A 1,143,738-nucleotide genomic window follows, 5' to 3' on the forward strand; every position below is an offset into this window, starting at 1 on the left:
TGATGCTAAACACAGAGCTAAGTAAAAATCCTGCACCAGCTAAAGGCAAATGATGCAATTCTGATAGACTTGCTGGAGATATTGTATTCACTGTTCAATATTTCCCCATCTAATATCCTTTTTTACCAAATACCTTCGCAACAAAATGTTAGACTGTTTCACTCTGTCAATTTTTAATTGGGAGAATGTGATCTGTACTAGTACCATTTCCAAGAAGTACAGATAGGAGTTTAAAAACTTGTCTGTTGCTTCTGCCAAGTACTTCTTTCAGAGAGGAGAGAGAAGATGTTTCATCTCTCACTGAAAGCAGTGGGAATCAGTGCAGCTCTCCTGAAATCACCTTCCTGTCTGTTGCAATGATCAGCAGAAGAGCAGGAGTGGCTTTTGAAAAGACTGCTGGCATATGGGCAACACAAAAGAAGCTGCACATTGTGACTCCTAAAGAAAGAGGCAAGAGGCTCAATGGTTGCTTTATAAATCTCAAAGCTGTATCACTAAGGTAGGAAACATAAGCAAGCTATCATGTCACGCTTGCAGGAGTGGAGAAAAGATGCTCCTCTCACTGCCTAGAGAAGCTGAGATGCTGCAGTACTTTTTCTAATCAATGCAGGTCATATACAGTATTTCTCAGCTTCAGCTTTATAAAATGAAACCACAAAAATGCAGTGTGCTGCATCATGTGTGAGTTTGTGTTTGGATTACAAAAGAATTTTGGATGTTTTTTTCTGCTAGCACACAACCTTGCTGCTGTGCAGCTAGACTGATTTGGGAGTATTTAAAGGGGAAAAATAAAAAAACTTCTTAAGGGTTTAAAGATTAATAAGCATGGCAAAACTTTCCATAACTAGGCAACAGTTTCAGGCCTTGGTTCTCACATGTCTTTTCTGATTCTTTTTTCTAATCCTATTTCACTGCAGATGGAAGTGGGGTAGAACAACAGTGTATGATGTCTGACCAGAAATTATCAGTAGAAATTAGTTAAATTTTCAGTGTTCTCACAGAGCAACCCTTTGCATTCTCCAACAGAAGACTCCTTTGCTGTTTTTTCCCAAGGCAGGATAATGAGCATTACCAGCTGCACTGGTCTAAGTGATGGAGATATACAAACTCTAGAGGAGAAATATCACTATATTTTTTCAGGAGATTTCAGACTAAGCAGTGTTTTCCAAGTGATATCTCTCACTAAAGCCTTTGGATTTTATGTTACTTGAGAAGAGAAAAGGCTCCTCTTTCCCTTTATGACTACATTGTCTGTATGGCTTGCACACAAACACACTTCTCTCTCTTACACTTGCCAACCAGTAATATACTCAACAATTAAAATGTTTCACTCTCAAATAACTAGATGACACTTCAATAGTCTTCCAGTATCTCTCTTTTCATTCAGAATAACACTGATGCCTTAGAACTTGCAAAGAAAGAAAGAAAAACATTGGCATATTTGATTTTTTGTTATGAAGGAGAGAGTGGTTTACTAAAATTCAGATGTGCTTTTTTTCCCCCCATGAAAATACAAAACTTGTAAAGTAGAAAAATTATTTTAAACATTGTCTTAAACCATTCTTCATGGCATGATTTTCAGAGTTTTATATCTAAGAGCTTTGCTTTTATTAAAAAAACACAAAAAGCCCCATTGAAGAGTCATAATACTAGTACTCAGCTTCTGTCTCTGAATGCTGAAATTAATTCTGTTCAGGATTTAGCAAATATCCACCTTCAAAAAAATCAGTCTGTTTGAACTCTATTTAGACTACAGTAAATGCACAGGGCTAATGCATATGGAATAAAAGGCTATGCTTCTCCACTTCTAAAATTGTATAATATGTAAAGGCCCAGAGGCTTTTATGATGGCCAATATTTTTGGAATATTCAATTGCCAATCAAAAATGTCAAAGAAATCATGTCCTAAAGAGATGTAAATCTTCGTAGTCAGTTAAATTTAAGATACTGAGTAAGAGGCAGAGTTTCTGGATCTGGTCAGAGTTAAGCATATATTCATGTTGGGAATATGTACAGTGAAGTGCTCATACAGAGAAATAAGGGTAAAAATACAGCTCAAAGGTTAAATGAAAAACAATGGTGTTAACTTCTCTGACTGACCTTAAAATTCTGTGAGAAAGATACAGAAAGTCTCCTAATGCATGGAATGGTTGCACAGGGAGATGAGAAGGAGCTTAATGATGATGTGGAAGGGTGAATGAGTTCAACAAATGCCAGTTAATTTTAAGTGTAACTATAATTCTACAGAACATGTTTTTTAGAATTACTGAGGATTAATGAATTTGCAACATTGATGCAAACTGAGTCTGTTCAACTAAAATAATACTACTGAGGTAGTTTCTGTTGGGCTTTTTCTTGTTCAGATTTTTTTTATTCAGGGTGGTTAAGCAAGATCCTAGGACTGACTCATTCAAAGGTGTTCTGTGTGGATTGGTAGAAAAATGCATTGGAGACTATATTATGATGACATTTTTTGTGTTGTGCAACCAATGTGGCATAGCCACTGAGAAGCTCATGCAGGAAAGAGAAAATAGATATGATTTCCTGAGGAAGATGGGATGAAAGTAATGTTTTCTGCAGAAGTTATGGAAACAAATCTTATGTGAGAATGGTGCCCAGGAGAAGGTGGGGTAGGGAGCAGGGTTGCAGGCGGGGCAAGATATTCTGCAGTCAGTACAGAAACTTCCCCAAGGCCCCATGGTGGTGCAAGGGGATTCCAGAGCAGCCTGGGCAATTTTTGCAACCTCTTCCACAAGCTGCCCATTTAACAAAAGGTTGTTTTACATAGGGATTTTTACCAGCTCTTTCCATGCAACTTATATACCTATTAGATCAGGTTCAAGTTTCACTTGCATTCATTCTGTATCCAGACAACATGGATAAAGTGTCCAGGCCTACGTGCTGCTCTGCACATTAATTAAGATCCATAGCAGCCTAACAGAGCATGCTGGTTGCCTGGCTCCCACTTCCTACCACTTTCCCAGATCGCCAGGTAGCCATAAAAGGGAATGAGTCTGTGAAAGGTACCTTTTTCTAATTGATGGTGAAGTGTCCTGGCCTCAAAGGAAGGATGCTACTGTGCAGAGGTTCTGTCTCCAGAGCTGGATTATTCAGTAGAGCATTAGTCCCTGGATTGTTATTTTTCCTTAACTTTGAAATCCCGCACTCATTCAAGAAACTCAAGGTGTTAGGAACATGCTTCATGTTTCAGCAAATGTACAAGAGGTTCAGGGAACTGGCTACCACATTAAATAGTTACCCTCTGGCCTGCACTGTAAATGAAGAGGAATAACAGAGGTTATTGAAAGTTGCTCTACTTTGTCACAGAGCTACTGGAACTGCCTGAGAAGCATTGCTTGCTTTTTGGAAACCCTCGAGGAGAATATGACCTAGGAACAATCACTCCTTTATAGTCCAATTGTTCCCATGCTTGGGAAAAAAAAAAAAAAAAAAGAAAGGAAAAAGTGATCAGAGTAGCAATATTGTACAATGTGGCTGTGTTTTAAAGTTACTCAGAAAGACTATATATTGTTACATTTCTTTCAGACACAATAAAAAGCCATTTATTAGCCCTGCAATTATCCAGCCTTATCACTGCTATCCACACAGGCTGGCTGAGGCTGGACTTCTAGATGATACTGTTTTCATTATAGTAACCAAAGTAAAATTTAATTAGAGACCCATCTCTCAAATGGACAATTGAAAAATTTAAGGATTAGGAAATTACTCTTAATGCTTAATTACAATAAGCTATTTTGCCATTCTGGATGGGGTTTTTTGATAGTCTGGGTATCTCTTCTATTAGTTCCCTCTTTAGTGGCTGTAAAGCATGATTATAGGAATGGGGGGAAATGGTGTTCATGACATTAAAAAGCATATCCTTCCTGTAAGCTCTGAGCATGGAACAGGAATATCTAATCAAAAGGGTTTGCACTGGATCATATCAGTTCCTGACTGCAAACTCTGAATCCACATTGTAGGAGCAAGACAAAATGATCTACAGGTACCAGAAATGGAAAAAATGAATTGATAGGGAGATCAGACTGTGACTAAATGGAAGCAGGGAAGCTGAAAGGCAGCATTTTAATAAGGAAGGCTTTTGTACAGTTTTCAGGTACAACTGGGTAGATTTGTATGAAACAAAATTTCATCCTGGAGACCATTTAAATTTCATTGATAAGAATGCACTTCATTGCTTCATTTAGAAACTTCCACTGTGGCTTTTCCCCCCTTATTTCTTTGCATAAAAATAAGAACCATCTGTAGGGAAAAAAAAATAAAAACCCACACAACTTGTTTGTATGAGTGCTTTGCTGTTGTTGTTTAGATTTCTAGGAAACAGATGCATGTTTCTCATTTGGGGAAAGCATACATCTGTTCTGCCAAATTCTCTCCAGAAATTCTTAATTTTCCAGTAAGAGCTCATTCAACTACAATTGAAAATAAGAAACTTTCCCTCCATCATCTGTGTACATGCAGATATGTTACAAGGAAAGATGGTCATTTTGACACAGTAAGGAATTGTTTTCTCAGCAAATCCGTAAGTGTTTGCAAAATGCTATATCATAATTTAGGTGAGAAGGAAAAAGGAGAAGGTAGCAACAAATTTGCTTCTGTAATATGTAAAATAATATTTGCACAGTTGGAACTCTTACAGTCTCATATTGAAGAGTGGCAGACAATTTAACAAGGCTGAAACCAGTAAGGTTGTATAGAAATTCATGTGTAAGGTTTAATAAAAATGTAATTCTGTCTACAAATTACTTAAAGCATTGAGTGAATTGTGTAGTAGGAGTATTATTCTCTTTCATGGCTTAAATATTTTGTAGGGAGGTTATCATTCTGTTACATTTACAGGTCTTCTCCAGAAGGGGAGCAGGGGAAATAACTTTGGAAGTTCTCAATGTTAGTCTACCTTTGGATCTACTTCAAAACATTACATTGTATATTTTTCCATTGCTTCTTGTTTTGAAAAGAAACAAGAACTACAACGTAAGTGGTAAAGCACATGACTCATGTTCATATGCTCCCATTTCAGGGTTTGGATGAAAGTATCATGCATTAAGGTGTCTTCCTTTGCCTAGGGGATTTTTATCCTCAGCTTAAAAATAGAAGATGAAAAAATGCATAATCAGTAGTCAAATCCCAGTGCAGAGGGAATCTATGAGTACACCAAGTAGAGCAAACCTGTTCACCATCAGGGAGAAGATCCTACAGTAGCAATGCATTTTGGAAATAAATTCGAAGCAGGTGGACAGAGCAGCAGGAGGGCAGTATCAGGCTAATACTGCAGGAGGGCAACACCAGCCAGTTAGAAAAATGTGAATCCTATGGACTGTGGGGAGCTGCATATTTAGAAGTGCCAAACTGGCTATTTCCTACTGCAGGTCTTAAATAAATTAGACTTGCACAGAAATGTGGGCAATGATATCCCCCCACACGGCACAAATAACAATGGAAATAAAAGCTGCCTGTGTGTGCTCCAGTAAAGCTCTGAATGCTCGGGTGGGGTGTTGCTTCAGTCCTGTTTAAGCTTGTCACTGTAAGCAAAGCCTGTGGCCAGATGTAAAAGGGCCCACAGGTATTTCTTAATGTTGCTGGTATGGTCTACATAGCAGTGAATTTCTTACAGTGCAACAAATACAGTTCCTTCTGTTTTATATTCCCCTCTATATCCAGTACTGAGGCCATCAGGTGGTGGTGTGGGACTGGTAGGAGATGAGAGCTCAGCAGGGAGGTCACGGCTTCCTGAAGGAATGACAGGAAGGGAGAGACATCCCTGAATATACTAGAGAGTGAGAAATCTGTGCTAAGCTCCTGCTGCAGCCTGTCCAGTCAAGGCACCCTGCAGCCTCCAGACATCCTTTTCCAGGTCACAACAGGGACTCTGTTTTCCTGTGAGCAGCAGATATAAACAGCTGCCTTGAGTTAAAAGTGAGCCCCAAGTGGCAATTCAGGGATGGAGACTTCTGTGCAGTGCCAGCCTAACCACTAACACTTCAGAAAGGGGTGGAAGGGTTGGCTTTGTTCAGACACTCTGCTAATGGACTTTAAATAGGCCTTGAGTGTACTACCTGGGATGCTGCTTGAAACAGGAGCAACCCACTCATCCTCAACCTTTATCTGTCCCTGACTCCCTTGATTTGTCACTCTAGCTAATGTGTGGCTGCTTGCACTGAGCTGCATCAGTTTGGTCATGTACCCACACCTCTGCTGCTCTGCTCCTGGAGGTCTGGGCTGTTGGCTGGTGCTCCTTGGGCAGCGGTTGGCAGTGGCTCTGCCTGGATGTTGCCACCTGCTCATCTGTCCAGAGATGGCTGATATTCCGCCTGCTGTCACTCTGGCTGTATCTTTTATTTTTTTGTCTGTGGCAGCTGGCCTGGTTGTGGGTTGATTTGTTGCATGCAGTGTCTTTTCTCCCCTGACTGCATACCTTAGGCTACAAATTATACTCTGAATTTTCCATCCCACAAGGGTGCAATGGAAAGCCAGTTGAATGCAGAAGAAATCTCCTGCTGACTTCAATGGGACACTAATCATATTCCAAATCACTGATGCCACAGGGTTCATCATGAAGTTTAGCTCTTTGCTCAAAATACTATATATCTGAGAATAGTTTCCAGCAAATTATATTCTTTTGGAAATGTCCCTGATCCCTTATTGAGGCTTCTTAGCATTTGTGCTTCTAGGCCTCACCTCTTCTCAAGAGCCACTCTTGAGAATATATCTTTAGTAATTTCAGTCTGAAGAAAATTCCTCCTCCTAAAGTGTCCTGGTCTGCATTTCATTCCATTTAACCAGTGAAAAAGGTTTCTCGCTGCTGAAGAAATTTTTCTCTCAAGGCAGACATCCTCCCTTTAGTATCCTGAGAATGGAGCTGAATTTTTGAAAGAGCAAATTCCTCTGCTGCACCTTTTGAGAGTTGCTAGAGTTTCCCTGGGGTTCCTCTTTGCCCTCCCAGTAGATTACACATATTAGTGAGACACTCAGCATTTGTAACTCCATTCTCTTTATTTCACTACTTCAGAGAGAAGCTGGAGATACTGGGAGAGTCTGCCCATGGCTGAGGCCCCAGCAAGCTGAGGTCCCTTAACAGTATTTCATAGTTACAGGATTTGATTATGCAACGTTGTACCATGGGCACATTTGCACTGACCTTCTTGTGAAATTCTTCTCTAATTAGGGGAGCATCAATATTTGTCTTCTAACCATGGATTTAGTAAGGTTTAACACTCATAAATCATCATCTGAAACTGACAAGTATTTTAGTACAGAAACATGTTTCTAAAACTTTGGTGTGATGAGTTTGTTGTGATTAGGTTAGAGGAGGATGACAGTAGAGAAATCAAACACATTTAGGTGGGGATTTTTTCTACTTTTATAAAGAATAGAATTTATGATCACAGTTAATTCATAATGCTAACCTTGGATGTTTAAAAAGAAAAAAAATATCTTCTTTGCAAATAATTGCAATGAGGTTTGAGACTTTCAGTTGCTACAAGTAAAAAGCATATAGCAGTTGAACATAACAAAGGTGATCTATGCTAAATCAATTTTATTTTCACAAAAGCCATTCATAGATGCTCATTGTTAATCTTCCAGCAAAAAATGGCATGGGCTTTTGGCTTCTGCTCTGTGATCTGCTTTATTTCTTGGGGTACACACCATGTCTCAAGGTCATGAGTTTTAAAAGTTTTCAAGGGGCCTGTACTGATTATCCTTTACGAGGTCTGCTTGCAAAAATTTACTGACTGTGTCAACATTAGTTTATTTCCTATCATGCTAAGGTTTAGTTTGGGGCTTTTTTGCTTGAGAGTTGGGGTTGTAGGTTTTTTGCACTGCAGGGTTTTGTTGATGCATTTACTAATTTTAAAAAAAGTGTGATAATGACAATGGTTTCAGGTAAAAGTCCCAACTTACATCCATTTTTTTAAGACAGGAACACATTAAGAAATTAAGCTTCTACAATTGGTCTGTTCTGAAGCTGATGTGGAGAGTAAGGTTACTCATGGAATTGACCTACAGCTGTCAATAATTACTGGAGGTTCTGCAGAGTGTGTGACTTTTTTGGCAGTTACACAGTGTGAATGTGTTACCTCAGGAGAAAAGTGTCAGCTCGTCCAGTTCTGTGAGAGACATTGGCTGCGAATCCTGTGGACACAAACTCTAGTTCATCCATGCCAGTCAAGAGAAAAATGTGGTGGCACACTCCTCAGACTAGACTAAGGAAATAGGAGGAAGCCCAAAACAGTTTAAGTTGAACCTATTCCTTTTCATAGAGCTCCTAAAATGTAATGGGTGACTGAAGGATAGAAAATCAAAGTCCCTTTCTTCAGCAATTTTTTGACTTTATCACATGAAAAATATACAAAGTTCAGTGTAATCTGTAAGGTTTAAAATAGTTAGTGTGGATGTGCTAGTAGAAAATCAAACTTTCTGAAACTGTTCTTTTTTAAAAGCAAACTGCCTCCAAAAATATTGATTCAATACTTAGGGGAAAATATGGAATTCTGGAAAGTTGAACATGTTCAAAGGCTGTTTTAACCAATGGAGTTAGGTATTCCCCTTATTTTCTAGATATTCCCACACTGAAAAGAGTAGAAAACAGAAGTGCATTACAATCATTGATGAATGAGAAAGAAAATCAAAAGCAGGGCAAGAAGTCTCATACACAACTGATAAAGAATTTACCTGCTTCACCCAACACTTCACTGTTGACTTTATGTAATGTGGAAAACAATCATAACAGAAATAGTAATATACACTAACAGTAACAGAAAACAGCACAAACTGGGTGCAAACAACATGAAAAAAGAAAGTCACCAGTCCAGTTAGTCAATAAAGATCACAATTTTCAAGAACCATGCTCGAATCCCTGTTATTAATCAGGCTCCCAATTTACAACAGATGATATTGTGCAGCTGGTGATTGATAATCCTTCCAGGCATAATGTCAGTTCTTCCTTGAACCATGAAGACACAGCTTGTGTGTGTTTGAGAACTCATAGATTGGTGAGCTCCACAGTTCACCAGCTGCCCAAATTACTTTCTATTGAAAAAAATGCTTTTTTTAGGGGGAGGAGGGGAACGAATTTGTAATATTCCTCTGTTCTTTTCTTTTTACTTTTTTTTGTAGATATGGAGGTAAATTTGCAACACTTTGGACATAAAAGTGAAAGCTATTAGAAGCAATAATGTTGCTAGTACACAAACATCTGTCACTCATGCAGACATCATCCTGTAAACCCATATAACTATATCTAGTTTCCCTTCTGATTGTATGGGGGTAGCTTGTGGCAAGACAGTGATTTGAGTGACAGACGTCCAACCTGGAACAGAGCTATGCATATTTATATTTGTTTACAGGGCCTCATCACTTCTGAAAGATGTAAATTTTAAAATTTGCGTTTATTGAGAAAAGGAATTATGAGGAAAAGTTTGTTACCTTGGAACACCAAGTCAAAGTTATTGTAGGGCTCTGGCTTTCATAAAAATTTTACCAAGTTTTTAAATTGTCTAATGAAAAAGGAGTATGAATAATTTAAATGGAGACTGCATTTTCTATATTAGAACCATACTATACCAATACAACAGAAGAGACAACACTTGAGACAGCTTAACTTAATCCTCTTCCTCCCAGACTTTGATTACAATCTTCAAAACTGCTACAGAACCTCTATATTAAAGGCATATTTTCCCCTATCTTCCTATTCAATTATTGTTAGATTATTGGAATACAACCTTAATAATTTTAATCAATGAGATTTTAATTTTTATATGTGGCCTCAGCAATATAATGAAAATTGTATAATTATTTAAACTTTTAGATATAGACCCCTGGAGATTTTGCATTCCAAGACATTAAACCCTTTCTATGTAATTTTTTAAAATTTTTTTTTCATCAATTATAACAAATTAATTCCCAATTCTGACAGGTCTGTGAAGAATCAGGCAGCTTTGTTTGTGGTAGAGGCATGACAATCCAAATACTTACATTTTTAGTCCTATTTGACCATATCTGTATTTTCTTTACAGTGTAACAGATGTAACAGGTCACAGATCCCCTATAAACAAAGCTTTCTGCCTAGAGATCTGCAACGTAGGCAAAATATGGTCCTCTGCCAATAAAACCATGTTCTCTCTTTAATGATACCAATCTGTAAGTTGGCATTTTGCATTACATGCTGATTTGTCAAGTAGTAAATTGATTTGTTCAAGAGAGAAAGAGAATAATGTGCAACCTAATAATTCTGAACTACTGCAGTATATGACAGAAAGGTTTAGGTGCTTATTTTCCAAAGGCCACGCTCTCATTTTAAATCGGTGCTCTTTGATCTGAAATAAAAAAGGGGAAAGAAAGGTAATTTCTACCTGATCAGTGTTTCACTATCCTGGGCCCTCTAATCTGGTGTCCATCAGGTAATCAGCATGATCAGATGACTCCTTTCAAAACTTCATCCATTTTCTCTTTCTTGCTTGTGGGTTTTTGCAGAGGTAGCCTGTGAAGAGCAGAAAGAAGAAGGTGAAGTGCAGGGGAATATCTTGGGAATGATCTCTGGATGGAATATTTTACAAGGCAGGAGAAAAAGAGGAAAAGAAATCAACTAAATGAAAGTAATGCTTAATCAATTTTAATTAGCCTAAAGTTAGAGATGTAATCTTTATACAGTGAACCAGAATATATCATCTTGAGTATTTGCCCAGAATAGTGGACCAACAAATATTCATAACTATAGCTGGCTATACTTTCTGTGATAACCACTGATTCTGTGATAACAGTGCTTGTTTTCATAGAAATGAAAACCTTCTGTCTTGAACAGGTTTTCATTTTGAAGTCTGTGTTACCTTAAATCTGGTACTAAATGACTAGTGTCTGATTTTCCCATAGTAATAATAAAGCAGCATCCCCCAGTGGCTTCCTTCTCCCCAGACCTCACTGATTTATAGCCAGTTCTGGAGCACCAGTTTCTGTCATGTCTATTGCTTATTTTATTTCTTTTAAGTTATTGTTCCTGTTGTGATAGAGCACAGAGTATCTTGTTGCAAACCCTATGGGCACTGGTTGAAAAAATAGAGGACTTTCCTTTCCTCATCAAGTTTAAAATTACTCCATCTGAAGATAGAAACTGTGTGAGAAAAACTAAAGGTATTGCAAGAAATAACAGCATAATAGTGAAATGATTATGCTTCCCATCAGAGAGGTGGTCTAAAATGTGAAAATGTCATCAAGTATCTTGGGAAAGACATTTTTTGAAATTACAGCTAGATCTACACTTCAGCCAACAGAACAGGCAAAATGAGATGTACTCCGACTCTTTATACAGAGAAAAATGCAGGTGTCTTAAATATCTGCTAGTCTGAGGTAGAAATTTTGGAACTGCAATTTTGTGATTGAATTAAACTGTTCCCATTCCTAATTTTATTACAGGCTTTGTCGGAGGAATGGCTAAATGTCTGCTCATTAGTCCTGATCTTAATCTTTATCTCAGGAGACTTTTATTATAATTAGTGTTAATTCTATTAAAGTAATTGAGAGGTTGTTTTTTTCATGTATGAATGATGTGTATTTTTGATTGACTGGTAAATGACAAGTCTCTTTTAATTTTCCACTATAATAAGGCTATGAAAAAGAAAAGAAGTGGAATAGCTGGCCAATTAAGTTATACAATAATGACAAGGTCAGGGCAAAGTACATTGTGGTAGTTTACAAGTTACTAAGGCATTTGGGTTTTTCATGTTCTTTACAGAAATTATAATGAAAATAAAAAGTGACACATTAATCCATTAACATGACAGCACAATAACAGGGAGGAGAAATAATTTTAAGCATACAAGTATACATCAAAATAGTTTGAAGGGATCAGAGACAAACCCACAAGAGAATTCTGACTCTTTCCAAAATAAGACAATACACCACAGAATATATACATTCCCCATTCCCTCCTAAACCTTTGTCTTTCCCAGTTGGTTTCCTGTATTTCAGGAATGTTTTTCCTTACTTTATCTCTTCAGTCTGCCCTACCTCTGAGTAAGACCTCTGAGTCATGCAAAGATGGTTCTATTCATTGAAGTCTTGATGTTGGTGTAATGAATGTGTTGCTTTGCCAAGAAAAGAGCAGCTCTCATAAAAAATGTGTGAAGCTGTGCCAGTAAAAAGTGACACATTTATAAATATGGAACAATGTAGTCATATTAAACCTATGCCTGCAAACATCCTGCATATTCCATCACTTTGGTTGAACTGCTTTACCCAATAGACTTATGGAATTTATTTGCTGAAGAAGAAAGAGCTGGGCTCCTGTCTTAAAGTTTAGCAGAGACAAAAAAGTTTGGAGGAGGATAGTTGTACCACTAGCTGTTTGCAGCATTTTTTGTGGCTAAGGTGGCAAGCACATTGTGTTATAAAGCAATCATGAAGGATTTGTTCTGTTTTACCTTTATAAAATAAGACAAAAATATTACTTCATCTGAACATGTCATCAAATTATGTAAATTATCTCTTCAAACACCTGGGATACTCTAGGCTTCCTAACAAAAAAATTAGTATTGTCATCATTTATCTTGCACAGTACCTGTACAGGAAGCTCATGTGAATGGATGACAAAGATCTCTCCTTAATGTATTAAGAGCATGGTCAAAAAAGATAAAAGGTGGGCTTCATGCTGACTTTCCCTGAGAACTTTGCTTCGAATGAAGGTGATCCCTAAAATGCATAGGGAAGTTAAGAACTCTTTTAAAGTCTGCTGAATAGGAAAGATCCTTCTGAGTCTGCTGTGTTCTACCAGCACAGCTCACTCTGCACCTGGCCAGAACCTTTCTTTTGGGCCCACCCTGCAATGCTCCCAGTGACTGTGGGTGGCATAGCACTGCCTACATCAAAGAAATCTCCAGCTGTCCTGTTAAAACAGCTCTTCATTCTCTTGGCACTTATGGCAGAGTACAAAGGAGACAGTCAGGGTCAAACTTCAACGCTTCATTGCAGAATATTCCCACAAGGATGCTCAGTTTACGCAGGTACAGCAGATTCATCTGGGGACCTTAGATTATTCTGCAAAGCCAGAGTGAAACAAACTGTTCTATTTGCAGATCCTGACTCCATCTGATGCAAATAGGTGCTGCTCCAGGTCAAGTTCCCAAAGGGATCTTATGTCTGCTTTCACCAAGGAACATGTATGTTCTTGCACAGAGCATGGGGACTGCTCCAAACAACCATTGTTTTACCAATGCTCTAGACTAACATAATCATTTTACCAATACCATTACTCTCTTTGGATACCTTTTGTAAATGTAACAAATTTAGCCTTTCTGCTACTGTTGCAATGTTTTAATTTAACAGAACACACAGCTTTCTGCAAGCTGAGTCTGTAAGACAACCCATCCAAGATGACACATTAGGGTGTCAGGTTTCAGACTGTTCAGTTACCTCCTGATCTTGTGATAGCAAATTTTGTGGGATTTTGACACCTTGTCTTTCAGTCTCTCTCTCACTCATCCTTTCTTGCCTTTTGGGAATGAAGAAGAAACTTTCCATCCTGTGTCTCTGCAGATCAGAGCGGATCTCTGAGTGATTCCCTCAAGACGGCTCATGAGTTGTCTGACAAAGAAAGAATGAATTAATGTGTATTTTTTTTCTGGTCTAATATTAAAAGGAAAAAATACATCTATTTATGTATCATCAGCAAAATTCATTGACTTCATCCAGATTTTGTGTGTCTTTTCACTGAACACAGCTGCTATCTCCAAATAGTATTTGATAAGTCTGTTCCTTTAGTAGATGGTATTATCTCTTAGAAAAGGATATTAATGTGCTGTCTTTGTCACTCATTATGAAGTTTAGAACCTGATAAGGGTAAAGATCATCAAATATCAGAGCTGAAATAATTTTTTTTTCCACCTAAGACATTTCTGTGAGGTTTTTAAAAATGCATGATAAGCTCTGGCCCCTTGATCAAAGAATAGCTGAGGTGGGCAGAGATGCTCCTCTGGAGACTATCTATTGCAAATACCTGCCCAAAGCAGGGTCAGTGAGAGCATGTTGCTCTGGGCATGGTCAGGTAGATTTTAAATATCTGCACAGAAACTCTTAACCTTCTCTGTTTAACCTGTTCCTACTTTTGATCATCTGCATGGGAAAAAATAATATTTTTTATTATATTTGAAAGGAATTTCCAGTATTTTAGTTCATTTGTCCTGTGGGCACAGTGAAGAAGACTCTGACTACATCTCCTTTAGTCCCTCCCATCAGGTATTTTTACACACTGGTGAGGTCCCCTTGAGCCATTTGCGCTCCAGGCTGAAGATTTCAAGTGTCTCTTTACATAGTGGATGCCCCAGTTCATCTGTCATCTTCATGGCTCCTTGCTAATATTTATTAATGTTAGGAATCTATGTGTCACCAAATTAGATACTGGTGAAGATCACATCCCAGACAAGCTCATGTCTTCTCTGGAGAGAAAGGGGCATCCCTGGAGCTTTTTAGTTTTTGGAGGATGGAATTTCTAAATTGGAATAGGTAAGTTTTTTGTCCTAACAATTTCCGTGTAAATGCTTCCATGTAAATGTTAGAAAACTACAATTTATAATCTGATAAATGAATTTACCTGTGTTTTCCTCAGAGTAAGCCTGGGCCTCTTTAGGTAGTATTTTTATGAGTACCTTATTTGATTGTGCTTTAGAAGAGCATAAACAGTTTTTCCTCCAAACACTGTAAGAATAAGAGATGGATGGTAAAGTCAGCTTGCTGGGTTAAAATATGATTCAGCTGAAAAAAGAGTTGGTTTGCAGTGTTCCTATCTAAATCATAACTGATGGCAATAATGATCTGTCAAAACATATATCTTCATAGTCATTTTCCCCTAGTCATTCAGATGTCAGGAACCTAACACAGAAAGAGAAGGTATGAGTAGAACAGTAGGTGACAGAACCACTTACACAGCCCAAGTTTTCTGACCCTTAGTCTTCCAGATGGACACTGTCCTCTTGTAAACATTCTTTGAGTTATTTTTTCATAAATAATGTTAGGTAGATGCTTACTGAATACTCAATTGTGTTTTCGCAGCTCCTGGACTGCAGAAAAGAATATTCTTTCTCCCAGGCAAGGATGATAAAGAATGCAAAAAGGCAGCACATCTCAATTCTCTGTCACTGCTGGCTTCTTGAGCATGAGCTGACACACACCATGGACTTTGAAGATACAATGATTGAATCTGTGCAGAGTGGAGGAAAAAGACATTTGAATTCTATAACCTAACACTCTCTTTAGCAGGGACTAATATAGGACATTAAAATTCACCATAGATGAGAATGCATGGTTGAATGTGTTGAAGCTTTTTTTCCTCTAAAATAGCTTTTATGGGATTTTTTTCATAAATAATAGCAGAATAGAGCATAAAACAATGTTGCAAGGCAATGTCACTCTATGGTGTGAAGTATAATTGATGCATTGTGACAGAGAAGGCAAAAAGTATGCCCAAGGATAAATTTCTCACTAAATTGACTAAAGGACAGCAAAAGCCATGGAAAAAAGAAGCTGGAAACATTGTTTATGAGAAATATTTTATTTATATTCAAATATGCAGACACTTTTGTACTCTCACTAAGCCTACCATGCACAATATTTGCAAAAACATCTGTTTCTCCCATACTTTAGCTCAATATTCTTTATTGCTATTTTCTTGTCCCCATCCAATCAGTAATTTTAATTATTTCCATTATCATGCACTCAGCTAAGAGTTTAGTTTCAGTAGATTAGACTGAATCAGTTTGCTTTCATTATTTTCTATTTGTTCCACTTACTGCAAATTGTTCTCTTTGGCTGTTATTATTTTTCATTAAGTTCTTTGAATTCTTCAAATCCTTTCTTGAAACACCCAGCAACGCAAATATTTAAACTAAATCTGTTTTCAAAAGTTATTTTATGCTTTTAGTTTTCAATGCAAAAGATCCAGAAACCAAATCACAACATGGTCTAATTCCTCTATTCTAAAATCTAACACCCAGTAGCCCCGGGGGCAGAGAGTCACTTGCCTTCCCCATGGAACTGTTCCACCATAATTATTTTTTTTTCTTCTCCTCTGCTGCAACATGATTTCTTAGTATTGGAGATGATGTCTTCCCTTTTAGCCTCCTGATGCAAAGTTTATGTATGTATTACCTATCTCCTTCTTACAATGTGGAGTGACCCTCAAGATATTTATTTGGTTTTCTCAGCAGGGAAGAGTACATGTGAGGCTCAGGCAAAGGCAACAAAAAGGCAAAAGAGGACCCTCAAGCAAATTAATACCCCTTCTGAGCACACCACATGTCCAACAAGAAAAGAAAAAAAGCCATGTGTATTCCACCTTTCCCCAGGTGTGTGAGATACACAAACCTCCGTGGCTGTCGTGACTGTGCTCCTCCTGTACGTGACTGCCTTCTGAGCTCTGGCAGCTCAGTGGCTCTGCCTCTGCAGCCTCCAGCTGCTCCAGGAGCACAGTGGGCCTCTGCAAAGCTCTCAGTCCCAGCAAACTTGGATTTCCAGAGCATGATGTCCCACCTTGTTGAACTATTTCAGAAAAAGGGTGCTGGCAATCCCCTGCATTGTGGGATGCAGCCGTAACTCACGGTCCAAGGAGGAGTGTCTCCAGACCAGGCTGCATCCACATGAGAATCAGTTCCTTAAGACAAGTATCTGTACACAAATTACTCTGCTAACTATTGCAACTCCCTTGACATCTTATAAAAGATCAAGATTCTTAGCTTAGCTGGCAGGGTGTTTTCTCAGCACAATCAATTTGCTTCAGTCTGTTTTATCAAAAGTTTTACATCTACTATTTGCCAGAGAATTTAAACTACATATGTTATTTGCTTATAAAATACATTTGCAAAGATAGATCCAGTAAGGTTTTGGAGATAAATACTGAATCATTGCTTATTCTCATTCTTCAAGCACTGAAATTTTCTGTAAGGTACAAAACTCATTGCCACAGTTGTCATGGATTTCTGGTGTACCATACAATAGTAATTTAATATCTATAACAAGAAACAAGAGGCAAAGATGCACTGAATGAACATGCAGTCAAAAACTGCATGTCAGAAGTCCTGGATGTACTTGTAATGATTCGACCCAGTCCTTTTCCCATCACACTGAAAAAATGTGACAAGGAATGAGCAAATGACAGAAGTTCCCTGAAAATACCAGTGAATCTTGATTGTACTTACATCTCACGGCACAGCTGAACCTGTGAATGGAGCAAGTCCTTGTAGCAGACACATGCAGAACCAACTTCCCAGGAGCTTCTGTGAGGTGGATGGGGACAAGGACTAAATTCCACACATCTTGGCATTCTATTAATGAACATGTAGAGCAAATGTAAAAATTTTTATACTTGTTTGAGATATCTTAACATTAAATTGATATTTAGTACTTAATATTAGGAAGAATCTAAAATTTGGAAAAAAATGCTTTTTCAAGCATAATACTTCTTTTTCTCAAGCATATGGTTATCACTTTTTTCTGATCCTAGTCTTCCTACTTGAAGGTCTGCTGCTACTTTTTCATTACCTTTTTGTCTTCATCTATTGAGTCAAAAGCTGAGCCTGTAAAACACTGGTCTTTAAGTGTACAATACCTAACATGAAAATTCATAGTAATTGCAACAGAAAAATCATACAATCATAGCATAGCAAGAACTAGCAAATTTGCAACAATCTAATCAGGTCAGTTCTGCATAGCTTCACACAACACTGTCTCACAAACTTGCATCTCTTCTCCCAAGAATTACTACTTTGTTTGCAGCAACTTGCATACGAGAAAACCTGATGGGCATGTGCTTTTTTAAGGCAGGTGTGCCATCATGCTTCAACAGTGTGCTGCTGAGAATTGGATGGGTCTTGAAGGACCAGGCATAAAAATTAACCCACACATTTCATAAGTGAGAAAAAATAGCTTGTGATGTGCTAATTTACAAATGTGAGGTTTTGACAAGGTATTCAACTTCTGTCCAATAAGCTGTGCCATTAGGCAAGAAGAGAAACAGATGAGAAAGGGGAGGAGGGAGTATTTAAGTTTCCATGACTCCACAAAGGGGAGGAAAGGGCAATTTAACTTTGAGAGTGTGCTAAGAGGGTTAATTCAGGAGAAGTTCTGCAATTTATTCTGCTTCTCCATAACGTTGGACCTTAGGGCTTAATGTAATGGAATGTGATTTAGAGTTCTGAATGTGCTAATTTTGTAATTCAGGTGTCCTGTGGAGAGGCTGTGTTCATGCCAGCTGTCTGGGGAATTAAATGCAGCTGATTTGTATTGGGGAAAATGTGAGGTTTGCTTCAGGCCAAAATTGTTGTAAAATTTAAACCAGTGTATTTTTCTCTCTCCTTAATTTAAAGTATGGGATACAATGGGCCTGAGGGGAATTACCAAGGGCTCCCACATACTTCCTAATGTTCAGTACAGAAAATTTTATTTCATATTGTTAAATTACATCACTTGATAACCAACATAAACCAATTTTATTTATAACACTGCTCTTCTGTTTTCCTTGTGCCCTGCTTTGGGTGTTCCATCTTCATCAAACACTAAAGTAGGATTTTGAGTCTCATGCTGTCTGCAAGGATGAGATGTCTATCTATGGCAAATTTCTTCAGAAGAAATTCTTGTGCTAAGTAGCAATTTAATATTCCTCCATGACAGAGATCTGGGGTGGGAAAGTGGTTTCCATAATATTCTTGAGTCAAACTGGGTATTTGTGGATATTGCTGTGAAATTGTGAGTTAACGGCGCCTGTCAGCTGTAAGGGCTGTGCTAGAGTCTTGGCTCAGCACAGCAAGTCAAGCTTGCCAGGTGAATAACACAGCCCTGAATTATTTATTTATTTCAAAACATATCCTCAGGATATTACAAAATGTGGTTCTGGAAACACGGGACCATGTTTTTGGTTTATGTAAATCAGAGTCGCTCCATTTGGTGCAGTGCAACAGTGCGGTTTTATGCCAGCTAAAGAGCTGGGCCACTGTTCCTTGGGCTATGAAAATGCTTGTTGCTCTGGAAATGACTCTGCATCTAAATGGCATTATCCCATCATAGCACCTGACCTGAGAGGTGAAACTGGTCACTTTTATTGAAATCAAAACAATTATATTTCTATCTTCACTGCTTTCCTCAAGCTGCCTCAGGTAAACATTTTAGGGAAACAGAATGATGAAGTTGGATCTCTATGTTTTTGCCAGAGTACTGCTTTTTGGAAATACAGCAAAGACTTCTCACATAGAAATGTTGGTGAAGAGAAAATAAAAAGTGTCTGCTTTGGTTTTTTTTCTCTACCTCCATCTTAGTCCCTTTGAATACCTTTGTGCAGATAAGCATGAGTACAATCTCTTATAATTAACAGCAAAATGCTTGGAAAACAGAAAACTCAAAGTTGCTAATAGCAAAGCACAGTGAATGAAAAGACCTACCCAAACCAGCATCTGGAAGTATGGCAATTCAGATATTCAGCACGTGATACTTATGTCCATCACACACATTTTACGATGTGCTTTTAAGCAGCAATATTTTATATTTGTTGATTTTGCTAGAGGGCAGATGGAGTTTGCAGAAAATACAAAGGAAGCGGTGTGCAGAAGTGATGTATGTGCTCCAAAGTAATGTTAAAATCAATTTATGTTATACAGAGAATATATATGAATTGATTTTATTTTTTTCTCTTTAAGCATGACTCAAAATATCTTCTTCACAAAATCATTTTAAGATGCCAGTGTGTGAGAATGTGGGCACATACTAATATTCCACTAATACGTGACAGATAAAATTTGATTTCTAAAAGGGCACAGCCTGACACCATAGTACAAACACCTTATTTCAGAGTGGATAAAGTAGAAGATGAAAGTTGCCCTTAACAGAAATCAAAATTGCTTAAAATAGCAAAATTATTGCACTCTGACTTGGCCATGTTTCAAAGTTTTGCATGTTGATACATTTAGTCCCTGCCTTTATATTTATTCAAAGTTCAAGAATTTTGTGATAATTCATCCACTTTCTCTTATATTGCCAATGACTGTTGAATTTAGTATTGGTTTTTTGTAACCTGGGTGTAATTCTCCTGTTGTCACTTCCTGGTTAAATTATTCAGTCAATAGCTAATATGTTTCTTCCTGTTTCATTTTTGTAATGAACACCTTTCCTGGTTTTTACATTGTCAATAAAATGGTTCCCCAGAAGTGAAAAGTCAGTCACTATAGAATAAAACCTTATCTGCATGATTACCAGAAAATTAATCTGAATTGGCTATTTAAATCACTTTAAGACCTTATTGTGGACACTTGTATTCAAAATTAAATTAGTGTTAATTTGATTTTATTTCCTTCATTTCACAATATGATAACACTTTGTTGCACTACTTTCTACTGTAAGTCTATCAGACTTTTTAATGGGCAGAAAAATAGGCTGTAGGAAGGGGCACCAGTTATTCAATGCACATCATTTCAGCATCCAGTTGTAATTAAATTAAAGAGGAAGAAAAGTATATGGGGTAATAAGCTATTGAATGTGAAAATGCAAAATATGAAATTGAGGTCTTGACCACTTTGCATAAAAGTATGTCCATACTACATCTCCGACGTGCTATTGCTGTTTCCAGTGGAGAATAGTCTTCCCACCTGATTAAACTTTTGTGGATTGTTTTTGAGTTTCACACCAGGGCAGTTTTATTTCAGCTTGTAATTATCCATTCTCCATTGTTTGCATAAGTGAAGTGATGATTGTAAGTCATTCTGGTTTCTTCAGAAAAAGCAGCTACAGAAGTACAAACTCTTACTTGCCTCATCCAAGACAGACACTGGGCATCATGACAAAATATTCTGGCCTGTTTCTGACATGTGAGTTTATCAGAATATAATTGTGTTAGATGCTTCTTCTGCAAATCATAAATTTAATCCAAGCCATTTTTATTAGAGCTAACTTATTCCGCCTTCAGTCAGAAATTTGCTGTTTCTACCACTAGTTATGCCCAAGGATAATTAATATTTGGTGTCAAGTTCAATTTTATTTGGTGACTGTAGCAGAGATCAACCTCGTTTGATCCCTTGCTTTTTCTTTAGGGAAATTAATTACAAATGATGCAGCTGAATTGAAGAACTGAAAATTTAAATTTCTCTTCTCTGCTGGGTGAAGGAGAATGCATATTTATAACAGGAATAGCAAACTCTATGTCTTGGCTTCCCATATTTTATTACTTGCCACCGGTAGAAAAACTTCAATGCTCTCAGCAACAGCATTTCTAGTACGTTCTTTGGGGGTTTTGTAAACTCTCATATCTAAGAATTAATAGTTCCATCCCAAAATTTGATAAAGGAATATTCTTCTGTTTTTATTAATTGATTTAATTTTTGTCTTGAATTTTGTCATAGATGGGTGAAAAATAAATGTGTCTTCTGTTCCCCATTATTTCTATCTGTTCTCCCTGCCTGGTTCAAAGTGTCCAGGTTCTTCAAGTGTAGTTCATGTACTGTTTCTTTGCTTTGTCTGTATGTCAGATATTAACACAGAATTCATTTGTAAATACCTTTGAAGGCTACAAATGGAAAATTAGTTGACAGCAGTAATATTGTCTTATTTGGCCTGAGATATAAAAAGGATTTTGTTCAAGGCTTTTTACAACCTCCCGCACCAAAGAACATTGTCTTCTTGTGAGCTGCACCAGTTGGCTTTAGGTTAGAGACTGATAGGCTCTTCCACTCATCGCCTTCTTCAACCCCAGAGAGCCACCACCTTTTCTCTTGCCTGTCAGACTGAGTGGTATAGAACAGAAATATGCTCTCAGCTTCCGCCATCCAGTTAACTGTTTTACTTGGGTTTTTTGCATCTCTTTCTTAACATTTTCCCTTTGTCCCCTCATCCGGGGTAAGGCATATAGTAAACATCAAAAACATCTTTTACCTTCCTGTCACTTCTACAAACACAGCTTCTACAAAAGTCCTGGAAATGTGTCTAGTGAGAAAAATGGGCCTAGTCAGAAAACCCCTTCCTTCTAGCCTATCTAGACTTGTGTTTTCTTTCCCACAATGACTGTCATGTTGAAAGCAGGATTAGCCATAGAGGTTAGAGGCAGAATTCTTGAGCACAGCAGGACAGGGGTGCCTTGACCTTCTCCCAGGTATGATAGTTCTGCACAAATCCCCTGCCCACAGGTGATCATAGGTGTAGCTGGTAGAGACGGTGCATAACCCCTACAAAAAAGTTCATCCATGAAAGAGGAAGAGGAGAGCCAGCACCCTGGTGTGTGCTACAGGTTGGTGAAGGAATTTTGTTTAATGCCAGCTCCCTTAGCACACTCCTTTTCTTCATTTTAAATTCAGTAAATGCAACAATCTGTCGCATCCTGACTTGCCATAATTAGCTGGGCCAGCAATGGATACCAGCAATGAATTTAGAGATTTAGTAAAGTTGTTACTAATGATTATAATACTTTCTGTCACCTCCCCTCTCCTGGCAGCATCACGGGGAGGAATATATGGTTATTTCAAGGCCTTTTGACATGGGGCCTCTTTAAGACATTCAAGCTTTCTGAGCAACTGACCCTGATCGTGCTTTTTTTTCCACTTATAGAGCCAGTTCTGATCATATCTACAAAACATTTAAAATGCCTATAAAATTGATAGGACATTAAAATGACATATTTCCAAGGTGTCTTTTTATTATTGCTCTGTGTTGGCCATGGCCATGCCTACTATGTTATAGAACTATTCAGCAGATCTGCCCAGATGATGATGATGCTTTTTCAAAAAGCACTTTGGATTTAGAATAATAACAACAATCTGCTACAAGACAAATGTTGATGAAAAGAGGATGCCAGAAACAGAAAATGTGACAGAGCTGGAATTTCTGTTAACAGAGCTCTGTGTGCAGCAGTGTTATTCACACTTAGAAATGCAATCTCCTTCAGATAACACTGCATTCTGATATGCAGTGTGGGCCTGATCTAAAGCCTATTTAATTCAGTGGACTGATTCCCAATGACTTTAATGGGCTTTGGATTACACTCTAATTGCACTGATGTTCCTTTTAGTCAAGCTCTTAGTTATAATGAAACTCAACAATGTTGTTTGTTTTTCCCTCATTTCCAGGTGTTAATATTTTCACTCCTGCCATCTAAGCAAAGCTTTAATTATCAGGGAGGAGAAGGAAAAACCCACTTTTTACACCAACTGCAGTGATCTCCTGTACATAGATCACTAATGCTCAGTGCTGAGTCACAGCAAGCAAGGTGATGATTATCATGTAAAGGTGGTTAATAAAAGCAAAAGTGCAGTGGTATTTCAAGCCTGATTTGACAAGAAATGTCTCCATGCATGAATGGGCCACTCTAGTGAAAGAACCCAGAGTACCTGTGAAATAGGAAATGACCGAATATGAAATGGGAACAGAGTTCAGAGGAAGGAAAGATTTTCAGAGAATCAATGAGGGAAATTCTTCTTTGCCTGTAAAAACATAAAAAAAACCAGCTCATAGTTCAGAGAGGCACTGACAGTCTCTAGAACTTTTCTCTAAAAAGTATAAACAACAAAACTCCTGCCTTGGTATGCCTGTTTTGAACTGATCCTGTAAATTCTGGGGTAAAATGCCCTTCCCTCCCCAGTGGGCAGCTCCCATGAGGACAGGGCTGTATCCTTCCACTATAAACAAAAGGTAGAAAAGATGTCCTGTGCCTATTCCCGTGATGCAAAGTAGGATTTCTGACAAAATACCAGCATTTACATCATTAAATTCTCATCTGACAACTGAAATCGTCTTCCCACTAGTGAGATGGGATACTCCTGTGACAGCTACTTGCTAACTAAACATATTGACACAAGTTGCCTATAAATTAATTAACTGCTTAAGCAAATTAAACAGATGGAAAATGGGGAATCAGCTGTGAGCGGGGGAGGGAGGAATGGACAGTCAGGGACACACATAGGCACACTGCTGATGACAGCAGTCCCTTTCTCTTCCTGTGGTCTTCTCCTTTCTAAACAGGGAATATAGAGTTTTGTTCATTTAATAAACATTGTGGCCCAGCTGAAGTCAAGTGGTGGAGATCAATGAAAGTGGATGAACCATAGCATTTGTTTTAGGTTCTGACTATAAGCAACAGATTTAAGCAAACTAAAATTTAGAGGAAAAGTAAAGGTCCACAAATACTGAAAACTGGAAAATGTTCCTTTTATGTGTTCTCATCAAAATATGGAATTTTCTTTTACCTTGAGCAGAGTACTTTCCTCATTTAAAGCTTATTTAATTTTTTTGAGCCTGTTTCAAATGAAAAATTAATTTCAAAATAAAAATTCAGAAATATTATCTTAGAAAATGTCAAAGTGAAAGATTTTGGTATTTCCATAAAGGAATGTGTCAATTTCAAATGGTGTCAAAACAAAATGTTTCATTTTTTGAGTAAAAATATTTTCATATGTCAGCCTGAATTTGCTAATAAGTCTTCTCCTCCCATTTAAAAAGGAAGGGGGGGTTATTTGATTTGCTGAGTTTTTCAGCGAATTTGTTATTCACAATTTTCTTTTCAGCTCCACACTCGATTCTATGTGTATAGTTTTTTGATGTGGAAAATATTATTTTACTTAAGGAAAAGTACACCATCACACTTTCTATACTAAGGCAGAAAGTTTGATGTGAAAAAGAAAATGGATTAGATGGACTAATAGAATTAAGTGATTATCAAAGTATGAGCAGAAAGCATCTTACATACTCTGTCAGGAAACAAACTCTTTGAAGAGTTTGAATTTCCACTCAGTATTTCAAAGTTTTCTGAGAAAAGGGATATGTATTCTGTATACTATTTCTAATCACAGATTGTAAAGCATGCAATTATTTCTGTGGACAGAAAAAAAAATAGAAATTCCAGAATCGGAAAAAACTTAAAAAATGAAAAATAAATTCTCTCTAAAATACAGATTACTCAAACATCTCCAAGAGTTAAACATTTTAATGAAGACTTACATCTTCAACATCTTTACGGGACCAAAAATACCAGTAAAGGATGTTTCAGCAGCTAAGCATCTCTCTGCACAACTATGAATCACTGTTGTTTTTGTTTTTATTGCAGGAAGACACAGTATCCGATGATAAGACCTTTCTATTATTTTTTGTGTCCCAGTTACCTGTTTTTAGCTGTGTGAAATACCTGTATTAAGCTGTAATTCTGATTCAACTAAGGAATTGTATACTGTAGTAACAGGTTGCTTAACACTAAGTCTTTCAGCTTACAGCATAGCACAGTTGTTCTTATAAAAACAAATAATTTATTTATCAGTAATATTGTATAAAACTACAATAAATGATGTCTAAAAATTTGTTTAGTTTTTAAGTAGTTTAGAAAAGACAGTGACTGTCCTGGTTTTCATAGGAAATTTCCTATCTCCTTCTGCTTTTTTGCTGTATATACTATGCAGTAGCTGGGTAAGCTATGCCCATCTCAGTGAAATGTACTTTAAACTTGAAATCCCACATATAACCTTGATATCTTAGATTTATATTACTTACCTTGTGTATGCCACACCCTTTATGCACCTAAACCTTCAAATATTAAGACAACCACGCAATATTTACTCATTTTAGCTGCCTTTTTGGTATATGATGCTGGACAGGAACTAAATTGTGAACCCTAGCCTAAATAAAGGCTTCAAGAGAAACCTATAGTTCAATTTCTGTTTCAGCCATAATGATTTTCAAATTTTTCCAGAAAAAAAAATTAAATTAAGTTACCATGGAAATCTTTGTTTTCAGACCTGTATCTAAATATTCATCACTTCAGTTGTCTCCTACTTTGCCTATACTGCACCACTGGGCTTTTTTCTGACAGTCACTTGCTTTCCCTTCCATGACCTACAGCACTTTATTGTCATTTGCACTCACTTAAAGTGCACCAATGTTGTCTCTTTTGCAGCCAGCTAGGGCTTCTGAATAGATAATTTACACGTTCCTTTGGTCTATGCTTGGCCTGGCAGCTTTTCTCTTTAAATGCTGCTGTGTCAGTGGAAGCTGCAAGAAGTAATCACAGGCTTTCTAAGGGATAACTGAAATCTTAAAATTTCCACTTGATTTTAAAAGCATGAAAATATTTAGGTTAGTTAACATTGATAAGCTATATTTCCAGTAACACTGAAATGAGTAAAGGTCCCATGGTGAATCAGACACTGCTAGTATGGGTTTTGTTTGATCTTGGTCATAGATGTATTATTTTCTTCTAAAGTCTGAGTGTAATTTACTCGTCAGGTTGAATGGTCAGAGAGAAAGTTGTTCATTGACCCAAAGAAATGTATGGTGTCTTCATGAGGATGAAGAACATAAAAGAGTCTCCTTCTTGGGAAATATTAGAGTTGATAGGGAGTGTTTGAAGAATAATGTGTCAAAGAGACTGACAGCAACATGGACAAAAGGAGGAAGGGAAATAGAAGATGAGAGGCTGAATTTGTTCTCTTTGGGATTTCACATTTAGGAATTTTAACAAAGAAAGGGTCATTATCTGGGCAGCATAACTTCCTGGACCCATCTTTTATCTCTTCTTGTCCTTTTATGTAATTGAAAAAAAAGGGATCTTTCACAGAGACAAACAGTAGAGGAACTGGAGGAAACACGATGGACAGAGGAGAAAATCCCTGTGGCAGCTTTTCAGTGCTTCTCATGGGGCGGGATGTGGCAACCTCTCACTTGCACCCAAGGTTCACTGCTCTTTAGAGTCTCGCTGCCTTTCTGAAGCTGGGAACTTTTTGTTGCACTCTTCTCTCTCTCTTTTTTTCTTTTTTGCTAGTTGCTAGGCTTCTCAAGAATTGTGCTAATTCTTTCCACAAGCTGTTTGATCTGAGGCTACTCGTTTCCTAATCCAGCACTACTTAATCAAAGAGAAATTTGACTCATTATTCATAAGCCAATTGAAATATTATACATTAAACCGTACATTTGCTACACTGTATGAAGTCCATACAGGTTTGTTGTTTGCTTTCTTTTCCATGGATGGGGTCATTGGATTGTACATCCCAGTAATACCAGCTATGAAAGGCAAATAAGCTCTGAAGTTACCTGATATTCTGCTGGCATTTGATTTATTATTTCTCTCCTTGGCCTCTTCCTTAACCCTACCCACGTTAAACTTAGTCTAATTCAAATCCTCACCTCTTGTCTGTCTTCAGTCTGGTGAATTTCTTCTGGCTTAGTACAAAAGAAACATCTCATATCTGAGTGGTGAAGCACCTTGGATTGAGGCAGAGGGGATTTTGGCCATTGGAATAAAAATGGTGAGAAAGTGAAGGAGTTATGGGGCTAACAGGAGGCTTGCAATGAAAATATTCAAAGCAGGAATGAAGAACTACATTATTCACTCAGATCTTATGCAATTTCACAACCCGCTTTTCCAGTCCTCATGATTAGCTTTTGGTAAGTTCTCTAATTCTATCAACTTGTTATGTGCATATCTCTGTAACAAAACAGTGTAATTTTCCCATTACAGTTATGATTGTATCCTTTTTATGGACCAAAGTATACAATAAAAAAAATCCATGGTTGTAACAAGCAGTAATACAGTAATGATGATATGATGTGATATATGTGGTGAGCTGCCTTTTTTCCACACAGGAAAAAAGGACTAGTGAACCCAAGGAACAAGAAACTTATTTTTAACAAAAAAAGAGCCTGGATGAAGGGTCTCCTCTACATACAGCTCCAGTAGGCTGGTTGGCTGGTTTGGCAAAACAGCAGTTTGTGCTTCATTCAGAATTTCCAGAGTGTCTATGTTGGCAGTAATTTACCAGGTAAAAAATACCTGAAAGACTGTAAAGTGTGCACATACACATGTATGCACTTAGGTATTTGTGAAGTTTGCTGGACTTGAGGACTGTAAAATCCAAGAAAATAAGACACAAAAGAAAGCCATTTCCTTTGCAACTTTCATTTGCAAATATTTAATAACTGTGTAGTAAATATTTACTAAAGAAAGTGACTAGCAAAATTCTACTCTGAAGTTTACTGTGCCAAATTTAGAGATTACTCAACCATTAAAGTGTGAAATAAGGCTGTTTCAGCCTTGATTTAAATGCAAATCTCAACCCAAATTTAACTAGGGAGTCATTAGTAATACACCATTATAAAAGAAATCATTCAGTGTATTTACAGTGTTGAGTTTTCCTCCCTCAGGGTACCCTTCACCAGGAAGGAGAGCTTTCTACCTGATAAGGCATTGAATAAGAGATGCTACTGGCCAAAATGCAACCCTCCAGTTTATACAGTTTTTACACTCGATTCTCCTGTTTCTTCCAGATATATTTGTAACTGCTCTATATGACTGATAATATAATATATGTTGAAAAGTATGTAACATTTATACCTCCTGTGTACCTTTGGAATGGCCAATATTAATGCAAAAAGTAATTCAGTTTTTTGAGTGTGTGTGTGTAATGCACAACAGTTTTGCTACAACATGTTATTTAGAAATGCTCATGACAGATGTTGAGCCCTTTCTTTTTTCTGAGGTTTTGGCTATAGATTGTTTAGGGCAGTATTTTGGTCTACTGAACCATTAAATTCAGCTCCATAGTATTGAGGAATCCAGGCATTCTAGTTTTTGGTCTAGGTAAATGAGATGTGTTAGAACTCCCCTTATTTTCACACTTGCACTTACAGATCTTTTTTCTCATCTTAGCTGATCAATGAAGTGCAAACTCTTCTGACTGACTGCAAGTTTCTATTTAAACAATGGTCCATCATACAATTTCTGATGGTCTTGACTATTTGCTATAGGTCAGTCCAGTTGTAAAGCCAGCTTGCATGAAGGCAAGGCTTTAAACATAGATTTTTCAGTTTAATGCCCAATCAATTTCATATGACAGCTTAATTGGCTCTAGTATGGTTTTTAGTGGATAGAGGAGCAGTTTCAAGGACTGTTCATGAAATAAAAAAGAAATACTTTGATGTTATAAGAGAAAGAGTCTTGATCAGCAATCTACAGATTCCAGCCCTGATCTGATGTAAATGAGTGCTCAAAGGTCTTCCATGAAAGTGGTTTTGGGGCTTAATTATCTCTTACAAGGAGATAAAAATGGTATCAAAGCAGGAGGGTCCCAGGCAAGACAGGTGTAAGCACTTAACCTCTCTCAGTTTAATACCTGGGATTCAGCTCTTGTGAGCACGGAAATACCATCCGCTGAAAGCTCTGGGATGATGTAATTCAATCTCCCAGGCTGCAGGGCTGAGGCCTTAATCCAAGTTAAGTTTATAGAAGAAATGCTAGTACTAGTATCTATGTGTCATAACACACACATACATATATTTATATATGTACATATATAAGGGAAAGAGAATGAAAGGTGTGTTACCATTATTTCAGTGTTACTGGGAATAGCTGTCAGTAGAGTTAAATAGAAACTTAAGGTAAACATGTTGTGATCCTCATGTATTGCCTGCTTTGGAATGTAGATTTTGGGTTATTTTATAGTCTTTCATTATTTGAACTTATTTATTCATTTTTAATCAGTGTGCTTCCTTTTAGAATAGCTTTGTACTTTTCCTCCATGCCAACACTTTATACTTTATTTAAAAGCGCCTGATAGAAGTGAATATCTGATTATGGAAACCCACTGCAAAACACTGCCTGCTTACTTATTGTAAAAACAAATCAAGCATCCAAACATGATTTTTAATACAAGCTTGAGATCAAAGGACAAAGTGGCTATGTTCTTCAGAATACAACAAAGAATCCTTATTTTAATGTATTTGAATAGGGCAGGTGGCACCAGCAAATTACATTACAGTCCCTGGGTAATGCAACAAGGAAGATAAACAATAAAATACACCTTGTTCAAGCTCACAGCTACAGCAAATAGTTGGTTTTGTTCTGAAAAGCTCTGTCCCTGTCAGTGTACTGTCATTAAAGACAAAAGTTTATTGGGACTTCCTCACATCTTACAACCTTTTCTTTCCAAGTAAGGGTCCTACAAAGCTGTATCTTAGCTAAATCTTATTTAAAGATTTATTAGCAAGGCTTTCAGGTAGCAAGTAGATCACAGACAGTGGTTTCTTATGGGCCCCCCAATTTGTTTTGGGTGTGAATTTTGACATGTAGGGGTCCATGAGAGTTTGGAATAATTCCAATGGGATGTATGATCCACAACAGCAACGGTCAGAGACAGTGCACCACCTGCACTCCCAGAAATTTTGAGTCCACAAGAGTGACCAGATCTCAGAGAAGGAGACGGGGAAGGTAAAGCATCCACCAGGTCAAAAATAGCCTGAGTTGTTGGTCTTGACAGCATGCAAGTAGGAAATCTGGGGAAAGGACAGAAGCTAGGGTGGTGGCTGCAGAGACATAAACTTACCATGGTTTAGGTTCATTATAGGAAAGGAAATTATGCTCAATTTGTTGTGGGAAGAGTTCTACTGGGAGACTGAAATAAAAGACTCAATTTTATCTTATCATTGCTTTTGCCAGAATTCAAAATTCTTCATGCATTGGAGAGACAATGGGTCCAAACAACTACCAGAAATTACTGTTGTTTGGGGAAGGGAGAAGTGGGGATGATAGGAAGGCATGTCAGAGTTTCATAACATTTCTATAGCTTTTACTGGAAATGTCAATCTATATTGCTTTATTCCTGATCTAAAACTCACCCACGTATGCAAGATGTGCTATAAAAGACTGAGCCATTAAAATAGATATATAAATAAATAAATAAATAAAAGGCATTGAAACTGCACTTGATAAAAGTGAACTAAATCCAGTAAAATTTAACTTGACTCAGAGCCAAAACCCTTTTTTTCTTTGGATTTGGCTCCTAATTGAAGATTAAAATAGAACAGATGACAGAAATGTCAATTAAACACATTTTTCAATATTTTTTATAGTTTTAGCTCTTTATGCATGGACAGACTTCTGCTTTCAAATCATTACTAGTCCTTTTTATTTTATTTTTATTTTTTAAGTGAAGGAATTTTGTTTCTCCCATGGAGCATGACTCAGTGTGTACACAATTAGTATGCCCTCACAAGACTCTTTTACATGTTATTTTCCAGCATTGAATAGTTTCTTTTTTTTAGTCATATGAGTCCATTAGAGCTATCATTTGTAAGTATTTCCACGATGGCTAGTGCAAATTACTGCTACCTCTACTGCTCACCTGCTTGATGCTTTATTTTAAATATGAATTGTAGAGTTAGACCCTGTAATAGCTGCTCTGAAGACTCATTGTAAGGTGAGAACCTGAAGAAATTATACATAAGAGACTTCAACATTTTCATTCACTTTTCACTTCTTGTTCTATTTGTTTCCAGTTTTCTTGAACAAAACAGTATGACCTGAGAAGTCTGGCTTATGTCTACTTGTTACATGTGTCTTGTGAGGAAAATTTGCCAGTTTTCTAAAGAATGAGTACAACAAAACCTTAGAAAATATAAACAAATTGCTCTTTTGGTTTTTGGGGCTTGTTTTGAAGAAGAACTCTTGCAAAGCGTCAATCAGGGTCTGTATTTGATCTTTCTATTTTTCTGAAGGCACGGTTTTCTTCTTTGGTAGAGTGGTTTGAAAGATTTGACATTCAAAATGTTTACAGTCTGGCAGCTGGTTATGTAAAGACACAGCTGAATTTGGTGCTGAATTTTATGCATGGTCTGTAGTGCTACAGGGAGGGGAGGAGAGGCTGCACCTCCTTCCTGCCACCACTCCTGTGGGAAAAAGCACTGCAGTCACACAGCGTTCCACCACTCTGCCTTGTAGCTCTGGGGAGAATTGGCCTGGAACCTCAAACTCTTATTTGCAACTTGCCTATTCACAGCTGGAATAGCTGTAGGTTTGTTATTTGTTAAAAATCCATGAATTTCACCACAAGCCTGTCTAGCAACCTTGGAGCATCTGTGAGTCCAGCTGTTCCCAGGTGCTGGTCGCGCACCCGCGGCCACTCCGGCTCTGTCGCGATTACGCTGGCGGTGACACCACGCTCCCAGAGCTCTCCCGCGCACAGGTCCGCGCGCACCGCTCGTTCCCAACAGGAAGGACAGTCTTATTGCTTCCGCTCCGTGCCAGTGGTTTGGCTCCTGGCTAGTGTTTGCTGGCAGCTATTGATGTTTCAGTGTCAGCCATTGTTTCAGTCTAGTCTTTGCAGGCCACTCTGAAGCATACAAGGTGATTTTCTACCTTAAAAGAAAAAGAAGAAAAAGAAAAAAAAACCAAAAAACAGTGTTTCCATTAGGAAGAGGGGAATGAACAAAGGCTGTGGAGAATTGAATGAATATCCGACAAATGTTGTTCGAAGCTTATCTCCAAATGAGCAAATCAGCTCCAAAGTCATTAATAAATGGTCTTATCAATAAAACTCAGAAGTTACAATTTCTTTTTACAATGTGGATATATTTTAGGTTTTATTTAAAAGCTTTTACTGATAACTCATCATCATAATCTGTTACTAATTTTTAAGAAACACATCACATTTAAAGATTGGTAAAAACTGTTTGAAGCTGTATTTAGTTGGTTCATTGTTAGACAAGGGCAATGGAAAAAAAAGATCAGAGTGCCTTCACAGTCAGAGAGAATTCCTTGACTTTTCAAAAGTACCTATTGTTTAAAATTATTAGCACAGGATATCTGAAGACTGTCATGTTCAGATAGGAATTCAGAGACTTAGGAGCTTTCCTAGGTTTCATTGGAGTTTGCCTAAGACCAAATCTGACCATGAATTTTTTCAGGTTTCATCCTGCAAGACACAGGGAAGTATTTCTGTTTTAGAAAACTTAAACAAAATTAATTAGTCTGTGCTGTTGATCAGAGAAATATGTGGTCTTCCTCTGTATGATGGAAAAGTTCTTGTTCCTCCATGCATTGAAACAGAAACTTGCAATTTTATTGAGAACTGCCAGGCCTGAAGTGTAATGTGCTCTTACTGACTTAAAGGGATTTTGCATTTGATGATGATGGAATCATCATTCTCTTTATTCCCAAGAGATCTGCAGATTTTTTCCAAGTGAGGAGGTCACACCCTAAATGTAAGTTCATGATTTAAGATGCCTTAAACTTCTCAGGTGGCAGGGAGAGCGTAAAAGCAATTATTGAATTAAAAGGGGGATTGGGTTTTCATTTTTTTTAAATCTTGTTTTTCTATGGGTTATTTTATCATGGGAGGTAGCAGAATTCTCTTGTTATTCTTTTGTGTCCCTGGGCAGTGGGGAAAAGAATAAGACACATACATCTTGTCTGATACAGCCTTTGAAAAGAGCCATCAAACACTGGTGACATGCACCCTCTGTGAGACGTATATTCCTGGAAACTGAAGCAAAATGGGAATGATACTTGCCCAAACACTTAGCTAGGAAAAAGTTTTTTGTTCTGTGCCACTGAAGAGTTAGAGTTTCCTATATTAATGTGTGACTTCCCTTTCCATATGTGACCAAATGTATTAATTTTTATTACTAGTAGTAGCAGCACTATTATATTCTTATTTGTGTAGGACAAGTTTGCGAAAATATTGTGCTGTTCATTTCATTCTGGGCAGTGATCATCAAGCTCTTGTTGAGGGAACCATCAGTCTTCACTGATTACACTGAATGAATTGGTTCTTTACTTCTGAATACACATACCAAGTATCTTCTCCGTGACTATTTGGAATTAGCAGGAAGCACCACTGCTTGGAAAAAAAAAATCCACTGTGTCATGTTTTTGGAACTCTGTTCCTGGTGCATATTACCCAAGAAGAAGCTTCAGTCCTTAAAGTTCAGAGAGAAGAAAATGACCAGCTGAGCAAAACCTGCCATGGTTTCATTTGTTTTAAATTAACAAAAAAAACAAACCAAATGAAACAAAAAAAAAAAAAAAAAAAAAAAAACACAGAAACCAGAAACCCTCAGTCAATGTTTACTGTTTTATTCTAGTTTTGCTGTAATTTATGTTTGATATTAGGATACCTAGATTGATTGGATCATCTCAGATCATGTAATAGGGGAGGGGATCTATTTATTTCTTTTGAAGTGGTCATTTATTTCCTTTTCTATTCTTCAGGTCTATGTTCTGACCTTCCTCAGCTAAAGTTGTTGGATGATTTAGCTTTAGTCCTCTGATGAATTTTTTAATATCAGTTTTTGTATCAAAGACAATGCAGGAGAATTGAAATCACTTTTATTTCAAAGACTTTTAACCTAGGTAAAACATTACATTAGGCATATGAGAACACATGGCATTTGTGTGCTTCTGCTTCCCCTCCACCCTCCCCAGGTAATATTTCTGTTATACTGATATAAATTAAGATACACTGTAAACATATAAAGGTATATTTTTTGCACCATTATCTTGCAATGCACTTTAACGCATGGGTTTAGCAGAAAAAAATGGGAGCAGAATAGCTGGGTGATGCCCATGCTTTCTGCCATTAGCAGAGTCCTTCTGAGCAGGTCATACACTGCCTGACACCCAGCTCGGTGCTGCAGCCCCATCCCCACCACAGCTCCAAGTGCAGCAGCAGCAGCAGCCCTGGCCCGGGGCACAGCCCAGGCACAGGGCACAGCCCCAATTCAGGGCACAGCCCTGGCACAGGGCACAGCCCCAATTCAGGGCACAGCCCCAATTCAGGGCACAGCCCTGGCACAGGGCACAGCCCCTGTTCAGGGCACAGCCCAGGCACAGGGCACAGCCCCAATTCAGGGCACAGCCCCGGCACAGGGCACAGCCCCGGCACAGGGCACAGCCCCAACTCAGGGCACAGCCCCAATTCAGGGCACAGCCCCAGACCAGGGCACAGCCCCAACTCAGGGCACAGCCCCAATTCAGGGCACAGCCCCAATTCAGGGCACAGCCCTGGCACAGGGCACAGCCCCGGCACAGGGCACAGCCCCAATTCAGGGCACAGCCCCGGCACAGGGCACAGCCCCGGCACAGGGCACAGCCCCAATTCAGGGCACAGCCCCGGCACAGGGCACAGCCCCAATTCAGGGCACAGCCCCAATTCAGGGCACAGCCCCAATTCAGGGCACAGCCCCGGCACAGGGCACAGCCCCAATTCAGGGCACAGCCCCAATTCAGGGCACAGCCCCGACTCAGGGCACAGCCCAGGCACAGGGCACAGCCCCGGCACAGGGCACAGCCCCAGACCAGGGCACAGCCCCAGTTCAGGGCACAGCCCCAATTCAGGGCACAGCCCCGGCACAGGGCACAGCCCAGGCACAGGGCACAGCCCCAGACCAGGGCACAGCCCCAATTCAGGGCACAGCCCAGGCACAGGGCACAGCCCCAATTCAGGGCACAGCCCCGGCACAGGGCACAGCCCCAGACCAGGGCACAGCCCCGGCACAGGGCACAGCCCCAATTCAGGGCACAGCCCCGGCACAGGGCACAGCCCCGGCACAGGGCACAGCCCCAACTCAGGGCACAGCCCCAATTCAGGGCACAGCCCCGGCACAGGGCACAGCCCCAATTCAGGGCACAGCCCAGGCACAGGGCACAGCCCCAGACCAGGGCACAGCCCTCTCCAGGCTCAGCCAACATTCTTTAATGACTGTGCACAGCTGCATCACTGCAGTTCTTGTCTTAAGACGATATCTGGGAGAAGTTTTTCATTTTTCTCAATGAATTAGCGAGCATTTCTGTTCCAGCCATTTAGAAGATGAGGATTAAGCGGAACATCATACCACAGGTATTACTAGACAAAAACAATGGATATTAAGCCATTATTTGTGCATTAGCGAGTTTTCCCCAGGTAGGCTTTATCATTTCCAGACATTCTGTTTTGTGTTGTTCTCCTTTTTTTGCCTAATCACCTCTAAAATTATGAGCACTCCAAGAATAAAACATCCTGAATAGTAAAGCAGCTTGAAATATTCATAACTAAGAATGCAACTGGTAATGCTCATAAACAAAGTTGTTTGGAGACCCCTTTATTAATTTTTAATTTATTTTCAGTCAATTCCTTATTACTTCCAAATTCCTGTAGGGGATTCTGTTAATTAGTCATGTGTAAAATATTCATTAAAAACAGCTTCCTATTTTCTTCTTTTATTGCAAATTTACATTTCTAATCTTATAACCAAAATAAATGCCATTGGGTAGAGAGACCACATTAATTTTGATCAAACCCTTGAAACAGAAACCCAGAGAACAAAAGATATGGCAATAAAATCGTAGTTACATTGTGCTTTCAACTCACTAGAAACAAGTATGCATATTTTAAACTGTTGTCTTCTTCAGATATAAACAACAGATATTTTAGATTATTTTAGGAATTCTTGCTAGAGGAGAAAAAAAAAAACAACAAGCAAATGGGAAATCACAATCTCCCACTGGCACTTTCTGTGGGCACTCACCCTTCTGAATTTGATAAAGGTACTGTTTTTGAAATCTGGTCCCAAAATGGAGGCAAAAATGTTTCTAAACAAATTGAAGTTTTTCTTCAACCTCACTTTTTATCTAATGATTAAATAGAGGAAATGTGCTCTTGTGATTTAGTTGTATCTCAGAGGTCTGAATTCAATTTTTCTTCTGATATATAGTCACTTCCTGGCAACAGCATCCCTCCGGACCTCAATTCTCTCCATGTAAACGCTGACTCATATTTCTGTCCCTGTGAGTTCTTAGGTCTTATACTCAACTTTAAATATGTGATGAGGCCAGTGGAAAGATTTGATTACTATTAGTAATAAAAATTGAACCTGTGCACAAATGTTTATGGGTCAGAATCTTTGTGCTCATTATTCCAATGGGTAGGAAAAGGATAAGTTTCTCTTTAAACTGTCTCAAGATATGTGAACACCACTGTGTTTGGACCACAATCTTGTAATATTGTGTTTATATTATTGCATTTATATTATGGTATGCTATGATATAAGTCCCTTCTGTGGAAGTAAGGCTAAACCAATATTTCTTCTTTTTCCCATCTATTTTGGTCTGTCAGCATAAGCATAGAGGAATAATTCCAACAAACCTGTAAGCATCAATAAATGTTGTGTGTACAGACCAGAAGCCAAGCCCACAGCCTGGCATAGATCTCCACAAAATCAGGGGTGATTATTTCCTCTCAATGGGGCACATCTCCAACTGATATAAGGCATATGGTTAATTCGCAAAAATAAAGCCAACTTGGTTTCTTTGCCTTTTTTGTCAGGATGGCTGACACCCCAAAAAAAGTTTTTATTTTTCTTCATTTTCCCAGAGAATAAGCACTAAAAATGCTGGGGAAATACTCTGGAAATAGTACCTACTGTTAAAAAGAAAATACTGTGAAATAAATAATGGCAAAATATTGTCCAAAGTCACCACCTTGACTCTTTTATCTCTTTTTACATTAAATGCAGAGAGGCTGATCCAGTTTCCTGCCAGGAAGTGGAGCCAGGAAAAAGTAAAAACACATCCTGTTAGAGGTATGGGAATTCAAAATTTTGTATGTCTAAAGGAAAAATCAAGAAAACATTGAACAACAAAGACTGTTATTCCAGTCCTAGCAGATCTGGACTGGAACTGGGATGACTGATTTCTGAATGAACATACTTAGGCAAATCATACTTAGGCAAATAGCTTTGCTACTGCCAGCATTTCTGGGTTTGAAGTCTTTCTTCCCCCATCAAACCAATCCAGTTGTTAAGAAAGTAGGGCTGGTACAGAGCATTCATAAGGTGATCAGCTCTCTTAGGAGCTGTTATCTGTCCTTCCACCAGTATCCTGAGCATCAGAATGGTGACCAGCATGGGAAATAGTAAGACAAAGAGCCCAGAGGCTGTTCCCTACCTGGGGAGAAGCAGCTGAAGCTCAGTGCAGAACTAAAAATGGCAGGGTTATTGTATGTTCCCCCTACCCAAGTGCAAATTAATTATTTCAATCTCCAAAGTAATGTACTTTGCTCTTCTCTAAATCCTATCCTGGGCATTAAAGTGGAGGATAAAGAATAGGGCTATGTGGAATGGTGCTGCTGGCAGTGAAAGTAGAGCCTCTGTAAGACTCTTGTGGAGACAGAGGCTCAATGGCATTTTGGCTAGGGAAATCTGCACTTCATGTTAAATTTCCATTTCAGGAACCACTTTTCCTTTTGTGATGTCATTTCCAAAAAATCCACTGGACACAAAATGCATATTTTGTGGTATTCTAAATGCAATTTAGGCCATTTAGAATTGCTTTGAAGCTTCTTTCTGAATTGGGAACACTGCTGACCTGAATTCTCCACTCAGTACCACACACAGCCTGTCACACTCCTGGAAGCAGTGAGAAACTGCAAGTGCTTCTGCTTAGGTGGTCCTTTGTACTCAGCTCAAGCTGAATACACATTACTATGCAATAAGCATAGCTTATGTCCCCCTATATTCATTCCAGAAGAAAACTGGCTTTTCAGTGGCCATTTTATGTGTATTCTTCTCCTTTACTCACTACCTTTCCCCTATCACTATATTTGTAATCATTTTCTAAGTAACACTTAAAAATTGTTTTATAAATTGTGACTCACTATCTCTTCCATTCCTTGACATAAGAGCTCATAACTGCTGCTCCATCAATACCCAGAGTACCCCTCAGATGCTTTTAATGTATATAACAGTAACTCTAAGAAAATATTTATTGCTGTTCCCAATTCCAACAATAGATTTGGCCAAGACCAAATTAATCACTGCCTTAAAATCACTAGAGATTATGTAGTACAGTGCTGGCTGAGCTGAACCATGACTCGGCCTGATAATTCTCTATCTGAAAACTAATCACCACCCACCATATCATCATCTTGAGCCAGCAATTCATCTCCATTATCTCAGTGGCTCTTCTGATTGCAACTAGATCAAAACATCTTGCTGCAGTCCAGATTAATTTTACCTCATCCTTTTTTGCCCAGTTCAGTATGTGGAAAAAGTCGATTGGTGATGTTAGCCTGAGTTCAGCAAACGCAAGCTGATTCCACTGAGATGCTTTCCACTCCATCAGTTCTCATAAATTAATTCCTCTGTGATCTTTTCAGGTTCTTCACCTGGAACAAAAGCCAGGTTAAAAGTTTACATATCCTGGTCACTTGTTCTTTCCTCTCTGTTTAAGCTCGAGCACTACATTTTGTTTAATATTTGGGTGGTGGAGCCTGATCTGCAAAATCAGTCAGATGCCCCCTGCTATCAACTCTGCTAGTTCCTTGTCCCCAAGTAGCAGAACCCTTCAGATGCTGAAGTATTCTTTGGTTAATTTAAGTACTTGTTTACATTCCCTTCATTGAAGATCAGTTTTACATTTTCCCTTTGTTTTTTGGGTTTTGTATGCAATACATTTTTGCTTCTGATTAATTCCTATTATAAGTATGAAGAGAAGTGTTTACACAGTAGTTTTGCCATGCCTAAGTACTTAGTGATTGTTTCTACTTCTCTGTTATTCAAAAATCTTTCTCAGTCTTTTGTTTTTCTTTCCCCTGGACATTTTTGAAAATTTTGTTATTTTTTCTTTAATATTACAGCACAGGAGTTGATTATATTTTGAAGAATTTCATTTTCCTCCTTCAGTTCTTGACTGCTAGCAGGTATTTTAGATGTTGTAGGGGCATTTTTAATCACACTCTCTCTCTTAAGAAGCCTTATGCAAATGTGTTCTGTACTTAATACGCTTCTGTTTTGAAGAAGGTTTTTAATGTTCCAGTTAAAATTCTTCAAATACAAAACTCACAATACAAAACTGTTCAATAATAAAAAGTGTGACTTTGCATCACAGCAAAAGTTTTAACCAGGGACTTCCATAGGTCTCAATGAAATAATTAAGGAGCCATGGAATATATTATTCCTATGGCAAAGTAGCAAAGTACATCTCTTTGGATACATTGTGTAAGTATTTGCACAGAAACTGAGAAAAGTTCCAATTAGGCTCACGTTTTGATTCCTTTGCCCTTTAAATCTGGTCAGCCAGTACAGGGACAAGTAGGGTTGAGGGTAAGAATGTCTGCTTCAGCTCTCTATTTGGGGTTTGGTAGAGATTTTCTAATTTTTCAATTTCTCAATGTTTTCTGTGTATTGCTATTTTCTTTTACCTACCTCTTTACTCTTGATTTCTTACTAGTATGCTAGGATTATAATTGTGCTGGGAATTTTACACAAAACACATGCTAATTTTTTTCAATGATATTGTGCATATGCTGTAGGCTATAATTGTTTTGGAAGATTGCACTGAATTAGAAAGAGTACTTCAATTCAAAATGAGACAATATTGTGCCCTCTAGGACTCTCAAGATGTATATTTAGATCCTGCCTTGACAAAGACTTTGTACATAACCTTGGCATGTCCCCTCATCTCTCTGTTCTTCATGTTTCCAGCTACCCAGCCAAGACAGAAATACTCCCCATCTCTCATCTCTTTGGGGTAGACTGTAGCATGCTTTGGTGTTTTGCACTATTTTTTCCCCAGAACAATCACGTCGATTTTAGTGGGATATCTTTGATACATGGAAACTCTGCCAAAGGCAATTTTTTCTTCTAGCACTGGACCTCATTAGATGCTTAAGAGGTTTATAAAGGTTTAACCAAAATAATTTCAGTGCATATGACATATGTTGTCTCCAAGAAAACACCACATAAATTTGCAACTAATATGTCCTAATTAAAAGCTCTAATTGAATGATGTTACACTCTGAAATGAAAACTATCCAATAATTTTCTTATGAAAAGGCATAAATTTTGAGCTTTTCCCCTGTAAGCTTGGATCCTTTCCTTTAGCTCATGAGATCACTGTCCAGTTTTCTTTCACAAGTGTATATCCCTGTTATGAGAAGGCATGTTATTTCTATCCAAAGTGCTTAATACACCATATTGTAAATACTTTCCCAAAAGAATCAATCTTCAGCCTTAAAGATTATTTCACTTTAGTGTGCAATATACCACAATTTCTGCTGTTTGATCCATTTAAGCCAGGGAGTTGCTAAGATTATACATGGTTTATACTGCATGGATTTTTAATGTTTCACACATTAGCTTTTAAAAATTGCCTTCATATTCCCTATATTGATTTTTGTGGCTCTCAACATACAGCACCCGCTGAGTGGCTTTGCCAAACTCTCCTGATGAAAAGATGATATAGGAATCCTCAGCAGAAGCAAAGACAATCATAGATTAAAAAATCTAGCACCCAGTTGACCATTTTTCTTAAGTTTCATTGTAATATTTTTTCTTTTTTTTTCCTTCTTTTTATGATGGCATGCACAGTATAACTGCCTAAGGGCACGCTTATTATAGACTGTATTTTAAAGCTGATTAAAAATAAATTCTCCATGCCTGTCTGAAACGTATTCCACAGAGAATCTTTTTTCATATCGGACGAGTAAAAGGATCTCTTGCTTATGTTCACCTTTTACCTCAGCCCACATCTACAAACTTGTATCAAATTTCCATTACACTTCGTTTATTATCCAGTCTTTCTACTTTCATCAGAGAAATAATTATAATGACTGTGACTTTGAAAACTTTTATAATTAATGTATGCATGTGTACATATATATTTATATATTATTATATTTTATTTATACTCCATATAAAAATTAGGCTATGAAGTCTGACAGAATGATCTCGGTACCATAATAAACAGACCTCTCTTCACAATCATTCTGCAGCACACAGGACTTGGCAAACTGTCAGATGGCAGGATGAAGAGGTAAAGAGCAGAATCTGCAAATTCTGGCTGTGCACATGGGAATAGGTTCTGGGCTTTCCAAGAACTTGTGGAGAAAATGAAACTTGGCAGGATCCATTCGGAAATTCATTTCATCTGTTTTCATTTTGCACTGTCTGTCATCTAGTTTTTGATCACTAAATGAAAAAGAAAAATGAAGTTCTGCCATATGCATTCTATAAATTTCAATTTAGCTATCAGGTGTCACACCTGCCACAATTTTGCTTTTTGCTGCATTTCAGACAACAGACATAATCATTTGTTTGTGTTACCAATGTTGGCTCAGGAAAGTTTATTTATGGTGGTATTTGCAGTAAATCTGCTCATTTCCAACCATTGCTGTGTAAACCTACCATTTGAAATATAGACAGTTATGTCAGCCTGTATAGGAAACATGCTGTACAGTGTTAATTAAAGGGCATGATTTGTGATCTCTGCTCCTCCACTGAGACGCCCTGAACCCTGAAACTGGCTGCTAGGACATTTTGAACAAAGGACACTCTGCAGGTCTCAGGCCCAGTTCCTCTGCATGGGAGGAGAGGTTTGCACGTCCTGTGTCTGCTCTGCTTCACCGAGCAGGCGTCGCCCTGCAAGGACAGGTGACAGCTGTGTTCGCTGCCCTCCCCTCCTGGGGGACTCCTTCTCCCTGAGCCCTCAGGGTTTGTTTAGGTGAGGTCAATGATGGGCTCTTGGGAGTGTGGCCATTCCAAATGCCACTCGCTGCAGTTGCTGTGGCCATGAAACCTTGGCAGGAGCCTTCCTCTCATCACCCAGCCGCAGGTGCCACAGCCCCACCACAGCTTTGGGCTTTTCTCCTGTGCTGCTGCCCACACCCAGCCCACACCCAGCCAGCCTCAAAGCACCTGCACTGTAACAAGTCACTCACTTCCTATTTAATATGTCCAAACTGGAGTGTTCGTACCTTAGAAGGAGGACTCTGTGCAGGGTAAATTTATGCTGTTATTAGCCAGCAGGATTAAAAGCAGAAAGCTATCTCTCCATGAGCTGTCAAATATATTTATGCTGGAACCTCTTCCCCAGTTGTGTTTATTTTTTTTCTATAGAAAAACATAAAAAGTTAAGTTGAAAAATTCATAAATAATCTCCTTGCCAAGTACCAGGAGAAAGTAGGGGTAGGTCAAATTTGTTGGAAAACACTGATTGGGTGGCAATGAATTTTTCCTTGGCTCCATTTCAATTTTTCTGAATTGTTTGGGTCAAGAAGAGATTGATGGAAATTTAATAAAAACTGAAATAGAAGTCAAAGTGCTTTGCTCTGATTCAATATCTTGATATTCCAGTATTCCAAATTGAAAGGATTTTTCTACTTGAAGGTCTTTTTTCTTTACCATTTTAATTTTTAAACTGCTATCTTATGTTTTCAGGTAGTTCATGCTTTCTCATTCTGACTCAGGTGGTTTGGAACTGTTTCAGACTTTTGGAATTGCTGGAAAATCAGAAAAGGTTCATGTGGTTCTACACAGAGTAGAAATATAAGCCTATTAAATTAATTTTTTTATTTCCTCTTTTCATATTCTCTTCTTTAAAGAATCAATATTTGAGCCACAATGTGAGACCAGGTATGCAATGCAAAGTACAAGAGCTATCTATTAAATACTATTGCAGTAATAAAGCACAAGCCATATATAGCAGTCTTACTAATGAAACAGCATGATACTGTGTGCCATGCTGTATACATGGGTATTGTTATTTTGATCATAGGATCATGAAGTATTTTTTATTTTTATAGTTTGGGGGCAGGATGGAAGATTAACAAAAGCATTCTAGTTTGGCTTTAATTTATACCATAATTTTTAATGGCATTTCATTTTAGGGTTTTATCATTGCCCTTGGATAGGTAAGGAATTTACAGACTCTCAATTAATTACAGTAATTTTGAAAAGTTCCAGTATATGTTCTGATAAATGTTGGTCCAGGATTTGAGAAAAATATAATTCACATTGAGGGAATAAGGCAGAGGATTCATAGGGTGACAGTGAACATCTGTAGAGTGACTTACTGGATATGTAATTTTGAAACTAACCTACCTGAGTTATAATGAGAAAGCAGCTGTGGGGGAAGTTGTCATGTTAAGCATTAAGCTCGAGCATACTGATACGCAGAGGGGCTGATACCTCCTCACACACATACACCCATACACTCTGTCATACTTATCTAAAGGGAAGCACATCTCTCAGTGCAGGATTCATAAATTTGTTAGCTTCTTAGAGCAGAAATTTGGGAAAATGGCGATGAAATTTAAACTGCAATTAGCCAGACTTCATTTTTTTTCTCTTATTCTTTCTCTTTGATTTCCTGGTATTTTACAGCCTGTGTTTGTTACAATTTATCGTAATTTCTTTCATGGAGCAATGGCAAACCTCTACATGTCCCTGGTCCTCAGTGGCCGTCAGCCTCACTCCTGCTGCTGCACAGCTCTGCAGCCTCGGCCGTTCAGCTGTGCCAGCAGAGCCAGCCCCACTGACAGGCACGTTCCTGCTCACCTTGTGAGTCACATTCTGTTGTGTGCCTTTCACAGGAAATCTACTTAAGTGTAAAAATGTACAGTGTTTTATACCTGCATCTCTATGGAAGCTGAAGCACCATATGGCTATTAATAAAACTGTTGGGAGTCAAATATATCAGAGTGTGTATCTCTGGCTTTTTTAGAAACTGACAGATTTAATCAATTAAACTCCAATGCTCTATTCATAGCTCAGGTTTTTTATGGTACAAAGATTTGCATTCCAATTAGAGCTTGCAAAAAAGTTTTCATGTTAACCTGATCAGTAGTATTTCCCCCTCCTTGGTGTCTATCTTATTCCATTGAGACTGCAGCAATGTGTCAGGAAGAGCATCTCTGTTACCTTCTGATTGAACAAAACCCTCTTAGGGTTCCTTTGAAATCTTGAGGGCTTGTCACTTGAGGCATTATTTTTTTAAGCATGAACAAATCTTGTCAGCCTAAGCTGAGACATCAGCTGTATTTTATCAGCACTTTGGGATCAAACTTCATGTTCAGTATTCAGCACTGGGTGCTGTGTGTGAAACAAAACTAGAGGTTACACTGTGCTTTAGGAAGACCACCTCTGGTGATCTGGGGGATCAGTTTATTACTGTTTCCAGAATACGTTTACAAAAAAAAAAAAAAACCAAAAAAAAAAAAACCAAAAAAACAAAAAAAAAAAACCAAAAAAAAACCTCAGATACTTTTGCTAGTGTGCTATATAAAGTACTTAATATCTTTCAACACTTGCTTATTTATGTAGGCATATTATGTTGAATTAACTACAACTTCTTTGACTTAAAGTGCCTTGAATCCACACACAACTTTTTAAAGAGAATTAATTGGCATCATAAGTCTTTTGTAATTAATCCTCCTTAAGGGTGAGGTAATGCTGCTTTGCAGCAGGTCTATCACTTACCCAATTACTCACTGATTGCTGTGCACTCTAGTCTTCCATCTGGACATCTGTAGAGCTCTGGGACTCAAATAGCTGCATGCTCAGTCCCATCTGGAAGGGTGTCACAAAAGCAAATATCTACGAGATGTTGTTGGAATAAATAAAACTGAGATGGTAATTCCTGCTCCTACTCCCTGTGCCATGTCAAAGGAAAAATATTCTGTGATAGTGACTGAAGACAAGAGAGGACTAAGCCTCAGTCAGTGCTCCCAATACCTTCCTGTTTTCTTGGAAAATAGAGATCACTTGGGCAAGATGTTCTACCACTGCACACTTCCAGTGTGCTTACCAACACGCTGGAAAGTTTCTCAAAAATTGTTGAAGCCAAACAGGAACCCAAGAAAAGGTGAAAAATTCCCATGATACCATAATGAGAGAAAAACAACTTTCTACATAAATGCTGAAACCTTACCAGGAAGAGACTTTTAACAGTGCTCATAAACTATATGACCTTGCAGACAATGAGCTCTTCATGCACATAATTTCTGTGTATGTGTTGTGGAATTTGTAAAAGTCAGGGCTGGAATTTGGCTCCCAAGACTGAGCTGTGTACAGTGCTATAGTGCACACAGAGAGCACTGGATCAGAAACACTGCATTAATAGGCTAATGTTTGAAGCAGGAGCACTTCTTAAGAAATTGTAATAATTTTAAAACATTCTTTATACTGTGGGTGCAGAGCGAGATGTGTGGGAGTGGTTTGTAAAGGACAGCTCATGGTAAAACAGATATTCCGTTTTAGCATGCTCATTTCAAGACAGGTTTTATCTTGTGAATTGTCCAGGTCTTCTTCCATTTCCCACCCAGGGAAGCACAGTGTGTTACAGACCTAGGCAAATGTCCTTAATACCCATAACACCCAGTACATCAATACATCCATAATATACATACATATACCTATACCTATACCTATACATCCCCAACATCCATAATACCCAGTACGTTCCCCACTTGTTGCTGCTGCTTTTCAAACCTTTACTTCTTCAGTATTTTAGGCATGAAGGGTATAAAATTACAGGAAGAAAAAGGTTTTCATGTGGATACTCTATACCTTCAAATGAGCACCAAAAACCTTAGTAGGATCATCACCTTCTCCTGCATAAAATTCTTCAGCAGTGCTTTTCCTCCCAGGAATTCATCATACCAAACATTGACATCTTGCCAAGGAAAGCGGCAATGTTGCACTTTCTGAATGAACTTGCAGAGGGAGGCCTCCAAAAAAAAAAAAAAAAAAAAAATTTCAAAACCAAAACTACCAAAAACATAACAAACCACACACTGCTTTTTACTTCATTCTCCAGATTTCTTTCTTCTGAAATCATAATGTTGCTCCTCCAAAGCTACATGGGTAAACCCATCTGACTGCATGAGTGCCAATACAAGGCATTATCCTGTTTATATTAAAGACTGCTGGAAGTGAGCAGTGTGTCTTCCAGGCTGCTCTCATGGCAGTTTAGAAATGGAGCTGGCAAAACACAGCTGAGTTATGGAAAAAGCATCATGGCAATTTAACACAGCCAGTCTCAGGCCTACTGCCAGTTTTAGGAGGCTACTCATAAAGCACGGTGAGAAAAATCACAAAGCTGACACGCAAAAGTTTGCACTGGGTTCCTTGCCAAAATTGCCAACTATGAAGTAAAAAACCAGAATCTGTAAATGAAATGGTTAACATAGGGATTTCTGTAAACCAGCTCTAGGTAGTGGAGTGGAAGCTCCTTCTTCCATTTAAGATAATCTAAGACTGACTTCTTTGCCTCATTCTAAAATTCCCATGTAGACAAACCTAATAAGCTAAAAAAAATAAGAAGATAGCTTAAAGTTTAGAAGGCATTATTTTTATGTAGAGTAGCTTAAGTCAGTTTCTTTTGGCCTTTCATACCTTACATTAGAGGGAAAAATAATAAAAAACTGTTATTTCATCTAGTATCTTGAGCATATAGATAAATACATATTTTAAAGAAAAGCTTAAAACATTTTTTCTTGTAATGTGTGTGAACCCCGAGAAAAGAATAAATTACAAGCATGCATAACAACCACAGGTCAGTTTAAAAACAATGCAATAGCCAAGCATGAAGGGGGGAGTTAAAGGATTATATGTGAAAGAAGTAACTCTAAAAGTTGTATTATTTTAGGTTTAAGTCCCACCATTATAATTGTTTTTAGTGGTGTTTTTATATGCTGTTGAGTAATAGTTTGTCCACACCCTGGCTTTTATCGAAGGAACTGTTTTCACAGAGATTGTGCTGACAATAACTGCTAATAGAGCTATGGTCACTTAATTAAACAATTTGGAAGCTTAATTTAGGTGACATTTAAAATTGAAATTTCAAGTATGTTATTCTGTCATGTTCTCTCTTGCTATTGTTCAGTAAAATACTGTATTCAAGGAAATCCATGAAATTACAATTCAAAGACTGCGATAAGAATGGATTATTTTTGTACCATTTTTAGCTCTCATTACAATTTTTGTTGCAAGACTAAGTCTACAGATTGAATATAAAGTATATCAAGCTTTAAATTTGGTGATAAGTCATTGTTAGGACAGAGAATTTTGTGATAACACAGGCAGTAGATTAATCCACTCTGATGACAGCCCTGCAAGTCTATGAGGAACAGAACACAGAGCAAGATTTATCCGTTGCATTGACAAGGACGGTGAGGGGAATGGGAAATGGAACAAAATTAGTCCATTTGCATGACAGCCTAAGACTATAATCATATGGTTCCACTCAAATCCTACAGTAATGGAACATAAAGAAAAAAGCATGAATAAGGCACATCATTTAAAACTAAATTGTACTCATCAACCTTTCCAGTGTCTGTAGAAAACATAATCAGAGAGGAAAAATTAATTTCAGCCTGCTAAATTGCACTGTAAATACAGAGGGGATACAACAGAATTGTTAAAAAAAAACTTATTCAGGTGGCTTTCTTAAGTTTGGATAAATTCAATCTGCTCTGTATTCACTAAAATGAGACTATCAGACTAAATCCCCAGCTTGCATAAAGTAGCATAGCTCCCTTGACTTCAGTGAACTCGACATCTCAAAATCTCCAAGGAAACCCTCTTCTTGATAGGGTTCTTCTAGATAATTCAAGATACCTAGGGGAGAATTTTTTAAATGGAGATTGACAAACAATGTGAAATACAGACTAGCAAATATATATGTTCATCTTCTGCATCCCTGCAGTTCCCTGAAACACACTGGAATTTCTCACAAGCATCCATTTGTGCACCCAGATGTTTCTAGAATCATGGTTGTGAGGCTTTAGGGAAGGGCTTTGTGAGCTTTTTCAGCATATCATCACTTGAATTAATTAAAGCAACTGTGATGAGTGTAAGGGTTACAACATATCTACTATATATTGCATATACTATACATCTGTAGTTGGTTTATTCTTTAGGTAATTAAACTGCAAACTAAGGTATGGGCACCAAGTAAATATGATGTCATTATTGGAAAGCTCTTAAATGCTTTGTCTAAAGGTCAAAGTCAGAATTACATTAATTTAGTCATGAACCTTTGCACATTTTCATCTAAACAATGGAATCTCATTTTAATTTCCTTTTTTTTTCCACTTTAAATACAGGCATTTCTGAGAAGGAAGTTGCATATGACTATCTGCACGTCTCCTTTCCTGCAATCTTATGAAAAAAGCTGTATCATATGGTATAATCAGCACTGACTGGGCCACATGCATACAGCAGCAGTATGTTTTGAAAATGTTTTAAATATTTAATCTGAAAACATCTGATTTAGTAAGTGAAGGCTTCAATGTACTAGTGAAAGCAGTTCATGAACAGACTTATTGTATTCCAGTTCTTTTAAAGAACAAGTCCTATAGCTATGCATGAGCAAAATTTCCACTAAATTTAGCTTGCAGGCAGGAGTTTATTCAGGAAATGCCTGCCACACCTGGGTGTTCACAGACAGAACTACCTATGACTGAGGCAAGCACATATTTCTTGCTGCTTTTTAAGTTCTGCAAACCATTCTGTCCTGTTTTTGCCATTATACTAATGCATGGAGCAGACCTTAAAACAATTTCGGCTAATCACCCAAAAGGCCATATTGTCCACTATGAGTATGTGTGTGTGACATAGTGTTCACGTGGAGCTAAATGTGGAGCACAGATTTGAATTTACTGCAGCAACCGAAAGGGTTCTTTTCCTTATATGTACACTTAACAGAGTATTGATACCATTTTTAAAAAATAAGAGCAAAGTATGGGGGCAATCAAATTAAACTGCTCACCAGCCACCTCCATTCAACCTCTTCTTGCCATTTGGAAGACAAATCAATTTAGTCAAATGATGTTCCTCATGTACCGTGTCACAGTATTGCAGATTGCCTGCCTCATTCATAAGCCTTGCTTCTCTTTCTCTCTTTTCAGCATCTACATAGATTCCAAAGATAACCTTCATCTAGCACTGCTGTGCAACTCAAAACAGAATTTCTAACAGATTGGATGGGTTCTTAACTGCTATTTTAAAAATAGCTCATTCTTTTATGGTATTCATTTATGACACATCTCATTATGTTGTTTCAGAAATGCACAGGGTAGTGTTTAAAGAGGAGCTGTGCTTGATGTAAGCAGTGCAACCTCTGCTGTACAGGTGAGAGAGGTGTCTGGAAATGGCAAAGGTGCCAGGGGCTCACGAGGTGCCCATAGCTTGGTCAGGGTGTGCAGCTGCAGAGCAGAGCAGGGCCGTGGCCAGCAGCCTGTGAGTGGCTCAGCTGACCATGGCCAGGCAGTGCCAATGCTGGCAGGGAGTCCATGATGCCCTACCAGACAGGCCTGGACCAGAATGCCAGGATGTGTGGAATAGCCAATCCATATGCCAGACTAGCTGGAAATACGGTCAGGAGCCCACGCAGGTGGCAACAGAAGGCTGCAGGTCTCTGCTTGGCTTTGGGTAAGCACCGGTGCAGATGTTGAATGGGATATGTCAGAAATGCAGCGCTCTCCTCTCTTGGCTTGTGTCAGATTGTCTCTGCATGAGAAAGGAATAGGACTTACAAATATACTCTTAGCTTCTGGGATTCTGTCCCCTTTCTAGAGATATCTCCTCTACTCCCGAAATGTGAATTTTGTCTAGAAACATGCAGGTGGAAATTTTTGGAGGGATTATTTGTATATGGGAATAAAATGTGAATCTTCTGCATGCATTTGCTCTAGTAAATCTTTAGCACTCAGTTGTATGTAGAAAGTGAACAAGGGCTGGTCACGAATGCTGTGAAAATGGAATTTGCTTTTAACTTTAAATGAATATTCATGAATAATTTCCTCCACTGTTTGCTCACCACTCATATTTAATGATATGGGAAATGGAACGAATAACAAGGTGCTGAAATTTGCTGACAATACAAAATTATTTAAGTTAATATAAACCAAAGAGCAAAGTAAGGAATTTCAGGAGGAGCTAATAAAACCTGAATGACTGACTAACAAGATACCAGATGAAGCTCACTGCAGACAAGTACAAGATAATGAACACTGCAAGAAATCATTTAAACTGCTTGTGCCTATTGATGGGGTGTGAATTATCCCTAACCTCTGAGTTAGGATGGATATACTATCCAGCAGCAGAAAGGAAGGAAAAGTGCTATAAACCAGGGGGGAGGGTAAATCCAGAGCAGAAATATCTCTTCAGTCCTACTCCAGCCACGAGCAGGGCAAAAGTAAGATAGAAATAGTGACCCCTAGATCTGTAAGAAGGAGTCCAAGCTAGGAAACAATAATCACTAGATTTATTTATTTGTAATTAATTTCTCTTTTTGGGGATAAAATTATATTAATTTAAGCTAAAAGGCAACTCTGAAAGGACAGAGTCAAGCAATTCCAGGTGAAATGGCCAGTACACATGAGAAGGAGTCAGAAGGATGCAAGTTAAACTTGCAAGTTTACTTTCAAAGTCAAGAGAGTTTTAAGAGCACCAGCACCATACAAAATATGCAACTCTGTCAGAGGACTATTTTGGGTTTCTTCAAGACATGCCACAATCCAAGGTCTATCATGAGAGAACAGACAGAAAGTTTTAGCAATGAGTTTTTAGGCTTGTATAAGGATGCTAACTACTTCAGCATACTTCAGAGTTTCATTTTAAACTGTTCCAACAGAACTTGGCAGCACTCAGCCACTAGTGCCCCAACACCAGAGAAACATGACCCTGTAGCATGAGTGGGGGAGAATATGGCTCTAAGTCACTGGCCCAAACAAAAAAGTCTGAACTTTTCCTTAGCTGCTATGAACTCTCTGCTTTGTACTACTGGAGTTCAGAGAAAGCCCTTTCTGGAGTCAGTGCATGTAAATAACACAGTTTACCAAGTGACTGGTGTGGTAGAAAAGAAATTGGATAATAGCAGGGTTGCCTGAGGACCTGTCCCTCCTGTCCATGCTCTCTCTCAAAACATTATCCGTGCTGCCATTGAATGGAGGGGCTTCATTTACACTCCGTGTGCTACAGCCAACTTTTCTCCAAACATTACAACTTCCCAGCAAATTCTCATGTTCCTGAATCCTTCAAGGAAGGAGATGATATCACAGAGAAGGAAAATTACAGAATAATTGTTTTATTGGCCCATACACCACAGAGTACTTTCTGCCTGGGAAGAGATAATGCAAGAAGTCAGATTGTATGATTGTTGTTTGTAATGCAGATGTTTGGGTTTGACTTAAAGCACTCTTGGCAGTTCATACCATGAACTTTCTACTCTCGCTCCTAAATGATCATTCATTATTTTCCTCCTCTGAGTATTATTTTGTTTCCTGTCATGGTCCTCAAGTATTTTTCCGTCTGCGAGACTTCTCAGATAGGAAATGCACAAATTCTTGAGGAGTCACTGGGAGAAAGGATGGAGGGGTAAGGTGGTAAGGAAGGAAAGAAGGCAGGGGGAAGAGTGCTCTGGCCTTGGCAGGACTGTGAGAAGAGAGGCAGAACACAGCAGCAGCAGAGAGCCAGAACTTCTGTGAACTGTTATCCAGGTCATCTGTAATTGTGAGGGACTGAGAGAATTGAAAAGAGCATCTTCTTTTCTAGTATGGTGAATAGCTTGTTCTGGCCACAGTTCTGTCCATCCCTGTGGACATATCTAGCTGGTCACACAACCTCCTCTGATCCCTTTGACCTGCATTTCTGCAAGGTACACCCCATGGCACATCAAGCTTCCTGGGAATGCAGGGCCAAATCCCAATATCCTTGCTTAGGATCAAGTCATTCTTCAATAGGCATTGAAGTTACTGATAAGACTCCAAACCTATGTCTTAAATTAACCAGTTTTAAGAGTGTTACCCAAGGACAAAATATTCAAGATGGCTTTTGTGGGGTATTGCTCTGCTGAGAGATTGACTGGAGCATTGAGAGGGTAAACACCTGGACAGGTCAGGACAGGAACTGCAAGTCTAGGACTCTGTGGCAGGCAGAGAAGTGTCAGAACTCTTCTCCCATGTGAAAACTACAAAGATGTAATTGTGGTCCTGTAGGACCCAGTCTGGTGGCCTGGTGGTTCCGATGTTAGCCCTGCACTGTAAGAGCCCTTTGCTTCTGCTGCTGTGGTATAAAATGAGTGCATTAAAAGAAACCGGTAGTCTGGAATTTCATTGGTGTAATTATTCATGGAGTTCACTCTGTTTCTCCTGCAGAAATGAGACTATTGTTACAATTTCACTGTAGCATGACCAGGAGAACACAAACTGACATGGAAACTGAATTACTTTATCCCTTTTAGCTGTGGGGAACTTTATACTCAAGCTGTACATCTCTGCTGTATTACAGCAGATGCAGAAACAGAGCCCAGTTTCAGGGCAGTTAATCTGGCTTTCAGAAACATTGCATTCACTTTAAATTCCCTTATTTCATGACTTCATCCAAGGCAAAACAAAGAGAAGAAAGGAACTGGCTCTGAGCACTGAAATGTGCCATTTCCTTCAGATGGACATAGCTACGCAGATTTAGGAGGATGTGTGCATGCATATGTTTATGTGAGTTTGTGTGTTTATTGCTTCAGAATTGCCTAGAGTTACATCATCCCAAGAGATCTATTCAGCCCTGTATGCTCAGATGGAATATGATGTTTGCACATAAAATTATAAGGATTTGTAAAGCACTCAGACAGGAAGGTGAGGTGAGACAGTTATAAAACAGATGCTGACATTAGTTTTGAGCTAGAGCCCTCTGAGATAGGCTGCCCTGTGATTGAGTAGCCTGTGTTTGAAAAATAATTTAAATGGATTTTTTTTATTTGAAAGTAATTTTAAACCAATAATGGAAATTCATTATTTTGATCTGACATTTAAGTACATTATCAATTGTACCCAGATTTCAGTGACTAGAAGAAAAAAAACCTATAATTTTCCTAGTGACAAGGATAAATGAAACATTTCTGAAGTATCATAAAGACCATCTAAATTTTTGAAGTGATATGACTTGATTTGAAGCCAATAAATAAATTCGATATTAAAAACAAAACACAACAAGCATCAGAGAAATGCTTTATCCAATGCATCAGTCTGGTTTACATAATATTTTCTTTTTGGCAGGAAACTTGGTGATTCAACAGTCATTTGTCAAAAAAAAAGCAAAGACTGAAAGGAAAGATCATGGTCATAATTATCATAATTTTTATTATTGGCATTAAAGATTTATTATCCCAGTTCAGTAACTGATACATGTATGTACTTATGTGATAGAGATAAATGTTTGTGTTGCATGCACATGCCTTTGGCTGTTCTGCACATACAGGGTGGATTATACCATGATGGGTTAGATACTGGCATTTGAGGGTCCTGAAAATACACAGAACTCAACACCAAGGAGGCTGAAAATTTGTAAACCCTACCCAGGGTATTCAGGATCTCTCAATCGGATACACCCTCTCACCATCTCCTTTGAGGATGACGTGTTGTGTTCTGAAAGTGGGGTGTGCAACCTATGGCAAACTACGAGTTTGGTGAGATTCTTTCTTATATATTCAGCTAGTAGTCCAAATTTGATCACACCAAACAATAGCTTTAATACCGCAGATCATGCTGCTGCTCATTTAAAAAAACACACCTAATACTAGCTCTGTTCAGTTTTTCCTCCTTTGTTGGCAGTATAGGCAGTTTCTGGAATGAAAGCAGTGCTCTGTATTTATCTATATTTATCTTTTGAAAGCTACATAAGATTGAGCTCTAGAAAGCTATCAGCTGTGCATGTTATTTTCACAGCATTGTCTGCACAATCAGCATCCCAATTACCTTTAAAACAACTCTGAATAAATAGGTTTTTTCATGATACAAAGCTTGGAAACTACCCAATAATTTATAAAAGCAGGCTGATGTCTTCCCATCAGTTCACAGGCAAAAAACAACAGCTTGAGAATTCTACAGTCACATGTAAGTTGTTATAATCACAATGATCAGTAATCAGAAATGTGTGGTTTGAAGTCAAGCATGTTAACCTGTGTACATTCATTTACTTATGCCTTCCTAACTCAGTCTTGCAAAGATAAATGAGCCCATTTATAAAATGAGCAACACAGTTAAGTATAGAACTGGGGCTTTGCTCTCCGTGGATAAGAATGGAAAGACTGACTTTTGGGATATTTCCACAAACCATTTATTTTTAATGTTTCTTAATGATGGATTCTGCAGTACTGGTATTCCATATCCTTGTACCCATTTTATTTAGCTTAGACATATTCTCCACTCTTTCAGGAATATGCACATTTGTGCATGTCCCTCCTCCCTGCCTATAAAGACAGGTACCCATCAATACTTCAGTTTTGTCACTCCTCAGTATTTTTTCTCAGTATTTCTTGAAATTTTTGACAGCACAAATTTGAAAGTGTCTCCTTTTCATGTGTGCACTTGCTCATCTCCACTTGTTTAACTCCTGTCCCTGTATGCCAATAGATACTATCAGTAAATCCTTGTGGTTTAATCTCCAAAATGTCTCAGAAATCTCTTCTTTCCTCTTCATTCTCCCCATAAAATCTTTGTCAAGTCCATCCTTCTCCACATCCATTCCTATTGTGACCTTGCTGTCTTCAGCCTCTAAATGACACTCACATTAGCCAGTTTTTAAAGCAGTGTAATGCAAAAGTAATCCACTGCTCCCAGTATTGAGATCTCATTAAGATATTCCTAAATCCCTCTTCTTCACTGTCTTCCTATTGCCTTCTAAATCTGATCGAAGCTCCTTTTATCACCGAGTTGCTCTTGACCTAGCCTACCTTCTCCTGTCCTTGCTCTGTTCTTCCTCATCTTTCTTCTTTATGTGCTTCCTCCTCACCCACAGAGCAAGCCCTTGCCAACTGGACCCATGCACTGCCTCCGATGTCACCCACCATACCTGTGAGTGCAGCGAGTTGGTCAGCAGCCCTGTTCCAGATGGAAACATCCTGATGTGCTTGGCATGGTCCCCCTTGTAAGTTTGAATCACTGACTAGTGAAAAGGTGTTATCACGTGCCTTTTTAGCAAAAAGAAAAGGAGGCATTTGTCTCCAAATAGTAAGATTATAGGGTATTTTTCTGAGTCATCCACAATTTCTCCTGTATCCTTAGACCTTGAATCAGGAAAGGAATTAAAGTTTTTTACTATAAATTTACTTTCACTGGTGTTATGAAATTGTTCTGCAACCAGTCTATCTGGACACCTCTTGCAGAATGCTGGTTGAAAGACAAAATTGAAATATACATATCTGGGTGGTAAAATGTGTTTCCAGCTCTTAAAACCTGAATCTTAGGTTGTAACTTCTTGCTCTCTTGCTTACTGTTAAAATCATTTAGCTTGATTTTGGGGAGTAATAAGACATAGAACAATAACATTTATTTTCTGCATTATAGGTTTTCATCCCCTGAAAACCTATATTCCACTGAAGTTTAGCAGCAGGATTTGTAAGTTAGTACAGACCAGCTGGGCTTATAGTACATGCCAGCACAAGAGACAGGACAGGACGTGCACATCAAAGCTGTGTCATCTGATTTTGTGTTCCTCCGTGGCTCCATGCATTAGATTATGGGAAAACTTAAGAAAACAAACAAATTCCTAGTCCCTTCCTCTTATACCCTTTAAGTCTTCCTCCCATCACAAAGTCAAACAGGAGGAAAAAAGTCTTCCTACACCTGGACCCTTTGTCCATTATTCTGCAGTTCATCAGAAATTAACATCCGGTTCCTGGAGCTTCCTCCCTGTTTGCCAAGGTGCTCCAGAAGTACTTTGTGCCAACCAGACACCTACGTGCTATTTCTACATGCTTCACACCTCCCTGGCCTGAGTAGAGTTTTACCCACTGAACTCCAGCCAGCAGTGATCATGAGGCTGGAAAATGGTGGTGAGCAAATAGTTCCTAAAAAGTTTAGAAAAAAATGTTGCCAGATCTAGAGATAATTCCCAAGAGCAGACTGACGCTTTCCCATCAGGTACCTACCCAGCCTCAAAACTTTCTAGTCAGACACGATATATTTTGTCACAGTGACATTCCAAAGCCTTATGTGTTTTATTTACCTTAGAGATTCTCCATTCTCCCAGTAGCATGGCTGTTTGTGCACATCCCTCAGCTTGCATCTATAGGGACAGGCACACATCATTGCTTCAGTTTTACAGTGCTTTACAGATGAGAGTCGTCATCCCCAGAAAGCTGGGCAATGACTGTAGGCACATTGTCCCTGGCAAGAGTAGAGAAAATATTGGCATATCAGTGAACTATACAAGTGCATGCTGAAGTCTCTTCAGGATGCTATAATGAGGATAGAACTGCTCTCGAGTTAAAAACAAAGACATGCCAAATGCTATATTGAACATGTCCTATTACACAACCCATGAACTCATAGAAATTTGGTCTCCTTCAGTTCCTGAGTTTCCTGCCTCTTTCCTCCCTGCCTATGTCTTTGTTTTCCTCACAAAGCGGAGTTCAGTGATTTCCTGTACCTCCCTTACATCCCATTACCCTTAAAGCAACATTGCTTTACTGCAGTAAAGATCCATCTCAAAACTGAAGAAAGCAGTAAGAACAACAGCAGTTAGCCAAGACTGATTCCAAACAAAAAGAGACTCGGGGCTCACATGTACTCATGTCAGCAGGAAAAGGTGGAAGGAAACATGTAGACCATTACCTCTGAGCTCGTAAACACCGAACAAGTTACTATTCTCCCCCACCTCTTCCTCACCCTCCCTCATCTGCTCCACCTGCTGCTCCTGTACTGCCAGCAGGCTGCAGTCACCTCTGCCCCAGCCACGCTCCCAAACAGCTCCATGCTCCTCTAACCTCCTCACCCTGGAATCCTCTCTGATATCCTCTGCAAGACGCAGCCTCTTGTTTCCCTTTTGCTTTCTCACTGCTTTCCTACTTGCAAGAAGACCAGGTCCTTAGCCCCTCCTGACCCTTCCTGTCCTGCCTGAGAGCCTCAGGAACATTTGGAAGTGTGAGGCTTGGGACAAAGGGCAGTGTCGGGGCTGTGCCTGTACCGGGACGTTGCTTTCCCAATAGTCATATGTGCGTATTTTGCACATGGTCATATATTTCAAAGCAGGGAGTTTTCTTCTCTGACACAGGGGCTCTGCACCAGGCACTGCACAGCAACGGCATCACCAATGAAACTGCTTCCATTCCTAGGTAGGTGAAACCTCTGTCTCTGGGGAGTGTGTGGCAGGTGAGAAGGGAGTGGGATCTGACAAGGAGAAATTATTATATTGGGGTGGTTGAAAGCTGCTGGGTACACAGGACTGGAAATCCCTGTAGCTTTGATCAGTGCTGCTGCTGGGTTTGGTAATTGCATCGTTAGTATCATCCCAAAACAAACCCCAAATGCCTGTCTATCTCACTGTGGCTTTTGTACTGAAAAAAACCCAGAAACATTGAGAGTTTCTGTGCATTTGTTTTGGGTTTTTTCCTTCTCTCTCTCAAACTGCTTAGGAAATTTTTAGATTTCACATGCTGAAAACAGTAAAATGACAACAGAATCAACAGGTTTCTATTTTAATCCCTGTGGAAGACAGTCTCTCCTCTCAGAAACACAGAGGAAAATGTGAAATTTGTTGATATCTAAATCGACTTGGATTATATATAATTATTTTTATATTGTATGTAAATTTAAGTATTTTTAACTTTTTGTGAAGTCTTAATTTTTCCAAGAAAACATCATCTTGATGAGATTTCATGCGGCAATGAAACTGTAACACCAGGCTAGCAAAAATCCAGAATGACATTTAAGTAGGGAAAAGCAGAACTGCAGGGAAAGACAGCACCCAGAAGGATCTTTGTGTTCTGCAACTTTCACTACATCCTGTAGTTAGCAATTTGTAAACTACAAAGTTAACAATTTGTAAACTACGTAAAAAACGTACTTTCCTTTCTGAGCTAAATGCCTTATATCTAACCAGTTATAGGGTGTGTGATAGTAGAGTGACCTGTAAGCTTTCTCAAAAGAAGAGATTCCTTTTTTCTTTGTGTTGAAAACCATATGCATTCATACAATGGGAAAGTAGTTATGGTGTTTTGAGAGATTAAATTTAAATAATTTGCCACGCCATAAATAGCTTTTAAACTGTGCTATCATAATGATGTAAATATGTGGCATTTCATCTTAATCTACCAGACCATACCTATGTGTTAGCTTCAGAAGAAAGGGAGTGCTTATAAGAATAAAAAGTGTGATCTGGGGAACCTTCTTTGGTGTTTCTCCCTTGAACACGTAGGGCAGTTTGGATTACACTCCATACATAATTCAGAGTGTAAATAAATGCCTGGGCTTTACTGGAAACTACTAGAGAGCTTTGAAAGCCATCTAAATGTTTCCCCTGATCACTGAGTAACTTCTATGCAGTTTACCAATTTTATACTGATTGAGTTGTTTATCTGTGGTGTCTGCTGTTCCACCTAAGATTCCCCCGTAGCTGGTAGCCCTTGCCCTATCCTGTAGTACAACTGAGTCTGTGATGATGCTTACTGGAATACACCCATTTTGTGGAAACCTTTGGCCCAGATCTTATTTTAGAGCTCAGAATAAAGGTTTTCGTTAATGAAACAAGTCTGATTTTCCTTTGTTCCAGTTCTGATTTCCAGTCTGCTGGACTATGGCTGCACTTCTCCAAGCTGCAACATGACATGCCACAAAGATGCCAGGTGTGAAGTTCAGGGTGGGACAACAGGCTGCTATTGCTCCCAAGGATACACAGGAAATGGCATAACAGTCTGTAAAGGTAAACAGATTTTACCTATACGTTTTTTTGTTATGTGCTCACTTGAAAAACTTACCCAAGAGACCACAGCTCAAGGATTAAACTTTATGTCACAGCAGTGTCCTACACTAACATGTCTTCAAAGTCAAAAAATTTAATATTTTCTGAGAAATTGTACAAATTATGGTCAGCTTGGTGTTTTGATACAGCTTGCTGTGTACATGTTGAGTATGACCTGTTTTCCAGCTTTTCTTTTCCATGAGAGCTGCTAACTAATCTTTGCTGATTTACCTTCAGCAATTTCCCTTGTGACTCAGGATTTCTGAACTTAGGGCTGGTGTCTACTGCACAGCCCTCAGCTCCCTGCCTCACACACACAGCACTTGGCCACTCTTCCCAGCAGCTGATCACCATCAAGTAACAGCTCCTGGGCTGTTCTTGGAAACCAAGGAGGTGCGTATGCCACAGAGACATGCCAGTGTTGATTTTTCTACTACAGCTTCTTGCCAGAGAAATATGCCAGAAATCCTATTAAGTGATCTACTTTAGGATGACTCTGTCTTTCATCTAAAGAAAAGGATATTTTCCCCACCTTCATATTTGAGTTTTCTTCCACTATGAATAGCTCTAATATTTATTTTCACTGTTAGATATGGCTATGTCCAGCTGCAGACAGGCTCAAATGAATCTTGTCAGTTTTCAGTATCCTGAGAAGTAGTTATGAGAAGTAACCATCTACCAGGTCAGTTTTTGTGTTTCAAGCATCTTGGGAAATTTAGCAGTTACTACTTAGCAGTAACCCTTTGGTTTGGTATGAGCATAGGAGAGCAACCCACAGGTATTTTGAAGTTTTGTAGCTTATTTGCCATGCTGTGCTTGGAAGTATGTTTATTTACGAAGATTTAGAATGCAAAAGCTTTTTTTTCTAAGGCCTTCTTTTTTTGTTTATAAGGTGGGAATATTTAAAGGGAAATACAGATGGCTAAAAACCGAAAATGAGGAATCACAAAATCATAGAATAATTTAGTTTGGAAGAGACTTTTGTCGGTCATCTGGTCCAGCTCCCCACTCAGAGCAGGTTCAACTTAGAGCAGGTAGCTTAGGGCTTTTACCAGCTGAGTTTTGAGTATCTCCAAGGATATGAAACCTGCACCCTTCTGGGCCCTTGTTTCAGTGTTTGACCAATTGTGAAAATGTTTTTTCTGATATCTGGTTGAGGTTTCCCTTGTTGCAGCTTGTTACTTTTCCTTCCCATGTGTGCTTACCACTGTACATTTCTAATAATAGTTTAGCTTCATCTCCTCCATAAGCCCTCATGACGTTCAATTAAGTAGTGTAGGCAGCATTATTATTTGCCCTTTTCCTTTCCTTCTAAAGTCTGAACAAACACTGTTCTGTCAGTCTCTTCTTTGCATCAAGTTTCTTGTCGTTTCTAAATATATTTCTTGAATTTAATGCTAACCTTGCTGTGATAGGTTAATCCTTATTTGTCTATCAAGCTGACCAAAAGAAAGTAAGAAATGGCCTTCACAACACTGGTTTTGCTCTTGCACTAGTTCATTTGGAGTACCATGAAAGTCATCTGGTTTGAACAATAAATGCACATCATATTTGCAGAGTCAAGGGCTAACACTTGTGAATAATGCAGAGAAAGAAGAAAAACATGTCAATTTTAGTAATACTGCCTGGTATAAATCAAACCAGCATTTACTTACCTAGCATCATCTGGTACCCACTACATTGTCTGTACTGGTCTAGAAAGTCTGTAATTATGAATAATCAACTAAATTTGTAGTAAGGATACCTGTTGTTCTCACTGCCATGACTGATGTTCTTAAACCCATCCATTATATATGCACCTATTATAATGTTATTAAATCCAAATTTGTGAGGACAGATTTATCATGTCTTCCATGCTCTTTTATTTCTCATATAATACCTTTTTCTTACTTTCCCTTTTACCTGTATTTTCTTAGAGAAATCTACATTCAAATTTCATAAAAACATTTATTGAACAGTTAAAGAAAATTCAGTGCAGTGAAATATGCATTCACAAATTTTATTAATCCATTAATTGTTTATTAAGAATTATACTCAGTGTTTGAAAACTCAGTCTTCAAAATTAAATTTCCAAAGTCAGTCCAGGCAAACAAGATACTAGATGTATTTTTGGTGTATTGCAGTCAAGTGGCAATGGTTTGAAGCAAGTCTCATGTCTGGAGACCAACATTTTCTCTGGTAAAATACCTCAACAGCCACCAAAGTCACTTACCCTCCAGCAAAGCAGCAAAGCTTGTATGAAAACTGTGTGGCTGCTGGCTCTGACAGAGAGACAAGGTTTCTCTAGGGCAGCATGTAACATGGTGCATTACTAATATTGTGCAGTAGTCCTCTAATAGCATAAAAAATTAACCAGAATTTTAATTGGGTAGGTTATAAAGGATTAGAAATGTAGGCTACACCCTATCATGAATAGTTTAAAGCTGTGAAAACGTAAAGCAAAGCCTCAGTTGTTTAATGATGTATGAGATCTTGCTGTTCTGTGTGGCAAAAGCAGCAGGTGTATCTGCTCTTCTAGAGATAGCTACCCATTTTTATTCAGTTAATAATCTTAGGCTTTTACAATGATAGTGCAGTCACCTTCAAAGGAGATCATCAATTATGTGCTAATACAAGCATTTTCAAAAGAGCCTATGTAGTACATTATGTTTACATATTTGCCCTTTTTTGTTATTTAGATAGGCTGTGAGAGTCATAATTACTGTCAACAACATTAGTTATTTTGCATAATGTGGAACTAACTTCTTCATTGTGGTTATCCTGGTAGACAATTAAACCAGAACAGTCATTGTCTTGAGACTTTATTCTGAAACAAGCAATTCAAATTCTTCCTCCTTATAAACATGTTGAACAGAAAATGGTAGTTTTCAGGTTAGTCCTCTTAAGCTTTCATAGCTGAGAAAGTCTTCATTTTCATTTATAGTTGCATTCTTACAGTCAAAGGTTTACCTTTGTTTCTCTACTTTCACTTGCTTGTAACACCTCTTAAATACTTGCAAAAGTTATTTCTTTGTTAGTCCTGTCTTTTCACTGTGACACACTTAGGCATTTTCCCTTGAGTTTTCTGTGCTGCAAAAGGCAATAATGTCCTCTTACATTTATTTCCTAGCACCATTATTGATGAATCATGAATCACTGATGTCAACATACCTTAGGAATGGGGTTTGTTAGTTTTGACTTTGCTCACTTTGCCAGCTGGCTAAGTGACTGCAGAGAGATCAAGATTATTGGATTTGCTGTGTATAGATAAAGACACATAGATATGAATTTAATTTCCTGGTGTCAAAGTCATGGCTTTTAAAATAATTATCCTTTTACAATCTTTCCCACAAGATTTCAACCACTTTAAATTAGGTCATGTTTTGGACTTTCTGAAGGCATACTTTGGCCACTCTAACAAAAAGCTAATCCTCTTCATAATCTCATTGTCTTCAACAAGAATATATGCAGGAATGCACATAGTCAGGAGAATAACTGATTGTGGTATCTGGCCTCTTTTATATATTGGAATTATAACTTACAGAGCAATAAATTCCCTCTGTACAGTATCTTCCAGAAAGCCATAAATGAGTCACCTTGTCAAGCTTTACACCTCTGAGGTACAAAATACTATCCCAGTCTCCTTACCTTTTCTTTTGTATTTATATCCCTTACTTATGTAGTATTAAATAAAAGAGAATGCCCTCTGATAGTACATCTATTTGCTTTTTAGGGCTGTTCTTGGGCAGATGTGTATTCTGCTTGTAATGCACAAGGCTTTAGTTTCACAATATCATACACCTAATTAAAGTAATATGGGCTAAAGCTCTTGGCATAAAAATAAAGATGTACCCAGAAACAACTGATTTTTAGACAATTTAACTTCCTTTCATGTAAAAATTCTATGGATTTTTACAGATAAATAGAATATATTTGCCATTCATAAATGTATTTCTTTATATAAGAAGAGTTGGACATATAAATGAGGTGTTGTTCATATTTCCAGCTTTCTTCTAAAAGAAAATTAAAGGAAATGAACAAAATTTCAGATCCTTTAAAAAAGATAAGGGTAGAAGTAAAACTTCATAGAAGCCAATATTTTATTTTTAAAACAAAGGGGAAAATGAGTTGGCATCAGTGATGCTTTCCTAAGCAGCTCTGCTGTTTCAAATGCTGGCTGCTTCTTGATTGCTGACTGCCAATTTGCTGCTTTGCTGGCACACTGCAGGAAATTAAAGTAAACAGTGTGATCACAGTGTTTACTTTAACTTTGTAAAATACGGAAGGAAAATGAAGCAGTGCTGTTTGTTCCAGGAGGGTAGGCAGGCAAGCAGGAAAAGCCTGAACACAATATCCCTCCCAGATATCCCTACACAATATTCTCTTGTAAATGTCACTTGCAAATTATACTGCAAGATTAATCAGTGTTACTTGTAAAATAGTTACAGCTCTTCCAGAAATATTGAGCAAGGACTTAGGCTGTCGTAGAAACCTCCTACTGGGGCAAGGCAGTAAGTCTGTTTCTGAAGTGCAGTGTAGGAGGATTTATCATTTTACAGAAATAAAAAGTAATTCAGTGCAAAGTGGTATTTTGTATCAAAATACAGAATCCCTGATAGAGCACAGGGCAATTTGTATAAATCCATCTCAATCAAATTGAAAGCATTCTCAATATCTGAACACAAACATATTTTCTTGTTTTATGGAGGGTCAAAATACAAACTCTCTGGCTTTTGCCAACTATAAAAATAAGGTTTTCTGTGAGACCTCAGTTCCTTGTTCTAACATGATGTTGCTGAGTCCCACCATTGACTTTAATTGCAGTCACTGAATTTGTTTGGATTCACTGGTGTCATTGTTGCCATTCTGCAGCACCCAATTTGTGTACAGTTTTTATGGAGGAAATTTTTGCTTTCAAATTAAAATGACCCTGTAAAAGCACTGTGCATAATCATTTTATTCTATCCAAAATTGTTCTTCAATAGAAAAATTATTTAATTTAAGTGTTGATTTACCAAAGGAGAATTTTTTTTTTAACAGCAGGCATACATCACTGGATGTCACTTCTGTGTTTACCAAATAGTCTGAAATCACTGATATGGAAGATCCAATCCACACACTTCCTAAATTCATTTTACTGCTATCAGTTACCACAAGCTATAAAAAGGCAAATTGCAGCTGCTCTAACATAGCACAGCAGGAGAAAGATATGCCTTAGCCAAACGTTAACAGGGCTCAACTCAGCATGTGACAGCTTGGAAAACTTGGGATGTGCTATACAGGGGGCCAAAGAAGATCACTAATTCCCAGCCCTTTTGATATGCTCTTTACGCTTTTTCCTTTCCCCTTCTCTTCCTGCACCTCCTAATCTCTACTTCTTTGCCTCTATATTCTGCTGGAGCTTTTACATGGTTTCAGGGAAGAAGCAGGAGTAACCTTCAAATTCAGAATTCCTACTGTAGGCTTAGGTGTTGGGCATTTTGGTGATCCCAAGATTTGTTGGGACACACCATTCTGTTTGTTGCATATTTAGGTATTATATTTAACTTAGTCCATGGCTTCAGGGTTCCTCTCCAGGGGAGAGTGTCTTTAGTAATAATACAGCTGAATGTTTTTTTACTTTTCATGAAGTGCAGAGATTGACTGCTGAGCTGTGAGATGTTGCCCAGCTGAGGTATCTTGATTTCACATTCCAGATTAAACCTGTAGGCAGATCATGGAATTGAAAAGTCTGGATAAATTAGCTGGGAGGATTTGATTTTCTGGTGCCTAACAGTCCACTTGCCTGGGAAAGCGCTGGTGTTAATGTTCACATAGCAGGTTCCTGGCCATTTGGGGACCTATGGCTTTATGTATGTCTTTTGCCTTTTCATGTGCAAGATGTCACACTTTCTGTGAATTTGGGAAGGGCTTGATGGCTGTGATGTCTGTAGGCTGCTGGGGACTAACCAGCTGTTGTATGGTTGCCTTCCAGCCACAAAGGATGGAGTTATGCTTATGTTCCTGAAAATAGCCATACCCTTGGCTAACAGTATTAGTCAAAACAGCTTCTGTAGCCTTGAATTTATTTTTTATAGCTATATTCAAATTATGTTTTAGTTTAATTTTTTAAGAGTAGGTCAGGAATTTGAAAGGGGAGCATTTGTTACAACAGTGCCTGGTGATGCATGAGAACAGGAGTCAGGAAGAAAGCAGTGCAGGATGTCTGGAGTAACAATACAACCCTGATGAATAAGGCGAGGTGGCGGCTGCCTCACTCCAATTTCTTAAATGGCTGAGTCCATAAGATTTTGACTCAAAGCGTTTTATGCAGCCAAAGTGTCAAATCCAGAAATTAAGAAATCCCTCCCAGTTTCCCACTCAAACGAGAGAGACAGAGAATCTTCAGAGGGTTAGCTCTTCTTCCTACTGCCAGAAAACACAGTTCACCTGGGCCAAAGGCACAGCCCACAATAAATATTTTTAAGATTGACCCTAACTTTTAGAAGCCTTGAATAAAGTCCATTTTAGGGACTTTTTAGATAGATTCATTACATTCACAGATTTGAGCCAAAAAAAAAAGAAAGATCCCTCTATTTTTTTTATGTTTTGTTTATATTTTATTTAAATGTTACATTGAGCATGACTAAAATACAGTAATGCATCTTTGAAAGAACAAGAAAGAAACAAAACTTCCTCTTTTTATATCTTTAATCATAACCAGACTCTCTTTTAAATTAGTTCTGTTTGCATCTAAAAAGAGTTTTTAAAATGTGTGTAGATGATGTGGTAAAAAAGAGTTATTTGTCTCTCTCAAAAATTTACCCAAACTTTTAGGCTGATCATCTGCACTTGGATGGTTTCTTACTTGCTTAATTCAAAATGTGTTTTAACCCTTGCCAAATAATGCTGATTTCCTTTCTTGAGAAAATACTCCTTTCATCCTGCTTTATGGTACTAAGAATCAATATGTTACATGTTCAGAGGATGCGGGAAAATTAATTTAAGGAGCTATAAACTTGTTATTTCAGAGTTTGCTTACTTTGTGTTTACCAGAGATATGACTCCCTTCCTGTGTCTCTGACATCTGAAGTAGTCCCAGGAGGTCCAACGGTAACAATATGTTCTTCTCATTTGCTGGTTTGAAGTAGAAGAATGAAAAGTATTTCCTGAACATGTATACTCATACATGTATATTAAATGCACACAACCATGTGCACAGGGACCTGTGTATAAGTACGCATGTGAATAAAAACAGACTTTTCTATGAAAAAAAAAAGGTAGTCTCAAAATTGTCAGTTTTACTCATTTTGCGGCTGTATAATCAATATAAGTTTTTGTTAAGGAAAGAACAGGATTTATTGTAAAGAAAATGCTACCATACATTCCATTTCACCTTGACACTTCTTAACCTAGGCTTGCCCATGGTAGAGGCTGCTGCAGCCATCAGACTGTGCAGCTGCCTTTGGGCCATGAAGCCAGTGTCACCCACAGAACAAGGGATGTATCATCAGGAATTACACACATAAGAGATGATGTCATTTCCGCACAGCTATGCTGATTTACATGTAATAGCCCACTAATCTCCTGTGCTCATTTCAATTTTTCTCTATAACTTTATATTGAACTCATAGAGTTCGAACGCAGAAAAGCGTTCTCTTTGGGATTATTTTTGCCTTTTTTTTAATTGTTGTTTTTTATTTTCTCCTGCCAGAATATACTGGCCAGGAGTGGTGAAGTTGCATGTAACCACATCTGAAATGTGTAATTTATCTAGGATGATATGCTGGTGCACAATTTTTCTGTGGATGACTGTGAAAAATTGCAGACTGAGCTGTTGGCAGAGTGAATATCAAACCCAGCTCAGCCCTGTGTGTACGAAAGAGTTTAAGAAGGTAATTGACACTTTGGACCTCTATTTGCCAAAGAAAGAGATAATGACGTTCTCCAAGAAGATTAGAATCTAACCAAACATTGTGCTCTAAATATAGAGCACAAAGCCAGGTGATGTTTGTGAAAACGCTGCTGGGCTGCAAGAGAGGGAGGGGGCTGAAGGAGTGCAATTTTGCACTATATATTTTTTAGGTACACAGATTTAATTTAGAGATTATGGCTTGAAAATGAAATTTACAGTATGTGTGGTTTTCGGTGATAAGAAATTGATTTTGTGACCTTAGTGCACACTAATTGAAATATCTGGCACTGTGTTTTGCTGAGGTTAAAGGAAGCCATATATGCCTGGAGCGGCATTCTTCTTTCACCTTGAACTGCGTGGTTAATCACAGCCCCAATCACGGGCAGGAAGGAAGCTGCTGTTTCACTGGGGTACAAGGAAGCTGAATAATCTCTGCTCATTGTCTAAGGGATAGCTTGTTGTGTGATTACTTCTGGCTGGGCTTAGGAGATACACGATTACTTTAAAATGGAGAATTCTGGTGGAATTAACATTCAAGGAGCACCAGAGGCCAGAGCCTCAGCGGCTGCAGACACGCTGAGGTGCAGGGTGTTCTCCTTCCACCTGCCCACCACAAACCTAGCTGCTCCTCCTAGCTGAGACACCTCTGTCCTGTGCTCTCTGGCACTGTGCCAGGACAGGAAACAAGGAAAAGGTTCCCTGGCTGTGTTCTGCTGTGTGCTGTTCCAGTGGCACGGAGCACTGTGCCGCTGGATGGTTCCTCCTGTGTATCCTTCTGCTCTAAAGGCTGGTTGCAGCCCCGAGGAACTCTGCTGGTGGGGTTTTGATTGAATATGTCTGCTTAATTTAACTGGGTTTCTGCCTTAGCTTGGACATGTACAACTGTGACACTCTGAGATAGTCTATAAAATAGTGTGGTAGGGCGTCCCATTATTTTGCTTATTCTTTAATGTTACACATTTGCTAAGTTGGCACAGGATCTTGTTTTTCCAAAAAGGAAAATGAAAGCTCCTGAAAAGCCTTGACAATAAATGGCTATTTGTTCAAAACAGCCAAGTCTAATCTTTGTTTATGTTACTAGGCTTCATGTAATAGTGTTGCAATAAAGAAAAACAGTTCTTCAGGATATGTGCTGGCTTTTATGTTTTATTTGTAATGAAAGCTAGGCACATAGGCAGCAATCTACACAAGTTACAGTGAGGGAGAACATAAGCTTGGATGGTGACTTGCATGTTTATATATTTACTTTTTATTTGTTGCACAGTCTCTGGATCTCAATTTTAAAAAATGTGAAATTAGCCTGAGATATTGCAGATTTTATCCCCAGAATTTTGCCAGTGGAAGACAAAGAGAAAAGGTGAATTCATCCTACACTAGGAGACCACTGCCCCATCTGTGTAGATGAGCTGTGGGTCTTTTCCCACAACCATTGTCCTATCTTCTCATGTTCAGTCCCCCAGCTGGGACAGAGTACAGCCATCTTCACTGCCCTCCTAATGTTATAGTGAGTTTTGGGTACACCCAAAGCTCAAAAGGGCCTTGGCTCACAGTTTGCATCAGGAGTGTCATGGCAGGCAGGGAGATATTGCAGCAATAACCTCTGCATCACATGGCAGTCTTCATCACTGATGCCTGTAACATCAGAGGTCCTGATGAAATGCCAGAGAAGCTTCAGGGTGTTGTCATGGACTGAAAGAGAAATTCAGATAAGCTCTGCAGGCCTGAATAGGAGCTCTGAGTCCTGCACTTTTTCCTTGTGGTGATAGGAAAGGAGTAGGTGGGAAATTGTATTACAATGAAGGCTTTGCCTTACTTTTTCTCTTGAATAAATCATTTTCATGGGTAACATTGATCCTGAGGAAGCTCTACCTTTCCAAAATCAGCCTGTAAGGAGTTCAGAAGGGAGAGGAAACTGGCGGTACTAAGACAGTTTCAGGCCCTTTGTTCCTATCGAAAATGTTCCATTATTTAAAGCTATGATGAAGCATGCATCAATTCATAAATATGACCCACTGTGCAATATAAAAACTATCAATATTTCTCTCCCATTGTGTCAGGGATATCTGGTGCATACAGAAAGACTTTCATCTCCTTAGCTACCACAGAGAAAATGGGAAAGGCAAACAGCCTTCAAAAGTGACTCAAAAGCAGAGATGAGGAGAAGTTTCTAAAACTTAACACAGCTTTTCATCTGAGCAGATCAAAATAGAAACTGTGCAGGGCACCAGTTGTAAACGATGCAGAACTACAATTTGGCTTCTTTTTCAATGTTGTCATGCAAATCTTGGTATGGTGATTCCAGAACTCTTTCATTATACTCAGCTTTATGGTCAAAATCTAGGAAACTCGTAGTGAAGCTGCCTTTAGAAAATGAGGTCACTTCAGGGACGCATCATATGGCATCACTGGTCTCACAGAAGTCAAATATTCTGTCCTAGGTATGTTGAGCTCCATTTATATCATTTTGCACACAACGTCTCGGGTTTAGGTGGATGTCAAAGGAGAGACTAGAATAGTATTTACACAGCTGTAGACTGAAGAAAAAAAGAACTGTTAACTGAACTTTTTGTATTTCCTATTGAATAAACAGGTAGTATGTTAATGCCATCAAATGCTTCTTGTTTGAGCAGAGGGATGTGCTATAAAACCTCAGAGCTTTATACTCTGTGCTTAGAGAAAACTACTGCAGCTTTCATTAGCTGTAAACTGCTCTTGAATTATTACTCAAGTTTTGGCCTTAGACTGATCACCATACAGGAAACTTTTAAGCTGACAAAGGCACCTCAAGAAATGGCATTCGGATAGCAACATTCCATTTTGAGCTTTATATTCAGCTAGTAAGGAGCCTGTGCTGCAATATGGACATCTGGCTCTGAGAGCTGCAAGGGAAATCCAAGAGCAGGGCTGTTGCTGCCTTCACTGGCAGTGTGGTAAAAATAGACCTGCTGCCTCTGTTCTTGTAGCAGCAAGCAGTGGCAAGAGCACAGATGAGTACAGTCAGGTGTTTTATGATGGTTTCCTGCAGAAGAGGTGATGCTGATGACATTCCTCCAGCAGGGAGGTAGGTGACTTACGATTAAGTCTCACTAGCCACAACGGCTGTTGGACACAAAGCCACAGTTAGGGCTGGATTTTCCAAAGGAATATATGTTGAGCACTTTTGAACTCTCTGGCTCTATCTGAGGTGCCTAAAGGAGGACTGAGTTGTTTCAAAAGAATACTCCCAGTTGTGGATGCCAAGCAATTGAAAATCTGTCCCTGAAGTGCCTTTTATTTCCCTATCATCTGATGGCGGTTTGTGGTTTTGATTGATTTATTTCTTTATTTTTAACTGTAAAGACCTTTTAATTAGGGAGAGGAACTATATAAATGAGCTGGAGCTGCTGGTGGTAGCAGCTCCTTGCCATTAGAGACTGGGTCATTAAATAAGTAGATAATGTCCTCCTTATTGAGGAGATTTAGAAAATCATAAGGACTTTGCATTATTACAGTGTTTAGCATTCACAAATGGAGTAAAAAACCCCATAATGGCAATTTTCATTAGCTGCAATGCATGTGGAGGGCTCTTTTCTTTCTTTGAAAAGCCAAACACTAAACAATTCCTAAATCCCTCCTTGTTACTTATGTTTTCTTCTTGGTGGTTAAAAACCCCATAAAGCAGAAATTGAAGACTTGCTATTAAAATACTTGCTGACAGCTCCATTCAAAACATCCTTTCAAATAGTGCTATATCACATTGTGATTCATCTGCTATTCTGATAGAGTTGCTCTAACAAGTACCTTCCTTCTTGGTTAGGGCCCATCTCTTTTTACTGGAAAATTTCTCCTTTAAACATTTTGCTGAATCTCTGCTCGAAACAAGCCTTTCTCTCTGGTGCTGTACTGTCTGTGTTGCAGAACACGTGTAGCCCCTAAAAAGCACGGTGAGAGGCTTATTTGGCATGAAAAAGGAGAAAAGAGCAAGAGAAAGAAACCCTAGTTTTTTTCCCCTCCTCACCTGTGTCGTATGGGTGCAAGCACCCTGTGAAATTAGCCCAAGTCAGGGTTTCTGGCTCAGCATTGTGTCCCCAGGAGGGGACTGCACACCTCCTGGCACTGCTGGGCACTGCCTCTGCCAGGGCCAGACCCTGCAAAGCAGCACCCCTGCAGCACCACTGTGCAGCCTCCACCAGCTGAAGACCAAACCCAGGAACATCCTGGGGATTAAGTGGTCCCCAGTGAATTTCACTGTTGAAACTTGAAGTTTGAATTATTTACAGTCACTTTAACAGGACAACAGCTGCTCTTTACCTAGAGATGAGCCAAGAGCACTGAAAGAATTTGGATCTGAATTGCAGATGGATGGATTTCAATTTGATTCAAGTAGCTGGACTGCATGATTCTGTACTGTAAGCTCTCAAAGTCAGAGCTTGAGAGAAAAATCATTAATTTGGAAGCTGATACCCTGAAAGACTTTTATGAAGCAATATATTTTCATAGCAGACACAGATCAATTTAAAAGTAGTAATCAAGAGCCATGTGCTACGTGTTCACAGACAAAAAATGTAGGGAATCCAGCCAGAGCCAGACACTTAACATTCAGAGCATTCAGACTAGCACTGAAGATATTGCCTCTATGGAAAATAGTAGGGTTCAGAATTAAAGTATTGTGAATTTGTGAGATAATCACAATGCTGTGCAGACATAAAGATGCTGCCAGATTGCTGCCAGAAACTAGCTTAACATAACTTTTCTAGGCAAATTTGTGTTTAACTTCTGTAGAAACTTTGGAGAAAGGAAGAGTCTCTACAATTATTCGACTGAAAAGATGTGTTAAATTCTTGAGAAAAGAGGGAAGATTATAAGATAAACCATTAAAAACACTTTTTATCATATTTGAAAGGCATTCTCTAAATTTAAAGTCACTATGCAAGTTTTCATCAAATGAGATTGAAGCCCAGGTCCTCGCCAGTCCTCGGAATTTTTAGGTGTAACATTTGCTTAAAAATAAAGTATCCACACATTAGTGTTTTACATCATGCAAGTAATTGCATTGCATAAACACAAAATTTATATTTACTTGGATAGTACTACAACTTAACTCCTCCTGGAAATTTTTAACTTTGCTCCCTAAGTAGTCTCTTTGGCAATACTTGCATGAAAAAAAAAAAATAGAAGCCACTAGCAGTGATAGGTATTTCAAAAGGTGGATTAAAATCATCTCTTATCAGCTCCTCAAACATTTGGGATTTGTGCTTGGAGCCAGGTATGGTTTTCATTCCTCTGCTGATGTCGTCCTCTGTCATGACTTAAAGCAGCCTGAAGAGACTTTCTGTGTGTTACATACACTTTCTTAGGTTGATTTTGCTCTAGTTTTCCACATCAGTGTTTACCAGTCAGGAAGGAAAGTAAGGAATGGTATAATCTTTGGTGGATACCTTTGTTTTAGCTGACATGTTAAGGTTTTTGGTGTGTCGTGGTTTAACTCCAGCCAGCGACTCAGCCACACACAGCAGCTGCTTTGCCTTCCCCAGTGGGGCAGGGGAGAGAATCAGAAAAGTAAAAGTGAGAAAACTTGTAGGCTGAAAAAAAGACAGTTTGACAAGTACAGCAAGAGTCATGCACACAAGAAAAGCAAAAGAGGGCTTTCATTCAGCACTGCCATGAGCAGGCAGGTGCTCAGTCATTCCAGGACAGCACGGCTCCATCATCCGTAACTTAGAAAAACAAAAGCCATCCCTCTGAATGTCCACCCCCTTCCACCTTCTTCCTCCAGCTCTATGTGCTGAGCATGACACAATCTGTTAGAGAGTAGTAGCATACAGTTAAGCACTCTGCACAAATTGCCACTAAAATAGATGAGGACAGTGGTATATTTTCATGTGTGTTTCTACAGCACATAAAGCATAGTGCTTGGAAAAAATCTTATTTTTCATGAGGAGCTTGGTCTAGTGAAAGCCTGCTCATAGGTGAGGGGTTAAAACTAGATCTTTAAATCCCCTTCAAACACAAACTATTCTCTGGTGATTCTATGATTGTGTAACATAGGACCTATCGGGCACATGCAGAATTAATTTCTGCTTTTACACCTCTAGGCAGATTCCATTTGGGTGGATTGTTTTGCTTGTAGAGAGTAAAATTCCTAAAAGGGCCTCTGTTTCAATTTTTACTACTTCTGTTCTCATAATGTTGATAGTATATGCAAAGAAGTCATACAAAGAAAATAGTAAGATTTTTACCACTACTTTTTCCTCAGAAAAGAGATGTTATATGTTATATATATGTTAGATGTTATATGAAGACACATGGCTTTGTATTACATTGCTACATGCTACTCTGTAGCATGAAACTACACAAAATCTTAGAAAACTGCAAACATTGAAATTTATTGAGACTAGAAAATGAGAATTAATATCTGGCATCTTGGGGAGAAATGTTATAATTAATAATTGCTTCCTAGGTGATTTTGTTGTTATTTCTCTGCTCCAGTCTTTGACAGACCAGATGTAAGTTGCTTTTGGCTGGACTTTCAGCGGCCTCCCATTATTATCAGCTGGGACATAAAACCCTTCCTCATATATTTGTATAGCTGAGTCTGGTCACAGACTCTTCCCCTTCCCATCCTCTCTGCTTTCCCTCTATAGAATAACTCTGTCCTGATTAATATTGAAAGCATCTAGTAATTTAGTATCATCCATGAATTTAATTCTCAGAATGTTCATCTCTTTTTTCAGAGCATTAAGAAATATGTAAAATGGAAGTGGGCTTAACACCATCTCCTGGGAAATCCACTGGATACCCCTTCACAGCTCAGTGCAGTGCTGTTTGACATGACTCATTGTCCTTTGTTTGCAATTCTGCAGCCAGTGTGCAATCCCTGTGACAGCACTCTTATCCAAGACATTATAAGATACTTTTCTAATAAGATTTTATGAGCCACTGTATCAAATGCTATGCTACATCCCAGATATGTTGTACTTTCAGCCATTGCTGAGATTCACACCTAAGGTTTTCAGGAAAAGGGAATGGTAAATCCCAACTCAGACACTTCAGCAATGGGAATCTCATATGAGAAGTGCCACCAGAAAACGAGGAATGGCAGAGAGGTGGGACTACCTGCACTTAGGAGATACAGTCAGAAGGAAAGGACAGAAAGACACAGTATAGCTGATAGCAGGAGAGGGCTGCCACGATGGTCTGAACAGAAGAAAGGAGAAGGGCAAGCCAAAGAGAGTCTCAAAACTGGGAATCAACTTGATGGGGGAATTCTGGAGCTGTCAACTCTAAGGGAGGATCTCTAACCTGTCATTCATTCAGTGATTTTGTCTGATTCTCTTCAAACCAGGAGCCATGCCTTACCCTCCTTCATAGTAATTCTTCTGCTGCTGTTTGCATCACATGCTACTTGGGGGTTTGGAAACAATTTCAAAAATATCCAGCAATTCTCTGGATGAATTCACATGGAGGCATCTTGTGTGTGCACTGTGCAGTTTGTATCTGTAGGACACCTCTTCTCAGGGCCATGTGGATTGGTGGTGACAGGAGCTTTTGCTCTCATAGTCCCATGTTTGGGACTCGTCCCTCACTGAAAACAGAAATACATGGACTGACCTTGTGCTGGCTTTACCAAGAGCTATTCCTGCCTGAGAATGGCAAGATCACACTGGGGATCAAATCCTCTTTCTGAAGGGATTACATTTCCTGCCAAATATGTGACATGGTTCAGTTTCAAGCACATATGAAATAAATCTCCATCAAGACAGACATTTAACAGTGGCTTAGTATCCCAGGACTGCTGTGGGAGACAGCTCTCAGCATCCAATCTAGCAGGATCTTCTGGCCAATGTCTTCAAGACCTTGGGATCTACCTATCTGAAATAATTTATAGGAATATTATCTAATGAAGCTTTTGTATACATTTATATGTATTGCACAAGTGTGAATAAGAAGAGTTACATTTTTGGGGCAGATGACTTCTGAGAAGCCACTTATAAAGATACTAGTTTTCCTTCCTGTCAACTCTTGTCCCTGCTTGCAAACCTTCACTGTCTTATTTCACTTACCTATGTTCTTCTTTAGACTTTAAAATGCATTCATCAAAGAGATAACAGATTTAGTTTTGGACATCACCAAAGATTATCCTGTGAAAACAATACTACTGAAAATATGTGACAGCTGATTTGTAAGTTATGTGTGGGCACTTTATGCATATTACAAAAATTTCAGTCTAGCTCCTGGGAAAAAAAAAAAAAGAAGCAATATAATCTCACTCAAGAGCAAGAAGCTCTTCCTCTTTTAAGAAGCTATATAATCTTGCTCTGTTTCTGGCAGTGGTGGGTGCCTGTTCTAAGAGCTCCCAGGAGTCATACTTCCTGTGCTGGGACAATCAGAGGCAAATGCCATCATTTCCACCCTGGAAACTAACTGCTAATATAGCTAATACCCTGTTCAGAATTCTCACATAGGAAAGTATGGGTAATACTGTAATGAGATTTTTTTTCCCTTATAAAAATATGCAAAAACAAAAGAAAAAAAAGAAAATATAAGAGTGTTTTAAACTAGATATGCCAGCCTTAAATATTTTGCACCACCTTCCTCCTCTGGAAATTAAGAATATTTAAAGCAGACTGACTTAGGGGTGTGTTGGCATGACTATGTGATCCCAAGATCCAATCCATACTTCAAGATTGCACCAATTGGAAAAATGCTCTCATGAATAAAATAATATGGGATAAAGTGTTGTTTATGATTTCTTTTCTCAGCAGATTAGCTATGTACATCTTGTAACACAGGCTGACTTTGTGGAATATCAAGCACTTCTAGAAACCTGTTTGAAAATAAATTACATTATCCAGCCAAAGCAATATCAGAAATGTCCCAGAGTCTACACTATCTTAATGTTGATTTAAAATCATATATTCATATTACAATTTTATGTCTAGTAAAGCAATGTGATGGAGCCTTTCTTTTGCCAAAGTTGTATTATCTCATTTCTCTGAGTTAGGAAAACTGTAATGTGTCTGCTTTACAGATGGCTAAACTTAGCATAAAGAGAAGAAAGCCACTGCTTTGAGTTAAGAAAGCCTAAATGTGAGCACTTTCATCTATATTGGTCAGTCATAATGGCAGTGGCTCCTAAAATGAGCCTCTTTCCATTCATTTATATGACAGATTATTTTACTTTAAACAATTCTTGGATAAAATATATTAGGTATCCCTAGGGCAGGAACCTGAAATCAAGACTGGCACATGAGACATTACCTGCCCAGCTGGAGAGATGCACTCCTGGGCTCAGGGTGATTGAGCTGCTCTTGCCACCTGAAGTAGCCTTGGTAGGAGGGATGGGGTGAAGTTCTACTCAGGCACTTCCTGCAGCTGGGTGATTAGTGTATTTTTCAGGACGAGGGGAGGGCAGGTTTGTTTAGGACTGCCTCTAAACTCTTTCATGCTAAAACACTGCTACTGAAGAGGACATTGCCATTACCTCCATGTCTTTCTCCTTTTCTTCTTCCTGTGTTTTAATAAAAGTGACTGCAGCTGTGCTGATCATAGCACAACTCCTCATAGGTGTTTATAGGACCCCAAACCTTTGGCAATGAGTTTTCAGTGGAATTGAGGCATCATTACAAAATGAAGACTGCCCCACTTATTGTTGACAGGGTCCAGACAGTCCTGACCATATCAAGAATCACAAAACAGCATTTGTCAAAGTACTTTTGTTGCCAAAATTCTTTTTTCAAGTTGTGATTAAAGAAGGAAGTTGTCACAGAGAAAGGAATTAGAGTACCCCAGTCAGTAGCCAGTCTTTTTCAGCCAGCATTTTGAGAAATGCTGTATAAATTATAGGCATGTAAATTACAGCTAGTATTATGAAACATTGGACCTGCTGGGGGTTTTAGCCAGCATATATGGAACAGCCAACATACTGTTTCCATCATTTTAATAACCTATATAGAGCAGGTGGCTGATGCAGTTAATGCTGGCATCATTTTTCTTTCCCTATGTGATTTGCTGTGATGACAGTTCTGTCATTTCATTTTGACTATTTAAGGCTATTAGGAAGCATTTTTAGATAATCATCTAATACAGGTATTTTCAAGCATGCCTAAAGCATATAGGATGTCACCACCTTTTATACTGCATATTTCTAAATAAGTATATGATATATTCTTGGTTAATCAATGAAAAAACTATGGACAAGATCACCAGCTGTGATAAACTGCCTAGATTCATTTAGTTAGATGGAGTTATACTCTTTTGTTCCAGATGGAGATCAAGTCCAACATCATACAATTGCAAACATTTGAAAGAAGTGAAACATTTCTAAGATCATTGAAATACATATTTTGCATTTCAAAGATAAAATACCAATATGTCATCAAACCATTTAATTTTCTTCCAAGTCTGAAAGTAAATTGACGAGAGATCAGCAATTGGCAAGAGAACAAATGAAACATATTGAAAGAGCCAATTTGGTCATGTCGAGGGAGGCAGATGTGTCGGTTTTACATCTGCTTCAGCAAAGTCCTTGTTGTTGTTTTTTCTCCCTCCACCTTTCAAAAAATGTTTCATTAACTAAAGGTTTCATTATTAGATAATTGAATAATCCTTGATAAATGGCCAAGTAGCACTCTGTTCATTGAAGAGCCCCTTTTATCTCCATGCTGTGATTCAGGCAGTTGCAGTTCATTTGTGGAAGTTTCTGACTTTTTTTCTCAGAACTCATCACACCTGACACACACAAGGATTCAATTGCAGCTGAGTAGTTTCCTGGGCCCCAATACTCCACATGCCAATCTTCTGCCTCTCTCCTGAGCTAGCTATTAAAAGGGAAGGAAGTGGGAGCAGCACTGAGATTTCCACTGACAGTCTGTTTCAGGGTATAGGCAGACATGGCAGAGACCAGCAGCAGCAGAAGGAGAAAAAAAAGAAGGAAGGGTAAGTGCTTTCATGTTTTTAAATGCAGAAAACAAGGTGGGACCTTTACACAGTTTTTTTCTCTGTGAAGCAGGTAGACAGATATGAGCTGAGTCTGTCAGCAGGTGTTAGTCAAAGCTGCAAGACTGAAGTGTGTCAGAAGCTGCTGTTTGAAGTAATATGTACAGGTAATGAAATTAGTGATTCCCTGCCATTGACTTTGCCTTGATTATTTGCTGGTCTCTGTCTTCTTTATTGTTAGTTTATCATCTGTCACATTCTTGTGAAGAGGTTTTCAGAAATGCATCAACAAAACAAGAAGACGCAATTATTTAACGCAATATTTTGTAAATTTTCCAGAGGTTTGACAGGTATTGTGCCCAGGGTGTGTATGAGAAGTTGAAAAACCAAAGAATTTCATAAGATAAATATCTTAAGTAGGATCACTGGATTTGTAAAACCTTTTTGCCAAGTTAGTATCTGTGAATCAGATCTCATGTATGCATTATCCTGCAAACCAGGAAAGTGGAACCATGAAAATATTTTACTTTCTTTCATTTAAAATAGATTAAAATTTCTGTTGCTAGGAGCTGCTGATACTTGGGTTTTAGGGGTTTTTGTTGAAGTTTTCAGTATTGGAGTCATTAAATTGATTTCAGGAGCTAAAGTTTTAAGTAAAATAAAAATACTGGATGTTGTAGAAGTATTCATTTCCTATACTGGGGGTATTTCTAAAGACTGAGCACTTTAGCCTTTAGGTGCCCATTGATGCATAAAAATAACAAGCAATTCTGCTCAAAATAGACTCTTACAACCCTCTTTTTGCTTGCAATTTTCACCTTAGTTTCTGTTAGGCCATTTTTTCCATAGGAGAAGGAACTTTTCTTTAGAGCAGGGTTCAGTCTGCTTGAGAAGGCTGCTGCAAGGAGGTCATCTGTTGACTGGGCTAGAGGACCTTGCCTCTGTGTCTCCAGATCATCTCCAGCGCTCAACAAGGGGAACAACAGTACAGGGCTTAAAGACAAGCATGAGCAACATGTAACTTCTCTGTAATGCCAAAAGGGTATTCAGGGTTAAACCTCCCAACCACTCGAATCCATGACAGAATTTCCTTTTTAGGTCTGCTTATTAATGGGGTAATAAGGTACCTCTCTAACTGTGCAACTTAATCTTGCACTGTCCTTTGCTCGAAGTAAAAACCTTCTGGAGAGCAGTGTTTGAAAGGAAGTTTCAGTTTGTTTCATTTCTTAAGATTCATTATGTGGTTTAAGCTTACCCAAACAAGATCAAGGTACCAAATGAGTTCATATTGCTATCAAAGCAAATGTGACCTTTAAGGGTTTGAGCTCATTTTGTTTAAATCAAAACAGACAAGGTAAATGAAAGGATTTGGTAGATGGGGAACTGAGACAAAGGCAGGCTAAGTGATTCCACAGGCTTCCACCCACAGTCTATAAGACAGTCAATAAAAGAAAATAAAAACTGTGAGTGTCTCAAGGTCATATTACCGAGGGTGCATCCAGCTCACAACCTTTGGTTGTGGAGGTGTCTTCAGGAGCATGTATGGAGGTGGAAAATCAGGAAAGGGGGCTGCTGTGTAAAGGAAGTAACACACCTTTTGCATTTGGGAATTACGTAGGAGCTGGGGGTTGGGGAGGTGGAGGCGTAGCAGAGAGAGGTGTCATTATGTCAGGGCTGTTGGATAGAGCATCAATGGAAGTGCCTCACGTCATAGAGGCACATGGCATGTGTGTAACTGCGAAGGTCAACAGAGATGCTGGTATTTGTCAGAACAGTTTACACTTGCTTACTTTGCTCTTTGTTGTCAGGGGCAACCCCTTGCTGAGTAGCCACCAAAGATGAGATTTCCTGCTGGGTTAATGACTTTTAATTTTGCCATTCCTGTTATCATTCCAACAACACCCCTCATCACAAAGCTGTGTGCTGTAGCCCTGCTGGCATAAAAGATGTGAACAGTATTTGTCATGCAGTCCACTGGATGGTCCAGAACACTTCCCTGTGCTTAGTATAGATGGGAAGTCTTCAGTAGCAGTAGGCAAATGTTGAATTATTAAATTATGTCTACAGCACTTCATATAATTATTGCCCAAGTGATGGTGCAGCAAGATAAGCCTGGTGTCGACAAGCAGACTTTTTTCCACCTTTGGAGTTTGGTTAACAGGCTTGCTATTTTGAAATTCAAGAAAAGTCCACTCTCTCAGGAAGAATTTAAATAGAAAATTAAATGGGTTTGCATATTGCTCTGCATGACAGATTTTTTGTTAGCCTTCAAAGTCTGCGTGATCTAACCAAGCATGTGGAAGCAAGATACATATTTCTGAGTGCTATAATTTTTGTTATTGTGGAAAATTGCTAAATGTAAGTAGTTACCCCAAATGTTATTTTAATTCATTAAATATTCTGTGGATTAATAATACTGTATGTGAAGACAGTGGAACGGGAATGGCTGAAATCATTTTTGTGTGGCTTCTCAGCTGGCTGCTTTCAGAGGGAATTTACTCTCTGGTGATTTTTTTTCTCCCTCAAAAAAAAGTATTTAGACAAGAAATGACTCCACAATTATGTCTTGTCTAGAAATTACTGTGGCAGAAGCTCTGTTTGGTCTTCCCATTCCTTTCTGATAAAGTGCAATTAGTACATCCCTTGACTCACTCTGTGAGATGTTTGTGGGCAGGGGTGTTGTGAGGGAACATAAGCTGCTACCACAGCCATTCTCTAAACATGCAGTTGGAAACGACAGCTCTGCTCTGCTGATAGAAAACATCAAAGCAACAAAACATGCTATTTTATCTGATGGGGGTAACAATATCTCAGCTAATAAAATGGCTGTCATCCCTGCCTATTGTATAGATAAGGAAGCTGAGGATGTTGGGATGCTCTTTGTTGGTATGCCAAGTTGCAATTATCCTATGACAGAGCCCTTCTGGGCTATGATTGATGAAACATTTTGAGGGGGAAAGTGCCTCAATAAGTGAATTTCATTGGATTTGATGATGATATTGCTTGCACAATGGTTGGCAAAAACATTTTGAGTGGAACAAGGAAAATGTGGCCTTATTTAATCTGCCTGAGATGTCCTTGCCACATTCATTTATTTGTATTTTATGTTGGATGTAAACAAGTTTAATTCTGAAGTTCTTGTGTTGACCTTTTCTGGCATTGAGATCAAAGTACTGTCTGCAATAAAGATGAGAAGACTTTAAAGACTTTGGTGGCTTGTCAGAGTAGGGTACTTTTAAACATAAAATATCACAACACAGCAGCCTTTGGCTAGAACAGGCACCAAATGAAGTTCTAAAGAATTTTTTGCTCCTCAAAAAACCCATCATTATCTTGAAGTTTAATGGACTAAAAGTGGAGCTTGCTTAGAAAACAATTTTTCCTTCTTGCCTGAGCCCTAAGTCACAGGGTGACTCTGCCAGTTGTCTCTAGCAGCTGTAACATGGATGTCACCAGCTTGGAGGAAAGGCATGCCCTTTCTTTACTCAAATCCCTATGTAGATTTTAGGACTGGTTAAACACTCCTCTGAACAATAGTCAGCCCTCTGTAAAATATCAGCCTTCCCAAAACATGGTATGCTGTCCCATCCCCAACATGCCCTGTTCCCTGGCTCCAGCTGTTCCGTATCCCAGATCTTTCAGTGAGTCTCTGGAGGAGGTCCTGGAGGTTAACTTTACAGTGCCTGATCTAGAGCCAAGGCAGCTGGTGTAAGAATTTAAGCTCTAATATATTATTTTCTTACATAACAGCTTGACTATTTGAAAATAAGTGTCTTTTTAAACACTACTTTTTGTGTCCATAGTCTGAATTTAGATTTGAGGTGTAAACCTACTCTAAGCGAAATGTTTAATCCGTAGAATAATGTAAAATCTGCAACAATTTCAAGCACAGAGAACGTTTCCCAACAAACTGGAACTGGGATTTTCAGCATGTTGATTGTGTTAGGACTTTGGGAGCAAAATTGAGGCTATCCTATAGGACTGCCTGTACTGTTGTATTCACAGGCAGGTGCAGAGGACAAAAGGCAATGACTTCTTTTGATTGAAAAAAACACTTGATACATGATATAGTAGTTTTCCTAGATTGAAAACCATCTTTACTGGAGCTTGCAGCACTTCACCACATTTCCAATTAGATGGCCCACTTTTCAGGGATACTTAACATGCTGCAGATATCTACCCAATGCTTATACGAGTTCAGTTCATTCAGTAATTGTAATATTTATCTTGATTAGGTTTATTTGAGGGGTTTATTTCAATATGCGAAGGGAAGGTTCTTTTTATATTTGAGTGATTCTCTTGGGAAGCAAGTTTTTAGCCTTTCCAACTGAGAACTTTGGAGCTGAGTAACACTCAGAGAACAATACTGGTGAAAGTTTCTGCAGTGCCTCCCTCTCAGATGGAACCTCAGCATGGCAGTCTCTGGAAATCTGTTGTGTTTTATGTGCATTTATTCAGTACCTCGTGACAATCCTCCTGTTCTGCCATCTTAGTATGTAAATTATACCTCTCCCTTTAACCAGTGGCAGCAATGTTTTCTCTGTGCTTTGTACTGGGACTTTTTCTCCAAGTGTCTGCTGAGCTGAGGGAGTGCAGCGCTGGATAAACCAGGTCAGGCCACAGCGAGCAGAGCTGTGGCTGTGCTGCCATGGCCAGGCTAATAGAGACTGGATTTAAAGGGCAAATTAACCTGGCCAGAGAGCAGCACTACTGCAGCACCACTGCCTGTGATAGGACACACCTCTGAGCTCATGCAGTACCCCAGTGTGGCACACACCCTGTCTCCCATTGCCAAAAGATACACAGCATTTTTACAACATATCCACACCCTCCTGCCTGTCAGTCCTTCCAGGCATAAAATGCACATGATAACACTTTATGTGGCAGGTTGCATATAGTAGACAAACTTAAAAGTGTTTTCATCTCTGACTAGTGCCACATTTCGCCTTCATTCCATGGTATAAGTATTACTTCTGTCCAAGCTCAGATATGTTTTTAATGGAATTTTGGTTTTTGCCTACTAAGTGTTTTGTATCATTGGGATAATAAAGTCCTTAGCCTCTGTTTCTGAGAATAAAAACCTTCACTAGAAAATCACAAATTTATGTAGACAACAGTGATTATGAATAAACAGAATATTTCAACCTAGGATGTATTAACTAATGAAGAGAAGAGTTGTTAGTGTAGTCAGCAAGGGAAAAGTCACTTTAGATTGATTTAGGATGCCATGTACTCCCCTCACACTCAATATTCATTATGAGATCTGAGTAAGTTAACTCATTCTGCTGTTTGACATGAAGCTAAAAATTTTCCAGATTTTATGCCTTAGGAAAAAAGGTCCAGAAAGAGCAACTCAGACTATTTGGCATGAGGAGACCATGAGTTCCATCGCTTCAAAGTATGTTTCAGGAGGGAGACATGAAAGAGGAAATTTGGCCTTAAGACCAGTCTGATTTTTGGAAGAGGTTGCTACAGAAAGGAGAGCTAGATGCTTTTCAAAGTAGAAATTCCACTGAGATTATATTTGGCTATTATATGGGAAAACTATTATAATCATCCAAGTACCTGCAACCTTTTAACTGAGCCAAGCAGTACCACAGATATAACCTCCTGTTTCACTTCTGTCATTACATTTAGCTTCAATTCACATCAGAAGAAAAAAAAAAAAAAAAAAAAGGGAGGCTCTAAGGAGTACACAACATCAAAACCTGTATGATTTTATAGGGTTTTTTTTTTTTCCCCAAAATCATCCACTGGGGTCAGTCTCTGAGAATATCAGTCAGTAGTTAAGATGTTTTGACCATGGAGTTAAATACTTGCAGCATTGACAGTAGCTGGAAATACTTCAGTGGTTATTGTTGTAGTCATTAGTCCAGCTGAAATAATGCTGGCATGTTTTCCCTCTGGGTAGAATTCCTCAGCCTAATTGTCTCCTCCTTGCCAGACCATATTTGATATCTTCAGGTTTGGAGACTGGATGTATTCCAGCAATTAATGGCCTTTCTCAGTTATAGATTGGAATTATTTCCTTTTGTGATTTAGTCTATTATCCAGAAGTGAAGCTATTGAATTCCAGAACATTTAAATGGGATAGCTCACAAATAGGACTAATATAAAAAGCACAGTTATCAAGTCACATGACAGCTATGTGGGCCACTGCAGAAGATGAATATTTCACATGTAATTTTTGACTTTAAAAATAAAATAAATAAAACCATTATCCACTATTGTAATATCTTCTTCTAATCTCCTAACCCAAATATCAGCTGAGAGCAATATAGGTACAAGTGTTTCATAGAGCAGGATTAGGTCACCTCATCTAACCTCCTGAAGAGTGGCAATCAAATTTTATCAAGATACTCCTATCTTTAGTACTATAAATTGGGTTTGACAAAAGTAAATAGTGATCTCTGTGTCTCTGATGCCCAGTCCAGACTCCTTAAGGTACTTCATCCACTCAGAGCATAATTAGCCTGTGATTTCAGAAATCATTGAGCACTGTTCCACAATGAAAAAAAAAAGCTTCTGTTGTCACTGTTTTATGACCTTCCATGTTATTTGAGTTACTACTTCTCTCAATGAAATTTTACCACATTTTTTATTCTATTCTGCTTTTTAAATCCAAAATGGAACATAGTGCACATCTCAAAAGCGGGAAATGTTCTTAATGCTGTTTCAGATATGTTACAGGAAATTATTTGCAATAAATTTTTTTCTTTGGAAAAAATGTAGCACAATGATGCCTGGGCTTCATAACGTACTACCTGTTTTTAAGCAGCAGATTCAAAAGTTGAACACCAGTTGTCCTGTCTACATGTCTAGCTGTCCTTCTTGCCCAAAGTCTTAATGCTATGGTTCTAAATTTAGAATGTAGCAAAAACCTTCTAAGTAAAATTCAGTTCCTCTTTTCTCTTCCAAAAATGCTAGTAAAATGGGAAATGTAAATGGACAGAGCTTATCTCCCATGGACCAGAAGGGTAGTCTGGAAATGTGAGATATAGGAATTCATGTTCACCCTGACCTCTAGCTTTGTGTTTCACCTGCTGTTTGATGGGTCATTGTTGAGGAAGCCAGACAGATCACTGCCTCTGAGTGATACCCTCTGGAACTGTCTGTGGGAGACATCCATTTAGTAGCTTTTGGGATTTAGATGTTAACAGAGTAATCCTGATGTGGTTATACTGTCTTTCTTTAGATGCATTTAACATCTGTTGCATGCAGATCAGATAGATCATAAGATTTGGTGCATGGTAATGTAAAACCTCTTTGCAGCTACTGGAGAATTATGTCTTCTACAAGAGTGTTTATGGTTCTAATGTAACATGCAAAAAATTCTGTCATACTGAGTTTATGTATTTCAGAAAGTTCTGCAAGCAGAGTTTTGAGAAATTAGTGCTGGAAATAACAAGAACCAGGCGCATTGGTAATTGAACAACTTTGAGTCCTATTTTCCTTAATACTGTTATACAGAGGCTATTGGAGAGATATGTGTGCACAGAATAAGTAAATACTCTGAAGAAAGAGTTAATGTAATCAAGACTTCTCTCTCACGTTCTGATGTATCCACTCTCATGGATGGTGCTGATTCTATACCAGAATTATGGAAAGTGCAATGGGAAATCTGCAAGAAATTAGAATGCCAATATTGTCTGGCTGTAATTTAGTTTGGGTTGGATTTCTGGTTTTCTTTGTTGTTTTTTTAAATTCAGTTGTATTTGCGGTGCTGAAACAGAACTTCTACTTGAGCTGCCATTCAGTTCTGCAGAAGGGCGCATGGTTATCTACTGGCAAATCCCTTTCAGTAGGGGACTGCTGTGCTGCTTACTTTCTTTTAAGCAAAAATATTCTGATTGTGCATGTCCTGTTTTACTTTTCAGTTAAAGGATGTTTTTCAGTGAAAGCAAGTAAGTTAGCAACAAAAATGAAAGCTAAATGGGAAATTATATTATTTAATAACAGTGAAGATTCTAAAACACTTCTGCTGGTAGCATTCAGAAAAAACTGATACCTGCACACTGCCAGCAGTTCAAATCCAGCATATACCCACTCAGCTGCACTTCACTTTGTGTTAATTCCTTGTTTTTGAAGGAGGCGAACCAAGAAATTAATGATGTGTCTCAATTACATTTTGTCTAATCCTGAAGTAGCAAGCTTGACTCGGGGTGTCTGCCAGGATGTTGAGGTTGGGTTTTGTAATTAAATCAGTGTGGGTGAGGAAAGGAAGAGCAATGTGATCTTGATTCTTGACTTCTGCTCTTGGCAGGTTTTGCCCCTTTGCTCCTCTAATAGCAATGGTGTAGGTTAATGGGAGTCACTCCTTGGGCATTTGTGAGTTTGAGGTCAGGCTCTCTTAAGGAAACAGGCTTTTCACACACTTAAACCAAACATGAGCATATTCACTTGGAAAGAAATGCAAAAACAGTCCTGGTATTTCTGAGCCTGCCACAAGGAGAAATGGAGCAAGTCAGCTAGGGGAAAGCCTGCTTCAGAATTAGATATGAACCTGAGCTTGTCCTTTAGTTCAAACACACCTGTCTGCCCACTCCAGGGAGGAATTCAGCAGCCTGGTCTTAATTTCTGGCTCCCAAATGTATAATATGAACCACCCCAAACAAATTGATCCCATCAACTCCAGTTAAAACTACCTTACCAACTAGCTCTGTGCCTGAGCAGTTATTTATGAATCATTGCAGCGTCCCATGTATTGACTCATTTGTGTCCATCACTGTGTGCCACCTGTGCAACGAGCTCACACACCTCACAGTGTCACTGAGGTTAAATATTTGCTACTGCCCTTTGTGTTTGGCAGAGGCTCCCAGAGCAGCACAGGTGCTTTTGTGTGCTTCCAGCCCCAGCTGCCTGGCCCAGTGGGAACACAGTGCTGCTGTTGCCATGTGACATTGCAGACCCCAGGATGTAGTCCTGAGTGACTGAAGGATGATAAGCACATATCCTGGCACCATTTCTTCTCACAGCCTTTCCTGTATGTTTGTAGCAAATTTGATTAAGCTCATTAGATAAGGCTCAAAGTTCCACTGCCTCAGTCAAGCTGTGTTTTCTCTCAGCTATACCTTCTTCATATCTTGCTCACCCTTACCATGATGGCCCCGCTCTGGATTTCATATACAAGTTGTAAAGTGCTGATGCATTTCCTGGCTGTGTTTTCTGAATAAATATACTTTTTTGTTTTGAAATTTAGAACAGTGTTGCCTGGAAGTTTTTATTCCCCCTTAATCAGACTGTTTCCTAAACTGCTTTCCTTCTGTCTAATCTCTTGCATGGGACCAAAATGTTTAGATTTTAGTGACGTCTCACTTATTCACATCCTGTCAGATGGGAGCATTGTGTTGTTTGAGTTCACAATATAACCTACCAGGAGCTGCATGTGTCTGGAACTGAAATGGGGATTATTTTTTATCCACTCCTATTCAGTACCTATTAGCCAGCTTTCCAAATAATTCACCTAGTCATAACTTCTCAAAAACCAGCCTTAGAACTTCAGCAGACCATCTTCAACCTGTTCTGGGGCTTTTTCCCACTGCACTGTCTCTGACATTACTCTGCTACAATCTCTCTCCTTCTTTAGCATTGCATTTTAACAGCTCATCAGACCAGCTTCTCAGCTGGTAAATTAATACCATGTTCTTGGGAGAAAGACAGAAGGGGATCCTGGAGTACTCCAGATACAAGAAGGTCGTGGTCTGCTACCCGGAAGAGTGAGTGGCAGCTCCTTGTCCCTTGTGCGTGAGCTGCCCCTTGGGCTGTGCTCAACACCCACACCCCTGACAGGCTCCTGGGACCCTGCTCTCCACAAACAGGGGATGCCTGACCAGCTCCGAGTTTTGCCTGCAGTAGAAAATCTTCATAGCACCCCCAGGTCTTACCCTCACGACCCAGTCAGGGAAGGGGTGTCAGTCAGACAATAAATTTGCAGTTTGGACACCCAAACTGATGCTCTGCACTTGCAGCTCTGAAGTTTTCTTGCTGAATCTCTGTTGGTCAGTACAGCAATGAGGTCTCTTCTGGGAGAGTGATGGGAGGGTGTTGATATACTCCATGTGGGCCTCTGCTCTTCAAAGGTGCAGGGGAGGAAGTGATAGGGAAAAACTGTGACAGGACCACTCAATATTTATTCCCTCCTTCAATTATTTAATCCTCCTTTTACTTCTGTTTCACTAATTTAAGCACCTGGTTCCTTTTTGTTCTCAAATTCTTGCAGATACCTCTCTGGGTAAATGGTTTGTTTCCAGTCAAGGGCTAGTACCTTTAATGGTATATACCCCATAACAACTCCATTCGTCACATATGAGTGATAACAAATTATATATTTCCTTTTTCTGATATTTCACAAGTGTTGAAAAAGCAGGATGTTCTCTGTGGCTAAACAAAATGACAATTTCATCACTGGCACTTACCTGATAATAAATGCTGTTCATTTTTAATTTATAATGTCTGGAAATATCAGCAAGAGATGAGGGAAACAGTTTGGATAACAGATTAACCCCTCCAAACCTTGTCCATTCTCTGAAACTCAACCTGAATGTGACTTTAATATGTAGGAAACTTTCTTTTCCTCCTTCTTTTAGACAGTTGTGTCCTGTTCCTTAAACTGAGACTAAGGGAATTTTCTGTTGTGAGGCCCCTTAGTTCATCCAGGTGTGAAAGAACTGCTGATCTGAAATCATCCCTTTATACACACGTAGCCCGTGAAGATGTGAGAGAAAATATTTGTTTGCTGTACTAAGACCTTATAGGAGACCAGCTAGTTGCAGAGCCACCAAGTTAAAACGGGTTAAAAACTCCTGCCAAGCTACAAAAACATCCCAAGAAGGCATTGAAGCTCTTGAAGGCAGTAGGGAAATGTGAAATCTTAACAAGGCAGAGCTTGCAGAGGTAAGATTTCCTATGCAGCAACTGCATGGTTCCCCACACAGGTGTAGGACAAAGATGAATCAGGCCCATTATGAAAGCAATTCATATTTAAATGAGATTTCCAGCCCAGTTCCTACAGTCTCAAGTGGTTATTCTAAGCATCTGCTCTTTCATGCTGATTTAGACCAAGCTCGAATGCTGAATCTTTGGAGAATCATAAACAAATTGTGTTAAATTGCCATTAATGGAAACAAATCACAAGAAAGGAAAGGCAAGGTTGTTAATGGTATTGCTGTTCTTAACTCCGGCTTTGATGGCAGTAGATGCAGTCCTGCAGCACAGAAGTAATGTATGTAAAATCACCCACTGTTCTGAGACCTCCAGACAAGCTAAGCACAGCGGGGGCAGTACCATTGGAATTTGTTTTACAGGAAGCCTTTCATTTCCTTGCTTTTGAGGGGTTAAGTGAGGCACTTCAAGCCCTGTTCTCCCATGAGGGTTACACTAGGGACGGGTAGTTTTCGTTTCCCCCAGGGGCTCCATAGCAGCTCTGGCAGCAGAGGCTACTGTCAGAAAACAGCGGATGCAATGAATCAATGTATTCCCCAGCCAGCCTGGCTGCATTTCCTTCCTACCCTCTGCTGCCCACCTCTCAGACTGCTGTCTCCGAGAGATACTGTATCCATCTTGGTAGATGGGCATGCCCCAGAGGCCTCCAAGCTTGGTTTCCACAGATAGGTTTGCGTGGATGAGGGGAAAATTAATTGTTGATGTTTTCATTGCATTAACTTTCTGTCATGCGGGGAACGCACTAAATAGAACATGCATATATTGTAGTGTAAGATCTGCTTGTAGTCCTTAGTAACATCAGGCTTCACTAAACTTGTGAAAATCACAGCAATGGACCAATGCTTGATCCAGTGAGGCTTTGGCAAAACTCAGGTTAACAAATTCAAGCTCTGGTCAGGAGTCTTTAATATTCTCTTCATTTTTACAAAAATCTCATTTTGCTTGGATTGGGGAGGAATGAAAATGCACAAATCATTCTGTTAAACTTTGGATTTCCACCTTGTTTGTTACTTGAAGGGAATAACGATTTATTTAAAAATTTATAAAATGTAAACCAAGAAAAACTTATGTGATTCTGAATCAATATGACAAGTTTCACCCCCAAAACTAACTCTTCATATTATATGTCATCATATCATCAGAAGGTCTGTCACAGAGATGTGCCCAGTGCAATGAAAATCCTTCATAGCCATTTGATAAATCCACTACCTAAAGATTTTTTCCTCATGGTATTTTTCATGTAAATACGCAAGCGGTATTACAAAAATCTTGTATCCAAAATTGGTAACTCAAAGAATTTTCCAATGCTTTCACAAAAAAAAAAAGCAAATTATTTACTTTTGTAGCTGTTTTCTAATTGTAGGTTATAATTTCATAACCACACATTATTAAAATACCATATATATACCAAATATGACATGGTAATTCTTGCATTTTAAAAGGGATGTGGAATACAACAAAGGGAATGTTCCAGGTTCATTTTTCTCCTCCTAAAATCTTATCAGATTCCTCTAGCTTCCAAGTGCATCATGACCCTAAAATCCACAAATCATTCTTCCTTTTTGTATTGGTATGTTTTAAAGTTTCTAAAAGAATTTAATGCCCTCTATACAAAAATGAACTCATATTAATGAGCACAAGTGTTTGAAAACAGAACTACTAGCTCAAATCAAAATGGAGCTCTAGAGGGGTATGTCAGTTTTTCATATTTTTTCCTTTTTTTTTCCTTTAAAAATCTATAATGCATTCTCAAGAGACTAGTAAAGCTATGATTATGTTACATAGATTACTATAACAGTTGTTGATTCTATCTAACCATAATGACATTTATGTACAGTAAAATACATGTTAGCTGTAATTTTAAGGTAAAAATGGAAAATGGATTTTATTATACAACTCTACCATGTAAACATCCTACCTAGTATTCAGGTACGCATTCATATATCTTCCACATATCTTTGAGTTACTCAACACAAATTCCCTTGGAAATTATTTATAACCTTCCTTACATTTTGATTGGTAATCAGATTTTAGAGCAATCCAAGTCATAGAACTGCCATGTAAAAAAAATAACTAACCAAAAATGGAAAGCAACTCCAAAAAACCAAGCAAGCCTAGAATCCCAATAACGAGCTCTACACTCCCGCTGTCATTTCTCAAGACAATGCAGCTATTCAGGAAATGCCTTGTGTATCAAACAGACTAGAATGTAACATTACCATTTAGCCATGATAATTAACCTTGTCATTTGGCTAGTCATGCCTCTAAAGTCTCCAAATTTTTCATAATTTACTGGAGACAAAAAATCTTTAAAGCAATGTGTATTCCCAATATACTGCCTGCAGTGTTCAATGAGTAGCTGTGCAGCATTAAAGGCACATGCTGTAATTAAATTAGGTAGCAACAAAGCAGGTGGACTATATGAGTGCTGTCACTTTAAGTATCCTTTCTGTATAGAAAGGATATGTTAGAAAATTATGTTAGAAAAACATTTTTTCATCTATAAAACCCATTGTTTTTTCCTGACATCCTTTAAATCACAAATCCAACAACATTATAAATCATGTAAAATTTGGAGTATTACTTTGAGCCCCTGGGCTCCTCATTGGAGTGCTGTCTGAATAAAAAATTCAGGTTGTTTACATAGAGAACTCGATAATATTTTTGCCATCATTTTTTATCTTGTAGAATATTTTGTGTAAAAAGAAATATTTAGATAGACTTTATATGAAAATCCTTTCTGTTTTTTTCAAACTTCTTCTCTTGCCTTCCTCATTAACCTAGTAGTTTTCCATAGCCTACTTACGTCAGTAACTTTTACGTCATTCATTTCAATGCAAGCAGGATGTGGTCCAGTAAATTGTCCTCCAGCACAGTCTGCTCAGTATTACTTTAGACCATGGAAATAGTGAAAAGAAAGCTCCATGTGAATTTAACTCTTTGAAATATTCATTCTTGTGTTTGCAATGTAAGTTACTGCTGTTCTTCAATGTTCAAAAGGTTTCTGTAAGGTCTCTCAATAAGCAAGCTTACCAAGGCCATACAGTCACCATTAAACCCCTTGCAGACATCATAAATATTGAGATAAAATGCCAATAACCCAGTGAAGTTATTTAGGTATAATTCTAGAGAATTTGTTGATAACCACTGTATGAATAATTTTAATATTGCTTATAAATTCTTTGGACCACGTAAAAAAGGCAATATTGCTGGATATCAAGGACTATAGTTGAACTCTTGGAAAAAAAATCCAAAAGAAATGTTCTTGCATGTAGCCTTTAGAACCCTCAGCTCTGTTATTCCTCTACTTTAAATCAAGTCCTGCCACCCATCAGTGTCCTTCTACTTCTCATCTTCCAAGACTACAATCCCATGAGCTTTCCAAAGTCAACACATACTCTTTTATAGAATCTGTAATATTTTCCCAAGACCAAATTAATTTTACAACTACAATAGGGTAATCCACTCTTTCTTTTTTTTTGTCACTAAATGCTAGGCAAATTTGGATTGCAAAGGAGTCAGACACACACAAAATACATTATAAGTGGACCCTGTAATTAAGGTTTGTAAAGTTTTCTGGGACCTGGTCTCTGCAATGCTATGTGACAAACCAGATTTTTTCATGCTCTCATGCTTTTAACTGGGATCAACATCACACTTTTTCCTCCCTATCATAATTCCACTTATGCTAATTAGGTTTTATTTTGGCATTCTTTAAGATCCAAATGATACAGATCCTCTGCTGTATTCTCATGAATACCAAGGCTGTAGAATAAATATTGTTGACGTGTGTTGGCACAGTGCTTTTATACTTGGATTCCTCATTAAATTACATTACATTTTAGTTTTAATGAGCATAATCCATTTGATACTGTTGACCCAAATTCCCTGGAGGAAAACTGCAGCTCTGAATTGATATTTGCATGTCTGAGTCAACTGAGTCACATTCAAAATCATATCAGACTTCAAATCTCAAAAAATGTCCTGTTTGAGTTATGCTGGGGGTTGTGACTAAGTTTTATTCCAGAAATGTATTCCTGCAAGGCTCTGTGGCTCTTGCTGTACTTTAATCTTGTCACTGCCCCAGCTTGTGTGCCGCTTTCCTTATCTGCATCCTATCTCTGTAAACAGCTTATGAGAACACTGACCAGCAGGAGCACCTTTCTACAGCTCTTCCTTGGGTGTCTTTTCTGAAATCATATTTCTTCTCCCTGTCATGTTACTAAATCATTTCTCTTCTGCAATAAATTGTTATTTCTCTCCCTGTTAAAATTCTTTCCTGTCATTCATCATGTTAGGAGTACCTTTTGCTTGAGAATAGGAACAAAATCCCAGTACATTTCAGGAAGTCTTTAACTCTTTTCCTTTCTCATGATGTAGAAAATAGAGACTTCCACTCAAGAGTGCCACCTTCTTTGGGATACTTCCATTGTTTTTTTTTGTTTCAAAGTTTTGGGGTACTTCAAAAAAATGGGCTGTTGGAAAGATGGTTTTATCAGTATTGTGAGTGTTTCTCTCAGTTTGATAAGTAGTGTGCCTGGATAAGAAAGCTTTTGAAATTTTTTTTAAGTTTGGTCAGAAAATTATTCAATAGACAGCAGAATCCTTGGAAGATTTTGGAGAGGAAATGGTTTTATTGAGTCATTGAAGGAGATCAACTATGCAGTTCAAAGCATGAGTTTATGATTTTGTTTGACCTTTGATTAAGATTGCTGGATTCCCATGCTCATAATGACAGCACATGCTGAGGCTCTGCAGAGATGACAGTCTCAAACTTGTGTATATCACTCCTTTTCACTGTGTCATTGGAGACATGGGATTAGCCCTGTAAAATTGTTCATGTGAATTTTCAGGTACAAAAATTATGACTTGCAGATCAATTGCTAAGAGGTAAGGCTCAAGACATGAATCTTGCTCATCTCTTTGTTAATATCTTTGGGATGACTAAGAAAAAACAATATACTTGAAGACTCAGGCCAGTCAGTAGGATGAATTTGTAAGTCTGTTTTCCAGTAATACTGAGAAATACCACAGAAGGCCTTTTAAAACAGGCCATAAAAAATGTGCATTTAGCTATAGTGGTTCTGCTTTGATGTCAGAATGAAAGGGGTGATTTCTTTATATTCTTTTGACCTCTGTTTTTTATAATTCAGAATTCCCAAACACATCCTCAGAGTGAGCTTCTACCTGTAGATTTTTGGATAGGAAAAAAATGTTATCAATTACAACCATGGCAGAACACACACCCATCTCAATCCTTTATTCCAAGTGTATATCCAATTAAACCATTCATTTCAGTATTCTGCTGATCTCTCACTTGTTGATTCACACAGGATGAGGGCAGATGAGCACTGCTGAACACCTGATTACATCCTTGGCAATGAGAAAACTATATAGACAAATACCAAGACTGCCAGCTCAGCATTCAAGACTTACTCAAGTGAAATACCAGAGCTTAATTAAGCTTATAGAATACTGCTTTCTTCAATCATCAAATGTAAATATATTTTTCCATAATTTGTCTTGTAGATGATAACGAGTGTGAGAATGCTACTCAGCCTTGTGGAGAGCATGCCAATTGCACAAACACAGAGGGAAGTTATTACTGCACGTGTGTGTCTGGTTTCAAACCCAGCAATGGTCAACAAATTTTTGTTCCTAATGATGGAACCTCCTGCGTGGGTAAGTTATTTACTGTCTGCCAGAGAGCTTTACATTGTCACTCTTATTGCTTCTCTTAATTATAGAAATCTAGCAAAATGCTTTCATATTTGTGAAGTTTGGAGTCTGGGTATAAAATTCACACATTTGGACTGGAAGAAGCTTGATTAATATTCCAGTTCGGGCCCACACTTCTCCCTGACAGCAGAGCAGCTGTCATTGCTTTCAATGACACTTATATCTTGACTCTGCTTGCAATATATTTAATCCACATGTCACAGATTTACACAATAAATATATAGTTAAGACAACATAAAAATCACCAATTCACCCATTTATGCCACTGTTTCACTGATCTGTGTGCAAGGTGGTCACATTCTCAGAAAAAAAAGTGACAAAATATTCTGCATTCAGATCTGGATCAGCAAAACTCTCTATAAGTTTGAACTAGTATACTTCAAATATCTTTTGTTTGGAAACTCGGTTAGGATACTTTTGGTAATTTTTCAAGTCTAATCAAAAGCAACAAGCAAGATCAGTGGTTATTCTACCTCCTGTGCCATTCATTAGCCTCTAGTTCTATAGCAGTTGAATGGAACACGTTCAAGATTACAGGGGAGGAAAAGTTCTCTGGAAAAATGTTATTTCTGAACAACCATGCAATCCTTTAGGATTTCCTCTCAATGGAAGAACTGTAACTATTTCTCTTTTTCAAACTCCTGGTAATTTTCTCTGTATGTTGCAAAAGTCCTCAGGGAATGGGAAAATGAGAAATAAATCTATTGCCCTTTACACCTTTATGCTGACTGTGTCTCATTCTAGGTATGTCTCCTGTGAGCTTGTGAGTGCTGACAACCTCTCTTCTCACTGCTCTTAATATCAGCAGAGTGGTTGCATATTAAGCCAGAAAGTGATCTAATCGACATTTCTTGCCCATTGCTCACATCCATCTAAAAGTGCTCTGCTTTATCCAGCTGCTATGAATCATTCTTAAATTAGCTGGGATGGAGACAGTTAGCACATTGAGCTGTAAATATTCTCACCATTTCTGCTCCAGGTTTTGATTTTTACATTATGATATTTCCTCAGCTTCGGAAGTTTTTCTTCAAAGTTATTTCCCTGACTCTTTTTGTGTCACTTAAACTTCTTACCCTTAGCTTGATAATTTCTCTTTTTTTTCCTCTTTACTGGGCAGACTAATCTTTTTTTTTTATCCTCTACTAGAGTTTAGTTTAGTACTTCTTCTTTTTGAATATCCACATGGAGGAGCCAAGAGCTTTCAAAATGCATACTGAAATTAAAAAAAATTACCTGTGGGCACCTTTTTTCATTAAACAAGTGTACCAATTACTTTACCAAGATGTGAGTCCTAAACACAACCTTTTGATCCACAATTAATTTTTTTCCTTATCCATCAGGGAAGCCATAATAGGATATTTTGTACCCAATGGTTCTGCTGCTACAGGTAGCAGATATGACTTGCACACAAGCAGCTGACATTTGTGTATTCAGGGTGACAGTGAAGCAAATATCAACATTTCATTTTAAATAGAGTGTAAGTTATTTAGTACAAATCACAGAACAGAAGTACAAGGTACCCATCCTACACAAGTTTATGGGGCCCCGCAATATATTTTTAGATTCTGCAAAGTCTTAAATCTTCTTTTTCATGTGTGTATATATGTACATGGCAGTAACTTTAAAACTAGTGTTTGAATTTTGGAGAGTATGCCATTATGAGCCCTATTTGTTTGTGCCCTCAAACCTACCTGAGTTTCCAGTAGTGCAAGTGTGGCACATTAACATGTGTGGGCAAGTCACTTTCGAAGTCCATGCACATACCTGTGTGTTCCCTCTTTGGAAACCACAATAAGCTCCCAAGTAAAAAAGTGATAATGTTCCCCAAGGTAGAAGATCAAAAGAAATCTTGGGACAACAGCTTTTAGAAATGTTGGTTCACCCTTAATCCAGTCAGAATGCTGAGTTTTGAGTTGAGGGTCAAAAGTATTTCACTCATGTTATCAGGTAAAATTGCTGAAGAGATGACAGAGATGCAGATAGAGGAGGAACTGGATAGTAGGAAGGGAAAGAGAGGAGAAGAAAAGGATAAAGGAAATGGAGAAGGAAAAAAAAAAGAATGCAGAGATGTGACATTTCTGAAGACATATTTTTGCTGTACTGAAAGTGAGATATTAAAATCTATTTTTTTATTCCTGCAAAAGCCATATTTTTTCTTAGACTTCACAATTTATTGAATGTTCAGCTGCAGATAAAAAAGTGAAATAGAAACCTACTTTTTTCACCCCAGTCAACAGAGTAAAAACATGAAAATGGCCACCTGTGAAATGAAAGTGACATCCACGCCACTCTGCTTTTTCTGGGAACATGCTATTAGCTCTCCCCAGGTGTTTCTGAGAGCACTGGGAAGGCACCCATTCTCCATCTCATCCTCTGCTGTGACAAGGGAGCTGTACAGTGGATGGAATTTGGCGTTGGGCCACGTTGCGAACTTTTCTTCTACCTTTGCCATTCATAGCCTTTTTCATTTCTACTTTGTGTGTGCTGCTGCCTTCCACAGTGTGGAGACACAGGGAGGGAACATCTAGTCCTTTGCAATTGGACTTTTCAATCACTTGCAAGCTACTAATAAGCAGAAGGTATAATGTAGACATCAAGCTGTCTTGACTGGCTGGTGAAGAATCAAAGCGATGTAGGTACAATCCTGTAATTGGCAAGACTGAACATAATAACTGTTCTCTGTGCTTTTAATTTAATTGGAATTTCCTTGCCTGCTGCAATAGATGAGGACTGACAAAGCAAAGAAATAAAATAAAAGGTTATAAATCTATTTTCACACTAGCCTAAGTGGTGTTGGTGATATTATTTTTCTGATCGCAGCTATTATAAAAGCTTCAAAGTTCAGCTCCAGGATTTGTTTTGAATATTTACTGAAAGGCCAGGGCTTTTTACAGACCTATGGCAAATGCTCTTCTGTTTAAAAAGCTGCTGTTCTTCAACCTTTGCTCAGGAATGCTGTCTGTGAAGACTGCTCACACAGCCTTGGCAGCCCACTTCTGCTCCCACAGCGCATCAAGGAGGAGAGTTTGGGATCCTCACCCCAAAGCTCCACTGAAACTGGATTGCTGAAAGCACTGACAAGCTGTTGTCCATATGTGGTCCAACAATTGCATATTTGGTTAAAAAGGCATAACTACAATTTATAAAGAAACAAAAGCCTACTGCTACTGCTCACAGCATTTCAAAGCAGGAACTTAAAAGCTGCATTCTTGCAACTGTCACAAACTGTTGGCTGCTCCTGACAGTCTCATTGATTTAAAAGGGATAGGAAGCTGATTAGTACCTTGAAAGTTCAGGCATATTGCCTTTTAATTTTGTCATCCAGGAGTTGTTTTTTTCTTCTGAAAACAGTAAATTAAATAGGCGTGGCATGGACCCATTCCATATGGACAACTCAACTACAGAAAGTTTGTTTGCATGTACTCAACAGGGTGTCTCTATCAGACTTTAAATAGCAGTCCTGTTGCCAGAAAAGTGCCAAAATACTTGAATTTCTGCTTTTGTTTTGGATAATCCTGTCTAATCATTAAAATCTCTGTTGCACCTAATATCTTATATAATTACAAAAATAATTTGCATGACTGCCCAGGAATAACAAATCAATTATTTACTGATCTAAAAGTTTATGAAAAGAAAAGTGTCATGACAATTTTGGAAAATCATATGGAGACCTGATCCTTAATAACAATATTCTCAAAAGCATTCAAATATTACTTTTTTTATTTATAGGTTATTGTAAGTTTTGGCAAAGATTGTTGTCAACTGCTGGTGTTTTAGCACTGCATTACATGATGAATGGCTTGCTCAGATGTACATGTCCTCCATGTAGCTGACAAAGCCAAAGAAATCTTTGGTTTGAGGGTGATGTGTTTTCTAGTTAGACAAACTGGCTTTGTCAGGATTTTCACCCTTCCCACTTCATTCAAAGTCTCTCTGTCTTACAGAGTCACACAACAAGGCACTGACAGACACTTACTTGTTTCAAGCAAAGCTTTATAATTTACTGATGTGAGAGGTTATTTAAATGCCAAGAGTAAGAACTTTAGCCTTATGTCTTTAAATGACAGCATTTAATTATGAGGTACCCCGTGTGTAGCACTATATCATGCTATTTTCCTTCCCTTTTGCCAGATTGGTTCATGTATAATGTGGTTAGCTCCTTATATGAATGCTGAGGTCACAGAAACAATACAAATACAGATAATGCAAAACTCAGCTCCTTAAAGAGAAACATTAGCAGTTTGGGGCATTAAATATGGAAATAAACTATTGCCCTAATGCAGAAAATCAAATTTAACCTCCTGCTTTAAGCTTCCATGCTGGCACCAAGCCATTAAAACACATTGCTTTCTTGGTGGTTCTTCCTGCGGAGCAGTGGTGGCTGTGCTGGGGAGGGCAAATGCATCTCCAGCCCCACATCTCCCTCCTGTCTGTGCAGGAGTCTGAATGGCTTTTCCATGGCAGCTTCTGAACTTCAGGCTTAAAACACAGCATATCAGGTGCAAATCAGAGCCAATGGCTCATTGAGAAAAAGAGATATATGAAAGTGAGGTGGGACTTCAGCCTTGGATCCCAGGAAGACCTCTGTCCAAGTAGACAGACGGCCCCCCAGTATCCTTCAGGTATTTTTTTGCATTCCCTCTATATATCCATATACATGCAGTATATCTTTCCATTTTTCAATAATAACCTTACTTCGCATGTATTATTGCTCCTTCTTGTGCTCCTTTTTGAAAACCACCAAGATTCTTGTATCAAAAGCAGAGTGTGAAACTAGTTCCTATATGCTGAGTGTATTTCCAGCCACCCCATATCTGCTTTCTGCTTGTCTGTTCTGAACACACCCTCTGGCTGAGAAGAGGCTGCCTATCAATTCAGATAGCTCTTCTCCTCCACTGATCAATTAACCATTTCTCCTTTTTCCACCAATTTCTTTCCAAAACTAAGCAGCATACCAGTTCTTGATTGGAGCTGCCATCCTCTCTCCTCCATTCCTTGCACTGTCTTTCATTTCCTTCAGTTCAGTTCTCAGGCTACTTTAAACCCACTCATGTACCACCTCATTTTTCAGATATACCTGTCCCAAAGCTCTTTGTGTTTTTCTCCTTTCCAGCACAGCACTTCACAGACCATTACTTTATTCTCCAGAATTATTTGGTATAGTTCCCAGTTTGCTTTCTCCATTGAGTTATTTGATCTTTATCCTTAGCCAGCCAAATAATGCAAAATAATCGGTACTCCAGCCAGGGATTTAGTACCCAGCTCTCCTAAATTGATAAATTCATGGATTCCCTTACAGGAATTCATTGGTTTTACTCTTGGACTATGCCCCACCCAGTTACTGAACTTTTCTACCTAATGGCAATTTATTTAGAAGTACAAAAGACATTTTAGGCAAATGTAATTTAAATGTGGATTAAAAAAAAAAAAAAAGGGTATGCCAAGCACTTTAAAGAGCACAGGGTTTAATTCTTAGATTAACATAGATGGACAGTGAGCTTTTGCAGTGTCCTTTTAAAGCTGCAACTTAAAAGACAAGTCTGCAGGGTTTTTTTTTTCTTTTTTTTTTTTTTTCTTTTTCTAACTAAGCTGAGAAAATCTATTTAGTCTAAATTCTGAAAAATGGATTTCAGATTATTTGCAACATGTCGACCATTTTGTTATGATAGAATTAATATGGATTTAAAACACAAGCAGTGTAGTATTATATAGCAATAAAAGTGGTGGTATAAAAATATGATCAATTATGATTTATCCTTCTAATCCTTAAGTATTATAATTGGCAGGGGTTTTGCCATTGAGATTGTGGGTTTAGTTTTGCTTTTTTTTATTATATGAAATTTTATTATGAAACTGCTTGTAGTCTGCGGGGCTATTATCAACAAAGCAGCAAGGTGTTATTCTGTAAATAGTTAATAAAAATTCAATTTCTCATGATATTTGCAGATGTAGATGAGTGCAGCAATGAAGGAAGTGTTGCCTGTGGAGATCATGCAAAATGTGAAAACGTGGATGGAGGGTTTAACTGCTCCTGTAAGGAAGGTTATCAACCATCCACAGGAAAATTGCAGTTTAAGCCAAATGATGGCACTTCCTGCCAAGGTACATGATATTATAAAGGTTTATGTGTTATTATAGAGATACATCTTCTGAGAAACCCACCAGTGCCTATTTGTCTTCAGTTAGATTAATCAGCAAGACATGAAAAAGAGGCAAGGCTGTGGCATCTACAATTCCTGAGAATAGAATAATTTTGTAAATGTATTTTTGCTAAACAGAGTGATGAGATCCATCTGAAATAATGGTTACCTCCTCATAGCTGTCAGATCTGTATTCCTCTCTGTAAATTTGAGCTCTCTCCACCTGTGGAAGTCCCATAAAAGAGACCAAGCTTTCTACCTGAATCAAACAGTTCATTCCAATCCAATGTTATAATTATGGCCAAGATCAAGTCTTTGTAATTGTAGTTTGAGAATGGAATGCTGTGTTTTATGTGCCTAAATTCAGAATGCTGGTGGTTTGGGGAATGACCTAGACAGGAGCTTTTGCAATTAGTATGTATTGAATATTGATTGAACTGCAATGTATAATTAGTTTCCCTTTTTATTTTTACAGAAAATCCAAAGGCCAAATGTGAGCTATTCAAGGACTGTATAGCTGAACATATTAATAGAACTTTAGCCAGAGTAAGTAGCATTGGTTTGTAGACTAATTTTCAAATCCTTTAATTGTTTCTGTTTGAAACTGCTATTTCAATTATAATAGTTCTTAAACAGTTTTTAACGAAGGCTTGAAGCATACAATTGAACTTAAGCATGTTGACAGAAGGCTTCCTAATAATTTCAAATTATTTGAACTGGTTTGTATGTTCTACTCATGATAATAACTTGCTGGGAATCTGCATGTTCTCTTTCCAGCAAAGTGAGTCATGATGCATGAAAAATTCAGAAGTGTGGTAATCACTCAGCTGTTTCTGTAATTTCTGGAGTTACACACTGCTGCATTTACCGATGCGCAATTATTTGCTTGTTCAGAAGGAAGGCAAGATAGCTTACAGAAGTAATGTCAACAAGTGACTAAATAGAAAAGGGAGCCATAGCATCTTGGTATGCTGGTTTATTTACTCCTCAAAGGCAAGTGTGTAAAGTGATATAGGATTTATAGAAGCAAATATCTGTGGCCAGAGTATTTTTCACCAGAAAATACTTTTTTTCAGCAGAAACAGAGATTCCTGAAGCCAATTAAAAATGTATTAATGAATGCACTATCCCTTATTCTACAGCTACAGTATTGTCTATTTTTAAAGGATAAATGAAGCATAAGCATAAATAAATTAAAAGCAATTGTAGATGTTTGCATTTGATATTAAGCAACTTGATTAAGTTACTGGATTCAAAAAGATATTATTTTAAAGAATTTTATTAACCTAGTATTTCATATAGGTTGTGTTAACATACTTTTTATGTTTACCTGCAATGTAAAACATTATGTCAAATATAATACATGCTTATCACACTTAGGTGCAAAGCCATGGTAAATGTTACAGCCAAATCTTAGAGCAAGATTTTTTAAAAGATATACTCAAACTAAACTTAAATTAATAATTCAAAATACTTTCACGTAAATAACTGTCAGATTTTTCACCTGTTTTCTAGTTCTGTTCAGTTGCAGTCAAAGACAGAGCAAGCCCCATAAAAGCTGTTCAACAGCAGACAGTAGAGATCATACAAAATCAGATGTTGAGTGTTTTATTAATTAAATTCCAGTCTTGTGAAGTAAGAAGTCTTTTCTTATTCAGCCATGAGACTGAAATGTGGAAGGTTAATCTTCATCCCTCACTCTCCTGCCTATATTTTAAAATAGCTGTTTTATATAAGTGCATTTAGCAGTTTATAAGCTGAAGCACTGAAGGAGAAATAGGCAGTACAGTTCATTCAACTACATGCTTTATCATTTGCATTTGAGAAAAAACAACTAAAAATATACAAATACTTTCCATCTGCTCCCACCTCTTCAGTTAAATTTTAGAAGAAAAGTAAATAGATTAATACAGGAGCAGAATAATCATATCATTGATATTTAATTTTTTTGCAGAACATTTACTAGTTTACTTTAGATCATCAGGATAAATAAAATTTAGCTGCTGTAAGGAAAAAATGTGTAATGGTAGCACACCATCTTTTTAATCATAGTTGTTTGTGAAGGTGATACTAGACATGTGTAATATCAATAATTTATAGGTCAACCTGTTGATTGAGAAGGGGTATTTATGCACAAGTGTCTTATAAACCCGTATGTTAATTAACAGGAATCAGTCTATTGGGTTCATTTTCACGTACAGAAATATGGCTTTAATTGTTTCATTAAGATGTGAATTCTGGCATTTTTCAGATTAGTCATTTAAAAACACCTCTGGAAAAGTTGCAAGAAATTAATAAAAATACTTTGGGACCACTTTTACCTGTAGAAGTGGTTTCATATGTTGAAGCACTGTCCTATTCATCATGGAACACCATGAGTGACTCTGTCTCTGACAATGAAGCCCTCCACAACACCACCATTAACGTGAGTGGATCAAGCCTTGGAGCTGTGGGTCTGTCCTTATTCCAAAGACAGTGTGTGACTCTTCTCAAACACATGCTTTTACTTACAGGTTTTGGTCAACACTGTGAACAATTTTTTACAAAAAGACAAAATTACAGTCTGGGAAGCTCTCCCTATAGATAACCAAAGGCGGAGCCTGACTAAGCTGCTGCACAGTGCAGAGCAGGCGACACTTCTCATGTCACAGAGCTTCAAAAAGACAGTCCAGCTGGATGCTAATGCAAGTGACATAGGTAAGATAAAGAAAATTATTCTAAGGTATGCTTTAGATGTGGATTAAACTGAGGAGTTTTTCAGCACAATTAAGAAATGGTGTTATGTGAAAGACACAGGTGTCAATTTGTATGATTTTTGTAACTAACACCTGACTTTCAGTGTAGGTATCATAATTTTCCAATACTAAACCTTTAAGTCCGGAGTAAAAAAAATTAATTGAGATTCTGTAGGAACTTGTTTTCATAGTCTCTTTAAATCTCTCATTATGGCCATACTCACACAGTCTAGATTCATTTTATAAGCACAAAATTATCCTATGCATCTCATGTGTATAGAAAACACCAGTGGAACAAAATTTGGACTTGCTCTCTACAGATTTTTTTGACTCTTTTTGGTTCAGTGTACTTATTATAAATGAACTTGGAATAAGGATTGTACTTAGTGAGTTTAATCTTGAGTGGCTTTATCTCAACAGGAATTTCTCATTTTAAGAGGAATTCCCCAGGAGGAGAATTGGTTAGTCTCAACTGCACCATTTTGCTCACCTATCTCCTCCCTGTGTACTGGTGTCTTCCCACCAATACCTGCTGATTTTGCTCTGGTAATAATAGTTTTACCATTCCTTCTACTCAGAGCGGAGTAAGGCTGACACCAGCCCCTTTTGCAAATCCTGATAAAGCATAGCTGATTCCTTTGTCAATGGCAAAGGAATCTTTCATCTTTATTTTTCTGAATGTCCCCAAACTGTATGTGATCTGATTTCTTATTTTAGTTTTAATAAAGTCCTTCAGTGTCTCTCACCAGCTTGATGTTTTATATGATGACGTGATGAGTAAGATTCCTACTGTGGTCTCGAGGCAGGTCAAACCACCTGTTCTTCCCTCACCTTTCCAAAAATAAACTGGAGTGATGAAAAAGAAGGGAGGCATTTATTCTTTGACATAGACTCTGTAGAATCAGACTTATGTTGTTGCAGAGCACCTCTGGGTCTGCAGCAGGTCCAGAGCAGTGCCAGGTTCTGGGTGTAAAGCCCCTGTTCCCCCCTCCCCACACCTCCCTTACTTGAAAGCAGAAGCTCTCATGACCACAGAGCTGAGGCCATGAAAGTCAGGAAGAGAGGATTCGAGTGCAGTCTTCAGTGGAACTGTAGGTATCAGTCACCAAGGTGACAGAAACACCTGATAAAGAGAATGGAAAGGAATTCCTGTGTTGAAAGGATAATGATTGTATTCCTTGGTTTTGTTCTAAAATGGTAAAATGAATGAGCCTATTTCCAAATTGGACCCAAACACTAAAATTTTTTGTTACTCTTTTTCAGCATGAATAAATTTTTCACAGGTCTCATATGTGCCACACACAACTATTTTAGGATAAGACCTACAACATTACTCTTCTCTCTCCACTGCTTTTTTTGGTGCAAGCTCTTGAACTCTAAGCTTTTCAAAACTCCAGCCAAAGAAAACAATTTCTTAGGCCCTTACAAACATTTTCTGACAGCTGGTCTATTGAATAGCTCATATTATTTTTGTGTGCTGTGCTATAAGCAATGCAGATGGTCTAGCTTAGTGATATTCCTCTGTCAGTCAAGTTTTGGATTTGTTTTGTTTTATTTTGGTTTGCTTTATTTTGTTTTTAAAACAAAGCCCGATTGACTTCTTTTTTTCCCATCCTGGGTGATTGAAACTAAGCACTGTAATGAAGCAAGTAAAGAACTCAATAGTCTCTAATGTAGTTTTTGTCCTAAGGGGTGATGCTTGTTTGTTTGCTTTTTGACAAGACACATCATTAGTTCATGGTGCAATGTGTATTTGGTAGCATGGATAGAAAACCATAAAATATATACTTTTCAAAAGCTGGCTTTTATCAAATGTTATTATTCAGTGGAGAATTTTATGCTTTCCTTTTTATAATTGTGATTTGTAGCTCCTTTCGGAAATACATTTTTAATAAAGCAATAGCTCTTCCTAAAGTAACCTACATTGTTTTTCCAGTACCTAATTTAAGGCAAGGTAAATAAGAGACTATATTTTTCATGGAAAGAGTAAAAAGTATAAGAGCAAAATGTATGCATGAAAATAAAAAAAAATAGATCTTTATACAAACATGTTATACTAATGACCTTTTTCTTGAAATATTTTGCACAAGGATAGAGTCTTAAAATTCACAGTAATTATGAAATCCAACTATTACTAACCCAACTCTAAATTATGGTAGGCCATAATGGAGCTGTGATTTGTACAGTATTTTTCTTCTTTTACAGCACTCAAGGTTTTTGCTTTTGATTCACACCACATGAAACACATCCACCCTCATGTATACACAGGGGGAGATTACATAAAGATCTCTCCAAAGAAGAGAAAGGAACCTCATCCAAATGGTGAGAAACAAAGGTTGGAGGGTAGGTGGGTTAATAAACACCTTGGATAGACTTTTACCTACTAGAAAACAGCCTAATGTGCAGTTTACCAAGGCTGAACTTCCCCACTGCTAACTACAAAGAAGATGAAGTATTTTTATCACTCTTTCTCCTTTATTGTCTCAAGACTGATATTTCTAACATATCCAGTGGCACGATGAGTATCCAATGAGTTTTCACACTGGGCATTTGTACTACAGACCTGAGCTTTATCCTTTTCTCAGCCATAGATCTGCTGTATGACTTTGGACAGGCCCCTTCAACTCTCTGTGCTACTTCTCCTTCAAAATTTGGTGCATTTTTCTATTCAGAGAGTAGCTCACTGGGGCAAGAACGTGTAATCTTTAGTACCAAAACCAGCAGGACCCAGATCTGGCTTGTACTTCAGAGTGCTACAGAAAGGGCTTACAACTACTGTTGTCATTAAATATAAATACGTATCACTAAATATAAATACATGTGTTTAAACAGATCTGGGCCTATACCACATAATTTAATAAACATGGACAATATTTTTTAAATCTTCATCTTCCATGTAATCTGTATCTCAACTCATATCAGTATTTAAAAATGAGGTTTATTGTGGTACCAGGGAGAAAATCTCTACATTTTTTAAGATCAGCACTGAATCCTAAAATATCTTTTTCTTTTTCCCATCCTGGGTCCACTGTAATGGAAGTCAAAGCAAGCCAAGTGCTGTAGAAAAGTCCAGTATTTACTTCAGGTCGGAGACATTTCAGTTTATAAGAACTGACACCACATGTGTAACCAGTTGCAGAACAGCAGCAAGCATACATTACTCTAGGAAAAATACATATGCATATATCTAATTAGTATTGCCAGTGCAAACACACATTTTTATTTCTAATGCCAGTTACATTGTTTTAAATAAAGCTATATTTCATTCTCTCTAAAACATTTTTATAAGTATTCCACAAAGACTCCATCTGTTTTGCATATTTTATGCAATAGCAGCAATAATGTCTATTGTTTATTGTTTCCTTAATGTCTTCAATTTTGTTCTTCCATAAAAACCCGCAACCCCCTAACCATGGTCTGTTTGATTGATAGGCACTGTAGCAGTTGTCTTTCTGCGGTACAGCAATATCGGTTCTCTGCTTTCCTCGCCTAAAAACCTCTCCTCCAAAGACCCTTCTGAGCAGAGACACACAGTAAGCTCAGCAGTTATAGCTGTTGCAATTAGCTCAAATCCACCCACACTCTATGAGCTCGAGAAAATAACATTTACCTTAAAGTATGCCAAGGTAAGGGAGTTTTTTATTATCAGCTTCAAGTGAAACAAAACATTAGCTAATCATTTTATGTGATGTAAGCATACCTGCAGCATATGATGAGCTAAGACATAATTCTGTTGTTTGCTGATGTGAAGTTACAATTTATTACTCTAATAAGATTAATCTCAAATGTGACATCCTAAGTGCAATATACTAAATCTGGTACAGAGGAAAATTACTATGAAATTGCTATGGGATGAAAACAAGGGCAATAATGCCATCTTTGCTGGGTTGTAGTATGGATAAAATGTAGATGTCTGAACCAGAGAATATTACAGGATCTTGATTGTTCTGTATTTAGATGGGTTTTCTTTCTGAAAGTTTATCAGACAATTAGGGATATATACTAAAAAAAGGGAAGAAATTCAAGGTTAATGCAAAAAAGGTAACCAGGAATTAGGGGGTAATAGCAGAACCTACAGTTTTGAAGTTTGCTATTTCTGAAATCTGAACACATTTATTTAAAACTGAGAGGTATACTTCCAGCAAATACCAGTTTTTGCTGGCTTCAATCATATGTGAAAAACCCCCTTACACAGCACAAACAATCATCAGAAACATAACAAGAAAGCAACTCTGTAGAGAGGTGAGCAATGGGACAAGGTGCTAACCTTGGTTACGCAGCTTTTAAATTTGTTACTTCCCTTCTGAGTTAGAAATCACCTTTATATAAATTTGCATATTTTTATAAAGCCTATATTACAAGGGAGACTTAGTCTTTGACTAGATTTAGTAAGCACTAACTGTATTAAATAATACTAATGGTCTTAGTCATCACTGTTGTGTAGCAGGTGATATAGCAGGTGTGATATGACCCTGGCTTTATCCCAGATTGCTTTGTAAAATGCATGGAATAAGTCTCAGTTTTTGAACTGCTCATTTGGATTGGATAAGCAATGTGGCTGTAACCTTGGAGTCTACTCCATGTTCAGCAGGTGCAAGCGTATACATAACAATGTTTTCAATAGGTAAAAATTCCAACATCTTTGCAGGTGCCAGCAGGGCTCAGTAATCTGATTAAACTACATGTTTGGTGGGGTTTTAGCTGTGTGAATAAATTGCTTCCATCCCCAGCCACGTTTTAATTGCTTGGAATAGGCCTTGCAGAATGTGCTTTTTGTTTCCCAACCTTCCAATGATAACAAGCATTTTTTAATGAATTGTGCGGTCTAGCGTAAGAAAGGTCTCTTGATGGGAAATATCCTGCCTTTTGCCATCAGCAGAACATCTTGTTTCTGTTCCAGACTGCAGATAAAGACATTAAATGTGCATTTTGGAACTACTCAGACACAATGAATGGCAACTGGGCTACAGAAGGCTGTGAGCTGACACATTCCAACTCCACTCATATCTCATGCAAATGTAATCATCTGACTCATTTTGCTGTTTTGATGTCCTCAGGTGGCTCCGTTGTAAGTGCTATTTTAATTTAGTATTTTACCTGATACTTTCTTCTATTTTCATTCCTTATGTTTTTATTTTAGTGCAACCTCCATACTTTCCCCCCTTTATGTTGTCTCTCGGTTTTGTTCAGCAAACACACAATTTATTGTGCACAAAGCAAACAAAATTCCTCCCATATGTGTTTGAATTTCCTTATGTCCTTTCTGCAGTATTACAGAGCAGTGATGCAGCAAAGTATCTTGTTCCAAAAACACAGTCTGTTGTGCTTATTTTTGGAGCATTGCATTTCATTTTACATCTCACTTTAATACTGTTGTGGGATTTATCTGCCATTCATTGGTGGTCAGTAACCATATGGCCCTGAATTCCTGTCTCTCAAAACTTTGCCACCCATTTGTCTAACCTTGGCATCTAAAAATCTGCTTTAAATTCTCTCTGGAGAGTTTGCAGCAGCATAATCAATCTGAAGGTTATGATGATTAAACATGGACACTCACGAGCAGCACAAAATTGGGAGAATGGCCATTCAATTTATGTCCTTCTTATATTAAGAAGCCCCATAGATTTCCAGGGTCTCAGTGGGGATCTGCAGGAGCTCAGGTCCTGCCTCAGGAGGCAGCTTTATAAGGTATCAGAACTGACAGCAAGCAGAATATTAGCATGAATATATTGTATTGAGACAGTTCTCTCACACTGTGAATTTCATGCTGATAGAGGCTGTTTCCTGGTTGCTAAATAGCATCCTAAGTCTTCAGTTCAAATTTAAAACCTTTGCAGGTACCTATATAGTTATTTTGAAAAGAAAGGCTGGGAGGTGAAGAATCTCTCATCCTTTATTTAGTAAAAAAATACTTAGATACATTTTATGGTCAGCTGAATACTATCCTTTTGCTGATGTACAGTCATGTATTTCAGAGTTTCTTTGTCTAAATAGCAAACAGCAAAGGAAATGGTATTCTTATACAGAAAATATGCACGTCCGGTATTGAAGTATCTTGTGTTTCTCTGGAGAAAGTTCATGTTAAATATCTGGAATAGCATTTGCTTGAAGTGATTGTTATTTCAGAGTCTTGTTTTGATCATGTTGCAAATTCAGTAAGACAGTTATTCAGTTTTGCTTATCTAAGTCACTGCTGTGATAAGTCCTTCTATATTAGAAAATATTTGTGTCATATTAATAGATGTCCTGCTGCCAGTGTATTTGTCATTCACTAAAATGATCTGATTTTGAAAATCTTATTAGGAGATACTGATGTTAATAAAAAGTTTTGTTAAGAAATATCAGAAAATGCAAGAGCAGGAATATATACAGTTTATTACTAATTTCCCTTAGAATTATATCTGTCTCACAAAAACCCAATACTTTTTAGATTATCCAAAGTGTACATTTCCAGTGAAACTCTACAAATAGTTTTGATTAATATTTTGTAGAAAAGAAGAAAAGAGCTGTATTATAGAATGAGGTCTTTCTTGAGACGTTACAAAGCTGTTCTTTTAAATACTATATTATAATTTTCCCCCAGGGTGTTACAAATTATAGCATTCTTACAAGAATCACTCAGCTAGGAATAATTATTTCGTTGATTTGCCTCTCCATGTGCATTTTCACCTTCTGGTTCTTCAGTGAAATTCAAAGCACTAGAACGACAATTCACAAAAACCTCTGCTGCAGCCTTTTCCTGGCAGAACTTATTTTTCTGATTGGAATTAATATGAACAATAATAAGGTGGGTAGTTTTCACTTGTGCCTTGATTTTGTATTGCAAAATAAATATACAGTATAAGATATCATCTTCCTTCTACTCCTCACACTTCCTACATACAATAGTGACCCTGACTTTCCAGTACAGAAACAGGAATTACAAAATGTCATTTAAAGAAGCAGAGCCTTCGTCTGAGCTGGTGTGTATTGACTTTGTTCCATGGGTTTCATTTAAAATTTGTCACCTTTACTGAGACTGTGATCTCAATGTGTTTAGCATTTTCACTTCATTTAGGATGCTATATGAAGCCACGTTGGTGGCCCCCAGGTTGACAGTTTTCTCTAAAATCTGGCCAGAGCTGCAATCCCAAGCTGACTTCTGAGATATTGAGCTGTTAGCTGGAGGACCACATGAGGTCATGACCTGTCCCTTTTGCTAGGGTGTTGATTTTTGCATCTCAGATTAGTTTTAAGGAATAAAATTATGCATAAATTATCAAAATATGTTACTATAAGTAGCTGAATAGGATTTAAAATCACTTAAAAAATTTTAGCTGCTTTCCCTGTGGTAGCACTCCAGTATTGATGGATTGAAAAATAACATTTTACAAAGACTTTGTATAACAAAAGTTATTTCAGAAATAATTCCTTGTGATGCCTAATTACTATGTTATCAAAATAATAGAAATTAACTTTCTGTAGATCAAGACAATAGACTACTCAGCTATAACATTAGGATCAACCTAGTCAAATCACTCATACAGTTTTTCTGGGAAGGCATACACTAATTTTAAAAGTTGAACTAGTCTCTTTATTTTACCATTTGCTACAGAAAACACTAACGAGCGAATGTGCAAAAGGGTGCAGGCCAAGTTCTTGTTAACCAACATTCCAGCTGGGCTGAATCACCTCTTTAAGGTCACTCAGTTGCTGTGCATGTACTGTTATATTATAATATATATTGACAAAATTCTGATAATAGAATTATGACTCCTGCTTTCTCTGAATTTCTAGCTCTTCTGTTCAATTACTGCTGGACTACTCCATTATTTCCTTCTAGCTGCTTTTGCCTGGATGTGTATTGAAGGTATTCACCTCTACCTTATAGTTGTGGGAGTCATCTACAACAAGGGTTTCTTGCACAAGAATTTCTATGTCTTTGGCTATGTCAGTCCAGCTGTGGTCGTTGGAATCTCTGCTGCACTGGGATACAAGTACTATGGCACCTCAGAAGTGTAAGTCACTGTTTCTGTGTTCAAATCATCTTACAGAAGGAGACAATTATCACAAAAGCACATTTCAAGGCATTTTCTTCTGTTTAATTTTCAGATGTTGGCTCAGCACTAAGAATAACTTTATATGGAGTTTTATAGGACCAGCATGTCTAATAATTCTTGTAAGTATAATTTTAATTTTTTATTGTAGTACATAAAGACAATAATAAAAGGTGTTTAATAATCACCCACCCACTGCCAGCATAGCTGTGAGTGCTAATTATAGGGCAGAATTGACTAATTTAGACCTTTTTATAGTGCCTCTAAATTATTTATATGCTGTACATCCAAGTACTTTACTAGTCTGAAAAATGAATGTTTGACAAAAAAGTTCAATATAATATCAGAGGAGTTTTTTCTCACTCTCTTTCTTTTATCCTCATGGTTTGTGAAATTCTGTGAAGCATTTCTGGTTTTTACAGAGAAACATCTTTGTATGTCACTGGCATCTCAGCATGGCTCAGCAGGAGGCATTACACAGACGCCATCCTAGCAGACAGATAATCTGGTTTTTCAAATGTTCTGTGACTTAATCTCTTATCAGTGATGGGTCATCTTTGTAAGATTAGACTGTCATCTTTGTGGTTTTATCATTCGCATGTACCCTGTCATCATCAAAGCCATTTTAAACTAAATTGCGACGTCAGAGAAAAGAACCTGCTATTTCACATGGGCAGACAAGTCAAGTATTGATAGCCCTATTTCAGCTGTGAGGAGGGCCTTTTTAATTCCTATTGGAAGCAGTTTCAAACCTGCAAATTTGGCAGATATTACATGTTCAATTCTGAATCGAGATGTTTTTGGTGCCTCAGGAGCATTTCTAAGTGCTATAAAGTTTAAGGAACCATTCTAGCTGTAATGGGGCTTTATTCTGTGTGACTGTGTTGACAGGGATAGCTGGAGCTAACAGAAGGAGAAGGTGCAATAGCAAGGCCTCACAACACCTATGGTCAAGTCAGTTACAGCTGTGTTGCTTTTTAAGCTATTTGGTATAATTTGAGGATTTGTTAAAAAAAGAAGTGGAAGATGCTAACACATACAACTTGGTAGTGAAACAGTTTTATTTCAAGGCATTATCCATTTCAAAGCTTAATAAAGTATCAGGTATAATTCTGGTCAAATTTCACACCAAATTCCCACTGTATATTGGATACAGCTGGAAACAACCTGCCAGATATAGCTGCAAGGTTATGCCTCCCCATCTCACCCTTTTGGTGAGCACAGCAGATTTTGAGAGGCAAAGCACCATGACCTTCCTTGGGTCAGTGCTTCTGTGTAAGATAGCCCTGGTGTCCAACAGGTTACTAAGATGGAACAAAATCACGGCAAGACACCATCCTTTACTAGGAAATTCTTACAATTCTTAGGTTTAAGTTTACAGTTTCCTATTTCCTCTTTGGACCTTATCTTTTCTTCCATGGAGGCAGCAGGGCTGGGGTTTTGTTGTTATTTCTCTCATTCCTGTTCCTCATCTGCCTTCAAGTAAAGATTTATGCACTGTGATGTGTCTCTGTAGGGTTTGCACACAAAAATCGCATTATCAAAATATACAAAATGCCCCAAGTGTAAGCATCTGTAACCTTGTTTTCAGCTCCAGCTGAGCTGTGCCCAATTGGGATCTCAGGTACACAGCACAGAGACAGAGCAGGTCTGCAGTGGCTTTGCTGTAAATCTGGCTGGCTGCAGAAGCAAATCCTGCAAGCTGGATTCTGAGGCCTGTAGACATTCTTTGAGCCCTCCAGATCTTCCAGCAATCCCTGCAAATTAAAAGGGAAAAGGGAGGAGCTGGAAATTGATCCAGGCCTGTATGCCAGTGCAGCCCTCCTATGGATGAGGAGAGCAGCCAGACAGTTTCTTTTCCTCTCACTCCTTTGCCTAAGTGAAGCCATGAAAAAGACCTGTAGCTGAACAGCAAAGAGGCCTGTGGTTGTTCAGCTACTTTTTGTGTGTTATACAAGTATTTTGTGCTAACTTCTTTTCACAGTATTCGCATGCTTTCATTTATTGTCTCTTCATAACAATGTGCTAGTAGACCATGGGGGAAGAGGCAATCTGCTTTCAGCAAGGTGCTTCAGCTGCTCCAGGGTTTTTTTGAGGGTTTTGACAGCTTGTTTTGATGGAGTAATAGCAAAATGAAGCCTGAACTGCAAGAGGGATATTTTCTAAAGGTGCAGAGACCTAGGTATTTTGCTCATGCTCTGTCCAAGTAGTAAAGGAAAATATGGAAAGCCCTATGAAAATATGCACTGACACTAGAAAATGAAGTTGGTGTCAGATGTCTTCTCCATGGAAAGCACATTGCTGGTAGTAATTCTGTTTCCATTGTCCAGCCTTCCTGCTGAGAGCACTGCATGGGCTTCAACATGACAAAGATTCAACTCTTTCCAAAGCCACTCAGGCAGTCCTTTTAATTACAGGAGCCAATCTTTTCCCAATATTTCCATTCTGCCCACAGCTAATTAAAGAGAAAGAAGAAAAAAATATTAAGAACTCTGACAAGAAAATATCCCTTTTGTTCTGGGATAACCACATAGGGCACTGCAACCATCATATTGAAAGCTGAAAAATCTGGCAGCTTCAAGTTTACCTTTAATCATGAGCTTCAACTACTAATAGCATTGAATTTGCAGGTTTTCCAAGATAGTTGGGAGACCATGGATACCAATTATCCGGAGGGCTACTCACCACAAAATTCTTGCACAAAAACATTAAAATCATTGTCAGGACAAATGCCATGTACCCAAACGGTGGTTTTCATTTCTGTGAGTGAGGCCCAGGAGATTTGTGGTTTGGATTATACTCTAATATGCTTCTGAGACAGCATGTAAATGATGAACAGAACCACTCCTGTACCAATGGGTTAGCTGTCTCAGGGCACGTTGTTTCAAACATGTCCTTGGGCTGTAATCTGTAGTAATAATGAAACATAGAGCTCAAGTGTTTATCAGGAGTACAAACAGTTCTCCTCTGATTGCCTAAGCAGAAACACTACTTCTGAAGGTGTTTGCTTATTAATACTAAGGTTCTATTAGAAGTTTTGAGTGCAAAGCAATGGGTTTATTGATCCCATCTAAAAATTATTATTATTATTATTATTATTATTAGATTGGTGACTGTACATAAAAAGAAGTGGGTCAGAAACTCTTTAGATGGACTTAGCAAAGAAAGAGCATTTTAAACCTTTAGAAAACAAGCTGCAAACTGAAGATAATTTCTACAACTTATTCCTTCCTCCTAATATTTGTAATCTTTAGAACCACAACCATTTTTACTAAAACTATGCAGTAGATTAGATCAAAGCATACAAGTATGGAGAAATTATTTATAACAAGTATTTAAACTTTTTAATAGAAACGTGAGTTTATCTCGAGCTTTAAGGGACAAACATGCACACACACGGCAGCCAAAATCTGATTGAGGCAAAGACAAATATGAACCCCAGAGATAAAAGGCATGAAAAAAAAGGGGGGGGGGGGTGTGAAGAGGGAGGAACAGAGAATAGAAAGAAGCCCTAGAAGATTTTCTTTTCTGTTGTAATGCACTCTTACAGAAATAATCTCCCTGTTATAAGTGTGCAGAATGGAAATGACTATTTGTCGCCAGGGTGACGTAGCTGCAGTTTTAATTAGCATGTAATATCTGTCAACAACAAACTCCTTCCCATTTTGGAAGATTTCAACATGGCTTTCCCCACCTCTGGCATCACAGCTTTTTGAGTGGGAGTAGACCTACGTAAGGGCTTTATTCTGCACCCCTGGTGGTATTGGAAACTTCATCTTTTAAACTCTATAGACATAGCATAAGTCCTTCCACTTGTACCTATTTTGAGGTTCAGCTATATATTAGTTATCCATTTGGGAGTAGAAATGATGTCTGCAAGGGTTGGCCAAGGGCTATTAACACTGTAGTTATGAAAGTCTACGAGACATTCAAAGGAAAATTTGGAAAAGAATCACTGCTATTCCAAGTGCAGCTCTAGCCAACCCTTCTAATATACCTGTCTCCCACAATGTTCTCCCATCAAATCTGTTCAGCTGAGCTTTGTGCAGGAAGTTCAAAGTCACCCGTGAATACATGATTTGTACCTTTACAGTATCGACAGAGTCATGCAGACTTGACTGTTGTACCTACTGTCACTGCCACAATAAATTGGCACACCTCTGTGAGGAACCAGGACTCAGAAGTGTGACGTGTTGTAACATTAATAGGTACAATTTGCCATTTGACAGCATAAATCTATCACTATCATTTGTTGAGATCATCTCTGTAATAAAAAAATACGGTCTTCCTCTTTGAGACTGGAACATTTCCAAAATTAAACATCATCCAAATAATCCTCTCTGTGGCTTTTATCCAAACATCCCAGTGCTGTGCAGTGAGGAGGTAACTCCTGCATGCTATTCCTTGTTTTACTCATCTAACGAGTGTTTTTAGGGACTTTGAATGTGTCTGGCTTGGCTTCAAGTTCCAGTTTCTTGAAACAATTGGTAATTGTAGTGTTTACAACTATAAAAATGGCTTATACATGAACCCTACAATTTTCAGGGCATTCTTGTGCACTTGACTTAGAATGTACAAGCAAAGAATAATTCTTGGGAGAGGTGTCCCCAGAAAACACAAAGGTTTTTTTAATAAATGTAATGAATAATCAACTGTAAAGCAAAAATATTCTAAGAACTTCAGTGATTGATTAACCATACTGGTTTGAACCTTTCTTGTATAAATGAATGGGTAAATGAATAAAGTATACAGATTGCAGTTGCAAAATGCAAAAAAGTGACATATGAGTGATGAAAGCAGGCTAACAGTAGAGTAATGCTTTTCATTAAGGAACTGCCTGCATATTCATTAGAGCTAGTAGATTACTTAAAAAATCCATTCATCAGATAATTTATTTGATTAATTTTACCATTATTTGTCAAATAATTTATTCAACAAAAAAAGGTAAAATTGATGGATTCATGCATTTATCAAATCTTAATGGACAGCTCTAATACTTTTTCAGTTCTGTACATTTAGGTTGATTCAGAATTAGTAATACTGCTGCAAACAATGCAGAAAAATTCCTGGCAAATCCATTACTGTGCTGTTTTCTCATATACTCACAAATTCCATGTACTTAATCTAGACTATTCAAACTTAACATCTTTCTTAACATCTTTCTTATAAAAAATAAATATTCAAAGAATCTCAGATATTAAATTTTCACAAGCTTCAATAAAGAACATGGTCTGACAGACCATTGTTACCATTTAAAAATAAAAAGGAAAAAAAAGCAGCCCCTCTGAGGTGAATCAGATCACAGTGATGTCATCAAGTCCACTGCCTCTTTGGGCTTCCTCACCTTATTATCCCTGTTCTTCGGTGAAACATTGCGCAATCAGTATTCCTGATATTTCTTGATATTCTAAGAATTATTATCAAAAATGTTGTTTGACCTCTGACTTCCACCACAACAAAACATAGCACCATCTTACATTTTTCAACGAATATTTATGCTTTGAAAAATTTTATGGGGTTTTTTTGGTGGTTTTTTTTTTTTGGTTTTTTTTTTTTTTGTTTTTTTTTTTGTAATAAATGCTTGGTTATGTTTCTTAGATGTGAAAGATATACTCTATCATTTATGTTTTTCAGAAAATAGCAGTTTTGAACATTTTTTTTTTATATATATCTACTGTTATTTCTCAGTCTGCCTTTTTAGTGGAAATAAATTCCTACTGGGACTAGCAATGCCTTTATTATTCTTTTTTAAAGAGTAGTAGTCCCCTTTTCATTAGCCTCTCAGTGGCTTCAGTTAAAGGTGTCTCCATGGCATTTCTTATACCACTGTGGATAAAGTGGAGAGAATTAATTATATAGTGGCATTAAAGACCAAGTCTGCAACTTTGCTTGAAACAGATTAGTTTAAACCACAGTGCTGTTCAGCAACAATACCTGCTGTGCTAAATAATAACTGAGTCAGAAAATACTTGCCCTGTTCAGTGGACAGGATCAACTTCAATCTCCAAGACACAGCTCCAAATTGCCAAACCCAATGGATGCAATTTTTCAGTAAGACTAGAGCTTTCACATCAATCAAGGTTTTATCTTTCTTCTCTCTGCCATTAAACCCCCAATTCTATTGTCCCTAAAAATACTTAGAAAAAAGAGGGCGTGTCCATTATTCAGAGTAATGTAATTAGAAAAATTACTTGATCCTATGTTATTGCATAGTAACAAAGTCATCACATAAGGCTGAAGGGTCCTTGAAGGATGTTCCAAACAAGTGTTTGTTTTTTAAAAATTCAACTTAATAGTTCTGTAAGAAAAAAGTATATTAAGTTCTCCCATGCAGTCACTGGAAGGACACTAGACTTGAAACTGAAGCATGTCCTCTGTCACCCAGAGTGAACCAAGCAGACACAGCAGGGGAGGGAGCACAGGTGGATGTCAAGGGAAAGGAGAAGAGCACCTGCATGTGCCAGCTGGCTGCAGATTTCCTGAGATGTTCCACAGCTCAGAGCAGATTGTCTCACACATCCTCCTTCAGTTCTAGAAAGACATACTGTGCCCACTCTTTTAAAGGATCCATGTATAATCAGCTTTTGTGAATATTACAACTGACTGAAATAGGTTGGTTTTGTTGTTTTGTATTTTAGGGTTTTTTAATTGTTTAATATCTTCTTGGTGGTTCTGTTATATACCTTGTTCTAAGCACAGTTACTATAAACATATATGCTTACCCTAAATTGTTCACTGAAAGGACACCATAGGTTTGCTTTAGGAAGTTAGCATAGACTGATGATTCTTTTGGACTTTCTTAGCAATTGCATAATGACTTCATCCACATGACATCCCACTTTAATCGGATTTTCTTCCACTATTCTACTGCCCCTTTGGTTCATCCCCAACGGGCATTTAGAGAGGCAAATTTAAATTCACAATAGTAATTGCACAGAAATACTGTGCTTGGAAATCTCACTTGAACACTAAAAGAAGTTTTTGTGGTTTTGAATAAATCACACCATGGAGTTTTGTGACCATATCCACAGCAGAATCATAGATAGTTCTGAAAAATCAAAAGGCCAGTCCTCTTGAGGATTTGGCAAATTGTGGAAGGTATGGATAGATTTCTGCCAAATAGTCACAACTCCAAAATGGAAAATGCAGCTTGATCTCAGACTTCACATCTCAGTCATGCTCCTGATACTTTCCACTTCCTGTTAGCTCATCCAGTCACTGAAGCTAGTTGTACTAAAAGATGATATACATCTATGTCACTCCTCTTTGCTGTGTGAAACTCCTGCAGGGCTCCTGCATGAGGCTCCACATGCAGCATAAGTTTTCCATGTATGCAAGGAAACCATAGGATAGGAGCAATGTGTAGTCTGAACTTTTGCACCTTGAATCAGTTCATTAAATAGTCTGATTTGTGTCACTCCCAACTCACAAGACAATACATCTCAAAAGCTTATTGGAAAAGAAGAGTAAACCTAGGAATTATTTACGCTGTGAGCAAAATAGACCCCAGTCCTACCACTGGATCTAACTGGGGTAACATTTATGGCTGAGGTTGGGTGCAGCTCTGTTGGTTCATTCCTCCTGCCCTTAGCTGCAGAGCTGATGGTAAATAATGTGTTTGGTTTTGCAATCCAATAAGAAATAAGATTGAATCCACAAGTCTGCAAAGCTGTTTACCCTGATGAAAAGCATGGAAATCCCATTTATTTATTTATTTAGGTCTTCTTTTAAGGGTTCTAAAAATATAAAGAAAACACTTAATTGAGTCTAAATCTATAGCTTGAAGTATGTAAAAGAAAACTTTGAAGTATTCCTAAATAAAAAGCATTCCTATGTGAACTTTTTTTTTCCCCCAAGTCAGGATTTGTAATAAAATCATTTGGCTATGTTTTAACTTTAAAAACAAGTGAAATCACTAAAAGCTTAGAAGCATAAAATTCTACCCCTGAATAATTGAAAATATTTCCCAAAAAATACAGCCTAAAGGGGGTTCATTAATGTTTTTGTTCCATTTCCTACTCGCAGATAAGACTGCTGTTGTATACTTAAAGCATTCACAAAGATATATTCACTGGGGACATGGTAATGAGATAAATCAGTCAGGAGACAAACGCTGACTGCTTGACTGCCAGCTTGCGTCCAATTTTATGCAATTAATATAGCATACATTTTCATTTTGAAGCTTAAACGGTTGTATTGTTAATAACTTAATTCCGTTCTCCCCTGGCTGAAATAACGATGACCCACTGAACGTTGTCGTTTTACCCAGCCATTAGCCATCCAGCCAGAAAGGCAGAAATGTATTGCTCTCTGTGGCAGAACTCAGACCATCACAAGCTCATTAATTCAAACACTCTTAATGAGGGTCATTGTACAGACTGATATAGATACAGCTGCTCTGAACTTCAGACATTTTTTGAAAGAGCCAAATTCAATATGATATATGTAAAAAATTCAAGTATATGCCTAAGAGAGCAGCGGGAGAAATTTTCTCATTCTTTTTTGTGAGATCTGACATCAGCATATAGATGGTTTCATCAATTATTGAGACAGAGACTAAGAAAGGAAAAGGGAATGATTTGGGGGTTTCATTTTTGAAGTTTGAATGTAAAGTGCTCAGACTGAATCAGAACTAGTATGTCTGAGTCTTTAGAATTAGCAGCCTCCTTCTTATACCTTCTCTTCTTTGTAACACTAGAGAGCCTTTAAAGGCTGGTATTTGAAATGTTTTAATAACTTTTGAAAGTCTGGGGTGTATCTTTTTACACAAAGATATCCTACATGAAATTACTAATTCCTTTTTCATTCTATAAATAATGTGTATTGGAAATAGTCTCAAAACCTCATCCTCATATTAAACAATTGCAGCAGTGTTTAAAAAACAAAATCGTCTTTAGATAATCCTGGATGAGGAACTGGGGGGTGAGGTAAATCCAGGTCTTTCTGCTCCAGTGAATATTTAATTATTTATATGGCATGGAATAGATCCAGCAGTAGAAGTAGCAGTGAATAACTATACAGAGCTGAAGAAACCAAGGGTCATAGCCTAGTCTGAATATTAAGTAAAACAGAAAATTGTGCCCCATGTCTCCAACATCCTGTATAAATGTGCTGTCCACAGGGATTTTCATTGTTCGGGAGTGTCCTTTCTGGTTTTATTCAGAAAAGCTATCCTAGTCAGGAAGCATTTCCTGGTGAAAACACAGTCTAAAACAGTAAATGTCTTTTAGTGCTAATGAACTGACATTTTTCAAGAAAAAAATGTATTGGACAAAAATTTTTTGAATGCTCTGTCCTGATCCATTTAATTTCACCAGAAGTCCAGGTGCTAACTGAGCTACTGCCACGAAAGACAGACCATTCCCCTCTGAGTTTTCAAGTGCTCTTTGTCTTGCTTTAAAAAAGGAAGAGGGAAAGGAAGGAAAAAAAAGCCTTAGTTGTCAAATTTGACAGCTTTCAGCTACCTTGATGGGGCAAAATGATGATAGATCACTTCACTCAGAGTCTTACAATTTAATTGTAATTAATTATGAAAGAAATTACAGCTCTTCAACATGAGTGCAAATATTTTTATTTGCAAGTTTTATTAAATTTTGTGTCATTCATCCTATTCAGTGTTCAACAATAACTACCATTCCGTGTCTACACAGAGAGAGTTTCATGTAGTTTGAAGCACTAACATCATATTTACTTGAGGACAGAAAACTACAATACTCTTCCAGTATGTAAAATAGGTACATTTCAGAGTGGAATTAAGGACCTATTTTAAATACAGCTGTTGCTAGGCAATGTGCTATTAGCAGAACTCTAGCAGCCTGGAACATTTAGGATTTTAGGACCTACATGCTCGTTTTTATATTATTACTTAGTTTCTAAAATACTAGCAATCTAGAGAGAAGTTGGTAATTTGCTTAGACAATAGATGAGATCGCTCCTCGGTGCTCTCTGCTGGGGCAGACCCAGACCTGATAGGAGTGGCAGCCAGAGCAGCAGCATCTTGCTCTGTCCATGCCCAGCTTTCCTTCCTTACAGAAGCACCTGCCCAGGCAGTAGGAGACAGAGGGAGGGATGCTAATCTGCAAGCAGATTTTCAGAGCCATCCTAGATGTAGGTGGAGGTAGGTTAACTCTAAACACTGCTTTTCCCATCCTATTCTAAAATACATATGATTGATTGAACAGGGCTCCCCAGGCTAATTCCTTTGGCAAAGCCTCCTTATCGTTGACCAGATGATTAGGAGAGCACCAGGAAATTTCTTTGAATTCTAAATTGCTTTTTCTCTCCTACAAGAGGACATTATCCAGATCAGTGCTGTGGGTCAGATCTGATCCTAGGAGCTGTACCACTCCAAACTGCTCTGAACTCTTCCTTGTGTGCCTGCTGGGCCTAACCCACCAACATCACAGTTCTGAATGTGGGAACTGTAACATGGAGATCCCCAAAACAGCCGCAGGAAAATTTCACTGTCCTGCTCTTTACCATAGTATGCATCCATGACACATCCAAATGCTAAAACCTGCAGCAGTGTCCACTGTTGCCTGTGAATGTCTTGGGACATTCAATTCTCTGTGGTGTGTAGTGATAAAGCCTTGACAATGCTGGTGGCAATAGGAGTTTTACTATTTAACTGGCATTCTGCATATTAGCTTAATGGGGCCAGAAGTCACTCCAAAACCCTAAATCCTTCTGACCCTTTTGATATGTGTTGTCCCAGAGAGAGATATAGCACTTACCATCCTTCCTTTAAACTCAGTCTCGGGTGTACAATACAACCCAGCTCATGCAGGTTTGTGTCTCCTTAGAGATTTTCCAGGGTTATACAGCTACATAAATGTAGTTGCCCATATCTACAGAATCCTGATTTCATGAGCATCCTAATAATTGCTCTTGTTCATTGTCTATTTCACACAAATATATTTTAAGTTTTTCATTTGTTCATGAATATACTACAACATTTCTAGAATTTAAGAAGGCTAAAAATACTTTTACAAATATCGTTAGGGAGACTTGATTCCCTGAAGATGCTGTGAGTGGAGGCTTTTTCTGTATCAGTCCTTGACTTTGATTAACCACTTAAAAAAAAAAAAAAAAAGGAATAGATTAATTATTAAAATTAGTCCTGTGGTGCACCTGAACAATGATGAGTGAAACATGATTCCCTCTGAATTGCAGAGGAGGCAGGGCTGAGGATGCTTAGCACTTCAGAGAATTGCCTTGGTAGGGAGAAAGTCAGAGGTTTTCTTTGTAAAATGATAAGCACCGAGTGCACTGTTTGCCCAATAGCAGTCTGGGGTGGTTTGTTAAATAAATAAAACACAAAAAAATTATTCAGTTCAGGGCTTGGAATCAATGCAGTTCCCCTCTAGTCTATTAGACTTGCCGAGAAGCCCCTCTCAGGACACGCAGCAGTTTCTCTGACTGCTCAGCCATGTAATAGCACTGAAAACAAAGGCACCAGAACTCGCCGTGTCACGCTGTAACATCGTTATTCACTTGATAAAACTGTGGCCGTGCCACAACACCTCACGCTCTGGGTTTGCCCCAAGCTGCAGACTAACTGTGCTCATTATTCAGGTAACTCGTCCCCAGGCTGGCCCTGTGCAGAGCCTGTCCTGAGCTCGGTGTCACAGCTGCCTGAACATCCTGCTCTGCTCCGGCTTGCTCCCTCTCCGGGGACAGCATGCCTTATGTTTGCCATTTCGTTCTCATTCACCTTGCCTGTCACCTTAAGGCAGTCTTAATTATAGTATCATTGAAGGTTTATTCAACAAGATCTTACGACTGTGGTTTAATTACAAAAATGAAAACACATGATTACAACCAAAGTAAGTATAAAACAAGATTTGGCTGTAAGGAGCAATTGAAACTTTTTATATGTTTCAGTGTCTCTCATCCTCTGTCCCAGATGGAAAATTTGAGGATCCAGAATTTCTTGTGTATATCTATATTTAAATTACTATTACAGCCTACTACCTCAATTTCTGCTTGTTTGAAACTCAGTTTTAGATACAAATTCAAATGTCTTAAGTGCTTGTATCTTCAGCTAGGCATTTTAAGTGATTTGACTTCTCATTCCATTTGTTGGAACACATATTGCTCTTTGGGGATATCAGTCCTATTTCCTGTTTAGTCCTAATAAATTCAACTTATTAGTGTTCCTACTCAGTCCTGCCATCCAATATGAACTTTTTATTTTACATTTCCCAGAAATAGTTGAGGCCATTGGTATGTTCATAGCAAAGAATATGCAGAGTATCAGGTTGAGGCAGGATGCATTAAGTTTAGGATACCTTTTGGGATATCTTTTGGATTACCGGTTTTCTCCGAAGGCCACACTTGACACATTGTTTACATTAGCTAGTTTTTTTCTCCTGAATTTACCCATGAGTTGATGCTATTGTTTTCCCTCGTGTTTTGCTTCATTTCTGTGTCACAGAGTAGTTACTACACCTTTGTTGTTATCCATTTCATTCCCCCTCAAAGGACAAAATGAAGTTCCAGAGGTTTCTAGCTTAGGTTGAGGCATTGTGTAAAGCCAGTCTATGCGCTTTCACTTTGCTATAGAAATTTTTTATTAATGGAGTGCTTAAAAATGGGGCAAAGACCAACTTAAGACTTTAATAAATCTTGGAAACAAGCGAGTGTTTCAGAAGTTCACCCTCATTACCCTGTAACACTACCTCCTGTGAGGCTACCTGAGACATATTGTACAATAATTGTGTTCTGGCAGCTGACTCCAAGAAGCTGGTGTTAACCTCTCCTGTTCCCCTGACACACACAGATTATTCCCATTAGAATGGGTTGGTGAATGAAAAGATCATAGTTAATGGGTATTACTTTAATGCAGGAGGCCAAATCCTATTATCCTGCGAAACGGACAGTGCAAATAGTATTTGTGCAAAGGAGCCCCACTGGGACAAGGAGAAATGGAGCCTGCTGCCTGCCCCATCCTTGCTCAGCAAAGCCTTGCCAGTTCTGCAGCTGTTTTTGTGAGAAAGGGGGGTTGGCCCATGGAGCTTCTCACAGGACCTATTTCTGGCAGTTTCTAAAGAAACTGCAGTGTGTTCTCCACACTTCTGGTATTTTGATCACATTTCCTGCTACCTTTTTCAAATTAATAAGTACATTAGGTGGGTTATGCAGATTACAGTGTATGCATGAAGTTATTTGATATATTACTCACCAACAAATATAAGAAAAAAAGTAAGTCTGCATATAATTATCCACAACTGCTGACTGACTCATAATTAACTTTGAAAAATTGCTGGTTTAGGAGATATCACAGATTACTATTCTAAATATAAGGAGCTTCAGAATAGCTCTCATGATCAGCACTAGTACAAGGTATTCAATGAAGGATTAATTCCCTAAACAGCTCATCAGCTCTATCTCCTGTCTTATCAAATTGTAAATATATTATGCTGCATTAAACTATGAGCATGCAGCTAATTAAAGCAGAGACTGCTTTAATATCAGATACTTCCCCCTTGACATAAGAAAAATGTTCTAAGGACATACCTTACATCTTAACAAATGAAAGTGATTCTTTTTCAAGTGGTGCTGTGCTCCAACAGCTTTTTGTTTTTTATTTCAGAGACTTTAGTTTGAGTTGGGTTTTTGGTTTGGTTTGGTTTGGTTTGGGTTTTTTTTAAAGAAAAAGAAGCAGGGGGAAAACCATACAGTCTTTCTGGAGAAACAACTTGTGGAAGGCATTAATTCTATCCATTCTACAGCTTGAAGCCCACAGGAACTGACCAAGAACTGACCAAAGGATTGCATCCAAGGATTTATAAATAGTACCTGAATGACACATAGCTAAAATTTGGTTCATTTACTAATATTTTAAATATATTCTGATGTTAAATGCTGCAAAGAAAGAAGGCAACCAAATACATTTTTTAAGGAATGCAGTATAAATTTAACTGAAAGATTAGTGAAGCCTAGCCAAGCCAAAAGAAGATCAGAATCACAACTGAGCACCATTTGCAAAATTGCTTATTTTGGTTACTTTTCTTTGTTTTAAACTCAAATCATGTGATGCCATTGTAAAAAATCAATGAAAAAAATACCAAAATTATTCATCTATGAAAAAACATAGAAGATATACAGCAAGAAGCCTTTCTGTAAAAGCTATATTTTTTTCATTATTTGTGTAAGCCTCTAAGATTTTCCTGTCAATCCAAAGTTTTCACACCCCAAAGACCCCAAAACATATGATGCTATTAATGTTATTTAGTAACAAAAGACACACATATATCGAGATCAGTTTGATACAGTAGAATAGAAAATCCATAGGGTAGAGGGTTTTTTGTGAGTTTCTCAATTTTCCTTCCCTTCCTTTCCCATTTCCTTTCCTTTCCCATTTCCTTTCCTTTCCTTTCCTTTTCCTTTTCCTTTTCCTTTTCCTTTTCCTTTTCCTTTTCCTTTTCCTTTTCCTTTTCCTTTTCCTTTTCCTTTCCTTTTCCTTCATTTCCTTTTCTTATCTCTACTTAGGAAAAATAATCTCAGCAGAAAATCAAAGAGATTTACCAATAAAATCAATAAACCTTTGCAGACTGTTGGTAGTGACACAGTTCAGATAAGGTAGGGTTACATCCCTGTTTTATCAATGTTTATTTCAGGGCTCATATTTTTTTAATAGAAGTGAATCAGAACAGGGTGGGGTTTTGCCCCTCCTGGCATGGGATTCTGTAGATCTCAGATGCACAAAAATTTTTTCTGACTTGTTTCATTTAAATGTTTAACATTTATTGGCATTCAAAGATATCCTGGTTTGAACTAAAAGTTTTTTCTTCACTCCCCCAGGTTAATTTGTTGGCTTTTGGAGTGATTATTTATAAAGTATTTCGACACACTGCAATGTTAAAGCCAGAAGTCAGTTGTTATGAAAATATAAGGTAAGTTTGCCATTCAGTACAAATTCTACCTTCTGTAGGTTTAAATACAGACAGAGATGAAAATGAGTATTCAAAAATAACAGTTTAATATCCTGAAATTTGTAGAAAAAGAAAGATTTTTTTTCTGTTATTACCCTTATATATATTTGGATGTAAATTTTGCAATCATTATTCCCATTGAACCATACCTTGTATGATAGGGTGTGTGTGAAAAATGCACAAAGAAAACAAGTGGCCCATATCAATCAGAGGGTAAAGGCTGATGGTAAAGTTTAAAAAGTACTTGTCCTTTTTTCTTAAGTATTTTCCACAGCCTCTATGCAAGGCAAAATAGAATTCAAATCTATGCCTGAAATGGGACCAAAATATTTGCCTTGAAGTAACAAGTGATAAGAGATTGGAGGCATTCGTGCTACTTGGAAAAGTCTGCAGTAGGACATTATGCTTCTGTGGCACTGGGGGGGTGGAGTGGATTCTTTACTTTGCATGCTGCTAGGATTTTTCCATCAACTCACTCTCTTTAAAACTGATTTATAGGGACCTTGAAAACCATTTGTGCAGGAAAAGCTGAAGTGTACTACAGGGAACATTGAAAACAACTTACTGTTTGTGTTGCTTAGGAACACTCCTGCAGTTTCAATGCAATGCACTAGATTTATAGTTAGGATTTAGCAATTGTTTGATTGATTACTTTCTCTTATTCCTCACCTTTCATAGCTTCATGTGGTGACCTGTTTCTAATGAAGTTGAAAATTACTCATTTTCAGGGGAACAGTGCTAAAAATGTCTGCTGTTCAAAGGAAGTCCTGCAATGACTGAGCTGAAAATGAATAAGAAAGTAATCAGTGGCTTCATTTCCAAGACAACATGCTGTAATTTGCACAAGTCTGTGAGCAGGGCTCTACAGCATCTTGGAAAAAAAAATTGTAGCAAATCAGTTCCTACAATTTTAAAGCACCAATATGCTGACCCAGGAACTATTTGAGAGTACTTGTGTTCTAAAAACAATTTTTTTTAAGAGACAATTTTAAAAAGAGTCTGGTTTTACAACTGGCACCGTCCTCTGCAATGAACCTGAGAGGCAGCCTGGGGATCCTTTGATGTCATGCACATGCACTGACCTAGGAGCATACTGAACATTTTTCTGGGGTTTTTTTTGAGGAAGATAGGGGGGAGGAGGAAAAGTGGGGGAAAGCTTCATAACAGACATATGTTTTTCCTTGGGGAATTACACTAACAGTAGATTTAAATCAAATCATATGGTGCTGCAGTACACCAGAGAAAACATATCTGAAGATTAAAGAAGCCAGTGTTTTGAGGCCCTCCAGTTTTACTCCTTTGCTCTTCCAAAGTGATTATGTGACTTTGTTCATGCTACAGTGCTACAGCACACCCTGAAGAGCAGCCCCTGCACTTGCACTTCTCAGGCCTTTGCAGCTGTGAAAAAATTTCCAAGGCAGCATTCACCACCCAGAGTGGAAGAAAAGGCGAGTAGCATGTGCCTGTGTGTTGCTCACAACGTTTTCTTCCTCTCTAGATCCTGTGCCCGTGGTGCCCTTGCTCTCCTGTTCCTCCTTGGGGCTACCTGGATTTTTGGGGTCCTCCATGTGGTCCAGGGATCTGTGGTTACTGCCTATCTTTTTACAATCTTCAATGCATTCCAGGGGATGTTCATCTTCATATTTCTTTGTGTGTTGTCTAGGAAGGTAAGTATCCTACTCCCTGTGGGAAGTGACTCTGTCTCATGTCCCTGCACTGTCCAGGTGTCCTGCCCTGAAGCTGAGCTTCAGCCTTCAGTGGAGGCAGAACCTCTGTCTGGTTTTTACCTTCTCACGTATTTTCTCCAGTTTTAAAACTGAAGTATGAGACATGGGAAAATTGGGCTTTTTAACTGTAAAACTGGTTAAAGTGTCATTAACCTGGTGAAAAATACAATGTGTACAATAAAACTTCCAGTCTTTTCAATTAGCAGCAAGATTCACTCACACTACCCTGGGATAATACTTTCTTCAGTGGTCTGTCCTAAAGTAAATGTCAGCCCCACTTTTAAAACATCTAGTGGCAGCAGCAGTACAAAATGAGTTCAAAGACATATAGACCTATTAATAAATCTATTTCATAATGGAATTCAATATTTTTATTTCAGATTCAGGAGGAGTATTATAGATTGTTCAAAAATGTTCCTTGCTGTTTTGGCTGCTTGAGATAAAGGGAAGGAAAACATCCAAAAGCATCTCAGCAGAAGAAGCAACCTACATGGTGTTGTTGTGGATATTACTGCAAAATATGGTATTGTGAAAGTATGCCCAGTGAGCAGGCCTATCTCTTAATGGAATTACTGGTTTTGTACATACATGTGTGCATTCATGCAGAACATCTGTATTATTCTGTATACTAACAGTATACAAAACAAACTGGATCATTGCAAAACAAATATTAATAAAGACAAGGGAAAGAAACAAATTTCTAAAGAACCTCAAGACTTCTTGACTGAGGTTTTGTTTCTAATATTAAAAATATCTGCAATTCTTGAAAGCAAGATATCAAAAACCAACTGGCACAGCAGATTTTATGAAGTGCTTTGCTAGTGGAAACATGTTCACCATCCTTTTGTAGTAAAGAACTTCATACATTAAATTGTATGTGACCATCTGCAGGGAATGGGTTCCATTAAAGAGTCAATAGATAAAGATCTGGTTCAGCCTAGACTTTTGAAAACATTTCTTTTAATTTAAAGTAGATTAAAAAAGGAATTTGTTTAATATTATTCTCTTATCACTCTGAAATATATATTTGTATATTAATCAATCCTTTATTTTTATAACTTCTAAAGAACTGTTTAGATCTAAAGAGCTGAGGTCAGATCTGATACAAGAATGGTGGGACAGTCATTTTATAACTGAAAGATTATTTTGTGAATACTTTGAAAAAGATCTGGTTCTTGTTTTATTTAATTGCCAAAAAGACTGAGATCTGCTTAACTGGCACTATGATTTTGGAGGCTGTGGGAAGAAGATGCTTTCACAGGTTTGTCACTTCATAGACAGTTGGAATCCAGACTTTGTTGGATCAAATTAAAGTGGTTGAAATCACCCATGCAGAAGAACACGGATTTAAATTCAAGGTAATGTGGCTCTGTACCGTGTAAAATTCCAATTACAGCAGATTTCTATAGCACCTTTGAGTCAAGCAGTTGTCTTCCTCTGAGGCTCCTGGGTTTGAATCAATCCTGCACTTAACCTCAGGAGTATGTATAGAACTACTAAAATCAAAGGGAGTACCGAAGTGCAAGTTTGGCAAATCAGAGCATAAACACAAAGCATCAATCATTCCACCTATGGCACCTGACTTATTTGAAAAGTATGCTTTAATTTCACCCTTTTAGCACCCAAATTATGTGAAGTGCTGAGCAATTTCCTGTCCACATTGCCTTCTCAGGAAGTGTCTAGGATCTCAGATGAAGCCCAGTATTTTTGCCAACGAGGCACTGTAAATATGTAGTTGTTAATAAATCCCACTGTTGTGTTGTCTGTTAAAATAAAGCACTAGTCTAAATTTTATTTATATTAAAGGAAATCTTTTTTTAGTAATGGTCAACTTTGGTTTTTATCTTTTTTTCCTTATACACAAGATTTTCATTGTATGCACTTCAATGATAGGCTTCATTAAGTATGTTCCATGCCTGTGTCGAGTTTTTTGAAAAAAGAGTAGTCTATTTTTCAAAAAAATACTAAAGAAATCTCCTGGTCCTTTGAATGTAAAATATGTGAATAAACTGGAGTGCTTTGCTTTCACATTTTGACATTTCCATTCATTTAAATAAATACAGTGGTAAAAGTTCACATTGTTACATATCATTTGCCCTCAATTATTTGCTGTATTTCCTTTGCTGTTGTATATGTTCTTCTAAGGTTGGGAAATGCAGATACATATTACTTAAAAGAGTATTTTTAGAAGGATATCTACCAGCCCATCATTTTTAATCTCCTGCAGAACTGTAACCTATAGTAAACTGATCTGGACAAAGCATCTCTACTAACTATATAATGACTTCAGCATGCTCAGGGAGATTGAAAAAGTTCCTTGGAAAGAAAATATATCATAAATGTTTAGCTTACAATAGTCTTTGTAATGAAAGAACATCTTTTATGGGAAAAACTGCTCTCCTGTCTCTGGGTCAGATCTTCATTGAAACTGTTTTCCTTACATACAAGGATGAGTTTTCATCTTTTAATACAGCACATAAAGAGCAGATGAATTTTTTAGATTCCCTGCCTCAGACCCTGAAGGATATTGCAACTGTCCTTCCCAGGACATGCAGATCTACTGACAAGCACTTAAAAGGTTCATTTGTCACAGCCCTTAGTTACATGAACCCCAACCCAGCAGAGAGAGGAGGACTGAGATTGCACATAAATTGAAAAAAGAGAGGTTTCAACAAGATATGAGGAAAATCCTTCTCACCATGAGGACAGTCAAGGGTTGGAAAGGATTGCCCAGAAATTTCATACAGTTGTGTTAAAATCTTTGGAGGTTTTTAAGACTGCATAAAGTTCCCAACAACCTGATCTCAACCTGACCCTACTCTGAGCAGGAAGGTGGATGAGATGACCCTCTGAGATCCCTTCCAGCCTGGATTGTTCTATTAGTCTATGGTATCAAATCAGAAAAATAATAATCAGGCATTAGTTACAATTTTGTTATGCAAACTTGCACTTAAGTGCTATGCAAACTGTTTTTACAGAAGTAAATTCATGTAATTTATTTATCAGATCAGCTAGCTGACTGGTCTGAAAATAATTTTTTCAACACTTTTTAAGATTACACACTTCTTAGAGGTGTGTGACATGTCCAGTGGGGCCAACAGGAAAAATAAAATAGTAAAAACAAATCAGTTATTGACATTAAAAAAAAAAATGTTAAGATTCACTCTGAAAGTAAATGCTTGATGAAGAAATTTTTCCCATTAAACCAAACAGAAATTTATGTTCAGTGTTGCATTTCAAGGTGCATTTCAAAATACAATAAATAAGGTAAAGACTCATCTATTCTGAAATAAATATTCCCTTAAAGAATTAGGATAGTATTTCAAAGAAACTGCAATATTATCACCATAGCTGTTGGGAGGTTCAGTCTGCTGGAGCTGTGCTAATATACAGATCTTCTGTGCTCTTTACCTATTGGAATGAAACAGGTAGTCATTTAAAACAAGATAAATACCGAGCAAAGTTATTTCAGACTTTTCTCCACTCCCCAGTTGCCACAGACCTTCAGCTCAGAGCATGGGGATGCTCTGAAGCCAGGACTTGAGCACCTTGTTGACCACACATATAAAGCAATGCTGCACACAATTATGTGAAGCAGAACGAATATTTTCAGGGCTGATTCTTCCAGCTGCTACACTTCCAGCATCACTTTTCTCATCAATAATTTCACTTTTTATGTCTTTATTATAATACTTCCTTAAAGGCCAGTTCATAATCACACTCTTGTCATGTGCCAATTAACCCCAGGAGAAGCTCTACCTCCTTCTTTGAAATCTGTATAGATTAGACAAAAAAGTCAAAACCCATGAAGTTAAAACTTTCTTTCCTCTGGGAAAAGAGGTGGTAGGAGGAGGGTCACTGGCCAGCAGCTTCCTCCAGCGTGTCTTACTCTTTTTCCAGTGCTGAGTGCTCTGCTGTGAGATTACAGGAGTGACAGTGCCACCTCACCAAAGTCATCCCCCATGCAATTTTTATATAAAATTAAGCCTTTGAGATGGGTGCAGACTTGAAAACAGCTGATCATCAATGCACTGATAGTCCATTTAGAAACAACCAGACTGTCAAGTGCAAATGTGCTAAAGCACTTTCACAAGTTGCCTGGCTCCCTGCCAGCTCAGCCCCCATGGCCGTCGCTGTGGGCAGCCTGTCCATGGAGCTACAGTCACAGAAGGACAGGACTGCTGTTTTCAGACTCTGTATCTCCATGACAACGCTCCTGGACAAACCTTATGGACAACCAACAGCCCTTGACACATCCGACTGCCAGGAGTCAGGTCCATGGCCACCCATGAAACCTGAAGGCCCTGGAACTGCTGCTTCAAAACACACTGCAAGATGTGACTAATATGAAATACAATAATTCCATCAGCTTTACTGCTACACAACAATATTGACAGCAGCAGTCCTACTGGGTCAGAAGAACAGAAAGTATGAAAAAAATTCCATACACACCAAAAAGTAACAGTAAAACTGACTTTTGAGACTTTACTTTTTTTTTTCCCAAGTGGAACAAAAAATGCTTAAAAAGAACACTGAAATTATCATGACACATAAATTATTATTTATTCTATTTATGATAACAATTATGTTTTGAAGAGGCCTTCTTTTACATCTTCCCAATGCAGGGTTGCATTTTTCCCAGAATTTCTTTTCCAGAACTATCCCTTTACATTTGGCAGAATCTTTACTTCTACAGATATTGTTTTGCAGCTCCTTGGTTTTTTCTTGCCTTGCTGGTAAGTGCTCATATTTTATTATATTTACTCATCTGGACTCCCAAGGAAAATGTATATTTTCATCAAACATAGGGGAAGCTCCTCTGTTTCCCAAGGCATTGCTGAATATTCCAATTAAAACTAGCTCCAAGACTGACCATCAGCCTTCACTGCAATGCAATAGGCACCCCCTCTAATGTAAGCCTTTGTATTTATTGTAACTATTTATACAAATGCTGCAGTCAGCTCTGTATCCATATAAACTTAACACCATTTAAATTAATGTTGTAAGACTTTTGTGAGACAGTGATAATTTATTCAAATCCAAGTTGATTATCAACTGTTCTTCTTTATAATAAATAAGTTTGTAAACTGTGTTTTTAAGAGGCAATCCAGTTTACTTTGTAAAAATCAGTGATATTTTGATCTGGGCGGGGCTGTTGTCCTCCTGTGTCTGGCCCACCATTATTTGGTCTAATGGATTGAGTTAAAGGCAACAATCTTCAAAATCCCATTCCTCTCTCTCTTTGAATGTTTCTGCACTGTGCAGACTTCTGGCATCACCTTGGCTTCTGCTGGGTTTCAGAAATAATTGTTGATGATACAGTAAATTTGTTTTCTCTCCCTTGTGTTTAAATCCCAATCTTACAAACACTCATGTATTTGCTCAGTTTTTATGCACGACTAAGTCTTTGGCGTTAATGAGGCTGCTCATGTGCATAAAGTTAAGCATATGTGCAAGTGTTGTATGATCAGGGTCTTAGGATGCCAATTTGCAGTAATAACAGATTTGCATAAACTCATGATCCCAAGCACTGGGCTTCCTGCTCATTATCAGTAGTGGAATTAATTTAGCTGTTTTTCATTTCATGATGTTTATGAGCCTTTTCTTTTTTTTTTTTTTTATTTTTAAGTGAACTTCAAGTTGTTTTGATTACCACTTCTCAGCCATTTTTGATTTTGTCCCTGTCACTTAACACGTGGGGTTTTTCCCTCCACTTACAAATGCCCACCTTAGACATGTTAGTATAAGCTCATTTATGCTCAAGATGAAAGATCAGGTCACACTTCTTAAGCTGAAAATATGCTCCATGCTGTGTAAGAGAGCTGCAGAAATACCAATTGCAAATACCCAGCTAGGACTCATCAAAATCCTGGGCACAAGTCATGGCTTCTGTCCTCAAGGGGTTAGGCCTAAATGAAGTGAGTAGCAGCTGTAACCCATTTAGTATAGATGCCAGCTAAGGGAGAGGCAGCTTGCACTCCTCTCTGGCAGGTGGGTTGCACTGAAGCAGAAAAAAGTAAAATATATCCTCACTGAAATTACAGTGCATGTCCTACTGAAGGATAATCTCCCTTCTGATGCTCAGCTCTGCCTTCATATGATTGTCAAGCTTTGTCTTCATTATGATTGACACTTAATACCTATAATGCAACTCCTAAAGACTTTGGGGTTTGATTCCTCATTCTCAGAAGCAGTATTGCATTTACTCCCTCTGTAAATGGATGGGGAAGGACCAGGTGTCCACCCTTCCCTGGCAGGTACTGCTGAGGACACACCCACCCAGAGACCCTCCCTCTGTGGTGCACCCAGCTGCACAGCTGACCTGCAGTTCTCTTCCAGCCCCCAGTACAGCTGAGAAGGCTGGAGAGAAACATTTGGCCTTGGAGTGAGTAAGGGATACCAGTGCTGCAACAGGGAAACAAAGGTAAAAACAGTGATACTTGGTGAGTAGCAAAACAAAGGCATGAGTGTGTCCTAACCCTAAAATGTAACGTTTTCAAAGAGGGGGGAAAAGGTAAATGAATAAATTCTGCTACAAAATAGATAGTTGAGAGCTATCATCTAGAGAACCTCATAGTTCCCTACCTGAATAACTCTATTTGCCAAAAGGAAAGAGAAGTAGTGCTGGGAAAGAGGAGGTGGTAGCACTCAAAGGAGGCTCGGGGTGTGGGGGCAACACAAACAAATTATGGATTATTGGGAAAATGAGAGCAGCGTCAAACGGTTATTTTGTAAGAATGTCTTCCCTGAAGCTAAACAAAAACGAAAAAAAATCAACTGATCCTTGAAGCAACTCCCAATTACATCCTATATGTTATTTTTTAATGAATTATTTGTGTGCAAAATTTCTAGACTAAAAATCTTATGCATTAATGAATCAGACAGCATAATCTTGCAGGAAGATCAGGAAAAAGTTTACAGTAAGAGAGAAGGGAAAGACCCTGTGGTTCTGCACAGCTTTCATAAAACCATGCAAGCTTGTGAGATCTGCTTATACTGTTGCATGGCTTGAATGGTCTTGTTTAGTTGTTTTTTTTTTTTTCCTTTAAAACTATTGTGTTCTTCAGAAAAATGCTGTGAGCTACAAATGAGTAGCATCCTTCTGAATCTGACAACCTTAGGCTGCATCCATTTCAGAGATATTTTCTCTGCATATGTTGTATATCTGTGCAGAGAAGGATGAACAGAAATGCGCTCTCTGGTCATGCATAGTGTACAATAGCTACATAAAACCATGTTTTAAAGTAAGCTATCCTTTCACGTGGTCAGTGTTATCTTATCTACTTGAATGACCAAAAAGTTAGATTCTCTCTACTATGTACCATCTACTTCAAGCCCATAGAGAAATCATCCCATGTTTTGTGGCCATTTTAGGCCTCCACCCCAGACCAAAATCAAAGCAATGCTAATAGAGGATGGTACAAGTGGCAGTTGTACCAAGTCTCTTCTCTGCCAAGAGCTGCTGGTGAAGGGCTGTGTGTGCTGACACTGCAGGCTGACCTCAGAGCTTTACCTGTCAGGTTCTGCATATAAGTGATACAGGCTGCTTGACAAAGCAAATGTCCTCTCCAGGAGCGCAGCCACGTTTCAGGTCTCCCGTTTCTATATCAGGAAGAGAGGAAGAGAATTTGTGACAAAGGCGTGCTCCAGAAGTGGCTCTCAAGTATGCTGAATGGAGATGATGAAAAATTCTGTCCACTTTGATGACAATAGCAGTGGCTGAGGTGCGTTCTGGGTCAGGTTATTTTAGGTGCTGGTTGTAATAAATTTACTGAAATAGCAGAGCAGATTCCAGGACAGGACCAGCACCCGGCTCTGGCTGGAGCAGGTGGCTGTGCCTGTGCTGTCAGCACAGAGAGAGCCATGTGGGATGAGCTCAGGACATGGTGCTGCCAGGCCCGTTCCCAGTGTGCCCAGCACAGCAAGGCACCATGCTGTGGGGGTTTGGGGGAGCAGCAAAAGCCAGGCAGGAGGCACCCAGGGAAAGCTGCACTGGAATTCTGTGACAAAGTGGAGGGGGAGAAGGAAAGTGATGTTCTTGGTAATAAAGCCTTGTGTTCAGCATTATATGAGGACAAGTTTTCTGTGATCTGTACCACTGGCACAGTTTAAGAGTGCTTCTGTGGGTTCCTGGGATTTCACAATTCTTTACTTTAGGGACACTACAATTCAAATTGTAACTCCCACATCTGTCCCTAATGAGGGCAGCAAAACTTTGGAGATTTCTGAAAGCCAGCTGGAGCCACAGAGAGCAGTATCTCTGGAGGCCAGCCTAGGAGGAAGTTATTAACCCTCTTAGTGCTGGTGGAGAAGCAAGAAAGCCAGTTAATAGTACTAAATAAATGAGTCTCTGTGTGCCTCAAAGCCTTAACTGCAATTATTTTCAGTACAGCATGCTTTCTTTGCCAGCCCAGGCCCTTGAACACACCGTCACAAGGGGAGTGCACAAAGAGGCTTGGCTGTCTCTTTGCAGGTGCTGCAGAGTGGAGGGTCTGGAGCACAGGTCTGCAAGGGCATAAACGGCAGCGAGGAGCATCCCATTGTGTCCCACCTTCTGCAAGGCAGGAACTGCCCTTTCTTAAACATCTCTGTTCCCCTACCAGGGGCTGCTCTCTGAGGCTGCATCTGATTGTGGTTTCCAAGCTCTGGCTTGGCTCTTGCAGATGCTATTCCTGTAACAGACAAGCCTGCTCCTCTGCCACGTATTTGTTTAAATGGGTTCAAAAGTTCTCAGCTTCCTGACAACTTGTTTTCCCCCTTTGTTTTATACCAATCAGTTAATTTGCTAACATCACCCTCCATATCTTCTGATCTTAGGCAAGCTGGCTGGGTTTGCTGGTGCCTTTATCGCCACATTACAGCCAGCAGTGAGGAATGCAGGTCAGAAGGGAAATAAGAAGGGACGGCTCTTTTGAAATGGGGAGGAACAAGGTCAGGGCTGTGGGGCAAACAGGAGAGGGTGGAAGTGCAGAAAAGGGATGTACTTTAAAAACAAACTCATGCTGCACTAATCCAACTGCTATTCAGCTTTATCCCCCTCTGCTTATACATTGCTAGAATTCTGCTTTTATCTTCCTTTGTCTCTTTTACTTATTCTGTCTATTATAAAGTCTTCACGAAACCACCTATTTTTGTAATACAATTTATAAAATGCTCTGAGTATTTCACAACACACATTTATTAACTTCTGATCAAGAAGTCTATTTCAAATGAAAACATTAGAACCAATCAGGAATGGGAATATTTTTTGCAAAAGGTGATGGTTTTTGTTTTGAGAACACTTTACTTTTTAGTCAGAATTTTTGTCCTAGCCAACAAAGAGGTTTTGTATCTCTTTCCCAGTTACTCCAGATTTACAAGAGTGAGAATGAAAACAGCAATTTTTGTCCTCATTACAAAAGGGACAGAGAATTAGAAGAAAAAGATTCATTGAGAAGTTATATTAGAATAAAATTGGGCTGTTGTATCTTTGTGCTTATTTATATCAGTGGAATGATCAGAGATACTCATATTTTGTTTTTCCACTGTTCTGCATGTCCTTGTTGAAGAGGACAGTCCTGCTTTATCTCTCACAATGTTCTTCCAGGTCATGGTTGAGTACAGAGGCATGACCATAAGGAAACTTGCCTTTACTTCTGCCAATCACATACCAGTCGATAAAGAGAAATCCATTTTCTTTCTACCTAGAACTAAAGTGAAAAAAGAAAGGTTCTCTCTTCATTTTTTCTTTTTTTTTTTTTTATGTGTGTGTGTGTGCAGCAAAGCAAAAAAAGTTTAAAGTAAACTTTTTCAAATAACTCTTTTTCCTGGCAGAACTTTCTCTGCCTTCTGCTGGCTGAAGGGCATTGTAATTCATGCAATAAAAGGGGAAAAGATCTGCTGGTAGAGATTGTTTACTTTAAACTTCTGTTTGTTTTGCCTCCACTCCGGGAAAGAATGTAATATTTCTATAAAGCTCTGTTAATTTTTTTTTTTTTTTTGACTGACTTGAGCACTGGAGAAAGCACCCGATCAACAAACAGGAAACCAAAGTACTTTTCATCCCTGTAGGACAGAGGTAGCATGAACTGCTGCACTGCAAGCTGCTTTTAACTGCTCCTCTTGAGTGAATGGATGTTGCCTGGTAATAACCCATCTACTTGGGTCAAAATTTTCAAACCAGTCTCCTAAGCCAAAGCACCCCACTGAAATCTATGATGGAGTTACTAAACCACTTCAGGTAATAATTAAAAAAAAAAAAAATACATAAGCACCAAACTGTGGCTGTAATCAGTAGGTCACCATTTGTGGAAATACTGCCAGTTTGTATTTGTATTTGTGGAAATACAGCGGGGTTTCAGATCCAGTTTCCAGGCTGACAGAGCAGAGGTGCAGATCTAGGAGCTGGTCCTTACACAGAAACAGAGGTCCATCAGAGGTGAAGGTGCCATGCTGGTTGCAGATCACTAGCAGTGATTTGAGGGGCCTCATCAGTTTGTGGGCAGCAGCTCACAAGTTGCCCACCATAAAGCAACTGGAAAGTGAGTTTCACTTTTCCCTTGTCACATGCTGTGGACTCTGTGTGTGTGTGTTTCCTCCTCACTGAATGAGTTTGAGGCTGAGAACATGGAAAGGGTCATATGGTCAAAATGCTCAGTCCAGAGTGATGTTTTTCAGCGTGGTGTGGTATCTGATATGTTGTAATTTTTTCTCATATATACGAACTAGTTTAGAAAAAGAGGTGATTAGGAAGGCAATTGCTATCATTGTGTGCTAGATTAGCATTTCTAGGAGAGGTAACCTACATCCTGTTCCATAACAACAGAGCAAGGGGTTTTTTCACACTCTTGATTCATAGCAAGTGCAATGGTGACACTGATCCACATATCCTAAGTGCCTCGTGACTGAGAACAGTGGTCCAGGTAGCATGTGCTCCAGCTCCTGTAAGGGTTCAAATCTAAATCTGACTTTTTGGGAGTGTTTGCCAGAAACCTGCCCAGCAGCTGCTGCTCAGCACAGAAGGGGTGTGCTTTGTGCTTTCCTGACAAATCTCAGCTGCTGAAGCAAGAAATTATGGGCCCAAGAGGGCCCCAAATGTCTCTCCCTTTGGAAGTGCCTGAGACAGTAGGTGGAAGTCTGTGCTCTGACAGCCCCTTCTGAAACTTCCCCCACCCCACCCACACCTCCTCATTTATCACTGCTACGGGTGAGCAGGAAAAGAGCAGGAAGAGCAACAGAGAAAAACAGCCCTGAGACTGGAGACCAGGAGTCAGGGCTCCTGCTTGCTGCTGTCTCAACTGTGCAGCTTTACTGACAGTCAGGTGCTCCAGCTTTCTTACCCACGAGGATGTGTCAGGGAAGGCACAAGCAATACTTCTCCTACCCTTTCTCTTTCTGCTAGAAGAGTAAAGTTGACACTATGATGTTTTTGAGGCACTCTGAGCTGATGGTCACAGGTGTTCCCTGGCCTTCCCCTTCAAACTGTGCCAGGCAGGGGACTTCAGTGTCACTCAGTAACACATCCTCATCTACCTGCTCCACTCTGAGCAAATGCACAGGCAGAGCTGAAGATGCATGCACAGCTTGGATTCAGGCAGGGAGACATCTGGGGTTGCAAGAAAGTGCTGAGAGCAGTTTGGGGGTCCCGATATTGGGAGTTGGTCTTTAAAAATCTTGATTTGCCTTAAGCCTCTGTAAGATCTGACCCTAAAAATTGATCTAGAAAGTGTTAGATTTATTTCAGCAATACGGACTCCATCCCCAGGATGTTCAGGAACATAGATCTTCAGAGACAGGATAAAAAATTTCCACTCCTATGTAATGAAAAACTAAGAACCTTATCCGAAAATGTCTGCCTCGAGCTCTCAGCTTGTAACAAAATATTGCAAGAGTCTTAAAATTCCAGGATCTTGAGAACTCTTGCCCATTCAGCTTCTTTCTCTAGTCTGCCGCATTTCTTGAATAAAAATCTTCTGAAAATATGTATGTAAATGTGAGGCATTTTACAACATGCTTGCAAGGCAGGCAAACGGGTCAGGCCTTTGAGGAAGCATGAATAGGTTAGGATTATAATTCATTGTAATGTCATGGCAAGCTGCAGTTTCAAAGGCCTAAGTTCTCCAATTTTATCCAATAAACAATTTAAAGAGACAAAAACCCAATTTGTTTTATAATCAATAAAATGTAGAGCTTCTTTATCTTATTAGAAGAGGCTATCAGTTGCAGTCAGCCATTGTCAACAGGCTGCTTGATCTATCAGTACAACAAATCATTACAAGGAACACAGCACTGCTGCTGTGGCTTTTGTGGTGTTTCTAATGAGGACTGGCAATACTTCTATCCCATTACAATATTTGAAAGTGAATTTGTTGGAGACCCACCCAGGCTTAAGGTAGGAGAGGAAGGTTTAAAAATAATTAACTTTGCTGTTCCAAATAACTCAATAGATTAAGGATTCATTCACAATAAAGCAATTCCTTGCCTCTATGATTGGTATTTAAATCTAGGGGTGGCATTAAGTGCTGGTCTGCTTCAGCCTAAGCTTGGGACTGCACAGGATTAGAGGGCACACATGGCTACTCTTGCATGGGGTAGCTGAGAGGAATGAAGTGTCTGAGCACTGAACAAAAATAGACAGGAAGGAGGAGAAAATATTACCACATAGGAGGGGGTGAGGGGCTGTTTGACAGTTGTTTTGCACCATGGTGGCCATCCCTGTATGCAGTGGCCCTGGAGCTCATGCTGGCACCCAGCACTGTTGCATCCCTGAGGCATGTAAGCAGCACACCCCTGGAAAGGTGACCCCTCCCTGCCACACATGCAGAGCTGCCTCACTGCTCCCTCCACAGGTGTCCTATGTGTTTCTCTGTTTTCCTCCATGTAGGTGCTGGGACATATAATAAGGTGATGAAGGTAAGAATAGGGCAGGCTGAAGCCATGGACATGGCTTCTTTAGATATGTTTCCCTATTAGGAACTCCATGGCATCCCTCCTGCAGCACCGTGGCTACTCACCAAATCCAGCTGCTGACATGTGAGGGTCAGGACAGGATTTCCTTCCTTTCAGACCAGAGAGAAAACGTGCAGCCTTGAGAGAAGGGATACCTTGGGATTAAAAGAGATCTGAGGCTGAGATGATAAATGTGGGACAAAAGCTCCTGTGAAAGGCACCTTCCTAATTCAAAGGTAATGCCAGTGGAAGTCATACCCTTAGGTCACATAATTCCTTAAACAGTCTACAAAGTAGCCCAGTAATTCAAGGAGAACTGATTTGAAGCTCATCCTCCACCTCAAGACTGCTTTTTTAGGCACTTAATTCATAAGAAAAAAATCTCATCCACCTGGCAAAATACAGGGGGCTGGAAACAGCAGCAGCTCTGCTGAGTTTCACCTACAGTCTTTGCTTTGGGTGGGAGTGCACACGAAATAGAACAGGTAACTCTGTGCCCGGGAGAGGGATGTCCTGGGAAGGGACTGTGGACAGCCAGCAATGCCCAGGCCATGTCTCACTGAAGAGCCAGGTTTGGGATCCCGCTCTGCAGCCTTCAGAAGCTGCTTGAAGCTGGATGGGACCCAGAATTGTCAACAAGCTGAGTAGCCTCTCACGGTCCTGCTGTGAGCTGATTATCACATCTAACAAAATAATGTGCTGGAACAAATAACACTTCAGGTTCTGTTGTTTCAGGTGAAACTTAGTCCTACTAAGTATAAATTTATAATAAGAGCCACAGCATTATGAGTTTCCCAACAGTCGGATTTAATTCAAATGTATAATTCAGACCCTTACAGGGACACGCTCGTCTTTGTGCGCTGGAATTTGGGGATTTACACGCATAATTCCCATTAACACTAGTAGGAGTTACAGTATGCATACATATATTCCCCTGCCGATGCAGGCATTTCCCCCTGGGGATAGTAGCTGCGCTTTAAATTCTCCTTCCATGACGGTTTGCAGTGATGCTGCGTGCGCTCAGCCACGAGCCTCCGCTCCCCGCAGGAAGGGCTGTCCCCGCCGCGACGCGGCCGCCTCGCCCGCGGGACACTCACGACAGATGCGGGGACACTCACGACAGATGCGGGGACACTCACGACAGATGCGGCTGCCGAAGACTGAGGCGCGGAAAGCGCCGCTCCGCCCGGCCCGCGCAGCAAAGCGCGGCCGCGGAGCCCGAGTGCCACCTGCCGGGGCGCCGCTGCGCACGGGCCCGCCCCAGACGCAGCCCGACAGCGAGGGGGCTCAGGATTAGGGCCGGAGCAAGGGAGGTGGGGTAACATCGGGAGGATGCTTGGCTGGAGAGGAAGAAGAAAACACGTATTCCCTCTAATTCCACGCGGAATTCATGTGTGTGAAAAAAACGTTTCGGATAGGTTTGTTGGAGTAGTTAGCTGAAAGGAAATGAGAGCTGACCTTGTTCTGTTTCTTGACTTTTTTTTTTTTTTTTTTTTTGCCGTCATCAAGAGCACTGCTGCAAAACCTCTAAAAGGCACTTCACTTTAAAAGGATTTAACCTGATGTTTAAACAAGCTGCCCAGTCAAGGCCGGGAGCATAGCAGAATATCCTCTCTGGAAGTGTACTCATTATACTTTGTTTCATTTGAAACATTTTGGAAACGCCTGCTTGTCTAACAAGATCTAGTCACATAAAATGCATGTGTAGCATAACTGTAGTGGGGAAGAAAGGCCATAAATATTGTACTGTGCCTGACCAAAATATATCCATGGTGTCCTCTTCCCTTTTTAGCAAGTTTGAAGTTGACTCTGTTGAATTTAATAGGCTGATGCTTTTACAAAGCATGTGTGACAGATAAACTGGATTATGAAGAGGTTGACAGGGCAGTTGCTTTTGAGAGAGTTTTTTAGGGTTGTTTTTTGATGCTGGAAGCTTCAGTGATATTCAGTGCACTGGTAGCTGCAGTGCTCCTCTCACAGGCCCGCTTTGCTCTCCGAGTCAGAGTAGGCTGGTCCCAGCTTGCACAGCATAGAAGAGCTGCATGCAGAGTCCCACTGATCCACACAGCCCTGTGTTGTGCCTGAAGCCGGGACGGTAACATAACCAGTCTGACTGCTGAACTAGTCTTAACCACAGTCCTTTCATGAACTGAGAAGTATAATTCTGTGGTGTGTATGGATTACCAATAAGAATTTACCATCACTGTGTATGTAAAAGGCATGACCCAAATTTATCTAGCAAGAGAATGTGGAATGCCCATGTCACCTTTTTAGTAGTTGGGTTTTAACCTAAACTGGACTGTAAAGCTACAACAATTTTGTCAGGTTTTTCTGGCTCCTCTGAAGATTTGTTCTCATAGAGCTACCAAGTGGTACATGGAAAAGGTGTGTCCCCATGTGCAGACACACCCCACCCCTTTCTCCCCCACTCCCCCAGAATTCACTCCTTCTTCACACTCTGGGCTTCATTTCTTCATGAAAGCTAAAAATTTGGCTTTCTATATGATTCTCTATCTGGAAACAGAAAATCTTTGCTAATAAATCAGTTGTATATGCTGTGAAATGCTGGAGGATCTCACAGCTCATTGCAGTTATGTGTATTTTAGATCAGAGAAGTGATGGCTTATACTTAGAGGCTCTGCAGAGAGTGTTGCATGTTATGCTAGCGACACAGCTTTGGCTACAGGCCCTGATCCAAAGCCAGCTGCAATCAAACAGTCAAAGGTCATGTCTCCACAACAGAAAGAAGTTGTAATTGTAACTTGTCCCAGGATTACCCTTGGTGGTTTAAGCCTGCCAGCATGCGAAGTAATAACACAAGCAAATGTGTAGTTGAGAGCTACCAGAATACAAAAGCCTCTAGTGTGGGCTGGTGGTGCCTCCTGGAGCCCATCTCCCTGCACAGACAGAAGCAGTCCAGGTCTGTGACCAGCACTGGGCCACCTCTGCACCCTGACACCTCCACACCCACATGGCAGCTCTGCTCACAGGGCCATCAGGACCTCCAGCCCCCACCCTGCTTCCAGGACACTGCGGCCAGGACCCGCCTCCTCCCCAGCTCCCGCTGCAGTCCCCCGTGCATCACAGCAGGCCACGAGTGCCAGAACAGGTGTCCCAACTGCCCTTTGTCCCCACATCAGGATAAGGCTGTCCACATACTACCAGAGTAGCTGCTGGAAAGTGATGATTGGTGCTAGCTTCCATTAGGTGGAGAAAAATCTAATCTCCACAGCCTGGGGGATGGCAAAAGCTTGAGAACGTGAATGAATTTTTGGAAAAAGACACAGGAGGTCCTTAAAATGAATTTTAAAATGTATTATTCACATAAAGATATATGTGGAATATATATATGGATGTCTCTATAAAGATTTTGCAGAGTTTGCATGATTTTTTGAAGGTCCCTAATTTAGGGTTCCAAATTATTATTTCAAATCCACCTTGTTTTAACTGGATGGGATGTCTTCTTCCAGCAGTGAGAAATAGAAACAATAAGTTGCTGAGCTGTACCCTTCCCATTCCTGTGTCCAAACTTTTCCTCTTGAAAGAAAGCTTCTTATTACCATGTCTCTAAGTAGTTAATTTTCAGAGTGTATTTTATTGTAATAGATTGAGAAAATGGAAATGGCTCTATATCATTATGCAAAAGCAAAGGGATCTCATACTACTACTTTAAAAATGCAGAAAAGATCACATATTTCTGCAGTGTCCCCCTTATGGTTTGCTGTGAACAAAGTCAGTATTTTAGTTCAGTATCTATGAATGCTGTTGGGTCACCCTGAAATTTAGGAGAGTGAGGGGAAGGAAAGAAAACTAAGGTAGAAGAAAAGGAAAGAAGCTTTGCATTGCTGCCCTTTTTGAAGGCAGACTTTCAGGAGATCACTTTGACCTGTCTCCTGTCTACCTGTCAAAATGATTATTTGTTCTTTCACAGTGCCTAGAACAATTGCAGGGTAAGGGTTTGTTTACTCTTTTGCATCATATTGAAATCATTTACTTTTATAATTGTGGATAGCTGGAAAAGGGGTTATGGAATAAGAACAAAAATTAAGAGGACTGGCAAGAATGTGAAGGATTTTAAGACAGGGCACCAACCAGTTTTAATGCTTGAGATGACATAGCAAACTCTTATTGAACACCAAAGACTAGCATATAACTTCTGTAGCTGTAAAGTAAATGACAGTTTTAATCGAATTTCTTTCTCTCACTAGAACAGTAATAAACATGAGCAGATATGTTTATCTTTTTCCCACACCTTTATCAGAATCAAAAACCCAGGGCAAGGAAAATTGCTATCATCTGTCCCTGATGTAAAGCATGTATCTATTAAGTAAATTTCTGAAAAGCTCATTTAAATGCTCTGGTCTCTGCTCTTAGCCATTATGTGTGCTCGGTCCCATGTAAAGCCTTGAAAAGCAAATCAAGAGCTCTTTTGCAAAGCCTTCTCTCCATTTCCCAGAGTTGTTTTTTTCCAAAGCCATTGTTTTTTTTCTCCTGAGTATAATACCATTGTTTTTATCTTGCTGCACTGTTTCTTAGCAGAAGAATGTTTTAAGAACAATAACATAACATTTAGGAATAATAACCCCCTTGTCTCCCACTGGCTCTGCTGTTCTTACTCACAGAGCCACACGTACTGTCTGCAACTAAAAGACAATACCTGAGAATGGACTTCAGAAAATAACAAGTATTTATATTTTCTCAGTGTTACCACCAGGGGCATCGAGTCTTTTTTGGTCCAAGTGGGACAGTTCTGTATAAGCCTTAGTAGCAATTTGTTTCAGAAGATTTCCATTTAGTCATGGTTATTTTTCAATAGCTGGGGCATGTTGTGCCTAATGACACACTCAGTACAGAGGAATCTCCTGTTTTTTCTGAAACTAATATTTGCACTTTTGTTTGTTTTGCCCCAGTTTTCTCATTAGAATACAAAGTGAGCTATTGTTTCCATTTCCTACCTAATCTTTCCATAATTACAAAATAATTGGGTTGGTTAATGTTTGGGTTTTTTTACCAGAAAAACAAAATTTCCCCATAATATCCTTACAATTATCATCCCAAGAGAACTTTATTTTACAAATTTCTATGCAAATATAGATGTAGCTGGTATACATGTTTGCATTTGAGCAGTTATCTATAATGCTTCTTTAGTTGCATCAGGATTACCTGCTCACAAGGTCCAGTATCAGAGAGTTAGCAATACTAACTTATGCTAAATTAATCTTTCAGGATTTTTTAGAAATGTTCATTGACATTTGGGTTGATTTTCCTTTTCCTCCACCGAGAAGAGAGGACTTTGCAGTTCCTGTGCATACAGTGCTGCTTGTCTGTAGTCCCCTCCTCGGAGCTCCTGGCATTCCAATTTCTAGTCAGGCCCTTTAAAAAGAATCACAAAAGTCTGTGCAAATATTTCATTTACTTTATTCACAGAGCAGGTATATGAGAACACTGTGTGCCCTTATTGATTGGGTTTTAGTGAAATTAGAGTAGAAATTCATGTACCAGCTGATTTTCAGACAGCCACTAGCACAGAGCAATTCACTGATGGATGTCACCAAACAGAAGGTCACACTACAGCATATGCACTTGGTTGTGCTGTGCAGTAACTTCATTTGTATGCAGCAGGGACAGTGAAACATGGGGCTGCCTCTGGAGGGAACAGTCAATTCTGCAAACATTTATGACACTGCAGACTAGTCCAGGGAAGTTTACCTTGCCCTTGTCTTTGTAAAATGTTTTGTCGATCAAGGTTATCTGGTCAGAGCTTTCCTGGAGTCTCAGCACAACCAGTTCAGGGGGCAAAGGGGTGGAGAGACATTAGAGAGTCTTTATAGCATGTCTTGTGGAACATTTCTTAGAAAAATCACTGTACCAGGACTTGGAATTTCTGATCCCATTTTCCACAGATTGCTTTGGACAAACAAGAAAGCTTTAGCCTTTGTGTGCCTTGCCACAGCTTAAGAACAGGATGCAAATCTTCTCTCTCCACCATGTGAGGTCATCTCATTAATTCTTCCTGGTGTGCGTGGGACCCCGACTGCAACTTGGGTCTATAGATATAATTTTATATCTTGTTGAATAATGAACATATAAATAAACTCTTATTGAATGATTGTCTGAAAAAATGGCATGAGCATAGGAAAGGAAAAGTGGATTCATGTCTGGACTGCAGCTTTGGCAGAGGTGAAATCTATGCCTGGGTTTTCCATAACCCAGATTTTGTTTCTGCTCCATTTTGTGAAAGTTGCCATCATTAATTGTTCTTCTCTTTCTTCTATTTTAGCAGTGATCTCTATGAGTCAGTCCCTTTATTTTCAAGTACTTATTTTATTTTCTAAATTCTCAAAGAATACATCAAATCAAAGTTAAAAAAAGTCAACTAAAATAAACATTTTTATTTAATCCCAGGCAATATTTGTTTCAAATGTGGATAATTCTAGGAAAAGAAAAAATGGGTTCAGGTGGACATCAGATTTCTTAGGGACTTTCAAGAAATTTAAGTGGTGAATCAGAAAAATTAATTATTTTCATTGGTCTTTTTTTAGATATTTAATCATACTACCTACAGCAGGTCTGTCATTCATTTCTCTGACTTTTTTTTTTTTTTCTCGTACTTGTTCATCTTCTCCCAGGATCATCTGTAAGAAGAGTTATCTCAGGTTTACATTTTCAGATGTACTGCTTGTTATCTTGCAATCTGCAGACAAATAATCTTTTGTATCTCCTCTGTCTCACTGAGGTCAAATGCTGAAGCAGCTAGGCCAGAGGAGCTTCTCTTAAATATAGTTTAAATGACAAAGGGGGATCTACTTATTTGCATTTTAATTTATTGTTTTCCAGATGAAATAAAGTAACTGTTTGCTAGGTTTTATTGGGTTTTGGTCACAAAAGATGGCTTTTTTCAATATTGGTGGTTGGTTGGTTGGTTGGTTGGTTTTTTGTAAACCAGCAGTGGGGTTTTTTTTTTGTTGTTGTTGTACAAATTGTTATAAGCAGCCACACCTAATACCATGATGAAACTGAGATAGAAATAAGTGTGTCCAGGGAGCCCAAGTGTGAAACCTGCTTTTGTCCAAGCTGGGGTGTGCAGAGCTTTGTGTGGGTACAGGTTGCTGCATAGAGACAACAAATTTGGGTGGAGAGGAACTAAAGCAGCAAAAGGCCCATGAATACCCATGCGTATGTGGAGATTCTGAGCCAAAATAAGGAGGTAAAGGAGGAAAATGTGCTTAAGAGCAGGTGTCTTTCAAGAGAGGAGTCAGCAGCAGTGAGGAGAAGGACACGCCAGAGAGGTTTCATTAGTGACTGAAGGCCAGCCGGGACAGCAGACTTTGATGAGTTTTGCTGCACAACAGCTCCGGCTTTGCAAGTTAGGCTGAAGTCCACGTTCACAGCTTCCATTTGCTCCATATGACTTCTGTGGGCACACAGCTACACTGAGTCTGGGCATTTGGATGTCTGCCTGACCAGCTCGCGGTGTTTATTTCTCATTTGGGAATAGGAGCACAGGGTTTGCTCATGGAAAGAAGTGAATGAACTAATTTGCAGGTGCAATCTCAATGTATTCTTAAACCGCTACCCTCTTTGCCTTTCCCAGATCATTTTTATAGGGCTGGTTTGGGGTTATTTTTCTGTCATTGGGTTATTTTTTAAAAAAATTAGTCCAAAATGTTCCCTAACAGCAACCTCTTTAATCTCCCAGAATCTTTTTAACTGGACTGGCCCAGTTCTTAACAACGATAGTGAAAAGAGCAGGGCAGAGAAGAAAGGTGCACAGGATCATTTGACCATTGGCATTTGGTTCTGAACTTCAGAGTAAATGTCTATATTCTTTCTAGTAACATAACTTTCCAATCATGTAAAGTACAGCACGCCAGAAAACATTGTAGCAGTTAATTCATTTTGGTGGAGTTCCCTACTGCCAGAAGTCAAGGGAGCAAACGAGAACATAGTGTAAGCCACAGTTCACATGGCTGTGCTACAGACCATGGAGACAGCTGATTGATGCAGTGTGAGTTTACCCTCCAGGATACAGCTGAGGTTATTGGTGGGACAAGGAACTGAAGATTGTGTTGCAGCAATTGGCTTCATTCATGAATTGTTAATGTAGAAGAACAAAAGAATTCACTCAAGGCAATCAATTTCCTTTTAAAAATACAACAATTCACCCCAAAAGAGCGAAAGAAGGCTTAAGTGATAAATTGCGGGAATATTGCTTTCATATTTGATACCCATTAGACCTGTTTTATATTGGGAAAGTAAAGTAGACAGTGCTTTACAACTATTAGCTTATGAAAAGATACAGCTACTACATAAAGATAACTGTTATTAAATAAGAACATTTGGCAAAGCCTTTAAAGAATAAGCAGAATTGGTTTTGGTAGCATAGGTCTTCCTTACATGTTTTCACAAAAACGAAGGCTCAAATTGAAGCTATTTGAGATCAGAGGCACTTAATGGGAAGCTAGATTCCCTTAGCAATAAATACAGTTGCAGGTATAAACTGAAGGAAGTTGCTATCCTCCAAAAAAAAGCCAGAGTGAAGTAATCACTGTGTGCTGAAATCCCCCCATGGAATGTAGCAACTGCTGTTCCTCCCTGGGAGGAGTCATGGAGCAGATGTGGGGTGGTCAGCATCCATTTCTCCAGGGTTCAGGGCCCTAAACAGTGCCTCCTTCATCCTTGCCAGCCTTTCAGACATAAGCTGAAACCATTCACCAGCAACTTACATCCCATAGTCCTTTTGTAACACAGATCATAAACACTCAATCAGTCTTATAATATACTATCTTGTAAGCTGTTAAACAAAAAATATGTGACTGATTTTCAAAAACCCTGCCAAACAAACTTTCCTCCTAATGTCCAGAAACTGCTGTCCTTTCTGTCTCCATGTCTAATTTGAGGCAGATAAAACCAACTTCTCACCATGTTTTATCCATCTGTAACATGTCTTCCCACCACATTATACCCCAAATGTCCCTTAGAGAAGCAAGAATATAACACTGATTGAAAGGGGGCAGTTCATTTTCTGACCTGTGCCATCTCCCTTGAGAACAAAAAGCATAGATATCTACTGAAACCATTAGCCCTCATCCCACATGCCTGGTTATGTCCTAGAAGCAAATCACAATGATATTGCAGATGCAGGGATTTTTGAAAGGAAAGGATGAGAGAAGTAGGATGGTGAGGACTGCATGGAGCATCAAACACAGGAACAAGGTGAAGAGAATTCAGAGCAAGGGTTAGTTTTTGCCCTGAATGTTGGCTAGGGAAAAAAAATAGGCTTAGAGCTCTCATCCTCACTTGCTTATGCTTTTCTCCCACTTTCTGAACTCTGAATACTTGGCTACATAAACTTTTTTTTTTTTTCCCCTTAATCATTAGCCCTGTATTTGGGTTATTTTTGAGGTGAAAGCAACCTTTTCTAATTCTTTGAAAACTTTCTGTTCTAGTTACTGCCAGATGGTGAAGTGGAAAGCACTTGGGATAAGTCCTGCACCATCTGCAGACCAGAATATCTCCACCAGTATATTTTCCTCCATCAGGTCCTTCTTCTTTCTGTTTTCCCTCACAGCTGGGGTTCATTTTCTTCTTTGCCAGCCTTCTTGCTCTTTATGAGCAAGCAGGAACTGTCTGCCCCCAACAAAGCTAAGTGCAGAAGAAAATCTGTGTACCCAATCTCACATCTGAGATAAGCTCCAGGAACCAGGGAAGTTGGGAAAAGACAGCAATATTTGTTTTTGTTATTGATCAGTATTTCTAATATAGGAATACCTCATCCTCTCAGTCAAGATAGATATTTCTTTGAGGTAGATGCTGAGTCTTCACCTAGTGAGAGATTTTCCCTGCCCTAAAATGTTTATAGTCCAACAGGCATGACATACTATCCCCATTTTGTATTAAGTGTGATTTGCTCCAAGACCAACACGGATCCATAAATTGAAGCCAGTTCTTCTCAGGCTTTATCTACTGCCTGAACCACAAAACCAAGTTTTCTGACTCCTGAAGGCCATTTAGCAATTGGAACTCAGAAATATTTCATAGTTTCTTTTTCTTAGTAGCTGTAAAGTGGGTCTTACTGAAGTCAAAAGTGTTCTAGTGATGTTTGCAGCTTGGATGTGTTTTGCCATATTTGAATTAAAGCTTATATACCACTACAGCTTTTCCGTGCTAAGTAAGAATGTCATTTTTCATTAGTACTAAACTATTAAAAATGTTTAAAAAATTAGGTCCAGAAATGCACTCCTCCTTAAACTGTACTGCACCAAGTAACACCAACATACTGTGCTAGCCTTCTGTCTTCAAATCTGCATCAGAAAAGTTTAGACTGAATATCAGGAAAAAGTTCTTCACCCAGAGGGTGGTTGGGCACTGGAACAGGCTCCACAGGGAAGTGGTCCCAGCACCAGCCTGACAGAGTTCAAGAAGCTTTTAGACAACGCTTTCAGGCACATGGAGTTACTCTTGGGAATGGTGCAGTGCAGGGCCAGGAGCTGGACTCAACTATCCTTGAGGTGCCTTCCAACTCAGCTTATTCTGTGATTCTGTGATGTCACTCTTTTTTTATGAAGCTTTGCATTAGGGCTTCTGGGTAATCAGGAAAGGTGCTGCTTGGACTTTCAGATGTCTGTCATATGCATATCTAAGTGATCCAAACTGTGTCTCTGTATACTACAATCACTCCATTCTACCCCATATGTTTCATGCTGGTCTCCAGCGGCTGAGCAGCACTTTTTCCCCCACCAAGCATTTGTATTGTTGTGCTGTAAATTTGAACTCATACCCACGTCATTTTCTTCTACATCTTGGCCAAGTTTTATTCAAGTTATGCCTTGTTCTCTTCTTTCCACATCAAGGGCATATATTATACTTGCATTTGCTATGTGATTGACAGCAAGGATGCTATTATGCACTAAGCAATTTGAAAAAGTAGGTCACATAAATTTGCAGAGTGTAGTTTGCTGAAATCCTGTGGAGATTTACATATAGCATATTGTATGGATTTGTTCTGAGCATCCTTTGACCGTGTTGTGCTTTAGAATGATGTTGTGAGTGGGAAAGCTCTTCTAGCCAAACACCCTTCATACTTGCTACAGGATTGTCCTGATGCCAGAGCTAGTACACCTTGAAATTTGAACAGGAGCTGGGAAGTGAGTATAAATTGAATAAAGTGATTTAAGAGCCAAAAATATAATAAAGATTTTGGAAACCAATACCAAAAAAGTACAGGAAAAGAAGAGATTTCTGACTTAATTTATGCAAATTTTTGTCAAATGTAATTAAACGGAAGTCAAGAGAAAACATTCTCATCTCATCCTCTAATACTTCTTTAGTTCTCACAGTGCATCAATATGAGCAATCAAGAGGGCCAAACTGAGCCTCAGCCTAACACCACTGATGTAACTCTGAATTATCAAGTCAGATAGAGGCAACATTGTGCAGAAATCATAAGCCTGTGTTACTGAGGCCCCCAGTTAGGTACCATAATGGTTTCTTTTGGCCTGTGAACCTTTGAAATGATCATTCTGCTTTTTAAAGACTCTTAAGCATCTAGAGGTCATTGCATTGAGTTACAATTGCAGCTATAAAATGACCAGTAACAAACCAAACACATTTTTTTCTCTTTTCTGAAGCATGCTTCTTATGCTGCAGACACTGCTCCTCCAACTCATTATAGTGAGATCCCTTATTGCCCAGCATTGTACTAACTCTGTCTGGTCTATTGTATTGTGATGACACTCCTTTGCCCATTGTATTAGGTTAGCACCTCCTTGGCTATAATAAGTATGAAAAAAAAAATTCAAGGTTTGACTTGTCAAATGGAACTTTTCAGTGACTTATTAAAAGAACCCCTGCGGTATTACAAAATGCAGGTTTTCTGTCATCTAACCAAAAGATCCCTTTAGAAACCTTCATTTTTTTATATGTGTAAAGACAATTTCTTCTAGTGAAACTCTTTGATTCTTCCCTGAATGAAATCAAGTGTTTTAAAACTTTTTGAGTTGCCCCAAAGGCTCACTTCTATACTATGGAACGTGAAAGACTGTGAACCACTCACATAATCATCACATAGACACTGTGCAATGTGCTCCTGGCAGCAATCGTTCATTACATACTGCAGGCTTTCATTAAAAAAAAAAAAAAAAGAAAAAAAAGAAAAAGAAAAAAAAAAAGAAAAAAAACCTGAAGAAAATCAGGGAAGAGAAAACTGTGTATTTCTTGATCATAAGAATTGAGAGAAAACAAAGCTGGAGAGTTGTCAGAGATTGCTAATGAGGTTATGATAAATTGTTGCTGGAGAGATCTTACCTGATGAAATAGAATGAGAAACATAAATGTGAGGAGAGATGGCATTTCTGTTAACCTCCTTCAAGCAGATATATCTCTAGTGCTGTCTCTGGGACTTTACAGTCAAACAGTAATGTATTTGTAGGAGTGGAGCTCGTAAGTCAGCATTCTACTCTCTCTCCTTACACCCCTGCTTAGAGCACCTTCCTCCCACCACAGCACATGAATTACCACCAGCATATGAATCAGGTCTTTGCACTCTCCTCTCATATATTTGTTATTACTCACTTTCCATTTATCCCTTGTGCTATAATGCTGAGGTGAGGTTGGGGTTTTTTGCCTTTTGGCATCTCTGTGGCTGCTACTTACATCCCTGGTAATCAACACAGCACGCGCACACAGAAGGCAACTCTGCTTTGGTCTTTCTGGGTTTGGTTGGGTTTTTGGGTTTTTTTGGTTATTCATTTGTTAGCAATGCCTATGGTGAACACAAGACCAGTTTTGTGAGAGGTCTGGGAAGACAGAGCCTTCCACATCTTGTGTGAGGTCCCAAAGGAGGGAGCGAAAGGGCAAGGTCAGTGTCCAAATCTCTGACACAGTGGACTAGTCAGAGCACCACAGGAGGAGGCAGCAGCACCTAAAAGATGGCTCAAATGGAGTTCCCATTCTCTGGACATCTAACAGGAGTACTCATCTCTCTCTAGTTTTACTCCGTCTTTCCTGAAGCCCCCATGAAGTAATGTATATTATTGAAAGATTTAGAGAACTGCAGGATGGGCTTTTTCAGAGAGCAAAAAGCCATCTGAGGAATATTGTTGCCCTCATTTGACTTTGAGACAGTCACTGTGTCTGCAATGCAACAAAGCAAGAGACAGGCTAAAGATGGTGGAAGATGGGGGAAAATAAATTTTCTATATAAAAAATAAAAGCTAACTGGAGAAAACAGAATATATAAAATTCAGAGTTATTCCAGAAGTTCTTCAAGACTAATAAAAAGAAAGTATCTGATGCCCTCTTCTATTCTGAAGGATCTGTGAAGGCATCAAAGAGAAAAATAAAAAGTTTTCCTTGGTTCCTTTTTTCTGCATTGTACACTTGTTCGTGGCTTCAGATAAGAGACTGAAGTAGACACCTTTTTCCAGCCTTCTAATCTGAAGTATATTAAATGGACTTCGAAATGGAAAAGTAGAATTTTCTATATATCTCTATCTTTTTTATTGTGTAGCTTCAAATTATTCTCATTTGCTTCCAGAGTAATTTTTACCATGTATTTATCTAAACTGTTTAAAACCTCTCTATTGTCTTTCATATTCAAGGGCAAATCCAAACCAGTTTTCCCCAAGACAGAGAGACAAAAATAAACTGCTTAATACTGAGGTAATAACATGGACAAAATGTCACTCGTGTCTTTCAGTTTAAATCCCTTTTTCCCTCATGTTATTTCGATCTTCCTATTGAGGAGACCTTGGAGTCTCCCTGTAAAAACAATAGGTTTCCAATTAAGTCTCATTAGTAGGACAAAACCACCTGTTTTGGGTTAAAGATCTTATAAGGCTCTAGAGCAAAATGAGTGACAGTGAGGGCAAAGTGCTCTGATGAGAAATCGAACAACTCCTTCCCTGAGAAGTCCATCATCCCTTCCCGCTCTCCAGATCAATCTGAAGCTGTTGTCAGTATCTTGTGTGTCTCGTGCTTTTTAGCAAAGTAGACTCCCCTTATCTCTTGGGGTCAGGGAATACCCTCATGAAAAACCTGGCTACTTCTCTGGACCTGCACTTCCATACAGTTGTCACAAATCTTCTCCTCACACCTTGTGCCACCTTTCATGGCAGGCAGCTCAAGCCTGATTTAGGGATATTCTTTCCACTGGTTTTGATGAATCACACTCCTTGATTCACAATCCTCCTCTTGCCTTCAGTTGTGCTCCTTGCACCTTATTTCTTATAGCTGGACGTTCATCATCTGAGTCCAGGTCCATTTGAAAGAACTGTCCACGGATGTAACTGTTCCTGTATGAGGAATTTTACTCATTGAATGGCAATGAAATCTTATTTGCTGTAACTTCAGGATGGAAAGGCTGTTTCAAACTCTTTGCTAAACTGCTCCTTGGAGTCAGAGAAAGGTATCTAGAAACTCCTATAATGGTCTTGATTCCAATGTGCTTTGAACCGGCTGCTCCAGTAATCTTCAGTGACAAGGCTGGCTCACATACCTGTGGTTCCATGTGTGCTATAGACAGTTCTATAACTTTAGAGCCCATTAACCACTAACTTACAAGTCTATGGTACTTATATTTTGTGAATGCTTTGTGAGGCTTAGGCTGATAGCCTATTTTCTTGGTTTGCCTTTTTTTCTTGTTTCCCAGATGACTGGCCTGGCTTTTGAAGCTTACCATGAGATTGGTTTCTTTTCCATGCTTCATTAAGACAGAACATTTGTTACCCTCTCTTCAGACATTGCCTAAGTCTTTGTACATGCACTTTTATCTTTTTCTATACATTTCCCAACATGTTGAATGAGTAGAAACTTACAGATGGAGCTGCTGATGTGCTTTCATGTAGAGCATATTTTCTTTTACAGTTGTATGTCTCATATTTTAATTTTCCTTTGCTGATACCAGCAGTTACTTTTATGCCTGGAAGATTAGCTGTTCCCACACTCCTCCATAGTTTTTCCTAGCAACATTTCTTTGTAGATTGGTTGGTGAGGAGAGCGGAAAGGTTGTAGGGCTTCTACCTTCCAGAAAGACGCTGAATTATTCAGTTGTGGCAGCAGCTCTCTGGCCACAGAGAGCAGGCACAGACTTTCCCAGGCATTTTCCTGGGGAAGGCTGTGAGATGATCAGAGGAAAGAATAAGAAACAATTTTTATCTCCACTTGTTGCACCTGCTGTTGTGCACATGTAGAATGTGTCATGGAGATTTGTTTACCAATGGGTGATTTCCTAATTGGGCACTGGATGGTGTTTGGATGGATTGACCAATTAGGTCAAAGCTGTATTGGACTGTCTGTAAGGGTTACTGAGCTTCTTAAGAAGGATAGTATGATATAGTATAAGATGATATAACAAAACAATTAATCAGCTTTCTGCAATCTTGGAGTCAATGCTAATTATTACCCAGCTGGGGGCCTTCAGCGACATTTAGTATCACCACTTTACCTAAAATGATAGCATTATTTAACTCCAAGTTCAACAGTGGCACTGCCATGATCTGCTCAAGCACTTAGCTGCTACAGAAAGCCCAGGAGCTGTCTGGAGAGGCTAAACATAGGCAGATTTGAAAAAAAAAAAATCTTTAATGCTTATAAATAATAATTACGCTAAGAAAGATAGTTGAGTTTTATATGCACGAAAATCTTGTGTTAAGAGCCTTGGCTGTGTTAATAGGCTCTTCTGCTGTGGTTCTGTGTGATGTGGCAGCCAATGGCACCTGCACTGAAGTGTAGATGCCTGTGATAGGTGAACCAGGAACACAAGTGGTATAAAATGTTTGTTTAATTAATTAGGAGTTTAAAAATGGATATGCTTAAATGCACATATTTATTACACCTGCTTGTGGTATATGCTGCATATATTTAGAAGTGCACAAGTACAGAATGGAGTGGTAAAGTTAACATTCACTTCAGAAAACTCACACATATATGAATCCAAACAGGTTTGGTTTGTATTTTGTTTGGGGGTGGTTTTTTTTTGTTTTGTTTTTTGGTTTTTTTTTTTTTTTTTTTTTTTGTTGTTTTTTGTGGTTTTTTTTTTTTCTGTAGGAAAGATCTTAAATCAATCTAAATCAAGAGGAAGACAAATTTCCATTCACTTGTGTCACAGTGTCCAGAAGATGAATAGGAATGCTTGAATCATTTACTAGACTGTACTTATGGTCCTCTGTGTTTTGCAGTACAACTCCTCAATTAGAGGGTTTATGCACTAATAATCAGTTCAAGGTAACTTAGTTGCCTGTTAGAAAGTCTCTAGAAAAACAAGTTAGCATCAACCAACATATCCCTATGTTAAAAACTGTAAAATACTAAATACACAGCTGGAGTAAAGTGACCCAATTCCATTTAATTGGAGCTATATCAGTTTATTCCAGAAGAAATTCAGCCAGTGAATGAATTACAAATAAATTTTCAGAGGGGAAAGGAAAACCAACAAGACAAAACTGCAGAAAATATCCATGGAATCTCTCTGGCTTCATTCCATTGCCTTCTCTGAAGAATTAAAAAATGGATAATTATGTCCAATTTAAGTTTTGAGATTGACATTATTTGTTGATCAGTGCAGGCATTCCTTGAAAATTAAATTTAGAAGTTTCCTTCCCATTTATTTGCCTTTGAAAACCGAGAAAATAACAATCTTCCTAGTTTTCTCTCCAAAGGTGAGTGAAAAGAAATTAATTTAGGTATTTTTATAAAAAATTTATTGAATAGTTAAAAAATTGGATGGCTTCTGAAATAAAGTTCATATAGGATTGTTAGTGATCTGAGTGGTACGCATGCTAGAGCAGATTTTCAAGTCCTATTCATACTGAGAACCGTTTTATTCCTCGAGTGTTTGCACTGAAGTTACAGTGAATTCTCAAAGAGCAAATTAGTGTCAGCACACCCTAGATATAGCTCCAGTTAAACTCCATGAATAGATACCATTAACTTCAGTGCAGGGTACAGAGAGTAGAGGGCAGGGGCCTGCCTTTAACTTTTTCCTATATTTATATTTAAAAGTCTTGAAAATAGAATTTGAGCAGTTACACATCAAGGCTGCACATACCACACTGGAGAACAGAATTTTAGTGATATATGTTCTTCTTGCGGGAAAAGACAGTCTTTATCATAAGTGTTAGAATTGCTCCCAGTCAAATGGTTAAGAGATTTTCTGCAAGATGGGAAAAATGAAGTTGTATAAGTGTGCAAGACAGCAGGCCTGGATCTGCATCCAGATCCCACTTCTCCTGGATACACAAATTTGTTCAGCCTTAATTCCTTATACTAGGGGGATTAAATTAAATCTTCAGGGTCTTAGCCAAAGGTGTGTTCAAGAGTTAATTTACCCTCTGATTTTTATTGGCAATGCTGAACCATAGTGCTGAAGTCCTTGATAAGCAGGAATTAATATCAGTGCTCTGTTTATCTGTAACTGTCTTATAGAGAAAATATTAGGATGATTAATACATATTGTTGTGGGAATAACCATGTAGCAACTTTCTTTTAAACTGATGGAACTTAATGATGGTGCTTAATCTATTACTGAACTAACTTTCACACTAACTTAAAAACAAAATGTGTTCTTATTTGTACAGGATTAGACCTTTTATACTTTGGAAGTCACAGTCTTTCATTAAATACTGGTAGGTGATGTTGCCTTTTTTACCTATTTTGTGAGGGTAAAGTCAATGCCTGTTGTTTGAATTGGCTGGGTATTATCTGCTCCTTCCTTAGGAATAATACACAGCTTATCTTATCTGACCCATGACCTAATGTCACAGTGACACAGTGCTGTGAAACTAAGGTATCACTCACCTCACATATTCCATACTGAGAGTAAATTCATGGTGAGCTTCCTCCTAACACCATAAACCTGTCTGTTACTCTGGCACTAAAAAGGGATGATCCAGACCCATCCTGTTCTTGCAGTAGTGCTATGATATAAAGGAATGTGTTACTAAGATGAAGGACCATGAAACAAAAAAAGAATCATCATTATAACTGAGAATGTTGACTTCTAAGAAAAATCAGTGCTTTCCCCTTCATTATTAATAAATTTTGCACATTTCGAGTGGGACCAAAATATGAGTAACAATTTTGAGAAATCATTATATATTTTTATAGCTCCACATTTTGAAAATAAAAAACAATAAGCTAAATTCCTTTCTTAGGAGAATCTGAACTTTTGCAGTGTAGTACACCTGGACTGTTGTAAAGAAAAATAAAGCCTTGAGAATTTCCTTCTTGTTAAAATTCTTCCACCACTAACTTGGGCATTGTTTCTCCAGGGATAGAAATGCATCCTCATGCAGTACAGCAGAGGGTCATGGGTTGTTTCTAAAGTGGCAGCAGCTGTTTTGTGTGTTCACAATGCCTCCTAAAAAAGGGTAGTGAGGCTGAGTTGCCTAGACCAGTGTTCTCCCTCTTCCTGCTTTCATCCTGAGGTGCAAGGGGTGGTGAGGGTTCTCCTCACCTCCCTGCAGCAGTGCCCACACTTTATAGAGCCACAGCTGTCACAATAAACCTTACACACGCATTCTTCCCTTCAGGTGAGTTACCAGCCATGACGCTTGGAGCCAGGCATGCAGTCACAAGCAGCAGCTCAGCCTACTGAGCAGGGCAGTGCAGGGCACAGAGCTCTGTGTCCTGTCTGTGCTGTCACCATTTCATCCCCAAAGTGACTGAGCTGGACTCCTGACATGGCTGCATTTCAGGCTGACTTTCTGTCAGCACCAACCCCACAAGAGCTAATCACTCTGTGACCATGAAGTCTAAGGGTTAAGATAAACTTATTAGTTATCTTCTAGTGCAATGGAATTACATAGCAAACACCAGTCCTCAAATATGACGTGATTCAAACCTCAGATGCAAGTTGTCTAACATTTAACCCTACTGAATGACTTGGGAAATAGTATATCCTGAAAGGGGAGGGGAAATCCTGAAGCCACTGAATCAGTATGCTGGCTGATGAGCCAATGATGGTAGCTACGGTGGTGGACTGTCAGGCTTCAGAATGTGTTTTCCATATTTGAATACAAATAAAAACCTTTGAGCTTCTTAGTAAAACTAAGTCGTATCAAAACAATCTGTTTTCATATTGAGAATGTCAGAGTTAGATTCCCCCCTCCTCTTTGTAATTTCATTCTTTTGTCTGGAAATGACAGACAATGCATACTTGGTCTTAGGAAAGTCTCAACAACTACTTCACAAAATGCACCAAAATGTGGCTTTATCTTAGCAGCATATATTAGAAAAAAACAAATTTATCAAAATAAAATTCTACAGGTATTCTATTCATCTAAATCAACAGTATCTTTTAAACCATGCCTACATCAAAAGCTAGACAACACATAAATAGCATTTCTACTTATTTTAGTTTTTAAACTTTGTATCCAATTCCCACAGTTATCTCTCCAGTGGTGGTGTGCCAGCATCAAACTGGGTAACAGTCAAAAAAACCCCAAACTCCTTTTAAAGCAATCTAATGGGGAAAAAATCCCTTTGTGAATGTACTAGAATAAGCATATGGCAATTTAGCCCAACCTCAAACACATTCTCATTCATTAGACAATGTCTCTGGAGAGAATATCAAACATTATCTTGGAGGCTGTGCCACTCTTACAAATGCTGAATGTTTTGAGCAAAAAATTCAAGGAGTGAATGTTAAATATGAAATAGGTGTGAAGCTTCCTTTCAAAAATCTTTTGAAATGAGGAAAACTAAAGGCTAAAAAGCCAACTGATGATATCTATTTTAACTTGCTGTGGTTGCTTGGGAGCTGTTTGGCTAATCTCTGCTTTGTCATTAGGCTATACATTAGCAGGATGGAAATGGCATCACTGCACCATAATTCAGCAATGTGAATACAGAACAAGGAGAGTGCAGAGCTATCGGTGGCAGTACAACAGCAGATAATAAGACTCTGTTACTCAAGCAGAATGTGTTATGTAAAGACAATTGCTGTGTAGAAGCAATAGCTCTAATCAGGTTAATTAGGCTGCATTCATGTTTCATTTATGGTGCAAGTGCCCTGTAAAATCAAAGCAGTCTACCTCCTTTTACTGCACTCCTTATACAGCCATCACATTCTCTGTAACACTCAACACCATATATTTTCTTCTTTAAAAGAAAAAAAAATCCCTAGATATTTCCCATAGCTTTTTAACAATCCCTTTTCTTCATTGTTTATGCCTAAAAGAAGAAAAAAGGAAAAGATAGAGGTTGTGTATAAAGCCTCTGCCCACATTAAATTTCCTTCCTCTGCAACCAAATTAGGCACTTGGAAATTGTTTGTGGAGGGCCTGTTTGATTGTGGATTATTTATTTTTCATGTGTTTTCTTGCTCACTAACATGACCTACTGAATGTTTAAGAAAAATTGTATTGCCTTTAAAAAGTGTACCTCTTACCTTTCCTCCTTTTATCCATTTTCTTAAAGTGATAGATCTCCTGTTTATTCCCTCAGAACCAGCAGGAATGATGTGTCTACTTTGAAGAAAGGATTAGAGCTCAGTGCTGTGACCCTCAAACTCTAGCTGTGTCTCCTCTCTACTTACTGAATTCATTTGGTAGTTCCTTTAAAGTAATAATGGGTACAACAATTCTGAGATCACTCTCTTTTCTCCCCCAAGGAAACAAGCCTGGGTAGAGAGGAGTTATTAAAAAGAGAGAGTACATGCTGCAAATGAAGAGAAAATGGCAGCCTCCACCATCTTAATTATTGTAGTTGTTATTTTCACAATCAGGTATCCACATGGTGATTGTAAGCTTAGATTCAGTGTGCTTCATTAGAAAAAAGAAATGCAGCATTTTCACTACCCATTTAGAACAAACGTATTCATGTTACACCTTAATTATGAAACCTTTTATTAAACTTGAAAAATGCTATAGGTCTGTTTTAATATGTATGTGTCCCTCACACAGTATTTCAATGACCCATTAATAACAATGTTCAAATAAATATTCTTTCTCATACAGTTCTGTACTTTATCTTATACATTCTGCCCTGTGGAATGGAGCTAGTTGAGCTCAATATGATAGCACAATATTACTGCAGAGGTCAAGCTGTGGCAGTGATGAGCAGGGTGCATGTTATCACTTACAGTATTACTTTACTGCTGTGCATTTACTTCCATTCTGGCAGCAAAAAATATAGCTGTTTGTAAGGATGTTTCTGACTACATCTCACAGCACCAAGGTGTGCTGCTGAATTTCACAGGGCTCACAAACATGGTGTACCTTGTCATAGCTCACAGGACTTAGCACCTTAAGAGAAAACATCAAGGGAAACCTGTGTGCACTTAATTTTTCACCACCTGAGCTCACACTGAACCAAAAATGTAATTATTAATCATTTTAATGGTTCATATGTCTACTATATATTTAAATATTTTACTGGGTAGATTTCATTTCAGGGAAGGTCTGACTACCTATACAATTCTGTATCCCTCCCTTCATAAAGGAAAGCTGTGACACTAAAATCCTCAAGATTTCAGGAGGTCTTGGTAGTGAAGGAGCCCTCATTTGACTCCTGGTGGAGCAATGATGGAGTAGAGGGACCATGCAGCTGCAGCCCTGACTCCAGCTCAGGTGCCCTGGCACCACAGTAATGAACTTCATTATTCCTCAGTCAGGTGGCATCATTCCAAGTAAATGAAGCAATAATGTAAAGGACTGTTTGATGGGGCCTGCAGTAAATGTGTCTTCAGGCCTGAAGGTGAAGACCTTAGGACCTGGGTTTAGGTTTCTCCCTTCTCTTCCCTGATGGACAGCACCAGCAGAGAAATCTTTGTTCCCCTCCGGGAGGATAAAGTCTGGCTGCCTGACTTAGTGCAGTGTTTGCTGTGTTGCACCTTCCACAGCCTCATGGAAATACCAGGTATACATTCCTGAGCTCTCCTTCCTGCCCCCTCAGTAACCTTTGTACGCAGGTGGTTTTTTGCATGATATTTAATTTATCATTTGAACAAAAGACACATTTAAATTCAGAGTAAATGTTAAACACTTGCAAAAAATACATATAATTGAAGTTAGGAAGCAAACTCCCTCCTGACATGGTTTTGCTAAGGATTGATCTAAATGTTATTGCTACAAGTGGGAAATTCTGGATATATTTCCCCAAGAGTGACAGCAGAAAAAGCCCCATGAGAACCTACTGAGAAGTTCCCAATGGTCCCAACTCACTGAGGTCCTGCTGGAAATGTAACTCACTTCTTATTAAATTCTTCTTATAAACTAAGAGATTCGTTTCCCTTCTGTTTTCTTAGTATAAATTTCACTGTTAACCACAGGCTAATGTGATGGTCAGACTGACAAGTTTTGTCTTTCCAGGTGTGGGTAACAAGATATGCTTGCAAAGACAGACACGGTAGATACCATGGAAAGGCAGTTTTTCATTGCATGCCTATGAGCTGTAAGGTGTCTGAAGCCTAAATCTGTAAAATCAACCACAAATTCTCCTCTAAATGTAGAGTTTCAATGTGAGCAAGGTTTGTCTCCAAAGCAGTGACCCTTATGAAGAGTAAAATATCAGGAGATTGAAGACATGACTGGAAGAAAACTAAATTATTTCAGTTAGGATGGAGGAACTATATTTGCATAATTTAAATTTTAGTGGGTTTTTTACTGTATAAATAAAATGGAGGAAAAAAGCAATCAGGATATTTTGAAAGTTAAATCTCTTTTCCAGCACATACCTGCCAAGGTGTCCTGCTGAATATCAAAGGGCTCACAAACATGGTGAACTATATAGAAACTAAGGTAGCTGAAATCATGAGGTGATTTGAAGTTGTCAGCATTCGTGACCTCAGAAATGTTTATTTTTTGATTGATCAACATGCATTCTAGAATACACTTATTTGTCAAACTAACGTGCCAAAAGAAACATGTGATATCACATGCCTTTATAAAAGAGAAACCCATCACGTTCACCCTTACTTAATCCCCATCATGAGGGGCTTGGTATTAGCCCTGGTTTTAACCCTGGTGGGTAAGTATCTAACTCACCTGCTCTGATGAATTTAAAATTGTCTGTTCAGGAAAAAACCTAAATATAGTTCACTGGTACATGTGAACTTTAACATGTTGTAGGAAAAAATATTTTATTGCTTCTTTTGTTGTTTATAGAAAAAAAACGATTTGGCTGGCACTGAAATAGAAGTAAAGTTAATTAGAAAGGTTTATGCTATAGGTGCAGGATGAGATATAGCCTTTAATACTATAGTACATTAACACTTTGGTGTTGTTTTTCTTTCTTTGTCATTTCATTCCTCTATTTTTTTCTTCTCTTCCAGGGAGCCAGCATCTTAATTACCGTAAGTAATTTTCCTATCAACTAATATACTTATAATGAGTGAAATTAAAAATAGAATCTGAAAAGTGTATCAATGTTTAATATAGCTTTACAACAGCTAATTTAGTTCAGATGTTCAGGTGCAATGCAAAAATGAACAAATTCATCTTTTTTTGTTCCATACATTCTAATGGGTGTATTAATATGTTCTATACATTGTGTATAATATTTTATGGGAACCATTTCTTTGCAGAACCCGATTTCAGTGAAAACAAGGTTTATACATTTGATTATGAAACCACGCTTCTCAGTGGACTTCCAGAGAAAGGACTTGCAAGAGCTGGAATAAGAATAAAAAGTAAAGTGGAAATTAGTGGTATTGGGCCAAAACTTTGTCTTATTAGGGTAAGAAATTGTGTTCAATTTGAAAGGTAAAATTCTCATCATACTTAGCTTCTCTTTTAAGCTTTTGTGAACTTATTAGTTTTCATCATGTGTCGTGCTTACTCAGGGATAATGCAACTAACACTGTTATTTTTTATACAGTGCCCTAAATTCTATTTGCACTTTGCAAGGTAATTCTCAGCTCAAGCCAAACTTGGGCTTGAAGGATTTCTTCTGCTTTGTGGTCAGGGAGACAATGGAATGCAATTGGAAATGCGCAATAGTTTATTACTGAATCAATCCAATTGTTTCAAACTGTACAACCTAGGATTATTTAATCAACTGATTTCATAACCAGCAGACAAAAGGCAATAAAACATGCAGCAGGAGTTGCATGTGATTCAATATTTAGCATAATTAATGTCATCGTTCTTTTTTCTGAAGGGTCCTGAGTGATATTCTTTGTCATCCTCGATTGTATGCTTTTACTGCTTGCTGAGTAATTACTGAGGGTTTTGATTATGTGGAATACACTTTTGTATTTAACAAGAGCCTATACATGCTTATAATGAGTGTATAGAAATGCACACCTCAATTGCTTTACACAAACTCTACTTAGACTTGTGTATGCAGGGAAGAAAAAATATTATTTTTAAAAGATTTAATTTAGCATATTGAAAACTTTAGGATAAAAAGACTGGTGGTCTTCTAATAAATGCTTGTAAATGTTGTAGCCTTCCGGCCTGAATTAGCCTGCTGTAACTAGGTATTTTTGTAAGTTCAAATTATAATAGATCTAGATGGGAAATATTGCTTTTCCATGACATTTGTAAGGGGATGGATTTCAAAACAAAAAAAAGCCAAGGAAATAAGAGTCATGCATCTGGAGTGGTGAGTAGAGAGCTTCCCTGCCAGAAAAGAGGCAGAGGCAGTCTTGTCCTTATCCCAGATCCTTCTTTATTCCTGCCTAAACATCTCTTGGTGTGCCAGAGTCTTCACCAAAAATTGACTCCTGTTCTCTAAAACTTTCTAACATAATTTTACTGGTGTTACTGCATTTGTGATAAGTTTCCATTTCAGAAATAATTTCAGGCAAGAAAAGGAGAAAAGGAAAAAAACCCCATAACTTTTTGGGCAAGTTCTAAGCTAAAGGTAATAGTACATTTATTCCCTTCTTCTCTGGGAAAAGTTTATTTTGCTGCTGTTATATTTAAATTAGACAGTTTGAGAGGCATGGTTCAGGGAATTAAACTTTCATCTGCAGTCTACTAGTTCACATTCAGCCCAAACAAAAAGCTATGTTCCCTGGGCAGTTTCCAGCTGACAATTTTTTCATCACAAACCTACAAATAAGAATTGCCAGCTGTGTTCAAAACCAAGCAGACAGCGTAAGTCCTGCCTGGGCCCCAAGGGCTGGGGAAAACTACCTCGCCCTGACCCTGCAGAGCAGTCCCAAACCTGCCTGTATGCGATATGCCAGAAGCATGTCCGAGAGGCAGCATGAGGGATTTACTCTCTAACAGCCTTCCCTGTAAGCTTCAGTTACTGGGGTTGGCAGTGATCTCCACCAACAATAACAAAAATAAATATGAAAGTGCAGTCTCCAGCGATTTGCTGTATGAGTTAGTTTGTGTGGCTTTTTGAGAAATTAATCTTTGTCTTGCACCACATCGCCAGCCTGACGTGTCAGAGAAAAGTCTCCTTAAATTGTCAAAATATATAGAAGGGAAGGGTCCTCTGAGAAACTAAGCTAAACGTGCCCATTCCCTGGGGTAGGACTTTTTCAAGTTATGCATAGTTTAGCGCAACTTTCTACTTGTTTGGATGTGCCCTATGTTGAGGCTGGAGTGTGAAGTGCAGAGTGGGGTTGGAGCCAGTGCCCCAGCCTTTGTTCCACAGCAAAACGTGTAGGGAAGGACAATTTCTGTAACCTGCTGTCCACTGCTCAAACTAATTCTGCATGTCTGGCTGGCCTAGAGGCCATGTGTTTATTAGTTTCAGATTGCTGCCTGCACTCTGTGACCCCAGTGAGGGAAATGACAGAGTTCACAACAGGAGTTAATGATGCTTTATGCAACATTAGCTTTCTCCTGCAATTTCCTGCAGATCTTCCATACCATTTTCGGGTAGCAACCTGATGCATGTGGCTCTTCTCTGGCTCATTTCTTTGCACAAGTCAACCTTTGGCAATATGGATTGTCCATGAAACAGAACAGAGTGCAGTGGCTGTGGAAATATCAGCCATTTGCAGGGCTCTCTTTCTTTTTATATACAAAAATATGTGTATCGACACTAGTTATGCTAAATGACAACTTCTACGTTTCCCCTTTGAAGAAGCTTTGTGTTATTTAAAAGCTTATTTTTAATGTGATTAAAGCTCTAGATGCTTATGTGTACGGAAAAAAAAAAGTAAACTGGGGTATAAAAACTGAAAGAGGAGTTTTATTCCCCCTTTGTTGTAGATTCACTCGATCGAAGCCGCAGAGTACAACGGCGTCTGGCCCACGAGCTCATTCTCTCGATCGCTGAAACTGACCCAGGTCCTCACTGGGCAGCTCAGTAACCCCGTCAAGTTTGAGTACAGCAATGGCCACGTTGGGAACATTATGGCTCCTGATTCTGTCTCGGATGATGGTCTGAACATCTACAGAGGGGTTATGAACATGCTGGAGCTGAGCATAAAGAAGATGCAGAATTCATACAGTCTACAGGAGGTGAGTTTTGGCAATTGTGGTGCCTTTGTAAATAAATAAACTTTCACTTCAGAGTCTTCTACCACATTTTCTGAATTCATCCTTGACATAAACTTTATTTAGAGGAAGACCTAAGCTTGAGAAATCATGATAATATTTCATATGGGACAACATTTGGTGGAGATGTACTTAAACATGAAAAGAGATGAGCATATTTTTAAACTGGTTGATGAAAGTATTTCAAAAAATACATTTGCAGAATTAAACACTTAGAAAATCTGGCTTGTGATTCCAGAGAAAGTAAACTGTGAAGGATGAAGCCTACATAAAATGTGAACACTGTATAATACATGCTTGAAAATACAGTTTAATATTAAAGTCAAAATAACATTAATTTGACTTTTTATACCAATCATATATGCTTTAATCTCTTCTATCTCCTCTTTTAGGAAGAAAATAGTATATATGTCATAACATTACCGTAATGGCTTTGACAGTTGCAGTTGATGCTCTGTTGGAATTTCCACTGTTTTTCAAGTTTTAATATATTAGTCAAGGTCAATCATCTGATATTACTATTCACCACAGAAATTGCAATGTGTTTAGTTTTTGTGAAACCATATTTACATTGATTAGACTACATTCAATTCAGAGATCAGCAAAAACATTGAAATTTTTATACTTTCATGTTATTTTTATTGAAACTATAGACCAGAGTAACTCTAATTTTTTAAATTTTATTTCTATGTAAGTAGAGTCGTTTCTGGGAAAGGAACTAGATGATTTAAATTTTTGCACACTGTTTTCTGCACATAAAAATCCGGCGGTGAGCGGTGTTGGATATTCTGCAACACTATTTTCTCATATCTAGTTTCACATCTTAATTCTTTCTAATTCAGTTAGCAATATGTTCTACTGTCACTGCTAGGCAATAGATGTGACTTCATCTTCTGGAATAATTTCCAAGTTTTCTTTGCTTTTTTCAGACAGCAACTGATTAATGAGCTTTGGTACCCATGCTTGACAATCCTGAGTCACTCCGCAAAGGAAGCTAAACATTATTAGTCCCAAAATCTGGTCTGCAGAGAGGTTTAAAGGACTAACCTGGGAAAGTGTACATCCCCTCCTGTGGGTTCAGCTTATCTGAGCTACCCATAAACTGCACACAGCCATGAACTCCAGCTAGGCAAGAGTCTGCTTCATCCCACTGAACTCTCTGGGCTGGACATTCCCATTTAAAGTCTGGATGTCTCCACCATACCCTGCAGTGTGCAGAGACCCACACCTGTATTTGCAGAGTGCAAGACTTCCAGAAAGCTTGGGCAATTCCTATTTCTAGCCTTTACCAATGACACAGTGTCTCAGGGAATTCTGTTAAGCTGAAGATGAAGTGAGTACATCTTGCTTCCTAAACACCACGTGACCATTTCTCGGCTCTCACATAGCCTAGAGCTGGTCTCTGCACTAGCTATGCTATAAATAACAATAATAAAAAAATCTGAATAACTCTTCCTCCTAGAACGCCATCAAGCATTTTTCCTCTACAAAAATCTCACTGACTGAGGAGACTTAAAAGCTCTTATAAATGTATATGCTCAAAATATTATTGAAGAGCTCAGCTAAAATTGTGAACTCAAGAATACCCACAATCAAAACTCTGTTGTCTTGAATTATTTTTAATTATTGCTGATCATATTGTGACAGATCACCTGATATTGCAAGGCCTGTTCTACAGGCATTTGTAAGCCCTTTGTTAAAGCAAGTTTTGAGGGCAGAATGACATCTCCAACTTAAAAATACTTTGCTGTTAAGATTTCATTCTGACTGATCAAATTATTTTGACACTTTTTAATTAATATTTTCTCAAAACATATTTCATATTCAAAAGCTCTAACTGAAAATTATTACTCCCCTTTCCTGAGGCTCCAAGTGAAACTTTGGGGAGATTTAGTTCTCTGTGTGACTCTGATTTGACTTACTGAAAACTACTTGTAAAAAAGAGATGAAAGTAATGATCATTGCAATTTTGCTTCTGAAGAGTATAAGGAAAAAAACAAAGCATTCATTTCTACTAGTAATTTTGAAAATGCAGAATTAAACAGGAAATTTCATGTAGTAAAGTAAAGCTTTGCATAATAGTGACCTTCTCTGATCCTGTTCTAATTTTTGCCAGGCTGGGATTGGAGGTATTTGTAACACAACATATGCAATTCAAGAAAACAAGAGAGCAAACCTAGTCTATGTGACCAAATCCAAGGACCTGGACAGCTGTGAAGAGAAAGTTCAATTTGTCACAGGTTCAGCATATACTCATCCATGCAAGACCTGCCAGCAGGTAAATCAGAGTGGTATTATGTAAAAGTATTTTAAATTCTTATGCAGAACAGCATTTGATATTCACACAATCGCTCATTTTGAAATAATAAAAATGAGGGGGAAATCAGATCTGCTGTATCCACTTGTCAATATTTTCTTTCTGTATGAAAATGATCCCACAGAGAAGCAGAGGTCTGGGCTGCACACTGTAATGTACTGCAAACACACTTGATCTAGCTCAAACTATCTGACTTGGAAACCATTAATTATCAGAATGAGTTAATTCACCTACTCTGTTGAGTAAAAAAATAGTCACGATGTCCATTTTCTGCTATTCAAGACAGGTACTTCTGAATTTTATTATAATCCTGTCTTTGAAATAAAAAATTGCGTGGTTTATGCATCTGCTTTCCTCAGAAAAATGTGCCTGCTTCTCAAGGGAATGACCAATTACTTAGATTTGGGAAAAGGAAAAAGCAGCTAACACTTCTTAGCAGTAAAAGTAATGGAGACAGGCAGTGTGCCTGACCTCTCCCATGCACAGAATTCACATTGATTGCTCTTATGGCCAATGAACAAAACAGCCTTGGAAAACAAATGAGTAGAAGTGGGTGATGTAATAGCCTCTAGTCACAGAATTTCAAAGTTCAATGACTTTTTATTTTCTTTGTTTCATTGTTTTTTTTTTATATTATAAAGAGGAACAAGAATTCCCGTGCAACTGCTACTTACAATTACAAAATTAAATATACACGTAGTGAAGCTGTAATTACACAAGCTGATGTCGAGGAAATCCACCAGTTTGCACCCTTCAACGAGATAACAGGAGGAAATGCTCTTGTAGAAGCAAGGTACTGTATATAGTCCTTTAATTCAGCAACCCAGTAATCTGAGTGAAGGTCTGTAAGTGAAATAAATCCTTTACTTAGACAGCCTATTGTTTGGCAGTATTTAATTACATAAAATCCCAAACAGCTCATAAAAACAGCCTTGATTGTTAGTTGTAAATCTGAAACATGCACATCACTATCCACATTTTGTTAGCTAAACTTGGCAGGACTTGATTATTTTATTTCTGAGGGATATTTGATTTATGCCATAAAAGCCAAAACAAATGTAATTCCATCTGAAAAATTGTGAACTAATATATTTGAAGTAAAATACTTTGAAAGACAGTTACTCAGGAAAGAGATTTCCCTGGAAAATAATAATGCAGTAAGAGATCCTTGGAGACTAGTTAACAAGAAACCTAGATAGGACTTTGGATTCCTAAATACCATGGGCAGCTTGCAAATCTCCCATCAAAACTGTTTCTTGATAGGAAATTGGGTTTTATTGCAAAACAATTGGGCACCAGACATGTTAAATACATTTGCTTTTTCACAGCAAATTTTGCATATTTCTTAAAGAAATTTGGGGCAAAACATTAATATGGTTGTCTATGAAATTGTACCTTTAGCTCAAACTTTCAGATTTAGAAATTTTTTTGTCTATCAAATTCATTTACTGAAAAAATTATCAGTTACTTATTTAATTGTGCACTCTGTAAATAGGAGTGGCCTACTGAAGGGAGAGGCTTTTTGTATAAATGTCACAGTACATAAGGTGTTCTTCGATCCCATTCTACAGCTGCTATAATCTTCATTGCTCCATTAGCTTCTGCAAGGATCTATTGGAAACAACAACATCAGAAAGTTTGTGTCACAAACTCACTGATTATCTTCGTATATATAATTAACATATTCAATTCGACTAACCAAACTAAACAAACAAAAAAAAGGAAGTGAAAGTGGCTTTACTATGTTATGCAATCAAGGTGTAGATAGACACAACTGCAGTGTTTTTATGAAATTATAGGTTTTTGTGAGTCAGCATTAGTCTGGAGACAATGGACTTATGATGCTTTACACTCTTTCTGCAGCCTGTAGAGACTGTCTTCAGTTAGGTCTTTCTCAGCTCTCAGAAGGGTAGTACCTTTACTTTTCCCATTTTCTCTGCATTTTTATCATTACCCACATGAAGAGGACAAATATAAGATAGTTGGGAAGATGTGACTATCTCACTCAAGTCTTCAGAAGTCATTTCCACAATGCATTCTCTTTTTAAAAAAAAAAATCATCTATCAAGGCACTTGGAGCTGTTTTCAGACCTGCTCAGTGTAAGACTCTTGCAGCACCTTTCAAGGCCAAGAGAGGTTTTACTACAGTTTCACCATTTTAATCCTATCTTTAGCATTCATTTGCTATTCTCTTCAGAATACAGCATTCTCCCTTCTATTCTAGGCAGATATATCTCTTCCCAAAACAATGAAAATGAGGACATAATAGATTCATCGTGATTTGAGAGAGGGAGTTAAATCTGCCCAAATATACCTGATGTTATACTTTGTGACCCAAATGCCCTTTCAACAATTTTGTATAAAATTTCAAGAGAGAAAAAAAATCTCTGCTGATTCTGTAGCAGTTTCTATTCAAATTGCAGTGGCTTGTCTGTAAAGCAGTTATATGCTATTTCTCTGCAGCAGTTCTCTGCAATCCATATGGAAGGAGTGAATAGAAATGATACAGAAGATCACAGAGATTCCAAAATAAACACACCAATTTTCTACAGAGATTTTTGAGAGACTTTAGTACAGCAATATTGCTTTTGGAATGTTTTCAGTTGTTCAGTACAAATACCTAAGTTTATTATAGTGTCCTAAATGACCCATTTTAAACATAATTGGTAGGGTAGGCTGCAACTCTTTAGCTGAAAATGTAAAAGGATAGCAAATATTTACAAAGACAGTCTCTCATTGGAATTATTCTTAATAAGAAATGATGAAGGTTTGTTGCTTCTTAAAAAGTTTTCAAAAGGTTGAGCACTTTTCCAAAGACTAATCCTGAAGTTATGTGGCCCTTTTCTTTTAAAATACAATTTAAAGCTTCATGAGAAACTTCTTTTGTAGTCCCCAGGATATTCAGCTTACCAAACAAAATGGGGAGGGAATTGTAATAGTTCAAGTAAAAAGATTGTAGCATTTCTTATTGTATCTAAAAACTTTCAATTCCATTTGAAGCTTCCAGGAGAGACACAGACACATAACAGCTTATATGAAATTCTTAAAATGTTTAAATTAAATTATAATTTCTGAGCAAGTTTCCCATCTGTGTTTTTCTAGAATCCATAGTTTACTCCTTAAGACACAACAAATACTTCGTGTGATATTCTTCAGGCCACAGCCTCTCACCTCCCTCTTCTCCCATAAATTCTCAAGCCCCGTTATTCCCAAGGGAAGGCAAAGACTGGCTCTGCTCTGAGCCCTGTTGTGCAAGTGCACACCTTCTCAGAGTATGATTCTGAGCAGCATGTCCAAATGCATCTCTATTTAAATACCCCCAATAACCAAACTTTTTGTAGTTGCATTGCAATATGGGGAAGCAGAGTTACTGGATTGTTTTGGGGGGTTTTTTTGTTTTTTTGGTTTTTTTTTTTTGTTTTTGTTTTTTGTTTTGGTGTTTTTTTTTTTGTTTTGGTTTGGTTTGGTTTTTTTTTTTTTGTACCCTGCATCTTGTGATGTTTTCTTCCTGGGGTTCTCCATTCCAGGCAAAAACTTGCTTTGACTGATGTGCAGAAGCAGAGGGCAGAGGTCCCACCAAAAGAGTACCAGAATCGTGGATCTCTTCAGTATCAGTTTGGCAGTGAATTGCTTCAGCTTCCTGTCCACTTATTCAAAATAAAGGATGTGGAAAGCCAGGTAAAGCCCAGCCACTGGACAGATCTTTTGTTGGAGATTTAAATCCCTGCATGTGGGAAATTATGCTTCCTTCCTGCATTTTCATCTTTCTGCAGATAGAGGAAAGCCTGCAAGAATTAGTAGAGGCCACCTCTGACCAGCTTCCCAGTGATGCACCAGCAAAAGCTCTCCAGCTTCTGCACCTCTTCCGTGCAGCAAACGAGGAGAATTACGAATCGGTGTGGAAGCGATTCTCCAGTCGGCCAGCCTACAGGTACAGGCCATAAAGGTGGTGCTGCTTCTGCTGGAGACCCTCTGGAATGCTTGTGTTCAGAGGCAGACTTGGAAAATGCTGCTTGCCTTTCCCATTGCAGGCGCCACATTTTGGATATAATTCCTGCAGTGGCCAGTCACCGTGCACTCAGGTTCCTGCGGCACAAAATGGAAAGGCAGGAGCTCACCAGCTGGGAAGTGACTCAAACAGTGCTTGTGGCTCTGCACTCCAGCACTCCAACTCAGGATGTGATGGAGGAAGCAACGGTAGGATTCTCTAAACACTCTCAAACCACTCTGCTGATTCTAGCACCTGTTGTATTTATTCCTTTGACAAGGTAGCAAAGACTTTGAAAAGCTAAAGGTTTTATATCCTCTAGCGAGGTTGAAAGGGCTTTGTTTCCTGTCTTAAGGGGAGGAGAATGCAAATCAAAAGGGCAAAAATAAGTCCAGAATGAAACAAGAAATAAAGACTAAAATACCCCTCAGGGACAGAGGTTATTGCTGCAAACAGTGGCTTCTAGTCTCTCTTTTTCCAAATGTACTTTATAGTTACATCAAATTAGATCTCTGACTGTCTACAAAGACAAGGGAGCAAGAAATACATATTTGTTATATCCACGTATTTGTCCTAATTGTCCTAGAAGGATGGCTATGAATTTGAGAAGATCTGTCAAAACCACGGGAATTTTGTCAATGTGAAGGGCATGTAGGAGGAAGTCTAATTATTTTTGCAATTTTTTCTGTTAACGCAGGCTTTAATCCCAGTCTCAGATGCAAGAATTTATCTCTGCCTACCCTAGGTAGGAGGTGAACCTCAGACCAGAGTTTTTCCCCCAGTGAAAGCCCTGACAGCCCAACTGTTACTGTGTGCTGGTGCTCTCTTCCCACAAAGAAACCAGTGGGCTGGTGACTCCTGTCAGCTCCTACATTTATAAAAGATGTTCCTGTCTGCCCAAGAAGTGAGGTCCATTCACAACAAATCTCAAATTCATTGTACCTATAGCTGAGGCAATCGCAAAACGTGATGAATGTTTCTTCAGTAGTGTGCATTTTTCCACTCCATGACTGGGTGATTTCTTCCCTTTGGATTATAGGCTATACCAAATTTAAATGTGAAACACTGTAAAAGAAACAGATCTGCCTTCCAGATGTTACTTGGTATTACTTTACAATTACAGTGTCAAATACAGTACTATCCACAGATTAACTGAAAATCCATCAACCAAAAAAAAAAAAAAAAAAAAATCAAAAGCCTGGTTTTGTCTTTCATTGGGCAGAAACATATTTTTCAATAATGTTTCTCTTCATTAATGGTAGTAACAAACAACTGCCTTCTCCCCAGCTCATTGTAAAGAAGCATTGCCCACGCTCAAGCTCCGTGCTTGGAAAGGTTTGCCACCTCAGCTATGCGTCCCTGTGCCACAAGCAGTGCTCCTCGTCAGACTCCTGCTCCGAATGTCTCCAGGTAACCACAGGGTTATTTATCATTTAAAAGAAAAATTAAGCCTGGACTTCTTTCTTCATTATTCAGAAAGCTGTATTTCGCTTCACTACAGTGCTTCCTTTGGGGAAAGGAACCCCAGTTGGTTAATACAGCATTTTTATCTTTAGATTAGCACACAAAAGAGAGTGAGAGGAAGAAGCAAACAATTCATAACACTTTCTGAGTGTCTCTGAGTGCTTTGTTGCCAATTATTAATGAAATCCCATGACATTGCTCGAAAATACTTTAAATATAGGTAGTATTTATATTTATAAATTAACTAAGTGATACAAAGGCCCAGGTTTTTGTCAGAATTAATGTATCCTAGCCAGAAGCAGAGCTATAAGGTTATAGGCTATAAGGTTGTTATAACAGCAGTAACAGTCTCCCTGTTCTACACTGCTTTTAATCAGCAGGCCTCAAAGCACTTTGAGTAGTCATTAAATAACATTTCCCAGTTCTAAAAATGCATGTCATGTTTTATGGGGCCAGCAACTCAGCCAGTAACAGGGAGAGAAAGAGAAATATGTGTTTAGTCTTTGGCACCCGTCAATCCACCATCCCCAGCGAGAGCAGGGTGTTCCAATTACACTGTGTGCCTGACATGATGTTTTTCCTGTAGTACATAGGCATGGCCAGCATTCCTACATTTGTCTCCTGTGTTACAATTGCCACCAATGCTCTTGAGCTAATTAAATCTGAGAAGCCCTGTGTCAGGGAATGAAAATTCTTTCCCAAAGCAAGTGATTGTTTAGGCTTATTCAATGCATTTCCAGAGTCCCTTCATTTGATCAGTAATATCAAGTAGACTGTTTCTGCACCATCAAGGGATCGCAAATGTGTTATTTTAAAGTACAGAATCTGTATTGAAGTTCTTCTCTAACATCTCAGTTGCTTTTTTAGAGCTATTTGTTATCATTTAGGATGTTATCTATTATCTATTAGGATTTAGTTCTTTGTTCTTATTCAACCTTCAGACAACTACTTCTAATCCTGCCATACTAATGGAAGTGTGATCCAGTTGCTTACAATGGAGGCCGTAAAATTACCTAGTTTTTTGCAGAGATCTCATTTTCCATCTATTAATCCACACTGAAAAGAAGCTGTCATAGCTGGGTAAGGGCACCACCACTAGCCATATCTTCAGGAATCTTTTTTTAAGGGTCTGAAGGTTGAACTGTATCTGTATTTATATCTCTCTCTCTTCAACCATGAAAGAGATGCCCAAGCAGCATTATTTTAGGGTTCCCAACTTACCTTGAAAGGCAGTGGGCACTGGGTCCAAGCTGTTATTTTTTCCTTTAAAAATCTTACTTGATAACTTTAAGGTATAGTGAGAAGAAGCTGCTCATTGCAGCTACACTTGTTCTATGAATAAAATGTTCTATTCATGAGGAAAAATCAGAATTTGAAAATATTTAAAAGAAGTGAATTGAACAAACTGAAATTATGGAAGTCAAACCCCAGAAAAGGCTGGTGGATGGAATATAGATAAGAGCTGGAATTGAACTCAACAGATTTGTTTTCATTTTTCAGCTTCTTCATGGCTTTGCAGGAGAGGCATTGAGCAAGTCTAGTGCAGAAGAAATTTCCCTGGCTTTGAAAGCCCTTGGGAATGTAGGACATCCAGCCAGCATCAAGCACATCAAGAAGTTTTTGCCAGGATATGCAGCTGGTGCCTCAGATTTGCCACTCAGGGTCCAGGTGACTGCTGTGACGGCCCTGAAAAACATAGGCCTAAAAGACCCCAAAATGGTAAGAAAACAAAGCTGCCTCCTTTGCCCTTGTGACTTGCACTTACAAGGCTGCTAATGGATAATGTGTGATGAGGGAAAAAGAGATTTTTTTTCCCCCGAAGATATCATTATTTAAAAAAAAATACTTAGCCATTCCTTGGTAGGCATGCCTTATTTCTTTTGACATTAACCTCCAGTATTTCAGACTGCAACAAAAAAATCCCATTAAAAGGATACATTCAATGTTGTTGAAGACAAATCGGTATTTCTATTGCAAACATTTCATTTCCAAGGACATTAGACAGAAAACTAAATTATTGACCCAAATGTGTTTAGTGCTACTTCACCTTTGGTATGTGAGAGAACCACAAAACAAGGTTTTCAGAAAATTGACATTTAATACCGAGTGTCACATCTAATTGTAATTCAAGACCAGATTTTATTGTAAATAGATACCAGGGGTTTGCATCCTAATTACAAATTTACAGACATTGTGTGGGCTTAAGTCATAAACAGAACATTTACCAAATGTGACTTTTGTCCCTGACTGAGATAATTATTAGATCTCACATACAATGCCTACACCAGCATACTCTCGTGTACCACAGACATCACTTTAAAATTGTTTTCACTTTGAAGCAATGTGCTTTTAAACAGAAACGTTTTCAAGCTTTTCAAGATTTTTTTCCTGATGCTGAAATTTCTTGTTTAATATAAGCAAATTCTTACTATATAAAGTAAAATCAAAGCTTTCATTAACTATTCACCTATTAATCAGTATCAGTGTTTCCATTATACTCATTTTTTGCAAGTTCCTCCCAGTTTGAGTGCACATATTGATCCACAGACAATAGTGAGCCAGGGTATGCTTTTAACCAAAAGAATAAAAAACAATTTAGTGGAGTGCAGGAGCTGGAAGGGGAAATGCAGGGGAGGGAAGGGAGAGAATTGCAAGTGTAGAAGTTAAAGTATTTTCTGGGGAAGAATAAAAAGCCAATTTAGTGTTTGAGAGCAACACTGCATCTCTGATTGCTCATTGGCCTGGCTTTCCACAGGTGCCCTAGACCACTCAGTTTCGTTTTCTGTGAATTTTCTTTGGAGAAAATGGTTCTGGAACAAGTTAATGATTGTGACTGCTTTTTTAATTGTTCAAAACACAGTTCAATGCCTGGTTTGCAGCTAGGTACACACCCATATTTGGATTAAACATACTTAATTCATGGCCTTTTTTACTGATTAATTTGAAAAGCCTCATTTAGGCCTATTGCATCTTTGTCACCTTGTCTACATTGGCATTTGATAATCAACATATTGAAATTCATAAAACTAGTCAAATGTTTTTCCAAAGTTTGCTGAAGTTTCCTGGGTCATTCTTCATTACAGCTTATGGATGTGCACTCCCCCAGGCAGGACAGGGCTGTGCAGAAGGGTTTCCAGAACAGTAGCACATCAGCCACATCCATTTTAAACTTGGGGCCACTGGCTCCTGTGCCCCCTGGAAACTGCAAAAGTTTCAGTACAAAACTGGTCTTGGTAGTGAATACTGCTGAGGGCAAACATGTAAACTACAAGTACTAATAGGGAAATTACATTTATTGCATTAAATTCTGGTTTAAGCTGCCTATATGACATAGAGATTTCTGGTAATAAATTAGGTTTGATTTGGTTCATTTTTATTCTGTTATTTAGCAGAAAGTACTCCAGAAGATCACATTATTAGAAATAAGTTGTACCTTTATGCATAGGGATAAGTGATTACTGAAATCACTTCTCAGGTATGTAATTGATTCATGAAATCTCTTTTACCTTGAGTGGGATAGCTCAAAAAAAGGATGAAAGACTTGATGTAGAAGTTATCCAGTGAAGTTCCTTGGCTTTGATTGTGTAGGAAGTCAGACTACATTACCATAATGCCTCTTCCAGCCCTTGGACTATGAAACCACAGAGCTGCCATAATAATGAAATAATCCAAATTTTTACTGTGCTAGTGATGACACAGATCATTTACTGGTGTTGGGGGGTTATTAGCAAAATGTTCAAACATACAGTAAAACTGGATATATCTATTATTTTCAGGTCCAGGCTATTACCCTTGAAATTTTCCTGAATCAAAAAATTCATCCTCGAATCCGAATGTTGGCTGCAGCGGTTTTACTTGAAACCAAGCCAGGCCTTCCAATCGTGATGACATTAGCTGACGCTGTGCTGAAGGAACCTAGCATGCAAGTGGCAAGTTTCATCTACTCTCACTTGAGGGCCCTGGGTAGAAGCACAGCTCCAGATCTTCAAGTGATGTAAGGAAAATTCCTTTCCGAGGAGAAACACTTGTTGCAAGCTAATTGAAATGTTAATGTGCTCACCGAACTTTTTCAGGGCTTCTGCCTGCAGAATGGCTGTCAGAGCACTAAGTCCCAGGTTTGACAGATCTGGATACCAGTTCAGCAAAGTTTTCCGCTTCAGTATCTTTAAAGGTAAGATCCAGAAGATTTTGTGGAGAAATATGCACCAGTGAATATGTGGGGGAAAATTGTGCAGTATGAGAGCCCAATTCTCCTAGACAGCTGTTAGGCTGCATGTTATTCCTCCATATTTTCCTATCTTCAGTGAAAAAAATATGAGAGTCTCAGGCTCTCCATTTGAAGAGTGTTTGTGTCCCTGTGTGTTTTGCATTGTAAACTGCCAGCATGAAATTACCACAGGGCTTGTGGGGCTCTAACCCTCCATTTTCCTTAGTCAGGGAGGCACATGCTCCTGTATCAAATGCTGTATTCTCAGTGGTGCTTAACAATTTCATACCATTGTTCAGCACCAAACAAACAGAAGGGACCTAAATTACTGTTGAAGTGGATTAATTTCTACCAGTGTTGAACACCTACAACTCCTGCTGCATCCAAATGTGATGCTAAATACTCTTCACCCCACCAATTGTACCCAGTGAAACAGAAAACTGAAAACATTCAGATATGACAATTCAGTGCACCCATATGCAGCTACATCAGGTTTATTGTCTAAAGATTTTTCTTGCATCTTCCTACCAAGATTCTTTGCTAGAATGAGTAGATCTATGCATGGTATCTGGAGACTGGCCAGTTACATCAGAGTTGTGCATAAAAATGTAAGGGAAGGACCAGATTAGAAGACAGGTTTTCCTGGGCCACATTGTAGCTTTTGCTGTTTTTCATGTATGTTATTTTTCTAAGTAGATTTTTTAAAGGAACTCCTCTTTGTAAATGGCCATGACAGCCTCAGTGATTTGGCATATGTAGCTGGTAGACTTGGGAGATTATAGCTCCAAACACAGTCTCCTTACACATGCTGCTTATCTATCAGGAGCTAGATGTTTTTAGAATTTTTGTTATTCACTGGTATGTGTTAAGAATCTTCTCAAAGTAATCAATATTAAGAGACTCTGAAACATCTGAAATCCACAGTGCTGAGTGTACAAGTACTGCTGCCTCCTTTGTGGAGACAGGGGTATGGTTTGGAAGACTTTTGTAAATCTTATTGTTGTCTTGCCCCAGTTTTGCAGGGTTTATATGGCCATTTAATGTGCTCTATAATAGAAATAAATATAATACATACTTTAAGAATCACAGTAATATACTATACATGTGCTTGCTCCCTCAATGATGGAGACAGCAAGTGCCCAAAGAAACACAGTCACTAATATATACCACATGAACTTTAGTACTACTTGAAATACACTCAGGGATAGATAAATTTTCTGTAAATATGAAGATATGTGTTTCTTTGTTTAGGCACTCATTTTGTCCTCTAATTTTTGCTTTTAAAATTAAGCCATCTAAATTTTTACACAGCGAGAAAGAAGGGTACAATATGTATGAGAGATGCTGGCAGGAGGCTATGTGAAATGGAATACTTTATTTTGGCTGTAGCCTGGAAATGTCGTACATCAGGGAATTGCTATTATTTCCTGGTGAAGACCATTGTCAGTAATTTGGTTACCATGGATAGGAAGGTCCTCATTCCTGAAAAATAAAAAAAACAAGATCTTTTTCTCACACATGCTAATCTTAGACTTGCATAACGCAGCAAAATTAAGTCAATCTCCTACTACACTAGTATGTGAAGAGGATCCATCCTCCAGCTTTCTAATTTGATTTGTCTCCCTATATACTAGCCACAGGTAAAATGTGTTTCTGTGAGTCCATTCTGGAGGAGTTACCATAGTGACGACTGTAATGCAGTACCTATTTCCTTGATAAAAACAAAAATCTGCCCCCAGCATCACAGATCTTTGTGGTGCTAGATGCTGAATTTTTAATGACAGGCAATAATGTCAGCTGAATCTATCTCTAATCTGGAATTTGTCACACATGGCCACCACAAATAGTGCTTCATGCTCTACACATTGCTGCTGAAATCAAAGGGGTGATTCAGGTTCTGCTCAGTGTGAGGACTCTGAGAATCTGACTCTCAATATGCACAGATTCATATAATTAAATGTGTATTGATATTTATATGTACCAAAGACTGCTTTCTTTGTTCACTTAGCCTTCTTTCCCTCATCTTTGGGGCAAGATATTAATCAGATATATGCAGGTGTCACCAAACTCTCACAGTGAAATGGCAAATATATTCTCAGAGAATTAGCCCTATGTAATGCCTGAGGTATGGAAAATACTCCTGCTCCCTTCAAGTCGATGAATTCTATATAATCATTTAATCATTTCTAAGCAATACTTTTTATTAAGTATCAGGAAGAACCATGGACTTTTTAACTAATGGGTTTTGTGGTAAGAACATTAAAATTTACTTTAACAAACTCACTTAAAGTACTGTGCCTCAGTTTTAGTGTCCTCTCCACAAAACACCTGGCATTGCCTTGGATAAGATCATGCCAAGATTACGTAGTCTTCCCATTTCCAAGTTTCCTATCAACTCACTAGTAATGTCCCAGTGTGGCACCACTTTGTTGTTTTGAGGGTTTTTTTTAATAGGATAATGATTACTATCTGCTGAATGTCCTCCACTTATTCCTCTGTCAAAAGCAGGGTGGCATAAATACCTGTGTCTTGATTGCAGGAGCTGTTTATGAATCTCATATGCTGTGGGTAGATAGTGCCCAATACTTTGGATAGCACAGTAAATTCATACAGCAAAACAATTAAGGCAATATGGCAAAATTACAGTTCACACCTATTTCCTTATTCTCCAAAAGGTGTAGGAACAGAGGAAGAGGGCTGGAAAAAATCACAACAAGGATATCTACGTATCCTCTCAGCCTTGTTTCTCTTGAAACCTAAGGAAACTTAGAAAAGCAGAGGGATTACTTTAACTCATAAAACAGGACAGGATCTAACTGTGCCAAGACCAAGAGAAATAAATAGAAACAAATTGCTCAAAGTTCACTCAATAGTTAACAATACTTTAACAATTGGTGCATTTCATGTAAGGGTTGCAGCATTTGGGACTAGATTTATTAAATAGTTTTTGAGTCATTTGAGAGACAAATCTATAGCTCGCCATCTGTCCTTATATGACATCTGTATCACTTTTCCTGAACTATTAGCAAAGGATGGCAAATCTCTTTTCATTTCTCATCTCCTTAGTCAAGGTGCCCTAAATGACATCTCGTAAAAGCATTTCATAAGCTGATTTTACAGAGTGTGACTGGATGTAAATGATATGGACAGGCATATTTTCCATACTTGGAGAAGTTCACAAGGTGGGCCCATAGGAATTTCAGGAGGTTTAACAAGACCAAGTGCCAGATGTTACACATGGGTCGGGGCAACCCTCCATATCAATCCAGGCTGGGGAATTAACAGATCAGAAGAAGCCCTGCCAAGAAGGACTCAGGGTGCTGGAGAAGGAGAGCCTGGACATGAGCCAGCCATGTGCACTTGCAGCCCAGAAAGACAATCATGTCCAGGGCTGCAGTAAAATAAGCCTGACCAGCAGGACAAGGGGGAATTGCTGCACCTCTCCTCTGTTGTTGTGAGCCCCACCTGCAGTGCTGCATCCAGCTCTGGGGCCCTCAGCACAGGAAGGACATGGATCTTTTGGGGCAAGTATTAAGGAGGACCAGAAAGATGATCAGATGGGTTGAACACCTTTCCTATGAGGAAAGGCTAAGAGAATTGGGACTGTTCGGTCTGGAAAAGAGGTGGCTCTAGGTTGACCTAATTGTGGCCTTCCAGCACCTGAAGGGAGTGTGCAAGAGACCTGGAGAGCAGCTTTACACAAAGGCATGGAGTGAAAGGATAAGGGGGAATGTATTCAAACTGAAAGGTAATCAGTTTATGTTAGATATTACAAAGAAATTCTTTACTGTGAGGGTGATGAGACACTGGCACAGGTTGCCCAGAAAAGTTGTGGATGCCCCAATTCTGGAAGTATTCAAGGCTAGGTTGGATGCGGATTTGAGCAAACTGCTCTACTGGAGTGTGCCCATGCCCATGGCAGGAAGTTGGATGATCTTTGAGGTCACTTTCAACCCAAACTATACTATGATTCTATGATATAGCAAAAGCAACTGGAAAAATAGCATAACCACCATGCAGTGACCAGTGAGCTTGTAGCTTTGCCCATTATTACTTTAAAAAATCAGAATATTCTGCTTATAACTGTTTTAGAACACCAGTTTTATAGATAAGTTTTCTGGCCTTGCTCATATGATATTGATTATTAAATCAGTAAATAGATATAATCTGCACACTCCAATCTAAAAGCTAACTGTGCTGTGGTTTACTTCCTATTTCTCTGCAGAGTCCCTTATGAATGGGCTGGCAGCTAAATATTTGGTATTGAATAATGCGGGTAGCTTAATTCCATCTATGGTAATGTCCCAGCTACGGACACATTTCCTTGGAAGAGTGGCTGATCCCTTGGAGGTAATTGGGTCTACCCACAGTTTCCCCTTTAATCCCTTCTTACCACCATCCTCCACTGGCACCTGCACTTTACTTCTCCCCACAGGTAGGAATAACAGCTGAAGGACTGCAGGAGATGTTTGCCAAAGGTTATGCTCCTGACAGGGACAGGGAGACTGAGTATGACTTCAAGAAAATCTTGAAAACGGTAAATTCTGGGGGAAAAGAAAATCTCTGATATTGCTTTCTCAGATGTTATGAAGAATCAGGCTTTTTTCATCTTCTCACACAGCTCTCTGACTGGAAGGCATTCCCCAGTGACAAACCTTTTGCATCAGGCTACTTGAAGATGTTTGGCCAAGAGCTGTTTTTTGGTGGACTTGATAAAAACGCCATCCAAAATGCACTGCAGGTATCATTTTTAAAGCACCACAGCCGAAGCATCAAAAGCTCTAAAATACTGTTACTTTCATACATTCTCTCCCTATTATAAATTCATGGTTGGGTTTTTTTTGTCTCTAGTATTAATCAAGGCAAATGAGGTCAAGCTTTGATCAGGATTATTTATAATCATTGCTGGCAGAATTTCCCCTGAGGCATGGTTAATGATATGGATCATGATATTCAAGTTCTGCTTATTTAGACATGTTGAACCCTGTAATTGCAGGCATGGTATGGATCTGATGAAAAAATCCCTTCACTAAGGAGAATAATCAGTAGCCTTCAAAGTGGTGTAGGGAGGCAGTGGACCAAAGCTCTCCTGTCCTCTGAGATCCGGCGCATTGTGCCCACCTGCACTGGCTTCCCAACAGAGACCAGCTTCTATTACTCTTCTATCACAAAACTGGCAGGAAATGGTAACGTATCTCATTGCATTAGTAATACAAACATTCTTGCTAGGACTGGAGGTCGTTTTTAACCCTTTATTTTCTTTCTTTTTAATAGTTCAAGCACAGATTACACCTTCTCCAAAGTCTGATTTCAGATTGACTGAGTTACTAAATGCCAACATTAGGTTGAGATCCAAAACGAGTCTAAGGTAAGTATTTAGTATAAAATAAAATAATAATATTTTCAAGTGACAGAGACCATAAATATTCACCAGCTGATTGCTGCATGAACATAATTATACCCTCTTTCTACCTTTTCAGCATGGCCAAGGAGATGACCTTTGTAATGGGAATTAACACACACACAGTCCAGGCAAGGCTGGAAGCACGCACCAAAATGAATGCTCATGTACCTCTTAATGTTGTTGCCACTGTCCAGATGAGGGAAAAAAATATCAAAATTGAAATTCCGCCATGTAAAGATGAGACTAACGTAATTACCATAAGGTAAGACCTAGCACTTACTATCTTTCTATGTAGCAAAGCAGAATCACCCAAATATATTTAGGAATCTTGTCTCTGATTTACAGCTTGGATAAGTGGTGGTCATTGATATAGTTAATGTTTATTTTAAATGAAGTAACATGCAGTAAAGCTTTGCTTGAAAATATGTTTTGCTTTCTGTGGTCTTCACCTGAAAATCCTCCTTGGGACTATATCTCAGTTGTTGAGATCCATAAGATATCTGAAACATGAATTACATACATTTTCTATCTTGATACAAATATTTGAACTGGAAACACTGGATAAGATATAAGCCAGGTGAATCCTATCAGTTAGAACAGTTAACCCATCCATATTTGCATTAGATGCCTTGAAGCATAGAGGGTTTGGTGTTTCTTATGTTTTTACCGTGTTCCCCTGTGGCTGCCATTTGGTTTTCTTACCTGTTAGGTCTCCTTGATTTATTATCAGTGCATGCAATTACAATACACTCTGGAAAACTGTTGTAGCCAGATGCCAAACAAATGAAAACAGATGGAAATACAAATGCAAAGAGCAGGAGAAAACAGAAAGAATATGTCCAAGGAATCAAAGCAGTAGACCAAACTTAGAAAACCTTCTCACGCACACACATTAAAAAAAAAACCTGAAAAAGAGAAGCTGAAAATTCTTCACAAAGAAAAAGCTTCACTGACAACAGAAATCGGCGATTATACAAACCACTGAAATGTTAACAAGTTTCTGCTCTAGGAATACAGCCGTAACAAAAGAGATCAGTTCCTTGCAGATCCAGCTGCAATTAGCATTCATGGCTGCTGGCCCAGAGATGCTCTGCAGGTCTCCTCGATTTAGCCACCAGTTAGGCTAATCATTATTTTCCCTTGTCCTTCAATAGTCACAGACCATTTGACGTGCATTTGACATGTCATCCTCCTCCCTGAGACAATTCCTCCATCAAGTATGACTGTAATAAGGTTCTCTCCATGCAGAGGTAGGGAGGGTCTCAGCATTTCAGAGATGAAAAATTAGCTGCATGGTTTTTTTGGTTCAGTTTCTTATGGAGGCCAGGACAGTCTGCTTCTAAGGTCATCAGGGACAGCAGGCAACAACTCTCACTAGTTCTCACTGTTAGAGAGAGTGAGGCAGATATTAATGAACTCAATAAGCACACTGAACTGAAATGAGAATATTGAATACTGATAGGGAGTTTAGAGCCTCAAGCAGAGAGAAATATTAGCAGAAGGATCCTCCCTGCAAATAGATAAAAAATGTTCTCCTCCTTTGACTTTAGGGGAGATCAAATGAGACACAAAAAGGGTTAAATGCATTGCCATAAAGGAGAAAGCAAGTGAGTATCAGAAACAAGGTATTACAGCAGAAAAGCCCATGAGTTCCAGCACAAGCCCTGCTCTAGACCCTGCAGCATTACCATTTATAAAGTGAAGTAGTCACTTGGAAATAGCTCCATAATGCCAAGTATATGAGAAAGCTAATACTCACTAGATTACTTCTAGCACCATCAATTTCTCTCCAAAAAGCATTCCCATTCACTGTTACAAAACAAATGGCCAGTAGAAACCACACAGAGCAATGAAACAGCAATGAGTGCAAGTGAAGGCAAAGCAATAACTAGAGAATGTAACATTGAACCACATCACTGAGGAGGTCAAAGACCAAGCAAAGTAAAATCTTAGAGGTATGAAGAGAAACAAGCAGGCACGGTAGAGAGAAAGGAGATAGATATATAGATATATAAATATATAGATATATCTATATGTAGCTATAGAGACTGAATTAAAAAATTCAACATAGTAGTTTTCTTCCTTTTGCATAGATCTACCAAATAATAAAGATCAATTGAAGTCAATGTTTTTGTGATATTGTGACATCTTCCCTTGTTAGCTTTAAATTCCTCATTTAAAGAAATAGTTCTAGAAAGCTATTGATATTTCATGTGTTTGTAAGCTCTGTTCAAAATATTTTCATATTGGGCACTGTCTTGATGGTCAGCAGGTTACTTTCTACAATCCCATGGCATTAAAGCTGGACAGGATGTGAATTATTTTCCCCATCATCTCTCACATTCAGACACAGGAAGCAAACAGTTTTCAATAGCATTAGGTTCATTTATATCCTACACACCATAAAGGTTATAACCTGTCATAGCAGTGGGATTTCTATAAATTTTCAAGAGCCAAAGAGAAATCAAAGGCTAGTAATCACAGGCTCAAAAAAAGAAAAAAAAAGAAAGAGAAAACTTTGGTGATGGAGAGGTTGCATTCCCAAGACAAATCAGCACATTATGGGCTCAGCTCTCTCTATAGCAAAAATCAGAGCACAGTAATTAATCGTACTATGGAGAGAATATATAGCATGTGTTTCAATTCAATACTATCAAAATTTAATTAAAATAATGGTTATTTTTAAGACTCTTTTAACATAATTATTTTGTATACTACAGATGGCTACTTCAATATACTTTTAAATAAAATTTACAAGAAGTAAAAATCAAATAAATTTCAGGGGAAATTAGAGCTCTGTGATTAAAGTATAAATATGGAGAGCTGCCAGAGAATGCACTTTGCTAATATACCACATTCTCATAATGACAGCCTACTGAATTATACACATAATCATGAATAGAGCTTGTATCATAAGGTTTTTTGCTTATTTTAGCTGTAGGATAAGCAGAAATTGCTTCACATAGGCATCTTATTTGTAAGATAAACCAGGTAATTATAAATCTCTTTGGCCAACATGACTACACCATGTAGAGTAGAAAATGCAGCATATGCTGTGATCTTGTTGGGGCAGCGAGGTGTGTTTGGGGGAAGAAAAGGGAAACAGGTGGGGCTCCAAGTCTCTGTTTTTATAACACCTTTGCACCAAAGTTGGAAGGAAGATGCATAGGAAAGGCAGATTTTGTTTCACCACATCAGAAAGAGAGCTAAAGATCTGGCTGGCTAATTGTATCTTGTTTCTCATTTATTCACATGTGATGTCACACTGTGTTTCAAAACCTGGGAAAATAATTTTTTGTTGATTGTTTTTTGTTTTAAACAGACATTTGGGCTCTCCTGTCCCCATGTTAGGGATGTATGTAAGGCCACACTCTCTAAAACATCAGTGTATCCAACACAGCTTAGTTGCTTGTCCCTTACCCATGCAGTGAGTTTGGCTTATATTATAGCACAGCTTCTACTCTCATCCAAAAAAATGCACTAATACATATTGGAAAACCTCTTTTTTTTTTTTTTTTTTTTCTCCCTTGTGTGGGATCAGAGAGAACAGATTCTTTCATACCATAGCTTTAGGCCTTCTTTGTGACTGTTTTTTCTTGTTAAAGCACCAGAGCTGGCTCTTGTAGCCTATTTTTACTGTGCCGTGTGATTCTGCAGACATTGACATGTGTCACCTGTGATGCAGCTACATTTGTCGGCTCTCTGTGCTCAACAGGGAGGAATCGATCCTTCGCTTTCATTAGGTGGCAGGAGTAGACTATTGGCATAAAAATACTTTAAAAATTGGAAAAGAAACCCCAGGGCTTTCTGCTTGGAGATCCAGCCTGCAGTTCAGTGGTCATTTGAATTATTGAATGGGATTAAAATAAAACCATTTCCCTTTTTGTCTCTTTACCTAGATGAGCTATCTGAAATGCAAGTTGATTTGTATTTTCTTTCATCCCCTCAGCTTGTTAGGGAGAATATTTTATTTCAGATTCCATTCTTCAAGGTTCTCCTATCACCCAGCGTGGAGCGTTGCTGTCATGTCCTTATCTAAAAAAAAAGAGAGATGGAAAAGAAAACAAAGCCCACAGGTGACACACGTTTTATTGAGGTGTTCCACATGAAGAGCAATTGTGTGCTTTACATTGCACACAGCACGGTAGGAGCCTTCAGGAGGAAGAGAGGGCTATCAAATGAATACAAATTCATCTTTCAAGTAGGTTAGATTGGAATTGCTCAGGCTAGTACAGTGTGGACTATATTAAAATAGAGACCATTTTGAGACCATCTTTCCATTCACTGTCACAGCGGCCACCTCCATTGGCAGACCACAAAAGCCCCAGGGCAAAGAGATCAGCTTCATCCTTGAGAAAGGGTACATGGGGAATTTTGAGACTGATGTTAGCTGATAAATGGCTAATAAGGTAGTGCTAGCACGGTGTTAATAGGTGGGGGAAATAGGGTTTTGTCTCTCAAAAGCATTTCAGCATTCGAGATGTTTCTCTGACCCAAAACAAAACTCACAGTTCACAGCACCGTAACAAGTTCCACGAAGAATGTGGGGTATGAAGCCAGGGGTTCAGGATATTTTTCCATGAGAGCCTCAGTCTGATGCTGCACCTTCTATCACTTGTCTGGGATCCTGACTAATACACTTAGAATTTACAACAGTGGAAACAATGTACTGAACAGATTTACATAAAAAGGCTCTTAACCTTCCTGCTCAACTCTCTTGACCTCTTGCCAAGTCATGGCCAAGCCATGAGTATTAGTGAATTTAAATCAAGCTGGAGACAGTTTCATGATTTCACAGTCCTTTCTTCAATTCTGCTCTAATAAAAATTGCACAGGAAACAGCATTCAGTTGCCACCAGTCCCCAGGCTGTTTTTTGAAGTTATGGCAGTATTTTTAACAAATATAATGTCAAAAGAAGTTAGAACTAAGGCTACTACAGTGAACACACAGAAGATGAGTTTAAAAATTTAAAAGTCCAGGAGCTCAAAATAGGAGACTCAAAAATTTAATAATGTAATCCACAACCAGACTTCTAAGCATGCTGTTTTATGGTATTAGGATATGAAGATCCAACCAACTGTAAGGTTTTTAAACTGTACACATTAGTCTAATATCCCAACTGGGCTATCTGCCCCTGAGATTGGTCTGTGTCTTTATTGACTCTTAGCAGTCCTTGAAAACACAACAGGAAGGATGCTGTAAATATCTGTAAAGCAATTTGCAAGGTATGATACTTGTTGCTGAGTGCAGGCTACAAGGCATTATTCAGTACTGTTCCTCAGCAGTGCTTTATCACAGGTTTCCTCTAATGTTTATTCTGCAGGTCTAAGACATTTGCTGTTACTCGAAATATTGGGGATTTGGCTGCTAGTAAGATGACTCCAGTTCTTTTACCTGAAGCAGTGCCTGACATAATGAAGATGTCCTTCAATTCAGATTCTGCATCAGGCGAGACTGATAACATTGGGGTAAATGATGTAGTGTCTGACTATTCTTTTTTGGGCTTTTAAGCAGTAGGGAACCATTTCTTTTCTCTATAGGAAAGGGTACAATTCATCTCTGACCAATGCTGCTTCACTCAAATAAGTCAGGTTCAATCTAATAACACAAATAGCCCTATAGTAACATTATTTTAAAATCTGGAGTGTAATATATCAAACTTGCATCACTTTGTCTAAAGCAAAAGCATTTTCTTTGGTAATTAATTTTGCACTGCCATCTACAGGCCCATGATCTCTAAAATACTTTGCAACCATTATGGAAGCATCACATTTGTGGGGCAGTCACAAATGTTCCACAAGATGCTCCACTGCTCGACTTATAGAGCCAGATTTAATGTTTATAAGCGTCCTGATTCAAGCATGGAGTGCAGTTTGTGTCATGACTTCCTGAGCCAGGTTTCCTTAAAAGCCAGGATAGACTTTCGAAGATGGGCAGTGCTGTGAAGGCATCACTGTGACAATTCATTCAGACCAACAGAGGCAGGAAAACATGTCCTGTTCTGGTTTCATTGTTATTCTGCAGCTCTGAAGGGTTTTCAGATAAAATAAGAGATGAACAGAGGACAAGAACAGCACTTTCCTATGGAGAAGTCAATAGACAAACGTGCTATCCGTGAGAGCAGTTTCCAATATCCTGGAACAAGCTTTCTTCCGCTTTGTGCCTCTGTGCTGCCCTCCCTGAAAACGCGGCACTCCACAGTTATTCTTAAATGAACAGCAACTGAAAAATGGCACTGAGTAGAGCATTTCCCAGTATCACTAGAAATTCCAGTTTTTTTGGTAGGGTTTATGCAAGGCTGGAATCTTGTGAGACATGTTAAACTGCATAAAAAAAACTAATTGCAAACCTGAATTATATGTGAAATGAAATCTTGTGATTATTGTGTCTTTAGGTATTTGCTTCATTGCTTCAGGAAATCATAGTTTTCATTTCATGGATTTGATTCCAATTTTAATTAATTGTAATTTGTTCTTCTGTAAGCATTGCTTATCACATGTAAATTACATAGTTTTTAGTGGAAATTTCTAATATATTATATGTTTTGACCATTTAATTGATATAGCGTCACATTAATGTCAGACTTCATCTGAGTCAGAATTTTTGTGGACACGGTTGAAAGTCCTGTTATCTGGCACATCAAAAATCAAAGGAAAGAACTCCAGTCACTCTAAAGCACACTCAGTTTTATCAAGAATCTGTTAACACTGTCTAATATTCCAGGAAAACAAAATTAAATATTTAGAATTAATTTGTGATATAATTTCCTACAACCTGAAGCTCTTTTTCCAGTAGGTAGTCTAATCAACACATTCAGATGATAATTTTGTCTTTAAAACCATGTCCTATGTCACTGCCTTGGTATCTCAAATAAACTGGTTAATTCCCCCTGCAGAGTACAGGTAACTGTTACCAAAATATGATGCATAACATGCAGGTATTACTCTCATTTTTGTCTGAGTTAACTTGAAGTGTGTGCTATCCAATAGGGTAGACAGTCTGCAGAGGATGTTTCATCTGGAAATCCCCTTTCTTCTGGACGCTCTTCTTCCCAAAAAGAGCCATTTGCTCAGTCCGTGTGCTTCAATGCGAGTACGTTTGGAGTTCAAGTGTGCATTGAGAAGAAAAGCGTACACGCAGCATTTATCAAAAACCTGCCTCTTTATTACCTAGTTGGAGAGCATGCCCTGAGAATGAGCTTCAAGCCAGGTAAATACAAGTGGGCATAAAAGAGAAAATAGTGGGTGGAGGTGTGTATATACACACACATACATATAGATAGATACGGACGTATATGTACATATATATTTTTTGCATCTTAAGTACCACTAAATCTACAATTAGAGGTACCAGGCCAGCCAGTATTGGCAACAGTCTATGCTCACAGCAGGAATCCATTTCTCCCCCACTTGCCTGAGCAGCAATTTCTCAGCTCTCCCAGCAATGTCACTCAGCGTGGCCAGCGTCAAGCAGAGCTGATCTGTGCCTGCAGAGTGTGTCTGATGCATCCTGAATCATTGGATTTGGGATGTAAGCACGAAGCAATTGGACATGGGCAACAGATCTGATGCAGTGTCCTGTAGCTACATTCTAAAACCCAGACTCTAAAAGGGAATTATGGATTAACCCTGCCAGGATCTAGTCCTTAATGTCTTAATCCATGATCATAAGAAATAAAAGCACAGCAGGCCACTGAATCTAGGTCTCCTAAGTATCAAACTAATGGCCTAAACAGTGGACCATTCTTTAGTGTTCAAGAGTTGAGCCTCATTTCCTGTTTGACATTTAATTCTCTAACCCATGGTTTATATCTTTAAACAATCCAATTCATTTGACTTAAATCTGCTGATCATTCTGTTTATTGACTTGAAAAGAATCCAGTATCATGGTAATATTTTAAAATTTGATTTCCATTAAGTTCTTTAGCTATTAGAGAAAATTTTTAACAAAAGTGCTCAATACCAATAATAATCACTGAACATTTATATTTGAGAAAAAATGGCTAAATAAATTATGGTAAAATCAGCTTATTCTCTCATTAATTTTCTAATAGTAACAGTAATACTAATTGTCATGAAATTTCAGTCTACACTGAGGTACCTATTGAAAAAATACAAGTCACAATTCAAGCAGGAGACCAAGCTCCAACAAAAATGGTACGTCTAGTAACATTTGAAGATCCAGAGGCCCAAGCATCTTCGAGAAAAGAAGCAATTAAAAAAGTGAAGAAAATCCTTGCTGACACTGATGACCAGGTACTGCTGCAAAATTCCACTTCTGGATTTGTGGGAGACATTACACAAAGCTTATTTTTATTCCTTCTACTAAGTAGCTTCCTTTGTTTAGATATTATGCCAAAGTGGAAAATAAAGACAGACTTTTGGGTACACAAGTCTTTCAGCAGGTCTTTTGTTTGCACTCATCCTTTCTGCAAGTGAAAGACATTAGAAGGAGCAGGTTGGTTTTGCATGCTTTTCTGAAAATCTGTTTTAAGAGATAAAATAGCTGTTGTGTGGCCCAAAAGTAGTCTGTTATCTACAGCTACTGCAACTTAAGCAAAATATTCTGACGCCAACTACACAACTTGCCCTGAGATAGGGACAGCTACAGTATTGTTGTTACTGATACCAGTTTCATGTCACTGTGTGGTCAACAACTGCTGCACACACTCCTTACCACAAAAGTGTTTTGGGTGTTGTTCTGCTTATGTGTAGGTTTAACACATTATTATGAAATTGCCTTTGAATTATTGTGATGTGTTGCAAGGATGTTATCAAGCATACACCTTGTCTTCTAAGGCAGCAGAGATTCATAGATGTCTGCATCTGATTTTACTTATGCCATTCTGCAGGAACACAGAAAAATATTTTTTTTTCCAATGTTGCTCTTGACTAGGGGACAAGAAAATACAGGAGCTCGTCATCCAGTGCCAGCAGCGCCAGCGGAAGTGCCGAGAGTACAACGAGCAGCCCCTCCAGCAGCGACTCTGATGACAGAGCATCACAGGGAGGCACCCAGATAAATCTGAAAACAGGGCAGTCCAAAGCCAAAGGAAAGAAGTTCTACCCATTTGGGGACAGTAGTGGTAGCAGCAGCAGTAGCAGCAGCAAAAGCAGTAGTAGTAGCAGCAGTAGCAGCAGCAAAAGCAGTAGTAGTAGCAGCAGTAGCAGCAGCAAAAGCAGTAGTAGTAGCAGCAGTAGCAGTAGTAGTGATAGCAGTAGCAGTGGTAGTAGCAGCAACAAGAGCAGCAGTAGTAGTAGCAGCAAGAGTAGTAGTAGTAAGAGCAGTAGTAGTAGTAGCAGCAAGAATAGCAGTAGCAGTAGTAGCAGCAAGAATAGCAGTAGTAGCAGCAAGAACAGCAGTAGTAGTAGTAGTAAGAGTAGTAGCAGTAAGAGCAGCAGTAGTAGTAGCAGCAAGAGCAGCAGTAGCAAGAGCAGTAGTAGTAAGAGCAGCAGCAGTAGCAGTAGGAGCAGCAGAAGCAGTAGTAGCAGCAGCCAGAGCAGCAGAAGCAGTAGTAGCAGCAGCAAAGGCAGTACCAGAGGCAGTGCAGGTAGCAGCAGCAGTAGCAAAGCATCTGGTATAAAGCATAAGGCTAAGAAGCAGTCCAAGACCACATCATTTCCACTTGCCAGTGCTGCTGAAGGAGAGAGAAGTGTCCGTGAGCAGAAGCCTAAAACACAGAGTAGCAGCAGCAGCAGTGAAAGCTCTGGTGCTTCCCGGTGGCGCAGCAAATCTGAACAAAGAGCTGAGACGAACCACGTCAAGTCCCAAGTTCACAGTGGCAGTAGTCACAGTTCCACAGAATGGGTAAACTAATACTTTGACTTCTGCTAGGAGGTGATCTTGACTGAGCTGTAGGTAATAACTTCTTTTGGAATTTTGCAGGAATATCATCTTCCAAAAGTATACAGTCTCCGCTTCAAGTCTGCTCACATCCACTGGGTAGGTGCCTAATTCAAGTGCACATTGCCATGGTAGCTGCAGCTGATGTGATCAAGCCTGTCACTGAAGGCCTTTATTTGGGCCATTTCCCTTGACCATTTCATAACACCCAATAACAATATTGATGATAAACAAAAAGAGTAGATTTATTACTAATATGCTATTACACTACATCCTTTTGGTGTTGCAGCACTTGCAATTCTCAAATTTGGGTCAGGACACACAAATGCAGCCAAAACTAGGTTAACAAGGTCATGGGGGAATGATAAAAGAGTGTGACCTTCCAATGGGAATAGTTATGTCCACATGGCAAAATCATTACAAGGATTTTTTCAGAAACCAGATTCAGTACACATTATGGCACAGAGGTATTTTTAGCATATATTAGACGGGTGATAATTGAGTGGCTTTTGTAGGTGTTACTTGTACTGCTGTTCTATATCCTGCATGTGAAAGAGGAAGATGATTTATAGTGTTATTCATAAAATTGTATTATCTTTTTTTTTTTTCTGGATATGGATGTATTTGACCACTTATGAAATGTTACTTTTCATTTTCCCTAGCATTAGACCCGAACAGTATGATGATGCAATCAGTGTCTGTGCAATCTTTCTTTCAGCAGAGATGTTGAGGTGGATCCAAGGCATGTGCCAACCAAACATAATTTATATCTATATATGGAAATAAAAATAACACTCTAGATATGCCCAAGTCTGTTACCTATAAAGTGAAGCTGATAGCTCTGATTTTGATATTTACACTGTAAAACTAGAGGCTATCTCATAGATGTTTAACCTATTTTTATTTCATAGCATCCAGATCATAAAGGATCAAGCAGCTCATCATCGTCTTCCTCTGAGCTGGGAAGCAGCCACAGAAACAGCAGCAGTAGTAGTGACAGCAGCAGCAGCAGCCACCACCACCACCACCACCACCATGGAGAAAATTCTGCCCACAACTCAAGGAGGAGCAAAAGAGTCAGCATCCACCACCACAGCCATGGCTCCAGCCTGACACGTGAGGTACAGCTCTGTGTGGTACCCAGAGTAGCCAGGCTTAGCTGGCTGCTGAGCAAGAGCTGTAGATGTGGTGGCACATACAAGATGACAGCATTAGGCTCAGGAGGGACACTGAAAGTAAAGTCTGTAAATTGAAAGTCAAAATTTATTGAGATATTTCCCCCCACAAAAAATTGAACTTTTTTTTTAAATCCCCTTGTGTTCAGGTTTGTCTGTTTCCTTCCCTTCATTTCTGAAGGTATTTGCAGTATGTGAAAGCCTGGATTTGGAAATTATACATGTTGAAGGGAATGTAGCTGTGAGTTAAAGAGGAAATAATTTTCTTTTTCCTGTGAAAGCCCAGAATACAAAATCAGTTGCTTTAGGTAAAAATGAGGGAGAAATAAATAAGTCTGCCTAATTATTTTTAAATGTAGACTGGAGGTCATGAGTGCATGCAGAGTATAACTAAAATCAGACTTTCCATGGACATTACTGATTGGTAAATGTGAAGGCCCATTAAGCACAGATTGCCTTTACCTTTATTATGCACACATAGTATTCTATAATTCTACTGCATAAAGGTATCTACATAATAATAGAACAAATAGCTCTGCAAATGCAGGCAATGTCATGGGAATTCTGCTACTAAGTAGGACTTCAAAATATTTTATTGGTTTGAAGAAACTGTAGTATTGTAAAATAAGTTGAGTGTGTGTATACCACTCTGAATGTCTCTAGTACACATTGTAGGCAACTATTTGAAACATTACCATAATGAACATAATCTTGCTATATGCATAAAGCTAGCTTGGAAGTGTCTTGGATCCCTCATCAAAATAATCACGTCTTTGAACAATTAAGTTTGCAACCAAATTCATCCTTAAATATTGTGGCTATAGAAATATGTACTGCAAACTAAACTGATGAAGGACGAGGGCTGCTGCCTGCTATCAATGCACATTGACTGGACTGCAGGCTCTCCAGTGAATACACAGAAATACTTAAACACAGATGGTTTGGGGCTCTTTTTCAGCACAACTTCCTGGGAGACGTAATTCCACCTGGCATTACGATTGTGGCACAGGCAGTACGGAGTGACAACAAAAATCAAGGTTATCAAGCTACAGCATATGTTCGTTCTGATGCTGCCAAAGTTGATGTGCAACTAGTTGTGGTTCAGCTGGCTGAAACCAATTGGAAAGCATGTGCTGATGCTGTGATACTGCCTCTGAAAGCACAGGTAAGTGCCCAGGCAGCTTCGCACAGAGAGACATCTACAAAGCCCAGAGTAGGCACAAAGAATCTGCTGATTAGGAGTATTAAACAGGAAAGGCATACTTATTTTGAAATGTTTGATAAAGTTGGGGAAGATTCAGAAAATGTTTCACCATTCTTTTGAATAGAAAATAGTGGGAAAAAAATACACACTTCAAAATCTGGCAAAAAATACTGATTTTCAAGATACATCAAAATATAACCAGTAGTAGCATTAAAAAATTAAAAACTGACTTCTTCATCACTATTTATTATTTGTTTTACTATGAGTTTTCTTGTCTGGGAATCTGCCTGTTTTTCTGTATATAATTTATTGACCCCAAGTTTAGCTCAACCAGTTAGAGCATGGTATTGATAACACTAAGGACACTGGATTTGATCCCTGTAAGGGCCATTCAGTTAGGAGCTGAACTCTTTCTGGATGGAGTTGGATGATCCTTCTCGGTCCTTTCCAAGTCAGACTGTTCTGTGATTTCAAAAGACTCATAACTCAAATATACTTACATTGTATTTCTTAGGATTTATGTGAAAAGATAGAAAAAATAAAGTTGGGTAATGGGTTGATGCCAAAGAGAGCAACATAAACGAAAGAATAGGTCCTTACTTTTTTGCATATCCCTGTGCTGTTCTTCCCATAAGCTTTTTTGGAGCAAGAGATGTTTGTGCAAGAGTTTATAAACCTCTGTTTTTTGCAGTTGCAATTAACAAATACAGCATGATATTCAGTATTGAAGAAAGTGGGATGGGTTCAAATTAGGAGGTCTTGGGGAAGGCAAAGAGAAATTATAGTGCAGTCCTCTTCTAGAAGAAAATACATATTGATTAAGAAGTTACCATGTCTAAGGAAATCTCAACATGTTTCAGTGGCTGCTTTGAGACAGGAACACGTATATGTAGTTCTGCACAGACCAGAAAACTTTTTTCCTACTGTGGCTCATATTTTGCATTTACAAGTCAAAATTTCTCTGTGAGACTCTGTTTAGAGTAAAATATTGGAAACATGAAGTATCAATGCACAAATTGGTGAAAGAAAATTTTGCATTTTGAAATGGTCAAGGTTCATTCTGGGATTCTTTTCTGAATTTTGGGTGACTGCTTCCTTGTTTACAAAGGCCAGACTGAGATGGGGCAAGGAGTGCCAGGATTACAGGATAGAAGCAGTGGCTACCACAGGAAAACTGGCAAGGAAGCCAGCTGCACAGCTGAAGGTGCAATGGGGAAAGCTTCCATCCTGGATAAAAAAGACAAGCACAGCGTATGTAATTCATTATTTCCTAAGTTTTCATTTTACTTTTTTACCCTACTTGGCTTTTGAAAAACACTGAAAGAATTGGATGAAATTTTTCAACCCAAACATTCTTGTCCAGGCAGAGCTTGGATGGTAACCACAAGTTCAGTGGTACACAAGCATTTTATGAATGTGTTCTACTTTTTCCACATGTTTCATATTAAATTATAGCCTTCAAATATTTAAAATGTATGCTTGATTTAATTTTCCATATTAAATTATTTTCTATTTCAGTTCAAAATGCCTTTTTGTTTTAAAATGTTCTTCTACTCAGTCTCAAAAAATAACCATTTTAAATAGGCAAAATAAAACCAGTGTGTTTTTTCTGGATAAAATCAACCATTTAATTTGACCCAAAGTAATATTTTCTTGACTTTCCAGTTCTTCCATTTTTTCTTGAGTTTTTGGATCTACCAGTAGTTCTCACCGTCCCATGTGTGCTTTTGTTTATGCACCTGAGTTTGTAACATCTTGTTTATCTCTAGATTCATGCAATACATTCCTGGTGCAGCACTTGTGTTGGGCTTCTCAGAAGTACATCAGAGAAATCCATCTCATGAATTTATAGTAAGAGCAGCTGCAACATCTCCACGAACAATTGATACAGTAATTAAAGCTCCTGAGGTACGTTAAATTTTTATTTTCATTTTCCTTACACTGAATGATTTTCAACTTAGAATGTTTTGACACTTAACGTAAAGAAACAAAAAGCAAAACATTCCCTTTTAGAGAAGCTGCTATATACCTGACTATATTAGGGGGCTGTTCAAATACATGCAACAGCTCCCTTGATTTTGTGCTGCTTTGGCCTGGTGCAGTAGTAAGTTGAAAATCAGACGCTGTAGTCCAATTTGCATTATTTGCATTCTGAGAACAGCAGTGAGGCCAAACTATCTCAAGTATGACTGCTCTGCACTCATACCTTTATGCATTTTTACCCAGTGTGACTAGCTCTTGAATGAGGGTCTCAGAGCAGATAGAGGGGCCTTGAGAACGCTTTGCACTCTACTGCAGCCACAAACAGCATCTGTGTGTGTTTGGCACACCAGTCCCACATCTGCAGTAACCATGCTTGATGTCCTTGTCCACCAAATTCCTATGCACCTCTTTGAATAATTTCGCCTATGGATCTCTGGCAAATTAATAAAAGCCAGCTATTCATACACAGAAACTTGTGTGTCTTTAATCCTCCACAGTGCTCCAGTACTGCAGGATCTTTAATACATGATCATGAGGAAGTTGGTGCATTAGGCATTCGTTTGATTCTCTTGGCAAATATAATTTGTAGCTACAGTGAAGGATCTTACCCCAATGCTGAACATGCTGGTTTTCAGCCCTTAATGGATGAGATTCATTTTTCCAAATACATCCATCATCTCAGTTATTCAACCTGTTAGCTTATTTTTTAAGTCACTCAAATATCACTTAAACTCATCTCTATCAGTTACTTTTCAGTGTTCTTAACAATTTCTCAAAAAGTCAAGTATGACTAGAAGAGATGATAATGATTTCTCACAAAAGCTGAAGGTTAGGGTGCATTCTGCCAAGACTAACACAACTGCAATTGTAGAAATACATCTTCAAGGGGTTTTTTTTCCAGGATAAGAGTGGGGGTTTTTTGCAGTCATATCTTGAGCATATGGTTCAATTTATCTTAATGTATTTTCATTTCTGCTTTTTCAGGTAACACTTTATTGTCAGGGATTCCGATTGCCATTCACTCTGCCCTTAGGCCCATCTCCAGCTTACGAGACTCGAGATATCACTGCCTGGAATTTATTTCCTGAAATAGCTTCACAAATAGCACAAGAAGATCAATGTAAATGTTACTTATATGTTTGTCTCATGAATAAGCAATGTGTGTAGATCCATACCCTGCCATGGCTGGGCCTTGCCTTTCCTTCTAATGATCTTATAGGGAACATAGCATACATCTTTAGCCCTGCTTCCAGCAGTTCGTTCCCTCACAGAGAAGCGGGTTTTTTAGCAGGTGAATGAAAAGGCTTCAAACTGCTGTAAACATTCAGAGCTTGGGAATTACTCCTGTCTTCAAGGACTGGAGGTTGTCTTTTGCCCCTCCTGAGAAGGTGCCAACTCTGCATTGAGAGGCATCAGGTGATGGGCACAAGAGAGTCCACATATTTTCTGTCCAGTTTATTTTATTCCAAAAGGAGCCACGTGAGTCTCTACCTGGTTGGTGCCTAGCACTCCTGTGGCAAATGGGGTTTTTATCACAGTTTGTTATGGCATCCAGTTTCTCAAGAATTTTGTACATTTTAGTCCCTGTTAGCTTGAGTTTTGTGTTTGGCATGTAACCAAAATCAATACTAGTATAGTCTACAGCAGGTAATTATTTTGTAGTGTTCTCATGTCCTTACAGACTCTGGCTTCTGCCAAGGAGGTGAAGTTTTCTTCCTGTTTGCTGGGTAGTTCAGTTTCATAGAGGTGTCTTTTCAGTACTTCACAGCAACACATACAGTGGTCACATCTGCCATTCCTTTTATGGTTTTGTTTTGCAGCCACGTGTGAAATCAGGGAGAGAGATTTCAAAACATTTGATCGTGTGAGTTATTCGTATTCTTTCAATAAAAGCTGCAACCTGGTGGTGGTTCAAGACTGTACTGAACACCCAAAATTCATCATTGCTACAAGAAAGGTTGATCCTCAATCTTTCTCAAGAGAGGTTCACATAAATACAACATCAACGTAAGTGTGGTTTATACTGAGGCTTATAGGTATAGGTATAAAGTTTCTCTGGGAGTTACTCTGGGAGTGGGAGATACCCAGTTTCTAGCTGAAACTGGTTTTCAGTGAGACATATGGGAAAGACAGAATTTCCAGAAGGGATCCTTGACTGAGGCTCTATGGTGTAGTTGCTCTTGTCTTGAATTCCACAGCCACCAATATCTGATAACTTGCTCACTGAGTTCTCACGCTGTCTTTTCTTTAAAGGTTGAATATTAAAGCCCACAGTCCCAAAGAATTTTGCACTTCGGAAAGAAAACTGCTTGTTCATTCATTCAAATTCAGATAGTCACAAATATCTATACTTTTCCCATTTTAAATTAACCACTAATTTATTCTATTTTATTTTTGCTTTTTCTGAAGGAACATCACAATCTGTCCTGCCTCAAATTCATCTCTCCTTGTGGCATGCAATGAAGAACGAGTTCTATCAAACAGTGGAGGTTCTGAGTATGAAAAAGGTAAGCTGTGATACCCAGTTTTCCAGGACTGACCTGGGAACTAAATATCAAGATTTTATAAATTTCACAGAAAAATCTCATTGTAAAAAAAACACAAGTGGAATTAATTCAAAGAGAAAACTAAAGACTACTTTTTTAAGTTTTGTAGTGACTCACATTCATGTTTCCTACAGTATATACACACTTACTTTCCACCAGCATACCTGACAGGTGAACAAAGCCCTTTCTTATTATATACCCAGGCTGGTGATTGCTCAGAAAAAAAGTTCATGCTATAGTCAAAGAGAGATGCTTTAATTCAGACATTTAGCTGGAGCACCACCACTGTCATTATCATTTCAAAATTTAGCAGACTGCATACAGAAGTCAGTTCCAACTATAGGTAACAGTAGTAGAATATTTTTGAAAATATATTATTTCTTCTATTTTTGTGTTTCCTCTCCATTTAAATATACATATTTAACTGTAGCAGTAAAATTATCATTGTGAAGGAAAATGCATTGTGGTGGGTTTTCTGTCATACAGTTTCTCCATTAATTTAAGATGATCACTGTATGATTCACCATCTTTTTACAGACAATGTTAAAATTTATAAAAATGGAAAAACAGTTACTGTGGAAGTTCCAGCACTCGGGCTGAAGAAGGTGACTTTTGATGGTGTAAATCTTGAGGTACTGCACTTACTTTCAAGGTTACTGCTTTCTTTCTGCCTAGTACCTTGCCAGTGTGACAGACCAGCACTTCAGCTTTCACTACAAAGGTGTGCTATTTTGCAGGTTACAGTTGCTTCATGGATGAGAGGAAAGACCTGTGGAGTTTGTGGTAATAATGACAGAGAAAAGGAAAATGAGCTCCTCATGCCAAACCATAGGCTGGCACGCAGCTCTTCTGCGTTTGTTCATTCATGGGTATTGCTAGAAGAAACCTGCTCTGGTGGTGAGTGGATCTGGAAAAACTTTATGCTTGGATAGATTATGATTTCACTTTACCTCTGCTGACATCTAGAAAATATTTTTTTTAAGCAGTAGATAACCTTTTACTTAGAAATAATAGATACCTTTCACTTAGAATTTTCATTAGCCATATGTATCCATTTTAACTTTATTAACCACTCACTGTTTAAAACACTGCTTGAGAATATAGAGAATTATACTCCAGCAAAAGTCTTTGTCTCATGTACAATTCAATGTTAAATAATTGAAATTTATTTCTTACACTGAGTAGCTTTTTTCTTGAGAGGCAAAATCAACCCTAATCTCCCTCCCACTGAAAAAAAGTGTGATTTTCACCATTGTACCAAAACAGTTCCAGCTGTTGTCCGCAGACTTAATTTCACCACAGAAGTTGCAGACTATGAATGCAGTGTCAGATCCTACACTTATGTAAATTTCCAAAGTGCAAAAAAAATTCATTTTTGTTCTGCACCATGTGAGGGTGCAAACTCGGGAAAATATTTAGAACTACTTCCACTGTAAAGAGCTTCATCTCACACCTAGCTGGAAAAATAGTGTTAAACTCCCATAATATCAATACAGTTTTGTTTGGTAGGTCTCCATTTACCTTGGACCTGAAATAATTTTATTGAAGTTAATGGTTGCTTTCTCCTTGACTTCAGTGGCAGCAGAATTATGCTTATCTGTGTGTCAGGAAACAGAGCCGTAGCTGGGATCCTGTTAAGTTACATTATACCTTTCTAGTGAGATAATTGCAGCATTATAAAAATCATCCGATACAAAAATTATCCTTGTTGTTATTAAATAAATGCTGCCCTACTTTTATCCATTCACTGCAGTTGACATTTTTCCTAATGCAATGAAGTAGCCATTGTGCTTGCCATATCTATTCTTAATAGCTTTCAGACATGAGAGGTTATTTTCTGTGTATTATGTAGTTCTAAAAAACTGAGTATACATGATTCCATTTGGGTTCTATTGTGCAATTAGATTTTAAAAATAGCTCCCCTTTCAGACTCTTTCCTCAACTTATTATTGTCCTATCTTGATAACCTCGCTACTGTGAAAATGGTTTGTCAGATACCTGTGTTTTAATAAAAGCTGAAGAGAAAATATGGACCTTTATTATTACAAGGATCGATTGGGATTTATTTCTACAGTTTTAACTACCTTTCCTTTTCCTCTTAGGGTGCAAGCTGCAGCGCAGTTATGTGAAGCTGAATCGAAATCCTACTATTGATGGTGAGGAATCTACGTGCTACTCTGTTGACCCAGTACTGAAATGTATGAAAGACTGTACTCCAGTCGAAAAAGCTCCAGTAAAGGTTGGCTTCCACTGCTTCCCAAAAGGTACAGTATTTTTCTCCCTCTGTGTGTCATGTACTGCAGGAGCTGTCAGAGCACTCGAAAGAACAAAACACAGCACAGCCATGTACAGACCTGTATTTTGCTCTGGCTCCTCTCTGAGCTGCTGTTTTTAATCCCATTAGTATTTGCTATAACTGCTGACAGTGCTGGCCAGCTAAAAGCCAGGTAGCATCATCTGAGAAAAACATTTGAGGATGTAAAAGGGGCAGCAGCAATCAATAAAATCACAAAATAAAATTTGTCATGTCTTCAGGATCTCCATAAAGTTGAAATAAGCAACACTGAGTCTCTTTATGTACATTACAGCCTGCAATTTTGTGTAGACCAGGGCAGGCAAGGCAATTGAAAGTCAGTCAGGTAGTGTGACAGGAGTGCTGTAATTAGACTACCATGCTATGCTGCTGTGCAATACATCAGCAAAAAACACGTTGCTGGAAGTTTCTGTAGATTGTTCCAGAAAATGGTTTGGTTTTTAAGGTATTTTATACACACATACGCATGCCCCGAATAAAAAAAAATAAAATAAAATAAAAAAAAAAAAAAAAAAGAAAAACAAGAAACAAAAGACCACAAACCTTTTTCTCATTTCGTTTATACCAGGATATGAGACATTGTCTAATACAGTTTCACACTGAAGTTAGGAAGTCATGAAAGGAGAATCCAACCTGGAACCTACAGATATTTCATGTGCATTCTTTCCTAAGTCTTTTAATGAATTACCTATATAGCTTACAGGGAGTTCTACCATTAGAAGTATCTATAAGTATCTATTGAAGTGGTTTGTTCTCTGTTAACCATTGCTGGCCAAATCCATTGTTAGCTGAGATAATCCAGTGTGGTTTCACTGGAGCCAATGCACCCCTGTGTTGAGTAGTACTGGAAAGGACAGGGTAATTTATGTCTGAATTTAAACATCTGTGTAGAACTTTGCACTTTGCTTGTGTTATTAATATCTGCAATTTGCTGAATCAGCCCAGAGAAGCAGACAGGATCTCTCTATAATAGTCAAATATCTGCAACAGCCTATTCAACAAGAAGCACAGAGAGAGTGTTAATAGTTTTCTGATGGCTCCCTGAGATGAGAATAGACACATTATTTCATAAATAGAAAAACCCACCCTCTACAAAAATCCTTCCAAAATCTTGTTATATCCATGTTGCACAGATTTCTGTTGTGTATCCAAGTCTGTATCTCTGAAGTGTCGTGACCCCAGACCACTCACTGCCTTAGAATATTAAGCTATAATAAAGCTGTCTCATTCTCTCACAAAACTTTTTGAGAAAAGAGGAAAATCAGAAAAAAAGATGTTAGTTGTTGCAGCCAGTGCTACTTTCAGAGCAACTGCAGGCTTCTCTTGTTCCTTTACTGAAGCAGGGACTGGGAAGTCTGTTTGCAATACTTCTAACCAAGGCCTTATTTGTTTGTTTATTTATTTATTTATCCTGAAGAGGAAGCATAAAAAGAGGAGGAGAGGGAGGAGGAAGAAAAAATATGCCATTTATCATTCTTTAGCTTACTAAATTGATTACTTTTTCTTAGGCTAAGGATCAATAGGAATACAAGGCCAGCACTTAAAAACTATCCTTTTTCGTTCTTTGTCTAATGACTTGGAGAAGTCGTAGAAGCAGTAGAAATCTTCACCTTTCTCAGTCTAGGACCATGCATGCACAGGACAAAGAACTTTTCTCGACTCTTTATATGAGAATTCAGAGATGATAGTTTGTTGTTTCAGAATTCAAGGACCCCATCACTGTCACCAGTGGAGCAAGGATAAAATTAAGTACAAGAATGCATAATTTCTCCTGTTGTCCTCAAATCAGCAAGACTATGCCCTTAGGAACTTGACTGAGGCAGGCATCACTCCAAGTTTAAGTCCACATATTGGTTTATATTTCAAACATACCACAAGGCCTACACCTGGGGATCAGTTACTCAGCCACAATCCAGTTTGCAAGGAAATCATTTCCTACATGGATATGAATGTGCTCAGACCCACAGTCTGCCAAGAGTAAGAGGCGTAATGTATATAAAAAACAGAATTCAGACATTTTATAGCATTTCTCATTTCACAACCTGAAAATATAATGTACATTTTTAAAAGCATCTCAGCATCTTTCTGGTAAATATTTATTATCCAGTTTATCAAATCCTCCACTTAATGTTGGACAGTAACTTAGCCACGGAGAGTGTTAACCTTTCAGAAGATAAGTGACTGATGCAACCTGAACTCATACAGCAGTGTCCATATTTCCCTGTGATGAGGGATGGCATGTTAGAAATGTACTGTCCAACTAAGGAATAAAACAAATGGAAGTAAAATTATAAAAGCTTTACACATTCTCATTATACAAACTTAATCTAAATGGATGTCCTAATAATCTTCCAGATGCAATGATAAACCTCCAACTAGCTAGGAATATTTATTGGGAGGATGAATAACATTATTCCATTTAGATTATTTCAGCATTAAGGAATATGGCTTATTCAAGCTGCTGTTGATAAAGCAGTGTGGTAAGGTTAATACTGCAACTGACAATTCTCTGCCAGATTTCACAATATATGGGAAACTTTAATTAGAAGTTTATGAACCTCTGAAAATTCTCCAAAGGGCTTACCCTTCAGAAATGAACTTCGACAAACAGTCAGCAGAAATACCCAGTGATATGCAGCACTAACAGAAGTGATTGCTGATTGGAGTGGTATGTGGTGGTCTTACACTGACAGGGGCTACCTCCAGCACGTTCATAGCCTTCTTTTGTCTTTGTGCTTCATGAAATGCAATTCATTTGGGGTTTAGGGAAGTATTACAGTAATTATATCATGGATGAAAATCCTGTTCCAAGTCAATGAGTCAGTCAGATGTCAGTCGTGAGGGCAGGATTTCATTCTTTACTTGATGAGGGAGTTGACAGCCATCAAAACAGTATTTCTTTGAAATGTGTTAATTTGCTTGATGTTAGTTAACAATGGCTTTGCTCTTCTGACAGAAACTGCTGTAAGCCTGTTGGAATGGCAGAAAAGCAGCGATAAGAAATCTGCATTTGAGGATGTTGTGGAGTCTGTGGATGCTGACATTGATTGTACCTGCACTGGCAGCTGTAGTTAAGCTAAACGTTTTGGCATTGTGCTATAGACATACTATACAAATAATTGAATAGCTGGACAGATAAGAAGGGAACATAATAGCTGTAGTAAAATATTAAGAAAGGTGCTTGAAGAAAACAAGTCTACTGCAAAGTCAAATGCATTATGTACAGTCTGCACTGCTTAATAAATATGTTCATTAAATAAGTATTCATGCAGTCTCTCTTTATTTTTCCCTATCAACAAAACAATCAGGCCAACTATAATATTATACAGAAATTCTGCTCCCTTTTATCTGCGATATAATTACAGCAGTCCGCTCTTAAAATTATGTTCACTAGGTGATGAAAGGAAAACATGATTATGGCTACTGCTAACATTCCATTGTGCAAAGAATTTCATATTTAGCATACTAAAGACACAGTAAGCATTTGTTTTCTTTTATGTTTTCTGGTAAAGAGCAACGTCTGTTCCTGGAACCATTCTGCAAAAAATATATTTTACTCCCAGCAAGACCATTAGCCTTAGTACATTCTACAAAGGAATGAATTGGACTGCTAGACTCCCACTGTAGCTTTCCAGAGAGCTATAGTGTGTGACACAGTCCCCATTTTCATTTAAATTTCAATGGATGTGCTGTTGCTTCATGAACTAACTAAAAGTGTGAATAGGAACTTTTTTTTGCTTTACCATCTCCTATTGTATATTTATGAAAATGATGGCTTCAAAAACTTCAGGGAACAATAATACATCAAGTAGCATTCCAAATATCCAAAAAGCAATATGTAGAAAGATATGTAAGATCAATAGCATCATAAAGCTAAAATAAAATACAAGCAGGACAGTCAGACTGTGTTTAACCACTGAAGAGTCAATCTGCTAGCTTTCACTGTGCAGAAAGGTAATTCTCTCCCACCCCAGGGAACCAGAAATAGGAGGCACCTTGAAACCCCCAAGCAATGGCACAATATCTCTTCACCCTGTGTCACAAATCAGCCGTGCACTGAACCATGGTATGTTTTCCATAGCAGTCAATAGCAGCCAGCGCACTCTTCCAAGAGAAGCCTTAGCGTGGGCAAGGCACAGCTGAACCCAAGCTCTGGCAGGAAACTGTCATTAGAGAAAATACTTTTCTTTCTGACTAAAAACTGATCTATCAGAAGGATGATTGAAGACTAAATAGTTGAACAATTACAGCATAACACTTCACAGTGCTTTTCTTTCAGGAGCAGTGTAAGGAGCTATTCCTTTAACTCACTCTTGAGTTGCAGCTTGCCACCAACTTTCAGAAAAGGCCCAGTTTCTCTCCATGTACAGCCATAACATCATTACTTCCAGAAGTAAGCCAGTACAAGTTTGTTCAAACCACATACATACTCTGGGACAAGGGTATTTGCCTCTTCCTCAAGCCTCTCTCCTGGGGATAACCTACAAAGGCAAAAAGCAGTTACCTGCCTCTTTCTCCTCCCCCAGCCTTAATTTCATTTGTATTTTGTATTTGAGAATATATGCAAATAGTCAGTGCTCTATTCCACAGCATTTTTTCATGCATTTATCTTCAAACTAAGACCAGTAACATGAATTCTTATTCTGTATTTTTATTTGTAATAAAGCACTCACAACTTGTACAAAAGCTGTGTTTTACTAACTCATCAGAAGTGCTAGATTGCAAAACAGCCTCAAACAAGAGGGGAAATGAAGAATCTTGCATTCCACTTTCCCTTAAAAATCACACTAGTATTACACCTGGAGAGTTCTTTTCTTGCTGGTATTGTTTTCACTGTGGCTTATGGGAGATTTGACATTGACTTTCAGAGGATCAGACTGTCATCTTTAATCCAGCACCTCTCTCTTTAATCTGCTTGTTTACAAAAGAGAAACTTTTGCCAGTCAACCACTTCAGATAAGACAAAGGTAGTAGGGAGAGAAGAAAAATGAAGTTTCATGCTCAACTACTAAAACAGGGATTTAGTAACAGCAAAGAGCCATTAGTAAGAGAAGAAATTCTGCCCCCTGGGTCAGGAAATTCACTCACCATCACCCCACCAGTGCTGCAGCCTGGACCGGGGTGCAGGCTCAACCTGGGGCAAAGCAGTGGCTGCAAAAGCCCAGGCACAGACCTTTCTCTGGTCTGCACAGGGCATGGGTGGGACACAGCTCTCATTTCCACTTCGAAGGGGCAGCTTTCCTTTCTGTCCAACTCCTGTTCTTTACTGCCCTCTTGCTGAGATAGCTGAATGCCTTTGACGCCTGAAAGGCTTCACTGCAGCTGTAAAATCACAATGCAATGAACGTTAGAAAAGCCTGAGGTTGGTAGTGTGCACAGCAAAGCAAAAGACTTAGAACCAGCTCACTTTGCCAAAGGAATTAAGAACATTAGCAGTACAAGTGTGAAAAAGCCCTTCTGGAATTTCAAATGCACCACACAGACATTTCCAACCCATCTGGGAGAATATCTGCAGTCCAGATTTAAACCTCATTTGGAAATCATGCCTGTCCTATCTTATAAAGCAAGCCAAAGCTATGTACCCAACTGAGTATTAAAATGTGTACTACACAGGCTGAGCTTTTATGCATTCCACTTTTCATTCCTAGTGCTTCTCAATAATATGTATTAATGAATTCTGGACTTTACTGCAGTAACCAAGTAATTTAATCATGAAATTAGGATACTCTAGTATTGTTTTGGGTTTTTTTAAGTGTCAGAAAAAAGATGCAGACCTAAGCATAAACCAGGCTTGCGTCCTAATCCTGCACTTGCAGCTCTGTAATGTAGTTTTGCATGAGGCTGGGGACTTCTGTGTCTCATTTTCTGCATCAGAAAGATATGACTACTTACCTACTTGATGGAGTCAGAAATGCTTATGAATTTATAGTCCCATATGTCTTTTGCAAGTTCTTCAGTGATTCTAGAAATAAAAAGTAAATTTTTCCACTAGATCTCCTAACCACATGAGTATATTTTATTGCTAAGTTGAAGGTTTTCATTTTCCGATTCATCCAACTGTAAAATAACTATACATTTGGAAAAAATCAAAACAATATACTTAATTTGTTCATGGTCAGCTTTGGTTAAAACTTAGTGGATTATTCCTAAAAGCCTAGAATTGGATGGTGCTATTATAGACAGATAGGCAAAAAGGCTGTTGGAGACACAGCCTTTTGTATCCCAGACAAAGACAACAAACCTTTTGTCCGTCAGACCTGGCTTTTTTGGTTCACTAATTTTAAATTACACAGTGACTCTCAGTAAAGCATGATCATTCTGCTCCAGAGAAAGGAGCTGCAGTGTGATAGGAAAAGACAAAACTACTCATACCAGACCCTTCCTGGAAATGGAATGCCAGCTCCACAGCGTGAGCATTTAAAAAAAAAAAGCATATTCAGTTATAACCCCACTGAAGCCAATGGTTAAACTCAACAGAGCTAGGCTTTTACTCAGCATGTTTGAATGAGTTATTAAATGAACTTTAGTTGTCCCTAAAAATAAATGTACTGTGCAGATCTAAGTGCAGCTGATGAATAAGAAACCTCAGGAATCTAGCAAATATAGTAGTTAGGGCTAAAACCAGAGACAGCTCAGAAGGTTGCTGGAGTAGCTATTAGTGGCCATCTGAGTTTTATGTCCAATCTCAAGGTCTCTCATGCCATCTACTGGCTTTTTTTTTTATTTCGTTACAACGGTTTAAATGTTTTACCTTTAAGTTTTTTTATAGGTCTGATATAGTCTAGGTAGTTTTACATAAATTCCATTTAATGATTGGGGTGGGGTGTTTTTCCCTCTTATCTCCACACTTGATTACTATGTGATTTTTTTTCCTGCAAGTACATTTCAGTTTAGTACCATTCTGAATACCATTTCACATTGTCCCCAGAGGAAAAAGACATTGCATAAGACACTTTTATTTCTGGTATTGCTGGATAGGCAATAATTATACTGTAAGCAGTACTGGAAGAACAGTTTACTAAGAAAATCCAAAGCTGTTCAAAAATAGTACTTACAGTTCATCCTGAATCAGTGTGAGAAGGTTGTTATTTTGGTACCTGAAAATGCTTAATGTACAGAGAAAATCTAGTTATCCCCCTTTTTTCACTTGCAGGTCATTTAGCTGTAATTCACAGCCAACACTTCTATGTCCTGATATTATTAAGTTGCCTTTCAGATAGGGTTTGATAAGCAGGAATTATGTATATTGACAGATCTGACCACAGAGCTTTCCCTTCATTATCTGTAGCCTGTCTCTTCCTGCAGTCCTAGTTTCCCCTCCCTATCTATGCATCCACTGGTCTGGTCAGAACACATGCAGGCACCTCAGCACACCCTCACCCTGTTCCTGGGAGAGCAGGCAGTGCTACAGCTGTGCACCGCGCCCCATCTGTTCAGGCATCTTCAGAATTCACATTGTAGCCCAGGTTAAAATATCAGTGAGCTGAAGATTTTGGAGCTTTACAAACTTGCTCCCTCTCCTCTCTGGACTCTCCTTCTGCAGAGCCTTTCACTCATCTGTGATCACAAACAGGCTGAGTCAGGGGCATATGTGACACCATAGTTGTAAAGGTGATGCTGTTTTTTAGCAAGGTTGGAGTTCAAACCCCAGAACATCCAAGTCTGAACATCCAAAACCTCTATGGATTATTTTAGATTACTGCAATTGCCAACTGCATACTTAAGTCAAAATCTTTACAGTAGCAGCTAACCCGAGTATACTTGGGTCCTCTTACTAAAAAGCCGTATTTGATGCATTTGATCTTTAGGCAAATTGAGAGTGCTTTGGAGAAAAATACTAATTGGAGACTTGCACCATCAAACCCCAAGTCCTGCATAAACTCTGCAAGGGTCTCTATAACAAGTATAGTGCTAAACTAGGGTGCTGAAATAATAATCCTCAGGCTTTTGCTACATCTCTGTTTTGTTTCATTTGGAAAAATGATCACAGTTTCTTTTCATACTGAAGCTTCAGGACATTTTAAATAATGACTTAAAATTTTCTTGGGAATGAAATTAATTTCAAAACAGAGTAAAAGGTAATAAACACATTAAGTGTTGTGACTAGCTCCCCCAAACTTATCTCCATTTTTCTTTGTTTCTTCCATGTATCTTCTTAACCTTCACAAGAAATAGTAACTCAACATTCCTTACAGACATTATAGGAAACAATATTTAAATGCCTAGTGCAACTGTGGTCATATCTGTCTCTTATGTGATTGAGAATTTACTCTAATTAGAGCTGCTTTAATGCTTTGTTTTTTGCCAGCTGATAAAAAAAGATAATTACAGCAAAATAAAACAGAGCCAATAATTTGGGCTGAATAAGCTAACATACTAGAATTCTACTCAGATTCCTGCTTCTGGGTCAAAACAAAACTAATACTATTCAAGATCTATTCATGATTTAGGGGATGACATATAGATTAGATTCACTATGGGCATAAGAGATTAACACAGGCTCAGGCTAGACTAGAACTGGCAGACAAGTGCTTGTCTCACTGTGGCATTAACCTGCCTACATTCCTGCAGACTCAACGCAGAGATACATCAGTATCTCGGAATGTTTCACCTTTGAGGAAAACACCACTTCCTTTTGATCTAGACCATGAGTCATGGTGCCCCCGTGGCCTCTGGCATTCCGTCTCTGGATTACAAGGCCTGACTTTCCTGTGTCTGGAGCCAGAGCACAGTGCTCATCCCAGAGCAATGTAATCACTTCCCTTATTAAGGAGAGTAAAGCACTTCAGGTGGGATCTAAGGCATCTTTCCCTCCAGCCCGATACCTACCAAGACTTCAGTAGGAAATGCCGACAATGTCATTATGCACAGCCCATTTCACAGCGCCTGGGCTCCCTGGAAATGTGTTTCCGTACCTGAAACCACTTTCTAGGTTTTGGCACATGCATTGACCATTCTGAAACACAGCAGAGGAGGGTGGGCCAGGAAAGGAAGCTCACATCTCTGATGATTGCTCAACCTGTTAAATCAGTGTATGAAAATAGGTATAAGCATAATCACAGGGGGAAAGCAAGTTGTGTGATGCTTTTCATATCATACATGTGAGAAGGGGTTGAGTCCTGCAGATTTTCCACCAATTCTGAGCAAAGGCAAGGCTGTTTTTTAGGATGCTGGAGAGCTCTACAGCTTGTGAAAATTAGACAGTGAAAGACTTAGCTATTTAAAGGTATAGAAGAGAGTATTAAGGATTTCAGTCTTGAGTATAAGCATGTGCACTGTATCTAAGTCTTTTTCTTCCCTCTGTGAAGCTGGGCATCAATCTCTACAACACTACAGCTCCACATTGGAAAATCCTAATGCAACCAAACTGAAATGCTCCAGAGGAATTAATTGGTGACCTTGCCTGACAGACCAAAATAAATCTGGCAGGCAGGTTGTCCCCTTTGCCAAGTGCTCAGATCCCCAGCTGCAGCCATACGGATTACACTGCCTCCCGGGCTGGGTGAGGTTGCCAACTCCGAGTCCAGCTACAGCCAACTCCCCTGCGCTGCCTCCTGCCTGCAGCTTGGCTCTGCAGGCTCCTAAGCATGCCCAGGGCCAGCTGGTTAGCACCAGGCAGACAGGGAAGCTGGCACCGCCCGCACCTTTTGGCCAGCTGGAAGATCGACAAAATGGATTGCTCCACTCATGAGAAATTCTGGGATGCTGATGTACCCCCTGTGCAGAGCAAGGCGCGGCGTGACAGCCCCAAACCACCCTGGGAAGTGGGTTCTTTCTGCAGCACCTGCAGGCTGATCTCTGCCTCATCTTCTTCACTCAGGCAGGAGACCAAGGAGCTTTTCAGAAGTGCTGTGATGAATTTATTTCATTTATATTCCTCAAAGGATCTGAAGCTCAAAGCACTAAATTTTTGCACATCATTTGGTATCCTATTTCAGCTTTCTTTTAATGAGTAGGCACAGACTGGCTGAATTAAAGGTCATGGTTTAGGTTATACGCACAGGCAAAGCTCTGTGCTCTGTGTTCTACCAAATCTGCAGCTTTACATGAACGAACATTTACAGAGTAAATCCTGTTCTGGCCAAGCAGAATCATAGCTCAGAGTACAGTATGGTTCTATATCATGTCAATTTAAATATAAAAAAAAAAATTAAGAAGAATTTCTCATTTCTTATACAGCTTATATTATCAATTCTAGGGGTAACTCCTTTATAGTACAAACATTTGAATGTCACTTTCATTCACCTGCTGCATGTTTTCAGCATGGTACCAAAGAGTAGTTGAAATGTGTAAGTTTTTGCTCTTCCTGAGCTTGTTTCTCCTTAAAAGTCTCACTTTAAAGGAGGTTTTTAAATTATCTATGTATGCATCTGATTTGTTCTGAAATCAGTGATCAGGACTCTATGCCTGAATGGCCCCACAACAGCAATAGAATTATTTCCTGTAATTGTGTCCATCCCTTCACCATTGTTCCAGTCATCAAGTCCCCTTTTGACTGCAGCTCCATATGGAGCAGAAGAGACAAGCAGTGCCACAACAGCTTACATTTGCATAACCTCTGGGCTGGAGACAGTGTAAGATTTTCACAACTGCTAGTTGGAAATGTATTTGTTTAGCCAAGCTGCCAAAACTCATATTTTAGCTTAGAAAGTCTCTCATCCAATAAGGCTCTCATTACACTTCCACTGTTCTACAAGCACTTCAACCTAAGGCAATCAAGACATAATAAATAGTGCTTTTTAAAACCCAGTGGCCCTGAGTCATAGGTTTTAGGAATACAGATGGAGTGGGATCACCCAGAGTCAGCCCCTCAGGAAAATACCTGGTAATTTCCTCATTACATCATCCTTAAATGTCAACCATTTCCTCTATAGTTGCACTAACACTGAAAACATGAGCCATGCTGTTTTCCTCCACATCAATATGCACTTAAGGAAGAAAGGAAAAAGTTTCTTCTGCTGCAAAAATGTTGCTAGATCTTTTAAAATAGTATATGAGAAATAAAATATGTGGCAGAATCTGCCTTACTATTGTAATGTCTCAAGACTGAAAACTGCAATAATTTTTCTGAATGACAAACCAAGCGCTTTTCTTGCTTAGTGATCACACAGCAATTTCACAGCTACTGGGTTTCATTACCCTCTTCCCTCTCCAGAAGATTTCCTTCATATGAAAAGATCTTTCCTACTTTAAGTTCTTCTCTTTGCCTGAATTCTGCATTGCGCTATTTATAGGGCTTCTTTTTCCCTTGTTAGTCAGTAAGCAGGGCTGTCAGGAAAGCACTACATAACCAAGTGTGTCTCAACAAGCTGAACAGATTCCTCTAGCAAACCCTCATGAAACCAAACTGCAGCCCCCTCTGCTCCTACCAGCTGCTGCTGCACTTACCTTCTAGGTAAGAGACTTGGTGATCTCCTCTATGGTTTTACCCTAGAGGGAATGGAGCAGCAGGAAATAGGTTTACTCACTCTTCACCCTGACCTCTAGGTGAGAGGAAGCCTTCCCTGCACAGTTATATGCTCACAGTAGAGGCTGATAAATAGAACCACAAAACAAGCAACAGAGTTAAATAAAATCAGTTAGTTTCTCTGCTCCTCTTGGTCACCTCCGGGGGTCCATCAGCTGCAAACTCACTGCCACTAGAGGGCAAACATGACCAGGCCATTTAACAAAAGAAATCCCTGTACATTAATATATAATTAGTTTTCATTATGGCTGATTTCGTGAGAAGAAGCCTCTTTGCCTACTTGTAGCTTCAGAAAGGTTACAGTGATGGTATCTTCTACCAGAGACACGGATGTCAGACACACTAAAAATATTCATGGTTGGGATCTGCCAAACACATAGACACTTTATTGTACATGTCCCAAAAATATTTTATAACTGCAAGCAAGCAAAACACTCTCCTCAGATATTCAAGTAAAAATATGGTATATGCACTATTGTTCTTCAAACCAATACAAATGAAAACAAACTAGATATTTTATACCCTATGGAAAAGAATTATTTTGAAAAAATATATTCACAGTAACCAGTCAAAAGAAAAACCTCTCCAGAAAACTGTAGAGATCCCACTCTAGGTGTTTCCTATTAATGCAGGAGGTGAAACAATGAGAAATCCAGACTGACTTTCTCTAAAAGACTCTCGTCTTTCATCTCATTCTGAATGAGCACATAGGCAGCTCGAGTCTTGTTCAAGAACTCTTCATAATGGCTTCAGGGTCTGTATGTGGAGTTAGTCATTATCACATAATATGGGTATTTAGCTATTCAACTATTCAAGATACAGAAGGTAGTTCCCAGTGCAGCAAAGTGAAAGGAGAAAGTAAAGAAAACTGTGTAGGGAATCATTCAAGATATAATTTAAACTGCGAAGAGAAAACAGTATTCATTTGATAATTTATTGAAAGATTTGTGCAGGTGATTTTTCTAATGAAAAGAAATGATAGGTTTAGAAAGATCCTGCAGATTTGGTATTAAAGTTCAGAAGATCCCTTTAATCTAAGCAAGGCAATATTTTTTATTAGCAGGACATCCCTAACTGCAATGAAATGCAGTCTCTGGAGATGCATTTGCCTCTGGTATCAGTAAATGACCTCACAACATCAGGATTTTACAAAGATTAGCCCAGCAAGCGCATAAAATGTCAAAAGCTACAGGAAATTTTCAGTACTTTCCTCCTTTAGCTTCTCAGAAGGAAAGTTGTCAAAGTAGCTGTCTGCTAAACATATCATCTGACTTACTATAGAAAGAAGGATGTCAACACTGCATGTCAAATCCAACACTGAGATGTATTTTTTAATGGGCAGGATCTGACTGAGACAGATCCCAAATCTCTCTGCAATTACCTGCATCTCTAAGAAAGGCACAAAAGGATTTAGCTTAAAGAGCTCTCAAACTATCTTCTAGCCTTGCTTTTTGTGACAAAAGCAAATTAAAAATCTTAGGAAAATATTTTCAAAGGCATTTTTTGAGGAGACTGTAAGTGTTAGCTGCTCCCCTGCCTTCACACCAGCAATGGGGCCACATGGGTGTAGTTTGGCCGATGACATTTGCTTTCAACCAAAGCCTTTCCTGGGGGTCTGGTGACCCTTCCTACATCAGCTCCATCCCTCTGACAGCAGCCAGTCACCAGGACACCCAGTGGCTTTAAGGAAACAGTGCACAGGTGGGCTAATGCCACCAGAACTATTCATCCACTACTGCAGCCTATTGCCTTCAGAGAAAGTGCTTGGGACAACAGAATGAAAATTGAAATTACTCTCTCTGCACCATCCCTTAGCCAGACACCCTCCAAACATAAGGAGAGAGAGAGAACAGAAATGCAAGAACATTAAAAAAAAAAAAAAAGCTGTCTACTTTCAAGATGTTTCAGCTTGATGAGCTGAACCTATTGAGTGTGTCAGTGATCCCCATGGCCACCAAGGACATGCCACAGCAGTGGGAACAGACACTGCTTCCTGAAGCCAATGTTCACACAAGTGTAAGAAACAAATTAATTCATTCCTGCCAACATGGGCTATCATCTGCTCCCTGCTAGGCTTTCTTCCTGTTCAAAGCATACTTCAAAAACAAGCAGTAATGTGACCCGAAGTCTAAATTTTGCTACAAGAACTTCAGCTTCTGGGAGCCCTTCCCACAGGTTAAGGGAAGTCATGTCAGTCAGGGGTGAGAGTCACCATGTTTCATAGCGGGTTTCTCAGCTATCCCCCTGTAGATGGCCACTTCAGAGCTATATCCAGCCACTACATCTAATTAATCACCCAGTATTAGCCCAAGAGCAAGTCTACAGATGCAAACCACAAATAATGCCACTTTGGGACTCTGACCTGTGATCCTGTACATCCTTCTTTTTGTGTGTCATTTTTACACCCACACAAGGTATGTACAGAGCCCTAATGTCTGTCTCTTTTTACAAAAACTTCATGAGTTTCCACAAAAGGGGAAAAAAAGGAGACACAAGCCCTTAAGGTTAGAGCAAAATTTTTGCCTTTGTAACTAAATCTTGTTCCCTCCTGGATTAGATTCAACAAGCATACAAAGATGTGCTTTTGTGGCCCAGGAAAGTAAAGCTCTGGAGAGGTTTTGCAAGTGCCCCCATAGAATCTTAAGTGGAACGTGAGGAGCTGCTCACGTTTAAGCCAGCAGTGTGCAGATGTTAGGGAATGAGACAGCACATCATCTAACAGCCAGCATACCTCACTCCCTGTCTCCTTCTTTCCCTAATTATGCATGAGAATTAAAAAAAAATAAAATATAGGGAGTTTTGCAGAAGGTGATTGCCCAAAAACATATGAACAAGATTTTTTTCCTTCTAGGGAACTCCTCAGCTGGGAGGGTAAACTCCTGCTGTTCTGGATTGGGCTGGATGCAACAAGTCATGCTAGCCCTTACTTTTCCAAAATTTGTCTTTTCCTCTAACAGAACACAATTTACTCTTTGAGGAATATGAATATCATTTCCGCATATCTTAACTTTTTAGAAGGTGAAAAATTATCATGCAACTTATGTATTCAGAGTATGGTGATCCCTAATGGGAAAAAAGTATGACAGAAATGGAGTACAACTGCACTCTCCTCAGCTGATGTGCTTGAGTACGAGGCCTGAGCGCCTTCCTCAAAAGAAGGAAATGTTTTCCTCATTCTAGGGGAAAGTCTGCTCTGGCAGCAAACAAATGGGCAGCCTTCTAGGAACTGCTACCCAGGAAGTCTCTCTGCAATTGCTTCTGGTTGAAGCTCACACAAGAATTCAGTTTTTCACAAAGGCATTAGCCAGAAAAGCTTTAATTATTAAAAGAGTGTGAATTAAGCAGACAGTAGTGCTACACCTACAGAGCCTTGGTGAGAAGGCACTCTGTAAACAGAATTATTATTTCATCAACACAGTAGAGTCCTCACTTAATGGCTCACTAACTGGAACAGAGATGAGATTCAATGTGAAGAAATCAATGACTTAAAGCAAGAGATTGAGCAAATATGAAACACCTAGCACTTAGCTCTTAGGATTGCATATTGTCTCCTGTGGAAGTGACTCGTATCATGCAGGGAGAAAATAACACTCCTGCTGCTGCATCCAACTGTATCCATAGGAGATGAGACTGAACTGGTGCTTGCCAGCACTAGAGTCCCATACTTTAAGGGGGCGTTATTTGCTTTTTGGTGTTCTCCTTCTGTGCTCGATCTGCTAAATTAGTAAGCATTGCTGCTTCATATTTTCAAAATGGTCTTACTGCTTTCTTTCTTCTTTTTGTAATTCATGACTTCAAAGTCAGTATTTCTTAGTAATGGTAGCCTTATTTTGGTGTCCACCAGATGTATGCATCAATCAGAATGACTCTGCTGTACTGCAGAGCAGAAGCACCAAAGGGCATCCTGCAACATTAAATGGGAAGAATAATGAAGTCCTTCACAATTCTTCTCTGTTCTAACCATTATAACAACTCGAGAGAGCAGAGAAGATATTTTCAACGTGTGGCTATAGGTGCATGACTCTTCTTCAGACAGCTGGCTAGAGGGTAAATGGCAAGAGCAATAAGCATCTATCTCTTCTCCCCGGGAGTGAGCATGACTCATGGGTGAAGAATACTTTATTTTCCTACTCACCAGCAAACTGAGGCTTTCCTGTGAAATTCCTTCTTAAGTTTTCCCCTTGTCTTCAGTGCTAATTTAGGAATATAAAATTCACCATGCTGGCTCACTTTTCACTTAAGTTATTTCAGCTTCACTTCCAGATTCTCAGGGAAAATCTCAGTTTTACATTCATCAGCTCCGAATGAAAAACAGCAAATCTGACTCTACAAAGAAAGGTTCCTGGTGTAGTGAGGATTGTCTGTGCAAAGAGGGAGAGATGACTTAAATTGCAGAAGAAATCCTTCATTAATAGTACCAAAGGACTGCACAAAACCCAACTAATTCTCTGAATGAAAGAAGGATTAATATCCCATTTTATAGGAAGGAAAGTGAGATAACAGAGCAAACACACAGGAAAATTAACAGACAGGATCACTGTGGCTTCAATTCCACACCCATTCCCATGGGTGGAGAGCTAAATTTGGGTAGAATCTCTTCTATTGGTATGGCAGTTTGTTTATTTGTTGCAATAGAAGGAACAGCCCAGCAAAATTTCTAACAAGCAATTTTCTTTAGAAAACCCTGCCGTTTCCCATTTGGACTTTCTTCCTATCAGCATGCATCTTTACCAAACAGGACCATCAACAGTTAATGCGACAGAAAACAAATAAAAATTGCACAAAACTGTGTTAAAATCAGACTGACACCTTTCATGTGCTTTTGAAGATAATGTCTTCCTGACACACCTTCTGGCTGCTTTTTGTAGAGAGGAATAATACAGCACAGAGATACAGCACTGGAAAATGGCAGCATACAGTGCCTTCCTCAAAAAAATTAATAACCTTTTTCTACACATAATTGCACTAAATTCACCAAGAGCACATAATGGACAGGAATACAAAATGAATCACAGCATTTCTATATGAAACAGCTGTTCTATGAACTGGCCACGAGGATTTTTGACTATGTGACTGCATCTGTAGTTTGGAAACAATTAGCCAGGAGCAATTATTTATCTTGAGTTGTCACACTTGTTTTATCAGCTCCTTAGGGGGTACTCCTGGAGAACTTGGAGAGCTGAAAAAGCAGGATTTTCCTACTCCAGTTGGACCAAGAAATAAAATGCAAATCAATGACAGAGTGTTTAAATAAAATTTGTGACATCCAATTTCATCCATCATTTTCTTCCTTTCCTTGTTAAGACAAAAAAAAAAATATTACATTCTCACTACGACTCAGGGGATCTCAAAATATATTTAGTAGTCACACCAGCACACAGGAATCAGGAGAATGCAAATAAATCCCATCCTTCATTGCCTCATACTCCACTCCTCTAATTTGCAGTGGTAAATTTGAAATCTGAATAGTGTCATTTTTCAGCAGGCACTGAGCACTCCCAGGTGCCTTTTGCTGCCACTGGGACATGCAGCTGTGACATCCAACACCTATGTAAATCTGGACCGAGTTATTTGCAGTGAGACAACTAATGCAGCTGAGAAAAAGAGTTGCTTTACCATCTCACAAGGGAATGAAATATCAGTAGTGAGCTGCTGGCTCTGTTAGAGGTAACTCAACAACTTTACAATAATGTAAGCAGCCTTAGGAATAGGCTAAAAGTCATTAGGAGGTTGGTTTTCAGAGCATATCAGGAGACAATATAGGGCACTGTCACGCATTCAGGAAATCATGTTCTGGTTTTATAAACCACAAATGCAAATAAGCCCTGGCAATCCTTATATTATGAACACATAAATAGATTCAGCATGTATAAGCCATTGTGTAACTCAGTTGGAGAATTAATACTGTCTGGGAAAAGATGCCAGAGTAGTAAGAAGTTTCTGAGCACTCAGGACAGACATAACAGGCTTTCCAATTTCACATGTCTGAGACAAGAACCAAGTGACAAATGTTGTTGACATTAGACATCATCTTCCAGGACATCCTGAGCAGTTAGCCAAGTGCAGCATAGCTGCACAAAAGAACTTGCTGTCACTTGTTATTAAGTTATCTGGCTGCTTAGGTATGGGCCACAGGCTCTGGACAGCTGCTCTGAGTGCTCAGTTTGTAAGCAATAAGCATCACTTTTTGGGAAACTAACAAGGGTGAGACTTCAGCTGCTCAAGTGTACAGTAAAAGGCTGTTTCCTTTCAAAACTGAATTAAAATTTGGGCTTATACAATTCTTTTTAAATTAACATCTTTGTTCTATCTATAATCTTTTTTCTCCTTAAAAAAAAAAACCAGCTTTTGAACATGTAAGCTGACTGGGATCTGTTTGTGCTTTCCCTCTTGATACATTCACCAGTCTCCCGTTCTGAATTTTGATTCACTGGGTGCTGTCCCCTCAAACAGTGCAGCACTGCTCCTGCTCTCGCTGTGCTGTTGCTCTTTGGCCACAAATCCTTTTACAGGAAAGGGGCTCTGGATGCAGCTGCTATAGGTGCACAGGACAGGCAAAGCACCTCATCGTGAATGCCAAACACGAATACTTCTCCTCACAGCTCAGGGGGTAATGAAAACTGAAGACACAAAGGGATTTTGCACTAGATTTCTGAAAAATCCAAGCTGAGCTGACAATCTAAGCACTTCTCTGTCAACAAAGGCTGCTTGGGATTTACAAACTAGCTGTCCCTCCTGAAGAGCCTGATTTATTTGGTATGCTTTGAGCAATCTTAGTGTATGCCAAGTTTTTATTCACAGACATGGCCTTTTGCATAATACCCGAATAGAGTATTTGCTCAGGAAGTGACAGACCTGAATTCCAGGCTTTTCCCCGCTGAGGAGGGCCGAAACTATGGCTTCTACTTCCTGGGGGAAAATGCTGAGCCTTGCAAAGGACGAACCTGGATTTGAGTAGAAGAGACCTGGGTCTCAGTTTCTGCTCCCTGGGATGTTCAAATATCCAATGTCAGATGGCATCTGGATTAAAAAAAAAAAAAAAAAAAAAAACCAAATATAAGCCAGAAATAATCAAGGACACTGAGACTGGGACCAGGAATACATCAGTCTTGGCCAAGCTCCATAATCACTAGGTTAGATAATAATGCCAGTCCTCTTGGCAGACTTTATTTGCAACGTGCTAGTGCAATTATATTATTTCAGTTCTGCAGCAGCTTGAATGTGTCTGCATTGCCCCTCCATGGCACAGTGCAGACATACTTTCTTCTCTTTCACTGAAGTACAAGCTATTGTATTCCCTGGGTCAGAGAGAAGTTATGTGTAATAGTAACATTAATGTAACTACTCCAGCTTCACTGCCCTTAATGCATTCGTCCTCAGGACTGCACACATCCTTGGTATCCATGGTACTGCCTGCACCTGGAACAGGAAAACTTTCCATTTAATTTCAAGAATGTTCTACGATTACAGCAGTCATCCTATTAACTGGGGCATCATACCCCCTGTTTCAAGTAATATTTAATTAAGTTGTAGTAAAAATAAAGGAAAATTGAGAATCCCCTATCCAGGAACAAATAACCTAATGGAATAAAGATATTTAGAATAAAAATCCTTGAGGATTTTAGAGTAAAGATGATTTGAAAAGGAATAGTATGTTATAATTCATCTGCCCTTGTCTTCTCTAACACATCTTACCCTCTCTTCAACGGGGATGAGATTTTCTGGACAGCTGCATTTCCAGGTCAGCACAACAAAATCAGGGATTATGCAAGAGGCACTGCTTCATTCTTCCTCCCTGGGTGGAGCTTGTGGTGTGCAAAGCTCTCTGCCTCTCACCCAAAGTGCCTGTCTGGGAAAAAGGACATTTCCCCTGGCCTTCTGAAGCAGCTCTGAGCACACCAGCTTTCAAGAATCCCAGGCTTGAGCCCTACTGATCCTCTAGGGTATCAGGACAACTGAGAGTTATATGCCTTGACTGGAAGCACAAAACATCTTGCATGGCCTTAGAGAATTAGCCCCCAGTCTCATCCTGTTCAATATCCCATCTAACTGATGGAACATCCCATCTAACTGATGGAACATCCCATCTAACTGAAGCATAGATGCACTTGGCCTTTGAGACACTTGGAACTTCTTAGGAATGGGGAAAAACCTAAAATTCAAGCATCAAAGACAACTAAATGACCTCCTAAGAGAACATGGATCTTCTTTAGTAAGTTCCCAAGAGAAGCCACTTTCCCAACCACAGTCAAGAGTAGCTGCTGCAAGGACTATCTGCCATGCAATTTGTGTCCATGTCAGACACTTGCCAGGAGATGGAGCAGAGCAACATTCAAAGTGGGTCACCAGAGGTTTTTAACATTAACCTGCCTTTGACTCACTCTCCACAAGATTTAAGGAAGTCTGTCATAGTGAATGTGCAGGTTTTAAAACCTGATGTTATGGCTGTGCTATTATTGTGCCACATGAGTTGCTTGCACAGCAAGATTAGAGACTTGTTTCCAAAATGAGGGTCAAATTTATAAACTTGCATACAGTGCATTGTCTCTAATAGGATATTTTTTTATTTCCACTCTCTCCTGTTTAATGTAAAATGAAATTCCATTTCATCTTTAGCAAACCTTTCAGCTGGAATATAATTTTGACTAATAAAACATCCATAAACACCATCAGTTTTATTATGTATGACTGCTAACAGTCAGACCTTGATAACAAACACTTGACTGGCAGCAGTGAGGTAACCATGGACACTGTTCTTATTAAGAAGAGATAAAAAATTACATTCCAGTAATTCAGAAATACTTCTTTTCTCTTGAATGGGAAAGTGAAAAAAAATATCTGCAGATCTATTCCCACGTCAGATGCCATGCCTATTACTGGTAACATTAATATTGCTATCATTTTAGCTGCAGTGCTTGGAAACACCAGCCTGAGGTCAGGGCTACTGAGGTCAGAGAGATGCCTGAATAGAAATCATGGTCCTTGAAATTCAAGGTCCAGAATTGGAACAAACAAGGCAAATGAGTAAAAGAAACTGGTTTTAGTTCCATTTTTATGATAAAGGAAAAAAACGTAAAACAAATCTTTAACTAGTCTCAAGTACTTTGTCATCTTTGGAATGACTTTTTCTGTTCCTATTAAGCATAAAAAAAGCCATCAAAATCTGCTAGACTGAAAACTAGTGAGCCCTGAATAAGTAAAATCATATCTACATCCTCACTAATATTTTGCATTATTTATAAAATTTTATAGACATATTTAAAATAATGGTTTCTATAAAGAGTGATCATACAGCAGACTATTGTACTGATATTTTTATGGTCTACAAAAACCTCTTGAATTGTGGAATTTCAGCAAACCTCATCCTTTAGGGAGCACATCGATTTTATCTGTGCATTTTTCTAGCCAACTTGCATTTTCTTCTTTATGCATGGGTTTCACAACTAGAATATTGGTTGACCCAACTCAAACCAGTTGTTGGTTTTCTTGTTTGAATTATTTTTCCATCACACCCTGCTTTTGCCCTTTTCCATACTGACAGCTTTGCCAGAATCTTTGCTGTTCAGCCATACAAGAAAACATCCCACAAACAAGGTTATTGTCCTTTTTTTGGCCAGGCATGCATAGCCCAGATTGCTAAGTCCTGACTAGTGGGTCAGGCTGTTTTCACATCTCTTATTCTGTATTGTCAAAAGGTCTCTTTGAATACATCTACCTGTATGCTAAAAAATAAACCTTCATGTGGCAGGATGCTTATACTTTATATCAAATACATACAATATTATCTCCTCTCAGTCCCAGATAGTTTAAAAGAATCTTTCCAAGATTCCCTGAGTAACCTAAATCCATGCAGAATTAAAATGATACAAAATATATAAAAGGCAATAAAGCTGTAGTTCATCATCGCCCATGGAGTGCTCCCTAACACTTGTTGTTTTGAAATTACTTCTGTCGCAGTGGCAAGTGTCTGTGCTTTCATCTGGAAACAAAGCCTGAATTATTGTCTCTGATGTCAAGGGAATGTTTTAATTTCTTGTGTTACTGTCACTTGAAAGTATGTCCCCTGGCCTACAGATGGAGAGAAAGGGCTGGGGTTACACACTCACTAGTGTTCCCCACGGAGTTATGTGCCTGCTCTCTGTCTGAAACTCATCACTGTGGTTCTCACAAATAAAGCATGATTTCATAAACACAAGCACTGGTTTCAGCTATTCAATGATAGACCTCATAATGTGTTTCTTGAAAATGTTCCTTATAAGGGCTATTTCTTTGGAAAATTATATTTCTTCATGCAATATTTCCTTCTAAAGAAGTGTCTTGATCCACTCTGCACAAACTGGGAGATGTCAGTTTCATTATGTCCCATCACTTCTTAAACCTATCATTGGAGAAAAGATGGGATTTTCACTTCAATTGTAGCTGATCAGAGAATGGGATGCAGAAAAGCTGAGATGGCTGAAAATGTCTAGCAGTAATGTTAAGGACCCAATCACCAATTCTTTGCATATATACACACTAAAACATGTAAGTAGATTGTGAACTAACAAAATTCAAGAGTTCATAGCCCATTCTTGTGTATTTATAACAGCATTTAACCAGTATGAAGTTTAAATGCAACCCTTTCCACACCTATATAATATCTATATAGACTTGGCTCACCCTTTTTTTTTTTAAAGACATCAGGTTTGCTGAGACTCCCATGCCTTTCCTCTCACACACACCTTGCAGTCCCCATTAAAGAGAGCATTGTGAAGTTCCTCTGGATGCCACTTGCTTCCTTTCATCCCTGTGTTGAAATAAAATGTACACATCTAATGGTGAACACTCTCAATCCAGTCTGCAGCTTTGGACTCTGAAGCAATTTGGGGTTAATATTTTTGTTACAGGGTACTTTTTCCACTGGGGAGACTTAGATTTCCTTAAACCTCAAATCCACAGCTCTATTGTGTTTATCTATACCTTTCTATGAGCAGGAGTGAGTCAGAGAGGGCTGGGCTCTATCCTTTAGTCTCAATACAGAAATGAAAACACCAGCAGCTTGAAGGGGCAGAAAATAACAGAATGAATAGCGGGGTGCCAAAATGAGATGGCTTTCACTGTTACCAGTTGCAAAGAAACAACAAAGGCATCCATTACCTGGGAACACCAGTTTGGTAGCTGGGAGATAATGTATTTACATACAGCCCAGTCCAGCCCAATGCTATTGCATAGCTTGGGTTCTTTTAAATAGAGATCAGTATTATCTGTACAGTCATTTTATAATAAAACATGCACTACAGCAAATGTTCGCAGGCTGTACAAGAAAACCTTACATAAGAACACCAGATATTAAGAAACAGCTTCTTACTCAATATATACAGAACACAGAGTCCCTTCACATGCTCATTGGCACCTCACTTACAAGTAGCTGGGTAAGCAGAAGCAGCAAAGTACTAACACCTCAAAAGTCCCTCAGGACCCTCAGAAGGATGGAGAGCCCCATCCATTCAGACCCCATCTCTACCAGCAAAGAGGACAGGACACAGACAACAACAGATCAACAAACGGGCAAACTCTCCTGGTGTTTTGCTACAGTTGTGTGCTCACCAATGCATTCTTGTCCTTGTCCTCTGCAGGTGCTTTGTTGCCATAAAACAACTCTTGCTGCAACAGGGCTCAGAAAACAGAGATCACACTCCTTTGTCTTCCCAAACTAATGTTCAACGTGAGAAATAACAGGAAAGTTAGAAGCCAAAAATTCATGCAAATTCAGTCTGTGGAATTCAAGGAATTCAATGCCACGGGACATCAAGAAACAGAAACGTTGCAGATACTTCCACTGCTTACACAACATACAGGCAAAAGCTCAGAATTTGTGCCACACAATGTAAAATCTAAGGGATGAGAAAATGAGCTTCCTTTCTTTTCTGTAGTGTGGTGATGGGTGCAGTGCTGGGCACACGAATGCTGCTTGCCCTGAAGCCCTGCAGTGGTTACCTTCCAAATGTTCCCAGGCCTGTAGTTAGAGTAAGCACAGAAGTTCCTGCTGCTGTGACCCACAGCTCTCCAGAGACACATCATTGATATAAATTGTGAAGTTCAAATGCTTGTTCCTAAAAATTTGCTTTCACTTCCATAACGTTCCATTCATGTATTTTGCAAGTACACTGAGGATTGCACTGCATATCTCTAATGCTTTTTTTCTGCTTTGGAGCATGTCTTTTAACCAAAGTACATGAAAGTTACATTCTTATTAATAGATTATGAACCACTAATGCAATTATCAGTTTAAGCAAAAAATGAAATAATTTTTTAAGTTACTAATCCACACATATGTACCATTAGAAATAATAATATAATTTCCTACATATTTAAAAAAATAATTAGAACTTCACTAATTAAAAAAAATCCCACAGATTAAAAATGGGAAAAATAAAGATAATAAAATATCTTTATTGCCTTCAAGGCACTGTAATTTTAGATAATGTTATTCTCCTAAACTTTGAGTTGTACTAATTTTTTTCTCTCTACTTCCATATTAATCTCCTCAGGCACAGATCATGCATTTCCCCCATTTTATGCTTCTATTTCATTTTTCCTAGGGACTGGTTTGCTCAGCAGCAAGCAGGCAGTCATTTTAGCTTCTTTATTCCCCTCATCCCCCATTCTCTTTTGTGGATCTAAAGGATACACCTAAGGTGAGTTGAGACACTGTTTGTAAGATCTTTCTGTCCACCCCCACCCCAATAACAATAATCACAGACAAGGTGTCCTTGTTCTTTCCTTGCTACCAGAACATTCAAGATTGACAACTCTATACTGAGTTGCTCATTTAATCATACATGTTCTGGTGGAAATTATTACCTTTATTGCAAAGCTGTGTATAGATAGAATTAAATGCTCATCTTTGCAATAAAGGATGTGCTCTTCTGTAAAATAATTACTCCATTATCAGGTCCGCTGTAAGTATTGTGCAGTTGCTAGTAATTTTTCTCATTCTGTGAGGATTATAAAGCAAACCTGAATTTTCAAAGTAAAGCATTTAAGATTATCAATTATTTTCTTCATGGCTCCCTCCCTTTCCAAAAGAAAATAATCTCCTCTGAAGAAGGTGTCATTCTTATGACAACAGAAGGATTGCAATATCACACTTTCAATGAGAATGTTAGACCTGATTCAAAGTCCAGAAATTCGAACTACTTGAAAAGTGTCCTATTAACATCAGTGAGCTGCTCATCAGCTCTACTGAACAAAAGCTTCCCCTCACTTAAGGTCCTGCTGATAGCTGTCAGGCCCTTGAAAGTTTTGACATCCTAGTTCCAGTTACATCAGCTCCTGCAGTAAGATTTATGCAGGTTTTCTGCCCATCTTCAATGGTTAAGTATATTCAAGTCCTCTCTCCTTGCTTCAGAAGCATGTTTTATACAGCTTAACTTTTAAAATCTTATTAAAATGACAAGCATTATAGAGACCATGCCAGCAATAATAACCAAAGTCATAGCCCTTTTAAGATACATAAATTTTTGAAAACAAAGAGTTTCCTCCGTGCCTTGCAATACATGTGAGAGTAAAACTTGAAAGAAATTACTGTTGTATAATTATCATTTCCTTAAAAAAAAAAAAAAAAAAAAAAAAACACTAAAATAACATGCAACTGTGAATGTTAGGTGTGGCTGAACACACTTACGCCTTCAGAAACATCAGGAAGTTTTTTATTCTATAAACACTCTTGAGAACTGATGGGCTAAACAAGGCTTCCCTGCCAGGTGTACTTTTTTATAAAATAAAGCATCACAGGAGCATGTCAAGAAAAAACAAAATTAAGACACTTACAAGTACTGGGTGCAGACAAAAGAGAAATAAATAATCTGGGACAAGAACATAAAACAGGAATTCCAGCCAGGAAAATGACAGTTAGATAACAGGCCTTACAAGTAAAGCAGATAAAGGAAAGAAAATAACATATGTACGTTGTCATGATATCCAATCTCCCACAATCCAACTAGTTCCATTCTTTCGCTTCCAGAATCATTAGTGCAAAATTCTGTGATTTAGAAATGGAAGCTAAAATGGTAATCATGCTGAAAACAGAAATGCACTGGAAAACATCCTGTCCAACTGAGCACTAAATATTTATACCCCAGAGGAGAAAAAAGGCCTTAATGAAGATTAGTCCCAAGCCCACAAACTTTCAATCCTCTCTGCTCAAAGGCAGCAAACAGCAATAATTCAACCCACGTGAACCAAAGCTGAAACATTTTTTTCTGCCGGTGCCCAAAAAGGAGAATCACAGCGCAAGAAAGGGCTGATTTTCACAAAGAGCCGATTTTTGGTTCACCACAATGTGTGACACTGCCACAGGCAGTGAGCTGTAGCCCCAGCACCCTCACAGCCACCGCAGCTGTGAGGCAGAAGAGGTGAAGCCAGCTGAAGGCAGAGGAGCCAAGCTGTAACAGCAGCAGCAGCTGCAGCCCCAGCCGGGCTCGCTGACCCAGCCAGGGCAGCGGCTCAGCCCCCTCCAGCTCGGTGTGCGCCCCCCAGGGCTGCACAGGAGGGCAGAGGGTACCTTGGGATGACACTGCAGCCAGCAGAAGAGTCCCCCATGGTTTGGAGCTCAGGGTCTCTCTGGACACGCTGGCTGTAGTGTTTTCTGGACGGTCACCGTTCCCTTGAAGGACATGCTGGTATTTTGAGCCCAGATGGATGCGTTCTGCTCCTCCAGCTCATTAATGCCAATCTTTTCTACAATAAATAAGCTCAGAAGCTGGTCTTCCCTAGCCTCTCCTGGATGATTTATGTCATGGAGTTGCAATAAGTCATGCTGAAGTTTCTCTGACCTAGATTCGCTCCAGCGTGTTAACTAGTTTGGTGACTTCTTTCCAGTCTTTCAAATCCATTATTCAGCAAGCTGGTGCTGATGATGCACTTTCAGCCAGGTTGCTTTCATCTTTCATTTTATTAAATGCAAATTGGATTTGAAAATGAAGGCGGACACTGCTGTAATCATACTGGCAGGTAAAAGTGTTACTCAGCTGTCAACAGAATTCAGCCTAAATAGATCATGGCACAAGAAAAAATTGTATCAACGACTTTGCTTTCTGTGTATTTAAATATTACATCAAACCTATAATGTCACAAGGGACAAAAAAGTGAACACAAGTTGCAAACATAGCACTCATTCTGTACCCTTTCTCATTTCCCTTCCTTCTGCTCCTTAGCTAATCCAAAGGGAGTTATTTCAGCATGAAACTTGTGCATTATTTGCCAAAAAGGTAGAAGGATAATAATAAACTAGACAGCACCAAAGCTGTGGGTTCCACTTTCTATTAGATAAACTAATGGTTTAGACAAACTAATTAATTAAAATATCAAGAGCATGTTTTACACATGAATACTCTTGAGTTCCAGTGAGCTAAAAGTAAATCAATATAAAACACTAGGTACAGATATACACTGCTAATACTGATTTGCTTGCCTGTATGTTATTTGTAATAAATAACATTACGGGCTGCTTTTGCAAAAGTAACTATTAATAATCAATCAGTTGCACTAACCCTTTCTGAACAATATCCTTATGTAAAATATGAGCCAGCTGTGGCACTATCAAAAATATCAATGAGTGTTAACCAGATTTCAGCAACTAATTTGAAGAGGCCTCATTCATGAGTTGTACTGTGTTAATTTTTCCTAACTTTGCTAACATTTTAATACTAAGGAACATGTCCATGCTCATTGTTCTTTACTATTGATATAAAAATATTCTGAGGCTTTCATTTGAGGGTGTAGTATATAGTAGTACAGAGATGTTCAGCTGTATTTTTTGCAAAGGGGAAATTATTCCCTACAAGGAGGAAGGAAATGCAACTACAATGCCTCCAAAGAACAGACCAAATACTCTGAAATATCTCAGCACAGTCCCAGATGGAAAAAGCCATTTTCTTTACGTGGGGACACTTTATTAACAAGTGGCAATGTCATAAGAAAATGGGAGTGTTAAACATCTGGTCTGAAGTCTGGCAAGATTCACCCAAAGCTTTGGGCATGTCATCAGAAAAATTCCTGACGTTTCTCATTTTTTGTGTTCTTCTGTGCAAGCACCAAAGTCTGCTGTCAAGAGTCTGTCTCACTTTGTCTGCAGCAAGCAGCTTTCTCACCCACTACACAGCTATAATTTTGTATGCTCAACACTACAAATGCTCTCAGAAATGGAAAAGGACAAGTGGGAGAAGTACTAACATTCTGCCACCCTTCCAGTGCAATGAAAAAGCAGAAGGGAATTAATAATCCTGTTGATGTGGTCAGAAAGGGGGCTCAGACTCTTGCCTTGATTCTCTCCTGGCCAAGACACAAAACCCAGCAGCACAGTCCATTCACAACAAGCTGCCCCCATACCCAAAGGGTGCCAGATGTGGCTGCTGCCCTAAGCAGAGTCATTGACTCCTCATTCCTCTGCACAGGTTCCCTCAGAAAATGGAAATCAGGTTCTCCATCTTCTGGGAAAAACTTCAACTAGATAGAAAAAAGTCCTGAAGTCATGCTGTGCAAATTGACCTCGGAGTCAATTACCTTTACCCCTTCAAAAGCTGCAGAAATGTGTCAAAATGCCCCCTCAAGTCCTCACATATGCCTGTGCTGACAGAGTCCCAAGCAAGTTTGGATCCAGGTGTTTTGCAGTTGAAGGAACTTGATTGTTACAGGAGTAAAGAAAGAAATCAATCCAATTTGCATATATGCATATCTATCTCAATATTTGTGCTTTCAGCTGAAGAAAAATCTAATTTATTTGAACCAATTCTAATCTGAATATCTTAAGGGTTCTTTTTTTTTTTTTAATTCCTTACCAGTCCATTCAAGAATGTAAGAAAGCGTGCTGTGTGCACAAATTATATACATATATCCAGTGCACTTCCTACATGGCTCTGTTCTTCATCTCTGAGATCCCCAGTGGTTCAGCATTTCAAGAAAAATCACAGTATCTCTAGTAAGTATTCTATACTTGTGTAATCTGACAGGTAGATGCAAGAAATTTTTCTGGTTTTTTAAAAAAGAAAAATTCCTAAATACATTTAAATGCCACACAACCCCTCTACTGTGCCAGGGATTTCTTTGCACATGGACACATTTCGGTGCTGGGGGTCTGGCTGCCTGAGCTGTATCTTCTTCCCCAGCTGATGCAGAGCAGACCGAGGGCTCAGCTGCGATTGCCGCCCGGAGCCTGCAGCAGAGGGCACTGTGAAAGCAGCAGAGCAGCAGCCCTGCACAGAAAGAGCTGGAAAGGGAGTGGGGACATCCCCCAGGGACACTGTGCCATTGGGACTGATGCTGCTCTCATTCCCTCTGCTGGAGGGTGTTGGTTGTTCCCCCGAGCAGTGTCCAGGAGCCAGGCTGGGTTACCACACCAAGCTCACAACAACAAAGCCAACTGCGCCTTTACTGAGAAGCTGCTGGTGGTGAAAGCTCCTCGCAGGTGAGGTCTCTGCTGGAGACCAGGCCAGGCAGTGGGAGCACTGCTGAGGGATGGGCAGAGTGCTGTAAAACCCTGACTCTGAGAATTGGTAATCGCTCCACCAGCGAGTGACTCGCGCCTGCACAACCCACGGACGTGCCTGGTCCAAAAAATCTGTTTGGGACTTTGCTGGCTTAACTTTCAAATGTTCCTGGGAGAGACAATGCCATTTAAATACGGGTTTTACAATCAGTCATTTTCATTCGGAAGCTGAAGGCAGCTCTCGACTGCTCTGCTTTTATAGTCTGTACTGTCAGATATTCCCAAACACCCTACAAAGTGGCTAAGCCTGCAGAGCTGAGATAGTGAATATTTACAGCAGTGTTCAGCAGCCAGCATCTCTGAATCTATCAACAGCTCCTTGCAGGAGGAATCAACTTTTTCTACCCCCATCTGTACAAGTACTTTAAAGAATAGTTTTAGAAAGCAAATGAACCATTGCAGAGCCATTAAAAGAATTAAATAATCCATAAGTAGCAGTAAAACAGTACAACAAGGAACACTTAATGTTATTAGAAAAGTCAGTTGTGTGTGGACAAAGGCTGACTGTCAAATGAGAAAAATATTTGTTCACTGTGAATGATCTACAGCAGACCTACAGCCAATGGTACCAGATGGTGGGGCTGGTTTTTTGTAAACACACCTCTTTTAGAACCAAAAAAGCCTGGTTAATCGACCATGGATCATGGTCCCATAAACCAAGCAAAGCTGTGCCTGCCCAGCACCATTGGCAGACAGTTCCCATTAGGAAAGCAGTAAAGAAAAGTTCCTGGGTTCTTTTGGAGGCATCTGGATTCACTGGGAAGCACACAAAAAAAGGAAATTGAGTAATTCTGAATAGATCAGGTAATACAGAGAAGATCTTATTCAATATCCATGTCTATGTTGGGTAATACATTCAATTTGAATGGACAGTGTTCCTTTCACTTCAGCATTTTTAGTCTGTCATCAAGAACACCGGGATACAGAACTAAAGAGGGGTGCAGCTGAGAACTCAGGCTCACACAGAGTGGGTTCATCATATGATAACCATGAAAAGAACGTTGATTCTCAGTTTGAACTGTTATTTGACAATAAATAATAGCATTCTTAACTCTAGCACTGTGATGGCATTTAATCCATGGATTTCAAAAAGCTTTTTTACGACTTAGAGGATGAAAGAAATTTCCAAAGCAAATAGGCATAAAAAATTCATCAGGGGAAAACTCTGACTCTAATTATTGATCTACCAGCGTGTTCCCAACCCAAGGAACATTTTATTTTGTTTATTGGCATGGGATCACAGCTAATCCTGCTGCATGTCACTTGAGGATTAATGACCTGATTAATGACCAGCAGCAGAGCAGCTCCATCCATTACAGCATATCAGAACCAATTTCTAACTTTGACACTCTGGAGGGAAGGGATGCCATCCCGAAGGACCTTTACAAAGCTGGAGAGGTGGGCCTGTGCAACCCTCAAGAAGTTCAGCAAGGCGGAGTGCAAGGTGCTGCATCTGGGTCAGGGCAATCCCAAGCCCAAACACAGGTGGGGCAGACAATGGGTCAGGTGCAGCCCTTGGGAAAAGAACTTGGAGTCATTGGTGGATGAGAAGCTCCACATGATCCATCAATGTGCATTTGCAGCCCAGAAAGCCAACTGTGTCCAGGGCTGCATCAAAGGCAGTGTGGGCAGCAGGCTGAGGGAGCAGATTCCACCTCTCTGCCCTGTCCTCGTGAGACACCACCTGGAGCGCTGCACCCAGCTCTGGGGCCCTGGCACAAGGACAGGGACCTGCTGGAGTGAGTCCAGAGGAGGTCACAAAAATGCTCAGAGGGCTGGAACACCTCTCCTAGGAAGACAGGCTGAGAGAGTTGGGGTTGTTCAGCCTGGAGAAAAGAAGGTGCTGAAGAGACCTTAACATCAGCTTCCAGTTCATAAAGGGGACACAAGAGAGCTGGAAAGGGATTTTTCACAAGGGCCTGTGGTGATGGAAAAAAGGGGAATGGCTTTAAAGTGAAAGAGTAGATTTAGAGATTAGAAAGAAATTCTTTACTCTGAGGGTTATGAGGCACTGGAATTGTTTGCCCAGAGAAGCTCTGGATACCCTATCCCTGGAAATGTTCAAGGCCAGGTTGGATAGGGCTTTGAGCAGCCTGGTCTACCAAAAGGTGTCACTTTCTATGGCAGGGAGGTTAGAACTAGGTGATCTTTAAGGACCCTACCAACCCAAACCCTTCCATGGTTCTAAGAATTACAATCTAGCTGACAGTATCTTCAGGTACATTTTAAAAATTTCTGGGAATATTTTTTTTTCCTATGCTCACAAAGAATAAACTTTCTCTGACCACAAGATGGCCCTCATGGTATATTGTCTGTGCTGTAAGAAAACTTATTGATGACTCTTTCTCACTTCCCCCTGAAATCCTCCCTTTTCTATATCCCATGCACCATTCTGTTTCTCCTCTCTAAATTATTTTTTGTCTAAAGTTGTCTCTCCACTTACTCTTCCTTCACCCTCTTGAGGGTGGCCCCCTTGAGAAAGTAGTTTTCCTTACTGTAAGTTCTCTGGGCTTTATGCAATTTGCAGATATGGATATGTAAAACAATACTTTTAATGCTGCTCTCCGTCTGATTTCTCAAGAACTAACTGCTAAGCAAACTCTTTGGTGATAAAATTTATGTAACCTTGAAAATGGGTATCACAGAAAAAAAAAGCTTTAGGTATGAACAGCAAGAGGAGCCCTTGCACAGTAACACATCAAGGAGCCAAGAAGCTGTGAAACAGCGGGGCAGAAATGGCCACACTGCTTCTGGTTACCCACGTGAGACAGGTGGAGAAAGGGTGTCCAGCAGGTTTAAGAGTCATTAATTCTTTCTTCCTCCTGAAAGAAATGAATGCGTAGAATCTTTTCCTGGAAAATACCCATCATGCTGAAAAATTTGGTTGACAGCTCTTTCATGAAAGAAAAAGCAATGAGATTGTAAGTCTTCTGCCCAGAATGGGACCAAAGAAATCAGAGGGAAAAGCATGAAAACCTTCAAGGGAAAAGACTTCCGCTCTTCAAATTGTTGATAGACTGGATGCAGAAATCAAAGGGATTTTGGGTTGGGTTTTATATGTCAATGAAGCAACATTGGGGTCTCCACAAAACAGAAGAGAAGCCTAGATGTCACTGAAAATAACATCTGCCTGCTGCCCACTTCCCCACTGCTCAGGTGCACAATAAGTCACTGAAATAGATCCAGACCAATTTATGTCACTGTGCTGCTTCTGCTGCTTGGCTGTGGAGGCAGGTGTGTTAAAGACGAACTTTGGCTTTAAATGCTCTTCATTAGTTCCCAGACATCAGTTAAGAGGCAAAATAAATGATCTCAGTCTCTGCATGCAAAATTAAGCAATAAGGATGGAAAATATAATTTTATATAAAATATATATATATTATATTTTATATAAAAGTATTTCATGAAATTTAATCAAAGCATGAGTCTGTCTGGCTATCTCTGTGAACTGTGGTGCCCAAACTGGACAACAAACCAAAGGCAGGTACAGAGAGGTATAAAATAAACATTAAAATGGCAACATATAATTTCTGCACTACTCCAGAAAAAAAATATCCAATCAAATCACTTCAGGCTTTTCTTAAGAATAGTATCCATAAAGGTAGCAGTAGCAGCAATTAAACACCTGTTCTTTAAAACCCATTATTTTTATTTTGAAAGGAAAAAATACTTTCAATTTCAGATAATTCTGAAGTGAGTTTCAATTTTCAATGGAAAATTAGATTACCTGAAAGAACTTGTTTAGAGAACCTACTACATTATTTTCTCTCTGTTTGATTCATGAGTTTTAACCACAAATTAAATTCCATTTCCAGGAACTTTGATTTGAAAAAAAAAAAGCCAGAAATTTCCAAGACAGACTCTGCCATTGCTAGCAGCTTTCAGCATCCCAGCTCCCACATCTCTCTTGCTGCTGAAACAAGACCATGAGTTATCCAAAATGATTGCCTAATACTGGCAGCTAGAACTAACATTTCATTGAAACTACTGAAACTAATTCCATTTTGTGATTTCTTGAATGACACAAGATGTTGTATCATATTGCACACACCAACATTTTGCAGACCATTTCTCTTAATGATGATGTTTTTTTCACAGGTCTTCTACTGAGAGAATAATATCTGTCAACAGAAATTCTCTCTCTACACGAACAGAGAAGCACAGCACAAGGTTGAACCTGAGAGGAAGGAAGCTGGAGAAGATCCTGAATGCACGCCTTGCACCAGAGTACCACAGTACAGTGTAGTACACACTCATCTTTGACCAACATTAAATGAAAAGATTTTTTGAACAATCCACTATTCTTAATGTACTATCTCTCCTTACTACAATTCAAGAGTAATGCCCCAAAAATTAATATAAGTACACTACCAAGAAATCAGCATAAATTGGTGAAAATCAGAATGAAAACTGAACAGGTTGACTGAGTCTTCAGTGAAGATCAGCCTGTTAAAATATTATATAATTACAATTACTATTAGTTTGTTCTACTGTGATTATTCTGCTTTCTTGTAAAAAGTATCACAGCTTTTCAGAAAAACTGGAACATGTTAAAACTACAGTCTGCCTTTTAAAAATTCACATCCTCAAAATTTTACTTGTTCAATCAGCCAGTTTAAAACAAAACTTCTTTTTGAACACCTTTAAGGTCAGATCTTGTAGAATGACTGGCTATTTGAGGATTCTCCTTGAAAATCATTTGTACAGTCATTCCCATATTCACTTCTCTGAAGAAATGTAATATTCATACACACACATGTATATATATCAAATCCATACTCACATACATGTGTATACATATTTATATAAACATCCTCATGCTCTGGCATTGCATGATGGTCTTTTGTGGCTTGTGTCCACAGAAATCAACTGCATTTGTTCCAGCAACAACCGTCACAGAAATCCTTCTTGATGCTGGGAACAAATAAACCAGCAGCAATTCCCAGTTCCTGTGCCCCTGCACCTGGCGCAGCTCTAGGAAGCAGCTGATTGTAGGAGTTACATGATTTACACTCTGTACAAGGGTCATGAGAGCCTCTTCAGCACCTGTAGTACAGGCAAGCAGAGCTTAGGCACTACTGGGGTACTTAGATTTGAGGGCTTTGAACAAAACTGAGACAGATTTGGGTACTTGTTGAAACAACCTGCTCCAGTAAGCCCAGGAAGGTGGTTCTCAGGGGAGGGCAGAGGGAAATATGTCATAGTAGAAAAGGAAGGGTACAGAGCAGCCTCTTTATGAAATGTCCATTTGAGACAGCCATCCCTTTGAGCTGCAGCCAGGAGTTCTTGACTATCCATATCAACAGTAAAAGTGTGCAGAAGCCTGTACCAAGTGTTACCTTATGGCACGTGAAGGGTGAAAAATAAAATCTTGGCGATATATACATTTCTCTATGAAAAATAGCTTTTTTCAGCATTTCTGCAACATCATACTTATCAGTAATCTTTGCCTTAAAAATCATAGCCCTACAACTTCGCTGTAGCCCTAAGACCATTTCCTATTCCACTGAGTACCAGCCTCTTTTCCGGCAGGGTATCTTTTATTCTGCAGTGCTGTCAGAGACACTGTCTGGCAACAGTCCAATTTTGCTTTGATGCTACCAGACCATCAGAAAAGGTTATACACTTTTGTGGGAGCATAAATTGACCTGATAACCACTTATAACTGGTTATGAAATAGAAATAAAAAACATTATTTGACTTCCAGGGCCAAAAATTAATTTGCTAGGCTGGCAGTTACAGGACAAAAAAATTCTTTCCATTTGTGTCCTGAAGATTTTGTCCATAGTTCCTGGCACATCATTTCAATAGATCTCTGAAACACATTTGAGATTGAAATAGGCCTGTAATGTGGATCAAATATGGGAGACTTGGAACTCTGGTTTCAATATTTCAAAGTTATCCTTCCTAAATTGCAATAAATGTCCTTACTCTCTTTCCAGACTCTCTTTTCCAAATGTTCTTGCATTAACCTATTGAACTGTCTCACAGTGATTAAAGAAAAGGCATCATTTTTTGTGAATATTCAATTCTACCAAAACTTGGGCAATTTCCTTTGATAAGAACTTCAAGAAAGGCAAGAGTAAAACTTTGTAGAGCTCAGAGTCCATGGACAAAACACACACTCTACTCCATCACAGCAGATCCTCCTAAGACATGCTAGGCATTTCCTCATTGCAATTGAGGGAACCATCCCTGCACATCACCATGCAATTTTGATTGCCAGTACGGAGCAGTAAAGACAAACCAGTCCAATTTCACACATGAAGAAAACACGTCAAAAGTGGGCTCACATTGTCTTCTTGAATACTCTGAATTGGTGTGGCTAAAAGAGCGAGGCTGAGCCACGATGAAAGCCATTTCTAGTGTTGTCTCTTTAATCTGGCTGTATGAGGTGCCTGAGACCTATCTATCTATATCTACATATTATTCCTTGCCAAACATGAGGCTCAGTCTCACACTGCTTCTTGGTCTGTCCAATATATTTATAGTCAAGAAGACTGAAAGAAACTTCAAGATATCATAAAGTCACAGTATATACTACTACTACCAATAATAATAATTACAATAATAATAAAGGATATAATACTGTGAGTTGTGTCTGCAAAGCTTAATGGAAACCCCAGTACTGCCATGATTTACTTTGCTGGGATCCAGTCTTCACAGTCAAATGTACAGCCCTTTACTGTATGACTTCTCTACAAAAAGGAATCTTCTTGCTTGGTCAGAAATATGACTTAATTGGGCCAGAGAAGCAAAGAAGTACTTTGAAAATCCAATAGTTTGAAACATACAGTTGCTCTTCCCAGTTCTAGATTCTTTATAGCTAGAGACCAGACCTTTAAAGTGAAATGTTTTGGGGTCAATATTTGGAGAAGCGCATGCCTCTGCTCCTGGCTCACTTTTTGAGTATATGTTGTACCATTCCTCACAGCTAAACAGCTGCTCAAGAAGAATCATCATTAGATCTGTTTAATCAGTGCTTTCAAAAACATGCTTTCCAGATATTTTATGGAATTAAGAGCTTCAGAACACTGTTAAGTTCTAAAAGTGTCTTCTCAGTCCTTCCATTTATATCACTAAATGCTAATTCCACAGATTCCTTCCTTAACTTCCCAAACTTCCCTAATAGCAATCCTTTTTATAAAGGCTAGACTAGCTAGACTGTAGCCTTGGATCCAGTTCCTCCTCACCTCCTCAAGGATATGTGGGTTTTCTAGTGAAAGCAGCACATCAACACTTCTAGTGTGTTCTCATTTGCCTTAGTTCTTTTATAAAAGATATATTATCCCATCTTAGTTTAGGAGAACTGTATGCATTAGTGGAAATCTACAGTAACTTCGAAGAATAATTATTAAACTCAAATATCCTATATGCATCTTTCATCTGTCTACTCACAGGCAATTCACAGGTTTAATCTATAGAATAAAGTCTTATTTACTCTACAATGAAGCTCTAATTCTGGGTAGATGGCATTACTTTTATTCCCTTCTTTAAATATTTCTACATAAAACAATAAGTTGAAATTTTGTCAAAGCCAATTTCTTTGCCCTAACCCATTACATAAGCCATCTTTTGGACGACTGTTCAAGTAGAGCATCAATTCCTCCCTTGCATGGGGTGTTTTAGGCAATACTTTTCCTTTGTGCACTTAGCAGTGAGTGTTACAATGCCAGTCCCAGCAAGCTCGTGTTCCTTTTTACCCTCGGTTTTCTAGCTGTACTTTTTGTGGCAAGTTCCCTGATGTTAACCAATGTGTCTCACATCACACGTGGTAGAAAAATCATCCCTCCTCCCTGCTCAGTATACATTTTATCACTATACTAAATACTATTAGGCTCTCACTCAGAGATAACACAAAGAGCCCATTCACCCTTTCTCCTCAAGGTGCAGAGGGAAAGGACTTCATGAGTACATCTCAGTTCTAAACATTTTCAAGATGACAGAGGGGTTCATGGTTTCTTTTTTCTCATTTAAACACTTTAAGAAGGGCCATAGGTCAGCTTCTCATTCAGGTCCTTTTCTTTGGAAATGCTCTTGTTCCTACTGGGAGCACAATGGCTCATATGACTTAATTCTACCTCAAAAACTAACAAGTAAATGAACAGAGAATATCTGAAAAGCTTTTCAGTGATCAAATCGAGTCTTTCAGCAGATAGGGTCTAACTTATGCAGCTTTCTTTTGTGTGTGAAAAATCCATTTTTCTTTGCTCATTTAACAGTGAAAGTCACCAGTCTCAGGCTGTTACTGAGGCAATTACTACATGCTTTGGGTTTTAAAGCATGTGCTCTTGACAACACTATGAAACTGAATTACATCAAGGAAGCTTTCCCATTTTCCTAGGAAGGGCCAAAAAATTATGGGGGAAGAAGAAGAGAAAAATAAGTACAACTGGTAAGTGACAAGAGTGTCATTCATTATGGATTTTAAGGTTTTGACATTTATTAATGTCAAATCCCTTCTCCTATAAGACAGAGATTTCTGATAAGACAGACAATAGATTCTACATGGTAGTTTGTTCATATAGAGTGGAAGAGAGCCACATTTAAAGACCTGCTCTGCTCTTCAGGACTGGAATCTCATTCTTGTATAAACTCCATAGCTGTCCCAGTAGAAGAGCTTTGGCATCTCTCGCTGTTCTCTTAAAATTATGAACTATTCCTATCAAGCCTTTACATGGAAAATATTCTCAAATATTTATGTGAGTATGCATAAAGTGAGGCTATATAAGTACAAAAATATTGCAAATAGCAAAAACATAATAAATAGTAAGAAAATGAGGGGGGAGAGGAGAAGGAAGGTAGGTTTCTTGGCTTGCTGAACACTTTTAATTGAAAATTTGGCAAAAAACAAGAACAACAAGAAAAAGTACATTTCCAGATGAATCTGCTCTTCCTAAATCTGGTTTGGGAGGAAGCCAACAGGATAGGGAAATTAGGAAAGCAATATGACTACATATTTCCCACACTACAGGTCACAGTAAAATTGAATGATTTCCTGATATTAGATGCTCAGTCCCACCCCTCACTGGTACCCTGATGATGTAAAGCTCTCCCAGGAGGAAAAATGTTAGGAAATAAGTTTGTTTCCATAGAACCTTGTCCACTACTAAAAAGAGCATCTGAAAACAACTAATTCCAAAACAGACATGAGAAAGCAAAATTTGTGGTTTAGCTTTGAAAAATTATCTCAGATATATTCTGTGATTTTGAAAGAACAAAGATATCGCCAAACATATATATTATTAACTTTTTTAAAAATTAGATTCTGTGTCTGAAGTAGTTTTGCTATCTCTTGCTTTATGGCAGTATAGAAGAAGCAAAACAACATCTCCAATATGTTATCATTTGCCTTGGTTCTTCTAAAAAAGATATATCACCATAGAGTAGTTTAGGAGAACTGTATATATTAATAGAAATTTACAGTAACTTAGTAGAAATAGATTTATTAAATCAAATATCCTATATACATCTAGTACACTAGTATTTATGGAGCTAAAATGTGTGTTAAAACAATTTCAGATGTGCAAACATAGCTAGTAGAAATAAAGCCTGAAGAAATAACTGCATTGAGATCTTTCCAGATGTATATTCAGTATACATTCTACCAAAAATAAAGAAAAAAGCACATCCTATTACTTTAATCTTACAGTATTACACGGCAGCGTCCTACTATTCAATCCATTTAACCTTCTTTTTGAGGTTCATTTCTATCAGTGAAGACAGACATATTAAAATGCTCTTCAAAATTACTACAATATCCCATTGAAACCAAAGTCCCCAAAGTTCAAACACTAAATAGTACGCGGTTTTATGGAGATGTACACCAAAACTGGCTTTTCAGAATAATCTGGTGTTAGTGGACTACACAGCAGCAATACTGATAAGAGTTATTAGTGATTAAATTATTCAGTACTGATTGTTCCTTTACAGGAAAACATCACTTGAGTCCTACTACTACTTTTTCATCATGCCATTTGAGGCCACACAGCTTTTAAAATTCAACTTGTTATTGAGGTCTTTCCCAAGCCACTGATTCATCACAGAAATCCTATCTTCGGTAACCACCTGAATGTTGAGCATTAGACTGATTTTTCTCCTAAGGCACATTCAGCCCAAGCTCTGCACCACAGAAATCAAAGAGCATTTTACAGTGATGTTACAATTTCCGTCCTTGAGGATAATCAGAAATTGACTGTGCAAGGCCCTAAGCAACCAGATCTAAAGTTAGACTGACTTAGACTGATGGTTTGGATAAAGCAACTTCCTGAGGTCTCTTCCTACCTACATTATTTCCTGATTACCTAGAAAAAGCAAAAACAGTAGGTAAAGTGAAAAGTTGCAGAAGCAGAACATGAGAGTTTTTCACAGCATACAACAGAATTGTTGAATAATATCACTAGAAATAACATTTAGAAGTGAAGAGACAGAAATAACAGCTGGAAAATATTTTGTTGAAGTGTTACTCAAGTGTTACTTAAAATGGTCAAGTGAGATTTTCAAGGCACATGATAGCACAGGCTTTATGTACATAAATTCCTCGCCTTCTGCAGCATTTCCAAACAGACATTTGGATATTCTACTTTTGCCCCTTTCCACATACATGGAAGAAAGGACTACCCAGGTTATCTGACTGAGTTAACTTCTTTTTCTTTGTTTTATTTATTTGCTTGTTTGCTTTGTTTAAATAAAGCAGCAAAATATCTAAAGGGTACATCACAAATTCTTTGGACTCGAGTGGGGTTGAAAACACCAGAACACACCAAATACCCTTCTCTCTTAGCTGAGCACTAGGATGTGTGCAGCAATTCCAGGACTGGTTTAAGAATCTAAAATTTACAGGGGAATGGTAAGGAAAGTGCCTGGACACTTCTGGTTCAACTATGTCAGTCTTGGTACCTTCACTGACAAGCATAAGAGCAATAACGTGACATTCACTTCTTCACAGAGACTTATAGGCATTAAGTGTCAAAGCAGAAAACACTGGAATATTTATCAGCAAGATATACTGAGTTTTAAAGCAGATAGCTAAAGATAATTTACATGACAGTATAAGAGCAACTTTTTTTCAAGAATTGCCAGTGAGAATTTTTACTTACAGAGAAAAAAAAAATCTATTTAAGACCTAAATGGGAACTGAAAGGAAAAAAATCATCAGAAATTGGGAAATTTGATTGTGTTGTGGACCTTCTGATTGAAGAGATGGGCTGAAAATTGGATTTTTCTACAGAAATGCAGCTCTTCTGCAACAACAACAAAAAAGCTTGCACTAAGAATATAAGATGAAAAAAAGAATTCTACTTTCACCTTTCATTTTTGGCAAACTACTTTTGTTCTTTTGTGTCATAGTTTCCTGGCTCATTCGAAGTTTTAAACTGGTTGTTTTTCCATGCTCCATTCTGTCTCAGACAAACCTCTCTCAGGTTTGGTGTTCAGAAGTAAGAAGCTTTCTTTAGAAGCTCATCACGTATTGCTGCCAAAACAAAGTCCGGAAGGGATGTCAGCAGCACAGTCCCCTCTCAGGCTCCAGCAAACCTCCACTGAAGCACCTGAGCAGCAGAACCAGTCATAAGAAAAGCCTCAGCTACACCAAAGATGAAGCAATCATAGCCATAATGGACAAAGAGCAACTCCATGACTCTTGACTTGTGTGACCAGAATGGAAAATGAAACAGAGAGAAACAAGGAGATCTGTCACTGTGAGGCAGGACAGAGCCCCCCAGCAGATCCATACTCACCTGTGGGAGGAGGGTGGGAGCTCGCCCTCTGCAGCCCCCTGGCATGCACCTCTCACTTCAGCCAGTCAAAAAAATCCCTCACTCCCACCCATGCCTTATCAGCCAGAATTCCTGATTAACTTGCATGCCAGAGTGCCGCCCAGAGCTCATGCTCTCTTAGAGAGAGGAGCAGTAGCATCTCAATCATGCCAACTATTTGCCCACTGAATATACAGAAGTCCTGCTTAATTATAGCAAATTACAGTCATATGTTATGGCTTTGATATGACTCTAGAGCCTTTCAGAATGAAAAGAAAACCACAGAGTACTGGAGGAAATGCAAAGGGCCTTCCCTCGACCAAAGATAAAACATCGCTATGAAATAAAATTATCATCTGATAATACACTGACTCCACTTTTAATCATGCATTTCAAGCAGATTTCTAAAAATATTTTCAGGTTAAAAGGAAATTCCCTACCCAAATAACACTGGCTTATGAGTTTACTAGACATCCATATGATAGAAAGCAGGAAAATTACACGTTCTTTCTAAAAATCAAGTTTAGCAACATCACCCAAAAGAGAGGATATTCCCACATAAAATTCAGATTAAACCCATTCCATCAGGATCCTAAGGTCAGAGTTCATGGCAATATGTTTGCTTACTCTTGATCCCTCACACCCTTTGCCAGATCTTTACATAGTCATAAATAGCAGATTCCCACTCAAATTTTGAGGGAAATATCACATACCTGGTTCCAATATGCAGGCTGTCCTCCAAGGAAGTTTTCTGCTTCAGATCCCAGGTGTACCAATTACACCAACTACCACCAAAGCTGAAGGTTTGGTGCTCTCCTCCACACTCGTGTTGAAATCCCAGAATGTTGTTTGCTGAGCATGGCATGCAAGCATATCACAGCACAGAGTGGGGTAAAAAAAATTTAAAATATACTTTTGCAGAAACTAAAATTATAATTTCCTGATTATTGTGTTAATTTTTGAGATTGTATTTTGGTCCTCTTGACCAAAAATATTTGAAGTTCCTCTTAAGTCTATTTAAGAAAGTTGATAAAGATGCAAGAGTTGTGGAGGTTATTTATTTTCTTCTGATTTCTTCAAGATCTTCTTAAGGCTCTGCACAGATGCCCCAACACTGTTTCCACTCATATTTTTATATAAATGACAGCCTGGCAGAGAACTGGGGAATGTTCTGCTGTCCTTCTTCCTGAGAATGCACAGCAAACAAGATAACTTTCCTGTTCAAAATCTACTTCTCAATTTTCAGAATTGAAAACATCTGTGTTTTCCATGTCAACTTATGACATCTTGAAAGTCCTCTGAAATAAATGAAAAGTCGTTTTTCTACTGCTGAATATTCTGACCAAGGCTGAAGACTAATTTCACAGTGATTGGAAACCAAACATTGACTAGAAAAAAAGAATTTTAAATGGAATTGGCTTATGAAGTCAAAATGTTTTTCAGCAGGAATCCATAATGTTAGTTTCAGTAATGTTCCTAGAAAAGGTCAGTCAGTGTAATTGGGCTGTTTCTGCCCAGGGCACAGGACTGGGCCCCAAAAGTGCCCTGTTCTATTTCCCATTTCATGTGACTGGCCTTCAGCACATCAGTGTCTCCCTGAGGAAAAAGGATGCTGACTTGCAAAGGGCTTTGTGAAAAGCAAGTGAAAAGCACTCTATCACCTCTTAGTCTAATCCTTACTAATTAATGACATAATAATTGGTTTAGTCTTGTTGCTCATTAGGTCTTGATGTGCTAATTGGTTTATCCTGATGCCTTTATTGAATAGAGCACTGCCTTGAGATTAATTTCCCATCAATGTATAATTCACAAACTGTTTTCTTACAGCCATGTAAAGAATGTGTGTAAAGCTGTATAACACAGGCTTTATGAATACAGTCTGAGGAGTTAGAAAGCCAAATTTAATCTGCATCCAGTTAGTTCTTTCAGAGATAAGATGTGTGAACCTTGTTATCTTTATTCACTGACAGAGTGGAGGTTTCTCCACCCATGACAAAACCTATCTTCCATTTCTCAAGCCAGTCCTAAGGTGTAAAATTCAGCAAATGAGCCTAGTTTCTTTACTGTGAGTCCTCTGAATCCTTCCTGAAACTCTACTGCTCTAAAATTTTCCTCCTGCATAAGTGATCCTAAATAAATGTTATGCAGAGATTTAGGAATTTCCTTCACAACACATAATAGAAAACACCTCTATGGTACAGAAACTGTTGTTTTACTAATAAATTAATAGCCCTTTTCCCAAAAAGGATTATTTTGAACTACTGCTCTCGTCCTAAAAAAGAGAATATAAAACATGAAAAATTGTATCCTTCCATTGAACTTCCTTTCTGAAATTATTCTCTGTTTTTAAGCGGCTATCAGATATGACTCACAGTATTAAGATATGCAGTTTGTCTGAGACTTTGAAGAACAAGACATATATTAATTTCTGTTCAGACTGATATTATTAATACAGGGATTTGTGTATAACAAATAGAAACTGCTTCTTCAGTCCCAAGCAAGCAGGAGATATTCAAATGGATGTATTGTAACCAGGGCTGAGAAGAGAAAATAAATTTGAAACCCAAATACATACTGGGTCCTCCTGATGTTTTTCCTTCACCCACCTCCCCATGCCAGTCAGCACAGAGCCACCACAGGGCAGAGCTCTTTCAGTCCTTGCCCTTCCACAGTACTGACGCAGATTTCTGCTCTCCCCTTGGCCTTTCCCTGCCTCAACTCATCTCTGGTAAGGCCAGAACTAGCAAAAGGCCATGTGAAAGCACACAATTATAGTTGTCCTGGGTCCTTTGATGCTCCCTGATTCTCAGCAATTTATAGGTTTCTCCTCAAATTTTACTCAATTTTTTCTTAATACAACAGCCAGACATCCATATGCACTAGACTGGGTTTTTGTGTTTGCTCCCCAGTTACATTTCTGGCAGTCCAAGCCAATTGCAGAGGGTCCTAGAAATTTTCTCTGAAGTTTTTTTGTCTATGTAGTCTTGAATTTTTCCCAGTTCTTTTTAATTCATAGCAAAGAGAAAAGATTACCTGGACATGTTTTGAAGCAATTTTCAATCATTTTGGAAGTATCTACTCTACATATTGAAACACTGCCAAGCCAGAGCATTGAAAGAAAAGGTTAAAAAACAAAATAACTCATGCTTTTTCATAATTAGAAGGAAGCAGGTGTTTGCATAGTTTCAGGACATTATTTCAACACAGCATCATACTGCTTCATGTTATCTATTACAGCATTACTGTGTAACTATCCATCATGTCCACGAGAAATAAAAAATACACCAGTAAGTAATTAATCATAATCAATATATTATTAGCTCTAAGACTTAATACATAGGAATTATGCCAAAATAGTATGACAAAATGAATGCCAAAACCCAGAGTGCACTAACACCAGGGGAAATGTGGACCTGAATCAGGGCAGAGCAAAAGTGAGAACTGGCCATCAAGCTCCTACCTTTATCATGAGGAAGACAGTATCCCAGCAGTCACTGTGAGTATTAAACACAAACATGGTACCAAACTACTGAAAATACACTCTATCTTCTGTATCTATGTAATTCATATATTACCTTTTTGTTTTCTGCTACTCAGGAAAAGTGAAAAATTAAACATTTTTGTGCATATATATATATATATATATATATATGTTATATACATATAGCATGCAAAAGTTATACCATCTTTTTCCTCCATTTTTTAGCTGTTCATTGGTTCTGAAGGACAATATGGTCATATCTTCTACTGTAACACCTAGGAAAAAGAAATAAATAATGAAACAGGAAAGAGTTGATTGTATGAAACAGGAGAAAAGACAGATTTAGAGAAGAAAGTTAAACAGAAAGAAAAAATAGTTTGTCTTGATGTTTTTCTCCCTGCAGTTTCATTTCATTCTGGTCCCTACACAAAGGAGAGAGATGCTAGCTGAGGATAGTATCTTCAGCTGATTGGAAGGACCAGACAGTTTCAGTTTACAAAGAGGGGCAAATATGCTTACTCAACCAGCCACACCAACCACATGAAATGTGCTATTGTGAAAAGGCACTCAGTGCAACTGCTGGCATAGAGAAGCTCTCAAGAGATATCTAGGAAAATTCTTGCACAAAATGTAAATCACATCACCAAAGCAAAGCAAGCAAAGGGCAATTGTTCCAAACACCTGCGTTCTGCTCATCAGTTTGCTGAGCACGCCCTCGTGATTCAGTTTTTTTGGAAACCTGATGATCTCCGTGACAGTCTTTCATTAAGCAGTAAAACCTCCACACCCAAATTTGTTAAAGTGTTATATTCAAGCATTAGAAAACATATGGCACAAATCTGCAATTTGAGTTCCGTGCCTTTGCCATGGCAGTTAGAGGCCACCTTCCTCCTCTAACGCCAGACGGAGACAAGAAGTAAATACAGTGTCTGTGATTTCCTGCTGTGCTTGCCTGGTTATGCTATTTCTAATTTATATTGTTACATAAACACTCTCACACATGTCTGACCACCTCCTCTAGTTCCATTATATTCCTCTTGTCAGCAGCAGATTCTTTGTGCTGGAGATTGCTTACTTGGGGTGAATGTTTGCTCGTTTTTGCATGGAGCACTCACAGATGGTGAGTTTGGTATAGATTTGTGTCTTAAAGGCCAAGTTGTCTCCCCATATGTCAACCCGTGTCACCCCATCTCCTGTGCATGGTGAGCAAAAACAAAATCACAGACAGAAAACAAAACAAAAGAAAGCAGCAGAGGACTGAAAGAGCAAGTCTCAAGTGACACAGCAACTTAGAAATCCTTTGAAGCAAGTCTACATCAGACCGTGTGAAACCATGGAAAAAACATAGCACAGTAGGCAAAAGCAAGCTGAGACTTTTCTTTTAAAAAAATGTCCCAACAGCATTAAAGTAACATGAAATGTGGGAATAGCAGAAGCAGAGACTTTCAGAAAGCAAAGGGAAAGCGAGGAAAAAAACAAGCAGAAGGTAGTTTGATATCTGGGTATTTCTATTTCTGAAACTGTTTTTGGTAAGCCTTGGTCTGGTTAGGCAGACAACTAACTATGATACTGTGTACTGACATATGACACCAGCCATACTCAAACTTAAAAGTTATCTTTTTACAAAGTACAAAATGGAAGTAAACTGTGACTACTTTAAAAGTAAAGACTTTGAGCTCTTTCAGACTGTATTACATTTGGGAGCTACCAAAGAACATTCAGAAGGACTAGAAATCTTGGGAATTATTTGCTGGCAAGCAAAAGTAAGTCAAGTTTGAAGGCTGAATAGAATCTTGACACCAAGGACAAGAAAGAATTCAAAATAATGTGGGAGATAAAGAGGGAAATTTGAACATCAATCTTCAAGACTGTAAAACAAAACAGAAGGGTAAAATGCCACTAAACAAATTGCTGTATTTGGGGAAAGATACAAAAACTTCAAAGGATTCTATCACTTTGCAAGAATTTGGGAATATCAACAGAGTTTTCACAGCATAAACAGAAAGGATAACCAGAGTAACAGTAACTCCAAGGAATTTTTCAGTAACTGGTGAATAATATTACAACAGAAGACAAATGGAGTACAATCTGAAAGGCAGTACAACATTTAGATTTAAAAGCATACATTCTTGGCTTCGCAGTAAGCAGACTCAGATGCCAAGCCAAAGGAATACTCCAAAGTACCAAAAAGTTTCCAGATCATAACTGATCTTTGCACATTTCTACTCCTTCTCATTATCTGGAATTTATCATATTTTTTCCTGCACAATAAATATAAACAATTAAGTTGTCCACCAATTCATTCTAGCAGATGCTTTTTCTCGGGCACCTTAAAGCCTCAGTTAAAAATAAGTTCCAATCTGGAAGACACTATAATGAAGTACTTGCCAGATCTGATAGCACAATATCATGCAGTGGCATGAATTTAAGCAGCTCTCAGCACAGTGACATTTCAAATATGTTACTCCAGTTCTCTCACAGAAGTAGATGAATCAGCTTTATTAATGTTTTACAAACTCAAAAAACTCTACAAAGCTCTATCTCAAAGCAAAAAATGTCAGTAACTAAGTTTTATTTAACTAAAAACTCAAAACAGAAATATATTGTTTGAGACATCCAGTCACATTACTGAGAAAATGCAAATACAGATGAAAAGGAATGCAAAAATAAAATCCACATGATAGGCATCTGCACTTAACGCTAATACCACTGTTGTGGATATACAGCAGGAAATAGTATTTGAAAATATATCCACTAATACTCTCCTTGGTCTTTAAATTCACCCTTGAAAATGTAAGCTATCTAATTTGTGAAAAAAATCAATCAGGCATCTCACAGATGATAAAAACTCCATGTGCCATTGCTTGTGCAACAATTAGGGGATACCTAAATATGCTACAAAAAGGAACCTTTTGTAATTTATTTCACAAATTATTATAGATATAAAATTCAGCTGCAGAGCAATTCTAAATGCCTACCAACAAACCTGTGTTTCATATACCAGAGCAAACATATACAGTCAAGAAATCAGAGAGGTAAAAATAAGAAAAACACGTGACATGCCCCAGTCAGATTTGGTTAATATTCTTGCTGACTAGAGTTATCTTGTAAAATGTAAAACTTGAAGACATACACAGTCAGTGAAGTTTTAGGTTTTATGTGACTACCCAGGCCCTACCTGTCTTGTATTGGTCAGGAACGCTATTATACAGACACTATACAAAGACATAATTATATTGGATACATTGTTTCCAGGCAATGCAAAAGAAAACCAAAATAAAATTAGGTTAAAGTAGTTCCACACTGGATTTTCCCATTCTCTTTCAAAAAGGATGAAGAAAGTATTCCTTACCATCTACACTGGTACAGTTCTGTTTACATATTATGTCAAATTTCCAAATCTCCCTTCATTTGATTTGTTGACACAGGGTCTAGTAAAATATTCTGGATCATTAACAAGACCTAAATATTTTTTTCTATTTTGTTTTACATAAACATGTGGGTGGATGGGTGGTTGGTTGGTTGGTTTTTATTCAGAATTTTTCAGTCATCCTAAAAATGATACAATATGCTTATGGCACGCTTGAGCATAATTTTATGAAGAGGGACTTTCCTGCTTTACACATTAAACCAGCAGATCAGATGGAAAGTATGACCAACAGCTTGTTTTCTTGTTCAGTTCTAGACCTTCCCAGGACTTTAGAAAAAGAAGCTGATTTTCTCTTTTCAAATATCTGAGACACAGAGCACATCTCCAGCTGTTCCTGCAATCCCCCAGACAGACTTCAGCTGCTCCTCTCCACGTGAGGAATTTTATCACATTTGATGCAAAATGAACAAGATGGTCCCACGAGAGCAGCAATTCATTATTCCATCTTTCTTCATAGGTAACAAGTTTCCACTGCCTCCACTTTTTAATAAATACTTATTTTATTCCTTTAACACTGTCTAGTCTCTGTTCTAGGCAGCTTCCCAAGGCATCACTACAGTTACCCATTGGGCCCTGGCTCCATAAGTGCTTGTGTCTTTCTTGCTGAGAGCTGGGCTTTAACCACCCTGTCATAATTTCAAAATCAAACACATACAGTGATAGTTTCTAGTGACTCCATCTGTTCAGCTATGAACTTCATCCTGCTGGGATTGTAAATGCAGACGGGAAAGAAAATTACACTCAATTGTTTTGGGTTTGGGATGGGGTTTTTTATCTGTACACTCTCCTGAGTGCAAGTGCATGCCCATCGAGCTCCATCAGGATACCACAATGGAGAGCTGGACACACCAGTACTTTGCTAATTGGTCTTGTTGTCTGAAGCCACTTCTCACAACGTTAAAAGGAAAACCAATGCCATCTGGTTAGAGGTGGCTAGAAATTTATCATATTTTAAAATATTGATTCAGAAAGAAGAAAAAAACAATATTTTCAATAAAATATTTTTCAGAAAAAAAAACAGTTGAAATCATCATCCCTCTTATCTCAAAGAGAGGCAAAACACATTCAAACTTACTGTTCCTGGTCCAAGTTATTTGTGTATGGGCTTACCTGAAAAACAACATTTAGCTGAAGGAATTACAAAATTGAACACAATTATGCAAAATGCATCAGAATTCCTATAAGAGAAAGGCTTTGGGTTTTCAGCTGTAGCATTTTAATATTAAGGGGCTTTTTTTTCCTCTGATAGTAACCAGCAAAATGGAAAACAAACAGTTTCATTTAGAAAAAAACAGTAGCAAAATTAATAGATATCAGACTGCGGGAAAGAATAAATACATCATCTTCTTTCCTTGTATTTAAAACTGACATATAACAATGTAAAGCCTTGCACCGCTACAGGCAAAGATTCACATTTCCCACATGATTTCCTAATTATAACTGAGTAAAAAGATGGTCCAAATTGCGTACAATGAAATAATTTATTAGGTAAATTGAAATCAGTGCAGAGTCAAAACAACCTTCCAAGATGAACTTACGACATAAGTAATAAAATTATTTCAGATGAGGATAACAATACATCAGGCTAAAATGATGCAAATAAGAATCCTTTATACAGGGGACAGAAATGTTTTGTTCTTCCCTCTGCAGCAATAAAAGTACCAGAGCACTTTTATATTGATGTAATTTATTTACCCAGATTGTTTTCACATAATTAATTGTTCCACACATTGTCTTTGACATATAAACCATTTAAATAACTATAAAGGGAAGGGCAAGGCTTGGAGCTTTCTTTAATTCTTTTAAATTAAAACTTTTATACATATCTCTGTGTGCGTGCGCATCTGTTTATGTACAGACACACTCCATTCAAGAGAAAAAAATGTTTAAACAATTTGTCTCTCACTACTTCAATATTCATTTTTAACATTTTATATCCATTAGCCTTTGATGTATGATCCCAAGAAATTATTTATACCTTATTTATACCTGTGATAAAAATATGAACAGTTACAAATAATTATATGTGATTCGTTTCCTGCTGGTAGTTATGGGACTAGCAGTATCTTATGTAAAAGCAGATAAAATTCAGGGGGGAGAGGTTAGTTGGAAACAAATTTTTTTCTAAAATCAAAGTTTTCCATATATTCCTAATTTTTTCTCTATGTATAATCTGATTAAACTTTATTCTGTGCTACTAGGAAACAGAGGGAGCAGGAAAGTGTATTTTTAAGAACTAAAAAATATTTCCTCTCCTACAAAATTGATAAGTTTTTTGTCCTCAAAAGTAAGATTTATTTCCAAAAAGCTGAATGTACTTTGATTTTAAAATTTTGTCTCCTAAAACATAGAAACCAATTTACCTCTTCATTGTAACTACGTCAGATGAGTAACTCAGTGATGCAGTTAAATCTTTTAAAATTTTTCAGTGTTGAAAAAAAGGTGTTTTTACACCACAGCCTCCATTTTTACATCACGCCTGAAGGTCAGGCTTCCAGCAAGGAGCACTCCAAGGAGGAGGAGCTGTGTGCTGCTCTTTAACCTGTGCTCCTAAACCTCATTTCCCACACTTTGTGCTTTCTCTTACAACCTGTCCCTATCACAGGATCTTCATAAATTGCTCCCTTCATGAAAGACACAAACGTGGCAATTCCAGAGAAATTCAGAATGAATACAGCCCAAAGAAAGACTATCTATTTTCTGCCTAATGAACACCTCAGTTAATTTCTGATGGAGTTTTATACTAATCAAGTTTTTTTTAATGAATGCAAGCTTTTTTATCACATTTACAACTAATAAAGAACTTTGTTAAAGACATGAAGGTTTTAAAATTAAGCACTGTGAAATTAGAAAATTCCTAATTATTTAGACAGCCTTTGCAGCCGAATGTTATGGTTCATGCACATATGCACCACAAAACAATCCTTAGCTTTTTTTCCCACCGGCTGTGAGCCAAATAACATATCATTCCCCAGTCCTGTCTTCACAGACAGCTGAACCATTTTAGTTGATTTTTTTTCCCAAAAAGACTCCCTTCAGGAAGCCATCCAACACGACTATTTCAAGCAAAAGGTTAATGCTTCAAACTTCAGCAAGTGCAACCGGTTGTTTTGCAGCCCCCAGGGAGTATCACACATGGGCTCATTGCCACCTCCTTGCACATGTGGACAGTGAACATCCCTAGTGAGGATTCAGGGACAGAGAATTCATCAGCAGACAAAAGGGCCCAGCTCAGCCACCCTCCCCTGGCATACATGAGCAGCAAAGGGCTGGGGTAGCTGACTAGGGACATTACACTCTGGGCACCGAGTTTCCTCAGGACTGAGACCCCATTGCCTCAGCCTGATCCACGCAGCTGCTCATGACAACACCTTAAGTGACTGGGAGCCACCTGCCCACTTTGAGATCTGCCCAGCTGCTGTGGATCCTCACTCAGTTGGGCTGACCTGTCCCAGTGCCCTGATTCCTCTTGCTCCCAAGACAGACGTGTATGAGCCCAGCAAGCCTGGCTGCCACTGTTTATAAAGCATATTTCTGCTCTTTCTGTTCAAGTCCACATTATACTGCTATTTCATATTTGTAGCAAAGAAATAACCAGACAGGAAGGTTTCTTCTGCCATTGGAGCTAGAAACAGGATCAGAATTCCTGCCCATATAACCCAACTTAACAAGAGGTCTGTATTAAATTACATGAAAAGGACTTGCAAGAAAATCTTATCTCTCTTGTAATTACTAGATCTACTACTAAGTAATATAATTGTGTACTATTTGTAGGATATGTCTTAGATTACCTCTATTGTTTTAATTCAGCTAGATCATAGAACCAAATTAGTCAATTTTGCAGTATACTGATTTCCTTCATGTTCATTTGAACCATGTACATTTATTGAGTCAATTTTCTGAATGAATTCAAGGCCATCTCTTGGATTCCATTACAAAATGCCTGCCTGCCTTGCAAGGCTTCAAACTGCATGAGCAGTGTTCCTGATAGTCCTGCTACATTATTTGAACTTAGATAAGGTATCACTCCACTGCACACTGGAGCTTGAAGTGTTGGCATAGCCTTAAATTGCATGGTGTGGTTTTCTTTTTCCATTAAATGCTTTTTATTTCTATCTCTGGGAGAACAGAATCAAATCCAAGACTGAATCTTTCTGCAGATGTAACCATGTCTCCCTCATTTTAATAGCCATTTAAAAGCATATTAATACCTATTTACATACCTATCTTTATTGTACCAGCTCAAATAAGTAATTTCTTGCCTTCAACAAATTATTCCAAGGCAGGTAAAGTACAAGTCAATGCTTTAGAAAGTGGAGCTGTGGCTGAGGATTCCACACACTGCTGGCAGCAGTCAGAATTTACTAATGGCATCCAGATAAGGGATTCACTTATAGCTCCTTATTGTTCTCACAATTTGGACTCTGAACTTTTATAATCTGCTCTTATGCAGTTGGGGCTGTCCCTCCCAACTAAGCACACCTTAAGCAATGGAGACAAGGTCTCCCTTAGTTTCCTTTCAGGGTGTTTTTTCTTTTCATTTTAAGCTGTTTTTCTTTCAAGGCATGAGAGATAAAAACTGCTCTATTCACCACACATACTTACTGTATAGCACACGGTGTCCACAGCTTGTGATGGTAACAAGGAGATCAGCTCACTTTGATTGAAGAGGGATGTGAAAGGAGTCCTCTGGCATCTGGAGACTTAAAAATACAGCCCTCCATTTCCTCAGGACTTCTGCTTTTCAAATATAAAAGCTCATATAAAAGATCTCTATGGTTTCAGTGCCCAAATGTACTCCTAAACATCCAAAAGAATCAAAAGCCACATTTTCTGTGGCTTTTCTGTGGCATTAAAAAAAAAAAAAAAGAAAATTAAGAAAAACAAACATGCCATAAACACTGAGGACAGCACTTGAATTTCCACACCAAATAATAAGTGAAAATGTAAAATGAATTGTGTTTCAGCCATTTTTGAATTCTGAAGTGTAATGGGAAGTTGCACTTCACATAAATCTGTGTCACACCTTTCAGGTTATTTCAAGACACATTTTTCTATTAAAATAGAATTTTTTTAAAAAAGAGAACTAGATATTAGTAAAAGGAACTCTCACTAGTGCTTTCAGAACACTGTGTCTCATTCTACATTTACTGAGAATCCCAAGGTCCCACAAGTAAAAAATAATGTGGATAGTTAAGGAACATCTTACACTTGGCACTTTACCCTGAGTGCTACAGTGATACAACAAACAGGTTATATGACCATTGAAAACAGTAATACATGACAATTTTCAACTTCTAGTGAACTTTTTATTATACACTACTTAGTTGGGACGGAATAGCAATTTGTGCCCATTACTAATATTTGAAAATAAACAAAGGTTTTTTTTTTAATAAAAATGTTCATTTTCATTATTTTTCAAAATCTCTTAAAGCTGCCTAAAGAAAACCTTCATTCTATCTTGCTTTTTCTACCCACTCCACAATTCCAGATTTTTTCCTTCTGCTTAGAGTCCCACAACACTATTAGCTAGAAAGATTCAAGTTAGTTACAATTCTCATGCAAAGAGTTTTGAATAAATTAGGAAACTATGCAGTCTGGAAGAATGAAGCTGGCTTAAGATTTGGATGTTGGCATAACAACATCCAGTTTGGGCACTGAAGAAGGCATCTGTGTTTTGTTGTTGGATGAAAGACAATAAAGTCTTCTAACAGGCTCATTTACAGACTTGAGATATTTTTAAAGAACCAAGGATCTATTTTTATGTTTTGTCATGTTGTGTCAAGAGGACACTCGTCAGATAAATCTTTTAATGCATATGGGATTTTGTTATAAAAGTAATAATTTTAGAGTAATTTCAAAGATTTTGCTAAATGTTTGTCAGATCTCTGTCACTGTAGGGAATTTTTAATTAAAAAATATTTTAAATATAAATAAATTGTACTCTATCCAGTCAAAAAAAGTAAGCAGAGTCAAAGGGGCAGAAATGTACATTTTTAATGGTGCACAAACAGCCAGAAACCTGTGGGGTCTGTTCTGTGACTGCATTTTTTCCTGCAACCCTCTAATTCTTTTGGTGAAGAGTAAAGTAGTGGCATGTTGCCTCATACATACAGGGCTATTAGCAAGTATTGAACAAGTTTAGCATAAATTAATACATCTGGGGGGAATGGGGTGTCTACTCACTCATTTTCCCCAGATGAGGAGAACCTTCCCTCATAACCATAACTGAAGAACTCATCCAGACCCTCCTTTCCTCTGGATGACAAAACTTGAACAGTCTTCCACACGAGAGACACTACTGAGCATCATTGTTCTAACCCCACTCACACATTTATTTGATCTTAGGCAGGCTATGCAGTTGTGGACTGTCGTGTTTACTGGAGGCAATAAAGTGAGGCGAGCAGACACAAGGCACTCCTGAGAGACTGTGATGTGAATCCGCATGGGTTGCAGCCGTGGAATCCACCACAGAAAATAGAGCTCATCCCCAGATCAGAATAAGCCACTCGAAACTGGTAGCAGAGTTTATGACAATTTGAACAGACATTGCAGAATCCATTTTTAGAGCATGACCACTATGATTTCTCATTTTGTCTGCAAGCAGTAATAAATGTTTGTTAATGCTGGGGAGGGAAGAAAAAATAGAGTTAGCAATCACAGCTCATTAAAGTCCTTTAATCAGTGGCACAATCCTCATTTCCCCCCACGTTCTCACTGTAGTTCTCTGTGGTAAATGCAGGGGAAACGCAGCAAAGCTGTTTGGATCCCCTCAGCCAAGCAGACCCTCCTAGTGAGGGGATGGGACTACAGGCACTTTTCACGCTCCCCCAGGTGACACTCAGCTCTGTCCAGCATGTGCCCTCCAAACAGAAATATTGTCAAACAGGTGACAGTCACAAGACCTGTCTTTGTGCTCCTTGATTGCACAGCAGACAGGCTGAGAGCACAGCAACTGTGCATGTGCAGTGCAAATGCACTGGGCGTCGTGCTCCGCGCATTCCTCTGCTGCGTGCATTTCACTGATTGTGGTTCTCTGTTTATTCTGCCTTAACTCAGTGTTTTCACATCACCTCTCATTCTGAAAGACAGTGTGCATTGATCTTGCTTCTGCTTATGAACAGTGAAGGTGAGCATTTCATCATCCCAAAGATAAGCAGTAGAGATGGGCAGCTGGGTGAAGGAGCTACGACACAAAAGCATACCAGAAGGGTAATAGGGTCAGTTCTCATTACTCCTGCCATAAATCCCCACCAGAGTCAATGAAAATAGAAAGCAATTAAAATGGAGAAGAGTCATAAAAATAGAGGAAAGATGAAAAAATAGAAAATATAAGACTATTCGGCAATAGGAGTGCTGAACAAAGTGCTACTGGTAGTTTTTCCTCTTTCTAATGGATTGCTTTTGTAGTAGTTTCTTCTGTAAAAGGCCATGATTAACAATACACTTTTTTTTTCATGTAAGTAAAAATAATTTATTCAGTCCAATTGCGCAACATTTGCATTTAATAAATCTTAAGTTGAAGGGGCATTGCTACTATATGTGGTTTTATAGAATCCGAGGTCTCCTCAGAAAGGAGTCCCACTTTTGTAACAAATGAAATGAAAAAGAATATTTCTCTCCTATCACGTAGAACATAACAGAAGAAATACCATCACAAAATCACCCAGACCTTCTTTAATTTCCTTTTAAATTCACAAAAGTAGCAGTAGTACTTTCCACAGACAATGTTAATGTGCCTTGAATTTTTGTAGACGTTTTACTCGTGTGTACTCACCTCTCTCTGACATTGTTACACCCTAGGTGAACTCTTTGACAAGAAATTACTGACCACATTGCAGGATGTTTTTCCTAAGTCATCTGGGCAGGAAAACCAAGTGCCCCAAGTAAATAAGGAATTCCTGACCTGCTTCCAAGAGTTGTCCCTACCTTCCACACAGGCTTGTTTGAGAAATTTCTTTATTCTGACTGCACATAGCCAGTAAGACTTGATGCAAGTAGGAACATTTATAATTAGTTATTACTCTCAAGTGGCCTCCGTCTCCCTGAGGAATGAGTACATTACTAATGCTGCTCTGGGCAGCAGGTTCTTACAGAACTGTATTTCAAATGAAATGTTTTACTATTTTTAAAAAAAAATCTATGAAGACTTATTGGCTTGGTTTTGTCATCCAGGATTTTTTCAGATGTTCTGTGATCTCATTTACAATTAATATATCTAGGATCCAAGACTTGGAATTAACATATCCAGGATCAAAGCCTTGCCTATGTATGAAAATAAAAAAGGCATGCAAATAATAACTTTGAATATCACTGGCAACTTCTAATCTATTTCATTGCTAAACCTTTACACAACAAATTTATTGTAATTCTGTATTTCTTTGGAAAACATGTGATGCACAGACACATCCATCCTGGGTTGAGTCTCCTGTTATTCACACCTCTAAAATTAAAATGGCATTTCTAATTTTTATACCTGAGAAAGAAAAAATGAACTAAGCAAAACATGGTATGCATGACCTTACAACACTAATTATTCACTGGCAGAAGCCACCCACACTCACATAGACATTACCAAGGCTTTGACTCAGGATGTTCTTTTTCTGCAGATTACCACCCTAAACTCAGACCTTTTATCATGAATCACTGACATTTCAGCACCACCACGACAATACACAGCACAAACTGCTGACCAAAAACAAGTACACCTTTTTGACACAGTAGATGACAGTTCATTATTGGGATACCCCTGCAACAATAATGCATTTCCCCTTGATAAAAATATCATCTTCTAAAATTAGTAACAGTGAGTTGGATAATCTTAATAAAGAAGAGGCACGCAAGTTGGAAGAACCACCCCTGCTCAATTATAGCAAAAAGCAGAGTTCGTGCTTGATGACCTGAAGTGTTTTAAGAACAAAAGTAACTTTTTAAGTATGAATGATGCAAACTTTCATTTGGCAGGGTTTTTTTACTTTCTTTGAAATCAGAATTTTTTGAAATGGCTTGTAAAGGCTCTGGAGAGAAACCTGGTTTTTCTCTATGTATTTGCAAATTATATGGTGCATTCCCTTCAGATCACTGAAAGCATGTAAACTATTTCTTGAGAAATAAGCTATTTTCCAAGACAACACTCATGGAAGCAGAAACCCACCAACCAAATGTGACGAAATATGAACATATATTTGGGAGTGAAATGAAGCAGTGAGTGATATTTTGTAGAATTATCTTGTGTCAAGGTGTAAATTATCTGGTAGAAGGAAGTAATTTCAAAATGTATCAGTATTTCTTCAAGCAGTGAATGTTTTGCTACAGCTCTGTCAAATCTTCTAGAACTGAAAACCATTCCATCAAAGTCAATGTGAACTCTGACAGTGGTTGCAAGAGGAATAGGCTTGCAGTAGGCAAACCACATAAAATGTAATACTAAACAATGCAAATACTTAAAAATAGTTTTATTGCTTCCATGGAACTGAACCAGTAAAGCAGCACAGCAAGCATTAGTCTCTCCCTCAAGTGGATTAATGATTCCTTGGAAGAGAAGATTAATGTACAAAGATTGATATTTCTGTCCAGCTTTGCAGGTTAAATCATCCAGACTACTTTCCTTCCTTCTGGCCATTACTTGCTCCCCACACCCACTGGATGGGTGCCCCAGGAGGTGCCAGGGGCCTGTGGCTCTGCCACACCAAGCATACCCTGGGGCTGCTTTAACTTGGCTCCTCAAACAGACAGCAGTAGAGAAGAATGAGCTGCGATCACTTTATGCAGTTTGTAGTTACCTTTTAACAAAGTAATTTTACTTTAAAAGTGTCACCAGAGGACACAAGGAAAAACAACGCACCACAGCTATGGTCACGATGAAGAGACTAATTTATTTCTTCTGACTCCAATCATTTATAGCTCTCAAAAGGTGCCAGTGGATTGGAGGGTGAACGTGCCACCTCTCCAACGACACTGAACAAACTACCAGTCCATCAAATTTCTCCGCCTCTATGGAAGAATGCAAAACAATAGGTTGTTTACAGAAAGTTGCGTGAGAAAGTTCTCTATAGGAATGTAAACTCAGAAGGCTTTAGAAAATCCTAAGAAATCAGGGCGACATAAAAGTGATAGCATTTCTTTCTTGGAGATTTTGCTACATATCTCAAGAATCCTCACTATTAGAACAACACAAGTTCTTGCATGCTGGTTGTAAATGAGGGAGGCAGAGGACCAGTAAGGTGCTATATGTAAGATTCAGACACCTTAGACTATTCTCAAAATTACTCAGAAAGAAAATGAGGGGTTTTTCATTTCAGCTTTTCCCAAGAAAACTTTTATCATTTTTCTTTCATATGCTATTAGTCTGCAAGTTTCTGATTCTATGGACTGCAGTACAGTCATAAAACGTGTCTCCAGGTTAAAAATATTCACAAAGAATCATGTAACACATTGGTGCATTTGGAGGATGCTGTATTGTGTTTTTATATTTCTGTAACAGTTCTGTCATGGTTTGCCCCTTCACCCCCCATTTTCTCCCAATGGCTTCACCCCGAGTTTTCCCGCCTTTCCCTCAACGCCAATCTCCCCGAAAATGCTCAGTCACTCCCCTGTCCCCTCCCTGGTACCCTGTCCATCACTCCGCTTCCCATCCCACTCTCCCAGAATCTTCCATCCAGGGCGTTGAGTGAGTGGACGAGGGCCAGGGGTCCCTCCCTTAAACTTCCCCCATTGGTTTGTGTGTCTGTCTGTCCTTCTGCCTTCCACTCCCCAAATCCCCCCATTGGTTAATGGGCGTCCCTTCCCCCTGGTTACCGCCCCCGTATTTGAGCTGTTGCAAGAGCCTCGAGGCTGCTCTCGGCTGTTGGATACACTGGAGTTCGGAGCTCCTGGGATCATGGATTAAACCTGAGCCTGATTCCCCAGCCTTGAGTCGGCTCCCTTATTGCCTCCTCGGACGCCGCCTCTCCTCCATACGAGGCAGACAGCACAGTGCTCTGTCTCAGCCGCTCCCCGACTCTCCTCGAGACACAGGGGAGTGTCCCCTGCAGCTGACCGTGCCTCTGCTGGGCAGGCGAAGCCGGGGGCTTCAGGGTGGGCACAGCAGCAGGAGGAGATAAATATGAAGAAGATACTTTACTTTACATTGTGCAAAGTTTGATACTGCCCTCACATCCTCATAAAAGTGACCATTCCCTTCTAGGAGACAACGTAAAACAACAAAAAAGCAACATTAGTGTGCTCTGTTAAATGTTTCAGGATGTGCAGTCAAAGAGGTTATTTGGTTTGGACTGCTCGAAGTTGAAAATAAAGGGGATTGCTGATGAATTCCCACAGTTGCAGGCAACACATGTGCAAGAAGAGTAACCACAAAAAACTTACCAGAAATATAGAGTGCGCCAAAGATTTTGTCAGAAGGCACAAGTAAGAAAAGTAAGCACAGCAACAATAAATCCTGTTATATCAACAACAAACACAGATTAGAATTAGCTGCACTGATGACAAGTCTGACTGGGGACACATGGCTGAGAATTCATGCAAGAAACAGGAAATAACATTCCACTACACCAGATTACTCAGAGCCCTATCCAATCTGATCTTGAACACTTCCAGGGATGGGGTATCCACATTTTCACTGGGCAACCCATGCCAGTGCCTCACCACCCTCACAGGAAAGAATTTCTTCCCAATATCTAATCTAAATCTACCCTCTTTCAGTTTAAAGACAGAATATCTTCAACAGAGATGAAAAATGTCAAATTACCATTTTAGAAAGCAGGGGGTGAATTGTTCCAGGTAATGATGGATTAAAATTCTCTCTTTATCATCCTCTTGAGCCTGTGTCACACAGACCAGGAGCAGCAGATGGCATTTGGTGTTTCAGGCATCTGGGGAATTTCATGCATAAAAATTTAAGGTATTATAGAAATTATTGGAAGTCTCTGCTTGTTAAGAATTATAAAAATAAATTTGTATCCTGAAATTAAATTTAGACTTTCTCACTTGTCCAAGTGTCATTGCAAAAGGTCCACTCTAGGCTACCAGGCTGCTTTGGCATGGACTGTTCTACACTGCCCTGCTGGAGCCCTCACTGCCCACAGCTCTGTCTTCAGCATGTCTGAAGTGAAAATAGGACTGAAAGATGCAATCCAATGAAGAAATTGTTTCAGATTACAAATATCTTTTTCACAAATTACAACAGAATTCAAAGTATTTTTCTGTTGCTGCCTTCAGAAGAAATTAGATGCACACACATAAATTTTGCTGGGAAGAGTAGGTGCTTCGTATAGATGTTTTACTGTAACAATTTTTTGCCTCAAGTATTTTAACTTGTCAACCTCCTACTGAAAGTAAGGTTGTTTTAAAAAAAAAACTGAAATAGATGTATTTTTGTAAGCTTCTGTAGAAAGTATTTATTTTGCAACCATGGTGCTGAAATTAAACAGCTAGATAGATACATGTTTATATTCCTGCAGCCACAGAACTTTTTTTTAAAGACTCCATGAATGTGTTGCTAAGAAACCAAGTTTTTTGTATATCTATGTCACTCTTTAACTTCTCTTAATTATAAACAATTTTTAAATTGCATTTGAAATCATATTTTTAATATTTAACCATTGTCCAAGCACTTCAGACATCAGTTTGTTTACAGCAGGCAGTAGAAAGGGCCAAGTAGGTTTGTTCTTAAAGCATCATCACTTGGAGTTCCTGAAGTGTTTACAGGAAGCTTTTGCCCACACGAGGAGGGTCAGATTATTACAGCAAGCAATTGTGATTGACTCAACCTTTGGCATTTTTGTGTTATTAATTCTTCCTGTAACTTGCTGCAAATATTATGTTTGTTTGTTTTCTGTTTCTTATGAATAAATTGTACTGAGTAAGACCTAATGGTTTAGAGCTTGCACAATTTTCAGGCTCTGCTCAAATTCCTGTTTCCACTAGCAGATCTGTTCCTCGATCACACTGCCTACCTCTTCTAAACATAAATCACTTCTACATTTCTCCAGAGCCAGATGGAACTTCTTCCTATGGCAACCCTTAAGGGAACAAAAAAACCCCAAACCAAGGAATTTTGTACTCAGAGATAGCATTCAGAAATTGTGGACCCCATATTGTGTTGCATCCATCTGTACAAAAGCAGAGCATCAGCTACAAAAGGGTCAGACTGTAAATATGCTTTGATTTCCCAGACACTGTTAAAGTGAACTGAAAAACAGAAAAACTATGGATTACTACTTACCAAGGATAAACCAATAACAGATGATAAACACCTGCAACTGTCACTGCTTTTCAGCCTTCACCAAAATAAAAGAGATCTAATGAAATAACCAGGAAAGCTTGGGAAAGCCTGAAGAAAGTATGAGTTAAAGAATCTGTGAGTTACATTCAAGGATCTCTAATGATAAGCAAGTGTAGGTCCTGCTCACTAGCCTGACCTCCTCCCACCAAGGGCATGGGGTCCCAAAAACTGAGTAAAATCAACAGCAAACATTTTGGGGTAGAGAAAGCAGTTTACCTGATAATCTGAACTGTTCTGTTTAGAACAGAAGAAGGTCTCCCTCCAAATTATCCAACTGGATGTATTAATGGTCACCAGAAAGCAAGTTGTGATAGTGGCTGTTCCATTCCGAGAAGCAAATACAATGATTTAACCATTGTTTTCCCAGCTCCAGTGTCCAAGACAATAACCTGTGAGACACACAATACCTGTCACCACCACTCACCACATTGCTGCAGCCACTTGTAAGGAATAACACACCTATAAACAGTCATTTTTATGAGAATACAGAGCATGTTGTTACTGAACCAATCAGCACAGCTTTAATGGGCAATATTTTCCACCTCAGATACACCCTCAATACAAGCTGATGGCCAAGGGCTATTGGAACTCATGATTGTTTTTTTTTTCCTTGTAGCTATTCCTCACCATAGTATTAAACTTGGAGTCATCTCAAGAACAGAAGATGCATTTTAAACAGCCCCTCTTTTATCTCACTTTTGAAACAGCATTACACTATTAGTATAAAATTTCCTATTAAGTATCAAAATTAACTGACATTCAGCAGGAAAACATTGTCTGTTCAAAGAGTAAATACTTTCCTCCATATAATGCAGCAACCCTTAATAGAAAGTAGTTTGCTGAAATGAAAGACCAATTTTGTCATTTTTAATGGTGGCAGATTGCAGAAGTTAAAACTGAAAAGAATCTGATTTTTTTAAGGAAGCAATAAAAGTCACCATAGGCATTGTAAATTCCCTTGGCGTTTGAGCATTTTCCCAAGAAAATTAAATCTCATTCCAATCTATGCTGTTATTCAGTGAAATGCTGAGTTACCTGTAACATCCTGGAGCAGTGCATTGGCAGGTAAATCACATCTGGAAGGTCCCAACATCTTGTCCTAAAGGATCACCATGGCTACAGAACTGGTACATATTGCTATTCCTGAAATTGTAGCTAACATATCAGACTAAACTAATAGAAACACTTAATAAACAGAAATCTGATAATAAACACACAAGGTGGACCCTTTGTCCCAAGAATCACATCTAAAAGACCTTGAACTTTGCTCTCCATCTTTGTATCCAGGTAACAAACTACAGGTATTTGCATAATCGCCCTGATGAGCAACTGGTTACTGATGGTTTCTTTCTTCAGCATGTTGGCTCAGCCCAGGCTGACTTCATTTCAGGATAATGTGCTTCCTTATATAGCCTGCTATTGCTTAAAATCCCAATTAGATTAAAATGTTCTCCCACCCTGAGGATTTCCTCAGTCATTAGTCAGAAATGAGATTCACTTTCTTCCCACCAGAGCACTTATTGCCCCTGCCTGCTCTGGAGGCACTAATTACTGCCAGCAGTAAACAGGCAGCTCATGACTGCCCGCATCGTTAGCCAACTTCTAAAGAGACCATCAGCACATCCCTAAGCAGACTGTCCTTTGCTCCCTGCCTGGGCAATACTCAGATCCTAATGTGAAGCCATCCCACTGTTTTTTTAATAATCTCATATTCCACAAAACATCTAACTTGCTAATCATACAACACAGCACGTTGCTGGCTCTCCTGTGAGATGAAATCAAATGAAATGATAATCCAATCCCTTTCAGTGGCAACAGGTCCTTGGGTGACTGTATCCTGAGCTGCCTCTGCAGGCTATCACATCACTGAGCAAGGCAAAATAGCAACAGCAAAACTCAGGTTTTTTTCAGGATTTATAATGTACGTGAAACACGGGCAGATACTTGGATAAAAACACTTTCATCCCAAGCACCAAACTGCCTCAGTTCCACTTTTATTTGCATTTTCTAAGCATGGGTCATCAGAACATGACCTTGTCTGCCTCAGACTACCAGCTGCTCTGGACATGCACAAACACTGGTACCTCTTACCTGAATTCTCACAGGCCTCCTCTCTGCCTTCACACACATGGGAATGGTAGTGGTTGGCTTGAATCCAGTGTGATGTTTTTTGTCATAAGGATTATTTTTAATAACTTAGCATCTTTTTGGTTATACAAAAATACCTTAACTCTCGGGATATAGTTTGGTAACTTTAATGATGCTTTGCAATTTACATTCAGTGTGTATCAGTACACAAAATATAAGAAATCACATATACATATAAACTTTGCTTTGTTGTTTTACAAGCCACCCAGAGTGAACAATACAAGCTACATTTATTCACACAACAAAATGGAGCATTTTCAAGCTTCATTCACCAATCAAATATCTCAACAATTTACGGACCAACATTATTTTGCAGCTGCTAAAACAACAATCTTCCATAGGGAACAAATAATTTATGTCAACAGATACACTGACATCACATTCTACGAAATGAAAAAGCCAAGTTGAGCACTGACTGAATGCTTCCAGGTTTCAGCAGAACTCACATGAAGCAATAGTGCAGAACTTATATCAGCATCGAATCTGTCCACCATTTATCAGCCCTATGACTGAGAAAAAAAATCACATACAGCAATTCTTTAGGGTAAATAAAGCCATTTCAGTACAGGGTTATTTAACCCACTTATTTTTCAACCTTTTTAAAACAAAAAGGAAATAGCTTTAAAAATTAAAAAAAAAAAAAAAAGAAATATTTAAACCTTATGGGTTTTTATTTTCTGACTTACAAACTATTCTCACATACAACATGAATTTGTACTTTGTGAATAGTTTTGGTCCCTCAGACTGTCTTCTTAGTGAATATTTTTAAATACTTTGTTCAACTTTGTTCAACACTTCACTAATGTAGTTATTTGAAGTTAGGTAGGTAAAAATAACATAGACCTATCTTAAAACAATATCTCTCATTTTTGGCTTCTGAACAGCATACAGTCACAAAAGCCAAAGCTTCTTTTAGCAGCATTAAAGGTAAAGGGCCTTCCGTGTGAAGCTGTCCTGAAAATTTTCTGGTACCTTCAAGTTATTGAATGCTCGCAGCTCTTCAGACACAAGACCCTGCAAAAACTGAACATTCAGTTTTCTTTTACAAACTAAACCCTGCTCCCAAAGCAGTTCCCTGCAGAGGTGCTCATTTGGTCACATACATTTTCACGACACACGTGTGACCTTTTACAGCTGTACCACATGAGTATTTCAGTACATGCACTAGGGGAACACTTCCAGAATCATCCTTCACCTTGGGAGGGAGGGGGAAACCACTGTTTTCACAGACTAACCACTGCTTTATGCCTGTTAGTTTCAACAGAATTTACTGAAAGGACTAAAAGCTCACCAATATACCTCAAAACATAACTATAAGGAAGCTGAGCTCATTTGCTTCTCTGTTCCCAAAGGGAACCTCAGGTTTTGTCAGTGATTTGAAAGGAACACTAACACTGATGCAGAGTTTGCAGCTCTCCCAAAAATTCATTGAACAGTAAATAATTAAAAGATCAAGTCAATGAACCAAGAACAGTGGATCTTTCAATAAATTGGGCATAAGCAAAAGGTCTTTTTAATATACAACTGGTAAATTCAATGCCTAGAAGCACAGAATACCCTTACAGAAAGGATGCTTGACTTTACTCTAGAAAACAGTGACTCTGCAAAGAATTAGAGGGTATCTCTGGTAGAAAACATCTACCCCTTTTAAAAATCACCCTGGAGATCACTTCTGCACTTTTAATACACCTGTTAAGGTGAAAGGTTTGGTGGGGAGTGTTATAAGAAGCCTTCTTCACTTTAGAATACATCCCTTCCAAAACTGGTAGTGGAATGTTAAGTCATCTATATTTTTCCCTTCCACATACTAAAGTGAATTAAAACATTCAAGGACATCTTTTGGTGTAGCAATATCAAACGGGTAAGCAACAATAGCAAACCACTCACAATTTAAAACAAATGCCAAACCACTGAGCCTTGGAATTTATTTTAAGGTACTGCCCATGTAGGAGAGTTGCTACCATCATCTCTTCATAGACTGAGTTAAACTTTATTGTCCCATAGAGCTGAGAGGCTGGAGGTTTATCTGCTTGGAACTTCCTGGCGACTCTGATATTGCTGCAACCTTCAGAGAATTCTTGATGGAGCTGAGCTCCCACATGTGTAAGTTGATGACATGCACGCCACAACATCCACTTGTGATCTTGTACAGGTTTCTAAGAACAGCCTTCCTGAGAAGAATGTACACCCAGGGATCCAAAATCTGATTCCACGTGGCCATTCGGAGAGCAAAAAGTATCGTTTCACAGGTGTCCTTTGAGCGACCTTCGTTGATCCCAATTCTGGCCATGGTCACCTGAAAAGGGGAATATTTTAGAATTATGCATCAAAAAATACACAAAGAGAGCATTTAAATTACCTGAAAATCGAGTATTTTAAAATTGTACATTAAAAAACATACAGAGAGAGCATGTAAAGGAGTAAAATTGTCTCAACATTGTCTCTAATCTTCACACCTTCACAGCATCAGTGCATCCCAAAGTGCAATGCAAATACTTTCAGGCATACACGATTTATCATCCTAGAAATCCTCTAATGTTTTACAAAGGACATACATGTGCCTCTCCTGAATTACTTCTGCTGAACTTTAAGCAGAGGATGGCAACCAGCCAGGGAACACCCTCCAAAAAGAGAGATTGATCTGAGCAACAAGTAAAAACTTAATCCAGAATTTGATGTAATAAAGCGTGCCAAGACTGTTCCAAAAATGGATTTTCTCAAGGACAGAATCCACTTGTAGGTCAGCACATTTTTGTAACAGCTATTTATTTTTTCACATTTTCCTAATTAAAGGCTGCATAAGGAACACAGTACCTTGACTTCAACAAGAAGATTCACATTTTTTACACTGCAGCAGAGCACAATTTATTGACATCGGGGGATTTAGAGGTCTGTAGGAAAATTTAAGCCATGGTGACAAAAGCCACTTGTCAGTGGAGACACAGAAGGTTTCATTCACCTCTGGAAATGCTACACATGGACAGACCTCCACCAGCAACAACTCTACCAGAGCCAATAATTCACATGGTGGAATTCCTGACCAGCTCAGCGGGGCAGCATCTGGCAGAGGATACCCAAGGGCCACAGCAGCCCAGCAAGGTGTGGCTCTGGCCCCCCTGCTCTGCAAGGACACAGCCCCAGGGAAACTCAGGCCACTGGGACTCCTGCCCTGCAGATACCCCCTTTACAGGCTGGCTGCCACTGGGTATTTGTAACCTGAGTTCCTGTGTGAGGAAAGCCTGATCTGCCAAGCCAGGAATCTGCCAGAAGATGGTAAATTATCTCTCCCTGTTATTAACGTTAAAACCACACGAAGACTTTTTTGGTAGAACGATGAAACACTGTAAGGCTTTTTGTTCCAAAGCCTTTAAAGCACTGCAGTTATTTAACTAAGAAATGGGATATTTTACAACTGATGCTGTGAGTACGCTGATTTATTGGGCAATGAGAAGTAGGGTCAGGCTGTCCATGTGCAGGGTTGTAGTTTCAAAAAGATGCTCTGAAAAGAAACTCAACAGCAAAACTAAAAAATAATAATGAATGAAGAGAGAAGCCTAAAGCTCAATATGCCAACAAACCTATTTTACTTCTTTTTAAATGCTTCTCTGTATTTCCAGACCCCACCTATAGCTTGCACGTCACCACATCTGAGTATAAGCTTGAATGGCACAAAGTGAACACATAAAAGGACACTGAACTTGTTTGATGAAGCCTTTGATGGAGTGTTTCTGTATGGCTTCTATGGCAGCAGCAAAGGAAGCCCCCAGGAACATTGCTAAGGAAGCTGGTAGGACTGGCAGGAACACAGCTGGGAACTGGTGAGGGGAGGAGGAGGAATGTCTGAGCACCAAGCCAACACAAACACAAGCCAGTTCCCTGAATCTGCTTTTCACCCACAACCACCGGGCACATTCCTCTCTTACATCAGCAGCCCACCCAAACTTGAACAGCTCCTTTGGCTTCACATGGGATGTTTTTTCAGGGCAGTCTACATTTTATTTATTAGAGGTCCAATACCACAAGGCAAGCTCAGACAGAATACTCCTTACTCTGCAAACAGGACTGGGCAGCAAATGACAGCTCAACAGAGCTCACAGACCAATGTCCTTATCCCATACACTATCTCTGAATTAATACAGACATACAAGTTACAAATCTACTAATCTGCTTCTCAATGTACTTAAAAATTCATTTCTTGTTCCTCTCTCACATTCTCTGGAGTTAATAAATGCCAAATCCAATGCAATTTCATGTCCAAAAAAAAAAAAAAAACAGTAGATGTTGCTAATAAGGAAAAGTAGCTCCATCTAGATTTTGTAAAACTTATTTTCTCATGTTACCTAGAACACTTGTGAGAAGTGTTTGCATTTAGAAGTAATTTGCATTTAGAAGCAATCACATCTAAGTTAATCTATATTAATTTGCTGTTCAACATAACTTCTGCTTTGATTATGGATTTGCATGAAGTAAATCAGGACAACAAGGAAAACTAATATATAATCTATGGATTCTAACTTGGAGAAGCTTCATCCAGAAAATTTCAGTTGCCCCTTCTGAACATCAGACATACAAAAAATAATACATCTAAATTCACACAGAGCAAGTAGAACATATGTACACAGACACACATTTATACAACTCAGCTGTAGGTCCCTGGATTAGAAATAATAAGATAAAATCTAATTATCTACAAATTTTGTTTTATAAAATTTTCCTAATCATATTGCTAACATTATTTGGGAGTATTATGCAGAAATTAAAAAAATATTTTCTTTCTTATATCTCTAAAACTAATATAAAAGCTTTTTGAAGTTCTGAGAGGCCAAGATTTCCATATAGAAATGGAATAACACATGGAATCTCATTGCAGCTCTGAGCATGAGCATTTTTATGCTTTAACACTTGTGGCAGAGCAGCAGGACATGTTGCCATCACTTTGAGTATGAAATGAGAGAGCTTCTCACTCCTCCAGAGAGACTGCCCCGTTCTGGGGGCTCATCACGTCTGAAAAATCATGTAAGAAAACTGCAAGCAACTGTGCAAAGAGGAGACTATATTATGCAGCCTTTCTAAAATCATCTGCTGATTTCTAGAACAAGACAAACTTCAGCAGAAGAGGGGTGGAATGGAATGAAGTTAATAAAAATTATTAGTTCTTTCACATGTTCATAGTCTATTTATTTAAATTTAAATTCTTAAAATACTGTTCCAAAGTCAGTTTGAAACCCTAAGTTATAAAAAGGATAATACACTACCAGCTGTTTAATAAAGGATTTCATTGAAGCAAAACACGCAGACAGTCTGGATTTTCTCTGTGGGTGAGAGAAATTCATGTCACTGAAATGGTTGAAGTCATCAGCTCAGAAATTGCCACCAGAACGTGGTGCAGTGCCAAGTGGACTTTTGAAAGTGGGACCACCTCCACGGGCACAAAAAGAACACTTCAATTGTTCTTATTTGACTGTCAGAGGTCAATAATTGGTTCAAAGTCAGGGAACCAGCTGAAATCCTTTATTCCTTTCCCTGCAGGTCCACCAGGTTGGTATGACAAAGGAATTCTGTCCTCTGTAAGCAGCAGTACCCAAGTGGGGAAGAGGCAACACTATTGCATCATATCTAATCACCTTTGATCTCCATAACTGAAGTTAATATTCATGCAGATTCAGCAGCATGACTCAAAAAAATTAATCCCCAGCTGGTAAATAATACACGTAACTCATGGCATTTTCTAACATATTTAGAAATGTAAGAAATGTAAGAATCCAAGTAGCACTCTGCTGATTTATACACTGTTTATATGAAGACAGCTGTAGTATGTCTCCCTAGTTTGCAAAAAAAAAAAAAAAAGAAAAAAGAAAAAAGAAATACATGATGTAACTATGACAATTCAAACTTTCTTTATAAAAGGTACTATAAAAACATAACTGTAAAAGCAATTTTTTTAACCAAGGGTATCTGCTTGAAAGATATAAAGTTACTCTGACTCATACTAGTCCTTGCTGGTTTAAGAAACGACCTGAGAATTCAGTGTCCTTAAAAATATGGACAGAGAAATCAGATTTGTGTCAAGGAAGAACGTGACACAATACATTAAACTTCTACATACTTTTTGTCCAATCTTAAGCTTCATTAAAACCAAAGCTCACTTTGCAAGATCCAGAAAGTCTGATGGAAATTTTTTTAAAATATTTTGAAATTGCTGATTTCTTCAATTCTGCACCTAGCAGACAACATCAGAGAATTGCCATTTCCCTTGGGGACAAAGCTCAGGGCAATAAACAAAAAAAATTGCTCCAAGGCTTCACACCACTCTCCAAAGGTAAACAGCACTAATTTAATTTTCCTTCCAATTGGATCTACAAAAAAACAACCAGTAGGCTCAAAGGCTGTGCTGCTTAGTCACATTCCTGTTAGTACTCAAGGACAGCCAGTCAAAACAAGCAGCTGACTTTAGAGCTAGTTAAGAAATGAGACGAAATGAGACTTTGATGCATTTCACCTCACAGGCTCCAAACCTTCTAGTCAAGGTCTATCCTTGACTTCAGGAAACTGGATAAAACTCAGTCACCAAGAGATTGACATGGAAAGCAGAACAGACAAATATCGGAAATTCTTGTCTTCTGCAGCTCAGCCCTCAGACTCCACTTCCCTGTGGGAACCTTGCAGACCCTCCCAAGCCTCTTCCTTTGGATTTCCTTACAAGCATTCTAAGGATTTCCATTAATGGAAGGAAGTCCATGGATTTTTCAGTATTTGCAGAACACTTATATTTTGTCACTATTGCCTATGTCAAACCCTAAGATGCAAATCTCCTTCTTCTAAACCACAGAGGTTTCAAGGCAAAACTTTACTGATTATGTCCCAATCCACTGAAACAAAAAATATACACTTATTTTGAATTTCTAGAGTTTTTGGAACTTTTACTTTTCATTTTACAAAATCAGCTTCAGTCTAACAGGCAAGGGATCTTACAGGATGACATTCTGTAGTACTTTATAAACAAAGACCTTAAGAAAATAAATTTGCAAAATAGTGTGGGAAAGAAATAAAAATGCATATATCTTCACATTTTATGTACCATTTTATATCTCCCAAGTAGAGCTGTTAAAAAAGAAACACTGACAGCAAATTCCCTGTACCACTGCTATGTTGATCTTGCAGTAAAGAAGCCAAGCATTTGTTGCAACAAAGCTGAGTATGCTTCGTTTTATTTTTTATGTGATTCTGCAAGTCAGTCTAAAAACAAGAGCTTCCAAGAACAATATGCTGTGTACCACTTCTGCCATCAAAATATTAGTACACACACTGTTCCACTTATGCCACGTAATGCTTTTTACGTTCTAGATCTGCAACGTTTTTCCCCTAATGCTTTCCTTTCCCTTTCTAAAAGAAAAACATTAACTATATATCTCCAACTTTCATATACCAGATGATCGCTTAACTTAGCAATTAAATTATAACTGAGCATAGTGATTTTATTAAAAAATGCCAATTTAAGAAGGTTTTGTAGACAACAAAATAGATGAGGCAGCTTTCCACCACATTAGAGCCCAGAGGGTACGTTTAAGAGCATATGTAGTAATTCCTTATGTGCAATTTGGCAGAATCAGCTCTTGAGAAGCAGCAGCAGAACAACGGAGTCTCCTTTTCTCTCATGTGTATTTCTGTGATAAAATAATAATGCCACTAAAAATGAAGAGTGGATCCACTGGCTCACTATTTTTCCCCCTTAAAAAGGAATTGCATAACATTTTGAAGGTATGGTTAAGCTTCAGAGGTGTGAAAAGTCCAAAAAGTATAGAGAAAACAGGAAATCACAAAATTTTTCACAAGCAAATAAAAACATTTCCTCATATTCCTTTCTCAGGCACAGCTTAGTCTGTGACCAGGCAATTTCTCACTGTAATTGACAGGAAAGAAATTATGAAGTAAGCCTCATAACCAGAGGGCAGGGGCAGTCTGTGTGCATGAACTTACAAACATTAAGTGAAACTGAAGTTTTTATTTTCTGTCAACTTTCCCCTTAGACACTACCTATTTTGCATCAGTTCTGAGGGACGATAAATTCATGTTGGGCTTGAATAAAGCATTCAAGGTCACCTCTTTGTTTCTCCTAAATAATCCAAATGTTTCTATCTTGGATTGACCCTCTATCTTTATTTCCTTTCCTTGCCATCAAAGTAAGAAATACTTCAGTTCAACTAGCTAGCAGTGTAATTACTCTCACAGCTTAATTGATAATTCATTTGAAAGGAAAGCATTGTGGGTATGGATAGAAAAGATTCTAGCATTGGAAACAGTAGATGACTCACTTAATAATGAAAAGACATAGCGTCCATACCAAAGTCAAATAAACAACCTGTTTCCTGAGCTACATGTTTTAAAGCTACAAGAAAGCCTGTTTCCACAGCATGAGGAATAAACTAAGCAGCTACGATCAGAAATATCAAGTCTAGTGAATTAGCAATATATCTACCAAGCTGAAATATATAATTCACAATTACCTTTTTCTTTACTGTTGGCAAATACATTTCAAGGGCCTGTTGTACAGCTCAACCACCTTCCAGGAGGAGGATGGAAGAGATAAATCACCTCCATTTAAAAGTGATTTATTTCGCATTACTGCTGCAAATGCACACCTCTGGTAAAAGGCGAATTCAACTTTATTTCCAATTCACTGATGAACTGTAAATCCTAAAACAAACAGCTACTACTTACTCCTTCCTGCTTCTCCTTCTCTCTTTCCATGCAGTGAAGTAGATGGGAATATATCTGGTCACATCCCTCCCAGCACAAGAGTCTTCCTCGCCATGTACTCATGTCCTGATGTCACCATCACGAGGTTACTCTTGAGCAGATTCCCTACATCCTTTCCATCCTACCCCACTCCTGTAACTTCGCGCAGCACACAGGTCCAGGACAGCAGGAGATGGTACAGTACCTCCAAAGCAGCTCCTGTTCATTCCACTGTTTGTCTCCTTCACCGCACCCAATACGAAAATGAATCCCAAAGAATGAGTCACAACTGCTAAAACTTCACTGTCACCCCTGGGGTAGACTCTGTCTGCAGTGTTTGCTCCCTGAGCACTGCTGTTGGCAAAGCACATGCACAGAAGCTGTGCTGTGTTCTGCATTGCTGGGCACTGGGCACACAAGGAACCTCCACCCAAACTGCAGCTCAGCAATTCCTCTCAGGCATTAACCAATTCTACAGCACTGGAGACACAAGTAACTTGTGCCAGAAAGCACCAGGCCACACTTCAGATTGTGAATTAACACCATAATAATTATAAAAATAATTATTCCCTCACAGAATATATGAATTTATATTACACCCTGATATCTGTCATTAAAACTGGTGAGGATGAAGGACCTTCTGGAGTTTTTCCATGTGAGTGTATTACTCCCTGAGATTTTTCAGCAACAACTTTACCATTTAAAGTGTTTAGATAGTCAGGAAACACAGCTTTCCTAAAATAACCATCCAAAAATGGTTATGCCATGTATGATATTTTCCAAAGATGGTTATACAGTGTATGACATTTTCAAGTAAGAAATGCCTGAAAAAGTGTAATATCTAGGAAACAGGAAGAATTCTCTTATCTCAAACAATGGAATGAATGTCAAACTGACTTTTAACATCAAACACAGAACCCAAAAACATAACCAAGTTAAATAAACAAGGAAAAGTTTTGAATGGCAAATTTATTTTGGTGAAGTTTTCAGAATTTGATTTCTTGAGATGGCAACTTCAAAATTGAAAAAAAAAACAACCCACATTTTCTGTGAAAGTCACTGACATCTATTTGAAACAAAATATTGTGCTTCATAGTCTAATTCTGTATATAACATCTAAATTTAAAAATCAAGAAGCAAACAATGATGAAAGAAAACCAGAAGCACGATATTCTGAAAATGCCATGTTCTCACGTGACTGGAAACCTGCCTTCCCTACTTTTTTCTCCAAAACAAACAACCTTATTGTATTCTGATGGCACTGCATTAATAGAAAAAGCTTTACGCAAATTTTTCCAAACAGCACAAGTAAACATAGATAACAAACAATCTATTTATGCTTCCCCAGAAGCCTCTGGTAAAGGGCAATATGTCAGTCTCAGCCCTCCTTCCTTCCCTGGTTCCTATCATTACCACTCCTGTTTCTTCTCCAGCACTTTCCTGTGGAGAGTATCTCAGCTCCCTACTTCTGCGAGGGGGAGGTAAACACTTGAATTACAAATATAGCCACAATTACTATAGACTTTCTAAGCACTCTATGATGAACTACACCCTGGCTCATGCTTATAAACATTTTTGTTAAAATGATTCACGTTTCTCAGAAAGGATAAGGCCTGTAAGATCTCTATGTGCTGTAAAAAGATGACAATAGGAAGAGACTAATTCTGAACACCAAAATAGTACTTTTAAAATTCAGTATCATTTTAGGTAGGAATAGTCTGAAATTAATGTCATTCCAGTTCACATGTAACCTGGTGGAATTAGGCAGCTGTGCCACTTAAGCATACAAAATCAAAGAAAGTTCTCTGCAACCAATACTAAGAAAGATCTGAACATCTTATCCAAAGGCTTCACAGAAACACATGTGAACAGGTGGATTGGCCTTTTAAACACATTGTATTAAGCTTTGTTACTCTCTCTGCCAACATGTGCAAATTCTTTCCAAGAGTATTTTCATGGGGACAAACAAAAGCACACTTAAATTGTCTGAACTGCTGAATAAACCTTATTCCATGGGAAACTAAGCTGGAAAGAAACTTCTGTCTTGAGACTAAGAAAAACTTCAATAAAAACGAGTGTTCTCTTTCCTCTTAACCTGTAAAATGAGTTTTGTATTTCAAAATACCTTTTGGGCCATAATATTAGCAAAGACAGTGATCTTTCAGCAATTTAACCTTGAGTTATCAGACACTAGAAGAAACTCAAGCAAGAACAGTAATTGAATTTGCACAGAGTTAATGGATCTATTGAGAAACTCAGCAAGCAATCAAAGAACCATGATAGGAGTGAGAGCCCTTTCTCTAATGTAACTCAAAAAGACAATCAAACTCGGGAATTCTTTTTCGGAGGAAGTTACTGACACTCCTGATCTCAAGACAGCAAGGTCTGGAAGAGAAATAACTACCTAAAGTCAACAGTAACTATCACTGCATCGGCGCTGCACACCAGAGGTAAAGAGGCATATCCAGCAGGCCTGCTGCTGCCAAAAAGCTTTTTTTCTTCCTTTTCCCATGACACTGGTTCATTTATTAAAACCATTGTGACAGCAGTGGGCTCCTATCGTGGCTTGCACCTGGCCTCAGAGAGGCACTGACAGTGTCCAAGGAGTTCTCACTCCCACGGGAGACCTGCCCTACCACAGGCAGGTGTGAGGTGTTCCCACAGCCCACACAAAGCTCTTCTGCTGACATGGCATCCTGTCTGTGCCGTGTCAGCAGAGAAACCTTCTAGCGAGAACTCAATGACAAAAGCCAGCACAAGCATAATGACTATCACTGATTATCTTCTTTAAAATCTGAGCCTGAAAAGGACAGGTAAGTGTTGGTTTTCCAACACCTGTTCCAAAGCCTTGAAACAGCACGGAAAGCTGCAAGGTTAGCTGAACTTATTTAAGTGTATCTCCTTCTTCACTCTTCAGGAACACACCTGTGGAAATTGAAAGCCTAATCTATTCTTTTTCGAAAGAAAAGATCACTCTCCCTGTTGACAGTGCCTGTGCAGGCACAACAAGCTCATGGTGGCTGCAGCTTTGACTAATAAAGAGTAAGGTAATAACAAACTTCTGCAGAGCAGCCCCCATGAGATCTGAGTCCTCACTGGCAGCATGGACCTGCATCTTGGGACATCTCCCTGCTTCTCCTCAGCTGCACTTTCTGATTCTGAAAAATCACCAGTCGCAAGAGCACAAGGGATAAATTTTTTAGTACCTCTTAAGCTGTAGGGACAATACAAACCAGCAAAGAAGGCACACACACAGCATTAATAAAGCAACAAGCTCATATATGTGATGCCCATTGCACATATAAGGCAGTGCAACAGAAATTAAACTGCCACCCTAATAAAGTAGACAGAAAACAAGAATGGAGGGAGAGACTTCAAGAGTAACACAGGTATGAGCACCTGACGAAGTGTGTACAAGGCTACACATGCAAAAACACTCAAAAGAGATGTAGAGGATTGCCTTGTACATCCAACTACCTTACACTGAACACAAGGGCGAGCCCAGAAGTTACTTAGGGTAAAGCCTGCAACAAACTGACCTCCTTCAGCACATACCAACCCTGAGCCTGGCTCTGCACCAAACCAGCTGGTGGAGCAGCCAGGGTGGGATGGGGTAAGGGCATTCCAGTGAAAGCTTCCCTGTCAGCACATCAGCTTCTCACCAGCTCCAGAGCATGTTCTCTGAAAGGACCACTCAGACCAGCACCTGCAGCTTCTGAGTTGAAGTGATTCAATAAATCACAAGTTGAACACAGCCCTAGGTGCACGAAAAGCAGTCATCAAGCCTCACTGCATGAGACGGTCTGAGGACAAGAAAAAGTCAGAGTGAGTTCAGGGAGACACAATTAGCATAACAAATTGGAAAGAGAAGAGATTACATGAGAAGGGACTGATAAAAGTTAATCTAAGCAGTAAAAAAAGTAACTGAATAACAGTTGATTTATTCATATGAAATAAACAGAGCTCTTTCCAAAAAAAAAAAAAAAAACAGGAATTGCTACTTTCTGCAGTAGAGGGGAGGTAAAACTGGAATGAAATTAATCAGTTAACTGCATGGAAAAAGATCTTAACAAGAATAATTTGAATGTAAAAGTATTTTTCTCAGGCTGTGTTTCACACATGAAAATGATTAGAAAATTCTCCATATCATAATTTGTTCCTGTAAATAAATTCACTCTGAAACAAGTCACCCCTGAAACAAATCTCTCCTGTCCATAGTTACAGGCAGTTCTCTTTGCTACTCCAAAACAACAAATTTTATAATATGTTTATCCCCTGAGCCCTACAGAATACGACATACCGATGTCAGAATTTGCTCATACAAGCACAGCTCCAAACCAAGCTGTTTCATGACACGCCAGATGTCAAGTGACAGCCAAAAAACAGCTTTATATAACAATGTATTTCATCAGAGGTGCTTGTCACAAAATGCTCCTGCTTTGGGAATCCAGGCCCTAGGGACCAAATTCACCCAGCAAAACTGGCATACCCTTAGCAAAGGGCTAAGGCTCTCACAAGGATGAAGAAAGCTGACACTATACAGAGAAGTTGAAGTTACATCTTCAGAACATATTTACCTGGAATTACCCACCACAAAGCAAAATTATTTGGGCTGTCAGAACAACTGTGCCTCTGCAAACCATTGACTACATATATTATAATAAAGCTCATGAATTTCACTTTTTTGGGGTTTTTTTTGTGGATTTTCTCCTCTCAACTCCTCAAAAGGCATCAGTGTTCCCCTGTAAGGGAAGAAGCGGGGAGCACCTCTCATTCTCATACTTCATTAAGGGAAGATTCTCTCACAGTGGCAGAAAACTTGAAAAAGCTGCTTGTTTTTGAAAAACAGATGAGATGGTGCTTTGGGAAAGAAATCCAAAGATAAAAAAAAAGTAATCAGAAGGAGGTCCCTGTCCAAGAGCCACAGGGAGAGCTCCACATTGTCATGCCATGGGCTCTGCTTTTGAAAAACGCTCCATCCATATCTTCAGGAATCTTAAGACAGAGGTGGTGACTGATTACAATACTATATATTATTATTTATAATATTAAGTGTTAGCTATTTATACATTTACATCCATATAAAAATAGGCATCGAAACAACTTCACTATCACTGAGCAGATGCAGAAGCCAAGTTCAGTTCCACACCAGACACCATAAAGGAGAATCCAGGGTCTTGTGACTCTAATGACATCTGAAAATGATTTTATCACAGGACAGTAACAATGTCTGAATATTAACTCCACTTGGAAAAAAATAAAATTAATTTAAAATCTAATAGTGGTGTAAATCTGCAGTTGGATTACAGTAGTGGACAGACTCAAATATGGTAGCCCTACACATAAGTCAATGGACATACCAGACTAGATTGAAAACAGAAGGGAAATAAATAAATTAAACCCCCCAACACCAAATGAATCCAAACTCTTGTATCTGCAAACCATATGTGGTATGAAACGCATTGCCTTCCTCCACTTTCTCTTCCAGAAATTTATTTGGTTTCTAGTAACTTTGAGGCAATTGATTTTCATATAACATTTTCTTCCGTATTCTCTTTGGGACAGAGAACATAAGTAGAATTCACAATTCAAAGACTAGACTTTTCAAATTCTGACTTTTAGATTTAGCTTGGAGAAAAAAAAATAGAAGAAGCAAATGGTCACAGAACAAGCATGTATTTACGGCCTTTTCCAGATAATTTCGCCTATGAACACCTGCTCACATGTATGTCAAGAAATAATTATTTTGGTATAAGCTGATTATATTATAGAATGCAAACCACTCTTTTCACAAATTAAAGGCCCTGAGACCTTCCAGATGTATCAGACAAGCAGATTTGAATTAGCAATTAATCATAAAGCATATAACTTGAGAAACCCTGGATCACTTCAATGTAGCACTTGAGCAAGTGTGTTCCTGACAAAACTTTATTCTACTGCAGGCCAAAAAATCTTGCTAAATTAACACCATGCTTGTAATTCTGTTTGTGTTCTGTTGCTAACAAAACAAGGAATGGGTAAATAAATCATCAAATTAACTGGTATAAACTCTATGATCCTAACAGCTAAGAAAGGAAATAGGACCCCGTCCCACTGCATTTCCCATTGAAACTGTCTGGCTAAAACACTGACTGTTCACTTCCTTGAAACTTTGTTCCTAGAATCTAATCCCGCACTACACCTACTTTTTTTGTTTTTTAAATTCTTCCTTTCTAACCTAAACTGTCCACATTGCAAAACTATTTTCCATAAGGGCAGGGTGATTTTGGTGTAAGTTTGACTCATCTCATTTCAGAAGACATCCAGAGGCAAAGCATCACAAGCCCAGCAGGCACAGAAAGCACCGGCAGATTTGCCACCCAATGAATCAGAATTCCTTGTGAACCAATTCTCCTCTGCAACACAGTCCCAAAAAATACCAAGTCCAAAATTAAGCAAGAAGTCTTTCACTGGCCTGCATCATAAGCTGATGCAAACACCAACTCCAAAAACGGTCTGAAAAAAAATTCCTGCTAGACCAATAATTCATCTTTAACAGCCACTTAGCTGAAGTTAAATATTTTAACAAAAGTAGTGCTGTGATTTCATTAGATTGCCACAATTTCTAAAACTATAATTTTATATACATTTAATAGATATCATAATCAAAATTGAATGGCATAACAAAATCAACCATAGTAGTTGCAATTTAGTGTTCCTTGATGTGTTGAATAAATGAAGTATCTCTTTTGAACTAAAAAAGTTTATAGCTCTTCTGACACCCAAGCTCTTCTGACACCAAATTAATCCCTGCTTTTAAGAACAATTATTTTAAATGAAAATAAATGTCACCAGAGGATAATAATGCTGCTTTTTCATGGAAAGTAAAGTCATCATATAGTTTTTTTGAAAACCATTCTGTGGATTGCCCCAAACTTCAGGTGGTGTCTGAAATAACTGTAAAGAAGTTCCCTACAAAACTTGCTCAGCTGCTCTGACAACTTTCTTTATGTTCCACACACTACAGCCACGACACTGACAGAAGCCCACATGAATTTAAACTATGCTGCAGAGCAAGACTAGAAAAATTCTCTGTGATTTGAACAAAATTGAAAGACTTTTTGTGCATTTCAGTGATTGCAGACATTCATACCTAGACTTCGCCTTGAAGCCGGCGATTCTGGATTAATTAAATGCTACCTGCCAGATACCAAACTGCTGTAGCTAGGCTAGCGTCAGTATCTAATTTTTAACTAACTCAGGTAACTTCAGACTCAACCATAGGCAGTGAGCAGATGAAATACAGCTGGATCTGATACAGATCTCACACTTAAATGTCAGTATTTGTTAGCTCAATCCAAAATTGCTCATTTATATCACTGGAAAACTACAGGACCCTGCTTCTATGGAAGAAATTAAGATTCCAAGTTACTTGTGATTTAAACCCTCTGACCCTAGCAAAAAAATTAAATTTCTTCAGACAAGTTTGCTACACTTAAAGGAGACAAAGCTAACACCAGCTTTCTAATGCCATGATACAAATGGAGCTGTCAAATTCTTTCCCATATCACAATCCCACCTCCTCTGACCCTGCTCACTGACAGAGTAGGCACTGCCAGCACTGACCCTCTGGGAGTCACAGCAGGGACAGTGCCACAGCAGCTCTGCTGCTTACCTGTCCACATTACAAACCCAGCTTGCTTAGGTCTAAATCAAATGTTGATTTCAACCCACTGCCAACCACTGTTTTTCAATACGACCCTAAAGCAAGGCCCCTAACACCCTGATAATGGAGGGGAGGATTTTCAGGTTCTTAACTGACAAACCACTCTGACAAAGAACCTAACAAAGTTTCTAATAAAGCTCACAAGTAGTACTAAACTGTTGAAATAACAGCAAACAGCCTGCCATTAAAAAAAAAAAATTACTTACACTGTACAGAGTAAAAAGACTTCCCAATTCTAGATTTCACTGGATTTTTGGAAGAGCTCAATATTTGGTCTGAATTATTCCAGCCGTGATTCTTCTACCACTCTCTGCTCCACAGCACTGGAAATGCAGTCCTCACAATCACTATATATTTACCTTAGTGTATTATTGATCAGAAGTGGAGAATAACTACCATGTTTTTATAGATGCATAGGTACGTACGTTATGGGCAATATGCAATAAAATTAATATCACTGAGTGGGTGGAGCTGTTATCACAACTTAAGTGCTTTAAAACCTGGAGACAAAAAAGTATAACTTTTATACAGTGATGTGCATTAAACATTGGCAAATACATTATGCTCTTACCAGGAATGGGCTCCAGCAAATGCAAGAAACACACATTATAGCCAAGAGCTGAATGATCATTTCAAAATGATGAGATCTGCCTTGTCTTTGTTGACTTTTAAATTTGACTCTTAAGAGGGTAATTCCTGTGACAGCATTGCACAGGAATGAAATAGCAAGGGCCAGGAACCCAAGGCAAGAAAAAAGTAAGAGATAAAATCTGTCTTCCCAGTCCTCAACATGTTCTGTTTTATAGAAGCACCAGGTCCTCGATGCTTGAATTTGGTAGGCTCTAAACCTAAGAATAGGCAGCAAAGCTATAAGAACAGCAAACAGACATACCATAGTCAACATCATTTTCACATGTCTAGAAGTCATTTTTGTAGAGTGAAATATTGGCTTAGTGACTCCAATGCACCGTTCAACAGCCATCACACTGCCCAGGAAGAGTGGGCACAAACCAAAGAAAACCATGCAGATGCCAAAAACACTGCACAGAATGTTGGACTGGTTAAATCGAATCCAGTCTTTATCTGATGCATACACAAACACTGCAATGGCTCCATTGATGAGGTGACCAAAGAGATCTGTGACAACCAAACCACTGGCAAGAAGCAAAAAGGAGGCTTTTGATTTCTGTCTGAATCTCTGGTATGCCTTCATGAGAATTACTATTGCAAGACTGTTGGACAAAATTCCCACCGTCATGAAGATTATTGAAAAGAAAACTGAAATCTTTTTCTCCGTGTGGCATGTTGTGTTTTTCAAGACTCCAAATCCAACCAGTCCTGGTGATTTTGAATTGTTCATGGTTAGGAAAGGAGAAGCAGCTCTCAAAGCATTTCAGCAGTCTTGCAATCAAAAGGCATCTGCAATATTAAAAACAAATATACACAACACTGTAAAAGGCATACCACTGTTCAAATGGCATTTGAAACAGAAATTCCATAATATGAGTCTGCGGTACAAATCTAATTTTCCAGTTTTCTGAGTGATATGATATGGCATCACATTTTAAGCTCATCGCTCACAGGGTAAAACAATTATCTGCATGCATTACACAATGCAAATATAGCCTACAGGAAATTTAGAGCTTCTTTATACATAATATATACAAAATAATGTATAAAATATACCATGGTTATGTACATATAGTAAGATAAACAATACAAACAATTCAGGTGGTTAAACTACAATAAACAAACATTCTTGCAACAAACTCCAAGAATGACAGTATTTAACCAGCCCAGCCACAGTCAAAAGTGAAATACTGAAACTGGAGCATTTTGAGATCACAATCATACTCCATTTTTAAACATTTATTTTCAAAACATTATTTTCAATGTCTCCGCACCTCTAAACAATTCTACTCCCACAAATTCATGTTTCAAAGCTTTAACCTAACCAGAACTGAAGCTTTCAAGTTCTCAGTGCCCTCGCTGAAGCGCAAACTTGGTTTCCAGACGCACCGTAATTCAGAAAACAATTCTGCAAGTTACTTTACACTTTATCTCTCATCTCTACTCCAAGGACATTCCTAATAGCAAAACCCTCCTAGGCAATGGGAAAAAAAAAAAAAAAAAAAAAAAAAGGTAGGAAAAAAAAAAGCAGGCGTTACCAGCCCGTATTACAAACTGCCGCTGAAGCCCCTCGGTTACTGAGCTACTTCGGGAACGGGGCACGCCGGACCGAGGCACCTCTGCCGCCCGGGAGCGCTCAGCGGAGCGCGGCCGGCGGACTCCTCAGACGGAGCGGCGCTCCGCGGGCGCACCGCAGCCGCTCCGCGGGCGCACTGCAGCCGCTCCGCGGGCGCACCGCAGCCGCTCCGCGGGCGCGCACCGGCGGCAGCCCCGGCGCCGGAGCAGCGGCGCTCCCGCCCCCGCCTCGCTCTCCCTTAAGCGCTGCCGCCACCGGGGGCGGGGCGAGCCCGGCTCGCCGGGCACAAGTGCCAGGGTCCCCGCCGGCCCGGGCCAGCCCCGCCGCGCCACCGCTCCTTCCCTACCCCGGTCTCGGTGTCCGTCCCGGCCCCGCCGCCGCTCACGTTCGCTTCGCCCCGCGGGGCCGGAGAGAAGCGCAGCGCGGAGCTCCGCCGGCCGCCACCGCCGCCGAGTCCCGCTCCCGCCGGCGCCGCCCTCCCTCCGCCTCCCCACCCGGCCTCCCCACCCGGCCTCCCGTCCGCCCTCCCCGCCCGCCGCCCCCGGGACGCGCTCCGGCTCCGGCTCCGTCCCGGGGCCGCGGCGCTGCCCGCCCCTGTCCCCGCCGGGGCCGCGGTTCCGATGCCCCGGGGCGCGGCACACGCGCCCCGCTCCGCTGCCCCGGGAGGCGCAGCCCTCGGTGTCTGTGCGGCGGTGTCTCCGGCAAGGAGAGCCGGAGTGGCAGTAAGTGCACATCACAGCGACGGGCGACAGGGCCACCCCAGCCAGGCAGGGCGAGTTCTTGCCCACCAGGCTGCAGCCACAGCAGTAGCAACTCATGGGGCAACCAAGAGGCCACATCTGTCCTCAGCTACAACTTCACCTCTTTCCACATGCTTCTTCCCCACTACGCACTTCAGCAGCACGTAGGGAGCTGGGGAAGGGGCAGCCCCAGGAATAATGTCAGGGATGCAGCTGGGCACATCCCTAGACACACGGCCCCTCCATCTCCCGGGTCGACCTAATAGTGCTCCTTAGACCATTTCACTACTGGAGAAATATGATGAGAACACATCCAGATAGGGCATTAATGATACAACCCATAAGGGTGGAAATTCAAAGGTTGTTTCCCATCATACGCTCAAGCAAGCTGTTACAAATTGAAGTTATAGATGACTTTCAAGTTCTTTTGTCCATCCATGTCCAGTACTACCAAACAGTCCTGGATGGGAAATTTTATTAAGAATTCTTACTATTGAAAGAAACCAAAATATAAAATCAATGTCAAATTATGAAACAAAACAGTAAAATTTATAATGGGCTACAGTTATGAAGACCTTAAATTTGTTTTCATTGAGTCTTGAGTGGTACTGTTCCTGGCACCACAAGACAATTACTTAAAAATTAAAATTCTCAAATATACTAGTTTTTGCTAACCTTCATATCTTGAATAGTACAGGTACAAGTTGCCTTTCTGTAATCCACTAGTGAGGAAATATAGGCTAGCTAAATCTATTTCTTCAAACAGTATTTAAAGTCACTTGTATAAACAGTTAAGAGCACCACACAATGACCTTCTTCTTCAAAATGGTTGTCAGATTTTAGCATTTTATCATACAATGAGGAAAAATGCTCAGTTTGGTCCGATTGGGATCTATAAATTCCCATAAGTTCTTTTTTAAGACAACAGTAAAACATAAAAATATCTCTAAATACATTATTACCTATTAAAGTTCAGAGAAGAAGAGTTTATTTTATGTTCCCCTGCCCAGGAATAAAGGGAGATGGAGATCTCAAACTACAAACAGCTTGCTCCATGTCTTTCTTCCCTAGCCAGATTTCTTCACCCAAAGATCCTGAAATGGGGGCAGTTTTGTTTGAAAAGAAGCAATGAAGTTGATACTTCAAGACTGCAGCCTGGGTGGTAGAAGCTGAATTAGCATTATCAGGTAGATCAAGACAAAGGGAAGAACAGAAAAACCTCAAGACAGCTGTTTCAGTGTGCCTGTAAAAATGTAGTAAGGGAAAGGCTAACTTGTTGAGTGCGTCCTGAGTAAAGCAGTAGCTTGCCAAAAGGAGGGGGAGCATTTCAGTTGCTGTAGAGATGGAGAAAAAAGGCAAGAAATAGTGTTAGGAAAGTAAATATAAGCTTCCATCTCGCTTTTCAGACAAGAGGCATTGAAGAGTGCTCCTGCACCTGTGCAGCTGTAAGAGCACAAAGTGCCACATGCCAGTTTTGTGCTGTGAGCAAGACAGCAGCTTGTTAAGCCTTGGCATAAGCAGGACACACATGTCTGCTGCTCAGCCCTTTACACATTTGTGTGCCCCTGATACAGGAATAACTGAAATAATGACTTCTCTGGAAGGGGATGGATTTGTAGGATTATGGCTAAGTAGGATGGAGATTTCAGAAGGTGTTGGAGGGGTGAAAACTGACAGTGACACCAGCAGATCTAAGTTTTTCATACTGACCCATGGTCAGCTCCTTTCATCTCCTATTACTAATGAAAACATGAGTGCCCAAAATTGTCCCACCTCAGCCTCTGCTGTGGGTTGTGAATGAGCAGCCTCTGCTTTCTTAGGGGCCAGCAGTCTTCACAGGCCAAAACTTGGGCAAGAGCTGTGGGAGAGGAATGATTAATGTAATTTTCATCAGGGCAGTGGCTCTTCCTCTCAACCATTTGACAGTCGCCATTATAGATCTGGGTTTGATTAAACTCCTTCTTATGTCTGAGAACAAAAGCTGTAGATGCAGAAGCCACAATAGAGTGTTTCCTGACACTTTCTCATTCTATCTATTCAAAGACTGCAGAACTGAGGTGGTGCCTTGGCTTAGCTCACTGACTTCAGCAATTCTTAATGTCTTGGGCTGCTTGTGTTAGTTCCAAAATCCTTGACTCCTGGGTAGTCCAAGAATCAGGAAGATAAATACTCTTTTTGCCATAAGTTTCAGCTTGAATGAAGGAACCAGAATTCCATGCTCATATTCAATAAGTTTAAATCCAAGAGCAATAGTTTGAGAGAAAGAGATACAGAGATAGAAAGACATCTCTTGCTCTGTGACAATTGCAGTCCACCCACTGGTTACCAAAGAGTGGAAAGAAAATGTGACGGAGAACTTCTGGATGGAGAACTTCTGGATGTTGCTGGTTTGCAAGTGAAGTGTACAGTAATCAAGTCCTCAAAGCCTCCTACTTCAAATCCGGGAACCTACTCAAGTGTTGCACTAATTTTTCACTAAATACCAGCTTCAAACAACCTTGCTGTAAATAAGCAGGTAGGCATTTCAGTAGCAACAACACAGTTGTTGCAAATAAAAACAATATCTCTTCCTCCTTTTTCATCCACTCAAAAATTTCTTGTGCAGCCTTCAATGATAGTTCAATATATACTTTTATTATATTCACAGTTCTTGCTGCAAAACATTGGAAACCTTTCTCTTTTTATACATGACAACAGTAAGTGTCAACTTTCCATTTAGGGAAATAGCAGTGATATAAAAGCCTTTATATTTCAGAGACAAAAGTAGTAAATCAAAATAACTATAGAGAGAAACTGTGAATATAGGATCAGATTCGGGGCATCTCAGTCAAATAAAGCTGTCAGTGAGAATCCTTCAGTTAAATGCCACCTTGTTCAGCCCATAATTGTTTGAGACAAAAAAAGACTTCTGAGGCTACAAACACACAACGAGTCCTACAGTGCCCATCCCCACAGAGGGTTAGAGTTACTGCCTTCCTTTTCTCCAAAATCAGCAATCCTTCAGGACTTCCTTCTCCTCTGGAATTAGTGCCCTGCCACCCCTAAAGAACAGCTTCTATCTAATGTTTTTCTCTTCAAGCTAGGTCTTATAAGCATTATACCCTTAATAGCTCAGCTACCTCAGGTGGCATAAAAGAAGCAGGATGGCTCTTGTGACAGTGTTGGAAACAAAAAGTTTTAATAAAAGGCAAAATAAAAAAGCTCTTTACAGAAAAAACCGAGCTCGGGCAAGAGTTTCTTGCTCCTGCTAAAACACTTTACAAAAGCTATTACTTCTTTTGTTCTCTTCTTTTTCTAGGGAATTGCTTAGGTGAGACTTTTTGGTTCCTGTCCAATTAGCTATCCTTAAGTTTGAGGTGAAGTCCCCAAGGTCCTATGAGGTGTCTTTTAACCAAATTGAGGAGAGAAACTTCAAGGCTTTTTATCCTTTTTAAGGAGAAAAAGGGTAACTTGTTTACTCCGTCAACAGGGGGCACATTCCTACATCTGTCAAAGGTCCAGCTGTACATGATGAATGAGCTATTCAAATGAAAAAGAAAGCTGATATCCAAAAGAAGGTACCAAAGGAGATTTAGACTAGGTGGGATTTACATCAGAAAGATTGTACATATTTTAATACATACATACTTTTCTAAGTATTATATGGCTGAGAAGAAAAGTTCATGCAAATGATGGTTTCAAAAGGTTAATAAGCAATGCTGAGATGTTGGGCAGAGGCTTGCTCTGTTCTGAAGTTAGCAATAGTTAGCAGAAACATGGAGATAAAAATTATAGTCTTGGAAAATCTGAGTCACTTGTTAAGAACACCAGCATTACTAATTCTTGGATTTTTAGTGGTGTTTTTTAGTATTCTCATTATGAAATGAGGAATTATTTCCATGTCTTTTTTAAGGTTGTCAGCCTGATTTTACAGCAGATTTTCAAAGAGACTGGTTTCAAATTGTATAGTAGTGAAGGGCAATTTGCAATCTCATTTCATTAAACAGTTAAGACTGATAAGGGCTAATTTTGCTTGAGAAATTAATTATGCCTCTTGTCTAGAAAATGCAATCAGAAAATTAGGTCAGTAATGTGGAAGGTGATCGTGTACATAGTAAAATGGCAGTAAGTGCACAATAAAGGATGTCACAAATTTGTAGGCTTTTAAAGTCTCATACAAATTTAGTAAATAAGGCTTCCTTAAAAGTATTATGTGACTGTTGTGTATCCTCAAGATCCTGGCTGGACAGTGTTAAGACAAAACAGTAAGTTTCTGCTCAAGCTAGAAAACAGATTTTGTGAGAACACATGCACAGTCATACTGGTGTGCAGTTAGACCATGTAGGTATCTGAAGCAAGAAATGGAGGTCAGAATATGTCTCCTTAAAGATGTGTCTTGGGATCCTGGGTTTGCTTGATTCTTGAGGAGCGTGGATAAAATACTTGCTGTGTCCTGTCATATTCAAAATACACATTTTAAAATATGTTAAGGCAATTCACCAAGTTAAAAGAAGTGTGGTTCAGCAGAATGCAGACAACCCACCCGTGGCTTTGTCATTCCGATAACCACCACTCTGACCTTCATAGCTCACCATGAAGCAGTAAAACAGTCACAAACTGTGGCTTAAGTACTGCCTGAATTGGGACACTGGCCAATGCAGCTAAAGGAGGAAATTCCTAGGTAGTTAAATATAAATTAATGGTGTTTTGCAACAAGCCCCAGATCAGTTCAGGAGGTTAAAACCACCAACATGCCAGTAAGCATTCACTATCAGAGCAAAATAAAACAAAGAAAGGTCATCAGGAATCATAACAACAAACATGCATCTTTCTACTGAGATTTCCACCTGCTGATATCTGAAGAGGGACTGTTTGCTCTTACTGGAAGTACAGCTGTGAATAATGGTGTTTTATTTTCTAAACATCCCTATCAGCAAGGAAGTTAAATTCTTTGCTTCTTGATAATGAGACACAGCTCCTGGCAAATGAGGTAAGAGTTGCTGTAGACAGAACAAAGAGGAAATATTCTCAATTTCCCTGGTGAGGTTTGGAGGCGGGAGAGAGGACACAGAGGTTTGCTACAATTTGTGACATACATATTTGCATTGTAGTTCTTTTCACTAGAAAGAACAAAGACAGATTTTCTGTTTTAATGTGATCTCACAAGAAGGGTCCAAGAAGTCCATTGAGAGGGAATCCTTTATCCAAGGAATTGATCATTGAATGGCTGATGGTACTACTGATACCAAGCAGATTATTTCTGAGGTACCAGCAGACCTGCAAAGCAATTCCTTGATAAGCAAGCCCAAAACCAAGGTGCTAAATTGCTGAAACAACTGCATTTGACTAAGTCATCATTGCCAAACTGTGTTAGCAGAGGAGGAGAGATCTCAAGTATCCATCATCCAGCTATCAAAGTCACAGACAAAACTTCCAAGTGGAAAAAAAATTACCAAACCCAGAAGTTTCCAGTCTAAGTCAGAATATTTGCAATCTGCCAGGATATTCAATACAACAACAAAAAAAATTTATTCTATACTGCCTTATTCACATTTGATCTGAGCAATATTTACATAAGCATAAAAATTAAGATGCCTCATATTGGTCAAATGATTCCCAATGGATCATGACAACCAATGCTAAATATCAGAAGTGGCAACTGAAACCTTTCATTACATCAGTTTATTGATTTGCATTTATTCCTGCTTGGAGATATACTTTCATCTTAATCACATACTGTTGCTCTAAAATTATCTGATTGCGACAAATTATGACTGTTTTAGCTGCATCAGAAAGAACTGCAGGGCAGTAATTCCCTTTCCTCATTTGCAAACCTTGTTTCTTGAACCCTTTTTCTGGTATGACACTACAAGGCATACATGGGAGATGATAAGGATCTTTCAGAGTGTGGGTTGATTCTTTTTTGTGTACAGTTTTATGTGTTACTTTGTACAAGTACAGTCCTTATGGAAGATGAACAGAATAATAGCAATGTGATTATAGGGATGTTCTTCCTATAAAACAATGAATTTGAAAGCATTCCCTTCAAGAATTTATAGGAAGCTTCATGTGGCAAGTCTATACCCATTTATCTGGCGAATGACTGGCAGATTAAATATTTTTAACATATTTTTTTTAAGTTACATTTGATGTTTCAGAACCAAGGGTTGCCTCCTTTATGATTATATAAAGTATCCATTTTTTGTACTACCATAGAACCTATTTTTTTTTTTTTTTTTTTTACATTTAAAAGGCCACAGGAGACATATATTGCCATTACTGACTGAACCTTGCCTGTTCAGGCTGGGGTAATTTGTAATAAGTGGGTTTAATCAGGGATGGAAGTACAGTTCTACACATAAAAATAACAATGTAATTTTCTTTTATTTTAAATACATGGGTCAAAATGTTCTCTTTTATTACTCACCTTTTTAGTGTTTGGAGACATAAGAACAAACATGCTACAAATTAATCAAAATTAACTCCTTTTAACTTCATAGTAACTCCTTTTCTCTTCTTCCATTCTCCAGGATGGAGACCATGGAAAAACAAGCCAGAAGTCTTTTATCAAGTATTCTTTTCGATCAGTCTGCTCAAGTCAAATTAAATAAAAGATCATTTCCTTCAAATTATCCTAACCTATATTATTTATTTATTCCTCTAACAATGCTTGATACACCAAGCTTGTCAATAATTGGAAACATTCTTAAAAAGAGGCTTGAACTTGGTCAGTCCTGATCAGGCAGGTGGACTAGATGATCACTTTATGCCCCTTCCAGCCTCTGTTCCATTCTGATCTATTCTACTGAAATATTCTATTCGATCCTGTTCTGATATATCCTGCTAAGTAGGAAAGTTCATTTGGTTTTCTGACGGTGTTTTTCCTCTGATTCTCCTCTTACCATTTTTCATGTATCAAAGTAAAACTACTTCATTGTTATTCTTTAAGTGTACCATAAAATACAAATCCAAAGTCCATTAAAAAGCAGTAGGAAGATTTTAAGTAACATCATGAGGTTTTGGGCTACAAACAAAGTAAATGCCACCTGGTTCGCAGAAAAAGCAGCCCCAGAGTAGCCAACGATTATATTTCAAATAAACAGTTCTCTCCCTGAGCCATGCCACCACAGCTAGAGATTGATACAGATACAAAAAGACATGATTGCTCCAGATAAATAATAAAAATTTATCTGTATGTCTTATCATCTAAAAGTGAGAAGAAATAAATTTTTATGATATACCAAAGTAAACTGGAAATTACAGTAAGACAACAGCTTGGGCAAGCAAATCTAATTTTAGAAAAAGTTTCATGTTTTCACATTATTTTTTCCCTGGAATCATACTTATCTTAAAGCATAGTAGGAGCTTTAGACTCAACAACAAACCACAGCCAGAAGCAGGAATTCAGCCTCAAGGCTTTCAACTAAGTGAAAGTGTTTGAATTTCCTGGCAGAAGATAATTTTTTGATGAAGAAATAAATTCATATTAATGAAAAGGAAGAGCACTCATTTATGATGTGGAGAGGTATCTTTGTGGAAAGATTTAATTAAGAATGATCTAATTTTTTTATAAGTAGTTCTCACAGTGTTGACTTACCTCAAGTAATATCTGTGCTAAAGAAAGCTGGCAAACAAGTTTATATCCTTAATTAGAATATATTATTGTGATAGGCAGCCATTTAACCATTCAGCTCTTACTAAATTAATACAATCTGTATAGATAGAGCCTTAAGCCAAGCAGAAAAATTACCTGTGAAATCTCAGTAAGCCAGTTACTCTTGATAAACAGTAGGATTTGAAAAGCAGAGAGCTAATGAAAGATAATGGTATTTTCAGTAATTGCATTAGTGGAGTTTCACTGGAGAGAAGAGAGAAGAACAAGGTGCTTGGAGAGGAACCAGAGTGTCCAAGCCTGAGAGTTTATTGTGAAGGAGGGGAGCAAAGGGGAATTCACATGCAGTACATGCCAACATACTGATTTTCTTTGGCTTTGTTTCCTGAAAGGCAGAGAGCTGAATTTCTAGGTCAAAGGAAGTGTTCAGGTTCAGTAGGGAACCTCTACAGAACAGGATTGACCGAGCACATTTCAGATGCATGGATTTAGTAATCAGTAGGGCCCATGTACCTCTGAAGGTCCTGGGGCAGAGACAGAACATCTGTGAGCCACAGATTTGCAACCACACTCTCCAGGAACAGGTACTTGATGAGAAAGTTTGGCTTTATGGACTCAGAACAAAAAGTGGCCTAAAGGTTCTTAGAGGCCAGCAACACATATTTGTACATAGATATAAGTGAGAGCAAGCACAGAAAGAGTGAGTATAACTTCTGACTTTTTAATTAGTAACTGGGCCTTCCTCAGCAGCTTGTGAGTCCATGAGTAACACTACAGGTTGTAAAAACATGAGAAGGGCTTATTTTTTTTTAATCTCTTATTAGTAGCAAAACAATTAATAGCATTTGAACATTCTGATTGCCTGGGGTCACAGCTAGTTAATAGTAAACCAAGAAGTTATGCATCAGACTTCTACTTTCTAGCTCAGGAAAAAGCGACTAGGCAGGGCTGTTTACTTAGTAGAAGTAAAACAGTAAAAAACATTTTCCTTCCAGAAGTAAAATGAAAAACAGTACAAAATTAATCCATAATACTAGCACTGTGTAGCACTGCAATGGAAACAGGACAGCCATTGAGTAGCCTGATTTGGGTTAGAAAAATAACCCAATAGATCCTAAATGGATGAGTCTGTAAGGCTGCAGGACAAGAACAATATCTGCTGAAATTTGCATAAGTAATCAACTATCACGACCTTTATAAGAGGACATTTCCTTCCATCCCGAGTAATAGCTCTGATTTTACTTTCCTTTTTAACTTTCATTTGCCAGTATGAGTTGTTTCCTTCTGTCTGTCACTCAGCCCATAGGACGGAGAGTAAACATTCAGCCCTTACTGCTTTGGGTCCTGGTGCACCTGAGCTGTACTCAAGGATTGAAAACTGACAGTGAATCTCCATGTTTCATTTTGAATAGTTCCCAGACTTTGATTTATTTCTCAAGAAGATCACTCTTTCCTATATTTTTTCTTAGCTTCCGCAGCTAATTATGTGCTCTCTTCTGAGGTCTTCTGAAAATCTTCCATTATCTCTGATAAAAGCTGACAAGGAATTATTTAGGAAAATACGTTACTGTTTCCTCACATCTAGAAAAATTTAGATAGCTCTGCCTTACTACAGAAGATGACCAAGAGTTTGGAAAGAATTAAATAAGGGTAAGAATTAATGGGTTGGACTGAAAAATGTGAATTTTAAAGGAATGCTGTAAATGAATCAAACCTGGCTAAGCAGAAATTAAGTGGGAGATGAAATATTCTACATGAGCATAAACACCAAAAACAAGAAAGAAAATGTTAAGGGTGAAGCCCAAGGAGACAAAACTAGTGCTAACTGAACTAGATTGAGCAACAGAAAATATCAGAAGAACATAGTAAAATGCGAGGTGGGTGGCTCTGATGTGTTCTGGTAGGGTGCTGATGCAACACTGAACAGGAGAGCCAAACCTGACAGCCCAGTTCAAACACACAAATTTCATTTCAGTGTTTTTTTCCGTTTATTTAATTAATTATTTTTTTACATTGGAAGGCGTGGTTTATTATTTGGTTGGGGTTTTTTCATTTTGCTTTTTTTTTGCATTTATATGATTATTTTCATCTTAAAGGCCAGGGGAACCAAAAGAGAGATAGTGAATCATGGCAGAAAAGGTTTGAATGAGTAGATTTGTTTTTCCTATGAGAATGGAAAGGTAACATTTATAGAAAGACATTGTGACAGGCCACTAGAGTTTTTGGGAAGATACCAGCAAGCTATGAAAGACAAGAAAATAATTTCAATGCTTGAAAAGAGAAAATATTTTTATCTAATATTTCCCACTTTCTGAAAAAAAAACACTATCCATTTTTAAAAATCTACTTTTTAAATAATAACAGCTACATCCTCAATTAGGATTATAAAATCACCCATAACAATATTATACTTTTAGATTGATTACAGAACTTCTATTTTTTCTAAGAGCTTATCAATTTAAAATAGGCTATTTGTTGTTCATTGAGTATATTAATGTGAAATATATTTTCTTGGCAGCTCTATTTTTCAGATGTATTGATTGATCACAATTAATGAAATCACGGGGTTTTAATTTTACTGAGCTGTTAAGTCTCAGTTATCTGGGACATCCCATGAAAACATCAGACTTCATACAGATCAATGAGTAATAATTCTTTTTAAAATTCCATACCTGAATGAAATAAATAAAAAATGGAGAACTTGTGGCTGCATGAAACCACTGACTCTTTCATGATACCATCAATGATCGAAGATCAGGAAAACTACTGTTTTCAAATCACATGTTTCCATATTTTACTTTGAAAAAAATTTTTCATGACTTGAATGTGAAAACAATATCCCAGCAAGGCCAGTACAGTAAAAGTCACAGGAAGAGGAGCAAATATCTTAAGCAATATACAGTATTAAAAAAGAATAGGCCAAAGTGACTCAGAGGTTTGTAAGATCACTGAACACAGTGTCCTTTGTTTGCCACAACCCACTCTTTGATGAAATTCAGTGTGATCTTTTTGTCAGCTGCTTACAGCCAGTAATATTTAATGTTTTGCTTAAGTTCTCTGTCCTTACTTTTGGTGAGGCATATTGACAACAGAATAAAATCTGGAGGTAAGTTGCTGAGGCCCAAATTAGTTGTGTAGCAGTTTAGCTATATTCAGAGTCACATGTGAATGGAAGGCATCAATATCAATGAGTTGTTAATTCCTTCTTAAAATGTATGTTTTCTTTTTTGGGAGCAGATAAATTGTAGTTGAATCCATGAAGAGAGAAAAGTTTTCTTAACTAAGCCAACCTTAAAAAAAAAATCAAATAAACACTCTAATAGTAATAGGTTGTGGGACAATCCTCTTTTCAAAAATTCAGTAATGACCCAAAACATAATGATCCAAACAAATGGTCCTGCTACTGCCTCATCATCTTGAGCAAACAGCAAATTAGTCTGCACTCTCTATAAAGAGAACCCCTAAGTGCACACAGAATTTTTGCTGAGACCATGTGACAATCTTCGTTTGTGCATGGCACGGCCCTCTTGTCACAGTGTCACACTGTCACACAGCTGAGTCAGGTTTTCAGGTAAACCATGGCAGTTTTAGACGTGCTAATAGAAAAAAAAATCTATTAAAAATACTAAATTCTGTTAAATAACTATTTTCCTTAGAATTAATGGCTTTCTGAGTCAGAGGGAAAATGAGTTACATATTGGAACACAGAATATAACCATGCAGCAGCATCACCATTTGCTAAACGAGCAATTAAGTTATTTACCATTGCACAATTAAGCCCTCACTAAAACAGAGGAAAATCATGTTACATTTCCTTAGAATGTTTCAGGGGACAAGCTGTACCCAAGAGCCTTGCTGGTGCAGAAGGCAAAAATTAAAACTTGCTTCACTGAAATACTAGCAAAGTGAGCCATGCTGCTGAATTTCAGGTGTGGATACAGACAATAAAATGGGGCTTAAAATAATTTGGTTTAACAATACAGGACAACTGTATTGTTAAACAATTGTTAACAACTCTATTGTTAGAAATTTTTTTTCCTGTATTGTTAACAAATTTCTAAAAGCAAATAATTTAGCCAGTGGATCAGCAATAAAAATATTAAAGCTTATAGGTCATAATTATTTAAATGAGAAATTATGAGCATGTAGGCTCTCCATTTCACTTTATTTTTGAAAGAAAAAAAATTGTTTGACATATTTATGTGCAGGGTTCAAGAATTTAATCAGCTATTCTCTAGAAAAATCCTATTCCAAGCTAATGGATATGGGCTAATGAGAACAATTCTGTAACAGAGTATTTTGTTACATTTTTCATGCTTTCATACATAATCACAATGAGGTGGTGATAGACTAGTGACTTGATAAACTGCAGGATTTAAGTATATAATTTTGGCTAGATTTAGGACCAGGGTTTTCTCAAGAAATGAGTTCCAGCTGTGCAGTTCAATTGCCCCTTCCCTGGGCTGACATCCATCTCCCAGCACTGGGTAGGTTTCCCTCACCCACTCCAGTGGTGCTCATTCAATACCACCATTTCCAATACCAGTTCTCACTCTCGTTTATTAATGAAAGTATTTTGTCAAATGAAATCTTCTAGTGTCTGATAAAAAGAAAATTCTTTTACCTGCTTTGCAGCAAAAGAATGCTTAGCAAAAGGGGGGGAGAATGCAGGAATAGAAAATCGGGAGTGATACAAGTGTGGGAGCTGCACCTTGTGCTTGATTTGAATGTCTGCAGAGCGACAGGGTTCTGTGCAGACTCAGCATATAGATCAGCTAGGTAACATCCAGCTAGAAACCAGAAATGCCTCTAGATCCCTTCCTCTGGATGTTAAAATCGAGCACTTTTGACCACTTAGGACTGTGCTCAAGTTCCCCTGGTGACCAGTTAGACATAGCAGAAAGAAAAGTTACCAAATCTGGGGAAAATTGTAATACTAAGAAACAATTTGGGTTTTGTTTTGTAGGAGAATTCAGGCTTGAACATAAAAAAAAAAAAAAAATCACTTATACCAAGCAATGCACCAAATCCCCTCCCCTGTTCAGAAAACTGATCTAAAAATAGAGGTTGAAAATATATTACCTGCTTTAGAAAACTTTAAGGGGCATTTCTTCATGAAATACTATACCTAAATCAGCTCACATTTACAATTATGCTGAAATATAGTTAATTAAAGCTCAAATTCATGCTACTACACTTTTTTCTCATGTGTATGATGTTGATAGGAGTATATTTGCATCAGAAATTTAATTTCTGCTTTCTTTTTTCCAGTGGGCCTGAATTTGACGGAGTAATTCACTCAGGAAGGAATTAAAATTCTAACACAGCACTAATTTTTCTACAAGCAGACACTGTTACAGCTGACATTTTTATTCCATGCTCCTTGTTTTCTCGTACTTCTCACAAAACCTTATCCTTAGAATGCAAGGGCCCTAAACACTTGAATCACATCGAGGATGTTGTGAATCAGACTCTCAGCAGAGAGCCTAATTGCATTTGGAAAAGAGTAATTCCAACAGGTTTGAGAAGTTGTAGTCTACATCTCATCCTTTTCCCTGAAATTTTGATTAAATGCCATGGAGTGCATGGTCACTGATGTTCTGCATTGACCACAAAATTAGCCTCCACCAGGGTTCACAGCTCGGCAGGCTGAGGTTTCGCTGTCTCAAGCACTTTACCATGACACATGAAAACAGGATCAGGACCCTTCATCAATAAATGTAAACAGTGCTCACCTCCTCCTTCTGAACCTTCTGCCAAAGGAGCTGCAGGCCATCTGGGTCAGACACTTGTCTGGTTTTGTCCTTTCTGCAGGCAAAAAAGTTACATCCAATGCTTGACCTTGGCCACAGACTAATAAGAGAGCAAACAGTTCCCGTGGATCATCTGACTCAGCCATTTTTATTTTGTTTAAATGTCCAGATTGCCTCCTTGTGATCACTTCAGACATAGTCATTGAGACAGCCTCAGAATAAATACTGTACTTCTTATTTAACAAATTCATTTACTTGACTAATTTTTTGTTACAGTTCAGTACTAGACACACTGTCCATCTTTACCTGATTTTTTTTCTTTAAAATTTTCCCCCCTGGATAACAGTTACAATCAATGTTGAGGCATGAAAGCATTCCTGATTCTACCTCAGGATTTATTTCAATGAATATTAAATGGTTCTGATCATCACCTACCTACTGAAGTAATGAGCAATGAGCCAGTCACAACTGGCTCTAGAATAGTTGGTTGAATCTTATGGAAACTCAATTATTGCTTCAAAATAATGTGTGATTCTTATTGTTTGCCTATCCAAAGCTAAAAATGTTCTTCTTTCTAATGAAATCCACATAATTTCTTGGATGATCAGAGAAATGGTACATGTAAGAGCTACAGCAGTCTTTCTTAGAATATAGTTCATTCTTCCATTAACTCTTCTGTCTCCCTAAGTGGTACTTAATTCTGCTAAGAGCTGTTGAGAAGTTTGTCTTCTGTGAAATTATTTCTGACCAATAATTTTTTTTTTTTTAAGGAGGAGAGAATAAAATCCTTAATAACAGCTTCAGTGAAGCCTCTTTTCCCACAAAGGCTCTTTAGAGCCCAAAAGAATACACAGCTACTGAGACATCATCTTCAAACTGCCTGTATTGTGGTGTGGATTTCTTGTGAGTTTCTGTGGCAATCACTCATATATTCCTAATTTATTGATGTAGCTCTTCAAGGAGGAAATACTCCAAACTGATTATTCACTATGTACCTGAAAACTGCACCACAAAAATCTGAGAGATTAGGCATGAGCTCAACCTTACTTTTACTATACCTAAGCAGAATCTCCAATTCTCCATCAGCAGCACTGGACCAAGCAAAAAATGCAAAATCTCCAAAGCAGTCTTACCAGAAAAATTGAAAGTAGTTTCATTTTCAAAAGGGGTCAAGTAAACCAAGGACCTGGCTTGCATCACGTTTGATAGCAATATAGGAGTGAAATCATTGAAACACTTGAAAAACAAGCTAGTAGTTTGCCAACCCTATTCTAGGGAGAAAAATCCTATCTATTTATTGAAACAGAGTTTGCAGTATGTGCCCCCCATTATCCCTGTTCCCAGTTCTGAGGAGTCAAATTGCAGTACATTGTGTGGGAACTCACTGAGCTGAAGAGCACGAGGGAGGTCACTGCTAGGAAGATTTTGTTAGCTGACAAAAATTGCAGTTTTCGGATTCCAGCCCAACCTGTTTGGAGCCAGTGTTGCTTTACAGGTTCCATAGAGCAGAGCCCTTGTATGAGCTGGGATTTCCTGCCACAGCTGAAAACAGACTATGCATTACAACTTCAGTGCCTTGGTTGATAATTAATCTTCGCAATGAGCTGCTGTTTTGACCTTGTCAACAATATAGAGAAAAATCTGGTCAAAGAACAGGTATGGACATAGTTTTGGGGTTTATTTTTTTCCAACAAAAAATGCATGCCATTTTCAAGCATTATTAGAAATATCTCCTTTAAACACAGCAGAAGACTCATCTTGACAGATGCAGCAGCACCGCAAATGATTGGCAAGATTGATATAAAACAAGATGATGGGTAAAACTGAGAAATAATATTCTGGTATTGGAACCTATATTAGTCTTGGAGATAAATGATGCATGTCAAGAATTCTTATGCTTTGTTGAAGAGCTGGGAGAGAGCAACTGTGTAGGTAGCAAAACTGTTGATAAAGAAATAGGGAAAAGAGCTGGCCTAGAATAATCACTGTGCACCTGCCAGAAGACAAAACAGTATATTCCTTGGCCAAATACATCATCCTGCCTTTCCCAAAGGATTTGTGAGAACTGCTGTAGGATAAAGCTGTTCCCATCTGATTTCTGTTGAAATACATTTTTTTTAATTATTTGAAGTGATAAGCCTGAAAAAGAAAAAAAATCATTCCCAAAGAAAAGAGAAGAGGGAGGGAAGGACAAGTGGCCACATTAATGGGATAGCAGGGATGCAAGGTGGTGTTTAACTGAAGAGAAACAGAGATCAGGAAGGTTACAGAATTTTGGGAAGGGGGACACATGAGTGGCAATAAAGAAGGCTATTATGGGAACCTTACTCCAGCTTCACTCTTCCCTATGTTCCAATGTAATAGCAATAAAGGCTCAGGCAAAGTACTTTTTCAACTGTTTCTTAATGCCTAGATTTTGTCTGCTGAATAACAAAAAAAAAAAAAAAAAATTATAAATTGTTTAGATGAATATTATCTTCCATTGCAGTCAATTCATGGACAGTCCTGTGTTTGGACATGTGGGTGTGGCTGCCATTGGACACCAGAAGACACGTTCACCTGTCTCATCCCATAAGTGGAGCTGGCTGAGTTACCAGCAATGCCAGATTTGCAGCCAGATTTAATCAAATCCATGGCTTTAGCTGCTATCCCTGGGAACTTTCTGACCCTATTTGAGGCACAGGCTGAAAGTCAAGACTCATGGAAATCAAAGACAGAACCTCCATTGACTTCAGCAGGATTGCACTCAGCCAAATAAATGAATGGCTGTTCACTCACAGGCAAAACACAGACCAGTCTGTATGTCTGTCACTGCAGCAGAGCCATGGAAGGAATAATGCTGGCAAGATGTAGGCCTAAATGTAGTGCAGCTTAGAAAACCTTCATTAAAAAGTGAGGAAAACCACAGCAATTATTGTGGAATTAATTAACTGAAGTATATAAGCACCTAGGAATAAAAAGAATAAAAAGAAGATTGAAGACAATTTGTGTCTGTACAGTCACAAGTCTGTACTGAAAACGTATCCTGACATGTCCAGGTGCTATTTGTCCTGGAACCAAGGCAAGGAATACACTGTCACTGCAAAAATTAACAGTATCACTACAGTATATTCAAGGTGTTAAACAATACTTATAATCCAGTAAGGATCCAAAATACTAAGCATAAACTGTTTCATTTGATTTGATTCTAAAGCAGAGTTTTTTCCATTACTTACTTGAGCAACATCTTTTGCAGATGATGGCAGCTCAGTGACACTTGGCTCTTGCAAAAAGAGAATTCTTAAACTCTGTAAGTTTAAGAACGTTGCACAAAAGTGGTTTTTCTTTCTTTTCTTTTTTTTTTTTTTCCTAAAAAAAGAACTGGGAAATGAGGGAAGTGAGTAAAATTTTTAACATTAGGAGATTGTTGGCTTTAATGTAAACAGCCTCGGGGGATTAGATGAGATGCAGTATTCAAACAAGCAGTTTTGGTTTCATAATAAATGAGCTTTGAAATTATTCTGACATATTCAATCACACAAACAAGTTTTTTCCCCAATTCAGAAAAACTTCTCTGAGTTTTTTTCAATTTGTTTGCCTTACATCAGCAAGTAACCTTACTCTTCTCCTCAGAAAACTTCCTTGCTTTGGTCCTGAGTCTTGTGATCTCATTTTCATTTAGATGAGCCAATCCTATCCTTAGGATTTAGAGATTTATAAACATTTCATGGTAATCTTGATAATGTATTTGTGATGTATTGAATCCAGTCCTAATGAAGGTTTGTTTTAAAGAAATGTAAACAGGGACTTGTTCTCATCTAATGCAATTTGGCAGCAGAGTCTCCCTCAGAGAGGAAATGAGCTGTCCCATGGTTAGCGTCCTGGTCTGCAACTCAAAAATTCCTGATCTCCTCTGTTCTGCTGTAGATTTCCTGAATGACCTTAAACAAATTTTTCTCTACTTCTGATCCCCCTGTATAAAATTAAATGATAATAATAATACCTGTTTCCTGGTTAACAGATAAAGGAAAATTAAACACAGCTGAAAAGCACTCGATGTTTATCAGTCCAGTGTGTGTGTTTGCTCCATAATGGAGATCCAATCTTGAGAGACACATATTTTGTTCCATTCTAGACTTTGGTCCATGTCCATGTATGACAAGTTTTTTGGGATGTTCTTAACATTTCTAATCCCAGCTTCAAAGTCTCCGTGTCTGTTAGATCTGTTAGCCCTGTACCAAAGGCGGTACATGTGGTTACTGCCAACAGAGTTCACAGTTATGGTGGAAAGTGATGACTCAGACCAATGGTCAATATTCCAGTCACAGAATACCAGGCTGGAAGGGATTTTAAGGATCATCTGGTCTAACCTTTCTTGGCAAAAATACAGTGTAGACAAGATGGCCTAGAACCCTGTCCTGTAAAATCATGAACTATCCAAATTTAATTAAAAGTCCTAGGTAATTATTTGTATCACTTACCCTTTAAGCTGCTACCTAGTTTAGGAAACAGGTAATTAGACAAAGTAGGAAGATAGAAATTCATACTGTTTCCTGTTACGTCCACTGAGGAAAGATATCTATCCATAAATAAATAGTTATGATAAAATAGTTACATTATTCTCTTGACATTTTGTGAAAAACAATATTGGACCAGTTAAAGAAAATACATTGGAAATATATTGGAAAAAATATTTTATGTTTATTCCCACTGTTTGGCCTCCTAGTCAGGATTTCATTTTTGTCTAACAGTGAAAATAGGAAATAAAGCAGAGACTGATAGACTTATTGAGTTACAGTAGCATAACTGCAGGAGAAAAATAAATAAACTAATGGTGTAATTTACTTTGGGGATAGAAAGTTTGAGAAGTAGGACTGAGGAAATCATAACTAAGGAAGAGGTGATAAATTGGTATTACTACATTGCTTTGACAGCTGTAGTTCCCTCTTGCCACACCTCCACTGTAAATGTCACAGCATCACTTTGTAGTAAAACTATGGGAATAGGAAGGCAGATGGGCAGTGGATAATACTGCATCAGGACCTCTTATCTAACAAACCAAGTGTATACACTACTAGAGTTAGAGCTGTGAAACCAAGGCTTGCCAGAGTTTAGCTCTGCAGCCAGATTAGCAAACCCATCAGCGCAGGTAGTGCTGTGCCCATGGTCTGGGGGCACCTCAGACACAAGCAGTGCCCGCAAACATTTCTGTTTGATCATCAAACCAGCACCACAAGCACACCTGCTTAGAGAAATTTCATTTCCTTACCGTACAAGAGTCTTTTAGCTGACTAGTTTCTCCTTCTTTCATTTACGAAAGCTTTCCCAGAAAGTGCAGCTACTCACTTATTCACTGTTTTCCACAGAACTCAGTTTTGTTTTCTTTCAGTGATCTTCCAAGCCCTGCTTGCTGTTAAGAAAACCTCAGTATGATCTGACACTCTGAACTTGGAGATGGACATAAGTAGGTCTGATGGGAACTCTTCCAAAGTGTAATTGAGACTGTTACATTTTTCAGTGTAGCCTTTTCTAAGATATGCAGCATCACAGGAAAAAAAAAAGTTGCTAATTTACCAAAAGCGACCCCTGGATTGACCCTAATTATATATGTAGCCTATCCAAAACATCACCCTCTAACTTTACTCCACATTCTTTACCATATCCTTCATATGAGCTACTCTTAGCAGCTATGTTTCACCTAATCAGAGCTGTTTTTGCCGGATATCTGCTTTAACATTGTTCCTGTGAGAACAATGCAAAATAACAGTAGTTGTATGTGTTTAATTTGGTGGTCAGCATATCAAATGACAGCTTAAAATAACAAAGTGCTTGAAGAGGAAGGGAAAGAAGAGAGGGAGAGTGCCTTCATAGCCAGCACCTGTGAGCTATTTCCATTGCCCCAGTGCCACAGCAGACAAAGAAAATTATAGTTATTTAATTTGTGCTTGGACAAACAAGAATGGAATGTTTTTAATTCTTATTTTCCATCTGAGAGTCAAACACTACTGATGTAGATGCAGCAGAAACCACAGCCTTTTCTTTGCTCCACAGGAGCAGCAGCATGGGTCTTCAATCCCACCTTGGACTCCTTTCTGCACCAACCAAAGGCCTTGATCATCTCTCTAAATCCTGTTTGTGTTGGGTAGTTTCTAACAGCATTATTTCCATTTCTATTCTTTACTACACTATTGTAAGAAAAACATGAAAAATTATTTCCCTGTCTTTCATGCTGTCTTCTTCTCCACATGATATTTTACCTTCACTAGAGCTGATCTGGAGATCCCAGTTGAAAATTTTGAAGCTCATACTGTCTGGAAATTGTAATTCTGATGGTGACTTAAAATATGAAGTCCTGGTCCAGAAAAAACACTGATTTTAATAAGTTTAAAACCTGTCATTATGTCCTGATCTAAACCACCTGCTCACATTATATATTGACAAGTGAACTCTATCCTGAAACAGACCATGTGCATCACCTATAGCTCTATTTCTACACCCAATCAAAGGAAACCATGAATTCCCAAATAATATCAACTTTAAAGAGATTCCAATATTAATTCAGTTTGAATTCAAGTTTTTCATAAAGAAAGAAATACATCTAAAACAGCAAAGTACTCTGTCTTCTCTATCCTGGTTATTTCTCTAAGTCTGCGTTGATTTCGATCACATTTCACATTGATTTCCAATTGGGGTTCAAATCAAGGCACAATCCTACTGAGTTCCTCTGCAGCTGATGTTTAAACAGAAAACATGCAAATAATTGATTTTTTTTGTTGTTGTTCAGTAGCCAACAGAAAAAAAAACCCAAAACCAATAACAACCAAAAAGAACAAGGAACAAGTTAGTGGTTATTGTTTTGGGTCTGTCCCAAACTGAAATGTTTCCACATACTCAGCCAATTAAGACAGATATTTGAAATTACAAAACATTTCATTCAAAGATAAATAAATCAGACATACTTCGTAATTCCAGCCAGCCAGAGTCAGAAAGCATTAAGAAAAAAGGCTTTGTGTGCCTGCCTCTGTGAACCAGAGGTGCTGATCCTGTGGCTCTGGGGTCGCAGAGGACCCACAGGCAGTCCAGGGATCATTCCCCTGCCCGGCCTGGCTACGTAAAGCAGCAGGGTTGGGTTTTGTGGGAACGTGCTGGCTGTGTCCTCTGAACCCTTCTCTAGAAGAAAGGAGCCAACTGTGGCCAACACTCTTTGCCTGGATCAGTGACAAGTGACATGTTCAGCCTCAGGGAGCTGTTGTCACCTCATGCCTGTGACCTTCTCAGAGTCTCCTCTTCTCAGCTTTTGAGTTACAGCATTTTGCTCCTTGATCAAGTGAAATAAGGAACACTGCTCACAAGTTTCACCTTTTTCTGTTGGAAAATCATCCAAAATATGGGTTACTTGAGCATTAACACTGCCCTGCACACTCCTAGAAGAAATTTCACTCATCCCATGAGTAGACCAGAGCAGTAGGTTGGGACATCATGGGAGCAAACCCTGATTAACATATATCCTAGGACATATTCTTAATCTTGTATTGCCTGAAGTAGTATACTTTGAGATGTAAATTTTTCACCTAAAAACAGTAGGTGAAAGGTACTAAAGAAACATTCACGTATGTCTTGAATTCCTTTGGGGTTTAGTGTAGACCAATGTGACAGTCCAGATTTCCTCAGAAATAATAAAAAATTCTAAATAATTTCATGTTTCTGCTTTTTTGGAAAAAAAATCTGTTCATGTTGTATATCCTCCCAAAAAAATAAACAATCTTTAAGCTTTAGGAGAACTATGAGAATTCATAGTTCTCTTCCTATGCAGCTTTTTCTTGAGAAGAAAGGCCTTGAATTTTAACATATAAATGAATTACCACATAGACAAAAAGTAACACACTTAATAAGACCAGTAATGGAACCACCATCCACATGAAGGGTAAATGCAGTACATCTGTTTTTTCAACATGATAAAGGATACCATTCTTTACTGGTTACTTCTTTTAAAAGTACTTTTGGCAGCCAAGTTTTGTCAAATTGGTGAATAAAATAAAAACAGAGAGTACTGCATTTTCAAATTTCACTTAATGCTTGAAGTGAAATGCAGATGTTTAACTCACCACAGGCATCAATATTTTGTTTATTTAACAAAGAGGTTGAGGAATTCATGTGCCTCTTCTAGAGCCACATTGCACACTGCCTTCAGAGACTGTTCCTGCTCATGTCAAACCCTCCTGGCTTGTAAACGTTTGGGACAGCACTGACTGCACTGCAGTAATTGCAAGGAGGACTGGGAAGTTGCAGGCCTGTGAACAAAACAAGGTGTGCCTTCACAGGTGTAGGTAGCAGCTGCCTAAATAAAACACAGCAGGGATATGAAGGAATGAACCTGAATTTCTGCAAGAGGCTAAACAGAATTAATTCATTTCCCCTCACCTCAGGAATAAAATTCAATAGCAATTCAGAGTTGTATAATTAGAATTATCTAGCATCAGGGTAAGTCAAAAGTCACAAAGAAAATATTAAGGTTTTTGAAAGCAGGTAAATTTTCCATTCAATTTCAGCTGCTGAAGTCTTTTTGACCCTTTTCTGCTGTAGCTTTTCTCTTAAAACCTCATGTAGGAAAAAGCAAGTCCTACTCACCCTGTTCCTTTGGAATATGCATATCATGGAATGGCTGACTTCAGCCTGGAACCTTGAGCTACCAAAATAAATACTAAGTCAAAAGAAAATGTTAGTGGGATTTTCATCATTTAAAATAAGAGATGTCCCCTGATCAGGACAGCCTTCAGCTTCCCAAAGTATTTCTGCAATGAGATACCACAATGGTTGAATAACAGGGCCTTAGTCCTGCTGAAATATATGAAAACCCCTAATAAGGTGATAATACAACTTCACAAGTGTGAGGATCAGTCACCAGGATTGTGTCCTTAATTCATATTCACTCTACAAAGCAGTAACCTCACACAACTACACCAGTAAGTGAATGCACTCTGGAACACTACAAGCTTTTGTGTTGGCTTTGCACATAATGGAAATGTTGCTTAAGAGTTGTTGAGCAATCTCCTGCAAGGAAATTTGTAATTATGAGAAACCTTTTCCTAAGGGATTTTCTGTTTTGAAAGATGTTATGCGCTATGATTTGTGAGGTGTTTGAACTTGAAAATCCTTGGGGTTGGGAGTAAAGGCTCTTTGTTTGAGAGCTTGGTTATTTGAGGGTTTGTTGTTTGGGAATTTTTCTGCACTGTAAGCCAAATAAGCAGTTAATTCCCCATTTTCTCCCCAAACTCTCTTTGTCGCTTCTGTTTTGTTATCACCTCCCTGACTGCACTGATAATCCAAATCCAGCATAAGGTGCATGTTACTACATTGCACAATTTCGGGCCCTTTTGGCATGCCACCAGACAGCAGCTGATTCAGACAGAAGTGGAGTCACTGGGAACCTTTTCTTTGACCTCACAGGGCTGCAGGAAGGCCTGAGGAGACCAACTCATTAATCTAGTAATTTCCGCTGTGAATGTCACTGTGAAAGTCAAAGCACACAGATATTAAGGTTACACACTAGAAATCATGGCAGGTTCACAGTTAAAGGGTAGCCTTTGTTTCTTTATGGTTGTCTCTCAAGTTCCCTGTGTTTTGGGAAGATAATTCTTTATTGGGGGGTCTGGTTGGGTCTTTTTGTCACTATAGGGTGAAGTTGCATTTGGGAATTGTCCAACATGAAAGCATTTAAACAAAAGATATTTGTTCTTGGTCTGACGAGTTCTTCATCTCAATATGGTTCATTCTCTGCTTTGTTTTCTTACATTAATTAAAAAACTGCAGAGTATTTTCACTTCTCAAATTGTTTTAATTACTTCCTTTCCAATAGGAAATAGAAGCTATAGCATCTTTGCCTTCTAATAACACAGCAGAGGTTCATAAAACTGTAAATAAACTGCTTCTTGTCTGCTTGGTAGAAAAAATATTGGATTGCTGCCATCTTTTGGTTACGCTCTAAGATAACTGCTGTCAATTAGATGTTGTTTTTCTAAACTAAACACAAGAATAAAGTATTCTAAAAACATTTGTGACTTTGTGGTTATAAAGGGAATTCTCTTGATAAATACAAATCCAGGAACATTTTCTCAGTCATCACTAAAGTTTCAGAAGCAACTTAAGTGTATTTGTGCAAGGATCTGTGGGAAGGCCTGCTTGACGCAAGAGAATTTCAGGATGCTTGAAAATAATGCATTTTAGATTTTCTAATTACAGGCTTATCATTAAATAACTCGTGATCTTTGGTTTTTGAATTTCATTCTTTGGTTTGAGAACTTATTTTAATTTCACCACCGCCATGAATATACATAGCTGTATTTTCTGGAGTCTTTATCAATTTTTCCATATAGTTTTTGGGATTTAATATACCCTCACAGACCTGAGTTATCAGAAGTTTTGAATACTGACTTCTCTGAGCCATCCAAATTAAATGGCAACACATGGGCATAGTTAAAGACTAGAGAGCAAGTAAGCACATGCTCCCCATTGGTTTTGCCTTTACGTCAGCTATGAGCAATGACTAAAACTGCAGGCTTCTATCACTACTCCAGCTTTTTTACACTGTAAATATATTCACAGCTGTTTCATTTAGGAGACCAGAATACAATGAATGCAAAGAATACAGTTGACAAACAATTTAGCAGCTGAATTTCAGGCAAGCTGAATAGCTGACAAAATATCACGCCAGCTGGAATGTTTCAGAAAGTGTTCAGGAAGACGTACACAAACTACTTCTCTTCATTTCAGTGAGAAATCAAGATGGGAGCCTCCTACTTCTTGGCAGTCACTTGATAAACAGCAGAACAGACAAAAAAATATTGCAATGACGCTATGGTTTCTTGAGATTGTGTGTAATTCCTCAAGTCCACACTATCTGCAGCTGGAATTTCACAATATAGGGATAGAACATATTTGTCATGCTCAAGGTGTGGAATATTCCCCACTTAGCCTTCAGCAATATATAGTCCACCATGCACCCAGCAGACAGCTCTGGTTAACCCAGAAAGACGTGTACCTATAGCCCAGCCAAGATAGTAATGACCCCAGATAAATGTAGGCACGTGTGGCCACCTGATGCACCTTTTCCACCCAAAATCAGCAGGACAAGTAAGTTAACACTTTTCAGTGCCGAAAATCATTTATATCACTATGGAACAGTTCAAAAGAGCTGATCAAGGCCAAAAGTATTTCCAAGCTACCTTTTTAGTGTGCCTGGAATATGATGGAGTTAGTTTTATGACTGTTATCAAATGTTTCTGTTAAGTTAGAGCCCAAAAGTACTAATCAGTTGTAGAGATGCTTCTGTTCGACCGTGCATAAACACGTGTTGCCTATATCCTATATCCTGCCAGGCTTACAGTCTGTTTGATCAGTCCATTTTTATTTCATTCATGAAGCTAAAAAATTTATATTAACTAAATCTTTATGTCACCGATGAGCAACCTGTTACAGATAGGTCAGATATGACAAACAGTGCTACAATTGCTGGTACACGAGGACAGATAAAATGGCAATAACTGTGGAAAAGCTTCTGAATGCCGAAAGGAGCAAAGGTATAGAAAATGACCTGGAGGAATTAGGGTAAGAGGCAGGGGAATATTATGCACAGACATAAAAAGCTTTTCCATCTCAAATTAATTCTCTTACATCTGTCTGGAAGCTTTCCCAAAACTGACATTTAATTTTAAGGCTCAGAAATTATGTTTCTTCCTAGGTAATTACTTTCTCTAGTAATATATTTAATAGTAATAAAATTAAACACAGCAAAAGATCTTTAAACATCCCAAAAAATTAGTAGCAAACAAGCTCTAGATACAAAGCACTGCTCTATCCCAACCTGTGTGGAGGTATGGAACTCAAAGAAAGGTGCTGCACAGAAAATCCCAACATGCCCTTAGGAAGACACAGACAAAAAATACTTGCAATATATATTACAGTCCTATAATGTGTTGCTCGTAGTTATTTCAGTGTATATGAACTTATGTATTTAAAATGCATCATCTACATGATCCATTTAATGGCTCCATGTGCCCCAGTCAGACCAAGGTGGCGGCTGATGACATGCAAACAGGAGAGAACTCCAGATCCAGATGGTCATGCCCAGCAGCAACACCATCTATTTGGAAAATAACATCTTTGCCCCTTTGAACTGGACAAAATATGCTGTACAATGATCAGGGTCATGAAATAAATATATTTAATGTGAAGTTATCAGTGTCACTTCCCAGGGTATAACTGTGATTTGTATAGTTGAAAAAATTCTGCCAGTGGAAGAACAGCATTTTGAGGTGACAGCTTGTGATGCTACAGAGGAATAAACAGTCCATGCTCACTGTCAAATGCAAAATTATATTGCATGGCATTTAAAACTCAGAAAGCAGACTTGCTGCTAATTTCAGTCTTAAAGAAGGAGTTGAATTTATCTCAATAAGGAATGAAGGCTTTGATGATTTTCCTCTTTAATTTCAAGAAAAACTTCTATGAATTTTCACATAATAGAAAAGAAGCCTTTTGCTATCAAAGTGGCACTTAATTTGAAGTATTATCCAATTTAAAGCATTAGTCAGAAAGCACCACAGAGATCATGTTTGCTTCAACATAAGAATGTGTGTGAATTTACCAGATTATGTTGTGAGTTTCCTTGTCATGCACACCCACAACACTCACTGGCCACAGCTGCTGCAATGGCCTATGCCTTCAGCACGGAAATAAGTTTGATGTGTGTTGAATACTAGAAATTAGATGGTTTATAATGCAGTTTTCACTACTTTAGACTATTCAAGTATTGCCTACAACTTCACAGGTCTATAATCAATCACTGAGTCAATAAAACAGTGTGGCTTTGTGGCATGTCTGCAAACAGGGCAGAACTAGCCACTGTTTTGAGTAAAGACAGCTGGCAGTGATGGCATTACTGTGAGGGAAAGCTACCCAGACCCACAGATGCAGGAAATGCTGAACACAGCTTAGGATAAAATGGGGAAAACAAGAGATCCATTTGCAGCTCTCAAATCTTTAATGTAGCCTCATTTGAAGTGATGGCTGCATTCCTCTCCTTTTCCTACAGACCCCAGACTGAGTTCAGGAAAAACATGGTTTAGGGAAAAATAATTTTGGTATTATTGTGTTAACTACCTGTTACCCCTCCTGGGAGGACTTGTCAGTTTTCCAGCTCTCAGTGGTGCAAAAGGACTGCCTGGGGCTCCCAAGCATATCCTAGAGCTATACAAAACAAACAAACAAAAGCAAGGAGCAGTATACAAATACACATTATTTTTCTTTTCAATATTTCCCATATTCATATCCTCTAGACCAAGTAAAGCTCTAGACACACCGGCACTATTGCATGTAACAATGCTTTGTTTTGGTCTATTGTTACTCATGGCTTTGCTGCCAGTGACTGATCTAATATTATCTGTTTAGGTGGCATATAAGCACTAGTTCAGCACCTTCCCAACCTGCTTTCCTCCCTCTACATCTAGAATTCACAGGTTCCCTTGAAGATTTTGGCTCATTTGTCTACATTTATAACATAGCAAATACACGTGTCCATCTGTTATGAGTATTCTAGGTGAGATTTTCTCTCGCAAAAGGGATTTGAACCTGTTTAATTTGAGCTTCCTCTAGAAAATCTCTCTTAGAGAAAGGAAGTCCAAAGTAAGCACAAGTTTGACTCTTTGTAGATTGAGATACTGGAGTTCCAGTTGTACTCTTCCACTGACATAATAGATAAAAGAAACAGCTTCAGAATTTAACCCAACCAGCAACAGCCTCAGAGCAAAACTGCTCCTGATGGTTGGTGGCCCAAAATTAAAAGGAAAATGGAAATTATTCCATCTATATCCCTCAGAGCACATAGGTTTTGTGGAAACCTTCTCCTACATGAAATGTGTCCTGAGAGTGAACCACAAGCCGTGCTACAAAATCACAGTCATATACAACAGTGTATGAACAAAAAAATTTCCAGGAAAGAAAAGCATTATGCAAACTTCAGGGTTCTTTCTGACCACAAGTGAAACCCCAAATTTTTCCTGGTGACAGCAGTGTTACGCATCTGTACTTACAGAAAAGTGTAAGAAACAACTGTCAAATGTGGCTGACATTGAAGCAAACACCTCCAAATACAGGGGGTGGGAGGGAAGAGAGCAGAGGAACAACAAAACATCTGTAAGTGTTGGAAATACCAAAAAAACCCAATTCTGTATCCCCCAGAAATAAGTCAGGTCTCAGCTAACAGGAAAATGACAGAAAATGGAGCCTGGGAGGACCATAAGCAGCAACCTTTGCTCTGTTTGCCAGCTCTGTAGTGACTCATAGCACAAATAGCTGCTTCCTAAAGATGTCCCAGTCATGGCCTAGAATTAGCAAGTTCTGAGCTTGCTAATTCTAAAATATTTTAAACTGAACTATTCAGCCATAAAGAGCAGAATTACAGCCTACCTCTACCAAGCAGCTCTCTTTTTTTTCAAACCTCAATCTTTTAAAAGATGAAGGCTTGCCAACCTCTGGAAACCAATTATATCAGGAAAAAATAGGAATGATGTCCCATGAGTGCTAGTGAGCACAGCATGCAGCCCTTTGACAGCGTCAAAGTTGTTCCTTCCATCAGCTTTAAGTGAACACAGGGTTTTTAACATATTAATAGAAGCAGACTATACTGAAAAACTCAAAATATTGCAGAGAACACTACAGTTTCTAAAGGATGCTATTAATATGGCATTACAAGAGTACAAAAAAATGGAAGAAAATCAAGAAACACAGCCGCAAAAAAAACCAACAAAGAAATATGGAAGAAAATTACTATCAGAGAATGAAACATTTTGAATTAAAGGATCATATTTTTTCTCGCTTGCTTCTGAGCAAATCAAGGTCTTCTGTGCTCCTTTGCAGTGGTGATGCATTTGCCAGAATCAGGCTCCTTGGAGCTCTTCAGTGTCTTGGGTGGGAACACAGCACAGCAGAAGGCAGAGGGGGATCAGGGGCCTGAGCAAGCATCCTGCACTCCAGCACTCCAAGGCTCTGAGCACTCCCAGGCTAAGCTTCATCTCACACCAAAGGCTGCAGCAGCCTCTGGAGGAGCGCAGAGGCAGCCAGAAACACCTTGGGTTTGTCATTATTGCAAAGGATTATCACACATCTTCCAAAAGCACACAAGGGACTGCTGCTCTCTCTTGGCACTGTGTAGCAGACCTTGCTGGTAATGCACCATGACAGGGAGCTGCTCTGAAAACAGAGCATTGCACAACAGCATTCCTCTGCTGTGGTACTGATCGGGTGCCAATCGTGTATCATTAATATTGTGTTTGGATAGCAAATCAGGCAGACTCAGCTAAAACAACACAGCTTGTTTTACTAAGTCTTTGTGTAAATAAAACTATTGTACTGTTCATATTCCATACTTATTGCTTCTCCCTGTGGGCCTGATTCTGCTTTTCCTCTACTCAGTAAAAACCAGTTCCATAAGTTTTTCATTAGTTTCACAATGTATATTTCACAACATAGAATAGTCACAAATTTGACCTTTCTCCAGCCATTTTCTGCAAAAGGTCTCTCATTCTCTGCAAGATACAACCGTTTGTTCATCACTTTCCTTGAAGGCTGAATAAAAAAGACAGAGATCATATGTCATTTGCTTTTGTATATACAAAATCCTTCCCCAGCTCCTAAAAGCAATGCCATGGCACACCAGGGATGCAGAAGGACTAGTGGTGCTGTTGTCTGTCAAAGTGCAAATGGAGCCCAGAGTCAGAGCAAGATGAAGATACATGATATCCCAACCCATTTACAACTGAACAATTAGACATCAATGGGAAAAAAAAATCTAAGCAAATTTAAATTATGAAGTCATTCATTAGTAACTATTATCAAACCAAGAACTTTCTCATACTTTGCTGAAAAATCAACAGGCATGCATACCTAATGTCTGTACTGAGCACTTACCCCAAATCTGGACAGAGTAATAAGCATAGCTGGCTTTTTGGAGGGGCTACCTGCAGGTCAGTAGGCTGGATCAGCCAACCAGCACAGAAAATATGTTTGGACCATGAAACCTGCCTGTGCAGACTTCAGTAAGTAGCACCTACAGACAGTTTAGAAGGTGTGCATTATTCTTGCAGAATTTCAAAAGGGAACAAGGAACACAGTGTAAAGAAATCTAATATCAACTGACTCCAATCACATAGTTAGCACACTCAGTAACCGTGAAGAACTGGTGACTACAAATATTTCAAAAATATTTGTTAAACAGACACAGGAGAAATAAACAAACACTGGAGAAACAGTTTGCCTTTGTCTTACAGCATACAGAGCATTGCTGAGCATGTCCTCACCTTGTAATTTGGTAACTGTTGTGGCAGGAGGTGATTAACTTCTCACTGCATGGACACTGCTTTCCAAAGGGCAAGTTTGCTGTAAGGAGCTTAAAGATGGAAATGCTGAAGACTGACCATAAAGCACACAGTAAAATCCTTCAGCACAAGCATAAACTCAAAATTGTGAACCAAGTGATCACTCTAGGGAGTGCATGGGACTTGGCAAGAGTTACATTTATAGCTGTGATATAAAATTAGACCCCAGGCAGACTCTGGTTTATATCAGGAATCATTTGTTCTGTTTTTTCCACTGACAAGAATTGAAACATAAGCATTGAGTTAGGCTTGCTCAATCAACTCCCAAATCTCATGATATGCAAAAAAACTGAAAAAATCACCTTAAATCAAAACAATTTGAGAGCTATATTGGGGTGTCTACAATACAGCCTTGGACATACTATTCAAGCAGGAACGTGGGGATTCATCCTGCCTAAATACGATTAATGAATAGTAATGGAATTACAAAAAAAACCAGCCAATACACAAAGATGCTCACTCAATGGACATGAGTCCAGAAAAGAAAGAGATTAAGAAAATAAATGTCATCATCTTTAAAATACAAAATTCCAGATTATTGTGCATCTGTTCAGATTTACCATTACACAGGTAAAGGGTAGAGTTACTTTAACACCAATTTCCTTCGGCATGTTTCTGTCTCAAATACTTCCCCTGTCCTGACCACCAAATCTCCAGCTTTTTTCTTTCAAGCTCCTCCATATAATTAGTTTTCAAATAATTTTCCATATATTTTTTTAACTTCTCTTTGCTACTAACCAGCCTTTGATTTCTTTTTTTCTCCCATACATTACAAAAAAGTTATGTCATGCCAACTGTAAGGCAGTAAACAACTCATGCATCAAATGCAACTTGAAAAGGAATAAAAACTTCACTACCTATTAGAATTAAACTTTTGGACAAAATAATCTTTTTTGAGAATGTTTTGCTTTGTGGTTCAAGTATTTAGTTCTCAGTCAAAGACCTTAAATGTGTGACTCTCTTTTAAGTCAAGTTTATATCAAGCAAGAATCTTGCATCATATTCAGGTGCACTTTGCTACATTTTTTGTCTAGACAGCAATAGTGGCAGAGGACGTGTAATGATTCTCTATTTCACTCATGCCATGTCAGGCATAGAGACTGTCTTCTGGACAGCTGTTCACACTCCTAGAGCAATTACAACCATTCATAATGAGCAAAAATTGATGCATTTTAATCTGTTCTTAGTGCAATTTGGCAGTTGGAAAGTATTTCCAGACCATTTCAGGTATTTCAGATAGACAGATCTAATTCTGGGTTGTTGTTGGAGATTTCAGCATGTCCCATGCTCAGATGTCGTATTTCTAGAAGAGATGATGAAAAAATTCCATTTATAAATATTATATTTCTGCATTTGGTAATCTGGACCATATTAAAGTAGAATATATGTTTTATACAGAATTTGATTAACATGTTTCAAGAAGAGTAAATACTCTTTCAAAATCTTTTCATAAACAATAAAGAAAAGGATTGCTCCTAACTGCAGAATGAAAAAAGAGATAAAAATGATGAAGTAAAGTAACAGAAAGATTAAATTTAAAAGCATCCACAAAGAAGTCAAACGAAAGTTTTAGCAGCCATTTATGGCTACTGGATGGCAAAGCAGAGGCTATATTGGTAATTATTGCAGAACTATTTTCTCCTGAAAATACTCACCCGTATGCTACAGAAATTAGACTGGTTTCCTGACATGCCATGCTGAGCAACATCCTGAGTAGATACAGAAAAGTCTTCTATCTAAATTTTAGTCAAAAGCATGTTTGTTTCCTGTGTCACAAAATTTATTCCAGGAGCCTACAGAGCACTGGAGAAGTCTGTTCTTTAAATATGCTTTAATTTTGTTTGACAAACTTAATCCTCCTGCAGTGACGTGTCGTAACACACAAATGGAACCAGTGAAGCAGAAGGAGGCTCTTTTCACTAGGAAACGTGGAAAAAAAGTTCAGCTGAAGAAAAATACTAATACAGCATGTCAAAAACCGTATTCAAAGGAAAAATAAGATCAAGGAACAGAAAATCTTAAAATTAAGTTCAAATCTAGCAGGAAAATTCAGCATCTCTACCTTCAGGACATGTGTTAAATATATTTGAAATTCAAATGCATTTTTAGTGACTATATTAACTGTATGTGGGGAATTTTTACCTTTTTTTTTTTTTTTTTTTTTTTTGGAGTGGAACATTTGTAAACAAAATCCCAGACTCTGCAAAAGAGATCCATCTGGATCCCATGCTGCCCAGTTGGCCTTCTCAAATTAGACATTTGCTTCTAATCACAGTTGTCAAGCTATAATACAGGCAGAAAAATAAGAGCTTTTAAACAATGCATATGGCCATGTAAGAATTTTCTTTTACCTATAGAACCTTGCCTTCAGATCCTCCCAGGTAAGGAAAATGAACCTGGAGATTTTAGTGGCCTCTCAGAATAACCAGTGGTGTAATTTTTCTACCACACAAGTTAGTTTCTATATTTGTGCCTCTGTTCCCCAAGTTGTAGCACCTTCACATGACATTTGCGACACATCTGATGGGTTTTTGTGTCGTTTGGACTTAGACCTGATGAACAGAGGAAAGGCACAAGACCAACAAGCTCCATCCATATGCAAGAACAGGATGCAGCAGTGAATGGAGCTCTTTCATGGCCGTGAAGAATCACAGATGAAGGAAATTATAACTTCAAACTGAGCTACACTTTTTCTTTGCATATCTCTTACAATGAAATGGACAAGTGTAACGGGGGACCTTGGCATTCTGTCACCCTCTAGAAAGAAAGATAAAGGCATAAAATTATGTAAAAGGAATCAAAATATTAGGCGTAGGACAGAGAAAAAAACATGTTAATATTTCCTCAGAAATACTGAGGAATATTAGCACTTGTGGCAGAGCAGAAGTCACACTACAGTTACTTTGTTTTGTTTTTGTTGTTCACTTTTGTTGTTCATGGCTTGTAATGGCAGAGGGATTCGATCTAGTGGACACACATCCTAAAATATGCAACTCCTCACAGTATCCTTACTACAGCCACCTGAGGAATAAGCAACGATTTCCTTGAACATGGAACAATTGTAAATTAACATATAGTAGCACAGCAGCAACACAGTAATAACTGTTTCCCCATCCCTCAGTTAATGAATTCCTGAGGGCAAGCAAAATATCTTACAGCTGATGGAGTCCTGAGGGCTGAATATGAATCATGCCTTGCTTCATCAGCATCCTGACTCATCTACATTGTGCACAAAACAATGCTATTTATTTATTGCCCCTCTCTGCAGCACGTGGGTGCCGGTTTGCAGTCAGTGTGCTGGCAGTCAGACCTGGACAGCACGGGCTCTGCCCATGTCAGATAGCTGTTAGATGTCCTTGTTGGTAGCGCCAGCTTCTTTTCCTTTGCTTTGTCTTTTCCCTCTGCTGCTGTCACTCTGGCAGTTGCAGTAAGTGGCTGAATTTGTCACTGCTCTCCCATTGTTCAGGATGCTGGGTGAAGTCAGTAACAATGCAGAAGTGGGAGCCCAGCCTTACAGATAAGCGGCAGGCAGGAGGGAAAATGGGTTGGGATTTGTTGGTAACACAGCTCCGAATGCTCTCATTGTTATCAGCTACCAATTTTGGATCATCAAAGCCAGTTTCTAGGTGTATCATTCACATGTATTTTAATGGGAACTGAGCTTTTGCACATTTCCAATGCATTTACCTTTCACCAGACAATTGCATTCTGCATTAAACCATTCACATAATTACTACTCATAAGTAGTTAGAGAGCTGCTTTTTCTCTATACAAATCCTTTTGCATTTCCCTTGGCAATGCTCCTCTCCTATGTAAACAAAGATATTCATGAAGAGAACATTTTACTTACTAAAAAACGGGCAACACATCACACCAAGGCTGGATTTCAGGCCTTTTCTACAATTTAGCATCTTTTGGTTTTCTTGAGTTAAGCTTCTCAGCCTTCAAATTTCAAATCAGTTGAGATACATACTTCAAGGTAGAGATGTCTTGAATGCTAAGCATCTGAATAAATAAATAAATATTTTTTAAAAAAACCCAACAAAAAACAGGCAGCAATGGACAATAGGAATAATAAAATCATTTCAGTTGGGAAACACCCATAAGATCATTGAGTCCAACCATTAACCCTGAACTGCCACGTCCACTACTAAAACATGTCCCTAAGTGCCAAATATACACATCTTATAAAAACCTGCAGGGGTGGTGACTAAACCACTTCCTCAGGCAGCCTGTCCCAATGCTGACAACCCTTCCAGTTAAGACATTTTTCCTAATATCCAATCTGAAACTCTTCTGTCAGCTTTCAGTAGCTTATTTTCTTTGGGTATCTGAATTTTGGGGTGCTGTGCATAAATAGTTCTGATTTGTTTCTAGAACTGGTAAATCCTGCTGAGCTAATTGAAAATCTTTAAGTATCACATTCAAAATTATCAACAGATACCCTAGTTAGTCACACACATGCACATTAAAAAACTCAGTACACTCCAGACTGGAGGGCACTAAAAAAATTTGGATGTAAATCATCCAGTCCTTAAAGAGACACTGACAAACCACAAATATGAGTTCACTGCAAATGGTGTATATGCAAGTAATTATTTCTCACACAGAAAATTCAAGAAATCTTACTGACTGTTCTCTGTGATTTTGAAGCCTGGAAATGAAGCAACTATTTAAAACTGTTGAACAAAACCAAAATTTCAACAGCAAAAGAAAGAATCCTGTAAGATTCACTGTATGAAATGTTTGCACTTTTTTCTTTTCATTTTCTTTCCTTCTTACTTACTTGCTTCAAACAGCATGGCCTCCATTCTCATGTTTTATTACAAAAACCTAAGAGCTAAAGGGTTATTCTAGTCATCTCAGTTAAAAGATTTTAAAGGGCATCCAGAAAAATCACAGTTGGAGGAGCCCTGAAATTCCTGCGGTGAAATGGCAGCAATCTGGAAAGGGACTGTATGGGCAGATAGCTCCATTCAATCTCTCTGGTCCCCCATCAATACTTCATTATTTCATTTCTCCCACAGAGGCAAGTACGTGGCTCCAGATGTGGAATTCATTTGTTTTAAGAATGGCTTCTGTCTGCATTTAATTACTTTAGCACACAAAATGTCCTGTCACCTGAATAGTGTCACCCTATCTGCTGGTCCTAAAGGCAATATAGGGAGAGCTGTTTGGAAATACACATTTCTGTAGCAACCTACTAGGCCAGGACATGAGAAATAGAGGATTCTCTGGAACACAGTTAGGTTATACAGTCTCTTCCACCCTTTTATCAACGTGTCTCACATGAAGGTAAAACAATACAAAGGGAGCACATCAAACACCCACGACCCCACAAGAACCTTCTGACTTACAACCATTTTCACAGAGAGTTCTCTCTTATTTTCAGGCACCAGAGCAAGGGACCCCACTGGGACCCTAATGCCAGAATTTATAGAGCCAATTTCTTTGCAGCCCTTTAGCTGTTTCAATACTTACTGAGATATATCCCCAATACCTACCTGATATTTTGGAACAAACAAAAACTTACCAGGAAGTTTTCTGACCACAATTCACAGTCACAACACAATTTAAAGGTAATCTTGCAATTAAACTTTACCCTATTCCTTTGCAGCAGGAGGAAGACTCTGTTCTCTCCCATTCGAGCCACTAGCAAAATTCAAAAAATTATATATTATTTACAAAAGTGCAATTTTTTTCTTCTCTTTTTTTTTTTTTATTATTTTTACTATCATATTTTGGCAATAATAACACCACAGTGAACAGGAAAAAAAGTACAGCTGTAGCAATTAAAATTTGCCTATTGAATTACTATAGGTTCAGAGCTATATCATGTGCTATTATATACACAGTAGCAGACAAAAATTGAACCCAGTAATCCTGTGTAGTCTTCAGACACTGAAAAAGGTTATAGATCTCTTGAAGCAACAGTTCAAAATCTATTTTTCATTCAGTTTCAAGTTCAGGTTAAGGAAACATCCTACATCACAAAATAGATTTCTTTTCTTCATGACTAAAGAACTTCCTGTATATATTAAAATATGCCAAAACTCGAGTAACTCCTATATCCTATTCCTGAAGTTTGGAAAATTTTTTTCTTACTGTCATTTAGGAATGTATTTTCTTTCAATTGTTTAATTACAACCAGAGGAACCACATTTTAGCAGCTTTAATTCCCTGCTTTCTGCAGTAATTTCTTACATGATATACCAGTGGAGAGGAGGAAAAATTTTTTAAAAAGCTAACATACCATTATCTGACAGAAGTTAATGCAAAGTAAAGGGACAGAACTGCTGTGTGTCTAGGTGAACTCAAAGGCACAGACAGGGAAGTTAATGTAGTGAGACATTATTAAAAAATACAGATGGTCCTCAAGAGCTTAAAGACAATTGACAGCTCTTACCAGTCTGAGGTGAATCTTCAAATGAAGCTTTATTGAGCAGTTTCTTGGTGAAAAAAAATCCAAAAGCCAGAGAAGGCAAAGACTTATGCCAATTTGTGAAGATAAACCAATGATTTGTTTACTGGTTTATTGGCAAAAAAAGTAATTTCCCATCATATGAAACATGGTTGTGTATTCTAATACAGACAGAGAGGTAAAACAATTGCATTATTTTGCAGAATAATATTTTAATGTTTGAGGTTGATCTAACATTTTCAGTTTCATTTTCATCCATTTTTACTTGGTAATAAATATATTCCTATCAGCTGACAAAAATGAATTTAGAATTTCCCTTTTTTAAATGCTGAAAAGGTGACAAGCATGCACATTTCAAACTGTGAGTTTCTGGGCCTGTGTGTGTGCAGTGATAGAAATGCTCAGAGCTCAGCAGCCCTAGGGTAGAGTGCTCAGTTGCTCACGGAAAAAGGCTGATGTAAATTGGGCTGCACGAGCCACGTGCACCAAGAGCTTGGCTCAAAGCACTTCTGCTCAGGACTGTTTGTACTGGCACATAATTAGTTTGTTATATTGCTCCTCATCTAAACACTGTGTCTGCTGCAGAGTTATGCCCTCCACACTCAGTGTTTTCTTATCTGCTGTGCTCTTGTTCCTTATTACCGGGTCCTGAGCACTCTATTCCATCTGCCAGCACTAAATATTATTTGTGTTATGGAGACCATAAAAGCAGGTTCAGTCCCTTCTGCATTCACTGTCTGCATTCACCTGGTGATCTATGGTTCCACTCAGAAGTGAATTGCTACTGAAGAGGTTCCTGGCTTGTGCCTTAGCACCTATAAATATATATTTAGCTATATATATGCACTACATATCTATATATGCATATATCATGCACCTTTCAAGGTAACTTGATGGATATTACAGTACATAATTTACAAATATACATTATGATAAATTATGTAAGCCAACCATTTCTTCTTTTCAAGGGGAATTTGAAGAAAGAGTATTCAAAGGCAAAAAAATATAAACAACTATTTATATTTTAGCCATTAGCAGACAAAAAAAATTAAGCATAAAGTGCTGGAAGTTTTTTATCCATAGAATTTTAGCATATTATGTGAAATATCATCATTACAGGATGTCACTTTAAATTGTTTAGAAAAATTATTTTTTTTTCTTAATCACTGAGTATTTTCACAATTATTATTCTTTGGTTTTTTTTGTATGAAAAGGACAACATTGACATAGTAACACATTTAAAACTTGATCAATGACTTAGTAATGCAAAAGAAAGCATGCTCAGGATTTTGTACTTCTTTATATCTGATACTGTGGATTTGAAATTGCCAAATCAAGTAAAAAAAAAACATCAGCAAACAACATAGAGTTATGTGTATAGAAAGAAAAACTAACACAAGGTCACATTTCCACTTGATTTATTCAGATCATCTTTAAAAGTCACTTGACTTTCAGTTAACAAGTGTAGGCAGTGTATGGTCACTTAATTGCTCAGGAACTAAGCAGATTAGCATTGGCAGTGCTTGATTATGAAACCAAGTCATGAAATAGCATTAACCCTTATTGAGTGCTCCTTAAGAAGAAGAGTGGAAAAATAGGTAGTTCAGCAACAAGGCAAATGCTGCCAGAGAGAACACAGACAAATATTCCAAGAGTCCATCATCAGCCTTTACATTACCAGGACTGTGCAATCTAGGAAGAGGAGCCAGTACTGGAAAGAAACAATAAGCAAAGGTTTATACACCTATAAACATTGTTCTGCAGCATCTCTTTAGACATCTGCAAATAAAAGCCAAATAGTCGTGAAAAGTTGCTATAAGGATATTTTTGAAATTTGCCTGGAGCCAACTCCTTAGTAATTGAGGTAACTAAGAAAGCAATAAAAAAGGCAATGAAATCATTTAGAAAGTGTATCAAAATTAAAATGATTAATTAAAAACCTGAGGTTTCTCTGTATGTTTCCTAATTTAGTCAGAAGAATTTGCAATAAAAAGAAATCTTCTGCATTATGATTCCCTGGCAGTTAGAGGTTGTAAGGAACACTGTGATACTGTTGCCCATCCTGTGCTTAATTTTGCATTATTTCAGCTTAAACACACAAGTCATTACTAATGCACTAATAATGAAAAGATGCCTCTAAATTGTAATATGCTTCCATTTGATAGAGAAATTCCATCCTCAACTCTAGCAAACCACACTATGAAGGCCAGCTGCCCTGCAGCACCCTCCCCAGCCAGTCAGCACATCTGACTCTTACTCATACTTAGTAGTTATTGGTTTTAGGGGTATTTTTTTACTCTGATGAAAAAAGTGCTTCAGCACTTAGCAGGCATCCCCCCAAACAGAATTCTGTTAGAAGAAAGGGACCAAGCTTTGCTTTTTGTGCTAATCCTCTTCCACAGCTGTGTCCCAGTGTCCAGGCTGCTCTGGGATCAGTGTGCACCAGTTCTCCCACCGATGGGGTCTGCTGCACTGCACCACCCAGCCTTTCCTCAGGGCTGGTTCCCCCAATTCTGCAACTACCTTGTCACAAGTGAGTACAGCAAACCAGTCCTGAGTGCTCAGTGGCCAGAGAGTTAGACAGAGCCAAGTTGGGTGTCCCTGGGACAGCTGCAAAGAGAGCTGTGTGCAGAAATGAGTAAATCTGCAGCTGAGGAGCCAGAGGAGGAGCTGTGGCAGCACTACTCTGTGCCTCCCAGATCCCAGTACGGTTCGTCTGACAGGATGCCTACAGCATTATACTGCACTGCTGGCCACTGGAAATCCAAAAACTCCTTCAAATCCACAAATCTCACCCATACATATCAACTTACAGCCAAACATTTTCATTTGGGCAGACCTTTAGGAAGGAATTACATCCAAAGACAATATGGGATGAACAATTACAGATTTCTTGGCTATTCACACTATTCTGCATTCAGGAATTCTCTGCAGGAATAGACAACTTAAACCAGTGTTTCATTAATAAAATTGAACACAAGGAAAGAAAAACAAAACCACAAGAAGGACAGAAATACTTTGCTAGTCTAAAAATGCATGTATCCCAGACTGACTGGTTAAAGCTTCTTTTTCTTAGCTTCTAGTGTATCATTAAATGGAAAGGTGTCTGTCTTTTTGTGTTAAAAGGAGGATTGTCATCAGAAGAAGCCACCTTGGATCCAGCTATCACATCCCTGAAGATGTAGCTGTAGACATCAGCTTGTGCTGGCAACTCTGAGGTGATATGAGCTCTCCAAGAATAATGAATACAAAACCTTGTTACTGGACAAAACCTGGGTTACCACAACTCTGCTCTTATTTTGTAAGCTGTGCTAATTAGATGAAACTACTCTGGGTACACAAAGTCTTTTTACCTCACCTCACATCATTGTTTTAGTGGGTAGACAATTCAGATTATCAGTGTTTATACTGCCTGAAACAAGATCATTATCTGATATTCCTTCCCTTTTTCTGTAACAGATCCCAAGTATCCTCCTGGTACTATTAACATTGCCTCTGCTAACATCCACAGAGAGGACAGTGGAAAATAACCAAGTTGTTTACTGTTGTATCTCAACAAGGACTTGTTGGCTCTGTTTTGCTTGTCAGTAAAGAGAAATGCCTGGCCCAGACATGGCTAGTCATTATTTTATTTTACACACAAGCTGCGTATGTCAGAAAATCAAAGAGGTTTGCAAACCCCAACCAGAGCTACCATCTGATCAGAGCAGCCCAGTCGTCCTTCTGGACAACTTCCTTCACAACACTTGGCGTTAAGACCACAAAGAAGAAGGATTTTATTTGCCACATTTTGGTCATATTAACAATTTTTTAAGGAACAGATTCAGCTTCCACCTGCAAATGATAGTCTGGAAATGGAACAGGTGTAGTTTTACCACTTTATAATGTCTCTGGGAGAAGGATGATAACGGAGACATTTGCTCTGCACAGATGCCACCTCCTGTAACAGAAGGACAATGATGGCATGGTAACCACCAGGCTGATACATGTCCCATGAAGTCCATTAACAGCTACACAGCATCTTTAGGAGGTGTTGCACTGTTTTCTGGAACAGGCCCAAACATCCCCATGTAGTTTCATAACAAATGGAGCTACATAAAAACTGTGGAGTGAATTCAACCACTGAAATCCCTGTCCTCAGAGTAACATGAAGGATTATGTACTCCAGCTTTCCAGCAATGTCATTCAGCATTTCTCATTTGAGTGATAAGGTTTAGTGGTTTTGGGGTTCCAGTGGTAGTGCTGGGTTGTTGGCTGGACTTTATCTTAAAGGTCTCTTCCAACCTGATAATTCTATAATTTTATTATGCTCTCTTCATCTTTATGTTTGATTATTTTAATTTCTGGACAATTTGCCTGTCTAGGTACAAATCAGATTACATCTCACTGTCACAGCAGTTTCCCATCCCCTAACTGAAGCACAAATATTTCTTTTAGCCTTTAAAAATTTTGAGAAACAGCTTCCTTTGATGTCTGAAAATTCATGTCATATAACACAGGGCCCACTTTTCCCAAATGAAGATGAAGTTTCACTGAAAAGACACCCTAAAAAACTGCAATTTTCAATACAGCTGGGGATCTGAAATAATAAGATGAATACACCAGATTAGACTACAAGTTACTACACAGCTTCAGCAATCTGCACAGTTTAATCTCTACACAGCAAACCATATGTTCAGCAGCAGAAGGACGCACTACGCAGACCCAGAGTCAGTAACTCAAACAGCCCTTGGGTGCTGCTCCTAAGGAGCTGGCATCACACAGCAGCACTTTGGTACAACCCTGCACAAACTTTACACACAGGATATTTTCCAACAAAGACTTATTAAGAAAACCTCAAAAAATATGCTAGCTTTCATCAATTGAGAACTTCATTTATATAGCTAGTTTATCTTCCATGATGTAATAATGATAGCCATAAATTAAGTCAGAAGCATGTTAAAGATAGAAATATAAGACTGCATATGAAATATTGAGATAATATATTTATTACTACAGACTGGAAGTCTAGACAGCAGTAAAGCTAGATTCAAAAAGTACATCCCTCAAAGAAAAACAATGTGGTCATAAAACCTGTGCAACCAAGGAACAAAGACCTTTGAATGAGTTACAGAATGTAGCTACCAATAAATTTCACAGGAATAACAAAAAAAGAACAAGATTTCAAATAACTATAACCACTAAAAAGTAACAAATAAAGAAAAAATAAAGAATTGCAACTATATTTTCAAGCAAAATTGCCACTTAAATCAGTGGAAACATTATCTAGGGAAAAAATTGAAGTACTAGAATAAATTTAATGGGTTTTTTTGAAAAACTCATTGAGAAAGGAAGAAGAAATTAGTTGGCATTTTCAAGGTACTAAAAAATCCTTACACAAAATTGTTTTAAAACTTCAAATTATTGGGTTCTTTCCCTCATTGCAGAGTTTGCATAAGGACTTAGGGAAATGAAGGGCAAAATGACTCATTAAGGAAAGATGGAAGAGTAAAAACAGGCTGCAAAAACCATTTTTTCCCAGTCTAAGTAATATTTTAAAACAAGGACTCACATCTGAATTAAAGTGGTAATAAAGTAAAGGGTATTCGTGTGAGGAAGATGTTTATAATAAATTTGGCTCTGAAAAAGGGTTGTGAAGTAAATTGAGTATTTCTCTGAAATCCAAACGAGTCGTTAGCATTGCTTTTGAACCACTCACTCCAACTACAGTTGTGGTGGAATTCCCACTTTAATACAGACAATTGTCCTGCACTTTCTTCTTTATGGCTTGACCTTGCAGAAAATCACTAGGGTGTGCAGTGCAGGGAATTGTTGCTACTCCTAGCCTAACCCAAACACGAGCTTCAGCTTTTATCTTACACATGCCACAATTATTTTGTGCAATTAATCTCTGGAAGGTATCATAAATTGGAGATGAGCGAGCCACACCAGTACATTAATAAGGTACATGAAGTGAAAGTTTCAAGAACAGACACTGCCAAAGAGAATATAAAGATTTCAAAGTCATCCCTATGTTTTCAAGATATAGCTGACTTAAATGTCTGATCTGCAGCACTTGACTCTTGCAGGATCTCAGTGTGATGAAGCCATGACTCCTCATCTTCTTCAGTAGGTAATTTATTTGTAATTTAAGTCTTTCCTACTTTTCCATTAAAAAAACCAAGGGGAAGAAAACTGTAAAAGTGTTTACAAACTGGCCTCTCTTCATGCTATTAAAAGTTGTCCCTTATATGCTTGAGGTTAAATATGTACCAAATATTTGTGGGATTAGGGATTCAAAGAACTGCTGAATAGCTATAAAATTGTTTTAGAACTTAGTGAAAAATGAGCTTTAAAAACAAGGTGAAAAAGAACATTCTAGATAATGGCTTGCATTTTTGAAATAAGAGAAGATATTTCCCATTCACATGTTATGAGGCAATTATCTGATTTTTGAGCAAGAGTTTGACATTCTAAATCTGCATCATAAAGCCTCACTGTTACAGCTGAGAATTTGCTTTCATTTCTTTTCCATTCACATGTTTTTTAAGAAGAAAGGATTCTTACTTTAGCAAAAGGACCACAGTATAAAATTTTAAATGTTCAGCTATTAGACCGTCTTGACAGCAAGTCACTTTTTATCTTTTAATTTTTCCACGGAGCTGCAGTTTGACGGGTGCAGGATTTTTCTCCTGGGACATCTCAGAAGTACCAGTGGAAAGAATTACTGGATTCTTCAAGGGCTTAATAAATAACTTGTGAATTCAGTTTTTAAATGCTGATCTATCTAAACCAAGTGCTCCAGCTGAGACAAATTACATCTTCTCAGCCTAGTGGTGAACATTCAAGATTAAATTTGAATTCCATTATAATTATCCAATATTCTAATCTGTGAAATTCATGCTCTATTAAACAGATGCAGCTCACATATTGAGCCATTTTAATAATGAATAGTTGCAAAACAATATACAGAGTACCTAAGGTCATAAGTGAATGAAAGTTATTTTTACCAATATAAAAACTAAATGTTGGATAGATTTGTGTAGATACACCCATTACCCATATTTAGATACAACTAAAATGTATCTCTGTAGTCAGTGATTAACAAAAATAAAACAAACAAACAAGATCAAATAAACAAATAACAAAAACAAACTCCACAACCAAAAAAATAAGTAAATTATCTGTCTAGGGAGCTGGTTAAAGCAGTCGAGGATATTGCTCCAAGTTTGTCTCCATTCCAGCACATCCTGATCTGCAATAGCAGGGTGAGTGAGCATTTCTTACCTACTTCACTGGAAAGATACCACTGCTTAAACAACCTGAAGATTATCTTAAAGGCTGGTGAAGGCAAATTTAAGCAAAGCCAACTAAATTTGCACAGCACCAGATGAGAAGCTTTCACACAATCCCCTTGCCAAGATCCAGTTAATAAGTGCAGTGATCTCCATCTGGCCATTTTATACCATGGAAGATGCTTCTAAGGAATTGCTTTTTGTAGTTCCCCTTTACAAACTTATACCAAAATATTGTAACTACAGCAGCTATAATTTATATATTCTATTTTCCCAATGCAAGTCTGCAGATAAACATTTAATTCAGATTAGCTTTTTCCAGTCCTTGTCCAATTTAGTCGAGTGCTTTCAAAAACTACATTAGATCGTGCACAGAAACCTAGCCCAAAATAAGAAAATGCATGAATAATAATTGAATACAATAGTAAAAGTTTTTAAGAGGACAATTGCAAACTTTTCAGATAGTGATGATGTTGAGACTAGCAAAAGTGGACACTGGTTGAAAATATTAACCTATCAACTCTTCCTCAGATCTGAAAATTATAATTACACTTGTAGGAAACAGAATTGTTTGAGCATCATTCTCCTTCTCCTATCAGTTTACAATACCAGATACAGATTTACTGCAGATGAAGGGATAGGAAGAGTAAAGGACAAACTAAAGATAAAATGAGTGAAATTCAGTATATTTTTAATAACATAGCTGCAGGCTGAACAGCTCATGGTACACAACAAGCAGTGAACATGCAACAAATAATTATAGCAGTGAAAGTAGAATGCAGTATAAAAATAGGCAACATGTGGTTCTCCACATAATAGTGTTGTTGTTGAAAAGAAGCAAAATGCTTCAGAAGAGCATTTCCCCTCAATGGAGTTGAATTGAAACCTTCAGAATACACAGATCACAGCTGCAGACCTTATCCAGCCAGAAGAACGAAATTAATCATTGCAGTATTAACTACCATAATCTCCTTTATGGAGTTTATGAAGTTCCAAAAACTGGGGTCAGATAATATTTTAAATAATGCTATTTTTAAAACTTCTGCTTCACTTGTATTAACCAATGGCTTGCTTTTTCCTTACTCAACCGTATAACTGAGATTGTTTCCAGTCTCTCAATTATCTCATAAACAAAACCCAGTTATTTACACTCTCCCTAGAAGTTGTACCTCTGACATCCTGCTGTGAGGCTCCCACCATTTCACACCCAGACCTGTGGTACCCAGGCTGTCTTTCTGTGGCTCCAGAGGTGTAGGAAGGCAGGGGTGGATGGCTCACTGTGCACAGAGAATGTCCCCCAACACAGGGATAGAGGCAACAAAACTGCACACGCTGGAAACCCAGGAAATAGATGAAAGGACCAAACCAGGCCTAACCATAGATAAGGTGTGCTTTCATGGACTTTTCTGAGCCTGTGTGAGCTCAAGAAGCATTTGAACAAGGCTCTCAGGCACATGGTGTGGTTCCTGGGGTGTCCTGTGTAGGGCCAGGAGCTGGACTTAATGGCCTTAAGGCTCCATTCCAGCTCAGCATATTCTGTGATTCTATGATTTCTTAAAGTATCAGGTACATATTAATCTTAAAACACAGTCAAAAGTAAGCCTGTACTTCACTGAATTAAGTTTGTAATACATAAAACAAGACTTTGCAACACTGTTCCCCAGGTTATCTGTCAAAGGTCCTTCCACAATCACGGAAAGAATTAGAACCATCAGAGGGGATCCAAAACAACCAGCAAACGATGAGACTGGCTTCTTGTGTAGCCAGGATGAGTTCTGGGAAAGAAAACCTCCCCACACATGGGTTGCATAATAAAATCCATTCAAAGGAAAGGAATTCCTAGCAACCGATGGTATTAAGACTCAGACTTTTGGAAAACAGTATAAGGAGATGCAAATGGCTCCATGTCCTTTTAGAACAGCCCTATCTCTCCTCCAACACTTGCTGAGGACAAGGCACAACCAGAAGGGCTGTGTCAGGACTCTGTGCAGGCTGTGATCATGGAAGAACAAGTTGTGCTGAGAAAGCAGAGACCATCACACACTGAGGAACAGGAGGTGCAGCAGGTGAAGGCAGAGGTGACTGCTGGTCTGAGGAGAACAGCACATGAGGTGCATACTCCTTTTACACAGGCTCAGTTTTCTGTCAGACATCAGCTTTGGTACATTCTCCCAGAAGCTGCCCCAACTCAAATTCCAGGACACATCAGTAATGTCCTGCATTTGATGCAGCCAAGGTCCTTTGGAGCCCTGCCCTGAAGTTACTCCACATGTTATCTATCTAGTTTCGTAACCTGGAGGAGAAACAGCACTACTTTATCCGTGGCTAATCAAACAAACTAGTTCCAGAAGTGGTGGTCACCAGAAATAGACCTAGTGGGGAACAGCCAATGCTTCCTGTCTGATCAACAAACCTGTGAAAGGAGGAAATTAAAAGATGCATGTATAACCATCTGCAGGGTTCTGAAGAAGGCACTTACTCAGGCTTCTCCCAGACCAAAGCCAGCCATCCTCCTTTGGCAGACTGAAAATGCTGAACACATTCATGAAAAGTCTTCCCTTCAAGTCAGCACACCGCAGCCCCAGATAGCACATGAGCCTTGTCCAGATGTGTGGAAATATTATGTATTTGACAAAGCATTGCACTTCTGCGTCCTAATCAGTGTTTTATAAAAACTCTAGTTTTATACATGTTTTTTCAGCAGAGCTTAGATATAAACTGTACTGCACCAGGACAATATGCACACTAATTGGGGACTGGCTTCCAACAGGCCATGAAATTACCAGAAGTACTATAATTCATCTCAAAGAAACTGAAATCTTGATCCCAAAACATTACTTTAAACTGAAAGTCTCTAGGCAAAAATTTTACTGAACCTTGACGTTTTCATGGGCAAACATGCACAGTCCTTGTAACACGGGTCAGTTACAGGTTCTCGAGCTGAACCCAGGCTCTCTCAGCCCCACAGCAGCACTCTGCCCTGCTCAGTAGTTCTTGGACTAAATCAGGTTCCAGCAGCGCTGAGCTTTTCAGATTGCAACATGGTAGCTAAGAAAATGCCAAAAATCTCCCTTATGTCCTTCACTGAAGTGAAATCATGTCATGAATATGAAGGCCTAGCTGATGTGCTACCCACTCAAAATGTCAAGAACAAAAATGCTAATAGTTAGTAATCATTTAAACCAGTACATTTTTATGCTAGAGCCCAATTAATTTCTCTAATTGAGGAGAGAGCAGCTCTGTGAAAGGAGAGGATCCATCTGAATTTCCTTATCCTGTTTTCTAAAAGTCAGGGTTTGCCCCATATATTTAATCAGCATTTTGGCTAGGCTGCTCTTCCCCAGACAAGTTTAATCTTTTCCTACCACTCAGATGCATTTATCACCTAAGATAGCATCTGAGTTTTACAGCAGAATGTTGCAACATCACTGAGGTCACAGCTGATGGAAACTCCTGCTTGTTCATTGAAGATGTCTGTGCTGGCCTCAGAGTGCAAGTCCAAAAATGTATTTTAATTCTAAGTTTAAAGAATTTTAAAAATGCAGAGGTTATTCTGATAAAGCTGCCTCCCAAGAATAACTTGTTTACCTTCATTCAGCAATCTATTTTCTTTTCAAAGCAGACCTCAAGATTAAAGAGTAAAGTAAAATATAGTTTAGAGGGAGTAGGTTTTACTAGGCTTTTTTCCTAAGATCTAAGGAAAAATTAGGGAAAAAAAAATCTCAACACATTAAGTTTATTAATTTACCTTGCTCAGAGATACTGACAGAGACCAGCCACCTCTGCTGTAACTTCTGCATCATGTGAAGCTTAGAGTGCCATGAAAATGGAATTTAACAACTGTTCTGGTAGTGCAATGACAGAAAGCCACTACAAATATTCTTTAATTATTCTGATTTTTAAACTTTGAATTTTACAGTGTTATCTACTTGCTGCTGTCATTATTAGCACATCTAAACTGATTTTATACCCCTTTGTTGGAAATGTATTACAACTCATCCATCTGTCACTGCAAATTGTCCCTGTGCTTTTAGAGAATTCTGCAGCATGGCCATGCTATCATTTTCAATACACAGTTACATTTTGGTCTGAGCATTTAACGTGAACTTACTTTTCATATTTTATTGGGACACTCACAAAGCTGTTATAATACTCACCTAAACACAGCTTGATGTCTAAAAAACTGGATCAATCTTTGGGCTAGCACTTCTTTTAACTGTACACAATAGGAATTATTTGGAAGGATGGGACAAACCTCCTTAGAGAAGCACAGTATAATCATCCATAAGATATTATTAAGCTATCAACATAACAAATAAACCAAGTTTTTTCTCCCTTTGAGATAGTCTAACAAGGACTTATTAACAAGGACTGCAGTAGCCAAGGCTCAGAGCAGCCCACACTGAACTGCAGAGCAGTCACTTTATCTTAGGTTAAAAACAAGGCTGGAAATTCACTTAGCTCCTTTTACAGCACCAGTCATGACTCCAAAGGCAAAGGGATGAGGAAGACTAGAAAGTCTGTTGACTACAGAGGTAGTGGAAAAGAAAAGGAATAATCCAGCCATGAAGCTGCAGCACTAACTTCACCATAGTCCCAGGTTCTGGTGATCCTTCCTGCAGCTCCTCTCCTGCTGGGTAACCCACAGCCCCAGGGAGGGCTCTGACCATGAAGACCAGCACACCTTTAAATCTCCACTCTCTTGTGCATCTCTGTCCTACAAGGAGCTCATTTCCCACAATGCAGATGCAGACTGTGTATCCCCCAGAGAATAAGAGGAAGGATTTTTCCCTTGTGAATACACTCCATACAAGTTGTCATCTTGCTGAAAATTTTAAAGCTGAAAATGTGTCCCTTTCTTCATTCCCAGACACCCCACATATACAAAATGGGGAAAAAAAAAAAAAGCAACAACCTACTACCTTTCACATTTCTGACCTGTTTTCTCCATTAAAATAATTTAAAAGCACATACTGCAGCTTTCAGGATTGGAGGATACTGTCAGTATGACTGTCAGATACATGCACAGTATTGTATCCAAGTATTAGCCTATTTGAGGCTTTATCAGGAAACTACATGATAATTAATTGGCCACAATGTGGAGTTTTGAAACAGATGTTGGGTCATGTTACAAGAAGGAAAGCTGAGTTAGTTACTGCTCCAGAGAGCTCTCAAGTCAGTGGGAGATTTTAGATCCTTATTCCTATAACATAAAACTGATTTCCCACAAGTTGTACATGAAGACTGTTCTGTGAAATTGGCAGACAGTATTTATATGTTACACTGATATTTTCCAGATGTAGATTTTGATATTTCCAAGTAAAAAAACCAAAACCCAGCTAATTTAGGGGATCCTCAAAGTAAACCTCAGTGTTGTTTATTTTTCTCTCATCATATTCCTTTGGCAATGCTGACTTGAAATCATAAACAATAGGGCTGTAACCCAGAGAATGCAGCATGCCTTCAACCACAACTGAAAGCAAGAGGAGTGGAGCACGCTGAGCACCTGGCAAGGAAGTCCTTCATTAGCACCACTTGGAAAGTCTTATATGAGATCACTCACTCTTGGCTCTTAACAAAGAATATGAGGTGGTCCAGAGCAGAAAATGTACCCAAATCAAACACATGTGTTGGCATATACCTTTACCCTGCTGGTTTTAATAAAAAGGCAAAGAATTTGTGTTGCAGTTGAGACAGCCATGATATACAGAGTAACACCACACCACTTCAGAAGGCTGCAAGCATCTGCCCTCCTTGTTCTTTAGCCCAACCTTTTATACTCTTCATCTTACATGCTTTACACCTGTGTGCCCTCTGTTCCCCGTGGTGGTTGCTCAGTGCACCTGGGCACTCCATGGCTCATTGCTGTCAGTGCTGCTCACCTGCTTCTCACAGCTGGACCCACTGGGGATGGGGCTCAGCCGCAGCCCCACTCCCAATGACCACAAACTGTGTGCCTACAAATTTGTTCTTAAAACCATTCTAGAATTGTCCTGTATTTTGGGTATAACTGACTACTTGTGTTTGGTTGTATGGATTAGAACCATGATAAAAACCTGTACCTAGGTCTTGTCCTAAAAAACCCACGGTTGATTTGGCATGACTGTCCTTTTAAAGTTAATGGCACTGTTTATGCTCCTATGCAAATAAGAGCAAGAAATAAAGAATCATTTGCCGAGTCGCTCTTTGCATAAATGAAATGACCCTTTCTTTTTAAAAAAAGAGAAGGATAATTTGAAAGGAAGAAGCAGACTGAAGTAAACCATAAACAGACAATGTCTAGAATTTCTTCCTCATAATCAGTTTGTAATTGAAAGCTTTACAAACAGGACAGGCTGCCTTTATTTTGAAGAAAATGCCAACTTCTCTTTAGTACATGGCATATAATTCAGTGAAAGAAAATACCTTTGACAGTCTCAGATGCTTTCTTCTATCACTTCATCTCTTGTTGCATTTTACTTGCATTAAGTAACCACTTTCCGTCCGTTTGCTGAGGCCCTTTATTTCTCTTTTCATTGAGAGCTCAAATTCCCTGCCAGGAATGCAGCACACCACTCAGAAGTTATACACCAGTTGAAGTGTCCAGTGTTCAGTTCTAGCTGGGAAATTCCCACCATTCATTGAACTTATTAATGCACATATGTTGTATTAAAAAAAGTTACGATTTCTTCCAGGCTAACAAAACATATAGGATTCTAAAATCCTGAAACAGAAAGAAAGAATGCTGTAATTGCTTATGGCTTTAAAAAACAGCTAATCTGAAGCACTTGTAATTAAAAACACCTCTCACTGGCCAGGGCTTTTTAAGAAAAAAAAAGTAATTTTTTTCAATTACATTTTCTAGGAGGATATAGAGGACAAAATATAGTCACTCTAGTTGCAATTTGGTCTCCCTCAGACCTTCAAGACATCCATTCTACTGTGTCACGTTTCCGTTTTCTACTGTAACCACCATCACATGGATAATAAAACAATATCACTTGAAGTAATGGGGTAATTTTTTCAAGATGTTGCTTATTTGGACCAACAGACTGCAGTAAGGTCAGTTCCTCTATATGGTATGTGATGACTAATTCTGTGCAATAATTAAATGATTCACTGTGTCTCTCTTCCTGAAGCAGTTAAATAAATTTAAAAATTGAAAATAAATTGAAAACCCTACTCATTTTCATGAGTGTTCATTTGCCAAAATAAATCTTTCTATGCCATATATTATATTTCATATTACCGTATAATTTAGGACTATAAATCTGGCAAAGGGCATTGGCCATCTTTTGTAAGTGCAGCCAAATCCTCCTGCTGAGAAATGTTCTCTTACACCATCACACTCCGCAACAGCATCCACACATCCAACCTCACACCTACGCTCTTATCAGCTCTTTGCATTAATGTTGACCAGTGTCCATTTTGTTGGTAATACTATGAAAAACCAGTATAAATGCGTACAGGGCCATTAAAAAAAAAAAAAAAAACCTGCATGTAAGTCAGTTCAGCAAACAATTTCAAAATATAAAATGTAGCAATCTTAACAAGCAGCCCACTCCTGTAAAACTCTTGGCCTATTAAAGCTTCAGGACATCACTAAAAAATGCCTTCTTAAAGATCCCAGCAGAGGCTCCACACTCCCATTCAAAAGGTTTTTTTTTGTTTTGATTTGTGTTTTTTTCGGAATTTTTTGAAAGAAAATTACCAATAATCAAATGTAGCATATTCCAGTTCCAATCAGGAATACTGTTGGCACAGAATTGTTGAATCCAGTCTGGGAAGTTACTTTTCATTAAAATACTTGAAACTTTATTTACCATTGCCTTACTCACTCAGTTGGCATCTATTGCATAAACTGCTGCAAAAGCTAGAATAAAGCAGGACTCTCCTCAGCATCATCTTGGAAATTTCTATACTGCTTCATCAATTTACTATGAAGAGCTAGTCACGGACCTAAGAGTCAGCTAACATTCTAGAAACAGCTGGCAAAGCAGATTTCCTTCTGAAGACTATGTAAGGATGATGAAAAGAGAGAGAATGGTACATATCAAATCTTATGTCATGAATAAGCTACCAGATCCCAGATCTACAAACTGATCTTCCTGTAGGAGCAAGGACACACTGTATTCACTTGGTCTCTTCCACAGAAAGAGTATATAGGAAACAGAGTACATAACTGGTTTATAAGGATTCTTCACATTACACTGAAGTAAAAAAAAGGGGAAGAGATGAGAACAGTAGAGCAGTTTTGTGTGTTAGTTATGCTGCTGGACAGCTATGACTCATCCAGGACCCTCCAGGCTATTTACTGAGCAATCCATTAACTGCTGCTAGTTTTCTTCTTGAAAGTCACTTATTTTCTTATATAAATCAGGGAGGCAATTGTTCTTCGCTCTGGAAAGTCTAACACGCACACAAGAGCACAGCACTTGGCTCCGTTGGTGTTTTACTTGCGTGGCCCTCACGCTCTGACACTACTGTGACAGTAGAGCACTACCAACCCCACACAAGGAGCTCCCCGGGCTGTTTCCACCCTTGCACCCGCAGCGCTCCCGTCTCAGCCACCGCAGCGGGGCCTTTTCCACCCGAGGAGGGAGAATTCCTGCAAATGAGATCACGGCAGCACAGCCACAGAGCCATGCCAGGACTCCCGCGCTGCTGGGACATCTCCTGGGCTAGGCTGGATGTTTCACATTTCAGAACTGTGGGCACTCAACTCAGCTGGCCAGATGTTTCATGATTTCTTCTGGATAAGCTCTTCAGTCAAACCTAGACAGCCAAAAAGAAGAAACCTTTTCTTTCCTTTGTTCTTCCTTTTTTATTTTATAGTAAGTAAATTGTCCTTTAACTGTGTATCCTTTTCCTAACTGGCTTTCTACTTATGAAGGTAGTGCATGTAAACTGTGGGTGAAAGCACCCCAACTATTTTAACCAACTTGGTCCTCATATTCCTGCTCTGGAAATCTAAGTCAATCTTAGTCTTGTTGATTATCTCATTTCTACAATTCCTGTGCCCAGAGAGGTTTCAGCCATTTCATCCGGCATGCTTTCTTCTATTTATTTTGATTCAGCTGTCCAGTAAACTGTTCTGAAGCACTGGTGGCCCAGATGTGAAAGGTGTGGAGAGAGCAGTGTTATTGCAGTGCAGTGCTCACCTTGGCGAGCCTTTGCTGCCCCAGTGGCCCTGCAGCTGCAGGTTTTGTGCCTCCCTGAGCCCTAACCCTTTGAGCCAGCTGCTCACCCATCACAGGATGTGTTTGTCCAGTGTGTGCTGGACATTTCATCCAGAAAGATCCTGTGAGAGACAGTACTGAAAGCTTTACTTAACAACTGACACATAGCAATTTATCCAGCTGAGAATTCACACTGTTGGTTCGTTACTTTGCATTCAATCTTCAGAACATGTGTTTTTAACACCAATAGCAGAAGTTAGCTGAGAGCATTGGAAGGAAATCAGTAGATAAGAAAGAGGACGACACAGACACAAGCATTTTATGCTGGATATTACTGTAGTCTAGCTTTTCTTTACACCAGTTAGCTTTACTGGAAGGAACCCTGGACTTCATTCTGGTTAAACATCTGTTGTATCATAATTCTCTCCTTGTTAGGTGGCAACAGGAGGTGAGCTACACACAGAGGTTGCAAACTCTCAAAAGTTAAGAAATGCCAGATTCAAGGTTTCCTAATACAGCTTCTGTATTGTGATACATGCTGTAACTATGCAATTGCATTTTTTTCCCCAGACCTCATGCACATCACAGCATGGATAGTTCTTCTCTCAGAATTTCTTCAATATTATTTTTATACATATTTTTTCCAATATCTGACCTCATGACTTTACTCAATTACAATGCCTTCAAATATTACTGGACTCTAAAAAGAGATGCCATTTTTCAAAGACAGACACGTTAAGAAAGAGGAAATATGAAACAAGAGACAGACCTGCAAAGCAATTTCACTCATTTAAATAAATGGGAATTTAAGCAAGTAAAGTAGGCAACTCACAATTATAAAAAGAAAATATTTATTAAAAACTTCAGAGTATTTGGGGACTTAAAAATTTGAAGTTAAAGACTATGCTGTTACTTAAGGTGTTTTATTCTATCACATTTCTGGAAAATAAACCATGTTATCTTGTCTTTAAAGAGCTGCCTTCCCAGTGCAATTCAGTGCTCAGAAGTAACATCAATAATTCTGTCTCTGGCCTGCTTCCGAGCTCTGCTTCCTCTGTGTTTTGTGAGATAAGAAACAAGTCTGAAGCATCAGGCAGATTTAACAAGTGTTTTTCATGCAGCCCAAATAGCCCTGTGATAGAATAGAAACCACACTGCCTTTGAGTTGGGATTTTGAATTGTCTTTCTTTTCACCAGTGCTCAATGTAGCCATACCTTGAACAATGTTTTGTATCTTCAACGTGTAAATCACAGCCTTTCAAGAGACAGCCCAATTAGGCAGGAAGAGAGTCAATATTAGCATTTGTTGATCCAATGCTTCCAGCTGGTCAAACACCATAGGAAGTTGAGCCAGAGAGAGAGGATGAAGCAGGAAGGCATTTGTCTCCTGAAAATGCACATTAGACCCTGTCTCTATCCATCACTTTGAGATCCATCTTGCTTTCCACTTAAAAAAAGCTTAGCAGAAGCAATTAAATACTATTACATTGAACATTTATGGTGAAAAAATAACCCTTCAGAAAGTTATGCCACCTGCTAAGCTCTGATCTTTTTACTGGTCATGGAGGGCGAAGCCATGAAAGACGTTTGTCTTCTCTGGAAGGTAAACAAATAATTTGTCTTTCACAGTAGATGCTCCAGAGGTAAATATATCTGCAGTTTTGCTTTCAGTTCTAAAACCTTTGTATCGTATCAATAAATCAATGGAAAAGAATAAAGCAAGAAAACGTAACCTGGAAAATAACTTGGATGCATAGAATACAGCAATTTGTGGGTATGCTCTTCTTTTATAGGAATAAATCAGATGTAGTTCTGCTGTTGCAGTACTGCATGCATGGGAAAAATGAGAAGAAATCTTCTTGTAGTGAGTCAGCTCATCCACCATGTCCCTTTCTTTGCTCTTCAGGTAACTAAAGTATGTTTGCACACCTGACTCAATAGGAAGGTCTGACTTATTGACTTCATTGTTATCTGAATATATTGCACCATTAGAGGAGGAAACTAAGACAGTTATTAAAAGAAGAGCTATGATAAGGCCAAGGAAGTTTCAGTGATACAAACAGGGCCATTTTGTTTAGACCAGCAAAATTTGTATTTAAAGGATGTGACACTCAGTATCATTGCCAAATTGGAATGATTATGCCTGTGAATCACCCATTTCAAAACATAATTCTTACTTACCTTGAAACAGAAAGAATAGAAAATCTAAACAAATAAAGGCATGTGGTTTCCTGGTGTTTGTTCCATAACATGTAGTGCATTGGTAATCAAAGGCATGACAAATCACAGGAACACAGAATTTAACCCTGAGTTAAATTTCAAACAGGTGTGGAGGGTGCAGTCTGCCAGCTGTAACCACTTAGGAGAACAAACTTTCCTAATAAAAGGCCTCCAAAATCACAACCTGATGGAATTTTAACAATTCTATCTATTTATTTTGCGTGTTGTGGAGTTCTACATGGATTGCAAGTACATAGGCTGAACATGAGATAGTCACTGTGAGCAGATTAGAGCATCTGTTCACTTTGTACCAGGTATAGAAGGAAAAAAAACCCCAAAAACTACAACAACAACAGCAGGCTTCATAAGAAATTAGATAGCAAGAAAGAAATAGCTTAATTGCAGGAGAAATAAAGAGAACTCCCTCAGGGTGTGCAATGCCTGGCAGCAATGTCTTTCTGTATGCTGACACATGTCTAGGAAAATTAGGAAAATGCAAATGAGTAAGAATCATTAGTATTAAATATTAGTTCCTAAAGCAACATGGAATAATGCTGATCTTTCAGAATTGCATTAAACCATGCTTAGATTATCAAATCAAATGTATTTCAAGTAATTATATATATTTTAGACATTAATTAGCCCATTCCAAATGACATTTCTCCAATTAAATGGTCCTTAACATTTATTTCGTATAACCATCTCTCTTCCGAATTTGTCCTCTGTTTTGAGGAAGTATCCCTAGTATCACAGCTTTATTTTAGTATCGCTGTATTCCAATAGAGAAACCAATCAGAGAGGAGCACAGTGCATTAAGGAAGGGTGAAATACTGTGTACATCTGCATTCTGCCAGATAACCCACAGCAGCAACCTGTTCTTTCCCTATGATTCTGCAGTCAGGAAGAGCTCACAGACCAGCAATTAACTTTATTCACAAATCAGCTCTATGAAGCCTCCTTTATATTGCCTCAAATCAAAAGCACAACAGTCCCACTGCTGTAGATTTTTAAAATTCGAAAATAAAACTAGTAATTGCCTTTTTCATTATTGCCTCACGCTGGCTCAAGATACATGAGCAACATTAAACACATTAGCAGCTCTTAGACTGATTAACTAACTGAAGACAACAAAACCAAAGGAGTTATGGCCACCATTCCTTCTAGGACAAAAGCTAGAGTCTCAAAAGTGGACCTGAGAGCTCTCTGTTAAATTTATAGAGTTTGGATCTGCTAGAGAATTAATCCTTTCATACAATGTAAGTGCACAGACCAACCACTGAACAATTCTTTTGCACAATAGAAGGACAAGACTGGATCATTACAATCCTCCAGTGTGACCCTGGAATAAATTGTGCTATAAGACTTATGTATTTATCTTGTTTGAACTGGAGCATTTCCTTCCAAAAAGCATCCAGTTCAGATTTTAGAATGTCCAATAAGGGGAAATTTATTACAATCTTTATTAAATCATTCCACTGGCAAATCACTCACACTGTTTACGATGTGCCTCCTTGGAATCTAAACTGCCTAGTCTGAAATTTAATTGCATGGTTCCCATTTTACCTCTTTCAGCCAGGCAGGAGAGCTGCTGTTATCAAATCTATGCTGCACATAAGGGCAAGCTGCTCCTTTATCTTTTCTTTAATAAACTTTGCTGAGTCCTGCTGCAGAAAAAGGTTTCCAAATCTCAGAGTTCCTCTCTTACACATCCCTGACTAAAAAACTTCCAGATCTGAATGTGGTATTCTGGTAACCATTGTACCACGGGCAATTAATCAATTTCCTACTCCTTTGCTCAGGCAGGGAAAGAATCACCTTCATGATGTTGCACTGGGAGCTTCCTCACCCCCAGAGCCCTTTTCTGAGTCATTGCTTCCCAAAACAGCCTTCCCTCATAGAAAAACCCTTCCCTGATCAGTTTCCAGCAGCATGGGTTTAGCTCCAGCTGTACCAAATGATGCCAGCCACAGATTTACCTACAAAGTCACGAGCGGGACGGGACTGCTGAGGAACGTGTCTCCAGCTGTTTATTTTCCAGCATCAGTCTCATTACATGGTTATGACAATGGGAAGATACCAGCAGCTCACAACCCCAGCAGCAGACAAAGAACTTAATGTTACAACTTACTTTAAAAACTTTTTGACCGATCACACGAAGCAAAAGCATATTGACAGTAGTTCTGTCCAACCACTCTAAGCACGCGTACCTCTGGTTAAAACAATGCTCGCTTATTTTGAATACAATACCTGCTTGTAAGCCTTAAACCACAATGCACAGAGGTCCATTATTAAGCTTAGAACTTCCTAATATGTTGCTAGATATACTTTTGTGTAGCTTAGGGAGTTATTCTAGCCAAGCATTAATACACAGACCGCTGTTCTATTTGTCCTTACTTTCTACCTGTCATAGAACTTTTCTGCTGACAAATCTTATGGCTACTGCTCAGCTCTAACTGCAGTTCTGCTGTTTCTGAGGCCTGTCTTTTGCAGCTTTCCCAAAACCCTCAGATTTTAAGGATTCCCACCCCAAACACTGATTGATTGTGTCACCAGAGGCAAAACACAAGAATTTGGTGCCTGTGAAGGAGTAGCTGTGCAGCCCCACGTACATCAGCCCGGGCTGGGAGCACAGCTCATGCTGGGCTGGGGAGAAGCTGCTCAGGGAAGCAGGCAGGGACACAACCATGCCACCAGATACTCACATGGCTGCAGGAAACACAACTCCCACTCCCTCCCTCACGCTCTGGTGTAACCCCAGCAGAAGGGAAAGTTCAGAGGGCTCTCATGAGCACACAAGTGTAATTCAAACAATATTTAATACCATTCTGGTAACTTATACAATGCTTCCTAAGCAGAATTGATTGTCCTCGTATTGTTGTTCTGATATGAGGTGATTTGGAATCTGCTGCAAAGCATTTGCTACAGATAGAGCCAATAGAAATAGGTAACTCAAGCATGAGCTCAGCAAGCTTTTCCTCAATTACAATCTTAAAAATCTACCAGTTAATGAAAATGCATTTCTGCAAGTATGGGAAAAATGATGGGATGGGAGTGAGAAAAAAATTTGGAAAGAAAATGCAGCATCTGCAGTAAACACTGGTTGGCATTTTTGTTAATTACTTACTAAATCTCAATTTATTTCAGTTTCAAATGTATTCTGACTAATGAATCAGCACATAGTCCTGATATATTTATGAAATAGCCAAATTCAATTAATGGCCAGTATATTTGTCATTATAGGTAAAGCTGCACTGCATGTTAATGTATTTATATGTAGTTTGGTGTAATAACATTTCTTTAAAAAGAAGAGAAAAAAAGATTGAAAATAGTAAAACAAGATTTATTGCCGTTAAACATTTAGGAAGGATATATAAAATGGGCTTAAGAAGTAACTGGAAACTTCTGCAGAATAAAAATGTCTGGAACATGAAGAGACTCTCAGTCTCCACTACCATTTTAATTAGCTTTTATATATTCATTGTTTTGTAGATATCCACAACATGATTTTAAGACCTGACAAACACTGAGACCTAAGCCACTCTACATGAGTAATGGATATCATTCTGTGGAGAAATACTCCTCCAACAATCATTTTAATGGTCTTTAAATTCTATAAGTATTGCTCCTGAGAGAAAATATTTAAAATATTTTAAAATACTTCAAATCCTTAGTCTTTCAAATAATGTCCAGCTTTTACATATAGAGTCTTGGGCTAAAACATATCAGGGATATACATATCTGTGAGTATTCCCTCTGAGGACAGAGCAGGGGGTGATATCTATAGTAAACAGAACAGCTTGGCCTTGAAGTGATCACATAAAAATGTACATCAGGGCATTCATCCTCCCACAAAAGAGCTCCAGCTTGCCAGGAGCTGTGCAGCTGCTGAGCAGCCCTGCACCAGCCTGCTGCTCTCCAGGACACATCCCTCCATGGCAGAGAACCATTCTGCCCCTCCTGTTTTCCCCAGTGCCAGGAGGAACAGAGGGGAACATTCAAGACAAGCATCAGTCACTTTTCCCTGGTATAATAGCACGGGAAAAGATATAAACCCCATTGTGTCTGAGAGAGGTATTGACTAATGATGCAAACAGAGGGGATCTGAACTTCAGATCAACGTTGTTTAACCACACCAGAATTAAGAGCTTCCTCTAAGGATCACTTTGCTGTTTTCCTTCCTTTCCCTGTCCTTCCATTTACACTTGGATTGTGTGGGGTATACATCTTATCTTGTTTTACTGAGACATGGCCAAGAACAAAGGCATAGTATAACCACTATAGAGGTAGGCAAAAGCAGTCCATTCACAGGTTCTGTTAAAAGGAGCTGTAATTATTCTTCTGGGATACAGGAACACAGATACATAAATGTAAGCTACAAAAACAGCAGAAGTTCTATTACCTTTAAACCATGACACTTATATCAGCTTAACATGGGAAGATCAAACTGGGGAAGAATTTTCTCATAATAGAAATAGCTCCTTGAAAGTTCATGTTTAGGTCAAGAAATGGCACTTCTCTTGTTTGAGGTATTTTTCCAGCTTAAGAATATTTACCCATTGGAGCACTTTACCTGTCAGCATAATAGAGCCTGCATCTCCTGAAGCCCTCTATATTCCTATCCACACACTTGAGAGGTATGCTAAGATCTCAGACAGAAGTTATGAGATTGATATGGAAATTACCAGACCACTATGAAGGTGTTACGCAAGAAGTTAAAATTGCCCAGCTTTCAAAAGTGACTGACAGTCATTATATTGCTCTGACTGCACCTTTATTGCAATGAAGTGATTTGCTGTTCTCTGGCTGAGAACAGCGACTGTATAACAGACTCCTGCATAACAACTCCCTGTATAACAGAATATCTTCAGCCATCAAACTGAATCAAAGGGGTTAAGAAAAGGATCCATTTGGACAAGTCAGATTTTTCAGCTTAAAGAAAAGCTCCAACATTTATTAGACCAGATTTCTCAAAAGAATAAATCTAGTTTACCTATAGATATCTCAACTATTATCATTTCAGACAGGGTGCACTCCAATACTTAAGCAGGTTTCAGATATCTTTCCAAATAGGCATTGCCTCTTAAGAGTACAGGGATTTTCACTGACTGTACACAGTAGTTACATGCATGCATTTTAAATATTCTGCTGCCTTAACATTTATAATCCATTTATAATCTATTTTGCTTTCATATTTCTAGAAATATGTTAATAATTTGGCAGTAAAAATTCATGTTTTATCTGTGTATAGTAAAAGTTGCTTTGCCTCTGATTCCTTCTGCTTGCCTCTGTGAGATTGTTAATAGACTATCCACTCCCTCACTGCCTGTGTAGAATAATGAGTGCATAACAAGATTTCCTATAGAACAAGACCTTATAATGTAACCTCATGCTTTCAGGCTCACAACAGCCAAAACCACATTATTTGGAACTCTCATTATGAATAAAAATGAAAAAAATACTCCAAAAGATCTGTACAGATTAACCCAGTAGAGAAGACTTGAGACTTTTTTTCTTCAGAAAAACAGATGTCATTGGCTTCTCAGTTTCATGAGCCATGATGAAAATAGATTCAGGCAAAGAAGTAAAAAATTGTATTCTTGTGAGGATGAACTCCCAAATAATAAATAAATCCACAGATAAACTACAAGCAGGACTGATCTCAAGGAAAAGCAAGAAAGTGCAAATGAGGACACTGTGGAAAACACTGATGCTTCTTGCACTGAGCCTAGAGCTCAGGGGAAACATTCACACAGGGGTATACCTTATTTTAGCCATTTTGTACTTTTTCACTCAGGCTTGTTGAAGAAAGAAGAAAGGCATTTTTCTAACTTTTATATTTCCTTTTAAGAATACTTTTTTATTCCTTTGCTCTGCCTGGAAGCAAGACAGACATTCCACTGCAAATAAAAGGACATAAAAAATAAAAAAGAGAGGTGAGATCTCAGATCAAGGTTAAAATAAATGAGGAGTGTGGAGCCAGTGGAGAGACCAGCCAAGTGATAACTGCAGATCAGCTCTAATGAGCTGAGATTTTTTCCTGCAGGGTATGAGTTACTCTGTGAGTCAAAGGAGTATTTTTAAGTGACAAATAAAATGCCACAGAGGAATTAATTGTTGCATTGTTAACTACTGATTAGTCATACATATCACAATATGTGTCTGAGTGATGTCATCTTTTAAACTCCTATCCCATATGAACATAATGGGAAGATAATTGCAAGAAGCTGGTTGGAATTAATCCAAGGAAAGAAGCAGGAAGCAGAAACTGCTGAAAAGCTTGTTTTAATCTTGAAAAGAGAAGCGTCATTCCACATTTTCCTGGAGAAATCCTTCCCTGCTTCTCCACGGACTCTGACAAAGCAGAGCTCATGTCCTTGTCCCCACATGGTTGTAAGCAAACACAGACCTTTTTCTCATGTAAATCCTACTAAGAGTTGATCATACACATTATTTTGTCTATACTTAGCTAGTCCTTGCCTAGATAAGATAATTCTTTTCAGGATAGATGCTTGAGAGTATATTTAGGTACTTCCTCAGAGAGTGAAAACCTGATATGAAAATCCAGGATTATTAACTGCAGTCAATAAAGAATCCTTTTTCCAGAACAAAGGAAATACATTCCTGTTCATAAATTGGAGTGTGTAAATAGAAATATCTTTTTCTCCTTACTTAACCCTCTCAGCAATCATGACCCCCTTGTAAATCATTCACAGTGATGGGCTGTAGAAAAGAAACTTCTTAAATTCATGAAATCTGCACTGTCTGTCCATTTAAATGTATCACAGGACTTGTTTTCTATTTTCTACACTGACAGTATCAGGTATAAATAACTTCAGTTTGTTTTTAAGGCTTTTGAGCCAATTGCCCTGGATTCTAAAGAACTTTCTGTGAGGATTTTGAGGGTAATGTTTTGAGAACTGTTTATGATAGATGAGGATCCTTTGCAACAATTCAACACTCAAAAATTTCTCTTACTTGCCTCTGTTCCTGTGTAAATTAGCAAACACCAATTTGGTAAAGGGGAAAGCTCAGGAATCTTGGGTATGAGATCATGGGAGATAGAGTGGCATTGGGAAGAAAGATGGCGATCCTGCAAGTTTCACAGTCCAACTGGTTCAAGGTTATTCATGGTTTTATTCAGGTGTTCTTACTAATAGAAGATTAAAATCCTTCTGCAGTGAAACAATTCAATAAAAGGGGTTTAGTGCTATGAGTAAAATGACTGAATTATGCATGTAACTCTACTTGCCTCATACTAATCCTAGTGAGCTCATTACCTGTTTACTGGCTCTGGATAATGGAATGAAGATTTAGAGAACTTCTTAAACTCCTACTTGATCTAGAAATTAAGTAAGTAATATAACAGGTTGGTAATTTTGGTGGGTTTTTTTTAATCAGTCAACTTCTATGCTACGAAGTCAAGGTGACTTTTGCCATTGCACTTGTTATGGTGGAAATATTAATAGACACCAGGCAGTCTATTACTCCCACATAAGGAACAACATCTGTAAAAAGAGCATGATAAGACCATTCTTTTAGACTCATAGGCAGGAACATGAGGCCCCAGATACAAGACACGGCTGGAAAGAATAGAAGAATAAGCTGGAGGGCAAAGTCTGACATAAGCTGAGCTGGGTGGAAAAGTGACTCCCTTATTGTTCAGTGTTGTTTGGCAAAGCTAACACAGAGGCACAGAGAAGAATGTAAGCTGTAAGCAAACAAAACTGTCAAAGGCATCATTCTGACATGGAGTAAAGATGAATAAAATAAAGCAGTTTGGAAACAATGAGGGAAGCAAATGCCCCCAGTTCTCAAACCATCACAATAAACCAGGATTTTACAGACTTCACTCATGCCATCAAAATTTCTTTTACACATAATTCTGCAAAGCTGTAAATATGCATTTATGACCTTTTGCAAACATTAACCATGTTCTTACTAAACCAGCCACTGACTACAGACTTGTTCATCAAGGTATAAAGCTGATTTTTATGCATTGGAAATTGTCGTCATTAAGAAGTGTTGCAAAAGGCTGATTATCACACATTCCACTTGCAAGTAATAAAGCAGCATGCCAGCAATTCCACTCTCATATTTCCAAATGCCACATTAAAAAAAAGCATAATCATGGTTTGCCACAAATCTTGAAAAATATTCTTTTCCCTATAAATACTATTAAGACAAGCTATTTTCTTGCATATGTATTAATGAATTTAATTGAAAACCCAAGGCAGCTGTTACACTGCTATTCATTTTATTATAATCATAAAAATAATGGATGTTCAACACAGAGCTGAATACAGATTAATGCCAAAGCTATTTACTAATCCCTTTTCCCCTGATCATTCAAGAGACTAACCACAAATTTGAAAAGCCAGAAATACAGGAGGAAAACATTTTGTAGCGAGTTTAGCAGGGTACAAATCACAGGCATTTCTTTATTTACTAGGGACTAGAAATCTAGACAATGGAGAAAATAGTGTCCCAAGCAAAAGTCTGCAGCATAACCCACAGACACCATTTTGTCTGCACCATTTCTTCATTCAAGCACAGCTAGAAGATGAAAGAGCTTTTCTCTGCCCCCTCCTATGTCCTGGGCAACTCAGTGCCTACACCTAATTCCAGATGAAGACTAGAACTTCTCTCACCTGCTCCTGGGGATAGGATGAAACCTTGGCAGCTTCCTTCCCCACACTCAAAAGTTGTAGTGATAGCTTTAAACACAGTTCAAAGACAGAAAAATTAGTGTAACATACCAAATCCACACAAAAACCAGGATCCATCTTTTAACAACAAAAGAAAAGTCCAGTAGCTGTGGATGGAAATTATCCTTCTTGACTTCCAGCAGCAGTAGCAAGTTCTGCATTCCAGAGACATCTCCTCCCCTGATACAGCTTCCAAACATTTAGCACACAAAAGAAAAGCAAGAAAGGCCATTTCCCTCTGCACCTTTGGAGCAGCAACATCCAAAACCACCTACCCTGAAGAGAGACCTCAGGAGGGCTTTCGCATTGCGTTTCAGTCAAAAAGGCAAGTTCCTTCATTCCAGTTTTAAAAAATTCTCTACAATCCCACCTGCCTTTTCCAAATCTGTCCATGTTTAAATTCAAACTGTGAGAGTTCAAAACACCAGGCAATTAAATACAGATAAAACAATTCTTGGGACCAAAAGGAACCAACTGGGGGATCACACCTTGTTTGCTGGTGCTCCAGCAACCATTTCATACAGCCTCTCTTCATAAAGACTAAAGTTCTGCCTTAAAATCAGCCTGGTTTTTGTCCCCATACTCTTCCCTTGTACTGTTCCATTTGTGTTAGAAATCCTCCTTAGTGTTTCCAGACTGAAGGCAGCTTGTGGCCCCATCTGTACTCTTGGCAGTGCAGTTGGTTGGCTTGAAGAGCTCCTCTCTCCAAGATTCTTGCCACCCTAACCAACTTTTTCTAGCTGTACCAAAGAACACAGGATCTTCAGGCTGATGTTTAAAGATTCTCATAATCATTTTATTAAGCCTTTTTTCCAAATCTGTCCAATGTTTAAACAGGGGAAGACTGCACTGAGCACAGGGCTGAAAATAAAAATCTCACCACTGCAACATTACCTCCCAGTCTCTCCTGGTCTTCCTTCCTGTGATGCACACCAGACATTTTTTCCCAGATGCAGCCCTCTGGTGGCTTAGTCATTCAATGAATGACTAGTGCATCAAGGTATATTTTATGTAGCATCTCCAATTACAAACTTCCCTCAGTCCCTAAAATGTGAAGTTCATTTTAACTTTCATTTTAAACTTTTAATTTCATTTCATTTTAAACTATTAAAATACCATTAATCAAGTTTTAAAGGTAGTCTTGTTGGACAGTATTCCACTATTCTTTTTTTTTGTCATGTAATCTTTCCCAGTTTGTGTCCTCAGCAATCTCATTAACATAAGCCTATTTTTTGTGCCATGGTCTTCTTTTGCCTCTTTAAAAAAGAAATCATCCCCCAGGTCAATTCTTGAGAAAGTCTTCTGGTAAATTCACTAGCTCAATAGTTTGACAATTAGCATAGCTCAAGAAAAGAGCTGGTTCCCTTCACAGGCAATGTATTATCTGCCTTGGACCTTATGAGCCAAACCACCAATCTGAGCTGAGTTTCACGAACCTTTCCCTTGCAGCAATTCACTCTAACCAAGAACCCTGCCAAGAAAATTCCACATTCAGTTGGTACCACAGAGTTCTAAAAGACAAATATTGTTAAAGCTATATTCACTTATCCTTGATATTGAAAGGTATTAATTTGTTATTTACCAAAGGAGAAAGTAGTTCTAGCATATTTATCTAGAGCTTCACCTCAATTCACAATGCTCCTATTCCTGGAAAGGGGTCATACTTGTAATTCCCTTTCTTTTCTGGTTTGCTTTACAGATAATGAAAACATATCAACTGTGAAACAACATGCAGTTTTAGTTTGTTGATGTAGAAAGGACAAGGTTAACCTCCACTTCTGTAGTCCTGCAGTTAGGATTTTTTTCACTACCAAATTTGTTCATGCTAATGGCAAACATCCATTGGGCATTGCAGGTATTGTTACCAACAGAGCTGAGATTTATGTCATTCTTTGATTGGTTTCTGTATCTGCTGGTTAAAAATTTAACTTATTTAGAGATGCTTCAAAAAAGGCTTACTGGTTTCAAAACTTAAGCTCAGCAAGTAAAATTATCTATTAAAACACTCACTGGAAACAAAATCCACATTGTAAAAATAAGAATGTTTGGAAAGAATGTGTGAAGAGTTTTAAAGGAGATTTCACTACTATGATATCATAGAATGCCTGGAGAGTGTGACTTGCAATGGATTTACCATGCTTGTTTTCCCATTTCAAGCCAGAGAGGGCTTTTATAAATATAAAATACAAATTTGTGCCTTTACTGGAAGAGCTGTCAAGTGAAAAGATTACACAAATCGTTGTCAGGTCATCTGTGTTACAAGCACAGCTTGTAACTCTAAGTCTGTCATTAAAAGCTTTTTCCACTAAACTAAGTCTCCTCCCTCACTGTTCACCATTATTTCCCTGTTAAAAGCACAAAGTAGAGATTTGGGAAAACTTAAAAAACCAATCTTTTTAGTAAGCAGAAACTTGCATTATTAGATATTGTGGCACAATATGTTTCTCCAGCTAGAGCTCATCTAAAATTTAAATACCTTTTTTTTCCTTCATATAGTTATTAATGCAGTTCATTCTAAAAAAAATTCAATTAAATATTTAATTATTCATCCCAAAAAAAGCAATAATTTCTATACTACATTCATGAACCCACATTCCTATCAAACATTAGCGGGGCAAGAGAGTTCCTTGGCAAACATGCCAAGAACCATAGCAGCAGTTCTGCTGACCAGAACCACTAAGGCCAAGCACCCAGGCTCCACACTGATCCTGTCAGGGATTTACACTGAACTGCCTCTAGTCTGACCTGCCAGACTTCATTTCAAAGAAAAGCAGATGCTTCTTTCTCCCTAAATTTCCCCCTCTTTCAAATACTATAGTAAAATTAGTTTACAACTTGAAAATCTGCATAAATTCTGAGGGGACTGGGAGAACCGCACAAAATAATGATTCTGGTACAAAACCAACAGCTACATTTCTCTGAAAGAGCTCAGACGTTGCAACAGAGATTTAGGTAGGGAGTGTCATTAAAGAAAACTGAAAAAGCTGTTCACAACCTCTCTGTTTACAAACAGCAGAAGAGGAGAGATAAAGACAATATCAATATATCAGGAGATTGCTTCTGTTCAATCTACAGACTCTTTGTTGTTGTATTTAGACACTGTTCTATTTAATGGCAGTGCATGTTTCAATGGGTGAAAAAAGTATATTTTATGTACATTTACGCAGTCTCAATCTATTTTAGTTGTCAGTGCCTCACTCTCACACATTAAACACACCTTTTCTGAGGACAAAGTCTCTACTGCAGGCTGCATACTTTTTATTCAAAGTTGTTGCTATTTACAAGTATCCTCGCGAAATGTTGATTGTTTTCTCTTTGACTTCCAAGTCTGTAAATTTGTTCATATTTTCATAAACCAAATCAGAGATATTTTAATGCATAACAACATCTAAATGCAAAATGCCTTACAAACATATTGAGTCAGAGATTTGGAAAGGAAAACAATACTGAATATAAATTTCAGATTAAGCTCTTATTGCTAGAGTTGAGTAGAGTTGAGTTCTGAAATCCATGGCTAAGATGTCTTTGTTTTCAAAACAGGAAGGAGTCAACACCCTGATTTCTAATTGTTCTGAAATATCTTCTGGCAAAAAAAAAAAAAAAAAAAAAAAAAACAAAAAAAAAAAAACCAAAAAAAAAACTTATAAGCATAATATATCTTCTTACTACAATACTCAGAGATTTTGGTAGAGACATTCTCAGAACTCTTTAAGTCAAAACCAAAAAACCAATATTGAATTTGAAAAGTAGCAGAAGTTCTCATTAAAAAGCAGGAAGAAAAAGCCCAACAAAATATTACAAATTAGCTTAATTTTAACATTAATACTGCACTTTCAAATTCACTTTTTTTGTCATGATTTTCAAAGCTTTATATTACATTTATCTCAAAAAAGATAAATTAGACAAATTTTGATGAAAATAATATAAAGAAATTGGAGTATATGCATTATACAAATATGAACAGCAGATGAGATTTTCCTAAATAGACTGATTATATTAATAGGTCGTTGAATAATAGCTGTATGAATAGGGTTGCATAAAATCAGGTTTAACTGAAGCATAATTTGGCATATTAAAGGTGTCACAAAAGATGTATCTGTAATTTGCAACATTTGTTCCTTTAAAAGTGTAAAATATTCATTGCTCATCATATTTTTAAAATTACAAGCTCAGAACTTTATGAACACCAGATTTCATTAAATCCCCTTGTTGCATCTAAAGACTACCTAAAGACTCTGCAAAAATAGAAAAAAAAATAGTGCTGTATTTTCCATTGTCTTGAAGATAGCAGCAAGTCTGGAAGTAAAGGCACAAATTGCATCTGTCTGCCAGCTCTCTGCTGGCTCTGCACCAAACTATAAAAGTAAGGAATCAGTCACTCCTAGAACAGCATTTGGGCTGAGTGACTGTGTGTCATTCCACCTCAGACTTTGAGTGGACTATTCACCAACATTCACTTCCATGTGCAGCACACACTAACGAGATGTTTCTAGTCCCACTCTGACCAGCACTCAAATAAAGCTGGATGTCTTAGAATTAGTTTGTTGAACTAACCTGGAAATTTTTGCAGTGACATTTAATGACATTTTCACTGTACACAGCATCTAAAGGCATTAGTGTTATTATTGACTAGGTTTTAAAGGCTGTATTTTATTAGTAAAACAACATTAATTTGCTACATAAATCATTACAAAGAGAGATAAGTATTTATCATGCCTTATAAGGCAGTGTGATTTTCATGTGACAATTTATTCATGCATGGCTGGAAAATGCAAATAATCTACCTAATTAGGTAGTGGTACCTGTCTTATGTGCTGGAAATATTGAATGTTTTGAGAACACAGGAAAAGTAAGATATATTGACATGCTTTATTGCAGCAAATGCAAGTAAAAGTGCTATCACTATTTAAATCTTCAGCCTGAAATAAACTCCACAAAAATAGGCCACTGTGACAAGAGGCAGCTCTCTGTAGAATTAGAGCTTCAGAGGTTATTTTTATTTTACTATTTTATCAGTGTAATGAGACAAATTATCCTCTGAGTATAAATTGATTGAACAATGTTAATTTCTCAAAATAAAATGAATGGCCAAAACACAAGGGGTTATCTGCTACAGGCAACATTTTGTGCATTATCCATAATACTTTTTCTCTTTTTTAAAGGAATTCTTAATTTTAATAGATTTTGTAACCAGTGGCATGTTGGTAACTAACATTACTGTACATAAAAACTTCCACAGAATTTGACATTTGAGTTTTATGATTTGAAACCAAGAAGGAATTGTTGGCATTTCCTTTTTGCTTTTCACCTAGAAGTTTAAAGAACAAATTATATGGCCCACAACACTTTAACCCCTCATTACCATGAGTAAATCAGCTAAAGTAGCCCTGCACAAGACAGAGAGTGTGCTCAACTGCAACAGAAGATTGTGGGCTCAGACTTGCAATTATTGAAAAAGAAGAAATGTTCAAACTCCTTTTGCAAAGTAATACAACCTTGAGGGCCCAAACAAGCAATGGGATGTACAAAATGTTACCACCTCCTTACAGTTTCTTCAATTTTATTTTCAAGTTTTACAGAAATTTGCTGAAGTGGAGTTTAGAATTCTTCCTCAAGAACCTAGTAATGAGAACAAGAACCTGTTGATACTTCAAAGTGTCATGGGTTTAGACAAAAAAAAAAAAAAACAAGAAAAAAACAACACTGATATAGACATGTAAAGTTATTGGCATAATCTTTATTTTAAAGAGATCTCTGCAATTCAGTGAAAGACATTTTCTTCAGGTAGTGATTTAGAAAAAAATTTTTGTAGTAATTATTATTTTATATTCTTATGCAAATATAAAAATACTAAAAAGCTGTGACACCTTCCCAGGTCAGAACTCACTTTCTTGTTCAATTTCATTTGCAATAATTTCAGATTTATAAGTAAAAAATTTGTAGTTAAAATAAACATTTATGTACAATATAACTGGAAAACCTAACATCTAAGATTAGTTCAACATATTTTTCAGGGTCTAGGCATGCATTGTCATCCAAACTACAATTCTTTGTGACTTTACATTAGTATCTTTTGGGTTTGAACACCTTCAATATCTCTCTTGTGTTGCCATGTTAAAAAAACCCACAGACAAGAGGGGAACTCCATGGGATCTCAAGAAATCATTTAGCATATGCAAAGATCAATTAAGCACTTAGTGATACATTGTAGTCTCCAGTGCAGTCTCCAGATATTATTCAAATGCATTAATATTAATCAAAGTTAACATTTATTTCTTTCTATGCAGCTCCTATTGCAATATTATGGCATCTGAATCAAGCAGCAGCTTCCTGCTTTAAGATTTCTACTCTATCTACCTCAGTAATAACCCAGACAGAGCATATTATAACTCAAATGCAAGCAAGTCTTTCTCATCCAAAGATCTTAGTTTTCATGTTTCAGAGGAAATTTTTCCCTGAATTTGGGTTCTAAAGAAACAGGGAAACTTCTTCTCAGCTTTGCCTACAGTAAAAACAATGTCCAGGCCAAACTGCAAGAAAACTTAAGGCTTTAGGTTAATACATAGGGACAGCAGAAAACCAGGGACCTGCAGCATGAAGCAACAACTTTATAAACCTCTCTGAAGAGATAAAGTAATCCAAACTCCTTGTTGTGTATACCTAACACTTTCCAGAATACTGGTATCAAAGTGTATGTACAATAAAAACTACCTAATTTTCATAAAATTTCTGTATAAATATATCACCTTGACACTCTCCTCACAGTGATTTCTACATGTAAATTAAATGTTTTTAATTGCAGTTGTCAGAAGTTTGGGTTTACCTTCATTTCTATTAGAAATCTTCCTTTGCAAAGGAAAATCTCAGGTCAGAATACTTGTGCAGAACACTCTGAATTCACATCAGTAAAATTACTAACATTCTGGTGTATTTGCAAATCATTTTGTATTTTCAAACAGGGATTGATAAACTGCACAGTTCTCATTCCAGTCGTCCTTGCTTAGCATCACCTATTGCTCCCCATACATCAAATACAAATTCATCTGGAAATGCAAAGTCTCCAAGAGTTTCATCCAAGGCCACTGCAAATTCATCTGGGTTTTTCTTGTCTCTTCCAGCTTCCACAATTGTTGCAGCTAAAAAGCAACAAAACAAAATAATGTAATTATCATGAAAGTGACAGCTAACATAGGGCCAAGACAGTTTTGGGATGTCTATTTTCAACAGCTGGTGAGGTCAGCTGAGGGAAATGCAAAGTCTACCAGGTGAATTTAGGATTCAACAGGAAATTATGTACCTTAAGTTCGTGCTTATGCCTCTAGAAAGTGAAAAAGTTATTTCTGAAAATCTCAGCCAGGTGGGTCAAATTGTGCAGAAGGAAGAGAAAGGCTTTGCTGCTGCGCACAACAAACTGGAGCCACCAAACACCAGGAACATCTTGGTATCCAGCAGAATGAAAGCAGAGGAGTGATACAACAGAGTTAAACCGTGATATCTTGTATACCAATACTGTCCAGCATTTTCTCCTATCTACCACAAAATTATCAGAATTTATCAAGTGTCAGAGGTCACTTCCAAAACGGATACACTGGGGCTGCTGCTTAGGACTGACTCCTTAGTTGCTGTGCTCATCCCTCACCTTTTGCCACTGCAGTTTCTCAGACTCCAGGAAAACACAGAAGTCTATCCCAAACACTGGATGCTGCCAACCCATGGATATGAGAGCAAATGGAAACTGTGAGGGCTTAAACCTCTTTTGATCATGACACCTGCACCTCCATGAAGGGTGAAAAGAATCAGCACAGAAATTTCTCCTGGTTAAGCTGGGCCCGGAGAATCACTGGCAGCAAGCTACCATGGTTTGAGGGCAGAATGCTCTGTAAGACACATTCAGCACAAACAGCACTGCTGAATACAGTTTATCTTCTGAGCTGTATCTCTCCTCCACAGCCTCTCTTCACAGGAAAATGATGGTATAGTACAATAGATGAAACATCAAAGTCTGCTTCATTTTGTGATTACTTTACCACACCTGCCATAAACTGCTAGGGTCCTCCATCTTTTGTTAAACATCAAATACCTGCCACTTTCTTCATGAGCCTATCAAATTCACATGTCAAAATGAAGGATTTGATAGCTTCTAGCCTTTTCTTAGAGGAATATCCAAATGTAAAACACATAATATAGTGCCTGAGAAAGGGAAGGAAGTTTTGAAGCCACAGAAAAACATCTTTACTGGGACAGTCTGCCATTTACCACATACACTGTATTGAATCAACATGGCAAAATCTCTTTGATAAAAACAAAAATAAACATTCCCTGCTCTGAAGTTTTATAAAATTTAATTAATTTTATTTTGTTGATCTAAAATTCAGTTTAAATTTATTGACAGTTATGAACTTCTGGCAAACAGTACTTGCTGTTGTGCAAACATGTAAGAAGCTGTAAGCAAGCTTGAGCCATATTCCACACTGCAAATGTCAACAACAGGAATTCTGAGGAAACTTGATGTTTTGATTTTAACTGTGTTCAGCTGTGAGGCTCCAAACACAATCACAGTGTGTCAAACTACACAAAGCTGTACAAGGAAAATGTATGTAAATCTTGACAAATAAACTGCTGTGATGGAGACAGTTCAAGTGTACCCCAGCTTCCCAGGCACCACTAGTGGTTCTCAAGGAGCCTCCAGACTCTGCCAGAAGAAACTCTATCCCTGTTCCACTGATTCTCTCTGTGTCCCCCGTGAAGTTCCCAGGACTCTGATTCAGACTGGATGGGAAATGGGCATTACAGAGGGGACTCTTGTTCCTGGTAGTGGAACACAAGGATTTCTCCTATAACACCACTCTATATTCCCTGACAATGTGGCACAAGAAGGTACTTGCAGGAAAGCAAGCCTGGAGATAATGAAGTGAAGGGTATAACTGAAACTTCACAGATTTCTGGATATGAACTTACTTTTTATAGACACTGGGAGAAGGATGGAGAGAAAAGAGCTGTGCAAGGTGGCATAAGAGCAAACACATCAAGAGATTGTTACACCAGATAACCAGATATTTAGAAAAAGCTGCCATCAAAAGAGTAAGGATCTAGACAAGTGTTCAAGCAGGGTGGGAGTGAGGAATGTAGCCATTTATAAGATGAATTGGCCAAGAGATATGGAAGAACCATACGATACAGACAGCAGCAATAAAACAAGACAAGGCATTATATCACAGTCCAGCTGCCCTAGCTGAAGCTTCAGAACTGCACAGAGTAAACTGTCATTTACAGAAAGTGTAACTTCAAACACAAGTTCCTTTAAAGATTGACCTTCCCAGATAACTAAATAGAATCTAAAAAACTGGTTTATTATAGATTACAAAACTTGAAAACAACATCCGCTAAAAACTTAGCGGATCAACTTTCAACCCAGTCAAGCAAGAATCAGAACACGGCCGTGCTAAAGCAGCCTCAAAAAACCCTCCATTTTCATCTGTTTTGAGTAAGTCTGACCAGCACTGCAGGGCACATTTAATGTCGTGCACGTACTGACACGGGCACTCCCAGGTGCAGCGGACGGAGGGAGCCAGGCTCCGGGCAGCGCCGCGGGCGCTGTCGGCAGCGCGGTGCTGACCTCCAGCGCCGGCCCGGCCGCACTGCCGCGCTCCGCCGGCACGGCCGCGCCCAGCCTGCCGCCCTGCTGTCGGGCAGGCCAGCCCCTCTGCCAGCCCTGAACTCACCCCCGTTTCCCCAGGCAGCTGCCACGACCGCGGGACGGCGATCCCAGGGCGGCACGGCTGCGCCGAACGCGCCTGTTCGCACAGCCACATTTGCAGAATTCCCAGGGCGAATCGAAGCCCGGACTGCCAAGGCGTGCAGCAGATACTTGCCAGCCTGAAGAAAACTTTGCTGGTTCTCAGAGGGTGACAGCTTCGTGCCAAATTGGCTGCACTGCCCTCCCTTCTCCCCACTGCTTCTTGTAAGAGCTGCAGAGTAAGTGATTACAGGAATTTTATTCCAATAGAATATTCTTCCACAGTCAAAGAGCCTCAATTGTTTTCAGATTTTCCTTTTTTTCAGTTCCCTTCAGGCAGTGTTAATATCTGATTAATTTTACACAAAATGTGAAAAGTTCAGCAATCTTAAAAGTAGTGAAAGGAATTAGAAGTCTCATCAAATTTAACTGAGAAGTTAATATCAGGCTTCCCAGAAAATGAACAAAGTAATATGTTGGCTTTTCAAATATAGTTCTTTTAAAATAACCTCAAAGATCTTTCGCAAAATCCTTATTTTCACTTTTAATAGACACATGGGGCACAAGCCATGAAAGCTACCTTCTGCCTGCCATTCTTATTATTTACCTTACATAGTGGTTTTGCTACCTATATCCTATAATGTAAATTCTGAAAAAGCTTTTTTCAGAAGTTCTGACAGACGCCTCAATATTTATTTAGCTGTAATGCTCTTAGAAGTTTTGCCTTAATCAAAAGGTAACAAATATTATTGTTCTGTCCTGTCACACTACAGCAGAAAATGAAGCATGTTATTGCAGTTTCCAGTATTTAACATTACTTGGTTTAAGCTTCATGTTAAACATTGTCATATCTGGTACTCAAGAACTATTAGAAATATTTCTTCTTGTTCCTTTGTATTAAGTACTAATTCTTCTTGATTTTTTTTTTGTTTTTTGTTTGTTTTTTTGTTTAACTGGACTTGCTGCCCTTCCTTTTATCAAAAAACTCCTATCATTCTTTCAGAGTAAATGAACAGCCATAAACAATATACCCCTGGATGTATGCAATAAAATCCTTTGGGAAAGGAAGTCTGGTGACAGAAGGAGAAGAAAACAACAGATTCAGGGAAAATATCACTTCAGTTAAAGCATCTAGAGATAAAAACATCTGTTGAATATTGATGGGTTGGATTTGCAAGCCAAGAAAAAAAACTTGGGTAATAAAGGTTTCAACCTGTTAAGATATTTTGACTAGATGGTAAGTTTGAAAAATGAAGTCAAAAACAGAGAAGTAGATTTCAAATTTTTTAAACAAAGAGAGACTACGCAAGGATATTTCAGCCTGATGTCAGTGACAGAAGATTATGAAACAGACTATCTTGTGTGTGATCACATAGCATGGACAGGACAAAACAGAGGGTCAGGCCCAGCCTGCATGGGTTTAGGAAAGGCAGGTCCTGCCTGACCAACCTGATCTCCTTTTATGACCAGGTGAGCCACCCACAGGATGAGAGAAGGGCTGTGGATGTGCCTACCTGGACTTCAGTAAAGCCTTGGATACTGCTCCCCACACCTTTCTCCCAGAGAAGTTGGCAGCCCATGACTGCACCAGGGGATGTTCAGGTTGGACATCAGGAAAAATTTCTTCACTGAAAGGGTGGTTAAGCATTGAATGGGCTGCACAGGGAAGTGGTGGAGTCCCCACAGCTGGAAGTACTCAAGAAATGACTGGGTGTGACACTCAGTCTATCTTTAGTTGGCCTGATGGTGCTTGGTCAAAGGTTGGACTCGGTGATATTGGAGCTCTTTTCCAACCCTAATGCTGCTACGATACGTCATGTCTGATAATATTATAAAGAGCAACAGAAAGGAAATAATCATCCAAAAGCAGAAAAATAGAACAAAGGGGAACAAAATATTGGTGGATGAAGCCAAAAGATGCTGAAAAAAAAATGTGGACAGGAAGCCCTTTTGCCATCATTTACAATCGGTAGCATTCTGGGGGTAGATCCAGGCTTACTCCCACCCAGAAGTTTTGGGATTAAATACAGTCCATAGCAATTCAAGTCTTACTGATTTAAAAAAATAAATGCCAAAATTTTTCACTTACACTGTTTCCTGAGTCACTTCTATTAATCAAGTGCTCAAATTCCTTTACCAGAAAGCACTCATAGAATTTAGAATAATCTTTATTATCTCTCAGCTGTGTATTTATGTTTTAAAGAATGCTGAAGTCAAGCCTTGGCCCAATTTCTAATGTGCCCACGAAATAGCTGAGGAATACATTTCCAGAGCCAACTGTCCCTTCTCTGGATTACATACAGTTTTCAGTACAAAGGAATAAGGAAATAAAAAGGTAAAAATGCTTCCAAAAGCAGGTATGTAAATCTCAACAGCATTTAGATCTCTGAAGATAAAAATAATAAAACTGTGCCAGAAAAAAGTGCATGCATTTTCTTTAACAATTCCCAAGTATTTTTGTCCAGCCTAGGGATTTGTGTGTAGATTTAGTCAGCCATTCTTGAAACTGTCAAGATACTTAACCATGCAAAAATTATGGGCTTTATCTCACCTTTAATTCTGTCTGTAATTTAACATTAGTTTTTCTTTCCCTTCTTTCTGACTTATGGCTTAAAACTGGGGCACTGTTTCAGAATTCAGTCACACTATGGAAGTGTCATTTTAATGGAGATGAAAGAGTAACATTAACTGACATCCAAAGATTCTGACAAACAGAAGTGCATGGAAGTGAGCAATGATTGAGATCTTAATCACTTGTCAGCTGCACATTGTGATGACTTGCATTTTCAACTAATCTGGCTTGAGTAATGAGTGAAATTTCAAGCTAAGTGGTATTTGGCATTCTCTGAATGAATCTTTTCCTCATATTTCATTTTCATGGGTGACTGATCACATCCAGTATGTGAAAAACCGACATGTGTTAATTGAACAGATTTGTGACAGGTGATTAGCTCTCCTTTCCTAAAGAATCCTAGAGCTGTTTAATTGTTTTAAAATGGTAAAGTTGGGGGGTTTGAGTCATCACTGTTGGCTGTTGACTCTCAGATTTGAACTTCAGGATATGGCTTCAAAGGTGCAAACTAAAGCTATGAACCCTACAGTCTTTGATTTCTGACAGCTCCTCTTGGTTTCATTACTTTTGGGGAGGAAAATAACAGGTGAGAGACAAAACAGCCACCAAGCTGGGAAGAAAAGAGCCTCTCTATGAACAAAAACCTCTTCCTTCTTTGAGTGTTCTTTTAAGGCATTAGGTTTCCAAACTACATGCTGAAAGATGAAGGACACCAGATCTTTTTGGGGGGGGAAAAAATAAAGGAATTCATGGGAAAACTCTACCAGGTGCTTGGCTATTAACTCAACCATATGTGTTGAAAGCTGAACTTCTCAGTCTACTGTGCAAGAGCCATCCTGTTTACAGTACTGAGAGCCAAAAATACAGGGAACACCAGTTCCCACAGGACCGTTCCCATGGACACCAGAAGCAGAGCACCTACAGCTGCTTACTCCTGTAGGGCAAGGAGCCTGGGGACCTTGGAGGTAACCTGCAAGGAAGGACAGGAGCTTCCAGAAGCCGAGCCTGAGCCAGGACTGCAACAGCTGCAGGACAAAAACAGCTCCCAGAGGGACAGCTGGCAGGGGATGCAGAGCTTTGAAGCCTGAGCCAGACTGAGGCACAGAAGTTGCAGGAATGAGATGGGACATGGAATCCTCCCTAACCTAAACATGGCTGAGCAGCACACAGGCCTCCCAGGAGTGTATTACATGGCAGCAGCATCACATAGTAGAGTTGCTGGTAACAGAAATGTTGAGAACTTCTAGTTTCCTGGGAATTGGGAAGTTTAGATAGAACCTACAAAACAGAGGGCACGTCTGCCCTCTCTTCTATGCCGGGAAGCCCACTTCTGCCTTAGACGGAAGGACAAATATTGTTTTACCTACATTTTTTCCTGTGAGAAAACTAGTGGAATCTGCCAAACAGATGCTTGCTGGTCGGAGCACCCAACAAAGGCCTTTTGGCTATTCAGATAACCACCCTTTGTTCTCATTCCTCTGAGCTAACTGCTGCCCCTCCAGCCCTGATGCTTCCCCTCTGGAGCTTCATGCCAGACCTATTTTCTCTTCTGCTTTGCATTTTCCACTTCTCTCTCATGAAAGCTTTCTTTTCAAGATCACTTTCCATTTAGCCTATTCTTTGCTTTTTCTTGGCTGATTCTTTTAAGATATTACCATAATAATAAATACCTTCCTCTTTGTCTCTGTAGCAGGAGCTCCACAAGATCCTAGGAGGATTACACCAGCCACAGCAGGCTACAACAGCTAGCCTGCAGCTTCTTCCCACACAAATAGAAATTCCTATTTAGTTGTTGTCAGAATAACAAAGAAAAGCAACAGCCACAAGGACAAATTTGGTGCATTTTTAAGGAACTTATGACACTGGGGTTAAGTAGTTTCACTATAAATCAATGATTCTTATAACTAGTAAATATTCTGTAAGTTTTCTCATGTTCATCAGAACACAAGTTTTAGAGATTTTGATAAATTTGTGTAATTATTCTGTCAGTTCCCTTGCTAAATAGTTGCTTCTTCACTGATGAAGATCTCAGGTTCAAACCTTAGCAATCAACTTTGATGGGTCTATGCCAAGGGGCAAAAAAGCAAACAAACATACTTATCCTTAAGAATCCTTAACCATGGCACACACAAGATCCACTAGAAAATATATGCCAGAAAGAATACAGTGGTGACAGTTATGGCAAACAACTAAAAAATTCATGCAACAGTGTATAGCTAATGTGCAGAAAGAATAGAGGATTGATTGAGTAATTACATAATAAGGATTGAAGTGGGAGGGAGATTCTTTTATCAGAAAAACACATTTGTAGAAACACAGGCAAGTTTTTGAGACTGCAGGCTGGACAAATTTTGCTTCACTTACATCCAGAGACTAAAGTAATCAATAAATGTTAGACTAGAGAAAATGATAAATTATTTAATCTTGTAGTAATGTATCTGCTAAAAACTCACCTAATTCAATATCTCTTATGCCCATGTATGTTTCAAGCAGCTCATCCACTTTTTTAATTGCTTTTTCTTCAACTTCAGTTGGCTTTGTTGGAATAAAGGGAGAGAAGAGTAAAAGTATGATTATATCCATGCAGATTTCAAAATAACCAGCAATGTGCCAGTGATTATCCTTACTCCCATCTTGGCAACCTAGACTTACAAAATCTACAGATAAAACACACTATTCCACTCTCTTTCCCTCTTCTCACAAACATGAGCTTTCCTCCTAATATCAAGCCACACAGCTCACACATTCAAACTGAACAGGGGCCTTATATCTCCTAACAATAGAGATCTCCATCAAATCGTCATCAGCTTTAGAAGAGCCCAGAATAAATAATATTTATTCACCAAACTCTAATCCTGGCTTTGCACAAATTCATGTCAATGTATCTAATTAGCCTCTCCTAACAACAACCCTTACACCAACCCCATAGAATTCAGTGTCAGAAATGGAACAAATTCTTCACAACCATCTCAACTCTCTATTCCCTCCCTCCCCTCTTTTCAGCACCCCTTGGTCTAATCTAAATTCATCCATGTAATCCATGACATCTAAATATAGGTTCTGTGCTTCCAGGTTCTTCAGCCCCATCCTATCCCTGCTAGTCGTCAACTTCAGTTGTTCTCTTTAGTCCCACAAGCTTTGTAACATCCAATTTTTCCTTCCTACTTATCAGCCTTGGGGAAGAATAAATCAGAAGCTGGTTGATTAAACTACTGAAGGGCATATACCACACCATACCATTTCCTCCACAGTAGCAGGGCCTTTGGCTCTCAGGCGAAGTGTTTCTCTCCCTTTGGAGATTTTAGCCTCTGAGAGAGTTCTGCCTTTGGACCTTGGTTCCAGCTTTTCTAAAGACAAAAAAGAAATCCAACAAAAATAAAATACCAAACAAAACTATGTATAGAGTACAACAGAATATGAGGTATCTGTTTTGGTTATTACAGTATCTTCACATTTAGTCTGATCGAGATCTAGACTACATAAAAATCTAATTATAAATTAACTATTCTAAGTATAGCTTTGCTGACAATTTCTTGTCTTTGAATTGTAATATCTGCTCAGCTGCACTGAGGCTAGGACTTCCATTGACCAATATATCTAAGTAGGCCAAAGGCATTCAGTTCATATATGTCCCTTGTGTAATTTTATTTCCCTATTCTAGAGAGAAGTATTTATTCCTTTATATTAGATAATGGCTGAAGTCACCAGGCAGCTGCTGATTTATCCGGGTCTTTACAGACAGAACAAATAGCAGGTTTAGCATTGCAACGTTTCTATCTTTCTCTGATGCAATGGTGCAAACACTCCTGCTAAGCAAGTGATGATGAGCCACATAGAGCTGAGCTAACAATCTGCTTATCGGCCCTCACAGAGGTGAAGTGGCCAGGAGCCGATCTGCAGGAGGTTTTCCACTGGTTTCACCAAAATTATTTCACACCTGATAAAACTCTACAAAGAGTATCTGGTTTACAGGAAGTTTCCTTTACCTGAATTCAGCCTTTCTGTTTCATCCTGGGTAAGAGCACTCCAGTTAGTAGATGGAGCACAGAATAATTTGTGTTTCTTGTTCCAGGTTGCAATTTTACATTCAAGAGTGGCAAGGCTTTAATTTATTTACTGGCATGTGAGTTACATAGTGAATCTAGAAAGATTCCAGAATGAGAGGAGACAATTTTGCAGAACTGCTTTTAATTGTCCTGTTATCTCCAACAAATTATTCCTCCTCTTAATAGCAGGTCTTTCTAATAAGCTCCTCTTGAAGGCCATACTTTAACATATTATATTAATTTTGGTCAGATAGATTTCATCTCATCATTCTTGCATAAATTGACACAAATCTAGATTATTATGCTGAACAGTATGCTTGAAAAGTAAATTTTGTTAGCTTTCATTATACAAGTAGGTACGTCACAGTGTGTTACAGATACACTTAGGATCAACACTTTTTCTTAATCCTTTTATTGCTTCAAGGACAGTTTAAAACTGTCATTACTGTCAAGATTGTCATTATTTCTGCTAGACTTGTTTCAAAAAGTCATTCCTGATAAAAAAGCCCATATTTTTCAAATTCTATCATCATTATCACCTTAAAACTCATGATTTGACATACCTTTCTTTGCAGTAGTTTAGACCAAAACACTCTGGCTATCACAGAAACTATTTTTCATTTCACATCATTAAAACGCAGAGTTTGTGTTATGCTGTGTTTACTTTGTTTCTATTCATATTTCACAATTCACAGATGCTTGTGACTGGTACAAATCTTTAGTTCTGTGCTACAAGCCTTGCCTAGAAGAGCTGAGACAGCCTGTGTGTACATGGTAGAAGGATGTCCAACCAGGAAATTATGCTTATTTCACATTCCGCTGAGAGGAAGAAAAATAAAAATAATTTCACACAGAGGCTTGTCTCTTATTTCTGTACCCTCACCAAATACTGATGAAATTAACAGGAATTCAGCACCTACTTGTCCAGCAGGATCTGGATTTTGTCTGTCATCTCCTCTGGGGCTATTCTTAGTGCTTAAGCTGCAGCTGAAGCATTATCTTTGTGCCTGAAGCCTAACTTTACCTAAGGCGACAGGCAGAACGTTTTAACCTACTGAGCACTGCAACTTGCAAGTTAATTTCTGTAGGGTAAAAAAATAACATCTTCCAAAACTCTGTCCACAAAGCTCAGGCTGCCTCTTAAATCAATGGCAGAAAAAAGGTATTGCCATGAAATGAGTGCATTTCCTCCTCTACATCACAGGCAGACTAAAAGGTATCGTAGCCACCCAACTAAAGTAAAAACTACTTAATTATGGCTGAAGTTATCAATCAAATGCTGATTTACCCTGCTCTTTACAAACAGACCCTGTAACACTTATAGCATTGAACACAAATTATAGGCCCATATTAAAAAAAGGTATTGCTGCATTACTAATTGTAATGGACAACATATGCAATTCTTTAGCATAATGTATAACATACACATTTACTTAACAGCAGTACCAGCTTACATACAAACACATTAGAGACCAACTCATAACTCCCATTCTTCACAGAAGCACCAAAAGCAAAAAAAAAAATCTTAGCATTTCTCTCATTTTCAATTTCTGCTGCTATTCTGACACCAAGTGTCAAGACTGGTGTATGACAGCAGCTGTAAACTAATAACACATTAAAAAATTGAAAAATAAACATTAAAAAGTTTTGCTGGTGTAGTGAAGACAGTGATATTGAATTGACTGTTATTGCAGGTGTGCAGAAGGCCTCATAGAAATTTATGATTTAGCACTATTTTGAAATTTTTATTACAGGAAAATGCTACATGGTGTGGGGAGAGGATCCAAAAAATGAGATAATAAAAATTGTAACTCAGTCTCTATTTTGACTGCCTGAGCAAAACTTCCCATTTTTGTTTGTTTTCTACATTGATAGATTTAATATATACAAGAATTAGCAGTAGGTATGCATTCCTCCTATTTAAGCAGCACTTGCTCAGAGCATGCAGGTGGCAAGCAAAGACAGAGCTTTGCAATTTTGCTTTCTTCCAATTCTGAGTACACCTGCTGCATGACTGGAGATCCACAAAAAGGCTGGGGAGGGAGAGAGGGAGAACAAGCATGCTGGCAGCAAAGGAGGTGCTCTGGGGAATCCCAGGCAGTGCTTGCTGCAGACTCGCTCTGCATAAGAGAGCACAGACCCCAGTAAAGGGTACAGGAATAGAAAAGTCTGACACAGAGCAACAGGGATTATGTAACAATAGAGGAAAAAAGGAGTTTTGAGGATCAGGACATAGTGAAGTGATCCATGCTTTAAAACTGTACCTATGAAACAATTCCTGTTCTAATTTTGGAACATCGTGTAGTGGCAAAAGAGACTGACTAAGGCTCAGGTGAGGTAACCCACGCCAGGATGACTGCTGGAGAAAGCAAGATGGAAGCAAATCCATTCCTAAAACTTCCACTTCAAAGAAAAAAACTAAATGTACTTTCTTGCAGTGGTTATGTTACCACAGATGGACATCTGGCTGCATTCTGAAAACAGTGTAATGCAATGATGGGATTTTACTATGAAGGTCTTTTACTGAACAAGGTGGACAGTCAGGTCACTCACCAAATGCTTTCAAAGGCTCTACCAACTCCAGCTTAAACTTCTGACCTTTCTCCAGATCTTTTAGCATTTTGGCAACTTCATAATGCCGACACTCTGACACATTTTTCCCATTTATGGTCTCTATGTGATCACCCACGCAGACGGTTTTGGTTTGGTCCATAATGCTGCCTTCTTTGATTCGCTGTTGTTTGAAAAAAAAAAAAAAAAACACCACCAGAATTAGAAATTTCATTAAAAGGTGATCGTTTTTAAGAGGTGACACCACCGAGTTTCAAGGATGTCAGTTAACAATATCAATACTACTGAGCTTATTATTACAGCAGTGTGTTTTGTCTATAAGACTATCATAAAGCATATTTTGAAAAGCATTATTTTTCAAACAAAGTATTTTAATAAGCATTGAATATACACTCAGACAAAAAAAAGAACACAACCACACTTTAGAAATAAAGAGTTCGGAATAACCTAATATTTTTGTGCTTCAAAACTGATCACAGGCATCTCAGTAATGTGAATGGTTATTCAAGGTTTTGAATAACCTTGTTTTTTATCCTATTTAATACCTTGACAAGCACAGGAATAGAATTTTTCTCAAGTATGGTCCAGGGAGTTAGTAAAAAATTACACACTGTAAAGGGCTGATCTTAATAAGACCCATCCCCAGTGCTGAAACTACTATTTCACTCATCAAGCTATACAGCTGTATATTAAAGGATATCCTCTGAAATAATAAAGAATAAGAAAATCTTTTAACTGCTATCTCATGGAAAACACAAATTGTCTAAAGGTCATAACAGAAGGTACAGCTCTTATGAAGTGTAATTTTAAAAATATGTGGAAAAACCTTTAAAATATCTCTATGATTTATCACACTTTAAATTTCAGTGATTCTGTTTATTATTGTTACATACTGTCATAATTTTTCCATCATGTGCATACATCACATAAGCCGTTATTATATGGCTACTGAATAGAAATAGTAAAATATTAAAACAGTAAAATAGCTTTTATTTTGCAGATACAAATTTCATTCTAACGTGTTCCTGAATAACAGTCTTTTCAACAAAGACTGCCGTTCAGGCTAACTTTGCTGAGATAACAGTGAGACAAGGCAGATGAACACGTTGCCACCGCCCACTGTAGCAGCCAGCCTGGCTGCGCAATCCTCCAGGAGCTGCTCCCAGCCCTGCGCATGTCTGAGCCCACACTTGTGCCTCCACCTGAGAGTCAGTGGGAAGTGTGAGTGCTCGCTGGCATACAGTGCACTGCAATCATTTTAAGCTTCAGGCTGAGTTTAACTCTTTCTAGCACCAAACAGAAGCCTCGTGGTGAATGTGGACGTGGGTATTGTACACACCAGAAACCAAATGTGCCAAATGCGTTCCTGCTACCAGCACTCAAACCCTGTCCCACCTGGCTTCAATCAAAGTTTAGTCTACATGTTGAATATTCATTTAGCTTTTCTTCTGCACTTGGATCCCAACACTAAAACTGTTTAAATAATATTCACTGGCTGTTATTTGTTTCACTTCTTATCACCACTCCAAGTTAACTGACTAAGACAATCCAGCTACATTGTCACAGTAATTAAGATGCAATTGCCTGTATTTCAAGTGCTCTACAGTCCATTGAGAAACTATGAGGATCTATATTTCCTATGCAATGTCTACTCCATTTGATAATGTCTCCTTGTACACCACTCAGTCATACTTCAACTTCTACTGCTGTTCTTTGAATGCTAATTTGACTCCATAATGCTTTCTCCCACCTGCCTGTGTACCCCAAAAACAAATCTGTGAAAGCAGAACGACACCAGGTTTTGGTCTTAGTAATGCAAAATGAGATTAAATTTCATAGGAAAAAAACCCTGCAGTTCAGTGTCAGGTTTAAAATTGGTTGGGTTACCATATCAAACCTAGAAACCTCCCTGTTATTCAAAAAGCAGTAAAATAACTACAACCCATAGCAACCTTCAACAACCCACCAATCAGTAAATTTAGTATTAATTTTTAATTAAGAATGTGACATAGTTACAAATTTTTAAGGACAATATATGTATATAAGCAAAAATTATTCTATAAAACTTTAGAGATAGTCTCTGCTTAGTCATTTATCTAGACAACAAGATTAAAAAAAGATGCAGCTTTTACTTTCGTATATGTGTTTTCTGTGCTGATTTAAAAGATTCATTAGCTAAATATGCAACAACAACAAACAAAGTTTGCTCCTGGAAACGCCTTAAAATTGATGCATTCCCATGAAGACCACACCATTTTCATTACAATGCTTATTATTAGACCAGAACAAGATAAAATAATATATATTTGCTCAGAGGACTTTTACACAATTTACTGGAAATTGCGGCTTGTCTGGCTAATGTTGTGAGGGTTTTCCAGTGTGCTCCAATTGTGCAGTAGTCTATGTGAGGGCTGTTCTCTCTGCCTGTTACCAAGCAAGCACAAAGGGAGTGTCACTGCCCAGGGCTGCACTCGTGAACACTGCTCACTGAAGCACTGCTTTCAATGCCTTCTTTTAAAGTGCCACGTAAGCAGCAGCACGACTGAATGTTATGGGCTGTATAGATGACACCTCTAGAAAGTCACTGTTCTTTGTCTATAAACATAAAAGTTAGGCTACGATTTTGCCAAAATGCTTAGTGAAACCTTCACTGCATCTCGACTTTCACAAGCATGACCTCAGTCACATTTTTCCACAGCAAAGACAAGGAAACCGATTTCTAAACCATGTCTTGTTTTATAGTCATGGTAGCTAAGGAATGAACAGAAAATACAACCTCTCCATACAAGAAGCTCTGTTTACAATGAGAACAGCAACTGGGGCAGCAGTAATCAAAGATAATTGCTAATGCCTCACTAATAATGGATAATTGGAGTATATTAAAGAATCTCAAAAAGGCAGAAAATGTGATTAAGGTTCCTAATACCTAGGCTAGCAAGAAGGGCAACATCATTTCCTCAGCCTCTTCTTGTCTCAAAACATACTGCCTCTAGCTCATATAGAAGAGGAGAAGGAAAGTAATTATGATTAATATACTCAGTATGTTACTGCCCATACTTGCTACTCAAGTTCATTGTGGTAAATTGTGTTAATCCATATCCTTGAAATTCACCCTATCTAAGGCAACAATACTGGAAAGCTGAAAAACCACTATACTTGCCCCTACTCTTGTACAGCACAAAGGCTTCTGCCCTGGGAACAGCCAAAGACTGAAAGAACATGATCTCATTATCACATGTGTAACAGAAGTTCTATAAGCATCTAATAAATGACATCAGAATATCAGTTTAAAACAGGAGGGGGCAGATGCAAGCAGTATCTAACACCTACCACCTCAGGGTAGCTCAGGAGATACAATGGTCTCATTGTAAAGCTGATACACGTTACAGAAGCAATGAACAAATGAACTGATTTTGAATGACATGCAGTACAGATTAGTTGAACTAATTTTGAATTATGTACCTAAAGAAAAGCAACTTTATTCTTCACTTACCATATATATGATAATAAAAGATTTTATAGTTCTAAAGGATCATTTAACCAATAATTAACCTATTATAGTAACAGAAGCTTCTATAGAACAAAGTATTTCACTGGTAATCAAGTTTACCTTTATAAAGGCACAGCCAGTTCCATTGTCTGTAATGGTAAGTCCCAGCATATCATCAGTTTTAAGGATTTCCACTTCTTTTCGCTGTCCTTTCACATGGGCAAATATGAAATCTTCAAGGCCAATTTGTGCACCTAAGAGCTTGTCCATATCAACTTTATGAGTATTCAAAGTGCAAAACATGATCTGTGCAGAAGGAAAGCAAACACATTAACAGTGTATTGGGTTTGGTGAGCTTGATAGGAAGTTAAAATGAGAGTACAGTTCAGGCCCCTGTGACAGGTCCATGGCTAAAATGATCCCCCTTTTTCTCCAGCTACACCAGGAGAAGGAATAGTCTCCATCCACACAAAACAGAAAGCATCAGGAGCTCGAATTGCAGGTGAGAGCTGGCAGGGAACATAGGAAAGGGACCTCCCTGTGTGAGCAGCCTCTCAAGGCCTGTCTCAGCACACCAGCCCTAAGAGAGGCATCTTGAGCTGGTACAGCTTGCACCAGAGGTCAGAGGAAGCAAACTGAAGAGCCATCACCATCTTGTGCTTCATCATTCACCCACCTCAAATTCCACCCGATTCAAAGATCACTAGGGAGTACTTTAAAACTTGATTAGCTGAAAGCAGTTTAATGGGAAAAAAATAGAGCCTATCAAAACAAAAGAGTCATGAGAGAGCATGAAATGCTTTGTATTGCTCCATGTGTTCCCTCATTAGCTCGGAGCACGTTGTCTCCAATGGGCTTGCTTAGTTCTTACCCTTCCCCAGCATGAGCTGGGGTCATCCCTGTTCCAGTAAAAGCAAGTCTTAATAAAAAGGTCAAATTACTTATTTTTAAGTCAGCTTTTCTGAGGGATTTCCATTCAGCACTGGATATCAGGCAGTCCTTTTTCTCCCTACATTTACACCAGTTCTTCAGCAGGGAAGATTCTTGTCCTGGGCATAGGCAGGGTGAGAGCGATCCATCTGTACTGCCTGGGAACAGAGATGCTTTTGCATGAAGGAATATGGCCAAGCCCAGCACACCCATCACAGCTACAGTAATGACACATGCCCAAGCCTTTCCCAGCTGCAGCAAGAGAGGAGTGAGGGCCAAGGCAACCCCAGCTTCCTCCTGGGCAGCACGGAGAGCACGGGGCAGCAGCCAAACCAGAGAAACTGTGCTCCAAGAGAAACTTGGGGAAGCCCTAAAATCTACTTCACTGAGGCAAAGACATGGGTTTTCCACACCAGAACACTACACATTCCTTTTCTTTCCTTCTGGCATCACTGGATGAAAACAGAAAAATTGAAATGAAAGTCACCAACCTCTTTAAATTGATTCCAGGTCAAACAAAGTGTGGATACTTTTACTAATGTATTTCACAGAGAGCAGTCAAGTTTCTGGAGCTTTCTAGGACTTAGATTCTGTAACTATGGAGATTTTAATCTTAAAAGACTGAAAGTTAATATATTGTGTTTCTTGACAGACGTCTTGCTTAGTTGTTGTTTTTAAAAACAAATGAAACCCCCCCCCCCACCAAACAGCCTTACTTCAATGCTTACTTGCTTATCTCATCTAATCCATCAAACATCCACTGCAATCTAACACCTATTTAACAATGAAAGTCGTAACAGCACACCCTTAACAGATATTAGTTTTATTTGCTCGGGTAATGTAAAGATTTTCAGTTAAATAATACTCTAGATAAAACAACACCTGGAGAAATGAATCTGGTTTTAAGTAGAAAATTGACTATAATAATAATGATAATAATCTCTAAGGACAAGCTCTTTTTTAAAACCAAAAAATTAAAACATATTATATCAAGTTCACATACACATTTTCAGCTCTCTCAAGCTACATAACTTTGCCAGTTTAAAATGGTAAGTCAGTTCTCTGTTCATTGTTCCTGCAATGAATAACAAGCACTGTCTTTACATTTTAGACATTAGCATCCTTCATCTGACCTTGTCAAACAGACAATCTAGTAAATACTGTCACACCTTTCAACAGATAAAATTGGCCACAGAGCAGAAATGTGATATTTAGAAACTTGATCCAGAGTTTCTCTTTATAGATCTTCATCTGGATGGCATTCCTACTACAGCCTATAAGTCTGCAGAATTTTTTGTGAGTCAGTTCTGTGCTAACCACAAGGCTGAGAGAGCATCAGCTAGTCAAAAATAAAACTTAAATCATACTTCATCCTCTTTAGTGAACAACTGAACAACTGCTTTTTCTCAGAACAGATATATGCAAAGAGTAATGTACTAAAGATGTAACTACCCAGAAAGATATACCATTACACCATCTACCAGTTAGAGCACAGCTTTATTTGTATACACCTGAACCTATTGATTCAAAAATGGTATTTTTCATAGATTTTACATAAGTTTAATATTGGTACCTAATGCCAGATTATATACTTGAATACTTAAACAACAGGTTCCACCCACTCAAACTTTTGCATATGTTTAATAGTAATTTTCTTATTCAAAAATGAAACCAGACAAAAAATTCCATGTGCAATTTTCATGGTTAAGTCTTTTCTGTCCTTACCCTAAACCTTCATAGGCATTTGGTCTCTAACTCAGTATACCAGTGCTGTGAATATTTCATGCCAACTTTAGCAAGATATTATAAATCAGAACTGTTACATCAGTCACAAAGTATCTAGGATACCTCCTTCACCAAAAGTTATCTTCTGCAGCACTCAGAAGAAGGAAATTCCATGTCACTGGACACTAGGGGCTTATGCACAACTTTATAAAGCAGATTTATCCAATAAGATTACTAACAGATGATTCCTTGCATCCATATTTTCAACTGGAAGTGACCACATTAGCCAACAAAACCAGGGCTATATAAAGAAATATAAATATATGTGCTATATAAAGAAATGGTATTAGCTAAGAAAAAGAGGGTTACATTACATGTTATATAAAGTATATATGCAGTACCATATTGCATGTTCTATACATTAATTGTACTCTCATCTTCCATATTGAGCTGACACCTTGAGAAGAACTCAATAATAAGTTGATTGATAGATTACATACTCAGAAGCTATTGAAAATGTATTAAAAATCTCAGATAACTTTACAGAGATCATAATCACTTTCTGTTTAAGAGGCAGGGAACTGGGAATTTTAATTCTGAGCAAGATGTAACACCCACTGACATATTTCCCTATATATGTAGAGGTCATCATATCAAGAAATCACCAACACATTTTCTAGGTATCTTACTCGCTTTACCTTCCCCGAGGAAAATGTGGGAGCCTTGACCAGCTTCAGCAACTGGAAGAGTAACCAGCTCCTCCAAGTTCTGGTGAGCTTTCGGTACTGTCAGGTATTCTGCCTGATCAATACATTCAATGGCTTATAAAATAAGCATTCAGTGTTTTGCTGTTTGTTTTGAGACTTGGATGGTGGTTTTTATGTTTGGGTTTTGGTTTTTTTGTACACAAGTGGTACAGTGTAATACAGTGTTCACAAGTAATTAGAGTGTAAGTTCTTCCATCCAATTATTTCCACACTAGTATTTTAAATACTTTCAACCAAAGTACTGGAAAAGACACAGCAAGTATCACATGCAATACGGGTGTGACATTTAAGCACTGCTTAGGGAAACAGCAAGCAAACAATTCTTGCCATAGGGTTGGGAGGAGGTGTTTTGTAGGGAGTGCTAAGTTTGCTCATTTAAAGTATTCAATCTGTAGGCGTGATTGTGAGCAATTTGTTTCAACAGATAAGCGTAACAATAAAACTTCCAACATTTTGGTGATGAGGATTTCACAAGCTGACCCTTTTCTCTAAAACACACTTTAGATTTTTTATTGTTAAAAGGACAGTTTTGCTCAGAAACACAAGTTGCAGCAGTGGCTTATTTGTCATCAGTTTTTCATAAAACTTTAAACTGAACAGGTTTAAATCAAATACTTCTATGAAAGTTTAATGTGGCACAGCCTCACCGTATACTTGACTGTTTAGCATGAGGAGGCAAGGCCTGTGAACAACAGCCCACACAAAGGCTCAGCAGCTGGACTCTTGCTAATGGAAGAAAAAGAGGGAGCTGCATTTCTTCCAGAAAGGTCTCTCTTCTCCAGAATTATCCTTGTGATGCAAAATTCCTTCCACTGTGAAAGAAACCCCAACCTCCAAGGGCTCTGGACAAACACAGCCATCGAGCATTAAGTTTAGTTCACCAGCCCCACCACATTTCATCTTTCAAAGCAAACAAAATAATCAAAAGGCAAATTGCAAGTAGGCAAACCAAAAGTCCACACAGCCTCTATAGGTTACCATTCTCTTCTCGTCTGATCAAGAAATAGCCCAGCTACAGCTGGACTTTAATATCCACATTCTCAGTGCCCGATTAGCTACTCTGAATACTTTAAAGCCCTACCATGTGCTCTCACAGGAGCACACCACCACCAAATGCCTGAACAGACCCACATTGTCCTTCAGTCAGTGCTCTTTATTTATCATACAGGCTGCACTCAGCACTTTCACCCTTAGGAGAACATTCCTTGCTACCTTCCCAATAGAGTGGAGTAGTAATCCTAAAAGGCCAAAGCTACACATATATACTTTTTCCAACTATTTTTCCTACTTCAACCTCCACAGAAAAAAACAGGGGAAGATATTTCTATTATTTATGCAAGTAGAAACATACACGTAACTGTGTGTGGGCTGTGTTGTTAGTTAAGAGTTGCATCTATCTATCTATATTATTTTAGCTCTGTGCTTTCTTGTTGGAAGCTTGTTGAAATAATCAAGTTAAAAGTCAAGAACAATGTCATGTACCTTAAACAACACTCATAATAATGATGCTGGAAATGATGAAACTTACTTTTTTTATGTAACTTTAGTCAGGGGTTTGTTCTCCTTCGCCCAGAAGGAGGGGAATTGAAGTTTCTCTTTACAAGACTCCACCGGGATTTAAAATTTTAACATTCACGGATTGGGAGTAGCCAGAAGATACATAGGAGATACAAGAATATTATCATCCATTACCCCCCAGCATCACTCCCTGGCGGCCTGAGACACCTGGTCTGGGAAAAGACTGATAAGACAACTGAAGAATGAGGATCAATAACTAATAGGAGATCGAATACTAAGAATTGCCTAATTTAAGACCATTGAACAAGAACTTCTTTGGGTTTTGTCTGTATTTCTTTTTCCTGCAGTTTCGGTGACAATGACACAGGCAATGTATTGCTAGAAGCCATTTTCACTCCTGCTCCCTGGGGAAAGAACAGCCACATTGGGCAGAGAAAAGCAGGAGTGCTGGACATTGTAAAAGTCAGAGAGGTAGGCAGAAAGGGAGGCTTCTGCCTACCCCTCAGCTCAAAAGGGCTAAGAGATATATAAAATAGCTACAAGAAAGGATGAGTACAGGAAAAGCCTCAGAAAGCAGCTGTTATGTCTCACTCCTTCACAGATACCCAGCAAAGATCCCCTTTGAAGCAATACCCATCCTGTCCCCATCCCACCCTACTCACGATCCAGGTCTTTACAGACATTTCTGTCAGTGTCTGTCCAACAAATACTGTGTTTTATATAATCTTCTCTCTGTCACTGTTGGCAGTCAATCACAGAACCTGGAATGGATTCTCCAGCAGAAACTAAACTCAGCTGGTCCTGGGAGGTGTGATCCAAAGAGGAAAAGAAGTGCAAAATCGTATTAAAACACTTAGGCAGGAATTTATCCAAGAATCCATACTCCTGCCTACCCTGCAGTAAACTCATGTATCATTAAATGTATTCACTTCTGCAAAAGGTATCTGAATGCTCTTTACACAGAGCTCTTCCCCTCCACTCCCCCCCACTATTTTCCAGCTCAGCCACTCCAGGGTGGAGATCTCTGTGATAGGACCTGTTTCCAAAGGCAGTCACATGTGGGTATCACGCTGCCCACAGGCTTCAGCAGAGCTGGGTCACTGAAACTTTCCTAGACAGGTAACACCTACAAATGGCATTTGAGTACCTAAGCGTCCTTCAGTTTGCTAAGATGTAGCTTCTGGCATTATTCTTTATGCCAAATTATCTGTCCAAAAGCAGTTTTAATGAATAGATAATACCATTTAAAATAAATTCTAATAAATCCACATTTCTTGGCTGTTCGCTGATCTATCCTGTCTCTATGCAAAACTCTGTTGCATGGCTCTCTGGTCTGAATTCTTCACTCTGTTATGCCACCTTTACACCAGGAAATATTTTTTTTCACTATTTTCATGTCACACAACTTTCTCAAAGCCAACTGAATTTCTGGAGTAAAAGATTTTAAGTTCAGTGCCTCCAGCAATAATTCTCTATCCATTTTTATCAATATCCACATTAAAAAAAAAAAAAAAAAAAAGGAATGGAACATTAGGGAGAAAAAGAAAATAAGATACTTCTCCAGTCTGGCACAAGGCTGGCAATATATGCCCATGATATGTGGTGCTTCCTCTAAAGCCTCTGAGGGTGTCAGATTATACATCTAGCAGGAGAAACAGGAGCACACCATTCATACAAAATTAAATTTCTCTGGGAAAGCTATTCTTTCTCAAGTCAGTGGAGCCAAAAGTTCAACAGTGAAAGAAAGAAAACTAAAATAGAAGACAATCTGGTAATTATGAGAACTTGAGAATACAAGGTATAACTGAGATGGAACAGAACAAAAGGGGAACAGCAGCTCAGGATGAAAAGAAAACAAAGGAGCAGAAGGTCAGAAAGCAGCTGGGAAGGTCTGGGACACTGATGCATTGCCTCTTAATTACTTAATGCAACAGTGACTGGTTGAACTGTATTCACTGCTACTGCCACTTTCCCTTTACAATTTACTATTTGAAATGCCATGTCAGGCCACAGCAAACTCAGAACAAAGCCTGTGGTAGTAGTAGTCTTTACAACTTTTTAAGAAGTCATCTACAAAGCAGAAAACAAGTAAAGCTGTACAGCCACACGTAGGCATAATGAAATGTTAGCCCTCTGTTTCAACTTGCCACTCAGAGGTTAAGGTTCAAAGAACCACATAGGAAGAACTTGATATGGCCCCTACCTTTTAACTAAGAGAAAACAATGCATCTACAAACACAAATGAATCATTATCCAAACAAATGTTTAGAACATGGCTCAGAAAAAAAAAGATCAAAAAGGCAGCAGAGCTTAAAAAGGAACCCTGTTACACACTTAAATTTAACTCCATTTGAACAGTGAGCGTTTTAAAAATAATTACCTGATAAAGCAGAAAACTTTCCAAACATCACTTTCGGATGAAATTTTAAAATGTAGTACGATTCAGGGCATTCATACCATATACCCTCCCCTTCCAACGCCTTTATTCCGGGTATTTAGCTTCATAAATCTGTCGTCCCTTTTTTAACTGGAATGAAGCAGTGCCTGCGAGCTGTGTCTAACAGCAGCTGGCAACAGGTTAACCGAGGCACTGGAGTTTTAACCGAGGCACTGGAGTTTTGCTCAAGAGGACCATTGTTTCTACCATGTAAGAGTTAAACGCAGTCACACTTATGTCTTTTCCCGCACGGTAACGCTCATTTGGAACAGCAAAGGGAGTTTTTTCTCCCACGAGCTGTAAAGTAGGCATGTCCTCACAAGCCCGTGAGAGAGGACGGGGCAGGGCGGCTGGGAACGGCCCCGGGGCCCTTTGGCGCCCCCGGAGGCCCGGCGGGACGCGGCCGCGGCGCTGCCGGCCCTACCTGGGCGGGGTGGAGGCCGAACGCCTCTCCGATCCGCGCGTACAGCTCGCGGGCGCTGCCGAAGCCCTCCACGCGGCCCGTGGGGCTGCCGTGCGCCAGCTGCGTGTGGAACTGCAGCCGCGACGCGCTGGCCGACGGCGCCGGGGCGGCCGCGGGGGCCGGGGCCGCCGCCTCGCTCTCCACCAGCTTGAAGGTCTCCTTGGACTTGTCCTTCTTCTTGCTCCTCAGCCCCAGCGGCATCTTCCGCGCCGGCCCCGGGCTCCTGCGGCCGCCGCCGCCCGCGCTGGACTCTGCCCCCGGCGCGGCGCCGCCCCGGCCCCGCGGCCATCGCTGCCGCCAGGTGCGGCCCGGCCCCGCCCCGGCCCCGCCCCGGCCCGGCCGCCGCCGCCGCCCGACCCCCGCCCGGGCAGCTCGGGGCCATCGGCGCTGCCCTGCCTGCGCTCAGACCGCTCCTGCCTCCGCCCTGCGGGGTCCTTTGCCGACCTTCCACGCACTCGTTCAGGAATTTCTGCTAATAGCGATGTACTGAATACCGACTACTATAGACTGACATCCAGCATAAAAAAGAAAACCTGAAGTATACAAGGACTTCAGGCTACTCTTTCTCATTTATCACAGACTATAAATCTCCAAGGGTTCATAAAGCAACAGTAACAAAATCAAAGTTTAAGAGACTTCCTATTGTACTGGACAACTCTGAAATACTGAGATTTAACACAGAAAATACGCTTTTGAAGTATTTGTAACATTTAACGAATTCAAAATGTTTCCTCTACTGTGAAATAGAGCTACATATTGTAGCCAGAAGCTCACATTACAGGAGACATCTGTGCTCCAAAGTAACCACACTCACCTCAGTGCAAGTGCTCCATTTTCAGTAGTGCGCTGAATCCACCCAAGATGTGAAGAGTGCAAAATTCATGAGGCAACATTAAGCACTTCTAAAGGAAACTGCTCGAAAGGCATAGAGAGAATCAGCACTGCCTTACCACATCTTCTGACTTGCACAATAAAAAAGACAAACCATTGCACAGATAAAGGATTCTGGCACACGGAGTCAGACCAGGCAGGCAGAGACAATGAATTACTGTGAGGCAGCCCTGAGTCAAAAGTTCTTAGCAGATCTAATCAGAGCACCTCTGATTACATGAAATTACATACAGATTTAAAACCGCATATGCTGTGAGGTAAAAAGGTTTGAAGCCAATTTGACTTCAGCTTTTCCAAAATAGCATGTAGTAGATTTAAATGAATACTCAAAAATGGCTTTTATCCAGTTCTAGTAGGAGACAATTGGTTTCAATAGTGTTACTAATTCTGTAGAAATTTCCAACAATAAAAAACCCAACAAAACTGCACAATAAACTTGCCCGCACACTTTAATAGTTGACTGTCCAGTTCAGTTTGAAACCACAGAACTTAAATTGAAGGTTTCTCTGAGGTTGCAGAACTGTGTGTACTTTTCCCCCATTACTGGAATGAAATTCAGACAGTATGTTGGCATTCACTGGATGACATTGCAGTGAGATAAAATGAGATATTAACTAACAGTACCAAACTATTCATGTTCACCTTGATATTTAGGGGGTTTTGCTGGTTTTCAATTTTAAATAAGCAACTTCTTTTAAAAGAAGCCTTTTCTCATTTACTAAAATGTACTATAAAGGAATTGGTAACAAATATTTATGTCTTGTCTCAACTCATTCCTTTTCTTGTGAAAAGATAACTGAATCTTAAAATCCAATAAATACTGTTTATAAATAATTTTGTTAATGAGATTTACTAAGTGAACACAGTCAAGTTTCCACATATACAGAAGTTGTGCAGATTTATTTTAAAAAGAATTCATGGACATTAACAGTCCTAATTTTGGTATCTGTTGCAGAGCTTTCTTCAGTGGAAGCGTGTTTCTGTGTTTCATATGGAGGTGGATGGAGAAAAACAGCTGAAGTTGGTACAAAAACTATGCTGATCCTACCTACAGCTTGGAGCAACGGCATCAGCTTTTAACTATAGAAAGAAATAATGATGAGGCCAATGGAGCTGATCAGATAAACTGAAGACACAAACAGTATGGAGCATGTATATGCCATCATTAGTTACATGATGTAACAAGTGAAATGGAACCTTTTTTGTGACATTTAAATGGGAAGATGACACTGCACACATGCCTATTTTCAAAACCCAAACCTAGAAAAGCATACACATGAAATTGCCATAGCAGTGCCCTGCTTTGGAAGGAAGGGGAAAGAAGTGTTCAACACTCAGTTTCATCTCTGTTACTGAAAAGGTACATTACCATGGACTTCTTTTTCCTCATCTACAAGTACTATTTATTAATATTGCTCAGATCATGGATTAGCAGTTTCAATGATTTAGATTTGATCAGCATAACACAATGCTGATTGAGTGGTTTGTAGAGCTGTAAATAAGTCAGTCTGCTGAGAACCTCAAGGAAAAGAAGGCTGTAATGGACAGAAGACACTTTCTCCAACTACAACAAATCCTGTTTTCAGACTCCCTTGAATGTGCACCCTCTAAGGAAGCATCTGCCAACACTAATTAATGCACACTAAAACTAGATCAACCAATCCAAATAAGCCTCCAGCAACTCAGGATACTAAGGGTCCAAAAATTAATTCAAATTAACTTTTTGAAGAGATCTAACAACTGAAATAAAATTACAATTAGCCTTGGGTTTAGAAACAAAAATAAACCACGTATTTAAAAAAAAAAATTGATTTGATCCTTTTATCCCGAGTATATTGCACACTACAGGCTACCCCGTACTTCAGTTTCTCACACATAATACTTGGGATGCAAGAACTGTGGCATGCAACAGCCTTAAAGTTTGTGGAGAATGTATGTGGAACAAAGTCACCTTGCTGGCTATGAAATGCCACTATCAGTGTTTCACTAAACATGGATATCTACCCTTACTCGGGGAAATGCTATGTGGTATTTCAGCTGCTGGCTGGGTGGCATTAGGGGGTTTTTGAATGTAGGGCAGCAGGGCTGTGAACATGGCAGTTTGTCCTTGGTAAAGCAATCAGGCATGACTAACAAGATTGTTGTTCGTACAGCTCCTCCCTTCGGTAAGCCAGTAATTCCAAGGCAACAAGCACAGGGCACTTGTGCCTTCCACACCCAGGGGGATCAACAAAAGATCTCTATTTTCACTGTTTAAATAACAGAGCAATTAACTGGAGAAGCCTGAAGGAAACAAATCATGCTATCCAACAGTCTATTGCTGAGCAATCTGACAAATGAAGAGCTGAGATTCTGCACCTCATGAGATAAGTGCTGTTATTTGCTCAGTTTGGGTGCTGAATAATAAGTGGCTGTACAACCAATTCCCTGGTTCTATAGGATGTGTTCAGTAAGCAATATAGTAAGAACTGCTCATGTCAGCTGCAAAAGAGGACTAGCACTTACTGACTGGAAAAGTAAAATTGTCTCTTAATTATATTTACAGTATCATGTTCATGGTCCGTATTTTTTAGGTCTAGCACAAGAATTCAAGTGCATAGAATTTCACCCTAAGTTATAGCAAATTTCACTTTAAGGAAAACCTATTTGACCCCAAAAAGTCTGCTTCTGGTGAGTCAGACTAGCATATAAAATGCACATACAAGAAAAGAATGGAGTGCATTTGTTCAACACACCACAAATAGGCTTCAGAAAGCTTTCAGCATAGCTACTACAAAAATGGCCGAGTGAAAGCATGGAATGCTACCCCTCTCATGACAGCAGAAAGCTGTGGAGCAAGCAGAGTACCACTGCATGGCAGGAAGGAGAAAGGGCTGTAGTGTAGCTTGTCCTACTCTTCCAACAGCTTGAGGTTATCCTAAGGCTTGATGTTGGTGAGATTAAGAGAAGATCTTTAGAAGCAGAGGTTTTCAGACTTGCTGGATGGATTGCAAAGCAACTAAATTACTTCTACCTTCTATGGCACCTAAGCAACCTTCAAGAGATCAAAAATCCATCCCAATTTCATGAATGACCATTTTATTTTCATGTATTTCAGTAGTTACAAATATAGTAGTTGACAGAGTATTTGCTTCCTTCTCCCAAGTAGCTTTATTAAATAATCAAGTGGGTTTTAAAACATAGCTTTTAAGCACATTTTTGATTAGAAAAATATTTTTTGTGAATCCTGGATTGGATAGATATTAATAGTTCATCTTATATTTTGAAGTAATTCTACATGCTGGTTTCTGAAACATACTTTTTTTATCTCTCCATAAGAAAAGAAATACAAGCATTTATTTCATACCAGTTCTATAAGTTTTGTATTTTGAGATTGAAAACAGTTGGAAAAGTTTAGTTTGCTATACACATATATATATATATACACCTCTAAATACATAAGATACTGCAATTCCTCAATTTAACATTACTCCTCTTACCTGAAGATGGTTAAAAAAAAATAATCCTAGTTGCTCTAACTTTTTTTTTTTACAAGTTGGATATGGTTACAAGATCCTGGATTACAAAATGCTTGATTCCATTAGCTTTTAAATGGACAAATAGGTATTTTAGGTTGATATGCTTTAAAGTCATGTAGCTTGTAGCATTTGCCATCATAACAAAATATAAGAGAAAAGTTAAAAACCAGCTTTACACTTTTTACTTAAAAACCACATAAGAAATGCAATACGGAACATACTGAAATGGAAATTTTTTCAACAAACAATATATAGTATTAACAATATGCAGAAGCACTAAGCAGCAATTATTTTTCTTTGTAATACTGCTCCAGCTATTGTTTACTTCCTGCAGATTTAGGACTACAACTAACTGATACTGCATGAAGAGATCTGCAGTTGAAAAATTGACTTGAACAATACCCCACAGAAATTCTACTCCTTTAAGTAAAAGAAATGGGATTCTTCTTACACTCATGTAAAAATTACTGTAAATTAAATCCCAACTTCCATATTATTTACTTTTCTGCAGTCACATATACAACACTGCTATTTCTTAGGCTACCTAACAGAGCAGGTAACCTCTAAATGTCCACAGGCAAAAGGCTGACAGCAAATCTTGAAATATTTTCTTATGAAAAACAACAACAAAAAAGTCCCAAACCCCAAATCCTTTGAAAGTATTGTTAAAGCACTGTATTATGGTTTTAAACTCAAGTAATAAAGCATGCCCACAAGGCATTTCTTCCACCATTACCATGCTGCAACCAAGGGAACCAGCCCTATTACTGTATTATAAAACTAGACTATTACAGAGGGCTCTCCATCTCTCTATGCACCTTCGAACTCTAAAGACAACTGACTCATATTTGAATTTTAAAAAAGCAACTCAATTCAAGCATATGAAAGTTCCTGGGCGACCCCTATTCCACATTGACTCTTAAACAAATTTTGCTTTAGATATGACCTAACTCTTTTTTTTTCTTCATGTGAGTAAAGTTTGGCCTTTGAAACTAATGAATATTTGAGATCAGCATGATCTTTAAATACCTGCCCTAGCCAAATGTTTTTACAGGGTTCTTTGTGCATATTTCCAACCTGGCACAGACCTGCTCCCTAGGGAGTTGTCACATAAGCACTACCATCTTTGGGCTAAGCCTTATTTTCAGAACACGGCCAGTAGCAAAAAATGCCAAGTCCAAGTTCAAAGAATGATTTTGCTTACAAGAAACCTCCTGGCATCATGGAGTCAAACGGCCCTGATCACACATGGTCAGCTGGAGCAGGCTGCCCTGCACAATGTCCAGTCAGGCTGTGAGTATCCAGGGACATCAACTACTCAAACTCTCTAGGAAACCTGTTCCAGCGTTTGATCATCCTCTCAGTAAAAAGCTGTTTCCTTGTGCTCAGATGGAACCCCTAACTAACTTGTGTCCATTTAGTCCTGTCACTGAAAGCTACTGAGAAGAGCCTGGCTCCTCCATCTTCATTCCCTCCTGCCAGGTGCCAAGATCTCCCCCAAGTCTTTTCTTCCCCACGCCTGCAAGTTCTAGCTCTCTCAGCCTTTCATATATGGTCCTGTGCTAGAGCTGCTCCACCAGTACCAGGGAGATCAGTACTCCAGATGGATCCTCATCAGCGCTGAGTAATGAGGAAGGATCATCTCCCCTCACCTGCTAGCAAAACTTTGGCCTCTGTTGCCACAAAGCTGCATTGCTAGCCCACAGTCAGTTTACTGACAGTTTGTTGGTTCAGTTACTCCCCAGCAGAGCATCCTCCCTTACTGAACTTTGTGAGAATCCTGTGTCCAGTTCTTCAGCCTTTAAGGCCCCCTTTGAAAGGCAGTACCATCAACTGGTGGCACTAGTTACTCCTCCCAGTTTATATGGCTTGTAAACTCCATCCTGTAATTCAGGTCATTAACGATGCTGACTAGTATTGGCCCCAGTACTGAGCCAGAGGATACACCACAATTGAGTTGCCTCCACCACTACTGAGTTGAGTAGACGTTGTGCCACTAATTAAACCCCCTGTGCCCCCTCATTCAGCCAGCTTTTAATCCATCTCACTTTCCACTTATCTAACCTGTACTTCATCAGTCTGTCTACTGATGTAAACAACACAGACTGTTCTCTCAACATCCCCAAAGCTCACTGTAGATGACAGTAAGACTGGTCAAGCAAGATTTCCCTGTCGTACATCTATGTTGACTACCCCAACCACCTTTTAGAAATGCTTTCCAGGAGGATTCTTTTCCGTCACATGACCAAGGGCTTAGGTGAAGCTGATTGGCCTGTAGATTCCCAAATCATCCTTCTTGGTTTTCTTGAAGAGTGGTATTTTCTCTTTTTTAGTCTACTGGAACATCTCTTAATCCCTGGCCATTCAAAGATAAGCAAGAGTGGCCCTGCAATGGCATTAGCCAGCTCCCTCAACACTCGGGTGCAATCTGTCAGGCTCACAGAATTCCAGGTAAAGTGCAACCTAACCCAATCCTCCACCACCAAGACTCCAGATTTCCCCACTAGTCTCAGGGGCCTGGAATTCCTGCATGCTTGTTTTACTGGTAGTGACTGATGCAAAGGCAGCACAGAGTACCTCAGCCTTCTCCATGTCATTGGTCACCAGCTTCCCTGCCCAATTCAACAGCAGGCTCACCTTTGCTGCTCATGTCCTTGAAGAATCCCTTCTTGTTATTCTGCCTGAAGGCTAAGGAGCTATCCCACAGTAAATGGCTACTCTGGCTCCTTAGGCCACGGTCCCTGCCCACAATGCAGTCCTGACACTTCTGGAGGCAATAAAGAGAAGGCTTTCACTGCACAGGGGGGCTGGTCAGGAGTCCAAGCTGATTCTTCTGGCCCATGCTTTGTGCAGTGGAAGGCAACATACTGAAATGATCTCTGTCATGTGCTCTTTAAAATATTTATACCTTTGTGTGTATCTACTGCAATCTCAAATTTCTGTATAAATGTGTAATGTTATAGAGATGGTGAGGATATATAAGAAATAAAGTACTTGGAGGCTCAAGTACTGTATCAGAAATATGCACTGACTTTGTAAAAAAATTATTGCAATTATATTAAGCAAAATAATGACTAAACATTGCCGATTAGGAAGATGTAAAACAAAATGAGTGGTTTTCCCTGTAATTTGTACTGCAGAATTCACCTGTATGACTTCTACTTAAACTCTTTTCTTCTCATGCAGCATTACAGTATTTTCCCCCCACCCATCCCACAAAACAAAAAAAAAAACCAAAGATTCCACTAGGTGTTACAGATTGCACTTTTAAAGCAGACTCGCCAGTCCTCTGCATTTCCAGTGTCCTATTTAATCTGTTAACAGACACAGTCTTCCATTTTATGAAACTGGAAGATTTCGCCTAAGTACTTCTTTTGATGCTGGAGAAATGTTATCTGGGAAAATTACTTCAAACTCTATAATTAAGTCTCCACGCTGGTCAGGATTTTTGGGAAATGGCAAACCATATCCTATAATTCTTCTTCTCATCCCAGGCTTGACCACTTCATTGACTGTCATGGGTATGGTTCTTCCTTCTATCGTTGGCACATTGAAAGAGCTGCCACACAAAGCCTAAAGAAAGATTGTAATATGAGAAAAAGAAATTGGTCAGAATTTTTTTGTACCTATAAATTAATGTGGATTATTTATAAGTGACTAGAATTCTAAACAGCATTTTTCCTATGCACTTCTCAGATGTCAAAATTTTAATATAATGTTCCTCTCTTAAAAAGAGAAAACTTTGTCATTAAATATCACTGAATTTATGAATGTTACACAATGGCTACTGGAGGGTAATTGAGCTTATATGTCCTTCAAAAATTTTATCAAATAATAAGAGAGCTGAGCAGAATGAACTCCTTAATCATACTTCTCTACAGATGGCAATCTTCTGAATTTCCATTGGAAATACTTTTTGTTGGTTTACATTGCACAGGACTTTTTTTCCTAATACATTATCAAACTCTACTATATCGAATTTCAGAACATTTAAGTGTCATAAGCAGAGGCATATAAAATTTCACAGCTGTCTTATGTGAATATTTGTGGTGCATAAAGAAATCCAAACAACAATTTTGCTGCACCAAAATTAGAACATCAGATCTTCTGCTTTATCCAACAGTTTATTTTCATTATTAGCATCTCTGAAAATAAGATTTTGATTCCTGCAACTTCACCTGATTCAGCACACTGATAAAGTCCAATTTACATAACAATGCAATGAGTCTAAATAGGCTTTTATCTGTGAAAGAACTGTATTACCACATTAACATTAAATATTGTCTTTTCTCCCTCCCTCACAACTTTAGGTGCTGCACCTCACTTCACACTTATTGCAGAATCCCTTAAGGTAGCTTAATTTACATGAAGATCGTAATGAAATCAAGCATTTATTTCTCCACCTGATACTAATTAAGAAGAAAAAAAATACATTACACACACACAGCTACCATGCAGCTTTAGCCACTGTATTGTACTGTAATAACATCAAACATTTGGAGTTCTACCACAAGAGAAACTTACCTCCCTTAAGCTGATCTTAACAGGATAGACAATATTTGATCCATCTCTTTTGAAATGAGAGTGAGGTTTATCTTTAATGATAAAAACAATATCAGCTGGAATCGTGTTGGGTGTTTCATCGCCTTCTTTTGGAAAAGTGATCTTGGTGCCTTCTTTCCATCCTCTTTTTATCTCAATAGTAAGGATTTTGTCCTCTGTTCGGACGCTTCTACCATCTGGGTTAAGCCTTTTACGTGAAATCCTCATTCTTTTTGTGCAGCCGTGATAGATCTCTTCCAGGGACACCTTAAGTTCATGGATTACAGGGGGATCTTGTTTACGTCGCAATTGGCTGCCAACTGTATTCCTTTCCCTTGGAAAACCATTCATACTAAAACTAGTGAAGGATCCAAATGGATCACCATCCACCTCCATGTCTTCAGTGTCTCTGCCACCAGGCATCCTCCTCCCAAAGAAGATCTCAAAAGGATTTGTGCCACCAAAGAAAGCTGCAAATGTAGCATGTGGGTCTCCATGGAAGGAGTACCGGAAGGTACCACCCTGGCCATCAGATCCTCCAGCTCCTCCTTTAAGACCTAAATAAGAAAAATAAGCACAGTTAAAAACAAACTGGGTATTAGTATAAGGTTTCCTGCTGTACAGTGTAATGATATCAAGACTGATGAGTCAGAGATATTTGCAGTAAGAGTGAAAGGTCTGCTTTTCAAGGAAGATTCACCATGAGAATAGGAGGTACTAACTAGCAATTCAATAGCTTGAACAGCAACAAAGTTTCTGAAGCTCTAGAACAACTTACTTCAGAAGAACAGGTATTCTGACACTACCAATTTTATTTCATGTGATTGAAACCAGTTATTTTAATCAATTAGCATGTTAAGAGCAGAAGACAGGTTTGCTTGATTTGATTTCTTCTTGTTCTGCAAAGTGTTTTGCGAATTGCATCCTTCTACAAGGTCTCTTCTGGGGAAAATTACTCACTATCATATGCGACATATTCCATAGCCTCTACAGCTTAGCTGTAACTCAGTGTTAATTAGTTTTACCCATTTTCGTGCAATTTGTTCTGAGTAAAAGGTAACATGCCAACAGTCAAACACATATATCCTTCCTTAATATTCAATTTAGAATCCCAAAATTATTACAGCTTGTGTTCCTATGGTACAAAACAGGTACAAATCCTGGGAACTCTCTTCAATGTAGCCACAAATAAAAGCATCATGGAATTTGGTAAGATCCATTTGGGTATAAAAACCCTTGTACACACTATCACTGTCTCCGTGAAAAAAAACAGAAGGTTCTCAATAGCTTTATTCTATCTTTCACATAGAGAGATCTAAATCTCATTTCTTCCTGCCAAGAATTCTCACTGAAAATTGTCTCGTACTTCCTGTGCTCCCATTTCAAACCTAGCTAAAATAAATTTTTTTCAATGTCTCTTTCCCAATAAGTGATCAATTACTTCCTTGCAACAGTGCTCTTCTGCACTAGCTATTTCAGGGTACTTTCTCAAACCATTGGAAGACTGAAAGTCTTCTTAAGATACTTTTGTCTTAAATAGTCTTAAAGTCTTAAACTTAAAATGCTTGTTTTTTTAATTTTTTTTCCAGTCTTAGACCAACTCAAAACTACAGCTGCTATCATATTTTATAACCATAGAAAAATGAAGGCTTACATTATGAGGGAGGCATTCTATAAATTTGAAAGAGGGGTTTGTAGGGTTTTTTTTTAGCTCAGTGTTCTCATGCATAACCTTAATGCTGGGTACCAACACTCACCAACTAAGACATTAGAGTGCTTTCCCCATTTCAATACCAGAGCAAAAGTACTTTAACAAACTATAATACATCCTTCTGACACACTACTGTTAGTGCCAAATATGCACATCAGAGGATTCAATCTGCAATAGCAGAAGGACACCTCCTGGAATAGCTGGCCAGGAGTTACTGAAGGCACATCCAGTTCCTGTCTGCAAAAACACCGAAGTTTCCTCCCTCTTACAAACCCCAACTCTTTACATTTCCATTAAAACAACTAATTACACTCTTAGAAGAGCTTAGAGAGTAACTGAGGCATCAGGAGGTATTTCCACATTCGACATTTTAAAAGATCATACTTTTTATCTTTGCCCAAAATACTGAATACTGCTATTTAAGTGTCCTTCTTTGCAATTGTAAAAAACATAGCCCCGAGCAAGTAGCAATGAGCAGGCCCACTTGTCACAACGGAAGTGGTTATTTTAAATGGAATTCCTGATACCATATACATTTATAGGAAGGGATGTTAATGACTTCCTCTGTTGCTCAATCATAAGATTGAAAGTCATGTCGGTCAACAATTTTTTTAAAAAAAATCATCCTCTCCAGATAACCATTTTAGGATAAATGTGACATTTCTGAGGCCTCATTCTCTTGGCATGTTATCACTGTTTACAATTAAAGCTAAAAAATTGTTCTGGTATTTCATGACATCAGCCAAATTCTTTCCTCTCTAGGCACAAAGCCAAGGACAATTACAGGCTGGACACCTGGGCTTATGCTCAGAAGGACTGCTTTGCCTAGATCAAGCAAATTGCCCTTAAGCAAAAATTAAAGAAAAGAATACATGCCTTTTGAACTGCATCTCAAAAACTGCTCTGGCAAAGGAAGGCAGCAGTAAGAGATGACAGAAAGCTATTCATGGGTGATAGAAACTTTTTCTGTTCAGTAACCTTTTGCCTGTCAGGTATTTGGGGCTTGTACAAAACCCTATTAAAATAAGAAATTGAAACTTCACCAGCATTAAAGCCCAGCAATCCATTTTACTTAAAATCTCATGAGCCAAACAAATACATTGTAAATACATTGTCTAAAGAGGAACACATACCATGTCTTCATATGTTTACTTTGCTCCATTCAACATAATGAAAATAAAAGACCAAACTATAAGAGAGACATACATACCTTCCTCCCCAAACTGATCATAAATATCTCTCTTTTTGGGATCACTCAGCACTTCGTAAGCTTCTGCAACCTCTTTGAATTTTTCTTCTGCATGGGGAGATTTGTTCTTATCTGGATGCCATTTCAGTGCTTGTTTTCTGTAAGCCTTTTTGATATCCTCATCAGAAGCCCCTTTTTCAATTCCCAGGATAGAATAGTAATCTTTCCCCATCCTGAGCGTTGGAGGAATTCAGATTTTCCTTGCTGTAAAGAAAGCAGCGTCCAGTGTCTTAGCAAGGTGGAAATGCTAGAGAAGGAAAAATAAAAATCAAACTTTGAACTGAAACCAACAGAGGTGCTACAAAACAACAAACTCTACGATACATTAAAGAAGGCCCATAGAGCTTCTCCGTATTTCATTCCTTCCCCCGCAGCTCATTTATAAACGACTACACACCGGGACGGCAGAGCCCTCCCCCGAAGGACGTGTCTCCGCTCTTTCTAGAACGCCAGCACCGGGCACGTCACTTCCCCGCCGGCCCAGCCCGCGCAGCTTTCGCTCTCCCGCGCCTGCGCGCACGCCGCGCTCGACTTCAGTCCCGGCGCCAGCACCTCCAGCGCCACGGCTAAAGCGGAGCGACGACAGCGCCTTTCACCCAGGCAGAACCCAGCAGCTCCCAGGGCTTATCTGCCCCAAGCGACATGCCGAAGCTCATCTAGAGTAATTATAGCATTTTACTTCACTGTTTCTATAGAGACAGCTGTACATAACTCTTTTCCAAATATATCAACGTGGAGCTGTACCCTTTCCAGCAAAGGCTATGAAGAATTTTACACCCATATCAACGACAAAGCTTCAGAAAGCAAAACTTCGTTTCTTTAAAAATAAAATTAAGCTACCTTCAACTACAGTTGACCATAGCCATGTACTATTAAGCAGTAAGAATGAATCTGAGCAAAAAGATACCACTTTGTTTACCACAACTCAAGCCACTAAATTAAAGCAGATCAACATGTAAATCCTGTCTCCGCCTTCTTCTATGAAATAGGAAATACCAAGATTATTATACAAGTATGGCGATATACCAAACAAATAGCTTTCATCTGATGAGACGCTAATAACAGAAAAATACTTGGTTCTTACACATTTGCTTTAAAATATATAAAACAAATTCTACTACTGAAGTATTTCTCGTGCTCCAGAGAAAATGCTAAGAAGTTTCAGCCTGCAAGATTTCTTTCCTACCTCTGTTAAGAGCTATAGGTCAAGAAATTAGCTATGTTTATCAGTAAGGCAATGAACTACATGACAGAGTAACACAACTGAAAAATTACTCCTTCCTGGAACAAAGTATTAAAAAACAAGACTTTTGGTCATATCTAGATGTTGTCTGTATGAAAACATTTCTAGCTTGAATTATGAAATTACTATTATGGACGTAATTAAGCTCAGCTGCCTTCTTTCTAACAATAAAACCCACTAATCCTCTGACTCAGGGAGCATTGTATTTCAAGCAGTTTTCTAGAACCTGCTCAAACTTACAAGAGACTGATAAGAAGGGACAGAAAATGCTTCCTTAACCAGAAAGTACTAGAAAAAAATTTCAGATAAATTCTTTGAAGCCCACATCCTAAATTGAACATTTTCTCCACTACGAATACTGTATTAAGCACTGTCTCCTTTTAAGTATCACAGAAATACTGAAGCAGTGCAATTAACAAGGCACAGTGATAGATCCTCTGCACACACATCCCCCCATTCTGTAACAACCTAGTAATTAATTTTAAGGGTTTCATTAAAAGCCACAATAATCAGGATTTCTCCTTAAATAAAAAGTTTCTTCATCTTAATTATTAAAACTTACAGAACAAATTCTGATAACAACAAAGTTACACTGGGACTTTTTGCCCAATATCACAGCGACTAAGTCCTCAGGCATCCTTTTTCTCCCCACAGAAGGGAACGTGCCATTCTGGCCTAAGTGCCGAGTTATACCATAATGATGCAAGCTATTCCCTAAAAATTAAACTACTTAAGATTCTGAGTGGGATGTACAGCAATGACTATATTACTTCTACTTCCTGCCCTATATGAGATCTTCATGTCAGAATGAATTTATACTCCAGAAACTTCTATTTTTTAAGAGTCAATTCCAGAAAGCATGTCCCTTCTTCTCCATGTTGAGACCTTCCTTTCATCACACGATCAGATCTTTTGAAAATACACGTAGGCCACAGCTCCTCTCACATGCTTACTGAGCTCTTTAAACAGTTTCTAATAGACAGAGATACTCTCTTAAAAGCAGTGAAAACTTTCAATATTACAATCAAAATTCTAGTGTGCATAAGATGAACATCTAATAATTATGCTAATAATAATCTGGTACATCCAATCCTGCCAGCACTTCTTCAGAAAGTGAAATCCATCTGCTAAGTGTGGTAAGCTTTTATGTCTTCCAATTTTGTCATATTAGAGCTGCTAGATTTTTAGAATCCAAGTATCTGATATTTGCAGTTCTTTGCTCCTTTTTTTTTTTTTTGTTGTTATTTTATTCCATATACATTTCCAGAATTATTATCTAAAGAAAAGAAAGGAAAATCCTTCAGGTACTCTCTTCAAGGGCTTCTGGCTCTGCAGTCTCTTCAAGCACAGATAAACAGAAAACAAAACTAAAAAACAACAAGGAGATATTTAGTTATACTGCTATAGTTCTACCTTCCCTGTTACTATATATATATATATTTATCTCTAGAAGAACACTCTTCTAGACAATAACAAGATTTTGCTTCCCATACATTTGAGTATCTTTTGTTTAAAAGCCTGAGTAATTGTCCCCTAAAAACCAGATAACCTACTGTGTGACATAGGAACTCCTTTATGGGATTATTTTGTTCTTCTGTGAGCACTCTGCTTGTTAAATAAACAATTTTGTTTTTTTCATTTTACCCAAGGAAAATTGTTTGGAACCTGTGAAAACCCGTGGCGGACGGATTGCTAAAACTCTTCAGAAGAGACACCCTTACAAGATGTTTCCTCCTAAATTTGTCTCAAACCGAGACAAGTTTCTGCATTTCCACGTTGATGTGTTCTGTCAGTATGCCCATTTCACAGAATCCTTGCATTTCAGTCACCTCCTGTTTCAGAGACTGCTGCTTTGTGTCCAAGTCCCACAGGTACCAGCACACCTGCCCACAGCACTCTGGGATGTGAGCTCACCTACCCGTGATGGAAGGACGAGGCTGGGATTCGATGGGGTTGCTTCGGCAGCATTCAGAGCACACAGCCCGAGCGAGCGATCTTACACAGCCACAGCAGCTCTCAGCTGTGACAAGCCAGCAGTAGTGGCTTCTGCAACTCACTCAAGCCTTCCAGAAGCATGTCACTAAACTAGAGCTAGAAAATTAGTAAGGCCATAACCTAAGACTTGATTAAGCATGCTTCTGTAAGAAAGCTAAGGAAATTCTCAGACACACAAATCCAGTAACATACTTGGCCAGGAAGCCACCTCAAAAACATAACAGATAAAACCTCCTCACCATCACTTGGTTTCTTCCTCACCCTCCCACATTAATTTTCCAACTGATATATCACATTATGACTCAATTAACCCTTTATATGACCAGTTCTTTGGTTATACAGTCTTCAAATACAACAGCTACATTCCATTTCATGCGCACACAGAAAAAAGTTATAATTCCCGTATCGAGTGGTATCTCTGAAGCTCTTGGTCATAGTCAACCCTGTAAAACAATTTTCCACTGAAACAGGCAGTCTCAGACATGATTTTCTGTTCTTATAAGCTACTCCAGGGTAATGTCATGATACTCCTACTCTGCACTGAGAAAGTAAACAGCCTGTATTTGTGCAGTGCTTCTTTACATCACTGTTTTTTGTTACAGTATAAATTGGAAAAAAAAAAAAACTTGCCTAACCTAGAAGATTTTCTATGTTCTTTGATCAAAACCTGTGATGTTCCTTTTTAATACTAAACTTCCTTTTTTTCATCTAAAAAATGTGTATGAAATACACACTAGGAAGCTGAAAATTGTTCCTTCAACAGCTCCACTTCGGCGGCAGAGTCTGACTACTGTATTCCACTTGGGAATTGTTGCTTTAAAATGTCTTTTCAATTATTCTCTCATAACAACTATAGTTTAACATATGGCCAAGAGCTATACATCTTGTTTGGCAGAAAGTGGGGGCAGGGTCATACCAACAGTTGTGCTGACATCAGCTTTGAATCAGCTGCTCTCTTTCAAGAAGCCTTCAGAACAAGTGAGAGAAATTATGGAAGCATTCATAATAACACACTGAACTCAAATTATAGATTAATCATAAATTAGCACCAGTATGTTGAGGAAAAGCTTCTAGGCAGAACAGCATCAATATTCCCTGAAGTTGAATAAAAATGCTCATTATTTGCTTTAAATTAAGCCATTTCTTCTGTACTTCTCACTTATTAAACCACAGAAACAAAACTGAGAAAGACAGGACTAGATCACAGAACAAATTAAAGAGCAAACAAAACCACAAAGGCAAATTCCAGACAGATCACAACTATAAATACACATGTGCACGTAAATGTCAAGGCACAGGAGCCAAATCCCTCCCCAGGAAAAGCTTTCACAATTAAGTACATAATATTTGCAAACCCACATTAATGAATAGAATAAATTTATACTTGTCTACAATGGTTTGAAGAAAGCACACCCATATACCATAAAAATATTTCCTGTAACATCATCCACTGTTTTACCTGGGAAAAAAATAATTCCACAACTCTTCTCCCCATCATCTTTAACTGGATGTAGTTGCTGCCTGAGCTATGTTTGTACTTTATATACACTTTATACTGTGAATAAGACCTGGTACATGCAAGCCCCATTCATGAACTCTGTAATTCAATAGAGTTTCACCACAGAACTATTCAGTAGCTGGTATCATACACAGAAATAATTTTTGGAGTTTACAACAGAAGCAATGATTAGTTGATTTTAAAAAAATATATCTTAACAGAAAATGCAAAGTGAAACCTGCAGAGCATCACAGTTCTTTCTAATTGATGGCCCTAAAAGAAAAGGTTCATTTAGTCATGCCCTTCATACCCCAGTAAGAACCAAATGTATCAAATTTTTACTTGAGTTTTCTGTGGAAACTGCTACTGTGACAGAAGTAAAAAGTTAACTGTACATAAGGATTCTGGGGCTGACTTTACATATAAATGAATAATCATAAAGGCAAAGTGAAATGCCACATAACTTCCAATAAATTTATTATACTTAAGTTACACCAGTCCTAGCATCAACAAATATGTTTTCTAATTTTCATTGGCAATATGTCTTTTAAAACAGTGTCTATAATATTACTGGAACATACATGAAATTCTGTCAACAGGCCAAAGGATAAATGTTTAAGGTCTTTTGTGGAAAAGCTTACTTTAAATATACATTCCATGTTTACATGAATTAGCTCTAGTGTAAAATCTCAAAACAGAGATATACTGTTACAACTTTTGAATCTCAAAAATATATTTTAAAGTATGTGATTCACAGAGTCTTTAATTTCATTTGGAGACGTCTACATGACAAGAAGTTAGGTAATCTTACTACAGTTTATTATATGGTAAGTTATGGGTTGGGTTCTTCTCTTCAGGAAATTATTATTTCCATTACACACTGATCAGAACATAGCAAACTTACATCTCATAACTGGTTCCTGTTTACTAAGTCACAATCTCTACTATAGCTGAAAAACAAAAATAGTCTTGGAATAAACGTGCACATTTTGGCTTTTCATCACTAAAAGGGAATGAACAACTATGTGAAAGTAAGCAGAGCTCTCAGGATTCAGCAGTGATGCACAAATTGATGAAAACACAGGACTGCACTTAGAAACTCAAAAGGAACCATCCAAAGTATGGCCACACAAAGCAACACAAAGAATTTCCATCTGCAAGTTAAGACTTCCCTCTTCTAAAAGAATGCACATTCCACAGGTGCTTTTCAATAGCTTCCTTAGATTCTGTGTCCATTTCAATCCCTACCCACCTATTTCTGTGAAGGAATTCTTACTCAATTTGAGTGGCACCAGAAAAAATGCCAATCATGCAAAACATTTAACAGGCTCTCTCTGACTATGCCTGTTTTACATACTACTAACTTCAAGTAGTTAAGAATGTTGCAACACATACTTTTGTAAAAATCTGTATGGAAAAGTGCAGTGTCTTGGTATGCAGAAATATCTCCTGTTATTAGCAAAAAAAAAAACCACATTGACAACGAAGCTGAAGTTCTCTTTCCTCCAAGAAAATGTTTGAATTTAACAAGTTATGCACAATTCACTACTTAAGTTGTAAGTCTGGGGCAAAGAAAACAGAAAAATCCGGGGCCAAACTTCTTTCAGTTTTACATACAAAAAGCCCGGATTTTTGTCCTGACTACCTGCTGCTCTGATGGTTATCACTCAAGAATTTACCCAAGCCTCAAAGAATTCTGTCCTGAAACTGCCCATATGCAATTGAAGAGTTAGACTTAATCACATATTTATCACACTGTACTAGTCAGGTTTCTGACTCATATGTCACCAACCTTCTCATGTTGGTTATATAACAAGTAAAGATATTAAATATGATGAACAGCTTAGTGCTTTGTGTATGCTCTGTTTCCCTCCAAGACTAGCTGCTTTTAATTTGATTGCAAGAAGTTTTATAGCCCTTCTGTTAACTGTTTTAAGCAAACACGGCTACAATCCAAGTCTTTCAGATTCTCAAGTGCCAACACACTGAATGTTACCAAGACCATCACAAAGGACTAATTTACTGGATTTACTGGATGTAAACATACTTTATACATAGCCAGGGGCTTCCATGCCCCACATTGTTTTCTCAGCATGAAGACTACACCACTTAATAAAATATATGTTGTTTATAAAAGGTTAAAAAAGTACTGATTAATTCTGATCAGTGACAAAAAGAATACGAGATTGCTTGGTAACCAGGAAAAAAAACCCCCCAAAAAAGTATTAGGAGATACTAGGACACAAAAATCCCAGAAAACATTACTGTACTCGTGTAAATTGGTACCAATATTGTCCATCTACACTGTTAACACTCAGCTATTCTGCCTGCTTCAGCTCCCCCAAACCATGTGTACTATTTAAAATAAAAAACGTTCAGAGAACTGTAACAGACATAAAAAAATGCAAGTATTTCCACGTGAGAAACAATTGAGGAGGATTTAATTCTTCAGTCTCCAAAAAACACAAAAGTCACTAAGGTCAACAAATGCTGGAGGAAGGGGGAAATGAATCGTTTATGGTCTATGCCCATTGCCAGAGGCAAAGTGTAATCAGAAGCAGCTACTTTAAATAATAAAATGAAGAAGTTCTTTAAGTGACAGAATTCCCTGCAAAAAGACACAGGAGACTCAATAATGGTGTCAGTGGGACACCCAAAAAATACTACATAAGAGAAGCACTGCAAGTTTCTTAACAAAGAAACCAGAGGAAGAATGTCAGACAATTTAAAAAATACTGGGAAAACATGTAGACCTCTACTTGTTTGCCCTGCAGATGTGTTTACTATACAAGTCTTGGAAAATAATGAATAAATATACTATAATAAGTATATCTGTATTGTTTTTCCACCAAAGTAAAATAGAGAGGTGGTGTTTACAATAAATACACTTTTTAAAAACAGGCATTTAGTCGCACTTGTGAAGTTGTTTCCAGTATTCCTGTTTTCAGTAAAAGTGAGGCTTAATTTGACATTCACAGTCAACAGATTCAGCCCCACTCCTACAACACAAAAGGGGCAGAAGTATCTCTAAAAAGACAAGGACAGAATGGCCAGCTCATTCTGCAGCCCAGCATTCCCCACCCCACAGCCCAGGGCCAGCTGGCACAAACCAAAGTAACATTTGCTCTGGGCTGGACACAAGGGCAGGCAGCTCAGACCCTGAGAACTGTGACTGGCTCCCGACCAGATCTTCCACCAATGAATCCTGGTGCAGGAGAACTTCTATGACCTAATACTAGTGCTATGTACTGATTAACAGGAAAAGGACAATGGAAAACTCGGCACAAGTTTCCACAATAAGTCCTGCCGACTTGCCTTCAAGAAACTTGGAGTTGAAGAAAGTGTTTTGAAGGCATTTATTTCAACACCTTACATAAGGTCATTATTACAATTCTGGCCCCCCAGGAAACATTAGGATGGGCAGTATGTTTTATTTAATATCTACTTCGATGGCTGTAGTATAGTACATAATCTCTTTTAGCCTTTCATCGGTAGATAAAGGAGGGTATCTACCACCTGTAACTATTTACTGCTGTTTACCTTAAGCACAGTAGCAATTCCTTCATCCGTAACAAAGTAACCCAATGGGGTTTTTTTCCACCAAACAATACAAGCCTGCTGTCTTTGCAAAGATACAGCAATAAAGAATTGTACCTGTAGAATAAAGATATTCCTCACAGATTAGCTCTTGCAAAAAAGTCTCTGTGACTCTGGCACAGACAACTCAGTTGTGACCTGATCTGAACCTGAAATCTCTCCTTCCAATGGTTCTCAGCCTATCATCAGGTATTTGGATTTGTTCTATTAAAAAAAAAAAAAAAAAAAACACTGCCCCAACACACTGCCAGTTTGGGACATTCATTAGTGGAACATAACACATTATAGAAATATTTTCCTAACGATGAATATACTCTCAGGTTTACACAGAAGGCTGACAAACTCATCGAGAATTTTATCACTACTTCAGTCATGTTCTGTAACTAAGGAACAGACAGAAGTCACGTCTGCAAGATATTTTTTCTTCCTGCAAAAGCATTAGATTTTTTCTGACATAATTAAAAGTTATCAATGAGAAACAACTGATCATTGTTACAGGTCACACACAAGAAGGGGTGAGTGAAGGATAGGTGGAAGATGCTTGCACAATCCCCATGCAAATTCTCCTTGTGTTTTCTTGAGGGTTTTTTCCCCTTTAATAGTGTCAGAAGGTACTAGTTTCCAATAGAAAATGAACTATGTTTTCAGCCTTGATGAAGATATGAACTGCAAACACAATAAATGCAGTTGAAAAGCCACTCGGCTGCACAGTATTGTTTTAATTGCTGCTACACTCATGCAAGATCAAGGTTATTAATGCACTACCAAATAAGGAACTGCCCACATTTTTGCTGTGGACATGTGATTCCCACTGGTCTTACATAAGCAAAAGGAGGTGGTCACACGAGATGCTTTTTCCAGAGTGTGCTCGTCAAAATCCCACCCAGCAGCTCTGATTCACACAGCCAGTTTTACATGCAAGGCTGAAAACACACACACTGAACTGTGGTACAAAGACAGGAATTTAAAAAGGAGATGTCAGCACAACGCTGTTCAACATGAAAGGAGGACAGATGTCAGTAAGAATGCACTTCACCTACAGGAGACAGAAAGACAAGCAGCCCTAGCTATATTTACTACAATCTGCTGTAAGAGAAGTCAAAATAGTTGAGTTGCTCACTAGTCTTTGCAGTGTTTCAACCACATCTCATAGCTAAGTTATGTTTCATAGCTGGTTTCTCCCTTCTTCATCAGCCTAGAAAAGTTTCAAGGTAAAAAGCAGGAGTTCAATAGATCTACTTTGCAATCAATATCTTAAATTACTTTATTCCTCTAGATTAAATAGTGCATAGCTAGCTAAAAGGTAAAGAAGGTACAATATGGAAGGTACAACTCAGCAGAAAAATATCTAGGTGTTCTGAAGTGATACCAAATTTCAGTATCTATTCCACTAAGAAACTATCAGAACTCAGATTCAGAAAATATTTACCTTTCTATGTTAGGGTTTTTTTTTTTTATTTATGCTATGATACATGAACAGTTTGTTTAAAAATAAGATGCTCTGACTCACAAATTAAGAAGTATAATTGTTAGCTTAATTAAACAGTATCAGAAAGAATACTCCTAGAGATCAAGCCTGGGTAATAGGGAAGCACACCAATCCCTTCAGAGCAATCAAGCTTTTCCCACTTCAAGAGGAGAATTCTCAGTATTAATTATGCCTTAAATAAAGTACTTAGTAATTAACAAGACTTGAATGCACTTTCTTCAGTGCATTGCTGACAGAGGGATATATTTAAGACACTTCCAACCTCTACAGCTACTGCTGCATTAACCATTTGCTCTCCTTTCACAGTCTCTCAGTCCCCATCTCAGCCTTTCTTAATCCCCATTCATATGCAACTTCCACACCTAGCTTCAGCCCAACTTATTTCAAGCAAGGCCTTTCACTCTGAAGATGCTAACAGCAAATTCTCTGTGCTCTCAAAGCTTTTCTTCCCATGACATCACCACAAAAACACTCAATCCCCTCGAACAAGTCAATGCTGGGCACTGATGACATGATCATGCTGACTAATATAATCCAGCTGCCTTTTGCACAACATTCCTTCAACAGAATGATGCACAGTCTCTTTGCATACTGCAGCTGTATCTAAGGAAGAAGTGAGTGTTCTCGGACTTGTCCTCCTATATCAGACACATCCAATGATACAGTGGCTTAATGCAATTTGATAGCCTCCTGTAAGGTAATCAAAATTTTAAATCAAATACATATCACACGAGATGCACAAGAGTAAATAAAACGTGCAAGGGAAGAGCTCTAAAGATTCTACCTTTACACAGCTTCTCTATAAGTTTTAATACACTCAAGCCTTTTTCTAGGAAAGGCAGAGTGACTAAATGTAAGCCAAAATCACTAGATATGATTTTTTTCCAAACTCGCTATGTAAGTTATCCAAATACTACTATCCAAATTGTGGATCTGAAAACTGTAATTACTACTTCAGTGCACATATAGTAAATATGAAAACTCATGACAGGTCAACAGCTGTTTGGATAGAGAGCACATGCTCAATCTTCTATTACCAGTTATTTAAGGGAGTTTCCTACTGATAAGGTTGCAGATCCTGGACAGACTTTGCCAGTGCAGGAGTAGCAGCTGACAGGACCTGAATCAATTGATCCACATCTCCCAAAGTGACAATCATCAGGCAACGATTGCAAATTTCAGCACAGCAGCAATGACTTGCAGAAAGCATGGCAGGCACATGTACAGCTATCACAGTGCTTATCCTTCTCTCACAGAGAACATAAGCACTTCTCCTATACAGGTGTTCGGTGTACTGAGGCAAAGCTAAACAAAACATGCTACCCCAGAGGGTTGCAGAGAAAATGTAATTCTTTACTTATTGACCTTGTGAGAAGTCTCCTTGTACCAGAGAACCACTTCTTCCAGGACAGCCTTACCTTTTGGTCTGGTCACCACAGAGTAAAGTTGATGTGAATTGTAAAAGAGAAAAACAACTCCAGTCAACCCAGCAGAAGTCAATGCATGAATGCACTGAAGTGGCTTTGGTTATGCAGGGCATTTGTGTCAGTTCCACACTTTTACACTGATGCTTTTGCCCTACCTGAACTAACAGAGAAATACCCTGAGGATCTTTTGATAAAAGTAAGGATTCTTTCACGCATAGTATATGATTTTTTTTTCCTCAGAACCATCCATTACTTAAATATGTGACAACCCACACAAATAAAAGGTTTTCTGACTTGCCAGATATTTACACTCAGTAAATACATCTAGTTGAATATTTTAGTCTGATGAATACCGCAAAAAACAACTACTATGGCTTAAAAACCATGGGAGATGTCATAATCTAGTAAGTTCAGTTAAGGGAGACATCCTCCTCCAATCTCTAAAAGAAACAGTGAAGAGACCTTTTAAATATCTATACTCTTCTATTTCTTATATTGCCAAGTATCTATTTAAGATTCTGAAAGGCATGTTCATTTCTCTACTATTCATCCTTCTTTGGTAAGAATAGTTACTGTATGAACTGAACCTTATTTTACACAACAAAACCAAAGTTCTCATGCTCTAGCAGCCCAGTGCAAACAACTACTTACATCAAAAGCACATTTAGAAGGCACTGAGGAAACAGGCAGTGCAGGTAACTCCTGCAAGTGAGAAAGCAGGACATCCTGGTGTACACTGCTGTGACATGCCAGAATGTACTCAAAGAATACTGCAGTTAGCACTGTTAAGGGGTTAGATCCTCACCCCACTCCATTAACAGATTAAACAGAAAGAATTAATCCCATAGGGATAATTTTCTTAACAGAAACATCGCGTAATGAAAAGAAATGAAGGTAAGAGCACTTAAGAGATGTGGTTTTCTAGCAGATAAGTTGTAAGTGCCATCATGGGAAATACAGGTAGACCCAAATGTTAATAAAGGTCATTAGATCAACTTAGGAACAGTGAAAATAGAGGCAAAATATTTATATAGTGTACAATACTATGAGATCTTTCCCCTTCTCAATTTGCTAAATCTCATGCTCTGACTGTAAAGCCTACAGTGACTTCAAGAACTGTGAAGATTGAGGAATAATAGATATATTAAATATCACTCTCAGTTTTCAAATAAAGCATCACCTCAAAGAGTAGTAAAAAGTTGATTTTAAAAAAATCTCTGAAAATTAACATTCATCTATCATCGGCTGCTTATTAATTGAACTACAACACTTACACTGTACCAAACAAGAGTGTTTTTATTAGCCCAAGGCATCATAACTGCTTAAAAATCATCAGTATTACATGGCTACTGGCTTGTCTCACAGAGCTTAGCAAAGAAACACCAGTATATTTTGTAACTGTAAAACGAAAAGCACACTGATGCTTCCATTCACCCAGTAAGGGGAGAGTCATAAAACACATAGCCAGTGGCCAGGAGTGGTTTCAATGTGTCACAGTCAACTACTATTGCTCAAATGAATTATACAAGTAAGTACTTGCTACACACAGTCAAACTATTAGTAGCTAAGAGAATCAACAAATATTGTTTAGCAACAGCAGCAAAGAGCCAAGCATAAGAATTAAATTCCCACTCCCCAAGCGTAATTTAACTTTTTTCCCCATCCTCTCCAGCTAACAGCTACATTAATGGAAAGTATAAGCTAATTCTTATGTACAGGCTTTTTCAGCAAGAGTAACAGAGCAGCAAGTTTCACCTGGCTGTAGTAATAAACTGTCATCTGCATAGAAGCATGTAGGAATTTTTAACTTTGTGGAATATATTACTCTTATAACCCTTCTTAACTACACTACCTCAATAGAGTTATGGGAGTTAAAAACTTAGCATTTTTTAAGCTTCCTTTAGTGAAGTTACCTGCACTGGAGAATACATGATAATCTGAGCTCAGCAACACTGTGACTTATAGTCTATTAAATTTATCCCAATTACAATCGTCTTAAGGCAGCATGGAACTACAAGGCAGCACTGAGGGACAGAGAAGGGAGAACACTGAGAGGTTATTTTCTTATGCGAATCCAAGAGTCCTGCACGTCCCAAACCAGGCCAAGTCCAAAACAACAGTTTCTCAAGTAAAAGCACTGACAACAAAAAAAAACACACTCACTTAAGGCTGGAAGAGACTTGTCACGCTTCCGTTTAGAAGCAGTATGTTTAAAAACAAGGTATGACGTTCATGTAAACCAGGAGCCCATGAAAAAGGAACAGCTGAATGCATAGAAATGTTCTTTAAAATTGTAAAGCATCTCCTCAGAATGATACAGAACGCCGTCGTACAGCAGTTCTGCTCCAGTGTTATGCAGTCTCTATTGCCAGGATTCCTAATTAGATTTCTACGATCTTATCCCGATGTGAAGCCTTTACAACACCGTCATCCATACTCAGCATGACAGTTCATCCCCACCAGGTCACAGGACCTTAACAGGACCCAGATTAAAGCATTACAAACTCCAGTTTTTCATTACAGCTTGTGCTTGCATAGCCAAGGAAAAAAAAAATCCTTCAGCTATAAAAATCGTACATCAACAAGGAGCATTTTTAGCTAAGAAATAAACAACCATGGATAAATGCAGGACGAAGCAAGAGAAGCTCCGTGAAAGGAGAGAGCTGGTCCCGTTTCTGGGGATCAGAGCTGGGGTGTGGAACGACCCAAAAATCCGCTCGAAACGAGCGGCCGCGCCCGCAGGATGGCAGCGGGCAGAGGGCCGCGAGCAGCGGCGGGACGGGACGGCTGCGGGCCCTGCCCCTCGGCCCAACGGCTCCGCCGCTCCGCCGCCTCGGCACCGGCCGCCGAGCCGCCCCTCGCCCCTCCCGCTGCCAGCCGGGCTGCCCTGCCAGGCGCCAAGGCGGCTCCCCCGGAAACGGCGCTCGCATTATCGTCCGTGACAACGCCCGGCGGCCGCGCACTGCGGGAGCCCCTCCGCAGGGCACCGTCGCGCTCAGGCGGGAAGAAAGCCCGGCGCCCCGGCCCCCGCCTCAGCTCAGGGCAGCGCCGCTGCCGCTCCGCCGCCGCCACCGCCCGCTCCTTAGCCCGCCGGGGCAGCAGCCGGAGAGGCAGAGCACCCCAAGCGCAGTGCGGCGCGGGCAGGCGGCGCTGCCGCAGCCCCGGGCCCGTCCCGCACGCCTCCCGCACTCACCGAGCGTCGCCACCGCCTCACCCCGGGCCCGAGCGCGCTCCCGGCAGCCCCGCAGCGCAGCCTCCGCTCCCACGCGCGCACCCGCGACTCCAGACCAAATGACGCGAGAGCTGCGCGCTGCCTCCCCCCGCGCGCGGCCCTCCCTTCGCCCCACGTGACTCTCCCGGCCCTATCAGCAGCGTCTCGGAGCGCTCGCGCCTCCCGTGGAAACATCGCGATCTCACCCCACCCCCTGCAGGGCGGCCCCGGAGGCCCCGCGGGGCCGGCTGGGCGGGGCCGGGAGAAACGCCGCGAGGCTTCTCCGCCGTTCTCCGGCGCCCACAGTGAAATCCCGCCCCAGATCTCGCGAGGCTTCGGCGCGCTCCCCCCGAGCACGATGCCGCGCAGGAATGTGAAAGGCGCGCGCCCGCCGCCATTTTCTCTCTTTCTTGGCAGACAGCGGCAGCGGCCGGAGCGGCGCCGGGAAGGCCATGGCGGACTATTCCACGGTGCCCCCTCCTGCCGCGGGCGCGCCCGGGGGAGGTGGCGGCGGGGCTGGAGGAGTGAACGATGCCTTTAAAGACGCGCTGCAGAGGGCTAGGCAGGTGTGTGTGACTCCGTGGAATCAATGGGGGCCCGGAGGCCGCGGTCTCGGAGCCGCGGGAACAGTGAGGGCGCTGCGCGCACGGCCCTGGGGAGCGGGGGCCCCTTCGCCAGTGCGTGTGTATTGGGGGGAGCTTTGGCCCGTCCCCACGCCCCCTTTGCGCCACCAGCCCGCCCTGGGCCGCCAGGTATTTGTGGCCCCGTTCAGCCATTGCCCGCGAACAGCTCCGGGATCGGCCCGGGGGGATTCGGCAGCGAGAGGAGCGGCCCCGCGGCCGGGAGGTGAAATCTCGGCGGGCGAGTAGCGGTGCGTTATCGGGCCCGGCCCGGCGGAGGGACGCAGGGCGGCGGCTCCGCGGCGCGGGCCGTGTTGTGGCGCCCGCGGCGCCCGCAGCCTGCTCGGACCGGTTGGGCAGCGGCGCGGCCCGCGGGGCGAGGGCGGCCCTTGCGGAAGCTCTTTATCCCGCCGTTTTAGTTGTGGCTCCTGCACCACAGGCGATGTTTTCGTCGCTTCTCGGGCGAAATGTTCGCCTTGTCTGTTAATAAGCGGTCGCGGTTTTCGATGTATTTGAAGACCTGGTGCGGTCGGGTTTTGAAATTGTTTGGCCGGTGAGGCCCTGCTGTGAGATACGATAGTGTTTGGCGAAGAACGTGTAGAGAAAGAAAATCGCCGTTTAGGAAAACACGTTTTGGTGTTTAAAGGCCACGTTTTCGTTGGGATTTTGTTTGTAGGTGAGGAAAATATAGGCGGTTCTACTGCTGAAATATGAGCACAAATCTTTAAAACATTGAACAAAACTGGTTTTGGCTTTTTATTTAATGGTTTGGGGTAATTTTAATGCGCGTTCTTTAAATCCCTGAAATCTTTTAGAAGACGTGAAATAAACATGGGCCGAATTAAATATTTATTGGCTCACATCTGCCTTTTGTTTAGATTGCAGCGAAAATTGGAGGAGATGCTGGCACAGCAATGAATTCAAACGACTACGGTTATGGAGGGCAGAAAAGACCTCTTGAGGATGGAGGTACGCACTCATTCCTGCTGCATTTATTTTTGTGGAGTATGGCCACTGTGCTAGAAAGACTGCAGGTGGTGTTTTTGTTTGCGGAATCTATTTTTTTTTTCCATAGCAGAGCATTAAAACGTTTTGTACCCCTCATAGATCATGACGTATTTTTTCATTTTCAGTTTAGTGGGAAAGTTTTAAATCGTTGTGCTCTAACCTGAAATGAATGTAAGCCTATTTTACATTACTTTAAATGTGGCTTAAGTGCTACAAATAGAAAAATGCATGCTGGGGAAAGAGACAGAAATATTCTGGTTACAAAATTTTTATGCAGGTGTTATTGAAGTCTTTTGTGGTTCCGTGGGATTGGTTGCAACTTGTAAATTGCAATTAGAGTAGGAAGTGCTCCTGAAGCTGGATTGTTTCATTACATTTATTACTGCACGGTTTTAAATAAAAGTATGAATGCATTTCATTGTAAAAGCATAGGACTTTAAAAAACACGGGAAAGTAAGTTTTCTGCCTTGAAAACACTTTTGTGTAGTGTAATATTCAGCCTGCAGCATGTGTGAACCCTGATAAGATCATACTTAAATCCTCTGACTTGTTGCAGCTTTTTGGATTTGCCTTACACTGCAGTAAAGTTTTCTCCTGAAACGTGTGTGTGTCCTCTTCTGTCTCTTACAGAGCATCCACTTTGAACTTAACAGGGTTTGATATGGTTATTATACACACCAAATCCTAGCTAAATTACAGGAAGAACTCTTTAAGCTTGCTGAAGTGTTCTCATAGGTCTCACAAAAGAGAAATGCCTTTCTTTCCTTTAAGAGGATTGATACTCAGTCTGCAGGATGTAACTAAGGCTTTATATCAGGAGTTCTTGTATCCTACAGTAAAGTTTTTTTTCTATTAAAGGTGAGGTTTTTAATATACAAAAATGAGCTAATGATGCTTCAGATGATATATGTAATGTATTCTTTTTATTTTATGTGTAGATGGCTCTTGGACAAGTCCGAGCAGTACAACACACTGGGAGGGAATGCCCTCTCCTTTTAAAGGCAGGAATTTTTATTTATTACCTGTGTTTAGTATGTAAACATGACAAACTAGTGGATCTTTCTGGATTGACAGAAATATTTCTTGGAATATGTGGCTGAGTTTTTGCTGCACATAAATTATGGTGGTTCATATAGCCTTTATTTTGGGGTGGGAATGAAGCATCTGAAGTATTATCTTTTCAGATACAGGTTTATGATGGCTTTTATTTCTCTACTGTACAGAAAGGATTTGGACTGTAGTGATGTAGTTATTTTGAATCTGCTTTTTTTTTTCCTGAAGTTTTATGCTATGAAATGCTTGATATTTGGATAGGGATTTCATATGAACATTCAGATTGAGATTGCATTGCCATGTGATACTGTTGTATTTTCAGATGTTTGGTCTAGATTTGTGGTCATTGTCAGAATTATTTTTTTAAGTTAGTTGATTTTTGTATGGATTTCATTTTTTTTCTTTTTTTTACTATAGAAGCATCATTAGCTTGAGCAGCCAACAAAGCTCAACTTTGTTCCTTGTCTTAGTTGAGTTTCAGTGACTGGGTATTTGTGAGCTATCTACACACAGTGCGTTCTGAAAGTTGCCTTTTGTTAAACTAATAGATACATGGAAAAATCTAACATCTTTTCAGCTGTACTAACCAAGTGCTGAGTGTTCGTGAGATTCTTTCTTTTATTCAGATGATCAACTCCCTGAAATTGGAGGAGGAAAAAGAAAGAGAGAAAAAAAAGGGGGGCTAAAATACACTGGAAATTGACAATTCACACTAAAAGGCTTAAACACTTCCTGAATTTCTTGGCAAAAAAAATTTAAAAAATCTTAATTTTGCAGATCAACCAGATGCTAAGAAAGTTGCTCCCCAGAATGACTGTAAGTAATTTTTCTTTTGTTGCCAAAAAAAACCTAAACAATCGTAACATTGTCAGAACAACAGTTTGAAAGTGTTCTGGTAGGTGACACTTGAATAAGTGAGATCCAACAAATGGCTGGGGGTTTGTCTTATCTTGTTGAAGCAGCAGGAGTCTGCTTGGTAAAACTGACAGTGGTGGTAGCTATAGTTCAGAGTTTTTTATAGTTTTTAAACCTTTTGATAGCACTTCTTAAAAATAAACTTGGACAAAAGTTTGATACGATTGAGTTTTGTTATCAAAGGAAAAGCTTAGTTGTAAGCTATACCACTTGTTTGAATTTAATTTTAACAATATTTGTTTATAGCTTTTGGAAATCAGCTACCACCGATGCATCAGCAGCAAAGGTAAGAATTACACTACATCTTACATAGGATTTTTATTGAAACAAAGCAGTTTCAAGCAATTTTTCTGAAAAAATGGTATCAGCACATGAGGCATTTATTCTGTCTTTGCATGATCTGTTGAAATTCAGCTTTAGCCAAATTCAGACACTTAAAATGTACCTACATTGTTCTCCCTTTCTTTCTCCACAGCCTAGGTTGTGGATTGAGCTTAATAAAAGAAAAATATGTTGGCTGTTTTTTACTACTCAGAATAGGTAGCGTAGCTAGAAGTTGGAAGCAGATCTGAAGAGAAAGGGGGTGATGCCATCTTGTAAACAAAAGGCAAAGCTGAATGACCTTAAAACCAAATAAAAATAATTCAGACAACAACTCTGTTGTTTTCTCCACTCATTTCTTACCTAAATGACCAGATCCAGCTGTTATTCTTGTGCTTTGGACAGTTCTGAGATATCAAAATTTGCAGCATCCTTTGATGGTATACAGATGAAACTTCAGATGCTACAGTAGCCTTTTCTGTATTGCACATGTGTTAATAAAGAGGGTGAAGGAAAACTTCTGACTGATTTGTATCATACTTGAACCTTTTGTTCATTTCTCTGTGTTGTCAGCTTATGTAAGAACTGTCCTTGCATAATGACTTCTAAAGTTAATGGGAGGCAAGTAAGGCAGGCTGATGGTGGGGCAGTAGCTTGCTTTAGTTTAGTGGGAGGATGTATGTAAATGTAATGCTCGTTTGGTCTCTGCATGGTCATGTCTTTCGTTTAACATTGGCTGTAGGTCTGTGATGACAGAGGAGTACAAAGTTCCAGATGGGATGGTTGGATTCAGTAAGTAGCATGGGTTTGCTCTTGTAGTATGGTGGGGAACGTTAGCAGATGCTGTTAGTACAAATAACCTTTGTGTTTTCTTTCTCCAAGTAATTGGCAGAGGTGGAGAGCAGATCTCACGGATACAGCAAGAGTCTGGCTGTAAAATACAGATTGCACCTGGTAACTATTTGTGGGGGGGGTTAACTTGTCTGTCTGGGGGAATGGGGGCGTGGTTGGTAAGAAGTCCAGAAGATTGTTCATTGCTTCTCATTGCCTGAACCTTCATTTAAGATACAGGTTTATTTTTTTGTGCTAATCATGACTATGATACAGTAAAGAAATGCAAAATGGGATACAATGATTATTCTGCTTCATTGAATATGAAATTCCAGTAGTTTGTGTATTATGGTTAATTTCATAATCTCTTTTTGACTTAACACTGCTGATAAGTTGGTTTTATTTTATGATTGCAGATAGTGGAGGCCTGCCTGAAAGATCATGTATGCTAACTGGAACACCAGAGTCTGTTCAGTAAGTATTTTTAACTGATGTCAGGATAGTAGTCATGATTTTACTCTCATGGCAGCTGTCCTGACACATGTGGTGAATATATATTTGCTTTTGTCGCTCTTGTGGTAGTCATTACAAGTACTGATGTCCTTATTTTGCATGCTGAATCAAACAGCAGCTTTTGTTCTGAATTAAGCTTTGATGGGTGTAACTATAACAGGAACCTTGAGGAGGTAACTTCATTAAATATGATTGGGAAAGGACCACCTTTTAAATTCCAATATTGGGGTGATTGTACTATTTTGCAGTTTTTTTACATTATTTTTGCAGATTGGTTGAGATTGCTTCATATTTCCTAGTTTTAGTAACCATACTTCTTTTGCAGAAACTATTCAAATTTTAAAAATTGCCAAGCAGAATAGGTGTGGGCAAGTGATACTTGCAGGGATACGTATTTATAAATGTGTATTTTCTTTCACAGGTCAGCAAAAAGATTGCTTGATCAGATAGTTGAAAAGGGACGACCTGCACCTGGATTTCATCATGGTGATGGACCTGGAAATGCAGTCCAAGAAATTATGATTCCAGCAAGTAAAGCAGGATTAGTTATTGGGAAAGGTGGAGAGACAATTAAACAATTACAGGTATATATGTATCATCATTTAAATATGATGGTACTGAATCTGGATTTGAGTGAGTATTGACCTCCCTTTTGTCAAATAGGAGCGGGCAGGTGTCAAAATGGTCATGATTCAAGATGGTCCACAGAACACTGGTGCAGACAAGCCCCTTAGGATAACTGGAGATCCTTATAAAGTTCAGGTAAGGAGTGCCTCACAATTGAGAGCATTTAAAAATCCATTCAGATGTTGCAGTACCTAAACAAACATTTGTTCTTCTTTTAGCAAGCCAAGGAAATGGTGCTGGAGTTAATTCGTGATCAAGGTGGCTTTAGAGAGGTGCGCAACGAATATGGGTCAAGAATAGGAGGAAATGAAGGGATAGACGTAAGCATGGTTGAAAAACTTGTTCACTGTATTTTGAGATGTTAACTTTAAAATGTTAAGTTGGGTAATACCACTGAAAGCTTTTAACCAGATCTCAAAAGTGGTTGTGGCATGTAAGTATGTTACTTGATCATTGCTGAATTTACGACGCTAAATGAGGTGCAGCATTCACTTTACATTGCCAGCAGTTATGAACAGTTTCAAGTAGCTGAAGTTTTTTATCAAATAAGCAAGTAAATTTTATGATCAAGTATATACTACAACATTATTGAAAAATCAGCCTTTACAGAACTTACTTAAGGTCAGCTATTAATGCAAGTCACAAGCTAGTAACTGTTCATCAGGGAGAGGCTTAAAGCTTCATCTGCTAGAATCTGCATTTTAGTTGCTTTATAAATTCTTTCTTCTTTTTTTTTTTTTTTTAATTCTGAAAAGCATAAAATCCACTGGAATTGCTACCACTATGAGAACTTCTAAAGCATAGGATCACTTTCTTTTTAATGGTTTAGTCCAGTATGTGCTAGGCTTGTGACTTGATAATAAAAAAATCCATCCTTGAAAAAGCCTGCAGTGGCATTGGTCTTGCCCTAGTTTACAGCTCTAACCCTATCATTATGTGGATTTTTTAGTAATATCTGTGTCATCAACATGTCTTGTTTGGGTTTTTTTTTTAGGTTCCAATACCACGATTTGCTGTAGGTATTGTAATTGGAAGAAATGGAGAGATGATTAAAAAGATCCAGAACGATGCTGGTGTTAGGATCCAGTTCAAGCCAGGTTTGTAACACATTCATAAGTTTTTGTGACTTAAATGTGAATTTACTGAATTGCATATACTGGAATATTTCATTTTTATTCCAGATGATGGAACAACTCCAGATAGAATAGCCCAGATCACAGGGCCTCCTGACAGATGTCAGCATGCTGCAGAAATTATTACAGATCTCCTTCGCAGTGTTCAGGTTGGGTAATGTTGTTCAGTGTTTAAAATCTCCTGCCCACCTTTTGGAAAGACCCAAAGTTTTCAAAAAGTGTGTGTAACTAGAGAAAATAATTTAGTTGTGCCATTTGAACCTACTCCAAAGTCTGGTCTGAAATATGAATGTTTACTTTTACAGTTACAGTTTTGCAAGTGACCATACTGATTCAAAGTCATGGCATTTCTTGATGTGGCTGGTTTCAGAGCTGCTGCTTCTGTTTTGTCTTAATAGCTAATATGCTCTTACTTTTGCTTGTAATCAGTGTTTAAAAGCTTGTTGTTAGATGAGCCCCACTGCTGCATTTACAGAAGGCCGACAAAAATTACATCTTTGTATGTGTTAAATTTCAGCTTGCTTCTATATCCTTTCTTCCTTTATGTTTTGTGTGCAGAATTGTACAGAATATTTTTTAGAATGTAATTTAGGTCTTCTTTAAAAGGTACTGCTTTAACTACCAAAATTGAGTAGTGAATCAGTTTTTTCTTAACAATTATGTCATGTAACTTGTTTGCAATAATTTTACAGAACATGCTCATTTGTTGCTGCTTCTTTTTAGGCTGGTAACCCTGGTGGACCAGGACCTGGTGGTCGAGGAAGGGGTAGAGGCCAAGGCAACTGGAACATGGGGCCTCCTGGTGGATTACAGGAGTTCAATTTTATTGTCCCTACTGGCAAAACTGGATTAATCATTGGAAAAGGCAATATATCTTATTTATGTATATTGTATGTTACTTTAAAAATCACTCAGCTCTGTTTGGACAAATACCATGCTACAGAGGTGTGTGATGAGCCTGATGCTAATAATGCTGAGGTTGTATGTTCAATCCCTGTACAGATCTTTTACTTTAGAGTTGGAATCCATGATCCTTGTGGGTCCCTTACAAGTCAGAATATTTTGTGGTTCTATGATTTTTTTAAAAAAGTTTTATTGCCCAATTTCCCCTGTTTTGAAGACTTTGTATATACTAATGGTACACATAATTTCTCTGGATCCTGTAAGAGAAGGAGCCAGTTACCTTGTCAGCCTCTGTGGGGCTTCTTTGTCATTTGGGCTTCCTTGCCCCTTTTATAGGGGGGTTGGGTTATAAGTTTAAATTTACGGGTAACTATGTGTGCCAGATGTTACTAATGTCTAATATTAGATGTTTACATAAATAAAAAACACATACAAGATTGTAGGAATACTTTGCTGCTGTTCCTGAGTAACATTTTTATAGCCTTTAAAAAAAACTTTACTTATTTATTGCCATTAAAGCTCTATGCTACGTTGAAGAGGTTTTATTTGAATTGTTGGAATGTTCTTGAACAGCTCATAAGAATAGGTGCCTTTTCGTGTCTTCTTGGCTTCCATGCAGTTGACTTTCTCTGATGTGGATCAGTATTTTTTGCTTTGATGCGCATCATAAAAACTCTGTATTGCATTGTAGGTGGTGAAACTATTAAAAGTATAAGCCAACAGTCTGGTGCTAGGATAGAACTTCAGAGAAATCCTCCACCTAATGCAGATCCAAACATGAAGATGTTTACTATCCGTGGAACACCCCAACAAATAGATTATGCACGACAACTTATAGAAGAAAAGATTGGAGTGAGTGTCTAACTGCTTTTTTGTTTACTATTAGAGCTAAACAGAGCTGAAAGCAAGTGTCCTTTGTGGCGATTTCTCTTTCCTCTCGCATCCCAGATTAACTTAATCACATGATAAATTGATAATAATGGTCATCTGGATTTAAAGTAGTATAAGGAAATCTTGAAATGGAAACAATTAATCTCTTCAACATCTAACGGTGTCCTCTTGAAAATGCCAATTTTGTGTATATTAAAACATTGTTAAGTTCAAAGATGTCAATGATACTAAATTGTGTGTATTGTTTTTCAGTCCCAGTATGTTTGGGTAAAGTTCTAATTGAAGTTACGCCTTCAGTTTCACAGCGCTTTTGTTTGCATTTGTGTGCATTTTATCAAATTTACTAGAGGCTTTTTGTGCCTGATCTTAGAAGCGGGTTTAGTTAGTCAGATTTAGATGTATTGTTTTATTTTAGAACTGTAAGTCTTGTTAGAGTGTAGGGAGTTTAGTGCAACTTGTGAAAAATCTGTAGGTTTTTTGTAACATCCTTCACTTCCTCGAGAAGGAACTGAAATAAATGCAGGTTTTTAGTTGCTATTACTGCCACAATTGCCTTTAACTACCTCCAAGCCTAATCAAACTTCAAATAGCCTGTTTTCTGAAGGGAACTGTCTCTAAAACCAGTCAAACCTTTTAGACGTTCTTTGAGTGTTCAGATAAATGCTTTTAAAATGCTGAAAAATGGAGAACCTCAAGGTATATTTTCATCTCTGTCTCACCCTTGTTACAGGGTCCAGTGAATCCATTGGGTCCACCTGTTCCCCATGGTCCCCATGGTGTTGTTCCTGGCCCGCATGGACCTCCTGGACCACCAGGTCCTGGTGCTCCCATGGGACCATATAATCCAGCTCCTTATAACCCAGGCCCTCCTGGTCCTGCACCTCAGTAAGTATTCCTTCAGCTGACTTTCTTCTGTGTGGGGTGACCCCGGGACAGCCTTTCACTGTATGTGTATGATCTTTTATAGTGGTCCTCCAGCTCCATATGCTCCACAGGGATGGGGAAATGCTTATCCACACTGGCAGCCACCAAACCCACCAGACCCAGGTAAGAAATGCACAGCTGTACTGTAGTGTGGGAATATTTCAAGTACATCCATTCCGTCCTTAGAAAGTATATGCATTGTACAGTTCACTTGTGTTACACTCCTAAAGCTGAAAAGCTCCTGTTTTTCTGGCTTTTTTTTTTTCCACTGATTGCCAGTTTAGTTATGTTTTGCACTTCCATGTGGCTTGTGAATTGTTGAAATTTAATTGTTATAGTTGGAGTATGTTTTTTTACAAATGTTATTGATACTGCATCACTATTTATGATACTTTTTGCAAGTCTTGGTTCACTGATTTTGTGCAGTTCAGTTTTTCTTAAAATCAATGCTTTTGCATAAAGTTCTGTAATAAGGATGTCTTGTCTTTAAGAGTAAATGACTTGTATTTTATTTTAAACAGTCTTTACCAATTTGTCGTTTTGCAGTTAATGCTATGATATTTCTAGGTTTTTTCTATTACAATTACTTTTAAGATTCTGATACGCCAATGTATTTTGTTGAGTCCCTTTTGAGGGTTAAAACCTTGGTGAATTGCTGTTAATGCAGTAAAACTGGGTAGAGTTGTGTATTTTGAGCTTTAGCTTATAATAGTTTTGTGTTTTCTTCTGAAACCTATCTTTGTAGAATTTGTTTTTTCTATTTATGTTTATCTTTGTCGAGATTGGGAGTTCTTACTTAATTACAACTTCCAAAGTTGTAGTATCCTGCTTTCCTTTAAGTTTACATCCTTTGGTTGGACTAGAGGATATGGGGAAATGGAACATCAGCCACAGAAGGCATGGTAAGGCTAGATGCTTGAGTTTGTGGTACCTCATTTGTTTGAGGTGGAGTTTCCTCAGAATTTGAGCCAAAAGATCTCAATTATATTTTTGTTATCAAAGATATTTTATGATAGCTACTGTTTCTGGCACAGGTTCCATTAGTGGAGAAGGGGACTCCATGTATGTGTCATGTTACGTCTTTACAAAGAGCTGTTGCTGGTTTTAGTTCCCAAACTTCTGCAGAAGGTAGCTCTGCATGTACTCAGTTCAGTATTTAAAATGCCTGCTGACTTCATTTAGAAGTAGAATGGCTCAAAGTGACTTAGACTCAGCATAGCAAAAATATTTAATGCAAAACCACTGCTGAAAAGTTACAGCCTGTTTCACACCACCTTTTTTATTCTTCTGAAGTTACTTGTCTACATAAGGGCGGTGTAAGAAAAAATGGCAAATGTTCCCTTGATGTCATCTTGATGATTCTGTAACTGTTTTTTTGATAAATATTTTTCTTAAAAATGTAATGAAGTTCTCATATGTGGAGTTGGTGCTTCTTTTGACTAGCATTTCTTTGAATGATTTTTCTACAGTTTTCACTTAGTTACTCATTCCAGTGTAACAAATGGGTTTCAGAGGTGCTTTTTCCAGAACCGTGCTTGCCCTTGTCATGTGGAAGTGGAGCTAGTTACTACAGTCAAATTTCTTTGGAAATTTAATGAATCCAGCTCTGTGTTCTACTCTAGAGAAGTAGCTAAGGAGAAGGAGGGGGAGGAATTGAGCAATGGCATATTTGATATTTGCAGGTAACCTTAAAGTATAGGAAGTGTTAGTTTAACTCCACTATTGTTGATGGAAGCAGTGCAATTTAAAACAGAAAGTAATGTGTTAACATTTTTTTCGGTGTGCATTTGGTTACATTTGACTTTTGTCGCAGGATTTCATTTAGCATTCATTTGTTGCTCTGGGTTTCTTCTTGAATGCCTTTTTCAGGGTAATTCTTCATCTTCCATTACTCACTGCCTTACCTGTTTCATGTTTAGGGAGGATTGTATTTCCATTCCCATGTATAGTTACTCTAAAGTATCGGTTGTGTCCATGTCCTTTTGTGAAATTCTCCTCACTTGGCTGAGTTTCTTTGCAGATACTTTTATTTTTTAAGACTGCAAATACTGTTTGCAAATATATGCTGGTTGTGTAAAACATATTATGTTCTCTAATAGTAGATTTTCAGGTATTGTGGATTACCAATCTTGTAATGTAATCAATCTGTGATTCAGCAAGAATAAGCCATTCCTAAAGGCTAAATGTGAGAAACAGAGAAATAAAACCCTAGGAAGCAGCATCATTTGCCTACCTAGATGTAGATAAAAATAAGGAACCATGGAGATAGATGCAGAAGATGCAACTGTTTCTATTATTTTTTATACTAAAAAGCTGTAAGTAAACAGTGATGCTTAATAGCCCTGTCTGGGGATTCAGGTTCTTAAAATGCTGTGTGTTTCTCTGTTTTACTGTTACCTTAAAGTTTAACTGACAAGCATTGCAAATACCTAGTAAGTCTTGTATTCTTCTGTTTCAGAAATATGTATTTGGCATGCCTCCTCCACCGATGCCAGTGTCATTAGCGTGAGGTTCTAACAAAAGTAAAACCACTGAAATCGTTTGGTGCTAGAATGATTCATTGCTGCTGCCATTTATTGACGTGACTGTTTAAGTAAACTTGAAAAATCTGTTTCTGTTTACCACATTTAAGATTAATAAGTGGCATTGTAGTAGTAAAGGTTGTAAAATTATTTTATCTCACCAGCTCTATGAAAGTACACTTTGTACAGTACATTGTTCTGAAACCTGATCAAAAGTTTATGCTAGAAAGAAAAAAATACTTAAAGGATGTAAATGGATATTTTGCTTAGATGGATTTTTCCTTGGAGGAAAATAAGAATGCCTAGGGCAGGATTAATTGAGGACAGCATTCTGTTCATAGTAGTGCTATTATAAATGCTTATGTTCTGTTTTCATAGGTAAGCCAGGTACAGATCCCAATTCAGCAGCATGGGCAGCTTATTATGCTCACTATTATCAGCAGCAAGCACAGCCACCACCTGCAGCTCCTCCTGGTGGACCAGCTACAACCCAAACCAATGGACAAGGTAGGTACTGAGTGAATGGACACATTTCTCATTGCTGGACGTGTAAATACCCCATTATTTTTTACTGTTGTCCTCCTGTGTCAGGTAGATTTATTTTAAACAGCTGGTTTTCTTGGAAAACTTGCTTATACCCTTCAATATTGCTTTTCCTAATTTCAGCGGTAACAAGGGCGATGTATTTATCTTGGAATGTACTCCAAAGAGAATTTTGCTGCAATGTGGGCTGACTTAATGGCTACATGGAGCAGTCATAAATAAAAATGTAATGAGCCAAGCTGTTGATTGTCATTTGCTTAAATGGTTGCATCACTTCCCATGGGTTTAGCACAATTACAGTTGTGGAATTTAGTTTTGTTATTTTAATTTTTGTGCCTGGCTGAGGCTTACCACTTGAATTTTGGTATTTTGTATTGCTAGTGGCATGCACTTCCTGAATCTTGAAAACACGTCTTGTTTACTAGTAGTTTCTAATTGTAGTAGCTTGTACCACAAAGGTTTGTAGTGTCAAATTTGAGTCATGTCATGTGGGACTGTTACTGAAAATTTCAGTTGATTATTTGGATTATGTGTGAAACAAACTCCAGTAATTTTAGTTTAACTGTTTTTGATGTAATTCAGGAGATCAGCCAAATCCAGCACCAGCAGGGCAGGTTGACTATACCAAGGCCTGGGAGGAGTACTACAAAAAAATGGGTAAGTGTACGGGTTTTTCTGTTGTTTTTTCTGTTCCACATTCACAGTTGAATGTTTTAGGAGATTTGTATATTTTGTTGGATGAGATGGGGACTTTTACCCCCAAAAAATTGAAAATGCACAGTCATGTGTCTTATGACCAAATGCTGCTGAAAAACAGACTTTAAATTTTGTGTTTTTAGGCATTTCAGGGTACTCAGGCTAGTAATCAGCTTTACAAAAATACTTCAGACTTAATGAGATGTCTTTGATCATAGGGAGAGAGCATCTTTTAGATGTTTCAATCTGAGTATTTTAAAGTACATTTCCTAAGTTTTGAGGTTCACTTTGATCTACTTTATGAAGCTGTTTTTCTCGTTTGGTAGTTATTTCCCAATTCTCTTTGGATTACATATGATTTTTTTTTTCTTATACTTTGCTTTCTGTGTTTCAGGTTACTTACACTAAAGCATCATAATTAGCTTTCATTTATACTGTGCCTTTTTTAAAGTAGTATTTGCTTTGCAGCACTCGAGCTGTGTTTAAACGTAGATTATATGATTGTATGTTGTTGGTAGCTTTTTTTATAAAAATGAAATTAATGTGCTGGTTAACTTGATTATTTCATTGTTTTGTGTGTAAGGAAAGAATATGTGGTTTTTATGCACTGACAGAAGGTGTCATTACCTTTTAAATCATGGTTGTGTTCTGCCCGTGGTGTCCTGCCCTGGATACTGCAGGACATGGAGGGCTGGACACTGAGCACCAGTGGGCTTAGGAATGCCAGTGCTTTCCCAGGTAGCTGTGACTAGACATACAGTAGCAGCTGGTCTGGGATGTATCTTTGTTTGCAGAGGAGGGTTTGGTGGCTGTTCTGCCATCCCAACTGCACTCAGTTTTCTCATGGAATATTAAAAGCATTCAGATTTAAGATCAATAACATGCATAATTCCTCTTACCGACCTTCCACTGTATTGATAATTATTTGCCAAGACATAACTACCTTTACTTTTTATTTTGGTGCAGTATAAGTGATGAATTCTACAGAAAATATATAATGAGTATTTAGTTCAACAACTGTGTATCAGACTAAGAAAATTACAACTCCCAAGCATGTAATTTCTAAGTTGATAGGCCTTCCCATTTTTCTTCTTCCTGGTTCATTCAGCTATTTCTTTTCAATTTACTGTCTCTCTTAGTTTGGCTCACATTCTGAAATGCAGACTTGTGGGTGGCTCTCACTTTTTTTTAAAATAATGTAATTTGTTGGTAGGCGCTCTGCAATCTTTCTAATTTGCTGACTTGGAAAGCGAAGAAAGTCTGGGTTGCACTATTCTTGCACAGATTAATAGGGAGTTAAAAGGTGTTGGAATAGAGTTTATGGGAGCAATTCCAAAGAGGAGTGTGAGCCAAAAAACACATTGGGAAATAAAAAATAGTTGCTCTTGAAATGCAAAATGTAAAAAATGCCAAGGCAGTCAAATAAGAGGAAAAACACAAGGGCAGTTCTCATCTTAATTCCTTTTTCTAGTTCAGATTGAGTTCTTTGCCTGAAGGAGACCTCTTGATGGCTGGACCTACATAATTTACCTGTAAATCATGAGAATGTTTTGCTGCAGAATCGTGATGTGGTAGATACCATTTCTCTTTAAAGCCATTTAGAAAAGAGGAATTCAGCTGGAGTTGACATAATGCTAAATGGTGCTGTTTTTCCCCACCTCATTAACAGTAGAAGGTCAATAGAAGACCTGATGGACAGGAAGGCTGTCCAACAGCAAGTTCTTGTGGTCTCCAGGCTTTCCAGTACCATTTGTGCTCCCTGTCGTACTCTACTGTCTCAATTAACTTGTGGTGAAGGAGGGGAATTACAAGTCTCTTGCTCTTTGACAACTCAGGTTTTTCACAACACAGATGATTTCACCAAACATTGTTAGGGAGAGCTGAACTGAAGTTCAGACTTGCTGAGCCCAGTCAGTTCTAATTTGCTGCTGAAAAAAAAACTATTTTGATAATCCTTGTGGGAAGCAGAAGTACTTGCCAGTGATACTGCAGTTGGTGTTTTGGATTTTCTCATACTTAGTTAAGAATGAGTGATCCAAAAATTTTGTAACACTCCAGAATATACCCATCCAAACAATACGAGTGTTTTCAAAGTGGCTTCCTACTGGTGTGATATGACTCTGCTAATCATAGAGAACACTTCACTGTATTTTTCACTGAACAGTGACTTGAATATTAACCTGTTTTCCTACTCAGAAATACAGTGGCAAAGTCCGTCTCCTTTTTCAGAACCTTGTTTCAGTGCCTACTGCTTTGAGTAGCAAATACTCCAGAAAGTCTCTCATGGATAACAGTTCCCTTTAAACATGGAGTCATGATCATTAGTAAATGATCTATATGTGACTATCAGAAGTTTTTCATTTATCATTTAAAGTCATTCCCATATATTGTGGGCTTGGCATACAGTTAAACGATTCCATAATGAAATAGGAGCGTTTTTAAAAGATTCTTCATTATTGTAGTGGGAAAGAAGAAACAAGACAGTTTGCTCTTACTAGAATCACCCTTGATAATGTTGAACTGTAAAATCTGCTGGTGTTTCCTTTCTCAGCCCACCTTAAAGGGGAGATTTTCTGTGTTTCTTATATTTCCTTTGTATGGAGTTGATCAGGATTACCCAGAAGTGTTCTGGTTGAATGTGGATATTAACGAGCAGGTGCTGCTTAGTGCAGCTTGTACACTGAAGGGAAGCTTGGACTAAACTGCTGAAGTCATGTGTAGGTTCAGAAGTACTCGCAGTGCTTGAAGGAAACAGTGCACCTAAAATACCCATCAGGACAGAAGTCCAGTTTGACATCCTTGAGTAGATGTTAAATTTCCTTTATTTGATTTATTTGAATTTCAGTACTGCCTTGACATAGTTGGCTGAATGTCCAAAGCTTCTTGGGTCATAATGCACAAAAAATCCCTTATCTTTGACATTCAGTTGTGCTGATGACAATTTATAAGTACAGTTATTATCTCAAAGTAATGGTGAAATTGGGAAGAGTGTATCCTGGGATAATTTGTATCCATATTAGAGGTAGTTTTTGTTAAAATAATTGATCAGTGTAAATTTTAAGTTGTGGTACATTACAAGTTGTAAAATGTGATAACAGCTCTAAAGATTTGAAGAAATTTAAGATCTTCTAGAAATTCCATTACTGTATAAACCAAAATAAAAGATGGATAGACTTTCAGAGCCTACCTGCAGTGTAAGTGGAAAAAGCTACGTTTTAAGGAGAGTTGGAAAATGGAAGGTTGTATTTTGATGGTTTTCAGGATCATGCTTTGCCAAACACTCACATTCTCTACTCACACTTGATGTTTTTGAGAGGATTAGAAGACTACACATGTGTAGGAGTTGTGTGAATAGCTAGGATTCTTCTTGTGAATCTCCTTTGTTTAAGTATTTAAAAAAAAAAACCAAACAAAGCCAGCCTTCTGTCTGATACTCTGGAAAACACTTCATTAGAATTTTTGATACTCATGTTCCTCAGAAAGTTGCTCAGTGGTCTTGTATTCAAATAAAAGGTGAGGTGGTTTCAGGTAGGATAGAAAACTTGAAGCCCTCATCATGTGGGAGCTGCCCCTTTCTGTTCATAACAGAATAGACAGTTGGGTGCACATGGAATTGTACAGAGTGCAGGCTTGCATTTTGCTTGGGTTTTTTTTCCTGTGGGGTGATGTGGTGATCTGTTTTTATTTGGTTTGGGATTTTTTTTTCTAGTATCTTAGAAAAAACTTGCAGAAGTAGTGGTTTCTTTGTTAGTATCCTAATTCTCACTGTAGAACTTTGATTTGAAAAATAACACATTAAGAATGTAAATCAAAAGTATCATAACACAGTAATAAAAGTTCTGGTTTGGAAGTTCAGGAATCTTGAAATAAAGCACTGTGTATAAAACCCTTCTGTCTGGATGCCTGCAAGTGTGTGTGGACAGATGTTTAGGTAGAGCATAGAGTGTTGCTTTACTTGGAGTCTTGTACATTTTGTAGTGGTAACTGCAAAAACGCCTCTCAGAAATTGTAAAGATTAGTGGTACTAAGAGGGGTGTATTGGTGTTTTGGAAGTTGGAGGAAAAAGGAAGTAAAGATGTCTGTGACAGATCTCCTGTGGAAGAACAGCACAACTGAAAGGTTGGCTGTAATTTTCTTTTATTGTTTTGCTTGGTTTTTTAGTATGCAAAGAGTACCTGTGTATCAGTGTGTCACTGGGATTTTAGTCTGTCAGTTGATTCTATTGAAAGGAGCCGTAATTCTTAACTGTCTGAGAGAGTGTATGTATGTACATGCTCTTGTTTCTAGAGGGTTGGAACTTCCACAAAGTGTGGAAGCAAGTTTCAGGACTGTATTCTGTAGTGGAGTAAATGTTTACAAAAATTATTGCACTTCTTGAAAAATGCAACCTGCAATAACTTTGTAATTGAATGAAGGATGCCAGAATTGGGGAAGTGTGCGAATTAGCATCTGCTGAGCTATTGAATGCAGTCTGTAAAATAAGGTAAAATTAGTCTAGGTGGATTACAAAAAGTTTTGCCTCTTGGTGTGTATTTAAATGCTACTGTTGTTTAGGTCAGCAGGCTTTAAACATGATTCTTGATAATGAATCAAGAGGCTGAAAAAGCTGTCCTTACAGTTCCTCGATTTTGATTTACATGGGAATCATTACATTAAAGTAATAGAACGAGTGTTTAGGCAGGAAAAAGCAGCCACAAGTTTATTCAGAGCCTTGAGGGAATATTGCTAGGTGATGTCTGTTAGGTGCTGAGAGCTTGAAAATTTCTCATTCCTATTGCAACAACGAAGCTGTGTAATTCTAATTACTTGCAGGTCAAGCTGTTCCTGCCCCTGCTGGGGCTCCTCCGGGCGGGCAGCCAGATTACAGCGCAGCGTGGGCTGAGTACTACAGGCAGCAGGCAGCGTACTATGCTCAGACAAGTCCACAGGGAATGCCACAGCATCCTCCAGCACCACAGGTACAGTCCTAAAGTGGTTTTTGGCTGGCTTCTGTCTCAGTGGTTGTAGATATTTTTTTGCATGTCTCCTGCTTTGTTCCTTTGGGATATGCATCTTTTTTTCTAGCAAAATAGCTATGAGAATAATGAGTAGATGACTTTGCTTACCGGATAACTTGAGTTCTGTATCTATCCATATGTTTGGTGATTGGTTTTTTTTATAAAAAAAAGAAGAAAAACTTTCTCCTCCCAGGGTTTTGAAAACCATGCAAGAAGCCACCACCATTTACATTAACCAATTTTTCTTTCTTAAAGGCTTCACTCCTGAGTTAGCTCGATTTAAAGGATTTTCTTTAACTTTTTGTGTATCTCTTATGTATCTCTTCTGCACAGGGCCAATAATAAGAAGTGGACAATACAGTATTTGCTTCATTGTGTGGGGGAAAAAACCTTTGTTAAATGTATGGATGCAGACGCCTTGATGAAGATCTTAAATTTGGTTAAAAAAATAGTGTTTTTGAAAATGTACAAAATATCTATCACTACTGATAGGAGGTAATATTTCTGTGTAGAAATGAAAAAATGGTTTGTTTTTAGTATTAGTGTAGATGTACACATTCCAGCAAATGTATTTGCAATTATGTGGTCAATGCTTTGTGATATAAATGTACTTTTTCAATGTATACTTTATCACTTTTAAAATGCCTGTTTTGTGCTTTACAATAAATAATATGAAACCTCCTGTGTCGGTAAGTTGGATATGTGGGTATATGCAGTATTAATTATAGGATTGATTTGCAACGCTGAATCAAGGTACCTCTACACAAATGAGTTGGGTTTTTTCCCCCCCCCCCATAAACCTTGTTGAGTTTAAAAACTTGTCATTAGCATGTTTTTCCCCTCTTGCAGAATAGCTGTAGATGGAGGATCTCTTTCATTCATTGTATTTTGCTGCCTAGCACCAGTAATCTTGATACCTTAATTTTCTTTCTACTTGATTAAAACTGCATGTGTTTAAGAAGATGATCTTTTGGCATACTTCCATTGCATTAACAGTGAAATTTCCTTTTATACATGACCACTGTTTCAGACCTGTGCAGCTGCTATAACAGATAACTTTTGTTTTTAATTGAATATTTCAAAACTGTTCCTGCATAACTATTTTACAGATTTTTTCAGACTAGTTATAAAACTTATTTTAAGTGTAATGTGCTAAAGCCTTCAGTTTAAAGTAGTCCACTTCAAAATTCAGTGTAGAAAAGTCAATGTGGTAATGCATAGTAGTTACAAAAATTGCATCTGTCCTTAAAACGCTGTTTTGTTTGAGTGATGGGAGTGGTTGAGAACTTCCTGCAGAGCAGATAACTTCTCTTTTTGTAAATATTCAAGTATTTGATTCAACTGATTATTTTTTTATATATACTTGAAACTTCTTATTGCTCTAATGCTCATACTAAAAAGCTGATTCTCTTGAAATCATATGTTTGCTCTTTGCATATTTATTGGCTCTTTGCATATATTAGACTACATGCACTACAGTCTGTCTTGCCATTGTCTGTTGAAGTGCAGGTTTGATCCAGCCAGTATAGAACTAGCTCTATAGGGGTGAGGAGGACTGTGCTGTGTATCATCCTTGATTGTTCCTTCAAGGAGCATTGCACTGTAAGTACATCAGAATGACAAATTGATGAACTGCAACAGTATCTTTTTGTCAATGTTCCACATAATGCAAATGCTGTACTTGTGTGATATTATGTTGGAATACAGTGCTGGTATCTTAGGAAATCATAATTGCTTCTTAATTCAGAAACATAGGTTTGCTTATATTTATACATACACATAATCTGAGTTTTGTGGGTAAGTATTTCTGAAACTTTTAGCAATAGCTGAAGAAAATCATGTTTCTGTTTATCTGAGTAAGAGTTTCTTTCATTAGTACTTGTGAGACAGCTGTCATTCAGTGTTTTTAAAGTATGCATATCCTAACATTGAAGTCTTTGGAACCACTTGTTAGACAGAGTTGTCTTTGTCTCCAGATAGTTTGCGGATATGTAGTGATGTAGTTATGTTTTAATATAATTCTGTAACTGTTAATTGCTTTAATTTTTGGAACACCATGTTGTTGCTTTGAGAATAAATTTTTTTAGGGTGGCTGCACAGAGAAGTAAAAGTTAAGGCTTGAAAACTGAAGTAGTTTTTTCAGGTAATCAGCAATGTATGTATTGTGCTGTAGAAATAGAAGGAATTATTTTTATCCCTTTTAAAGCTAGGAATTTGCTGGTAGCTTGAAGAAGGCTAGGACAGTATTGCTATCTTTAGTGTAGGGTATTAAGTTTAGTAGTTCAGGTATTTTGCATGGTATTTTGTAGATAACCTTGCAGAATGGTGCATTTATTATGTACTAAACTGAGCAAAATTAAATTCACTGGATTCTTTATCATTCACAAAATGGAGGCTGTTGATTTTGATTCATTTAAGGTATAAAATCTTTATTAATTGCAAACAGTGCAATTATTTATACTTCACAGTGCCTTCCCAGACCTTCCACCTTAGGTTCTGCTGCAAAAAAGCAACAGGTAAGCACAACCTAAGGAAGTATATAAATTAATATATTTCAGTACATTAATGTTGTCCCTGTGAGATCTTTGTGGTTGTGTATTGAAAAGCAATCTGCTGCTTCCCCAAATGCATTGTTACTCACGGTCCCATCTGAGTGGAAAATCTTAAGTTTTTAAACAACTGTTTATATTTCTAGGTCAATATGTATTTTTTCTTTTTTCCTTTTTCTTTTTTTTTTTTTTTTTTTTTTTTAGAAAATATTATTAGATTGCAGTAATTGAACTTGATCAGAATAAGTAATTTTTGTTATTTTACCCAAATAGATAATTATTGCAATTAAAGAATCAAAACCTTTAAAATGTGCAGGAATTGCTTTGGTTAGAAATGTCAACAGCCTTCACAAATGTTTTTCTAATAAGAGGGCACTATTCCCACTTAATCTGTAAGACCTGAATATAAAGAATGACTTCTTGTTGTTATCACTGAACTTCATAACTTGTCTTACAGTTATAGTGTGTTAGTGGAGTTTGCTTATTCATACTTGACATGGTAGGAAAAGAGATTTTGGAGTGTGAGATAATTGTTTTAACTGAAAAAGCATGAGCACCAGTTAACAGTACAGCAAATAATATTTTATTGCTATAGCAGTCAGTGTATCCTGTTTCTTGATATTTTTAACTGAATTGCTGAATATTTTGATAGTATAAAATGTTAAATGTCTTGCAGATGGTCTGGTACAGGTTTTTATTCTCAGCTTTTGTTGTTGGTTTTTTTAGCTTAACATAAAGCAGCATCTGTTTGGGTTTTTGTTCATTATTCTGGTTCTAAAATGTGCTGCTCCTCTTTCAAAAGTCCTGCTTATCTGTACATCAAAGAAAAATATTCAAAAATACTGCCTTCATTTTCACACACAGTGCTGAAGATGCTGCAAGCACCAAATCATAGCTCATAGAATCAGGTCCTGAGATAGTTACTACCAGTAAAGAGGAATCCTTTGAGTGTATGCCATTGGTGAGCCGATGAGCATGGACCATAGAAGGGCTCCATGTAGAAGGTAAAATTGGCAAAAGCATAACAGATTTGAAATGTATCCCATACATAATGATACAGGGTATAATTTTTGTTTTGATCACTTTTCATTCTTTAAAGTATTCTTTGTTTGACCATTAATGTTCCATAATCTGTTAAAGTTTTTTAAACTGTGATTTAATAATATAAACCATCTATTTTACTTTATATTCTTCTAAACAGTCAAGCTAATTTTTGAACTGAATTAATAGTTGTGCTTCAGTTTCTCAAGCTACTTAGTATTTCATGTGTAGCTTAACATGTAACTTCATTTTTGACGTGAGAAGAGGGTAGGTGTGTACCATTTGGATTTTGATACTGTGGATTTAGTGTGGGGGTGAGTCATTTGTCCACTTCTTACATGGTACTTTTTCCTTCACCTGTTATTCCTGAAATATCTTGAACAGTCTTTCAGTTGCTAATTTAGCCTGTGGGAGGAGATAGTGAAGAAAAAGCCAGTGTATTGGGATGTTGCTAGTGTGTGGAAGGTGAGATGTTCTTCTGTGTAGCATTTGAGGTGTATTGGTTTCCAGCTTTTTCTCACTGCAGGGCTTACAGGTAGCATGCTGGTTTGTGCAGAGCATAGTGTTCCTTTTCTTTTTCAACTCTTGTCTCCAAACTCAGAGTTCCTGGGACAACAGTAGATTATTGGAGTTACCCCAGTAGCCAAAAAGATAACTGGACTTGTTTAGAAATTGAATGAACTTGTCCAAAAGGTGTCTTGAAATGTTTCCTTCTTACCTCACCCATCACTGCTTAGCATCCCACAATGAATGTGAATAGTAAGAAAAGATTGAAAAGCAAGCATAATGTTCCAAGTAGGAAAAGAATTTTCGGATCACTTTCTGCAGCCTGTACTTTATTAGGACACTGAATAAAATACCGGGTGGATGCTCTTTAGTGTGGCTTAATTATAAGTCATCTGTTTCACTTGTCAGGCAGACAGGATCACAGTTCACTTGCACAGCCTATCTTGAAGTATTTCATCTTTATACTAGTGATATGTTATTGGATGGTAGAAACTGTTTCTCCCCGTTTCTTTTCCAAAGTAATTCTTAAGTTTTCCATTGCATGCTAAAAGCTTTTCCATTTTGCTTTTTTTCCGGAAGTGGGGGGAGGAAGGGAGGACTGGGCTTTTCAGAAAGCATACAATTGACAGGATTCCCTCTTCCCTAGTAATAGCTTATGAAACTCTTGTGTATGCACAAATATTTCTCTTGCGTGCATGTGAAATGCCTTTTCGTCCTGAGAAAAGTGTTCTCTGCAGAAACTACCCGTGTGTAAACAGAAGATTGGCTTTAAAAGGCAACTGTGATGGGAACAGTGTCTTAGGGAGATGCAGCTTGGACTTGAGGTAAATTGAATGCTTTACAAAAATGTGGTTTTGAGCTTGCATTGACATTGTATGTAATATGGGTACACATTAACTGTATAATGGTTTTTGTATGGTTTTTCTCAATAAATGTAAACTGATGAATAATAATAGCAATGCTTTTGTCTTTTTTATGCTCCTATCCCTGCCTTTGTTAGTTTGAAGTAACAGCTTCAGAGCAAAATTATTGTAGGAACTGTACTTCTGTGAATGAACATCACCCACAAAAAATGGAAGTAAAATGTTTATGTGGTTATTCAAAACACCATGCAGCTCATTACCATTTTTTAATGAGGTCAAAGAGTGCTTTCTTTGTACAGTTACCTGCTGCAAGTCAGATTCAGCCACAGGAGAATTCTTGTTGAAATGACTGCATAAATTTAATTTCCTGCAGCTTACCTTGCCTTTATGTCAAGGCCTATACACGAGTACTTTAAAATGTGACCTTTTTTTTGTAAAGTTACTCCTGAAGCTTCATCTCAATTGTTCAGATGGGTGTTAGCCGGGTGACATGAATGTTGATGTCAGGAAGTCTTAGAGAAAAGCAGTACAGCAGCCTTAAGAAAACAATGTTTAGAGAACTGGCAATAAACTTACTGTATTAAGATTGAGAAAATAGGCACTTCATGAAAATATTCTTCTTAAGGCTTTTTTTTTTACCAGCTTCAAATACGAGCCAATCATAGATGTCAGCACCTCTTTCTGTGTCATTTAATCAATGAAAAAAATCACAAGTTTTACAAGCAAGTACTTTGAAGACTACTACAAACCTAAAGGAGATTGTTTTTATTTGAGATTATCGGTTGCATAGGTTGATTGGAGCAGAACATTTTCAATGCAAGCCCATTTTAAAACAAAAGACGTTGTGCTGCTTGAAACAATGGTGAGCAGTTATGTCATCTTTTATTCTTTAAAAATAGTACACTTGGGTTTTTGAAAATCATCAGTAAGTATTTTCTTTGCCAGTTCAGTGCCTCTGGGATAAGGTAAAACAGCTTAAATATTCAGTGCTCATGCAGGATACACCAATAGGTTTACACTACTACACAAGTTCCAGATCCTGTATTCAGCTTTATTGTTATGCAAGAGTTGGTCTTCAAATGCTGGAGCACTATGGTAATTCAGCTTTTTTCCTTCAGTTGATCTTTCATACGTTGATTTTTTAATTTTTAGCCTTTGATACTAGTTTTTGCATTGAGTAGGGAATTCTCACAATTTGAAAGGTATATTCTCATCTGATGCAGGAATGACAAATTAATGCACATCCTTGCTTTCTTTAGTTGGCCCCATCAGAGAAAGAGATGATGCAGTAAGAAAGTTGAGGGGAAGAAAGATTCCAGCTAAAGTAGAGCATTAGTAGTCATCAGCTAGAAAACAGAAAAAGGGTTAAGAGAGACAGGAAGTTAGATTTGCGTAACAGGAAAGATGCCAGAAGACTATATGAGATATAGGCAAATTAAAATGCTAGCTCTTACTTTCAATGGTGAGAATACAGGTGCTAGCAGCTGAGCCTCTGTTGTTGACTGCTTTACACATATATTCCCCTTCATCTTCTGGGAAGGTTTCTGGCAAGTAAAGGCAGTAGGTTTCTCCTCTTTCAATATATTGATAGTCCTCAGAGTCCTGCAACATTTCCCCTTCAAACCACCATGTAACTTCAGGTTTTGGTTCTCCAGTAATTTTAACTGTAAATCTCACTGGCTCGCCGTCAACAACTGATGTGTTTTTCAGTGACTTCTTGAACCAGGGAGCTCCAGATCGAGCTTGATCCTCATCTTCACAAGTAGAACCATTAATAATGCTTCCCTCTTCTTCTTCTTCCTCTTCCCTTTTCTGTTTTAAAATAAGTTGATTTAAAACATTAAAGTGGTAATAGCACTATGACTGATAGTGACACATGTTTGATTACACATTACTGTGTTTCTGAGAAGAGGAAATTCCACTGCCACCGGCAGTAAAATGCATTTTAATGAGAATGCTGGAATGTTGGTGTAAAATACAGGCATGAATGTCAATTCCATTTTCAGACTATGTTAAGTACTCTACTGCAAGTGTTCAGGTTGGATGGAGCTTTGAGCAGCCTGAACTACTGGGAGGTGTCCTTGCCTACATCAGGGGAGTCAGAACTAGATGATTTTAAGGTCCCGTCAACCCAAACTGTTCTTTGATTCCATGTAGAGTATGTGCAAACACCAAAAGCAATTTTTTATTATTTCAGCAATTCCTAGCACCTGCTAAAAGAAGTAAACTATTCCTTTTGTATCTGGTAGTGTTGCCCACAGTGGTAATTAGAAGCTAAGTTAAATGACTCAACTGGAGAATATGATTTTGTAGTTTATACCTTCTGTAATGCTGCATCGATTTCTTTTTGTTCAAACTGCATGCGTAGTAATTTCTGTTCCTCAATCCTCCTCTGCTCCTCTTCTTCTCTGGCTCTTGCCATTTGCTCAAAACGAGCCTTCATATTTACTTTGTGAGTAAATGGAGCCTCAGATTTCGTGGCTGGTCTCACATCTACGTCATCATCCTTGGGAAATAATAATTAAAAACACAGCTTAACTATTATTTTGCCTTAGACATATATATGAAAGTAAAACTAGTTTTGTGTTCTCAGGGATTTTTTTAACTGAGCAGATCCACACAGAGACCAGTTTTTTTTTTTTTCAAGTTTGAGTGTAGGGTAAGTCTTGTAATAGTTCATCCAAGAATAGGACAAGATTTTTGCAAAAGTAATTTCAAAAATTATATGAAAAAAAATATTCCTAAAGTTTTATATAGAAGTTGAGCACTTCTTGGCAATTGTAAATCCTCAGTGACTGGAGTATTTTGCCATGATGTTAGCGTGGGTTTAACACATAAAACTGTTGACCTTACAAAAACATTGAGTCAGTCATTAAATTAAAGACTCACAAATAGGACAGACTTTTGAGTTGAAGCTGAAGTGACTCCTGTGAAGAAGAGCCAGAATGAAGCTCAGATCAGGCTTAGTACTGTTAAAGTATTACATTTCATCACAAAAGTTCGCACTGAGCTTATGGATTACAGACAACTTTGCAACTGATAGCTTCATTTCTTGGGGTTTCCCCTCTGAAAAACAGAAGGTTCTGGTCTGAAGTACAGATAAGTTAAAGGCACCGTCTTCTGCTCTACCTTGAGGAGTGAGTGTACATGACGCAGACTTGATCTTCAAATGGTACTGTTTGGATTTGATAATTGAATTTTTTATTCAGTTCATGTAGTGGAGAATGAATTAAGAGTTCAGAAGGAAAAGCAGTTCAAGTGATGATTAATAGATAATTCTCAGATATGTTTTAAGCCCTCAGACTGACAGGTTTCAAGTTAAAATGCTGAATTTTAGGGCTTTGAGCAGAAAAGCAGAACTCTGCTTCACCAAATCACCAATAATAAAATGCTGTTTCTTAAGGGATGCTGAGGTGTGCTATCCTTAAGCATCCAAGGGAGGGAACAGGAAAGAAGAGAAAACATAATTTTGGAGACAGCAAAATTTGATGAAAGCAGCAGCATTGTTCACTCCTGGATCATTAGTTTGCTGGTTAAGTAGATCATTAGCATGCATAGAATGCAACTTACCTCTTGAAATTTTTCAGCTTCCCTTTCTCTTATTTCCTCATCCATTGCTCTTCTCTTTGCTCGCTCTTCTTCAATCTTCTTCTGTATTTCTTCTTGAGACAATTGTCCTATTTTTTCAAACTTGCTTTTTAAGTTCTTTGCCTGAATAGAACCACTTCTTTTTAGCTTTATCAATTCTTCATACTCTTTGCTTAACTCAAAAGTTTCAGACTCTTCTTCCAGCTGTTCAGAAATTGCAGAATGTGTAAGATGGAAAATGCCCTCATATGATGTAATTCAGTACATTACAGTTCTGTTACTTGAAATCAGTACAGAGACCTTACCCCTGTATTTTATCTTGTGATGAATGCATTTGTGTCATATCTCAACTAGATACAGATTTTAAAATACCTTGCTTGAATATGCCATTTGTTCAAGGGTTACTGTCAATAAACTGCCCTCCATGGGTTCAGAAAACCAGACACAGACCAATACAAAAAACTCACCTAGAGTCCAGAATTCACCTCTACTTGCTTGCAATATGATATGCAGTAATCCTCTAAAATAACAGCTGTTTTGTTAAAAATAAAATATTGCCTTTTCATCTTTTTCTAATTCAATGAAAAAGTAAATGACATTTCAAGATGTCATAGCTGGAAAAGAAAGGGCAGTTGTGGATCCTGTAGTCAAACCACATGGGAAACTGTAATTACTGATCTTTTTCTACCTCCTTTTTTGACCTCTGACTGATTGTAAAGATGTACATGCATTTTAGCTGGATGTCTCTGTCTCTCCCTGCTTCCCCAGGATAGGTTGAGAACATCACAAGCTAGAGCCTTTACTACTTGCTCGAGCTTTGCAACAACAAAAAAAAAAAAAAAAAAAAAAAAAATTAATGCTGTTCTCTAACATTCAAAAGGGAATAATAAAGAATTGCCACCCACAGCCACACTGAAGTGTGAAGTTCATCAGTGTGGTGTTTTAAACATTTGGCATGTAAAGTAGATTTTTGTGTGTGATTTTTGAAATCAACTGTGCCGGTCTTCAAACCCTTGAAACACCAATTAGAAAAAAGTTGAGCCCACTGTATTTTTCTCATTAGGTAGCACAGTATTTCTCTAAAGGAAAAATAAAAAATTTGCCCTTTTTTACTTTGCTTTTGTATTGTCTTTTGGGAACTAGATATTTCTGTTCTCCCAAGATCATAATTATAATCTCATCATTTTAGTTACAGTCCAGAATTTTCAGAAATTACAGCAAAACCAAATTACAAATTTGTAACTGTACTTACTTCAAAGGTGGCAGTGGATAAACACATTTTCCTGGTAGATAATTATAAAAAAATGTCATTATATAAAATGTTTTACAAATAAGATTTTCTATTTTTCTTTCTTTTTACGTAATATTGAATGTATTAACTTAAAACTTCTTTCAGAGAAATTCTTCTATCTGGTCTTAAACTTTTAGTAATGAAGTGATAAATTTTATTTTTATTCAGAGCATGCTTAACATATAGTTTGATGTACAAACCTCTCCCATTTCTTGTCTCAGCTGTTGAAATTCTTGCCTTTCCATTTCCAACTTTTGCCTACGCTCTTCCTCTGTGCGCCTCTTTTCTTCTTCCATTTTTTGTCTCAGCAACTCCTCAAAATTAATTTCCAGTTTACCAGGTATGAGAGATTCTTGAGAAAAGGTTTTAAACATTTCTGGTGATTCATCATCCAGCACCTGCTGGAAATTCAGAGCATTAATTATATCTGTGATGAAATCACAGCATTGTTCAGACACTTCTGGTACACGAAGATAAGAAGTGACTCCTTTGTCACATCTGCCCCAGCACAGACAGGTGCACTGAGCCAGCGTGGGCATTCCTCTAATGGTGTGGGAGGGAGTGCTTTGGGGGTTTGTATTTGACTTTAGTTACAACACTAAACTTTTATGATGAAGATTAGGTGGTTTTTTTTAAATGCAGTATTTTCCCTCTGCAGGGGAGGATGCCCTCTAAATGCACCTTTAGCACCCGAAGCCATTCATTCTTGTTTACTTCAGACAAAGTGTGTTTAAATGTCATTGCTCTTAATGCTGAAGTACATTTATCCATAATCTTTTTCTAAAGCAATCTGAATTATACTTGTGTTCTAAAGCAGTATTAGTATTCCCAATAAGGATAACTGAACAGAACATTCAGAAGAAACTCTTCTTTTTGCACAAATTGTTTATGTTATGTGGCTAGTTTATTGATTTATGCATCCACTAGCAAGGGTTTCCTCCTTTCCCTGTCCTCATCTGGCTTCAGAGCAGGGTTAGGCTTGGTTGGCATTAGGAGCAGCTGGCCTGTCTTTTAGACTAATTTTTAAGATAGCAGAGCCTAGGAAAGGCAGTTTTCTTTATTTCCAAAGCAGCAAGTGCAAGAACTAATATTTTATCAGACTGAATGTGTTGAAGTACTAAAATACGAAGCTGAACACAGAAAAGCAGCCAGTAGTGACAGTGAGTTATACTGGAATTGTAATGTAAGTTTATGAATAAGAATATATGTGCATGTAACTATATAAACTTACTAACAGAGATTGTCTTAACAGGAGTGTTCTGTAGGTAAAGGTGAGGTGAGGTCAAGCACTGGTCAGGTACTGAACTGGGGGGTGATGTGGCTTTTGGCACTGTTTGATCAGCACAGGTTTCAAAAGCCTTGTGGCAAACATGGGAGAGCTCAATGTGCCCTCAGCTGCAGGCTTTTCCAACAGCCCTAATCAGTCAAATGGTGAAATAATTAAAGGAGCATTATTTCCATTTGAGAAAGTGCTCTGTCTTTATAAAGAGACAGAGAATTGACATTTCTGTAGGAGCCTTTGGCACTACTTATATTTATTGCTGCTTACTGCCACTGTAACCCGCACCTTTCTCTGCTGTTGGTGTCATCTTGGTTCACACCACACTCTTGACCTACTTGGCCCATATCCTCTTTATTTGCCACAGCTCTTTCAGTAGTTTTTTAGTCCAATCCCACTCAAATTCTGCTATTCACTACAGATTTCACTGAGATTTTCCCTCTAAGCTTTCAATTGAACTTCAGCACCACCATTCCTTCCATTCTTCATTTGTTTTGTGTAATATGAGCAGAGCATATTTGTTGAAATTGTGTTACAGAGAAGTGAAGTCAAAAACCAAAACTGATCTCTTTCCTATAGTGACAGCAATGCCTATCGTTTTAGAGGCTACCCATAACTAAGTTAGCAAAGCAACATGAGAGTCTCTTGCTGGTGGTGCATTAGTTCATGAGCTCATCACTTCAATAAGATACCAAACCTAAGTGACCATGAGAAGCATCAATTCAGAATTTGCCCACAAGAGTTCAAAAGTTGTGTATGTGAGCAAGCACTAACAGCTGTCTATATTTCTGACTTACTGAGTTATGAAAAGACAGCCACCTTCTCCCTGGTTAAAAACCACAAAGATTTAGCTCAGTTGTGTGATGCACAAAACCCCTGTGGTTAGTTCAGTAAATATTTTAGCCCAATTTTGTGAAATTAGACCATACTTCTTTTTTTTCTGCAAAGTGGAAATGGTTGATAGTGAGAAACATTCCTGTAACAAATCATAGTTTGCAGTGTAGTCAACAGGAAAAGGTGGGTTTTTTTGGGGTTTTTTTTGGGGTTTTTTTGGGTTTTTTTTTTTGTGCTAAAACAGGGGGTTTTTGCAATCTCTACCAGAAAAAGATTGATGGGGGTGAAAGACAACTGCTTCAGTGTAGAAGTGATCACACTGATGCCGGGGAGCATGGAAATAGCACAAGGAAATGTGAAATAAGGAGATCCAAAGGGAGGTGGCATTTGTGTTTTCCAGCCACAATACTACCATTTCTACCACTTCCAAAACTAAATTAAAATGAACATTGAAAAGTTCCTGGAATAACAGTTTAACGTTCATTTTTACTGCCTTTGGAAGAGAGGACTATATTTTTAAACATTTTAGGACATATCTTCATTGCTGCTGCATTTTGTAGCCGTGGGACATAAGGAACACAGAGTTATATTCTGTTAGTAGTAGAAAATGTAGTATTCATATTCAGGATGCTGCTTAACAGAAAACCTTGAAGTGCATAAATGCTGAAAATATATTTCAGTAATTTTTTTAGTTACAGACCACTTTCCCTGCAAGTAGAGCAGTCACAGCCTCTGTGCTGCATCTGATGGATTACACCCTGTTTTATCAGATTTTTCTTGCCTGGACACTTGAGTTTAGGTTCTTGCTACACTGAGGCCAAAAAAAGTTTCTCAAGAAAGCAGGGAAAAAAAGCACAAGCATATACATTCTATGCTTCCTTTAGTCCTCTACTGCCTTTTCATAAAAACTGTAATGGCAGAAGTCTCCAGTAGCATTCTTTCGTTGGATTGAGGGTTTTTTAAGTGGCTTTAGGTTCTGTTTTCTTTCTTTGGAGATACTGACAGAAACTATTTTTCAATATAGTATCAAATATAAATTCACATTGTAGCTTCTATAGGTAGTCTTTCAGCACAGGTCTTTGGCCCAATTTCCAGGCAGAGAGAGCCCTGCTGGCAGTATCACTTCTCATACAAAGTTTTCATTTCTCTCCCAAGTAGTGATTAAGAAAATGTTACTGGGCATGCAGTTGGCCTTTCCCAATTCAGCCACAGAGGATATAGGAAGATGCTACCAGATGCCTGGGTTATTCCACAGTTCTAGACTGGCAGGTCCTGCCCTCCCTTTTTAAACAAACACTGTTTCACTAGTTTATATAATTTAATGCTGTATTTCCTGATAGCCACCAATAAGTAACTGGCTTATACCCAAAAACCCTGCTAAATCTTGAAGTGGTTGGAATAAGTATGAAGACCACAGTTAAAAGCTCTGTAGCCACTATTTTTTTTAAATATAAATAGTAGTTGCCAACCTCTGAAATCAGGCATCTTTCTGTGCTTTCAGGTATTGTATGTCAGTCCTAAGCCCCTTAAAATTTGTCTCCAGTATAATCCTAACTCAAATTTTAGAAGTGCTTGCATATGACAGAAATCTGTGTTTGTCAAGGGAAGATAGTATTGCAAAGTGTTCTTATGGTAAACACCACAAGTTATTTTTTGTTTCTCTGAACAAGCATTAAAAACATCAAGTAGCAGAGTTCAGCCTTTTAATTTTTTCTCCCTGAAGAGCCACAGATGACTGGAAGATTCATACTTGCAGTGAGCATTTTTCTACTCTGCCATTAATTGTGCTTTAGGAGTAAGAGGTGACTGGTAGACACCCTGTAGAGGTAGAGGAATAAACTTGGAACGATAAAAGAAATTGCTCTTCCCAAAAAAGCCCAAAACAACAAAGCCTCCTTGTGGAAGCATTTTGCTTCCCAAGTATGTTGCATCTAGTGTAATATTACCCACTGGATATGATATTTGGTTTTGACTAAATTATCTGAAATCCTCTCTAGGCTGGCTGTGAGGAGGGATTGTTCTCTGATGATTTTTGGTAAATGAATTTGACTAGTTTACCCCAATACCTTATAATAAATAGTAAGGTGAACTAATTCATGAAGGAGTTGAAGCATGTATTCCTAACTCCCCCGAGTTTCTTTCCAGATTGGGATTTATGTAAAAATTAAATTTGTGTTACACCAAAATGCCATACCATGTTCTTCCTTGCTTCAGCAAATGCTCTTTTCTCCTCTTCTATGCGTCGTCGTGCATCCTCTTCTGCTTTCCTCTTTTCCTCTTCCCTCCTCTGTCTTTCTATCTCCTCAAAACTGAGTCTGAGTTTACCAGGGCGGAATTCTTTAACAGCATTTTCCGATTCTTCATCGCCACCTTCATTTATCTTAAGAGAATAGGGAGAGAAAAACATAGGAAGCACTTACCCAACAAAATATATTCTTTATAGCAAGTAAATACTCCATTCCTTTCTGATCTTTTGTAAGTACTGTTTTCTCCTTGGGCGAAAAAAATGCATCAAGACTTAGGTTCCTGTGAGAAACATTTTAATCTTTTTTCTAGCCAGGGGAGCGAGAAAAGAAATTTTCAGTATCCTACATGTAGCTTTTATAATTTTTAAAAATGTGTTGAATGTGTAATTCAAAGAACAATGTGTAACCAGGAAGAGGCGGAACAGTTAAGTACATACTTTATGGTCTCGTTGGATCATTTACTGTAAATCACTCTCTATTCTCTTTATTTACATCATTTTCATAGATGTTTATACCATCAAATCTTTTTGTTTGTATAGAAATTGCTTTCATCAGTTCACCACTTAAAGAAATGCTGTACAGTCTTATAGCAAAACTGAATCAGTTAGCATTTTGCTATTATTCCAGACTGAGATTTTTGTTTCTTTTATTTTTAGACATTTAATCATCACTGAAGAAAAGGAATTGAGATACTCTGATGTCCTCGCTATAGCTTCTCTCCAGTGAACACTTACGTGCTAAGAGAAGCCTGTGGTTTGTAAGCTGCAATCAAGAACCCCTTTCAGAGGACATCCCAGAGTACTTTATCTCTTCATGGAGGAAGTGAACTGGGAGCTGTCAGAGTACTGATAATCCAGATCTCTATACTGTGAGCGGCCCTGGGACTGGTATATGGGGTAGCCCATTAAGGGAATTAAGAGAAATCCTTATTTGAAATTTGTAAGGGGAAAAAAATTGAAGAATTTAAGGAAATTAACTGCTGAATTCTTAAGAAAAATGTTTACTTTCAAATTTTGACAACCACTGGTCAGCAGGTACAGCTTCATGTTAAAAAATTCTTTTGATGTGGAGAATTTGTAAATTATTTCATATTACTTCATAAATAAATGCATAAGCATAAGGAAAGGAAATGTGAACTAATCTTCAATTAGAACACCTAAGTGACTTCATGGAGTTCACTTTCCTTCAGTTTCTTCTCTCTTCTCCTTGACTAGAATCCCTTGCCCCAGACAAAAAAGAAAAAAGTGCATTATTGATATAATAGCAAGGTTATTGGTGTGAAACAACAGTGATTTATTGGAGGTGGAGATGAAAAAGTAAACTACAGTTTGGGTATCTGCCTAAACCTAGAACTCTCTCAATATGGACCAGTTGGGAATTTGTGTGTTTCAGCTTTCTAGAAGTTCTGTATTGTTGGTTTTGTTTAAGTTTGTTTCTGTAGAATATAAATGTCTTGAATGGTTTTGAAATACAATCAAAATAGTGATCTAGAGCTGTTTTTCCAAGACTGTTCATGCATAATTGTACTCTGTTAAAGCTAGCAAATTCCTATAAATAATATTTTCCAGGTTTTTATGCAAGATTAAAATCTCATTTCTTGTTAATCTTGTTTGTATGTGATTTTGTATGTGAATTAAGGTCACAGTGATCATGACTATACAGGGGAGAAGTATTCAAATACAGAACTTAAAAAATGCTATTGGAGTATGGAAAACTAAGGAAATACAGAACTAATCTATATGGCTAGGTTAATATTAAGTGTATGATTCCTTCAGTATGATCAAAGAACAAACTATAGTGAGCTCTGTTTATAGCTGATCTAACTCTGACTTATGTTAAAGAACACATATGGAGGCAGCTTTCCAAGTAATATATAACAGGATCTGTGGGCTGCATTTCTGACAATTTGGGGGACTTCCTCTAGTAATTTATAGTATGTTGTTGTTTATATCAGTACATAAAAAAGAGCTGATCAGTCTTTTTCTTTTTTTTACCTTTCTTCATAAGAGAAGAGTTGTAATTGATGTATATTTCTATCACATTTACAAATAAATATGAGGATAAGAAACAGCATTCTGTTACTATGGAATGTTTGCATCAAAAACCAGTTACTGAACCATCTGCAGCACTACTTCAGAAGAAAACAGACAGCCACTCATCTTCTTGAAGGCTTTCAGCTTAAGATACTACAAAGTATAGATAAAAAAATCAAGTTGCTGACAAAATCAAAACACCTGTTATTTTTTGGTTTACTAAAAGAATGTCTAAAGCATTATGCCAGTGTGGTTACTGAGTTAGAGCAAAGGTCAAAAATGTCTTGCAAAAACTCATTTCCAGGCTCTCAACAGCTTGAAATAAAGATAAGGAATAAGAAAAGAGAAGAATCACATACAGGAAAGAACGTGCAAATTGTGTACCAACATGAACAAAACGTGTGCTTACCATTCTCTGCCGGGCTTCTTCAAAGGCACGTTTTTCCTCTTCCAAACGCTGCCTTGCTTCTTCCTCTGCTTGCCGCCTTTGATTCTCCTGCCTTTGTCTTTCCAGTTCTTCAAATGTGACTTTCAGCTTACCAGGAGACAGAGGCTCTTGAGTTTCACTGTTTTCATTTTCACCCTGTGTAAGGAAAATGAAGCAGTTGTATCTTAAGGGAATAAATATCTATTATATCGGTTTTCTTGGATGACTGGTTTACCTGGACAAATGAAAGGCACTTGGGTTCCTTAAGGAGTTGGTTTTGTTCCTCATATTTTAGCTTCATTTCTTCATCCTGTGTCTTTCTTTGTTCTGCTCTCTCCTTTCCTGTGTTCTCAGAGATTATTTTCATCTTCCCAGATGTCCTGGTGCTTTTTACAGGCACTACTGTAACTAGCAGTGAATCATCCCCTTCCTGTCCAAAAATATATTTATTACATTTTCATGAAACTTGACTTCTAGGTAGACTCATTTCTTAATGAACCTGTGTGCACCAAAGCTTCCAAAAGATTTACTTGTATTGAATATTACCCACAAGAATAAAGTCATTAGTTTTCTTCTAATATCTGAAGAGTATCAAGAACTGAATTACATTTTAAACCTAACAGCTGGCAAATGCCTTAATTTCTTTATAGATTTTCATTAACTGTTAGCCATAAAAACTCAAGGTTTGGGAAAGAACAGGTGTAATTTTGAATACACAGCAATTGTAACCACACTCTACTTCCAGTTTTATATTTATTATGTAAATTATAATAAACTGCAGCTGGAATAAGCTAATAGCTCAGCACAGAAATATTTAATTTGTAATTTCTAATATGTAATTTGTCAGGTACAGTAATTGTTTCTTGAAGGATGTTGCTGCTTCAATTCTATTTTTACAACTTATTTGCCAAAATATAATTTACCTATATTTTCCCTCCTGTCGAATAAGTTAAAACTGATGAATTTGCAGGTTTAGTTTTTTTCTTTCCAAAACTGTAGTAGGAGTGTGATTTTCTTGTGTTAGTGAAAAACAATAGGACCTTTGGACCCAGCTTTTTGAAATGAAACATTTATTTGCAAGACTTAAAATCAAAACCCATATGGTATATTAGTAAAAAAAATAACAAAGTTAACTGAGTGAGGTGTTCAAACATCTGTATATTGTCAGAATCCCCCTTAATTTCAAGTTTAAGGCAAAGAGCTTTTAAGATCATTCTTTGCAGAGCCAGAGGACGTAAAAGAATAATTCCCAGTTTATATAAAATAATTCTGGTGGCTTTGAATATTTACATTTTAAATGTTTTTAACTAACCACAAAGTATTCATAGTGCAGGCTCTATGTTCATAGTTTCAGACTTCAGTATGTTGACTTCAATTACAGAGATAGTTCCATATACATTAAAAATTTGTTAGCTCCTTGGCTGAACTTTAATTAGGTATTTCTGTTCTGTTTTCTAAGTTTTCCCAACCCAAATTACAATAATAAAACGAAGTGAATAAAAATGTAGGTGAACATTTCTTTAAAGAAAATCTGATTACCTCAGCTGCTGATTCAGTTCCCGTATTGTTAAAGTCATCAATCTATTAAATGAGAATTTCATATGATTACATTAATTTGGCTCTTTGCCTTAGAGTTGCAAACATAGAACTGGAAATTCTTTTTGTATCAGTGATATGTATGTAGCACATAAATTCACAGAGCTGGTAATGACTGAGGCTCTGTTGGAACACTTCAGATAGGTCAGCTTGTCGAGGAAGAGGCAAGAAGACATAAAACATCCCACACAAAGTCTGCTAAAGCATTCTCAACACAGTGCTGAACCAAGAACAGTACTTGAGATGTCCATTCTTCATTTAAACATTCCAGAATCGTATCATTTTTTTTTTAAATCTAAAGTTAAGTCATTGATCATTTCTGTTTCAAGTGACATTGTCTTCCCTCAGCTCCTGAAAAAAGCCTAATGCTGTGCTTACATCCTATGCTGTGCCTATGTTATGGCCTAAACCAGACATACTTTTTAAAATTCTACATTTCTGCCTTGCAGGGTAGATTAAATATATACTAGATACAATGCAAATTAAAAGTAAGGTTTTAACAATGTAAGAAGTTCTAGTAGAAAAGACTATCCAAAAACTGACTTCTCCTCTAGCACTGCTTTTCATTTCTTGCAACAAATTAGAAACAAAATTAAGTACTACTATGATTTGGTTAAACAGAAATTTGCATATGTTTTTAGTTTATCATTTAAATGCTTACTCTCACTGCAGTATTTGCAGCACTGAAGAAAACTTGCAAAAGGTATTAAGTTTGATATCACTTCAAAAATTCTACAAAAGACAGAATTTGCTTTATTGGCATCAATAAAAGTTGAAGTCTGGTTATATATTTTATACATATATATACATATATGCACATACATACATATATATATATACATACATATATATATATATATATATATATATATATATATATATATATATATATATAAAAATATGCATGCATGCAATGATGATTCACAAACTGGCAAAGGAATAAACTATGACCTGGATCTTCATGATTTATTACTTTTACTGCATTAGTGTTGTCTCATTTTTACCTGTCACTGATGTTTTCTTACTACTTTGTGCTTGCCATAGTTCATGTATCACTGAGCTCTGTTCACTAACTTACAAGGACAGGTTGTCTAAAGTAAGAGTTGATAAAATACAAGAAACATTTTCAAATTAGTTTAGTAAACTTCTATGCATATGACACCAAAATTTGTGCCTGGTTCCTACCAGGTTTATGCCTGCCCAGTTTCATCTGCAACTCAACTTTGGAGCTTACAAGAAAATGGTTACTGTAAAGAAATGAAGACTGAACATGATATCTCACTTCCACCCCACTGAGCATCTCCCATGTAAATCTCTACTATGAGAACTCTTAAGATCAAATCTTTCTGATCAATACAAAATGTTTTTAGTGTTAATTGTTTACAATTACATCCTGACTGTTGTGATCAGATTCACACATACCTCCTGTGCCTTTTTTGCCAATTCTCTTTGAATTTTTCTTTTCTCAATCATATCTTGTTCAATTCTGCGCTTTCTTTCTTCTTCCATTCTTTTTCTTTCTTCTTCTTGCCTTTGCTTCTCCATTTCTGCAAACTTGCCTTTAACGGTTCCTGTGGACATGAAATGCACAGCTCAGCAGTTCCATCGAACACTTATCCAGGGAATTCTGTGGCCTTTTAAGTCAGGCCTCTCTTACCTATGAGCTTTGGAACATAACCCTTTTCTGTTTTAGACAGTTTGGTGTCATCATCTTCATCAGATCCAAGCAGTTCTTTCATCTAGTTGGTGAAACACAGAAAGTAAACTGTCTTTATAACTTAAATGAAATCCCAGTATTATTGTCTTCAAATAATGTGAATAGATTTTCAGATAAAATATTAAATATTACAACACAAAATATTAGCAAAGAAAATAACCTCCTGCTTTCTCCTGTTCCATTCTCTCTCTCTAACATATTGTTCTTTTCTTCTTTGCTTTTCATCTCTAGATCTCCTTTGATTTCTTTCTTCCCTTGCTTTCTGCATAGCTTCAAATTTATCCTTTACATCACCCTTGTGAAGCTTGGGCACATAGGACTTTTGGACGGGTTTAGATGAAGAAAGCAGAATCTTGGTGAAGATATAGAAGAAATGAAGATAAGAAAAAGAAAGTTGAAACAGATGGACAGAAATATTCTGATAGATTGGATTAGAAAGAATGTAAGAACATAAAACAGAAGTGCAATTGATATTATGAACTTCATGCCATGAGCCATCATCAGTTAAGCATCATTGTATTTGTTCATAAATAGTACAAATATTAAAAAGTCCAAAACAACATTCAGCATTATATTAAACTATTAAATTATGTACAGATTTCTATTGTTGCTTTCAATCTTAAGCAATCACCAAAGAGACTCTCTGCCCTGAACATTTAAAAGAGATATAAAGACATAGATATATAATACAATACATATGAGAGTTTTTCTGCCATACTTCGACAGCCATCTATAGTTTTTAAATAAAGAGTAGTATTTTTTAATTTAAAACTTGCAATATGCTTACTTTTTCAATATCTAGAAAAGAACAGGAGCCCAGAGATTTTATGTTAAGAAGTGCAGAGATTGCTGGACCATCAGGGCTCTGATGCTGATACAGCAAATGGACACTTCTTTGCCAGTGATTACTCTGTGGGTGTCCAAACACCAAAGGTTCCCACTTTCAGAACTACTGTGAAGTTTTTTTTCTTTTTACAGTGATAACAACGGGAATGTTCTCAATAAAGTAATACTGAGAAAACTGGCTAAAAACATGCTGTGTTTTACATTTTTCCACCTACACCAGAAGTTTTTGTTCCATCTACTCAGTAAGTCTATGTAGAAGAGGAAATATTTGAAGTAGCCTAGTATATTTACATTTTAACATCAGATGTAAATGTTGCCTAGAATTTCGCCACCAACATTTAAACCTTCTTCATATTTCACCCTCCTCCTTCATGTTTTTCTAGTAGGAACATAGTTCACAGAGTCCATCAAATCTTAAGCTACTTAACAAATCCCCTTTCATTGTCTAAAAATAATGGCAATACCAGCAGACTTCCAGTATAATTGTATTTTACAGTTATTTGTAATTATTACTTTTGCAAGCATCACTTGTAAATTATTACATTGCCTTGATTACTTTAAAATTGGTACATACCTCAGTTTTCTGTGCAATGTCATTCATGGTTACTGTATTGTGCTCTGCACCTGGTATGTTTAAGATGGCTTTCAGTTTCTACCTGAAAGAAACAGTTGTAGTTACATTCCTTTCTTTTCCTTTTAAATGATGCTTTAACCATCTTCCTGTAAATAAGTTTGCATAGGCTGAAATTGATGTATCACAATTTCACTTGGTCCGCTGGGGCTTTTGAAGACATGAATAGGTTCTAAGTATGCCACGGTAATTAAAAGAACAAGCTTATGATTCACTATTCATGCTCATAACTCCTCTGTATAGTCCTAGGTATTGGGTTCTAATTTCCATTTAAAAAAACGAACAACTCGGAGCCAGACTCTGGCTGCCCGTGCTGCTCGTTGCCAAGCTGCTGTTCCCGGTGCTCTTGGCAGCCCAAGGAACGTCCCGCAGCTCGGCCCAGCCCGGCGCGAGCTGTGAGCGGGGCTGCGGGAGCTGGGCCGAGCTCGGGCCAGGAGCCCCGGGCTCCCCGAGCCACTGCTCTGCCTTTGTGCGGCTGCGGGAGGAGAGGTGGGCTGGGGGAGCCCCTGCTGCCACAGGGGTGGCTGCATCTCCGGCCCTTCACCCAGCGCACGGGTACAAAGTGATGCTGTCCCCTCTCCTAGGACTGTTCTCCAGGGAAAAGTAGTGGCGAAAACTATGAAATGGGATAGGTAAGCCACATACAGATAAAGCATTTGTATAATTTAGTTGTCTTCTGGAAATTACATAGCATTTTTTACAAGAAAATTGTTAGAAATTTTGAAGTACACTCTATACTAGGAAGCTAACAGAAAGGCACTTTCTCTTTTTCTCTTCAGCTTCAGGTCTATCAGATCTTGTGGGAGGGAGGAAATCATGATGTGTCTCCAGTGCTACTGCTGTCTGTATTGTATTGATCCTCTGAGTCCCAGGAAAGCCTAAAAACTCAGTGTGCCAAACATGGTGCAAATAAGGGGCTCAAAGATTTTAAGCAAAAAGACTGGAAAAGCAGCTTACCACTGGAAGGGACTTCTCACTTGTGGTCTAGAGGAGCTGAAGTCAGGGATTTTCATGATATGGAAAGTTAAGGTCTTATTTTTCAAATTCGCTAAGTGTTAATTGCCAACAGATTATAAACACAGAACTATTTATGGAGTCTTAAAAATAATTAACACTGAGAGTTGTTTTCATGTAAAATCTTCAAAAGTACACCAACATCACCAGTGCTCAATGGCACTGCTGTAGCTACACAGATGGAATGGGATTCTTGGAGATCTTGGGATGTTTTTCCCAATGAAGGCAGTTACAACATACGAAACAAAAGCATTTGGCTACCAACGCTTGCCCTGATTTACAGATTCTAAACTCTTCAAATTTGGCTTCAATAGAGATGTTCTGGAGAGCACTTTGGTGTTCCCTTTCAACCAGTTAGTATGGAAAGTCACACCACTCCAACCCACTCCTTCATTTGTAGACTAATAGGAATCCAAGGCATTTCAGTTTCTCACTTGTGAACATATGAACATATAATCACTAAGTGGCAGTTCCTATTGAGATTGTTTCAGGTCAGCAAAAGCATGTTGGAATTGTGTGGAGTCTAGAAAGGCAGATAATTGCATCAGCATTCTGTAGCCTCAGGGTCCTTATAGGCTTCACCATGCATTTGTACACTGTGCAGGATTTGCACATCTCTGTAAGCTTTAGCTGACTTCTATGCATGTAAGTAAAATCACCACTGTGATCAGTATAACCTTAAAACTGCTTCAAATCTTTTAACTTCCTTATTTCTATAAGCAGGTCTTAGAGAAAGTTCTCTGTTCTTTTGCTACTCTGCTCTTTTAATGGCTCCTTCCCCACTTGGGGCTGGCAGCCTTTAGCCTTGTACTTGACATACAGCAGCTGACTCAAAGGTTTACTGCAGGAACCCATCAGAAAACAGGAATGTCATGAATTAGTGCAATCCTTGCACTGAAGTAACCTGGGACACAGAGACCTTTTACTCCTGACATGGGGCTGGAGCGGAGAAGATTCAAAGATAATCTGTCACAAGAAATTCCATCTCACCTCAACACCTCAAGGTGAGGTTACCACTAATCTTGACCATAGCAATGTACCCTGTGGATAGGGCTTCATCTTAAAGTCATTTGAAAACTGACTATTCCAAAGTCTGGTTTCTTATGTGCAATTAATTGTAAGTAGAAGATGATGTTCCTGAGTCAAGACTTTTGTCTTGAACCTTTCTGATAGTTCCAATTACCTGAACCTCTTGACAGTGGGATAACAAATCTGAAATTTTCCTTAGAAAGGCAAATGTTGGAAGAAATTTTCTTTGCAAATTCCTGCTGTCTGAATTTCGAAAATAGTGCCAGTCCAACAGGCTGTGGCCCTTCAAGATGGCAGATATGTTTCTGCCATTTGGAATACTGCCATATCTGCTATTACTTTAGGCTACTTTCCACTTCATTGGCATCACTAACTTGAATATGTTTGAAGGTTAGCCAGCTGGCTCTAAGGCATTTTGCCTCTGCAAGACATCCTACCTCCACTTCTGATGCTAAAAGATACTGATACAAAGAACCAGCACACTGCTGAACATGATACCACCCATGTGTGCACTTCCATCCCTCTCCATGGCCATTAAACCTTGAGCAGGATGAGCAGCTGGACCCTGCTTCAGGCACCCCTCAGGGCAGATGAGTAATTTCCAATAAAGACAATCAAAATATTGAAGAAAAAAAGAAGCACTCCTTGAGTTTTGGGTTGGGTTTGTGAGGCAGTGACCATGGCTTCAGGAACAACCACTGCGGACAAAGCTCCTTTGTACCTGCCTCACCACCAGGAGAGGGTCCCAGTCAATGAATTGGTGCTGAGAAAGCCCACGTGGCTACATCAGGAAGTCCTGACACCTACAAGTCGTGGAAGAACAGCGCCTTCCTCATCTGCCAATAGCTTTGCAGAAGTATGCAGTAATAGATTTTCCAACCCAAGAAACCTTGACCTACTAACTCCATTTTGAGATGAACTAGTTATATTAAATTGGCCATTTATATGTATGTATTCTTGTTTTGTATTTTCCCAGAGATCATCTAATAAAAGAAATTATTATTTTTTAAGGCAACACAAGCCTGCCAGTTTAGTTGCTTACTTCAGAAACTATTTTTCCTATTACGATGCTGTCCAATCTTAATATTCAGTATCATCTTTTCTTTCCCAAGATCAACACATCTCAGCAGAAGCTGTAAGGGCTCCTCATTGAAGCTTCCCACTCAAAAAAAAAATCCCAGATGATAATTTTGAACATAACCGTGGTCAAAAAACAAGTTCAGCTTGTTACCTTTTGCTGGCCCAGTCTCATCACTCCAGCATGCACCTGAAAATACTGTATTTTTTTTTCTCTCTACATCTTATCTTTCCTACAATTAAATGGCATATCTTTGATAAAGTTAGTCTGGTGTTATGAGTTTTATACTGAAAGTACCAGACTGCAGGGTCCCTTTGAAAGGTCTGCTCCTCAAGAAAAATTTAACCTGCATCCAGTGATTTATGGTCCTAACTCTGGAATTGGAAAAAAGAGAAAATACCACTTAACTTGACTGGCTGTAATGCAGAGAGTTCAAGTGAAAATTTAATACAAAAGCAATAATGCATAGGAAACCAGACAACAGATTAGAAATGTTCTGTAAAAAGTAAATTACTGCTTTCAAACATCTTACTCATTTACTGTAAATGGACAAGCAATCTGCTCAGCTATGCCTTGATCTGTTACGATCATAGCACTTTTTCAACTTTCCATGCAGCCTCCCTAAAATCTTACTTTGGGCAAAAAAGTCAAAAAAGAAAACCATTAAGAGGGCACAGAAAATTTGATGGCTCACAAGTCCCAAAATCTATGTCCTTAAATTTAATTAATTTCCATTTCTGAAAGCAGGTCATAGTCCTCAATTGATAAAAAAAAAAAAAAAAGTTGTGCAGCTTTAACCAGATTAAAAAATAAAAAACCTTCCCATAAATAATAAAATTTACTTTCTTTTAAAAAAATCTTGTTTTTCAGGGGCATAATAAACATCCTCACATGAGACACAAAAAATACCAGCATTTCCCTGAACTGAACACCACTCTTTACAATAGGAGTATGAAGTCAGGACTTTATAAAAAGGTCCAGTTCCTCTGTGATTTCTCCTTTCAAAGGGCCCCTGATCTCCTACTGGGTACTGTGAGTTATAAATAAGCCCTTCATGGCAGGGTCTAAGTTACGTTTACCATCTGTCTCCTCTTTGTGATCTGCTTGCAGGGAAGTCTCCATTATATAAGAAAACCAAACTGTGAGAGCTGGAAACTCACTGCTTGCAGCCAAAGCACCAAGCAGAGGCAAACACAGTCCACAGCACTGAAATATTTAATAAAATATCAAACAGAACTGGGCAGAGGAGGGGAAATGGTCATCACTTATGTCCTGCCCATAACTGCTCTGGAATGACACCACCAGTTGTTGTACCAAATTACAGATACTGAAGTAGATACTAAAATTATCATGCTTAGGAGAAGATCCTGAGCTGGCATCAACCATCAGTTCCACTGAAGCCAGTGAGTTATGACAATTAATACCAGCTGTCTAAACTTCTCATTTTGTATAAATACAAAATGCAGAACTACTTTCACTCACTTGTATTTCCTTCATTAAGCCTTCATAATTAAAGACCAGAATGCTTACCACCAACAAGTGACCCAGATAATTTTTCATACACAATCTTTTCCTCAATCTTCAAATTTATCACACTTCAACACTTATTGAGAGTCTTATTTTGTTGTAGAATACTCCTTGCAGATAGGGTGTTACTTATAAAAACAAACGTATTATAAAGGATGCCTATGTTTTATACAGCTGTAAACACTCCTAATGCAACAATGCCATCCAGCCCAACTGTTAAAAAATGTGATCACCCTTTGCTGTACAACAGGTCGGTTGATTCCTTACTGTCTTCTACTATTATGGGGTACACAGGCTCCAGAGCAAACATAGTAGGGGTTCAGAGACATAGTAGGGGTTCAGATCTGGTAATGGGGAAGTCCTGCTGGGATCTTGTGGCCCATGATTTCATGTTCCATGGTATCTGCTGATCCTAATGGAAGCGGCAGTAAATTGTGGACTGAGGTTCCCAAGAGACAAACCAGGATATTTTGCCCCATGCCACAGTTCCTCCATTCCCTGCAGTGTCACAGCAGCTGAAGATGAACCATGTGCTTTGTTGACTTCAAACAGGACTTCAGAGATCAAGGTAACACAAATGCTGGCCACGAGGTGCTACTGCAATTTGTATCTTCCCTGCTGACAGGACACAGCCTTTCTGCCTCTTCTCAGAAATGCTCTTGGCCAGCTCAGACTGAAGCAGGGGTGGCCACCCACAGTGGCCATGGCCTGAGCTCTGCCTCTGCCCCAAAGGAGAGGTTTCCAGGGCTTCCTAGAGGCATGCTGCTGCTTCTCCTTGAGCAGCCCTACCCCGGTGGTGCTGCTGACGCCTGTAAAAAGCTGCATCATGTGTACCACCTTCACCTGAGCAGGTACAGCTGCCTTCGGTGCACAGCAAGGGTCCCTTCCATTGCCTCCTGCACCGCTCTCCCAATGCCATGAGCATTCCCCGCTGCCTCCCCACAGCCAGCTTGACCACGGCACTGGTTCTGAAAGGAGTTTCAAAGCTGGATAGCCACATCAATGCTCGCCTGGCTTCTTTCGCTGAGAAAACCACTCATCTAATACATTCCAAATGCAGTCAGACAAAGTATTCCTTACTAATGTCTTAAGCCATCTACCCAGCTCTTGTATTTCACCAGACTGTGCTTTCTACATATACCAGTCATAGTCTCATACTTCTGCATGCTCCTTAATTAATGCACTTGGCCGTCCTACAGGACTAATTATAATTCATCATTTCATTTCACGGGACAATTTTATAGGAGACTTAATATCTCTTAAGACCTGAGATCTAAGGTTAAGAGTACTGTGTTTTCTAACACGCACCAATTTGCTGATTAATTTTTGAAATTCTAACATGCTTCATTAAACATGCATTTTGTTGGCTTAAAAGAAGCCCTTACCTAAAACAAACGTTATAATAACTAATTTACAGGCTGTCACAGAGGCTAAATACTTTCTTCCCAGCCACTCTGTTTTACAGCCATCACTTCAGAGTGAAGCAGAACCAATGGACGCATTCAGTATGCCGCGCTGCTGAAGATCACACCAACAAAACTGAACTCCTCTGCGTGTAGCAGCTTCTGAAAATCGGGGATTTACGGGATTTTCAGCTAACTTGTATGAACCGCACATCACTCACCGCGGGTCCCTCACGGCAGGGCGGGGCGGTCCTCCCGGGCTCCGCGTCCCCCGGGCCGCCTCACGGGCCGGGCGGGCAGAGCCCCGCGGGGCAGCGCCTTCGGTTAAACCGCTGCGGCGCGCCCGGCCCGGCCCCGCGCCCCGAGGGCCCCGCTCGGCGCTGCCGCCCCGCTCCCGCACGGCTGCGGCCGCGCCGCCCTGGGGCGCTGCCCCGGCCGGGCCCTCCCCGCCGCGGCCGCGGTGCGAAGGGGCGGCTGCCCCGCAGCCCTGCGGGCTGCGCTCGGACCGGCCGCCGGCGGAGCGGAGCGGAGCGGAGCGGAGCGGGGCGGCTCTCGGCGGCGAGAGGAGACGGCGCTCCCGCCGCGGCTTCGGCCGAAGGGCGCCGCGGGCAGCGGGCCGGGCAGGCAGCCCCGGCCCCGCCGCACGCCGGGGCAGCGGGGCCGGCTGCGGGCGGCGGGGAGGGGAGCGGGGAGCGGGGCGGCGGGGCCGAGCCGCGCTGTGCCCCGCGGCGGCGGAGCCGCTCTTACCTGTGCGCTGCCCGCGCTGCGGCTCGGGGCGCTCCGGCGGCGGGCGGGCTGCGCTGCCGAGCGCCCCTTGGCTGCGGCCGCCGCTCCGCCGCTGCAACTTTCCATAAAAGTCGCGACGCGCGCCCGGCGCCCGCATTCCAGGCGAGCCCCGCGCCGCGGCAGCTGGCCCGGCCCGGCCCGGCCCGGCCCCGGCCCTGCGGCTCGGCGCGCCGTGCCCGGCCCCTCGTTGGCCGCGCGGGGGGCGCAGCCAGCCAGCCCCCCTCCCCGCAGGCAGCAGCCCGGCCAACAGGCTAATTTTGGGCTGGAAGCAGCACCGAGCTATAAATAACCGGGGCGGCGAAGCCGCCGCTCAGCTGCGCGTCCCTGGCCGCGCCGGCCCTGCCGCAGGGCAGCGGGCGAGCGGCGGGCGGGGGCTCCGCGGGCCGGGCCGGCGGGACGCACCGGGACCCACCGCCCGCAGCCTCCGCCGCCGCCCGCTTTCGCCCTGCCCGCACCGGTCCCGAGCACCGCGGCTTTTCCCGGCCCGGAGCTCCCCGGCCCGGTACCGGCTGCGCCCGGCAGCCGCGGGTCAGCCCCACTCACCGCCGCCACCGCAGCCCCGGCCCCGCATGCAGGGAGCGCTCCGCTGCGCCGGCTCTGCCGGCCCGCGGGGTTTTATACCTACGGCGGTCCGGACCCGGGTCGGTTAATGGCACATGGAGAGCGACCAACTAATAATAGTAATGTGACAGTTCGCTGATGGAGCGGGGAGGAATCTCCCTAGTGCCAGACTGCGAGAGGCAGAGCGCGGTGGCTCAAAGCAGCGCCTGTCGCTGGGAACTTTACAAAGCAGAGGCAGAAACGTGATTTTATTACATATGAACACATTCCTTTTCCTGCTTCAAGATGACATTTTTCCTACATGTTCAGTCACAAGGTTTCCAGTGCAGAACTTTGTTCTTCCTATCTCTCCTGTATTGTGTCTGCCGGACTGGAGCCTAACTTTCAGCTGGGTTATCACTATGAGGACAATAACCACATGACCTCAGGCTGTGCAGATCTGAACAACGGCTATCAAAGCTAAAACACAAAAGGCGTTTGCCTTTTGAAGGACAGAGCAGGCACTTTCCCCCAGTGCCACCCTCGAACTGAAGCACAGGAGTCACGTCGGGGCTTCTGACTGCCAGGGACCCACCCGCTTTGAGCAGACGAGCACATAAAACATGCAACACATACAACAAATCTGGGCAGTTCAAAGCACGGACACATGGCCCTTTACAGCTGTAGGGGTTAGACTCTGTATGTCCTCTATTTCATTATTTATATTACTCCATAAAGGAGGTCTTAATCCACAACTGGAACTCAGTACAGCCGTTTGACTTGGAAATAAACCTGAAAAAATTTGTCTCCTAAAATCATAGAGAGACAACAGCTTGGCTGTTACAGTGTAACAGCTGTACACAGATAAACTGGACAGCCCAAAAGCTGCTCCCATCCAATATTTTTAAAATTTATGTAGTAAATTTTGTAGTAGTTGTTCTTTGTTGATTTCCAATTGAAACTCCAATTTCAGGATGACTGACTGGTATCAAAATTCCTCCCATATTAAATGATTTTGCATGACATTTCAATAACTGTTCAAATTCAAGTTTGGGATACAGTTATATGAGCAACAGTTGTTTCACTGAAATATTTTATTTTATATACACAGCTGCAGTTAATTTAGTCAATAGAAATGTCACAAATACTCTTACTGACACTTGATTTGACACATATACTTTGATAGAAACCAAACACTACAAAAAGGAAGAATAATAATCATTAAGAACACATTTAAAATAAAATTATTATTACAACTAAATTACAAATTATATAAATATTTGATTCTTTATAATCCCTATGCATTCAACATTTCTGATCTTAGGAGTACAGTTATGGCAAAAGAGGACGGCTTTTAAATTTAGCTTGTTCTTATTAGGATGGAAAGTATCATTCAAAACGATCTGAATTTAGACACTATAAACTAAATTCTGAGTCTGATTATGAATTAACTACAGTAGAACTGCATCATGCTATCACTGCTATGGTGCAGCTCTGGCACTTGTGTTTGCAGAGATGGTGCACTTCTGAATTCTTAAGCCACACGGCTGGTTATCAACAATTATTCTGTCCAGCTCAAGATGCAGGTTTTAAGAGAACTGATTGCAGTTCTGTGCTGCAAAGAGAGAGCCTTCTCCCATTTAAACTGGCATCTCTCTCTGGAGTTACTTACCTGCTCAGAATAGATAGATGCTTTTTAGAAAAAGATTGAAAAAGACTCAGAGGAGATCAAAAGCCTTCCCACCTGTACCTGGACATTTCCCAGTCTCTCTATTCCTTTCTTTTTTGGTTTCTTTACAATTTCTCAATCAAGTGTTTGTTGGTGGCATCTTATAACAACCAGATTTCTTACTTTGTATGGGAAATACATCAGTTCAATTTCCAGCCCAATTCTGTTGACTTTTGACAGCTCTATGCGTGTACGGAAATGCTCCTGTTTGAAAGGGACACAAATGCTGAAGTCATTTTCTAAATAGTTTGGTGTTTGATTTGATCTTTCTTATTCTTCTGTTTAAAACAATCCTTTTGTTTTTGACAGAAGACCACATTCCCAGGTTTATTTTTTTCCAATTATCTGGAAACATTTATAATCTCATCTGCAACTCTGTTTCTTCAAGAGCTTTTTGTAAATAATATGAATATCTCAATATACTCTTAATTCTGTGAAGAGGTGCATTTCTGTTTCTCTGTGATGTATGTTAAGGTATAATTTTCTTCATACCATTTTATTAGACCAGACAAATCACAGCAGACACTCTCTTCTGTTACCTACAGGTCACACATTTGGTGTAGAATATGCAGAACACTTACTCTGTTCCTTCTATTTCCAGCTATTCCTATCGATTCTGAACCCAACAAGACACCTTTATTGCTCCATAGAATTTCTTTCATAACTTGCAAAAAGCTGCCAAAATACACATAGCTTAAACATATTTATCTGCTTAAAACTTAAGTTTTGAGGTGGGTGAAAAACACTTCACATGCCTGTACTGAAGACACATTGCAGAGAAAAAAAAAATACAGCAAGGAGAATGGTGCCAAGCTCAGCAAGTTAAACGGTGGAAATAGGCCAATAATAGCATTTGGAATTTCTGTTTTATTACATATAGAGTATACTCCTTTTTGTAAAATAAATTATCATCAGTTGGCATTTCACACAAGTAATATGACACATTTTCATAATTTTTTGTATTTATCAAATGAGTACAACAAAGGAGCAAAATGGAGTAAAATCTATGAATTACAGAGGCCCTCCTTTTGAATAGCATCCTTTTGGGTTGTGTTTGACATGAAAGTTGAAATGTTTCTAGTCAAAGTTTGTTTTGATATTCTAGATTTTAACAACATGCTTCTCAAATATCTGAATATTTGGAATTACTCCATATTTCTTGACATGGGATAGATTCTTGTGGACTGGCTTTTTGTAGCAAAGGCATGTAAGTGCAGTTTTAGAGCCTAAACTAACTGTGAAGAATTGCTTCAGTTGACAGAAATTCAAAGATTACAGTTCATCATTATTCATCACCTCTGGAACAGGAAGAGCCATTGTGGAAGGTGCCTCATGCCTTCTGAAGGTGCTGTGCTCCTGTCTGAAGTTCAGGGGTCCATGGCCTGAGCCACAGTTTTACACTGCACAGAGATGGCCACATCTGCATAAATCTCCTCTTAACCAGACATATGACTTCCCACAAAGAAGGGAGGAAGACACAAATTATTAAATTATAATACACTGCCTTCAATTCTGTTTTATGATTAATAAATCTTGTAACACATACTTATTTAAAAATATATTTTGAAATGCTACATATGAACTGAAAATAATATTGGTTCATTTACCACCATATTGAGTAGTAATGGTTTTAGAACAAGGAAGTTTAAAATTAATTGGTAAAGCTAGTATAGCTTTTCAAATATAAAGAAGTACTTTAAAACACCTTAGTGATATTTAGTTATTTTAAATCAAAATAAAGTAAAAATTGCATACTGGCAGTCATTCCTGCCCAAATGGTGCTTGCATTTCCTGCACTGCTCCATTACAGTGTAGTACAAAATGGCAGCTTACACCCACACAAATGGAATTCTGGGGCAGGGGTGACATGTTCAGTTCTGTGCGTGTGATTACTTTATTGCACGTGTCACATGAATCAGAGACTGCAGACACCCCAGTCAAAACACCTCCTAGATCTAGACACCTAATGATTTGGAGACTCTGCAATGAACATTTTGTACTATAAGCTTTTAAAGGAAACAACTCCATCAGCTTCACTTATGAATTATTTGTGCAAAAGTACAGTATTTCATAAATAAATTTTACCCGAATATTACAGAAAAAAGCTTTGGGATACATGAAATATAAATACAGCGACAGCTGAGCTGCAAATTAATTTAGGTATATACAGTAATACGCTCCCCAGTTCTTTTCACAGATGTACATTTAACCTCCCTGAGTCCTTTTCCATACTTAGCAGCACGATGCATTCCCAGATGCTTGCTCAGTAACAGCCACAGTAGCTTTAGCACTAGAGAAAAGGGTGGAAAAGAGCACATCTGTGTGCACTCCCTGTCATTTGCCAGGGATTTTAAGCTTACTGTACTTTTGCTTCCAGAAGCCCACTGGCCAAGACAGGCCTGTGGCCACTGACACAGGCCCCAACGTGTCTCAGTGAGTCTGCCCCAAGATAGGCCAGCAGCAGCTCCGTGTGCCGGATCAGCAGCTGCGTGAGGTCTTCAGCCAGGCTCTCCATAGTTGAGTATCTCACCTTTTCAAAATCAAAAATGTCTTTGAGGAAGAAAAGCACTTGATCCTAGTGGGGGAAATAAAAGGAAAAACTTGTTTTCAGTTACAAGAAGGAAAAAAAGTATGCAATGCTAACAGCTCTTTCTTTATTGTGTTCCCTAAAAGCATCCAATTATGTATTATTTTGGTGCTGAGACAGAAGTGTACTAAACTAGCCTCTGCAAAACAGTTCCAGGCTTAAAACATTCATATGAAAGCCCTTACTTCTTATGGTTTTTTACTGTTAGCGTTAATCTTAGGAAAATACAAATGTATACTAATAAATGAGATCTTAATTTATTTTAATCAGAAAGATTTCTTTAAAATTTATAGAAGTGGTAATTAAAAAGAAGTTGCAAACCTTGAAGAAGCAGCATAGATCATACAGGGAATTTCTAGGGCCCAAAAAGCCCCACGCCAAAACAGGGCTGATATGTTCACATATAGCATAGAAATGTGCAAAAAATCCATCAGGCACCTAGTGACGCAAAAATTGTAGACGAAAGTTACACAGTAAATTTAGTATACAGCTCTATTATTCAGCATTGTCTTCATAAAAGCCTAACACTTCCCTCCTTGGTCTAATAAAATCCTCCAAAGGTAAGGAGCCATGGCACAGAGTTCTACTGAGTCCCTGCACAGGCAGGTCAGGATGCAGAAGGGGCTGAGGTGCGGCTGCAGCAGAATTCCTGGTGCTGGTGCTTCAGGCAGGAAACGGGGCAGGACTGGATGGGATTTGGCTGTGGGGACGTGCAGGGAGATGGGGCTGAGAATGCCAGCACAAGCAGGTGAGATGCAAGAATCATGACCTTGGTGTGCAAAAGTCTGAGATCTGCATGTGGAGCAGGAAGTCAGAGAAGTGACCGACACCACCACCAACTGGACCTAAACTACCTTTGGGAAAATCTTTCAGTCAAGGCTTTTTGCTAAAAACAGGTATTAGGGCCCCAGGAGCCAAACTTCTGCAACTGGCAAACCTCTTGTCTAAATTAACAAGTGTACAGGACTAAGAGTTTATCACTCATTTATTTTGCCAAAGCTACAAAAAGAACTTCAAATTCTTAGGAGATGATCAATACCTTTATTCCATGTAATTTGAGGGGCAACTTACCTTCATTTGCTGTCTTTTTTGCTTCAGTACTGACCAACAACTTGAAGCCACAGCCTAATTGTAAAAAGAAAAAATAAAGCAAGCCCCAAATAATTTTCCATCTCAAAAGAACTCATCTGCAGAATATTGTATTTCTATATGCTATATTTCAGGGACATGCATTTTCTTCAGTCTCAATCTTGTGATAACACAAAGTTTAAAACCATAAAACAGCAGCTGTTTAAATAACAAGTTTATATGTAGTTCATACTTGTTATTTCAGATCCATCTTTGCAACAGTTTTGTTAGTTAAATTCAAATGTTATTTGGCATCCTTGACTGATTTTACAGCTACCACAGTTAGCAACACTCACTGGGTTTAAGTGAGGACCAGTCTTGTATATTAAAGTGTGTGCTCAGATATGAGTAACTATTTTAGATATTAAGTAGCATGTGAACACATTGAAATGTACTTTTTCATTTTAGCAAAAACATTCTTGCAATAGCTTCAGATTCAGCTATGGAGCCTTGTCCAAATATGGACCTGTGAAATACAATATACCAACAACATCAGTACTGGGCTTTTTCCCCTCCTAGCCTCTGATATCCTCATCTGACTCCCCTCAGTACTGCAAAGAGAGTTAAATACAGACAAAGAACAACGTTACCATAAAACTACAAAAATATATATATGTTATCTGTATTTTTTTCCTCGAGGGAATATTTCAATTGAAAAATAAAAATAAAAGGAAAACTTGCAGTTTACAGATAAAAATGGATGAAATGACAGTAGTCTCTGTACCATCTGACCACGGCAGTAGCCTTTGTTTCTAACAGAGGGATGAGATCTATTTGGCAAATAAACAGCCACGGATGAAAAATCATTAATTGTAATCAACAGCTGAATACGTGTATTGTATTAATTTACTTTTGTTTCCTTGTAACTTTGTCACTTATTCCTAAATCTCTGGTCTATGAACCAAAACCCGGACCTGATGTCTAAGACGCGGCTAACAGAAACTTCCCTTGTAAAATTCTACTTCCTCAGAGAAAGGAAGGACAAGTTAAAATATTTTCTCCAATACATTCAATCATTCTCTGTTTTGGGCTGACCTGTAACTTTTAAATTCCTATTATGAAAAACCTGATAATACAATCTTTTAAATTCTTTCGAGGGAGATCTCAGGTACATACTCAGTACACTGCAATGTACTACAGATCAATTAATAAGATAATTACACATGAGTACTTACAGTTTCTTTAAAGGAGGAATTTAACCAGCGGTTATTTACTACATTCTGTATAGATATCGGTGGATTTTCTAAATCTTCAAATGAATCCATTAATATGAAGTCCAGAACAACATCATAAAAATTCATATTTTTCACCTATATTAAATGAGAACATGATCTAAGTAACCTAGTTTCTCTTTCAGCAGTGGAATTCAGCATGAACCATATTGTGATGTTGTATTAACAAGTAGATTTGCAATTGTTTTTAATGAATATTAAAAATACTTTGTCAGTAAAGGAGAAGTTAAAAAAAGTGTGGTTTCTGGTACTAAACTGGTGAATGCCATTTCTCTAAATCAGCAATATAAACAGTAAAGAGTTGCCTTTCCCACAATTCTGAACTGTAAAAAATTATTTTTAGATCCTATGGCATTAGTAAGGGTAAAAACACTTTTCAGAAATGCAACTTACTCCTCTAGCAGCAAGTTCCATTTCGGTATTATCCCAGTGATCTGTTTGTTCCAAAAAATGTATCATTTCATCAAAAACATCTTCAAATTTCTTTGGATTCTGTAAAGTAAAAGCAATGAGTATCAAGCAAATGTAAAAAGAGATATGGTTGATTTTCCCTGGACAGTGAATTCAGGTAGGAACAAAACATTGGTAAAAAAAGGCTTTTACCTTTCGTGCTTTCACAATTAAAGCAGACAAAATTTTTCTTCCACTTTCAGCAAGAAATACTCTGTTTGATGTTTCTGAAAGAATTATCTAGAAAAGGATTCAGAAAATAGAGACAGGTTCATTCACAGGTTATACCAAATGACCTTAAACATTTCAATCAATTTTCATATAATTATCACCTCTAGTATAGTTAACAAGTTCCTAATAAGGCTTGGGTGCAAAGGTTCCAAAGCTAATCATAAAATCTGGAAATTTAATGCAAATTAAAACTGCAAATACATCTCATTTTAGAATTATAAAAATGTAAAATCAACAAGAAAATATTTAAATATAGATTACATTATAAAAATGCTTGCATAAAAAATAACAGCCAGTTTCAATGCCATGTACTTTAGTTTAGGCTTAACAAGACAGACAAATCTCTCCTTACAGTTTACCTGAAAAGCTTGTCGAATACAATGAAGCTTAGCAAGGAAGTCACTGTCTCCTAGACATTCAAACATTTCAGTCCTATGCAAAATAGAAAAGTTTTCAAAGACCATTAAAAAAAAGCAGCACAAGAATATCCATGTAATTGCTAGAAAAAATACCTCGTACAAGTAACTTCTAAAAAGTGATTTCTAGATAGACTATTAAACTTTAATTCTTGCTTTTCCTGGAAATAATTAAATAGACATAAATCAATACCTTAACACCCGTGAATAAATTTTGCCTTCTTCTGCTAAGTGCATGGCTTCTTCATACAGGGGGCAGTGGCAAAGGGAATCCAGACCATACGTGCTACGAATCTCTCTGTGCTCTGAAAGCTGAAAAAAAAATTTAGAAGCTCACTAAAGGGCTTGCTGATTTAATTTTTGTGAAGATAAAAAAAATTAAAGAAGTTTTCCTGATGTTCTACTGAAAGATGCATCCTTTTCTGCATCTGCTTTAATCAAAGAGGTAACAATCAATAAGTAAACAAAACAGATACACCAGGTCATAAGACTTAACTTTGTAACTCCTAAAATCTGAGAGCTACAGTTTCAAGTTTCAAAACTTTTTAATTAACAAAATAAATACAGCTTACTTTTGTATTTAATTTGCCTACTTAAGTTTTTGAATTGTCTAGTTAAAATAAATCTAATGGGTCTCAAAGCTTAAAAGAAAATAATTGTAAGGACAAGAAGTACAGAATGATTGCACCATACAATTCCTTAGGAAGCTGGAAATAGTAACATTCTTCCACCTGCTTTAGTTTCACTGGTAAATAAGCCTCCCAGTTACCACAGCACATTGTATAAACCACAAGCATTCAGTGTTTTATACTACCAGCTCCCTAAATGATTTTCATTATTGGCAGTGTTAATTCTATAGTTAACATAGAAATAAACATGAACTTGTAGACATTTTCAAAGAAAGAATAAAACCAAAACCAGATCCATAAATCAAAGGATATAAAAATGCAGAGAACTTGTGTTTACAGGGTATCATATTTAATCCACAAAACAATGTCTAGCTACAATTTCATTACAAAGATTACATCAAGTTATAATGATAAAAGAAAAAAAATCTGATGTTTACACATCATTCAGTTTAGTTAATGACCAGAAAATTAATTCTAGCTTTTATTTTTTTTCAATATCCTGCATGGGGCAAACAAACCTGTGTTTCTAGGCTATTAAAACTGAGCATAGAAACATCTTTAAAATTAACTCCCAAGGTAACTGAACTACGTAAAAGATTAATCTCTATCTTAGAATGACTTTAGAAAATCATATTGAAGTATTACTTTATGTTAAACCACCATTAAAATTTTCAAGTAAATAAATGCTGAGCAGCTTCTCCTGTCACTGAGGCCATACAGCCAAGTATGATAAATTTCATATTTATGGAACTGAGTGTGAGATTCAGGGCGTACAACATTTTCTAGATAAGAACCTCCCAAGATGGCATCAAAAGGAAAGTGAACTTTTTGTTGTAAAAGCCTCTGAGGACTTGCTACATTTGAGAAAAAGGTGGGCAGAAGGGTTAGTTTTCAGTTAGATGGCTCACTATAAGTACCTGATATCAATTGGGATGTGTTCATGATATTTATTCAGGTACCTGCTTTTTATCCCACTGTGTACCCCTAAGCACCACATAACTCTTCTCAGCAGGGATTTGGTACTAATCACAAGTTAGCAGAAAGCTCCAGCATCCAACATCTTGGCATCACAGGCAAGCTGGACACTTGAAAGCTCCCCGAGTCCCTTCCTGCCATTCTGTAGTGGTCACCTCTGTGCACAGCCACTGCCACTTTGAGGCTCTTCACACGCCTCTAGGGATGACAAGGAGCTCTGTCACAGCTACCAACAGTGCAGGCAGCAGCCAGGAACACAGAGGCTTGTGATGGTGGACGGGATGTGCCAGTCCCTAAGTGCCTGCTACTTCCTCAGTGTCAGGGAGGTACATGGAGAAGAAAATGAAAATGCAGACAAAGAAGAGATAAAAGATGATTGACACTATAGCAGCAAGCTCATCAGGTAAGGCTTTACTTGTATCCATTCAAGGCTCAAGAAGGAGAGACCAGAGAAAGAGATGACCACCACAAGGACATTTATGATGACCTGCAGGGGCTACCTAAAATCATTATGTTAAAATAACACATACATCTTCAAAACTCCAAAGCTTGTAGTTCTAACTTGTGTCTAATTAGGCCTGCTGTGCTGCAGAGCAGCCTCTGAAGATTACAACATGGATATTGTACAGATGCTAATCAGTCTTCTCTGGACACTTCAGCTTCAGGGCTGTATCTGCAGTAAAGAGATGCTGAAATCATTGCTCTAAAGCATCAAACCTTTGGCACTTGCAATCGCTTTTAGGTCTGAGATGCTCTGACTGCTTTGTTTAAGGAACAGGCTCGGTACTCTTATTTGCCACACACAAGTTGTTTCTTAATAAATAGAAAAAATTCTCAGCTGTGCATCAAGACCTTGTTGACTACCAAAATAACCACCTACATGAATGTAACAAAAACAAACAATGCTAGACCTTTCAGGAATTCTTGCTTGCTTCCCCTAATAGAGAGGTCACTTAACTGGCACATTCAGCATTCCTTAATTCTGAGAAATTATGTTTATCCTATATTAAAAAAGCTGATGATGATCTCTTTAAAACATAAAGACATTCAGAGAAAAGATTTCCTTAAAAAAATAAGTAGCTGCAGGATGAAAGTGAAACATGTTTGGGGAGTTGGAAGATGTGATGGTGGTTAGTTACTAAAATGTCTGAGATGGCATTTTAATAAATTGAAATGATGAAGTGGTGTGTTCCACCTAAGGTCTGGAAGAAAACAGGAAGGCTGTTACTGATAAAAAGCAGCAAAGGCTTTATTCATAAATCTAAAAAAATCTCCCAAGCTTTGGACTAAGTTAACATTTTAACAAGGAAAGCAAAGTTTGATCATAGACCTACAGATTCAGTACTAGTCGAAACATAAAAATAAGACATGATAAATGCATGTGCACTGACAATGAAGAAGCAGTAACAAAGCTCACTGTCAGGGAGAGCAGGAAAGAGGTTCTGTTAGGAAGATGGAAAAGAAGCCAGGAAAGTGAGGGCAGGGCCTTTATCTGGCACACTCACTGCTGCATTGTTGCCAAAGGAGGCAGCTATTTTGATCACAGTAGATGTGAAAGCAAGACTATGAAAAGCATACTAACCCTCATCAACACAAGCTGAAGGCAGCCAGGCTCAAATGGGGAAGAAAATACCAGTATTTATCACTGAAGTAGTATTAATAACTTAATTAGGGCAAATAGTCGTGTTTACCACCCCTTCTGCAATGCTTCTAGAGCCTAAGTGTCTTTAAGAATAGAAGCCTGTCTGGTCATGGGGATGGCAGCTGTGTCTAAATTGTCTTTATAAGGATTCAGGTACCTGTGTATATTGTAGGTGCCAGATAGGCACAATTCTATATGAGAAGTCATCAAATGAGTAATCCTCAGCACCCTCTTGATCACCAGCCATAGCCAGATGAAGTTTTGGCTCACCCTCCTGCTATCCTGTAGAGCTCATCAAAAGGGCACGTGATGCAAACCCTGCCAAACTGTCCCAGTTTTGTACAGCTCTTTCCTATATTTTGTTCTAATATAATACAACATGATATTCTTGTTGCCTCCTAAGCACTATCCCTCTCAATTTCCATTCAAGCATCTATCTGTGTCTTGTTTTATGAATGTTCTCTCTCCTGCGGGCAGGGAGCTAAATTTGACTTGACTGTGTGTCAGCACTGAAACATGAACACAGTTTCCAGTCTCCAAAATCAGAGTCACACAAAATACTTAGTCCTGCTCCTTGGGACAGGATACAGTGTAGAAGGAAGCCAAGGAACTGTCAACACAGAGCTTGCAGTGTGATGAGGCCACAAAAAATGGTGCCATGTTCTAATTTCCTGGAAGGTGAAAATATTAATTCCAGTAGGGAATAATCACAGAGCAGTATAAACACACACAAATTTCAGATTTAAAAATTTTGCTAAACATTTCTATCAGGACATGAAGTTTAGGACAATTAATAATACTGTAACTGCAATCAGGATGCTTATGATGAAGGAACTGCCTTATTTGGCCCTTAGGTGAGACAAATCCGAAGCTGGAAAAGCCTCAGACCTCTTAACCTAAATTAAAACATTCCACTGTTTCCCTAGTGCAAGAAAAAAAAAAATTAAGAAGTAGATAAGCAAGAGGAAGCTACTTATCATCATGTCTAGAATAAAAGAATCTGGTATGTCAACTGTAATCCTGTTAAATCAAAGCCATTACTGTTCTCTACTAACAGCTGAATACACTGGCAAGTGGCTACTGCTCCTTCTCATTGCCATAATGTGAAGCATTTCCCTGCCACACACCTTCCTGAGGAAGAACAAAATATTAAATCAAGCTAACAGTGGTTTTGTGTGAGAACAACAATTCGCAGCTTTCTTTTCCCTGCACCACACGATGATGCCCTGTAGCTACAACTCCAGAGCTAACTGACCCTGTAGTTTAGGCCTAGTGGCTCCTCTTTAACCCAGAGAATTGATGGTGCTCTGGCTTGAACACCAAACTGCAAGTTGTTCTATTAATCCTCAGGACTTTTGTCGCCCAAGAATTTCACTAGATTCTTCAACAAAATCTGAGTAAAGAGAATTTGTTCCATTGGCAAAGGCTAGAACAGCTGGAAAGGAAGAGAAAATCTTCATAACTTTGTCCTGGATGAACAAGTTGACTGAAGTGGCTTTGACGTATCAAAATGTGGAGAATATGTTCAGGATATTAAAGACAATTACACGGCCAAGTTTGATTCCAATGTTTTTTTGCAGATACTGGGACAATATAGCTTCAGGAGAGGATGCTTATTCCACTGATACATCCTGGGGCTTCTGTTTGCTAGGTTGATTGGTTGGTTTTGCCTTTCTTTAAAGCCAAGTAAGCACAAATGAGCATAAGGGGTTGTTCGCATCTTCACATACTTGCAAAAGCCTTATGAAAGTTTATGGGAAAAAAAAGCCAAAAAACAAACCAGATACAAAATGTACAAACTATAATGGTTTACCGCTCCTCTCATGAGCTGGTCGAGTTGAAGCAAGCTTGAATTGTGGTCTTGTCCAAATTACAGCAAAGAGTAACCAGTCTCTATGGATACAATACTCGTTACAAATGGATGCTAGGCACCTCAACTTAATGTCAGTTACTAAATCAAGGAAATCACAATTTAATGTGAATTACTAAATCAAGGTAACTGTGTTATGGAAAAAACAAACCCTACAATAGACAGTTGCAAAGAATGTGTGTGCAATTCTCTCTTTTTGCAACTGACTTCAGTAGCTTAGTTGTAGTGTGTATTTGAGAGCAATATCTATCAAAAAATGGATCTTTTGAGGCCAACTGCCTCTCCTGTTTTTGGAGAAGAGTGCTATTCAAGATCACTTCAGCTCCTCAGAGACTACAGAAGGAGATATTCCTCATTCAAGTAAGTGTGTCACTGCTCATGAGTCTCTTTCAAATACTTCAAGGGAGCTGTAGCAGTCTCCAGCTAATAGGCTGTTACCCAGAGATTGTTACGTGTCCTTTGCGCTCTTATCCCAGAGGATTAGAGCAAGTTAGATCAAGTACATTACGTTGTCAAGGAAGCTTCCCAGTGTGGCCAGTCAGAAGGCTCCCTGGCAGTCCCACTGCACCTCCAGGGACTGTCACTGCCAGCCTGAGGTCCTTTCCCATGGTGGCTGCAGGAGCTGTGGGGTTCCTGCACACCCACACAGCCAGACAAGCTTCCCCACCAGCTCGGCCCAGGGCTCCAGAGCGGTCTCAGACCTCTGGTTCCTGCTAAGTCATTTCATCACAGTGCAACAACAGAGTAACAGTTCAACCTGGTGCCTTCATATTGTGTGTGGAACATGCTAAAAATCAGGTAGCTGTCCATTTCTTATATATATCCTCTCAAAAAAACCCTCCAGGTCTAAACAATACAAAGCCTTCTTCATACGTCTTTATAGAAAGGTAAAGCAATAGGAAAAATAATAGAAAAACAAATCATGAAAGGAACTACTACAGCCTCAACTGACTGCTTCTTCACTCATGAAAATGTGATTTATTTTTCAAAAGCAACTTCTATTTAGGAGGAGTTGGGGATGCATTATGCCAGTACACAAAAATAAACCCAAAACAACTGGGTCAATGAAGCCTGGAAAAGTTCTTTTTCCCCCCCATAGCATAAATATATTTTTTGCTCACAATGATTAGCAAAATATAAGGATTCTTCTGTTCACTGTTCAAATAGATCAGTAAATCTTTAAAAAAGCAATCTTTAAGAGTCTTACCTCAGCTGTGGAAACAAAGGAATCCGTGGATGCAATGCTTAATGTATCTCGAAGGCAGAAATCATCTGCATTATCCTTCACAGTAATGTCTGTATTTTTATCTTTAAAATTAAAAAAAAAAAAAAGTTTATTAGACTATCAGAAATTTCCATTGAAGGCTTGAAAATGTGTTTCATGTGTACTTTAACACAGTAGTATTTCATTTGGAAGGCACAACATTATACTATTGTAAGAGTAAATTATTTTATGACCCACTAACATATATAAATGTGACTGCGTTTTTCTGCCTTTAAAGTGGATTTTCAAGTATCATCCACAATGAACTGGAAGAAGAAAAAAAGACTTGGCCATGGTTTTGGCCTTTCTTTATAGACCTCTGATGACCTATCTTATGATATTACTTTGCTGTATTGATCTAGGCCCTCAGTTAAGTTTTTGACTTGGCTGTGCTATGTAACAAACTGCTCCGTGTCCTAGCCACTACTTTTATTTTTCTAAATAAAAGTCCACTAATAAATAAAACACCATCATATTTTGGTTTCACTTGAATTTGTTTCACTTTCTACTTTTCATGCCTTTTTTCACTTGCTGGTTCTTCCGGAGAGCAAGTAAAGCTTTTAATCTTCACTGCATCCTCTTTCCTCACAAAGCTTCTCCACTGAAATAACACATCCAGAACTATTTCCTACAGTACAAGAATTCTTAAAGCCTTTAAAATACCTGATATTTTTCTTAAAATCATCTGCAATACAGTTTCTCTCAGCTGTGCTTTACTTTATTCTCAGATTTCAACTGTTGCACTTTGGGGATGGTTTCGTTTTCACCATATAGAAACACTTTCAAAGAAGGATTAATTCTTAAGTCAGTAAGTCAGACTTTGGCTTGATGTGACCCATCCTACATTCCCAGTAGAGCAGTTGCATTTATTTTGGGTTACTTTACCTTCAGACATTACACATGAGTTCCTAAAAGCCTGTTTTTCATCCAAGAGTCAGCAGCAACCAGCTACCCAATGTCATCCAGACTTGTTGCTAAGGCAATACTTACTAAAAACTCCATTACACAGTGGAGTGGCCAAATGCCAATTCACTGGGATGGTTTACTCATCACTTGAAATGCTACAAAGCCACATTACTTAACTATTACTTTGGTGGTTGTTATGGTTTTATTAGTTACGGACTTGGAATGACAGCTCAAAAACTGCATAGAACAAGTATCTGTCTTTGGGAATATTCACTGAGGGAAAAAAATTATTCAGAGTTTGGACAAAGATTTTACTAGAGCAAGTTAGGCAAATTGCAATCACGACTTCATCACTATTCATATGAATGCTGTTTAACTAAAATGTATTCCACATATATTAAAAAAATAATTGGTGTAAATGAAGGAACCACAGCCCAGAACAACACAGAATCAGGGATTCTTTCACAGATCTTGCATTCAGTCTGCTATAGACTACATGAAGCTCTAGAGTTCATAAAATTTTGACTTAATCCATCTTTGTTAAAAAGTTCATACTTCCTAGTTTTCTAATATGGCCTAAAACTATCACCTAAAACTATCGCTTTTAACATGTTAATTAGTTGAATATGGAATATTCCATAATTTTTCACTCAAATTCTCACTGCTACAGAAAAAGACACAAAATTTGTATTTTATGAGGAAGAAAAAGATTTAAAATAAGGTTGGAAATGCTGAGTGAAATAATACCTTTGGCAAGTGATATCTGCACACAAAGCACAGCCTCCCTAAAGAAAACCAAACAGCCTTGTCAGCTATTTCTGACTTTCAGGCTACCACCACCCTAATACCCTAAAACATCCTTAGCCAAGCAGGTGCTTATCAATACCCACACTGTGAAGAGAGCACGCTACTATGAAAATTCACCATGGAATTTCACTAGGGTGAAAATTAAGTTACAGCTGGAGTACATACCATGCAAGTACCAGCAGAACATTCTTAGACACAAGAACACGAAAAAAAGAGACAGTGGCACAAAGAGACTCCTGGAATGAACAGCTGCAAGAGGAACCCAGCCACCAGTGCCTGCAACTGCTCACACACTCATCCCTAGTTCTTATGGATTCTAATAACTTCGGGGGGGAATACTAGCAAGTATGTGAGCCTCAAATATACTTTACTTATTTGTGGAGCCAAGGAGTTATTTTGGGTTCGCTTATATTTGTAAAGAGGATGAAATAGAGCTTCAGATGTTACGATCATGGCTCTTGATTGTCGTGCCTAAAAATGTATATGTGGTCCTTAAATTAGTTTAAGGTATTAAAAAATTGAACAATATGGAGGCTTGCTAAAGCTTGTGAAATTACTCCTGGCTTTATAAGGTTTTGCAAACAACTATCTATTTAAAACTAAACAAGAAAAAAAATACCAGAACCAAACTATTTTCACATTTATTTACAAATACTAATCCAGAATAATTATTTGTCTTTGTTCTGGTAGGTTTTCACAGTAAGACAGAGCACAAAGCTAACCTCCTAAACTCTCAGAGCAAAATCTGACCTTCATAACTGCACGGAAATTAACTTTTTAGCATTCACCTTCACATATTTTAAAACTCTGAAAACCGTTTCCATGTTATCTTCCTGCCAACCCTGAATGAAACATGGCAGGAGTTCACAAGTGAGTTTGGCACTTAGCTGACACATTTAAAAAAGGAAAGCACTTACCACTAGTAAAGAACTCTCTGAGAGTCACAGATTTTAGTTCCAAGTACCACCATTAAAGTCATGGTTCCCTATTCTGCCCAGCCCTCCCACTTCAGTGGAAAATCAATGCAGTTAAAACATCACAAGCAGGAAAGCAGAATGAGAAAGGAGAAATTTTATAGACTCAGAAGAGGAAAAAACCTTGCAAAGGAATCCACTTATGAAAAGTCATGGTACCCTCAGAGCAGCAGGGGCCCAGTTTTCTGCCAGCCCATGTTGTGAGCTCAGACCCCTTCGATGTGTGGCTTCCTGTGCAGTAAAAGGAATTACAATAATCCAGTTCAGACAGCACAGCAGCATGAATCAATACAGTTCAGTTCCATGAGAGTGTGCCACAGTCTCACAGCTAGTCACAAATGGCACAGTTCTTTGTCACCCCTTGCTGAAACATCCAAAAGCAGCTTTATTTACATTTATAAATAGTCATAATTCTGACAGTGCTGATCATCACTTCTATCAAGTAGCTGCTAAAGCATTACATGAAGTCTTAGAGGATTCACCCAGAAAACAGTGAATTTTACATCATTTAGTATTTGTAAAAAGAAAACAATCCCAGCCTTCAGGTGCTCCCTTTTGATGACTGGGTCATACAGCCACAGGTTAAAAAAGCAAGCCAAGAATGGAGTAGGATACCCACACTGTGGATCTACTGTGCATTATGTGTTTACATTATCCAGTAACACAAATATCTGGGGGAGCTGGAGGAACCTCATCTAATCGCATGAAACCAAAGCTGTTACTGACCTCAGCATGAAAATGTATTTCAGGTCAGGGTATTTTAAAAATATCTCCCCAAATCTTGTACTCTACCAGTACATCAGCATGTATCACAAGTTCAACATGTCTCATGGCTCTTTGTTGCAACTGCTCTGATGCAAAATGAAGTGAGAGATTCCTTTAGGAAACAAAGCAACAGTCCTTCCACACGCACCAAGCCACAGAAGATACTCCAGCCTGGCTCTCAGTGGGGGCTCACACCTCCAGCAGGGTCCTCTTCTAACTCTGAGCTTCTGCTCACCATTGTGAGACCAGGAACTCGGCAACCAAAGCTGTCTCATGGGGAAGGACTGGGGCAATCGGAGCACAGGACAGCATCAGATAATCAGTGTCTGCAATTTCACCTTCCTCCTAGCACTCACACCTCTGTCAAGGTAAGCTGCGGCTGAGCTTACTGCTGAGCCTTCAAATTACTTCCTTAACAGAAACCTCAGTAGTTTTCATGCAGGGAATACTCTTCTGTTTATGTGTGAATAGACAGCCAAATCTTACTTCCTTGGAAAAAGTTGACTCAACAGAGCTTTCATAATTGTTTCCAAGCATAACTATAATATTCAGGGTTCACATAAAAGCCTTCTACTTAAAACACACTCATACAGGTATAAAAAGGTCCATTTTCCAAGACACTGGGATCTCACCTAATTATCATTATGCAAAACCCAAGATGTTGTTCAGTCACTGTGTTGTGTATTACTTTGACGTTATTCTTAAGACAAATGTAGTACAGCTGACTAAAAGCTGAATTAAAAGCATGTGAATAGATGACAGTAATATATTCTTCATAAGCAGGGAATGCTTATAAAAATTTCATAGTACAATCCATTCAGTTCACACAAATAAGCAATAAAATCCACCTGAAAACTGTGATGGACTGATTTGCAATCCTTGTCATCTGGAAAAAGATGCAATTTGCCTAAAATATTCTTATAATCTTAAAGAGCTTTTCCAAATACTTTGGAAAGAAATAATAACAACTTTTGTGATGTTGATAATAGTTTGACTATTTTCAGACATTCAAGATGCTGTCTTTGTCCATAAAGTTATATTATCTGCAGAATACCACATTTAATGGTGAATAAAACAAAACAACATGACTACTGCTCTTATATCCTATTGCTCTCATCTTGCAAAGCTAAATAAACAGCACAAAATTACATGAGTAATCATTTTAGTCTCTCCATGTAAAAACCAAGTGTACCTGAAAAAGGAATGTAAGTTCAATTTACTTCCCATAATCCATGCACACAGGTACATCAAATTACAGAAAAGTATTAGGAAATACTATATAAATTTGATATTCTGGAATGGTGATAAATGAAATTATTCTTTCAAGATTTAAATCTGCTGCAGAATTCTTCCATAAATTTGATAACAGAGTTGGAATACTTTCTGATAGTTGTTATTTTTTTAAGCAAATAAAATACCAAAGGCTAAAAATATAATTTTATTATAGAGAATATGACCTGTGAAAGCTATGTCTGAATCATCATAGCAGGATTTATTGTAAAACCAACATTCAAAATAGAAAGATCTCATCATGAGAAACTCTACGATCTCAAGGAAAAGGCAGAGTAAACACACATGGTGCTATGTTGCTAAAATCCAAATTTTAAGAAAACAAAGCAACATCTGATATGTATCTTATACCCTGAATTAACACATCATGTGTGCTGACAAATCAGCTTAGTAAACACAAAATAGACATATGCATGTGTTCACCTCTCTGTTTTACCTCTCTGACTCTCTGCTTTACAGACATATGATCCTGAAGTAGATTTGAGACATTTATCTTGTGTAAACTACATGTCACTAGGAGGTCTCTCCCTATCACATAGCCTTTCATTACCTGAAAATGTAAACATTGATTCATAACTGCACATTATATGGTTCTACACTTATACAGGGTTACAGGTTTTCACAACTTCTTTACCCTGAACCTAAATATCACTGGATCTTTCCTGATTTTAAGGTTTAAATCCGTATCCTTTATAGAAAAGTTTTGCTTCTGAGCACTCTACTGTTTTCAAGTCTAATAGTTTAGGTAATGGTTTCTGTACTTGTATTTGATTTGAGAGAAAGACTTGGCAACCAAGCGAAGTTTGCTCAGTTGTCTAATCCAGACAGAGTCTGTTTGGATGGATGTGCAGCACAGAGTTGTCACTCCTCTTCACAGGGGTACTCCATTCTCCTGTAGGTCAGAAAGCATCACATCTCTGCTGTCTACAGCAAAGACCAGTTTGAATTCCAGTGCTGCTTATTTCAAAGCTGAGATTTTGAAGCCCCAGGCTTTACAGCACAGCCCTGTGGAGCCTGCCAGACACCTTAGTCATCAGATTTAAACGTCACTGCCTTTTCTCAGCTCTTCACATCTCAAAACCAAGTGCAACCTACTGCTATTTTTGTACAGCCACCTTCTAGAGACAATGGAATGGTCTGTTCAACCCCATTCAGTGTGACAGTACATTAACTCATGGGGATGCAGAGCAGATTCAAGATGCAATGTCATATTTCGAGAAGAAATAAGTACAAGGTTAACTTTCAGGCTTCCACATCTAGAAATTAGCACCTTCACTACCTTTCCTATGCCAGAGGCCTCCATAAGCAGGTTAGGTAGAAAGGTCTTCTCACCAGCCTGACAGAGGAGTCTCAAAAGTAAGTGAATTTCTCCCTTTGGTCTCAGTTCTTCCACACCTGTGAGTCAGTGGTACTTAAAAGCAGGATATTTATACCAGTGCATTACCAAGAGACCAAGAGTATCCCAGTACCCATTTTTTTCCAAGGCAATTCATTTCCCCCTTCTTGGCTTTCCCACCATGCATTTCTTCAAAGAGAGATATTACCACACAAAGTGATGAAAAGGGACAATAATACCCAGCAACTGTTGCTCAGCTCCTGAAAGTTGTTGTGTTTCTAATTGTTTCTTCAATGTACTTTTTTTTTCAAATCAGTTTCTTAACACGTTATATGAAACCCAAAAGAGCAAACATTTTAGTATTCTGGCATAAAAACTACTTTGCTGGACACAGCATAAGAGCATGGGACCATCCAAGATGATCTTGTCAAACTAAGATTTCTGGGAAGCTTTTTCTTTAGCCAGTACATCATACCAAAGGGATGTTGACATTTCAAAGAAAGACAGCCTGACAAAAGGAACCCACACATTCATTTGTTCTTCCATTAAAAGAAACATATGCTGTCCAGCAGTTAATAATTCCACTAACATATATGAAGACAGTATCAGAAATACCTGATACCTTCTCATCCCCCTGAATTATCCAGACAAAGACAGAACCAGCTATACAGCTGGTGATCCTCAGTGAAATGAACATCAGAAAATGCAGACATACATGTGTGTTTTGGGCTCACACTTAAGACTCTGTATTCAGAATAGAGCATGTTTGACACAGACAAACTCTGTAAGAACAGCCTAATAATCTCAGCCTTCCCTTCAATTTCAGGGCAGAACTATTTTACAGAATGCTGCAGACTCCAGTGACACTGCTCAGGAACGTGACTGGCTTCTGCAAACCCAGCTGCACACAGATACAGTTTAAGAACTTAAATTACTAAGACATATGCTTACCTTCAAGCAATAAGACTTAAATAATATCTTATGTGCCCCACTGACTGGGGCCTACTTGTATTCCACTTGTCCCCAACAATGGGAAAGAATGAGATAAGAATCTTTATAAAGTTGTACTTCAGAAGAGTTCTACTGAATCTTTAGTTTACTAAATAAGACCAATTATCAAACTTAAACTAAGAAACCAAATTAATAACACCATAAGGTTGCCAAATGCATTGGTAACAACATATTAATACTTGAATCATAATGCAAGTAATTATTAGAGCAACCTGACCATTGGCAATCACCTAAGTTATGTACATTCTTTATTATTCAAGCCTTGCTTTATTTTCCCTTACTCTATTTTACCACAGATTACTAATACATTGACTAGATGGCAACTTTAACTACATCTGTTTGAGCAGCTGCTAATCAGTGCCAGGCCATGTGGAGCATGCATACATTTACCTTTAAATACTTGCAGCATTTCTCCATGTAGAACAAGGGCAGCTTTAAATAGCAGGAGAGAGAATAAAGCCTGGTGTGATCGACATGTGCTCTTGAATCAGTTACACCACAGCACTTTGCTACAAAACTGGATTATTAGGTAAGGTGGGACATGTGCACAGTCCAGACAGCTCACAGAGAATTAGAGACAGTAGTTCATTTAAAAAACACCCTTTCGTTTGAACTATCAAAAGGGAAATCAAACACATCTCAAACCCAGTTACTTTTTCTAAGAGTTTTAGCAATTAACTGCACAAATGCATGCATGAGAGAAAAATTACATATAAATAATAAATTTTACTCCCTCCATTGTTATTGTTCACTTTTGCTATAACTTTCCACAAAAATAAATTTACTCCCACATATAGTTTCAACTTTGAAACATTTGAAGCTGAAACAGAAGTTTAAGAAAATTGTAAGACATTAAAAGGCATTAGGAATGAAATGCTTACACAAGGTACTTGCGCCTTCCAGTTATAGGGTAAACAATTAAAACCCACACCCTAAACTAAATGCTTGGCAAATAAATGTGCAGAACTGTAGTGATGGGGCACGGCTAGTGCTAGGTAACAAATCCTGTTAACAGCAATTCTTGAAGACTGTGCTGTGTGGATATACCACAATATCTTATGCCACCTCGATGGGTCAGAGTCTTCCACCTAAAGGGCAGAAAGATTTAAACATAGTAGACACATTCATTAAGAAAAGTTCTTAGCTTTTGGGTATGTACATATGGACCTGATGTTTTCATTTCATTTTAAGTCCTTGAAAATAAATTGCAGACAGAAGCATATCTATTTTAGTTCTAACTACTGAATTAATAAAACTATAGTGCAGAGATCTGTATTTGCTGCTTTTATGATTCTGTCAATATTCCATTTTGATATTGCCCTCCAAAGCAATTGGAAAGCTCAAAGTATTGTTTCTGCACTTCCAAGACTAAGCTACCAAGCCAAGAGAGTTGATTACATAGGAAAATTTCTTTCCAAAATTCTGAACTATCACTGTCTTTATCTCCCCCAGCCTGTTCTGGCTCACCTTTCTTTATTTTGCCCAAAAACATTTCAGACAAGCCTCTCTTAAAAGTAGACTGCAATGCAAGAAGAGATTGTTTTCAGAGAAGTTCTAAAAGAAGAATTGGCCCTATGGACCAAAACATGTTCCTGATCATCAGTTTATATAACCTCACACTGCCAGTACTCCAGCCAGAAAAATAAACACTTATCCCACTCTATAGTTTGCAAAGAATCTGAAAACTCTAACTTGTTAAGAATGTATCACAAAAACATGAGAGAGGAGAAATTAAAAAAAACCCAACTTCCTGCATTTGGAGGCCTTTATCCACTTTTATATAACTTTTCAAAATGCAGGCAAGCAGTTATTAATTCAAGCTCCAACACGTGGGTAAAATGATTACTTTTCTTTACTCAAAAAGAAGGTAAATATGTACTTTTAAAACAGTTTTTTTTTTTAATAGAGAAAGAGACAATTGCAGCTGCCCACATATTGTAAAGAACAAGCAGAATTAGTTGAGATGCATTTTGTGTTAGGAGGCCTGAGCAGGGATGCACAGGAACAGCTAATTGAACAAAGTCTGGGAAATAAAATCATTTTGGTGGATTGTGGCTCCATTATAAGCAGCTTTTAGAGCTAAAAGGAGGACCAGCTTGTATTTCATTTGTTGAGAAGTTCCCAAGGGAGAGAGACCTCTTAAGAGAGGAATAATCTGATCAGAAAAATGAGCAGAGGTGATTTTTATAAACAACAGTTAAGTCCATGTCAGACAAGGAAGTTTTAAATGGACAAGGCAAGACAAAACATGGCAGGAGTCAAGAAGTGAGAGAGACAAGGGCTTAGACAGGAGTTTTGGTGTGCACAGAAAGAAGACAGGGCTCGGGATGCCATTTAAGGGAAAGCAATGAGGTGTATAAATAGCCTGCACTGCTGGATCTAATGGCAAAGCTGTTGGGCAAACAGCAATGAGAGTCCTCAAAAACCAAAAAAAGATTCTTTCTCATCTTATTGGAAGTGCTTTTGGAAAAACCTCCAAGCTAAGTGACCATAGTAAGTGACCTTGACTTCTCCATTGTTGGGTCAGTGAAGAGTAAAATAGAATTTCTTGAGCCACTGTTGAAAAGATTTCAGCTTCTAGGATTAACAGAAAAATACACTCCATGTTAGCAAATAGCAACAAAAAGATACATATTATGAATACTAACATTTTCCAGCAGCAGTAACTTCACTGCATACCTATGCAAAGCTAATTTGCATTTTTAGTAGAGTACTGCCAACACTAAGAGTATCACTGAGAAAGCCAACCATTACAGTATTTTTACAGACAAAACATTTGCAAAAATATTTTTGCTTCAGTATTGGATTGAACTTCTAACTACCAATCTTACTCTGTTCAAGCATTGTATCTAGGTGCTTTGTGATAAGGAATTTTATGGACAGCCATTTAGAAATGAAGTGTTATTCATATTGGACAAAATATCTTTAAAGGAAAGATTTAAATAGTACTGCATAGGGAAGACATACAATCCAATTCAATCATGTGCACTTTGAGTATCTCTTGGGTGTCAGAAATAAGGAGTTGCAGCAATAAGTTGCAATATGAGAGACCTCATGTCTTAGCAATTATTGAACTTCAACAAACTGCAATAGCTAAAAATTATGATCAAAATATGCATTATTTTTTTAAAAACGGGATTGAAATAACTTCTCTGAGCTTTTCCTCAAAATTAAAAATATTGTTTTCTTTCCTTTTCCCTCATTTACTGGAATGAATACATTTTCACACTTAGAGAAAAAGTTGTTTTCTTTTCTTTTGATTTAAGTCCTGTTTGAGCCACTAGAAAAATGTTTAGGCCTTCTCCAAGAAACTAAGAAATTATTTAATGTAAACTTATCTTAAAGGAACAAAGCAAGAAAAAGTTTTCAAGCTAATATAAAAAGTTACATGACTCTTTAAGTTACTTTATAGTATGCAATACTAGAGCTCACCCAAGTGAAGTACTACAAACTGCTCCTCATTGAAGACTAGGAATTATAACTAGAAACATTTGTTGTACATAGGCAAATAGAATACATTCAAACTAAAATTTTTCCAACAACATTCAAAGACAGAAAGAAAATACAGGCTGTAGATATTAATCTATGGATAGGAAGACATTACAGAAGTCTGTGTTAATAAATTATATAAAAATGAGGTTTCAACAGTTTCAGTGACTATGGAAAGATTTTTATTTGTTTTAAGAGCTGCTGAAGAAAAGGTTTCTAATATGTAAATCAGCTCTCCAAACAGTTTTGAGACTAGGTTAAAGGCTGTGCTTATTCTCTCCAAAATGCCAGACATATCTTTGAGTGTGAGAAGAAAATTAAAAAAAGTAACAGACAAACCTTTCAACAAAATCATCCAACAGCACAGACTTTGTAAGAGATTTTACTGTGGTAGCTCCAACACTTAATTTGTTTTCAACTGTGTAACAGATACACAATAACAAGTAAGTATTATAAAAAGTAAAATGTATTAACATTAAAGCATTTTAACATTGTCAAAAAGTTTAAGGGCCAATGTACCCAAGTCACCATCAGTTTGAATGCCTGCATTCCTTTTTACAGTAGAAATTAAAATAATAATATGAAGTATTAGGAATTTAGCACTGACTAGCAACCCTATGATTTGAGAATTTTCCCCTCTGACCTGAAATTCTGCTTGTAAGTAAAGCTATTGTTTGTCTCCCAACTGCTTGCATTCCTCCCAAGTTAACTCGACTAACATTTCAGTCTGCTAGGAAAGATCTAAATAGGAAAAAAACATATGGAGAGCTTTCTTCAAGGGCAGACTACTGAAAGTACTGGAAGCTTTTAACCCTCTACACACCTTTACATTCATCACTCAGAAATAACAGGATGAATATTTCATTTCACAGGTTCGTGCCAACTGCCTCCTTTCTGATGGAGTGCAGCCTCATGCCTGCTCAGGAAAGCCTGTTTGTAGGCTTTCCATGCTGGTTTGCAGTACTAAGAGGCACAGCATAAAACGACCACAGTTTAGCCCTACATACTTCTTTTATTTTCATGTCCAGAAGTACTTTTTCTACAGAAAACCTATCTTAGCTTACTGATTTATATGATAATACTGAAAGTCCAGTGGAGAATGCAATAACAGTGAACACAATGGCATTCCATTATTTCATCCATTTAAAATGCAAGTCTTTTCCAGGGTGGTATTAATAATTTATAACTCAACAACAGCTTACCAAGTTGAAAAATATTATTTACAATTGTTTTTATTATTATTACTCTTAATAGTATTCTATTCACAGGGAGCAAATATATTTATTTATACCTCTGTCTTCAGCAGTGCTGAAAGCTGAATACTTAGAAATATCAGAAGTAGCTGTCCTAGCAGGCAGAAGAGAGGCACTTCAGACACAGCACATGAAAGGAAGACAGTGGCTGCAGTGATAAGCTCTTGTATTCCAACAGGCCCCCAGGTAACCCCTTCCTGACTCTCCCCTGTGACACGTTACCACAGCCTCCTCCAGAAGGCTGCTGCTTGGCAAATTGTCTATCATGCACAACCAACCTAAAATAGTAAGTGGGATCACAAAGGGAAGAGCAAGTCTGTGGTATGATTTATCAATGGCAGCACTAAGATCTAAATTTGATTTGGTAGAGGGAAATGTTGGGAAGAGTAACATTTAAAGGTTTTGGGAAGGAGCAGCATCTGGGAACAGTAGATAAATAGCAAGAGAGAGGTTTCAGGAGTTCCAGAAGTTTGATAGAAGAATTTACAGAGAAAGCCAAAATTGAGAAATTGCTAAAAATTTTTACCTCTGTTAAGTTTCCTTCTGAACAAATTTGGAATTCCTTATAAATCAAATTATAAACATCTTCCATTCTTATAAGTAAGAACAAGAAGTGCCTGTCAGGCACTTATGTAGCACTTGATAGCATCTGTCCAATTGTCAGAGCCTCACCTCCAGCTGTGGCTGATCACAAGCACTCCAGGTAGAGGAAACAGAATAAAAATCCACAAACCATATCTATCTTTCCTACGTATAAGAGAAAAAAAACAGGGCTAAACATTTTCTGATTATTGTTGCTGGTGAACAGTTGAAACCCTGAAGCAAGAGCTGGTTATAAGCATTGTTAACGAGCTGTGTCATCACAGAATGGTTTGGGTTGAAAGGGACATTAAAGATCATCTAGTTCCAACCCCTGCCAACACTAGATCAGGGGCTTAAAGCCCTGTCCAGCCTGACCTTGAGCATTTCCATGGATGGGGCAATTACAAATTTATTAAGGACAAAGGCCTTATCTTATTCACTCCAAGGCTCACAGAAGAAGGAAAAATAGTAGCAAGGGGAAATACTTAAATACCAGAAAGACCACACTGACCATTTAACCCCAGGTTTGTATCTTCCTCTCAAAGAATGAAAACATCCCTAAAAACAGCACTAAAAAAAATCTTGTCTCTGGAGTGTGCTGAGGGTAGCTTACTTCAGAACTTCACTTGTTTCACTTGAACAACTAGAAATTTGATCTAGTTGGCAACAAGGTCTACAAATCCCCCAACAAGACATACCTTTTCCATGTGTAAGCAGCTATTCAGAACCTATTCAGCTATTCAGTCACCTCTCAGTATTTTCTTCAATAAGGAGCTGACATGCCCAATATGAACCACAGATTAGCTTGTTTTTCTAAAATATGGAAAATTTTTATAGCTTCTTTTGAGCTGTCTAGAATCTCCAATCTTCTGAAATATGATCAAGAGAACTGGACACAGTATCCTAAAACCACACCAACCCAAGACTCATCTCTGCCTCTATGCTGCTGCTGTCCTTTGCACACAGCCAAAGGTTAGAAAAGTTTTTTTTTTCTGCAGCAATGTGCCAAGAGCTTACACTGATTATGATGTGTAACTTTACTTAAGTGTTTCTTCATGATTTTTCTTTTAAAATCTCTCACTTATATGTACAATCCATATCTGCCAGGACTGAATGTAGTTTGTTATTATTTAAAGAGATAACTCAGATCTTTATTACTAACCTTTGCTTTTTGTTTATTTAATACTTTAAATGCCCTAAATTATAAATTTCTATCAACTTCCAACTCTACAAATGATTTTACAATCAATTATATAGGTGATAAAATTACAGCATTTGACCAATATCTTCCCTAAAAGGTATCTTTCCTTTAACAGTGGGCAGAAATAGAAATAAATGTTCATGCCAGTGACCTTAATATTATCACCTAATTTATGCTATACCAATTCACCAAACTGCAGATCTCTCAAAAACCTACAGTCCAAGAAAACTTACCTGCTTTGAAACTGGTATCAACTGGCACTAATTAAATACTGTACTATTTTGTCTGTGGTAACAGAACTGCAAATTAGTTACTGTTTCACAGGCAGGACATGCTGGAGATTGTTCCAAATGATTGGGAAATGGCCCATTTATCTCGAAATCTTAACACACAGACAACCCCCATTCTCATTTTCCAAGATTAGTGAACAGTAAATAGTAGATTAGGATGCTTTCTTTAGCTAATTTCTTTAAGAAGTTTTAGGTATAAATCATCCAGAAAAACATCTCAGCTACCTCTTTTGCTACAAATTATAGTCATTCCTATATAGCACAGGAACCTCCATTTCTGTTTCTGTTCAGAGCCGTAGTTTGTATTTTACAGTAGAGTATTATTCTTAGTAGTGCAAAGATGGCTGTACTATCTTTATTTCTTTTGACCCCTGGGACTTCATAATTTTCTTGGACTGGCTTATTCTTGTGACTCTTGAACCCTTCAAGGCATCACAAGTGCTTCAAAGGAGATTGTCCTTCTGATTTTTTATTAAAACATTCTGAAAAAGTGAAGCATCCTTTAATATACTTGTTGTTCAAGTCAAAAATTCAAGAAAGATAATAAAAAGCTCCAAATCCTGAACACAGAAAACAGTATTCACTAAACCAATTCATTACTTTTTTTCTTCACTTATCTGGGCCAGCACAGATTAAATTTTAATAATAAATTAACTCAGAGATCACAAGTTATTTCTATAAAGAACATTTGAAAGAAATCAAATTCTCAGAACATTCTTGGTAAACAAGAATTTAGTTATCACATCTGAAAAATGAAATATTAATTGTAAATACTCACAGGGTAATCAAGCAAAACAATAACTAAACACATTAAGCATTCACATGAAGTCCTTTGAGTACCATTTTATTAAATTGGCCTGAAGACAGAAATGACAAATAAACTTCTAATTATAATGGATATACAATGCAACTTGACCGATGTTTCAGATACCAAAATGAAACGTTCAAATGCTTTTTTGCTTTAAGGTTACATTTACAGGTGTATGCAGATGAGTCAGAAAGCCAGCTCTGACCTAAATCTGTTTTCCCCCTTGTCAAGGCTGTGTTTGGTCCATGCAGGACGAGGAGGGCCAAGAGGGGACGGCACAGCACTGCCACCTCGTGCCAGGCAGCGTGGCTCCTGCCACAATGATCCCAGAACGTGCTCTGCCTTTAAACTCTGTACTTATTTGAGAGCAGAAGCTTCATCTTGAATTATGAAAGGGTACAACAGCATCCATCTTTAATATCCAGTTCTTTCCATAAAACTATCTGTAGTTAATCAGCATGTCAGGCAGCAACTACTCATTATATTTGCCGTTGTAGCAGCTTAGTCACTCAGAACTCTGATAAATTTCACTCACCAGAGATAAGACCTTTGCTAATGGCTATCTGCTTCAGATTAAGACTTTCTAGTTTAATTTCCCGTTTTGGTAGAAGAATTATGACAAAAGCATATAAAGTTTCATAGTTCAGAAGATGCAAAAAACTTCTGAACACCCACGCTATAAAAAGGGTCATATATTCTTGCTGTATAAATGTTTACATAGTGACAAGTTACAAAGAAAACAATTTCCTTTCGATCTATTGTTATCTAAAATAGAACCACTTCATCAAACACAACATAATAATATAAAGAATGTGATTTTTTGTTGTTGTTGTTGATTTACTGATAAATATAATTTTGCTCAGTGGATATTTCAGTCTTCCCCTCAAGAGCCACAATTACAAGCAAAAAAGATGTAAAGTAGCAGTACTCACCAATATCATTAGCTAGAGCAGCGGGATCAGAGACCCCAAGGGTGGCTTCAAACTCTTCCTGAAGACGATAAGCTCTTTGAAGAAGAGATTCAAGCTTATGAATGAATTCAGCACTAATGATATCCTGCAAGAAGACAGACATGAGCAGCTTTTCTATTTGCTTTCAGCCTGTAAGATTCCTTTGTAAAATCCAAGGATATTAAGCCTTCACAGAACAAACCGTGCCACATTAATTTCCTACAAACCACACAGGGACACTGCCAGATGAAAACTTCAACATCCACAGTAGATACACTTTTCAGAGCACACACACATTTTATTTAGAGTAATAAAAAATAAAATTTAAATTTAAAATAATTTAAAATTATCTGTGATGTTTGCTGCACTAGAAATAATGAAAGTAACACATATCTGTTTATTTCAAAATATTTTTAGCATTTAGTTTATAAGAAAGGAGGAAAAAGTTTAAGCACACTGCTTGTAAATATGCAGAAATTGATTATTTTTCCCTGAGACATTTATCTCTGGCAAGCAGATACCCTCTCACATAATCATCAAAGAAAGAGAGGACCCAAGGGATTACATGCAGGGAAGTTGTCTGCTTGATAGCTCAATAATAGTGTCCAGAAGCAAACACTGATGCATCAGCAATTGCCAAAAGATAAATAATGTTAGTTCCCTTCCCATGGCCTCCTCCAAATAACCAACCAAAAAAGTCAGAAGGGATGAACTCAGATCTCCTTTAAATACAATACCACTAAATTGGAAATTGACTCAATTGTCATTTGGTAATTGAATTTACAAAGATTCAGGTAATAACACAGAATAAATTTTCAGGGCAGCATGAGTGGGTTACAGACGGGATGTACTCACTTCTACACTTTCTTCTGCAATTGCATCTCCTGCTCCCAGCTTAATGGAACCACAGATGGCTTCATCTTCAACTTGCCTGTTACGAAAAGTTAGGGCCTGCTCCCAGCGCCTCAGTGCTTCTTCAAACAGCTCCATCCCTAGGGAAGAGCAGGAACAGCTTCAGCTACATTCACATTTTAGAGACACGGGAAAATATGTAGTTAAAATAAACATAATTATCACAGAGACGTAAGTTGAAACAACATCACTTCCCAGCCTATACCAGTATATATTTACCTTATTTTTTTGTAAAGAAATGTAATCATTTTCCCCATGTGTCAGCACTTGATTTTAAGGATTACTACTGCAAATAGTGAAAGAAAAAGTATTCTAGAAAACTAGATCAAGTATGATTTCATTCTTTTATAGAAATAACCTGCCTACAGGACACTGAGAAAGAACACAGTAATATTTTGTGTCATTTTACTATAAAGCAAAGAAATCATTTACATTCACTGTAAGCAGATGCTGAATATTGTTATTATGACTTACCCATCAAATACAAATTTTCAGGTGTCGTCACTGGAATATTGACAAGCTTAAGGTCATCTTCATCTGCTTTATCCCAGGAATTAGAATTGGCACAAGCACAACTGTGACAAGAGGTGGCACTCTGAACCTTGAAAAACAAAGTGTTGTTACAGACAGCAACCTTAAAACCACGTTCTTGCCAGAGTACATTACATCCAAGCCATCTGCCTAGAAAATGGTTTACTCTGTGGTAAGGACAGTGGTATCTCAGCACCTCTAGCTGCCTGTGCAGTTCATTCAAGAAACTTCTTCAGCTCAGTGAAGCCTTTAGATGCATATTCAATGCAAGTTAGCAGACATTCAAGAGCCTTAAAACATTTTTACTTACCGAGGTCAGGCTTTGAACTGAACCAGAGTATTTACTGAAAAGTCCTCCATTTGCATAGATACAGGACTGAGATCCTTTTTCCTTGGCAGAGCTCAGAGAAAGAGTCAAGTTTTGTCGACTACTGGAACAACTAGAACCTAAGAGACACATTTATTTTAAAGCTCTTGCAAACTCAAAATATTGCTTCTTGTACAAATCTATCAAGAATTGCATTTACTTTTTTCAATAAAATCCAGTTTAGAAGCAACCAACAATTATTCTTTTGTTTACAGTTCTTCTTGAGAAACTACACATCAGAATTCAATGGCTGTAACAATAACCATGCATTTTAGCTTAATTATTTGACTATTCTATAAAAAACCAAATCTGAATTTCTCCATATTGAGATACACATGCAAGGATGGCAAAACCCATTGTTAATACACTATTGATAAAGTGTTCTAATCCTGGTTCATGATTAAAACTTCACCTTTGACAACAAGCCCAGCTTCATTATAAGATACTGTAATTTTGTTTCTAATTTGACAAATTCAAAATTTAAAGTCTAACAATTCAAACACACTTAGGTGTTCCATCCTATGGAGATGATTAAAGGGATGAAGCACCTCCCCTCTAAGCAAAGGGTAAAAGTTGGGGTTGTTCAGCCTGGAGAAGGCTCCAGGGAGACCTTACTGCAGCCTTTCAGTACTTGAAGGGGGCCTATAAGAAAGATGGGAACAGACTTTTCAGCAGCATCTGCTGTAACAGGATAAGGGATTATGGTTTTAAAACTAAAAGAGGGCTGATTTATATTAGATAACAAGGAAGAAAGTTTTTACAATGAGGGTGCTAAAACACTGGAATGGATTACCCAGAGAAGTCATGAATGCCCCATCCCTGGAAACATTCAAGGCCAGGTTGGATGGGGCTATGATCAACCTGGTCTAACTGAAGAAATCCCTGCTCAATGCAGGGGTTGGGCTGGATGAACTTCAAAGGTCCCTTCCAACCCAAACTACTCCATGATCAAAGGAAAATAGTTTGGTTTACTGCTACAGTTATGCACATCCATCCCCTCACACAACTTTTTTTCGTCTCCAAGAAAACAACAGAAAAAGCCCCAGCTTGGGGGTTCCATGACTTACCTTTTTCTGAAGCAGCTGCTTTGGTACACTCTAATACGAGATGAGCTGGTTCCCATGGTGGCACTTTCTTGTTTTTCTTTCCACGTCTTCTTTTAAAGTGATGGGCCAGAAAAATCACAGATATTGCACTCACTGCTGTTACTGTGAAAAGTTTCTTTAACCCTGGGGAAAGCTTTATCTGAAAATAAAAGCATGATTTAATTGCAAATATATATACTGAGAGACAGAGTGCAGCACCAAGAACTATAAGGTATATTGCAAATTCACAGACTATGGGGATCTAAGCAAATGACTTTCAAAGATTCAGGGTTTTTTTTATTTCTTCTTAATGCCAGGACAATGCAGGGCTTAAATCTCTAATAGCAAAAAATACTGAAAAGGAACTCGTCTTTCCCAATGATACTACTTCTTGCACTGTGAAAGAGTCCAAGATCCTAATCCCAACATTTGTGTGGTGTTTCAATTTGAGTAGAACATGTATTTAAATATATTTCTCTAAATTAAGTTTTGAAAAAGAAATTAACATTTTATTTTGGATTTAGATCAGTCATAGGTCTATAGGTGTTTAAATTAGTAAATAAGAGCCACATACGCAAACAACTTGTATCAAAAGCCATTAACAAAAATTTGTAACACGCAAAGTAACAAGATACACAAAGAAGAAAAGTGCCATTTAACTGGAAACCACAGCTCACATTCACAAAATCTTTTGGAAACTTATGCTGCTTGAGGAACAGATTGCTGTGGGAGAACCAGATCCACAGTCCTTGGGCCTCATATGGTGTTTGTGTAACACGATTCCTCATAGCAGAGAGAGCACACAGAGCACCACTGCACTCTGGCACTCCTTGTTGCTGTGCAGTTGCTACAGACTATCACCACTGTGCAACCTGAAGAAACACTCAAAGCTTCTCTCTGCACTGAGTTTACCATCAACAAGTCAAGCACCTTTGGCTTGAGAACCCTGCCCTTCCTGGTACCATGCCTTGACTGAGTTCTACAACTACCACTGTACTCTGTGAGGAAAACTAAATGCCTGGAACACAGCACCGACACAAAACTTACAAAATTTACAAAAGACTACTGCTTTTCACAGAAAAGAGTTAACAACCAAACACCTGAGATTAAAACCTCTAAGATCACAACATGAAATGTTAAAACATTGCCGTTTCAAAGAACTGCAAAAGGATTTTTCTAAATTTGTGTGTGCCTACAAACATAATCATAAACTGATTAACAATGAAATGAAAACCTCTAAAAAGAGGAAAGTTAATAGTTGCACATATGGGAGTTGCATGTGGTATTTAAAAAGGACGTGAGTATGCTGCAACATGAAAATAGTGATCTTGCAGTGGGAGTTTTGAAGTATTTAAAATATAGAAAAAAATGTGGAAATGAGCATATGCAGCTAAAACTGAGAATATCTCATCCTGGTTTTATATGCAGTAAAACAGAAGTACTTACAGGGTACTGTGAAATATTTACATAGCTTATACGTGTCTAACTCTATAAAAAAATAGTCATATTAAAGACCTAGCTTGAAAAGCAGAACTCAATACTATTAGTCTAAATTTAATGACAGTTATGTTTAGCTTGCAAATATAAAAAAATACAAGAAAAAAACGACCATTTGAGAATTCTGACATCTTGAGAATCACTGCACTGTTACAAACTGGAGATATACAGACACTGCAAGTAAAGCAGATGTATGATGATGTACTAAGCATTTATTAGCAGAAAAAAAAAAAAAAAGACACACTTATTTTAGTGCAGTGTTATAAACAAACTAAACCCCAACGTATTCTGTACAAATTTAATTCACAGTCACGAGCACATACAACACCACAATAAACTTCTAAATGTATAACAAAAGTAACAATATTTATACAATGTATTTATTACCTGGTTAAGAGAATAATACCAGGAAAGGGGAAGATTAAACACCCGTAAAGCTACTGTCTTCAGAGAAAATCGTGTCTCAGTAACAGTTTCTTCTGACATGGCTCCTTCTCTCCCATACCTCATTAAGCGAAACTATCTTGAAAACAATCACAGATGGTCTCTGGAATACTCTGTCAAAAGAAGAATACATACTATGAGGATGTAAAGGAGGCATAAGTATGGAAGGATGCATCCTAAAAGAAGGATGCATAACTATGCAACAGAAGCCCAGGACGTTTTTCTTCTACAAGCTCGAATCTCTTCAATCACAGGTGCATGACTTGTTTGACTGATGGTTTTGAGTAGAGGCAAGACTTAATGTGGAGACAGCAAATCTGCTGGTTCAGCTGAGGCCCCGTTTGTCCGGCTGCTGTGTGCAGACGTGCAGCTGTACAACAACCAGGACTAAGGAGGGCTCGGTCTGCTTTGGTTAGCCGGCCGCTCCCGTGCTACAGCCTCCAAGTCACGCACGGCAACAATCCTGCCTCTGAAACCACCACTGCTGGAAGAACGTATGACAGCTGAAAGAATTAAAAGATTTGTGAGCAGCCAGGAAAAGTTTATCTCATTCAGCGCTTCGTTTATTTTGCAGACACACCACGAGAAACAACCACTATAGCCTGACGTAATCTCCCCGAAGCAGTCGCACCTCTCTCACTCCCTCACGCTGAACACAAGGCGAAGCTTCCGAACCGCGACTCCGGGACCGCAACGGGGCACCGCTGGAGGCGATGGAGGCCTCGGGGCAAAAGCCAGCTCCGCCCAGCCCGGCCGAGCCCTCTCCAGCCCGGGCAGCCCCGGCATCGCGAGCGGGCAGAACTGGCGGCAGCGGGCAGAACCGCGTGCCCCGCGCGTCCCTCAGCCCTCTCCCCGCAGCTGCCCGGGTCAAAGCGGGCGCGCCGCTCCCCGGGCCCGGGGCGGGTCGCTACAGCCGCCGCACTCAGTTACCTACCTGCCCGCCGAGCACCGGGGCGCGGACAGATCCCTCTGCTCCGGCCCCGGCGCTGCCCGGAGACCGGCGGGATCCGCTTCCGGCAGACGGAGAAGCGGCCGGGGTCGGCCGGGAGGAGCCGCAACCACGTGAGGGAGACCGGCGGCGTCGGGACTCCGCGCCCGCCATCTTTGCTCCGGGCAGCTCCGCTGCGGGCGGCGGGGCGGGGTGCGCGCCTAGAGCTGCCATCTTTGTGCGGGGCAGCGCTCACGGGAGCGGCTGAGGCTCTCGGCGCAGCCATCTTTGTGCGGGGCAGCGCTCACAGGAGCGGCTGAGGCTCTCGGCGCAGCCATCTTTGTGCGGGGCAGCGCTCGCAGGAGCGGCTGAGGCTCTCGGCGCAGCCATCTTTGTGCGGGGCAGCGCTCGCGGGAGCGGCTGAGGCTCTCGGCGCAGCCATCTTTGTGCGGGGCAGCGCTCACGGGAGCGGCTGAGGCTCTCGGCGCAGCCATCTTTGTGCGGGGCAGCGCTCACGGGAGCGGCTGAGGCTCTCGGCGCAGCCATCTTTGTGCGGGGCAGCGCTCACGGGAGCGGCTGAGGCTCTCGGCGCAGCCATCTTTGTGCGGGGCAGCGCTCACGGGAGCGGCTGAGGCTCTCGGCGCAGCCATCTTTGTGCGGGGCAGCGCTCGCAGGAGCGGCTGAGGCTCTCGGCGCAGCCATCTTTGTGCGGGGCGCGTCCCGCGGCGGCGTCGCAGCAGCCGCGCCCGCCCGGCCGCGCGTGTGCGGGGCAGCACCGGCGGAGCCGCGGCCCGGGCGCGCCCAGCTCCGCCACGGCAGCCCCGCTGCAGCGCCGCTGTCCCCGCAGGCAAGGGCGAGACGCGGGGCTGGTCGCAGCCCCGCTGAGCTCCGGGATCCGTGCGCGGCGCATCCTCCCGGCTGCTCCGGTAAGAGACAAGGGCCCGCTTGGGGCTTGGGCAGCGGCGGAGGGTTCGGTCTGGCGGGGGCTGGGAGCGCGGCGGGCCGTGCGTCTGGCTGGTCCCACAGCCCAGGGCGTGTTGGTGCGGCGACGGCGGCCGCCTCGGGAGCCGTCCCAGCGGCCGGGGCGCCGCGGTCCCGCAGCGCCGGGCGGGGGCCGGCGGTCGGCGGTGGCCGGTCGGGGCAGCGGGGCCGTGTGGGGCGGGACCGCCCTCCCGCCGGCTGGAGGCGGCCACCGAGCTCCGCAGGTCCCTGCTGAAGTTGCCGCTGTGCGGCAGCGGTACCGTGGGTACCGCGCAGTCCCCAAAGCCAGTAATTTACGGATAAATGGCCCTGCTCGCTCCCCGAGTTACCCATGCGGATGCATCATCGGGTATGCTGGGTGGAACAGCCTGGGGAAAAAGGCCGGGGTATCACCTAGTGGAAAATCACTGTCGGCTTCTCCTGCGCTCAGGCAAAGCCCGAGTTAGGAAAATCCTCTTAGAATATAGAGGTTAGCTAATGGGTTTCATAGTTAGGACTTAGCGTGGTGGAAGAAAGAAACGAAAGAGTGGCCTGTATGCCCTGAAAGCCAATATAAAATGAATGCTGTCTAAACTTGTAAGAGGATGTACCCTTAACTCCAGAATATTTTTAAATGTCTTTTCTCTGTGGGAACTGTACTTAAGGGCAGAAAAATAATGTAATGGAAGTGACTTATCAATTTATGACTTGCTTCAGTGGGTAGCTCCTGGTGCCTTAGGAGAAAGACCAGGTAACTTTGACGAGGTTACTGAGCACACTTTTGTCATTTAGTGGGAAAATACTAGGTTTTATGCTAAATAGATATAAAGCAATTCTCTACCAGAGCTGGGATTGATGGTGTCAATTTTTTCAAGAAATGGGATGTTTATTCTGGATAGATTGAAAAAAAGATAAAAATACAGAGGGATGGGAAGTAAAATTCAAAACTACTTATTGATTAATGGAATATAAAGGAACCCAAGTCAAGAAATAGGAAAGATGAACCTGAATTTGACACACTAAAAAGACTAATTTTAAGTTTGGTAAAAATGTCATTCATGTACAAAAGTAATTGAAGGGATTTCTGTAAAGTTTAGTTAAAACAACACAGATTTTTAGAAAAGTGATTAAAAATATGTATCTTAACAATCTGAGTATGCCTAGGGCTATCACTTCAGTGGACTTTTATAGCTTTGAGTGAATGCTGGTGGGTTTTTTCTGAAGAGTGAAGGATATTAATATGGTAAGTAATTACTGAACTTCAGACCTCCTTAATATTCTAAGTAATTAAGTGTTCAGGTACAAAGTTGCACCCTGTGTCACTCTTGCTTTGTTGCTATAAGATATAAATAAATGTTAAAGGAAATTGTTCCAGTCTATCACTGGTAAAATAACTGTGAGTGTAACGAAGAAGCCTGAACTTGCAGATTACTGGTTTGAGATGCTGTTATTCAGAGCTGTACTGACAAAATAATAAAAGCCTGTAATGAAGACACAATTTCTGCTTCATGTAATTGATGTCTTCAGAATAATCCTTTTATTCTTAAAATCTTCCATCAGCATTCCCTTACCGAACTCTGTAAAATGATCTGTTAAAATGGCTCCATATTTAGAATATCAGTGGGATACATAAAACATGCAATTGTTTATTTCAATATCTGTTGAAATGTTAACTACTATAACTAGGCAGATGAAATTATTAATGCAAAAATTTTTGAAAGAATTCAAATTGTGTTTGGTTTCTTTAGGAAATAGTGGGTTCCTTACATGACCCAAAGGTAATTTTTGGCATCAGTTGAATTCCATAGTGTTTGATGGGAGTTTTCTGTGGATGTGATAGGCCTTCCATGGTAGGCACCACACAAGTCTGTGATGCTGTGGAATTCTACTGAATAATAAACAGGTTGCTGGTCATGATGCATTGAATCACGGTCCACATTTCTTTGATGGCTCTGATGGTTTTCTTCGGGAGTGAAAAGACAAGTCACAAAAAAGCCTTCCAAGACTGGACTTGAAGAGAATTTTTTCTTTGAAGTGTGAGTCTGTGCATGCTCAAAGCAAAATTGTGTTGATAAGTCCTACTTTGGAGCATTAATTAGTTCACTTCATGGGATGGGGTAGTATGAAGCATTGAGGTAGGTGAACTGAAACCTCTGAGGGGAAGCAATGGAGAGAGCTGGCAATAGACTGGGAGAGAAATCTTTCTCTCCCAGATCGGTGGGAAGCATTTGATGAAAACCTTATTGCACGAGTGTTATCATGAGCAGTTGATGTGGAAACAGCTTGAGAGAGCTGGGGCTGTTCAGCCAGGAGAAAAGAAAAGAGGGAGACCTTACACAATAGAATTGGAGCAGGACTTTTCACAAGGGCCTGTAGTGATAGGGCAAGGGGAATGGCTTTGAACTCAGAGGGCAGGTTTAGGTTAGATGTTAGGAAGAAATTCTTTACTGTGAGGGTGATGAGGCACTGGAACAGGTTGTTCAGAGAAATTGTGGATGCCCCATCCCTGGAAGTGTCCGAGGCCAGCCTGGATGGGGCCCTGGGCAACCTGATCTTGTCAGTGGCATCCCCTGCCCGTGGTAGAGGGTTTGGAACCAGACTATCTCTAAGGTTTCTTCCAACCCAAACCATTCTATGATTGTGTGATCTCACTGGAATCATGAAATGGAGATAAGCTCCAGCTTCAGAACAGGAGTATAACATGGAATGTAAGAGAAGCTACAAATCCTGTTGGATGTTGGATTATTTGTTTTTTTGTTTTTTTGTTTTTTTTTTTTTCCAAGTACTGAAAATGCAGAAAAACAATTTTTGGATGACGCCAACGTAATGCAGAAGCTGGTGTAAAAGCAGATGTGATAATGAGCTGCAGGGGAAGAAAAGCAATCTCTTCACATAGAGTAGGAAGTGGTGAAATGGAGGAGGGTCGCTGAGCAAGGGAGGGGCTACCCTGGGCTTGCTAGGACTTAGAGAGGTGAAGGATGAGTCATGGTTTTGAATGAATTTTACCATTTTAGACTTTAACATAAAATTTTACAAAATGTGTTTCTGCAGCTATGTGTATTAAGCTACCATGGTTATGGCAGTTGAGTGAGTTATCACAATGCTGCAAGATGGAAGGAGGTGTGTAAAAAAATTAACAAAAGGTGAAAGAAAGGCCACTCAGCTTTGTTCATATAATGACATGTGAAGAATCTGTAATGTGAACTACAGTTTCACAAGAGATGCTCTCCATGTGGACAGGAATAGGGACCACATCTACAGGGACATGAGTTTGAACAGCTTTGGCCTTTCTGATGATTATTAGAAGAGAGATGCAGATTGCACCAAGAAACAGAAACTGGCATGAGCAGAACTCCTGGGTTTGGGTTTGTTCAGGACTGCAGGTTTGGATTTGTACAGTTCCGTGTATGAAAAGTTAAATACATTAAATACAAATCTGGCAGCATGAGGTGAAGTCTCCATTCATTACTTGTATTATTTGGAATAATGCATTCAGAAAGCTTCTGCCATAAAAAAAAATTAAGCCTAAAGCTTTACTAATCCATTATATCAGTCTTTTTAAAGCATTTGTATTAAATCATCTCACTGCATTTAATGTTCTCAGGGCTTTATTTGAAACTCACTTGTCCTTTTTAAACATTTCAACAGACCTTGCAAACTGTAGAAGATGTAACATGCATTCATGTTGCCATTTCTGTTCTGAAAGGGAACCTTACAGTTCAAAGAGGAATTGCTAATATGATGGAAGTTGAGGAAGTTTGGCTTGAAAAACTGTTACCTTATTTAAAGTGTCTTTCAGTAACAGTACATATAGATTACAGTCAGTCACTGAACTGAGGAAGTACATCTCCATCTGGAGCGTATGTTTTAGAATAATGCATTTTAAGTGTCATGCCACTGGTCCTGGAAGAGAATTCAAATCTCATCTAGAAAAAAATCCTAAATTATTAAGTTACTGTAGTATTTTCAATCTTGTGAGATAGGTTCTGAAATATCTTATTGAACAACTGTTTACATGATATTAAAAAAGACTGAAACATATATACTCATTAGTCTATATATACAATTATATATATAATAATTATGTTATTATATGTAAGTAATTGTTTATCTATAAAAAATGTATTTAAGTGTATATATGCATGTAGGTACCTACATGCATGTAATAGGACATGAAGTATCACATGTTATTCCATTACAAAAAATATGTAATATTATATACAAATAATACTTCAATAATATTAATTGTGTAACAATGTTTATAGTAATAAAACAGACTATTTACACACACACATATATAGAAAAATAACCAAAGGGAGCTGAAATGGCTCTTGATTTGAAGGGATCTTATTGCAAGGCAACGGAAGGAAAAAGTAACTCAGTCATAATAAGCTGAAAGTTTACCAGGGAGTGTGTCTGAGATGCCCATTAGGCAAGGTTTGTTTTCCCCCAGTCTGTAAAAACTGTAGGGTGCTTAATATTGAAATGAGTGATTTGCCCTGTAAGTGGAAGGAGCAAACCTAAAGCTGCCAAAGCACGCAGGCAAAGTGGAAAGAGGTGTTGGTAACAGTGCCAAAGGCTGCAAACAGATCAAGGAGGGCACATCACTGAGTTGAAGTTTAGTTGCAAGTCTTGCTAAAGGAGCACTACAGTGGACAGATATTGGACAGAATAATTGAGCAAAAAGTTAATTTTTTTCTTGTCCTCTGGAGAGACTGAGTCATCAATAGTAATTGTTTAAGTGACAAAACTGTAACAAAGTTATTGGATAGTCCCTGTCTGAATGAGTCAGTTGGAGTATTTATATAAAAAGAACATTACAGAGTTATTTTTTTCCCTTGTTACTTTCTATGCAACTATTGAAATAATAATGGCAAAGTGATTGTGTGTAGTATTCTTTATTTCTGATAAGTTTCTGTGTCAGAGACCTTGGATGGGCAAAGAGAACAAGATAAAAGTGTTGCTAAGTGTTTAGTGCTACGTGTGAGTCACAAGTTTCAGTCTCCTTTTGATATATAATATGTCTGAATCTAGAATGCGTCTTTGTAAATAAATAAAACCATGATAAAGTTTCTCTATCCTGTGATAAACAAGTCTTGTGTTCCTGCAGTTTAGCCTTCACAGCTTCAGCAGTGTTGCAAAGATCCTTATCCACAACATACAGGCAAAGCCACTGTCAGTTCTAGGTAGGCTTGAAAATGAATGTTTATATCATTTAGGTGCCATGGCAGAGTCCAGAAAGTGAAATAATTGACAATAATCACCTCTGCTCCATTCAGAATTCTTTAAGTTTATGACCTAGAAGTCATTGGATTTCATTTTAGAAGTCAGCAATAGTTTTGCGCTATTGGAGTCTCTTCATAAAGTTGTTTATACTAACTTAGTCTAAAGAGGCATGTTGTTTTAAAAATTATGTATGTGTTGCATATTAGATATTGAGTATTGCTGTCTATTCTAAGGAATTGAGTTTTACTCATTCTTACTTCTGTTGACAGGTGATTCCCTGGCATTGAAAATTCCAGCTACAGGATCTCAGAAAATACAGCTTCAGCAATGTCATCACCCAGCAGCAATTGCCCACACCTGGAATCAGTTGGTGAGATAACAAAGGAGGAATTGATACAGAAATCTCATGTGAGTTGTAGCAATTCACTTTCTTCCTATCACTGTAAACTGGTCAGGTTTTTAGGTAAACATTTTAGTGTATTATTAGTTATAAGGTGAGTTTAACTGTCAAGCATGGGTAAAAGCTCCTCCACTGGAATAGTAGGGTATAAATAAAGTATGAGAAGAATTGTGAGCTTGATGAACCTGAAAATCTATTTTTCAGCACTTAAAGAGCACCTTTGCCACAAGTGATGTTTTATTGGAATAATTAGTTAGAAGAGTTAGCAGAGCAACAAGCTGAACTTCATTTTCATTGCCATTGAAGCATTTAGTTATTTGGACTGTCAATGTCATATAGCACAACTGACTTCAAGTAGAAACTGTAACAAAGAAATTTATGCTTGAATTTACTTGTGTGGCAGTTCTCTTTTTGATAGAGAAGCCACAGTTTAAGAATCCTCCCCTCCCTGAACTCTTGGTTTCAAGCTAGTATTAATAAATAGAACAAAGAAGGATCTTGTAGCTCATTTAAGTAGCTGGGAGGGGATGAAAAGTGAAAACTTTTCTGTCCATGGTGCTTAATTTCCGTAACAGTTAATTTGCTGCTGAGGAGCAAATTTTCCTACTGTTGCATTCCTACTATTTTCCTACTGTTGCATCTTCTATCTGTAAACCTTTGCAGGTGGTGTCTGCAAGAAGGAGTATGAATTTATGAAAGTTCTATCGCTGTAATTTCTTTTTATGTTGAATTTATAGGAAAGACCAAATATGAGGATTATTATAATTGTGTGCTATGGTACATATTTATGCCTTGTTTAGAAAAGCAATTTTTGGTTTAAGATGAAAACTCAAAGATAAATCTGAGATTTTTAGTTGAAAAATATGCTGATCTTGAGATTATGGGAAGTAAAAATTAGGTTGGTTATCAACATATCCTTTTTAAAGTTAAAGTTAAATTCTTAAAGTTACTAAGCTTTACAGTATTTTTTCTCGTTTTGTCATGAAGTTGTGGTTTACTGATGAAAGTAAGTGAAATAAAACTTGCCTTTGTGTTGAACTTTAATAGGGCACTTGTCAGGACTGTAAAGTCAGAGGACCCAACCTTTGGGCGTGCTTAGAGGTAAGTTGTTCTGTTGTTCCACAGTAGAGTCACTTTCTAGTAAAGATTAAATTGTTAGTATTTTTTTAAGAAACATCTGTAATGAAGTTCTTGATTTAGTTTGTTTAACTTATCATTTAAAAGCAAAATTTTTTCTGCAGCTCTTTATTTTTTAATTATTTACCTTCTATCAGGTGCATACTTCTTGTAATTTAAGAATAATATACTTAAAATGAGATTTTTTTTTATAAGAAGGAAGATAGCATATTAGTGTTTTTACTTGAGTTATAATACTTTTTAGCTGTTAAGTTTTGAAGGTTTTTTTTAATATTTTCCCTGGGTCTGTAGATCTAAAAAATAATATATTATTCCTGAATTAATAAATTACTTTTTAGAAGCCTTTCTTAGCATTTGTAGTCCTAACATCTACTAGTAAATGCAGACATTTTACATAATAATGCATACTCTGACTTTTATTCTTAAGCAAAACAAAGAAAAACACCTTGTTTTGAAACCTGCAGAAGCTTGTATGTTCTCCTTACTTTGTACAAATTTCATACAGTCTTTACCCTGGGTATAGCTCTGTCCTAAATATACTTTTGCCTGACTCTTACTGCTGTCTATAAAAAAATGTAACTTTCACTGTATTTAAAGAAAATACAAATATGTTGCTGACTGATCTATGATCCCAGCTAGAAAGCATATAGTTAACTTAGTTTTTAAAATGTCTTGTGAGTTCTTTGGACTTTTTACAGCTGTTTACAGAGATTGAAATTTTGCCCTGTAGGCTTGACTTCATTTAATGGCAATTTTTCTTTAAGTACTGTCAGAAGGATCTCTAGGCTAATGCCCCCCTTTAAGTGTATGTATGAGCATTTTTAGAAATCCCCTTCATTTGTGTCCTTTTAGGTGGACAGTGGTAACAATTAAGAGATCAGATTATTTTGCTCCGTCAATAACAGAGATGAAAGGAGAAAGAAACAGTATTTAATGTCTTTTGTTAGATGGCCTGAAGTTTTAATTATATATAAAAAAAACCTCTTGGGAGTGGGGAAGAGGTGTTCAGGGATGCATCAGCCTGGCAGGTGGGAAAATGCTGTCAAGCTTAAAACATGTTTTTTATTTTTCACTAGAGGTCCTAGACTGTTACTGAAAAACTATATTTTATACCAACATTTTCATAGGAGAGTGTTGTAGTTGCAGTAGGATACTTAATGTCATGCTGTGATGTTTCTCCTCTTGGATGAATTGGCATCTTGTCTTCACCTTTTTCATTAGAAAAACCTGGTGAGATCCCAGCATGCAAACGATCTATAACTTACCAAATATCTGTCATCATTTAATATAGAAAATTGGCCATGTTCAGCTACTTTTTGATGGTGTGAATTAACGTGCTTAGAGAGTTACAGAGATAACCTGCTCTACCCTCCTGTGTGATGGGCCTGACTCACGCAAATGAGGAATTAGCAAAAATTGCTTGAAGATCAGCAGCTGCAAGATTCCACACTCAACTCAGCCAAATATATTTTGCAATGAACATGATTATAATTGGCAATTATTTTGCATGTTATAACTAGAACATGGCGAGTTCTTAGCCATATAGTACTGGAAACTTACGTAAAGGTGAAGAAGCTAATTAGTTGTGAAGTAATGCTCTGGTGAGTAGGCACTGCAGATAAGGGCTTGCTTGCAAGGATTTTTGTTTAAACATGTCTGAAGCTGTTGCCATTCAGTATTTCACCACTTAGACACTGGATTAACTTTAACAATCTTTACCAAATAAGGAATTGTAAAAATACATGTTGTCAGTAATATCAATAAATATATGGAAATTGCCCAAAAATTATATTCTAAACATTGCCCATCAGTGCAAGAAGTTGAGTTAAATCTTGCAGCATTCTTCTTTTGCTTTAGGTGGTATTTATTTTATTGCTTACTGTGCATGTCTCTTGGTTTGTGAAGGACTCTGCAAGTTTGAAATTGGTGTGGATTTTAAAGGGACTGGCAGTATATTCCTATTCTGTAAACCTGTTTGAGACCTCTTTTTAATCCTGTATATTTCTGTGTATCTTGCCCAACAGAACAGGTGTACATATGTTGGCTGTGGTGAATCCCATGTTGATCACAGTACCACCCATTCCCAGGTATGTGTATTTGCTGGTAACACAGTGCCTTGAAACAATGGAGTTAAAGAACTTTTATTTCAATGAAGTCAATAACCTATGTTAGCTAACTGTGTGGAGTTTTGATTAGCTGTAATTATTTTTCATGTTATAGAAGCAGATCTTGCTAATTTAGAGGAGTATGTGAGTTTACAAGTGTTGTGCAGCTGCATAATTTTGCAATTCTTCTAAAGAAGATGGTGCAAATTAAAAAAAAAAAAAAACAGTAAGTACTGATGATTTTCAAGATGCACTGATGAAAGGCTTATTGAGTACCTCAGCTTATGTGTAGTACTTCACTACTTCAGTCTAAATTTCTGGGCCTGTGACTGCCTGATAGGTAAGAGGAGGAAAGTTGCATTAATGGACAGCTGAAGAGGTGCAAGATAGGGAGTATGAATTACCAGAGACAGATGCTCTGCTTCTGCAATATGCTCCTTGTTTCAGATGAAGAAACTGTAGGCTGAGCTGAGCATATGCTTTCCTGCTATGTCCTGATCTTGGGTCCAGCTTGGTGGGAGCAGTGGAGTGTGTGCACTCTGTTCCCCAGCATGCCAAGTTCTGCCAGGGCTGGGCAGCTTCTCTGCGTAGGTTTGGGTCTTAGAGTCACTGTGGGTTCTGGGCACACATGTGTGCAAGGGGAGCAGTTGACAAAATAAAGTGTTTTGGGCACAGAGAGGTGGCAGTATTATAAGCATGTCATTTCTGACTTGCTGATTTTGAGACTAATTAAATTCTCACTATTAATTTACAGTTTGTCAGTAAATGCATCTAAACTTCCATGCAGAACAATTTTTGATCCCTAAAATTACTGAAAAAGCCTGGTGAATATTAAAATGAAGAATAATTTATACAAGGGTTTTACAAGAAGTATGTGGTGTTATGACTGCATTTTACGACCACTCCTGATTGTTTTGTTTTTTTTATTTTGAAGCAGGACTTTGAGAAGAGAGAGTATTTATACAAATCAATAGTGCATTAATATAAATCTATATAATACTTTCACTTTTTTTTATCAGCTGTTAAAACTGAATCACAGTTCTAAAGCCTTTACAAAAGGCTCAGAAATGAGGTGTTTCTAGAGTAGTTGGGGACCAGATGGTCCCTGAATTTCTTGCCTACAGTTTTATACCTCTTCGCTTCTTACAGTAGTTTATTCCTGCTTTGCTTGCTGCCTTAGCAGTGTTATGTACTTAGGGAAGGAAAATGCAGGCAAGCTATTCATTCTCTGTCAGTGACATCCTTGTCTTGATTATCTTATTACTTAATTTTAATTTGAGGATAGTAAGCAATTTTGATGATTCTTTAATAAAAATATCAATAAACATATTAGAATGAGAGAAGTGAGGTTGGCATGAATCAACTTCTTACTCCAGTTTACACCAGTAAGGCTTCCTATACTGCAAACAGTCATGTTCATTGCATCCACTCCAAGGAAATCATTAGGCCATTGCTCTGAAGTCTTGTAATTATGTATGGATCTGAAGCTGCAGAATTAAGTATATTCTTGTGTTTAAAGTTGTTTGACCTATTTATGTAAATCTGATGTTTTTAGTAGGGGGAGCGCAATCTAATGAGATTTTATCCCACTTTACTTTAAAAACATTGTTCTGGTACAAGATTTTTTTAAATGAAGGGAGGAGGAACTTGGGCATCCTGCAGCAGTAGTAGAGTTTTCCTAATTTCTAGCAAATCCCTTACTGTCTAGAAACCGGCCTGATGCTGACATATAAGGAAGAAATACAGGAAGAATTAGTGAAAATATTTGGAGGAAAATAGCAATTTTGTGCCCAATCTTACATTAAGGAGGTTAAAAAAATGTTAATATTTGAACAAGAAAAATATTCTTTATCTGTAAAATTTATATTGCTTCAGAGTGTGAAGCTGTCAACAAAGTAACTATTTCAGTCTAGAATTTTTGCTTTAATATGAAGACCTCTTACTGTAACTGAACTAAAAATTTTATCTTAGTCTTCAGATTACTGCAAATAGCCTGAATTTCTTGCAGCAAACCAGTAGAAATAAACATTGTAGAGGAGGTAGCTCCCATTGTGGCCAGTTACAGATATGCCTTAAAAACTGATTCGTTGTGAATTGTAACACTTCTAACAAGAATAAGAAGGCTGCCTTCTTATTTTTTTAATTACAGAGAGGCATGTCAGATATAACAGTGTCTTAGATTCTGATTGTATCTTGTTGCTAATTTGAGTGATTTGTACTAAAAATGAATGTTTGTGCTAGAATTTAGTAACCGAATTGCTCTTTTTTAATACTCTAACACACATACTTGTTTCATTGTTAAAAAACCTAGAATTTCAATGTATCTATTCTAGCTTGCATGTAGCAGTATTTAGTTATTCCCAGTTTCTGAATCCCAGTTGTGGTTTTTGTTCTGTTTTAGGAGACGAAGCACTGTCTAACTGTCAACCTTACTACTCTCCGTGTTTGGTGTTATGCCTGTAGTAAGGAAGTATTCCTGGACAGAAAATTAGGATCTCACTCTCCACTACCAAGTACAAGACTGTCTCACCAAGCACAAGAAAACAGTGTGCAGGTATTTTTTAACCCAATGGAGCAAAGGCAGCTCTAGCTTTGCAGTAAACATTGTGTTTTCTCTTAAGTGAGAGACTGACTTTTCCTCCCTTCTTGTGGCTGAACTTTCTATTAATTCCTCTATTTTCATAAAACTTTTTTGGCTTTACTGGCATCAGTAGTGTTCACTCTGATCTTTTTTTTTCTTAGATAAGTGTTGTCTTGGAAAAAGTTACACTGCAATTTCTTAAGTACAATTGTTTGTAGCTGAAAAATGAAGTGTTATTTCTTTATTGCATGTGTAATGTAGTTACACAAAAAAGACAGGTAACTTGGTTAAAACAGTCACAAGTAGAAGTACAGTATTTCTAAATGTGTTCTGCTTGAGACATAGAGCAGTAGAAGAGAGATCATCATGCACAGGTTGAACAGAAAGATGGGCAGTTTTTCAGTCTATGTAATAAAGAAATATATTTAATTCAAAGTTTAGTGTTTAGTATTAATGTAATCTGATCATTTTCTCATAAACTGCCAGCAACTCAAGTGGAATTTAAAAAATTCTGTTGTCTAAAAATTTTTGTTACCTGATATAAAGCTGAGTTCAGACTTCTGAATTTCTGTTCTATTATATTTGACCTTTAGTGTTCCAGGGAAACAGGTATAATATACAGAAAAATCAGTGGAACTTAAAACATCTATGAAGCGTTTTGTTCAGGGTTTTTATTTACGTGCTCGCAAAAAGAGCTTGTCATTCAATAAATACGTGCCAGTCTATAGTTAGTTTCTCTATTTGTACATTTTTCTTTCAGGAGTTTAATTTGTCTTCATTAACTGTAGTGAGCCATCTGGTGGCACATCAAAAACACCTACACTAGCTTAGGTTATGACTCCTGCCTTATCTCTTCCATGCTGGCTGCTTTGTTATCCATGGGGAAGAAATTCCATCCCTGGCTTTGTTTTGTTTTTTCAGCTGTCATTATAAAAAACATGCAGCGATCAGATAACAAAAACATGGAGGGGTTCTTAGTAAACTTTCTCAGGGTACCCGTGAAATCCTGGTGTTCTCATTTCGTGTGCAGTGAGATTTCAAGATACATTCTTCTTGTAGATGTCAGCGAACCCAATGGGAAGAATGATGATGTCTGACTTATTTCAGAAGGCTGAATGAATTCTTTATTATAATTATGCTATGATACATTAATATACTATATAAAAGAGGATACTAAAAACTACATGCTACTCTCTCTAACTATCCTATCTAACTCCCTCACAACTCGTGACCCTGTTCTCCAGAGTCCAGACACAGGTGGATCCGATTGGCCATCAGGCCCAAACAATCCACTGTGATCCAACCAAACGATCACTGTAGGTAAACAATTCTCCAAACACATTCCACAAGAGAAAAACAAGGAGCAGAAATAGAAATTGTTTTCTCTTTCACTTCTCTCTGTGCACCTTTATAAAAATCCTGAGAGAGAGAGAAATGTGCTTGCCACACATTCACATAATTTTCCAATTCTAGATTTGTTGGAAAAATTACACATAAGCTTAATTAAGTGGAAAAGTGATGAATTACAGTAAATATTCTTTTCCTCCTTTTAAGGATTTTAAAATACCCAGTAATCCCACACTGAAGATTCCATTAGCAGCTGTATTTGATGACTTAGATATAGAAGTGGAAGAAGATGAACTGAAGACCAGAGGTAATAAAAGGAAAACCCGGTGCATTATTTTTGTGCTCCAACTCAGGTGTTTATTTTTCGTTTTTGTCTTTCTTGCAGCAGTCTTTCTTATCATCAGAGCAGAGGCTGTTGCCTGAGTTTGGCTGTTGCCAAAGCACGTTGGAGTAATGTTCAGTGCAGTTGGTATTGTAGCCACTCTGGTTCAAGTAGGCTTTTTTAAAATCTAAAAGATTACTGATTTAAATACTTTCCTCCATTTTGAATAATCCTTTTCTGAGCCTGTAGTATCCTAATGTGGGGTTTTGGTTACTTGTTTTCTCCTTGACATAATTGATTTCATGCACTACCAAACTTTCTCCTATCAAAGATTACCCCACTCTAATATGAAATCTAGTGTAAAGATGAAAATTAGAGTGATGAAATCCTAAACAGTGAAGCTAATCCCAAACAGTGAAGCTTTAATCTTTCATAAGAGAACATAATAATTACTATTTCTTAAAAGCCTCTAATTATTATTGATCATTCTAAAAACTATGTGTGTATTTGATGGTAAAGAAAATATTGCTAAGTACCATTTTTTTCAGAAAAATATGACTAGCAGATTGTTGAGCTATTGTTTTTGAGATACCATTGCATATGTCAAGACAGTTTGTTTTCCATCAGTGATGAGAGAAAAGTTATTCTAATTTATGCATGTGCCAGTTTTGGCTAGGCAAGAGTAAGTTATCTTTACAGTAGCTGCTATGGGGCTGTGTTTTTGGATTTGTGCTGGAAACAGGTTGATAATGTAGAGATGTTTCTGTTATTGCTTAGCAGGGCTTACACACAGTCAACCTTTTCTGTTTCTCACACCACCCACCAGGGAGTGGTTTGAGGGTGCACAAGAAGTTGGGAGGAGACACAGCTGGGGCAGCTGACCTAAGTGATCAGTGGGATAATCCATAATGTGGCATCCTGGGAGAGGAAGAAGGAAGATTGGGACTTTCAGAGTTAGGGTGTTTATCTTCCCAAATAACAATTATTCATGATGGAGCCCTGCTTTCCTGGAGATGGCAGAACACCTCCCTGTCTGGGGGAAGTGGTGAATGAATGCCTTGTTTTGCTTTGCTTGTGCAAACAGCTTTTGCTTCACCTATTAAATTGTCTTTATCTCAGCCCGTGAGTTTTCTCACTTTCACAATTCCCTGCCCATCCCACCATTAGGGAGTGAGTGAGTTAGTAGCTCTGGGGTACTGAGTTGCTGGCTGGAGTTAAACCACAGCAATGGGTCTCATTTCTCATTCACTCAGCTACTCCCAGCTTTCCCTCTCTTAAGTCTGCTGGCCTTGGTCAGAAAACCTGCCTTGTCCCTTCTGTTGTCTGGCACAGTCTTACAAGATGTGACACCACCCCACTAATTTGCCATCTGCCCTTACATCATTACACTGTGTGTTCTATTCCTAGTTAGTTTCTGCAACCAGTGTGTCTATTTTTATATTTTTATCTCTTCTTGTATTACTCATATTTTGGGGAATGTAGCCTACATTGCAATAATATACAATTAGAATTGCATTGAAGTTCCCAGTAATGATGATGTGACTGTTAAAACGCTTATTCAAACTGAAAGGAAGAAACTTCTTTAGCTTTAACTTTGCTCCTAAAATTTCTTCTGAATGCTTTTGATGAAGCAAACATTAGAATATATTTTCACAAGAAAAGAAGTCTGTTTGAAAACTTTCCTTGCAATACTACAGGCTGGAAAAATGCGGTGAGAGTATCTTCCTGAAATATGTGCTGCTTCCGAAAAAACTGAAACAACATCAAAATCTTCTAACTGTTATTGCTTTCCAGTTTCAGTAAGAATGATTGTTCTCTTTGTAGCAGAGTTTGGAATGCATGTTCAGATACAGGAAGCAGGACTGTATTTCCATTCAGACAGATAGAAGGACATTTTTAGCTTAATTTTGAAGTCCTGTTTATTAAAAATTGTAACTGAAGTAACCCAAGTGGGTTTCAGATGTAGAAAGATTTTATTAGTAACTTATTTTTCTGCCATAGACCAAAACTACCAGGAGAGTTCCTGTACTTCAAGAATTGCACAGTCATCAGTACTGATTGCTGAATGTTTGTCAAGATTTTTAAATTTTTGGGTCTTATTGATTCTTTGCTTAGAAATGTTACTGTTCCCTCATACAAAGTCAATTTTATTTTTATATGTTACTTCGTTAATGTAATACTTGTAGCCATGAATAGCATAATTCATAATTATGGAAAGAATATATGTCAGTTGTAACTTTCATGTGTGTGGAAAAGATATATGTGACTACCTGTAAAGACGGTAAACAGTGTGGGTTAGAAAGTAAACTATATGGGAAAATCTAAATGGAGCAATCTGTTAAGAAAAATAATGGTATATAATTGGAATAGAAAACAACTAATAACAGGACTAACTAGCCTGGGATAATCATATGCTGAGTAGGTTTTGAATATTGAGTGTAATCTGATTTAGTGTGAATTTGGGACAGAAGAGTGAAATATTTGAGAAGCTTTTGGTAATGTGATTAGTTAGAAATGCAGCATAGCCACAGTTTAACTGAACAGTTAAGTCATTAAGCTGAAGTAAAATTTCAGTGTTGATAAACACATTTTAAATTAAAATCTGCAGGTGTCATAAACCATGAAAACTTAGTAAGATGAAATACAATCCACTTGTCTGAAGTTCTTTAGTCAATTGAGATCAGAACACTTAATTACTACTTCTAGTTAGATTGGTGTTTGTTTAGGAGTCCTATGTTTCTTTTAGTTGCAATTCTGCATTATAATTGGCATCCCAAGTGTTCCATGAGTATTTTGATTAGTATATATTTTCTAGGAATTATTGGATTAACAGATTTGTATTTATTCTGTTTTCCAGGTCTAACAGGATTAAAAAATATTGGAAACACTTGTTACATGAACGCAGCTTTACAAGCTCTTTCCAACTGGTAAGGAAAATGATAGTTAATGCAATTTTATATCTGCTTGTGCATGCTTTTTTTTCCAGATGGACTTAAGGGGTTTGGAGAGATGCACTGCCATGGAAAAGGACATATAGTTGTTGAATCTCAGTCTTGTATACTGCAAACAATTTATTATGGTATATGGGCCACTCAGCTTTTTCTCTGTTTCATTCTAATGCCTCCTAAATAAGAATATATGCAGTTTTAGAAATTAGAAAACGATCTGATAAAAGCTACTAGTGGATTAGTGGATTTTTGTATTTTTTTTCCTTTGATACAGAAAAAGCAAAGGAAATGCACAAGAATAAACTCTTAATTGAAGTAGAGTTATAAGGATCAGAATTCAGTTGTTACAAGCAATGAATCTGGAGCATTCTGTGCTAAGTCATGGTAGGAAGGATGGAGTGCAAAATCCCATGTCATCCATGGGAATCCTAGACAGGTTCATGAAGGAGAAATCTACAGAAGTGGAAGAGATAGGGACAGTATCCCAGCTGGAGAGCTTCCTGCAGCAGGAGTGGCAGGGTGGTGGCAGGTCCTGAGCAGGTGTCACATGGGGTTGCTGTGAGCCACAGGCCAAGAGCAGGCAGGGCTAAGGGCCTTGTTGAGGCTCTCTGATGACAGAGAGGAGAACTGAGGCAGGTCTCTCTAGAAGATAAAGAAGTGGACAAGGCACCATGAGGAAAATATTCTACTGAGAAATGCCAAATTTTGGAAGTATGCTGGGATGTCGCCTTTCTTGGAGAGAAATGGGTCCAACATATATGAGGGTTGTGACTTCAGAAAGGAGGTTGAAAGGAGAGGAGAGAGTATGTGAGTTGGCAACACTGCATACTGTATAGTGTAAGTAAACACTGCATGAAATAATCATTTAAGTAGAAATTATTTGCTTACACGCATCTTGTGGCACTGTTGGATTCCAGAGAAAATATTTGTTTGGGATGGTGTTTATGGACTAGGCTTGTGATGAGGGTTGCTGGAATAGTACATGTGTACTTCTGTGACAGCTTGTAGGAATTGCCTTGAATTTGATTCCCATTAGACAATTCTGGTGCTTTGAGAAATGTCAGAGCATGTTTGAGGAGCAGCATGGCTGTACTGCTGAGGTTGTCCTGCCAGGAAATGTTTGGTCGCAGCATTTAAGAATGTAGGAAGTGGAATTGTTCAGTTATAGAATAGCATTACTCTTATGATATAATCCTGTATGAAATGCAGATTTCCTCTTGTATTTTAACAACCTGAAAAAATTACTGTTTTCTTCTTTTTATTCAGCCCACCTTTGACGCACTTTTTTCTTGACTGTGGGGGCTTAGCCCGAACAGATAAGAAACCTGCAATTTGTAAAAGTTACCTCAAGCTGATGACAGAACTCTGGCACAAAAGCAGGTATTAAATAATTTTGGTGATTAAATGATAATAAATAGATTCCAGAATCATGAGGGATGCATTAATCTGTCCTAGGTTTCTAATTTTTATTTCATGTGTTCACAAAATTCCTCTTAAAAAAACATCAGGAAGAAAAGACTGACTTTCAGGACTCAAGCACTCCTTATAACCTGTTCTTTTTCATATATACCAAAGATAGGACAAGAAATAGATTAGGTGACAGGCATTAAGCTCTTAAAAAGGCTTATATTTGCCAGAAATACATCTAAAATATTTAGCTACTTTCTCCTCTCTGTGTCCTTTGTTCTGTATCAATGTTTTATCAGTTTCTCTTATTTCCTTATATGGAATTTGTCTAATATCTAGCTAAGAAAATATTTCAAAATATAAACACAAAAGTAAAGAAACAGTAATTGTGCACAGAGCCAAGAGTATGTCTGATTTGTTATCTGATTGTCTGACAAGAAATGTGCCATAAAAGGCCTGATGTAGTCACTGTTTCAGTTGGGTGACAGGCTTTTAAAAATTGTGTAGTTAATAATTCAATGCCAATATTATGTTTTGTTAAGATTAATATTATAGGTGTTCAGTAGGTAATGGTATGATCCCAGTAAAGATAAAAAAATTCCAATTAAATGCTTTCCTTTTCAGTGTTTCTATATTTAAAACTTTTTTTTAGGCCTGGATCTGTTGTTCCTACTGGTTTATTTCAAGGAATTAAAACTGTTAATCCAATGTTTCGAGGCTACTCTCAACAGGTAAAGCTTTCTGATGTCTTTTAAATCTGCCTAAGCCATAAAATTATCTCTTAATTAGAAATCTAATGCTTAAGATGCCTTACTCCCTATATTTGTTTAAAGCAAATGCAACATAAACTTTAGTTAATATGACTTGGATGTAGATAATTTGAAATGGAATAATCAGTAATTAAGTAATGTTTTATATTTATTTATATAAAATTCTCAAAAGGTCTTCAATGTAGAATAACTCCTTTCAGGAAAATTTAAGTAATAACATTTGAACTTCTTCTTTGTGTGAAATAATGCTGCTAATGTTTGAGCAGTCCCAGAAAACAAAATAAAGGTGTTAAAAAAAACCCAACAGATTTTTAATATATTTGTCTATGAATGATGTTAAAATGATATCCAGAATGCAGTTTCCATTTAGTATCTTGAACACTGATGAAAACATCTTTTTCCATGCAGAGCAACACTTAATGAGATCCTTTTTAGGTTAGGCCTGGATCTTAGTTCAGTTGTATGTTCAGCAGGTTTCATGGCAGCAATTAAAACATAGCAGGGCTTTCATAGCCAACACTCTCCTAGTGCAAGTTGGGCAGCCAGGTCCAATCTTGAGGGAGAAAATTACATTGATCAATGAAGAATGTTTCTCTTAATCGGTGTCTTGATGGTTTTGTTAATTTTGTTTTTTTGTGAAAGGATTGCCAGCAAGTAGGCATACTGGGTTTTTGGTTTTTTTTCATTACCCAAATCCAACTCAGTTCTGTAAGTTGCAATTTTTAAGAAAATAACTGTTTTGTAGTCAGCAGTTTTGAGCTTAATAAGTAATTGCTATGACAGATAGGAATGTTGAGCAGCAAAAAATACTATTGTGAGCAACCAGAATACAAAAAGGAAAACAGAAGAAAATAAAAGCAGTAGTCGTTGCCAACAAGAGGCTTTTGTTTTCTTGCTGACCTGCTTTATTGGATACTTTCTATTGCCAAGGACCAGGCTGCACTGATTGATGAAATTTGGTGGCTTGTAGGATGTTTCCAAACACAAATTAGACTTGTAGTATTACAGCTCTTTGTGGGAACACATTTGGGAAATCTTGTTGAGGCTTTAGAAGAAGAATTGTAGCATTGGTGGCAGTGTGATGCATTGGAAAGACAGGCTAAGTAACATCATAGTAATTATACTTCATACCCAGTGAAAGCAAATCTCTGGTTGATTTTCTGGATAAGGTTTATAAAAACCTTCTCTAAAATATTCCATTACAAGCAGAGCTGGGGTCTGATTGCATTGCTGGTGCTTGTTTGAGTTACATTTATCATTCCAGTGAGCTAAGGCAGCATTTTTGCTGGTGTTGTTAAAGTAAATTATTTTGGGAATTGGAGTGTTTTGGAGGAAACTTGTATGATGAGATTACTTGTGACGTGCAAGAAATGTATGCAGGAAACATACATGGTCTGGAAATGAAAGTGGTTTTGAACATTAGACCTGGGACAGAGGAATTTTCTTTATTCTTCATTAACAGCCAGCTTTCATTTTAGTTATCTGTATATTTTCTGATGTGAATATCTTTCATATAAAATAGAGTAATACGATAAAACTTGTTTAAAATTCTAGGATGCACAAGAATTTTTGCGTTGTCTAATGGATTTGCTTCACGAGGAACTTAAAGAACCAGTTGTAGAACTGGAAGATGCCCAGCCTATGAGTGTTGAAGAGAGTATGGAAGAAGATAAGAGCCAGTCAGACTTAAGCTTTCAGCCCTGTGAATCCTGTGGTAACTGTGATAAAACAGAAAATGACACAATTTTCAAACCTGTCTTAGAGGATCCTGCAGAAACAACCATGTTAATTCAGGATGATGATAACAACTCAATCACATCCAAAGACTGGCAGAAAGAAAAAATATCGAGCAACAAACTTAAACGAGCAAATTCTGTGGAAGACTTGGAAAAAGACACAAACACTACTTCAGAGACCACTGAATTTTTAAATAACCAAGGAACTGTGAAAGTACAGATACACAGCAGATTCTCAGGTAATGCATTGCTAAAGTGCAATTGAAACAGTTAAAATCTTAGCCAGAATATCTGTGAGAGTAGAAGTGAGTTGTAGAATATAGTAGAGGTATAGGTCAAATAGAGCGGGTGGTTTTACTTGTAAACCACGTCCCTACTTAGTTCATGTTTTCAGTTTAGGTTTTCTGAATTTGATTTTAATTCCCATGGCCAGCTAACTGTTTGTACTGGGTAAGGTTTCAGATAACCAGAAGAGTGGGGTTTTTTTGTTTTGTTCTTAACTTAAAAGGAACTGAAATGTTGCTACATGCCTAAATGTCCAGTGGCCTGACAGTGTGGTTAATTAAGTTACATGACCACTGTATCTGTTCGTTCTGCAGTAATTTTTTTCACAGAATTTGTGCAAATCTGAATTGCAGAATACATCAATGATGTTCACATGAATGACGTATCTGCAGCCCAAACACCATCATCAGTTGAAGGGATAAGCACACGCTTATCAAACAGCCCTCCAAAATCATTCCCGTCATGCTCTTCACTGGCACAAGTCCACAAAAAAGGTAGAGGCTGTTTATTTTCTCCTTCCTGGTACTGAATTACTCCATATTATAATTCTCATTGTGTTTCTTATGTCTTTTGTAACAGACATTGGTGTTATTTCTAAGGGGATTTTAGCCCTGATTCTGGTGGGCAGAAGGGAGTGTTATGTAAGCTGGACATGAAAGATTATTCCCTGTATTTCTATAATCTTCTGGTTTATTTGAAGCATGAATAGTATTTGCCTCTATTTTAGGAAGGCAGAATATTATTTTTAGACAATTTTCTCAATTGCACCAGTTTGGACAGAAGAGAAAGGTATGAGAAGTTAGTACCCCTAAAGGTAATACTCTCCAGAGAAAAAGGTTTAAGGAGTGATGTGTAATTGTACTACAGATAAACCTGTAAATGCTGGCTGCTTCATGGTTATTAATGTCCCTGCAGTGCTGAGTATTTCTTTTGGCACTGCAGCAGGATGCATTTATGAGCATCTGGAATATTTAGTCTTTTGCTGCCTTTACACATATGACTGTGCTGCTTTAGGGTATGAGGAGTAATATATAATTTTTTCCCCTGATTTGTCGAACAGTAGATTACTTTAAGCAAAGCTTGTCTTTCAGAGCATGCTTTTAAGGCATTGCACCAAACCCAATCCAAAAACTAATGCAACTTTAATACTGTGATCCTGCTTCATTCAATAGCCTGTCCAGATAAGTTCTGAACATTCCTGTTATCTTTTTAATGCTTTAGCATTGGTGTTGCATGACAGTGATTTAATGGACTTAAATAATTGACCTCCTTGGTTCGTTTGTTCAGCAGCTTTGATGCTGCATCTGTGCTACTGTCTCCAGTTTTGGCTTCACCATTACAGGAGGGTTTTACACAACCTGACGTGAGTCTGTCAGAAGAGGTGCTCGGTCACTGGTGCTTGCCCAGGAGAGGTTGAGAGACCTAGGGTTTTTTAGTAAGTGGCTGTTAGGCTGGACTCCAGTTGTACCTTTAGTCTGCTTCAATCCTCTGTCATCAGTGTTGTGATGCAGTAACCTTGTGATACTTCTCTTCAGCCCAGCATGGCTGAAACTTCTCAAGAAGATCTGATCAAATTAAGTGTCAAATAAAATGTTCCTTTTTATACCTTGAGGGATTCCTGCCAAGATAAATCCATCATGTAGCAATAGGCTGTAGACTGGCAGTTTGAGTTTTACTTACAGAGGCAAATGTTTCTGGTGATTGTCCCCAGATGCTTGAGGAACCCACATGAATTGCCTGTAATGGCAGTAATGTGATCTTGTAATTCCTAAGAAATATTTAGTAAATAGAAAACAGGGCTTGGCTCATAATTTAACTCTGAACATGAGACTTCTAATTAAGTTACACAAAGCTGAAGTGTAATCAGAATCCACTGTACTTTGTCTTACTGCAGCATTTTACTTTTGTCATTTTATAGTTTCAACGGTATCATCACCAAAAAGGAAGAAGCGCAAGAAGTACAGGAGTGTTATCTCTGATATATTTGATGGGACTATAATAAGTTCAGTCCAGTGCTTGACCTGTGATCGGGTAAGAAGAGAAAGTTCTGGCTTTTACTATGTTCTTTTCTTACTGCATTATGAATACAGTCATTCTCTGGTAACTATATTCTTTTGTGGAAGATTTCCTCAGAAGGTTGGGGTGTTTCATACTTGTTCTCGCAAATTGTAATAGTGGCTACTACCAGCACTTGGTGTTTAAAATAGCTTGTATTCATTGCGCTGAATATTTACTCAGAGCTGAAAAAAAACTTTTTGAGAATTGGTTTACAGCAAGGATGAAGAAAGACGCTTGCTCTTCAACTTCATTTAGGTCTCATTAGTTTTTAATAATGCTCTGAATATCCTAATGCATACATGCTACTGTCCTAACTTCTCAGGTACCTAATGTTTCAAAGAAAAGACAAGACAGTGATCTAATATAGTACTGTAACTGTCTTATCAGATTGAGACTAACAAAATAAAGTCTTTCAAAAAATCCAAATAAAGACACTAACTTTTGCAATGATATGAGCTTCTTTCTGAAGTTGTCCTCAGGGTAATCTGGTGAACAAGTTCAAAAAACAAACAAAAATTTCTAAAATGTCTTTAATGTTTGACTCTGTGACCACTAAATGAAGCACAGGAGCAAGAAAATGCACAGATGGGTCTCCCTTGCAGTGAGTCCACTTACATCAGGTCAATATAATGTCAGAGTAAAATACTGTGGAAACAATGGACTGAAGCTTTCTGAAATGATACTGTGTAACACAGCCTGAGGCAAAAATCATAGTGCTCTGTATAACTGGTATGAAGAAAAATAATAATCACCTAAAAAATGTTTCAGTGGTAACAATGTGCAAGTTCATTCTAAAATTTTAATTTTTGGTTACTCTTTTTTAGAAAATGAATTCTTATTAATGTACTTTTTTATAATTAATTTCATACCTAGTGGAATTTTCAATTACGCAGTGACTTGGTCGTTACTAGTGAACTTTATGGAATTCAGTTTAATTACCATTTCTCTTCAAGCCTAACTCCACTGTGTTTCATTTATTTCCTTCCTTAGCTGTCTGTAACCCTGGAGACCTTTCAGGATCTGTCCTTGCCTATTCCAGGTAAGGAAGATCTTGCTAAACTCCATTCTGCAAGTCATCAGACATCTCTAGTCAAGGCAGGGTCATGTGGAGAAGCATATGCCCCCCAGGGATGGATAGCCTTTTTTATGGAATACTTCAAAAGGTAAATAATACTTACCTTGTTTTATTCAATTATCTATTTTGAAATTCTAGTTTCTGCTCTTCTGGCAGAACATTTGTTGGTTTTCTTTCTTTTCTGTCAATGATGTTTCAGGTTTGTTGTCTCATGTGTTCCTAGCTGGTTTTGGGGTCCAGTTGTAACCTTACAAGATTGTCTTGCTGCCTTTTTCGCCAGAGATGAGCTCAAGGGTAAGAGGTTAATTACCTGAACATGTTTCTTCTGTGTTTTTTTTCCTCCTGTCACAATGAGATGATTAATATCTTCTTAGCTTAATGCAGTTAAGCAGAGGCCACCTGTTAAGGTGTAATACAGTCAGTCCTTGTTCTTTTGGGATCATTCATTTCAGAAAGGTAAGCTTCTCATTCAACTGAGTATTTGAGATAAATGCCTATGAAAGGTGCTTTAGAAATGTCAAGTCAGTCTGAATTTGGTTTAGTGAAATTATATCAACTGAAGTCTCATAAAAATTTCAAACCCACTGTATTAATATTCATTCTCATAACCTCAATTTGGACACAAATTATTTCCCTTTTAAATTATATAGCCTCATCTCTTCAGATTATACTGTACTGCTTCATAGTTGAAGACATAAAACCTAAGAACCTCTCCTGTAGTTGCTATGTCAACACTATTATGACTGTTAAATATTGAATGCAACCTAAAGATAAATTCCCTTGACACTTTTTTCTATCAAATGTACACATTTAAAAGATAACTGTTTGGATTTAGAGAATGATGGCTGGTTTTCTTCTTCTCCCTGATGTTTGCAGGTGATAACATGTACAGCTGTGGAAGGTGTAAAAAGTAAGCTGGCTTTGACCTTTGTTTTATTTTGTCTTAATTTGAGGTTTTACTGTTTCTGTTAGTCAAGAGACATTTATTTCTTTTGGGTATGTCCCAATACTCTTTATCTTTTGATATGACCCTGTGTTCTGACTGTCAGAAATTCAGTATTCCCAAGGAAGCACTGACTTACCCTACCACATGTGCTTAATTCTGTCTCACGCCCTTCCAATTTAGATGTAAATTGGTTTTGTTTGACAAAATAAAAGCTCTTAGCCCTCTCTAATACTAGCAGCTTTCCCCTGATATGCAGTAGATCACTAAGGTGTGTTAAATAAATAAACTATGGCTTTAAATATGAGAGAAACAAGAAACAGAAGTGGTCTGAAGACTGCTTGAAGCTCTTTATGGTACAGGAGTGTTATTCCTTCTTATATGTGCTGTAGATAATTTCCTAGAAGTAAACTTAGTTCATTTTTTTGTCTTTTGCTGGATGATCAGCTTTCATGAAGCCTCAAGTTTTTTCCTCTCTGTTAAGAGAAACTGTTAGCTAGTTGGGACTTAATTGTACTTGCTGTTTTGAATTTTTCAGCAGTACAGATTGTCTTGTCTTAGGAACCATCATTGTTTGTATCATTTTGGCTACTCCATGTCTAGTCTACATTCCAGAAATATTTTGGGTTTACTAATGCAATGTTCAGCTTAGGCTTTTGCTGATCTAGTGCAATAAAATAAAACCTTTTCAGAATTAATTCTTGATTGTTTTGGTTTGGTTTTTCCTTTGCTTAGGTTAAGAAATGGAGTGAAATTCTGCAAAGTACAAAAATTTCCTGAGGTACTGTTACAATATGCACTTTAAAGCACTTTTACTGCATGATTAGGAATGTGGCAAGACTAATGAGTTGCATAGAGTGAATTGTGTTTATAATGCTGTGTGAGGAAAGTCTGCCTTCATGTTGGCATTTGTGTAAGAATGTGAGCAACGTGGTTGTTCACCCTGTAAGAAAATGAATCTTGTACATGACAAGTACAGGAATGGGATTTCCCTGTTATTATTGTTGGTCTGTAGGCAGTAGCAGCATTTCTGTTCTGTGTTAGTATATATACTACTGTTTATACTGTAGGTCACAGAATTAAACACCACAGCTGGACTGGAAGGCTTTTCTAGAAGTAACATTTGTAGCTTTACATTCAGAAAGTAATCCAGTCTATCACTTCAAAGCATGAGTTGAAATCTGCAATAATCAGGAGGAATTAGTGTCCCTCATTACAAGATTGTGCAATATGTGCATTGAGAAAAGGTACATTTTTCAGTGCTGCATCAATGTTAGTAGCCACAGCTGGTTAAAACACAGAGCTTGTGAATATGCTTGAAGTCATAGGGAAAACTATTCTTTTGGGGATTATAAAAGGAAGAGATGGTGCACACAGTTTAGGTATTTAATATCAAATAGCATGTATAGTTCTTGACTGAATCTGTCAATTATTCTTACAGATTCTGTGCATTCATCTCAAAAGATTTAGACATGAACTCATGTTTTCCACAAAAATTGGGACCCACGTGTCCTTTCCCTTGGAAGGCCTTGACCTTCAGCCTTTCCTTGCAAAGGACAGTCCAGCTCAAATTGTGACTTACGATCTCCTGTCTGTCATCTGCCACCATGGAACTGCCAGCAGTGAGTATGAGCTTGATTGTTTTATCTTTGCAGTTGGTACATCAGCACTCTTCTTCAAGGATGATAACTGTATACTGAAGGGTAAATAGATAAATAATGGTTATTAGAATATGGAAGATGAATGCTGTGATTTTGACCTTGATCCGAAAGATTTAAGGCTTGCTCTGAAAGAGTTGGCACATCTTTGAAATTATATAGCATACCTAAATAAAATTGAAGGTGAAAAAAATTTAACAGTTCTAGGAATATTAGGTAAGAAAACTATTGAACAGCATCAATGTACAAATAATGTTGCCAGCAGATGGCCAGTTGATCAACTGCTCCACACAGCTGCTGTTCATGTCAATGCTTTGTATGCCTTAATATTTGGAAACTGTTTGCAAAGCACCACAAAGATACCAGTCATTTCTTTAAAACATGTTCTTTTGGATGATCACTGCCATTTAACCCCAAAAAAGGTGGTAACTGCTATTTGTGGGTAGTGATGAGTAGCTGAATAAACATTTCAGTATTTATAGGAATTAGAAAACAGCAGAAAGAAAACTTTTGACCCAGAAACTATAGATTTTTACGGAAGTTACCCCCTCATACTTCTCAAAGTATCCATTGTTTGAATTTTTTTCCTTTTTTTTTTTTTTGTTTTTTGTTTGTTTGTTTTACTGGATGGTTTTTCAAGTTCCATTTAGTCCTTGCTAAGTCATGCTTCACGTAATCAGTTTAGCAGATATTTGATTATTTACTTAGTAGCAGTTAAATATGTATTTAAAAATAGTAATAATTTAAAATATATTGTGAATAGTCTTTGAAACACAGTTACGATGGTGATATCATGTAGCTATTCCATACCTGTGCTACTTTCTATTATAAAGCATACAAAGATTTGAAAAGAGTTTGAGGGTAAATTGTTCAGACAATCTTACTCTGAATGTTGTAGTTCAGGACTGTGTTAAACAACATGCTGCTTGAAGAGTGCAGGTACGTGCTGAAAGTAGTGTTCAACTCACCACTAGAAAAAAGCTAATGTTGAGTTTGACAGAAGTTAATTTCAAAGTCATATCTGCTAATGATTCTGTTTCTCCCATTTAAGACTTTTTTTTTTTTTACTAGCTCTTTTTTAGTTCATGTGTTACAGAGTAAAATGGGCAGCTCTAGACACTCTGATAACTCTTGCTTCCTGCACCCTAGGTGGACATTATATAGCTTATTGTCGCAACAATTTAAATAACTTGTGGTATGAATTTGATGACCAGAGTGTCACAGAAGTATCAGAATCCACAGTACAAAATGCAGAAGCTTATGTTCTCTTCTACAGGTAAGATATTAAAAGTACAGTCATACCCCTATAAGTCATGTATGTAAATAACTTTTTAAGCCATTGAGCAGCTTTCAGAATTAGCTGCCCCATGAGATCTATAATGGAAGAATTTGACCAAGGAGAAAAGCTTAAGCTGGAGAAAAACTTAATCCTTCAGTTATGTGCTTAACACTTGCTCTGTCAGAGCTAAAGTGTTTGTGTTAAAATGAAGATGAAATCTGCATAGTATGAGAACTTTAAATGTCAATTAAGAGCTAGCCACTTTATTTTCAATTAGAGGAAGGGAATTCTGCACGCAGGGAGGTTTTGCATACAGAAGCTTTTTAACTGTTGCAACTCTAACTGGATTTGTCCAAAGTCTTTATCAGGTGGATGGGATGTAGGACAACAGAGGTTTTACTATGTTGTAATTTAATCCATTGTATTATACATTTTATTATGCATTTAATTTAATGCTATTTATAGGCTACTCTCTTCCTGAGAATTGAAATGAAAGGTGAGAACTCATGTTATTGTCATCTTCAGTCTAGGGAACTTTTGTGCTTGAGATAATAAAAGCAGCTCAATGTTCAGATTTTAAATTTCTGGTACTAAGATCAAATTTCCACTAAAAATTGGCTGCAAAATACATTGTGTCAGAGTTGCTTAAAAAAAGAGATGTGTTCTGAGAATGTTTGAACTTTGATTAGGAACTCTCCCACCTGCCACTGTTCAAGTTGAGCCCATGTGTCTCACTTAGTAGGCCGTTTAAAAGGAATTTGGAAGTCATGCCATATTGCTAAGATAGAACACTAAATCTTTGATTGTGGGTTAACATATTCAAATAAGCAAGAAAAAAATAGCATTAATAAAATATGGCTTTAAAAAAGAATATATCCACCAAAGACTAGTACTGGCTTGGAGAAGGGAGATTCTATTCCATAAATGGGAGAGCAGAATTACTTCCAGTTTACAGTGAGAAAAGTGGGAGGATACAGAAAAAGTAGGGCAATTATCTGATCTGCTTACTGTGTAACCCTACTTATGAAGGGAAAGAAGGAACATCTGGCCAAGGAGTGCAGCTTGCAGAGCTTTATCTCAAATGCTGCAGAGTGGAACTGAGCAGGTGGGCTCAGCCCTGGGTGCTGCACCACCTCTGCAGCACAATTGGCTTCTGTCTTACAGCCCAGTTTGCTTTCTTAGGCTGTGCAAACTGGGAAGTACAGACAAGGCCCAGGTAATTTACTTACAGGCAGAGTTTTCGTTTCACAAAGTAAGTATCTGCACTGTACACAAAGATCTGTATTTGTTTAATGATTTCTGTTTCTGTAATAGAAAGAGCAGTGAAGAAGCACAGAGAGAGAGACGGAGGATATCAGGGCTGCTGAATATGATGGAACCAAGTCTTCTGCAGTTCTATGTTTCCAGGCAGTGGTTAAATAAATTCAAGACTTTTGCAGAGCCAGGACCAATTTCAAATAATGACTTTCTCTGTATGCATGGAGGTGAGAGTGTAGCTGTGAATCATTTAAGAATAATTTGTCAACTTCTAGCTGTAACAGTGGTGTATACTTGTTTTAATTAAAGGAATTTGACTATACTAAGTTCATATTATAACTTCTTTGGTAAATTATAACTTCTAAGTAAATTCTTTCTTATTTTAGTAGCTGACTAATCAGCAATTATACTGTGCAAAGTTACCCTAATTTTTTTTCTTTTCTTTGCACATTTGATTTTGTTTATAAACTTTCTTGATTCTTAAAGAGGAACAGTTCCTCTTATCTGCTTGCTTCTTAAACAATGTAGATTCACATTTTTTAAAATACTGTCACTATATCATCATCCATAATACTTTTATCTGCAAATTGAAATTATTTTCTCAGCTTGGGGCTATAAGCAGTGAGAAGGTTTGAAAGCTGCTTTGGAAGAAATTGATCTAATGCAGTGCATAGAAGTGTGAAAATCAAGTAGTAATTCTGTGTATTTTGTATAGGAGCATAAAAATTTTACCTTGTGCTATACATAAAAAAAAATAGAGCATTGTATTAAGCAAAACACATGTGGGGAAATACCCATATTTGAGTGCTAACATTCCAAGAAATCATTACTATGTAGTACCTATTTTCTAATAAAAATACAATTGGAAGATGGAGGTGCTGCCCCTGTTGCTGAAGCAAAATTTTAACACAGGATGATTGTGTCCCTACTCAGCCATCTGCAGAGTACCTGTGATCCCACTGGCTTTCCCACTGCAGCAGTGCAGAAGATGACTCTTGATGTGCAAGTGCCCAAGAACTTGATTTTCTCTGTTCCCAAGACTTCCTGCATAGTCCACTGTTGTTTACCATTGTACTTCAACTCAACACTGCTAATTCTGCAAGCCCCTCCATTTCTGCCTTCCTCAAAATTTCTCTGCTCTCGATGCATGCTGTTTGAAGTAATTCCAAAAGGCCTGCAGTAAATAAGTGAATTTTGAATAGACAGTTTGTTAGTGTTTACATGCATAATCAAGATATTTAATCATCCTGACATTTTAACTGTATACCTTAAGAAGCTTTTTGAACTCATTATGCAAAATGGATTCTAGCCCTTTAATTTTAGCCATTCATATAGTTAGTTTGCTTCTGCTTTTTATAAGCTTTTCAGCCTCATAAAAAACTAAAATCAGTGGTGTCTTTAAATACAGTGATAGATTATGCCTAGGTAAAACTTATTTCATGTAATTTCTCTGAATTCATTGGAAGGTTCTATTTTTTATTTATTTATGGACTTCTAACATAGTCTCCTCCCCTCACTTAAATCCACAAGTGTGTTTTCATTGCTTGGGGGTTTTGTTTGTTTTTGTCCCTTCTGCAGGTGTTCCTCCACACAAAGCTAACTTCATAGAGGACCTCGTTGTAATGCTACCTCAAAATATATGGGATAATCTGTATAGCAGGTAAGTTTTGAACTGTAATTGGAAAAAATCCAGTGCTACAATTGGAGAGCCAAGCGGCAGCATCAGACTTTAGAATTAGAGGCTCAGGAAAAAGACAGCCCTCTGGGCACACAGCTGAGTGAAGGGGCTGCAAACACCAATTTATATCATTTCCTTGTACAAAGTAAAAGACTGCATAGAGTAGTGTGTTATTGGGGTAGTACTTCAATATTAAAGCAATAAGCATGTATGGTTTGTATGAAATAACACAAAGTAGGTCAGCAAAAGTACGCTTTGCAGAGGTTTTTTGAAAGAGCTCTCTGTATCAGCTTCCTGTTCTCTTGTTGGCTGGAGACAGCTTTTCTTTTATGTTGGCTTTGAATCCATAGCCTCAGCTGCCAGTACTGCTTCAAAATAACTTATATCTGAGTGTTCTGTGTTTCTGGACCACACTTTAATGTCAGTCAGGTTTGAGTGCTTGCCTGCAAAGGAGGAATTCTTACAAGCTATGCCTTATTCTAAAGTAATAAAAAGCTGCAGAAGAGCTTTGGTGATGGCTTTCAACTCTCTGTATTGCACTTGCATTAAATATTTTTAGCTGTTAATTTCCTGCCACCTAAACAATACATCTAAGGGTTTGGGGAGTTTTTTATTGATGTTTTAAAGTTTTGGTGCACACAAGTAAAACATAAAAATAATGGCATTTGCAATTTATTTCCCATTTCCTATATGTGTTGAATTTTTCTTCCATTATCCATTTTCTGTATGCAAAAATTGCTTTCTCAGGAGCAGGGCCCCTGCAGACTTCCATGGATATAATTTCACACAAGAAAACCTGAGGGAAGGGTCAACAATAACTTACTAAGAACAAAACAATAGTTTTAGAGGCTGAGGTCAGGGAGGTAGCAAAGCTGATGAAGAGTCTGTGGTGGGATGGAGGAACATGTTTAAGACAAAACTGGCTGGAATTTCCATAGGTTGTTTCTTAAAGGCCTTTGGTAAAATCACACCTGGTATATATAGAACAATACTTGCTCACTGACATGTTCTAACCATAGTAACTACTTCTGAAGTCTGTGATACAGCTGAGTTTGAGATGGTTTGTACTGGCATGAGGCAGTCAGAACTTGAAAGATGGTATTAGGATGGAGAACAGAATAATACTGGGAACATAAGCTATGGCTTTTGGGGATCACTGTGACTGGCATGTGTCAGCCTTCTGTTCATACTGACATTTGCCATGTCTACAGGTGCATGATCTTTTTACATGATGTTTTCCACAAGGCTGATTGATTGGGGTTTTTTACTTTTACTGCAGATATGGAGGAGGACCAGCTGTTAACCATCTGTATGTTTGTCACACCTGCCAGATAGAGTCTGAAAGAATTGAAAAAAGAAGGAAAAATGAATTGGAAATGTTTATACGGGTAAAAAACTAAACACTTATCCATTCTGCTGCTGGCCAACATTCGTGACTAGACCCAAGGGATTACTAGAATTGCACAAGGGATTCCTGTAACAAATGGACTTGATTAAATATCTCTATACCTATATACCACCCCATCTCTCCTAATAGCAGCAGTAATGTTTTTGTGAAATCCCAGATAACTGCTTACATGAAAATGAACTTAGAGAAAATTTTTAATGAGTTTCTTAAATTGCTTTTTTATAGTATGGAAACAGCCACATGAGCAGTTGTTCTTTATACACTGCCAGTGGTCTGTTCTGTGTAGTCTGATAAGGTTTAATTGCAATAATACCGTGCCAAGAAAAATGTAATGATAATAATTAGTTCTTAATTTTTAAAAAAGGCATTAGAAGCATAAACAAACATAAGTAATTCAGTGTGAAGTAAATATGTTAGTATTGAAATGGATCTGTAAAATTAATATCAAGGGGCTATTTTCCCTGGGTTAGAGGATTATGTGCTTGAGTCTGAATGGTAAAATAACTAGTGGTAATGCTTTTGATGTTCTTAAACCAAAAATGTGTTTTGAAATTTTCAGTGAAAATAAGTGCAGAGACATTGGAGTTCCATTTCTGCTATCTCAAGTCATGAAAGAAAGAAAAATAGAACTGACTCTGGTTTTTCAGTTCTGTTTGTCCTTTAATCACACTTCAGCGATTGTCAGCTTTTCCACGTTTTTTTTAAATTTTTAGGAATTTTCATTACTCTGGATTACCATGGGTTAGTAGTTATTATTAATGACATTGAGTCAGCCCCATTTGCTTTAGCAGTCAGAATCTTCCCAGTAAAAGCAGTGATTATATGTGCACTGTTGTGCAAGTATAATTACTGGCTAGTACACAAAAAATTCTATTGTTCTCTATAAAGATGGCTTTAGGGAATGATTGCAACACTTAGTCTATATGAAACCTTAAGAAGTTGTGTTGATGCTTTAAGTTTATGACTTCAGAAGGGAAGTGTAGCTGTGTTACTACAGAGCTAAAAAGATAATGGTTTAAAGTTTTAAGTGACTTTTTGCTTGTTTCTTCATAATGTTGTAAAAAGATCTGTAAGTCATGAAAAGTCCCGATGTATTAATTCACTGTGCCTTGCTTGGAATTGTACTGCCATCTGCTCAAAATACTTGAGGAAAAACAAACACAGATGAAGATACAGTTCATCACACAAAGAACTTTCCATAAAATTATGGGAAAAAAATTTCAAAACACTATTGTATTTTACAAAAACAAGATCTCTGCTTTTTTTGCTAATTGAAAGTTCAGCCTTCACAGTAATTATCTATGACTTGTACTTAAGTAGAACTTGTTGCTGTTTTCAGGAAATATAACTAATTTCTTAACTAAATAGTAAATCAGCCTTTAATATAAAGGCTACCGCTGCATCAGAATCTCATCTTGGGTATTCACCAGGTGTTTACTGGTTTTTATGGTCAATGATTCTTTAAAATGTTCTGTTACAGTGTAATGTTATGATGTTAGTACAGTGGTTCAAAGAATTCAGTAATTTAAAGAAATGAAAGGACAAAAAACCACTTTTTTTTTTCCTTGTAGCTTAATAGAGCATTCCAAGAAGAAGAATCTCCATCAACGTTTTACTGCATCAGCATGCACTGGTTCAGAGAATGGGAAGGCTTTGTAAAGGGTAAAGACAGTGGTAAGTTGTGCCCCATTTCAAAATACAGGTAATCTTTTGTTGTGGTGTTGTTTGTTTCTGCTTTGGTAGAAAACTGTAGGAAGGACAGATGGCAAAGGCAATGAAAGCTCTTAAACATCTAAGACACAGGTTTTACAGGTTACAAATACATCCAGGTTACAAAACACAGTAAATAGTTTACAGCAATGGGATAATGGGATAGTGTTGGAAAGAATGTTGCTTGCTTGCAGGATGTTTGCTGTTAGTGGCAGCAGGAAAATTGGATCTAAGTACAAGGGTGGATGGATTTTGTTGTGGAAACTGATAGATGATGCTGCAGCTTCTGGAGGAAAGGTGACCTTGTCAAATCTAAACTCAGCTCAGTAACAACTGCACTAATATCAGTTTAGCTGACTTCAGATGCCTCCAAAGTTTTAAAATGGAAACTGATAAAATGTTCTACAGTCTTGTCAAAGTCTGCTCTAGGACAGCTTTGATAAGGGTAACAATTAGGATTAATTTGTGCTTTATGTTGCTTGAAGACTTAACTGTAATCAGGAATGCTTTGGAAAACTTGCTCTTAATTAAAATGTGATTAGCTTTTAACAATTAGAATGTACTGTTAAGCAGTACAAGAACAAGCAGTAAACAAACGATCTGTTTTTCCTTTCCTTTGGGAATAGAACCTCCAACCTGCTGTTTGTTTTCAGCTCTCCCAATTTTAATAATTTTTCTGTTGCACTAGATCCTCCTGGCCCCATTGATAATGCTAAGATTGCAGTAACAAAATGTGGCAATGCTGTGCTAAAACAAGGTAGGTGTCCAATATAGCTGCAGCTTTATGCTTTTGCTGGAAGTTTGGAAAATCTATAATTTTTAAAAATTTATTTATTGTTACTCTAAAATGAATGGCAGTTTCTAATTAATCTGTGTTGTGCCCATTTTTGGGTAATCATTTTATTCTTAAAATGAAGAATTACTATATGTAATAGACTAATCCAAGTGCAGTTGAGAGTGTAGGAGGTGCAGAGTAACTTGAAAATGGTGAAAGTGTGCTTTGGCTTTGTATCGCTTGGTTTGATGGGGGTTTTCTTAACAAAGTTGGGAGACTGTTCTATATCTGTATGTAGTTATTTGAATTTTGAAACCTAATTTGAATAGGAAAACATCTCACAGAAAACCACTGTACATAAAATCTGTTGCTCATTTTTCTGCAAGTCATTTGATACTGTACATTGCATGTTTGAGAAGTTTTTGCAAAGATACAGATTTCTTCATTATTCTTCAGAGTTAAATGCTAGATACCATTTTTTTGGAATTCATAGGTACAGAAGAAGATATTCTTATATGATCTGCTTTAGGCAGTCTTTAGACTTTCTAGGAAGCTTTAAATTCGTGGCAGCTCAGCTTAAAAGAAGAATCTGCATCAATAAGATTAATGTTTATTTAACTGGATTTTTTCCCAATTTTGCTTAGTGCCTCAGCATACACTGGATGTACCAATAAATTTACCATAAACCTCACCAATTGTAGAATTCCAAGAGTTTATTTTAAAAACAATGAGTTTTGGCACTCGTTAGTTTTTTTAGTGTGTTTTAATGAATTAAATGCTGATGATAGAATTCAAGTACAAATCACTTTAGAAGCAGTAACTGATAGCAAATTAGGCAGTTGTTGGTTTACTTTCAGCTACATTGGTACAAATTAGAACTTGGGTAGAGATAAAGGTGAATAGCATGTGGAAAATTTTTCTTGTAAGAGGTGGGAATGCCCCTAAATAGAGTCCAGTACTACACATTTCTGTGATCCAGTGCCTGAGTTCACTGTGCCTGTTCAGTTTAACCTGACTGGCTGCAATCTGGATGAGTGAGTGAAGATCTTCTCCTGTGCCTGCAGAGATGGACTTGTTTCTTGAGAGCCTAAATGTAAAAGAGTAAAAGTGAGGCATAACATCCTTAGTACTGGCATGGGGTCTGCATGATGACTTCCAGAGGAAGCTTTGCATAGTTGAGTTAGCATAGCTAAACAAATGTGCAACTCTTTGTACCCTTCCCCTTTAGAAACTCTTAACAGATAAAGTACAACAGTAGGCACCACTGCAGCAGGTGATGAGGACAGAGAAGTACAGAAGGTAGGGGGAGGAGTCTATAGTGCTGACTTCCTTTATTTAAATTATGAGGGTGCTGAAACAAGGCTTAACAAGACAAATTAATAATGTCTATTAAGGCTATCAGGAGAAACTTGCTGTCAGGCAGGGTTTTGATTTGCTAAAAAAAGAGGAGGCCCATTTTGCTAGAACAGAAATATGATCTCTCTGTGTGGGTTCATGTGAGGAAATCACTCAGTAACAAACAGATCCTTGTGTTGAAAACTAGAGGGGAGATGTGCTGATGCATCTTGTCTTTGCCACTGTAAAAAGTTGTGGACAGTCAGAAATGCTTGTTGGATGCTGACCTGAGACAGGAGACAGACCTCTTGCCAGAGCAATGGAATCGTAAGCAAAGACTTTAATCAGTGTATGAAGTCAGGCTAACCCATCAGTGCTACAGGAGCACTACTGGAGCTGTTATTAGCCTAATAATAGTCCTTTGTCTCTGGGAATTTCACTGTGCTTCTCATATTATTTACTATTAATATTAGTTTCTCTGATGAAACAAGAATCTTGAGTCCTTGAGCTTTACTGTGTAATTGATGTGACTGCATGTCCTTATAATAATATGAATCATTGTTTCCTGAGTACCAAGAGTTACTGGCTCTCAGCTTCATTGGTAGATATTAGGTAAGATGTTTATCATAGAATTTTTTTGTGTTTTCTGCAAGTACTGCATAATTTAGAGCAGGTAATTGTAAGAATCAAGAAGTACAAAATGAACACAAAATAGTTAATTGGGTTTGGCAGCTGGTGCAAAAATGAAGGTTAAGGTGTTAGATTTGGATCTGAATTCTTACAGTTTTAAATTTTAATCTAGATTTATTTTTCCTTTTTGCATCTGTTTTGGACTTAAATCATTAAAGAATTATTCTAAATAGTAATTAAATCTTCATATTTTTTCAGGTGCAGATTCTGGACAAATATCAGAAGAAACGTGGAATTTTCTTCAGTCAATATATGGTGGAGGTCCAGAGATTATACTCAGGCCACCTGTTCCTCCAGTAGAACCTGATATATTGCAAACAGAAGAGAAGATTGAATTAGAAACTCATGGTCTGTAGCTATTGAGAAAAAGATGAATTTGTAAGGAATCCAGCTTCCTTGCAAAATGCCCAAAACACATTCCTAAAAAGTTTTTTTCTGTTATGTCTGTTGGAGGCACAGCTCACTGGGCATTACATTAACTACAGAATAGTAAGTTGAAATATGTATTGCAGTTTGTTTAATATTCTCTGTTTTGGAAGGCATGTGGTTTGTACATTTTGGAATGTTTGGTCCATGGGAAAAATGTAATTTCTGAATTTTTTGCTAAAACTCAAAATCCTGTTATATCCTTAAACTTGAAAAACAGGGACAAATTTTAGAGATGTTCAGTAACCCTTCTGATTCCTGATTGGGCTTCTGATATCTACAAACTTTTGCCTGTCTTAATTGTACAGTCTTGACAAGCCTAGGTATGTGAGGAGTATATTTTAAAAGGACTGTAATCAAAGATAAAGAAAAAGGATTTTCATTTCCTAAATGCTCAGGAAAAAATTCTCTTACTTTGCACTGTAAGTCTATGAAATGGGTAGTACATAACATCCAAATACTTATTGTATTTGAGTGGCTCAAACATTAGGGTAGACTGAATAATGGTTTAGTCAGCAAATGTCATAACTTATTACTACTAAATTTTACATCTTATTATAGTCTTCTGTAACTCTATAAACCTGGCTAGTGTCCTTAATAGTATATGTGGCAAAAAGATTTAGTCTTCTCTAGGGTAACATTTGAGAGCATGAAGTATGAAATGTAAAATTATTATGGACATGAGTGATATAAATTTCAGAAAATTAAATTGTCTGGTCTCTTGAATTACATTCGTAAGCATTTATATTTGAAGGATTTTACTGTGTTGTTAAAAATTTTCATTGGCATGATGACCTTTAATGTCAGAAGCTGGATAAAATGTATATATTGCAAAACTTTATTGAATGATTCATATTGGAATGCAGAATGACACTTGCTCATGTTTTTGCCTGATATTGTTACCAAATAAGCAGCATTATTTAAGACTGGATCAATAAAAAACCCAAAATTAACTGTGGAATAGGTGGGGGGAGCTTTCCCAGATGTTTTTCATTTATTGTATAAATACAAAAACTTTTGAAGTAATGCTATGGTACTGCTCTCACACCCATACAATTATATTTTTGACCACTTTAAGTTTAGCCAATGATATTGACAGTTCTAGTTCCAATATAAGAAAATGCTGACACAACGTTCCTCTGAATAATTTTATATGTAGATTAAAAACATACTGCTCTGTAAGACTTCATGCTATTCTAGTTAAAAAGCCATCTATAACAGCCCTAGAGAAAATGCCCTTTAACCACAAGTATTTGTAAATGGGATTTTCTGTTAGTTGATAGAGCAACTTGAAGCTAATACCACATTACCCCTGTAATGCATCAAGTGCTTACTACTGACTTGTATTACTGATTAAGGTAAAGTTAACTTGCTGATGTTGGCCTGTGAGCTACTGTCTGATTTCAAGTCTATTTAAAGTATTTTTTCTCTTTTTTTTTTTTGCTAAAGTTTTCTAGTTTTCTTTGATTTAAGGTTCTTTAACATACTAAAGATAAAGAACAATGAACAGAAGATTTTTTTTCTATATGATGTTCTAAATTGGAAACTTAGGAATTATTTCTGTGGTTAAAGCACAGTACAGTGATCAAGTTTACAAATTTATTCAGTGTTTTCATTAATAGTCTGGATGGTAGAACAGACTGGCCCTGTAAAATTTGTAGAGAAAAAATTGATTGAGTGTTAGGGGCATCAGCTTGTCAGTGAAAGAGGCAGTTCTGTGCTGAGTATTCTGAGTATTACAGCAGATCAGACTAAGACTTAAAACCCAGTGATACCAAAACAAAACCTCTTATGAGTATTAGTAACAAAAGCATCAGATGTGAGGCACAGGAGGTAATTATTCTGCCCTACTTGGTGCTCGTTGTGAGATCTCATCTGTACTGTTCCCAATTTTGAATGCTATATGATGATAAATACAAGTTGGAATTATTTTAGGGAAAAGAAGCAAGACTCAGTGTTGAAAAAGAAGTTGTTTTCTCCCTTCAAAGAATGCTGAAAATGCAAGACTTCCAATGTGCAAATAATTGCTGGATAATACTGAACAATTTTTTTCTAGGATAAGCAAAGATATTTGCCTCAGCTTTAGCAGCGGGGGCTGTGTGGTGGGTTTAGGAAGTTTATTTCAGAAATGTAGAAGTCTTCTAGTCAGTCTCTTCTACTGGGTGTCTGGGAATCCACAGTCAAACATCGTCTGCGATGCATACAGATGAGTAAGGAGACACTTTACGCCAGCAAATTTTGTGAAATGCCTTTGTCACTGTGGAAAAGGGCATCTTCACCCTGGAACTCTTTGTCATACTTAGAAAAAACCAAACCCCTGAGTTTGCAGAGATAAATAGATGCATTTTAAGACAGTTCCAAAGGGATGACTGTCTTGCTTTTAGCCCTTTAAGAGCTCTACAAGGGATATTATGTCACAGAAATGGAAATAGTCTTTTAAAGGAAGGTAGTGTGGGAGAACTCCAGATGGATGGCTTGTGTATGCTGGAGGGAAGACAATAATTCAGAGAATAGGTGAAGGAGAGGCCTTTATTGGGAAAAGCTGTCATGATTTGTAGCAAAGAAAGAATGCATCTCAGGAAAGGCCTGTGGAATTTTTTTTTCCATAAGCCTTTCACCAGACTATTTGGATTCTTTGTTCATTTGTTTCCAGTGAGGAAATACAGCAATGTGTTTGTGTGCCAGAGAAACTGTCACTTCAAGAAGGGAAAAATCCAGTTGACTCCTTGTTGTAGGCCTGGAAATCTAGATATGAGCTGTTAAAAGCCTGCAGTTCGGTCTGGTAACTTGAATCCTCTCTTCTGTGGAAAACTGTATGGTCGGTGTCAGGGACTTAGCAGCTCAAAGCTTGATTTCTCTAAATTTCTGAACTGTGCCCACAGTTCAATAGTCCTGAATTTTTCTTATGAGATCTAATGTAATTTGATCTGCTATGCTAATGCATTATTTAAGACTTCTCCTTCTCAGATTCAGAACTTACATAGTGACTGGGTTTTTCCAGCACTATGTATCCTACTTGTCCTAAAAGCAGAAAGCATTTATTTGTAATGATACTGCTGACATTTGACTTTTTTTTTAGTATCCTATTACTCATAATATAAGTTCATTTAGAAAAGCAAGCCTGGGATTTGTAAATTTTACTGAAAACCTTAGATATTATCTGCTTAAAAGGGACCAAGTGCTTTCTTCGTATTTGCTGTACAACTATTTTATAATGAACTAAGAAAATTCTATTTCATTTATTCCTTTTGAATTCCCTATATACATCTGGCTTAGTGCAGTCTAAGCAGTTTTCTCACTGAAAACCTTTCAGTCTTCATTTTGCCCAGGAAATGAGTAAAACAACTAGGCTTTCTCATTCTTCCTAACAGATGGCTTTTCTGGCTTCCCTCTATACTTAAGCCATCCAGAGCTGACAGTTAATAGCAGGAAGCAAAATAAGACTTCTGGGTTTCTGAAGTGTCACAGAGAAAGACAAATCACTTTTAGTGTTAATTCACAGAAATTAATCCAGTTACAAACTTGGTTTATATTAGCCTTCAAAACCTTAGGAGAGTAGAAAATAGCCTTGTTCAGTAAAATTTTAGAAGTGCTACTCTCACTAACAATGAAATGTGTAACTTGTTTTCTTGAGTATCTTCTATTATATATATATATATGTTACATATATATATATATATATATCTGTTTAAAACATATGACTTGTATTAGGTTAAGCTTCAGGCTAGCTTTAAGCCATTCAACAAGGTGACAAGTCTGCTTGTCCATAGAAACCAGTGGACACTGTCACACAGTATGATAAAATATGTTTATTCATCTAATGTTACACATTTGCTTACAATAGTTTTCACTGAAAGCTGGAATTATTTATTCTGTCTCAAAACTTTTATCTCTTCTGTGTGTCAGCTCAGACATGGAGTTAGAAATAGAAGGCCCATTTGTGAGAAACACATCACTGAGGTGTCCAGTAGGCTTTCTGCACCTGGACTGATAGTGGTACAACACACAAAGTCACTTGATGGCAAGCTTCCACACAGGTTGCACATAGGTGTATGTGTGGGCTTTAAAAAAATGCAGTAAGAACTCGATCACTGAAATAGGATGCTTATAAGATGAATAAGCAAGTAAATTCATTCTCTGTTCTGACTTGTTCAAGATTGAGTTGATTACCTAAAACTTCAAGTTCTGGTTGTTGAATAGACATGTAAAAATACAGCTGACACTTGACTTGCTAATTTATATATGAGTATAAAATGAACCGTCAGTAAAAAAGGTAAAACTGGCGTAATAGGAATATACTGGTTTGTTATGCAGTTTTGATATGCCTTTATGCAATGCTAGTGAATCTTAAAACAGTTTTCTTCCTAGTCATTGGGAGCATAGGAGGTAGAAAAGTAAAGCAGTCCACAAAATATTTTCATAATATACATCAAGTTTAGAAGATTTCATTTCCAGATATGTTCCTCCTTCCTCACTTGGAACTCGCAAACAATTTATTATACATAAAAAAATATAGTAAGATCTGGTTTTGGGTAACTTAGCACATGAGAAAGTAAATCTAAAAGTACTTTGTTGAGAAGAATAAAGAGGGCAGAAGAGGGGAGGCATTTGATTCATAGGCGTAGGAAAAAAGCTTAGAATAAATTGTCAGCTGCCAAAAATGAAAAATAGCAGTTTTTGTTTCATATCTCACAGGACACTGCCAAGAGCTTTTCATGTTCATTGTTCATGAATAGTTTTGCTCAGAAATTAGTATTTTTCTAGGTGACAAATTTTTTTCTGTCTGGTGTGTTTAATGTTAAACATGCTAAACATGTTAAACATTATAAAACAAGATGTCCTGGTTACCATGGGGATACATTGCTTTTTTTTCTCCCACCTCCCCTGGGTGTCTGTTAAAATGCCAAATCCAAATGAACATGCAGCACTTGCTCACACTGTGAATGCATGTTTGTTTCCACCACTGCACACAGTGTCTCTTTAGCACCAGAAGTAAGGTTACTCTGAGATTTTCAGTTATAACAAAAGAAATGCACTCATGCATGCCAAAGTGCTGATGAACTGGCAGCTATTAATTCACTTAAGACAGTATTTTCAATTAAATGTCTCATGTAGTTTATGATTTAACTGTAGGAGCAAGAAATAAAACGTGTGAGTGCCCTGTCTTCTGAATAATTTTTAGTAAGGGAAATTTGCTGTCTTTTACCTCGTTTGCTTGTAGTATAATTAATTTGCTGTCCAACCAAGCAGGGTAGTGGAGATAATCTGTCTTTTGAACTTGATCAGTAGGAATCTGAGCTTCACATGTGACATTACCTTTGCACACTCAGGTGCAGAGACTGGTCTTCCTACGCTCTTTCTGTAGATGTTGGAAAAGGTTCAGGTAATAGAGGCAGTCTCTGCGCTTCTGCTCTGCTTCAAAGTTAAATCTGAAAAGGGTCTACTCTCATTCTGGATTTGAACCCTGAACAGGAATCTCTTCTTAAACTGTCAGTGGTGCTGGTGTTCACTCCTATGTCATAGCAATTTGTTTGAAATTTTATTTAAATCTTTCTCATGCTGTATTAGAGGGCCCAATTCACAAGCTTGTCACTGAAAAGCTTTTCTGTTTGGAGAAAATGTGCCTAGGCAGAAGTGTGCCAGGTTTATTTATTTATTTATTTAGACACTTCTCTCATACTTGAAAACTGCTAATTTATGTTTTTCTGACATTGAACATTCTACATACTGTTTAGTTTTGAGTAGCAATAGAGCCCTTTTTTGTGTTGTAGGACCTGAAGGAATATTAAGGTAGTCAAAACAGTAACAGGCATATTCTGTGACCTGAGGCACCTTCATGTAGGTTATGCATAATTCAAAATATTAATGCAGAGCCACTAATACCTGAGAGTGCTCCAAACATGTAACAAAGGGATGTTTCTGAAGGAGAGAGGAAAGATAAAAGGGATTGCTTGGACAGGAGATGATAACATCTGTAAGGACTAAAACTCCCTGACAAAGGTGACTCACTCAAAGTCTGTGTTGATGGGGATGCTCCAGGAAGGTAAATGGAGGGGATGTGGGCTTCAGGTTTTAGTAGCCTTAGGCAAAACCACTGTGCCCATATGGGTCCAGCTCACCCTCTCATCCTGTTTAGTCAAAACTTCCCTGATTCACATAGTTAAAATGTCCTAGAACCTGGAAGTCTCTGGATTGTTGTTTTCTTGAAGCTTGAGTTGAATTTCATACACTGCAATAATAATATGCTCAAAGAAATTGCAATAAAGCAAATTTTAAAAAATACAATTGGTTGAAATAGGTCGCAATATTTCCATTTTGAAATATAAAAACCCACTCTCGAGCAGTAAAATCTAAGAAGAATAATACATTCTGAAAAACAAAATCTTCCTTTTGGTGTGCAGCTTTTCCAATCTGAATTTTTTTTTTAATAATGCACTACAATCTAGCTATCATTTCATATCAAGCTGACACTGAAGTCTCTACTGAAATTAGAGAAAGCCATTTAAATGGGAATACGTAGTATGTGAGGAGTATTTATGCATGGTACTCAATACAGTCTAATTAATTCAATTATTAAAAACAAGTATCAGATTACTTCACTGCAGCTTCTTACACCAGTTTGAATTATATTGTCCCTATTCTAAATATACAGACAGAAAATGTGAATAATAACTTCCAAAATTAATTTAACTTTTGTGATTGGTAACTTGCTTTTTCAGCATAGAATATGACTAATTTCAGTAACTAAAGTCACATCTGTGTGGGTTGTAAGACTCCTGAATTGTCTGATGTACTTACCCTTTATCAGTGACTGGAGATGGTTCTCTTTAATGAAGAGCTGAAATGTTATTTTCCCCTACCTTGTTCCTACAAAAAAAAAAAAAAAAAAAGGCAAAAAACCCAGGAACCCAGGCATTCTGCACCTAAATGCATCAGCAGAGTATGTCTTCAGGCAGAATAGTTCTTAAAGGTTAGACACAAAACAGAATTGTTTCTCTAAAGGATTTTGCTTCAGGTAAAACCAGTGGAAACATTTCACTGAGGGCAATCTAGCCTTTCTCATATTTATTCTTTATATATGGTAGCTTTAATGGGAAAAAAATCTGAATGTGGAGGTCTCCAGGGGGTAGAGCAAGCAGAACTGAGCAAAACAGAGGACCTTTAACAATACATGACGTGATTGTGTAAGGCTGTGTAATGTGTTCAAGCAGAAAATGGTTTTAACACTGTTAATTTTTTTTTTGTTTTCTTTTTTCTCAACAAAAACTATCCTTCTATATAACTTTTATCTTCTGTAACTATCTACAAGAATGCAAATACTTCTCTTTCTCCAAAGTGCCACCCATAAAGTACCTACAGACAAAATTATTGAGGTGATAAAGTAATTAATGCAGCGGTATCTAACTGTTGTGCTGAAACAGCTCTCATCCAATCCAGGATGCTTTATTACGTTTGGGCCATGGAAGTTGACCCAACATAACCTAATCTGGCTTTAGGAAAGTTTTCAGTGTCCAAGGCTTGAGTCAGATGAAATAAGCCTCTGGAGCTGAATTCAGCCATAATCTCCCTTGTCCTGCATGCCCTCTTGAAGAGCCAGTGTAGATCCAGAGCTGTAGCCAAGGATATAAGCCCCGTTTAACCAGAGCTGGGGCGGGAACCAGTAACAGCTTGTTAATGCTCTTTGGAGGGCATGGTGGAAAGAGAGCAGAGCAGCTGTCAGAACTAATCTAGATGTCCTTAGGCTCAGCTTCTCAATTGTGCTGAGTTCAACGAGTGAGTTTCATTAATCTTTTGTCAGGAAAAAAAATCACATATTATTTGCTCTAATAATAGGAGAAGCAATTAAGGAATTTCATGGATTGAGATGGGTGGGAACAGTGATGTTGCTGCTGAAAGCAGGAGCTGTGTCACAGCTTCATCAAAGCTGGAACTTGTAATTGTGGCAGTTCTCCGTGCACAAACATGACCTGGGCATCCCACAAACATGGAGCTTCTGCTCTTGTAGAAAATGTTGCTTTGGGAGGCGTCTGATCTACTAATTTTTAGCTTGTCCCATTGTAACTTGATGAAGAGTTGTCATTAACACCATTATCCCCTGATCAGGATAGGGGCTGGATTTGTTATGGTTTGGGATTTCTTTTCCCACTACCAACATTGATAAAGCCTGAGAATTTCTTATTGCCTTATAAATGAGTAATGTGTAAGACTGGTCATAATAAATACAGCTAGCAGTTACTGGTAAAAGATAGATGCTGTAGCACAGAGGAAGCTGCAGCCACAAGAACTAGAGATGTGGCATAGTTTGAGTAGAGTATATGAGGAACAAGGAACACCAGCTGGAAGTGAAAATGTGTCGGAGAAAGCAGTATGGTGCTGCAAGGCAGGAGTATATTCCTTTACACTTAGGAATTATTTCAAAGCTGCTGTAGGATACTGTAGGTGAGGGCCTGTAAGGATAGCACAAGTGAGTGAAAAAGATTTTGAACTGCGAGGACATCAGAGTAGATGTAGAACTTCAGGCAGCTTCAAACAAAGCAGGTTTCTCCAGGTTTTAATGTAAATTCTCTTGGGTGGAGGTGTTAGTGAACCTGATCTCAGGCATTACTACACATGGGCTGCTTTCTCATTGCATATTGTTAATTTTCCTCTGGAAGGTTAACAGAGCCAAACTACACAGTAGGTACACAACGGCTGGATTAAATCCAGGGAAAAGCAGGGAGTGTGCAGAGGTGGGGCAAGAGCCTCAGCAGTATCCCTTTAGTTAGCAGGAACCATGACCTCAAACATCACATCGTTAACAGGTCTTTTTTAACCTTCCATCACTGCTGCTTAGGCAAGATGGCAGAACCTAATACTTGAGTGTGAATTGAAGGCAAATCCTGGTGTAGGGTGTGGTTGCAGTATAGTCGGACCGGTTTAATCCTATTGCCAAGAAGTTACTGCTGCCAAAGGAGGATTGCCTTGTTCCTCGCCTCTACTGGCAGCACTCCCTTCCCCATCTCACATGCTGGCTCTCGTCAGACCCGTGGTGAGCCAATGCAGTTTAATTTCTAGATGAAAACGAACGCACTAGAAACAGGAACAGGTTCTTGGTGGTTTAGGAAATCCAGCTGGTAGATGAGCATCAGAGTGGGCAGTAGGAAAGACTGGGGCAGGGATGGGGGAAGTGCTGCCTCCCGTGGCAGCAGCCCCTAGATTCGATCAGGTCTGTTGCTCAACTGCGTCTTTGCAGCGCCATGGGAATCTGAAAAAAACCCCACCATCAAAACACCCAATCGATTTTGGTCAGAAGCAGCTGAGCAGAACCCTCAGTTCTCCTGTGAAAGCACGAACGCTTGTCTGCAATGCAATAATATGCTCAGCCATTGCAGCTGTTCAGCTAAGTGAGCATACTTCTAAATGGATTGCAAGGCACAGCGCTCTAGTGCACACAGGTGCTCCTGCAGTAATGAGAACACCGCTCCTGCTCGGGCACGGCACAGCAGGGCTGCAGGAGAGCAGCGGCACAGAATCGAGAGAAAATTTCCCTCTCTCTCGTGGGATTTCTGTTGGTTTGAATTTGATCACAGAAGACTTCCAAGTCAGCAAGATGTAGGAAAAGTGAGAACTGCTTGGAAGGGTGGAAAAGCTGCTGAGGTTTTTCTGCGGACTCTGCAGAAGGAATATCTGTATGACCAGACTTGCGATTTGGGAAATTAGGATTTTATTAAATGTGCTTTCTTTACAAAAGTATCTATCGCTTGAATACAGTCACTAGCTACTTTTAAAAGCCTTTAAAATATTTTGAAAATATTCTTCGATACTTAACTCTGTTACAGACAACTGTTTTACCTAAGGATTTTCCAGCAATCTAGAAATGTTAATTAAGAGAAAGGTTTTTTAAATTTCATTAGCATTTAACAGAAAATGTGAGTCTCTGTGTTTCTTGTCTACAAAAAACTCTTCCAAATGCATTTTAACTGTGGTGTTTCAGGAAAAAAGCAATGAGAAGTTCAAGAATACTCAAGAGACAGTAGTTTCGTTGTCTGTGTAAGAGTACAGGTAAATGATGTGTTAGAGCAGGCTGTGGGCGGTAGGTAGCAGTAACTCTTGGTGATCGCACACCTGCGGTGAGCTGAGAACCAAGCAGCACCACAGTAAGAAATTTGAAACCACATCGATTAATTTTTAGTCCTAATCCAGAGGGCTGGAGTACCCCACGGAGCCTGTTCTTGCGGCACAGCTTGAGCTCGGTCGGGAGACAGCGCTGGAAATTGCTCAGGAGCTGCGAACCGAACAGCCCCGCTTTGGGGGCACGAAGCTGGCAGTGGGGGCAGGATCACCTCCAGGCAACGCAGCGCTGCCCCCGAGCCGCGCTCCCCGTCCCTTCCCGGCACAGCAGCCCTGGAGCGTTCCCGCGCTGCCGGCGGCTGGGCCGGGGCGCCCAGAGCCGTCCGCCGTCCCACTGCCGCCGCCCGCGCGGGCGGAGCTGGGCCCGTCCCTCAGGGCGCCCCGGCAGACAGGCAGACAGACAGACAGACAGACAGACAGACAGACACCTGCCCGGCCGCGCTGCGCTCCCGGCCGCGCCGCCGCCGCGCTCCGCCGGCAGGGGGAGCTGCAGGGAGCGGGTCCCGCCGCAGCGCGGGGGGGGAGGGGAAGGAAGCGGAAGGAGCCGCCGCCGCGCTGAGGGGAGCAGGCGCTGTGCGGAGCCGCCGCCTGGTGCGGGCGGCACGGAGGGAGCGAGCGGCGCGCGGAGCTGCGCGGCCCGGCCTCGCCGAGCAGCGGGCGCCAGGTGAGGGCCCGGGCCGGCCGCGGGGGAAGGGGTGGGGGGGGCCCGGGCGGCGGCGAGTTCGGGACCCGCGCGGGGAGGGGGAAGGAGGAGGAGGGAGCGAGCGGGGGAAGCCCCCACGTGACCAGCGCGTGCGGGGAGGAGGTGGCGGCTCGCGCGCCCCGTTCGAATCAGCTGGCCCGCGGTGGCGCCTCCTGCGCGTGCGCGGCGGCCCCGCCTCCCCCCGGCTTTACGTGTGCGCGCGCCCGGCGCGGCGGCCCCGGCGCACGTGCGCGGCGCCGCGGGCGCCATGTTGTGTGTGAGCCGCGCGCGGGCGCCGTGCGCGCGGGCGCGGGCCGGGCCGCGGGAGGCGGGGGCGGGCGGGGAAGGAAGGCGGGAAGTCTCGCGAGGTCGCGCGGCTCCCGCGGGAGCGGGCCGGGTGCGGGATGGCGGCGGCGCTGGGCGCGCTGGGTAATGGTACCGGGCCGGGGGCGGGACCGGGACCCGCCGCCCCTCCCGCCGGGGAACGGGCGCTCGGGAGCGGGCGGGGCGCGCGCCCCGGGGAGCGCCCCTGGCTCCGCGCCGCCGCCTCCTCCCCCCGCCCCGGCCCTGCCCCGCCTCACCTCACATCACCCCGTGCCTGCCCCGCGGCCGCCCCCCTTCCCTCCCCCGCTTCGGGCTCTCCCCGTCCCGCCGCTTCCCCCGCGCCGCTCCGCCCCCGTCCGCGCGCCCGGGGCCGGGATGCCCGCGGAGCCCCTTGGGTCGCCCCCGCTGTGCCGCCCCCGCACCGGGTGTCCCCGAGTTGCCGGCGCTGCCCCGGCCGTGCGGCGCTCGTGGCTGCCGGTCCGCGTTCACGCCCGGAGCTCCCGGGCCCTTCCTCGGCCACCCTGCGGCCGCGGGCCCCGGCGGTGTCCCGCTGGCTCGGCCTGTCCTGCAGCTCTGGCCCGGGCTGTGCCGCCGCTCTCGGCCGGGTTTCTGCTGGGCAGCGCAAGCGGTGCCTGCCCCGCAGGGACAGGGTGCTGATGGCTAAGGATGCAGGGGTCCCGAAGAGAGCCGTGTAACATCCCGAGCCTGCTCTCGATGGAGGCTACGATCTATGTCCCGTTACAGCACAAACTTGCAACATACAGTTCCGTCTTCTCTTGTATTTAGAAAAACTATTGCCGTCGTGTGCAAGTGTCCCAGCTCAGCAATATTCCCTTTGTCTCGTAATCCTGCTCTCTTTTAAGGGAGAGCATATGGTTCTTCTTCTTTCTTATGGTGTTTTGTATTCTGTCCTTGTTTTTATCTAGTAACATTGGCAGGTTTTGTAGTCTTGGAGTATTTTGCTAATTTGGTTCTAGGCTGACACATTACAGAGACTATTTTTTTTTAAATAATGGGTTTTTGAAGCTTTGATGCTCCAAATTTTATTTTGTAAATATGCTTCCAGTTATTATTAAAAAAAACCTAGTAGTTCTTCCATGGTTGTACATATGTTTCCATGTTTTCCATTGATAGTCATTGTACTGTCCTAATCACTACGTAGTGATTGTTTACTGAGGCTTTTAAGAGAAGCTCTACGTGTACCCTGTATTTTACATTAAATACTGACTTGTGCCACCTCTTAAGAACGTGCTTTTCGGGTGTATTTCTAACCTGTGGTTAGATACTAGCTTCCCATCCTAGCTGCTCCAAGGATTGGTCATCTAGTAGGGATTGGTAGGTTTGGGATTAGGAAAATGTGATTCTTTGCATAAGCAGGTGTAACTTCTGAGAAAAGAAGTTGACAAGGTACTATTATGGTTTGTTTTTAAGCATCTTTTAATCTTACTGTACTGTATTTTGAATTAATAGTAGTAATATTTGCTTAATCAGAAGTGGGAAAAAGTGTAGGGGGAAAAAAATGCATGGTATGTATTAAACATCAGGGGAAAAAATGCATCTCTTTATGGAGTATGTGAGAAAAATGTTTAAAAAAATAAATATCAGGTGAAGATTGTCACTCAGCTGAAGAAATTTCCCAATTCCTTAGAAGGGCTTAGCAGTTAAGTCAGTTTGACATGTGACTTCTAGCAAGTTATTAAGAACCTAAACAACTTTGGTTTCAGGCTTTTTCCAGCACTGTCATGTTTATTCCATAAAAAAATTCTGTGCCTTGAATTTACAGGCTTGAATTTGAAGGCTTTTAGTGAAGAAGTGTTATGCAGTGCAACTGTGTGTGTCAGTAAGGAGCAGCAGCGAATGACCTTACATTGAAATACTGCTGATAATTTATGTTTCTGGTTGTTTGGTCTATCATAGGTAGTTGTTGCAATTCTCAGTTGTACCACTTTTAAGTGAAATGATTTTTCCTTTGCCTTGCACACTCCAAGTGTATAATTGCTGAGTGAGAGGCTGGATTAAATGGCTTAGTTATTGAGGTGTTTAGTGATGGAGCACAATCATATGTATTGTCTCATCATTTTTAACATTTTTGGAAAAAGAGAAATAGCAAATAGGATTCTTTGGCTCGGTGTTATTATGGATTTAACATGCAAAAATAACTAGATCTTTATTTCACAGAATTTGGGAATGTGTCCTAATAAGGGCTTTTGTTCTACAGCTGAACAGCATGTGACTGCTCTGATGTTTATCAGTGTTTCTAACATACTTGTGTAGTGAGATTACGTAGTGAGATAGGCTGTCCTTAGTCTCATACAGAATGAAGGCTTTACACTCCCAGTAAAGTTCTTGTGGGGTTTTTTTTGGTTGGTGGGTTGGTTGGGGTTTTTTGGATCTGTGTCTGGTTCTTGCAGATAATTGAAGGTACTTAGGTTGACTTCTGATCAATGATAGTTGTGTGGTTGATAAAAAGTGGAGTTATACTCTGCTCTTTTACCATAAGGGAAATAAGAAATGTGTTTCTTAATGTTTCTAAAAGTACTGGGGAAGCTGGAGCAGAAGTCTTTGCACTCTGCCTTGCTTCCAGTTGTGTTTTTTTCTTGTTTTGTTTTGTTTTTTTTTTTTCTTCTTTTAAATTACCTTTAACATTTCCAAGCCCCTCTTTAAGATCTCTAAGACTAATCTATTGAGGTTTGCTTTGTTTTAGTTTTCCCAAAGTCTTTGCATTGTGTGGGAACTGATGATACAGGTCTCTCTGGTCATAAGGAACCAAATTTGCAAGAGAGAATTTATTAATCAGGCATTTGGCACTTGCATCCATATATAGATTGCACTCACAGTTCTAGAAATGCAGTACTGTAGGACCTATTGTTCCCTTTCTCTCAGGTTTGTTTAAAGCTAATTGGATTTTTCCAGACAGATATTTGTAGACCTTGTCCTTAAAAACCTTGAAGAAGAAAAATTCTGCCACTTCTGTAGGCGTGAGTGAAGTTGCAGAAACTGAGAAACTTTCTCACTTCTGTAGTGAGGGTTTTTTTGGTTTTTTTGTTTTGTTTTTTTTTTTTTTTTTTTTTAGTTTCCAATTTAAGCGTTCTTTGCTGTAAGTCAAGTTGCTGCTGATAAGAATTTGCTCCTGGTAAACTTTACTCTAACACTTAAGGGTATATTGTTCCAGTTTTAAGAACACCGTAAATATGGTTTGTGGTTGAAAAATTGTGGTTTTAGAACCATCCTGGTAATTTCAGTTTTTGGAAAACCTTCCTTCTGTTTGAGTAACTTTAAAAGACACTTCAGAAGTGCAGAGCTGAACATTAAATGGTGTGTTCTTATTGGACATTTGTGTTTCAAACAAAAAGACCTTTAAAAAGATTCCCTTATGGAGTGCAGCTTTGTAATCAAAATACTTAGGGTTTGTAGGTAGTAGGTTAATAATTTATATGGTTTGTGTTCAAAATTTGAGTATTTGTTAGCAGTTTGGATTTAATTGCTTTCCCTTATACAGGTAATTGATTGTATCTTCCATCCAAAAGTTTAGTAGCTGAACTTACAGTAACTGTTCTTTAAAGTTACTTCAGTGTTCTGATGCTTATAATGAATTCAGTTAAACATAGAAACACATAAAGCTCGGATAGTCCAATGTCTGCCCTTCGGAAGTGTACTGGGATCATTCCCTCTGATGGTAGAGTTCCTCCTTGTGTTGCTTGTTCCAGCAGCTCCATCACCCACCCCATGGTTAAAGTTTTACCTGATCCTGAATTTCAGTATTTTTGCTTTGCATACAGCTGTGTTATATCAGTGTTTTAGATTGCTGTTAACTGCTCTTCAGTTTTTCTGGTCTTTTGAACCTCATCACAGGACAAAGGAATATGAATGTTGGCAAGATAGATAATTTGATTGTCCAGGATTTTAAAGATATTTTTAGTAGTTCAGATTTAAATACGATATTTAAACACAAATATTTGTTTTTATTAGGGGTTGCATTTGTACTGACAAAAGTATCAGTAAGAAGTGTAAAAGCTCATCTTTATATGTTGTAGTGAAGAAGTGGGATTTTAATAGTCTCTTGTCATGAGAAGTACCTGATTTTTTTGCTTAAAAAGGATAATTCTAATTTTGTTTAAAACACTTCAGTTAGAAAATTTGAACGTCAGAGAGGAAAGGAGTGTTCCTGAGAGTCTGCCTTTTGGTACATAAATTATAACATCCTGCTTTTTGTTGTTTTAGTTTTATTAGCATCTATATATGTACACGAGAGCTGAATTTTTCAGAGATAGTGGTGCAGGTTGTGTGAATTGAAGTGTCTCTGAAGTATCTCTAGTTTAGGAAGAAAAAACAGGGAGCCCAGATTGGAGGAGTTGTGCAACTGGGTTACTGTGCCACACAGAAATTATTTAAAGAGGGAGGAGAGTGACAGAGCCTCCTGTGTATGTTTGTGTTTGAAACATACTCTGCCTGTTCAGTAGTGTTGAAGTTAGGAATGTTATCTCCACAGCCAAGGAATCTAGAAACACCAAAGATAGATACTGTCAGAGAAGTTCTGCCATGATGCTTAATTACTAATTAAATAAGTGTTTTAAGAACATTTGAGATTGAAGGCATGGGTGTGTCTTGTGCAGTTGTATTTTCTGAATTTATTCCTGTTTATTTTTTTTGTTTTGTGGCCTGGGTGATAGAACAAAGCAGATTTGCTAATTGCCTGGATAGGACAAATCTGGGTGTGAGTATGAGCATTAGGGTGAAATAGTCTTGGAAAACTGGATTAATGACCTGAACTGTATGGGATGCACTTCAGTAAAGAGAAACACAAAACAGTACCTTTGGGTAGAAATAATAAATTTAATTATGAGAAACACTTGGCTGGGCAACAGTTCTGTAAATAAGCAGCTGTATCACAAAATGAACACAGTGGAGTTGTGACAATTCCGTGGAAGCCAGGGTCTCACTGGGATTTATGGACAGGATTGTTGTATGTGAGAGGGAAGTTGCTCTGCAGTACTCAGTGTAAGGACTCAGACAATGCAGTGTCTCTCTTCTTGTTACTCTGCTTCCAACAGATTTGGACCAGCTGAGAGTATTTAGGGAAGAGTTGCAATAATGACCTTTAAGGAAGGACTGAAAGAATTGTACTTGTTTAGTCTTTTGCAAACATGGGGAGACATAATAATAGGCTTCAAATGTAAAGTTTGCAACAGAGAATAATATAATAAACTGTTCTCTCTAGGTGGGATAAGAAATAATAGTCCTGAGGAGCATAAAAAGAGATTTTGATGTCAGGGAAAACCTTCCAGCTCCATCAAAGATTATCTGTCCAGGACAGATAATCACAGGGTTATATATCTGAGGGAAGTAATGGAATATCTATTGCTGAAAGTGCTCTAGAAAAGGTTAAATAACCTCCTTTTAGAGGTGATTGAGGTGTAGTTTTCTGTCCTTGGCATAGGAGGCCAGATGACTTTTTAACATTAGATCTCTCATCATTTTCAGATTTTTGTAATATTGCTGGCCATGATTTAAAAGAGTAAAACCACAAAACAACACAGTGGAGAAAAAAATTAGTGATTTAACAGTTGTAAGATTTCGTAAAAAACCCTCTATCAAATATATTCATTAAAGGGTTTTTATAAAGTATTTATTAAAGCCATCTGTAATGTAATATTGAAGGTAACTTTACTAGAGCCTTCATTGTAGATTTAATATTTTTGACTTGCCTTTAGGTGGTTTTAGAGATCCAAAAGAAAGAAACCGAGCTAGAGTCAAAGTCTTTCAGAAGACTTCATTCAAGAGAAAGCTCAGAAGATTAATTCTGATGAGCCAGGGAGTCAGGTGCATTCCAGGCTCTGAAACAGAGCACACCGTGCAGCTTCACCTCTCTATAAAATCGAGATTACAGTTCATATCTGAGTTGTGTATGTTGAGGGTTAATCACCACTGATAAAGTCTTAAGATTCCTGAAGGGTTTGTTCTATAAATATATTGTTATTTAAAATTGCTTTGTGTTCCATGTATTAGGAATAGATTTCAGCCTTTTATGCACATTGCTATGTAGTAGCAGTATAAATAAACTTGAACAGAAATGTATCCTGTCTATTACATATACTAGTTTCATACAAAAATTTCTCCTTTGGGACTCTTTTGGGTGATTTAAAAATATTTTATTAAACTGGAAGAGCTAACCTTGATACAAATGAGTTAAAGCTTTTTAGAGTTAAAAGTACTGAACAATTTGATAGAACTTTTTGAACTAAATTCAGTTTAATGCCTTATTCAGCATTTTTTCTATTCAAAATCAACTGCCTATATCCCATGTGACCTTGTTCAAGCATTTCTGATTTTTGAAATTTGACAAAGCTGCCTCAGGGTTAAGAGCAAGTGAAGGATAGGCTTTGTGTCACATATGTCTGTGCTCTGGAATTAGAGAAAGGGTTAAAGTGAAACAAATGTCACATTCACAATGATTTAAAAAGAGTGTAGAAGATGTACATAAAATGATGATTTCAGTCTATTATAGCCTAATTGTAATTAGACTTTTAGTACATTTTTCCCTCTCACCAGTTATGTGGATTAAAGTTTATGTGTACTTCCACTGCACAGACTGTCAGCATTATCTTTGCTATAATTGATGAGAGATTGTGACTGAACCATCAGGAAACAAAGTGTTGCTAACTGACAGGGTTTAGATCCTGGTGTAGTGTTTGCTATGTAAACCTGGAAATCAATAAAGGAAGAATGCAAACACTGTTCACTATATTAAACTGATGTCAGAAAAGGAATTTGTTCCCTTTCTCAAGTACTTCAAGTCCTCCAGGGATTTTCTTTCTATGTATCACTGCAGTACAAAGGCTTTTTTTGTAGCGTATTACAAAGGGATCATGGTATCTCGTGTAGTAAGGGCACAAAGGCTTAAGTCTTAGGCAGAGGCAGATGCACCTATTTCCTAAGCTCCACCTGAAGAGCTGGAACTGAGTTGCAATTGTCAGACAGAGCTACCTGGAAAAGGCTGCTTTAACCTGGAGTTTGGAGCAGCAGTTCCTGCCCAGTTGACTGGAGCGGTGTATAGGTGGTGACTGACTAAAGATTTGGAGTAGAAAAGTGTTAACATTTCAGCAGGTGCCATGGTTTGTTTGCTTCAGGTTATTTTCCTATTTCCAATGTAAAAAAAATAATTGGCAACTTCAAAAATTGTATCTTATTAATAATTTTGAAGTTAGCATATATTAATACAAGTTTTCCACCCATTACCTTCTTTTCATTTACTTGTGCTTTCTATGTACATGTCTATAAAAGTCAGAGTACAACTAGCAGCAAATTTTACTGGTTAGGGATACATGATTATACTGCTTTTGTTAGTAACTAATCTAATTGTCACTTGAAAAGATCTGACAATATTTCTGTGTCTTGCTATGCTGCCAGCACTGTTCTTTGGGGGTTTCCTTAAAAGCTAGACTTCAGGAAAAAGAAAGCTAACTAGATGTTATCGGGTCTTCCCAGTCCTCAGTTGTCAACATTTCTGGTTGTGTTTATGTATTTATTTAACCTTGGGAAAATAGGCAAAATGAGAAGCCAGTATAGTTTATGGGGTTTTTTTTATTTTTAGCTAGTGTTTTATTTTCAGCTGAATCGTGATGTTTATTGCATCAGTTTTCTGGAAATTCTGCTATATTCAGTGCATTCTAAAAAAAGCATAAAGACTGAAAAAAAAATCTTTATTCACAGTATTCTTGTAGAGGCTGCTATAGTGCAATTACTCTTCATGTGCGTGGATAGTTTTAAATGCACCTGTGAGGAAGTGGTTTCTAACAGAATAAAGTGTAGTTACGTAATTTCTCTTAAGTGAGGTCAGGTGAGAGTTTTTCTGGATCATGGGAATTCAGTGATCCTTTGTTAAGAGGATTCCTAAAATACTTCAGATGAAAAAAGTTCTTCGCATATCTGCTATCTGACAGCCAGTGCTGAAAAGGACAATGAGAAACATTCACTCCTTCTATGATGTCCAGTGCAAATAAAGCTTCCCACACATCCCCCATCTCAAAGTGAAGTCTGTCTTTTTCAGATTTCTTGACGTGTATTTTGGAGGTCTGAATTGTTGAACCAAAGTGAATTTTACAAATCCTTGAGAATCCTCTCTTCTCATAAATGGATTGCTTTTTGGAGTACAGTTTGCTGTCAGGACCCTTCAGATTATACAAGTGTACGGGAGCAGATTTGTTGCTATTAAGATCCTGATATGCAGTCTTTTATTGTTGTTCTGACTGCACCTCAAAACAAACAAACAAAAAAACCCAAAAACAAACCCTCACCAACAATACAGGTAACAAATTCTTCTAAATATTGATGAATTTCAGTTACATCTCTCATGATCTGAAAATATCTCTGGTTAATTCCAACCCAGAAGCAGTTTTATTGGAAATTCACCTGTTACAAGACTGATTGTTTTTTCCTTTGGTCAGAATTCTGAATATAGAGAGAGAATGTTTTGCCTCTCTTTTGGGTTCTGGAGGTAAAAGCAGGCTAGTTACTGTCATTTTATCCAGTGTGACTAATGTCTCATTGATTTTCCACTTGAGAAGTAACTCTGGTAATCAGACCTTTGTGTTCTGCTTTTAGGGTGTATCTCATAATTGAATTAGTTGCAGTTAGATCTGCTACTCTTTTAAAAACTTTTTAGATTGTTGTATGTCTGTATTTACTTGGCCAAAGAATTTCCCTCGAAGAAACCATCCCAAAAAGTCAGGAGATTGTGAGAAATAGGAGAGCTCTGGAGAAGCTTACTGTGTGATATTCTTGGTACCATTTTCAGATTTGGTTCATGTGTCACTACAGCTTTGTTATATGACTTGTACCAAATAATCATGTGGACGTTTCTTCTCATCCTGTCTGTTCTGTCAGCAGGCCTGATTTGCAGACATGGCATGAGCTCCAGTTTAGGTTCTGTTTGCTTCTCTTCTTTAAATGTGCCCTTCCTTTGTGTGGGTTGTAGCCTGGCTTCCCTGCTTGGTTCACTCCTGCAACTGCCTTGAAAGGAAAGTTTGCTTTTGTAATACTTAGAAATTAGCTTCTGTTGAAGTGTGAACAACTGTTGCTTTTTTGACCTTCACTGACCATATTTTTCATGATGAAATGTCAAAAAGATCCCAGGAGTTTGAATCAGTAACAAATAAGAATACAGAAAGTTTGCAGGATTTTTTCCCTCTCAGATTCCTCTCTTTGTGCCTCTGATTCTGTTAGTGAAGACTTGCATCAGCTGGATTTCAGTTAAGTTTTCAATAGAATTTTAACAGATTTATATTAAAGTGAGCAGTTAACCAAAATGAAAATAGAGTAAAACACAATGCTGTCACCTCTGCTGTGTAGAAACAGACATGAAGAATGTTTCCCCAGCATTCACAATTCCAGAATAATACAAGTTATAGCTGGGCACTACATATAGATGGAAACAATAACCTGCTGGGATTAGTTCCTGTGCATCAGTTAGAAAACACTTCTGTCCTCAGCGTGGAAGTTTAGAGTTCCAAGATAAGAGGAGTACCTGTGCTGCTTAGGCTTGCAAAGCATAAGGGAGAGCCTGAGAGAAGGGCTTCACATTACAGCAAACCTGATCCAGGGCCTGGCTGTCACCAAATGCAAAGTCGTGGGCCCTGTTTTCACTGTCACCTGTGCTTATTTCACCATTACAGTGAGCCTGTCTAGGAAGCTGAACTAGAAGAAAAATGACTCTTTTGTAAGGACATGTGATTTCCAAATCAGCTCACTGTGAGATCGGATTGAATACAAAAACAAATGCATGGGAAAAATAGAAATGATGTGCCTGAGTTACAGGGGAGTGGGATTGCTTCTTTTTGTAGATTAAATCACTTAATGGTAGATGACACCTCACCTGGGAAGTCTTGTTGCAAAATTAAAGAGAGAATGATTGAAGGCTGACCACCAGTCTGAATCCACCTTGTTGATAAAGGAGTGGGAATGTTGATGGGTGTGGTTTTGATTGCTGTGATAGGAAGGTGGAGAGAAAGTGGTGTCTTGCACAAAACAATAAAGAAGGAAATGCTCTTTTGGGAAGTATCTAAATGGGTAACCTTTGACATAGGCCTCTGGACGTATTTTATTTATACATATCACCAGTGTATTTTTAATTATGATTCTGTTATCTCACACTTGGATTTGCATTTTTATTTCCATAGTGGCTGTTGAAATACACATACATTGCAGAGTTGCTCCTTTCTTATCACTTAGAGCAATAAAAAAAAAAAAGTTTTAATGTTTTCCTCAATTGAGCAAGGATAATCCAAACTGTATGCATGCAGAACTCAGAAGGGAAGCAGTGCCCACCTTAGCTGGCATGTGACTTCAGAGGGGCATTTTAAGTCAAAATAGGCAGATTTTTAGAAGATGGTCATTTCATTTTTGATAAATACTGATAGTGATATTTCAGCAAAATTATTTTAGTGATTGCAGAAAAAACCTTATCCTCTAATCTAGTGGTGATATGAATCTAATGGCTCTTTAGTTCACCACTATCTTGAGTCAGAAGAATCTCAAAAAACGGAGCAAATGGGTTTTAAAATAGAAACTCATTGTTAGGAATGTGAAGTAATGCATAAGAATAAAAATATGCTTTTTTAATGCAAAAAAGCCTAACCCTGACTTGAAATCAGCTATTAGTTCTCAGGAAAGTCTTCTGATAGACATTTCTGTAAAGCCATCAATTCAGTTTTCACTAGGTGTCAAATAAAGTAAATAGAGTTGAGTATTAATAGAAAGGGGTCATGACATAAAATATTAACTATTCTGTGGTAAAAATCTATGAGATACATAGGCCATGCTTTGAATATGATTATCCCACACTGATCTGTCTGCTAGACTTAATACAGAAAAGGGCAATAAGAATAATCAGAATTCGGGATAGCTTCTTTATGCAGAACACCAAGGAGATAAACCAGATAAAGTAACCATTAATTCTAGGATCTTACAGCAAAGGTATGTCCTCAGATACTGTGAAACTTAATTTTTTAAGGTATGAGAGTTTTATGTAGGGTTTATTTTCCCCAACTGTTATCAAGGAAGGAATGTGTTTAATTGCTTCTTGCCCTAGGAGGGGTAATATATCACTGAGTTATGAGGGCTTTGTGTCTTCAAGATACAGCAAAGGCTGCCTCGGAGATATATTCTTACTGTATTTATTTTTCTTCTTTTATGGCTACAGCATTGTGCTGTGAGTAATACAGTTGTTCACAGCTGAATAATTTTGTATTTTTTTACAGAAATTTTAGATGTTCTCCAGATAACTGGCAATCAGGGTTGGGCTTTTTTTTCTATAATATTTTTTAAAAGGTTAACAAGTTTTATGGATGGTATATAAACTATATTTGTCAAGTTAATCCTTACTTAATATTTCATGTCAGCTCTTCAGAGGTACTAAGGAATAAGCACAGCACTTGTTTTGCTATAATGCTGTTAAATTCCTTAGAATACTTTGTAAAAACTGTGCCTTAGAAAGAACCAGTAAGGCTTTTCTAGGCCATCGCTGGCAAACTGCAAGATATTTATTATTAAAATGAACTATATATAAAGCCTTCTGCCTGATATCTTTACTCTAAAAATGTAAATGTGCAAAATCAAACCATTATGATTTCTAACTTTGTAACTGCTTTTATTGATTATTTTCAAATTCATACTTTAAAGATTCCAAACTGTATCTATAGCATATTCAGAAAGCTGCTGATCATACTGGTCTTGGTCTTGTAAGACATAAACACTTAGAGTAATCCTATCTCTGTAGCTGAAGGTTTTGGAGGGATAAAGTAGGAAAGAAGTCAATTTTGTATTGTATTTGTGTAAGTCGGTATCTAAGCCCATAGTAAATAATGCAACCGTTTAGTCTAAGCTTTATCTAATTTCTCCAAATGAGAAGTTTCTAAATGTGTTGTCATTTGATACAGTATGTGAGCAATCATGGTGTGCAGCTCAGAGACAAAGCAATAAAGAAGAATTTAACTGCAAGTGCAGGTTTTTTACTGCTGTGATGGGTTGGCCATTTAGAGAAGTGTCTGAACCCTGGCAATCTGCTGGTGTTTGCTCAGGATAGGGATGGAAGCTACATAATTCACACTCTCTGACCCACCTTCTGGCAGCTTCTTCCTTCTTCCTGAATCTGTGATAAAATGTGCTGAAGGTACCTCTTTTTTCCTTTTTTTCTTGCGCTTCAAGAAATTCTCTAGTGGCTGAACCTGGAACTTGAATAGCCTTTTAATGTTTCTTCAGTCCTTTAACCCGATGTGACAGGATAATTGCAAGGAATGGTGCAATGAGTGTCTCCTTTTTATTTATGGAAATAGATACTATTGAGAATTTTAGATAGCATAACCAGACGTGTACTTTTATATAAAAGGTTAAATGTTAAAATTGCTATTCTACTAAAACATGGTCAGAGTTTGCCCTGAATTATTGAATTAATAACTGATAAAGTAAAAAGTCTATTAAATACTACCGTGGTCATGAATCCTATTGTCTTGAGACAAAAGAAGAAAGTCAAATCTGTAAAAAATTACTTCAGTTTCAGAAAACTAAAATGAGAAGAGCCAAGATGCTGTTTAAAGCCTTGAAGTTTCATGTGTTTTTTAGGGTAGATAGAACTGCAAACATGCACCTTTGTTACTAGAGCTCAGTGTATGTATTTGCAGGATGCATGACATTACAGTTGCAAAGGCATGCTTAATGCATGTAGTAGCTTTCCATCATTAATAATACCATAAGGCTTTTTTTTCCTAACCCTGAGAAAATGTTTCTTAAGCAAAGTCAGAAAAGCTGAAGTAGAAGGGGAAGCTCTGAGAAAAGCACAAAAAATTTATTCTGCCAATAAAAAAAGACAAAGCAAAACAGAAAAAAGCCAGTTGAAGGCAGAATGGAGAAAGAGTTAAAATGAAGTTGCTGTGAGAGTTACATTAGCTATCTAACCTTTTCTTTTCTTCCAGGTCTTTATACCCATTTGTAAAAATGAAAATACAGAATTCTTTTTTTACAAAAACATCAGTGGGATAGCCTGAATGCTAAAAATTTATGGGAGCTCAGGGGAAGACAAGGAAAATTCATGGAAGAGAAATTCACTGAAGTCTAGAAAATAGATAGATATCACATATGACTTAGGAGGACTCTGAGCTAAAAATATTTGGAAGCTATAATGGTATTATACACAGCAGCTCCTGCCTAACCATCTGCTTATCGCGGCTGTTGGAGACAAAGTACTGACTGCAGAGACGTGTGGCTTTGCTCTGTGTGAGAAAAGAGGCTTGAAGTTTAATAATGTTGAGCATAATTGATTTGCATTTAAATTTAATGAGGGAGAAGTTTTGAAAGTGAATAGTCAATTAACATGCAAAGGGAATCAAGTGTCTCTGTGCATAGGTGACAGATATGCTCGTGTGCTTAGGCAGTAATAAGTACGTCCCTTTTGCTCTGTGAATGTAGTGCAACATCTCAATATCAAGAGAGATCTTTACAAAGCCCTTGATAAAGTATTCATCTGCTGGGACAGGATAATAGAATCAGAATGAATTTTTCACTTCATAGGCAATCTTTCATTTCATACTTGAATACTGAGCATAGTTTTGGAAGTAAATTGTCTCGTGTAGTTGCAAAAAATTGTAAACTGAGTGTTGCAAAACAAAACCCTGAAGAATAAATTCAAAGCAGAATATCTGGGTATTCCTTATATCACAAAGTTGAATAAAGGAAGCCAAAAGAAAAGCATGTGTAGGGTAAACTGTAGTTGTGTTTCAGCAGTGTGTTGACAGGTTAATGGTAGGTTTAGAGTAACAGTGTAAAGTCTTAGAAATGCTTTGAAATGTATTTTAAATCTATCAAATATGTATATTTAGCACGTTAATAAGATACCTGGAGAAGAAACAGCTGATGAGTAGTGGTGCTGTATGAAAAGTTGTACTCTCCTGGCTTAATCTTTCAAGGGAATCAATTTGTGACTTTGAAAGATCAAGAAAGTGTGAATCAGAGTATCCTGAATTTTTACTGTGCAAGGGTTGTAGGAACTGCAGAACTTATGAGTAAGCCTGCATCTAGGTGAAAAATGAAAGCGGAGCAAGCCTAAAGGTTCTTTGTCAGTGATCACAGGAAGAGCAAAAACCTGTAGGAAAAGAACAAGCAGCTCCCTGCATTCTTACAGGGCAATTACGTTGGCAATTAATTAAATTTAATGCCAGAGTATTCAAATGAAAAAAAATGTTCATACTGAGAAAATAAGAGTCACAAAAAGGCTGAAATTTTAAATGTAAATGTAGGCTAGCCAGAACTTCCTTTGTATTTCCAGTTGGTACTGTAAGCATAGGCCAGACAGGACACAGAAATTGTGGGAAATAAAAAGCAGCATATGTTTATCAGTGAATGTACTGGCCTTCGAAGACCTTCTGAGCACAGCAAGAGAGGAAAGCAGAATGGCAATCAAGTAAAACAAAATTACATGTGATGTGGTCATAGTTTTATTTGAATTACATATATTAGACTAGAAAAGTAAATTAGGCTACCAAGGTACTGTTAAATCAAGGAAATTGTGGCTAACAATCCTATCTGGAAGTAGTTGGATATGAACAGTAGCATCTAGAAAAAGGTAATGTACTAGTTGAACTGGGAGCAGTCTTACAATAAAGTCAGTGTTTTTTTAATAAAGGTCTCTATCAACAGTGTATGTGCTGTAATTAAAGGAAAGGGTATGTGATAGTGTTCATATTACATATTGGTTTGTTTCCTGTGCCTAAAGACAGGACAGCAGCAAAACAGAAAGCAAGCTGCTCACTGCCCCTTTAAGAGCTTTTAAAAACCACAGTTCCTAATGCACTTAAAACACCTTCAGTGCTTGCCAGTGGAAGCTCCCAAGCCAAGCAGACTGAAATATGCATAACAGTCTTCTTACTCAGAAAACAAATGCAGCCTGAGCATACAGTGAGAACGTCAGGCTATAGAGGTGTATTGAAACCTCTCTGCTTAACAAGCTCAGTGTCAGTCACAAAGCAGAATTGGGAAAGCATCTAAGAATAAACATTTTCAAGTGCTGATATCTGCAGTTTTGTCAGGATGCCCAAGAGTTGGGAGAAAATTTTGTTCTGCCTTCAAGTGCTTCTGGGGAGAGGCCCATTCTTCTTGTAGATGATGCTGACATCCAGCTCACAGAGCAGGAACGTGCTCACAGCTGCTTTGAAAGGCTGCAATGCAAAGCTGTCACAGATGGCTAAATATGGCTGTAGCAGTTGTGTTGTGTATTAGACCAAACTGCAGCATGAAGCAATGAAAATAAACAACATCCTGTATGGAAGGCAGAAGGAGGGATGGGTCCTTTTACTGCAGATCACTATTTTGAGAACTGCCAAAATATTGAGGTTCTAGCATAGAGTACAGTACTGAAACATGTCAACAGCTGTAGCACCTCAGTTTCTTTAGAAAATAGATGTTTCTCTGGCTGTTCACCAGATAAATGACTTGATGTAATACAATCTTATTAATATGTCAAAGTCAGTTGTAATATAGCCACATTTAAAAGAGCTGAGGCTCTTAAAAATAACCGCCAATCAAAAAGTGACATAAGGCAAGTCATTTGCAATTGGACACAATGATCCTGAAGGTCTTTTCCAGCATAAGTGATTCTGTGATTCTATGGTAGCAGGCTACTGCTGTGTTTACATTCAAGTTTAAAGCATACTTGGCTTATAAGCTTGTCCATTGCTTTGCCTAGCTCCTTGCATATGAGAACTTGTCTGTGTGCTGGTGGTGACTGGTGCTATGATTATATACCCAGGATCAGCTGGTGTGCCAAGGGATGCTTGTAATTGTGGAAGCATGAAAATGCACCGGGTGAGAAGACACAGCACAGCTGTGACAAACTGCATTTTTTTTCTTCATGGATTTTGGGATAGTTCTGCATGCCCTCCCTGCCCCTAGTCTGTCCAGAATAGATTTTCAGCATTTGGAGTGTGATTTAGATCAACTGTTTAGGTGTCCCTCTATTAGTTTACTGTTGTCACTAAGTAATATTTGAATCCTTTAGCCAGCATAGCAACTCCCCTAAATTTAGCTGACAGTAAACATCTCAGAGCTGTAGAGAGCTTGCAGCTTTCACAAAAATTGTATAGCCACCTGCTATACATGGTTTGCAAGCAGTCTAGCCAGTGCATGTATGGATTGGAATTTGCCTCACCATCCTTAAGGTTTGGAGATGGCCAGAGGGAGGAACATGACATTTTTCAGAACATTGGTGGTGTTTTGGGATGTGAGGCAGAATGGTGACATGTTTAGGACTACAAAGCCAGCCCATTGCTGATCTGCTTATAGAATAATGTGTATCCCCTAGATGGGTGAAAAAGCTTAGATTGAGGCAAAAGCATTATCAGATAGAAAATAAGTGGTTAAAACAGTTTTCATGAATGTAGATAGCTGAAAAAACAGCCTTCTCAGTTTTTGTTTCTTTGGAGAGTGAGGGCATATTTTAAAGAAAAAATTAGAACAAAACATTTTAATTCTGAAACAGCCTTGAAAAACTTTACAGGAACTGTTGCATGCCTCACGTGTCCCTTTTCCAAAATCTGGGTTTATGTTTGCCTTAGTGTAATGTAGGAGCACTTCAAAGCACAGCCCACGCAGGGCACCTGGTGTTGTGTGTGTGGTGCTGCTCTGAGTTGTGCATCAGCCTTGTGAGGCTCATGGAGCTGATGCTGTAATTTTGCATATAAAAAGCTGTATTAATTGTTGCATTTCAAATGCATGCCCTTGACTGAAAATCATCTGGGATAAAAATGTGTTCTCGACAATATTTCATACAATATGCACTTTACTTCATAAGGTAGGTAGCATGTTTGTAGTCACTGCTCCAAAAGTAAATCAGAGTAGTAATTTCCAGTGCAATATTGTACAAAAATGAGCAAACTGGTTTATCCTGGGGCTTTTACATAAAAGTATAGGAGCATTGATTTTCTCCATCAAGTTGCTTTTCATCTGTAAACTGCTAGCAGGATTATTAGTACTTGAACTCTTAAAATTGCAGCCTACCTATGGGAAAAAGCAATGTCTTTTTATGCTAGATATTTTCTGTATATTGTAATAACAACTTCTTCAGGGAATAAATAATAGTTTTCCTATTTATATAAAGCTCTGTTCTGTGTTTAAAAGATGAAATATTACTGGAGTTTTCTCCTAGAGTAACAGTTTGACAAATGGTTACTGTAATTAAGTTAGTGTAATTAATTTTATAACGAGCTTTTTAAGAACCTGTGTGATTTAGTGTATCTCAAAGACCTTAGTCACGTGTTTTGGTAATCCTTCACAGGAGATGCTCTTTGGATAACAGGACACCTAATTAGCAATTGAATTGAAAAAGGCATATTATAATTTACACGAACATGAAAAAGGCATATTATAATTTAGAGTGGGACTTTCACCTAGGATGATAAAGTGGACTGGGTAGGTGTGGTGATCAGGATATAGAGGGATGGCCAATAAGTGAGGCTAAGCATAATTGTTTTAACTGGGACATGGAAGTTATTTGATAGTCTGATTTCAGTTTTCCTGATAAGTTAATTGTATCAGACAGTAATGACTTTATTGACTAAATATTAGTCAGTAAAGTAGGTGGTTCAGTAAGGGTGTTTGCCTAAAGTTACTGTCTTTATTCAGGACAAGAGCAAATTGCATTAAATGATCATTTTTTGCATTTTAACGTGTTAAGACACCATGCTAAAGATGAGCACACCAGGTGGTGTGTTGAAGTGTGGAATGTGGTGAGCCACCTCACAAAGTTCACATCTTCATCTTCTGTTGTGGCCATGTGATCCCACACTTGTGCTGCAGCACATTGTCCTTTAATATGACCCACAGGAAAAATTGATTCATCTGGAGCCATCTGAAAAGAAAAGATGATATTTTCAACTCTGACCTATTTGTACATTTTTTTCAGAGTATAGTTCCACAATAGTCGTGTTGACAGAGTTGTCCCAGGTATTTGAGACAGATAATTGGGATGAGTGCTGTGTGATGTGTGTAAGTGAGTTGGGACTAGGTAAAATCACAGATTCTGCCTGTTCCTTCCAGTTATTCCCAGTGCCAGCTTTCCTTTTTCACAGTTGTGTTCTTTCTGTCTTCTAGCAGTTCCTCAGGATTTCTGTGTCTTTCTCCAGGCAGCATCCACTCATTTTGCCAACGTAGCTGGTCTCCTTACCTGTGCATTCCCATTTAAGCATTCCCCTCAGCCTGCCTTCACCACAGCTCCACAAGGATTTTTGTTCTCAGGCAAACTCTTCTCTATGCCAAATCCCAATTTCTTACACCAAAATATGGAGGAAGAAAACCTTGAAGAAACAGTCTGATGTGTCTTAAGCAGCAAGAAGGGTTTAAAATAATTTCCATATTTGTGCACAGAAATGAGTAATTATTTTGACTGAGAATTCCGAAGAGAGACAGCAGGGTGGGAATATCAGTCTGAGACAGATGCTTCAATGTATAATTTCAGCACAAACTCTGATTTGGCCAGGATACAAGAAACTGAAAGCAGTTTAAGTGTTTCAGACTTTAAAGAGGAGAAATTTGATATAGTGGTTGCTTTTCTAGAGTTCTACTGTAAAGTCACACTTGTATAATTCATATTTAGGTTTATGTGAAGTAATTTTGCAATCTTATCCTGGAATGTCTGGCTGGAAGAGGGGTGATGCCTATATCACACCCGTCCTCCCAGTAAGTTTCCTCATATAGGTAGCCCAGAAGAGTGAGAAATGCCAGTGCTGTCAGCAGTTCTGATAGCACTGCTGCGTGGAAGGGGTGCAAAGGAGCAGATGTACATTGCTGGTCATTGTCATACAGTTTTCTGGTTCAGCCTTTTTTCATGGTTTTAGAGAAAGAGTAAGAATGTTAGGAGGAGGTTGAGCTTTTGTTTGTTTTCATACAACCTATTGTTTAACTACCAGTTCATTTTCCCTGCCCATTACATTTTTGATTTCTTCCAGAAAGAAGTAGAAATAGCTTGCCACAAGAAGATTCTTTCTAAAGAATTTTTTTTCTCTTATGTAAGAATAGGTTTGTCTAGCCTAGTGAACCCATCTCTTTTAAGGAAAGAAAAATAGCATATTGAATTATCCATTCTGGTTCTTTTCAGTTTTAGTTTTGAGTAAAACATTTCCCTTGCTAGTTTGCTCGCTTTTAAAACCCATTGACTTTTTTTTTCATATTATTCTATTTTTTTCTTTTACTTTCTTTATTTTATCTTACTAGCCTTTTATATATAAGATTAATACAAGTAGTCCCATTCTGACAGACTATATTTTTACCATATGCAATATAATACTACTGTGTCAGAGCTAGCTGAAATCTCAGAATACCTTCAGTAACATTTATTAATTTTTATTGCTTTTAACCTTTTTTAATATCTTTAAGCTGCTTATATTATTTTAAGTAATATCTTCATAATGTCTTTTGGTGGAGGTTATTTCTATAATTTGCAAGTACTGCTTGTTTTGATGTAATGTGGAATCAGAAGAATAAAATGCTGTTTCCAGAAAACTGATTTCTTGCTAATGTAGTTCTGTGAAACTCAGTATGTGTGGGAAGAGAGGCTGGCATACTCTAGATGTGATAGACTGCTGAATATAATTTGTTAAATGAAATTCATCCCTAATTTAGTAATACTAGTTTGTTAGGAAGTGATGTATTTTCTATGTGGAGATAATCCAAAATTTTGATAATCTGGTGTCTGTGCAGATTCTCATCTTTTCAGATGTGCTAATTTTTTGTCTCGTGCAAATACTTCTGTAAGGGATTAGATTATGTTTGCATTAATAGCTGCTGCTTTCAATTTTTAAAAATGTACTGTTGTAAGTAAGATTCTATTGCTCTGCAGATAATTTAAGAACTGCTGTTTCATACCACAGAGATCCACTATTACTTTGGGCAATTATATATGTGTGTCACATTTGCTCTTGGTAATTTTGCCAATAGCAGATATTGTCTCTGAAGTAATTTGGGGATTTACTAGAGACTAAATCTAGTATGGTACTAGAGAGTGCTTCTGCTATCAGATATCCACAAATGCCATATCTGACCACAAGGAAAAATTTGAATCTTTATCACTGCAGTATTATCACTGAGCATATTGATTGTTAGATGAGACTCAGAAGAAAGATAACAGATTCTTTCTCTTCAATATGAAAATGATTCATTATTCTCCAGATCAGATGAACACACTATTCTGTTTTCTAGGGTTGAATTGCTGTGGAAGACTTTAGATATTGCCCATTTTCATCAAATAGTGACATCAAACAACCATTGGAGATTTCTCTCGAAACTCTGTTCTCCCCCACCCCCAGTACACAATATTTTTTAAAATTTGTTTAATGTTGTATATTCTGTTAATTTATCCATCCTGATTTCCGTATATATAATTCCAGCACAGTTATAGTAGAGGCTGGTTTCAGGTCTGGTGTACACCCAGTATGTTCAGGTATTGACTGCTTCTTCTCACTGTCTCTTTTCTAGCTTAGGGCCACGTGGAACATACTTGTAACTGCATCCATGTTTCTGAATTCCTTTAAACCATTGGGCTCGTGCTTGACTCTCAGATAGACATAACCCAGAAAAAAAATTGGTTATTCTTCTGTTTAGGAAGGGTTTTCCTCATTCTGCTGTCTTTAACTTGGTTTTCATGTCTATGTAAGTTTGTTTCCTTTGTTACTAGAAGTTTTCATGCACACAGTTCAGCATTCAGTAACTTTACTAAATAGGTTTGTGGTTAAGTTAAATAAAAAATGTAGCACAATGTGAATATGATGATACGTATTGGTAGAGTCTGCCTAAAGCTGAGTAAGTTTAAGGGTTCTTAAATGCAAAAAATGCATACCCAGAAATGCATCCTATATTGTCATCAAATGCTTGATTGTATGCAAGATGTACAGACAATTTCTGCAAGTAGTTGAACTTCAGTCTCACTCTGAAGATTGTCCATACTGATTAATGTGTGGCCATTTCCTGTACGGTTTCAGCAGCAACATTTGCTCAGTGGCTTCTTACACAGGTCCTTCCCCACAAGAGATGAGTTCCGAGTCCCTTACTTCAGAGCTCTGTCTCTATTACACTCTATTACACTCTATTTAACCTGTAACTTCTTAATTTTTAGTGCGTTCTGTGGACCACAGTGTGTTGTTTCTTAGCTGATTATAACTCTTCAAACTTCTAGTCTTTGTTGCAGTATTCCAGTATTCTTTCTTAAATGTTGATGTGGTTCCCTGAAGAAAGGCTTTTAGATCTAAAAGCTTATTTAGTTTCTCTTGCACTCCTTATTGCAGCTCACAAATAGCTTCTAAAATGAGTGATGTCCAAAACATTATATTACTCTTCTATTGAATTTCTCTGCCACAGAAGATGTGGTTTTTCTAAGTGAAAAATGTCATTGTAATTGGTTATGCAATGTGAAGGAATGATAGTTAATTTTGAAGACAGTTTTTCCAAGAAGACTTCTGTGAAAAATTAGATAATTGTTTGCTTGTTAAGCCCTTGTGAATGTTGTTTTCTAGGTTTTAAGCATAATTAAGGTGCTGTCATTTCACTGTATCCTGATTTAAGTTTCCTCTTTTTTTAAATTGTTATTCCCTCCTTCATCCCTGCAAACTGCTACCAGACAAAAAATTCTGACTAAGTAAAACTTTTTTTACCCACCTTGGTTTCTTCTCTGAAGTTACTTACACAGTCTTTTTGCTGAGTCTAAAATGCTTCAGCTGTCCCCAAAGGCAAATGGACACAGCAGGGGTTATGTCTTTCCTAATGTGAGTAAAATAGGGTTGTTTGGGTAAAAGAAAATCGGGAGAGATGAGGTGTACAAATCTGACAAAATACTGACATTACTATTCCAGCCATTTCTGAAACAACTTATTCATATATGTTCTTTACTTAGGACTGGTAAAGTAATTGAAAATTACGAGATTAGGCCACCTTCTGATTGGCTCACTGTTAACATTTTGTTTAAATGTTTCCTTTAAATGATTTTTTGTTTAAATGTATTTTTACCAAAGTTGCTGAGCTAGTATTTTTATTTGGTATGTTGTTCTTTTGCAAAAATTGGTCAAACGCTGTTGTACTTTTGGTATCTCCAGATGCATCAGTTAAAGGGATCTTTATGAAAGGCAACAATATGGATTAAGAGTACCATGCATTTTCAAGTGGTCGTCTTTGCCATCTTCTTTCATTCTTTGTCATATTATGATGATAGTTCTCTGCTGTTTGTTAAATTGAGAAATTCCACTGAATAAATGAAACCTGATTTGATTTAATTATCTACATAATAGAATTTGTGATATTTCATGTAGCATCAGTGGAGAAACATCTTCTGTTACTGAACTTCACTGCAATTAGACATAATTAATCTCTTCTCTTAGCAGCTCAGTTCAGCTCAGTTTGTATTTTGAATTGGCAACTTAATGGTGAATTAATTTTCTGTTCTTACCATATGAAATCTTTACTAGGTTTGGAAGTAAAGACAATTTTCAGTAATCTAAATATAAAAACTGCAGAATGAAGAATAGGGAGGAACCTATCAGCTTGAGTTTTAGATCAGCAAATTTTGAACTGTCAAGATGAAAACAGAGTCACTTTGTATGAAGTCAATAGAATATGAAGAAAGCTTCAATAACCACTATTCTTTAGTGAATTATGGTGCCTTCATAGTACTAGATGTTCTTAAATTAAATTTGATTGCTGGTGTATTTTTTCAAGCAGTAACTTGGTCATTGGAACAGATGCCCAAATTGAAGATGGCTGAAAGCATTGTGTAACTTCTGGATCTGTAGATGTATTTTGTCTTTCAATATCCAAAATATTTCATTTCCAATACAAACGAGGTGCTATACATTGTTTTCCTTGGATGAAGAACAGGTTTCATGTGAACTCTAGAAAGCACTTTAGTCCCATTGTATCGATGAAAGTTATTCAGGGATGTGGAGCCAGTATAAGTTTAGAGGTCTGCTCAGTTAATTAAAATTTAACAGCAGAGTTTTTCACTGTGTATCTAATTATAAAATACAGTGCATTTCATAATTCATTAGTTGTAGTACTACCTTTTTACTCCTTGCTTTCTTATGTCTCTTCAAATACCTTCTGAAAGTGGAACACTCTGACCTGACTCCTGTGAATTCATTTGCTTGCACATTTAGTGTGATACAGTGAATCACTTAGAAGCTACCAAGGAAGACATTTTGCATTTGAAACCTAAATTAGCATTTCACATACTTAATTACTTCATAGCACATTGATCTTTCTTTCAGTAGGACACTTTTAAAATTGATAATTTCTTCTTTAAAAAGCTTTTACTCTTTATATGTCCTGTTGCATTCTTCTTCCTTTTCAGTGTGGTAATTTAAATGTTTTATTGATATCTTTGTCTTTTTCTCAACAGTTTTCAAAATCTGGTTAATGTGATAGCACAAACTAGTGAAGCATTTGGATTACATGATGGATATCAGCAATGGTGATTGATATTGTTTGAGTGGTACAGTAAGAGTCTGCTGTATGAAATGCCAGAAGTTTACATTTCTTCTAGTTTTGCAATGGTAAGTTTTTTTACATTTGTACTAAGGAAATAATAACTTGCTTGTCATGTAACATCTATTTCTTGAGAAGGTTTCATATCAGCAAATCAGTAAAATTTCTCTCTTACTTTTGATTTCTAATGTCTGTTGCATTCAGAAATAATTACTAACCAAAGTATACATTTGAATTTGGTTTAAGTTACTTTATTGGTACTGATTTGAAATGTCAGTTACTCACCCCTAATGTGTGCTAGCTTTAATTAGAACAACCTAGGGGAAATGGTATCTGTAAATAAACCCTGTTTTTTATGTTTGGGTTCAACCCCAAATGGGATCACTCTCCAGATGGTATTGAGCCTGCATGCAAAGAGGGAGAATATGCAGACAAGTCTATCCATGTGGAAAATAGGTGTAAAACCATTATAGAAAACACATAGTGTTTTGCTCTCTTCAGTGAGCTGCTGATGTTTGACCATTTGCTTGCTTATATATTATTTATATTTTCTCTTAAGGCAGAGTGTGTTGGAGAGCTCACACTTGATTAGTTTTAGGTGGACAGAATGAAAGTTAGTGCTGCAGCATCTCTTTAGATATATTTTCAGGAATACAAACAGTGCACCTTTCCAGGCATTCATCTGAGGCAGCAGGAATAGCTAACAAGCAGGAGGGTTGTAGCAGCACAAATAAATCACAGTTTTGAGAACATTTGAAATTTTCACTTTATAATTATCTTTTTTTTTGTTGCACAAAATGACATGCTGTCATACACAGTTGTGTATGAGCTATACTACATGTACACAAAATTAATGTGCTTTCCTCTACAGTTTTGTCCAGAACTACACCAAGCAATACTTTTAGAATGCATTGTTTTCCTTAAGAAATACTGCTTGGATTGTGAATTCCTAAACACACAATACAGTAAATACTGGTAATTGTTAAACAGAATTGTATTGCATGAGAGAGTACTTGTCTTGTCCCATTCTCTTTTCATTTCTAGGACCATCTGACACTTAAATAGTAGGTTTGGGAGAATTTATGAATTTATGTTCCTTTTTTTTCCTTCTTTGCTGAAAATGAAAAATACCTCTTGAGACAATTTTCTCCATTTGTTATTTTCAGCATTTCTAAGTAATGTGTGAAAGGTTTGATTCCATATTTAAAATTTGTCGTCTTCACATCATATGACAGTTGAACGGGTTTGTATAATTGGATTTGGGTAGATGAAAAAGGGAAGGTGTGCCATTATGCACAAATGTGAATCTATTCATTAGCAAGGCTATTATGACAGATGTGTGGTGATATGAAGTTTGACACATACTTTGAACTTCTAAAGATTAAACGAATAGAAGGGTAAGACTGAACTGAGTTCTCTTAAAAACTTCTTTTGAGAGACTGGGCAGGTCAAGTACTCCTACATTTTACCCTGCAATGTGAAATACAGGCACTCTTAAATGGGATGGTTCGAATTTATCTTTGAGTCTGACTTTACTTAAATCTGATCTGAGCGGTGATCCATCTCACCAGCTGAGAGGGAAACAGCCTTCCAGTACCTCAGATGAGATTCCTGATAGAGTTAGGCTTTTGTTGTCGTAAGTGATACAAAAGTAGGAGAGGCCCCACCTGGGTATAAGAAAAAAATATTTTTGCTTTAAGGACTGGAACAGGTTGCCCAGAGAAGTTGTGGAATATCTGTACTCAGTGTTTTTCAAGACCCAGCTGGACAATGTTCCATGTCACTAAATCTGAATTTAGGCCTCATGTTCATTTGAATGGGAGGTTGGATAGGATTGCCTCCCAAAGGTCTTTACAGCTGGAATGATTTTATGATTCTGATTCAGAAATTTTCTTTTATTTCATTTTTACTAATAATAACTGTAAGTATTTTTTAGTCATGTGCTTTATTTTTTTTAATTCCCTGCTAAATTTGAATTGCAGTTCTTCTTTGTTATTTATGAGAGATTTGTTTTTTCTTTAAGCAACAGCTGAGTAAGCAAATGCAATTTTAATGGTTTACTTCTTAGTCTGTGAAACCATGTAACTGGAAACTGTGGGATATTAAAAATGCAGTCTCATGCCTTTTACTTGAACAAAAAAATTTAAATAATTATACCAATACATTATAATATATGTACAATACATAAAAATAGTGTATTTTAGTAACTAGAACCTAACTGGGCCATTCCAGCCTTACATAAGTCATAAATATGAGCAGCACTCTCACAAGTACTAAAGCCAGAACAACCACAAATACCAAGTCAGCTACTTTGTAGCTGAGATGGAAAAATTTAATGCACTTAGGAAATACCACAGAAAGAAGCAGTGTGAATACATTGATTGGGCTTATTCAGTTTTACATTGGTACGTTTGTGACAATACATTCTTCAGATTTGCTCTGTCTCTAGGTGTTCTTTAAATACTTTTTCTGACTGTTTTGTTTACATTTTTTTGAAGGTTTCCCAATGAGTGGATCACAATGAACATACTTTAGGGACTTGCCATAGTATGGCTGCTTCTCGATCTACTCGTGTTACAAGATCTACAGTGGGTTTAAATGGTTTGGATGAAAATTTTTGTGGTAGAACATTAAGGAACCGTAGTATTGCTCATCCAGAGGAAGTCTCACCTCATCCTCAAATCCGATCCAGGTCACCAAAGAAGAGGCCAGAGTCTGTGCAAACTCAGAAGGGCAGCAACGGTGGCAGAACTACTGATTTGAAACAGCAGAGTGCTCGGGAGTCATGGGTGAGCCCTAGAAAGAGAGGGCTGTCCACTTCAGAGAAAGATAATGGTGATAAACAAACTGTGGAAAATAGTGAAAAAAAACAAGCAGAGCCTGTTTCACCAGTTTTGAAAAGAATTAAACGCTGTCTACGTTCAGAGGCACCCAACAGTTCTGAAGAAGACTTGCCCACTAAGGGTCAAGAGAAGGAGTCATTGGAGCATAAAAGCTTAGTGTCGGACAATGATGCAGCCTCCACGGGGACTAAGCGAGCTTGTCGATGTCTTATATTGGATGATTGTGAGAAAAGGGAAGTTAAAAAGGTGAATGTCTGTGCAGAAGGGTTTAATAATTCTGCAGTAGTTGAAGAGGTTGCAGGTTATCAGACTGTCAATGGAGTTGGTGAGAGAGACTCAAATTCTCTTAACTGTGATGACTGTCAGGTTGATGGGAACACTAAGCAGAACAGTGCTGGTTCCCGTACACCCAAGGACAAAACAGTAGCAGAAAATGGAAACTCATTTGCCCATTCTTCATTGCTGCTTAATAGCAGCAAAGAGGACAGTGTTGTAGACCATTATGTGCCTTGCACAAACTCTCAAGAACAGGTAAAGTTAGAGGACCACAAACCAATAAATGACTGCTTGCCTGAGGAGCATGCTAATCAGGCATTTGAGCCAGCTACAGGGTCCTTTTCTGAAATCCAGTCATCTTTGTTAAGGGATTCGGAGGAGGAGGTGGATGTTGTAGGAGATAGCAGTGCCTCTAAGGAACAGTGTGCTGAAAACACCAATAGCAACCTGAATACTCACCATGACAGTGCATCAATCTCAGGTGAACCTGAACCACATTCTTCCGTGCTGAACTGTGTTTCGGCTCAGATGACAAATATGTTGGAACTTCAAGAACACAGATACACATTGAGAACTTCACCACGAAGGGCTGCCCCTGCCAGAAGTAGCCCTACTAAAAATAACTCTCCTTGCAGAGAAAACGGACAGGTTGAGGAAAATAATCTTAGTCCTACCGAAAAGAATGTACCTGTAGGTATTAATAATATCAATGGATCTCCCAAAAAGTCTGAAGAAATCAAACAGAATGAAAAAGAGAGAAATAGTAATACAGGGGATCATGGGAGTGATGGACTAAGAAAGCCACTTTCTGAATCTCGGCTTGTTGCTGGATTTGTACCATCTGCCAAAGAGAGTGCCAACATCCACACTGCAGAGGAGGATGAGGAAGAGCCTGATGTGTATTACTTTGAATCAGATCATGTGGCATTGAAACACAACAAAGAGTATGTGTAACTATGGTAACCATGAATTCTGCTTTTGTTTCTTACCAAAAATATAATGTTATTACAAAAATTATTAAGTATTTAACGTACTTCCACAAAAATTTAAGTGCTTTATAATTTTCATACTCTTCAGTCTTCATTTTACTTGTTTCTACCTCAAACAAAATTAAACTCTATTTAATATGCAGTATGGTACAGCAATGTGGTTTATACATTTCTAGCAATCAAAATTCTTGAGCCAGAACTTGGGTTTTTTTGAGTTTATTTGGGTATTTGTTTCTTTAAAAATGCATCTGTTATTTATTTTCTCTTAAAAACTAGCTGTAAGGAAAGGAATTAATTAGATTTTAGTCATTTATCAGCATATCCAATGGACACTGCAGATAAAGCTTATGCAGTTATCATTCTGCTGTACATAAAGTTAGATACTTTTTTCAGAGTGTCATGGGAAACAATTCAGCATTGTTGTGTTCAGGAAGATGAATTGATCAAATGCAGCAACTTTCTCCAAAGTAAATTATGTTTACATTGCTATTTATATTAGTTACATGTAAATATAGGATGATGATGATTATTATTATGCTCTGAGTCGTTTTAATGTTTATCATCTGAATGTCTGTAAGTAGAAATGTGGTAACTATACCTTGTGGTAAATGTGCAAGAGCTTTTGAAACAAAAGGGTGATTTACTGGAGAAAGTTTACATGGAGAAAATTTGTCTTCAGGTAGTAGATCAGCACACAATTTTTTATTTCAATTTTTGTAATGCTGTTTTGACGCCTGTGTTTTGCTATTTAGTAGGTGTTCTGTATTTTGTTGTGATTTCTGAAAGGCCAAGTGCAGATGATCTTCAGTTTGCTTCATATGAAGGACTTAAGCACTGGTGGTAGTTCAGTGTAAATGTAGTAAATGTTCACAGCACAGTCACTGTGAATATGGGGCACAAGGCATAGATGATTGTTTAATCTAGTGTGACTGGATTTTTGATATTAGAGTTGCACTGTTTATGTAGTAAAATTTTGTTCAGTATTGGATATGAATAAATAATAAGAAAATTTTGAATTCAAGCATGGGTTAGACAAACTGATTTCAAGTAATGATCAAATATTTGCAGCTTCAGCCATCAGTCCAAAATGGACACTTTCCCAATAGATAGAAAGAAAATTAGATATAGGGAAAATGTACTGTAGTCTTTTGACTCTCTTAGGGTGATTTTGGATCTTTATGAAATATGACTTCATCTGATGTTAGCACACAGATTTATTAGTAATGTGGTTTGATGTAGGGGGTCATATTTCTTATAAATGCTATAAAAATAACAGTAGTTTTTCTCTTCTTAAACACAGATCTAAATTGTCCTTGAAAATTTCAGGTGTGTGCCCTGCTGTTAGCTTTTGAACATAGACAGTTCTGAAGAAATGGGTGGTGGTTGTTCAGATTGGCAGCCTGTTTGTGAGACCTTGTCGGGGAGCTTTTGAATTTGCAAGTAGGACTTGCTAGCTTGCAACTAACTTGTTGCCTGAATGCAGAATTCCAAAAAGAACGGTTTTTTGTTTTTATTCTGTCTTATATTTCTGCTTTCCCCAAGGGAATCATGCTACTGAGGGGAGGGAATGTTAGCCTTATTTTTTTCTTAATTTAAAAAAAATTTGATAGAACTGGAAAACTACATGCCATCCTTTTTTGTTGTTTACATTTATAAGAAAATAAATCTGGTATATTGATGGTTCTGCATGGTAATAGGATCCTTCTAAAAAACTTAAGTCAATATTTTGACAAATGAGTGCAGTTGTCATTTATCCAGAATTTCATGCTTCAAGAGTAAATCAAGTGCAGTGCACTATATCCTCTATCCAGTTTCAAAAACAGTAAAGTTCATTAGAGGATACTCTTAATTCATGTGTAACAGTTTCTGAATAGCGTCTTAATTATACCCTTGTTTAATCATTTGGTGCTTACTTTCTAAAGTATTAAACTAAAAAAAGAAACCAAACTCTGCCAGTTTATCTGAAATCTATTCCCTGATGGGTCAGATGCAAAGAATTCCAGGGCTCCCATGCTATTAATGTAGGTTCAGCTGGAGGTGAAGGATATTCACTTGCTTGTGGTAGTTCTGGCTAAGCCAAGTGTTCTGGTGTTCTGCATGTCACATCTTCAAATGGTACAGTTCTGGTTTTCTGCCATTCATCAGTTGGGGTTATTATGGGTGATTGTTTCTCTGGTTTATGTTTCTGTTCTCTTTTAAAAACCAGTTCAGACATTAGCATCTTGGCTAGGTTGAGGAGGCAGATTTCTCCAGGAAGGCATTAGTACAATTCTTCAGATTTTCCATGGCAGAAAAAAATACATTCCTGTGTGTTATAGAAGCTATTTTATATGGCTGTAAATTTATATTATTTCTTGTTACATTACATAGCTTGGTGACATATGTTTTCATACAGTTGGTTTTCAGTCTGCGAGAAATTATTTTGACATTGATAAAATATGAATATGCCAAAACCTTTAAGAGCTGTTGATAAGACTTGCTATAAGGAAAAAAAACCCTAAATGTAAATTGTTGTATTTCTGTATGAATTTTGTTGCTTTTTGAATATTAACATGTTTAAGCAATATTGATATATTAATATTTCTGGAAAAACTAGATGATGTAATAGGAAAAATAACTATCACAGATTATGGAATATTATTATTCAGAGAGAAGGCTGAAATGATGGATGTTCCCACAACTTCTTTATTAAAATAGATCTGTCCTACAAAGACAGAGATGAGATCTCTAAGCAGAAATTTTATCACAACATAGACATTTTTGTGGATAATAACAGACTGATCTGGGGGTTGTATAGTTGTGAAGTGTTGTTAATGTTGTCTGTTGCTACACACATAATTAGAATTTTTGTGTATTGTAACTGCTCTCAGAAAAGTATGGTTTAGTGTATATTTGAGAATTTTGCTTCTATGTTCTAGCTCAGAAATGTTTGCGTTTTCTCCTGAGATACTTCCATCAAGTCTGAACTTCCTGATTTAAAACTTTCTACACTGCTGAATTTTATATGTTGTGCTTAGTATTTTGCATATGTCTTTCCTCAGGCATTTCTCATATCTCTTTGCTGTATCTTTTTATGCTGTAATTCTATCTCATACTGCAGCAGCTTACTTTAATTTTCTGTCTGCTGCAGCATTTTATTCTCAGTACTTTCTGCCTTTGCCCAGTGTTTCATTTTGAGCCCTTTTTTTTGGTTTTGTTTTTTTCTTCTTCTTCCTCTCTATTGCCTTTGGAGATTTGTAATATTTGGCAGGTATTAGCTTGCACAAAGGCACAGTCTGTGTTTGACTCTTAGTCCTGGGTTCTAAATGAAAATGAAATTGAGGAATTGAGGTGTCACATGCATATAATGCATTACAGAATGCATTTCTAGGACTCTATAACCTGCAGTTGGCCTTACAGGAACCACTTAGACCTGGAGCAAGATCACTGAAATAGAAGCATTAGGCACAAACAGTTCCCTACAGACATTTAATTCTAACAGTTAGGACCTCCTTCAGTAGATCGGTATTTTCATGTATCTTTATGACTTGATAATACTTAAAATTACAATAGCTGCACTGGCATTTAAAGTGAAGACAGATCAAATGAGGATTTTAATACGTCTCTTAAAACCCAGTCTTGTGGATTCTTACCTACAATGGATTGTATTGTTGCAGAGATCTTGGAAACACAGATGACCATACAGGATCATGCAACAATCAGATTTACATATACTTAACAATTGATGATTATACTGTTTATGTCTTTGGATCCACCTTTAATATGATATGAATGTGAGAAAGAAAAACATTTTTAGCATTTTCTGTGGCATAGGTTCTGTATTTTACTCAGTCACAAATTTTCTGCCTACAGAGTCACATTAAAGCAGTTCTGTATAAATGTTCATCTTACTGCACTTGAATAGTTAGAATAGGATTTGATGCTCCTTGCCATACCAGTTATTTTAGAATTGCCTTAAACACAGTCTTCTTAAAGTGTAACTGTAATGTCCCATTTCTAAATTTCTAATATTCTAACTTTACCTGCACCATGTTTTTTCCTTAACGGGAAAATATAAAAATATCCATGTCTGTCTTTGAATCTATTGGCTAATAATAATAGATCAGTTTTATAAATAAAGCCTGTGTTCAGGCTTTATGTGCCTCCAGATGAAAGTAAAATTGATCACACAGTAGGGATTTACCTCAATGTACAGATAAGTCTTAACATTCCTTTGTAAATATGTTATGTAGCTAATAATTCATTTTCCCGAGATGGCAGTTTTAATCTGTGAGGACTTTGTCTCTGACTTTGTTTCATATCAAGGAATAAAGGGAATTGGTGTAAATCAAGTTACTTTTAACAGTAGCAGTTTTAATCCATACCACTGAGTAATTTGTAGAATATATCACTAATATAAAATAATTGATGAAGTGTACAATTTTAGTGAAGAAAAAGAGAAGTTGATAATTTTAGAAAACCAAGCAGAAATGCCATATGTATTAGATTACAGTGTGATTTAATTCATCCTATGTTCCACAAAACTGGTGTGGCATACAGTGATATTTTTCTTAAATTACCTATTAATGTAAAACTAAAACATGAAAAGTCAGTGTTTTTACAGAGAGTAGTTTCTATTGTCTGGTAGATGGGTCTGTGTTCTAAATAACCAAAACGAAGATTGGCTTTAAGTAAAACTGTGTAGAAGTTGGATGCGGCAGGTAGTTGATCCACAAAATAGAAATACAGTGAAAATCAATTAGAAACTTGTAATATGATTTTCTGGTCAACTTCAGTTTGCTTTTGCAGATAAATATATTATTAAAATCTGACAGTATAACAGGCACACAACCACATTTATTTATTAAATCCTTGTATTTTACTACAGCTTAAAACATGAAGTATTTTGAGAAGTTTTTACTGCCAGCATTACTGTTTTATCATGTTCTGTAAATTCATTTCTGTCTATACATACTTGTCAAAGGAAAAGTCAGTGTGACACAAAAGTTTTGCAGGACTAAAGATTAAGGTTTGGTTAAGAATATTGTAATCATAGAATCATATTTTTTACTTACATAAACTATTCAGTAAAGACTAGAACACTTTGCAAGAGATGATGCCTTGGGCATGTGCTGGATCAGCTCTTTGCTCCCTAGGAACGGGCACACTCTGGGAGCCATTAAATGTCAGGTACATTTGTCACATTCATTTTTCTTCCCTGAACAGAGGCATCTTGCTGCCAGCCACTGCATCATCCCAGTGAACAGCACTGGCAAACACAGTGCAGTCCTCACTTAAATAGTGCATCCTGTGGAGAGTAAAGCTTGATTTCTTTTGGATTTGTGTCCTTTACCCCTTGAATTCCTACCTGATTGCCTGCTTTTCTTTTTCTGCCTACATCTATGTAGGCACTTCCAGGAGTCCTTTGTTGCAGCAGTCCACTCCTGGAAGAGAATGTGAACTCTCCAGTGCAGAGATGTTTCCTTGTTGGCTGCCTCGATGTGGTACCTCTGGATGTGTGGGGTGATGGATTGATGGAGGAATGTGACAAGTAACAGTTGAATTCTGCTTGCCTGTCTCTTGTAGTGTCAGTATTTATGGTCTCACCTCCTTTCCAAGCTGCCAGTTTTTGGAGAATTCACAAGAATTCAGTTTGCCTTTCCAATTTCTTTGGTCACTATGGACCAAAAATCATGGAGTGGAAAAATAAACAAATATAAAAAATTCCAACCACAAGCAACAAGAAACGTATTATTCCAATACAGTAAAATGTAGAAAATTGTTTCTCTGCTTGTTCATTGGGAAGTGCTTACCATTTCTAAGGATGCTCATTAATAAATTCATCTAAACTGGAAAATTAAGGATCAAAAAATAATAAAAATTTTTTTGAGGTGTAGGAAATACCACTTGGAAACAAATATCAAATGCCATAGGAATCACAGTCCTGATTAAAAAAAAAAAAAAAAGGAGCAAGAAAGCCAAGAAAAGATGGGGCAGTAATGTGTTGACCCAGCACTGCTGTGTGGAGAGTGAGGCTCTGACTGTGGTTTTGGCAGCTGACACAAGGACACTTAAAAGCAGAAGCAGTAAATTGTGGTTATACCAGTTAGGTCAGTGTAAAGTTGTGTGGTGGAACTAGGAATAAATTAATGCTACCATAATTGCCTACTTGGTAGGGATCACTAAAATATTAATAAGCATAATGATGCCACCATGAAGACAAGAAAAATGTGACTTCCATTAGCTTTGGGAGTGGATTATCTTTAACTATATCTTTTTTATCTTTAAAACTTTATCAGTTTTAACTAACCCAGCTTGAAATTGCTTCATGACTGATTTTAAGTTTTTGGTCTGGTCTTTCATGAAGTTTTAAAAGCATCTCCAGCATGAACTGCAAAACTTACCAGCAGTATCTTAAACAAAAAAATTGGGCAAGTACTACATGTACTAGCTGCTTTCAGTCAGCAGTGAGTCCTAATCAATAGTTGTTCCTTTGGTACAACAATACATACATTTGAGAGTTAGAAAGGTCTTGCTTTTTGGTTTCCTTAAGACTTTGATCTTGGTAGGAATAGCCAGCTGATTTTTTATTTTTCGTTATTGCACATCTTTATTTTGTTTTGCATAGCTCAAAGTAAAAATATTGCTGCTGTTTTGTATAGCAGTCTTTGAAAGTTTTGTGCTTCCTAAGCCAAGGACCAGCTGTGTTTGTCCATGGTTTATTATAGTGAGCACTAATAAAACTACACATTTTACTAATTTTCTTCCTTATTTCCAACTTTGCTTCCACTTATGAATTGATGAATAATGCTTTGTATTGCTGTTAGAAATTCAGCCACTCATGATTGTAGATAATATGCTTGTAATTTGGGTCTAATATTCAGATATGTCTGTAACAGGTACTTGGGGGGAATATGTAAATTTGTTCCTATAGCAAGAATATACACCTGAATAATTGAGTGTATGTTGTGTCTTGTTTGGGTGAAAACCTGCAGAAACTAATTCAGAGTGAGTTGAAAGAGTTCAATAATTGGTGTTGTCAGCTTTCTCTGCCTGTTTTACCAGAGGATTTCTGTGCAGTTGGGTCAGTTTCAAGGGAGCATGTGTTGCTCTTACTTTGTCTCTGGAATAAAGCTCCTTCTGATTGTTTGCTTTCCCCAGCATCTTTCTAGAGAAGAATATCCAGGTGGGCATGCTGGAGAAATCTGTCTGATACTCCCTCAGTAAAGGAATTGAGACCGTTCTCATTAGAGGTGATGAGAGGGAAGGAGAAAAAGTTTGGGATGTGCTATCAGTCTGTCTTTGTGCCATTTGTGAAGAAAACAATTTCTGTCATTATCTCATGTCAATTCAAGCCTGGGAAATAGAGGAATGACAGGGACCTGTATCTTCTTCCCTGCTGAATGTCACTGTCCTACAGGCAGATGGTTTAGAGTGCCATCAGTATCAAAAAGCTATATTAAACTCTGTTAACTGGGAGAGGACTGATGGGTGCTGTTTTGTTGGCAAGACTGAAACAAGTTCTGAGTTTGTTCAGAGGCACAGAGAACTAATAATTGCTGCTAAAATTCTGAAAAGTTGCTGGAAATGTGGGTATTTGATAAGGGTGCTTTTGTACAGCTAATATTAAATCTTGCTGAGTGTGTTGGACAGCTCTTGATGAGAATGAGGCCTCTAGAAATATGAGTGGGTGTTCTGTTACTGGGGAAGAGATAAGAATTTAACAAAGAAGGGGACATCACAAGTTGATAACCAGTAAAATGCTATTCAGATGGTTGAAACTCAAGATCTGAAGCTGTTGAAAGAAAGGTAAAATTTGAGTGGAAAATGGTTCTTTTGCATCTAGGTAAATTGCTGCAGTATTACTTGCTTTTTGCCGTAGGATTTGTTGGGGTTTTAAAAATGTCCTTTAAAAATGTGCTTTTTGGGTTAATTCTGTTTTGTTTTAAATAGGTGTGAGGCTGACATTCAGAAATACTGCTTTGTGTTCCATTCTTTTGAGAGTGGCTCAGTAGACTTGAAGAAGCCATATATTGTGTACTTTAGTTGTTTAATGTATAACCCAGAGATGCAGTTAAATTATTTACTTACCTTTGAAATACTTTAGGATGTCTGAAGTGTGAATATTAAATATGCATAGTGAAAGTACAGTAATTGACAGTATGTGTAAAGAGGTTAAGCCAGAGTAGAAAGCAGTTCACTAAGGAGTTGCAGAAAAGCCTGTAAGTAGATTACTTTGGTCATAGTGTCTTAAGTGTTAGGTAGGTAAAAATCCACCATATGCTGCTTCCTCCAGGCATAGGTGCTTTTACAAGCCCTGACAGGGGTTGATATATGTATGCTCTTATTGATTATACCCTTAAACTCTTTTCTGAAGGGAGATCAAAGAAGGGCCATTCTGCATCAGTCTCTTGTGCTTTCTCATCGCTGTTGTGTGCTCTACACGTCCAGCATTGAAACCCAGACTCTTCCAGAATGCAGTTAGAGATTTTTTAAAATCTTAATTGTGCATCAGAATAATTTGCAAGAAACAGTGCAGTGTCAAAATAACTGTATTTTAATTACTGTGTTGTGACACTGGCAAAGATTTCTGGCCAAGCTTAGGAGCTGGGAGCATTTTCTGCTATTTCTGAACTCAAACAAACTAAGGCCAAACAAAAAAACACACTTCTTTGAAATGATAGGGTTGTGTTTGATCTGATTCACAGGTTTCTCCAGGGAGCCAATTTCTTTAACTACAGCTCCTTGGGTGACTTGGAAATTCTAAGTGCAATTAATGTTTCCCTTTTCCTACATAATTTCCAGTCTTTACATTTTAATATCCAATACTTTCTCATCTTAGCATCTAATGAAGGATGCTATTTTTTTTTAATTGCTGTTAGTAGACCAAAGTCCAGAGTAATAAATGACCTGGGTTGAGCAGGTTGTAATCTGTACTTTGCTGGAGTGCCAGCAGATGGCAATGAAACAAAGACTTGCTCAAATCTTCCTGGTGACTAATAACCAATTTTTTATCAGAGCTCTTGGAAATACAGATTGACTATATATATATATATATATATATTTTTTTTTTTTAGTTGTGTTTTATTATGAGACGTGTACACCCTCATGTAAAACAGATTGTACCTGCACAAGAACAATGAGTACTTCTAAATTATGGTACACATTTTTAGTGTCAGAGCCCCTCAGAAATGATGGTAGTGTACATTTTAACATACTGTGAACTGTATAACTGGAGAAGTGCAGTTAGTTTTGGGAATGGAAATTGATGACCACCAGCTGCACAGCATTTTAGAAGTCAAGAGGATAAATCACTTTTTAATTAGGTATCAAAGTACATATCTTTGCAAGGTACTGAGTGATGTATGGCAAGTGTAGCTGCCAAAGTAATTTCAAGTGACTTTAGGTACTGATTTTGAGGGGTTTTTTTCTTTTTTTTTCTTATTTTTTTTTAAATGATGTGAATGTTATCAACAGCCCCTTTATTTCCCCAGCTAATTTGATTTAGCTACCTAAAAGTTAAAATCTTTGTTTTGTACTATCAGTTGCTCACATCACTCATTCAGCTAAGGATGTTCTTATCTTCAAGGGAGAGGAAACCTGCAGAAATCATGGAGGGACTCAGTGACTGACAGGCTCTTACTGTAAAAATGAAATTATTTATTTAAAATTTCTGAAAGATGTGGCCCCTTTTATAGGTCAGTGCCAAGTTATTTAGTTTAAAAAAAAGAGTTAACTTGAGAAACATGCAGTTGTTAAGGGAGATTGATTCTGTATTTATTAGTGTTTTCTAAAGGTTGCTGTTAGGTCCTGACACAGAGAAACTAAAATCTGTGATGTGACTCTGAGTACTCTGATTTGGAAATGCAAATGCTGTTAGAAGGGAAGGAATGGAGGGGAGAGGCGTTTTGAAAGTAGATCTCAGCAAACTGGATCAGAATGGATATCGGTCTCAATAAGGCAATAGCTGTGCTATTCTCAAATTTTGTCACAGGCAAGAGAGGAGGCTGCTGTGTCCCTAATCACTGTTAGAACAAGATTCATGGAAATTAATTGTGTAAGAACTAATTGCTTATGGCATGACTTCCAGAAATCTGGCTCCACTCTGTGATAATTACTTCATGGGGCAGTCCAAAAGAGTGGAATACTTATCACTGCAAAAGAAAAACTGAATCAGCAGGAATTACTGCTGATCTGTGTCAGTCTGTAAGAAGCCGCTTTCCTTTTTGAAATATCAGTCCCTCAAACCCTATGTTAATCAAGGTTTTTCAGCAGAGATTCTGAAGCTGTTTTGTGCTAGGGGGAATGATTCAAGTGTTCATCCAGAAGATTCCTGGCAATTAACATGATGTAAGAATTTGCAAGAGTGTTTCGATACTGGGATTGTGGAAACAGAATTACATTCTCTGGAATGAAAGTTTTCCTGGAAGGAAAACTGCTTTGGGTTTTGTATGTGCTAACAAGTTACTATTTAGCACTGAGGAAAGTGTAACTTCACTCAGTGGAAGGGACCTGTCTGTGAGTTTACTCAAGAGTGTTTGGTTTTGGCAAAGGATGTGGGATAATTTTCCTTGGTGTTATTCCTGACAGGTCTTTCAGAGAAAATGATGCAACTGTAGCTGGATGATGTAAAGGTGGTTGCTCTTTGAGCACCTCATTGAAGGGTGGAGCTGGTTTTGCAGCAGATTAATGAGCTACTTCTTCTTTTAATAAAGACTTTTTCAATTTTGGAGAATTTTAACACAACTGCAGGAGGTAGTTTGGATCAGAATTGTGCTGAGCCTCTGTTACTGCGGCTCTGTTAACACAAGTTTGGGCACCTGCTGATGGAAACAGGCTTTTTGTTGTCCATGGTAAATCCTCTCCCCAGGTATCCTTAAGCTCTTCTGTGTTGTTACAGCTGCATCTGTTGGCATCCTGCCTGTTTGATTTCCCTGGAGCCTCCATGGCTCACGCGTGCTGGTGGCAGGGTCTGGGTAAAAAGCTTCACCACAGCCGCTGGCTCCCGTGTGCCTGGAACAGCCTGAGCCGTGCTGCTGTCTCAGGCAGTTCTGACGTGTGTCACCATTTTTAGACGTTGTTGCTGGAGCTGGTTTTCCACCTGCTGAAGAATAGCCACATTAATTATCTTGCTTTATGCAGAGTTATTTTGATTAGAAGAAACTGGAGTACTTTCCCAGTAGTGAAAATATTCAGTAGTGTTCAATATTAATGGCCTAATAAGCAAGGATTTTAGGTCTTGGTTCCATGTAAATCTGAATATATGTAGACAAATATATGTAGCAATAAATTCATAACAGAATCTTGTCCTATTGTTTTTAAACAAACTCAGTATTTTAGTTTCAAACTTCAGAAAGTATAGCTATATTTTATGTTTGTGTATGTTGCATTTGAGTGTAAAGAAAATTACTTTTTCTCATGGAGAGGCAGCAGTTTAATGTCCAGGTAGAAACTTAAATATTTGAAGGTACAAAGCCTGTATTTTGCCTTAAGACTGTTTAGTTCCTTCGACTTAAAGCCTTACCCAATTATTAGTGCAGTCAGTTGAAAAACTTGAATTACCTCAGCAACCTCTGGATCTTTTCTGTAGTACACATGGAATTCATTGTGCCAGGCTTGTCTTTGTTTTAGCAACAAGGGAACAGAAAGAAAATTTACTGAAATACTGTAGTAGTGAACAGCTTTTACCTGATTTTAGTATGTGTATTTTGTGCTGAACTAAATTACAGTTGTATAATATTAAATGTCAGAAAACATTGGCATGAAAAAAATTAATACATAATAATTTTCAAGAACAGGGGCCATGGGTAGCTATGGGATTTCAGAAACTGAAGTGGGCAACTGTAGCTTTAAAGCTAATAAAAGGTATTAAATGTAGTTAACTGTTTTTTAAAGGCTGTGTTAAAATGTCTTACGACTTCCTGAGTCTGAGTTAGCTTTATGCAAACCAGTTTGGAATGCACACGCTACTGGGTACAGGCGTGACAGTCCCACCAGTGACGCGCGAAGGTGTCTGTTAAATAGGCACTCCGCATTGTCTGTGACTCTGGGCTGGCACGTTTGAGGGAACACTGACATCTTCATTCAGCTTCTCTATTCTTAGGGGAATCTGGTTTGAATTTATTTTGCAAATTACTTATTCCTTGATTTGTTGTTGCATTTCACAAGTGATTCTCCTACTCTGCTCTAAGGTGGGCCTTCTGCAAGATGCTGTGTTTATAAACCATTCCTGTGCAGCATTTGGATGGTTGAGGGAAATGTTAAAATTCTGTAGTAGCCACTTGTATTGGGGTAGAAGGAAGCTAGTGTTGAAGTGAAGAGAAATTAGCTCATTTTGTTTGTGGTATATTTAACTTTGTAAGCAAAGGCTGTTGGTTACAGCTGTTGAGAATATGAATATAGATTGTCCCTGATACCATATTGTTTCAGCTGCTGTAGAATTTACAGGTTTAAAGGAAGCCATTGGAGAGTTAAATATATTTTCCCGTATGGGTTATATAAATTCATCTAGTCTTAAAATTAATTTATTTTTACTTTAATTCCGTAAAAATGTTTATGACATGATTCAGATAAGCTATGAAATCTGGTAGGTTCTGGTAGATAACCATGGCTAGTGTTTAGGTGGGGGGTGTCACTTTTAAAGGCAATTGCAGTGAGATGTTTTCCTTTGTCTCTGTAGTTATCAGAGACTGTTACAGACGATTGCTGTACTGGAGGCTCAACGTACTCAAGCAGTTCAAGACCTTGAAAGTTTAGGCAGACACCAGAGAGAAGCACTGAAAGATCCTATTGGATTTGTGGAAAGACTCCAGAAGAAGGTATTTCTATGGACTTTTCCTAAGTCTTCCTTGGAATTTTTTTTAATAACTAGTAATTCAGCCTCTGTAGAAGTTGAAGAATAGATATATATACTTGCATAAAAATTAAGAGCTTAAAATCTTTTAACTGCTGAGCAAAAATAGCTCTTTGCTTTTTTACTAGATCTGTAAGACATAGTTTTTCAATGATTTTATCAGATATTCTTAATTTCTTTTTTTTTGGTACGTAGAAATGTAATTGTTAAATTTCTAATTATAGTGTAGGTATTTTAAGATAACTTGAAGTCTACAGGTGACTGGAAGTATCAGCCCAAAAAATTCTAATCTTTCTCATTTGAGAAATGAAATGTTTTGCTTTGAATGAATTTAGTAGGGTATGTTTAAAAGGCAGGAAATGCAGTCTGTATTCCAAACCCAAAGTGAACACTAGAAAACATACATGAGTTACAGATAACAGAATAGAATATTGTCTGATAGAGAAGAATCCATTTCTAAAAGGGAACATTTTCTTTTCAAGCTTTAAAACCCCTGTAGTAAGAGGAGTACTGAAAAAATGTTTTCAGCTTGAATTCTGTATTGCTACAGCATCTATCACTGGCAAACACATTACCTTCTAGTGTGATAGCAACATGTATTTCAGTGAAGAATGAAGTTATGGTTCTCTTTTCCTAGGTTTGTAGATCCCTAGGCCTCATGTAAGCCCCTTGGTTTCAGTAGTTGTCTTTCTTTTAAGTTTTGAGATGAATTAAGAGCATGCATGATGTAAGAGTGTTGCATTTGAATAGTCATTTTGTGGGGAAATACTAATGACAGTTTCAAGTACTCTGGTGTACTTTTGTCCAAAAAAGACCAAAGGAATGATAGTCTTGCTGTTGACCTTTAAATAAAGAGGCGAGCTTTGCAACAGTTTTGTTCTAGGCAGAAGACAGCAAAATGTGTGCAAAATAGGCATAGATTTGTCTGATGGGAGGAGTTATCAGATAATAAAACTCTGAATATTTCGGGTTCCTGGGTTAAGAAAGGTGCACATCCTGAGCTAATGGTATGTTTAATAAAGGACAGTCAGAAACAGGTTATTGAAGTGTCAAACACCTCATTTCAGCTGTGAAATGCACACTTTAAAGTTTTTATGCTCAATAAGCCATCATTGACCGTGCCGCTGCATATTTTATATGCACTGTTGTGTATAATTCTTGAAAGATCTCACCTTCTCTTTAAAAAAACTGTGCTGCATGGCACTTCAGAAATTCTGGTTTTCCATTCTTCTGTCAAATAAAAAGCAGCAGTGGGTTTTGGAGCATTTTAGTATTTGTAGGTTTTTGTTTGGCTGTAAGATGATTGCATTAAATATTGCTGTTTACTTTTCATTCTTATTTTTTCAGGTTGATATGGGTCTTCCATTTCCTCAGAGAGTTGTTCAGCTCCCTGAGATTGCCTGGGACCAATACACCACTAGCCTTGGAAACTTTGAGAGGGAATTCAAAAACCGAAAACGTAACAGTAGGAGAGTGAAGCTGATTTTTGACAAAGGTAAAAGAAAGTGGGCATATGTTACAAGAAAGAAATGACCAGTATGGAAGTTCAATAATTCTTTCTTTGTGTTGCTTACAGTAGGTATCCCTGCAAGACCAAAAAGTCCTTTGGATCCCAAGAAGGATGGAGAGTCTATTTCATACTCTGTCTTGCCTTTAAGTGATGGTCCAGAAGGTTCCACAAACAGTCGTCCACAGGTATTTGTTCAAAAGGAAAGAAAAAAAACTACAAAATAGTAATTTTTTTTTTTTCCTCTTTTGAGTATGGAATGTGTCTTAACTGTGACTTCAAATGTTCATGCTGGTGATGACATGCCATTCCTGTACTCAAATCTTGAAACTAAACTTTTGTCTCAGCAAATTTTGTTTTGAAATCTCATGCTTTGGTTTGGTTTTGGTATAACTTAAGTAGGAAGAGGGTTCAAATCAATTATCCCAGCTATAATTTTTCTAAACATATGTTCCATTTTCTGTCCTGTATTTGAGCAGATGATAAGAGGGCGACTTTGCGATGAGACCAAACCTGAAACTTTTAACCAGCTGTGGACTGTAGAGGAACAGGTAACCGGAAATTCTAATTTTGTAGCTGTGGCAACATTCATGAGCATAAAAGCAAATTGTGTGACAAAGTTTATAGCACTTGGGAGATCAGAATCACATGTATTTAGATATTTGACAGCTCATACCTGCACTTGGAAAAATGTATTTATTCCTTTTTGCTGATTTAGAAAAAACTCGAGCAATTGCTTTTGAAGTATCCACCAGAGGAGGTAGAGTCCCGACGGTGGCAGAAGATTGCGGATGAACTGGGAAATAGAACAGCAAAGCAGGTAACATGTAAAACACTTCGAGAAGTAATCCCTTATCTTCACTTTTTTTTAGTATCAGTAAAGAAAATTCAGTGTATTTTCAGTAATCACTTTGTCTTAAGAATGTAGCAGCAGGGCCTGCATTTCACCAGTTGCAATGAACCTCAAATACGGACTGTTAAATGTGCCCCAAAGCCCGTGGCCACGTTGCCAAACCTAATTGTTCGTTAGATCTTGACAGCATGAATTTAATTCTATACAGCAAGTGTAGTGACACCAACTGTGCTCAGACTGAGTTACACTGTAGTGCCCAATTTTTTCCACCTTAGTACTGCAGAATGGGCAGACATGTAAATATCACAGACAGAAGAAGGACACAGATGAGGAGACACCAAGTATTTCTGCATCTGACTTGTTGGAATTTTTCCCCTAAGATGACAGAATTTCTCCATTTTGACCAGAAGTAAAAAATGCTGATGTTCTGTGTTTACAGTATTTTAATTTCTTTTATTTCATTTCTATACTTTCAGACTAAAATACAATTAAGTGCTTCAGTATACTGGATTTCCTCATTTCTGATTATATTTCTCCACATCTGAAAAAATAGACATACTTATTTCATAAATGGAAACCTACTTTCTGTGTGCTAACCATGGATAACGTATCTGGCATTGCTAAGAATGAGTTCACTGCAACAGGAAGCAAACTACTAAAGTTCTTTCTATCACAATTTTTGCAAGACCTTCTTTGTATTTTTAAAGAAGGGTAATTTTTTCACTGAAAGCTGTCCAAGCATCTGGAAATAGTACAAATGCAGCACTGCAAGATAGGTACTAGTTAGAGTAGCTGTCACAAAGTAGAATCCAGATTTCTTTTCCTGATACTCTGAATCAATGTAGCAACCCTGGAAAAACTTTGAAGACCAGTTACATTTCATTTGACATTGAGTTGTTGCATGTTGGTTTTTTTTAGGTTGCCAGTAGAGTGCAGAAATATTTTATTAAACTGACTAAAGCTGGTATTCCAGTTCCAGGAAGAACACCAAACTTATATTTATATTCCAAAAAGGTGAGACAATATTACAGAATCCTGTGTTTCTGTTTGCATTTATGTGGAAGTTGAGTCAGAATCAGTAATATTTTTAATAGATTAATAAAGTTACTTAATGAAGTAATCATTTTCTTTTGCCAGTAGCAGTATGGCGTGAATTGGATGTTCATTCTGGTTTCACAATGACAGCTCTTGGGAAGGTGAAGTGTTCAGATTGCAGCTGAACAGGCAGGGTAGAATGATGGTCTTGGGGTACTTCTTCCTCATTTGTAAATTTACTATAACTGATCAGGAAGTGACAATGAAAACCTTGTTGGAAGAAGATAAGAAGGCCTATAATTCATACTGTACAGTAATCTTCTAATTAATAAAACCATAGAAAATTATGTATAACTGAGCTTGCTGAATTAGCTCAGGCATAGGCTTAAGACTGAAATGTCCATTAAAATGCAGTGCTTTTCTGATCCTGGAATGGATGAGAAAAAATATGATCCAAAAAAATCTTAATTTACAGAAGCAAAGACTAAATTTCTGTGCAGCTCAGTCACAGATTTTGATTTACATGATCTTTAAGGTGCTTTTGGGTACTAATAAAGTCCAATAATAGACAGTAAAAGAGGGCAGTCTCAAGTTTCGTGGGGTTTTATTTATTGGGTTTGGGTTTTTTTTTATTTACTCAGTATTTACAAAACTTCAAAACCCCTTACAGTGGCATTTTATGGAGTAACATTACTGGTTTGCATCCAGGTATACATGATGTTTTCTGATAAATAATAGAGTAAACTTTCCATTGATTCCACAAAAAGGCAAACTTACAGATTTAGTTCTTTGCAAGGTTAGAAACAAAAGTTGCTGTCCATGGGTTGATACAAAGATCTACCACACTTGGTGTGTAATGACTTAAAGTATCACACACCCTTTTTTGTCTCCTTGTATTCTCTGAAGTTACTGCAAACAGTAAGTGCTTGTATTGGAGCCTTTCCAGTTTGCCATCTGTCATGGTAATACCATTTTACTTTCACCAGGGTTTTAATCTACTGTTGTGCTCTATAAACAGAGGCAGGGAAGGTGCAGACATGATGTCGGCCACCTTGTCTATTGGAAAAATGCTTTCTGGCAAAAGAACCAAAAAACCAGCTGGAAACAGTGATACCTTAAACAGTGTGGAGATTCATCTGTCAGAATTTCAAATTACATAAACTGTTGGGGTTAATTTTTGTAGTATAATAATACTGTGTGGCTGATTTCAACAGGCGTTGAAAATTTGGTTCTGAAAATTATAATTGTTTGAGTTCTTTATGTCACTCTACCACTTAAAATTACCTTGGTCACAGCTTTTGTTCTTTCCTGTTAATTTTGTTTGCAAAGACCATCATTACAGAATCTGTGTAATGTTGTCAGGCAGCAGATCTCTGTATTTGATAAACATTGGGAGTACTTAATCAGTCGATGTGGGACATCTTAATTGTATTTTTCACTAATTTGAACAGTGATTGCACCGTGGACAAACCAAATATAATCAAGAGTGAAACGTATTTTCTATAAAATTCTTAACAATCTCACATTGCAAGAGTAATAGTCCCATCATACAGGTTTTTCTTAGGTTTCTATCTAGAAGATATCCAATACTTGGGTCAGTTTTTGCAGTGGGATTCACATCCTTGTTGCCAGGTCATAAGAGTAAGGTCGTTTTGCTCTGGTTTGTATTAAGCAGCATCCCTGTGTTATATTTGTATCTTGTGTAAGAAATAAAGCAGATGGAAAAGTGAAACAAATAGTGTATGTGGAGAAATTGAGCTCTCAGCCTGCTAATAGAGCTGTCTGCTTAGAGCACAGACTGACAGCACCATACCAGGTTAGTTACTCCCAGGTCTCCACTGGAGGTATTATGTGGCAGAAAGGAAATGCAAGGGCTGTTGGAAGCCTGGGTCATGCCTCTCCTAATTTTGATATTGAGTAAGTGTAACTGCAGTGTATCTGCTTTATTGCCAGTAATAGAAGTTTGAAAACTGGATGCCAATACTTAAAGCACATACCTACGGGAAAATAAGAAACAAATATATTTAATGTAAGATTTGTGTCAAAAGGGATGCTTCACAAGAAAATACTTGTATTTCTCCACGGGGTACTTGTATTTCTCCATCTTCAGGATGCTTTTTTAAAATGGTTACTGGAGAGTTTAGAAGCTTTTTGACCATCTTGTTGAAGTTTGTATATCTACTCATATGACATATGTCTCTTCTAACTAATGATACTGGAAATTAAGCAGGATGCATCAGATATTTTCCTGTATAACCATTACCTGCTGCTGGTGATAATAAAACTGGATCAGAGACTTAGGACTCTAATGTTCAGTTCTTCAATTATGGCTTATCATTTTCAATTTAATCCTTATATAATATCATTAGTGCACCTGCTCTAAGTCTAATCTAGAGATATATTTCCCATAGGGAAAATGATCTTTTACTGTCTGCTTTTAAGTAGTATTTTAGTTCATTCTTCACCAAAGGAAGAGACCTTGAATCTTCAGTTCATTTTGTAGGTCACAGCACTGTTATGCATGGCAGTGCTGCTGTATAAGCATAGGCACAGTTTTACTTTCCTGACTCCAGATCTGGTATTGAATGCAGTTTTTTGTTAACAGAAAATGTAAATCACTGTGTCAGCTCAGGACGAAATGCCATCTACACATGGACACATTTTAGAGAGGTTTGAAATCTTAAGGGAAATCATAAAAGCACCGAAACACAGGTAGAAAAATTCAACACAATAGGTATAGTACATTAGTCTTAGAAGAAATTCTTGGTCTTGCATTGTAGTAGCTCTGCAGATCAGAGGTACCACCTTCCAGTTGTTACTACTACGTCCTCTCTTCCATTAAGACTGAACAGAGCTAATCTCAATTCTTCCTGGTACTTCTGTCTGCAGAGATGCATTCCATCTGAATCACTGGTGTCATCTGTGCCTTTAGTTTTTAAACTGTGCACAGCTGTAAAATAATGCTACATCCCTCTTTAGAGATCAAGGGTTGTACTATAATACTGCAGGTTTGTAACTGATATAGGACCTTTTGGGATAAAAGCTCTTGCTAAAAAAGGAGAAAGTACAAACTATTGCAAGTATTCCTTTTGCTTTAGCTGTATGAGGAGCTAGGCACTGTGTAAAACAATCCTCACTTTTATGATTGTTAGAAAAAACACTTTTCATGCTTACATTTTTGATTCACACTGTAAGGGTTTTTTAAGTCGAGGAATGTAAGTTTTGACATTAAATGTCAAAGTGCTAGTCTGAAAGCAGCTAAGTAAGGGGCTGAGTCAGTTTCATTCACCCCAAATTCTTCTTTTTGATATTTAATATTCTCCCACTGGGGAATAGGTAATAGGGGCTGAGTGCCTTTAAGTAACCTCTTTTAAAACTGTCACCCTTCTACACCATCAGACAGCATTAAAGTTGAAAGTTTCTAGATGTGAACTAATGGAGTAATTTATTTCATCTAATGTTTTTTATGTTCCTTTTTCATGCAGTGGCAATGAAAACCTTTAGAGAGCAGTTCTTTCTAACTTTTAGAATCATTTTTTTATTGCAATGAATTGCGTTCTCTCTCCTGCACCAGGACAATAGGTCTAGACTTGGGTTTTTTCACTAAGGCACAAGTATAAGAAGTGTCAAGCATCGACCCTTGGTCTCTTGGACCTGTGCAAAACTACTTCCTTGCTTAGTCTCACACTGTTGGAAGTTTTTTAATATTTTTGGTCTCTGGTCCTCAGCCTTCAAAACTGTAACAGCCTTACTTTCTGTTTTACTCTTGCTGTCAGTCTCACTTGTTAAGATGGTTGGGGTTTTATGGTAAGGTGTCAAACCATGACATAAGGGCTCTTTCTTTGCTGCATTTTTACCAAAGTATTGCACTGTTCATTGGATTCCACTTGTTATGCGGGAGAAGAACTGCAGCTGTGGGAGGCTGCGATACAGAAATATAAATATAATTGGAAACATCATAGATTATTTCATGTGAAAGAACACATTTCAGGCAAAGTTTTATCAATGAGGATTATTTAAATAATAGCCAAGGAATGTTTTTAAAAATATACCATTTTTTCACTGTAGTCATCAAGTAGACGGCAGCATCCTTTAAATAAACATCTTTTCAAACCTTCAACTTTCATGACATCTCATGAACCTCCAGTTTATATGGATGAAGATGATGACAGATGCAGTTTTCACAGCCATATGGACGCTACAGCAGAAGAGGAAGTATCGGTATGTCATTTCACTCAGTCAGAGAATGTCATGCTCGCTGTCACTTTGACCTTGTTTAGTGTTTAATAGATAAGGCATCTTCACCATAAAATATCATCAAGGAAGTATTAAATTGTAATAAGATTCATGAGCTGTTTTGAATTATAAATACGTTATTAATATAACAGCCTCTGACAGCAAAGAATTTAGACCAAATCAGGAAGGAAGTCTGGAAGTCTAAACAGTTTTATCCTGAAATATCTCAAAGAAGTTCTAGTTGCATATTTTTAGTAAGTGATCTGGCATGAGAGAGGTTTGAAAATCATGTAGATGATATAGTTGAGATTCTGGTTAAAGATGTGTTTTAGAAAGGTTACATAGAGCCCTGGTAAAATTCAAATGCTGTTGGCATCACTGTTTTTTTTTTTATCTTCTACTGGCTGAATTAATTATAAATTTTGTAAAATCCACTTTAAAGTGTGAACTAACAGAGTGAATTGTCAATCAACAAGCAGTTTTTTATATTCTTAGAGGCAAATTCTAGTAGACATCCTAACCCAGTGAATTGCTACATCATGGAGTGTACTACTTTCCTAATTTATCCCATGCAATAATACAACAAGAATTTAGACATAGGTTGTTCCCATTTCCATACAGAATCGTAGAGGGACTAGATCCTGCTGCTTGGGAGCTGGGCAAGTTTCACAGCTGGTGTGAATCACTGTGGTTTTCCTGTTTTCCTTAGACTTAAGAACCTGACTAGTTAATTCTATTTTTTTGTGAGCCTAGTGACATCTTGTGTGTGAAAACCTTGTTGCATAACACAAGTATTGAGGCCACCCACTATCAGTCCATTCATTTTCTTTACTGACTTTTTTACCTGCACTGCGTAGTCTTCCTTAATTATTACATTTATTTATCTACTTCCTAGTCCTAAATCCCATCTTTGCTCATTTTCTGTGTTCTCTCTGTGGTGGTCTTTCAGCTCATCCACAGACATTCCTGATAACTTTGCGTATTCCAGTAAGAAACTTAAAAGGCCTGGAAATAAAATGCATATAAGAAGAGATGCAGTGCAGCTGGTTTTTGAGCTAACATACTTTTGTTCTGTATTGGTTTTAAATACATATTTTCTAATTGTTCTGAACAGTTTCCTGAAACATTTTGGTTTTGCCGTGGTGCCCTAACTCATAATTAATGTGGGCACCATAACAGTGATAATAGTGGTCATGTGCTACACAGAGACATTTTTTTTAATTTGGCATAATCTTTTCTTCCTCATTAGAGCAACATTTCCAGATAGATGCAGTTCTGACTTTCAAAGGTAGAAAGACAGGGGAGCTCAGTTACCCAAAAGATCCCCGCATTCAGTGCAAAATAATAGCAATTTGGAAGCAAAAAGGGATTGTAAACTATATTAAAAATGAATGCACAGGATTCTGTTCTAGTGTTAAAAGTCAGGTGTCTTTCTGACAGTCACTGTCTTGGAGAAAAATACTTTGTGTCATTTAGCAGAAGAAAAGCAGTGTAGCAGGAAAATAAGGTTTTCTTTGATTTCACAGTGGAATTACCACATTCTTTTCCTGTGTAAAGACAAAAAAATTTACTTAAATATTACCAGTTATAACTGTTCCTGAAAAATTATATTTTGGTATAAGCGAGTTATTTTCAAGCGAAGACCCACTATTCCTAATAGGGTTCATTTACTTTTCAGTTACAATTTATTAGTTTTGTGAGTAGTCTAATTATTCTAGAACACAGCTATTTACTATTCCAGACTGAATTGTCCACACAGGGAGCTATTAAAGCACACTTTATGCAATATACAGTTATTTTGTGACAGGCAGTTTTTCTCAGAAGAACTTTTGAGATTTGTATGGAAAGTGAATCCCTGTTTTATATTAAAGAGAATGTAGCTTATCACTACACAACTGAATTGTGTCATTTAACCATAACTTTCTCAGTTTGCAATCTAGTCCTTTATATAGGTTCATAATTGCAATTAAATAATTTATAAAGCTTTTCAGAAATGTAGTAAAGCCTCTTTCCCTCACTTCCTTTAATAAACTTACTAAATAATACAGAATCTTCAATCTTCACAGATTCATAAAAAGAAATGGAAATTACACATTCAGGCTACATTAGAAGAATTTTAATCACTATCTTGTAGTTGTAGTTGTTTTCCCTCCCTGAAGGTTCCTTCCATTGTAGGATGTGAAAACTGCTCAACATCAGTAAAGACTTGTCATCTTTGAAAACAGCTGACATCTACCAAGTACAGCTGCTACAATAAAATCATTACCTTGAAATGAGCATCTGAACTAGAAGTAGAGCTGTCCTTTCATAGCAGATCCTCAACTTTTATTGAAGCAGATCCTCACTTTTATTGCGTGAGAAAAAACAGAATTGGCATGTCTTTGAAGAAGAGAGAACCATTTGTTGTACCTCTCTGGCAAAGATGTCTGCACTGGCCTGCAGGGAGACAAGCTGCTTCATAATTTATGAAAAAATAGCAGTGTGTTTTTATAAGATGTTAAGAGACAGTAAAGAGATAAAGGGAGTTGGATAACTGTGAGTTCTACTCTTTCAGTCATGGGATGGTGCTGCTCATTGCATTTTATTCTTACCAGTAAAGGTGAGAAGTTAATACTGGATATGGGTGTTAAGTTTTTAAAAACATTTTTCTAGTATGTTAGAATAATGCCATCATTTTCTTAAACACTATTAATCATACATAGTGATTTATGGAACAAATTCATGTCTTACTAATTACTGTATTCCTAAGTAAGAATACTTTTCTGGGTTTTTTTACCTTGAACAGGATGAAGAGAGTATTCCAGTAACATATCGAGAGTTACCTGAATACAAAGAACTGTTAGAGTTTAAAAAACTGAAGAAACAGAAACTCCAGCAGATGCATGCAGAAAGTGGGTTTGTGCAGCACGTGGGATTTAAGGTGAGTGCAAGAGATGTTCTTCTGTTGCTCAGTGGAATGTAGAAGTTTTCCAAGAGAATGTGGTTTGGATTTCCTGAAAAGGTTTTGTTGAATATAGCAAGTTTGCTCCCTTAGTTCTTGTTCACTGAGTCTGTTTTCCCTCATTTTCTTTAAGAAAAAACAGCCCATGTAATTCAGTCTTTCTGGTAGCTCAGCTTTCACTGAATGCTGATGTTATATGGAAATTAATAAACATTCTGTCTTTTTCTCACCACAATTTGAAAATACAGCTTGTATTAGAGCCTTGTTAAATCATGATATAATTCCAGTTGATACTTCATTTTCTTTTGACAGTGATTCATTAATGATAATTTTCTGATTATGGATTTGGAGTAATTTTGTCTTTACCTGAGGCCAAAGAAGGGACAGAGATTTTGGATAAGAAGTAATAGATGAATAGTTTTGTTTTGTAGCAGCTTCACAATCTCATCAAGTAATAACTGACAGAAGTTGAAGCAAGGACATAACACAATGTTTATGTAAAATTAAGAAAAAAAACCCATTAAGTTAAACTGATGTATTGTCTGAGCAACAACCATTAATAGGCAGCATGAAAGAAAGTGCACTCTGGAAATCTTATTTTCTGGTTTGAAGGGATTTTATGTCTAACTGGTTGCTGTAACTGTTGGAACAGGTTTTTTAATTTAGTGTTATGGAGATGGATTTTTTTTCTAATACCCATTTACATAAGAATGCAAGGATAGTTCAAGGTTCAGTACAAATTGACTGTAAAATTAAGCCAGCCTCATCAGTTGATACCGACAGATTTGTTATCAGACCACCAAGGTGCTTCTTATTTTTGTTGGTTTTAGTTGGCATGGTATATTTGGTGTTTCATTTTGAGGGGATTTTTAAAATAAGCATTTTCTTCCTCCCAAAATTGTAAACTTTAATCAGGCAGACCAGACTTTAACAAACTGCTTTTTCTACGTAAAATTATCCTGAGAAGTAAATTGACATTACACAGTGTCAAGCATTTGAAGTTTGAAAGTTTCTTTGCATTTGAGTTTGATTGTATTATGCATTATAGTAAGCTGAGAAATCAGGTGATTATGGGCTGTTTTCCCTCAGGAAATTCAGTCTATGGGCTGGACAGACCTCACCTAATAAGCAGCCATTGAGAGCAGTTTTGGTTCTGCACGGCCTTTGGCCTCATTTAGTACACATTATTCAACCTGTGCTTTGAATATTGAATTATTGAATCTCTTGTGGGTTTTTCATGACTTTCACTGCTGTATTATCCAAGCAATTTGCAAATACTTATTTTCTTCATTATGAAATGAAAGGCATAGTATTATTTCTGTTGCACAGGGTAGGGGGGGAGCTGGAGCACAAAAATTAAGGTCAAGGCTTTCCACTGTCTTGGTTCTCAAGATCAGATAACTGGAGCCAATTTTTCAGTTCTCGCATTTTTCTGAACTTGATATTCTCAAAGAACAGCTCTTGGTATGCTTAGTCCCTCCTCATTATCAGCCCTCACACTTGAAAGCCATCTGTGGACTGAAGGGATGCAGCTGTGGCAGAGCTGTGTAAGATGTTTGTAACCCTCAGTGCCTCAGTGGTGGCAGGAGCAGCTGCTGTGCCAGTGGGTTTCACAGGTGCTGAGACAGAAATTCAGGTTCTAATAGATGGATAGAGGATGAGCTATGGGAGCACAGGCTTGTTTCCCACATTTCATTTTCCTTTTCAGTCCTGTCTCTGCAGCACTCTTTGTAATTTAGATTTTTTAAAAGCTCTCCTTGCCTGCAAGTCCCATTTTCCTGGTTTCCTTTTTTTTTATCAAATATTTTTGCATTTCTGTCCCTCTTCTGTACCACTGTGAATTTTTCATGTAGTCTTTCATGCTTTCGTGTATTGTTTTTACTTTGTTTTGTTTGGGGTTTTTTTGGGGGTTTTTTTGGGGTGTTTGTTTTGTTTTGTTTTGTTGGTTTTTTTTTTTTTTTTGGGTTTTTTTTTTTTTTTTCATGCCACACTCTTGCACTTGGGATAAGTTCTTGTTGTCTTGCTCAGTTTTAGTTCCAGGCCTCTGTTTCCTTCTCTGAACATGTTATTCCCCTTCCATCCTGGCCATCTAGCTTTAAGTTCCAGCCCACCCTTGATGTGTTACTACATTTCTGAGTTGGAAAGGGCATCAGTGTGTCCCCTTGTGCCCTGATCTGCAGCTCCCAGCAGCCCAACAAGCTCTGCTGCTCTGGCCTTACTGCTTCCCTCTGCCATGGAAAGGCTGACATTGCATGTGGCTGGGCTTGTGTGAAACCTCACGTCCCTGTGCTGTGTCACAGCAGTTCTTAGAGCCACCTGCGGATAAGAGCGTCTGCAGGCAGGGCTGGGCTGCTTTTCTTGAGCAGGGTAATGCCAGGGTGGAGCATCTGGGGAGAGGGAAGCGAGGCCAAAGCTTGATGGATCCTCAGGGCCTCTCCTCGGGAATGAGGACTTCTTTATCCAGGAGCACGTTGTGGTCTGGTGAGGAGAATTCAGCTGTGGGGCGGGCGGTAGCACAGGGACACACAGCGATTGCCGTGCGCTGGGTTGGTGTGCACTGTTAGCAGTGAAGTGCTGCCTCCAGCTGCTGCTTTCTCAGTGCTCTTCCATCTGCTCCACAGTGTGATAACTGCGGGATTGAACCTATCCAGGGGGTTCGGTGGCACTGCCAAGACTGCCCTCAGGAAATGTCCTTGGATTTCTGTGATTCGTGTTCTGACTGGTGAGCAGCCTGTGCTTCTACTTCCTATTTGTCATTAGATTGAATCTCTGCTGCGTAATTGCTATGTAGGGTGGAAATCTTTGCTCCAGCACAGGATACATGCCCTGTGTTGAATAAAGTGGGAGATAATTTAGCATCTCTTCGTGGGAGATACATTTTGTAAGCAGATTCTGGATGTATATGTATTTTTTTTTAATACAGTGGACAGATAGGTTTGGTACGGTTAAATAGAGGGAGGATTTAGACTTTATGAATGAACTGCTGTCCAATTTGGTATGAACCTGTTGATATGATCACTGTTTCTGAAAGTTAAATTTGACTTTTAAACTATTATCTTTTTCTTTCCCTTGCAGTCTGCATGAAACAGAGATTCATAAGGAAGATCACCAGTTAGAACCTATTTACAGAGCAGAGACATTTTTAGACAGAGACTACTGCATGTCCCAGGGCACGAGTTACAATTATCTTGACCCAAACTACTTTCCAGCAAATAGATGACATGGGAAGCAGACCTACCATCTTGGGTTTACTATCCTCTTTGAAAAATAACAATGGCACCATTGTTAATTCTGTGCACATTTTGGAAAGACTCTGCTTTCCCTGAAATGTCACTCACAGCATGACAGCTTCCTGGGTGTACTTGTCAAACTACAGCTTTGAGCTGTCATGGTTCTAGATCACTGAACAGCAGCTGAACATTCCTAGTGTGCAGAAGGTTTCACTGGGAGACTTTTCTTTCACCACATTAGTCACTTTTAGGTGGTGAATCTAAACAAAAGAAACACATACAAAAGGGTGAGCCAGAAATGAGAGCACACATTAAAGATAGAGTAAATTCCAAAGGCTTTGAAGAACTTGGTTATAATGAGATCCAGAGGAGATGAAGTATTTATATAAAAACAGTTTAGTAGCTTGCAGTTTTGTTGTGAAATAGTTTTCAGCACAGTAACTGACTTCTTTAGGCAAGGTTTTAACCAATGACAGTGTTTGCTTCTAGGCTGTACTCTAAAAATACTCACTGTCTCGGCAATGGTTGGCTACGGGCCTTTATTAAATCGGAGCTGCTTAATCATGTTGACCTTCAATTTTTAAATTTTTTTTTTTAAAACCACAACGAACTCTATTTACCAACAGTGAAGCACTACAGGGGGCAACTGTGGCATTGCTTCCTTAACCAGCTCATGGTGTGTGAATGTTATAAAATTGTCACTCAGATATATTTTTTAAATGTAATGTTATATAAGATGATCATGTGATGTGTACAAAATATGGTGAAAAGTGCCAGTGCTAGTAACTGTGTAAAGTCTCTAATACTCAACATTTACTCCTTTAAAATAAAATACACAGCCTTCTGCCTCTGTATTTGGAGTTGTTAGTGCAACTCATCAAAGAAAACTGCCTAATATAAATCATATATATGGTAATAATTTTTCCTCTTTTGTAGTCTGCACAAGATCCATGAAAGATTGTATTTTTATTACTATTTAAACAGTGATTAAATTTAGCCTGAGCAGTGAGCAAGGGTTCACATGCATTCTTTTATACTGCTGGATTTTGTTGTGCATCATTTAAAACATTTTGTATGTTTCTTCTTATCTGTGTATACAGTATGTTCTTAAATAATGTTCAATTGTCAGGAGAACTGTGAGAAATAAACTATGTGGATACAGTCTGTTTATATATAGAATGCTTGCTGTGACTTCCTTTCTTTGTAGTTCTGACTTTAATCAAGATGGAAAGTTTGGGCAGGACATTTGGATCGGTCACCCAGTGCCGCCTCTGCCGCTCCCCGCCCGGGGCTCAGCCCGCTCTGGCCCCGGCAGGATTAGCATTCCAGTTCTCTCCTTGTTCACTCACAGACTTCTTTGTCAGACCACAGAAAATCCAGATTTTAGTAGCCTTGGTACAGTGTATACCATTGTCTGAGAAGCTTTGTAATTATTGTGACATATTTTACTTAATATATTTTTTATTGAAATGTATAGCTTGTGATTCAGAAACACTTGATTATTTTATAACTGTAATAGACTTCCAGTTGCTGTGAAGCTAGAATACTCAGAGCAATTAGCTAGAAAACAAACAAATTGGACTTTAAAAGATGGCAATAGGAAGGATAATTGGCTGGCTGCACATAGTAACTTTAATTATAAATTGGTCAGTATTTTTGCAGTAACTTTAGGTGTAGCTATTTTTTGCTTCAGAAAAAAGAATGTAGGCATTTAATCTATTTAGAGAGTAATACATTACAGTTACTAAAACACTGACCAAATATAATATGTAAACATATCTCACATATCTCATATACTTAGATAAATTTAATAAACCTTAAAAAAACACAACACAAAACTCACATGATGTATTTTAGTTTTAATTGGGAAAGATACTGCTCTGAGAGGCTTTCTAAGACCATATAAATATGCTTTCCACATCATTCATGGTCTTTATAGGAAACTAGAGTTGGTAAAGGTATATTATCAGGAAGAGGATCTGTGGTAACATTCATTTTCTGTTTATATCCTGAAAAAATATGGGAATAAAATAAGAAAAATAAATTAGAGAAAATATTCAGTCATCAATTTAGGATAGCTTGGAAAGAACAAAAGATCTTGGTATCCTTGGAACAAGGTTGGAAGCCAAAGGATAATTTCAAGTCTGAATCACTCAAGAGTGTCTTGGCTAAGTCCTATTTTATTGAATATGTATAAATATTAATGTTTCCCTATGCATGCATATACAGCTATTGCTCCTGCATACATTATGAATGTATGCACATAGGTATCTACTGCACATAACACCAAATCAAGCATGGGAATTTTTTGGTTTTTTCCACAGAAAAGACAGAAGAAGCAAAAATAAAAATTAAACTGAAGTGTATGGTAAATAATTTTTGTAATTAAAAAACCCCAACAAAATAGCAGCTGATTGTTGCTTTTTTCCCATCCTGCACAAGTATGAGACTCCACACTTTATAACTTCTACTGTAATTAAATATCATAGAAAATACTCCAGAAAACCTACCCAGATGAATTTGCAACTTCGTGGTAACTGCAGAGTGTTCTACTTCTAAAAAGAAGCGCCTCCAGCAGCAGCTGCTGGCGCGTCAGGGCTGCTGTGGCCAGAGCTGCCCTGGGAGCTGTGTGGTACTGCAGGCACCGCTGCTGCTGCTCAATGGCACTGGCTGGAGCTGGAGAAGCACTTCTAGAGCACCAGAGGTAAAATGTAGGCTATAGAAGGACCCAGGAAAGAAGGAACATCCATGGTATGAAGGATAAGAACATACGTAAAACAGACCCTAAAAAATAATTGAATTAGCATCTACAGGGCAAATGCTAAGGAAGAAAAGGAAACAGAAGAATCTGCCCTGATTGGAAAAAGGACATATTCTGTAAGCATGCTGATTTGAGCTATATTTTCAAGTCATGTACTGTGCTTTGAAAAGGATTAAACCCACATATACTGTAACAGAGATCATTACTCCTCATTTTTGTACATGTTTTATTGGTATTATGTCTTCATTACAAGAAAGGTAACTTTAAAAATGCAAATCTGCATAAAGTACACCTTTGACAGTACAAGCAATCATGCAACCCACTTTCACTGTAAATTCATCCAGTAGTTCCAGTAAGAGGATGCAGTTACTTTACAGCAATGCCAAACAAGCTTTTATTTAGCTGTCAGTAATACCAGAGAAACTCCACAATATTTTAGTTAACGGAAATACAATAGCACTTTTACAGACTTTTTTTGCAGATTACAGATAAATGGCTTACTAAAGGTGCAAGCAATATGAATCAAATAATCCCTGACATTTTCCTTTTTTTTTGGTTTCCCACCCCACCACACCTTCCCAAGTTTTGGCAATACCAGTACAAGACAACAGATGATGATCTGAATTTTGCATTTGAAATACTTCTGAAGTGAAATTTAAAAATGACGTGAGATGTTCTGGCTCATAACCAACTTTACATATGGTCTTTAATAGCTATAGCACAACTGCTGTTAATATAGATCATTACTGGATTGCACATTTAACTATACAATACAATAATCATTCTCAGCTCACAAAACTGGGAAGTCAGTTATAAAATCGTAACATTCCCAGCAGAAGACAAGACTGTCTCAAAAATGGTGTCTGCTTCCCAATAATAGGTTGACAGACTTCCACAACATTCAACTGTATCTTCAATGAATTTTTTTTCCTTGCAACAGTGTTCTGGGGATATGTGAAAAGCTTATTTTAACTTAGAGCTTGACTAATTCCAGCTCTCCTAGAGCTGCATGTTACAGAGAGCAGGTTTCAGGCACTAAAGCCCAAGAACAAGCTAAGTGACACCACAGAAATTAGTACTGCCAATAAAAAGAAAATAATGGGAAACTTGTATGCAGTAAGCCTAATGTCAGTCTGCTGGACAGTGACTGGGGTGGGTGGAGAGCTCCCTGCTGGCCAGGCACTGTCCCGTTTCCCATGGAATGTGTGTGACCATGAAATACAAAACCAGAGCTGCTGCTCACCTTGCTGCTTTTAACCCATGAAGAGCAAACACCCAAGAAAACAAAATTCAGTTCTCAGAGTGGGGTTAGCATACAGATCACTTTCTGTTGAGTGTACTTTCAGAACTAAGATTTCATCTGAGCAACACGCCACGTGCACAAATTCCAGATACCTCTCGAAGCAGCTCTGCTTTGACCAGCAAATCATGGCTGTGGGGTGCACGTGGGCAAGGCTGTGTACACACCTTACACACCATTACTGCATTTCTGGTGAAAAAGAAAATGCTGCCTCTTCCTTTTTCAGAAAAGAGTCAATTGTTTTGCAGATTTCCAGGAAAACATCCTCCTGTGTTCCTTCTGCATCAACCTGTGAAGCATGGAAAAAAAACAGTTTTGATTAAGTTACAAAGAATTATCTCAGAATCTAAACACTGCAGCAAAAAACTGGTCTAATATTAAATGAAAGTTGTTCTGCTTCATGGTAGAAGCATTCTAATGTAGAGGAGCATCTTTATAAACCAGATTACTCATTTTGTTTCCACAGATTTATGTAAGAAGGTTCTGCAGGCTCGATTGTCTGTAGCAAAGTACATCAGTCAAGTGAGGGAGCTTTAAGTACTCGTGTTTTAAAGTACACCTTTCATGCAGAAAAGTTGCCGAGGGCTCTTTGCCCATCACTCCAACCTGGGGAGGTCCATCTGAAGGGCACAGCACTCTGGGTTTTGGCCACTCCACAGTAACTTAGCAAATCATTATATTCCAGTGCATTTGTATTTGGAAACTTGGTGAACTGGTTCTGGTTTTATGACATCCTTTGCCCCTATCTTTTATAAAGGCACTGCTTTTGTGGTATAAAAACTCAACTTTCATTGAAACAATTTTTTTCTTGAACACCCCAAAGATGCAGTTTTCTGACCAAGCTATTTTTCATGACTACTTCACAAAACCAAGATGAATTTACTTTCCTGTGCTGAAGATGAGAGCTGCATTTCAGCAGAGAGGAATGGTACTTGCAGCCAGTAATACTTGTATGTGTTCCCTGGAAAACGTGAGGCAGAACTGAGCTGTTCTGAGCAATGAGTTTCATGTCCATCCCATGCTGTGTCACCTGAGGAAGGAGAGCTGCCTTCAGCCCTCACAGCAGTGACAGAAGCAGCTTTCACACTGGCTGTGTATTCCACGCAGATGCTTCTGCTGCTTATTCCTTTCCTCAAATGCCTGCTGAGATATTTGGTCTTTACACAAAAGCAAGATTCTTCCTTGCTTCTCCATGCTTAGTCTTTCATGTATGCATGATGTGAAATTTGCACAAGATTAAATGGACAACTTTGTGAAAGGATCTTTTTCTGAACTGCTGCATTTTCATCTCTAAGTTGCTGGCTAGAAAGCCAGACAATTGTAGAGTTTGAAGGGGACATCCCTGCCTATAATACCTTCTGCCATCTCTTTGGTCTGCAGGGGGATTAAAGGAGTTTCATGTTCAAATAAATGTATTTCTAAATAGGCCAAAAAATTCTGCTCAGATATGATGTTGTCTTGCAGCCAGCTCCTGTACAGCTGACTGCAGTCCATGTACATCTAAGTCCCTTGGTGCTGAGTCTTGCGTGGGAGTCAGCAGCTGCTCCTTGCAGAGCTCCAGCAGGGACTGCAGGCACTCTCCAGAGCTTGGGTTTCACTCTTGGTGGCATCCGCAGATGCTGCGAAGTTCGGTCCCCATTGCATCCTGTGGGAAGTGCTGGCACCTCTCACCAGCCCGTTCCACGGCCAGAGCTCCAGCACTGGATCCCCAGCCAGGCCAGCCTTTAGGAGCTGTGCCTGGCTGGGCCGTGTCCCCTCGCGCCCACTGCAAGGGTGTGTGACAGTGCGGGCTGAGCTGCCCTCAGTGCCCTGGCCAGCTCCCAGGCCGTGGCTCCCTTGGCCCCCTCACTGTCCCTCATGCTGCTGCTGCTGCTTTTTGCAGAGCTGAGGCAGAGGCAGGCATGTGCTGATGCCTTAGAAAGGACAGTTCTCCCACAAGGGCTGCACGTCTTTCAGGAGTGTTTAGAAGTGGGGGGTACTTACGAGTAGCAAAGAGAAAATGGGAGTCATGAACCATTCCGAACCAAATGTCTACCTTCTCCAGTTAAAACAAAACCAGCAACTCCCACCTCAGCTGCTATAAAACACCTTGTTTGGCCTGTCTCAGCTGCCAAGACAACTATTTTCATATGGCTATCCCACAGAAAATATACTGCATGCAGGGTGAAGGCCACAGCCATTTCAAAGCTCTTGTCTTAATATCTATTATCTCTTTACTTCATAAATACTTCTGCACTGTCTAACTGATCTAATCTTATCAGCACAGCTGATTGCCACTGGCTTTTTGGTGACCCTTTAGAACTGGGACTGATACTCAGGTCTAGATCTAGGGAGTTGTGATGAAGAATTAGTTCTGTAAGCATGGAAACTGCCACTCTTTATGATGGGCTGGAATGCTGACTTCCTATCAGTAGCAATAAAATATGGATGGGCCTGACTAATGACAGCCCCAGTGCTTCCTGCGCTGGCCTCCTAAACAACAAAGGCCCAATTCATAAAACTAACTTAACATTGTGGCACAAAACTAACTTAATGTGCCAATAATTCACATCTAGTACTACAGTATTCAACAATGCTCTCAGCAGCTCCAGAGAAAAAAACTGTGTATTTCTCCTCCTCAGATTCTAACAAAGCTCATAAATTAGGCCTGTTTTCAAGGCTATTTAAGGCTGACTTCTCATAAAACAAGATCCATGTACAGTTTTCCAGAGTTTTCAAATGCAGCTATGGCTTTTGGTAACTTCAAATACAGAGAAATTTAATGAGCTCATATGAAAAGTTACTGGAGTAACCATCCCTATAGTACAATGTTGCTCTTTTTGTCATTAAAATCAACCAATTATGTTTTCTGTCAACAAATCTACATTTATTGTAGATTTTGAAATTTAGAGCTCTAAAAATATACTGCCACTGAGAAGAACCTGTCACCTGGGTGACAAGAACCTGACTGTCTGTAGAGAGGATGGCTGAGGACAGACTCTGGAATGAGCTCAGTAGTTAGAAGCTTCTTACTGAAGGTCAGTCAAGCTTAGCTGTGTTGTCACTAACATTTATGTCTTTGTCACTAGAGTTTGTTAGAAAATCTCTCTGAGACTGTGCAACACCTGGTTCTCACAGCAATGGATCAAGCTGTGTAAATCCACTGAAAACACACTGCCCCGAGACCTATTCATATTAGGCCTGCATTTTCTGCTGTGTTTTATCCATGATCCCCTGCTAATGTTTCTGATGTATCTTTCTAGATCAGTTTCTCATCTAATGGGCCACAAAGCACCAAGGGGGGAATAGAGAATCACTTGTTCCTTGTTCCCCACATCCTTATCTATCAGGGTTAATGGGTCTCTGAGAACCTTTCAAAAGATGGAAATGAACCTCATAACTGCTCTCACTATTACCACTGATTACCCCTTCTGGGAAGGGGGAGGTCACCCCTCCCCACACGCACTTAGAGTGGCATCAGCAAGGGAAGGCTCACAAGTGGAAGACTGGGAGAGGGTGGATGGTCACACGTTCTTTCATAACGGTTATGGGAAGTGTGACTGCGAGTGATTTTAGAAAGAAATAGTAGAACAACATTGAGAAAAAATAATAAAAGGAAAGGAAATAAACACAGAAAAACTAACTCCTGTTGGATTTTGTAGGCTAAGCTTTCACAGCATGTGATCTGAAAGAGTCAAAGTTTTTGGGCACCCTTAATCCTCTGCTCTGCCCTGCTCAGCTTATTTGTTATGCCCTTTTCCTCAGACTTTGAATAGGAAAATTGTATGTAAGACACCTACCAGGTGTCTTATGTTACCTAGGTAGGATCAGGGCTGTCTTGCTTGACTACCGAGGCATTGCTCTTCTCTTTTACTTACTAGCCTCCTACATACTGTCACTTCAAAAAAGCTTTAAAGGATGAGTCAGATATTAAAAACAATCTTTTTCCCCCCTCCCTTTCTTCTCAGCTGAGAGAGAGCCATATATTCAAAGGGATTTACATTTAGCCATGTCAAAACACAAGTAGGTGTCTACTAAATTTTCAGATGCACTTTTCTGTCCAGCTGCCTTGAAACTCACTGAGAAACAGATTTAAAACCAACAGTGTCTACCTGCTTACTACTACTATAATGCATTTTTTTTCATTTCATTTAATGTCATTTATCTGAAGCACCTGATTCCCACTGAACCAGGCAGCTTGCAGGCAGTATTTTTGAGAGCAGTGCTTCAGCCCTTGCATTTCCAGTACAAGGTCTTTACTGAAAAGCAGCCACTTGCAACTCCTTAGGTGGGTGTTCTGGAACTGACTACAAAAGAAATTATGGGATATTAAACTAAATCCCCAAAACATGAATTAAAAAAAAAAAATTGAAAAATTTCTAACTTGTTAGTCACAACTACTTTACCTTTCAGAACACAATTTAGAAACTTAATGCCTCAGCAGAAAAGTGAGGACAGTGTTGCCTTTGCCCTTCATTCTTCAGTCAGTTCATCTTCCCTTGCAAATATGTACACAGTTCTTCATCTCAGCAGGGTGCTGGAAGGATTGCTGTTGTTTATTCCTGTCAGGTTCACAGGTTCATCTGCACCCACAGCCTTCACCCTCTGTCCATGCATGCCTCAAGCCTCCACTGCTGAGCAGAAACACAAAGAGGGAATCTTGGCCAAAGGGAAATATCCAACACAGTCCTGATCTTTTGTCAGCTTCACCAGGTCACTGTTCTTGTTAAGAGGTCAGCAGAATGGAAAAATTGTTCCAATTCCACATATCATATTACTTAGTTATGAATGCACCTATGCACAATCACTCCAGGTTGGGGAAAGTTGTAAAATCCTCGAGGATTAAAGTGGGAATTCTGTTACAACCATATACCTTTGTCTCTTCTGTGCAAGTAAAGCAAGGAGAGAATTCCCAATGAGTGCAGAAGAAGCCAGGTCAGAGCTGAATTTTTCTGTCTGCACTGTCAGGCTCCATCCAACCATGCCTTAAAGCCTGTTCCAAATGGAGTAAAGCATTTCTTACTCTGTGTTCCAGTGCACAGAGTAAGAAAGCTCATTTGACACTGTACTCTCACCACACCTTGATGTGGTGTGACAGACCAGATCCTCCTCTGCTGAGTGTGCAGCCAACATTTAATTCCTACACCAGACCTTTTCCTGGCCTTCTGCCCAGGACTGAATTTTAAATTTGCATATTTAATCAGCCTGTTTCAGGACTGAAAACCTTTGGAGTAGATAGGACAAGTTAAATACATCCCACTGTTGTCATGTGCTGTTCCCAGTCTGTGGGAAATTTTGTCCAGTCCTAAACTTAGATTTTAAACTGGAGAAATTAAATTACACCAGTATGCCAACTCCAGTTTCTTGTTACACAAGTCTGTTTCTGATTTTCTTTTCTGTGGCCAGGTGGAGCTGGGTGCTACAGTCAAGCCCTATAAAACATGATCACTTACACAACTAATACCTAGAATTTAGTGGTCCTTAGCCACACACTGCAGTAAGCTGGCTAGAAAAGGTTAATGCCAAATCTTTGTGGAAGTTAGCAGGATTTAGACTCCAATATTCCTCTAGAATCTCAACGCCCACTCCTCTGCATGCTTAGGAAATTGCATTGCTGCAATCCCAAGGGACATGAAGCTCATGTGGGCCTTTCACCGAAGAGCTGCTTCTGTTGAAAAACCAAACCTAGGCAGCAATCAAAGACTCTTTAAGACTCCTCTGCCTCTCTTAAACAGCTTCTCATCAGTTGCTTTGGCCATTGCTTATCCTGGGATCACAGACTGATCTGGGTCTCCAAATAGCACCTTCAGGAAGGCATCGCTTCCCTGAAGCTATTGGATCCCACCAGCTTTGCCTAAGACAAAGAGTACACTAGCCTCTGATCTGTAGTTACATGGAGATCCTTCGGTGATTTAAAATAAATCCATGAATGCAGATGAGAATTTATTTTAAAGGGTCTTCAAATCAACACTGGTAAATTAACTGGTGGCTTTGTCTGAAATGGATAGGAAACAGACACACAGTTCTTTCAGGAAACAGAGTTATAGAGGCAGCAGCATCTCCATGGCAGCATTAACCTCTTCAGCCAGCATTGGTCAGTGTTGGAGAGTAATAATCCCACTTAGGAATGAACAAATCCCCAACACTGAAAATATGTGATGTTTTAATTAAAATGGGAAAGAAAAATATTAAACATGTTAGACTGCCTCTAGGTAAAGTCTCAGTCTTCTGTGTGTGTGTATGATATTAGAAATAAAAAAAAAACAAGCCCAAAGACTATTTTAGCCTAGCCTGCACAAAAAAAAAGCAGTCAGAAGTTATATTTGATATATTTGATCAGAAGTTATTATTGTCAGTTTTTCTGCTTTCCACCTGAATTTCCTTTCATCATTCAGAGAACACCCAGTGGCTGCTAATGTCAATGCTTGGCTGCATTGTGTAAACTAACCCTATGCCCTGGGAACTGCAAACTTCCCCTTGACCCTCTGCTTTCTTCAACACATGTAGCTTAAACATATTCACCACTAAAATAGTTTTAAAAGACATTTTCCACAATAATGTTTATACAGCTGATTTTACAGAGCTTTCATACCCAATGGTTCCACCTGGAATATGGATATATGGTAAACACCACATTCACCAGAAGCAAGTTCAGACAATGTTTAGACACTGCTCAAGCAAAGCACAGGTATTTTCTAACATGCAAACATACAACGTCAGCTTTCCCAAAACTGATGGTATGAGTACAAGTCACATATCCAGCTCTGACCCACTATTTGGCAGGTTCCTTAAGGAGATAATGAGCTACCAACTTTCAAGAAAGGACTGCATGTTTTGCCATTACGTAGGGGATGGAGGAAGAACTTGCAGCAGAAGCATTAAGGAAGGGCAAAGAAAGTCCATGTCCAGTGAAATGAGGCAGACCATGACTGCAAAATTTGTGTGAAAGTGTTAACTGCAGTTTCACTCTCTTTGGGGCTGTCACGTCCCTGATGCTTCAAAAAGGGAAACTCTGGTAGGCACAGCTCCCTGGAATAAGATACTGAGACAGAGAGCTCTGTTTTCCTTGGCATTGTGCTGTATTGGTGTATTGTGTATAGTACTGAATTCTTAGTTAGGCACATCCTTGCAATTTTGGCAAGATAGCTTCTTAAAGAAAAAACAAATAAACCACATAATCCTTTGTAAGCCTAAAGATGAAAAGTAAGCAGGAACTTTTTTCTGACACTTAGACTGTGTCTTATGTGCACTTATTTTTGGGGTAAGGAATGGCCACAAATCAGAATTTTTCCTTTGAGTATATTTTTTCGCAGCATTGTGTCATTTACCCTGCCCTCAGGTCAGGATATTGGTGCATAAATTAGCTGCACATTTCTCTTTTGGGAACTCTGCAAAGGAGGAAAGTTTGGGGCAAGTGATTTGCATGTTTGCTACAGACTCTAGAAAAAAATAGATCCCATAATATTTCCAGAAACTATTCTTGGATTCTTTCTCTTTTAAGACAAGACAGAGTAGCAGGACTAGATCTTTAAGGGACAGTTTGCCATGCCAGAGAAACAAAGAAAAAGCCCCAGAATCCCATGTAAATGAGTCTACAGATGTGCCAGCTAAGTGTACTGATGGAATTTTTCTTGCTTTGCTTGAATATTGATTATAGAATAAAAAGAATGCTTAAAATATCACATCCTGAGCAGGTGTAAACTGAGGTAGTTTATTGAAATTAATATGTTATTTATTCCAGCACAAAGATCTCTCTTGTATGAAGGTCTGTTTTCTTTCAGGATATACACTGTCAGTTTTGAAAATTTTACTAAAGGGCTTTGGATTAACATAATCTTTCATCCTAATTCTGAAAGCCCTTATATAGTAATAAATCCTAATACTTAAAGAAAAGCTTTCTAGAATTTATTTTTAATAAGAGATTCTATACAGATGAGTTATTGATTCAGGATATGTTCTCTGACTAAGGATAAATCTGTGGTTTTTTTCCTTTCAAACTGTACTGTGGAACTCAGAAATTTGCAGAAGTTGCAAACAAATCAGGGAATTGTAAAATGAGGACAACTGGAAAGTGTGGGAACAGTTCATAAATGGTAACATGTCAGTGTTTTTCAAGTAGTGCTCATATAATTGAAGTAAAAAGCAATAATTTAATTAAAAAGGTCAAGTATTTACCTTGCATAACTGTGTCTTGCTTTCATAGTATGCAATCAGAGGGTTTGATGCTCGGTAGTAGCTTTCAGTTCTGTCCTCAGTGGTTTCAGTGCTCTCAGAGTTCTGACTGCTCATGGTTTCTGCAGAGCAGTCCAGGCAGAGCACGAGCTTTGGTTCTCCAATCTAGAGACAAAAGAAAACAACAAACATTGAAAGCACTGGCCCAGTAAAACAGATTTTGTTTGGATAACACCAGAACAGTCACAAGGAATTTAGTAGCGAATAGTATTTGTCTATGGAGAAATGATTCTTATTAACAAGCACCTCTCATTGTGGCAGCACTAAGGGGTGCCAGCACTGAGGAGCAAGGCTGTGCTTGCCTGGGCTCTACACAGAGAAATAACAAGATAGGATCTGATAAATTCTGGCTACTTGACTGAAGAGTGTCAGTTCATTATTTGCTTGATGCAAACAGTACAGGACTTATGCAATACTTGACTCAGTTATATTTGTAGCCTTTTCTTTGTTCAATGTGTGAAAAGGGAGTGGTAAACTTAGCTTACTATTTCAAGATGCAGTAGCAGGAAATGTTCACATAAAAGTGTACCCACTTGAGATGGAAATTAGTAACAACAGACAGGCTCATGGACACCATCAAATATTCACAGGAATACATCCTGTGAATTACTTTATGTCACACAGTATTTTATGTCCTTGCTTGCAGTGTACCCACACCATTCCTCCCCATGCTGCAAAGGAAAGATGTGATAAATTTCTCTGCATTTTCAAATTGGCAAGTAATTTCCAAATTCTGTGGGAAGCTGGTCATTTAATGCTGTTTGGCTAGTGCCAAACTAGTCATGAGGGAGAGTCTGTCCTTTTGTCTAATAAAAATAAATACAGATTTATTTATTTTTATTCTTACATCTGGCAAAGACCATAAATAATCATCTCTTTCTACATTTGATCATAGATATTGCAGTACTTTATGGGAAGAAAAGAAATGGCAAGAAAGAGCAAAATATTCTTTATGGTATTTCAGGAGAGAGGCAAAAGTTCTAAACACAAATCCTCAACATTCTTTCCCTGAAACACTGAAAATATATGTATGTCATTGAGCATAAATCTTGGAATGCACTGTCCTGTAGCCTGTTCAGGCACGGTACTCTCTGACACAAGATTTTGTATGAGCAAAACCTGCTGGGCTGAGTCCAAAGAGATAAAAATTCCACTGTCTCACGCAACATAAAGGTTTTACAGGATCAGTGGGAAAAAAAAGTTAATTTTTCCATGCAGTTATCTATTTAATCCTTCAATGACACGCTCCGTCTTTTTCTCATTCCCTCCCGTTCAAACAGGGATCTGGAAAACACTTTTTAGGAAAAAGCGAGAAGTCTTGGAAAAAGATGACTGCTCTTCACACTAATGACAATTACAAAATCATATTTTGACCATGGCTACAGTAAAGAAAGTCTAAATGACCGATATATGGAAATTGTCATTGTTATCTTTGTTGACAGCCCTCAAAGGAAGAAATATTCTAAAGGTAAATATTTCATGTCAGGCCTTCTGCATTTGACTGAGGATGTCTGGATTGTGTTGACCTTTCTACAAACCTTAATGACTTTCTAAGACACTTCAATGACAGGCTTTTACCCGCCCATTTTTTCCACACAGAAGGCATTAATGGTATTAGCTGTAGCAGCACTGGGTTTGGGGATTAAAAAAGCCAACAAGGCAGTTTTAATAGTGCAAGAGACATAGAGAATTAAAAAAAAGATGTGGACTTAATGATTTAAACAAATGCCTTTTGGTATAACTGGATTAGGATGGTGAGAAGCTATTTCCTCCCAGATTTACATGAGGAATTCCATGGTCTGTTCCAAACTATAATAGAATAAATGGGAAAGAATTCCTTTTATCAGTTATATCATCACCTTACAGTGAGGATATAAAGGAGTCTACTGACTGATAGGATCAGATAATAGTATCTTGCTTGATACACTCAGTCTGATTTGCTTTTGAAAAATGTACATAGTTTTCTTAGAAGTGTCAGTATTGCTATCTGGAATTCAAACCATTACAGAAATATCTTTCTTCCAAACTAAAACCCACAAAAAGTGAAACTAATGCCCTTATCAGGTATTACAGCAATTTTTGCTATTTTTTTAAAATTATGATTTTCCTGACACAATTTAGCTTAAATAATACATACCAAACAAGTCTAATGTTTTGGGTCTTTACTCTGTCTCACTGGGTACTTCCTGACTGGTGCTGTGGAGCATATAATTTAAAAATGTTTTTTCACCTTGTAGAAACACTGAGGAACAGAGTTTGGTGCTTCTGTAGAATTATGACTGGGTAAAAATACAACTGCATCATAGAAGGGAACTGGGTAAAACTGGCTGGAGAATCAGCTGTTTCTACATAGCTCATTCTGTTTATGAGTCAAGCTCTGAAACATAAGCATTATTCTTGATGTCTTCTAAACAGAGCAGGTCTTTGTTAACAATTATAAAGCTTTTCACATATCATGTAAATATGTAGTATTATTCATCTGTACTTTGCTGCCATTAATTAGTAAGGCCTGGTGTGCACCTCTTTTCATTCAGTTATAATTTAAGAACTTCTCATCACCCTTTGGAAAGAACTGCAAAGCATTATCTCAAAAACGACTCATTGAAAAAAACTTCACAGTCTTACTGAGCAGCTCACAGCCAGCCTGTGGAAAGTGGATACACAGCACAACAGGGGTGACTTAGCACGGTCAAAACAGTCACTTAAAAGTCCTTGTCTTTTACTCCAAATGCAGTCCAGGACTATGGAATCTTTTGCTGCTTTCAGGGAACTTAAGGAGCCTTGCTTCAGCATGGGATGCATTAAGACTTTTTTGCCTGGAATGCCTCAGTGCAGGACACTCCAATCTCTAAATCCCACTTCATAATATAGAGGAGTGTCCACAGGACACCAGCATGTATGCCTGCTAGAGAAACAGCACTGCTGACATGGTTCCTCCTTAGACACAAAATGAGAGAAATCTCCAGCATCTTTTTAGTAGTCTACAGCATTTTATTAAAGGGACTAATAAGTCAACATTTCTGTAAATGACTTCTATGGCAAATCCCATTGCTCATTATTTTGTCTGGCTTCTGATAACTAAATCTTGCTAGGTTTTTATGGTAATCAACTAAATAAATAAAGCAGCTTAAGGCTCAGTGAGAAAACAGGGGATTCATTAAAGTTTTATTACCTTATAAACTTGTTTAGGACATTTTTGGAGTGTAATATGATGCAACATATACTAACTATTATCCCTAATTCACCACTTCTTTTCTCCCAAACCCTGGCAGATTCATTCATAGTCTTAGACAGAGTTATTTCCTGCAGACTGAGAAATGTACGGCTGAGACTCCTCACGAGGTCTTAGCACATACTGAGGAAATCAAGAGCTCTCGGAGCTGCCACGCAGGCACTTGCAGAACGCTCTTTTTATGGCTGTGCCACCTGTTACTCACCACAAAAATTAAATCTGTGTTTAGATGTTTCAAGTGGCAGCAAGCTTTAGCAGAGCTGGCTTACTGGTAATAAATATTAACTGAGAAGATACATTTATGATCCTTCATCAGACAGCGCTTGATCAGATTTTCATGAGAAGTATAGCACTATCCACTAGAGCCAGAAAACTGGTTCTAAAATGATGTTTTCCCCTAAATGTGAATTGTTTCTGGTTTACATTAAATTTAGATAAAATCAGCCTCTACTTCTCCTTGTATTCTAGATTCTTTATAGGTAAGGGCAACAGCTAGATTTGCTATACTGATGAGGTGCCAAAATTTCAGTGATCAGCAGCATAGCTCTGCTGGATTGGCTTTTTACACATCCCTGCTGCAACCAGCTGAAGAAAGGGACCGAAGCAGCACAGAATTACAGGAGTTACAACAGCACTACAGTTGTATGGTCACCTTGCTCTCAAACTCTTCTGCATCTTTCAGCTCTTGAGGATACCCATCAATCAGGAATCCTTTTGTGTCCCCTAGCTTGGAAACCATGGCTTCCTTCAGTAGCTCCAGAACAATACCCTGTATAGAAAAGAGAGGGAATTAGTTGGTTAATTAATAAGAAAGATAGATACCTTTGTTTGTTGCATTGAATTTAGTCTTACACCCTTGAAAACAACCTTATTTTTCTGTAAGTGGGTCCTGTGAATGCAGGTGGTTTTTTTGTCCTGCAGGTAGCAGGGCACCCTGCTTTTTATTCTCTCAGGACCAGCTATGCCACACAAATCTAATGTTGCAATCCATCCAAAATTTCCCAAAGTGCCCTCCAGATAGCTCAGAATATTTCATAGTTTCAAAATGAATGTTAATACCTGTGAAACTCTAGAGTACTGCTGCAGCATTTTCCAATCTGATTGCATTTTGCTATGTCACTGGTATAATTATATTACATGGAAAGTGACCCCATCTGACCAAACACACTGAAGAGCAAAGCAATCAAAATCAAGCCTGAGCACAGCTTTTAGTTTCCCCTGAGCAACATTTCCCAGTATCTTTCATTAACAAACACATCCTCTGACCTAGCTGCAGTTGCTGAAGACCCACCAAGAGCTGGGACTGTGGACCTGCCATGTAAAAGTCAGGTCCTGCTGAGAACAACACCCTCTGCCTTCACAATCTCCATTAAGCTGCAGTCCAGCTACTCTGGGATGTCAGCCAGCTCTGCAGGGAACTGCTGCAGGTACTGTAATTTAAAATAGCTGCCAGGAGGATCAGCTCTGAATCTGAAATGTAACGCTATAAAAAGGACATAAAGTTTCTGTTTCCTGTACTTACACTTATGTTTTGCAATGCATCTGTCTCGCTGTATTTCGTGTCTGATTTATTGCCTATGTGAAACATAAAGAAATACTGGCACTGAAAAGGGAAACAAGTGCCACAGATTTGGCAAAGAGGAAATGTCTCCCTGAGGTTACAGATTAATTTTACTGAAATGGGAACCATCAGCTCCAGTATCTATGTCCACTATTTTAGACAATATACCTACCACTGCCTTTGTTTAACCATTAGAATCCCAAATAAAACCATCACTCACGCCAGGCACAGGTTCACCACATTCCATGATGTCTTTGATCAATTTACTTCTCTCTGATAATGATGATAATTCATTTTGGAGAAGGTCACTAGTGGACAAGTGAGTAAATTCGTATCTCTTGGCTAACTGTTCACATTGGCTACCTTTGCCAGAGCCAGGCCCACCTATGTGAGGGGAAAAAATAACCAGAATTAGAAAAGAACAAAGATCTTCCAATTCTCAAACTATAGCCACCAAGAAAATGGGAGGAAATTGATGACACTGACTGTTTTGCAATTTTTTTTTTTTTTTATAGAGACACTATCTACAGTAGAACAAGTCATATACTTCCCTTCTGATACAACTACAGTACTCACTCAAAAATGCGTTGAAGGAGTCACAACAGTGTGAAATCTCTCACAGAGGAGAACCTGTTCCTAAAACACCATTAGCATGTTAAGGAAAATCATGAAACAGCCTGTGGAAAAGGGTATTTCACTCAGTACTTGTTGAGTTTGACAGCTGCAACAAATCATAGCAAAGTAATGTTCACTGCTCCACTGTGAGGGGAATGATAACGAGCTCCCACCTGCACCTGGCCCCATCCTGCCCACAGGAGCTGAGGGAGAGAGCGGCAGGAGGGGAAGGGCACTAACCCAGGGGAATTAGGGACACTGTGCGTGTCCTCCTGGCAGGAATGGCTCCTCCAGCCTCCTGCTTCCTTTGGCCAGTGAGCGGCCTCCAGCTCAGAGCCCCGGAGCTCTGGCTGTGCCGCTCTGCAGGCGCAGGCGCTGCCTGGCCCAGCTCCTCCGTGCAGGAGTGCTTCTCCCTCCGCTCCAAGGCCATGGCATGGAAAGCCATGGCATGGAAGGCCTCTCTCTTCAGGCTCCTGCTGAGGCATTGCAGCCGCCCCTGCCTGGCTGGAGAGAAGGACAGCCCATGGAACCTGCTGGAAGCCACTTGCCAGGCGTCCCAGCGCGGTGCCTTCAGCGCTGCTGGCACAGCTGAGGTGAGGCCCTGAGTCGCCATGTCGGTGCCAGGGCGCGGGGCGGGAAAGCCAATTCCTGCTGTGAGTTTGTGGAGAAAACCTCACTGCGTGTAGCAGCAATTTTGCAGCCTTTGATGGATCTGTTCAGAAGATCTACTGCAGCAGGAGGTAATTACAGCCTTGCAGGGAGACAATGCTCCAACTCTTTATTCAGTAGAGTTTTTGCAGCAGGTGACCTGCGTTATTTATCAACTGCTGGGACTTGCAGGCGGGGCTACACAGCTCTGCTACCTGCATTTGAAAGCTAGAAAATAGGTGGCTTTCCTGTTTCCTTATCTTTCCACAAACAAATATAGGAATAACACGTTCACAAGAGAGCGAATTTAGCACCTTCCCTTACCTCACTTGAACTTTCCTCTAACTTTTGCATTCAATGTAAGAAATAATTGCTCTGAGTATATAATTTTCAGAGAAATTACAGTACTGTAGCTGAGACTAAAAAATGGGTCATAAAGGAGTAGCATCAAAGGAAAGGGGTTGTGTTCTGTGATGTGCAGTCTTTTACTTCAGCTTCACAAGGAGAATAACCAGCCTGGGGTGTAAGAATCACACCTGTGCTACAATTTTTCTAGAACTATCTTTGTTGCAGGCTTCTGGCAAATGTGGATTGCATGCTGTTTTTCTGTTGCCATAATATGAAGAACATCATTGTTTTGTAAAAACACTAGTTGAAAGAAAACAAGGAAAAAATAAGAGTGGCTATAAAGAAACAGTTGTAACAAAATTATAGGCAAATTACTAGTAATGAATCCCTTAAATATCAGAGTGGCAATTAATAGTATTTCTGACCTGTTTTGGGCTTTTTCAGATCAGTACATTTGTTTACACATTTTGTCTCCTGGCCTTGAATATGCTAACAGTGCAGTAATTTAATCCTATTAAAAAACCCTAGCTATAAAGATTATTGTATTCTTTTTCTTATATAGCTGTTTCTCTTCTGAATGCAGAACCCAATGAGAAATTTCATCATTTCCCCTCATATACAACATTAACTAGATCTCTTTTTAGAAATAACAATACAAGGACATTTTTTGTTTTTTAGCAGGTAAACATTCAGAAAATTTGATGTGTTCCAATACCTTTGTGTGCTAGTATTTTAGAAGAGAACACTGTCAGAATGGTACAATATGCAGGGCATACACCATGAATGAGTGTTCCTCCAAAACATTAATTAAAAAGACCATTTTTTAATAGAAGAGTTAAAACAAAGCAGAGATTACATGCTGAGCTCTTTAAAGAGTAAAAAACATATTTGATTATGTCTTAAAAATGGTATTTTTTATAGCTACTGGTATTAATTTAGATTCATCTGATAAGTAGCAGAGCATCCTACTGTTTGACAAATGCATACTACCCACTTTATCACGTCTTGTGCTTTCTTATCCATGAATGAGACCACAGTTCTTGCTTGGCATGATCTGAGTAGCGACTGAATTCCCCAGGAAGTTCAGCATTGAGGGCTGAGCACAACTTGGCCTTTACACCACTATTAATTTACGTGTCTGAAATGAAAGTATTATCTTGTCTCCCCCTGAAGTTCCTTAATGTGACTGAAATAGAGCTATTCAGGTGGGAAAACATGTGAAAGTGCATTTTCTTACTAATTAGGTGTTGCCTTCTTTCTCAGAGAAAGACTTAAAAGACTGCTACATAAGCAGCTTTAATAGCAAAATAATACTGCAGCCATGAAGCTCATGGTGGATTTGTAGTGTTACAAAAATTGTACCCGTTCTTTTAATTTTCTTAAATCTACTCATTTTTCTTAAGAAAAAAATTATGTGAGGAAAGTTTACCTGGAATAACAGCTGCATATGAAGCATGACAAAGGCTAGCAAAAAGATTTTTTCAGTTAAGACTTCGCTGCAACTTGTTACACTGTTTTTCATATGGAAAATACTTGGGGCATTGAAAAAAGTAATCCAGTTTTCCCAATGGCTCAATTGTTAGTAGAAAAATATATCCCCACTTTTGTTGTGAAGGTGTAAGATTCTTTATGAACACTGTTATTTTTTCTGTATGCTGTCATCTTGTGATCTGCCTACGTATACTTGGAAAAAAAAAAGTGTAGGTTCATGATAACTTGTTATTCAGATTAATCATGTTGTCTTCTGATTTCTATATATGACATGAAGAAAAAAAGCTAAAGCCTAGAAAACATCTAGAGGAATTATGAGTGTGATGTGAACTGTAGGACAATACAGGACTACCAGCAGTTCTTCAATGTTAGCATGCTTTTGTATTTTCTTAGTATTGCTCAGTGCAGTGGACCTTGCTTTAAAGCTCATTTGGTAACTTAATAAAAATCCAAAAATTGCAGGTAAAGAAATTAAGAACATTGTATTAATCAGTGAGGTTATTCTTGGAAACAGAACTCTTTGAAATGTCCCTTTGTGCTTTTTGATACAAATGGTAAGCAAGGATGTGGAACCGAGTACTCGCACAGAAATTAAATGCAGTTCTCTATATTGCTTTTCTGCAGACAAGGCCAGATTAAAAGGCCTATGCAATCCCTTAGAGCAGTATTCCCTTCCTTTATGTTGATTCATCAGCCTGTGAGAGAGGATCGCCTGGTAAATAACTTTTTGGCAGCACTGCTGACTTAGGTGGCTGCTTTTCCCCATTTAATTACTGACTGCAGAAATGCTTCACAGAGAGTCCTTCAAGGAGAGAAAAAGAGTGTCTCAGTGAGTGGGATAATGACCAATTGCCCAAGGAGCACTTCTGGGAGTTCAGCTGCAGTCAGCCCTGGATCAAAGGTCTCAGCTCTCCTCCCTCCTGCCCAAATGTCCCCCAGAAGGGGGATGGCCAAGGAGCCTGGGCATGTAACTCAAGTGTACAGCTCTGACCTAGAGCACAACGTCACCAGCAGATGAATGAATGATGACAGAGGGAGCTGGGACTGCTGCTGCGAGTGAGCAGGGCCAGGAATGAGCAGTATGAGCAGTGCATGGACCAGCTTTGCTGTCAGAAATACTGGTAGAGCAAAAGTGTCACGCAGACAGACTGAGATGCCTCTATTTTAAATCTTACAAGTTTATCATATGCCAAAATACCACGAGCATTTATATAAAATGCCAGCAGTAGGATTTACTAGACAGTCCCACTATTTATTTTAAAATGTTTCAATTTCAAGACCTTGTTATCATAATGAGCATCATCCCTGTATCAGGGAGAAGTGCCTGCAGGGGAAACCCAGCTGCAAAAGGGAGCCTCAGAAGTCTGAATTGAAACCAAAATAACCCCAGTCAGTCTATCCCTAAATTCAAGCAAAAAATTTGGATGACTTGATCAATTTTCTCATTGCTACTTGGATTATATAGACAAGTAAAAATAAGCCTTTTGAAGGCTTCTCAATAGCACCTCATCTGCTGTTCACAAATTATTTTAGTCTAAGTGAAACCATGCAGGAATTGTACTATTATTTAACAACAAGAAAAAAAAAAGCCCTCAATACTTTGTATTTATTTTTTCTGAGGAATTATTTTCATTAGAAAAAAACGTGTTGTGCATATTGGCAGAGTGATGCAATATCCTGGGACATCACTGAGTTTTCATCCTTCTTAAAGAAAATGTGACGTTTATTTCATGGGAAATCAGCCTTGCACTGCATTCACAGTTAGCTTGGATTGACTGGGGATTTAATTATCAGTACTGCTCATTCTAGGCTTTTCTGATTGCAGCAGGAGCTGCAATACAGGTATTGTAGCATCATTTACATTGGAAGGAACCTCATCTGATTAAACTTTATACTCAAAGCAAGCCTAAATTCATGATAAATTGAATTAGGCTATGTCATTCAAGGTCTGACATAATTGGGACAAATGAAGAGTTTGAGTTTTGTGATATATATACACTATTGAATTTTGGCGTGTGTGCAAGAAGCTCCTGTCTGCAGCTGATCGGGTGTACTTCTAGGTGTAAATGGTGAGAATATCTTCAGTGTCAGCTAAAAAGCTGGTCTTTCTTACACTGAGCTTAAGTAATTACCAGCTTTAGATCATCAGCAAGAATATAACAAAGATTCTGTAGAGGAAAGTGGTTACATTAGCTAAGCTTTAAACACCTCATTTACAAGTCAGCAGGGAGTTTGTTTCTGATCCAAAGTGCAGAAAGATTTCTGAAACCTTCAGTTTTACTTTCAGCCTCAACTGAAGCCAAATGTTTTCTGAAGCTCCTGCAGAGGCCAGGGAGGGGTAATGTTCCCAGAAACTGTGTTATGTATGACAGTTCTGTAGATACAATATGGAATATTGCAGTAGTTAAGAATTAGAAGATCATTCATCATTCATTGTGGTTAAAACTGATGACATAGATTTTTTTTGATTTTTGGTGGGTTTTTTTTGGGTTTTTTTTGTTTGTCTTTTAATGACTGGCAATAATTACTTAAGTTTTGAATATTTATTAGAGCATCACCCAATTTTATCTTTGTGCCTCTTTATATTTTTTTTCTTGAATTTTCCTTTGCTGGCCAAATTTATCTTTTTTTTTCCTCTTTTATTATCCTGCTGTTATCTCCTATATTTTTTACTTGCTGGTATTCTTTCTCTGCTTTACAATATGGATAGAACACTGACATTGTTGCTTAATTAATCCAACTTGACTGTTATTCCAATTGATTCCTACATTAGCTCTAATGTAAACTTTTGCTAATTAGATTATTTCTTTTTCTTTCCCTTTTTGGAAAATTTTCAAGGGTAATTAGTGGGAGAAGAAACTGCCTGTTTCTTTCCCTTTGTCATAAACAGTATCTCTGTTTGTCAGGTATGGCAGATGGTGCATTCATTTTGATTCATTTGTAAACTTCTTCAAATGTACATCTTTAAAATTCTAGCTTTAAAACACCTTTATGAACATCTTATTATTTCCTCATGAAATAATACACACCTATGAAATGAGTCAACATCCTTAATGACACCTGAGCCCAAGACAGTTTTTCCCATTCCACTGCCCTACAGCAGCCTGCACTAACCCAACTTGTCTGCCCCCTCTCTAGTCAAGGTATCGTGGGCTGAACATCTCCAGCACTGCTCACTGCAGCAGAGCACTTTAACCACTGACATTTGGGCCTTTTTTTACTTCTTCCCATCCCCAACAGTTTTGTTCTGCTCCTGTGAGATTTCTTCATCTTTTTCTTTCACTCTTTAACCATTCACAATGATCAGATCTCAGCTCTTGACTGACATTTCATGCCTGCACAAGTGTGTGCATGTGGCTCTGTGTATAAAGCTAAACCTGGAGTGCTTGTGGATCAACAGGTGGTCACTGCAGATTTACCTGCCTGAAAAGGACACGGGGCAAAAGAGCTTGTGGCCACACCAGCATAGCTGCTGCAAGAAATCTGTCTCTGGGAATACCATTTACTTTCACTACCTAAGTGGAAAAAAGTCAAGATTTTGCAGACAAATGAGCAACCATGGGGGTCTCATTTTGTTCAAAAAATCCCAACAAACCCACAAAAAACCTCTCACTCTTCTCATAAGACTTTAAGAAACTTTTTAGGGGTGCAAGGATGCGGGGTGGAGATGGAGGTATTTTGGGGAAAAGCATAAATCATTCTAGATAATTTTTTGAAAATCAACCCATGTTTGGGACTCAGTAAAACTTTTCATAATAGCCTTTTTAACAAAGAAAACTGTGGTTTGATTAAGGCACAATTTATCTCTGCTAGCATTTACTAGAAAATCAGAGCAGGAATAACTAGGAAAAAGGTCTGATTTCAATTTTAAGCTGTAAGATGTCTACTAGATGTCCTATAAAAATTATAAATGACAATTTAAAATCACTCCTTGTAAAATAAAAAGATTCCCAGAGGCAAATGAAAAAAAAGCCTTTCCCATGGACAATTTAAGAGGCAAAATTTCTTCTGCGTGTTCTCTTTTTTCTTACAAATCTGTTTGTACAAACCCCAATGTTTTTTTTTAATAAGATATGCGAGACAGAGAATTAAAATTCTTCACTGTAGTGAACAGCAGGAACGTGTACATCAGTAAGCATGGATTACAGTTTGCTCAAAGACTAAAAATTAGGTTTTATGCACCCTTCCCTTAAGAAAAGTCTCCAGTGAACTCTTCAGTAACCTCATTTTAGTACTTCAAACACATAAAAATTGAGTTGCGATAAATTGTGTCAACTTGTATTTGGCATAAGAGAGCATGAGATAAAATTGCAACATGAGAACACTCTTTTAATAGAATCTTTTAGGTTGCAAGGAACTTCTTGGAATCGTTTAGTCAAACAACTGTATTACACTGGGATCAGGTACAGCATGTTGATCTCAACTCTGTCAGGTTGGGGTTTGAACATCTGTAGGCATGGAGACCCTACAGTTTCTGGGCAAGTTGAAACTTCCATTCACTTATTATTAATTTTGGAAGTTGTTTTTATTTTTTCCCCAGGAAAAACAATGCACAAATTGATTTAGTTTTATGTAAAATCCCCCATGTTCTGGTATCTCTCCTTAGGTCCTTGGAAATGTGTGTTCCTACTCTGGATTGAAAAGCAGTTCTAAAAACTGCTCAATACAAAAGCAATTATTCTTTCTAAGTAATTAGTACCAAGCTTTAAGATCAATCTTCTGGTTATGATTTGTTTTAAAAGATTGCTCCAAGTTTATGCTAATTATATTACTCACTATATATTATATCATTCACTATTATATTATATCACTCTTGTGATAAAGGGCATTAACATGGTGCTTTTACTCTCTGGATTTCCAAAAGCAATATAAAGTAAACCCTGGACCTGCAGAGCTTCAGTGCTAAGTATCATGCCTGGTAAGCAGCCTGTTGGCTTTTAACACAATGCTGAACACATGCAGAATTGAAAACTGTATTTAACAGAAGTTGCCTCAAAAATAAGGAAGGGAAAAGACCTGATATTTTTCAGCCAAATCTTAAACTTCTGAGTTGCAATCCAGTTTAGTAAAAATTTAATTTGTGCTGGTGAGGCAGCTTTGGTGTGGGAGGTCACACAACTGAAATGTAACTGCAAAAGAGCTAAGGTTATTTTGAACATGTTCACAATCCAAGGAGCTGCCTGCTCTGAGCTTTACACAACTTTTGATAGTATGGTTAGACCCAAGTTAATTACACGTTATTAAATCCTACCTCTCTTTCAAAAGACTAAACCAACATTGTAGAATAAATATTCTCAGCCAATCTATTTTGCTAAATAAATAACATAATCAAAGCCAAATAACATGGGAATATTCAAATGTAGCAGTTAAATTAGAAATCCTACTTACCGACAACAAAAATGATGTTTGATTTCCTTAGATCTTCTGAAAAGTCTAAAATGAAAATAAAAATTCTTTAGTGGCAAGAGTTACTAATTTTAATGCCAGCTACTTACCACACTAAATTGTGTAACACTCATGCAAGAGGATCCGATTTTTCTAGATTTACTTTCTGCTATAAAAAATAGATATACTTTCTCCATTCCAAAAGCAGCTATTATCGGTAAGCCTATTAATCTCTCCGTTTCGTAGTTGTCATTGCAGATATGATAAAGATATTTTACTTGAAAACAAACCTTGCAATACACATCAGTTCTTTAAAAAAAGAAAGGAAAAAAGAGAGAAGCAGATTCATTTTGATGTAATAATGCGATGTAACTCCTCCTTAGCCACTGCAGTTTCTACTGCGTATATTATTACATTATAATTGCTATAGAATCTTGTCCACCTCCCATTTACATTTTATACTCTCTGAAATGTAGTTCCTAAATTCCTCTGAGTCTCAAATTCAGCCAAATAATAACCATCTTAGCTGAAATCCAGGCAATACACTCACCAAAACTACGGTATGCATTACAGCTTTGTCTTTTACTGAAAGTGTATCTTTTGAAAAAGCAATTCCTTCTGGTCTGAGTCCCAGTCATTGCACTGATTATATCAGTACAGAAGGTGATCTTGCACCATGTGAGCCTGCTGACATTTTATTCCATCTTTGAGTTAATCACTTACAAGACACATATCTGATTTTGTTAATCACATACAAGACACCGCATACAATTTTGGGTTTTATTGTGTGGTGTGTAGACCTCTTATTACAAAAAAAATAATAAGGCATGAAAGGTTTTGCTTTATCCTTCCATTCCTCTTAGACTCTTAGCACCTTGTGCTTTCCAAAGAGCCTTTCATAACTGCCAATTTCTGAAAACACCTATGAGATTTGATGCTGAAAAAAATAATAATTTTCTAATAATTTTGGATCCATTGGCCAAAAGAGTATAGAAACATCTTCTACAAACTTTAAATTTCATTCAAAAGAATTCACTCGATAAAATTCCCTTGAGGCATAAAGTTCACAATATAAATCACCTGAATTCACTTTACTTTCTAAGTAACTATTTAAATAACAGGAAATCAAAGGTTTCAAAATTAAATGGCAATTGACACTGAAAAAGAAACTCACCTCCTGTGCTCTCATAACCAGAAAAACTTGACTGCTCCTCCTCCTGTTAATTAAGCAATTGACAAATTGAAATGGATATTCTGCATAGTTTGCATTTCTTCTTATATCTGCTGATCTGTATATCTTAATATGTATCTCTCTAAGCTCTCAGTTTTAATCTTTGTTGAGATATGGTTTACAGTGTCACAGAAATGCTGTTAGTGCTGTTGCAGTTGCTAGAACAGAAGCACAGAGAACCCAAGCTATCTTGAGATGATTCACTGTCCCATATAATGAATGGAGTTCCTCAGGATTGGGAATGAGGACTGGTGTTGTTTAACGTCTTTGTTGGTGACATGGACAGTGGGATCAAGTGCACCCTCAGCAAGTTTGCCAATGACACCAGGTTGTGCTTGAGGGAAGGGTTGCCATCCAGAGGAACCTGGACATACTTGAGAGTTGGGGCCATGTGATCCTAACGAAGGTCAGGGCCAAGTACAAGGCACTGCTCCTGCATCAGGGCAATCCCAAGCACAGTTACAGGCTGGGTGGAAGGATGGATCCAGTGCAGTCCTGGGAAAAAGGGCTTGGAGTCATTGGTGGATGAGAAGCTCCACATGATCCATCAATGTGCATTTGCAGCCCAGAAAGCCAACTGTGTCCAGGGCTGCATCAAAGGCAGTGTGGGCAGCAGGCTGAGGGAGCAGATTCCACCTCTCTGCCCTGCCCTCATGACACCCCACCTGGAGCGCTGCACCCAGCTCTGGGGCCCTGGCACAAGGACAGGGACCTGCTGGAGTGAGTCCAGAGGAGGTCACAAAAATGCTCAGAGGGCTGGAACACCTCTCCTAGGAAGACAGGCTGAGAGAGTTGGGGTTGTTCAGCCTGGAGAGGTCTCTGCAGAGATCTTACAGCAGCCTCCGAGGACCTGAAAGGGGCCTGCAAGAGACTTGGAGAGGGACTATTTCCAAGGACATAGAGTGACAAGGGGGAATGGCTTTAAACTGAAAAACAGTAGATTTAGATTAGATCTTGGGAAGAATTCTTCATTGTGAGGATAGAGAGGCACTGGAACATGTTTCCCAGAGATGTTATAGATGACCTGTCCCTGGAAGTGTTCAAGGCCAGGCTGGATGGGGCTTTTAGCAACCTGGTCTAGTGGAAGATATCCCTGCCTGCTGGGAGTTTGGAGCAAAATGATCTTTAAGGTTTCTCCCAACCCAGGCCATTCTCTGCTGTAATACTGGTTTTGTGAGGAATAGCTCTTCAGTGTCCAAATGCGCAACTCCCACATGATATATAAACAACCAATATGCATCCTGAATTTCTTCTGAAGTCACTATGGTATGATCAGCTATTAATAGTGAGAAAGAAATACTGGAGAAACTTCTAAAAGTGAGCTATAACATAAAGATGGTATTGGTCTTTGATCTGAAATATGTTTACCGTCTGAATGTAACACAAGCTACAAGTTGTTATAAAGGTGGTTGAAGTACAAGGAGAGGCTACAGCAGGGAAATAGGAGATGTAGCATGTTTTTTCTCCTAAGATTTAGTCACTTAAAATTATTTTGTCACTAAAATTATTTTGTCACATTACAATCAATGACAAATTACAAATAGTGGCCAGCAAGACTCAGAATGGGAATTCTTTATTGTTCTGATAAGTGAGAATTATATATATGCTGGACATAGTCTAGGTTATGAGGTGTCAGTATACTCACACCAACAATGCTTTAGCCTGGTCTGTAAAATATCAATAATAGCATTGACAGTAACACATCCTCATGTGACAGTATTACATTATCAGTGCCTAACATCAGCATGAAACATGTTATGTGAGTCATCTCAGTAGCATATGGCTCTCAAGCCATAGCTTCTGGCAGCACAGCTCTCAGAAATAGCCACCTTTAAATCTGTAGAGCTCCAGGAGTAGATGAAGTGACATGAACTGCAAGGTGATTGGAATGGGTAAACTGCTGCCCACTGTAATTTGCAGGGCTCATGCACGACCCTTGCAGGTTTCTCCTTGTGTTCCCATCATCACTGAAACTGAAGTACTCTTCATTGGGCTGAAGTACCATTACATAGGTTACACAAATTATTTTCATTTTTTGATTCACAGTAATTCTCAGCCTATTACACTGCAGCAGAAGAACTGCCATCTTAAAAAAAAAGCTGTCATTTTCAAGTAAGAGATTATTCTCTTTCCTACATTTCAAGTGACAATATTTACCCTATATCCATTATTTTTGGATGGAATAATACAATAAAATAATTGACCCTGCAAAGCATATATTGCATACAAAAGGCTTCATTTTAGATTCTGCTTCTTATAATGCCTTTGAAAGTTTACAGATCAAAATCCTTTTAGGCACTAAGTTTAGAGTAAAATTCCTTTAAAAATTAGGATCAGAATTCCAAGCTTACAATCAAATTAAAGAATTGAAAGCAACATTACTTCTATCAAGTTTTGCTTTTGTTCTCCCCTACGATTGCAGAAACTGCCTTCAACCAATTTTTGTGCTGATCTGGGTGAGGAGCTAGATGTGCTGTTTGGTTTGAGGTCCCTTGCAAAGAGTGACAGTCTGGCACCCTGTTTAATGCAGTCCCCCAGTGTTTGCACTTGACAATACTAATTTCTGATTGAGTCTTTCTAGCAAGCAGGTCTCTAAACTGTGAATGGCTTGACCTGTATCAGGCTGAACACACTGCTCTGCCTCCTTACCAGAGTGCTTTGGAAAATAACTGCGGGATTTAGCAAGTGATCACATCAGGCAAAGTCCCTCCAGTTAGATAGCAAATGGTATTTGACACCACACTGCCATCAGCAATACAGTGATTTAGCAGCAGTCTCTGTATTCTCAGTATAGCTGTTTCCATGTACTTGAAAGCAAAGGGAGGAAGATTACATCTTGTAATGAGCACCGAAGAAAGATGGGTAGTCTGTAATTTCAAATGCCTTTACAGTCAAGTTATATCGCCAAATATTATCTGGAAACATACCCATCAGTGGAGCACAGCTGTCTATGAAACTACTTAAACAATATCAAGAGTACATTAAAATAATTGCTAAATACAGAAGTTTGCTACCTGTAAAGAATCACTTATTTGACATTTGTCTTTAGAGTTGGAAAACACAGGCTTTGGACTGCCATTTTACTTGCCACTTATGTTGTAATTAATAAATATCTGACTGGTAGTAGATACTTCATTGGTTAATGACTTTTCAATTACTGTCATTGCTAGGTTGTCAGGTAAGTCCACAGAATCACAGAATGATGTGGGTTGGAAGATCATCTAGTTCCAACCCACCTTATTTCTGTAGTAACAAACTATGACAGTAAGTCTCAGCAAATAATAATGGAACTATATAGAATTCTTCAGAAGTTTCAATTTTGCTGCTAATGAATCAGTACTCTTAAGGCATATCAATAAAATAGATTTAATTTTTTATTCTAATGAAGGGATATTTTCTTCATTAGGACTTAGTGACAGCTGTTGTGAATGTCAGTTACCTGATGAAATGAGAAAGCTTTCCTGTTACCCATTGATAACCTCTGCTCCAGTCCTTGCATGTTTTAGTTGGGGTTTTGTTTGTTTTGGTTTTTTTTTTTTCATGGAAAAGAAAAGAGCTCTCCCTTATCACCTCATTGTTGTTTGAAAGCTTCTAGAAAAGAGTGGTGAAAAGTGCCTAATACATTATTCGGATTTCTAACAGATATAACTGGAGTTTCTCCTCCAAATTTACCAAAGATGGTAAATAATCACAGATAAAGGAGAAAAGAGGCAGTAGAATGAAACTGAATTTAAAATACAGCATGACTGCTGCTTAAAATTATGCTCAATTTTCAAGCTTGAATTTGAGAATGTAAATATTCCAAGGAATGTTTCAGACACAAATTATTTGAACAAATAAAAATTACATGTTTCTTTGCTGGTTTTATGCAAGGGCAGTGCTCCCTGGGAATGGATTTTATGAGCCATACCATTAAATTTGATTTATACTTCAAATCAATTTTTGAACCTGAGCTGCTTTCTGCAAGCTAAGTGTTAAAGTATGCCTCTGGAAAGCAGAAGTGGCTGTGCTCTGACCTCCTCTGCTCCAGAACTAATAAATAAGGTAAGACACAGTAGGAATACCCTCACCTTTCAAGTTTTTTTTTTTTTCCATCGAAAGACAAATTTTCTTATACACCTCATACTGCTCAGCAGAGTGGAGTTCTTTGTGTTGAAAAGGACTCAAGAAATTAAGATGAGGGTACAGAGCTAATGTTTGTGGAGGAGATTTTTGTTTGTTCAGAATGCATTCAACTGCAAAAACATCAGTGTTCATAACAGCATCGACAAAATTCTGACAGATGAGATCACTGTGATTCCCATTTAATTCTGGGTTTCTTGCAAGGACAAAACTCTGTGCCATTATCTCTAGTGAGGACAGGCTGAGGGAGCTGGGCATGGTCAGCCTTGAGAAGAGAAGACTGAGAAGGGGCCTAATCAGTATCAGTCAGTCTCTGAAGGGAGGTGTCAGAGGATGGACCAGGCTCTGCTCAGTGGTGCTGAGCAGTGGGACAAGAGGCAACAGGCAGAAACTGATGCACAGAAGCTCCACCTAAACGAGAGGAAGAACTTGACTGTGCAGGTGACCAAGCACTGGCACAGATTGCCCAGTGAGGTTCTGGAGTCTCCCTCACTGGAGATATCCAAGGGCCATCCTGTGCCATGGGCAGTGGGATGACCCTCCTTGAGCAGGGAGATTGGACCAGATGACTCACTGCAGTCCCTCTTCCCCCTTTCCCCATTCTGTGATTCTGTGATTATTCTTTCAAAACAAAACTTATTATCAGTTCTAAATACAATAATAATAAAAATTATACCTAATAGTTAGATATTAACCTATTTTTAACAGTCACAAGCCAAGATCAAATTATCTAGCTTTTAAATTTGGTTGCGATTTTTTTCAGATTTTGCATTTGTGTTCTTCAAGAACATCAAGAAAAGTATCTGTAGGTAGTTTCGAGAGGAAAAAGCCACAATCTGTGCACTATAGTTTGGGGGGATTTGGTTTTTGTTAACTTCTGCATATATTTATGATAACAAAAATGCATATGATTACTAAGTATGAAAGTGAAAGCAAAATCTATTTAGTTTCATATTGGTTTCCAGACACTGGAAAAAATTTCAAAGAAAGTACCTCTTAAGGGCATCAAGGTGTGCAACCAGAACACCCCTACCACGAGGGTAGCAGCAGTTTGCATCATCACAGCACTGTAAGAGTGTTCTGGTAAACTAAACACCTCATTTGCAATTTTAATATTAATTTGATTTAAAAGTCTGAACTAGAGGGGTCAGCATTATATGTAACTTGAAGAAGAACTGGAGCTTGATTTTTAAATATATTTGTGTTTTAAAGACATTAGAGACATTCAGTAACTATATTATCTATACAAAGTTTCTATCTATCACTGACTTTAAAACAGTTCTATGACATATAGTACTCAGTTAATTTTCACTTAGGTCTGTATTTATAGAAAGCTTCCAGTGCCTACAAAATTCTTTCTGGAAGTTATTGCTATTTTTCCTTTGGTATTCTTGTTTTCTGTAAATCACCATCTCTTCTTAAATTATTCTTCTCTATGAGGAGCATTTATGCTGTTTGGTACAAATTCTCCCAGGGACAATATTTTTTTTTTTTTTTTTTCTTACATCAAGCCACTGCAGCAGAGAAGTGAAGCAGGAGACCTCCTTGTGTGCTTGAACTGCAAACTTGCTGCTGCTCAACTCCTATTTTAGACAGCTGACAACAATCCTAATGAATGGATCCCTCACATCAGACACCTCAGCACTATCAGCACTATACGCAGAACCTCTCTGCCCTGACATCTGCCTTCTGAGAGGTGAAATTCAGTTGTTTGGGGTTTTGTTGCAAATGGTTTGGGTTTTTTTTTTAATGTATGTGGATTTTGTGGGCTTTTTGGGTTTTTTAAACTTTAGATAAGAAAGGCTTTTCTGCAGGCCAGTCTCAACTCAGTTTTCAAAAAGAAAAAGATCTTGGCATGGAGAAGGACAAGAATAGAGTGTTGCAAAAAAGCCTCCAAACTCAGTGTGTGATCTCTGATCCTATGATTTGCTACTATTCAGATAAAAATTGACAGTTGTACTCAAATTTTGCCTCTCAAAGGCCTTCTCTGCTTAACATTTGACAAGCATATTCAAGGTTTACTAAAACACGTATTTATCTATTATTAGGCAGTTTTATATCTTTCAACTTCTGCAGTATTTCTAAAGGACTTCTGTGTTAAGAAGGAATTGACTATCTGAAGAAACAGTCCACTGATTTGAGATGCACTGCTGTGAAGGAGTTCTAAAACTAGGCCACTTTTCACTCTTTATGACTGGTATTTAAGCCCAAAATGACTAACATTGACTTCACAATCTTGGGATACATAAGGAGTAAAAAAAAAACCAAATAGGAAACATATGGCTTTCTGAAAATACATAGGGGATTTTTTTTCTCTTACAGTGTACCCAGAGAAACCACTTTTCTGCTTTGATACAATACAAGTGATTTTAAGAGCAGTTGTTTATCCCAGAGAGTAAAACAGCATCTTTGCAATCACTGCAGTTTTATATGTGTATGTAAAAATATATAGGATGTACTTTAACAGTGATCAAGAAATACAAAGGAAATAAAATGGCACTTCCTTCTGCAGTATTTTAAGATATAGGAATTGTTACTATGAACGTTTTCAAGAAAGGGTTTTGGTAGCTGTCTTTAGGGATGCTGGGCTATGTGAACAGAACCAATCCACAATCCTTATGGCCTCTAAATCTAGGAGGCAGAGCAGGCTTAAAATACACCTTCACATTTCTCTATTAACTTTTGGTAGAAGAGGAAAAGTTCTGCTGAGGATCTTATTTGCATCAGCTGTGTGGGATACCTGATATTCCCCAAGAATTATGCAAGTTCTCTGGACTGTAAAGGTAGAACTCATAAATTTAGCTGTGAAGTTATATTTTGTTCATGAAGGCATAAAGCCTCACTTTGCCAGGGGAAGGGCAAGCTGGTGTGAGGAAAGAAGGTGCAGTATCCTACTGCTACTGCCTATAGCAATGATGGGGAGGTACTGTAAATTGTAATGCTTTTACTACAGGCATTTCCACAAGCCACAGAGGAGGACTTCATAATTTACTGCAGAATTATTCAGTGAGGCATAAATGCAGCATAAATTGAAGAATAATGTTGTCACTGCTGTTTAAATCTCCAGTAACTCACTTGAGCACACCATCATTTTAACGGAATCCCTGTGCTCTGTACTGCCCACCAGAGCTGCAGGCAGCAACTTTGACTTCAAAATTAGGAAAGAATTGGAATGCAAAGACTTCAACTAACCATGGCAGTTTAGTGTCCCCTAATATAATTATCACCAGAAACTAAGTTCAAATAACATCTGTGAAAGAAGAAGCAAACAACTGCTTCTGGCATTTCACAGAAAAAAGTGCAAGTTGACTCTTAGGTTATTTTTTGCCCATTTTGCCATGGTTTGCATGGGGGGAAATAAAGCAGGAGACTTTCCAACACATGCCTTTATTGCAGTGTACAATGGTGATTCTGAAAGAGAAAAAAAATTCTTTGTGTTTACAAAATTGTTTTGAAGCACCAAAATACACATGGTTTCAGCTTATTCAGGAAACATTTTGTAAGGCAAACTGTAGTACTTTGTTTCTAGAACTGTTTTTTTTTTTAAGCATTTAATGGGATAGTTTCCATGGTAACGTGAACTGAACAGATTGTTCACTGACTTCAGTACATTTCTATTAAACATCTTTTCTCTGTAGTTAGGCCTGCCTTTCCAGCTCTTTCATGTCTTTGGACGCTTATTCATTTTGCCTTTTTGCAGATATCCTTAAACTAGATTGGACACCACCTTTAACAAAAACAAGTGTTGAGAGAACAGTTTTACAACCATTCTCTGAGTATCCTCTCATTTTCTTTTCTATCCCTTATTCCTGTTTTAATCAGTTTCCCTGTATAACCAGAATCTGTAATTCAAATTAATACAACTTTCTATCAGTAAAAGAGAAATGGACATTGCAGAAATGTTCAGCATTAAAAGCTCAAAGGGCTTCTGGATACTCTTGGTCATTTTACTATGAGCTGCAATGTTTAATGCTGCACAGCATGTATGAATAAAACTGTTTTCATACCAGAAGTTTCTTATGTTCTCAAGTAAAAAGAAAGTACATGATTAATATATGACATTCTAATCTGACTCCTTGAAGAATTTAATTAATGTTTATCTGATTTTGAAAGGTAACTTTAGAAGTCTGAATGAAAATTTCTCCTGCTAATGAAGGTGTGCAGTTTGCTCTCTGTAGTATTGTAATGCTAACCCCAAAGTATTGTGTCCGAAGGGTTAAATAAATTACTTGGACTGAATCGTTAAGAGTAGGGAAAAGGGAGTCAAAGCAAAGTGACAGCTGATAGGAAACACAGCAAATGGAGGAAAATGGTTTAAAATGGAGGTCTTTGGTTTAATCCACAGAGCTTTAGTTAAATGAGGTTTTCACTTTGCTCTTGCCCATCAGTTTTATTAATATTTGTGTTCTGCCTCTGCATTGAAAAGAATCTCAGGAACTTTTCATTAAGTCTCTTGAATATTTAAGTTTCAAGCTATGCTAATCGGTCAGGCAGGAAATGTTGTTATAGTCTTGGTAGCAATGGAGTCTGTTTTGCATCAGTTCACTAAAAGCTTTTCTCCTGCTCTCCTAAAGCCTGGATTCCTCAGTGCTTTGGACAGGAAACTACACCAAGCTGTAAAATGAATTGTAACTACATGGCAAAAACTTCTAATTGAGAGCCTGTTTCCTCTTGTTAGAATGAGTAAGTGTCTTTCAGGGCTTTTTTCCTCCACTTGATTTTGGTTTTGCTTGTGAATTTTTCAAGTGAGCTGTCACATTTCTAATTATAAAACATTCTAAACTTGCAGCAAAGATTGGGTTATTCAATTTTTTTCATTGAGTTGACTGCTTGTCATTGTTGAACAGAAAACCTTTTTTTTACATCTAAGTCTTTGATACATTTAGGGGAGGGGGCAAAAAAAAAAAAAAAAAGAGGCAATCTCTTCTTTACACATACACTTGCATCTATCTAATTGCATCAGTAAATGCAGTATGACACTGCAAGGGCATGGAAATCTCTCAATTATGAACTGGTAACTCCCTGAAAGGCACAAAAAAGTGTTTCCATGTTTGGTAGATGTGAGGGTGGTGAGGCCCTGGAACAGGTTGTCCACAGAAACTGTGGATGTCTCATCTCTGGAAGCAATCAAGGCCAGTCTCTGAGTCAGTCTCTGAGCAACCTGGACTAGTGGAAGGTGTTCCTGCCCATGGCAGGCAAGCTGGAACTAAATGATCTTTACCATCCCTTCTAATCCAAACCATTCTATGAAATTTGTGACATCCTGTTCCAAATATTACTAGAGGCTAAACACATTTTTGAGGATTTTACTTGAAGTTGGCCTGATTTTCACATTTCCCAAATTCTATGGTTCTGTAAGCACTTGTACAGGAGTGTATCCATTCTCTAGTTGCCTGACAGTGTGTTTTAACTTTTTTTTAAATTACTCTAAATATTCCTCAGGCTAGTTAAGGTTCTCCTGAAGGGCTTGTTTTCATGAGAAAATAATTGGATGCCCTTTTCTTCTGGAACTCTTTGATAGGATTCACTGATGCCAATTCTTCAGCACTCCCTTTTGGCCTGAATGCACTTGAAATAAGCCAATTGGTAGGTTTCTAATTAAAAATCCAATTGTTAAAAATAAAAACTTTCTGATCTCTAGAAACAAGTGGGCATTATATTGATAGTTTCTCTCACAAAGTTGTATGACAATTTCTGGGAAACTGAATGACAAGTATAAATGAACACAGTGAGCTTTAAAAACCTTTATCACACTCGAGAGTATTCCAGCAGCAAAGAAAAATCCTTATTAAACCAGACACTAGTCATGACAGCAAGTTCTGCAAATTGAGAATACTCTTTAAAGTTGTAGCACTCAGAAATGCCTGACCCAAAATATATTCCTGAAGCCTTAATATGGGTTAAATAACCTGAAATTGACCACATTACTTTGCTTTTATGTTACCCAATCAAGTCATGAGTAGTGTAATCATTATTCCAAAATATGCTGTAGAGATTGCTAAAACATAAGACCTTAGCTGGTTCTTCCATAAGGCATTCTCAACGAGAGGTACTACCTGCTTCATTTATTTATTTATTTCTATTTTTCAGAAAAATTTATTTATAAGTAATTCTAAAAAATTATATTATTCCTTTTATAATACAGGATTTCACAGATCTGAGACAAAACTAGAAAAATAGTTATTAATGATTTGGAGAAAAGACTGGGATTTTTAATGTTTTTTTAAAAAATGGGTATTTCCCTCCTGCCTTTCAGTGCTGTAGGGACTTAGTGATTACAAGTGTTCTAGTTCTTCAAGCATTCATGCATAGCCAGTAGAAAACAATCAGCTGACTTTTAATTTAGTTACATAAATTTAATTGAATGATCATTTATAAAATGTACAATTCAAAGCTCAAGCTTTCTCTGAGTTGTTTTTAATTCAATTTCCCCAGCATACTCTTCCAGAAAAGCCAGATCTTAATTAGCACTAGTGTTGCTTTGCACAATTTCAGCAAAAGGTATCAGGTGTTTCTGGGAGCACTTCGCCCTCCTACATGAGCAAAGGACTCCATCAGTGGCTGGAACCACACCTTGCTCCTGCCTACCAGTGGGAGACATTAATCTGGAAGAAGTAATGTACATCTGAGGAACTCAGATGCTTTTCTGGCTTAGTTTACACTGGAGATTGTCCTGGCTCATTCCAAGAATGAGAAAATGCAAAAGTATCTGTGTAAGTCCATTTCAGCTGTGCCAAGACACGCATTGCCAGCTGTGGCTTTGTCTTCTGTGTGACCCCCAACTCTTGTTCAGTGACTACCAAGATGTTGCCCTAAAATTCAACCATTTTTAGCAGCTCAGCTGTGTAAGGTTGCTTGGAAACCAGCCTCCTTATCCCCCATGTTCTCATGACAGATTTCCTATGCAATAACATCACTGCATGACACATTTGTATCCAGACACACATTCTTTTTCCACTTGAGATTCTCTGAGTAAAGGTTGTTGATGCTTCACACAATTCGTAAACAGCATGTGGTAAATCACTGGAGTATTAAATCACTGCCACAGTCAAAATGAACTCAAGTTTTGAATGTGAGCAGTTCCTCACTCCTGAATTTAGTTATTGATCTTTCCTTCCTGAGAGTAATTCCTCATTTTGTTTTTCAGACCAGGCAGCAAGGTGGTATTATGACTTCAAGGTAATCTCTACTGCCTTTTTTGCTTTTGCATATTTTTGCATATAACACTTGCTTCTATAATTTCAAATTAGTTGCAATTGCTTTCTCCTTTATATTATCTTTATATTTGTACAGGGCATCTCATATAAACTGTGTGTGCATTTATTTATTAGTAATATAAATATTTATTTTTTAAATGTTGCAAAAATTTATCAAATGCCAACTTGCAGTCGAAATGAGTTGGTGTCAGCCATTTCATATTTATATAGCTGTCCTTGACTGATGGGGTTTTATCACTGTTTTAGCTTCATTTCTCCTTCTTTGTTTGTTAACAGTATTGCACTCTTGCCAGAATGGCAATGTGTTAGTTTAGCAAAACAATGAGATAAGCAAACTGCCACATCTGGCAGAAGGAATATTTGCCATTGACAAAGACAAGAAGGTCCCATCATAGTCTTGTTCAATCTCATGTGAGAATCACATGCATTCAAAACTGCAGTGCTTTTATGGACAGTGTAATGTATTATCAATGAACTATATAGTTTGAAATTATTACAATATCAGTATAATTTTCATGTTTCTGTTAATTTTATTTTATTTTGTAACTAAAGAACTTGTGATTATTATGTAAACATTATGAACCAAGACTATAATTTCTTTAGTGTATGTACTCTTCCAAAAGAACCTATTTTAAATGTCATTAAAATACAAAATTTAACATCAAAATAGCCAAGCATAATATAAATATAGATTCTGCCTTATAGGCCTAAATGCTTAAATAATAAAGTACAGTACAGACAAAGATAATGGGAAATATAGAAGTTTCCTGAGCAGAGAATGTTTTAAGAAGAATTTATGAAAGAATGGGATTTAAAGGGGATGTGAAGACAGAGGCAAGCTGCCTCATTGAAAAACAGTCAAGCTGAAATAACTGAGCCAAAAAGAACAGTAAAGGGATCTAAAAATCAAAATAAATGAATGGACCTAGAACATATAGCATTTTGCAGGTGAGGATAAAGTGTTGCATTGTTAAAGAAAACCAATGAATGATCCAATCATAATGAAAATTCAGTTTTGTTGGCCCTCATTTTGTCTCTAGTTTTAAAATGTCACAAGAAAAGATATCTTTTGCAAGTAATGAGAAAAGAGGTGAGAACATTTGCAACTGCATTTTGTTGAATGACAACAGAAACACAAATTAACATTCTGTGCCAAGCTGCTTACAAATCTAGAGAGATGTTTGTGGTACTCATGAAGAAAATACAAGCAGAGTCATGCAAAAGTGGAAGACAGGAAGCAAAACATACAAAACCACCACCCTTAAGTATGGTGGTGTGATAGACAGATGGCTTTTTTTTTTTAATTCTAATTAATTCTTTTAATGCTTATCCACAGCACAGTAACAAGCACACAACCCTTATCCTCAGTGCAGCATCCAAGCCTCAGGAACCTCCCATGTTTCAGTTTGTGCCCACTGCCTCTTGTCCAGTCACTGGGCACCAGAAAATGCCTGGATCCATTTTCTCTGCATCTTCCCTTCAGACTTCTGTACACTTTGATGAGCCTTCTCTTTTCCAGACTGAACACTCAGGTCTCACCCTTTCCTTGTAAGAGAGATGGCCCAGTCCCTTAATTATCTTAGTGGTCCTTTGCTGGAATTTTTAAGTATCTCCATAAGTATTACTAAATCCAGAATTGAACAGTATTCCAGATATGACCTTACCAGTGTGGATGTGAAAATTATAGGGGGAAGATATATAAAACCTTTTTTTCCTTCCTCTCTCTGGCATTATTCCTATATACAAGGAAAACTCTTATACACATTTAGTTTTCAGATGTGAATTGAAAAGGATCAGTAGAAAGGCTGGTTTCAACATACTGTAAGGCTTTGTTGTTTTTTATTCCTAAAAACATTTTTTCATAGGGAGAATGATTGATTTGGCTGTAGTTTTATTTCACACTTCTTATACTGCACTTTTGAAAAGTTTTTCTTCTTAAATATACAACAGACAGTGCATTTTAGCAATTCTGTTTGTCAAATTTGCCAACATTTTTAAATTTATGGAGAAAACTCAGCAAAGCACAGTAATGGAAGATACAGGCTCTTAATACTACAATAATATTCATTCTTTTTTCCTAACCAGAAAGCTACATCTGTGTATCATGAATTTACTTATGTTGCACTTAAGAATCCATTTACCCTATCCTTAAAGTGCCATCACCTTGTTTAGACAAATTTTATAGCACAGTATGTACATAAACTAGAAAACTGTCTAGAGCGAAGCCATATATAAAGAAAATTACCTGGTCTTCAAAGTCAAATTCTGTATAAACAGCATCTCCAGAATCCATAATCAGACTGCAATCAAGTTCATTTGGCCCTAAAATAGGAAAGAAAATTAGAATTCAGAAATGGATTGAAAACTTTTCACTTTATGTGGTGGAACACTGTAATATTTCCAATTGTCTATATCTGTGCAAAAACTGTGATCCAAGGAACCAACCATTCAGGTTTGCTGGAGTGCCCAGGTGAAAGAAATCGTCTCCATTTCATCCTCTCCTACCCCTTCCCAAGGAGACTGTGAGGCTCTGCCCTTCTCCTTGTCATCTTCCTGTGGCAGGACCAGGAAGAATACAGACTCTTGCACTTGGGATGACAAAATTCATGTGTTGAGAAGCCTTGACCTGTCTGAGCTTTATAGTTTAGCTTCAGCTGAACTGCTGAAGATGCAGGACAACAGAAATTGAGCTTGATATTTCAAGAACTCATGTAGGGGAGGAGTCATTGCTAAACCACAGTGGGAAGATAAACCACCAATAATGTTTCTATATAAACATATGAAAGCTGTAACACGGTCATCATATTCTGGCACTGTCACCCCATTCAGATAATCTCAGTCCTGGGCAATAAAGAAGGAAATGGTCTCCTGGGTCCTCCAGACAGTGCAGCCCTAAACCAAATACTGCACATATTCTAAACACCTCTAAAATGTCAATAGGCATGAGACTATAGAAGTCACTTTCACAGCATTAGTAAAATGAGAATAACAAAAATATTGTAATGATACACAAAAACCTAAAAATTATAACCAGCTGGCCACAGATGAGTCCAACCACTCACTTCATGTAGGGAGCAACAGGTAACACCAGGGAAAGTGTAAGCCGTGTTTTGTTTTGTCTCCTCATGTCCTCAGTGAAACAAGATCACTAATGAAGAAAACAATCCCCTCCTTCCTGGGTTACAGGTGTCTCTGCCTGGTATGATGTTCCTGCAAGCACTGGCACTAAGGGTACATAGTTTTAAGCCTATTGCTGACCTGGAGTTGTTTTCTCACCATTAGAGTTGTTTGTATGGGTGGTTGCTGTAACAAGCACTATCAATAACAGATTTTTGCAGTTTGATTTGTGCCAGATGCATTTATATATTATCTGGGTTTGTTTGCTTTAGAAGTTTGCATAGTAATAATCTGTGTGGGTGGTGAAGTAAATATCCCTGACAGAGAGAACAGAGGAGAGGAGCTGGATGTCATGATGACCAAAAACTGTAACTGCATGGTACAAATGATGATTCCAGGGTGTCTTCATTCGCAATCCTTATCACAATTACTGCCAAATTAATCTTCAATTTAACTTTCTGGAATACATAAGAAATACCAGGGAAATACCTGCATCTACCATCTGATGGTGTTTTGGTTCCTCACTCCCCTGCCCCCACCCCCAATGCTCGTGTGTAGTTTTTCAGATTGCTATAAAAAAATTACAGAAAGGAATTATATTCCTGGTCCAGCAGTGTCACATGTACACATACAGCATGTTCTCTGGTATGTACACTTTATGGTCTTTTGAAAATACCTTTCCCTAAAAGATATATGCAAGGAAATAGATTTCCAGCTGCTGAAAGAATCTTGATTTTTTGATTTATCTTACGCAGCTGACATTTCACTCTTAATATCATGTCATTGTTGATAATATAATTTAACTAAGTCTCAGTTGTCACTGGCACTGGCCTACTCTGACACATCAATCACTACTAAAGGCACTTGTTGGCACTTTATTAAAGGCACTTGATTAACTGTCACTTAACTACCAAGAGTAGGACATATTCTTAGCTAGAAACATTAGTATGAAATATGGTGCTGCAAACTTAAATGTAAAGGTCAGGCTGAAAATGAATACTCATGCATAATGTATCTTAAGTGATAAAAGCCATAATGGTTATACAATTTTAATATGGTCAAGCATCTTAAAACCTTTTCTTTTTTTCTTGAATGAGAATACCGGTGTCCTTGGAAAAGCATCGCTTCTTCCTAAGGTATATTCAAGAAAAATTGAAAATCAGTCTTTTTTTTAATGGTTTAATGAAAACTAACAAACCCCATAACCATCTATCACTGAACAGTGCCCAGATTTCTTTACCCTTCTCAAATTGCCTAAAGACAAACCCATGAGAAACGAATTGAAGCAAATGGCTATTCCCAAGACAAGATAAAGTAATTAAGGGACATATCAGAGTTCTTGCCATATCCCTGGTGCAGCATGATTAGTGTGCTATGCTCCAGCTCAGTTTGTTGTTGGAGGGAGCATATTTTGCTAAGATTGGACTAAATCTTCCTAAAACAGGTCTTGCAGGGGAGAACAATGAGCTCATTAACTATGGCTTGTAGGCAGGCAGCAGAGGCACACCAGGGAGCCCCTTGGCAAGGTACTGGCAGTCAGGAATCCTGCTCTAGGCAGAACTCCAGACAAGGCTAAGGCCAAAAGGCGAGCCTTGGAAAGTGCATAATTCAAAACTCGGCTCAGGTTTTCTAAAGGCGAGTTTAAATCAGCAACATTTTGTGTAAAACCTGTGGCAATGTTTATCTATCAAAGGTGAAATGCACAATGCCGTCTTAAGGAAAGGAGGAGGACTGGTTAAAGTGTTTGGAAGCAAACATGCCCTGCTACTTTCAGTGAGACTGCACGCTGCACATCTCATGTCTGACAACAAAACAGTCGATCATAAATAAGTTTTATTGCCTTTTCTGAGTAAGTTGCATTGCTTTTCTTTTGCTAAGTTGGTACTGTGAGAACTAGGCTATAAAAACAATTCATACTTCTCTATTAGGAGGAAAGGCTTACAGTCTGATTTGTCTTAATTCCTTCAAAAGGGTGTCCCATTCCACCAAATAATCTCTTGGCTCAAATAAGCTCTTGGTTAACTTGGAGCCTTCCTGTGCTTATACGAACCTTTAGGAAGTGATCTGAGTAACTTTATCAATTGCAAAAGGGGAAATTCAAGTTAAAAGTTTAAGAAAGCCCATGAAAGTTCTACTGCCATGGAGAATAACTTGCCAGCACCTGATCTGAAAAGGTACCCTTAGGGTTTAAAATATGTTTCCTTGATTGCATTAATAAGGTTAAGGCAAGGGAGACCTGGTCACTTTCATGTGCCCTGTGTTTTCCTTAGACAAAAAAAGAGAGGATTTTATTAGGTGCAGTACTGCACAATTAAAAAATAAAGCAGTTGAAAGTTTTTATTAAATCCCCATTAACCAAATCATCAGGTCTCTGGGTAGAAACTGGCTGAAATACACGAAAGCAGAGAGCTAGAATGCAATCCTTCTTTTTGCCATGTTTTGTATCTTGACACTGAAGGCATCTTTCATAAAAATTTGTCTTGTGAGGAATCCAAGAGCACCCAGTGACACAGCACAGAGCAACAAGGTTAATTAAAGGTGGCTGCAGTTGTACATGGATGTACTGACAGGTGCTACCCCTGCAAGTCTGACAGTCAGGAACAGTGACACCCCTGTACCAGAGGGGTGCACGGCTGTGCTCAGTCACTTCCTTCACCATGGGGCCATATTTTATGTTTTATGCTGTATTTTACATAATTCTTGTTGCTGCTAAGCTGGATTGCACAATATTGATCATGGAAAGCCGAGAGAGTGTGGCTGTTACAGGCAGGTGTGTAATTCCTACCATAGAGATGCACCCCAAAGCCCAGGGGATCATGGCTGTAAAGTCTCTGGTCCTATAAAGCATTTCAGTGTTTTAAGCCTGGGTTCATGGCACTTTCTCTGAAAATGTGTTCATCCTTAAGTTGTCACGAATGCAAATGTCAAGCATTGCTTTTTCGTAGTTCACAAAATTCATCTGTACAATGAAAATAGACTGTACTGATCTGTCTAAATTTATGTGCAGTTGACTTCACTTCCCATCACAAGGTAGCTATGACCCATCATGCAAATTAATTAAGTCTGCTCCTTGGACCATTTGTGTTTAGCAAATCAGCTAATAAATTTCCAATCTTTGCTTAAATACATTACCTATTTTGAATCCTGCTAGCAATTCTATTCAATATGGTTCATTGGCTCAAATATGCCCATACTCATATTTTAACAATGATAGTATTCACACAGTTCAGCACTGTCATAAAAGCAATCTAAGCCTATCCCATGAAACATACCGCTTCTCTTAATAACATGTTTAAACTCAATAAAATAAAAATGTCTTTTTATGTTATGGAACATGCTCTGAAGCACCATCTAATAACTCAATTAATACCTGTTGCATATAAGCATTTGGGCAAGACAAATGCTTAGAAGATAAATTTCAAGTGGAATAATATAGAAATAATTTGTTGAAGCACTGATTAATATTAGAATGATTACATTTTAATTTTCCTCTCAGTAAGATGCTTCTAATACAAATTTTATTGCAACCTTACACTGTTGAGTTTCATGACAGGTTGTTGCTCTTGGCAACGGTCTTAATATGTTGTAGAAGGCAACAATGAGAAAATTGTATTCTCATCTATAAACATTTTAGTTGTTTTCTTTTGGTACATATTGTTACAAAGTTGATTACAACTGGATTTTACAGGTATAACATGAATTTGATGTAGAGGCGAGAAAATATTAGAAATACTATGTTTATTTTAGCTACATCCAACTACAGTATATAGCAATATAACTAATAAGATTAGAAGACAAGAAGTGAGATCAAGACATGCTGGAATTGCAACCTCTAGAAATTAAACACCTGATCTCATAGAAACCCTCATCGAACCCTCAAATTTCATTATTATCAGTGCTCAAAGTAGGCACTAATTAGGTGATTGTGGCATGGCATCTGCTCATGGCTATCCAATTATTTTGGTGAGGGATTTATTAAATAGATCAGACTTTCAAGGAACTGACTGGAACTCATCCAGAATCACAAACAGTTTGTGCAAATTGCTTAGCTCTTGTCAAGCTGTTTGTCAGAGTTTGCACCTTTATGACACTTCTTTCCTCTTCCTCCTGTCCAGAATTTAAATCAGTCAGGGAATCCAGAGGCAATTAGCAACACAATGTTGTACAGTGGGAATGCCATGTTAGGTTTGGGATCAACCTCTTTCCTCTATGAATAATGCTAAGCACAAAAGAAATAAGTGTGCCACCTAACAGAGAAATAAATTCATCTTTATTCTTGTGCCTCTTATCTCAAGGGTGACCACTAGAATCCTGTGAATCACTAGAATTTTTAGCTGATGTACTTGTTATAATTCTCATCATCCTCCCCAACCCCAACTCCCCTTGCATTCACTGCCCTCACCCTCCCCACCTTGCTACTTCATCTTTATCTCATTTAGAACATTATCCAAAATTTATTTTTGTGTGCTGGTTCAGAAGACATTTATGACATCATCTACATATGTAACCCTGCTAGCTGATTTGAAAAACAGCCAGGGGTGCCATTGTAAAAGGAAGAAGTTGTGAAGTTACCAAGGAACATTCCTCTGTTGTCCTCAAGCAAAACATTTCTGACAGATGTTACGGATTTTCAGTGCTTTGATTTTTAGCTTCAATTCTTTTGCAGTCCTTTATCTCTCAAAGGCTTTACTTTGAAGAAATTCAAGCCCCAGTAAGCAAAAATAATAAATAAACAAATAAATAAAATGCTCAAACGCTTGACTTATATTCACACACCAATTATTAGGGAGGAAGTATGATCATTGATCTCACAGGACTGATTTTCTGGTGAACACCAAGGTATCACTGGAACTGAAACAGCTGACAACTGAAATTTAAAACTTATATGATTTTTATATTAATAGTATAGCTTAGTGGACTTGCCACAGTATTTCAAGGTTAACTTGTTGATAAACAAGTTGTTGGATAAGTAATATGAAGTTCCCAAATATAAAGAGATTTTTTTTGTCCCTGATTGTGCAAAGGCTTGATGTCGGTCAAGACTGCTACAGTACCTAACATCCAAGTTGAAGAATATGAAGGAGGCATCCCAATGTCAAATGCAGTACAATAAATATGGCTCTTTAAATCTTAGATAAACTCACCTGCTGCAGTCTCTTTGTTTGCAAATAGTTTATTGTCAACTGCTGAACTTATGTCAGAGAACACTTCTTCTTCATCTCTGTCTGCGTCAAACTAAAAAAGAAAAGAAAGAAAGTTGGCAATCAGGCACTGCTTACTACTTGGCTGAACATCAACATGTACTGTGACTTCTCACCCCAAGCCTTCCTGACAGGAACCCTTCTGTTTTAATGTGTGCAGTCCATTGCTTTAGGTATGAGTAATTTAAATTTTGACTTTAATTTTGTGAAGTTTTTTCTAGGCTCAGTCTGACAGGTTTCTTTTTATGGCCAGGTGACTATGGCATGGGAGAAGTTCTGCTACAGTGACATGCTTGACAGTGGGTTTGTGATTTTCCTTATTGTATTTATTAATTTCGATTTATTTAGATCATCACATATTCACATAGATGAGCCTACTATAAATATCAATATATGGAGTTTTCTGACTGGTTCTAGAAATGGAATTTGAGGGTCTGCCCTGAAGACCACTCAGACATTCATCCTGCAGCATTCACCATCTGTCTGGGCAGACATTTATCTAATCTTGAGAAATTCTTCTGCCATTTAGTGTTTTCCATAACTCAAAGCATTAAAAAAAAATCTAAAGCAGAAATTTGTTTGTGTTTACCTATTAGAGGGATTACAGTTTAACTTGTGTCAAAACCAAGGCTTGTGGAAGAATAGGTCTTAAAGCTGATAATATAACAAAACTTTTGGGCAATTTATTATCAATACACAAGGAGCAGCTTTGGAATCTCCTTGTTGATAGGAAAAGAGTGGTCCTAATGTGTGCTAGGTAAGACATATATCATCTTTGTGTGTATGGGTATAGGTATGCATAAAACCCAGTAAATTGTAATCAGTTTGTGTCTGATCATTATTGTGTAGGTCCCACCAGACTTGCAGAGATGACAGACTTGCTTGCTCATTAATAGCATTCCTCTGAATAATCCTGTTCACCATGAAAAAACACATGGTCAATCTCAAAATGTTCTAAAGGTTCCAAGAATTTGAAACACCAACTTTCCTATTCAAAGAACACCAGCTGTGCTTCAGCATTCTGAAAAGTCTGGGCTTTGTAATGAAAGCTTATATTGTCACCCAAAGAAAACCAATTATTTGCAGCTTGCACACAGATTCAGTTTTTCCCTCACAAAATGAGAATTGTAATACCCTGAGCCACAAGAAGGCAAGGTAGCTTCCATGGAAAAATTATTTTTGAAAGGAGCTAAGTAACCTTGTGAGTTCTGTACTCCACTGAAATGTGAAATAATTTAAAATTAAATCCTTTGGTAATTAGTGGAGGCTTGAAAAAAAGATAAACGGTGCTCAAACAACCCTAGTCACACAGAACAAACAGCAGTAAAACCTGTATTTTTAGCAGAACCTGTCTAAATCCATAGGTTGCTTTCCTTACTGAAAACAAATCCCTACTTGCTTCAATACATAGCTCTTTGCAACTAAGTCATCTAGGGGTACCTTAATGGATGTCTCAGTTTAATTATAGTCAAGGCTTATGTTTTACAGAAGTGTAACTTCATTAAACATTAACTGTATTGTTGTCTGCATTGAGATACTCTTTACCAGTGAGATGCAGGAAGAAGCAAAGTGTTTCTTCCCTGTGTGGCCAAAGGGGTTTGAGGTCTGACCCTACTTTATGGCATTTCCCTCCATGAGGCACTAATGGTGCTTTTGCTCTATGCTGTCTCAGTTTTGTTGGGACAGCAAAAGATTAGAGAGGACCTCAGTGGACAAGAACACCCCATTCCTTTATGAAACCAATCAAAATCTCTGAAAGGTTTCACAAACCTTCCTAAAGTACATTTGGGGGTTGTACTTAGTTTTATTATTTTTTTAAGTAAATGATGACTGGCTTAATGATGAATTCTCTGGAAAATTTATCTCACTTTCACATGAGCATTGTTGAATTGCAGAGCTTGTCACTGGCATGGTGTTATATAAAAATGATGGAAAATATTTTCTAGATCTTCTGTATTGTAAATAATCGCCTTAGGAAATGCAGGTGGCTGTTGCAGCTTGCAGAGAGAAAATGATTATTGTTCCTAAATAAGCACCCAACAAATCCCAGCCAACAGAAGGAGCTCCACAGAAAAATTGTCTGATTTATTGAAAATAACAAATCTCACTGGTCCATGATGATAAATGGAGGTTTGGTATTACCATGTGTTGAGTTAAAGAAAAAAAGGCAGAATTTTCTCTTCACATCTGTCAGGGGACAAACATCAAGGAAGCTGCAGTTAATTAGAATTTTGGCTGAGGGTGTCATTCAGCCTGGCACTGCCCCTTAGGGACTGTTTCACCTCCAATGAAACTGCTGGTTTTTGCAGGTAGTTTATCTAAAACATTCCCAAAATGGGGGAGATGCCACTAGCCTTTCAAACTGGAGTACAGGAAAGCTAGTAAGAAATCTGATTTCAGCAGACTTGCAGGGAATTCTTGTTTGTGCAGCTTGAAATAAAGTTAAAAATGGAGAAAGCATTAAAAAAAAACACAAGCAAACTTGTAGTTAAATAACATTTACAACAGTAGATGAAAATGTCCTTTATTTTAGGACATGATAAGTGTCAATGAAAAGAAAATAACCCATGTCCAAATTAAACATATAACATTGTGGTGTTTGGCACAGGGGTGAAAGTTCCTGTATGCTCCATGCAATGTCAGTATCCACAGCTAATAAACTGGAGGGGCTTCCAGACAGGTTATAACAGTGATCTTTTTCCTGTACCTTTCCATGGGAAAGAAAAACTTTAGAAGTTATTATATCCAGAAGACAAAATTGTAAGATGCAAGAATGAAGAGCACATGAGACAAATTCAGAATGGAAGTAAACAGCAAAATTTATTCTGAGGTCACTATCTTTACTGCTTATTTTATCACAATTTGCAATGGATTCCCCGTTATTTGAAAATTATAGATTATTCCTAGAAAGAAAAATATTAATAAAATTAAAATAGGATCTAATTCAGTCTGCAGTATTGCTCTACATAGCCAGAGCTGTCACTTCAGGCTTTGTAATCCATTAACCAGGTCCATGGAAGTGAAACACAATCGTTGTTTAGGAAGTGGAAAAATTACCCATATATTATCACCTGCAGTGAGGAACAATTTCTTCTTAAAGTTAAAAAAAAAAGGTTTATCCACAGAAAAGAGAACATGGCTTCTTGTACCATGGTTTTCCCATGCTTTTAAGAGACATCTAGTTTAGAAGTCAGATTGCACCACTGTCCCTTAAGTGTTGGTATTTTTGGTTGAAAAGTTGACAATCCTAGTAATATAAGGAGATTAATAAGATTGAACAAGTTGTAATGATTTTCAGCAGCTACAAATGCCACAAGAACACACTGTTATTATTCATCCTGATTTAGGTAGGGATTTGCTCCTGAAGGATTGAAAACAAATAAGAACTGGTTCTATTTTACCCTTGGTAATACTAAAAGGTGAAGTGAGACACACTGTTGAGGAATGGGTGCTGCTTTACCATTTTTGGACACCCACACAGAAATCCCTTCATTACTGTTGTTTCATGCCGAGTTTGCTTCTCTTAATAATTACAATTATTAACTTGTGCAGTTACTTCTAGAGAGAGTAGGAAAATCAAAAGAAAAACACTAGCAACATGGGAAAACAGAAATATGTGAGGGAAAATATATAAGGTAGTATAATAACCACTGGGATGGGGGTGTGAGAAAAATTAGTTGAAGATTGTATAGGAAACCCAATAAGCAGAGGCACTGAAATGAAGCTGGAATGTGCAGACTGGGAGTTCAGGGAACTATTATAATACCATATATAGTATAATATATTATATAATAAATAGTATAATATAATACTGTTATAAAGTATTTTTTGTGATCCACTTAAAACCAAAAAAACTTTCAAAACACCAGAAAATGGCAGGATAAGGACATAGGGGAGAGATATTTCTCTCTAATCCATCCTCTATTTCTAATATTTTCATTATTTTCCATCAAATACTCCAAAATCTCAGTTTAATTTTGCTATTCTATTTTACCACATACACAAAAAAACCTACAACTGAAATTACACTAGAGCTCACCAATAATTTTCAAAACATTATGCATTAGCAGAGGTCACAAGTTGGTATCAGAGAGAAATTTAGAACAAAACTGAACTGGAGATATTAACACCATTATTACCCTAAGGAATACTCTGGGTTATCTAAAATAAGCCTCTTAGCACCTTTTTTTTTTTACCACAGGAGTTCCAAAGAGGATTAATAAATAATTGCAGAGTCCTCATACATCTACCATTAGTTTCTCAAGTTCCACTTGTAGCTAAGGATCTATTGCTGTCACTGCTACTTGTAAACAAGCATGGGGGTAAATGTTCTCCAGCCCTGAGTGGAGCTGACAGTTATGCAGCAACTGCTGGTAGCTTTTCTATATCCCAAACTCATGCACTCAAAATAGGTGCAATTCAAAGCCACTAATTTTGTAATTTTTTTCTATTTTTCTAGTCACAGACCCCTTTCTACTAATTTGGCAGTCCATAAACAATGAGATTACTACAAAACACAGGCTTGGGGTGGTTTTTTTGTTCTTAAAGTGATTTTCTCTTATTTCATGCTAAATTCAACAATTTAGTGCCATGGCACACAAGTGTCAGGGTGTTGTGGCAGTTTCCCTCCCTTCACAGTAAAACTGCAAAGCCAGCTTCCATACTTGGAATATTGAACCGAGCAACAGCAAGGAAATGGTAACTCTCACCTGAAGAAACAACAGTAGCAGAAGTAATAGCCTGTCTTTGTACATTTATGTGGAGTAATAGCTTTTGATAGGTAGACAGAGGGAGAACTTCTGTCTTTTATGCTGTGATCATTTAAACAACAGCCTGACTTACAGCAGTTTTCAGCTGATAATAATGAGCACCTCGGGCAGTGTGGTGGCAAGAGATGATGGGAAAGACACGGTGCAATTACAGGCCCCTGCAGAGCAGAAAGCAGACAAACTGAAGGAGAGTTGGATGTGATTGGGGATGAGGGGAGAAATCAATAATTTGGTGGCAAGGTAACAGAAAATTAATGGACTTGAGAGGATGAAGCAATTGCTTGTTTAATAGGGAAGCTGATGATGCCACAGAGTGGGTTTGGAACATATACATTTTTCATAACACTAAGATGCAAAGCCTTTCTGCCTGTACACATATTCAAGAGCACTGGTTGGTTACTTTTTTCCCAATAAGGATATTCATCAGGAAGGCTGGTGACTATTATGTGGAAAGCAAATGTATTGCTCTTTTATTAGCACAATCATTTTTGCATCATGCTCTCCATTCCTTAGAGGGACTCTGAGCTTCCAGTAGGCATCCCCCACCATATTTGTATCTCTAACTCTGTTAACCTGAAGTCAGTTTAACATAGTCAGTAATAAGCAATTCAAAATATTTCAGCAGTTTCTCTATACTACCATGACCCCTACCATAAATATTCTATTTATCTTGGAAATTGTCAGGTATCAGAACCAAATTAGGCAGCATATGCATTATTTCACATAGCATTTAAAAGGACCTTATTTGCATGTGTTTGTTCTGGGTTATCTGACTTTTCAGATAAGTTACTTCTAGCAGGAACTTTTCAAGCTATAAATACAGCCAGCATCTCTGCATATAAACTCTCTGTGCACATTCACTTTGGAAATCATTGAAACCTTGCATCCTGACATGTATTACATCTGTTTAGCAGCTTCTATAGCAAAGTCAACTATGTTAATTATTTTTGAAGATTAATTGAAATCAAAGAAATGCTTTAGTATATGAACATACAGAGATCTTTTCTACCTTGGAAGTAAAAACACTTTTCCTTTTTTTAAAAAATACACATTCCACTGTTGGAGTTATTTTCACTATGCATTTACTTTTTAAAGGAAATTGCTTTTAAAGAGGCAAATGGTATTACAAAGAAACAGAACAGTGGTGTTGAGCATCCAGACAGATCACTTCTGAAGAGCTGGAATGGAAAACTTAATTATGGTCTGAGTTAGGAGATGCTCCATGAATTAATTTTTACTCTGTTCCTGTAAAACCCAGGAAAACATTCAGCCTGAGGGAGAAATCATCTTACTCTCTACCTCCACTGGGTCTAGAATAAATTGTTTGATTTTTTTACTTTAATGCACCTAACCCCAAAGGAAGGGGAAAGACATTACTGATTACAGAGTCAGGTATGACTCGAAGCTGTCCAAATCCTCACAGAGCTTTAACAGCCCTCTGTGCCTTAGCTGGCCTTTCTTATTTACCAGAGCTCAGTGATGCTGCAACAATGAAGCATTAATGTAAAATTCAGTGTTTTGAAATGTAGACAAAGGGCAGAGAGGTACAAACAAGTGGCATGAAGCTCAGTCAATAAAAGCTGTAATTGTCACTTTGCTTTATACAGCTCAGGGACATCACAGAAAGATCTAGAATAACCCAGCTCTTCCTCAAACGCCTTTGGTTTTTCTTTCCACAATAATAATGCTTGTTTTCCAGTAGTTTTTCTTTCATCTTTATCTATGAAGGCTTCTATGAGGCTTGGATGTGCCCTTGTTCTTCAGGTTGAAATCTCTGGGAATAAACCAGTTAAGGATCAGTTTCTACAGCACAATTCCCTTATTTCCTCCAGTGCCCCATGAGATGAATACTGGAATATTCACATTCCCAGAGTCCCCAGTTCAGTGAAACAGCTCTGATCACCAATATGTTCAAATAAGTGCTTTCCTCAATACCTTTTTTTTTTGCTATTTTTGACTGCAACAGCGCTTCTCAGGCAGAATGAGCCCTATAACTAAATAACATTAACCAGTATGTTTGTGTGCAGAGAGACTTTTCCTGACTAAAATTTTTTAAAAAATATTAATTTCCCCCTGCCTATAGAACTCCTGTGTCATTCTTTCGTTTAAAACAAAACCAAATAATTTTCTAGCATCAGCTCCCACAGCATGTACAAATCACAGACAGGCAATCTGAATAAATATACAGAACACTGGCTTCCCCAAAAAGTCCAATGAGCAACAACTGTAATTCAAATAAGAAAACAAAAAAAAATTAGAAAAAATCAGAAATAAATGACATTTCTTCCTATAAATACTATTTTCTTCTATTGACAGTTTGCAATTAATTTCAAAGGAAAACACTGATGCTGCTGCCAAATATAGCCAAATATTTCCCTTTCAAGATCAATACAATTTCTCCTGTTGGCTGTTTTGGGAGAGATTTTGAAAGCAAAGTACTAAATTATTGTTGTCTGGTCCTTTACTATTAGATGACTTCATAACAATTATTACCAAAAATACAATTTTTGCCTATGTATCATCACAATTTTCTAAGGAAGAATGCTACCATATGAAACCTACCAAAAAAGTGTCCTGAGTTAATTTCAGCTGCAAATTCAGCCAGTTATTCAAGCACGAGGACTAATGACTCAGCTGCAAGAACAAGTATGGGGTAAACCATAGGCTTAAACATTGGATGATGCAGGTGTTTCATATGCAAAATCTGCATTTAAGTCAAGAAATAATGTGACATTTTTAGTCATCTAGGACCTTAGCAGCACAAATAATTTCATCTGCAATAGCTGTAGCTTTTTAAAATGGAATTTCATACTGTAAGAACTGGAACGTTTGAAAATTTTTGGCTTTTCTATTTTCCTTGGAAGACAAAAAATAAATTTTATTTCCCAGTTACACAGTTCCTGTGTATTTAACTAAATTCTGACCCAGGATAAGCAGCATTTTCACTGGTGGTCTCTATATTAATAAACTTCATAAATGGTATTGAAATCCTTGATAATAAGCCCTCATTTGGTCATCTTGAGCTATAAAGTACTAAATTTTCATGAAATAAATGATTTATCTCTAGAAGTAGGACTCGGATCAAACAGGATAATATTCAGCAGATGTCAGTCTGAGTTCAGAATGGCTCATAAAGCCAACTTCCAATTGTACTTCTGCAGGAAGGATATGAGCTTGTTTCCTGCAGCAAGAAGTGAGCCACTGCTATTTTAACTTCTGTACCAGAAAGTTCTGGTTTGACATCTAAATTATTGGAGCATGTTGTTTCAGAGCAAAAAGGAGACTACTTGATTTATAAATGAAAGCTGGCAAGCTAAGGAGACACTGACAGAAAAGATTGCTTTAGTCATCCCGGAATATGACATTCTTGCATCTAGCATGTATTTTTTGGAAACAAATGTAGGACAAAATCCCACATGATTATGTAGGCTGAAAGCATTTTTTAAATATCATAAAACACGTGGATGAAGTGGAACTGATTGACATAATTTATTTAACTTTTTTAAAGCTTTTGACAATATTTCTTCCCAGAGGCTATTAAATGAAATATAATTTTAGGGAAGCCCTAACTAATAAAATTAATTTATTATAAAAAGCATGATAAATGTCCAAGAAACGTCTTGGCACAGAGAATGGCCAATGTATTGATCAGAAAACTGGAAAGCACAAATCAGAAAAATCACCCTCACTATGAAAATTAAATCTGAGAAAGGATAGGGATGTGGAAAAGAAATGCAAGCAATGTGACAATAATGTGTGTTGCAGGAGAATGATGAAAAAAAGACCCAAGAAAGATCAAAATAAAGCCTCTGTAAGCTTTCTTTTATTACAATTTCACAACTTTCCCTCTGGCTGTTTGTTTGAGCTAAGTGCTTCAAAGAATAACTGAAACTCCAACATGTGGGGTCTAATACATTGTATTAGTATTAACACATTGTATTAGTATTAATACATTGTTAAACTATAAATAATTTATTGCAAATGCAAGCTAAGCAACCTAAATTGAGTATTCTTATAACATTATCTATAAAAACAGCTGTAACTGACTTTTCCTTCAATATATGCAGAAAATTAGAACTTTTGATATTCTAAACCAGAATCCACCACTTCACATTTACTGAACAGTAATTATTTGATGACTGGAGGTTTCTCTGCATTAATATAGTTTTGGTTACTGCTCTCTATCATGGCAGCTTCTTCACCTCTGTTTCTCTGTTGGAAGAGACACGTGGTGCTGTTCCTCACACTGAGGTCCTTTGGCTGTTTTCAATGTGACCTGGTAGAAGAAATATCTGTGAAGCTTCCACCTTTCCATTTGCTGCCTAGTGCTAGTATAGGTGGTTCTGACTGTTTCAACCCTTGATTGCTTTGGCAGAGTAAGCTCAATCTTGCAGCTGCATAGTGATAATAATTTTTGCTGGGACCCCAGCAAAACATGGACAACGACTTACAAAATGAAGTGCATTCAAAGTGTTTGTCTTTGTAATTTAAACCAGCTAAAAGTACACAGAAAGTCTGCCTCTGCCAACCTTCCCCCGTGTTGTAGTAATGGCTGGGACTCAAACAGTGACTAGAAAGAGTAGCTATTTAGAAAATTTAGCAACCATATATTGTTTTTAATTTACCTTAAGATAACAAATGTGTGATTTATGTTTGCCTTTATTATTAAAATTTTACAACTGATAAAAATATTACTAAAACCATTCATGTGATCCAGAGTGAACAGCATAGGCTCTGGACCCTAGCACTTACAGACCTTGGAAAACAGGAACTTAGTCTTTTAAGTTAATATATTCAGCAAATGTAAGAAGTTCTAAAAGCAATTTGTAGGGATAGAACAAGTTTATTATTAAGATTTTTGATGTTTAGTTTTGATTACTTGGATATCTTTAAGCCTTAATTTATGAAGGCTTAAAGATATCTTCCACTGCACTTTTTTTCTGTTTACAATTCTAATTAAATAGAACACATTAAAGAAATTGAAGGTTTGTTTACTTTTGCAGTGAAACTACTTAAAGTGGAAAAAAAGACAGTGTGAATACATCCCAAATTTTTTGCATATGAAAGGCATTAGGGGGATTTTATGTACCTTTTCTCCCATGTGGTTTAAGTTGTAGTGAGATAGAACACGAAATATTTTGAATGTTCCTTTCTCTTTATATAACTTTTTTGCTTTAATTTTTAATACATTTACTTGCATAATCTAACAGTAAAAATATGTTTTAACAAAAAAATTGTTAAATGGGTTCCCACTGAAAATCTCCTAATTAGTAATCATTAATACAATTCCAATTCTCTCCTTTTGCATATCCTAAATCTTATTAGCTCTTGTAACTCTTACAGAATATTATATCAAAGGTAAATTATTTTTTTCACTCTAAGGGTCACCATCTTCTCCAACAGGCATGATAAATATTAAGCAGGAAGTATCAATACTCATTCCATCTAAAAGTGGACTTGTGATAATTTATAGAACCAACAACAAGACTCGCAGAGTTTTCAAGACAGTTCAGATATGCTAAATCTTAAAATTCTTAAAATTCTTAAAATTAGTTTTCTACAACTTTAGTTCAAGCAATGACTATATTTCATACAGCCATTATTGCTACAAAGGAAAGAAAATTTCCTATAGTTTGTACTACAGTGTTCTAGTTCCCAGAAGCTTTTGGAAGTTAGTGTCCAAACTTCCAGAGAACCGTCATCTCTTATTTGATTCTATTAGTTTTGAGAGTAGTCTCCACTAAAAAAGAAGAAAAATAATTTGGAGGCAGATCCTAATTATTTGTAAATTATAATAATATAATATAATATAATATAATATAATATAATATAATATAATTATTATAATAACTTGTAAATTATTATTATTAAAATTATGCCAAGGAAGACAGGGAAGTGACTAAATCCAAGTATTTCATAAAACAAAAGATCTTGCAGACCCTTCTACACTGATCAGAATAGCCTTCATTTCTTTAAAAGCCTTTCATTGGATCTGAGGAGGTTGCTGGCCTCCTCCTCCCTCCAGTGTGGGAATCAGGAGTCTGCAGAGAGCCCATTAGCTGCTGGCTCTGCAAGCACTTGGTGTTGCATACCAGCTAATTTAGCTCAACACTCTTCTGCCTCGTGTAATGAGACCCTTGGTACTTCCCTGCATTTCATTTCCAGTAGGTTCCCTGCACACCCTCCTCTCGGAGCAGCACAACTCCTGTACACACAGAAACAGTCATTGGAGAAGGGTGGGACACTCTCTATGTGCTTGTTCTCATCCATACTCCAGTGAAGAAATGCTCACAAGCTTCTATTTCTGCTTAAGACGTTTTTATTTGTCTTTTTGCATCCTCGAGCCAAATCATGTACTCAAAAAAGGTTAGATTTAGGCCTTGTTTCATACGGCAAATATGAGTTATCTTCTAGTAAATCTTTTTCCAAGGCACTTTAAAAAAAAAAAATCAGTAAAGGTCCCCATGCTTGTGCAATTCATGAGGAAAAAGGGAATCTTGCAATTTTAAAAAAAATTTTTCTCAATATAAAAAGATCAATTGTAACCTTTAACCCTAAAGAATAACTACTATTTACAAGGTATCTTATCAGATTTGGGTTATAACAAACTGTCGCGCAGCCTTAACAAGAAGCTATGAAATAAATTCTTACAAAAGTTCCCACTGACAGGAATGGTTGTTAAGCTCAGCATTTCAGCAGAGGCATCTTTCCAAGAAACACTGACATGGTTTCTTTTGCCAAGTGTTGACCTAACCTATGAGAGAATACCAAAATTTGTTTAACTTATTCTCTATTACACTCACCCTCCTAAATTTACTGATTTTTCTGAGGAGTGGTCTCCTGGCTGGAGTTCAAGGATATGATGAATAGTCCTTAAAACCAAACTCATTTCAGAATTCACATGGCTCTTGGCCCTCTTTCTAAAGATCAAGAGATATGAGGGAACATGACATGCGTAAATGAAGAAAACCCTCTGTTCACAGTACTGGAACTGAGCTCATTTGTGTCTTGCACCCCATGAACAGGGTCAGAGATGAAAGCTAAAGTACCCACAAAACCTCTAATGGCCATTACAGCAGACTGAGGTGACATAGAGCCTGACAGAGAGCAGAGAGAATGTTCTTGCAAAAGAAACAGAAATTACCTGCCTTGGGGTTTTGTGAATCTCTTTGATGTAGAATCTATATGGTGAAATTCTTGCAGTAAGGTGCAGATACAAAGAGGATTACTGGATTTTTTTTTCCAATGTTTTAGGGACCAAAACATTTAATGGTGTTAGAGCATAACTATGCTCTTTTCAGTAAAGCAGACCAAAAAAAGCCCAGAAAGCAGGACATGGCAGGAAACTAGGAAAGTATATTTTCAAATTGGCATCTTGCAGTGGTAAGAGAGGGAGATGACCTTGGCATTAGAAAAACTACAGTGTTACCAAAATAGAATGGATGGTATAATACAAGAAAAGACAAGACCTGGCATTCTATACAGAGCAGAGAATTTTGAAGTACTGGTATTGAAAACTTGAATGTGGAGCTTCAACTTGAACTTGACATTCTGATTAAAGACGGAGAAATTCAGTGGAGTATGTAATGAAAAAATGTTAAGATTTGCCTAAAAACAATGTAGTTTTAGCAATTTTATTTTTAACAAAACTGATCAAGAGGTAGCATATTTATGAACAATCCTAGATATACATAACTGATCGTAGCAAACTAGAGTGAAAAGATGCTACATTTTGTGCATTAATTCTTCATTTCTTTTACCGTGACTGGTGTGACTGACTGTTGGCACAAAAAGAGATGAACAGTTGAGAATGGGGACAACAGTTCTTCCTCCACAGAAAATTACAATAATTTTGACTTCAGTGTTATAGTTATGTCTTGTGAAGCTTCTTTTCCTGTTTTATTATTTAAGTAGATTACTGAATTGCAGAATGGGATATGGGGACAACAAAGTAAACAGTTGTATTCACTATCCATTAGTGAAAAAAACTGCAGTACTATGTAAGAGGGAAAGATACAAACGTTAACTCTGGAAGTAGGAAAGATGATAACTGAGCTGAAGGATACAAAAGCATATACAGTTATAGCAAAGACAAACCACACAGGATTCACAAGAGAGCCTCTGCCAAGAATTTTAGGTTATGTCTACATGGTAAAAAGTGATGCTGTGCAAAGATGTTTGTGCTAACACTAAATGATGTACCACAGTTATAAGAAACACTAAATAGCCATATTAGTTGTTTCCTGATGTGTAAGTATCAGTGAAATAAGGAGCAAGGATATATTACTTCAGTGAAGTGCTGAGTTGACACAATACTGGTGTTTTCTTAATTAGGAAACACTTCATATAGTTCTTCAAAGCACTGCTCGGTAGATATTCTTTAGCTGCATTAGAAAAAATTAAAAGTCCTTCAAACAGCTATCAGAAATGCTCAAAAGGATACTCTGCAACAGGGGAAGTGCCCTAGGGGAAGGCTGTAGTTCTCACTTCAGTGATGTCTAGTGCAGTGTGTACCCTGAGTCACACAATGGATGAGTAACTTTTCAGCTTTCTCAGTTCTCCACTAACACTGTCGCTGCATCTAACCCTGTTAAGCCTAAATAAGACTCCAGAATATCAGAGTAAGCCCATAATGTTAAGAGGATCAGACTTTCTGCTGACAGTTTTGATATTTAAATGGCTTCAGGTATCATTACAATGCCTGAGCATTCACAAATCTGAATACACGTATCTTTATGACGCATTAAAAAATAAGAACATTTTAGGCCTCCCCTCTCTTTCAGGGTACATCTACAGGAAAGAAGGAACAGGAGCAAATGCTCTAATACTCCCAGAATGGTACTAGATTGGATTACTAGAGACCAGTTCACTCAGTCTCATTTTGCCCTTTGAATTAAAGGTGAGAGTAGTATAACAGAAAAAACGTTCAGTTACCACGTGCATAAGGAAATAGAAATAGCTAACAACACCTAATAATAGCAACTTAGATGCTATAAGCAGTGATAGATTCAGAAAAGAAGGATGCTAAACACTGAGACTGTAGAGCACAAGCTATCAGATGTAGTAACATTTTTTTAGCACTGTGAGAGCTGAAAGCCCATCTTGATTCTACTGAAGTAGCAACTTTCATGAGTTAATACGCAAATTTTCTCCATCAAATGACAACAAAGTGGTTTTTACATAAAATCATGAAGTCACCATCTATGAACATTTCACCGGTGGGAAAATTCACTGTTGGCAATTAGAGCTGGAAATCACTAAAAACCTTGGGAAAGAAACTGGTTTTTTAGAGCAATACAGGGCTGAAATGCAGTTCTTCAGCTGGATGTTCACAAAATCAGCTGTGGTTCAGGACAGGAAAATTTGCTTATGGATGATAAATATTCCTGCTTCAATACAAAAGGTCTTCCCAGGGAAGAGATATTTTCTACAATGTAGTTTCTTAATAAATCTCATCTAAATAAGAAAAATTAATCTTCTTTAAGCATCACTTTAACTACAAGAACGAAATTAGAAGCTGCTATTCACCCAAAGGACACAGCTTAATTACCTTAAGATGAACTGTTTAAAATAACTTGAAGAATATTTAGGACACGTTATTTTAAACATCTCCTACAGTTCATTCCTCTGCATGATAACTTGGCTTAATTACTTATCTCAGTTTTAGTTTCAGATCTGTAAAAAACCAGTCTGTTAATTTTAAACATGTTGCAGCTTTCACAGTGCCAGAAATGGATAAAATCTGGGATAGTATGGCTGTCAAAACCAGCATTCCCCCTCTCTTTCTGGAGTTCCTAAATAAGCTTGGGGCATGCATTCATCACTGCCTAATTCTATAGCCAGACTGGTCAAAGTTTATTTCTTTTTTTTCAAAGTTGTCTGCTTCATTCAAGTCACTGGATGTACAAAAGGCAGGGCAGGTTTCAAAAAGCTTGTTGCTGTTTAAATTATCATACTTCCAAAGTTAGAAGAGAACATAGTGTTGCACTGATACTGTTCACCTCAGCAAAGAATTTCTACCCTCAAGGTTTCTTTGCATGCTTCTATGTACACAGATGACAAGTTTCCATCCTTGGTCATTCTCTGGCAGACACTGGTATTTCTGATATACTTGTTGACATAAAGCATAAAATGGGAGACTGAAAATATTTTGAAAATTGGAAGTGTTTATGGTGCACATGCTTCTATATATGCACAAGTTACTCATCTATCATTCCCATATAAAATGTGCATATATTTACAAACAGTTTGTTTACACTCATTTCTAGATAAAATTCATTTATGGACCTTCTTTGTATGTTCTTCAAAATCTCACAAAACAGTAACACATAAATAGTGCTGAGACGCAGTGTAAAACCTAGCAGTGATTAGAATGTGTAAACTTTCTCTAGTTCAGCAGTTTTACAGGAAACAGTTCCAGGTTCTTGCTCTTAGCCCATTTTTTCTGCAGAAGGGCTCTCAAATAAAGGAGAGACACAGAAAACCTTAATTTTCAGTGACTTTCTGTGACTGCAAAGTTCTGGTTACTTGTTTTACGCTTCAACTTGCCTTTCACTGCTTTAAATCACCAAAAAAATGAAAATGTGATAGTTATTATTTCCCATCCCACCTCTAAATTTCCCCCTACATAAATTTTAAAACTATTATATAACCATATATATTTATGGAGATAGGTAAAGATTTACCATACAGTAAAACAGAGGAGGACTCCTGAATATCAACCAAAACCTCTGGTCTCAAGGGTCCCACAAACAGCTGCCTATATTCCTTGTTTGATTTGAAAAGGTCTTAAAACATTGAAGGTTTGCTCCAGATACTCCAGACTGTCTGGGTTCCTCTTTGTATGTCCACTTGGTCATACCCAAGAAGCCAGAAGTACTTTGAAGATCCTACATAGTAGTCATGTTAAAAACACATTAAAAATGTTCCTAAAAGACTGTGCTTATGGCTGCTGTATTTTTAAAACTACTGAGAGGCATTTGAAAATATTTTGGTGGCATTGGGCCAATTAATAAGAAATCTCAGCTCAGTATCCTCTAGAAAACAAAGCAGGTTCAAATCCCCATCTCGGACCTGTGGGGAGAAAGGCCATGCTCAGACACCAATGAGGCTACATTTGAGGGAAACCATTCCTGCCAAGTCTGTATCACTTTGCAGCCGAGGATGCAAGATCCAGGCATCAGATGGCACGTAAATGAGATTCTGAGCCTGCAGCAGGGAGGTGAGAGCACGCGGGGGAGGTGGTGGCTAACAGTCCCTATTCCTAGCATCACGTCAGGGAAGGAGGAGTGGGATTTTTAAAATTTTCTTTTTAACGATTGTTTAATGCAAAAACTGAATGGGTGCGCACAAATATTGGCACCGAGAAAACAAAGGCATCTACTCATCCTGTGCTCTGCCAAACCAGATGCATGTTCCTCCACTGAGGAGAGGATTCTCTGAGCTGGATTCTGGTTTGGGAGACATGCCTGGCAGAGGCTGCCATTGGGACCTGGAAAGCAGGGTGAAAGTTCCTATGAAGCCTTTCATAAGAGTTTGAGATCAGTGAGATTTGAGTAGACCTTGGGAGCTGCTTAAAGGACTGCAGGACCCACATTTCTCTAGGGACGGGCTCAAAATTAAAGGAAGAGTGAGTAAGTGCAAGTCTTTTGGAATCGGCATTCAGAAGCAAACAAATAAAAAGCCCAAACTAGCACCTCAGGTTGGGCAGCTGTATGATAACAGAGAAACTTTAGAAATAAACTATATCTTCAGCAGCATTTTGATAAGTCACAGCCTTTAGATAAAGTTCATGTCAATGTGCAAGTTCTATAGCAAAACTCCTTTTTTAACCAAAACAAGAGAAAACATTTATATAACACAGCTCCATGGGGAATTTTTCTGTGACAGTTGCCAGCCATTAGGCTTGTTTGATGCTTATGAGGGCAGACAGCTACTTCCCTCACCCGCAACTGTTTAATTTCTAAATTTGTGCTCAAAATCCATTTCCAGCTTCAGCTACTTTTTCTGGGTTCTCTTTACTTCTCTGACTAATCTGAATGTCATTTTAATGTTTTCATAGGCATGGTAAATTCCCTAAAAGGACAAGTGGAACAATGAGGATATCAGAGAAATCCACATTTCATGGATGCCACGGGATGCTGTCTTGCTCTGGCTGTTTAAATAAGGACCAGAGTCTTCTTTTAATGTTTAGTATTTTTGTCTCACTACAGCCAGTCTTTTATTTTTTCCCCTTAAATGCACACAGACTTATTAATGTATCACGGTTGACATTGCAGCTCTAAGATTGTAGAGAGTGCGGGACTCCAGGTCGGTTTGGATGGATGAGAGATCTCTGAAGTCAGGTCTTAGAAGATGTGGTTTATTAAAAGGGGGGAAAGGCCCTGCTTGGAGTTGCCAGGCACAACTTGTGGCAGGCCCAGGGAGAGAGGGAGAGAGAGGGAGCGAGGGTTCCAGGTGAGGGTCCCAGGGGAAGGTCCAAGAGAGCGTCCGGTCCCTCGGGCACACCTTATCAGGGGGCTTCAAGGTGGGCTGGAACAGGACTTGGGCCAATGGGGTCACAGATATCTGATACTTCAGGGGAGGGTCACAGGTGTGGGATGAACCATACATTGGGGGTGAGACAGAGCATTCCATTTGACCTTTGGACCTATCTGCAGGTAAAGGGCATTGTTTAATCAGAAGGGGGGACTGCTTTCAACCTGGCTATACTATTGTTTTCTAGTTATTCAGTAGTCAAGGTTTGTTATTTCGAATCTAGTTCCCATCTCAATATCTGTATTTTCCGAATCTTTTGCCAGGCAATCATATTTATAAGGTTTTCCTATTTCATCTTCCCCAACAAAGATTATGTAGATTCCCTGTCAATAAGGCAGACTGGACCAAATCCTGCCTCCAGTCAGAGAAACTTCTACTGCTACAACGATGAGCTCTGTAAACATTTTCTGTCTAGACCAAGGGATATGTTCTACAAAGAACAGCTAAGCTCTCTGAGAGCGGCTTTAATAACTGTTGACCAAAAGATTTTTGTAATCCAGTGATCTCCTCTCCAAGAACTACACCATTATCTATAGTGGAATTCAGTCCACATAAACTGGAGATTCGGAAATCTGTGTCCAGAACTGAAGTTCTCTGCTAAACATTAGAGTACTTGAGGTCACCTATGTACCTATATGTTCTCCCTCTTACAACTTAATCAAACTAATATCTCCCCACCACCACCAGTGGTTTTTGTGTGGAGCTATTGTCTAGGTAAACAATACATAATGTTTTAATATTTGTTAAAAGTTCTCAAAACAGTAAATGGCAGCATATGCATCTATTTACATACTCCCTGTCCAATATTGTGTTATTATAGTCTTGATACTTTCTGAATTTAAATTTGAGTTAAGTCAGGTTCTGATTTGTTAGATTACTGACAGATTGTTAAAATTAATTTTAAACACAGACTGTGTGTTGATGAAAATATCACATATTTACTTCTGTTAATTATAATGAACTTTACATATCATTATTCCAAAGAGGGAGTTTTTCAGAAAGGACAGATTTGTACTTCCCTATTTCTTAGAAGTACCATAGGTGAGGGCCTCACTTCTTTCTTTAAAAAAAGAAACCAGGATCAGACTGTGAGAGCAGGTACACCAGGCAGAGACTGAGAACATAAGGCATACAGAGCACCAAACAAGTACAACCTGGGTACTGTAGCAAATTATCACAGATAATTTGCTGTGATAAAAAAAGATGAAGTGAAAAAAAGAGATGAAGGGGAAGACTTACACCTTAGAACCTAACCAATAAAAGCTGAAATGAAGAACTGGATCTTAATTCTATTAAACAAAGTATGTTAAAAGCAGTATGAAATAACTGTTGGAGCATGAAAATGAATATTCTTTGGGAATTTAGATTTTTATTTCTTGCTCATAAAGTGTCTAACAGTAGATTATAATTTTATATACATATATATAAAATGCCTGCTTATTAATAATATTTAGTTATATTTCAGTGAATTTTTCTTTTCCCTTTTGGTCTGTTATTGATGAAGAACAATATATTTATTAAGCAGATGTATAAAATATGAGTTGTGATTCTAAAATTATAACACTCTGTAAGACAAATGGTCCTGCTTCTCTCCCCTGAGTAGAATCGTGGTGCTGGCTAGAAGTGTCTGAAATTTACAGCTTTAAATAGCAGTGACAAGGTGCAGGTAGGGATTGAAGAAAAATGTAAATCTCTTTATTTCCTTCTAGTCAATGTTGACCTTGTCTGACCTTGCCTCAAGGATTCACTCCTCTGGGAATTAGGCAACTGTAATTCTATTTTATCCTGTTCTAGTTCTTACACTGCTCTCATCTGCATAGTATTTCAGTGTCTTCCAGGTTCAGCATTATTAGCAGTAGGATGAATGCTATTTTCTTTCTTTCTTCCTCCTTCTCTAGGGAAATAGCATGAATAAGTGCAATATTTTCTGTATATGCTGCTTCCTTTGTGCTGTAATAATTTAATCTTCATATGCCATGTTGTCACTTCCCATCATAACATTTGCTTTCTTCAAAAAGAAAAGACAATATCTAAGGTGAATATTGTCTTCAGGACTCTCAAGAACAGAGTTAAAAAGTAGATGAAACCTCCATAAGAACAAAATCTTCTGATTTACAGGGCTCATCACAGAGATGCAATTCTATCCAGATGCCCCACATGCTTTATGCACAAAAGCACATATTTCCTGAAGAGATAAAAACACATTCCATAGGAGCACTAGTAAAGGCTATAGAAGCATCACAAAATATACACTTCCTCAACAATAAAGAAAAACTTGCAAGAATCTTAGTCTTCTCATCCTTGAAAACAGAGTTAATCAAAATCCTTAACCCAGAACACATACTCTCTGGAGAAGCTAATGTAATAATTTCCTGGGATTTTCATCTTGAAATTTAGAAAGAATCTGAAGTACATAATTAAGGCTATTAATATTAATTGATGACTTTGCAATTAAGGATGCTTTAACCTGCCATGAGTCTGACCAGCACACAGAATTAGTCACACTTGCTGTGAGGAGCACATACTGATGTGAACTACTTAGGGTATCAAAGGAAAAGAAACAGGCCATCTGTGCTCTCATACCACATGTGGTACCAAGTTCTGTGTGTTACTACAACCAGACACAGTCTGTAACTTAGAACACGCCAATAATTCAACTGTTGTCAACAGCTCAATGAATTAGCTGTCTTTATTAATCACTTAAGTAGGCATGCTATTAACTTTAAACTGAATTAGACTCGTCCAGCCTGTCTTGAAGTAAAAGGTACAAGAAGCCAAGTAAAGCCACAACAATTAAGGTTTCAGAGATATACACTAAAGGACTTACTGTGATAATCAGCCCTTTTTCCTGGAAATATTTAACCAGTGGGATTGCATTCTGCTTGAAATTCATTAGTCTTCTTTGAGTGGCTTTCAGGTTATCATCAGGTCTCCCTTGCTGCTCCGCACGCTTCAGTAACCTTTCTTTCAGCCTTTGACTGGAACATGCCAGAAACACCACCAAATCTGGGGTACAGATCTGTGGAAAGAGTAATTCAAGAAGTCTGATTAAGTTGATTATTCAGCACTACAGGACTCAGCAATTCCATTATTATGTGAGGCTCAGATATGTTACATTTGCGTAAACTGGAACTTGATGTAGTCATTGATTTTCGGTTGTTTTTTTTACGGGAAGTTTATAGGCTTAAGGAGGGGCTTGTTGATCTTATGTGGAAGTTAGTCAATTTGTTTCACCTGATATGTAAGGAAAAAGTGTAATGAAATGTCTCATACTCTGCAGGAATATAGATGCATTGTTTCCATCTAGAAACCCTTTAAGTAAGGTGGTATTTAAAATCCAGCAGCCACTGTGAAGCTAACTGATGGTTAGGACCAGGTGAAAACAGACCTGTCCCAAGAGCCATGGTTTCTTACAACACTTTCTCTATTTCTCTAAATCTCTCCAAATCTTCATGTGCATTTTTCAAGAGGTTGGGTGGGACAGCCAGAAGGGTTTTAATTTCCCCTATCCTTTTCAGTCTGTGTGGTGAGCACTGGTATGTGTCATACCCATCCCTGCACTGTGGTTCAGGAAGTAAAGCCTTGTAGCAATGAGATAAAGAAAAATTTTTGAACTCTAGCTCTTTCCCAGTTAAATATTTATAAGATGCTATCAAACATTTAAGGAAGAGATATCTCTGGTACCTGATGTGGGGAAAGCAGTGATAAACCCACTTTCTTAGGAATATGGCTAAATATTCACAGGCAATCTTTGGAGGTCACTACTACTTAGTACCTATGGTGAATAAACCAGAAGCCATAGAGTCTCTACAGATCTTTTAAATACTTCCAGGGATGGTGACTCAACCATTTCCCTGTTCCAGTGCTTGACAATCCTTTCCATAAAGCAATTTTTCCTAATATTCAATCTGTTTCCATAAAGCAATTTTTCCTAATATTCAATCTGAGCCTCCCCTGGTGCAACCTGAGACTGTTTCCTCTCACCCAAAAGTCACTCAGACACCTCAACTTGCAGGCTTTTACAATGTGGCTATAAATGTATATAAACTTTATTCATAACATCTGATTTTATTATTTCCTCCATGTGGTTGTTGCAAAGAAATCTACCTCTCCTTAAAGTTTTTACTAGCTTAGTGCTGTCTTTTAAAACATACTACAATTCTCTGTAAGAAGCATTTAAGATGCAAACAAACAAGTTTTTGTCTGATTACAGATTAGAAAGGATTTATTTGTTCTCACATACAAGCACAAAGTAATTTCTGCTGTTTTTACTTACCTGAACAAAAAAGTTCATACTTTAACTAAAAAACCAGTGGCTTCCTGTTCTTGAAATGACATAATCTAGTTACAATGCAAATGATGGTGGATGCTCAAGAATGTTAAACAGACATTTTTCTCATTATGTTTTCTAACTACAGAAAAATTTAGTCTTTGTTCAGCTTGATGCAATATAAATTTGAAAGTCAAATTTGAGCTCTATAGCAGTATCTCTCAAGCATCTACATGTATTCTAACTACTACAGTGTAAATAATAACTGATTTATATCTTTATGTTAATTATATAGTTGTTATAATATGCTGTTATAATATGTTGTTATTGAGGGCCAGAACAAACAAATTAATATTCTGAATGCTCTCTCTGTCTAGGTCTCTCTATCCAAGCATGTTAAATTGCATCAATACAACCATATTTCTAGCCTGAGTAGTCAAAACTTCTTATGTGGACAATCTGGAAAATTAAATTTAAAAAAAAAAAATCCCATCTAAGCTGGGTTTCTGTCATTTGAGAGAATACAGCATGAAGTATGGTCTGACCTTTTTTTATTGTCAGGCTGAGTAGAAAAAGTTTCTTAGGAAGTCAAAAGAAACCAATATAACTTCTCCGGCCTGAGGTGGTGGTAATTAGCCTTTACAAATGAGGTCGCTGACAGAGCAATATATGGATATGAGGAAGCAGAAAGTGGTGAAAAAGCAGAGCCATATTCAAACAATAAAGGACAGTCTGAAAAGCAGCACTAGCAAGAAAGATTGTGGCCTCTTTATCATTACAGAAAATTAAATAGGATTTGAAAAAAAATCAAATTATTTTTTACACACATTGTAGATGATTGGAGACATGAGCACACAAACTACAAAGATAATAGCTCTGGTAATTATTTATGAATATCTATTAGATTTTGAAAGAATTAACCTTATAACCTGTTTTTTTTCAAATAACTTCGAGTGGGAAAGACGCTCTCTCCTACTTCTATCACATGTACCTCAACGTCAACAAAACCAGAGTAACTTTCCCTTCCCTTTTCAGACAATTGTAAACAGACAGTTAATCTGTCTGTTCATGAAATGAATTAACTATGAAAGTTAATTTTACTACCACATAAAAACTTTAAGGCACATAATTATTCACATGAAACACTATGAAAGTAAGTTTCTGTGTTAAACTTTCATGCAAATGGACATGATTAAAAGTAGCTTGGTTAAATTAAGGTTGCTTCTCTAGTAATAGAAGAATAATGAGGAATTTGGGAATTCAAAAAGCATACAGTACTAAAAAAACCCAAATTATGACACAGATAGGATCTGAAAGAAAATGCTACAGATTTCAAAGCCTGTTAGTCATGGAACACTGTCTGATGAAAGGGAATGGCTGATGTACCTTGCAGCAGACTGAGCATGGAGACGTCTCAAGTCCCTGTGTGGATATCCAGCTGATTGAAGCTTCCTAACGTACATTACACAGGGATTCAGAAATTATAACAATCAGGGATCTACTAAAATGGAGGACAAAAGGAGTTTATACAAGTGAGTAGTTTTATTTAGTACTTCCATTTCTGGGTGTCCTTATAATAGTGGCAGAAAGATGGTAAGAAATCTTCAGATTAATTAAGTTTAATTATCTCCTTTTGCTTTTGAAAACTGAAAGTTCTCTACAGAATCTGAGTACTGTTGTTGTTCTCTTTTTTTTTTTCACAACAGAAATAATAAAGAGACACTCTCAGAATCACAGGTACTAAGATTATTTTTTTTCTGACACTGTGGGTTTTTTAATCTGAAATACACTTCACTCACAGAAATAAAATGTCGATTAAAACAATGCTTTAAAATTCTCAGTTCAAGAAACTTAGTTTCAAATGAAGTATTGTCTGAAAGATTTTCTGAAGTGTAAAAAAAAAGTAATTCAAGCATATTTGAGGTAGGAAGTCAAAACAGAATCTGATTACATGATGTCACTATGAATTCCACTTTTACCTGCAGAATACACATCTTTATTATCAGGAAGGAGTTGAAAACCATTTAAGAAACACAAGGTGCATGAAAGGGTAACATCTGTCCTGAATGCATAGGCATACAGACCTATTAGCACTTAATATTATTATTTCTCCTACATGCATTTACAACCTTCAGGATACACCCTTGAAATGCTATTGATATTTTCACTCCTGTTTCCATGAACCACTTTGCTTCCACTTATCTCAACTGTATCTGCCTGCAAGATGTGCTTAGAAATACTTCTAGCTGCAATGTAACAGAGTAGAGTGAATATATGGACATCGGAATTTACTTCTCTAGAAACATATCTATTCTCCTATGTAAATATGAGTGTAAATTGCTTTTTTTCTAACAAAGGAGAAGGGTTTTTATGACTCACTTGAAAATAAACCCTTTTTTCAAATTCACAACTAAGTGTAGTTGAGTTTTATGGCTAGGGAATAAGTTTTGTTCTGGGACTCAGCTCATAGAAAAGTTGTAGAGAACCAACAGACAGAAGAGCTAGATTCCTTCATGCTGATTTCCCCCAGTACATACATCCTGTGCTCCAAGCAGAGGGTTTTATTCATGTCCAGCAATGCATGTGAGGTAGGACTGTGGGGCTCAGGAAAGGGAATTTGACTACTTACTAACTGGAACTCAGCCAAAGGGAGAATCTTTGCCTATGGGAACAGACAGGTTTCTGGTTATTCATTTTAAATGAGATGAAGAGCATATGGCATCAACTCAGAATAAAACTGGTGGGTACATCCTCTCATTTTTTAGAATCATATTTACTAGTAAGTAAATCCTACTCTCTTTGGGTCTGAATCTCCTTCCTAAACTGGAACCAGAAGTAAATTGAGAGTAATTCCATGCAAGTTGATGGTGTTATTGACATTAAGCAGTCTAAGTGGAAAGATGCTCTCTTTTCTCTGGGGATATTTTCTACATCTCCTCTTGTTAGTGAGAATAGTGTGGTTGTTTGCTAGAAATTAGATGATTACACTCTCTCTCATTATTCCTCGTTAGGCAAAAGATGAAAATGCTCTATTTCTTAATTCCTGGTATGTTCTACTAGATACTCCTGAGAAAACTGACAGCTCATGAACAACTGCCATTAATTTAACAGTGCATTTTATTCTTGTTGGTAAAGGTTACTAGCAAGCTGGTTTATGTCCTTTGTATGTGTGCTGTCCCTTGTAATTACTTATTTGCTTTTTATAGCTCCATCTTTGTTGGGTTATTAGACTGTTTGCATAGTTTTTTCTTGGTTTAGAAATGCAAAATCATGAATCATGTTGTCAAATAAGGAATCTTGCTGATAGAATCTGTTTCTGGTAGCTTCTTTTGAACCATATTCTTACTGCCCAGAAAATAAGTTTCCATCAAATTGCCTAGAGTATGTAATTAGGCAGACTGGTGTCTTTGGGAACAAGTGATTCAGCTTTTCACCTGTGCTGGGCAGCTAACTAATAAAAAAATCCCTATCTGTTAACACAAATGCTAGCAATACAAAGAAAGGACTGAGCAGACCTCTGCTTCAGAACTGCTCAGCAGGCACCTCCATCCACTCTGAATTCAGAGCATCACGTCCCGTCCTGAGGAGCAATGTATGAGCTCTCCTTTGTCTACTCTGACTGGCAGAGAAGAGCCCTTGCCCAGAAAATCTGGAAACCTGAGGCCTAGGGTTGCTTACCCAGCAGAAAATTGAGCCACTGCTTGTTTTTCTCTGGAGTGTGCTCCAGCTTCCAGGGGAGAAGAGAAGAATGGTAAGACCATTCCACAGGCCTCCCGGTCAGGTTTGGCTTAAAGAGAGCAATGTAAAATTCACAGAGAAAAGCCAGTGAACAAAGGAACCACAGCAAAGCACACTGCTCATGTGGTAATCCTCACACAGCTCCTCCTCACTCCTCACACAGATCTCTGGGTACATATTCAGTAGGGGATTGTACCTGGATCAGTGCAGTACAGACCAGGGAGAAGGGAGATAGAAGTTAGGGGGAGAGGGAATAAAGAAGACACATTTGCCATGATACAGGAAAAATATCTTTTCCAGAACAAAAACCTATTGCAAAAAACAGGTCCTTTCCCCATAAGAAGCTTCACAACAAGGTTGCATCCACCTCCCTGGTTGCTCTGGAGGCCACAGTCTTAGCAGGTTTTCTGTGAGAAGCTCTTTGCAGAGCTGGAGCTTGGCAGTCAGACCCTCAGACACAGACACCTGTGTCAAACCTGGAGGGCACTGTAGGCATTGCTTCTGCCTGGAGGTCTAAGTGTCAGCCTTGGAGGAACAGGAACAGGACTGCTCTCCTCAGCCTCTGAAAGTACCCAGGCATTTCTCACCATCCTATATTGTGCCACCTACACAGTTAGTTCTACATTATCACAATTATTCTCATATTATTTTTCCTAAGGACTATACCTGAGAGTTAAAAATTAGTTCAAATTACAGCCAAGATAACTAGTTATTCATTGGAGGTATACACATTTATGAATATTCCTAAGAACATTTTAAACAAAGAAACAGATAAAATTTATTGCCTCTGTTTATTATTTAAATTAAGATTTTACTCAAATATAGTCTTGTCACCCAGGCCATATAAGACAAAATTTTATTTTTTTTTAATTTCTACAAAAATAGTTTTCCTCTTTTATTAAGCAATGGAATTACATTCATGGATGAACATCCATTGATTCTAATACCTGTCTTACATTTATTTCACTATTAAAAAAAAATTACAGTGAGTATATTTTAAGCAAACTACATCTGTACTTACTCTATTAATACTAAAAAAAGAACAAAGTTACACATGAATGACTGGAAGTGGTGGAAAAAAAACAAACCAAAGCAGTAATTGAAATTAACTGTAAAATACAGTTAATTGTTTCTCCCGGGAAGGATAAAAACCATGTGAGAGATTATACAGAAAGTCAAACTACAATTTCTTCACAAGCCATTGGAGTTCAATACACCACTCAGAGGCATTTTATTGCAGCATTGCAGGACAGGAAGGTATTTAACATGCTTCAGCATGCTGGGACTGCAGGTGACTCACTGAATTTCAAGATGACAAGTTAATGGTAAATAAACCATTTTCTCCTTGGCATTTTCAAATGTGTCCTTGAAATCTAAACACCTTTGTGCTATTTGCACTTAGCAGAGATCAGGGATGCCTATGAAATTTGTGGTTTAGGACAGCTTTATGCCTAAGCTCAAACTGAAAGTCTAAATACATCAGTATTAAATCTTCACTGCTATGCAGAAGGAGTTCAAACTAAGAAAAATATAGAAATTATCATATATTTACAAGGAATATATAAAATGGAAGTCCTGCTTGATTTTAAGACATTAAAATTTATGTTTTCATTTTTTCCCTACAACTATGACTGCTTGGAACTTCATAGCTTTGTTAAAAGTACCCCTATCAAAAGTAGCAGTATTGACTCTGCTCTCTGGAAATAAGAAATGAGAGGGTCAGGACTTTGCAGCAATCCCAGACTTCCAATAAGAGGAATTTACTTATTAAACTCAGTTTTCAAAGAGAAAAGTACAGGACTTACTTCAACTTGGTTAAAAAGTTCAAAGAAAACTGAGATAAACTCAAAGAACACTGCGGTGCTCATGGCTGAGCTCTTCCAGGCTGCAGGAAGGCTGCAATGAGTTGCTCAGCATTAAGAAATGAAGCTGGTGTAAGTGACCAGAATGGCCAATGTGCTGCTGGCTGGTGAGCACTGCTGAAACTCTGAAAACATCACTGATGCCATCTTAAAAACTTCTTTGCTGCTCAAAAAACATGGGTGACAAGAGCAGTGTTATTAACAAAACTCAATAGAAAAGAAGGGCAGAAAAGCTTAAATTCAAATACAAAATTCCCGTGATGTGTAAAGTGCTGTCTAATGCACTTATTCCAAATTGACATTACTGCATGGAAGCAGTGTTTGTTACTTCTGGTTTCTAGATCTGAGCAGAAAGAGAAATACTGTGTGTGCTGCAAATGATACATTGCTTTATTTTAGGCACTTTAGTCACTGAGATGCAACGTGTTTTAATACAATTCTGCCTAGCAACATGTTGAGAACTTACTGTCCACATGAGAGTCTGGCAACATAATAAGGAAGAAATCATCATCTTTTAGCTATACCTATGTATGGGAATGTTAGCATAAGTTGGTTTGCTTTGACTACTTTACTAAAAATAACATTTTTTCCCAGAGAAAAGTTCAGCTTCTGGATTAGTCAAAGGGATAAAAATGTGCTGGTAGTACCAAGAGCAATTGAAGCGAAGTTTCAGACTAAGTTGTTACCATGATGTATTTCTATAACAATGCTATGCAGGACAGGTACTGTACCTACAGCTCAGACATACATGTATGCATTTGATTTTTCCACAAGATTAAGAGGTTATGGAAGCCCAGTGTCAAGTTTTAGTAACAGCTCTGTGAGCCATAAGACTGAAGGAAATAATTTAGCACAAATTATTTGTTACATTAAAGATGACTGCAAACACAGCACAGTTAGATTTTACCTGTGCTTTCAAGAGAAACCAGGCACCTCGGTTGTCCTTTTCCTTTCCTGCTACCCCCCAAAATTCATTTTTGGTATTACTATCTGTATTCTTGGAATTTGTGTTTGTGCAAACAATGGTAAAGAATTCATATGTGTCACATAAATTTTTCTGCTGTTTTCAGATACATAAGCATTTAAGACATAATGGTCTCAAAGGGACCATCTGTAGGAATAAATATTTGCTGATGACAAAGCTAGTGATAGCAATAAGAATTAATTCTTTTTCAAAACTTCTTATCAACAGATCTCAGTGTTCTTACAGGGAATGTCTTTGTAAGAATGCGGCACAAGTGCAATTTGCATTTTGTGGGATTTCACCATTTTCTTCAAAGGATGTTCCATTGCTTAGTAGATCTATTCAAAATTGTCTTACTATTTAATCAAAACTTTCTTTGCTGAAATTTCAACTAATTATTTCTCACTTTGTCACTTTTGGCTAATGAGAGCAATCCTCTTCTTCTACCCAGTGCTAGAAAGAAAGCTGTAACATTTCTCAGCTGTGGAATATCCTCTAGTATCTCTAATTGCAGACCTAGACAAATTACCACAACAGTTAGTTACTGAATTCTCCACAACTCAATTGCACTTCCTATTGAGGAACTTCTGAGTGCCTGGAAAATGTTGGCATGCTTCATGTAAATAACCTGACATGCCATAGCTGACTGTGAGCCAGTGAAGGATGATCAGTACCATGACTGCTGATAGTCCCTTTTCCTTAACACAAAATCTTCCTACCAAGGTGTGTAGCATCAGGGCTTACTAAACAGAGAATTTTAAAGAGGCAAGTATATTTTATTTCTTTCAAATATAAATACAAGATAAAACACTGGATATATCTCATTGGAGATGGCGATATAGGACTGAATGTTGAAATATGTATAGCTCTTGTACATTCATTTCCATGGCCTCAGATATGTTCATATTACAGGTCAACTGCAAAGAAAGATGGAAATGGGGGAGTCTGAACAGACAGCGTATGCTCCTATGAAAGGCCTGGAATTCCTTCTTTCTGTACTGTTTTAGAGCAGGTAAGACTGAAAGGCGTCCCTATATGAAGTGCTCCTGGACTTTGAGGAGTCTGATTTACAAATCCCAATTGACTGAGAATGAAGGAACTCTCTGTGACTAATCAAGTGTTATTTAACTGATTTTCCTTTCCTTAATCTGAGCCTAGGATAACTTAATTCCTGTCACTTCCTCCAGTTTCATATCCCCCATTCTTTTATCAAAAACAACATCAGCATAAAATTATGCCACCAAGAAATTCTCTTAACACTATCACACTGGACAAAAAAAAATTGACACAAGGAAATGATCATTAAGTCTGCATTTCTGTTTAACTTCTAAAATAGTCAATCTTCCCTTTTGTTAATTATAAGGAGATAGAGCTGGCAGTCACTGCTATTTCCTGTAATAACTATTTTGTCTGTTTCCTTTAATTTCCTCAATTCAGTTTTCTAAATTTTGCCCAGAATAATACCTTATAAAGCACATTAATGAAATGCCTCATTAGCTGCTTTGTTTTGTTACTTCTGCCTTGGTAATGTCGCTAAGAATTCTAAGTACAGAAACAGCAGTAGACCAGCAATTGTGAAAGACTTTGAAACATTCTGCATGTAGGCACTCTTAAGAATTTAGCTCTGAAACTGCAACCTCTTCTTGTGACCATAACTGTTATATTAGCAGCACTTGATCAGATGACATCAGCTGTTTGTTTTTCCACTGAATTCAAGTATTTTTAGATTACTTTAAAATACACACGTGAAAACAACATGTCAATAGTACCCAGGAATACAGTTTCAGCTGACTAAACCTTGGCATTGTAGTTTAGAGTAACTACAAGGACCTTATTTTCTTAAAAAAAAATGCTTTCTGGTTTACAAAAACTTGCAAAGCATGGGTAGTTTTAACCTTTTTTTAATTCATCTTTTCAATGCCCTGTAATAAACTTGACATTAAAAGCACTATGAAGACATGCACTAAGTATGTTTCTCTTAATGGAGATTATGTTGAACAAATAGATATGGAAAGATAATATTTTTCCACTTTCTAAATCATTAAGATACAGAAAATATTCACTGATAGATTTCATGTGTTTTTCTTCTTCATCTTGAGAGGACTTTCATTACGAGACAAGAGGCTTGGATTCTTGGTTATATTATCACAATGTCTTTTTACAAAATAGTCTGTCTTCAGACAATAGGATACAAGATAACGTAAATTTTTTGTCAACCTGTAATTATGTACTTGCAAAGATTTAAAGAGCAATGCTCTTTCTTGCAATCTGACAGATTATTTCAACAAGCTTAACTGTTGTAGAGGTGTGTAAGTTATTTTAAGAATAAAAACAATCTCTTACTTGGTCCTCAAAGGAGATTGCCTGCGCAACATCTCTGGGAAATCCATCAATCACTATCCCCTCTTCATCAGGGATCTGCATTAGTCTCTGCTTTATCTCAGTTATGGTTGTTTCCTTTCACAGAAAAAATAAGTTAGTTATTTAATATCGTAAAGGAAGTTTTCTTGATGGTGCACATTACTACAAGATGTACAAACCCTTGAAAGTAAATATGAACATAGGAAACACTGTACCTGAGGGGCCAGTTCTCCAGTAGTAATTATTTTGGCAATTAGGCTCCATTTTCTATTGCTGCTTGTGCTGTGGATTTTCTTCCTTAACAATTCACCAACTGATATGTAGTTAAATCCATAACGTTCTGCTATTTTCAAGCTCTGTGTCCCTTTACCACTTCCTGGGCCACCTAGTGTGAATCATAAGCAAAACATTAAATTAACCTTTCATCAGAAGTACCCAATCACAGGTGAAATCTTTGCTATTGGCACCAATTTTCCAAGCATTAATAGAGTAAATCTCACAGTGGCATGACCTGTTTCCAACCATGTGTCTCATCTACTGGATCATAAACATAACAGTTTGTAAAATGAAATTTTAAAAAATAATACAAGTCCACTTGTGAAATAAAAAGAAATCCTCTTTGAGGTTGACCTCACTCTCAAGCCATTCCTGGAACGCAATTTTTCTTGATCCACTGTAGAGGAGCAGACAAATGAACTATTCCCTTCTTAAACTCTATGAATCCAGAGACAGAGCCAGATAGTCTGAAGTGTGTTCTTGTCAGAAAGAATCATACTTGGTTAAATAAGCCAGTTAAATCAATGAACTAGTAATGAAATGGAACTAATAAAATCTGCTCCTACATATGCTTACAAGAGCTTCTGAGGTTTCCTTATTTTAAATTACAAAAAAAAAAAAAGAAATTAAATAATCATCTGAGATGTTTCCATAGTGATTTGGTATAAGGACTCTTATTGAACCATGCAGTACCAGCTTTTGGTATTGATGCTTGAAGCATCTGACAGAGAAGAAATTAGATTCAGCTTGCTAGACAACTTGAAGAATAAAGAGACCCTTCAATACATACAGCCCAGGCTGAATGGGTATCAAAATCACTACGTTACATGGTAGGGAAAGCTGCAGGGAAAGTGAGCTGGACAGCAGCAGCAAGAATGCATGTAAAACAATCAGAACATTTCTGAACTAAAAGGACATCTTATGATGTGATGAGCAGAGAATCTGGAATCCAATATTTAAAACCAAGAAGTTGTTTTCATAAAAATAAATATTTATGTGTAGAAAAATGTATTCTACTGAAGAGTATAACAAAGAAAACCCAAACCAAATGTTTTGATAATAATTACCGATCCTAAGTAGCCATAGTTTTGGGGGATTCTTTGTGAGAATATTGAATTCTATTTCAACAGAAAAATAATCAAGATTTATTAAAAATACACATTTTTATGAATTTTAAAAATACAGCAATCCAATGAAAGTAAAGCTGAATACACTGAGCTTCTTGTTAGTAATCATGTAACTCTTTTTATATTATCTGTATTATTCCCATAAATAGCCTTTAAGCATTTTATAACCAATAGAATTCTGGCTGTAGGATAAGCTTTACAGTATGTGTACACGTGTGCTTAGGGCACTCTGTAACCAGGCTCCAAGCAGCACCCCAGTCTCACTGTCACAGAGCTTTCAGTGTCACCAGCATTGGAGCTCTCTGTGCCCCAATGCTGTGATACTGATGCTGCACCTGCCCTTTGGAACAAAGACCAGGAGCCATTTCAAGAGAGTGCACAGAGAATTGTGCCTATTGTTATCATGTTTCCATACCCTGCCCACAGTTTAATCATGCCCCTGGGGAAAAAATGGTTTTATTATTATCCAGTTAGTTTAAATAATGTTTCTACAAGCATTTATCTGTAACATCCAACTAGACAACACAGCTACAGATGTTCATAAAACACACAAGTAAAAAAATGAAAGAAAAGCTGTATCTTATACAGTAAGATCACAACTGAAAAATCTTTTTCTCTCATTCAGTTCACTTGGTGTTTTTGTTGTAAAAAATCATAAGTTTCTCTCCTCTTTCAGAAGACTGCATTAAGTTCTAAAGCTATTCTTCCATTTCAGTAATTCCAGGTGATCTAGATAGGTTTAGTTTTCAGCTTGAACTCTCTTTTTCATAGACAGCCTAGCTATCTATCCTCTTTGTTAGAATAAAGAATGTTCTCCTTCTGTAGGTACACAAGCATCTGATACAGTAGGAATCATCTTCTCCACTGAAGTGGCTATAAAGCACTTCTGCTCCAGTTCCCCCGCTCCCTTTCATGCTCAGCCTTCCCCATGACAAATATATTTCACTGAACCTTACAAGTTTGAAACAGACATGTTGCACCCAGCAACAATAAAAATGCAAAACATAGGTAATGTGCAGAAAAGTTTAAAAATTGGAAAAAAGGAAAATAGTGCTCATGTTCCAACACAGATACAAAAGGTGGCAGAAAACCAGAACTGATACCTGATAAAACAGCACTGTGTAATAATATAAAATAGCTGAAAAAAAAGTGAAACAAGTAGATAGACTTCACATTTCTGTTAGGGAGAGCCTTGCCTTGCCAGTAAAGAGAAACCAAAAAACAAAACAAAACAAAACAAAAAAAGTGTAGCTCAGCACTCCTGTTCTTTCAATCTGAACTGCAATCAGAAAATAGCTAATAAAGTGTTTGGTTTAATATTCATAAACTTCCAACACATTTTGTGTTTATCAATCCAAACACATCCCAAACACATAATCCAAATCAATCCAAACACAAAATATCAAGATGGTATTATCTATTTACAATATAAGGGGAAACATTCAAGTAACAAAATAAGGGAAAAGTGATAGGACAAAATTACTTCCCACAGCAGATCATAATTTATTGTACTATGTACATAATTTATCGTACTATCCCTGACTTTGATAAATCACACTGACAAACAGTTCACAAGAAAGAAAAATCAAATTACTTTTTTTAATTCTTTTTACTTATTCTGAGATAGGTTACTCAAGGAAAGTATGATTATTTTATAAATTCCTAGAAGATGTCTAGACTAGAGAATGCTTGTTGCATCTAAAATTATGTTTTCTAACAGGTTCCAAGTCAAGATTTGTGTGCCCAAAAAGTGCCATTAAAGCAGTTGTTTTAATCTAATTTTGTTCGTTATTTCAATTTTGCATATATTGTTGTAAATTCAGAATTAATTCAACTAATAATAAAATTTCTGAAAATACTTCTGACTTTAAAATCTAACTGTGGACTAGATTTAACAAATCAATAGGCAGCTGCCTGCTGACAGCACTATATTTCATCTAGCCCTTAAACTTTGATCTCAAAAGGAAGGTGTATTCTTTTAATATTAAGTCATATATTTAAGAAAGTGCAGCTTAAAGACATACTCAACTAAGGTGCTAATGACACCAGGTAATTAATATTTTAGGATGTCTAAATTCTAGCTATATTAACAGTACAAATTTGTTTCTTAAAAGTATATTAGGAAGCACATTTTTAAACACAATCTCATTTACTAGTGTTATAATGCCTTAGAAACTTAATTTTTCCATTGATTCAGAGGAGTGCCCTCCTGGCTGGTTCCATCTGATTTTTCTAAAATCCAGTCATATGCTCACTATGTAACTTTATAGCTTTATCTTTCAACAGAGGTTTCTTCTGGAAATGCAGAAAAAGAACAAACCCCCCCTCCCCTTTATAAGTGAGTTCTCTTTATCCCTGGAGCTACCTGGTTCATTGTAAGGATGATAGATTTCATAAAGCAAAGAAGTTGTAAAAACCTTTATGGAAGCATTAAAAAGATCTTGGGCTAATGCATTAATAAAGAAAAGTTCACTGAATACGTGAAGCAGAAGACAGGTCTTTAACTTCATTTCTGTCCCTAACAGTGACTGGGACCTGCACCACCTGACCAAGGCAGGATGATTAGTTATCTCTAATTAGACAGAAATACATTACTTCACCCATTTTTTTTTTGTTGGCATTATATGCAAACTGAAAATATGCAACACATTTTTTGTGTGCAATATCTCTTGAAATGAACAGTATACCTTTTTTTTTCTCTTTTATTCAGTTACTCTTTCCAACATATGTTTTTATGTGCTTTCTCAATAGAAAGTTTAATTTGGGAGAAATTGTCTTGATACTGTACAAAAATGGACAATAGCTGCTAAGCTACATAGAGTATTGTGCTTCTATCAGATCACACTGTAATAGATTCAGAGAAACTCAGTGGGAATATAAACCTGAAATAGCCTTTGTGGAATGTTTACAATGTTCCCTATATAAATGGGAGAAAATAAAAGCTCTGTAAAATCTGTGGTCTGTTCACTGCATGCTGGTGTTCAAGGATTTCACTTCAAACACACCCGCACTCAGTTCCAGAAGTGAAAGCCAATCTCTCTTTATCTCACTTAAATCAAACCTTCATTCATCACTCTACTGCAATTGAGCTACATAGATTTCAATGCATTAAGAGCTTTCTGTGGTCACTGAAAAGGAGCCAGTTATTCTCCTTTATGAAAAGGGTAGCTAATTAATTAAGATGAAAAAAAGGTATGGGTTATTTCTCCATCTAATTGCAATCTTCACATTTCAGCAATACATAGAGAGATTTGTATGTTGAAATCTGTAATCCTGAAACAAAAGATTAAGAAAATTCAAATGCTTTGAGCAATTGCTTTGGCATACCACAGATACTTTAAAAAGTGCCTGGTCTTCTGTTTTCAATCTATTCCAATATCTCGTTTCTGAAAGCTGCTGGATGCAGAGCCTAGAGGACATGCTGTTCCTGGAGTTTCCACTCTGTAGTACAGAGAAGACATTTCTGTTCCTTTTTATTATACTACCTATATTCTCTGTTATAGAAGCAGGATCTCTCTTTAATATGAATAAAGCTTTATACACTAAAAATGTAATTCTCCATCACCGGGCACCTGTCCTCTAACTCCTTAAGCCATCCAGAGAATCAGACAATTAGGCCTGGTGGTAACATTTCTAAAGACAACTACCTCATTGATAAGGAAACTGATGCAAAGAATTTAAATTCAAGAATAGAAAAAAATATTGATTTACACTTAACCTGCAGCTATTTTTTAGTAACGTACACTTGTCTGAGGCTGGAAAGTATGAGCTGCTTAGAAAGAACACTAAACAGCTCAGAAGAAAGAACTTTGGGAGAGAGCACAATTAACTAATATCAACTCGCTCTCTGTGAAGTTGGAATAGGATTCATTTGCCAAATGGACCTGAGGATTAATTTACCAATGCGATGAACTAGTGACCGTGTATTCTCACTCCAACTGGACATACCAATCATTTGACAAGGGTCCAAGAATAGAAGTTAACAGTTCTCTATCACCTTTTTGAGCTGGCTTACACAATATATGAAAATACCCCATTTTTGTGATCAGCTTTGAGTACATCTGAGTGTTTTAGTTCAATCCTGAGCATGCTTTGGAAGAGCACTTTGATTCACATGGTGCTGCTGCCTTGAAATGCATGAACCAGGTTTAGATAAGATGAAATCAAACTGACAGATGTGCTCATAAGCAAATCATGAGCTCTCCAGCTGCTAAGAGGCATCCAGTTTACAGAACACGAGTGCAGGTGTTTGCTGCGACCCCTAAAATTCTTACTGTCGGAATGCCATGTCCAGCACTAACAATTTCACACACCTAAATGGCCTACACCACTTGGTATGGCAGATGGAAAAAATGTACTTAAATTCATATAGGCATTCAACGTATTTGCAGTACAAATCAAAAGGCAAAGCAGCAGTGATAAAATCTTGTCAAAATGACTGCATTCATACCTATGACAAGGATAATTTTTGGTCGAGGTCTTGCAGGGTCAAACACATCGTACTCCTCAATTAGCTCAGCAGTTTCAGAAAGGTCGGTGTCACTTTCTATGGAAAACTGTTGGATTGGAGGCAGTCGGTCGTAGCGTCGGTAGGGGAAGTTAGAATTATCAGGCATCACTGTGAAATAGTAAGATAAACTGGGAATTGTGGAAAAAGGCAGAAAAATCAAAATCTGTTCTGTATGCAGATTTAAATAAGTATCATACATAAAGTATAAATATCTCATTATTTTACATTGTGTTTGCTGTTGCTATACTGAATATTTTTTGCCTGTTTTTAAAGGATTTATTAAATCACAACCACCCAGAGTCAGTTTTCTCTGGTGCTTCTTTTCAAGCACATCAGGTTTTCTATAAACATCTGCCCATAACACCCAGAGTTCAGCAGGGGCCTCTGAGAAGAAAAGCTTTATATTGTGCAGATAACCTCTACTATTAAGCAGGATTCTTTTAGTGATACATGTTGTACACAGAGATAGAGACAGTGTTCTTGCTGATTATCTTCATGAAATGTTGGATGGAAATGAAAAATAACTATGGCAACTGAAAGACAAGCTAATAACTCTTTGTTAACATTACAAATAAAATAATTACAGGTATTGGTATGACATCTGCTTAGATTTTATGAGATGCACATTTTTCTAAGAGTTTATAATTTATGTTTTATTTAGTAAATTAGCATACAGCTGCAATGTAAACTAGAAAAATACGTAATGTAACTGCACTGAAGTTGGTGTGTATGTCATCCATAAGGACCAACTGAAAACACAAGCCAAGTTCACTGTGTCATATCTGCCCCATCTTTGCAAATGTTTTAGGTAGGATACAAGAAATCCCTCCACTGATGCATTAAACATTTACTCAGCAAACATCCATCATCTGGCTGGAAAGTGATCACAATTTCTTCTCCAGCCTAGCATCCATTATGGCAGGAGCAAAACAAGTGCCAAAAAGCAAGGAAACAGAATTCTTGACGCTTTTGCCTACAGATAATCAGAATGAGGCATAATCATAGAAGTATGTATAAAATAATTCAGTAGTGGATGTAAAACCACACACAGTTGTAGAAATAGAATAATTTAAAAATTTAATACATTACCATTCCTGAAAAAAGACCTCCGGGATTGACCTCCATTGAGTGGAGGCAGGGTCTTCTTTTCTGGGCTGACAAAAGTGTCCCATTTCACTTTTTCTGGCCCTCCAAGCTCTTTTACTTTCTGCAAGCAGCTTTCCAAATATTCAATTGGGTCATCGGGTTTGTAACACATTAATCCATTCAACAGACTCTGAAATGTAAGATCATAAATACAGACTATAATGATAGATGCCTGAGAAAAGCAAGCACCTTTACTTTGCCTTTTACTTTGTGCACAGAAACACCACATCCCTGGATATTCAGACTCTCTATTGCAATCCAATGTGTAAAAGTGAGGCCTGCAAAAAATCAAATTATTTTGGTTGGCCAATGTTATAAAAATTACTTGGAAAGGAAGCTCATGGCTATGTCTTTATAGTTGTCTGTTTGCACTGAAATAAAACCCAAAAATACCAAAAAATCCCTCTACATTTTTCTTAGAACTGTCACTGGCATGTATACACAGAGCAAGGTGCAAGCTAGAGAGCCCCAAAATTTACATATCCTTTGTAGTCTTTGACATCACTAAAATGTATCTTTTCCTTAAAGACCACTGCACTCACAAGTATCTTATACATATTCTTGTCAATGCTTACACAAGCTATGAAAAGAGGATTTTAAAAAATCACGAGAAATACTCAAATATCATCTTGATCAGTACTGGGGGAAAAAACCCCACAACCCCAAAATTCATAGGTGCTTTCTGATTTAATTGAACATAGATTCCAAGACATTAAAAAATTCCCTTTCTACAGTATTAATTCTTCACTCATCGTACACATGAGCATTGTGGGGGGTGTGAAAAAAAGACTGCCAGGCCCTCTTCTGACACATTTCCTTGACAAAGTGATACATAAGTCATCATCTCACCTCTCCACCAGACTGCTGCATCCAACCTTCCCTTAACAATACATGTCTTTCGGGATGATTTCTGTTCTTTTTGCTTTTCCTAATTTTTGTGTGAATAAACTTGAGGGTCATAGTTGGTATTAATAGTAAACATAAATAGCTTCAATTCAGGATTTGATCAGTTGTTATCTACAGTTTATACAGTAATTGGTATTTACACACATTTGAGCTTATAAAATAGGATATAATTTCAATGTATCTGTGCCCTTACTACAGTACTTAACTGATCACAGCAACTAACAGCATATTTTTGCAGAAGATATGCACCAATTTTTTAAAATCACTAGCTCAAGCTTTGAGCCTTAACAGAAAACCAGTTTTGTCTGCATCTGCTGTTAAACCATTCACATTCTGTGTAATTAAAACATTAGCATTCGCCGTGTCCTGCAATTTTCAAACATATAGAAAAACGTCTAGCTTCAGCACAGGCAAGGGAAAATACATATGTGTGTATGTTATATACAGATGACAGGATCCAGGAGGGAAAAAAAAATCCACATTGCACAGAGAAGTAATTAGCAGCCATTAGCAGCAGGTAACTTGTGGGAAGCTAAACAAAACCTCACTAAACATTTGCGGCTTTTTTGTTCCCCTCGACCGACGAAAGATGCCCCTCGCCCGCATTGCTCGGCGTTCCTTTGCCCTGCGGACACCCAAGTTCGCTCCCCGCCGGCGGCGGAGGGCGGGCGGCCGCAGCGGGCGGAGGGGCGCGGCCGCGGGGGCTCCGCAGGGGGCGGCGGGCAGCGCTGCCCCGGCCCCGCGCCGCCAGCGCCCACCCGGCCCGGGCTGGCGGCCGGCGCTCCGCAGCGCCGCTCCCCGCGCAAGCTACGCCAGCCGCAGCCGCCGGCTGCTCCGTCCTTCCAGCCACCTTCAGCCTTGCCCGCCACGGGGTCCCAGCGCGGAGCATCCCCCGACGGGGCGGAAAACGCCTCCCCCCTGCGCCTCGCCTACCTCGAAAAGCTGCGGGATCTCCCTGCGAGCCAGATACTCCTTCGCCTCGCCGGCGCTCATTCCGCCAGCCGGGGCCGGGGGCGCCGGCGGGGCGGGTGGGCAGCCCGAGCCCCTCGCTCGGCTCGGCGCGGCGGTGCAATGCGGGAGCCTCGGCGAGGCTTCCGCGGGCGGGCGGGCGGAGGGAGGCAGGAGGGAGGCAGCCGCCCGCCTCCCCGCGCCCGCTGCTCGGAGGGAGCGAGAGAGAGCACGTTTTCCCCCGGCGGGGAGCGAGAGCGTGCGCAGGCTGCCGGGGAAAGTTTCGGGGGGTGCCTGCGGTGAGGCGCCGAGCGGAGGCGGTGAGGGGCTGTGCCTGGCGCCGAGCCGCGGGCAGGCTGCCCCGGCAGCGAGCGGACCGGCTCCCCCGGCTGCGCGGGGAGCGGCGGCGGGAAGGGCTGGGCGCCGGTGTAGCGCAGAGGTGCTGGAAGCCTCCCGGTGTAACGCGGTCTCTGCCCTTGGCACGGTGTTCGGGCGTCTTAAGGAGCGAGACGTTTCATACACTTTGGGCTGGCAAAAAGCCACGAGCTGCGATCAGGCATGAGCATCTGTGATCGGCGAGTCACAGGAAGAGATATGAAATGATCTCTGGTCTAGCCTTCTGCTCAAGGCAAGGGCAGCTCTTGAGGTCAGACCAGGTTGCCCAGAGCTTTATTCAGTCTCATATTGCAAAATCTTCTAAGGGTGGCAACTGTAGAGCCTTTCTGGTCAACCCATGCTTGTCTGGCCTCAACATGAAGAAGGGTTTTCTCCTATTTAGTTATCATGTCCCATGTCTCATTTAGTTCCTTGCCCACCATTGTGAAGAGCCCGGCTCCATTTTCATTAAGGTCTCTTGTCCAGCCTTGGAGAACTGCTACTATGTACCTTCTAAGTCTGCCACAAGGCTGAATAAGCCCAGCTCCTTCTGCTCATCTTCAAGAACAAGATGCTCTCCATCCCTTAACCATCTTTGTGGCTGTCCAATCAACTCAGAATCACAGAATATATTGAGTCCAACTTGTAAGTGAATGGTCCATGCAGGGATCAAATTCACTCCAGTTTATTAACATCTCTCTTCTACTGGGGAGCCCGGGTGCATTATTCTAGATGTACTCTGGGAAGTGTTAAGTAGGGGGTAGCTTCTGTGGTAACTGTGGCACACTGGAAGTCAGAATAGAGTATTTCGGTTGCTGAAGTGTCAAGTCTGATTTTCCATTCTGATTTTACAGTTAAATTAGTTTTTAACTGTATTATATTTTCTAACAGAATATCCTTGTAGTTGCACTGAGGCACACCCTAACACAAATAGGTTACATAACTGCAAGCTTATAAAAAACACTGAATGCTTTCTGTATGTACATCCTTTTTTTTCAGAGAGATAGGAAAATGGATAGGTCTTCTCAGGTGTCTCTTAAGAAGCTTCTCCCCATTGTATATGATTTGTGGGTCAATATGAGTTTGACAAGCTTCTCCCTCTCAGCTGCAGCCATATTCATTGTGTTGCTGTTTCTGTAGTTGAACTGCCCTTGTTTTCCTCAGCCCAGCCTCCAGCTTTTTATGCAGCTTTTTATTTTCTTTTCTCCCAGAGAAGCTTCTAGTCTTTGTTCATTCCATGAACTGCTAAATTCTGCCCAGAAGGCAGTCCTATGATCTTCTAATGACAAATTGGACTGTTTGGTTTACCAAGTCATCCAAATTTTCCCAGCAACTATCACGTAAAGGGCAGCAACTAACATCCTTTCATAGCAACTGACTGATGGATGGCCCATAGAATCATAGAATGGTTTGGGTTGGAAGGGGCCTTAGAGATTATCTAGTTCTGACCCCCTGCCATGGACAGGGATGCCACTCAAAAGATCAGGTTGCTCAGCGCCCCATCCAATCTGGCCTAGGACACTTAGGGGATTGGGGCACACACAACTCCCTGGGCAAACGTGCTTCAGTGCAAAGCTACTGGAAAACCACAGCTGAAGTGTCTCTGCAGTTTGGCTTAAGAGCCTTTCCAGCTCCGGTTTCTATTAATCCAGAGGTGTCTACTTAGAGAAGCTGGAGTCACTGAATTGACACTCACCATATGTTCAAGTAAGACTTTAGTCTTTGCTGAAGAGTTTAATCAGCATTCTCCAGTTTTTCTCATCCTCCCATAAAATCTGGATGTGGTTTTAACCCTACTTTCTTCTGCTAAAATTTTAATCCATCCAAATGTAAATTCATTGAAAAGCACAGTGCCTTAATTTTTATTGAGTAAAATGAGTAGGCTCCAATGTCCTAATAAAAAGATATGAGACATAATTGCTTTTAAATTACCTTAAATGAAGGTCCACAAAAGGAAGATGGAATTAAATTAAATAGATATTTTCTTAAAATAAGGTCTTTGCTAAGAAGGGCTAATAGAAGATGGCATTCTGTTTAGGAACACAGAGCTGTGTTTTTGGCATTTTGTGGGTGTAATTTTTTTTTATTTGCTTCTCGACAGAAAAAACATTCATCTGTATTGTTATTGTCTTGGATAAATTCCATTTATAGGCTTTCAGAATATATATTTTTATATACTCAACATTTATGGGTAAATTAGTATCTCATCCAATGTCCTGGTCTGGGAAGAGAAAAATATTTCCTTTCATATGCTTTCCATAGCATCTTCCTCAGGAATGTGAAATATGTTTGTGTAAAGTCTTGTCCTACTTGTTTTTTTTGTTTGTTTGCTTGGTTGGTTTTTTTTTTTTTTTTTTACTGTAGGCTTCCAGGCATTTTCCTCAGTTAGATAATGCTAACAGAAAATAAAAAACAGAAATAACTGTTCTGCTATAAAATTATGCATTATCATTATTATGCACATCTTCATTATTGTTCAAAATGTTGTTTTGTTGCACAAAATCAAATTCTGTGTTGCAGAAATTACCACCTCAGAACAAATACAGCCATTTAGGAAATCTGTCAGACTGAAGGTGTGAAATGTATCTGGAAAGAATATTTTTGAATCTAATAATACAGTACCTCCTTCTAGAAGCAATGTTTGATGTGTTTGCTGTCAGAAGAATCCCCTTATTGAAGTGGGGTCGCAGGTGGAAGCTTCTCAAAGGCTCTGAAGAACATTGGCGGTGAAGGATTAAGCAGAGATGAGCCAAAGGGGCACAAAAAGCTGGGCTATTTGTTGTGCAGCTAACATAAAGGGAGCTGTTTGAAGGTGAGCTCTTTTTGGGTAAGTGTCTGATCAAGAGTGCAGGTGGACGTGAAGTGGTCTTACTGCCTTAGAAAATAACACAGACTGTAATAATTCTTAAAGGAATGGGAGTTCATTTGAGCTCCAGGGCACTGCCCATTCCTGAAGGTGCAGAGGAGCTCTTTAGGGTACTGGGTGAGGCAGAAGGATCACTTTGGTTATTTCCTACGTTTTCTGGGGGGCAAGAAGATACAATAGAAGGAACAAAATTTTGTTATTGAAATGATAACATTTCTGAAAATTCCGCTAGAAAACTTCTTATGGATCCTATACGGTTAGGCAGATTCCATTCTCATTCTTCTTGTTTCCTCCAGAAGCTACATGAAGCTGCACTAAGATGAATCAGTATTTTCAGGGATCAGCTGGGATATGGTGTTCTGGGCCTTCTATTCTTCTTGGTTAAACCAATTACACAACACCCATAGCCTTCAGTCAAAGCATAATTAGGTTCTGTGTTTTCAAAAATCACTTCAGAATACTCCAGTATTTTATAAACATTATTTTTTTTTTGTCTAGTGCCTGTTCAAGCACTAGTGGCTGGATCTGTCACACAAGTTGCTGCTCTGGTAGACGTCTTTATTAAATCAGAACCAACATCCTTGGATTAATGTGCTTATACAGGCTGATATGTGGACAGCTTGAATTTGTAGATTCTGTAAGTAAACCAATTATGTGCAGCCTTTTTAATAGAGCGTGCTGAATTATATGCTTCTGATCGAGAAATGGTAAGCATTTTAATGTAAATTTGGAACTTACTTGCAGCCCCATATTGCATTTAGTGTGGTATAAATTAATCCAAGATTGCTAAAATGATGTTTTCATTTTTATGAGAAATCCTTTCTGAACCCTTTTGCTACAGCATTAACTGTTTTTTTTTAAATCTGATGTTCCCCCCACCTTTCTTTTCTACTCTGATGCACCATTTTTTCTTTTCTACTCTGATAGACCTTTTTCTGTTTTCTACTGGTACCTGGACATGAACATGTTACTTAAGTGAATTATATAACAAATTGAAAAGTAGTGAAAAATCAACAAAGAAAAATGTGACTTCTGGAACTAGATTACGGTAAGTCCCAGAATTAACATTCTATGTGGATTTTGAGGACACCAAGATGAGTAGAACATTGGGGGGAAGAAAGAAGAGGATGCATATTTCAATCTGCTGAGAAAAAAACATTTTAAAAAATGCTATGATCAAGTCCCTATTTGTTATGATAAACTAAATAGCTGTACTTTTTATTTTCCAATTATAGTATAATCATTCTTGTGACCCTTCCCTGAACTGTCCAATTTATCTATATGCATCTTGAGTGGGATGTAGAGGCCTCAAACAGGACACGTTGTTCTGCTCTTCCAGCTTGCCTGTGACACCCTCAGTGCCCTCATTCTGTTGTTTTCCCACTGACAGACTGAATTTATGCCCTGCTGTGGTGTTGCAACAGGGCTCACCCTGAGCTGGGTACCTGGCAGATTCCCAGCAGCTCTGCTTTCCACTGTTATCTCTCCCAGGCTCCTCTGCTGGAGCATCAACACCTGCACTTTATTATTTGAGGTATGACTTCCTACATTTGCTTGCACCCAGTTTACCAAGAAATCAGTGTGCTCAGTGCCAGTGAGCTGTCCCCTCTGGGAGATCCCACTGCCTCAGTCTTTGTTCCCTGCCACTGGTACCAGTGATTTTCTTTGGTTTTGGTAATCACTGCAAATATTATACAGCACATGGCCAAAACAGAGTTTGTATGGGACCAAAACAGAAACTTACTTAGTATTTCCCATTCACATTTCACTTTTGAGGCCAGTCAATTAACCATTTAATATATATATACACATTAATTTTGATTCATTCAGGTTTCTTAAAGAAAACATCTTGCAGCAGTAAGTGAATAGCATCAGATCAGCACTTTTTTTCTTCATCAGCCAAAAAGAACCTTCTTGAACAAATATTTGTGCATAGATCTGAGATGAACTTTATTTCAGAAACTGGCATTATTAGGCATTAATTAAATTTCATATAAGCTATATTCCAGTGTGTTCTTACCAGTTTTGTTTTTTCACTAAGTTCCATGTTAGATGGCCAGGGCTATAATTCCCTATGCCACCACCCTTAGAAAGTAGTGGTCTAGCATATTCCCACAATGTAAGTATTTCAAGAGTTCTTAGAGTCTCTTTCGAGTTTTTCCCTTTCCTGTTCTTTCCAGCTGTTTTAAAACTCTGATACAACTTATCCAAATAGGCAGTTTTACTCAGTTATTTTTAGTGACTACTATTTATAAAACTTACTTGACTACAGTTCTAATGGAGAATGTTTCATTATCATGCTATGGTATAATTACATCATCTGATCATTTATATACAGAACTGAAATATGTAGTGAAGTCTTTCAATTGCTTTTGATAAATCTGTGAAAGCATATTGCAGAAATGTTGTAAGCATTGTTTTCTTTCTTTCTTCAGAAAAGCTGCTCTTTTAAATGCTGTTGCACCCCTCTAACCCTTGGGGTTTTATGTAATTTTGTTTCCCTTCTCATTTTTTAGCAGTTCTTAAATCTCTCATATTTCTTGCAGCTTCTAGCATTTGCAATAGAAGTTTTTCTTATTCTTATGTATCTTTATTTTCAAGGCAAATTGCTGTTTTTTTTCTGTCTTGTTAGCATTTATTAAAGAATCCCCAATTATAATGTATACTTTTGTATTTAAATTTTTATCCTTTATTTGGCTTATAATAATTAGATAGTATGAGGATACTGTACAGCATTATGTAACTTACTAAATTCAAGGTTATATACCTCAGAAAGTCCTTAAATCTCTGAGAGATGAAAAGCAAGAGGTCCTGTAGAGGTTTTCCTTGTCTCTAAGACTAGGTTCAGTATTGGGGAGAACACAGATTGAGCAGTTACAGAGACCTTCTGTCTGATCCATTACAGCCTCTTGATGCTTTTTGCTTTTATTTTATGTCAGTTAAACTGACTCTCCCACTCCCCACAGTGTTATGGAAATTGCTCATCAGGAGGATTATTTTATAAATAAAACTACCATTTTTCAGTAACTGATTAATAAATACTCCAAATCAGTGGATACTGATTTTTCAAAAACTTACAAATGTGGTGTGGTTTTTGTCTGTCCAATAAAGTCCTAAGGATACAACCACAGATTTTAAGTTCTAATCTATGCATTGTCCCCTGTTAATAATTTCTGTTCATCTAGTTTATTCTTTATGAGCTAAGGGAATTTGTGTATCTGTAGGAAAAAACCACCAAAACAAAATACAAAAAACCACAGCAAAATTCAGTCAAAAAACAGGCTTGAACTGAAGAATGACTTGTGGGTGGTGGTTGTGGGAATAGAAAAGAATTCAAGCACAGCTACAGACCTCATCTTGGGAACACTCTGGAGCGCAAGATTGTTAGGCAGTCCAAGTTCCTGTTACTTGGCATTTGGGTTTTATTTCAGTGGTTAAATGGACCAGTGCCATAGGACATTATTTCTATAACTTGTTATTCAGTCATACAGTGAAAATCTTCCCTACTTGAAAATCATCTTTCACAAAGTACAGCTCTTGAAAAGATAAGCATCTTGACTATTTTTTTTAACAGAAAGCTAAATGACTTGCAAGTAATACCAATTTCCTGTATAAGGGGCTTAGAAAAGTCACATAATGATTTCAGGAATTGCTCACACTGAGAAAACTTCAACTTTTTTTGATGCTTATATCTTTACAGTGGCTCAAAACATTGTGATGTCAAGTCAAAGGGAAAAAAAGTATAATTTAGTTTGATATTTGTTCTTACCTAGGGTCAAGAAGGATTCCTGGATGGGTTATTTTCTTGTATGAAAGGCATTTATAAGTGCAGATATTTTTTTCACTAGTCCTCAAAAATGAGGACCATTAATTTTGGTCAGGTACATGATTGGTACATGTATTGCAAAGAATAAAATAAATCTTAAGAAAAAAAAAAAGTCTTGTTTCATGACATGGCAATTTTTTATAATTAGGATTCATACTGGAATAATGTTGGCATGTTCTGTTTTCAAAAGTAGCCATAATGTAGTATTCTGGTAAAAAAAGTAGAGTTTCCTATTTTCATATTCAGTGTGTATCCAGTATTCAGCACAGAGCAGTAGCTGTCAAAATGTTGGTCAGTCACTGGTGTTTACTTCTCCTTGTTAGTTTTTCTAGAGCTAAAGCTCTCTTTGTATTTTATATTCCATAATAAAGTGAGGAACGACTGTCCAAACTCTCTTTTCTAGACACAGAAAGGCTGTTACTTTGGCAGGTACTGGCTCACAACTCTGAATTCTACTGTAAGGAACACATTTTGGGTGGAGGGGAGGATTTTAATTTTGCCCAAGTCATTTTTTAATGATCTAATGTTCTTGAACTCATCTATTTAACTTCTTGTTCTTGCATTGCAATGAATAGAATGCACTATCTAGAGATTAAAATATGCACATTATGTAATAATTAGATACAAATCAGAACATAGAATGTAGGCTAGATAAAGAAATTGCACCTGAAGATACAATAGGCTAAGTTGAGAGACGTGAGAGAAACTGGCAAATTTTTAAACCATAGAAATGTTTTAATGTTAATTTGAAATTCATCCTGTCTTTCTGCTGACATACAAGAACATTGCCTGAATTTAGTCACCAACTTCAGTGAATGCTTTCTTGACAGTATAACAAATGAGAATTGGATCAAACACCTGTTTCCCATAGAAGCTGACACCCTGCCAGATGGCTTATTAGCAAAGATAACTGTTGATGGAACTATCACATGAAGGTTGAACTCGAACTCAGGTTCAACATGGCATGGGGTGAAAACTTTTGGCTAAATGGAAGAAAAGATTTCAGTTAGTATTTGATAGAACTTAATACTATATAGTTTATAACATTGGAAATTACTAATTATCTTCGGCACTTGTTGAATCACCAAGACCTTTCTTTTTCTTGTCATGCTACCCAATAAAATGAAATAGTTGTTGAACTGCAGGGCTGCACAGGACCCTTGGCTCTGCCTTGCAAATACCTTGTGAAAGATTAGGCAATTGTGCTCTGGAAAGCAAATCCACCTTGGCTGGATGTTGGAGTCATGACACAAGGCAGGGTTCAGGAGAAGTTAATTAAGGATTGCTGCTTTCAGGAGAACTGACAGAGTTCTGCTCCTATGTGAGCTTAGCAGCAGAGGCAGGTTACTATAAAATGACATGTATAAAATGTACAAGTGAGAAACTCTGTGGCTGTGGTTTTCTAATTTATTAAAAAATGTTCAGGAATTAAAAAAAAACCCTATTTTAACTCTTGTGTATTTGACAAAGTGGTCATTGGCTTACAGCTGAGTTGGTATTATTTGGACAAGAGTTGAATATTCAAAGAACCCTTAAATTACTCCTTTCTTTACAATATACAGCTAAATCATCCCTAAATCAGTTTTGTAAATAGTTTTTTGAATTACCCTGTAGTGTAGCTGACATTTTTCCATATACATTGATTGAAAATTATTGATTTCTGTCTTTCTACTGGAACCTTACTCTATCAGCCTCTGGGCTAGGGAAAAGTGAAACATGATCTGCAAAGATAGAATGTACAGCTTCCCTAGCTGACTTCTTTTATTGAAATATGAGAAATTTCTGGAAAAAATATCCTGGTTTTACCATTCAATATTACCAATACACACACAGACATACTTCCCTTCCAAAATAAATTTTTGATTTATGAACATATGAGGATCTCCTATGAGAGAGAAAATATATTTTGTCTCTAGAATTCACAAGCAATAAATAGCATAATGAATGAAGAATAATTTATTTCACAAAAGGATTTGAAAACAAATGTGGCAATTTTAGACCATCATAACTAGATACAGAATTACTGAAGAAAATGGAAAAGATAGTTCATATTCTTCTGTTTCCTAGATAAGGATATAAAGAAGGCAAAATATGTTCAGTCTCCTATGTGACAAAAATTGATCCATGGAAAGGAATCTGTATTAAAAATGCTTCTTACAACATGATAATATATAGCAATTAAAGAAATTAAACTGTTTTCCTAATCGTGTGGAAATATCCAGGCAAACAATCAGATGAAAGCAAAAATGAATACAAATTAGCAACATTCCAAATTTTTGAATAGTGTTTGAAGTATCCAGGTTTGAGATTACATTAACACTGACTGCCTTGAGATCTTTTTTGTAAGAGGTGCTGTATAGCTAAAAAGCAGCAATTATTTTTACATATAACAATGTCAAATAATTACCATCTTTATTCTAAAGCTAAGCAGCAAGGGATGTACCCTTGACCCCATATAACAATTTTGATGTAATTATTCTGAAAAGAATAGCCTTAATTTGTTGTTTGTGAAACTTAGATCTGGAATCCTTACATTTTTGTACCTGGTAAAGAGATGTCTTATTGTTTTTTGAGATATATATTTAATATGCACACACAGCTAAAAAAGCAAGGGTTTTTTTAGCATTTACATAATATTATAATGAGAGAAGTTTTGTTTAAGGAAATCCTTGATAACTAAGAGAGTTCAAGTGCAAGAAGGCGATTTTTGCTGAGATAGTACTTTTGCAAATGCATCCATTAAGGCACTGATTAATTGAAATTGATTGACTGGTGGGTGTCTTTTCTCCACGTAAAAATCAATCACCTTGAATGAACATGTAAATTCAAATGCCTACCTTAAAATGTTAAAGGTCATTAACTGCAGTAAATGTAGCTTTTACATTTTCATGTAATATAGATATTTAGCAGCAAAAACAACCAGTTCAGGTCACAGGACAGATACATAGAAATGACAGGCACATAGTAATGTATTGGTAATTCCAATTATCACTAGGTCTTTTTCTTGATGTTCTCTTTCAGTTAGAAAAATCTCATCAGGATACACTCCATAGCACAAATATAAAAGACAGGTAAAAATGAGGGGCTTGAATTCTTCATTCATGAGCTGCAAAACAATATAGAAAAACTTTCATAGATTTCACAACAATGCATTCTTGTGTGGGCAGTTCTTCTCAGTTTGCACAATATCCCCATTAAATTAGGCCACACAGATTGGCTTTTAAGAAAGGAAGTATTTGGTGGGTCGACAAGTCACTGATTTACTTTCTTGCTGAATATGTTTTTTTTTCCAGACTTTCTGCTTAGTTCATTTAATTTTTAAAGTAAAATTCCACCTTGCACTAAATGCCAGCATTGTCATGATGAAAAGGCCTTTTACTGACCTGTGCAGAAAGAAATTCCAAAAAGACTTCATTTTTATAAATCATAGCAAAATCTGTCTGCCAAGCACTATGATTTCAATTTATGAAGTCGTTTTGGCAATTTTACTTGGGAAGAGTTTCTGGTAAATGAGCTCACAGAAATGGATACTTTTAATTTCCAAGAGCATGGAGTTAGAACTTGTAGTTTGTTGAAGGATACTCCATGCATAGTTCAGCATGAGCACTTTCCACCTGATCCACAGCAGCTTTTACACAATCCTAGTAAACGAAGCTGAAGAGAGAATGATCTCTCTGCTTTACACACTTTGAGTAGACTGGGAAATTAAGGTTTGCTGATCCACTGTTGAGCAGCTGCTCTAAAAAGTACAAGTATGGTTTTGTCTAAAAATTTGTTGGGCTGCTTCTATCTGCTCTTCCCCAAAACTCCTGGATAAACATTAACAACAACAACAACAAGGTATATTTACATTTTAAAATATTAGGTTATTTCTTTGATTGAGAATATTTCTTTAAATTCCTTAACAGCCTAATTTTGGATCTGTCTTAAATTTTGCTTCTCAAGTCACTCTTCCACTAATCAGGTTTAATGACATTTCAGCACCCATCACACATTGATCTGTATAACCTTTCCTGGCAATATACTGGATTCAGTTTTAGTCACTGTACAAATGTTTAACGTTAATCAATGTTATTGTACTTGGAGTATGAGTAACCTTTTATAAAGTTGACTCAAGGCTCATTGTAGATCTTATTTCTAATAAGATTTTAATAATATTAACTTTTTCCAGGTAAAGCTGATGTGCATTCAGCCTCTTTTTTCAAATGTTTTGTTTGTTTTCTCATATAGCTGATGAGTAGTCCTCAATGGAATACAAAACCCCTTGATTGCAAATAAAGACAGCTACTTGAAAGACAAAAGGTTATATTTAGATTGCAGACTGAAGACTAGTTTGAGTACACACAATAGCTTTAAGTATTGGTTTGGGAGCCAAAATGAGTCTATCAGCAACACTGCCCTTAATTTGAGTTAATTTAACCAGGAGAGCTGAGGCCACTTCAGCTCAATCCCTACAGGTAGGACCTTCCTGAGACACTCAGGTACTTGGTGTGTTCAGCACACAGGAGAGATTTATCATACAGACATCAGAACTGGCAGTGGGGTAAAAGTGATGGCTTCTTAATGATTCTAAAACACACAATGTTCTATCAAACCTTGACTTCACCTTGAAGTCAAAGGTGAAACTGGTTCTAAATTTAGCTGTATTTAGAGCAACTTAATTAAGATTCTTATCTTGTTCCTAATTAAGAAGCCCATGAATTTTCTATTTGAGAATGAACCCTTTTGAAATACCCATGAAAAAATACAATGGGGAGGGTAATTTAGGTAAGGTTTTAAATAAACAATACATCGGGGGATTTACTGCTATCTTTTCCCCAATTTTGCTCTTTTAATAATGATTTGAGAAAATATTTTCAGCTTTTTCTATTGAGAAAAATACTGGTGCACAAAGACTAAATGTGATCTAATAAACTATCTCAATAAGTTGCCACTGTTTTTCCGTGTTTTCTTTTCTTATATTTTACCTTTTTTTAACCAACAGAATAAACTGTTGGAACAGTTGGTAACTTCACGTCTTCTGCAGATGAAATACTGGTTTATTACTCATTTCAAGAGTATGGAAATTTGATGCCTGGTAATACATCATTAATGACAGAACAGAACTGATGACAAGGTAAATGGTTAATTCATTAAGAACAAATGTCAACTGAATTTCATTGTAGGCTTCGAGGTTTTTGCCTGTGTTCTATTCTGACCTCAGAAGGCCTGTAAAACATTATGTCTTTAATCCCACTTTGTAAATAACACTAACAAATACTGTCTAGTTTGATTCCAATGTGGAGTTAAGCCACTTGATGCTATGGTTGAACAGAAATGTACAGCCTACTGTGTTTAGGCAGAGTACAAAGAAAATCTATTGACAAACACCCTTGAGTACCACTGTTTCACCTCAGTAAAATTAGAAACAAGGCTTCTTTCAAATAATTTTCCTTTGGAAGTTCTGTATCTATTACTCTCACAGTATTAATTTTGCCTATTTTATATCAGTATTAATTTGCTATTGTAAATCTTTTCAAAGTACATTCTGTAGTCAAGCCAGCCTTCCATTAACAGAAGGGGAAAAAAACCAAATGAGTGAGATCAATCAATAATTTAATTACTGTTGCCATTTTATCAGCTGAGATAGCAAACTACAGTAGACTTGTTTTGGCATTTTTTAAATCTATTGTATTGATAGTCAAAAGGAAGAAAGCAATAAATCTGCATTTTTAAGTGGGATAGTAGAGTAGAGCTATTATTGATGATTCCTTAAGAATCACTCTTGTTGACTTATATCATTGCAAGAGCTTCTTTTAATTTTTCTTTTGGAAGCATAATAAATACAGCCAAATATAGATTTTTTTTCCTCTTACACAGTAGACAATTATCAGACAGCACATGCAAGCCTAAAACAAATAGGAAAGCAGACACAGAACAGTGATCAAGAGTACAGAAGGAAGAGATGCACTATGATTCAAATAGGTAATAAAATCAAGGTTAATACCAACAAAATTATGGATATTTAATTGGTATTTTTGATGACAATTTATGACAATTCACATTTAATTGGTATTTTTGATGACAATTTCATGATTAGAAAGTGTCAGGGGAACTTTAGTATCATAAATCCCTGATTTAGGAGCTTATGGGGTTACACTTGGGATTTCTGCTCCTCCTCAGTGGAAGGCAAGGCTTGTTTGCTCCATGCTGGACAGGAGCTGACAGATGGTTCATAAAGAGCAATTTCAAGAGGGTATAGATTAGAGGATTAAGGCCTGAGCAACCTGCTGGAGGAGAAAAGAATCTGGAAGAGCACCAAGATGCACACCAATGTGAGTACCAGCTGCAGTTACAGCAGCTTTTTAAACAATTGTTTTAATTAAAAATCATTTTGGGATATACATTTGGTGTCTTTTCTAATTACTCACCATGAAGACACATTGTGGCAAAGGTCAAGCAAAAGACACTCAGAGCATGAGAAGTTCTGTTACTAGCATGGAAACAAAGCAGAATGAAGAAACAGAAGCAGACAGCATAGAGCTTTACTTCTAGACAAAAAAAAACCTGTACAGGCATGGAAGTATGTACTGAAAGCTGCCTAAGGGAATAAAGATGAAATAAAATGAGGACAAAGCTGTTGGTACTGTCTTACTGGAGAAAAAAAAGAGAAGTGATACCACCTCCAGGAATAATGCCTGAAGCACTGGCACACTCATACATGTCTGATGAATACTAAAGCCCAGAAAGATTGAGCCTGTAAAGAAATAAAAACCTGAAGTGGAAGGAGAATTAGATCCATTAGCAAATACACTCAAACAGGCTAAGGAAATTCAGAAGGCAAACAAGAGACAGACCTAAGAAGGTGATGCACGGTATTTCACAGAATATTAATCAGAGGGAATAATGGCCATTCTTTTGGAATATTCCTAAGAGCCTGTGTAACTAAGCTTGCCTTAATTCAGTGCTGCCTCTGCCCTGGGATGGAAAGGCAAAAACAGGACCTCAACACCTACAATCAAAGAAAGAGCAGCCCCTGCAGTGTGGCTGTGGCTGATCCAAACACTGCTCACACACTGCGAATGACACCAGGGGACACAAGAACCGGGAGTCTGCAGCTACATTTCTGCATCAGGAGCTAGCTGAACCTTCCAGGTGATTGCAAACCCAACTACATGTAACCATGAGAAATACAAGTGATCTTTCATGTAAGGAAAATTTGCTATGGTTCTTAACCTGTGTTTATACCATTCCAATGCCACATGAGGGTTTTTTCCACTTTTTCAGTTTATTTTCTTAAGCAGCAAATCATACACAGTGACCTTTAAAGAATGCTATTAAAACTATAAGGTCCAGCATTCCAGAGACTGAAAAAGTTACAGCCACCTCTGATACAAATTTCAGGAGGTTCAGGAGTTTGTAAGCAAACAGGATGGTTTTAAATTTTATTAATAGAAAAGATGTTCATAATTTCTCATGTCAGGAATGTTTCTTGGTAAGCCTAAAGTCACCTTTTGGCCATATTTGACACAACTTTTCACATGGTACAAACATCAGGACTTATGTCTGATTCAAAGATGCATCATCAGGATACAGCTGCTGACATTATTTCTGTGTGAAAAGGTGCATGCTACCAAAGGATGAATATTTGTAATAAATGCAAAGAGCAAGGAAGTCAGCTTAACTGAAAGAAGTTCAGCCACAGGCTCAGACCTTCTGTCACATGTTTTCTGGTCAATTCCACATGGGAGCAGAAAGGTAATGAGGTGCTGAGTCAAGACACATGACATCAACTCATCAGTTTACCAAACTGCATGAATACATGCTTGGAGAGATCCTTGCCTATCCTTTAGAATTACTGACAGATCTTGACCACATCTGAGAATGATCAAGAGACCTAAGTGGAAGCATCTGAAGGGGCAAGAAAGAAAGCTTCATTTAGCTTTCTGGAAGAAGATAAACAGTGCAGCTTACAAGTAGGCACCAAGAGACATTGACAATTATAGCACTTCTCAGTAGGTTCACAATAGGCTCACATAGGAGAAGGGTTCAGGCACAACAGGATCCGGTGGCTATGGTATTCTGAAGGAAGTAAGTACCATCTAATAACAGGTGATTATTTTTGTCAAGGAAACCAGTGATGCTTTAAAACAGCAAACATGATGCTATTGAAATTCCAACATCAACACATGGAAATGTGCTCCTGTCTGAGAAAGTCATTACTGGTGACAAGTACATGGAGCAGGAAATAGCTTCCATGGTTCAGGGCAGATTCTGCATCTTCACTAATGGAAGGCATCAGGCAATTGAACAAAGCAGTGACAAGATGAGATAGTGGAAATAAACGAATCATACCAACTGGTTCAATACATCGAAATAGAAATTTGATGATGCCATCAGCTCTGAGGAATGTATGCACTATAGGCAAAGCTATAGCAAGGCTTCATGAGAAAAAAAAAAATCTACCTTTAGATCCCACTCCCTCCCTTGCCAAAGCGGTCCCTCTCCCGAGCCGTCCCCTCCACTCTCCAAGGCCGCCCTGTGGCCACCAAAACGTGATGACACCCTCGGCTCACAGCTCGCCATGCCCTGCTCTCTTAGAGCCCAGCATTCTTGGAAGGCGGCTGAGAGGAACGGCAGCCTTTACACCCGCAGGAGCCAACCGAGCCAAAGGCGAGATGCGCGGCCGCTCTTGTCTAGCGCCAGTTCACGACGGAGCCACGGTGAACTCGCGTGCCCAAGGCACCGGCCACATCGGCTGCCATTGCTGCCTCTGCTCTGCCAACCCGGGCTGGAGCAGAGTCGGGAGGCCGAGAGAGCTCCGTGCGTGACCAAGGCCCGGCACGCTCACAGCAGCGGCACGGCTCCCGAGGCGCCGGGCCGGCGGTAGCGGGCAGGGCACGGCCCCGGGCCGGCGGCGCTCCCGCCCCGCGGAACTTGCGCACAGGCCGCCGCCCCCCTTCCGGCAGCCGCGGCGGCCGGGCCCGCGCAGGAGGCGGGGTGAGATGGCGGCTGCCGTGCCCGGCGCCTCCCGGGCCCGCGCCGCCGCGCTGCTGCTGCTGCTGCTGGGCTGCTGCGGCGCAGCGCTGCGCGGCGGCTTTCAGGTACGGGGCGGGGGAGCCGCGGCGGGGCTTGAGAGCGGGCGGGCGGCGCCTGGGGCTCGGTGCTGCCGGCGTCCCCATCGCCTCCCATCCGCGGGCAGGGAGCGCGGCCGTGGGCTGCCGCGGAGCTGTCCGGAGGCGCTGGCGGCACGCAGGAGGGGACCTGTCGGTACGACGGGCACCGACACTGAGCCGCGGTCCCCGGCGCTGCCTCCCGGCGGGCGGAGCCTCCCGGCGCTGCCCCGTGGGCGGAACCGCGGCGCTCTGTGTGCCGATGGGGCCGGTTCCTTGTTCAAACCGCTGAAAGTTACAAACTCCCAGAGTTTTCAATCTCTTGCGGGTCTCTGAAATTGAGTTTCTCCTTGGTCACGCACTGTAACGTGCAGCGGGTGTCTGATGCTCCTTGCCGGACCCCGCGGGCCGAGTTCGGGGTGCCCCGGGCCGGGTGCGGGCGCTCCCAGGGCGGAGGAGCGGCCCGGTGCCCGTCCCGCTGGTGCGAGGCGCTGGCACACGGCAGGTGCCAGTGGGTTTGTCAGGTGGGAGTAATTTCATGTTTCAGCAATTAGCTTAATGCACTGTGCCCACGCTACATCTGGAGTGTTTGCTTTTGAATTCTCTGTTATTAACAAGTTGTTATGCTTGAAATTAATTACAACTAGGACCAAACAACCCCCGCACCCTGAACAATAGAAATATTCTTACAATCTCTGGATGACTAATGAAACTGCAAGTTGTTTGCTTCTTGAAGTACAACACTATTTCTGTTACCGTGTGTTTTGTGTAAGACCACAAGCATCATCCCAGAACTCCTCAGAGTTAATGGAGTCTGATTTAAGAGTCAGTAGATTTGTACTGTTGCCCTGTGACAGACTTATTCCCTTACCTCTTTGAAGTCTTAGCCCCTTGTTGTGTCCTGATTTATGCTCTCCGTTAAGGAGAAAGGGCCTTCTTATCTGCAGAGGGAAGTGGGAACTATGGAGAACACAGATTATACAGAAGGTTGCTGCCATAGATCCTGATTTTAGAAGATAAGTGTAATTACCTTGGATTTAAAGTGGGTTCAAATTGCAGATTCTCTTACCTGCTTTTGAAAATTGAATTGAATTGAATCCAAGCCTCTTTTCTCATTAAGGTTGAAACTGTAGGTCAATAAATCACATTATTTTCTTCTTGGAGTGTCCTTTGGAGTAGAATCGTGTGGACTTCTGATTTTAACTAAGGTGCAAGTGACTAATAGTCCTTCTTTGTTCTGGGAAAGTTTCAGGGAAAAATTTGGAGCAGTTAATTCACATGAAATGTGCAAATGATTAGAAAAACACCTCTCTTCTAGCTTTTCTAAAGTCTATTCAGTATTATTGTGTGGTAAACATGGGCATTGAACACTATTGTGGAAATAACAAAACTATGAGTGGTCATTTTTTTCTTATTGCTGAAAAATCTAAACTTTTTTTCACCTTTCAGGATCAAGCAGAGCAGTTTTTTAGAAGTGGACATACAAATAACTGGGCCGTTTTGGTAAGCATGGTCCAGGATGTTTTCCTCCAGTAATGTTGACAGTTTTTCATCAGGAGCTGCTATTGCAACAGTCATTCAAGAGTCGTGCTAATTTGAAAGAAATTGAAAGATAAACATTTGGAAATTAATAAATTTGAAATTGTGCCTGCAAATTTATTACACTAAAATAAAATTATCTTTTCAATATGACTGAATTTCAGGTACTCAATGTATCTAGCTACATGGCAGGAGTCATAAAACAAAAGTTCTGAAAGCATGAAAATAATTAAATTAGCATACTGCATATTGAAAAAAAGGGTGTAATTCTGATACCAGGGAAGTCTGGTCTCTTTGAGCAGAAAGGTAGAATTTATATCTCTTTTTTTTTCTTATTCAATCTGTTAACTTGTGATAACAGACTGGGAATAAAATCTGTTGAGGCAACATAGTGTTTAGATCAACTGTTCATACCCTTTCTTTTTTCTTTGCCATGTAACTTTTATTAGCTTTGAATCATGCTGCACAATTGGTTCTTAATCATTATTCAGGTCTTAATGACTAATTTGTTTCAGAGCACTATTGTAATTACTCAGTAGCAGCTGTTTGTTTTCCAGATACTAAAACTGAGCAATATAAAAGGAAAGTTAACAGTAACTAATTGAAGGAATAATTTCTATATTCCACAATGTACAAACTTGAAACTATTAAAACATAACATACTTTGTTAATACTATTAACAATTAGATGCATTTATTAATACCCATAAAAACACACAAAGAAGGTGGAAAATTAGGTCCAAGGACCTATACTTTCTGTGCTGAACTGATTTTCTGCTGGTTTTATTTTCTCAGTGGTTCATTGCTGAGTTTTGTAACAGTTGCTACTAATTTTTTAAGCAGTAAACCAGGGAGGGGTTTACTGCTGTCAGGCGCTTCAAACCTGGGATCAAACTGCAATCCCACCTCATCAATAGCTTGAATTAATGTGCTGCAGTGTGGATAATTATTTTAAAGCTTAGACACACTTTCCACTGTGTTCTGAGGGAGGTACTGGAGGCAGGGGGCAGATGATAGTACCTGGAAATGTCTCAGCTAAATTGGACAGTTTGTTTTCAGAGCATTAAGTCTTGCTGAAAGGCAAATGTCCTCATGGACTGATTCCTGTGGGGTTTTTTTTGGAATTCCTAACTGACAGGTTGATAGATACACAAGGGGATCCTTTCAGGCTGGAATTTATTATTACTTAAGCTACAACTCACTTCTTATTATGAAAAGACTAGAGAAAGAGATGCTATGTAGTGTAACTTACAGCTCTACATTTAGAGATGGAAAATTAAAAAACTATCTAAATGCTTTTTCCTGCATCTCTCTTTTTGTGGTTTTAAAGTCACCTCTTCTAGAAGCTTTTGGAATGTCTGAATCAGAATCTGATTTAGGGAGTGTGTAAGTAAAGGGAATGGCTGAGCCCTGACCCCTTGCCTGTTAGAGCAGTAGAAATTAAACTCTGAGAATTTGTATTCAGATGCATTTCTATTTGAGCTCTCTATGGTTAGAGCTCACTTTGCTCTTACTTTGACTCCATAAATGCAAATGTCCTCAGTGCATTTTCCCCTGTGTGTGGCTTCTGCTTGAATTAATTCACTTGTGCCTTTGTGGAAGAATGCTCCCAAAATGGGATTGCTATTGAGATGAGAACTTTTCCTTTGATGTCTCTTCCATTTGATAAGGAGAAAGCAAATGAAAAAAATTGGCTTCTCCACTTGCTGTTGCTGGATTATTCCCTAAAGTGCCACCTTCTATATTTAGTAAGGGTTTACGATGATTTTATCTTGAGCCAGTATGCTAGGAACTCTTTTTTTCAAACTTTTATTTTCAGAATTTTTTGCTTTGGGACAGCTAGGATTTACAGAACTTATATAATGAGTTTCTTGGTGTTACTATATTCTTTCTGAGTTGTTACTATTTTTTTTAATATTCCTGTAATCATGTTCTTCTGATGCAATGTGTCAGGCCACTTTGTATCTTTATACTATTTAATATGCTTTTTTTTTTTTCATTTCAAGGTGTGTACATCTCGATTCTGGTTTAATTATCGTCATGTGGCAAATACTCTTTCAGTGTACAGAAGTGTCAAGAGGCTGGGCATTCCTGATAGGTGAGGGCATCTTGGTGAATCCAGTTCTTGCTACTAAATTCTCACGATATCTGAATCAATATGGAAGTACATTTTTCTTCCCAGTTTAACTGGTTAAAAGTAAAAAGGAAGAATGCAAACACATCAGTGTGGTGAAAAGTGCAGCGATGTTGTTCCAAAGGAAAAACAACAAGTTGCATAATAAAATTTCCATTTGGAGCAGGCTAATTAGCTCTAGCCACTAAAATGTACCACTTAACAAATTGGTGAAAGTGTAATTTGAAAACTGCTAGATACACTCAGCAATGACTGTACTACTGTGAGAGATAAGTCTTGCTGTACTTCAGTTTTCCTTTTACTGTGGAGATGTTGGTAACTGTGACTGTACTAGGATGCAAGACTTCCACATCTGTAACTACATTGAGTCTTTAAAGGCTCTGAACTATAGGAGCAACTCCTATATGTTGACAGTTGCCTTGAAAAAATCCATTTTGCATGATTTTATTTGAGAAATCAATTTTTTGTCTGTACAAGTTTTTTCTCTAGTGATAGCTCAAGGGTTAGAACAGTATCTCTTATTTGACAACAGGAGTGGGAAGGTTCTGAAGTATCTTTTCTTTGTGTTCCTACTGGACGTTCTAGCAGTGTTGGCACAGTTCCTTCTAGCTGTTTCAGAATGTAATTTACTTCTGTCAGAACTTGGAAGTGAATTTAAGGCTCCAGCATCCATTGTGTAATAACCTATATGTACCATAGGCTCCTATAGAATTCCTTGTGGTCCTGGTTTTTAATGGTAGTTAGGGGACTGGTAGTTTCTCCAGCATGTCTGCCTAAAGAAGTGTGGCCTGCTTCATCACTGCAAAATGCATATTCTGATGGATTGAATTAGTATGGCATATATTTGTCCAAGTCCAAAACTGCACACTTGGAGTCCCCAGTTAACTCCCACTCAACGATGAATGCACTGACAGTAACATCCTGTTCCCTGTGTTTATTATATTAAAAAAAGAAAGAAAAGGAGTGGCTTTCTGGTTTTTGAAAGAATGGATTTTGACACTCAATTTTTAGATGCATTTTTGGGGTTATAAATCCAAGGGAACACACTGCAGAATCCACTGCTGTGGGCTGAAAGGCACAGAAAGATGCCTTTTGTTCTTGCAGATGTCATTCAAGAGCAGCTATCCTCTCTCCTGTGCGCCTTTGAAGCACAGGTGCCCTCAGCACTGCCTCAGAAATTCTGTCACCAGTCCTGCCCTTACCTGAGAACTTTCATCTTCTTTGCATCCGTCTTCACCATTAAAGTCAAAATAGGTGTGAGTTTTAGAAATACTGCAAGAACTATGGCGTGACTGAGCTTTCTGTGTTCAGTAGCAAGATCCGTTGCTTGTCCATATCCAAAGATCTTGAATTAATCTCAAAAAGCTAGGAAAGCTTTAGACTACAGTCAAGAATACTCTCCAAGACATTGGAGAAGACCTAGAGAGAGAGAGCCTGTTTATTTAGCATTTACAGCAACTTTTATGTGGATTTGAGTGTGTTTCTTCCTTAGGCAAACTTCCTTTATATATTTATATAAAGTGCATTTATACATTGCTGTGTGTGACATCTTCATGATACTGAGGATGCTCATAAGGAAATAAGGTATAACTGTGCAAAGTTTCACTTGCAATTCCAGGAATCTTTTTAATGATCCAAACTATTGTTGTAATTGTTGAAGACTGTTGTTTTAATTGCTGTTTGACTGTTACGTGAAAGCAGAATGTCTGAAATATTTTTTTTTTCTTATTTTTCACAGTCACATTGTCTTGATGCTGGCAGATGATATGGCATGTAATCCCAGAAATCCCAAACCTGCTACTGTGTTTAGTCATAAAAACATGGAGCTAAATGTCTATGGAGATGATGTGGAAGTGGATTACAGAAGCTATGAGGTAACTGTGCTTTAATTAAAACACTGAGTTTTTATTTTTTAGTGTTACTTTAAAGGTTTATGCAGAATCTGTGAAGTCTGAGGAAGTCTTTCTTTTCATGTTACTGGTTTTGGGCTGGGCTTTTATTATCAGCTGATGAGTCTAAAATACATACCCTTCCCCTCCTTGATATTTGAGTTTGTATTTGAAGTTCATTATACTGGAGTCATGTTTAGTGTATCTATTTTAAATAATGCAATACAATCACATTACTGCAATTTCTCTGGAAATGACTGCTCAGTGTCTCATCTTGGCAACACAAAAATTACTGTGAAAATTTTGGTGTGCAAGTGAATCGTTTATTAGGTAGATGTACTTCAATTCCTGATCTTAAGCATATGCTCCTAAAATAAAACAAAAGCCATAACTTAATCACAAAGCAATTTCTGCAAAGCAATTACTGTATAAAAATCTGTATTCTGTCACCTTTCTTTCCATGTAATATTCCCTCATACCAAGCAGTGTCTTTACCAGTTGAAACAAAATTAGACATCAGTTTCTTGGTTCAATAGTGCTGTAGAATTGTTGCTAAAGGTTTATTGGATTGTATTTAAGTATATAGTATATCTTTTATTTCTCCGAAGCTTTATATGAAGAAGTGAAGACACTGGAGTAGAGTTACATTCTTTTTGTCATATTTTTTTCCTGGGTGTGGATTTGTTGCTGGCATTTGAGCTGTGCACGTGTACTTAAAAAGGAAGAGGTGTTTTGTAGGATGTCTTGCAGTCACCACTCAGATGGGTCTTATCTGATCATTCAGACTTATGTAACTGAATTGATCTTGTTTTTTCTTTCCTGAGTTGCAGAGGGAATTTGAACTTTTGTTTTTCCATGGTAACACACACTAATGTTGGAGCACTTTGTGAGTACAGGAGCAGCTATGGCACAATGAAGCTATATGCTGACAGGGGTTAGAGCAATGTAAATGTATTTAAAATTATAATGGTGGTAGATTTATTGGATATAATAAAGCAACAGGCTGATGTTAATGGAGTAAAGTAAAAGGTACCACATGATTCTTAACCTGAAGTAAAAGCTTGCACAGAAAATGTTTATGCAGTTTATACCACACTTCCTGTGTCTGGTTAGATACACTGCATATTTTAGTGTTCCATTATTTAATTTCTGTAACCCAGCCTATAGCTGATCAATATTTTTATCTTTAGAAAATTACTTCATGCTTCTATTCATAGGTTACTGTGGAAAATTTCTTGCGTGTTTTAACGGGAAGAATCCCACCAAGCACACCACGATCTAAACGTCTTCTTTCTGATGACAGAAGCAATATTTTAATATATATGACAGGTAATTGCAGGTTTCTTTGTACAATTTATTGATGCTTGCTCAGTTGATGAGTTTGTTGAAAGCATCAGTAATCCAAATGCACAAAAGGATTGACCAAAAGACTTTTTTTTTCTGGTTTTAGCATGTCATTCTAATTAAAAAAAAATGCCTGTAAAGCTGTACTGAGCCAGTATAGTTTCCAGTTTAAATGTGTATTGTTTTTACTGTACCAATGTTTTGTTTTGTTGAACTGTCTCTGTAGAAAGAGAATTGTGTTTACCTTGTTTTAGAAAAATGATCAACAAGGCTGTCTATCTTCCTTTAACCCACATCCTTGCCTAACTTCTGATTTTTATGTCAGGCCATGGTGGAAATGGTTTCCTAAAATTTCAGGATTCTGAAGAAATCACAAATGTAGAACTTGCTGATGCCTTTGAACAAATGTGGCAGAAAAGGAGGTGAGAAATAAGCATTATGTAGGCATTGAATATTGAATATCCTGAACATACTCTTAACTGTGTCTTACTGGTAGGCCTTGCTTGCCTGCAGCAGTGATACTGTTGGTTGTCCATAAAATTGTGTGATAGTTTGCATTCAGAAAGCAGGGTTTTAGTTTTTGCTTGCAGTTTCCTGCAGTTAGAGCTGCTCAAAGGTATTGCTATGGGCAAACTCACATCCTAAAACTGATCAGGGTGAGCTCCTGTTCCTTAGGTTCTGAACAGCTGCCCTGGTAAGTAAAAAGCAAAGTATGTATATGGTGTTTAAGTAGAAATGGGTAAGGAGGCTGTTTTATTTCTTTCAGGTACAATGAATTGTTGTTTATTATTGATACTTGTCAAGGAGCATCCATGTATGAGCGATTTTATTCACCCAATATAATGGCCTTGGCTAGCAGCCAAGTAGGAGAAGATTCTTTATCAGTAAGTAGATTTATGTGATCCTGAGGACAGTTTTCAGAATGCCTGAATTAAAAGCACAATTCCTGCTGACTTTTAACTAAAGATTTCCCTTATTCTAATTGCTGAATGTATAAGGTATTTTGTGGGGGGTTGACAAAACTTGTAAGTGTACTGTTCCTGCTTGTTTTTGTGTGCTGTCCCAAAGAGCCAGGCCAATGATGGATTTCTGTGCTTGCTGGCCAGTTTGTGCATTGCCTAGGGATAGCAAGGAATCTTATGGGAAGACTGCTGAGAGATGGGTGTGAGGAATATTCAATCTAGGACTTACTATACTTGATATAAAACAAAACAAAGGCTAACTTTCACCTGCTGTAATTATATTGCAGCTGAATTACAGAAGGAGCCCTAGGAGAGATCCCAGCCAGACCAAAAGCAGCTGGTCAGGATTACCTGAGGCTATGCACTGCTGTAAGATACACTGGCTCTCCCAGCCCTGTTTTCAAAGTCCACAGATCCATGCTGGACCATTAAGAAGGGGTTCCCTGCTTTTTGGGAAACACAGATATTACCAGGATACAGTTCATAGATAAACTGCATTATTCAGCCTATCAGCAGTAGGTTTCTTCACAGCAAGCCATTTTCTTTGCATAATTTGCCTAAGAACAAAAAAAATTATGCTTAACTTTTGCAATATACTGTTACATTCTGTTCCTTCTCCTGAATGCTGAGTTCTCTCCTGCAAATGCCCAATAACTGCTGTGTGTTGTTTTTAAAGCATCAGCCTGACCTGGGGATTGGCGTTCATCTCATGGACAGATACACATTCTATGTGTTAGAGTTCTTGGAAGAAATCCATCCAGCCAGTCAGACAAATATGAATGACCTAGTAAGTAGAATACTCAACATTCATGAATATGCTAATAACTTTAATAGTTCCAAAACTAATCTATTTGTCTGTAGGGTTCTTCAAATGCTTTTTATGCTCCTGCTGTTTCTCTCAGAAGCAGCTTTGGAGGGAGGGTTTTTTTTGCCATTGTTAAATGTAGTTGTGTAACACTTCAAGGATTGTCCTCATTTGGAAGTGCTTTGCTGGCTCCAGAAAAAAATAACCAAAATTAGCCAGATTTTGTATTTTTGCTGAAAAAAAAATCATTAAATATTCATCTCAATAGAATGAAGCATTTGCATGTGAAATACTTTAGCAGGAAGCTTCTAAAACCGGGATAGCAGACACTTTGCAGATGTGGAAAAGCAGGCATTGATGTTGTTTTGCAAAGGTGGTTAAACAGTTAAAATTCTAACAGTGCAATCAGAAATGCCTGCAAAAACTAATTTATCTGTATATCTGCTTAGATTCCAGAGCAAGATAGGTACAAATCCATCAGTGTTTGGACTTAATTATAGCTGAGGCAAACATTATTGTAGATTTCAGGTATGAAGCAGAAGGAAGAAAAGAAGCCAACCAATTAACATATGACAAAGTTTATGAAAATACCTCTCTAGCAATGAGATGTATACACTGGTGAGATGACATGAAAAGTAACCATATTTTATTTGCTTTGTTAACCCTTTATATCTTTTCCAATGCTAGTTTCTTTGTAGTCATGGGTTATACTTTGGTACTTTGTAGCTGTAAATCCTGCTGTGCCACATCAGTAATATAAGAGTCACCACTTACAGGACACATTGTCATAGATTCATTTCTGTAAAAGGAGCAGCTGCTCAGAAGTTTTATGCCACCCTCTGTCTACAGAGGATGGTGTTAGCCTGACTGCTACATGTGTGCTAGAATTCTCTCTAAACAACCCACACTTGGCAGATTTTATGTTGATACAGAATTGATTCAGTGGCTAAGACTCAAGGTTCTTTTACTTGGATATATGGGAATGAAATTCTGTCCTCTAATTTAATACCTTCTAATTATGGGATAGAGGTAAATTTAAAATAAATCTTGATAAAGAAAAATATACAAGTTCTTTATTGTTTAAGTATCTTTGACTAGCCTGTTCATTCAAATTTCACTGTAAACCAGAAAATTAATCTGTGTTAATAATAAAAAGTAATAAAAAGGAACAATGCTTTCTACTGTGTAAGACACTCTCTGGAAAGTATAGGTGGGCTGGCCAGGAGGATGTTAATCTGGTTATTGTGAAAAGTGTAGGAATTTGTTAGCTGCCCAAATACTTTTTGAGCTCTTCAGAGAAGATACCTAAGCGTGCTTTTGCTTATATGCCAAATATTCAGGAAGAGCTGAGATAAGTTATCCATACTGGTAAATTCCTTACATCATGTAAGTCATCTTACCATCCATTGATCTGCTGATTGATGTTGGGGGAGTGGAAAAGAAGGGACACAAATACATCGTGATTTGTGATAATCTATGCAAGGCCAGATTGGATGGGACTTCAAGACTTGGTCTTGTCAGAGGTGTCCCTGCCCTTGTCAGGAAAGTGGAACCAAATGATCTTTAAGGTCTCTTCCAACCCAGACCATTGTGTGATCAGGTACTGAGTCGTTATCTGCACGCATTTCAACAAATGTGACCACTTGACTTTAGCGGCGCTTTTCAAGGCTTCATCTTAGAGTTCCAAAATGACATATGGTTAGTCCATGGTAAAGATATAAACCTGGATTTTTTGCCAGCAGTTGCAGGAGGTACTCTGGCACTGGAGGTACTCTATCCAGCTCTCCAACTCTGATTTTTTAAATGTAAGTTAATGCTTTCCAAGTTCAGGGTAACTTACATTGCTCACTACCTAGCTTTAAAATTAAATGATCTTCAGTTGTTTGATCTTCCAATGTCTTCTCTTTTTGAAATACTGTGTATTTGTTACACTGCTTCTATCCCTCTTTACTCTTACCTCTTTACTTTTCTCTAACCACTCTTGAAACAGCTTCTCTTCACATCCACCTAGGATTTGGATATTGCATTCCTGCAAAGAATGATACATCATTTTTCATAATCCACTCCACCTACTCCCCACCTGCTCCATCTGTGTTGCTAAGGGATAGCATAAAGCTGTGCAAACGATTGACTATAGGTTTGATCACAATTCCCTGAAAATAAAGACTACATTGAAATGTCGTACATTTGAACTTTCAAAATAAGATTCAAATAAATTTCTAAATGAGGTGTCATTTGTAATAAAATAGCTAAATTGTTGTTAGAAAAGTTTAGATAACAAAGTTGGGGGAGTTCTTTAGCTCTGTTTGAAAAAAAAAATTAAAAATTTGGAGAAATTAATACAGGAAAAAACATGCTTAACTTAACCAGTGTTTGCCTCTTCTTTTTTTGTCAGAAGACCTTGGTGATTAGTGTTAGTCTGCTGTGGTATAATTGGTTTGCAGTCCTTTCTCAAGAGTGGTAGTGGATGGGTAGGTTTTTAACACTGAAGTCTTCTTCTCACTGCCACTTCATATTTTTGTTCAAATTCATATCAATATGTTGTGGCAGTAAACTGTTGTGGGACAGGTTAGAATTAGTTGGGTGCAGTTTGAGTTTCCCACTTTGAGTGCTGATGCAGTTTTTTAGGACATTCATACTCTCAAAACCTTGGCGAGAGACTTACTTGTAAAACTGCAGCATAAATTTATGCTTCAAATAGTGGGATTAAAACAAATGTTTACTTTTTATAGTTTAGTTCAGAGACTTTGTTTTTATGTTTGTGTCCTTATTTGGAGCAAAGCTGGAGAAAATTGATAGCGTTTTGGTGAAAATGAAAACTGTAGAGAGTTTATATGTGCATTAACAAATGGCTTTGGTGTGGGAAGCATGATGCTGATGAGTCTAGTTCATTTTCACCACAGGGAGGATAAAAAGGGTTTGATTTGCCCCATCTTTTCTTTAGCAGCTGTGTGATAGCAGCCAGCAAGAGAGTTGGGAATAATTAAAATAAGTGTATGTGTGTGCTTGTATGCTTCAGGTAAAGGTGAAAGTGAGCTGAGGTGTCCCTGGACTAGCAGCCTAATGCCATTTGCTTACAGGCTTAGGCTAAAAAGGGATAAAAGAGAAACTGCAATAGAGCAGAAGGGAGGAATGGGGAGGTAGACTCTATCCTCTGTGATGAAAAGCCAGATTGTTTCCTCTATAGGAAACATTTTTTAATGTATGGCTCTGTTGTCCAAGGAGAATGAGCAACAAAATCCTGTGCATTTTGTATCAGGCTGAGCACAGTATTTCTGCTGGGAAGTATGATCTGAAACTCACTGGTTTTTGTCAGTCATAATCTGGAATAATTCAAGTTGTATTTGCACTGATCTGATTAGGACCTGTGATATTGTCATAAGGATGCAGCCTTGTAAGAGCTGACCCATGGTGTAATTTAGGTGTATGAGCTCTAGTTCCTGTGGTTGATGGACCTGTTTGTGAAAATCACTTGGAAAATATAAAATTAAGAAGGATGAACGTCCATGTGGAGAGTGGCATTCTTAGTCCTGGATGTTAAATCTCTTGTGTAAAATGTTCTGCGTGGCTGGAATGTGAAGGACTCACATAATCTGCACTGTTACGAGGTGACCTGTTTTGTGGCAAGTGTCGTAGGTCTTGTGCAAAATTGCTTTGTGTCCAACATGTATTTGTATTGCCTTCAGTGTCTGCTGGGTACATAACAAACCTATTACTTAATAGACATCCTGTCTTGTCAGGTGTTCTAAATGCTGCAACAAATCTGTCACTGTTTCTTCTGCTTTTGTTAGTGCTGCTTTTGTCTTTCAGGTGTTGCAGCGTGTGCGGGATATAGGGGATCTGATATGTAGACAAAATACATGGATAAAATAAATAATGTTTGTAGGTGTCACAGGATGTTTGTGAACTTAATGTAACTAAAGCACTTTTGGTATTGGAAGATCCTATGCATTAATTTGTAGGCTATAAATTAGAAACAAGACTGTTGGATTTTTTTTTCCGATCAAAATGTAAATTTTTGCTTCTTTATGAAGCCTTCAACATAGCTGCTTATCAAAGCTTGTTTAATTTTGCATGCCTCCCTTTGGTAAATATGAAGAATTTATGCCCACTTGTGACTTCAGGAAGGTTATAGCAGCATTGCTGCATCTATATTCAGCAATATATTTGTGCATTTATCAGTTAGATATAATTGATGGTTGGCTTTCGCAGTAGCATTTTTAAACTCCATTGCCATTATTGTAAAGAAAAACGTTTTCAGAAATGCTTAATCAAGATGTTTATGCATTTTAATGCCTTTTTTCGACCAATTTTTTCAGCTATGGAGCTTGGACTGAAATAATTGCAAGTTATATGTATTATTTATCTTTCTTTTTAACAGTTGTTTCATTTTGGAAGGTGTATGTAGAGACTGTTGAATGAGGGACAGGATGTGATTTCCACCTTGGTTTCCAGTTTCAGGTCTGTCCAAAAAGCTTGTGTGTTTCCACCCCTGGGCACCGAACCGACCTGTTCCAGCGAGACCCTCAGAATGTTCTGATCACAGACTTCTTTGGCAGTGTCAGGAAGGTGGAGATCACCGCAGAGGCGCTTTCCTTGGGCCGGGACGTGCCTGGATTGGAAAGCAAGTAAGTGGTCATTACTTAGACCTGGTGTGTATAGCTTTGTGCCACAAAAACAAAGCAGTTGTTTAACTGCCAAGGAAAAACAAACTGACTTCCTCTCATTTCTTACAAGGAATCAGGGAGTTAATATTGACCTCCTACCATCATGAAGTTGTCAGCTGAAAACTTTGTTTAAAAGTGCCCACTCTTTTCCTGACCCTTGTAAATGAATGCTGCTTAAGACCAAGGTGTGGATCTCAACAACAACAGAAGTAGTTTAGAATTTTATTTCTTCCTTAATGTTTCTTCTTGAGTGCTCAAATATTTTGTTACTGCAATTCCTGCTTGTGGTAGTTCCCACCCTGCCCCAAATAAGCTCTGAGTATAAGCCATCAGGTTAGGTATTTGATAACAGTTAGCTTTTTAATAAATGCTTTGTTTCACTTCTCTGAATTCTCTGGCCTTTGACATTATTCTGTCCTGAGAATTTCTGTTCCTGAGATACAGTGATTCATTTGATTAAAATTACTGGTGCAAGTTCATTGATTGAAGTCATAACAGGGCTTCCATTACTTTGTGGATGAAGAAAGAAGTATAAACTTCTTTGTATTTTTGGGATTTTGTTGCCACCTATTGGGAAGATGTAAAGGAAGATGTGCTTGTTTTGTAGGGATTCTTTAGCATTGTACTTCCATTTCTGTTACGTCTTTCGTGCTTAATGATACTGCCCTGTAGGAGGGGAAACAAAGGATTGGAATATTGTGTTATATCAGGGACTAAATACTTTTCAATACATAAATTTATATAAATTCTTGTCTACCTTGTTGTTTACTGGTGCTCAAGCCAGTGGAATAGCAGTTTTATTTATTTTAAAAGTAACTAACTCTGGTCCTTGTCATTATAAATGTCATGAAAGTTTTAGTGTATTTCATATTTTACTTTCATACTGTATATCTGAATCATATGCATTAGTACATACCATATAAATCTTAAGCTAGTTTTGTAATTTCTTAGTATAGAACAGTACTTAGTGGCAATAAATTGTTTTTTTTTCAATTACTCTTGGCAAGTAACAGACATTTGACATTGCTAGTCAAAAACCATGATGAAAACTTACCGATGTGGGTTTCTAATTTGTGGACAATTGAAAGGAGAAATAGATTTTGAAGGACTCTACTGTTCTGAAACAGGAAATGACTGGCTGGAATTTTCAGCTTTTTTGTGTGTGTGTTAGTTTAGTCTCAGTAATGGAGAGATTTTTGGTGCCTGATGATACTGCACTGCCCACAAGGAAGCATGTTGAGAAATGGGCATTCATGCACGGAGAGGAATATTATCCTTGTGAAATGTTTGATATTTAATGAAAGCTGTATTACATATCATGGCGATCCACTTAAGTTTGTGAAATTGGAAGGGGTGGGGACGTGCTGGTTTAATATCTGGTTTAATAGTTCTCCTTTATACAATTTTCTTAAGAAGTACTTAAGTTCTCAGTGTCTTGTTACCATTTGGAAAGAGTTTATAGACAATATGTTTTTAATGAAGGAGAAAGTATGGAATTGAAAGTATGGAATTTTCAGTAAAAAAGTACTGAAAATTTGTAGTATAGCTCTAACAGACAGTGATGTGGAGTGCTTAATAAACTCCTTAAGCAGAATTCTAAGGTCAGTACCTCTTGGTATGACAGCTCTGTTTAGCTACAACAAATATAAGAATTTCAGTTTGAAGTGAATTTATTAAATGAAAATGTTAATGCCTTTTAAAAAAGCAGTTTTGGAGCATCTGATCTACAAGAACTAATGACTCCATTTTTTTTTTAAAGAATATTATGAACATTACACACACCTCTTTCTGAGGGTGTTGAGAAGGTAGAAGAAAAATTACATGATTTTTGAATAGGTGCTACCACTGATTGTCTCAAAATAATGTAAGAATGACTCCTGAATGAAAGAATGAGAGTTCTTATTCTTAACCCTCTCAGTGTCAGTTAAACTATTCTGTGCCTTTTGGGAATGCAGTGGCTGTTGACACTCTGAGGTAAAACAGCTGGGGAGGGATGGGGCTGTCACAGCCTGGTTTATTCTTTTTTGTTTCATTGGGAGAGAACTAAACCAAAAAAAGTGAAATAATCCTTCCAAAATAGTTATGACTAATCTTGTTTATGCCAAACATTGTTTTAAAAGCCCTGATGAAGCAGAAAAAAGTAATAGAGAATTGAACCTGGGCCCTTAAGAGTTTGTAAGATTTATTGACCAAGAGGTATCTGATAGATCACAAGTATATGCTACTAGTACATCAAAATCTATATTACTTTGGTTACTGAATGTGAAGATGTTATTGGTTTTATATTTGATGAAGTCTTGAGGCTTCATTCCTTTATGAATAATGTCCTGTGTTTCATTCTTCCCTCAATGTTAGCTTGATATCTTTTTTCTTCTACTTTTACATACTGGTGGCAGTAGAATGCTGCAGAATGTTTGTGTTGCAGACCATAACCAGAAGATGAAATCCGGGCCTCAGCTCTGACACAGTCTTAAGTAGTCTGCATTAGATCTGATTTGTTTGTTTTAAAGCTGCAGGTGTCACAGGTGCAGATAAAGACATTAAAAGCCAGATGAACAAAGAGGTAAACCACTGATTACATAGATTATGGGTAAAGAAGATGCTGTCATGTGAGGCATGAACATGTAGCAGGATTGTAGTGCTGGCAGACTGTTCAAGTTCTCATCTTGCCCACTGCTGTGACTTTGCCAAATCTTTTCAATAGAAGTTTGTTCTTTTGTTACACAATTGCTTAGCAATTACTTGGTTGTACAGATCCGCTCCCAAGCCCAGCGTGAGCCATAGCTGTGCAACCAGATCAGAACTGGCAGCTTCACGTGGAGCTCATGCCGTGACGTTTGACGAGTGAGGCCTTTGAAGTTTCCTCTGGCTTGGGCTGAGACTCATACAGAGAACAACTACTAATTAACCAAGAGAAGAGGCTTTCTTTCTACCCACGTAGTAGTAGGTGAATATTTGCGAGTAAAAGCTTTAAAAAATAAAGAGAAGGTTCCTCTGCTGTTTCCTTTCTTCATAGCTGTTTCAGTCTAAGCTGTGTTCACTTCAAAGGGCTTGTTCTGCAGCTGCTTCAGTCCTGACAGGATCTGTAGCTGCCAATTTTAGCAGAAAATCTGACAGTCTAAGGGTTCTGAGGCTTCAGATGGTTATGTTTTGTCTAAATCCCCATGCAAGTGCAAAAAGTCAACCTTAAGGAGTAAGAAGAAATCCTGTTTCTTTGGAGGAGGAGCCTTGCAGGTTTTAGAACATCTAATAAATTAGGACTGTGTCTTTTAAACTTGGATTGTAATTCTGCAGCCAGTTGGAACACTTTCTCCTTTTCAGTTCTTGTCATGAGGAAAAGACCTGTATCAGCAGAAAGTGTTGGTAAAAATTGGGATGAATATTTCCCTTGAGGGTAGTAAAGAGTGAATTAAAGACAGCATCATATAAACCCATCCTATTTTCATTGCTTTTGAGAATTTGGCTTTGTATTTAATGCTTCTGTTATGAAGGATTGTGATTCTTCACTACTGGCAGTGACTGTTTTCCTAAAAATAAATAAATTGGTCACTTGTGTTAGGAGGGATGCTTGTAACAGGCTAATTATGAGTAATTGGTACATTTGCAGAATATTACTAGCTAATGTTCTCTCAATCTATTTTGTGTGTGTGTGTTGGTGTCTCTTAACTGTCCTTTCTTCTTCTCCACCAGCTATTTTCAATTTGATGTGCTTAATAATTAAAGCTGCTATTGTGTGGTCCTGAAGCCTTGGGGAATGCTGCTCAGCTCAGTGGGTGTCAGGGTTTGTTCCGAGATCCCCGTTCAGCCTGTACCCGGCGCCACAAATCTGTAGTTCGTTCCCGTTTCATAAGTCACTTTTAGGACTAATCCTGCCAGCTCACGTTGCCGGGCAGGTTCCCGGTTCCTGGCGGGGTCCCGCGCTCCGCGGAGCGGGCAGCGCCGGGAGGACCCGCGGCCGCTCCGGACAGCGCCGGCAGGTGGCGCCGTCACGCCGGAGCGGGAGCGCGGCGGGCGGGGCTGGGACAGGGACCGGGGCTGGGACAGGGACCGAAACCGGGACAGGGACCGTAACCGGGACAGGGACCGAAACCGGGACCGGGATAGTGACCGGGACAGGGACCGGGGCTGGGACAGTGACCGAAACCGGGACAGGGACCGGGGCTGGGACAGGGACCGAAACCGGGACCGGGATAGTGACCGGGACAGGGACCGGGGCTGGGACAGTGACCGAAACCGGGACAGGGACCGGGGCTGGGACCGTAACCGGGACAGGGACCGTAACCGGGACAGGGACCGGGGCTGGGACAGTGACCGAAACCGGGACAGGGACCGGGGCTGGGACCGTAACCGGGACAGGGACCGGGGCTGGGACAGGGACCGTAACCGGGACAGGAACCGGGGCTGGGACAGGGACCGTAACCGGGACAGGAACCGGGGCTGGGACAGTGACCGTAACCGTAACCGGGACAGGGACCGGGGCTGGGACAGTGACCGAAACCGGGACCGGGGCTGGGACAATGACCGTAACCGGGACCGGGATAGTGACCGGGCCTAGGACAGTGACCGAAACCGGGACCGGGGCTGGGACAATGACCGTAACCGGGACCAGGGCTGGGACAGGGACCGGGGCTGGGACAGGGACCAGGGCTGGGACAATGACCGTAACCGGGGCTGGGATAGTGACCGGGGCTGGGACAGTGACTGAAACCGGGACTTGGACCATGACCAGGGCTTGGACCGGGACCGGGGGAGCCCCGCCGTGCCTGCCCCACGCCCGCTGTGCGGGATCCCTTCGGAATCAGGCGGGCGTGGAAAAGGGGAGTTCAACTTGGTCCTTGTTCCGTGGAAATTCAACAGGATAATGGGAGGTTTTTTTACCTTATTTTCCACTTTTCCTACTGGGCAACAATGTGAGAGAGATGTAACGTGTTTCAGTTTTAGAGTAACTTAAAAATAGAAAACCCCTCAGAATTTAGCAGGTCTCTACGCATCAGAATTGAATTGCCAGTGGGATTAAGAAGCTATTACTTCTAGGTCCACCAACATCTTCAGATGGGTTTCATAATTTTTCCCTTGAAGAGCACTAATCAGTTACACATATACTGGATTTTCCTCTAGTGTCTTACAGATTTATTCTGTTTTAGCGGTAAGTTTGGATTTTGTAATCCATGTGCTTTTTAATAGCCTACAAGTAATTAAAGAAGATGGGTGAGCTAATACTTGCTGTTAAATACTATTGCTGGATTTCCTAAAGTATTTTGTAAATATATTCGGGGTTTCTTTGCTTGCATAAAGATAGGTCAATATATACATAGACATATATATACACACACTCTAGTGTAACATAACTTTTCAATGTAATACAAGTGAAATTAGGAGAAATTACATAGGAGGGCACAATCTCACTAGTATAATGTCGGTATAAAATAAATAAGGATGACTGACAATATCGAAAGGAACTGCAGGTATAAATTGTATTGGGAAGTTTTTAAATACACTAAAGTGCTATGCTTGGTAATTACAGTCCCTGTTTAGCAAGGTATTTTAAAAAGCAGCTTTGAACAATTTATTTTTGTTCCTTTGAAAGGATTTTTGACCATGCATTTTGACAGATTTTGGAGGTTTTTTGATAATACAAAAAAAGGGCTTGTTTCAAAACTATAGCTCTTGACTCAGATTTTCTTTGGTGATTTTTTTCCCCCTCTTCCTCCAAATTTTTGTTCTGTGTGTGATCCTGCATTTTTTCTGTGAGAAACTTTCAACTGTTGTGCTTCTATCATTTCACATTTTCAGTATAACATTGCTTGGTTGAACCCATATATAGTTAGTTATTTCTATATATAATTTCAATAGGCAAAGAAAACTCTTGGTCTTTAGAGGTACCATAAAGCACATGCAAGTCAATGGTATTATTTTATTGGATTCAGCTTTTAAATCAAGTTCAGTACCTTTACATTCTTCACAAGTGACTTAGATATGCCAGTTGAATTGGACACATATAGTGTTAGGCAGTCTAAAATTGTTGCATGGCATATTTATGGGAGATCTTAAGTATATCCAGTAGATTTTAACATCATCTAGACAGCTTGAGAATATCTAGATATAAGAGCATATTTCACATAGGGTTTTAATTTTCTTTTACTTTATCCATTCCTTTTTATACTTTTCCTATGTAAAATTCTTATTTTGTTTCATTATTTCTTCTTCATCTCTTCTCCCTGTGTGATCTTTACCTGCTATTATTTTTGCAGTTGAGCAGGCTGCTTTGTAATTGCAGTCTCCTGAAGTGCTTGTTATTCTTTCTAGTGCTATTTATATGGAGGTCCTGGCTTGATCTTCTTGCTTTGCTGCCCAGGTGCTAAATAAAAATTAATGTCTGTTCCTAGCAGTATTTCTGTAGCTGTGTGCTCTATGTTGCTGCTGAAGAAGACCATGAAAACAGCTGTAGTATTTGGCATAAGTCTGACCAGGAAATATTTTCATGTATTTTGGCATGTTTTCAGCACTGTGAGATAACATGAGAATTTCAATAAAACTGTATTACTGTTATTTGCTTCCTGTCAGAAGTACTGGAGCTGCCGTTGATGTTTCTGAGGATACCCTTCTTGTGTGATTTCTAGCAGAGTGAAAAAACAGGGATGAAGAGAAGCAGGCTTCTGGAAGCAGTGACTGTGGAACTCTTAGGTCTTTGGAATTTAGAGGCCAAGCTCACATTAACATTTGTTATGCCCTAAAAATGAATCTGTGCACATAAGTATTAAATTTCCAAGGCTCAAGCAGCATTACTGCTTTTTAAAAATATGGTGTTAAGCCATACGCAAATGCTTTTAGTCTTTGCTGGTTTTCATATTGTCAAAAAGCTTACCCTTGATTTTTTTGGGCACCTGAGGGTTGACCTTCTGGATGGTCAGAAATTCCTGCCTCTGAAAATTCATGTCTTGCCCAAAGCCGTGGAGGTGAAGGGGCTGTGGAGAGAAGTGCCTTCGCAACGTATTTATATATCAATGGTTAAAAGACCATAAAGTGATCTCAGTCTACACCTTCCAGCCCTCTCAATTGGAGGGACCTTTCTCAAGTCAGGTGTTTGCTGGACCAAAGCTCTCATTGTAGAGCTATTACATTTATTACTGAAATGCAAGTCCCTGAAGCCCTGTTGTTGGTTTTGGTGAGCTGCACGATGGTCTGGAAGATTGAGATGTGTCCCTGCTTGTTTCTGAAGGCTCTACTACCCTCAGAGAAGTTTTGCTGCTCAGTGGGCATACTGAGAGACCTAGTTCTTTAGCAAAGAAGTGAAATGTACGTTGTGAAAGAAGAGCTGAACTCCAAAAGAAAAAAGCATTGCATTATTGCCAGGCATGTCTTTTCCATCCAGCTAGGTCTTTGAATAGACCAGTGCAAATTTCTGATATCAGGGGAGCAAGAAAGTCACAGTTGCATCAAAGGATGGAAAGAAAACTAGAGGTGATTATAAAAGGTGATTCTGATCACATAAAGCACTGGATTTACAGATGGCTTGCTGAGCACTGTTTAGTATTACTTTATAAAATCAGATTGTTTTATGAGTTTGGTCAAGAGTATCAGAAATCTATAGAAACAGATGCTGAATACATCTACCGAAGTACCCAAGCTACTGTTAAGATTATTTTATAAAATTTGTAGGACGGCAAAATATTAACTCTGTGGTGAGATTGATCTTTCAGGAAAAGATAGTAATACTGTAAACAAAGAATTTACTGCAAAATGGGATTTATTCAGCATTTTTACAGGTAGAAGGCTGACTGCATGAGGGGTTTGTTATTGGTAAATAGCAGGAGAAGCAAACAAGAAGTAATGAAGCACAATAAAGTCTTTTGTATCCTCTGAAGTGGAGCAAGAAAAGAAAGGATGAAAGCAGGATACATAGGGAGCTGGAGGAATACCTACCTGTTCAGGGTTTGGATATGTCTTTTGAATCCTAGTAAACTTAATTCATTTGGCTCCAGTTTACTATTTGGAGATTCCTGGGATGGCAATTGTGGATGTTCAGCTTTTACAGAATGGTGACAGCCAACCTCTGCTCCGCCAGTTAAATTGGGCACAAGTTTATATGATATTGAAAAAGAACTGAAAAGGTTGTAGCCTTAGTCATCTGTCTAGAGATCAGAGCTAATTTGGAACATAAAGTCAGGCAGGATTTCTCTTTCAGAAAATGAACTGGGAGTTGCTGCTCTGTGTGTGTGAAGATGTGTTCCTATTCTGTAATGTAGCACCAGCATTTACTGCAAACTTAAATTACTTTTTTTTAATGTAACCAAAAAATATGTATGCTTCTTATGGATGCAGGAATCATTCAAGTCAGTGGGCTCCCAAAATATATTGAAACCACGAGATTGTTTAGGGAATTCACCTTTCACTTTGTACATACAACATGAAATTAGTGACAGCACTGCATTACTTGAACAGCATTTTGGTGACAGGCAGGAATGAGAATTCAGAAGCAAGTTTGGAGAGGGAGAATGTGTCTTCTTCCCACCCCAGCCAAGTGTTGAGACAAGGATAGTTCCATCCAGTAGTTCCCAAGAGAAGGCAAGACCACAATGGAGGCTAGAATCTCCTTTCCTGTAGGGAAGGGAAGAATATTTGTTGAGCATTGGTATTCAAAGTTGCTTTAGCATAAATTCCTTGAATTATATGATAGCCATTTTAAATTTCTCTTACTACTGGTTAAAAAAAGTTGCTGAAGTGTAGCTGATGTATTAGTTTACTACTCTCCTAAGGGAATGGTTTATCAGAAACTGAAACAATTAAAAATGTTGCACCTTCCTCCTGCCTTCTGTTGCTGGATTTTTAATTTTACAGTGGTACTTTCTCTGTAATTCTCTGTGTAATTGCTATGTGAAAAACATACAAAAAATCAATTCTGGAGCGACCAGATGCAGAGGAAGAGACTGAATAATACTGGTATATTGGTATAATTTTAGACACTGATTGAAGGATAAGGAAAAGCTCTGCTAATCTTTCAGATTAATCTTCAGTATATGATAATCTTTAAATTGATGTTATGCTTTCACTCTTTCTGTGTTTTGTATCTCAGTATTTTAAAAACGTACATTATACTGTTGGGTTTTCAGCAGTCAGAGATAAATGACAAATGCTTGGATTCATACAGCTTCAGAATGTGTGGAAGGTACTTGGTAGAAGTGGGTTACCTTTTGTACTTTGAAAAACGTTTGAATTCATATTTAACATCAGCAATCTGAGTACCCTCATCAAGGTAACCATTACTGAAAGTGAGTTTGCTGTCCTGGGACACTGAATGTTCTTAAGCCAAAGCTGTGTGCATTTATCCTGCTTGGGAAAACCGAAGTGGCTGTCAGAGCAGGCCACTAAGTGCATCTCCCAGACGCCGTGGCTGCGCCGTGGCCGTTCGCGGTTCTGCTCGCCTCCTGCCCTTGCACTGCGCGGTCACAGCAGATCTGCTGCCCTCGCTGGGAGGGAAGGGGGCTCACGCTCACTGCAAGGACAGAGCAGGTGCTCTGTGTGCTCCTCTCTGAGGGCGCTGGGGCAGAGCTGGGCTGTGGCTGGGCTGTCCTGCTGACTGGCACCGCTCGCTGTGCAGTTTGCTCAGAGCCCACCTGGGCTCTCAGAGGGACAGGAGGCTGCTGGGTGCCAGTATGTTCTCCCCGTGGCTGCCTTCTTGGAGCTACAGTCCAGGGCCACTGTTCTGCTGGCAGAAGCTTTCCAAAACTGGGGCCAAATCTGGCTTGCAGATTATCCATCTGAATTTCCTCCCAAGCAGCACAGTGCTGCAGAAGGTTAGGAATGGTTAGATCTTCTGTACCATCAGAAAGTGTACTTAAGTGTAAACTGTGTGAAAGGAGTAGATAAGAGTATGTTTTTCTTCTTGTTCCACAGTAGTTATTTAAACTTGACAGGTGGGTTAGTGCATATAATATTATAGTTGTATTAAATAATTTGAATGAGCTAAAAATCAGAAAGGTTTACTTGTATTCCTAGATGATCCCTGATCCTGTGTAATCTGCAAGTGATACAAGTTACCATAGACATGCTCTAAAATTTCAATAGTATTTTTGTGTTTGAAATAGTAGGACAAAAGTTACACCTCTGAATAGTTAACAATTTATAACTCTTTTTAGTTTGGGAGATTATAGTGAACCCTGTAGTTGCTCCTAGGTTTATCTCAATTTAACTGTAACATAATATTTAAGCTTCATAGTTCCCCACTGGCTAGTATCTTTTTTTCTGTTGGTTACTTAAGAGTCTGAACCATGACTTCCTGCTAGAATAAAATAGGAATGAAGACTTCTTGCTGTAGGTCTAAATTTTAACTGGGGAATTGGAGCAGAACAGCCACTAAGTGAAACTGCTCTAAATCTCAGCCATAGAGGACGTAACCTCTGTTTCTTCCTCAGCTGTCAAATAGAGTGCCCTAGTTCCTTTTTCCTTTGTGTGTGGTTTTCCTCTGGTATAGTTTTTACTAACAGGTACTTTATTACAAAATATTCTGAGCTGACTTCCATCCTATTAGATGCTTATGGATGTCTCCATAAAAATATATGGCATATCTGTAAAATGGATAAATCTGCACTCTGCTATAATGTTTTAAAACTGGAAACTGTGCACACAAAAAAATGTGGTTAGATAGAAAATTGTCCTTAAATCAGAATATTTCTAGGTGGTTTGCAAATCTAATGGCACTACTGAAAAATATTAGGCTCTTTATTAATCTGTGGGTTTTTAATGTAATTTAGGAAGGAGAAGAGAAAATATTAGCTAGCTGTGGCTGGAAGAATTCTCATGCCATAGATTCAAAGATGGTTTACGTCAGTGTCGCTCTAAATGTTTTACAGTAATAATCGTTGTATTGATGTGATGTGTCTGTTCAGTTACTAACGAGCAGCTGTGTAATGAATACAGCTTCTCCAGTTGTCATTCTTGGGGATGCTTCCAGCAGCACTGGAAGCTGTGGAAAGATTGTGGATGAGGACATATTTCCAGTTGGTAGTGGAGTATGGGAGAAAAAAATGTAGTTTTTATATGTAGCTGTGCATATTCTGCAAACAGAGGGATTCCATTCTGGTCACAAAATTCTTATTTTATTGCACTATTGAGGTTTTGTGCAAACATAATTATTTCTTTAACACTATGGGAGAGTATGCATGAGCCAGTTCATAATTCTGTGCCGGATCATGGCTGTTCTTAATTCAGATAATAGTAAATACAAAACATTTAAAATTACAGTGCAGTTCTTAAAAGATTATCATTATCACTGCATTGAATTTTGTGTACATTTATGTGAGTTTTATGGATGAAAATAATAGATGCAAGAGATGTCTTAGAATAATAGTGATTAGTAGTTTTTTGTGGTATTTATTTATGGTGGTACATCATCACGGAGGTACTTAGTTGAGATTTTAGATAGCCTAGGTAATTGTTTCTAACTGATTTCTAACTGTTTCTTCCTGCTTTCTCTGGATGTAAAATGAAGTCTTTTACAAGATTCACTAAGACTAGAAAGAAAAAGTGGGGGAAGGGGAAGCTCATTTTACATCTTGGTAATTATATCGTAAAATGCAGCTATGGAAGAGACCTAATTGCTTTGTGACTGTTGCCTGTATCTTGCTGTGAGCATAAGAGAAAGCTGTAGAAATTGTGGCTGATACAAATACCATTGGAAAGGAGATCCCACCTACTGACGAAATCCAACCATCTTTAACGTGCCAAATGAATATGCAACCTGCACATGGTAACAAACTGAAATCTCAGTAAAACTAGGGTAATGCAAATTGAAACAGGGAATAATTAATGTATTGATGCCTTTTATGTGTACTGTGCTCATCTAGTAATCAGATTATTTTGTTAAATGTAATTAGAATTGTAAAAAGAATAATTATGTAATAAAGCTAACTTCACCAGAAATTTGAATAAAAACAAAATTGCTGAAATGAAGTGAAGCAAATTGTAGTTTGTTTATTTTCACCTGTCCTTGTAAAATAGAAGTGTAATTTTTAGGTATGCTTCTTATATGCTGAAATGAAAAATGTTAATAGGAGAGGAGGGAATCAGGAAATCAATATAATCAGAAATAAGAGCAATATGCATGTTAGCCATCTACTCAAACAAAGAAATAGTGTGCTTGTGATTATAAAACTTGAAATTAAGGCAAATTACTGTAACCATAATAAAATACAAAAAGATGAATTATTACTCTTGAGGCAAATAGATATTGAATGCAACCCATCCCCAGAGAAAGTAATACAAAATCATTTTTGGAGTTGAATTCTATGAAACAGTAATTTTCTTAGGTTGTAAAGCCTTTGTCTTTTTTACTTATGTTTTTGATACTGCTTAAGAAAATGACACCATTAAAGGTAATTAATTTTAGCAAGGGTTATTTCAATAGCCCACTCTTCTGAACTGTATCAAACTGTCTCCAGCACAGCCCTGCCTGTAAACATTAGAAGTCAGGGGCCAGGTTCAGGTAATTATCTTGGAGTGAAACTTTAGTCCAGTAATGCTACTTTTGCACCTCGTTTAGTCAGTGAAGTAGTTAATCTCTTTGTTGCCAAAAGTTTGGTGTGGATTTATTTTTTTGAATGTTCAGTTCTGTATGTCATTCAATTTTGTGTCATTTAATCAGGTCAGTCTGATTGAATGGCTGTGTGTGTTACTTGGTGAGTAAGGTGGTAAGTTCTCTTGAAAGGTTATTCCTATCTGGAGCAGAAAAAGATAACCTTGTCCTGTAGAAAATATCAAGAGTGCATCTCCTTTGCATTAATACAAGGGAAAGCAAACCTTTAAGACCAAATCCACATTGAAAAATACAGCCCTAAACTTAAATATTTTTGGAAAAATAGATTTAAACTAGAATCTTAGGGAAGAGTGTTTGGAAATGACTCAAACCTTTGCATATACATCATCGTTTTGTTGGCATATGCAGTTAGTTTCCTGTAGGTTACAGATCAACTTGTAACAGACTGTGTGCTGATCTTAAGAAATACTGGATTAAAATGACCAGAAGTATTGTTTACTGTCATAGGAAGATTTGGACTGATGGTAATCTATAGTGGAAATGCAGTAAATAACACAGTTCTCATTTAGTTTAGTTGTGTCCTGCTTAGTCTGTGTGACACAGCAGTGATTACTTTTCTTTCAGAAAGTTTCCACACAAGGTCTTCTGTTCCTCAAGCATTGCTATTTTTAAAAATTGGCTTTATCTTTCACCTGCATAATATGCAGATTAAAAGGAAGAAAGAAATGTACTCAGTCATTTAAAAACAAACAAACCAACCCCCTAAAAACTCCCACTTTAATTGCTAGTTTTCAGAATTTAGCAAAATTTACCATTTTTCGTTTTCTCCTGTGAAATACCAGGATTCTCATCTGGTACAGTATCCAGCACCTTAGTCAAAGAACTATTGTTATAGAGCAGATAAGATTAAAAAAAAAGTCATTGGGTTTGATGAAAACCTGCATGAACATTGAGGGGAAAAAAGCCAAAGTTACCATAGCAACCACCAGTGCTTTAGAAAATAGCTGAGTAAAAAGAGCAGAAATGTAACAGAAAATATGAGGGCCATTTCATAAAGCATTAAAAATAAAAACTAAATTTAAGGCAAATATGATTACTGCTCAGCTTTTATCGTAGAAATCCCTGATAAGCAGCAGTTTGTCTTTATTTAAAAACAGGACCACTGTTGATAAAGTTTTAGTGTTTAGTCCCCATTAGACCCTATTATGGCGATACTTTTGTGAATTTGGTTAAAAAATATTGAAAGTTTTATGAGTTGTTGTTTGTTGGGGTTTTTTTTTACCTTTTTTTTTCCTGTGCAAATGGTTTTCTGAGCAACTGCAGTCTTAATCTGCACAGAGGAGTGGGCTCTGAAAATGTCCTTTACGGTACAAACATGACCAAAAGTCCTACTAATAAATGTGGTCCCGCTGTGACGCTACTGTGAGTTCTTCATGATCACATAGCACTGCCCTTCAGGACAGGAGTAGCAAAGGCAGCTTTAAAATTCATGGACAAAAATTTCAGGAAACAGCTTCATTGGTAAGTTTAGGGGTGTGAGCTGCCCATTCATAGTAACTTTACTTAAAATAACAGGTACAGTCTGTCACCTGTGCCTTTGTATCTGAACCTATATTCTGATGTCAGTGATTAACTTAAAGGCTGAGCTTTCATACTTTCTTTGGTTTTTTGTCTTTTTGAATGGAGTCAGCATTCTGCAGTGCACTGGTATTGGGTAAGAAGTCTGGTGTTTTGCCTATATATTGCTTCATAGTTGTGCAGGATTAGATTTTATGTGGGTGAGCATCAAATGTTCATGGGATAAAATGGCAAGCATCTTTTCTTTCCCAATTACTATGTAGCTGTTTTCTTAAATTTGATCTTAGTCCTCATAGAACAAAATGGCCCATGTTGGAACCTTAACCAAATAAGAAAACTATGAAACAAATCACTTTAACATTCTGTCCTGAAAAACTGCTTCATATGAGGATGGAAACAATCTAGAAGTTTGAGTACGAAAAGGAAAACAACAAACATTTTATCCTTTCTTTATAATACAGTCTGATTCAATTCTTGCCTTCTCTTCAAAGGACTGTGTTATTGCTGTTGTCTGACTGCTGCTTGGCTGCAGCACGGTTATCCTCTCCCATTGTTAGAAGATGATATTGTGTGTAGTAGGACATGGTACTTAACTGTCCTAGACAGAGCTGTAGCCTGGGGCTTTGCGTGCATGTCAGAGCAGTTCTTAGTGGCATCTGTTTCTTTTGGAAAAAAAAAGCATTGTTTCTGAGCAAACAGATTTAGGTTATTTTATAAACCACTGCAAAACAAAAGTATTTTCCTCTCCTCCTCTCTCGTGTGAAAGTTTATAGAAGGGTAAAAAGACTTGCATCATTCCCCAAAGTCTTCCTGTGCATCCAAATAAAACATCTGTGATGAGCTCCATATTGTAAAGTGGGTACAGCGGTTTTTTCTCCTATGTTGCTGTCAGAGTTACAAATGCATGTCTGTATGGAAGAGAGAACTGAAACTGATTAAGCTGAAATATTGAAATTATGGATTTTATAAGAAAGAAAGGTGGTGTGTATTTCTGTAAATGCTTAAGGTCCTTTCTCTGCAAAATTCACATGGAAGATCTAGAGGCACTACAGCACTGATCTCTTGTTTAGTTTCCTCACCTAAAAACATTCTGTAGTGTCTTTATAGCATGACTTGTGCTCCAGATCAAATGCAACAGACTGCTTACTCCAGTATGTGAGTTCTTCCCTAAGAATAGCTAGGAAAAGGATGCATTCTGGACAAGATCAGCTTAGTGTTTCAATACAAGCCTTACGTGGCATATTTAATTAATTCTTGTCTATTATCAGGTTGGGGTTTGACCTGATAAACTTTTCCAGTGTGGCTGGACTTCATGTAGTAGTTTTGTGCTGCGGCAGTGGATTATAAAGCAGCCAGGTAATGAGCACAAACTGTGGTGGAGCATCCTGGAGCCAGGACAGAGGCAGTGGCAGTGCTTGTTCTGCTGCAGCTGGGCTGTGTCACAAGTGGTTGCTGCTCCCTGATGAGCCCTCATTCCTGCAGGCAGAGCCCTTTGCGCCGTGTCCCTGCCTCTGCCAGGGGTTTGATTCAAAAGTCCTGCAGAAATCTTCCAAATCTCAGTGTGTGGCCTTGTTACCACCTGACAATCTGTTCAGACTCTGGAGTTTGTGTATGGTATGCTCTGAGAAGGTACTGTCGACATGTACTTTGAATTTGAAACTCATAAACACTGCTTCATGAAACAGTTTTCTGTGACATCTCTGGTTCCTGCAGAACTTAATACAAGCAAAATAGGTATTGTTGTGTTTCATTTGTTGTGCTATGTTTTTACAGATGTGTGGAAACTTAGCAGTGTAGTGCTATTAGTGGGCTGTGGTAGTGCTATTAGTGCTGTATTAGTGGCTTGTGTAGTGCTATTATTTTGTGAGAAAATGCTGTCTGTCACTAACGTCATGAGGTAGGAACACAACTGACTGACCTCTGACTATTTTGGTAGATGAAACTAAACCCCACTAGGTGGTGCAAGTAAATAAACCAGCTTGCAAAATACTTCTCTCCAGATGAATGAACTTAGGGAAAGGGTGTCTTTCACCAAATTAAAATGTATTATTTGATTGTTTACGTGGGTTTTTTTAATTTGTGATTTTGTACAGTAGTTATTAAAAATTAATATTTAATGCTGTCTTAGCCTGGTCTTTTTCACATAACAGCCTTCCTACGAGCTAACTGAGGCATTTCCAGGCTTGGCATCTACTTAGAGTATTCCCTCTCAGCTTATTTCTTGCAGTTTATCCTATGTTTCCCTTTGAGTTTGCTTACCTTTATAGGTCTACTGTGTACATACAGTCAAAACTGTTTGTTCAAAGAAAAGATTTCAAACATTAAGTTACAGTAAGGTACTGTCAATTTACAGTGGAGTGAATAAGGTTCCAGTAGAAAATAATTTTGACATATCATGTATGTGGTTAGTCTGTAAGGGTTAATGTGTATGTCAAAGAGATCAGTAGTTCTAATATGTTTTATTTAGAAATAAACAAACAGAAAACCACAAGACGAAACTCCAGACTTTCATTGTACTTTTTCATTGTACTCCTGAGGTGACTGTAATATAACCTTACTAGTTCATGTTGTGCTTGGCTATGCCATTGTCTTAAATTCAGCCTATATAACCTTTCAATATCCTCCACTCTCCACTGAAAACACCTCTTGTGCAATGGTGGTTTTACTGAAGATGCAGTGGCCCGTACATGGTCAACATATTTTTATAGCCATAAGATCAGTAGCAAAAGTTTTTTAATATCAAGAAACCGCACATTCTTGAGGTAAGTGGAAGACCCCAGGAATTTCTACCTATGGAGAGCCATCAGCACTCTCATGTTCTTGTCAGTAATCGTGTTTTAGCAGAGTTTGTATGGCTTCCCTGTAGACCGCAGGCTGCCAGCTCTTGCGGGAAGGCAGCGGTGCTGAGCAGAGGCTGCCTGTGCTGAAGGGCAGGTGCTGCAGTCAGTGGGTGCTGCAGTCAGTGGGTGCTGCAGTCAGTGGGTGCTGCAGTCAGTGGGTGCTGCTCCTGCTCTGCCATCAGCCCGGCAGAGCTGTGCCTTCCCTGCTGCCGCCTGCCCTCGGTGTCCCTGTGCCAGCCCGGGAGCACAGCGCAGCGCTAAATGCGGCATCATCGCCTCACAGTGCAGGACTCAGTCATGAGACACAACTGCAGTCACTGAGCAGCTCTCTAGTGAAAGTTCAGTGTATTTCTGTGCACTGTATTTACTGAAATGGAAATTTTTCATTTCAGAGTGACTTAGGTATTCATCAGCTGGGATGGGTGTGTTTGCCGAATTCTTCCAAGTGTTGACAAATGCAGGGTTTTGGGTTGGTGTTTTGGATGGGGGTTTTTGTGGGGTTTTTTGCTGGGTTTCTTTTTCTAGGAAATAAGACATTAAAGTATAAAAAGCTTATGCCCATGAAATCTCAGTTGGCCAGCAGCCATAAAGAATATATGCACTAACCACAAACAGTCAACACATACTCTGAGTTTTGCAGTAAGATTCTGTTGTACTGTTTAGCCTGTACAGAGTACACATAGAAAAATTGCAACAGATATATTAGTCTTAAAATTCAGAAAGAAAATATTTTTTTCTTCGGGCAGAGGACCAGCCTACTCAACTGCCATCATGCACTTTTGGCTATTACTAACTCCAAACCCAGAGTTGAACTATATGGTGATGCAAGTAGAGGGGCCTCATGGTATGTCTATTAAAATACTTTGCTATTCCCGCTGTACAAAAATCCAGTGCCAATGGTTTTGGTTACTTATATTGTAGTAGTGTATGGGAGTACCACTTACGAGTGAGGATCCACTGTAGCTGAGCAATGAACATCTGCATATGCACACATTACACCATGGTGTTCTCATTCAAAGTACTCAACAGTTTTGGTGACAGATACATTGAACATTCATGAAAATATGAGAGAAAATGGGTGGTTTAAAATGGAAGTTTGTTTTCCATGAAACATGTAAAACATGAAGTTAAAAGGTGCAAGACAGAATGTAAACTCTTTACTAGATTTCATATATTTGATAATGTAGCATGTAAAATTCTTTAGAATGAAATCTTTCAGCTCTTGCCTGCTTTTTGCATCTCTTAATTTGGAGGTCTTTTCTTAAGCTTATTACTGTGTAATTGGAGTTGTTCCGTTGTTTCTCTGACTGTTACTTATTCCATCTGAAGGTGTCAGAAGAGAAATCTGGCTTCCTTATCTCTGCTAAATGAACTTCTAATTTTTACCTTAGTTTCAAAGTTGCTTTTTATGCATACATGTCTATACACACAGCAACACATACATGCACATGTATATGTTTGGGATCGTGAAAGACCTTGAAAAAGCATTGGAAAGTTTGTTCTTCTACATAAGATGCACTGAGAGGCTGAAATTCTAAAAACTGAGTGACAGATTGGCATTGTGATATTTTCTGCTTTACACAGCCCCTTGGTGCTGGTATCTACTGATAATATATACTTAACATTCAGATTTACTGATGCAATGTTCTTTAGATTATAAATGTTTGCAGAAAATGACTTATAAATAATGGAAGAACCTACCATAAGAATGAGCTAAAGACTGAGATTAGGTTAAAAATACTAGGCCTCCAATCTTAGTTGAAGTTACACATCATTTTTGTGTAAACCCTTGCATTTGTTTAAAAAGAAACAACATGGAACAATCCTCTGACAAAAGAGTGAACTTGCTATTTTTTTTCCTTTATTTCACTTTTAATTTTACTTTTATTTTTGAAAGAAAGCCAGGTGAACTCATTTGTTGTATGTACTCCACTGTTGTAAGGCAGTCTTAGAAAGTCATGACCAGCTTAAGTTCAGGCCTGAGTGAATACTAAATGTTTAATTTTAGAAGTTTAAGTCCCATTTTCAAAAATAACTATTTAATACTAGTCTTTGTTAGACATTTTTGTTAGTGTAATAGTTCTACTAACATATTTTTACTGTCAGCTGGGTCCAACCCATATAGGTGTTGTTGAAAAATGTGCTAATTAATTTTTTAGGAACTTAGATTTCATAGAAGTAGCTTTTGCTTTATTGCATTATAAAGAAGGTCTTTGATGATTGCTTAAACATTGCTTGGCATTTACCATGCTGCAGAATTGATATGTAAATAAAAGCAAAATTTGTAAATAAACTTTTCCCTACTAAAATGGTTTTATCTCTTTAGTCTTACAGTAAGACAAATCTGTACAAAGAATTTAAGGTAACTGAGAAGAAAGAAATGGGAGGGACATGCCTGTAGCCCTCAGAGCTGTTTGTGCTCCTGCTCTAGCCTTGTCCCTGGGAGACTGCAGAGAGAAAGGGTGCTGGTAGCCTGTGGCATGCTCTGAGCTACTGCATCTGTCCCTTCCCAGCAAGAGAGGTGCGGTAATCAGAAATGTGGACTTGGCAGGTGTCTGAGATGCCAGATTTTGTGTCAAGTATTTGGATTAGAAACCACCTGTGAATATTGGAAGTTTGGCTTCTCCAGTCTATTGCTTGGCTTTGCAACTAGGAGTAACTTGCAAATCCAGATATATGTCTTGTGTAGGTAGAGTTGACAGATACTGGAATTAGTACAGCACTGAACTGAACACAAGGGCACAAAGTCCCTCTTTCTGTCCCTCAGGCCTCAGACCTAGTGGCTTGCCTGGATAGGCAGGGGAGTTCCCAAGTTTGTGTGCCTGTTGGGAGGCTGGCAAGTGGCATGTCATGTGCTTGACCCAGGATAAGTATGATTTGCTGCTTCTGCTTTTGTTCCTGGGACTACTTAAATTGTATAGGCTTAAAGGCTATAAAGTTTGTAAAGTCACTGAACTTCATATAGAACACTCTGGTTAGTATATAGTGGTATACTGTGGTGGACAGGAGACAAGTCCTTTTTGGTTCTAATACTGTGAAATAAGTGAGGACAGAAAGGCAGACCATAAAATACTGATATGAAGAAAAAGGATGACTGCTTTAAGGGATTAAACATTAATAGATTCTTTGTTCAACATCAGCAGATTCAGTAACCTGCAATACCTTGGCCTTGGAAAATATAATGTCCAAGTGTTTGTATTTGAACTGGAGGTTTCATCTGCCATTAACAAGAACAAACAAACCAGAATGCAGACAAAGATAGTGCACAAGTAATCTATAAATTAAAGAAAATCATGGTCCCAAAGATGATAAAAAGACTGATAAAAAGCTTAAGAGCTACATACATTCTATGCAGCTTTCTATGAAGCAATGCCCTTCTAAAGTGGTTAGCAATATATTGTTACATAGGTACATGTATTGACAGGAGAATAAAGCATTTATTGCTGTCTGACTGGAGTGCTACTCAATTCTGTCTGCTGTGGCCACTCTTAGGACCCTTAGAGTTGGCTACAGTGAAGAACAGCACTGGTAAAAAACAGATTATTAAATTTTGTAGTATAGTGTTCTGCAATTCTTCGTGTATCTTGGTTGTCTGCATTATGGAAATGTGTTACTGATCATGTTGTAGCAAAAAAAGATCAAAAGAAACATCTAGTATTCAGGAGAGACATGATTGCACAGTCAACCATTTCTCAAAAGCCCAGAACTGTAATTTTTATGATTAATTTTCTGAGCACCTAGGGTATAGCATGTTTTAAGAAAATCTGGGTCTATTACTGGTACCAGTGTATGCTCCTTTGTACTCTTGTAGATAGAAGTGCACTTGGTGCCTTCCCTTGTAACGTCCTTATCCATAGGAGGAGGCAGGAGGATCAGCAGCCCTGCTGTAAAGGATCTGGAGGTGGTGATGGGCACCAGTGCCACCTCCATCAGTAAGACAAGCTGTCTTCTGAGCTCCGTGAGGAGGAGTCTGATCAGCAGATTGAGCAATACTGTTATCACTTCTCTTTGATGCTGCTGAAGCTCTACCTGAAACTGTGTCTGGCATTTGGCCTTCCCCTTCAATAAAGATTTTGAGAGAGGTTGCCAAGATGGTCAGGGCTGAGGGCACACATCCTGTGAGAAGAGCTGGTTGAGAGATTTGGGCTTGCTTGCCCTTAAAAGGCAGAAATGCAATAGCAGGCTGCAGCTGTTTGGAATGCAGTCACAGAGGTAGTTAAGGTAAACTCTTCTTGTGGTAGCAAGAGGCACTGGCTGTAGGTTGTGGCTTGGGAGGTTCAGGTTGTGCATGAGGAGAAATGTTTGCAAAGAAGGGTGAGTTAGCACAGAGAGGTTGTGGAGGTTGTGAAGATGCAGGTGGGCAAAGCCGTGGCTGCCCTGACCTCGTGTTGGGAGGCTGAACCGGATGGTCTCTGAAAGTACCTTTGAAATAAGACTTCTGTAATTCTGTGTGGTTACCTCCCTTGATGGACTGGAGTAAAGGGTCAAAAAAGCAAAATGGGAAGCTTGAAATGAAGGGGGTAAGGTAAAAGGTCTGAGGATGGTTTTGGGCAGAGAACAGGCAGAGAACACTGCTACTTTGACAGACTCATGTACTGAACTAAGCATTCTCATGAGAAATTATAGCTGGATAGTACATTATGTGACTCATAAACAGAAAAAGTAGAAATATACACTGTAGGTGTAGAAATATTGGGACTTAAAATATGTGTATTATGGGGTTTTTTGAAGGCGCTTGTTGAAAAGTGTAACAATACAAACCAATACAGATACATTGTTTAGTTTGAATATGTGCAGGAAGGAGCAGTAGTATTAAATACAAAATCAACTTGGCTATAAAGACTAATTGTGGCCACTAAATAATGGAACTGCTACCCTGGCACATTCCCAGGTTAATTCTTTGATTTAAAAACATCTTCCTACTGATTTTCCTGACTTGCAGTGCACTGGCAGGTGGTGTTGAATTGGTCTACATAAAGATCAGGCACTGTGGATAAACTTTCAGTTGTGAAAAATGAGCAAGTGTGCTTTATCCAGCTGAAAGTATAATTCCAACATGTACTGGTACCAGTATTTAAACTGGATGTGTGATGTGGTGGCATGGGAGGATTTAGACTTTGTTCTTTGAGATTCGCGTGAAATTCAGTCACAGGTTTCCAGACACAGAGCGATAATGAATAACCTGTATGGTTTTTAACCACTCTTGGAAACATTTCCCCTGCAATTAGGAGGGAATGGATTCAAGGGGCAGATTTGCAGCCTTGGTTCTTAAGGCAAACACATGCACACTTCAAACGGAATCAAGCGTTTGCTCAGTGAGTTGGGCAGTCTTCTGTTTTGACTGGTTTGAAGCATCAGTAGAAGCTCCTCTGATATAACTGGACTTGTCTTTATAAACATGCCCCAAGTTTGGGAAATTTGATACTTTTACTCTTTTATTTTTCCCCCACAAAACCTGCCTGTTGTGAGAATGAATTAGCATTAAGCCATGAGCACCTACTTTTAGCTGTGGACTCAAATGGTGATTTTCAGTGATAGAAGAGAGACTTAGTGAGTCTTTTTATCTCCAAATTTTGATTAGCATTTTGTGCTTCAGCAGCATCATCATGTGGAAGTTTTAAATTAATTCAAAAGAGATTTTCTAATTTACCTAAAATATGGAATAGTTGAGATAACAAAATGAAGCCCTATAGGTCATGTGGTTTCCAGTAGCAGGAAAGTCAGTTCTGCTTACTTAAGCTAATATTCTTTTTAATTCCTTCCCTCTGTCTTGCCTCAGAATAAAAATAGGAGCAGGCAGAACAGAGAATCCCTTCAGCAAATTTTTTTTGACAAAAGTCATTGGCTAGAAAAGAGGAGAGAGACAATACTGGTCAGCCTGTGCTAAAACACACTATAGATTTCTATTACTTCTTTTTAGGATCTTAGGATAGCTAAGAATATGTGGCTTGACAAAGGTTAATCACCTGAAATTCTTCACATAAGAAATTGTGTGGATCACAGAAAGACAGAGGAAACATTTGTTCAGTCAATTTTTATTCAGTTTATGAACTCAGTGTGTCTAGCAGACTCTTGGAATACCAGCAGACCTTTTTGTGATCAGGTCCAAGAGAAAGTGCTGTGCTTCACAGACTTCTGATACTTTTTAAACTCCAGGAATAAGTCTGTGTGACTAGTTTGGGTCAAAATCTTTCACATTTATTTGAAAAGAAATGAGCAGATTACAGAAAGTATTTTGCATTTCTGAACTGGAAGATGTTTTGCTGCTTTATTCCACAGGAATATCTCTCTGTAAAGGCCAGCAAGCTGAAGTGGTTAATTTTACTTCACAATGCAAGTCAGTAGCATCCTTCTTCAAAAAATTGTAAAACTGATTTTGTCTAACACTGATTTGGTTTTTCATCACATCAAAGATATTTTCGCTGTCAATTTATTTTTTTCCTTTATCTCCATATTCTATTGTTCATTTTTGTGCAATCTTCTTTTGAAGCTGTCTTTGATAGTCTGCTGTCTGCAAGCATTACTGAGTGAAAGTCACAGCACTTGTGGAAGAGAATCTTGGCTGTACCTGTGAAATGCCTGTCCGTTTCCACCACAGCTCCCTCCTCTCCTCATCTTTGGATGTGCAGCAGTGTTTTTCCCATCCAAAGGTGTTCAGACTGCACAGCAGTGAAGGGCAAAGATGAGTGTTAGTGCTGTGAGACCGCCCTGCGAGCCCCCCAGGGTCAGCCTCCAGCTGCCCAGCATTCCAAAGCCCAGGGCTAGGGTAGTGAAGGAAGTTGTTTGCATTTTAGGTCTTTAGAGGGAGACATCCACACTCACCTGAGCAAAGGTTGGAGCAACAAAATGTACACTGAGTTTTGACACTTTAATGAAAGAAACTGTGCCAGGAAGGAGATGTTGTGAGGCAGTTCCCTGCAATGATGATGCTCTCAAGTATTTGCTTCTCTTCTTTGTGACTGTCCGTGTGGTAAACATTCATTTAGACAAATCTGGCATTCTCTTACAAAGATGAAAAAAGCATTGATGAGCACACTTTTGAGAGAAGAGCAGAATTAAGCATGATCTCACCTTTTTAAGCACTGTTATTTTCCATGTATCTTAGTGCTTCTGTTGTTTAAACATACCCAATTCTTAAATACGTATGAAGTTAGGATTTAACAGATAGATCAAGTGCCTGGCATCAATCCAAGGTCTAATTCTTAATCTTCTGTACTATGGATATGGTAGATAAATTTCTCAATGGCCAATTTTAAAAACTATTCACTCAAACCCGACATAGCCCATTTCAGCCTCTTTAATAGGAAAGCTAATAACTTTTTCTGATGTGCTGCATAAAGCTCTGGTATTTTGTTTTCTTTTTATTGCCAGATGCAAGTATGTTCATGTATTTACAGTCAATAAAGCTATCAGTGCTATACACAGGTTTAGATTAATAATTTCAGCCTTTCAGTCTTGGGTATCAGGTTTAGGCACTGCAGTGTTATTTGCATCCCTCAGGCTCGTGCTGACTGTCCAAGTAGTTGCAATGTTTCTGCTTGGAGCTACTTCTACAAGTGGGACATCCCATTCCAGCATTTTCATTCACATTATTCAGAAGTCATGTCTCAAACAAGCCAGGCAGCACTTGAGTAGTACAAATTGTCTGTGTCTACAGAAAAGAAAGATGATGATCTCCAAACCCCTTCTTTTCATGAATTTTTCTCTCTGATACCCTGTTCTCTCTGATACCTCTCTCTCTTTGTACCCTGTTCACACTCTGACTTCCAGTTTGGATAGCTTCCAAGAGAGTTGGTTCCTTATTAGGACGTACCATCAAAGAACAAGAGTTTCAAAAGAGATGCAGCATTACCCGTACGTGGGTCATAGGTGTGAAATTCTGTGTCCTTTCTGAGCCATCAAATCTAGAGAACATACAAGAAGGAAGAAATTCTGGCTTTAGTCCTGCTGCCTGTTATAATTAGTGAATGTTTATATTATCTGAGAGCCAGGTTTTTATGTTACCTAGACTTTTCTGTCTCTTAAATGTCTTAACAGCCCATTTCTGCCATGAGCAAACCAGTCTGTGATCATGTACTTTTTCCCCCTCTGTATTTTTGTAATACTTGCAGAATATAAAATACATCTCTGCCCTAAAGCCACTGCAGCTATTCTGTGTAGAAGACCATGGGCTGGGTTAACACTTTTGGGAGAGTGTGCCACCTCCTCATGCTCAGAATTTATTTTTCTTTAGTACACATTGACTGTCTCCCTTAAGAGTGAGCATGCAAATGTAAATAACGAATAAGATATTTCATGAAATATCTTGACACTTTTTACTGGATTTAGATTCACTTTCCACAGTTTCTGTTTCATGCTCACTTTACTTCATCTAAGAGCAGTTGCAGTGGCAGTATAAAAATAGCTTTTAAATTGAATTTTTCAAGATCCTCCTCTTGTGCTATCTCTTACTGCTTCCCACTTCTCTTCTGATTTTACAATTCTTTCTACTCTTCTCCCTGAAAATCAAGATCTCCTTATGCTTTGCATTACCAGCTGTCAGGCGTGATGCCATATATGCTGATATGCCACTGTGTTAGCTTGCTTTGCCACTGTTGGCAGCACTCTGCTGTCATGCTCAATTGAGACAGAAAGGACTGTTTCTTACTGGAAAATTAATTCATGAAAAACTACCTTTGTTTCTGTAATATAATTGTTTTGAAAGAAATTGAACATACAAAGAAATCTGTATTACAACAAATTAGTCCTTAATTTTATAAAGGTTTAAGTGTCAAATATGAATGAACTAAACACAGTGAAGCCAACTAATTTAGTGAAATTACAACCTCAAATTGCCACATTTGATTTGAGCACAAATTCCATCAGCTGAGATGGTTTATGTATTTGGATTTTTTCCCTAACATAACTAGTTCTGAGCAAAAGGGAATGCCTCACCAGGCATCTGGAAATTATCTCCAGAAGGAGTAACCAATTTGCTTGTGTCCCTCTGTGAAAGGGAGAGACAAGGTCAGAAGAATTGTATTGGAGATGATCTTTATCCTGTTCTCCTTCTCCACCCTGCAAAAGAAGGAGGAAGTAGAACATCCTCTTCTGTTTTGACCTGTTTCTCCCCCCTAGGTCTTTCTTTCCCTTATGCTTTTATGAAGAGGACTGCCTTTTACAGGTCATTCTGCCAGTCTAGGAGTGCTGGTGGGCTGCTGTTCCTAGGGCGAAAATGAAGGAGCAGTTTTGCAGCAGGTTTCTTTCTCCTGGGTACAGACTGCCCTGATGGGCTTTCTTTGATCCATGGCAAAAGTGACCAAGGTGACCAAGATGACTTCCTCAAAGACAGGGTGAGGCTGCAGCTGTGCTTGTGAGCCAGGCTGATGTCCTGTCCTGCAGTCACATCAGTGTCACTGTCAGTGTGGCCCCTGTTACCAGCATGGCTCACCCCAGCTGGAGAATGTCTGTTCTTGGTTCAAGGCTTAGCACGTACCTGGAGCAGCCAGCTGGGGATGCAGCCCCTGCTTTGGGGGAGAGGGTTCAGCCATTTGTGAGCTGTATCATGGGGCTTGATCTTACTGGCCCGGAGCTGTCTCCGTTCTTACGGAAATGACTGGTTAAAGCACACCCTTTGTCCCCACTTGCAGGGGATTTTAGGCTTATCTGCAGGAGAGAAGAATCAAAAGTATTTTGTAGACTTGACAGTTAGTACATCACTAAACACATCTACAAAAGTTCATGGCATTACAGCAAAAAATTTGAGAAAACAGTTCCGAACTTCACTTCCAAAACACCTGTGTATGTGTGTGTGTAAACATTTTAGAGTGTGGGTATATAAATGTAGATGTTTATTTAAATAGATTAGAATGTCCACCTACCTAATCTATATCTTATAATTCATTTACATATAAAATGTAGTGTAGTTCAAGTGACTTGGTCTTTTTACAGAAAGTAAATTAGAAAAAAAATAAAATGTCTCTCTTGATGTTGAAAGGCTCCTATCAGTGTAATTTCAGTTTAAATCTAATTACTTCAAAATGTTCAAAATGCATGTTTATACTACTCCCCTTCCTTTTTTTTTTTTTTTTTTTTAGTTAAGCCTTCCTAAGGCTTAAAAATATCTTGATAATTTTTCTTTATCTTTTTTAATCCTTTGTAATTTGAAGGAAAGGTTTTTTCTTGCAGTTGACAAGGAGTGTGTTTGACAGTGCAAGGGAATTGATTCTGGCTGATTCTGGCTAGACAGAAAAACTGCCAAATGTACAAGGTCCTTGACACAACAGACAAGTTTTTTTTTTTTTTTTTTTCATTTTTCCTAAAATTCATTTATAGTAATTTTAGCTGTTACTTTCAGCTTCAAGTGTTTAATTTTGGGACATGAGATACTATTTTTTTATAATTATTCCCCCAGATTTGCAATGTCTCTGTAAAAACTGTAGAGATAAGCATTCAATATATTGATGAATATTGTGTTGTGTGTACAGTTGTTTAATATCTAAAACTATGGCTAAAAAATGGGCTTAGGTAGCTGGTATCCATAAATCAAGGTGTTGTGTCAGCTAACAGGCTCTCAGCAGAACAAAAGAAATCTCCAATTCACACTGTGTTGTGTTTGCCAATCAGGGCCAATGACAGAAAGTGGGGAGGAAGTGAGTGGAAGGATTCTTTCTGCCCTCTGTGGTGGAGTTGCTGAGCCCCCTCTAAGCTCTGATGGTTGCACTGGACTGCAACAGCAGTGTATTTCTTGTTAAAAGTATGAATTCATCATTGTCATAGTAATCCAAAAACTCTAAAAACCATATCAGTAAATGAGCTCTATCTGTAGACCAGCTTCAGCAGTTCAGAGCCTGCTTATTTAATTTTTCTTAAGCACATTAAATGGTTCTAGGCAGGCTGTCACTATGATCTTTGAAATATTCCTGTGTTTCTTTTGTTCTCTGCTTTTAAATTTCTACACAGTAAGACTTTCATACTCTGTTCATTACAAATTTCTGGATATTCAGACTCTTATTTGAGCTTAAAGCCTTTCAAACCACAGCAGAAGTTCAGTACTGGAAAAGGGAAGAGATGTGCACTTTGTCCTCTCGTTTTCCACAGCCTGTTGACTCCCAGTGCAGACCCTAAGCCTGGAGACTCTGACTCTTACCTGGGAGCTGGTCTGCAGGTCAATTAACCCAGCAAGTATGCATCCTTTTTGATTAGAATAGGTATAAGGTTTAAGCCTGAAAAATAATGTCCTGGCCACAGTTTTTGTCTGAAAATAATTCTACATCAGCTTTAGAGAAGTGCCTTGTTTTTGTAAGGATCTTTTTTCCCCCCTCACTTATTGTTATAGTGCTCAAATTCCTATATTCAGAACTCTTCAGAAAAATAGAGGAATGGCTGATGAAAAACTTGAGTGATACTTAGAAAATGTAGCACATGCTGTGCAGTTCCAGTAGATGAAAGCAGCATGGTTGAAGGATTTAAAACATGCTTTCATATTAATCTACTATCATGTAAATATTCTAAGACATTGCTTTTGGTTCCAATTTTTCAGCTGCAACCACAGTTTATTCAAAGTTTAAAGGGTTATGATGTATATTTTTGTGAAGCATTCACTCTATTTTTTTTTTCCACAATAGAGTTTTGGCTTTTTGGTAACCAGGACTACACACTGCTGTGCTGGCAAATGCATGAATATTTGTGGTGTTGAACTTCTACCCCATTTAAACACAGCTGTACATTTGCAGCAAAAATGGGAAATGGTGCCTTCCTGCCTTTTGAGATGGTCATATTTGAATTATGTTGGCAGAATTGAGTGAAGAAGCTTGTATTGTTAACAGTGCTGAATCTGCTCTGTAAATGCATAAGACTTTTCTTCCACAGCGATTTCAATCCAGCTTTCACCAGTCCTTGTTCACCTAAAACAAAATTTAAAGGTTTTCTTAGGTTTCTGCTGCTAAATTTGTGCTTTATGTCAGGGGAAAAATGCACAATGTTATGAACATTTCTGTTGACTATAAATTTATTCTTTCACTCAACTTTATACGAAATACATTCCATTATTGTCATAAAATACACTTTTTCTTCATCCTTAAGCAAAACAGTATCCTGAAACACTTAATTTCATTAATATAATTTGGTAAACATTGTACTAACTTTGACTAACATGAACTTACTTTCTTTCTAGGTTTCCAGAGGAGGAGCTGGCAACAGAGCCACTAAAATATGCTGAACAACTTCCTGTAGCTCAGATTATACACCAGGTAAGTCTTTCTATTTTAAAAATTCCTTTGAAAATAAAGAACATCTGTAATACTTAAACTGCTTTTCTAGGTCACACAGAATTAATGTCCTTGTGCTGAAAGTATGTGTAAACAAGGTACTCTTGTTCAGATGACAACTATTAAATTATAAAAGTCTCATTCTAAACATGGCAACGAAAAGATGCTTGCTGTACGACATGGTTAACACTTCAGAGCTACTTGTTAAAATTGTTGTGTGTCTGCTGATAGAAAAGAAAAAAAATCCATTAATTTCTCTGAATTTGCATCTTGACCTAAATCATATTCCCCTTCCTGAAAAAGCAGCCAAAGTATGGAGTCATTATTGTGGAATAATTGTCATGATGAGGTGAGCAGGGAAAACAATCTCTCCTCCTAATACAAATCTGAATTAGCACTGTTTTTATTTCTAACTATAGCAGTGTCATCATACTTTCTGCTTTGAACAGGGTTTTTTTTGTTTGCTTTTTGTTTTGCACAATTAAAAAAAAGTTTCTGTTTTTCCTAGATTGTGCCTTCTTTGTCTTTATTTAAATGCAATACTCTGCTATTGATTTAAGTAAATAAATGAGGGATGATGTGGACATAGAAGCTGGACTTAAAGTTTTTATTGTAACATGTCTCCCCCAATTCATGGCAAGGAGGAAGAAGAGATCTTTTCTGTGCAGAAGATTTTATATTCCCTTCTTGCTCTTTCCTCAGAGTTCAAGGCCTGGTTTTCAGTCCATCCTTCTGGGTAGATCAGGTACCCAGTCTGCATTCAGGTGTCTCCTCATTCTTTGCTGTCAGCCACAGAGGGCTCTGCCTGTTGTGTGGAAAAGCTTATGGCCAAGTAGCATGCACAGCAATCGATGTGAGTCTTGCATCAGGGAGAAGTAACTATCGTTTTCTTAAGTCAGGACTAAACAGGTCACATTACAGTTTTCCTAATGGTATCTTGGCCGTACAGAATCTTCCAGGTAATCAAATATGCTCTGAAAAATTGACCTGAAATTTGGGGAAAATAATGACAGTTCATGTTGGGAGACAAAATGGTGCAGTCTATTCACTGCCTTGAGATAAGGAAAACTGCCAGACTGAAAACTGGGACTTGGTACTGGCCAGAGTAGCACTAAGCCAGATAGGCAATGTTAGATAAAGCTGTGGTTTCAGACTCAGCTGTTTTTAAATTCTTCAAGATCAACGGGAGCAAATAAAAGTTCACTAAGACCTTTAATAGAATTTTGTAAACAACTTTTTGTGTATTAATTATTATCATAGATCTTCCCAAATACCTTCGTCAATAAGTGTTTGAAAGCATTGAGTCTCATGCTGCAGGCAGTGATGGTTTTACCTTAAAGGAAACATAAGCTTTATTTTAAAACCTTAAAGTGTACAAGCCTTTCCTGCAAGTTGTAAACACAAGGGATTTAAAAACCTTTGGCTGAAATCTGCACCTTCGGGAAGAATTTCTGATGTGTTCAGAACATGGAAGACTGGAAATCAGGACCAGTTTGTATGTCAGGAACTCCCTGGTGTTGTCAGAGCTTCAAATGACCCAACAGCCTGCAAATGTCACATTTAAAATTCTGTCTTCATGCCTGACTCTCAGCATAAATGAATTAAACAGCAGAGCAGGCAGCCAGTCAATATGTTCTTAAGAGTGAGAGTGAGCAATGAAACAGTTTGGGGGTTGTTTGGAATCAGTAAATAGAAAGTGCATGGAATGGCTCACCTAGAGGAAAATCTCAAATAGGAAACAGAATTAACCTTTAAAATAGTCAAGCAGACCAAATGTCACAGCAATATTTTTATAGCATTAGGTGGATAATAACCACAGAGTGTTCTTTTGGCCACTGTGTTACACTGCAATAGAATATTGTGCTGTGGAAAGGCAAAAAGCTGGTTTTGTGTGCTCTTATCTGTTTGCTGAACTTGCCAGTAGTGCAGAGCTGGGGTCTGCACAAGGCAGTAGAACAGACCCAACAGAACTGCAAATGTCTTGGATGCAGAGAAGGCAATAAAAGGACCATTGTTTAGCTGTGGTGGCAGGGAGTTTGGCACCATGCCCTGGCTGAGCGTGCGACCAGCTGAGCATCACTGCACCAGCATTGTGCTGAATTAGCTCTGCAGAGAACCCCATGTACCCTTCTGAGGGACCTGGCACAACTGGGACAAGATGTGCAGGGGCCTTGTTTATATGAAAAAGGATTTTATTTCTCTCTAAAAAAATAAAAAAGAAGAAAATTATAAGAAACTAAAAAGTGACAAGAGTGAAAACAGTGAATAGTATTTGAGATGTTAGGATGCTGTATCCAAATGGATACATACATACTCTAGACATACATAACAGCATCAGTGCTGTGTACTTACAGCATAAATATACATTAAAATTTCGCAGTGGTGGACAGGCATCCTAAATTAGTATAAAGTGCATTTTAATTACACTTTTTAGCCGACATAGCCACTAGTACTATCCATCTCTAAAATTGGATAAATTTAGTCTCCTGAACACTACTAAAATATTCCTTGTGCTTTTAACTGAAAGAAAAAGCCTCTAGTGCTTGGTAAAGGAATGCAGGAATGCAGTCATTAATATAAACTTGTAAAAGTTGAACTTTTAGAGTAATGCCCACATGAGACAGCCTTTTTAATGAGATTCTCTCTGTACAGCCATGCATACAATGCTGCTACTTCCAGTAAGTTTATGCTACTTACAATACGACCAAAAAAAACCCCAAACCAGAAAGAGGAGAAAAAGGAGCGATTACTTTAATTCTGCACTTGTCTTTAGTCAAAACAGATCTGGTGGAAGAACAGGGCAAACTGCATTTGAGAAGATTGTTTCCATTTATCATAAATGGTATTCATTGCTGGCCTTGCAGTTCAGCAAGTCATTTTAATAAAAGTACCTTACTTCAGTGCCAGTGCTTGTGCTTGGGATGTCATTGTGTGTTAACATATTTGGCATAATCAGGATTTAGGATATTGAGAAGACTTAAATTGTTATAGGTGTCTTACTGATGGAAGAATGTTTTATTGATGAAAGGCACATTTCAGCAGATAAACACCAGATCTCCTGATGGTGTTATAATTGAAAACAAAATGAAACGGCAAATTCAGACCACGATCAACTTGCATGCTTATTTTAGTCCATTTCAAACCATTAAGCAGATAAATGAACATGCTGTTAAACCAGGATGGTGTTTCAGGAAAGTGACTTGCAGCCTGCAGTGGAAATTGCACAATTTACTTGAAATCTGACATGGTTTATAGTTGAAGATTTACTTAAAAATAAGGAGTTCCTTATGTATTTTTTCATGGGGGGAATGTTACATGTAATATCCAATTAAATTAGATTGAGTTTCCTTTTGGAGCTATAAGTTGGTTTGGTTTGTAGAAGTTTTAACCGGTGTTTTTCTGTTGCCTCTCAAGGAGAAGGCTCAGTGGAAAATGCCTTCAGTAATTTCAGGAGCTGGCTGGGAAGCTGTGCTGACCCATGGAGGAGCTGTCTCTGTCCCAGGGTGCGGTGGAGCACCGGGAGCTTGGCTCACTCCAGCCTCGGGGAGCGTGGGGAGCTGCTCTGAGGCTGTTGGCTGCAGTCACCATGGGGAAATTAAACAGAAATGTATGGAAGATGCTGGGTGGGGGATCTCCAGAGTTAAAAATGCACAGCCTGATGGCCATCAAAGGATCCTGCAGGGTTGCAGCTCTGCAGTAATTCTTGCAGGAAGGCCTTTGTTTCCTTTTCTGTGCTTCTGTAACAAGTTTGCAGCCATGACCCACCCCACACTTCCCCCAGATAAAATCCTTTTGCTTTGAAGATCAGTTTTTTGTTCATTCTTGGGGCCTCATTCTCATGTTGTATAGGGCTGTTAGTTTATTGCATTTGTTGATGTTATTCTGGTTTCATGCTGATTTAATTGACAGAGGTTTTCTTTAGTAGCATTTGCCAGAAATTGTTGAAACAGTATTAAGAAAATAGAGCACACTATGTTGTATACATTTTTTGGAAGTATCTTTTTATTATCTATAACACAACAATTTTAGCTCACAGACTTAAAATATTTTCACAAACATTAAAGTGGTTTTATGTGGCTTACAATCTGTGTGAAACATTCAGTATGAAAAATAACCCATCATATGCTGATACAGTCTTGGAAACATAACTTTAAATTTCAGGGATCACACCAGTGCCTTGCCCATTGCCTTGTAGCTGCCCTTTGGTAGTTTATACAGTTCAGGAGTCCCCTCACTCCCAGTCTGCTTCTGTCCTGATGGTGGAGTCTTTGTTCCTATAAATGTTTATAAAGCCATTAGTGTTCAGAACTTTGGTTAAATATGCAAGGTGTTTAATAGCACAACAGTAACTCAGATTTTTATTTTTATTTTTGATGCAGACAATAGGTTTTGTTTATGAATATTAATTTATTAGAAAATTTAAAGTACATTGATAAGTAATACTTGCATTTTCCTGTGTCTTTACAGGCTAAGAGGTTCAAAAACAACTTGTAATAATTAGATGTTTCAGGTTTTATTTGCAAATTTTTAGACACAGCTATTTATACATTCTTGGAAAATCCATTCATGTAGCTGTATTTGAAAATAACTTCGAAGCATAGCTTGCTTTTTAGAACTCTGGTCATGATACTCAGCTGGATGATGTCAAAGATAAAATACAGCCTTTCACCAAAAGGTCCAGGTTCTGCTGCACCTGCTAGCACAAACACAGGTCTGCTCAGGCAGGGATGCTTTTCTTTGTCAAAAATTGATTTTGTCAGGATGATTGAAAATTGAATTTTTCATACCAAATATTAAAAAGTACACTGACTTCAGAGTCCAGTTTTATTTTATTTTAAAATACATCACTTGGCTTCCCACCAAAAAGCCTTGTGACATGTCAGCCTGCCCTAGGACACCTGCCTGGTCAGGGTCTGTCACTGCAGTGCTGAGTAACGTGCTGAAGACAAGCATTGTCCCCTTACCATGGCCACTTCTTGTGGCCATTTTGGAGTGTCTGTAGAACAGCAGCCAGCCCTGCCAGTGCTCTCATCTCTCTGGTTCAGAGTACAGGTGAGAAAAGCTGTTTCTGATGCATGTCATGGAAATATGTTGACATGCTCTTCCTTACCAGCTCACCTGAAGTGGTTTTTGGGGCTCAGGCATTCTGTGCAGAGCTAAACCCAGATGTGCTGTACCCTTTCTGCTGAACCAGCCTTTCTTCATCTAGGGCACTTGGCATGTATTGGAGTTAGAAATCAATGTGTCTGCTATGTTTGGGTTTTTTCCATTTATTTTCTGTATTAAACATACGTTTGTGAATTGTTTAACCTAGAGGTGATTTGGCTACATTTTATAACTGTAATGGAAGTGGTCTCAAGTGGAATCATGACTGGATGTCATCCAGCATGTGAGAACTTGCTTTCTCCCTAAATTGTAAACAGTATATAGACTTAATTTCTCTTACTGCTGCCTAAGTTAGAGATTATTTAAATCTTTTGAGCTTTCTTTAAATTGAATGCTATCTAGTAGAAAACTCGGTGCTCAAAAGGAGCAAAAGAGTTATTACTGCACACTTTTGCCAACCAAACCAAATATGTCATAGAGCAGCAGAGGTATTCCTGCCAACGCCTTGTGCTACTTGGTGCATATAGGTGCTTTGAAGTTCACTCCCTACGATTTCTTCTAAGTTTAATTCAAAAAGTTGAGTAGCAGAATCTTGCTATGTGTATGAGTTGTGTAATGTATTAAGAATGGCACGATCCCCTGTTTCTCTGACTGACTGCAAGAAATCACCAAACACAATCTTGACTTGGTTATAGATGGTACAGATCTTCTACTGGCAAACCATTAAACCAGAGATTTTTCAGGCTTTTTTCCATCTAGTGAACTACTGCAGAGACAGGAATGGCACTCAAACGTAATCCAGTAGTCAACACAAACAGTAAGGTTGTCTCCTTTTCTTCTTCAGAAATTACATAGCTCATTAGCCACATGAAACTTCATAATATTCCTGAAATACAGCATATCTGAGTGCAGCATAAAGTATTTTTGTAAAACAGAGACAACGTAATTTTTAAAATTTGCTGTTGTTTTTCTCATAAGTTTTTTTCCAGTCACGGAATACCATGATGTGGAGTTAGCATAAATTACTGATCGTGTGTTTTTACTGACAAGACACTGTTGCTTCTGTTTTGTTATGTTTTTCATCTGGCCATGATCTTTCCTCTCGGAAGCAGAGATGTAGTAAAACAGTCTCCTCTCTTCCATCTTCCCATTAAAGCACTCTTGTGGGTGATCACTCTCTGCCTATCCAGGACCATTATTTTACTGTTTCTCAACCACAGGGGAAGTTTTTCTGGTTTTCTCTTTGTTGTTGAAATATTACATGGAATCTCTTCTTAGTCTTCGAGACAGAATAAAGATAAGTATCTTAGAATTATTTTTCTTTCAAATGCTGCCCCCCAAATCTTAAAAATTTAGCCGCAGTTATGGGGACCTTCGTTTCTGTAGTTCTGGAGTGCCATAGTATTAATGCATGGGGAGCACAGCACTGCTCAGAAGAGCCAGAAAAGAACCATGAGTGCTTTTTGTTGCTGACCAAGCATTACAGGGGAACTGAATGTAGTATTAGATTTTTGCAATTATTGCTGAACACAATGGATTGAATAACTAAATGCATTGGAAGGTATCTTGCATGAGGAACCTGAACAGTCAGTTGTGTGGTTCTTGTTTTTAACTGTTTCATACTAGAAATACCATATTGAACATTTTCTGTAAGCCAAGAAGGGGAAATTTTACCTCTTTCAGCATCCCAGAGATATTTGAGATTGTGTTTGGTAGCTTCTTCTTGCCAGAACTTTTGCCTGCATACTCCACCTATTCTTCCCTGTTTATGCATTAAACCATGCAGCTTTATGTCCTTCCTTGCATTTTTAAAAAATGAAACCAAAGCGTATTTTAAAGAATGACCTGGTTTTCCTCTTACACACTATTAAGAACAGTTCATTGAGCACTTATCAATATGTTCTGTTTGATGTGCATGTACATTATGAGCTCTGGGCACCAGTAGAATCCAGACTCTGCTGTCACATCTTGGAATGTGACTTTATTCCCTCTTCACAGAAATGGCTCCCAGCAAGGTGACAGTAACCCCCAGCCTGTGCTCTCCCTCAAAACCAGTCTCCTCATCAGGGAGATGCAGTAGCAGGCGTGGATGCAACTGATGCAGTGTTTTCAAAATGACTGTTTTAGGCTTTTAGGCTGTCCAGACCCTGCAGTTTGGACGAAGAAGTTTTAACTCTGATCTGTCAGTTTTCAGAGGTCATGTTTCTTTTCTCTTTCCTACCCTGTGAAACCCTGACATGTACAGATTGGCATTTTATCTCCATTCTTCTTTGGCACAGGATGGGAGATTAGTTTGACAGACAGCTTGGAACAATTTAAGGGGCTGCCCCTCAAGTGGCCACACTTCACTCTCACCAGTCCTGGTAGAGTCTTGTGCTCATTAAGCACAGCAATGGTGCAAAGTACTGCTTGAAAAAAAAGAGACATTTTTCATCCTGGCTGGGTATGTGACTACAGAATTTCTAAAGCCAACTAGGAAAAGTAGTATCAGCTAAAACTGATAAAGTGTACTTTTATTCCTGAAAGTTTTTGTTTATATTTCTCATGAGCAGATGAGAGTAAAAATAGCTGTTACTGTGGAGAGTTAAAGTGGAAATAAATTTGAGGCTTTTGTGCATATCGTGGGAGTGCTCAGTTTGCCCTTGAGAATACTGCTAATATGAGGCTTTATATGTGACTGTAGCCTCATCCATTTTGTGGATTATGAGACATCAGTTTCATACCCACCAGCATATAGAATTGTCAGATGTACTATTAAAAAATATATGAAAAGATACCCTAGCTCTATAGTACCTATAATTGTTAGAGGTGCTGCATTGGATTTAGAGCTTCTTTAAGAGGTAATTCCTGTAACTGTTTCTTTTTAATAAGCACTATTTAAGATGTAAAATGAAGGAAGATGTTCAGGAAATTACTGTAACATGACAGGCTTTATAGAGTGCTGTAGATCTCTAGGGTTTACTCATCTGAACTTCAAATAACTGCATTTCAGGGGTCGGTAGTAACGGTATGGCCATAGACTCAAAAATTATTATATTCCTTATATTAAAAAAATTGATTTGCTTCTTTTCAGCTGAAGCAGCCATGTGTTTGAAGATCCTGTGTGCACAAACCTTTCAATATGCACTATTGATGTTTCTGTGTCTTTGTTTTGGCATGGAACTGATTGTGCCATGATCCCCTTTTGTTGTCCTACACGACCTGCTCACAATTGTGATTTCAAGGGATGGTTACTGTTTCTATTTTGCTTTATCTGTGCTCAGAGCTTTACAGAAACAGACAGGTTCAAAAATGCTTACAGCTTGAAGTAAACTTCACACAGCAGGTTGGCAAAAAGCAAACCAAGGTTAACAGCAACGTTCTGATTTGCAGACTAGGGCTATAAAGGACCATTATGTTAATCTCTTCTGACTTTCTGCACAAAGCACACCGATACTTGATTTATTTTCTCCCTTCTTTGTGGCTGTATTGACATCAGGAAGGACACGTAGAAAAAGGGTTTGAGCAGAGGTTGGGAGATGTTTATTCAAAACATCATAACTAGGGGGGGAACTAAAACCGAGGAGGACAATTAGGGCATGTAAGAACATATTTGTGATGACAGCAAATATTCACAGTACTGCAGCTGGTACTGAAGAACCCACATGTATGGGCCCCATGGGTCTCAGTTATTGACATCATGTGAACTGTTGCACCCTGCTATAGGTAAATTATCAGTAGCTGTCTCACTTTGTTTGGGGCAGATGATATTAGAACTGATCCTGTCACTACAAATGTAAGGATGCTATTTTTAAGTGAGTTCTGTGCTTTGAGACTCTGCTCTCCTTTGTGGTCATAAGAAGCTTGGCTAATGTCAGCTTTTTTCCTAAAATTATCTCTTCCGCCATTTTCACTCTCAACATTTTAGTCCTCTCTTAAGCATATAATTCACTTTTTTCATCATTCCTTGGTTCCGTGATATTTTTATATGATATACTGATCTGCATTCATTCACATTTGTTATTTATAAGTCAAAATTCTTAGATATTCTGAGTCTTTTTGGATTTGTCTGCACTGGGTCCCATTTACTTGCTGTTCCTTCAAGTATTGGAAAAGGGAATGCTATTTAGGGCAGTGAGGTGAGTTGTCTCCAATGGGGATAACTGAATAGGTTTTTCAGTACATAATGATATGTAAATAACATACCTCTGCCTCTCATGGGAATAGACTAAAAATCTGCACAAGCTATCTGTGACCTTAATAGGTTCGTAGGCATCAGAATAGACCCCTGACTTTTGCTGAAGCAAAGTATGTGATGTACAAACACTTCAGGCGTGTTTCAGGGCTAAGCAGTGCTGTGGAATAACTGGGAATTGAGGATGTGGTCCACACAGCTTAGTGTGTATGGCAGTGTATCCCAGCAATACAATACAGCTGATGCACAAGCAGTAACACAAGCAGTAGGTTTTAATAGTAGTGACCATTAATAAAACAGATGATGCTTAAAACATGCTAATTCATTATGTTGCAAGAGTGTCTTCATGTACATTACAAGGTGAGGCTGCAAAATACAGTGAGAGGTAAGCTGCTCCATTTGTCTGGTTTTATGTTTATGATGTTTTATATGTAAAAGTACCTTTTAAAATTTTTCCTTCTTTTTTAGTTTATTTTATTACAGGTTCTAGAGCAATTCAGGAAACAGATGCTGCATTTAGAAAAGCTTTGATTTAGTAAGGCTTTCTGTGCAAGAGAATGCGTCTTTCCTAAAACTTCATTTTACTTAAATTAACTTGTATTTCCACTGAGGATGGCTTATATTAAGCACAAAGGGAGGCTTAGCAGTTTAGACTTCCATCAAATAAACTGCATAACTAAAAAGAGAAGATGCCAAGCCTCACATACTTGTACTTGAAAGAATTGTGTTCTCTCTCGTGGGAACTCGAGATTAGAGAAATTATAAAAGCTTTGCATAAAAACAGGGAGTTAGAATTAATTTTTGCTTAAGCGGGGAAGTGTCAAAAGCCTATTATGGTAATTTTTCAATTTTGTCTTAACTGTTCACACATTTTAAAATAGTTGTACAACTGAGTGGAGGCATAATTGATGTGTTGTGGTTTCTTTTTCCTTTCCTTGGGCCATCATAAAACACGGCTTAGGTGCACTTAGGCATGGAAGAAGTAGGTGTGCTAATTAAGGAGATGAAAATTTTCATATCATAGTGAGAAAATTTACCTAATGGATTGGAATAGTACTCTAAGAATGGTTCCCCTATTCTTAATTACATCCAAGTACCAGATATCAATATTACATGAAGACAATTAAGCCACAAAAACCTTACTGAGAAGGCATAATTCCTAGCAGTAGAATTACAGGGTTGTAGAGACTATAATGTTTATGACTATTATTGTTATTATTGTGAACAGTAGCACTATAAGTCTACATTTAAAAGAAATTACTTTATTCATTGTCTTTTAATGTATAGTAAAAGCTGAAGATATTGTGGAATGAAGAGCTACTGATACATTTATTTTTTAAATATTTCTTAAATTAAAAAAATATAAATCTTGTCTATATCAGAACAACCAAAAAACTGCTATGGTGTAATAATTCAAAATTTATTGTTGACCTAGAATAAATTTTAGGACTTCCCTAGTTAGCAGAAGACTGATTTATCAAATCCTTTTCATGGTAAATTAAATCTCTTTTTCTTTTGTTAAATACAGTATTAACAGCAGGAATATTGTTCCAGAGTTACTTTCATTTTGGTGATCAGCTTTGCTGTTCCATAGGAGGAGTCTTTGGTGGACCAGGCTTTGCATTTGGAATGAGATTTACTGGCAAACATAAAGCATTGCTCCATAGTGGGCATTGGTTAGTCAGACATTGGTTTTTATTATGCAGAGAAAGGGCCCCTTTCCAAGCTTGCAGCTGATTTTTCTGCAGAAGCCTGTTTGGGCTATGAAAATGCTGCCTTTGGCATCCCCAAATTACACCCAACTTGTTTGGCCAGATTTTTTCTGGCTTTGTCTGCAATAGAAACTGGTGAAAGGACAGAGATTTGCTGTATTGCAGGAGTGAGGCACATTGTGCTTCAGCACTTTCCTGGTGCTGCTGAATGGCTTCTGTCAAAACCCATTTCCAGTGTCTCTTCACATGAACCTTAGAGGGGTCTGATTGTTCCTTGGCCCTTCTCTCCCCAAAGCTGTGTTTGGGAATTACCTGACTAAAAGCCCAGTGTTGGTCATGCAGTTTTGGTGAGATGAGGCTGGAGAGGAGGCTCAGCAGCCACTGTGGCTGTTAACTGAGATCTCTGGTTTCTGATGGGTTGTGTTTGTGTCCCTGGAATAATATGGCAGGACTAACAGAGCTGAGTGTGAGCAGGGATGTGTGTTGGGTAGAGGAAAGGAGAGGATGCTGTAAGATCTTTAGGCAAAGGGAAATATATTTAGTCTTTATGTATGTATGTAGTCTTTATTCTTATTGTATTGCTTGATGTTGCAATAATGTAGTATTGGTGTGTGTATAAGCACATGTGTAATTTGAATGTAAGACTACATTTTTGACCCAGTTTGTGTTACCTGTCACTAAATATATGCTGGATTGGGACCTTCCTGTATCAAACACATTACTGAAGTATTTTATAGTACATTGTCCAAGATGCAAGATTTAATTCCATTTTCTGGTGTTGTGTAACATTTTCATTTCTCACATAACCTTGTACAGTGCTTATTAATCATTACTTTTTAATTGTTTACACATGAAAGCTTCCCTGATAGACAGTGTTTATTTAAATGGTATTCCAGTGAGTAGTAAAATTAGCAGTAGGAGTTTTGTTCGATTTTTTTCTTCTATCCACTGTATTTCTTCTGAGCTTATGCAGCATAAAAAGTAGGTGCTACCAATCAGCTCACATTGATAAGGAAAAATATAAATGTTATCAATCTTGATATATTTTGTGGTGCTGTGACAGCAAATACCTTTCTGAACACTTTTCCTCAGGGGAAGGCACTGAAGGCTCCAAATACATCTGCACATTCATCCCACTTAACCATGTAATCCTAGGTGTTATTGGTGATTTTTTTGTGTTAAGTTAATTATGTTTTGTTTACTCTTCAGTTGCATGCTGTGAGGAGCACAGAAATGTAACTCACGAGTTCTTGACAGCACTGATGAATGGCCACAGACAGAGATATTGGCAGGCTGCTCTCTAGTGCTCTGTCTAGAATTGTTTTCCTAAATAACTCAGAGGGTTGAAATTTGATGAAATCATTTCCATTTGAAGAATGAATGGAAGGGGTAAATGAATGAGGACTCTGGTAATGGAGCAGTTGTGTTTATACTATTGGACAGTCAAGACAGCATCCTGCATCGTGGCTCCTGTGCAAATTCTTTGCATGGAGCTGTGATTGAGCCTTGTGCAAATGACTCCTTCTGTAATGGTGGGCGTTCCTGTGAATTAGCCAGTGATTTAATTCTTTTCAGGAGTGCTTAACATGAAAGCCCATCTACAAATGCGTGGCTGACAAATGGGTGATGAGTGGTGTTTAGAGGGGACTGGATGACAGCAGGACAATAGAGCAGTAACCTGTGATTAGTGTAGATGGAGGCAGGAAAGGAGCAACTGATTTGCCCCTAGATAAACCATGTGTGGTTTCATCCTTTTTAAAGACCCTTTTGGAAGCTGTTGATTCTGTTCCTGTTACATGTGGTGGTTTGTGAGGGTGTTGGGAGGGTGTGTCCTCAGCTTCACTCATTCATTCTTCGGGGAGATGCTCTTTGTGAGCCCCACATAGTATTTGACTAATGAGCTGTGTCATGCAAATGTCACGTGGGAACAGTGATTATTTATGATCCCATAAATCTGCTATTCTTTCTTAATGCCTACAAAAACTCTGTGCAGGAATGGATCTGCTCTCTGGGACTCCTTGTCCTTTGACATACCAAATGCAGCAGAAATGGCTTCTTTGTGGAGGTGTAATTATGTGCAGCCACTAAAGAAGTGCCTGTATGACTGCCGTGTCCATGTTTTATGATATGTTTTCTACAGCAGCTAGGGTACCCAAAAGTACTGGGTTGATATTTCAGAAAAGATCTTTCTCCTTTTCCCATAAGAGAGTACATACAGCATAAACTCGGGTAAGAACACCTGTTTGGCTTATGACTGCAAAACTACTGAATACAGAATCACCTTTAAAAGCTGGGTGGTGGTGGGGATTGGTCTGTCACCAGCTGTTACTCACTGGTTTCTCACTGAAAATGAAAATGTATTGCAGTAAAAGTACAGCCATACTTGATATTGCTCATATAACTGTGAAGGCATCTTTGCCTCAGCCCTGCTTCTCCTTCCATTCATTTCATGCCTGCCTCTTCAGTGTTTCACGTTTGCAAGCTGGAGCTAGAAAATGTGGAGCTTTACTGCATATGCATATAATGCAGCACAGAGCTTAGGGTAATGGAGAACATTTTAAATTATAGCTGTAGAGATTTGAGAAATGGTCATTAAAAACTACGTGTATAAGGATTTCAAATGTAGCTGTTGAAGTATTTGATTAGATCTTGTACTCAATGTGGCATTCTCGGTATGAGAACTAATGCAGTCTAACATCTGTTGCTAATACAGCCTGTCACCTGGCAGTAAATGAATAGATACTTACGGGACGTGCAGAAACAAAAGTGTGATTGGAACCATCACTACTACTGTGAAAGAAACAGCATAATAATTTATTAACATCATGGTTTCTCTATATAAACAGAAAAAAACTTTGAATGTGAATACTCAGAATGATACTTCATCATGGAAGTTCTAAGCATACAATTAATATTATAAGATTAGGAGTAAAACCTTAGAAAAAATTGATTTAAAAGCATTTGAGTGGACTCACCTTGTGGTTCAGAGAGATGCTAAGGGAAATCCAAGTCAGAGTTCTTAGGAGGAAGTAGGAGGGCTGTGCTCCTCAGAAAGGCTGGGCTGGATGAGGCTGGTACTTGGAATAATGATCCCAGATGAAACAGGTGGGAGCCCATGAGTGCATGTGCCCCCGTGTGGGGGCCTTGGCTCTGCAGAGCTGAGAGGTTGGCTCTGTCTGATCCCACTGGCAGTGCAATGCTGCATTTATGTGAACAAGAGCTGCACAGAACACGACTGAGATAATTTTTTCCCAGGGGAAGGTGAGCAGTGCATGCCCTTGAAACAGCAGTGCTCTGATGTGGCTACAGACCTCGCGTTAGAGATGGAAATGAGGCGGACAGGACACTTCACTTGTTTCTTGGCACAGACCGCCCAACTCTTTCCTGTCCCTTGCATGGCCACCTGACCCTTCTTCCTCGCATCACGGCCCTCAGACTCTTCCCTCCTACCAGCCAACACACTCTTTGTAACACCCATCCTTGTTGCACATAGCTGTGACCTATTCAGGGCTGTTACAGTGCAACTCATCGGGGGCGAGGTTGCTTGCAATCCATTCTCGTATACGCCGAGAATAGCTTGGCCCTATTTACACCACTGTATTTTTGTGAATACAAAATATTCTTGTCCCTCTAGCAGCCTTCACCTCTTTTGTTCTCTGCTGTCTTTGTCTGCTTAACCCAGTTTCAATGACAGTGGCTTGCTTTTATATCTGATGATTTTTGGAGGTTTCTCTGCTGAGGTCTGCCTCACCAGTGTGTGTTTTTGTCATTTTCTGATTCCCTCCATTGTAAGGACCTCAAGGAGTTTATCTTTCCATTTATGGCATGACACTGAGCACTGAATTCTTGCCTTTAGTCTTGTTTTTGCTAATAATCCTCTTCTTGTTTAAATTAATTAAATAGAAACGTATTAAAAAAGGAACATGCTTTTCTAAGTAGCAGTAACAGTTTTGAATACCAAGTCTACTTAATTAAGCTGCTCATCTGGTATTTTGCATGCTTCAGTTGGCGTGAACCTTTGTGTTTGCAAATGTAATTCATGTATTTGCTGTTGACTTAGGTGGCCTTTTGTGGAAAATCATGATCACAGCTTCATATACAGGTATGAATTTGATTAAAATATAAAAAACAATTTGCTTAGCATACCTTAAATAGAGGCAGTTGCATTTTTTTCCTAAATACAACCTAATCTGCCTTTTCTCATCTCCTCTCTAAAGCATTTGTGAATTCCAGTATGTAGCTCGGTGTCAGCAGAGCAGGTGAGAGCTCGGCCCCATGCCGGGCTGTTGAGGACAGGTAGGAATGGTCTCTGTGTGTTCTTTCTGGGTATGGCAAATCACACACCTGAGTTTGGAGTCCCCTGGTGCAATCCCTTTTGTGTTTGCCAGGTGGGCAAACACAGCTGAGCACTGACTTGTCTGGGAATTCAGCTGCCCTAGCTCCCAGGTGCTGGCAAGGCTCACTTTGATTAGAAGTTGTATGTTATGTATTGTATCACAGGTTGGAAGATTAGTGAGTAATTGTTAAACCACTAAAAGCACTTTACAGTGCTGTCAAACACTAAGAGATAAATCTGAAAGTAGGCAGTAATAAGTAGAAGTTCATTTTAAAAAAGCCCTTCTAGATTATGAATTTTAGAAGGAAATTAAAAAGTAAAGCTATCATAACAGTATTGTTCCAATTACAATGATTATACAAAGTAAATGTTAAAATGCGGTTGTTGGTATTGATGTTAATTTAGTTTAGCTGCTGTTTTTTCCCATACCCTTTGTGAGTTTTTGTTGTTGATGAATGAACTTCCTTCGTTATTTTATTAATATTGAAGATATCAGTAGTCATGGCACTGTGGTTAATAAATACAAACCAGAAGATTAGACAAAATACTTTAAATTGTTTTGCAGATTAACAGGCACTGTTCATGCTGGAGTTCTCTTATGACTTTAATCTTGCTGTGGGCACAGAAAGGATTAAACTATTACTTGGTGGCTGGAGTTATTTGATTTCCCCCACTCCCCTGTGAGGACCCCAAAATCCAAACTGTACCCGAAAAATTAGAAGTGCAGACTTCCACTGAAAGCTTGGAAGACATACTTAATGCTGTGATTTGCTTGTGATACATATAAATTCATTCTGAAAATAAACTTTGTTGTGTGCTTTATCATAAGAATTGAAAGGATTACCCACTTTGAAATTCCAAATTGCACGTAAACCTGAATTGTTGGAGTGCCTCTAGGAAATACATAGTGTGCTCTTGGCACAGTGCACTGTGTAGCAGAATTTCGTTTTTCCAAGGAATTTCCTTCAGTTTGAGATCAGTTTTCTGAGATGAGAAGCCAGTGGATTGTTCCAGTTTTGGATTTGAGGTTCACATAAAATTTCGTACCTTGAGGAACAAGAAAGAAAACCTTTGGTATGCAGTGGAAGAAAAAGAAACATTCATTTAAATGGAAAATGACCAAGAAGAAAATTTGGAAATTCATCTCCCAAAATATGTGAAATTCACCCCAGTGAGTGCAAGCACTGCACAGACAAGTGTGTTTCACTTCCCTGCGAGTGCTTGCTGGCCCCCAGGACTAGGGGAGAAGCCCACAGAGGATGGGCACAACCTCTCCTGGCTGTAGCTGCTGCTGTCTGCCAGGCAGCCCCAGAACCCTGGAATGTTTTATACCACGTGTGCTGCAATAATTAGGCCAAAACTGGGTCTAGGACACTCAGTGCTGAAACTGCAGTGAGAATTAAGCAGGGATTAATTTGAAATCCAATAGCTGCCACTTTAATGGACTCCCTGGCACCCAGTGCTTCTGATGTGTTATTTTTGTGCAGTTGCACAGGGATATTTTGCACTCCTGCTACAAACACACACCATCTGCCTCAGGCTGGGGAGAACATCCCCTGCAACAAGGATGATGTGCACATTCATTTCTAAGCATTTACACTCTTTCTTAAAGCCCTCTTTGGAAAAAGGTACTGGAGGAGATTGAAGAATTTGTCTGTCCCTGTTTAATTTGGTAATTACTTAATTCCTGTCTGTTTGCTCGGCTTTCTGTGCTGCAGCTATGCAGGTGTGGATTGTGAGTTTAACCCAAAGCTTACTGTGCCAATATTTTTGGGCTTATTGAGAGCATTAGGACAGAGTTCTGTTGGAAGAATGTTGGATATTATAATCCAACAGTCTTTGGTGCGGAAAACACTTGAATTTATCCTTGCAGATAAGTTTTAGACAGTGTTGTCCATGTGAAATGTTAACATGTGATGTTTTAAATCTTATTTCTGTTGTGATGTAACATTTTAAAATTAAACCATGCTTCCTCTAATTAACACTTCAGCTTTTTAATTTTTTTTTTCATAAAGCTCATTTTTATTGGAGTAACATGTATTGCATGTTTTATGAAACACCTTCATTGAAAGTCTTGGATACTTTCCATTCAGGTCCCTATAGACCCATCCAGTTTGAAAATACACTGTTTTATCCTTTCCTTAATTACAGGACTTGGAGCAACTCTCTGTTAACTGTTTTTAAGTTCCACGGGATAATGAGTCTACCAGAATTAGAGAGTGTACAGCAAAAAACTGTTCACAGGAGGAAGCTTGCTGTTGCTTAGCTACCTGTCTTTTTAATTTGGAATCTCCAGCCAGTCCATAATGACTAGTCCTTAAGCTGCTAAATGTATTTGTTCATGACAGATTGTACCATTCTGAACGTGCATTTCACCTGTGCATTACTACTGTTACTGTAGGAATTGTAGGAACGAGAGTGTTTGGAATGGCATTGTGTTATGTGAATCACAATACCTAAATATGTCAGTTACAGAAGCAGTTCCTGCTGGTGGGTACTGCAATGAAATTCAGAAAAACTTGAGCAAAAAGTTGCCTCTGCTCCTCCAGAGCAGTCCCAAATATGAACAAGTTTTGTGTAATCTGTAGGTAGTGCAGCCAGTCTGTAGTACACATTCTCACATCAAACATAGTAGTGATAGATAATAAATTGCAGATCAAAATACTGTGACACTTAACATGGTTTTGGTCCATTTAGCATTTTCTTGCAAGTGAGAAAATGCCTGACGTGTAAAAATTGCCTGAATTTCACAGAAATCTGCTGAAATAAGACTCTGAACTAGGCAATAGTCATAGGAGAACTACTGAATCTTTTTTTTCCAGAACCTGTGAAAAAAAATTACTTACATTAATGCTATCTGATCAATCCTAAAATTGATATAAAGAGATAGTTTATCTAGGCTTGTGGCCACAGAACTGGTATAAGCATAGAAAGAAATTCTGGCTTTTCTAAACCTTTTTCCAGTACGTGGATCTAAAAAGGATTTTCATTTGCTGTTAAAGTGAATTCTTTCTTACTGTAATAGTCTTTCCCATTAGGAGAAATCTCTGTGACTCTTCCCCTTTTGCCTACACAAAAGAGCTACAGCAGCTTCTGCAGCAGCACAGATGAGGCACTCGTGTGGTTCTGGGAGGGCATCCATCCCATCCCATACCCCATATCCCATACTCCATATCCCACATCCCATACCCCGTATCCCGTATCCCATCCCTGGACAGCTCGGGGTGGTGGCTGCTCGGGCGGTGCCCGCTGGCTCTGGGTGCCCCGGCGCTGCCACGGGAAGGAGTTGTTGGCTCTGCGCTGGCAGGGGCACAGCTGGAAGGGCCTGCCAGCCCGTGTGACAAGCACAGCTGGCTGGCACAGGTCATGGGAGCAGTGGCTCCATGTCCCATGCAGATGGGGCCATGCACTGGTGCTAAAAGCAGCTTTTTGTAAAGGAACTCCAGCACTCTTTGCTGCTGAACTGATGTGCACACCTAGGCAGAGGTTTGTTATTGAAGCTTTCTGTGTTGTATTTGTTAGGATCTTAGAAATATGAACTTGTTAGTCTGACAACTAATTATATTTTTAATTTAGTGGTGAACTCTCTTGGGAATCTATGAGCAAGTTAATTTAAATGAAATTGGGTATTTCAGCTCTTGCAGGTATACTTTGTGGATTTAAATGTGAATCTGTGTAATCCCATTTTAGGTATTCATAAGGTTTTGATGTCCTTATGGAAAATACTGGCCTATTTCAGTATGATTTTGTGCTCAATTAACCATTTAGAGATATTGAGTTACAGATATTCAACAGAGTTTAATATTTTTGCCCTTTTATTGTGGTGTAATATTTATGTGTATATTTCAGTTGCTGGGTCTCTAAATCTTTCTTATTAGGATAATTTGTTTTTAAAGATTACTGAGTATGTAGCTTTTGTACAGCCTCATATAATTTTTGTCATGCCTTCATGGTTTTAATCCTTTACATTTTAACATTGCATCCCCTGACTTTAAACTGACTATATATATGTCCTTGATTTCCCAGTGCAGAGCCACTGCTGCACTGGCCTCTCTTCCCTTGCACAATTCCATGGAGACTTCAGTACAAGACATGACAAAATGTAAAACCACACTCATAGATCACCTTATAAATATTTATTCATATAAATTCTTTAAAGAAATTAAATTACGTGTTCTATACAAAATAGGAAAGAGAGGCTTTTAGTGTCACTGGCTGCAAATTGAAGTCATTTGTCTTGAAGGGTCAGGTGCCACTTTGTGGTAAGATACTTGTCTGAGATCCAAGAAGGGAAAGATTGATAGTACAAAGAGATTGATGGAACAGGCACTGCAATATGCATACGAAGTTACAGGTTAATTAGGAAGATTTAAACAAGAAAGTCCCTTTGTGTGGAGAAGTGTCATGTGCTGTTATTCTCAGAAGCGAGGTGTGCTGGCAGCCTTTTGAACGGGCAGAGTTGGTTTTCAGAGATGTTTATGATGAGATGTGCAGTTGAGAATTTCAGTGAGGTGGCAGATCACCAGCAGCACACGCTGCAGCTGACGGGTGCTGCTCAGGGAGCTCAGTGCTTTGCATCCAGAGACACCTGCTCTGCTCACAGCTTTGGTTTTGTTGTGGTTGATGTAAATTATAATGCTGGTTTTGTGATTCCTGTATCAGAGTAAAATCATTAATATTTCAGACTGCCAAGTTCTTTGGGTGTCTCAGGTGATGTGACTATTTGTTCTACTTTTTAATTGCAAGCACAGCAAAAATTGCAACACTTACAGAAAAATCCTAAAGCTAAGAATGTGTGGTTTATAAAGTGGGACCTGAGCAATCAACAAACATTGTTTTTGTGTTGATAGGAAAGCTGTTTTGACAGAACAGACACTGCAAACTGTTCCTTCTTTCATTAAAGTTCACCAGCCTCCCTGGTACATTTAGCAGAGAACAAGCTACTCTGTGTGGATTGATGCTGAAATTAAAACAGCAACATATTTTGTGATAGTTATTCACTTGGCAGAAAGAGAATTTTAGATTTGACTTAAATGCAACAAAACCAAAATGGTCTGTGCCCCTTGTGTCTCATTCTGCACAAGGACAAAATGGTGCAAATCTTTCAGTAAGGCAGGAATAAAAATCTCAGCAAGTGCTTCAGTATTTATTATCGTAATAGTAAATCCTCCCTGTCTGCCTGGAAGGACTGTAAAACATACCTGCTGAGGGCAAGAGCAGGCACAGGCCTGAGGGACTGTTATACTTTGAAATACTATAATTCTGGTATTTTTGTCATGATAGCCTTAACTAAAATTTTGCATTTATTTAGTCACCTTATTTTTAGCCCCAGAGACAGATCTTGGGGTGCACAGTAGCTCTTGCCTTCTACAATCCATTTCTCTATTCTCTGACTGTGGAGTGTCTGAATTTTTGGTGTAGTAAGAGAAGGAAGAAGACAGGCAAGTTTTACCTTGTCTAGCTGCTACTTGTGAGACAGAAAAGGCCTTCAATTTCAGTGTATGGCTTTTACTGAATATGAAAAATTTGTTGAAGGGAGACAGAAGTTTGAATTGCAGAATATATTTATACATTAGCGAAAGGCAGTTAGACTCAAATGAGGCCTCTGGGAAATGGGATTGACACTAAAAACAGTCCTATTTTGTTTTATGATATTGCAGTAATGATGAGTCTTCACTTGGTATGGGGTCAGATACCTGTTTATTCACATAATTCTGAGTACAAAAGCAGCTGTAGAAAACAAGTAGTGGAAAAACAACACTCTTTTCTCTTTTGTAGGAGCTGTTTCTCATACTTACAGAATTCTTCTCTTGTATTAACATGAGACCAAATACAAGAAAATCTGTCCAAACAAATGAGTTGGAACACTTCCCATGATAGCAATACACACAGGCAAAGTGGTGTCTCAGGCACAGTTCCAGTGGCCTTTTTGTGGTACTTACCCTCCCTGCTTGAGTGGCTACTTGCCTCCCATTAGCCTCCCCATCACATCACAAAGATGCTTCTACTTCAGGAAGAAATACACCTTATTGGTATTTTGTTCTCCTGCAAGGGTTATGTTTTTGCACTTGATAAACACAGTACACTGTTTATTGTGAGAACTAAGTACAATTTTTTTTTCTTTTTTTCCAGAAACCAAAGCAAAAGGATTGGCATCCTCCTGGAGGATTTATTTTAGGACTCTGGGCATTGATCATCATGGTTTTCTTCAAAACATATGGAATCAAGCACATGAAACATGTCTTCTGAACTGGAGCAAACAAGATACTTGCACTGGCTGCTACTTTGGGTTCATGGGTATCTCCTGTGTTTTCTGCATGTGGATTATGGTTGTGTTGAAATCTTGCTTCTAAAGGTTCTTTTGAAGCCATCTTTTCTGCCCATTCTTCTGGAAAGATTCTAAAAAATGGTTTTAATGTTACTGTATTTCATTTTGTCTTGATTTAAACATATTTTAATGCTTTTCTGAGCATTTTTTCTTTTTGGTTAAACTTAAAAAAGGGCAGGACCTAAACTCAGTAACAGGATTTCCATGGTTGCTTCTGGATTGTAAATGGGCAAATTCTTTCCACCATACTTTGAAGTAAATCTTAGAAGAAGCCATCTCTTACTAAAGAACTGGACATTGTGGAGAACTTTATTTAAGATGTCATTCTGTCAATAAAAACTTAACCCCCTTTGCAGACTTTGGCATGGCATATTGAAAGCTTTCTTCACAAAAATAAAAATACTCTGGAATATATTGATTTCTTTTTTCTTAATATTTTTCTTCCCTGTTAAATAAAACCCTTAGGCGAGTCCTTTCACATTAGGCAGTTTTGAGTCTAGAATTCTATGAGTTGGTGAAAGTAAAATGAAAATTATGACCTTGCTGAATCTAATGAAAAAGAAGGCCAAAAAACTTGCAAGGACTTCACCATGTCCATTAGAAACCCTTCACAGGTGTTGTATTTTCACTGCATACAATATGAACTTGGATGCTTTCAAAATTTTCAGTGCACTGGATTTTGCACTGAAGAAAATCGACTCTGGCATCAGGATGAAGAACATATAAATTGTACCATTGTATTCTGTAGTTTCTGAGCCCTTAGAAAATGTGCTTTGTTGCCTGTGTTTTGTAAATTCTGGTTTGGCATATTGATTTGTTCTTCCTTGACATTTACTGATGAATGTATGCTAGAAGGGTTTTGTCTGTATAATATAGTGATATTTGTGAAGAGAAGAGCAAATCTGTGCATGTGTAGAAACACATCAGTCAGTGAGGAGAAGCTTTTGCCCTGTGCTTTTGGAACTTGTTCTGTCCTTTAACCAAAATAAAGCTTACCTGATGCAGTCATGGTGTAAGTACTTTACACATATCTCCAAAGTTATTAGGAATTATCTATAATCACACACAATATCAGAGTCAGTATTATTTTTCTTAGAATATGGTTCTGAGCATTTCCTATTGCACAGCACATACAAATCTGAGTGCATAAACATTTTTGTCCTTTTTTCTTCTCTTCCAGCTTGATTGTGGCATCCCAGCCTCAGGTGAGAGGAGGTGAATGTTCAGAGCTGTGTGAGCCTGGGAGGGCTGTGGAGAAGCCACTGAGGCTTCCAGAGAACAGAGAAAACAGCAGTGTGGTGCAGCTCAAGAGCTAAAGCCTTGATTTTTTGTCTCCAAAGATTTTCTAGGCTTGGAGATGTTGAAGGTCCAAAACGATCCATTATGGGAAGGTAAACTTTTGCCTACTCCACCTCTTTGTGGAACTTCTTGGTAAAGAACTGGAATTGTTTTCAGTAGCAGGGGCTTAAGGCCCAGGAATAGGGATTGAACCTAAAGCACTCCTACAGTCCCTATAGTTCTGTAAACTGATATTATGGGGTAGATAATACTGGACATGTCTTCCCACTGTGCTGATCAGAAGCTTTTATGTAACTGGTGCACAGATCCCCCCTGCCAACAACAATGTGACTTAATGGGAAAGAGGAACACTCTGTGGGATGGGTCTGAGTAGCATTCCTGGTGCTGGATGTCTGGGTCTATTCACAGTGTGCTGGGTTTGGGGGTTGTTTTTTTTTGGATAGTGTCCTTCAAAAGCAATGACTTCATATCCAAAATCTGATACAATATGACTTTTCATAAAATCAGAAAACCTTTTTTTTTCTCACTGAGCAATTTCTAATACAACAGTCAAGTAAAATCTGCTGTGTACAGTCCACGTAGAAATGTATAGACCCAGTATAGAAATGAATCCAATTGAATTCCTTAGAGGATTTGCTTAGCTTTCCTTTCCTAATCCAACTCTTTTTCAATTGTAGTAAATATTTTAATCAAATATTTATTTTAAAGGCAAGTTTTGCCTCACTTTAAAAAGTGTACAAAGTCAAGTTGACAGAGCTTTGTGCCTTGCTTCATTTGCTGTAACACTTATTTGGACTCCTCAGGCCTTACTCAATTTTTCCTTCTTTCCGCCACCTTTTGCGGGAGGTGATAAAAACATCTACAGAACTCAGCCGAATTTTGCCAGTAGCAATAGATACCAAAGATTCTGTCTTTTTAAAAGCTTATCTGCTTAGGGAAAAGGAGGCAATTAGGTGGGTTATTAAAATGCAATTTAGGAATAGAGGCACTCAGTAAGTATGCATGTGAAGGTGATTAAATTGAAGTGAGAACAACAGTTTGACTGGAATGCAGCAAACTCTGCTTCAGGCATTTTTAACATTTTTGTATGCACAGAAGTGAGGAGTTGAAATGGATCATTCTGAGACACCATAAAGTTGCCTATGCTACACCTGTGAGACAGTATTTTCTATGCTGTGATAGCTTTTATTCCTTGAACAGTTACAGTCTGACAGCAAGTACAGGAATGTCACAGAATTTTCTGTAAATATGTGTTATATATTTATTTTTTATTTAAAGTTAGTAACCTTTTCATTTTCCCAGGAAGGCCTTCAAGCTCAGTTTGGAATGTGGCCTCTGGGAGCCAGCCATGTCACCCTCAGTCACAAACCATTTGTGTTCTGCAGGCCAAGTGTGCTTTGCAGTATAGATGCTTCCTCCAAGGTGCACAGATGATCTTTCTAATGGAATCCAGAAGACAAACCAGATGGCAGCAGTTTCCTGATGCTTCTTTGCATGGGAACCTTTTGAGCAGAATTGAATTTCAGCATTCTGTGACTCTGCATGGATAGGTGTGTGAGCTAAGCATGCCCATGCCTCAGTGAATTCATGTCTGCACCCTGTACTGTGGAACTGCATTGACAGGTCCTGCAATGGGCTTTTAAGATATTGTTTAGAACACTCATGGATGATAAAAATAGGTATTGATCATTTCAGGTTTTCAGCTCTCTTTCACGATCACATCTTAAAATGCGTTTTTATTATTGAATGAAGAAAAAGTAGGTCCCCAGTAGGAGTGTGCTCACATCCAGGTGCTCTCCTGTCCTCTGGAGTGCCTGTGACCAGGCCCAAAGGCTGACAAAATGTGTGACTAAGCTGTGCTTCTGTTACAGACTGAAAAGTGAGGTTCCTACAAAAAATGAGTGGAGAAAGAAACCTGAGCAGGGGGAGACAATCAGTGTTTCTTGGTCTGTGCCAGCTGAATATTTTTATGTTTAATGACAGTTCTGATGAAATGCTGTTCTCTTGGCATAAGCAAATACGAGAATCTGTTCACAGGTATCCTTACAAACATCATTAGTGATGCTGTGTCTCTTCTAGAGAGTGGAGGGTTTTTTCTTTCAGCTGGTTTTTCCTTCTGAAAGCTGGTATCTGTTATTGATTACAGAAAAGCAAATGTAGTCTGGGTCCAGTTCTCTTGCTGAGTGCCTGCACACTGTGCCCATTTCAGTCTCTTGTTTCAGGAATCAGGGATTTTTATTCTCAGCTACCACATCCACAGAAGTAAATGGAACTTGTGGTCCAATCTGCCTTTGGAGGGGGCATCATTGCATGCTGGAGCAGGGCTGAGTTACACTAAATCATTGATTTGCAAAGGGGCTAAGGCCACATTCAGCTGTGAATTTATCCTGGGTGGAGAGGATTTGTGCAGTGATAAGCACAGATTGCACTGTACTCCTGTGAGAGGGACTGGAAAGACCAGCTGATACAGGGCAGAAGTCTGCAGCCCTGGCAATCCTGATACTGACAGCATGACACTAAGGGGTTTTTTGATGTTAGAGAACTGCTGCATTCTCTTCTCTGATGGGTGCTTAGAGGGAAGGAATAAAAAGGAAGTTTCTGATCTGAAAGCTTTCCTAATTATCCATTCAGTATGGCTTGAGGAAGTGAGATGCTCCTAGTTTCTGGTAAATAGTGAAGATTTCATCCATCTTTGCATTGTGAAGTCAAAAGCTTTTATGTGGTCAGGATTATTCAGACTTGATAAAAATAGATGAAGTGGAAGGCAAGCCACAAATTGAGAATGGTGCATTTCAGAGAGTCTGTGGTATTTGGAGAGAAGACAACCTTTGTATATGATGCAGTGTGGGAAGAGGGTTGGGACAAGAAAGATCACTGACCTTATGTACAGATTTTCAGCTCTGTCTGTGTTACAGAGCTGTGTGTGACCTGGTAGAATTTTATCATGTTTCCAGACTAATTAACCTTTGGATTAAGACAAGCATAAAATATTTCACCCAAGAGACTAATTTATCCATAAAGTTATGAACTGCAGAAAAAAGCAGTGTATATAATGAAAGTGTCTTCTCAACCATGTGAAGATCAAACTCAGGCTGCAGTTGACAGAGAGGAAAGTTGGGGTTCAGTACCAAGAGTTGTCCTGCAGAAGTCTCTTTTCAGTATTCCACAACTGAATCACATGTGCCACAGCTATCACTTCAGCACTTCTGTACCATAATGAGCAAATAGTTTTTTGCATTTCTTAAGTGGTGAAAAGCAAATTTAAAAAATGGAGAAAGTTTCTCATGGAAGATTATATGACTCTAATTTATTTCTGCTCTCCCTCCTTCTGTGAACTTTTAAAAATAAAAAGCTTTGGGGAAATGTATCTTGAAAGTGTCTGTGTTTTGTAATGAAAACTTGCATAGGCTGCATAACAGTCTGAAATCAGCATTTCTTAGAACTCATTTCACTTGCAAGTTCTTTAAGACGGAGTTACTTTTTCTCCCCTAATGAGGATTTCTGCCTGATTTAGTGATTAAATTGATAATGTTTAAGATTTCCATTCAATGATGTATATCTATTAATGTTTGATTGTGCCATGTCTTCTTCCCCATGCAGATTATAGATTTAACGTTTTTCCTTTCTTTCTTTTCAGGTCTGTGTGAGAGTAACACTGAAGCCTTGGCCAATACTGAGCCAGTTTGGCTGCTTTGGCCAACAGGCTTAATAGAAATGCAAATTGTATTGGCCTAAATTATTTTGGTGATGTTGTTTACCACAATCCCTTGAACAAAAGAGGCCCCATAAGAAGCAAACTGTTTGGACAGTGTAAAAGCAATTGTCACACTGCTGTTGACATGGCTTTGGTGACAGCTCAGCAGAGACCAGGCCACCAGGCTGTGGTTTATTTGGGAGATTCATGGTGTGTCCTACTAGTCCCTGTGACAAAACTGACTAATCTGAAATAGCAAATTTCCTTTCTTGACCTGACTTACTGGAATAATGCTCTTATATTAGATGTCTGACTAGGCCCACTGGTTCTGCATGTATCGAGTATTTTAAACTGAGGCTCTGTCCTTTATATCCAGCTCCAGTATAATGGTACTTATTTCCTTTGCCAAATGCTTTGACATTTACTAGAAAAGAACATCACAAAACATTAGATTATGTTTGATTTTCATTAAATTAATTCTGTACTAGTTTTTCTGTCCAGGTTAAGTGTGTAGCTGAAAATATTGTGGCTCAAATTGTGATGATCTTAGGGTGCCCTTACTCCCTCGGTCGTTATAATGCACATGGAATGGCAAACAGATCAATGAGGTCATCGATGTGTCATTGCAATGTATGTTTGTATTTTGTGCAGTTCTTTTACACACCCTTCTCTGGAGTGGTCCCTGTATTTATATATTTTTTATATATATAGAAGGCTTTCTGCACTTGCTGTTGCTGGTTTCTTTAATCTGCTCCTTCTCTGCAGCATCATTTGCAGTGCAGGGATGAAGAAGAGCTTTTCAGTGTTTCATGTAATGCGCATCTACACATGTACGGCCACAGTAAAAAAATACTAATGGTGTCATGGGAATGTTCCAATTTTCTCCAACATAAATGGGCAGTCTCACGATCAGTAACCACTTTCAGTTTTGGCCTTGTGTGCAGCAAGGATGCACTGGGGAAGCATATCCTCATAGGCTATAAATCTGTTCACTTTTTTTGCATTTGTGTTAAAACATAAACCTAACCTAAGATCTTGCCTTAAACGAGGCCACACCAAATGGTTCCCTTCAGAATTTCCTTTGTTTTGCTATTAACTCTCACTATGCTCTATCTTTGGATCATAATAGGCTCCAACCTGACAGCCAAAGTTAAGTCAGCAAAGTCCTAAAACTTTATACCTTGCTACATATGAATTACTCCATTTATCTTCCTTGTACTTCAGGAAGTAGTTAGAGTCCTAAAAGTTACTCATGATGTCTTAACACCTGTCTGGGTCGTGTAAAGAAACTGGCAGATTTAAATAGCATTAGAGATGTCCTAAAGAAGACAAACCTGTTCTCAGAAATCAGATTACTAAGATGACTTTCTGTGTCTGGTAAAAAGGGTCCAGTCTTGCTCTCCATCTGTGCTGGATGCTTTGGCATTGCTTTCAGTAAAATGAGAATGCAATTCCTGTGTTAGATCTCATGGTGGGCCTGGCCCATGGAGAGTATGCAAGGCTGGAACTACTGTACAAGGTGATTGTTCATTGGATACATTTTTCATATTTTTTATCTATTTATTTAAATGCAGTCTAGCTTCTGTGTTCTGCATCTAGAAATGGCCTATGATAGATACCAAGGGAATAGCACAGAAAAATAGAGGAAAATATACTGTGACATTTTTCCTGTGGAATTCTGCTCGTATCCTTAAGATGATGCTGTATCCTCTTAGCCTTATTTTCCTGTGTTCAGATAGGTTCCATAGGGTGAGGATCTTTTTTTTTCTCTGTTAACTGTAACTTCTTTTGAAGTCTTTTGCAAACCTAGTTGTGGAATTCCAAGCGGATCCATCACTTGGATCTCTTTGTCCCCTTGCTTCAGAGAACCTTGAAGAACACTAAATAGATTTGCAAGGCTGGGTTTTGCTTACAAAAGCTGCATTACATCTTAGCCAATCTATCTTCTTTATGACTCCTGATTTTGTTCTCACAGGTTTCCATCTGTTTATCTGGATTGCTGGGGTTGTCTGTAGTTTTCCTGTCTGTTCTGTTTTCCTGACAACTCCTGGTCAAAGCACTCCATAGCAGACAGGGACACTGTGTGTTGGTCATCTCTGTGCAGCTTCTCTGGTGTGGCAGGACAAAGGGATGTGTCCCTTCCTCCTGGCAGTGCTGTGCAGCCATGTGCTCTCCACTGGCACCCCTGGAGGGGGCTCAGCACCCAGGGAATGCTGGTTCAGGGCCTGGTTCCACTCTGCCTTTGCTGAGGAGTCTGTTCCACAGCTGGCCCAGGTGAAATCATCAGCTTGGCTTCTGCTGTGATGCTGAATCTCCATCCACATTGTGGTCAAAGGTCATCTTTTGACATTTCATGTTTTGGTGTAATTTTCAGTGTGAAAAATATTTAACAGTCTAGTGGTTTTAAGGGTATTTAGCATAAGCAGTGCAATTTGACAGTCATTTTATAAAAGTCTTTGAATTTTATATTTTTCTGCTTCAGCACAGAGAAATTTCACACCACCTTAGGCATCTGGCCTTTCATATTTCCTAGGGTTTTTTAAAATAATATTTCCTAGTTTTTTATTAAACAAGATTGTCCTTAATTTTTTTTCTTTCTCCTTACAAAATCATGTGCTTCTTAGATGCATGGTCTGCCTTTGCAGCAGGCAGCTGGAAACTCAGTGATCAGTATGAACTGGTAGTCCACGGAAGACAGAAGGATTGGTATCTGCAAGGTTTCTGTACTTCCTTTTGTTTTGCAGTACCTTTTGCTGCCTTACAAGTACTCTTTGATTGTTTAACTGCTTATTATTTTTTAATCCCTAAGCTATGTTTTAAATTGAATTAGAAATTGTGTCTCTTTGCATCAGATTAAATAATTAACTTTCATTACAGAAATTATTATCAGCATTTTTGAACAGTTTTTATGGCACTTATCAACTTACAGAATACTGCAAAGGAATCTATGCAAGACAGCCATTGCTATTGAGCCAGGACATTCCTCTCTGTCAGCTACAGCCTGAGTTTGATCTTCATATTCCAAGGGAATAAAGCTAGATGGCACAAAGCACATTTTATTCCTTACTGTTTAGATTCCCCTCACCCCATTCCCTAATGCTTTTCCAGCTATTTTTATCCTGCTGTTTCCTTGCAACCCTAGAGGTATTTTGGGTAAAAATCACTTAGTTTTCTTTGAAGTCTGCCTGGAAAATACAGCAGGACAAGTCCCAGGGAAGCAGCTCCAGAAGGATTTTATTAGTTTACTGCCCTGTGTGAATGGACATGGCAGTACCACTGTGTGTTCTGCTGGATCGGGCCAGTCAGCAGCCCCCAGTCTCTCCCAGATCTTGTTCCAAGGCTGTAACTTGGTCTTAATTTCTTAACCTCTTCTTTCCTCAGTTTCCTTATGAAGAATAAAGTGTTAACTTTCTGAGGTCTGTATCACTTTAGGTGGAAGGTTTCTCCATGTGCATCACAGTTTTGCTTTGTATCATGGTGCTATCACCATTGAGCCAACAGAACACAAAGCAGCTGTGGAACTTTTTTGTTCTTAGTTGCAGAGATGTTTTCTTTATCATTCTCAGTTCCAGTTGCACATATCATGGTGAAAGAGCTACAGTTCTTCAAGATGAAAAATATCTCCTGACAAAGGCAAGTGTAAAAGCCTAAAGGTATGCAAGGAGTTCAGAACTAAACTAACACAGATCTTGAAATTGCTGATATCTGTAAATACTGTTTTGCAACAGCTTTTAATAAGTGAAATGATATGCTGCAGATCATGAATTAATCAAATTATAGTGAAGAGTGTGAGATGACAGCATAAAGCAGAGAATGGCAGCAACACTTAGTTTGTACATCTTATCCCTAGGCTGACAGCATTTTCTGTCATAAATCTGTTTGGCTTATAACTAGGCCATAAAACCTTACATCAGGCTGAAATGCAGCAGGATTCTGTAGTTCAAAATTGTGCATTTATAAAGAAATACATCAGTGATTTGTTAATTAAAATTGCAGTGCTTTAGCAGTTATTTACATTTCTTTTGCAGTCTTATAACTTGTGCTTTTTGGACTCAATTTATGTTCCATGTAAATCTGTGTGATCTATTTAAAACTTGCTGTCTCCTTGGCTTCATCAAATTCCTTTTTATATATACAGGTGTGACTTAGAAAATACTCCTTCATAATTTTTGTAATTAGATGGGGGACCTTGCTGTAACTTCACAGGAGGTTGATGAGACTGAAGCGAGTTCGGGTTTGTTTTGTTTAAAATATGTGTATGAGGGTAGCAAGAACACAGAGTTATTAACAGAAACTGAACAAGGAATGAGTTACAGTGCTTAGCTTGGCTCTCTTAGAAGATTTAGTGTCCTTACAGTTTATTCCGTGTTTCTTCATATTCTTAATGCTTCCCCATATCTACTTGACACTGAGCAGTCTTGCAGACAGGGAACAAGCCTGTGGAACACAATGGGGTCTGGCAAGTCTCTGTTTCTACAGAATAGTAGAAGTAGACCAGTGTACTCTATCTTTAAATGATCTGATTTTAACAGTAACATAGCTAAACATATAGCATACACATCCTGCAGCGCTTGACTGATGGAACAACTAAGACCTCTAGTTTAAAATGACAAGATCTTTTTATTATTATATCAGTAATAAAACAAGGACAGAAGCATCAGAGGACCTACTGTGATCTGTACCATGTCTTGCAGTCACATTAGAAATTATCTGTAAATCAGTTTGACAGATTTCATCAATTGAAGCAATATATGCTGGATACACACCCCAGTACACATGTTGAAAGGCATGTTCAAACTGCCATTAGTTCAAAACCCATTCTGTTTTTTATAGAATGCAGTGAAATCAAGTGGAAGGAATAAAACACCATCAGTGAAAGAGAGAGGTAAACACCAGCTGTCAAGAGAAAGGTAACATGCACTTGGCATTCAGTTTGTAAGCTGAGTGGTGTGTACCAGGAAGAACACCAAAATAAAGCTTTTAAGGCAAAATACATTATAGATTCTTACTTTTTGATAGTGGGCAAGGCTGCAGCAGGACAGTGGCTTTTGGAGACTTGCATTTCAGGTCCAGGCAGTGTTACAGAGGTGACACCAGTTTGCCCCTGCCAGGACAGTTCACTTTGTCCCCAGAGAATCAAGGTATCTGTGGGGCAGCTGCAGCTATTGCAATCCAGTTTTGGAAAGAGGAAGACCGTGGGTTATAAGGGGGTTTAAATGAGAGTGTTTGGTCCCAGTTCTGTGTCTCGCCTCTGAGGTTCAGCTTCGTGGATTTAGATGTTTAAATGTAGTATCTTTGTTCTACCTTTTGCACATGTCTAATGAGAGACACCTTTCATCACCTGAGATATGTTTCATGCAATAGTTACTGATTACTTAAAAAAATTGACATTTGATATTTGTGAAGCAAAAGGAAAAGTAATACTGTAACTGAAGTCTTCTTTATTCACAAGCCACATGTAACCCAGTAGTTCCCGCTGTGAGGCTCCATACACAGCATGAGCATTGTCCTTCCCCTTTGTCTTGCAGGGACTCACCACTCACATACAGGTACTTCATGGAAAAAAAAGCAGAGTTTAACTTTGCTCCTTTCAGGAGGACAATTTTATACTCATGGAATGCTTTTCACATCCCAACTTCAGTGTGATCCAGAATCTCTGAGATCAGTGATAATCTTGGGACAGTGGAAGGCAGAGATTTTTGCAGGTGCACTGCTGTGATCTTTCTGGCTACTATGACTGGTATTGTAGTACTGGTAGTTTACCTTCTTCATTGCAGAAATTTGGTCACATTGTGCTGAGCAGCTGTGGCCTGGTTTGTAGTCTGTTGCCTCAGGAGGGTTGCTGGCAGCCTCTTGTGGGAATACCAGAGGCAAAACAGAACACAACCCCTCCAGCCTTAGCTTGTCTTCACTGAGAAGCTGCTGCCATGGCCAGTGGGGGGTTTGGCTTTTTTTGGATAAATTTTGTTTGCCCTCCTTCCTCCCACCCCTATTTAAAAAACAGCAGCTCGATAGCACAGCAGCAAATGCACATTAATATCAAACAGAATTTTCACTACCGTTTTCATATTAACATAAGATGTTAGAATGTAAAGTGAGACGGATCTGCACATGGGACCACTCTTGCTGTTAAAGGCTTTAGGCTGGAACAGAGCCCAAAATTCTTAGACGAAATCCAACGTTTCCCGATCAAATATTAATTACATGCCATATAGAATTATATATTTCAAACAAGTTTTATAAATAAAAAGCTAGGCCTTTCAAACCATCAGCAGTATTCATTTTGGATTTAAAAGATTATGAAAGATAAACAACCACATAACTGTGAATTAGAAAAATACTGGCCTAGGTTGCATAAAAACCTTCATTAAATAAATACGGAAAGTTTTCACTATGAAAATTCAGTGGCATCGTACTTAAAAAAGCCATAATGAAGTAACGGTCCCTTAATGACACTCAGGTTGTGTTTCACAAATCACGAACACACACAGGACGTCAGATGGCCCCAAAAGGTGATAGACTGGGTTGATGCAGTTTAACAGCAAGTACTCGGGGTGTGTGCTGCTCCTCCATGCCAACTTCCTGACTGCTGCTGCGGGTGCCAGCTGCACACCCTGTGCCCCTTCTCCTCCAGGCTGCCGTGCTGGCCCACAGGCTCCAAAGGTGCTGCGGGAGGTGACCGTGGCTGGGCTTGTGCGTCCGTGCCTCAGGCCAGCGGCCTCACCTCGGGGTGGGTCCCAGTGAGCGGTTCTGGTTTCCAGTCTGGCTGGAAGAAGCGGATGTCGAATGTCCGTGCCCAGTTCTCGAAGACGCGTTTCTCGGTGATGAAGCGGTGGTGGCTGCCCTTGCGGCCCCGCTCGTGAGAAATGTACATTGTGCACTCATCTGGACCCAGAGGTTCATAGTAGTGATAAGGTACTGAAATATGATTAGGATCCCTGTAGAAAAAAGAAAATAGATGGAAGCCCAAGATGTTCTTTCTCGTTGATTGAAAAGATGCTATCTTTAATGAACTGATGGGCTCAAATACACTTTTTGTCCCAGTTAAACTATGTAGCTGGGTTTTTTTCTTGCATATCTAATGCATCAGAATGGGGCAAAGGTGTTTCCTTTGCTTTTTCTTTTGCTCTCCTTTAATCCTCTTCCTCCCAGTTAAATGAAGGACAGCAGTAGCTCAGAAACAAGGGGGAGTGCTGCAGGGCTGTGTTACTACTATGAAATTTGAAGTAAACTGCTTATAGGAGATTTAAATCTAGATTGTGATTTGTTAAAGGTCTTGCAGAGGTATTTACTGAACTGGGTAAAGAAAGAAGATGATAGACAGAGATGGTTATCTGTGTCACATCAGCTCAGATGAACGTTCCCAGCATGCTGCACCAGGTTCCGAGAGCACAACTTCAATGAGTGTCTGCACGCCAGGTCAGTGGTACAGGCTGCTGTTGCTGGCATTTTAATCAAACGTCTGATGTACAAATGAGTTCTTTATTTTACAACAGCAGCTTTCATGTATCTAAGCTAGAAATTAAAATTGTTCACCCATAGTATCTATCTGACCTTGTGAACCCATTCACATTTCCCAGCAGGAGATGAGTGACTCGTGATGATGCACTGGATATGCCAAACACCAATTAGATACTTAGGATAAAGTTCATTTTAGCAGTTCTGACCTCAATGTTTCCATGTAACATTCTGTAAATGGCACATCTGTATTATAATAATCCAGAGCAATTCATTCTCCTTTTGTTTTAATCTCTGCATTAACCTGTATCCATTATGGTTTTTTACTTTGGGCATGGGCATTTTGGGCTGACAGGAACTTACCGACTCTCTGTGTCATAAATACTAAGACAGCAAGCTGTCCCAGACAGAATTACCCAATTGTATCCCTCTCTCCCTGATTGCTACCAGCTATTTTGCTGTGGCAGAAAATTTCCCAATATCAGCATTTAGGGAAACCTTGGAGCTGCTCTGTGTTACAGCCTGAGCTGAACAGGACCCTAGCACAGAGCAAGAAATCTGATACTGATTCAGGGCTGTCAGCTCTAATATACAGTTGATTATTTTCATTTTGAAGAGCTAATATTTAAGGTCACTTTCAATTGAATGCATCCACAATCTGTCAGTAGTCTGTGCTTGTCATTATTTTTACTGTGTAATTCTGTCACCTACGCAATTTTCTAATTTTTTGTATTTAGCCATTATCCATATTGTATATGCAGAGGTAATGTATGATATTGCTGCTGCTTTCCATTTGTGCCTTAGATTAACGTTTTAATTCGATCAGTCTGGCTTCCTTGTAACACAACATGGTGATCAATCTTACAAGACCAGAACAACAATAAAATTACATTTCTAGAATAAGATGGATTCTAAACTTATTAAATATATTCTCACTGGAATACATAAGAGTGAAACAAAATCCTTCATCACCTCACCTACATAAAATGTATTTGTAATCTAAAGCTGCCCTTCATGTAGAAATTTATTATTTCTAAACTACAACTATTAGAATTCCATCTTCAATTAATTTTTCACTTTTTTGATACATTGGACCCCTTATTGTCACTTAAATGAATCATTTGTATGGTTACTATAAATCTAATAGGATACATTTTCATGTGATGTGTTTTTGTTAAGAACTACTAAACAAATAGGCCTCTGCCTCTCATTTAGACTGCTCTTCCTTCTTGGACTAAAGCTGGATTTTATTCTTGGGTCCTCATCCTGTATTGCTTGGTATAAATTTACTGCTTTAAAGTTAGGATTAGTAAAGTTGAAATCATATCTCAAACAGACTTGGGAAAAATGCAGCCCCAGTTAACGGGGCAAAGTGAGCCTGTGAGGCTGCTGGTCCCTCCAGGCAAGGTGTTTCTGAAGCCAGGGATTCCACAGTCCATGGAAGGCTCGGAACTGATACCAGTGTGTCCTAAGTGGATGCCCTTAGCTCTTGCCAGGCTGTAGCAGCTCACTGCATCCTGTGCACCATGCCACCAGCAGCAGCCCAGAAGCACCTGGTGCACAGGGCCTGGCAGGTGAGAGAGGCAGGAGCTCAGTGCAGGCAGCCTGTGGGGCTCAGGCCTTGTGTGCAGCTCTGCTGGCTGAACTGGGGGGGAAACAGGGCAGGAACGGGGGCTGGTGGCTACAGACCTCTCTAGGACTACGCTGCAGCTGACTGAGGTTTTACGGCTAAATTCCAAAAGCTCTCTTTTATATTTGGAATTCTGAAGGGTATTTACATATGAAGGACCTTCTCATTTTATGGGAGTTCTGGATTCCCCCAGATTGCATGCTAGTAAGCTTTGGATTTGAATTCTGGCTTGAGTACACCATAACCCAAATTAACTGTGCTGTGTTATCTTCTAACTCTGCAATTAGCTTGTGTCACCGGCAAATGAAATGCATGAGTAATTTCTATACGGAAATTGCTTGCCACCTCATTTATTAACATTAAAACAGATGCTGTTTTATCACTGACTGATACTGGACATTAATCAGTATTTTGTCAGACTCTGCATGCATATTAATAGCACAGCTGGGAGGAATCTTGGGAAGTTCCTCTGTAAAATATCCTGTGCTTCCTGCCTGATCACCTGCCAGCACAGCACCCATGGATGTGCTTGTACCCCTGTCAGTCAGCTACTGTTTGCCACTTGAGTGCACATTTTCCCACAGATGGTATCCACCCACAGCAAAAGCTGGAGGAACAGCACAAAAGAAAAAAGGCAGGGAAACCAGGTCACCCCATACCACATTCTGGTCAGCCTCTTTCCTTAGAAATGAAGAGCTATAATAAATCAACCCTTTAAAACTATAGGTACTCACACACTTTGTAAAATAATTCATATTTTGATGTGTGAGTAAAGTGTCATTTATATGTTGAGTGATGGGCAAGGTGCTGTGTCAGGACCATGAAGATTTCTAGATAATCTTTTGTCTACTATTCCCAGGATCTCCTTTCCCTGACCTCCATAATTAGTCCTGTTTTCCAAGCTATGTATGCATTTTGTTATTAAGCTAATGAGGTGAGGCATATGGACCAAATAGCTCACATACAGCTTACAGTTTCTCATAAGCTCCAGGAAATGTAACCAGCAACAACTGCTGCTTTGCATTTGATTCAAAGGAACTGAAAGTGGAGAGAGAGAGAGAGAGGTAAGAAAACACTAAAGTACTTCAAATACCAATTTTCAGGTGAATTATCATGGAAAATGACCTGGCAGTCAAATGAGGATTCTTATAGGAAAATTATCTGGTTCAATAACTGGAACAAAAATTATTCATATTAGTTAAAATAAGGCTCAGAATTAAGTTTTAAGTTTCTGGGCGTTCCAGAAGGCCCATGAAGAGGAGAAGAGTTAAAGAGGGCTCATCTCTCTAACCCCTTGAGTTTTCCTTGTGTACAGGAGTACCCTGAGACCTGCAGGGAACCAGCCTTTCTGTCCCTGCTGCCCATAATGCCATGGACTGGGGCTGGAATTCCTACAAACTCACTAAGGCTTGTCTTGTCCTTCCCAGCCCTGTTGCTGAGCACCCACAAAGGGAAGCAGCAGCACTGCAGTGCCTTCAGGAATTGTGGTATCGGGGTACCACTGTCAGGCTGCTCCTGAAGGGAGGCAAGAGGAGAATCCAGCATGTCCCAGTTCAGGAGTGAGTGCTGTGCATGCAGGGCTGCCAGAGGGAGTTCTGAGAGGGAAGTGCTTCCCATCTGGGAAAGGTTTGGATCCCTGGGCACCGGAAAAAGTACAGCAAGATGGCCTGTCTGTCTTGGGATAAAAGAGTGAGGGATGTGCACACTTTACAAAAGTTTTTGTAATGTGCATGGAAGCACAAGCTTTCATCTTATTACAGAATGTACAAGACAGCTTGAGAGCAATATCAAGCCATTAACCCTTACTACAGGAAAAATCTGTAGCAAGCAAAGGGGTTTAAAATTACTTATAGCTTTACTGTAAAGTACTAGAAATTTATTATAATTAGGACACTAAGTCCAGCTCAGCTATGAAACTCAGTGTCCAGTGAAAGTAAATAAAAATTAATCTAAAACACCTTGTTGCTAGTAATAGTAACAAATCCTTTAGTCTGTGCTCCAGAGTCCTTCACTAGACTATTTTTCCTGCATGGGTGCAAAGCAGTTTGGTTAATGATCTTAAGCTAGTAATTTGTAGCAGAATCAACAGCATGAGATTCCTGGTACCTTTGAGGTGTCCTTCACGTTACAGATGTGACACTAATTTAGTTCCATGACAGTGATCACCACACTCATTACTTATTCCACAATAACACTTAAAAATGAATGGGTATGTATCTGCTGAAGTTATAAATTTGGTGATATTAATTATGAACAGAAATAAGATTTTTTTTTTTTTTTTTTTTTTTTTTCAATTTTAATGATTCTTTAGTTGCACAGCAATAGGATTCCCACACCATCCAGCACACACACATTTTAGTTGTTTTGTTGGGACTCTTTGTTTTGATATTTTTTATTTTAATGGTAGATTCTTATTCTATCTGACTGAAAACCAGGAAATATGTCTTACAATTACAGAATATTTCTTTCTGCTATTCTGTTCTGTTGTCTTATTCCTGTGAAAGAAAGCGCTGTTTTAATTTCTTAACAAGTGGCTGAAGAGCTAGCTAAGAAGGTTAACTATGGCAAGAAACTCCTTTCACAGATCTTCATGGACAGCTTCTTCCAGGCTTGGCATCTACCATTTTCCCCTTCATCACCTGGGGAATCATGCTGACGTAAAGACATTTCATATGACTTTGGTTAAGAAATGACCTTTTCCCTTTTTACAACCAGGTGTGCGTACCTTTATGTTAAGATTTTTTTATGCAGGCTGTAAGAACAATTACATCTTTTGCTGGTAGGACTGATCTACAGCCTTTCTTGGGTCATAATTTAAGTCCATTTGATTTCAGTGTATTGATTCTATGAAAGCCTTTCATATGCTCTCAGTGACATTTTTAGTCTCTCTCAAAACAGTTTGTTTGGGTTTAGCTGGCTTTTTTTTTAATATGTATGTAAACTACTCTGACTTTGTCTGAAAAGCCAGGATTACAAATTATTTTGCAGTGAAATGCTGTCTTCTGTATTTTTAGATCATCATTTTAAGAATTATTTCCATGTGCCATGGGAGTATAGCCACTTCTGCAGTAAGACAGACCAGCCACTTACAGAAACTGAAGTAGTATGTGTTGCCAAATGAGATGACAGAGGAACGAGATGCTGTGCTGTGGAAGGTATTTGTGTTGTCTGGCATATCTGATCTGCTATTTTCCTTGGAGAATTCATGATGAAGTCAGCAGTACATCACATCATTTATCATCAGTATTTTGTTATAATCTGTAGAAATTCTCACAAAGTGGAGTTTAGTGTTGACATTTTATGCTGTGATTTCTTTGGGGATTTCTACAACGTGCCCAAGAAAAATGCAGATTCCTGAACGGTCCTTGTAAGTGCTCAGAGGAAAGTCAAAGCAGTCCCATTCTTTGAGACTAACCCAGCACTGCAGCCTTGCCCTCCCTGCCCCTGAAAGGCATCTGGAATTACCCAGTGAACCAGACTTGAGACAGATCACTACATTTGCAATAGAAAATTTAAGCAAATACTTCTTGGTGAGAGGGGTTTGTGAGCAGGTGATGAAACGCTGCACTGAGGCCTCGTTCCAGACTGGCTCCAGCTCTTCCCAGGTCACCCAGCAGGACAAATGGGATCAGCACTGGCTGTGGGCAGGAACCACTCAGTGCTGAGCTAGTGCTGGGTGGGCAGGTGAGACGTCAGCATCAAGGTTGCTGATGTAATACAAATTTGTCTGTATCCATACTGGTATCTTGTGGCTAATGTAATTTTGGCCAGCTACAAGTTCTGAAGACTCTCCCTGTGTCTCTGATCCACAGAGGGAAAAGCTTAACCAGGACCTGGGATGTGGGTCCTGGCCACGGCTCACGGCTGGAGGCAGAATGGGGTTGGAAAAAGTGCAGAGGCTGTTCTTTGTACAGCTTCCACTGACACACCTTGAGCTGCCTCTGCCTCCTGTGACCCGCCCCTGCCACGCCCAAAACAGGCAATCACAGGACTGATTCTCTGTGTCCAAATTCACGGGGAGGGGTTCTGTGGGCACTATTTAGGAAGCTGCAAGATTGGCATTCATGTGACAGAAGTACAATAATGTTAATTTGAGTTGCACAGAAAGTTCAATTTAGAAACTAGTCACTGTGAGAACACTGTTCCTCTATTAATTTGGGGGAACTCGAAAAACAAATTAAAAGTAATATTTTCCAGTACTTCTTTCTTCAGATTAATTTCATGCCAATTATTGCATTACTTTTAGCTGATAAATATTCAGAGACTAAAAGAAAGCAACAAGATGGATTAATTCTCCCACAGTACAAACAAAATTTTAAAATATTTTATATAACATAATTAAATGCTGTTTGTTGTTTTCAGAATGAGATCATGGGACATCTTAATTAATTGCTTTAAGAGAACTGAAGACTTGTTGCAGAAGAAAAAGATTAAAAGATTCAGATATTTATCTGTAACATTAACTTTGTTGGCTAATAATGGTTCCAAAATAAATCCTACCTGCAGAAATCCGGTGGCACCATGCCATAAACATTTATCCTGTCACAGAGTTCTAATGCGATAGTCATTGTGAACCAGCCCGTGCTAAGCCAAGTGTTGGATATCTTCCTGAAAGCAAAAACATAATTAAGTTTCTAAGCTGACAAATCATTCTTGAGATTTATTTATTTATTTATTTAGCCATTGATTGTGAAGCAATTTCTCAGCATTTTCTTCATTCTTGTAAAAGGCTTTGAAAACTGGGCAACCAAGAATACTCTGCTTGTCCATCTTTTAATGATTTTTCTGGTGCCTCCTGTCAGTGAAGTAATCTGGGCAGAAAGTTTCCTCGCTGTATTTAATTTTAGGCACAGCAACATTAATATTTAGCTGACCTTTTGACCTGGTTTCTAGAAGCCCCTCACTGTGACTGCTGGTAGGAAACTCTTTGCTCGGTTGCAGCTATGAGTGTCCCATAGCCAGCCTGGGAAATCTTCATCCTAGGAACCACCCCAGGTACCATCCCTGCCCAAGGGGAGCCTGACAATGGGAATGACAGCTGGCAGGGAGCCCTTAAGGCAGCACCTCTCCTGCCTTCACTGCAGGCTGGGACATGGCTTTAAAAGAAGTTCAACTGATCCCAGTATTAATTAGGCAAGGTAGAAGATACCAACCTGTAACCTCTCACAGATGTAAGGGATTTACAAGTTGTGTTTAAATTTTGCTGTGTCACCGGTTCTTATCTGCAAAGGTTCACTCAGAGGTCTCCTTTCAAATGCTATTAAAGAGTAAGACAAGACAGAACTGTCCCTAATGGTTCCTCACCCAGCTAGGAAAGTTCCACAGGAACAAGTTCAAGCTTGTGTTATCGGCAGCCCAAAGAGTCCTCAGATCCCTGCTGACAGCCTGTCACAGAGACAGGCTCTCCCTTCATCTCCTACTAACGCTGAGGCACCAGGGGAGCAAGTGCAGGCTCTGGGAAGACCTGGGCACTCTACCTGAATGTATTAATGTAGGAGCTACATTAATCCCATTCCTCCACACCTGTATCTGCCAGATACCCGTGAAACTTTGTCACAGCCCCCACAAAAGCACAGCAGGAAACATGAGGTTCTCTTCAGAGAAGTCACCAGGGAATCCCAGGTCCTGGCCCAAATTCCAAGGCCATCTTTTACAGTTTACCCAGTGACAGCGGGATGTGGAACAGTCTTGGAAGCAGGGACCTGAGGCCACAGAAGCCACTGCAAGCAAGTGCCAGCAATCACTAACATCTAATTCAGCTGACGGGAGCCACCACGCAGCTTCCCAAGCTAATGCTAAACAAGCTGGTTCCAAGTAGGTCACCTACAGGGCAGTAGGAAGAGATGTTTTGAGCACTGTCAGATTGAGGAATGCCTTGTACCAAGGTTTCCCATTTCCTCAGGGAATCAGACTACTACAAGGAAAAAAAAAGTGGTGGTATCTGTGCCAGCTGCTTAAAAGCCACTTCTAAACTTAAGGGCATTCTTTGACTAAATATGCCTGGAGGGTGCTGAGGAGCCTAGGTAATTTGTCCTGCCCTTAGTGGATCACCTGGTAACGTATAAACTGCCAAAATACACATTTTTACTGCTCCTGACACACAGACTTTCAAGCTAAGCTAGCATTTGGAGAATGACATGTTATAAGCATCTCATTATTTCCAATTATGGGGCCTTATTTATTTTCTGACTGTGCACTGAAGCTTAGGGGTAGTGGTGCAGTTTGTCACAAGGTCATAGCTGGGTCATACGCTCAGTGGAGGCCTTCAGGCACAGGAACAATAAAAAACAGTGAGAATTTTTGGCTTAAAATTATTAGGAAAGAGAATGGTAGGGAAAAGCCTAAAAAATTTGCTTCTCTGCCACCTGAGAGTTTCTGAGCTCTGAATCACTAGATAATTTAGGAACATGTTCAGGCTAAGAATGCTTTGGAGCTTGCACAAGTCCACTGTTCCAGGTGCCCAACACTTACATTCCAAAACCAAGGGAGCAATTGCAGCCAGACACGACCCAAGCTTTGCACAGTCAGAACATCCAGCTAGGCTCTCTGCTGGGTTAGCTTTCTTTCTGCTTACACACACTTAGGCTGTCATTTAGTGTTTTCCAAAAACAGGAGAAAAACTGAATATAACTAAACTGGCTTAGAAGCTGAATAATCAAATAAAGATTCAAAAACTCATTCAAGTACCACTCTGCCCTCTTTAAATACCATGTCTGTAGGACAGCAACACAGAAACAGGGTTAGAGTGTCTTGCATTTCATAAAAGATCTGAGCAAGAGTCCAACAAAAGAATACTGTTTTTATACCTAATCAGCAGTAATGAGAGAATATGAAGAACTGTCATGTGCTTATTAGGGGAAATTATCAGATATTCTTTTATATGATGAACTAACACACTGTGCTGATAATTCTGTAGTGCACACTAAATTACAATTAAAGGCCTTTCTGCTCCACCAGAATCTCATTTATAATCTCTTTGGAAATACTCTTCCTGCAGTTATTTCATTTATGCTGCTTTTATCTAATTACTATAATATTGGTTCTGAATTGTATTTTCTTAATGTACCCTTATTCAATTATAAAGTTATTTTCAAGTACAGTTACTTTATAATGCCAAATATATTGCTCTGCAGCCTTTGTCCTTCACCATGCTATTTAACTGGCAATGTTTTCTCAAGGTTTTTGTTAATTTCAAAATATTTTTTTTCCAAAAAACACAATACATCCAATTACCTTTCTTCTCATCATTTTCAAGATGGAAATGAATAGTCTGATTCTTGCAACCTTGCAATCATGCTTCTCTCTCCCTCCTTTGTTTTTTGTAGGCACTAATGTCAAGAGCTCAGCAGAATCTCCCACGGAACAGCAGCAGTCTGGGCTATACAATGTTCTGCTCCTGCCCCCACAGGTACCTGAAGTTTTTCCCTTACAAATTATTTCCTACCCGTGTTTCTTTTCATTTTCCATTTCTTCCGTGCAGCTTATTCATTTATTTTCATCTCCTGTTTTAATCTTCTTAGCCCTTCAAGTATGCTGTCTGTGCCCTCTAAAGGAGTGGTTCATTCAGAGCAGAGCCTGCAGTTTATTAAAATCAACAGGGCCTGTTCCTCAGGCTGACTTTTGCTGGCATCTGAGTGTCAGTGCCCTTGATTCACACTGGGAGTTCAGGGTGCCCATGACTGAGTTCACTATAAACTTGTTACAATGTCATTAATGGCTCAAATGCCCTGAGAATATTTCAGGACGTGAGCGTGGTGCCTCTGCAGAAAAAGAAATGCTTTCATCACACTCACTACAGGCCTCTGGCTCTGGATGGGTGATGCAGAACCAGAAAGAGCAGCTTGCCTGAAATTGCACACATGTGTCAAAAAAAGAACAGGATCCTGGCAATGTCAGGGAAGGAAGGGGACCCTGGCTCCCCATGGCAGAACTGAAGCTCTGAGAGTGAAGCAGGAAGGGAAACTGTTCCTCAGAACTGGGGACAGCACATGATCCTACCCTGGATCACCAAAAGCATAGTCCAGGAAAGGAGGTGGCAGTGTGCATTCCTTGTGTCCAGGGCCTCCCTCTGGGGCTCATGGTGGCCAGGTTACAGTGCAATTTGTTGACTTTCATGTCTTTGTGAGTACTGAGCACACAGTAACCCTCTGCACATTTCTTGAAGGGCTCAAGTGCTTAATTCACCTTCTCACTTTGCTTTCCTCTGGAAAAGACAAACATATCACAACTGGCAGGGTATCTCCCCTTGTTATCCTTCCTTCTTGTTCTGGCAGAGACCCAAATACACCAACTGGAAGATGAAGAGAAGAACCTTCAGTGTTACAAAACTGACCAAGTTACTCTGTGCTCTGGTTTGTGCCTGAGTCAGCCATGAACTCAGATCCACTATAACTGAACAGAGCTCTGCAAGCAAACCATGGGGGGCGTGACAAAGGCAGCAAATGCCAAGCAAACATTGCCTTCAGCTAAGAGGATACAACAGTTTCCTCTAACACTGGTTCTGCCTTTCTCATGTAGCCCAGAAAATGAAATCTGTGCTCGAGTCCACAACAGGATTGTTCCCTGTTCAAGCTTTGGTGTGTGTGTTTTGTATTTGTAAGGTAGCACATCTGACGGTGAGTTACTGCACAATAAACCTAGGTCTTCATTTGTGTTGTGCCATTTGTACAGTAGCATATTTAATAAGTAAAAACCCAGAACTTCATTAAAAATAAATGTCTTTCGTGCTGGGAAGTCTTTAGTTTGAATGCCCATTTTCAAACATTATATGTGGAAAATACTCAAGTACTGCAGTGGGTCACTTACTACAAATTTGATTTGAAGATCAGCCTGCAAGTCTCATAAACAGTCTCATAAAGATGTAACTATCATAATAACTTTCCATTTTTCATTTGCAAATGTAAGATGAACTGTTCTGAAGCACCTAATGTATGACTAATGTTTATTTGTTTTACAAGAAGCTTTACAGCTGCAATGTTCCAAAAATGCTTAAATTCAATAAACAGCTATTATAATTCACTGAATGGTGGCATTTCCTCTATAAGAAAACATAACCTATCCATTCTAATTTTTCAGAATCAGTGAAAAAAACTTTAATGTATATTACCCCAAAGTGAGATTTAAACAGTTCCTGTCTCCTCGACTCTATAAACATTACATCCAGACTCTGGTATTCTAGACTGATGAGGCAGTACTCCATACAAATCATTTTGATGCGTATTTTTCACTTATGTTACCAGTGATGTTATTTGGCATGTCATGCCACATTACAACTCACGAGCTAGAGGATTTAATGGGTAGGATTGTCCCTCTGAGCAGATCTGAAATTGGTATCTATAAACTGCATTATTTTACTACTCTGTGACATCCCCTAGGTGTATCCATGTAAGTTCTCACCTGTCTTTTCCAGTCTCCCGTTTAAAAAGGTCATCAAATTGAAGCATCTTGTGGCGAGAAATCATATACACTTTTAACTGAGGCAGTATCTGGTTCATCAGCTGCAGGTTATTGTACACCAAACCTTTGCCATCTCTCCTCATGTAGCTGCTTGGGCCCCAGAAGATGAACACAGCACCATGGCTCATATTTAAGAGTTCGTTGCGATTTCGTAGAATCCTCTGAATGCTGGAGTGTGCAATGACTCGCAGGCTCGTTTTGTTCCCAACGTCTTTTCCGTAGCCCCGGGTGGGCGCGTCGTTCATGCGTATGACGCACTCGCTCTCGTCGATTCTGTGCCCTTGCCTGCTCCCCAGGAGGTGCCCGGAGCTGGTGACCAGCGCGCAGCTCTTGCAGTGCATCTTCAGTGGCTGCAAAGACACATGCACTGCACAGTCAGCTGCAGACATCTTCCCTTTCTCTACACAGCTGTGTTTTACACGTTCATGGCATATTTCACAGCAAAAACCTCAGAGCAATGTGCAGAAATTTCTCCCAGCAGTCTGCCCAAATAGCTGGGGACCCATTACCTGTACATTTTTTGAGGGAAGATGGTGTAGATGTACAGCCCTTAGAGTTCCTCTGTGGAGCTAAGCCCATTGTGTAAATCCTCCTTTCCACTGCTGCTTCATAAACAGAAATCACAACAGCTTCTCTACTCTTCCCAACTGCTTGGGACTTGCTATAGCTGCTATAATTACAGTATTTTTTGTTCTTCTGCTTCGTTTTTCAGGAAATAATAAATCCTAAGTCTTCATAAGTTCATGTGTGAATAGCTGTTCAACCCTGGGGTCAGGACATTTTGCTATGGGAAGAGATTGATACCCTGGCCCAATCCTTCCATGCTATTTGCAAGTTGTGCCACGACCACTGCGGTGCTCTTGTACCTCCTTTACGGTTCAACAGTCAGAGCTGGTCAGTAATGTCTGTGTGTATTTTACATGACAGTGAGTTAGTGCACTGAACTTTTGCTACCTTGTCAGGTCATGTTTGAAAGTTACAAAGTAAAATGGAATGGGAGGTGCCTGTTCAGTGAGTGCTGACCTAATGGAAGCAGAAGAGTAAAACAAGCTTCATGAAAATGCAAATGCATGATGTATCATGTTACTGAAATATGCCCCCACCACAAGTATCAATTACAGAGGAGTTTGTCACTATCTAATGCTTAGCATGAGAACTAAAAGCAGCAACGGTTAACAGTATTCCCAAAGTGCTACTTTCTAACAAGAATACAATAAACTGGCAGGTAAATAAAGACTGTTTGAGGGTGTGCCTTGGTAGCCCTCCAGGAAGTAGTATCTTGCACTTGGTGTGTATCTTAGTGTCTTTGAAAAACAACTAACAACGACAACAAAGAAAGCAACAATGCCTACCCACCCCCTGAAAAAAACCCAAACCAGCCCAACAAAAAAACCCATCAGATAAACCCCTGGCACAGAGACTCAAATGCAGTTGCTTGATCATTCTGATCTACACATATACAGGAATCCAATGACTACATCAGTCTGCAGTGAGGCACAGCATAAAACTCTAGAGCTGAAAAGGACGCATGATATAGGTTTGACACAATCTCAGGCCCCTGTTTGAAAATGCTTTGGCCCTGAGTACTTGATGGGAGTGTTTTACTGTAGTAATTTGGTTTTAATTTTGAAAGTATTAAGTGGTTACAGTTACAGTCTGAGATTCTTTTTTTCTCTGAGACTAGTTCATGAATGCTTAATGCGTTTTAATTAAAGAAAAAAATAAGAAGAAGTATACAATTTGCACAGTGATTCAACCAGTAAGCCTTGTATATCCATCTCCCACAAGAAACAAAGTCCCTTTCACATCTGTGGACTATAATCCAGAGCTAATGGTATGGGTGAAAATGTTCCTGCCTTTGTGAGCCAAGGTTCCTAATGCAGAATTTACACGCATTTTCCTTTAAGCTTTCATCTGCCACTTTGATGAATTACCTAGTGAAAGGCTCTAAGGTGAACTAGCTGCTCCACCACCATGCTTGGACAAGCAAGACAAGGTGCTAATGAGGTTAAAGGAAATGTAGTCAGCACTAATGTTAACTCACACAGGTTTGAATATCCACGTAACAAGGCATTTTCACCTAAACAATCTCTGCTGGTTTCTGTCCTACTGAGCTACAACTTCCTTGTTTCTTTTAAAAAAGCCTGCCACTGAATCAATCAATTGTTAGGAAACAAGGGCAGCCATCAGCAGAGCTGTGGAAACTTGGGGAGGGGTCTGAGGCTACCTAATGAACATTAACATCCCCCAGAACATCTGTCCCAGATCTTATTTGAAACATGTTCCTTCTGGGGAAAAGTCTTTAGACTGAAACAGTCAGGTATTGCCTAGCCATTTCCTGAATGATGCATGGGGGCTGAGCCCTTGTAGCTGCTCTAGGCAAGTAATTTTCAGTTGCCTCACTCAGATTCTTTCAGCTGAAGTCTACAAAACTCGCACCTAAAAATTATCAGAGGAATTCACAGGGAACAGCCACAACATTCTCACACCAGCTTTTTATAATGCTTTGACAACAGGGAAAGCAAGGGGGGAAAAACGCCATTGGCTGTAATATCATCTCACCGGGAGGCAGCGGCAGCAACAGAAATGTCATCTACTTAAGCAATAATAATGGAAGCACAAGGCAGTTCTGTGGGATTGATGACCAGCTGGAAAAAGTTGATGGCCTGAGAATAACCAGGGGCCATTAAGCCAGAAGAACATTAACTCCACAGAAAACGCTGTTACAGTAATTATTACAGTGATATTTTGGGAAAAAAAAGCAAAGTGTAAAGAAAGCAAACCCCATGAAATATGAGTTATATTTCAGGAGCCTTGCTTCAAAAGGGATAGAGTGAGAGGTAGGCGAGTTTTATAGCATTTTGTTAATTACTTTGAAGTGTAACATATCATGCATGTAAAAGCTGCTGACATTGAATTGTACCCATTGTTAATAAGCAGCCACAGTTCATGTGTACCTGAACTCCATGGACAGCACCTTTGTGACAGGGCAGAGCACATGGCTACTGCTACAACACAGGTCAGGCACTTGGACAGCACATGAGCCAAGTACTGTCCAAAAAACTGCCAAAATCACCTCTCAGTTCCAGTCATGGAGAGAGGGAGAACAGAGGTTACAGTACAACATGTTCGCAGTGTAGAGCCCCAGAAGATGGCAAACCAGCTGGTGCTTTTCAAGGACAGATGGGCTATCCCAAGGGAATGAAGGCAGCAGGGGAACTCTGTCATGAGATAAACTCCGTAACAGCACCTTTGTGCCCACGAGCAAGTGCAGCTTGGCACAGCTACAAGGCCAAACTGACTCCTGGCAACTCCCACTTCCAGAGATTATCCCAGAAGTGCTGCTGCTCTATTTGGTTAATGCCTGATTTGGTTAATGAAACAAAAAACAATGCCATGGTTATTTCTGTATTTTCCAGTTTGAGGTAATTTGCTCTGTTATTGACTTTAAAATCTATGTTGTCCAATGATCGAAAAATGTTATTTTCAGACACTTTACTGCTCAAGTGCTCAAGAAGAATAAATTGAAAAATGTTGTTCCTGATACAAAATATGTTGTTCTCAGATATAATTATTTTCTTTGTGATTAAATCAAATCCTTTTTTTTTTTTTGCTTACAGAAGTCTCTTGATTTTAAAGCCAAGATTTAGATAAGAAGACAGCTTTCTCCAGTAAAATAACGAACGCTGTAAAACAAACTTTTTCTTATACTGAGTACTTCATGACCTACTTTCAAGACCCCTGGGTTCATATCACTCCATTATCAGTAGTGTAAACATTTCTGTTCTACAAATAAAAGCCAGAGTATTTTATCTTGGCAATGATGACCTGGCCACAGCAACAACAACGACAACAAAACCAAATCAAACCAAACAAGCAAACCCACCTACCCCCCAAAAAAACCCATACCAAAACAAGAAGAAACAACCTGCAATGAGAACAGCTCACTAGTGAGTTCAGCAGAAAAAGATCACCTGTCAGTTCATGAACACCAGCATTCTTCACGGATACATCTGGAAATATCACAGATGACTTCAAAGTGTATTGGGAGACAAGAGATACCATGAAAAATTAGAGAATATCCAAATTCGTTTTGGATGGATGACCTTTAACTAAGCACTTGAAACAAAGTGCAAAATGTTTCTCTTGCACTGCAACACCTCTGTTGTTGGCCTGCGTTTGTCCCGGGCCAGAGCTGGGATGAGAGGCAGCAGAGCTGCTCCTCTCTGTAGTAACAGCTACTGAACTGCATTACTGAACCAAGAGCCTCTCTGCAACAGCTCCCAAACTGACTGCACAAAAAAGCAGTGGTACAAATAAGACTGATGTACAGGAAAGCAAATCTGTTCCCATGTTCAAATGAATCAATTCAGTTGAATTCAGTATGTTAATAGTTGAAAAAGTACACATAAACGCTGTAAGTCTTACTGGTTCAGGAGAAAGTGACCATATTCCAGAGCAGCCTTGCTTTCTCTTTTTGTTACAAAGCAGTTGATTTCTTTGGAAGGAGTTTCATGTCTCCCCCACCTGGTGCCCATTGTGCCTGGCCTAAGCACAACAGCCTGTCACACTCACTGTATGTTACCTCAATATTTGCTTTTTATGTTCCTTGTCTTGTATACAGAACTTAATCAACATTTCCTACATGATGCTAATGAACCCTGAGTTCACACCATGTTCAATGCAATTTATTACTTATGGCTTGCTCTTGATTGCTGCATCATCAGCCACAAGCAAAACCACTAAATAATTAAGGCTTTGCCAATGATACAATATTTTGTCCTGGCAGCTTCATTTTTTTTTTTACTTTCTTGTAGCTTTGAGCAGCTCTTAGGTTTCTCACAAGCTGCTGGCTTGGAACCACTGCTCTACCAGGCTGGCTGCTCCTTCCCAGTGCTCCTCTCCCAGAGGCTTGGAGGACAATCCCCCTGTCACAGCTATATCCCAACTGCTGCAGGAGCTCCAGCCATGCCCAGCCCATTGCTGGCACATCACAAACAGCTGAATGCTTCAGCTCTGGTGAGCCCCTGTCATCCTGCACTGCCCCGAGTGTAAAGCTGCTCGTGCCGTTATGTCCATCCCTCATGACATGTATTGTTTCTATCGGTGTGCCTCCTTCTTCAGTATTTTCCCTAAAAGACTGAAAACTGTAAGGCCAAATCTGCTTTTCTTTGAGAGATTCCCAACAACCTCCTTAGAGCAGAATAGAAACCCTGAGGCTTCACATTTGCCAAGTAACTTGTGTTGTGTTCTGTAAGCCAATGCAGCAAGCTGTGGGGCTCAAGCTGTCTCATTACTGAAGCACAGCTGTGCACTTCAGAAGTGATTTTCACAAATCAAGGACTCTGGGAGACATGATCCTATGAAAATAATGCAGGTTCCCTGATTATTTTGGGTTTGTAATATAGTGATAGAACAGTACTTTCATAATACTATGAAAGGAATAAAAAATTAAAGACCAACCAACCAAACAACAAACAAACACCAAGACAAAACAAAAACAAATAAATACAACCAAACAAACAAGCAAACAAAAAACCCAACAAAATAAACCCAACCACATACAAGCTGAAAGAGTTTGCTATTTTTCAAGTCTCATTTATGAAATGATGCTATCAAGACAGTCTTCTCTGAACAGTAGAAGTCATTCAGATGCATATTGGAATATTGTAGGTAACACTTCTGTGTATGAAAAACCCAAATTGAAACACTGAAAGCATGAGAAGAGTTTTCAAATTGAACTTGCTGAGGTAAATGCCCTTTTAAAGTCTTTGTGAGTTTTGATTTTGTGGTGCCAAGTTCAGATCTAAAAGACTGTTTTGCTTTGACCATGACATTTTCACATGTGTATTCATATACAGGGAGTGTAGCTTAATTTCTACACTCTGCATGCCAGCTCAGACTTCCCCCTCAAGTTTCAAAAAGTTTGATTCTTTAGCCCTTATGCTAGATCAGAGCACCTTATGCAGGTAAAGAGTGGTGTCAAAGAGGGGAAAAAATCCTTTGAGCAAATAGATTTATAATTATTGTGGAAGTACACTTTTGGAATATTAGAGAATTTACCATGAAAACTGCATTATCCACTGAACTAAAAGCACTGATTGCCTTCAAAACTATATCCCAGTGACTGGTATCACACAAGTAAACAGAAAGGGTTAGGAGATACCACTTGCCCAACATTGTTAATCCTTATGCAAATCTGAATAACAAGCATTTGCAGTGAAACTTTGCAATTCAAAAAAGGTCTGGCAAGTCTGCTCATAGAGATAAAGGCATGTCTGTTTAAAAAGATAAAAGATAAAACAATTGAATTTCTTATTACTTCTCTTTGTTTCTTGGGCTGTGGAGCTTGAATATGCAAATATTGCGGAAACATTAGCATTGTCATTTCCCATTGATTCCTCTGAGATAGTTATATAACTGGACTCTGCCTTCAGGTACTGGATAAGACAGTGAAATAGCCAAACTCCAGCACATGCATTCCTCACACTAGGGATCACAGCACCTTATGTTGTATTCTGCCAAGGAATCAATTTTTTTTTTTTTTTGCCATGATACCCTACTGAGGAGCATCTGCAAAACATGTAGGAAAAATAATCCTATTTTGAAACGGTCCTTAGATCTAATTAAATTTCAGAACATGTAGCTATATTATGAAGAGGGAAAAAACCCAACAAATGCACTCCACAAAGCTTTCACTGGAGCAATTTCCTTAGAAAAAGTCCTGTTAAGCACATTAGTCAATGAAGAGTCTTCTGCTTGTGTGAAGTGTTTTCCGGCACATTAACTCGTTTTCAGGGGACTGCCTGCTAGTCAAAGCTTCCATTAGATTAATTAAAATATGGCTTCTCTCACTGGAAAGAAAAGGCATGAGTTTGGTTACAGGACATTGACCACCTATAGAAACTGAGCCCTTTCTAGTTACATAAAATACATGAGCAGGAGCAGCAGCACAGGAGATGAACAACAGGGTAACTTTTGGTATATGGGGCACATTTCTATTCTTATTTTAGAAGCATGATTACCAGGTGCTGATGTTTTCCCCTAAGCCACCTGAAGTGAATATAAGGTGCAACCTTGCAAATTGTCAGCATATATAAAGCTAAGATTTAGAGAGTAGTTTCCATCCTGAAACCTATAAATGTGTCCCGTGAGGAAGATTAGTATCAATCATAGGCTTATTGGAGAGGGAGATAGGATACAATGATAACCTGAAGCTATCAACTAGAGTAATGGTCTCAGAAGAAAAAGCAATCAGAGAAAGAAAAGAATATCCTCAGTGAAAGGCAGGACTGGAATATCAGGCAAGAATGTATCATGTTGATGAACATGAACTGTTATACAAGAGAGTATCATATGAACAATACACAGGCTCTGAAGAAATGGTTATAGCCTAATGTTTATCTTAAAAGGAGTGCAAATAGGCATCCATATTACATCCAACTGTTTTACTTTTGTTCTGCAGTTATAGTACTTGCACTATAATGAAATAGAGCCACAGGCATGGTGTCTTAACTATGCAAATTGTTATCACTGAAGTGTCAGAAAAACAGAAATGATAACGATCTTCGGGAAAAGTATTGGACAGTTTGGAATTTTGCTTCAGAATGTTTTCACATCACCTTCTCCGCTTTGCTTTGGTATGTTTTGGCAGTTCTTTCCAGTTTAAAGACTTGATGTGAGTATGCCCTTATATGCTCTCTCTGCACCTGTCATGCCTATGCAGGGTATTTTTTGAGCTTCAAGCTTCACAGGGTCCCTTTTTTTACCTAACCCAGCTTTAAAGCCAGGCATCACTGATCTTTAAAGTTTGTGCCTAATTTTTCAAATTCAAGCATTTTTTTCCTTCTGTGGCACTATCTGGCTGATCCAAATGCATCTCAACTCTCATTACAAGTATTATCTGTACAAGGCAATAATATGATGGGCATTGCAAGGACAAAGGAAGCTTTTCCAATGGTATCCAGTTTTAACAGAATTTAGCATAGCATGCAGAGCCCCTAGAACAGGCCAGATAAAATATAAGACCAAATCTCTAATTAGATAGTTACTGACCCCACAGAGAATTTTTCTAAAATATATTTTTTCTTGTATTTCTCTACCCAGTTGAAGTAGAGAGAAATAAAAAATAATGCTCCTTATTCCTTTGAAAGTCCTTTGTTCAAAAATTTTATTGAAATGTTTTTCCTTCAAAATCTGTCAAAAATGTTCAGCCTCGTGGTCTTTTGATTCTCATGTGGTAGCTCCATGTAATCTTCACCAGCCTGTTTTGTGTAAACCAGGCTGTTCTATATCCTCTTACTTCTGTCCCCCTGACTTAACAGCACACTAGAAACTAGAGAACAAAATTAAAGAAAGGTTTAAACCCTCCCCCCTGCCCCCCCAGAAGATACTGAATCAGAATTTAAAATGTTTTTATGAGGATGAATCAGATTCTATAATGGTGGTACACAAAGTTGTACCACCTCCACAGCAGGATCCCAAGGCAGCCTCCGTAATTACTGGCATACTGACACCAAAGACAGATGCTGGAAACAGGTACTGGCAGCTGAAGGGGCCAAAACATCAGTTTAACTTAGGAGAGACAGGCTGCAGAAATACACTGCAAATTTCTCCCATGCACATATGTAGAAAAGAAAAAGAGAGAGCATTTTGTGCTGAAGTATTTGTATATTTAGTTTTGGACAAAAACCAGATGCAAAGAAAACATCTTGAAGACAGACATATAAACATTTGTATATCTGCAACTGTGTATCACTACAATTTTTACCGATTTTGGACAACTACATTTGAAAAATAAACGCTTTAATTCAGGGGTCAGCTCTTTCAGTTTTAGGGGTTTTGTTAAATGGTCTCGAGCATTCAAAATATGTATCCCCAATTGTTCACTATTACCACAGTCCTGATCAGGAGACAAAAATAAACACATTTATCCAATCAGGATGTTTGCATTGAGTCTATTTGTCTGCATGCAGGTTAATACAAAATTAAACACTCTGTAGATGGAAAAATTTAGCACTGAAACGAACCTGCCAGTGAGGGTTAATTAGACAATCAAGGACAAGAGCTGGCACTCCGTCTGTCAACATGGCATTGCTGCTCCAAAGAGCCACGTGTTCTGTGGGGGTGAAAAGGATGAGGTTAACGGGAGGCTCTGGAGGAACCACTGAAAAAGGCTGGCTGGAGAGAAAGGAAGGTCTGTCTCAGAGAAAGGTACCCTGAGCTGCAGGGCAAATGAGAAGAGGGAGCCCTTAAAAAACTGAGCCAGGGAAGAGCTGATAGCAAGTCAGCTAATTGCAGGGCAAGAGCAGGGGCTGACCTTGCTAGAAGCCAAGTCTGTTTCAGATCTGTGTATTTCACAGATGTTTAGGGCACTGGCTTGTGGCTGTGGCACACAAATGCTTTTATTTATTCTTTACCTCAAGCATGATTCCCAAGCACTTAGTTAACACTCTTCACTAATATTCCTTGCTGAAAGATGTAACTGATCTGAAACTGGCAAAATGACGGAACTTAAAATCACAGCTACATAATGCATCTGGTCAAGGAATCTGAAGTGTAGGAAGGTGTGCCAGAGAGAATGCAAGAGGTAGGTTTAAAACAGATACTAGAGAGAGCAAGAAAAAAGGAATCACCTCTTAGCGAGCAGCAGCAGAAACAAAACCTTCCTGGCAAAGAGGTGAAATGTGGAGTCCCAGAGTCACAGGGGATTTCTGAGTGCTTTATACACTTCATCTACTTTTTATTTTAGATTATGAGTCCTAAATTGTACTCCTTGGATGTGATGTGTGTGTCATTTAAGTGCATTTTACCTGCCAGCGGCATTGAACAATTCCTGCTCAGTGCTTCCTGGCTTGGGGGGTGGAGTGTACTTTACTGGATCACTCCCTGGATCCATTTCACAATCAGAACAAGGCAAAGAGAAGTCAAAAGAAGGCAGGAACAAAAAAAAAAAAAAAAAAAAAAAAAAAGATAGGTGGATGCACAGCACTACTGTCTTTAGTAATACTGAATGCACATAAAATTCAGCCCAAATTGCTATGATAAGATGGGTAACAGTGGCAGTGGTGATGGAAGAATGACAAGGAGAACATGGTAGCAAAACCAAGAAGTTCTACGTTGCAAATACTTTTACGAAGTACCTCTCAGTCTTTAATTGTTTAAAAATCACCATTACTGATGCCTTGACATCTAACTGATAACCTGTCAGCAGGAAGCTTTATATTCTATAACCGGTGTTTGCTTTTTAGGGCTCTGTACCACACCTGGCTGCAGTCTAGGATTCTTCTTTCATGTGAATGAACTTCCGTCAGTTTCTTCAAAGCAATAGGCGTATTCTAAAGCAGTTTTTCTGCACTGGACATGAAAGTTCGTCCTTCCAGCTTTACTGCCCCAAACAATGCTCACCCATCTGAACAGCACATTTTTACAAACTCAGACCTTCTCTAGACCCCCTATTTCAATTGTCGGGACAGAGGGCAGGATACCGTCTTCTTGTAAGGGAGAAACACTGGAGTGTCAACAGTTTTTTCTATGGGAATGTGCTGCCCACATGCCCACAGTCCTGGTGCTTCCCACTCCTGGCACACCCTTGGCGCCCTGAGTTGTGCCCACCTTGCTGTGCAGGCCCTGTGCAGGTGAAGGTCCCAGCCCCCAGCACCCTCAGCAGGGCTCTGGGCAGTGTCCCCGCGCCTGCGCCGGCACCGCCGAGCCCTCAGAACCCACTGGAGGCCACCTGCAGCCCCCGGCCCCGACACTGATCTCGCCCGGCTGGCACGCAGGGACAAACAGGGCTGGCACATTGTGACCAACACATCTGCACGGGACAGGGCACACCGGGGACAGTCTGCCAGGAGATGGCACAAGAGCATAATCCTGGCTCAGTCACAGGCACCGGGAGCCCAGGAGAGCCCAAAGCGCTGACGAGGGACAGCCACTGAGGACAGCTGGCAACCTGACATCCTAAAGCCAGCGTGGACACAGTGGGAACCTCACCTTGGGCAGGGCAGTGCTGCACTGGGTCAGCCCTGCCTATTTTCCAGATTTGCACGACCAAGGAGAAAAGCAGCATCCTCCCAGGAGAAGGGCCAGCTCCTGCCAGCTCAGCACAGCACAGCCGGGAGGAGCCTCTGTCCCGGAAAGCCACATTGGAAGAAATGCAGCCAAACTCCACTGATGTGTCAGCACTTAATTACAGCTGCAGTGAGGTTCAAATCTTTCCCTTTCTGTCGTGTGTTCTGCTCCCAGAAACACACACTCAGGGAAAAAAAAAAAAAACAACAGTGCAGGATTTCTACCCCTCAAAAATAATAATCACACTACAGCACTACTATTATAATTAAACAGAAATTAATTACATTTTAGAGAAGGGGACAGGTTCTGAAGGCTTAGCTGGTTTCTTTTTCAATTACTGTGTAATTTTGTGAACACAGCAAAAATCTTCTTTTTAACATGCTAAATGTGCTGGGGGTTATGTTTGCTTTAACAGGCTGCAAAAGATGCTACATTTGCATTGAATTAAAAAAATAACTTATTAAAACAGTTTATTTTGGTTCAATGTATATTTATTTAGCATGTGGATGGTTTCAAATTAGAAATAAGATTTTTTTTTTCTAATTAGGTGTCAACAGACACCTGGGAAGCAAATAAAACCAATGTATTTTCAAAAGAAAGCTTGTTAATGCAAAACCATTGGCCTGTCACAACTAGATTATTTTTGAACATTCCCCTTTTCCAAAGGAACCAATCTCTATCCCAAAAGCTAAACAGTATGTTACCTCTGTGACAGGAACAAAATAACACAACCCCAGAAACAGGAACACGTGCAGAATCCCCACACCAAGTGTGAGCTACCCTCCAGCCCGGGGTGATCCGAAGGAACAGCTCCTGCGGGTAGATGGCATCGTCCCTTCCAGCTGTGCAAGGGCATTGATGGCTCTGGGAATGCAGGCTGGGTCTGCCAAACCTGGCAGAGCATTTGGGAGAAAGAAATTCTAATTTTCAGCTCCTGAGCAGCCTTACATGGGAATCAGGCAAAGATTCTGGCAGATGCAAAAAAACAAATGTAGGCATCCAGTTCACTTGAAATTCAAATGAGGAAACAGCAAAGCTCATTTATGTGCTTTCAGGGTTAGTCAGCAGCTAAGCAAAGATTTTTTTTTAACTGAAACTTTACATTTAGGTTTAGGAATAGAGCTTTAACTGGGTTAAGTCCTGCTTTACACACCAAAGCTCTTCACAGGATCTATCTCTGGGTTTCTGTATTAAATAAAAGTCTTAGGGAACCATTTCCTCATAGCCACATATCTGATTCATCACTCCTTGGAAGGCCACAATACATCTGTCATGGAACCCTACTAATTACTAGTAAATCACCAAAGTTGGAAGTGTCAGAAGCATATCCAAAAAGAGTTAAAGTGAAGAGTCGAATATTCAAAGAGCTCTGGGATGAAATTATGTCACTTTACAGATGAACCTGTAATCTATGTGAAAATAAATGATGTATAATGATTACAAAATTTGAAATCAAATCTTCACATGGGGACAGTTCAATAAGGTTAGGTGATTATAGGACCATGCAGCAGCATCAATTATGGAGACAGAGTTTCATGTCCCACAGAGGCTACAAAAATTCTGCGTTGCTTTATTCACCAACATCAGAGGGCATTCACTTTCATCAAATAGTCTGGGGGGGTCTCATCCGGAGGGAAAAAAAATAAATAATGGAAGGCATAAGCCCAAGAAATGACTGGCAATGATCCGAACTTATCATCCAAGCTACCATTTGCTCTGCCAATTGATGGGAAATGAAGTGTGATCAATTCCAGTCCACTATCCGTTGTTCCCACTGACTGACCTGCCAACTCTTTGATTGAATAATTAGCTAAGATATCAATATCTGCCATTTTGCACAATGCTCACAGACAAAACCCTTAAGTTTTCAGAAAATGGACAATCACCACATTATCTACAACTACATTTTCTTTCACATTTATGACTAAGCCTTGATATTGCCAAAATATGGAATAAAAATGTAACAGTACATAAAGAAGTATTAGAATCCAGGAGCATGAAATCTAGAGGTCAGTGTAACCCCTGAAGTAATACAACACACATTTTTAATCTTACAGATGAATAATAAGCCATATCAAAAAGGATTAGATCCGTGCTCCTCATTTACAATAGTTCACTGTAAGTAGCAACCTATTTTCCACTGTCACTACCAGGGCAAGAAGCATTAACTCAGGTGCTGACTGGTGACTGACAGCAATGCTGACATTTTAATAGCAGCTACTGTTTAAGAGCACTATCACCATCTCGTGCTTCTTAAATAAAGATTTAATCTACTTTTGATGCAGCAGAGCTCTGCAGACCTGGCAATCTGCTGTTAGGGCACATGGAAAGGTTTCTTTACTCCCATCACCCAGTCCCACACCGGGTGTGTAACAAGCTGTTCCAAAGCCATAAATTAGGCTCGGCAAGGCACTGCCTGACATTATACTTTACATTACAGTCCCAAGCCTGAAGTGCTAGCAAACAGGGACACTGCACTTACTGTTCTATTTCAGACATAAATGGTGTTAACTGCAAACACAAATCAGTTATTCAGTGCAAAAATGATACATGACTTGTAAATTGGACCCTTTATAAGTATTTTGGCATTTCTAACTTTAGTTCACACCATGGTAATGTAATTCCCAAGTATCCAGATGTCATAGCCGTATCTAAAGACACCACTTCTCCCAAAACCATTCTGTTGAGGCTTTGAGGGTGCTCACCACTTTTCCCCCTAATTCTCATATCTATTCCCCTCCTATATACCAAGGAAAAGCAAAACCAGAAAGGGAAATGTACAAACTGAAACGGCAAATGCATCACCTAAAATGAAGGAAAGGGCTAGTGGCTTTGAAGAAACCATGTGAAAAGGAAAATCACAGAATCACAAAATCTGTTCGGCTGGAAAAGACCTATCTTACTCCACCTCATGGATGACTAATTTCTTTCCATGCTATGTTGTAACAAAGCCTAGCCTTTGCTGCTTAAGAATAGCAAAGTCCCAGTAAAGACATGCGCTGCTTAGGGCTCACAATAATGTGCATAAACAGAAGACATTTTGGTTTGACAGGTAGTGGTATCTCAACCCAAAGAGAGCAGATTCATCTTTCCTTCTGGGCAGACAGCAGGTTAAGAGCATAATACCTTAACTTGGTATCAATAAAAGGCTTCCTCTGCACCCTGTCTTAGGTCTTTGTTTTTCAACTGGCAGAAAATCTCATACCAGTGCCATCCTAGTGCTGGCAGTTTGTCTGACTGATCACCACCCTGAATTGCTTCAACAGTGACCACCTATGAAGTACAGGCTATGCAAGTGCTGTGCAGACAACTCTTACTGTGGAAATGTACAGATGTATTTACTATTTGCTGATTAATATAGTCTGAGGCAACCTGGTTCTGTGCATTTCACATGTCAAAACACCTCCCTTGTATGTTCTGAATGATGCCTTTTAATTCTATTTGAAGACCCATTATCCAACATTATCTCACAGTATTGAACAATGTGTTCATCCCTCCTGAATAAAAGACTGGAATGACCAACTCCAAGCCCACAGGCAGACAAAATGTTAACAGACAGTCTTCATCAGAAATAACTGCATTCTTCCTGTATTACTCATGGCAGTTGAAAAATAAAAGCATCATCCAACAACAAAACAAAATCCACCACAGGAAAACTCACCAAAAATACCCCAACCCAAAATGAAAAAAAAAAAAAATTATCTGTGTTTTTTTACAGGGCTTAGCTCTGGTGAGTATTAATTAAGCACTGTGAGTATCACAGCAAAAAAATGCCTCCTTTCTCCCTACTAGCAAGACTAGCAGCAGGTGGGATACAAAATATAAAATATTCTACTCTTTCCAAATTAGCCCAAAGCACAAATATACCAGTATTCTCTTTGTTCTTCTCACCCAGAGCAAATCCTACATGAAGTTTGAGGAAGACAGATGTAACTTGAGCAAATTAGCTCCAGGAATCAAATAGCTTATCCAAGAAGAGGAAGGATATCTAGACTTTCACATTTGTGGAATTGGTTAGTAGGCATCAGTGATAATGACAACATGACGGACTGACAAGACTTTATTTTCCTCCAAGACTGGAAAATTCTGATTCCACTTGGCAATAAATGTGAATTATTTACAGAGTAAAGATTTGGTAGCTACCATGCAGTCTGCTGCACATAGGTGTATGTAATCCTTTATACCATAATTGTGCACTATACATGCATGGATAAAATGAACAGAACTGCAAGCAGAATATTTCTATCTTGAAAAATATTTCCCACATTAACCATTCATCTCAATACCATGCCTCTTCTTATCTGATTGTTTTACTGAGTATTGGCAGGGTTCTTTATTCAGCTAAAGCTCACTGAAGGAAGGAAAATATGCAGCTGTTTAGCAGGTCAGGTCAAAATGGATAAAGAAGCCTCAGGACTCTCTAACATGCCAACACACCCTACAAAATAACATTTACTGAACAGATTTTCACAAGCAGCAATTTCTATTTAGTAAAGTGGTAAATGCTGTCTTGCAATAACTGAAAGAATTAAACATTCTCTGTGAAAATTAGCCATCCAGCATCACAGGAGGTTCCCCTTTATCCAGCATCAGTTAAATTTTGCTGTCTTCTAGGAAGGAGATTAAATTTCTCCTTTAAAATTCTGTTTCCAACTGTCCAATGCACTTTGGCAAGCTTTCAAAAGCAGGATGGCACCAATGAATTCTCTTTCCAATCCAGGCCACTTCCTTTGCACTCAGCTTCTCTACTCACTATTTTTTCTGTGTTTTTTCCTTTCTTTCATGGTTGCTCACTCCCCAGTACATAGTTCTTTCCTAGGCTAGAATCTCTACACCATGTAGATGCCATTGCAGTGATACAACTATAAATGAAGTAAATTTGTGGTGAATTAAGATGGCAAATTAAGAACGCATTTGAAACATCCTGAAATTAATTTTGAAATATGAAGGAAGCAGATCAAAAACTGACAAGATGAATGTGAATTTTAAGATGTAACAGAAACCATCTGGGCTTTCTGTAATGGCTTAAGAAATTTTTTCTATTTCTTTTGTATTTGCTATATGACTTAAACCTAGAAATTACAGCATTTCTGGACCTTAGCAGACAACCTTCCTTCTAGCAACTACATAAGGCTTTTCTTGACTCAGGCATCACCAACTGAGAAGAATTGCTGCATATTGTAGTCTTTGATGTTTTTTGTAGTACCTTTGATGACTGAAGATCTGTTTACTCTTCTTACCATACTGCCAATTATACAATTTTTAAATATATTTCATAATATTTTGTGGTTTTCTTATATCTCCAGCACATGGGGTGACAGAATTAGAGAAGAACATGTTTCTCAGAAAGACAGAGATATGGTATCAAAGGAATGCATGAAAAATAGTCACATATGCCTACTTCAGGCTTCTCTAGTTATCACAACTGAGATATTTCTGTTTAAACTGTATCTACTCCTTATCCAGGAGTTTTTAAGTAGTCCTAACTGTGAAATGTGCCATATTCTCCTTGTTAACCCTCTTAGTGTGAAGATTCCTGCCAGGGTTTTGGAGAACAGTGCTCTGCCACGAATTAAGCTCAGCATTCTCTCTGCCTCAGTTTAATATATCCTTCTCCCTAGAATCAGATCTGCAGCAAACCCTGAGAATATCTTGTACACACAAAGTTTCTGCAGGGAAACATGACTTCAGCATCACAGCAGTTCCTCTCTGCTTGCCCACCCTGCTGCTGGCTCCATCCTTGAACTCCAGGACATGGCACTTATGTTTTGGGAAATATATTCCTACTCCATCCCTCTCAAACAGATGCACTGGAGCCTCTATTTGCTTTACTCTTCCCACTTTGGCAAGAGACTATTGTGCTGCTTCCCCTTCTGGGGAACTGGCACATGTCCTGGTACCAACAGTATGGTCATTTGGACCATTTTTGTCCTCTCTGCTCTTGCCTTCCTCCTCAGGAAAACCCAGCAACACTTCAACTCATTCTTGCAGGCAAAATTTCCTCACCCCGGGAGAGAAAATGTAACTGTTTCGGTCTCTTAGTCCAGTTCTTGGCACTCAAGTACAACTCAGAGTGACAATGTGAACGGAAATGTTTTTAAAACAAATTTTGAGTGAGATTTTAACTGTCTGATTGAAACACTTGGCAAAATCCTTTATGGCAAAAATCCTTTATGCCAAATGAGAGAAGTTACAAGCTGCCTTAAAAATTGCTGAGGAATGAATGAGTTACCTTCTTAGACCTGGCAGGACTGATTTGCATCACAAAGTCACCACTGTCTGCTGGCATCTTGAAGGTATTGTCAGGGAAAAAGCCAAGGACTGAGCAGGTAGGGATGCAGATGTCATTTACTCCTAGGCTTTAGCTGTAGAGGTAGCCCAAACCATTGCTCCCTGCCACTTTCTTACCCCCAAAAAAAGCCTGTGATCCGTTCCACCGGATTCCTTCAGCTTATGCTAACACAGTGAGCAGAGGGCAGGCTTGAGCCCTGGCCTCAGGCTGGCAAGCTCCCTGATTCCATGCAGCACAGAGGCACATCCAGGCCGATGTTCCCCAAGCACTGCTGGACAGTCCCTCTAGGATGAGATCCTGGTGTTCTCCAGCTCAAATCCTAAACTATGATGAACCATGATCAAGAGCTGCTGGAGCAAAGATATGCCACGAGCAGACACCATGGATTTCATCCACATAGCTTCACTTTGGCATAAAAACCAGCATTTTCTGAAAAGCTCTTCCCTGGTGAGCAGAAAATATATAATACTTTAATTTATTACTAACAGGCCCATTATTACACTGAAACTGACTCTATTTAAAGAACTTTCAAACCCTAAAGGGTTTCAAGCAATTCCCAGTAAATTTCCATGTCTAGATATGTCAATAAATTCAGCCTATTAAGCAGCAAGAATAATCCACCATTGGAATTACAATGCATTTACCATAGGGATGCAAATAAATTTGACTAACAAAAATATCAGTTTAAATACAAAAAGTCAAATACTATTTGTATTTATCAGTATTAAGTATAATTTCACCCATTTTCTTTGTTTTGTTCCAGAAAAACTGCAAAAAGGTGATTCCTTCACAGTCAGTAATCCTGCTGAGCTTCACCTTTTACCCTGGTTTCTTCATGAAATTCGTTCCAGCTGCTGAGTGTGACAGGTATGCAGCAATATATGCTTGGTGATGAGCACTTGTGACTGACCCATTTAGGCTGACCCAGTTTTCAAGACAGTTCATATATCTTTGTGGAAAAAAAAAAAACATATCAATGAAAAGGACAGGAATGCTATTAACACATTATTGTCTCTACTGACCCCTCCCAAAGAGTGAGAACTTTCCTCAGTAGTCAGCCTTCCCCATTCTTAGGCAATTTTTATTCTAGAGACATGTCATTGATACAGCAAAACAAGTATATTATGTTGGGAAAAAGCAATCTTAGCAGAGATTCAGCTATACAGTAAAGAAAATACTTTTTACTAGGCAAGGTGCATCACTCCCTCAATCATGCCAAATTCTGCCAGATTTACATTACAAATCATTCTACATTACTGTCTCCTCTAAAACAACTGTGCCTGGCTGTGATCACATCTTTTCTCCTCTCTCAGCATCTACCTGGCTCCTTAGCATAAGTCGGGGGTCTGATGTCCTCCCATCACCATCAACAGTAGCACACAAGAAATTATTCCCATTATTGACATGCCACAGAAGGCAACAACCTCCACTGCCATTTGGACGAGGCATTCCCCTCAAAAGCTCTAGAATTTCCAACTGTTTAGTCTTTCTTTGTGTCAAACAAACAACTACAACCAGTCCTTCCACTGACCAACTACAAAATCAATAATATGCTGACCAATAATGCTTTGAAAGCTTCCTATATCCACTTCTCTGCTTAGCTGTCACATGAGAACAGCCTCACCTGATTATTACTAAATAGGAACTTCATCTTACTATTTGAAGTTCTGCTTAAGTGGTTTTTACAAGAATAATAGTAGTTTCTTGCTTTTGAGCCAATTAATTTTCTGGTCAAAACCAGAAAAGAAAATTTTAAAAATTCCTCCTCCCTCTCTCTTCCACATCAGATTCATTTAAGGCTGTATCTCTTACAGCCTAGTTTTTTCCCATATCTCTCAGAGCCTAGCTCAATATTTGGATGCCAGGTGCTTTCTCTCTTACATTGTAGAGCATAATTAGGATTTGAAACTCTCTGCCAGTTGGCCACTTGGTTGATGAGGAATAAGGCAGAAAATGCATTTTAAGTTCAATACTCCTTTCCATTACTTAATGCAGAAATAAGCCAAAGAGTGAATAAGGAGACAAGATGCTGAACAGAGAGCGCACAACATGCTTGCCTGATGGCTCAAGAAGCTCATCAGTGTCCCGAGGGCTTTCAGGAGCTCTCTGTGAAATGGTCATTGGATAAGATGCAGACAGAGCAGTGGCTGAACCCAGCTCTTCCCAGCATTTAGCTCACACTCCCTCTTGCTCGGATCTCTGTGCCTACAGGCATAGCTTCAACCAGAAGTACAAAGCAGTTTGACCCCTACGTGAGTTTGCAGTTTAAAGATTAGGGTTGCATTCTTGAGACAGAATTGTAAATCACTTCTGACCACGGAAGAAGGAAGGCTTTGCCTCCTGCATTGTAGACAAGCACAGGAACCACAGGCTACTCTCCATGGCAGAGTAGAGGACCTTCTTGTTTAACTGAGAGCTTGGCATATTTTTGCAAAGTTTACCTTGGTCACCAATTTTTGAAAAAATGGCAGAGGAACTTATTTCTGGACCAGCATTAGGACAGTGTGTTTCCTCAGAGCTATGAGTAAGCATAAAGATAGATACTTAAGACAACCCCTGCCTCATTGTTTTCTATTTTCTATTATCTATTTCTATTATTGTTTTCTTGGTTTGTATTTAAGATTTTTGGGTTTTTTTTCCCCAGATAACTATATTCTGTTTTATACCTATGCTAATGTACATATATTTACTGAATACTACATAAACTAAGCAAATTTGGCATTTTATTTGGCAGTTACACCTCTAAGGCTTAAACAGTATCAGTTTAAATACTTAATATATACTACTGTTTTACCCACTTTCACAGACCTTTCTGAATGTTATGAGATGTTATTCCCTGCCATACAAGTCCAATGCAAAGCATGACTCTACTTATGTAACATGCTTTTGTCTTCCTTTCAGGCATCTTTATCTCCATCATTAATTTTGTACCATCAAGTAAATCCCAATGTTTATCTCCTGTAAGAATATGAAACACGTCATTCCCTTCACACTAACAGGGAAGTATAAATACTACACCTTTCTTCCTGAAGTGAGATTTCAATGTATTCTTTACAGATAGGTGCCCACCTTATTGATACAAACAACATCTGAGAGGCATCAAAACTGCAGTAATAGTTAGGCTGCTAATGTGAATCACAAACTCTTTTTCAGCACATGTGAACTGGGATCTTACTGCCCTAAACAGCGATACATAAATATAGTTATTTGACATAATGCAATTTCAGAGCAAAATCACATCGGTGCATTGACCTAACACCAGGTTCTGTATGACAGTCTCATATTCTTGGCTGATTACCTAGAAAATGTAGCATAAACTGCCCTGTGCAAGTAAAAAATATCTAACCTATAGAAAATAGGATTAATAACCTTATTGGACAGATGCACTCTGAGATTCTAATTCTGCTTCAATTCCTGCTTAGCAGAAGTTCATTAAACTACTACATCATGAGTCTGACCTAGAAAAGTAAATAAGTACTCTGTTATTCCCTTTAGAGCCCTGAGTTACTAATAAGGAATTATAAATCTCCAGTCACTTTGTCAAGCAGCCAAATACATCCCAAGTGAAACACAACTGCAAAGTTCATGAAAATGAGACCAACTGAAATGCAAGACTAAAAATGTGGTTTTGTTTTATAGACCATGAACTAATACCACACTGTTTCTGCATTTGTAAACTACAAATATGAACAAGTAGGAATGCAGTAAACACAACTAACTTCACCCATCTAACTCAAGTCTTCACTGGGCCTTGTTCGTCTCCTCCTTGAGCATCAAGTTACTGCACTCACATAGGACTGTTCATCACAGATGTTTAAGCTTTTATGAAGACAGATTGGTAGTTTAGATGTGAAGAGACTAAGGAGAAAATAATCATAAAAAATTCCCACATTCCTCAGCCAGTCACCACGCAAGCCAGAAATGGGTCTGTAATGGGATCATAGTTCCCTGGATCAACTTCCAGCTCTAAACCCCACAAAGTATCATGGGCATTGCTCCAGAAAAATTATAAGCACATACATTACTAGAAATTTATGAATAATCACATTGAAGCAAAGCCACAGCCTTTCTGTGCTAAGGGAGAAACCTGGGCTCTGCTGGAAGACCTGGCTCACTGATAAAAGCCTTCTTGGCTTCAGTGGGCCTAGGACTTCCCTGTTTATTCTAAATGTTTCCTGAAAATCTGCCTTGGATTTGTTGATTCATCTGTTGGATGACCTCAGTTACACTATCCAGGCTATGTTAAAAATAGCAGCTTGAATTGTCATTACCTACAGCAATTAAGCCTATAATTAGATCCCCTTCAATGTCCTCTTGACTTGCAAATGCATCTCTCTGACCTTCCTGATGTTGTTTTACATTTGACCCTAGCATTTCTTTGGTTGCTTTCCTAATACAATAGCTCCAAAATTGACTTTGAACTATCTGGCCAAAAAGCTGAGCCCTGGTTTTAATAGTATAGTGAGAATTATTTGTAATCACGTTTCCTCTCTCTAACTACAAAAGACTTAAGGTTCATTTACAAATCATTGTACTGCTGTTTATCTCACTGCTTTTGCAGCTGTCCATCAGCCCACAGCTTTGCAGAACATTCTGTATGCTGCTGAAATTTCAAAATTTGCAACTGCACACATTGGTTTTGGCAAGAATTTGGCTATACTGGCAAGACTGTTTGACCTTTCACCTTGCAAGGCTCACTCCATTTGTCATGAGGAAACCCTCCCAACGAGACCCTAAAAGCCCTAAAGGCCTGTCTGCTCCCAGAGATGAAGATGGTATGTCTGGTTCACAACAGTCATGTTCTGGCCATGACTAAACCTTCCCAAGGCAAATACTGCACATTTGGCTGCTGCCTTCCGAGGGCAGAATGGTCTGTATAATGTACATTCTGTGTGTATACCATAGAACAGCTTGGGACTCTGTGGTATGAAAATAAGTTATAACATGGCTTCACAATTTGAATTATACCTGATGTATTTGTCATGCTGATTTTTAATTCTCTATCCACCTCTAAAGCTGAGATGGCACCAATAATTACATAGCTGGAACACTGTACCTGTATAAAAAGGTGAATAAATTGCTAAATTAAGATTGCCTCCAAGAAACTGTTGCTTAGACTCATTAGCACTATAATAGTGCAGTAATTGAAATGCATGCAAGAAACTGTTTATTCAACTGGCCAAGAAACCTGACAGTTACTAAAGGCAATCTTAATCTATACAAAGAGAGGGTTAATTAAAAATATGCAAATAGTTCATGTTCTTGTGTTTCAAACTAGGAAGTACCTAGTGTCCCATTCAAATAGGTAATGAGAAGACAATGGATCCTCTGGAAGATCACAATGAGATGTGAAATACATTGTACAAAAGGTGTTAAAAAATCATGTGTTGAATTACAACATACCAGGAAAACAGAAATTAAAATCTTGTGTACTTGGTCCAATCTGCATGCCTTTTAGCATCCCACAGGGAAAATAAACATGTTTTGTAACTACTGACAGCTTCACATCAAATTCAGAGACCAAGTCACTGAGGGGGTTTTCCAGCTTCACACAGTGTTTCAAAGACACTGTGTCACAGGCTTTCCAGCTCTGACAGAAAAAGACAGACGTGGCTTTGGGCTACGACAGAAACAATGCTGGACTGTTATGTGGTTAAAACCAGCTAAAATTCCACCAGTTTTTCAGTACACTGAAGAGTAATGCTAGAAACTGGACAGTCTGTGACTCTACTTCGGGCAATTTAATATCTCCCATCTTTTATTTTCCTTTTCTCTCTATTCCGTAAAATGCCAATAAATCCTCTTTTTCTTTAATCTAAGCTTAATTGGGTTTATGGCTGTTATCTGGGGAAATTACTTTTTCACATTCCTGAGGGACACGGAACAGTGTCCTCAGGAGAGCTGCACATAACAGCCAGCCTGGTGGTCAAGGTCAGGGGAAAAAACTGTTATCTTCTTTTAAGGAATTGCCTCAAAGGGGTCAGTCATGTCATTATGAACAGAGAAAGGGCTAAATGACTTGAGGATACAATGCACCATCAGGGACCTAGATACACATAATAGACTACTGGTACTGAGAGGTAGGATTATACACAAACATGTCAGGAATAAGATGGATATCTTAAAAAAACTTCAAAAGCAATGTGTTCAATGAAATACAGTGCATGTGCAGAAGTCATATAATTTAATTATAAATTGTAATTAAAGTGGTACAATTGTCCTAAGGTGGATGGAGACTTAGAGGTCCAACGGTGTTTGTTTCATGATAAGCAAGTCTTAGAAAGCAAGAATAAAGGACATCTCTGGGATACGGTATCTTGACACGATACATCTATGCCCATGGCAGAAGACAACTATTTCCATTAGGGATGTGAACATAATGAAATGAAAAGTGCACATAGACCAGTGCCAACAAAAGAGAGCACGTTTTGACAGAAAAGGGCAAAATGGGGTTCTTGATTAAAAAAGCATTTGAAAAAAGCAGTTGTCTTTTGTTTGTACATCAAACGCATGCCATCATGATCACAAAGGGAACTCTGCATGTCAGTGATGTCCTCCTCAGGGTTTGCACAAACAGGCTTTCCATTAATAGTTCTCCATATTGTGTAATTATAGCAAACAGGAGTACACCCGCCTCCACAAGGTGCTTTCAATGGAGGTATCATTTTGCAACACTGAGCCTAGCATTTTCATTATTTTTGCTGCACTGTATCGCTGTGCTGCTTTGAATATTTATTCAAAGCATTTGTGTTCCAAATATTTCCATTTTCAGAATACAATTTAATGTATAGACAGAGCAGCAGACTGTCTGCTTCCTGACAGGGCTGATAAGAACCAAAATGTTTACAAGGCAAAGATGTCTGAGAAGCAAAGCAACCGACCTCTGCAGGACAGCTGCTCAGACAGGAGTATCTGCTGGAAAAACTGAAATGACTCACACTGACAGAACCATCCTACCTGCTAACCACACACGTTCCTCTGAAATACCAACACAACTCACGAGTACAAGCAAAGCTATTTTTATTGTGAAAATACTATACCTTCCCCTACTGGGGATAGATGCAGACACGGTACAGATAAATTCCAGGCACCAACCCACCTGAAACATTTTGCTGTGGCACCAACTCCATTCCATGAGGTTTTTCTCGTTTTAGCTGTGGTGTGCAGGGATGAACATACATAACATCTCGCTTTGCCTTGATCTCTTCACCAATTCTGTATGGCATGGAAACTCACGACAGAGTTTGTGTTGTTTGTCCCTGGCATTGAGCACTGTTACCTCCAGCTGCATCCTTTGGCAATGCCTCCTGCAATCATAACTTGCACCCACGATCTACTAAATCCCCATCCAGGATCAAGTTGCTCCTGTGGGACAACTGTACAAGTGATTCAAAAAAATACTTCAATATTCATAATTCATCTGTGGCTGCTTTGTGAGAGGGCTTGGAAGGGAATAAACAGCCCTGAAACAAACTGCTTTATGAATTATTCTGATGCAAATTCATACTCTAAAGCACTTCTCTTGTGCTAGAAGTAATGAATATAAACAACTGAGAATATATTTTTATGTTTGGATTTACAGGGGTCATTGTAAAAAAGTGATTAACTCCAACAAACCTCCACACAAATACTGATTTAGAGAGTTAGGTGAGAATCACAGTAGTGATGGACAGCCAACCAATACATTCACCTAACATAGAGTCACAGTCAAAAAATGGTAAATTCCATTATTCTTATTTCATGATGTGGATTTTAAAATATTTTCACCTAGATCTTTAAAACAGATAGACACTGAAATCTGTTATAAATAAATGCAAATTTTCATCAAACTACTTCTGAAGAACTGACCCTCTGGATTTCTCAGGGTATTATCATCACAGTTAGTGTATTCACACAGGAAAGGAATTGGCCTAGTCACACAATCTATCAGCTGAGATTTGCTGCACCATCCTCAGTGAAGAAAATAATCTCATATTAGAATTTTGTACATTTTCAAACTGTTTCAAGGATAAATATCATTCTGTGCAGCTTGATCCCTTCCCATAGTGATGGCTAATATGGTGATATCACTGTAAAATCAGTGAAACTCATGAAATACTGAATTATATTTAAACTAGCAGGTGCTGATTCCTACCACGCTGTCGTGGCACCCGTGTGCCAGTGAGGTCCAGCAGCCTGTCACACCTTAGTACAATGATTCCATGATGGCAGGGCTGGACCAAACCACACTAACCAGGTGGCATCATTTACTATTTTACTAGCCTGAAGTATAAGACAGCAGACTATGATCTTTCTTCCATATGTATAATTTTGATGAGTTTCACAAAATGCCAAATGATAAACCTAATGTAATAATTTTATAAGAAATGAGATCTTTCCAGTTAAGAGCCTTAAACTTGAGATACCAAGCTCAACACAAGAAGTATTCCACTAATAGCAATTTATGGCAGCTTGTGTCTGTCCAACTAACCTAGATGTAATTGCCAGTAACCCTCCTTTACTTCTGAAAACACCTTGAGACCAGTCTTTCAAAAAAGTCACTACATAATTCATTTTGGAGGATTTTGTTTTCATCTCTTCCTAATGCAGTTTTAAATTTATATGTTCAGTAACACAAGCATCACTTCAGCTCTAAGAGCCAGAAACAATCTTGACCCTCATTTTATCTTAGCTGGAGATAATTACTTGATACTAATGCAGAGTGCCAAAGACATTCTGGAAATTCACGGAGTTATTATTAGACAGATTTTGGATCAAGTCACTCAGTATAACACTACCTCAGTTTATTTTGTAGTATTCTTGCTTGCTTGCAGATGAAAGCCACAAACCTCGACTATAGTTTCAAATAAACCCACAGACTTCAGGACCAATCCCATAATCTGATATATGTGAGTAATCACATCAATTGGTTTGTACAAATCCTTCTCCAATTGAAGGTTTCCCTGAATCACGTTGAGTGCATTTACTGCACACCAAATGCATGAAATGAATACCCTATATTGCACATAGGGTATTGTATGTATGCAGCAAGCAGTCACTGCTTTTTGTGCAGGTGTCACATGAGCACGTGTCAGACTGTGTCAAGCAATACCTTGAAATTCAGTTGTATCTCTGTGGATGACTGGTTAATTTTATGGAGTCTAGACAGAAGTTTGAAAATTAACACGCATAAATTTGAATCAATCATTCCCCTGCATTTAGCAGTCACTGCACTACTGATATCTATGGAAAAATGACCAGAGCTGTCTGGAATATCAATAAGAAACTCTCCAGACTGTCAGCAAATACCAACGTATTTACATAATCACAATTCTAATGTTTGCAAGGATGTAGGCTCTCTCTAATAAGGCAACCGTGCCCTTAGCAGCTATTATCATTAAGTAATGGTCAGGCATGGTGCAAAATCTCCACGGTTCAGCCTGGGTACATAGAGCACAGTGTTATGTGTCACATGAGCAAAGACCAGCTAGATTTTCACTAATCAGTTCTGAGAGAGCCAGAGGCTCAGTGATTGTTTCATCAACTCAGGTTTATTCCAAGTATAGCTCATCAGATTACAACTCTGACAGATGCTGAAGTACCTCAGTGTTGCACAGCTGATGAACAGTGTCACGACAGCAAACCCAAATGAGGCTGAATCTTTCTTTCAAAACTTACTTTACATATTAAGCTTGCTCCTTCAGAACATACTTCAAGAATTAGATGTATCATCCCAAAATTCTTTAATATTCATATGCAACTAAAATGCATATTCTAAAAACTCCTTCTCTCACTGTGTGCTTGAAGTGATACCTCTACAGATCCTGAAGCAGTATGAGAAATAGGGCCTTTTGTGTTCTTAATGGATCACAACCAAATACAGACACAACATGGCTGATCTGAGAAAGCAACAGGCATAGAAACATTAACTGAAAAAGGCACCTAATATATGAGGTAATCCCCACAGTAGATATTTCGCATGCATCAGACAGTTGTTTTGATATCAGTGCTCTAAAGAAGTATGTCAACCTTCCTCTGCAGCCTAGTAAGCAGTTAATAATCTCATCTAGTATATTTTTATACACTGTAGAACATTTTATTCTATCTACTACACCCAGCCTAATCAGGAGTGACACACACAGGCATGCCTCCTAACACTTGTACTGAGAACCTGCGTTCTACTACCAAAACAAATCCCTCTGGGTTACAGGAGTTCAGAACCTTCAGGACATTCTGCAATATGAATGAACCTTTCACTGCAGTGGCACAAATAATCAGCATAGACATTTGTAGGTAGTTCAGTTACTTATTTTATCTCCTGATGCTTTAACTTTCACTTTTTGCCCCTGGTGTTTGATACAGTTACATCACTTAAATTAGCATGTAACTGTATCAATATGAGACAATCAGTACCTACAATACTTTTATCACAAAAATTTCTCCGAGTTCAGACACAAGTATACTGTAACAGTCACCTGTCACTTTATGTTTTACCTTGCAACTTCTTGCCTTACCTACTGTCTTTCACATGACTTAGCCCTCAAATTCTTTAGGTCTGGCAATTGATCTATTTATTACATTACATTCAGTCTATTACATGTTTATAGACTTCCTAGCACGTTGAGGCTTGGTTCCCCACTTGTGCCTTAAAATAAATACACAGTAACAGAAAAGGTTCCCTACTGCAATTCCCTAGGTACCCTTCCCCACCAACATCCCAGTGCTCATTTCTTTCCAGCTCTCTGGCCAAAGTAACGCTAATTTGTTCCACTCACAGCAATGTACTCCAACTACAGAAAGGGCAGCTCAGCCCAGCTTGACCCATGTGACCAAATGTAATAAGTAGAATTTAACCATCCTTGGAAAAAAAAAATCACTCTATAATCTGTATTTTGAAGGATTTGTGGAGTGTATGCTGATTTACACAAAGTATCAATTGATCTCTGTTCCAAAAGACAATGTCCTTTATTCTGATCCTTCTCAAAAAGACTTTCCCCATAATTGCACAAAAAACTCATGCATTTCCATATCTTAAGGTACAATATGAAACTGAAAATGGGGGTGGGGGTTCAACTTTTGTGTGGGCCATTCACCTAAGAGCTGGACTTGATGATCGTTTTGGGTTCCTTCCAACTCAGAATATCCTGTGGTCTGGAAATAAAGATTAAATATTTGACTAAACATTCCCTCCCCCTGCCCCCCACCCCCTGCCATCAAAGGGTTTATGAAGCATCAGAAAGCCAGAGTCAGTTAGGTATTAAATAGGCATTAAATCAATTCTGAAGTCCCTTTTCCTAAAGTAATCCATACTGAACAAAACAAAAAAAAAGAATAAAATCTTCACCCTAGTAAATAATTCATGATAAACACAATCTTTGGAATTTGAACACATAATTAAATGCTGTCATCATTAAACATTTATCAAGTTGAAAATATGGAACACTTGAAAACACCCAATTTGTTAGTACAGAGAAATGTGACTTGCCCTGATTATTCACTGAACCCCTGACATACTGTAACATTGGAACTTGAATTACTGCATCAGATGCTTGCTCATAACAGAACATTACAGACTACAAAATAAGTTTTGGGTTTTCAGGAGTTTATTTTCATTTAAGAATCTGAAATTATGCAGTGAAGGCACTAGGAGTCACAGAGAACTGTTTGGAAGGAGCTAGGTGAGTCCTGGCCTGAAATATTTACAGATGTAGGTAAATATTCAGTTACATATATTTAATGGTCAAACTTAAAATATTGTAACAGGACTTGTAAAAGGCAATGAATGATTTGCACAATGAATACAAGTTCTTAATGGCAAATCTTTACCTCTCAAACTAATACCCCACCACAGTCATTACTAACCAATTCCTCTTGAAGAAAAGCAAAATACTGATGATGGTCACAATTTGAACACAGATTCTCTTCACAGAAAATACTTTAAAAACACTTCTGTTTTGAAAATTGTTAATTTAGAAAAACAAGCAAAACCTAAGCTTCCTGGAAACTGCTTTTTCTCCCAGTATCAGGGTTACTTGGTTTTCCTAAAATGCTTTTTGTTAAAGAAAAATTACAAATATAAAAATATGCCATATGAAATATAAAATATGGTTTTGAGATATCAAGAATTAAAAAAAACACACAGAAAAACCCTTGAAATATTTTTACATGTTTTTGCTTTCTGGTAGGTCACCCCTAGAAGAAACCAGATATACTGATATCAAAGTAAGTTTTAAGGCTGGTCCCTTTCTATACAGAACAGTATGGGAGAATTGTAAAAGAAACTCATCATCTCACTATTATTATAACATGGTAAACACAAAGTGTATGAACCGCATGTAACACATTCAGATCAATTCCACTCACTAAAAAACAAGTGAAGATACACTCCTGCCATGCAAGTTATTTGACATTAAATCAATAATTAAAATAAATGTAATTCACTTGGGATTCCACTTTATCTTAGAGCAAAATAAGTAAATAAATCCTATCTGTTTTCATGTTTATGTTTCTTTGATCTTCAAAACACAGGGAAATCTACTGCGTATTAAAGTAATTTTGTACACTCAATATCATTAATTTCTCCACAGACTAGAGTCACCAAACCGCAGCCTCATTTTGGGACAACACACAGCAATGCTCAAAGGGATTACCTCTCTCCCATAGGTTATTTATGAATGTCCATTAAAAAACTGCAGAAGTTCAGGCTATTAATTTATCCATTAAATAGCTAAAATAATTTGTTATAATTTGTTATATTCTGGACTATCCCTGACACTTCATTAGGATCTTTGAAGGCAAATTTTGTTCTCTAAGCAATTACATACAAAGGTTGCTTTTAGCAGTCAAAACATATCTACAACTGTAGTCAAGCAAGCTATCCATAAAAGCTTCTGATAGATAAAAACCAAGAATATTTACAGCTGACCGTAAGTATTAACTGACCGTTTAGGTTTGCTTTAAACAAATAACTAATATGAAGATTTGGGCACATGGCATCAAATTTAACTTTATTTGAATTACAGTGTAGTTTGTAATTAACAATAGATTTGTTCGATGCTTAAATTTAAATCCCCTCTTTTTTAGGATTAAGTCTTTCTATGACAAAATAAATGCACCTGCAGAAACACAATTTAAAGACAGACCTGTGTAATTAAATAGGATTGAGAAATTCTGCCCAGCTCCAGGCTGGATGCCTGACTAGATTTACTTCAGGGAAGCCTGGCTTTTTTGAGCTCAGCGTTTTGGGTATTTGACCCTGGTCATGGAGGAGCTACAGTCCTCCAAAACTCCATCTGTGCCTGGACAGGAAAGCTGCCCCCAGTAGCTGGAATACAGATGTGATGTCTAGCATTAGCCAGAGCTATGGGGCTCAAACCTAATTCCTGTTTAAAGACAGGGAAGTCTTAGATGGAATCAAGCTGAGGTATTGATTCTTATTACATGTAATAGGCAAAACAAGCATCATAAGCCCCGATTAGTGCTATAAGTCTGCAGTGTGTACTTAGCACAAAGATACAACTGAAGTCTGGGAAAACTGAAAGGCAGAAGTAAAACAAAACATGAAACAAGATTACCTAAGCAAGCAGGAAGTACAAAGTAGAAAGCAAAAAAAGAAGACAAGGCTAAAGGCAAGAAAATGTTAAATTTCATGAAGAGGAGTGTTTATGGAGTAGACAAAATCCAGAAGTCTCAAAGAGAGTACTAGAAAATATAATGGATACTGACATGAGATAATTTTTAAAGAGAATTTCTTCAGTAAGTGGGAACACAATTCATGGTCCTTTAAACATACCTCCTCAGAGAGGATCAGAAAAAAAAGCATTCATCAGCTTTCTTCGTGACATCAAAACCTGGTTAAAAAAGGACAGTGATCAAAAGCTCATTCCACCTACCAGACAACCAAACCAGATAACACAGCACAAGGTGCTCACAGGAGGAAAACCACCCGAGGGAGGGGGCTGGAGAATGAACTCCACACAGGATGAACCCCACACAGCACAAACCCCAAACAGGATGAACCCCACACAGGATGACTACAGGCTGAACTGCAGACAGCACCTGGCAGGATGAAAAGCACAGAGGGCTGTGGCTGCTGCTGCTCTGACTTTCAAACTACTGCTTCAGGGAGGAAAATTTCAATCACAGTCTTCTACAACACAAAACCAGCAGTAGGTAAATGAGCTATTAGAGGTAATGAAACTACCCTTGTTGATTAAAAAGTGCTTGAATTACAATGTTCCCTAGATCTGTGCAAAAAACTAGACCCTGTATCACACGTCTATCTTAAAACAGAAGAACTATGTTAACACAGAGAACTGTGTTAACAAGAACTATGTTAATTAACACAGAGACACACCAACTCTTCAGACACACTTACAAAACACCAATGAAATCCTGCAGAGAACACAAAAGAACATGGAAAAGAACTTTCCTTACACCCGATGTGAAAGACCTGACTTACAGAGGAAAGCATATGAACTGTGTTCCAGCCTCGAGCAGACAGAAGGAATAATTTGACCAATATTGCAGAAGTGTTCAGAAGACTGAATGATTCTACATTATGCTCAGAACAGTTGAACTTAAACTGGAATCTTAAAAATAATTTTTAAAAACCCCATAGAATTTTACTCCAAAAAAAAGGAAAGCTACAAAACTCAAAATACCTTTTTATGATTTCAAAAAGCTAGAGTTTGTGCTAATCAATATATAGGATGGGAAACAGGTGTTTAATCAGTTCAGCTTAAAAGCTGCAAGTAGATGGTGTATGAACAAGTCAAGTTTCTAATTCAAGTGTTAAGATTTTCGACACAAGTTCCTCTGTATTTCAGTTTTTCTCATATTCCAGGAACCAAAATAGTTTCCAGAGTGCACATTACAATAATCTATTATATGATCTCATTACATATATATATATGTATGTGTATATATATACACACACATAGATGGACTTGGCAGTGCTGGGTTAATAGTGGGACTTGATGATCTTAGAGGAATTTTCCAGCCTAAATTATTCTATGATTCCATCACCCTGCATATATCTCTCCAGTATAAATGGAGAGTACAATGGTATAATTCTACCACAGGTACCAGTCCATTACAGCTCAAGCTAGAGCAACTCAGTCCTTTAGCATCCTTTGGTTTTAGGACTGCAGATCTACAGTACAACCCCTCATGTCCATCACATACATTACTACACAAAACACCGATACAACTACAACTCCTACACCAGCTCAACAGCCTATACGTTAGCAGGACTATGGCTTTCAACTCTACAGAACTGGAAATTCTTGGGAAACAAAGCAAAAGGAAATGTATCTCCCAGCTTGCTTGAGACAAGAGACTGCATGTCTGAAAGTAAAGAATATTTTTCCCCTCAATAACAATAGAATGACAGAATATATTTCAGTGTTTATTACTTAAGATGCCCCACAGAAGTCAGAGATGAATTTAGTACTGACTCCAGGACATCAGAATCTAATGCAAGATATTTTCATTTAATAAATTCTGATCAAGTACAAGATCAAAGTTCTGTCTACATACTTGGAATGCCTAATGTCTGTTCACCACATCAGGCTACCTGAAATTCAGGATGAAAACCAAGATAACCCTAAGGAAGTACTAGTCATTAACATTCTAAAAGACATAGCCAAAGATGCACTACTGAAGGATGTGTTTGAGTGGATAATTTGGAAAAGCACTGAATTTCAAAGAACACCCTCCCAGGACATGGAGAAAAAGGCCAGAATATTGGCAATAAACACTTAGCAGCTCTAAATAACCAAAACATTATAGTAAGTGAGCACAATGAATAGTCACATATCTATTTCTCAATGATTTCAATGGGATTCAGTGTACCATATCTGATAAATTATACTGCACAGCTAGTAAAATACATACAAAAATCACATGAATATTAACGGCCATTTCTCTTTTTTAACTCACAATGCCATAAATAGTACTTTGTCTTTTATATTGATTTTAGAGCACTTATGTCCTATTAGAATCAATGAGAAGTGAAAATACAATTACTGAAAATAATTTGAATTAAGGTAAATATGATTGACCTATTAGCCTTTTTCCATGTTTTCAACAAAACAGCTTGAGAACCAAATTTCAGTTGACATTTACATTTAAGAACAGCACAAAGGAATAAGAGACTTGTGACATCCAGAAGCATAGGATGGACCTACAAACATGGAGAAAATTGCTCAGGTGAATGACAAATACATGGAGAGTTCATCTGATGACTATTTTCTTACCACTTCTTCTTGTCTGTCCCCTATCAAACTTAATTTTTTATCTAAATCAAACACTGAAACCATCAGCAATTTTCTTACCAAAACCTGGAATTTAGATTCTATAGCATATGCTTAATCTTCTAACACAAGCCCAGACAATTATATCAAAATATCAAATAAATGAATTTCGGTCAAATTAAAAGGCTTGAGTAAAACAATAACGCCACTTAATAAACATGTCTATGAAGAGTAGATAGATTCTGTAATTGCCAAGAATAACAAAACACACCTGAGAATAACCATAAACAAAACCAAGTTGCTAGCTTGTCTCATTGAGTATGATAAGAAAAATAAGAAAAAGAATATTGACAGAAAGGTAAATTATAAATAGTAAAATATATCAACACACCATTTTGTAGTTCAGTCACAAACATACTAATGTAAATAGTAAGTTTTTCCATGCAGGACATGAGTATATAAACTTCAGAATCAAAGACTCTCCTCCTTGTCTTCCAAAACATTAATACTGAACGAATATAAGGGTATTTTTACTGCAAAAGAAACATCTTCCTTACAATTCTTAAAAACTTAATCATGTCTCTTCTACCTCCTGCTTTTTTAAAGCACACAAGTGCTATGGGGTGTTTTTTATAAACTAATGAGATTAGAGACTTACGTTATCACTATCTACTAGTGAAAGAGAAAATGTGCCTCACTGGACTTTAGAGCAGAGGCTTTCAAGTATTATACATCTTAACAGTGTATTTCATTTGAATGCACAGCAACAGACTGCACTGAGGTGAGAAAATAACACACAGGAAAAAGAACTTAAAAAAAAATCACACTGAGATGATATATGAAGTACAGTTGGGATTTTTGAAAGTACTGTTCTCCAACACAGGATTTAACCTTTACCGAAAGAAGACCAACGAGCGAGTTTCTCTGACATTACAACAAATGTTACACTATGTTCCACTTTAGCACTGGTATCTTAAAATTAACTTGAGGTAAACACAGCTACAATGTAACTAACAGCTGATTTATATTGTCATCATTGGGCTTCAAAGCACAAACCATTCCTTTTGTTAAACCAAATCCACCATATATCACAATTCCACTACAGGTGAACTACAAATCCCATCTGTATCCCACTCCATCCACTCACTCACTTTTACTGCAAATAATAAGATGGACCATTTTGAAAGACAAATCTGGACTGGCACAACTGACGAATCTTTCCACAAGCTTTATCTATGAGAGAATATTGAATCTGGTGTCTCCTTGCTCATATCTTCAGAAGTGATTTCACTGGATTAAATACCAAGGAATGCATGCTGCTTTCTCAGTTAAATATGCTGCACAAGGTAAAATAAAAATTAACATCACTGAATCATTCCACAAAAAAGTACACATCAGCTGCTTGCAAAATACAGGTTGTCATGCCCTGTGTATAGTTTTTAAAGGATTATGATGCTTCACCTGGTGCCAGACCTGAACAGTTTAGTTATCCAACTTGGTAGGACAATTGTTTAACTCAATAGTGGAAACATCTGTGGTGGGTTGACCCTTGCTGGACACCAAGTGCACACCAAAGTTGCTCCATCCTTCCCCTTCTCAGCAAGACAGGGAAGAGAAAACAGAACAAAAGGCTCCTGGGTTGAGGTAAAGACAGGCAGAGATTGAGCACCAATTACCTTCTCGGGCAAAAAAGACTTGACTTGGGGAAATTAGCTTAATTTGCTGTCAATCAAATCAGAGCAGGATAATGGGAAATAAAGCTAAATCTTAAAACACTCTCACTCATCCCTGCTTCCCAGGCTGACTTTACTCATGATTTTCTCTACCTCCTCTTCCCCAGTGGCACAGGAAGATGGGGAATGGGGGCTGCAGTCAATTCATCACACGTTGTCGCTGCTGCTCCTTCCTCCTCAGGGAGAGGCATCCTTCTCCTGCTCCAGCATGTGGTATGTCTCATGGGAGACAGTCCCCCAGGAACTTCTCCAACATGAGTCCTTCCCACAGGCTGCAGCTCTTCACAAACCATTTCAGTGTGGGGCCCTTCCATGGGGTGCAGTCCTTCAGGAACAGGCTGCTCGAGTATGGGTCACCTCCATGGTCACAAGTCCTGCCAGCTAAGCTGCTCCAGGGTGGGCTCCCTCTTCAAAGGTCCACAGGTCCTGCCAGGAGGACCTTCTCCAGCTCAGGATTCCCATGGGGTCGCAGCCTCCTTCAGACATCCCCCTGCTCTGGTGCTGGGTCATCCATGAGTTGCAGGTGGATCTCTGCTCCACTGTGGGCCTCCAAAGGCTGCAGGGGCACAGCTGCCTCACCATGGGCAGCACCACAGGCTGCAGGGGAGTCTCTGTTCTGGCACTGGAGCACCTCCTCCCCTCCTTCTTCACTGGCCTTGGTGTCTGCACAGCAGTTTCTCTCACATACTCTCATTCCTCTCTCCAGCACAGGTTGTTTCACAGGCTTTTTTCCCCCCCTTCTTAAATCTGCTGCACACAGGGAAAGTATCTAGAAGCTTCACTCCTGGAGTACCCCTGCTACTAAAACCTTGCCATGCAACCTAAATATAACATCTAATTTCAGTCTCTATCCCATTTAATGGCTGTAAGTCAGCCCCTTAGAATGAGTAAGAATTTGTTATCTTTCATCAAACAACCACAGCAGACATACAGCAGGTCCAACAAGTGTGGGTACAGATGTCAACTGAGTAAGTCTTATGCCAACTAGCCAGGCTGTACCTCTTGCTCAGCTGCCAGGATCCTCCTGGACAGCCATTGACTAGGAAAGAGAGAGTGCCCCAGCAAACAGCTGCCTTTCAGCCTAAGAAGCACTCCTGTGGATCACTCTGAACCCATAGGCTGCCTAGTTTATAGTGAAATTACCACTTGGAATTTCTTCTTTAAAATGAGAGCCATAATACTTATCCATTTGTTACCCTAAGGGCTCAAAGCACTCAAGCAAAAGCTCTACAGGTGCGAGGTACATCATGGTAAAACAATCAACAGAATGGAAGTGTCTCCTTGTCCTGTTTGAAAGTACCTGGCACCTCAGAGCCTGCTCAGCAAGAAGGCTTAAAGGAGTAAGGCTAACATAAATAAACATCTTATTCTCTGTGTCCAGTTGGCTTTGCTCTGAAAGCCAGCTAGTCCATTGCCAGGAACAACAGCAAGGTCTGTTTGTAGCAGTTCACTTCTTATATGGCCTTAAATAAACAATTTCTCACATAATGTCCTATTGTTTCCATTTCAGTATTAAGAAAGCAAATAAACTGACAAATAGCATGCACTAAAACCAAATTATAATTTGCCTATCTCAAATGCTTTCAAAACAAAGCAATAGGCAAACACCATTTCATGGGAGGTATCCTAGAAGAATATGTCCACAGCATTCAGAAAAATGCTTAGCACAGAAAAATGCCCTCCTGAGGCTCTTGAATTTGTGGTCAGATGATGGTGCTGATAGCATTTGTTTTATATCTTCACTATTTCTCAACAGCCTCTGTAGGAGCGAGAGTTGAGTTTTTAGAAGTGGGAGTTTGAGCAAAGTTAAGGAGACCTGGAGCTTTCACCCTCATCTAAAACATGCTGCTAATGCCTGTGACAAAGTTACCAACCACATGCTCTAGTGTGGCAAGACTGCAACACCTCATGATGCGGAGCCTGAATTGTCCTGGCTTGCGGCACCGACTCTGAAACCTAAGGCACATCCAGACACAGAGATTCACCTGAAGGGCGGGGGTTTCAATCTTAAGATTCCTAAACAGGACACATCCTTCAATCTCATCAGCCAAATGTTATTTTGTTTGTTTTCCCAGGCTTTTTAATACATACAAGAGCTTTTCTCCCTTTCCTCGGATTTAGAACAACATATTTAAAAGCCATTCAGGACTCACATTAACATCTAACCAGCAGCAAAATATGTCAATTTATTTTATCCCTGTTACCTCACTGATTACAAAGTTCTATTAACTGAAAGACAGCACCAGTTCACAAAAATAGATCAAGAAGAAAGATCAGTGGTTTATGCAAGAAGTCCTGGCCTTACAGGGAACTGCTGGGACTTGAGCTCTGTGCTAGTTTAGAGAAGGCAAAGACAAAGATGCAGTGTCCCTCATCACAGAACAACAGAACTGTTAAGGTTGGAAAAGACCAATAAGGGTCCAACCATTAACCCAGCACTGTCAGCCTCAACACTGAATCATGTCCCTGAGCACCAGATTCACGTGTGTTTTGAACACTTCCAGGGATGGTGACTCCACCACTTCCCCAGGCAGTTTGTTCCAATGTTTGACCACCCTTTCAGCAAAGAAATTTACTATCTGGAAGAAGCGACCAACTATTACCTGTCTACAACCTTCTTTCAGAAGCAGTAGTGTCCACCGAGCCTCCTTTTCTCCAGAATAAACAACTCAGCTCCCTCAGCCACCTTAGACTGCAGCCTCACACTCATTTTCCTAACCTGTATGAACCTGTCTGTGTTGTCCTGACCCTTGCCCTCCCTGTCTTCAAATTTTATTGATCTATAGACTGCAACAGTTTACAGCAGAATCAGAAAATATCTATGTACCAACATGGGAGAGGTGATCAGCAGCTGATGCTCAACATCCTGCAGTCCGTACCCGCCACACTGGCAGCCTCTGCTAATAACAATTGATTGGGCTGCAGACCTGGGCACTAATCCTGCTTCCACTGATTTCCAGGGGAGAATTCCACAGAGTTTTAGCAGAAGCAAGACTGGGTTCTTTAAATGATGGTATTTCATTCATATAATTTCCTGACCTTGTGTGTCTCTTGCCAGCTCTGCAAAGAGCATGTTTGGCCCCAGTTACCCAGTGTTATGCTTTTGCTCTCCCAAGAAATACAAAGGGGAAAAAAGTTACAAGAATGTCTGTCAAAATAAGAGTGTTAGGAGATACACAACAAAAAGTGATGGATTATAATAAAGAAAGAAAGAGTTATTTGAGTCTGCTTTGCCTGACAGAGTCTCAACATCACTTGATGGATGATTTTCCAGGGTTGACCATTTGTGAGTCATGTATCCACCTTAAGCTACAGCACCCTGGAATGTGTGTATCTCAGTGTCTAATCAAAATGGCCTGGTCTGAACACCCTCACTCCGAAAAGGGTGCACAGCTGCTTTTATTGCTGTTTTGTTATCCTTGATAACACGATTCACTACTTGCAGTTCTCTTCTCAAATCCTCCTAGTTTAAATGAGAAGAATAGAACAGTCTTATCTTTATTTTTACCCTTTGGAAGGGAAGAGAAAAATATTTATTCCTAATCCATAGAAAGCAAAGAAAACTGAGGTCATTTAATCTTTAGCTGCATAATGTTAAGCCTGAAAGACCTCAATTTTTTTCAAAGGCCATACTTCATAAATCCTGTATTTCTGTACCCAGTTGCTCATATCTCACTACTGCTATACATAAAATAATTGAAACCTTTTGTATCTGCACTCTTGTATTTATAATTGCCATACTTGTTCTTTAGACTTTGCAAATTTTAGGTAAAGAAAACTGAGGACTATCTAAAGACCAAGACCTTAAAGTCTACAGAAAGTCTAGACCAAGTCTACCTCTCGGTCTACAGACCAAGACCTTAAAGTCTACAGAGACCCACTGGTTTAATTTACTAACTCAGACACAGTCACAACCCAAGTGATTCTGCCACAACTCAGTGTCCAAGGAAACTCTGGATCAGCATTCCTGGAGAGGTTAAGGACTTAGCTGACAGCCTAAACACTACTTCTACCTTTGTGCTTAAAGATGGTCTTAACAGGTATATGGCAGGATTCTTTCCCCCTCTTTCCAAACTACTCTTGTTTCACAGGACTGTGTGACACACTTCATACTCCAAAACTATCAGTCAGTTACAGCTACATTTATATTCAAATATCTTTTAAATCATCCTATTTGTTGGTCATCTTCTGGAGTCAAGAAAGGATTTTATTTTTGCTTTAAACCAAAATAAGATGGGACTATTTGAATATGCAAAAGAAGTCTGAAATGTGTTATCATGATTCTTTTCCCCATCAGTGAAATTCACATATTTTCAAACATAATATATTTTTGATTAAATGTCATATAATAAATACCAAATGCACGATACAGTACCATATAAAATACACACCAAATATTTCAAGGCATAATAAATTAATGTAAAATAAGTAGTTGGTGCCAGTATGATGAATAGACTGTTTCCTTAAGGATCTACGGGTGCCTATTTAATGCTGTTCAGTGCCTGTGAATGCATGCCCTATTGAAGTTTATTAAAGCCCAAAACACTGTGATGTGCAGCCCAGCTGTGCACATCAACTCTTATGCCTAAAGAGTTAACCTGCCCTAAGCCACCAGAGTTGTTGCAAAGTGTAACACCAAGTGTATGTGGCTCAATATGCTCTAAAAATAGAGGCAGTACTTTAAGTGCCTGAGTACTATTTTAGAATGAGATCTCAGTGTGTCAGACATAGCTGATGACACTTTGACTGAACCTGAAAACCAGAACCTGAAGTGTGGTGTACATAAGCCTTGTTCAGCCACCACCCAAATCTGCATTTAAGGAACTGCTGTTTCTGCATGTCTGACAGGTAAATCTAGCAACCTCGCAGGACATCCAACACTGCCTATGATGAAGGTGCAGGAGTCACACAGCTCCAAAAAACACATCAGGAAGTTCTTTGGAAATCTCCAAAGAGCTGTGAGCTCCAACTCAAAAGGTGTGCTTTAACAGCTCCTGGAGAAGGAGCTCAAATGCTCTATGCACCATTTCCAAGATCTGCAACTGAAACCCAAAATTTGTTTTTTCTTTGGTACCTGTCACTGGGGCTGAACCATCCCCCACCATGGCCCTGTAAAAGCAGAAGGGCTGGACTGGAAGCACACTTTAGTGTTTTTCTGATGGGTAGCTCTGCACAGCAGGGCAGGTATCTCAAATCCACTTCAGGTGCATCACTCTCCCACTCCACTGTATAGAACTTCAGCGCTACATAGAATGAGGTCTGAAATTTAACCTCCAAGCCATGCATGAAAGTCAGGTATCTCAAAGTGATTGCTTGTGTGCCTGTACCAAGGCTGAGTCCCCTCAGTTTTCAACACTCCAGAGCTTCCCAAACTCATACATTAAATTCCTCTTCGGACACTCAAGATCAAAACTATGGTTTCAACGTCTTTGTTCCACTATCCTCCTATGTCCTAAAGAATTAATACTCCTGTACTTTATGGCAGCAGTCTCCATGTAATACTTCTAATGGCACTTGGAGATCCTCAAAGCAAGGTGATACATAAGCAGAAAGCATTATTATTTAAGGATTTGAGGGAAAGAATCTCTTGTTTCAGAAAAATGGGAAGGTTATATGTCCATAAAATGCAAAAACAGCCGCTCGAAACTATACTTGAAGGAGTACGTAAAAAAATTGTACTTGTTGGGGGCTTCTTTTCCTATTACTAAAAAAAAATACAGCCTTAATTAGAAAAGTACAATTTAGGCACCTATCACACTCAAAAGCTTCTTTGCAGTATATTTTACCTACTGCTTCAACATACAATCTGTATCATTTAATTGATGAATATTTGCACAAATTGCACTGGTTGGCTATTATCATATAATCATTAAAAAATTCCTCTTCACAAATTTTACCAAGAACAATATTAATTAAGTGGTATAGACATTCACAGTGAAACACAAACCTTTGATGCATATAGCACAATATTATGGTTCCTTACAGCCAGTTTTGTACCTTTTTAGGGCTAAAATGTTAATGTCAATCTTTCACAATTAATTTAACTTTGCCTCCCAGCTTCACCTTCTTTTTCATACAGTCTTGTTTCAAGTGTTGTCTTGTCTAAATATCCTGCCATTATAGTACATTTCTTCTTTTGTGACTTAATGTTGTAATTTGTAAGGAAAATGTAAGAATAATTACTGATGTAACAATAAAGCATGGACATACTGTAGATAATTCTGGATTTTTAACTAGGAAATGTCAGTTCACAAAATTATCCTCTGTCCTCCTTTGAATGAGCTGTCACCCTGTGCATATCTTACTTTCATGAATGTAATATTTTGAAAACTGCCAACTTTCTCTTCATATTTCACAATCATAAACATAAAGCAAATATGATGCTGCTAAATAAGAGCTTGAAATACAATCTTCTTATAGAAATATGTATGTCTAAACCAGCTTCCCATTTTATTGATTGCTCTGTGCAAAAACATGAAAGCATAAATACTAGGAGTTGATTTGTTTTAATTTCTTTGCACTTAGCCATGGCCTCAGCCTAAAGAAGGATCTAACCAGTCTGACAGTTAAAGATTAACAGTCCTGCCATACCAACAGGCTTGACAAAGGAGCTTAACTTAATCCTTAAGGCAGTATAAGATGTCTTATGTGTATTACTGCATAGGAGCACAACTTTAATAAACACAGTGTAATGTAATTTTCAGTAGTTTTACTGGTGTCAAGTATGAGATATGAAGCAAAAAATAATTTGACAGATCTATTTGTTTTGCAAGGGTAACTATTTTTTAGAGATTACTTGCATTTTGAATTTCAGTCTCAGTGCTTTGCAAGGACTGGTATACAAAAAAGCATAAAAAAAAGAAACAAGCAGATGCAAACTCATCATTCATAATCATGAGGGACTCAATCTCAGCTAAACTGGCTCACACACTGCTCTGTTATAGCTGGTTCTACCTCTGACCTCAGTCTCATGGTTTTCATCCTCTTGCTGAGAACAATGCACTCAATTTTAAGAAGTTTTGAGAACTTAAATAACTGTTAGGTCCTTGGACTTAGTATGACATGGATGAGGGTACTTCTTGCACCTGCAAAAAGAACTAATCTTCTTTTTTATTTGCTATAGACCGTGAAAATTAACCAACATACCTGAAATCTCTAATGTTAGGACATTCATTTTCATGTTAAAACAATTTTTTTTTCACATTAGGCACTATAAATATGCTATGTCATCTTTATAACACACTGAAAAATATACCTAGAAAGTGGCATCATTAAAAAATACAATTTCTGAAAAATATCAATAAAGTTGATGCATCTTATCATCAATCAATTTATTCTATATGTGTCTGAGAGCACTGATAGAAGCACAGTGGCTCAGTCTCTGTTTAGCATACACTGTACCTCCAGTGCAGTGCCTCCTCGTGCAGCTACCTCACTGTGCTGCTGAGCAGTATGAAACCTCAGACAGGTCTGCAGGTCCTGTGAGGTGTCTCAAATCCCAGTTTGATCTGAAGATACACGCTACTGCAGTGTATGGGGATGTCTGTGCATGGGATACATTGCTCTTCCATGCTGGCAGCACTGGCAGCACTGAGAGAAAGACTGAGAGCCACCCACACCTTCTGCTGAGGCCCAGGATGCTGCACACCAGCGTCTCATGAGAGCAGGAACATGATCCCTACACTTACTGGTGGGTAACAAGCTGTGCCAGTTTCAAATCAGCACAGCTGGGACTGAAAGGTGATTCTAAAGCCTCATTTCACTTTCCATCCCAAAATGTCCACAGGCATAATTAAAGATACCCTGAAAGCTGTTTTGTATTACATAAACTGCTACAGATCAAAAGGGTTCACTGTGCTGGAAGAAATCAGACACATTAATACCAAAGATACCCTCCTGGCCCTGATATCCCTCCTCCACATGTACCAGCTGCCCAAAGTACCTCAATTATGCCCTTAAACCATCAGGGACACATCAACACTAGCCCTGAGGAAGAATATTCAGCATATCTGTAACGAGGTTCATTGCTTCTTTGCACTGCTACTGAGACATAAAGCAGATACAGCAAGAGTGGAAAATACAGCTCTAATTTTGATTCTACTTGTAAAAACCAGAGCTTTTGGCTATTCATAAAAATTAAATCAAAATTAAATCCATTAATATGATAATTATACATGGAAAGAGTAACATTAAGGCTCAAAGGCAAACCAGGCTCTTGTTAGTGAAGACATTACTAAATATCCCATCAGCAACAATTCTACACTGACCAAAATTAAGATACAGTTGTCAATATTTCCAAAGCAATACACATGGTAAGACTATCAGAAAAGACAAATGAAAACACAAACATTACAAATTAAATAACCTATGCATACAGAAATAACCGTGTTACAAGCAAAAAACCACATCGCTTCATGCTCAAACATGAATTTGTAAAGCAAAGAAATTAAAATCTTTTCTTAAGCAAGTATCTTCCCATTGAAAAGAGCAGATTTTGTTGTAAGTCGTGACTCAAATGACTAAATCATGCTCTGTGAACCAAATTTAGTGTCTCATTTCAAACTTTGCAAACCTGATCCACAACATCATCTATCATATTAGGCTGCAGTATAAGAAAGAAACTATGAAAAATAGTCTTCTTTTGTTAAGTGTACTAAACATGTGGCAAACTAATGGCCAAAATTTAAGTGACAAAAGTACTCTGAGCTATATTCTCCAGGCATATAAGGCAAAAAATTCCTGGCAGAGGCTGAAAATGCTCCTCTGGAGCAGAGTCAGGAAGCCATTAGGACATGGACCAGCAGTTTTTTTTTCTGGGAGATGCAGGCAAATACTGACCATGCTGCACACAGCCAGCCACAGAGCAGCGCTGCCCAGGAGTCGACTGCGGCACTCACAGAAGCTCCGTGTGAAAGCTCCATAGCCACACCACATGTGCTGAGCCCAGGACAATAAACCCTGCCTTTCAGTCAAGCTTATTAGTTCTGGCTTAGCAACAGGCAAACTGCAGTGGCTCTGCTGCCAGAGCAGAGCCTGTGCATCTCCAACCAGCTCAAAGGGAGGGCAGAGTGTGCTCCTGTCTGCTGGCAAAATCCCATCCTGACATATGCTTAGACATCATGTCAGCTGGCACTGGAAAACCCTCTCTGAAGGGCTGGGTATTATGTACAGTCCCATTCATGGCTGAGGAAGTTCTCATGGATAATGTGAGCAATATTATAGCAAAGTGTCTCATTCTTCCTAAGGCTCATGAATCACTATTAAATACAGAAGGAAATCTGGAGTGGTGCTACAAAGAGAATAGTAAGCAGGTGAACAAATGGAAATAGCAGTGACTTCGTTATAGGCAATTTTTTGTAAAATGTGTTTGAGATAGTTATCAATAATATCAACAATGACCATTTTATGGAATATAAACGCTAAAAAAGAAATTACCTAAATAAAACATGAAGTGTTTTATTTATAATAAAACATGAAGTGTTTTGTTTATTTTTTTAACAGGAGTTCACCTGCAATTATCCAGGCACAGGCAGATGAGCTAAGCAAGAACAGGCAGTGCTAACTCTGCATTGCTTCAGCAGCTGCATTCAGAACACTGGCTGTATTTTGAGGTTTTATGTTTCTATTTTAGAGTCAACCAATACACTGAGATGTGTAAAGCTAACCCTTTTACAGTAGCATTAGGACTAAAATGGAGAGCAATCAAATTTAGGAGCACATGTGACATTATTTTAATCTCCATGGATGAAATGAGGCCAAGTGTTAGAAGGACTGACCCAAAGATGCCACACTGAAAGCTGTTGGAAAGTAGGGAAGGGGTTGCACAGGTTGTACAACATCACATGCTACCTGTGAGCCTCTGAGCTCTGCACTAAGACTGGGGATAAAGCTGGGAAAGCACTGCTTCATGTATTTGGCCAAAAGCTTTCTCATAAGGACCACGGACAAGTCTCAGAAACCACGTTTTCTAAACATGTCTTTGCTGTGGCCAATGGTTCAGTCTTTTCAAATACAAGGCGTACATAATTTGGATGTCTAAAGTTAAAGAACAGCTAGAATACCAAATGCAATTTCAGTCCTTGGCACTGCACTTGAGAACTGTCCAGATGTGTTGTTGGCTTGTCTTTACCACTATTCCCCAGGCACTCCAAATGCCTTGACCTCCAAATGCTACTGAAAGCACAGTGCAGAGCCAGCCCAGCTCCAGGAGAAATGAGGCTTCCAAAGACCAGGATTTACTTGCTCAGATACAGTGTGACTATTCTGGTTTCAAGCTAACAAAGCTGTCTCAAACTACACCAGGCAGACTTACTGACCCAGCTTCTGCCAGCCTTGGAATCTCTGCAGCATTTCATCAGCCCACAGCCACGTGTCACCTTCCTGTCTGCTGTGTCACCGGTGGTTGTTTAAAATATACTCTTAGATTATTACCTCCCTCACTTTATTAACTTTGGGGTGTACTACACATGGAATACAGAAGAGCTGAAGCAGAAAACGTATCCTATGACAAGAGGCTTTGAACTGAAAGAGAATAAGTGTTGACTGGATACTAGAAGAAAATTCTTCATTATGAGCGTGGTGAGGCCCTGGCACAGGCTGCCCAGAGAAGCTGTGGTTGCCCCATCCCTGGAAGTGTTCAAGGCCAGGTGCTACAAGGCTTGGAACAACTTGGTCTAGTGGGAAGTGTCCCTGCCCATTGCAGGGCGAGGAGTTAAATAAAATAATCTTTAAGGTCCCTTCCAAACTGAACCACAGTAGGGTTCTAGGATTTTGTAGTTATGTGCTTCCTCAGATGCTGTTTTGTACAAGCCACAAGCGTAAAGTTCATTGAAATGAACAAAAGTGTCTATCCACAGGGAACAGTAATGCAGGCAAGAGAGTTCAGAAGAGAACGAGCCCGGCTGTAACTCATGTCACTGCCTGCAAAACACAGCCTGGTATCTCAAACTGGGAGAAAAGGTTTTAACTTCATGCAGGCAAGCTGGTAAGCAGCCCATACGCGGTGATGAATGTGGTCTCTAGAACCCTGTTTCTCAGCCAGCCATTTCTTAAACATAACAAGAGTTCCTTTAACTTTCCTGTGCACAAAGCTTGGTACAGATGTACATTTGCACAAATTTGCACTGTGGAATTTTTCTTTTCTTAAGAGCTAGCTCTTAGACTGACACTCTGCTGTTATTATATCTACTTTTATGACCTGCTATAGCTGTGGGCAAGACATATTTTAATAGTACAAAATTTACAGAGTATTTTTCTTCTGCAATATTAACATCATGCCAATACCTGAGAATGCTAATAACACACTAAATTGAAAATATATTATTTGCTAAACAAAAATGCATATTCCAAATATATTGAATGTTTACTGAGAAACATTTTCCTCTTCCATGTTATTTCTAACTAAGCCATCCATTCGGTAATGGAAATTTTTTACAGCTGCAATGAATTCCTAACATGTTGTATTCAACAAGACACACATTTATATATTCTTGTTCTGTGTTACTTACAACAGTCCATATTATTAAATCTGAATTAAGGAAACCTGATCTATGCTGCCTATAGAACATATAAACCCATTACTGTTCCCTTATCTTGGACAACAAACACTTTGTACTACACTGTCATTGTGAAAAAATACTCTACTAATCTATTAAATGTATCAGTTTTCCCTCTGTGTTTTAAAATAGCCCAATCTTATTCTGAAGTTCTCTCACAAAGTTTCAGTAAGGATTCACTATTCACTATTGCATGTAATAAACACACTGTGCTCTCTTCCTTCCTGTGTCCCTCTGAACACAGCCCAGACACAAAATGTTACCAGATATGCCCAACCTCAGTTCAAATGTGCTGGTTTCTCTATAGCAATGTGCACTTGTTCCTCAGTGCCCAGCTCTGTCTTTCATATGGACTATCAAGGGACACCTCAGAGCTCCACTTCCCCGTCTGTATCTTGCACTTCTGTTGCAAACAGACGCTCTGAAGGCAGAAGTTTCAGCCTTGACTGGTTCCCTCTCTGCCTCTGTGACTCCTATTTTTACCTGCATTTGGCTATTTTCGGATTGACAATAGAGAACAATTAACGGCAGTTTTTGAACTGAAAAAACTTCCTTTTCCAGCTGACAGCAAACTTTAGTAACCTGGTCTTAGCACGTCAGGTTTTAACTCTTAGGGAAAGAGTGATGACTAATGGAGATTGCGTAGGGATGAGATGAAACAGAGTGAGGTTAAATACCATGATGCTTCACCTCACCTTTAAAGTAGCTTTTGTGCTGTCACATCTGCTTATATCAGCACCAAACGACTGCTGGTTTGATCATAATTGCCCTAATTAGAAGTTCAATTAATGCACTGAGTTCTTCGTATCAGTGCCACCTCAGCATCAAGGACGTGCACACGGAGCGTTACGGAGCAATACAGGTTACAGTCGTAAGGAAGGTCACTGGGAAAAGGAAACTAGCTGCAATCTACTGCTCTGAGGATATCACATAGTTAGGATGACACTCAATATCCACTTATGCCCCAGGACAAGCAGAAAGGGAGAATTTAAGGAATTCTGTTGAGAGATATCCATCAGCTGTGAGCAAAAATTACATTTCCTGTCATTGAAAATCTCATTTAGTTCAGACTTGCTTCCACCAAGGATTAAGAACCTTCAAAAGAACGCTTTGTCTTCGCAGGAAGATGAAAATAGCCTAGAATGCTCACAGTGAAAGATCATGTGAAAAAGAAATGCACAATATAGCAACTTGAAATGGTTATCAAATATAATATTCTTCAACACATACTAAAAATACATATGTGGTCATTGAAATTAATGCTGAAAGTGACGAGAAAAAAAATTACAGGGTTTTGCATGAGAGCTGAACAAATTTCACCAGCAAAGTATCACCAATTCCCTGCCTGAAAGTATTTTGCAAATCCATTGAATTAAGAATTTTGCACGTTCACAAAAGAATAGAGGTAAGCAGATGAGGGAAACAGACAGCACCCACATATTAAAATATTATGTGTATGATATTCATAAAACCAAAAAGAGCACATTTACTCATTCTTCACCTTTCACAAATCAGGATAACTTGTGAAAAATTAATATAATCCAGAATCAGTCAAAAAAAAGAAGTGCAAAAATGAACATCTTCATGCTTCTCCAGTTTTTCTTCTACAAACAAAAAAAAGAAAAAAAACCCAAAAAATTCACCAAACAAACACTCTCCCTTGGCCAGTTGCAAAAATAAGGTAATATATCATGACCAATATATGATATAATATATTGCAGTGAGATGTGACTTTTTTAAAATGTGAGAAAATTAAAACACAATTCTACATCAACTGTCGACTGCCTACTATTTATGTTTTTACTGAAATAAATCATCAATATCTTGTGAAACAGTCTCTGAAATAATCTTTGTGCTTCAGTTTCTATGAAAGAATAAGGCTATATCACACAATGTCACAAATTACATAGGGCAAGATCTTCACCTGGTATAAACTCCAAAACCTTCTCTTGTTTTCAGTATTACAACAATGATTGTCTCTCCTTTATCTTCCCAATCACCAGGAAATGATCAGAACATGGCTAGTTTGTGGTTGGGTAGGTTTTTATCCATCACGCTACATTAATGAACATTTACAACATCACGCACTGGATGCATACCAAGCATCTTTTCGTTTTTAGGGACATTTCAATATTGAATAGTACCTGTGCTCTTTTGAGATGATTTTTTAAGCAACAGATGCTGACCTCTGCCTGGACTCACTACACCTGCTATTTAGATTTCATCTTTAACAGCACTTGTTTTAGAAAGAATTAGGCAATAGTGTTAACTGTAAAATATGACTTGCTTATTCTCCTAGCTAACATTTCTCTCTCAAGCACACACTGAAGTCAGAATTCTACAAAAGATGTGTCCAGCTACAGAACACAGCCTTTTTCATAAAATAAATGTATAAACTGCACAGCACCTGATACCTACATGTAAATATTTGAAAATATTTCAAGATATTCTAAGTAGAAGCAGTGCCATGCTAGAACTACTGGTTCCTTGCAGAGATGCCAAGCAACCTGGAAAATGGGAAAATGTACGATAATTTGCTGTCATGGCTGTGGGCGCAGTATTGCCCTGTGTGAGCAGCTAGTGCACACAGAAACTACTAAAAATTTTAGACAAGGATCACCAAAATGAATGTAAGCCTGAAAAAGCACACTACTGCAGTAGCTCAAAAGTAAGAAATTGTAAAGCAGAGGACAGTCATTATTTAAAAGCTGTATAAATCTGGAAAACAATTGTCTCTGCTCCCTGTGTGTGGATATTCAGTTACATTCCCTGTCAGGGTTTTGTTTTATTTTTTTTTATGATGCCAACTTTATAAGGATTTACATAAACCTACAGCTCATCAGTGGTAGATAACTATGGTACCTAAAAATACAGAAAGCCAGGAAGCCAAGAGAGCACTGAGCAAAGGGCGTTTTGGCCTCCCACCTTGCCTAGGTCTCTGACACAGGGAAGTGTCCCCAACAAGGTTATTCTAGAATAAAGTCTCCCCCTTGTGGATCTCTTACATAATAAAAACTCCATCAAATCCTTAATTGTATAATAAAGTATGTGTTCCTTCCTCTGCAGGTGAGAATTTCAGGGGCAAATAGGAATGCGTAATGAAATCATGGTATGTGGTTTGCTTAACTCTGGGCTTGAACCCACCTCAGGCAAGACAAGCTGTTTTGCTGTAAGATACATTATGGTTCTGTGATAAATTAATTTAAAAAAACACTAAAACCTTCAAAATAATTTGATTCCTTCTCATCTCTATGCTTCATTATGAAGGCTGGTTTAGTGAAGGCCCGCAAAACTATCCAGCCCCAAACTGTCAATGGTTTAGTGAGGTAAAAATTAAAATTCCAAACTCATTTGACTTAATAATTACTAAAAATAATATAAAACATGGCAAGATTCCGACCTGATTTTAAGTGCACAAAGTTTACTATCCCAAAAAAAATAGTTTCATCCAAGAGCAACTTTTTGCAACTCAGAGATTAAGGAGTTATAGCAGCACTATTTGCAGAATGACTCTTCCTCAAACACTTCATTAACTATACTATTCTCTGATCTGCATTAGTTTAGAGGGATCATCAAGATTTCTTTGCATATGGTAATTCACATCATTATAAATTAAGAAATCATTGTGATCACTTAAATTATCAAGTTGATCTCAATTCGCTCTTAAGGTATTTGAAAGTGTTTATAATGAATCATACATTTTGACTGCAGGATTGATTTTAATTCTTTTTTATTTTCTAAGAAACAAAATCCTTGATGACTTGAAATATTATTCAATTACATACGTGACAAACTCATATTTTATTTGCAGCACCAACTGTTGAGTCAATACTGGGTAAAAAGCCTTTTAACTATCCAGACACATGTTCTCACATTCATTTCAGAATCTTAATATAATGGTTAAATATTTATTTCTTGCAAGTTCTGGAATAGTGCTAGGTTTCCTACTTTCATTAACATTCTCTTATTTGTATGCAGTAATCGCTTTAAAAATATTAGCATTGTAATTTCTTGCTAGCACTATGATAAATCAACAGAAAGGCTTATCCCCATGCCTCCCACAGAAGAGCATAATTCTGCTTCCCTCAATGCCAGTGACAAAACCTCTTTAATTTCAGGAAAACACCCACAGAATTAGAAAGATGTCACTTTGACAGTGTAGGACTCTTGTCCTTTCTAACTGCAGAGCAGATGCAGTAGCTAAGCAGTTCTACACTCAAAGTGCCTCTGTAGGAACCAACAGCTCCTCGAGGTAGAAGCCACCACTTCTTCCCTTTGTTTCAGTCCTTGATCTCTCAGTAACAACTATCAGCAAACCATATTTTCTGTTCAAAATGGGAGATTTTTTTAGGATACAACATCTGGCTATTTGGAACAAAAAGAGATACTATTTATTAATTTCAAACATCCATCAACAATGTCTGTTAACTGATGTTACTGTGGGACATGCAGAGGTGAAATGACAAGAATCCATTTGCATCTCTGAATCCACAGCATTTCTGTTTTTTTTGTTCCAAGAATTCAGCTCAACAAAAATTAAGTATGCAGTGCTAAACTGTGAAAGACTACTAAAGCTAAGTACAAGGGTTCTGATCTCTGATGTTTGACTCATGGAAAAATGAGCTTGCAGAAACTGAAGGCAAAGCCTAGAAACTCCTGCAAAAAACCTCTTCAACCTAGTAAAAAAAAAATGACATATTTTACTGTATTCTCAGAGACTGCCTGCTTATCTTGACAGTGTGGATGAAGAACTACAATTCTTATTGAATATAAAATAAAAGGACAAAAATAATTGGTAATTATAATATTGCAGGCTATATTTCAAAATCATTGTTACTTAGTACTAAGTGCCCAGATTTTCTGGCAAATAGTCTCCATACATGATCATCCGGCACTACTAAATGAGCTGTACTGCTAGTAGTGACAGACATTTGTAATACATGATATTTCACAATGAGGACAATTGTTAAATTTTATCCCTGAAGAGGAACATCTTTCCCACCACATACTTACACAGCTCATGTGTCAATACTCACATTGTGATTATGGATTACTAACTTCAGCACCTGGCATACAGCTTCTACATATATGTGCATACTTACTCCCATTAAATGCACAGAATGGGTACAACACCATGAACATGAAAGGAGATTTCCCTGTTGAAGCAAATTATGGGATCCAGAAACAAGCATAAGAATGATCCAGAGATTCAGTCTACTGCTACCTGTCATTCAAGCATGAACACATACCAAGGATGATTTTTGTATAATGGTCATTCAGCTTCAGGTCATTCAACCTGACAGATAATTCCAAGATTCTATATGGGAAATAAAGGAAGCCATACTGTGAAAAATCTACCATTCATTGTCATTTCACACCATCACCTCTGTGCTATCAAAAGAACATGTACCATTGCTGAATTCATTCCTGCCTCACCTTTGCAAGCCTGTTGTCCTCAAACAACAGGTAGTTCTCATCTCCTTCCAGACCTCCCTATCTCTTCAAATATCATGTCCTTTTCACAGCTACAAAATTTTACCTTGCTCTCTTCCTGCAGCTCTCTTCGCATTCCTTAAAACTTCCCCAATTCCTCCATTTCATTTGCTGTTCAAGCTGTCTTCTCTGCAGTCTCCCATGTCGCACCCAAACCACATGTTCTCTGAACATGTCTCACCATTCCTCAGTTCTTGCTCTCTCCCTATTCTCTCACCATCACCAATCCTGCATCCTTCTTTTTCCAAACCACAAATTTCTCTGATTTTTTTTAATGCATTCTCCATTTTTTATTATGGGTGAAACCTATGTATTCTGGGATTGTAAACCTGTGACAAATACATGGACTACCAAATTAAATTACAAAAAAAAAAAAAAAAAAACCTTATTAAGAAACAAAGCCCCTTTCTCCCCAGTCTCCTTATGGTAGTGCAGTGTCCTCACTGCTCTGTATACCACAGTGGCACAGCTCTCTGCATGATCATGTGTGCATTAAATTCAGACAAAGCAAGCAGGGAACACAGCAGGGATAGCACAATATTCTTTGTGACCCACAGAAGTTAGGTGGAAAAGTTATTAAACCTTCAGGAGATTATTACTGTGAGGCATGAGCTGTGTGAAATGAAATTCAGAAACAGAGTATCTGTGGGGTTTGGGCCATATTACAATACATTAAAAAACCAAAGGATCATCTTTCTCCAAAACACAAGGAAACATTAAAATTACCCTGGAAAAAAACAGAACAGTGATTTTAAGTATGGCCTGTTAATGAGGGGGTGTTTGTGAGTCTGGAGAAACCAGTGTGAGGTATTATCAGAATCAGAAGGCTACTCACACATGAATCCCAAAAAGCCCACAGATGACTTTTCAATTACTTCTGGATATAAAAACCACATGCACATCTATCTACACCTATCACTACAGTCACGTTCAAGAAGCACAAAAGAATTACAAGAGTACACGTCAGACAGTAGAAAGCCCATGGCCAAACTTGCTTTTTCTATAGACACTACATCTGAGAATTTCCAGGAGAACCATGTAAGAAAGCAAATAAAGCCTACAAAGCACCATCATGTGCTATTTTTCTGTGCTAAGAGCCCTACAGATAACTCTTGCATAGAAAGTTATGCCAGAAGGAACAATAAAAATCTCTGTATATCAAAGTCACTAGTCTTCACACAGTACCTCTAAACTGAGCCCAGTAACTTGTCTGACAACATATCTTTCAGAAGGTTGTCAGTCTGGATGTGAAAACATAAGAAAGTTGCAAATCCTCATTTCTCTTGCTTATTTTTTAAGGTAAATTTTTACTGCAAGATGTGTGTGCAGTAAACAATATCTGGGATTTTGGAAGAGGAAGACCTTGAAATTTACAGGTGAAAGCAACAAACCAAACACCAAACAAAAAGCAGAAGAATCTGCCTTCTAAGAAAACTACTGAAGCTTGAGTATCTCTTTGGCATGGATATGCCACTTTATGTCACTACATCTGTCCTGTGAGCCATCAAAGCTTAGTATGCCTATCTCTGGTAAACAAGTATTATAGTCTGACAACACAGCCTGGTAATTCCTCTGTCAAGGGGAGGGACATCATTTTGTTCACCATTAAAGAAGTGCCCCAAATTTCTAGAATGAAAACTATGGGTGACAACTTCTGCTCTCCAGAAGGAGGATGAAAAGGTCATTTGTGCAGGAGACTTTTTTTTTTTATTTTTTTTTTTTGCTATGACAAAATGAGCTAAGAATAAACACCTACCTATTGACTTTGCCCTCCAGTAAATAAACCTCATTCTTTAACCCTTACTTATATCATCATAAACATACATTTGTACTGCACCTAGAGCATACAACATTAGAAACACTTCACCCTACCCCCGGCTCCCCCTTTCCGCTGTGCAAGGGAGAAGAGAAGCAGCACTGCACTAATACCCAACCGCGGGCTGGAGCCCGGCTCCTGACCCCGGTAATTCCTCCTCTTGGACCAGGCGCGACGGCACCCGGAGGCCGCTAAAGCCAACCCCGACAGCGAGGCAGGCAGGGCACGCCGACCGCGCCGAGGGGAGCCGAGCATCTCACGGGGGCAGGAGGGAGAGCTCGACAGGTTCGGGGTCGGTGCCCCCCGAGGGAGGCCGGGGCAGCGCTGGGTCCCGGGAGGGAGGGGCGGTCCCGCGGCCGGCGGCTCACCTTGTGCTCCAGGACGCTGATGTAGCCCTCCAGGAGGCCGGCCCCGACGGGCAGAGCCGGGTGGCGCTGGCCGCGTTCCGGCGGGCGGCTGGGCACCGCCGCCACCTGCTGCTGCCGCCGCCGCGGCTCCGGGTGGCCCCCGCCGATGCCGATGCCGCCGTACATGAGCAACAAGCTGGTGCACATGGTGGTGAGCGCCAGGCAGACGGCCAGCCCGTGGCGCTGCGGGGGGCAGAGAGAGAGCCGGCTCAGCGGGCTCCCCCCGCCGCGGGGCCCGGCGGGGCGCGCCGCTTCCCCGCCGGCGCACCCGCAAGTTTCACCCGGCAGACACCCGGCAGAAGTGCGAGGAGAGAACTGGGGAAGCCCCTCCATCGTCCCCCTGCCCCCTCGACAGCCCGCTCCCCTGCCTCTCTCCTTCTCCCCCAGCCCTGCTTCCTCGCTTCTTCTCCCCTCCGTGCGCCCGGCTACCCGGCGCCTCTCATTCCCATGCCGCCGTCCCCCTTTGGGCATCTCATTCGTGCATTTTAACGAGTGCTGGGGACTGTAGCGCTTCCCCCCGCCCAGATACCTCCAGCGTCGTCCTTTAAGCAGATCGGTTTTCTGACGCTCCTTAAAACGCACACACACACAAAACCCCAAACCACGAGCAACACGAATAAAAGAAAGCAGGCGGAAAGTTCTTGGCCGCCGCCACCAAGGTTTGGTCGCCTTCGCGCGATCCCGGAGCGCCGTGGGGATGGAGCCCGGTGGAGGCTGGAGCGTGTGCAGGGTGCCCGGGGCAGCTCCGCTCCGCGCCGCTCCCCTGCTCTCCTCCCCGCCGCCGGAGCCGGGATGAGCCGTGCCAACAATGCACTTACCATCAGGGTCTTCATTTTGTGCGCCTCCCGGCCGCCAGTCCTCCCGCTCCCCGCTAGGCTCGGCATGGCGGGGAAGCCGCAGACATGGCTCGGCCAGGGAAGCGCCGCCGTGGCGGGGATTAGGGGGGAATTACACTCGGCCGGACCCTCGGAGCCTGCCAGAGCCGGGTCCTCGGCTGCCCCGCCTGCCTCCGCCTCCGCCTCCGCCTCCTGCTGCCGGCGCAGCGGCTTCTTCAGGGCAGGTGGAAGTTAACTTCTGCCTCCCTCTCGGGCGCTGCTCCGCTGGCGAGCCCGCGGCGCGGGGGGGCGGCAGCGGCGGGATCGCCGCGGGCACCGGGCGGGCACCGGGCGGGCACCGGGCGGGCACCGGGCGGGCGGCGCCTCTCCGGCCCCGAGTGAGCAGGAGCAAGAGCTCCTTCCCTTCCTCCCTCCTCTCTGCCCAGGCCTCTGTCCTGCTTGTGGCATCAGGGCACGACCTTCACGTTACATTATTTGTGTTTTTCCCTAGCGGAAAATTTCTCGTTCTTCCACCGCTACCTGGGTTTCCTGGAGCTGGCAGCGATCAGGCTATACTTTAAATTCACGTTAATAAAAAAATCGACGCCCTCAACTGCTTGTGTGACGCTGACAATGCCCCCTCACACAATCTTGCCTAAGCTCTAACAACCGGTTTCAAACCCTTTTGACAGAAGCTTTCTTCATCTTATAAATCAAATCTCACAGTCTTGCTCCCCTTGCCATCTCTCTGGTTTCTGAAGGTGGATATTTTTCCACTCTCACAAGCAGCCTTCTAGAGTTTTTTATTCTTTCTTTGTGTTAATAGTGTACAGTTGAGTTGTGAAAACTTTATCAGACCTCAGATTACATATACCTTTTGCTGTGGGAATTCCACATTTATAAATGTGCTCTTTCTACACAAGGCTTATTTAGGGTTGATCTCCTATGAAGTTATTAGACTGACAGCATTAGAAAAAATGTATCCCCTAATCATGAAGTTATTTCACTTGAAACTACTAATCGAAATAGTAGCTCTAATATATGGCTTCACATCTAATACTACAGCTATGTAGTATTAAAAATTACATTAAGGAGAAAACGATCAGCAGGGTAACTCAACCATGGTCATAATAGCACGTTTCTCAAGGCTGGAATTGTCATTGAAATCCATTTTTTATCTTTGTTAATTCATTGGAGGACTAACAGTGAAACAAATGCCATCTCTAGCATGGGCACAGCATGCTGCAATTAGTGCCTTTTAAGAAAGGAAAAAGAAACATGAAGGTGTGGTTCACCACCACCAGATAACGCAGTAAACACGCTTTATCATTCCACAGAAGACGCCAGTTGCACACACACTTGCCGTTTATGCAGTTTGTAGAGTTGGTTTCAACACAAACCAATAGAAACCAGTTGTTCAGACAAACAGAGCAATGTAAGAAGAATCTTATCAGGTCTTGGTAATTCTTTATTATGTGGTTGCACTTGACACTCAAATTAGTGAAACAAAGGGCCAACTTGATGAATCATTGAAAGCAAATTATCTCTGGCTCTCCAAGGCTTCTTATAAGAGACTACAGAAGGCAGCTCATGCATTTTACAGTGCTGTTTCTCAACTACCAGCAAGCAGGTTGCTGGTGACTGACCTTTCTGAGTCTTTCATATATATTTTGCCGTGCCAAAGTGAAGCATCATTTTTATGATTTAGGCTCCTGTCTGTATGTTAGACATCTGTTACACAGTATGTCTGACCAAATTCATTAAACTTACGGGTTTTGGTAGAATAGGCTGATTTAAAAATCTACTGATAAAGGAGACAAACTGAATTTTCTAATTTAATGCTTGACTTGAATAATGTCCAGCTTTCTGCTTGTCAAATATTTAATTAGATTGCCATTTTGGTCATAGACCGTATTCTTGGCAGTCAAATGCTCACTGAAACAAATACAGTACTGTAATGTAAATCCTATGGAGGTTTTTGTGTAAGCACGGGAACTTTAAAAATCATCTGGAAAACAGCCCAGCTATTTAATTTAATTTTAAATTCCTATGAACTAATAGTTCTAGCTATCTGGAGGTTTGGGGTTTTTAACACTATTGGAATCTGCATACATGTAGATATGAATCTGTATACCCAATAGCTAAATTTGCAAGGAGAAGAGCATAGGCTGCACTTAAGAGCATTTAATCAACTTGGAAATGAGTCAATACAGAAAACTTCTTAAAGTCCATTTGACATTCTGCTTCAACCAATTTATTTTCTATGTGCAAGGGATAATGAACAATCCATGCATTTATATTCCTTCTTAGAGCTGGGAGTAAAGACAGATTAAAACATAAACAGCTGTTTTTCCTAGCCCAGGAGAAAAAGTGGCAGAGTGGTAGTAGGGCTTTTCAACCAAATCTGACTGAGGAGAGCTTTTCATCTGCATGGAATGGTCTGGGTTGTCTCCTCTTGAAACTTACCCTTCCCATTTTCATCTTTCTTGTAGCAACAGGCTGACAAAATAGCCATATGGAATAAAAATCTGCTTGTGGCAGCTTCAGGAGGACCCAAGATGCTAATGACAACATAAAAATCCATGCAGAGTGAGAAATCTGTGAAAGAAGTAGTGGTGCAGAGAGAGACGAACCTTGCAAAACTGACAGTGGACTTGGAGCAACAGAACTCTTTCACCTATTCCTAAATAAAACTACTCAAACATCAACTACCCCTGAGATGTCTGGATGTATGATATAACTACTTTTTTATAATGCATATTAGCCCAGTTTGTCTTTCAGAAATTTCCTTAGATAGATATAAAATAACCCTTTCGAGCTATGGCTGATTTCTCATGAAGTTCAAGAGATTATATAGCATAATTTACACCTTAATATAATGCACAATTATAAACATACTTTCCACATGATGGTTGGCCTGCAATGAGTACTTGAGTGGAGGAGCCTCTATGCCAGTGTACCTCAGCAACTGGTAGCCAAAATATTCAGTGAAATTTGGGATGAGGGCAATGGTTGGTGTTTCTGTTGATGATCCAGATGTTGTTTTCCCTAAGCGCACCATCTACTGGCTGTGTGATCTTGCTGGGCCTGTCTCTTTCCACCATGACCAGAGGCAGGGTGTTTGCACATGCAGTCAGTACACAGAATGCCTCTAAACTGGAAGCTGCAGCTACCCTTCAGCCTTGTCACCTCCTCAGAACAAAAGCCCAGACAGTCTTAAATGTTTAATTATTTTGTGACTTATTGATGGCAGTGTCACTCCTTAGCTGGAAAAAAAAATTAAAAAGATCGTATTTTAGAGAACTGATTTAGATCTGTGCCTAATTTTCAAAATAATAAGAAAAAGGAAGTTTTTGTTTATCTACTACCCTTCACAAAAGAGTGAGAAGAAAAGGGATCTGGTGTGATACAAGTAGTTAAACTCTAGGTGAGTTCTGCATGTCACTCTGCAGGAGTGCTGAAAGCACTTAAATACATTCCCATCACACTACATGTATGAAGGCATTTTTCAGAAAAATATTGGTGATAGAAGTGCTTAAAATAGATGGAAAGGGTGAGGTTAACTGTATCGGGACCACTTTGATATCCTTATGCCTTTGAAATGCAGAATGAGTTACTAAGATTTGATAGTTGGGAAACATGAGAAAATATTTGCTAATTACTTAAAATTAATCTAAAAGTGACTCCTGGTAAGTTGCATCATTTTGTCATTTCCATTATATTCTGTGGTCTGTGAAGCCCTGGATCTGTCTCCTCAGGAGCTGGGCCTCCTGGCTCTGCTGAAATAAACCCCTACAGCCATTTTTACTGTCTCTACTTGCTGGGGCAAGGAGCTCACTTGGAAGTGTAAAGCTCCCACTTCTGCAGCCCCATGAGGCTGGAGCTTAAACCATGATCACTAGCACAGAACAGAACAGGCTTGTCCTGGGCCTGCAGCCAGTGACATTTGGGAGGATGGCTGGGAGTGCCATATTTCAGAGGAAAGAAGGAGGCTTTTTTTGACTGACTACCGAGAAAAGCAAGACTAAAGGTGCTAAGGAGGTTGGAATATGATGAGAGTTTGTGTGGATTAATGGACAGCAGGGCAGTCAAAAGTATATATAAAATGAAATACATCACACAATGATATCACCTCCATGTGTTGTTTTATTATTTATGTATATATGAAATTTTAACCTCTTTTTCCTGAGAGAAAGGGCTGCATTTTTGCCTTGAAACACAACCAATGGAAAACATTCAGCAGCCAGCAAAGTAATGAGCCTACACTATAGATTTTTCAAACTGCCCAGTTTCATGAAATGTTTCTCAAAACTTGAAATATACATTGAGAATTGGTCAAAAAAAGGTAGAAACAATATTATAGATCAGTCAATACTGCCTCTCCTTTATGAAAGCAGGTTGCCTTTGAACTTCTGACAGAAGCAAACAGTGATAGATGCATAAAGAAATGAAATATTGCACGGAAATAGAAGTGCAAATGAAAACAGGAGGGGGAAATTGTGAGATAAGATCTGCTGAATCTGCTGGTTTTTCCTTCTTATTTCTTAGTTTCCTCCCTCATCTAAATAAATGTATTGGATGTTTCAGAAGAAATGTCTAGCTCAACTGAACTGACTCATCTTCTTTAAAACCACACATGAAACACTGTGCTTCACTGTGCTTCATTCTAATCACTTTTTTGGAGAAGTTAAACAAGACATATCCTGGAATATACAGTGCACTCAAAATTCCTCATCTAAAGTCACAAAATTTGAAGATTAAGAAATTAGCAAAGGAGGCTTGAGATGGAGTTTACCCAATAGCAGTTGTGGAAGAAATACAGGTATGACCAGGAGCTTCTTCATGGCCTTTTATTTTATCATTCACTACCAACACAAGAGAAGGAAGGCATATGTCCTGTCTGTAAACAGAGCACAGATTTAACACATGGACTAAAGCAACTGAGGACATCATTACTATGATTTTGTGAGAGACTGGGTAAATTTAAATGTGGGGTATCTTTGCTGTAATATAAGAGCTCTTAAGAGGATCCTGAATGGCTCAGTTTTCAGTCTATGTATGTTTGCTCCTTTGGAGAAAGTCAAAGTGTTAAACACAACAGAATTTCTAAACTTAAAAAAAAAAAACTCACCAAGCAAATATCAGACACGAAGCATCAGAGCAAAAAAGGAAGCAAAGAAGGATAAATGTTCATTATGGATTGGTTTGCAGTTCTTTATGTGTTATTAGAAAGTCGATAGAAAACTCTCCTGCTATTTCTAACACAAACACAAACATCGCTTTTGATGACAGGCTGAGCAAAAACTGTGGCAACAAGGGGATCCACTAGCATCCAACTGAAAAGGCACAATCATAGAATCAAGTAAAGTCCCTCAGTGACCAAGCTATACAGATCTTATTTTGGTAATAGCTACTGTTCTTATCTACACGTTTTGAGGAATCATCTTTACTATTCACATAGTATATCACTATATATGCCTATGTGTTAATTCAGTGACCATGTTTATGTAGCTTCCTTGATTAACTGCAATTGGACATGGAATCTAAACCTACAAGAGAGTACAGAGCAGCTATAAAATTATTTCCTGTGTCTGAATCAGGTCCTGCAAACCACCCTAGAGAACTCTTCTAGCCAGAGTAAATGAGTATTTTAGGAACTAGCTTGAAACAGTGGGAGAGTTTCTTCACTGCAATAGACACCTAACTGGATGCTTGAAACCAGCTGCTGAAACAGATGGATTGTTTTCCTTTACGATGTGCTGTGTCCTTGTTTAAACATTTCTGCCATATTATTGATATTTGTCACTCTTAAACAAATACAGAAAACAAGTCTTCTCTGTTCCATACAGGATAGATATCTTGGGTGTCTAGTGACATCCTCAAATCATAGATTAGAGCAAATCCATGGCTACATACACTCATTTTTCTTTCTAACACTTTCAGGGCAGAGGACCAAGTTCAGATCAGCTGCAGAGCTGGATCCAAGATTTCCTGCAGCTGCTGTACCCTTCTTTCTTTGAATTGCTAATACATGTTATCACATTTCCTAGCCTTTGTCATCCCCACCTGCCTCATGGTTTTTATTCAAGTGACAGGACTTCAAAAAATCATGTACTTTTCCCAATCATGACATATATTTTATTCAAGGTGATGATTATATTTCTATCCTCTCCCATAAACTACAGGGCCAGAAACATACTAACTGGAGTTTTGCCCCAGTACTTTTACTGCCATCTGATTGTTTCCTTGGTGGGAATTGCATTTGGCCTCAAACACTCATATTTATCTTTTCATTTAATTTTTCTTTTTTGTTTATGGTTTATTTTAGTTTAGATTGGATTCATTTGATGTCCTTTCCCTTACAATAGTTTTGCATAGTATCTATTTTTATTTGTTACCAAAAGCCCCCAAATTCCATAAGGTTTGTTCAGTTTTGCATGTGCTTGGTACTTGAAACGTGAAGTTGAGCTCTGTAGTGCATGTGCTGTTTCTATCCTGACTTCAAATAAATGAGGCCTTAGGCCATTTATGGTTTAGACCATAAATTCAGATGTCAAAGGAACAGGTGGCAACGTGACACAAGCTGTTCTTGCTCATTGTTGAGCTTCCTCTGCTTAGTCTCCTACTGCTTCATCTCTGTCACAATCCCGAATCACTCTCCAGCAATGGTTCCTCCACTTTGGCGGGTTCAGTTTCTGTCCATTGATAAATGAGAGCTTCTCTGCTTCTAAGCAATATCAGTCTGGAAAATGCAGAGCTTGGAATGTGAAAGCACGTCTCTTCTGGCACATTAACTCAGGCACAGAACCACATCACTGACTAAAGCCTTCTGGGATGAAGCTGGCTCACATCACCCAGTCTGGAGCCTGTGCAGAGGAGCTCGGGTCCATCTGCACATCAGCTCCAACTCACGAGCAGTCTGCTGCATTGAAGGGCTGTGGGATGTGGTTCAAGAACTTGCAAACAGGAAAGAAGAACGAAAGCTGAAAAGTGAATAAATGGACATGATATATTAGTATGAAATAATGTAATACTTGTTCTGTGTTTGTTCAGTCACTGCTTTTGGAGATTTTTTTGGTATATATTTTAATATCCTGCTAGTAAGCAAACATTGACAGTGTTTTGCCCTAAGTGAGGAGAGAAGGAATTATGTACCAGTGTTGTTTGTATAGCTGGCTCAATCATTTTAATCAAACTGACTTCATAAATTTCTTTGGATCCTCAAAATTTTTTTTCCTAAGCACTATTCATATTCAAGGGTTGTCTACACACTAACTAGTCCTCTCAAAATCTATGTGGCTTCATCCCTATTTCCAGAAGACTGTTGTGTAGTGAAGGAAAGGAATGTTGCTCACTCAACTCTGAGCTGTATTCAGTACCTTGGATATTGAAATCCACAAAGCTTTAAGTTGGGCACTAAAGATTAGAAGGCTGTTTTGGAAACTTGAACCTTCTTGACTTCTCAAACCCAATAATTCTTATTTCTCAGCATCACCTGAGAATTGCTGCATTAGCAACCTCTCCCATCTCAGCTTGAAAGAAGTTTCAAACAGAATGGGGTGGGAAGTGACCTCACACAAATACTGGCTTAGAACATTACTTGACTCTGACTCTGCACATTCCTAGCTACCATAATTTAGGAAGCCCCACAGTCTTTCCTGAGTTACTATTAGCAGTTACCCAAAGCTGATGAGACACGCTGGAGGCTAATGCACCTTGGAAAAAAACCCTGTTTTCCACACTCTCACCAGAAGACAAAGACAGGCTATGCACAGGCTCATTTCATGAGAAGCTGAGCCAGCCTCTATTAGCAAATGTTTTAGGCATATGGTCCAACTCTGGTTTGCAGTTTCCTTTCCTCAGCCCTTTTTGCTTTGTATCGCCTCTCTAGGCAGCAAGGCACAAGGACCTACAAGAAACCATGCAGACCTGAACCAGAAACCATGAACCAGGAGCCATCATCACTGCAGTGCTTTCAAATTGCCTGTACTAATTGTTCCAACACGTGACACCTACAACTAACACCTAACAGAAACCGTTCTCAAATCCCCCCATCCTCATCTTCAACTAAAACCACTTGCGCTCTTTTCTTTCCCTTTTTTTAAACTTTTCTTTGTCCAGCCATTGAGCAGCTGGACTAGGTCCTCCCTGGCTACTCTTCCCCACCATCTGCTCTACCATGTATGTACCAAATCCATTCCATACAGAGCTCCATGATGTAATTGGCTAATGATTGGTCTGCTTGGCAAGCTGCTTTTCAACAGAGCACTGGGTGATTACTAGCAGAGCTCCTTGTCTATAGCTACATTATTACAGCATGTCTTTCTGAGTAATTAGAAATGCAGTACTGTAAGTTTTAGTTTCACAGTCTGGATATTATTAACTAACATTCAGAAGAAAGACTGCTCTCTTCACAGCTTTACATATTTGAAGGGTGAGAGAGTAAGGAGAAGGGTGGAGGGTGGAGGAGGGTGGAAAGAGTATATGCAGCAAATACAGAAATAGTGCAAGGTGGGAAGCATTTTGAAGGGTGTGTCAGGGATAAACAATGTCTTAGCATCACAGAGAGTCCAGAAGTCAATCAAAACGTTATGAAAATCGTAAGTCTGATCTGCACAGTTTCACTCACACAAACAGAAAAGAAATCTGTGGGGTATAAAGCTGCCCATGGCTGCTGACATTTCAAGGCAGCTAATCAGGATTTAGAAGATGAAGATGGTACACAGAAGGTATGGTATGCAATGCATGCTCCCTGATCATACCAAATGTAAGTGAAATAACATTTCTGAATCTTAATAAAGAAGTGATGTAAAGGGAAATAACGTCTGTGCTTCCCTCTGCCTGGAGCACAAGATCCATGAAAAGGGAGGCTATTTAGTCAAATCTGTGTGATTAAAATATATTTCTAAACTCAAACCTAAGTATTTCTGTATATAGATGTTACTGCTCAGAATGCTGGGCTGTCTTGAAAATACAGCTCTGGATCTAAGCTGGATCATTGCCTTATCTTTTATCTCACCCAAAGCTGCTTAGTCTTTGTGTACACGTGGCCTGACCTATCACTGTTATAGTCTATTGCTATTGAATTGTTCATAAATCTTGTAATCATTAGACAAGGTTAGCCTTCACATTCCAAAAGGGGAACTTTTTTTTTTTTTTTTTTGGCCAGCTGATGTTGGCTGTTTTTTTCATCTTTGCAACACTACATTATGCAAAGCAGGTGCTGACCAGCAGATACTTCCCTGACAGCAGGGTGCTGATTCTGGTAACATTGAAACAGACTGAAACATATAGCAATATAGGTTACATTGATCCATTTTATTCCTAAATGCAGGTATTAACAAATTGACAAAGTTATTGGCCAATTGACTCAAAGTATAAGCATTGAAATAATTCATCCTGAACAATGCGTGGTTTTATTTTATGTTTAGTACAGTAGGCTCACCTGCACGAATTTGCTGTGCTTGTTTAATATCCTCTTTAAGATGAAAAATGATGCCAGTCCTGTGGTAATAGCATCTTTTGACGCTGAGAAAGCATTTCACTGGATTGAATGACAGTTTCTCTTTACTATGATGGAAATTTTAAAATTTGCTGTAAATGTATTGCATCAGTTACACTGTTCTGAGCAAGGATGCATACTAATGTCACAATACTATCTCAATTTTGACTTTCGAGGGAGACTAGTCAAGGGTGCCCACTTTCAGTGCTATTTTTGCTAATAGAAGCAAACCAGTCTTCAAAATACTGGGGAGATTGGGTGGCGACTCTAAACTAGATTGCTTAGAGCTTAGAGCTTGAATTTGCAGAACTGCCCTTAAAGCGGTGTCGCATTTTGTTATACATTAGTAACCGTTTGGAGACTCTAAAACAGAGTCTGCAGGGAACTATGGCTTCTAAACTACTTCCAAAATATGCAGTAGATTAGGATTCAGCTAAAGAGTTTGGAACTGAAGTCATGATAACTGTGGAACTGCTCTAAGTCCCTCACTAACAGCGAAACTGAAAACTCACAAGTCTGAGGACTTTCACAATGGCCTCCACGGGGTAGAGTGGGGCTTCAAATGAAAAAAACACTTCAGACTTGGATTTTCACATGACTTTAGGAAGGAAGAATTCTTTAGAAGCATTATGGACTGCTCTCCCATGCTGTGATCACTGGGGGAATGTAAGGAAAAGTGGCTCTTCCCTTGCAGTAAGACATATAACCATGAAGATAAAGGACAAATCCTTATGAATTCTCAAAAGGCTAGACAACTTCTTCATTACATTTCTTCAGTGTTCTGAAAGAGTCAGAAGTAAACCAGCAGTATTAGGATGAATAAGCCTTTGGCTCTACAGAGAGAAAACACCTTTAGTCAAACCAGGCATCATGTAAGCAACTGCAGCCCAGGTCCTTTCTTCATTCCTTGGCTTCCTGCTTCCCCACATTAAATATAAGAACCCTCTTCTGTGATATTTTAGACTTTTTTGTACTTCTTTCCTGCATCAATAATGCCGAGGGAACATCCTACCCTACAGGTACCCTACAGGTACTCTCCAGTGCACATCAGTACACCTTACTTGAGTCCTTCCCATCCCCAGTAACTGTTGCTGTTCTCTCATGCACCAGGTGAGCCTGGAACTTCTTGCAGACAGACGTTGGCAGAGATCCTTCCACTGCCAGCTCACTTAGAGCCATAACCTGTAACGCCCTACCAGTCTCAGTGCTAGAGATTTGGGAAGCTAGAATTGGTCCCTACGGCAACAGGGAAATCTGCAAAGTCCAGGTGAAAGGCTGAGAGGTACCTGATGAAACTCACTAAGCAGCTGGTTCCCATTTATCACAGGCTTCTGCAATTAAGTCTAATCAGATCACCATTCCCACTATGGAAAAGATTGCTGGTAACACTGCATGGCCAACTAAATAAGTTTCTTGGGTGGAATGCAATGATTATTGTAGTACACAGGAGAACCAGGTAAGGTGACAGGACATTGATTGGGCCCTGAAATCAGCATTGTGTAACTGCCATTTGTTCTTGCTCACCTTTGCCTTTCAGTAATGTGGTAAACTGAGGAATCCTGAAGGAAAACAAATCTAAAATAGTTAAATACTTATCTTCCATTCTGATACCATAAAGAATGTTGCAACTGAAGGCACTTTCTGGAAATTATTTAGCCTTATTCTCCTCTGAAGTTATTTCTATTTATGTACTTGTTACAAGTTCAAATACATGGTCATCTAAATTAAATACACATCAAGTGAAACATTTAGGAATAAGGCCCTCTAGTTACAAAAACTGAGATTTCTGTAAGTGCTTAGAAGTTAAATACAAAATCAGTAAATAAAATTCAACAAATGTAAATTGAAAGGCAAAATGAACTCATTCTGATGAGTTAATATAATTCCCTTATGGAATGCTGGTTTCCATACTATAATTAATTTTAAACACTAAACCAGTATGTCTGGGTTTTGATAATTATAAAAATGCATTCACCCATGTCCTTGAAAATTATTAATATTTATCATAAGAAATATCCTGTAGACATTAAGAATCAAGGGAGACAGTGTTTTCAGCAAATTCTTAAACAGCTTTACTAAAACAATAATGGAGTTTTAAATACTTGAGTCCAAACCAGAGAGACATAGGGCTAAATCCTCAAGCCTCCTTCCTAACATCTACCTCATAAATCACTCAGGCAGAACTTGTACTGAATCTCAAAATCAAACACTTCAGGACTAACTACCCTGTGTACTCACTTCATTCCTGTTCCACTCCAGGGAGCCAAGAGTATCAAGTGTTCTAAAGGGATGAGGCCATAATGATCTTATAAAAAGATTATGGAAGACCCTATAGTTCTCCTTCCTTTCAGGGACAGCTTTAGTGATAAGGAAACTGCATCATGACACTTTTGAGTAACTTCTCTGACATTTCAGCAACACTGATTATCTGTATTTCTGTTCATGGATATTTTTAAGCCTCTCAGCACATTTGGACCTAAAGCTTCACATTTGTAGGGACTCAAACTCATCATCAGTAGCAATAAGATGCTTCTCTTAAGTCAGCAGGAGTCAGTGGGAGGTTTGCTTGCATAGAAGCTGCTGGATCAGATGCCTGCAATCTAGTTACGTGTTGGCTTACGGGTTATGATAAACCTGAAAAGCAGAAACTGGAACCAAATATGAGTTAAAGCATTTTGCCATTTCAAAAAATTAGGTTCCAATTTAGTTTCTTTTCCATTAAAAACAAACAAACAAAAAAACAACCCGACATATCTCACTAATTACTGAAATGAAAGTTGACCAGAATGTGCTTTCCTTCAAAATATACCCCAATCCAAAGTCAGGAAATAGCAATTTCATGGAACAGATGATCCTAACTTACACACTAATGTATGTGTGTATATCTGTCTATGTATATATATGTGAGTATAGATATCAAAACTTCCTTGGCTGATAGGTTAGCTCTTAAACTTTGAACTTTAAAACCCCTAAAATTTGTTTGAGAGAGAAAGCAGAAACTTATCCACAATAGCAGCAAGGATTACAATAGCAAAGATCAATAAAACCTACTGTACCCTTCCAAAATTATAGGCAAATATCACTTTACATTTTCAGAATTGGTGGGAAACAACTGTCATCTTCACAGATTAGGAAAGGGAGCTGATTGTTGGTTGGAATGTTAGGAAATCTTTACAACACTTTGTGGCTAATTTCGGCAACAGACTGAAGGAGCTGGGTTTTCAGAAGATACCCTGAGTTTTTCTTTTTTCATTTTGCTGAAGCTGAGCAGCTGAGCTCTGTTTGTGATGGGGACTGTGAAAACACAGGACTAGAGGAGACAGAAGTAGATAAGAAAAGGCATGTATTCCATATCCTATCTCTACTCAATAACTAAAGGAGGCAGGAGCACAGCAATGTCAGTATAGGCAGATGTGCATCACTCCCTGTGCACTGATCATGCAGCAACTTGTGCTCCCACAAAGCAAATTAACTTACTGCTCTTTCATGTACCAATGGACAGACTCCAACCAGCAAGTTAGATAACATGCTAAATACAGGCTGACAAAATAAACAATGAGATTTACACTAATCCAGAAGTATTGAAGCTATACAACATAACCATTGTGGTGCAAAACAAATGGAACAGCTGATGATGTTTTAAGGATGAGAAGTTCATACCTCTGAAAGTGGAGTTTTAACTGGTTTACCCTCTCTCTTTGACATTCCTAATTTTGTTCACCTTGCTGACCACCAAGAGAGGAGTGAAAAGAGTTGGAGTGTGTGATTGTAGGGTGCTATTTTTTATGTCAGCACTCTTCATTATTGAGTTGGCTGTTTATGCTGCTGGTGTGTAATGTTGTGAAGCAGATGAGCTGGTAAAGTATGAAGGGTATTCTATAACCTTTGCTGTACTTTGAATTACCGTACAGTAACTTAAAATTCAGAAAGGCTGCTCTGAGCAAAATCAAAATACAGTAAGATAAACTCCATTAGGAACTGATGCACTAGGGTTGTTGTTGGAGGATGGCAAAATGGTCTAATTAATAGCTATTGCATTAAACTCATGCTGCAGTTGCACTAATGACACTGATAATATTGATGACATTGAAGATAGGGTTTAGTTTAGAATGGAAATGAGCAGAGTATTCATCTTGAACTGCATATTGCTGGAGGCAGTGGAAGGCGTCAGAGCTTCTTTGTTTTGTTGTTCCGCTGTCCAGCTGTTTTTCTTTGATAGTGCAGCTTCAAGCTATTAATATATATATTTACTCAGAACAGAGCTTGTTCATTTCCCTGAAGCCCCACAGCTGACATTTGGCTGTACTGAAGAATAAGCATTTATTGGATTTCACTCCTGCTGTTTGGTTTTTCAGGGACAGCTACATGTAGGTGGATAGTTATCTAAGGGGTTCCCTCAACTTCTTCATAATTTTTATAAAACATTTCTCTCTCTTCTTTGGCTTGTGAAAGCTGTTGGCAGCAGGGAATGCCAATTCCTGCATCCTGAGATAAGGTTTCATCCTCATCAGTATTTGGTCTCCATTCAGACTCCTGTTGATATGTTCTTTCTTTCCATTTACTGATGTATCTGTTTGGCTTATGTTATTGTTCAGAAATAAACACATCACAGTCTTCCAGTAACCAAGCTGATTTATGTAAGTAGATGAGTTCTTCATCAAATGTCAGGGTCAGTAAAGCTCCTGCCCACTCAGATATTAATGCCCACTGTCTCACAAACACCATTTATTAATATGAAATGTCAAATCCCAGAACTGAAACAAAAATGACTGAATAGGACCAAAACCTAGCAAGCAATCCAGAGCTTGGAATATATATTGGGAATTCATCACAATAACTGACACCCAAAAGCACTTTGATTCTGAATGCGTCATGCCATACAACTAAGATCAAGACAGCCCTGTGATCAAAAGAAAATAGTCAGATTTGCATATACTGGATAAAAACATTTTCTGTACCATTGAATTTGGTGACAAAATTATTCTTGCCAAAGAAAGATTAATTTCCTTGCCTTTATCCAGACTTCATTCACCTGTCATGTAAACTTCAAGGCTGCAATTGCTATCCCAGAGTTGCAACCAAGCATCCTAGGAGTTTACTCAGGTAAAAAACCTCTCAAATACATTGTTGGACAAGTTTACCACACAAAGAGTGTGCCAGGCTTCCAGATACACTGTACAAAACAGCTAGAGCATCCATTTAGCCAAACATGTGCATATTCAGCTAATTAAAAGATAGTCCTCTGGTGAAGAACTGGTGTAAAGGCTCTGAACTTCTCACTTCAGAACAACAAGAAATTGGTATCCATTTTAAATACCTCCCTGACTTCAGGAATGGTCTCTTGTGATAGAGCACAGCCTGTCTACTCCCTCAGTGGCAGTAAAATGCTGGGTCATTTGGTGTTGAAACTTCTCTGAGTGAGTCTTATCTGTTGCCTCAGGAGCATACTTATTACTTGCTTTGTTTATGTTTTAATTTACTTTCCCTAAAGATAACACTTCAAAGCAGCAATTAATATTCTTGTAACCTCTTTACTGGTTCATCTTAATACCTGTTCATACATTTACAAAGAGAAACTACACAAGGAAGGCAGCAAATATAGGAAGTATTGTAGAGGCCTTGACATATTCCCAGCCTTTACCATTAATTTCTATGTTTAGTATTAAGAAAAATTGTGGGGTTTGGTTATTCTAGATTATAAATTTGTATGATGGCTTAAGCAAGTTATCAGCTTGGTCTTGATCTACATCCCAAAAATCTCTTAGTCCAGAGCTGTTGATAGCACAGCTGATTGCTCCATTTCACCACTTATAATGTGCCACAGAGCCAGAAAATTCTCCTTTTCCAGGACCTTCCTCTGCTGTACCCTGGATTTTGTAACAAAAACTTTTCCATGCATATGCCAAGCTTGTCCAACCATTGGCATAGATCAAAAACAGTTATGGCAGTAGCTGAGAACACACTAGAGCAGTAGAAGCAGAGGCACTGAAAACTTTCCTTTCCAAAAAGCCATGATTTCCATGGCTTGGTTTTTAAGGTCCAGTCCCAAATTACTGTGTAAAGGAGAGCATCTCTAGTCCAGATTCTCAGCAAATGTCAATCTACCTACAGCCACCAACTCCAGAGCAGCTGCCAAAGCAAGCCTTAGAGTTGATTCTGCTATCTGTTTTCCCCAGAACAAAGAAAGGTTATTTTTCATTAGCATTTTTGTCAGTACCTTGCCTCACTGTGTGTAGTCTTACAGTGATATGTTAATATGTGGTCATTTGTTCATGATTTGGATTAGGAATGGCTGGCAGGTATTCAGTCTGGATTCACCCATTTCTACAGAGGAAAATTTATCAACTTTGCTTTTCCCATAGATTTATAGGATTACAGCTGAAATCAGACCTGGATCCAGGGAGTTTTATTATCTCTGATCAATAAGCAATGAACAGGGGTAATATTGTTCATGTAATAAGGACACAATATCTCCATAGGATATTGTAATAGCATTCAAACAAGGAATCACAAATCTAGTTTGCTGGGAGATACCATTTACTAACCAAATTTCTGTTCAGTTCTTCATTTTAACCAACCTGTGGATAAGTCCTCTCGCCTGCCCTATATAAATGAGAATGATATTTTACTTGGTACAGGATTTACAGAATATCTTATACTAAGATGAAGTTTATGAAAGCCAAAGAAGTATTTAACAGATAATGTTAGACCTTTAAAGACCTATGTTCTCTCTCAAGATCTGAGCAGAAGAGGTGCTGAACTTTGGCCTCCTGCTCTGATGCTCTGACTGAAATAACCTTCAGACTCACCAAAGTTTCCTCTTATGTGGGAATAAATAGAAGGGAAACATTCTTGCATTTTTAATTTAAGAAAGCTTCATTACACTAATTTTGTTAATTGGTTACTAAACAGCTTACCGTAACTCTTCATTTCAAGTCTACATCTGCTCTCATTTTTTACCATACCTTAGTATTTTATACAGTATTTATTTTCTCTTTCCTTTTTTTTAAGTGGCTATCCTGTACCCAAGGCAATTTTGCTGTACACGCTCCTGCCTCACTGCTTTTTACCTTTCTGTGAACTACAGAACTTTTTTTTTTGCAAAATAAGCTTCATGGGTCCATTACTGCATTCAAGAGCCTCTTCCCCCTCTCTTCTGCTACCCCATGCAGGGTGTCCATTCTGTCTGGCCAAAGTAAACACAGCAAATCCAAAGCTGCCAGATAGCAACTCCTATTTTGTTTGACCTTGCTGGGACAAGTGGTGGTCTGTGTTATCTACATATTAAAAGCATCCTTCAGAGTCAAAAACTGGCCATTAGAAAGCAAGGATGAGAAAGAATGCATAAAAGTTGTCCCCAAATCAAATGCTTTCTAGAACTGCATCAGCTTTAACGAGAAATGGCAGCTCACAGCACTACACACATCTTTTTATACTGTCAAACATAAATGCACAGGAATGTATAGGACATGATTGGCAAGTGTAACCACCAGATCTGCCAAAACATTTGTGCACCTTGCCAAATAAATGCCAGTCAGACTAGGCAATACAGACACTGACTCTGGCCCTGGCACCTTTGAGCATTAAACCTCTGCCCTGCTAATAAATGGTAAAACACAATTGCATTGTGGTTTACCAACATATGGTCACAACAGCATTATCTCAGTCCTTGAAAAGAAGAATCACTCTTCCTTTCTTCCCCTTTCTTCTCCATTTTTTTAGAAAAATAATTTCATGTTCCCCTCCCTGTGCAGCCAGTAGTATGTTCTTCTGTTACCAGTCATGAGTGATGTTCTGAGCACTGGAGTTCACAACCTGTTTTAATGAGCTCTGGCAGAACATCAGACTCATTCCCCCACCCCTTGTCTAATTACAACCTGCCATTTGTGTGACTCTGGTTCAGGATCTATCAGCAGATCTATTGGATACACCTATTTCTAGGGATTGATAAATAAGCAATAATAATGAGCTTAAAAATGACTGAATGGCATGCAGCTGCAATATTTTTGTATCCTTTCTACACTGTTTACCCCATTGACTTAGGATGTTTTTGAGGTCTATGTAAAGAGCAAAGTTCCCTGCAATTAACATATGCTCTCAATTAATTCACTTTTGGTACTTGAAGTAAAGTTGTGAAACTCTTTGGCGACAAAACAATTTGCGAAGTTTCACCCATAGCTCAAAGCTCATCCTGCAAGGACGAATACACATATTTTGCTTGCTGCAATTTAGCAGACATGTTTATATCTAAAGGATGACTGATATGCCTAAGAGTCAAGCCTGATGAAAGCCTTCAGCAGACCTCAATCAGCACTAACAGGCTGAAGCTACTTTTGGCTGCTAAATATTGATAAATTAGTTTAAAACAAAGCATTTGAAAATTACTTTCAGTTCTACTCATGTGCCAACCATGATTTTTTCTGGACTCAGATCTTGGCAGAAAGATATAGGATACATATATATATAAGAATTTTTTATGTGGACCAGCTAGCGATGTAAATTGCTACAGAAAAATGCCATTCTGATGATTAAGGACAGGTCTTCACCATCCTTTTCTAATTCTTCTGAACTGAACAAGAATTTTGCTGAAATAAAATCTGCTTATGACCCAATCTACATGGTGCCCAAGTTGCTTTTGAAAATTCTAAGGCTTTATGGATAGAAATACATACACAGACACACATATGTGTGTACAAAAAAGAAATGCTGGTTTGATTTTCTAAGCTGTCAGTCATTTTCTAACAACCGTAGACTGTAATCCAGGACAAAATCAAAACATACCCTCCCTGCCTGCAGAGATGGGTCATAAAGGTTTTAGGGTTATAAAGCCATCAGCTTACATAATAATCAGATCTTAAAATATTTGTTGTCTATTTAATAGGATTGACTTAGGGTCCACTCAAGAGATTTGGAAAATAAAGATATCAATCTTCACAGTTGTTACCTTGCTTCAATACAGGAATGAGTCATTTATTTTGCTTATTCCTGTAGTAGGACACAGTTCAAATTTCCTACAAATCAATCTCAACTTCACCTGGTTACTAAGCAGTCAACGGCAGTACTTTTTTATTAGCCCACTTTCTTGGTAATTCTGTGGCCTGAGCCCAAATCTGGGGCTCCGATCAGGCCCCAGAAAGAAAACTAAAGGTGACTGAACATGTAAAACATGTAAGAGCAAATGCAGATCTGCAATTCCCACTACCCACTCATTTCTGGCTTGACTGAGTGGTCCAAGTATCACTGCAGTGCAAAGAGAATTAAATGAAATATTTCATTTAAATTCTACACCTGAGATTTCCTTACTGTTATACCAAGAGTATACAATAAAGACAGTACTTGCTCTTTTTTCTTTCTACATAGTTATCAATAGAGCTAAATTGATAATCTGAAGAGGAGCTTTATAGGAGATCACATTTTTTTTTTTAATTACTGCAAGTCCACTCCATGCAACTATTTAATATGCTTTTTGATTTATTTCTGTATTGCATTTTCAAATCTCTGCTTTGTTCTCTGAACACTGCATGCCATGGCTCATGGCCTGACTTTGTCTGTGCCCAGTATCTCCTGCTTTCATCTACAGAGCTTTTTCTGGCTCTGTTATCTGGAACGTGTTCCTCAAGGGCTGGTTAAAGAGTGGATGATGGGGTATTACTTTCCTTATCCAACACACATGGATCTTCTCATAAGACAATGCACAGGCAGTATCTGTGCTGGCTGTCAGTCTTCCTTTGCTTTTGTAAATCAAGAATGTAATCTAGTTAATAGGTTTCCCCTTGTATGCCTATTTACATTTCTACAGCTTAATATATTCCATAAATTAAAAGGTTGAAGGGGCATATTTCAAGTTCAAACTCTGGCTACAGTTTTACAAGTGAAGGCTGCCATAGCTGTAAAATCCCAATTTCCAGAAGCACTACATGTGTTAATTTTGCAGACAATGGTATAACAGTAAGCACAGATGTAATAAGAAATATTATCAAATCATTCTAAATTAAAAGTTGTTTTAATTTAGTAGTTCCATTTACCATTAGTAGTTCCATTTACCTGCATCAACCTATGACTGCATCAGTATCTGATGACATATACCTCTGCATCTTATGGTTTCACCTTTTTTGCTGCCTGTCTTTCATGGATCCCTAGTACAAATAAAAACTTTACTCTTTAAACCACTCAGTCATGAACTGCTACATCTACAGTACCAACAATTCCCAGGTTTTATTAGCTGGGACTGCTATGTCCTGTTTTCTGCAGAATGGACTGGCATTGTTTGATTAAAGGAATGCAGGTACTAAAAAGGTGGTGTTTTGAGGAGGACATTCCGAATCTGTTCATTTTGTCAAATGAACAGATGACTGCTACACTTAGCAGAAGTCACTTGCTGCTCCTAGAGAAGTAGGATGCATAGTGGCCATAGCCAATGATGATTTTTTAAATTGTAATTTATAGGTTATTTCATTTCATTCAATCTTCAGGTATTTCTTCTCTCAATAACCTGAACTAACACATAATGTTAGGGTTCCTACAGACCTGGGATTTGCTGCAAGTCTTTATGACTTTAAACATGACTTTTACCTGGCACTCACTTTTCCTATGTTGAAAGCAGAAATAACAGTAGCTTTGTGGGGATGGTGTGTGGATACCCAAATTTAATGGCTGTGAGACATTCCAGAACTGTTGAGAGGTGGCTACAGAAGAATTCAGGTAAAATCTGCAACACTAATGGAGTGATCCAGTGAGGGTTATAGTAACACTTCAAGCGACAGAAACGCTTCAAGCTGGCCGAACACTTTTGGATGGCCTGTGTGAATTAATGACAGCCTTAGTGCTCCATTTGGTTTTCTAGTTGCTGTTCCTTTTAGAAACAGTGTGAAAAATGCAAAAAGAGGTTCAGTTTCCCTGTTTGACAGTTGCCAAAGGAGTAATTCTTCATACTACTTTTACTTGCATCCTATTACCCATGTCAACAACACAGTGATAACTAAAAAGAGCTCCAGTGTGGTTTTGGAGTATCTCTCTCCTGACCTCTGTATACAGGTAATAATTTCTAGGGTTGGTCATAGTTCCTGAATATATATAGAAGGCTGTATAAGGCCTGAATATAGCTCCTTTGTATTTGCAAGGTGGCAAAATAATGGAGTTTAAATCTGAAAATCAAGGTATACAAGAGAAAATTTCATGAGTCATAAAAGTAAAGATTCTAGAAAAGACTGTTCAACATGGATCTAACCTTCATGACTCTAATTTTTCATACTATGAGCTGATTCAAAATAGTAGGGATGCTCCCTGGTAGTGCCCATTAATCCTTTGGTGCATGCTAAAGGATGGATTCCTGGAGTGGTAGATATTGAAGTTCAAGGATGCTGAGACTCCTGAAAGGCAACAGAATACAATATAATCCTGCTGATAAAGGAAGAAAAATGCCAAGCAGCCAGTACAGCTTCCCAAATGTCCACTCAAATAATGGAGGGCAGCAAGAATGTTCTGGAAATTGAAAGAATTATATATAAATGAACAGAGCTGGACAAAGATAAGAACAAGTGAATGTGCACTGAGGTAATTTTAGTTAAAGAAGAAACAGTGAATAAAAGAATATTTGAAGATATACAAAAGAAAAAGTACACTAATGAGAAATTAGACCAGGTAATAAATGATCAGGAGGATTATCTTACTGATGATTCAAAACACAGCTGAGCTGCCCACACTGTGGGTTTGTTTGTTTTTTTTTTTTTCCCAAGTTTGGTCTGTAAAAAACAGAAATAAGGAAAGGTGGTGTGGGTAGTTAAAAAGCAAAGAAAATCTGTTATTTATCTATGCCTGGCTCAGGAGCCCTAAGTTTTACCACCCTTCCCTAGGACAGACCCACTTGGAGACAGGCATGTTTCCCCCAGATTTCTACCTTCATTTCAGGGAAAGTTTGCTGAACCCAAGAAGTATCAATGAACTGTTGTTATCAATGAAACCTGACTTCATTGTATTTATTTCTACAATTAGGTAGACTAACATTTGCAAGAGGGATCCTGAGGCTGGCTGGGCTGTAAAATAAAGAGTTTGTATCAAGTCAACTGAGTCTCTAACTCAGTTTATATTGCTTTAATTCTAAGAGGTGGGAACAGAACTGTGAATGGAGATATATGACTATAGGGAGATAGACAAGACCTTAAGAGGAGTTCACCTTATTCTGAGACAGAGTAGGAATAGTTAGCCTATTTCCTTTTCCCAAAATCCTCTGCAAAATCTTGCAAAACTTCCAGAGGTAGTCTGCTCCAAACTTTTTTTATAAATCAAAAGGATTTCCTAACATCAGAACAACAACATATGTTTCAGAGATCAATTTCTTTATTTTTATTGTCAGTAGAAACATGGAAATAAAACCCCTATCATTGTCTTTTTCTTAACAACATTTCCTGCAGGTGATTATTATATTCAGCTGCTTTTTTAGCAATCAATTCTATCAACCTTTCATTTCTAAAGCTTGTGTTCTTGCTGGCATTCTCTCCGCTTTCTCCAAACTGTCCACATGCTTAAGTGTGAGATTGCAGGTGGAGTACAGCAGTCCTGGAGAGCCCCAGCAGCACTAAATATCATGGCATAATTAGATCACACTCCTGTTCCACACTTCAGAGTAGCATTTGCTTTCTTTTTCATCCAGCATCACATTTGTGGAGTGATTCCTATCCAGTTTATGGCCAGATAATTATCTGCAGTGATTTTGCACAGCTAATCAATTCACAGTGTGTTGGTGTTTCCATCTAGAGATCTGCCTATATTGGATGTCACCTTACTGATTTCAGAATGTTTATCCAACATTTGGCAATGTTTTTCCATCACCATTTTCAGTTTTAATCTCCCCCTTTCAGACCCTCCCAACCTTTTGGTCTGATCTACATTGAATTTCTTTTTTTATCCTCTGTTTCACAATCTCAATCAATAGCAAAATGCTTATAAAACCAGACACAGCAAAGATCATTCTGGGATTGCACTTATTTTGTCTTTAGAGTTTGATGTATCAACAGACTTTACAAAATATCTCTCACACAACCGTATTAAAAATGTATTGAAATTATCTCAGATGTCATCACTGTTTTAGCAACATCAAGCAAAAATTGCCACAAACAGGGGGCCAGAATGCTTTAACAGTGACAATTTAAAGGAGGTAGAAAATAAATATTTCATATATTTCATATATCAGCATATAATTTCATACTTAATTTGCCAGTTGTATATTTTAGTCAAAGAGTAATCATACAAAAAAACCCTCTTAAATGTTAGAAACATGAGTAAAAATATTAAGAATTAAATCCTTCCTCCAAAAATCCAAGTCAAGCTTTGTTATGCACTGCAATTCCATAGAAAAGATACTGGAAAGTCTAAAGAGAGAGCCAAGCACGGTAAATTAAACCTTCCAGTGAAGATCTGAAGAAGCCAAAACAGTAACTGGCTCTGTGCTGTGGAAATATGGTATCACAGCCCAATGAGGTGATAATCCCCTGGCTTTGGTAACACTGCACATGGAATTCTGTACACAGCTTTTGGCACTCTAATACTGGAAAGGTGCCAGTGAACTAACCATAATTCAGAAAAAAACCTGAGAGGGTGTATGTAGATTAGAGAGGATGCTTTTGAAGAAGGATTAAAAGAACTGTTAAGATTTGCTAAAGAAAGGCTATAGGGAATATTATAACATCTACAAACATCTACATTTGACAAGGAAAAAGTGATTTTTTTTTTCAGTCATAAAATGGGTTGCAATAATGAATTACAAAATGAAGGCAAGAATCCAAACATAACCATAATATTAGAAGGAGCTTCCTAAGTTTGTGGCCAATGCATGTGTTTACTGCAAATGAAAGAAACTCCCTCTGTCATCAGTAGGAGAACTTGCTTGAGAAACCCAGCGAAAGTCAGGAAATGGATGTCACCTTCATGAACTTTCTGAACACATGGTAGAGTATCATCCCACTTCCATCTCACTTTCTATCTCACTTAACGTTATCAAAAACTAGACTCCAGATTCAATTTGGAGTATGGAGTTTGAAAAGTAGGAAACCCAGTAAACCTTTCCAGAAGGCAGAGAAAGATGATCAAGTCAGGTAAAACTGCTATTAATGATACTTCTTAGACTTAATGAATAATCATTGCTCACTACTGTTAAGAAGCAAATGGAATTTTAGTTGTGTTCATGTCTGAGCAGCTGAGCAGCAAGAGAACGAAAAAAAGAGTGTCCTGGTCACATGGATGATACAATTAGATTGGATTCAATTAGATTACTGGGAATCATAGAAAGATGCAACTTGAAATAAAAAACATTCTACCAAATAAATGAGAAACAGAACATTAAATCTATGTATTATATCCTTTTCATCCACCTGTGAGTGATCCTGCCTTGTAAGTGAGATGGAGGTCAACTGGGGCAAGCCATGTATCTTGATACCTGTTATAGCTTTAATTACTGCACCTAAGAGTGTCAGGTAAACCGAAAAGGGGACAAGGACCAAGGAACTGATAATCTAAATAGGTTACAAGGGTTAACAAGAGCCCCAGCAAAGCAGCCCCAATAGAGAGAGATGGGCCACAGCTGATACAAGGCCATTCTGCCACAGGGATTTTCAGAAGCGAGAGAATGGGCCCCACATGAGAATGCAAAGATTTGGTAACACTTTTATTTTAGCCTGGGTAATGGGGTGCAGCCTCTTGGGCCACTCTCACCAAGAGTAAAACACTGACAAGTATTCATTGCCTTCAAGACTTGGCCTTAGGTGAAAGAAGCAATGATTTCAGTACTCGATGATGCAGGACTTAAACAGGAGGCTCAGAGAATGTCTAAAATTGGGTAAACAAGAGAAAAGTACTAGTCCTTTGACTAATACACATAAATTCTCTTTTTCTATGAAAGAAGTCACTTCTCAGTATTTCCACTGTTTCTACCACAATGTGTTTTTTTTCAAAAACACTGTTCATATCTGGTTTCAACACCTAAATCAGCATATGAAAAGGTGTATGTTTAACTGCAGTCCATATATATCTATTGATTTAAAAAAAAAAAAAAAAACTATACTGTGATTTATTTTTTAATAACTAGCTTCAGTTATACTTCTGTAGAAGCTCACACAATTTACTGACATTTTCCCAAAAAATTTAAACAGAGAAATATTAGGTACGTGACTGCTTCTGTACTTCAACAACCGCCATTGATAGAAAAAATAGTGGAAAAAACTAGAGATAAAGAATGGAATTTTTTTTTTATTTTGGCAGAGAGATCAGCATTACCTTAGACATTATTATTAATATTCATATTGTGCCCCAGGATTCTCACACAAAGCACCAAGAAAATTTAAAAAGGATTTTAGCAAAGTCTTTTAATCTGTTTCAGAGATTTTATCAAGTTATATAAAATTGACAATGTCAAAATCCAGAGATTGCTACCTGTCTCTGATGAAGTTATCAAAATCTGATGAAAGAAAGCTGTGCTACAATTGTTAGTCAGGAAGCCTGGCCAGGTTTGCTTCCATACTTGCTGGTGAAACAAAAGTTACAGCTTGTAGAGAACAACTGAATATTTCCATGTGTTATTCCAGTAATAGCTTTCCCTGTCTCTTGCTTCCAGCTACCAGCAACGCTCGCCTCCTAAAATCTGACAAATGGACTGCGTTCAAAGTTGGCTAATTGGCACCTCAGTAGTGTGGACGTGACTTCTGTCTCTTCAAGCTCTGACAGTTCATCTGCTCTCAATGGTAACTTCCAGAGAAAGCCCCAACTACTCTTTTATCATCCATTGCTATACAGTCACAAGCACTTGCTGTCACAATTGTCAATATATCCGAAACAAAACTATTGTAAAAACAGTTTCTATGCAGACTTCAAGAGTTTGAGCTGGTTCAAAAAAGCCTCATGAAGATAAAACAGTATGGTAAAACAGCTTCTAAATTATTCTCAAAGCCTGTAAAGAAGATAAAATTGAATCTGATTTTGGAAAGTGTAGGATTAGGAATGCCAGGAGTATACAGCAATTTAAATTTAGTTTGGACTCTTAAAATACATACATTTCTGCAAAATGTAAGATATGGAGGTGCCACAATTAATCAACCCATTTGATAATAATTTTTCTCTTAAAATACATGATAAATATTGTCAATAACTGATAGTTTACACTGGTTTAAAATAAGTAAAATGTTCACTCCCCTGACTGCTTTCAGAGTGGAATTTATAATGGCAAATTAGCAGACAGTACACTCACCTGGACTATGCCTGTTGCACATGACAGGGAGTCCTCACTAACATTTGGGAAAAAACATATTCATAGTCTTTACAGCCTAATAAACACTGAAGAAACCATCCCAGTCAGCTTGATTGCTCTCACTATGACTTCCACTAAGCAGTGTACTTGGAGAGTACATGGCTTAAACAGGTAAGTGAGCAACGCCTTTGATGTAAGGGCTCCGTTTGAGTGCCTGCAGTTTGTTGCTTGTTTACCCAGTCTTAAAGCAAGATGATGCAGTAGGAATCACACAGACAACATCTGGACTTCATGTAGTTTGATCAGTAATGAACTAATGACATGAGATCATGTATATGTATGTCTTCAGGACCAGCATCTTTCTGTTGGTTAACACCATTGAAATTAATAGACTTGAAGTAACCAAAGTGGAAATATGAACAAGTATTTTGTTCTTGTTGCTTAAATAGATTTTTTAAGTAAATTTCAGATATCAGCTTGGGAAATTTGGAGTGTTCAGAAAATGGATAAAATCCCTTCCTTTTTTAAATATAAGTTTTACAACCATTTTAAGTGTTTTGTAAATTAGATACAGCAGACTTCTCGAAATTTGGGAAGAAAAGAGGGGACAAACATGGCCAGACACTCCCTTATGTATGTCAACAATGAGCTCCCATTCAGAGATTTTTCCATAAAAATACTTTTACCCAAATGACTTTCTATGGCAAGTCATTGCTGACTATATTAACAATTCCAGTAACCACTAACATATGTGAAGTCTTTTTCATATGACTCATCACTATCAATAAAGCTCAAAAATGAAACAGAGAATAAGAAAGATTGAGTTGATTTGTAACTCATAGGTCAGTCAGAAAAATGTTTTTAAAAACAGACTGTTAAACAGTTGAATTTGTCATGGTCTCAAACTAAAAAACCTTCACCTCATTCTAAAAAGCATCAGTAAAATGAAAAAAAAATTTGGGTTTGTAAGACATATCTTGGCAAGCAGTGATTAAATAAAATAACCTTACTTTATTAAGTCTTCATTATTTCAAGGCAGCAACTTCCATTCTATGTTCCCCCACCTCTGAGTGCAAGACTAGTCAAAAACAAATTGATGCAAGGATGTGAGAGAAAGGGCACAGCAGTATTTCCTCCCACTTCTCTGAGCTGGCTTGCAGTAGTCTGGACTACAACTAAGTCTGAATGTGACCTAATACACGGCAAGGCAGACCTCTTTTTTTTGTATCTTGCACACCCAGAGGAAACTAAGACTAAAGAATAGATCCACTTCCCTCTCAGGAAGCCAAGCAACTGGTGACCAAAAGGCCACGTGAGGCAGGGCAGGATGCCTGGGTGTTTGTGAGTGTGTTTGAGTCGCATGCTTGAGAAGTATTGCAAGAGATAGCAAAAGCTGCTGAAGATTATCATAAGCCTTGTGCATCTCTGCTGGTTAAGCTCTGAAAGGCTCTGGTGCTTGCAGACAGTCCTGGGGATATTTGTATGTGTGTGTAGATGGGCAGTGACTCCTTCCAGAAATCACTGCCATATATTACACAAATTTCTAGGAATTACCCACTCTCTTATGACATGGGTACATATTTATACCTGCAATGTCAGGATTTAAAATAAAGGTGCATGAAAGTACTGGGTCAGATTATAATTTGCACTAAGGTAATTGTACCTACTTTTGGCCATGTTTTGAGGCTGTAAATAGGGAGCAAATCTCAGCAGATCTTTTTAAACACTCCTCTCCATTGCTCAACGGGTGGCAGACACTTCATGTAATCATAAGAATCAGGACCCACCAGAAATCAGCACAACATAAATTCAAATGGCTAATAACTACGGTTTCAATGCATTTCAGCAACCATATGGAGATAAATTCATAATGTAATTAAAACAGTTCAGAAATTCAGAAAGTGAAACACTGTATTTGCAGTTTCATTCACAGCCAGATTAAATGGTGTTATTTTGCTCATCTCATAGAAAATTTTATTCATATTTTTTGAGGAAGTGTCTACATAAGCATCATTTTTGTATAGTTCATGAAAATAACAGAGAAGTAAGACCATTTATTAACTGGAACCTGACAGTGTGTACACGTGGTCTTATTTGCATAATTCAATTTAACTTCTGTGGAACCACAGACATGAGCAAGCACCTCACGTCTTTAAAAGTTCATAAGATCAACCTGTGTCTGTTTTTCTCCTTCAGTATTGTTAAATTTGGTCCAGTGTAACCACACGTGAGTACTGGTCTGCAAAAGCATAAATTAAGGGCTGATGATCCTTCACATACTGGTTTATACTGTAAAATAACATTTGCTAAATAAAAACTGAAGAAATAATGACCTTAGGCTTGGTATTTCCATTACACTGAAAAAATCTAGCAAAGAAGAAACAAATCCATTTTACAAAGAAAGCAAGAATATGAACAGTTAAATGCCACTGTATTGACTTGGCAAGGTAATGGAAAAAGCAGTGCTTTTGTTTGTAGAATTTACTATTCCACAAGTAATTTTCACTATTTTAGCTATTATTTTTCTATTTATTCTCTAGAATTTAGATGAGAAAAATTAGCATTTTTATTCCTTTACATTGTCCTAAAAAATCAAACATATGTGTCTCCTGCAATGGAGATGCACACAATATCCAGGACTTCTATTTTCCTTTTTTTATTTAACTAATACTGTCCTAGAAACTTTTTAGCTTTGGATGAAAAATTGCATCTCAATGACTTTATAGAATGTCAAAAACTGTTAGGTTAATAAAGCAGATTTTTAGCTGCTTGCCTTTATTCTCCTGTGCATAGCTCTCACTACCCCTATTTTCCTTCATTTGATCATAAGACTAATAATAAAACTTCACTTCACCTTAATAAAATAGAGTCAAAGCATATAATTTAATATATTTCTATTTTATTTTAAATAGACACTGATTACTGATCTGAAAACATATCATTCTATACTGTTGTATCTTTCTGCCTCATTTTTCCATTTATATCCATTGTTGACTGTGATGGAATTATACTAGCAAAACAATATGATCCCAGCCTTGAGAAGGTGTCTCTCTGCTAGGTCAAACAATTTGCCATAATGAAAATTGCAAAAGGAAAATAAGTGCATTCACTAAACAGTCAAGAACACTGGCCTTTCTTCTCCATGCCTCATGATAACAGATTGGCCTTGCCAAGTTTCATCACAAAAACATTTTCATCTGTAGAAGATATTATAATTCTTGTTTTGAGTGATTGCTTTTAGATGACACATAGCAATAAATATGAACTTTATTTTATTTAGTGACCAGCGCTTCTGAAAGACTGCAAGCCGACTAGAGCAGCAGAATATTGAATACATAAAACTGCTGTTAAAGAAGGTTAAGGCTGTGTCATAAACTATCTAAAATGTTATTATTATTTCAAGCTCAAGCTGATATGCTGGTGTACTGTTGGGAGAAAAGAAAAGAATACAATAGCAGGAGGAAAAGCAGAGTCAGTCAGAAAAAGTCACAGTAATAATGACTTTGGGATTACTCCAATACAAAAAAGGGCAGATCCACTGTGGGTTACAGTCAACATCAGTGATACCATATCAAAGTCATTCTACTCCAAAGCCACAGGAAATTTTCTTTCCAGCTAATAGTCTAGAAGATGCAAGGATTGGCCTCGTCTGCAATTAATACAATGTGAACAAGAGCCATAATTTGGGAAGTGAAAGTTAAACTACATTTCTTCCATATTTTCTGTTTCCACTACTACTTTTTACATCTGGAATGTAGTCGATGGTATTCATGCAGAACTGACAGAAAAAAGGTCCTGTTTACTAAACAGATACTTCAGTTGGATGAACAAGCACAAGTTGTTATAGAATTTACCATCCAAATAACAACACCTTTGTACACATTCACTCCTCTCCCAGTCCCATGCAGCATCCTGGGGAGTGGGAACCTTTTTGAGGTTCTTTGGGTCTTTAAGCCTTAAAAATGGTGTTGGCCATCCATCAGTGCCATACAACCACGTTCCCAGATCACTGCTATGTGTACTTTTATTTGCCCCCATAAAAGTAGGCTCTACTCTACCTTTCAGTACTGACTTCAGCACTCTCTGGTAAGAAAAAACCATTTACCTCTTCCAGAAAGTTGAGGAGCAGCCTCATACTTTCACAGAGCTTGGCCAGAATACAGCCTAGCCCTGACATTACTTCTAGCACATTTTAGAGATCATGATATATTCCAAGTCCCCATGCAGCACTCAAGCCCCAGTGACACAGCACTCTGTTCCTCTCCTTGGGAAGCACTTTGTCTCATTCAGTTTATGGATAGTCCTAACTCTTTCAGTGAAATTTCACCCATGAACTTGAGCCTTAAACAACTTGAACTTTACTCGTGTATAAAAAAAACAGTGTAAAAGCCTTGCCATACTTTTCAGATTACGCTGCAGACTATTCCCCCAGCCTTACAGGCCTACCTACACCTCCTCTAGGGTGTCAGGAATTGCCTAAGGCACATGGGCAAGTTTTAGGCTGCACAGCCAGCCAGGAGGAGTTTCAGCATTTGCAGCCTCCTCTTGATAGCACTGCTGAGTTGAATTGATGATTTCTGCACAATTGTGTTGTTATAGCTATAATGGTTGGTGGGTAAAAGAGAGAAGATGATGATACTTTTAACAACTCTAATGAAAAATGTAAATGGGAATTATTTCTAGCCTGTGTGAATTACAAGCTCTATTTATTGACTAAGTGTTATGGCTTGCAGAATGGCTTGTGATTTACTTGTGAATTGTACATCTGGTTAAAACATCTGAAATTCACAATCTGATAATCTGCTGACTCTGATACACTTGGATTTTAAATCAAGAATATGTTTTTCTTCTACCCAGTGCCCCAAGGAGCTAAAACCAGGGTAAAATTAATGACATCTTTTCTACTACCTATTTGCTTATATTAACATTATTCCCATCACATTTTTTTTTCCAAAATACTAGCTGGTAGGTTTTTTTCTCAGCCTTTGTACCTCCTCGAATTTTATAATCCAGGGATCCTGGAAAGCAAAGCCTGTTCTGTAGCTGTAAAGCTGACAATTAGTTCAGAAATTTGCTACATCTACCTTGCTCAAAAAGAACCCCTCCACAAGAGAACAGAACATCTGAATGGCATCTTCAACACCTTGGCATATCTAGTATAACTGCAGTCTGGTGCCAGGCACTGAAAGAATTAATTACCCACTACCTCAGCACTGGAAACATGATGATAACAAGCAGATAAATGTCATGTACCAAGAGACAATGTGGTAACAACTTCTTTGATAATGATGTAGATATGAGGTGCAATTTAGAAGTAGGAATCAGAAGGTTTTTCTTTGCCTTCCTCCATGGAAAGCCTACCTCCACACTGAAAATAACAAGCTGATTTTCTTTGTGACCTCTTTTCTTTCTGTTTTTGTCTTCAATGTATGCTCTACAATAGGGGAAGGAATTTGGATGGTAAAAATGTTTCTCTTTAAAAGTATTTAAATAAAAATCTATTTTCTTCTATAAATCAATCATACTCATATTATCATATTATTTTTATTATAATGTGTGAGGGAGAAGATAGGAGATACTGCATATACTGATAGGAAATGCTGCAATTTTAGGTTAATCACTGAAAAAAAATTACAGCTTGGTAATGATGTTAAGAATGAAAATGTGGTCTATAAAAAAACCTTATGTGATATACATTTCAAATGCAGTTTTAATCAACCCCTTATGGAGGAGGATGAAATCTAAGTAATAAAAATGACACATCGCCTATGAAAGTTTTAAAGTGACATGAAGTTATATTCTAAAACGAGGCTGGATAACCTCACAAATAGTTATTGGGTATAATGTATCAGCTTTCCCAGGAAACTGACTGGGGCTGACAATGGCTGTTACCAGCAATTTCCAGGACAGCTTCTCCATGCTTGTCAGCAACAAAAACTAATGCAAGTGTTAGTATAGGTGTCTTAAAGCCATTTTTCAGTGTTATTTTAAAAAAGCACACTGTGACCAGATATCACAAACAAACCAGATAGATGACAGTGTCTTACGAAAAAAAAAAAAAAAAAAAAACCAACCAAAAAACCCCCACAAAACTGAGGATTACTAATGGTTTTTACTTATTTTTAAAATAAAACTTCATTATCAGGTCTAAATGCAACATTTCATATCAAGAAGTCCCTCTCATACAAATAAGTAAACACTAGCATACTTATTAACATGTCTAGAAATGCCAAGTAATGAGGCAAGGGGCATTGGAAAGGTTGTTTTATTACCACAACTATTGCTAACACGAGGAGCTAGGCTTCTTTTACAACAAAGAAAAAGCCCAACAACTTTAACATGACAAAAGATAAATCAGTGCTCTCGAAAACCTATTAAGCCATAAGTGTTAATTTCCCTTAGTTAAATCTTTGCTCCATCACCTTGTTATATATGAATCATTTCATAAAAGTGAAAAAATGGTGCTTTAGAAATATTAAAGTCATAGTTTTATGTCTTCTTGAATAGGTCAGGTTCTTAAACTTTCAGTAAAGGGTATCTAAATGCAGCTATCTTTATAAAAGCTAAAAAAAGATGACAAAGTGCAGTGGAGAGAATCTGTGAAAAATCAAGAATACAGACATTTCTCAGGTCTCATTGACTTTTAGAAACACTTTGAACAACAGCTGTAACCACTGGGGTGCTGTAATGACATAGCCCATTATAAAAAGTAACACTAAGTAAATGTAGGAGTGGAAATTTAACAATTGGACGTTTAATGGCTGCAATTATGGCAAAAGAATAATGAACCTATTAGACAGAAGAACTGGCAATTACTCTAAAGCTTATTGCAATACAGCTGTGAAAAAAGTAATACAGAAGCATGCTTAAAAATGGTTATTAAGGGGGGATAATGCATTCTGTTTACCTTGACAGAAGCAATTTTTCTTCTGAAATGAAATGGAGCTTTTTGGCTATCAGACATGGGAGCTCAGATGTGATAGATCCTGCTATTTAAATGTAATGTATTTTCAGATGCGATTTTCTAGGTATAAATGATGTCTACACAAGACTATAACAGCTAGATTTATCAGTCAACAAACAGACAGAGGAAGATGTTTAAGAACACACAGAAATGAAAAACAAACAGCATGCAAAAATTTAAGGTACCCTCTAAGCAGACTAAGTAGCTACTCTTCATGAATGGAACTATCAAGTAGTAGTTGTCTCTTATCAAGACAGATTAGGTGCCAGACCCATTAGGGACCTTACAAAATTCCCACATTGGGATTCAGATATAGTTTATTTGGCTTGCTTAATTTTCAGCTGTATACATCCAAGTGAGGGTGTAAGGGAATGGAAAGAAGTAAAGAGTGGTCCAGGTGAAACAAGGAAGGCTATAGACGAAAGCCTGAATTGTCTTGTATGAAAGTTAAATGTTTGATTAAAGCAGTATATCATTTTTAAAAGTAGTTTCCTTTAGATAGCCAGAGGCAACAATTAAGGGAAGTTGGTGAAAGTTTTGGTACAAGATACAAGATGTGTTGTTTGTCCACATATTTAGTGATCTGACAGAAATTCAGAGAACAGCCATTTCAACCTTGCCCAGGCCAATGATTTAACTGGTGACTGTGTTAAGCATTTGGAAGTAAAATATTCCATACCAGGTCATGGAATTGTTTTTAAAACACATATCCTAAGCTCAACTAATAATCAGTATGTATTGATCAGCTTTCTACTTCATTTAGTGTGTCATGACAGATTTATTAAACACACCAGCTCTCAGCTGTTCCCACAGAAGAGCTCAAAGCTTAAATATGGATTTAACTTGGAATGGCAGAGAGTGTAACCAAAGAAAGGGCCTCAAGGGCTCGTATTTTATCATTTGGTGAAAATGGTTAGAAAGAAACCAAGACTTGACTTTAAAAGGTAAAGCAAATAGGATCAACTAATTGAGGAATAGAGTCTTAAAAGACACAAATCATAATGCCTTATGAATGCCTTTTTAAGGCCAGGAACAAAAGAATCAAAACCTTATCCACTAACAAAATTCTTGTCAAGGTCTTTGCTAAGCTTGCTAAGATCATGGAAATGAATATGTACAAAAAATGGGTTAAATCTTGGCTTAAACAGCATGACAACTAGCAATCTGTGTGTATTTGGTTCAGGTTCTGGGACTAACTTTGCCTGTTTTATGTAGCTATGGCTGCTCAAAGCAGTTGAAAAACTGCTATAAGGGAGCATAAAAGTGTTCCTGTTTGCTCTAAATTATTCAGTAGGTGATTTAGGGCCAAGGCCAGCGTGTGAGCATGGGTATGGAAAAGTGGCTTTGAGCTTTGGCTCAGCTTCCTAGCATTGAAATTAATTTTGAGAATGAAAGGGTGAGTTTAAGATTGACCTACAGACTTGAAAAGGTGTCTGTTTAAAAGCAACATGAAAAGAAAATCAAGCTATTCTTAATGTGTACCAAATGTCCCTCTTGCACTGCGGTACTTTTGTTACAAGCTTTGGTTTCTCCATGGAACTGGTTCCATATACACATATTCCCTACATACTTTCCTCAGGAAGTGTCAGTTGCAGAAAATGAGTCCCCAGATCACTGAGAGCAGAAGGCTCTTCAAGCTCAGGAGTGGGAACCATATAGGCTATGGAGAAACATATTCTAGAGATAGCAGAGAAGACCACTAAGGAGCTCTAAGATAAGCATAACCCTGTGTTTCTTGTCCAGAGTCAGAACTCATTTACTTCTGAAATGCAGGCTGTTTACTTATTCCTAAAATATATAAATATCTATATTTATAAATGACTTGTGAATGATAAAGTGAGAAAATACAGTATGATAATTCCTCTGAAAGAGAAACTATATTGACCTAGAAGTGTACCCTGAAGTTAGTGACACTCATACCATCACTTCTAAAGCATGCCTGCCAGACAAAATGTCATGATGCTACAAATTATGTCTCTTTCCCCATATACATTTCCTCCTTGTTTCCTTCATCTTCCCTGAGATACTGCTTAGAGGTTTCAGACCATACTTACACTAGCAGTGTATTGCATCAGCATGCAAATTATAGTTACATCCTGCAGTGTGCGAGTGGATGTTTTCTCAGTGCCTCAAACATGAGACTTCTCCTTAGACTGCAGTTTATCAGTGGTGTCTCTGGCTGGGAAGGTGGTGTTTTCACACATCCAACCCAAGCATGACTAAGAATGGAGCTTTAAAAGCATAGCCTGTTTGATTAGTGTTGATCTGCACATCGGAAACGAGTAAATAGAAAATACAAGAAGGTGAATATGAAGGAAAGTGAAAAAAACATACCATGAAAAAGTGCCATTAAAGCAGGATGTTATCCCCGGTTGTCATCTGCTGAGAATATATTTGTTCACCAAGCAATAAATAAACATATCCTGAGGTTCCCTGCTTTGAAATGATGCTACAGAAAACCACATTGCTATTACAATTGAGTTTAGGCTATCATTTGGTTTATGGCAAAGTGATGGCAATAGTTAACTATCTCTGGGAGGAATGATTCATTCAGAAGGAGGAATAGCATTGTGAAGACCTCCCTACAAACTTTTCAACTTCCCAGAAATGATGCATATTACACAAGACTAGAGAAGAATAGACACTGTCTTTGAAGAAGCATTAACATGCAGTGCCATCTTTTAAATGTTTTAATTGCTGGTATTCAGCATTTGTATGAGTCAGACAGTATGTTTATATCAATCTTCTCTTTCTTGCTAACTTCCTTTTTCCTCAGAAATTGCTGAGAGGAGTTTCTGCTTTTTTCTTTACAAGCTGTACATATTCATCTGGGTGCCCCTCTGCTCATTATCCTTCAGAGAGAAAGCTCTTGCTCTTACACCTTCTGAAACTTCTGACAATATGTGTGCTTTTTCTAGCATGATTATCTTTCAAACAGCACAGAAAGTCACTGTTAAAATATATAAGGAATATAGGAATGGATAAAGCAAGACTGAGTAATTTTTAATCTTCTTGAATGTGCTAATATAATTGATTCCTGAATTCTAAAAATTGTCATTCCGGTAGTCAATACACTAGGGACAGACACTCAGGATTATCCTATTAAACTTCTATTTTCTTTTTTTCTTTCTTTTTTTTTTTTTTATTTTCCTGCTACAGCAAACCTTTTTAAATGAGCTGTAGGTTTTCTTGGTTCATCTAGCTCCATCTGTCTGCTCCAAATATGGTCTCATTATGTGGTAGACTGTCTACAAGTATCTTCTTTCTACAGAAAACTTTTAAATTAAATGTTACCAGTGTATGAGAGCTTGCTAACCAAGGATTTGCCCTGTTTTCCTAAGAGGTTCTTCTCAAAGAAACATTTTATTTTCAAAAAAAGTCCAGAAGGAATTCCACTTACTGTGTTGGAGCAACTTTTCAGTGAAATACAGGACAGCTGTGTGAATCAGTGCAATCCAAGGTTGGCACAGCACCACACAGACACCCCAGCTTGGATCGGGAAGCAGGACAGTGTTGGTCAAATGGCTGTGACCACCCCAAGAACCTCTACTGTGACACTAAGGGGGTGTTGTGGGTCCTCAAATGGCTGTGACCACCCCAAGAACCTCTACTGTGACACTAAGGGGTGTTTTGGATCCTCAAATGGCCGTGACCATCCCAAGAGCCCCTGCTGTGACAATAAGGGGGTGTTTTGGATCCAAGCTGCTTTGTGTACACCTATGTAGGTGTTACTAAGTTGCAAGACAGAAACTCTACAATGCAAGATTCGTCTGTCAAGATGGCTAAAAATACATCCAAAGGTATGTCTGTGAAGAGCACAGTGGGTAGTGAAGAAAGGCTTTAAATCGGCTGAACAGAATATCCACAATATTCTGGCCATTAGCTACTGAGTAAGATTAGTGGGAAACATCAGCTCAAATGGCACTGACTGTGTGACAGACTCAGGTTTGGTCCATCAGATTTGCTGTCACCAGAATACAGCATCAAGTTCCTAATGGAAATAAATTATAAACCTCTGAATTCTCACCACTTTGGGGAAATAAATATGAACAGTTAGCTCAGATATTTTTAATGATTGTCTGTAATTTCTTTCAGACAGTAAAAGGGAATTCTATGCATGGCTGCATTTTTGGAGAGTGCAACTAGACTATATTATTTATAAGACAACGGCGTTACTTGCTTAGATTTCATCTATGCTTTAGAACTGGACTGGCATCTTCACAGCTAGCACCAAGATGTTATTGTTTAAAAGAAAAAACAAATCATGCCTCCTAAAGTTTCACAAATTTAAGTATATCTACAAACATCAGAAAATGTTTGGAAAGTTTGGGTAAACTCAAATTTCATGAGACTTGTTTGTCCCTAATTTGCATGCATGAGTCATGTAATTGCCAATGAGTGATGAAATAGGGAAGCAGGTGGTAATGTCTGCACACTGAGTTATGAGTGCAGTTCTGAGGCAGGATGCTTTTCAGTCTGTAGGAGAGTTACTGGAAAATGCGGCAGACCAGGTTCTTTTAGTTACTGGACAAACAGAATAGATCTGAAAAAGCTGTTTAACAGGCCAGCTAGAAAGCTACATCAGAAAGTCTGTTATATAAGAAGAAAGACGATTTGTCAGATAAGAGATATGAAAGGCTCAAAAAATTCAAAGGATTCTGAGGGGTCCTATTAGAATCTAGCTCATCCAAAGATAAGAGAATAAGGAAGATCAGAGAGATATATTCACAATGAGTGAAAAAAAAAAAAGTCACACCCTTTTTATTCTGCCCAATAGCTTCATTAAAAACAACAAACTACCTTGTTATAAACTGAGATCCACTGTCTGTGTTCTTCCACTCTAGCACAGCCTGTTGTATTGCATGACATTTGCATATTCCCATCAAATTTAGGCTGCTTGCACATCTTTCCAAGCAGCATTATACCACAAAAAGTAATGCACTAAATATCCAGTAATACACCATCCTTTTGACTGAAGATAAGAAATGGAAATAAAAACAGGTATATAATCTTCAAAAATACTGTTTTGGAAACTGTCTATATAACTATATTGTATTTCTGAAATGTTTCTCACCAGTTTTGTATGTGCTACTTTTTCGACTGCTGAAAGAAAAAAAAGGGGAATAAAAAGAGGCTAATGATATGGAAGCTCAGCTTCTCCACTTCAGCTCAGGATCAGTTCAGAAATTAACAGTACCATAAGAACTAGACATGGATACACATATGACATAGTTGTAAATCGTGGGAAAGCACTGCACAGTATTTACAGTGCAAAAGTGTTCACCTGTCATAAACTAAGCAATCCTGTAGGCTGGTTGACAGGCACACCATATTTCAGATTACAATGGAAATAATTAAAGCTCTCTTTATTGCTGGGTCACTAAAGTAGAGTAATGAAATTCAGCAGAAGCATTGCTAACTGTGAAAAGCATTCAGGAGTGTTCTGCCATTCAGATCAGTATTTCTGACTTGTCCATTTTGAAAGATGATAGCTGTGTACTGAAAGCTAAGGGCAAATGTTTTGTCATTGGCTTGGTGCATTACAAGCTCCATTTAGGATTAAACCATCCGTACAGTGACAGGAGAGAGAAACCATGTAAACCACTAAAAACTTGAGAGTCATTGTGGGATCTCAGCTGTGTATGTCTCATCCTCAATGAAAGAGAGTTTCCAAGCAGTAAAGGCTTTGAATGGACTTCAGAAAGTAACCTGCACAGGAAAGAAGTGAAATTCTCCTGTGGTTTGCTCTGAAAGCTGCAGTTTGTCTACCTAAACACTGAGTTTGAGGAGCTGTCTGAAAAGTGAGATCCATTTTACTGCAACTAGGAAGCAGAACTAGCTGGAAGAAGAAAAGGCAGGAGGAATCTATTTGGACCAAGGTTGCTAAGCAGAATGAGAATCAAAGGTGAAGCAAGATTGATCAAAAAGAATTTTCTTGTCTTCAGATTTTCAGTGCTCTAAAGTCTTTGGAAAAAAAAAAAGTCCCTAGGATTAAGAAATGCTTTGCCAAACATGGTTTGTGATTATTACCTCAGTACCAACCCAGGAACATACTGAAGTTGCAAGGCTTTCAGGTTCTATCATGTCTTCCAGTGCATCAGCAGATCAGGGCAAAGCAAATTGTCTTGCACTTTGCTTTATGTATTCTTACATCTCTTAATAAACAGCATAACAAAACCAATTCATAGCCAACACAGAACAGAACAGCCTAACAGATTCTAGCATTTGTGAAATGTCAAGTAGATATATGTGCTCACAGAATCCAGAGTATATTTCTAGATCAAAAGTCTGACCAACAAAATAATCTGGATGAAATGAGAAATCCAACAAAATAATCTGGATGAAATGAGAAATCTTACAAACCACCAAATTACTAACCATCAGTGTTCAAGAATCTGCTCTGCATTTCTTATATTTCTGATTCTTAATGGACAGACTTCTGTGACCAATGTGAAGAGAAACTATTGTAACTGTGTCTGCAGGAAGAGGGGCACTAGGCAAATAAAACATTCCTTTAGACAAGGTAGTTGCAAAATTGCATACGGGTCTATAGCCCTTTGGTCTTCACTTCTGCTTAGAAATAGCCCTCTTTGGCTAAATCAATTTCTTAATGATTATCAATTATGATACTTGTTGCTGGTTTCTGTTATATTCTGCAGATTTCCAGTTTAGTGCCACTGAGATGTACACTTCCTGACCTTCAATACATTAGGCTAATGTATTACGACATTAAAGTAATCAGATGACCACAGCACTTCCCACCATCTGCAATTTACTTTTACAGATGAGTGCAGAAGCCATCATGTTTGTGTTGTCCACTATAATAACAATCTCCTTGCTATGTAGCTTTTAGTTCATTATTATAATGCACGCTTTCCAAAGGAAAAAAAAATGCTGGTGGATATGAGAAAATTTTACTTGCTGAATACAAAAGCAAGGTCAGCTTTTGTGCAAAATGTGAATTTGACACATAAGGGAGAAGTATATCCTTTATTATAAAGTGAACACAGTAAGGACAAACAGCCCAGCTTTGGGTGTGCAAGGCCAAGTGAGGGATTTTTTCCCCCTCAAAAACTGTAATAGCTGTTATAATAATATATATGACTTTTTCCTGAAAACCTTGCCTTATCTGTATTCTTAGACCATCATAACAACAACAGTAATTTTTCCCTTTATGTGTTTACAAAACTGAAACCTTGAGGTTTCTCAAAATTATTTGTAATTTTTCTCTATGTTGTAATGTTTATTCACCTTTACACCTTAAACAATGCCTGCATAGAGACATGAGTGTGCAGCACTGAAATTGCATCACAAATATTTGATAGAGAAAATGAAGTTTCTCTTGTTAGAACAAGCAGAAGGTGTTAAATTAGAATGCAATAATTACAAGAATTGGAAGCTTTGTATTTTTCCAGAAGAATGTATAATGTCACACACCAGATGAAATCCTAAAGAGACTTTGCTGCATGTCAGAAGCAAAACAGAATCAAATTCTAGCTCCAAGAGGCATCTGGACTTGATCATGGAGGTGACGGAGCAATGCAAACAGAAAATGCATAATAAATCTGTATATGTTTTAAAACTTATAAACTTATCTTACAAGCTGGTTACATGATATATTCTCTCTGAAAATATTACAGATAAACTTGTGCCAGCTACAGTCCATCAATTTTATGAAATGGTATTTAATGAATGCAGCAGATTCCCACAGCATGAGTACAGAACTATCATGAATAATGGACATAATAAAAGAAAGACACCTCCAAGCACAGAACAAGCCACTGACTACATCATCACTTAAAAAAGAATAAAAAGAAAAAAGAGTGACTTAAAGAGTTATCTGCAAATATCATTCTGTAAACAAATTTGAATATAAAAGCTATACAGAGTTTTTATCCTTCAAATTTGTATAAAGGATTTGTCATCTCTGAAATGACAATCCATTCAAAGTACAAAGGCAAGGGTGCTGAAGGCACCAGTTTGATTTACTAAAAATACCAGGAAATGGGGCAGAATGCAGCTGAGCATAAATTCCTATGAAAAGTTATCCTCAAGTGAGTGATCACCAGGGAGCAAAATACTTGTGCCTCCACTTCATAGAGATATCAAGGAACAATAGTGCACTTACCACTAATCAGTATCATTGCCACTGTACTCCAGAAAATTGTATTTACAGAGGCTTATTGCTTCCTTTATTTTACTGTCCCCAAATATAAGACAGATCAAAAATGGCCCTAAACTTCCCCTGAGCAGAAATGAATACACACAAAAAATTCCCAAAACACCTGTCTCCCCATTCAGACAACAGTTTGAAATTTAAAAAGAAATGTATTTCCCTGTGTTTTCCCAGTGCACTGCCTGCCACATTCAGGCCAGTATCACATACTGAAAAATCAGCTAGCTGATAATGTGATCACCTGACAGAGCTGGCACAAAGACAGCCCGAGAGCCTACATTTCCTACCCAGCTCAGGTCGTCTGCCTTGGGCACAGCTCAGGCTGAACCTGAGAACAGGAGGGCTGAGGCTGCACCTGCCAGCCCTGAGCCTTCCTGGCTCCTCTGCCGCTTTGAGCATCTCTCTGCGCCCACGCAGCCCCTCCTGAGAGAGGAATGTGAGCTCACAGCGAGGAGGAGGGAGAAGCAAACACCCCAAACAAGATTACAGCCTCCAAAACACTTTACAGATAGAGAAGAGGCATTTCCCACAGCAGAGACTGGGTGAGAGCAACCCTGAAGCAAAGCCCTTCCTGCATGTTAGCTGGTAGCCCCACCTGCGGGTCAATGTAAATAACCACCAAGGTGGGGGCAGATGGAAGGAATCTGGGTTTATCTCCTCCCTCCTCTGAACAGAGCTATGCTTCAGTGAGAACCTGCCCTCTGGAAGTTCTCCCCTTCTGCATTATAACGTTATAAATAGTAAATCTTGTTATGTAAAAAATGCTCAACAAGCCAGTGAAGACTGAGGCTGAAAAATGCTGGATCTAACTGTACTTCTTAATGATCATTAGTAAAAACCTGGCAAAAGCAGAAAAAGCACACGTATGGTCCCACAACTGGTATGAAATTAAAAATCCAGAATTTTATACAACATGCTTACCCCTCAGTTAATGAGTCTTTTGACTCAAGTGTGCCAAAAGAACACCTGCTCTGGATAGCATAGTGTTACCTCCACTACAGATAGAAAAGTTTTCAGATGGCTACAGACATAGTAAGGGAAGAGAAACTGATTTTATTTATCTGAAAGCTAATGTCTCCTATGCACAGAAATATCAAGGAGAAGGTATGAACTTCTACCAGATGTTAGAAGACAGAACAGGAAAACACTGCCAGAGAAATGAAAGAAATATCAAGAGCAAAGTACTAAGTGAGTGATGTGGTTGTTAATTTGAACACAGAAATGTTGTTTAGATTTTAGGATGACTAAGACATGTTTTAAGGGATCTCAGAATTAATCAGAGGCTTATTCATGCAAAGCGGTGGTATGCATGGGACCCTGTATCAGCAACTGTGCTTTTCACCGTTTCTTTTTTAATGTTTCAGGAAGCCAATTAAAAAAAAATTATAAGCAATCTGGTTATGTCACTGCATTTCCTGGATGGTAAATCAGTAAAATGAGGCTTGGACTTTGTATAATTGTGCCCACAGATGTCTCCATGAGGAACTGAAATATACATGGAAAAAGATACATGGGGTTTTGGTTGGGTTCATTTGGAATGAAAAAGCACAATCCTACTGCAAAGCATATTTTTGACACTGGAAAAAAAATAAATGTTGTTGTTGCCATCTGGCTCTTTCAAAATGATCCCTTCAGAGATCTGTCTCTGCCTATTTTATACCATATCCATTGTCATCATATCTGACCGTCCTGTGAGACAGCACTCTGGGCAAGAAGCATGTAGGATGATATTCTGAAAATTATGGAGATGGTTCTCAGTGAAAATCAGCATAGAAAGATTAATGAATGAAAGATGTAGTTTACACCAGTTGAGAATCTGCCCTCATGAATTAATCACCTGTTCTTAAAACATTTTAGAAATACTCTTGTCATGGCTGTTCTGACTGTGCTCATCGTGCCTCAGAGACTGGAGTAAGGGAAAATGTTTTTTTTGCTTTCATCTTCTGAGGAGAATTTAATTGTTCATGGACCCTCTCTAAGTGTATTCACACACAAATAGATCTTATATTAGAAAATTTATGCCTTCATCTCTGAAATTCTCTGTAAGGAGTAAGGCTAAGAGGATCATGGAAGAGCACTGAAGAAAGAAAGACTAAAGATAACTTAAATACAACTACTAAAACCTAACAGTGAGGTAGGCAGGCAGTCCTTGCTATTCCACGTGCAATATTCAGGAGCACAAACAGAATATTGTGTCCTTTCCCCTTACAGAACCAACTCTCCTTTTTTTTTAAGGCAGTAATTGCTTAACGGGTCCTACCAAAACTCATTTTCTGATTAAAAGCATTGTGGGCATCCACTTAAGGAACAGGAATAATAGCATGTGATTAGACATCCATTCACACCATTCAAACATTAAATACTCACTAAAAAGTCCATTAGGAAGCCAAAGAAATATCAATATCTTAACAACAAAGGTGCTAATAAAATATATTTACCTGATTTATGGGAGGCACCTGGTTTCAAGAATTACAAGTGGCCATATTCAGCCAATGAACTGCTCCTTTCCTAATTTCGTATCCCATCCAAATGATAAAAACTGTTCAAAATATTTGACCAGCCAAGACAAAAATCCTAAATTAAGTCCACAGAGTTTCTTTGTACAGCAGAAGAAATGCTGTCAACTTCACATGATTGTAACTAGTGTTCTACCAGTCTTTGTAAACTGTGCCATTGACATACACAAAAAACCCCAAAACGGACAAAATCTTTAAAACTAAAAATGGGTTCAGAAATTCTGTTTTCTTACCAAAACCAGTCTAACATAAGGCAGGGGGCACAGACAGCTGCAGTACTTACATACTTCTCCAGAACCCCCTAAAAGGGGGAAAGGGACTCTCCTATCTTTTAACTCTTCAGTGATTTCTGAAAGCTTTCAAACTGGTTTTCCATCCAATATCACACACCTAGCACTACTGCTCCTTAGGTACCTTATAAAAATTGCTAGGTGTTCAGATATGAAGGAGAATCTGCAGCCATCCCACACAGGTGCCTTAATCCTGCTTCTATTTAGTTCACCTGAGAGCAGCAGGGGGTACTTCTGTGCTGCTTAAGTTTCCACAACATGCCCTAATCCCTTCTCACTGCTGGCCCAGCACCAGGACCAGTTCTTTTGGCAAAACATGGCCGTGGAAGCCTTTCAAAGATACAGGAGCTTGCACTGGGAAGAAGGACTGGTGGGAATGCAAACATCCGAATTTTGTTATCTCACTGAACCCTTCCTGGACTCCTCCTCGCAGCAAATGATCTTTTTTTACTTAGGTAAAAAGGTATAAAATTTGAATCAAAATCAGTCCTACGATTCTCTCATAGTAGCAAATCCACTCAACCATATTTGAAGTAGGAAGTATTCCTAATTAATTCACCAGGATTTTCACACTAACCACAGCTGCCAATAAAAAAACAAACCAAAACAACCCAGTACAGAGAGTAGGAAATACAGTGACAGCTTTTACAGGTGATCACCAGGTTAATGTTAAAATATTCACAGGAGCTACTCTTGCAAAGGCTGTGAAATGTGAATATTTATCTGAGCCTGAATACATACTACACATCAAGTCTCTAGTATATTCATTTTTCCTCAGCATTTTGCTATGAATAACTCCTCCAGAGAGGCCTGGTAGTTGATTCTTTCACTACATTTCAGCCACCTCTTACAACAGTTTCTACTTTTCACTCTTTAGGGATCACTTTTATATCTTTTTTCTAATCACATCTAGCTCCTTTGCTGGAAGTTGATTTTTCTTTCACATTTTTTCTTCAAGAAAAAACATCATTTTTCCAACTACAACCTTTTGTTCCTTTCTCGTCAAGTCACAGAATTATCATTCTGTAACTCCCTCTAAAAAAATCCTTCTATTTTATATAATTATTCATAGATCAAAATAGCAAAAAAATGGCTTTCCTACTGTAGTTTTTTAGAATGTTTCTGATAACTATATAATGAGAAAAGGCTTTGGGCTTTGCTTGTATCCTAGCTGGAAATTACCTGTATTTAGATCTTGACAAACCGGAGTTTGAAATTAATTTTCATGAATATTTATTATAAAAAGAGGTCACATTTGAAATCACAATACTTAGATTCTGTTAAGGTGTAATCGACCAGCTTTCAGATAGAAGAACAGAGGCTCAGAAAGAAATTACCTGAGATCCCTGTAGGACTCAACATTCAGTCCAGATCATCCATTTGTCTTCAATGGAGCAATACTCCCACACACAACCTGGCCTTGTTCTCTGTGGTACTATTGCACCCAATACTTCTTTTTAACAGGTTTTCCTTTGACTGATTCACAGATTTTTACTTTTTTTTTTTCATTTCTGATGTATCTCCTGGAGAAGCATAATAATTCCTGGAAACTCTTCTAGAGATGAATGTGCTGAAATTTCACCGTGTAGGGGCAAAATATTCTATTACGTAATATAGAATTTTAGTCCTATAGCAGAAATTTTCCTCTGGAGATATTAGAGCCCTCAAAATGTAATATTCCAACTTCTGTATTCAAGCATCAAGTATTTACCTGTCAAATAAATGCACTTTCAGCTGGACAGCTCAGGAACTCCAGTGATATCTGAAGCTCATCAAACAAGTCTCAGGTTTGTTTTTTTTTTTTTTTTTTTTCCTTGATTGTTGGGAAAGTATTTCAAGCTAGACTGCTCATATGTATGAGCAACAGTCCTAAAACAAAGCAGTGCATGCATCCCACATGATCAGATAAAACATCTCAGGTTTATTGTCCAGCATTCTGCAGTTACAGATGTGGATGACACACAAACTCCAGAAGATCCCTTCACATATGTGTCTGTGGGGAGCCCTCATTAACAGCAGAGCTGAAGCCCTAAAGCCATCACTGGAGGTTTTTGCACGGCATCCTCCTGGCCCTTTGCCAAGGGCCATCTCCATGGCCTCTTCCAGCCCTGGCACTGAGGTGTTATTTACGTCATCTGGGTTCACAACAGCATCAGTGCTTGCATGAGAGGGCTGCACTTACACTAGAACATATTTTCTGACATTGCCTATTCTTCATTAACTTTTAAGCATTTAACTAATTAGATTTCACTTTGCGAAATGGACACTAAGTAGATGGCTTTTATCCTGGCTCCTACTCAGTGAAAAATTATGGGATTGTGAGCAGCAAATGTTAATCGACTATACAGCAGTAGCCGAGTTCTGCTGGTGCCCTTCTCTTCCTGCTGCCCTTTTCGAGACTGAAGGCTGCCATTATTGTTTCATTCCTCTGACCTCTTATAAGGGCACCACAGAAAGGTCAGGCTGCTCTTTTCTTTCCTCTCCTCCCCATTAGCTGGCAATCCAGACTTCTCCAAATCTCTTCCCATAGTTTTCTGCTACACAATGTCTCCCTGCATACTTTGCCTCTGTCCTTACCTCTGATTTATTTTTCTAGTACTAATCCATAAAATACAGGCGCCTCCAGTTCTCCAGGTACCAAGACAACCTCTTAAAAAACAAATGACTCACACCTGTTTGATCATACGATCAAACAGGAACAAGAAAGACACTTAAAATGTGATAAAACCCTCCAAGGGTTTCACTGCTGCCTCCCCTCAGCCCATCTATGTCTGTGACCAAAGGGGAAACCAGCAATTTACCTCATAACTGGTCCTAAAAATTAGCGAAGGTGTCCACTGGAATAGTAAATCAATGCCTCCATCTTCCCACTTATTTTTGTGTAAGCCTAATGTCCCAGTACAAACAAATCTCATGTGATCACAGACACACTGCTTGTTTGCATGCCTGTCTACTTCCATTAAGTAACTTTGGATTTCACTGGGTAATTTAAAACTCATTTCACAGAAAAACAAAGGTCTCAAATATAGGCTTAGGTTTCATGGAGCTCAACAGCCAGATAAAAGGAGAGGCCCCCTCCTAGAACTTTAAATGAAGGAAAGGCAGGAGCAGTTTAAATTGTCTCTTTTTGTTCAGTTTGCTCAGAGGGAGGAAGCAGCAAACAGTGAGTGGGTACACGTTTATTAACTGGACCAGAAGTCTACACATAACTTTAAACCAGCTAAAGTATATTTTCTTTGGACCACCAGACAGGAAAAAAGGTGGTAGAGAATATGTGAAGGAGCTCTGAAGCCACCTTAACTTCAATTATCACAGTAGAAAATCTCTCTGGAAATATACATGGGATAGGCAGGATAGGCATAGGGGCAGTGTGGAAAAGGACAGAGGATATAGGGATATCACAGTGTATGAAGGTTTTTAAGGGACATGGGGAATGTGGAGCAAAATCAATGGAGAAATGCAGACCATTAAGGACAAATCCATTGCTAACCAGACTCCACTTCTCCCAGAGCTAGTAACAGGGCAATGTCTTATGTCCCTTCACTGACAATAATCAGAGCAACCGTATCAGACAAAGCTTCCTCTAAGGATTCATGCAGATTTTTTAGCTTTCTAGATCAAAGAAAAAGCTTGAAATGAATCTGGGAGACAATGGCATGAATGGCCTTATGGGGTAACAAGAAACTTCAGCTCTTATTAATACCAGCAAAATGAGATAAATAAATGCAGTCACATAACCTTCAAAAGCTCAGGCGAGCCCAGCTAATTCATTACAAATGAATGTAGCAGCACGTGCTCTGTTCAGGTGTCAACATTTTTTTAGATTGAGATAATATACTGGTAAAAAATTTTACTGTGTTATCTTCCCAAATAGACTTACTAGAGTATTTATGCGGTTCCCTGAAATTGTAGAGTTTCCAGAGAGTCCCTGGCCAGGCCAAATACATGCATTTGTAAAACTGTCCATAGAAATCTCTGCACAAGGAATCAGGCTGATCCTGAATAGCAAAGGCACTGCTTTTATTAATTCAAACATTTTCTTATTAAGAGAGTTTAGTACTCTCATTAACATTAACAGCAGAAGAGCAATACCTTGTTAAGAGAAAATACAGTAGTGGAAGGAAGAATGCTCCAGAGAGGAAGGTTTTCATGAGGCTTAGAGATCTTTGGCACAAGATACAAATGAGAGAGACTTCTGTGTCTCAGAAAAGTTACCTCTCTGCCCACAGGAGAAATATGTCTGACTCTGAGTCAATTAAATATGCCCCCAGGCTTGATTCCTATAGCCAACAAGTTGGATGTTAACTATTCCTTATACATTACAAATTATGAATGTACTAATTTTTCATAACTTGGATGTGAGTAGCTCTGCTTTGTAAAATCCAAAGCAAACATCATATGTGGGTTTCCCAACATCTGAATACAACTGAAAAATTTGTTCAACAGAAATAAGTAAATTTGGAATAAAATTCAGGAAAAAAAATTAGATTTCTGACTTGTTAATTTCCCAGTTCACATGCATTATCAAACAAAATATTACTGAGTTAAATTATGCAAGTAAATTTGAAACACCAAAGTCAAAAGACAAGCCTAATGTATCCTTAATCTTCTTTCTGTTCCCAGAAGTTTTAAACCTTTTATACTGAGAAAAAGAAAAGTAAACCAAACAGCTAGTATACAGGGGCCTGATGACATCTGATCTAGTGCCTGTTGTGGCCCATCAAACATGACTCTAGGCATACTTAAAGGCAGGGCATGGGAGGAATAAAAATGATTCTTTCATGTATTCATAGCTAATAACTTTTATCAAGCTAGCATGTAGACTGATGATGGGAAGAGAGTTGAAATACTTGGTGACTTGTCACACTGGATCCTTTAACTGTTTGAAATAGCAGATTATTTTCAGACAGTTGCTGCTTTTCAATTATGCATTTTTGTTTTGTGATGCATATAATCAGTCACCATATTCACAAACTCAAGATTTCCCAGTGGGACAAATTTTAAAGACAGGACTTCTATTGCTTTCCTGCCTTATCAAAATAGCAGCAAGAAACAAATATCTTCCAAATATCACTTTCAGCAACAAATATATCAGGAAATATCCTAAGATAGCAATCCTGTGTTCCAGACAGAAAACTGTTTTGGGGGCTATCAAATTCCAGACCAAAAGGGTAATGCATGTGTCAAAAGAAATTATGCAAAATAATGAGCCTTAGGTTCCACTGTTCACACATTGTCAACATTATGAACCATTTTGGTGACCAAAACAGGAACAAAAACCTTTAACCAGGGCTACAAACTCTCCTCCCAAGTAGGAAAAGAACCTGTTCCCAGTCAGGAGGAATGGGCAGAGTTGCAGTTGTCCTTTGTGGTACCTGCATATCCCAGCCTACGCCAGCCCATCAGCACCAGCTGCAGACACAGCAATGGTCACAAACCTCCTCTGGGAAACAACTGTGCCTGCACGCACCTGCTTCGGCCCCACACAAACCCTTTCCGTTTTTTATTAAATAAAAAGGAGACACGTACAGGAAGTCCACCTAGATTTGCCCCATATATCCCACCAGGAGCTTAGATTATTTTGATATAGTAAAATCAGAATCATATTAAGTCACTGAGACACTGAAACATAATACTTAATCTGGAGATGCACAGTGATGGAGGCCCAGGCAGTTTGGGAATGTGAGTGCAAATCATGAGCTCTTAGCTCGCTGGATGCAGTTAAAGCAGCATCTAAGACTTCAAGCCTTACAAAATTTAAGGCAAAAGAACACCAAAATGCAGATCCAAGCTTTATCTGGTACATTCCACTCTATTAATATTGTGTGGGGATATTCCCACAGGATGAGAAGCATGTCAAAGATGGGCTATTTTTGCTAATGCATCGTTGCTCAGAGGAGAGGGATATCAACACAGTTTTTACATTTCAAATCTTTGTTTTGCTTAACATCAAAGTTCTTTCTAGAGCCCCCTTGTGAGAATCAAGATGTCATTATTCTGTGTGCTGAATGAGGAGTTGGTGAACAACCCGATTCTGGCCTGAAGATTTTTCCCTTCCCAGACAAGATGTATATAGCCAACTTAAACAATAACATTTCATACAATTCTCTTTGATCAGAAATGTGCTCAGAAAACAGTCCATTAAATCTGAATGAAAGGTCAACTTTCCATTTGTGTAATTACGTTTTTTTTCAAGAGAGATCAGAGAACCGTGGCAACATATTGTGGATTAGTATCTGCCACCATATGGCACTTCCAAGTGACAAACAGAAACAATACACATACTGTTAAAGAAGCAAATTGTAACCCATTTTAAAAACTGTTTTACAAAATCAACCCTTGGTATTAAAGACTAGGAACCTGGGGATATTCTCTTCTCTTGCTGTTCAGATACAGAAATATACAAGACCAAATCCTGGGAAATTATTTTTAAACTTCTGATTCTTTTCATTTGTACTAGCTAAGAAATCTTTATAGTATCTCTATGCCTAAGGAAACATTTGAGTTGATTAAATACATCCTTAAAAGGCAAAGCAAAGATACCCAAGTACAAAGGTTTTGTAGTTAGTCCTATTAAAATAACAGGGGGAAAAAGTCCATGAAATTTAAATGGGATAAAGTTTTCATATCAGGACTGCTGACAGAAAACAAAATCAAAACAAGTTGTTCCTCCTCCTCCTCCTCCTCACTGCTTCCCCTTCCTACAAATTATGAGATCAGCTTAAAAATTAAGAATACAAAAGGAAAAGAAGTTATATTTTTACCTCCTTCTCCTTTTGAACCGCTGAAATGTACACAGGTCTGTTGCGAGGTTTTGTTGCACGATGAACTGTGGGTTTTGGGGGGGTTGGGGTTGATTAGTTAGGTTTTTCTTTTTACAGAGCGTTCTCAAAAGGACCGGGTCTTTTGGGGAGAAAACCCGACTCAACAAAACCGTGCAAAATCTGGCACGGGGCGAGCTCCGAGCCCTGCGCACCGGGCAGCGCCCCGGCTCCGGCCGGCCTGCGGGCCGGGCAGGGCCGGGCAGGGCCGGGCAGGGCCGGGCCGGGCAGCACCACCGGCACCACCGGCACCACCGGCACCACCGGCACCACCGGCACCACCCTGACCAGGACAGCTCTCCCGGGGCAACGGCGCGGCCCCGGGCCGGCAGCCGCTCACGCCGAGCTGGGTGCAGGTGCTGGAAGGGCTCCCCAGAGCAGCCTCTGCCACCCCCGGGGCTGCAGCGCACTCACCGCAGCCCCCGGGCACCGCCACACGGGTCTGTCTGTCTGTCTGTCCTGCTGCCAGGGACCCCCTGCCCGTCCAGCAGCCCCCAGGCACCGCCACACGGGTAGGTCCGTCTGTCCTGCTGCCAGGGACCCCCTGCCCGTCCAGCAGCCCCCGGGCACCGCCACACGGGTCTGTCTGTCCGTCTGTCCTGCTGCCAGGGACCCCCTGCCCGTCCAGCAGCCCCCGGGCACCGCCACACGGGTAGGTCCGTCTGTCTGTCCTGCTGCCAGGGACCCCCTGCCCGTCCAGCAGCCTCCGGGCACCGCCACACGGGTAGGTCCGTCTGTCCTGCTGCCAGGGACCCCCTGCCCGTCCAGCAGCCCCCGGGCACCGCCACACGGGTCTGTCTGTCTGTCTGTCTGTCCTGCTGCCAGGGACCCCCTGCCCGTCCAGCAGCCGCCGGGCACCGCCACACGGGTCTGTCTGTCTGTCTGTCCTGCTGCCAGGGACCCCCTGCCCGTCCAGCAGCCCCCGGGCACCGCCACACGGGTCTGTCTGTCTGTCTGTCCTGCTGCCAGGGACCCCCTGCCCGTCCAGCAGCGCCCGGGCACCGCCACACGGGTCTGTCTGTCTGTCTGTCCTGCTGCCAGGGACCCCCTGCCCGTCCAGCAGCCGCCGGGCACCGCCACACGGGTCTGTCTGTCTGTCTGTCTGTCCTGCTGCCAGGGACCCCCTGCCCGTCCAGCAGCGGCCGGCCAGCGCGGGGTCCCTCGGCTGCGGTGGAGCGGCAGCCCCGCTCTCCGTCCGGGGGAGTGCCCTGCCCAAAGCCCTCTGACCGGCCGGGGCAGCCGGGTGCGGCACCTGCCTCCCACTCAGCCCTCGCTGCTTCAGCCTCCCCGAAGGGAGCGGGACGAAGTAAGCGGGACAGACAAACTGCTCCCGAACAAACCAAACGGAGCCGTTGTGATCAAAAAACCTGTGGGAACAAACCGCGTGAAACAATCATGCAGCCTCTCTCCTACCTTATCATTCCAATTACATTCTCCTAATCTACAAAATTGAAAGGTAATGAGCAGTTTTTCCTTAAACCACATTAAATAACACTGTCAAAATGCAAATTTATTCATTAAGTATAAATGAGTGTGTTAAATATTCATGAATTGTTGCTTGCGGTATATAATTAATCCCATGGTCTGTGTGTCCAAAAGCATTTAGAAGACAGAGTAGAGAAGACGGTGCTGTAGAATGATAACATTTAAAGCATGTTTTTAAAAGCAAAGGTCACCAGCCCTTTGGATTCTAAACTATTACCAGTGCTTATAATTCATTTTAATACCTCTTCAGCATATACACATGCTTTCATGATTCAAGGTTTGTATCCTCAACCCTTGCTGTATAATAATCTATTCAAGAAAAAAAATACTTGAGAGGGGAAAGTGCTGTTAAATTATCCCATTCACCACTGATACACTCAAATTAATACAGTAGTTTCCACATTTTAAAAGTCCCAAGGACTGCAAGGCTGCCCTCAAAAAATGGTGCAGTTTGAATCCCTCATCCTTTTTTGGAGGGGAAGGAAAGTGCATTCTGACACTTGAACCATCACGAAAGCTGGTTGCCATTTCAAGTATCATGAAAGATAAAACAAAGGCTTCACACTAGAAAAAGACTGGCCTCTTTTTTTTTTTTTTCCATGTCATTTGCAGATATGAAAGAATCCCTGAATCCTGTACTAAGCTTTAAGTAAGTGCTCCCATTGATACCAGTGAGAAGTACAGTACATAAAGTGCTGGAATTTTAGGTCTCAATGTCCTTAGTTTAAATATTCACTCTTTTCTCTGCCCTTCTTAAATTCCCACTGCTTCTTTTCATGCAATAGAAACTACTTTCAGAAACTCTTTGTCAGTCTGCTTTGTACTTTTTTCGGGTAGAATCTTTGAGGTGCTGATGAAAATAACTGATCTTTTTCAAGATAGCATGAAGAAATAACAAAAAATAAAATCATTATAGTGTTCACAATAATTCCCTTCACAATCTCTTGATATGCCCAAGGTGCTTACTGTATACAGCTTTCAGCCAGTTGTGAGAGTATAAACTCTGCTGTCTCCCCTTCCTTCCACAACACTTGTAGAAAAAAAAGTACATGACAGTGACTTGATCTTTTAGTGTAAGACATTTTTACCATGCCATTTTGTGTGTGTATGTGAGTGTGTGAATTAATCAACACAACACCAAGTGATTCACAATTCCAAGTAACTCAACCTGCTGTTCCTAGCACAGTCCAGAGAAACCAGGAACTGCAAGGCTGTGCTCAGACAGATTTTTAAAAAATGTTTTTCCTTGCAAAAACGTAACAAATTGTTTGCCATTTGTATGCAGACTCATTTTGTTCATTCAGAGCCAGGAGGACTATCTCTGCATGGCACGGGGCTTTTACCGTCCCATGTGGATTATCCTGCAAAATTAGGTGCTGGAATACTTTTAGTTTATATACAGTATGTTCAGGGGAAGCATTTGCTTAGCTCCCTTCCTAGTTCTGCAGAACTAATACACAGGACAAGGCAGCAATCAGACTTTTTACTTGGTGACATCACCATACATCAAGTGTCTTTCATCAATCAGGTCACTAAGATGATGAAGCAGTGCAACTTGTAGTATGTCAGATCAATGAACTGAGCATCTTTTCTAGACTGCTGACAAAAAAAGGCAATGTGAGACCAAAATGATCTGATTTGCCTTATTTTAAGGCCTGTGTAGTAGGGCTTGGTGAACTATAAGGCACTATAAAAACAGGTTGAAGGCAAAGTTGGTCACAGAATGCAGGATAATGTTTCATTGCGTATTAAAGAGGGAAGCTGTCAAAGCCCAAGGCCAGGCAGCTGCAATCCAAGCACTGTTGACAGTCAGTTCACAAGACATTTCTGATAAGTGCTTTTGTTGTAATTAAAAAGCTGTGCAAATCTACCCAGTTGTGTCGTAACCCATACCTTATCTCCTGTACCAAAATGAGGACAGACCTCACCTGTCAAAGACAATTAATTTAGATAGCTCTCCTCTGGACAGGAGAAGAGTTAATCACAAAATCTCTGGCAGAATGTTTTCCTTTTGCCAGTGAAGAGTGCCATCTGATTTTAATTTAAATTTCCTATACAAAGATGCAGATTTGGATCAATTTTATGACAAAACAAGCCAAATCTTAGTGTTTCATTTTTTGACGGTTCCTTTGCTCACTTTAGACATAGTCTCAGAACCCAGACTCCCTAGTTCCCAAATTGTGCCAGTGCTGAGGAGAGATGGGAGCTGTTAGCCCAGGGACTGAGCAGCCCACAGAGGTCTGGTTACTCTGTGCACCAATAAACAGAAGGGCCTGAGCACATGAGTTAGCACAGCCTAGGCTTTCCTTTGAACAGACAGCTTCCCTCCATCTCCAGTTCACCCCCACCCAAATTCTAGAATTCTCCACAGAGGCAGAAGTGTTTTTCAAAAAAGGACAGTTAGGAATCATGTACAGCCCAACCAATTTGGGGAAAAGGCTGGAGATTAAAGATGATTGGACTGTATGCATCAGTGGCTCTGCTGCATAGGGATTGTCTCACAGATCTCAGAGAAGGACAGGGAACCCTGATCATTGCTTAGGAAGAAGAATGTCTGTGTGATCCTCCAGGATATTATCCTTGGCTGGTGAATGAAGGAAGACAGGAAAAGAAGATTCTGAACTTGCAGCATCTGTCTTTACATGCAGGTGAAAGGACGGCACCATTTACGTAGTCTCCTGTTCTGCAGAAAGGCAAACAGCCTGCTAGGAAAGAGGCTAAAAGTAAGTACTAAAAGAAGAACTGATAAAAAAAACCCCAAATCCAACCAAAAACCCCTAGTCTTTCAGAATGAAATTAAGGTGGCAAAACCAAAATTCATGAAGAATGTAAAAATAGTACATTTTCTATAAAACAATACCAGATAGTCTGGGTAAAAAAAATGAAAGTAATTAAAATTACATATTTATAAATTCAGTGCAGCAGGTATTACTGAAATTACATGGGAAGAACTGCGTAACTGAAACATTAAAATCAATGGTTATAACCTATTTTTGGAAAGATCAAGTAGAGAGAGGGAGAAGAAGAGTGGCACTTCACAGTAAAAGAGCCACAGTCTGTTTTCAGGACTGGCAGCTCAGAAGCAAATGATGTGAATGTAATGGATCGATACTCTAACAGATAAAACACTAGATGGGATAGTAGCTGCTGTCTGCAAATCACCAAATCATAGAAGACAGCAGGATGACTGGATGCCTTTGCACCTTCTGTAATGTGTAGGAGCAAAAAGGCTGCACAACCATCTGAGACTGCAGCCTGCCCAACATCTGCCTGAAGTTTCATGATGCCAGTACCTCTGCTGAATTATTGAACATTCTATATGAACGTTTCTTAAACCAAAATGGAGAACTCTCCAAGAATGAGAATTTTATGTCAGACAGCATCTCAGAAAAATGAAAAATTATCAGATGCATTTGGTCAGAGAAGTAAATTAATATTAGTGGCTATGATGATAACTTGATTGCTCTTTATGGGCAGGAAGATAATGAAGCCCACAGTTATATGGATGGTGCAGTCTGGTGCAGTCTTTTTACCAACCTGAAAATTATGGAAAAGGAGAATCATCTCAGAGAAAAAACAGTTCAATATTTGGAAAATACAAATGTTTATTAGCTGAAAAATCAGGAAAGAAAGTTGTATGTGTTCAAAAATTATCTTGATAAAAGGGTTAATGAAAACCTCTACTTAATTGTAAATCAATGAAATGAAAAAAGAAGGTTAATAACATTGAATATCGAGTAGAACTAAGGCATTACATATATAATTCCTCCAGGAAGTGTAGCCAAGTTGTAAGGAGAAATTTATGGCCAGAGAATTAAGGACAACGTTTTTCAAAATCATTAGGAATCCTGACAATAGTACCAGTTCTTTATCAGATTGAAGTAGAAGATTTGTTAAGAGTAATGAAGACAAGAAAGAAGTGTTCAATACGTATTTGTGTTCAGTATTTAAGGAAAAGACAGACAATTGATGATACTCTACGAGGATGATAAACTACCAGGCAACAACAAGAACAAAATTAAACAAAACAAAACAAAAAATTAAATGGTTACTGATGTAAGAAAAGTAAGAAACACTAGTGTAGGAAACTTCAAGTAACTTGTATCCAAGAGTTGTTTAATAGCTGACTGCAGAATCTCTAGTACTATTACTGCTTTTTGCTAAGTCTTGGAACAATTGGGAAGGTTCCAGAAAGCTGGAGGAAAACGTATGTTGTGTTAATATTTAAGAAGGATAAACTTAATGACCTAGATAATTACAGTCCTGTCAGTCTAAAATTGATCTGGAGTAAAGTAATGGAATGGCTGACAAGGGACTCAATTACTAACTAATTAAAGAGGAGAAATATGCTAAATGCCAATCTAAGTGCAATATGGAAAATAGATACTGTCAAACACATTTGCTGTTTTTTTTCCCAATTGTGAGTACAAGTGAAAGACAACACTGTTGATACACTTGGATTCTATATGACATTTGATGTGGTATTCATGACATTTCAGTTAAGAAAACATGACAATACAAAATTGGCATGTCTCACATTAAAGGAATGGAAAACTGGTTAACTGACATTTCAAAATGGCAATTTAAATGGGGAATGATCATAGAACAGGTATTCTGCTGGGATAGCTTTCTGGGCATACACTAGTTCACAATTTTAACAGTAATTTAGAGGAAAACACAAAGGTTCACAGAAGACTCAGTCATTACGGAAGAAATTGGTAATAAAAAGAAAATATCACTGAGACTGTTGACAAAGTATTACTGGGTGATCTGGTGCAAACGAATAAAATAAGATCCAAATGTAAAGCCACAGGAGCAAAAGCTTCAGGAGTCTAGGCTGGCTATTCTATGGGGGTTTGAAAGCTCTAAGAGGGCTAATTCAACAATTAAACAATTTTTTGCCTTGATTATCTGGTCCTATGACAAATAGTAAAATAAACTCACATTCACATCCCATGTCACTACTATCATGTCTGATGTACTTCAAGAGTACTATATCCAACCATCCTGCATGGAAAAAGGGTGAAATGAATCCATATTCCATCATGCTATTAATATGCATTCAGAGCTCACATTGTAATAGTTCTGAAGTGAACATTATGGTTAATGCAGAGAGAATGCCTGAAAAAATAACACACAAATTCTTAACAAGCCCCTTGGCAGCATATCAGACTTGAAGGACCCTCAAAGCTGAGCATGTGAAAAGCATTTCTTCCCTTTATTTGGTCTTATCACAGAAATACTTTTTTTCATTTCCCTTACTCTGGTAGCTGAGAAAATACAGCCCAGTTCTAAGTGGTATATACCAAAATCTGGCCCAAAATTAGGTGGTAACAGCTGCTGCATTACATATGCCAGTGCGGACAGATTAAGCCAGAATCTCCGGTCCTTTCACAAACCCAGCTAGTCTACATATGTTTATTTCAGCACATACAGACCAAGTTAAGATTTACAGATCAAAGCTATTGCTTGTTAATCAATCATGTTCTTGGCTGGGAATGGGAAAACAGCAAAGTTTGAGGCTGAACGAGTTCTAGTTCCCTTCCTCCCTTAGCACCGTGGAGTCCACCGGGGAACAGGTTATGTAGGCCTCGCACTCCTGTATTTTCAAGTAGAGGTTTGCACCCTTTCCTGAAATGTGATCTCTCCCCCAGCCCTTGTAATTTACACAGCTCTCTCAAGCGTGTGCTCAGTGTCCACTCCTGGGGTTTCAGTGGCTTCAGCCCTGAGACCGCTACGCTCTGGCAAGGACGTGCCCTTTATGACCAGGATCCAATGGAGCTTTTCCACAATGGGCATTTGTGCCTGCAATGTGTTTTAACATACAGAAATACAATCATGACTTATTGCAAGTGTAGGTTTTGTGGCTCAGTTTATCCAGCATTACTGAGTATTTTTAGGGCAGATGCCTTAAAATGTCTTTAAAGTGTGTACAGCTATTTATAACACTTATGAGAAAAAAGATCTTTGTTTCCTTGGGTTCAGTGAACTGTCAGATACTATTATAGTGGCGTATACATAAACAAGAATAAAAGCGTTTTGCACAAAATCATGCATAAATTATGTCAGACAATTCAAAAATTGTATACATTTATTCATGTTTTAAAATAATCCAGGCACAATTTTGCAAATACACAGAAGCACATTCTCCAAACAGGAGCAAAAACTAAGTAACATATAGCAAGAAAACACATGGCAAAACATATAAAGTTAAGTATAAATGGTATGAAAGTTTTTCTTAGTCTACAGTGGTATCTGCTATCAGTACACTTGTCAGCATTACAAAAAGCAAGCAAAGAATACAAGTAATAAATTGTGTAACAGGAACCACCTAAAAAAGTTTATGTTAGCAGCATACAGTAGCAACTTTCTAAGAACAGAAGAATGCTTGCACACTGTATATAAATGCATATATGCACACATATACAGATACAACTGGAAGGCCACAAGAATGAAATTACCCTGGAAAAATGATTAAGGGAATTTTTATGTGTCTTGCACTATATAAAAACAATACATGCATTAGCAAGCACCCAGCATGTTCAGGATAAAATTGCATCCACAAGCAGAATCACATTAACTCTTCATCAAACAAAGCACTTACCATGCTGCACCCATGTTGGATCACTTTGTCCTATATCACACTCCTAATTTATGGAGCACATTTGGATGGTAAATTTAGGAATAATTAGGAGCCCTTGATTCCCATGGTCTGACAGGAGGAATCAGATCTCAAATTTGAAAGAAGAATACCCATGGGAAAAAATACCCTTGCAAAGCCTGAGTTATAAGATGGTCTAGCAGGAATTCCACTTTCCTGTGGGACAGTCCAGTACAGTGGCCTCACTTAATAAGCTTTAGTTTGCATGATAGAGTGTTCCTGAGTGTGTGCACCAGATAAGGTCCTTCTGGATGGAAGCAAAGGATGTGCTCCAGTCACTAGTGGCATTCAGCCCCTGGGATCAAACTAGAGGTAAGTGTGGAGATCAGGTCCTTAGCACCAACGGTTTCAGGCTACAGATCTTATCCAGCTAAGCTAATTCTTTGCTAACACAGACACAGGCTTTGGAAATACACAGAATAAACATTAATCAACAAGTACTATAAGCTGTATTTACCATGTAGATTAGTCTTAGTTGTTCTTACTTGCCCCTACCTGACAAAAAAGGGACCTTCCCTACAGACACCCATTGTGTTTGCAGACACTCAAGGTGTTTGCATTGTGTGTGAGTGTGTCTGTGTATGAGGGGGGTGCAGGTGATCAGCCAAAAGAGCAGTGAGCACACAATTTGTTTTTCCTTCAACCATCTTCAGAAATACTATTTTCAGTAGCAAAATTATTAAAAACTCTGCGGGCATCTTAGCCAGTCTTCCACATGTTCAATTAGTAGTAAAAAGATACTTCTGTAAATAAAAAAAACTTAGGGATCATTGCCCTCCTAACCTCTTAACAACATCAGTGTCAAAAAAGTCATTCCCAAGTTACACTCGGGGTGTGAGATTTCCTTAGAACAGAACACAGAATTGTGATTGTGAGTGCCAGAGTAGGTTCACAAAAGCAAGCTGAACTATTTCTGATATTTCAGTGAAAAATGTCAAATTTAGTAATTATTTCCTGACTGGTTTCAACAGTTTGTTTGCTGCCAGCTGCTAATGGCACTTACAGAGCTCCAGCAAAGTGCTCTGGGCAACACATGATATGAGAAAAAGAAAAAGTACTACTTCTGCTGCTTGAACTAAGTTTACACAAAACTTACAATATTTATTATAGTGGAGAATAAAATGTGTAACATGCTATCATGCATAATACAAGGTAAGAACATGCACTAGTCCAAGTTTACAGTCTCTTTCCAGTAAATCAGAACAGCAGTGGCAGATGTTGACAGCTGCATATTTTGAGGAATTCCCAGAAATAGCAGCAAGCAATGCAAAAAAAGACATGAAATAAGCTGTGTAAGACATTCATGAAACAGTAACTCTTTGTGAGTTAATAAAACAAACAATAACAAAACCCAGTGATATCTTTCCTATCATATTCCAAGAAACTGAGTTCAGCACCTGAGGTGAGACTGTGCCCCAAGCAAATCACGCTGCTGACTGGGAAGCTGTCCCTGCTTTGACACTGCAGCCCCAGGGCAGATTCAGCACTCTCCTGGTTCACAGAAGGGATGGATGGGCAGGCTTTATGTGGATCACAGGCTGCCTAAATCAGACGGAGAATTCTTCTCCACTGGGGCTGGAAAGGGCCCAAAGCTGCAGCTGGGTGGGGACCTACAAAAGCTGGGGGAGCAGGCCCAGATGTACTACACGTGTTAGTATGGCTTCCACAGAAGTCCTCTCTTTCAATTGAGAGAGAGCTTTTCTTTCTCCTTCAGCCCCTTTTAGAGGGTTTGCCTAGGAGACTCTAATCCAGAACAGACACACAATCTTCTGCAGATTATGCTAGACAAGGTTTAGAAAAAGCTTCCTCCTTCCCTATGTCTTCAGCTATACACATCACAGCAATAGCCAGAAAAATATAAATCAATTTGGTGGCCGGCTTCACTGCTCTATGGTTAAGTTTCATTCCTGTGCATCCTCTCAGGAAAGAAGGAACGAAACAAAACACATCTGTTGAAAATGAAACATTTCCTCCCCAAAGGAACTAAATACAGTCAGGAAAAACAGGACTTTTTTTAGTAAATATATGACTGTTGCTCACAGTACATCACAATGCCCACGGACAGCTCCTGTGTGATACTAACACCGAGGTTCACTCTTGTGGGTACCCTAAGGTTCATCATAAACACATCCCAGGCTTGCTTCAGCACAACTAAAGACACACAGTTTCTGACATACATGCAGAAAAAAGACAGCAAATTCTAAGCATCAATATGTAAAGTGCTTCTGATTTCCCACTTACTAAGAGCATCATCCAGTTATAATTCACAAGGGATTATTTACTTAATTCTTATTTACCTGGATATGTCTTCTGATTGAGCATCTGTGCTCTGCTACCAGCTATCTTTGTGTGGGGCCCTACTTCAGTCCAGCCCACTAGCAGGTGAATAATGGAAGACCATCAGCATCAGCCCTCCACGAGTTGGATGGGCTTCTCTTTATTAATTCTGCAAAGTATTATGTGCTTTGGTACTTCCCAGACAAAACACTGCTTACCTTGGCACCCAGGAGTGCAAGGATTTTACTGGGGTAGGTGCTGTATTCATGAACTTGCCAAAGCCACTTCCATTAGTTTTGAAGAGAGTCCTCAGAGATTCCTAAATCAGTGAGAGTTCAGATAATTTGTGTCAGGCTGACTTCTTCATCCCTGGTGGTGTTTATGTGCAAATGTTTAACAACACAGAATTTGCCTCCGTTTTTTTTTCCTGTAAAGGGCGTGCTTTCCCACTGCTGATAATTCCTACTCAAAAGAGTAGGACAATTATTCCACACAGGAGCTAAAGGCATTTGAAGAAACTGTACACTACTTTAGTAAAGTATTTCCAAGAGAGATCAATGGGTACTCCTTGCCTAAAGCACTTTAGGGGCATTTTTTAGAAGTTGGAACACCATCTGCTCCTAAGTAGAGCTCTCCATAAGTCCTCCCCGTTTACTGATGTAACTGATAGGAGCTGTCTGCAGATGGAGCCTCCCAGCCCAGATGGATAGGGAATTTGGCTGGATATATAAACTAATTTTCTTCTTTCTGAGAAGAGGCTTTGGTATAAGCAGAAGGATGTGATCTGGACATCTAATGGGGATGAAAAGGTTGGGATGATGTCTGTTATGTCAGTTTGGAAAGAAAAAACAACACTATTTTATTTAGTCATTTATCTATGAATAGTAATTAGCCAGCCAAAAAGAATATTTTAAAATGAAAACTTCTGCTCCTATTTAAAACTTTCTACTTTGAAAATAAAAAATCAGAAGGTAATGTAACATAAAACATAAAGTATTAACATTTAAATGTTTATTAAAACCAAACCATTTATGCCTTTTTCCCCCCTCTTAAAAAAAAAAAAGTTTATTTAAATCTGCCTATATTTTAAAAGAAACTTTTGATGACTACTCAGCTTATGATGGCAAAAAAAAAAAGGCCAAATTATTTTTGAGCATTCCTCTATTAGCAGCAATGTGAAAATGCATTTTGAAAACCTCAGGAAAACTCCCTGCTTGTTTTATATTCATGAGTAGTTGATTAAAATAGGACTGCTTGAATGAATAAGCAATTAGGATATGATTACATTCAAGTAAACTGTAGTAGTTTTATCTTAAAGAATTAATAAGTGATTCTCAGCTGATTTCTTAACTGCTCTCAGAAGGTGAACCACCAAGATCCCTTATATACATCCTGGTACTGACATTCTTTCTTTAGTACCACAGCTGGGTTTTAACAGATTTCAAACAAGTAATTTCTTTGTAGAATCATCTTTAACACAGTGGTCACAGTTACTCATACAATAAAAATCATGTAAATATGCATTTAACATGCTAAAGACAGGCCCATTTATCTAAGAGAACTGATGTTAATTTTTTCTAGTATGAATGAAGCCTGCTGCAATGTTTCTAACGTGAATCTGCTCTTAAGTGCAAATCCAGGCAGAGAGTAACACATTTATTTTGCTCTGTGATGCCCAAACTCTAATTGTGTTCTCAATTTTGTGTACATTTAGATGTTCTTAGAGCTGTATTTTTCTTAGCTATCCTTTGTGACAGTGCTTCATGCGGCATGCAAGCATTCTTCAAAGAGCTTCAGAATGAAGCACGTATTTTACAATACATTTATGGTGAATTGGCAAGTATTAACTATCATAAAAACTTTCTCAAGCTTTAAAACCAGGAGAACACAACTCAGGCAGAATCCTTATGCTCACTGGGAAGTAACACCCAGGGGGAGAAACACTTTGCTTCATGAGGACACTTCCATGGAAGTCTGTCCAGTCCAAACAATTTCCATGTGTAGCACTTTCATAGCAGTTTTCTATTAACCCAGAAACCTTCTAAAGACAAGTTCAATTGGCTGATGTTCTTCCTTGCAGTTCCTCTTCCCTCAAGAAAATGATAGGATTTCCCAGGCTGCCCTGTAAAATATGTGTGGAACATTCTCCCTAATTCTGCATGTCCTGCATTTTTCAAATTCTGCCTTACAATTTTATATTACCTTTCCACATATCCAGCCACCTATGTGAACTGAACAGATGTATGGTGATAAATCTGGTTTTTCTACTACAGCTCTTCTTCTAACCATGACCTTTTTCCCCCCTTTTGATTTCATCCCATGTTGTATCAGCATACAACTGATTTTAAATTCCGGGGACAAGAAACAGCCACTTTTGATTACTTGTATATCACAGCATTGCCTGTAATTTTCAGACACTTTGGGTACATTTTCTTCAAAGCATCATACAAATAAGTTGAAAATGGGAATACTCATCTCAAAAGCTTTCAAGAAAGTCAGTCAAGAAAAGGAGTAGGAAAATACTATTGTTCTCCTTTTCCTAACAGGAAGGTGAGACATAAAGTCATGCCAGAAACCTGGGACAAAGCCTGTGTTTGAATATAGATGTTTATCCAAGATCATAAGCATGGCCTCAGCCTTTGTCTGACAACCAGAATGAATACTTAGAATACTAAAGAAAGCAGTGAAAGCTGAGCTATATTAAAAAAAAAAAAATCAGAGAGCTGCATTTATGGTAGAAAATAAAAGGGGCAACAGAGATGATACCCTGGAATCACCTGTCAACAGGAACAAGAAACAAATGATCAGGAGGAAGAATACTGAGGAAGAGATTTTCTCCCCATCCTATGAGTTGGGGCTGTTGATGAGAGGATATATATGCAATGAACATATAAAATATAGATTTATATATACAAATATACAATAGGAAATAGTCAGTATACAAATACTTACATGTAAAAATAGTTTTTCACTTTCCCCTTTTCTTGATTTACAAAAGCATACAAAGTTTCCTGTTGGTAAATGTTTAAGCAGTGTGAGTAAACCCTGTGTGACATGTTCCACACATAATTCCTTCAAGTGTTCACAGTATTGGCTATTACAGTGTTGAATCTGACATTCTAGATGTTAAAATATTCATAGGACATTTTCTAAACTTAAAGCATTAGTTTAAATACAGTTTAAATAAAACTCACATGGGTATTTGAATTATGGTCATATTACAAATGAGTCTGCTGCAGTTGAAAACTTTCCATGACAGTAAGCTTGGAAATACATACTTAAACTAGAGATGAGTATATTTTAAGATTCTTGAACTGTCTTTTAATGTGCAGATAATACTGTGAGATGGGGAGTTCTTTCAACTTCATCTGAAGCAATGAAAACTGATAGAACTCAGTATCACAAATTATCCTCAGTAGGAAAGCGGATGCACAGAACAATTTGCCATCAGAGCCAGACACACTGTCACTTTCTTCAAATACCCAACAGACAAGAATAAATGACAGGTACTATTGTTTTTGTGTTAAGAATAAATGATCTGGAGCATTCTGCATCAGGAAAATGCTTTAAATTAAATTAAATTAGTCCTCACATCTCTCTTGTGAGGTAGATAGACGCTACCCTTGTTTTTAAAGATGGAGAAACTGGAGATCTAAAATAAATTATTATGGCTGCATGGGAAATACTGTCAAAACACTGTTATTTGGATGTTGGAGCAAGTCAAATGCACAACTGTAGTAAATGGAGATATTAATGAGACAACTTTACACTCACCAGCCTGGGTACTGACAGCAGGCTTGGTACAACAGCCAAAGGTTTATCATGGGCTGCAAAACACAATCTTTGCCAAGTGCCATTCTGCTGGAGCTGAAGTGTGGGACAACAGCTTCAAAAAGCACAAACTACATAGCCCCAGATGGTGCAGACTGACCAGGATGGAAGGAAGCTGCATTTCAGAAGTTATGAATTAATCAGGAGTCTTTAGTAGGTATATCTTCTCATTCAAGTGGTGGGTACAGTTCAAGAACCATGCTTAGCTCATCTCTAATCTTACCATATATGCAAGTGCTCACAATATACTGTGTAACAATATATTCAGGTGTTGGTTTTTAAAATTTACTCACTCCTGGACCTTGGAGGTCTGTTATTTTCCTCACATTTCTCTTGTTGAAAATTTCTACTGATACCACAAATGGAACTAGTGCTTCAGTACAGCAGATGAGATACAAATAATAATTTTAAATATCTGAGATGATGGACAATTTTCAAAGGACCACCATGCTCTCTGTTTGCACCTGTTTATACAGGAAATCTCATCTGTTCTTTAACTGCTCCTGCCCTGAAGTAAAATCCAGTTAAAGTATAAAGTGCATAGTGTGGATTAAAACCCTAAGAAATAACAAACAATGTGTCTGCCTTCCACAGATGATTAATTTTGCTTAACAGCTGAACCACCACCCTCTTTGTCTTCTGGCTTTTAGTTTAGTGTTACCTAGGCTGAGAAAGGCCAGCCAGATGTAAGCAAAACTATTGTAAACTGAGACATTTTTGTAATATGCTGTTAAGGGAGAGTTAAGTAAACCAGTATCAAGACACTGTCCAGTTGGGATGTGTAAATATTATTGTGTGCTTCTTGGCCCACTTAGCAAATACTTTCTTTTCGGTGATAAACCTGTGGCCTCCATACGGAGCATTTTCATGGAGAAAGTATTCCTCACACTCATCTCTTCCTGGCTCGTAATAGTGGTAGGGAACTTTGCGAAAGCCTTCTGACCTAGGGAGAAGAAAGATATACTTCAGTACTGTTTCAAAGAAAAACATAAATATATAATACACCTGAATACAAGATACAAGCATCCTGGCTTGGATCAGCAACAGTGTGGCCAGCAGGAGTAGGGCAGTGATTGTTCCCTGTTCTCAGCATTGCTGAGGCCACACCTCAAATCCTGTGTTCAGTTTTGTGCCTCTCACTACGAGACAGACACTGAGGTGCTGGAGTGAGTGCAGGGAAGGACAATAGAGCCAGTGAAGGGTCTGGAGCACATCTCCCATGAGGAACGACTGAGGGAGCTGGAAGTCTTCCTCCTGGAGAAAAGAAAGCTCTGGAGGGACCTTACTCTTTACAACTGCTTGAAGGGGGGTTGTAATGAGGAGAGAGTTGGTCTCTTCTCCCAAGGAACAAGTGACAGGACATGAGGAAATTGCCTCAAACTGCATAATGGGAGGTTCAAATTGGATATTTGGAAAAATTTCTTCACCAGAAGGTTGTTGGTCAAGCACTGGAACAGGCTGCCCAGGGAAGTGGTTGACTCACCAGCCCTGGATGTATTTAAAAGATGTGCAAAAGTGGCACTTGGGACACAGTTTAGTGCAGACTTGGCAGTGTTGGGTTAACGATTGAACTCCATGATCTTAAAGGTCTTTCCCAACCTAAACCATCCTATGAATGATCTGAAATCCTGTCCATGTGTCAGCACTTGAACTCCTTTGCTAAACTGCAAGGGCTTTCATTCCATCACGATTTCTAGGAATTTTCCTTTGGCAGAAGAAGCTCAGTGTATCTCTCAGCATACACTGATCGTACCAGTCAGTGAAAAGCCAATGGGCTGGCTCTTACGGGCACTGCACATTTTATTTAAGCTGTGATAACTCAGCCCACAAGGCTCCCTCCCTAAGCAAAGTCTTCTCACTGGATAGTCCTAGCTGTTGAAACTGGTTCTTGAACTGGCTGAATGGGGCAGTTATTAGAGTAACATCCAATTGAAGTAGGTAATCCAGTCAGAATCACAGCTTAAAGGGGACATACTTCTCTGCTGCCAACAGCGCTATCATGCTGTTGACTGGTTTTGCATCAGGGCTATGCAATGCCAGCTTGGCTGAGCTCTCTGAGGACAACCTTAGTCCTGTCACCCCTCATCCCAGGGTGCCTACCGTGTGTTTTCATAAACAAAGAACAACATATGTTCATTCTGTTCATTCCATCTGGATGACTCAATCAGTGAGATCTGCAAGTTCTAAAAAGTCAGCCTCTAATGTTAAGATATCCTAATTAAACAGCTGTGACTCAAATTCTGTTGTTTGTGACATTTTTTAGGCTCTGCCAGCAATGAGTCTCACACTGGAGTGACTGTGAGAGAGAATCTGCACAAAGGCTTGACTTCAGGAGCTCGTGGTGCACTGGACTGGTTACATGCAGGACATGGGCCAGGTTAGGTACAGAAGAACAGATGTGTATGTACTAGTACCATACATTGTTCATGACATTTCCTGCTTTTCTGAATGAATGAGGAATAGTTTCATTATATATTTTTCTACTATACACAGTAGATTAAAGTATTTAACTTGGACTTTTAAAAATTGTGTTTAGAGTTATACTTCTGACCATAGGATTAATCCACTGTCACTGTAAGGTCACCAACAGTAGTTGGTTGGAATTTATGTCAGTTTATGGTGATAAAGCTCACAGGACTTGTTTTATTATCTAATTAGAACCCTCTACTACTCAAAACAAGCCATATATAACCGAGAAAGTTCAAGTAGGTTGCTCAACGGTAGTGAAATGTAATTTCAGGTAACTATCCTGGGCTAATCATTTTATTTCACTTCCAGGTGTATTTGGTATTCAGAAAACAATGTATGAGTTTTTTCCTCTACAGATTTGTTTTAGCAATGTAAGCAAATACATTTTATCAAAAGAATATGAGCATACTTTATTTCCAGCTAATTCAAAAACTGCAAAAGATCTTTGATTAAAAATAGCTCCTTATGACATCTGATGTTAGATTTTGTAAATGTTTTTATTTTATCAAGAGCACATGCCATATCAGGAGTGAATATGCTGACAATAGTGTCACATCAATGCAAAACACTGGGAAATGACTGCCTGATCCATTTTTTGGATTTATGATATTAAAATCAATTGTGAAATTTTGACAAGACATCAGAATTGTAGATGCATGAAAATAATTTTCTTTGATCTTACTTGCAGTAGGTGTCATTTATCATCCCGTAGACGTGAATTCCATAGCAGGCATCCATAGCCAAAATTAAGGTAAACCAACCCGTGCTGAGATATGAACCTGACTGGACTCTGTAAAAATACAACATACACAAAACAAATTGCAATGAGAAATTATCAACACTTTATCAAAGAAATACAATCTATTTCCTGGGACAAAAGGCATTAAGCAGCTTGACAATCTGTCAAAACCATACAACTACTCTGAATTATTTATAGATGTGCTCTCATTCTTCCCAGCTTGGGGCCTCCAGCTATTGTCCACAGAAAAAAAAACAAAACATGTTAAATACTTGAAGTCAAACAGTGCATCTCCAGTAAAACAGAGAAGTATTTATTTTCATTTATTTACCTCTCATCTGAAAGACAGCAATTAGTGGAGTTAGTAAAATGAGATAAAGTTTTCCAAAACATAAAGCACTGTTGGAATTTGCGGTGCGTGCATGTGAGTAGGCACCATCTTCTTCTACAAGTAAAATCTTAATCTGCAGTGGGCTATCCTCGACCTGAAAATTCAAACAGTTAGGAAACTTCCAAGGATGTTTTGGTACAAAATCATCTAATATAAGGCCTTGTAAACCAAAATTCTGCACATATCCCTTTACCTAATTTTGTGTTATCATTCTTCAAGCTACCATAGCAGAGAGAAAACCACAAGAGGATAGTGCCCAGATTGACAGTCTTTGCTCAAATGACTAGATATATTCAATCAGCCCAGAAGTATTACCTGCACCAATGGGAAAAGGATTTGGCTCACAGACTGGATGGTTGAGCCAACACATGCATTGTTAACCACAAACCAAATCCTGTTTGCTCTGCTCACACGAATGTTACCAATGGGGGACTGGGAGTCAATGGAGTTACCTGGATAACGTGGGCGTGCAAGACTCACTGTTTTCACACCTCACCAGTAGTGAAAACACACTCAGCCCTTGCTGCTTATGAACTGGCTGAAGTCCAGCTTTGTGCATGTATTGCTTTCACTTTGACTGAAATCAGTGAAAATAATTATCTTTAAATTATTTTTAAATGCCCCATTTCCAAAGAAAGACACCACAAAACCATCTTAATAGAGCACTTTAATAGAGCTGGGTGTGAGTGAGAGGAGGGGATAGATGAGCTTTCTGCCACACTTGTAAGCTCTTAGCTTTTGGGTATGGCAGGGAGCAGTCTGTTCTCCATGCCAAGTTAAAGCAGCCTAACGTTTGCACACAATTAAATTTTGCTGTAAAAGAACTCCCAAGTAAGCCCATGTGCAAATCAGTTATTGCCACCAACAAAATCTTCTGAAAATATAGGAATAAAATTTTCATGTGGAAAAACAAAACCCTACAGCAATTTACGCAGCCTATAAGCCCAAACTTCCCTGTGAGCAGAAGAACCAACCGGATGGTTTTTTTCCTGGTTCAGAGCAAGAGTGTACTCTGGTCTCCTGCCTCCCTCCTCCTGCATAAAATACCAATCAGTGGCTTTTGGCACAGATTCTGTGTTACTTCCTTGCTCAAGCTGAACTAAATACTATTTAAGACAATGGGTGAAAATGTAGTTGTGCAACCTTTATCATGACAATTACCTGGCACATACAGGTCTGAGATTCAAATTCCTTCTCTGTGTAATACCTTCTATTATGGATACTAGAAAAGCTCCAAGAGCTTTATGTTCCTAAAGGAACTCCAGTACACTCCAGTTTAAATAAACCTTTGGTTTTTTTAGTGAAAAACAATTGCCTCAATTCCCAGAGCTGAGTCCAAGAACACTGAAAGTAGTTAAATATTCTCTTCCTTGCCCATGTCTGTCATCCTTCATGGTTGAGCTGGTGTGAACTTCTGTCCCCGCCTTTCCTGAAATATCCTTTCCCTTGGGGAAACAGCTAAGTATCTGTTTAGCTGCTTTTGTAAAGATCATACTGGAAATAATACGTAAAGGGTTAAGTTAAACTGAAGAACAACAAGTGGAAAATAAAGGCAGGGTGCCAAACACCCATGTTTCATTAAGCAGAAACCAACTGTAATTGTGCTTCTACTTTTGACAGCTTTATAGCCACAAAAGTGTACAGCTGTTTATCTGCCCCATCAGGATCTTCATCTCTTCATCCAGAATGTCCTGCTACTGTCTAGGAGGGAGAATTCCCAATCCAATTCATGTTATTTCAAAATAACATTCTGCCATGATAAAAGGCTGCATTTCTTCTAACTTGCTTTCTGCTCTTGCACCAGAAAAACACTGGCCTTGAGCTTTCAAAGCATTTTAGAATCATAATAACCATTTTTAAGAACACGATGAAGATCAGGACCCTTCCAATAATGGAGGTTTATTGGAGAACACTGTATTGACAGGAGCATCTGAAATTTGCTATACTCAGGAGGAAAAAGGAATTTAAAAAAAGAATTAATCAATATTTCATGTCTTGTTTTAACACCATTGGACCTTAGTCCTCTCATCTATATACTGCACTGGCAGGATAAATAAAAACAGCAGAGTGAGTTCCCAGGTACCTTCCCTGGGAGATGAAGTACATGACAGAATACAGATTATATACTTTAAACCAAAGCACTTATATTCATCCCATTTTTTCCTCTGAAGATACAAAGGGATAGAAGGGAATATACTTAAGGAGCAGAGATTCTGGATGATTTGGTAACACCATCTGATACCATAAACATACTTTCAAAATTCTAATGAAAGCAATATTAGAAATGGGAAAACAATTTTAGCTGTCCCTAAAAATCCATAAATCTCCGAATACCTTTTAAAATATCATCCCATAAAACTGTAGTGCAAAGCAATGTCTCAGCCCTTGCTATTATGCTAACACTGTGCACTCAATTTCCCTCTCTACAGGAGAGTTTTACATGTTTTTTGGTCACGGGTTTTTGAGACTCATTAGAAAAAGAGCTCCTCTTGTTACTGTAATTGCACTCAAATTTCAAATTTTACACATAGGAAATTAAAAAATCCTCCATTTATGTGTAGCATAAGGCTATGTAACTGCACAAACCTGGAGGAAGGAGGATATTAATCCCAAAACAGAGTAAACAGGAGTTTGTTAAACATCACCTGCAGAACTACAGCAGGCAGATCTATTGTGATATATGTATGTGCAACAATCCCAAAGTTGTTTCCTATGGCTTAGAGAGACTTTTTTCATAGTATAAAATTAATGGGGTACCAGATCTGGACTGGAAATTGTCTCAACAACTCAGGAGAAAATAATGCACTGTTTTTCAAAATACACTTTTAAAAAGATGGCTTTACTTTTAAGACATGATTTACAGCTGCATGCAGCAATAAAAAGGCAATGCTCACAAAAAGTTGCTTTGTTTACCTTAAAAATGAAACCTTATTTTGCATACTTCCTACTTTATTAGTATTCTTAAAGAAATGATAGTTATAGGTTGTAATTCACTCTGCTAAATGCCATCCACCATTTCAGAAAAGTACATAGGCATATGCTTAACATTAAAGACACTGAAAGACCAGAGAAATCAACTTAGTTAAAATGCTTGAAACGAAGTATATGCTTGCTTATCTTGCTCTTAGTGAAGGTTTAAGTGCTTAAAATGTCATTATTTAATCTCAGAATATAAAAGTAAGCTCCAAGATTAATAGTTACTTGAAAGTTTCAAGTCTCAAAACATAGAATTTGCATTTTTAGTAATGCCTTCCATAAACTCCAGCAGAAAGAACTGATTACAGTTTCTCACAACATGTTACAAAAGAGACTTGCATTCTTTATTTCAGAAGAAAATAGTAAACCCAATTGCTAGAGTTGCTATATGTGACACATACAGCTTTAATTAAAAATTAACATAAAAGCAAATAGACAGGGCTCTTCAGCTCTAAGTTTCCACTATTTCACAAAAAAAAATTGATATAAAGAAGATGGAATAGAGAATGCACCCTAAAAATGCTGGCAACTGAAATTCATCTTCTTTGACATCTATAACCATGCTTTGATGTAGGCTAAATGAAGGGAAAACTCATTCTTTCTGTCACTGGGGGTAAATGGAAGAACATAAAATATCTTCTTGGTGATCCAGGGCAGGTGAGTTCAAATTGAGCAAAAGTTTTCTTGTCACTTGAGTTCTGATTTTAGCACAGAATTCCAGGAAGTTCTTTTCTTCATTCAATTGTTCCAGGATTTTTTATGTGCACAATCAATTTTAGTTCTATGGTTCAATGGACTGTAATTTCCAGTGGGGACTTCAGTGGTAAAAAATAAAAATGAAAAAAACATTTGTGAAGGCAGAGAAGATGTCAACACAAGCAATTGCATGTCAATCTGATTGCAGAAAAGAATTTAGAAGTCTATTTTTTAATTCTTTTGGGAGAAACTAGGGATCACAGAAGGTCAATTAAGAGTGTTAATTAAGATAAAACCGAGGAAATTTAGTACTTCAAAAAGCTATTAATTAACAGAGAGCTTGCCAAAAGCATTAGATAGACACTTTTCCTTTTTGACTTAATTTCAAAATATTGCAGTAAAGTAAAATTCCACAGTGACAGATTGAAATGACAAAATTCTCCAGGCCAATTAATTGACAAAAAAATGCATCTTTTCATAAAGGCTGTTTATAGAATCTAATCCTCAGATGACTCTCCTACCAAACTACTGAATCAGCAGCAGCTTTATTTGTAGCAGCTTGTCAGGCCTCTTGATTAATAAATAAGTATAAATAAGAGTATTGGTCTAAACAAACTAAGAGACCTGTAATACATGGAATAGAGGCTTTATAATGTGAGATGCCCTTCCAACAAAAAGGTTTGTTAAAATGATTCAAAATAAACAGAAATATTTTCAAAAACATGTCAGAATTAACTTCGACTATGTTCAGGTAGAATTATCTCTGGTACTTATTTGTATCTGTGGTGCATCAAGAGACCATTAATCCTCTGGGAGGGGGCCAGGGTACTCTGGTTTTGCCTGGCACTCTGTCATGTGCCCTTTGTCAGCCTCATCTGTGACACATCCTTGGGAAGGAGGGTAGAAGGTACACGGCCCTCTGCACTCCCTTGTTAAAGACAATAAGCTCTTTTTATCCCTGGGTTTCTCTGTTTTTTTGCATTGCTGAATCACAGCATATTTCCTTACAACTAAAAATACAGGAGATTTATCTGCCAGCACATACTGGTGAGCCACTACTTAATTCTATATACTAACCAAAATAATGCTGCCATTGTACTTATGTTGACTGAGACTTCTCCCTTTTCTTTTTTTTTTTCTTTTTTTATTTTTTTTTTCCTTTTTCTCCCCCCTGTGGGAGCATCTCTGAGTACAGCTGCTGTAAAATTCTCCTGCTTTGCCAAATTAAACACCCACATTCCCCAAGTCACAGTTTTGGTCTATGCCTTTCTCTTCACATCAGATGTAGGTTTGTAAATGACAGATTGGAATGAGTTGACAGAAAAATGCACCCACCACTGAGAGAACAGCAAGGCTCTCACCTCTCTCCTGAGGAGCACATACACTTCTCTTGCCAGAGAGCTGTTGTTTTGAGAGAAGTAAAGGAAGCACCTTTGGTACAGAAGGGCAAGACTCTAAATCCTGAAGAATATCAGCCCTAGCCTGGATTTATTTCTGTTTTTTCTAAGACATGGTACTTTGTTGCTAATTATTTCATTACATACTTTCTGAAGAAAAAAGAGCACAAGAAGAGCAAAGAAGATGCAAGCACAGAAAATTGATTTTAGCTGGTAAAAATGGTTGCTATTTCTGCATTATAAAGATACCTGTTAGGCAGCCATTTATCATAATTATTCATTCTTTTGTACGTGTGTGTCTGTGTGTGAGTGTACACATGTGTTAGCTTTGTATTCCATAATGGTGCAGGACATCTAATAATAAACAGCTGTGCCCCTCTAGCAGTGAGCAGACTGTCTCACACATCCTGCTTCAGGTCATGAAAAGTGAAACATTTATACATGGACAGATGTTTTATTAGCCATCATGTATAGTTTTATGCAAAGCTTAAACAAGTGGAATGCATTATGAACAGCACAGACCACATTCCAGATTCAGGCAGTGTCCGTGCCCAGCAAGACGTACCTGGGTATGGGGAAGTGATGCACTCCAGCCAGCCCAAACTCTTGGTAGATCATCCCTACTGTGAATCCTGAAAATAAACTACAGTTGGGTGGCATACTATTCAGTTAATCTCCAGAAATATTGGCTTTCTTTTTATATTAATACTGCACCAATGGAACACAGGGAAAAGAGTCCATTTCAGCTGAGTTTCTATAAACCTGCAATAAAGGCTACTCCTAACTGGCCCATGAGAATCTTCCCCCACAATCTGATTTAAAAAGAGATGTAACAATTAATAAACTCCATGTCAAAATGGCATTGAAAAAAAGACAGGAAGGACACTTATGAATGATCACAAAAAGGAGCAGAGAAATGATGGGATTTTTATTTAACTGCATCTAATTAAAAAAACACCAAAACTATTTGACTTACTATTTACTTATTATTTTGGGCAAGACAGGCAAAACCAACATTAGAAATAAGGACTAGTCTGTTACTACAAGTACAGAAATAGCTGAGGCATCTGCTTGGGTATTTAATTTATGGATTTATTTCCAATCTTTGTGTTGTGTATATTTTTCTAATTTATTTTCTTTCTTTGACTATTCAATATACTCATGGAAACCTGAAACAAAGAGGAAAAAACCAAGGCAGCAGCCTGAGAAAATTGACTTCTGCTGTCCAAGCTTCTGTAGTTTCCTTATTTCTGATTCCTTGACCTGACTTTGATGCATCTCAGTTCAGTTTTGAACTCAGGCAACGAGAGAGGGAAGTTGCTTCACCGAGGCAGAGAGAGCTCCTTCAGACACCTCTGCTGCTGAGCTCAAAGAAGAAAAGCAGAATTCCTGTTTATCAAGGGTGATCATAGACATCCAGCTTGCTGCAAAGCACACAGAAGAGAAATAAGACTAAAGAATTATAATTGTAAACTCTGCCCTTCAGCCTATATATTGCACATACATATTATTTCAAGGCGATTCTCATGCATTTTCAAACCTGTGCTAATCTCTTAAATATGAATGGCATCCTCTGTGGAGAACAAAAATTGGTAGATGAATTTCTTACAGCTACTGGGCTTCTACAGGTTGCACTGAGTCTTCAGGTAAGAACTGTGGTCTTGGTGCAAACTGTTTACAGAACAGTAAATCCCAATTTCAAACTTTTTTCCTTCTCCACTCTCTTCCCTAATCCTTCTGTCTCCAGAAATACATATTCTCTTGATTTTTCTTGAGTCAAGATTCTTTATTTCCCTTTCTTAAGTACATACTGTGCATTCGCAGAAGATGCGTTTTGTGAGTGCCCAGGTTGCACTTGTCACCTGGGGTCCATGCACTCCAGCAGTTTATGCACAATCACAAACAACCTCGACCTGCTGCAGCTGCACTGTGCAGAAGGAGAAGTGCATGGCTCTGCACATCTCCATTTGCACTTGGATTTTGTATGTTTAAATCAGGACAGGAGGCACAGAAATGTCACCCATTACAAACATGCAATTAAGTTTAGAACAAAAAAAAAACTAAATTCACATAAGCAGGTTTGCAGGCTAAGCTGTTGGCATCTTTACACAGCCATTTTTCTCTTCAAAAAACAGCTAAGTAAAATTCATTCCATGCTTAGGAAGACTGTTTATCAGGAAATGCAGCTCCTCTGGTCAATGGCAGTAGAGCACTTGCTCCACAGGACAATTATTTATGCTCACAGTGGTTGAAGCAAATGGGGGGTGATGCCAAAACTTCCCTGGTTGTGGCACCACGGTGTAACCCTGTTCCCCACTTCTCACTGGAATATGCTAGGCTGAAGACTTCCTGCAATCCGTGGTGGCTGTGACAAAGGGAGTGACGGCTGAAACCCTGGCAAAGGTTTCAGGGCTGGTGCCACAGTTGTCTGGAGGGCAGCTTTATGTGCTCTTCTCTTCACCAGTAGCTGCATGCAGTTTGCTGAGTCCTGGTTCAATATTTTCACACAGCGTGAAAGGGAGTAAAGAAGGATTTAGATTTTCACCCTTTGTAACCAAAAATGAATCAAAACTAAAAACTGTGCCAAGTGAAGAAAAAAGACAACAGGGCTTTTTCCCTGCATCTCCATTTAAATCAATATTTGCTGTCTTGGGTCTGCAGATTTTTCTACTGGGAGGATATAAACTAAACAGAGCTGCAGTTAATCCAGGATCCCTGAAGAGATTTAATTAAGGAGGCTTTCCCACCCTTTTCTTTTGGTATTAAAGGGCACTCACTACTCCTAGCTGCATATTTTAGTGAAATGTATTGTAGTTGAATACAGAAGAAATTTCTTGATTAGCTCTTACCTTCTCAATACAAGATACAAAGGAGTTAATCTAACCTCATCTGAAAGCACCTTAAATTTTTCATAAAAACATTTTATTTTAGGTTGGGTCTTTTTTACGTTTAAATTGAAAATATGATACAACTTTGTAAAGGTGTATATTATATTTCTGTGACACTGGGATGTGAGCAGAGGCTTTTATAAAGATATTTTGTTTTATTGCTATGGTGAAAATGAAAGAATAGCTAGCACGAGATTGTACCCTAACTCTGTTCATTTAAGAGGAGAACACTGGACCAGATACTCAGCTGACAGAACCCACACTGATGTACATCAGCTGATACCCTTTCAAATTTTCCACAGTCTGCAGTCATTGTGATAGTTCAAGCACTACCTCTTTGATACTGATGTGGAAGGGAAGGCGGTGTTACATTGTTCTCCACGCATTTCACATTTATCTGAGAACTTTGCTTTTTACCAGGATGGATGCCCATACAAAAAAAAAAAGCTAGTGGAGGGCCAGAATGTTAACTGTAAGTTTTATTTCTGAATAGATAATATTCAGTGGAAAAAGAGAACTCAAACTCCATAGATTAGACCTTCATCAGTGCACATTCCTCTATCAACAACTCTTCTCCCCCAGCTCTGGTATTCAGAAGAGTGTTTCCAAGTATTCTAAAATTCATTCCTAATTTGTTGCTAAATTACTAACTGATTATTTACATTACAGTGGCACTGTGAATCCTCACTGTGCAAGACACTGTACACACAGAGCAGTTTTTGAACCAAAGAGCTTAACTGTCAAATACCCAAGAGAAACAGATCCTTTGGAGAACGTACCTGTCCTTACCCCTAGCACCGCACCACACCATAAAGCCACGCTCTCTGGAATTGCATCCGGAGCCACAGTGCTCTTCTCTACACTGCCTATTTGCACTAACCAAAAGTTCATTTTAGATTATGGAACATCAATATTTTTAGCAAAAACAAAGTCTTAAATCCAGACAAATTATTCTGATATGGAAAAAGGAGGTAAAAATAGAACTTGCGTGGGTCTGAATTTTAATTCAATTGCAAGAGGCCATAAAGTAACCCATCAGTCAAGCTTTGAAGATTAACTGCTAATTAACACAGATGTTGCCTTCCCTTTTACTACTGTAACTTTCTCCTGATTAACTTTTCCTTAAAGTATAAAAGGAACAAAATATTTCTCTTTCCTTGTCTTTTTTTTTTTTGACACACATTTTAATGAAGCACACACACATATATAGGTGTCATATTATGGTTTAGTATCAATATCAGGGCCTTGCTTACTGTCTATATGCCATCAAAATGGATCAAGTCTTTCACTGCTTTCTTAATTAACTCATCTCTATCCAAATACCAAGAAAGAAGAAAATAATCCTCACAGCTGAGCTACTGAAACTTCCTCTAACTCTTCCACTGCTTGGCTTACATAGTAGGTGGCTTTCTGAAGGGCATCTTCCACTCATGCACATTGTGGGCAGAAGACGTTGAAGTCTAATTAAAGCCTCACTTAAAATAAAGGGTCCCAAATCCTGAGGACACACAGGATTAGCTTTTGTCATTCCCCTTCTGTTCCCCCAAAGTCACTGTATTTATGCAGCAGGGTCTTCTGAAGGGCAGATGCCTGCAGCCACTGGTTCAAATATCTACACTGGAGGCAGCACCTCGATTGTAGGCAAAAGTATTGGGCAGAACCAAGACTGGCCTAAGTTCTTCTCTCAGATGGCAGCCTTTAGAAAAAGCATGGTATAGCAAACAGTTCAGAAAAGCAGGAGACTGCCACAGAGAAGCTCACAGGAACAGGAACTAGGGGCCACAGCTTATTTCCTACTATTCCACTGAACAGTTTCTTCAACACTGGACAATTTCAGAATATATTATTCCAATATTCATTGAATAGTCTGCAGGAGGCTAATAATACAAGTGGAAGCTTTGAGAAAAATCTTCATACTTATTAGAATGGCAGTTAAATGCTCGAAACCAGAATTTTTATGGCTTCTCTGCTATCAACTGAAGTAGCAAATTAGTTAATTTTCCAAGTCTTTCGCAATCCAGCTTTTTGAGAATAATAAACACAATAATCATCATACTAATCATCTAGCCAGCTCACTGTCAGTCTAAACTAATGCCTAGGTATCAAGAATGGTGAGGACTTCAGCTAGCACCAGGAATAAGATATTTCCAGTGAACCCAAGTAAAGTGGGATTCATGAAGTGGGACAGTGGTCCTTTGCTTTATAAATAAATGCTCTGATTTCTCTTCCACATTATATTGCTTTAGCAACATCATCTTTTCAGCAATTCCCAGTATCAGCTAGTTAAGGCTTGGCAATGTCACCATGGAATTGTGCAGGCAAGCAGCTCCTTGAAGGCCACACATGTGACAGGACCCATCAGAGGAGCCTGTGGCTGCTCCCCTGGCACCAAGTTCAGGACATGACAGTTAATTAAATTCTTATCTACAGGATTTGCATAACAAACATTGAAACAAGTTAATTCATTACAACTAGAAAATGCAACCCCTTGCCACAATTTAGCTGACTCAAGTCTAGACTACATCCTTTTGGCACCAAACTGTAAAATCTAGAGCTGACTAAAATCTGTTCTATGGTTACGTTACAGAGAACCCCAGGTAACAGTAGGAGCTGCACAACTGGAAGGAATACCACGTTAAAAATTAAGAGTTCAATCACATACAATAGCAGAGATAGTGTCACAATTAGCTTTACAAAACAACATAATTCCTTATAAAGCTCTTTCTTTGCCTTTTCATGCTATGTGCCTGATAAGCCCTTGCCAACAAAGATATTATACTAATTATAATTAGTTATACAAAGTGTAGGACAACTTAAATGATTTATTGATTTTTTTCCTTCACAAAATAAATGTTATTTTGAATTCCAAATATACAGGAAAAAAAATTAAAGCAGAAGCCACAGATGGCATGTTCAGTCCAGACACGTATGGATGTGAATATCCTTACAGGAACACTCAATCCATTTAAAACTTTAATCTTTTCCCTAGAAAAATCATTGCAGAGTAGGTTTTATGCAATTAAATTCATTTTTCCCTGAGCAGAGACATTTAAGGTACAAAACCAAGAGCTGAGCTGTTTAAAAAAAACCCTTAGAATAAAGAGGATCTTCCACCAATTTTTTTCTTAATGTCTTCAGGTCAACAAATAAAAGTATGCACATTTGTCATGCAATATTAATGTGGCACTATGTTTGCCTTTTTTATAATTATTATCTACATGCAATCTGAAGGCATAAAAGAATCGGAAGTTATATTAAATAACTTTCTGTGTTAACTATCAAACTGTGGTAATGACCACTTCATACCTAGGCATGGAAATAACAAAGGAATCTTTCTGCTTCAGTTCTTTGGGAACTCCTTCTAAGAATTACTACAAGACCCTCCTTTATCCTCCATCCTGCAACATCATGAAGGTCCTCTAACCATATTGAGAATTTGCTTCTCCTGTGAATATCGTCATTGTTCAAGTGTTTCCAGGAAGGATTGGCAGCACTGAGAGTCTGAGCAGAACACAGCACTCGATCCTTCACGGGGACCCTCCATAAGTCTATTTTGAACTCCTCTGAAGTTCCAAAAAAATACGTAGACTCACTGAAAAATGAAGAGCTGATGCAGTCTGATGTTCTCCCCGTCCTTTCCACATGCCCCATCTCCAGAGTGCCAATGCACTCAAGCACTTGGATGCAAACCTTCCATAACACAGACAATGAATGTACCCCAGAAAAAAGGCTTAGACACAACAGCCACCCCCCAGAAGCAGCAGGTTTACTCCCTGTTCTCTGAGTGCCTTTTGCCATTACACCAACCATTTTGTCCTCAGTCTTGTCAAGTGAAGGCATAGCACTTAAGAAAATACATTTCTTTTTTTTCTGGTCTGCAAGTCAGCATTATCTGATTAGGTCTACTTCCTAGGGCTTGTTCAGTCTCGCTTATCAGACACACTGGAAAATATTTCCAATAATAAGCCAGCAGAAATCTGCCTTCATATCTGGTGTCAGGCTACATATAACAGAAATCTTTTCATTTTAGTTTTAAAGTATTGCTTCATTCAACAAGCCGACTTCTGGCTGACACACAATCTAACCTAAAGGCTATGGATCAGCAGGTAAATGCAGAAATTCTATTAGTTTTCAGACCTGAGGTTTACGCCTTTCATTTCAAATGAAATCAAAATCCTACACATGAATAGGTAAAGCACAGAGTAAAGATCCTGTCTTAAAACCATCCATTACATATTACATGAGTGCAAGGAAGAAAGCAGTTTCTGCATCTTGTAGATACTGTATTTCTTGTGCTCAGTGACTCTGGCAAGGATGGTAAATAGCAGACATAAAAGAGATCCATTCTGAGGAAAAATTAAAACCATGACGAACATTATATTAGGCAATGTGAAATCCTGCAAAGGTACAAAGACAGGCATAGTCAGATATGCTTGGTATTAACAAAACCTCTCCAAGCTTGTATAAATTGGACTTCCTTACCTAAATCCGATTTTAAAAGTCATAATCAAACTTGTCTGTGCTTTAAAGATTTTGGAAATGAGCATCCTCATACAGGACCAGAAGAAGGAAGTAGTGCAAAAGGGCATATTACAAAGTATGCAGAATATTGAGGAGAATATTTCTTTTTCCAAACTGAAAGAAACACCACCAACAGAGTGTTTTCATTTCTTTGTTCTTTCTAGAAATGTACACGCCCAGCTGTATCTAGAAATACATGAGATTTAGGAAAGATTGACTCCTAACTTAATTTTACTGTTTGCTCTAAAGAGATATATTCACTGAAGTTCTCAGAGCATAGGCATCAGCATTTTTACACACTATATGGGCTGAATCCCCAGACTAATAGTAGCGAGTATGATTCACTTCTGGTGTGGTTTTCCTTCACAATGGTGGATCATGATAGTCTTACAGCAAGAAAACAAATTGTGATTACATGGTCACAATTATGATCACACAAATAGTGGCTTGGTTATTTTTGTTGTAGGTCTATTCTGTGCATTCATTTAAGGAAATTGTTACATGGCTTTGCTATTTATTCAGGAAAAATATAGAATAAATGCATGACTTTTTGTTCCTTGAAAACTTAGCTGTAATATTTGTCTTTGGAGTATGGCATTTAACAGTAAAGAAGCTTGTTGGGCTCCCTCTTTTTCACTGTATAAGCCTACTCAGATCTTTCATTTGTACTTTGTGTTTATTTGTATTTAATCTGCATTTTCTCCTGGCAATAGGTTTGATAGCCTCTAGTTACATTTTGTGCTGATGCTATCTCATAGTTAGATGAGACCAAGTGAGTTGGTATTCTTTATCATAGCTCTTAGCTTTTATAATACACAGCTCTCATTCATAGATATCCCTTACATTTTCTCCAGGAGAGGTAGAACTCTAGGTGTTACACAAATATAAAAACATATTATGTCAACTGGCCTAGAGGGAAAGCAAACAGAAACATCAAGATGCAATGTACAAGTCCAGCACTCCCCCAGGTCCAGTAAGTCAATTAAATCACATCTTATGAAGAAATAAAAAGACCCCAAACATGATAATTCTTGTTTATATCAGAGATGGTAACAGAAATGATGCTTTATTTTGTCCTTTTGACAGGTATAATGGCAACTCTCCTGATTCTGCACAAGTATTTTTGACAAGGAAACAGTGCTCTGTACTCTTCAGTCAAAGGCTGACCTAAATGGTGTTTTAAAAGTAACATTTTGTTGGGTTTTATTAAACCATGGCTTCACAAAGCTAATATAAATATAAATATAAAATATAAAATATCAAGTCTGAGCTGGCATCATTGGAGTACCTTCCATCACAAAAGGTAGAATACATGCAAACTGACAAATGCAGCCAATTGCACATGGCAATGGTAGAGGACAATTTAGGATGAGGATGAAAAACCATGTATTAAGTGAATTCCCCAAAAATATGGGAGATTCTTGTTCAGTGCTGGCAAGAGAGGAATACTGCTATGGAACGGTTTCCCAATGCATTCTTGAATTATCTTGGAAATTGCTCACCTAACTATTGACCACATCTGACTACATTTAACTTGTTTGATCTGATGAGATCAGGTTGTCCTGCTGCAAGTTTGAGATAAGAAGCCAGTATTAGAAATTGCAGATCTCAGAAAAGCAAAGCAAGAAAATGTACAACCCTAAACCATTCAAATGGAAATTATTCAATATAAACAGGTAGTTTCTTCTTGAACTGCTCATATAACATTCCATATCCATGGATCATTATGAAAACCATGCGCATACACAGATTATTACCATATGAAACAATGAAGATGTCTTACGTCCCCTCATAGGTTTACCAGCATTGCTCAGGGGTTTGTTATTTGAGAGCAATGTCATTATCCTTTATCTTTATGCTGTGCAGAATCGTCCTCCATTGTGCAGTATTCATTATTACACACTTTGTCATGCACTGCCTCTGCATGTGTATGTAAAACACCCAGACTACACCAACTGATTTACAGGTACCACAGACACACACTGCACTCACATCCATCAGAGTATTCCTCACCTCACAGGGCAAAGCAGCAGAGTTACACTAGTTTGTACATCAGAAGATCACACTCTGTAAACGTTGAATGATTTTAGTGGTGACATTATGACTTTGTTTTCCATCAGTTTGTTCCTAAGAGGATGTAAGATATAAAAATGTACTTGCGGAGGAAGGAATATAAATAAAACTATTTTATAGATTTCAGCAATTGCTCAAAAGCTTGAGAATAACAATACAGGTGTGGAGGGAGAAGAGAGAACATCTTCAATTGAGATAATTCAAGTTTGCCATTTACTTGTACAAGTATTACCAGAGAGCTGCTCTTCAACCAAGGAGCTGTCACTTCTCTGAACTTGACAGAAGCTTTGTTCTTTTTTACCTTTGTGTTTTTATTTGATTTCTCTGAGTGCAGGCAAAGGATTAGTCTGAAACCATGTGGAATGAGTTGCCCACCTCTAACTTGTAAAATACAATGTGGACTACACAGAATCCATAGCATTTAAACAGAGTTTACAGAGGCAACCAACAGAAAACAAACAACTGGAGTGGAAGTATTTTGTACAGAACAGTGTTTGAAAAGATGTTAGATATTATCTCCCTCAGTCCTCAAATACCACAGTAAATGAGCACATAACTCAAACTTCATTTCTTCCTGGAACATCTTTTAAAACTGTCTTTCCTACTTATTTCTGGAGTTTCCCTTTAAGAAGAGAATCTGGGATGAGGGCGTTACAAATATAAGATTATCTCCTCTTGGTAACTTAGTTTGCTAGTGCATAAATCATATGAAATGTGATTCTGAATTGCATGAATGCATGAAAATTAACCATGGGAAAACACACTGCAATCCAGAGGTGAAATCTACATTGGCAATATGTTCCTTTTAAAGCAGTTTGATGCTGCACATAAACAAGCCCTCATAGTTTTATGCAAGGTATGTAAGGACAAATATTATCATCAACAAGCAGAAAAGCTAAACCTGGGGGGACAAATCCAGCCCTGTGCAGCTCAGTTCCATCTATGCCGAGCTCATGTATCGTCCCCAGCCATGCTCAGCAGCCTGTCAGACCCTGCCTGAGACGAGCTGGGGGGTACAGGATGTTACTGCTCCAGCTGTTTGTCAACACCTAACAGCTGGACGTGGTTGATCCCACACAGTTCTGGAACACAGGGCACAGGTCTCTAACCTGCTCTGAGCAAAATAACCAGACTAGACCAACTCCTGGGCCTTGGAAGCACAACAGCAGGGGCAGCACAGTTAGGAAGGAGCTATGTCTTAAAGCAGTGCAGCCAGGAACGTGAACCTTGGTAAAGCATTCATGAGCCCTGGTAAAACAGCTTCCTAGAATTTCTATTAATAGGAGATTGGAAAAAATAAACCCACCAGGAGAGAGCAAAATACCTGATCTTGTGACTATAGACAAGTAAATAGCTTCAAAATGGCCCTGTGCCTATAAAGACAATTATTGGAATCACATTTTTTCCAGCCTGGATTGAAGCATGCCTGATATTCACATACAAAGATCATTGATGTAATGGTAATTTCTTTGCCACTCCAGGAGCCTGAGTAGCAGACTCAGCTATGATTAAATCATTCAATTCACCTCTTTGTATCTTTTACCTGGCATGACATTGTTATTTACCTGAACCGTGGCTATAAACCCTCACAATTCAAATATTATACAATGCAACAGACTATTGCCAACCTGAGACAAGACCACTAGTAAAGCACTCCTCCCTAAGAAAATAATGCTGTGAGCTTCTCAGTACTTTGCCTTAGGTGCTTAGCTTTGTTCAAAAATAATAATGAAAAGAGGCAGGAAAGATATTTGACAAAGTGGTTAGGTGGAGGCTAACATTAGGATGGATTTTCATTCAGTAGCAGCAGGTTGAAGTGGCACATTCTAGAAAATATTTTTTTCTTTCCTCCTCTTTGAAAGAGAAGAAAAAGTTTCAATCCAAATTAATTTTTATCAAAATTCCATAAAAATGAAGTAAAATTATTTATGTTCTTTGTGATCTCTTTTGGTTTTTGGTCTGACATTAAACTGCACTGTGATTATATCCAAATGACTTTGTGGATAGAGGGCTTCAACTGCCCAAGAAATAAGAATCAGAATTTGCACAAAATTGTATTGAATTATTACATTCCTTCACATTTTGGAGTGCTCCAAAATAAACAACAACCTTTTGGGCTTTGTTCCAAGTGCTTTCTGCAAATAGAATTATTAAACTATTCACACACCTGTCAATGCAGGTTAGAGCATGGTGCTGGTAACGCCAAGGCTGTGGGTTAGATCCTGTGTGGGACACCCATGCTAAGAATCCCTTCCAGCTCAGAATATTCTGTCATTCTCTGATTCTGATTTACTAACTGAAGCACATGGAAGCTGTGTCAGACATCCACATGGCCTACTCATGGGTAACACAGTTGTACTCTCACTGTCTCCAGACTCATAGTACCAAGCCCCGAGTAAGCTGCAAATGGACAAAAGATAAATCGAATTCTCAATCAATTGCACTGAAAATGCACCACAGACTACTGGACAACAGGAAGACAACGTGTTTGGCAAATACAGGTTACAGAGACAAATTATGGGATATCCCACAGGGCATACACAGGCATTGGCAATACGACCACTGGTATGGAATTGTCCTAGCAGTTCTTGAATGACTCCCTTATGGGTGGGCAATGTGCCAGCAACGTGTAATTGTAATGGCAAAGCAAAAGGAGGTCCATCAAAAAGTGAAAATCCCTGTCTGCTTCTGTAAACTAAGTGGGATGTATGCTTGGTTTTTGTATGCAAAGAAAAACCTTCATCCTAGCCTGAATGCATAGAAAACTTTTCGAAGTACAGAATTTCAAACAGGATTAAACCCCAGTAAATCCTCTTTTGCTGTGCAGACTGTCCTTTCACTGAACACAGGTTTGAAATATGGGGAAGCTGATTTCCCAGAGTGCCATCCTTCATTGGCTCAAATTCTCACAAAGGTTTGTTTTCTCAGCCAGTCCTGCATATTCCTCCCTGTAATGAGTGCCACTGTACTAAAAACAGCCAAAAACAAGGATTGCCTTTTCACAGGATTCAGGTTCCTACAAACAAGAAATAGAAAAGAGACAGTTATTGTTCAACTCCATCTCCCAAAATGGTGCAAAATTCTTTTCAATAAATTGGCCTCATGATCGTAAGGATTTTGCAATTCTTGTTTTCCATATTTTACAAAATCTTCTTTTCAAAAAAGGTTGAGTAGATCCTCAAAAATTTAAATGAACAGGTCTAGAAAGGGCAAGTGATCAGCTGTGAAGGCAAACGAAAATAACCAGTTTTCAGTACAGATTTTATATATCATACAGAAACAGCATCCTAAATTTAACCTATATGGCACCCACTAATGAGCATGAGCCTCACCTGAAGTAACAATATCTTGCTGAAAGAAAAAAAAGTACTGATGGTCTTTTTCTAAATTCTAGCAAGAAACAGAAATTATTTAGAAGAAAAACAGTGCAAGTGTTGTAAATATGGCAAATATTTCTTTAGTATGAAACAGAAATTATTTTATAGCTTTCCTGTGAGAAAGTCTGAAACTCATTTTCTTTTCCTGTAAAGAGAAGTAAAAATATTCTGGAAGTGTATAACTATTATGGTCTAAAATATGTATTAGGTACAGAGATAAACTCTCCAGAAAACAGTCAGAAAAAATCCATTCATGAAACTGTACATCATTACTGCTCTGGTTTCTTCTGGAATAAAAATTAGTATTACAGTAATTAAAAGGATGAAACACAGCAATTAATTAATTCATTTATAAGGGCAAAGGAATAAAAACCTACACGTATTCCCATGGGATTTGCTGAGCCATTTTGCACCTTCTAAGTCATCTGCCAAGAAAAGGTCACTTGAACTAATCCATGCTTACACCTTGGCATCTGCACTGAAACATGTCACCCCTCCACTGCAGAGGTATTACTTGCTGCCTATGACACTAAGTGTCAGAAACAAGGCAGACTAAATGGAGGAGTGACTGATGTGCATTTCACAAGCCAATGAAATCTATACACTGGCTGTCTCAGGAGACCAACAGTCCAGCTCCCTTTGGAGTATCTTCCTCTTCTGTTTACCTTTCAAAGCATTCCTCCTCCTGACACAGTAACGGCAGTGTGGAAAAGGAATCATCAATACAAATCAACATCAAACAATTAACTTTGTGGGACAAAACTCAAAGGGAAGTTAAATGTATTTGCTTATGCTCATTTTCCTGAAATTCAGGGTTTAAACATTCACTACTAGTTGAGAATTCATCTTCTCCTGGTCTCCCAGGCTTTCCCTCCACAAAGCCATCTCTTTGTAAACTGGGAATCCTGAAATCACACAGTGAATGCCTGGCAGCAAACAAACAAATGAAACAACAGATCACAGAATAAAAACAACCATAAAAAAAAACCCTCGTATAAAAATTAGTTGTCAGGTAGCTGACAACTCCATTCTGTCTTCCTGTAACTTGTAACATGCAGGAAACAATCCCTTCACATTTATCACTGTTTAGCAATACTACTCTCTCAGGTCTCAAAGCTTGGACCAGCTACAATTGCCACCCACTCCATATTCATGGAATCCATCTCCTTCTCCTGCCATCTGTTCTTTGTCCTGGATTAATCATGATGAATAGAGCAATATGGTTGTTACCTGCTCTGAGCACTGCCCCCAGTATCTTAGCATAGGTTTCAGCAGGATCCCTGCTGTGAGGCTGTGAGTATCATCTCCAAATGCTTGGTTTGAAACCACTGGAGCACAGAGGCAAGTTTTAGGACTAGTACTATTTCTGATGCTGTTATCACTCTTTGTTCAATGGTGGAAGACAGTTTATCTCATATTTCTTATCACTACCATACTCCAAAGCTACACTTGTTGCAAACATACCTAGTTGGTAGTGACCTCTGATGGATAACGCATGATCACGTTTTAAATTTAGACTTCAAAAAGATTCTAAGATTTACCTCTGAAAATTAGGCTTTGATTGGTCTATTTGGGAGTATTATCTGTGATAATACATGCATTTTAGACTCTTGAAGAAACCTGACAGGTGCTAGACATAGAAATTGTAATTTTCCTCTGTGAGTCTGGCTCCATTACACACATTTTCAGATCCCATTTTTTAACCAAAAGCCCTGTTTAAAAAAATAATTTTACAGGTCTTAAGATGCCTGTAGTCATTTATTCTGAATTTCTCCTTTTTATTTCAGTCAGATATTAATAGAACAGCAAAGAAAAATCTTCCTGTGGTTCAAAGAACTCATTTTTCTCTATATCTGTCTTTGCTTACATGTGAGGGGGGAAAGGCTCTGATAATCTACAGTACAAGCAAGAAATGTGACAAAGGAAAACTTATCTTTTAAAATGCTCTCCCATTTTTACTTCAGGTGAAACAGGCATTTAATATGCTAGAGGGTGCTTTCTGTGTAGTCTGGAACAGCAAAGAGACCCAGCATGCTAAATATCACATATAGAGCCTGAATCATAACACAGCAGCTTAGGTACTACTGGAAAATCTGTGATGACTTGAGACAGATGGACAGGAATAGAAGTTTAACCAGGTTTGAAGCGAAAAATTAAATACCAGTGAGACTATTTCTTACTATTCCCAATATTAAGAATGTCAAATAATTTCACAGAATCACAGAATTTGAAAAACTAGAGTGAGGGTAACATATGCAGCAAACCACAGAAGACTTTACCCTTGCAAACAAAGTTGGTGAGCATTTTTGCTCACAGGAAAAGCATCTTAGTTTGAATTTGTATGATAAGTAAATATTCCCACTTCTCTGCTGGTTTGGAAGAGAGGTTAATAGAGGTGAAACATTCAACCGACATCTCTAACATACACATTTTTCCGTGCAGGAAATCATTACTATTCCTGCTTCATGATTTTATCAGCCTTGATGTAAGATCTGCGAAACAGAGAAAGGTTTACAAATGTAAAAAAATCCTTTTTAGAGCAAAATAGAATTACATATTTATGTTTCTGATCAGAAAGTAAGCTAGGACAGTAATTTCATTGAATAAACAGAGACCAAGTCATCACCACTCTCTCTCTCTCTCCTGAGACCAAAGATGGGATTTGCAGATCTCATCCACTGAGGCTTGGAACATCAGACCTATCAAGGCTGGTAAGATTCAATCCAAGCAGTTATAATATTTAAGTGGATTCTATTTTTGTTCAGCTCGAATTGACTGTCTGAAAGATTCATTACTTACATTGTTCAAGGCCCTGAACAAATCTGAATTAACTTTAGTGGTTCATTTTCATAGGACAGGGCTAGTTTGTACATAAGTACAAGCTGAATCTTACCAGTGACCTAGGTGGATTTGATATGCACAAGACAAAGAAAACTCAAGGTACCTGAGCATGTTAATTCACACTAATACCAAGAGTATGGAGTATTGTAGTTTAAAAATCTTTGATGTTAATAGCATGAGTGATAAAATATGGGTCTAATCAAAATGACTCAGTATTGCACATTAAACCCTGCAGTACCCAATTACTCATTGCTGTTTCTGGTGAGAAATGTGATATTCAAGGGTATAACCTAACCTGCAGCCATAAATAACACATATATTAAAAAGAACAGGTTGATGGCAGGGCTACTAAATGCTGTTCTTAAACTTTGTGATCCTAGCTTTGATTCCAGTGGTAGCAGTGGCAGTGCAGTAGTTACATGGTATGATCAGGTCCACGGACTGAACAAAACCACAAAGTGGTTGCGCTCGTCAATGCAACATTAATAAGCTTGGGCTTGTTACGGAGATGATATTTCTTCAAAGAAGGATTCACATGTTTTGAACTTGTCATTTTGATTTATCTAGGAGTCTCTTCTTGATTTGCCTTGAAAAACCTTACAAGGGACAGCAAGAGAGTTTTTTGGGATGTCTTGTCACAGGAAAAGGCTTAATGTTACTGTCCATCCACTTTGCTAAATAGGCAACCTGTCATGCTTTTATTAATTCAATCAGGCCAAAGCTGAAATTCATTTTGAAGCTTCTATTTCAGCATTTTTTTGTCTTGAACCAATTGAGCTTGTTGTGTACAAACACAAAGCTGTCTGTAATAGACAGGGAAAATAATTTTTTAAAAAAGAAGGAAAAAACCTGTCAAATACTTTGGGTTAGGATTTTTTTTCCCTTTCAGTTCAAACAAGTGCCTGTTTTGTGCTGCAGAGATTGGTACAACACTTCATCCATTTCAAACGAGAGCCTGCTTTATGAACTCATGGAAAACGGTTATTTTATACAACAACTTGCAGATATGATCCTCTGACAAGCAGTGCTCATTAAAAGAGCATCAGCTGGCTCAAGCAGTAGTCTTGGTCGTTACTGAAGTAAGTCAGAGCCTTGGGGATTTTAACACCATTTGTTCAACAAACAGTCTCATTCTGCCCAGCTGAAAAAAATTCCAATTTAAAAATAAATCTTTTGTAATGGGCTCAAGGAAATGTATGGTATGGGAGGATTGAGAAGTTATCTATTATACAGGCATTCTGTTCACATCCACAATGATTCTGCCTTGATAAACGAACAGTGACACTATTGGCAAACCTGGGATTTGAAGTAATGGTTCATTAATGCAACTGCACACTAAGTAATGTACTTGGGTGTCAGCATTCTGCTTGGTTTTCTTCCTCATTTTCCTCTTTTTCCTTCTGGATATGCTTAAAAATATTCTGGCAGTCTGTCAATATATTAGTTTGAGAACTGTCACCATGGGCTTGTAACTGTGGTGTGTATATGTAACTGTGCATTGACACATGCATTGGCTTGATGCATTCTGGTGATGCGAGTTCAGTCTCCTGTAGAGATCCAAATTATGATACAATTGCACTGAGCTTACAGACTTCTCTCATGCTGGGATGGAGATGGTGTGAGGAGCTAAACTCACAAAACAGAGCAACATGCTCATACTGCATGGTTTGAATAGCTCTTTCAGCTGCACACAGAGAACATCTTGCTTTTCCTTAGAGGAGTTCACAGATTAGATATGGCTGAGCTGGGGATGTGGGGTATTCAGTTCATCCCTCTCACTAATACAATCCTTCTCCTTCTGACTGGAGAATCCCTCTCCTCCTCCTTCCACCCTTCCTTCCTTCCCTCCCTCTTAGTTTTTTCAAACTGTATTCAACAGCTCCCACACCTACCTGTCAGGGACCAAATGTTTAATGCAATGGTTTGTATAGTCCATGGCTCTGCTCCAAAAGGGTGAGTGCTCAAAGGCCCTGGCAAGAACATTTTGTTGTGTTATTTAGTATTTAGAATCTATTTGAAAAGAACACAATCGGAATTGGTACTGTTGGTATGGCAAGGTGTTAAAGTGCAAATAGAGTAAGGCAGGCTTCAATATCAATGGGAACAACATCCAAAATGGACAGACTTAATAATTCCTTCCATCTGCCACGTATAAATGACAGAAGGTTGATCAAGCCATCTTTGTGTGATCAGAGAGGAAAAGCACATTTTCAGCATAATTATGTAGCACTAATTTTAACTATTATCATATTTGTCAGCAAGAATTGCTTGCTAGTCACTGGATGGCTTACACAAATTTATTGTGTGAAGAACTCAGAAAAGGTGTGTGTAATTGTTTTAAACATGTTTCATTAGTTTTTAATTTGTAGACTGATGTGACTAGTGTGGAATAAAGCAGGCGCATGCTTCCTGCCCCAGGAAATTCTTGGAAATTAGATATTTCAACTCAGTGGGATTCACATTGCCACGTATTTTAAATTACAAGAACTGAGTCTTTTGCTCGCTTCTGTCCATCTGTGTTATAGTCTTGGATTTACTCCTATACACAGAATGTATAGATTGCTTCTTATCTACATAGCTTAGTGCAGCTTACACAGAAAAATCAGGAAGGAAATCTCAAAGGCAATTATGTTGGAATTAAACAGCTGCAAAGAATCGTCAAATGCATTCTGGCCAGACCCAGCGGGAGTTTTTGCAATAGTTTGAGTTTATGTGAAAACTCACCTCACATGGACTTTCTGAAGGAAGACATAAGTCTCTGGTCAGGACTCTGTGAAATTTTACAGAATTGCTCAGTTTCCCCCGGTCCTATAAAGACACTACTGACAGTCAGCAGAGCTCTCCTTTGCCAGTGGCTACTCATTGTAATCCCTTTTCCCCCGCCCCCACAGGTAGGGAATGTGAACAAATATCCACTGCAGTTAATGGGATCATCCTAAATCTTTCAGAGAAAGCTATCCTACTCCATTAACCCACTGGGGACTGACTCTAACAGAGGCCAGAGTGTGGTAAAGTTCCAAATCTGCCTCAGTTGCCACAGTTTCTCAGGATGCCCGTACCAGCCTAGCTGTGCACACAGATAGGGCTGACTGCACCGAGCCAGCAACGATGACCTACTGCTCGAGCTGGAGAGCACACCAAGGAGCTGGCCTGGCTAATTCCACCACCAGGCTAAGATCATGCTGTATATTTGACATATCTTTCCAGCTTGGCCAGGGGAACCTCCATTCTTATAGTTTTGGCTTTTGATGTGCAGCACCTAAGGAGCAAAAATACTTAGCAAGTTGCAAACATTAAGGGGGCGCTTGAAAACTTCTTGTTCCAAGCCCACATATCTGATATTGAAGGTGCCCATTGGCACAGTCCAAGCAAGAGCAATTTACAAAACTGAACTAAACTATTACTGATCTGATTTTGTCTGCTGTGCAAGGTGCAGCCCTTCACCCTGAGGTACCTATGCATTTCCACAGCTGACGGCCACTCAGAGTACAAGTTGATTATTTCCTTTTCATATCCAACAGCACTTTAGTGGCATTAAATATTATTTAATGCCACTGATTAAATTTTAATGAAATTATAAAAAATCCTGCAACCAAAAATAACAACAACCACGTCTCCCTTAACTGCAGCACTGTTCCAGCTCTGAAACAAGCATGCTGTCTGGTTGCATTGGAGGGTCACATCTTGATTAAGCAGAATGTCAAGAGTATTGATAGCATCTTTTCAGTATTCTGGGGAGCGGCCATCAACAAAACCCTAACAGAGTACAATGGCTTCTAGTCTCTTTGTATTAATCATGAAAATATATTTACCATTGGAGCAGAAGTGCATTGTATGGACACATCAGTACTGCTTGCCCACATCCACATTGCAATCCCTTTTCATTTCACATGAACTAATGTTTAAAATGGAAGTCAGTTCACATGAATTTTCCTGTTGCAAACAATTATTTTTACTAGAAATCTTCAAGAAAAATCAAAACAAAGCTCACAGACAAATAAAAATGACAAGTTCAAAACAAAGCACATTAAAGCTTACAGATCTTTTTCCTTCACCAACTCCAACTTAATAAAAAAGAAGATTCTGACAATCACAGTCCTGTTACATACAGAGATGCCAGAGTCTACATTCCTGATTGTTTTATGTGAGTGGTTTCAGGAAACTGCCCTTTCAATAGTACTAAATAGGAAACATATCAAATGTATTTACTTTAAAATCAAATGCAGGTGAGCAGGACACCAATTTAATTTCTCCTTTTATGGTAAAATTTCTCTCTGCTTTCTGGGCTGCAGCTGTCTGTTTGCAGATTGTTTGACTTGTCCAGAGAATGCAGAACATGGACAGAATCTCAAATTGTCAGGGCACAGCACAGGGGAGAAATTTTCTCCTATAGGTCAGCAGTATCTGGTGTGGGTCAGGCAAGTTTGGGTGTTCACAAAAACCAGGAAAATAAAAATATTTCCCATTGCAATATGGAGAAAATCTTTCTGGAAAGAATTCACTGCAGCTGAGTTACTTGTTTTACCAATCCCTGGAGGTGCAAATTGTCTCCTGGGACATGTCAAACTGCCCATGTCCTGTTAGGGCATGCAGTTCCTACTGGGAGATGGTCAGCATCTCACATGATTTGGCCCTTTTACACACAGGGGCAAAAGAAGAGAAGGGAGAAGATTAAAATACCTGCATGGTTCATATCCAGGAAACTGAGAAGGCTCCTGAACACAAACAGCAGAGGGGAGCAGTGAGGTGGGGCTCCTGCCCAGACAGGGAAAATGTTCCATTTCCTCTGTCAGTCCTATGGCAAATATTTGCAAGGACTAAGCAAGCACACTTAATTGGCTACTCTTTTTGCAAGCAGAAGCCACAGAAGATGTTTATCTGATTTCATACCTTAGCTGTCACTGTGGAAATTAAATATTCTGCAAGTCACTTTCGCTGTCAAATATGGAGACAGTTGGCAAACGAGGCCATAAAGCTAGAGATTAATTACTGGTTGCATGAATTGTTGCTGTTTTCCTCTGTCAATTACGTCACAGTTAATCATGGAGTGAACTCCTGAGAATTTTGTATCACTCCTCCCTGCATTTTTCACAAATAAAAAGTAAACAAATGTAACCAGTGGTCAGGCTAAACTGTCTGTATTCACTGGCAGGAAAAAGTTCTGAGAATTGCAGCATCTCGCTCCCTCAAGATTAATTTAAAAGTCTGAATTTCAGAAGAGAATTTAAAACTAGCAGATCAGGACATCATGATTTATTTTAGGAATTTCAACAATATTTAGGCACATATTTATTCCTGGTAAAGGATTTTCCGGTTACTATATTTAGTAACTTCTGGGTCTTTTGGGCTCAGAATAGCTTACAGTAGGCTACGTAAGACTTCTCATAAATGGTCAGGAGCAAAGAGTGAAATAAAAGAGAAGAATGGAAGGAATGTACATAGAGTAGGTCAGTCTCCTTAGTCACAATTACTAAGCTAAGTATTTCTTCCTATGAGGCCACTCTGGACTGGGTTTTCACCAGAAGAACTAGCTATGATAGATAAAAGCTCAATTTCATAGAAAGGCAGAAATATGATTTGTTATTAAAGATGACAATATACCTGCCTGTGTTGGGCAGCCAGCAGCATTTCAGTACTCCTCTAGTACTTTAGAAAAGACAAGCATCCCAGCTGCCTCCACGGGTGGTTTTTTTTTTTTTTTTTTTTTTTTAGAAAATGTGTTATTACAATTGATTTCATTAAATAAGCCTAGATATCAGCATTAGCCCATGTTCACATGGAATTTCCCATAGGAGACAAGTAGAAAAGATTGTAAAGATGTCATTAAGTTATGTGGATAGGTGAGGGAATGAAATCTTCCTAAAAACTAATGTAGAACACTCTAAAAGCACAGTTTGAGTTGTTTTCCTTGGGTTGCAGGGACAGTCAAATCCAATTCCTATATGAGTTAGGGAGTCTTCTTCCATCAAATTTGACATATAGGACTAAAACCACCATAAGCAGATACAGGGCATTATTCACACCTGCATCAGTTTATTCCTCCCTACAGACAGTTATGTCCACACTGTAATTAGCACAGTGTCTATGAATACTCATAAATGGACTCCGCAAGAACAAGAATTATTCTCACTTCTACCTTACAGGACCATCAATACCTCTACCAATTTTCTTCCTTTCATTTGACACTAAGAAACAGGAAGTTTAAAACACTGCTCTGGATCAAATGGCAAATTTTGCTGACAAACAAAAAAAAGACCTCAATAGTTTTTATTTCAAACACAGGAAAGAAGCCCTATGGACTACAATTCACAAAAATTATTAAGACTGAGCATTAATGAAGGAGAAAACATATGCATCTAATTACTTGACCAAAATCATCTTTCATTGGGGAAGTTGGCTGTAATTTGCACTTAACACTGCTCAGTGATACAGCATGGGTAGAAGAGAAAAGTCTTCACACAGTTCTGTGTCAGAACAAGCCATTTGTATAATTTGAATCATTTGAATTGACTAAGATAACAGCATCTCAGTCTTACACTGGAAGATCTGCAATGAGTGAGATAAACAAGACACGCTGCTCAGATAAAGGAATAAAAATTAGCAATTAATGAGGGCTTGCTACTTGAGTTTACTAGACATTAAACTGATGGGCATACCATGTACCTTTTCTGCATCATAGAGGCTGACTCGTGTGAGATGTTTGCTGTTTCTTGCCTACTGATACAGGAATACTGTATTTCCAAACAGTTGTGGGAATGGAGGCCAGCAGATTTATTTGCCTTCACCTGGAAGGTAAATGTACTCGAATATGTAAAATATGTCGATATTACAGTGGTTGCACCAGTTCTGCTGGGCAAAGAAAGAGGTTAAAGAGGAGACTTTCTTTGTGTAAATATATAGAAGAAAAGAGGCTCAAAAAGTAACATAATATCAGGGACATTTAGACACAGATTCACCATTGTACACAAGCCTTATGTGCTTTGCTACCTAAGTTTCATTTCAGCTCCTTAGCACAAGCTCCACTGCCCTGTGTGGGACTGGCATCTGGTTTCACTGAAGGGAATTCTGGCCTGAAATGAACCTCCTTTTCATACCTACTTTATTTATGTGATTACAATCAGATCCAAACCTTCCTACAGCTGTTGCAGAAATTCAAACCTTAGCAAAGATATTCAAAATTTTATGCACAATCTTCTGTTAAAGTCTGTAATTCTTGCCTCCACAGAGATGGATAACATCAATTTATAGATACATACATCTTGAAGAACAAAATGCATTTCATTCTTCATTAGAGTTACTAATAACTAAAGAAATAAGGGATAACAGTGTGTTTGTCAGAATAAAGAGGCTGTGAGGGAGATCATGACATCCAGTCATTCCTGTGAACTGCATTTCTCCAATCTGGTGTGCCAGAAACTACATGTCGTTCAGGCTACAGCCAAATGAAGATTGGAGTATTCCCGTGCATGATGTTATGACTGTAAAAATAATTAGTTGCTTATTAACCTACAAAGGATTATCTTGAACCAATAAGATTCTGCTGGTTGGACTGGAGCCATTTGATTACCTCCTACTTCTGTTTACAGGGAATTGGGGACTACTGCTCTTCACTCTATCAGTGGTTATGAGAAAATTACTTTTTCCAATCAAACTATTATGGTTATGTGGTTTTACCTTTTCTATTTACTGATAGTATGAATTACTACAATATTGACATATATTTTTTGGTATTATTTTAACAATTGGTCAGCTTTCAGGTTTGGCCATAGGGCTGTTAAAATTAACTGCAGTATAACAACAGATGTCAAGAAACATCCTGACAAGACCAAAATAAAAAACAATAATATAAGGTAAGAAGGCTGAATTATTGCAGTGGTAAATTAATATCATATACAATCTGAAAGCAATACTTGGCTGGTTACATTCCTGACAGGCATATGCTTGACAAATCTTCAGCCTATGGTAGAGAGCAGTACACTGATTATTTCCAATTCCTGCCAAGTTCTGTACTAGACCCATGCAAATATTTGAAAACTGTGTCTGCAATAAGCTGATTGGTTCAGCATTTAATTTTTATATAACAAAAAACCCCCAAAAAACAACAGTGAAAAAAAGAAAAAGCCAAGCAACAAAGAAGTGAGAATTTGATGAGATTACAAGCTTACTCAGCCATCACAGGATGCCTGAAAGGCCAAGCACTTAGCTTTCCTTGGTAGAGATTAATTAGCTAGCTGTGACTCCCAGATCTCTATTTTTAAATAATGACTTGCATAAATCTCTGAAGACAAGAATTTAACATTACACACAAGCATGGCTGCAAGATATTATTATCACTGGAAATTCAAGTTTGCAGGAAACTGATGTAATGCTTTTTCCATGAAGAGTAAGAAAATTAACCCTGACACCTATATAATTCCACTTGGGCTCTCCTCGATTTCCGATAAAACACTACAACAAATTGCATCCTCATACTTCTTATACAACCACAGAGTTGGTAATATTAAAAAATCTGGCAAGGTGCCTGTGTTTTAGCTAGAATTAATACTTGTGAAAAGGGAAACGTTTGGGAAACGTCGCAGTAAGCAAGGCCTGGTGCATTTGTTCCAAGGCTGCTTTACAAACTTTCATACATGGATACTTCTACCTTCAATGAAGGTAAGCAGAACTATTTTGCCATTTTTTGGATTGTTTTTGTATATTTGTGCTTATTACCATTGGGCTCACAACTCTCATTCTGAGCAGCTGCACTGAAGTAGGTTTAACCACCTGCAGGTTTCAGATAAGAGTCGCTCCGTTTTCCAACTCAGGTTTTGAATTCCCTCAATTCATGTAAAATTTCTGTCTGCAGTCATGGTAAAGACAAAGAGCAGGATGAAAGGAATAGCTGCCTGCAGAGTGATCCTCAATAACTGTATACCCCAGGATGCTGTCATCAGCTGGCAGGATTCAGGTGCCATTCACAAATGTGATTTTTAACAGAATGATAGTCAATAGAACTGCCATAACATTACAGTGAGAAGAGAGGAGACATGAAACACTCCAAGGTTGATCTACACTGCAATATTAAATGAATTACCAGCATTTTGCAGTAGGTTTATCTCAAGGAATACAAAAATAACTCAGCTTTGAAATATCCCAGTAGTTATTTAATAGGCGCAAAAGATCAACAGATAATTAGAGTGTATTTTGTTAATTACAGTGGATATGATTTATGGTATATTTTAATTACCACAGAGAACCTAGCATGAAGGATGAACACTTAAAAGTCAAGATAAATATGTTAATACATCGCCTATAAAAATAAACTTATTAGGTAACATGTACTTCACTGATCTTTGCAAGAAACTGCCAAGCTACAGAAGAACAGCCCTTTTCTGTTTGTTATGTAAAGACCCAGTGAGTTACAGAACCATCTCTCACTATTTGCCAGATTCAGTAGGACAAGTTTTACTCCCCATCATACGCACATACCTTTAAGAAGTCCAAAGGAAAGAAAACACCTAGTGATTCAGTTTAAATAGGTGACATCAAATGCTATTTTCTTAGCATTATTTCAGCCTTATGCTAATGAATTCAAGCACTGCTGTAGGTGAGTCTCTCCTCAATTATGCAAACTTTGGTCCTCAGTATAGAGGTCATTATGTGACACACAAAATTTGTATAGTAATGAGGTTATTCACATTCTGTTACAGTGCATAAGAATTGAAAACTAAAAGTGAAATTAGCTTTCTTCCTCATCTTTTCTGTCTTCATAGATTTAGGCTAATAACTCTGTGGTATGGTATGACTGGGATACGAATATTTTAGTACACAGCATTGAACCAATATCACAAAGCAAACACCATAGTGGGGAGCATTGCATTAACACCCCTCTCCTGAGCTCTGGGAAATGAATTTCAGATGTAATACAGTGTGATGTTTACCAATTCATTACAATGACCTGGCTTGCTGCTTCCCCTGAAAACAGCAAAAATGGAAATGTCACACATATTTGCATTCAGGAGGTTACTGGGTATCACTGCACACTTCTCATGCTGTCTAAACCTAAGTCTGGTTTTGCTGTCAGTCCAATGGCTCAGCTGTGACCCCATGGATGCCTTTGGGGGCACCAGGGCACCCTGGGCACTGGTAGCTTGTAGCATGAAAGAGATGAGGCACTTTGTCTCCTAAAGAGAGAAAGTACACTCAGGACAACCCATATCCCACAGGATCTTCTGGAAATCTTTGGAATAGGCTGCAAGTGTGACTACAAGCAAGGGGATGTGGCAGAGGATGGCTGGTGTAAGAAGTTGGAACTAACTTGTGCATTGCAAAGGGATGTGAATTGATGAGAACAGGATTTCAGACTGGGAAGCTGCTCAAGGTGGTGCAGAGTACATCTTCAAGTTTTAGGTACATTCATGGATAAGGACATCAACATGCAGCTATCTCAGCTTAAACCTCCTCTGTTTTAGCTTTCTATGTTGTTGGATCTTTTTACACTAAAAAGTAACTTCATGAAATTTGTGTACAATATATGGTCCCAGTGTCTTTAAAACACATCTTATGCAAGACACAAGAGTGTCTGGATTAAGACAGAAAAAAAAGTTTCCCTCCTTAAATTTTCATTAGGAAGCTGATGAAATCTACAAAGCCAAGCACAGCAAATTACTTCAGAGTGACATTCCAGTCTTGACAAGGCAAAATGCCCAGCACCCTAACTTTGTGGAATATAAAGAGTGATGTAGAACACTTAGCTCCCCCACAGAAAGAGAAGAGCTATAGCCAGGCCAGCTCATATTCCACAAAGTGTCTTTCTGGTAGTGATGAGGATGTGCTGGAACAAAAAAAGAGGTCCAGAATGTGGTTTCCATTTTATGGCAATTATTGAAGGTCCAAAATTCAATCTCACTGCAAATTAATAAATATAATTTCCAAAGCATAACTCTACAAGCTGTGGGATTGGCCATTTTTTATCCTTAAGTTTCAGTTTAAAAATGAGGTTTGAATTTTATTATTTTTTCAGTAAAACAGCATTAATCTCTGTTATGCACTATTTTGAGTTTAATGCAAATACGACCTATAGGAATCATGCTATATTCAGAAAACTGATTAATGGCTGATTAATACTCAGTGTTCTTCTGCTTTTCTGAATTAAGGATACACCTGTGTAGAACAAAGCATTGCAATACAAAATACATTTAACTTTAGTTAGAGTGAAGTGCAAACAAGTTCCACATCTCCTGTCTACACCGTAATAAAGCAATTCAAGAAATGTCTATCCAAATGGCCTGACCTTCTAAAGTAATAACTACCCAGCAGCTACCAGTGAAGTTGCTGTACCTCAGAATTAGTTTAAACTAAAGCTATTTAAGTGGAAGATTTTTACAAGGAAAACATGCAGTCATGGGAACAGAAATGGATGGTGCACCTTGGGAAATCTCATCACTGTCAAACTCTGGAGTGAACATCTAACTTTTGGTACCAAAATGTGTAAATCTTAGTTTTATTTTCATTGTGTTGTGCACACAATGGCTGACCAATAAAAAGTAATTATGAATTTGTGGTGACACTTACTAACTCTTCTGGGATATGCTAAAGCCAGAACTTCTAGCCCAGCATTTATTCTCTTTCCAGTTCTCCATCTTTACCTCTTGCAGCAGATCTGTGGCCTTGCCAGCATGTGCAAAAGCCAGCATGACATAATCGTATCATGAAAAGTGTTCTTTTCAAAACAGTACCTTTTGTGACTTTTTGGGAGGCACAAGTGGAAGGATTCCATCATGGCGTAATGCACCTTCCAGAATTTCTCAGCTTTTGGGAGATAACAGCTGTTCTCTGATTCCTTTGTGTGAAACGACAACATATTTATATTGAGATCCAGAGTCTGAGGCTGAAGCATTATTACAAAAGCAGCGAAGTAGGCAACAAGTTCTAAATGCAATTTTCTGTGAGACAGAAGTACATTCTGTTTCACGTTTATATTCAATGATCTTTACGTGCTGAATGCAATACCATCATCACATCTATTTGAAATCTTTTTCTGCTACTGCACAAAAGAAATCATTCTTAATCACACAGTCTGGCAAGTCATTAGGAGACCAAAGTTTCCCAATGAGCTGAAAGGGCTGCATCAGGAGAGATGGGGAGGTGAAAGACAGCTAATGCTCAGCTGCAGGACAAATCCTGTACTCTGCACCCTGCAGACTGGGAGCATCCAGCACGGGGCTGCTCTGCTCACCGAGTCAGCTCAATTCAGCTTCAGCCTGGAAGAATTACTCTGGATCCAGAAAAAGGAACTTCTTGTTAAGACTGTGGCAATTGTTTAGTATCTTGCTAATGGTGCTGAATGTGCCACAAGTGAGCAAGTACTTGAGGTGTGGAGCAACAGCGTGTGGATGAGGTTACAAAATTAGCCGTCTCACTGGAACATATTGTTTACCTTTACTTGGGCCAGGCAGGTAATCAGAGGACTCTTACCTGTTTGCAAGAAAACCTCAGCTTCCATTAAGAAATAATGTCTGTGATTGAAAAGCTTGTTTACCCAAATGCAGATGCAGCTGAAATTTGGAAATGAGAGAATTGTTGCAAATGCATTCAACCCTGAGGGTGGGTTGTCTAGGGAAGCCTCTGCCTGTGCTCCTTCCAGGGAAGCATCAGTGAGATTCTCATTGCTCTCATCCCTCAGGGCTTCTGTGCAGGACTCTGAGAATGGAGAAGGCCTCTGTTCAGCACAGGAAAGCAGACACAGCTGCACTGGGACAAGATCCTGGTGTAATCATGCTGCACTGTGAAAAGCAACTTGGATCAATGTGGCTTTCTGTACTGTCAGATACCAGGTACTGCAATGCACCATTTTCTCTGGGTGATCCGGCACATGCCAGATGCTATTTCAGGAGGACCAGTGGTAGAACTAAAGCTGATGGGCTACACTGGTATGGTGGAGGGAAGTGAAATGGTGGGGACAGGGAGGTCCCAAGAGTGACTTCAGAGCTTCTGGATGTAAATGATCCTTTCCCTGAATCGGTGAGACTGGGAGGTGCAAAACTCATCTATTCACAAATTAAGTCACCTTTCTCATCACAGAACTGAGTTATATTATCTGTTCAGTGACTTCTTGGCTGCCCTTCATCTAAGACGCTTCCCATTCCCTTCCTGTACCTGAAGCTAAAGTTTTAGCCTTAGGTTTTCCTTAATATCTTAAATTAGAGGTTTTGGGTTTTGTAGCTCCTGAACCTAAAAAATTCTTAGTTCAAATTATGTTCCAAATCTCCCTAACCATTCACTTTGTCATTCAAATACACGTAAACATAGATATGTGCATGTAATCTGAAACACTTCTATAAATTACTGTGATGACATTTCCAGTATTCCTCATTACAATTAAAGAACCTTTAAGCCATTCCATCATATGAGAAGGGAAAGACTCTGGACATAAGACTCAACATGAACCCCCTTTTTTCAAGATTGAGTTTGTGGGGCAGTTTCACTATGTAATCATAAGACTACAACCCTGAAACCTCTGAGATTAACTCTTTCCCATCAATTCTGAATTCTACCCCACTAATGGCATTAACATGCAAAATATCTGCTGGAACATGCAATTTTTATCACAACTATTAATGAAATTCAACATCATAAACAATAAAGCTTAATTAGTAACTAAAGTGTCTATGGCAATTAACTAAGAAGGAAGCGTTCTGGAACACAGCAGGATACTTGGAGTCATTTACATTGCAAATGGATTTCAAAGTTGCTATTGATGGAAGTTTGGGGGAAGTTAAGATTTTTAGAAAATGAGACATTGAGTCTATGACACTCAAATAGGTACCTTGGCTTAACATGAACTTGGTAACTGGAACTGCAGGTGGAATTAATAGGAGCAGCCAATCATATGAAGTGCAATGAAGAAGCATTAAAAAAAAGGTTAAGAAAAACCTTGTACAATCTAATGCAGTGACATGACTCATTAGTGTCAGGCCAAAATAGAACTTAAAATGAAAGAATACATGAAAGAATACAGTAAGGAAAATTTGCTAATGTATTTGATACCTGATTATTTAAAACTGAACACAGCTGCCTACTATACTACACAGTCATAACTCAACCTGGAACACTGCAACCATTTAAGATACAGAACAAAAGTCCAATTTCAGGACAGTCTGCAAATAACTTAAGTGGACAAGTGGTGGAACACTGTCCACTTGTTTCAACTCACAGTTCATTCCACCTGAATTATTCCACCTACAACAGCGAAGCTGGATAGTCATCGGGAGAAGGCTGGACAAGAAAATAAAGAGGAAAAGAGCCAGGTGGCTGAGATTTGAGGCCAAGATTTCTCCTCTGCAACAGGAAAGTAAAGTATGAGTGTCCTCTCTTTCTCAGAAAAAGTAATTGCAAGCTACATGGGGAAAGAATTATCACTGGCTGATTCACTAGGCAAGTGAGGTTTCAGTTTTGCAGAGAGCTCTGAAAGCAAGCAAATCCTCCTGGGTTTGCAAAGCACAGGTCACCTCCAAACCAGACTTGTCCTCAAGCACCTCACCACTGTCTGCACCAAGACTCGCTGTGTTCCCCCTAGGAATGTGCACTCAAGCATGCTGAAACATTGCTGGTCTTGGTACAGCAGCTGTGACTGTGCAAACTGCACCTGAGAGCCTCACAAAGGCCATCCAGCTTTTGAGCTGTCCACGAGGATATATTTAGGAAGAGGCAATTTGGGGTTCTTTATCTGCAGGGTACAGGAATTTGAATTGTTCCCACTGACAGTAGCTATAATATGCCCAGTCAAAGATTCATTTTTATGACAGAAAGAATGGAAAAATAATGGCTTTAGATTCCTTCATTTCACAGGTTTCCATGAACTTGAAGTGCTTTAATTTTCAGACCTATCTAAATCTGAAAACACTGTCTGCCATCTCTAATTGGCCTTCAGGACCCCTTCAAGGTTTTTTTCTCTCTCTTGTTTTTTTCATGTCTCCTTCATTATCCCATGCCCACCATATCAATCTCAGTGAAATTAAAAAAAAAAAGAAAAAAAAAAGCTGGGCTTTGGTGCTATGATAGAATTCCAGCTGGTTTCATAAAAATCCTTGGCATTATCTGCTTTCTCCTTAAGGGAAGAGGTGAGTAAACAGAGCAAAAGGTATTTGTCAATAGCTTCATAAATAAAATCCCTTGACACTTCTGGTCCTCTTTCATCTCTCTTGTTTGCATATTTACAAACATCCCAGCATCAAAAGAAAATATTTTCAAATGCATTCAGGAGATTGTTTACTTTGCTCTTAGTGCACAGGAGGTAAAAGCGTCCCTTACCTAATGGGAGCCCTGTCAGCCTTTGCTGATAGTAAAACCCATCCCCAAGGTTTTTCTTCCCAGAATGTGTGTGGAATAAGCACCAACAGAAGCTGATATCTTAGCCATGGGGATGTCTGCTCTACACGATGGCTTCTCCCTGGAATATCTGCTGCTCTCCAGTGAGCCACAGAGAGGGTCATTACCACCACACGGCCTTGACAGGTGACAAACTTCTCTTTCTTTTGCTCTTCTATATTATAAGGAGACATTGCCAGTACCTTTCTTCTGTTCTGAGGTACAGTGGGCACAGTGAATAGCCACATGTATTTCTGAGAATGCTTTGCACTCCAATGCTCACAACTGTGCAACATGAAAACAATGAAAAGGCATAAAAACAGTGAAAGAAGAAAATAAAAATGTGTTATTCAAGGGTTTGAAGTTTTTGCTTTATGCTCTTCTAATAGCTCTGCAATGAAATGCCACTGGATCTTTTCAAATGAGTGCAGAAAATCTGACCTTGCAAGTGCTGGCTGCTCCTGTCCTGGTGCTGAGTGCTTCCCCTATGGCTTTAGAACTCTGGTGCTCCATGCATGTTCTTTATACCTATGGGACCAATCTCATCATTTATATTTTTATATTTTTTGTATCATTCATATTTTACTATTGCAAGGTGAAAGAAAAAATGGAATTGTCAGAGCTTGTATTGTTAAAGTGTGGAGTTAGCCACAGAGCTGACTTTTGGAGCAAAACTTAGAAACTGGAGGGCACATGCAAATGTCAGAATAGTAAGGGGCTGAGAGATTGTTTTTCTTGAACTCAAACTTCAGTCAAATGACATGACATATGGAAATTGCTCCTTCAGGACTGGCTCATTAGTGCTCTTAAGACATCTCATTCACCTTCCATCTTAAATGCAAAAACTTCTACAAGTTTTGTATATATTAAACAAAATAATGGTTTGCACACAAATGTATGAGCAGGTTTTCAGACAGCTTAAGGAAAAAAAGTACTGTGTTTGTTGCCACAAAAAATCACCTTTTTTACCTCTGTAAATGTAAACTTTTAAGGGTGGTAGTGAACTCTGGCACCCAGGGCCAGTAAGCCCTGCATAGATGAGAAAAGATAGCAAATTATGAGACCTGAACCAGGAAACATTCACATTTTTCAAAGGGTCTTGAATCTTTAAAATGAGCCAAATCTAAATCCTAACTGAAAAATATTTACCTTTGAGCTATTTGTTAGGAGGTAAGCTTAAGTCATGGATCTAGTCTGAATTTTTTTGTGCTTCCTGATAACCTGTGTTTCTTCCCTTGCCTATCAGTGCAACAAACAGGGAATAAAAGCTGCTTTATAATTATAGCACAAGGCACAGCATGGGGAGAGAGGATATTCACACAATTTAATTGAGACACTTTTCCCCAGGTTTTCTACAGCCACTGAAGAGAGTCAGCTTCACAAGGCAACTCAGAGCTCCTAAGTAACCCTCTATGTCCAATCCCCTCTCTCAGATATGACTCTGAAAAGAACTCCAATAGCAGTGGAAAGAGGTTTTCTCTTCAATGAATACAAGGAAAGCAAGAATGCCAAGGTGTCCTAATGAAAGTTCCTAAGCAGTATTTTGAATCTCCTCAGTTCTGTTTATGCTTATTCCACAGCACTGTGGCTGACAAAAAAGCAGGTGCCTCAGCTGGGTCCCCTTTCAGCAGCTCCAGGGCCAGAGGTTAATGCTGAAGCCTGTAAAGCACCACAGCTGTGCCATGAGAGGCAGAACAGGCAGGATGTGATGCTTCACATCCCAGCACACCAGATCCTGCCTCTAACAGCAGATCTTCACAGAAAACATAACTAGAAGAAAGGAAGCACTACCAGTCTGTAACTGCTACGTATGGAAACTGGAATATGAAGAGAGGTGCTGAAATAAATGCTGTGCATTAGAACTGAGAGGCAGTTTGCCCAACCTAAGTGCTATCCTGTACCTATTTTAAAGTGTTTTATGATTTTAAAGCATCATAAAGGTCAAAGTTTAATAACTGTGGTGTATAATTCCCTCTACCTTTAGCTCTGCTTCTAGTGTTATTAACTTATCCGCAGTCTGCACATAATATGCAGTGCAGCAGTTGGAGCAATGCTCTGCCAAGCTGACAGGACCAGCCTCTCAAGGGATGTAAGGGTAATTCACCCTCCAACTTCACTGAATCCTCTTTGGACCAAAACCTGCTAGCTGAACAAAAGTTGCCACAATGTGTCATCTACTACAGCATATAAGAGATGTGAGATGTGGCAAACATTTGTAATTGAAAACACACAGCTGAGCACAAGAGGAAGCTGTACTTCAGAACAGGAATGGGATGGTTCCACATGTATAAATAGCAATTTTATCTAGTGTTATGCAGCTTCGAAGAATAAAACACTTGCTTTTGCTTCCACAGGAAAGCAGATTCAGGCTCTAAACTGATTAGGGTGACCACTCTACCTGTATTATTGTAAGAGCAAAATGCAGCCCAAGTCAACATTTCATTGTGGAGGAATCCACATTCTCACAGCCTGAATAGAATCAGTTCCCCAAAGTCAATTAAAATAACAATTTATACCATTAACTTAGTCTTTTTCCTAGCTCTGGTTGTTCTCAACTGCATCCATGAGGAGACTGATCCAAAACACACTCAAGCCAATGAATGACTATTGGTGGCTTCAATGGTTTTAGATCAGCATCTGTTTAAATGAACTTGGACAGTTTGTTGCTCTAAGACTTGATCATAAATATTTAATAATATAAAGCCCATCATTTTTAAGTCATTATGCAACAACAGTGATTTTTTCACAGAGGACAGAGAAACTTCTCTCTGGCCCACACTATTGTCTGGGTGAGCAGTAACACATTTTTGCACATTCAAAATCAAAACTTTTCTTCTACAAAAACTCTTATATGAAATAGCAAAATTTACTTTCTGCAAATGTTTATACTAGATGTGATTGCTTGACTGTTTGCAGAGTTAATGTGAGAGTGTGAAGTAAATTAATTTTTAAATTAAAATAAATATTCATAGACTTTTTTAGTTCACGTTATTCATCCACCTTTGTTTAACACAGAAGCCAAGGAACAAATGTGCAGAACAAAGGGAGATATGAACATAAAACCAATTTCCTTTCTTTTGCCCCAGTCTTTCTACTTTCTGGGCATAGCCTGTTACTCGCCAGTTCTGGCAGTTAGAGCATCCATATTGAAAAAGAAAGAAAATGTCCTGATTTTGCTCATCCCAGAACACAAATGTGGAAAAAAATGTGGCCTTTCTTAGCTGTAGAAAATTGCACCAGGGATAACCTCCCTTCCTGGGCTTGAGTCTGTCTTCAGAATTAGTATTAATGCCGTGACACCACACAACAGACATATGGAAGTGTTATTTGTTTCTCATTTACCAAACAGATAAGAATATGGAAATAGTTTCAGTCCATTTGTTTGATGAGCTTCCTAAGCCAGTAATAAACAAATCAATACAATTAGTTTTGGCTCATCATCATTAGAAACCTTCACTACTGGGATACAATTTAATTATACCTCTTGTTCCACAGCAAAGAAAAGCCTTTGAAAATGGACTACTTTGCCAATGATCGAACCAGGAGGGAGGAGCAAGAGGATACATCAGTGATGGAGGAGTTATTATCTAAGCAGGGTGTACAACATATAAAGCATATTGTGCAATACAATTTCCCTGATTGCAAGTCTAAAATATTCCTGCCATTAAGTGCTTATGAGCAACCCAATGTGAAATCCAGCTGTAAAATGACTGTGTATATGACATGCTTCATGTGAATGTTGCAATTAATATGGCATGCATCAATCACTCTTGGACTTGATTACAAATGCACTAATCCTAATTGATTAATTAAGCTGCAAAGTTACATACAGTAAAGTAGGTTAAAAAAATCCTCACCATATGTGTGCTAATGTGCCAAAATATACCTTCATTATGGAGATTTAATGCTGATACTTCGCTCTCAGCTGTGCATCAAGGGTCTAACGAGTTGGGCTGCACTAAACAGGCATTCCCCAAACTGGAGACTCTTCAGTATAGGAATGCAATGATCTATAACATCAGTAATGGAAATAAACATTCACAGTCAAATTCATTCAGAGGCAGGAATACTTTTGGAGGGAAAGGAGGAAAGGGATGGAATCTAAACCTGGCTTTCCTGATGAACTCAAGCATCACAATTCTACTGTGGCAACACCAGCTGCAGAACAGTCCTCACCTTGGAAGGGGTAACAGGAAATCTCAAGTTTTTGGTGCACTGAATGCACAGAGTGGCAGCTCTCCAGCAGCACCAATCTAAGCCTCGAGGCTTTAACTGGGATTTGCACATCATCTCTTTGTGCCACGGTTGCAGCCACCCTTTTCTAAACCAGGTCTGACAGGCTTGAAAGTGAAGATTACCCCAGAGAGGAGGCAGCTGGGGTAGGGCTGTGCCAACCTGTGTGGGGAGAGGGGCCCCGATAACCTGTAGCTGGAGATGAAAGAACTACACAAGGACAAAACCTCCAGTGACCTCCCTGTTGTGCCACCTTAGCAAGGGCCATGTTTACCAGGCTTTTATTTGCTATGGTTTCCATCCTCCAGGGAAAACACCTTTGCAAAATCTAAGGTGACTTGATGCATAAATAATGCAATTGAGGTCACTCAAAACCCATTACATTCACTGCACATCCAGTGCAAAGCTCACTATTGTATTTATAACAATACATCTTGGGATGACACATTTTAGATTGACTTGTAGGAACTTTTTACACAATCAATAAATGCTATCTCCAAATTAATTGCTTAGATATTTAAAAGTGTATTTCTGCTAGTACCCAGCATTAGGCACTGGCAATCAATGCACTCTGCTGTATAATTATTGTTCTAATTTTTGTCTTATTTTTGAGTGACACTAAAAGGGAAAAAATACCATGATTTTAAAATATAGGAACTGCTGCATGTATACTTTGAAAAACTGGGGTATATTTTACATTTCTATATGAAGACTTAAGATGCTGACTTCAGGCAACCTTTTTGAGGTATCTTGCTATAAACAGACACATAAAAATTGCAGTAGGTTGCCTTAGCTGAAATTCAAGTTAAGTGTCATAATGACAATGGGAGATGTTGAGGTGTAGTCTTTCAAAGTATAAGAGGTTGGTTTTCAGTTTCAGCTGGTCTCCAGTGTTATCAGAAAGGACCAAATCATCCTGGAAGGCAGGTGTGAAAGGAAAATTACCCCAAGGTGTCCTAGTAATGCCAGAGTAACACCACCAATGCAGTATCTCAGCAGTACAGGACCAGAGAGAGCATTTGAAAATTTCCAGAAAATAGTAGGTTTTTTAAAAGCCTCTTACACAGGCTTCTATATTTTGCTTGGGAAAGTCTGTGAAAAATAATATGGTCTATTTCATGTTTGTTTATTGTCATCTTTGTCTTCAGGATGCAATGCAGTAATGTATTTTTCACTGCATACATGTATGCATTTACCCTTCCTTAGGTTTAACACTTAGCTTCTCTTTCATCAGATCCCTGGACCATAATCCAAAAGTAATGGTCCAGTATCACTTAAAGTGTCATCTGAGTACACAGCTATTAAACAGAGCCAAGCTGATAAAGGGAAATGGTGAAATGTATGGATGGCTTAGTGCTGGAACAAATTTATCAGCCTCTTCTATAATGCATTATCACTAGATACTGGTGTGGCAGAGTGGAGAGGGCACCATGTGGAGGAGCTACTTGAAGTCCATTTTTCTCTGAGGAAGTTTGCACTGCTCAGATTGAAGTGCTCCCCTTTGCTGAATTGTCTTTGTCACACCTTCCTCAGCCTTACAGGACACGACAGTGGCTGCAAGCCAATAAAGCAAATCCTACAAGGGGCTGCAGTTCAAATGAAAGGGATGTCAGCTTGGTGCACATTTATTTGCATAGTCATGCCTGAAGAGCATGGGGAGCTGAACCTTTGGCACAGTTCAAGGATCTCTCAACAGGACTGTGCCTGCCTCACTCATTGCCTCTGCTGAGAGTCCAGGGAAAAAGCCAGCAGTAACCTTAACTCAAATGACTCTACAGGGAAAAAAAGGAAAGTTAATCAAATCTGGGCTGTTGTGTTAAAAATGTAGCAAAACCATTTCCCAGGGTGTCTTATCCTCTACAGTATTTCACATAAATACAGGAAAACTTCATCCTAACATATTTTTGTTTTAATGACGAGACCCTGGGGCTGTGAGATTTCACAGTTTTATTGTAAATTTTAGCTTATCTACCATGCTTTGAGCCCCACTTTTTGGAATCCATTGACTTGACGGCATGTGCTGCTTTTGCTGCAACCAAAGGAATTTCCTAGCCCATCATGATTTCAAAGAGCAGTTGGAAAGCAAACTCAAGAAGCCCAATAAAAAGAATAAAACTTAATAGAATTCCTGTTTTATCCTTCTTATCACCTCAGCTCCAGCCTTGAATGTGAATGGTGGCATCAAGACCCTTGGTGACACCTTCTGTTCCTGGCCCAGAATCTACACAGGGACTCAGAGGAGAAGCTCCCAGCATGTGTCAATGCAGATGTGAGGAGGAGCACAGGCACCATCTGCAAACAGAGACTTTCTCACAGCACCTGGTGTTTTTCCCAACAGTACTGACTGCCACCAGAGAGACAAAGTTCAAAAGGCAAGTAAACCAGCCTCCCAACACTTTGGGACTTGCAGGCAAGGCAGCTGACTGAAGCTGCGGCCTCACATGCCAGTGAAAAAATGCCAGGCTTGTTACCACATGTCTAGAAACCCCTTCTGAAAAGAAAATACAAGTGCCTTTATTTCAGAGGGCATCCATTCAAAGGACTGCACTCATTTTGTGCTTTTAACTCAGCATCTGATTATAAATATGAAAAAAAAAATTTGATTCTGTCATCAAGTGAGCAATTTTGTTGGCCTATTGTTTCCTTTAAAACAGACGATAGCTGCAAACAGAGCAAAACCATCTTAAAAGCCCTAAATGCACAGAAGTTTACTTATGTTTTTTCTGTGGTGCATCACTGTCTGACAGCTCTCCACTGGTGAGTCATTCACATCCATGGTTACAAAGTCCATTAGGATCTTGCAGTGAATTCTATTATCTGATTGTTCTAACATTTCTAAGAGGATAAAGTGACAGGGCCACATTCTCTATTTCTAGAGTGCAGTTATAATAACAGGCCCAGAACTCCAGCAAGCACTTTGCAATATTCAAGTGCTGTAAAACACTGTGAAATCTAACAGTAGTATCTTTGAGATCCCTCAAAATTGTTCTGCTTTTCAAGGTTTAGGTAATCTGATCTGGGAAATGTATGCCAATGGGAATCATACACATTCATCTGCAGATTCTTGTTCAAAGGACAAATCTTGTAATTTCAGAATATATTCTTCCATTTTAATTGAACCCAGGATGTTGAAAGCATACTGTAAAACTCAGTGCATTTTCAGTATCATTATTTCCTTCGAAACTGAGTGGTTTGAGTGGTTGATTGTTATGGAAATGAATGAAAAATGTCAAGAGATTCTGAATTTTGAATGTTCCGTTCCTGGTATCAGATCAGACTGTACTGAAGCATGTAATTAATGGTGTATCTGCCTAATCTACTCAATTACACTGTTTTTAGAAACTAGAATAAATATTTCTTGTATGTATACACCCAGATGGTTAACTTGCATTAACTGCATGACCTATAACTTTGAATATCTTTGTATGCAGTTAGATACTGAAGTATACTGTTCCATCACCATAATTTCTTGAATTTAATACTATATTAATTCAGCAAGTCACTAAAAAGCATTTGAGATGAGATAAAACAAACAGTAAGAATTTCACCTAATCTAAAAAGTCCAGTAACAAGGGAAACATGGTTTTATATTCTTGCCTCAGAAGTCTTTCACATAATCGCTCAAAATTTTAATTTCTCTGCACAAAATGAAATTCCAAGTGGTTTTTGACAGTCATAACTCTTACACAAACATATTTCATTTTAGTAACTGAACATCAGTTCATACCATAATGAAAAGCAAATCTTCAAAGTTGTCTCTCTCTCTCCTCCCTAGCATTTAATACAAATCAATGACACAACGTGACCACTATGACAACATCTCTCCTTGCAGATCATTTTCTTAGTTAGCTTCACACATTTAATCAACAATACTAAGACACTAAAATCACTGTGCTGCCTTTTTTCAATTTATCAACACTGAGTCTCCCTCTGACTTTCAGTCCGCATGTAAGTTAGATATTACTGGCTGAATGTGCATTGATTTGAGGGCAATAGTTATATGTAAAATAGCATAAATTGCATTTACGTTTAGTGATCTAAGGTGAGCAGTAGAATTTTTGAGTACATGTATCACAGATGGTGTGGTATATTTCAATAGGTCTCCTGTTAAAAGCTGTAAATTTCACTCAAGCTCAGTAAAGCATTTTGCATATATAAACTGACCCCTAATTGTGTGCTGACATTCGTAATAGTATAGCAATCCCGCAGATCTTTCTATTTTGTTTGGAAAAGTGCTCTTTACTGTAACATTCACTCTCTCTCGGCATATCAAGGTTTAACTGGAGCTCCAGGATACACTGCTCACGGTCAGGAATTCATCAACAGCCAGGGAGCCTCTTTGTTACTCCTTCATTCTCTGGGCTTATGAAAAGAGCTGTCAGTTCAGTGACCAGCACTCTCACCTCTGTCCCAGTGCTGCTGGAGTGATCATCCTGATTTCTCCCACACCTGCACTGTTCTAAGTCTGCAGTAAGTCCAGTGACATCATCAGTTAAACTGGTCTTTGTGAAAGGAAAATGAAGCCCTTTATCTTTCTGAGAGTAAGTGTTCTTTTTTACTGTAAAGTAAGTGCTTCTTCTGTATTGAAGCTATTAAAAATGTCAGAGAGCCTTTTGCAAGGCCAGAAACATTTTACTTTTATGACCAAGTTCCAGTTTGAATAATTCCAAGAACCAGCTAAAAATATGTCTTCAACTAAAAGGGGCAACATTTTTGTGCAAATGTTTTCCTTCCATGCCACATTTTCCCCACTGTGTCAAACACACATTTGCTCTTTTCTTTCTTTCTTAAATGTCTATATGCTCTTTAGCAAACATTGCATTTCATCCTGGAGGTGACCGCATTACACAGTGGATAAAAGAGACTATTTTATAAATAGTAAAGTTAATTATTTCTTATTTCTTCATTTCCACCAAGATTAGCTGTTATAAATAAATACATTTACAGTCATCAAATACTACTGTCTAATTTCCCACTAGATTCATTCTCCACGATTCTTTTTCATAAAATCAGACTCAGCTTTTTTATAAAAAGAGGTCACATGATTTTTAATTCCACTAGGATTATGTCTTTGGGTCAAAGCATAATTGCCTACAATAAATAGAAGCATAAAAGAATGACTTGGAAATGCAGAGACAATATGCTGGACCCATTTAAAAGACAGCTGGTGTCCCAATTCACTGATAGCAATGCTGGAGGGTATTTGTTTTCCCCTGCTATGTGAAAATTCAATTTCCTTTGAACTAGAGTGAAATTGTATTTTTATCGATTAAATGGAACAAAAAAAAGCAGACAGGTACCAAATTTTGTGGCTATCACACAGAGCATCTCTGGCCTTGCATATGGCATACTACTGCTTGAACTAAAATACTGTTGGTCTTAATTTCTTTAGACAGCAGCCAGATCTAGAGAGCCAAGTGTGTATCTGTGGGAAGACCAGTGGAGAAACAATTCCAAATCTTTACATTTAGTTAGCCTGAGGATCTATTATACACTAGAGCAGCTTGGCAGGAAAGGTATATAATGTTTTGTAAGGTAAGAAAGGGTCTCCATTCCCCACCCTGGCACCAGATGGAACTAATGAACTACAATTAATGTAACATTTGCTTCATTCACAGATGAACTAACAGACTGAAAACTACAGGGGATGTATACTCAGTGTTCCTCTGAAAAGGAGGTGCAAAGAGGGCTTTTAAATACCAATAGTTGTGTGCTAAGTAACCTCTGCACCCCCTCACCAGCAATAAATTCTCCTGAGTTGCTGTAGCCACCTGCCTAAACCACCACCAAGAAGCTCTTCTAAATGTCAGTCGCCTTTGCAGTGGCTCCCAGACACACATCTGGCACTGACTGTAGGTGCTTTGCACAATTGACTTTCTGATCCCTCAAGGTTATTCACATGAGGGGAGTAAATGCCTTTTCAATCAGCCACAGAGCAGCTGTGAACAGCTGGAACAATGAAGAACAGCCTGCCAGAGCTGGATCCTCTCCATTGAGGTATCCTACCGCTGTGGCAGCTCCTGACGCTCTGCAAGGCATGGGAAGGTGATGGAGATCCAAGTACCCCCACCAGTGTGGGGCAGCTGCCCCCCTTTGGCTGCTACACCCCAGCACTGGCTCTGCAGGGTGAGGGCATGGGCCATGTGGGGCCCAAGGCAGCGACATCACAAGGATTTAGTGCCTTTCCTGAGGCCCCAGCCTGGCCAGTGGGAGCACTCTTGTTAACAGCAGCAGGAAACATTTGGAACATTTGGAACATCCAGAACTAAAACCTGCTCACGACCGATGGGAAAGGTAATTTACTGCAGGACAGCAAACGCCAAAAAAGGGTTAGTCACAGAGACACAGGTCTGAACAGGCACTGTAAACACAGTCCAGCATCAGCTTAAGGTATCTTACTCCTTTCAAAAAGAGTTTCTCTTCTATCATTTCCTCCACTGGGTTCACTGCTCTGCCCTTTATCCCTCATCTCAAGGAGAAACAGGTTAAGTGTACAGCAGAGTCACACAACAGCCCATGGGCATGTCTGACCCAGGTGCAGCTCTGCATGTCCTAGAGGGTAAGTTTACAATGCCAGGAGAGAGTGCCACGTAGAAAGTAAGCTCTGTCCTCACCAATATTGCCAAATTACCAACCTACCGTCGTGCTAAAGGCTTACAATGTGTGTTCCTAAACAAACACATCAGTGCAGACACTTGTAACAAAGAGAAGGCATTCCCACAAATAATTAGCTTTTCCCCCTTGTCTTAAAAAAGAAAATGAAAATTTAGTGAAAAATAGTCTGTGTCCAAACAATATTCTAAGAACTTAGAAGACCAAGTGTTAATGGGCCAATGGGAGGAATGAAATCCGTAAGAAAAGGCAGCCAACTAAACTGCCAACTGCACTCACACACTTAAGTCCACAATTCTGTTGTCTTGACTGTTCTATCTGGGTTTAGTCATACAGAACCAGAACAAAGCAATTTCAGCCTTTTCTAAACTCAATTTTTGCCCTGGAAGGATTCCAGGTAACTTTGGACAATAATCTCAATGCAGTGAGAAATGTCAAGACTTTTCTATATCCAAGTGAACTCTAATACACCTTGGATGGTTGTAGGACTTCTGTATAACAATTAAAAGCTTCCCAATATTGTTCACTATAATTGAATCTATGGAAAAATACTTCACAGCTATTCCAATACTTGCTATCTGGCAAAACTTCTTTTTTTGGTACCTCTCTCACTCATTTTTCCCTGTTACCTTTTACCTCTGACCCAGGGTGGAATTAAATTTCAGACCTAATTTTATGCTGCTAGAAACAAGAAATTCTTAAGAACCAGGAAGACAACCAGACTGAAAAGAGTATGACAAAGCATTTAAACTTTCTGCTGTGATAAGAACAAATTGCCTCTGTCATGCCTTTTCCAAAACTTTCAACTGAGTACAACAGCAAATACCTGTTAGATGATACAACACATAACAAGATACTTAACCTCTATTTACCTCACCTTCCTTTGCTAACCATGAGCTAAATGTCTAGATGACTCTTCTAGACCACCTTTAGTCAACTGAGAAGGGGTGGAAAATTTGTTTCACCCATCTTTAGATGACTCTTTCAGAAAAATACTTTTTAGAGATGCTTACTGAAAACTGCCTGAAGGGAGATGAGCAAACTCTCTAAACCAAACGTGTATCCTCCACACTTCCAAAGTGACACACTGAAAGTCTACCTGCATTAGAGATTTTTCATCTCAGACTTATGTCACTTCAATAAACTTCTCCAGATTTTATATTTAATGTGCTAAGGATTCAAATTCATTTAGTTAGCTATGTTTAATGCAAGCCTTTGGTTTTCATCAGCTCTTACCTGCAGTAGCTACTGCCTTTTACATTAGCATTCTGTGTCAGGAAGCTGCACACTATGACATTAAGGGTCTAAAAGTTTTATGACTGTATTCTGTAGCATTAAAATCAAAGAACCCAAATCAATGCTACAGATCACAGAATGCTTCATTGGGAGTTTCTCACCATTAAAAAAACATGTTTTATGACCTTTGTTGTAAATACACACTCAATCAATTTTTAAAACATATATAACTCTAAGTGTGTAGTGATGGTAATGGGAATGGCAAGGATGTCATAAGATATTCCTGCCCAAATGCCTCCCCTGTGTGGAAGAGGTTTCATTGAACTGATATGTGAAACTATCAAAACAGTCATTACAAATACAGATCCACACAGTTTGTTAGTTGCAGCCAGACTTTTGTAGAACTGATGACTAAATGTATCGCCACTAAAAATGTTAAAAACTCATTCTGGAAAGCCAGTACTTCTATAATCCGTAAGGGTTCAGATCACATGATAAGATACAACTTACCTCCATATAATCTTCCACACAGTGGCTTATAAATACATTTTCCTTTGATAGATAAGGTTCAGCAGAATTCCAACTTTCTCCTGAAAATGTATTCAAACAATAATGAAGATCAAGCTGTTCTATTAGTCTTGATATTACATGTGATTACAGGTGATTTTTTTTTAGAATCAGATGAGAAAGCAGAAAAGAAAACCCAGTCCATAAGCCAGTCTGAATGAAAACACACCATACCATTTTGAATTCTCCTCTTCTGCTGCCAGGAAGAGATATGTAAAAAATGAAAGTATGTGTGAAATGCAGGGTGGGAAAGGCTGCTGATCCAACTGTTTAGCATTCAAAGGGCATGAAACAAAGAAGTGAAAAGGGTCTAAAGTTTCTACATGCACCTGCAGCTAACTCGGTACTGCACAGTGCTTGGTTTGTACAACTTCTTAAACTAACATTTTAGGGTAACTTGGAGTTCAATTATACTTTAAGTGGAGAGAGCTCCTCTAGGAATTAGAAGAATCAATTACTGCAGATTAGGCACAGCAAATATAACTTTAGTGTGAACGTTTAATTTGAAACCAATAGGTTCGGGCCTCAGTAGAAAAGCATGCACTTTGTAACTCTGACTTTAAACAGTATTTTCTCAGAAAATTTTTCACTGAGATTCTCTATCATGTTGCCTTCCTACCCACTTCTTTCTTTTAGTTACTACTACTACCAAATAATAATGCTAAGACACCTGCAACACCAGCAACCATGCAGAACTTCATAATCCTGTTCAGGAAAAACAGCACAAGAAATTTAGACAAATGTTACCAGAAAACCTCTGCTTCTTCAACTAATATAAACATCCTAGAGTAGTGTTTCCAGTTCCGCTTTCAGAAGGAAATGAGAATTGGATGGGAAAAAATCAAGACACCTAAATTACTCAGGGAACTGTTTCATTTTCAGATGTAATACAGGCTATTTGGTCAGGGAGGTGCTTTGGAAAATATTTTTCCCTATACTTGTCCCATGTCCATTGATAAAAAATAGTAGTTGCTGATGATCAAGAAATGTAAACAGGAATAAAACACTGGCAAAACTTAGCTGCCAGCTCTCAAATTTCCTAGAATGAATTGAAACATCTTTCTGGCTTAGAAGAGAGTTCCTGAGGCAGCATCCCATGTATCAATCCTTTCTGTGAACAAAAGTGCAACACAACGTCTGACCTCCTGACTTTGGTGGGGGATGTGCATGTTGAAAAACAGATTACAGATCTGCTGTTGAGGCCAGGCTTGGATTTACAGGGATTGGGTGGCAGTGAGAAGAGGGGAATAAGGTGGTAATGGCTGGCTGAGAAAGCTGTAACACTGCTCAATTCACAGTGCAGGTGAAGAGAAATCTGCAGCACACAGCAAGTATGGCTTTTCTGCCTTTTTTTAAACAAAAAGTTTGCATCAGGTTCTATTTCTGCCACCTGGACACCACCACAAAGGCTTCTGAGCTTACAGTACACCAGGCTGGGTAAGAAGAATTGCAGCGTGTTGTGGATTATTTACATGGGGATTTATACAGCTAATTTCTTTCCTCTCATGCTATAAGATCACTCACAGCAGCTCAGAAATGTCTAATGAAAAGAGAAGTAGTGTATCTGATTCTAGTCATGCTGTTCTAAGAGAATTAATCGGAGTCGTCATTACCTTAAACACTTCCATTCAGAGTGGGTTTTATGATGAGCTCAAGAAAAGTAAATGCTGCTTCAAATAGGTACCTCTATATATTAAATCAAATAAATGAATGATAAAGTGCTGACACTTTTTGGCTGTAATCCTGTTATTGCTTAGAGCCATTTCTAATGCAAATTAAGAATGATGTAGCAGAGCTATTTAGCAATTTTCTTTGATGGGCAATGTTAACTGTGGGGAAGTGGCAGGAAAGCAACTGCTTGAATATGGAGTGCTCCAACATGTCTTGTAATATTCCTTCCCAAATCTAATGATCACCCCTCCCTCCTGAAAATTGTTATCTTTAAACAAGGCTCTGCTGAGCAATACAAACCTATCTTTGCACAGAAGCCAAGACACAAGAGCTGGGTCTAGTCATACAAATTTTTAGGAAACAGAATTTCTAATTAATTCTTTTAAAAAAATCCCTGTTTTTTCTTTCTGCCTATAAAAATGCACTTGGTCATCACTTGGTCACCCAGGACTTCCTCCCAGTAGAGCATGACCTTGCACAGGTAAGAATAAACACTCGTGCCTTCTGAATGTCAGGGTAGCGCATCAGAGACAACTGGGAACCCTGACTGAAAGGTACTTCCATAGCTCTGCCACAGACTTGCAGGATGATACCTCTGTGCAACTTGACAAATGACTCCCTGCATGAGTTTTACAATCAGGAAAATGGGAAAATTAAAGCTGATTTAACGTCCTGCGGTGCTTTAAGGTCTGTGTATGATATGCACTATGAAATGCTAAATAATATTAATGAAACCTAACACTGACTTCAATCTCAGGAAGAAAGATGGGCTTGGGAACTGTCCCTCTATTTAATAAAAGATTACATGGGGCCAGTAGGAGGTTGTCATCAAGTAAGAGCATACATACCAAATATGGTAGATTATATTGCTACTGTAAATTCAAGCACAGAAAACTTCTTCAGAGACTGCAAACTATCTGGACCATGTGAAATGGTGCATAAACATCAGCTTTAAAATGGAATAGCATGTTCTCTCTTCAGGATATATATGGGGAAACAATAAGCCACATCTAACCTCAATTTCTTGGGATTCTTTGATGTCTGTGTCATAAATATGAGATGTGGCACTGACTGGAAATCCCAAGCTAGTGGGATGCAACATTGCTGGCTGCAGCCCAGATTCCAGGTGTTCAGACCCAGAAGCATAACATCAGGAGTGAAGTGGCACAGAGAGATGGCAAGAAAGAAGGACCTGACTCCCCATCTGCACAGTCACCCCAGCACACTGAACAGCCACCCTGACTGTGCTGTCACACCGCAGGTGTGGTCCTTTGGAGGAGTGTCCCTGGGGGCACTCAGAGACACCCAAACTGTACCTTCCCCAGCCCTCAGCACACACTGCTACATATCTGGGGGGAAAGCATTCATACTGCAGTGTCGGGAAATACGAGACATCCTGAAGCAAATGAAAACATCAATAAAACCATTTCCACTAGGATAACAGGTCTGGAAAACTGGGCAGACCTTGCTGAAGAAAATGGCCAAGAAAACAACTCAGAAAGATGTTTTCCAGTCAGGCTGACCAGGCTTGAAGGATGCTAACCAGCATTTTTGCAGCACTCCATTTTTGCTCAGACTTTTCCTTCTGAAGAATGACTTCGGAAATGGAGAAGCAGAGCTTGCTGAGATCCATATGTTGCAGTGAGAAGAGCTGTAACTCTGAGCATTTTCCACAAGACTGGGCAGGGCAATCTGTCCTCAAAGGGCATATTTACAGGAAATCATCAAAGATAAATTTGTGGTTTCCATGTTCCTGATTGGAGCAGATGATTGCTATTGCAGGTCCTCAGGTTTCCTGCTGTTTTAAACACTTTGCACTTTAAACTGTCTTACAACTGACTTTGGTCTTTTTTTTTTATTTATTAAAAAACACTTCCATCCATTTAACTAGGTGATGCTTTCACAGCCCTTTGAAGCTGTAAAGCACTGCAAATTTAGAAACTGTTCTTAATAATCACTTGGACAAATGGATGCAGAAAATTGCATATTGATGGAATGAGTTTATGTTCTTTGCAGTCAAATATTTCCTCACTCGTTTCATGCAAAACTGCTTGGCCAAACAGATTTTCCCAAGGCTCTCTCAATAATGAATGTAACTTTCTTTTGTTTCTGGCTCTTCTCCGAACCCATCAGGAAAGGGTAAAGCCTAATGGCACAGGTCTGTTGCCTCCTGTAACCCTCTGGGACTGTTTTCTCTAATGTGATTGTTTGAAAATCAGCAGTTTACCGCCAGGAAATAAAATAAGCCACTTTCCTTCCAAGTAACACTGAAAAAAATCTGAATGTCATGGAGCCTGCTCACTCATGTGACATTAATTTTTAAAAGAATCAATTTTGTAATCTTTCAATTATGGTTTATTATAATGATAATAATCACTGTGAAATCAAGGTTTTTTTCCACTGCTAGTGCTGGTGGCTGTCATCAAAACACTTTGAGCAATGCTGAAAACACCTGGACTAATAAACCAGGCATAATTTATTTATACTTTAGTTTTACTTATTTAGAAATGTATTAAGCATCAATTCCCTTTAGCACTTGGTGATGTTACAAAAACTAAAAGCTAATAAATTATAACTATTGACCTAAAAGCCACTGCCAGGCTGGCTATCTTGTACATTTATAATAGAAAAACACTTACAAAAAGCAAAGCACATGCACTCTGCTCATTGCCAGCCGATGAACAGAGTCTCTGTGTGAACACTCCTGTGCTGGGAGCCCACAGAAAGGCTGCCCAGCCCCAGATCCCTTTGCTTTTCACTTGGAGATCACACTGTGCGAGGTGGTTGGCACTCCTGAGAGCAGCTGTGAAAGCTCCTATATTCACATATATAAAAATTGCCTTATAACAGCTTCAAGCCTTAATCAATGCTTACATATACAGAGCTACATACCTGTGTGACAGGGAACATGCACTGTTCATACAGCAGGTCAGGCCAGGGCTTAGCATTTAACAGCAGGAGCACAATGGGTTTATATTATGTTCACATTTTACAATAAAAAGTGTACAGAAAAATCACTTGTTTCTGATCAAAATCTGAGCTCCCTGCTGTTTTAATTCCTGTAACCAACAATCATCAATAAATAATCACGCACAGCTTCTACGCCCCACTGTGATGTTTTGGTTTTGTTTTAAGAACTGGATGTACTGAGTTGAGACCTGCAGTTCTGGACCTGCAGACTTTCAGGTGCTCTGCACCAGGATTCAAGTGAATGAGGAAGCACAATGGCGAGGGCAAGAACAAGGGCACAGAGGGAAAAGCTGCTCCTCATCACATACCTTGCAGGTCTGTGAGCTGTTTTAAAAGAGATTGTGTTGAAAACAGGAGGTGTGTTCGATGCAATATGTTTTACAATAAAAGGACAAAAAGCTGAAAGAAGAAAGCTATATGGATGATATAGTTACAAACAATGAGGCAGAAATAAAAGAGGAAAAAATGTCAAAAACATCCATAAAAAATTCAGAAAAGGAAAAAATATTTCAAGAAAAGAAAGGAACATGTAATAGAGGAACAAATATCCCATTGGGAAGAGTGTGGCCAGCAGGTTGAGAGTGATCATCCTTTCCCTCTTCTTAGCCCTGATGAGGCACATCAGGAATATTGTCTCCAGTTCTGGGCTCCTCAGGATAAGAAAGACAAGGAGCTTCTGGAGAGGTCCAGCAGAGGCCACAAAGATGATGAGGGGTCTGGAGCATTTCTCACGTGAGGAGAGACTGTGGGAGCTGAGCCTGTTTAGTCTGGACAAGAGCACACTGAGAGGGGATCTCATCAATAACACAAATATCGCAAAGCTGGGAAACTCTTTTTCAGTGGAGCCCAGCAAAAGGACAAAGGAAGGAGCAATGGCCATACACTAGGACAAAAGAAGTTTCATGTTAACACGAGGAACGAGTTCTTTACACTGTGGGTGGCAGAGCACTGGAAGAGCTGCCCAGGGAAGTCGTGGAGTCTCCATCACTGGAGACATTGCAAACGCATCTCGGCGCGTTGCTGTGCAGCCTGCTCTGGTGACCCTGCCTTGGCAAGAGGGTTGGAGTGGATGATCTCCAAATCAGCCTCCCAACAATAACAATCCTGTGATTCTGTGATCAGAAAGAGAAAGTGTAAGAGAAGCATGGAGAAGAAAGAGTTTGTGACCAAAACACAGCAACAGCATTACAGCTTGTGATTTGAGTTAGCTAATACAAATGGAAGAGTCTGAGACAGGTATAAGAGAAGGCTTGAAAGTTGAAATGCTTCAGGAATTATTTGGGACCAGGCCTCAAGACTCACAGACAAGGTGTGCCTTAGTATGTACTGAGCTGTCCTGGCATCCAAACAGAGCCTAAGACAGTAACCCTAAAATACTCTGAACACCCTAAAACCATGCACACTGCGGCTCACAAACTCAGCCCACCATTTAGCTCACTGGAACATAAATTAATTAAATATCATGCAATTATACCAAAGAGATTTTCTATTGATGTAATTTCATATAATACATAGTAAAAGCAATACAATTATACTTTGTAACTGCTTAATTAATATCTCTTAATTCTGTTCTGGAGTGAAATGGATTAGATTCTATAACTCCCACCTCCATGACTTTGGCATTTAAAGGTAACATTCCAAAAAAATAATTATGTTTAAAAATATGCAAAATATTGAAAAGTGGAGGACAATCTTGCTGCATCTTTAAAAATCAGTGTAGTATGATCTGTATATAAAAACACCAAAAAGTCTTAATTCTAATTAGTCTTCTTGTCATTAAGATAATTTGGGAGCTCTATCTATGCATTCCTGAACTAAACATTCTTCACTCAGAGCTTAGTATCCTAACATACATAATGAGAGATTTCTCTGTCCATGCCAAAGCCCTGTTTTGCTATTTTTTCTTGCATGTTCCACCCCTGGATGCAATAGAAAAGAAACTTTTTCACCTGCCTGACAATACTTTGATTAAGTGTTGTAGACAATACTGAATCAAAATTGCCACAGAGGGTAGGTAATGTACCTGTTTGACATTTCTCATTCACCCAAAGAGAAACAGTATTCTACTGACTGACTCAGTGTCAAGCTGCCTTCATTTTTCTAACACTTCAAACCTGAAGAAACCAAATTTATTTTTAAATTTATGTTCTACATAGTCACGTTGCAAATTTGACTCCCTCTGATAACTTAGTTTCAAAAATGTTCTTTGTGAAGACTATGTGTACCATTTGATAAAAAAGAACATGCAACCATTGGTCTTAAAATAGTAATTTGAGGCACATGGAGAGTGGACACAGACTTTTAGTACTGAGGCATGCCAATCTACAATTCTGTGCAAAATGTTCTCTTTATCGGAAGAGCAAAAGTAATGTAAAATGTAATTAGATATAATCTTTCCTGTTTTCATTAGCCATTAACTTTATGCAAAGATAAACTAAAGCATAACGAGTCCTTTCATTATCACATAATTGTTATTTTAATGGTTGCATTATGAGCAATAGAGTACTATACATCCACCTCTCATATTAGTGGGCAATTATTTTGAAACTTCATATTATAATCTACCCACAAAGACCAATGTATTAATGCCACCGTTTCAGCGTAATGATGACCGTGGTTTTGCAATCAGTATGATAGCCTCAAGGAAAAATGGAAAGTAATAATGAAGAAAATGTTTATATTACATGCCAGTCTCAGGCCTGGATTGCAGACCAAAGAAGTTTAAGGAAAACATGTGGAACTTCTCTTGCTTGTGCTACCCTGAAACTGGTCAAATTTATATGACACCAGTGTTGATTATTTCAAAAACCAAGGAAAACTACCAAGTGATCCAAAACTAGGAGCTTGGAAGGGAAACTAGAATAAACCTTCCCTCAATGTATCATTTCCAAGTACCATCCCAAACCATATCCAGAAATCCTGAAATCCTACATTTGCCCCTGATAAATACTGAGCTGGCTTTAGCTACTCCTCCATTCATTGCCTTCCTTCTGACCAAGCAAAGCAGTACAAATTGTCAGGAAATGATTGGACAGATCTAAGCAGTACATAAAGTTTGAGGATACCCGGGGGATGCCGTCTGTAAAGTTAAATGAAGTTTCATATCCAAAAGGCATTCCATGAGCAAGACTCAAAATACCTCTAGGAGTGTGACAGTTCTGGGATGTCACTGCAGCTGAGAGTCCCTAGCACATTCTGTACAGTGAAGCTGAAATCCAACTTTCCCAAACACTGTGCATTCTTGGAAGGGGAGGTAAAGGCAATTTCAGACCATGAAATTAGTCCCAAGGTGTTAAGGACCACTGCTTGCTTCTTCTCCAAACACGAAACATATTTCAACAGTGTCATCACTTATATAAAATCAGAGCAGCACAAACAGAGCAAGTGAAAATCCACAACCACTGAGCTCTGGCAAAGACACAATTCTCCCCTGACAAAAGAAAAAGCTACACATGACCAGCACTAGTCACATTTCCTAAAGGGCTAGAAAGGTGTGTAAAGAATGCTGAAATGCATGGACAGAGAATATTGATAATATATGAAATAATTCTTGAAAAAAAAGGAAACTAAAAATCTTCTTTTCGAGGAATACTGCTTCGCACATACTCTTTAGATTATTTTCTTTTCCTGATATTGATAGATTTTAAAATGTCAAGAGACTACTGCTGATTTCATATAGAAGGAAATGCAGTAACATTACCATGTTTGGCTGAAAACACGTTATAGGGAAGCAGAAATTTGTTCCATAGTGCACTTCCAGACCATTCCAACCCCAAATTAGGACTGTATGAAATTGAAATGCCTTCACGGTAAGCATACAATATTCAAAAAACCCTATGGGCATGAATTTCTGCACAGCAATAGCTTCTTCTTTCCCCTAGTGTCCTTTTCTCTCACAGCAGTCAGGCTGTAAAAAGGGGACATATATCCTTTGCCTCACAAAGAGATTTTGAGACTTAAGTGATACCTGCAACATTTTTCAGAAATAGTTTCATGGAAAATATTTAGGACACTTTTTGGAGACAGCAGTACTAGAAAATCTAATTAATTTATTCAAGAAAAATTCTGAAACATATGGAGAGCAAACTGAACACAGAGCACATATTTCTGACATTTATCTTTGTTTTTATTGTTAAGATAAAAGCATGCTGTTTGTTTTTTAGAATTTCATCTGCTAACTCTTTCCTTTCTCTAACTTTTTCTACAGCAGCGACATCATCTGCAGCAATTTTTAAAGCTTTGCAGAAAATCCTGTGCTCTGAAAGTTTTAATGACTCATGTAGAGAATATTATTAGACAGGGAGTTTATGCCTCCTTTCTGTAACCTGTAGGACTAGGGCAGAGAGGATATGCGTGCCGGCACAACTTCATATAAATAAATAAATAAATAATAAATAAATAAATAAATAAATAAATAAATAAATAAGAATGGGATGCTAACAAGAAACTTGTAAAGAACAAATATGAGCAGTTAAAAACCTTTTCTTCTACTGCAATTGCATGTTTACTGAATTCTAATGCACCAGACAGGGCTGCTCAGGTTCTGAGTGGTGTCTCCGGTAAGTGGTCCCAACTGTACTGAATGCTCCCACAATCAGAAACTGCTTACAAAATCCTGAAAATAGAACAGCTGAATCTTTGAACATCTGTATAAAAAATTATTTCCCTTCAAACACAAACTAAGCCCCATGCTGCTCAATATCTGAGACTTCACACAAACTGAAGACATAAGAGTGAAGATTCATAATAAATTCCCACTGTTACAGTTATGTTTTTCCAGACTGTCAAAAGTTCCAAAACCTGCTGAAGATGTGAGTCTCTGAGAAAAACTGTACATGCTGCTCTTGTGCATGTTACTCTTCAAATGCAGAGTTGCCTCATGGTTAAAAGCTCAGAGAAGTTGAGTATCACAGGAACTGTGTAGGAGTGATTGTTTTCTAAACACAGGTTGTAGCAAATCCCAATAGCACATCAGGCTCCCCAAGAAGCATTGCTATGAATCCTGAGTCACCTTCAAAGGCATGTGCTACAGATCCATCTATTTGAACAGTTTCACTGTTCTAAAATTGCAGCCTAAATTCTTTATGTGGGATAACAAACACAGAAATTAAAATATGTAGAATATCTGCTTTGTTTTCATCTGGGTAAAAATACATATTGAAGATATGCACAAGCAAGCACCTAGTTAACAATGAGTTCTAAATTAACATAATTCTAAATTAACATAAATTCCCCATTTCCCCTTAGTTTTCCTCCTGCCTATGTCTATGAGGTCGCACACAAGCTTGACTTCTTACTAATTAAATTTTCCATGCAGAATTTGTTTGTTTACTAATCTTTCTGTATTTTAAGATAAAATACTCAAGCATAAGTTCAGGCTAAACTTTTTCTACTTTCAGACAGATTTTTCTTCTGCTGTGTTGCTTACTTGTACAAAGCTTTGAGATGACAATCTTTTCTAAATATCATTCTGTGAGATATGTATCAGAGTTCTCACACACCTTTTCTTATAAAAGTAGTTTCTAATAAATCTGACTAGCTAGTGGCTGGACAGATGTACAGAAACTCTTCTTTATCCAAAGCAAGATATTATTGTAGAGTCTTATTCCCTGTCTCCTAAAGTTGCTATCCTCACTTGAGCAGCAGCTCTGTAGCACAAACCTGCCAGTGCATCTCATGCAGTTTGATTCCAGTATTTTATTTTACTTAGCACTATAAATTCAGCTCAGAGCTCTTTAGGGAGTTTCCATTAGAAACCTCACAGTTACTACTAAGCAACAGGTATCACATTTAAGCAATACCAACATTACATTTATCTTCTAATCTGTTTAATATCTCTTAGAAAAGAATTGCTGTGTGACAACAGGTAATAAGTATAGACTTCTATGGTAATCACTCTGTGTTTTTCAAGACAATTACTTCACCTGGCAGCAAGGCTGAATTTTAAAAAATAGATTGAATCATCTTTTTTTAAAAAGAATTTTAGATTTTTAAAAAATTATTTATATTCCTTCAAAATTTTAAGCTCCTTTAGGAACATCAATATCTATTTTACACACTGTGATCTGAAAAGTAAAAAACATTGAACTATGGAAGATGAACACCAAAGGCTTCATTCAAAATCTATGCTTCTGCTAATTTTGCTCTCCAATACTTTTTTTCCTTTGCAACCACAAAATATCCTCACCACCAGCAGCAAAACTGGAAGCCCAGCAATCCAGGATGCTACCAGGATTGCCAGCATGAATCAGTGACTTACATCATCCTTTCCAAAGGTGGATGTTCATGGGATGTGAGAATCACAGGATATGCTGAGTTGGAAAGGACCCTCAAGGACCCAATCCAGAATCCCATCCATAGGCACAGCTGCTTCTGAGAGGTATCAGCAATTCTCTCACAACAATAAAAGCTGCAGAGTATTTAAAGCACAGGATGGAAAAGGTGTGCAAAGGGCTGTACCAAACACTGTAGAAGGATTTAACATACAGTTCATCAGAAGCAGAGAACTGATCCAGTGGCACTTAAAGAAGATGTGGTAAATTAGAAGACATAAACGGATAAATTCAAAGAACATGTGAAAATGCACAATGATAGTGCATTTAGGATAGATCCTGATTATATATTCCTTGTCTTTAATCATTAATTAAAAAGAAACAACTCCATGGCTATAGTCAGCAACCACTGCAGAATCAATAGGTCTCTAAGCTCACACCAATCTATAAGCAGCCACAGCTTTATCACAAAATAATAGCTAATATTGATATTTTTTAATAAAGTTTCACTTTACTATGTAATTAGTGTAATGTAGTAGGAGCTGTGTTTCTTAACAGAAGTGCTGGTGCTTTGAGCAGCATTTACTGGCATGTTAATAAAGAACGGACTTCTTCTATTGAGTTCCATCTGCCTAATAGAGAAAAGTGTTCATCTTAATTAGGAAAATCTTCATAAAGAATATAAATGCGGTTACTAATGGGCTGCAGGGAATAAATGTAGAACACTCAGGAACAACTGGTGTTTTACCAGGAAATGGAAGAGTGGATATAAACCCCCAAACAGTTGTTAACCATCTGGTGATTGACCACAAATAGCAATAGATGCTGAGGTTTTAAGTGTTTTATAATGAAAAATCTATTTATTTCATTAAGGTTTCATGCTTTAGACCCTTGTTTTTTCAGGTAATAAAGCAGCCTTGACTGACAATGAAACTATTTAAACCCTTTATGAATTAAGATGGACAAATCCATTAGCATTTTTCAAGGAATTACTTTATAAAAAGAAAGAATGGAAGTGCCGAGCAATAGTTCAACAAAGATCCACTGCCAAGTACTTGAAAAATGGTCACTCTATCAAACACGTATTTTTGGTGTTGCTGAGAAGCTCATGGGCAGTTGAGAACCTTTTGTTGACTTCATTGGTGCAGCAGCAGATATTACATCATCATGATAAAGACTACAGCAAATTGTAAACTAAACTTAATCTTTGTCCTTAAAAATGTTCCAACAGGCATTATTCATTTCCTCTGTCAGTCTGAGTCAGTTTTTTCATCCTTTTCTTCCTAAAGTTCTGTAATTTAAAGACTGATATTCCCTAACTCTGCTCATTTTCTATTCAAAATGAAATTAACTTTTACTCATCTTCCAGAATTTTTTTTAATCACATTAATACAAAGTACTGATGGGACGTACTTCCCAAGTGCCAAAATTTAACACTCTGAGCCAGACTCAGTGGCAATGTTCACAGCTTCCCAAGGAAAACTGCTTTCTGCAAATTTAATGCAACACTAGCTAATCTTTTATATTTCCTCTGAATAACTTTGATAAAGAAACCAATACATACATGAAAGCAAGTCCAAAAATGAAAATATCATTACTGTAGTATTTCATTCAAGCCACCAACTAGAAACACAGCATAAAACTCTGATATTCTGGACACTGACAGCTTTACTGCCTCAATTCACAGAGAATATCACCGAACAACAGAACTTGCAGCTACTTGAACCTCAGAGAATGTAATTTAATTTATTCATTTCAGTGACATTTTTACTAGACTACAGCTTCATGTAGATTAGTCAGACACATGAAAAACCACATATTAGCTGAGGTGAAGCTGTGATGACTGCAATTGTCTTAACAGTGTCAATCCAAACTTTAGATGAATGTAATTTGCTAGCTCTAAATGACAGAGATATAATATAGATCTCGTATATCACCAAAGTAATAAATAATTAGTGAGCAGAATTGAGTAAAATGGCAGCTTGAACACAACCCCAGATTTTGAATCTTGATGCAGAAGTCAGCAATCAGAATGATACATCTTTCTGCCTTGAATGATAAAACAGCTTTCTCACAACCTAACACATAGCACCATCTGGCATGAACTGAGGAAACGAAGAACTTCTGGAAGAGAAACACAAAAGCAATTTTGTTTCTTCAGAATTCTCCAAGATATTGACAGAAGTCTTTCAGAAACAGCCATTTGACTGCAAATGTGGCTCAGTGAACCTGCCTCCTGAAGACATGTGTGTGTGCAGCTAATAATCTTTACAAAATGTTGTTGAAGTGAACTGATTGGGCATGGGATGGGCACTGTCAGAGCTAAGACAGCGCACGTGGGAAGTCCTCAGTCTACCAGACTGGCTGGGTTTCCGAACATCATCTCACATCTCTTACTGGGAATTTCAGGAGCTCAGCAGGCTCTTTTCAGGAGTTACTCACGGGAAGAGTGACTACAAACACCCAGTTCAGCTGTTCTTTGAGCAGTACCAGCACATCAGCACCGGCTGTTTGCTGGGGCTGAACACCTCCCCTGCGCAGTGGGAGGACAGAGTGCCCTGAGCCCACTGCCAGCCCCGTGGATGTGGAGCTGGACCCTCCCAGGCACTGCTGGGAGCTGCAGTGCTCAGGGGCTGGCCCGAGATGCTTGCAGTATAAATGCAAACGGAGTTTCCTGCAGTCCAGGAAACATCAGACTGCTCTGCTGGTATCAGCACAGATTTATTTTAGCATTGCTTGTTCAAAGTGACTTTTAATGCAGACTGTTTTCTAAATGATCCTTAAAAGACACTCCTTTCTTTCTCATCACCTTCACCTAAGGCAAGAACATCCAGTAGCATTGATCTATTTGCTGCTAGTTTTCATTAATTTTACCCTCCCTAAGGGTGGTGAAGCTTTGGTGCCAGCTAATTAAAACCTATTTAGGGATGCTTAGTGCACTTTATCAGACCGGAATTAGCTTTGCTGCTTTAATGAAGACTACAGTTTTCTCTGTTATTACCAATTAAATGTTATTATATCATATTGCATTGTATTTGTATTGCATGGCAGAGATATAGATGGCTTTAGAACCACTTCTCTGGATTGAGGTACATACAAAGATGGCACATTTAGTAATTATTTAATATCTCTTTAAATCCTTTCACTTGAGTAAATATATATATAATACACCAGCATATTAGTGAAGTACTGGAAGAAGCTGCCAGCTTTATGCTCCCTCTAGGGAAGTACCAAGTAAAATGCATTAATGAAAAATTGTGAATGTCTGGTAATGAATATTACTTAAGTACAACAATTATTCAAAGTGGATGAGCATTCACCACCTTGAACTCGACTGCTCCACTAACAAATACTCTCAGAAAGAACATATGTTCCCCAGATTCTTAACACTCATGCAAGGTTAATTACCCAGGTAGGACAGCCCATATCAGAGGGTATTTTGTACTGCTGTAGAATTAAAAAATGCATTACAAAATAAAAAAAAGCCCGTTTGTTCAAAGTTATTCAGAGGCAATACTTATTTCTTCCATGCATCAGTAATAAATCATTCATCAATACCAAAGCTGTGGATTTTGGACCTGCACTCAGTGAAGTCAGGGATAAAGCTCCCATGTCAGTACTGCAGGACCAGAGCTTTTCTGCAGTAGAAAAGTGACTGCAGCACCTACCTGTTAGCTGTTTCTCACTAAATCCTTTAAAAACTTGAGCATCACAAGGATAAAACTGCTGAAAAGTCCCACTAATTACCTAAAAAGATTGTACATCAAAGAGCAGAAACAGAAAACTCATTAAAGGCTTGACAGACTAGAAATATGCTGCAATCTTACTATGCACTACAGCATATACTATATAGAAAGACAGTATTTTAGGATTAAACTAAAATAGATGTAGTTGCAATCCACTCAGTACATTTTAAAATATGAGTTGAAATTGGTTTCCTTCCAGAATTTTTGCTGGAAACATGTCGAACCAGACCTCTGTTCAATCTAATATTCCAAGTAAGGGTTGATGTTTCTCTGAGGAACTGAAGAATATTTGGCTGAGGAACCCGAGTCTGTCTCAGCATCATAATAGCCTGGCACAATGTGTGAAAGTATTTTCATCACCCACAAATCTCCAGTGCTCTCCATTTACTGCTTCCACAAATGCCACATACCTCTAACAGTCTCATGACCCTCCTCAGAAAAAGAAGACAAGTCCTGCAAATTGAAGATGTTACAGAAAATGAAAGAGTTTCCAAACTGAAGTCCCCAATTACCAGGGAACTGCAAGATGTTTTCTTGAGATACAGAAGGCATTGGCTGGTGATGCATCAACCATTTCCCTTGTTTCTGCATGACAAAATCACTAAATGATGTTAAATACATCACTAAGTCTTTGATGTGGAAAAGCAGGACTAAAAATGAAAGTTGCAGTAGATACAAGGATGTTACCTGGCTGCCACTGTGAGAAGTGGTGGGCTTTTCCCTTGGTGTCAAAGGGACGCACGTGCACAAACAGTGTGAAGGGTCATGAGACAGGCTCATAAAAATTTATTGCTGTTGCAATGTGAAACTTAAGGAAAACGAAGATGGGCCACTTTGACATTAGGCTACTTAAGAACTTTGTTATAAGCACTGAGAAAAATTCAATCTGCTTTTGACATGAAAAGAAGCATTTGTATCGTGTTAATTGCATAAAAAACTTGAGATGTGTTAATTTGTTGAAGAGGAATGGGTTAGGCTGGAGAGAAGGATACTTTGACATTGAATGATGAGATGTTTTCTTTCATAGGAAAAAGAGGAGATTTTTTCAAGGTCTAATCTCACAATAAGGATTTTGATGAAGTAATGTAAAGTCGCTGTGACCTGACTGACCCATAAATATAAACAAATTTATGTACAGCAATACAATAATGTACCTGGGATCATATTTACCTTGATTAATATGTAAACAGGATGACTTGGATTATTAAAGGTCATTTTTCAAGAATGGATCTTGTGTATATATTAGCCTCTGGTTATCAGTTTGTTCAGTTATACTAAAGAAGCCATGATAACCTTGATACCTTTATGAGATATATGAGCTCCCTTGAGCTTCAGAACCACAGCAGCAACATGTGCACTTGGTGAACAGGGGCAGGCTCCTTCTTATGCTCCAATAGTTTGAAAAATAGGAAAAATCAACGGTCACCAAGTTCTGACAGTTTAATAATATAGTGAAACAAGTACGTTTGAGATAACAAGGTTTTCTACTTCAAAAGCTAAGTCAAAATTTCAGACTATGTTAAGCTGCTTGTGAAAACCTGTATCTTTAATTTGGTGAGAATAGCAACAGTCCTTTCCAACCTCAAATTCATGATGCACAAATTTAAAAATTACTATTAAGGCACAGCAGTGATCTGGAAACTCCTTCCTAGTTAGCTCAAGTGAGTATGTGTGACAGGTGCTCTTCCATGCCAAAACACAGATGACCTGAATTTTCGCAGCTTGGTTACAAATTCTTGAAATTTGTGGTCTTAATTCTACAAATCTAGTTTCTGCTTTGAACATGCTAGCCCAAACAGTCCTCACATCTTCACCTCTTACAGCCTCACTTGAGTAGCATAAATACACATTATCAAGCATAGAAAATAGAATTTCAGCATAATACTGGTAAAAACCTAAATCTATTCCAGTATGTCTGATAACCTGTTTTCACCAAGAAACAGAAATAATACATAACCCTGGGGTCTGTGTTTGAAGAAAAGCTACAGTGAATCTCAACAGAGAAGAAAATGCAATATCCAGAATTATCCTGAGGTTGTGCATTTGGAAATATTGTTTGTGTAAGATCATCCTCTTCAAATAAAATGTCAATTTAATCAATAGTAAATTGAGCTGAAAACAACATGCAGCTTTGAAAACATTTCAGGAAGACATCCAATATTTTTGGGATTCAAGCCAACAGAAATGGAATGAACAGAAGGTAGTGTAGGTGGGGTAAATGGGGCCTAGCTGCTGCCTCATCAAGTGCTTATAACAGTCAAACCCATATAACAATCCATTAAAAACATATCTGGGGACTCATTTAGTAGCTGACATCCCACATGGACTTTTCTCACGTATCTTTTGTCAAACATTATAATTGTTCCTCACATTTAAGACTCACCGGTCTTTTCCTGTCTCCTTCTTAAATACCGCATCGCAGTAACTCATGCGCTTCTCTGTTGTCACGTAGATTTTGGCAGTTGGGTAGCTGTCAACAGTTTTCTTCAGCATGTTGTACACAATGCCATTTCCATCCCTCCTCATGTTTCGAAAAGGACCCCAGATCACGTAAACGGTGTTGTTGGTTTCTTTGAAAAAGTACTCAGGATTCTTGAGCAGGAGAGGCACGCTTGTGTGAGAGACCACTCTTACGGTTGTCCTCTTCCCAACATCTTCCTCGTAGCCCTTTGTGGGAGCATTGTTCATCCTCCATATGCAGGAGGACTTGTCTATCTCAGTGCCCACCCTCTGGCCAGCCATCTGTCCCGAGTTTGAAACAATGGCACAGAGGTCACAGTCAAGTTGTAGAGGCTGGAAGACAGGAAACAGTAACGTACATTGCAAGTTTTTCTCTGTAAAACATGAAGACTGAAAATTCGGTTAAAAGAAAAACAGGTACAGTACAACAAATTGATAGCAATGCTTCTCTTTAAAAAAACATAACTGCAATCCCCATGTGGCAGAGTTGCTCGAAAACTCTACCACTACAAATGCAAACCTTTTTAATGAAATAGAAAATTTCCAATCTTTGCCTTTGTTCCCACCTTGCAAAGTCAACTATACAAATAATAATTCTTTTTTCTCCCTCTAAATGTTACTCTTTTCACTAGAAAACAAGGAATAAAGAAACAGTAGAAAGCAATATTTAGATCAATGGTGTCTCTTTTAACAAGGTGTTGTCAGCAATGGGAAAAAATCTACTGAAAAAGTAATGCTAGAAGTTTAACTGTACCTTAACTGTGTTTGTGTCTGAATGAACAGTTCCCAAATTTATGACAGAAGTCTAATGCAAAATGTATCTCTAAAAAGCAATCTAATAGTATGAAAATCCTGCAGTTGGAAAGGAGATGTGGACAGAGGAATATGTTGTTCTCTCCACAGAGCAGTTATGATCCATGGAAAATGAGAGGTAGAGGGACTGGTGACACCTGAACTAGGAACTTAATCCTGAGAAAAATATAGTCAAAGACAGTATTTTGTGACCATGTTCTAGGGTGCTATTACTCCAGTATGAATTGAAAATAGAAAAAATAATATAACAGAGATATAAGGACCCATCTGATACTCCATTTCTCAGAGTATAAAGAGTAAATGCCTTTTTGTTGTTTTGTACCTACAGACTAAAAGAAAATGCCCTCTATTTAAATTGGATTGTATAAAGAGTTCAGTCTGAAATTGAAATCAAATGAAAACTAGATCCATCAAAAAAAACAAACAAACAAACAAACAAAAAAAACCTACAGAAGATCATCCAGGTCAGAGATAACCTACAATTTTTTTTTGTATGGTCACAGACTTGATCCTCTGTCATGCTCACAACTGGGAACCAGTGACCTCAGTTTAGTATTTTTTAGGAAAAATTCCCTTCATGTTCTTTGGACATGTACTCTGACAGGATGCTAGGTGCTTTTCTGATCAGACTTGTGGTTATTTCTCTTCAAAATCACACTTCATTTAGCTGATGTAGATGAATAGCCTGCCTACATTTAACCACTATAACCCTAGGATGGAATTGCTGAAAAAAAAACTGAATTCTTTGATAAGGGGGAATAATGCAAGGACAAGAGACAAACATCTGAAGAAAGCCAAACTGTAACAGCTAAAATATCTCATCTGTGGGTAACAAATATTGTACTGAATTAAGGTGCATCCTGCATGACTTGTGCAGTAAACCTCACAATTTCAAAGCTTTGATTTCTCTGTTGTGATTGATTTGATTTCATTATGTGGCTGGTTCAGGAAAACATTCTTTCCTCATTTCGCCAGTAGCTAAAGATTCCTGATTGAATACAAAAGCAGTGTCAATGTTTCCTTTACAGAACACCATGCATTTTTTATAGCTGGTACAGTTTTAGAGAGCTATCCTGCATGGCTCTCTGACAGCAGGGATGAAATCCCAGGAGATGCAGCTGAACGGAGCAGTCTTTCTGTTTACTGCTTACTTACAGAAATTCTCTCTAAGATACATTATGAGGACATGGCTGGGTGACCTAAACAAATCCATGAGCATAACTCATATTCTAGCATGAAGTGAATTGTTACAGACCCAGTAGATTAATTTATAGCTTTCAGGCTGAACTTTCAAACTAACAAATGCTGAATATGAAACTGCTAGATAGGAAAAGCCAATTTGGTCAAGAATATGGTTCTATTTAAATTTGTCTCATCCTCAGAGCTGCTTTTTTCACTAAATTCTTCCTTCTCCATTAAAATGGAGCTGCTCTCTTAAATTTGGAATTGTTTGAATTTCCTCACCTTAGTTAGAAATGCATTGCACATTTTCTATTCACTGAGTGCAACTGTTCTGCTTGAATAAGCTGAGTACACTCATTCCTGCAACTGTGTCCCCTGGTTTTCTAGCTCTTTTGTTGTGATTCATTTATCTTGTTCCAATTTATAAAGTGCTTTCATAATACTGAATGGCTACACTAGGTCAACATATAATCTGCTCTTCTTGAACAGAGTCAGAGGCTAACCCCCTCCCAGATCTATCTCACAATAAATATTTTTACAATGTAGATTTTACACGTCCTAATACGCACATTTCCCAACAAAGATCCCAGAGTTAGGAGGCTGAGACCTATGACAGATATTCCACTGCCTCCATCATCTTTTTGCATCATATCTCCCTCAACATATGAGAAAACACACATCAATATTCACTCATTGAACCCCATATAGAGACAGGCCACCAGTTTGTGGTGCTCGTTTGTGTCACAGATGAGAAGGGTGGTTTCAGTAACACACATGAACCCACATACAATACAAATGGGTCCAGGCTGCCCTCTTCATCTGCAGAGATGGTCCAGCAACAGTAGGATTGAAACAGATTGGCAGGACCACACAGAAACTTGTGTTGTTACTTCTTATCCTCTGTGGACCCAGAAAATCAGGCCAAGGTTCACCCCCACAAGATCTTCATTCACTTGCATCATAGATAAATGAGTTAAAGACAGAAATATTAAGAACCATTCAGGTTTTCTTCTCTTTTCATGCACTTAGACATTTATCTCATCTCTAAACAGCAAGGGGGCTGAGCTGTTATTACTGCTGGAAAATTTCTCTTTTTTTTGCTAACCACAAGTATGTAGAAGACCTCAGGAGAGCAGCTGGGTGCTGGTTCCGACAAATAGTCCCATCTTTTTCCTGAATGATACATCGTAACTGTTAAGGAACACTTATATTTTAATCAGTAAAGAAAATGAAATGTCTGACCTTTCCATTTCCTGTGCAAGCTTACAGACAATGGAAAAGATAATTAAAACTGTGAATTAGAACTCGCAAAACAGTGCCATTTCTCTAGCAAAGAGAAATAGCTGTGTAATAAAGGTCACTTATCAAACAGTTCTAGTTATTAAATCTTTGCATTTAGCACTGAAGTGGCTTCACAGAATCAAAGGTCAAATCATTAAATAACAAAATCAGCCAGAATTAGAAAAGGTCACAAGCAAATCCAACTAAAGTAGGTCACAAAACATGATTCTCTCCAACACAGGATTTCATTATTTGGAAAATTGCTTACTTTCCAAGTTTGACAACTCCCCCACCATTTCCAGTGTCTCCATCAGGAGACTGAAATTCCAGCCACAGAACCATTTGTATGGGTAGGTTTCCCAATGGCACAGATCTTGGATCACCAAGTTTCCCAGCCACAGCCCTGTACATCTGCTGAGGTCCATGTGGGGATGATCTCAGGCCAGGTCTCTGAACCACAAAATAACATCTGGACAGAGCAGACACATGCCAAGCTCTGGTCTCAGCAGAGACTGCCAGATTCACTCCTCAGCTGGACCAAACCCAGCTCAGGACCTCTGCAGATGGAATTTCCACTAAAGAAAAGCTGAATTTCTCTTGTGGCTCCTTAGCACTATAGACTGGTGGCACGCTCTCTCCAACCACCAACTCTGTTCCACTCTGAATCCCACAGCTAATCACACAGAGAGTTAGGAAACTCAGACTAAACTTTCTCAGTTGTTACTTTAACAATATGATTGTAATTTTGTAAATTGGACGCAATGCCCATTCACTACATAATGAGGCAATTATTAGCAGCTTGCCACATATTAATTTGCTCCTTTAATGTTGAAACAAATGAGATCTTTTCTTATAATCATCCTATTTGAGTGAATTCTAACAAAGCCGATTGAACAAAGCTCTAGAGACACTTTCTTTATTTCAATGCCATTTATTCTTCTACTCTTCTTGGATGTTTCAGAGGATACAACATTTATAATGATGCCAATAGGGAATAGATTTTGCCTTTATTCTTCTTGATATTCTTTTGAGGTCTTTGAAATGAAAGGTACAAGAGAGGCATTAACCGTCTGGCATTGTTTTTATTGCTTTTCTCTACAAGCAAAAAATGTATTTTAATTTTTCCTGTGTTTCAGTGATTAAACAAACTGGTTTTATCTACACTTACTCAATTTCTTCAGACCTCTGATTGGGAGAAAAGACTTGCCAAGCTTCTCTAGGAAAAAATTCAGCACATTAAAGAAAAGAAAGATAGTATTAGTGTGTTCACCCAGCAAGCACCACCAAATTAGTACAGTACTGTATATAAATGACATTATATTACTAACATCAAGCAAAAAATGATAAAAATTATTAAAAAGACAGGTCTGATTACTCTGAGTTTGTGTTTGTTCCCTATTGCCCCCTATGGCAGTATTGTGGTTTTTTTACCTTCAGCAGTTGATTTTGGTCCTAGCCCTCAGTATCACGTCCCAGCAAACATGTCTGTCTTCATAAAATTTAATGTTAAGATTTCATAAAGATTTTAACATTTTGGCATTATTTTGAAATAAGCCCAACATCAACATGCATCCCACTTCCAAATAAATAAAATATCATCTGCTTCTTCATAAGACTGTCCCCGAGACTCAAGTGCCTGGGATATTTGATTTAGATGAATGTCACTGATATGTACATGAGTTCTAGCAGAAAGTTTTTATTTAAATTAAATGAATTGGAGGGGAGTGCATAGGAGGCACATAATGGTACTAATCTTACAGCAGGAGACTGAATAAATAACTGTATTTGAAAGTCTTTCTATACACACTGACCCAGTTGTTACAGAACTGTTTGATTGCAGCTCTTGTTACAGCTCCTTAAAGGGGCTGTACCAGCCCTTTGCTTGAACAAGTATCTTGTGGATTCCTCATGTCAGTGGTAATGAGACAGAAAAACAAAGGAAGCTCAGACTTTGGGCAGAGGTTGAAACTTGTGGGCCAAAGTCACTCACCCTATCTAAACTTTCAACCAGCAAGTGTATTTTTGAAACATTTTAGTTTGCTTTCTCATGGAAAGGAAAAAAACCAAACCAGAAACTCAATCCTTCCAAACACGAATCACAGTGCAAAGTGATGCAGTGTCATCTTTCTCACTTTTAAGACAGCTCCAGACAACTCCATGCCAGCTCCTACCTCTTTCAAAATACAGCAGAGTACATGCTCACCAGAATGTTGTTGATTTTCCTGCTCCTATTGGGAACAATACAGGCAGCTTTGAAACAAAGCAAGAATTAAGTACATCTCACAATACCAAGAGCTGAAAACCAAATGCCTCAAATATACCTGAGAAACTCTGAGTAGAAAGAATCAAGTATATGACCTATAAAGAATAAAACCAGGTCTTGTTATGTATTTTAGGCATTTTCCAGTACTTTAAGGCAAAAATTGAAAAGTGAAAGATCATACCTCTCATTATAATCTCATAAAACAAAATTTACTAAAATTGAATAAAAGCCATGTCCAGCTTGATCAAAATATTTTAACTTTCTATTTTTAAAAAATTGTATTTAAGTAATTTTCTAAAATGGAGTAAAAATGCTTCTCCAATTGAACACTTCTTTATTATGAAAAGGTGAAAGAATGGGAGTTCACATTAAAAAACAGTCTTTTTCATTTTTTTTTCATTTTTCCTGATTTCCAGCTGAAACTTAATGGAAACTGATACCTTTTAAATAAGCCTACACTAGTATTTTCTTCTGGAATAATAAACTATTGGAACACTCTCAATAGCTCTATTGGTAAAAAAGGCTTAAAAATACAAAGGTGGCAGGGAGTAAATAAGAACAGGAGAAACTGTTCTACCTCTGCATGGAGGGTTAATGAAGGAAGGAAGCTGCCAGATTCAGGGCTTCAATTACAACAGAAAGACCCGGGAGAGGCAGAGCTCTGGAGGACTGATGGTCAACAGCTCTGAAGGACTTAGGGCACTGAGAGTGGCAGGTGAAGAAAGTTTTGCCCTAAGGCATTTCCTGAAGATATGAAGACCTGTCCGGCATGAGCACTCTCAGTCACTCTGCAGAAGACCCATTTTCCTTTGTGTCTCAGGTGCCTGGCAAACTGCCCTGACCCTAGGCAGGACGGCAGAAAGGACGTGCTCTTATTTACATGAATGGATCATGTCACAGAAGGGGGAGGAAATAAATGGAATGAACACACAGAAGAGAGAACAGAAAAAAATTCAGACACCTATGAAAAGGTAGAATGTAGTTTAGTGCTTAAAAGGGAAAGAAAGGGAAGAAGGATTTGAGAAAAAGCAAAATACTGCTATACAGCCGAGAAGATAAACCATGATGTTTGGGAATGCAATCCAGCAAAGAAGAACTAAAACTCCTAAAGATATTTGTTAAGTTATAAACTAACTGTTGTGAATAAAACTAAATCAGACATGTCAATCAAATAATTTAGGCATGAATAGGCAGAGAGAAAAGCTTTTGTCCATTACACTGCAACTGGCCAAGTAGAAAACAGATGAAAATGGATATGCTCAGTCCAGCATACAGTACTATAGTTTGTAGGTAACCAGAAACCCTGACATCCCTAGGCATGCAGATCCACACAACAATCACGTCTGAACTGGAAGAAAAGCAGAATACTCTCTGGCATAGATATGTATATATAAAATCAGCATAAAGAGACAAGTACACCCAAGAACATATGTGGAAATGCTCCTGTCAAACACTTTTGAGGATTGAATTGTTATGGAAGGGAGGCAAACTCCATCATGCACACCCTACACAGGCAAGTTCACGAAGTAGGCACTAAAACAGCATTCACTCTGAAAAACAGCCTATGAAAAAATTAGCTTCACAGCTGAACAAAATGGAAAACCAACCAAACAACATTAGTTCTAGAGTATTCCTGACTTCATCCCAGAGGTTTACATGATGACCATAACTAACCAGAATGTTTGTGGCACTTCATCTATCACCCATTTACAAACACACAGGGTTTAAATATCATGACTTTGTAATAGTTCAAAAGCCGGGAATTCTTCCAACCAAATACTGCTTGTCGAATGCTGAATCCAGTAAGTCATTTATCTTAACATCCACCACATTGTTCAGCTGCCCTCAGTACTACTTGAATTTTGTGCACAGAAGTTACTGGAAAAGCACCATGTAAACCAGACATTGTCCATCAAACAGCATAAACAACTCAGAGCACAACACAAGCTGATCCTAACAATGGCACCCCTTTTGTCACTCTGCTGCAGAACTGTATTTGCAACAGTACCTTTGCTACCAGCAAAACATGTCACTTGATTCAGCAAGTTATTGGTATCATAATATTTAGCTCTAATTTATCTTCTGCAATTCTCTGTCTGTATCACACTTCTTTTCAGCTTTTTACATTTAGTAATAAGGAAGATAAAAATTGTTTCTTCTCTATACAGACATATTTGCTCAGCAAACAATGCAAACCACCAGGAGGTAAAATGTCACAACTCAAGGAGACATAAAAGGGAGGAATGTCCTGTTCGCACATGGGCTGAATAGCAAATGCATCTCAGTACGAAAGGACAAAACTAATTTTTCACACCCAATAATGTGTGGCAGCAGAGCAGAGGTAACATGTAACACACAATCCTTCCTTACAGAGTAGACTCTAGAAAGACATCCTTGACAGTAACTAAGGCCAAAAGAACCCTATCCACAAAAACTGTTTCTCCTGTGCAGGTAATAGTAAGTATCTCTGCAAAAAAATTAATGGAAATTCCTACAGTGAAGATGCCTACTGGAAGACTATGTCTAAGGAATTCTCTGTCACATATGGAAAACATGAGTTGGTCTAACTGCTGACTTTAATTTGTATTTATTATAAATACCCGCAGATGGCGGTAAAGTATATTATGTATACAGCAGATTTGTTCCAAGTTTGCTTTCTCTAATAACCTCCTATTATCAGCACTCACCATTAATCATGGACCATTATCTAGGAACTTAGTTGGCTGAATCACAGATGCAGTAATGCCTGTAAGGCCTCTAATCTAAATACATTTGAAAAAATTAGAATCACAAATAAACTAGGGGACTTCTAATATAAAGTTTACATCTTATTTCAGGTCAATTTATTTGGGATTTGATATGGGGAAACAATATCAAGGTAGGCAGCAAAAACTGTCAGAAAAACTTCCTTGTATTAACCTCTCCTCCTCTTTCCCATGAAAACCCGCCTAACAGGCTGGAACCCTAACCTCTAATTTATTTTGGTTCCATGCTGTCTAGACCTGTTATTTAATTTTGTCTCCCTTGGTGGTCTACCTGACAAATTATTTGTATGCATGGAAGGAAAGTGATAAGCTAAAATGCTAATTTATCTATTTTTTTCTGAAATTAAAAGAATTATAATATCCATGCCAGGAATAAGAATAAGGTTTATTACAATAGCATTAAAACCAGTGGCATTTTTCATTTGACAAAATAAGCTTTAAGAAGCTTTCTAAGTCCAGTGTTCTTAATTGCAGGATGCCTTATCTAGAAGAGAATACACAGTTACTTCTGGCCACATTCATTTGCTTTCACTGGTACATTGGCAATATTTGCAGTACCACCTTATGACTGTCATCTGTAAAAACATTTAAAATTTTCTCTAAAAATGTAGTTTCAGGTTAAAATTTCACTTAGAAAGTCTTAGTACAAAAATGTAATTGTTTGAAATATCTTCTATTTTAAAATTATAAAGTCATTTCAGTTTCAGAAAGATAAAAGATCAAATCATCATTTTGTCAGACACCTGAAATTTCAAACACTATGGCAATGGGCACTAGGACAAAAATTTAAAATGGATTAGAAAGTTCTGCTTAAATTATTAGGCAGATGTGTTTTATGTTTTTTTTAAGTCATTAATGAAAGCTATTGAAGCATAGCTGCATATTTTAAAACTTTGAAGTTGAAGATCTGTTTCAAAAGAAAAAAAATCACTGTACATATACTGTCTTCTGATTGCTTTTGCATCATTGCCTTGGTGCATATGTCCACTAAGAACCTTTTAATCAGTGCAGATTTCATGCAGACAACATTTTGTAGCATGGACTAACAACACCTGCAGTAACTCAGTAAGCAGAAACTCGAGGGGAAACCTCTGGGGCTAAGTGACTTGTAAATAATGGAAAGATCCTTCTGTCAGTAATCCCTACTCATGGAGCTGGACAGCGCAGCTTCTGCTCCTGCCACATCCCAAACAGCCCCATTTACCCCTCACATAAGTGTCTTTACTGGAGAAAAGCCCCTGAGCTCAGCAACCTCTGCCAAACTTTACGGAAGTCAAGGGCCCTGTGCAGGTCTGTGCATCCTCAGCACAGAGCTCAGAACCAAACCAAGGCCCGAGGTGCTGAGTAACACACACACAAATGAGCTGGTAAGTTAGGAGGTGAAACATGCTAGAAGGAATGGCAAAACAAAACCTTATCAAAAGATGAAAATAATAAACCCTATCAATCTTTTCTCCTCTACATAGTCTGGCCTCACAGTGACACAGTTGCAAGATATAAACAATACTACTTCCAAAATGGATATTTATAATCATATAGCTCTTCTACCTATAATTTAAATTTTTAACAGCAAAATTAATTTTTAGTCCTTCATACATCTTCAAAAGAAAAATACCACTGCAACATACCTATACACTGACTTTCTGGGTAAATCTATGGCACATTCATTGCCTCCGTTACAGCTAAAAGTAAAACTCCCACTGACATGGCCAAAGACTTCATGGAGACTTCACCTAACATAGGAATTTTGGGAAGAGCAATTTGGATTTGCAGCTCATGGATGGACAAGATTACAAAATCATGGTGCTACTCCTTTGCCTGGGAAGCTCAGAGGCCTTTCAGCTGTGATTCAGCTTCAACCCATGAAAAGGATGCAGAGTGCTTTCTTGATGTAAGTTGCCTACTCACAAAGCCAGAATACAGTGCTCCTTCTCTGTGTGTGAGCACACATACTGATGTTCTGGGCTGGATGGACTTCCCTGGTCACTACTGAAATGATTTCCTGCCCCAAGTCTATCTCTGGGATGGAAGTCTTGAAGGCCACATTAGCTTCCATGCAGGCATCAGATTCTACATTTCCACTCTGCTTGTGAGTGCACAGACCTTGTGAAGGTTTTTTTGTTTTGTTCTTTTAGACTATTGGCTTTAATATAGCTTGCGGTTCCTAATGTTTCCAAGGACTGTAATGACAGCAGGATCTTTGAAACTTGAAAAGCAATCTTAAAGGTCAACATCTAAGCTCATCAGTGGCTCTGTAACTCACACTGATACAGCAGTGACTACCATGGTTCTGACAAAACAGGTCCTACAGGAGAGCAACGTGAGAAAGAAAATCAGTGCCCTCTGAGAGCATCTGCCTGCTGTGGCTTGCTGGCACTATGAATGTGGCAAAATACATCTCAGCTGAGGGCCTAGAAAGAGAAGAGATCATGGAATACTGAGAAGTGCCTTCTAAGCAAACAAGTTGCGCCTCTCCTTTCGTCCTCCATCTGGAGCAATGCTGCTCCACACTACAGGCTCTGTTGCACCTCAAGCTACCAACAGCTCACAACTGCACAGTGGGAACTGAGAGGGGAAGTTCCACCTCACGGCCTTAAAGCTGGTGTGAGAGACTCGGGGATGCAGCTGAGTAAGAAAAAAAAATCAGCTGAAGTCAAATAATTATATAATAATCATCCAAAGGAAATGAACAAGTGTCAAGGTTACATCTTATGCTGAGGAAAAGCATAGAAATAACATTTCTTCATTTCTATAAACAGTATACAAGGGAAAAGTTTTCCATACTCAACATTAGCTCTATGTTCTCGTTTGCTTAGTGACTTTAAAAAAAGCACATACATGTATATATGTATTAACAACATCCAAAGGAGCAAGCGAGAGAGATGGAGGGTCTAGTTATGTATTAACTTAACTCTAAGAAAATATTTACAAAGCAACTGTGCAAGTTTTGGCATCTCCTCTCTCTGAGTCATACCACTGAAGAATTATAGATGCAGCATGAAGAAGTTTGTGTGTGTCTGTGTTCAGCTACCCCATCATACATGGTGTCAGACATTCACAGTGTTCTCACGGCTACAAAAGACCCAGGATGAGCTGAGGAAAAAAACCTGATGGACTCTATATATATATATATATCCCATTTAAAAAGAATCCTTTTTTCAAGGAACGCACTTTTATGACAGAGGGCAATTAAGCTTTGAAATAGGTACCCAAAGGATTCTAGAGTCTTTGTTCCTAGAGATTTTCAAAGCTTGAAGAGGCAGAGACCTGACCTAACCTTGATGTTAGTCCTATTTATAGTTGATATTGGACAAGGTGGTCTCCAGAGGTTATTTCCAACATACTTTTTTTTCAGTAGTTCTACAGTTCTATCACTAAGAACCAAGGGGAAGCTCAATGAATTTTAATGAAAAAGACAGCACACATTTTTAATAATGAGGACTATTCAATGTCCTGGGGAACTTCTTTAGAAATAAAAGAATGCAAAATGACAACAAAATATTGAAATAATTAGTGAAAAATTATTCCCTTTTTTTCTTGTCTGTTCTTGGTTCTTTCCACTGCCTGTCACACACAAAATCATACAGAATAAAGCAGGAGAGAGAAACATTCCTAAAATGAAAATGGGCTAAAGACTGGATCTGCATGTCCTATAAGAATCCTGCACAGAACCTACACCTAATAAATCTTACTCCAGATAAAATATTATTAGACACAGTCACAAGACTGGAATCCCGAATGACCACAGGTTCATTCCAGCTGGTATGCACAGGGTATGGACAGGGAACATGGTGCAATTTCCCTCCCGGCATGTGTGAACCAGCGCCTGGACTGCTAAAATGGCCGTATCCAATAGACCGTATCCAATTGTTTGTAGAGAAAGCTAAGTTTACTGAGTCCTCCTCATAAGACTACTTTCTAAGGCTCTTAGCAGTGAATAGAAGGTGATATACCATGCCATACCTGAAGACCAGTGCTGGGAGTTTTTGTTGCTCTTTCTAGCTCCACTAACTAACAGTGGTGCCTTCTTCACCAGTACAGGGACATGGCTGAGATGCAGAAGTGGTGGCTCAACTGGACTCCAAGGAGAAGAGGGATAAAAAGAAAGAAAAAACCCCAATGATCTAGAATGAATAGGTCTTTTTCAGAACAGAAATCTAAACTGCCGCCATGTACTAGTGTCAACTGAGCAGTAAACTGTGGCTTCACAGGCTGAGACAGGGGGAGGGATGAGGAGGAGAGGTATGTTCTAAAACATCAAATGCACATTACATTCCAGAAAAATGAGGAAAACTCCCATACCATCAGACCTTCAAAAGTCCAGTTATAAAACACCAGAATTATAGTGGCTACAAAATGTAGGATACTGAAAATCAATTCTGAAAAATCAGAAGTAAATACTGTATTTATCTGCTCCTCTTGGAATAACCTCACTGCAGCAGCAAAACAATTGCTGACTGTCACAAGACCCTTGCAAAACTCCTGCAGACCCCATTTTTCAAAAGAGCAATAATTAAAAAATAAAGTCCTGTGGTGCTTTTCCTCTATAAGCCCTGTTTATGAATTCATAGCACAGCATGAAGGTTATTAAAATCCCATATGTGAGAACCACACACGGCACAAGGAGATATGAATTGGCATTCCACAGAGATAATGCTATCTAATGGGCAAAACAAGGAGCACGACTCCATTCTTCTTCAGAGCACATTTGGAAAGGGCAAAGAATCTGGCTGCTGCTCATGGATACCTGACCAGACACAAGACATTTCTTCTTCTTACCTGTTAATTAACAAATTAAATGTGAAGAGCATGGCTGTTATCCTGCCTCGATATTCCCAGGACACCCTTCTACCCACAAACCATTTGATCTGGGGGGATTAAATGCTATTTGGGGTGACTGTTAAACACATTGCTATTTACTTCCACATCCACACATTTCAAATCAAAATGTAATGAATCGTGGAGATAACCCATACACCTCACAAATTCTGTAGTACTGCCTATCTGATAATATAATTATTTTTCCAAAATTATTCATTTCTTTCCCATTTTATTGTTGAAACAAAACAGTTAATGCTGTGCTTTATTTTAATGCCAAAACTGTTTTGATCCCACACAGCACAGAGCTATTTTGAACACTATCAGCAGCTGGAAAAACTTCAAGAAAAAGCGAGAACAACTGCTTTTGAAAAAAGGTTTATGAAAAGAAAAAAAAAACTGACAAAGTACAGACAGGCACAAAAAATTTCCTCAGTTTTCAAATACTCTGAAATTTTGTTAAAGAGAAAGCAGTCCATGGTTCTGAAATCCTCGAGTCAAATTTAATGCATAAAACATACTCTACTTGAGGACACTGATCAAAGGTTTGTAAGGCTGTTTCCCTGCCTTGCATGTATGATCAATCAGCCATCAGCAGAGAGACCACAGGTGTCTGATGGGAGTCATCACTAATGCCAGAGATGGAAAGCACTCCAAAATAGGAAAGGCAGGATCTGCCATGAAGCAACAGGAGACAGAATCATTTTCTGGCAGGATTAAAATCCATGTGCTTGCTCGGTACTCTGCTATATTGCTGAGGAAGGGCTTCCTTCTCATCCTTATCCCTATGATCACACAGTGCTGCTCAGCCCTCACTTGAAACACCATTGCTAAAATTCAGAACTTGGATGAGAGCTGTGAAACTTGCATGCAGATATGAACTTTCTCTAATTTCAGGCCTGTTCTGATTCCAGATTTTCATTTATACCAATTATACTCTTTCAGCTGCACCTTCCAATCTTGTCTCTATGTGACAGGCTCCATCACGATATCACACTATCAGTTTCAGCTGTTGGAACCTACCTACATGCCACAATCAACACCACTGTCAGAAATTATAACCTCTATCAGTATTTTAGAGACGCGAAGGAGAGAAGACAGTGAAAACAAATTAAATTTCATAACTAAAATGAAAAATCCTTTCCCTCTAATGACTCCTGCCTTCCAAACTGTCTTTCTTTATGCATGAGACAATTTGACTTGGGATTTGCTCCCTGACTAGGCTAGCTACATACTTTGGAACAAGAGACCCACAATGAGAAATACATACGATGTAGCAATAAAATTCTGTAGCATGCCATGCCAAATAGAGAAGGTTATCCTTCCAATCACCCTCACAACTAAAGCTACAGTCAAGAATTTAATACTGCTCCAAAAGCAAGAGCTTTCTCCCTTCATCTTCCCATTTTATTTCTGCCAAGTCACAGAACAAAAATATCCAACAAAAAAAAAAAATCTTCTATCAGTCTTTTGAATACTATTGGGAGAGAAATCACTTAGAAGTGATGTGTCAGGGCACCTTGTCTGCTTCTTTCTCTCCCTTTCTCAGTCGAAGGACAGTATTAAAAAAGCAAAAGCACTTTTAAGTGTTGTTTGGGGCATAAAATCCCCTGCCATCCATCCCTCACTAGGAAAAATTTTGAAAATAAAAGCACTTAGAAGTCTCTTTTTGTCTCCATCTACATGATTCCTTTTCTTGGATGTGGTTTGAAATAAAAATAGAAATGAAATGCTATTTTCACTGTTTTGAAGTTCAAATCAGGCATGCCTCCTGTAATTTCTTCCATTTGCATTTTCTCTGTAACAAGTATCAGTTTTGGTGCATACTGCATTCAATTTCAATCTCTTTTTAATCTCAACATCCCCCTCCCAAGTAATGAGATTATGATGCTATAATCTTATTCTGAGCATAACCTTTGATTTCTATGGATTTCTATTCCAACAAAGATACATCTGTTCTGCTAGCCAGATGTCAGCAATATAAACATTTAGCTAATTTAATTGATGCTTTAACTTCCTAAAGTGGGGCAGCCTTCAGTGACAATGGCAGTCATCTCCAGAGCTACAAGTCACAAATGTGTGCTCAGTGGCAGCAAAATCATCAATACAGGTTTTAGCAACTAAAAAAAGCAAACAATCATGAGACATACATAATGGGTTTTGAAATTATCTTTTCACTCTATTCAGCAGCACTGATAGTAAATTCAGTCTGGGCATTTGACTTCAGCACAAATTTGGATCTGCTGCTGAAAGGCCAAAAAAAGCAAAAAGAATAATCCATGCCAGAGAAGAGAAGAGAAGAGAAGAGAAGAGAAGAGAAGAGAAGAGAAGAGAAGAGAAGAGAAGAGAAGAGAAGAGAAGAGAAGAGAAGAGAAGAGAAGAGAAGAGAAGAGAAGAGAAGAGAAGAGAAGAGAAGAGAAGAGAAGAGAAGAGAAGAGAATGGAGGAGCTGTGATAAATGTTTCCAAATATGTAAAATATGCTGCAAAGGATTCTTCACGTCTGTTCTACATTAGCAGGGTGCTAGCTAGATTCGGGTTAGACTTTAAGCAGCTTTCTATATGAAAACATAGTAATAAAAAAATGTTGCCAGGGGCAAAATTACTAACTTGCTATCTCTGGAAGTCCTTTCTTATCCTATTTTCTGCAATTCTGTGAATTTTAGTAAGTTGATGTGCACACAGTACTTCCCAATTTAGCCTTCTTGGTGATGCTAAAGAAAGAAGATAATGTTCTGTGCTGCAGTCTCTAGCTGAGCACTGTGCTCTGCACTACATGGAAAAGCAGTTATCCAGGTATCCTTTAGCAAAAAGGTACCAGGGCAGATGTGTGATGGATGGAACTCATGTTCTAGTAAAGCAACCCACAATTTGACAAACCTTGATCCCCAGACAGAGAAATCAGTAAAATGAGAACAGATCAAGGTTATCCATAAGCAAAGGTAACAGCTTCAAACATTTCAGAAAGTCACGAGTATTTTCCTAATTATTAACAGTTGTTTTAGTACAGTGTCATGCACTTCTGATTTTCAAGTTCAAGCTACACCAAAGGAAACTGAAATAGAAATATTCACTAGCCCATTGTATTTTATGATTTATGCTGAAATCCTGCTTAAATGCAATAGGATTGAAATCAACCCTTCTTTCCTGTATATCTATTCAAATGCTACCTGAAGCATCTGTTTCTTGACAACAGTAGATATGAAGCTGTCTTTGTGTAAAAGCTGTATTTCTTCATAGTTTATAATAGCTCTAGACTTGCCATCCCTTTTTCTTTTTTTCAGTACAAAGAATAGGAGAAATTGCGGAATAAAGTACCACTCATCGTGAGTAAGGATATCAAATTCTTTTCTATTTTCAGCTCTCTCAAATGATAAGCAATTAGATCCTGCTTTCAAAGTTGCTTAAATAAATAATATTTTGTATGAGTTACTTTTACAAAAGCTGCCTGATGTACATATCACAGTCTGGAATAGTGATATGTCTACACTAACTGTGGTGTTGAATATGTATTTAAAGAATAAGAATTTCTGTATGTGCAAAAAAATGTTGCTTTTAAAGTCAGTCTGAGGGTGTGCATTCTCACATGTTTTTGATCAGCTCATCCCTGACACTCTTCCAAAGTCTTTGCCATATTGTTAGCATCATCTTCATATATAGCTGCCAGGGGAAAATGAATCAGATGCCACAAATTACTCAAGGGCAATGAAGCCCTAAAGGAACCTTCTGCAGAAAGTTTCTGACTACAGAGCATAAGCCTGCTGTGCTCTAAAGTTCCTTGGTGGAATTCTCCTGTGATGGCAAACATATGTTTGTTTACTGCAGAGACACCCTACACATCCTATGGTAAAGAAATGCCATTTTGTGGCTACTGCCTTTGACAATGCAGACAACAGACAAGCACTTATTAATGTTTTAAAGCCATTGCAAGGTGAATGACCCTACTGACCTAGGAAAAACACACAGGTTAAATTTGCATTTCATGGGTTGCTTGGCTCCAAGCTGTTGCAAGTTTACCTGCTAATCAAGTAACTGTATCACTTGTAAAAACAGATATGGGGTTCCACAGGAAACAACCCTTGATAAAACACTAGTGTATTGTGTGGGATCTCTGATGCTCCCCTGCATCACAGAGGTCTTGTCATTCATGACTTTCAGTGTATCATCAAACAAAACCCACCAGTCATGGAAAGGCACGTGGAGATACTGTGCTACAGCAGATTTCCACATCCATCACTGCAGCTGAACCCGTCCAGAGAACTCCAGGCTGGCCTCAACATTTGCAGATCACTTACAGTAGTGAAGGACTCCCTCTGACAGAGATGAGTGTGTTTACAACAGTTCCTGTGTGGGAAGCAAATCCTGCACTCACACAGAGCTCACTGGATACAGAACCACGTGCACACAGTTACACAGCAAGGGCTCAGCTACGATGGGAGGAAGAGGTTATGAGGCAAAATAACAACTGCAGGCTTCAGAAAGACAGACTGTAAATGCTGATGTGCTTCAATTTTTGGGATGTGATTATTCAATTATTCACATTGGGATGTGAGAATCAGGTTCTCTTTTTTGTGTATGTGCTATCTTCGACTTTATATTTGTAAACATTTAATGTAATAGCACAACAAGGTCACTCTATTCTGCACAATCATGCTGAGATTTTCTCTAAGACACAACCTTTACACCACTATTTTATTTATTTACTTATATCTTCAGCAGCACTATTCATATGACCAGAATCTATAACACTGACAATTAAAAAAAGAAAAAATGTCCAATACCCACACCCAAGTTTGTATCAGTCTGATAATGCAGACAAAGAAAAGGCACAGAAGACTTAATTTTCCTTTCACACTAATATAAACTTGAAATTGTGGGTAAGTCATTTATGCCAATGGCAGAAATAAGAAAGCTTCACTGTCAATTGTAAACCACTACAAAGAGATCTGAACAAAGGAAGGTAAGAGACTGCACAAGTTTCTGCTGAAAAATTGCTGTGCTGAAGGAAGATACTGCTTCTGGTATATAACTGTGCTTTTCATTTTCGTCCTTTTTGCTGAGCACAGAAATATCAATTCTCTTCCCAAAAAGCATGATACATGAGAAATAATGAATACAGATATCCTTCAAACCAAGATGGATTTTTTTAAAAACACCTTTATAATAAACAGGAGATCCTGTTAAAGGCTATGTAAAAGTACAGATGAGGGGTAATTAGCAGGGTAATGAAACAACCCCCATGAAGAAGCAATAAACAGCGCAGAGCAGAAAAGATCTGTCTGTGGGTGCATTTTCAAATTTAGGAGTTTAAATTTTGGCAACTATATCCATTTCTGAACTGGTGGAGCGGCCATCAGGGTTACTTCTGATACCAACTTATTTCTCAAAGAAACATAAATTTTTCTAGTCTTGGAGCAAATGGATAACAAATGACATGTAACTCACTCTCCCTTGGACTCTAAGCCTAATACTGTCACCTTAAACAGCACTTCCTTCTGAACAGGCCTCTCACAATCAGTAGCATTGTTCCTGGAGTCAGCCATTGCTTATGTTCACTCGATCCCAAAATACTTCAGTTTGAGGCAACATTCATTTTTATGCAATTTTATTTGTGCTATGTAACATTTGGTCTCTCCTATGGGGAGAATCCACAGACAGAGGCAGGGAGGAAGGAATGGGAATAGAAGTTTAATAAGGCAGAAGGTAAGCAAGAACAGCAGGGAACATAAGGGGCCAAAGTCTCAAAGACAGTTAGCAATATATAGCAATATTTACCTTGTGAATCCTGGCACAGGGGAGAAAATCTGAATTGACAGCTTTAAATGCCAAGAGAAAGACACTGTCCTGTTCAAAGACTTGGTATAAATGCCTGACTGGGGTGGGTGAGAGTTAATTTGAAAGCAAACTCTTCTTGGTGATACCCAGTGACAGACCAAGATACAACGTGCATGAACAAAAATGCAGGAAATTCCAATCAAACATATTAAAAACTTTCCTGTTGTGAGTGTGGCTGGGCACTGGAACAGGTTGCCCAAAGATGCTGGGAAGTCACCATCCATGGAAGCATTCAAGCACAACTGGAGACAGCCCTGAGCAATCTGCTCTAGCTGATGCTGCTTTGGGGATGAAGGTTGGACTAGATGATCTCCAGAGCCTCCAAACCCAGAGGCAAATACAACAATCAACCCCAACTGAGCTGTGCTCACGAGAAGGATCACTCAGGAGAGTTTTTGTGGGTTGTTTTTTTTTAAAGAGGGAGACTGTGCAAAAAAACCCTCTTGCTGTTCAGCAAAGAAAAAGGTGTATAGCTAGATGTATTTTTTCTGGATCTCAAAAACTGATTTGATACTGCTTCATCTAAATGATTGATTTCTTAAGTGGGAAAGCATGGCATTGAAAAAGACAGAAAACAGAGCTGGTTATAAATCTTTCCATAGACAAGGAAACAAGGATATCTATAAACAGAACATTCCAAGGTAGAGAATGTGTGGTGCCATATGTGTACCTACTAGAACCACTTGAGCTTTTTTAATACCACTTTTTGCCATTACAAAGAAAATCAGGGCATCTAATGTAAATAAAACATAAAAATAGAGATAGATAGTAAAAACTTTCTGCTAAGAAGAAAGAAATGAACTTGCAACCTTCTATGCTAGACAGTGGGCCTTTCTTACACATAATGGAGTAACTTCCAGCATAAAATGTATTTTCTGTCAATGACAGACAATATATATCTTAGATATGCAAACAGTATGCAGATTTTTTTAAGCCTTCACTACATATTTACATCTCTCCTAAAATATATTTTATTGCTTTTTCTTGTTAGCATAAAACTAGTAATAAGCTGTATCTGCACAGATAGTTGAAGCGAAAGATTCAGGTCCACACAAGCTGATCTCAATTGCCTGCTTTTAAATGCAAGACTAGAGAGAGCTGAAATCATAGCTTTGGGACTAAATATCTGCAAGCCCTGTGCAATCACCACACAAGAGTGGCAAAGTATTATACTGCAAAAACTCAAACATCTCTGCATCCGCAATGTAGATAATTACACCAAATTGCACCAAAACAAGGAAGAATGAGGAATAGCAGTTCATTCAGATTGACTTCTGTTCTTTTGTTTGGTTGCTCTGGTTTGGTTTTATTGGTTTATTTTTTTTTTAATTATGTATAGGTATCAGCCCATATTCTGGGAAGCTAACCAAGAAATTAAAATTTGTAAACACCACACATATCCAGGTTCATTTTGAAAGATGAAACCCATGTTTTCCAAAGGGGTTCAGAATGAATGGTGAAGTACAAGCTTCTGAGACAGAATGGTAGTAAAAATCACACAGACTGAATCATAAAAGGAAGGAATGGACGCTACAATATCCAGAACAAGGAACGGATTTGAAGGTTACAATAAATTATACACTAAAGCCAAATGTACAGTTTATTTTCAATTGGTGTCACTTTCTGAAACCATCACAGAGCAGGACGATGTTACAAATTCTTTAGTGAGCATCCTGAGCTGCTATTTGCAAGAAGGATGCTTACTGCGGATGAAAAATACAGCAGGAAATCAACAAAAATCACAGGCTGTTGTGCTAGAAGCAAATTGTTAAAAAAAAAATAAAAAGGAAAGAGAATTCAGGAAAGACTTGTATAGCGCAAATGTCTCCAAAATGTAGGGTAAATGTCTTCACTGCCTTCAGTGTACATGCATTGACTACCTCCCTTTAAAATTTTTATCTACTACCAATTTTTGGTAATTCAGCCAATACAGAATTTAGCATGTGCTTAAATGCTTTGGGATCCATTCCAAAACACATGAAAAAACCAATGCTTTTATCTGGTTTGGGATGAGGCCCCTGTTTAATATATCTGGGGCTAAGCATGAGCTGAGGTGTTTTGCTAAACAAGTATCAGAGAGAAATAAAGATTTCACAGAGTCGTTTCTGTCTGTCTAAGCACTTAAGTGCTACTGGCCCATCCGAGAGAGTGAGTTTCAAACAATGTAAGGCAGAAGCATTTGGACACTACAAGACCAACTTCTTGAAGAATCCTAAGTGTACCAGCAGATTCTAATGTAAATTCTGGATAAGTACTGGGCTTGAGCTGTCATCCTAGTTTGTTATCATCTGACTATCTGTGTTCTCTGTGCTTCTGATTTTAATTCACATGAACAGGAGTGACAGGAAAATGTGACCCTACAAATCTCTGGGATGTGCCCATGAGGAAGACAGTGTGGGAATGCCCTGGGAAACTACAGTCATTTAAGATAAGGCATTTCCCCAGAGTCCTCTGCCCCCCAATGCAAATGAGCACATGCCCATCACCTGTCTGTGGTTGTCATCTCCCTAAGTTCTGGAAAGTTCCCCATTCTCGTTGTTTCTAACGGTTCCCTCTGTAAACCACTCCTTCCCTTTTCCCTCATTGGCCCAGTTTATGTTACCTCATCCCTGCTCCTCCCTTACACCCTCTTCCCATTGGATCATTTGAACTCTAGTCACGCCTTCCCTCCCCAGTTATATACTCTGGCCCCTCCTTCCCCGGGTCTCTCGGAGTCTGCTTTCCCGGAGTGTAGTTGTCTCCCTGCTCCTATTTCTGCCTTCCTACTCCTTCAATCAATCCTCAATAAATCCGCTCGGATTCCAGCAGCTCAAGAGTCCTTCCGTCTTCCTGGTGGGGATTTTAATTACACTATCCAGGCACCCATTGACCAGCCAACTGAGGACCACCCTGTGGGACTCGGTCTGGGGTAGCCCGCAACTGGCGCCCGAACAGCCCGCACAAATCCTGAACTAGAAAATATGGGTCACAACATTCAGCCAGGGAGCTCAAATTAACAATGGTTCTGAAATTTTTTTGTGATTTACAGAAATGCCATGACTGTCAGAGTCATACCAACCTAAGTCTCAACAAAATATTCCAAAAGGCTTCACAATATGAGGCTATGCTATAATGTAATTCATTGCCAAATTATTTCCATACAGTTTCTAAAAGAAAAAGGTTTATAAGAATAGAAAGCTTGGTAAAAGTCTGGTAAAATTGATATGAAAACTGTAATAACAGTGTAAATATAATTTCAGAGTCAGCCATCTATTTTCACTGCATCTTCAGATATTTTGTGAAAGGCTAGAATTCCTGTATGTTAAACAATCAAAAAAAAAGATACAACTAAAGACAATACAAACGGAAAACTAAAATAAATATTAAGTTCTAAATGCAAGTAAAAGGTCACTTGCAGCTTATTTTCTGACATAAACCCAAAGTTACACTATGCTTCCCTTATTCCATTACTTGCCTAAAATCCATTTTCTTAAAGGAGAAAAAAAATTCCTTCATTCCTGTGAATCAATGTTTAATTAGAGCACATTTAACTCTAAGTCCAAGAACTGGTTCTGCAAAAAATTACAAACAGTGCTTTAAAGATGATGTCTGCATGGCTTTGCACATAATGTAGACACCTTTATTTGTGATTTCTTGTCACCATAATGACACCTTTTTATTTCAGGTAAAAGGGAAAGAAACTAATTGAGTTATGAGTATCTAGACAGGGCAAGGTGAAAAAAGGCTCAGCTTTTCAGGCTTTCTAATCCTGAATCTACCACCTGGATTTGTATTTTGATGCTATTACTAATGCTGAAGATTACCCAACAACACCAGCAGTCCCTTTGGTATGACAACAGATCTAGCATGAGTAGAAATGTAAGGATGTAGTTTTACCAGGAAACAACACTGCTTTAACTCTTCAAGTTCTTGTGGACAGCCCATGCAGGTGGATAGGCACTAGTGCAAAGGAGCTGCCTTCACGAATGGAGGCTGGCAAAGGTGGCTCTCACTCACCCCATATCCCTTCTTTTGCCCCTGTGCTCAGCCAGGTGGGTGAAGGGGACCTGGTGTCTGACAACAGCAACTGAGACATCCAAGCATCTCCCCTCAGCCAGGAAGCACAGGCACTACGGCCCTTACTCAACCCTTGGTCATATGCATACTCAAGTGAGGCCAAATTTCAGAATATTGGAGTCCCACATCAGGTAGAGCACTTACAGTGCAATTGTGGTGGAACAGCTCAGGAGAACAGTGTCACTGAAGCACTGAAATAATTTATTTGCACGCACAAGACAAAAAGTCTCAATAAAGCTTATTTACTTTCCTCTCAATTCTCCCTTCTCAGTCTCTCAATTTTTCCACTTCTGTGTTTATTGTTCTTCTGTGATATTCTGAAAAGTTCCACATCGTACAGGCAGGTAATGCCAAGTAGAAAGCTGCACTTGAAGACCAAAGTATCTAACTGCAGATCACAATTTTCCCAAAGAGGTGGGTGAAATAAAATTATTGTTTTAAATGAAGGCTATAGCTAAAGACTACTCACACCCATGGGAGAAGAGTCTGATGAACATACGTCTCGTTAAAAGTTGCTTCATCCAGACCATCATCAGCCATGAAAACCTAGAAATAACCTAACATAGTGAGCAAGAAAACAGACTTCACTGAAAACATAACTTCCTAAAAATAATTAAGCAAAGAAAACAAATTCATTACCACTGATGTAAACCCTTCAAAGCTCTGGCAGCCTGAGGTTTCCTGCTCTGCAGCATGATATCCAAGGCTCATTGCAAAGCCCTGTTTATCCAACTGCATTTCTCAGTAGCTCTACCTAATTAACAGTTTGGCAATGAAGGAGGCAATGGGGGAGCGTATATATGTAAATACACCAAAAATATGCTAGGGAACATTAAATGTGTAAAATCAAGCACTGAAAATTTAGGGAAGTGTCAGAATTAGAGTTGCTATGCAGCCCTAATTGGGCAACCTTGTGTGCATGCACTATGATACTATCTTTAATTACCCGACCACCTACTACTTTTTCCACTGGACCCCTGCCTGCACTGACTGACATAATGAGCAGCTACTCAATGCCTTTGTTTTCTTGTTATTAGTCAATGTGTCCCCATGCCTCATTTATTGAGCATTATTCACACCCTGCTCTGAGACTTATTAATTTCTGCCTGGGCTGTCATTTGGTACTCACAGGAGCTCCTCCCTTCTCAAATACCATTCTAAATAGAGACAGGAAGAGATTGTATTAGCCTTCTTCAACTAAAGAGGTCTGAGAAATTTATAATTTAAGTGAAAGTTATAATTTAAATTAAGAAGAATACACTCAATTGCATACAGAACCCAGAGCAATTAGAATTCTTTGGTAATTTATATGTTGAAATAGTTTTCGCCAACTTGAGCTATCTCTGCGCTTCATAAATCAGACCCAAGGGTCTCAAACTCAGCATTCAGAAAGTAAACACACACAATTAGTAAAAACATGGCTTGATTAGATTGGAGTCACATGGAAATTCTGTAACAGAGGCAAGAATAAAATATAGCAGCTAGCATTAACACTTGACTGTGACAGCCTTGCCCTCCATTCCTGTAGTGTCCCGACTCCTTCACACCTTTTCATTTCTTCAGCAAATGAGGCAGTAGTCCTAGCAACTTCTTTATACATTTCCACCCAGCACCAGAAATGGTAAAATCTGGACCATGAATGAGGCTGAAGTTGTCCCACTCTTCAGAGCCATGAATACATCAAACAATTCTGAATCAAAAGTGGACAAGTGATTTTATTTATGGCATTCCATGGTTCCTGAATCTTGACTTTGCAACCCTACTAGTATTATGTCAAGCTCAAATGTACAAAAGTATATTTAAAAAGCCAAGAAATCTGTCCTTAGCATGAGAGTGACACCTGTGTTGTCCAGCAGAGGCAGAACCTGTCTATTCTCCACAGAGATTTCAGTCAGTTGAATTAACACAGCAGTTATGGCAGCATGAGCACACCACTCCCTACTTCAGTAGCCACACTATTTTTCCTTTGTAATTATGTCATAATTGTTATTGGGAAAATATTTTTCTAACTAGCTCTAGTGAAAATATTTCCTCCTGACCAACTAATATGTCATTAAGAAATAAAATATTCATATTCAAGAAGCATCCAAAATTTTTTGTCTAACAGATAGTCATCTTCCAAAATTCATTATGTAAACTAATTAAGTGGTATTTATCAAGACTGTGTTATAAACTGATTTTGTGTCTTTCACCCACCAGTTTTCCATTTGGCAATACAAATTATTCCCTGGACATACAAGCCCACCACCTCAGAAGCAAGGCAAAATAAAAGTCTGGAGTTTTGGACTCAGGAACCCTGAGCTGTGGTCTACCCTGCTCCTGACCTGCTTTATGTCTCAGGTAAATGACAACCTCGGCAAAACAGAACTGCTTGGCTATTTTAGTGTTATTGAAGGAAAACCTCTCCACCTCAAACCTCTCCACAGGGAACGCTGTTTGTGAAGGTGAAGTATTCAGCATAGTCCATTTCGAGAATTATCATGCTTCCTCCTGTTTGCTCCCTGAACATGGGGATCAGTGGAACAAGGCCTCCAACCCTCCAGGTGTGACCCTGCAGGGACTGGGGAACAGGCAGGCAGATCTATTCCAGGGAATCCCAGCAGGGGAAATCTGAGGTATTGGCATGTATTGGTATTGACATGCTCCATCAGTCGAATTTTAAATTAATTAAAATTTCTTTTTGCAAAGTCCTCTAAACTTGCCGTGGACTTAGCTACCAGACAGCTCTAGACATTATGCAAGTAAATACAAAGTTCCCATAACAGCATGATGGATAATGCCTTTCTCAGGTGCTCACTTTCTGTGCACAGCAGGTGCTGAGATATTAGAATTGAAAATTCAAAATATTTAAATCTAAAATTCTATGCAAATATATGTTCTAGAGGAATTATTTCTACTGAGTATTCAAAGTATAGAGAGGCCATCGCAATGCTAGTAAAACACAATTAGCAAGTGATAAAGCATTTACTTATTAATTATATTTCTTTTGTACCAACGCTTACAGGAAATGCAGCAAAAAAATTATAATCAGCAAAAATCTTTTCTGATGACAGGTGTTTTCTCCTATTAGCTCTGCAAAACATATGAATCCTGAAAGAATGATATTTCCTTTCAGTTTTGTCTAGCAGTGTGTATAAATAAAATGTTAACTGCCAGGACATAATTTTCAGTATGCTTGTCTTACTTCAGATGTGTGTTTTCTGTTTGGAGCACAGCTGTTCATATTTCCCAACATGAGCTTCAGTGCTGTAAATATCTTCTCTATTGAGGGCTACTTTCCTAAACTGCTGCACAGGGGCCACATGCACAAATTGTGTTAGTGCTAATGTAAGCTGTGTGCATGCAAATCCATGCACAGCACTCAGAAAACGCACACCACGGACCTTGACCCCAACGCTTTGTCACTGAACCAGAATTGCTCTATTTAAGGCTGTGACTGTGACATAAATCAGGTTTTTCAAAAGGTTTTTATTCAGCTAAAAGAACTCATTCTGGGATAAAATTTAAATAGCTTATGCTGCAGAACTGCATTAATGAAGCAAATTACTCCCAGCAATGTGGAAAACAAAATAATTTGGAAACTGAAGACTGGAGTTTATAGCTACATTTTTTCAACAGTTAGAGCTCTGTGCTGTGTTAAGCTCAATTTCTTCACTTCTGAATCTCAAAAACAAGTCCTTTGCCTGTCAGCATAACACAGCTGGCAGCACTATTGCCTCTCCACTGGAAGGTCAGGGATTCACATCTCTGAGACATGGGCTTGTGTCCAATGCTGACACTGCAGCACAGGTTTGGGGGATGTCTCCGCACAGCTCGAGCTGCCTGCATTCAGATGAGACACCAGAGCAAGGTCACTGCTGCCCATCAGTGGGGACCACCTGGGTGAAAGGTAATGGTTCCGTGGCCATTTTCTCAACAGTAGGACATAAGCATGATGGCTTTAAGAAATATTTGCTTCTAACAAATAGCTTTGAGTATCTGAGACTCTTTGGAAGGAATTGTTAAACAAAATAACAGAAATCCATGGGGCTATCCAAACCATCCAACCATATTTCCCTCCTTACCATGCAAAGCTTTCTTTGTTTAGGAGAAAGGGCAGCCTACTTCTAAGAACAATGAGAGCACAGAGTTCAAATACACATTATTACATTTTGTACTGATGGGGCATATCTTGTACAATTTTAGAACCATGGATTCACAAATTTCCAGTTTTCTGATGGAAAATTTGCAACAATAATTACCAAATTAGGTATATTTCAGTCAGTCTGATGCTTTAGGAAGAGGGGGAAATGAAAGAAGCATGAGCATGGGAAGTAAAAGATATTTCTGCACCACTTTTCTCTGAGCAGTCAAGTGGATTCTATGGCTGATGATGAAAGTGGTGGCTGGTGGCCACCTACCCGCTCTGTGCTCTGGCTTTGTGTGACTACAGGGACAGAATCTCATGAACAGACATGGACATTTTTTCATCTCTTACAGGATCAATCTATATTGTAAGATCAAGAGCAGAAAGAATGGCACAACTCCTGATGAATGTAAGGCTGCTGCTCTGAAGGCAGTGAAATATCACATCTTTGAGTAAGAGCTAAAACAATACAGAGATAAACTAAGAGAGTGTCATGGAAGCAGGGCTACTGTGTCTGGGAACCTGGGCAGTCACTGAAATCTCCCTTTGTGAGCAAGGATTTCATCTATTGCTCATGGACTACAAACAAGTAAGATTCCTCTTAGTTTGTTTTGTCATTAAATCAGACGCTGTCTGAAATAAAGGCAAGCCAAGAAAGCAAACTTTGGGTACAACAAGAGATTTGATTAAAAAAAAAATAAAAAAAAATAAAAAAAAAAGGAATCTGAATTGATTTGAAGGCCAGAAATTATGAAATATGTTTTTCTTTCCAAGAAAGCCCTCACAAGGAAACTGAGAGGACTTGCATCATTTCAGGTATTAATAAAATAGAGCTCTTCATTGTGTTAAATTGAGAAATCCTAGGGAAGTCGCAAGAAAGGAAATATGTTGCCTTATTCATTCATGTGACAGGAGAAATAAAAATAAAAGAATATCAGATAAAAACCAAATTGGACTAAAGTTGTATTTGACCACAACTGGAAATGAGAAGCAAAATGCAATATATACATAGTAGATAGCAGAATAAAATTAAGCATACAAATAAAATTGCTGCTTCTATAAAAATAAGAAATACACATTTACTTAACATCCATCATGGGAAAAATTCCAGTGAAGTTACAATTAGATTTTGAGGGTAATTTCAGCAGTAACCTATTTCATTTCTATAACACTATAATGATTTCATCAGTAACAAATTCTCTAGGTAGTATCACACTGGAAAGTTTAAGGATGGCACCATTAAATAGCATCCATAATTGTTACAATCAACTGCATATTACACAAAAGGGTGCATTTCCAGATGACTGTTAAATGTACCAATTACCAGATTAGCATTTTGCTGAAAGAAACACTCAGAGCCTTCAAGAACCTATTACCTATGGACCAAAGCTCATGTCAAGTCCATTTTCTGCTGCAAAAATAAACTGGGCATCCTTTCCTGTATAAGTTCTATAACAGAACTTATAGTACAGCTAAAAATATTACTGATTATTGTGTACTGTTCTGTTATGGAGGGGCAAAACATGGGGGCTTTAAATGCCTCTGAGAACAGGGCTGGGTGAGCTGATATGCTGAATATATGCAGATGTTTCCTCACCTTGTTCAGGCTCCTTTGCTCTTACAACTATTGCATGGAGCTGGGACCTGTGCTTTGCAAAGGCTGACAGGATTTGGGCTGTGAACCTGACAAAACAGGTACCTTTTTAACAGGAAAAGAATCTTGCAGACACACACACAGGTTCCACAAAGCATGAGGACCTGAGGTTTCACTTCAAGTGTTACTGGGACCAAACCTAACTATGGCAATCAAGAAACACCCTTCTCTCAAAATCACCACAATCATTAAATAATAGACACTGCCTCTGTGTTGAGCACTTTTAAAAATCATGCTATTTCAAATACAAAACAGTAGAAGAACTCTTGGACATCTTTAGGTAGATAAATACTTCACTGCATCTAGAAATAACTAATGGTTGTATATAGAGATAGATACTCATATTGGAAAGAAACAAAAAAACTACATTCATGAATCCTCTAGCAATTTAAAAATTCAAACAGATTTTAAGATGTATTATGCAATAATATCTACTCACACATCTAACATAGAAATGCCTCTTAGTGATATGTAGTTGCTAAAATTATATTTATGTTTATAAAGATCTTGCCAGACAAACTAGATTTTTCAAAGAAAAATGACATGCTTAGTGAGTAAAGGGAAATTACTACAGGCATTCTTCCATTTACTAAAGATGGATAAAAAGACAGATTTTCAGGAATTCAGAATACAGCTTCCTAGATAATTGAACAATTAATCTGAATGTACAAGAAATACAAATGTATATACAAATCAAGTGTTCTGAACATAAAATAAAGGTCTAGGTTCTTAAAAGATCCATTCTGTTATTCCATTATGAAAACTGTTCCTCTAATGAACAAGGGCATTTAAACTGCAAGAACGCTACTGCAGACTGAATGGGAAAAACTTTGACCAAAATCCTATTTTCAAGAATAACTTAAACCACTGTAAGATTTCTGATATGGACTGAAACAAACTAAGGAGGAAAACCCCAACAAACCACAAACCAACCAACCAACAAAAAAATCACTTTGCCTTTTAATGCTATACCTTTTTTAATGGGCCTCATACAACACCATACTTGTGATCTTTTCCTTGCTAAATCTGCCTTATTTTTACAAACAATCTTCAGGAGAAAATAAATGGTATTTGCAGAAATAATGCACAAGCATGAGGAAAGTAACATGGTGGGCATCACCTTGGAAAACAACTAAGTGACTGATCTCATGGAAAAAGATCCAAGACATGTTAGGAAAAATAAATCCAAGGTAATTTGATATTTAGAAACAGAGGGACCATGTTATGTCATCTCCTTTCTTCCATTACAGCTCAATCCTATACTGAGTTCTAGGAAACTGAACACCAAGAAGTGAGGAAAAAGTAGGCCCTTTCTATGGATAATTTAGGAAAAATAAAGGAGCATTTTGCTTGATATCATGGTGATGAAGGTGAAACTGCAAGTGTCCATACACCTTGAAGAAAAAAGAGAGTAAGAACTAGAAACATCTAAGATCTTTAAAGAAACAGGAAATAAAGAGACACAGACAGCTGTGATATTTGCCATATCTCGATCTCAGAAAATACTCAAGTGGTACCACATGATCATCTAAGGGATGCGGGTAAAGGCCCAAGAATAGCAATTATAGCAGCAGGCAGGTTAAAATCTGAGATAACGTGGAATATGGGTCAATCACCTACTAGCAGGATGATGAGTGGCCAATTGGCTTCTTTCAGCGCTTTGTTTTTGTATTTGTGTATTAAACTATTTAGCATACACTGAAACTAGCAGAAAAATATATGCATTATTCATGCTATTTGTGACAGACAGGCACTGTAGTTTCAGTGAACAGGACTGGAAGTAATACCAGAGGAAATAGAGACCTTAGAGGAAGACACTAATCTCAGAAAATTCAGAGTGTCACTGTAATTTTTTTTAAGGGTTCTGTTATGGTAATAGTTATGTTTGCAGAAAATTATTTCTGTGCTATTCAGATAAACAGCCTCACAAAGGGCCATTTCTTCCCCAGGAAATGAAGAGTGGATAACACCCACCAGAATGGGAGCAAGCCATTTAAGAGCAAGTGGACGGAGCTGGTTCCTATGTTATTATCAACAGCCTCTACATAACAAATGATCAAATGATTTAGATTTTACAGCAGAGCTTACCTTGCACTGCAGCCTGCAGAGGTGGCAACTAATTTTAAACAGGAAACAATATCACCCCTGTCTATTCCTTGAAAATGACTTCTCATCTACAATTATCTGTCAGTTTTGCCTTCTCATTTTCAGCTATCACCAGCCCCCATACCTACAAAAGTCCTTTCTCCTTGATACTTATGCTCAGCTCCAAAATAATTTATTAGGAGTTACACGTGCTTATCAAAGACGGATAGGATTCATACAGAAATTAATGGCAGCCTATGTAAGTTGCTATATATCATTATATAATACATGCCAACACTGCTGTCACAGTACGTGGATTGCCTCATCCTTTGTCAATCAGAATGAAGCATTAGTGCAGTGCAAAGATTATTTTTGTTGTTGTTCTGACAATAAAGCTCTGGCTGTAATACAGCGCTAATAAGGGATAATCTATCTGGGATAGTAGATTCACAATCATTTTATGACAGTCAATATGACTATAACCTTCTAATTTTTGAACACGACCACGAGTAACTTGAGCAAAAAATGTTACTTGCTCTTCATAATCATGAATCCTTTACAAACATGATGATCCTGAAGCAGTGAAGAATACTTTGGTCTACATCAGCAGGACAGAAATTGAGGCAAGCTCTTTAGAGTTCCAGCCTGTTCCTCTGTCCACTCCTTTCTGAGTAAAAGATCAACACTAATCATCATTATTTGCCTTACAATAATGTCATCAGCTCCATCCGTTGTCACTGATACTGATGGTGACAAGGCACATTCAACACCAAGGGCCAGCTTGAGCAGAAATGAACAGGACAGCTCCAGAGCAACCTCACAAGCATGGAGGATCCCAAAGGACGATCCCACTACCACCAAGGCACTCCTGTGGGACATTTTGAAGGTCTGCCATGGAGACAATTAATGAAGAAGCACCATCTGCTGTGTGTCTGAGAAAAGTGCATTTTTCTGGCTTCTTACTGGAGAGCCGGTTCAGCCTTGGAAACACTGAAAGGGCCTGTACTCAGCCTTTGGAAAACACTGACATGGCTTCAAATAAACTTTTTTTGAGCTCACTCCATTTGAAAAAGAAGCCATTCTACTAAGGACATCAGAAAGAAACTTAAAAATAACTCTGACCTGAGACGCAACTTTGCCACAGGTTCTTTTGATTTGAAACCTATTTCCAGATGCTCTTCCAAAGCCTGCTACCAGAAGACTGGATCAATATATTCATCTTGAGGCCACATCTTGACTCCATCAGGAATCAAACCTTGAGCAGAATGCAGCAGTAGGTGGCTTAAGAACAGCCTCTTATCTCCTAAATCTCCAATCTATGCCTTCAAAGCATAAACAGTAATATATTTCGGGGGAAGAGGAAATCTGATGATCTAGTGAAAGAAATTCTTGGCAGTAAAGGGCAAGCCAAACTGGAGGGGAAGCTGAAGAAAAATCAGCAGTTTTGGACTGGTTCTAAAAAGGAAGAACTAACAGCAAATAGGGTCAATGTTACAAATCTTTTACATGTTAGGAATAAGATGACACAAGAAACTGTATTGTAAGCTGGAAAATGTTGATAAATCAATAAAATTAATTACACAAAAATACCTGAGAACAAAACTGTCATTCATTGATCAATTCCATAAAACACTGTATGTCATCAAATATAGGGTTATTGTTTTTACCTAAAGGCCAGACTTTATCCTTCACCTTGGTATTTAATTTCTGTTGTAGGATATTTGCCAGTGCTGATCTAAGCTTTCAGTGTACTGCCCTGGAACTACTCTGGGGTGAGTCCTGTGCATGCAGTCAGGCATTTCATAGGAGTCTGAAGGCATCTGTGTAAAAGCTTAGAAATATACTTTTTCAACTTGATGCACTCCAGAAATTATATTTTTCTCTCTACAAATGTGAATCCTAGGTACCAGCACTGAAAGAGGCAGAAAGGAGGGACCGTGGTAGCATCACTGAACTAGAACCAGGGAAATCAAACCAACTTGCACTTTGGCTGGTATAATGCTAATATGAGACTCTTGAGTGCTCTTTTCAGTCTCTAACTGGAACAGAGCAGGTTCCATCCCCTGGAGTAATATTGATCTAAGACTGGTAGCATTTTTGTCAATTTCAAATCCAAAACTCTGGGTCCTAACTACAAGAAACTCTTAAAGACAAATTCAAGAAGGGCTACTTCGAAAAATTATGCTATTAGTTGCAGAAAAGAGGACTTGCCTGGTATGAAAATGTAAAGGCAGTAATGTGCATCCCTGGGGTTGGGGATTAAAAAGGAGGATGAATTGTTGTTATTAAGAGGACAATCCCAAAATCACTCTAGTAATTTCTCTGCACTCATTTGGGTATTTTCATTTAACACACTATTTATTCATCTAATGGGCCAACTGCTTTCTAACAGAGCAATTACTGTAATCTCTGACTAGCTCAATATGGAAAATATATCAATTAGAGAGAAAGAAAAACAAAGATGGAGGAAAGAAATATTTCAAGTAACAGAGAACTTCATTTTTCCTCCTCCCACCCCTCCCCAGATTGAACTGGTCTTCATTTTAGGGTGCAGCTGCACAGACACCATTTGCAATGAACTTTATTGGTGGGAATACAATTTATTGGTTTAGAGGTAGTTACAAAATTATTTGTGATGAGTACACAAAATTTACAGCTACTCCCGCAGAAAATGTAGCTCCTTGTAACAGGTACTGTAAGTCTATTAAGTAGAGCTCTAAGATGCACACACTGCCAGCATAGTAATGCCATTAATGGGCATGAGGTTTTGATACAACATTCATACAGGTCTCTTACAGACCAAATAACACATATTTGGTAGTATGGACTAATGTATTCAGTCAGACAAGAGGAACTATCCCAAGAAAAGCAATTATTGCTGGTACAATTTGCATCTGCTCCAAGAGGGTCTCTGAGATCATTCCTCTCTATGCAGCACTTACACCAGTCCACCTGTTCCATCCTGGTTTGAGAGCAGATAGCACTGATTAACAGCTCAAATATGCATTTAAGGTTCACATTTTAATCTAACAAAAAGCCTAAGAGAAAATACTCATGTGAATGAAACTTTCCACCCACTCAGAGAACAAAACAAAAGACAAAACTCTGCTCAATCCGCAGAGCCTCACAGCAGAACCTGGAGCTGCCAAACGCAGGCTGTGACAGATGGCCATGGGAGCAAACTTGGAAAGCAAAGGCTTTCCTGGAAGATGGCTGTGACTTTAAAGCTAACAAGTAATTGGCATGGCTGTCAGTATTAGGAGTCCGTCTCTTGAGTGGTTCTAGCTGCTGTGTTTACAGGTGCACCCACACGCGTCTGTGTGTGGCTGGCACGCGGCTCCCTGCAGGGAAGTATTAATAGCTTTGGGTCAGCTCTGTGCTGTGCATCTCTGCCAGAATAGCTGTGCTGGGCAAGAGCTCCAAGAGCTGAACTCACTGACTGCCATAGCCAGCAGGAAGCCCTTGTGTAAGAACGATTATAAGAGCAAAATTCAATTTTTAGTGGCTCTTTTTACTCTGTGGTGTATTTTATACACCAGTACAAAGTGCACCTCAGCTGCCATCACCAAATCCAGACCTAGTGACACTCTGCTGCAACAGACACCTTGAATCTCTGTGAGAAATGGACTCCAAGTATAAACTCAGAAGGGTGACACTGGGCTTCTTTTGATGAAGGCATCCTCATTTTCAAACAGCAGTAGTGGGAGGATATTCAGGGAGGAAAGGAGAGGGCACTGATCTCCCAGCTGATGAACTGGAACACCAAGGAGACACCTTGCCTGCCACTAATGCAAAACAGCCCATCCTTCATTTGGCAACTATTACTGACAAAAGCTGAAATCATGTCATGGTAACAGAAGTAAGTTCTCATCCAGAGTAAAATCAGTAAGCTCCTCCTTCATCACCTTGACAAGCCTCACTCTCATCTGCTCATTACATCTTTCCTATTTTCCCCAGAGGTTTGGTCTCACTCAAGAATACATTACACCCAGCCTCTCTGCTCTTTTCTTTACCAGTCCAAAGAATACTCCATTCACTTTTCTGGTCCACCTGCCATTCAAACTAAAACTAAACATTGCTGACAGAAATTTGCCTATCAAGTTAGCTAACTGCAAAAGTCAGCTTTTCTTCTAAAAATATTTTTTAGATTTTTTTCCAGATGATCTCCAGTCAATTTTCTAGGTGTTATGTCTCTCCTTTGGGGACACATTGTTCACACTTTTCACATGGAGAACACAACTGGCATCTTCTCAATAGGGAGACTAACATTAGCTACTATACCCATACCCTTCAGCAGCAGTAAAAAAAAATCCTCAAGAAGGTGGAAGGAATCTCTGAAAATTACATATAACCAAGGTGGATGGCAAATATTTGATACCAGTAACCTTCTGCAATATAACCTATAAACTCCATTCAACAGATCAATCCAGCCCACGACTGCATCGCAGACATTTATTTCTACCAGCCCAGGTTCTTTAGGGATTGACTTTTGAAGGCACAGCTCACTGGCTGATAGTAATCTCTTCTCAAGTCCCATAGCCTTTTTTTTTTTAAAGCAGAGCTGCCACACAGGCAGCGCTGCTTGACTCATCACACTGAGGCTCTGTGTGGAGCAGATTTAATTCCTCTATATGGAATACTTGATATATTTATCCTGGCACTTGACTTTTTCCTCATGAGACACCATCAGAATCGTGGCAGCTTTAAAAACCTAAGCTAATTCCATATATACAGAAGGCAAATGGCTGAGCTGGCAGGATTTGCTCCACTGAGGACACACATTATCTGTGCTCCCTTCTCTCCTGTAGATTCGTAACAGCCTGAGTGGTTTCAAGTGGACCTTGCAGCTTATTTGGATCAATCTCTCTTCTTCCAGGCCAAAGAGGAAAGAGGAAGAGGGCGGTGAGGATTCTGGTGAGGTCTATTTGTTTAGTGAAATCTATTTCTATAATAGATGATGTTCTCCTGGAGTTGCTCATTTGGTGGTTAAAGTCCTTGGCAGGAATTTTATTTCTGAGTGTGTGCCTATGGCTCCCAGAGCCAGGAAAGGGAGCTCTGGAACAGTTAGGAAACACAACAGGGGCAGGGAGACAGGAACCATCAACTCTTCATATGAATGTCCCTCAGAAGTTTATCATGCAATGTGATTGCCATGTAAAGTGTTATGTAACTAATCCTTCTGCAATACTTCCAAAGAAAATTGTTCCTGAATATGTATAAAATGGAAACAGAAAAATATCCAGAAGATACTGCATGTTTAGTTGTACTTTCATTACTATTAATATTACATTATTTCTGAGGCTGAAATAATGAGAAACTGTGCAACTGTGATAAAAAGAGTGTCTTAGAAGGGATATAAATGATAAATTACTATGAAACAAATGACCTTTTACTACTAAAATATCCTGTGAATTCCTAAGTTGTAACATAGAACAATCTTGTTCTTCTCCCAAAGGAGAAGACAGGATAGAAGTCCTCCATGTGTCAGAAATTAAATACTAAAGTAGCTTTCTGGCACAGGGAGTTTTGGCTGTTGCAGCTTTTTAGCCTCTCTAGGACCCATTTTTTCCCAAGAAGAGTATGAAACAAGCATCTCTGGAGTCAGCTGAACACACCATTCAAGTTCACTGTCTGGTACCTTCTCTTCTGAGATGAAACCCAAAGCTGTTCTCCAATAGCACTCCAATATTCTGCATTGACACTTCATAGTGTCATTTTCATCCATTACTAACAGAGGCAAAACAAACCTTCTCAGGCTGGTTGCTAGCTTTATATTTTTATAATGTTTCTTATACAATTTTGGTATTTTTGAAAAATTTTTCTTACTTCCCATGTTGGGAGAGGAACTAATATTAAAATATCAATCCCATTCTTTGCTTTCCTTATGATATTTTAATTTAGTTTTTCAAGTTTTGTAAGAAGGTGTTATCTCATGGTTGGTGTGGGTTCATCTAATGATTACTTATAACATGTTGACAACTATGGTTTTGCTATTGTTGAAATTGTATGTGCCTTATCTTACACCCAGAGACCACATCACAGCCTGTATTTCTGCATGTTACGTTAATTTTCCTCTACATTTCAGGTAATTTTTAAGTGCACTTAATTTATTGTGTTTTAAAAAGAATAATAAAAAGGACAATGCAAAGGTCTGTAGCCTCCGGTTAATATTCATATCTGGGGCATTCCATTTGTGGAAACCTCCATTCATTTAAGCCAAGTCCTACTACAGAACTTCTGGCAAAAAGGGAAAAAAAGGAAGCGCATTTAGGCAATCCAGTAGCTGTGTGTGCCACAAGTGGTGAGCAATTAATGCTTGTACCCAGGTCTGTTCAGGTTAGGGACAAAATGGTATGGGATAATATGATCCAAATGTATTTCTTCAGTATCAATACAGTACTGATGAATTTTTCAGTTATGACAGGATTTTTAAGAAGTCTAAAGTGCACATTCCTTTTATCTAGTGCTCATCACTGTAACGCAGGATTCCTCAATGTTCACGACACAAAGGCTCTTTGCTTCCTCAGAATTCATTTCAGAGGAAGCCATTAGATCTCACAGCTGCAGTTTAATGTAGGGATTTTAGGTCACCTCAGAACTTACCCTTTTCCAAGAACAGTTTTAATCTTTGTTCAGTACTTGAATATACTTTTATAATTATGCTTCAAGTGTTATTGCAGTTATATTTCAGATTTTACGTATGTAGGAAAATGCTATATTATTTTAATACTGACAGTAGAGTAAAAATCTATTCAATATTCACCTTTCAGGAAGCACAATCAAATATCCAAGAACACTATTAGACTTGCCTAGCATAAAGTTTCAAACTGCTAATGGATTTTAAATTGATGTCATAATGCTGCAATTTAAATACATGATGTTCATTAATTTTACCAGAACTCTTTGTAGAGTAGGAGTGGTATGAAAAAAGGAGGAAGGTTATATTTTCTCTACCTGCTTCTTTTTATCTGCTTCCCCATTTTTGATATACAAAAAGAGTCATTACATCAGCTTTATGTGGGTGAGGGGTGAATTTTATTCTAGTAGGTTTCAATTGGGTAACCACCATGAAGTTTTATCAAATTAATATTTTCTACAAAAAATCACCAGGAATAGGATAAAAATAACTAACACATGATAGTCATGACATTTCCATGAAGACAGACTTCATGGGACCTCTCACCAAAAATCCATAGGCACAAAGTGGAGGAAATAAGGGAAAGAAAGGTCATCTTGTTCATACCCCTCCTTCTCACTGAAAGGTCAAAATTCATGTATTGAGCGAGACAGCAATATTGCAAAACAGGCAGGCATAGCTTCCCACAAATCCCAAGGAGTCACCTCAGATGTGGATATTGAAAAGGGAAAAGAGCTCACATCATGGAAAGCTACTACAAGATCTTCTCCTACTGAGGGAAGTGAGGGTGGGCTCTGGATGCAAATTTTCTAGGTGAAGAATCTCCTATTTCAGAAATACCTCCAAAATGAAACTAAAATGTGTCTAGACATAGTGGTCCAATATATACAACACTTCACATCTATTTGTATTTCAATTCTAATGTATTTACTGTACATAAAGACAGTTTCCCCAAAGCTGTTGCTATGGCTACAAATCAAGGAAACCATAGCAACAACCCTGTATTATGTACAGCCTTAATTGTGGATTAAGTTATGTCTCTCTTTGAATTTATATTATATACTCCAATACATCTAGTTTTAATCTTTTTTTTCAGACTTTTTAACAATAAAAATCCCACAATATTACAGTGTCAAATCAAATACACAACACCCTTGAAAAATGTCTTTACAGCATTATTCTGATCATACATAATAACAGCCATATCATTTTTTTTACTTGAGATAAACACTAATGTTCTATCATCATATTTCCTCATCTTTTTTAATACAAATGATTGATCACTACCTCTTTAACCAAGTAATTGATTTTCCATCATCTCATAAGATTTTTGAAGTCTCATCCCACTCAGCCCTACCCCAAAAAAAACCAGCTCCTCCTAACTTAAACTTTCATTACTATGGAAAATTTTGGAGGGTTGGGCCTTCTTTAGTTTGGGTTGGTTTTCCTTTTTCTTCAGAGAATATGTATGCAATAGAGAGACAGGAAAGGCAGAGAAGTAGTTCATTCTAGATTTTCTAGCTTGCCTGTAACTTCAGATGACTGATTGGGTTGGTGGCAAATTACCCTAATTCCTCTTGTTTGTTGACCTTCTACTTTCAAGTATTTAAGTACACTAAGGAGTTGGCATGCAGCCAGACCTTGGAGTGCTGCCTGAGAGGAACAGGTAAAGGAGAGCAGAGAACAAATGTGAAGAAAAGAAGGATGTTAGAAGTGGCTGAGGAACAGGAGGGAGTGCTATCAGACAGCAGGAGACACCAGTGGGGTGACAGGATTCAAAGGACACTCTAGGAGAATATGAGCACATTCAACAAAGAATTCATTCAAAGAATTCTGCAAAAAGATTCCCTCAATAAAAGACAAAAAGCCCAAATTCACATGTCTAAAAGCCTTCCCTCCTATCTTACCTTCCCTCACTTTATTTTCTGATAATTCATTGTGGTACTGTTTCCTCACACCATTTGGTCCTTGAAGAGACAACATGTGTCCCATTTTGCAAAAAAACTTGGCCACATCTGTTTGGGGCATTAGCCTGTCTCACAGAGTAGACTTTACTGCTTATCTTACATACCACAGCAGCACAAAAGAACTAGAAAATATCTAAATTTTATGAAATTAGCAGAAATTCAATGTATTTGACACAATAAAGAATTTAAGAATTGAGATTTTCTGGCCATATTAATACAAATAGTATAGAAATGCTTATGTGACAAAGTAATATGTGTTCTAAAAATCATAGTCTGAGAAAGCTATGAGTGTGAGTTAGGAACAAGAGCTATGTAAAAGCTTTTCACATGAGCATCGCAACAAAAGTTCCCTCACACAGGGAATAATTAAGTCAAAAGTTAGTGTATTTACAATAAGTAAGCCATGTTCAGGTTCTTCATTATCATTTTAATTAGCAAATATTAAGGCAATCTGCAAATACAACAAGGAAAACAACTAAAATTACTAAGTTTAAGGAGTCCTTCATGACCCAAGCCAAATTGAGACAAATGTCTTACAAATCGACATCGGTCACCAGCTTCCAGGACATTCATTTCCATTTACTGTTAGAACTTCCAAGCGTGTTATCAAATTCAAGAATGAATTAAGGCCCTCACAAACTACTTCTAACCTCTGATGAAGGCAATGGTGAATAAAAATGGATTAGCATGCTCCTCTCCTCTCCAGTTATCAGTTCAGACTGATAGTGATCAAGTGGCCATGGCAGCTCTGCCTCATTCAGATTCCACGCCTGCCACTGTGGCAACAACCCAGGGACGTGCAGAACACGCTGCCCTCCCATTTCTGAGGGATGAAGATGCTGGATGAAGCCTTAACCCTTCTGAGCTCAACAGCACCTCCCATTCCTTTCACTGGGACTAGGATTCACATCTGAACAGTTCTCCTTTCAGGTGCTTGTCCTCTTTCTGCTTTATAGATAATGTACTTGGGCCCCCAAAATAGTGCTGCATCTTACAGGAACAATGATTAAAAGCTAGATATGTTTAAAAGAAGCTGCCTCCTAAAAACTGCCTCTCGCTCATTCTGAGTTTCTAACTAACATCTAACTAACATTTCTAACATTTAGCCCACTAAAGGTAGGATAATAACTAACTAATCCAATACACTTACAGGACTAAATGTAATGAAGTGGTGAAATATTTTCATTCTCTGTAAAGCTGTTATATGAATGAATTTCACTCATTATTAACTGTAATTTTATAGAAAAAACCCTAGCAGTTAATGGAAGTCTGACAGTATGTCTCATGACTGACAGTGCTATAACTGATCACAAACTATAGAAAGAGTTCAATTTTTATGTTACCTTATTTTGAAAGATTCCATTTTACAAATATTACAGAGAGAAAAAGTCTGAAGAAAATGCACCACCACCACCAAAACCCAACAGTGGCACTAGAAATTTTGACAACTAAGATACTTTAAAGCAGGAGTCCCTGTAAAACCTAATTTCATCACACAAGTATTTTTATCACACAGCAAGTATTTTGCAAAGCAGATATACATCAGTGAGTTTTAAAGTACAGAATGCAAATACATGCCTAGTTTTGAAAGAGCTATCAAGTATTAATGCAATACTTCCAGAAAAATCCAGTAAACCTCTAGCTTTATACATTCACTAGACTCACATATGCTCATTTCACATATCACTCCTTTTTCCTCTTTCATTCCCATACAAACAAAAATAAGCTACTTCCTCTTTGGGAAGCCCAGGCAAAATGAAATATTTTTAGGACCTTATTACAACAAACACAAGAAAATTCCCTTTTGCATTAGAGGAATTGAAGGATTGAAATTAATCTGAAAGATTTTCTTGTTTGTATGAACAAGTTTTCCCTCAATAAAGGGTGATTTTGAGGTCAGTTTATTGCTCTCTCCACTGCAGACATGACAGAAATTTTTAAAATTTCAAAGGTCATTTAAGTGGTAGCAGACTTCTAAAATAGCCACTTTGCTCAGAAACAACCTTGTTCAGTTTTGACACTGGGCAGGTTGTAAAAAAGCATTAGATGGGATCGGAGAAAAAGAAATCTGCTGCTCCATTTTGCCAGGCTGTTAAAACCAGGTCTTACCTCTTGTGTTTTTACATTTACATATCCATAATGAGTTTTCAGAGGCTGTCTATGGCCATTAGAAAATGGGATCCACTTGACTCTGGTTTGTCCAAAGCAGTTTAGGATCAAAGGGAAAGTTACTTCATTTGTGAGACGAACGATGATCAGACAGAGGAATGCTGCAATGAAACTCACGGCAACAATGGACTTCCTCTGTAATGAAAAGAAGAAAGGAAATAAATTATTAAAATTGAGAGTCAGTTTTAATAAAAAAATACATATCTTCAATTGGAGGATGAAGGAAAAACACTTGAGAAAGCTTTATGTGAAATTATTCCTCTGGTAGTCACCTTGCTGCAGGAGCATAAGGAGACAGGTGACTGGATTGTTTTATTTAAATAAATTTGCATTTCAGAGGTTTGCAGAGTTTCTTTTGGAACTGGTTGCAAATGAATCAGTTTTGTTCACAAAAGACAAAAAGGCTTTTTTAAAGGTTCAAAAACCATCTATCAACTTTAAATTTTATGTGCATTTGGAGTAAAGATTTTAAGTAAACATCTGCACCAAAGTCTTCACTCAAACTCACCACTTTTCTAGGGATGACAACACACAAAAGGGAAATGCCATCTGCAGTGACACCACACAAAGTTTACTGGAAAGACATCCCTACAGATCATTCCATGCAACAGAATTCATGCTATAACTTTAAATACTTTACAATAAATTGTTGGTGAATTCAGCACCACATTCTGCCTTATTCCAGGTTCATCAATTTACCAAGCAAGGCATTATTATTTGGACAAGACGATCAGCATTTTTAATAATTCAACCAATCTGAAGCCTGTAATTAGTTCTTCCCTTCCACCTCTAGCCCATCCAGTCACAAGAATGTAATCACAGAAAGAGCACAGCTTTTTCCCTGGGAACTCCCCAGTCTGCAGGTGAAACACCTGTGAGAAAGTAGGATGTTCTCCTTATTTTTAGCTATTTTTTAAAATACTGCAGTCAATTACTTCCAGACAAATTACTTAAGGACAAACATGTCAGTTGGCATGTGTAAAGATTCTAGACATGATACTCTATTGAAAAGATTATTTCCCTGTGGGAATGAAACAATTATCATTTACATGTGTTTTTACTGTACTTTAATTACATCCTAGGTTTACCTAATTTGCCATAGTTTAATTACTCTACTGAAGGTAATTCTATCATTTTAAACAGTAACATTTACAGAAAATACAGGGGAGAAAAAATATCATTTGCCTAAGGGCCTATACATAAGTATATAATAACAATTAATGCTGGATGACAGAATCTGATCACCCCAATTCCCATCTACCAGCTAATTCCCAACTAACCAGCACAGAACACATTTAATACCACTTATTTGACACAATGACAATAAGATCACACATGATGCCATGGTAAAGGCAAGCTCTCCTTGCAACCAGATGAGATGAGTCTGTCCTTGCACAACAGTGAGAATCACAATGAGCCTACAGCAAATTGGAAGGGATGTTATGATATTCCCACAAACAAGAGTTAACGAAATAATCCATCGGAGGGGTCAATTGCATGGCTCTGTGTTCTGATGTACTGGGAGGTTACAATTTGTAAGATAAAAGCAATGAGAGACTGGGCTGGAAAACCTGGGTGAAGGAGGTCACGGTGAGGAGAAAAGGAAGTGGATGAAGAAGTATTGTGGCAGTGTGATTCAGTGAGGAACCTCAGCCAGCTAATGGCTGTGCAATGTAAAATTAAACCCAGCAAATCTTCAGAGGGCAGCACAGCAGCCACAACCCAATAGCAGCTCTCAGAATTCATAGAAGCCACTGCACTTTTCATCATCTGCATTATAACAGATTTACATTAAATTGCAATAAAATGGCTGGGGAGCACTTCTGTGTCACTTCTCTTTGTAGCAGATGGAGTCAGAAACATTTAGCTATATATCAGAGCCTTGTAAGTGCTAAGAGCAGCCAAGATGTGCAGTGCAAGTGATAATCATAAAGCAATGAGAGGGAGCATGGATTAGTCATATTATTTATTGCAAATCAGAATTAAAATATTGCAAATATTTAAAAGGGAATCTAGAGTCTCATTCCACTACATGAGCATGTTTCAATCAAAACATCCACAGCAGGAAGCAAGATTGCTTGTATGATGCTACTATCTGATTTCCACATACCCTATCTTCCTGGTTTATTGAATATCACTTTTTACTTCCTTTATTTTGTGCAGATCTGTTCTGAACTTGAAAATAGAGCAATCAGCTTTATGTGCTTCTCACAGAGAGTTGTTCTAAATAGTCCTTGCCCTGAGAAAAATTCATATTGTGCAGCTAAATTTCTTGGCCTTCACTACGAAGCCACCTGATTTTTGTATTTATTTTCTTAAAATGCACTGTACTACCAGATGAAAGAAAAAATATGGCCTTTTGGTTTTTTATGTTTGAAAAGGAAAACAGCAAATATTTTTCTCTGTTGCTTAGCCAGAAAGAGTCTGCACTAACAAGAACATTCAAATGAGAGAAAGGAATTTTTACAACAGAACAGAATTAAGGCATCTGTTGAAACTGGTTTGGAAAAAAAAAATCTAGCCATATGCAAACACAATGTTTACTTATCAACTTGTACAAAGGACGTTTGTATTAAGTATTCAGTTCCCCTACAATTTTTGTTGAAGGCATGAGATCCAACAATAGGCATTCTCTGTGGGAAAGACTACTGAAAACTGGCATTTCAGTGGCTCTACAAATTTCACTGTAAAAATACTGAAAAACACCAAAGCACATACTTTTCACAGTTTTACCCTCCTTAAAGCACCAAGTAAAGAAGTCTGATCAGTGGCCACAAGTATTCTACAGGGCACTTCTAAAAGTAATTTGATTCCCTTAAGTCCCTATGTTCTTTACCTGCTCATTAAAAGAACAAACAAAACAACCAAACCCAGGTGCTATTTGTCATTAACTGCTTCTTGTAAAATCTCCTTTACTGCAGATAAATGGATTTTGTTGTTGGTCCTCTGATAAAACTTAAAATTTAGCATTTGAGAATCCAGAAATTCTGCATGTCATTAGGATATGACAGAGTAGTCTGAGGCTATATACAGGGATGAATACCAAATTGTAATTTGTCTCAAAATTTGTCTGCATCAACATTTTAAATACTCAGACATCCTACCATTTGGGAGAGCTAAACCAACACTAATTAGTAAGTCTGCAGAGAAACAAATCCTATTCCTTCTTAATTTTCAGTTCTCATGAATGCAAATTGTCTCTTAACAAAAGAAATGTTTCTCTAACATGGACATATCCTAGGCATAAATTTCAATCAATCCTTTTCTTTTTTTTAGCTAATCTAATGTAGACATTTTGATATTGACAACATTTACATAAGAAATGTATATACAGTTATAAACATCTTTAAAATGTTTCCCATTTTTTCACATACTCAGTGAGGGGTACACAGTAAGACATATGTTAAAGAGTTTCTTATCTGGATGACTTGCATGGTATATTAGCTTTTGTTATATTTTATTTCAGTCACTATAGTATCTGACTAGCCTAGATGGCAGTGGCAAGAACAAAATTACCCTTCTCATGAATAGAGGATCCTCTAGCAGAAGAGTGGAGGAGTTTAACCTTAGTTAATGAGACTAAGTCTACCAACAGGCTCATTGTGTTTAAAAAGGAAAAAAAAAAGGGTAGAAGAGGAAAAAGTTGAAATCAGAGTACATGAACTGCCATACCTGAGACCCCACCGGGCCAAAAGCTCTCACTAGGACTAAACAGTTTCCTCTAATTCTTTTTATTCAATACCCACAACAGCATCATCCCACTTTGGTGTCAGCTATTTCTCAGACACCAAGCTCATTCTGTCTACTATGTATATCAAAATCAATAACTAGCAGGCATGAATCACATTCATTTTATATCTAGGTTGTTAAAGTAAGAATTGAAATAAAAACAGGAGTGTTATACTACTCTGCTGGATAGAATTTAATTAAAAACTTCATGGGAATAAAACAATAACTACTTTCAGGGGTATAAATATAAGTATTTGGCAACATGGTCCCTAGCAATATTTATATGCTTCATATCATCTAGTTTTGGCTAATTACCAGTGCCAGGGTGATTCATTAGTTTCAGTTTGGCAGGAACTTGACAGTCTGAACAAGTTTTAGTCATTTTTCTTTCATAATCTGTTAAGAAGTGTGATATGACAAGATCATTTTTAATAGTTCAATAATGCCTGACAGAATAGTAAGACATGAGCATTTTTTGTGTTGTACACAGTTGTCTAAGAGGGAGGGAGGGAGGAAGGAAGGAAATATTTTCAGCATAGGAAGATAATTTCTTAAATTGTAAATTTTACTGAGATCTGTACTAAGTATCTTTATTCTACTTTCTAGCCAGAGCACAACACCCTTCCACTTGGCATGTATTATATGGCAGAGACTATCAAACCACTTCACAAGCAGGAATAAATCCTCATCCTAGTGAGTTTCACAGTAAAAACCCATTTCACAGGTGCATAAACTGAGGTTGAAATCAACTTCCCTAAGATCACAAAGAACTCAACAGAAGAAGATTTTTACTCAACTCCTAAATTTTCATTCTAGAACTGTTTTGTTTTTCAGGCTTATTGTTTCTATCACAAGTAACTGCCTGATTTTATTAAAAGACAAAGTTGAACATGGTATTATGGAAGATTCCAGTAAAGAACCCTAGGAGCCATGCCCCAAACAGTAATTGCAAATAAGCCTTTTTTCATCAATTGATTTTCTTCAGTACTCATTCTTTCTTTTACTCTATAGATGCATGGCAGCACAAGCTTGGAAGGACAAATGAAAGGTAAATACTTATGTGAGGGCTTTGGTTCTCTTAGATGTCACAATATGCAGTAATATTGTATTATTTTCACAATGCCTGCCTTTACGGGCACAGTGAGTAACTCGATCACTTTTTTAATATCTCTGCACATCATACTACTTTCATTACAGGACTGATGCAGGGTTTCAGTTTTTACTCAAGTATAATACCAATTGAAAACAATAATGGCTGCACTTACTGAATTTGTTTCAATTTTTAGACTACTATATGTAAAAAATAGTTTTATTTAATTTTCTCTTTTATTGTCCTGAGCATCCCATTTAAAAGCTACTTTCTATTACAACAGAGCATTAAATGAAATTCTTTCAGCACTCTAGGTCAGTATACCTTACTGATTTCACTGGTATTGGAAAAAACATGTCTTCCAGCTGTTTCTTTTGCCCTCTAACAGGGCTGCTGAAGAGACAGTCAAGCAGGGGTCCTAGAAGTTTTCAAAAAGAGTAAGATATATAGCAAAGATCCTTCTAGAAATAGGCATGTGTCAAACATCATTTGCATAAAATCAGTAGCTGAAGATTTACTTTCTTCTCTTCCAGAAGTGAAAGTTAACCTGAATATGTTCAAAGACTCCACAGGAGATTGCTGTCAGATTGTTTCTCTCTCAGGAGGAGAGAAGAACAAAGCTGGTAGGGTTTATATCACCAGCAAGATCTGGTTTGGGTTCAAAAACTAGTAAAATTAGGATTAAAGCAATTTTTTTTTCTTTAAAGTACATCTTCGCTAAACTGGAATGTAAGCAGCCAAGAAGCTGAGAAATAAGAGCAAAAATGAAGTTCAGTGCTGAAGAAGTAATGCAAGAACTGCAGTGTACCTAAAATAGGTAGTTACAATGAAAGAAACATGAGTTTTAACCCAAATGTGTTTCTCATAAGAAGCTACTCTGAATCAGGACTGGGTTTGAGGAATATGGTGTTAAAGCAGGCATAAGTAGAAGACACGTAACTTCTTGCACAGCTTCTCTGCAGGAGCTCTGGCCTTTTCTATGGCTAAGGCAGCTCAAGGGCTCTCAAAACAGCTCGTTGTACCTCTTGCGTTGCTGTCGTTTGTTAAAAACTTGTTACTTAATTCAGTTTTCACCGTGATTCACAATTCACAGGTGATGTGTCTAGGTTCATAGCAGCTTAACATATTCAACCATATCTTTCATTAAAGGCAAAACTGTGCAGAGTGGGTTCAGGTTTACTGGGGTAAGACCTGAGCAATGAGCAAAAGAGTAATCAGCACAGTCCAAATAAGTGATGTAACAGCAGCAGTCTGTATTAAGAACCTTATATAAGAGATAATCCTCCTCTATGTAAATTCCTTTTATTAGTCTCAGGTAACTGCACAAGGTTCTTACACACAGCATTCTCATCAAAAAGATACTTATTATTTACTTACTTACTTATTTAGGTAATAATATGAAATTATGTAAGGTGAAGAACTTCCAAGTTTCAAAGAGCAATTGCTGATGTATTTTGAAGGCCTTCCATATGCTATCATGCATAAGAAGCTACTACTTTGAAAAGCTTCAGTGATTCTGAGCCCTTCAAACTGCAAAGCACTGACAGATTTCAGGAATTACTTTGTGTCACTATTCCCTCTTGCCCTAAACTCTAAGCCTGATATGAAGGAGCATTTATTTGTCTGGAGATATTCTTATCCCTTCAGGCTTTCCAGCACTTTGAGCTCCCCATATCCTATAGTTCCTGCTATTTGTTTCATCCTTACTCAAAGCTGAACCTGTACTTCCTCCAGCAGTCTACTCCTGGCCCAGGGTTCCCTACGCCAACAGCCCCAGTCCACCAGGAACAAACACATCATTAGCACAGCCCCAGTCACACACCACAAGGTCACACTACCACCAAAGCAACCTCAACTTCTGAGCAAGGCATGCCTTTGGCTAGTCTGCTACTCAATTTTATAGTGCAGCTGAAAGCTGTCCAGTAATTTAAAAGATCTATCCCCATAAAATCCCTGTGGCAGCAAAGCACACTTTAAATAAGGTTGTTGATTTTTCATTCTATAAGATCTGTTAAGAATATCTAATCTAAAATTCCAGTTACTGATTCACTGATGTCCTTCACAACTAGGGTGAACTTCATCAGCAGCTGTAGATGCATATTATATAAACACTAATGTAGTCTCTGCATGATAAAGTAGTATTAAAAAGGAGAAAAAAAGAAAAGCCTCTGCAGTACAGCTCTCAAATTTATTTTTTTCCCTGGTGCTGGATTATTGCCCAGCTCTTCTTATCAATACCTTGGCAAGCTTTCCAACACACACAGGCTGACACACGCTTCCCTATAATAGAACTGCTGGTACAAGAATTTGTGATCTTTCAACCTGGCAGCTGGTTGTTACTACTCATTGAAGGAGTACCTGATTGTAGCTATTTTTCACCTGCTGAGAAAAGTTCAAAGAAAAAAACCACCCATATGTGAGTATTAACTCTTATCCTGCCAGATATACCTCACTTAGATGTCCTTTCTTTCTCCTCTATAGAAACATATAAAGATTCATGATCAGCAACATCCTAAGACTGAATCTGTAACTGAGGGATTTTTGCAAACATTTTGAAAGACACTTTATAGCCGCCAACATTTTCATGAAAACCCCTTTCAAAAGTTGATTTTTGCAACCAGAAATAGACTAAAAAATGCATAAACCAGTAAAAAAACAACAACAACAAAAAGCCCCACAAATACATCAAGAAAGATTCTTAGAAAACAATAAAATACCAGCAGACCTCTAGTCAGCAGATCTTTATATTTGAAATAAGATGTAGTTATTAAAAGTCTTTTGCATTTTTTTGCTATTCTACATGAAATACCAGAAATACTCAATTTCTTGTTTCAAAAACTCACAGGAAAGGTAATTTGATGGCTTCTAAAGTGAAAGTGAGGTAAATTCAATTTTTGCTCGCAGCAGTAAAATCATTAGTGTGATTGGTATGCAACAGCAGGAATGGATGTTAATCACATACCTATATGTTTAGTAAATACTACACTGGGAGGTAACCTCTGGAAGTACTTGCTTCTAGATAAGAAAGAAAATAATCAGACAAATAAAATTAAACACTTGACAGCAGCCCAGAGGCAGAAGAAATGAAAGTAAATAAAATGTTGTAACAACCCCACATTCTCAGGCTGCACATCTGTGAAGAAAATGCCTTTTGCTGGAAACCTTCACTTGCCTGCAGCTCACTTCTGCCTGTGGGGGAAAGTTTATGCTACACAGCAAAAACTGCATAACCAGAAATTCACACAAATGAATTGCAATTGCCTACCACCATCTGGACAAGTCCAGACTTTCTCCATTGAATTTTCTTCTGTAAAGATCCCTGACTGCCATGCTGGACTTGAAATTAACAAAAAATTGACACCATGCCTCTGTTTCCTTCTAAAAGCCATTTAACACTGGAAGACAAAGGAGATCTTGCCCAGCCTGTTGCTTGGCAGGAATCTTGCTCTGGCCCCTTCACACCAGCTTCATCCCACACTATTCTTTGGGAGGACAGCGCTTTTGGAGAGTTCCTCTGGATGATCTCTCTGCCAGTCTCTGCAATGCACCTGCTGTTCATAAGCATGAAAACCAAAACAGAAGCAAGGGATCATTACTGATTTTAGTCTTGCACCCTCAGCCAGCCAGGGCACCCTAACACAGTGCAGGTGAATGCCTTGTTCCAGAGGCAGGGATGCAAGCCCTGTTTAGTGTGAGGAGCCATGGGGGCTCTTTAAGGTCTGGCTGAATAAAAGGTTGCCTTTGCTCTGAAATATAAAAATATTCAAGTGATAGCTCCTTCACCAGGCAAAGGTCCAAGTTCAGAAAGAATAAAAAGACACACTGGTCTTCTTAAAAAAGAAAAGAAGTAGGGTAACTGTGAATTAGAAAGAAGCTGTTCTTAAGCAGAGATGAGAGATGATGCACTTCAGCCAGGCTGCAGGAAATCTTTTGTAATCTCTTCTCTTTTTTTCTTTTTTTTCTTTTACATTTAACCAAGAGAATCTCCAGCACAGCTGTAGGAATGCTGTCCTGGATTGGCAGGAGGCAAGAGCAGCCTCTATGGATGGCCTTTCACACAAAGCAAGGAAACCTTGCTCTAAATTCTTTTGGCAATTTATCAGTTTTCCATCAGACATGGAAATCTCACTGTTTACTTTGGATTAACCTGTTCCAGCCTATTTCATCCATACATAACTGCCACACACATCATCAGAAAAGCAAAACGTATTATTCAATGTCCCCAAGCATTGTCGGCTCCTGGCACGTTGAGGAACATTCCAACAGGCATAACCATTTATAGCCAATGAAAAGCATGACCTAATTACAGGGAAGTCAGGGCTGAGATCACCTATTTTGTAATGGGAGTTGGAAATTTTCTGCCATGTAGCTCGGAGCATGCTACTTCAAGTGAGGGGGGAAAAACACCTTCCCTGCCTAAATCTTGTTCTTTTCCATATGCTGTTTTCTTTATTGGAAGCTTAGAAAAAGGGCTTGGGGAAACAAAAAAACAAACCAAAATCAGGACACCAGCATGGCAGAATCCTCTCTGAAAAGAGACTTTAAACTATTCCTGTGGCTTACAGACCTTCAGGGCACCAAATTTTTGAGCAAATAGGACACATGGAGGATGTGGGATTTGCTGGGACAGTCACATTAGGGTTCATTCTAAGGAGTGTTGCATGTTCCAGCAAAAGAGCAATATGCCATAGACACACATAGGAATAGGGAGGGGATTTATGGGGGTGTGTTTGGATGAAGGCATGCAGAACCCAGCCAGGCACTTTTATTGGAAACATTAATGATCATATTATTACCACAGCACTACAGAACAGAGCTTTTCATCTAGGATGCACATCAACTGCATTAAACACTGCATGCTCCTAGCAGCACATCTATTTTATGATCCCAATGAAAAATAGGAGGCAGGCAAACATTTTAAATCTTTTTTTTAGGAGGGGCTGCACTGAGCAATGCAGTGTCAACACAGAGGGGCAAATGACCTGTACATTTTTGGCAGAGAGGTTTCTTTCACTGACGTGATCTGACCCTGCTTTACTCATTTCTTCTCATACAATCACACGTATATGTTGCAAAGTAGCAGGAACTTGAACAAATTTTTTTTTGCCCACTTAATATAATTGTATTCCTTCCACAGGTAGGAATTTGTTCATTATTTATCCTTGGATAACATGAGCAAGAGGCTATCAGAAGCCACCACAAAAGAGACTCTCCAGATAGCAAAGATTATGCAGCACTGCAGATACAAAACACGACTGCTCACACACTGCTCAAGCAGTTGATGACGTATCCCTCCATTGACTGGGGAGCTCCTCAAATCAGGGCACTGAAACTCAAAAATAGCACTGATCAAGGTAGTGCCTTCAACTTAATTATGAGCTTTATTGATCATGTCTTCTCTTTATAAAAAGAAAAAAGAAAAAAAGTGGGGCATGGCAGGGGAAGTAACCACAAAGCACTGAGCTGCAGTGGGACTTGGCAGAACAGATTCCTTGGAGTGGGAAAACTCTGCCTTTTGTGCTGACCTCACACTTCTAGGAATTAGGAAACTGTTTTTACACAAACCTCTTTCCATCAGAAGGAGGCAAAACACAATTTCATGTTTCCAATAAAATCCATGATCTGAGACTTATTTTGTGAATACACTCAGTTGAATGGGATACCTGCAGTGGAATAGCACCAAAAAACCACAATCGGGAGTCAATCTCCATTGTGATAAAAGCTGTAAATTCTTTGGATTCATTATTTCTGCACAGCATCTCAATAGGAGCTAGAGAAAATCATAAAAATTGATAGTTTTCCAAAAGACATTCTCCCAAGCAGTAAAGTTTAATCTCTCACTGATCTGTTATCCTGATAGAATAGTACAGGGACAGTAACATATATATCCTACCCAAACACACATTCCATCATTGTATCACGCTCCTCTCATGCTGGGTGAGCTAACTGAATTGAACTTGACCTTCAAAGCCCTTGGAATGCAACAAAATATCTCTGTTTTCTGACATTTATGGGTGGCTTTTCTGCATGGCTGCTTTTATTGCCTGGAAAATAATGGCAAAAGCTGTGTGTACAAACCCACTACAAACACTGACAAATCACATGAAAGGAAGACAGATTTATTCAGTGTAGATTACTCCACAGCTAATCTAATCAAATCCAAGTTTTACATTTTAAAAGTAGATCAAAAATTCATAGAGTTAGCATTTCAATACAATAGATATATATTACAGCTTTATTTTAATCTGCAAGTGTAATTGAACTGATTTGGATTTCTGTGCTTTTATTTTTGCTTTAAAAAAGCTTTATGTGTTTCATGTGAAAATGCATCATTGAACCAGCATATGCACAAGAAAAACCCCATGAAAAATTCATACAGAAGATTGTCAATCTCTGTCTAATAAGGCTTAGATAAAAACACATTTGGACATAATTCTATATTAAAAACTGAAAGGGCTACATGTGGAAATGCAAATACATCCTATTTGTGGCTTTCTTAAACTTAAACCACTCCTGGCCACTCTATCAGAGCTGATCTAGAACATTTTGATGGAAGAAATGCAACACAGTTGGGCACCTAGCACAGTTTTTCATCCTTCAGTCCACCAAACATAGAGAGATTGTCATGTGTCAGAAATTATTTCAAACCCCTGGTTCCCTGCATACACATTCTACTCATGTGCATGCAAGAAACAAACAAAGTAGTACAAACCCCCAAAACATTCAAACTGAGTTTAATTTTTGCGTAAGACATAATAAAGACAATCTACTGTCCGGGTACTTGTTTCTGTGACAGCATATCCAGCTATTTGCACCAAACTAAGCCAGCTGTGGAATTTTGTCCCTCTTTCATATAAAGATATCTCTAATTGATTCAAAGGAGGGCAAGAGAAAGCCAGAAGCACAATTAAATTTGAACAAGAACAGTAAGAGAAATACAATTTTTTTAATTCTTTCCCAGGGCCTTTGCGTACGAGTTACTCAATTTGCAAACTCAGGATCCCTCAACTCCCACTTGGGCCAAGGCTGGTGTCACCAAACCCAGCATGTGAATGTTCTTGCTGACATCTGTGGGACCCAGTACTGCACCTCTGTAGCTTACAGCCACAAGGGAACATCCTAAGGTGCCAGCTGTGCAAGCCTTGACCTGGACATCAACAAGTTCTCATCTTTATTTTTGCAGCTGGGGCAGGAAGCAGGTTCGGCCCACAACCCTTCTGTAGGGTTTGAATCTCTCCCACCCACCAACAGCCCTAAGGCCATATATTTTAAACTATCTTAAGCACCAATCTGGTCTAAAGCAGTAGAATAAGGCCACCAAAACCTTAATGAACTCATCCCAGTGTCCCAGAGGTTGGAGAAGGGTCTTTTCCTTTCCAGCAGGAAAGCTGCCAGAGACACTGCTGAGATTAAATAATGTGCCCCACGACCGTTTGGAAGTACTAGGCAAAGATGAGTTTTCCTAAAGTTAATTTAGAACCAGAATCATACACAGTTACTTCTAAGAACAGATCCTAGACACTTCAACATCTATGATATTCAAAAGGTATGTATAATGAATGCAGGAATGTTACTCTTACATTTACTGTTTCATCTCTTTTCAGAGTTTTCCATTATTCCTCTCAAAGGTCTTCACTTTTATCAGTTTTTATCTCCACCTTTACCCCAGTGCTGGTTAGGCAGCAGTTACCAACACAAGAAGGAATTTGCCCAGGACATAACACCCCACTGCCCTGTGGCCACACATTACTGGCCATCTTTCATTGTGCCCGCATTCTCTGTCAGAATACTTGGGTCTGTAGTAGTTTGTACACTCATTACAAGTTATGAGAGTTTATGATATGTTCCAGTCACTAAGAGTCAAAATATCTATCCCAGTGCCCTAAAAATAAAACATCATAAGATTTTCTCAGTGAACCTCTAAGTCTTCTAGCCATAAATCTCAACAAATAATGCTGTTTGTTTAAATTAACACCACTATACAGATTAATGAGACAAGTTGTCCACCAGTCAGGGGAGGGACACAAAGATGCATCCTAATGTATTTCATTTCCAGGTTCCTTCATTTAAGTGTTATATAATGTGACATTCACACATTACTGAAGAAGTTAAAAGAACAAAAGGCACATCATTAATCAGGTGATCATTTATCATTTGATTTTAGATGCCAAAATTAAAGATGGCCTTCCTTTTTTGTTAGATTTTTGGGTACTTTTTTTCATTAAATCAAAAATATGTGAGTAATCAGAATATATATCTGCAATTTCCTTGCTTCTGCACATGTAACTAATCCCAGAGTGCTGGAAAATAGATTTAATTAGTTGAAACCTTAGGTCTGTTGGGACTCCCACACCTTAACGCCTAGAAGATCCAGCTTCAGATGTTAATGTTCCAAGACATTAAATCCTGATATTTTCAATTTCTCATTCTTAGTTATTCAGCATTCACCACAAATGTCACTGGTCAAATTTCAGCCCGTCTTACTCCATTTCCCTTTGTCTGAAAGCTACTACCTCACTGAGTACTACAACAGCTAATTTTATACTCTCTGACTATGCTTAGATACTCTAATCCTCCAAAAGTCACACAGCACTCCCTATTTTGCCAGGTGGTGACTCTACTTTAGCAGCTTCTTACTACCCCACAATACTGTTGTCAAACTGTCCTTTTACATACCTTAAGGAAATGCAGTATTTAATTCTTTAATCCCTTCTTTTTGCAGTTTTGCACCAACTTCCCATTCAAGTCAAACCTCCCTGTCAATTTCTCCTTTCATAGCTGTTTTTAAGAATCTTGTACTTAACTGTTCTTCATTTATACATAGTCTTCTGTCTAGCTGACTAATTCCATGCTAAATTCCCTCTGAGAACAAGATCTTTCATCTCATAATAATTCTTCTTTTATCCTACTAAATAGCCTTTCTCTTTCTGGAACCAGAGTCCTCTGCAGAGCAGCGAGCGTATGTGCCCCTTTTTTCTGTGGCTTGGCTTTGGTTTGTCTGACACTTGCTTCTGTGGCTGCTGTGATGGTCATGTGCTGCTGTATTTCAGCCCTGTTAATAGCTTTAAGACTTTGGTACTGAGATCCAGATGTTCTGACCAGAGTTGTGTTAAGAGAAAGAAAGTACTGTTCACTCAGGCCATGCAAAGTGCCCTTTGTGACAAGAGGCACAGCTGGAAGTTTACAACACTACAGTGAAAGAAAGTGCTTTGGGGGTTACTGGGGGCACCACCTTTTTGGAAGTATTTACCTACAAAGTACTAATTTAAATGAGTTGTCTCTAGATCAGAAGCAGTTTTCTAAATAGACCACATTTAATGTATCTAATTGGTCCTGCCCATTCTCAGAAACAGACCTTTGATGTATCTTCTCTCAACTCTTCAATCTTCCACACAGTAAGTCCCCAGATATATCAGCTTCTCAACCTCTGCTCTTCTGCTTTCAGGTCATCCTCCTGGACCACAGGTAGTAAACTCAGTCTTCCAAAAGGGACCTCACTCTGTGTGTTCAGCTACAAATCTGCCCTGACTGAAGGTATTTCATGGTTCAATTTTATTTACATTCCTGATAATTTTGTGAGTGATCAGCATGCCCATAATGAGTCCTAAGTCATTTGCTTCTAGCTAATGAGCTGTCAGTATGTCAAGCATCATGGTTGCTTGATGCTGTTTTTCTAGGGCTTGCCTAATTGATTTTTTTTTTAACATTGCAGAACATCCATAGAGTCCTCTGCTACTTACCTTTAGTATCAGCTGTAGGAGACAAATGACCCAGAAAGCTGTTACAAAACAACTTTCAGAAATGGTGTCTGTCATGCCAGGCAGGACAGAAAAGGCTGCAGCAGCTAGAATAATAGGAGCTGTTCGGCTTAGGGTCAGATTTTTGGAAAGCACCCTCCACTTTTTGACAGGGAAGTTACAGAAATATGTCTTGAAAACAGCATCTCAATCTATTTTTAAGCCTTTAGATACTACTTTAAAAACAGTTTGCAATGGTCAGCTTTAACTCAAACACTTTGGAAGTGTCTCAAGGAAACACATTGCGGCCAGGCTGTACCACCAGGCTGTACCATGACAGAAAACCTGCCACAGCAAGGTCACTTTACATAGGAATATTCACTATGGTTTTAAACAGAGGTAAGAGAAATTGATACTAAATGGTTTAGCCTCTCAAATTTTGACCAAGATTGACCAACCACGTCATACGTCGTCCAGTGAAGAGTAGAAGTGTTAGAGGACGAAGTCAGCTACTAGGGTTACAAACATTTTATTTCACCCTTCTGCCTTTCTACACTGAAGCTGTCATCTCCTAAAAGCCTCGTACTGTCACCTCAAAGAGACAGCAGCTGACACAAGCCTTTAAAGTGAAAGGAAAAAGAGATTTTGTGATATCAAAAAAACTGAGGGTGATAAAATAACAGTAAGTACAGCAAGATATTTGCTGCTCATCTTTCACGTCTGTCTTTTCTTGTTGTTATTGGACACTCACAGAAATGGAGAAGTAATGCAGCTTCCCTTGTACACCCAAAATGTTTCCCTTTGGTGATCCAAAAAATACCAAAACGTATAGCAAAGCTCTGCACTGGTTAAAGTTCTCCAAGTTTTCTCTGTCTTCCCTGAACACAGGAGAGATATAGACATGTGATATTAATACACAGAAAAATAATTGATAATTTTTTGAACTACTTTACTGCACAGAGACCAAGGAGGAAGGAAAATCAAGGGAGGTTTTGACAAATCAACTGTGAGGCAAAAACTCCCCTAAACCCAGTCATGGTACATAAGCTAAGTTAAAGAATCAAGTCTGCGCCATGAAAAAAAATGAAGACCTTAAAAGACCCCTTTGCCACCTGCAGCAAAAGCAGACCACAGCAGGCAACAGCAGCACAGCAGTGCTGACTAGGGGAAAATGTTGTTATTCTATTATACAGGGGTAAATGATTTGCTCAATAAGCTGAACTAAAAGCCCATTAAAAATGGCATCGGAGAGAAAGAAATGATACAATTATAGTCCACTAAGGCACAACTTTAAAATGCAAAGCAGTTCAAAATTTGTCAATTACTCTATCTAAAAATCAAACCAGGTAAGGGAGTGACACCTGTAAGAAAGCATTTTTTTTTCTTTTTTTTTAATTATGCTGTTGTCTAATAATGAGTAAGTTTGGTTTGATTCATTTAATTCATTCCTCCTAAGCAGCACATTACAACAGTACTGGAATGAGATTTTAAAAAATTACTATTTCATCACAGGTTTTTAATACCCATCTATGATTTAATTTGATCACCAAATTTGATCTATAATGATATTAATAGATAAAAAAATCCATAGTAGAGTCCATTATTGTTTAACTTTATCATCTTTTTGAAAGTACAATGGTAAAATTATCTATTAATTAGATTAATTTCAAGGAAGCTTAAATCATCCTGACCCGTGATACTTGCTTGCAAAGCTTTTGTAAGAGAATAATTAATAGGCAATAGTCCAGGAATATTATTCTGAGCAGATGCGAACCTTGAACTTGCAGTCACTAGACTTTAATTCTAACCAGGAATATATCATCTTATGGAAACCCCAACACCCTGGAGGGCTGCAAGAAAGGGGAGAAGAAAAATAGATCGAAGTAGATTGTTGTTATTATATATAGCCTGTATTATTGCTTCACATGACCACAAGCTAGAAGTGGATCTAAGTAAAAGTTTCTGAATTTTAAAAGTTCAAGGTGAGAAGGACTGTGCCACTCAAATAATGGAGCCTTGTTTAAAGAACATATCTTACAAGCCATTTAATTTGTCACCTATTCTGCTGGAAAACTGTACGGCCTTGGGCAAATATTTAACCCTAAGGTAGCTAGCAGTAAATACGGCAAGGAAGACAAATACAAAACTTAAGCATGATTTTGCTATTTTTCCTCACCCCTTCCATCATGACAAATCAATTTCTACAGATTTTGGATTAGATCTCTTCCAAACATTTATCTGATACCCTGGTCCTAGGTTTAAAAATTTAATTATAAGGTCTTTACGGTAGAATGGCATCCACCAAACAAGGAATGGGAAGGAATCTAGATTAGAATCTTGTATGCACATGTAAATTTTCAACAGAAATTAATCCCTGTGTTTTCTCATAAACCATGTCACATTGAACTGTCTAATAAACTGTAAAATGTTTTTTTCCATGTTGATGGATGGAGCTCTTACCTGTAAAACATCTTCAGAATAGATTGAGAGACTACTAAAATGTTCTGTTTCAAAAACTGAAGAGACAGAATAGTTTCCCATCCACAGAGACTCCCAGAATACCCTGTAAGCAGGCAAGTGCTGTTCTGCTGTACGCGTTGTTTTATAACATCTAAGCTTTTAACACTGACACCATGCAGAACAAAAGCAGATCACTGAACCAAGAAACCTAAAACCACGTTTCCAAGGCTTCAGGAAAGATCAAACTGACTAGATGTATGTTTATCATATTGTGACTAAACAAGGAAAGCCTGGAACAAAGGAAAAGAACCTTCTTCCCACCCCTTGAATCCCTAGTCCAACTCCTACATAGCGCACACTGAGCAACACAACATGATAAATACCCACTGCCTTAGCTATAATTTTCTGACATTTTGCAGCACCAAGCAAGAACACTTTTTCTTGGGGAAACGCTGTGTATTTCTGATGAACTATTTAGCAGATGCTTAATGTGCTGAATTCAAATGAAATGTTTGCACCAGAGGGTCACAGAAGAAGGACCTCACAGCATGGCCCTAGATCCCCTGTAAGAAGTATTTGGTGCAGCACTCAGTAAGGCCTGGAGTTCTTTTATAAAAAAGTTTCAAGAATAAATTCTACCAATAACACTTTCTGCTATCTCCCTGGGAAATCTGGTGAAGTGAAATTGATTTTCTTTTTTTATTAGCAAGGCTATTAAGCATGAGGCACCAAGAGATGAATGGAGAGCAAGCAACATAAAGAGACAAAAGTGTCTGAAAATGCCTTTTATTTGTTACACAGTTTCTTTTTGAGAAGAAATCACAGAATCAGAGAGTATGCCAAGGTGGAAGGGACCCAGAAAGATCATTAAGTCCAATTCCTAGTCCTGATCATCTCCAAGAGTCACACCATATCCCAGAGAGCATTGTCCAAATGGTTCTTGAGCTCTGTCAGGCTTGGTGCTGTGACCACTGCCCTGGGGAGGCTGTTCCAGTGCCTGGCCTCCCTCTGGGCAAGGAATCTTTTTCCAACATCCAGTCTAAACCTCCCCTGGCACAACTTCAGGCCATTCCCTCAGGTCCTGTCACTGGTTGCTGCAGAGAAGAGATTAGTGTCTGCCCCTCCTCTTCCCCTCACAAGAAACTTGTAGCTGCAGAGAGGTCTCCCCTCAGTCTCCTCTCCCCCAGGGTGAACAAAGTGACCGCAGTCGCATCTCACACAGCTCCCCTCAAGGCCCTTCACCATCCTCGTGCCTCCCTTTGGACACTTCTCTAACAGTTCAATGTCTTCCTTTTCCTGTGGCACCCAAAGCTGCCCCCCGCACTCGAGGTGAGGCTGCCCCAGTGCAGAGCAGAGCGGGACAATCCCCTCCCTTGCCTGGCTGGCGATGCTGTCCCCAGGACGCTCTTGGCCCTCCCGGCTGCCAGGGCATTGCTGACTCACGTTCAACCTGCCATTGACCAGGACCCCCATCTTCCTTTCCACGGCACTGCTCTCCAGCCTCCCATTCCCTAGTCTGACCGTACATCCAGAGGTGCCCCATCCCAGGTGCAGAATCCGGCACCTCTCCTTGTTGAGCCTCATATGGTTGGTGATTGCCCAGTCCTGTAATTTGCTATGGTCTCTCTGCAGGGCCTCCCTGACTTCAAGGAGTCAACAGCTCCTCCCAGCTTTGTATGATCTGCAGACTTGCTCAGCACCCCTTCCAGTCCTGTGTCCAAGTCATTCATTTGGGAAGCTGTTGAAGAGCAATACCTGCAGGGGGACAAGATCAGTCTCTGTCCAGGCTCCACTGGCAGCACACAGTGACTCCAGAAGCCTGCTTGCGTGTAGGAATCTGCAGGTGCAGCAAGCAGCCACTGCAGAAATATGATCCTAAATTTGAAAATAACCAGAAAATTTCTCCTAACTTCTGAGATTCATCTGAGCTCACTGGAGACTGTTCCAGTAAAAGTCACATACTGCTGATAGCCCACTTCTACTGCTCCGTATAGAGAAATTTGAAACTGGGGCTTGCAGATGAGGTTAAGAAACTCATTACCCATACGTCCTTCTTTCCATCCTTTTCTTTTAAACGCATTGCTTTTTCTTTGATTTTTCTCCTGCTTTGATCATCCAGAGCTGACCATACAGGTTTGTTCCTAGGTCATTTTTCAACAGAAGCGTAAGTGGTAGGAGAGCTGGAAAACAAACCTAAAAGGCACAGGATCGCAACACACTGCTGCTGTAAAACAACTGGCCCTTATTCTGATCTCCTATCTTCCTGGTGCACTGTTTTCATGGCTTGTCTTTTATAGACAGCGTGATAAAAATATTGTAGGCATAACGTTCCATTCTCTGGGAGTAGAACCGTTTGGTACACAGTGACAAAGAGAACAAAGGAGGATACCCCCCGTTCCCCAACACATGTCGTTTACAATGCATTTATGGTCCTATGAGAGTGGAATGAATTCCTACAAGCAGAATTAATATGATACCTTATTCTTTAACATCTGTAGGAGGCAGAAATAAAGGAAAAATGAAACTTAAAGTGTCTCTTATTTCAAACAAAAAGAGGATATTTAAACAGGAGAGTCTCAGGGGAAAGATTTCATATCTCTACAAACAGTGCATTTGTCCAGAATATAACAGCAATGATAACGTTACTAATGGAAGTAAGACATCCTCTCAGCTTCCTGCAGATTGTAAATTAAAGAAACAAGTACCAGAGCTAAGATACCCTTGTATACATGTGCACATGAGTGCCCAAATACACAGCTCACCCTTCACAATTACCTAACTGTAATGTCAGATCAAAGATAAAGTACAGACGGATGATTTCTCATCTGCATCTGGCTGTGGACGTTCTGTTTGTCATTGGGCCTCGGTGAGAGACCGAAGCAGCAATACACTCATTAGTCCCTGGAGGTTTCTGCAGTTTATGATCAAACAGAGATCAGTTTTCCATCTTCCAGCTGCTTGTATATCATTTAGCACTACAAAATGTTCCATGAATAATGGAAATAATGAAAATATGTCCTCTAAGACACTCTCCCCAAGCCAGAGACCACATACGCTGCAGTTATTAACTAATTATATATGCATTGATTAACTGGCAGCTGGTGCCAGGCAGAGTATTTACCGTGCATATTACAGCTCAGCTTTGCCTGCCTTTCCTCAGCCTGAGAGCTTGCTTTGGATCCTCAACTTCCATTGGAAGTTTTGTGAGAAAACGGCTCTTTCTCACAAAACTTAGAGGAATGTGAGTAGCTCTGAGATGACCAGGAAATGCAGAAGTTATTTGGAGCAGAGGACTGGACAGACAGATAAACAGGCACAAAAGCATGGCTGTATAAACTTCAATTGTGACTGTTCTTCCAGTTATTTCCTTGTGGGCTTGCACAGCACAGTTTTAAAATACATGATAAGTAAGGACAGACTGAACAGCTTTTAAAGTATGGATTTTTCTTATTTTCCTTCAAACTTGAGGATAACAAAGAACATCCTTGCTCTATCATAGCTCCACCTGTTCTTCCCAGGCATTTCTTGACAGTCTTCATTTCATGGGAACAGTAAGACAGGATCCAACTCTGAGTGTCAAATAATTTTTTTTTAGCACTTAAGTACAATGTAACTGCAAAGATTCTTAGGGACTTTAATAAAGTAGGCTGAAATACTCTAATTCAGGATCCTGCTTGCTTTAGTAAATTCTATAACAAATCCGGGACCATGTGGGGATTCACAGTTGTAACTATATTAAGCAGCATGGCCAGCAGAACATTTTAAAGCAACTAAGAGAGAATTTAATCCTTCCAAGGCAAAAAAGAATTTTTCTTGAACAGTTGCCAAAAATGAGCACATGTTACACAATTTTAATTCCATTTGTTGGAAGCATATAAGCATTAAGTAGCTCACTGTCAGATGAAAAGTAAGAACTACAAGCAGTAAACATCTTTAATATAAGAACTCACTACTGAAAACATACTAATATTGGGGATTTGGGGTAGTGGGGGGCTTGTTATTGGTTGTAGACAGAATGGTTTTCTTGTTATAATTTGAATGCAACTTATCTGTCTGCTATCCCTCTTTTCTGCCTATAGTTAATATGCACTTGCAAATTTTGACAAAATGATAAAGAATGCTAGGCTGGTCTTTTATCTCAGACTTAATTAAATTCCCAAGAGAAAAAACCAGCAGAACCCATACTTGAGGTCAGTTAGGCACAACTCAGCTATTCAACATTCTACTTGACATCTTGTTGGCTGGCCAGTACATGCACACAGCTCCAGACTTGACAGATCGTTTGCCATCTTGCATGTCCCGAGTACAGAAAGAGAGAGCAGGGGAGTAGGAGAGTATAAAGAGGATAAAGGGCACATGAGATCACCACACATGGAGAAAAACTTGCTTACTCAAATATCAGCAGCGCTGTAAAGAAATTCTAAAATTCTTTCAGCAGCTCATCAGACATGACCAACTCAAGTCAGAAGAACCCCCAGTGCCATTTTACACATTTACCTCAAATTCACTTCAGAAGATGCTTTAACGCAACCAAGCAGGAAAATGCAAATATTTGTTAAATCATGTATGACAGTGGTTCTACAACTACACTGCACTGACAGAGCCTGATTGTCTCTCACACACTCCAGCTAATGTGATGCATTTACCCCAACTGAACTATTTCTGCTTTTCATCACTTAAAATAATTCAGTGCAATATCAAGAAAAAAAATTGAGGTTTTTAAATTTCATTAACTAAAGGAGAGGTTGAAAGATGCATATACTACAGCTACAATAAGTTGCAGATCTTAACTGGAATGTGTTATTTTTATATCAATGGGAAAAGTTACAAACTGGTAAGTAGACAAAAATGTATCTTGTCAATCTTGCTACGTTGGCATCTCCCTAGAGATGAAGAGCAAAATACACTCCATGAGGTTCAGGTGCATGGGAGGCTTATACAAAAAGCCAGGAATGGGGTAGAGATGAAAAAACAAACCAAAACCCACAAAACAAAACAACCACAACAAAGTTCTGAAATATGGGGATGTACAACGCACTAGAACTACACAGTTTCTATTCCCAGGGATGTGATTAAATACATGCTCAAGGCAGCAGTGTGATTAGAATGAATTGGTGCAACAAAATGTTCTGAGAATGGAAGCTGATCCAGTTCAAACAAGTGAGAAATGAGGATGCTACAATGTCGAATATTTAATTAACGAAAGAAAAACAGAGAAAATTCACTAGAGACAACTATTCTGTATTCCCATACATTGGCTAGTTAGCTTGAGAAACATTTCTATTACTAAACACAATTTTAAGAAAGGAAAAGATGCAGGTGTGGAAGAATCTGATATTGTTCAATTAACATTTTCTGGTATAAGATTTTAATGACAGCATCTTGAAAAATCCCATTAAATGTGTAGGGAAAATGTCTGCTCCTGATTGGTTTGGCATGTTCCAGAAATGCTGTCCGATTATACCTCAGCCCAGAAGATTGAGAAAGCTGTCTTAAAGGATTACAACCTACAGACTCACATTTCTGATTTGTACAACTACTGGAGGGCATTGTGGAGTGAAAGCATTTTCTGAGGGTATTGTGCAGAATGTGCATCTCAAGTGTTTTATACACATGAATTCAGCAAACCTGCCTTCCTGGACAGCACTAAATCAACCAGCCAAGCATCTTAAAAAGAAATAGAGGAGAGTAATACATTATATAATTTTTCTCTGTTTTGTCCTGTGAACACACTTCTGATAGTGCAGAGTGCAGAGGTCTGTTTGATAAAGCAATTTGATTGATAACAACTGTGCCATTCCTCTGAAGAATCCACATGAGTATCACAGATGGTGAGATAACTTGCTGTAATTTTCTCAGCAAAGAACACTGAATCAAGCTTTCAGCCTACATAGCAGTCAATAATTTCCAACAAAAATCGCTAAAGGATTTTTTTTTCTTCAGTAGAGAAAGAATTCTGTACTTGCACCTCTCAAATTTCGATTATCCTGGCATCCACATCTCTGCTGTGATGCTGGAATGTGTTCTACAACCAGCATGTTGAATATTTCTGCCCCAGTGAGTCTGAGTGCACATGTAGGTTAATGTCAGACTTTGACAGTGATAATGAAAATAGTGAAAATACAGGAAAGCAAAAGGGGTGAAAAAAGGCACAAATAATACTGAACTACAACTGACTGAACTGCGATGCTTGGAATTCTGTAGCACTGAGGGTGTGGTCAAGTAATCACCTTGTACTATCTTCACATTATACTACACTAGCTGGGTCATGCAGTGTCCTTGTGTCCTGCTACCTGGAGCCTAACTAGAATAGCTGGACTTAATTAAATTTAAGAGCTGGTTCGTGGGGTGAGGCACCTAAATTTACACATAAGCCAACCACATTTAACAAGCCAAAGGATTATATAGATTGAGGAGGGAAATACCAAATAAAGCATTTCTATGGTCCAAGCTACTCAACTGCAGTTATCCCTCATTAAAGAGTTTTTATCAAATACACTGACCACAGAGTAGACCCTCAATCTGCAGGTCCACTCTCAACTGTAAGGGTGTACAGGAGTGTTCTGCAGTATCTAACTGACAATAAGGGACCTAACGGACAATAAGGGCAAAACATGCACGACGCTGGATCTCAGACTGCCTTCTGCAAACTGAATAAATAAGCCTTCTGCTTTAAAAAGTGTTTATTCATATTTCTCTAATAAGCAGCTCTTCTTTTTTCATCCATAATATCCAACATAAGACAAAGTCCTATCAAGACAAATTTCCATTTCCAGTGACTCTTCTGTCAACAGGTGAAACCACTATCTAGCCACTAACACAAGAATCAGCACACCTGGATTCTCACATCTCCCCGGACGTGGGCACTCACTGCAGTGATAGAACACTAGACTAACTTACACAGCTAGTCCAGGTTTGCTACTTGGGAGGCAAATAAAAAAATAACTGTCCTTATAACTCAAACGCTGTAGTAACCTTGCTCCCATTAATCTTACAGTTTTTCTGAACAGCACAGAACTTGAAGGCACTGGAGTCTGCCTGACAGTGTTTGTCTTGAAGGTTTACCCTCCATTGCCTCTTCAGGTTTCCCACATGCTCCCTCTGCACACAGAACCCTAAAAGCATTCCCACTGTCTGCATTCTTGGAACATGCACAAAACCAGCTGCAAACCTTCTTCCTCTGCCATTGTGTCTGTTCTCTGTCTGAGAAGCCTGCTTTGATTCCAGCTCTCACACCTTTCATGTCACTGGCATTTCATTCCATTCTCACTGGCTTGCCTTCGGAGAGCTCTTTCCCTTGGGAAGAAATGCCGCAGCTCCATTGATCGGCCCGTGCTGTGTGTACAGCAATTTCACAGCAGACTATATTGCCTGAACTCTGTGGCACAATTTCCATTGGTTTACAACATCTCTAAGGCTCTCAAAGTGGTCTCATCATCACAGTTATTTGTTTAAAAGGCAGTTCTGCCCTTTGACTGCTGCCTTTCATTAAGCCCACCTGCACTGGATGGAACAGCATCATTGTTCCAAGTCTAGATCATGTTTTGGTTCTTGAAAAAGAAACAATGCTTCAACACAAATACAGAGCTTCAACTAAACTGCCAAGGCATCTTTTTGCCCCTTACTACTTTTTACTGCAGCTGATAAAATGCCAGCTACATATCTTTCCCAGTAATACAGCCTGGGAATTTGCTTCTGCATTGACCTGCTCAAAAGACTTTCTGCTATGTCTAACTCCTGCAAAGAAACCCGAGATTCAAACTAAGATGAAGAGCTTTCTAGCCATTTCACATATTTCCCATGCAAATCTCACTTCAATTTTATGAATAAAATTTAAAAATTGTCTTCTTTGTATAAGGAATTGTCAGCCTATAATTTTAGAATCCTTAAAAATTATATTCCCAGGAATGAGAGTAGTCCATCTTTCACAGAAACCTGGCATTTAATTTCCTTTCTGCTTTCCTGCAGTTTTATTTCAGACACTTTTCTCCTAACACTGCTTCTGAACTGTCTAATTTTTACTTGTTACTTTAGCATTCTTGTATAAAATACACGTTTTTAAACTCTAACAGTACCGAGTCTCCTCAGCTTCTACCACTGAAAAAGAATAATCTGGTTTTTAATTCTATAAAATAAATAGAGTCAAATAGTACTTTGCTGTGAAGTGCCTAGAATTTGTCCCTTGGCTTTTCTGCTATTGTCATTCTTCAGAGAGGACAGAAATCCTTCCCTCACCAAATTAAAGCCATTAGTCCTTTTGCAGCCATAGCACTTGCCAGACAGAACCTTCCATGGCAGTTGCAGACAGATCTAGCCTGTTAATTGAGTACCTGTTCAAGCATTTCCCATCCCAAACAAAATGCTCTGGTACACTTGCAGCTTGGCTTCTTCAAGTCCTGAACAGAAGCACAAGGCTTCCCCTGAGGCCTGCACACATGGTGGAAGAAAAAAAACCTTACATCCCCTGAGGAGGGCACTGACAAGGCTGGGACACCAGGGAAGGGATATCTGGCCTCCACATTCCCATGGCTGCCACCTCCTGATGCAATGATCCACTTTTTTATAGTGTCTTCTAAATCCTAGCCAACAGTTTTACCCCTACAGGTAGAGAGTAAAGAGGTTCTGAAGACATATATTTATTAAAAAGTCAGAAACTGTGCAACCAAAGTCTCTGTGTGACTTTCTATGGGAACATAACTCATCATTCATGCAAGCCCAAGCTTTTCCCAGGTTACTCATTAGGAACACAAAATAATCCTATTTCATGTTTCTACACAGATACTCCAGACTCTGAGGCCAGTTCTTGTTGGTAACAATAATGGCTGACAGGTTAGAGTGGTTCCATTATAAAGGAAACCCAAAAGAATACAGAGTTAAAGGTTTCACAGCTCACCAACTCTGTCACTGCTTGATGTTTCAGCTTTTGAACTCTTGTCTTTGCACGTTCCTCCTAATGCTTTATCCGACTCTCTTGCTGGTCTGTTTATTAAAGCAGCTGTGTCATTCACTGGATAAAAAAAAAATCTAATAAAATAGTTCCCTCTATAAAACAATAAAAAATAAATGCAACAGATGTGTACCTCTACTCTTGGCTATTGATTTCAAATCCCATAGGACTTTCACTATTTTATTATCATTTACATGATAACTCAGGGTAGAAATTGTTCAGTGAAATGCACAGAGACTCACTTGGGACCTGACCCTGTTGGGTTCCACCTTCCCGCATTTTCAATTTGCCTTCAAGTTGAGTATTCATTTTTTAACCACACCAAAGTGTACATACGGCTCATGATAAAATTCTCAAGAGGAGGCCACTGGTTTCAGGAACAACAGTAGAAAAAATACGAAGAGAGTAGTGTGAAAAGAAATGTCAGCAAGGCTCTGCCTGATTGAAGTCTCTTCTGCATTCAATATTTGAATTTTCTGCATTATTTATTGCCACCATCAAGAGTTTAATCCTTAAGGCATCATTCTGCATGCAGTTTCCTTATAAGCACATGAAACCCTAAGTAGCTTAATTCCAACACAGTTATATAAATTGTTAACTTCATCACCAAATACGATACAAATTTCATCTGAGAAATTGTCTGAGATCCAGAACTTCTGTGTGGAGACCAAATTTCCTACATTCAAGCTTTTACAAGAGTTCTGTGAAACAATCTTTCACTTGAAGGCTTTACTGCTGACAAGGACCATCTTGTAAACCACAAGCAGGGCCATGGAAATATCTGCAAACCCAAGAATTTACCCATAAGAATCCTATTCCAACCTACATTTCTAAATTTTTCTCTCCAACTGACTAATTATAAACACCCCACCACCACTACTCCCAGCCCTTTCCCCCAAACCCCAAGCAGATTAACCTACAATTTGGCCAATTGTAAGGTACCTTGAGGTGACTTACTACTTTGAGTGCATCAAACATGATAACCTAGGACATGGCAAATCTCACAAGAGAAAACTCTGCAAGCACCACTTCTATTATTCATTCCCTACTGTCACCCTGAGTGCTCTCAGAAGAGTTCTCCAAATGTCACCTTCCCACTAACTTTCACATAGCTACATACATGTGGCCAGAAATACTGCTTCAAGTATATCCCAGTGTAAGTGTTCTGCTTCCACAGACACAGAAAATGCATTAGTTTCTTCTAAAAAAATATATATGGAAAAAAAGAAAAAAAAAAGGCAACAAAAACCAAACCAAGGAAAACCCACAAAGATGATACCATCTTCTATGTTATCCTCAAAACTAAAAGTAGAGAGGTTGAATTATTATTTTTAACAACACTAGAACTCTAAAGAGCTTCCTCCAAGGGTCACTGAAATTCACAGGAAGGCATGGGTTGACTTATTTCTGCAGCAGTCGTGACCTTACGTTCAGCCCATGAATTTCTGCTTAGTTTGCCTGTATTAGTAATTCAGTTTCTATTTCTGGTATTTCTATCCAAATATCCGACAAATAGCAATGCTTTCTGCAAATATCTAAATTCTGGTACATGAGGAAATAGGTATATTCTTTTCTAATTTCTAGTTTTTATTTCTACTTGAAAAGTTTTAGCCATCTAAGTGAGAAAAAGAAATGAGACAAGCAGTTTTCAAGTGGAATACTACACATCAAGCAAGGGACTGTTTGGCAAAACTCCTGGTAAGTATCACCTGATAAATCAACACAGACCAGAATTCACTGTTTGCCCAAAACGGGAAGAAAAAGCTTTGTATTTTGTAAAAGTTAAAGAAAGCAATCACAAGATATAAGTATCTTTCTGAAACCATCCTCAGATGTCTTAGGAGGAAAGAAAGAAAGCAAGCATTGCAAGATTCAAGAATGAAAATGCCGATAACATCTCAGCTGAACCCAATTTAGGGTCTGAGCCAAAATTCAGTCAGTAAAGGACATGATGAGCTTCCAGAGGGCAGGGAGCTGTTGTTCCCACAGGCAGCCACAGCTGCTGGTAAGCAAGGAGTGGTTGTGGGGCAGGCAGCACGTACCTGGGACATGTCCTGCCAATATGTGTATCTAATTTTTATCGTATATACTCCTCTGGACACAAGAAGTTTTAAGAATTCCAACATTACAAGCATTTTAAGTAGAATTCTGGGTTTCTTAAGCTAACCTATTAAATCAGTGATCTTTCTTTCAATCCCAGGTCCCTTGAACTCAATGAGTTTATTCTGCCTGAATAAAAGGTTCATGTCCTCCACTGACTTCTTTTCATCTTTGCCTTCAAAGAAAAGCTTAGATTCTATCTGGCAAGGTAGAAAATGCTTCCCACAACCAAAACCTTTATGAATATTTTGAATTCTGTTCCATTCCAGTTTTAGTGATGTGTGTTTATATTACAGTCTATATATTGAAATGAGGGAAACTAAGGCAATGCAGCTAGGTCAAGGAACCTGCATTAGGGTGGATGACTAAGCACATCAGATTGAACACACAAACCACAGGATCCATTACAGTTTTTTTGTTTCATATTGTTTTTCAGCACAGCCTTACCTACAAAACAGTTTTGTAAAAGTAATGCGAACTCCTCCGATTTCTCTTGCATGGTTTCTTATTTTGAAAAAAAGCCAAACACCTTTTTCCTTAGAGCATAAAAGAAATGTGTTTCTTAGAGTCTGCTTTCATTAGAAATCAGGAGTAACATCAACTTTTCTACAAATTACCTTTAGAGGCCACATCTGGTTAGCTTAATTCTTCAAAGATTGCCTTGCTCCGTCTCCTTGGCTCTTTCTTCCTTTGTCATATATTGGCTCGTTTTATGTCTGACAGTTCTTTTATTACCAGATTTCATTTGGAATCCGATTTCCCCCCTGTCTCATTACTTCTGTCTTGCTCTCTGTTTGTTCTCCATTTCTTTTTCCTGTCTGACAATTCTCTTATTAGTGGATTTGGTTTTGCCTTTGTTTCATGCTTTCTGCTTTTATTCTCTTGTGTCTTATTTTTGCTTTTTTACTTATTTTTCTCCTGTCAAGGCCTCCTTTTCTTTCTGCCTATTCTCTCAAAAGGTATATGCTTAGCTTTTGTTTAAGGTTACCAGATTTCAGCATGCTGTGGAGTTAGTTTATTGTTAGATATTGCCATGCAGAAGGAATCAGGTTTAAATCACTTCCTTTGGTCTGAGAGCAGCCACTAATTACATATTTATATAGCCATAAGCTCTGCTTCTCAGCTACTACAACATGTCCTAGAACCAAACCTTCTAGTTTAAGAGCAAGGACACTGCTTTTAAAGTTCATTACTTTCTCCCAGCATTCTCCATAAGCCATTAGGTTCCCTCCAGTTAGTTCAGAGAGGAGGTGACACTCAAGCCCTGCCTTCCCTCTGCTCCTTGCAGGTTGGCACAGCGTGCTCACTACAGTAAATCCTCTCCTGCTGCATGTTAACAGGCACAATCAGTGTTACCTGCAGCTCCCCGTGTCTCAGCTCCTCCCCAGGGAGTCAGCTCTGTGTGTACACCATGCAGGCTCGCTGTCAGACATTTCAGAGGGAAAATGAGAGCTTTTGTGTGCTTCATTGGGGCTAAAGTGGAAATAGTGTTTTTGATGAGCTTCAGCCAGCTGGTCTCCTAATCCTTTAAAGAGCTTCCTGTACTACCAGGATTCCATGTATCCTAGGGACTAGCAAGCACCCACAGGAAATAGCCCTGAGTGAAAGCCAGGGGACCTCAGTTATTTGCCACTTGCATCACTCATGTATTTCAGGTGCCAGAACCTGAGGCAAGACCAAGAAAGCACTGCTGGGACAGGGGGCTGATCTGAAAGGAGATGTTTGGCCTGTACTGATACTTCAATAGGACGTTTATTTTTACAGCAATAGAAAACACAACTGGGTGATCTCACTGCCACTGACTACAAGAAGCAGGAGAATATTGTCTCACTGACCCTTCAGATTGTTGTTCAGGTGTTTTTCAAATTAAAAGGGAGGTCTTGCAGTCATAAATTTTCTCCACCATGCTTATGGATGGAGAATTCTGCTTCCAAAGGCACCAGCAAAAGGAGCTTTACAGGATTTCTGGGTGAGAGCTCAAACTGATGTATTATTTGTCAAGAGACACATTAAATAAACTTGGCCTTTTCTGCTGTCATCAGCTGTCTGAAAGACAAGCTATAAGCATTAGAGTTTCCTTTAATGCCACAGCACTTAGGTTAGAGAAAGCACAGTTGAAGCATCTTGCATTTGGAAGGAAGGTGGGATGTCAGGGACGAATATTGCTTGCTGGGGCTGTCTGTTCCTCAGTGGGGAAGTAGTTCTTGTGCACTGTTTTCTGTGTATGTTTCCACTGGAGGTGAACAAAGTTGCAAATTGCTTTTGGTAAATTAAAATTTGATGAATCACAAAGAGGATGAAGTGTCATGTCCTTCTCATAGCCTTGAACGAGGATCTCTGTAAAGTGATTCAGCATTCCTTTAAGGATATTTATTGCCAAGGTGAAAGAAGCAACTTTCTGTTAGTTACTTTCAGGACACAGCCTCTCTATTGCCACTGCAGAAATTTTCACATTTGTTTTTTGTCATAGAACTCCCTCATAGCTTCTGTTCTTTAGTCTTAAAAATCAAAAGCAGTACTCCATACAAACAGCAGTGCAGACTATCAAGGCTATGATTTCTGCTTAAGCTTCTGAAAACGAAAGAGAAAGCAAATGGTGCACCATGCACTGTGCGTTAGGCATACTGGCATCCTGATCAATTTACTACTGAAAGCTAAGAAATCAAATGGATATAATGCATATAACGATGTGGGGCAGTGTAACATAAAATTTAAAGGCATGCAGCCACATAGAATTATTTGCTGTATTTAAATCCTGTGGACATACTAAAAACTGCAGCTGTGTGAACCAGATACCAACTTGCTATGCACAAATTCTGTGTTCTTAGACCAGTGTCAGATTCTCAGAGTCATCAAACTGATGATGAATGAAAAAGAAAATAAAGAAATTACTCAGAAATGTACTGATGGTGGGGCAGGATTTTTTTTTCTTTAAGCAGATGCATCTGCACGAATTTCTCCAGACTAAATGGTATTAATCACATTACCACAGTAAGTCCCACAGCAAAGATGATTCATCTGCTCTGCTGATAAGGAAGGCCATCTCTGTTCCTGCAAACCAGACCCCTCTCCACATCACTTAGCTTCCTATCTTGTGATTTAAATAGAAATGGGGCTAGACTGCACACCCTTGACACACAAGTCCAACTAACATTTCAATAACTGTTCACCACTATGCATAAAAGCCCTTATTAGCTGTCTTTGAGTGCTGCTGAACCTGACACAGCACTAAACTGTGGCAAACAGGCTGGGATTAGAAATTTCAAAACCATTTAGATAACTTAAGATGCACTATCATAATCTGCCTTTGGGAATGATCTGCCCTCATAGCAAAAGCTACCACATTAGCAACATATTCCAATTCCCACACACTCTCCTGCAGCCATAAGCCCTGTTTCAGCATTCTCCACTGTTTATGCTGGATTTAATCACAAAAAGCACCTCATGCACCCTTCCAGGGCAGCTAGAACCAGGTATTTGTAGACACATGCCGCTTTTAAACTAAATCTGTATGACTGAGATTTCTTTTTTCCCAGCATCTCAAAAATTGGAGCACTCAAAGGGCAAATAATAAATTTCCTAAAGTACGCCTGCACACCATAGAAATTGGAGACTGATCTGGGTCAAATACAAGACAAACACTGCAGACCTGCCCACAACTCTGCTCTACCTGTTGGTCTCCTTCTCCAAACTGAGACTGGCAAGTTGCCTCTGCACTACAACTATTAGCAGAATTCAAACAATCCCAAATGAAAGATCCAAAAGGGATCCAGGGTCCTCAGTTTCTCAACTTCTGTGGCTTTAATTCGAGCCAAAGCAGTGACTGTTTAGAACCCAAAGGCTGATCTGGAGGGAGGAACTGTTCCTAAACTTCTGCCTGGAGCCCATCTATACCATATTCAGAATAACTGCATGTGCCATAAACATCATGGACTTGCACCCTTCTGCCAAAACTGTACCCGCTTCACTAAAACCTAATTTCGCCCAGTCTGAAGTCCTTTTGCTTGAATTACTTGTTTCAGACAGCATCCTATTATAAATTTGCTGGGAAAATATCCCCTAGTTTTTTATCAGCAAGATGACAAAAATTTAAAACACAGTTTATATTTTTCAAGGCCAAGAATTTCTGGCTTTACAATAGCACTACTGACTAGTAAATAAATAGAAAAGAGGAGGGCCAAAATATCATCATGCAGGATAATATTTCTTTCATAAATACTCAAATTATATATACCTAGCAAATACAGAGCAAGGCAAGCTCCTGAACCGCCTAACACTCCAACTGTTCAGAGAAAGCCTTGGATATTGTTAGCAGATAAAAGGCAAGTTCTGAAATTAATATCCTTTCATTTCTCTTTCACATACTTCACATTAGTTGAGATAAGAGTAAATTACCTCAAATGCAGCCCTTATTGAAAAACTAAGGATATGTTTCCATAGCCTTAAAATGTACAGATGCTCCATTTTGATTTCTTCCATGTTTGTTAAAGATGCACATAGTGCCTGTGTTTTTTCTCCTGTATCCTGCCCTCAAGAAATGCCCATGGTATACAGAAACCACGTGTAAAACAAGGACAAGGTTTGGGCCAAATCTACCTATCTTGTTTTGTCACCATCCACTTGATCCTATTTTCTCCAGCGTTACAAAGTATTTAGATGCAAATGTCAAATTAAGGCATATGAACAAAATAGTTCAAGCAAAACAAAAGCAAAGTATGGGTAAAGCACATTATTAAAATGTGTACATATTTCAGACCATACTTCAAGACAGCTCTCCCTCAAAAAGGCTTGAGTTTGCCAGTAAAAACAGCATCCAGCAAGCAAACTCATTTATTTCAGAAGTCAAAGACCAATTCACCTTCCCTGTAGAAACCCTCATGACTGAAATGCTTTGCTAATTGATAGTGGGTATTTTTCTGGTATAGAAATATTTAATCTACAAACATGAAGTGAGCACAGCAGGCTCACTCTGAAGATGTCACCCTGAAATGAGTTGACTCAGTTGGGCATCCCTTCCAACCTCACAAAACCACTTTTCATCACTGTAGTTTTAAAAGCTGTTCCAAAACTTCACTGGTTTGAAAATACAAACTACAAGACAGAAATTGCAGGGGAAGTGGGAAAGGCTATAATATTCCTATAAAGCAAGATAAATTAAAGGAAACAATATCCTCAGACACTTTTTCTTATTAATTTCAGACAAAACCCTGTCTTTTGTGAACAACTTCTGATCAATTGGTTCTAATTGTTTCATAACCAATCACTGAATTTTTTACAAACCACAGGAAGATTGCCAGCGAAATCTATGCCTCAGCCCTACTAAGACTGTTTTATGAGCTGTCATATCCTGCAAATTTCATTTAAAACCGAGCTCTGCCTCTGAACTATTTAACAATTAGATGAGATGTTTTTGCTACAGTTTCACTGCAAGTCAATTGAGATGAGAGTTCAAGTGAAAGAAAACTTCAAAATGCCACTCAATTTATACTCATCCTTATATTGCTTAAAATACCCAAGCCCACTTCCAGCAAAAAATCCAATTGCTGCAAAAACTTAATGAGCCTTAACATTTCATATTCCACAGACCCAAACACGGACAGAAAACCTACAGGTTGATGTTGTTTAGAATACTGTAGGACAGACACCAAGAGAGCACTCCAGGGTAAAAAGCCCCTTGCTGCTAATGGTCTGTTTGAGCTGACAGCAGTGACACACATGCACAGGGTGAGAACTCCTGAGGGCAAAGTCATGATACAAATGAAACTTCATCTTCAGAAGGAGGGGGCACGGATTTGCTGGTCCTGTCTATTGCAAATTTGCGCACGTACATGCAAATAAAAAAAAGGGTAAAAAGCAAACCAGGCTGAAAGTTAGCTTGAGGAATAAAGAAGCTGACATGTGAATTTAGTATATCATCCAAGAAACAGAGGAGGAAATATATGCATGCAGTAGGGAGAAGGAAGGGATGCCTGGAGAGAAGGACAACCATTATTTGCCAATTGGCTTATAGAATCACATCAATGTCTCAGCTGGAAAAGACCTTTAAAATCATCAGGTCCAACCACTTATCTGACTCCATCAAGTCCACCATTAAATCATGCCCCTAAGTGCAGCAACCATGACTTTTAAAAACGCCCAGCCCCCGCAGCCACTCCTCATGGGACTCGCTCTCTAGGCCCTTCACCAGCTTCATCCCTTCTATGAGATCCCAGTATCTCATCCCTTCTCTGGACACGCTCCAGCCCCTCAATGTCCTTCTTCTAGTGAGGGACCCAAAACTGGACACAGGATGTGAGGTCTGGCCTCACCAGTGCTGAGTACAGGGGGACAATCCCTGCCCTGGTCCTGCTGGTCACACTATTGCTGACACAGGTCAGGATGCCATTGGCCCTTCTGGCCACCTGGACACACACTGGTTCATGTTCAACTGACTGACAATCAACATCACCAGGTCCTTTCAACCAAGGACCTTTCCAGCCACTCCTCCCAAGCCTGCACAGGGTTGTTGTGACCCTGTGTGCCATTACATTCACACCTGATCTGTCATGCTAAACACAAAGAAAACCTCTGAGCCCTCCCTAGGTCTGTCCTTGCTATGAAACCATCTGTTGCAAAAACAGGTCTGCCACTAAAGCCTTGACTAGTACAGAAGGCACTTAATACTTGTATGAAACAAATAGGAACTGATTGAGTCTGCACGAACATGAGATTCAGCTGAAGGGCCACTAGAAATAGTGAGCAGCATTCCAGTATTTTTCCAGCATCGTCCCTCTCATTTGTTATTTTTAGCTTGCTCTTCTAAGAAAAGAAGTCACAGATGCCTCTAACCTGCCTGTCTATTCACCACTTTCAATAGTCAGATTTCCTTGCAAGTTTCATGAAATTCTTCTTGACAGGGTATACTCAAGAGTCACCTACACGCACTGCACTTCTGGTCCATACAATACACACAGACTAGCCAGGTACCCAGGCCTCCTGGAGCTCAGGATCCCTCATAACACTGGCTGGAAAAAGCCCTGCTACAAAGTAAAAGAGCTAGACAACACCAAGGAAAATGTCAGAAGTACAGCAAGGAGATGCTCTTTTGTAAAGGCTGTGAGGAAACAGCCAGAAAAGCAAGATACATTGTGGTGTGGAAGGAGGGAGGGAAACATACAATGACACAAGAGTCCCATCCTGAGGCAAGCACGTTGTGTGAATTCCATAACTGATGGAATGACTCTTTACTCATTAAGGAACTCACTTCTGATAGTCTGTTGGTGTCTGCTCTCATTGCTTCCAGAACAGAGAGATTCACCAGGAGGGTCAGGAAGCAATATGTCCATGGGACAAGTGAGTCAATGTAAGGGTGTGTGAATGTCTGCAAAGGTCACAATTAAAGTGCTCACACTCTATCAGCAGTAGCACCATTCTGCCACCAAGTCCAAGCCTTATCAAGGACCAGCACAAGTCAGAAGCCACTACAAAGACTTTTACATAAATACATTTCCTGTTATCAGGAACCAAATGCTTTCATGGAAAAAGTGTTAGGGTTTTGTTTACAGCAACAATGAGACACAACAGCAAATTAACAGAATTCATATTTCTGATAATCCTTTTTGACAGAATTCATCAGCCAGCTCAGGAGTGCTGCAGTTTATTCTGATCAGGATGAGAAATTTATGATAGAAGCAAGTATCGCATGCAATTCTGTCTGATAATAAAAAAATGAAAAAATAAAACCTGAGCAAATAAACCAAGAACTCTCCCAATCAATAAAACAAAACAAAACACCCCTTCCCCCCCCCCCAAAAAAAAAAAACCACAAAAACATTTGCCTTGAATGCAACACAAATTAAAGTAAAAGGAGTTATTTTCTTTACTCAGAGTGCCAAACTTCCTTCTAGCTGACACTTAGTTCAGGATTTTTTGGCTTTTACTCTGAACTTGAACGCCAGGGGTTTTGTGACAATATCCAATGGTTTAAATACAGCCCTCTCTTACTGCTCCAGTACTCCATCTACTTTCTCTCACCTGTATCTCAGCCTTGGATACAAGGCTTCATAAAATAATTTGCAACAAAACCTTCTGCCCACATGCACCCTGTGCCTGCTCGTGTTTGAAGTGGAAGCTGCTGTCACTCTACCATCTGTTCTGTAAAAGAGCATCTCAGTTTCATAATGGTATTCCCAGATGAAGGGCAACTTCTGCTTCCCCATTGGCAGCAACAGTTTTAGTCCAATTCAGAACAATATCTATTAGCAAAAATAGAGGGCAAAAAATACTGCATTCCAACATAAAAAGAAAAAAATATCTTTAAATGAAGTCACCTGAAGGGCAACCCAAAGGGCTCTGAAGAAGGTAGAGACAGTAACATTATACAGGAGTGTGTGGATCTGTCCTGTTTTAAACACTTTAAAAGAAACCATTTTGTTGCTAAAGAAAAGCATGAAAATGATTATGATAAAAGGCCAGCTTACAAAGTCGTGGGATCAAAGGCCATCCAAGGCCACCTGCCCTTGCAAGCCATTTTAAACATAAATCTCCACTCTTTATTCATTCCCTTTCAAAGCCTGACTGAAAGTACAACCCAGTTGTGACAATGTGGGAATAAATTTAAGAAAATGTTTGAATTCTGAGTGTCTGATCCTACAACTTTAGTCTTATATCAAGCAATCAATTAAGAAGGCTCTTTTTTTTTTTTGGTCCAGGCAACACATCAACTCTTCAATGCAGTGTTGTGGAGTTTTGCAACCATAGCCATTTTTCCTCTCTTGCTCAGGCCAAAATCTCTGTTCAGCCTCAGTAGCTTTCCTCTCTGATCATGAGCAGATATTATGGATTCCATGCTCTGTTTGTATTCTTTGGTTCATACCTTTATACATTGGATTTTTTTAAACTTTTTCTGAAAAATTCCGATTTCCTGTTCATTTTTAAGGTCAGACTTAACAAAACATGCACAACCTACCTGTGCTTGATACAGTTTGTTAAATATTTCATTTTATTTGTGTTTTTATTAGCAGAATTCAGCCCTCTAGGGCACTTTTACAAAGGATGCTTTTGAAATGTAAATGTGATTGATTTGATATTACATCTTATATCATTCTTACTTGCACGGTGCCTTTGGGAACAAGAGAATGGAGTTTTCTTTTTACTAATGAAAAGGTATTTTCCCTTTTCTACACACACAGATCCTATAAATTTCTAAAAAAATAGTTACCTGTCTTCATATGTTCATGCTAACCAACTTTTAGTGCTTCTTCCATTTTCTGAATTGTTCTGGATAACAAAACCAATAAATTTGATACTCCCATTTAAGATGCAAGTTCAAATTTACACACAGTGCAGACACAGTTCCACCTTTAACAGGCTGAATAGTACAAACCTCACCAACATTATCCCAGTTGCTAATGAGAAGTGCATACAGCAGTTCAGCTCAGTGGTCGAGAACATGCTGCTGTGTTTGCAAAACTCCATTATAACTCACGTAGTGAGAATTATTTGACTGTTTTAAAAAGCAGTTAAATAAATGGCAAATCCTTTACATAACATTAAATTCTTCATAAAGAATGTATTCCAGAAGAATATTCCAACACCTGGAAATTATGGGCTAGCACATTCCCATTTGAAACCCACGTGTTACACTTTTCCCTGTCCCCAAGAGGGTGGAATGATCATAGATAATATATTTCAATGCAGATCTGCGATCTCCTTGTTTCAAATGAGGAATATTTGTATGACTTCTACAACTCATCAAATCCCAGCTATTTAGGAGAAATGCTTCTCACTGTAATAAACAATGGTAACTGTTTCCAAATAGTGCTGTATTGTCTGGGGAGATATTTGAAGTAAAGCAAGTAACTAAGAAGCTATCTGTGTTTCACACACACAGTATTACAAAACACCCACAAGAACAAAAGGCATTTGGGTAAAATGTAACCAATATTAAGCATGGAGTTTTTCTAGTGAATTGGTAAAGCTCAGAAGATGTAACTAATTAGAACAGAAGGCTGCAACAGTTAGACTCTTTCAGAAAGAATAGTTAAGGTACATTGCCATATGGTTCTGAAAACTCATTTAATGCAATCCAAATAGAAGAACATGTGCATATACCCCTGTGAGTTGCCCAAGCATTAATACTGCCTTTTAACTCAGCCATTTAGTGCAGGCACAACTGTTACTGAGCTGCATGACTTTAGACAGTGAAGGTAAAATTAAACTGTGAAAAGATTTCAAAAGCTGTGAAAACAGCATGAACCAAGACAAACACTCACCTATGTGTTATATGACACATGATGTTCCATTCTGCTGAAACAAGCTTTGTATAGCAAAAAACTTTTTAAAACTTCAAAACAGCAACTGTATCCTTGCACAAACTTGCATAGTAGCTAGAGCAGTGCGACCATGCAGCAGATCCTGAGGCAAAGCACTTAATCTATATAATATCTAAATTGCAAAGCTACATGCTCAAAATACAGAAAGAGCCACAGCTATAAATCACTTATAGAAAAGCCCTCACATTTGACACTATCAGGTGCCATCTGTTCCTATTCAAGTGTGCTCCTTGGAAAAAAAAAATCAAGAAGAAATTAGAGTTGAAGAAAGAAGTTGGCATGACATTCATGAATCTAACAAAGAAATTGAGTTGGAATGGACAAAATAGCATTTAAGACCTTGACCAGCATATTTGATTGTCATTCACTACTGTGAAACTACAAACTGTTTTACTGATGAAGCAGCAGCATTGTTAGAAGTTAGTCTTGCCTTTAACTAGGATGTTGCACTATTGATAGTGATCCAAAAATAACACCAAAAGCAGAAATTTTGCTCTTCCTTTGTCTGATAAAGTCTGGGCCTCATTAAAGTCCTAAGGCTTAGTTCACCACCTAACATATAAACCATTCATCCTTCCGTCCCCCCCCAAAAACAATCATGCACCAATGAGTAATTTGCAAATCTTATTCTCTATTATTCTCTCTACTGCTGGAGCTATTCTTACCTACAGTGTCAAGATCTATCATCATTATAAAATCTTTGACTGCTAGTTATTTTTACCACTGCACTTAGCATGGTTTGGGCATCAAATAATATACAAAGTAAGCTCTTTTACTGAAACCTTGCCCAAAGGAAGAACGGAAGACTATTTCTGCTATTGTTCAATTAATAAAACTATCTCATATCCATAATGCCAGACTCATCCCTTAGGAGGCAAAATATAACCCCCTGGGAGGTTTCAGTAAAAATGGAACTGTGCTCCAGTTCTGTAAGTGGTAATTTCCTCCCAGAAGCTCAGTGTTGATGTGGACACCCTGCACAGGTTCTGCTCATACCACTGCTGACAGGACAATGGCCCTGTATTCAGCCTTGTTCCAGTTCCTCAATCTTAATCACCTGGAGGCTGAAGACACTTGCTTAATTGTGTATATTTTACAAGCAGTCAATGCAAAATTAATTACTATCTCTTCCAGTCCTCCAAAAGACATTTTAAAGGATTTCCAGATGTATACATTTTTAAAAGCATCCTCCATTGATCTATGTCTCTGCCATAGATCTGTGTGCTGCTTTCTGTTCTCTCCAATCTGATCCTGGAAAACAAGGTACCTTTTCTGCATCCCAATGCCTAAATGTATTCATTGACATTTAATAATATGTTTTACTACTCTGGCCTTTGAGTGTGGTGTATTGCAACTGCCTGGGCATCCCATAGTTTTCCCACAGGTCAATGACATTTCTAAGGAGGGAAAAAGCAAAATTCTGTTTGAGCTGATGGTATCACTTTCTTACTGCACTGCCTTGAATTCAAGGCTGTAAATAACAGGAACAACACAAGGCAGCTGATTGCTTTTGGTGTCAGCTCCCTTCAGAAACTGCCTTATGGCCACCAGTGAGGCCACCCTTAGAACAACAGGCCACACAAAAGTTGCACTGCCTTCGCTTTTAAGGACAGAAAAGATTTTGCAGAAGGTTAATTCAGAATATAATGTGTCTGTAAATGAGAATTTTTGAAAGCTGCAGTACTTATTTTGAAGAAATTTCTGTGATACAGAATGCATGGGAAAACTGTAAAGAGCATTAGCTTAAGAATAATTTTTTATGTTACTTCCCTGATTGGTAACATTTAGCTAGTGTGGAAAACAGTTATTTAAAAATCCATACTTAAATGTGCAAGACAGATATTCAGATATTCTCATAATCTTCAACACCGCAGATTTTCAATAGTATAACTTTGCATCATTGAGCAGTCTTCCAAGAGAACGACATGAATAATATACATTAATTTATGATTTATTTATCTTTACCCCGACCGCTTTAGTGTCTATATTCTCACAGCATATTGAAATGGAGCCATCTCTAGCCTCCAAACTAGCCTCCCAGAGCAGCACACTGTGGGAGAAAGCAGAGCAAAAAAATGCCAGAACAAACATTACAGGGAGGAAAGGTGTCACAGAGATGTCAGTTCTATACAAAGAAATGCAAATGTCTCATCTGAAAGTCTCCAGTTTTATGGGAACAGAAGTAATGAAAGATACCTCATGAGGGCACACAAGTTAGAGCAAGGGACAGACTTCTTCTAGGTGGATACTTAATATCTTGTGATCAAAGCTTTCTTCCTTGAAATCAGCACAACTCCTACTGATTTCCATGCATTTTCCTTCCCATAGCTATGTTTTTGATACAGGAAACCTTAAGTAAAGGTGAACAAAAAGCACTTCAGTGAAGAAAATGCCTCTTTTTAAAAATAATTATTAAAGGCCCTTCTCTGTCCTTTTACCCTTTCCTTCCCCCCATCAGAGAAGGCATCAAAATCTGGTTTTCATCCCCTCAGATCAGCACTGCCTGCTGCCACAGCTGTACCAAAGCTGACTGATCAGCTTTGATGTTTTGGTCAGCTACTTCCCATTAACAATCTTTGTTCTGAATAATTCCCTGGACAAAATAGCTGAACATCAGCTATCTGAACACACGTGTCGACCACCATTTTACAAGCCTTGGTGTCTGGCTGACTTTCCAAGAAGGCTGTGTCATGCCTACACATGGTTTTTCTGTCCCAGAACATGTGAGACGGCATTAGATGCCTATATCAAAGCAACTGAACCCCATCATTCAGTACAGACCTTCCCAAAGCAGAAAATTTACATCAGTCTGGTAAGAGCCATTCCAAATTCAGCACCTGGGTGAAGACAGATGAAGAGGAACCTCAGAGCTTTAGTTGCTTTTATATACAGTTTAATTCCACTGTTGTCTCACAGGACAGATTCCCTTAAGACCATATGGAGCTTACAGATTTAAAACTGGTGCATTCTATAAATTCACTGTATGCTTGAGTTTACATATTAGTCACTGCTATTTTGTAACACTAGATTGTTGCTATAATATTAGCATTTCATACAGCTTCACAGTTAGGGAAGATGGAATAATCATTTGGGAATCCACAGGGGGCCAGCAAAACCAAGCAAATGTTTTGCTATTCAAATTGTGGTGTGAAGGCAGAATTTTTCATCAAAAGTACTGGTACAGATTTTTCAAAATCTCTTTAAATACCTTTACTACAAACTCTGTCATAACATACACTCAGGTTTTTTCCTGACTGCCAATCATGAAATTAATCACTGAATTACCTAATTATTTCTAAGATCTTTATGATTCTTAGAACATTCTTTCTACACAATTTCCCTTCTCATTTTGTAATTGATCACAAGAAAATATTTTAAAATATGCATTACCTAAGAAAACAACTATTATAAGAATAACAAATGATTGCTATCTGCTGGCAGAAAAACCTTACAAGTTACAATATATAATATGACTGAATCTTGAAGTGAAGTCTGCATTACAATATTAAGAACTAGGCAGAAGAAAGTGGGGTTAAAAAAGAAGGGAAGGTTAAAAAGGGAAGTGGGGTTAAAAAAGAAGGGAATCTTATAATTTGACTGAATCTTGAAGTGAAGTCTGCATTACAATATTAAGAACTAGGCAGAAGAAAGTGGGGTTAAAAAAGAAGGGAAGACTAAATATATGGAAAGAAAATCAGTGAATTTCTTACTTTATTCTTCAGAAGTAAGGTCAGCAGGTCCTTGAAATTTGAATGAATGTTTACATTAAACACCAACTTCCAAAAGTGTTATGCTTTTTAGAAGCAAAAAACTCCACTGAACTCTTCTAGAAGAAAAACGTGTTAAATTATATTTCAAAATATTTCAAAACCTCTGTTGTTTTAGACCAGGGAGACCCTGGTGCTACTACTTCTGGTGCAATTGATTTACTCGCACAGAACTCATTCATCTATCAGTATGGAAAACATAAATGTCAAAGCAACTATAATATATGTGTACCAATAAAGTCATCTCTTATGCCTCCTTTTTTTTCCCCCTTTTTTTTTAATTCAGCAAATAGAAAAGGCTTTACTAACCTTCAGTAGAATTAAACAAGGTTTTTTAAAACAGAGGATCACTGGGTAACTTCCTCCCACAAGCTCAGTGTTGATGTGGACACCCTGCACAGGTTCTGCTCATACCACTGCTGACAGGACAATGGCCCTGTATTCAGCCTTGTTCCAGTTCCTCAATCTTAATCACCTGGAGGCTGAAGACACTTGCTTAATTGTGTATATTTTACAAGCAGTCAATGCAAAATTAATTACTATCTCTTCCAGTCCTCCAAAAGACATTTTAAAGGATTTCCAGATGTATACATTTTTAAAAGCATCCTCCATTGATCTATGTCTCTGCCATATTATTAACCTTCAGTAGAATTAAACAAGGTTTTTTAAAACAGTGGATCACTGGGTAACTTCCATGCAAGTGTTCTTCAGAAGGGACAATGAGCCCAAGCTGCAGACCAGTAACCAAAAACTGCCAGCACCAGTCTGTCCTCACCAGTATCACTTAAACTTCCTTGCCTCAGTTTTTTATTGTGGGATTGTAAAAGAACAGTGTCAAAACACTGATGATCTGCAAGGTCAACCTATTCTTGTGGCTGATGCTGTCAGTAAATTTAGTTATAAAGTAGTTCAAAAGAAATCATATGTCTGAAGAAACACACATAGCCACACGTGTCTTGGGAGAATAGATCACTCACAAAGAAGCAAAAGACACTCACTTCCTCTGTGTTTTCTAGCAGTTCTCAAATCACTTTATTCAACCTATTCAACCGTCTCCAATTCATTCTCCCCTTAAGGTAGTATGACTAGATTAAAAGAAACAAACAATTAAAAAACCTGAAAAATGCCACAACCACACAAAGACCCCTCTGCTCAAGAAAAAAGTAAAAAAGGAAAAAAACTAGGTAAAAAATACCATACCCCAAACAGTGTAGCTCCGTGTGAAGAGTTCATAGATGAAGTTGGAAAGCAAAAAAGAAATCTCCTCTCATCATCTACATCACAGGAATATGGCTCTGGAGAGGGCTCATCAATCACGCTCCACATCATTAGATGTTCTAGCAACAGTCACACACTGCAAGGTGGGAAACTTGGAAAACAAAATCAACGTGATCTGGCCACTTCTGAGAGCAAGGTGATGGACAAGTGCCTGAGTGCAATGCCAAGGTGATGCTGTTCAGGAGAGACCCCAGGCAGCTCACAGGCTGCACACTCCAGCACTGCCCTTGCTGGGCTGTGAGGTGACACCTCAGCCCTCCTGCAGCTCCCCCAGAGGAGGGATGTAGGGCTACGTCCTGTGCTCAGTTTTGGTCTTATGATCAACTGAAAACAAAATACAAGAAGTGGACCAAAAGATGAGACACTCGTGGGAATGCAATGCTGATGATATTTTAAAAGTGATCTAGAGCTGAGAATTTCAGAGGAAAAAAACTGAGGAAAAACTATCTGTGGTTTGAATGAGGATCCTTTATCAACATTTGTTCTGACATTTAAAAGTAAAAAAAAAAAAAAAACCAAAAATAGAAGTTATACACTTGCTGTCTAGCAAAGAAAAGTACCCTGAACAAAAAAAAATTAATACTAAAGTTCCATTTATGTTACTTTGAGTTAGACAACCTTGTATTTTTGGTCCATAGTGTTTATTATTAAACAGTGTGATAATCACAGTTCACTATATTCTAGGATCAGTGGTGCTTGTGCAATTCTTAGTTGGTGGGGATCTCAAATTTTGTAGCAGACATACCTTTGTGTCTAATGCAACAGACAGCAAAGAGAACAAATTCATACAAAACAGGTACAGCACAGGCCAGAATAGTTTTATACTAACTGTCCTCCTCCTCTGCCTCCCCAAAAAAAACAAACAATAAACCCCCTCACATTATTTTGCAGAAGATATTGCAACTGTCTCCTACACAACTCCCCTGGGTGCTCAGCCCAAGGGTCTGCACGCCCAGGGAACCTGGGGACAGAACACTCAGATCCTGCTGCAGGCCAGGGAGGAGCACAAAGGCATCAGAGAACATGAACTATCACAACAACAGATAGCAATAGAAAAAGGTATGTTTAAATACAACTTCCCCAACTGAAAATAGATTTTTAAGCATTTTTTACAGAATATGTCAAAATTATATTAGGATAATCCTGTTCCAACCTAATTTAGTATTCAAAATCCACTTACTTTAGAAGTTTAAGGATCCATGTCTTTTCCAACACTACCAGTTTTTTCTTGTATGCTGCTTCAGGAAAGCTCTGCTGGGTCCCAGAAGTTCATACCAAGGGCTGACTTGATACCTCACAGCCATGTATACAGGAAAATGCTCAGCGTAACAGTTTAAAAAGTTATTTTAAATATCTATTCTTTTCCTCAAAGGATCTATTAAGAATATTGTTTCTACTCTGGAATACCATCCATCCTGTGCAACACATTATGGCTACCTGGGATCGATACAATATCAGGGAGATTTTTTTTCCTTTCATTGTCCCCCACTAAACCTCACAAATTCTAGCAGGAACAGTCTGTGTTATGGACTTCTTTATCGCTGACAAAGAAAACAGGTGCAAGTCACTGTAAGGTTAATCTTCCTTCACAGCTATCTCTCATCCCTCCAAAGGCTGCATTAAACACCTTCCAAATGACAAAACAAACAGGTAGAGTGAAAACAACAAAGAAAGCAAGACATGAAAAATAGTGGTTCTTCCTTTAAAGCCATCCAGAACATGAATTTGAATTTTGCATCTAATTCCTACACATTGTGGCTTACAGAAACATTAAAAATGTATAAACAGAATGGGAAATAGCTTGAAGAACACAGAACACATCTGTTAACCAAATGGAAAGTATCTTAAAAATTAAAGAGGTTGTGGAAATTATTTGGTTTATTCTTCTGCATTGCACACAATCATTATGTGTTCTTCTCTTCTAATTGAGTCCTCTAAGCTATAAGAGATTAATAAACACAAGTGCCCAGCCATAATGTCTGTTTATATCAGTCTTTGATCAAGCCTAACTGCAATAAATTGGGAAGAGTCTTTAAGTAATTATCAGCATTATTATAAAAGAGCAGCAAAATATTTGCATAACATATTTCTCTTGGACCAAAGCTACCAGTAGCAGTGAGGGAGGACAGTCGACAGTCTTAAAATGCTCTTGAAGACCTCAAAGTATATGAGAGTATGAACTGACCCAAGTAAAAGAGCATGAACTGACCTGGATAAAAGAGGATACAACATGCTAAGACTCACACTAAAACCATTTTTGAAGCTAAAGTGTTCTTCATATAGTATTTTCCATCTATTGTGAGGAGCAGACAAGGTTAGACATGAAGTCAGCAAGAAAATAAGACTGAATATAACCATAAAGGGAATACTGGAATGGAATGTCATCACTGTAAGTGGGCTGTCTGTAATTTATATTAATGGTATGCATAATGCTACTCTCCTGCCCTCCCAGGAAAAAAACAAACAAATAAAAACCAAAACCCCCCGAACCCCACACACACTGCAAACCACATTTTACTGTTTGCATAGGCTCCATTTTGAGGTTGTCAGCACACTGAAAGAATCTACAAGAAAATTAATGAGAGATACAGCAAACCAATAAAAAAGGTGTATTTTTCTTCTATGTCTTGTTCTACTTCATTAGCCAGCAGGAGGAAAGTCTTGGAGCGTGCAACTCTGCAATTTGTCTGTTGTCTCAGAAACATACCAAACATATTTGATATGCTGGAGGGAAAAAAATCTCCTTGACTTCCTTATTATTAATCCACATCTGAGAAGTCATGCAGTTTTCATGCATCTGTACCTGAACAGCCAACAAAAGTGAGAAAACTAGATGTCTATGTCCTTCGGTGATACAATCCAGTCTTGCCATTATTTAAAAAAACATCTTTTTAGTTTTTAATCTAGAATCAGTACCACGAATCAAGGAAAAGATAGCCAGTCTCTTCTGTAGCACATTGCCATTACACAACTAAGACAGATGCTGCTACTTCATAAAAGAGCAGATAGTTAATTTCACTACCACCACAACACGCTCTTCTAGAGAAATCTATTTTTACTTCTTCAAGACCATTAAAATATGTACACAGACAATCCTTATTCAGAGCTAAAGGCAATTTTTAAATTACCAGTTATGATATTAATTCTTTCCTAACAAGATTTGTGATTTATATAGCATGCACAGTTTAATATAACTATAATTTCCTCTCCTGCTGCTAATTGATGAAAAAGCATTAAATACCTTTTTTAAACTTTGAAGAAAAATTATTAATCATTTTCTAATGTGTTACTGTCCCTTACTGTAGACAAACTGCTTGAAATAATAAAGATGATGATCTAAAAATCAGTTCTAGGATTACCTTTAATTTCCACACCATAAATACCTCTGTTACATACCATAAACTAATTAATATAATCTTTCTTTGCTGTGCGAGTAAAAGTAGAGGAAAATGAAAGGTCAATAAAATAATGTTTGAACACAATTTCCAACTTTGTTATGTGCAATTTTCAAAAAAAAAATTGTGCTGGTGCACAGGCATATACAGTAACTATAAAACAAGCCTTATTTAAAACAAACAAACCCACTAACATTTCTTTTTTGTTAGTTTATAGAGCTTTCCAATTCCCTTAAAGATTTTTATTTTAGCTAGCAGAAATTCTGGTAAAGGTAGCCAATGTTTGTTCCCTGACATTTCTGCTGAGAAGAAAAACAAGGATTTGCTCATCTTGCTCTCTGAATCCACAGTACATGTATAAGAAACAATCAATAGATCTTGGTTGCTACTGCAGAATATTTCTGCAAATAATAACTGCAGTTGTAATCCTTGGGCCAACAGATGGGGGATCATCTTTGACTCTCCCCTCTCAAGAATGAAAGCTTAGGTGTCCCAAAGCTATCCACTTCCTATGTAACGTTTCCAAAGCACATTTCTGTGTTGTGAGCACATCACTGCAAACTCATTTAGGTCCCTACTGTTTCAGTTTTGATCATTTTCCCCTCACACAGCTGCTAAAAATTTGTTGATTTCAAATGCTCCCAAAAAGATGTAGCCAAAATTGATTTCTAAGTTTTCCCAAAGCTTTGCATTCTTTTAAGGTCAAACACCAAAAAACACCACTCCAACCCACCCCTCGCCCCTGATCATTAAGATGAGCCAGATCTTGCCAGCTTCCAGTCATAGTAAGATCATTTTGGCCATGCTTGGCCTCCCCTTTGGCTCTTCTGTCAGAATTCCAGAGATTATCTTTATTTGTGGAAATTTTAACAAAAAAACCCCAAACCTGCAGTTTTCAAGGTTGCACACAATGGCATTTGTACAAACCAAAGCCTGCCTATGCCAGCATGCTTTGGGATGTGACAGTGTGTAACTCATCTGACCATATAAGCAAGCTACAGACCAAACCTGAAAATAATGTCTTCAATATTAAATACTTGCACAGGACTAAGTGACTATGTCCAACAAATATTCTTTAGTAGACATAAAGTACTTTTTTCTCTATCAAACAAAACAACACTAAACAAATGCCCAAAAACTAACCAAAAAAAAAAAACCCAGAGTAAATATATTTCAGAGTTCCTCCTCTTTGAAATATTTGTATACCTCTGAAGATAGTTTTTCCAGGAAATTCATATTGTGACTTTGGAGTGTACATCCATTTTTTATTGGAATTATGCATATAAAGTTTGCTGTTAAGCTCCCTGGAACAAGCACCGTGCTCCTTGATCTTTATTTCAAGACCAAGAGGTTCTCGTCCTTAATTAGCTTCTTCAGGTTGCAAGGTTTTTAGCACCACCTCAGTTTAGATGGATAAAGCCTTAGCATAATGAGATTACTAGAAAGCTCCACTTTACAATCCAGAGTATTACAATAATGTATTTAAAATACAGTTTTTTGTGTGCATGTAGCCGGACAAATGCAGAATTATGAATGATATTTATATGCTTCCACCTATGTGCAAATTTTGCAGCTACATCAATAAGGCTTTTTAACTAAGGTATCTTTACAAAACAAGATATTTACTTAAAAAGCTTAGGTTAAAAAAAAAGGATTTTCAGTGAGAGAGAAGACAATTTCAGTTTATATACAACACACTATTGAAGATGTTATTTAAAATGAGAGGGATATGTATCTAGAAGGGCAGAAAATCATGATACCCAGATCACTCACAGAATTCAGAAGAGACTTTTTCACAAACAGGCTCAGGCCAAGGCAGACTCCTAGGGTTAGTCACAAGTGTAATTCTAACACAGAAGGTCATGTATGTGCCCTAGGGATCCACAGAGTTTAGACAAACTTGAGTTAATGGAAACTGCTCTCTTAAGATCAAAAAGAGGAACAACAAAATTGAATTTACTTGATTAAAACAAATTTGATCTGTTTCCAAAAGAGCGAAAAAAGCTCATCTCTGATCAATTAAGATTCTTTGAGGAGGCTGCCAAGATGAAAATCACAGCATAATTCAACCAATTCTTTTTTAACAGAAAAAAGAAGAAACATCTGAGGTGAGCTCTAAGGTGCGCACTTAATTAAGACAGGAAAATATTCTTAGAAATAATTAACTTTTAAATTTCAAAACAAGCCAAAGGTTACAAAGTAAACTTTTAGCAAAAACAACATCTCTTCTGTTCCCATTTTTGCCCATGAGCACAAGCAGAGGAGGATCTATGCATTCTCAGCCCTCTCAGTGGGATACAACAGGGATGAGGCAGCCGGGTAAGGCTGACAGTAAGGAGACACACAAACAGCTCTTCACTCAGGTGAATTCCTCGGGAAACCTTGTACCTTTCTGGAGACCAGCACATACACACCATATTCCAGCTCTTCTGTGGAATGAGCATCAGTATTTTCAAGTGGGATATCAGCATTACAGATAACCAGCAAGAGCAGAAGAAGATTTGACTTTTAAAATACTCGGTGGTCATAAATATGGGAGCAGGGCAAATTTTATCGAATGCAAAAGAAAGCAGATCATTTAAGAGAATGTGCTCAGGCTAACAGCAGTTCAATAGTGATAAGCTTCAGCCACTATATCATACAGCAAAAAAGAAGACATTCTAGCAAAATCTGTTCACTAACACATGATAAAGGGAAGGGAATGTATCTCCAAGATCCCAAAGTCAGTGATGGTGGATACTGGGGAATGCTGATGCTATTGGAACAGAGCTATGGGCTACATGGACAATTGGTCTAACCAAGCAAAGTATTCATATTGTTTTTTAAAATCCAAGCTGGTGAGACTGTTATGTGCAAAGAAAAAAGTGCAGAAGTACAGGTGAAGAGAGAAAACCACATGCAGCTGCAATAATGAAAATGGGCATGAACAAAGACAGCCATCATTATCACCAACCCTGAAGTTCAATCAAGATTTTCATTCACAAGTTTCCAAAGATTAGACAAGTATTCATTAATTAGGTAACCAGTCTCTGTCCAACTCATTTTCAGGCAAATTAACTAAAAAGAAAAAAAAAAAAAAAAGCCAAACCTAACAGGAAAGATTCTTCTTAAGCTTGTTGTTTTTTGAGTATACCGCTATGATTTTATGGCATATTCATATATGAGGCAACATCTAGACAGGTCTCCATTTTAAAAGTGCTTGAAGAGATGGGGAAATACAGAAACAGGCAAAAAATTCACGTTAGACTCCTTGGCTCCATCCCCATTTATTCTCCTGCAGTGAACTTGGTGACAGAAAGGAATTAGCTCCTTCAGGTACCTGATATTGGAACCTAAAAATACTGAGTCTCCCTCCTGCACACACACACACAAAGATCAAGCAGTAATCATGACAATGGACCAGAGACCTGTCCCTGAGCAGACTGACATGAAAGGAATTTAGTTAGAAACTGGAAACTCTTCTGATCACAATGAAAAATTGCAGTGAAGTTTGACAGAGAGAACTTGAATAAAAGCAGTCACATTATCATCTGTAATGGGCAATGGCTGCCACAGGCAACAAACAGCATTTGGATTTTTCAGCACAAACCAGGAACACCTATACAGAATTCTAGAAGCATTTTCAATCCACAGTTTCTGTCATATACCAAGAAAGAATAATAATGCATTTAGAGAAAAAGCAGATTGGTCAGTTGCCAAGCTGTGTGAAATGGCCAAGACATGTTATTATGAAATTTCATAAACTACATGCAATTGATTAATAAGGGGAAATACAAATATAAGAAATAAGTAAGAATACTCAGGAACTCTGTTATAAGGATGTACAGATACATGCAAAACTAGTGAGCAATACCACATCCAAACAGAGATGATGTGTGGTACAGGCTTGCAGGCTTGGAGTCCACTCACGCAGCACCTCAGAAGGTGAGAAAACAAGGAAAAATCAAATGTTGAAGTACAAAACATGGATAAACTTAATACAAAGAAGTGTGGAAAGCAGGAAGAGCAATACCCAAGACAGTAATGCAATGGTTAGTTCACTAAGTGTGGCACAGAGAATAATTATATCACAGCTTCCAGACAAGCAAATAACACATTGAGGCAGGTAGGAACAGGGATCAGTGGCTTGGGAGACAACATTTTGCATGAGTAACATTAATGCAATGCCCTGTTTTCAGAGCAAAGACAACACTAGATATAGAGCAAGAGACACATGTGCACAAAGCTCAAACAATTAAATGCACTATATCATGCAAATTTACTCAGAATTTTGCAAGAAAATAATGTAAAGCTACTGTGAGACAAACTGAATTAAATGGTCATAAAACTGAAGGAAATATACAGATTATGATTATATACAAAAGCACCAAAGAATAAACTCACAGAGTGAAGTTTCAGAAAGTAGGGACAATACAATCAGTGCCTTCAGTTAAAACAAGTGGGTGGCTGCTCCTGGCAATGCTAGAACAAGCAAAGTGTTCTTATGAGAGATGAGGCTGATGCAAAATAAAGATGCAGCCTGAATATGTCTCTTTTAACTTGACACAGCCATCAGAGGTAGCATGAAGCTTATTACCAATCATCCCACCTTGAAGCAGTACGTGAATGAAAAGAAAATCACGTAACATGAGGCCAGTGAGATGACGCTTGAAGGATCATTCCTATGAAAGGGGCGCTCAGGACCTTGTGTGTGAAGGTCACTATCACCAGCGGAAAAATACACACCTGATTGAAAATAAATGTCTTGTAGTAGTATTTGCATGTGAAAAGTTTGGTTCAAGGACAGGAAACCACTCTAGTGAAAAAATCATAAATCACCAGAGAGCTGCTTAAAAAAAAAAAAGTCAAGGAAAAAAGACTGAGGTATACATAACTGACTTGCCATTCAGTACAACTCAGTTTACTCAGGCTTACATCCCACACCTTCCTAGGATGAGGCTCCTTCCCAATAATTTCCCAAAAATAAGTTCCCAAAAAGAGAAAGACCTTCTTTCCCTGTGTACCTGAGCTACGAGGTAATGGCACAAGGCACGATTAGATATGGTGGTAGCTGAATCTCAGTGACAAATTATCACTGAGACAAGAAATTCTCTAAATATTAATTCACACATCTTTTGTAATACGAACAATGGATGCCTCACAGACCTCAGTTACAACAAAAGATACCTGAGCACAGTGAATAACTGTAACTCACAGAATGGTATCCAGTCTAAGCACAAGGAAGGAGATTAACACAAGGGAGAAAAAGCCTTCCAGATTGCTGGCTAAATGGTCAGACATTGCAAAATTACCCCAACACTGACAAGCAGCAAAACCAGAAGTCAAAAATTAGGAGAAAAATACATACATACATACGTATATATATATATATATATTACATTCCTTTGTGTAAAGGCATAGAGCTGTTCAAGAAATGACTGGATGTGACACTGAGTGCCATGGTCCTGTTAAAACAGCGGTGACCAGCTAAAGGCTGAACTCAATGACCTTGAAGGTCTTCTCCAGCCTTAATGATTCCATGGTTCTGTTGAAGATCAGCCTTAACTTCAGCTTATTATTAGGCCTAACTTCAGCCATATTTGAAGACAGTCAGTCATTCAAGGCAAATTGCAGAGCAAATCTGTTTAGCAGATGCTAACTTATTCATAAACAAATTGCAGAGGGCCGTGATATATTTCACCTAAAGAGCCATGTAAATTTATTCATAACAAACCAAGTGATAACTGAGAATCCTGAAGAGGACATAATATGCTCGAGACGTGATCAGATGACCACAACGGAAAATGGTAAATTTTTCTAAAATACTATTCTATGAAGATTTTTTTTTTTTTGTTACTCTAAAGAAAGATTCAGACTTGCTTAAGAAAAAAAACCTGAGGTCACTAGCAGTTCCCAACACAAACTAAACTGTGAAAGGCTAACACTTTCAAAATCGGATAGCCTTTCTGCCATTAAAGCACCATTTCTTTCACCTTTCCTTGACTTGTGTTTATTATATAAATATACAGACAAATTTTTCAACTGTAATTAAGACAAAATGAATGGCAAGTTTTTTCCAGCTTTGCCTCTTCAGACGAATCAGAGGGGTAGGACAGGCTCCCAAGAGAGGGTGTCCCAGTAGGACAGTGTGGCTGCATTCACAGAACACTACAGCAGCGATCCATCTCCAGCCAGGGTCCAGTGGGAAGGGCCTTGTCAATCAGTGTGCCACCGCTGTGGCTGTGCCACCACACCTGGCTCTGCAGCAGGGCCCCACAGGCACAGTTCCATCCCCTGCTGCTGGCAGGAGCTCACTGCTGCTACCCCCCCTCCCTTGAACTGCACAGAGGATGCTGTACATGCCTGAGGTCCCATTTCAGTCCCTGCTGACTCACGTGTCTTTTCCTTAAGCAGCTACAGTTTATTACTCATCACTCAGCACAGTTATGTTCACATCTCTGACTAATTATTAAAGAATACTAATACAGAAGATTTACATGAAAATGGACTTCATTGCCTCGGATAAAACCAGAATTAATCATGCAGAGATCTCTGTGCATTTGTAAATGTTGTAGGGAAACCAGGAAGTCTGGCTGTGTCCCAAGAATGTGCTCATAGCACTAGAGCTATCTAGTGTAAAATATCACTTTTTAAGTAGTAGATTCAATAAATACTGCATCCCACAAGTGGAGAAATTTAGAGTCTCTTTTCAAAATTCTTTTATAATATTAAAATGCCATTTTTTATGCAAGAAATCCTGAGTCTGGGAAGGCAAGGTAAAGAAAAGGAATCCCCTTGTCACACTTCCCAAATGAACCCAAACAAACTAGTTTAGGCAGAAGCATGAGATTAAGCAGAGTAAATTCCAATAAATCCTCCAGCTCCTGCAAGCAGCACAACTGCAAGAGATTATTAGGTCTGAGAGCTTTAACACAGCAGAACTTGCAATTATTGTGTTTCCTATCCCTTCAACATTTATTGCAGTGTTGGAGGATCCACCTCCCTTTGAAGCAATTTGGTTCTTAACCAATGAAAATTGATTCTGCATTGCTAGAAGAAAAAAAAAGTCCAACTTCAGAAGCAATGTAGAATAGCAAGACATGGTCTTCTGTTTGAAAATGTCAAATAGCTTTTTCAAACTCTTTGGTTGCTAATTACTCCCTTGGTTAGCAGATATCTTTGGTTAAATTGCTGGAAGAGTTGTTCTCCTTTACAGTCAGGAAAAAAATAATTTTTGACGACATCTCAATCTGGGGAAAACATGGGCAAAACAATAACTTTGTCCTTGAACTCATGGTAAGGACTGAGCATAAGGGACCACTTGAGGGAAGACTAATCCTAATTTCAGCTACCTGAAGGCTGAAAGTGAGACTTGTAAAACGATAATTCCTTCTGCATGGTATGGCACACGTGCTTTCTGACCTCTGATCCAGACTCACCTCTATATCATATACAACTGTGTCTCACCCAAATAACTTTCATTAAGCTGAAAGTTATGTACTTCAATTTAGGAGTGAAATACTTAGCCTACTGTAACTACAGGACAGAAAAAGCCAAAGCACCAGTGTTACACAAGGCCTTTGCAATGGCCAGGAGCTAGCGAGCAAAAGGAAGTCCAGACAGTTCCAAAAGCCAAACCACACCTCTGCAGCACAAAGATAAAACACTCCCAGAGCTCCAGCCAGGCTAAGCCAGAGGAAAAATCTGAATGATCACAGGTCTGAAAGCAAATCACTGCCAAGAGAGGCAAGGGAATTCTCTGCATCAGCTTCCTGGAGATTACACTGACCTGACCTATTTCATATCTAGATGTCAGCTACGACTGGGTTTTGATGCTCCCAAGGAACCCTGATTTCACCAAAGTCAAAATACATAAGAAGTACAGGCAGAGTCCAGAAGAGGAATTCATTCCTGGCAGGCAATTATCAGAAACCATGACGTATGAAATATAATATAATCATCACATTAATGCAGAGTTCTACATAATATAAGCTAGTTTCTTTCAGTGGAGGAAAGAAGCAAGCCAAGGAACCTTTAATTGCACACCTCCAGTACGTATAGATTAAAGAACATCTGACAAAAATGGAGCAAGATGGTTATTTTGAGACAATTTCTCCTTAAAAACAGTGATGCAAGGCCAGTGTCTCCCTAGGGCATTGTTCCATCCCCTGAGTGCAGTGGAAGCAAACAGGAGTCACTAACGACATGTATGTGAGACAACAGGTCTGTTGATAAGAGTACTGGACATTTTAGCACCACTTGTTCCTGTTCAGCAGATCCTGAAACACCAATGAGTGGTGGTGATCTCTTACATGTGGATAGCTCTGTTTAGAATTGGCTGCACTCTTAGTTAGGTGAAAGTGAATCCATTCTCTCACTTTGCTGGGTTTATGCACACAACTCACTTCTCCCTACGTTGATTTTAAAGCTTCAAGGCCAGAAATACTTCTTTTATGACTTTTACTTACTTTACATGGATTCATAAGCATACTCATCAAGTGCATCTGATATTAGCACATAAACACATTATCTAGCAAACTGTGAGCAACTCGGGTGAAAGGTGAGAGCTCTGAAAAGTATCACATGCGTATGACACAACTTTCCCAAAACCATGTCTCATTTAGTCTTTCCATCTCTGCTTCCCTACTTTTATTCTGCCACTAAATTGCCTGACTTCAACTGCCTCTCAAATCCTCCAGCTCTTTCTCCTCCTCTCTCAGATTCAACCAGAAGGCCACCTGCCTAACTCAGGTAGTGGGCTCACAGCCTTATACTGCCTTTCATGTTTGTGCTGCACCAGTTATCACTTGATCTCCATGAGGATCAACAGTGCCAAAAGCGCCACTGTGAAACAACTAAAATAAGAAAATGGGACACCAAAAAAAGGAGACCAAAAAAAAGAAGAAAATTATGATATAATAACCCCTGTTTATATGCAAAACATTAGGCAGCTAAACTCAGCACTGTGACATAAAATAGTACTGACTTCTGCACTTTCAAAACGTGTGGTCTAATCTCCACTGGAATCCCTAGTGCTTAATCTGCCAGTCACCACACATGGATTTAGTATTTACTGCCAGGTATTAACTTGCAACTGTTTCAAGCATAAAAATCCTGAGGACTGGACAATACAGCTAAGAAAATATGGTTTTTATCCACTCTTTTCACAAAGTTGTCCTACATTGTTTTAATGAATAAAAAAACAATCCTCCTGACTAAAAATTTCATACTATGTTACATATTTTGCCAGTATGACCATATAAATATCCCTGAACCAGAGCAAAATGCGAGGCTAAATGCTCATTAAGAACAAACCAAATCACACAGTGCCAGATTAGAACTAAATCTCCTTTACTGTAAGTGGCAGAGGACTGTGGCAGGGAAATTTCTGGGGAGGTTTTTCACCTCTGGACCACACCATCTTCTGTAGTCCAGAAGAGCCTTGAATTTTTACCCCCAGGGTCCCTTTGATTAATCTGGATATAGACCATGAGTTGTAAGAAGAGAGTGCACTCCTTAGCCATGCTATGCAGGTTTCCATTCAAAAAGCAAAGCTTTTTCTTTCCTTCCTACTGTTCTTTTCCTTCTAGAATGTGGAATAAATAAAATAGATGGCTGTACAAAAGAAAAAACAGGGAAAGATTATCTCTTTTAGGAAGGGCAGGAAACAGCTAATCTGAAACAAATGTAAATAATTACCTCCAGTCTCTAGTTCCTACAAGTAAGATCTGAACTGCACACAGTTCAAAGGGTTTCTCTGTGTTCCTGTTACAAGTATCATACAAATATTGGGCCAGAGGCTCCATTCCTCAACTGCTCTAGTGAAGAACCAGATATACTGAGTCTGTTGCTCACTGGAGCCCATGCCAGAAGATGAAGAGACAAACACTCTGGTACAAATACTGGCATGCCATGATTGCGTGATTGACAGTGAGAGAAATAAACTCCCAGCTCTCTCACTAGATTTGGATCTCCTGATATCCAGGGTGATTTTCCTTCTTATTGCCCTGACCTATTCATGGCATATTTTGAATATGCTGTACGGCCTACGCTAAACCGGCATTTCAGGACAAGGGTTTTGGAACTTCCATAGAGCAGCTATCAAACTAACTGACATTTATGGCTACATCACTCATTAGACACTTTCTCCTTGATTGCTAATGGTCATCAAATTTCTTCTCACTTCATTAACATTTTCAATGCAGAGATCACAAGAAACTACATGCTAGAATATGGCAGTTTCTTCACTGTCTAAGGGAGTCTCATATATTTTATTCTACTAAATCCAAATGCCTTCTCTCCCTTCTCATTTAATAGGTGCAACCAGACAACAAACATTTTTCAGCCAATTCTTGGCAGAGCTCCTTTAAACACTACAGTCATTCTGCTTGCCAACTCATTTACCAACTCATACTCTCTTTTGAATTGGAATGACCCTCACTGCAGTAAATTCTAAAATGTAAATGTAGACGGCAGGCTGGCTGTATTTGCCCAACTAAGAGCTATACACAGTATATGAACACTTCTGTTCAAGTAAGCAGAGGGTGCAGGACTAGGTGTTTATTTTATTTTTATTGGTGATCGTGTTTCTGTCTGATGGAAGGCTGGAAGCTTAAATAAAAAACCTCCTTGAAGTGAAGGTCAGCACAATCAGATACTTAGAACTCAGGGTTTAATTTACCATATGAAGGTTACTAAAGGAAACCATCAGAAACTACTTTGCACAATGTGACTAATGCAGAAAAGTCAGCATATCAATTGCAGCAACAGATTTTTGTATAGGGGAGCTGAAACATTCTAGATGTCAACACAGAATCAGTTTAATTCTCCAGTATCCAAACAGTTGTAAAGAGCAACCCTGAGTAAGTCTGCTTGCTAATGGTGAGGTAACACACCTCAGCACACTTGCTAATTGTGAGGTAACACAACTCAGCACACACAGGCTCCAGGCAAACAGACCTTTATTACCCCTACAGAAAAAAGCGGGAGTGTTGGTACCAACTGAGGAAATATTCTTCTTGTGCTAGGCTGGTATCTAAAAGCAAATGTATTCTTAAAAAAATATAAAATACAAATCTAATAATTCTGTAAGAACTACAAGCACAAACTCTGCAAACACCATACTCAAACATTTCCTTCAAATATGCTACACTTTCAAATCATATTTAAAAGTTAATTGTTTAATTCTGCTCTGAAAATATTACAAAATCATTATCAACTGTATGCAAGCCAGATTTTCACAAACTCAAATTAGTGCTGTACGTAACCAGTGGACTTTTGCCTGCCCTAGCAAAGATAAATAACAACACTGTTCTTAAAGATGTCCCAGAACTTGGTTACAAATTAAATAATATATCACCTTCTTCAGGGAGAAATCACCTAGCTAGAGCCCCATGAAATGTTTGATCTAGCTACAGACTAACTGCAGACAGACATCTCTATAGTGTTACTGTTATTGACAAAACTTCCACAACAGGGACACCTAATAAACCAAAAGGATCAATTATTTCTGCACTACATTCCTTGCCATCTCAGTTCTCCAAGCCCTTTAAGTAATTTCCTTAGGACTAGTTCAAAGCAATGGCAAACAGTCCTTGGAGAAGTGCGTTTGACTTTACCAGACTTCTGAAAACTGTGAGCAAAGATGTGGCATTTCTCAAGATACATTCTGTGGTCTGTACAGGACATACATTAACTACCAGCTTCTCCTCAGCAATACCTCTATGAAAACACTTTTCTTTTGTTGGCATGGGATAATTTCAGTATCCCAGGAGAGCAGCACCCCCTTCTTCCCCAGATCCTCCCACACTTCCATCCCCAGCAGGAACACAGCCCAGCACAGCCCATGCACCAAGGGGCACAAGCAGTCACAGATACAACTGCTTCAGGCAGCCTCTGTGCCTGCATCTGTGTGTGGATGTGTAACTTCACTGAGGGCTCCTTCAAAACCAGAGCGCTGATAAAATAAAGAATACTAGCAGTACGTCATTAAATACTTGTCTGCACAAAGTCTGATCCCTCACATATAAAATTCTGACATTTTGCCACAGCACATGCTGTTAAGTCCAAACATCTTGTTAGAAATATGAAAATATCTGATAAAACTGCTTTTCCTAATTCTTTATTTCACAGTTCCCAATTCAGAACACAGTTCTCTTGAGCATAATCTTTTATCAGTGCACTAGCTTTATGCCTTTTTTAAACCAATGAAATATAGAAGTTGTCTAGACACCAATGTCTTTACTGACTCTCTTAGATGGCAGGACAGTAGACAAAATTTTCTGATTTATTTGCGGTTGATATGAAATTAATCTGAATTTGGCCAACATAGCAATGAACACAGAGCAGACCACCTCACTTCTTCAGATCACCAGAAATTCCACCCAGCACATGCAGCAAACCAAGGCAGCTGGAAAGCCTGGAAACAGGAGGCAAGTTGAACAACAATGGACAGACACCCTTCCAGAAGGTGTGAAACTGCAGCAGCACGTTCTGGTCTTTGTAAACCTCGGAGGGAGAATTCCACACACACAAATCCAAACCTTGGTCAATCCTGTCTTTAACTGATAGGATTCTTTTCCTAAACCTGTAAGCCAAAGCAGGTATCTAGTGATCCAAATATGGATGTAATATGACACTCCTTAAATTACACATTTAGAGCCTATCAGCACTCCAGTAAATACGCTCAACTTCTTGAAATTTACCTCATGAAATCTTGCAATAGAATCAAAACAATAAAAGTATCTTTGCCAAATTTTACCCAACTAAACCACCATTCTACTCACATGGGTACATAAATGAAATAATTGATCATCTTCCTAACAATGCGTAAGATTTATACTGATCATGCCATTTAAAGAGACTAAAATACGCTGCCTTACTTCTTACAGTGAACATAAAGAAAGAGTAATTACAGAACTACTGGATGGAAAACAATCACAGTATTTTAGTTACAAAAGCTGAGACTAAGTAGTGTAATGTACTCATCTGCTGTCTGTCATAATGAAGGCAGTAAATTGTTCCAATACCATTTGCGTATCTTAAATCATTTGGTGCGTGATAAACTTCACAACAGCACTGCAAACATTTAAAAAGCTGTAATTTTGTTGGAAATATGAGTTCAGGATTAGGATGGCAAAAATAGGGTGTGATTAAAGTAAGACACTTCACTTTCTAAAGTTCCAGGAGGGGTTCAGGGGCAGGGGATGACGTTTCCTTGGAAACTAGTCTGCATGTATAGTTGCACTGTTTAATATGGATTAGATGGCACAGTTACTACAAAGCAAATATAATTATTATTCTTTAAACCGAGCAACTCTAGAAAACAAACATTTACAATCTCTGAGAAACATAAAAGGATGTTCAATAGGACAGCTCAAACAGCAAGAGTGCACAACCACAGCAAAAGAGAAAAGCCACCAGCATCCAGGCTGTGAAAGTAATAATGAGAATAAATTCCATGTCCTCTTGTGCCATGAGGACATGTGTCTGTGTCCTCTTGTGCCATGAATGACTGCCACAAGCACAGTTCAGACTTTTATTTGCTTGGTCTCCCTGCAGTCATAATTAGTAGGACATGTTTCAGTTGGCACAGGTCTTGGAAACAGGCAGCCTTTCAGGAGAACAAACTCATTTAAAGCCATTTTTGTTAACAAGTACGTCTTTTATAAGGGCCACACATAAGATATTTACCAAGAAGCAAACCTTAAGGGGAAAAAAAATATTTATAAAATATTGGCCAATCATCATGCTTTAAGTGGGTACAGTTTAGCCCCAGAAACATCTGCTCCGGCCCTGGAATACAGTTCTGAATGGCCTGGATTTTAGGATCACTAGAGGCCTCTAATGTCAGCAGGAGGACTGCAGTAGTCACCTGCCCTGCAGACACCCATGCAAATGGTTAAGTATTTAAATATGCATTCAAACCACAACCTCCACAAAAAACATGAGTGGAAATCAACTGAAACTAAAGGCTATAGCTGAAGGCAAAAAAAAAAAATCTCACAGAGTTTACAATTAAGTCAACCATTAAAAAAAATTTAAAAGTCTGCACAGTTCTCATCATTTCACCTGCACTGTTAAATTACAGAAACCAACAAAAAAGATACAGAGAAAGAGAATATTTAAATCACTGTGGATTTCAAGCACTTGAAGCTATTACACTTCTGTGAAATAAAATGATAGAAAGATAAAGCTGTTCAGTTTTTTAGTCAGAGATAGATCAAAGTCAGCCCTGAACTGCAAGTCTATTTAAATCAGTTTTTGATACAATAAATTAAATTTTCAGATACAGAATACAAAAATTCAATAGAAAAATTGATCCACAAAACCAGAGCTGTAACATGAAACATTTCCTTATTATGAACCACCTAAATAGCTGTCAGCTCTCCTAACAACTTCATGTTAAAAGACACACACGACAGAACAAAAACACCACCATCACATTAAATCCAAGGCCTATATGCAATTACTGCCTTGGCATTTCCTTTTTTTTTAGAAGACATGCAGTTATTTAGTAAAAGGCACTTGATAAGGAAACACTGAATAAGTACTAACTGTTGGTGAGTCTGTTCACATGCTGAAGTGAACTTAAATTTCCACATGAGGTGGGATTTTTTGTTTTCAGTGATCAGCAAGGCACTGTATTTTTGTGCAGTATATGGATAGTGCTGAATTTCATTACACTGTGAAATTCAAAACCAACCTCTTCTTATGAAAGAGACTCCATGAAAGAACATAAGCAGGATCTCTCATGACTTGGAGAATATTCTCAATAGTCCATGGAAATTTCCTATCACAAGTAAAAAAGAAAAACAAGACCAAACTACCACTTTCATTAAAAAAGCCTCTTGACAGAAAAATAAATTACTAATTAACAATTAGCTAACTATAATCACAGAATTAGGCATACTTTTAAAAATTACTAGCTTTTAAGTATATTAAATACTAAAATCTAAACGTAACCAGGTAAATGTTACAGACTTGCAAAATACATGGCACCATTTAAAGCAGCTGTCTGGGAGCAGGGGTACATCAGTATGAGAACTGTATTTTAAGCACAATCTTTAAAGGGTTATTGTCCAGTTTATTTACTGCTGTTACTGCTCTATGGCAGTGTGACAACTGTCACAGTCACAATGAAGTATGACAATGGAGTGTCACACCACTACCAAAAAAAATAATTTATGGTAACTGCACATTTCTCATTCTTAGCAGTGATCTAGCACAAAGTCTTACTAGAGTACAACTCTTGCAAAATACAGTACTGCTGATGTCAAAATCTATTCCAAAAATTTCCAGTGATTTAAGCATAGTTTTAGATGGCATTGAGTAAAGAGCTCTAAATCAACTGAACACTCCTCTTAATATCTGTCATTTAAGAAATAAGATCACAAAGAGGAGGAAAACCCCCAACACTTATCAAAGGTAAATGAATTTCAGATAGCTTCAATGCTCTGTGCTAGAAAGTTACCACAGAGGTGGAGATACCACCTATAAAAACAGAGATGCTATTTATATTTGCTCTTTCTCCAAACTTAATGCTCAGCATTCCAATGCAGAGTTGCCAATTTTCCTCTTGTATGGAGATCAGGAAAGGATAAAAAAATGAACCTGCACTGAACATGGGCCTTTCCTGTCCCTTTGACATGACCATGCCCACTGGTTAAATCCTCTACCACCAAGGCAACAGCTGACATTGCCACTGCAGGAACAGCAGCTGCACGTAAAAAGCAGTTTTTTATTCCCTAAATAGATCATCTGCTTATCTCACAGGATAATTAGCAAAATCCAAGAATTTTTAAAAATTAAAAATAAAGTTACAAAGATGGTAAATCTGAGCAAGACATAATTTGCTCACAATGATACAGTAAATTAGTAGGAAAAACCCAGTATTTCTGACAATGAATGGCAAAGGTCTTCAAGAAAACCATAGAAACTCAACTTTCATTTCTCTCTTATACTTAAACCATTTCTGTTTTCTGAGGACAAAGTGAAGAATGTAAAATAAAGACTACTAGAGAACTATATAATCCATTACAAATGTCCACATTTAAGCTTTTATCATTTAAAAACATGTTGATATAAAAATTCAAGTCTATTAAATTGTCCTGTCTTAGGCTGCAGAACTTCTACAAGTATGTCTTACTATTTTTAACATCTTACCACCCACCTCTTAATGTGCACTGGTCTGCAATAAAGTTGTTCTCCTGACTTAAATGCAGCAGTAGCAAAGCTGTGCAAGAAGCATACTAAATTAAAACATTATTAAAAATAAAGGTAACTAAATCACTGTAATTTATAGGTGCACACTGAATAGAGAGTAACTTACTACCTGCAAAAACCCAAACAAACCAACTAATCTGTCAGTCAATAGTAATCAATCAGGTCTGCTCTCTAGGGTTTTTGGTACTGTCAAAAGCATTTAAGAATAACTCCAGTGACAAAGCCAGAGAAAAAACCTTCCAAGTTGTCTGTCTAGTGAACACATCTCAAGTAGCAGCAATCAAAATCTTCAACAGATAGTTTATTTGCAGTTCAAAAAGCCCATCAAAGTACTTGTCAAACGATGGACAGAGGACAGCAAACAGAACATCTCTTGGATGACATTCCTTATACCTTACTAACTCACAATGAAATGCAGAGGCTTTTCTGGCTTCTGGAAGCAGGACATGGAGAACCAGAAGAGCATAAATAAAGCCTAAGAGAGATGGAAATCACATCTTTTTTGTTGGTTTGCTACTTTGTTTTCTTGCAGTATCTTCTTTCTAGATCATAAAAAACAACCAACCAGATTCTTTTGAAGTTTTACTTTTGTGGGTACTTTTTAATGCTATCTCCCCTTCTACCCTCCATTTCATCATCCCATGTCCATTTGTGAAAACACATAGAAGCTCATGAGTTATTTCTTTGATATTAAACTTGCAATTTTCAATGAACAGCTAGCTTTCACCCAGAATATTCCCTAAAGTGAGCTACAATCACAGGAAGCTCCAGATAGGCAGAGAAATCCCTGTTCTTTGAATCTTTCTCTGTAAGCAAGACAGGCTCCTCACTGGTGCCAGGGAATACAAGATGCTGCCCCTTATGATGTCTGGAGTAATATTTGAGGTTGTGCCTTTGCTTATGCCTCTTCCTGTCTCCACTGTTCTCACTTCAGCAAACCTCCCACTGGAGTCAATTAGAATTTTGCTTGAGTAAGCACTGCAGGGTATGGCCTGTTGGCATTAAATAAGTCATCATTTTTAATTGGCATTTTAAGTTCCATCAAACTACAGACTCTACCTCACAGTGCCTTAGTAAATGTTTGCACAGGGTAACAATTTGGATCATGTTAATATTCGCAAGCGATCCAAATATACACTGTACAAATACTGAGGTTAGGCCAGTTATTTCAGGACAAAAGATAACCAGATCAATTCTTCTTAAATTAGTATGTATTTTGGAATTCATAAGACAGGCTAAAGTTATTTATTTTAGGGCATACACACATTTCTTTTAGATAATTTGGTTGAGTGCCAGTAAGTATTGTATATACGGAAGACCTTATAAAAGCTTGCTTTATCAGTAAATTCATCCTAAGCCTCTTTTTAAGTGTAACATTATTCATCTTGAAAAGGCTGTAACAGCATGCTCACCACTTTTCATGATTACACTAGCTGCTATCAAAACACCCCAAAAGCTCTCATTATTAGGATTTTCTCACCAATATCACTACTCCTCCCCCTTCAAAAGGGATATTTAAACAATTTGGCTTGTTTTAGCTGTATTACACATTTAGGATGCCTATCCTTTGGAGCACACGGAACTGGAATTCATATGAACCTCAACAAATGTTGTAGAACATAACATCAGATTTTTTAAATGTATTTATTTTTAGGATCCTAAACCACTTAGCCTAATAGCATTCTGGATATGTGAAGGACAAACTTCACACTATCTTGCCATTTCTACTCACACATGTGCTTCTGTTACCTTATGTGGAAATACATGGAAAACACTAAATTACTCCAACATTCCTATTTTTCCCTCAGTTTCTTCAAACAAAGAACCACAGAGACTTGAATGAAATCTTATGGTAATCCAGAAAATGTCTTTTTTTATCCCCCCACAAAAGAAGTCTCCATTTCTTGGAGCACCAATCTCTTTCAAACATCCTCATGCTCAATTCCTGATTCATATTCAGGATTAATGACTAAGCTAAGACAAAGAAAATACCGAGGTTGTGTAAAATTAAGTCATGCTTACTGATAATGGGTAACTAGAAGCTTAAAGGAACACATTTGCTATGTACACTGTGTTTACTTACAGACAAAAAAAAAAGTGAAGGAAAAATACTTTTAAAGCCAAAAAGAGTGGATTGCTTCTGTAGCATTCTAGAGTTAAAATGCAAAGTACAATCAGTTCCTTAGTAAAACTGAATCTGACACCTCTTTTCTATTGAGATTAGGAATTACCATTTTGCAAACCCACAATTTGAAGCATCAGTGTCAACCTGTCTGGAATGCAATTTAGATTTTTCAGTAACATAAAATGCCTACTCTTCTATAGTCATTAGTAGCTGGCATAAACAGTCTGACAGTACTGAAAGTGAAGGCCCCGACAGTTTGCAACACTAATCCAGTATTTTGCCAGTAGCTCTAGAGCTCTCAGAGGGGCAGTAGAAACAAATCTCTTTAACGACAATCCCTATTATTTTTAATTTTTGTACTGATGATCTGCAAGTCTTTTTTCTGGGACCAACCTGATTTTTGTTGAAGAGCTAGAAAACACACAGTGGAGGTAAGAATCACTAACATTTATGCACATGATTTATTTTCTTCTAATTAAAAAAAATGAGCTAATATAGATTAGCAGTTATTTCTTAGAGATTAATCTAAAAACAAGCAGAGACAAAAATGTTTCTTTTGAAATGTAAATGTCTCTCTCATTCCCTCTAGTGGCCACTGCAGCTTAGACACAGGATTCCAAAATGTATGTGAACTGCATCCTTCCATTTGATATATGTAACCAGACTGAGCTCTGCCGTGATGTCGCATTTTAAGTGGAACTCCCTGAAGAAATCAATGGGGAATTCTGCTTAAAAAACAGAAGCATATTATGCCCTATAGTTGCCTAAGGAAGATTTCTTCCCTGCAGGGACAAAAATGAAGGTCATTCTCTAGGAAGAGTGCACTAGGGCTGGGCTTAAAGTAATTGAAAATTACATTAACATTTTGATTGTTTCTCATGCCTGGGCCTCAGATCAGAAAATATAAAATAGAAATTTAGGAAATGTGAATCAAGAAAGAACTGGTGCAATTCATGGTGAAAAGCACATAATGTAAAACAAATAGGAAAAGGCAAGCTGCTTTTTAAGAAGACTCACTTCGATCTGACAGATCAAGAAGCTGGAAAACCTTCAATCTATTCCTCCTTAAAAAAATATCTATGCTTTGTGCTTACTGTTATATTCAAAACTCCTTTGAAAAGGGAAAAACACTAGTCTAGGAGTAGAACAGCAACATGTGAACATATCATCTTATTACTTAGTTTAAGGGAAGAAGATGGCAAGGTACTAGAGAAATTTCAATCATGAACTCAATTCTTCCCAATCAAGATAAAAGGGAAACTTAGAGGAGTGTAATATATGCAGAAGAGAGTAATTCAAACTATTATTGCTAGTTTCCAGGCTAAATACAAGCACTGCAAGAAAAAACAAAACAAAACAAACCCCTGGATTTTACAGTTCCTGTTCACAGTGGATTAAAGATTGAAGATAAATAAAGCAATTGATTAACATTGTGAAGGAGTGGCAACTACTGAAAGTATTAAGATATTATTAAATTGACAGCAAATGGTACAAAGTCAGTTCTGATATCCTCATTTTAGAAGAAACAGAAGAATTGGATTTCTACAGCAGCAGCACATGTAACCAGTTAAAATCTGGAGTTAGCCTGCTTATAAAGGAAACATGAGACTGGACTCATCACATGGAAGTTTGATTAAGAGCATGAAAATAGCTAAGCTGAAATATACTTCCATTAAAGACCCAATGAGCAATTCACAACTTAAAATGCCTCTGTCTGCCTTGAAAAAAAAATTGAGTAAGTGTCACATAGGATCTCTATACAGAAGCATCTCAAAATACTTTTGTTCTAATGCAAGACTGTAAAATATCAGTTAAAATATCATTCTCACTTCTGAGTATCACACATGAAAAAAATGGAAATGAAGTAGGGAATCCAGAGAATGATAAGCAATGAGGAAGATCAGACCAGAGATTCTAAAAAAATATTGGGAAAGGCTAGGGTAAAGGCTTCCATTAATTCGAAGGGGAGATGACAATGCGATATGCTTCAAATACACAAAAGTACAAGCAGTAAAGGGATTAAGTTTCAGCAAGACCGATAAGGACAGCATTTTCAGACTGTAATGAAATACAACAGTTTAGCCTGCAAGGTCTGGCTTATTGAAGGTGTTAGGAACTAGTTAGACAATCACCAGCCCAAAGGAGCAAATACAGCTGATCCTGCCTTCGGGCAAGATCACAGGGGTGATGACAGGGGTCCTGTCCATGCCTGTAAGCCTACCTACAGGTGAAGAACAAGGCCAGTCACTGAATCTGAAAGACAGAAGATAAGAAGCAAAACAAGTGAATTAACAGCAAATACTCTTTAACATATTAGCATACTAGGCCACAGAACTCATCACCAGGGAAAAATAGAGGTTGAATGTTAAATACCTTCCTAAAAGCAATCACCCACATTTACAGATGCTGAAAAATATCCTCAAATTTACCAGGACTGTACAGCTATGGCACTAGTAATGGGATTATTTATGGTTGTTTACCTGTTAATTCTGCAAAACAGGATAGTTCAGTGGGAAGGTAAGTGAGGGTAAGACCAATTCCTTCCACAGTTTCCTGTCCTGAAAGACAGAGCACTAATCTGCATGCCCAGACATTAGGAGAAAAATATTGCCTGTCTCAATACTCACAAAAGGCCTAGAAGAACACTGCATTGCAAAACTAATGCTTTAACACCTGTGCTTAACTATGGCTTGTGCTCTGCTAAGCACATGCTCTCCCTTTAAAAACAGTGCAGGTAGGAGGTAACAAATTAATGGGAAAGGATGTGCATTTCTGGAGAATAGGAAGAGTCTGCTCCCATGAGCCTCAAAAAAATCAGAACTAGGTTTAACACATTTGTCACCCCAGAAAGTCAGTGTTCTCTCACCAACACAGAACATTTCTTAGTATGGAAACTGGTAAAAAATGGGTGATGCTAATTGAGCTACGCTGTCTTTTTGCTTCACATCATCTAGTTCAAGTTCTAACCAGGCTAGCGAGCATTCAAATGGCATCAGACCTAAGTGACAACAGATGAGACAGGCTGAGTAAGAAATGGAATTTCCACTTTGCACAAGTGTATCACCACACTTTATTATTGCCTTCCAAGTTCAGCTACAGGCCAGATGTCCTACCCTGTGTTCTGACTGTACCCAAGACAGTGATCTTGGCTGAACACACTTCTTTAATGCGCAAACCAAAAAAACAAAACCAAAAAAACTCAAAGTCTTTGTCCACCCCCCCAATAACAAACAAAAATCTTTACAGCACAACCTTCCTGCTGTGGTTTTCTGTGGAGATTCTGGTTTCTCAATGGTTTTTTTCTACATTAGTCTAAAAGCAGGGTTTTTTGTTCCCAGGTACTAGAAATGTAACAGTGCTTTCCCAATCCAAGGACTGGCTTTGTCAGAAAATGAAAACTAGGTCATGTTTCTGACTGACATTACTCAAACACTACATCTTACACGAGAGTAAACACCCACAATTTACATCGCTGTTAACAAAATCTGCATGGTTATGCTGTTCAGATTCATCGCCAATCATTCCTTCTCACCGAGTGGAGTTCGTGGTTAGAAGTCATAATAAGAACAGTTATTTCTATTAATTATTCAGCGGGTAAATATAGAAGGGAGACACTGCTTTCTAAGGCTCGGAGACTGAACCCTAGTTAAAGCACCAGAGCTTTGAAAACGGCACATTAAAATACACATGCATGTAGAAAGAGTCCTAACTGAGCCTAATAGTTCTTTTAAAATTCCCGGAGCGCCCTCTTGTGTGAGAGCTGTCAGACACTGGAGTTCCAAAAGTGCAACAACCTAATTACATTCCCTCTTATCACGCTGTCACTTTGCCTGTTTCTGACAGGCAATTTTTTTTTCCCAAGCTGTTTCACTGGATTTCTATTCTCATGGACACATGAGCAGGCAAAGTCAAAGCCAAATCAGTGCAAAATAATCTATTCCTTATATTCTCTCCTAAATAGTTTCCTCCAGTGTTTCCCTACTCAGCTCTGCAGGAGTGATACTTCCTCCAGGCTGCAGCACTGGCACATACCAGACCCTAATAAAAATAATAAGAAAATATCAGCTAACACTTTGAAGCTGATAGGAAAAAACTGAAAAAATGAAATTCGAATTGAGAGGTGAGTGAGCAAGGGACCCAGCTTGCTTTTCATTGTCCATTTTCAAATCAGTCAGCAACTGGAAATTTCCAGAAAATAATGGTATATTTACACTGGTAATATCAAAGCATCTTTTGTCACAGAGGAAGATGAAGACTGAAGGGCATCTCAGACACTTGCCCGAAGGTAACATACTGACTATTGCCACAGATTGCACACTGGCAGGTGCTCATGAAAAGCCCCAAATGCGAGCAGCCAGAGCAAAGCCAGATTTACCAGGGAAATGCTCGTGTCAGAGCTGCCTGTTAGAGCTGCTATCAGCACCGAAAGCAGAGCAGACCCAGAGCTACTGAGGAAGAGAGGTAAAAACAAATTGGGAAGGAGGCAGATGGAAGGACCTGAAGTGAAGGTAGAAAGAGAAAAGACAGGGAGAGGAAAGGAGTTTACAAGTTGAATCCACACAGAACATGAAATCCTCATCACTAGAGTTACTCATTCTTTTAATTCTGTGCTTGACTTCTCTTAGCAATTAAACTGAACGTCCTTGACAGCCTGTCTTCTGTAGCAGCACAGAACTAAAACTAGACGTCAGCTTCAGCCCTTTATGGTCCCCCAAAGTATTTTAATTTTCTAAATTGGAGATTTATGGAAATGCTGACATTCATCTCTCAGTTAAAATGTTATCATGTTGCTTACAAATACAGACTTTTTTTCTCCTTTTTAGCTAGAAGGTTGACAAGACAGGCTTAGCTGCTTTCTAATCATTTCCCTGCACATGATGGGCTGTGAATTATGTGAGCTTTATCATCTTAATGCTTACATCTCTAAAAGCATCTGGTCACAGACGTGCTTTTGCTCACTGCATTCTTTAAACAACAGTGGTAATAATTAGCAACTCTTGAGCAGCCTGATTACCATATGAATGGAGAAACAATTGAAAATGCAGCTGAATTAGGACCAGGCAAACATTTAAGTCTAAAATTACAGAATCTTTAGCAACAGATGTCATTGAAAAGTATACTTACCGCCACACCGTTACATTAAACACCACTAACAGCAGGCTCTAGATTGCACCACAAGACTTCAGGTTTAATTGAAGAGACTTCATAGTGCTGGCAACCTCTTTTCCTTTGCAGACACTTAATAAGGGAACCTGAAGTCGGGTTAGTATGCTTCCAGCACCCTTATTAAATTATTATTCCTAAAAATAAATGCTTTTTGTCTCATGTTTGTCTCTTCACAGGTAACAAAAAGTGAATCTTCATCTAATTAGATTGCATTTATGACAAAACTACAAAAAACACCCTTGATGTGACAGAATCTACAGTTATTAGAAATGTTACCATTCATTACAAGTGAAAGAGAATTTACAAACAATCACTTCTCATATCTTAAAGAAAAATCTTAAGACACAAGCTAGGATGCTGCATTGTCCTACTGAATGATAACCATACTTGTTTCTGCCTTATACTTCAAGGGGCTTCTACAGGACAAAGCTTTTAAAAAGACAAAACTGTTCATAAAAACAAGTATGAAGCATCATTATTTCTAACTCTGCATTAATTATACTCAACAGAATTAAATGGGATGTCATGCTGCAGAGCACTGGCAAAGGGCTAAGAAAGGCTAACAGAAAATACAAGTTCTGTCATCCTTGATATTCACTTTTGTAAAAAGGCAATGAAACCAGACCACGAAACAAAATTACTGCAGACACCCTTTCATGCAGGAGGCTAACCGTGAAAATCAGAAGAAAGACAACTGCAACTCAATGTGGGCTCTTCTACATCAGAAGGAATATGTGGAATAATGATCAGCTACAGCCACCAGTGCACACAGGCTGGATCTAACGAATAATAATGCACAACTTCCCCACAGTATGTTGTGATATGGGTGTGTCTGTCATCAGAGGGATTCCCAGAGAGAAAATACTACACATAAACACCAAGGTGTGTTAAGAGCTATTTATAACCAAAGGTGTTGTCTTTTTTACAAGTGCCTCCATATGCCAGACCCCCTCAATGCCTTTCCAGATTCCTGTATTAGTAACATGGAATTTCATTAAATCTTCAGATAACTGCTGGCCATTAAGCCATTCCTAAGACATTTCTCTCATCCCACAAAGGATTGAATCCTAATGGAACATGAGTACAGTTGGTAACCAATCAATAGTCTTTTTCCTCTCTGCCCACATCCTCAGTGTTGTAAGAAAGCCAGAAGTGGGATGGGATCAGCCCAAGCATTTACCTCCCTTTCTCTCATACACACATCCATCCTTCATTACTACGTTCTCTTCCAGACTTTGGTAATATTTACATTTAGTGTTCCTTGTGTTCCCTCTGAGAGGCAGATAATAGCATATGTAAATTATTTCTGTCAAAAACAGCGAAGCATCATTTTTTATTAGCAAGTTTATCATCTTGCTTTTTTCCAGTCCATTTACCAAACTGTAAATTATATTCTCCAAACTTTCAGATTTTATTTGCAGTAGTATTTAGTCACCTGAGAACCACAGCAATATTTTAATATACCTCTATAATGCCTTCCTGGTTTTGCTTAGAGCTTGGGACAAAAGACAAGGAAAAAAAAAAAAGAACTAAGGAAAAAAAACCACACCAAGAAGCAAAAAAAAAAAAAAAAAAAAAAAAAACACAATTAAGGTGGAATTAAAAAAAAAGTAAAGAAAATAAGTGAAAAAGGCAAAACAACTGTCAGCACACAGCACTCTTGGACTGTCTCCAAAGCCACAGTAACATTCCTCCAAGACTTCAGAGACTGACAGACAGCACATTATGAGTGGCACCCACCACTCAAAGATTTTTGAAGCCCAGTAGTGTCAGTGCCACCAGCCGCCTGAGGAACAATTCCCCTGGCCTTGGGTGTCCCACAGCACAAGGCATAGAGCTGTCTTGTCTCTCCTAGGTCTGCTGCCTCAGCAAATCCAGTTTACACTTTTTATTTCTTTCTTTTCTAAGCAAAATCCAAGCTGGGTCACTTCCCCAGGAATGAAAATTAGAGTTTAAAAAGCATCAGAATTTGTTTCTCCTGACTACGCTCTAAACAAGAAAGTAAGAAATAATTTTCTCTTTATACAAAGGAGAGTATTTAAGGCTTTAGTAGACAGCAGCTTAGATCATCCCAGCAATCAATCCCAACCACCAAAATCTAGGTCAGAGAAACGGAATGGAAGTCAGAGAGCTTCAAAGAATGAAACATTCATTTGTTAAGAATTATGGAAAAAGCTTAAGTCCTGGTTAGGACAAAGGTCATGTTAAAGCTGCCAAGTGGAAATACAAGAGTTATCTGGAAAATAACCTCCTTCCAAATCCTACATGCAACAAATGCCTTTGAGAATTTGTCAAGAAACAACACAAAGGAGACTCTGCAGGGTAAATAAATAAATATGCATTGCCATATTGGAGCTGTAAGTAAATATTTATTGCAGTGATCACAGGCTTCACCAAGACCATCACTGACATTATTTCAAGATTAATAAAATTAGACGCAGTATTTTATTTAGTTAGGAACTTTCTACTAAGACAGAATATAGCTGCTGTTACAGACAGGTCTCTCTTGGCCTTAAAATGGATGAAAGCAACGTGAGAGTTAGAAGTGAAGACACAATACAGTAAATTAAGGTAATATGCATTATTTTGTTTTCCTTCCTGCTTCAGCAGGAATGCAAAACCTTCCAAGCCTGTTCCACATCAAGACTACTCTGTGAAAGTAGCCCAAGCAGGTTCTGCTCAATTTCTCTGAACACAAAGCTCCAGCTGACCTAGAAATCCACATGGATATTACATATCCCACACTGATCACACTTTCAGAAATCAGAGCTGCTGTGTGGGACTGTTGACAGAACACCAGCTCCTAGAATTCTGTTAGTGCTCCGAGTACCTGTCCTGGAAGGTGAACGGGACAGGTGAGGTCATTGAAAATCCCAATTATTGAGAAGTGTCCTAACTGGTCCCTACAGCCCTTTAACAATTCTTAAACACAATATGGAAAAATTGCCATGCCCACTATTCCCTCAAGCCCCATTTAAACCTACAAATTACAGTTAATTGCCTGCATGTGCCTGGGTGGAAGGAGGGGCAGCCACCTACAGCTATTTAAGCTTTTCTGCTGGAAAAACAGTACCTGGAAACCCACTCCCTGCAAAAGGAAGAAAGAAGAGCTCAGATCTCCAAGAACAACATGTACAAAGGCTCCTGAGTTGTCAGCGTTAGGAAAATCCACAAATGCCACAGGTTTATGTCCAAAAAGGAGACAGAGGAGTCCTGCTCCTCTCTTTGAATACAGGGAGAGTCCGCTGGGGCACACCCGTGGGGTTTTCTCTCTCGAGGTTTTGGGGGTGCAGCCTCTGTTTGTCCTGAACTCCCAGGCCATGGTGCTCTCTTCCTCCCCCCATTGCTGAGGTACGGGGAAGGTACAGCCTTCCCAAATCACCTACCACATATTCCCCCTTGAACCTGTCATTTTACCCCAAAGTTCAGAGGTTCAGGCTTGTGCAGACCCTTTTTCAGGAGCCAGCCTGCCTGGGCTCTGCAGCAAACCTGCTGCCCAAAGTCAGCAGAGACATTCAGACCCCTTCCAAAGACCTAAACACACCTTCACCCATCCCATGGCTTGTAAAGACATGAGCTTTCCTCTCATCAGCATGGAGTTTCTTCTGCTTACCACCTGAAAGCAAAACAATGGAACCTGTTGTGCTCCTTGTGTTTCTTTACAGTACAAAACAGAATCCTCCTGGCCATTCCTCATTAGAAAGCCTGTGACACTTCCAGAATTCCTCCAAAATGGATCTGCATTGCAAGGACAGGTTACAGGGCAGCTGTTCTTAAACCCTCATTTTATGTGGCACAGAGAAAAGCTTTGCTGTAGGCAAGAAGTGAGGAATCTAGGTCACACCTTGCAATGAAAAACGTAGACATTTAAGGCATAGAAAGGTTTTGTTGTGTTCCATACTATTTTAAACCATGCCATTCTGTATGGACTCATGTGAAAAAGATCTTCAATTTGCTCACAAGCAGAATGTAGAAAAGTAATTACTTTACACTGATCTTCCACTATTCTCTCAAAACTTCTCTGGCATTTATTTGGAGGTTGAGTTTTGGGGGAGTTTATGTTGGTGGCAGTGATTTGGGACATTTTTTTTTGAGTTTTGTGCGGGGCTTTTTTCAGCGAAGCATTGTCCTCGAGTAAGGACAGAAGACAAAATTTTAAGAACACGAAAGGTCAAGTCACTTGAGCCCATTCACAGAGATTGAAATGGAGGATGCCTCTCCTTGGTCCAGAGTTTCATTTTTATAAATATAGACTTGTCATGGCATTAAAATAAATGCACAGCTATATAGTGCTATTGAACTGGAACAGAGAATATTTTTTCTGGACAAGGGAGCTTCAAAGTACACAGATAGATGGATCTGTTAACTACAACCCTTCTTCATTATTTCAAAGACACTCCTATCATTCTTGTTTCTGGACTATTTATCATCAACAACACTCTTCTACGAGGGACATGATCTAGTATCAGTGGGTATAGTAACAAAAAGCAGTTTCATAGCAAATTTTAATTTTCCTTATATGCCAAATAATGTCTAAGCTGCTGTCTGGAAAGCTTAAGCTTTTGAAATACCTAGAAAAAGATCAGAGAGTCTAATTTTAAGGGTTAATGTGTTTTCTAGACAGTGGGAGACTATAAAGCACTGCTCACAAGCAACAGATATTGATGTTTATCTCTTTATTTAATATGCCCAGCATTGAAGCATTTATTTCCATTAGATGCCACAAATTCATCTTCCTGACCAAAATGTGACTTGAAAAAACAGCTTGAAGGTTACAAACACTATTTGCAAGTTTGCAACAGAATAATAACTTTTAAAAAATTCTCTAATACTTAAATGTAATATATGGCCTTTGCAGTGCTCTACTATTTACTACAGTGCTCTACTATTCACTATTTCTTAATGCAGACATGCATGAAGACAGTTTAACATCAGTATTATCAAAAAAATTAACATTTAAAAAAACCCAAAGAATCAGCAATATCAAAACTACTTAAAGAACACCCTTCTTTGTCTACAAAATGCTGGCTGGCTGATTCTCATGATAAAAGAACATATTGTTCTTTAAACAATTTGGTAATGGAGGGGTTAATTGAGAAAAATGAATACAAGCAGATCATGCACATTTACAAAAACAACCTGAATAAGGATTAAAATGTATCCCAGCCTAATGGTCAGGTAATGATAAAATGGGTTACTTACGTAGCAACAAACTTCCTGTCTCCAAGGGCCACATTTGGGGCTTTAAAGTACATCAACCTCTTTAAATACAACAGGTGCTACATAATATCTAGAGATGTTATCCACATGAGGGTCACATTTAATCAGATGGAATGCTACAGTACTATTTTCCACAGTCAAAGTTTGCAAACAACTGTCTTCTACTGAAAGAGAAGCTCCTCTTCAGGTAATGGTAGACTTCCCTGGACTGCAGAGAGAAACTATGCTGAGTATCTTCCCTCCCCAGGTAGCAGGCGAAAAAATATTTGCAGTGGTATGAAAAGGCTAAGGAGGGACAGTTTTTCAGTGTCCATTTCAAGAACAGAAATAGGATGCACAAAGTGAATTTAGAGGTGTTTCCTGTGCATGTGGCAGTCCTTGGCTCAGGACACAAAAAAACTCTGTGGGCTCATGAGCAGATTGTGCAAGTTCACAAAGTTCATTAAGGGTTATGGAATAAACAGAAACCACTGCAGACTCAGGAGGTCTGCCCTCCAAGATTGCTGAGAGCTGGAAGAGAGCAGGGGAAAAACTGTCTGATGCTTGCTTTGCTCTTTTATTTCTGCCAAGTAGGCCTGTGGTCTCACCTTTCACAGCCAGGCTTATATGTGCATTAGCATAATCCCCCTCATTATTATTACAGTGATATCCTAAAGTGCTCAGAATGACTGGAGCACCAAACTCCACCAGCACAGGGCTAGAGCTGCTTGTGAGACGAAAGGCATCAATGCCTTGCTGGCATAGAAAAGCACCTGCACAGAAATGGGAACAGGAGGGCTCAGATCTCCACATCTCGCCGCTCAGAGCACCCCACACAACAGCTCAAAAAAGCTCAGTCATATCTACAAGTTTAAACCTGTTTAAACTAGCTCCTTCGAAAATAAACACCACTTCAGGTAAGATACTTGAAAAGCAACTCAGAGGCCTTGGGAGCCTTACAAATAACACACAGGCTCCTATGATCTAAATTCTCACTGATAGCAGAGAAATAGAAATCAGGCACCAAGGATATTTCTTATTGTCTGCCTAAATGCTTAAACTGCTTTTCAAAAATGAGGCTGAGTCCCAGCAATCCTGCAAATTTTTTTTCAACCCCAAGCGCGGCAAGCTTTTGTATTGTTACCCTTTGGGCCAACATGATGCCATCTTCAGTACTTCATGCCTAGCCTTATCAGTCCTGGCAGGGCCCTGGCTTCACAGCTTGAAAATCTGTGCAAAGAAAAACATGTGGCAGCAATCTGAATGTGGCTCCTCTTCAGCTGCCTGATTAACAATGCACGCTGGGCTTGGATACCACTATCTCTGACACCTCCTTACGCCTCTCACCAGGCTCCCCTGGGGAAGGACAGTAACAAACCACAAAAAAAACCCTCAAATTCATACAGCAGTCTCTGCAACTGATTAGTGTTTTCAGTTAGTATTCCTAATTTCTAAGATTCAGGGCCTGGATTTCAGTTCTTCTAACAGCAGTAGATCTATGACTGGCAGAAGCAGGTTCAAAAAGAAGGAAAAAAACCCCAAACCTGTTCCTTCTGCTCTCCCCACAACTCCCTCCATCCACATTCTGGCATCAAGACAGACAAAAACACCCAACAGATTACTTGGAGAGAAAAAAAAAAAGCCAAACAAGAAAACCCAGAGACTGAAGCTATGAAATATGTCCTACATAATACAAAAATATTGACAACACGCCCAGCCATCTTCTGGGACATTCTGTGGCAGATGGGAAGCTCCTGTGGCACAGACACACATCTACCAGAGACTGGAGAGACTGGGACAATGCAGATTTTACCACTGTGCTGTGTGCACCTTTCACACACACTTCTGTGTGGTCTCTGCCATCAGGAACCAAAAAGCCATTTCTCCAGTTCATCACCTTAATTCCCCCATTGTATAAAAGCAGGATTCTGTTTGTGGTAGAAACACGTTGAGCAAGAGACAAACCAGATCCAAGGAAAAGAGTGGGGTGGCTGAAAAATCAGAGTGAGAAGAGCTGCAAGACAGATAAATCTGTAGCAAATAAGAGTCTTCTCAATGTAACATCTGTCAATACCACACCATCTTAAAAAAGGGAGAAAGCAAGGCAGGAGCATAAAACAAGGATCCAAGGCTTCTGAGATGGGTTAATAGAATATTCATAGAAGAAATAAATAAAAGGCACAAGGTGAAATCTAACCCAAATAATGTCAATGTCTTGAGAAGAACTGCACACAGTTGTGTTGACACTGCTGAGAAGATGACAAATCTCTTAATGTATCAGGCACAAATATTTTCTCATGCAATCAGACATGCAAGACTTCTTATCCCACTGAGCTTTCTTTTCTGCTAGCAAGAGCATTAAGGTCCAATCTAGTCAATGAGCTTCTTCTGATTGACTTTCATGAACTCTGGGCTTATGTGTCATGGCCAACACATGTTGTGTGCAGCATTTGTCTTGTCACCATCCAAAGAGAAAATTATTTCAGGCTTTTGCATATCCATTTGCTGAATCAGAAAGAAAGCAATTTTGCTAACAGCAATAGAAAATAGCTGGGAGGAGAAAAGACAAAATTAATTCTGGACCTTAAAAAGCCAAATTACTGAGCTATTCAGTCAGTAATTGACACACTAAAATATAATAAGGAGTCCTAAAGACTGAATTCCCCGAAATCACCTGAACAGCCTTTACATTCCAACGGGTGGGGAAGGGGGAAGGGAGCCAGGACAGAACAAGCCAGACTTGCACATGTACAACCAGACCCAGTATCAAACTGTCTGTCAGGCTGGATATTTTGTTTTAGTGTACAAAGAACTGAACAGGATGTCCGGGATTAATTCAAATTATGACCAATAGAAATGACAACAGGTCCAACAATTTCCTGTGTGCTCACAATGCCCATAAGAAAACATCACAGTACAGTCAAACTAGAATTCGAAGGTCTGAACAGGAGAGAGTATTCCTCCTCCATGCTTGAGCTACCTGATCTTTTCTCTGTGGTGGCCAGTGAGACCACCAAGGAAATGGCCTGAATTGTGCTACAGGAGGTTTAAGTCAGATGTTAGAAAAAGGTTCTTCACCCAAACTGCTGGTTGGACCCCAGGGCAGTGGTCACAGCACCAACCCGACAGAGCTCAAGCAGTGTTTGGACAACGCTGTCTGGCACACAGTGTGAACTTGGGGGATGGTCCTGTGCAGGGCCAGGAGTCGATGATCCTTGTGGGTCCCCTCCAACTCAGTTGATTCTGTGAACTCATTAACTGAAAGGGATCCAGCCTTTCACAATGCTCCTTTACTTAAAGCACTTCTATAGTGCACTACCTTATGCTTCCAACATTCTCACGATCTGCTGCCTCTGCTTCCACAGCATAGTTACAGAGAAAGTATTTTTCATGTTTACTCTAATTTCTTCTGTCGTGCACGTGGTATTACATCTACAATGTTGTATGCTCTCTCCAGATACAGTCCTTGAAAAAATATTTTGACATTTCTTTCTGCTTCCATACTACAACTCCAAATTAATTTTCATCATATATTGCTAAAAAAAACCAAACAAAAAAACCCCACACGCACACACAAAAAAAAAAAAAAAAAAAAAAAACACCAAAAAAACTCAACAACCAGGGGCATAATGTCATAATCTACACACAGCTGCACATTCTGAAGGTAATTTCAGCTAAGATTTTAAATTATGAATTATTCATGTGTGATATACACCATTTCACAGAACAGCAATCAAAATGAAGTGTGGGGTTTTTACTACTATGTATGCTGCTTATAAATATCCATACTCAGATCTGTAGTCCCATATCCTTGCCTCAGACAAGGCCTTTAGTGGGTTTTACAATGGCAACAAAAATACTTTTTGCATCCACAGTATGCTTAAAAGCTGTCTCAGATGCCACCTCCCCATACAAATCCCATTCACGGAGCTCTAATCAGACTCCTCTAGCTTCCACAAGGGCACACCGGCAGGGTGATGAGACCAACTGGATGGGGCTCAAAATAGTTTGAGGGTCAGCCAAGAAATGTAGTAATTAAACCTATTAGTTCATGGCACTGCTGGAAAAGAAAACAAAAAGACATGACTGCTAGAATGGGATGAGGACCCTGCCCCAAAGCAGAGACTGTGCAGCTCCCAGCCCCACCTTGGGTTTCTGACTGTGTTTCTGCTCCAGGTTCTTGTTTCCTTCACCAACATTACTCTGCCAGACAAACTAGTTCTTTTGGATATTCACAGCCCAGCTAGCAGTAATATTAGCCACAACCATGAAGATGAGCTTGAATATGAGAATATGCCCTATTTATTCTTTCTCTAACTGAAGACTGCTCTGGCCTCTAAACCAGAAAAACTGCTTTCATTGCTGATAGGTATGCTATACCAAAAAAAGGAAAGAAAATGATTCTCAGAGAAAGATAAAAATCCACCTCCAAATATCAATCTTCAAATATACGAAGCACCTCTTTGGCTGGAATATAAGGCAGGATAATTTTCAAAATGTCAGAGTGCCCCATACATTGTTGTCCTAGATTACGGTTCCTATGAAGTAGGTTTTAGTATCATCTTTTCCACATGCAGTGTTGAATTCCTTGTTGCTGCCTATGAAAACAGTAGTAGTGTATACAGGTGAGTGTCCACAAGTGCTTTTACCAGCTGAGTGCGAACTACAGAAAGCACCACACTACAGACTGGCTAAATGTCTTGAACATCATCTACAATAACTTCTAATGAACTGGGAAAAAATAAAAAAACCACAAGCAAACCTGTGGTTTTTGATGGTGTTTTAGTAACTTACAATGTTCAAACAATTACAAAGTGTTAGCAATACCATGCCCTACCAGCAATGCATTCATTTTAAGAGGCAGAACATAGCTTACTAAACTGCTTTAAGTATGTTCAATAAATCATTTATAATGAAGTGTGAAACCCTTAGGAAAAAAATAAATACAATAAATTAGGTTCATTTGGTAAATGCAGATATTGACTAAGTATTTCATAAAGCACTCAGAGCATATGAAGCATTTGTTTATAGCACCACACACTTATTAAACTATTCACCACTGAAAAAGGCAACCTTTAATAAAAACTCACTAAATTTAATTCTGAATATTATCGACCTGCTCTAGTTGTTAAATACATCATTCATAACACATTTAATGAAACATTTATGCCAAGTTATGCAGCCCTCAAAACAAACACTTTTTCACAGCAGTTGAAATAGCACCAGTCTTCTCTGCAGTAACTACTTCATAGCTGATGATGAATGTATTAACAATTTATAGGCTATCCTGACTTCAGACAGAAGATAGCAGAGAAGACATTCCTTTGGGTACCCAGCAGAACTGAACAGCAGAGTAGAGAAACACCACATGACCACCATGCCCTGGGAGACTTCCAGAGTAAAATCCCTGCTTTCTCTGGTCCTGGAAGGATCCTTTAAAACAAGGGGCCTGGTTCTTAATTGTCTTTGAACTCTTGCAACTACCTTAAGACTTGCTAGTTTCACTTGCCAGATTTTCAAAGTTTACCTTCTGTTTCTACAGTGTATTTATGCTTTAGAAGTGGGCAGTGCTTTGGACTCAGTTTGCGAAAGCAAGCTGGTGCAGTACCTTTGGTATGACACAGTTAAAGGGTCAAGATCCCAGCACTTTGAAACAGCTTAAAAAGTTAACCAGAAAAAAAAAATTCGCCATCAAGTACGGTGGTATTAAACACAGTTTTTGTTTGTTTTGTTAAATTATGATTTGCGTGTAATAATTTGATTCTTCATTATTCAATCATCAGTCATGTCCCCAAATAAAAGATGCAGGTGCAATTACTGCTACATTTCCTGGCAAATGACCACCACCCACCTTGACCTTGGGACACAGCTTTGTCACTTCATCTGACTTCAATTAAGCTGTGTTTTTTTCCTTGGAAATGCTGTGCAGAGCAGTAGCTGTTACCTTGAAGCTTCAATAACAGCAGAAGCTCTGCAAAATTCAATTCTGTTCATTCTTACTCCAGTGAACCCTTGCTGTTGTTAATGAAGTTGTGCCTATTTACCCAAAAATCTGGTTATTGGTAGCAAATAAAATATACAAAACAATAATATTCATTTTTAAGGAGCTCTATGCTGCATCTTTTATACCATGGAAATGTGTTCTGACTTACAGAAGCATGCAAGCCAGAGGTTGTCAAACACCTCTGTGGGGTGACTCAGTACTGCTCAAAATACTTGCTGTATTTATTTCTCTGTCCCAGCACTATTCCCTCCCTATTCTTTTCCTATTTCAAAATTTTTTTCCAACCTGTCCTCTGGAGCACACAGTTTGCTACAAAAGCAATAAAATAATAGAAAATGCCTTCAAATTCCTGAATGGCTAAAAAATGGCTTAAAACACGTAAGGTAAACCCAATTCCCTATGTCAGGACAACCAGTAGCCCCATTACTGAAACTGAAGAATTGTGCATGTATCTGGCCTGGAAAGACAATCCTGATGAAGCAAGAATTGTGAACAAATCATCAGAGCACAAGTTTTTCATCTTTTTTTATTTTTATTTTTTAACTTACTATACTGCTCTGTTATGATACTCCTTTAAAAAGCAAAGCTTAAGAAAGAAGCGAGATCTTTTCTTTTGGACAGTATAGGTCAAGCCTCACAGAAAGCAGGCTAATTAATCCCATTTGAGTACAGTCAGAGCTGACCTTGCACAAGTTTCCTAGAAATATGCAAAATCCTAGACAAGAATTCAAACTAAAAGACTAAAACTTCAAATTCTTGTAGCTGATCAGAAATTTCTGCTGTTGTTAAACCATTTGCAGTAAAAAAATACCTTGTCCCATTAGAAAATAAAAATGTAAATAAATTATCTGCAGTCGCCTATTTTCCTAGATTCTAAATTTAAGTAGATGGCTCACAAAAGAGCAGATTATTCAAAAAGACATTTTGAGATACTGTCCTTGACAGTCAAGCTAGACTTGCACATAATACAGCCACTTGGCAAATTTAATCAAATCCTTGTTTGCTTAGATGAAAATCAAACGAGAGACAATAAACTGGATTTAAGACAGAAAATTATTCTGACTTGTAAGAATCTGCTTATTATTTTGTCAGATTTTTTTTTGTAAATATTCCTTAAAATACCAGACAGCTGCAGGAGACAACAGTACTGTTCAATCTAGGTGCCAGTAAAAGCAACAGTTTCACTTGTCCTTTAGTTTATATCCTTAAATGAAGAAGATTTTGAAAGGTTTTGGAGTGAGGAAAAGGACTAGAAGAATCTCTGATTATTGCTCCAGAGGAGCAAACCTAACAGGGAGTTTTGCCTTAAACACAGAAGATTCTGATCCATTAAGCACAAAACAGCAACTAAACCAACAAACTGACAGAAAGCAGAGTTTATTTACAGCTTCTCTAAGGTGGAATGCCGACCTTTCCGTTGAAAAATCCGGAGTATTTTGTTGCTCTTGAATATGAAGGCCTGAACTGCTAAAAATGAAGCTTTATTCTAGTCAAGTGTAGTAATCCACTTATGGCCTCCAGTCTAATTCAGAAAATATTAAGAATAACGTATCTGTATTAGAGAATCTCTGAGAAAAAAAGTTTAGGAAATGAAAAAAAGCATTGAGAAGCCAGAAACTACATCCAGAAAGACAGGGAATATGAAAGACAGAGTCTATAGTAAAATTGGCCCTTCTTATCTGTCCACTAGAATGTGGACATGCATGTAAACACACATTACAGGTCAGTCTTACAAACAAATTTACTTTAAATTGTGCATATTTGCCACTGATAGTGAGTCTGCAAAAATATTGTAAAAAATTGATTCCGTGGCTGTGTGAGGCTTGTAATAAGTTCTAGAACATGTGTGTTTGATTTCTGTCTTTGTGCCAAAGCAAAAATAAACCATTTACTTCCAGAATCAGAGGATGCAAAGCATACAATGCCCACCATTTACAGAGTTTGTCTGAGAACCTGGACTAAGTTTAGCTTTCAATCCAAAAAGATGAAACATGGCAGCATATTAGCTAGAGGATGGTCACTTGAACTTTTCCAGATGCCAAATGAGAGCTGCTTACAGGAGAGCCAAAACCACACTGAAGGAAAGAATTGTGACCATCATGTTAGAATGAATTAATTTTTCAGACACCAGGCAACAGACCTTTCATTCCAACAAGCATTCTACAACTTTACCAGTAAGCACTTCAGCAGACAGTTGATTTTAAGCTATGGTGAACAAATGGCAAATAGAAAAAAAAAATGAAGAAGAAAGAAAAAAGAAAAAAAAAAAAAACGTTGACAATATATTTGCATTGTAATCCCCAAGAAAAATGTAAGATGAGAACAAAGCAAAGCATTTGTTTAACTCCTCTAAAACCCACAAGACTTTGTTTGGGCACATCTAGCAGTCATAATCCATGAACAACATTGTACATTCTACCATTCCAGTAAATATAATGTTGTGAAACTCAAATAACAGTCTTGTCATACACATATTGGCTTAAGCAGAACTCAGTTTCCTGTGCCTTGAGAAACAAGGAAAGGTTTGGATTACAGCAGAAACAGACAGCTGGAATACATCACCCCTGTTTATCACACTCATATCTATTAAAGGCATATGTATCAAGGACTCCCTCACTTTATCCCTAATACTAAAAAAACCTCTACAGAATTTTCATACCAGTAATAAGCTATAAACCTCACTGCAGGTAGCCTCTCTTGTATTACATCAAGCTTAACCTTCTTGGTGAAAAAGTTAATAACCCTGAATATAGGTTTTAAATAGGGTCCTTTGGGAAAAATGGGGCAGGATGAGAGAGTGAACTGCAGAAAGAAAAGCTGAAAAGAAAAGGACTCAGTTTGCAGTCACTTTTTCACAAACCATCAAATTACTAGAGGCTCATTAGTTTAGCTAGATTTTCCTGTCTCATTGAACATAGGCAGAAAAAGAAGTGTTATACTCCACCACTTCAGAAAATTCTCATCTGAGTGCATTATGCATGCACAAATTAAATTTAGGCTCTAGGACAAAAAACCCTGTCACATTAAAATTTTCTGCAAATACAACCCTTCAAGCATTCTCAAGAGTAATGCAAATTGTAATTCCTTTCAGGAGAAGCTTGCACTTAATTGTAGAGACCTTGAAAAAAGATCAAGGATGCCACACTCACGATAGCCAGACAGCAATTTATTCGTGTCCTAAACCAATTGTTAAATGGTTTCTCTACTAATGACTGAGGGGCCACTGCTTCCATTTCTTCAATCCACCCCTCTACATGTAAATTAAACTTCCAGTGTTTTTACCTTCTGGATCTCAGCAAGATTAATGAAAGAACCAAAAAGTCTTGGCCTGCCCACAGGTGAGGGTGATTCTGTTAACACAGCTATTAGACATGCTTCAATAAACCCACTACATATGGTACACTACAATTAACATTATGAATGGCAGCAGCAGCATTGAAGAAATCATAAAATTGAGGAATAATTAAGACTAGGAGACCCCTGGAGATCATCTTGCCAAACCTCCTGCCTAAAGCAGGCCTAATTTCAAAGTCACATCAGATTGCTCAGGGCCTCGTCATATTGAGTCTAGAGTATTTCTAAGGCTGTTTTTGCCAGGCCCCCGTGTCAGTAACATTCCAGTCATGCTGTGTATTTTCCTCCTTATATTCTGCTGGAATTTTCCTTGTTGCAGCTCATGACACTTCCCACTATGATCCTATGAGAAAAACCCGCTTCCATCTCTTCGAACCCTTCTGGAGGTAGCCCTCTGCCAAAAGCTACTCCCCAGGTCTTTGCTTTCCCAGGCTAGGCAAACCCAGTTGCCTCAGACTCACGAGATTTTTCTTTTCTAACAACTAGGACATTAGTGGGCGGTTATCTGCTTCCCACTATCCTTTACAAAGCACAAACCTCAGACGTTGGGGATTTTTCACTTTTAATTTTAGCTCCTATTAAAAGAAGGCACACACATCCCAACTTCCCATACGCACAGACATGCCTGCTATTTGTTCTAGGGAATGGGGGCAGCAGACAGACTTCCACAGCAGTTGATCACAGAATCACAGAATGAACTAGGTAGGGAAAGGCCTTTGAGATCATCCAGTCCAACCGATGACCTAACACCTCCTCATCAACTAAACCACGGCACCGGGTGCCACATCCAGTCTTTTTTTAAACACTCCAGGGACAGTGACTCCACCTCCTCCCTGGGCAGACGATTCCAGAGTCCAATCATTCTTTCAGTGAAGAATTTTTTTCCTGACATCTCACCTAAACTTCCCCTAGCGTGATTTAAGATTGTGTTCTCTTGTTCTGTCAGTTGTTGCCTGGGAGAAGAGACCGACCCCCACCTGGCTACAACCACCCTTCAGGGAGTTGTGGAGAGCGGCAAGGTCTCCCCGAGCCTCCTTTTCTCCAGGCTCAGGGGAGAAACCAACGCCAGCTCCCTCAGCCGTTCCTCACAGGGCTCGTGTTCCAAGCCCCTCACCAGCCGCGTTGCCCTCCTCCGGACGCGTTAGAGCACCTCAACATCCTTGCTAAACGGAGGGGCCCAGAATTGGACACGAATCGGATCCAACAAGTCTGTTCCATTTGTTTTGCTACACTCCAGAATTACTCTTGGCCTGTGGCAGGAAAAGAACAGGGGAAAGCCCTGATTCCCACTGGGTGCCTGCATTTACAGGGGAAGAGGCAAGTTCTAAAATAGTTAAAGGCCTCTCTTTTGACAAGAGGCATTAATTAAGCCAGATGACAGGCTGTCATTACATGAAATGCCTTCGGGCAACCTCATTTTTTGAGCCTTCCCAGGTGCCACCCACTGTTGGCTTTGGAGAGGCAGCAAGCCCTGCACAGCCCCAGCAGGCACAGGCACAGCCTGGGGGCACTCACTGCGCCTGGCGCTCACAGAACATGGTCTGCCTCCACAGAGCAAGAGGCAAAACAAAACAGAACACTTGGATCTGTATTTTGTCAACCGACACACATAAAACAAACAGTGTTGTAACACAGAAAGGAGAAGCCAACTTGTCTTTCCTCTTATAACAAAAAGAGTTCTAGAATCTTGGTGATGCTGTCTTTGGCATTACGCATAGAGTGTCATGCAATCCCACCTGTGCCATGAATTACCAACAGTCTAAGCTAAAAATTAACACCGAGGAAACATTCAAAGTGCAGTCCCTCTCACAGTTCTACAGTACATCTTACTGCAGGTGCCTACACTCTTTTAGTGCTTCAATAGCAACAATAAGATTAAAACAGGAAAAAAAAAAGCCCAGACTACAATTCTGTTATTTCTTCCTAATGGCTGATATCTTCCAGTCTGTCTATGGCTTATCTCATTTTCTCACTTCAGTGCTGGAAAAACCTATCCTCCCATCCATATGCAGCCAGGGACTGCCCCTGCTTTTGCCTCAGTTCCAACCACCACACTCAGCCCATCAGCCAAATTCAGAAAGGATGATTGTCTTTCACAGCTCCCATTCCTCTATTTTCCCCATACTGGGGGTCTAGGGAGATAATTATCAACTCACACCTAGCTACTTAAGAGTTTAACAGATCAGTTAGTCAGTTGAGATATCTGACATCCTATTTTATTTAGAATCATTGTGCAGGTGGAAAGAAAGTACCAATTCTAAAGCTTCAAAGAGGAAAAAACCAGAACTTCACATTTATGTTTAAGATTCTCTTGTTTGCATCAGTTCTGCAAAGAAATAAAATGTGCTGTAAAAACTAACTTTATCTTACTCTTTCTCATATAAATTTTCATATTCAGTCCCCTATGCAATATTAGCCCATATGTTTTCCTGTTTATCATACAAATAAGTCTAATTTAAACTTCTAATGCACAACCGACTCTGAAATCCATTAGAAAATTACAGTACAAAGATAGAAGAAAATTTATAACTTCTCACGTAACATTTCTAAATATCACGTAATTGTACTCCCAACTCATTAAAGTAGTTTTTTCCTGTAATTTCCAAGCAAGGGCTTGTCACAGCTGCTGATTAAGTTGCCATTCAGAAAATACCTTCAGGGATAGCCCAGGCTAATTCCCAGTTCTATTGCAGTTGTTTGATAAGATGCACACAGCATTTCTAAGATTTCATTTCTGACTGGCAGAGTGTCATAAAAAAGGAAACAAAAGTGACATTCCTTATCAAAACCTAACCCAACTGTCTATTTTTAGACCTGATTCCCAGACTCAGGTTTCAGAACGTACTTTCATATAACTTCATTTAAATAACAGTAATACTTATCTATTTGCAGGCCGTCAATTCAAAGCATGCATTGGCCTTAATCTGCTTTGAATTAATCCTTTGCATCTGCTATTACAGTTCAAAGACATTTCTTCAATTAGGTTTAATTACTTCCTTCCACTGCTTTGGATACAGCCGTTATTATATTTCATTACCTTTCCTCATAGACTGCATGGTAAATAGATGTCTAACAGAAGTACAAAACCAACAAATTTATTAAGCAAGTATATTACATATGCATAACAATACTGCACATGTATCACACTAATTCAGTTATTATCATAGTCTGCAATCATATAAATGGAATATTAGGAAAGAACTTTTCACAGAAGATCAGCAAAATCTGATTCATTCTCTGTAGTTTTTAATACCTTTCTTACTGAATTTATAAGTACTTTTAAATTCCTGAAAGGAAACATGCCTATTAAAGCACAAAAATAATTTACGCTTCTTACTCCAGGGCATATTAAAGAACATCATCCAGACAGTGAGTTGGTTACCAATTACATTCCTCTGTACTCTGCCTGTGTAGTATGCAAAACAGCTTTAGTCTTTCCAGTCCCCTGGAATACCATACCCATGATTCAACACGGATCCCATAATCTCATTTTTTCCCAACTACAGATAGTAGGGAAGATGAAGTAAAGCAATGCTAGTGCTATGTAAGTAAAGCAATTCTTCCCATTTTGTTTGGATGAAAGGCCACAAGTGTTGACTTGAAAAACAAAGCATAACTCCTTAACATAAAATGATTAATCACCGTTTTGAACAAAAACAATCCTATGTCAACTAAAGGGAAACATTAGGTCAATGTTACCATAACATTTCTGGTCCAAGCACTAAGATAACCTTTAAAGCTCCCTTCCAACCCAAACCATTCTATGATCCTAAGAAAACAGCATTTTTTTTGTAATTAGTAATGAAATACTGATAAACAATAAAACTAACAATTAATAAACTGCACAGCTGTTTACAGAACACTGTACTGACTGAAGAAATAGATGACTAGTAATCACACATCTCAGGCTGCTAAAGTCATAGACCTTGGATACTGAACAATTTCAAAACTCATTTTCATTTAGCACAAGAAAAAATGTTTCCTCCCAGTAAATATTTTTTAAATCAATTGAATGTTCGGGTTTTATTTTAGTTCCACATAGACACCCTGCCCCAAGTAGACTTCCCACAGTTTTATCTAACATACTGATGAGTTTTCCATTTTCCTTCTTTCAAGAATATTTATTTCCATACATGGATGACATTTTTCCATAGCTTTCTTTAGAGCACTTTCATGCAATGCTTCACAAGACGCTTTGCAAACACAGGGGATGTTTAACTGTGCCATTAGCAAAATCCTGACAAGCCATGGTACCTTGCCTTGAGGCCCAGAAGGAAATTCAACTCTCTGGCCTTATTCATGAGGGACTTAGGACTTCTTGTTGAGAGAAAGATGTGGCAGAAAGAAAATAAATAAAAACGAGCAACACTGTCAAATCCCATTTTCTTTTCAGTGTCACTGATAATGTTTTCCTGCAGATTTTAAAGGTAAAAACAAGTTATCATCCATTTCCACGGTATCTGTGACCTGCATGATATCTGCCCATTGGGGGATGTGCTGTTCACTGTACAATTTTTCCTCACTGCAATGGCCTCAGGCAGATTTGAAACTGAGGATCTGAACTAGAAAGCAAAATAGAGGAGTTCTAACAGCTCTGGCAGTCTGCATTCAGAACAAGTACACCAAAGTCAGCTTCTCCTCCTGGAATCAATGAATGGGGAGTGATAATAAGGTCTCATGCAAGATTTCAGTGGAGACAAAAGCACAGTCAATCTTCATGACAATTCCTAGGTGCCACCAAGTGTAACATTAGTTGCAGCTAATACCAAAAGCTGAATTTTCAGAAACACTCATTTTACAAGCCTCACCAAGAGGCAAAGAATACTGTGCAAGTAAAGCTTTAACAAAAAAAAAATGCCAGCTGAGCTTCATCTCATGTGTCTCAAAAGCACAAGCACTCCTGGGAGATAGCAGAGGAACAAACACGAGGCCTTTCCAACAAGTGGTCAAACTTGGAATATCGATGGCATTTAGTAAAACAACAAGGGAAACAAAATGTCTTCAGAATCCAGCACAATACGAGATCACAAGCAATTTTGGTATTTTTTATTTGTCAGACAAGCATCACTCTTTCAATAAAGAGCACCTATAATGCAGTCACAGCTGTGTCTTGCTCTTGTAGGATACAAGAAGGGAAAATTTTGTCTAGTCTTGTTTGTCCACAATATGAAACATACTGAAGTAGAATGGACTTCCAATAGCTCCTCCAAGCTCTCTGACTGACACAATAATGGGTAATCATCCTCTTAATTTAAAAAATTTTGTTGGGGGACACAGTGATAGAAATAACACCTATGATCTGCAGAAATAGGAAGCATAAAAGAACACCAAACATTATAAGAAAACATATATATATACACACTCGTTTGCTGAGTAAGAGACTGTATCTGAAGAAATAAGGGGCCTAAAAAGCATATACTCAACAGAAACAGTCACTGTCTATAAGGCTACCTGAGTACAATTACTGTCTAAATCTGCAGCATTAGTGCTATTAGAACACACTACTGCTTCCTAAATAAATTAGGCTTACATTCAGTCAAGTGTGAAAGTTAAGAATGCACAGCACAAATACTCTGTGGTACCTGCAGTTTGTGCAGGGCTGCAGGTGAGGAGGTGGTAGCACCTACAGACATGGGAGATGGCCCAGGGGCATTGTCCAAAGACAGCAAAGCTGGACAGCAAGGGACCAGCTCACCTGGGAAAGGTTATACAGGTGCTAGAAGCCCAAGACAAACAATGACCTCCATCAGGATCACACAAAATAGGGAACACTCCCTTTTTTTCCATTCTAGGCACACTAAAACCATATTCCAGCACTCAGCAGGCACCAATTTATCAAACTGTGCCTCGCCTCCTCTGTAGCTCTGGGCAGCAGGGCCTACACAGAATAAAGCTGAATTTCTGCTGTAGAACTTCTCCCTTAAACAATGGCTAGATCCAGTCTGGGCTTATTGCCTGTACACTGGCTAGCAATCTCTACAAACAGTATGAGCTCCTACTCTTGCAAGAGTATTTTGGTAGTAGGAACCTCACAAAGATTTCCTGACCCCTTCTAGACACCTCTCTCATACTTGTGCCACCTTGTCAGCTGGGCCAAATGCAACTCTGCAATACTCAGGAAAGGGATTCATTTTAAAAACAACACGCAAGAAAGCAAAAAGAGTTCTTGTAGCCCAGTTGCATTTTTGGTTCATGTAGCAGCTATGCTGCACCACAGAGGGGGAGGTGAGCAGCTGCAGGTGGCTTGCAGGGGTGCCAGTCAGAGCTGCGCTGAGGAGGGGGTGAGAGGCGCTGCTCCCTGGGGCACAGCCACACGCTGCCTGTCTGACTCTTGGATTGCACACTTGGCTCTGCCATTCCAGCCTGCTCTTGTGGCTAAGGCAGTTACAGACAAGGCCACTGAGCCTCCATATTTAGGGTTCCCAAGAAGAAGTGTGGTTAGATTGGGGGGAAGCTTCGGTGGCATTTCCAGGTCCTCAGTTCCCTCTTTTCACCTTAAGTGACCTGGTAAAACCACTAAGATACCTTAATTGGTTTAATGAAATAGGAATGGGCAAGTGGCAGCAAACACAAAGTAAAAACACAGTATAAACTTCATTTCATAATAAGAGTTGTGAACTGCAGAGACAGACTTCCAGGTCCCTCTAACAGGTACAGAGAACTTAACGCTGGCTGAGAGAACATGCACAATAAAGCAAGGATGCTGTTCAAGAGGTGTCCCCAAAAGGTGCCATTTCTTCTCTGGCTTGGAGTATTCTTTTCTCTTCCAACTGTTGTTCTCAAGAAAAACATTTAGTAGGGTAAAATTAATTTTTCTGTAAAAATATTTGCATACCCCATGGAAGAAAATGGAAAAAAGATAGAAAAGGAATGGAGACACACACAGAGACAGCTGTCTGAAATTCTCTCCGTAATCATATGGAAAAAAGTTACAAAAGCTTTTCTTTTGGCAAAACTTCCATTCGCCAGTTACTAAAGATGGGTCTTCCACTAGTTTTTTCCCCACATTACACATTCCACAGCTCCCAAGGATCCCACAGAATGAGTCAGTCTCATTCTCCATTCCATTTTTTAAACGTTGTTTTTTTTTTGTTTCCACATAAGAAGCACTAATAGAAAGCTCTCTTCCGTTAATAGCTGATTTTAACCTGACTAGCTTGCCAGAGTTTAATGTAAACACGGGAAAACTATAACAGATCAGCTGACATGAACTTGTAAATAACTTATCCATATGGCTCAGAGGACTGAAGCAGAAAAGTTTAGTAAAACTACAAGGAATTTAAATAATCACATAAGCCCCATTGTGGGTACACATAACCTGGAATTAAAATATTTAGTCCCCTGACAAATCAAACCAAAAAAATTTTATAGGAATTTTATTCTGGTGTAACTGCATCCCACAGCAGAACACAACACATCAAAACACAAAAGCCTTCCAGTCTTTTTGAATTAATCTAAAAGATAAAGTGATTTCCACTTATGGATATGGGCCAGATCATAGTAACTTCGAGTACACACAAAAACCACAAGCACATAATTTTATAATCTAATGTAAAATAATGTATGATAATTATCGAAAGTACACCAGGAAGCACTCTAAGGGCCTCAATAGGTTAGTAATAATACCACTGTGCATATTAAAGGGTTAATAATAGATACACATTGTTATTTCTTCACTGTAATGGCAGCCCATCAGTCCAAGAAAATAATTATGTTCAAATCTGGCTAAACAATAGATTTGGAGGAAATAAAAAGTTAATAGCTAACAAAAGGTTGTGAAACTTAAAAGAAAAAAATTAATTGGTATTTGGTTTCTGGCTTTTCCTATTTAGAATTGAATCACCAAATCTCATGGAACAAAGTCTCATATTGTTACATGCTCAGGGGGACATTCTCTTTGCCAAACCCTTGGTAAACTTCTCCTAGTATTGAGATTATATATAATTTTAAGGAAAAGAATTTAAGAAAGAGACATAAGATACCCAATCCTACACCAAACAAACGCTGCAAGGAACACATAGTCAGAAGAGACAGGAACTATAAATAATTCATTTGCATATCTTCTGTACAAATTGCTGTTCCCATGAAATAAACATGTTTTTTCTGATTACTTCCAACAGCTCCACACCTGCCAAGGCCAGCATTCCTCTGCCTATTGTTAATGCAAATTGCTGAAAACATACCTTTCATAAGAAGCTACTGCTGCATTTAATTATTATCAAGTGTAGTGCTCCCATGTTAATTTTAAATGTCACACATGCTATGCAGGTAAACAAGAACTGCTTAACAGGACTGCCTTTACATCACATGAACCATTGCTCCTGAACAGCATCACTTAGAAGAAATCATCTCCTAAACCCTTCCAGTTCAGTTCCTGCCTCACCTTTGTTCTGCTCAATAGCAAATATGAAAAAGAATATCCAGCATGGTATTTTTCCCACTTTCAAATATATAAACCAAAAATTGTCATGCTTTTCAGGTGCTTCTTCTGAAATCATCAGAACTAAAATAACTGTCATTATTTTAAATACAAATCCCATTTATAGAAATTTTGTACTCATAACATAATTTTAGCTAGTTGACTGACTCAGAAAAAAATTAGTACACCTGTACAGCTCCCAGAAAGCATATGAAAGCACCAGCATAAGGATATCTTACTCGATGTAACTTGGGACACTGCTGTCAAAAGCAGATATGTAACTGTGTACAGGCAATATCTGCATAGACACGGGATGTTCCTGAAGGGGCAGGGGGGTACAGAGAAAATACAGCTCGATATTTAACATTTCCTGAGATCACTCAAACCAATTCCCACCTCATCCAGCCATAATTTATTCGGTCCACAGACGGAGGAACACAACACACGTTACAGTCACACATTGTCCTTTTATAGTTCCCACTCACAGAAACCAATGAAGCCACTGGAAAAGCAGTGGCCATTCTTTCTCAGCAGTCCACAGGTTATTTACAAGAACCACCACAAAAAAAGTGCAGCAGATGCAGCTTTTCCTCCAGCAAAAGCAAATTTATTCCATGTGAGTATTTGATGCTGACAACAGCAAAGCAACTGCTCCCTCAGCTTTAAGAGATGACAGGCCCAAGGCAGAGTTTTGCCTTATGTATTGAGAATATATCCAATAAATGGAGCCGCCTTTCCCCACCTTGTTTACAGATCTCCACAAAAGATCAATTTCTCCCAGCTCCTGGGCAGAGGTCTCAGAGAAGTCTCAATCACTAGCAAGATAAAACACACCTCTCATTGTTATGTATGTGCACACCTCCAGCCCTCTGTGCTATGAATCCAAATATGGATGGAGAGCAGCTGATAGGCAGAAGAAAGTATTGGGAAAGTGTCATGAATAACAACCACAAAATAGCTGTTTACTATCTGAAAGTAAAATTAAAAATAAATTTAGAATCAATAATTTTTCTTGTACAAAATAGCTCTTTATATTATGGTAAAAGCTGCTCTGGGGAGCAGATTGGTTCAAAAATTATATTTATCCATTAGCCACCAGGAAGATAAAGAAATTCACTTTCCATTTCATGTGTAAGCATTTTACCTTCCCTAGAAAACACAAAGAAAAGTTTCTTCCTCTTTAAGCCACAGACACAGAAAAAATCCTCTTAAAACAAAGTCAGTCTGCTGCATAGATACTGCTTTCCTGGGAAAGGATGAGAAAACAAATCCTGGAAAGATCACCATGTCCAGTATTACACTTCTGGAAAGCACACAAGATACTGCTGGAATGAAACATGGCAAAGGAACAGACAAAATGCTAAAAGCTCTGCCTTTTTAAATTAACCACACAGATGTTGTGATATCTGTGATTAAAACCTAAAATAGGGGTCTTTTAGCTGTGTTTCACACTCCCTTACATTAATCATGAATGTTTAGCAAGAAAACAAGGTGTCCTTTTCTTTTGGGTGTCATGTCACTAAAAACAGGCAACAGCAAATCTGTCCTGTATCTCAAGGAATTTCAATATGTTATGTCAAAGTACAGCAAATTGCTGCTTTCTATGATGGTTTATGTCTTGTTCTGACTTGCTAAGTTATCTGGCATTCAGGACTTCAAAATGGAAATTGAAAAAAATGAACAATATATAAACCACCAAAGCTCATGCACAAGTTTACAAATGGCTGAATTTTGAGACAATTCCCTTTAATGTGTGATTCCATACCCCTGGTAATTACAGGACCGACTGGGCAATTTGGCCAAATCAATCTGGGCAGGGACACCTTTCCTTAAACCAGGCTGCCCAAAGAGCACAAAAAGACAGCATTACCCTGCTTAGGGGGAAACCTAAAACTTCTGGGTGACACAGGCTTCATTGTTTGAAGATGAACTGCAAGACAAAAACCTTTCCCTGTAACTGCTTTACCAAAATTTATATTTTATACTTATACTGCATGCTGATTTTGTGGTTTTAGTTTTCACACCTCCAAGCCAGACACAAATCTCCAGTTTTGAACCAACTGAAGTGCGCTGAAAACTGGAGATTTTCTTGGTTCAGCTATATGGGCATCAAAATCAAATTCATTCAACCAAAGCAAGTCCTCTTGTATGACTAGATTGACTACATGCTGTCTCTTGCAGGGAGGGGGCTAATACATCCTCCTTGAAGTATGATTAGTTTAAGGTCATTGCAAGCAAGAGTGAAAAGTGGTTTTATACTTCTCAGAATTTAATTTTCCTTAAATTTCAAGAAGTGAACATAACAAAAAACACATTACAAAGTTCCATATACTGCACTCCATAAAATTTCACGTGGTAATTAAGCACCACTGGACCATGATACAGCAAATCCTAGCCCTGCATGTTGGCATTCATTAATGCAGCTTCATTTACTTTGGAGCAATTTAGAGGTAAACAATGTAGAACCACCAAAAAAGAATTTTATTTAGAAACGGAATAATTGTAAGAAATTTATTTAAAATAGCAATATCCAGTGAAGAAGGAGCATTAAAAAGAATTAAAAATTAAGTTTTGCCAGTTTTGTTGGGTGGGGCGAAAAAGGATGGGAACATTAACCCATAACAAATAAGGATGGAGTGATCCACAAGAAAACTGCTTATTACCTCAGAAATCCTGATTCTTCTCTCTAACTCCTTGTTGCATCCACCTACTAATTTGCAGCTCATTTATGCACACCTCATAAGGGCCACCTTTGCATATTTACACCTTCCCTTCCCTAGAGATACAATCGGATACAATCCTAGGAACGATTCCAGATACAAGAGAAATGCTTCAGCCTACAGAACTGTTGATCAGGTTAGGAGAGGCTGAGGAGAGAGCTCACATTACAGCAAACCTGCAGCAAATTCTGGGAATTGGCCCATCAGTGCAGCATCCTCCCATGTGGAGGGGAGGTCACCCTTGTTCCTTTTCCAAGGATCTCTCCATCTCTTGTCATGTCAGAAGAAAGAGCACAGCACGAGAATCAAAGAGGATCCAAGTACAACTCTCAGCACAGGAGAATGGATGGATACCATGCATAAACATTGCTGCAGTCAACTTAACAGTCAAGGCAGAATGTGAATTATCTCAGACGCGATTCAAGCAGGATATAGAGGTCAAATCTATGGAAATGTTTGCATCCTGCAGATCTCTAGTAGAGAATGGAGTTATGGTGAGACTCAGAGCCTACCCTGCACAACAGAGCAGACTGAAACAGAGAACATGCTTTTGATGATATAGAAACTTGGAAACAAATATATACACTCATTGTCATGTACACAGAGGTTAAAAAAATCAAATTAATAACTAAATATCCAAGATTACAAGCACTCAAACACTGGGATCAGATCCTTTCAGACCTTCTGCATCTCCCCTCTGAACAGCTACTTGCCAGGGTGAAAAATTCAATGTAATGAGATCAGCTTTGCTATTTTAGTCTCAAAAGTGCAGATGGAGCATATGCCTGTAGACAGTAATTTTATCTGTATTACTGCAGTGTCTGAAGACCCCAATCAGACACAGGCCATTGAACACTCAGAAAAAACTCTCAAAGAAAATTCCTGCCAAAAACAGTTCACTGTGTGCACTAAGGGAAAAATGCAACCTGCAAATTTAATTAAACCAGTGGAGGTAACCATGCAGAAGAAACATGTGAAAAAATTGTAGATGAACACACAGGTACTGTCAGCTTTGACAATATCCTGCAGAAGAGCCAAAAGCCTGTGCTGAAGGGTTTTGTTTGTTTGAAACCTGTAAGTTTTGCTTTGCAAAACAGTTCTATCTTTAAATTATATTAATATTAAAGAAGCTATGAAATTTAGTTGGCCACCTGCTTACTTTGAGAGGCCCCTCAATCAGCTGTGGTAATAAGAACATCGCCTCAAATTATGTAAATAATATTTCAACCAGAGTTCCACTGAAGGTTGGTGATCCCTGTTGATGGAAGGTCACATCCAGCCGCCAGGCACATGAAACCTCTGTTGTTCACTGCACAGTAAACACACAGCACACAAAGCAGAAGGAAGTGTCTTCCTAGATTTCATGCTTAGTCCTCACTGTACAGGCCCATCACACTCAGATTTTGTTTATTAAGCTCTACCACATGAAGCCTACACAGTGAAAATTGTACTCAGATGACAACATAATCCATCTCCATCATCTTCTTCAAAACTTAAATTCAAAAAGAAGAGTTTGGGAACAGATTAAGACACAGTCTTCCTGCAAAATGCAGAATGTGCAAACTAAGTTACCTGTGCTATTTGTTTTAAAATATCATGGTCCAGTCTTCACTGGGAGATATCATGGTTTTACAGAGTGTTATCATTCATGCTGTGTTTATCATAAAATGACACATACTTTGAAGTATTATTTTTCAATTATGCAGGAGTAGGAAGTAATTTATTGTGTGAAGTCTGTCCTCATCTTCAAGAGTCACTGGCTGATACAGTGGAACGTAGGGACTTCAGTATCATTAGGGACAAGAGTGACTACATAACTAGTAATCACTGCTAATCTAGTAGCTGGCAAGGTGACATGCAGCTACCATAGTAACCAGCATAAGATCAATTGTTTGCTTCCAAAAAGTGCCTACACTTCACTCAGCTACTTGGCATGTTTTTTGAAGTCATGACAGAGAAAATAAAAACACATCATATCATGCACTTCAGAATTTGCATCTTTCCCTGCTTTTCTTTAACAGAGGAGTGAATGCCCCAAAATAAAAATTTCACTGGTTTTACTGAGAATGCCCCACTACTGACTAGAAGACAAAGTTTCTGGAGCCACGTGACATCAGTAACATCCCATCACTCTTACCTAGGAAGAGTGCACAACAAACACCAGAGAGACAGCAGGCACCCTTAGGGAGAATCCCCTTCCAAAGCATTTTTGCACACCGATTATTTAATTCAGTAGTCAGAGTATAAAGAGATGTTCACATCTAAAGGTGATACACCTCTTCTAACACACTCATACCCACTCTAAGTAACTACAGTTAATTATTAGCCACCAGCCCTGCTCTTTGCACTTTACAGACACCTCTATGCAACTGCATTTATATTAAACTCTCACTCATATGGAACTCCAACATTCAACAAGTCTCAATATCTTCATCAGGGGGTTAAAAATGTAGGAAGAGGGGAGAGCAAGCAGCAAGTCAGAGTCAGAGAGACACTAAGGGCTGAAGTGGAAAGGACTTACTATTGCTCTGGCTTCCCATCCACTGCGCAACCACTTATTTCAGATCTATACCTACAGATTCCTGGGGTTTTTTTCCTGTTTCCACATTAGCTCAGGGCAAACCCCAGGGAAAGGAGAATGGCGTAGCTAACAGGTTTATATTTTCAGGAAGGAATGAGCTTAGTGTCATGTCAAAATATACATATTATTTTGAATTTCCTTGTTAGGGAAAAAGCTGTAGACATTACATAACAAACTTGTATACAAGTGTCTTGAGCTCGACGTTTAAATTACTCCTGTTGGATGTTTGTCTGAGAAAATCCAGCTTGCCTCATGGCAGTGCTAATCTCATATCTGTTTCACTTTTTATCCTTGCACCTGCCTGTATTAACAAGATTAAGAATTAAGCTGGAAGAGGGCTGTCTGTCAAGGAATACAATTAATCTATTGATTTAACCATCAGAATAACAACCAAATGGAGTTCCTGGCCCAGGCAAACAAAAGGTTTTTATTGCATTATAATTCAAACTCCAAGTCATGCTTGTGGCAGGCTATGTCATCAGACTGCAGAGGAAACAATTAGGAGGGCAAAAAAGACACTAGAGTTTCCTTGTAAAAGAATTCTTACTTAACTCTTATGGCCCAAAGGAAGACTGTGCATGTGATCTTGCCACAGAACTTTTAAAAAATAAAAAATTCTGTTTTCCAAATCACTGGCAGATCCAACCAAAGTCATTTGAGAGAGTGTTTAAACAGGAGTGTACATGCTTATCTTTGTGAAACCAGGCTCCATTCACAGAGCTCACATCTCATCTCAAATCACAACTCTGAGCTGCACTACTGCTGTCTGACTAAAGGAGTTTGTTACCATCTAGCTCCGAGCAGAACCTGCTAGTTCAGGGAAGTTTCTGCACTTGCAGCAGACTTTGCCGTATTTATTAATATAAAGTACCACAACGCACAAGACAGACAACTCAAAAAACATCCATGGACCACAGACCCACTAGTTGACAATGAATGAATGAATGAATGGGGAAAAGAGTGCAGCAAAATAACAAGTTTTTTTCAAAGCTGAATGCCCAAAAGTAGTGCTAAGGATCGGATTCATGGAGACACCTAAATGTTCATTATCACAAAGCTGTTTTAAAGTTTTGCAATTTATCCACTTCGCTAATACACTGAAAACAACTGCTATAACAGGCCATCCCAAAGTTTGAGATAATCAACTCTATGCTAGAAGATCAGATTGCAAATAAAGAATTCACAGATCAATTTTACTTGCTAAAAGAAAGAGAGTGCAAATACACTCCAAGTATGCACAGAAAACAGCAAGGCAGGTAAAGAACGGATCTGAAACAGAGCAGGTAACAAATGGATCTGAAACAGAGCAGGTAAAGAACGGATCTGAAACAGAGCAGGTAACAAATGGATCTGAAACAGAGCAGCTAGCACAGGGATTTGAAACAGAGCAGGTAACAAATGGATCTGAAACAGAGCAGGTAAAGAACGGATCTGAAACAGAGAGGTAACAAATGGATCTGAAACAGAGCAGGTAAAGAACGGATCTGAAACAGAGCAGGTAAAGAACGGATCTGAAACAGAGAGGTAACAAATGGATCTGAAACAGAGCAGGTAAAGAACGGATCTGAAACAGAGCAGGTAAAGAACGGATCTGAAACAGAGAGGTAACAAATGGATCTGAAACAGAGCAGGTAAAGAACGGATCTGAAACAGAGCAGGTAAAGAACGGATCTGAAACAGAGAGGTAACAAATGGATCTGAAACAGAGCAGGTAGCACAGGGATCTGAAACAGAGCAGGTAGCACAGGGATCTGAAACAGAGAACGTAACAAATGCATCTGAAACAGAGCAGGTAAAGAACGGATCTGAAACAGAGCAGGTAAAGAACGGATCTGAAACAGAGCAGGTAAAGAACGGATCTGAAACAGAGCAGGTAACAAATGGATCTGAAACAGAGAAGGTAACAAATGGATCTGAAACAGAGCAGGTAGCACAGGGATCTGAAACAGAGCAGGTAGCACAGGGATCTGAAAGCGAGCAGCCCGAAGCCAGGCACAGGACAGTGACCCCCGCAAGTGGCAGGGAACAAACGCTGCTTGTTCCCGACTGACCGCACTTCCGCCTCCTCCCCTCCCATTCAGTCCCAGCGCTGCTGATCCCTCCATCTCCATGGCATGCGGGCTCCAAATACTTTTACCTCGGTGAGGGAAATAGGCTGGAGAAAGCATGTGATCACACGGTAAGTTTATGCTTCTATTTGCTGGCATGAAGGGGGAAAAGCCGCTATCAAATAGGTTGCTTAATTAGAAAATGCGGTTAAATACTGAGTATAATTGTGTGGAGCATGTGGATCTGGAGCAGATTCAGCAGGGGAGTGTGTGCTTCAGGAGCAGCTGGGACAGCTGTGCACATATGAAGCCGTTGCTTTAAGAGCAGTAAATGCTGCATGGTTAGAAAAAGAAAATAAGTTGCCCATTTTGTCCTTTGTACTGGAAGTCTGTTGTCCAAATGCTGTTGCTCCTGAAGGAATTCAGCGTAGACAAAGCTGAGACACACCAGAGCCCCTCTCCCCCCTCCCATTATTCGGTATGACTTCTCTTCCCGCTAGCTCACAGTTCTGACAATGCAGGGAAAAAGAGAAAGAATGGCAGAGGGAAGCAGAGCACAGCTGTGCGTTGCAGAATCTCTCCATATGCATTTGCCAAACAAAGCCAGGACTCAAAAAGACAACGAAGATGCATTAGGACTATACCAAATCCACGCCGCTGAGCAGCGAGGGGCTCTCTAACAATGCATTCAAGGAACAGACAGAGATTTACCTTCAAAATGCAGGCCATGTTCTTTCTCTATCCTTCCTACCAAAGAGCAGCAGGATTCTACTTTGTGAGCAGCAGTTCCAGTGTCAGGCAAGAGGCTGGCAGAGCTGCAGAACTGCTAGAGCCTACATTCCTGTAGATCCAAAGGAAGGTACCACGCACCCCGGCTCCGTTAGTCATATTAGTCTTTTTACGCCCTGCTCGTTCCACCCATCAGCTCCTGCCACTGGCTGGGAGCCAGCCCAGCACCTCCCCTCCGTCACATGACCGAGTTTGATTCATGGCTCCGGAGCGCGCTTTCCTGGGCTGCGGGGCGTGCGGGCGGCCGTGCGCACCTTGCGGGGGCTCCGCACTGCCTGCAGGGCAGGCTGCGTGTTTGTAATGGAGCCCTGTGCAGCCCTCCGGGGTGCTCGGGGGACGGCTGCTGACAGTCGGGCAGAAAAGTCCGAACTCTGTTACTGGGGCTGGAAAAATCCTTACGCTGCTTGTTAGAGTGCAGTATTGTTCTATGTGCAGCCCTTTTCACTGTACAGCGGGCTTCCCTTTGTCTAAACCGCTGCCTTACGAGAAATAGTCATTATCAGCAAGCAGCCCAAATATCCCACCAGACGGGTTTGCATTGTGTTGTGCATGCCTTTTTGAGCGAAGAGCTGGCCTCCATCACAGGGAATGAAAGCTTGGGCTCGTTTGTGAGGTTTTTTTGCTTGTGCAACTTTCTTTGGGCTTTCTTAAGAAAGTGGGATAAAGTGCAGATGGATAAATTCAGCTGTTGAAGAAATCTTTCACTTTACATAATCTCATCAAATTCAAATCCTTCTCTTACATAACATACTCTTTATATCATAAAGCTTTTAGTTCATATTTGTCACTTCTGCAGTCTCTTTCCCCCTTTTTACACTTTCTCAGTACTTCTCATTACTTCATCTTGGAACCCTTCGCATTTTCTGTACTTGGCACCTTCCCTGTATTCCTTTTGTGCCACATTGCTTCACTCCTGCTGCTTTGGTACCAAACGCTCTCTGGCTCCCCTAATAAGTTCCTTGTAGAGTAGTGGGTGTCTTCATCCCCCCTGCAGCAGCTCAGGGTACCTGTCTACATGCAGGCAATACCCTGCAGCTCCGTTGAGGAGCCATTTACCACAGAGCCCCTCAGTGTGTGCCAGAAGGGGTTCATGCTGTGCTGCACATTAAACAACCAACACTGTTCCCTGCCTGGCAAAGGCTCTCCTATCCAGGTGCAATCCCTCAAGACAGTGAGTAGGTTGAAACTAAAGGAACTAGATGTCCTCATTTGGGTGCAGGGGCAAATCCTCCCTGGAGCAGAGCAGAAAGGGCCTGGGGGTTTTCTCCTGCTCACACTCCTTAGCTGCCTTGCTGTGCATTTCCAGAGAAGATGCCAATCTGTGTTTGGCCTTTGCATCAGCAGCCAAAGTGCTGTACTCTCACACAGGTCCTGCAAGCTCCTCAGCACCTCTCACCACTGGAAATCCACTCCTTGTTCAATTACAGCCACAAGCCAAAGCTCTTGAGCTGAAAATTGTAGTGTTGCTGGGAAGACTGATGAAAAAGAGCTTAGTGAAGTTTCCATCTGTATTGACTAACATAAGGAAGTATCTAAATGACAAGTCACTGGAGGAAGGTAGTAAAAGAGGGATTTACAACATTTTCTGTTAGAGGCTACCACCAACCAGTGTTAGATCATTCTGGATAGCAGTTTATGTGTCTTTAAATACTAGCTGTTCATAAGGAGTTCTGCAACAAAGCTCTGTTTCTTAGTGAATAAGGTAACCAAACAATTAATTCTTTCCTGAGTAAAAAATAATTGCCTATTTTTTCTCTCCAGCAGTCAAGAATCTAGCTTTCCCCAGAGTGAAACTATTCCTTTCACCTGTGTGATTGCATGAAAGAAGTTTTCATCTGAGGCAAATGAAAAATATTCCACCCCCTTCCCACCACCCTCCACCATACCAGCTCTGTAAAGAATAAAAGGAATGAGACTGGAGAGAAACCATCCTGAAAAGGTCAACTATTTCAATATGTCCAAAGCACTGAGGGATTTCCAGTTAATTACAGTCCTTAGGGAAAGGCAGAGACATGGGTAGTTGTCTTGTTTTAAGCATCTCTGACATGCTTTGATTCTAAACATCACATCAGACAAAATGTGGTGAACTTTAACTTTTAGACTTTTTGTAAATGGATATTTATCTTAAAAACACTTCATCATTAGTATGAACAGCAACAGCCATCCTTCTCTCTTTCTTTCAAGAGGGATATGAGATTTCACTTTATTTTCTCCTTGGGAGAAAACTGAAGGTGTGACTTGAGCTGAGATCACCACAAAGAGCAACAAAAGTCCAGCCTGAGGCTGAGCTAATTTCACCTCAGAGAAACTACATGAGGAAAGGCATTCACTAAATGATAAAAGCAAAGAGCCACTGTAAGCACATCATTCCATGAGTCTCATGAAGTGCTTTACCTGAACTTATGATGCTCTTTGAAGTCAGCTTTAGGCCAAACACAGGCCACATAAATTTCAGTCGTGCTTGCAACTTTCCATCCAAAATTAACGTGGTTGTTGTTGCCTGGTAGGGATGTCAAAGGCAGTGTGAATCTGAGTCTGAGTCACTGTGACAGGCCACACAAAGTCACTACTTCTAGTTCTGAGGACAAAGACCTTTAGTTCTGAGGACAAAGACCTTGCATGTTTTCCATCTAGTCCCAACCCTTCTGATACATTCCTATGGCGACGCAGCCTTGGGGAAAATATGGTTGTGTGGGCAGCAGCCCTTTTCAATTCTAACTCTTAAAAACTAATTCTGTCATAAGGAATCAATCCTTTGTGGAGAAGGCTGATTAAGCCTTAATTTGCAGAGATTAACACAGCTACACAATCCCAGCATCCAAGCAGGAGTTTGTGGGTAGTTCTGCTGGGCAGGCTGTGCCATGAACAGTTGGTTTGTTTGGTGGCTGGACACTGTGGCACTGATGAAGCTGCACTTTCACCTGTGGTAAGAACTTCAAAGCCAAAACCTCACAGATTTAAACAGCAAGTTATTTTTTTAGTCCCACATCTGTATTTTAAAAGTGCAGGCTTAGAGAAAGTCTGAAAGCTATCATCTCACTGATCATTGAAATCAAGACTCTGCTTCATGTAGTGAAAATGTGCCAGAAAGGAAGAACCTGTTCCTACACTTGCTGCCACTACAAAGTTTTATCAGACAAGGATGACACAAGGTGGCATTTTTCACCCTTCAGGTGCAACCTGAGTCAGTGGCAGAGTAATAGATCCACTCTGCTATTGCCCAGAGATCTCATCTTCCCAACCTTCTGTGTCAAGTTCTCCTTACCTCATGTAACACACCACTATAAATAAGAAATTTAAGGTACCCAGCAGCCCAACATCATGGCAGAGGTAGAGGATGAGATGATTAAAAAAACAGCACGTTATGATTCGAACAGAAATCTTACTAGGTTATGCAAGTGCTACTTGAAATTAATTTAAAACACTTAATGATGCTGATTTTCCAGGTAAGTAAAAAGGCTTAATCAAGCCTGACCACTTAATTTTAGAGGTGAACATCTGCTACATTCTGGAGTGCAGAAGCTGAGAAGAGCAGGTGGGAATTATTACAGCCTAAATTCTACTGTTACTTTTCAGAATATCCTTACAGCTTAAAGCAAGCTTGGCATGTGCACATTACTGAAAGAGCCAGTATATATTGCCCTGCCCAGTTTCCTTCACAGCACAATTCATCTGAACCTTACTCAGCTGCAGGACAGCCCAGATCCATTTAAAAAAAAAAAAAAAAAAAAAAGTTTTAGTCATGGAATACTTCAGCATGTGTCACTGGCAGGAGACAAGGATTGCTTGGCACTATTCCTGCCTTGGAAATTCAGCTCATCACCTCACTATTATTCAGTGTCATGGTAACAATTTAGCACAGCCACACAGCACTTGCAGACCTTGCATGTTCTGGTGTTCCCCCCAGCCCCATTCTAATGCACACACACACACACTCTCAAATCAATGCTTCCCAACTTTCTCTCAACTAAACATTCTTAAAAAAAAAAAAAAATCAAGTGTTGGCCACACCTAACTACACGTGAATATTCAGAGATTAAAACACAAAGGTCTGTAGAGGTTCCTGGAAGCAGAAAAAAGTAAACCCTACAAATCATCAATCTTCTCAGACTGTTGACATTTTATTTTCAATGCATGCTCATCTGAGAGCTTCAGGTTTCTGTTGCAAAGATGGTTATTAACCAGTGATCATTTTACACTGAACTACAGATTGCTGGGCTTTTTTTTGTATAATTGAAAAAGTGTATGTCATCTGTTATTTGTAATTTATGTTTTTAATAAATGTGTTTTAACAGAAACAATGGCCTTTTTTTAATACAGGAAAAAAAAAAAAACAACCAAAAAAACCCACACACAAAAAACCCACATGCTTAGAAAAGAACAGTGTCTCTCCCAGACAGCTTTCCTCTAATTAAAACAGGCTAAGCAACTCTGAAGAGTGCTGTATCTGCTTATGCCACTACATGTTTTGTCTGTATAAAAATAGTATGATAATCAAAATGTATGAATTGCTGCAGTCTCCAGGAGAAGAAAACCCAGCAGTAAATATTCTGAAGGGCATTCAAAAGCTAAATGATGTGTTTAAAAATGCTCTGTCATTTGCAGGTAACTGCTGAATAGAGAATATGGTTGGTCAATAGGTATTTCTTGTGCGTTCTTCAGTAAAGGATGTATTTGGTTTCTCCACTATAAAGTTTTTACATTCTTTGCTCTGTTATCAATGCTTTACACTCCCACTTTTTTATGAGCTATAACTAACATCACAAAAATACTGATAGTGTTTTGCACTGAGATATGGCCATGTCAGTTTATCCTCTAATGAGATTTTATCCTGGAGAATACAGCTGGGCACATAAAAGAAGCTTAGGAAAAGGAACCAGCCAAACTTCAATCATAGCATGGAAGGCCTTAAATTGGAACAAAATTTAAAAGCAGCATTTCAGCTTAGGAGAATGCCTTCTCCTGAACTACAGAAGCAGAGACACACCCTGCCTCCCTCCTCCAAAGATCAGCCTGTTTTTGTGAGCTAAGCTCTGTCCTTATCCAAACGGTTTGTCTTAAAAAAAAAAAACACCAAACCTCTCTCTCTCCCTTCCCATTATCTAATGTTTCTTTGCACTTGAAAGGAAAAGCTTAAAAGTGCAGCAGGAAAGACAAATATATTTAATTCAGGAGTGAATTAATTTTGGTGCAGGGGAGAGAAGGGAAGGGTGGAGTTTTTACCAGTCTCAAGTAACATTGAGAGGGTCTCAACCCCAGCAATGCCAGAACTGAGCCACCTTGTTCAGCAACATCCTACTCACACCATCACAAAACACGAGATAAACTAGCCCCAAGTGCAACGGGTGGTCTTGTTTCAGGAAATGGCATGAATTAGCATTATTTTAGCATGCTACAAATCAATCTTTAACACGATTACCATAATTTTAGGAATAAAAAAGGTTTTCACAGATTTTTTTTTTTCTTTCTTGGATATATTTTGTTCAGTTATGGCCACAATGTTTAGACATGCAGAAAAGAATTTGATTTGTGCAACCACAAAAGTAAGCAATATTTTCTTGGTAGCAGAGATGTCATATGGGGAATTTTACAGAAGAGGGTCAGAAAGTCACAGAAACCACCTATTCTGTTTTTAAACCTCATTCTGTACTTGATTCCTGAATTATGAAACCAATTGAATTATACTGAAATCCATCTCTACTCCTTCCATTAAGATTCTCTCAGTGAAATTCTGTTCTTGGCAAATTTAATGTCTTACCTAGCCATAGCATGAGCAACAGCAAAAGCTGCTTATAGATCTGGAGTCATGAGCTTTATTCCTCTGAATCCAAACAAACTGTTACCCTACTGCCCTGTTAAATCCACACTCTCCTTGGAGCCTTCAGAGGCTCTAAGCAGCCATCATGCTGTGCCCTAGTGCCAACAGACTTTGCTCCACTGGATATAAAGTGAAGAAAATATACTGGTAATGAAGTTATTTTCACCCACAAAAGTTGCCAGAAGCAAAGCATTGCCATAATTTGAAGAGTCCACCTCAAACCATTAACATATATACTCAAGGAAAACACCTTTACATCTTCTGGAACATCTGACAGTTCTCAAACAAATATTTAACAAAATCTATCCTATGCAATTGTTGTAATTAACAGTTTTACAAGTTTACAGGTGACAACAGTTTTGCCTTCAACAATTGTCTACACTGCTGTGTAATAGTGAACAGGAAGATAAAAAGATGCATTTATAAGGGGATCTTAAGGTTTTTAATAAATTAAAAAACTTGTGAATATTGCCTTGTTGGACCAAACAGCAACCTTGAAATCAAAGTTGCAGCACTGAAAACAAGATTAAAGAAATACAGGAGTTCAGCCTGAGTATACAGATCTCAGAATTGTCTAATTACATGATCGCACCATTCTTTCCCCAAAGGAAGTTTTGGGGTTGTGGGTTGTTTGGTTTTAGGTTTGTTTGGGTTTTTTTCAGTTAGAGTGAGAAGTGAGGTTTGGGTTGGTTTTTTTTTTCTATTTATCCACCCTTTTCTAGTTCAAAAGATGATACTGGCAAAAGATGAGTTTGAATCAGCATTACGTGAATATGCTCTTTCCTACAGGATCACTACTTCATTTCCTAGGAAAAAAAAAAGATACAGTGCATGAGAAATGCTTTTAAAGAAAAGCTGAAGAAGTCTGATGATTTCAATCATTGAAAGCAGCTGTGAAGATGTGGATTTTGAACTTGTCTCCAACAGAAATCCACTGCAATGCTCTCTGATTTAATAGCTAGGCATTGGTATTGTTTTCCCTCATTTTCTGGACTCAGAATTTGAAACCACAAAGGCTTATTTACCAATGCTCTGGGTATTGCAGCTGCAATTGAAGGTAATAGGAGTTACAATCTGATCATATTAATTAATACATAATGCTGAGTGCTCTCAACAAAAAAAAAAAAAAAAAAAAAAAAAAAAAAAAAAAAAAAACTTAGGCACCCGATACTGGACAGCTGCATAAAAGGACACATTAATTCTTTTCCCTGTGACTCACTTTCTTTCCTATAAAACAGTAATAATTTTTAATGTCAAGGTGTCATATAACAGTGAATGGCATAAGAGTGTCCATTAGGAAATTAGGCAACCTGTCTTCAGGAAGTGCTTTCACTGTCATGAAGTAACACGTGGCACAGAGCCACACTGGGGCACGGTGGATCAAACAGAATATTAAATAGCTGCTCTCCACCTGCATCTGGCCAGCCCATGAACATAAATAAGCCAGAACCACTAGAACAAAAACATGTTATTAATCATATAATTTAAAACTATGTTTCAAAGATAATTAGACCAATAATTGAGATCTGAAATAATAAATAATTAAAAATAATTAGGGCTGCAGAGGTAATTTTAAATGCTTAGGTTTCTTACTATTTTTGTATCCCAAAAGTCAGAGGCACAAATTCCATCTCCTGCCATTACTGGCAACCCTATCATATACCACCTGTAAAGTTTTCAAACTTCCAGAACCATCCAGGATTCCCGCTCCTGAGAAACCAACTTACACAGAAGCAGCCACTTCTAGACCCACAGTACAAGGCACATCCTTCCCCTGACAGGGGGTAGCAGCAAAGAAAGGAAGATCCTGTCCTGTGGCACACTTCAGTCTAGTTAATACCAAGGGCTGAATCCACCAGCCCAGGCACTGAACAGGACAAAACCTAAGCTGTCCCTATCACTGTTTTTTCTCAGTTGGAAACTCGAGATAGAATGCCTGCCATTGCTATGCTAACTTTGAGAAGAGAAAAACCCAAACAACCTCTACGTTATTTTAAAAGTCCCAATAATGCAAGAAAGACTCAGGGTAAGTCAATTTGACAGTCCAAATAAAGTGCATACAGCAGTCCTTGGAAAATTACAAAGTGATGTTTGGTAATTTTGATATTTTATGACTTCTGGTGACCCTGATATTTTGCTCAAAGTTGGTTTTGAGTTTTGAAAAAGTCTGTTAACAGCTTCCCCAAACTGAAAGTTGAAGATTCACACATTCACTATAGTGACAGAACACTAAGATTTATTCATCTAACTGTTTTAAAAACCCTTTTTATGAGCAGTGCAATCCTGCCATAGATCTCTCTAAGCCAAGTAAGAGACTTTATGGACACAGTGGCCTTTGATGTAAAATACCAGGTTTTGCAAAGTTTTCACTGGAATTAAGTTCCATATCTCCAGGAGAAGTTTATTCATATTGCTTTATAATTACAGCCTACATGTCAGGAGCAAAGGAATAAGAACTTGGATCCAACTAATTTGAGAACATCTAAATGAAATGTGTTCATAATGCAGATTTTTAAAATTTATGTGCGTGACAAGTTAAGACCTTCCCTGCCCCTATATTTTCAAGATGATTATCAGCATCTCATTTTTCTATGTCTGTTCTTATTATTGAGAGCATACCATCAGTGTTAGCAGGTCACATAACAGTCTATTTCTTTTGCACCAAAAGTACAATTAATGTTGCTTGTCAACATCCAGGACAGGAAAGCATAACATACTTTAAATATAAAACACTTCGGAAAGAAAATCGTTTTAACTATCCTCAGGTGGGTAACACTCCATTTCATTTTCCCCCAGAGACATATTACTAGAATTAGTGTTAATCTCAATAAAACTATAATATTTCTGTTGATCCATCAGAAAGCATCAAATTTCAAAATAGGTTGTAATTTATTGTGCACGGCATAATACAGCTTTATAACATTTTTATTGTTTTTGAGAACTTATAGGACTTTCCTTACCAAAATGTGACATAATCCTTCCCATAGCTCAGTTGTCTCTTTATAATGCTGCAGTACATGATAAAGAAAATACTTTATAGTTGGAGATAAACTTACTGTGCCTGGCTTTCCGTTTTAATAAAATTTACGACAGCATTGGAGAAACTGCAGTTTAAATGCAATTTAAATTCAGGGGTTCAGATGCAAATGGGATGGCTGCTAGCAATAGAAAGTGTCAGAGCATATGGATTACCTAGATGATTTTTTTTTTTTTGCGTGACACTAAATGAAACACCTACCTACAAACACAGAGTTCCTCCATTTTATTAACCTGAAATTCAGTTATCTTTTGCCGTTAAAGACCCATTAAGTAGATTTGCATATCTTTGGAGCCGGGATAGAAGGAGATTTTATTATATTGGACTAATCCTCTCCTTTAATTCCCGTAATGAACTATCATTCCAGAAGTAGATGCCACGGGAGAAATGGCCAGGTCCACTAACTTTGTCCAGGATGATATTTACATCCTTCCTGGTATAAATTAAAATCTTTTGAGAATTTTCATGAGAAGGAAGAAATAAACCTGACTGGTGGGTGAAGTCAGGAACAACTGAGAGGTAGCTGGGTCAGAAGTTGAGTGGGAGGAAGGAGGGATAGCTTTTTTCAGCTCATACCTCAGATATAGCCTTTGTATTCTTCGACAGTTTGCTTTGCAATTTAATATTTCTGTATTTTTTCCTGATAAGAATAAAGAAGACTGCACATTGCTGCGGTCCTTTAAAAATTTTAGTCTACTCTAACAGCAACCAGTAAAGAGTTCCCCTTTTGGAAACATCAAGGCCATCACACTCCTTCTGTGAGCCATGCAGTTTGCTGCTGTTGCCACAGTGTGCTAAGGGCTGTAACATTAGTAAGGTTTCACTTGGGACTAAAGACTTGGAATAATTAATAGATGGTGGGGTGATAAAGAACAATGACAATCAGAAAATTACCCTGATCCAACTTCAAGAGCATTTCCTTCCTTCCTTCCCCTGGTTACTATTTTTAAATCCCACAAAGTGAAGCATCAGGAGTTCCTCCAAGGTGACAGCAGCTCTGTGCTACAAGGGTAAAGAGACCAGGCCACTGACTGGCATTGTTCAACAGACCAGCATCAGAGCTGGGTAAAGAGCTGACGGATTGGTGTTTAATTCTGTTTTCACAAACAGAAATGGAGACTGTTTCGCTAAAGTGAAAAATCTCTTCCTTTAACATAGCTTCCCCAACAGAAGGCCTGGCTAAGTGAGAGCAAATCTGTGAATTTTCAAAGCAGTTTCTTAAACCCACTTGAGATTTTACTGTCATTTACATTTCTAGAGCGTGCCCAGTTTATTTCTATCCAGCATTCAGAAGACCATTATTTGCATCGCTTGAAGCTTTTCTTTTGCACAGTCAAAACACACGCTGCTACACAAAGTGAGTTCACTGGAGGGGCAGGAGAATTTAGCTTCAAATACATTTCAAACGGGAGCTCTGCTGTACTTTGAGCAAAGCTTTTGGAGTTTTATCATGGTATCCTGTCTCTCCTTGAGAATACTGCAGAAATATCCCCAACCTTCCAGCTTCCCTTCATCCTTCCTTCCCTGTCTCCAAGCCAGCTCAAAGCAGCAGCAGGGATGCTGACCATGGCCAAACTAGAGTAGTATTAGAGATCACCCACCAGCACCATATTCAGGTATATCCAGGTAAAAGCTGGGAAAAAGTAATTTTGATACCGCAAGGGGAGATGGGTTGTTAGGGGAAATAATATCAGCTGGGGAGCAAGCAATAATCTACAAAAAGCCAACATTTCTGTTTAACTGTTTCTTTGCTGCAGTTGACAAAAATAATGACTAAACTTCCATGAGGCAAAATGAAACTAGATCAGGACTCTGCAAGTCTGCATGGAAGAAGCTGAGAGAGAGAAGACCATGAGACAAGGCTGTTAACACATAGATCTCACCATGACACAGATGGAAATTTAAAGTTTTAAATATTTTAATTTATTTTCTTTGTTAATTTAATTACTATTTCAAGGAGGCATTTGCTCAAGTGTTTAGCACACATTTGCAGTTTCTTTCTTAAACTACAAAAGAATTTTCAATGATGTGTGAAAATCACTGGAAAATAGTCTCAAACAAAATATGAATCTATTTACAGGAACAATCTAAATTCACCTATTCCAAGATTAGTCAGAAAACTTCCTTATTGTGGCTGAAATACAAATAAATAGTATTACAATTTAGCTGACCGAGAAAAAACTCTAAGAACTGCTCAGGAAGTTCCTAAATGTGCTATAAAGTAATTCACAGAAGTCAGGATCTGCTCTTAAACAGTTTAGGAACTTAATACACTAACTATATGGCTGATTATACTGCAAGTGATGAAATCACACACCAAAAAAAAAAAAAACCACCAAAACAAAACCACTTCTCTTTGAGAACAGATTTATATTGGCTCTTTCAGGTCTCACTTCAGGCCACAGTGTCAGTACTGGACCACGTTATTCCAAAAACAAATTATTTACACATTGGAAAAACAAGCCCCACTAGGTGGTCATGACACCCACCCCTTTCTCAGTAAGTACATGCATTTTTAGTGAGGTAAATGCAAATAAATCTAACAGTTTGCTCTGCTGGAACTGAATTCTTTCCTAGGAAAAACTTATTTCAACATCTTCTATGCCAAATGTGTGCTGTTGCCTGTCACTTGTGCCTGAGTGTTCAAGACATGGCTGAAAAGCAGCACTGAGTGAGCTGCAGGCTGGTTACCTGCACAGCACCATAAAGCAACTCAAGGAATGGTGGCAGCCACAGACATCAAATACCTTCTGTGAGAGGGCCAGTAGTTTCACTGAGTGTGTAGTTGGCAGGGTTGGTTATTAATAAAAGCTCTTAATTATGTTATCATCAGGAGAGTCGCTTGTCTTAAGCAGCAAATACCCTGTTAGGAGATTATTTTGCTTTAGCCTCAAGTGTACTCTAGCTCTCATGCAGTATTATTCTTTGGGATTGTCCATGATACCCGCAGGTAACAGGATCCTTGCTTCCTTTTTCTTGCACGTAGTACTACCAATAATCAGTTATAAATAGAACTGTTAATTTTAAAGAGAAACAAGGGTATTTTCCTCTGCAACCAGTGTTGTTCTGCAGGCAGTAAGAGAAATATGGAGAAAAGATGGAGAAAAACCCATTTTTCTTTTTAATTAAAAATATCTTGGTATTTGAAATACTGATAAGAATCATATAGCAGAAATATTCCTAGGTGTGTGTCATGACAAAACAGAAGGGTTTCTCTCTTCACCTTGGATTAGCAAATTTCACACCAGATATTCCTGTGTGGTCAGTGCAACCCAGAAGAAGAGAAGGATCCAAAAGAGTTGAGTTTATTAAATGATCTACAACACAATTAGACACCAGTGTGGGTACATATATATGTCTGGTTTCACACACGTATGTCCGTGGGTGTATGTATATAAAGTCCTCATATCATTAGCGTCTTTTCTGTGGCTGTGAACACACTTCAGTTTCTTCACACTAGCTCTCAAAATTGTTTCAGGGTATTTGTCTCACAGCCTTTAATGGCTTAGTTACATAATGAAGTAAGAATTTAAATAGTGAACACTTCGATTTGTTTTGGAAAGTAAGAGAGAAGAAACCTTCCCAGAAGGATAATAAACAGAATTTGTAGTTAAACAGCACTCTAGCAATAATAGAACACAAGAACAATGGTAGAGCCTGGCACTGGCAACCTCCAAGAGAGATTTTTTTTTGTGATGGGGTTATGCTGTGCCATTAGACAGTGTGCTCAAATTTCTATAGCCATGTCCTTCCTCCTGGGGGTTCAAAGGCAAACCATTGCCAGAGGGTAATGAAACATAAAGTATCATAGGAAAATAAACATGTCAGCATTGAGCTCTCCAAGTCTCACTGAATGCTTTTGCTTGGGAGCACGCATGCGGCAGCATTCAGAGAACGTACACTTTAAAGTGACAAATTCAAAAGGCACCCAAGCACATACACTGACCTCCATTCCCCTTCATGGTGTTTGGTTGGGTACAAGAGCTCACTGCAGTTCTTAAATGCCACTCAGAACTACAACAGTGCAATTCATGGCTTGTACATAACAGTGACTCTCCAGGTGAGAAGATTGAATTACTTTTCCGAGTCAGAGTTTTCTAACTTGCCCTCTCTAACCTTGCTGCTCTTCTCTCCCTTTCAGTAGTCTCAAGTGCAGCATTCTGATAGCATAGAATATCTGAACTTGGCCCAGTTTAGCCAGACATTATGTATTTTTACATTTTCAAATAGCTCCACCAGTCTAGACAAATTTAATCAAATATTGCAGTTGTATTCCTATGTTACTTGCAGCCCAACCAGATTATTTTTATTTTTAATAAAAACCAAACATAGAAATATTTTTTTAAGACATTGGCATTCAATGGTATGGACCACATCATCAGTTAGATTATAAAGCAAAAACTTTATAATCACCTGGGATTATAAAGGATCACCTGGGCCTGTCTTATCTTACTTTGAAATCAGTCTCAAGAGAAAGAGTAATAAAGGAGTAATAGACATTGGGCATCCTAGGATGAATACCAGTAGCATGTTGAATGTGGACTAAGAAGCAATCTACCATTTCTTGTTGGAATTAAATAATAGAATAGGCTTGTCTATCTGAATTTCCCACTTCAATTAACTGTTGGAAGCAACTGATGTTTTCCACTAAAGTACTCACATTTATTAGGAGATAAACCACAGAAAAATGCATGCAATTAAAATAAATAAGCTTTCAATAGTTGGAGTCATGATTCAAATTTGATCCTTCAGTTTCTGAAGAATGACTGCCCTTTCTGCAGAGCTGGGGGACACAAATCATGGCAATACTCCTGTCTATGACTAGCCAAACATGATGCAAGATCACAGGAAGGAGGTACCACCCCTTTGTAATGATCTAGTCTAGATCCTCACACTAAGAAGACATTCATATTGCCTCCATATGTTTTCCATTTCATTTTTCAAAATTCCCCTAAGTTAATCTATTGTATCATTTGGACTTTATATCACTCAGTCCTGCTGTGGCAGCAGTTCATAACATACATATGAGAAAAGTGAATTATCTCACTGGAATTGCTGTCCTTTGGAATTAATTATCTTTTTGTGATCCTCCCTAGAAGTTTTTTTGAGAAAAATACTGTCTCTCCCCATAGCTGATCCTCACACACGCTCATGAGTGAAATTTCAAATCAGTCGAAAATTCCTGTCCTTCTAAGGAACAGATGAGAGACTGTCATTGATGAGCATTTTCAGATTTGTGTCTTCCCAATATTTGCCAGAGACCCCCCATGTGGTTGTTCTCTGAAGCTATGAGTTCACAAGTGACCCTTACAAGCTGATAAAAGCAAAACAAACCAAAAAGCCCTTGAGCCATTCTGGATTGACTCCATTTATAGCATACTCCCTGTAGAAAAGAATAATCACATATGCTTATATAACTAATTGAGTTAATTCCAGATTTTCTTTCCCCAAGCTTAACACTCAGAACGTCATAGGGAAGCTTTTGACAGATTTCTTTCTTTAGGAAGATTACAGCCTTCACCTACTATAGCTCTTATTCTTCTCCGTAATCAAGTGACTGTTACCTGAAAGCAAAGCCTCAGACACAACCCTAACACTCCTACTGCTGAATTTCATGATCATATTTTATATCAATTACTTGTTTTTCTGTTATTTTGAGGAGTTAAGCAACCTTGGATTGACTGATATCAGTCTCCAGAATGAAGGTGGATGGGGACAGTGATTATTGCACAAATTAACATGCTTCCATTGTACTTACTCAGTGATTCCCCCCACCCGTAGCTAAAATTATGCCCTTAGCTTGTCACAAAACTCCATAAGCCATGTCTTTGAAGATCTCATACAGGCACTTTCTGTGGCCACACACTGCCAAGGGTAGATACTTGTAACTCTTAAAAATTTGTTTCAGGAAAAACAAGGGAGAGTCATTGCTGCCTCCTTCCTGTGAAATAGCCAGCTGCAGAACATCTGCTAAGGAAAAAGAGACCTCTGCAAACCTTCAAAGAGAGCACAACAACAACCCTAGGATGCTCTTCTGTGGGGGCATCTCCATCTCACACGCTCAACTTGGCTGGCAGGGTTACCAGTGGACACCAGGGAAGGTATCCATCTGCAGGTGAGGGTTTTGGAATCCTCAAGCAAGTTTCAAGCTTACCTGCTTTACCCTGGAAAGCTAAACTAGGATGGGTGTAGAAGTCACCCACACACACCAGTGAAGCTTGTGCAGCATCCACCTCCTCCTCCAGTTGCTTCCAATAGGAGCTTTAATTGTTGGCTGCTGCTGGCAAAAGCACTGGATGTTGCATGCAAGTCACTTAATGGCTGGGAAGCACCCAAATACTGAGGTCATAAATGCCAGCAAGACCCTGGGAAAAACACCTCAGCACAGTTTCAGTGCTGCCCATCTGCCACAATGGTACCCTCTTGTCACTGCTGCATCATCTGAATAAGGTTTTTAGCAGCACATAAAAGGGACTTCCAACACTGACCACCTCTTCCTCAAGTTTTCCTTTACCAAAGTCTCATAAAGGGTGCACCTACCCACCAGATGCCAAGCACACCAAGTCAGAACATCAATCTTGAGTCATAACTTCAAACTGAAACCTTGGAGTGAACCAAAGGTGAGTCTGAGCTGCCTTTCTGTAGGAAAAATACCCAACACAGCATAAAGAGCCAAGGCTAGCTTACCAAGTACACAATAAATACATGCTCTATATAGTTCTCCTGATTTTGCTACCTGGCTTTCCTAGCCAATACAAGGCTCTCTACCCACTACTGCCATCCCTGAATGTTTCCATGCTGCAACCCTCTTACCTCAGTTACAAGTTCTCCAAATCCAGCACACTCTCACATAATGCATCAGTTTCTTTAACTAATAAGCAAAAATAGTGCTTAAATTCTGCCTAGGCCTGCAGGGGATTGAGAATTTAGATTTTTCACTCCATTTCATGATTTAGGGAGCCCCCTAAAATAGCAAATACATATTATTGATAGTTTCTGCACATGACACCACATTTTTGGTATGGTACAAGCATTCTAGGTTTTACAGTGCTGACAGCTGTATTCTGTCAAAATATATTTGCAAAATCTCTGGAGAAAGGTGAAGGAAAAGGCTTCAACTATTCATTGGCCTTCAATCTCTTCAGAAGTGCTGGTCCCTTTGAGAACATATTTTTCCCTTTCTTTTAGAACATCCTTCCAGTATCCTACTCAGAATGTGCTACAAGGATTATTCTGTGTCAGATGAAGTGTGGTAAATTACTGTTGTGTGAAACAAAGCTGCTTGCTGAAAAAAATAGAAAATAGATTTGCTTCCATCTTCATGCTGATTTTGTAAATCACACAATCAAACTGATATAAGCTACCACTCAGGCTGTTTGGAAATGTTCCAGCACATCCAAGAAGTACTGTCTTCCTGAGAACACACAGCAAGACTAAGGCTATGCAAATAACTGAGATTGTAGGTTGCTTGGAGAACACAAAAACTCATTTCCAATTAGTCAAAAATATTCTCAGTTCTTGGGGGAGAAAACAAAAAAAAAACCCTGCTCAAAACAGAAGGCAGCATTTCATACCTTAAGACTTTAACTTTCTGAAACGTGGCTGCAGAAGACACTGACAGAGGAAACACTTTAAATGTTTATTGCATATTCTGCAAAAGAGCCATTAATACTGTTTCTCAGAGAGACTTTAAAATGTTCTCTGTTTAAAGAAGAAAAACTAGAAATACATCAACCTCTATGCACATATATTATTAAGTTTCCATTCAAATTTTTTGTAAATGAAAAAATTTTGCCACATGGGTTTTATATCTGCTGTATAGAACACAACACCACAATCCATATACTAGTATCCCCTCAAGAAAACTTGAATTAAACTGTGATTTTTTTTCTCCTGAAGCCTTAACAGCATATTTAGCAGCATACTTTAACCCATTAATGTCTGTGCCATATTGTTCTTCAGAATTGTATTTGATTTAGAGGAAGAATTACAACCTTTCGATCTAAAGCCTGTTTATCTGGATTTCCTTGTCCTCTGGGGGTGTAGTGCACATAGTAAAGCTCTTGTGCCTTTATTATATTAGCTTTGCATATATAGATCAAAATTTAAAATAACAAAAAATACTATAAAGCATAAATTATATCTGTCATCCATAACGACATAAGATAGTCTCAGGCCAAAAGATGGGCTTTTACTGCCATTCCCATCACCATCCCTTAGGTATTCTAATCCATATCAAACCCTAAATGTTTTTAAGCAACCATAAAAGAGAGACACATTGTTTTCTACAAAGTCATTAAGAAGTTTTTTCTACTATTCATATTTTGCAGTTCTCCATGGCTTTCATTTTACCTTTAAATAACAAACTCAGCATTATCTAACACACTACCTCTAAAAATTCAATCAGCAGCTCTTTCTTCACAGCCCATATTTAATCTTAGCACTTGAATAGTATTCTACATCTTCAAAGCAAGCACAGTAAAAATATTTAAGCAAATCCTCATGACACTTCAAGATCTACATTAGTCAAATGATTTAAAACAAAGTGAAAGGATTTGTAATACAAAGAACAAATAATTCCAAAATGGGGAAACAAATACAATATACATTCGTTGTCCTGAACACGCATCTGAAACTCCAGGCTGCTTGAGAGACAGCATAGCCCACACAAGTGAAGATAGAAGATATTCTGGAACGTGTTAGTAGTAGAAAGCCAGCACTGCACACATGATGTCTCAAGAAAAAACCACTCCTAAGAACACCTCACCAACCCCGCTTCATTTGCAAACCAACTTTTATCAGCACACCCTGCTCCTTCCACAGTCACCCAGCACAACGCTCTCCTTGGTCTCCGGAGCGCAAACCCAGAGTGAAGAGCTGTTGGAGTAGAAAGCAGCTCCCTCGCCTGGATTACAGCTACATCAGCCATGGAGAGCAACCTGCCCAGGCAGCAAATCACCCACCTCACCCTTTCCTGGGCAATCCTCGGGCAGCTGCCACTGCCACAGTCAGAGCCTCTGCTCTGCAGCCCTTTGGCAAAGCCAACGCAGCCTTGTGCCACCTGCTCACTTCCTCAGTAACTGTGGGAGGTTTACAAAGCCTGTACAAAGCTGCATACACTTAAGCACTTTGAAGACCAGGTTTTCAAAGGTATTTAGGTATTTAACTCGTTTACTATGACCAAAGTCAGACTCTCTGCAGCTGTAGGCCTTAATTCTGTGCAAACTATTGTCTCCCAGCTCCAGTTAGAGTTAATCTGATTATTTGGCACAAACAACTCATTTGTGTCACTTTCTCCAGTCAGGTTCTTTTTGCTTCCTTTCCCTGGCTCTCTTGGTATGTATTGGCTTCTTCTTTCCTTCATGTTAGGTTACATAGTTCAAATTGATCCCCACTTGTAGCTTACTGCTGGGACTCCACTTGGTATCTCATTTCACATTTAATTTATTTTTAAAGTAGAGGCTATAAAACCAAGGTGGACAACTGGGATCTCATTTAGGTAATCAAACTATGCTGATACTGCCATCAGCTGACCACTTACTTACAGAGAGCATGAGAAACTCTTCCAGTTCATAAACTGTCCAAGTTTATCAAAAACAATTTTGTTGCACCTGGCAAGGCCACCACCTCCCTCCCTTACATGTCTCTCTGGAAAAATACTTCAACAACACAGGAGGAAAATGTCCTCTATAAAATTGTTTAGGACTGATTAAACAAAGCTCCTCAGTTCCTCCTGCAGAGAGAAAGGGTCAGGTACTACTCAGGGCTGGCACATCTGGAGCTGCATTTGCAGTGATGAATGCTGTTGTTAACCACAAAGCCACCCACAGTAAATCACTGTAGAGTCACTCATAAAACCTAGCGGTCCCTAACTTCCCTTATCCTGATCAATTGAATCGCCAAAATGTAAATAGAACAATCAACAATATCTTTTTTTGCCCTTTTTACCAGTTGTATCTGTTATGTCAGAGAATCTCTCCCAAATTCTTTTATACAAACTATTTCCCAGATCTGCAGAGTTGGAAACTTGACTGCAAAAGGGAAAGATGTGGGAGGCAAAAGGCACAGATGTTTTTCCCAATGAAGCTTAATTAATTGTGTTTATAACAGATAAATGATGTTAAAATTCTTTGGAAGTGCCAAGTTTTCTTCTCATTTACTACCACAAACAGTCATGGAGAACAAGAAATAACATGACCACTGTATTTCGTGATTGATTTTAGATTGTGACTTAAGTGTTCTGTAGCTTTTTCTTTCAACAGACAATCACAGACTACATAATACAATAGTGGAAAGCTCTTCTAGTGCAAATAAAGGATGTGTGGGGGGACTAAGAAAAAAATGCTCAATTGCTGCCCCCTCTAATATGTTTCTGTGGTATTGGAACCTCAACCCACCTTTTAGCTATTCATGTCCATGCTGGTTTTATTCTGTTCTGAAAATAACTTTGTTCCATTGGAAGGCACTGCTCCCAGGTGAAATAGATAAATACAAAGGATGAGTTGGCAATTAAATGCTGCTTTTCTTACTCCAGCTTCTACAGAGGGTTTGTCCTTACTGGCAGTCCCAGCTGGAGCACTACAGTGCCATATTCTCTCTGAGCAGTGTTTGCAATATCACTTAACCTGCTTTGGCCATGGGACAAAGTTGTTGTCAGGATGAATTATGTTGGTGTATGCTAAGCAAGCAACCATTGCAGCTATTGTGCATCCCAGCATCTCTTTTATATAGCTACAAACAGTTGCCCCACAGCCATTTTGCTGTGGCCATCCAGTTTCAGTAACACCTTAGTGAAAGAATGTGAAATCCCATTAGTTAACATCCTCTGTGCTGTGTGATTGAAATACTGCCGTTGTGTAGCCTGCCAAAACGAGTGACTCCTGCAGAAACAATGGCGCTGGATTACAATGGAATATAGGTGAGACAAACAGGCTTAGCTGGCACAGCTCAGGAGCAGCCTTTGCTGATGAGAACTAGGCAGGCTGATAATGCATTGCTGTGTTCTGGGAACAAGCACAAATACCTGCAGCCAGCACTCCTGACTAGCACCAGTTACCAACCTGAGTAGAGGCAAAAGTTCAGGGTCTTAAATAGCAAAGAAGAGATTTCTCAAAGGAAGCTGGGAGCTTTCCTGGGAATCTTGCATATCTGGCTCAGGAAGCTCAGCTCTAGGGATGGTGAGGTTAACTAAGTTGGAAACTGTGTGACCACAGAACTGCAGAGGCAGTCTTGATGTGTTAGGTCTGTGCACTGCAGAAAGTCATTGATTTTTGTTCATATAAGCAGTTACACATTTAAGCCAATATGATTTAGAAATTGTCTTTGTCAGCCTTAGGTTGCAGGTCATATGAGGTGGTGATCAGCCTAACAGGATGTGTTAGGAAAACATGGGATGAAGAGGATTACAATTTCAGCTATTCCTGTGAATTAAAATTCAATAAACCTGTGCAGATACTAGCGAGCAGTGCATGACATCATGCAAACAGAGTTTAAAACACAAACCCACTACAGCCTTTCCCTTTGTCTCTCATAAGATAAAGATTTTCCCATACAGTCATTAACTCCAATAGGAAATTAATTGTGCTTCAGTGACTTAAGATTAAGTTCAAAGCTCCTAAAGCAGCAGCTCAGCTGAAGTGAGCCAGTGCTTACAAAGAACACATGCTAACAGTTACACACTTGGAGACTAATTTACAGTAGTGCTGAGTGCTCACAAGTGCCAGCTGCAGCCAAGTGGAATGGGAGGAGATCAGCACATCAGAAGATCAGGCTCTTTGATTTAAAGAGACACAGAAAGGCTACCTGTGGGATGAAAGTATGGAAGGCAATGACTATCGGAAAGAGTCAAGCATTTTGGAAAAACAAGTTGAAGCCAACAAAGTAATCTGATCTGTGTCTCACTCCTCAGAAAGGCATAAAACTCAGCACTCTAATAATCTAGGGGTAAGAAGATCTGTGGAGAAAAAAAAAGTGGTGTTGCAGTAGCTGAGTTTTTAAGGTTACTGCTGGAGAGATGCTTGATGGGTGTACCTAAAGGAAGGCTATTATCCAACTTAAAATTTAATATTAAAAGTTCTCCAACTTTTAGAACCCATCTCTGCAAATGGTTGGTGTAGGAATTCTTGTATTTCTGTAGAAAATAAAGCACAAGCAGATACCCACATACACAGCCCTGTGACTTGTCTGCCCAGCTGTTCAGCAGTTTCCAAATCTGCATAAATATAATAAATTGTATTTTACTACAAAATATATTCTCTCTAGTACCCATAAATATGGCAGTTTATTGCAAAATCTTGATTCAAGGGTATTTCTATGCCCTCATTTAGTAATTGCCTCACCCACTAACAGCTACAGCTCTATCAAGATGATCCTAGTGATATTCATTATATAGTTAAATATTAAAATTATGTCACACTCTACTCTTTCCCCTTTCCAACCATAAAGGAAATGTGACTAAAGCTTTGTGGTTTTGGTAAGCACAGAGGAGAAATTAGTACACCAGAAACATGTTACAAGTGCTTTGAGTTTGTAAATTTGCCCATTCCCACTTGCGTCAAACTGCAGGCTCTGGATTGGATCAATGATGCCCACAAACGTGAAAATGAAGCAAAGTATTTCAGACTGTTTTATCAAGCTGGAAAGATTCAGTGCTGGCCTTCTTTTTAACTTTTCCTTTGCCCTTCCTCATCCTCAAGACTATGGAACAGTAGATAATGCCTTCACCTGTGCCCTGCTGCTGTTTCTCGATTGTGATCAATTTTTTCTGCTTCTGGAAATGCAGAGAGAGCCTGAGCAAACTGGACCACACCAGTGTGTAGCAGTAAAAAAAAGCCTAATTCTGTTGGATGTAAAACATAAAAATGGGAGCGAGAACTACTGTGTAGCTCATCTAATATTTTTAAGATAAAAGTGTCTCCACCTGTCCTATCACTTAATAACAAAAGTTGAAATATACACATTTGAAAAGTAGGATGCTCCCAGAACCTGTGAGAATCACTGGACATCCACATGAAGCTTTTCTCTTCTCTTTTCTTCTTTTTCTTTTCTTTCAGTGTGATCCACACCATAAATCTTCCAAACAATAAACTTCCAAAGCCACCCTAATTGCCTGCATTCAGAAGGCAACTGCAATGTACTTCAGAGAGAGAAAAAGCACAAGTTAATACAGCCTCGAACACCTTTAGATAAGTACAGGCTTCATCTGTCTAGAGAAATAGTTGGAGGCAATGCATTTAACCTGGGAGAACAACTCCAAGATAAGCTTCCCCTTGGAAACTGGACACAGAGAAAAACAAGGTGATTCCAAAAGGTAAATAGGATATTCAGAAGAGGCTTAGAGGACAGCAAGTGGAAAGGAGCTGCCATTTTCTAGTTCTTCAGGAAAGATAATCTGTCATGGCTCCCTAGTCACTGAATGCCAAATACTGTCATAAGTACATTGCTAGTATGCTAAAACCCCAATTAAATAGTTTATCTCATCACACCAATGTCAAGTCAAGCTTCACACATTGCAGTAACACATTTTGAAAGAACAATATTTATGGCATTTTGTAGAGAGGAGATGGATATAAATGTCTATAATTTCTTTGCTGTGTTATGCATTAATGCATATTATCAGTTGTTACCAGAGCTGAGCAATTTGTGAATATGTTATTTTAAGCCACCCCTGCTGCAGCCTGTAGATGCCTTGAGTTTGCCTATATTTATGCAATTAAGCAGCATTTCGGTTTCCACTGCCAGGGGTGATTTCTGTGGTAATGTGTTGTGAGCTTCTCTCTAGGATAGGCTTTCAAGAATACAGATCCAACTAAAGCTTTAGTGTAAACACACTGTTGAAGCTTGAGGATGAAATGCACAAGATTGGAGCACTGAAAATAAAGGCAAGTTGAGTATCTGTCTTCTTGTTTTTTTCTTGGCTGGCTGAGCAAGCTTTGCCAAACAGGAAATGATCTTGCTATGAATTTAATCAGCATTGCATTTAGTGTGCCCTAAGTTTCACATCTTTCCATATTTACTCTGCCTATAACTGTTTTCCAACAGCTATTAGTGAAAACTGCAAGAAAAAACCTATATTGATAGTCTCTTATATAAATATGTACACAAATCTGTATACAGCTTCTCATATGCTTTGACACAAATTTGGATAAAATGGACTATAGGTGCTACATGTCCTCAATGTTCCTTGTAAGAAATAGAAGGAAGGGGAATAATTAGAAAATAAACATAAGTGAAGATACTTAGAATTAACAGGTTTCTCTAAGATAAAGAAGAACATAATAGTGCCATTAAAATTTGTATGTGACTCATGTTTATGGTGGATCACCAAGCTGCGTGCAAACCCTTGTGCAAAGCTCCCACTGAGGCCCACAGGGGATGTTTAATGTCATTTACTCATAAGAGTCACACTTTGCAGAGGACCTAATCAGCAAATTGATAAAATACACTGAGACTACACTTGCTTAGCTTGAAATATCCAAATGTAAATACTGGTTATGTCTGACCAGAATGAAACTAACACAGTTTACTCTGTGCATCCAGGCTCCCAGCTGCAGTCCCAATAAGCCTGATCCACCTAACCCCGTAGCTCAGACTGCAGCTGAATCTGAAGACCAGCCGAACCCAAGAAAATGTATGTCTTTCTAAACACCAGTCACCTTAAGCAACTTAAGGAAATGGTTTTAACTGATGCACTTGAAAAAGAAATGTGAGAAATATATGCTTTTCCTCAGCTGGTGTACAGGGAAAATACCAGATAAGATGTATCAGGTAAAAAGTTCTACCAATTGCAGTTAAAAGAAACTAGACACAAAATGTTTGCAGAATTTGTTTGCTTTAAAGTGCAGTAATTCGACCTGTTGTAGCCCTGTCAATGTGTACATGTTTTGAGGATGATGCACTCTCGTATTTTAGGGAAGAAGCTCAGGGCTTGCAAAGAAAAAAAATCAACCAGGAGTCTGCCCCTAATCCCTGAACAAGTATAGCTGCTTTCTGAGTGACTTAGACTGGCATATTTGTAGAAGGGTGGTCCTTCATTCTCTGAATAACCAGATCATAAAACAGTAGGCTTTGCTGAGGACAAGAAATCAAACTTGATGTTCTGATGGAATATGGCAATACCTAGAGCACTACCAGTGGTTCATTTCCATACAAAGTCCTCCAAGCAGCCAGATAAGAATTTCAGCCTCCCTTGGATATCTCTGTCAACAGAATTTGCATTCCATGCAATATTTATGACATCCTTCAGGCATTCCACATGACTTGTCTCACACTGGCATCTGCACTTGTCCAGGTGTATGTCATATTCCCTGTCAGGTTATGGAATAACCTGTCCCATGGAGTTCTGTGACTCCAAGAGGCAGTCATGGGACTAAGTATCAAAATGTTTAGTTGGGATTATACTGAAACTGTAAAATATTATGAATTAGCTCTGTGAAAATACCTGTTCAAGGCAAAAATTAAGGCACAGCAGGCATTCCACACTAAGAAACCGTCTGGCACACCAATAGCTAATTGGTTGTTATCGTTTAGTATATTTGCAGAATGGAGCATAAGGAAACAATTAAGCCTGCATACCACTTAAAAGCTGTGAAGTGATTTTTGAAAATCTTGTTTGATAGAAAATAAGAGCAGCTTCCAGCCTGCTAAGTAGGCAATGCAATTTTCTTCTGATGTTATATCACTTACATGGCATTTAAGATCAGAATGCACACTCTTCCCCTGCTTTTATTGTCAATTATCTTCTCTTTAATGAAACTGCATATTTTAGAGGCAGAAAACAATCCCACACTTCTAAAAAAGTGAACTGAACAGGAGCTGTTTACTTTGGAGTGTTTAGTAACATTAGACCAACTTCCCTTCAAACTAAGAGCTGGCTTTTAGTTTATTTCCTGAGCAGCATTTTCTATTCAAATATGTGTTAGGCAGCATTTTTCCTCTCACTTATTGGAAAGTACGCAAAACAAATACTAGAAAAAATGTAGTTTTCATTTCACTATAGAAAGCATACACATTTAGGGGTTTAGCACAAGTAAATTCCCTTTGAAATAAGGAACCCCCAGCTAAAGTCTAGATGAAGGGAAAAAAAGGAGACATAAAGCAATTATATCCCCTGTCAGCATGCTAAGCAGAGAATTCACCTGTGATTTCTAGCAAAAATTTTCAGAGAGCAAGATGAGGTCTTTATTAACTGAGAGGTAAAGAAAAAATATGCTTCACTGAGCTCTGGAAATAAAATATCTTCCCTTTTGGTAAGATTTATAGGGGGGTTTGTGTCTTTTTCCACTTGTTTGGGATGAAATCTATTTGTATATAACCAGCCTGTGGACATAACATCATCCTATGTATTTTATATACTTACATGTAGCACATATTTTTTGTCATCTCTAAAATGTCCTAGAAATGCCTTCTCCACCCACCTCCCCCTCTTCAAGGAGTCCATCATAGCAAAACATAATCCATGTGAGTCAAAAAAGATTTACTGAAACACATTGCTAGATTTTCTACTGTTCCAAGCACTTGTCTACATGTGCAGTGTATCTGCCCCTAGCCACAACTTCTTTTCAGAGGACCTCACCATCTCCTCATTGGACTGGGATGCATCTAATAAGGGTTAGAGTCATTTGTCTGCCCCCAGCACCAGCTTCACCAGAATGCTTCCTAATGGCTTCTGAACAGACTGTCCATCTGCTGCCCCAAGGTGAGCTGACAAACTTTTCTGCAGCAGAGAACAGCCAGCAGCTCCTTCTGAATTTGAGCTGATGTCCTCTCTGTGCACAGCATTGCAGGCGCTGCTGAACGGCCTTTGCCTGGGTGCTGCTCCTGTCCCTCCTTCCTCACATCACCACCTCTATTTTTATACTTCTGGCCATTCCACAGTGACACCAAAGGTGCTAAAGGGTGATCTCGTGCCCCCCCCTGCTCTTTCAGACACTTATGGACCATACTGGATCTCTTAACTATCCCAAAGACCCACAGGTGTTACTGAATCTGGAAAAATGCTAAACTCTAAAAATGTTAAATTTGCTTCAGCTGCGCACCTTGATCTGGACATATTCCTAATAATTCCATTTCTCTGGCTCTAAACAGAATTCTTCAGATGCTGTGTGCACGCTTCATTCTCAGTTTTGGACATAGCTTTCACCTCAGCTTGATATCCCACACCCAGCAACCTGCTTGGAGCTGTTAGAGTTTGATGCAGTGCTGAATCTGTGTTTTTGGGGGGTTGGGCTTTTTCTGTTTAGCTGGGGGGTTTTCCCCTTTTTTTTTTTTTCCAAGAACATCTCATGAAATCCATAGCAAAGGTTGTTAAAGGGCTGATACCTTTTCTCTTATTAGTGTCCTGACCCCAAAACTGAGCACTGCAAGATGATCTATACCCTACAGAGTTATTGAATGAATATTACACTTACAACTTTTTGCCTGAAGTTTCTGAGGTATTACATTTTATGGAGGCCTTGACACTTTCAGGACAAGTGTCAAAACCTGATTATAATTTGTTTTGACAATATTTCTGTTAAAATATTTAGGGCATCACAAACAATATTTTTCACCTTGTACTTTTTGAGATATGAGAGTGCACAAGATTTCACAGCAATCTATCAAAAATATTACTGTATTTTGCACATGAACTTAAAATTGTCTCTACAGAGACATTTTTATTTTTTATTTTTAAAACAAAAGGAAGACATGTAGTATTTGTCCCAAAGTTTAACTGACAGCAATAATTATGGCTAATGAAGACAAAGGGACAACATTTTATGAAAGTTTGTCATTTTGACCTGAAACATCTCATGTGTTCTATTTTCACTGGGGATTTTATGTTAAAATAGCTTGCTACCATCACAAGTAATAGGGTTAAGGTTATTGCAAGGTCTCTCTCATCTGGAGAGGAAGCAGGTAAAACCAAAACAATTTCAAAGCTTCCTTCTTTATTGTTAAATTAGATCTGGTAACATCCCTCTGCATTATGCATTGACAATCTGGCAATGATTTACTAGTTCATTGCTCAAGAGTCAAGACCTGTTTTTAAAATTTACTTTGTATTTCCAAGTGTCAGTTGAAAGGACCTGGTGTTATTATGGTCAAGTATTCTATTACAAGGTGTCCTATTAATCCAACACAAAGGTAACTTACCTGGAATTTTCTTATGGAACAACTTAAAAACAGTCTGGTCACTACATACTCTCATCCCAGATAAATCACAACCTTTAGAAGTAGTTTTTAATCCAAGTTATTTTCATTAATTTACATCAATGTCTTTCATATTTAATTTGTTACATTCAGTAAGTTTGTCCAGCCTTCACTTGGAAATACTAAAAGATATGTGATGCCTTGTTTTTGTGAATTAGTAGCTAATGGAATAATCTTAAGAAGTTTTACTTAAGTTTTTAATTTAATGTCTAGCATTGTCTTCAAATATCTTATACCCTCTCTAACCTCAATTAGAGGGAATCACAGATCTTTCAATAAACAAAACAACCCAAAATCTAAAGACCTGGACCAACTCCTAACCTCCAACTGGAAGTCTGTGCAAATCCCCCTGTAATTCTCAGGGTGTTTATAGTAATAAAAAAAAAAAAAAAAAATCATGTGTCCTACAGAAAACTGATATATAGCCCCATGGCTTAAGAAGCAGTAGATGGAAGGTGTGGTTCCTGTACACATTCACCTGTCTGTTGATAAAAAACATATATTTTGAGAAATAAGAGGGGAAAAACCCCAATGAAGTCCATATAATAATAATAATAATAATAATAATAATAATAATAATTAAAAATCTTAAATTTCTGTCAGAGACATCTTTATCTTAGCTGTCATTGTGGAAATATTGTAATAAATAATTTAGTAAAAACATGTGTTACCTTGGAACCCAATTGCCCACATGTGGTACCAGTTAGGAAGCTGTTGGTGCCTACAGTGCTGCCACCCCAGGAGGGCTCTCATACATTCTTTGTCACATCTGACAGCCCCCTGTATCAACAACATAACAAATTTAAAAGAAAGAAAATCATATAGTGCAGTATTCCATAATTGTAAGTGAAAAACTACTCTTAGACTTCTTATCAACTTGTTTTGCCTCTACAACCAGATTTCAATATAAATTATATACTAGTAAGTAGCTCAGCTAAACTATTCCATACAGCATCTTACAATTTGTAATAGAACCAAGCATAAAATAGTTATATGGGAAACAGCAAAATAGAAATTTTACACATCTAAATGCAATCTCTAGCAATTCATGTCTTTTCTCCTGCTAATAATAGAACCGCTTAGACTCAACAGCAGAAGACAATTATATGTCACAGAGTGGCCTAATATAAAATGAGAAACTTGTAATAGCTACAAGAAAAATGACATTATTAGCATTCATAGCACAACCAATAATGTACTGTATTTCCATTACTTAAGAGTAGCATTTTTTTATCTATTCAGAGCAATTCTGGATATGAAGGTCTAATTCCTGGACACAATCTTATTACAGCATCCAAGATCAACAGGACTGTTGCTGCCTTTGCTGTGCTCACAGGACTTGTGGGCACAGACTGGGAGGCCACATTCATGTTTAATTATAATGAAAATGTCACATAAAGAAGAGGAAGGGTGTTAAATCACCATACAAAAATTTAAACTGGAAGCTGGTAAGGTTTTAATAACACTCTGTTTGTGAATTATGCTTCCAGTAACACATAAATGGAGCTTTAGCTGGTATAAAGCAGTTTCTTATGGTTGAATGTATTTGAAATGAGAACGGCTGTACTTGGTGGCAACAGAAATACCAATTATGAATCAAACTCTTCGTTTAATTCACTTAATAATAGCTGCAGTTAAGGCAGCCGTTTAAATGCTTTCTCTTCAGTTTGTGAAGAGAGACAATATTCATTCCCCCTAT

The 1,143,738-nt window shown here is 38.6% G+C and overlaps 14 protein-coding genes and 8 long non-coding RNA genes across 75 annotated transcripts; 9 read left to right on the forward strand and 13 right to left on the reverse strand.

The window, feature by feature from the left end:
• The first annotated feature begins 257 nt into the window (after positions 1–257).
• On the forward strand, positions 258–130,400 carry ADGRL4 (adhesion G protein-coupled receptor L4). Of its 3 annotated transcripts, none has more exons than XM_068199981.1 (16): positions 258–499; positions 59,092–59,241; positions 94,541–94,693; positions 100,697–100,852; positions 101,366–101,436; positions 103,142–103,315; positions 103,404–103,587; positions 105,831–105,947; positions 107,058–107,251; positions 108,526–108,693; positions 110,209–110,412; positions 111,402–111,622; positions 111,717–111,783; positions 126,467–126,558; positions 128,096–128,264; positions 128,705–130,400. In XM_068199981.1, the coding sequence occupies exons 2-16, from the start codon at positions 59,142–59,144 to the stop codon at positions 128,765–128,767; spliced, it is 2,133 nt and encodes a 710-aa protein (XP_068056082.1). In that variant the 5' UTR covers positions 258–499; positions 59,092–59,141; the 3' UTR covers positions 128,768–130,400. The 3 variants fall into 3 exon arrangements, with proteins under 3 accessions (XP_068056082.1, XP_068056081.1, XP_068056083.1); XM_068199980.1 differs by lacking the exon at positions 258–499 and adding an exon at positions 57,252–57,655; XM_068199982.1 differs by lacking the exons at positions 258–499; positions 59,092–59,241 and adding an exon at positions 77,955–78,070.
• Positions 130,401–134,664: 4,264 nt separating this feature from the next.
• LOC137479484 (vitellogenin-1-like) lies at positions 134,665–207,363 on the forward strand. 2 transcript variants are annotated; one of them, XM_068199978.1, is made up of 36 exons: positions 134,665–134,767; positions 162,730–163,109; positions 164,524–164,544; positions 164,776–164,927; positions 167,369–167,620; positions 169,773–169,934; positions 170,615–170,766; positions 173,501–173,651; positions 173,747–173,904; positions 174,005–174,170; positions 175,249–175,371; positions 176,926–177,144; positions 179,202–179,419; positions 179,499–179,596; positions 183,858–183,982; positions 184,068–184,169; positions 184,254–184,373; positions 184,629–184,818; positions 184,907–185,000; positions 185,113–185,298; positions 190,361–190,505; positions 192,027–192,246; positions 193,123–193,292; positions 193,933–194,844; positions 194,923–194,979; positions 195,792–196,001; positions 197,014–197,220; positions 198,368–198,510; positions 199,029–199,167; positions 200,227–200,362; positions 201,063–201,249; positions 201,652–201,749; positions 202,326–202,420; positions 202,526–202,685; positions 203,891–204,052; positions 207,059–207,363. In XM_068199978.1, exons 2-36 carry the CDS (start codon positions 162,995–162,997, stop codon positions 207,175–207,177), a joined length of 5,964 nt encoding a protein of 1,987 aa, XP_068056079.1. In that variant the 5' UTR covers positions 134,665–134,767; positions 162,730–162,994; the 3' UTR covers positions 207,178–207,363. The 2 variants fall into 2 exon arrangements, with proteins under 2 accessions (XP_068056079.1, XP_068056080.1); XM_068199979.1 differs by lacking the exon at positions 164,524–164,544.
• Positions 207,364–208,987: 1,624 nt separating this feature from the next.
• LOC137479486 (uncharacterized) lies at positions 208,988–219,871 on the reverse strand. The gene is made up of 5 exons (XR_011002284.1): positions 219,787–219,871; positions 213,018–213,121; positions 211,158–211,208; positions 209,988–210,064; positions 208,988–209,418 (listed from the first exon to the last, which is right to left on the reverse strand). It is a non-coding gene; the product is annotated as an uncharacterized lncRNA (long non-coding RNA).
• A 47,413-nt stretch (positions 219,872–267,284) lies between these two features.
• Positions 267,285–286,317, reverse strand: PTGFR (prostaglandin F receptor). 5 transcript variants are annotated; one of them, XM_068199986.1, is made up of 3 exons: positions 286,187–286,317; positions 284,527–285,053; positions 267,285–269,489 (listed from the first exon to the last, which is right to left on the reverse strand). In XM_068199986.1, exons 2-3 carry the CDS (start codon positions 284,992–284,994, stop codon positions 269,184–269,186), a joined length of 774 nt encoding a protein of 257 aa, XP_068056087.1. In that variant the 5' UTR covers positions 284,995–285,053; positions 286,187–286,317; the 3' UTR covers positions 267,285–269,183. The 5 variants fall into 5 exon arrangements, with proteins under 5 accessions (XP_068056087.1, XP_068056084.1, XP_068056085.1 ...); XM_068199983.1 differs by having other exon boundaries at positions 284,206–285,053; XM_068199984.1 differs by lacking the exon at positions 286,187–286,317 and adding an exon at positions 285,654–285,775 and having other exon boundaries at positions 284,206–285,053.
• Positions 286,318–286,929: 612 nt separating this feature from the next.
• LOC137479489 (uncharacterized) lies at positions 286,930–341,679 on the reverse strand. Its single transcript, XR_011002285.1, has 3 exons — positions 341,368–341,679; positions 288,291–288,438; positions 286,930–287,070 (listed from the first exon to the last, which is right to left on the reverse strand). It is a non-coding gene; the product is annotated as an uncharacterized lncRNA (long non-coding RNA).
• Positions 341,680–355,828: 14,149 nt separating this feature from the next.
• On the reverse strand, positions 355,829–380,645 carry GIPC2 (GIPC PDZ domain containing family member 2). Of its 2 annotated transcripts, none has more exons than XM_068200019.1 (6): positions 380,328–380,645; positions 372,647–372,832; positions 369,019–369,199; positions 365,657–365,766; positions 364,873–364,954; positions 355,829–357,247 (listed from the first exon to the last, which is right to left on the reverse strand). In XM_068200019.1, the coding sequence occupies exons 1-6, from the start codon at positions 380,565–380,567 to the stop codon at positions 357,093–357,095; spliced, it is 954 nt and encodes a 317-aa protein (XP_068056120.1). In that variant the 5' UTR covers positions 380,568–380,645; the 3' UTR covers positions 355,829–357,092. The 2 variants fall into 2 exon arrangements, with proteins under 2 accessions (XP_068056120.1, XP_068056121.1); XM_068200020.1 differs by lacking the exon at positions 380,328–380,645 and adding an exon at positions 379,847–379,965.
• Positions 380,646–384,318: 3,673 nt separating this feature from the next.
• Positions 384,319–406,861, reverse strand: DNAJB4 (DnaJ heat shock protein family (Hsp40) member B4). 2 transcript variants are annotated; one of them, XM_068200018.1, is made up of 4 exons: positions 406,720–406,861; positions 392,239–392,524; positions 389,300–389,874; positions 384,319–388,348 (listed from the first exon to the last, which is right to left on the reverse strand). In XM_068200018.1, the coding sequence occupies exons 2-4, from the start codon at positions 392,447–392,449 to the stop codon at positions 388,115–388,117; spliced, it is 1,020 nt and encodes a 339-aa protein (XP_068056119.1). In that variant the 5' UTR covers positions 392,450–392,524; positions 406,720–406,861; the 3' UTR covers positions 384,319–388,114. The 2 variants fall into 2 exon arrangements, with proteins under 2 accessions (XP_068056119.1, XP_068056118.1); XM_068200017.1 differs by lacking the exon at positions 406,720–406,861 and having other exon boundaries at positions 392,239–392,583.
• Positions 406,862–407,084: 223 nt separating this feature from the next.
• FUBP1 (far upstream element binding protein 1) lies at positions 407,085–441,036 on the forward strand. 19 transcript variants are annotated; one of them, XR_011002292.1, is made up of 23 exons: positions 407,102–407,303; positions 408,236–408,326; positions 409,304–409,366; positions 410,196–410,234; positions 410,580–410,619; positions 411,397–411,446; positions 411,537–411,608; positions 411,902–411,959; positions 412,420–412,582; positions 412,662–412,760; positions 412,844–412,945; positions 413,620–413,722; positions 413,807–413,907; positions 414,482–414,623; positions 415,353–415,513; positions 416,283–416,437; positions 416,520–416,599; positions 419,377–419,505; positions 420,124–420,198; positions 425,050–425,195; positions 426,739–426,836; positions 427,703–427,750; positions 440,089–441,036. XR_011002292.1 is itself a non-coding variant. In XM_068200007.1 (22 exons), the coding sequence occupies exons 1-22, from the start codon at positions 407,190–407,192 to the stop codon at positions 440,104–440,106; spliced, it is 2,001 nt and encodes a 666-aa protein (XP_068056108.1). In that variant the 5' UTR covers positions 407,101–407,189; the 3' UTR covers positions 440,107–441,036. The 19 variants fall into 19 exon arrangements, 11 of the variants coding, with proteins under 11 accessions (XP_068056112.1, XP_068056114.1, XP_068056113.1 ...); XR_011002288.1 differs by lacking the exon at positions 426,739–426,836 and adding an exon at positions 428,648–428,787; XR_011002290.1 differs by lacking the exon at positions 440,089–441,036 and adding an exon at positions 428,648–431,619.
• Positions 426,022–453,547, reverse strand: NEXN (nexilin F-actin binding protein). Of its 13 annotated transcripts, none has more exons than XM_068199994.1 (14): positions 453,481–453,545; positions 446,626–446,707; positions 445,366–445,557; positions 445,146–445,227; positions 444,911–445,059; positions 443,432–443,473; positions 442,128–442,322; positions 441,875–442,048; positions 439,381–439,566; positions 435,274–435,474; positions 433,765–433,986; positions 432,515–432,700; positions 431,649–432,006; positions 426,022–431,540 (listed from the first exon to the last, which is right to left on the reverse strand). In XM_068199994.1, exons 2-14 carry the CDS (start codon positions 446,650–446,652, stop codon positions 431,527–431,529), a joined length of 2,028 nt encoding a protein of 675 aa, XP_068056095.1. In that variant the 5' UTR covers positions 446,653–446,707; positions 453,481–453,545; the 3' UTR covers positions 426,022–431,526. The 13 variants fall into 13 exon arrangements, with proteins under 13 accessions (XP_068056095.1, XP_068056094.1, XP_068056096.1 ...); XM_068199993.1 differs by lacking the exon at positions 453,481–453,545 and adding an exon at positions 452,955–453,083; XM_068199995.1 differs by lacking the exon at positions 453,481–453,545 and adding an exon at positions 452,955–452,974 and having other exon boundaries at positions 446,626–446,703.
• Positions 453,548–455,120: 1,573 nt separating this feature from the next.
• On the reverse strand, positions 455,121–489,829 carry MIGA1 (mitoguardin 1). Of its 2 annotated transcripts, none has more exons than XM_068200016.1 (16): positions 489,641–489,829; positions 488,654–488,823; positions 486,752–486,929; positions 485,628–485,764; positions 485,261–485,387; positions 484,730–484,866; positions 483,857–483,980; positions 468,156–468,256; positions 462,026–462,144; positions 461,776–461,848; positions 461,339–461,425; positions 461,129–461,227; positions 460,679–460,813; positions 459,447–459,500; positions 458,697–458,813; positions 455,121–458,363 (listed from the first exon to the last, which is right to left on the reverse strand). In XM_068200016.1, the coding sequence occupies exons 2-16, from the start codon at positions 488,774–488,776 to the stop codon at positions 458,145–458,147; spliced, it is 1,830 nt and encodes a 609-aa protein (XP_068056117.1). In that variant the 5' UTR covers positions 488,777–488,823; positions 489,641–489,829; the 3' UTR covers positions 455,121–458,144. The 2 variants fall into 2 exon arrangements, with proteins under 2 accessions (XP_068056117.1, XP_068056116.1); XM_068200015.1 differs by having other exon boundaries at positions 489,645–489,828.
• On the reverse strand, positions 478,601–483,844 carry LOC137479498 (uncharacterized). The gene is made up of 2 exons (XR_011002294.1): positions 481,324–483,844; positions 478,601–480,790 (listed from the first exon to the last, which is right to left on the reverse strand). It is a non-coding gene; the product is annotated as an uncharacterized lncRNA (long non-coding RNA).
• Positions 489,830–490,336: 507 nt separating the features above from the next.
• On the forward strand, positions 490,337–527,863 carry USP33 (ubiquitin specific peptidase 33). Of its 3 annotated transcripts, none has more exons than XM_068200022.1 (24): positions 490,337–490,564; positions 496,094–496,232; positions 497,272–497,325; positions 499,386–499,448; positions 501,868–502,020; positions 503,602–503,701; positions 506,574–506,643; positions 507,931–508,044; positions 508,724–508,802; positions 510,396–510,816; positions 511,216–511,356; positions 512,781–512,893; positions 513,911–514,083; positions 514,195–514,289; positions 514,872–514,905; positions 515,674–515,719; positions 516,380–516,560; positions 517,746–517,872; positions 519,190–519,359; positions 520,711–520,792; positions 522,090–522,198; positions 523,790–523,892; positions 524,617–524,685; positions 526,927–527,863. In XM_068200022.1, exons 2-24 carry the CDS (start codon positions 496,152–496,154, stop codon positions 527,082–527,084), a joined length of 2,736 nt encoding a protein of 911 aa, XP_068056123.1. In that variant the 5' UTR covers positions 490,337–490,564; positions 496,094–496,151; the 3' UTR covers positions 527,085–527,863. The 3 variants fall into 3 exon arrangements, with proteins under 3 accessions (XP_068056123.1, XP_068056124.1, XP_068056122.1); XM_068200023.1 differs by having other exon boundaries at positions 514,219–514,289; XM_068200021.1 differs by having other exon boundaries at positions 513,911–514,082; positions 514,185–514,289.
• Positions 516,435–522,092, reverse strand: LOC137479507 (uncharacterized). 2 transcript variants are annotated; one of them, XR_011002299.1, is made up of 2 exons: positions 520,151–522,092; positions 516,435–516,627 (listed from the first exon to the last, which is right to left on the reverse strand). It is a non-coding gene; the product is annotated as an uncharacterized lncRNA (long non-coding RNA). The 2 variants fall into 2 exon arrangements; XR_011002300.1 differs by having other exon boundaries at positions 516,435–516,634.
• Positions 527,864–537,721: 9,858 nt separating the features above from the next.
• ZZZ3 (zinc finger ZZ-type containing 3) lies at positions 537,722–593,688 on the forward strand. 4 transcript variants are annotated; one of them, XM_068200027.1, is made up of 13 exons: positions 537,722–537,928; positions 561,690–561,843; positions 564,274–565,838; positions 578,542–578,680; positions 580,063–580,210; positions 580,295–580,410; positions 580,702–580,773; positions 580,941–581,042; positions 581,994–582,089; positions 586,179–586,331; positions 589,132–589,266; positions 591,909–592,009; positions 592,363–593,688. In XM_068200027.1, the coding sequence occupies exons 3-13, from the start codon at positions 564,325–564,327 to the stop codon at positions 592,505–592,507; spliced, it is 2,721 nt and encodes a 906-aa protein (XP_068056128.1). In that variant the 5' UTR covers positions 537,722–537,928; positions 561,690–561,843; positions 564,274–564,324; the 3' UTR covers positions 592,508–593,688. The 4 variants fall into 4 exon arrangements, with proteins under 4 accessions (XP_068056128.1, XP_068056125.1, XP_068056126.1 ...); XM_068200024.1 differs by having other exon boundaries at positions 537,725–537,928; positions 580,292–580,410; XM_068200025.1 differs by lacking the exon at positions 537,722–537,928 and adding an exon at positions 538,299–538,366 and having other exon boundaries at positions 580,292–580,410.
• Positions 593,689–595,487: 1,799 nt separating this feature from the next.
• On the reverse strand, positions 595,488–678,822 carry AK5 (adenylate kinase 5). The gene is made up of 14 exons (XM_068200028.1): positions 678,357–678,822; positions 676,461–676,647; positions 675,312–675,479; positions 669,674–669,843; positions 669,441–669,554; positions 659,091–659,282; positions 638,901–638,991; positions 632,885–632,961; positions 619,244–619,286; positions 618,073–618,117; positions 609,803–609,966; positions 608,674–608,790; positions 604,733–604,894; positions 595,488–596,867 (listed from the first exon to the last, which is right to left on the reverse strand). The coding sequence occupies exons 1-14, from the start codon at positions 678,414–678,416 to the stop codon at positions 596,757–596,759; spliced, it is 1,701 nt and encodes a 566-aa protein (XP_068056129.1). The 5' UTR covers positions 678,417–678,822; the 3' UTR covers positions 595,488–596,756.
• Positions 610,770–682,279, forward strand: LOC137479506 (uncharacterized). The gene is made up of 3 exons (XR_011002298.1): positions 610,770–610,937; positions 668,010–668,109; positions 681,267–682,279. It is a non-coding gene; the product is annotated as an uncharacterized lncRNA (long non-coding RNA).
• A 12,128-nt stretch (positions 682,280–694,407) lies between these two features.
• Positions 694,408–759,137, forward strand: PIGK (phosphatidylinositol glycan anchor biosynthesis class K). The gene is made up of 11 exons (XM_068200034.1): positions 694,408–694,521; positions 695,980–696,033; positions 698,075–698,166; positions 699,941–700,076; positions 701,309–701,420; positions 701,761–701,857; positions 702,202–702,319; positions 703,074–703,184; positions 707,658–707,830; positions 736,974–737,049; positions 758,528–759,137. The coding sequence occupies exons 1-11, from the start codon at positions 694,423–694,425 to the stop codon at positions 758,642–758,644; spliced, it is 1,185 nt and encodes a 394-aa protein (XP_068056135.1). The 5' UTR covers positions 694,408–694,422; the 3' UTR covers positions 758,645–759,137.
• A 9,598-nt stretch (positions 759,138–768,735) lies between these two features.
• ST6GALNAC5 (ST6 N-acetylgalactosaminide alpha-2,6-sialyltransferase 5) lies at positions 768,736–838,014 on the reverse strand. 4 transcript variants are annotated; one of them, XM_068200029.1, is made up of 5 exons: positions 837,683–838,009; positions 836,826–837,047; positions 782,201–782,610; positions 777,305–777,412; positions 768,736–770,654 (listed from the first exon to the last, which is right to left on the reverse strand). In XM_068200029.1, the coding sequence occupies exons 1-5, from the start codon at positions 837,746–837,748 to the stop codon at positions 770,423–770,425; spliced, it is 1,038 nt and encodes a 345-aa protein (XP_068056130.1). In that variant the 5' UTR covers positions 837,749–838,009; the 3' UTR covers positions 768,736–770,422. The 4 variants fall into 4 exon arrangements, with proteins under 4 accessions (XP_068056130.1, XP_068056131.1, XP_068056133.1 ...); XM_068200030.1 differs by lacking the exon at positions 837,683–838,009 and adding an exon at positions 837,394–837,520; XM_068200033.1 differs by lacking the exon at positions 768,736–770,654 and adding an exon at positions 775,140–775,456 and having other exon boundaries at positions 837,683–838,013.
• On the forward strand, positions 770,652–781,822 carry LOC137479505 (uncharacterized). Of its 2 annotated transcripts, XR_011002297.1 has the most exons (4): positions 770,652–774,363; positions 775,389–775,519; positions 775,819–775,959; positions 780,130–781,822. It is a non-coding gene; the product is annotated as an uncharacterized lncRNA (long non-coding RNA). The 2 variants fall into 2 exon arrangements; XR_011002296.1 differs by having other exon boundaries at positions 775,389–775,959.
• A 57,721-nt stretch (positions 838,015–895,735) lies between the features above and the next one.
• ST6GALNAC3 (ST6 N-acetylgalactosaminide alpha-2,6-sialyltransferase 3) lies at positions 895,736–1,115,165 on the reverse strand. 3 transcript variants are annotated; one of them, XM_068200035.1, is made up of 5 exons: positions 1,114,918–1,115,165; positions 1,013,512–1,013,706; positions 971,846–972,255; positions 905,588–905,695; positions 895,736–903,379 (listed from the first exon to the last, which is right to left on the reverse strand). In XM_068200035.1, the coding sequence occupies exons 1-5, from the start codon at positions 1,114,933–1,114,935 to the stop codon at positions 903,193–903,195; spliced, it is 918 nt and encodes a 305-aa protein (XP_068056136.1). In that variant the 5' UTR covers positions 1,114,936–1,115,165; the 3' UTR covers positions 895,736–903,192. The 3 variants fall into 3 exon arrangements, with proteins under 3 accessions (XP_068056136.1, XP_068056137.1, XP_068056139.1); XM_068200036.1 differs by lacking the exons at positions 895,736–903,379; positions 905,588–905,695 and adding an exon at positions 948,591–948,680 and having other exon boundaries at positions 1,114,918–1,115,164; XM_068200038.1 differs by lacking the exons at positions 895,736–903,379; positions 905,588–905,695 and adding an exon at positions 968,672–969,463 and having other exon boundaries at positions 1,114,918–1,115,162.
• On the reverse strand, positions 1,073,896–1,075,444 carry LOC137478980 (uncharacterized). 2 transcript variants are annotated; one of them, XR_011001922.1, is made up of 3 exons: positions 1,075,367–1,075,444; positions 1,075,071–1,075,157; positions 1,073,896–1,074,070 (listed from the first exon to the last, which is right to left on the reverse strand). It is a non-coding gene; the product is annotated as an uncharacterized lncRNA (long non-coding RNA). The 2 variants fall into 2 exon arrangements; XR_011001921.1 differs by having other exon boundaries at positions 1,075,278–1,075,438.
• Positions 1,114,184–1,117,357, forward strand: LOC137479509 (uncharacterized). Its single transcript, XR_011002301.1, has 2 exons — positions 1,114,184–1,114,337; positions 1,116,757–1,117,357. It is a non-coding gene; the product is annotated as an uncharacterized lncRNA (long non-coding RNA).
• Positions 1,117,358–1,143,738: the final 26,381 nt, after the last annotated feature.

The sequence above is a fragment of the Anomalospiza imberbis genome, chromosome 9, assembly GCF_031753505.1.
Source record: "Anomalospiza imberbis isolate Cuckoo-Finch-1a 21T00152 chromosome 9, ASM3175350v1, whole genome shotgun sequence".
NCBI lineage: Eukaryota > Metazoa > Chordata > Aves > Passeriformes > Viduidae > Anomalospiza > Anomalospiza imberbis.

What these genes read in the sequence shown, in the direction of transcription:
- AK5 (XM_068200028.1), bottom strand. Translation starts at nt 678,416, where the DNA reads ATGAGCGCCGGCGAGGCGAAGGAGTATCTGGCTCGCAGGGAGATCCCG. An exon ending in CTGGAGAACTGGCCCCTCAG is followed by an intron (nt 669,555 to 669,673) that starts GTACAGTGTTTC and finishes TTTCTGTGAAAG; the next exon opens with GAAACAACCATAACTGAGAT. An exon ending in AATTTGACTTTGAAGACCAG is followed by an intron (nt 619,287 to 632,884) that starts GTAATTTTCTTT and finishes CTTAATTAACAG; the next exon opens with GAGGAGGAGCAGTCAAGTTT.
- PTGFR (XM_068199983.1), bottom strand. Translation starts at nt 284,994, where the DNA reads ATGAACAATTCAAAATCACCAGGACTGGTTGGATTTGGAGTCTTGAAA. An exon ending in TTTGCTGGAGCCCATTCCTG is followed by an intron (nt 269,490 to 284,205) that starts GTAAGAGCATAA and finishes TCCCCTTTTCAG; the next exon opens with GTGACCATGGCCAGAATTGG.
- DNAJB4 (XM_068200018.1), bottom strand. Translation starts at nt 392,449, where the DNA reads ATGGGGAAAGATTACTATTCTATCCTGGGAATTGAAAAAGGGGCTTCT. An exon ending in TGATCAGTTTGGGGAGGAAG is followed by an intron (nt 389,875 to 392,238) that starts GTATGTATGTCT and finishes TTTCTTATTTAG; the next exon opens with GTCTTAAAGGAGGAGCTGGA. An exon ending in TTAAGATCAGCTTAAGGGAG is followed by an intron (nt 388,349 to 389,299) that starts GTAAGTTTCTCT and finishes ATCTTTCTTTAG; the next exon opens with GCTTTGTGTGGCAGCTCTTT.
- LOC137479484 (XM_068199978.1), top strand. Translation starts at nt 162,995, where the DNA reads ATGGACAGCACCAGCAGAGAAATCTTTGTTCCCCTCCGGGAGGATAAA. An exon ending in AGTCTGCTCACATCCACTGG is followed by an intron (nt 194,980 to 195,791) that starts GTAGGTGCCTAA and finishes TTTATTTCATAG; the next exon opens with CATCCAGATCATAAAGGATC. An exon ending in AGAAGAAACCTGCTCTGGTG is followed by an intron (nt 202,686 to 203,890) that starts GTGAGTGGATCT and finishes TTTTCCTCTTAG; the next exon opens with GGTGCAAGCTGCAGCGCAGT.
- FUBP1 (XM_068200003.1), top strand. Translation starts at nt 407,190, where the DNA reads ATGGCGGACTATTCCACGGTGCCCCCTCCTGCCGCGGGCGCGCCCGGG. An exon ending in GAGATCCTTATAAAGTTCAG is followed by an intron (nt 412,761 to 412,843) that starts GTAAGGAGTGCC and finishes TTCTTCTTTTAG; the next exon opens with CAAGCCAAGGAAATGGTGCT. An exon ending in AGCATCCTCCAGCACCACAG is followed by an intron (nt 425,196 to 427,702) that starts GTACAGTCCTAA and finishes TATACTTCACAG; the next exon opens with TGCCTTCCCAGACCTTCCAC.
- MIGA1 (XM_068200016.1), bottom strand. Translation starts at nt 488,776, where the DNA reads ATGAGGTATGGGAGAGAAGGAGCCATGTCAGAAGAAACTGTTACTGAG. An exon ending in GGTATTATTCTCTTAACCAG is followed by an intron (nt 486,930 to 488,653) that starts GTAATAAATACA and finishes TTTTATTTTCAG; the next exon opens with ATAAAGCTTTCCCCAGGGTT. An exon ending in AGCAGCTGCTTCAGAAAAAG is followed by an intron (nt 485,765 to 486,751) that starts GTAAGTCATGGA and finishes TGTGTCTCTTAG; the next exon opens with GTTCTAGTTGTTCCAGTAGT.
- ST6GALNAC3 (XM_068200035.1), bottom strand. An exon ending in AAGGAGACAGGAAAAGACCG is followed by an intron (nt 905,696 to 971,845) that starts GTGAGTCTTAAA and finishes GTATTTTTACAG; the next exon opens with AGTCCAGTCAGGTTCATATC. An exon ending in ATAAATGACACCTACTGCAA is followed by an intron (nt 903,380 to 905,587) that starts GTAAGATCAAAG and finishes TCTTCTCCCTAG; the next exon opens with GTCAGAAGGCTTTCGCAAAG.
- USP33 (XM_068200021.1), top strand. Translation starts at nt 496,152, where the DNA reads ATGTCATCACCCAGCAGCAATTGCCCACACCTGGAATCAGTTGGTGAG. An exon ending in AGTGCTTGACCTGTGATCGG is followed by an intron (nt 512,894 to 513,910) that starts GTAAGAAGAGAA and finishes TTCCTTCCTTAG; the next exon opens with CTGTCTGTAACCCTGGAGAC. An exon ending in AGCTGTGGAAGGTGTAAAAA is followed by an intron (nt 514,906 to 515,673) that starts GTAAGCTGGCTT and finishes TCCTTTGCTTAG; the next exon opens with GTTAAGAAATGGAGTGAAAT.
- PIGK (XM_068200034.1), top strand. Translation starts at nt 694,423, where the DNA reads ATGGCGGCTGCCGTGCCCGGCGCCTCCCGGGCCCGCGCCGCCGCGCTG. An exon ending in CAAATAACTGGGCCGTTTTG is followed by an intron (nt 696,034 to 698,074) that starts GTAAGCATGGTC and finishes TTTCATTTCAAG; the next exon opens with GTGTGTACATCTCGATTCTG. An exon ending in TGGATTACAGAAGCTATGAG is followed by an intron (nt 700,077 to 701,308) that starts GTAACTGTGCTT and finishes TTCTATTCATAG; the next exon opens with GTTACTGTGGAAAATTTCTT.
- NEXN (XM_068199994.1), bottom strand. Translation starts at nt 446,652, where the DNA reads ATGAATGACATTGCACAGAAAACTGAG. An exon ending in GGAACAGGAGAAAGCAGGAG is followed by an intron (nt 445,228 to 445,365) that starts GTTATTTTCTTT and finishes TTCACCAACTAG; the next exon opens with ATGAAAGAACTGCTTGGATC. An exon ending in AAGCTGAAAAATTTCAAGAG is followed by an intron (nt 432,701 to 433,764) that starts GTAAGTTGCATT and finishes TTATTTCCCAAG; the next exon opens with GATGATGACGTAGATGTGAG.
- ST6GALNAC5 (XM_068200029.1), bottom strand. Translation starts at nt 837,748, where the DNA reads ATGCCGAGCCTAGCGGGGAGCGGGAGGACTGGCGGCCGGGAGGCGCAC. An exon ending in ACAAAATGAAGACCCTGATG is followed by an intron (nt 837,048 to 837,682) that starts GTAAGTGCATTG and finishes TGCCCCCCGCAG; the next exon opens with CGCCACGGGCTGGCCGTCTG. An exon ending in TCAGCGTCCTGGAGCACAAG is followed by an intron (nt 782,611 to 836,825) that starts GTGAGCCGCCGG and finishes GTGTCTTTGCAG; the next exon opens with CCACTGAAGATGCACTGCAA.
- ZZZ3 (XM_068200024.1), top strand. Translation starts at nt 564,325, where the DNA reads ATGGCTGCTTCTCGATCTACTCGTGTTACAAGATCTACAGTGGGTTTA. An exon ending in TGGAAAGACTCCAGAAGAAG is followed by an intron (nt 578,681 to 580,062) that starts GTATTTCTATGG and finishes TTATTTTTTCAG; the next exon opens with GTTGATATGGGTCTTCCATT. An exon ending in CCACAAACAGTCGTCCACAG is followed by an intron (nt 580,411 to 580,701) that starts GTATTTGTTCAA and finishes GTATTTGAGCAG; the next exon opens with ATGATAAGAGGGCGACTTTG.
- ADGRL4 (XM_068199980.1), top strand. Translation starts at nt 57,634, where the DNA reads ATGAAACTGCTTCCATTCCTAG. An exon ending in TGTCCTCAGGTGGCTCCGTT is followed by an intron (nt 108,694 to 110,208) that starts GTAAGTGCTATT and finishes ATTTTCCCCCAG; the next exon opens with GGTGTTACAAATTATAGCAT. An exon ending in AGTTGTTATGAAAATATAAG is followed by an intron (nt 126,559 to 128,095) that starts GTAAGTTTGCCA and finishes CTTCCTCTCTAG; the next exon opens with ATCCTGTGCCCGTGGTGCCC.
- GIPC2 (XM_068200019.1), bottom strand. Translation starts at nt 380,567, where the DNA reads ATGCCGCTGGGGCTGAGGAGCAAGAAGAAGGACAAGTCCAAGGAGACC. An exon ending in TCGGCCTCCACCCCGCCCAG is followed by an intron (nt 372,833 to 380,327) that starts GTAGGGCCGGCA and finishes CCTTCTGCACAG; the next exon opens with ATCATGTTTTGCACTTTGAA. An exon ending in CTGGCTGTGCCTTTATAAAG is followed by an intron (nt 369,200 to 372,646) that starts GTAAACTTGATT and finishes TTCAAACAACAG; the next exon opens with CGAATCAAAGAAGGCAGCAT.